This window comes from Anabrus simplex, chromosome 2 (genome assembly GCF_040414725.1).
Source record: "Anabrus simplex isolate iqAnaSimp1 chromosome 2, ASM4041472v1, whole genome shotgun sequence".
Lineage (NCBI taxonomy): Eukaryota > Metazoa > Arthropoda > Insecta > Orthoptera > Tettigoniidae > Anabrus > Anabrus simplex.
Window position 1 is genome coordinate 692,510,811 of NC_090266.1, and position 1,153,433 is coordinate 693,664,243.

Consider the following 1,153,433-nt stretch of genomic DNA (forward strand, 5'->3'; position numbering starts at 1 on the left):
GTACCTTAATTAAGGCCACGGCCGCTTCCTTCCCATCGTCGCCATAAGACCTATCTATGTCGGTGTGACGTAAAGCAAGTTGTAAAAAACATCAGAGGGCTCCATGAAAGCCGTTATATATTACGAACAATAAGCCTACACAGTGAAATGAAATGTCGTATGGCTTTTAGTGCCGGGATATCCCAGGACGGGTTCGGCTCGCCAGGTGCAGGTCTTTCTATTTGACACCCGTAGGTGACCTGCGCGTCGTGATGAGGATGAAATGATGATGAAGACTACACATACACCCAGCCCCCGCGCCATTGGAATTAACCAATTAAGGTTAAAATCCCCGACCCGGCCGGGAATCGAACCCGGGACCCTCTGAAACGAAGGCCAGTACGCTGACCGTTCAGCCAACGAGTCGGACGCCTACACAGTACCTCAGTGAAACTTTAATATTAAAGATTTATAGATTGGATACTAATTCTGAATTTTTAAAAATAATATACAGTACATAGCTAAGTTATAACAAATAAAAATGTTTATTTAACAGATATTACCCTACGCTGCTATTAGCTCCGTAGCTTCTGGCCAGCATCGAAACCTCCATTTCAGAGCGTCATAGGTTCGATTCCCAGCCGGGTAGCTTTTTAACTGCGTCTAGTTAATTTAACTCGGGGACGCGATGTTTTCTTTTTTTGCTAATGGTTTTACGTCGCATTAACGCATTTTCAGAGCTGCCGACGGTGGTATTCAAACCCACCATCTGACGCATGCAAGCTAACAGCTGCGTGGTCCTAACCGCATGGCCAATTAACTCGGTAGCCTACTCATAATACTGAATACTTCCTCCACATATATTTGGCGTTAAGAAGGGCATTGCCAGGCTAAGTGGCTCAGACGGTTGAGGCGCTGGCCTTCTGACCCCAACTTGGCAGGTTCGATCCTGGCTCAGTCCGGTGATATTTGAAGGTGCTCAAATATGTCAGCCTCGTGTCGGTAGATTTACTGGCACGTAAAAGAACTCCTGCGGGACAAAATTCTGGCACCTCGGCATCTCCGAAAACCGTAAAAGTAGTTAGTGGGACGTAAAGCAATTAGCATCATCATCATCATCATCAAGAAGGGCATCCGTTCGTAAAGCAGGCTCCAGTCCTCATGTGCTGCACAGTTGGCACCCGACTTCACAAGGATGCGGAAAAACTGAAGAAGAATAGGAAAATTCCATGGCACTATTGCTCTCGTATTGCATCTGTTATAGCTATGCACATTATTTTTAAAAATTCATAATTGTTTTTTTTTGTTGTTGTTTAAAGGGACCTAACAGCTAGGTCATCGGTCAAATTCAGAATTAGTATCCAATTTAGAAATCTTTAATATTGAAGTTTCATTGAAGTACTGTATAGGCTTATTGTTGGTAATATATAACGGCTTTCATGGAGCCCTCTGAGGTTGCGGGTCCTATAGAATATAATATCCACGGTATCCCCTGCTTGCCGAAAGAGGCGGCTGAAAGGGGTCCCAGGGGCTTTCAGCTTGGGAGCGGCGTGGGTTGGTGACCACGAGGTCCTTAGCTGAGTCCTGGCATTGCTTTCACTTAGTAGTGCCAGGCTCCACACTTTCATCAGGCCTGTCCAACCTCTCTTGGTCAACTATTGTTCATTTCCGACCCCGGTGGTATTAGATCTGCGAATGCTACGGAGTCTTTAATTTTCACACCCTTTGTGATCCTTGTCTTTCTTTGGCCGATACGTTCATTTGTCGAAGTGTCGGACCTCTTCCTGCGATCAGTGTTAAGCATTGATGGTTGCCCAGTTGTATTTTCCCTTAAAGCAATAATCACCACCACCTTCTCACTGTCATGGAGATATAAACAGAAATAGAGATAATTACGAGGTTTGGGTTGAAACGGAGATTAACTAAAGACATAATTTCCAGGGAGATAACTAGTTTCACGAATAAAAACTGTGTATATTTTCTTTGTATAATTGTATTATTTATTGAGAACTGGTAACTAATCGAATCTTCGTTTTACTTTAATATTAAAGTTACACTGAATTTTAAACATATCGTTTGCCGTCATGAAAATATTCCTTTTGTAACAGGAAATATTCTTTATTTACAGAGAGTTTACCAAGGATTTTGTCTGAAGACAAATATCTAACAGAACAGTTCTGAATAAAATTATTTTATGTTATATTCCTATCCCGCTGATGTTCAGCATTATGTTTCTGACAAAGTGATATTTAATATAAAATGTATTGTGTAGGCGTACTTTGTATTTATATTTCTGAAAAAACTTCAAATTTTAAAATATACCTCCAGTTATTTTCAATAATTATTACTACTGGGGATGATCTCATGTCATCATTTATAAAATGCGTACTACAGTGAAAGCGTATATTTCAGTATTTTCTTAAATTATGACATTAATGCGAGTCCCATTAAACGCGCAACCGCTGGCCTCTATCGTATGCTGGAGTAAGATACTGTTTGGGGTCGGAGCGGAGTCGGCTATGTTCGGCTTTGCGTGACGTCACGCGTGGTGCTAGATGGCGGTGAATCTTAGGCCTCCCGTTATCGTGGTTGCGCAGTGCCACCATCTTGCACACAAGCCATACTGCCGAGCTCCACCACTAGATGACGACAGGAATACTTTTCCAGAAGTGTCGGCACACCTTTTCGAAAAATCGAATTAATACGTTGGCATCCCTGTTCGAAAAATGTAGATGTTTACCTTGTTCGAATAATATACACATTTGTTTCGCACCCCTGTTCGAAAAATTGAAACTATTAGGTTGGTACCCCTTAACATTTTGGTTAGGGGAGGGCAGAAAGTGAGGAATGTGGAGGCACCGGATCTTTCACAAACACACTTCTTACAGCAATTGAAGGGAGACTGAAATAAACCATTAATTTAATAATAATAGCAATGTTAATAATACGATTGGTATAATGCCGTTCAAACTGTTAACTTCTCGACGTACTGCGTCGGTACACCTACGTCTACATAGGTATACACTGGCAGCAAAAATAACTTCTTAAACACCGAGTCGATGTTCCTTTTTTCGTACTTGTTTAACGTCGCACTAACATATCGGAGGTTTTCGGCGACGGAAGGATGGGATAGGCTAGGACTGGGTAGGCAGCGGCCGTGGCCTTAATTAAGGTACAACCCCAGCATTTGCCTGGTGTGAAAATAGAAAACCACGTAAAATCATCTTCAGGGGTGCCGACCGTGGGATTCAAACCCACTATCTCCCGAATGGAAGCTCACAGCTGTTCGACTCTAGCGACACGGCAAAATCGCTCAGTAGTTAATGTTTCTGCTTAGATAGTTTCATTATGTGAATTCAACTTTCAACACGTTCACTTGCGTCGATAGACCTTCCCACTACACTTCTGGCTCTGCAACATTTCAACAAAAACGACACTTTAACATGAATATAGAGACTCTTCATTACAAGGAAATTAGTAAATATAAAGGCACCAGAGGCTACAAAACTTATACTCTGGTTTTAGATTTGGTTCGATTTTATAGAACTCACTAAAATTATCTTGTTATAAACTGCTGTCAATGAAATTTAGAAACGCGAGGATAATCTCATATCTATTATGTGTTATTACTGTAGAAAATACAGGTGATTTGAAAATAGTGTTGCAGTCCAAAATATCTTCAGATTAGGTTTCTCATTAATCTTCTCGATGAGTCTGTCTGTTGGATCATCAGCCCGAAGGCTCGTTAGATACTCACCTAGCACCACCAGAGTTTATGCTGTTAGGGGTAAACCGCAAAAACCCATGGTGACACCAAATTGAGATGTACCAGTACTAGGCAGGATGAGGAGTGAGGTAGTTTGCAATTGCATTTTTAATTATTTCTTATGTTACTTGCGTAACGTCGCTCTTACACATAGATTTTTTCGACCACGGAAAGATGGGGAAGGGATAGGATTGTGAAAGTAGCGGCCGTGGCCTTATTTAACGTTTAACCCCAGCATTTGTCTGGTGTGAAAATGGGGAACTACGAAAAGCCATCTTCAGGGCTACTGCCGGGGATTCGAACCCAATATCTCCCGAATGCAAGCTCACAGCTGCGCGACCCCAAACCACACGGCCAACTCGCTCGGGTTTGCCATTGCTTTCCTCACTAGGCCAGATAGTGCAATTGCAGCATGACCGTCCCTATAAGTACCACTTTTCTTAACATTCAGACGCACTAATAGTGCTCCCTATTTCATTAATTAGCATCACGCATACCTCACCAGCTTCCATACTTTCACAACCATAAATGGGACTAAGACTTCGGTGGAGGCTGCATGTTGCTCTGGCCTGTGCCAAAAGACAGATGCAAAACAATGGTGAGTATCAGTCCTAAAAGTTTCCTCATTTCTTCCATAGTCATAGGAACCTAAGTATGATTCATTTTCTACAGTACAATACTTCGTGAACGGGGGCTGCACTTATCGCCTGATTTACGTAAGTGATCTTGATCAACAACACGCTGAAGGAACTAGAAGTAAAATTAAAGTCCACAAATGTCAGTATATCCCCACGAAAATTAACTTCAATATGTACTCCTGGATTATCGGTGAAAAGCAGAGACGGAGGGCAAAGAAGTGGAGACAACTCAGAAGGATCAAATATCGCTACACATGTCATATCGTCTCTTCGGGAAGAACGAGCAAAGGAAAATAATCGTCCTGTATGTTTATCTGCAAAGATACCCAATGCAGGAATTAAAAAACCAAGTGTTATATTTCAGACACGTTCATAAAAAATGATAAAACTGCGTTCAAAGAGGGTTTTTATACTTCCTGTAGCCTCAAGCCGCTATTCGACCAAAGTCGACTACTGTAGTTTGAACAACTCAGATATGTTCAATCACGGGATCAGACATGTTAGTATAGGCCTACCTATGCATGGTGATTTATGATTTCGCTTTTCATTTATTGTTTCGCGAAAACATGGAAACAATTTCTCTTCCAGGATAGAAAATTCTCCTTCGTTTTTCAGTGTTTCAGTGTTCACTTACAAGGAGACAGTTAAAAGAAGAGTTATGTATATTTGCTACCTAACTTGTGGGTAGAAAGTGAAATAAGATCAAGGAATCCATACAGACAGCCCTATTGAGCCTAGCTTTTGAAGTGTTTGACTAACCAATGAGAGGTAACGGGGTAGAAGGGTTGTGAGAGCGACGATGATTTAGAGAATAGGAACAGAGATAGAAGCTTGCAAGGAGAGAAGATATGAAGGGAGAAGCGAGCAAGAAGAATACAAAAGCTATAAAATTTACGAGAGTTGAAAAGGAAGAAAGAAAAGACAAAGACACAAGATAAAAAAAGGCGAAGAGCTCTTTTTTACTTCCTTAAAAAAAGGCAACTGTTGTGAAGAATTTAATAAGATGTTGGGCGGAGCGCAAGAAAGGCTTTTAAAGAATGTAATTAATGGTGGATATTCTTCCACTTAAAATCCACTAGGCAGTGTTCTAAACGAGAGAAACCCAGTCTCTCTTGCGTCGTTCAGCATCGGCAGAGAGAAATTGAATATGCTTATTGTATGTCTCTACTGCCAAAATGGGATCACGATGCTATATTATTATTATTATTATTATTATTATTATTATTATTATTATTATTATTATTATTATTATTATTATTATTATTATTACTCAGTCATAGTAACGGAAATAAGTCATATAATTAAATGGTCATATGGATTAGGATAACATGGCTTTTGGTCTCATGTGAATGCCCAAACATCCTCATTCATTCTTCGACAGACAATATACTCAATCATTCAATCGATCACAACTGATCTTCATTTAAGGCAGTCGCCCAGGTGACAGATTCCCTATCTGTTGCTTACCTAATCTTTTCTTAAATAATTTCAAAGAATTTGGAGATTTACATTATTTAATCATTCAGACCAAACACATTATATAACCGACGTTCGTATATAAAATGGTTAGATTTTGCATCTAGTTGGATATACACCCTCCAGGTCTAGGAAAACAAGAATAACAACCAAGCAATGATTTTACTAAACCGACAAGTGATCGAATTCCCCCATACAGATTTATGAGACGGTCAGCCCGCTGCATACATGATAGACAGTCCTTTCCTCGCATTCCGATGAGGTCAGTTTGTGTAAAACAGTACTTAATTGCTTGCGGCTTGTGTATTATATTTGTTAGCACGTTAAAGAACCTCATTTCCAGGTGGAATTCCGACACTCTGGCGTCCCAAATAATTCCTCGGCCACAAATTGCATGTTCTAGGCGACCACACCGTCTCAATACCAGTACTGATGTTTTGCTCTCGCCACCGCAGTTAACCTGCTAGGCTGAATAGCTTAGACGGTAGATCCCAGACTGTTGTGTTCAGTCCCGGCTCAGTGCGATGGTACTGGAAGGTCTTCAGATAGGTCGAACTCAAGCACGTCTCAATAGATCTTCCGGCACGCAAAAGAACTCCTCAGGGATATAATTCCATCATCGATGTAGTTGTCCGCGCGGTTAGGATCGCGTAGCTGTCAGCTTGCTTTAGGAAGACGATGGGTTCGAAATTCACAATACCGAGCTCGATAGCTGCAGTCGCTTAAGTGCGGCCAGTATCCAGTATTCGGGAGATAGTAGGCTCGAACCCCACTGTCGGCAGCCCAAAAAATGGTTTTCCGTGGTTTCCCATTTTCACACCAGGCAAATGCTGGGGCTGTACCTTAATTAAGGCCACGGCCGCTTCCTTCCCACTCCTAGCCCTTTCCTGTATCCTCGTCGCCATAAGACCTATCTGTGTCGGTGCGACGTAAAGCAACTAGCAAAAAAAAAAAAAAAAAAAAAAAAAAAAAAAAAAAAAAAGAAATTCACAATCGGGGGCCCTGAACGTGGTTCTCCATTCTTGCATCAGGCAAATGCCGGAGCTGTACCTTGGTTAAGGCCTCGGTAGCAATGTTTACAGTCCTAAACACTCCCTATCCTACCGTTGTCGAAAACCTTCACTGTTATGTGTTAGTGCGGCGTTAAGCAGCTACCAAAGAAAAATCTCTCACATTCTGATCCAGTGACCGACGTACGCTTCACTTTGTGCCGTGAAACTAGAGTAAGTCGAATATTTTGAAGCATTTAGGCTTTCATTCCAGAAAATCTCCTGATTAACCAACATAAATTTGAAACATGCGTTACCAATTGGACTGATTTTAGTTCCTACAGATTATATAATACTTTCATAACATAACTGTTGCTATAAAAGTTTTAAACTATGAAGATTTCTGCCCATAAATTGCGTGGCAGGAAAACATTTTATTTTCCAACTATTATATAAAATGTTCTTATATGTGATGTAACAATGCAATTACCCAGTAGGATAACCAGTAAGAACTTGTTTTACTAATTCTTACCTTTTAAGTACCAGTGATATATAGGCTATTTGTATATTGTACCCATATTAACCATATTTAATTATTTCTATGATTTATATGAATAAGTAATATTCTGCTACACATTACCACTAAACACACACACAATTTGCACCTTGTTCTTACTTTTCTATCTTCAGTCCTATAATAATTAGTTCGTGTTGCTATTGCAGAGGGATGCAACCCTTACAAGGCAATATTTTTTTTTTTTTTTGCTATTTATTTTACGTCGCACCGACACAGATGGCTCTTATGGCGACGAAGGCAAATATTACGATCACGGTGGGTGGCGTCTGCCGTATGTGGGAAACTGCGCATTATTGTGGTGGAGGATAGTGGTGTGTGTAGTATGCGAGTTGCAGAAATGTTAAAACATCTTGTTCCCAAGCCAAAGGAATGAACCGTTGATAATTAAAATACCACATCAAGCTGGGAATCGAACTGTGGGCTCCAAGGCACGAAGGTCAAGACACTGAGTAATCGGCCATGGAGTCGAATATCGCCGGGATGAGTGGCTCAGACGGTTGAGGCGCTGGCCTTCTGACCTCAACTTGCAGGTTCGATCCTGGCTCAGTCTGGTGGTATTTGAAGGTGTTGGAATACATCAACCTCGTGTCAGTAGATTTGCCGGCACGTAAAAGAACTCCTGTGGGACTAAATTCTGGCACCTCGGCGTCTCCGAAAACCGTAAAGGTAATTAATGGGACGTAAAAATAAATAATATTATTATTTATTAGAATCGAATATATTTACTCCTCAAGTAAATGTGTGGTTTCTACAAGTTGGTTTTATTGCGTTTTATTCCTTCATTGCACTCACAATATTGGCATGTAGAACATACTGTATTAGCATCAAGAGAACCTTCACATTCGCCCACATTCGTACTCTCTCCTTCATCACAAAATATTCTGTTCACCCTCAACGTCATCTACAGTTTCTACGTTGTCTTTAACTTCTGACAATTCAGAAACTTTTTCCTCCATTTCGTCCAGTGATCCTTCAATCCTTTTTTTTTACTTCTGAGGAGCAGCGAAGCACTCACTTATTCCTTTCTCTTCCAATTTGGTAGGGGTGGCTCGTTAGGTAGTGCTGGTGTACCACGGCGTCACCAATGTAATGAAGAAAGAATATGGTATGTTTTCCTCTGAATAACAATTTATATTGAATTTAAATTTAATACATGCATTATCTCAGCGCTTGATTTTTAAAATTTGAAGTGCCGGAACGCATATCCATACATTTTGCCCCTTTTCAACCATACTTCCCCTCCAAATCAAGGTCACAAGTTTCGATATCTGAAGACATGTGATTGTTTACAAAGTACTTTTCTGAAATTTAGGTTTTTAAAATATAATTCCTCATAATCAAAACAATAAGACAATAAAGCCCAACAAACGTTGATTCCACGTGGTCCCAAGTGACCCATTCGAGCAGAAAAAGAAAAAGAAGATGATTTAATATAAACAGCGGGTAGTATGTAATATTCTTCAGTCTGATTTTGTCGTAACCTTCATGATAGTGAGTGAAAATAAGTCACAAGTTTTATATATACTGGCAATAAATAAATAAATAAATAAATAAATAAATAAATAAATAAATAAATAAATAAATAAATAAATAAGGTTCTAAATGTAACCAATGGAATACAAAAGTATCCATGACATATTAAAAACGTTTTACTATTTGTCACTTTCACCGGTGCCGATACAGTGGCGAATTATAGTTACATTACCACTTAATACACGTGTAGGGTACTATTTTAAAGCTACTGTGTGGACTATATTCCAGTAAATATTTATTGAGAACGTCTCGGCCGAAATTAACTTGCTTTCACGACGCTTGTCAGAGTGTGTATCTCAGACATCACGGGCACCACCTCTACGCATAAAGACACTGTGTAGAACAGGTGTAGAGAACAGTTTGGGTTAGGTGTGTGTGTGTTGTTACGGGTCGAGGCAGAGCCAGTGGCCGCGTGACGCAACGCTTCAATTTCACTCACTAGAGTGCAGCATGTAGCAACAAGCACAACAGCATATGACAGGCACAACGTACACAACACAAACTGTAACCAATTTAGCGATGCTGTCACTCTAACTGACGACTGTTAAATACTGTATCTTTTAACGACAACATATTGTTCGGTCTGTCGTGATAAAAATACTTATTTCGTGACGTTTAAAAAATCGTATTAGCGACAGAAATACACCTTTCCCTACCTATAATATAAAACTCTGAGATTTTTGCAATTCATTTTGATAAGTTCTCTTAATGGAAGATGGCGACACTCTTAGCTTTACCTACCAGAACGCATGCTCAAAATATGATATTTGCTGACTTTTCTGCTGCTTATTTCATGTGCTTTTGAATAGCGTCGTTAACTTATTTTTGACGCCTTCGAAATGAAGGTAAGATATTTTGTTAATTTAATTTTCGTGGCAATTAAAATTGTGACCAAGTTGACAGTAACCATGCTTATTTATTCCTATGTGAGGCAAGCATGTGTTACATTCAATATCCTTCTTATTAGTTCATTTTAAGGTTTCGAACGAGGTTTTGGAACAAATACTTTCGGTTAGTAGTCCTTACATTTCTTTCCTCCATATTTATATTTTCTTTGGGAGGTTGTAAATTTGATCAATAATTCTTAAAATGTGGATTTAAAGAAAAATGCATGTGGATTAAAGTAAATATTTACATAAGTTCGTCAGTGTCTAAATTCGCTTCATTAAAAGAGCGGTCGTGTACGATAGCACAGTTAAATAATATAATTTCGTGTAACTTATAGTAGCACTGTCTGTACTTACAACTTTGAAAGATTTGGTTACATATTTTGAATTTTCTGACACCACAATTAGAATAATCACTGGCCGCCACTGTATTTGCTAACAGAGTGAACTGAATTACGTTAGACTTCGTAATCTATTTGAGAAGTTTATGGAAAGTTTACAATTTATAACAACAATTTGCTTTACGGGAGCGATAGCTGGGTGGACTCAGGATAAGTTAGAAGTAATAGACATGAAAGTAGCGAGACTGATTGTTGGTATAAACAGGTGGGTACAATGGCAAGAGGGCACTCGGAATGAGGAGATAAAGGCTAATTTAGGAATGAATTCGATGGATGAAGCTGTACGCATAAACCGACTTCGGTGGTGGGGTCATGTGATGCGAACGGAGGAGGATAGGTTACCTAGGAGAATAATGGACTCTGTTGTGGAGGGTATGAGAAGTAGAGGGAGACCAAGACGACGATGGTTAGACTCAGTTTCTAACGATTTAAAGATAAGAGGTATAGAACTAAATGAGGCCACAGCACTGTTACAAATAGAGGATTGTGGCGACGTTTAGTAAATACACAGAGGCTTGCAGACTGAACGCTGAAAGGCATACCAGTCTTTAATGATGTATGTATGTATGTATGTATGTATGTATGTATGTATGTATGTATGTATGTGTGTGTGTGTGTGTATGAATTGTCAGTTTGCATTCAAAAAAGGAAAATAAAACTAAAAGTAATAGCATAAACATTTAAATTAATACAGGCCGGGCTGAGTGGCTCAGACGATTGAGGCGCTGGTCTTCTGACGCCAAAATGGCCGGTTCGATCCTGGCTCTGTCTGGTGGTATTTGATGGTGCTAAAATACGTCAGCCTCGTGTCAGTAGATTTACTGGCACGTAATACAACTCCTGCGAAACAAAATTTCGGTACCTCAGCGTCTCCGAAAACCTATAAGTGCGATGTAAAATCACAAGCAAATGAACATTTAAAAATTAAAGAGAGTCACAATTTAACCTGAATTATGGCAATACAGGTTATAAGGTAGGCTAAATATACGGGATTTTGTAAACTACGGCACGATCATATTACAGGTTAAAACAACACGCAGGTTACGTAATTTCTTGCACGGAGACTGTGTAAACTCCGGCACCGTGACTTCTCTACCGACCTTTAGGTTTCCTTGGCCATTGCCTTTCTACTTTACCAAACTTAGGACTGGCTATGCTCAATGTATATGTGTGATTAAAATATTAAAATAGTGGGTCATTTACATACAATATTTAGTCACAATATACCAAATTAAAATGTTAATAATATTAATGTTATTGATTTTAATTTCCATTAACAATTTTTACGGTTGTTGGAGACGCCAAGGTGCCAGCATTTTGTCTTACAAGAGTTCTTTAACGTGCCGGTAAATATACCGACAGGAAACTGACGTCGTTGAGCACTTTCAGATACCATCGGACTGAGGCAGAATCGAACCTGCCAAGTTGGGCTCAGGAGACCTGCGTTCTACCGTCTGATCTGTAAGGACCTTTCTTACTTTGACTACTGAGCGACTGAAAAGTATTTTAAAATGTGGATGCCCATTTTGCTGAGGTGTATGAAATGGAATTATGATGATGATGATGACGGTGATGATGATGATGATGATGATGATAATTATTATTATTATTATTATTATTATTATTATTATTATTATCATTATTATTATTATTATTATTATTATTATTATTATTATTATTATTATTATTATTATTATTATTATTATTATTATTATTATTATTATTATTATTATTATTATTATTGAAAATCCGAAGCCTGTTTCCAGTCTTTCGACCGGGTCAGGAATGGAATAAATGGTGCCACCATCCAGTGGCGAGGATACAAATTGTGCCGGCTGCAGGCTGATTAATGACTGACAGATGAAGTGATGTTGGAGTGTGTTGATGGAATGAAAGATGACAGGGAAAACCGGAGTACCCGGAGAAAATCCTGTCCCACCTCCACTTTGTCCGGCACAAATGTCATATGAAGTGACCGGGATTTGAACCACGGAAATCAGCGGTGAGAGGCTGGCGTGCGTGCTACCGCTTGGGCTACGGAGGCTTTATTATTATTATTATTATTATTATTATTATTATTATTATTATTATTATTATTATTATTATTATTATTATTATTATTATTATTGTACCGGGTGGTACACCTCCACGTCGCTAATTCAAACTTTGCGCCAGTTGAAACTCCCCTACTGGAGGAAGCCTGAACTTTATCTACTGTGTTAATTTTCAAGTTTCTCAGAAGATGTCACTACTTGGAAATTTTGAAGTTTCTGAACTGGGTCGTTTTCGATGTATTTTTGTTTTGCCTGTAGTAAGGAGTGTGGATATTCTCTTCCAGATGGCACTACTGAAGAAATACAATTATGCACCCTAGTGCGAAGTGAAAGAACTATGTTTTTGAAGAAATTTTGTGTTCATAAGTTTGTTCTTTGTTAAATTTCTTTCAGTTATTGTTTATGTTGGCAATATTAACCCCTTCCTTCCGCCAGGTTTGAATTTAGCCAATCCCGAATTTCTTTAATTAATTTATGACCAATCAGGTGTATCTTCTTCAACTTGGATATGTTGCTTAACCCTAGCAAATAAAATTCTTGTGGGAGGGTGTTCTCATTCTTGAAACGCCTCGAACTTTCCGCGAGGGTTTATAAACTGCTGATTTTCGGGTCTCCGTGCCACTTCAGTAACATCTTTCAGTGTGTAAAGTACGTAGCAGGGGGCGGGAAGCGCCTCTTTCTTCGGGCAGCAGTTCATCCACAAGGTAATGGCCGTTTAATAACTTCTTTTCTTGCTAGCTCAGCAGTTTAACTCTCGGGGAAGGTCCGAAGCCTTTTACCATGTAACCTTCCCTTAAAATGTAAAGACACTCGGTATCAATTCTATTTGTTTAAACTATAAATTGGGATAGAGAGTGCTTAACCCTCTCGAGCTCCCACTCATATTGCTTTGAGGTGAACTTATTTTCTCAACCGTTTCTTCCAGTCTAGCGTAATGTAAATTGTATTCTCATATAAGTCACCTCTTTAGCATGGGATTAGCCCTTGCATTAACGGCCTAGTGCCAAGTAGGTTTTAAACAAAATGTATTAGGAGTGCAACTTCGCCTCCTCTCAAATTGGTATTGTCGAGGCCATGTAATATTTATGTTTCTTCACTTAATAGGCCTCAGTAGGTTGGGTATCTTTTTACCCCTGTGTCTGTGTCCTTGGAGGACAGCTCGAAAGTCGAGTTTGGTGTGGCCTTTGATAGGCTTAAACTTTGAGAGCGGATTGCGCTTTTGAAGTTGATTTTGGGTGCCTCGAGGAGGCTTTATTTTGTAATTGGGAGCAAGTGCTCCTGAACATGATTGGGGTCTTCTGCCCCTTTGTCGAATCTTGTTTTTTGGGTAAAGTTGGGCTAATTGCTCAAGAATTGTGAGTCCGGAGCTCGAAGCCCAAATCCTGTGAATACTGTAATTGTACATTTGTTGCCTTGCTACTCTGTACCTGCCATTCTTGTTATTTCTTGATTTTGCTAAGGAAATATAACCTTGTTAAATTTTATCTTAACTTTCATTTCGTATTTTGAGACCTGTTCACCCCCGCACCTTCTTTCACCTCTACCTACCACTGACAAATTCCGTAACAATTATTATTATTATTATTATTATTATTATTATTATTATTATTATTATTATTATTATTATTATTCAACTCAAATCACCCCGCCTGTTCATACTAGCCACCCAGAATAATATGAGTTGGATTCTCTCAAACCGACCTGTTTGTATGTTCATTATTTCTTTCGCACAGTCCCGAGTATGATTTCTAGGGTGGGGATTTATAGGCATTGGAAATGTTTGAAATTCACAGACAAAATGACACAATAACCTAAGGAATAGGCATTTAAAATAGGCAGCACATGCAAGATATCCGTTCATATTTTAAAAGACTGTAGAGGTCAAGAAGTAGCCACAAAATGGTTTTAATATCACTGGAGTTTAGGTGTACAACTTCGAAAAAGAATACAGTACTGTACTGTATTCCTCCTTTAGATTCCAGTCTACTTACACTACTCCATGCTAGAATTTGTGTTACTATAAATTAACATATATTTCTCAAGACTTTCACGAGTAAAACTTTGTCTACTCTCACGAAGGAGCTTTTCATTCCAGAAGAAAATTATTTCTGCTTCACACAAAACAACAGGGCAAAACGTCATTTCATCACTTTCATACGGTTCAAGAATTACTTGTGACTGAGTTTCTGAATGACCCTCTAAAATACTATCAATCACAGCAATGGCTTTCCATTTTGGATGATCTTGAACCTTGCTGCAGTATGGCATTCACTGCTTGACCTATGCTACCTGATACTTCGCCTAAGATTTTGGAAATCTACTACCAAACACTGTCAACAATTTCTACCAAGCTTTGTGAACTGTGAACACGCCTGTGCTTCTGAAGAAGTGGCATTTGAATTACGCCAGATAAACATTCATACCTTTATGAATATAAATGCAGTCATAGTATGGAAAAAGGGTTAAATACGATACAAAGTCTGTTCTAGGCATCAACAAACAGAATAGGCACAAACACAACGAATAGGCAATTATAGATACAATAGAAACTAAGGCTTCCATGCTTGGGATAGCAGGACAACGGTTTGTAACTTAGGATTCTATGTAGTGAACAAGGGAACAGAAAAGGCAAATGGGGAAAAATTAACACCTTAATCATTACTTCATATTTGTTAAATGTTTTCATAGCCAGCTAGACGGTTGTTAGAGAATCACTCTCCTTATTCCCTTATTCCACACAGGTGTCTATTACCAATGAACACAAACCACTTCAAACGCAGCACGGTCACCTTCTCGTACAAAAGACATCCGTTACTATGGAAATTTATTTATTTATTTATTTATTTATTTATTTATTTATTTATTTATTTATTTATTTATTTATTTATGTATGTATTTATTTATTTATTTATTTACTAGATATATTTTTACTATGCCATGACTGACTTCATTGGAATGCTTCCTAATATAATATGCTATAATTCGCGGGCTCAGAATAACAAGGTTCTTTCATCGTTTTGTAAATTTTACAGGGGAGCACTTTTAATGTTTGGTGAAAAAAGCTGAAAACCAATAAAGATTTTTAAAACTATTCTAGCTAGATTTATGGCTGAACTAATTGTTTATGATTTCTTTACAGTAAATTTTCCAACGCAGAGTGTAACAATAATTCTTTTGCTAGTTGCTTTACGTCGCACCGACACAGATAGGTCTTATGACGACGATGGGATAGGAAAGGCCTAGGAGTTCGAAGGAAGCAGCCGTGGCCTTAAGTAAGGTACAGCCCCAGTACTTGCCTGGTGTAAAAATGGGAAACCACGTAAAACCATCTTCAGGGCTGCCGATAGTGGTCGCATTGAATCCTGGATATGCTGATGATTGACTGATGAATTTATCGACGCTAACGGAGAGCATTTGGAACATTTCATTTAAGACAGAGTTTCATGCGGTTTGCTGGTACGTTCTGTTCCTGTGTGTTTCCCATGATTAATGTATGCGGTAGAGTTTGTAGAAAATTACTTCTAAGATGGACATGAAGCGTCTTCTACGCGTGTGGAATGTGTATAGAAAATTTAATATTACCTTGCTGAATTGTTATACCCTGTATATTTCCTTTGTGGTGAAATATTACATGAAACGGTTGCTCTCAGATAGAATGCTTTTATTTCACACTGTGACGTTTAATTCTCAGAAAGTATTTTTTTTTTCTCTGAGGTAAAGAATATTTTAGTTAGCCAATTTTTCTTTTTATGAAACCTAAGAAGCGGTCAATCATTCTTGGAAAATATGTTTACATAATCACGTTCCTAATTTATGTATTTAAATTTATTCTTCTAATCTCAATTATGAATTAATAGTTAAGGAAATTAAGGACTCTTTTTTCAATGATACGTCAACGACTACAGTAAAATGCGTTATTATAAATTAACACGATAATTGGTTTCATTATATGTTTATAAACGTAAAATGCGCAAACAATAGGATTACACTCTCCCAAGATTACAAAAATGTATTTTGCTCTTTGTATTAATAACATCAGTATTGAAACAAAAAGCTCTAGCAGCTCCCTGTTTTACTCTTCTTTTTATAATTCTCTGCTCTGTGAAGAGGTTTTCAAAATAAATTTCATCAGTGTGTGTCTTCCACTTATAAATTGATTGAATATCAACTACTTCATCTTTCGTAAGTTGATTATGTTTACAGTTTGCTCTATAGGTGAAAATCTAAGTTCAGTAATACTTAGTTTTCGTGTTTTCAGTGCACAAGCCTATTTAGCCACATGAAATTCGTATCCTCCACAGTAAAGCTTATACATCCAGTTTTACACTGGATGCTTTGTTAAAATTTTTTTCACAATTTGTTTTACGTCGCAACGACGCAAAGCCCCAGTATTTTCCGGGTGTGAAAATGGGAAACCACGGAAAACCATCTTCAGGGCTGCCGACAGTGCGGTTCGAACGCACTGTCTTCCGAATGCAAGCTCACAGCTGCGCAACCCTAACCGCACAGCCAACTTGCTCGGTCCGCACTGTAGAAATGTATGTTTGCACGGCGCATTTACGGACTCCTACAGTATAATGCATTTAAGGTTCATTTTCATTTACTCGTCAGCATAGGAAAACGAACACAACGAAAATTGTTCTAATGGACTGCATACTCATATGCGGCTGGGAGGCGTGAACAGTCTTAAGGAAAATAATGGGGAAGAGCATTGTCAGATAATGTGGTATTGCTCGCGCATCGACGATATGCTGCTTTTTAACTATTTCAAGATGTAATCAAAGTAAGACCATATTTATAAGGAATGAACGACAGTTAGTAGCCATCTTGACACAGCAGATGAAGTGTATAAGTTTTAACAATAATACTTAACCTAATAGCCGTAGTAATTTAATGTTGAAATGCTCTACAGTTATGATTCGTTAACTCAGCAGTATCATTTTTTGACAATGAAAACCAATTATATTACTGGAAATAGATTCCATCCATCACCACGGAATGCTATTTAAAATCGTGCATTTTTGTTATGTCATTTTACATGATAGAAACAATCGTATTCAAAGAGAATCGTGTTATTCTATGGAAGCGAGATAATGTGCAATTAGAACGTTGTGACACTGTCCTTTTTTTAGCATTTGTTTTGCGTCGCACCGACACAGACAGGTCTTACGGCGACGATAGGATAAGACAGGCCTAGGAGTGGGAAAGAAGCGGCCTTGGCCTTAATTAAGTTATAGCCCCAACATTTGCCTGGTGTGAAAATGGGAAACCACGGAAAACCATCTTCAGGGCTGCCGACAGTGGGGTTCGAACCTACTAACTCCCGGATGTAATCTCACAGCTGAGCGCCTCTAACCACACGGCCACCTCGCCCGCTACACTGGTTTTATCACGAAAGGTAATCCAGGTAAAAATATTATTATCATATGGCTGATAGTCATGACAATGCTGAACTTAATGCAATAAAAATCTCGATTTTGTTTTTAAAAAATGGGAGATAGAACATTTTGTAATGAGTGCTGGCTTATTTTGCTTTCTCCCAAAGTTCGTCTTTGGTTGCAATGTTCAGAACGTGCACTGAATGTCTTAACCGGCCTCAGGGTCGACTAGTAATTTACCTTGAAGGAATAATGGAAAATGTTCTTCAAATTTACAGCACTGTGTTACCTAAAAATGTAAACAGTAAAATTGAAATTTACATAACCATTGTAGTATAAAATAATTAAAGGAAGGAACTGAATTAAAATCTTAGTGCACATGCACTCCGGGCCTAAATTAGACACACTTGTACAGTAATATAGTTTCCTACTGATTAAAGCGAGGAAATGAATTATCTGTAGGCTACTCTGTAAGCAATTAATTAAGATAAATCTTGCATTAGTAGTGCCAGAACCTTATGTATGTCAAAATGTTTCTGCTTAGAAAAAAATATTATTTTCTCGATTCTAGAACATAATCTTGATTTGTGATCAATAATTTTATTTGATAAAGTAAAAGGACAACAAAATTTAAATAAGTAAGCGATAGTTATGTCTGTGTCTGTCTCATGATGGATGGATTATGTTGCACATATCTCTTGGCACTGGCCAGAACAAAATGTAACTTTCACTGAAGTCCCAGTCTCATTTATGGCTGTGACAGTATGGAAGTTGTTGAGGATTGGATGATGCTGCGTAATGGCACTCCAAATTTAACTAGTCTGTAAAAATGCTGCGAAAGGCGTTATTCATAGTGTCAGTGGTGCTCAATAGCACTTTCTGGCTAACTGAGGAAAGCTATGACAATCTACCTCATTCCTCATCTTGTCTTGCAGGCTGTCTCATATGGAAATGTCATCGATTTTTTTTTCGGTTTCCCTTCAGAGGTGTCATTTGAGGACTCAACCAGCCTCGGGGTTGATGACTTAAACTTAGCAACAAGCGATCATTTTGACATATATCTTCTTTACCGGTTGGTTATTTCGGCCACTGTCGGCAGCCCTGAAGATGGTTTTCCGTGGTTTCCCATTTTCACACCAGGCAAATTAAAGCCACGACCGCTTCCTTCCCATTCCTAGGCCTTTCCTATCCCATCGTCGCCATAGACCTATCTGTGTCGGTGCGACGTAAAGCAAATAGCAAAAAGAAATATTATTATTTTTGTATTATTATAAAATATAACAATGTTATTGGCTTTCACTAACTACTTTTACGGTTTTCGGAGACGCCGAGGTTCCGGAATTTATTCCCGGAGGAGTTATTTTAATTGCCAGTAAATCTACCTTCACGAGGTTGACGTATTTGAGCACCTTCAGATACTACCGGGCTGGGTCAGGATCGAACATGCCAAGCTGGGGTCAGAAGACCAGCGCCTCAACCGTCTGAGCCACTCAGTCCGGCATTATAAGGACATATTTCTTGTTGAATTGTACATTGACTTAACGCAGCATACCCTAGTTTACGACTTAGATGAGCTTAAACTTCAGAGCTTTAGACAGTGAAATTTGTGACAGGAAATGTAAGAACGAAGCAACAATAATCGCACATCACTTCATTAGGAAATAAAAACTGCCTGTAAGAGTCAAATTGAAAATTTACATATAATAGCAAGAGATGAGGTTTTCGCAAGAACGACGAGGAATGTACTCCAAACATGAATGTGTAGCGGACCACTACACTGTTAGTACAATCATATTGTTAAGTCAACAGTATGAAAATTAATAGAAAAATCTTAGTGGACCTCGGTTTTGGCCTCTGAGTTCTTCGGATCTCCCACCCTTCGATTATTACTCACGGTCAATGCGACCGTCGTGGAGATTGACGAAATTATTGAAAAGAATTACCGCTCCATCCGTCTCTGTGGTGTAGTGGTTAATGTAATTAGCTGCCACCCCAGAGGCCCGGGTTCGATTCCCGGCTCTGACACAAAATTTGAAAAGTGGTACGAGGGCTGGAACGGGGTTCACTCAGCCTCGGGAGGTCAACTGAGTAGAGGTGGGTTCAATTCCCACCTCAGCCATCCTGGAAGTGGTTTCCCGTGGTTTCCCACTTCTCCTCCAGGCAAATGCCGGGATGGTACCTAACTTAAGGCCACGGCTGGTTCCTTCCACCTTCCTTGTCTCTCCCTTCTAACCTTCCCATTCCCCCGTAAGGCCCCTGTTCAGCATAGGAGGTGAGGCCGCCTGGGCGAGGTACTGGTCATCCTCCCCAGTTGTGTTTCCCGACGCAGAGTATGAAGCTCCAGGACACTGCCCCTCAGGCGGTAGAGGTGGGATTCCTCGCTGAGACCGATGGAAAAACCGACACTAAAGGATAAACAGATTAAGAGGAAGAAGGAGAATTACCGCTCTTGCAGAGTATATAAGGTACCGTACAGGCCCTATTGCGCAGCGCATTCATACCACGTAGGGCTCAGATGTGTTCGGAAGCTCAAGGCTGACATTTTGAACCAAATCTGCCCTAACCGAAAGGCGATTACGCTGTTTATTGTGTTCTGTTTTTGTTCGTTCTCATTTCTCCCTTGTTTACTGTAAACTTATGAAGACGTGATATTTAGTTGCGAGTTGTATCAATCCAAATTGCCTTTCTGCAAACCGTTGTTAATTTTTTAGTAAAGTATGGGTAATTGTCACGTTTTATGTGGTTACTATTGCGCTATTCCCACATTGCCCATTTCATTAATCGTCATCTTAAGTTCCTAGAATAAGATTGTTTTTGCTATTTGTTTTAAGTCGCACTGACACAGATAGGTCTTACGGCGACGATGGGATAGGAAAAGCTTAGGAATGGGAAGGAAACGGCCGTGGCCTTAATTAAGGTACAGCCCCAGCATTTGCCTGGTGTGTCAATGGAAAACCACTGAAAACCATCTTCAGGGCTGCCGACAGTGGGGTTTGAACCCGTTATCTCCCAGATGCAAGCTCAGAGCTGCGCGCTCTTAACCACACAGCCAACTCGCCCGGTAATAAGGTTTGTCTTTCTCGCAAAAAATTAAAATTTGTACAATGGTATGCTGGTTAAATAGACGCAGAACTCAATGTTAATAGGACTATAATTATGTCCCTAAAATGGAACCTTTTCTTGTAATTTGTTTTGGTCACACAGGTACAGAAAGGCCATATGGTGACTGTGGGATAGGATAGGGCAAGGATTGAGAAGGAAGCGGCCTTGGTCAAAATTAAGGGACAGCTCCTGCATTTGTCTGGAGAGAAAATGGGGAACCACGAAAAACCATATTCAGGGTTGCCGAGAGTAGAGTTCTGACCCACCATCTCCACAATGAATGTTAAACATCTACGTGACCCAAGAAGCGCCGCCAACTCGTTTGGATAAAAATGAAACACATTAAGTCACGACCACTCTGCATATACGCGTGACACGTGTGACTTTCGTGACTATTTGCAAACCATTGTTAAGTTCCTAATAATGTATGGATAATTGTCACGCGTTGTGTGGTTAGGGTCGCGCAGCTGTGAGCTCACATGCGGAAGATAGTGGGTTCGAACCCCACTGTCGGCAGCCCTGACGATAGTTTTCCGTGGTTTCCCATTTTCCCACCAGGCAGTTAAGGCCACTTCCTTCCCATTCCTGGGCCTTTCCTGTCCCATCGTCGCCATAAGTCGGTGCGACGTACAGCAAATTGTTGTGTGGTTACTATTGCCCTATTCTAACTTTGCCCATTATATCTTCTTTTTGTGCGGTTTAAGGCCATTTGAAACCACGTTAAGCAACATTCACACATTACTGGAAGCCTTCATTGCAGCCCAAAATATGTGCATTCTTACTCTGGCAGCCTGTCTCCTTTCCTCAGCCCTTCCACTATTATTATTATTATTATTATTATTATTATTATTATTATTATTAATAATAATAATAATAATAATAATATTATTATATATAATTCGCTACGGCCATCAAGGACCACGTTAAGTCTTGTTGCATTTGACACTGAACTTGGCCTTCTTTAGAGCCCAAATTTCCCTCATTCTTTGGGATTGGGCCTGCTTACGCTCCTCTGTCCAAGGGGCACCGTGTCTTCTCTTCGGTTGCTCGTCTCGGTTTAGCCCGTTCGTCAATATTTTCTTGCGGAAGAAATCTCTGTTAAGGGTGTCTTCAACTGAGATATGTAGCATTTGCATGTCTTCTTTGGTATTTCTAAACCAGGGAATCGTGGTTTTGGGGTTTGAATAAAAAAAGTGAAAGATTTCTTTAGTTAACTTTCTTCCGTCCATTCTTTTCAGATGACCGTAAAATCGTGCCCGTCTTTTTCTGATTGTGTCGGTAATTTTCTCTATTTTGCTGTAGACTTCCTTGTTGGATCTCTTTTGATGGGTTCCATTTCTGTACTTTGATCCCAAGATTCCTCTCACAATTTTGCGTTCTCTCTTCTCCAGTTCTTGAAGGAGTCCTTTGTTGGCATTTAGAGACAGGGTTTCGGCTGCTTATAGAACTATTGGCTTCAGAACTGTTTCATAGTGACGTACCTTGGTGTTTTGGGAAAGGCATTTTTTGTTGTAGATTGTGCGGGATGTTTGGTAGGCTATTTCCAGTTTGCGTACTCGCTCCTGAAGTGCTTCCTTGTCCAGTCCATTTTTCATGATGATCTCACCCAGATATTTGAATTTGTCTAGTAGGGTGATGTCCCCGTATTTTGTATGGAGTTTTGATGGAGCCTCTTTGATGTTAGTCATTACTTCTGTTTTCCCAAACGATATCTGCAAACCAGTTTGTTCGGCAATTTCCTTTAAAATTTCAACTTGAGCTCTAGCGGTTTCTATGTCGTTTGAGAGAACAGCAATATCATCGGCAAATGCTAAGCAGTCTGTTGCGATCCCCTTGGATTTGGTTCCTATTCTCAATGGACTGTAGTTGGTTTCCTGTAATCTCACCCGCCAGGTTCTGATGATCTTTTCAAGAACACAGTTGAAGAGTATCGGGGATAGCCCATTACCTTGTCGGACTCCTGTTTTGATGTCAAAGGAATGCGAGAGACATCCGTGGAACTTCACCTTGGATTTTGTATCGGTCAGGGTGGCTCTAATTAATGCCAGCAGTTTCAAATCAACTCCAAATTCATTTAAGATGTTTAGCAGGACTTCCCGGTCAATGGAGTCGTACGCTTTCTTAAAGTCCACAAAGACAGACACATACTGCTTGGACCTTAGTGTACAATATCTGATGATCGTTTTGAGATTTTGGATCTGTTCAGCTGTTGAGCGACCTTTTCTGAACCCTCCTTGGTATTCACCTATTTGATGTTCGACTTGTGCTTCCAAACGCTCCAGGATGGCAAGTGAAAGAATTTTGTAAGTCACGGGTAGCAAAGATATTCCTCTGTAGTTGTTGATGTTCTTCATTCTGCCTTTTTTGTGTAATGGATGGATCAAAGCTATTTTCCAATCTTCGGGTAGGGTCTCCTTGTTCCAAATTTCTTCTATTTGCTTTTGCAAGATATGAAGTGATTCCTCTGGGGCATATTTCCATAGTTCTGCTACTACTTAGTCTTCCCCCGGCGCTTTGTTATTTTTGAGACGGGCAATGTGGCGCTTGATTTCACCTCTGTCGGGTGGTCTGGAATCGGGGTACCTGAGTAAGGGTTCCTTGGTCTCAATGGCGCTTTGCGGTTTAGAGCAATTAAGTAAATTCTTGAAGTAATCTGCCAGAATGCTGCAATTTTCTTCATTTGACGTCGCCAGTGTGCCGTCCTTTCGCTCAAAGCATAGAGATGTTGGTTTATAGCCAGTGAGTTTGCGTTTGAAGGCTCTGTAGTACTCTCTGCTTTCATTCTTCCTAATGTTTTGTTCTATCTTCTCAATGAGAGATTTTTCGTATTTACGTTTCTCAATTCTGAACACCCTAGCTGCTTGGGCACGTTGGGTTTTGTAGGTTTCCCAATCATTTTCCGATTTTGTAGAGTAGTACGGATTCCACGCATTGAGTCTTTCTTGGAGGACTGATTCGCAGGTACCATTCCACCAGGCATGCTTTTTGCTTCTCTTGATTTCTGCAACGTCTTTGGCGGCCTCAACAAGGAGACTTTTGGCGTTGCTTAAGTCACAGTCATTTGGTCCAGCCTTCTCCTGGAACTCCTCGACCCTTTGCCGAAGTTTATCATTGACGAAGCGTGTGATCTGTTTGGTTGTCTTCCTTGTGTTTGCGGGAATTGGTTTGAATTTGATAAGAGACATATAATGATCTGAGGCCACATTGATGCCTTTCTTTACCTTGAGATTCATAATCTCAGGGCTGTTTCTCCTGGAGATTGCAACATGATCAATTTGGAACTCTCCGAGAGCTTGGACGGGAGAACGCCAAGTCATTTGCTTTCTGGGTAGATGGCGAAAGTGGGTCGACATGACCTGCAGGTTGTGAGTTTCGCAAATGGACACCAGTCTTTTGCCGTTGGGATTGGTTCTTTTGTGAGCAGGGTAATTTCCTATAACTTTCTTGTACTTCTGTTCACGACCTAGTTGGGCATTGAAGTCACCCAAAAGAAGCTTGACATGGTGTTTGGGGATTTTGTTTAATTTTTCATCCATTAGGTCCCAGAAATTATCAACTTCGTCTGGACCAGACTTGTTCTTATCGTTTGTAGGAGCATGTGCGTTAACTAGGGCGTAGGTTTTGTTCGCGCATTTAATTGTGAGTATAGACAATCTGTCATTCACAGGTTCGAAATTTGCAACCGATTTAAGGATCTTGGTTCTAACAGCAAACGCAGTTCCAAGCATCACAGCTCCATTGAGGATTCCTCTTTGCGCTTTGCTCTTGAAAAATCTATAGCTTTCGGATTCATAAATCTCTTCATCTGGGTACCTTGTTTCCTGTAGGGCCATTATGGATATCTGATTTTCGTGAAGAGCTTATCTGGTTTCCCTCCAGGGTCAGTTTTTCCATCGGAGTCAGCGGGGGATCTCAGCTCTACCGCCTCAAGTGCAGTGTCCTGGAGCTTCAGACTCTGGGCTGGGGGATACAACTAGGGAGGATGACCAGTACCTCGCCTACGCGGCCTCACCTGCTATGCTGAACAGGGGCCTTGTGGGGTAATGGGAAGTTTGGAAAGGGATAGATAAGGAAGAGGAAAGGAAGCGGCCGTGGCCTTAAGTTAGGTACCGTCCCGGCATTTGCCTGGAAAGGAAGTGGGAAACAACGGAAAACCACTTCCAGGATGGCTGAGGTGGGAATCGAACCCACCTCTACTCAGTTCACCTCCCGAGGCTGAGTGGACCCCGTTCCAGCCCTCGTACCACTTTTGAAATTTCCTGGCAGAGCTGGGAATCGAACCGGGGCTTCCGGGGGTGGCAGGTAATCACACTAACCACTACACCACAGAGGCGGACTATTCAAAATATACCGTGATAATTTTAGTTTACGTGCTCCATAGTTTTATCATTCCAGATGGTCCATTGATTTTATTGATTCTCTTGATTTTCTATTGATTTTCATACTGATGACTTAACAATATGATTATCCGAAGTAGGCCTACTGCATCGAATTCATTACTTGGTAGTCGATGCCTCTAATACCAAGAATTCGAATATTGTCTAGAACCAAGGTCCCATAATATCGCCGCCCCCCTCCCCCTCCCCCATGGCGCAACAGCGCCGAAGAGCCATGACCTATCAAGCGACCGCTGCTCATCCAGAAGGCCTTGCAGAATACGAGGTGTCGTGTGGTCAGCACGACGGATCCTCTCGGCCGTTATTCTTGGCTTTCTTGCTTGTTGTTTAAAGGAGCCAAACACTTAGGTCACCGGCCCTCTTGGCTTTCTTGACCGGCGATGCCATCTCTCTGTCAGATTGCTCCTGAATGGTAATCACGTAGGCTGAGCGGACCTCAAACTAGCCCTCAGATGCAGGTAAAGGAACCCTGACCTGGCTGGGAATCGAACCAGGGGCCTTCGGGTAACAGGCAAGCATGCTATCTCAACTCCGCAAGGCAGGCTAAGGTCCCTTAATATGCCAGAAAATATGTTAACATTGATCCTTTGCATTTAAATACTCTTTCATATCAGGCGCTATGATTAGATCCTGTAGACTGAACTCTATCGCCCCCCCCCCCCACACACACACATAAATGGAGGTAACAAAGTGACGCAGAGAGACGTTAAAACTAGATCGTGATCGAAACTGACAAGAAACAGTCAGTAGCTGAACTTGGCTTCCGATACCAATAGACCAAGTATAGGAAGCAACACTAAAATCCATACACAGATATATTACTGTAAGACAGGGTTAAACTTAAATAAAGGGAGTTTATTCAAATGAAAAGGAAATACATAATAAAAATGGCCTTACCTCATAATAGAGAAGAAAGGAATACAAAAGTGTACGTTACTTTCGCATAAAATACAGGTACACCAGAAAATGTTTGGTTGAGCCACGTCAGGCCCTCTCTCTCTCTTTCCACCTTTTTTTAACAATATTATTAGAATGAAATACAAATGCCACCGAATAAGGATGTCGCCTCTCTCGCGCATAAAAAGGCTATTACAACAGGGTATTAGAGTATTACCTTTTTATATTCGGTCAATGAAGTGACCTCGAATCAAAGTGTCTTCCTCCTTTTTACCACATTACCTCTCTCTTTTATTTTGTGTGGTGACAACAGTTCCCAAAGAGAAAATCTATTATCCTTCAGGCACAAAGAAAACATCAAATAAAAAGTAAGGTGAGGGTAGGTGGGCGAGGCAAGGAAGTATGCATAGAATACGTACATGGGGAAAACAACAAATACGAAATTTCCATGCTTACCTTCAAAATAGACAAATGCAGTTAAAAGATGGCAGAGTGAAAAATAAAACGAGGGAATTGATGGGGAAGGCAGAAACAAGAATGAAATAACAAAAGATACCGGAAACTGGACACCCAAAAGCAATGTAGATCCAGATATCAAACTAATTCGCACGAATACACATAGAAACCAACACATACAAACGTAGGGCGGAGCGACAAGCCGGTTAGCATGTCGTAATGGTACCCAACAAGTATAATCAAAACAACCAATTTGCTCGTGATCTGGTCTGGTAAAACAAACACAGAACCAGGCCAATAGGGAAAATGTGCACCACACATGCAACAACGTTTCACGCAGTCAAAACCCTCGTTATCAGTATACATCCATACCACATACCAAGAGTGGACATGAATAGTACAGAGTGGACGAGCAAGAAAACACCCAAGGGTGTTGGAATCGAGCAAAATATAGAATGCCCATGTGGACTCAAAATAGGTCTCCACGCACATATACATACACACAAACCAATCAAGTTGAGCACAAAACATAACGCGATCTACACTGCCCTCAGTTTCCGAACAGAACATAAAAATTGGCAGACATACGAGGATATAAGAACAATGAGAAAAAGTCTGCTATAAAATTAAAGTAGAGCAAATACGTAACCCCAGAAAACACTTAAAGCAACCATGGCAAGTCCTGGGAGGACAAAAATTGTAGCAAAATAATAAGTAAAGGAAAATAATTACCTGATAGATAATAGGGACAAGAAGTCTCTCGAAAGAACCGAACCGGGCGAGTTGGCAGTGCGATTAGGAGCGCGCAGATGTGAGCTCGCATCCGGGAGATAGTGTGTTTGAACCCCACTGTCTGCAGCCTTGAAGATGGCTTTCCGTGCTTTCTCATTTTCACAGCAGGCAAATGCTGGAGCTGTACCTTAATTAAGGCCACGGCCGCTTCCTTCCCATTCCTAGGCCCTTCCTGTCCCAGGGTCGCCATAAGACCTATCTGTGTCGGTGCGACGTAAAGCAACTTGCAAAAAAAAAAAAAAAAAAAAAAAAAAAACCGATAGTTTCACAATACCATATTTAAAACGATTTTAAGAAATGAGATTTCCACTTCCGGAGGTGCATATGGCCCTGAGGTTCACTCAGCATACACCAAAAAATAAATACCAAGTTATTCCTGGGGGCAAAGGCGGCCGGGCGTAGAGCTAACCACTCTACCCCAACAAGTGCCGAGGTTACGGATAGTGGAAGCCTTTACCTTCCACCCCTCCTAGGGCCTTCATGGCCTGTACGGAGAAGAATTTGCTTTGCTTTATATTTACAACGATTAAAGTATTTTTGTAGAATAGAAAAGCCATGTCAGAAACCTCAGTCTCCATTTCCTTTTCCAAAACTGAACAAGAATAAACAAGAGGGCAGATAAAAAGGACAAGCAAAAGCAAAATCATCTCCGTACAGGCCATGAAGGCCCTTGGAGGGGTGGAAGGTAAAGGATTCCACTATGCGTAATCTCGGCACTTGTTGGGGTAGAGTGGTTAGTTCTACGCCCGGCCGCCTTTGCCCGCAGGAATTAACCTGGTACTTAGCTACATAGTCGTAGCGCAGCCACTTCACTCGGTATTACTATTAATATTGTTCTTTTTACTATTATTATCACCATCATGTCCGAATCGTTGGCTGAATGGTCAGCGTACTGGCCTTCGGTCCAGAGGGTCACGGGTTCGATTCCCGGCCGTTTCGAGTATTTTAACCTTAATTGGTTAATTCCACTGGCCCGGGAGCTGGGTGTTTGTGCTGTGTCCAACATCCCTGCAACTCACACACCACACATAACACTATCCTCCGCCTCAATAACACGCAGTTACCTACACATGGCAGATGCCGCCCACCCTTATCGGAGGGTCTGCCTTTCAAGGGCTGCACTCAACTGGAAATAGTCACACGAAATTATTATTATTATTATTATTATTATTATTATTATTATTATTATTATTATTATTATATCATCATCATCATCATCATGTTGGGATAGGTTGCTGCTTCTTGCAAGGAGGTCCCGGATTCGATTCCTGGCCAATCCAGGCATTTTAATTCTGGAGTAAGGACTGGAACGAGATTCCCCCAGACTCCTGAAACTAGCTGAGCAACTATCTGATACGGGAGGCAGTGGACCCAGACATGACTGCTAAGCAATTCGGTTAAGGATATCGTCACTCTGAGATCATGGCAGTCCCGCAACTACAGGCCATCCGGTTGGGCAACAATCGTCTTGGCAGAACAAGGCCTTTAATATTCTATTGTGTCACGGGATTATTATTATTATTATTATTATTATTATTATTATTATTATTATTATTATTATTATTATTATTATTATTTATTATTATTATTATTATTATTTTCACGGGATCGTATGCTTGATTATTTTCACATTCTACATGCACGTTAGTTACTGTTTAAATGGGAATATAAAACAAATTGCCATTCAGACTCTTCATTACTGCTATCCTTGTCTTCCGTCGCCATTGTCGGTAAGTTAGCGAACTTGCCACTTCTCGGAAAGATACAAGTAAGCAACACTTTCATTTAGCACACAGCCCGTCTTATTCCCTTTTTCGCCGGACGACATTAAAAAAAAACTTTTTCAGGAGTAGTATGAGAAATTTAATCAAAAATTTCCCTCCTCCGTACTTTGCTTTACTTGTGCCAGGATTCCATTCATTTGAAATTGTAAAAGGAAAAGAGCTTTATTATAGAAAACGGTTACGACTTAAAATAAAGAAGATTGGTGCTTCGCGCAAGAAAAAAGTCGCTGGAGAGAGAAAGCAAATATAATTGGAAGATAAATTAAAACGGAAATGATGAGGAAAGAGAACAGAATATTCTCTCTGAAAATATAACAAAATATACGAGCGCTGAAGAAATTTATAAAAATGGTAGTCGTGAAACAAAGAACCTTTTAGAGAACATCAAATGAATAAGTCCGAAAAGATGACGTCCTAATTGACTGGACGAAGAGAAAGTAGGAGGAGCTATACTGAAGGAGCTCTGAGTGATTGTAGATTTGTAGAAGTGTGCTCAATTAGTGAACGGAATATTGAAATAATTTACTGTATTAAAGGTTCGTTACACCATTGAACAAGGCAGTGGAAATACTTGGATTGATGTTACTAACCTGTTAAGGACAATGGTGTCTCAGTACTTCATACAGGTTAAAATTTTAATTTCTGGGAAATGTTTTTTAAAATCTCCTTCCCTACATTACAAAATCCAATGTGCTGTATTTTACGTGATATATTAAAACATACTGGTACTGTCTGACGGGGGATGTCTGACCTCGCAAAACCGACTAGGAAACTGGCAGAAGGAAGATTGAAAATGAGCTGACCTTCTACCTCACGTTGCCCTCGGACACTCCCGGCACTAAAAGCTATACGCCATTTCAATTTTACCTCACGTTAGCTCACGCTTATGATGTATGTGTGGTCTGTGATCCTTCGTCCGGCAATAGTTTGGCTGTCATGTATATCACCACTGGTACGAAGAAGAAGAATAATGAGCAGAAGGAAAAGAACAAGAAGAGGAAAATCTAAATCGATTACTTGAGAGGGTATGGAGCGGGTATTTGATGAGGGATGACTTCGAGATTTGCGCTCATAAACCTACGGTAAGTTGTCAATCAGTTTCGATTCTTTAGAACAAGCTACGCCTGGAGATGATCTAGGCCCTAGGGTGAATATTGCAAATAGTCATTCACTATATCAAGCTTAACCTGGCATCACAATAATAATAATAATAATAATAATAATAATAATAATAATAATAATAATAATAATGTTTGTTTAGATCGCTTCTACTGCTGTTGGTTTTAATTCGCACCGACACACAGATCTTTTGGATACAATGGGAGAGGAAAGGGCTAAGATCGGGAAGGAAGCGGCCGTTGCCTTAATTAAGATACAGCCCCAGCATTCGCCTGGTGTAACAATGGGAAAACATGGAAAACCATGTTCAGGGCTGCCGACGGTGGGTTTCGAATCAATCATCTTTTGAATACAAGTTCACCCCTCAACTGCCTTAGATAAGTATGTATATATGTTATTCGTTTTACGCTCCGAGGTGCCGAAATTTTGTTCCGCAGAAGTTCCCTTGCGACCCAGGAAATGACACGAGTCTGAGCTCTTCCAAATACCACCGGACTGAGCCGCGATAGAAGTCATTCACTTGAGCTCAGAACTCTACCGTCTGAGCTACTCAGCCCGGATACAAATATGCATATTTCGCATTTAAACGCCCTTAGGTGTCTGGCATCAGAATTTGTACATATGTGGCTGCTTTCGTAAGTGAACTACGCAAGTATGACAGTGTTGGAAAGTTGATGCATTAAGTTCGAAGTTCAATCACCGGTATTTTGAAAGAAGGAATCGTGGTAACAGACATCATTTTCCTGACATTGTTTAGTTTTCAGATCGACTTTGATGTATGGGTATAAACATATAATGGATTCGGGATATATTCTGAGTACCTACGCTGGAGGTGATGTGTATGAAAATAGTAGGAATTATTACAAGTAAGATCAGATAGAGCCGGCCTGCCTCTTATCCGGAGGCCCCGGGCTCGATTCGCGGCCAGGCCAGGAATTTTTACCTGGATCTCAGGGCCGGCTCGAGGCCCACTCAGACTACGTAATTAGAATTAATAATAATGTTATTTGCTATACGCCCCACTAACTACTTTTACGGTTTTCGGAGACGCCGCGGTGCCGGAATTTTGTTCCGTAGGAGTTCTTTTACGTGCCAGTAAATCTACCGACACGAGGCTGGCGTATTTGAGCACCTTCAGTTATTATAACTGATGAGCTATCTGACGGTGAGATAGCGGCCCCGGTCTAGTAAGCCAAGAATAACGGCCGAGAGGATTCGTCGTGCGGACCACATGACACCTCGTAATCTGCAGGCCTTCGGGCCGAGCATTGGTCGCTTGGTAGGCCGAGGCCCTTCAGGGCTGTAGTGCTATGGGATTAGATTTTATCAGAAGAACAATGGTACGGAGAATGAAGGATTTAGAATGTACACTTTGTATAGGTGTCCGTACAAGCGGGCTTTAATATTAGGTTCAAAAGAGTGTGGTGACTGGAAGAGAGAAGACTATCTAAAGGATTCATGGTCTCAGCCCTGGAAGGTAAGATAAGTGGAATGAAATGAAATGGCGTATGGCTTTTCGTGCCGGAAGTGTCCGAGAACATGTTCGGCTCGCCAGGTGCGGGTCTTTTTACTTGACATCCGTAGGCGACCTTCGCGTCGTGATGAGGATGAAATGAAGGTGAAGAAGACACATACACCCACCCGTGCCAGTGAAATTAACCAATGATGGTTAAAATTCCCGAACCGGCCGGGAATCGAACCCGTGACCCCTGTGACCAAAGGCCAGCATGCTAACCATTTAGCCATGGAGCCTGACAAGATAAGTGGAAGAAAACCTAAGAGACAGAGTTTAAATTCAGACTAGACTCATGGCACATACAACTCATTAGGGGTCTCGGCCTCTCACTGTGAATGCTGTTAAGTGAGATGGCCTGCAGGTATTAGAGTTCCACATGGTCAGCGTGTTGAGATTCTCCACCATATTGCTTGACTTTCTGGATCGAAAAGTTCCCCTCAACGTAAGAGGCATGGAAGGAGAATGGACACTGTAAGACTTCCTCATCAGTGTAATGTTTTCTATTTCAGCAACGACAGTATCTTAAGAGAGCACAGACTATATGAACTCTTTTTTAAATACTTATAATGCTTATTCCTAATGACGTATGTCTCATAGCAACTTCCTTACGATTACTACACATTGTCTTACATTAGGCGAGCTAGTAAAATGTGTGAAATTTGTAGAAACGAGGTCCTGGAGAGTTTGCTAATGGAGAACGTACAATCTCACTGATGACCAATGTATCCAGAGGACCCAGTTCCAATGAAGAACCCACCTGGTGGCCACGATCGTTTAGTTTAATTTAGTTTAGTTTAGTTTAGTTTAGTTAAGTCTCCATGGTCTGACACTGTGGCTAGTCGGTTCAAGTCCCGTTGGCGGAAAGAGATCAGAATTTTGGCGAGGAGAGTATGACAGGTGGTGGAATATAATTCCACCATGAGTTGAGTTCAAAACTTCTCCGAAGTGTTCACATGCAGAAAGGGCACTGTTGATTGTGAACCGCCCATCGGTTGGCGACTACAAATCTTGCGAAGATCCACTGGTGTTACTCGATAGGAGTAGGTTATAAGCTGACATGGGGTTTCACCCTCTTCCTACATTAATATTATCACCATCATCATCAAATACCACCCAACACATAACACGCAATCAGCTCACTAGACACAGAAACACACACACGCACGTAAAGATCTTCTTCTCTGAGACAAGGAGTAACAAATATTCCTTGAACACAGATGGTTCACGCAAATGAAGATCACAAACTGCCCTCCATCATTGCCAGTGGAGTCGTATTCAAGAGAATGGATTTTAGAATAGTCTACACCATTTATGACTTACCTTAGATTACCGTCATACATGTGGTTGAGTGTTATCCCTTGAACACAAAGCCGAAGCGAAGCCATTTTAGCACAGGCCATGAAGGCCCTTGGAGAAGTGGAAGTTGAAGGACTCCAATAACAGTAACCTCGTCTCTTAGTGGTACAAAGTGGTTAGCCGTATACCCTGAGGAATCCGGTGTGGGCTGAGTGAATCCCAAGGTCGAGTGCCTTTTCAGAAGTAGAGATCCCTTTTATTGATTTTTCGACTTTCTAACGGGGAATCAAGTCCATCCACTCCTTTTCTGAACACGCTACGCAACCCCTGTTCCTTACATTTAGCATTTCTCTATATTCTCATAGGATTCTTCTTCTTTTTCTACCGCTTTTCCCACACCTGTTGGGTCGCGGGTGCGAACTGCGTCGCACATGTGGATTTGGCCCTGTTTCACGGCCGAATGCCCTTCTTGACACCAACATTATATGGAGGGATGTAATCACTATTGCGTGTTTCTGTGATGGTTGGTAGTGTGGTATGTTGTCTTAATATGATGAGGAGAGTGTTGGGACGGACACAAACGCCCAGTCCCCGAGCGAGAAGAATTAATCAAAAGCTATTTAAATCCCCGACCTGGCCGGTAATCGAACGCGGCACCCTCTGAACTGAAGGCCAGTACGCAGAACATTCAGGCAACGAGTTGGGCATATTCTCATAGGATTATACAAAACAATACCATCGTCCATAATTAATAGCTTCATCGTTTGAATGTCTTCACAAATATGTAGGGTTTTTTCTTAATATTTAATTACAGTTGGATCTGATGCTGCTTGTTGTTTAAAGGGGCCAAACATCTAAGGTCATCGGCCCCACTGTTGGTCCTATTGAAGTTCGTCCGAAGTCTTAGGTTCTCAGTTTGCGTGTCTTTTTGGGCACAAAACTATATTTTACCATTAGGCACTATGAGACTTGTGTATGGTTATGTATCTAGGGTTTAGGTTGGATTAGATGTGCGATAATTGAAATGAAATATATTTAGAGAACCACACTCAGGATAGCCGCTATCAGAGGTGAGAATTGAACCTTAGAGCTCCGAATGATGCAGTGCGGGGCGTGAATTAACCATAAAATATGGGTTTCTTGGACTAGAATTTCGTCTGTTATGTTAGTTTAAAATCATTTAAGAGATTCTCATTACACTACGAAACTTGTTTTCAGATATAAGACCTTAAGAAAATGCAACTTATGATCAAGAAAATGAGATTGATTGCCAATAAAACACAGACCAGCTTTCTAGCTTAGGTGGGTTGTTGGACCAAATTCTGACATAGTCGTGTGGTAATTAAGAGTGTTTCTTCGATCAAGACTCAGTCCGGTGGTATGTGAAGGTCTTCAAATACATCAGCGAGCGTGTAAATGAACTTCTGATGGACAATATTTATGGCGCCTTAGCATTTTCGGAAAGAATGTACGTAGTTAGAGAGACGTAAAAGCAGTAACAATTGTAAGCAAAGCAAAGCAAAGTGATATCCGTACAGGCCATGAAGGGCCTTGGAGGGGGGGAAGGTAAAGGCTTCCACTATCCGTAACCTCGGCACTTGATGTGGTAGGGTGATTAGCTCTACACCAGGCCGCATTTGCCCCCAGGAATTAACCTGGTACTCATTTTTTGGTATAGACTGAGTGAACCTCAGAGCCATGTGCACCTCCGGAAGTGGAAATCTCGTATCGTAAATTTTACGACTTCCTGACGGGGATTCGAACCCACGTCCTTTCGGGCGAACCGAGCACGCCTTCACTTGAGCTAACGGCACGTGGTGTTCCCAAGCGGTCACCCATCCAAGTACTGACCACGCCCAATGTTGCTTAACTGCGGTGATCGGACTAGAACCGGTTGGCAGTAACAATTGTATTTATTGAAAATGTGAGCGACCAGTTCTGAAAAGGATGTATTTTTCGTTGCAGTATACATATACTTAAATGGGTCGGTCGTATTTAAGTACCCGTAAATACCAATCGGTTGCACCGAGATTAGATTACGCTACCTTGAGTATCTAAGTAACGAAGCTAATCACTAAGTTAACATTCCAGCATTTCCAGTCAGGAAAATATTAATAAACCTTCAAAATAGGAATAAACAGATATTTGATTTACTGGCCTTTTTGGCTCAGACAGTCGAAGCGCCAGCCCCGTTTCGGTGGATAAAAATGCACGTATAAGAGCTCCTGTGGGACAAATTTTTTATAAAGAAAACTTTACAAGTAGTTAGTGGGGCGTAAAACCAGTAAAAATTAAATTAATTGAATTTTAAATTTCCCTTTTGGTGAAGTATTGGACTTCAGTGTGTCAGGAGTGTCAATATTTCATTCAACAGGTTTTGCGTTACGTTTGTGTTGGTAGGAATCTTGACTGCGATGTTAGACTCTGTACGCGGACCAGTAAGTATAGCGAATTCGAAATTAAATCCATTACTTCTCTGTGCAGCTCAGCTTACAGTTACACAAACAACAGCCCTGAAGATGGCATTTTCATTAAGTTTCCCATTTTCACACCAAATGCTGGGTCTGTACTTATGTTAGGGCCACGGTCGCTACCGCTCTTTTCTATCGCAGCATTGCCGCAAACCTACTCGTGTTAGTGCTACGTTAAAGTAATAATGATGATGATTATGATGACGATAATGATCATGATGCTTGGTGTTTAAAGGGATCTAACATTTACATCATTGGCCCAATAATAATAAGAATAATAATAGTAATAATAATACATACACCAAGCTCGATAGCTGCAGTCGCTTAAGTGTGGCCAGTATCCAGTAATCGGGAGATAGTGGGTTCGAACCCCACTGTCGGCAGCCCTTAAGATGGTTTTCCGTGGTTTCCCATTTTCACACCAGGCAAATGCTGGTGCTGTACCTTAATTAAGGCCACGGCCGCTTCCTTCCCATTCCTAGGCCTTTCCAATCCAATCGTCTCCAAAGACCTATCTGTGTCGGTGCGACGTAAAGCAAATAGCATAAATAAATTAATACATATATACATACATAATTCTTAGAACTAATCTGTAAGGAAAATCCATATTATGATGTTATTTAGAACGGCTGTTCAATTTCAGATTCTTTTCTTCCTACACTTTTTGCGTGGAACATGTCTTGAGACATTCGGTTACGATTACGGTTACGAGGGTAGGAAACGTATGGCATAAAAGCACACATAGAAAAATACTACTTCTTTTACAACAGTATGCCTAATTGTGTCTGCAGCTGCTTCTGTCCAGAAGCTGAACCGAGTTCCTTCCCAAAATTTCATATCTTTCTCCTTCTGTCCGTAGTCAACGTTGTCGATATCTTTTGTTTAGCATCTCAGTCATATCATTCCAAGAATAAGGCTTTAAATCCCTTAAAACACTCTATTTATCCTTCTTAGATTCCATCCCGCCAATTTAATCTTGATTCAACGTTTAGGTAAGCTATGCCTCGTCAACTCGTAGGCATGTCATGCTCACTGAGTATGCACTCTGCACAGCCAGGAGAATTACGCGCTAATCGACGGTTGATACACTGCAGTGGAGTAAAGTTGCCATAAGATGTTGTAGTTACACTTGGAATAAAATAAGAAAAAGAAGAAGAAGCAGAAGAAGTAAAAGATGAAGAAAATGAAGAAGAAATATTCAAACAAAATCTTCTGCGGCAGAGGCATGGTGGGCACTTCGTTTACTGTCTGACGTCGGTCTCCCTTGACGCAATGTGTAGTGCGGACAGTACAATGGAACTAATCGCTGTTAAAGGTCACTCCTACATAGTAGGGCTGCGAAGCTTTTGGATCAGTTGTCCTCACGAGGCTGAGTGAATCCGATTCGAAATCGTCAAAGTCTCAAATTTGTAGAATGAACAAGAAGCGAGACAGCAGCTTGCGAAGCTAACAGCTAGACAAGGCGGATGAATAATAATAATAATAATAATAATAATAATAATAATAATAATAATAATAATAATAATAATAATAATAATAATGTATCTTCGTTGTTTCTACGCAAAGTAATTATTCACTTTATTGGTAGTTTTCCCACTCAAGCAATAAGTGATTTCTGACGTATGATTTTTTGAAGAAATTTTACAGACATGATTTAGTAACATTATTCCAAGTATCTTTAAGAATATGAATTCGAAGTTTTACTACAAGGTTGGAGGTGAGCCTCCGTGGCTCAGGCGGCAGTGCGCCGGCCTCTCACTGCTGGGTTCCGTGGTTCAAATCCCGGTCACTCAATGTGAGATTTGTGTTGGACAAAGCGGAGGCGGGGCAGGATTTTTCTTCCGGGAACTCTGCATTTCCCTATCATCTGTCATTCCAGCAACACTACCCAATTTCATATCATCTGTCAGTCATTAATCATTACCTCAGAGGAGTGCGACAGGCTTCGGCAGCCGGCATAATTCTTATCCCCGCCACTAAATGGAGGTCTTCACCAGTTCCATTCCTGACCCGGTCGAGTGCTGGAAACAGGCTGTGGATTTTCATTTTCACGTATTTGTCGCACTGACCACTTCATTAACATCCTCTGCTACTTTGATTAATCATTTCGAAAAAAGGGGTGCAAAGTTATCTTCGTACTGGCCATTAGATTTTTGGAGTAGTAAGAGATATCCGTAATCTCGGCATTTTGTGGATATAGTGGTTAGTTATACGTCCGACCGCCATTGCTCCCTGGAAATCAACCTGTATAATGAGGCTGAGTGAAACTCAAGGCAAGTACCTCTCCAGAAATGGAAGTCCCTTGTTTTAATCCTTCAATTTCTTGACAGGGAATCAAACCCTCATCATTGTGAATTGATAATTTCGGACAAAAGAAATATTTAACTCCTTTAACTGCAGTTTAAATGAAAATAGCGACTTCTGTTGGAGGATATTATTTTAGAGTAGACCTCATTTAGCTGCAAACAATTTAACAATCGAATTTGATGAAATTCAACATCTGGACGTTATAATATGAAAGTCACTTCTCAACTAAATAAGACACAGAAGTAGACAAATGAGTAATGTAAATTCAAAAGTAAGTCTATTACTTCCCTTGTGCAACAACGTTTACAGTTCCTTAGACAACATTTTTCAGAATTATACAGTAGGGCCTACATTATTTTGTTGATGTACAGGACACTACAGTATTAACTTGCTTCACTGTGCGAGTTGGCTACATTATAGAGGTCTTGTAGTTTTAAGTCAGCATTCGAGGCGTACTGGGTTCGAACTCCACTGTAAGCATTCTTGAAGTTGGCTTTCCATTGATTTCCCATTTTCACACCAGATAAATCATCTGACCTGTATTTTGACTAAGGCCAGGGTTGCTACCTTCCTAAGTCTTTCTCTTTTCAAACCTAGCGTCCCTGAAACCCTTAATGTGCTAAGATATGCAGGAAATGTAAAAAAAAAATATCTTGCTGCAAAATGCAATCTTCCTAGAAACTCAAAGCAAATGTAACATCGAATTCTATATTTTAAATCTATGATTTGATATGTTCAGTGATACTCTATATTATTTTTTTGACTTCCATTCCATTCTAGCTTCAAGCGATCCTAAGGAGAGAGGAGGGGCGATTACCATTGATGTTAGGCCCCTTTAAACAACAAGCATCATCATCATCATCAACAAGAAGAGAGGTATAACTCTATGACAGTGGTGGCCAAGACTTGCGCACGAGCGTGCCTCTAGGAGAACAACCAAGTCTGGACGGCGCTCCAGCTATCACCCAACGCTACATTGTCGCGCGGCCTATCTATCCTCTCCCCTCGCTAGGCGCGCAAGGTAGGAGCGCGGTCGGAGCATTGTTTGGCAAGGCCTGCTCTGTGGGTTAAGAAAAAGTTTCCTTTCATTTTGCTGTCTTCTTTATAGAATACCCAAAACCGAAACACTTTTGCGCGACAGCCCAGCAGGGCCATGGCTTACCAAGCGACCGCTGCTCAGCCTGAAGGCCTGCAGATTACGAGGTGTCGTGTGGTCAGCACGACGGATCCTCTCGGCCGTTATTCTTGGATTTCTAAACCGGGGCCGCCATCTCACCGTCAGATAGCTCCTCAACTGTAATCGCGTAGGCTGAGCTGGCCTCGAACCAGCCCTCAGATGCAGGTAAAAATCCCTGACCTGGCCGGAAATCGAACCCGGGGTCTCCGGATAAGGAGCAGGCAGGCTACTCCCATACCGCGGGGCTGGCCTTTATAGAATACACTTTCTGCTACAGTCTGGTGAAACTAGTTTTCACCACACCTTCAAAATACATGTTTGTGTTTAATATGTCCATGTATTTCACCTTAATGTCCAACTCAGCATTATGTTTGCTGTTCATTTTCCGATATTATCAAGTTTTGCTTAAGCTTTTCATCATAATTCAAAACCTATAGAAGATAATTGCAAGTAATTTGAATGATAATAATATTGTTATTGTTTTTACTTCCCACGAACTATATTTTAACGGTTTTCGGAGACGCCGAGGTACCGGAATTTTGTCCCACGGGGTTACTTTATGTGTCAGTATATCTGCCGACAGGAGGCATACGTTTTTGAGCACCTTCAAATACCGTCCGCCTCCATGGCTAAATGGTTAGCGTGCTAGCCTTTGGTCACTGCGGTCCCGGGTTCGATTCCCAGCAGGGTCAGGAATTTTAACCATAATTGGTTAATTCCCCTGGCACGGGGACTGTATGAATGTGCCATCTTCATCATCATTTCATCCTCATCACGACGCGCAGGCCGCCTATGGGCGTCAAATCAAAAATTCCTGCCTTAGGCCTCTCCGGAGGCCACACGCCATTATAATACCATTCGAATACCATCGGACTGAGCCAGGATCGAACCTGCCAAGTTGGGGTTAGAAGGCTAGCGCCTCAACCATCTGAACCTCTGAGCCGGGCTAAGTAAATTGAATGTGAAACAATATTTATTGCGCAAAAATGAGAAAAACTGGCGTGAAAGGCAACGATAAAGGAGAAAAATTCTAAAGGAACATCATGGAGATTTCTGGAGAATTTGCTATTGACGTAAGTCTTTAAATTGTTTTACCGAAAAAATCATGAAAATACCAATGAACTATACTATTTTCTTAGTGCAGACCTTACAGTATATGGTTCCATCAATTAACATGTAAATTTGATTCATTGTTAGGGTTCCCGACCCTTTTCAACATCTACGAGTGATAAATGAGGTAAAAAGACAAGTGCCTGGATGCTATTTAAGTTGCTACTTACAGGGTTGCTAGTGCTGCAGTAACATTTTTTGATCCAGTGAGGAAAGCAATCGCAAACTACCTCAATCAATCAATCAATCAATCAATCAATCAATCAATCAATCAATCAATCAATCAATCAATCAATCAATCAATCAATCAATCAATCAATCAATCAATCAATCAATCAATCAATCAATCAATCAATCAATCAATCAATCAATCAATCAATCTTGATCTGCATTTAGGGCAGTCGCCCATGTGGCAGATTCCCTATCTGTTTCTTTCCTAGCCTTTTCCTAAATGATTGCAAAGAAATTGGAAATTTATTGAACGTTTCCCTTGGTAAGTTATTCCAATCCCTAACTCCCCTTCCTATAAATGAATACTTGCCCCAGTTTGTCCTCTTGAATTCCAACTTTATGTTCATATTGTGATCTTTCCTACTTTTATAAACGCCGCTCAAACTTATTCGTCTACTAATGTCATTCCACGCCATCTCTCCGCTGACGGCTCGAAACATACCACTTAGTCGAGCAGCTCGTCTTCTTTCTCTCAATTCTTCCCAATTCAAACTTTGCAACATTTTTGTAACGCTATTATTTTGTCGGAAATCACCCAGAACAAATCGAGCTGCTTTTCTTTGGATTTTTTCCAGTTCTTGAATCAGGTAATCCTGGTGAGGGTCCCATACACTGGAACCATACTCTAGTTGGGGTCTTACCAGAGACTTATATGCCCTCTCATTTACATCCTTACTACAGCCCCTAAACACCCTCATAACCATGTGCAGAGATCTGTACCCTTTATTTACAATCCCATTTATGTAATTACCCCAATGAAGATCTTTCCTTATATTAACACCTAGATACTTACAATGATCCCCAAAAGGAACTTTCACCCCATCAACGCAGTAATTAAAACTGTGAGGACTTTTCCTATTTGTGTAACTCACAACCTGACTTTTAATCCCGTTTATCAACATATCATTGTCTGTCGTCCATCTCACAACATTTTCGAGGTCACGTTGCAGTTGCTCACAATCTTGTAACTTATTTATCACTCTATAGAGAATAACATCATCCGCAAAAAGCCTTACCTCCGATTCCACTCCTTTACTCATATCACTTATATATATAAGAAAACATAAAGGTCCGATAATACTGCCTTGAGGAATTCCCCTCTTAATTATTACAGGGTCAGATAAAGCTTCGCCTACTCTAATTCTCTGAAATCTATTTTCTAGAAATATAGCAACCCATTCAGTCACTCTTTTGTCTAGTCCAATTGCACTCATACCCCGTTATGCCTTATACGACTCATTATGGAGCCACCATTGGTTTTTAAATTTTTCCTATAACTGCATAACTTAGATGCTGCTATTTCTAGGATTCAATTCACCTCCGGGATGAAGACTTAAAAGACAGAACACCTGTAGGTGCCGAGCTAAAGAAATTTGAATTTTACTAAATTTAAGCTTAAGAAAGGTGTAAACTTCCGCTTAATTGACGTTGACGTGCGGTAAGTTTGACCCATAGAAATGCATTAACATACCTGCAGTTAACAACAAGGAAGGATTGTATTGTTTTGCATCAATTGAATATTTAATGAAGTTATATTATTAAACATAGAATACACTAAACATCGCTTCCTATGTAAATCAAGTAAACAGAAGAGTTTCATGTCGTGTACTGAAGGAAATAAAAGTTGAGCATTATTGCTCATCAGGTGTATTTATCTACTGGAAAACCACGAATAACTCGATAATGCTGTACCATTTGTGTTTCCAACAATAGTGTCACAATTTATTGGTCACTGCAATGCAAACATGCTATTGCAATAGAAGCATTCAGTATTCTTTGACAAACCAAACCATCCATCATAATTATCCTCTCGTCATTCTACAACAACGGAAACTAGCAGAATACGAAAGCGAAGAAAACGACCCCACAGTACGTTCAGTTATTGACTTGATCAGTTAATACTCATATTTTAACTGCACATTTCCAGTGATTATCAAATCTGTTTATGTACAAATGTTGAACCGAAATTTGATCTGCGGTGTTACATTCTATCAATGAACGTGTGAAATGTAAACGTTGCATTGAAAAATAATTCCATAGGATACGCGTCAAGCGATTGTGAAGAAAAATGTATTGTGAACACCATTTTGATTGCAATGCTTCACTTCACTCGTGAAATGTGTTGGTGATATTGTTGTCGCCTGCTCTTTTCAATAACGACTCCATACTTCTCATTCAGTTTCCTGCATGGCAGAATTAAAAAAATTAGAGTTGACATTTTCTCCTCAATGTTTAAATCTATTTCCATATTGTTAGTTGATAACGGTCCGGCTCCATGGCTAAATGGTTAGCGTGCTGGCCTTTGGTCACAGGGTTCGATTCCCGAAAGGGTCGGTATTTTTAACCATAATTGGTTAATTTCACTGGCACGGGGGCTGGGTGTATGTGTCGTCTTCATCATCATTTCATCCTCATCACGACGCGCAGGTCGCCTACGGGAGCCAAATCAAAAAGACCTGCATCTGGCGAGCCGAACTTGTCCTCGGACACTCCCGGCACTGAAAGCCATACGCCATTTCATTCATTTTTCAGTTGATAACTGCGTGATATTCGTTGTAACTGAAGAAAGAGTTAACAGAGGCTGAGATTTCCTTCTGCACTCGCTTTAGTTCGCACCGACACTGATAGATCTTACGGCGACGATGGGAGAGGAAAGGCCTAGGAATGGAAGGAAGCGGCCGTGGCCTTATTTAAGTTACAGCCCCAGCATTTGTCTGGTGTGAAAATGGGAAACCACGGAAAACCATCTTCAGGGCTGCCGACAGTTCGGTTCGAACCCACTACCTCCCGGATGCGAGCTTACAGCTGCGCGCCTCTAACCGCACGGCCAACTCGCTCGGACACTGTTGTAGAGACGCCATGCAACGGGACATAATAATCTCGCTAATAGCACATGTTTTAGTTACCTACAGCCACTCCCATAAATATTCGGCCACTGATAAAATCCGCGAAAATGTGATGACAATAACGCAACCATGAGCAGAATGTGAAACCAAATGTGTCCAAGTAGTGGAACTACCCCTTTGTACATGTGGTTGCTTATGTCGAAGAGGAATCACGGAGCATTAGTGTATAGTATTCTGTAGAAGAAAGGACATGGCGCACATGGGTGAAATGACACGCATCAAAAATATTCGGTCACCCGAGGCCAGGATTGGCGTTGTGTTCGTTGACAGCAGCAGGGCAGATAATGTTTCCAAACGTTCAGTCGAGTAGTACGGTGCCACAAGACACGTAGTGCCGAAGTCATTTGCTGCAGTGTGTCGGACTCCTATTAAATGGGGCGCAAAAAAGAACGCCATATCATGATATTCCATCATGCTCCAGGTAAATCACATAGAAAGATATCGCAGGTACTTAACATACGCAGATCAACAATTCTAGATATAATAAGACAATTCAAAAATTAAGACAGAATTGATTCAGTTCCACAGATAGGCAGACCAAGAAGGCTGACAAAACGAGAGGTGTGGTTTTTCTTCGGGATATTAAACGAAATCCGAAAATTAATGCCCCGAAACTGGCAGACTGTTTTAGAGGAGTGTGAAAAGGAAGTGGATACTGAAACCGTGTGAAGAGCACTGCGAAGTAATGAGTTCCTTGGGAGAAGAGCTAGAAGGAAACCATACATTGGTTCGGTAAATTAAAGGAAGCGGCTAGAGTTCGCAAAAACCTACGTAAGCAAACCCAGTGCTTGGTGGGACAATGTGTTATTTGTTAATGAGTCAAAGTTCAACGTGTTGTGGTCCGATGGAGATCAATTGGTGTGGTGGAAACGTAACAAGGAACTGAAAACAAGCAATTTACAAGCACCGGCAAAACATGGTGTAGGAAGTGCTATGGTATGTGGATGTGTTGCATCGAACGGGGTTGGTGCACTGAACTTCAGTGAACATAGTTCGACAAAAGAGGGCTATTTGGCTATTCTCAAAAACAATTTGCCACAATCTGCGGATCAACTTGGTATACAGCGTACTTTCAAGTTCTACCACGACAACGACCCCAAGCACAAGTCGTATATTTGTCAGGGACTAGCTGCTGTACAACTGAACGAAGGTTTTGGAGACTCTACCACAATCAGCCGACCTGAAAACCTTCGAGAATGTGTGGAGTCAAATGAAGGCAGCTCTGCTATTGCGGCCACCATATTCCCTCACAGACTTGAAGAGGAGAATGCTGCAAGAATGGGCGGCATTAAGCCCTGATTCTATGAAGGAAATTATCGCCAGTATGCCGAATCGACTGGAAGAGGCCATAAAACATCAAGTTGGACATATAAAGTCCTGAATGTGTAACAGGGTTGTGAATTATGCGAGTTTATGTTGCTTTTTGTACAGTGGCCGAATATGGTTGAGGCGGCATAGAATTAATGCGTTTATTTAATGTACGGCATTTGTCATGTACTATGTACTGTCAGAAGAGTTCGAGTTACATCACAATGTTTGTAGAACGTGTTATTTTGTTTTCCTGCATGTTTTTTTGTATTATACGATATCATTATAGTGTATGAATCTACCCAATAAAATTGTGTCAAAAATCGGAGCGACCGAATATTTATGGGAGTATCTGTACCTACCTTACCGCAGAGCACATAAACTCTCCCATCCCACATCACGTGCATGCGAACTGGCGAGAAGAAGAGAGCATCGTGTTAGCTGGCGGTCTAAGGTAGTGTTGTCACGATGTTTTCGAAACAGGAACAACGGAGTAGAGTAAACATTGAATATGCCAGAGGTCATACAGCACGACAGTGTCATCAAGATCTTCAAGAGGTTTGCGGGGAATCCGCATTACCTTACAGAACAGTGGCACTTGGGTAAAAGCTTTCAAAGAGGGATGCCAAGATCAGGCGAACATGCTTCGGCCAGGGTGTCCTAGTGTCAGTGAAGAAGTGCATGCTCTAGCCGCGTTACTGGACACTGATCGACACCATACGATTCGTGAACTGGCCCGTGACACACGATTAGCTCATACGACTGCACTTCACATTCTGAAGGAACGCCTGGCCTTGAGAAATATTGTATCACAATGAGATGCGTGTGATTTGACGGGATTGCAGAAATGGTTACGATATTACACTGCTCGTAACCACTTGGAACACTAGCGCGAAAGAGATGCTTTCTTACGCCGTATCATTACGCTGGTTGACACATGGGCCAAATCTTACGAGCCACAACTGAAACATCAATCGAACGATTGGCGTCATTACGGGTCACCACGAAGATCAAAAGTTCCTCAGAACTACGGCAGTGTGTAAGTTATGGTTATTGTCGGGTTATCCTAACGCATTGCATTCCTCCACAGCAGACCATCAATGCGAAGTATTACTATTAATTTTTGGAACACAACCTGCAACCAGCCTTGAGAGAGAAGCCGCGACACTTTTTGGAGAAACCACCCGTCATTTTGCACAACAACCCTCGGCAGCATACAGCGCAAGCTATGACAGATTTGTCCGGTAGATGGGGCTGGGAATTGCAGTAATATCCACTATACTCCCTAGTTTGAAGCCCTTGTGACTTTGACTTGATTCCTAAGATGAAGGAACCACTTCGTGATATTCACTTCAGAACTGCTCCAGAGAATCGTCAGGCAGTAGACCGCTCCATTCCAACTATCAAAATAACGGGCGCTGCTAAATGTATCCTACGGCTTCCACGTCACTGGCAATGGGTTGTACACAATACTGTGGACTACCTTGAAGGACACTAAAACTTGATAACATGTTCTCTTTTGCATCAATTGTAATTAAATAGTTGCCACGATTAAAGTCCCAACCCTTGTATATGACATATTGTGAATTCAGTGTTGTGTTGATTTCTGCAATTATGGTTATCGCAACACAGGAAGAGGTGTTCATCGTGGAACATTATTTCCGGTCATACTGAGTGAGGTCTCAGAATGGGCTGAGTTCACTTAATGTTACGGAAAACGAGAGATTCAGTAAGGGGTACCAAGTAATAGAATAATGTTAGCTGTCGTTGACAGGTTCCATCATATGGGATCAGTCTTATGACAACCAAAGGTGCCGGTGGGGCGCCCAAGAACCGTCCCCGCAAAGAAGAAACATGTATGACATCTCCAACGGGTGTTACACTCCCCAAAGCGTAGTTTGCGACGAATATCGATGAAAGTCGGTTTGAGCGATAGGCCCTTTCGTTGGATGTTCAAAGTTAGTCTACGGTGACCTCATTATTACCCGATCAGTGCGAGATTTGCATTGGGTTTTTTCGCGCTAGAAACTTACCCCTCCAACGACAATGGACACCGAGGGAGAGTCAATTGCTCTTCTGCAACAACACTATGCAAATCGTCTATTATTTATCTTCTAGTGTCTTTTTCGGGGGTGCAGATTGGGTCAGATGGTTGAGGCACGGGCTTTCTGACCCCAACATGGCAAGTTCGATCCTGGCTCAATCCGGTGGTATTTCAGAGGGACTCAAATACGTCAGCCTCATGTCCGTCGATTTACCGGCACGTAAAGGAACTCTTGCGGGGCAACATTCCGGCACCTCGGCGTCTTCAAAAACCGTCAAAAGTGGTTAGTGGAACGTAAAAACAATAACACTATTGTTATCGTTTTGGCCTTAAAGTTTCACTAACACATCGACGATTTCTGGCGACATAGGTATCGGACAGGGCTAAGATTGGGGGGAGGAGGACGTGGCCATAATTTAGGTACAGTCCCAGTATTCTCCTGGTGTGAAAATCGGAACCCTCGGACAACAGTCTTCAGAGCTGCCGACGGTGTAGTTCAAACCCACTAACCCCAACCCCAACCGCGCAGCCAAGTAGCTTAATCAGGTTTCCTCTTGCAATGCTCGAATACCAAATTCCTTTGGCAAGAAACTGCACGTTTTCCTGTTGTAGTTATAAAGTCGTTCAGAACTCATTCGTTCAGAATTCACAATTCATTCAGAACGGCTATTCTGCCACGGCGAATAGTTGGATGTCTCGCACTTCATCAACGAGGAAAAATTTCGTTACGTCTCTGGGGATAAGTAGTCTATATTACAAAATCCCCTCTCCTTCTCTTCCACTCAGTACTCTTCTGTTATTCAAACTATGTAGGGCGTCTTAAACATGACATACAGGTTCTTAAAACTTCAATAGCCAAAAGAAATTATGCTTTAACGGGGCAAAACTGGGTCGTCCGTAACTTGCCCTATGTGCCACATGGATACTAACTGAATAATAATACGTTCCTTATTTCATAAATCACCTCCACAATCACTAACGTAAATTTTCCCCATGGCACTACAGCCCTTGAAGGGCCTTGGCCTACCAAGCGACCGCTGCTCAGCCCGAAGGCCTGCAGATTACGAGGTGTCGTGTGGTCAGCACGACGAATCCTCTCGGTCGTTATTCTTGGCTTTCTAGACCGGGGCCGCTATCTCACGTCAGATAGCTCCTCAATTCTAATCACGTAGGCTGAGTGGACATCGAGCCAGCCCTCAGGTCCAGGTAAAAATCCCTGACCTGGCCGGGAATCGAACCCGTGGCCTCCGCGTAAGAAGCAGGCACGCTACCCCTATACCACGGGGCCGGAACTAAAGTAAATGCCTTAAGAAATTATCTGATGGGTGATATTCAATAGTTATCGTAGGCCTATATTTAAAGTTGTATTTTATCTGCTGAAATATTCAGGATGACAGAAAATAAGATCACAACGGTGAGCAGTATCTAAATGGTTACCACACTCCAAGAAACATTAGAAACTCCTAGAAACTGTCGGCGTTGAGCAACCTTGAACTACACTTCGAGATATGATATACCGTTTCCCGAAGGTGCCAGCACCACGTAAACAAATAAACACCCTCCCCTTCTTGCCATGCGGCCCCGTTTCGCGTCCTGTTCCCCTATTGATTTACTTGGGAAATACCTTGTTGCTTTATATAAGGGACGATCAAAACGTTTCCGTTCGACATCCGTACAGTCCTGAATCGGGATGCGAATCACGCAAAATCGCCATGAGTACTGAGGCACTCATCCCACCGTCGCACCAGGTTGTGTGGTGAAACACCGTGTACTGCTGCGTGAAGAAGTCCGTAACCGCCTGCTACCCATCCTCGTCCAACAGGAAGGCTGATGACACACGGAGCGGTTTTTGCCGAGTCGGCGCATGTTTCTATTGTATCAGATGGGATGAAACAGACACAGCGGTGCTCGCCGACAGGCGGCAGCCGACTCGGCCTGTCGTTTAGCTGGCGGTGCAGCGTGTGTTTTGAAGACTTTGTGCGCGCTCTAGCGCCATAGATTGAATACATTCAGCTGAATCACAGCCGAATTGATGCGTCGCTCTAGCGAGGGATCCAGTCGGCCGTGGCTGAATTTACGCGGCGATTGCATCATTGGTAGGTATTCCTGTATTAGATATCATGATGTATCTTTGAAATTCAATAATTTACACGCAAAAGGACATATAGAGTAAGTAGACTGTTGGAATAAGAATAAGAACAATAATGTATTTTTATACAATGTTAGCTAACTTCCTCACCTAACGTCGCGCTCGCTAATGTGTTTTTTCCACTGCCAGATCGATGCGCACCCGATGAATTGTTATAAGCAGTCATTTTAGGTGCAGATCGAGCAGGCAGTGGTTTCGTCACAGTCGGCAAAAACCGCTCTGTGTATCAATCACAGGCGGCGGCCTACGCGGCTGCCGACTCGGCAAAAACCGCTCCGTGTGTCATCAGCTTAAGTGTCGAGCCTTTAAGGCCTGTTTGATGGGACCGAGAGCGTGATAATTGTATGGGGAGAGGTCAGGACTATAGCGCCCACTCATTATTGTTCGTAATGGATCAGGCTGGCCTCCCAGATCGACCGGCGTCCTGGGTCGAAACAGGACCCTCATGGAACTTGGTGCTCCATTCCACAAGGGTGGTTTTCGACAGACATATTCTGCCCCATACACAGTCTTAATTCCCCGCAGGATGTCCACCGGTGTCTGTCCTTCGGCAGCCAAGAACAGAATAACAGCACGTTGGTCCTGTTTGGACGTACCTCGGCACGACACGACTGCCACACTAACCCCTTTGCCTACATGCCCGTGCTTATATATCCGTATCGGAGTCGCGTCATATTGCATGTCCGCTGCAGCAACGCCCTCAAACGGGAAGTTATTGATCACGCCTTATATAAAATCAACACCGGGACTTGATGAAATGATTTAGGTAACAGTGATACCAATGAAGTCCGCCTCTGTGGTGTAGTGGTTAGCGTGATTAGCTGCCACCCCCGGAGGCCCGGGTTCGATTCCCGGCTCTGCCACGAAATTTGAAAAGTGGTATGAGGGCTGGAACGGGGTCCACTCAGCCTCGGGAGGTCAACTGAGTAGAGGTGGGTTCGATTCCCACCTCAGCCATCCTGGAAGTGGTTTTCCGTGGTTTCCCACTTCTCCTCCAGACGAATGCCGGGATGGTACCTAACATAGGCCACGGCCGCTTTCTTCCCTCTTCCTTGTCTATCCCTTCCAATCTTCCTATCCCTCCACAAGGCCACTGTTGAGCATAGCAGGTGAGGCCGCCTGGGCGAGGTGCTGGTCATTCTCCTCAGTTGTATCCCCGACCAAGAGTCTGAAGCTCCAGGACACTGCCCTTGAGGCGGTAGAGGTGGGATCCCTCGCTGTGTCCGAGGGAAAAGCCGACCCTGGAGGGTAAACTGATGATGATGATGATGATGATGATACCAATGAATTATAAATATCTACTGGCGATCGCTAACGATTTATGAACTCGTGGTCAATGAAGTCTTAATTTTTCAAGCATTCATGATAAGATTTCGATCAAACATCTAATATCCATCGCAGGTAACAATTTTGACAGCTATATATTGAGTGGTTCGAATGTTAATAGCAAATAAATGCATTATAGCACTAATGCCAGTGAGTTAAAGATACCACATCCGTATAGGACAGAGGCTGCCTGGCCGAGGCGGTAAAGGCGTGCTTAGTTCGCCCGGAAGGACGTTGGTTCGAATCCCCGTCAGGAAGTCGTCAAATTTAAGAAACGAGATTTCCACTTCCGGAGGTGCATATGGCCCTGAGGTTCACTCAGCCTACACAAAAAATGAGTACCAGGTTAATTCCTGGGTGCAAAGGCGGCCTGGCGTACAGCTAACCACTCTACCCCATCACGTGCCGAGGTTGCGGATAGTGGAAGCCTTTACCTTCCACTGCTCCATGGGCCTTCATGGCCTGTACGCAGGTGACTTTGCTTTGCTTTTCTGCTACATCCGTATAGGACATCAAGATCGCTAATGAAGTGGAACATAAGTTTTCTCTATCTATAACATGGGCACATTTTAGAATAGAAGGGATACCTCTCTGTCAAGCAATCTTTGTCCCCCAGGACTTAACATCTATCCATTTCTGTAGTAGGCTAAGTAAATTCCATGGTCAGTAGCCTCTCCAAAAATAACAGTTGTGATTCTAAACTCTTCAACATCCAAGTGGTTTCCCATTTTCGCACCAGACAAATGCTGGGGCTGTACCTTAATTAAGGCCACGGCCACTACCTTCCAACTCCTAGGCATTTCCTTTCCCATCGACGCCATAAGACCTATCTGCGTCGGTGCGACGTAAAGCCACTATCATCTCTCCACTAACAACTTGGAGAACATCGCTTAGTCAAGCAGCTCGTCTCCTTTCTCTCAAGTCTTCACAGCCCAAACTTAGCAGCATTTTTGTAACACTACTCTTTTCCCGGAAATCACCCAGAACAAATTAAGCTGCTTTTCTTTAGGTCTTTTCCAATTCTCGAAACAAGTAATCCTGGTGATGGTCCGATACTCTGGAGAAAGCGAAGCAAAGTCATCTCCGTACAAGCCATGAAGCCTCTGGGAGTGGTGGAAGGTAAAGACTTCTACCATCCGTAACCTTTGCACTTGGTGGGGTAGATTGGTTAGCTGTATAACCAGCCGCCTGTGCCATCAGGAATTAACCTGGTACTCATTTTTGGCGCAGGCTGAGTGAACCTCAGGACCATGTCCACCTCCAGAAGTGGAAATTCCGTTTCTTAAATTGTTCGACCTCCAGACGAGAAATCCAACCCACGTCCTTTCGGGTGGTCCGAGCACGCATTTACCACCTCGGCCAGGTCCCGTACACTGGAAGCATACTCTAATTGTGATCATTCCAGATACTTATATGTCGTCTCTTTTTCATCCTTACAACAGCACTTGATTTAAAAGGGCCAAGCATCTAGGTCGTCGGCTACTACAACCCTTAATAACCCTCATAACCATATGAAAAATCTGTAACATTTATTTTCAATCCCGTTTATGTGATTACCCCAATGAAGATATTTCCTTATAGGCCTATTAACACTTAAGTACTTACAGTGGAACTTCCAACCCATCAACGCATTAGTTAAAACTGAGCGGATGTTTCTTCTTTGCGAAACACACAACCTGATTTTTCACCACGATTATCATCATTCCATTGCCCGTTCTCCATCTCACATCATTAGCAAAAATTCCGGCTCCATGGCTAAAAGGTTAGCGTGCTGGCCTTTGGTCACAGTGGTCTCGGGTTCGATTTCCGGCAGGGTCGGGAATATTAACAATGATTGGTTAATTCCCCTGGCACGGGGACTGGGTGTATTTGCGTCTTCATCATCATTTCATCCTCATCACGACGCGCAGGTCGTCTACGGTTATCAAATCAAAAGACCTGCACCAGTCTTCTCCGGAAGCCACACGCCATTATTATTATTATTATTATTATTATTATTATTATTATTATTATTATTATTAGCAAAAGGGCTAATCCCTGACTCCAGTTATTTAATCGTATCATATACATATATATGAAAACATAAAGGTGCGATAATACTACCTTCATTAATTCTCCTCGAAATGACTACAGGATCAAATAACGTTTCACCTAGTGTAATTTTATATTTTTAATATATATATATATATATATACACAATTTGTTTTGCGTCGCACCGACATAAACAGGTCTTATGGCGAGGATGGGATGGAAAATGTGTATGAGATGGAAAGAAACGACCGTGAGCATTTGCCTGGTATGAGAAAGGGAAACCACGGAAACCAATCTTCAGGGCTACCGACAATGGTTTCCCTAATACGTAATTATAATCTAAACCCATTCGGTCATTATAATATCTCTGAAACTATTTCTAATATACCGGGTAGTTCATCAGCCCGTTGCGATCTTGCCGCTTTTACTACAATTCCGAAATACATCAGCCCTTCACCCTAAACTGGGGTGTGGTTACGGGCTAGAAAACATCAGGAATTGTCAGCGGTCTATTAATTCATTATGCGTACCTCGAATAAAACCGTAAAACGATGACAGATACTATGAGTACGTACCTTAAAACAGGAGGTGCGCACAGACCCGAAGAAGGTATTGTGCAAACTTGGAACAGCGCAGTGCTTGGCTAGCTTCGCAGTAGCTCACATGGCAAAAATTCCCAGAGATGTGGGGGAGAGATGTGGTAGTGGACAGTTGACGAAGGTTCGAAGCCTACGCAAGTATGTTTTAATTTATTTTTTTACCGCAAATTGCCTGGGATGTGTTAAGGTTGCATAATTGATAGCTTCCACTGACTGATTAGTTTATTTGGCATTGTAGAGGGCCGTATGTTTCGTGGCATAGGGTATGGAGCTGTGTTGGACGAGGATGAGGAGGCGATGGTCTGTGGCTAGGACACAGGCAACCAGTTAGCTCTGTCGTATATGTTCCAAGTTTCGTAGTCCACAGGTAGAGCAAAGTGTGCTCCATTGAAATGATAACAACCATGCGATGGCAGGTAGGTATGTAGCCGTACGAGCTCTCCTCCTTCGAGGCAAGTCACAACACAACACAGAGCTTATTCACTGACTCGTGATGTATTCTAGCAACCGATATGAGGATATGTTACTCATCTATGAAGGCGGTAGACAGAATGCATACCAGGCAAAACTCCTGTATCAAGAACGATATCCGGATAGACGACAACCGACAGGCATGACATTTCGGAATGTGGAAAGACGTCTGCGGACTACTGCGTCCCTGGGAAGGACCATCGCCTATTCGCGATCATAGCGGGAAATCTGCTCATAATGAAGAGGTTGTCTCGGACGCTATCTGGCATAACATTCACACCAGTACACGGGCCATTGCACAGGAGACGAACATCAGCCGGGCATCTGTTATGCGGATATTGCATACACACCGGTTTTCACCCGTACCATCTGCACTTACACCGGGAGCTCCATGGCCATGATTTCGAAGACCGGGTGGCTTCCTGTCAACGGACCCTACAGCATGTGGACACTGACCCTGCATTTCTAGCGAACATCTTATTTACGAATGAAGGGCGGTTCCACAGCAATGGAACCGTTAATCGCCATAATATACATTCCTGGAGTATGGATAATCACCATCGGGCACGACAGGTGGTTTTTAAGGTACGGTGGGGCATGAATATATGGTGTGGCATCGTTGGTGATCACCTCATTGTTTCCCATTTCTTCGAGGGAGCTCTGACAGGTAAACGCTATCTGCTGTTTCTCCAATAGTAACTACCACCGATATTTTAACACGTACCAGTCCTTGGCCGCTGCAGGATGTGGTTTTAACATGAAGGAGCTCCACCGCACACGGCAGTGTTAATTCGGAACTATCTTCATGAGACGTATCCTGATAAATGGGTAGGAAGGGGAGAACTTGTCACCTGGCCCACCAGGTCGCCCGATCATATGCCCCTGAATTTTTTCGTGAGGCTATGTAAAATATCTGGCGTATGGACAGGATCCAGCCAGTCCTGGTCACATTGTACACCTCAACACCAAGGTATGCCGATCCGTTACGCCGGAGATTTTGCAATATGCTGGACAGTCCTTACAACATCGTTCGGAGCTCTGTATCGACCAGAGTGGTCGTCAGTTCGAGCAGGTGCTACGTTAGACGTCACAGATGACTGTAATCCTGTCAAATGTTTCCTAGCTTCTTCCAACTCAGCTCCATACCATTTGCCACCATGAAAACGGCCATTTTCAGGACCAAATAAACAAATCATTCTGCGCAACTTGTTATGTATGCAACATAGCCACATCTCAGGCAACTGGCTGTAAAAAGAATTAAAAGTTAGACTTGGGTGGGATTCGAACCTCCGAGCCCTCGAGCACTGTTTGCTTTCACATCTCCGACCGCGCCCCGGCGTATACAATGCCTGTTCCTGGGCTGTGTGTGCACCTTCTGTTTTAAGGTACGTGTTCTTCGTATCTGTGTTCGTTTTACGGGTTCATTCGAGGTACCCATAATGCATTAATAGTGGCACTCACGATCTCTGCTGTCTTCTAGCCCATTTACTCACATCTTGTAACATTACCCCATATTAGTGAGAAGGACCGATGTATTTTAGATTAGTATAAATTAGAAATTAGATCGCAAGGCGCAGTTGAAATACACTTTATAATAATTATAATAATAATTATAATCCAAGTACAACAGTAATTGACCATTCACGCACACATTCATACCACGACCATTCCACACGTCAGTTTAATGAATCAAGCAAGTACCATTCGCAGTCCGCCTTAAATTTATTAAAGAAAGTCTCGTCCTAATGCTGGAAGAGGGTTCCATGACCTAGCAACAGAGATTGTGAAAGATCGGTCGTAGATATCAGTGCGGTGTAAAAATATACTAAGAGAGAAACCGGATCGTGCGTGTCGTCTCAAAATATCTGAGTTCCAAAACATCCGTTATCCAGGGTACGATTTAACAAGCCAGTTTGCTACCTGGATGACGAGTCTCAAAATATCCGAATTTCCGAAAGTGGTACTGTTTTAAAAGCTGGCTTCGCGGTGTAGGGGTAGCGTTCCTGTCCCTTACCCGGAGGCCACGGGTTCGATTCCAGGCCAGGTCAGGCATTTTTACCTGGAAATGAGGGCTGGTTCGAGGTCGACTCAGCCTACATGATTAAAATTGAGGAGCTATCTGACGCTGAGATGGCTGCCCCGGTCTAGAAAGCCAAGAATAACGGCCGAGAGTAACCGTCGTGCTGACCACACGACACGTCATAATCTGCAGGCTGTCTGGCTGATCAGCAGTCGCCTGGTAGGCCATGATCCTTCGGCACTCTTGCGCAGTGGTTTTGGTTTGGTACTAATTTAAAACACCCTGTACATATACAATATCATTATAATAAACATAAAATAATACGAAAGAGCGCTAAAAGTCCCATTGTTAGCTCCAGACGGACTGTATGCCATCATCTAAAAATGTTACCTCAATCGTCAGGCGGGTCTACCGTATAGCATTGTACAAACATATACGACAGGGGATCAGAAGACCGACGGAAGCCATGAACCGGCTCAATTTTAAGCCTGGTCCCATTTTTTAATGCAACTATTGCTTTGTCATATACAGTTGGGCCTATGTACAATCTTGATTACTTACAAATTCTACAATGAAATATTTACAATTTCTTCGTCAGAATGTTGCCACATGCTTCAGTCTATTTTTTCAATTTTTTTTCGATGGTTTCAGTTTCGTCATATTTAGCTGTAGACCATTTGGTTCTTTCGTTTAAAACGCAAGAGTTCTTTGATCTCTTCGAACCTTCGAGATTAACTTTCATTCTGAATTTTTGAACATCAAATGTTTCAACTTCTTTTTTCAAACAAGATACCAACTAACTGAAGCGGGGATATCTTATCATCAGACTGTTGAACATAGAATTCCATCCTTCAGCGTCATTACTTGTTCGGTGTCGTTTATCATGAAAATTTCACAGCTCAAGTTCAGCCAATGGTCGAAGAAGTACTTAAAAAAATCTAGCAAGTAAAATTAATGAAAACAAGATTGCATCCTCACCGTAGTGAAGTACGGACACTTAGCTAGTATTTTTTAAGCTCTTGTCACCTGTGTAGGTACCTACAGTTCTGAGATATTTTGATACTGCACCGGATCGTGCACAGTGGTGATATGATGAGAGCAATTGAAAGATAATAATAATAATAATAATAATAATAATAATAATAATAATAATAATAATAATAATAATAATAATTGTTGTTGTTGTTGTTGTTTAAAGGGGCCTGACATCTAGGTCATCGGCCCATTTAAAGAGTGAAGAAAGGAAATTTGATTTATTGTATATGAATTGAGTATTCTGTAGAAAGAGGTAAATGAGTGGAGTTTACTACGGTCTTGCACTCGAAGCCATGACAGCTTTCTATTATATGGCGTTATGTGTCTGTCATAACGTAGATTAAATAGATATCTAATGCAGTCTAGTTTCTTATAACTATCTTGAGTTATGTCCAGTGATAGACTACAGTGCCACAGTAGTCATGATTGTGATCGGTAAGGTTGACAACACTGCCTCTACATTTCGAATGGAAAATATACTGAAAATTACGTTAGAAGGTTTGAACCCGTTCCTTGAATAAATGGCCAGTATACTGATCTTCGGTTTAGAGATCCCCGCGTTCGGTTCCAGGTCGGGGATTTTAACTACGTATGGTTACTTCTTCTAGTTCGGAGACTGAGTGAATTTCTTCGTCTAAATACACTTCTCTTCCCACATACACGTCAACAAAAGTTTGGAATACTACTAAAAACTAGTATTCTGAGGTATTCCATGCCTCAGTGCAAAGGTAGGCCTACGTTGTTCATCACACTATCACAACCCTGAAATTCGACAGTGTCTTCTACAGCATGCTTTCTGCTCGTATACTAGTCATATGAACTTACTCTGAGTGCTGTAGCAGTTGGTGCGTTGTCCTATATCACCAAACGCAATGACATGCCACGTAGACGAATACAAACGTTTGACGGAATTCAGATAGTGGCGTTACTTTCAGCAGGCTAGACACAGTAAGATTTTGCCCATCGGTTACTTGTCACAGAAAGCAGTGTATCTAAGTAGTGGAGAAAGTATAGAGAGACGGGAAATGTAAACGCTAAGTCTAGTTCTGGCTGTCCTCATGGTACAATACCAGACCAGGATTGTTATCTCCAAGTGTTGGCTCGCTGACATCCAACATCAAGTGCCCGGGCTCTTAGGAATGACAACTCCAGAGTATCGCAGACCAAACAGTGCGCAGAAGACTGCATGAGGTTGGTCTTCAGAGCAGAAGGCCAATGAGAAGCTTTTCTTTGAACCAACGGAATGGAACGTATCGGAGGATCTGAGCTCTTGCTTACCAACTCTGGACCATTGAAAAAAAGGGTAATGACATGTTTACCGATAAGCCCAGGATTGACTTGAGACCTGACACCCGACGTACAAGAATATGGAGAACCTCTGGACAACGTCATCAATAGAGACGTGTCCAGAAAGTCCTTCCATATGCTGGACGAAGTGTTGTGTTCTGGGTAGTAATAACGCTGAGAGGGCGGGCTCCTCTCATTCCCAACCAGGGTGCACCGAACTGCATTCGGCGATCATATCATCTTAGCAGATAACAATGCAAAACCTCACCGTCATGGGACATTGTTGCGGTATCGCCAAAGGCACAACCTCTCTCAAATAGATTGACCTGCACAGTCCCCAGACATGAATGCAATTGAGCATGCATGGGACATGCTGAAAGTCGCCATTTCGGAGCGTCCCAATTCACCAGACTACCTTCAAGAACTTCTGAAGCTGCAATAGACGAGTGGGGCTGTTTGCCCTAAGACAGACTTGATGACCTCATTTGAAGCATTCAACACAGTATGAAAGAACTCGTCCGTATGCGGGATGGTCATAGCCATTACTAAAGACTGCTAGCAGCGTGCGATGAATAGAGTTTCGAAGTCCTGTTGTCTAGACTTAATTTCAAAAGGTGCTTTTGGGTTTGCTTGTTCGATATTGTTCAAAATGTTTGATTTAAATATGCTTAAATAGTTAAACAATAATTGTAAAACCACCGAATGGCTGACTGTTATAATCCAGTATAGTCGTATCCATTTTATTCCAAACTTTTGTTGAGCAGTGTATATACAACACCATAGAAACACGTAATAATGAATACATCCGAGCACGTAGGGTTGACGTCAGGAAGAATATCCAGTCGTGAAACAGGACCAAATTTTTATCAAGTACCAACTCTAATAAATTAGGGAACTTGTTCAGGAAATAGGAGACAGGACGTATGAAGATATCAAAGAAGGTTACCAGCCCTGCAGAATACAAGGGCAGCGGCTAGCATGGCTAGGACTAGGACTAAAATATATGGATTCAATCTGGAAAGTGAATATTTCCTGATAATTTTGCAGTTATTTATTATTACTTTCCCCATTAAGGCTGTCGCATTTCTGTGCAACAATATTTAAAACAAAGCGAAAAGTAAATTCCAAAATAAATTAATAGCTCAAAACCATCTCCGTTTAGGCCACGAGGCCTTTGAAGATAAAAGGTTCCTCTATTCGTAACTTCGGCATGAAGTGAGATAGATTGGTTAACTCTTTGCACGGCCAACTTTACTCCTAAGAACAAACCTGGTATTCATTTCTTTGGTTAGATCTCTCCAGAAGTGAAAATTCGTTTCTAAATGTTCCGACATCATGACAGGGTATCGAACTCACGTCCTTCCGGGTGATTCGAGCACGCCTTTACCACCTCGGCTAGGAAATCCCTGAAATAAACTGCTACCTTTCTATAAACAACATAATGATAAAAAATATTAGAAACAGCGAGTAAATAAATACAATGAGAAGATGGTATCGAGCTTGCAACCTTTGTTACACGTCTGGGGTAAAAATTACTGCATAGCTGGCATTTCTGGTTGGTTTCTTCTGGATCCTTGTTTTAATTCTCCAACCCCGCCCCTCGGCTCCCTTCTTTCTTTCCCTCCCTTTTCTTTTCTCCCCGTCGTTACTTTTAAAGTAGGAACGAATAAGGAATCGATAAACGTTAATGGACTTTATGTAAGTGTTGCACTAGTGTATGTACACTGGAGGGACAGGGCGATGCCAGATCTCTGAAAGAGGGCTTTCCTTCATTTGTGTAGCAATCGGTATCCCATCATCCAACTCGCTCGTCTTCCCCCTCCCACCCTCCATCTTCTCCCCACCACATTTCACCCCAGTGCTCTCTCTACCACCCTCCGGCCCCTCGCCAGCCTTCATATCTCATTCCGCGATTTTCCTTCGGCCTCCACTCTTTCACTTTAAGTCTTACATTAAGAGCAGAAAAAGAATTCCTTGCATAATTCATCAGAGCATGGACAGACATGTAGAAGAGTTGGCATTGCTCTCTAGTCCACAAGAAGGGTGGAGCCTTCAGTGTTCGTTGTAGCAAATATTACAAAATATTTCTAATACGTATTCGAAACATGGCCAAGGCAGTTTACAGCTTGTCCATAATTGATTTTTATTGGCACTATAAATATGCCGCAATGATGCCACAGTGCAAATTCTCGACCACCTTTCAAAATAGCATCCATAATCTTTTAGAAACTCGAACACACACACACATGCACGACACAGCTTGATATGCTGCCACTATGGTGAAAAGCTAGGCACAGTAACTTCCCACTCAATTGATCCCGGTTCGCTTCAACGAGAATTTAAATCCCGGTAAAATGGTAAATTTACACCTAGGCTAGTGAGAAGATAAGTGGGTTAAATCACATTCTCGGTCATCTTAGAATTTAGATCAGTTCCATGATGAGATAGACATTGACTCCTTTATTCTCAATGGTAACTGACAAAGCCATTTTCATGCAGGCCATGAAAGCCCTTGGCGGATTTTAAGGTGAAGATTTCGGGTAAGAGCTACCTCCCTCGGCACTTAGTGGGATGGAGTGATTACCTTTTCACCCGGCCGCTTTTGTCCTACAGGAATATACCTGGCGATCTGTTCGTTTAGGCTTTACATAAGCTGAGTGAATCCCAGGGACGTGTACCTCTTCAGAAGTAAAATAACCCCTTTCTTAATGTCTAACATTCAGATTTGGAATTGAAGGCATGGCCTCAGGGTGAACCGAACACTCTTGTACCGCGTCGGCTATCGTCAAATAAATTACATCAGTAAGACTTCGCGAGAAATGTCAGAGTAGGATAGCCTATATTGCTCTACTGACTGTAATACCCTAGGCCTCTGAAATGGAAGGGCAGTAAACATAGCAGGACCTTTCTTAATACGAATTATTTTTTTTTTTTTGCTAGGGGCTTTACGTCGCACCGACACAGATAGGTCTTATGGCGACGATGGGATAGGAAAGGCCTAGGAGTTGGAAGGAAGCGGCCGTGGCCTTAATTAAGGGACAGCCCCAGCATATGCCTGGTGTGAAAATGGGAAACCACGGAAAACCATTTTCAGGGCTGCCGATAGTGGGACTCGAACCTACTATCTCCCGGATGCAAGCTCACAGCCGCGCGCCTCTACACGCACGGCCAACTCGCCCGGTGAATACGAATTAAACAGATACTTCCATGGCTCAGATGACTTGTTTACAGAGTTTACACCGGTGTGCAGGCCCCGCGGTATAGGGGTAGCGTGCCTGCCTCCGGGTAGGAGGCACCGGGTTCGATTCCCGCCCAGGCCAGAGATTTCTCCCTGGATCTGAGGGCTGGTTCCAGGTCCACTCAGCCTACATGATTACAATTGAGGAGCTATCTGATGCTGAAATGGCGGCCCAGGTTTCGAAAGCCAAGAATAACGAGCGAGAGGATTCGTCGTGTTGACCACATGACACCTCATAATCTGCAAGCCTTCGGGCTGGGCAGCGGTCGCTTGGTAGGCCATAGCCCTTTGGGGCTGTTACGCCATAGGGTTTGGGTTTGGTTTATACCGGTGTTTACCAGGTTAATTTCGTCTGTTATATAAGATTTTCACCGAAAAAGAATAGAGAGGGACTTTATCAGAGCTCTCCAGTTTCCCCGTGTTGTTTCCTATTTGTTTAACGTCGCACTAACACATCGGAGGTTTTCGATGACGGAGAGATTGAAAAGGGCTAGGATCTGGAAGGTAGCGACCATACTCAGGACTGCCGACCGTGGGATTCAAAACCCACTATCTCCCAAATGCAAGCTAACAGCTACGCGACCCTAACCTCACGGCCAACTCGCTCGGTGGTTTCCCTTCTACTGGCACTTCAGTAATAGCGAACTTCAGCAATGCATTCGATTGTTCGTTATCATTCTCTTCCCGATGTACCAGCTGAGATCGATGGTATTTGAGAGAGATTAAATGAGACAACTCCATGTCGTTGGCTTCCATCATGGTAAAGAACACATAAGGAACGACATTCTGATAATCAGGCCCCTCAGATCTGTACCAGTTTACGAAACGTTAAACAATTAATATTATTATCGACCGAGTTAGCATTATCTGTTTACCAGAATTCTGTGTGGAAATGTGGAAGATTTAGAGAACAAAGGGTGAGCCTCCATTTATGCAGTACCGTATAAAAAATGTTTCCTAGACCTAGCTGGCCGTCCGGTTAGGGTCGCGTTGCTGTGAGCTTGCATTCGGGAGATGGTGGGTTCGAATCCCACCGTCAGCAGCCCTGACGATAGTTTTCCGTGTGGTTTCCACATTTTCACACCTGGCAAATTTTGGAGCTGTACCATAATTAAGGCCATGATCGCTTCCTTCCTTCCTTCCTTCCTTCCTTCCTTCCTTCCTTCCTTCCTTCCTTCCTTCCTTCCTTCCTTCCGATGTAAAACAAATATTTAAAAAGTTATGATAGGCTCGCATGTCATTCTCGAATCGTCGTTTGAATTGTGTGATAACATATATCTTCATTATAGACTGTTATGACATTCAGCGGTCAGTCTGCCAGACTAAGTGAATTTACTAAACACATCCACAATCCTCTATTTGTAAAAGCCTCTGTAGCCTCATTTAGGTCCATACCTCTTATCTTTATATAATTAAAATCTTAGTATAAGCATCGTCGTCTTGTTCTATCTCTATTTCTTTTACCGTTCTCGACCGAGTGCATCATTCTCGTAGGTAACCTGTACTTCCTTCATTCTCCTCACATGACCCCATCACCGAATCAGGTGTCCGGCTCCATGGCTAAATGGTTAGCGTGCTGACCTTTGGTCACCAGGGTACCGGGTTCGATTCCCGGCAGGGTCGGGAATTTTAACCATCATTGGTTAATTTCGCTGGCACGGGGGCTGGGTGTATGTGTCGTCTTCATCATCATTTCATCCTCATCACGGCGCGCAGGTCGTCTATTGGCGTCAAATCAAAAGACCTGCACCTGGCGAGCCGAACTTGTCCTCGGACACTCCCGGCACTAAAAGCCATACGCCATTTCATTTCATTTTACCGAATCCGGTTTATGCGTACTGCTTCATCCATCGAGTTCATTCCTAACTAGCCGGTCTGACTGGCTCAGACGGTTGAGGCGCTGGCCTTCTGGCCCCAAACTTGGCAGGTTCGATCCTGGCTCAGCATCGTCAGCCTAGTGTCGGTAGAATTTACTGGCACGTGAATGAACTCCGGCGGGACTAAAGTCCGGCACTTCGGCTTCTCCGAAAACCGTAAAAGTAATTAGTAGGACGTAAATCAAGTGTAAATCAAGTAACATTAATTACTAATACATTTCTAACTTAGCCTGTCCGTCTCCATGGCTACATGGCTGGCTGCTGGCCTTTGGTCAGGGGGTCCCGGGTTCGATTCCCGGCAGAGTCGGGAATTTTAACCATAATTGGTTAATTTCGCTGGCTCGTGGCCTGAGTGTATGTGTATTTTTCATCATCAATTCATCCTCATCACGACGCGCAGGTCGCCTACGGGAGTCAAATCAAAAGACCTGCATCTGGCGAGCCGATCTGGCGAGCCGAACTTGTCCTCGGACACTCCCGGCGCTAAAAGCCATACGCCATTTCATTTCAACTTAGCCTTTATCTCCTCATTCCAAGTGCCCTCCTGCTACTGTTCCCACCTGTTTTACCAGAGATCACTCTCGCTACTTTCACGTCTGTTTGCTAATTTATGAATAAGATATTCTAAGTGTACCCAGCTTTCACTCCCGTAAAGTTGGTCTGAAAATAGACCGGTGTGAAGATAGTTCCGTCCGGAAGCAGAATTCATTCTTACAGAATACTGTCAATCCCAATTGCTTTGCTTCACGTTGATTCATTCTCACTGATTGTCCTAGACCTACCATCCTCGGAGAATACACATTCTAAATACACTCATGTTCATAAAAAACAGAACACCTTGAAAGACTAGAGATAGGAATTTCATATTCGCAGGACATGTTCATTAGTATGTTCTGCAGAAACGATTAGCATTTCAGCCCCTAGGTTCAGCACGTGTCCTGTTGACTAGTAGACACTGGGTCCTCCACTGGCACTGATAAATTTTTCCATGCAGGATGGCATTGAATCGTTGGCCTATAGGGCGCAAATGGCGTCCTGGGTAATAGCCATCCATGCTACATTCACGTGATTTCGCAGTTCATCTTTGGTGGTTGGCATTAGGTCACAGTGCCGCACCTGTCGTTTCACCATATCCCGCATATTTTCGATTGGCGACAAGTCCGGTGATCGGGCGGGCCAGGGCAACAGTCTGACATCCTGTGACAACAAGAAGGCACGTGTTCGTGCAGCAACATGTGATCGCGCATTGTTCTGATGAAATATGGGTTCTGGTGTGTCGTGCAGAAAGGGTATGGCTACGGGTCGCAGGATGGCATTCACGTAGGTCAAACTGGTCACAGTGGTCTGGACACGCACCAACTGTGATTTACGATAGTACCCAATAGCACCCACCACTATAAATCCTTGAGTTGGCGCTGTAGGCTATGTCTTGGGCGAATGCAGTCAATGTGCTGCCTCTCCCACAGTCTGCGGTGAACCTAAATGCGGCCATCATTTTCAAACAAACACAACCTGGATTCGTCCGAAAACCCTATTTTCTGCCATTTCTATCCCCAGTGACGTCGTTTCATACAACTTTGCAGTTTAGCATGTTCATTCACATTAGTCAAATGTAGGTAACACAGACCGTAATAAACCGAGACGGACTGTCACTCCTGATAGTGTACGATGTGTTACACTGTTCCACTGTTGCGCCAACGCCGAGGAGGACGCCAATCCGTCCTGCAATGCCATTCTGATGAGGTGTCGATCTTCTCGGGGGTGGTCTGGGCGGTGCGATCAGACCTACAGTATCTCGTCGTATTCTACGGCATTCTGCGAACCATTCTGTACACACCCGTTCCACTGCCGACCCACTTCGTTCCAGACGAGCAGCAATTTCCCGGATGGATGCATCACGTCCTCTCATGCTAATAATGCGCCCTCTTTCAAACTCACTCATTTGACGGTACGGTTCTCGCATACGTCTGCAAGGCATCCTGCACGTCTGTTCAAGTCACACTGATCCATTATCTTCGGTTTATTGCGACGAGAACCGCAAGGACATCTTACCAGTAGGTGATGGTGCGCCGAGATATCGATGTGGACCTTGAACCTGAGGGCCGACATGGTTCAAATGCTAATCATTTCTTCAAAACATACTAATGCACATGTCCTGTGAATATGAACTTCCTCTCTCTAGTGTTCCCAGGTATTCTGGTTTTTATTAATCATGAGTGTACTTGAAATAATTTACCTGTTCCAGCTCTTTATTCCCAACCTTACATTTAGTTCTCTTCGATTTATTCTCTATTGACATCACTTTAGCCTTGGAAAGGCCGATTTTCATATCACACTCATTAAAGCAATTTTCAAGTTCCAAGTCATTAGATTGCTGGTTTTCAGCTAAATCTGCCATTAAGACCAAGACGTTGGCATAGGCCAATCTGCTTTCTTCATTTCCACCGAAATAAGTCCTTAACTGTCAATTTATAGTTTCCACAGAAGATCCATGTAAATAATGAGCAACAAATGTTAAAGGCTACACTTACAGCCTCTGCAAATACCTTGAACCAGGAACTCATTCTACCATTTATTCTCACTGCAGCCCAATTGTCAACTTAAATTCCTTTGATTGTTTTTGATTATCTAACCTTAATTCTATAATCTCTCAGTACGGCTAACATCCTCTCCCTCAGTACTTTGGCATATGCCCTCATTAGAACTACAAATCATAAATGTCTATTCCTCTCCTAGAATTTTTCAATTACCTGTTGCATACAGAAAATCTGATCCTGACTGCCCCTCCATGGTCTGATAGTACAGTAGTTTTCATCCAACCACTCATCGCACACTCCCTTTCAAAATGCCAGTTAACACCTAGCCTGGTAAGCCTATACTAATAAATGAAATACCTCGATAGTTGTTGCCATTCTTCCTCTTCCCATACTTGTAGAAAGATGCATTTACTGCTTTCCTCTAATCATAAAGTAACTTACTAACATTCCATGCTAACCTTATTACTCTGTGGAGCCATTTTAATCCTTGCCTACCCACTATATTTCACCATTTCAGGTTGAATTTAATCTATTCTTGCCGCTTTATGACAATGGATTTTATTTACGATACTTTCCGCGTCCTCAAGCGTAATTTCACTATAAACGTTGTCGTCCTCCCTATGAGCTCGCTTGTAGGCGACGTCTCTGTTTAATTTAATTATTTAATTATTATTATTTATTAGTACTTTTACGGTTTTCGGGGACGTAGAAGTGTCGTAATTATCCCCTGCAGGAGTTCGGGCGTATTTGAGCACCTTCAAATACCACCGGACTGAGCAGTGTTCTTGAGCTGAGAAGGCCAGAGCTCTACCGTCTGAGTTACTCAGCCCGGCAGATGGTGAAAGAAGAACGATAACAAAGAGAACAGCTCTTTGTCAACTGATCTATTACCAGTCAGTTGATGATACTTAACAGGCTTGAAAATGTCTCATAGTAGAAAAAGTATTTAAATTTCTCAGTGGCATTCATTCTAAGTAGAGTTGAGAGTCCGACTTTCGACCTCAGCCATGATCAAAACAGTTAACGCAGCTTTGATGAACAGCAGCAGGTTTCTCAATCTCTTCTTCAACACTTCGTCGCCTTTATTTGCGGAATGTCCCACGCTTTCTCAACAAGCTACCGTTGACAAGTCATCACACGACCACCAAGCTGCAGTAGCGTGTCGAATGGCGTGACATGTAGAATACATGACGAGAGTATTGTGTTCTGTGATGAGTCCTACTTCTGAAATGCCGTCATCAACGGGCCAATGGCCTGCATGATCCGAAATTTAACCATTCGATTCCCCAGGCTCTCACAGGACTGGTCTTATAGGTATTTTACTAGAAAGAATCATGAATTTACATCAAGTATAGCATATCATTCAAAATAATAACTGAAAGCATCAGGTATGGCTGAGTGGACTGAGGTAGTATTCGATATAAAGAAGATAGTTTCTGTCTACTGCTATAATATCATGTTAATTTCCTTCCGCATTTATGATACTTGCATTTATTTGCGGCTTCGTTCTCTTGGAATTTGTTCTTATGGATATTTGTGGAATCGATGAATACAGAAAGTTCTACGAAAATTCATTCAGTAGTTGTTGAGCCCTACAGTGTTTCCGACGTGTGAGCACCTCAAGACTCATGTTCGAATTACTCCTTTAACATGTAAAGCCGCGATTTACATGTAGGAAATTTAACATTCCTTCAGTATACTCGTTTTTTGATAAGACCAATACCTAACGCGTTACTTCCGTTTTCACCGGATAAAACATGTGCCAACACACAGAAAATCATTCTGTCCTAGAAAACTACTACAGTTAGAAAGAAAGTGTGTATCTCCTTTTCTCTAGAAAATTGAAATTCCAAGTATGTTTGATGTGTTTCGTTTTTAAGCGGAATAACCGTTTAGGAAACGCATTCACTTTTTTAATCATCCCGGACTCACATTTTTCCTACTTTCTCTAGTTTTTGAAATACTACCTGCTCTCCTGATAAGCCTTTTATTGATATTTATAGGTTAAGTATCATTATGCAAATTGTACTTAACCTATAAACATTTCTAATAAATAAGCTTTTTAATTGTGAGAGAAGTAATGGTATCGGCTGTGCTGTTCCTGATATTAGCCCCAATAAATGAGCAAACTCACGAACTTTCATTATAATAGACTAGTGGTTTTCATTATAGAAATTAAAAGACAGTACGTTCACAATGAATCTAAATATATTCCTGACTTCTTTGTTGCACTGTGCTGCTGATTGCTGACAGTTCAAATACGAACTCATAGTGGGCAAACGTGTGGGGTTCCAGGTAGAACTATGATGCATAATTTGTTGGCAGTCCGAGACTTAATTCTTTATTATTCTGTTTTTCTTGAAGAGCCTGCTGCAATTGCAAACATAGATTTCAGCAAAGCCTTTGACAGGATTTCGCATAATTATCTTTGGAGAATACTAAGTTATCTTCGGTTTCCTGAACAACTTGTAACGGCCTTGAAGCGCATGTACCTTTCGGCTACATCACGGCTGCTGATCAACGGCCATTTGTCCCGTCGAATTCCAATTAATAGGTCTGTACGCCAAGGATGTCCACTGTCAATGTTGCTCTTTATCTTAACCATGGAACCACTTATCGGGAGACTGGACAGCACTCTGAATGGCCATTGTGTAAACAATGAACACTTTACGCTGCGTGCTTATGCAGACGATTTGACGTTACTCCTTACCGATGGCGATGATCTATCAGACGTGCGTCGTGTGCTGGTGGAATTTTCAACTGCATCAGGGGCAAAGGTAAACTTTGAAAAGTCCTCCCTGCTCCTACTAGGATCGGAGCGACGCACTATTCGTGCAGACGAGATCGGTATTCCTCCGGCCAACAAGTGCAAAATCTTGGGTATCACCTTCTGCCAGAACATACTCGAGACAATAGTACTAAATTGGAATGCTCTCTTGAACGGAATTCGCTTCCAGTTTGTAGAAAATCTCGCACGAAGGCTCAATTTATTTTAAAAAACTTGGTTTATTAACACTTACGCCTTATCTAAAATCTGGTACATCGCACAAATACTACCTGCTCCGCATGTTATCTGTCAACGCATAGAAATGTCAATTGGCTGCTATCTTTGGAAAGGCTTTCGGTACAGAGTGCGACGAGAACAGTTAAACTTAAAGGAACATCTTGGCGGATTGGGACTGTATGCAGTGGAACTGAAATGTAGTTCCCTCTTCGTCAAACACGTCATCAAGTCAATGCATATGAGGGGAGAATCCTTCGATTGTCATTTCAGTCAGCTCAGAGAAGATCCCAATTTCCGAAGAACCCGTGAATTCAAATATTGTTACAAGAGAGCACTAGCAATTATTAAACAGCTTCCGCATAACCAAGTCTTAGACGGCTCCTTTGATCACGTGAAACAGATCTACAACTTCCTGCTTCAAAATAGACACTTCGAGCTGAATATTCAACTAAAACATCCCACTAAGAACTGGCAACTAATCTGGCAAAATACCTGCAATCAGTGGCTACCCCTAGAATGGAGAGTGTCGGTATACAGTTATCTAAATGAAATCATCCCTACAGGTGAAAAACTGAAAAGACATGAGCAGGTGGTGGATGACAGATGCTCTCTCTGTGATTCTACAGACACCTTGGTTCACCGGATTACTACGTGCCTAAATGCTACTGTCATATGGAAATGGACGTTGAAAGTCATCACAAAAATACAGGGTGCAGAGTCTGATAATTCTCTCCAACAAGCGCTTCTGCAATTTGACTTTCCGCAACGATCGATCAAGGAGAGGAACGCAGTCCTATGGTTTCTAGCTGCTGCCATTTATTACAACCTTTCTGGCTATAAGCAACCAATGTTCCTCACACTCACCGGCTTTCTGGATCATCTGAGGAAGGAACGCTGGAGACTTTCCCGAAATCAACAGCTTGATGCAGCCTTTGGTCGCCATCTATACCACTTTTGATCTTTGCTCAACATAATGGATGTCCTTCGGTCTTGGTTCATCTGGTACACGTGTTACAGTTGGCTAACTAGGATGCTAGCGACTTAGAAAGTTACATCAGTGAGGGAACATTCTAGCTATCAGGTGACCAACTTCCTCAGACAAAGTGTCCTTTGCCACCGAACTGTATGCCATACTTGTACTTATGAGTGTTTTAGTTACGTTTGTAAGTGTTTGTTTCCAAACTATTTGGATGAACTTATATTTATGCATATCAAATCCAATTATATAACAAACAAAAAAAACTCATTGAGACTTGTCGTTGAAATTTACTGTTTTATTGAATCATTCCGTTTATGGTGTTGGACGTGAGGTCAAATTATTATTTAAAGTAAGCAAGCTGAGAGTGCTGCGCGACTATAAACTTTGCTGTCATACGCTGTGAAATCTGCAGTTTTGCATGGAATGCAAGCCACAGAATCATTTCCCAAATTTCAGATCCTTAACAGGAATTCGCACCTCAGACGCTTTTGGAAGAAGCTAATGATGAAGACAGTGTGTTATCATGTCGTATCATTCTGGTTAGTTATCGTATCAATTCACTGTCCATCAACTCTGACATCCTCATTAATTGAAGGGCGCTCTTGCAAATCAGAAAAAGTCTAAAAACGTGAAGAATGAGTTTCCGATGGTATTTTGTACCTCAGACCGACATTAAAAAATGCAGTGAAACCGTTCATTCAAAATAAGAAAATTTGCAAAATTATTAATAGCGAAAATAACACAGAGTCCATGCACTGTTCTTGCAAAGGAGGGAAAGTCCACTCATTTTGTTTACAACAGTCTTCTATGGAATTACATATCTCCAGTGCAGTACAAGTACGCACGGCATTCACGCAAATACATTTCGTAGAGATGTAGCGGTTATACAGGATTGTCGGAAACAACGTGAAGCGGGTACATAAGCTTTATAGGGATGGTAATTGTGATAAATAATTTGAGAAAAATAATACGATATCTCGCGCCGTTTTATTCTATCAGCTGCTGTAGTAAGGCAAACAGATCACTACGCGGGCGAATTCAAATGAGTTTTGCGTGGTGGCGTTGCTAAACTTGCGCATGGCTTAAGACCAGTTGAGAGCACCAATCGAAGATAAAAACTTCGACGGGGGAGGAATTTGTACACGGACCTCCGAGCTAACAGTATCGCGTAATAGCAAGTACGGTACGGTAATATTGGCTGACACACAGTGTTTGTTTGTGTTTGATGCTGATTTCACGGCATTGGTAGCTGCTAGGTGATCGGTCATTTGCGGAAATGTTCGCTAAACAGCCATGTGGCATGCGTACTATAGAGTTTGACTCACAATGCATCGCAAGTCACGTGCAGGTTTAGTGGCCCGCCTCGCAAAGCCCATTGGAATTCGCCCGCGAAGCCATCTCATTGGCTCACTTCACCAGTTGGAAAAAATGGCCAACGGCGCCAAATATCGAATTATATATCTCAACTTATTGATCAGTATGACGACCCCTCTAACGCTCATACACCCGGTTTGCTTTGCTTCCAACCATTCTGTATAGTGTTTCCGCAAGCGTGCTCTATCGCTCAAAGGTGCCACAAGAGTCCTTTAACTACCACTGTGTATTCAGAACTAGTCCTTGCTCTCGTACTTGCACTACATACAGAAGATTTGGAGACGCCGAAGGGATGGAAACGACGCCGTGATCGTCAGCTTCATTCAGTCACTGACAAGAAAGGCCATGAATGCAGAAGTGGCCTGACATCTCTTCTGCACATTTCATCACGTCGAAGTCGTCACAGTGTTCCGCAGGATGCCTGTCATTCAACGACGTAAAAGGTAAGCCAGTCGATACTTTAGTAGCTTACACGAGACAATTATTTTGACTGAAAACTAACAATGTTTCCGACTGACATGTGCCCTCACGCACTTCATGGTTGATGGAATCCTTGAGCAACAAAATACATTTCATCTAACATACGTGAGTGTAAAGCAACCTAAACGTTATCAGCAACACACAACAAGAAACTGGACTGCAAGGAAACAAGGCGTAGTGTCATACAGTATTCATAACTCACAGAGCACGGAAAGATCGCATCAGTTTGTTTCGCAACTTTGAGGAGTGTTATGGGTGTCTCCAAGTATCGAATAACCACTCTCTCACGCCATGTTCAAGAACATGGCACAACTCTCCTATGAGGAAGGGGTTGCGACGGAAGTTCCGTTCAGCATGAGTGTATTACAGAGGAAGTTGTTGAGGATATTAAGAGGTATATATTTAAAGGAAAATCATTACGGCCGAAGGAAAATCACGAGATGTGTTCGCACTACATTAAACATCCACAAAATGTGGCGTGTTTTGCATAGGGAGCGAATAACCTCAGGATTGCCGACAGCTTCTCCAACTAAATATAAAGAGCTGTTTCCCTCAGGGTTTAATCTTGGTTTTGGTTCACCGAAACCTGATACATGCGGCTATTGTGCTGAAGTGGAGCTTAAAATGAAGGGCAAGAGAGCAATTATAATGAGGAAAAGAGATTAGGCACTGAAAGACGTCTTCATAAACTCCGTTTCAAAAGATTTTACGAGTTTTTAAAGGAGTTCTCTGACGACACACTCAATATTTGCTTGGATATGCATCGAAATCAACCATTAACGGAACTAAGTGTTAGTAAGATATTTTGTTTGTAACACTTTTGGTTTCACAACTTCCGCTGTATGATTCACAGCGAACAGCAGAAAAGGAGGACATATTCCTCTGGAAATGTAAATTGTGATTATAAATCGCACAGTAGCAATTATGCATCACACCACTGAGCAACGAGTGTTTGTTGTTGAAATATATGTTTATTTTTAAAAATCGTATGACAGGTATGCTCTCTGCCATCTAAACCGTAAGACCGTGTTTTTAAAAAAGCGACGAGCAACTGGACCTGTCTCAAACGGAAAAAGGTATTAAAAAAGAGGGTCTTAACTGACGAATAACATGAAGATATGTGACCCAGATTTCAGATTAGCTCTCGTAAACCATCTAGCCGTTTAGCACAGGAATGTGGTATGTCGCCCACCTCAGTGCTGAGAGAGTTTAACGTTCCGAAATTTTTCCCTATAATGTTTCCGTAGTACACACATTAAATATTGCAGATCCTGTCGCTCGTGTTATCTTTTGTTAGTGGGTGCTAAAATCCGTGCATGGCGGAGATTTACATCCTTCGGCTTTGATTATGTCTGGCGAAGCTTGGTATCATCCTTAATGGGTACAATATTTCTCAGAACACTCGAATCCGACACACTGAAAATCCCTACGCGATACAAGAGGCACCTCTTCATGACACGAACATGATCTTTTGTGTGCAGTTATTGGAATAAGAGTAATAGGATCCATATTTTCTTATTAAACACTGACCCACTGAACCCATCTTTCACAGTCACCAAAAGGGATCCCTGAGGGGACCATCCATTTTTGCAACATTACTTGATGAGCACCCTGTGTCTTCTTCATGTTTCGCACCCACGTGACAAGAGCGCTGAAGTTGAATTGTAATCTCCTTGGGCAGGAAAGGAATCCAGATTTATAAGATCTTAGGGGAGAATTTCGGACTGATTCGAGCATACTCGTGGCTAATTTCTAAAATAAGACGATTATCCAGATGTAAATTAAAACTTGGACTGGTACAGTGGAACGCCTAGTAGTCTACATTGAGAGAAATTGTCATGTAATCAAATAAATACTAGCCAAGAATGGAAGGATTGTGCTAGACTGTAGGAAGATTCGAAACTGCACGTATATGTCGTCATAGAGGGGGAAAATTATTTATTCAACCCACGCATCAGCGTTTTAGACCACTTAGGGGCAAATTAAAATTATAAAATCATGAGAATCATGTTACTCGAATTTTTCTGAACATTGGGTATACCAACACCAGAGATGAGACCCGTGGGATAATGAAATTATGTAATGTGATGCAATCTTCTTACCACTTTTCGCGCGCCAAAATGCAGATATCCTAAGATTGACCCGGGAGGCCAGAGGCATTTCTTCCCTGGTGGTGCGTGAGTCCAGGTCTGTTTCGCTCTGGGCCATTTATTCATGTAAGATGGTAAATTAAACATTCAATATTGGCTACGGTCAGAGTAAATGCCAGCCTATTGTAAGAACTGGTGGAGTGTGAAATAAAAATAAATACTCGTATTCGTGTGAGTGTAAATTCGCCCGCGTGTGGTGATGACACAATAATTTAACGGCACATATCTGCACGGTGATATTAATACAGTCCTTTGCCTGTTACATGTGTCGGATAAATGTTAAGGGTGTAGAACGTAAGAAAATAAAATTAAATAATTTGTTAATTAAGAATATCCGAGTAGAAATGTGTGAAGTTTGTATAGTGCGTATCAACATGGTGTGTTAAGCCGTAATTGGGCGTTCGGAGAATGGCAATGCCTGAGGACATGCTATTGTTCAGCAGAAATCCAGGTGGGTGACAAGATTTGTACCTATCCTTTAAAGCGTATTCTGCATCGTTAGGTTCTGTGTAAGTAAGGGCCGACGTTTCAGAACGATAGTTTATTGTTTTTCTTTGCTTTGGTTTAATAATTAAGTGCCGTGTGGCACAGAGTTGTTATGGGAAGTCTATGAACATTTTATGTTGAAATCCCAAAATTTCAGACGATTATGTTAAATCAGATTAAAGAAGGTATCGGGTAAAGATGCCAGTCTGTCGTTAAAGAATTTGTGTGTCAACATACCGTGTCAAAGCATAATGTAAAATTTGGTTAAGTGTTGGAAAATTTTGGTTTTGTGGATATCGGGTAAATATATCATAATGTCTAGATTAAGTCAAGATCGGCGGGATTTCCCTATCATTCAAAGTTTGATATTTGCTAAAACTTTGTTTCAATAGTTGCGTAATTTCAGTACGATGATGAATCCATGAAATAAGCCACGAATTGAAAATGAAATAAAATAAAAGGAGATAACGATAGGCCATATAACATTGTATAATAAATTAATCTGAGATAATATAGACATCCAGTAGCCATGATGAGAAAGGAGGAACCAGCAGGCGACAATGTTAAAATGAATGAGTTCAGTTGGATTCCGGGATGGAAATGCCCCGAGAGAGACTCAAACTAAGGATATGTTGATGCCGGGAGGATAAAATGCCCCGAGGGATTAATGTGTTATAATGCCGGGAAGAGGAAATGCCCCGAGGAAATAATGTGTTAGAATGCCGTGGAAGGCATGTGCAATGTCCAGGGTCCGAGAACCGTTTGGTTTCAGGAATTACATGATCTCAGAAGGCTATACTGAAAGTCAAGTCAAGAGCTTAGGAAAAGTATCCTTCCGCATGTGAGCACGTCCCCTGTTCCCTCTTCCCGTCTCCGTTCTCCATCTCCGCCAGGACCAGCTTATTATTAACGTCGAGCGTCTATCTGAAAAGTACTTCATTCTCAAGTAGTGAAGCATCAAAGAAATCACTTCCTTTCACATACCTGTACTTTGATTACGTACCATACCTATTTATTCCTTTATTGACCAATATATACATACAGATTACTGACGAATACCGAGGCAAGAGAAGCAATGTTTATTTTTATTTCATAAAGCAATTTGTGTGAGGGACATGGGGACTTACAACATAAGTGTACGATTGCGCTCTCGTGCTACGACTGTCAGTGGCAGTTCAACAAGCTGAAAAACCCACCTGTGAGTGGGATTGCAAAATACAATGTTTTCAGGAATGTTGTTAATATTGTAGTCTCGTCATTCGGAAGGTCAAAAGAAACTCATGATCCCCTCATGACAACATTTCTGCAGTTAGAGAGCGATTACGAATATAAAGTGAAGTACAAATTATTATTATTATTATTATTATTATTATTATTATTATTATTATTATTATTATTATCGAATACGCCAAGGATCCTATTCCCATACCGTGTTAAGGCCCTTCCCGTTTTATTTACGACGAGTGCATAGTTCGAACTGAGCTGACACATAGGCCTACTGACGAACAACCGAACGAGCATACAGCTTAGTTGAATGACATTTTCCTTATCATCTTGACTGCTTGTTTAGATAATGAGACTCTTAAAACTAAATGTTCAGCGACTTTACAGAAACATGTCATCAAAAAGGCTCACGACATACAGCCACAGGAGAGCGTACGATATAGAACCACAAGAAAACATAAGAATTCCCTTTCGACCTTTCGCTGGAGACTTGGATTTTCCGTGGAGTTTAAATTCTACGAGAGCGGCGTAAGGACTGTACACAGAAACGCCGGTCAGCTGCGCGGTCTTTTTCACCACGTCTTCCACAGTCCACATCGGATTCTAATCTCGTAGGCTACTGTAAACGTTTAAAACAATGTGTTTAGATTTCCTACTTAATTTTTCTCCACTTTTGTTAGCTTTAAAGTATTTCACAGGGCACCCAAGCGCCACAGCATCACACACGTCTTGCTCGCATCTGGCAGCCATTATGATTACTGAATACGAACACGCTGTTGCGGCCAGTATTGCCAACAGTTTTCTTGTATCCATTTTCAACGTCGCAAATATTATGCGAACTTATCAGCAATGGAATGAACTCGAACAAAGCTTACCAAGTACACGGTGCAATAAGATATCAATCTCATATTAAATAATTATTATTTTGATACATGCACCACTGAGAACAGTAAATATTCATAGCCATCTACGTATGAAATATAAGAGTTGGTAACGAACCGAATAACATACAACATGTGATATCTTTTCCATATTTATACAGGGCAAAAATTTTTAATTCGTCAAGTCAGTTCACCAGAATATCTAACCAAACGGAAGGAATCTCCTGACTTCAGGAACAAGTAACAAACCTACGGAACTATTTGGTGCTGCGGAAGCCTTTTCACCGACCAGAAGTCTGACTAACATCAAAGGGACCGCTAAGGTCTTGAGTTGACTCTCAGTATAGATGTTATGAGTGATAAATTCATTTGAAATGAGTCTATTATAATCTGGCTTATTTCCATTTAGATTCACCGCAGGTAGAAAAACGACAGGTGGTACGGGATATTACTGACAAACCGCTAGCCGAAGGGTGAGATATTTATAGAATACTGCTAGCTCATTATCAGACGACAGTCTGGAAGATTTAAGTGTGTCGAAAAGAAGTAATAATATTATGTAAACCTCGTAATTGATAGAGATGATATTTTTTATACTGGATTAATGGTTTTTGGGAGGTGGAAGAGTACGTTACGGCAAAATCTTGACACAGTCAGTTGTTGTGGCAGTAGATTATTAATGTGTGTTGTGGCGAATTTATCGAATGGTACGGGTAAATGACGGCACTCGTGTCATGCACGCACATTTGGGATTTTGTTCTGATTATTAGATGGCCTCAGTTCTGGTTGTCTGAGGGACCATCAGGGTCTTGGAATTGTACAGTGGTGATCTGTTAAAGCGTAATGATTGCGGCTACTCATACATATTTTTATTTGTTGGGTAGTGGACCACACGGATAGTTGTGAGTAATGTAAATAATTTTAGGCTTATAAGAAAGTAACGATGCAGAATGATTATATCATGTCATTATATTACATAACTTGCAGCAGCAACAAAATACATCCACTTAGAGAGAGATGGAAAACTAGTTACAAAGTCAGCGTATGTTGATGATAGTTTGTTTTGAAATCAGTTAGGTTGTTAGTTCAGTCTGCAATGATCAGTGTCTGGTTTATTTCTAACATTCATGAAATCAGTTAGATGGCTAGTTCAGTCTGCAATGATCAGTATCTGGTTTATTTCCAACATTCCAACATTCATGAAATCAGTTAGATGGTAATTCAGTCTGCAATGATCAGTGTCCGGTTTATTTACAACATTCATTAAATCAATTAGATGGTTAGTCCAGTCTGCGAGGACTTGTGATTAGTTTATTCTAGTGAGAATTAATAATTTTGGATAATCACTATGCAATCAGTTCAGTCTGCGATGATAGTGCGTTAGCTAAATTTTATAGGTGCTGATCACTAAAGTTAAGTGTTAGTGATAATTTTTTTGGTTTATGATATCACTGGTCATAGTTTTTGAGTAGCACATTTCTTCAATGGTCAAGATGATGGTTGTGTTTACTGAAATAAATAAATAAATACATAAATAAATAAATAAATAAATAAATAAATAAATAAATAAATAAATAAATAGTCGTTCTTTATATGAGTGAGACGTTTAGCCGTGTTCCTTGCCACAGTAGTGGTCATGATTCTTGTAATGAGTATGTTTCTGCATTCGGATGAAGATCGTTTGTTTAACGAGTTCACGTTAGTTGCTATTGATAAAATGGTGATGATTATTACAACACCGTCCATAGACGTTACTCTTTTCAGTTTAGTTTGTCGGTACCGTTCATAGACGATTGGATTAAATCAATTTACTTATTATCCTGTGAAGCGATAAGATTAATTTTCAGAACTGCGTGCTTATTGGTTTATTCAATTTAAATTAGTTTATTACAAACTAACATGATCAGAAAGTTATTTGTGTGTTAACTCAAATGTAAACTCAAGATTTTAAGTACATTTTATGAATACTGCAGTTCAGTTGAACAATATTCTATATAATTACAATTAATTACTTAATAAAGTACTATTTTATTTCCGGGTGCCTGGTTGTGACACAACATGGTGCGATCATGTATTTTTATAGAGATACTAGCAAGATACCCGTGCTTCGCTACGGTATTATACTGAAATTTATAATTGAATGCTTATTGTTTTGGATATATAATCCTCCGAAATTCGCGATCTGACTCGTTTTCTGCGAGAATCCACCAAAATTCCCGATCTGACTCGTTTTCTATTATTTTACGGCACGTTTCCTCCCATTTTTCAATCTTCCTTTTCAGCAATCGATTCCGTACTTCCCGGGTTAGGCTCAGGTATTCCTCCCGGTCAGTTGGGTCCGTAAATCTGTGCCATCTTTTCCCATAATCGTTTTTAATATGGATAAAATCCTTCAGGAGATCCAGCGTGGTGTCATATTGGGTACCTTGGCGGCACTGAACCCGCGGCTAGGCTGCATTCTTAGTCATTACCCGTCCAGGAGCCGTTTCCAGCGCGGTCCGCACATTTGACGACGGTCCGGAACATTATTATTATTATTATTATTATTATTATTATTATTATTATTATTATTATGTGTTGCTGGAATGGCTGATGACAGGGAAAACCGGAGTATCCGGAGAAAAACCTGTCCCGCCTCCGTTTTGTCCAGCACGAATGACACATGGAGCGAACGGGATTTGAACCACGGAACCCAGCTGTGAGAAGCCGGCACGCTTGCGTCTGAGCAACGGAGGATCCTTATAAGTACATTAATAACAGTTAAATCAATTGGTCTCACCTCCTTCTACACCCCACCGCCGTTAAGTTTATTTACCGCCACCTCCCCCCCCCCCCACGAAAAATTAAAAGAAGGCTTGTTTCTTTATGTTTAAGGGAGATTCCAAACACCAATGTTCACGCCTATTACCTTCAGCTTTGAGATATAAGTATCCCCATAAAAATAATTTACTTTTTGCACTTCATTTCACACTACTCCCCCCCTCCCCAAGCGAATTTTCCCGCAAAAAAATACTTGTTTCTTTAATAGTAAAGGATCTTCTAAATACCAATTATCACGACTCAAAATTCTTCAGTTTTTGATTTATGTGTCCTCATGAAAGGAATTCAACTCCTTTACACTCCCGCCCTCCAAGATGGTTCCCCCCCCCAAACGCGTTTTTCTTTGTTTTTAAAGGAGATCCAAATACGAATTATCACGTCTGTAACAACTTTAGTTTTTATTAGATGTATGTATTCTCATACAATTAAGTCAATTAATTTTTCAATTCTTTCACCCCCCCCCTCCTTCATTGGATTTTCCGACAATACGTGTTTCTTTATTTTTAAAGCAGATTCCAAATATCAAATTTCACGTCTGTAACATCTTCATATTTGAGATATCAGTAGCCTAATTAAAAGAATTCAACACCATTTTCAGTCACTTTTACCCCCACCCCCACCCGCTCCACCCAAGTGGTATTTCCGAAAACTAAAAATACACGTTTCTTTGTGTTTAATAGAGATAAAAATACCATTTTTCACTTTTGTAACATGTTAAGTTTTTTGAGAGATACTGTAAAAATTCTCATTTTAAAATTTCACCCCTTTTGAGTTCCCCTTAAGTGGAGTTTCCCAAAACTAATCACCTATGTTTCTTTACATTTACAGGAGATTCCAAACACCCACTTTTTACGTCTGTAACATTTTACGTTTCCAAGATATTCTGTAGATATAGTCTTTCAAAAAATTCACCCCATTTTGTCACTCCTGTTTAACCGCCATTAATTGGATTATTCCAAATCTAAAAAATACGTGTTTCTTTATTTTTAAAGGAGATCCCATATACAAATTTTCAGTTCTGTAATATCTTTCGTTTCTGAGATATATGTATCCTTATTAAAGGCATTCAACCCATTTTTCACCCTTTTAAACCCCTCCTATTGGGATATAAGGAAACAAACAAAGACGTGTTCCTTTATTTTTAGAGGAGAATCTAAGTACCAATTTTACATCTGTAAATTTTAAAGTTTTAAGATGTAGACACACTCATTTTAAAAATTAGCCCCCCCTTTTCACCCCCCAATATTTGGATTTTCCAAAAACGAAAAAAATACGTGTTTCTTTACTTTTAAAGTAGATCCCAAATACAAATTTTCAGGTCTGTAATATCTTCAGGTTCTGAAATATAAGTAGCCTCATTAAAGGCATTCAACCCATTACTCACCCTTTTACACGCTTCCTATTGGGATTTTCCGAAAACAAAAGAATACGTATTTCTTTATTTTTAAAGGAGATTCTAAATACCAATTTTTACGTCTATAAACTATAAAGTTTTGAGATATAGATACACTCATTTTAAAAATTCACCCCCTTTTCACCCCCCATTAACTGGATTTTCCAAAAACAAAAAATACGTGTTTCTTTATTTTTAAAAGAGATCCCAAACACCAATTTTCAGATCTGTAATATCTTCAGTTTCTGAGATATAAGTAGCCTCATTAAAGGATTCAACCGCTTTTTCACCCTTTTTCACTCCTCCTATTGCGATTTTCCGAAAACAAAAAATACGTGTTTCTTTATTTTTTATGAAGATTCTAAATACCAATTTTTACATCTGCAAACTTTAAAAGTTTGGAGATATAAATTCACTCATTTTAAAAATTCACCCCCTTTTCACCCTCCGATTAATTAGATTTTCCAAAAACAAAAAATACGTGTTTCTTTATTTTTAAAGGACATTCTAAATACCAATGTTTACATCTATAAACTTTAAAAGTTTTGAGGTATAGATACACTCATATTAAAAAATCATCCACCTTTTACCCCCCACCATTAATTGGATTTTCTAAAAACAAAAAAATACGCGTTTCTTTATTTTTAAAGGAGATCCCAAATACCAATTTTCAGGTCTGTAATATCTTCAGTTTCTAAGATATAAGTATTCTCTTTAAAGGCATTCTACCCCTTTTCCACCCCTTTTCTCCCCTCTTATTGGGATTTTCCGAAAACAAAAAAATACGTGTTCCTTTATTATTAATGAAGATTCTAAATACCAATTTTTACATCTCTAAACTTTAAAACTTTTGAGATATAGATGCACTCATTTTAAAAATTCACCCCGCTTTTCACCCTCGCATTAATTGGATTTTCCAAAAACAAAAAAATATGTGTTTCTTTATTTTTGAAAGAGATCAAAAGTACCAATTTTGAGGTCTGTAATATCTTCAGTTTCTGAGATATAGGTACCGGTATCCTGATTAAAGGCATTCAACCCCTTTTTCACCCTTTTTCAGCCCTCCTATTGGGATTTTCTGAAAACAAAAAAATACGTGTTTCCTTATTTTTAAAGAAGATTCTAAATACCAATTTTCACATCTGTAAACTTTTAAAGTTTTGAGATATAGACACACTCATTTTAAAAATTTACCCCCCTTTTTCACCCCCTTAGCGACGGAATATCCAAAAACCCTCTCTTAGCGAGCACCTACATCTTAATATGAATATATCCCCAAAATTTCATTTCTTTATGTCCAGTAGTTTTGGCTCGGCGATGATGAATCAGTCAGTCAGTCAGTCAGTCAGTCAGTCAGGACAAGCTACTTTATATATATAGATTAGGGTTTTGATAACAGTGAATTTTGGAGTACCATGCCTTGCCAAGGAGCACGTTAACATGTGTATCAAATGTTCTTTGTATAATAATCGGTTCAGATATAACCTGAGGATATTTCGATTCGATTAAGTGTCCATTCGGTGGCTGATGATATCCTACGAGGAATTTTGTGATCGGTGGATAAACTTAGTTAAAGAAAAATTTGGAGTCCGGTTACGGAAACTGAATCTTCGCGGATCAAGTGAATCGAACAACGGTGTTACTTGAAATCCGATAGCAATTTTCAGGTTTTTCTCTTCCCATTGTTTCTGTTATTGAATTCTATTCTGGAATGGAAATTAACGTTAAACTTATCTAGATATCAATAAAATAATTCCTGAGGTCCTCATATTTTTTTATTTGTGTCAAAGTTATGTGAGCTGTTTTGTTAATACACCAAACTTTCTTTTATTATTCGATGCATCACATCTATGAGACGTAATTAATTTATTTTTGTAATAAATCCATTTGAACACAATTCTAAAATTTTATTTCAGGTAGTAATTAGATTTTCTTATGCTACCCGCCGATTTATGTCAACAAGTGACTGAAGAACCCTGAACCCCCTGAGATTAGAAGACCCTCGTTTGCAAGAGCCAGAGTCAGATGTTCACCATCGGTAAGCAAGGGTGCACTACGAACAATACCTGGACATTATTTTGGATCCCTTGTTTAACATGTTGACAAGGAAGAGAGAGAGACTATGCCTACCTTCAGCAAGACGGTTATATTGCCAACACTGTACGTAAATCTTTATCACCATTTAGAAATGTGTTCAGTAAACGGATAATTCGCCGGAGAGTATGGCCAGCTCGTTCTCCAGATCTCAGTATGTGTAACCCTTATTTGTGGGAAATTTGAAACACGGAGTCTATAAGAATAATTCGCGTACTGCTGAGGTCCTGGAATCCGAAATTAGCGAAATAACAGAGGACGAATTACGAAGTGTGTTACAGAATTTGCACCGAAGTTAAAACGGAAATGGGAATCATGTTCAGCTGCTGCTATGGCATTAAGGTAAGAATAGAAGAGTCGTTACCTGTGTTTCATTTCTGTCTTGCCTTTTATATGATAAGAAGGCTGTTATCTAATTCCTTCTTGTTGAAGAGAACAGTGGCTATCGCCAGGGGGAAGGACCTGTAGGGTTCTGAGGGAATAGAGTCTGTCATTCCCGTCAGCTCTCTATGCGCGCCTCGGTTGAGTGTGCCGTAAACTCTTGTTTTATGGACTCTGTGTCTTCGGGTTGCAACATCTCTGCGACTTCCTTGCTTATGCAGCGGTTCATAAAGAATCCCAAATAATTTAGGCATAGTTTTGCAGATTTAGACACTATTGATATGCCAGTTTGGGAATGAATTGTCGCGTCTCTTGACTGTACTACACACTATAATTCAGGATGTACCTTTCATTTCCAATGTTCCTACCATTGCGACTTGTTTGTTAAAACTAGATTCGTCTGCAGATATATCTGATGATCATCAAAAGTATTGACTATTAAAGTACAAGGTATCCTTTTCTTTATAAACTAAGACCTAACGCACGTGTTTGTACTCTGCACTGCGGTGGTTGCCTCAGCCGAACTTACGTCGCGCGCGGCCGCCCTTCTTTAAGCGTGTATACAATCTTATATGAAAACTTTCCTTATAACTTTCCTGGGTTATACAGACACTGTATCAATATAGTAACCACATTCTGACTGACGCGAGTGAGTTCTGCCGATGCAATATTTCCGATTTCATTCGTAACGTTTTCTTTCACTTCCTCTAATGTTTGAGGATTTGCTCGATACACTTATTCTTTCAGTTTACTCCAAAAGTAAAAGCCACACACTGTTAGATCTGGAGAACGAGGGGAAACTAGACCAGCACTGATTACTCATTCTGCAGACACCTCCGAGATTGCAAGAAGGGAATCTTGTGCTGAATGAGCAGGGGCTGAATCTTAAGGAAACCACCCATGCGATTTTTCTCCTTCCATTAACTGATGAAAGAACGGCGTCAAAATGTCATCGTGGCACGTCTCTCCATTTACTGTCTTCTCGAAAAAAAAGCGGGCCCAATTATACGTCTTGCACTAACAGCACACCAAACATCAATCTTCCTATCATATTGAAGGACTTCATAAACACTAATAGGATTTTCTGCGCAGCAATAACGAGACTTATGACTGTTCACGTGTCCATTAAGATGAAACCAGGCCGCATCCGTAAAGAACACAAGCTGTGGGTCGAATAAACGATCATACAATAATGCAAGATAAAACTCACAACACCTCACACTTGTGGCTAAATTAGCAGGTTTTAAACAATAGCCTCGTGTAAACATGTACGGTTTGATGTGGAACAGCTTTATAGTTCTGTGTGCAGAAGAAACCGACAGCTGTCTAACTTTGTGAGTGATTTATTCGGTGACCGTTCAACATTCGCACTGTTATCTAGCTATTCCTTTCTTAGAACTGTGTGTGTGTGTGTGTGTGTGTGTGTGTGTGTGTGTGTGTGTGTGTGTGTGTGTGTGTGTGTGTGTGTGTGTGTGTGTGTGTGTGTGTGTGTGCATATTTTTATTGGGTACTGAGCCAGTAGGCTTGAATGTATTTACAACTAGCATTTGTACCCGTTCTTCGCACGGTAATTTGCAATGGATTACATGTTTCCTTCAGGAATTTATGCGAAGTAACATGCCTCTATACGCGCGTTTAATGCGATATGTTAAAATTGTATTTCCTGCGACATCGTGGGGCAGTAATGAAAATGTGATGAAGCTGAACAAATTCGAGAGAGAATGAGGACGATTTACGAATTTAGTGTACGGTACAGTTCCTGGTCCGAAGCTGTGCGAAATTCTCCATGGTTCTCAGGTTGCGTATTGTATCTCTGACCACTGGCGTGGCTCTCTGACGTTGATGATACCTCCCTTAATATCTGCCCTAACGATAAAAGTAATATGGCTCTTTAGTTTTATTTACAATTGGTTTTACGTCGCACAGATAGACCTTATGACGACGATGGGACACGAAATTCCTAGGATTGGGAAGGAAGCGGCCCTGGCCTTACTTAAGGTACAGCCCCAGTATTTGCCTGGTGTGAAAATGGGAAACCACAGAAAATCATCTTCAGGGCTGCCGACAGCGAAGTTCGAACCCACTATCTCCCGGATGCAAGTTCACAGCCGCGCGGCCGTAACCGCACGGCCAACTCGCCCGGTGGCTCTTCAGTTTATCCCGTTACCCACCTTGAAGTGACATGCACGACATGTCCCATGGGCCTTAGACTAAAAATCCAATATTTTGTAATCTTCTGCGTTATTATCCGTCGTACGATAAAAACGTACATGACGTAAAGGAAAGGAAATAACATATACTTAAAAGTTTGTCATATACAGTCTTTAGATAGACCTAATATCAACGAAAATATTTGAGGATAATCTATATATATAAAATAGCTTGTCCTGACTGACTGACTGATTCATCATCGCCGAGCCAAAACTACTGCACATAAAGAAATGAAATTTTGAGGATATAATCATATTGAGATGTAGGTGCTCGCTAAGGGAGGGTTTTTGGATATTCTGTCGCTAAGGGGGTGAAAAGGGGGGTTAAATTTTAAAATGAGTGTATCTATATCTCAAAACTTTAAAAGTTTACAGATGTAAAAATTGGTATTTAGAATCTTCATTAAAAATAAGGAAACACGTATTTTTTTGTTTTCAGAAAATCTCAACAGGAGGGGTGAAAAAGGGTGAAAAATTGGTTGAATGCCTTTAATCAGGATTCCGATTCTTATATCTCAGAAACTGAAGATATTACAGACCTGAAAATTGGTAATTTTGATCTCTTATAAAAATAAAGGAACACGTATTTTTTGGTTTTGGAAAATCCAATTAATGGGAGGGTGAAAAGGGGGGAATTTTTAAAATGAGTGAATCTATATCTCCAAACTTTTAATGTTTGCAGATGTAAAAATTGGTATTTAGAATCTTAATTAAAAATAAAGAAACACGTATTTTTTGTTTTCGGAAAATCGCAATAGGAGGGGTGAAAGGGGGTGAAAAAGTGGTTGAATGCCTTTAATGAGGCTACTTATATCTCAGAAACTAAAGATATTACAGATCTGAAAATTGGCGTTTGGGATCTCCTTTAAAAATAAAGAAACACGTATTTTTTTTTGTTTCTGGAAAATCCAATTATGGGGCGGGTGAAAAGGGGGTAATATTTTAAAATGAGTGTATCTATATCTCAAAACTTTTAATGGTTATAGATGTGAAAATTGGTATTTAGAATCTCCTTTAAAAATAAAGAAACACTTATATTTTGTTTTCGGAAAATCCCAATAGGAAGGGTGTAAAAGGGTGAAAAATGTGTTGAATGCCTTTAATGAGGCTACTTATATTTCAGAACCTGAAGATATTACAGACTTGAAAATTGGTATTTGGGATCTACTTTAAAAGTAAAGAAACACGTATTTTTTCGTTTTTCGATAATCCAAATATTGGGGGTGAAAAGGGGGGGGGGGTGAATTTTTTAAAATGAGTGTGTCTACATCTTAAACTTTAAAATTTACAGATGTTAAAATTGGTAGTTAGAATCTCCTCTGTAAATAAAGGACACACGTATTTTTTGTTTCCCGTAAATCCCAATAGGGGGGTGTAAAAGGGTGAAAAATGGGTTGAATGCCTTTAATGAGGATATATATTATATATATATATATATATATCAGAAGCGAAAGATATTACAGAACTGAAAATTTCTATATGGGATTTCCTTTAAAAATAAAGAAACACATGTTTTTTAGTTTTTGGAAAATCCAATTAATGGCGGCTAAACATGAGTGACAAATTGGGGTGAATTTTTTGAAAGACTATATCTACAGAATATCTTGGAAACGGAAAATGTTACAGACGTAAAAAGTGGGTGTTTGGAATCTCCTGTAAATGTAAAGGAACATAGGTGATTTGTTTTTGGAAACTCCACTTAAGGGGAACTCAAAAGGGGTGAAATTTTAAAATGAGTATTTTGCAGTATATCTAAAAAACTTAACATGTTACAGAAGTGAAAAATGGTATTTTTTATCTCTATTAAACATAATGAAACATGTATTTTTAGTTTTCGGAAATATCACTTGGGTGGAGGGGGGGTGAAAATGACTGAAAATGGTGTTGAATTCTTTTAATTAGGCTACTGATATCTCAAAAATGAAGATGTTACAGACGTGAAATTTGATATTTGCAATCTTCTTTAAAAGTAAAGAAACACGTATTCTCGGAAAATCCAATGAAGTGGGCGGGGGGGGGGGGGGTGAAAGAATTGAAAAATTGACTTAATTGTATGAGAATACATACATCTAATAAAAATCTTAAGTTGTTACAGACGTGAAAATTGGTATTTGTATCTCCTTTAAAGACAAAGAAAAACATGTTTTGGTGGGGGGGAAACACCTTGGGGGGGAGGGAGTGTAAAGGAGCTGAATTCCTTTCATGAAGACACATAAATCAAAAACTGAAGAAGTTAGAGTTGTGATAATTGGTATTTATAAGATCCTTAACTATTAAAGAAAGAAGCATTTTTGCGGGAAATTTCACTTGGGGGGTGGGAGTAGTGTGAAATGAAGTGAAAAAGGTAAATTATTTTTATGGGGATACTTATATCTCAAAACTGAAGGTAATAGACGTGAACGTTGGTGTTTGGAATCTCCTTTAAACATAAAGAAACACGCCTTCTTTTCATTTTTTTTGAGGGGGGGGGAGGTGGCGGTAAATAAACGGCGGTAGGGTGTAAAAGGAGGTGAGACCAATTGATTTTACTGTTCTTAATGTACTTATAAGGATCCTCCGTTGCTCAGGGGGCAGCGCGCTGGCCTCTCACAGCTGGGTTCCGTGGTTCAAATACCGGTCACTCCATGTGACATTCGTGCTGGACAAAACGGAGGCGGGACAGGTTTTTCTCCGGATACTCCGGTTTTGCCTGGCATCATTCATTCCAGCAACACATAATAGTAATAATAATAATAATAATAGTAATAATAATAATAGTAATAATAATAATGTTCCGGACCTTCGTCAAATGTGCGGACCTCGCTGGAAACGGCTCCTGAACGGGTAATGTCTAAGAATGCAGTCCGGCCGCGGGTTCAGTGCCGCCAAGGCACCCAATATGACACCACGCCGGATCTCCTGTGAAAGATTTTATCCATACTAAAAATGGTTATAGGGAAAGATTACAAAGATTTACGGACCCAACTGACCGGGAGGAATACCTGAGCCTAGCTTGGGAAGTACGAAATCGATTGCTGGAAAGGAAGATTGAAAAATGGGAGGAAACGTGCCGTAATCTAATAGAAAACGAGTCAGATCGGGAATTTTGGTGGAATTTCGCAGAAAACGAGTGAGATCGCGAATTTCGGAGGATTATATATCCAAAACAATAAGCATTCAATTATAAATTTCAGTATAATACCGTAGCGAAGCACGGGTAACTTGCTAGTCTTCCTATAAATACTAACTCCATGTGATTACCATGACATCATATGCATTTGATAACACAATCCGGAGTGAGTAGATTTGGTTAAAATAAGTCCAACAGTTTTCCACTTTTGGGAATATACAGACGGATAGACAGACAGATACCAAAAGGAAAAGTTCTACAGTACCTCGTGTTTCCTCAATGTTCAGTTACATAATGTGCGGTTAATTTTTAAGCCAAGAAAAATTTTACGCATCCTCTGATTTTCTCCTGTTATGGATCTTTCAAATAACTGTAGGTCTGCTACAGTGTCCGTCACTGGCTGCAGTGCAAGAAGCTCGTAGAAACTAGTGTTTTTCTCCGTCATTTGAAGAGTAAGCGAAATTATGTACGTAACAAAAATTATTGAAAATGAAGGGGCGTTTCACATGTAGTCCACTGATTTCACATATAATCAATAGTGTAAGGGGAAATTGAAAAAAATCCTTCTGGGCTTCCTATAAACCCCCAGTATATTCAGTGATTTTTAAATGATATCGATATCAAAACTTGCTCCTGGATGATTAGAGTCTAAATATGAAGTTCGGTAACGTTATAGGCCTAGTCAATGGCGTAAGAGAAAATTGAAAAATTTCTTTTGGTCTTCTTATAAACCCCCAGTCTATTCAGTGATTTTAAAATGAGATGCATATCAAAACTTGCTCTGGACGATTACACTCTACAGTGAATGTGAAGTTTGGTCCAGATAAAACTAATAGTGTAAAAAAATTGAAAAACTCTTCCTATATTCCTATAAACCCCGAGTCTTTTCAGTGATTTTTAAATGATATGCATATAGAAACCTGCTCTTGGATGATTAGAGTCTAAATATGAAGTTCGGTAACGATATAGGCCCAGTCAATAGTGTAAGAGAAAATTGAAAAATCTCTTCTGGTCTTCTTATAAACCACCAGTCTATTCAATGATTCTTAAACGATATGCATATTGGAACCTGATCCAGGATGAGTAGACACTAAATATAAAATTTGGTCGAAATATAATCAATAGTTTAAGTGAAAATTGAAAAAAAACCTGTCATGATCTTCCTATAAACCCCCAGACTGTTAAGTGCTTTTTAAAAAATATGCATATTGAAACATGCTTCTGAATGAGTAGAATCTAAATATGAAGTTTCTCGAGATATAATCAATAGTGTAAAAGAAAATTGAAAAATCTCTTCTGGTCTTCCTATAAACCACCAATCTGTTACGTGATATTAAAAATATATGCATATTGAAACATGCTCTTTAACGAGTAGACTCTAAATATGAAGTTTATTTGACATATAATCAATAGTGTAAGAGAAAACTGAAGAAAACTCTTCTAGTCGCCGTATAAACCCCGGTTAGTTCAGTTATTTTTAAATGATGGGCAAATCAAAACCTTCTTTTGGAGGAGTAGACTCTAAATATGAAGTTTGGTTGAGATCTATTCAGCCGTTTACCCGCGATGTTGGAACAAACAGACGAACAAACAAACAGACGGACATGAAAGCCCAAAACTTCTGATATGATCATGAGTTGACCTACAACGGGCAAGTATATCCAAACTTGGCGAAATAAATAGCACTAGAGACAGCGGAACCCTAGAATTTTATTTATAAAATTACGTGAATCTGTGCGCGTAAAGGTGGCACTTCAGCATGAAATTGCTGAACAAATGTATCGCGTACCGGTCAAGCCGACTCGAACTTAAAATAACACTTACATACGAAAATACGCTGTTGCAATGATAACTGTCTAACCATATTAACAGCTGAGATTCAGACTGGCGGCTGATGCTTGCGAGGTCAAGAACTATGAGCACCTCCAATACTGCAGATACTGATACGTATATCAGAGAGTAAAAACGCCGCTTGGAAGACCTTAATTTATATGGTAGACCCTGTATAATACCCCCTTCCCCCCCAAAAAATAAGTATGAATGAGCTCCTGGTATTATATGTTCCTCGCATATAATATTATAACAGGTTTAACTATATTTATTTTCAAAATGTAATTCACATCCCATGTAGATGCAAACCCTGTGAATAGCCACAAGAAATATTACATTCTTAGAATGAATTACAGTATTTGAGAGAAAAGTGTACCTGCGAGGAACTTGTAAAATACCATGCGCTCATTTTCTTTTGAGCCACTGTGTAATCGTTTCTTAAATCCTCAATCATTTGATTTTGCTTGTTTTTATCTTGAATGTAATGTTATGTAACGAACATGATTGTGCGGTCTTCTACGGCGTAGAGCTTCTTGAAACTATATAGGCAGAATAAACTTGTTTTGAAGGAATTTTTGTCAATTCGTAACCCTAGTCCTACACCAAAAATGAGTATCAGGATAATTCCTGGGAACAAAGGCGGTCGGGAGCAGAGCTAACCACTCTACTCCACTAAGTGCCGAGGTTACGGATAGTGGAAGCCTGTACCTTCCACCCTCCTAGGGCCTTCATGGCCGGTACGGAGAAGACTTTGCTTTGCTTTGCTCTGCTTTATTTTACTTTACTTTGTAGCCCTAGTACTATGATGGTTGCAAATGTTTCTAAATCGTGGTCTTTCACTATTTGATTCGTCCGACTCGTTGGCTGAATGGTCAGCGTACTGGCCTTCGGTTCAGAGGGTCCCGGGTTGGATTCCCGGCCGGGTCGGGGATTTTAACCTTCATTGGTTAATTCCAGTGGCCTGGGGGCTGGGTGTATGTGCTGTCCCCAACATCCCTGCAACTCACACACCACACACAACACTATCCTCCACCACAATACCACGCAGTTACCTACACATGGCAGATGCCGCCCACCCTCATCGGAGGGTCTGCCTTACAAGGGCTGCACTCGACTAGAAATAGCCACACGAAATTTAAAAAAAACTATTTGATTATATGATAGTTGATTGTAAGTAATCTTAAAATGTAAACTAATTCACTTTACTCTCTTTTTGTCTCTGAATGTCTTCTCACATCGACAAACTCCTTAATTTTGTATAACCACCATTTCTCCCAAATAACCACGTAAATATCAGTTGCATAGATATCAGGGATTTATGATTAAATGTTTGCTTGTAATGTTTAGGTGTGTCAGGGAGGAGCCAATCATTTACGTAATTTACTACTTTGATCTTTTCTTTGAGAGATATGGCTGTGTTACTTTGGTAAATGCGGAGCATACAAAGAGCCTGACTGCTTTGAATCACAGGATTTCTTTCCGGAAGACGTGTTGGTTTTTGATAATTCGTTCTTTGAATAGCCACACAGGTCGTCTTCTCGTTGTGGTTCGGTTAGATCAATATCTAGTGTTATATCACTTTCGGTACGTCCATCGCATATTTTTTCAGAATCACACATATTTCTTCAGTTATTGGCGTTTGCTTTTCTGAAAAAATTGAAGGTTTATATCTCTCCCCTTCGCACTTCGCTTCAGGTAATTTTGCAAAGTTTAATATATTTTTATTTTATTTATTCAACAAGCACGTACCGTACGTAACTGTAGCACTGTTATCAACGTTACTTGCAGGAAGCCTTGAGTTAAACGGTATATGTTACACTAGGCAGCCACAATTGCCTCAATTTCCTTGGGCATATACTTGTCCACAACTTAAGAAGCCCTTAGATTTACAGTTTCCACACTGTACTTTCACTCGGTGTAATTGTGGTCAAGTTGTAATAAAAACAGGGAATGGATACGTTTAGCAAAGCAGAATATGATAGCATGAAAAAAGATACCTGCCCCATGAGAATATTTGCTTGTTAGCCAAAGTGCCCCCGTGAGGAGATATGGTGCTGCTAGTGGCAACTAATGGAGCATCCGCCCTATAGGTTACCCTGGCACCAAGAGATTCTTATGTCTAAGGACTATTGCAGACTCACTTCTATGAAGGATAATTCAATTTGTTTTACATCGCACCGACACAGACAAGTCTCATGGCGACGATGGGATAAGAAAGGGCTAGGAGTGGGAAGGAAGCACCCGTGGCCTTAATTAGGATACAGCCCCAGCACTTGTCCGGTGTAAAAATGTGAAACCAAGGGAAAACATCATCAGAGCTGCCGACAGTGGGGTTCGAACCCACTGTCTCCCGAATGCAGACTTACAGCTGCCCGGCCAACTCGCAGATGCCTTGATGAGGTGCTAGTAATAAAATCACTGAGATATCCCCTTTCGAGGTAAAAATTGGTAGTTTTACTTAATTTCAAATCTCGAGGCAGTAATCTCAAGCTGCATTTTCACTTACAATGAAGCAGGAATGGACGACCCCCCGTATCCTAAGTTCCTAAAGTGAACCAAGAAGGGATTCAAGAAGACAAAGGAGGAGGAAGGCAGTTAATTTCATAGCTTTAAGTCCTTCTCTCCCCTAAAGTGTTGTCAAGAACGTTTAAAATAATAATAGAAGATATTAAATTAAATGTTTTCATATTGATTCCAGGAAATTAGAACAGGAGAGAATTCGCACATCTTCTACGTCAATCTTGGCGCAGAAACAGCTCCTTTCAGTCGTTGGAACATCATTTAATACACTTCAGCTACAGGAAATATACTTAATCTGGCTACACGATGACGATAGCTAAAGTAATTAGTTTTAAAGTTCGTCCAATATCACTAATTGTTCTACGAATTAAAAACGAAAGACCGTTTTCTCTTCCTTGCGACCCCTCCCGAATACCATTTCTAATCACTCAGCGCTACATTATGTCTTCCAGTGAAGTAACGCTAAAGGGAACAAAAAGAGAAGTGAGCTGGAAATGTCCGACAGAGGCCTTTGGAACATTTATCTCTCAAAACTTCACGACTGTCAATTATCTGGCAGTTAGCTCAGTCTGAACGTCGCCTATGGTACGTGCTTTTATATTCGACGCGACCACATTATATTTGGAAAGTTAAAACAATTGAGTTTAACAGGAGAAGATTTGGGGCCAATATTTGGAGAGTTATTGCTTGGATGATTGACTGTGATAATATAGTTTACAGCAATTATTTGAAAGTTAGAGAGCGCTGGGATTTGGTCAGAAAGTCAGTATCCGGAGACAGGAAGCTGTGGGGCTGCGTTTAAAGATAAATGTATCCAGATCGAAATAGTGACAACACAGCAGAGCGCTGGGGAGTTGTCTCGATATAATACAATGTAATCACTTACCCTGCAGGGTGAGAGATGAGCTCACATCGAGAACCATTTTAGCACTACACCTAGCGTTCATTTTACGCACAGCAGAAAAAATATTCACACCGTAGTGTGCTTTAAGCCAGTTAACACTTTGAAGAATCAGACGCAATAGAATCGACTGGAAGGAAGACTTTTCTTACATTTCCTGCTCTCAGTTTCCTTTACGTATGGCCGGGCTGAGTGGCTCAGACGGATAAGGCGCTGGCCTTCTAACCCCAACTTGGCAGGTTCGATCCTGGCTCAGTCCGGTGGTATTTGAAGGTGCTCAAATACGACAGCATCGTGTCGGTAGATTTACTGGCACGTAAAAGAACTCCTGCGGGACTAAATTCCGGCACCTCGGTGTCTTCGAAAACCGTAAAAGTAGTTAGTGGGACGTAAACCAAATAACATTATTATTCCTTTACCTATCAGGTGGGACTCGGTACGGAGATCTAAGCTTTAATGCAAGTGCCCCGAATTCAAAAACCCGGTGAATTTTAGTGGGATTTCAAATAGGATCAGCACACAGTTACTGGATGAGCAGTCCACTCTAAACCAACCAATACCAAACCAACCCCATGGTGCAACAGCTCCGAACGACCATAGCCTACCAAGCGACCGTTGCTCAGCCCAAAGGTCAGCACGACGAATCCTTTCGGCCGTTATTGTTGGTTTTCTAGACCGGGGACGCTATCTCACCGTCAGATAGCTCCTCAATTGCAACCACGTAGGCTGCGTAGACCTCAACCAGCCCTCAGATCCAGGCAGAAATCCCTGACCAGGCCGGGAATAGAACCATGGGCCTCCAGGTAAGAGGCAGGCACGCTACGCCTACACTACGGGACCAACCTTTGAACCAAATACACTAAATAATAAAACTCTATAGCACACACAGTTCATTGACTTTCTCCGCCTGTAAAGACGACTGCTGCCTAGTAAGGTGACCTGCAGAATTTGGTACATTACTTGGTCAACGTTATGAAATTCTCGGTCGAATTTCTTGGGTATTTTATACAGAGTATAGCCTCCATGGCTCAGACGGCAGCGCGTCGGCCTCTCACCGCTGGGTTCCGTGGTTAAAATCCCAGTCACTCCATGTGAGATTTGTGCTGGACAAAGCGGAGGCGAGACAGTTTTTCTCCGGATACTCCGGGTTTCCCTGACATCTCTCATTCCAGCAAGACTCTCCACTATCATTTCATTTAATCTGTCAGTCATTAATCATTGCCCCAGAGGAGCGCTGCAGGCATCGGCAGCCGATACAAAACAAGTTGTAGGATTTTTCATTATGCAGAGCAGGCAAAACAAACTTGGCCCGGAAACTATTTTTAAGACTGACGTTGAACTGACACTTGTCAATGAGCGGGAGAACTGCCTATCACAGAAAATACTGGAAACCGTGATTTCGATGTATCAATGGGTTGCTGTCACATGTCCGCGCTTGCGAATCTCTCGCATCTCCCGCATATCGCGAGTACGTCGCTGTGTCATTACGTGTGTGAGAGCGAGAAAAACAGACATGTTCAGTGACCACTTGAATGCAGCACAAAATGTGCTCACGATAAAACAGCTCGTGTTCATTGTTGAGTGTTAGCGAAGCACGATTTGTGGAAAACCTGTGCTGAACTGTTTGCGCAAAATTTTAAGACGAAGTATTTTGGCAAAACCTCTATCAAAGTCTGCAATGCAAAAAGCGGACTCTGTAGGGAATAAAAATCGCAACTATCCGAAATGAGTTCGATCACCAGAAGATATTGCCCGAGTGAAGGAAAGACTGGAACGAAGTCCGACGAAATCTCAACGCCGTTTATCAGAGCAAGTGGGACTTAGGAGAATAAAACAAAGCAGAGCAAAGTCACCTCCGTACAGGCCATGAAGGCCCTTGGAGGAGTGGAAGGTAAAGGCTTCCACCATTGTTAACCGCGGCACGTGATGGGTTAGAGTGGTTAGCTCTACGCCCGGCCGCCTTTGCCCCCAGGAATTAACCTGGTACTCACTTTTGATGTAGGCTGGGTGAACCTCAGGGCCATATGCACCTTCGGAAGTGGAAGTGGAAATGGAACCCACGTCCTTCCGGGCGAACCGCGCACGCCTTTACCGCCTCGGCTAGGCAGCCCCTACTTAGGAGAATGTCGTGTTTAAATATTATCAAATAGGGCCTGGATCTGTATCCTGACAAATTTACTGTGTGCATGTGTTAAAGCGTCCTGAGGAGCCTTCGCGTGTTGAGTTCTGCCGGAGGTTTCTGAGTAAAGTGCAGTCAGGAAGTTTGGATCCTCAATTTTTCATTTCTTCAGATGAGGCCATTTTCAGCATCTTCTGTGTTGTTCACAAGTGTCAATCCCAGGTCAGTCCTATTGTACATTTTTTCCGCACCAGTTTTTCTTTTCCCACCCGGCATATTGTTAAAAATAAAACACCGTCTGTTTTATTACCCTAATTTATTTCAGGATGACCGAATAAATGCACACACTCACATATACACACGCAATTCTATTCAACCAAGAACGGCCGCACTTTAACTGCTGTCTATTTACAAGTGTATTTTCTTTTTTACACAGCAGGAGGTCTGGTCCGTTGGTATTACCTAGGGACGGTTATAATCCCATCCACTGGTTCGCCTTACTTTCACTTATCTAAGAACAATCACCCCGTACAGCGGCTGCGTGCAGTCAACTGGGTTTGAGCACAGCGCTATACAACACGTGATGACTGTTCCTTGATTCGACTCCAGAGACAGTCAAGTAATCCGCACATTCAAACACAGTGAACAGGTACACAGCAAAAGCTCAATTGCACTCACGATAGCTGCTCCAATCGCTGACTCACGACGATCCTCAGTCCACAGGAATGCACCCACCCACACCCACACACACACACACACACACACATACACACACACAGTACTGTAAGGCAGTACACTGTCTTCTGCCCCGTACGCCGTGTTAACTCCAGCAACTCCCTCGAGACTCCGACGTAACAACAACCGCAACTCCTCGTTCAGAACTCAGTGGGACACCAACAACAGCCAACACCTCTGTTGCCCTCAGCCCAGCCACCGGACCCCAACACAATGCGTCTCACATTTAATCCAACACTAAGTCCCACAGTACCGGACGAGTTGGCCGTGTGGTTAGGGGCGCGCAGCTGTGAGCTTGCATCCGGGAGATAGTGGGTTTGAATTCCACTGTCGGCATACCTGAAGACGGTTTTCCATGGTTTCCCATTTTCACACCAGTCAAATGCTGGGGCTATACTTTAATTAAGGCCACGGCCGATTCCTTCCCAGTCCTCTCCCATCGTCGCTCTAAGACCTATCTCTTTCGGTGCGACGTAAAACAAATTATTTAAAATGATTAGAGTCCCACAGTGAATAAACACTGACTCGACCACGGAGTTCAAGACTGACTGACTGTTCGTGCCCACACACCCCCCAGCCCCCCGGCTTTTATAGCTCGGGTGATGTGTACCAGCAAAGACTTTAATATTACTTATCTAGACTCACAGAGCGCGCTGATGCTAAGCGGAATATTGAACACATTCGCGCATCGCCATGTTACGGGTGCTTCAGCTTGGAATGCATGGCTGACACGTGGTAATGTTTACAGACCATTGCATGTTTTCGATTTGAATCATGCCTGTTAGTGGATCTGGTTTGGTATTATATGTGATGGAGTGATAATATATTGTCAAATATTTTCAAGCAATGTGGGAGCTGATGCATTACGTTAGTTAAACTGATCGGCAATATTAGGCCTAAAGTTAGGCATTACCTGTGGAATGGAAAGATATTCACGAGGGTGAATTCGTGTCCAGCCTTCATTTGTACAGACTGCTATCAGAAGGGATCTGGTATTTATTTTCACATGTGAGTAGAAATTGAACTGTTAAAAAATAACTTTCATTTACCATAATCGAGAACTAAACAGGTTATAGAGAACGCATGGACATGAAATTTAGAATATTTTGGCTTCTTTTTCTTGTTTGCCTTTTTCCAATTCATCGGGGATAATTGTTTAGAACTAAGAAGTTGTTCTGAAAAAAAAACTACATATTTTCCATACAAACTGTGTAGCGGTATTGCAAATTTAATAAACCTGGGCCTAGAATCCGTAAGATATGATTGATCTGTCTGTTCGATCATCAGCCCAGAGGCTGGTTGGATCCTCAAATAGCACCACCAAAAGTTATGCGGTTATAAGAAAACCGCAAAAACCAATGGCAGCACCAAAATGAGGCGTACTAGGCAAGACGAGGAGTGAGGTAGTTTGCCATTGCTTTCCTCACTGAGACAGAAAGTGTTATTGCAGCACGACTGACCCTATGAACAACACCTTTCATAACACTCAGATGCACTAGTCGTGCTCTAAATGTCATTACTCAGCACCAGCCATACCCCAGCAGCTTCCATATTGTCACAGCCATGCATAAGACTGGGACTTCAGTGGAAGCTACACTTTACTCTGGCCTGTGCTAAGAGATGGATACAAAAGTACTGTATCCAGCAAGAAATGGCAGCAGGCAAATACACAACTTGATAAAACCTAATATTAGGGTAAGGTATTGCTTCAAATTATCAATTATCTGAAAAATGGTTTATTAGTATCGTATGTCTTAATTTCTCCAATATTCCCACTTGCTTTATAATAAAAAATACTATTGTTAATACGCTATTCCAAAAAAAATCTGACAATATAAAGTCTAAACGAAGCTCATTACAATCTTGTCAGTCTAGTCTGCATTATAAAACGCTAATAAAATTAACTTACCACTATGATATTAATCTTTTGTGTTTGCAAGTGCTTTACTTACAATTTCATTTTATTTTCTTTCTGGTGTAAATCATGGTACTCTTATTAGAGAAAAATTAGAACGCACTTTCAATTTTTATGTGCTCAGATAATGTTAATTCAGAATGAGTTTGTAAAAGCAGTAATATTTACGAAGATAATATTGTGAGGAGGGTTTTACATTTTAAATGATAACATTCTTACTTAAGCCTAACCGGGCGAGTTGGACACTGTCGGCAGCCCTGAAGATGGTTTTCCGTGGTTTCCCATTTTCACACCCGGCAAATGCTGGGACTGTACTTTTAGTTAAGGCCATGGGCTCTCCCTTCCCATTCCTAGGCCTTTTCTATCCCATCGTCGCCATAAGAACTATCTGTGCCGGTGCGACGTAAAGCAAATTGTAAAAAATAAAACTAAACCACGCAGAGAAACTCTAAGCCTAGATATTAATTTCATTTTAAGAAATGCACAATAGAAGACAAGCACCAGTGTAACGAATGTCAGGCAGCATTTACCTAAATCGAAATCACACAAACATGATAATTTAACTTCTACTCATCCAATTACGTTATTTCATATCCAAACCAAACCAAACCAAACCTCATGGCACAACAGGCCCGAAAGGGCATGGCCTACCAAGCGACCGCTGCTCAGCTTGAAGGCCAGCAGATTACGAGGTGCCATGTGGTCAGCACGGCGAATCCTCTCGGCCGTTATGTCGCCGTCAGATAGCTCCGCAATTGTAATCGCGTATGCTGAGTGGACCTCGAACCAGCACTCAGATCCAGGTACAAATCTCTGACCTGGCCGGGGATTGAACTCGGAGCCTCCGGATAAGAAGTGGACACGCTACCCCTACACCGCAGAACCGGCATTTCTTATTCAAAAAATGATAAAACTTGTATCTGATATTTTTAGAAAGATTTCTGCAGTCATGTACTTTTTAAACAATCTGTTCAGATAATTGAGTAAAATTTGCTGTAATGACTTATCTGAGAGGAATCATAAGCGATGTACCTTTCATAGAAAGATTTTATTTCACAGGTTTCCTTTTTTGTTGATATTGAAGATTATTGTTATCTGTACATGAGTTTGTAAATATTTAATTTGTGTGTTCTCCAGTCTGCTGAGAGACAGGTAATTTTTATCTCACGATATGTAATCATATTTAAGTTGTAGACCGCTTTTTGAACATGTTTTCATATTTTCAATAAAGCTAAATAATTGTTGATCCTAGGTGTTGTATGTCCGGCGCTCCCTTTCTCGCTCCGCCAGCCAGCTGCACGCGCGCCTGTGTATCATTCTGCTAGCTTCGACGCGCAGCCCTCAGTGCGCGTGCCTGACCATCGAGTGTACTATAAATAGGAGCTCCCGGCCTGCTCACTTGCCCACTTGCCCCGGTGTCCAGCTCCAGAATACACCCTACGTCGAGCACGGAGGCTACTCCTCTTGAAAATGTGCTTCGACCAGGTGGACTGAATTTCTGGCAGTACGAGGTCTCACCTCTGGTCACCGCTCCCTTACCTGTTTCCGCTGCCTATGTTCCGTAATTCTTTTACAAGCCATTTTCATTCCCTAACTTATGCAAGCTCCCTTAGTTTCGCTAGGTGGAATTTCTTCAATCAATTGAACTTGCTTTTTAGGAATTCAGGCACTTCAACCAACAAGGACTCTCATGACATTTATGTTAGTGTGCCAGATAGTTCTCGACTATCAACGTGTCAATTCACGAAGACTATCTTTTCAAGATAGAAGTGTATATAAAGACTGCAAACCTGTACATATTGTATAAAGACAGACTTTTCTCAAGATTCAATATTCCTTTTTGCTTCAAAATAAATTTCAGTTATTTGTGTAAATATTATAAAGTGAAGCAAATAAAGTTGTGTTCTGTAAACTTCAACCTTGGTTACAACACAACTCTATGGCGACGAGGTAAAAAGCCCCCACTACAATTCTTCGACCCCAGTTGCCAACTCTATGGCGACGAGGTAAACAAGCACACACTCCAATTCTTCGGCCCCAGTCGCCAACTCTATAGCGACGAGGTAAACACGAAACCAACACTACAATTCAACGGGCCCAGTTGTCAACTCTACGGTGACGTGCTGAACTACAACGACACTCCAACCAGTTCTGACACACAGCTTACCTTACTCTTTCTTGCACGCATCTCGCAATGGCTACTGCGGAACAACTCGCTACGGTCTTCCAAGCCTTACAGCAGCAACAACAACAGTTTATGCAACAACAACAGGCAGCATTACTTCAGGCTATTCAAGCTATTTCTGTCTCTACACAGCCATCAGCTATTCCTCCGTTCTCTGCTTTTGATCCGGCTAAGGAAGAATGGTCAGTTTATTTAGCCCGCTTGCAACAGCATTTCATCTGCCATTCTGTCACAGATGATCAACGCCGCCGCGCACTATTTCTTAGTTCGGTTGGCAATGCTACGTGTGAATTACTACGTAAATTAAGTCCAGAAGAACACTTATCTGAGGTACCCTTCACGCAGCTCTTGGCCCGTCTCACGGAACACTATGCCAAAGCTCCTCACATAGTGGCTGCTCGCTATAAATTTTTTCAGAGCAGAAAGCAACCCCATCAGACACATACTGAATGGATAACTGAATTGCGTGGTCTAGCTAAACCCTGCCAGTTCATCTGCTCCAAGGACGGTTGTGGTTCATCCTACACTGATTCTCTCCTTCGGGACATGATAATTTTACATACTCCTGAAGACAAAATACGTTTTGACGCTGTCAAGCAGAGTAACCCCTCTTTAGAAGACGTCCAGCGTATTGCTACGGTTTATGAGCTTACTACCAAGACTGCCGCAGCCATAGCTTCTCCACACGAAGTTGCACAAGTCTCGCCTCAGGCCCGCAAGTCCTCTGCTACAGTGAACCGTACGGATAAGGCGCTCTCCACCAAGCATTCTCGCCAGGTTCCCTCTCGTAATGCTACACGGAAGCCCAATTCTAAAAGCACCTCGAAACTCCTGCCTTCCTGCTGAGGTTGTTTCAAGCATCATGAACGTCGTGACTGTCGTTTTTTCAAAGCTACTTGTCAACGATGTAATAAACTTGGACACATTCAGACTGTCTGTCAAAGTTCGCTCCGCCCTGCTAAGACTACTGCAGCGAGCCGGAAGCATATACAGCCCCGCCAAGACATGGAAGTTGATCAGATCAATCTTATTCTTCCCACAAAGGATTCTCACAAAATCATCATTCCTCTCTCATTCTCTGATCGATCTGTCGATTTTCAATTAGACACTGGATCACCTGTCTCTATTATTAACCTGACTACCTACCACGACTTAGGTTCACCTTCATGCTCTCCAGCTGACATCCAGCTCGTGACATTTAACAAGAAGAAAATTGACATCAAAGGTCAAATTAAGCTTCAGGCTAGTTATAAAGGAATTCAGAAAGCCATTCCTCTTCTCGTAGTTAACAACTACACTGCATCAAACATTATGGGCATGGATCTATTTAACTTATTTGGTTTCCAGATACATGACAACATTAACGTCGTATCTACATTGCATCCTACTTCTGACGTTACCGCTCTCCTAGCGCAGTTTCCTGAAGTCTTCGACTCTCAGCTCGGAACAGCAAAAGACTATACAGCTCACATACAGCTGAAATCCGGAGCTAAGCCTCGCTTCCTCAAAGCACGTCCAGTACCCCTAGCACTTCAAGACCAGGTCACGAAAGAATTAGAAAGATGGATACAAACTGGAATTGTAGTACCAGTTACTTCTAGTCAATGGGCTACTCCACTCGTGGTAATCAAGAAACCTGATGGTAATGTTCGACTTTGTGGCGATTTTCGATCTACAGTCAACGCACAACTCGAAACCGATATCTTTCCTATTCCACGTCCAGAAGACTTATTCCGTCGTCTCTCTGGTGGACAATTCTTCTCTCGAGTTGATCTTAAAGAAGCATATCTCCAGCTACTTTTAGACGAAGAATCTAAGAAATTTCTCACACTCAACACTCCTCTCGGACTGCTCCAGCTCCAGCGGCTCCCATTTGGTGTTTCATCCTCAGCGGCTATTTTTCAGCGCTATTTGGCTCAACTCACCGCCTCAATTCCCGGTTGTGCTAACTACCTGGATGATATTATTGTTACTGGAAAAGATCATCAGGAACATCTAACCAATCTCCGCCTTCTTCTCCAGAAATTGAAAGACAATGGCCTACGAGCGAATCTCGCTAAATGTACCTTCTTTCAGCCTCAAGTTCACTATCTCGGACATATACTTGATAAGAATGGAATTTGTCCTAGTATGCAGAATGTCTCCGCGATAGTAAACATGCCAGCACCTCAGAACCTCAAGCAGCTTCAGTCCTTCATAGGCAAAGCGAACTATTATAATAAGTTCATTCCACGCTTCGCTACAGTGGCAGCTCCATTAAACGCTCTACGTAAAAAAGGTGTTCAGTTTCAGTGGACTCCGCAATGCCAACAGGCATGGAAAACAATCAACAACGCCTTAATTCAAGCTATACAACTCACTCATTTTCAGCCCGACAAGATCATCACGCTAGCTACTGACGCTTCAGACTACGGTGTCGGTGCAGTTCTCTCCCAGAAGGATCATCATGGACAAGAACGCCCCATCGCCTTCGCTTCGAAAACACTTAATGACCATCAACGTCGATACTCACAGATAGAGAAAGAAGCTTTAGCCATCATCTTTGGTATTCGCCGTTTCAATGAATATCTTTATGGCAACCATTTCCTGATCATTACCGATCATAAGCCTCTCGTACACTTATTCCATCCTGGTAATAAGATCCCAGAGAATTCCCTCAGAAAGCTTCAAAGATGGTCCATGTTCCTTTCTGATTATTCCTATCAGATTGTATATCGAGCCACATCCCAGCATTGTAATGCTGATGCCCTCTCCCGCTTACCCGTTGGTCCTGATACTGCCTTCGATTCTCAAGAATCTGAATGTCTTCAGTTGGACATAGAACTTGAAGATACTGTATCCAGTTTTCCTATTGATGCTACCTGCATAGCTAAAGCTACGGATAAGGACAGTACACTTGCTACTGTACGTACTTACATCCGCAACGGTTGGCCCATTCAGAGCACACTTCCTGCCCACCTGGCACCTTATCATCGTATGCAGCATCGTCTCACGACTCGTGCCGGAGTTGTACTACTAGAAGCAGGCACCATCTTCCGAGTGGTTATCCCACTTAGCCTACAGAAACAAGTTCTCGAGTTATTACACCAAAGCCATTGGGGTATCTCCAGAACAAAGCAACTCGCCCGTCAACACTGCTACTGGCCCGGTATTGATGCCGCCATCGAAAAGCTAATACGTCATTGTGAGCAATGTCAAACGAATCAGAACGCCCCGTCTTCTGATCTTGCTTCATGGCCTCCTGCTACTACTCCATGGGAACGAGTTCACATCGATTTCGCAGGTCCTTTCCTCAATTCCATGTGGTTAATAGTCATCGATTCACTGTCAAACTTTCCATATGTCGTGGATATGCATTCGACTACTACAACCGAAGCTACCATTCGTGCTCTCCAGAAAATCTTTACTACAGAAGGTTTACCGCAAGTACTCATTTCGGACAACGGACCTCAATTTACAGCTACTGCTTTTCAGAACTTTTGTACACATAATGGCATTCGTCATATCCTAGCACCACCTTTTCACCCTCAATCTAATGGTGAAGCTGAACGCTTCGTACAAACATTTAAAAGAAGTATGAAGAAAGCTGTCTCTTCAGGCTTAACTAAAGACCAAGCCTTGCTCCAACTCTTAAACAACTACAGAACTCTACCCGGCGCTGATAATATCACTCCTGCACAGAAGCTCCATGGACGACCTCACAGAACTTTACTTTCTCTGTTACAGCCTCTTCCGGCCCAGCATAAGACATCACCAACGAAGTTCTCCCTCAACGACAAGGTCTACACCAGGACATTCAAATCCAACCCACTCTGGATACCTGGAGTCATCTGCAGATCTTTGGGTCATCGTCTCTACGAGATACAGACTACGGAGAAACGTATCTGCCGCCATCAAGATCAGATACGTCTGCGCTACCGCCCCTGTCCAGCTATTGATGCTATTGCTAAACCAGATAAATCTATTGCTGAGCGAGCTTTAGATCATTTAATAACAATGGGTTCCTTTCAGGACGAGACAGCGCCACTCCGCCCAGTTCCAGCTCCGGACAATACAACAGAGACATCAGCAGCTCCGCCCCAGCATCGCAGTCGCCGCCAGCGCCGCCGCCGTTTCACGCCGTACCGGCGCATTTAGGAGGGGAGGGTGTTGTATGTCCGGCGCTCCCTTTCTCGCTCCGCCAGCCAGCTGCACGCGCGCCTGTGTATCATTCTGCTAGCTTCGACGCGCAGCCCTCAGTGCGCGTGCCTGACCATCGAGTGTACTATAAATAGGAGCTCCCGGCCTGCTCACTTGCCCACTTGCCCCGGTGTCCAGCTCCAGAATACACCCTACGTCGAGCACGGAGGCTACTCCTCTTGAAAATGTGCTTCGACCAGGTGGACTGAATTTCTGGCAGTACGAGGTCTCACCTCTGGTCACCGCTCCCTTACCTGTTTCCGCTGCCTATGTTCCGTAATTCTTTTACAAGCCATTTTCATTCCCTAACTTATGCAAGCTCCCTTAGTTTCGCTAGGTGGAATTTCTTCAATCAATTGAACTTGCTTTTTAGGAATTCAGGCACTTCAACCAACAAGGACTCTCATGACATTTATGTTAGTGTGCCAGATAGTTCTCGACTATCAACGTGTCAATTCACGAAGACTATCTTTTCAAGATAGAAGTGTATATAAAGACTGCAAACCTGTACATATTGTATAAAGACAGACTTTTCTCAAGATTCAATATTCCTTTTTGCTTCAAAATAAATTTCAGTTATTTGTGTAAATATTATAAAGTGAAGCAAATAAAGTTGTGTTCTGTAAACTTCAACCTTGGTTACAACACTAGGTTTCTCAAGAGACAGATTGCCACGTGAATCTCGTCCTTTGAGTCTGGCCTTCTTGCCATACGTACAATGTTCAAACACATCAGTTACAAACATGACCCTTATATTAAAGTGAGCGGCATGATCATTTTCGAGGTAGCGCTAGTGTATTTTTGTAGTAGTGAATTTTTCAGTCTTATTCAGTCTGCTAAAGGTTTCTTTTTAGGTGCGCCACCTGTAGGCTATCCAAAGGATGTGTAGATTGTTCAGTTTTTATACAGAAGTATATTTTAATATTGTGCCGCCTCTGTGGTGTAGTGGTTAGCGTGATTAGCTGCCACCCCCGGAGGCCCGGGTTCGATTCCCGGCTCTGCCACGAAATTTGAAAAGTGGTACGAGGGCTGGAACGGGGTCCACTCAGCCTCGGGAGGTCAACTGAGTAGAGGTGGGTTCGATTCCCACCTCAGCCATCCTGGAAGTGGTTTTCCGTGGTTTCCCACTTCTCCTCCAGGCAAATGCCGGGATGGTACCTAAATTAAGGCCACGGCCGCTTCCTTCCCTCTTCCTTGCCTATCCCTTCCCATCTTCCCATCCTTCCACAAGGCCCCTGTTCAGCATAGCAGGTGAGGCCGCCTGGGCTAGGTACTGGTCACTCTCCCCAGTTTTATCCCCCGACCAAGAGTCTGAAGCTCCAGGACACTGCCCTTGAGGCGGTAGAGGTGGGATCCCTCGCTGAGTCCGAGAGAAAAACCGAACCTGGAGGGTAAACAGATGATGATGATGATGATGATGATGATGATGATATTTTAATATTACCACAGTCTTGATATTATGTATATTTATTGCGTGTGTACACGGTAGTCGGTGTAGGCTGTCATTAATTTAATAAGGCGAATGTTTTCATGTGTGCGAAATGTAAGTTAAAGCATGAATCCCATACGATCTCCGCATCAAGCTGAGGAGCGCCCGCAACATGGCGGTACGCGCATGGACATGTCTTCCCCAGTCACACGCTTCTGCGCAGCCAGCGGTGTGAGGCCTTGTGTACCAGAATATTTGCGACATGGCTAGAGACGGAACGTTCCCATTACATCTCCTAGAAACTCACAGGTAAACCAGCCGACGAGAACAATGCACGGAAAGGTCTGCCCCACCCAGCAGGCCGGTTGAGAGATCTCCGCTCATCTGAATCACTAGCCCCTTCCAGAAAGTATCAAATGGGGCTACCACAGGGCTGTCACGTAACAATATATTATTATTATTATTATTATTATTATTATTATTATTATTATTATTATTATTATTATTATTATTATAGTGTAAGCCGGTCTAGAAAGCCAAGAATAACGGCCTAGAGGATTCGTCGTGCTGACCACACGACACCTCGTAATCTGTAGGCCTTCGGGCTGAGCAGCGGTCGCTTGGCAGGCCAAGGCCCTTCAAGGGCTGTAGTGCCATTAGGGTTTGGTTTGGTTTTTTTATTATAGTGTAAATGTGCATAATGTTTAGCTTCTTACTCGTGTACATATATTACCTTTTATGGCCATACTTATATTTCCATTTACTTTATAACGTATTGTGTTCTCTTTATGCATTTCTTAACTTTTTCAGTTTGTTTCTTACTTTCTCACTATGACTTTGTCTCTTACGTGTTACCTTTATGCTCCGGATTTCATTTATTTTATTTTATTACCTTTTATTTTTTGATCTTTGCTTTTTCATGATATGGTATCCAAATGTGTAATTTTTAGCTTATCGTTGATTTTATAATAGAATAGTTCGTTCATTATACATATGTATTATCTGTAAATTACGTGATTAAGTGTAAGAGAGGGCTACGAGCCCTAACTTCGCCACTGCCAAAGTCAAATAAATAAATAAATAAATAAATAAATAAATAAATAAATAAATAAATAAATAAATAAATAAATAAATAAATAAAAGCCCTCCTCTAGCTTCATTCATTTGAGACAAGCCGATTCATAAAGGAATAGATCAAGTAGAAGTATTTTGTTTTGATGTTCTCTTTTCTTGTTTACCTATCTTTTCTTGACGTTCCTTACGTTTTTTAGTTCCTCTTCCTTTTTTTCCTGTCTCACTTAACAGTCTCATCATCTGAGATACATAATTTTACTGACGTGGTGTCATTTACACAGGTAATTGGTCTAGCTCGTTTATGTTGAAGGGACCGCCTCCGGCAAATGCCACGGAGGAAACAAGTTTATCTCCATGACCAGTATCTTACTTAAGAGTTAGCTGTCGTCACGGTCTCCCAATTAGCATTGCAGCTTACCAACTGATTGTCCGGGATCTGTATGATGTTTTATTCACTTAAGAGTTCAAATCTCGGTATCAGGGGTGCCTACAGCCTCGTGACTAACGCCCTCATTCGACCGTACCAAAAATGGTTTTCCATCGTATCTCATTCACACTAGCATATACTGTTATTCGGCCACTCACTTTTCACGAATAGTACTACGCTGGCTTTCTTATAGTGCTAAGATCCAGAGCTGTAATGATCCAGCCACGGACAGTGGTGAATACTGCTCATCCATTCCTAGCAGCGCCTCATAGCAGGGATCGAAAAGCTGCAATACTAGGATGAACCAGTGTGTCACCTCCAGTAGTTATCAGAACATGTACGAACCAGTTATTTCCCGCCAATATGCAAGCAGGCTGTTCTACTCGGGTAGGTAATAGTGGTGTGCATTGTTCGAACTTGAGACAGGTAACCACGACAGAGCAACATGTGCCTTGCTGCATATGCAACTACTATTACTCAATAGTGGAGCGCGTAAACTGAAATGCCCGAGTTTGCTCCAATTCGTTCAACAAGGCATGTTCGAAGCGAAGTTTTCTGACTAGGGAGGATGACCTTGCTTGCTTTACTGACGTTGCAATCAATATGGTTCATCCAGGTATGAGTCCGGCTCCATGGCTAAATGGTCAGCGTGCTGACCTTTGGTCCAGTACCGGTAGGTCCCGGGCTCGACTCCCGGCTGGGTCGGGAATCTTAACCTTCATTGGTTAATTCTGATGGCTCGAAGGCTGGATGTGTGTGGAGTCTACAGCATTAGAATTCGTCAGAGGTAGGGCCCCATACTCAGAGATGCGCAGGTCGCCTATACGTCGTCAACTCGAAAGACTTGCACCAGGCCTCTTCGGAGGCCAGGCGCCATTATTATCCAGATATGAGTAAGCCCTTGTTTACAAAAGAGGAAAGGCCGGGAAGTCGGAGGTTTAAAAGGGTGATGGAATGGTTGGTTAAGAGTCGATGGATGCAGAGTGGGTCTCGGCCCACATGTGTCCATGGCCGGTCAGTGGTCCGACAGCTCTGCACTCAGACCGGCCAACAGAGCAGAGGAGGGGTGGCCACGGCACGGCCATGGCTAATTTTAATTTTTTAATTATTGAAATGGGCAATCTATCTAAAACTGGTGGCTCGGGTTTGGTTTCAGGTACTGCCAGAAATGTAAGAATGATAGGAGGAATGATATAGGGCCTCCGTGGCTCAGGCGGCAGCGCACCGGCCTCTCACCGCTGGGTTCCGCTCTACCGCTCTACGCACTGTATTTGGGAGACTGAAAGGTGCCGGTACACACCGTCGGATGTCCTGAGAATGGTTTTCCGTGTGCATTCCATCAAGCAGCAAAAGGAACTTCAGTAAAGCGGGAATGGTTTTAAGGAGTCGTGGAAGTTAGCTAGACCCAGACCAAGTCAACGACTTGTTATTAATTCATAACAGTCATAATAATAATAATAATAATAATAATAATAATAATAATAATAATAATAATAATAATAATAATAATAATCGTATGGCCTCAGCTACCGTTTGCAGACATTTCGATTTGACGCCATCTGGCTGTCTGCTCGTCAATTTCGACGTTCCGGCTTACTCTGTCTGCCATCTAGCGGACCTAGAGTAAACCGGATCTCTCTTGGGCGTCTATGGCTGAGATTTAATTAATTTTGTCGGGTAAATACCAAATGTATCACCAGAGATCTTTTACATGCCGACATCGTACGACATGGAGTGTCGAATGGACTTTTTTCCGCCCTTTAAAAATCCGACTACCTCTGCCGGGTTTGAACCCGCTCTCTTGGGATCCGGAGGCCGACACTCTACCACGGATCCACAGAGGCAGCTAAAACAATAAATTAGTTCGCAATTCATTCCAAAATTGGAGCCAGATTTTTGCACTGGCTATATCTGCTTGGATAGAAACCTTGAGTAAGGAGGATTTAAAAAAAAACAATTTGGGGGTTTATATTGAATTTTATGTGATATAATGACTAATACATTTGCACAGTTTGTATAAAATGTCTTTGATATGGCTAGTAGTGAAATATATGAATTGAATTAATAGTGTGTACTTAGTTTCCGTATAGTCTGGCTCCATGGCTAAATGGTTAACGTTCTGGCCTCTGGTCACATGGGTCCCGGGTTCGATTCCCGGCAGGGTTGGGAATTTTAATCATAATTGGTTAATTTCGCTGGCACAGGGGCTGGGTGTATATGTCGTCTTCATCATCATTTCATCCTCATCACGACGCGCAGGTCACCTACGGGCGTCAAATAAAAAGGCCTGCATCTGGCGAGCCGAACATATCCTCGGACACTCCCGGCACTAAAAGCCATACGCCATTTCATTTCAGTTTCCGTATATAGAGCAGTGAAGTACGCTAGTCACGTGGCAGCACGTGAACTTCACCGACCTTTTCTCCGACAGGAGTGATATTTACTACATTATTTCCAGTTTTCCTTACATACGAAGTAGAAACACAGTCTAAAACTATGAGTAACGGTTGGTATTTTCATGTCCAGTCATGAATCCACCATTGCGGCAAAAGCGTAATGTTTCTAGAGATAAAGGTAAGCGAGATAAACGTGAGTACGGCTGAACAAAGTCGGAGGGAGGCGAGCAGATCTACCTGTGACTGAGATAGCGCGTGAAGGAGCGAGTGTCATGGAGCAAGGTCGAGCGAGCATAGCTCGTCTCGCCTCAGAGAAGCGAAGTTCGGTCATAGCCATACTCGACAAACATCAACCGTGCATAGAGCGTGTTTTGCACGCGGTACGCAGCTGTAATGTCATCTAACGGTGATGAGCGGGAGCAGAAGAAACAAAACACTTCATAACAAACAATAGCTAATGCAAAGTTACTGTTGTTCATTTTTGTGGGCTTTCGATATTGTAAGCCTTCACATTTGGTTTTCTCCGACTCCGTGATATTAGGGCATCCAATGTAAAGGAAGTTCTTCTTTCTCCTTTCCTGACTCCCTCTCATCTTATTTTTCAAGCTGTTGTTCCCTCGCGATTTCTTCTTTTTCATTTTAGTAGTAACCATCACAATTTCTCTTGTCGGTATGGGGTGATGACCAAGCGGTTTTTAGCCTTAAGACAATCTCGACAAAACCCACCACTATTGCATGTTAACATATTGAATTATATGTTCTCGTTGGCAATGATCGGTGTTTACATGAACTAGGCAACTAGAGTGTAAATTCATGAATATCTCCGTTATCACAACCTGTACTTAAAACTATATGAGACATAAATGGTCGGAAATTATACTCTCTATAACTTTTGTTGTTTAGTATTTATCGATAAGGCCATTAACAACATAGCTATTTGAAATTTTAGGCCTTCCCCACAACTACCATTTCCCTTGCATGAATAAATGTATGCATATCCAGAATGGTAGTGCCTTACGCCCCGAATTTACATACCGATTTTCATGAAAATCTATTCAGATATTTTCTCGCAGCTCGGCGTTGATACAGACTAAGCAACAAAAGTATAAATTCATAAATACCTCTGTTATCATAGCAGAAACGGTAAAACTATATAAGGTATAAGTGATCGAAAAGTGCATTCTGTATAACTTTCGTTATGTAGTATATGTCGATAGAACCCAGAATAACATAGATATTTGAGAATTGAATTTTAGGCCTTCCAGTAACTACCATTTCACCCAGCGCTAATAAAACTATTTAGAGCCTAGATTTCAGTGCCTTAATCTCCTACTTTATACACCGATTTTAATTAAATTGTGTTCAGGTATTTTCTCGTGACGCGCGTACATACATGCGGGCAGGCAAGCAGATATGACGGAAAATTAAGAATTGTGTTTGCTTCTTATTGTGGACACGACTGATTCTGAAATACAATAACTATTGTTTAATTCTGAGCAATGTACAGTAAATGTGGAAACCTTGAGGGTATAAGATGAGCGTCTAACCAACTACGCCAGGATTGCCATAATAAAACGACAGGCTTGTAAAATGGTTCTCTAGCCTATCGAAACCGGGGACTGTGTACGGGAATCCAGCCTATCAGCTAAACTTTCTGGAAGCTTCCTCCTATGGAACTATAAAAGCAGTGCTCTTTAGGACCGTCTTGCCTGAACTGAACCAGGGGTTGGGAGTGCGAATAGACACGAACCCAGGAGGCAGCGGCGAGGCCTGCTTGAGGAAGATCCAGCGACACAAGGTAATGACAGAATTTACCTAAAGATGTAATTTTGTAAACTGGTGGTTTTAATGTAAGATTATTGGTGAAGTCTGAGGACTCTATGTCTATTCCCTACTGGGAAATATGTGAACAATGAACAATATGAACAATAGTGATGACACTCTGCTGTTTACCATTCAACTTCGCACTGGGTGACTAAAGTTTTCAGCCTCAAAATTTTGTAAATCTCCTCTCAGCTTTAAATGTTTCTCCTTTAGTCACACCTTGTAGTATAGGATTAGCCTCTGTATCATTGAGTCATAAGCACACTTAGGATTTTTAGCAATTTCTATAAGGAGTGCAGGTGTGTCGCCTCTTTGCCTTTTGTTTAGGGCCGATTATATTCAACCCTTTCCTTTTTACTATTAAGGCCATATAGTATGGGCACTTGCTTATTCTGCAACTGTTTATGCATTTTGGTTCCATTTAGGAGCAGTGCTTGAAGTTATTCTTATTGTAGCGCAATTGATGAACACTTTAAAAGCGGGGTCACCCAATGAGTTGCCTAGTGTAATTGCAGCGCATCACAAACTGAGTACCTGTGCGAGGCTAGACTAAGGTGTTTTGACGTGCATTGCATGTAAGCTTTGGGAAAGCATTCTTTCTTATTATATTAGACATGTTTCCGAAATTAATAACTGGTTCGATAGAAGGCAGTTCGGGTTTAGGAAAGGTTATTCCACTGAAGCTCAACTTGTAGGATTCCAGCAAGGTATAGCAAATATCCTGGTTTCAGGAGGTCAATTGGAATGTAACGCGATTGACCAATCTAAGGTATTTGATAGGGTAGATCATGGGGGCTACTGGCAAAAATGGGTGAAATATTGGACAAGACAAAAGAATGGCTGTATGGATGACTGTATTTCTAGAAATAGAACTCAGAGAATTAAAATAGGCGAAGCTTTATCTGACCCTGTAATAATTAAGAGGGGATTTCCTCAAGGCAGTATTATTGGAACTTTATGTTTTCTTATATACACGGTGTCTCCCCAAAACACCGACAAGGCTTAGTATATTGTGTGGGATGGCGGACTGATCGGTTTTCAAGTAGGAGCCCCTGTCTGAAAATGCACGATTAGGGCACTGGAGAGCGTCGAAGTCTGAGGACGCTTGTGACAATTTGTTCAATTTTGGTGTTTTAATACGGACGGTATGCACACTTTTAGCCATCTTTGTACTAAGGATGGACGACTTCAGCCTAATAACATTCTTGCGCATGCGCTACATTCCTCCACACAGTTGTTGATGCGCATTCTACTGCGGTACTTGTGTACCGTAGTCTGCCAGTGCAGTATCGTTGTTAACAGCAGTGCGACATGCACCAGTACACAACTGCGGACATGACCGACACGATACTTGCATACGGCAAAGCGGATTGCTATGGTAGAGCTGCTGCAAGATTGTATGCGGAACGTTTTCTAAGCAGACGTACCCCACATCATTCCATGTTCGTGGCCATCGAGAGACGACTAAGAGAAGCCGGACAGATCCAAGTAGGTAGTACGAAGAGTATGGTGTGTGACACTCCTGAAACGTCAGCGGAGTACCTTATTGTTCGTGTCCACGGACCGATTGAAATTCTTCAAACACAACCGCACGTATTGGATCATGTGGGTGAAGCTCAGCACCGCAGATGTAGGCTGTGCAATGACGTAGGATGTATACAGATCGAACACCGTTTGTAATGAGCCCGAAATGTGCTACTCATGTGTGTTTATTGATGACGTAAGGAACGTACACCGATCTCACACTTCGAAGCGCTACAGCGTCTAAGCCGTGCGTTTCTGGATATGGGTACCTTCTTGAAAACGGATGAATTTGCCTTCCCGCACAGCATACTAAGCGTTGTCGGTGTTTTATTTGGACATTCTGTATATATCAATGATATGTGCAAAGAAGTGGAATCGAAGATAAGGCTTTTTGCAGATGATGTTATTTTATACAGAGTAATATATAAGTTACAAGACTGTGAGCAACTGCAAAATGGCCTCGAAAATGTTGTGAGTTGGACAGTAGGCATTGGTATGATGATAAATGGGGTTGAAAGTCAGGTTCTGAATTTCACAAATAAAAAAAGTCCTCTCAGTTTTAATTACTGCATTGATGGGGCGAAAGTTCCTTTTGGGGATCATTGCAAGTACCTAGGTTTTAATATAAGGAAGGATCTTCATTGGGGTAAACACATAAATATGATTGTAAGTAAAGGGTACAGATCTCTGCATATGGTTATGGGAGTATTGAGGGGTTGTAGTAAGGATCTAAAGGAGAGGGCATTTAATTCTCTGGTAAGACCCCAACTATAGTATGGTTCCAGTATATGGGACCCTCACCAGGATTACTTGATTCACGAACTGGAAAAAATCCAAAGAAAATCAGCTCGAATTGTTCGGGGTGACTTCCGACAAAAGGGTACGGTTACAAAAAGTTTGCAAAATTTGGGTTGGGAAGACTTGGGAGAAAGGAGAAGATCTGCTCGACTAAATGGTATGTTCCGAGCTATCAGCGGAGAGATGGCGTGGAATGACATCAGTAGAAGAATAATTTGAGTGGTGTCTTTAAAAGTAGGAAAGATCACAATATGAAGCACAAGCTGGAATTCAAGAGGACAAATTATGGGCAAGTATTCGTTTATAGGTATGGGAGTTAGGGAATGGAATAACTTACCAAGGGAGATGTACAATAAATTTCCAATTTCTTTGCAATCATTTCAGAAAAGGCTATGAAAATTACAGATAGGTTTTCTGCCACCTGAGCGACTGCCCTAAATGTAGAACAGTATTTATTGATTGATTGATTGATTGATTGATTGATTGATTGATTGATTGATTGATTGATTGATTGATTGATTGATTGATTGATTGATTGATTGATTGATTGATTGACCAATGTGTAGATCCGGTACTGGACCTTTTCTTCTGTTGAACATGTTGTCCCTTATGTACTTAGGAATAGGGTCCTGTGTTGCCAATCAAGGCAAGATCAAAAGATTTAAAAAAATTCTATCAATTCTAGTTCCTATGAACTTCAAATATTACTATGAGATCCTATGAGGTGGACATCTGAGCACCTTTAAAACCAGAGAGGAGGTAAGGGAGCTGTTCATCTGGAAGGCCATGGACGGCGAAATTAAGGAATTAGTTAAAGCAAGCAACACTTGCCCGATGAGCAAGACCATATTACCTAACAAAGTAGGGCTGTTGTCATCGCACCAAGCTTTTCGCCCAATTGAACGATTGTATACTGATTATGTGGGACGCTTCTCGCAATCAAAAGTGAACGGTAATAAATTCACTCTTGTGTGTCTCTATGGATTTATTCGACTTTCATGGCTGTTTCCTACTAAACTTGCCTCTGCACAAACTACTATTTCTTGTCTCAATTCAATAGCCTATTTAAATATTTCGGACCATGGAAGTATATTGTTTCCGATAGCGCTAAGGCTTTCACTTTCAATCTATTTAGTGAGTTCTCTTTCGATCTCTCTATTTCACACGTCACTACTTCGGTCTACTACCCTCAGCCATCTCTCGGTGAGCGGGTTAATCGAAACCTTCGAACAGCCATTATTGCCTTCTACAACGAATATCATTCTCGTTGGGATACATCCTTGCATCGGTTATTGTTAGCTTTTAATTCGGCTGTTCATTAGTCACACAAGTTTTCGCCAATTTCTCTTATGTTTAAGCTCCTATTGTTCACCTAAAATTGTGGATGTAAACGAATACTCTCTCATATGATTAAGTTGTACCATAAATGTTAATTTTTGTTATGTTCTTAAAATTCATTTGTAAAATCTTTCCCTTCTCTAAATTCTACATATTCTGCCATAAGCTTCCTCTGCCTCCAAAACTTGAATCAGGAACTCTGTGTGCTTTGTGTAATGGCAGAATTTACCTAGATATATGATAGCGCCTTCGGGTAGTTTGACGGGAATATTTCAACCGTTTTTTCCTTTAATTTTGTAAACTAGTGGTTTTAATGTAGGATTATCGGTGAAGTCTGAGGACACTATTTCGTCGCCTCTTTGCCTTTTGTTTACGGCCGATTATAAGCAACCCTTTTCTTTTTACTATTAAGGCCATGTAGTATGGGCATTTATGCCCCTGTTTATTCTGCAACTGTTTGTAATATCCCTTTCTAAATGCTAATTTCGGTTGCTATTTCTTGTTAATCAGTATATTTGTTGTTACCTTTGAAAAGAAAACAGAAACGGAAATGAAAAGACCTTTTAGCAAATCTATTCAAATGCAATGTTTTAGTGTGGCCATTTGTCCAGGAACCTACGCCCTACCGCTTTTTTATCTCTACTGCCCTTGTATCCCATAACGATTACTATTATTATTATTATTATTATTATTATTATTATTATTATTATTATTATTATTATTATTATTATTATTATTGTTCCGGGTATTCTGTGGAACACAGAGGTGAACGAAGGTGCGGGCTTGAATGGGTCTATCTTTGACAGTCAGAAGACTCATTTAAAATTTTGAAAATAAAGGTTATATTTCTTTTGATTTAATTTCAGAAATAAAAATTTTAACAATCAATTAGCTTTGCGAAAACAAGATTCCAGTTACAGAACTAGTGAGTTAGATAAGGTACAAAGTAGGTATCATCAAAAACATATACATAAGGTGAACCCATAATTCTACGATGAGAAAATTCTTTTTATTTCTTCTCAATATTTATTTAAAATAAAAGTTAATTGTTTGAAAGCGGCCATGTTTGCATTTCATGAGTCTGGCTGTCTCGTGGGAACGAGCTCCCCGTGTCTAGCCGAGCTGCAAGCTCGTGAAACCCCGGGACACTTCGGTGGACCTCGAATATTCAACATTTTTCAAATTCAAGGAATTCTTCGTAAGGAGAGATTTTGGCAACACAGTAAATCCTGAAATAAAGAATCTAAATTATTCTTAAACCGTATGGGAAGACAGAACCCCCAGGGTAAATATAAATGCAGTTAAGCCTAGAGACAAATCCACGTCCGACCCGCGGACTACCGACACGTGCCAAGGTCGATGAATGAAGAAAACCCGCGAAACATCCGGGCAGAAATAATTTATTTCGCCTGTTGCGAGTATGGGAAAATTATGAAATTAACACAGAAATAAGTCGTAAGTCTGTCCGAAGTTATGGAAATAATTTCAGGAAAATCGGCCTATTGGATGCGGAATTAGCATATTGCACAACCAGGCTTCATGGTGTGAGTGGCGTCATCCCATAGAGTATAAAAGAAATCCCCCTCCGTATATTACTCAGTGTCTGTCTGGTTACTGGAGCGGCGGAGCCCGCATCACTCGTCAGCAGAAAAGTGTGAAAATTTGGTCTCCAAATAACTTACTACATGTTCGTGGCTATGGTTCAAATATACTGTTAGAATGGAAGATGATAGAAATTTTCTGAGCTGCCGCTAATAGGAACTTTGAAGGTTTAGATATTTGGTGAATAAGCAATTGAGTTCCTCTTTGTATTCAGTGCTTGCGTATAATATTTGTTAGAGTCTGGATGAGAGCTACAGTGTCTGGTTTCTTATCTGTTGGAACACCTGGACTTTTAAGTAGGGTGAATAAGTCAGTCGCCATTTGAGGAGCGAGTTCATCACAAGGGCGACCGTGTCGAAAGTGCGTTGTAGAGTTGTTTTTTTTTTTTTTTTTGCTAGGGGCTTTACGTCGCACCGACACAGATAGGTCTTATGGCGACGAGCGTTATAGAGTGTTGTATAATTTAAGTTATATATATATATGTATTCATAAGGAGATGTATACGTTAACCATGGAAGGCTAGACGAGAGGTTTGCTGGCTAAATGCAGCCAGAACTCCAGGATAACGGCTAAGATCACAGGTCTGTAACTTTTTATATCTATGTTGTAGTTAGATTATTGTTTGTCCATACCAATATTTAATTGCGGGTGTTGGGTTGATATTCTGTAATGATCAGGAAAAGATATTATATTTCTGCTCAGCGTGTGAAAATCTTTAGTGTTGTAAAATTCACATTAAGAAACTATAAAATGCGAAGTTTAAATCTTGTAATATTCTTTGAGATATTGTCCGAATTGAGAAAAATTAGGAAGGTGATCATGATAAAGTAGTCGTGGCGAGTGTCTTAATTTCGAATATCGTTTGAAGTCAGAAATTTTTTGTCGAAATAATAATAATAATAATAATAATAATAATAATAATAATAATATCTACCGCGGGATAAAATTTTCCTATGTTAAAAAGTGGATTTTAACAAGCATGTCCTACGAGGTTTGCGGGTGTCTAGAAAATTCCAGTGAAATCCGATAAAGTTATGTTTTATTCATGGGAAGTAAAATTTTGTGATATCGTGTATGTCGATGATATGGAAAATCACGGTGTGTTGTTGTATTCTCGAGGTCCGAAAGTTGTATTAACAGTAAAATAAAAAGGTATATTTTTAAAAAAGTTGTCTTTTTTCACGAGGGGATTGAGGTTTGAAAAGGTCTTGAAATATAAGAAAAATGAATTGAGAGCGAAGAATTTATATAGGTGGAGATAAGAGTTGTAGAAATGTTGAAGGCAGAGACGGCCTGGATATTTCATATAATACCGCCCTGAGAAGGCGATGAGAATGAATTTTTGAGACAGGCTATTTTTGTCGAGGAAGAGTTTTTGAGACAGGCTGTATATTAAATGTGAGATTTATGTGGCAGGCTGTAGTATATTCCGCTAACGATCCGAAAGCTAAGACATGGAGAAGGGCGGTTCGAGATAATTATTATGTGAAGCACAGAAAATTTCAAATAAGATCCCGAGTGAAAAACGATTTTGTGAAGATGGTAAATCTTGGTAGTAAAAAGTAAGTGACTAATTACGTAAAGTCAGTACAATGAAAATTAGAATAATATGACCTCAAGGATAGAAGAGCATTTTGAATACACGGTTAGTGTTGTTTGACTGTAATGACAAGTTTCCAATCAGTAAAGTTCAAAAATTACAAGGCGTTAATTTATCATTAAATCGGAAACTTGTGGGATGAGATATTGGACGTTTTAAAGCGATATATTTGGCTGTGTAGATTCACTGGGTTTCGTTTCACTGGATAGTCATGGATATGAATATTTGGAAAAATGACGGTAGGAATGCGAGGGGTCACCCTAAATCTACAGCGTGGATTTAGCGGTGGTGATGCTTATTGTTTCCTTGACGACACCCACTAAATGTTAGACGTGTGTTGGAAGTGATTATTCTTTCCTAAACTTCATTGCGCATGCTGAGATCGTGTTTGAGTTGGGGGATTGTTCGCCACGCGATATTTATTTTCAAGTTCACGTTTTTTTTTTCTGTAACAAGATAGAGACTTACTGCATTTTCCGACTTGCGTTCGTTCTGTGGCAAGAGTTGTTTCGTTGTGTGTTATTAGGTTAGACCAGATTTACAGCCGAGATATTTAAGAGTTTGTTTGAAATTACGATTTCGCCTGATATGCTAGGAGAAGCGTATACGACCCAGTTTCCGCTCGACAATAGATTTAGGATGTCACATGTTATCCTAGGAGTGTATTGATGATGAGACGTCCTATTTTACGGTCAACGGTAGAATTAGGAAGGTACGTGTACATAGAGGTTAGTGTTAGGGTGTACAGACGTTATGTAAGCCCGACGATAGGTCCGGGATGTCAGCTGCACATACTCAAGTTTTAGATTAGATGTTTTTGCGAAGTGACCTGGACGATGGTAGCGTCTGCAGTAATATACACAATGTGAAGAGGGTTAGTTCGGTAATAACGAAGCCAAGCTTGTGCACATCCCTCATCAGCTGGAGGTGTTTACCTAAGATTATGAAACCGCTATCGGCATAATGTGGGTTGTCCAATATTGGATACTGAGCTAACGGTGATTGAATATTTTACTGCAGTTCTCCATGCGTGTTTGAGTTCAATGAACTTCAGTATTTTATTTTATTTTACGGACATAATTGTTTTGTCGTTCTGACGTCCGTTTCGCTTTGATAGTGTGCATGTTGACACTCAACGTATTAGTGTGAGACTTGAGTTACGAATGCGGATTCGATTCGTCAGCCAGTAATATATTTTATTTTCAATCTTTGTCGTTCTTTCATTTTTATACGTAGTTGAGTTCGATCAATTGATAGCTTTGTAGGTAGTGTGTTGGGACAAACGATATGTAGATGGATCTGTGATGGTAGTCATTGTTAAGTAGGAAAGAATTCAGTAGGTTTGTTTTTTTTCATGTGGACTTGCAATTTTATTAAGCGTAATGTAACCGTTCATAACCTGAAAGTCGGTTTTATAATAATATTTTTCAAGTGATTTACCACTTTTTAATTAACTTCAGTGCTTGGCATTTCTTCTAAATGCGTGATGAATATGTGTTTCCTGCATTTCGCAGTTTTGTTCCTTCAGAACGACGTAACGTAAGATCCTCGCGGTTCGTGTTGTTGTTGGTTCCTTCTGAACGGCTGTTTGGGGTGACGCACATTTAGCATCGGGATTAGTTTATAACGTAAGGGTGTCATGAAATGACAAATACATGGTGGAACTTTGTTTTCAATTGTGAATGCTGCTATTAACTTGTAGTGAACACCATGCTTTCCAATAATATTTCGCAACCTATCCAAAGCAACTGATAGTCAATTTGGTTCAATTAAGGGTCCATTCGGCATGTGTTTCGTATCCGAAATGGTATTCGACTGGTGGATAACCTTAATTAAGAGTAAGTCCGGCGTTCTACTTGTTGAAGGTCAGATTTTCCACGGATCGTGTGGATTAATTCTCAGTTATCGTGTGGATTAATAGGTGCCCGATTTTTCAGGTTTTCTTTTCACTTTTTCAGTCTCGCTGTCCACTAATTTATGAGATTCCCACTTTCCCCGAAGCAAATTCTTCGATATTGTAATAAATGAATTAACGCTTCGCAATATGACTGCGTTTGAAACATTTAATAATTAATAATTAATTTTTTGGCAAGGATTTATATAAATATTTTTTTGTGCCATTAAGAATTTAATAAAAGTTAGTAAACACATATTTGCTCCACATTTCAAGTAGTTAGGCTCTATTCTGAACCCCATCGTTTGGTTAAGATCGTAACCGAAACATTCCCGCAACGACCCCAAGATTTAAGAGTTCAATATTGCTCTGCTGTAGCAGCTGTGGCCGACCAACGATGGAATGGTAAGTCAAGGGTTCAAAGGGACCTGAGCTTGTCGCTGTTTAAAATGACAATTTAACTAGAGCATAGAGGCTCATTTCTAACCCATTCAAGGAGAAAGATCTCCCAATTTTCTTTTACAGGATATTTCAAATTAATTATCAAGAGTACCTTTGCTCCAAAATATTACAAGTTATGGCCTTCAAAAGGAGCCCAGTTTACATTACAAGAAAGAGCCTATATGCTCCCAAACCCATACAGCCTGCTCAAGGCAACCTTTAACTTTTACATTTGCTCAATAAACTTTACAATTTCTGGCCTCTCTAGGCACGACCTAAATTAAAAAGAGCCGGGCGGAGTGGCTCAGACGGTTAAGGCTCTGGCCTTCTAACCCCAACTTGGAAGGTTCGATCCTGGCTCAGTCCGGTGGTATTTGAAGGTGCTCAAATACGACAGCCTCGTGTCGGTAGATTTACTGGCACGTAAAAGAAGTCCTGCGGGACGAAATTCCGGCGCCTCGGCGTCTCCGAATGGGGTAAAAGTAGTTAGTGGGACGTAAAGCAAATAACATTATTATTATTATTATTATTATTATTATTATTATTATTATTATTATTATTATTATTATTATTAAATTAAAAGGGCAGTATTGGTAGTCTTTAAAGTTTAGACAGGGGTATCCAGTACCCATTCTACTGGGCCTTCGTAGAAAATAACAGGTTCATTTACTGGCTCCAAAAATCAAAAGTATGTAGGCGAACACTTGCGCTCCTTGGAATCAAAGGTTAAAACCCTACTTGGGCTTGTGGCGCGATGACGCAGAGGCTAATCCCAAACTATTGAGGTGACTAGATGGACAAGTTAATTTACAATTTACAAGTGAAAAACAGTTCCAAAATGGTAGTCACCTCAAGATTAATTGAAGGGGAATTCCAGAGGGTAACGCACTCTCTATCCATGGTTTTCAGTTAAGAACTTTTGACTTACTTGAACTTTTACATGAGAAGGATGAAAGTTTACATATTAGGAAATTGACTGTTACATAGTTTAAAGATAGGAACCTTCCCCTCGAATCAAATTGCGGAGATAACTACAGAGATAGAAATATGATGGCCATTACCTTAGCGGATGTTCTGCCTGCCGAAAAATGAGGCCCCCGTCTCCTCTCTTAACACACACACTCAGTAACGCGACGAAGACAACTTAGCCCGAATAGGCGTCAGCTTTATACCTCAGAGGAAGGTTCGAGAAGGCTCTGGACTAAAACCAGACACAAACTATCACTTTATTGGCAGATAAAATAGGTACAAGAAGCGTTTGATTGGCTGAAAAATAAGTACACAAAATTTCTGATTGGCCAGACTCCAAAGCTGGCGAGATGAGTAAGAAGTTTTGCAAACCTTGAAGTATGGAAATAAGGAAAGTCAGTTCAGTTCAGAAAACCTATAAACACAAAATTTCTAGTTATTCCATTTTGCACCAGAGTGCATGACATCAGTTCTTAAATAGAGACATCGCCGTAAGCCCTATCTGTGTCGGTGCGACGTAAAACAAGTAGCAAAAAAAAAAAAAAAAAAAAAAAAAATAGAGGCATCTATGGAGAAAAGTCCAAACTTCTTGAAACAGTTGTAAACTGTGAGAAAACCAGTCAGTTTAGGAAACCTTAAAATAACACATTACTCTATCACGTTAGCAGTGACATCTGTTGATGAACGTTCCAACTTCTTGCACTAGTTGTTTCAATTTTTATGTGATAGATGGCGTTCTCAAGGGCGCTTCTTTTAAATGTACGGGGTAGAAGTGTACCTGCCGGTTCAATTATTATTATTATTATTATTATTATTATTATTATTATTATTATTATTATTATTATTCAAAGCGTGTGCTTATATAGGATGTTCCAGGAGGAATGGTCAATATCCACGGATATGACAGGAACGATCATTTGAAGCAAAAACTTCATATGGACATATGCGCTATTCCGAATGGTTTCCGAGATAGAACACATCAAATGTACATTTTCTTTTTTGGGCTAGTGGCACTCACGTATGTGTCTTACCCACCCAAACTCTTTGACGTTTTGAAATGGGTAGGCTACAAGTTTTCCGCATGTGATGTTCGCCATACACGTGTTCGTGGGACTACGCTGCATCATTTCAACATTGTGTTGCTGTTTCTGCACAACTTGTTGTGCTACACGTTCAGAAGAAAAATAGCAACTTGGGATGAGTACCGGTTTCACGCAACGTGCTGAAAACTCTAGTAAGCACTCTGCGATCAGGAATTCGACGTGTCGGAAAGCGCCGGCGGTATTCCTCGACAGCAGCAGGAGAACTACCTCGCACAAGGCGAAAACATACACCATATCTGCATATTCTTCATTAGTGTAGATGTGTGGCATTTTAGCCAGAGCGTGTACTAACAGAGTTAACCGATGCTTCTGTCTGATGTACTCTCAATCCCTCGCACTACTTCACTTACAACACACCATGGACAAGTGCGCGTTCAGCGGGCCAGATTAGTGGCAGAAAGACATCCCGAGCAAAGAGGTTGAAAGCAACGAGGGAGATTGGGCTAGAATAAAACGTCAAAAAGATTGGGCGGGTAAGACACATACGTGGGCGTCACTAGCCCAAGAGCAAATATACATTAAATGTGTTATATTTTGGAAACCATTCGGAATAGGGTATATATCCATATGAAATGACTTGCTTCAAATGATCGTTCCTGTCATATCCCTGAATATTGACCATTCCTCCTGGGACGCAATGTAGCCTATATTTCAAATGCTAGCTTTCGTCCTTTTATCTCGCTATCCCATGATTTAATTTATTGAATGAAGTGGGGTTTTAACATCGAGTCATCATTGTGTGAGTGTGGTGAAATCCAGACGACGTCTCATTTGTTGCAGTGTAGTAAGTGCCCTAAAACATGCACAGTACAAGATCTACTTCAGGCAACATAAAATGCACTGGATGTCGCCAATTTCTGGGCAAAAGTAGTGTAGACTTTTTCTTATAAGTGCGACTTTGTATATAATGTATATAATTCAGTAAGAGTATATATGTATTTATAGTATTAATGCTTCTGATACGAATAAATAAATTTATTGAATAAAAACATTCGAATAAAGCCATGTGTTCGCTACTCTGCTATGTTTTGTCTCTACTCGCTGAACCTACTGTTATTGCGTCATATGCCCTGAACCTTCACGCTTGCCCTCTGTACAGTACGTTCTGCCGGGCTGAGTAACTCTGACGGTAGATCGTTGATCTTCTGAGCTTAAGTTGGCGTGTTCGCTCCCAGCCCAGTCAGGAGGTATTTGAAGGTGCTGAAATACGCCAGCGTCGTTTCGGTAGATATACTAGTCCGCGAAAGAACTCCTGTGGGACAAAAATTCTGGGACCTCGGGGTCTCTAAAATCGATCAAAGTAGTTAGTAGCTGACAGCTACGTTACCCAAACCTCCCGGCTACTTGCTGGGTGATTTCAAAGTAATACGACACATAAATTGATTAATCCCCTTCTTACTATCTAAGATCAGCTGCCGACCGATAGGCCTGCTATTCCTTTATTCATCCGTTCTTTCCTAAGTGCCACTTGCTTGGGACAGACAGGAGTGCTTTGTTTTGCCTGCAGCCAGAAATAATAATAATAATAATAATAATAATAATAATAATAATAATAATAATAATAATAATAATAATAATAATAATAATAATAATAATAATAATGAACGTTAAAACTGTTAAAAGGTAGCTGAGTGTCAGAATTCCGTACTGCAATACTTCTTAAACGTGCTGGAAGGCAAAAACAAAGCTAAGCACCCTGAAATACTACCTACATCAACCGGAATAATAGCCGTTATCTAAGGAACCAAATAGCCAGCCACTAACCGGCTGGGCCAATGAGGTCGACACCTGAGATCAGGGAGATGGTAGTTCCTGGTAGTTCCTCTGCAACAAATATCACTGTCCAACCTAAAGAAATAAGATACTTACTTACTTACTTACGCTAATAAAGGTTCGTTGCAGAACTGTCCTTTACCTTCTTTCACTCCGACAAGCTTCCTCCTGTCTAGCGGACAAACTAAAGTATATAATTGCTTTCTTGCGATGTGTTTGATAGCGCACTGAACTCATACAGGCTTTCGGCGGCGCTGGAATCGGAAGTGGATGTGACCTTAATTAATATTAATGATTTATTGGTGTTTACGTAGCGGTACTACTAACTACTGTACAATTTACGGTTTTCGGAGACGACGAGGTGCAGGAATTTTGTCCCGCATGACGTGCTAGTAAATCTGCCGACACTAGACTGAAGTATTTGAGCATTCTCAAATAACACTGGACACAGCCAGGATCGAACCTGCCAAGTTGGGGTCAGAAAGCCAGCGTCTCAACCGTCTGAGCCACTCAGCCCTCAGACCTGAATTAAGATACATGTCTCATATTTACCTCGTGTGAAATCACAGAAAATCATCTTCTGGGGTGCCAACAGTGGGATTTGAACCCGCCATCTCCCAATAATTGTAAGTGTATGGTTTGAAAATGAAGAATGACTTATGGCTGTGCTAGTAATACAACGAGTAAGCATTTGTCACTTAGATAGCTAGTCATAATTATGATCTCGCACTCAAATGAAGCTCCTTGCCCAAAGGAACTATCATCACTAGTAGCTTAGAAACAGGCTAAGAATAATTACGGTGTGATACAGAAGCATTGCCAAGAACTGAAACACAGGTGCCCTAGGAAATTTTGAGGATGTTCATTTCCTCTTCTCTCCCAGGGCCTGTATATGAAGCGGTGTACTGGTACATCCGCTACGGGCCTTACATAACCCTCCGAAACGATTAAACGGGTGGGAACTGCACCTAGGCTCTCCAGTAACTACTCCACATTAATTTAAACTGAAATATCTACATTATGATATACCGTATCCAAAATCAGTGCATGAGCACTTCATCGACACAGAATAAATATAAAATACAAACACACTCAAACATTAACAGGGCCGATGACCTCGATGTTAGGCCACTTTAAACAACAAGCATCATCATCATCATCATCATCATCATCATCATCAAACATTAAAAAGTAGTAGACGATTCTTCATATACACAATGAAATGGTGCTATAATCCGAGTATTTGGAAAATACAACGAGAAATGACTTCTACCACTTGTAGCGAGGCGAACGATAATTTACAATTCATATAAAGTATACAATGCTCTTTATGTTTTTGGGCACAAATACAAGTTTCAGAATTTCACCATGGACACATGATATCCTGAGTTGAATTCATTCACTTTAATACTGTACCTTTTCCACTCACTGATTTTATCTCTATACTTTCACTTGAGCAAAGAGAAGCAGATGCGAGCTTGCATTCGGGTGATAGTGGGTTCGAACCCCACTGCCGGCAGCCTTGAAGGTGGTTTTCCGTTGTTTCCCATTTTCACACCGGGTAAATGCTGGGTCTGTACCTTAATTAAGGCCACGGCCACTTCCTTCCCACTCCTAGGCCTTTCCTATTCCAAAGTCACCAGAGGACCTTTCTGTGTCGGTGCGACGTGAAGCAACTTGTAGAAAACGTATCTTGGCTGCGTTGTTGACGCAGACGTGTTTCATGAATTCCTGTATTTCCCAACTACAGTACAAAATAAGTTACGTGCAGGATCCAACATGTAGACCTAAGGACTTCTAATACAACCAAATTAATGCACAAATAAACAGAATAATAAATATATGCGTTGCAATAAATTCAGTACGAGCGGGCGAGTTGGCCGCGCGGTTAGGAGCGTGCAGCTGTGAGCTCGCATCCGGGAAATAGTGGGTTCGAACCCCACTGTCGGTAGCCCTGAAGATGGTTTTCCATGTTTTCCCATTTTCACACCAGGCAAATGCTGGCTGGGGCTGTACCTTAATTAAGGCCACGGCCGCTTCCTTCCCATTCCTAGGCCTTTCCTGTCCCATCGTCGCCATAAGACCTATCTGTGTCGGTGCGAGGTAAAGCAAATAGAAAATAAATACAGTACGGGGTTGTGTTGATACAGGAGCGAGATATGGGGGGGGGGGGGTACTGGGGGATTAGATCATCCCAACCATGGAAATTTTATAAAAAGGAAGTAAACAGAATCTAACAATAAACAATAAACTAAATAAACATTCAGAGACATAATTGTAGAACCAACAGATCCGTTGAATATATGTTGTAAGAAGCCTCGAAAGTTAGATTTTAAATTGAAAACTGAACACACCATTCGTTGTAAGACTGTTGACCTTGATCGCATTGTTCTTGTTCTGTGCATTTAATGTAATATTTGTTAGTGTTCTGCAATCGGAATATCAACACAATTCACTTGTATCAGTGTCCGTATAATGACAAGTTTTGAACACACGCACAAGCACCTTCATCGTGTTCCATCATCATTTTGCAACTATAACCCCCTCCCCCCACGGCCGATCCTGGCTACGCTACTGGTGCGATATATGTATTGTCGTAAGAATGATTTCAATTAAATTGAGTACAAACATACAAACGTTGACGTACAAACATCGACGCAGAAACTGGGTCGACATTTCCTGAAAACATTTCATATCATGGGAGAGAATTTAAAAAGACAAACCAAACTACAGCCCTTGAACGGCCTTGGCCTACCAAGCGACCGCTGCTCAGCCCGAAGGCCTGAAGATTACGAGGTGTCGTGTGGTCAGCACGACGAAAACTCTCGGCCGTTATTCTTGGGTTTCGAGACCGGGGCCGCTATCTCACCGTCAGATAGCTCCTCAATTCTAATCACGTAGGCTGAGTGGACCTCGAACCAACCCTCAGGTCCAGGTAAAAATCCCTGACCTAGCCGGGAATCGAACACGGGGCCTCCGCGTAAATGGCAGGCACGCTATCCCTACACCACGGGGCCGGCCGTGAGAGAGAATTCCACTGTTCTAACTCAATATGATACTCATTTGCGTTTATGTCGCAATACAAACCAGATTAGAGGATACTTTTTACTATTCAAACAGACCTACCTCTGCTTCATCAGGAGCCTACTAAATACGACTGGACTTACATTATTAAGTTGAACGAATAATAATAATAATAATAATAATAATAATAATAATAATAATAATAAACACCCTATTGATTGTAGATTATAAATTATATAACTGGTTGTGTAGTGTAGTTATTTAAAGTTCTTACCTTCTATAGTCAATGTTTTTAGAACAAACCATGGCACAATTGGTCGGCATTTGAGAGTATTTACAATTTATATTCTTCTTAATCTGCTTACCCTCCAGGGGTGGTTTTTCCCTCGGACTCAGCGAGGGATCCCACCTCTACCACCTCAAGGGCAGTGTCCTGGAGCGTGAGACTTTGGGTCGGGGTTATACAAATGGGGAGGATGACCAGTACCTCGCCCAGGCGGCCTCACCTGCTGTGCCGAATAGGGGCCTAGCGGGGGGATGGGAAGATTGGAAGGAAGAGGGAAGGAAGCGGCCGTGGCCTTAAGTTAGGTAACATCCCGGCATTTGCCTGGAGGAGAAGTGGGAAACCACGGAAAACCACTTCCAGGATGGCTGAGGTGGGAATCGAACCCACCTCTACTCAGTTGACCTCCCGAGGCTGAGTGGACCGCGTTCCAGCCCTCGTACCACTTTTCAAATTTCGTGGCAGAGCCGGGAATCGAACCCGGGCTTCCGGGGGGTGACAGCTAATCACAATAACCACTACACCACGGAGGCGGACTACTTACAATATATACCAGAGATAACTGTCAGTGGATTTACTAGCACGTTAAGGAAGTCCTTTGCAAGATAAGTCAGAAAACTGCGTCTCTCAAAGTCGAAAACAATTCAAGGGATTCTTCTTATCGTACCGGTATGGCTTTTAGTGCCGGGAATGTCTGAGGACATGTTCGGCTCACGTGGAGCAGCCCTTGAAGGGCAGACTCTTCAACGAGTGTGGGTGGCATCTGCCGTGTATGGGAACTGCGTGACTTTGTATTGGAGGATAGCGTTGCGTGTGGTGTGTGAGTTGCAGGAATGTTGACGACAGTGCCAGCGCCCGAACTAGGGGAAATAACAGTGTTAGGTTAAAATCTCCTACCCGGCTGGGCATCGAACCCGGGGCCCTCTGAACTGAAGGAGACTACGCTACGAAACCTGACTCAAGGGACGTCAATCGTATATCATTCTTATAAAGATTTATTCCTTGAAAGAGGGTCTTTAACGTAATCGTAAATCTACTGCCATAAACCTGTCTCATCTGTGTACCTTATGTACTGACTGAAAGCGTGGATTCGCTCTCACACCAAAGTCAGGCAGAAGATGCTATCTGTCACCTTTCCAAATGGCGTACTTAGTACCAGCTTCAGGTACTTTTTGATGGTAATACTCTATACACCATAGGATTCCTAGATTTTGCCTTCAATTTTACTACACAAAAAAATAATTGTCGTAATTGAAAATGCAATATTATGTTTGTATCATCCTGCTTGTGCGTTTGCTGCTATAAGACGCCCAAATGTAATGGTGCCAAAGAATTAATGCAGGGAATCAAGGTCACTACAGGCTACTTCCGGCTTCGCCATTATCCCTTTAGACCAGCACGCCGTATGAACTAGTGTGTGTATGTGTGTGTTGACCCCTCTCTCCAGCTGAACACAATAAGTACTACGTTAGTATCACATATAAACATAACGTTGCATTATGGAAAGGAAAGACCGGTTCTAGAGGCCAACGGTCGAAAGCCCTTCAGACCTTCCCCATCCACCCATTCTCCCCACTCAATCCCCCGCCTGCCCGTGTTCAGAGAAAACTTGTCCAGTAGGGTCCAGTTGCCCTTCCTTTTTATCAGCACCTCCAAAAAATGATCTCTTGTTCCACTGTTCCGTCCAGTGCTGTGTTCCCTCTCTATTAATACACATCCTTTATAAGAAGCGGCCTAGTCGAGGCCGGGTGTCCGTCTGCCTCGCTGGGACGCGGCAGGCCTACCTCTCCTTCAGATGACGATGTGAATACAGACTGACATAGCTCCGTCTTGTATGTCCTCAACTCATACCGTCAACAATTCAACGTACTGTACATGAACAAGTGACTGTACCTCAGTTCATCTAAAGCTTCAATTAAACTGTTAACTCAGTCCAACAAGTAACGACTTTTCACATTTTAGTGGTGGGTGAAGTTTAATAGGAGAAAATGATCACTCTTCAGGAACACACAATTAAAAAAAGCAAAGAAATGCCGGGATGAGTGGCTCAGACGGTTGAGGCGCTGGCCTTCTGTCCCCAACTTGTCTGTTTCGATCCTGGCTCAGTCCTGTGGTATTTGAAGGTGCTCAAATACGTCAGCCTCGTGCCGGCAGATTTACTGCCACGTAAAGGAACTCCTACGGGACAAAATCCTGGTACCTCGGTGTCTCCGAAAACCGTAAAAAACATAGTTAGTGGGACGTAAAAAACGTGATTATTAAACAAGGAAATGTGCGTAAATAACTAACAAGAAACAACAACGGAATTAGCTAGCTGCACAGTACTGCCGTGTAAGCTTACATTCGGGAAATGGTGGGCTCGAACCCCACCGTCGGCAGCTATGTAGATAGTTTTCCGAGGCTCCCATTTATATCACCAGACAAATACCGAAATCTTGTATGTGTTAATATGACGTTAAACCACCAGTAAGAAAAGAAAAGAACAAGAACAATAGAGAAAATTGCCAGACTGCGTGTGATAAGAATTGCGTATCATCCATCCTCTAATATACTGTACCTACGTCTTTCTCTTCCGGGTGCTCGATATTTGGCTCCTTAAAAGACAATCATCATCGTTATCATCATCACCATAATCTCACACTGCCCGGCTCCGTGGCTAACCGGTTAGCATGCTGGCCTTTGATTTAAGGGGTCTAGGATTCGATTCCATACCAAGTCGGAGATTTCAACCGTAATTGATTACATTCTCTGGCTCGGGGACTGGACATTTTTACCGCCCTTATCATCAGATTTCATCACAGGTAGGACCCATCCTCACAGACGCGCAGGTCGAAAGACATTCTTCTTATTCTCACAATGATTGAAGTGTGCATTTTTGTTTCGTGCAAGTTAATTTTACAAGCACCTCTATTTTTTAAAGCAAAGCAGAGTCACCTCCGTACAGGCCATGAAGGCCCTTGGAGGAGTGGAAGGTAAAGGCTTCCACCGTTGTTAACCTCGGCACGTGATGGGGTAGAGTGGTTAGCTCTACGCCCGGCCGCCTTTGCCCCCAGTAATTAACCTGGTACTCATTTTTGGTGCAGACTGAGTGAACCTCAGAGCTATATGCACCTGCGGAAGTGGAAATGTCCTTTCTTAAATTTTACGACGTCCTGACGGGGATTCGAACCCACGTCCTTCCGGGCGAACCGAGCACGCCTTTACCGCCTCGGCCAGGCAGTCCCTACCTCTATTTTTTAGTTTGCTATATATATTCAACGATATATTTTCTAAACAAAATTGTTTAATTTGATCATCCATCCAAAGTACTGTAATTTTGGAATTTATCATTTGCTAACTGACTGAGAATTCCGAGTTCCTGCGTTAAATTAAATGTCATGTCCTAGTGGTTCGGATTATAACTTAGATAAAATTGAAGGACCCTTGTCTATTATTGCTATATCCACAGACACATGAAACTGCAGGTTTGCTTACTGGAGGCTTCTCAAAGACATTCCTAGACATAACACCTCTTACAAAGTTGCGAACCTCTCAACTACCCTCTTAACTGAGGACTCAGTTGGTACAAAAATCAGTTTCCTGCTGGAAAACCACGACTTTAAAAACGTTTATTTTTTATTCTAAAATGAAATAATTGTTGTTACGTTCTGGAAAGGAAGCATCTTTGTGCCTGGGAAGGAAGTTCAGAAAACAAACCAGGATCTTCCAGTAGACCCTAGTTTACTCATTTCCGAAACAATCGTCCCTCATTTCTCAATTGAAAATTCTCACAAAGGCGGCTGGTTTGAATTCTGGCCAATTCACACGGGGTTCTGAAATGAAAAGTAAGTCACTTTACTGTAGTTCGTATTTCGCTTAAAACATGATGTCCCGTGATTATGATCACGATATCAACAGTCACGTAAAACTACAAGCTTGCTTCAGTTGAAGATAAGTCGTGCAAACGGATCAGTGATAATAGAAATATGGAAATAAAAATTTCGTTGAAGTTGAAAAACACAAACGATTTGTAACGTGGTACATGTCCTTTAGCAGTAAACTTACATTCGGGGGATGGTTGGATCGAACCCCTTAAGATGATTTTCCGTAGCTCCCATGTTCACACCAGGAGAATGCTGGGTCTATACCTTAATTAAGACAACGGCCTCATCCTTACACTTTCCTGTCCTATCGTCGACAAAGACTTAATAGAGGTAGCAGTGAAGTTAATCGGATAGAAGGGAAGAAGTTGGATATAGTCTTGTTGTGTGCATTGTTGATCTATAGGTTTCTCCACTCCCAGGCATAGGGTGGAGGTAGAAGATATTCCAAGTAACGTTGTGTACAAGTGATCTAATAGGAACGTTGTGATGTTCGATCGTTATTATTGACTTTTCCGATTAATTGCTGTACTTTGGATTGACAGATTAGTGTTCACTGTTTCCGGTTTGGATACATCGAGATCCGGGAGACGAGCGTCGTTTGGAGCCTACATTTTTGATCCAGAAGAAAACGCTCGGTTATTAATGTAGGTCAGGTCTGTGTCTTAATCTGTGTAATTGTGTAATCCGTATTTGGTTTTTATAGTTTATAGCAACAAGAAATAGAAAGGAAGGTGTGTGGGACATGCGACCAGGCGAGTTGGCCGTGTGGTTAGGAGCGCGCAGCTGTGAACTTGCATCCGGGAGATAGTTGGGTTCGAATCCCACTGTCGGCAGCCCTGAAGATGGCTTTCCGTGGTTTCCCATTTTCACTCCAGGCAAATGCTGGGGCTGTTTCTAGCCCTATCCTATCCCATCGTCGCCATATGTCGGTGCGACGTAAAGCAAAATAGCAACAAACAAAAACATTATCATCCCAGCATTTACCTGAAGCTGAAGTGGAAATATAAGGAAATCACTTGTAGGATGACTGGGAATAGGATTTCAATCAGCTTCGATTCTTGGCTGTTTTCCGAGGTTAAGTGCCCTCCGATTCACTTTGTCAAACTAGGCATATATTCATGATTGAATCGCGAATCGAATCCTGGCTTCTATTCCCATCCTAAGTCCACGATACCGGCTCGTGTAGTATATTTTTTAACCTTCTGATGAAGTTATATCTCACTCATTGCAACGAAATAAAGGTATGGGATGTGCCGCAATAATCAAAATTACAAACAGTCGACAAACAAAAAATGGTACACGTAACACAAAGTGCAGTGAATATTAACGTATTTTCCTCTACTTTGCAGAAATGCACGCAGAAGAGTTGACATCAAAATGAAACCAGTTAAACCGCGCTTAGTGCGGTTGTATTTGAAGGTGCTCACATACGTCAGCCTCGTGTCAGTAGATGTACCGGCAAGTTAAAGAACTCCTGTGGGACTAAATTCCGGCAACTGGGCGTCTCCGAAAGCCGTAAAATTAGTTAGTGGAAGATTCTATTTACTTCTCTGCGTCGCAACGACACAGATAGATCTTAGGGGACGATGAATAGGACAGGACTAGGACTGTGAAGGAGGCGACAGTGGTGTGAAAATGGGTAAACCAAGGAAAAAAATCTTCAGGACTGCCAACAGTGGGGTTCGAACCCACTAACTCCCGAATGCAAGCTCACAGCTACATTACTCAAACTGCGTAGCCAACTCACTCGGTGTACTCACTTCATATGACCCTATACCGAAGTCAGTTTATATGCACAGTCTCATAAAACGAAATCATTTCTAAAGTAGTCTTTATTTGCACATTTTTAAAATGCTATTTGTTCGGGGCGGGGACCCATGTGGATCTTTTGCCCCTACTGGCCCATATTGTACGAACGTGCGTGCAATTGGAATGGCGGTAGTGTGGAATGTTGTGTGTGAGGAAAGGAAGATTAAGGACGACACAAACACCCAGTCCCCAGGCCAGGTATATTAATCATTATAGTTAAAAAACCCTGACCCGGCCGGAAATCGAACCCGGGGCCGCCGTGTGACATTTGCACATTACTTAGCAGCAATATAAAATAATATAAATCACCACTGCATCCTAGAAGTTAGCATAGTAGTTTTCCGTCATGAGGAACCATCACAAGCAAGGAGAATTAGAATTCTAGCTTGAGATTTTTAATAGGGTTCATTCAGCTTCATGACAGTAACCGAGAGGAGAATATTAAAATCTCATTCCCGATGATCCTGTGACCCTAGAAGTGGATTTCTTTAGGTTTCTCACTTAAATTTGCTGGAAATGCCGGGAATGTCCTTAAGGTAACATCGTAGCCCAACTTGACGAGTGATGAGTTCTCCCGGCCACAGTCGAGTGGTATTTGAAGATTTTTCTATTTTTTTTATTTGCTTTAGGCCTACGTCGCACCGTCACAGATAGGTCTTATCGCGACGATGGGACAGGAAATGCCTAGGGATGGGAAGGAAGCGGCCGTGGCCTTAATTAAGGTACATCCCCAGCATTTTCCTGGTGTGAAAATGGGAAACTACGGCAAAGCATCTTCAGGGCTGCCGACAGTGGGATTCGAACCCACTATCTCCCGGATGCGAGCTCACAGCTGCTCGCCCGTAACCGCACGGCCATCTCGCCCAGTTTGAAGGTGTTTAAATACCGTACGTCAGCTTTGTGACTGTAGACTGACTGGTGCGTAAAATAGGACTAACTTTGCGGAACAAAATTCCAGCAGCTCAGCATGTCCGGAAACCAAATAGATAGTCTATTGGTACATGAAACCAACATTATTTTTATTATTATTATTATTATTATTAGTAGTAGTAGTAGTAGTAGTAGTAGTAGTAGTAGTAGTAGTAGTAGTAGTAGTATCTTCCTTCCTTCCTTCCCTTCTTTCTTTCTTTCTTTCTTTCTTTCTTTCTTTCTTTCTTTCTTTCTTTCTTAATCCGTTTACCCTCCAGGGTTGGTTTCTCCTTCGGACTCAATGAGGGATCCCACCTCTACCTTCTCAAGGGCAGTGTCCTGGAGTGTGAGACTTTGGGTTGGGGTACAACTGGAGAGGAGGACCAGTGCCTCGCCCAGTCGGCCTCATATGCTATGCTGAACAGGGGTCTTGTGGGAGGTGGGAAGATCGGAAGGAATAGACAAGGAAGTGGGAAGGAAGCAGCCGTGGCCACAAGTTAGGTACTATAACGGCATATGCCCAGAGGAGAAGTGGGAAACCACGGAAAACCACTTTGAGGATGGCTGAGATGAGAATCGATTACCCCTCTACTCAATTGACCTCCCAAGGCTGAGTGGACCCAGTTTCGGTCCACATACCACTTTTCAAATTTCGTGGCAGAGCCGGAAATCGAACCCGGGCCTCCGGGTGTGGCAGCTAATCACACTAACCACTACACCACACAGGCGGATTATTATTATTATGATTATTATTATTATTATTATTATTATTATTATTATTTGTATCAATTTAGGAAGGCTCGGCTTGTGCCGGTAACATAATGGGCTGACTCGGCCTAAGCAAGGAGTCACCCTCTTGATTATGAAACTACAGGTACATATATGTACAAATATTTACAACAAAAGTAATTACAACATATACATTTATACAATAAATACAAACAACTTCAGACTTCTTATGTCCCCGTTTTGGGAATCTGTTCTTCAGTATTACTGGAACTGCGGCCTGGAACTTCATGCTGTTTGGCGTGAGTCAGAGGAAAAGTCGTTCCTAGGAACTTTTCTCACAATGTGGCAAGTGCTCAGGAGGGTGGCTTTCTGTAATTCTACGTATGTGTGATGATGCAGGTTTAATGCGGCCAGAGAGCTGTGCAAGCATTTTGGAATAACACCGGTACATTACTATTGGAACTATGGTGACTGACTAGTTTCCACAGGCGTTGTATTTCTATTGCCAGTTCTGTGTATTTTGATATATTTGTGGCTATTGTTGTTTGCAGATTGGAGGTATTTGGTCAAGCAATTTCTATAAGGGATGCGGATCTTTTTGATTTATCAATTAGAATACTATCTGGCCTATTGTTGCTGGGCGTGACATCGGCTATGACTTCTCGGTCCCATAGTAGTTTATATGAAGAGTTTTCGAGAAGGGGTGGAGGTGTATATTTCCAATATGCAGTTGATGACTGAAGAAATCCACATTTTACAGAAAGTTTCAGGTGAATGATTTTTGCTACCTGATCATGTCGGTGCTTATAATCGGTGTTGGCCAAGTGTGGGCAACCAGGGATGACGTGCTGTATGCTCTCTGTAGTTCTGGAACAGCGGCGGCAGTTGTCTGAGACAACTGTTGGATCCTTCATGATAAATCTACGGTAGTTCCGTGTAGCAATTACTTGATCTTGGATGGCCAGAACAAATCCTTCTGTTTCTGGGAAAAGACCGGAGTAGGTCAGCCAAGCGTTCATATTATTATTATTATTATTATTATTATTATTATTATTATTATTATTATTATTATCGAGTGGAGTGGGCGCGCGTTTTAACGCGCAGCGGCAATGGAGACAAGCTCTGCATTCGAGCCCCACCGTTGACTGTCCTGAGAATAATTTTCTGTTGTTTCCCATTCTTTTCTTTCAGGCATATACAGTTCGTATTCACAGGCCACAGCCGATTCCTTCGACCTCCTTACGCCAATTCCATTCACCGTCATCCATTTTATTTCCAATAGTTCCTCAACTGTGGTTGGCATCATAAGGGGCATCCGGCCATAAAATCGTGCCATATAATTTCATCTCACTTCACCCCCGACCCCATATCAGGAAGAGGAACTAAGGGGTAGACGTACAGTATTATTATTATTATTATTATTATTATTATTATTATTATTATTATTATTATTATTATTATTATTATTATTATTATTATTATTATTATTATTATTATTATTATTATTATCCGGCTCCATGGCTAAATCGTTAGCATGCTGGCCTATGGTCACTGGGGTCCCGGGTTCGATTCCCGGCAAGGTCCGGAATTTGAATAATAATTGGTTAATTCCGCTGGCCCGGGGTCTGGGTGTATGTGGCGTATTCATCATCATTTCATCCTCATTACGACGCGAGGTCGCCTAATGGTGTCAAATCAAAAGACCTGCACCTGGAGAGCCGAAGTCCTCGGACACATCCCCGCACTAAAAGCCATACTCCATTTCATTTTTCGTTATTGTTATTATTATTATTATTATTATTATTATTATTATTATCATTATTTACATAACGTCTAAATCAATATGCACTGGCTGTGACTTTATATAATATGCCGATTACTTTATACTTACGGATAACGAAGACGCATTAATTAACTTATAAGTAATTTTGTGTCATTAACTGGACTTTTCTTCACACCCAGGTTCGATAGAAATGTTAGCACCGCACTTTACTGCATTCAGTTTTCATTTGACGCGACCTCCTAAAAATCTTATCGGATTTTTCGTTCATAAGGTGCTGCTGACCACCTCTTAGTCCAATGATTAACTTCTAAATATTAATCCTGTCCATTGGCAGGAGATGGACATCGAACACGGAACCGTCTCAAAAACTGTCAGCAACTTGACGCTAGAGAACGGTGACGAAATTAATTTAAATAGGATTACAGTGAAGAAATGTAGACAGCAGACTGTAAACGAATGGACCAGTCAAGCGATCGCACCTAACATTCAGTAGAATATGTGGCAATGGTCTTTTTTTTTTTTTTTTTTTTTTTTTTTTTTTGCTAGTTGCTTTACGTCGCATCGACACAGATAGGTCTTATGGCGACGAAGGGATAGGGAAGAGCTGGGAGTGGGAAGGAAGCGGCCGTGGCCTTAATTAACGTACAGCCCCAGCATTTGCCTGGTGTGAAAATGGAAGGTCTCTTTTCATTGGATATTCCTTTGTACTTAAATTGATCGATATATTTCAGCTTCTTGTGAAATTCATACGGATGTTGGTAGATGTGCTAAAAATAATATATTTGATAGACAGAGACTTAAACTGATGGTACTGAATTCGATTATTTTATCCGTCAACGATTAAATTACAGTAAGTTCTCGTATGGATTTACCCTTCCTACGAAGGTCATATAAAGACTGCTTGATGCCTTGATAGGTCGGTAGATACAGAGTGGCTCTTGACCCGTAAGTCGCCACGGCTGGTCCGTGGTCCTGCTGCTCTGCAGCTCAACTTCTCCGAGCATCTCCTTCACCGTAACAAATCTCCCGGCCTGAGAAACGGCGTCATCGACTAAGAGGCCCGCCTAACCCTTCAGGGGAGGATTGAAAATATTTTAGTAGTAGTAAGTAGTAGTAGGCCTAGTAGTAGTAGTAGTAGTAGTGCTTTGGTAGTTGGAATAGTGACAGTAAAATAACCACCATAGCATTCATAACCTTCAATAACGGACACCAATTTGGTGATCCCTTGATTGACACCTGGAGGTCGTAACTTAACGTGCATCACATTAAGGACATATTTCTTGTTGAATTCTACGATGTTCTACATCCTTCCCAATATTTTATCTCACCCGAGAGACTTGTCTGCGCAGGTCGTTCGTGTAGTTGCTAGCTTGTATTGGGGAGGTGGTGGGTTCGAACCCCGCAGTTTGCAGCCCTGAAAATGATTCTGCGTGGTTTCCCACGTTCACACCAAGCCAATTCTGCGGCTGTACCTTAATTGATCTACACTTATATTCTTCCCAATCCTATCCCTGTCCTACCACACCGTCGCCATAAGACCTATCTGAATCGGTGCAATGAAATATCGTATGGCTTTTAGTGCCGGGATATCCCAGGACGGGTTCGGCTCGCCAGGTGCAGGTCTTTCTTTTTGACTCCCGTAGGCGACCTGCGTGTCATGATGAGGATGAAATGATGATGAAGACAACGCATACACCCAGACCCTGTGCCATTGGAATTAACCAATTAAGGTTAAAATCCCCGACCCGGCCGGGAATCGAACCCGGAACCCTCTGAACCGAAGGCCAGTACGCTGACCGTTCAGCCAACGAGTCGGACATCGATGCAATGTAAAACAAATAGCAAAAGAAATGTGCCTCACACTCCACGTCAATTGCACATACCGTGGCCTACTAATATACCATTGAAAATCACAAGTAGAGATCTATGTCCTTGGCTGTGCGGGTAGGAGCGCGCAGCTGTGAGCTCGCATCCGGGAGATAGTGGGTTCGAACCCCACTGTCGGCAGCTCTGAAGATGGTCTTCTGTGGTATCCCATTATCACACCAGGCAAATGCTGGTGCTGTACCTTTATTAAGGCCACGGCCGCTTCCTTCCCATTCCTAGGCCTTTCCTGTCCCATGGTCGCCATAAGACCTATCTGTGTCGGTGCGACGTAAAGCAACTAGCAAAAGATCTATCTATAAAAAGTTATTTATACTATATTAATAAAATGCCGTACGTGTTTCGAGAATCTCACTAATTCTCTTCATCAGCGACCAAGCACTCCACCAAATAATTTGCGGACTTTATCAGTACAGCTCAAATACCTTTTTATAGTATGGATAAGGTGGATATAGATCTTTATCATTGATTTTCAGTGATGTATTAGGTATATGTAAATGAAAATTAACAGCCTATTTCCACTTTCAACTGGGTCAGGAATAGAGTGAATGAAGCTCCCATCCAGCGACGAGGAAGGAACTGTGCCGGCTGCCGATGTCTGTCTCACTCCTTTGGGGCAATGGTTAATGACTGATAGAGGAAATGAAATTATATCGAAGAGTGTTGCTGGAATGAAACATGACAGGGAAAACCGACCGGAGGAAAACCTGTTCAGCCTCCACTTTGTACAGCATAAACCTCATATGGAGTGATCGGGATCCGAACCATGGTATCCATCGGTGAGAGGCAGGCGCGCTACCATTTGAGCCACGGAGGTACAGATATAAGTCAATAGAGACCAAAGTCAAACCATATTGGTTAAAATAGTATGTACCGTACTATCCACGTGGCCCCCACAGGAAATAGTCTGATGAGAACAGATCCGGAGATATCGGAGGCCAGCGTTGAGGTCCACCATGATCAAAGTGACAATCTGAATACCGTTGATCAATTCCCGTATTGTTTACGAATTAAAAAAATGTCTGTTTTATCGATCTAATTGTCCGACTCGTTGGCTGAATGGTCAGCGTACTGGCCTTCGGTTCAGAGGGTCCCGGGTTCGATTCCCGGCCGGGTCGGGGATTTTAACCTTAATTGGTTAATTCCAATGGCCCGGGGGCTGGGTGTTTGTGTTGTCCCCAACATCCCTGCAACTCACACACCACACATAACACTATCCTCCACCACAATAACACGCAGTTACCTACCCATGGCAGATGCCGCCCACCCTCGTCGGAGGGTCTGCCTTACAAGGGCTGCACTCGGCTACAAATAGCCACACGAAATTAAAAATCGATCTAATTTGCAAATTCTCTGTCGTCTTCACAGCAAGTAGTCCGGCTCACTGACAATAGCTTTAAAGTTTTACGTGTTTTCTTCTTCTCCCACTTTTCCAACACTCTGTGGGGTTGCAGGTGCGATCTGAACCAGAGGAATGTTTTGACTGTCGTAGAAAGTCTAGAATAGAATGGCTGGTGTATCCTTTGGCTGGTTAATATCAAAATGAAATTCATTCTAGCAATTAATATACTATCATCTGTTGTCCTACTGTTTATTTTTAACACTAGTACGGAAATGTGCTGACGAGCTTTACTCCTATTAGTCAAAGTGGAGTGTTTGAAATCCAGGAGAAGACATTTAAATAAACCACTTTCGTACTGGTAGAGTAAATACGGCTTTAACCGGGAAATATTCAAAAACAAAAAGGCAAAAAAGTGTGTGTAAGCCGATTGACATAGTCACTGGCTTCTCTTTATGGTGGCTGTGGCTACAATCCCAGCCACTGAATGTGGTATTTTTGAAATTAATTTTAAGTCCCCGTGATTTGGATTCTACGCACAACTGGGGGGCCTCTTGCCTATGATCACAGCATCAATAATCACATAAAACAACAACTTTTCTTCCGTTTAATTTCAGTTTTAGATTTGAAAAGTAATATGCATTTGCTTCAAGCAACACAGACATAGTCAACTTTCCAGTCTGTTGCAGTTCAAATCCAAACGTATATCAGGAAGGACCAAAACAGCTCAGAGGATATCATAGTCACTAGCTACTTCATTCAGTGATGCTTTTATTAATTTCGTGTGGCTATTTCTAGCCCATTGCAGCCCTTATGAGGTGACCCTCCGATGAGGGTGGGCGCATCTGCCGTGTGTACGTAACTGCGTGTTGTTGTGGTGGAGGATAGTGTTATGTGTGGTGTGTGAGTTGCAGGTATGTTGGGGACAGCACAAACACCCAGCCCCCGGGCCATTGGAATTAACCAATGAAGGTTAAAATCCAAAACCCGGCCCGGAATCGAACCCGGGACCCTCCGAACCGAAGGCCAGTACGCTGACCATTTAGCCAACGAGTCGGACATTCAGTGATGCTGAGATGAAATAACTAGACGAAGGAGTATCCCTGTAATGCATGACTGACCCCGTGGAGCATAGTTGTGTCCCGTTAAGTAGTTATATCGCCATCAACCAAATTTCATGGAAATTGATTTGTGGATTTTTCGTGTCAAGTGAAATCTTACCGTTCCTACCCATGGACTTCACGTAACCATAGTTTATGGGAATAATGTTCCGATAGGCTCCGATAGGACCTACGGTCTAGACCCGTGTTCAATTCCCCGCCATGGCAGGGGCTTTTACCTAGATCTGAAAACTAGTTCAAGGTCCACTCGGCCTACTTCAAAAAAACTTGAGAAGCTAGTTGACGGTGAGACAGCAGCCCCGATCAAGAAGTCCAAGAATATTGGCCGAGAGGATTCGTCGCGGTAGCCACGCGTCACCTCGTAATCTGCAGGCCTTTGGACTGGAGTGGTCACTTGGTAGGCCAAGGGTCTTTAGGGCTGTGGTGACATGGGGTTTGGTTGGGTTTTAGCCTCTCTATAACTCGCATAAAACGTTCACGAAGACCCTGACAAATATGGTACTATATTGAATAAGACGTGAAGTCCAGTTGTAAGTGGAGTTATTTGTACTAATTTTAACTGCCCGTACCGGTGATTATACATATTTATGTGCCTTGAAAAGGATTTTTCTTTAAATTTTGTTTTCATAAATTGATATACAATTTAAGGACAGATTTAAAAAGGCAAGTTCTACTTACCATTTGCGTTTCCATCATCGTGAATAAGATATATACTAAGAGTGATTTAAATTAGTATTTTGTACACTATTATATGGTTATCACTTATCAGTATTTGTAATGTGTTCAATAAATAATTGTTCTCACTCGCAAATTCTCTTTTTCACAAATTCTGTTGAACTCTTTCTCATCCGACATCAATGTGCACGATAATATTGGGAGAGAGACAATTATGCCTTCATTGCTGAAGAATTTTCTTGCGCAATCGAATGAATTATTCATCCAGTACGTTAAATGTCTTGCACATGCAGTATATGCTCACAAGATTTGATAGTGAAAATTCACAAAAAATGTTCAATAACTACCATGAGCAGCTAAAATTACAAAAATGAACACTGTTAACAGCTAAAATGTCTGTCTTACTCATTGTAATACCAATATTCCTTGCATAGAGAGCAGTCTTTCGGTTACGTGTCCACTGCTAAAATCACGGTTGCAACATGTGCAATAATCTCAGAACATAGGAAATACAGAATAGATTTTCCCTATGACACTCAATTTCCCTAGATACTTTCTCTCCAGTAACACTCAATAATAATAATAATAATAATAATAATAATAATAATAATAATAATAATAATAATAATAATAATAATAATAATAAAATAATTTTTCATCGTCCGGTGTGACACAGGCCTTACCACTGGACACTCCACTGACCCAGAATCTGGCTGCAATAATGTTAAGAATCAGTGAAAAATGTTTCTTTATTAAATCTGGATATAACGTAACCATCGTCAAATGCTCTATTCTGTTATTAATGCAGTTTTATTTTAATTACTATACAATCAAAATCTTCATATTTTCCAGACAAGTTGAGACGAAATCAGAAACCATACCTTTAGTATAATGTCGACTTTCACGATTTAGATGCAGTTGCACCTGTGGCAGGGAGATGATGTACGCTCAACTGCACAAAATTAGCCATCGCAGAAGATGACTTTTTTCCCTTCATGTCCTCTTCTTTAAAATAATAATAATAATAATAATGTTATTTGCTTTACGTCCCACTAACTACTTTTACGGTCTTCGGAGACGCCGAGGTGCCGGAATTTAGTCCCACAGGAGTTCTTTTACGTGCCAGTAAATCTACCGACACGGGGCTGTCGTATTTGAGCACCTTCAAATACCACCGGACTGAGCCAGGATCGAACCTGCCAAGTTGGGGTTAGAAGGCCAGCGCCTTAACCGTCTGAGCCACTCAGCCCGGCTTTCTTCTTTAAAATAGGGCGAACATATTGTGCAGGTGGTAGATTTCTAAATATCATATCCTCGGCCACCAGTTCTCCATAGTTTGCGAATCCCCTCGCGTTTCCGGAATGTACAGAATTAAATATTTCTTTGCTGGCCAATTTTTGTTTGATTGAGTGTACATCTCAGTATTGTTCAGATGGTCATGAGAGATTACAATAAACACTACTTTATCCGTATATGTCAGAAATGTTATGAACTTTCCTCTGCGGAGAGCCACACATAGCCCACCAAGTCTGCATCGCAATTTCGAAATATATTGCTATTTGAAATTCCTTTTTTTATTCTAATACCGGGCGAGTTGGCCGTGCGGTTAGGGGCGCGCGGCTGTGAGCTTGCATCCGGGAGATAGTAGGTTCTAATCCCACTGTCGGGAGCCCTGAAGGTGGTTTTCCGTGGTTTCCCATTTCCACACCAGGCAAATGCTAGGGCTATACCTTAATTAAGGCCACGGCCGCTTCCTTCCAAATCCTAGGCCTTTCATATCGTATCGTCGCCATGAGACCTGTCTGTGTCGGTGCGACGTAAAGCGACTAGCAAAAGAAATTATTCTAGTAATTATTACTTGACTGTTTGTTACATTGTAGAGGAAGAAATATTGCTTCTTGTATCATGCTTATGATGTGTGTAGCTACTTCACTCTTCGGCAATACCCCTAGTTCATGCTGTTTTCTAAGTCACGTTATTCTCTGCACTTTTTGTCAATCAGGACTCAGTTAGATTCCGTGTCGTATTCCACATAAAATATATGCCATAAACTATGACATTTCATGACATATTGTCGTTCACATTAGGTAGTGATCACGAAACCTACGAGGTGAAGACTGTAATGGACATAAGGTTCCCTCGTCGTGAACCAGAAAAACCAAAGTTAGTCCGTCTGCTACATGAGAGTAACATAGGAGTGTTACGCTGTACAATGAACCAAATCTGATTCACTATTTACAAATGTATCTGATATTCCGTCACCGTTAAATGCTGGAATTACATCGACTCACAATATAAATAACAATTCATCTCCTATACAAGGCGTGTAATGTTTGTATTTTGTTTTCTTATTTAGATTAATAAGGGACCAAGCGATAGCGTTATGGATGGTGAAGATTTACGATTTCCTGTTTAACAATTCATGACATAGACCGTTTATAAACAGAATAAAAGTGTATTTGTAGGTTCCCAGCGATGTTATCTGCTGGAGCTGGTTTGACCATCAGGCAGGCCGAGAGTTTGCTCACCCCTACATTAATTCCCCACCTCCGAGTTGAAGACACCCCCCCCTCTCCTTCTCTTTTCCGGCGGCCGCAGTATTGTTCTTTTTTTAAAGTGAATCTTTCAGACATAGCCCAGAGGCCACGTAGGGCATATGTGTATGTGAGATCGTGGTAGCCGGCAAACAGCTTACTTGTGTTCTCCTAAGTTTATGAATCGAATAATGACGAGGACCAACCGAAGAAATAATAGAATGTGTATTAAATCAAAGCCGAAGTAATTCGGCTAGAAATCCTGTCCCTTCAGCACATAAAGAAATAAACATAAACTTTTCAGTCTGCCCAACTCGAATATACCTCGTAGAAAATTATAAAATACCTGGACAAACTGCATGCTTCTTTTCATGGTGTATGAGCATTTCAGATGGTATCTCTAATAACACAATAATGTTTTTCAAGTTTATCTTGATAGACAGACGTGTTATCCCACATACCCTCCATTGTTACGATGAATATAGACCTAGACAAACATTTCCGATCTAATAGGTCCACTTGGCTACAAACCAAACCAAACCAAACCAAACGCCGTGGTACTACAGCCCTTGAAAGGCCTTGGCCTACCAAGCGACCGCTGTTCAGCCCGAAGGCTTGCAGATTACGAGGTGTCGTGTGGTCAGCACGACGAATCCTCTCGGCCGTTATTCTTGGCTTTCTAGACCGGGGCCGCCATCTCACCGTCAGATAGCTCCTCAATTCTAATCACGTAGGCTGAGTGGACCTCGAACCAGTCCTCAGGTCCAGGTAAAAATCCCTGACCTGGCCGGGAATCGAACTCGGAGCCTCCGGGTAAGAGGGAGGCACGCTACCCCTACACCACGGGGCCGGCGACCCACTTGGCTACAAGCTCGAAAAATTTCTTTCAGAGTGTGTACGAAAAATATCGTGCAAGTTTTATAGGCCATGATGAAATGGACCAGGATAACTAAAACGAATATAGGAGACAACCTCTTAACTCCCAAGTTTCATACGGATTTTTAAAAAAAGTGAACGTAACGTAATGAACTTTGCTCTTATAATTTATCAAGTGGAAGTCTCTGATTGGTCTGTTCCAGGAAGTATTGCATTCGTGCAAATGCTTGACCTCCGGTTTTCGACGGATCTTGATATTTCATTATAGAATTCTGAATGGTTTACACAACCAGATGCAGCCCTTGTAAGGCAGATCCTACAATGAGAATGGGTGGCGTCTGCTGTAGGCTTATATGGGATGCTGAGTGTTATTTTGGTAGCTGGCAGTTTTTTTGCTTGTGGTGTAGGTGTAATGTTCTGTACAGTACAAACTACCCGCTCCCCGAGCAAACGTAATAAACTGTTTACGATTAAAACCCTACGACCCAACCGAGAATAGACTCCGGAAGCCACCACGCTGACAGTTCAGCCAAGGAGCAGGCCAATGATTCATGAATGATTGTTCAATAATACTTTTATTGCATAATGCAGATAGGAAATCTTTCATTCATGTGGCTGATTCACCTGCAGTGAAAGTAACTTAAGAGAGTATGATATTATTATTATTATTGTTATTATTTACACCAAAAATGAGTACCGGGTTTATTTATGGGGGCAAAGGTGGCCGGGCGTAAAGCTAAATGCTCTACCACACCAAGTGCCGAGGTTACGGATATTGGAAGATTTTACCTTCCACCCCTCCCAGAGTCTTCATGGCCTGTATGGAGATGACTTTGCTTTTATTCTTCTTCTTCGTATTATTATTATTATTATTATTATTATTATTATTATTATTATTATTCGGGCGAGGTACTGGTCATCCTCCCCATTTGTATCCGCCGACCCAGAGTCTGAAGCTCCAGGACACTGCCCTTGAGGTGGTAGAGGTGGGATCCCTCGCTGAGTCCGAGGGAAAAGCCGACCCTGGAGGGTAAACAGATTAAGAAGAAGAATAAGGAGAAAAAGAATAAGAAGGAGAAGAAGAAGAACATATCGACAATGAATACCAATCAGAGGGCCCCTGGTTCGATTTCCGGCCGGGTCGGAGATTTTAACTTTAAGTGTGTAATTGCATTGGCTCGGGGACTGGGTATTTGTACAGTCCCCTGCAACCCACACACTATCCTCCACTACAACAACACGCAGTTTATCATACACAGCAGATACCGTCCAACCTCGTCGGAAGGTCTCTCCTACGAGGGCTGCACAGGCTAGAAACTGCCACAGGAAATTATTATTGAATACCGAGAAACTCAAACAGAAAAGAAATAAAGTTCTAGCAGTGACCATTGACTGATGAATCATTACAGCACACAAGGGTAAATTTTATGTTGCCACCGCGACTTTGCTGGCCATTTTGTGAGTGGTATCCTCAAGTTATTTTCTTTCACACTCGTAATATAGTTGAAATAGGATTGTGTCCAATTTCGTGAGAATTATGACTGCCACCGAGCGAGTTGACCGTGTGGTTAGGGGCGCACAGCTGTGAGCTTGTTTTCGGGAGGTAATGGGTTCGAATTCCACTGTCGGCCGGCCTGAAGATGGTTTCCCGTGGTTTCCCATTTTCACACCAGGCAAATGCTGGGGCTGTACTTTAATTAAGTCCACGGCCCCTTCCTTTCTTCTCCTAGACCTTTCCTATTCCATCGTCGCAGTAAGACCTATCTTTGTCGGTGCGACGTAAAGCAGAGATAAAAGAAAGAGCTCTATATTCTAGATGAGCTGGCTTCGTATTTCAACTTTATAATCTCCACTTCCCAGTTCGTCTCTGGTGAGATACCTTGTTTACTCTGTGTTGTGTCTTCCAGTGGGCTACATAATTTTTATTACTTTCATTGTTCAGGTTCAGGCTTTGACGATATGAAAGTGATTGAAGTAAGAGCGATATTAGTAAAGCCATTCCTTATGCATCCCGTCCCTGTGATGAATGGTCTGTAAACCACTCACTTTCATCCGGGAGATAGTAGGTTCGAATTCCACTATCGGCAGCCCTGAAAATGGTTTTCCGTGGTTTCCCATTTTCACACCAGGCAAATGCTGGGGCTGTACCTTAATTAAGGCCACGGCCGCTTCCTTCCAACTCCTAGGCCTTTCCTATCCCATCGTCGCCATAAGACCTATCTGTGTCGGTGCGACGTAAAGCCCATAGCAAAAAAAACACTCACAATCAGTAAGTTCGCTCACGCTCATTCGACCTTCAGCGGGTTGGCTACCAGTTTGTAGTCTAAGGTAAGGCTGCTGGTACGGACAGTACCAACGAAGTTACGAAGAAAACAAAGTTGCAAGAAGCGACGAATGGGGAGTTGCTACCTATAAAATGTAGTAGACATGTGAATATTATAACGAAATATTGATTGAGTTGTACACATGGATGCAATTTAATTACAAACTCAAAACCAAAAACCAAACCCCATGGCTCTACAGCTGTTGAACGGCCATGGCCTACCAAGCGACCGCTGCTCAGCCCGAAGGCCTGCAGATTGCGAGGTGTCGTGTGGTCAGCACGACGGATCCTCTCGGTCGCTATTCTTGGCTTTCGAGACCGGGGCCGCCATCTCACCGTCAGATAGCTCCTCAGTTCTAATCAATAAGGCTGAGTGGACCTCGAACCAGCCCTCAGGTCCAGGTAAAAATCTCTGACCTGGCCGGGAATCGAACCTGGGACCTCCAGGTAAGAGGCAGGCACGCTACCCCTACACCACGGGACCAGAATTAATCACAAACTCAGCTTACCATAAAACTGAGAGATCAGCATACCACGTTAGAAGACAAAGATCATTAACTTGTACCATCTTTAACGTCGTCACAAACATTCACCATTATTGCCTTAGTACAGAATGGATCAACAGAGTGTAATTTACTCTTTCTGGGTTAAGCTAGATCCATTAGTTTTCTTTTTAGTTTGCTTTACGTCGCACCGACAGAGATAGGTCCTATAGCGACAATGGTGTAAGAGTGGAAAGGAAGCGACCGCGTCCTTACTTAATGTACAGCCCTGGCATTTGCCTGGTGTGAAACTAGGAGACTACGGAAACTACTTTCAGGTATGCCGACAGTGGGGATCGAACTTTTGTCACTAATTAGGTTACCAGCTGAACTGACATTTCTTTCACTAGCCTCTTTGGAGCTGGAATAGATGATGTTTTCTTCGCTAGCAGAGCAACTCTTGGATATTACATGCTGTTATTTCTTCTCTTTGCAAGGGGATCATCATATGAAAAGTAATATTGTAATAAATAAACATTAACTTCATTATTCGAAGAGAACTTCCTCTTCTTATCATCATGTCATTCCGAAAGAAAAAATATTTCATTTCCTTGGTCGGCAAATTCACGTGCGTTGCATGAGTACAGTGGAATAATACTGATAGTAGTGGCATTACGTCCCACTAACTACTTTTACGGTTTATGGAGACGACGAGGTGCTGGAATTTTGTCCCGCAGGAGTTCTTTTTTACATGCCAGTAAATCTACTGATACTAGGCTGACGTATTTGAGCATCTTCAAATATCACCAGGATGAGCTAGGATCGAACCTGCCAAGTTGTAGAGAGAGAGCCAGCGCTTCAACCGTCTGAGACATTCAGCCCGGTTCACACAAGTGAGAATTCTACCTTTCCCCTGCCTCGGACTCAAACGTTTAAGTTCCGGAAACGTGGGTCACAGGAAGGCACTGATCTTGTGCGTCGCGGTTATCAGTACCTTTTCTGCTAGAAAATGGAGAGGACGCTCCTTATACTCAGAATCTCATCGGTATCTTGATTTGTTGGTCTCCAATGCAAGTTCAGTTTGTGAATCCAAAGAAACGCGAGCTGTAGAGTTGGACATTGAACTCCTTCAAGGGATATGTTGCATCATTGAATAGTCTGAGAAACTTACATAGTTGTTCCACAACATTGTCGTAAACGTCCAGTTTGTCATGTGCACTCCTTGTAAATAGTATGTCGGCTACTCTATGAAACTGAAGAAACAACGAATTTAGCGTAATGTATAGGCCTTTCCACCTAGCTTCAAACTCCTGCATCATTGCTAACACTTATTAATCCACATGTGCCTACCCCGTTTATTTAATGTTTCGCATTTGGCAGCGTCAATAGTCGTCTTATATGCTGGCAATTTTTCCGTCATGAATTTCCCCATAACATGTACAAGCACTGTGTCTAGACAGTGGTCGATACACTGTTGTGGACCAAGGGGGGAGATTTAAAATTTGTATAAGCACTGTGTCTAGACATTGGTCGATACACTGTTCTGGACCTCGGCGAACGATTCCAATTTTGCTGAATCAGCCTATGTGATTCGTGCAACCTTCAGCAATGTCAATGACTTCTGACGTCATCATGACGCCACCAACGAAATGATGATAAAACCTAACCTACCCTAACTTTACAATCCTAGCCTAACATTACAGACTACATGGAGGAGCTCATCGTTCAGGCTAAGGACCAGTTTTTACAGGAGGGAGGCTTCCCCTGTAACGTCCATCGTTTCACTTAAAAAATGCCATCTCTTTACATGTCTCCTCCTCCGGCTTGATTGTCAAGTGTGATGTAATGCTTGAGACCAGCAGTGGTCACTCCGTCCGAACTGGGCAAAGTGATGACTTATGCTGTTTTCTTCGGATGGGGGTGGGGAGTCCGCACCCTCCGCGTGGTGATCGACCCCAGTGTACATCGCCACCGACATGCTGTTAGTTCTAAAAAAGAAAGAGGCAGCCGGGGAGATTGGGAAGTGATACGTGGAAGTATATGTCTGTCCCCATTCTCAGCATGCTACCAGGCCAGATGTGTGGATGGGTATCAATGGCGGAGGAATCTGGTAGTGAGGATCAGAACAAAACCGCACAGGCCGAAATAGAGACGCATGGCGACTTGTAGTGTGCTCAGTAGGTTTTATGGACTAGCGAGGTACGTAGTGGGAGAAATGAGAAGTCGGAAGTTGTATAGAGTACTCTAGTAATCCAAGACGGTGGTATGGGAACGTGCTGGGGGATACAGAGACAGTTACTTTTGCTCAGATGGCAGCACACGCCTTACGGACTGCCACTACAGCTCAGTGGTATGATTTGAATGGTAGCACGCGTATTTTGAATGTTGATAGCTGAGAAAGAGTTCATTATAGAGTGCACTTCATGCCAAACATGGTTGTATATTTTGAAACAGAGAATGTATGCACGTGTTTTGAATGGCGACAGCTGAGAAAGTTCATTAGATAGCTGATAGAGCTCGAAATCAGTTCACATCAAAAACAGTGGTATGGTTTAGATCGACAGCGCGTGTTTCGAATGGTGATAGCTGTCAAGAGCGAGTTCTTACGTAGTTCAAATCTAACATAGTCATAGGTGAGAGTGCACTTGTTCTCAAATTGACAGATAAACACACAGAAAACGTGTTAGAGTGACAGGTTGAGACTTGCTTGAGCACTGAGAAAACGTTTCGTTTGAATGGGAGTTACCAATTTGAGTTCACCTTAAGTAAATTATTTCCACTGAAAGATTCAAGCCACATTCACTGGCTCGAAATATTAAATCTCATGAATACACAATGGTCCTACACTAACATCGAATACTAATTGTACCGGGCGGTACACCTCCACACTGTTTATTTAAAAGTTGCGCCAGTTGAAACTCCTCTTCTGGAGGAAGTCTGAACTTTATCTACGGTCTTAATTTCCAAATTTCTCAGAAGATGTCACTACCTGGAAATTTTTGAGTTTGTGAACTGTGTCATTTTCGACGTACTTTTGTCTTGCTTGTATTAAGAAGTGTGAACTTTCTCTTCTAGAGGACACTACTGAAGATCAACAATAGTGCACCCTAGTGCGGAGTCAAAGAACTATTTTGTTGGAGAAAATTTAATTTCAGGAGTTTGTTCTTTGTTAAATTTCTTTCTGTCATTGTTTAAGTTGGCAATATTTACCCCTTTCTTCCCCTTGTTTTGAATGTATCCAATCACGAATTTTTTCAATTAATTTCTGACCAATCTGGTGTATCTTTCCCCAACTTGTATCTGTTGCGGGGTCCTACCCAATAAAATCTTTGTGGGAGGGTGTTTTCTTTCCCCTAACGCCTAGAACTTTCTGCGAGAGTATTTAAACTGCTGATTTTAGGGTCTCCGGGCCACTTCTGTTCCATCTTTCAGTGTATTAAGTACATAGCAGGAGGCGGGAAGCGCCTCTTTCCTCGGCAGCGGTCAACAATAAGGTAATGGCCGATTAATAAATTTTTTTCTTTGCCAGCTCAGCAGTTTAACTTTCGGGGCAGGTTCTAGGCGTTCCCCTATGTAACCTTTTCCTAAAATGTAACTTCTCTTTTCTTCTATTCTCTTGTAAAGCGACATACTGGGATAGAGAGTGTTAACCCTCTCGAGCTCCCACTCACATTGTTTGAGGTGAACTTATTTTTCGCAACCTATTCTTCAGTAATGTAAGTTAGTAGTTTCTTAAGTCACCTCTGTAGTATGGGATTAGCCCTTGCATCAGTGGCCTTAGAGCCAAAATAGGTCTTAAAGACAAAGTGTATTAGGAGTGCAAGTTCGCCTCCTCTCAAATTGTGATTTTAGAGGTCATGTATTAACTTTCTTGTCATTTAACAGACCTCAGTAGATTGGGTATTTTGCTCCTGTGTATATGTCCTTTGAGGACGGCTTAAAGGTGGAGTTCGGAGTGGCCTATGATAGGCTTGTATTTTAAGGGGAAGTTGCCCTTTTTGAAAATTGTGTTTCTGCCTCAAGGAGGCTTTTGGATGTAATTGGAAGCCGGTGTTTCTGGCATGTTTGGGGGTTTTCGGCCCCTTTGTTGTATGGTGTTCATTGTAAGGTTGGGCTCATGGCTCAAGAATTATGTTTCTGACTTTTTGAAGCCCCAAATGGGGTACCTATGTAAATGTAATTGTCAATCGTGTTTCGGCTACTAAGTACCTGTTCAATTTGTTGTTACCTAATTTTGAAAAGAAAATATAACCTTGTTAAATTTTAAAATTAATTTCACTTTAGTAGCTTGAGACCCCTTCACCACCCAGCACCTTCTTTCATGGATAACTACCACCAAAATACGGTAACAAGTGGTAGCAGAGCGTGGTTGAATGGGTCTCAATTTAGCCCCTTTTGACGGCTAAACTCTGTTTTGATCCGAACTCTAACCATTTTCTCAGTTGCTGGAAATTTTTTATTGAGGTTTTTCAAAATTTTTCTGTTATCATGCCCGGCCCTCGCGATGTTTTCCTCCTTAACTACTTGCGCAAAGAGGAGTTGATCTACGAATTAACTATTAGAAACGTGCAATCTGGAGGCACGGTTGCTATCGATACTAACAAGCTTAGAGACTCCCTTGATTTGCCCATTTCCATCCCCAATTTGGGAGAGAAAGAAATTGATGACTCTCTTTCCACGATCGTCGAGAACATTACTGGGCTAGCATCGGTCGTTAGTTTTTTTGATGAAAATGATCCGTCTCCTAATCAAATTAAGCGTGTGCAAGGCAGGCTATATCATTTTTCAAATAGAGTTAATGATCTGTTGTCTCTAAAGGTGAATGACGTTCAGAGGAAGGAAGCTAATACGCTCCTTGAAACTATTTCTGAATTGTCTAGTAAAGTCACTCAATTGTTAACTGGGGAAATTCCTCCCAAATCTGATCAACCCACCATAGTGAATGTAGGTAGCGAGGAAGAGTCTCCTAAGGGAGAAGTAAATAGGAAAACCCCCACTGCTCAAACTATCTCTGCCCCATTGGACAACGAGCCTGAACGCCGTGCATCGTTGAGTAACATCCGTTCTGAATTAACTTCTTTGCCCCTGAAACCTCTACCTACTATGTCACCCGGGTTTAGCAGCTTGCCTCATCCATTGGCAATGTTGCTAAGAGGTATCTCTAAGTTTTCTGTCAACACCACCAGTGAAGTTATTTCATTTTTAAGATTTTTAGTTGAATTTCAGGATCACGCCCTTGTGTTTTCTCTTTCCCCTTGTCAAATTTTACAAATAATCTATCCTTATGCTATTGGTGTTCTCTCAGATAAGATAGTAAGAGCTATTGCTGAACAGTCATCTATTGAAGATTTTCACGCACACTTGCTTGCAAATTTCATTCCTGCCCGCGCGAGGTCTTCTCTGATTCAGAAATACTATTATCGGGTACAGCGCTTGGATGAAAACTTGGCTGATTTCATACAGGACATTAAGTTTTATACTAGGGTGTTTGCCCTTCATTTTCCTGAAGATCAGATTGTGCAGGCTATTGTAGAGGGAATTTCACCTCCCTATAGGTCATATTTGTGTTTCGCGGGGTGCCCGCAAACCTTCTCGGAACTTGAAGCGTTGGCCGTCTCGGCGGAAGGAGTTAGATACGCCGATTCTTTGCGTGTCGCGAAAGAACCCCCGCCTTCCTTTAGTAACACTCGGCCTCCACCTCGCCGACCAGTCAATCCCCGTAAATGTTATGCGTGCGGGGCGCCTGACCATCTGCGCAATAAGTGTCCTCTGATCAAGTCTAGTAGGGCAAATAATGAAGCTGGTTCATCACAAGGCTGTTTTAAATGTGGGGCTTTCTCACATATCGCCAAGAATTGTCCCAATTCGAATAGCACCCCCTCCTGCTCAACTTCTGGGGTAACTTCCAACAACAATCAAAAGTGACTAGTGGCTTCGGCTGAGTCAACTAATTCATCTTCCCGAGGCTCAGCCCCTGGTAAGCAGATCGAAAATTCTGGGAACGTTCAATCTGCTAATCTGTCCTTTGAATGCCCCAAAGAGTGTCTTAAGATTGCGGCGGATACCCCCGCACCTGTTCCTTTCCTTAAGATTGAGGTAAATAACGAACCTATAACAGCTCTATTAGATTCAGGCAGTGTTTGTTCCATTATTTCGGCTGAATGGTACTCGAAATTGAAGTCTGTTTGTAACCTACCTGTCTATGACTCTTCTCCTGTGAAATGTGTTTCTGCTAATACATCTCCATTAGAAATTCTAGGTTCCTTACTGGTCAAAATTCGTATTTTTAAATTTACATGGAAAATTAAATTGTTTGTGGCCAAGCAATTGTCTTGCCCCATTATATTGGGAGCTGACTTTATTTCTCACACTGGTCTTGTGCTCGATCTCCAGTCTAGGTCGTGCACATTCAAATTTGCTTCTAGTTGTAAAATTCCACTATTAAAGTGTAATTCTGTGTCATGTTCTTCTATTTCGCCTACCCAGGATGAGATGTTGTTAGACCTTAGACATCTACCTGAGGAGCAGGCTGATAGTATTCGCAAACTGTGTCAGTCGTTTCCCGAGGTATTCTCTGATACTCTTGGCGTTACTGACCTGATCGAATACAAAATTGAGGTCACGGATTCGATTCCTGTCCGTTTTTCACCGTATAGGCTATCTCCACCTAAAATGAAGGCTCTGAAAGAAATCATCGATCAGATGTTGAAGGATGGTATTATTAGGCCCTCTAAGTCAGCGTATTCTTCGCCTATTTTTCTAGTCCCGAAACCCCAAGGGGGCTTCAGGCCTGTAATTGACTACAGGGCTCTCAATCGGAAGGTGGTGTTACAATCTGTGCCCCTTCCCGACCTTCATTCTTGCTTTTCATGGTTTCGTAAGGCCAAGTTCTTTACTATCTTGGACTTGAATCAGGCCTATAATCAAATTCCCCTTGCTGAAGAGTCTAAACACCTTACAGCGTTTGCCACGGACTGGAATTTATACGAATACAACCGCGTGCCTTTCGGGCTCCCCACGGGGGCAGCTGTGCTCACTAGGCTACTAGATAGGGTCTTCTCCGACATCAAATTCGAGTACTTATATCACTACTTGGATGATGTCGTCGTGTTTTCGGAGACCTTCGAAGAACATCTAGATCATCTGCGAGAAGTTCTGAATCGCCTTCGTAAGGCTGGGTTAACTGTCAAGTTGTCCAAGGTCGCTTTTGCTAAGCCCTCTATGTCATTCCTAGGGCATATTGTGTCACCTGATGGTGTAGCAGTCGATCATTCTAGAACACAGGCCATCCGTGATTTTAAACCTCCCAAGGACATTAAAGGTATCGCCAGGTTCATTGGTATGGTGAATTTCTTCAGAAAGTTCATTCCTAACTTTGCTAATAGAGCGGCGCCATTGAACCTTCTTCGTAGGAAAGGCATCAAATTCGAGTGGGGACCTTCTCAACAAGCCGCTTTTGAAGATCTGAAATTAGCTCTCTGTAATGCCCCTATCCTTGCTATGCCTGATTTCTCAAAGAAATTCATCGTCCAAACGGACGCGTCGTCGTCGGCGGTAGCGGCAGTCCTTCTTCAAGAGACTGAACTAGGGAGGCGACCCATCGCCTATGCATCTAGGACTCTATCGGCTCAAGAAGCCAAGTATTCCATCTATGAGCTCGAAGGGTTGGCAGTCTTATTTGCCTTAGAAAAGTTCCGTCTCTATCTGGAACATGTCAAATTCGACCTGGAGACAGATAATCAAGCATTAAGCTGGGTCTTAGGTAGGCCGCGTCGTACTGGTCGTATAGCCCGTTGGGCCATCCGTATTTCTGCCTTCCAATTCAATGTCAGGCATATCCGAGGTACCGAAAATGTTGTCGCTGATGGACTCAGCCGTATGTTTTCAGGCGACGTTGAGAACCATGAACAGGTCGACAGCCCATCACCTCCCGAGTCCATGCTATCTGAGGTTAATGCCATCCTAACAGATGTTCCCATGCTGTTTAGGGATATCGAGAAATACCAACGTGAAGATCCGACGCTGGCTCCGATAATGGAAACCCTTTCTTCTGGGGAACATGTTGTCCCTTATGTTCTGAGGAATGGAGTTCTATGTTGCCCTTCGAGGCATGATAAGATGATGAAAGTTGTTGTTCCAGCGGTTCTTGTACCTATGATCTTCAAGTATTATCATGAGACCCCATTAGGAGGGCATCTTGGTATCTTTAAAACTCGTGAAAAGATTCGTGATGTTCATCTGGAAGGGTATGGACGGTGAAATCCGTGAATTAGTAAAGGCATGTAAATCCTGTTTGCTTAGTAAACCGACCATGTCCACTAAGGTAGGTCTTTTGTCTTCTCATCAAGCGTCGCGCCCCATGGAGCGCCTGTATATTGATTATGTGGGACCCTTCCCCCAGTCAAAGGGGAATGCCAACAAGTTCATCTTTGTATGTGTAGATGGTTTTACTAGATTTTCCTGGTTATTTCCGACTAAGCTGGCTACCGCTCAGTCCACCATTTCTTGTCTTAATACTATCTTTGCTTCTTTTGGTCCTTGTCAATACATAGTTTCCGATAATGCTAAGGCTTTTACATCTAATCTTTTTCGTAAATTCTGTTTTGACTTATCCATCTCTCATGTAACTACTTCTGCTTATTACCCTCAACCATCTCTGGCTGAACGGGTTAACCGTAATCTCAGGTCCGCACTCATTGCCTATCATCATGAAGATCCTTCCAGGTGGGACACGTCCCTGCATTGGATAGCTTTTGCTTTGAATTCAGCGGTTCATGAATCTCACAAGTTCACTCCAGCTTCTTTAATGTTCAAGTTTGTTCCCAACTCGCCGCTCTCTAACCTCTGGTCTCTGAATGACATTCTACCCGAGATAATAGATCCGGACAACATTAAAGATCTTTGGAAGAAGGCTAAAGCCAATCTTAAAGTGTCTCATGAAAAGGTTAGGGAAAGGTATGATCGTGGACGGAGACCCACCCCTTTGAAGGTAGGTGACCAGGTTATGGTCAAAAATTTTGTTCCCGCGGGCAAGCTTGCCCCCAGATTTCATGGGCCTTGTATCATTCTCGATTTTCTTACGCCGGTTACCTTATTGTTAAGTAATCCAGCCACCGAGAGGATATTTAGGGTTCACCTGTCCCAGGTGAAACCGGTGTAATTTTGTGTTAACTTGCTTCATATTATTTTGAAAGGATATGAAGGTTATATTTTTTTTGAGTTTCACTTTTATGGCATTCTGCCCCTTCTATAATATTTTGGTTTTAGATGTAAGCCTTTTGTAAAACCCGCCCCGATCCGTTAAACTGCCATCCTGTTCTTGCCACGGCCATTACCACGCTCCCGTCTCCTGCTCCACCTTACACTGTGGCTTAATAAGATTAAATGCCACGGATATCTACACGCCGCTGGCCCCTCAACCTCTCCATAATGCCTGTGCCTTCAAAAAGACGATGGTCCAACACAATTCTGCCGCCTAGCCTTAATGTTTCAGTGCCCCCGCAGCCGCGCAGCGCCGTGCAGCAACTGGGGAGGGGGATGGGCCCCCTCCTCTCCAGCGAGGACGACATGTGCACGGCGAGCCGGAGCTCTCCTCCCGGCCAAGGCTGATGTGCGGCGCACGACCTGCTACTGGCCCGCAGCCTGTATATGTTCACCGCGGGCGCGGCGTGTTTCAACACTCTGCTCCCCTCATAGTGCGGGCGAGCGGTATCTCAGGGTACTTAAGGGGTCCGAGCGGCCTCCTTTTGGACGCAAGCTGCAACGGCCGGTCCGGCCATCCAACTTCATCAACATCAACTACATGGACAGTTACTATAAGAGATAACTACATTTGGGAATTCATCCGCAATATCTGATGGACATTGCAAATTTTTCCTTCACTTTTAAGTAGTAAAAGCTTATCTTCAGAAATTCAACTTCTATAAACCTAAAGACTTCACTTCACCTCCAACAACAAATTTTGGAACCGAATTAAGAAATTTCTCAAATACTTCTGCAAGTTATCTTAATATCAACATCAAAACTTGGAACTTATTTTCAAACTAAAGTTTATGTTCTTCTGTGCTACCCCGTGGAGGAACTTTTGGGGGGGGAGGTCTGTACCGGGCGGTACACCTCCACACTGTTTATTTAAAAGTTGCGCCAGTTGAAACTCCTCTTCTGGAGGAAGTCTGAACTTTATCTACGGTCTTAATTTCCAAATTTCTCAGAAGATGTCACTACCTGGAAATTTTTGAGTTTGTGAACTGTGTCATTTTCGACGTACTTTTGTCTTGCTTGTATTAAGAAGTGTGAACTTTCTCTTCTAGAGGACACTACTGAAGATCAACAATAGTGCACCCTAGTGCGGAGTCAAAGAACTATTTTGTTGGAGAAAATTTAATTTCAGGAGTTTGTTCTTTGTTAAATTTCTTTCTGTCATTGTTTAAGTTGGCAATATTTACCCCTTTCTTCCCCTTGTTTTGAATGTATCCAATCACGAATTTTTTCAATTAATTTCTGACCAATCTGGTGTATCTTTCCCCAACTTGTATCTGTTGCGGGGTCCTACCCAATAAAATCTTTGTGGGAGGGTGTTTTCTTTCCCCTAACGCCTAGAACTTTCTGCGAGAGTATTTAAACTGCTGATTTTAGGGTCTCCGGGCCACTTCTGTTCCATCTTTCAGTGTATTAAGTACATAGCAGGAGGCGGGAAGCGCCTCTTTCCTCGGCAGCGGTCAACAATAAGGTAATGGCCGATTAATAAATTTTTTCTTTGCCAGCTCAGCAGTTTAACTTTCGGGGCAGGTTCTAGGCGTTCCCCTATGTAACCTTTTCCTAAAATGTAACTTCTCTTTTCTTCTATTCTCTTGTAAAGCGACATACTGGGATAGAGAGTGTTAACCCTCTCGAGCTCCCACTCACATTGTTTGAGGTGAACTTATTTTTCGCAACCTATTCTTCAGTAATGTAAGTTAGTAGTTTCTTAAGTCACCTCTGTAGTATGGGATTAGCCCTTGCATCAGTGGCCTTAGAGCCAAAATAGGTCTTAAAGACAAAGTGTATTAGGAGTGCAAGTTCGCCTCCTCTCAAATTGTGATTTTTGAGGTCATGTATTAACTTTCTTGTCATTTAACAGACCTCAGTAGATTGGGTATTTTGCTCCTGTGTATATGTCCTTTGAGGACGGCTTAAAGGTGGAGTTCGGAGTGGCCTATGATAGGCTTGTATTTTAAGGGGAAGTTGCCCTTTTTGAAAATTGTGTTTCTGCCTCAAGGAGGCTTTTGGATGTAATTGGAAGCCGGTGTTTCTGGCATGTTTGGGGGTTTTCGGCCCCTTTGTTGTATGGTGTTCATTGTAAGGTTGGGCTCATGGCTCAAGAATTATGTTTCTGACTTTTTGAAGCCCCAAATGGGGTACCTATGTAAATGTAATTGTCAATCGTGTTTCGGCTACTAAGTACCTGTTCAATTTGTTGTTACCTAATTTTGAAAAGAAAATATAACCTTGTTAAATTTTAAAATTAATTTCACTTTAGTAGCTTGAGACCCCTTCACCACCCAGCACCTTCTTTCATGCATAACTACCACCAAAATACGGTAACACTAATATTTAAAATGTACAACATACTCAAAATATTCATGGGCTAGTGATGAACTACTCGGTGTTACATGGAGTTTTATGTGCTTAAAACCGTTCTATACCAGCTAGGCTACCCAACACTAAACAAGTATAAGTATCCCAGCTGAATCGGTAATTCGCACCTAAGATGACTTCAGTGTACTCAACTAACGTCATCCCTTTGACTTAATTCAACCACTAACCTATAACTTTACACAGTGACAAACCCATCCACGATTAGCAATCCACAACAACTATTAATATTTACAACTGAGAAACAATCGTCAATCACGCCCACCCTAAATTCTGAAAGAATATCGGCGTGATATATTGAAACGGGAATGCCCTGCGAGCATTCGCGTTCATGTATTTCTTGCGAAGAACAGGCTAACGTCCGGCTGCATGGATTTAAAACGAGCGCCGAACGCGCAGGCATTATGGGGGGACAGCATGCAAGCAAGCGCTGCTACAGAGTGCCAGCCAAGGCCAAGTGACGTCACACCGAAAGTTCAATTGAATTCTATGGCATTTCATCACGAGCGGAAGGTTAAATCGTAATTTCGAGAATGTCACCTTGTAGGCCTGGACAACAGATGCTACTACCCAAATGTCATTAAAATCGGCGGAAGGATAGCCGAGATTTGATTTTTTTAGAAGCTCATATTTCCAGTCTCGCCGTCCGACCTTGAGTAATATAAGGAGGTCGCCAGCCTCGAAGAGATCAGAGTGTGTCAGTGTGTCACAGTGTGTGACACAGTACTTCGTCATGATCCAGTCGTCTCGCTGATGTGATACAGTTCGTTACTCTGTCCGGCTAAGGACCGGGGTTTTAAAGTACATAATACGAGTGTTGGAAGCCTTCTCTGTGGGCTCTAACTTCACGTGTAAGCGAAAGCTTATTCACTGATAATATCGGTCTGTCGATTCGAGTAACATTGTTTCATTTCGTGAATTGTGTAATTGAAGAGACTATACAGTAATCACTTGATATTTCGAAACTGTGCTTAAAGGACTTAGGGCATAAAGATGCTTTATTTGTTTCCTCTACAAGAGACTGTGTTAGGCTATTTCGTAAAATTGTGCCCTAGTGAAAGTACAATTCTTTTTATGGACAGTGTCAACTTGTTTCATAAAGGCCAGTGCCTACTTTTCTTTCAAAGACTGTGTCAATTACTCCGTGAGAAAACAGTGTCGACATTTTCTTTTCATAAAACTGTGCCAACCTTCATTTTCAAAAGACACTGTCAATCCATTTCACAGAACTGTGCTAACATTTACTTTCATAAAACTGTGCCGATATTTCCTTTCAAGGACGGTGCTGATTCGTGAAATACGGTACCTTTATCTCTTCTCAAGGGACTATGTTAAATCCCCTCATAAATACTGTGTCTATATTTACGTGTAATATTGTGCCTCAGTGGAAAGTTTACCTCTGAGAAATTACGTGATTTTTGTTAAGACTGAGTCGTAACAGAACTTGGTTCTCTTTTCACAAGACTGTGTCATAAACTATTTCTTTCTGTCTTCGCAGACACTTTAATTTATTTCTACGAGAGTGTGTGCTAGGAAATTGCATGTACTCATTACAAACAGTGCAGAAACTGTGTCCGAAGGACTTAAATTATTTTCTTTTGCACTGAGATTAAGTGAAGTGGTAAACCATTGTATCTCAGAAAGGTCCAGATTATTTTCATTGCCTATCACTTCAAGTTCGATACTGACTATTGCACGAACAATATTAATCATTCTCACAGAACTGTGATTTTGATTTCGTCTTTTTATCAAATGTGCGTCCAACACCATTTATAGTGGAACTTATTCGGCCAGCAAACAGTGTCTCGCCGTAATTTGCAGTGCAGTGCGGTAGAGAAGTGTCGTATCAGATTCCATTAACATTCTGTGCGAACGTTTTACATTTCTCTGCTCCTTTCGTGGGACTTAGTCGAATACAAAACTCAACAACTATTCCACGCTGCACTATCGTCAGACGACCGCCCCAGGTTCGAGTCTCCTTCAACATCAAGGGCTAAGAACCGCCGTGGGTCGACACCGACAACGTGGGACGACTTCGACGACGTGGGATGGCACCGACTTCGACGACGTGGGATGACGCCGACGCCAACGACGTGGGACAACGTGGAACGACGCCGACGCCGCAGAACGATGCCTTCTTCACATCTTCTAGGACATTCAAACTATTTGTCTGTAAAAGGTGATATAATTTCTATGCAATTTTCTGAATAAACTGCAAGTTCCACTTTAAATATGAACTCATTTCACTACCCTTCTCTCGTACTCTCTAGAGCATGAACCGTACACGCCTTGGCGTTATCTATGCTCTCCACAAAACTGAAGTACGGGCGTTCCTGTTTCAGTATAAACAACCACCGAGTTCAAATAAATCCACTAAAACGATATACGAGGGCGAATCAAAAAGTAAGTTACTCTTCCAAGTTATGACAATTTGTGAAACCACCTACGCATAGGCAACACGGCTATGACAAAATACACTGACTGACAGAGCAAATGCAACACCAAGAAGGAGTGGTCAGAACTTTATGCCAATTGCAGGGTAGACTGACGTCACTGAGGTATGCTCATGATGTGAAATGCGCCGCTGTGCTGCGCACGTAGCGAACGATAAATGGGACACGGCGTTGGCGAATGGCCCACTTCGTACCGTGATTTCTCAGCCGACAGTCATTGTAGAACGTGTTGTCGTGTGCCACAGGACACGTGTATAGCTAAGAATGCCAGGCCGCCATCAACGGAGGCATTTCCAGCAGACAGACGACTTTACGAGGGGTATGGTGATCGGGCTGAGAAGGGCAGGTTAGTCGCTTCGTCAAATCGCAGCCGATACCCATAGGGATATGTCCACCGTGCAGCGCCTGTGGCGAAGATGGTTGGCGCAGGGACATGTGGCACGTGCGAGGGGTCCAGGCGCAGCCCGAGTGACGTCAGCACGCGAGGATCGGCGCATCCGCCGCCAAGCGGTGGCAGCCCCGCACGCCACGTCAACCGCCATTCTTCAGCATGTGCAAGACACCCTGGCTGTTCCAATATCGACCAGAACAATTTCCCGTCGATTGGTTGAAGGAGGCCTGCACTCCCGGCGTCCTCTCAGAAGACTACCATTGACTCCACAGCATAGACGTGCACGCCTGGAATGGTGCCGGGCTAGAGCGACTTGGATGAGGGAATGGCGGAACGTCGTGTTCTCCGATGAGTCACGCTTCTGTTCTGTCAGTGATAGTCACCGCAGACGAGTGTGGCGTCGGCGTGGAGAAAGGTCAAATCCGGCAGTAACTGTGGAGCGCCCTACCGCTAGACAACGCGGCATCATGGTTTGGGGCGCTATTGCGTATGATTCCACGTCACCTCTAGTGCGTATTCAAGGCACGTTAAATGCCCACCGCTACGTGCAGCATGTGCTGCGGCCGGTGGCACTCCCGTACCTTCAGGGGCTGCCCAATGCTCTGTTTCGGCAGGATAATGCCCGCCCACACACTGCTCGCATCTCCCAATAGGCTCTACGAGGTGTACAGATGCTTCCGTGGCCAGCGTACTCTCCGGATCTCTCACCAATCGAACACGTGTGGGATCTCATTGGACGCCGTTTGCAAACTCTGCCCCAGCCTCGTACGGACGACCAACTGTGGCAAATGGTTGACAGAGAATGGAGAACCATCTCTCAGGATACCATCCGCACTCTTATTGACTCTGTACCTCGACGTGTTTCTGCGTGCATCGCCGCTCGCGGTGGTCCTACATCCTACTGAGTCGATGCCGTGCGCATTGTGTAACCTGCATATCGGTTTGAAATACACATCAATTATTCGTCCGTGCCGTCTCTGTTTTTTACCCAACTTTCATCCCTTTCGAACCACTCCTTCTTGGTGTTGCATTTGCTCTGTCAGTCAGTGTACAATGTATGTTCACTTTTTCACATAGTTCCCAAGAGACCGCAAACATTTCTCGGAACGGTCAACCAACTTTTCGATTCCGGATGCGTAGAAATCACCTCCAACTCTATGCAACACCTAGAGACAGCCGTTTTCACTTCCTTATTGTTTCGGAATCGTCGTCCACCGAGATTCTTTTTCAGCTTACCGAACACATGATAATCGCATGGTACTAAGTCTCGACCATATGGAGGATATTGCCATACCTCCCACTTCAATCGCTGCAGCAGTTCGGACGTTTGGGGGGCCGTGTGAGGTGTTGCGTTTTCGTGCAACAAAATCACACCGGAGTTCAATTTTCCCAGCCACTTTTCCTTAATTGCCTTAATTGCTTTACGCAACTGGTTCAACGTTTGACAATACGAAGCTGAGTTGATTGACGTGCCTTCTGGCATAAATTTCTACCCTCCATGTCAAAGAACACTGTCGCCATTACCTTTCCTGCTGAAGGTTGAACCTTGACCTTCTTTCGTGGTGGTGATGTGGTGTACACCCATTCCGTCGATGTTCTCTTTGTTTCGGGGGTGAAGAGGTGGACCCACGTTTCATCCGCTGTGGTAATTCGTCGCAGAAACTCTATGCCCTCCACAGAATACCGTTACAAAATTGCCTGTGATGATTGGAAACGTTGTCCCTTTTAAATATCGGTGAGCAGACGTGGGGCCCATCTTTGATACAGTTTACAAAATCCAGGGTGCTGGTGAACAACGGAGAACACACTGCCTTACGAAATGCTCAGCATTCTGGCAATTTCCTGCAGTGTTAGGCGCCGATTCTCGTTAATGATCCCATCCACACGGTCAAAATTTGCAACAGCACTGGACGTTGCGGGCCTGCCTTCGCGACATTCGTCCCTGAGATCAGTGCGTCCGGCGTCAAATTCTTACACCACTTTACAATACCTGGGCGAGAAATTGCACGCTCACAATATACAGCAGTGATTTCACTATGATGCCCGTGCAATTCACCCGTTTTTCCCATAGAAATCTGATCGTTGCACGCACCTCGAATTAAGAGTGAACATCCAGTTGACGCGCTATTGAGCCTTGCCCGCCCTGCACACACAACCACACCAACCACACCAACCAACCTTCCTTTCGGACGTGTCAACAGTTACTGTAGTTTGCTCCGCATTGGCGAGCAGTCACGATGCACAGCGTTCTCTCGCGGTGAGCTAGTGCAACTTACTTCTTGATTCGTCCTCGTAATAATATATGACTTTTCTGTTACAAACGGTCACTACTGAAAATCCTACTAAACTTTACAAAACATTGCACAAAATTAGGATCTATTCAACGTGTATTGCGACTATGCTACATATGGTCAATAATGAAAGTCTTGTTAACCTCCAATAAATACAATCACAAAAACGAGGATCAAATCAACCAGCGCTGCGGTTATGTCTCAAATAGTCACTAATGAAGATCCAATTAATCTCCAATAAACACGATCTCTAAAAGAAGGATCTAATCAACCTGTGTTGCGGTTATGTCATAAATGGTCACTTTCCAAAATATAAGTTCAACTAGCTTGTTATCTGAAATAGCCAAGCTTCAGCAAATCCTATCACTCCTAACAAGCTACGACCAGGCAAGACACACTCAATACATCATATCACCTTGTTGTTATTGTTTGAGTCATCAGTCCATAGACTGGTTTGATGCAGCCCTCCATTCCGCCCTATCCTGTGCTAAACTTTTCATTTCTACGTAACTATTGAATCATACATCTGCTCTAATCTGCTTGTCATATTCATATCTTGGTCTACTCCTACCATTCTTACAGCCTACACTTCCTTCAAAAACCAGCTGAACAAGTCCTGGGTGTCTTAAGATGTGTCCTATCATTCTATCTCTTCTTCTCGTCAGATTTAGTCAAATCAATCTCCTCTCACCAATTCGATTCAGTATCTCTTCATTCGTGATTCGATCTATCCATCTCACCTTCAACATTCTTCTGTAACACCACATTTCTAAAGCTTCTATTCTCTTTCTTTCTGAGCTAGTTATCGTCCATGTTTCACGTCCATACAATCACGACGCGCAGGTCGCCTACGGGTGTCAAATAGAAAGACCTGCACCTGGCGAGCCGAACCCGTCCTGGGATATCCCAGCACTAAAAGCCATACGACATTTCATTTCATCCATACAATGCCACGCTCCACACAAACATCTTCAAAAACATCTTTCTAATTCCAATATCAATGTTTGAAGTGAGCAAATTTATTTTCTTAAGAAAGCTCTTCCTTGCTTGTGCTAGTCTGCATCTTATGTCCTCCTTACTTCTGCCATCGTTAGTTATTTTACTACCCAAGTAACAATATTTATCCACTTCCTTTAAGACTTCATTTCCTAATCTAATATTTCCTGCATCACCTGCCTTCGTTCGACTGCACTCCATTACTTATGTTTTGGACTTATTTATTTTCATCTTGTACTCAGTACCCAGAACTTCGTCCGTACCATTCAGCAGCTTCCCGAGGTCCTCTGCAGTCTCAGATAAAATAACAATATCATCGGCATATCTCAAGGTTTTGATTTCCTCTCCTTGGATTGTGATTCCCTTTCCAAATTCCTCTTTGATTTCCTTTACTGCCTGTTCTATGTAAACATTGAAAATGAGGGGGACAAACTGCAGCCCTGCATCACTCCTTTCTGGATTGCTGCTTCTTTTTCAAAGCCCTCGATTCTTATCACTGCCGACTGATTTTTATACAGATTGTAGATAATTCTTCGTTCTCGGAATCAGATACCAATCACCTTCAGAATCTTAAATAGCTTGGTCCACTCAACATTACCGAATGCCTTTTCTAGGTCTACGAATGCCATGTACGTGGGCTTGTCCTTCTTGATTCGATCCTCTACGATCAGACGTAAAGTCAGGATTACTTCACGTGTTCCTACATTTCTTCTGAAGCCAAATTGATATCCTCCCAACTCAGCTTCAAATTGTTTTTCCATTCTTCTGTAAATAATACGTGTTAAAATTTTGCAGGCATGAGATACTAAACTAATGGTGCAGTATTTTTCACACCTGTCAGTACCGGCTTTCTTTGGAATAGGTATAACAACATTCTGCCAAAAATCGGATGGGACTTCTCCTGTCTCGTACATCTTACACACTAAATGGAATAACCTTGCCATGGTGGTTTCTCCTAAGGCAGTCAGTAATTCAGAGGGAATGTCATCAATTCCAGGTGCCTCGTTCCTATTTAGGTCACTCACAGCTCTGTCAAACTCTGACCTCAAAATTGGGTCGCCCATTTCATCAGCATCAACGGCCTCTCCATGTTCCAGAACCAAATTATCTACATCTTTAACTTGATACAACTGTTGGACATGTTCTTGCCATCTTTCTGCTTTGTCTTCTTTCCCGAGAAATGGCTTTCCATCTTAGCTCTTAATATTCATACACATAGATTTCCTTTCTCCAAAGATTTCCTTGATTTTCCTGTATGCAGCATCTACCTTTCCTGGGACCATACAACCTTCGACATCCTTGCACTTCTCCTTCAGCCATTCTTCCTTAGCTACTTTTCACTTTCTATCCACTTCATTCTTTAATCGCCTGTATTCTTTTCTGCCCTCTTCATTTCTAGCATTCATGTATTTTCGTCATTCATCAATCAGGTCTAGTATCTCCTGAGTTATCCACTGATTCTTAGTTGATCTTTTTTTCCTTCCTAACATTTCTTCAGCAGCCCTACTGCCTTCACTTTTCATGACTATCCACTCTTTCTCTATTGTGTTTCCTTCAGCCTTTTCATTTAGACCTTGTGCAACATGTTCCTTGAAACAATCCCTTACACTCCTTTCTTTCAACTTGTCTATAACCCATCTTTTTGCATTCTTTCCTTTCTTCAATTTCTTCAACTTCAGATGGCATTTCATGACCAACACGTTGTGGTCAGAGTCCACGTCTGCTCCTGGGAAAGTTTTGCAATCCAACACCTGGTTTCTGAATCTCTGCCGAATAATAATGAAGTATATTTGATACCTTCCAGTGTCTCCAGGTCTCGTCCACGGATACAGCCGTCGTTGGTCGTTTTTGAACCAACTATTGGCAAGGACTAAATTATGATCGGTGCAGAATTCAACCAGCCGACTTCGTCTTTCGTTCCTTTGTCTCAATCCAAATTCTCCTACTGTATTACCTTCTCTTCCTTGGCCTACCACTTAATTCCAGTATCCCATCACAATTAGATTCTCATCACCTTTTACATATTGTATTAAATCTTCTATCTCTTCATATATTCTTTCGATTTCCTCATCATCCGCTGAAATAGTAGGCATAAGGACCTGCACTATTGTGGTGGCATTGGTTTGGTGTCTATCTTGACGACAATAATTCTTTCACTATGCTGGTCGTAGTAGCTTACCCGATGCCCTATTTTCTTATTCATTATTAAACCAAATTCTGCATTACCCCTGTTTGATTTTGTGTTGATAATTCTGTAGTCGCCTGACCAAAAATCCTATTCTTCCTGCCAACGTACTTCACTTATACCAACTACATCTAACTGTAATCTATCCATCACTCTTTTCAGATTCTCTAACCTACCACAACAATTCAAACTTCTAACATTCCACGCTCCGACTCGCAGAATGTCAGTATCCATCTTCCTGATGATCGCCCCCTCTCGTGTAGTCCCCACCCGGAGATCCGAATGGGGGACTAGTTTACCTCCGGAATATTTTACCCGTGAGGAAGCCATCATCAGTACATCATTCATACAGAGAGAGCTGCATGTCCTCGGGAGTTAGTTACGGCTGTAGTCTCCCGTTGGTTTCAGCCGTGTAGCAGTATCAACACAGCTAAGCCATGTTGAGTGTTATTACAAGGCCATATCAGTCAATCATCTAGACTGCCGCCCTTGCAACTTCCGATAGGCTGCTACCCCCCTTTTGATGAACCATTCCTTAGTCTGATCTCTCAACAGATACCCATCCGATATGGTTGCACCTGCGGCTCGGCTATCTGCTTCATTGGGGCACGCAAGCCTCCCCACCGCGGCATGGTCACATGGTTCGCAGGCGAGGCATATCACCTTAACGTGAATATGTTAAATACGGAGCAAAATGTTAACACAAAGTCCAAACTAGTTCTTTACTTATCAATTCAAAGTTCAATCTATGAGACGTAAGGAGTTACTCAAGACTCAATAAGCTTCAATTTGATATTTTGGAAGACCTAACTAATTTCTGGACAAATAGTTTTAAACAGAATCGGAACCGCGGTATTTTCACGAAAATGTCACTTCACACCGTCCTTATTTCATCGGGCATTTCGCATACTAATCCCTGCATTCTACACATCAACAGTATCTCACACGACTCTCATTTCCGAAATATCATCACAAATATGCGTCTCACGTGCTAGCATATGGTGAAAATAAAAATCTACACCCTGTTCCCTGTCATTTAACTGGGTCAGGAATGGAATGAATGAAGCCCCGTACCATGACAGGGGTGTCCAGCCAACCGTTATTGCGTATTGCAAAACTTTCCTTGTGTCCTTTGTATTAACACTGTTAGCACTGGTTTGAAATACATAATGAACTTTCTTTCATAAAAAATAAACAGGAGTGTTATACATAAGGAATAATGCTGATATTTACAAAAAAAAAATTGTCAAACACAATTGTCTACTGTATAATATCAGTTGAATTTCTTTTATTTATTTCCTCTTCTTCTTTCTAAGTCATTTGTGTCGGTACTGTATTCACTGAAACTCGACCTTCGTCGCCATAAGACCTATCTGTGTCGGTGCGACGTAAAGCAAATAGCAAAAAAAAAAAAAAAAAAAAAAAAAAAAACCTCGACCTATTGAATGCCTACTTTTGTTTGAAACGTTCATTCCAATAAGAAGAACGGCTTCTCACGAGGCAATTCACTGCAAATTCATGAATTTCGGGGAATTTTATTATCAAGATATCCGTAAGGATTACGATGACGTTAGAACCCTCTTTCAGTGTTAAAAGTTGAACTCTTTTTCCATTTGCACTACCGTATTGTACCATCTGTCTGTAGGCTGCATCAAACTGTCTCTAGACATTTTTGAAATCCAATTTCCACCCCTTGTTGTAGGTTGACCTGTTTTCTCCCCGTGACAGCTTTCTATGCCCAAGGTTCGTCTTCTTGTTTACCGTGAAAGCTATATAACCAGCGAGGTCATCATGCACATCGTTACGCTTCTTGGTTTCACGACTATCCTCGAGCTGTTCCACTAGCTCTTCAAGGGCTTTAACGAACCCTTTGGTCATCCTCCGATCAGAGTCCTGCACAGCGGCCCAGCCCATGAGCTGCTTCGGCAATACACGGCAATGGGCTGTAGAAGGCTCGAACCTAAGATGCCCGTGAGGTCATCGCACGGGTCGGGCTGAGCAGCGCTATGTCGTTCGTACGCGGTGAACCATGGACAGCGCTGAGGTAGTGCTGACTGTTGTACTGCGTGTCTGCGGAGTGCGTTGCATTACGGTCGAGTGGGGACCATCACGTTTGCTGTTGTTTCCTGTTTGACATTCTCGTCCATACTGTTTTCGGAAATAAATGCAGATTGTGGCTTCAAAAGAAAAGAATCCTTGGCAAGAAAACGTGAAGTAAAGAAAAACTAGAAACCGGGCAATACAAGACTTCTGAACCGGATCCGAGCATCAAAAGTCGTATTTGGTCGGTATTCAAGCCTGTAGTTGACAATGTTGGGAAAGAAGTTCATTCTGTGTACTAAATGGCGTATGGCCTTTAGTGCCGGGAGTGTCCGAGGACCTGTTCGTTTCGCCAAGTGCAGGTCTTTTGATTTGACTCCTGTAGGTGATCTGCGCGTCGTGATGAGGATGAAATGGTGATGAAGACGATACATACACCCAGCCCCCGTGCCAGCGAAATTAACCAATGGTGGTTAGAATTCCCGACCATGCCGGTGATCGAACCCGGGACCCCTGTGACCAAAGGCCAGCACGCTAACCATTTAGCCATGGAGCCGGACACAAAGTTTGTGGTTTTATATGACTTGAAAACGTGGTCACAGCCATTTTCACATAAATTACCGATACTGCAAGGATGGACGTTTCATTTAAAAATTCCCGCATACATTCGTAGGGATTCGAACAACGGCCGGATTAGTGATAAGCCAGTTACTACGCCAGTCGGCTATCACGCCCCTGACATTAAACCACAAGTAAATATATTATTATTTTCTTTCTTTCTTTCCTTTTTTCTCTCTTTCTTTATTTCTTTCTTTCTTGCTTCCTTTCTTAATCCGTTTAACCTCTAGGGTTGGTTTTTACCTCAGACTCTGCGAGGGATCCCACCTCTACCTCTTCAGGGGTAGTATGCTGGAGCGTGAGACGTTGGGTCGTGGGATGACACTGGCGTGGAGGACCAGTCCCTCGCCCAGGCAGCCTCACCTGCTATGCTGAACAGAGGCCTTGTGGGAGGATTGGAAGACTGGAAGGGATAGACAAGGAAGAGGGAAAAAGCGTCCGTGACCTTAAGTTAGGTACCATCCCGGCATTTGCCTGAAAGAGAAGTGGAAAACCACGGAAAACCACTCCGAGGATGTCTGAGGAGGTAATCGAACCTCTCTCTACTTTTTAAAATGCTATTTATTCGTTTCGTTTTGTTTGTTTCACCATATGTGAGGAACCTGGCGGAAGTGTAAAGTGTTGAATGTGAAGAAAGGAACGTTAAAGACGATACAAACATCCAGTCCCAAGGTTAGGGATATTAATACGATTAAAAACCTCTGACCCGGCCGGGAAGCGAACCCAGGACCGCCGGGTGACCTGCGGGCGCGTTGCCCCCTACACCGCGGGACCGGACCCCCCTCTATTTAGTTGACCTCCCGAGGCTGAATTATTATTATTATTATTATTATTATTATTATTATTATTATTATTATTATTATTATTATTATTATCGTCACCGAAGACTTTTAATGAACGGTAAATTGAAAAGAAGCAGAGACAGCATTGCAGATGGTCAAGTAATGCATATTATCACAACTCGATTCACACAATATGTGTGGCTTTCTTTCCAAGTGCCCCACAATTGTGAACGTTTGTTGAATGTCTGCAGCAGTGTTTAAATGCTAGTCAGCATTTCACTTAGCTGGTTAGGGAATATATTGGATTTAGTCTCTAAGTCATTACGTGTCCGTTGTTGTAGTTCCTATTTAAACTGATGCACGTCGAAGAACCCTCAGTTAAAAGCTAACTGTCCCTCACAGAAAAATAAAACGACATGTGGAAGGGGCGGCCGGACAAAGGAAGGGTCAGGCAACTTAAAATTCTCTTCATCCATCTCAAGTACTCTCGGAAAGCGGCCTGAAAAAGTGAGGTTCGAGCCGCAAGTTCGTTGCCCCCGGCACAGGTGGTCGGAGGAGGCCTCCACGCTTAACTTCTCACACTAGATGTGAGTCCACCCTTCCGCCTACAAGCGAGCATAATCAGCTTCCAAGCTGGCCAGATACTACATACCACAATATTGTCGGAAGTTTTCTTTGTTTTTTGTTTGTTTTCGGCATCGAGAGCGGTGGTCATAGAAACGAATTTCAGAAGAAATATTAATCGATATATTCGTATTTGAAGCGTTTCTGCTTTACCCTCTCATATTTTCCGTTGTTTTGTCACCATCCTGCTACCTGGCTGACCGGTAAGCGTAATGGCCATCGGTTTGGAGAGCTCGATTTCTGACCAGGTCGGGAATATTTGTCGAGTCAGGTTAATTCATTTTGACTCAGGGACTGGATTTTTATGCTTATAAATACATCTTCTTTCACATGCCACAATAGCAACCACCGCAGAAACATGCAATAGTGAATATACCTCGTATGGCTCCCATCAAGAATGCCATCTGGCCGTAAAACAGTGCATATTCCATATATAGTGCAGACCTTAAATTATTGAGAAATGACCAGGAAGAAACACAATCTAGTTGTCTTGCCTACAAAGCAAATACGTAGTTCCGCGTGACTGCTAATATAATCATAGGCAAGGGATCTCCAGTTTTGCGTGGAATCTGAGAAACAAGGACGTGTGTTTTCACTTCCAAATTTTTGCACGCATTGGCCGGAATTCAATCTGTGGCTGCGTAGACGAGAAAGTGACAATGCTACTACATAGTTCACATTCATCCCTCTTCTGTCTTTTCTTTAACACCGTACTGAATAACATGTTATGAGTTTCATCTTTTCAGGATGCCAAATCAGGGGCATGTACTGTATACACATCGTTTTCTGATTAATTTTGAACTCAGATATCCGGAGATAGAGCGAAGAAACTGTCTGGCCACGTTTATTTCCTAACAAAATATCTCGTTATCAAAAGGAGGATATGGATTGGCTTCTATTCTGCGAGATCTACCGAAAACACTGGCAAACAAATGAGGAAATAAACGTACGTGAACGCAAAATTCAATGTCAAAACGGGACACTGAGGCAGTCATGTCTGAATTAGATGCTGAAGATTACAAGAATAACGTAAACATGATTCAAGCCAACTAGAAGCATTTTTTGTTCGTTTATTTATTGTTATTTGGCTTTTAAACCATACATTTTTTAATGATTGTATTTCTAAATGTCTGTTTACATGAATTATTGTTTTTCAATAGGAATCTGATAACGAAAACCACAATACAGTAACTAATAAGGTTTGCCCAAATGAAACTGAGAATTCTGTTGGTTTCTGTAATTGTTTATTGTTTGGAATTAATGAACAAACAGGACGTAAAAAGTGGTGTATAAGTGATGTATCTGCCTAAATGTAGTCGCCTTGTTGGTTAAAGCAAGTGTTCGAACGGTCCATTTGATGGCGGATACCCCGAGAGAAAAACGTCCGAGGTTGGTGGCGGAACCATTCTTCAACGGCTACTCAGACTCACCATTGCTTGTGAGCTGGCATCCCTCTGTTGATTTTACTTTATTTTCTTGCCTGAGTCCCCACTGTGCCTGACCTGGTTTTGACACTTATTCCTCGTCCATGTTGAAATTCCCTACACCATCTGAACAGTGTAGAGCAGACGTCAACAAGTAGTTGTTCTACGGAGCAAGCGTTACCTGCACTGTTCGGGACGACTGGCTGTCGCGTGAGAAGAGAGCAGCGGGCAGTTGGGTTGCGTACCTTGGCGGTACTTGCAGTGAGGGCAAGGATATTATGCTGTCATATGAATAATAATAATAATAATAATAATAATAATAATAATAATAATAATAATAATAATAATAATAATAATAATAATAATGGAATGAACAGGATACAGATTATACAGTATAACAGGGCAAGAAAATTATTCATCGACGCAAGAGAAATACAACATTATGCAATATATCGTGAATAAATAAATTTTCACAGTTAAGTAACTAAAGTTTTTGGATACGTGCATTTATTGAAAGAAACTATAGGCTTAAAAGTTGTGTGGTTTGAGAATAGCTTATATCCCCCACTGGAAATCGGTACGAATTACGTCATGCACTTCCCCTCCATGCTCGTTCAGCTGCTCTTGTTCCTCAACAGCGGGGAGAAAACTGGCTCCGGAATTGTTTCGGGCTGACGGTGAGTTGACGCTAGCTGATGTAGAGCACAGCACAGCACACCAACACTTTCCGACGATACAGACTTCATCCGACGCACGTAGCCATCCATCGACGCATGCACAATGGAATAACGATGTTTGTACTAAAGTCTCAGTTTCATTCGGGCAAATCTTATAGTTTTTACCTGTAAAAGAAATGAATCAAATTAGAATTTAAGAAGAGTGCCTCTGAAGAATTATTGCCATCTGTCTTGTAAAGAGGAGTGTATATATGATCTCGGGAGCTGATTCTCATATTTTCGTTTATTTTAAAACTAGCAAATGTACCCGTGCTTCGCTACGGTGTTCAACATTGTATTCGAATATCGAAGTAAACAGTGTACATGCAGTAAATAAGATTGTTTTAAAATTGCATGTCTCTTAGCGTTATCCGAGAAAGAGCATGGGGATGTCCCCATACGTTGTTTCCAATGTAAAGTGTTTGTAATGGATTTGTGATATAACGGCAGGCTCACTTGTCTACTGCCATTCACAATCGAGTTGGGAAGTTTACATTATAATTGGAGGCCCCATTGCCTACTGCGCGGTCACAATCAAGTTGGGAGTGTTCGTTACAATGGCAGGCCCCATTTCCTACTCCCAAACAGATTACAGTCGAGGAGATTTTCTTATTATGGCAGGCAAATTCCCTATCACCATTAAAAATTGAGTTGTGCCGTTATCGTTATAATGTCAGGCCGATTTTCCTACTGCCAGCCAGCTTACTGCCAGTCACACCAAGTTGGTGAGTTTCCATCAAAATAGCAGGCCACTATGCCTAATGCCAGTCACATTTTAGATGAGGACATTTGTTTATAATGGCGGGCACCCTTGCCTTCGGCCAAACACAATCGGGTAGGGAAGTTTTACACAAAACTGCATGATCACTTGCCTTCTGCAAGTCAAATCGAGAAGCGAACTATTCGTTACAATTGTAGACCTTCCTTACTAATGACAGTTACACAGGAGTTGGAGAAGGGCCCTTTCATACAGCCAGTCAAAGTCGGTGTGGGGAATACTCATTACATTAGCAGACCCACCCTTTCTCGATCGCTACAAATCGACATCAGTGAATATATATAGATCGACATACGAAAGTATATGCGTGTTTACAATATTGAAGACCTTCATTTACAGATTAACTGCTACTAAACGTACGTCATATCGACAAAGAATTATACTATAAGACACGCCGGATTTAGTGCCCTAAATGGCTGGTCCTATGATATGTCATCTATTCTAGGGTCAGATTGAGTTAGAAACGTGGAACAGGGTAACGTTTTTGTAAGATTATCTCACATTACATTACTTTTCGGATAATTATGTGACAGCTACATACATAGAATTTGGCTCACAGATGGCTACTGCGTGGGCCAATTTTCGTGAAGAGTTTGATGATTCTGTATTTCATATAAGTAATCGAAAGTATGAATTATGCTTGTGAAAATTCCAAACTGACTTAACATCGATTAATAGAGAAAAATCAAGCGTAAAAGGGATACAGATACGGCAAAAAGTCATAAGACCAAGGTTGTAGATCATTCCAAATTGAACGGAGATTGTGCAATCTGTTATGTGATAGGAATTTCCGAAGGTCTGCACCATCATTAAAATTGCCTGCGTATTTCGATATTCTTCGGGGATAAAAAGTGAAAAATGTAATAATCTAGGATGTTTTCCGTTCGTTACAGGCTAAAACGTATAATTTTTTCAAATTTCAATTATCTTCTTTTTCTTCTGGCAGATTATGCCGCTATCTGGATTTTGGGCGAGGCGGGAAAAAATTAGGACTTCCAGGTAACTAAACCAAAAATTATGGAGATGATCATTATTACCCCTTAAACGGAAAGCTGTACGAAAATTTCGCCAAAATAGTCAGTGTAGAGGCACACAGTCGTTACGATTTGATTTATATAGATAAGGAACCTGCTCCATGTAAAACACCCTTCGGGCTATGTGCGCTGGACTTGACATGCAAAAGTGACCATTCATGATATCTCCCTTATTAATCCTACTGACGAAAAAATGCACATGAAAAAAAGGGTTTAGAGGTGGAATTCTATCACGTTTGGTCGATTTCGTCAGGTTGGTCTTGTTCTGTATATATTGTGGAAGAGTAAAATAACCATTTCGGTTCCCTATAAACCGCCAGTCCATTCCGGAACATGAAATGTTATTTAAGTTTAAAACCTACCTTTGGACAGGTGGATGCTAAATACAAAGTTTGGTTCGAATGTATTCAGTAGTTTTCAAGTTGTAAGGAATACGCTTTACACGCACCCGCTCGTGAGTTAAGTCCGATGGGACTTGTACAGAAAAACGGTCCGTTAATGATATCTCCCTTATTAATCCTCGTATCGAAATGATGCACATGAGGAAAAAGGTTTAGAAATTAATTTCTACCAAGGTAGGTAGATTTAAATTAACGTTGGTTGTGTATATTTTGTGGAAGTGCAAAATCACTGTTTCGGTTTCGTATAAACCCCCAGTCAGTTCAGAGATTTAGAAACAATATTTGCCCAAAACCTATCAAGGACAGGTGTATTCTAAATGTGAGTCTTGGTGGAAATACATCCAGTAGTTTGTAGCACACGCGTACATACGGCGTAATTAAGGAAGAAAATAATACAGTTAAGAAAGTTGAAAGTAATAGAAAATGGATTATAACTGAGGACAGCCGGATAACGACAAATATGTAAATGCCAAGTGAATGTATTGGAAAATCAAATGCCCCTCAATAAATTATGCTAGTGTGAGTTATGGATATAATAAAGCGGTAACAGAGGAGAAATTTAGGTCCAGTGATTCTTAGGTAAACAAATAATAAGAAGATGACTAATGGTGTTATTACTTAATCTATTCGAGGGCGGTTATATCATCCAACGATATTCCGCCAATATCCCGCAGATAGGCCGATTGACGCCTCTCTTGCCTTCTACCCAAGGAACAACCACGAATTTAAAAGCATGATGAGGAAAATGGCAATACGTTACTTCCCTGCTGGCATGCAGTCAGAGACGTTGCCATGGTAACCTGTAGGTTCGTTGTCGGTCTGTCGGTCACTCAATGCAGAGCATGATACCAGCGGAAAATTGTAAATTTCTCCGTCATGTGAAGAGTAAGGTAAATTATGAACATAACGAAAGTTGTTTATAATGAAGAGACGTTTCACGTACGGTAAACTAAGTTTACAGAAAATCAATAGTATAAGAGAAAATGGAGGAAAACCATTCTGGTTTTCCTATAAACCCCCCGTCTATTCAAGGATTTTAAAATAATATGCATATCAAAACCTTCCCCGGGATGAGTATACTCTAAATATGAAGTTTCGTTGAGATCTATCCAGCCGTTTTGACGTGATGGTGGAAAAACCATTCAGGTTTTCCTATAAACCCCCCGTCTATTCAAAGATTTTAAAATAATATGCATATCGAAACCTTCCCCGGGATGAGTGTACTCCAAATATGAAGTTTGGTTGTGATCTATCCAGCCGTTTCGACGTGATGGTGGAAAAACCATTGTGGTTTTCTTATAATCCCCCGTGTATTCAAAGATTTTAAAATGATATGCATATCGAAACCTTTCCCGGGATGAGTATACTCTAAATACGAAGTTTGGTTGAGATCTATCCAGCCGTTTCGACGTGATGGTGGAAAAACCATTCTGGTTTTCCTATAAACCCCCCGTGTATTCAAAGATTTTAAAACGATATGCATATCGAAACCTTCCCCGGGATGAGTATACTTTAAATATGAAGTTTGGTTGAGATCTATCCAGCCGTTTCGACGTGATGGTGGAACAGACAAACAAACAGACAGACAAACAGACAAACAGACAAACAGACAAACAGACAAACAAACAGACACGAAACGTAAAAACCACCGATTCGGTCTTGAGTTGACCTAAAACGGATAAATATCTGAAAAATTGGCAAAACAGAAGAAATTACAGACAGCGGACCCCCTACAATTTTATTTATATAGATATATGTTGTTTGAGGGGTCTGCTGCAGCTGAAGAACAAGTGGTTAATGTCTCCAATAATATCCGCTCCATACACATGGAACGGAGAATTCAGTACATTTATGCAGCAGAAGTGCCTTGAAACGCTACCATGATTGAAACGCATCCTGTTAAGAGTTGTGACGTATCTTTTGCTTTATTCCATTTTGATAACTATAAATTAGTTGAAGGGTATGATTGCATTGTCGAGAAATGGTGGCCAAGAGTATTTTGTGATGCTGTCCATTCTAGATTCCACTATGCATGTGCCAGTTTTTTTCCATGGAATTAAGTATGGGAGATGCAGCGGCCTGTTCTCTGATTACGTTGCATAGCCTTCTTCGCAAGTTGATCCACGTACTCAACATGCTGGGTACCGTGATACGAAGGGACCCATAAAAATAGGTGGATGTCCCTCGTTTTCTAATATCAGCAGACAGATTGAAGATGTAAATAAAGTGACATTGGGCAGTTTTTATATGAGTATTTTGAGATTTGACAGAAAACATAAGGAGTCAGATAAAACAACCAATTCTTGCTTCTGAATTAATTTGGCGTGTTTAAGTGCTTCAGTGATGGCAATGGCTTCCGCAGGGAAGATCGATGCTTCAGAGGAAAGAGTGAGCGGTCCAGATACCCCAATCCTTTGACTGTAATGGGCGATTCCTACATTAGCAACGGATGATATTTTGGAGGCGTTGGTATAAATTTGTGTTGCAGTGGGCCAATTATTTAGGATGAGGTTGTTGCAGGTTTGTTGGGCAGGCTGGGAATTAGATTACCCTCATTCTACTTTATAGACAGGTGTTGTTAAAAAATCAGTCAATCAATACTAATCTGCATTTATGGCAGTCGGCCAAGTGGCAGATTCCCTATCTGTTGTTTTCCTAGCATTTTCTTAAATGATTTCTAAAAATTGGAAATTTATTGAACATCTCCCTTGGTAAGTTATTCCAATCCCTAACTCCCCTTCCCATAAAATAATATTTGCCCCAATTTGCACTCTTGAATTCCAACTTTATCCTCATATCGTGATCTTTCCTATTTTTAAAGACACCACTCAAATTTACTCGTCTACTAATGTCGTTCCACGCCATCTCTCCTCTGACAGCTCGGAACATACCACTTAGTCGAGTAGCTTTTCTTCTTTTTCCCAAGTATTCCCAGCCCAAAATGTGCAACATATTTGCAATGCTACACTTTTGTCGGAAATCACCCAAAACAAATCGGGCTACTTTTCTTTGGATTTTCTCCAGTTCTCGAATCAAGTAATCCTGGTGAAGGTCCCATACAATGGAACCTTACTCTAGTTGAGGTCTTACCAGAGACTTATATGCCCTCTCCTTTACATCCTTACTACAACCCCTAAACACCCTCATAACCATGTGCAGAGATCTGTACCCTTTATTTACAATCCCATTTATGTGATTACCCCAGTGAAGATCATTCCATATATTAACACCTAGATACTCACAATGATCCCCAAAGGGAACATTCACCCCATCAACGCAGTAATTAAAACTGAGAGGCCTGTTCCTATTTGTGAAACTCACAACCTAATTTTTAACCCCGTTTATCATCACACCATTGCCTGTTGTCCATCTCACAACATTATCGAGGTCATTTTGCAGTTGCTCAAAATCGTTTAACTTATTTATTACTCTATACAGAATAGCATCATCTGCAAAAAACTTATCTCTGATTCCACTCCTTTACTCATATCATTTATATACATAAGAAAACATAAAGGTCCAATAATACTGCCTCGAGGAATTTCCCTCTTAATTATTACAGGGTCAGATAAAGCTTCGCCTACTCTAATTCTCTGAGATCTGTTTTCTAGAAATACAGCAACCCATTCAGTCACAATTTTGTCTAGTCCAATTGCTCTCATTTTTGCCATTATCTCTCATGATCCACGCTATCAAATGCTTTAGACAGGTCAATCGCGATACAGTCCATTTGACCTCCTGAATCCAAGATATCTGCTACATCTTGCTGGAATCCTACAAGTTGAGCTTCAGTGGAATAACCTTTCCTAAACCCGAACTGCCTTCTATCGAACCAGTTATTTATTTCGAAAAACATGCCTAATATAATCAGAAAGAATGCCTTCCCAAAGCTTACATGCAACGCATGTCAAACTTAATGGCCTGTAATGTTCATCTTTATGTCTATCACAATTTCCTTTATACACAGGGGATTCTATAGCAACCCTCCATTCATTTGGTATAGCTCCTTCACGCAAACAATAATCAAAGAGGTACTTCAGATATGGTACTTTATCCCAACCCATTGCCTTTAGTATATCCCCAGAAATCTTATCAATTCCAGCCGCTATTTTAGTTTTCAACTTTTTACCTTATTGTAAATGTCATTGTTATCATATGTAAATTTTACTACTTCTTTAGCATTAGTCTTTTCCTCTGTCTGGACATTACCCTTGTAAGCAACAATATTTACATACTGCTGACTGTATACTTCTGCCTTTTGAAGATCCTCACATACACACTCCCCTTCTTCATTAATGATTCATGGAATCTGTTGTATACAAGGAACTTGGTATACAGTAACACAACATAAAGTTTATTGCTTCAATAGTTTTGTACAGTATTTACAAGAAATATAATGAAACTTGTCTTGAAGCTTTATTGATTGCACGCAGTTAATGCTGTTATTAAATGATAGACTGAAAGTCTGTAGCACAAACATATATTTACAAAGAGAGACTCCTATATACACATTCACACCTATCTTGAGGAGATAGTCTATTTCACTGGGAAATGTCCTTGGATAGTCGAAAACTATCTGCTGTGGGGTAACAAGCGTAACTTGTAGGGAGAGTCGCGTTAGTATAATGCTAGTATTGGACTTAGACTTGCAAGGAACTTTCGTCAATATCTTAATTCGCAGAATGCTAAGATAGTCTTCGGAGCACTGGTGAGGACTTGAGAGTGTAGCAGAATGCTTTACTCGGGGCTCGACGTAACTACGGACATCAGGGAAGATGAGGCAATGTCCGGAGGTGAGACCTCACAACCAGCTATCTGTCCACCTGTTCAAGACACGTTTTTAAGAGGAATGCCTCCGTGTTTGACTTGCGGTGTGGGCTGGCTGTTGGACACTGGGGTAGTCCTCCGTAAGACGAGGAACGTCGCTCCTTATATAGCGCTGGCTGACGTCACAGACGAGCATGCCAGGCGCAGTGCAGTCCTCTCGTAGGGTCTGGAAACATCGGTGATGCGGCAGGTTGCGGAGCTTGTAGGCGCGGCGCTTGAGAGCGGAGGACACACACAACAGAATCACTAGTCATTACCGAAAGGAAAGTTCGTCAATGTTGGCCTCCTTTACTTGTAACTATGGTTGTTTGATACCTACGAGTTTCGTATAACTGAGCAAGAGTGGACATTCTTGTCTGATATGATTCTGACCACGATTACCCACCAACTGATAAAAGAAGCGTTGTTTTTGATCGGATAGGTACAAGCATTTTTGTCTATGGGATGTCAGTGGTTGACTAAGCAAGATGGTGAAAACAAGTCAAGGTAACACTATTCGAAGAGTTGGAAACGCACAAAGTAGGCTAGTAACGCTCTATGATGAACAAAGGCGTTCTTTCCAAAATACTGGACACGTTTGCTATCAAAACTAAAACTGCCCGTCTGGTAAGTACAGCGACCAGTTTGGTGTATTGCATACTTACCCCACAGCGCTGCAATCGGCTACATCCATTAAAATGAGTCGTATGAAAGTCCTCGACACAATAATTTTTTTTACAAGTTACTTTTACGCCACACCAACACAGATAGGTCTTATGACGACGATGCCATAGGAAAAGGCTAGGAGTGGGAAGGAAGCGGCCGCGGCCTTAATGTACAGCCCCAGCATTTGTCTGGTGTGAAAATGGGAAATCACGGAAAACCATCTTCAGGGCTTCCGACAGTGGGATTCGAATCCACTATCACTGGAATGCAAGCCCACTGCTGCGCGCCCCTAACAGCACGGCCAATTCGCTTGCTGGACACAACACTATAAATGACTGCGAATGTCCTCATCTACCTTGCAGACTATACGAAAAAAATCTGGATGTGTGTCTCACAAAAGGTTGTTTTACGTGCCGGTAAATCTACAGAAGGCTGATGTATTTGAACATGTTCAAAGAAATGCTCTTACGCCTGAGCCACTCACTCCGACACGAAAGATTAAAGTTAGTGAGTGAAAGTATAATTTCTGTAAATGGACTCTGAATTTGGAAAAACAATTAGGCATACCGATATATGTGTTGTCCCGTCATCCAATTTGATAAACAGACATTTCTGTAAATACTTATTAGCCTAAATCTTAATCAATGGGTCAATCTCATCTCAGATCGATGGCACAAGCTCCCCAAAAATATAGCCACGTGTCAGTAGATCGATCAGTATTTCACCTACGAAAAGTAGGCCTACTCCATTATTATTATTATTATTATTATTATTATTATTATTATTATTATTATTATTATGCGGGTTTTCCCGTGTTTCCCTAGTATTTAGTTGCATTAGTTGAGGTTACCATCCAAACCTAGTGAAACGAAATTTACTTACTGATGTTCTTCAGTTACGGATCCTTCAAACCCCTATTCAGCACATTTCTCATAATACTGCAAGTTTCTAAGTACACTACCTTCTGCACCTCGATGTAGACGTTCCTCTTGAGATTTCGCACGTGAAGTGCATTCTACAGCTGGTGGAAATCTTGTTCTCGTGGTCCCACCGCAATCGGAACAACAACTCTCTCCTGATGCCGGACCTCTCTTATTTTATACAAACTTTTCCCTGATATTATTATTATTATTATTATTATTATTATTATTATTATTATTATTATCTATCTATCTTAATCTGTTTACCCTCCAGGGTTGGCTTTTCCCTCGGACTCGGCGAGGGATCCCACCTCTACCGCCTCAAGGGCAGTGTCCTGGAATTTCAGACTTTGGGTCGGGGATACAACTGGGCAGAATGACCAGTACCTCGCCCAGGCGGCCTCACCTGCTATGCTGAACAGGGGCCTTGTGGAGGGATGGGAAGATTGGAAGGGATAGACAAGGAAGAGGGAAGGAAGCGGCCGTGGCCTTAAGTGAGGTACCATCCCGGCATTTACCTGGAGGAGAAGTGGGAAACCACGGAAAACCACTTCAAGGATGGCTGAGGTGGGAGTCGAACCCACCTCTACTCAGTTGACCTCCTGAGGCTGAGTGAACCCCGTTCCAGCCCTCGTACCACTTTTCAAATTTCGTGGCAGAGCCGGGAATCGAACCCGGACGTCCGGGGGTGGCAGCTAATCACGCTAACCACTACACCACAGAGGCGGACATTATTATTATTATTATTATTATTATTATTATTATTATTATTATTATTATTATTATTATTATTATTATTATTATTATTTCACTCATAGAATAAACTCATCTTAATATTTCGCTTTACTTCGAACGCCAACAATTATGGTTGCTGAAGTTCATATCTCACCGGGATGTGCAATACATTTGTAGGTTCTCAGAGTCAGTGCTGATGTTTGTATACTCTATTAACTTGATGGCTCCCTGAACCAATGCCCCATGGTAGTCCTCAGTCATAAAGTTTGGATTCGGGTTGAAGGTTGTTATTTCGCTTATTCAGTAGATGCCTCATTTAAATTTCGTCAAAATTCTAGTTGTACATCATTCTAGTCAATTCCTTATTAAAAATCTTCGCTGAAACGACCAATTGTGGCCTGTGTCTCTGGAAAAGTAAACACCACCATTAGCACAATGGGAAATTCTATTATTAAGTGAGTTCCATTAATGTTTTTCATAATAAGCATGTCGATTTCTCGTGCTAATTTTATGAGTATAAAACACTATGCAATTGATAAATGAAATGAAATCGCACATGGTTCTTAGTGCCGGGAGTGTCCGAGGACATGCTCGGCTCGCCAGGTGCAGGTCTTTTGATTTGACGCACGATGGCGACCTGCGCGTCGTGATGAGGATGAAATGATGATGAAGACGTCACATACACCCAGCCTCCTGGCCAGCGGAATTAACCAATGATGGTTAAAATTCCCGACCCTGCCGGGAATCGAACCCGGGACCCCTGTGACCGAAGGCCAACACGCTAACCATTTAGCCATGTAGTCGGACTATGCAATTGGTGTAGAGGCATGAACGAGTGGTACTTTTCATTCCTCTCCTCGAGCTACCACAAAGTCATTGATTTCACCCGGCTTGTAACTCACACTGGAACAAACCATGATATTCAGTACTTGACAAGAGTCGGAAATTGAATACCGTAGTTGCCTCTTGGTTAGCAACCAATTGCGTTAACCATTATACTGTACTACAAAACAAGTCCTATTTTAATCATGCCGCAATATTTCTCTAAACAAAGTTCCTCGACTACCCCCATATGATAGCTGTTATTTCTTGTCTATGAGTTCGATCCCCGTCAGTGCCACGAATTTAAGGTAGGCTTTAGTGTTTAGGACGGAAGACATTCATCCTCCTGAGGACTGTAGAGATATATCCATCCATTTGGTAGTCCATGTCGTAGGTTGTCTTCATGTAAATGATCTCTGTACCGAGAGAGCTGGAAGTGCGGTTCGGGTTGCGTGACTGTAAGCTCGCATTCAGTAGATGGTGGATTGGAATCGCAGTCGGTAGATGCAGAGTGGGTCTCGGCCCATAAATGGCCACGTCTCTACTACGGCTCTACGCCTCTGCATTCGTGAGACGGGACAGGGCTGGACCACACGGCTGGCCCCAACCGTCTGTTATCCTGAGAATGGTTTTCCTTGGTTTTCCATTATCCTGCACTAAGGCGAATGCCAGGACAGTTCCTAGTATAGGCCTCGGCCGCCAACCCCCTCACCTTCTCTGAGCATCTCCTTCATCGTCACAAATGTCCCGGCCTGAGAGACGTTGTCACCGTCTAAGAGGCCCGCCTACCCCTTCAGGGGAGGAATGAAAACATTTTAGTAGTGGTTGGAATCGCACTATCGGCAGCCCTAAAGATGGTTCTTCGTGGTTTCCCATTTTTACGCTAGGCAAATGCTGCTGCTGTACCCTGATTACGGCCACAGCCGCTTTCTTTCGAATCTTATACCTTTGCCTATACATATGTCGCTGAAAAATTTCTCTATGTGACAGTGTGACGTTAAATATCTAGCAAAGGAAAGATCTCTGATATATCATTGGTTATCCGTCAAAATTAATTAACACTCAGCAACAGAAATGTGTCGAGTATGACGAAACGTCGAAACTGACATACAATCGATATGACGTTAAATCCAAATGGGTGCTCGTAGTAGGTGAGGCATATGTTAATAATAATGATAATAACAATAATAATAATAATAATGAAATTAGGAAGACTATCTGCACGAGACCCAGTTCTGTTCCCTGTAGGAAGCCACAAGTTAGCTGACTAAAAACCCATGTGTATCAAACTGCCAGAATGCGAACACTCAATTACTCTATCACCAATTGTCACAAAACATTTGCGCGTACTTCTGAAACAACCTGTAGTTCCCATGGATGGATTTCCTTTCCGTTCCGAGGCCATTTCTGAGAAAAATATTCAACTTAATTTCAAAGTCTCAAGTCTTCACAATCAATATCCACTCTCCTGGAAACTAGGAGAACGGAAATAAATTACACTGAGCAATAAACATAAGCAAAGAGTTTGATTTACAGGGCATCTTCCCATTTGGCAGAACTACTTTGATGTGACAGCTAAAAAGTAATCAATAATTCATAACTTCGTCCACCAGAAGAATTATTGTGATGATTTGATGGCTGAGGAGACATTTCAATCGTTCATAGTTGTTTATTCTACTTCGTTGTCGATAGCATCAACAGGACAAGTAATAAAATACCCATTAAAAAGGGTAGTTATTTGGTCGTGGGCGTACCTGCTGTGCTTGCCCAGTTAAATTACCCGGAAGACGAATCGAAATCGTGGCCTTCATTTAGTAATTACAGGTGATTAATGTTTATATTTCGGGGAATATTTTTAGGCTGTTGTAATTGCTGTTGCTTGACTTTAGAGCCGTTGGACCCCTTTCTCAGCAGTCTTGCGTTTATTTTGTGATGAGGTCTGTCTAATTAAATTTCTTCCTTTCTTACTCTGCTTATCCTCCAGGGTTGCTTTTTCTCTCGGACTCAGCAAGGGGTCCCACCTCTACCACCTCAAGGGCAGTGTCCGGGAGCGTCAGACATTGGGTCGGGTGATACAACTGAGGCGGATGACCAGTACCTCGCCCAGGCGGCCTCACCTGCTATGCTGAACAGGGGCATTGGTGGGGAATGGGAAGATTGGAAGGGATAGACAAGGAAGAGGGAAGGAAGCGGCCGTGACCTTAAGTTAGGTACTATCCCGACATTTGCCTGGAGGAGAAGTGGGAAACCACGAAAAACCACTTCCAGGACGGCTGAGGTGGGAATCGAATCCACCTCTACTCAGTTGACCTCCCGAGGCTGAGTGGACCCCGTTCCAGCCCTAGTACCACATTTCAAATTCCGTGGCAGAGCCGGGAAGCGAACCCGGGCCTCCGGGGGTGGCACCTAATAACACTAACCACTACACCACAGAGGCGGGCCTAAATATTATATTGCTGTGGTATTTTATTGATGAACGTATTTGTAATTAACTGATGCTATGATTGAAAAGAAAGCATACATGCATACATAAAATTCATTATAGATTGTTATGCTTTTCAGCGTTCAGTCTGCAAACCTCAGTGAGTGAAATAAACGCCTCCACAATCCCCTCTTTTCAACAAGCGCAACGGCTTCGGTTCGTTGCACATCTGTTTTCAGTGAATCATTAAAAACTGAGTATAACCATCGTCGCCTCATTGTCTTTTATCTATTATCCACTGTTCTCCTAGTTGTACTTCTCCATCGCCTCACATGACTCCACCGCCGAAGTCGCCTAATACTTGCAGCTTTAGCCATCCAGTTCATCCCTAACTCACCGAGTAAGTAGCTGCGTGATTTGAGTCACGTAGCTGTCAGCTTGCATTCAGGAGATAGTGGGTTCGAATCCCTCTGTCGACAGCCCTGAAGATGGTCTTCCGTGGTTACATATTTTTCACACCAGGCAAATATTGAGGCTGTACCTAAATTAAGGACACGGCTGCCTCCTTCCCAGTCCTAGCCCTTTGCTGTCACATCTTCGCTATAAGACCTATCTGCGAGTGGCTGCACTGTTTGGGTCACGTAGTTGTCAACTTCCATTCGGGAGATAGTGAGTTTGAACCCCACTGTCGATAGCCTTGAGGATGGTTTTCCGCGGTTTCCCATTTTCCCATTGCAAAACAAAACTCGTGTCCTCACCTCGAGGTGGTGCAGCTCCTTTCAGGCACACCCCAATTGGAGGTGAGCTGCGTGTACCATTTCAACAACATACCAGCCCTCCTACCATTCTTAAATTACTGGCAGTACCGGGAATCGAACCCGGGCCCCAGAGGACGGCAGCTAATAACACTAAGCGTTACGCTACGGAGGCGGACATTTTCCTATTAAGGCTGTGCAATTAAGGACAAAGTTGCTTCCTCCACACTCCTAGCCCTTTCCTATTCCATCGTCGCCGTAAGACCTATCTGTGACGGTGCGATGTAAAACAAATAGCAAGAAGGAAGAAAATGAATAAAAAGGCGTTTTGCTCTGGTGGGGAATTGTGTTGTGTGTTGTACAGGAATGTTGGGAATTTCAAGGACACTCTGTCCTAGAGCCAAGCGAATTTCCGAGACCCTGTCAGGAATTGAACCTGAGACCCCATCGTCCGATGGCAAAGACTCCACTCAACTATGCAGCCGGAAGTTACAACGATTTGAAATGAGAACATAGTTACAGTATGGCAGATGCTATTCTGTGTAAAAACATTAAAATGGAGAAAAATACAGTATCCAAGGTTGGAAAATAGACATGAAAGACTTAGGCCTGGATGGTATTGTACTCGAGAAGTAAACTGCCCAACCCAGGCAGTGAAGACGTGCTTGGTTCACTAGGAAGGGCGTGGATTCGATTTCTTGCCAGGAAGTGGAGACATTTAGCAGCATGTAAACTACGTGAGATATAGTCCTGAAGTTTTCCAAACTTTCAACAGCTGCAAGTATCAAATTAATTTCGAGGGCGCCGGGCTGGGTAGCTCAGGTGGTAGAGTTCTGTCCTTCTGAGCTGAAGTTGGTAGGTTCGAACCCGGCTCACTTCGGTAGTATTTGAAGGTGCTCAGACACGTCAGCTCGTGTTGTTAGATTTACTTGCACGTTGAATAACTCATGTAGGACAAAATTCCTGCACCTCGGCGTCTACGAAAACCGTAAGAGTAGTTAGTGGGACTTAAAAGAAATAACATTATTATTATTATTATTATTATTATTATTATTATTATTATTATTATTATTATTATTATTATTATTACTTCCTGGGGTTATAGTGTAGAACTAACCATTCTATCCCATTTAGTGCCGAGGTTGCGAATAGCCCAACCATTTCCCATCGGTTCCTCCAGTGGCCTTCGTGGCATATATGGAAATTACTTTTTCAGGTGTATGTATAAGTTTTGCCGGTTTTTGTAGTAAGGAAAGCACGCAATTTTCACACGAAATTAATTTTTTGTTTATTCAAAATATTGGCCATCTGCTTCTACACACATCGCCCAACTTTCAGATAAGTTATGAATACCATGCCAGAAAAACTCCTTGTCTTTTTGCGCCAAACCATTCGTTGAGCCATTTTCCAACTTCCTCGAAATTGCTGACGTGCTGCTCGGCGATCGCGTGCCCCATTGATGCGAAGAGGTGATAGTCAGACCGCGCCATGTCTGGAAAGTACGGCGGATGCGAAGGATGTCCCATCCAAGCGATTTCAAGGTGTCTTTCACTGGTTTTTCTGTGTGAGACGGCGCATTGTTTTGTAACAAAATCACTTTGCCATGTCTTCGATCATTGCGTGATTAAAATTAATCATTTGTTGGCGATAGTGTTGTGCATTAACGGTTTCGCCGGACTTCAGGAGTTCATAATACACAATACAGCTCTGGTCCCACCAGACACAAAGCATGGTTTTCTTGCTGAAGCGATTTGGCCTTGGTGTTGAAGGACCGGCTTCGCCAGGTGACAGCCACGATTTTCTGCGCTTCGGGTTTTCAAAATAAAACCATTTTCATCACTCGTCACAATACGGTACAGAAATGCTTCTCTTTTGTGGCGTTGAAGCTGCATTTCACAAGTGACTGCGATTTTCCATTTGCCGTTCATTCAAATTGTATGGGACCCATTTACCGAGTTTATTGGTCTTCCCCATTGCTCGTAAACGTCTGCTGATTGATTCTTGTGACAATAACTGCTGAGTTTGAGTTAGCTCATCATCCAGAGCGCGCACTGCCTTTCACATTGAAATCACTACGTTTAAATTGTCGAAACCATGTCTCATACTGTATGTTCTAATCGACGGAGCGTATTCACTATAGGGCCTATGTTTCTACCAGCAAACGATGACTTTCCAAAGCCTTTTTTCTTTTGATTAAATAAAAAATGCAATGCGTGCCGCAAATGTTATTTTTCAGGGACAAACGTCGACATGATCACTGAACGATACAACACAGACGCTAGTGTTTGGCGGACTCAACTTGTACGTGATGGTAGGTTAATGTCAGACGAACAAACTGATGTATGTGTCAAATTCATACGCTGCGCACTGTTCGTTGGCGCTATTTCTTAGTGAATCCGGAAAATACTTATTCATACTGCACCCGTCCACCTCCCGAGTCCCAGACTAGCATTTATCTCAGGGGTGTCGGTTCATTATTTAAATCATCAAATATAAATATAACGGCATAATAGAACACGGGGATGAACGGAGCAACTTAAAATTAAAAGGGGGAAGGCTCGATTGTAACTTGAATTTAAGGACTCCATGATAGGACTAGGAAGTGACTGTTACTTTAAAAAGGGCATCATCTAACTACAATAAAAAGATTATGAGAGTGGTTTCCTTTGAAATAATTTGCCAGAAGGAGCGGTTTATTACGCCATTTGACGTATAAAACTTTGATACACGTGGCAACAATATTTGAATTTACACACATGTTACATATATAAATCACTTGCCATACCGCAAGTGGTATCAATATCTTGCTGCGTTGCTTCTGAAATAAAATGACATTTTGGAGGTATAATTTACGGATCGATTCCATTTGAATCGAACCGTTACTCAAGGATATAGCTTCCTTCTATCGGGAGCCCGAGCATAACCCATGTTACGGTCGGCTTCCCGATTTAACTAAGATGATGTACTCCGGCTATATACATTTTTCCGAGACCGGTACTCGGACTGGGTAATGTTTCTCGTGAAGTGCGAAAACTGGATTCCACGGACAGTTCCTATCTTACGATATCCAGCTGATGCCATACCAATGAATTAGCATTTACATTTTATTTACATGTGATCTGAATTGTCACCAGTTAGCCTTAGTAGACTACTGACACAGATGAGATAACGAGAAGCGGTTGGAAATACCGTGCCAGTGACCCCCCTCGCATCGCGAGCGAAGTAAACAAACACGCAAGTATGACTGTCACATCGTCCCATACGGAAACCGTACAATAACGCGGTAAAAAAAAAAATGATTCTAATATTATCACTCTCATTATTCAAACACGAATAGAGGGATATCGTCACCAAATAATTTAATCCACAAAATTATCATCCTCGAAATTATTATTATTATTATTATTATTATTCCTCAACGGTTCCTGGCACTGTCACGTTGATTAATATCGTCATTATTATGCGGGATGCAAACACAAATGGTTATTACTGTTATTATTATTATATCCCTCTCGTGGTTATTATTATTATTATTGAATAGGTGACCCAAGATATTATTATTGTTATTCACGTCACTTAAGAGGTTATTATTATTAATGGACCGGTCACTTCCGCCAAATTATATATTAAGATATCGGTCGCAATTACAAATTAATTCACTGATCAACCAACGACATCATTACAGTTATTATTATGACAATTATTATTAATCCGACCGCGGTGATTTAACATCGTCCTTACATTGTTATTATTATTATCGGTTGTATATTATCATTTAGATTCCCGTTTAACATCGTTATCAACGCTCAATTAATTAAGGCGGTCCAATCCTTTATCTGCAATATTTATTATTATTATTATCACGACATCATGATTGTCCTCACTCGTTATTACAATGAATACAATATACGACCATTTCTGTGGAATCTGAACTCTCATTATCCTTAGATCCGTTGTATTTCAACGAATAACTGTGCAGTCTATTTATTTCGTACATGCTGTCACGGGTTCGAATTCTACCCGCTGCGTAACTCAGTATTTCTCTGTGACACTGCCCGTACATTTTACACTCATATCAATATCCTAAGTGTCTCTCGTACGGAATTTATTTTCCTCTCTATCTCAATATTCCTCGATTCATTTATTAATTCCTCACAGAATTATCAACTGACTTATTTATTCATTTCGGACATCGTACGACCTTTTATTATCTGACTGCAGATTCTTTCACATTTTCTATCTCATTTGGATCTATGCCTTAGTTCATTCTCCACAAATAATCGTAACATCTTGAAATTATATTTACCAAAATTTGACAATCATGGTCTCGTAATATTAGCACTACATGTTCCGGCTAATGAATCGCAACTTCAAAACGCGACATTTATACGTAAAAAAAAAATTGGACCGTAATTTAAACCTCACGTTCATTAACATGTACGGATTATTAACACCGATCTACATTTCAATATTATTAATCGATCAAATTAGATTATCACGCACTTTAATTCCGAATTAAGACGACCTCCCGTCATTAAATGATTCCCAATAAACTCAACACTTGATCACATAAATTATTATTATCTCCAAATCGTATAAAAAAAAATATCTTCACAAAAAAATAGTTATATTATTTATTTATTATTATTATTAATATTTAAAAAAAATAATAATTTCGCCTGTAATACGGTAGTCCACTCTTATTATGTTTAACGCATAACCCCTTTTACAAATTCAATTTATTCTGGCACTAAACACTCCAGATATGATTTACTTGGAAATATTATATTAATCGCATCTCACAAATTTAACAACTTCACTTTGAAAATATGACCATATTAATTACAACAAAACACACTTGGTATGGCGAAGCTGGATTTTCCTTCCATGTCATTAAATGGCTCGTTAAAATGACAAAACATAAAAGCACATATCGGGTCTTATTTAACTAGCATAATCAAAATCAAATGTAAAGAAAATTATCGACTACAAAGAAAATAATGAATGCATGCATGACTTAACGTACTACACTATATATACAAATTTACATCTCCAACAAACTGAATACATAAAAGACCCGATTATTTACATTATTATGATTTACTACTGTCCGTGCTACAAATTTAGGATGGGGTCGTTAAGCGACCCATCTTGTTACAGAAGGTAACCAAGTATGACCAAATTATTCCCATTTTTCCCATCACGATAACATTTCCCAAATATATTTTACAGTTTAGTACTCATCTTAGTTATCGGTATTCCATTGCAGCTTTGCAGACGAGAGGCTTCATCCAGCCCCTCTCTGCGTTTTACTCCTCCATCCTTGATGGCGTAGTTTCACAAAAGATTTCCTGGCACATTATTATTATTTTACACTCATATCTTGATTACCACAAACCTTCACCATTTACTACGTTAACACTGTATGCTTTAATTTGGATACAACAAATTTCTATCCTAGACCCAAGAATTTAATATATTTACACTATTTAATCTTCGTCCACCTACCGCACAATGGACCTGGACACGTACGACGAGGTGTCAACTATTTCGCCCGTCGCGATACGCCCGATTTATACGGCATTCTTGACGTGTTCATTACATCGGTTCGGTATAGCTAAGTACAGGCTACTACTTCCTTAAAGTACTGTTCGTCACACAGTCTATTATGTACGTACTTATGGTGATATATTTTATACTACTCTCTTGCAGGGTAATTACTTTACGTCACTGATTATTCATAAATAAAAAAAACACTATCCTACGTTAACTATTTCCAGATTTAACATGTTGCTTGAGCGCGATCACACTTTACAAACACTGGCGGATGCTCGCGCCATTAAATGACTGTACGTCCGTAGAATTCTAAGTTACCGGCGACCAACAGTTCAGCTCCCGATATTCAATTCACGTGTGCTGGCGACCGTCAATTCAGCTCCAACGATTCAAGACAAGTGGCTGGCGACCGTCAATTCAGCTCCAACGATTCAAGACAAGTGGCTGGCGACCGTCAATTCAGCTCCGTATATATGGATGAAGCCTTTTTCCCGCGGATTTGTTGACGTCATGCCCCTTAGGGAGGGGGTGGATTTTTAATATCGGTACTTGCACTCCGAATTGGAAGTTAAAATTTACATCAAATTAATCCACTCCGCTAGCATATCTGCTGGATAAAATATGAACTCCTGGTGATCACAGATTTAGGAGATATGGGTGGATTTCGCTCCTCACATTTCGCGCCTTCGTAAGCGTCCCTGACAACGTGGTCTTCTTTCAGCCAATGAGATTCAAGCTGTCCGGTTTCCAAGAAATCCAGCCTTCAATTTAATTAATTTGCCATTAAGTATTGATTATTTTTCCATGCGTGACATCTAATAAATTCAGTACATTCATCCGCGTACTCATATTAATTTATTACTGAATACTTTTGTAATTACGAAAATATCTCATCCCTCATTCCTTAAGATGGTATCACTGAGTCTCCCATCAAATTTTTACTATTGGCCGGCAAGCGGTCACGTGATTTAAATCTCCACCTGCTCGAACTTAGGCTAGCGAACGTACACTCAGCCGCTGTAATTTTCCATGAGGTCATGGAATTTCCGTCCTACCAAAAATATCCCAAGGTCTTACTCATGTGGTGAGTTTTCTTTGTATGATTCTCCCCCTTCCTCTTTCTGACCAAGACTTATTTGTGGACTCTGTATTTACTTGTACGCCAACTAATGATATTCCCTGCTGTGAAGTAGCTAAAAGTTGTCGGGTTGAGCTAATCCGTCAGGCTCCAGTCTGTCGTCCTTCCTTCGCTCTGATTTCAACATTACATAAACGAAATATTTTCAAATACACTCCTCTGTATTTCAATAAATGTCTCATATTATTTTACCGATCAAATCATGACTGACTATGGGCCTAAGTCACTCGGGTTCATCTTCCTCTTGCCCAGGTAAAAAAAAATCTAGTGAGTATCATGAGATTTTTTTTTTATGATGTGTCCTTATCATCACTATCATGATTTGGCATTGGATCCTCTGTTCTGCGATGGCTATTGATTTCGTCTCTCAACATCTGGTTCCTGACCCTTAACTCCTCGTTCTGTCTTTCGATATCATGGATCGCATTGACAAATTCCTGCACGTCGCTGTCTATCTCTCCACACTCTGGACATGGCCTTGCTTCAATTGGTGTATGGATTACTTGGACTTCTTCTTCCCTTCCGTCATCTTCTTCATCCTCTTCTTCGACATCATCTTCTTCCGGCTCGTCATCTGCTTCCTCTCGTTCATCCTCTGCTTCTAGTCACATCTCTTTGTTTCCTTGTCCCGAATCGAACGTCGGTGCATTCGGGTTCAAGGCGCTGCCCTCTTTCCTTGCTCTTTGGAACTGCAAGCTCTCCGCTCCTGTCGCTTCCTCATCACGGCCCCGATCATGGATTGCCTCCTTCCATTTTCTCTTGTTCAGCTCTTCTATATACCGCCTAGACTCTTGGTATCTGTCATCCTTCTCCTGACGAGATCCTCCCTGGTAATATCTCGGGTTCCCTTGATTCCTAGCTGGATACGGCCTGTAATTACTTCTCTGGCATCCACGGTATCCCCTGTCAGCTCGAAAATTCCCTTGGTTTGTTTGCCGGTTGCCTTCCGCAAAATTCCTTGGTCTCGTCCATTGTCGCGGCTTCCACTCCGTATTATATGCTCGACGAGGTTCTGGATCAGTACTAGTTCCCTGGTTCTTCGTACTAGTGGTCTTCGGTTCGATTGTCCGTTCGATATTATTCACCTGTTGGTCCCTGCTCCTACTTTGTCTTGGGTTTGAATGATGCGTTGTGAGGTCTAATTGACGTAATAAAGCCTCCGCATCGACAGCTGTCTGGACATTTGACGCTATCATCATTCGTTGGACCTCGAATGGCAATTGTTTTCCAATGGCGCTAATCAATTCTGTTTCGCTCATTGGATTATCAAGCTCCCGTAGCTTGTGGAATTGTGCCACAAAGTAATCAGAGAATTTCGTTGGTGAAGATGTTGCATATCGTCTGGAGTATACTTCCAGCCTTAACTCCTGCTGTTCCTGAATACTCCAGAACTTTTGGAGAAAAGCCCGCCGAAATCCTTCAAAATCTTCAAAAGTATACAAGAAAGCCCTGAACCATACAGCTGGTGCTCCGTCTAGGAATTTCTCGACTGTTCGCAGTTGTCGCTCTACTGGTATTTTATTCTCACTTATATAACCGGCGATTTCCCGGATGAAACCTTTCGGGGTAATATGCCCACGGGCATCGAACTTTGGTGGCTTGTCATCAGACATCTTAATGACGTGTACCACCGATGTCGGGATAGCACTTGATGACGTAGACGACCCATCTCTGTTTTCAAACTTGAAACCGTGTGTATCAGCATGGGATAGGCCTCCTTTCTTATGAATCCCCTGGTTATCATGGGGTTCGTATTCGCGATATTGGAGGTTAAAATCTTGGCTAGACGCTGATGGTTCCAACCTAGCCTTCAACATCTCCAAGTCTTTTCGGATGTCATCCATTCCGTCGGGATTACAACTGGCTATTTCTTTTGTGCCGGAATTTTGCCCATTATGCGCCTTGCATTGTTCTAATAGGCGAACTTCCGTGTCGGCAAATGATTGGCCCTGTTCGATTAGATCTTCCGTCCGCTGGAATAACGCTAAGTTTGCGTCTTCGCACTTAGTTATTCTCTGGCTACGGTCTTCTAAATTTATAGTTAGTTCTTCGACTTTGTTTTTCAGTCCTGCTACGATGACAAGTGTACGTGCGGCTTCCCCACGTAACTCGTTCATGCCCTTGTCATGCTTGTCCAAGGTGCCAGCTATCTGCGCGCATTTTTCTTCTACTTGTCCCCGGACGATGTCATTCTCCTTCCTACACTCATCCCGAATTTCCTCTATGTGTGATTCTATGTTTTTTTTATCAGTTAATCGCAGAGCGGCGAGTTCCTTGACACTAGCGTTCAATTTTTCCTTAATTTCTGCGCGTTCCATTTGAGCCTCATCTCTAACGCGGTCAACCTTTTCATTAACGATGGTAATGTACGCATCCATGTGCACTTTTAATTCGTCTTTCGCGAAGTGACATGCTTCCTGGACTTGAGTTAATTGGTCCCTAAGTTCCTGTCCCATCGCTACGCTCGCGGCCTGAACTGCATCTATTTGTGCCTTAAGTTCTGATTTATTTATTTCACACGCAGCCTGTACTCGGTCGATCTTATTCTCTAGTGAAACACTCGCAGCCTGTACTTGGTCGATTTTGTCAACAAGTTCATGTTTAGCTGAAACATTATCGGCCTGCATTTGATCAACTTTATTTTCTAATGAAACACTATTAGCCTGTACTTGATCTATTTTGTTTTCTAATGAATCACTATTAGCCTGTACTTGATCTATTTTGTTTTCTAATGAAACACTATTAGCCTGTACTTGATCAACTTTATTTATGATTTTGTCATTTGTCTGCTTAACTGACACGCTATCGGCCTGTAATTGATCTAACCTACGTTCCATTGCAACATTATTCAAAGCCAACGCTTGCATTAAGTCCTCTAACGTGAGAGCTTTCACCTCTCCCTGTCCTTCTACCAATATGTCCTGGGATTGCTCCCCACCGTCGTCAGACATTATAACTTTTCTTGAGAAAGCAAAAGGGCCGATCGGCCTCTCGCCTTGCTGCACACGAAGGAATACGCTATTGGGTCTAGGCCCTATCCTATGACATTATACCCCTACACTAACTTTCATTTAACAAAAAAAAAATTTTGACTATAAAACTTGTTTACATTTGCAGGTCATTCAACTTGAATGCTGGCTTGCGCCTAAGATTTCACAATAAACCGCTCCAATATAACAACAACAACAACATAAAAAAAACGATGAAGTTGGAAATCTCCAGCCCTGAAATACGTTAATTTTAATTTATACCATCTCAACCTCTTTTTAACTAATAACTTGAACTGGTGCTCAGTAATATTTTTACCATTTCAAGCCTTCCTAAACAGCTGTTTATAATATTCATCTCATGTCCAATGACATTTAAATGGAGTCCTCAATAACAAAAAAAAATATTAAATTCCATATGGGAAAAGAGAAACATCAAATCTTCGAGCTTATTGAATTTTGAATCATTGCCAAACTTGAAGAGATTAGCAATGGATTATAATAATACACTAGTCAAATCTAGCTCCGTTCGAAACTAACCTTATTCTAGCATGATATTACGTTACAAGTGAACACACACTTGACCGTGATGCGGTCATCAATTAATAAAAATCAAAAATTAAAAAAATATAAAATTTTGAAAAAAAGTATAAAAATATAAAAATTGATTAGCAATAGAATTGGCCTCTCTGCCGTTCTTAAAGCAACACTTTGCCGTTCTTAAAGCCCCACTTTGGGCCAGCCATTTTGCACCCGTCCACCTCCCGAGTCCCAGACTAGCATTTATCTCAGGGGTGTCGGTTCATTATTTAAATCATCAAATATAAATATAACGGCATAATAGAACACGGGGATGAACGGAGCAACTTAAAATTAAAAGGGGGAAGGCTCGATTGTAACTTGAATTTAAGGACTCCATGATAGGACTAGGAAGTGACTGTTACTTTAAAAAGGGCATCATCTAACTACAATAAAAAGATTATGAGAGTGGTTTCCTTTGAAATAATTTGCCAGAAGGAGCGGTTTATTACGCCATTTGACGTATAAAACTTTGATACACGTGGCAACAATATTTGAATTTACACACATGTTACATATATAAATCACTTGCCATACCGCAAGTGGTATCAATATCTTGCTGCGTTGCTTCTGAAATAAAATGACATTTTGGAGGTATAATTTACGGATCGATTCCATTTGAATCGAACCGTTACTCAAGGATATAGCTTCCTTCTATCGGGAGCCCGAGCATAACCCATGTTACGGTCGGCTTCCCGATTTAACTAAGATGATGTACTCCGGCTATATACATTTTTCCGAGACCGGTACTCGGACTGGGTAATGTTTCTCGTGAAGTGCGAAAACTGGATTCCACGGACAGTTCCTATCTTACGATATCCAGCTGATGCCATACCAATGAATTAGCATTTACATTTTATTTACATGTGATCTGAATTGTCACCAGTTAGCCTTAGTAGACTACTGACACAGATGAGATAACGAGAAGCGGTTGGAAATACCGTGCCAGTGACCCCCCTCGCATCGCGAGCGAAGTAAACAAACACGCAAGTATGACTGTCACATCGTCCCATACGGAAACCGTACAATAACGCGGTAAAAAAAAATGATTCTAATATTATCACTCTCATTATTCAAACACGAATAGAGGGATATCGTCACCAAATAATTTAATCCACAAAATTATCATCCTCGAAATTATTATTATTATTATTATTATTATTATTATTATTATTATTATTATTATTATTATTATTATTATTATTCCTCAACGGTTCCTGGCACTGTCACGTTGATTAATATCGTCATTATTATGCGGGATGCAAACACAAATGGTTATTACTGTTATTATTATTATATCCCTCTCGTGGTTATTATTATTATTATTGAATAGGTGACCCAAGATATTATTATTGTTATTCACGTCACTTAAGAGGTTATTATTATTAATGGACCGGTCACTTCCGCCAAATTATATATTAAGATATCGGTCGCAATTACAAATTAATTCACTGATCAACCAACGACATCATTACAGTTATTATTATGACAATTATTATTAATCCGACCGCGGTGATTTAACATCGTCCTTACATTGTTATTATTATTATCGGTTGTATATTATCATTTAGATTCCCGTTTAACATCGTTATCAACGCTCAATTAATTAAGGCGGTCCAATCCTTTATCTGCAATATTTATTATTATTATTATCACGACATCATGATTGTCCTCACTCGTTATTACAATGAATACAATATACGACCATTTCTGTGGAATCTGAACTCTCATTATCCTTAGATCCGTTGTATTTCAACGAATAACTGTGCAGTCTATTTATTTCGTACATGCTGTCACGGGTTCGAATTCTACCCGCTGCGTAACTCAGTATTTCTCTGTGACACTGCCCGTACATTTTACACTCATATCAATATCCTAAGTGTCTCTCGTACGGAATTTATTTTCCTCTCTATCTCAATATTCCTCGATTCATTTATTAATTCCTCACAGAATTATCAACTGACTTATTTATTCATTTCGGACATCGTACGACCTTTTATTATCTGACTGCAGATTCTTTCACATTTTCTATCTCATTTGGATCTATGCCTTAGTTCATTCTCCACAAATAATCGTAACATCTTGAAATTATATTTACCAAAATTTGACAATCATGGTCTCGTAATATTAGCACTACATGTTCCGGCTAATGAATCGCAACTTCAAAACGCGACATTTATACGTAAAAAAAAATTGGACCGTAATTTAAACCTCACGTTCATTAACATGTACGGATTATTAACACCGATCTACATTTCAATATTATTAATCGATCAAATTAGATTATCACGCACTTTAATTCCGAATTAAGACGACCTCCCGTCATTAAATGATTCCCAATAAACTCAACACTTGATCACATAAATTATTATTATCTCCAAATCGTATAAAAAAAAATATCTTCACAAAAAAATAGTTATATTATTTATTTATTATTATTATTAATATTTAAAAAAAAATAATAATTTCGCCTGTAATACGGTAGTCCACTCTTATTATGTTTAACGCATAACCCCTTTTACAAATTCAATTTATTCTGGCACTAAACACTCCAGATATGATTTACTTGGAAATATTATATTAATCGCATCTCACAAATTTAACAACTTCACTTTGAAAATATGACCATATTAATTACAACAAAACACACTTGGTATGGCGAAGCTGGATTTTCCTTCCATGTCATTAAATGGCTCGTTAAAATGACAAAACATAAAAGCACATATCGGGTCTTATTTAACTAGCATAATCAAAATCAAATGTAAAGAAAATTATCGACTACAAAGAAAATAATGAATGCATGCATGACTTAACGTACTACACTATATATACAAATTTACATCTCCAACAAACTGAATACATAAAAGACCCGATTATTTACATTATTATGATTTACTACTGTCCGTGCTACAAATTTAGGATGGGGTCGTTAAGCGACCCATCTTGTTACAGAAGGTAACCAAGTATGACCAAATTATTCCCATTTTTCCCATCACGATAACATTTCCCAAATATATTTTACAGTTTAGTACTCATCTTAGTTATCGGTATTCCATTGCAGCTTTGCAGACGAGAGGCTTCATCCAGCCCCTCTCTGCGTTTTACTCCTCCATCCTTGATGGCGTAGTTTCACAAAAGATTTCCTGGCACATTATTATTATTTTACACTCATATCTTGATTACCACAAACCTTCACCATTTACTACGTTAACACTGTATGCTTTAATTTGGATACAACAAATTTCTATCCTAGACCCAAGAATTTAATATATTTACACTATTTAATCTTCGTCCACCTACCGCACAATGGACCTGGACACGTACGACGAGGTGTCAACTATTTCGCCCGTCGCGATACGCCCGATTTATACGGCATTCTTGACGTGTTCATTACATCGGTTCGGTATAGCTAAGTACAGGCTACTACTTCCTTAAAGTACTGTTCGTCACACAGTCTATTATGTACGTACTTATGGTGATATATTTTATACTACTCTCTTGCAGGGTAATTACTTTACGTCACTGATTATTCATAAATAAAAAAAACACTATCCTACGTTAACTATTTCCAGATTTAACATGTTGCTTGAGCGCGATCACACTTTACAAACACTGGCGGATGCTCGCGCCATTAAATGACTGTACGTCCGTAGAATTCTAAGTTACCGGCGACCAACAGTTCAGCTCCCGATATTCAATTCACGTGTGCTGGCGACCGTCAATTCAGCTCCAACGATTCAAGACAAGTGGCTGGCGACCGTCAATTCAGCTCCAACGATTCAAGACAAGTGGCTGGCGACCGTCAATTCAGCTCCGTATATATGGATGAAGCCTTTTTCCCGCGGATTTGTTGACGTCATGCCCCTTAGGGAGGGGGTGGATTTTTAATATCGGTACTTGCACTCCGAATTGGAAGTTAAAATTTACATCAAATTAATCCACTCCGCTAGCATATCTGCTGGATAAAATATGAACTCCTGGTGATCACAGATTTAGGAGATATGGGTGGATTTCGCTCCTCACATTTCGCGCCTTCGTAAGCGTCCCTGACAACGTGGTCTTCTTTCAGCCAATGAGATTCAAGCTGTCCGGTTTCCAAGAAATCCAGCCTTCAATTTAATTAATTTGCCATTAAGTATTGATTATTTTTCCATGCGTGACATCTAATAAATTCAGTACATTCATCCGCGTACTCATATTAATTTATTACTGAATACTTTTGTAATTACGAAAATATCTCATCCCTCATTCCTTAAGATGGTATCACTGAGTCTCCCATCAAATTTTTACTATTGGCCGGCAAGCGGTCACGTGATTTAAATCTCCACCTGCTCGAACTTAGGCTAGCGAACGTACACTCAGCCGCTGTAATTTTCCATGAGGTCATGGAATTTCCGTCCTACCAAAAATATCCCAAGGTCTTACTCATGTGGTGAGTTTTCTTTGTATGATTCTCCCCCTTCCTCTTTCTGACCAAGACTTATTTGTGGACTCTGTATTTACTTGTACGCCAACTAATGATATTCCCTGCTGTGAAGTAGCTAAAAGTTGTCGGGTTGAGCTAATCCGTCAGGCTCCAGTCTGTCGTCCTTCCTTCGCTCTGATTTCAACATTACATAAACGAAATATTTTCAAATACACTCCTCTGTATTTCAATAAATGTCTCATATTATTTTACCGATCAAATCATGACTGACTATGGGCCTAAGTCACTCGGGTTCAATACACCTGCCACTTATGATATTCCAGGAGATGGAAAGTGTCGGTCTGGGTGTCTCAGATGGTAGAGCACTGGTTTCCTGAGCCCAACTGTCGAATCGAACCCGATTCAGCTCAGTGATATTTGAAGGAGATGAATTACGCCGGCCTCGAAACTGAAATTCACTGGCACTTAATAGAACTCTATGGGACAAAATTTGATATCTCGGCGTTTCAAAAAATATCGTAAAGTAGTTAGTGGGGCGTAAAACCATCATCTTTGTTAGGCCTATTATTATTATTAGTAGTAGTAGTATTAGTATTGTCTGACCCCGTGGTGTAGGGGAGATGCGTCCGCCTATCACCCGGTGTTCCCGGTTGGGTCAGGGGTTTTTAATTGTAAATGATTAATATCCCTGGCCTGGGGACTGAGTGTTTGTGTCGTCCTTAACGTTCCTTTCCTCACATTCAACACTCAACACTTCCTCCATTCACATTACACGCAGGTTCATATCACATGGTGCAAGTAGGGGCAAAGGATCTCTATAGGTCGACGCCCCGAACAAATAGCATTTAAAAAAAAGTATTAGTATTATTAAGGCGGAACATAAATGCTTCATGTAGACCAATTCGATGTTAAAATAGAATCCATACGTATTTCATCGGGTAGATTGTCTATCAAATTAAGTTTCATTCCACTTTTGAGAAGCCAGTCCCCGTAGTTTTCTTGTTAATTATGCCCCAATAGATGAATTTTGTTAGTACGGTCAAGTTGAAACCTAGGAGGTATATCCATCCATCGTTAGAGAGACTTCTAACCAAGTGAAACGTAGGGTAAGACAAATATTTTAAATAAACCGGAGAAGTCAACAGGCAACCATTTCATGTGTAGCTGACGAGGAAATCGAACTCACTACTCTCTAGAATTAGGACCGCTAAATTAACCTGCTCACAGTTAGCATATGTATGGATGTACCAAAAACTATAAGAAAGGCAATGTGTAGTATGGAAATAAAGCGAATAAGCTCTGTAACTTGTAACAGTTGATGACTACCAATAAATAATTTCTTGAATATCATAAAATATATCATAAATAAAAATATATAAAACTTAATAAAAATTGATCGAAATGTCCGTAGTATGGGCGCCAGAGTTCACCAGAATGGAACCCTCGAATTTTGATAGAGCATGATAAACTTTATATCCCAGGGCGTGTTCATAATACTGTGTACTGGTACATCTGCTTTGGTACATCTGCTTCAGGCCTTACCTAATCTTCTGAAAACGGCTAAATAGGTAGGAACTGCAGCTAGGTCCATCAATAACTCCACGGATTCTAAAACATCTAACTATATTCTTAATAAAATCCGTGCATGAGCGCCTCATCAACACACCAAAATACACTCATAATACACAAATAAAAGATTGCTGGAAGACTCCATATTTACGACAACAACAATAATGAAAACAGTGGGAAAACGAAAGCGAGAACTAAGCTACCATTTGTAGATAGTCTGATGAACAATGTACATATATGTAGATAAATACCCTTCACTGCCTCTGTATCAATACGACTTGTCGATTCTCATAATCGGCAGTTATAACATCACACAGATACTGTACCACGTAATACTGTGTTCACAGACTTAAACACTTGTTGTAAAGATATATACATTTGAGTAACACACGCTTGTCGATCCTGAATATAAATTATGGAAAGTCTGAGATAGCTTTCACCAACATATAATGCCAAGTCGCCACAAGTGCTACAATAATTAATGCGTAAACACTCCACAATTTGTCGATCATCCACTTTCCACGAACATAACAAGACTACGTTCCACGAACGTTTTAAGTCCAGTTCATTGTAGCCGTGTCACTCCAGTACCGTGTATCAGCAATACTTTCTTCCCGTACAGTCTGTCCGCACTACTTCCTTCTCGTACAGCGTCAACACTCCTTCTTGTTCGTACCGAGTGTCTGTTGTAGTTCCCTTCGGCTGTGATGTCGCCGTATATAAAGACACATGATTCACCGAGATTGATCCTTGCCAGCCAATCATGAGTGATCTTCTTGTCAAGATCATGCCCTGAACTTCTTCTTGCTCCCAAGATATAAACAAACTCTCGGGTGTTTTACATGGGTCATAGAACTTTCCTAGTACAACAACAAGCTCAACTCATCAGACTGGGATGCCCGCATGAGTCATCCAAATTACCAGAGTCCAATATAGCAATGTTTTCCCACTCGTGCAAAACAAATTACTCATAGCACATATATGGATACATTCCAGCTTACAAAGATTAATGACAAAATATACAAATGAAATACTGACGATAATAATAATAATAATAATAATAATAATAATAATAATAATAATAATAATAATAATAATAATAATAATTATTATTATTATTATTATTATTATTATTATTATTATTATTATTATTATTATTATTATTATTATTATTATTATAATTATTATTATAATAAATCTAATACTGACAATAATATCTCTCACTTCTACATATAGTGCGAGGGTGTGATATATGTACTATCACAAACTCCATAACGGGCGAGTCATTTGCATCTCCTCTTTGGGGTTGCTTCTTTCCACTCCGGTGTTCTGCCGTGCCTTTTCAAAACCGATAACTGCAATTTTTCTTCCGTAGCTTTGTCACAATTTTAGTCGACAATTTATCTTTATTCAGAAAGTTTCTCCTATTCTAGCTTCATGTAACATTTCAGAGCTGACGTTCATGTGATACACAATGTCTCTGCAATAAGACTTTCTTAAACAACTGACTACCCGATAGATGTCTCCCAACACAACATCAAACTAAGCTAAGTGCCTGTCGACCATCATAGCGTATTCGGTCAAGATACCCGTTCAGAAGAAATTTGGATATGAGTCTCGAGAGCGCGTACAATTTTAACTCCGTCTTACGATCACCTTAAGAGAATATATCTTTTAATTCCACTTCTAGGGTTCTATTTTGCTAGATTGTTGCTAGGTTGATCGGTTAAAAAAGGAGCATTGCTGAAGCTTGTCGGAAATCGTTCGATATATGTATATATTTCAGGTGACCTTCACGTTTATAAACCGGTGTAAAATTAGTGAAATTACCCCTCTCCACTCCTAACAAGGTTTCCACGCACGAAACCTCAACATTCTTACCTTTAAGTACATAGACAACAAAAAATGTATTCTTTCTCTACGTCAAAACTGAGTGCCAGTTAGTTTCTGGGGATAGGGACGACCAGGCGTGGACTTATCCACTCTAAAAGGTCAAAGATTTTGAAAGTCTTTAGACTATCTTCCGTTCCTCCAGGAGCCTTCATGGCCTGTGCAGCGGTTGCTTTGCTTCTTTTGGTCTGTCCAGCATAATCGCCAATGTTCGCCTCACGTTGTTCTAAACATATCTTCTACGTATTTTTAAAATGCCCACTTTGTTACGTGGATTCTCTAACCATGTAATTGTAAACCGGATACCTTTTGAGGTTAAAAAGGCTTCTGTACCAGCCATGATGAATTCCAAAGGAATGGAAGGTAAATACATACATACGTAACCTTGGTACATCGCAGAGGGTTAGCTTTGGATCTCACCACGTTAACACCTAGTATCAATGTGGTACACATTTCCGTGGTACGTTGACTGCCTTGCGCATCTCCAGAAGTGACTGTTGCGTATCTAAATTACTCGACTCTCTGACTGGAAATCAAAACTTCGGCTTTGTATATCAAATTAAAATTCTCTTACCATTTCCGGTTGGATTAACTCACCTTTCAGAGGTCCGCATTACTAATGAGCTGGGCAACCAGAGTAAAAATTCAAGATGCGTCCTGATACTGAGTTCCTACCTTTTAACTCCCTCCTTTTAACTCCTGTGCTGTAGATATGTAACGGAAGGGAATCGTGAGCTGGTTAAGTCCAATAACTTCTGGATTGCCATCACATGATTACATGATAGTTCTTCAGGTTACCAGCCTATTTGGCTAACAGACATTCAGGCCGGATTACAGTCGAGGGCAGTTTTATTGCTCCATTGTTGCCAATAGTTGCCACTAGTATTCTTCCTGGCCTTATTTCATTTTACTGGGTCGGCGAAAACTTTATTTAGCTTATTCAGCTGTTCTATTTTTGCCGTTGGTTTAAGGCCGGATCCCTTCCTGACGCTACGTGATTTTTGAGATGGAAATCTCAACCAAGGATCCACCAGGACTCGAAACTAAACCTTTCAGGTGGAATTGTTACATCACTAAACTAATCACACTCCCGTCTCACAACCCCCAGCGGTTGCCACTAGTAACAATAGTAAGTTCATTGTTGAAATGGGAGAATCTGAAGTTTGTTTGTTTGTTTGTTTGTTTGTTTGTTTGTTTGTTTGTTTGTTTGTTTGTTTGTTTGTTTGTTTGTTTGTTTGTTTGTTTGTTTGTTTGTATTGATACTTTCACGGTCGATATTAATACAGACATATTTTAGGTCTTGTCCGACTCGTTGGCTGAATGGTCAGCGTACTGACCTTCGGTTCAGAGGGTCTCGGGTTCGATTCCCGGTCAGGCCGGGGATTTTAACCTTCACTGGTTAATTCCAATGGCCCGGAGGCTGGGTGTTTGTGCTGTCCCCAACATCCCTGCAACTCAGACACCACACATAACACTATCCTCCACCACAATAACACGCAGTTACCTACACATGGCAGATGCCGCCCACCCTCATTGGAGGGGCTGCCTTACAAGGTCTGCACTCGGCTAGAAATAGCCGCACGAAGTTATTATTATTTTAGGTCTTGCCGTGTGGAAGAAGCAAACTGTAGAGAAATGTCAACTTGCTCGTACACTTTGTTCATTATCCTCAGAAAAGGAACTCAACCGATCACACGACTATTATAATAATGGCACTTGGCCTCCGCAGAGGCCTGGTACAGGTCTTTCGGGCTGACGCCGTATAGGCGACCTGCTCGTCTGTAAGGTGCGGGCCCTACCTGGGATGATTTCTAATAATGAATATGGCACAAACACCCAGCCCCCGAGCCATAGGAATCGACTAATGAAAGTTAAAATCGCCGACCCTGCCTGGTTTGAAAGTGGGAATATGGGAAACAATTGAAAACCATCTTCAGGGCTGCCGACTGTGTGGGATTCGAACCCACTACCTTCAGGATGCAAGCTCACAGCTGCGCGCCCCTAACCGCACGGCCAACTCGCCCGGTAGCTCAGGTTTCAAACATACGACAGTTCTACGCAAAAGTTGTGACAACACACATCGTAAAGAAATACCACAGACTCCAGGACCAGGAGCGTACATCCCATGGCCCTAGACTAAACTTAAGATCTGCATTGCCAAAGAAGCACACTCCTTGGTAAAACACACACAACATATCTAGTACCACGTATTTTTAATGCTCTACACCCAGAAATATCAAAGATGAGGAACGGAGTAAAGCTGAAAATTGCCTGCACAAGCGTCTTCAAACAGACATGATTCACATAATAAATTTTCAACTACGATATCTCCTTCCAAAACGCTACAAGCTATTGAAAGTACTATCAGTACAATTAGAACAACTCCACGTACAAATAATAACTACCGCTGCTATAACCATAGTACTTTGGTCATACGAAAAAACACATTACGCCCCTGTTTATAATAAGTATTGTATATCTTGTTATGCTGTTTTTCCTTTATAAAACTATTTTTATCACTATTGAATTGAAACTGTTTTGAGGTGGGATCGTGACATATATTTGTGTATTTTATTATTTTAGCAGATCGTATTTTGTTTTTGATAAATTTTATTGTGTATTTAAGCCCCCTCTTTGCTAACGAAAATGTTGCATAAGGAGTGAACATTAGAGTCCGAATAACCTGGTCAGCTTATGTGGGGGATTGGCTCTGAAATGAGTAAGGGATGGGCCTAACCCTACATAAGATACTGGCGTGGGAGACCTCAATCCCGATATGGCGCGTCCCAATGAATGACTGATGGGGGAAGTTTCTGTAGGCATACAGGACAGGTGCGAATAAGGCCTTGGGAAATAAACAACGCGGATCAACTGAATCTAATGGCACTCGCTTGTCCTGCGGATGAGTAATCATCTCTGTAGGCATAAGAACCAACTCGAACTGGTCAATGGCATGCGGATCAGGAAGGCAACGATCACCACCTGAATATAATCCCTAGTTCAAAACATGGACTTCGATGTTAGATTTGTTCAGAATTCCGGGAAGGGATTACATGGGGCAGAGCAAAGAGAGAAACATTTATGAGGATAGATATGCGAGTACCAACTAAGAGTGAGAAAACTTTAGAATAGGCACACGGAATGTGTTGAACCGTTACAAGCAGGCAAACTTGAAAATGCAAAAGCGGAAATGAGGAGATGTAAATTGAACATGTTGGGAATGAGTGAAGGAAGATGGGGTGGAAGCGGTGAAACAGAGAGTGGAGAATACAGATTTAACTACCCAGGAGAGGAAAAAATGGAAGGCATGGAGCTGAAGTTGGAGATAAAGTTGCTAAAGTAGAATGTGTCAATGAGAGGATCATTGTGATGAGACTGAAAGGGAATAATAAAGATATTGTGATTATTCAAGTGTACATGCCTGCACGTCAACGCACGGACGAGGAAGTGGAGAAGTAAAATGAACAGGTAGAACAGCTAGTAGTAGTAGTTTTATTGAACCCCACAGGTTTCCACCCAATACATGGTTCAAATTTGGAATAGCCTAAGCCAATTAATTCAGAATCTAGTATACCATCAACTCCATCTCTTACACTTAACACTCCAAATCAATTCCAAATTACCTTACTACCATATTGCCTTTCAGGATATGCAATTTAAATAAAATAGAATTAAAAGACCTAATGACAGTATCCAGTATTCGGGAGATAGTAGGTTCGAACCCCACTGTCGGCAGCCCTAAAGATGGTTTTCCGTGGTTTCCCATTTTCACACCAGGCAAATGGTGGGGCTGTACCTTAATTAAGGCCACGGCCGCTTCCTTCCCACTCCTAGCCCTTCCCTGTCCCATCGTCGCCATAAGACCTATCTGTGTCGGTGCGACGTAAAGCAACTATTAAAAAAATACCTAATGAAGTTGAAATAAAGTAAAGGCATTGTGAATGTCAATGACTTTCTTGTCCCTCCTGTCTAGTCACGCAAACCTTGCACTTTTCATTCGTCGTACCATCCTTCTACTCGACCCACTCTGGCTAGCTGAGTCAAGACTTACGTTATATCACCAGCCGCTTATGTGTACCTCATTCTGCTCACGTTGCAACTTTATCCTTGTACTACTTCTCTGTTCCTACTCATCATATTTAACCATGCTTAATCTAATTTAAATACAAGCCATACCAATAACTTCATTATCTACCAAAAACCCCATCCAAATCCACAATCATTCACTTACACTTCTAATTCACTATAGAGGCACCTACCTCCAACCCAATCTCTTAAACACACCTCCAAGACACAGTTCACCAATACGAATAACATAAAGACACCACTCCCTTCCTCATATAAACAAAATGTCCTCGACAAACACACCATTCCTTCCTTACTTACTTACTAAATTTATTCGAGTTTTTGCTACTTGTTACAATACTCTTATTTTTTTACTCCCCACAGGTCCCTTAGGCTCCTACTCCTCACTCTGCTCATACCCATTTCGAGTCTCTGCCAGGTTGCCTCAGACCTTGCATTTTCACCCCATGCTTCCATTACTTCACTGCATTCACTTCTTTGCCTTTCCTCTTCTCTGGCTGTGCCGCTAGCGATATCCCTAGACCTTTCTTTTCTCACTCCGTTGTCTACAGTACTTTCACTGATTAGGTTCACACTTTCACTATGCTCCTCTCCCTGCCTTTCTTCGTTCAGCTTCCTGTTTCCCTTGGTGTTTTCCTTGTCACCTTGCCCGCCTTCTCCTTCATTGCTTTTTATAGCTTGCCCTTCTTTCCCATCTTCCTCACTAATCACTATACGTACTTCTCTCTGTTACCTCCTTTTATTTCATATGTCCTTCTATGTCCATCAATTTAGTCACATGCCAAGTTCTGCTCCATTCGCCATTTGTCACTACTAGTTCCTGTCCCCTGATAACTGCTCTCAATTTTTGGTGTCTAGCTAGTATCATATGTTCCTTGAGAATTTTTGCATTCCTGATCCCTTCACTTACCAAGTCCCTCTTAATCCATATCTTTTCCCTCTGTATGTTGTCCGCATGTCCAATCACAATATCGGCCATCAACGTGGAAATCAGTTGAACTTTAATAGGCCTATTACATGTAATACCTCTGTTACCTCTGATAAATTAAGTCCTTTTGTTCTATAAGCATGTGAAGTAACATTTGTTGTACTGGTTTCGTCCATTCTTAAACAAGTTATCTTATTGTTAAATGTCGGCCAGTGCGGCATTTGCTTTGCTCAGTTTAAGTAAAATTAAATACATTCAGGGCTGTACCGGTATGTATGATTAAGGCAACGATCTATGTGTTGCATATAAATTAGATGGGAACGAGGGAGAGAATAGGTTAGATGTAGGTGTGTGCATTAGTTATTAGTAGCTTTTTCCTGTATGACTTGATTTTTCATATATTTTTTGGGAAGATTCTTCATAATACCTAATGGGATCCGCTTCATCAGCGTCGCGATATTAAACGGATTAGACTATTTTTACATCTAGCTTTACGTCGCACCGACACATATAGGTCCTGGCGACGATGGGATAGGAAAGGCCTAGGAATGGGAAGGAAGCGACCGTGGCCTTAATTAAGGTACAGCCCCAGCATTTGCCTAGTGTGAAAATGGGAACCACGGAAAAATTCTTCAGGGCTGCCGACAGTGGGGTTCGAATCCACTATCCCCCACGATGCAAGCTCACAGCTGGGCGCTCCTAACCGCACGGCCGACTCACCCGGTACGGATTAGACTAGAGACAGCATAAGGTCAGGATGTGTGTATGCATGACGCAAGAATTTTCATCTGGAAGGAGATTTAACGGGAAAGCGTTCAACGTCGAAAATAGAACAGGGTCTTCAGATGTGGTGGCAGGCAAGTTCATGAATGAATGTAGAGGTTCGAACCAAGGGTCCTTTATATGTGAGGATAGAATTGCCGTGAGATGTTTACCGGGCTAAAATGATAAGAGAAAGGCTATGAAAGCCATGGTGCTTCATTTGGAGCCGTGATATATATGTATTGTTAAGCCGGCCTATTTTTATACGAGAAAATGTGTGGGCTGTGAGTTATATTTGTCAGTGAGAAGTTTGTGCCATTATGAGCACCAACAAGGTCGGCCTAGGTAGGGAGAAACCCCCGAGTCAGCTGTAGGCTGAGGGCTGAGCATGGTGAGAGTGAAAGTCTTTAAAATGAACACCGTTATCTCCATGAAATGCCAACCAGAAACCCCAATTAATTAAATGTCTGTTGCTGACCAGTTGATCTCCCCTGTCGTGACGAGTCATACTGAAATGTTGTGCCTATGTGAGCCTGGTTGTGTGGGGATCGACCCCCGGCGCCTCTTTCAACTTTAGTGCGTATTCTGCGTGTGTTTTATTTTGCAGGTGTGATTTAAATATTTATCTCGTGTTGTTTATTTCTGTGCCCAGGGTGTTTACTCCTGTGTTGTGATCTTGTCATTTGTTGATTAACGGGGAGACCTTGGCCCGATGGCTAATTTTGGGGCAGTGAGGTTCTGTCCTTATCCTTTGCTCATGGGTACGAACCCATATGATTAGAATCTGTGTTGTTTTGGATGGGCAATTTAGACGCAGTCCTGAACAAGTGTTTCTATATTTGTGTTCGAGTGATCCGAATGTAGATAAATAAAAAAGGCCAATTACTAATGTATCAGATATTACTTTCGCGTCTCATGAACGGTTTTAGATTGAGCCTTCGAGCAAAGAACTAGGGACTTAACGAGGCAGTCAAATACTATACCATCTAAGTCTTTAATCTATTTTCCAACCTTGGATACCGTATTTCTCTCCGTTTTAATGTTTTTACACAGAGCAGTATCTGCCATACTGTATCTATGTTCTCATTTCAAATCGTTGTAACTATGGCTGCATGGCTGAGTAGAGTCTTTGTAATCAGACCATGGGGTCCCAGGTTCGCTTGACGAAACCGGACGGGAAGGGGGATAAAATAGGAGAAAACGAGTGGGTTAGGCAATTTAAAAGGCTTTTAGAAGGGGAGAGGAAATTGGGTAGAGAAATAGACAAGTCACAAATTGGAAGGGAACTGGAAGTAGGCATTACAATATTGGATGGGGAGATAACAAGGCAGGAGGTAATTACAGTATTAAAAAATGCTAGACCCAAGGCTGCAGGAGGTGTGAATGGTATTTCCAATAGTGTATGGAAAGAGGTAGGGGCAAATGAACCGATGTTGAGAGGGATTGTGAAATTCTTTAATAGGTTGCTGGAAACGGGGAAATTTCCTAGAGAATGGATGAAGGGGGTATTATGCCCTATTTATAAAAATAAAGGAGCTAGTAATGATCCAAACAACTATAGAGGAATTACACTCCTAGACTCGCTGTCAAAGGTGTACACAGGGGTTTTGGCGAATAGGATAACAAATTGGGCGGAACAGTACGATAGGATATCTGAGTTCCAAAATGGATTTAGGAAAGGATGTAATACAGTTGATAATGTTTGGATTCTGGACACTTGGATTACAAAGTATGTGAGGATAGCAGGGCGTAAATTATTTTTAGCAGTGATTGACTTAGAAAAAGCCTTTGATACGGTCAGTAGGGAGGCGCTATTTTTGAGATTAGAGGAGGTTGGAATGTCGAAAAAAATGAGGGTGGCAATTGAAACTATTTATGAGGAAGTGTTTGTGATGATTAAATTGCAGGATGGAAGGTTGAGTAAGTGTTTTGAATCGAAAAGCGGGGTGAGACAGGGATGTAAGCTATCCCCGACGGCAATTCGCTTGACTCTAGGACTGACCATTTTTTTTGCTGTTTGCTTTACGTCGCACCAACACAGATATGTCTTACGGCGACGTTGGGATAGGAAAGGCGTAGGAATTTGAAGGAAGCGGCCGTGGCCTTAATTAAGGTACAGCCCCGACATTTGACCGGTGTGAAAATGGAAACCACGTAAAACCATCTTCAGGGCTGCCGACAGTGGGGCTCGAACCCACTATCTCCCGATTACTGGATACTGGACGCACTTAAGCGACTGCAGCTATCGAGCTCGGTATTATTATTATTATTATTATTATTATTATTATTATTATTATTATTATTATTTCTTCTTCTTCTTATCCTTCTTCTTCTTCTTATTATTATTATTATTACTGGGGACATGTAGGTGCAATTGTCTATCTACTCGGCTATCAAACGCAGTGTACACTTGTCTCGAATCCCGGTTACTTTCATTGAGATTTTCAATTGTTTCATTTTGACCAGTAGGCCTATGTGGTGACAGAAAAGGCATCCCGTCTTAAACCACCGGCCTGGAGCCTAATGAGCCTTGGTGATCCGTTCGTTTCACACAGGCTAAACATAGCGTTCAAATAATAATAATAATAATAATAATAATAATAATAATAATAATAATAATAATAATAATAATAATAATAATAATGTGTTTAATGTCTTCTAAGTAATTTTTGTTAATCATAGGAGTTATCCTCCGATTAATGACTGTCTTGTTTATGCTTCCTTCAAGGGCTATTGATCTGAACTAAGATTGAAATCTACTGCTATGACATGGAGTTGCTGCTGATTCATAACCGAACTTTGCAAACTCTATGACCATCAGCCCTATGTAGGCTAGTTGTGTACCTGGGGTCGATGACCAGGATATTAAGCCCCTTAAAACAATAACCAGCGTCATTACCATCCTCATAATTGTACACCTAGAGACTGTCTAATAAGTTGATAACTTGTGACATTACCGAGTCAGTCAGCGCTAGTAGTGTAATTATTCGGGCCATAGATATCTTCAGTTGCTCCGGTACGTCATATACGTTAATGAGCCACTATCTTTCTGAAATTATTTGTCGAAAACCCTGAGAAAAAAATCTCATTCATAGCCATTCTGAGCGTCGAGATTCCAAGTTCAGACCTCGAAACGACACTGCTTCGGCGTCCCGCTGATGGATTGATACGCTAGTTCTCGAAGGTTGATTAACTGAACGAGAAGTTATGCATGAAATTCGTGGCACTTCTCAGCCCACTCTGTAGACTGCTGTGGAGGAGAAAATTGTTGAATAGAATAGAATGTCCAACCCTTGCCCGTTTCTCCACGGGGTCGTGTATGCAGTGACATGAACCTTCATAGCAAGTTTTTACGACCGGATGTGTTTCCTGACGTCAACCTCAATGGATGAACTGAATGACGAGATATATGATAACTTCTTTTTCTATTTGCTTTACGTCACTCCGACACAGATAGGTCTTATGCAGACGATGAGACAGGGAAGGCCTAGGAATAGGAAGGAAGCGGCCGTGGCCTTAATTAAGGTACAGCCCCAGCATTTGCCTGGTGTTAAAATTGGAAACCATGGAAAAACATCTTTATGGCTGCCGACAGTGGGGTTCGAACCCACTATCTCCCGGATGCGAGTTCACAGCTGCGCGCTCCTAACCGCACGGCCAACTCGCCCAATAATATATGATAGTAGGAAGGGAGAGGATGAAACCCGGCACCGGCACCTAGCCTACTCATGTCGATTAGCACCAAGGAGTCTGCTCAAGGCTTAACGTAACCATCCGACGAACGAATCACTCATCATCAACGTCTGTTCCCTCACTCCGTATGAACATTGCGGAGAGGTTTGGAATTTAATCCAGGATTTTGGCACGCAACCTAGTGATTAGAAATGATATACAACCACCTCAGCCGGCCCCACGGTGTAGGGGTTGCCCCGGGTTCGATTCTCGGCGAGGTCAGGAATTTTTACCTGAATCTGAGGGCTGGTTCGAGGTCAGCTTAGCCTCCGTTATTACAGTTGAGAAGCTGTTGACGGTGAGGTGGCAGCCCCGGTCTAGAAAACCAAGAATTACGGCCGAGAGGATTCGTCGTGCCGACCACACGACACCTCGGGCTGAGTGACGGTCTCTTGGTAGGTTTTTGATGGTGAAACATTTTCAACCAGCGGGGTTCAAACCCGCTAACCATGCTGTCAGACCATATAAACTTTACGGACTTCACGTCTTAACATCTATGGCTCCCAGGCGAGCATAATTGAATGAAATAGAATGACCAATAAGATTCTTTGTTCCTAAACCTAATAAACAGCATGCATAGGATATCAATCCGTAACACAGAAGAGAATCAGAAGTAGGGAATGTCATATGCGCTTCCAGTAGTAATGACGGCATCCACCTGTGAATAATTCCAAAAGCTTTAATATGCACTTACTAGGTTATTTTTACATGCCTTTCCGAGGAAATGAAAGTTAGAGCAGGATGCTCTTTCATGAATTATATTATCAACACTGAAAAGTAAATGAGTTTATTAATATCTTAGCGCATTACTCTTACGTTAAGCCATGAAAATACTGAAGGAATAATAAATGGATGCTGGCGAGTTTGAAGTTTTGATGCTAGGCATACTGTCCCTCCACACTGAGAATAAAAAGGACTGTATTGTATCGAAGTTCCTGCTTCCTTCCTGAATTTTCGTCACGACCTTAGCCATGTGTTCTATAGAGGGGTCAAGTTAGGGTGTGCCAGCACTTCCTCATACCATTGTTGTTAGCTGTAGGCAGGCAGCGGGTCCTAGCCGGCCACAGGAGACTGGTGGCCAGCTTTAGGGGGCCGAAAAACTCGTATGACCAGTTCTTCTTCTTCCCCATGCATCAGCACATGTTCATATCATACTCGCGCGAGCGAGGACTATGGCCTTTAGAAATATCAACAGGCAGGGGAAGGGATGGACTGTACAGAGGAAGACTTGTTTTTTTTTTAATGTTAAACTACAAGGGTTGGGCAGGGTGAAGGTAAGAGGAGAGGGTAGTAATTTTCTTTCCGATAGGGAATGCTTGTTCTGGGGGCTACTTTTCTCGGTTTCTGATTTAGTGAAACTCGTGTTGTGAACAGGGCGGTTGGGCACGTGCCACAAATGTGCGTGCATTGTTAACTGCAACAGGTCTTCTCAAACGAAGATGACAACGAGCTTACAGGTCAGCGATTGGAGGAAGCAGTGCTAGTGGATTCTAAAGGTGACAGTGACACAATGAGTGCTATCATGCAAGTATCGCCTTTTAACAAAAGAAACAAATGTTCTTTTTGAATCGTTTAGCTATTTAACGAGTTTCGTTGACCTAATTGCGAGTGTACGTAATTAATTAGCAAAATTATATGTTTTGATTTTTACACGTAAGTTATAAGTTATTGTGTAAATCACTTTCTTAACAGTCAATTTGACATCATCCGGATAATGTGATTTGAATCAATCCCTGTGGCGTGGAACATTTCTTAATAACCTCGTGCAGTGCATCACTAAGGTCGTATTTGTATCTGATGGTAATTCATTACTTTCTTTCTACTTATTCTTGTCTGCAGTCAAAAGTGAATTTCTCAATGGAATTTTTGGTAGTTCTATACATAAATTACGTACACCCTCAACACTTAAGCTTACAGTTTCGTGACTTTACTTTAGTCAGTTTTATAATAACAATGTTATTGGCTTTACGTCCCACTAACTACTCTTACGGTTTTTGGAGACGCCGGGGTGTCGGAATTTAGTCCCGCAGGAGTTCTTTTATGTGCCAGTAAATCTACCGATATGAGGCTGACGTATTTAAGCATCTTCAAATACCACCGGACTGAGCCGGGATCAAACCTGCCAAGTTTGGGTCAGAAGTACAGCGCCTCAACCCTCTGAGCCACTGAGCCCGGCTAGTCAGTTTTATATTAGGAATTATTAATACGAAGTAACCAACAATGGTTTCATTTACATGTCCTTATTCCGTATGAAATATGAATATGACTTACAGCTAAAAATGATGATGATAATAATAACATCCGCCACCGTAGCATAACGGATAGTACTATTAGCTGACGTCCTCGGTGACCCGGGTTCGATTCCCGGTACTCCGAGGGATTATTGGAGGTGTGCCTGAAAAGATCTGCACGACTTGAGGGTGAGGACATACATTTATTTTAGTCCGGCTGCATGGCTTAATGGTTAGCGAGCTGGCCTTTGGTCCAGAGGGTCCCGTGTGCGATTCCCGGCCGGGTCTGTGATTTTAACCTTCACTGGTTAATTCCGATGGCTCGGGGGTTCGGTGTGTGTGCCGTGCCGTCTTCATCATTAGATGTCACCATATAGAGGTCCACACGCCATTTGTTTACTCATCATCATCATCATCATCATCACCGCTAAAACCAGCGATGAAGCAAATGGACTATTAAGATTGCTTTCAAAATAGAATTCCCCTTTCAAGTTATTTTAAATATAGCTGCTCGCGTGTTTTCAAGGTAAATTATGTTTGGCTTTGTTCTCTAAAGGGAAGGGTTGATATGCAGCTAATGAGTACTAGGTCCAGCTCGATGGCTAAATGATTAGCGTGCTGACGTTTGATCTAAGGGGACCCGGATTTGATTCCAAACTGGGTTGAGGATTTTATCTTTCATTAGAGAATTTCACTGGCTCGGGGGCTAAACGCTTGTACCGTTTCATCATTAGAATTCATCCCAGGTAGTGTCCCATCCTCATAGAGGCGCAGGTCGCCTATACGGCGTCAGCTCGAAAGACCTGCGCCAGGCCTCTCCAAAGGCCACACGCCATTAACTAGTGTACTATGAGGCAATATTGCATTAATGAAATCCCTGAAGTAAATTCGTTTTATGGTGATAAAGGTGGCACTGATATTTGTTATCTTCTAACGTTGAATCGATTTTTGATACTTTTACGAATGGAATGGAGAAACTCGGGTGAGTGCAATGTGAATTGCTTACATTACTGTACTGTTAAAATGATCGACTGCCACTTCAGCTGGACAAACAACAATAGCAGTAATAATAATAATAATAATAATAATAATAATAATAATAATAATAATAATAATAATAATAATAATAATATGATAATGACGACAACGGTGATGGTGGCGGTGGTGGAGAAGACGACGCTGGTTATTTTAAGGAACCAAACATCCAAGTCACTCATCCATCTGAAAACATGATTTATGTAGGTACAAAGCTACAGTATAAATAGACTACCTCCTATAAAGGTAGTTTCTTCCAAGTTCTTTATCAGCTGAGGGCTTCATGTGAGTCCAATTTACACCTAACATATCTCCGACGAATATGTAAGTATGTACACATTAAATGTGTATTTGCATGTATATGGTTAGGTGCGTGTGTACGAAGTCCTGTGGTATTAGATTGTTACTTTCAACAGCAATTGCTTATACTTCAGTGTGATTTGTTATCTGTATCTCTAGGGTATTTTAACTATGAGACTTTCACCAATCAGTGTACGCCTGTACACTTAGAACACAAACCATACGAAAGTACTTCGTGATGGCGGTCAGTGGGATCCAAACTACGCTCGTGTCCTGAGGTATCCAGGTCTTTGTGGTTGTACTTTATATGTGGGTAAATGAATATGTGGACAAGTAGTCGAGATGTTTACTATACCGAGCGCCGTGGCCCTTCATGTTAACGAGTTAATAATAATAATAATAATAATAATAATAATAATAATAATATGCTTTGCATTCCGGAGATCACTATCGCAATCACATCCCATTGCTGGTGTTATTATTATTATTATTATTATTATTATTATTATTATTATTATTATTATTATTATTATTATTATTAAATTTGTGAGTGAAAGTACGTAATGTAATCCACCTAGTACCGGTACTGTCAACCATAAAATGTTCCTTTGACCAACAGAGAAGAAAAATCAGAATATATCGGAAATCTACACAGACCCTGTTCCCTGATACGAGGTCAGGAATGAGGTGAGATGAAATTATATGGAATGCTTTTACGGCCGGATATCCCACTCGTTGGCCGAATGGTCAGCGTGCTGGCCTTCGGTTCAGAGGGTCCCGGGTTCGATTCCCGGCCGGATCGGGGATTTTAACCTTCATTGGTTATTTCCAATGGCTAGGGGGCTGGGTGTTTGTGCTGTCCCCAACATCCCTGCAACTCACATACCACGCATAACACTATCCTCCACCACAATAATACGCAGTTAACCATACGTGGCAGTTGCCGCCCACCCTCGTCGGAGGGTCTGCCTTACAAGGGCTGCACTCGGCTAGAAATAGCCACACGAAATTATTATTATTATTATTATTATTATTATTATTATTATTATTATTATTATACAGCCGGATGAAGATGAAATGAATAATAGTAAATGAAACTGGGTTGCCTATGAACAAGACCTGTACCGTTATTTGCCTGGAAGTCAAAATGGGAAACCACAGAAAACCATCCTCAGGACAGTCGAAGTTTGGATTAGAATCCAGTCGTCTCCCGAATGCAGTTATTATTATTATTATTATTATTATTATTATTATTATTATTATTATTATTATTATTATTATTATTATTATTATTATTAGCAGTGGCCCACTAACTACCTTTAAGATTTGCAGAGACGCTGAGGTGCCGGCATTTTGTCACGGAGGAGTTATTGTACGTGCCAGTACATATACAAACACAATGATAACGCATTTGAGCACTTTCCAGAACCACAGAAATAAATCGGGATCGAATCCATGAGCTTGAGCTCAGAAGACCAACGGTATAACATCTGGGCCACTTAGCTCGGCATTATTATTAATCCAATTTTTCTCATTATTATTATTATTATTATTATTATTATTATTATTATTTTTATATGTACGCCCCACTAACAACATAGGGTTTTCGCAGACGTCAAGGAGCCAAAATTTGTCCCGCAGGAGTTCCATTCTGTGCCTATAAATCTACCGACTCGAGGCTGACGCATTTTGTCATCATCAAATACCATCGGATCGATGTTTAACGTCGCACCAACGCAGATGTCTTATGGCGACGACGGGACAGGAAAGAGCCAGAATTGCGAAGCAAGCGGCCGTGGCCTTAAGTAAGGTACAGCCCGAGCATTTGCCTGGTGTGAAAATGGGAAACCACGGAAAACCATCTTCAGGGCTGCCGACAGTTGGGTTCGAACCCACTATCTCCCGAATACTGGATACTGGCCGGACTTACGAAAGCGACTGCAGCTATCGAGCTCGGTCCCGGCATTATTAAAAGCAAACTTGTAGTTTTACGTGATTATCGATATCATGATCATAATAAGTTTTTTCTTTTTTTTTCTATTGCTTTACGTCGCATCGACACAGATAGGTCTTATGGCTAATAAGTTTTAAGTGGAATCCGAACCGCGGGGTCGTGAATTTTAACATCCTGGCATTATTATTATTATTATTATTATTATTATTATTATTATTATTATTATTATTATTATTATTATTATTATTATTATTATTAGATGCGAAAAAGACCGGAAAACTGATCACGCAAAGCTCAGTTAGTAGTTGTGCATTTCCTTCTTTGCCAGGCAGCCTTCAATTTTTCTCTCATCGTGGTTCTTCGTTCTTCTGTCCACTTAGCTCCTGTCTTCTTGTGGTTTCTCTCTGACTCTACTTCCCACTTGTTGATTTTCGTTCTGTAGCAGGTTCGGTCAGCGATGTCGGCCACTTTGATTCTTGATTTTCCCAGGTCTTGGCGGATTTCCGTTGTCCACCTATTTGTTTTGATGTTTTCTGTTGCCTCAAGTAAGATTCTTGTCAGTCTGTTTTCTGGAAGGCGTTTGATGTGTCCGTAAAATTTCAGGCGTCTTTTTCTGACGTCGGCCGCAAGGTTTGAGAGCTCCTCGGTTTTTGTACGAGATTGCAGTCTATATCCTCTGTCAGTCAGTTTTGGTCCGAGAATTTTTCTGATGATTTTACGTTCCTCTTTCAGAATGTCTTAGAGTACTGTTTTCCTGTGGAGATCCAGTGTTTCACTCGCGTATAGTATTTCAGGTTTGATCATAGTATTGTAATGTCTAATTTTGGTGAAGATTGAAATGCATTTTTGTTGTAAATGTTTTGCGTTTATTATTATTATTATTATTATTATTATTATTATTATTATTATTATTATTAACTCTGTGCATTAAACTTTTTTGATAATATAGTATGTATTGTTATTTTTTCTGTACTGAAGCAATTAAAGTAGAGACATAGGAAACAAAGAAATATAGATAATAGAAATCACCGTCTTACAGTAAGTAAGCTCTGACTTCAAACGAAAACCACGGAAATACATTTCAAGAATTATTACCTGTGAGATGATCCTTGTATCAAAGAATAGTGATGACGGTAGCCTACTTAGTCCATGTACCACACATGAATCCAATGATGGCTGGGGCAATGGTGATGATAGGCCTAGACATTAACATTTGCAACAGAGGGAGCGTTGAGGGATCTAAACTGGCCAAATCTGATCGACTATTGGCAAATGCTACCGTCTGTTTCAAGTATTAATGTACTGTACTTCCAGCAAATCCAACTAAGCCTTTGGATATTCTTCTAATTTTCTATTTTTAATATTTTCTTACAATTGGGTTTACATTGCACCGACACAGATAGGTCATACGGCGACGATGGGGTAGGAAAGGGCTAGGAGTGGAAGGAAACAGCCGTGGCCTTAATTAAGGTACATCCCCAGAATTTCCCTTATGTGAAAATGAGAAACCACGGACAACCATCTTCAGGGCTGCCGACTGTGGCGTTCGAAACCACAATCTCCCGAATGTAAGCTCACAACTGCGCGCCCCTAACCGCACGGCCAACTCGCTCGTTTATTCTTCTAAGGAACGAAGGACATAAGGAACTGATTTAATACACTTTTTTATATTGAACTAATTTGATTATTGACTATATTTCTCCCCATCTCCAGTTTTGAGCAAAATGTCTATGATTATAACAGGTAGACAAGTGTTTTGTTGGGCATGGTATTCTTTTGGGTTTATGCCATGTGAAGGGGACAAACTTCAGGCAAGGTTAACGTTTCAGCTTCCTCAGAGCTGAATCCACGACAGACTATGATTGTTTCTTCTGGGTGAGCTCTGACTTAGATATTAGGCCCCTTAAAGCAGCAATCATCGTCATGGTGTTTCAGGAACTTGAAAGCATCAGTCAAAACCTATATTTTCTTTTCTGGGAATTTTAATATGAAATATTAGTCCGGCTTCTTGTTTTAGTTTCAGAAGGCTCGGGGTTTGATGCCCGATCGGGCTGAGGAATTGTTTTCCTTTCGACTTAATACAGTACTCATCATCATTTACACAGAACATATCATACCACTAACCAACACAGAAACACGCGTTATTAAATAAATCCTTCCATGTAGGGTTGGCGTCACGATAGTCACTAGCCGTAAAACTGGGCTTAATGCACACATAATGGCGACCCCAAGTAATTGGAATAAGGCCAGGAAGAACTTAGTAGGAAAGGCTGTACCCTCTTATCAATAATACACAAACGTAACACTCATCTCCTCCGACTTTTGTCACCTAACTCACTGTCGCAGAAGTCCGAAGTGGTTTTGAATCACTGTTATCATTATCATCCGAAATAATCTCCTTGATAATAGCAAATAATAACTGGAGTTAGGTTTTCTTTCTTTTCAACATCTCCAAGCTATTGAGAATTTCTTTTCCCACGAGTTGATTCGCCGTTTGTTCGTGTAAGTGAATCTTAGATTTGTTTGTAAGCTGTTACAGATTTCAGTATTCATCTATTCAAAAAGGTTTTGTGGCTAGCGCATTTCATATTCTGTCAACCTTTCACTTCATACGGAACTACCTCCCAGGTCGAGAGCTGACTTATTAAATAATATAATTTACTGCATCAATTGTTTGAGGATAAAGGATTACTGAGCATATGGATATAAAATATGCACAATTCCTTGGCTTTGTCGTGAGTTCAAAGTAGGTGGGAAGGAAGAACAGAACATATGAACTAAATTTCATATGCACTGAAGAAACCTTCATTGGTAATGACTCGTTAAGACGTTCATTTTTACGAAGACTGAACTATTGTAAGCCATCAAACTGCTTATGCACACCGCTAGTGACTCATGGCAAGTTCTCTGATAGTGTGACTTGATGTACACAAAAGTGATCACTAACAGCGTATCAACAGTGCGGTCAATCCATACAGTAGACTAAGACCAATCCTGTCCCCAAGAAATCACTAATAAATAGAGCATTGTTGTATACAAATATATTATTATGCTTATTATGTAAATAATTATTCTTATTATTGATATGTATTTTCGATCAGTTGATTGTAATTTTATATAAAATATTACCGAAAAATATGTTATTTGATCTGATGCAAATACATATTTTCAAATGCTGCCTTTAATTACACCTTTTTAAAAGCATATTTTAATATAATATTTTAACTTTACCGTACAATGAATTAACATCTTAACGCTCAGTTTTCGCGGAGCTTCTCTTCCTTTCTGGGCATGACAAATTGAAAACGTTACTGATAGTGCAAAAGCATCCCTAAATGAAAACCCTTGTAAAATACAGGCAATGCGTTATAAGAAGCGTTTCTTCTCTGCTAAATATTCATAGCAGCCTCATTCAATAGGATTAATAGTAAGTTACACTGAAAGAAAACTAGGCATTCTTTCATTTTCACTTCTACCAATGTAGTTGAAGCAACCTTCTAGTTTTACGGAAAACCATCTTCTAGGTAACCGTTAATAGAATTTGAACCCACCATCTCCAGAATACAAGCTCAAAGCTACGTGGCCCAAACTGCGCAGCCAAGATGAGTCAAGGTCATTTCTTCCAGACAGGCCTACCACTCATTCAAATAGATCTTGTTACTAGTATTCCCTGTACTGGTAGGGAGTCGAAATCGGGCCGTTAGGGTAAGAGGCAGGGACGGTGCTGGCAATGATTATCTCTGCGTTAAAGGAAACGTTGTCAGCTGGTAGTTCAATTAATGACAGTAGCAAATCTGACCTACATCCTTGCAGACGATATCCGCATAAGCTTCCCCACAGTGGAATAGGTACGAAACCCTTCCTCCTAATCTGGGGTGTAAAGAAACACAGCCTACTAAAGAACTCGGGAGTGAACAACAGCTCAGCATGGACACCTTCTACACGGGACGTCATTCAAGTCCATTTCATTTATTTATGAATAATAATACTGGACAAAGTTATAGTTTGATGGTGTCACGTTATATCGTGCACTGCTCTAAGTAACCATACTAACAAATGTGTGTAGTCCGCTGCCGTGGTATAGGGGTTAGTTAGCAACATCTTGCACGATCGATTTGAGGGACTAAGAGTAACATAATTAAGAAGAGAAATTGTTGTAGTTAAAATCCATGTCATTCTAGGATATCAAAAAGGAACGCTCGGTATAACGTTGAACAAGACAGGCATGTTAAGATGCAAACTATATTTATTACAGTGATATTACTTTTCCACAGCGGTACATGTGCATGACTTCATAAATACTTTTTAAACATAAGGCAATAATCACGTTGGGTGCATGGTCTATATTAGCTTTACGTCGCACCGACACAGGCAGGTCTTATGGCGACGATGGGATAGAATAGGCCTAGGAATGGGAAGGAAGCGGCCGTGGCCTTCATTAAGGTACAGCCCCAGAATTTGCCTTTTGTGAATATAGGAAACCACGGGAAACCACCTTCAGGGCTGCCGTCGAGTTCGAACCCATTATCTCCCGGATGCAAGCACACAGCTGCGCGCCCTTAACCGCACAACTAACTCGCCCGGTCATCTTTATTTGCAGCTAATACTCTTGTGTAACAGAAACTGATCCGACCTGTAAACATAATATGGGTTTATGAAAAAAAAAACACATTCAAAAATATTACTTCTGAGAAAAACAGATTTGAATACTTCCTTTTTCTTGCGGTTTTTACATCACACTGGCACAGGCAGATCATATGGCGAAAATGGGATAGGAAAAGACTGGGTCTGGAAAGGATGTGATCATAGTCCTAATGAAAGTACAGTCCCAGCATATGATTCTTTTGAAAACAGGAAACCAATGAAGGAATATCTTCAAAGCTGCCGACAAAGGGGTTCGAGCGCACTGTCCACCAAATTCTAGCTGACAGCTATGTGACACAAACCGCGTAGCGAACTCTCTCGGTCTTTGAAAGCTTTCGCAGTCTTTCATTGCCAATATGTCCGGCTCCATGGCGAAATTGTTAGCGTACTGGCCTTTGGTCACAGGGGTCCCGGGTTTGATTTCCGGCAGGGTCGTGAATTTTAGCCATCATTGGTTAATTTTCTTGGCACGGGAGCTTGATGTATGTGTTGTCTTCATCATCATTTCATCCTCATAAAAACGGGCAGGTCGCCTACGGGAGTCAAATCAAAAGACCTGCACCTGGCGAGCCGAACCCGTCCTGGGATCTCCCGGCACTAAAACCCATACGTCATTTTATTATTGCCAGTATCTGTTCTCGGAATATTTCTCTATACAGTTTTGCAGTAGATTAATTAGAGTACCTTACCTACAACAGCGCGGTATGGCTGAAATTGTATTGATGTATTTTATCGGAATGAAATTCCGCTCTTGAGGCTTAGCAAGGAAATTGTTTAAAAAATATAACATTCAGCAACCAAAATGACCTTGTACCACTTAATGAATATTTCCATTCTTAGACGATTCAATGTCCGCCTCTGTGGTGTAGCGGTTAGTGTGATTAGCTGCCACCCCCAGAGGCCCGGGTTCGATTCCCGGCTCTGCCACGAAATTTGAAAAGTGGTACGAGGGCTGGAACGGGGTTCACTCAGCCTCGGGAGGTCAACTGAGTAGAGGTGGGTTCGATTCCCACCTCAGCCATCCTGGAAGTGGTTTTCCGTGGTTTCCCACTTCTCCTCCAGGCAAATGGCGGGGTGGTATCTAACTTAAGGCCAGGGCCGCTTCTTTCCTTCTTCCAAGTCTATCCCTTCCAATCTTCCCATCCCCCCACAAGGCCCCTGTTCAGCATACCAGGTGAGGCCACCTGGGCGAGGAACTGGTCCCCTCCCCAGTTGTATCCCCCGACCCAGAGTCTGAAACTCCAGGACACTGCCCTTGAGGCGGTAGAGGTGGGATCCCTCACTGAGTCCGAGGGAAAATGTAACCCTGGAGGGTAAACACATTAAGAAGAAGAAGAAGACTCAATGTTGAAACGAAATGCAGACTACTTGGTTCATGTTCACACCAACTATATTTGTTCGCTCCTTCAGATAAACACTTCGCTGGTTGAGCCTTTAGATGTGCACTTTTCTCATCAACATAACAAGTTTGCCAAAGGTTTCAGTGAGTGAATTTCACTTGACATTATTATCGCCCCCAAAACAGCAATTATATCATCAACCTTCATATGCGTATCCACAAACAGTTCAGTGCTCCAATAATCGATAAGATTGCGTTTGTGCATCGTCAAGAAATTCAAATTCAGTCCGCATCGGACAGATACCTCCATAAACAACCAATTCAACAGCCAAGAGCTGAATACCAGATTCTCTCGTGTGTCTGCTAGCCTAAAAGGAACAGTTGCCGCTCCAGAAATGAAAACCCACAGCCTGTTTCCAGTCTTTCGACCCGATCAGGAATGGAATGAATGAAGGTTCCATCCAGCGGCGAGGATAGGAAATGTGCCGGCTGCCGAAGCCTGTCGCACTCTTCTGGGACAATGATAAATGACTGATAGATGGAATGTTAATGGAGAGTTGCTGGAATGAAATATGACAGGGAAAACCGGAGTACCTGGAGAAAAGCCTGTCCCGCCTCCGCTTTGTCCAGCACAAATCTCACATGGAGTGACCGGGACTTGAACCACGGAATTCAGCTGTGAGAGGCCGGCATGCTGCCACCTGAGCTACGGAGACTTCTGACGCTCCAGACCAGAGGGTAAAACAAATTCGTTTGAGTTGTGAGGCTGGTCATGTTGTGGGCTACTTCGGACCTCAATAACACAGTCGATTTTTCGTTGTTCTTCCGATCCCAATTCTGCCTGAGTTTGTTGAGATCAAGGGTATAGAAGTGTAACAATTCCGTATCGTTGGCAGCTCGTTAATGAGCTTTCGTGTGAGGTTATTCCGTCACTTCGGCGTCTTTTAATATTTACAGCAATTGAAGGGATGCTAAACAAAATCACTGTTATTAATTATTATTAAAATTATGCAGTGATATGCATCAATTAAAGGCAGTTATATCACAGTATTTCTGTCTGGACCTTATTATATGACTTCCAATATGAATTAATAAATCATTTGGCAAAATGTGTCTGAAATGCGTTAGCTTCTCGCCTTGACATTCATTCAGTTTGTGACTGCTTATCCTTCTTTCCGAATACCGTAGGATTGTGTGCTGATATAGACTAATTTTAAAACCATAAATATATTATTATAACCATCAGCCATATTTTAGAAAAATGGCCGGGCTGAGTGGCTCAGACGGTTGAGGGGCTGTCCTTCTGACCCCAAGTTGTCAGGTTCAATCCTTGCTCAGCCCGATGGTATTCCAAAGTGCTCAAATACCGCAGCCTCATGTCGGCAGATTTATTGGCTCGTAAAATAACTCCTCAGGGACTAAATTCCGGCACCTCAATCTTTCCGAAAAACGTAAAAGTAGTTGTGGGATTTAAAACCAATAATATTATTACTGATTACAAAAATTGCTTCAGTATTGCATGATGATTATAGTCACAGGTATTCCCTTTAACGTATCGTAGAATGGCAAATTCCCTATGTTACTAATCTTAGTCAACATATTTTGAATTACAACTCTCTCTCGGTACAGGCTGCTGCAATTAAGAGGTTATGAGGGGGTATACTTGCTCAACCCTCCCCTAGTGACGTCCACACCGAATGAAAATATTTTCTGACATAATGGAGGTACAGAATATACAAACGTGACGGAGGTAAAGTGAAAAGTTTGTAACTATCTTATAGATAACTCTAATTTACTTTACTTTTGTGGATGTTTACCAGAGTGGAAACATTGTGAAATAATATTTAAATATGAATATATATATATAATTTATTGTCACAAATAATAATCGTCAGCTTCCCGAATGTATGGGTTATCAACAATGGGTAGGCAAACAAATCAAGATTTCGTTAAAAATACTCAAAGCTGGTACGTAACTAAAGAATGCAGCAATGGATTTAATAAACTTCACAACAGAAATCTTCCAAAGGCCGTAGCCGTTTTGAATCACCGGATCCTGTGAGATCTCCGAAGTTAAGCAACGTTGGGCGTGGTCAAGATTTGAATGGGTTGCCACGCGCTGTTGGTGGGGGGTTAGAGAATGGAGGAGCGGATAGGAACTGGCCACCCTACCGTACGTAAACTCCGGCTCAGGCACACCTCTGTGGAGGTTCGGACCTGCCTTTAGGCAGAATACACCCTTGCCTTACCTTACCTTACAACAGATATGTCGTCAGTATGATGGATCTGTACTATTCCCACTGATCCACGTATGTGATCTATCACTATGTCTGAGATGCTGTTTTGTGGTAAGTTGACCTGTTTCGAGAACCACACGAAGAAGAGCGGTGCTGTGCCCCTAGCACAAGCCCAATACCCTCGATCTCCTCCAGGTGGCACTTCTTTTTGAAGGGCACTGTAGAAATATACGTGTTGCCTTTCACGGCATTCACTTATTTAGACAGGCCTCTATGAATTTCGCATCGCAACAGGTACACGAATAAGAGTATTTGCTCGGTGTGGTATTTTTCGGATTCCACTCTCCGACGAATGGTGAACAGGTCGCATTTCCCCTGCGTATTTTACAGTTGACTAACTGGGAGTTCTCCTGAAGAACGATTCAGTAAGTTATTCGTATTTGCTCCCGTGTACAATATCCTACAAATAGGACTTGTATGTGGCTTTTCATTGAAATAACTATGGCAAATCATTCAAAATTAGACCTCCGTTCAGGGCTGGTAACAACATTGTTGGTACTGCTACTACAACCCAAAAAAGAAGTAATATTTCATTGTTTCCTTTCCTCGCTTTATACCTAATTACTTGCTTTCAGCAATGTGTGAACCTGACCCAGTTTTACGGCCAGATGTCGTTCCTGACCTATGTGAATAGGTGCATTCACTAACAAATATTTCTGTGGTAATTGATAGTGTGATGTGTTGTATGTAAATGAGGAGTTACGTATTAAGTCAAACACAAACATCCACTCTCCAAGCTGGAGGAATTAACATGACGCTGCTAAAATCCTCGGCCCGGTCGGGAATTGAACACGTGTCCCACTGAACCGAAGGCCACAACGCTGACAATTCAGCAAACAACCCAGGCGGAAATAATAATAATAATAATAATAATAATAATAATAATAATAATAATAATAATAATAATAATAATAATAAAGTCCGCCTCTGTGGTGTAGTGGTTAGCGTGATTAGCTGCCACCCCCGGAGGCCCGGGTTCGATTCCCGGCTCTGCCACGAAATTTGAAAAGTGGTATGAGGGCTGGAACGGGGTCCACTCAGCCTTGGGAGGTCAACTGCGTAGAGGTGGGTTCGATTCCCACCTCAGCCATCCTGGAAGTGGTTTTCCGTGGTTTCCCACTTCTCCTCCAGGCGAATGCCGGGATGGTACCTAACATAAGGCCACGGCCGCTTCCTTCCCTCTTCCTTGCCTATCCTTTCCAATCTTCCCATCCCTCCACAAGGCCCCTGTTCAGCATAGCAGGTGAGGCCACCTGAGCGAGGTACTGGTCATTCTCCCCAGTTGTATCCCCGACCAAGAGTCTGAAGCTCCAGGACACTGCCCTTGAGGCGGTAGAGGTGGGATCCCTCGCTGTGTCCGAGGGAAAAGCCCACCCTGGAGGGTACACAGATGATGATGATGATGATGATAATAATAATAATAATAATAATAATAATAATAATAATAATAATAATAATAATAATAATAGTCAACGCTAATCAACTACTATGAGGAACAGCTGAATCCAGCCCTAGTTATTGCAGTGACATGGTTAAATTTTGGCTGTTAATGCACTTCATTGGTAAATGCGGCATAGTACTTCATATCAGTTATGGTGAGAAGAATGAAGCAGGTTATTTTCTGTATTATTGTTGTCCAAGAGAGTGTGACGAATTGGGAGGGAGGACAGCGATACAAATCCAAGGGTTTATTCAAAACAAAGGTAAAAAATAATGCAAATTACTGTCACAATTGGACTTGGAGGGATTTACAACTGCTGGACTTCTCATGATGAATGATCTTCCATCTTCCTTCCATCAAGCCATACCATCAATTTTACGACATATTAAAGCTACAAAGGCAGCATGTCGTAGGTAGAATGTTTCACAAATATCAGCTCCCTTTTTCCGATTTCGTGGTTAGCTCCCACAAATTGTGTACTCACTTTAATTGTGTAATTTCCTTTGTATTTATTTTTTTCATCTCCTGTCCGTCTACTTATGTACTGTTTTTATATCGGTTAAAGTAATTTCCACTGTCCAAACTTCGTGCTGTGTCACATTCTGTAATTGATTATTGTACAGAATTGCTTATCTTCATCACAACTGGTGTTCATTGTTGGTTAACATCCTTCTTTACCTAATTAGTCGTAATTTAAGCAACAACCAGCAAGTTCAAACCCACTTGCAGTTTTACTTTATTTGAGCAATGAACGTTTTGGCTATTGTTAGCAAGAAAGCGTAGTTCCTTGTGACAATAAACTACCCGTTCACTAAAATTAACTTAATGCATGATCAAGAGAGCCTCCGTGGCTCAGGCGGCAGCACGCCGGCCTCTCACCGATGGGTTCCGTGGTTCAAATCCCGGTCACTCCATGTGAGATTTGTGCTGGACAAAGCGGACAGATTTTTCTCCGGGTACTCCGGTTTTCCATGTCACTTTTCATTCCAGCAGCACTCTCCAATATCATTTCATTTCATCTGTCATTCATTAAAGATGAGACACATGAAATTCTAGGTGTAAGGCTCATTTCTAAAGATAATAGGCAACTTGATATATTTGGAGTGTACAGATCGGGAAAGGGTAGCACTGACGCGGATTCAGAATTATTTGATAGGATAATCAGCTATGTGGGAAACGACATGGAAAGAAATGTGATTGTAGCGGGAGATCTGAATTTGCCAGATGTCAATTGGGAAGGAAATGCGAACGACAGAAAGCATGACCAACAAATGGCAAATAAGTTAATATGGGAAGGACAGCTGATTCAGAAAGTGATGGAACCAACCAGAGGGAAAAATATCCTGGATGTCGTGCTGATAAAACCAGATGAGCTCTATAGGGAAACTGAAGTAATAGATGGTATTAGTGATCATGAAGCTGTTTTTGTGGTAGTTAAAAATAAATGTGATAGAAAGGAAGGTCTTAAAAGTAGGACTGTTAGGCAGTACCACATGGCTGATAAAGCAGGCATGAGGCAGTTTCTAAAAAGTAGCTATGATCGGTGGAAAACGGTAAATATAAATGTAAACAGACTCTGGGATGGGTTTAAAGAAATTGTTGAGGAATGCGAAAACAGGTTTGTACCATTAAGGGTGGTAAGGAATCGTAAAGACCCACCTTATTATAATAGAGAAGTAAAGAGACTAAGAAGGAGGTGCAGACTGGAAAGAAATAGAGTTAGAAATGGCTGTGGAAGTAAGGAGAAATTGAAGGAACTTACTAGAAAATTGAATCAAGCAAAGAAGGCAGCTAAGGATAATATGATGGCAAGCATAATTGGCAGTCATACGAATTTTAGTGAAAAATGGAAGGGTATGTATAGGTATTTTAAGGCAGAAACAGGTTCCAAGAAGGACATTCCAGGAATAATTAATGAACAAGGGGAGTGTGTATGTGAGGATCTTCAAAAGGCAGAAGTATTCAGTCAGCAGTATGTAAAGATTGTTGGTTACAAGGATAATGTCGAGATAGAGGAGGAGACTAAGGCCAAAGAAGAAATAAAATTTACATATGATAACAATGACATTTACAATAAGATACAAAAGTTAAAAACTAGAAAAGCAACTGGAATTGATCAGATTTCTGGGGATATACTAAAGACAATGGGTTGGGATATAGTACCATATCTGAAGTACTTATTTGATTATTGTTTGGTCGGAGGAGCTATACCAGATGAATGGAGAGTTGCTATAGTTGCCCCTGTGTATAAAGGAAAGGGTGATAGACATAAAGCTGAAAATTACAGGCCAGTAAGTTTGACATGCATTGTATGTAAGCTTTGGGAAGGCATTCTTTCTGATTATATTAGACATGTTTGTGAAATTAATAACTGGTTCGATAGAAGGCAATTCGGCAAGCTCAACTTGTAGGATTCCAGCAAGATATAGCAGATATCTTGGATTCAGGAGGTCAAATGGACTGTATCGCGATTGACCTGTCTAAAGCATTTGATAGGGTGGATCATGGGAGACTACTGGCAAAAATGAGTGCAATTGGACTAGACAAAAGAGTGACTGAATGGGTTGCTATATTTCTAGAAAATAGATCTCAGAGAATTAGAGTAGGTGAAGCTTTATCTGACCCTGTAATAATTAAGAGGGGAATTCCTCAAGGCAGTATTATCGGACCTTTATGTTTTCTTATATATATAAATGATCTGAGTAAAGGAGTGGAATCGGAGGTAAGGCTTTTTGCGAATGGTGTTATTCTCTATAGAGTGATAAATAAGTTACAAGATTGTGAGCAACTGCAACGTGACCTCGAAAATGTTGTGAGATGGACAGCAGGCAATGGTATGTTGATAAACGGGGTTAAAAGTCAGGTTGTGAGTTTTACAAGTAGGAAAAGTCCTCTCAGTTTTAATTACTGCGTTGATGGGGTGAAAGTTCCTTTTGGGGATCATTGTAAGTATCTAGGTGTTAATATAAGGAAAGATCTTCATTGGGGTAATCACATAAATGGGATTGTAAATAAAGGGTACAGATCTCTGCACATGGTTATGAGGGTGTTTAGGGGTTGTAGTAAGGATGTAAAGGAGAGGGCATATAAGTCTCTGGTAAGACCCCAACTAGAGTATGGTTCCAGTGTATGGGACCCTCACCAGGATTACCTGATTCAAGAACTGGAAAAAATCCAAAGAAAAGCAGCTCGATTTGTTCTGGGCGATTTCCGACAAAAGAGTAGCGTTACAAAAATGTTGCAATGTTTGGGTTGGGAAGAATTGAGAGAAAGAAGAAGAGCTGCTCGACTAAGTGGTATGTTCCGGGCTGTCAGCGGAGAGATGGCGTGGAATGACATTAGTAGACGAATAAGTTTGAATGGCGTTTATAAAAGTAGGAAAGATCACAATATGAAGATAAAGTTGGAATTCAAGAGGACAAACTGGGGCAAATATTCATTTATAGGAAGGGGAGTTAGGGATTGGAATAACTTACCAAGAAGGATGTTCAATAAATTTCCAATTTCTTTGAAATCATTTAGGAAAAGGCTAGGAAAACAACAAATAGGGAATCTGCCACCTGGGCGACTGCCCTAAATGCAGATCAGTACTGATTGATTGATTGATTGATTAATCGTTGCCCTAGAGGAGTGCGACAGGCTTCCGCAGCCGGCACAATTCCTATCCTCGCCGCTAGTTGCTTACAGCAATATTGATCCTCGACTCATATACAATTTCTAACACTGAGTGAGTTGGCTGCACGCTTCGGGCTGTGATCTGTAAGCTTGTATTCGTAAGAGAATTGATATGTGCTCGAACTCCTCCATCGGCAGCTCTGAAGGTGATATTCCATGTTGATTTTTTAATTCAGGCAATGGTCGTTTCTTCCTCTATCCATCGTCGCGGTAAATCTATCCCAGTTAGAGTGACATTCAAATATTTGCCAAAAAGAAATATATATATTCTAAAGTTAGACTGGGCTATTTGGATTGTTGAGGTCTGATATTTATTTTTAATGTTCTGTAATATATACCGACTCAGACATAAGACATTTAAGGATATACAAATACGGTAAATTCGTGATCTACAGCCATGCGAAGAAAGAAGTTCAGATGTACATAATTCCGCAATCAGTATATCAGGAGACTATTCGCTGCTGTTTTAATATTAAACGATTATTATTATTATTATTATTATTATTATTATTATTATTATTATTATTATTATTATTAGTAGTAGTAGTAGTAGTAGTAGTAGTAGTAGTAGTAGTAGCACGTTCTTATTATATTTCACTTTTAATGACACACATTTTACTTGATAATAATAATGTTATTTCCCTAACGTCTGTTCAATTGGATTTTAAGAGACGTCAGGATATTGTCTTAAAGGAATACTTTTTTAACATGCCGGATGCCAACGATTTGGATGTTACATTTGAGTACCCTTAAATGCCAATGCCTTCAGCCGAAGTCTAGTCTGGTATGTTAGAAATAGAATAAATATTTATATACTGTGTCACTGAGGTCTGCATATATTATTATTATTATTATTATTATTATTATTATTATTATTATTATTATTATTATTATTTCTATTATTATTATTATTATTATTATTATTATTATTATTATTTCTAGAGAAGAATTTTTTTTTAAAATATTGGAAGGTCACAATATTAGCGAAATATCGTTCCTATCCCTTGCTGTGGGGTTATACATGAAGTTCTTTACACTGCCCCCTGCTTTACATTGCTAATGCGTGAACAATATTTTTAGTTAACTGCCTAAGAGAAATACTGCATTTCTTGCAGTGTGGGTAAATATTCATACTAGCATCGATGTCTGAGATGGATTTTCACTCACTTGAAACGTGCAACTATCTCAACATTATTCCTCAATGAGTGTGGAAAATAAATGGAGGCTTAAGTTATTTAACGTCGTCAAGTTTCTGGATCAAACCACTCTCCCTTGGGTCTCTAATTTCACGTGTGTGATTTGGGGAAGGTTTATTCTTCAGGTGGCTAAGTGCTTTATCTACTCACTCTGATAAGAAAATAACTGCTAGAGGGATTTCATGTATCCTGCCATACTTTGACAGGACAGCAGTCATCAGCTTTTACGAAGGGTAATCGAAGTCACTAGGTCGCAAGAGGTAGGCCTACCTTATACTCCTCTTCCATGCGATAATTACAATATTTTAATAATTACTTTTTCAACACAGGGGGGAGGATGGAATGTATTTCCTATGATGAAACAAATACTCATCATTTAATGTTTATATTAGGTTAAAAATGAATTTCTAATTTATAGCTCATAATAGGAACTGCAAAGTGGTAAAGTCTTTGTACGAAATTCGATGCATCCTAATTCTCATTGGCTGCTGTTCCTATTTTTATAAGATCAGATTGGCATGGAAGTATGACTTACATCACCATAATGTACTTCTATCTTTCTTTGCATTTCACTTATTTTCAAGCGCAGTGCACTTGCATACCTTGCGTTAAAAATCATTAATAGTATAAGTGATCGATTTCTATGATTACAGGAATCATTGTGTCATGCGCCCTTCGTAAGAATGATAAACAATCACTCAGATCGTTTGACACTTTATTCTGTTGGCTATCCTGCGCACTCTCTTTAAATTGCTCTCGCTTTCCGTCAGAAAATATATATTGGTCAGGAACCATGTGTAGATCAATTAAGATGTAGGGATGACCTTCATGCTATCCGTATCGGAGAGGATACATTTATTTTATAGACATACTGTATGGAAGATATCTAAACAAGAACGTCCAGCTATGGGCCGAGGGAAAGTGCTACTGTACTTTCGGAACTTTAAACAAAGTTTTCTTTTAAACATTATAGTGATGTCATATAATGTACATACTTAGAATTTGTAGTTGATGAAATCAACCATAGACCTACTTAACAATCTTTAAAAACGCAAATTAAAAATATATCGTAATTTTGAATAGAAAACTACCTTTGCATTATTCATGCAATCTCTGTATGTTTGATATAATAGGAAATTGCATTTAGGTGAAATCAAGTAGCTAATTAACAAAACAATTTCCCTTTTCAGGCGTATACTACAGTGTTACGTTACAAACCATGCGAAAATTCTCTGGGGAAATACAGACCGCTTGTTGAACTATGAAGTACTCAGAATTGAAGTTCTGGTGAACAAACGTCTTTGGTTTATGGAGAACTTCCGACATTATGTTTGTAACATTGTAATGGGCGTTGTGATGATGTGTAGACGGTCATCGGAACTGCCAGAGCCATCTAGTGGTGTCGTATGAAATGAAACTTAAAGAACGACGTCCTGTCATTGAGAGGGGATGATGTGAGGGTGCAATATTATTGATCCTTATCTCCATACGCGCATGAGCAGCCCAAAGCTAAGAAAGCTCCAATAAAAGAAGTTCCCGCGTCGCGCTATGATGTCCATTTTTAGTGCCACATTAAAATGACCGATACTTCTTCTGACAAACCAACATCTTGTGCTCCGTGCATGATTTTTTAGAGAAATTGCAGAGAAACTCAGTTAACCAAGTATTAAAACCTGACAATTAATGAGCATAAATATTCCTCCAAAGTTAAAACAAGTTTCTTGTTTTTAAGATACCTTCTCTTGGTATCAATTGGATATTCTTGTAATAAATTGAGAAGTAAGGAAAAGAAAATTGATATTTTAGTCAGAAATTTTCATTTCCCTAAAATGGTGTGAAAATTGAAAATTACTAACGTTCTAATGAAGAGCCTCCGTGGCACAGACGGCAGTTCCTCCGCCCCTCACCGCTGGGTTCCGTAGTTCAAATTCGGGGCACTCCTTGTGAGATTTGTGCTGGACCAAGCGGAGGCGTGACAGGCTTTTCTCCGGGTACTCCGGTTTTCCCTGTCATCTTTCATTCCAGCAACACTCTCCATTTTCATTTCATTTCATCTTTCAGTCATTAATCATTGCCCCAGAGGAGTGCTACAGGCCTCGGCAGCCGGCACAATTCCTATCCTCGCCGCAAGATGGGGCTTCATTCATTCCATCCCTGACCCGGTCAATGACTGGAAAACAGGTTGTAGGTTTTCACTAATATTCTAATGTTAACTCATCAGTTACACGTTCATATTTTCACGTTTAAGTTTATTAGAAACTAGCAAGATACCCGTGCTTCGCTACGGTATTATACTGAAATTTATAATTGAATGTTGTTTTAGATATATAATCAGCCGAAATTCGCGATCTGAATCGTTTTCTGCGAGAATCCGCCAAAATTCGCGATCTGACTCGCTTTCTAATAGATTATGGCAAGTTTCCTCCCATTTTTCAATCTTTATTTCCAGCAATCGATTTCGTACTTCCCAGGCTAGGTCCAGGTATTCCACCCTGTCAGTTGGGTCCCGAAATCTTTGCCATCTTTTCTTATAAGCATTTTTATTATGGAACAAATCCTTCAGGAGATCCGGCGTGGTGTCGTCTTGGGTGCCTTGGCGGTACTGAACCCGCGGCCAGACTGCATTCTTAGTCATTACCCGTCCAGGACCCGTTTCCACCGCGGTCCGCACATTTGACGACGATCCAGAACATTATTATTATTATTATTATTATTATTATATATTATTATTATTATTATTATTATTATTATTATTATTATTATTATTATTATTATTATTATATATGTTCTGGACCCCACAGCAAGATGCAAGACCGCTACTTGGCGGTAAATTATATCTGCTGCCATTGTCATTGTTGACAATGTGACCAGCACCATTGTCGCGCGTAGGCAAGTGTACGGGATTTCTGGCGATACGAATGACATACTTCCGTGCATTATTGACCTTATTATAGAGGTGAACAATTGGACGGTCAATCTCATTCCTATCGTTTATTCCAAATGTGTTTAAAATTTTTATTCATATGCCAGGAGAATCTACTGTAATATAAGAACGTTCTCCGAAGGAAAAGTTGGCTGTTGAAAACGAACCCAGGAAAGATTAAAAAGATCGGTTTATGATCAGAATAAGTACATCGAAAATATACAGCCTGTTTCCAGTCATTCGACAGGGTCAGGAATGGAATGAATAAAGCCCCATCTAGCGGCGACAGTAGGAATTGTGCCGGCTGCCGAAGCACTCCTCTGGGGCAATGATCGATGAATGACAAATGAAATGAAATATTGGACAGTGTTGCTGGAATGAATGATGACAGGGAAAAGCGAATTATCCGGAGAAAAACCTGTCCCGCCTCCGTTTTGTCCAGCACGAATGTCACATGGAGTGACCGGGATTTGGACCACGGAACCCAGCTGTGAGAGGCCGGCGCGCTGCCGCCTGAGCAACGGAGGCTCTTTATAAGTACATTATGAACAGCAAAATCAATTGGTCTCACCTCCTTTTACACCCCACCGCCGTTAAGATTATTTACCCCCCCCACCAAAAAAAAATTAAAAGAAGGAGTGTTTCTTTATGTTTAAAGGAGAATCCAAACCCCAATGTTCACGTCTATTACCTTGAGTTTTGAGATATAAGTATTCCCATAAAAATAATTCGCTTTTTTTTTTTTACTTCCTTTCACACTTCTCCCCCCCCCCCCTCCCCCTTAAGTGAATTTTCCGGCAAAAAATACTTGTTTCTTTAATAGTAAAGGATCTTCTAAATAGCAATTATCACGACTCTAACTGCTTCAGTTTTTGATTTATGTGTCCTCATGAAAGGAATTAAACTCCTTTCCACTCCCGCCCCCCAAGATGGTTTCCCCCACAAAACGCGTGTTTCTTTGTTTTTAAAGGAGATCAAAATACCAATTTTCACGTCCGCAACAACTTTAGATTTTATTAGATGTATGTATTCTCATACAATTAAGTCAATTAATTTTAGAATTCTTCCCCCCTCTTTCATTGGATTTTCCGAGAATACGCGTTTCTTTATTTTTGAAGGAGATCCCATATAAAAATTTTTAGTTCTGTAATATATTCAGTTTCTGAGATATATGTATCCTCATTAAAGGCATTCAACCCACTATTCACCCTTTTACACCCCTCCTATTGGGATTTACAGAAAACGAAAAAATACTTATTCCTTTACTTTTAAAGCAGATTCTAAATACCAATTTTTACATCTGTAAACTTTTAAAGTTTTAAGATATAGACACAATCATTTTAAAAATTCACCCCCCTTTTCATCCCCCATTATCCGGATTTTTCAAAAACGAAAATATACGTGTTTCCTTATTTTTAAAGTAGATCCCCAATACCAATTTTCAGGTCTGTAATATCTTCAGGTTCTGAAATATAAGTAGCCTCGTTAAAGGCATTCAACCTCTTTTTCACCCTTTTCCACCCTTCCTATCGGGATTTTCCGAAAACAAAAAAAACGTGTTTCTTTATTTTTAAAGGAGATTCTAAATACCATATTTTACATCTATAAACTTTAAAAGTTTTGAGATATAGATACACTCATTTTAAAAATTCACCCCCTTTTCACCCCCATTATTTGGATTTTCCAAAAACAAAAAAATACGTGTTTCTTTATTTTTAAAAGAGATCAAAGGTTCCAATTATCAGGTCTGTAATATCTTCAGTTTCTGAGATATAAGTATCCTCATTAAAGGCATTCAATCAATTTTCACCCCTTTTCACCCCTCCTATTGGGATTTTCCGAAAACAAAAAAATACGTGTTTCTTTATTTTTAATGAAGATTCTAAATACCTATTTTTACATCTGTAAACTTTAAAAGTTTTGAGATATAGATGCACTGTTTTTAAAAATTCACCCCCCTTTTCACCCTCCCATTAATTGGATTTTTCAAAAACAAAAAAATACGTGTTTCTTTATTTTTAAAAGAGATCAAAAGTACCAATTTTCAGGTCTGTAATATCTTCAGTTTCTGAGATATAAGTACCGGTATTCTGATTAAAGGCATCCAACCCCCTTTTTTTACCGTTTTTCACCCCTCCTATTGGGATTTTCTGAAAACAAAAAAATACGTATTTCCTTATTTTTAAAGGAGAGTCTAAATACCAATTTTTACATCTGTAAACTTTCAAAGTTTTGAGATATAGATACACTCATTTTAAAATTCCAACCCTCTTTTCACCACCTTAGCGAAGGAATATCCAAAAATCCTTTCTTAGCAAGCACCTACATCTTAATATGAATCTATGCCCAAAATTTCATTTCTTTATGTCCAGTAGTTTTGGCTCGGCGATGATGAATCAGTCAGTCAGTCAGTCAGTCAGTCAGTCAGGACAAGCTATTTTATATATATAGATATATCATGTTATAATGACTCGTGAAACATAAATACATTTAACTATTGTTCATTACCATTCACCATCTATATCTGTCTATATCTATATCCTGACTGACTGACTGACTGACTGACTGACTGACTGACTGACTGACTGACTGACTGACTGACTGACTGACTGACTGACTGACTGATTCTTTATCGCCGAGCCAAAACTACTGGACATAAAGAAATGAAATTTTGGGGATACATTTATATTAGGGTGTAGGTGTTCACTAAGGAAGGATTTTCGGGTATTCCGTCGCTAAGGGGGTGAATAGTTGGGTGAAATTTTAAAATGAGGATATCTATATCTCAAAAACTTAGAAGTTTGCAGACGTAAAACTTGGTATTTGAAATCTTCCTTAAAAATAAAGAAACGCGTGTTTCTTTGTTTTTGCAAAATCCCATTAAGGGGAGTGAAAAAAGGGATAAAATTGGTTGATTACCTTTTATGAGGATACTTATATCTCAAAAACTGAAGATGTTACAGACATGAAAATTGGTATTTGGAATCCCCTTTAAAAATAAAGAAACACGTATTTTTTTGTTTTCGAAAAATCCAGTGAATTGGGGGTGTACGGGAGTGACAAACGGGGTGGAATTAATAAAATATATATCTAGGCCTACAATATACCTCAGACACTTAACATGTCATAGACTTGAAAACTGGTACTTGGAATCTCCTGTAAAAGTAAAGAAACATAGATAATTTGTTTTCGTAAAATCCACTTAAGAGAAACTGAAAAAAGGGGTGAATTTTTAAAATGGGCATATCTACAAATTATCTCAAAAACTTAACATGTTACAGATGTGAAAATTGGTATTTTTAATATTTAAATAATAAAGCAACATGTCTATTTTCGGAAGAAACCACATGGGGGGGGAGGTAAAAAGGACTGAAAATGGTGTTGAATTTTTTATAAGGATAGTGATATCTCAAAACTCAAGGGGTATTTGAATCTCTTTTAAAAACAAAGAAAATACGCATTTTGAATGGGGGGGGGGGGGTGATCAATTAACGGGCGAAGGTGGAGGAGGCTGGAAAAGGAGTTGAATTATTTTTATGTGGATACTTACATCTTAGAAACAGATGATGTTACAGATATAAACTTTTTTTATTTGGAATCTTCCTTCAAAGTAAAGAAATACCTATTCTTTTGTCTTCGGAAAATCCACTTACGGGGATGGCGTGAATGAATTGAAATATTAGTTGATTTCTTTGTATGAGGATACTTATATCTCAGAAACTAACGATGTTACAGACGTGAAAATTGGTATTTGGAACCTCCTTTAAAAATAAAGGAACACGTTCTTTTTTGTTTTTGGAAAATCGACTTAAGAGTGTTTGAAAATAAGTAAAGAAGAAGTTGAATTCTGAGCATGAGGATACCTATATCTTAATAACTGAAGCTGTCACAAACGTGATAGTATTTTGAATTTCGTTTAAAAATAAAGAAACACGTACTTTTTGTTTTCGTAAAGTTCACTTAAGGGGGAGAGTGGTGGAAAGAATTGAAGAGAATTTGAATGATTTCATGTGAATACTTATATCTCAAAACCGAAGGTGTTACAGACGTACAGACGTGAAAACTGCTATTTGAAATCTCCTTTCAAAATAATGAAACACGTATTTTTTGGCTTTAGGAACAAGCATTTAAGGGGCTGAAATGAATTGAAAAGCGGGTGAATTTTTAAAATAAGTACCGGTATATCTACAATATATGTAAATAACTTAACATGTGAGAGACAAGAAACTTGGTATTTGGACAAAGTCCTTTAAGCATACAGGAACAGGTACGTTTTCGTTTCCGGAAAAGGCACTTAACGGGAGTGAAAGGAAGTTGAAAAGTGAGTTGAATTATTTTTATGAGGATAGGCCTACTTATATCTCAAAAAATGAAAATGTTACAGACATGGAAATTGGTATTTGGAATCTCTTTTAAAAATAAAGAAACGTGTACTTTTTCGACTTGAGACAAGACTGTTTCCCACATGTACAGTTCTGGGTCGCATGGTCGTCTCAACCCCTAAAGCCAATACCTCAAACGTGATTTACAAAGAGTTTCTGGGGTTAATGAAACTCTACTTTTCAGTGAGTTTTTATACTTTAGGGATTTTCAGATAATGTCTTAGTACAGAGCCGTAGGGAGATTACTTTTATCAAATTACGTAATCGACGCGAGCGAAGCCGCGGGTAACTGCTAGTACAGTATATAAAATAACTTGTCCTGACTGACTAACTGACAGATTCATCATCGCCGAGCCAAAACTACTAGACATACAGAAATAAACTTTTGGGGATACATTCATATTAACATGTAGGTGTTCGCTAAAGGAGGATTTCTGGATATTCCGTCGCTAAGGGGGTGAAAAGGTGGGGGGGGGGGTGAATATTTGAAATGACGATATCTATATCTCAAAAACTTAAAAGTTTACAGATGTAAAAATTGGTATTTGGAATATCCTTTAAAAATAAAGAAACACGTATTTTTTTGTTTTCGGAAAATCCCATTAAGGTGGGTGAAAAATGGGGGAAAAGGGGTTCAAAACATTTTAAAAGGAGACTTATATCTCAAAAACGGAAGATGTTACAGACATGAAAATTAAAATTTGGAATCTCATTTGAAAATAAAGAAACACGTACTTTTGTGTTTTTGGATAATCCGATGAATAGGGGGTGAGCAGGAGTGACAAACGGGGTGAATTTAAAAAAAGGCTATATCTGCAAATTATCTCAGACACGTAACATATTACAGATTTGAAAACTGGTGTTTGTTATTTCCTGTAAAAGTTAAGAAACATAAATATTTTTTCGGAAAGTCCACTTATGGGGTACTGAAAAAGAGGGTGAATTTTTAAAATTAGCGAATCTGCAGTATATCTCAAAACCTTAACATGTTGCAGACGTGAAAATTAGTATTTGGAATCTCCTTTAAAAATAAGGAAACGCGTATTCTTTGGTTTTCAGAAAAGACCATTAACGGGGGTGGGGGCGGTGAAAGGATTGAAAAAATAGTTGAATTATTTGTATGAGAATGTAGGCTATATATACATACCAAAAAATCTAAAGATGCTAAAAACCTGAAAACTGGTTTGGAAACTGCTGTAAAAATAAGGAAACACCCAAACACGCATTTGCAAGGGTGGAGGGGGTAAACAACTTGGTAGAAGGGGGGGATGAAAACGGAGATGAATTACTTTTACGAGGATACATATATCTCAAAAACTGAAGATGTTACAGACATGAAAATTTGCATTTGGAATTTTCTTTCAAACTAAAGGAACACGTAATCTTTTGTCTTTGGAAAATCCACTTAATGGGGGGGGGGGGTGTTGTGAATGAATTGAAAAATTAGTTGATTTCTTTGTGTGAGGATACTTATATCTCAAAAAATTAAAAATGTTGTCCGGCTACATGGCTAAATGGTTAGCGTGCTGGCCTTTGTTCACAGGGGTTCCGAGTTCGATTCCCGGCAGGGTAGGGAATTTTAACCATCGTTGGTTAATTTCCCTGGCACGGGGGCTGGGTGTATGTGTTGTGTTCATCATCATTTCATCCTCATCACGACGCCCAGGACGCCTACGGGCGTCAAATCAAAAGACCTGCACCCGGCGAGCCCGGCACTAAAAGCCATACGCCATTTCATTTCAACTAAAAATGTTAAAGACCTGAACACTGGTATTTGGAATCTCATTTAAAAATAAAGAAACACGCGCTTTTGGGGAGGGGAAATCAACTTAACGGGTAGGAAGGTGGGTGAAAAAGGAGTTGAATTACTTTCATGAGTATAATTATATCTCAAAAACTGAAGCTTTTACAGACGTGAAAGTTGGCATTTTGAATTTCCTTTCAAAATAAAGAAAGAAGCCCTTTTTTGTTTTCGGAAAGTCCACTTAAGGTGGGAGTGGAGTGGAAAGAAGTGAGGAAGAAGAAGTTGAATAATTCTTATGAGTATACATTTATCTCAAAAACTGAAGGTGTTACAGACGTACAGGTATGAAAACCGGTATTTGAATTTCCTTTAAAAATAATGAAACACGTACTTTTTTCGGAAAATCCAATTGAGGGGAGAAAAGAATTGGAAAAGCGTGTGAATTTTTAAAATGAGTTCCGGTATATCTACATTACAGTATATGTCGTCCGGCTCCATGGCTAAATGGTTAGCGTGCTGGCCTTTGGTCACAGGGGTCCCGGGTTCGATTCCCGGCAGGGTCGGGAATTTTAACCATCATTGGTTAATTTCCCTGGCACGGGGGCTGGGTGTAGGTATTGTCTTCAGATAGGGGTAGGCGAAGGACGGATCAAGGGGTTGTATTCTTTTTATGGGGATACTTACGTATATCTCAAAAACTGTATATGTTACAGTAGTGGGAATAGGTATTTGGAATCTCCTTTTAAAATATAGAAACATTTATTTATTTTTTGACTTGAGAGAAGAATTTCTGGGGTAAATGAAACTCAATTTTTGGGTGAGTTTTTATACTTTAGGAGTTTTCAAATAGTCTCTTAGTACAATGCCGAGGAACGATTACTCTGATCAAATTACGAAATCCACGCGAGCGAAGCCGCGGGTAATTGCTAGTTATCATAAAAAAAAGAGATAAAACTGCCAAGCCGATTTTTACGTGAGTGTAGGGATGAAAATATTATTTCAGAGGTTATTACTACATCTTGCGTGACAACATGGAAATTTGAAACAAAAGAATCAAACAAAGAATGACTAAGTAGTGTGTTCTAGATGAAACGGCTATGATTCGGACACATTTCTTTGCTTAAAATAAATATTGTGATGCGTACCTTCTTAAGTCACATTACTACTGAGCTAATTCCTGGTTGCTCGGCGCCTCCGGAAACCGTAAATTGCGTTAGCGGGCCGTAAAACCAACCAAGCAACAATTATTATTATTAATAATTATTATTATGATTATTATTAATGATAATGAGAAATAGTATTAATAAATCTTCTACCGCCATATATATATTTCGAAAGTCTTTTAAAAATACAGGAACCTGTACCTTTTTGTTTTTGGAGGGGGCACTTAACAGGGGGTGAAAAGTAATGAAAAGTAGTTGAATTATTTTTATGAGGATACTCATATCTTAAAATCTCAAGTGTTACAGACGTACAGATGACAAAAATATACGTTTATATGAAACCGTATGAGTTACGAAGTTAAAATGTCAAATGATATCCTAGGTGTTAAATAACAGATGATTTCAAACAAATTTAACCCCTCAGAGTTAAATGGGGGTTATGATCCGAAAACAAATATATTCATTCCTTCATCCAAAACGGTTTAACGTACGAAGACAAAGTTCCAAATAGCGGTATATATTTTACATAGCCTATATATATATATATAAAATAACTTGTCCTGACTGACTGACTGACTGACTGACTGACTGACTGACTGACTGACTGACTGACTCATCATCGCCGAGCCAAAATTACTGGACGTAAAGGAACGGAATTTTTGGGATACATTCACATTACAATGTACGTGCTCAATAAGGGAGGATTTTTGGATATTCCGTCGCTAAGGGGGTAAAACGGGGTGAATTTTTAAAACGAGTGTATCTACATCTCGAAAACTGAACAGTTTAAAGACGTGAAGATTGGTATTTGGAATCTCCTTCTAAAATATGGAAGCACGTATTTTTTGTTTTAGAAAAATCTTCTTAAGGGGGTGAAAAAAGTGGTTGAATACCGTTTTAGAAAATACTTATATCCCAAAAACTGAAGATGTAACAATCAGGAAAAGTGGTATTTGGAATCTCCTTTTAAAAATAAAGAAACGCTTTTTATTTTTGGAAAACCTACTTATGGGGCGGGAGTGAACAGGCCCAACAAAGGGGGTAAATTTTTAAAATGAGTATATCTAGAGTATATATCAAAAAGTTAACATGTTACAGGCGTGAAAATTTGTATTTTTAATCTCTTTTAAAAATAAAGAAACAGTTACTTTTTTGTTTTTGGATAAATCACTAAGGACTGAAAGAGAGGTTGAATTATTTTTTTAGGATACTGGTATCTCAAAATCTGAACATGTTACAGATGTGAACATTGGTATAAGAAATCTCCTTTAAGAATAAAGAAACACGTCTTGTTTTCTTTCTGTAAAATCCAATTAAGTGGGGTATTAAAAGGACTGAAAAGGGTTGAAATATTTTTTCTAGAATACTTATATCTCAAAAACTGAAAATTTTACAGACATGAATATTTGTATTTGGAATATTCTTTAAAAATAAAGAAACACGCTTTCTTTTTATTTCGGAAAATACAATTAAGGGTGGGTAAATGAATTGAAAAATGAGTTGAATTCTTTGTATGAGGATGCTTATAGTAGGCCTATATCTCAACAACGGGGGATGTTACGGATGTGAAGATCGGCATATGGAATCTCCGTTAAAAATAAAGGAAGACCCTCGTTTTGGGGGGGGGGGGGGGGAGGAAATTAAATAAAGGGGGGTGTAAAATGAGTTGAATTATTTTTTGAGGATACAAATAAGAAGTGGATTTAACAATACACTTCTAAGGAGTTTTGACCGGGGATGAGGAATGATGACAAAAATATACGTTTATATGAAACCGTTTGAGTTACAAAGTTAAAATGTCAAATGATATCCTAGGTTTTAAATAACAGATGGTTTCAAACTAATTTAACCCCTGAGTGTTAAATGGGGGTTATGATCCGAAAACAAATATATTCATTCCTTCATCCAAAACGGTTTAACGTACGAAGACAAAGTTCCAAATAGCGGTATATATTTTAAATAGCCTACCAGGTGTGAAATAAGAAATATTTTTAAACGTTCCTCCACTAAAGTGTTACATCAGGTTAGTTTCGTAAACTAAATTATTCATCCCTCCAAAACCGCTTGGCGTACAAAGTTGTAATTTTACGAGAAGGGTCTTCTTCTATGTCCTAGGTGTACAGAACCATATACTTCAAACTATTTCTCCCCTAAGGGGTTTAGATGGTAGATGACTGTCAAAAACACAATATCCATTCTTCCGAAACTGTTTCAGGCACAAACATAACAATTTCTTAATGAAGAGTGGTCTTCTGTATCCTAGAGGTTAATAAGTATTTCAAAACATTCACCCCTTAAAAAGTATTCAATCCTCCATTCCTGTTCGAAGTATAAAATCAAAAGTTCACAGGTTGGTTGCTTTTACGTCCTAGATGTTAAATAAGATTTGGTTTAAAACATTCAAATTCTTCCGTACGGGGTTCAAGTGAGTGGTAGATTATAAAATAAATAATCATTCCCCCAAAACCTTTTGACGTACGAACTGAGGACGTATTTTACAGGCTGAGCTGACAGTGGACACTCCAAAATGTAAAACTTTGAATAACAACTTTAATTTTAAAGCCGTAGCGTAGCACAGGTAACTTGCTAGTCTATATATATAAAACATGTCCTTACTGACTGACTGACTGACTGACTGACTGACTGATTCATCATCGCCGAGCTAAGACTACTGGACATAAAGAAATTGAAATTTTGGAGATACATTTATATTACAATGTAGGTGCTCACTAAGAGAGGATTCTTGGATATTACGTCGGTAAGGGGTTACAAGGGGGTGAAATTTTAAAATGAGCGTATCTATAGCTCAAAAACATAACAGTTTAAAGACTTATTATTATTTTACTATGCTATTTGCTTCACGTCGCACCGCCACAGATATGTCTTATGGCGACGATGGGATAGGAAAGGCCTAGGAATTGGAAGGAAGAGACCTAGGCCTTAATTAAGGTACAGCCCCGGCATTTGCCTGGTGCGAAAATGGGAAACCGCGGAAAACCATTTTAAGGGCTGCCGACAGTGGGGCTCGAACCCACTATCTCCCGATTACTGGATACTGGCCGCACTTAAGCGACTGCAGCTATCGAGCTCGGTAGTTTAAAGACTTGAAAATAGGTATTTGGACTCCCCTTTAAAAATAAGGAAACACGTAAATTTTTTTGTTTTCAGAATTTCCCCTTAAGGGGATGGAAAAGGTAAAAAATTGGTCGAATACCTTTTATGAGGATACTTATATCTGATAAACTGATGATGTTACAGACATGAAAATTGGCATTTGGAATCTCCTTCAAACATAAAGGGACACGTATTTTTCTTTTTTTGAAAAATCCAATTAATGGCGAGTAAACAGGAGTGACAAAGAAGGTGAATTTTAAAAAGGCTATATCTACAGTATATCTCAGAAACGTAATATGTTACAGACGTGAAAAAAAACTTGAAAAGTGGTACGAGTGCTGGAAACGGATCCACTCAGCCTCTGGAGGTCAACTGAGTAGAGGGGTTCGATTCCCTCCTCAGCCATCCTCGAAGTGGTTTTCCGTGGTTTCCCACTTCTCCTCCAGGCAAATGCCGGGAGAGTACGTAACATAAGGCCACGGCCGCTTCCTTTCTCTTCCTCATCTATCCCTTTCGATCTTTCCATCCCCCACAACGCCCCCGTTCAGCATAGCAGGTGAGGCCGCCTATGCGAGGTACTGGTCACTCTCCCCTGTTTAATCCCCAACCCAAAAGTCTCACGTTCCAGTACACTGCCCTTGAGGCAATGGAGGTGGGATGCCTTTTTGAGTCCGAGTGAAAACCAGCCCTGGAGAGTAAATGGATTAAGAAAGAAAGAAAGAAAGAAAGAAAGAAAGAAAGAGAGAAAGCAAGAAAGAAAGAATTATACAGCGAATACAAACCTTAAATAATACATAGTCGTAATTATTATGATAACGGTACTGAATAGTATATAGAGTGTATAAAAAATACAATTCAATCAATGCCCGTTGCGAAGTGGGAGGTTAAGGCTTATGATAACAATAATAATAACAATAATAATCATCTTCTTCCTTCTTCATAATTATAATCATCATATTCATACCGGGCGAGTTGGCCGTGCGTTTAGGGGCGTGCAGCTGTGAGCTTGCATCCTGGAGATAGGTGGGTTCGAACCCCACTGTCGGCAGCCCTGAAGATGGTTTTCCGTGGTTTCCCATTTTCACACCAGGCAAATGCTGGGGCTGTACCTTAATTAAGGCCACGGTCATTCCATTCCCATTCCTAGGCATTTCCTCTCCCATCGTCGCCATAAGCCCTATCTGTGTAGGTGCGACGTAAAACATATAGCATCATATGCTTTATAGAAACAGAGCGGAAGGGTATGAGAAGGTGATGGGTAAATGTGAATAAGATATGCAAGCTAATAGGAATGCGAAGCGTTCACTGGATATATGTGTTGGTATGGGATTAGCAGTTACATAATTCAATCCTCAAGCTTAAAGCTGTTCATCGCTATACCTGAGAATTTAGGGGCATCGGATCCATAATAGATTGACACAATATCACAACTGAATAGGAATTCAAAAAATATGTTAGAATTGTAAGGGTGTTCTTACTCTTTTTTCCTCAACGGTTCAGACCACTATTTGATCTGCAGTGACGGAAGTATCACTAGTCCTAAGATAGAAAAAGATAGAATAAGTATAGAGAATCAACAGGATGAGGAAATTAGACAACATGAATAGGCCTTTGATTCGTGAAATTTTCAAAGAATAGGCAGTCCGCATGTTCAGAATAAAGGAGGAGAATTGTGGTATACCAGGATGATGTAGTAAAAACGGTAAGGGAATGCCCGAGGACAATAATGTAATTCATTTTTACGTCCCACTAACTGCTTTTGATAGTTTTAAGAGACTCCGAAGTGCCGGAATTTAGTCTTGCAGGAGTTCGTGTACGGGCTAGTAAATCTACCGATACAAGGCTGACGTATCTGAGCACCTTCAAATACTACCGGACTGAGCCAGGATCAAATTTGCGAAGTTGGGGCCAGAAGACTAGCGCCTTAATCGTCTGAGTCACTCAGCTCGGCCAGGCTAAGAACAACTACGCGTAAAGGCGGGGAAATACGAACATCTTGGTGAAGCGATGAAGTCAGGCAAGATTTTAAACGAAAAAGGAAGGCGTATCAAATATGGCTTCAAACAAGAACTCATGTAGATGGAGAATTGTACATAAGGAAAGAAACAGAGCATTCAAGAAGGAATCGAGGGAAGATTTCGGTAATAACCTGGAAAGACTTGATCAAGTGGCAGGGTAACCTTTTGAGGACTGTAATAAAGAATCGTAGAAAAGAGGAGAGGGGAAAATCGAAATAAATAGTGTTTTGTGGAAATCAGGTGAACTCATAATAGATCCCAGGGAATCACTGGACAGGTGGAAGTAATATTTTGAAAATCTTCTCAGCATAAAAGGAAATCTTTTGTTCAAGTTACGAACAGCCGAATTCATGGGGCGGAGAGCAATGACGGCAGTGGAGTTACTCTCAAGGAAGTGGAAAGGATGGTAAATAAACTACTTAGTCATAATGCATCAGGAATAGATGACATAATATCGGAAATTAGGCCTTTGCTGGCAAGATGTAGTGTTTACAGTGCACTATGTCTGCTGGTATGGGCTAGAATAAAATTGTTACTTTCATTGACCTGTCTCAGTCTTATACTTGGCTTTGAAAATATGCAAGTGGCTGAGATATGAGTGACGCTAGAAATGCTATTCCTTATGCAGCTAGTCCCTGCTATGAATGGTGTGAAAATGTCGCTCATAGGGTCGGTTGGTGCACGCATTTCAGTGGACTTGGCACACTCATGTGCAATAGCAACTTCTGGCTCAGTGAGGAAAGCAACGGGAAACTACCTCACTCCTCATTTCCCTAGTAGGCTACGCCTCTTCAGTGACACCTAGGCCATCTATGACAGCTAATGGTGAACCTGTTGAGGATCCAACCAGCCTTCGGACTGAATACCCAACATACATACATATCGGAAATTGTGAAATATAATAGGAGGGCAGGTTTCAAATCGCTGCACAGAGTAGTTGGATTAGCGTGGAACGTAAGTAAGATACGTTCTATTTGGACGACCGAGCTCGATAGCTGCAGTCGCTTAAGTGCGGCCAGTATCCAGTATTCGGGAGATATTAGGTTCGAACTCCACTGTCGGCAGCCCTGAAAATGGTTTTCCGTGGTTTCCCATTTTCACACCAGGCAAATGCTGGGGCTGTACCTTAATTAAGGCCACGGCTGCTTCCTTCCCACTCCTAGCCCATTCCTGTCCCATCGTCGCCATAAGACGTATCTGTGTCGGTGCGACGTAAAGCAACCAGCAAAAAAAAAAAAAAAAAAAAAGAAAAACTATTTGGACGAAAGCAGTAATTTCACCTGCCTATAAGCAAGAGAATGGAAAGGATTGCAACAATTATCCAGGTACTTCATTGATCAGTATACCAGGTAAGGTGTCCACTGGCGTTTTGGGAAGTGCAATAAATGGTGGAGAGTAAGTTGGCTGATTTTCTTTTCCTTTTAGAAGTTGCTTTACGTCGCAACGACACAAATAGGTCTTATGGCGACAATGGGACAGGAAAGGAGTAGGAGTGAGACGAAACAGGCCGTGGCCTTAATTAAGGTACAGCCACGGCAATTTGCCTGGTGAAGAAATGGGAAACCACGGAAAACCATATTCAGGACTGCCGACATTGGGGTTCAAACACATTACCTCCCGAATACTGGATACTGAAGTTGGATGAAAGCCAATGTGGTTTCAGACCACACAGGAATTTTAAGGACCAGATTTTCAGTATGCGCCAAATAATTGTAAAATGCTAAAATAGGAATATACAGTTATGGTTATATTTCGTAGATCTAAAGAAAGCATATGGCAGAGTACCGAGGGAAACGATGTAATCCGTACCGTGGGATTATGGAATTAGAGGGAGGTTATTAGAGGCGATCAACGGCATTTGTTATGACCATCGGGCCTCAGTGAGAATTGATGGCGCCGTGTGGTTTGGGTCACCTAGTCGTGAGCTTGCACTCGGAAGATGACGGGTTCGAGCTCCACCGTCGGTAGCCCTGGTTTTACGAGTTTTTCCATTCTCACACCAGGCACATGCTGGGGCTGCACCTTAACTAAGGCCACGGTCGCTTCCTTTCCATTCCTAGCCATGTCCTACCCGATCGTCGCCATAAAACTCTCTGTGACGGTACGACGTAAAACAAATAGAAATAAATGATAGTAGCACGAGTTTTTGGTTCAAGGTAGTTGCAATATATAGGCGATAAAGAAGATGTGCGTATAATAATAATAATAATAATAATAATAATAATAATAATAATAATAATAATAATAATAATAATAACAGGGGCTTCACGAACAATTAACTACTTTTACAGTTTTTGTAGACGCCGAGGTGCTGTAATTTTGTCCCATGGGGATTCTTTTTACATCCCAGTAAACTACTGACGCGAGGATGCGGCGATTGAACGCCTTCAGATACCACCGGACTGAGCGGGTATTGAACCCCCAACTTGGGTGCAGAAGGCCGGTGCTTTATCGTCCGAGCCACTCAGCTTGGCTGTATTAAAGGCTTCAGCGGATCATAATTCTGATATCAACTGGAATAAATGTCCGACTGCATTTGTCTTCATGAATGAGCCCGATAATAGCTTTTACTGAATGACCCTCAGGTTGAGATAGGTGACGTGTTTCAAAATATCTCCTCCTCCTCCTGAAGGGAAACCGAACACACGCTCTTCCGTGATAATCTAGTCTACGTTTACAACCTGGACTAGGCAGTCCCTTCTATTTCATGCAACACTTCGCAAATAATCAACTTCTATTCCTCGAACGGTGGAAATATCAAAGTACCTCTCACTGCCACAGCAAGGAACTAAGCTCAATGAAAACTTGTGATGACACAGAGAACACAATGCCAGCAGCAAATCTGTATAATCACGGAGCTCGATAGCTGCAATCGCTTAAGTGCGGTCAGTATCCAGTATTCGGTAGATAGTGGGTTCGAACCCCACGAGAAACAGAAGATTGGATAAATTAACGGCTGCCGATGCATTTTGTGTCGAAATCGTTCCATTTATCGAAGGTGGTCACTAGAATACGAAGATTCTTTGTATCGTATGATCGAACCGCAATAATTTTGGTATCTAAGTCTTCACAGGTTACACGTCGAATACCACAGAACCTAGGGATACCATTTGCTCCCCCTGTGGGTGGGGGCGGTTGAATAACACCCACGCTATCTGCTGCCTTTCGTAAGAGGCAAATGAAAGGGGCCAAGGTGCTCTTAACTTGGAAGCTTTGGTTGGAGATTACGTGGACCTTAGCTGACTCCTGGCATTGCTTCCACTTACTTGTGCCAGGCTTCTCACTTTCATCTCTCCTATCCGACCTTCCTCGTGGCCCTCGTTTTCCTTTTTCATTTTCCGAAGTGCCGGACACCTTCTTTCTCTCTGATTAGTGTTAATAGAGGATGGTTGCCCAGATGTACTTCATCTTAAAACAATAATCACCACCACCACCATCGGTACCATTTGCAACAGAACGCTTCAGTACCTGGCCCTCGCGAATGATGTTGTCCTGCTCGGGAGAAGTGCGAACTACCTGACGGAAGTTGTACAGCACATGAGGGAGGGATTACAACATCCAGGCTTGCAGATCAACAAGGACAAGACCAAGTGGTCTACATGGTAAATACCCGAGACAAAGCAAGATTTTCGGCATGAGAGGCCTGGAATATGGAGGTGACCACCAAGAGAGGGACTGAGGACAACAAGGTCGGCGCGGCGAGGAGATAAAGGCGAGGGTGGCAGCTGGGAACAGGTGTTACTTCGCCTTCCAGACGTTACTGAGTTTACTGAGTACTGCAGCGCTTTCCAGAAGATTGAAACTCACCGTGTACGAGGTTATAATTCGTACAATGTCCGACTCGTTGGCTGAATGGTCAACGTACTGGCCTTCGGTTCAGAGTCTCGGGTTCGATTCCCAGCCTGTTCGGGGATCTTAAACTTCATTGGTTAATTCCAATGGCCCGGAGGCTGCGTGTTTGTGCTCACACACCACACATAACACTATAAATGAAATGGCGTATGGCTTTAATGTCGGGAGTGTCCGAGGACAAGCTCGGCTCGCCAGGTGCAGGTCTTTTGATTTGACTCCAGTAGGCGACCTGTGCGTCAAGATGAGGATTAAATAATGATGAAGACGACACATACACCCATCCCCCATGCCAGCGAAATTAACCAATTGCGGTTAAAATTCCCGAACCTGCCTGGAATCGAACCAGGGACCCCTGTGACCAAAGCCGGCACGCTAACCATTCAGCTATGGAGCCGGACACATCGCACTCTCTTCCACCACAATAACACGCAGTTACCTACATGTGGCAGATGCCACCCATCCTTACCGGAGGGTCTGCCTTACAAGGGCTGCACTCGGCAAGAAGCCACACGAAATTATTATTATTATTATTATTATTATTATTATTATTATTATTATTATTGTCCGCCTCTGTGGTGTAGTGGTTAGCGTGATTAGCTGCCACCCCCGGAGGCCCGGGTTCGATTCCCGGCTCTGCCACGAAATTTGAAAAGTGGTATGAGGGCTGGAACGGGGTCTACTCAGCCTCGGGAGGTCAACTGAGTAGAGGTGGGTTCGATTCCCACCTCAGCCATCCTGGAAGTGGTTTTCCGTGGTTTCCCACTTCTCCTCCAGGCGAATGCCGGGATGGTACCTAACATAAGGCCACGGCCGCTTCCTTCCCTCTTCCTTGCCTATCCCTTCCAATCTTCCCATCCCTCCACAAGGCCCCTGTTCAGCATAGCAGGTGAGGCCTCCTGGGCGAGGTACTGGTCATTCACCCCAGTTGTATCCCCGACCAAGAGTCTGAAGCTCCGGGACACTGCCCTTGAGGTGGTAGAGGTGGGATCCCTCGCTGTGTCCGAGGGAAAAGCCGACCCTGGAGGGTAAACAGATGATGATGATGATGATGATTATGATGATGATTATTATTATTATTATTATTATTATTATTATTATTATTATTATTATTATTATTATTATTATTATTGCGGTATTATTATTTTATCCGAACAGTGTCGCTGTAAAATTGGGAGACGTGGACCCTAAACGAGTGCGACAAGAATATTCTACGGGTGTGGGAGAGGAAGATCTAAAGTAAGATCTTTGGCGCTGTTCACGACCGAGGAGAGTGGGGCATAGAGGCAAATGAAGAGGTCCACGCCCTGTACGGTGACTTCGCGATAGTCACAGAGGTCAAAAAGCGGAGACTTCGGTACCTCGGGCACATCATACGGATGGGCCAGGACAGAGCAACAAAGAAGATCCTTGACCAATATCCTGGTGGCCAACAAAGACGGGGAAGACCAAGGACAAGATGACTGGACAACGTCTCGAGAGATCTGGAGTTGTTAGGGATCCAGGGCTAGAGAAGGAGAGCTCTGCACCGAAAGGGGAGGGCGTGTGCTATGTGAGTCGTCACATGACACTTTCTCATTTCTATGGAGGCAGTTTTAAATGATGACATGAAATGAAATGGCTTTTAGTGCCGGGAGTGTCTGAGGACAAGTTTGGCTCACCAGATGCAGGTCTTTTGATGTGATGCCAGTTGGCAACCTGCTCGTCGTGATGAGGATAAATTAATGATTATTAAGACGACACATACACCTAGGCCCCCGTGCCAGCGAAATTAACCAATTAAGGTTAAAACTCCCGACCCTGCCGGGAATCGAACCCGGGACCCCTGTGACCAAAGGCCAGCACGCTAACCACTTAGCCATGGAGCCGGACGTTTTAAATGATAGAAACTGATAAAGCCAGGCGAGTTGGCTACGTGGTACGGTTCATGTAGCTATAAGCTTATTTCCGAAGGATAGTGAATTCGAGACCCACTATTGTCAGCCTTGAAAATAATTTTCTGTAGATTCCCATCTTCACACGAGACTAATGCTGGAGCTGTATTTCAATTAAAGCTAACATTCCTAATCCTTTCCACTCCACCGTCACCGAAGGTACGGCATTGTCCTTCGCAATCTTATCCGTATCAATTACAAGTATACAAACTTTTTTTTTTTTACGTCGCACCGACACAGATAGGTCTTATGGTGACGATGGGACAGGGAAGGCCTAGGAGTGGGAAGAAAGCGGCCGTGGCCTTAATTAAGGTACAGCCCCAGCATTTGCCTGGTGTAAAAGTTGGAAACCACTGAAAACCATCTTCAGGGCTGCCGACATTGGGGTTCGAAACCATTATCTCCCGGATGCGAATTCACAGCTGCGCGCTCCTAACCGCACGGCCCACTCGCCCGGTAGTACATAAACTAGTGCAGACACTTGATTCACGCGAATTATCAAGGTTACACTACTGTAAGTGTTGATCACGTCAGGCTGGCGGGTTCGATCCTTACTCAGTCCGGAGGTATTTGAAGGTGTTCTAAAGAGCCAGCCTTTTGTCGGTAGATTTACAATTACAATAAAGAACAAAGAAATAAGTAAATAAAGGAAAAAATTGGCACTTCGGCTTCTCCGAAAAAAAACTGTAAAAGAAGTACGAGGAACGTATATCTAATAATATTTGTTGATCACGATGTCCCAAGTTCCTTAAAAGAAGTAACGACAGCAAAATCAAGACATTCTGATCTTTGAACCGCCGGGCAGATTGGACACTGGCCGTGAGCACTCTATAATGTTACAGCTTCCATGCTTCCCCCTGCTTAAAATAATCTCATTTATTTTTTATTTATCGGATGGCTTTTAGTGCCGAGAGTGTCCGACAGAATATTCAGCTCGCCTGGTGCAGCCTTTGTAAGGTAGACGCTCCAACGAAGGTGGGCGTCATCTGCCGTGTTGTGCGTGCTTTTGTAGTGGAGAATAGTATGTTGTGTGTGAGTTGCGGGAATGTTGGAGACAGTACAAACACCCAGTCCCTGAATCAGGAGAAATAACCATTTAAGGTTAAAATCTCCGAACCGATCGGGAATCGAACTCGGAGCCCTATAAAACAAAGGTGATTACAACGATCATTCGTCCATTCCGTAGTGTAAGGTTTATGCTATTACCTGCCATTCTCAGAGGCCCGGGTTAGATTCAGGGTACTGTCAGTGAGTGAATGGCAGGAGGGCTGAAATGTGGTTAAAAAAGGTACATGCAGCTCACTTCCATTGGGGTGTGCCTAAAAACGAGGACACGAATTTATTTGTCAGGTTTCATGCCTAAATGGTTAACGTTATGGTCTTTGGTCCAGAGGGTCCCGATGTTTTCGGTGTCTATATCCTAAGTACACTGACTGACAGAGCAAATGCAACACCAAGAAGGAGTGGTCAGAACTTTATGCCAATTGCAGGGTAGACTGACGTCACTGAGGTATGCTCATGATGTGAAATGCGCCGCTGTGCTGCGCACGTAGCGAACGATAAATGGGACACGGCGTTGGCGAATGGCCCACTTCGTACCGTGATTTCTCAGCCGACAGTCATTGTAGAACGTGTTGTCGTGTGCCACAGGACACGTGTATAGCTAAGAATGCCAGGCCGCCGTCAACGGAGGCATTTCCAGCAGACAGACGACTTTACGAGGGGTATGGTGATCGGGCTGAGAAGGGCAGGTTGGTCGCTTCGTCAAATCGCAGCCGATACCCATAGGGATGTGTCCACGGTGCAGCGCCTGTGGCGAAGATGGTTGGCGCAGGGACATGTGGCACGTGCGAGGGGTCCAGGCGCAGCCCGAGTGACGTCAGCACGCGAGGATCGGCGCATCCGCCGCCAAGCGGTGGCAGCCCCGCACGCTACGTCAACCGCCATTCTTCAGCATGTGCAAGACACCCTGGCTGTTCCAATATCGACCAGAACAATTTCCCGTCGATTGGTTGAAGGAGGCCTGCACTCCCGGCGTCCGCTCAGAAGACTACCATTGACTCCACAGCATAGACGTGCACGCCTGGCATGGTGCCGGGCTAGAGCGACTTGGATGAGGGAATGGCGGAACGTCGTGTTCTCCGATGAGTCACGCTTCTGTTCTGTCAGTGATAGTCACCTCAGACGAGTGTGGCGTCGGCGTGGAGAAAGGTCAAATCCGGCAGTAACTGTGGAGCGCCCTACCGCTAGACAACGCGGCATCATGGTTTGGGGCGCTATTGCGTATAATTCCACGTCACCTCTAGTGCGTATTCAAGGCACGTTAAATGCCCACCGCTACGTGCAGCATGTGCTGCGGCCGGTGGCACTCCCGTACCTTCAGGGGCTGCCCAATGCTCTGTTTCAGCAGGATAATGCTCGCCCACACACTGCTCGCATCTCCCAACAGGCTCTACGAGGTGTACAGATGTTTCCGTGGCCAGCGTACTCTCCGGATCTCTCACCAATCGAACACGTGTGGGATCCCATTGGACGCCGTTTGCAAACTCTGCCCCAGCCTCGTACGGACGACCAACTGTGGCAAATGGTTGACAGAGAATGGAGAACCATCCCCCAGGACACCATCCGCACTCTTATTGACTCTGTACCGCGACGTGTTTCTGCGTGCATCGCCACTCGCGGTGGTCCTACATCCTACTGAGTCGATGCCGTGCGCATTGTGTAACCTGCATATCGGTTTGAAATAAACATCAATTATTCGTCCGTGCCGTCTCTGTTTTTTCCCCAACTTTCATCCCTTTCGAACCACTCCTTCTTGGTGTTGCATTTGCTCTGTCAGTCAGTGTATAATAACTTTGCTTGGAACTTGCATCTAAAAGGGGCCTTCTATATAACGTTACAAGGAATCACACAGCAATAGGTTCTTTTCACTTACATGTTTACCAATGAATGAAGTTAGAAAACATTGCTCCTTCGTTATTTTTCCACTATTGCTGCCTCTATATGAAATGAAATGAAATGGCGTATGGCTTTTAGTGTCGGGAGTGTCCGAGGACGTGTTCGGATCGCCAAGTGCAGGTCTTTCGATTTGACTCCCATAGGCGACCTGCGCGTCTTGATGAGGATGAAATTATGATGAAGACGACACATACACCCAGCTCCCGTACCAGAGAAATTAACGAATGTTGGTGAAAATTCCCGACCCTGCCGGGAATCAAACCCGGGACCCCTGTGACCAAAGGACAGCACGCTAACCATTTAACCATGGAGCCAGACACCTCTATATGAATGTTTCTTAAACATGTTGCTTCAAGTTTCTTTGAAATATTTATGCTGAATGTGCCTAGTGTTTTTTGAAAAACAAATATACATTTGTCTCCTATGTGAGATAAAGTTGACGCTGAAGGCATTTCGTAATGAATTTGACTTTAGTCACTGTTCCTAGTGGCTTTACGTCGCACCGACACAGACAGGTCTCAAGGCGACGATGGGATAGGACAGGCCTAGGAGTTGGTAGGAAGCGGCCGTGGCTTTAATTAAGGTACAGCCCCAGTATTTGCCTGGTGTGAAAATGGGGAAACACGGAAAACTATTTCAGGGCTGCCGACAGTAGGATTCGAACCCACTATCTCTCGGATGCAAGCTCACAGCCACGCGCCCTTAACCGCACGGCCAACTCGCCCGGTGGTCACTGTTCCAAACATGTCTGCCGGGCTGAGTATCTCAGGCGGTAGAGCTCTGGCCTTCTGAGTTTCTGAGCTCAAGCTAAAGTCCGGTGATATCTGGAGATGCACAAATACGCCAGCCTCTTGCCGGTACATTTACCGGCACGTAAAAAATTCCTGCGGGTCAAAATTCTGGCACCACGGTCTCTCCGAAAACCGAAAAATGGTTAGTGGGACGTTAAACCGATAACATTATTACACAAGCATGTTCTTTGTTCGTCCGCCTCTGTGGTGTAGTGGTTGGCGTGATTAGCTGCCACCCCCAGAGTTCCGGGTTCGATTCCCGGCTCTGCCACGAAATCTGAAATGTGGTACGAGGGCTGGAACGGGGTCCACTCAGCCTCGGGAGGTCAACTGAGTAGAGGTGGGTTCGATTCCCACCTCAGCCATCCTGGAAGTGGTTTCCCGTGGTTTCCCACTTCGCCTCCAGGCAAATGCCGGGATGGTACCTAACTTAAGGCCACGGTCGCTTCTTTCCCTCTTCCTTGTCTATCCCTTGAAATCTTCCCCATCCCCCACCAAGGCCCCTGTTCAGCATAGCAGGTGAGGCCGCCTGGGCGAGGTACTGGTCATTCTCCCCAGTTGTATCCCCCGACCAAGAGTCTGAGGCTCCAGGACACTGCCCATGAGGTGGTAGAGGTGGGATCCCTCGCTGAGTCCGAGGGACAAACCGAACCTGGAGGGTAAACAGATGATAATGATGATGATGATGATGATGATGATGTTCTTTGTTCACACTTCCCACTGTCATAAGTCTGTTCACTTCCTCCACAAACTCTTGTGCATTCCGACTTATACTTTTACCTTCTACTGTATGTCATTACATGTGAAGAATGTAGTAACATGCCTGGACGCAAAGAAATATTCACCCTTAAGATGGTTTATGAAAGAAATCGAAGCTTTGAAAGTGTCCAGCGCAACCATTTTAGACGCTTACAGAAACCGCATTTGAAAATACCAACAGTGATCCAATATGCACCCGTGGCCTATCAAAGTGCAACATTACATGCTCTTTTAATGTCTGTAATTGTGACAGCCCGTTTCCTTTGAAGCGAGCTCCTTCTTGTGGTGTTCTAGTGACATACAGTACTTTAAAATTAACTTGCAATTTGTTTTACTTCCAATGCCCCATTAGTTTTCTATAGAGTTGACTCTTGCTAGTGGCTTTACGTCGCACCGACACAGATAGGTCTTATGGCGACGATGGGATAGGAAAGGCCTAGGAGTTGGAAGAAAGTGGCCGTAGCCTTAATTACAGTAAGGTACAGCCCCAGCATTTGCCTGGTGTGAAAATGGGAAACCATGGAAAACCATCTTCAGGGCTGCCGACAGTGGGATTCGAACCAATTACCTCCCGGATGCAAGTTCACAGCCACATGCCCCTAACCGCACGGCTAACTCGCCCAGTGCAAAGAGTTGAAGCCACCATTGTAATTGTACCTCGTCATAACATTATATACTGAACCCATTAAAAAAATAGTGAAATAATAAACAAGCAAGCGAAGTCATCTGTTTCTAAGTTATCACTAATGTCAGTTCTATTCAAACCAACATATCAGCGCCCAGCTCGTCCCTATAAATATTGGTAATCTTGATCATTATGTATCTATCTGGATCTTGCAGTGTGCGGTGGTAAGTTGTGTTCTCCTCCCAGGAGACTACGGACGAGCTGGGGCAGCGTGTAGAGTAGGTTACCACCTCTCTATTTAACTGAGATGAACGAAGACTCCATTTCTTTATATTATTATTATTATTATTTTATTATTATTATTATTATTTTATTATTATTATTATTATTATTATTATTATTATTATTATTATCATCATCATCATCATCATCTGTTTACCCTCCAGGTTCGGTTTTTCCCTCGGACTCAGCGAGGGATACCACCTCTACTGGGGAGAATGACCAGTACCTCGCCCAGGCGGCCTCACCTGCTTTGCTGAACAGGGGCCTTGCGGGGGATGGGGAAGATTGGAAGAGATAGACCAGGAAGAGGGAAGGAAGCGGCCGTGGCCTTCAGTTAGGTACCATCCCGGCATTTGCCTGGAGGAGAAGTGGGAAACCACGGAAAACCACTTCCAGGATGGCTGAGGTGGGAATCGAACCCACCTGTACTCAGTTGACCTCCCGAGGCTGAGTGGACCCCGTTCCAGCCCTCGTACCACTTTTCAAATTTCGTGGCAGAGCCGGGAATCGAACCCGGACCTCCGGGGGTGGCAGCTAATCACGCTAACCACTACACCACAGAGGCGGACATTATTATTATTATTATTATTATTATTATTATTATTATTATTATTATTATTATTATTATTATTATTACTTAATCAGTTTACCATCCAGGGTAGGTTTATCCATCGGACTCAGCGAGGGATCCCACCTTCACCGCCTTAAGGGCAGTGTCATGGAACGTGATAAAACTGGGGAGCAGGAGCAGTACATCTCACCTGCTATGCTGAACCGGGACCTTGTGGGGAATGGGAATATTGAAATGGATAGGCAAGGAATAGGGCCGTAGCCGGCATTTGCCTGGAGAAGTGGGAAAACCACTTCTAGGATGGCTGAGGTGGGAATGGAACCCCATCTACTCAGTCGACATCCCGAGGCTGAGTAGACCCCGTTCCAGTCCTCGTACCACTTTTCAAATTTCGTGGCAGAACCGGGAATCGAACCCGGGCCTCCGGGAGTGGCAACTAATCACACTAACCACTGCACCACAGAGGCGGACATTATTATTATTATTATTATTATTATTATTATTATTATTATTATTATTATTATTATTATTATTATTACATTTTTTGATGAACGATCTACGTGCTAAAGCAGGTTTTCGTGCGGTTAAGAGCGTTTGAGATGAAGGGAACACCTTGTTAGTGGGACGTAAACCCATTATTATTATTATTATTATTATTATTATTAGTAGTAGTAGTAGTAGTAGTAACGGTAGTATTAGATCTATGAACCAATTAAGAATGACGTATTACCATTTTATTTATGGCGGGCTGAGTACCTCGGACGGTAGAGCGCTGGCCTTCTGACCCGAACTTGACAGGTTCGATCCTGGCTCAGTCCGGTGGTATTGGAAGGTTCTCAAATATATAACAACCTCGTGTTGGTACATTTTTGGCACGTTAAGGAACTCCTGCGGGACAAAATTTTGGCACCTTGGCGTCTTCAAAAACCGTAAAAGTAGTGGTTAGTGGACGTAAAATCATTAACATTAGGCCTATTATTATTATTATTATTATTATTATTATTATTATTACTTATGTTATGGTTAGATGACGCACGTGCTTACTGAGAAACGCTATGCCATAACCTAAATGACTGTACGGAAGTTTCTACGCTTCACTGGTGGGCAGGTCTATGTCACGAACGTTACCTGTCTTCATTCAATATTGCCTCTTCCCCGAAAAACACACGCTCGTTTCCAGGCCAGATAAGTGATTTTTACCTATGATTTGAAGGCTGCTTCTACACGTCCACTCAGTCTGCATAACAACAATATTGAGGATCTCCCTGACGGTGAGGTAGAGGCCCAAGTCTAGCTAGTCAGGAATAATGGATTTCGGACTGAGCAACAGGCACTTGGAAGTCTAAAGCCATCTGCTCTCAATCGCTAAGAGGTTTGATTTGTACTGGAACAAACCTGAATAGTAAGACTGCCGAACCTGAACATACTATGATTGTCGTCCTCTAGCAGAATGATGTGTCCAATTCTTTTCTAGGTTCCTAGGAGACTAAATTACAAAATTGCATTTCGAAAGCTCGTGTCTTGTTGGATGTCAAACCTTTGACACTGAGTAAACTGTTAATTTTACAACAAATTGTTGTTAGATTTCTAGCGTTGCTGATGACCCCTTTTTTTCTTTTACAAGAACATTCTTTCATATCGTACATCTTTCAGGGATTGTGATTTTGCTTCAACCAGGCGAGTTGGCCGTGCGGTTAGGGCTGCGCAGCTGTGAGCTTGTATCCGGGAGATAGTGTGTTCAAACCCCATCGTCGGCAGGCCTGAAGATGGTTTTCCGTGGTTTCCCATTTTAACACCAGGCAAATGCTGGGGCTGTACCTTAATTAAGGCCACGGCCACTTCCTTCCCGCTCCTAGATCTTTCCTATCCCATCGTCGCCATACCACCTATCTGTATCGGTGCTACGTAAAGCCAATTGTAAAAAAATGTGCTTCAGTAACCTTAATTACAACAGCACATGACAACTTGTACAAGGTTTCGCAAGCTGTAATGCTGCGGTTCTAAGTTTTAAATCATATACCTACCGACTCAGAGCGTACTCTGAGCATTTTCACCATTACGAGTTCATTAACATACCTACAGACAATAAAACATCATAGAGAGAGGTTTATTTTTCTATTTGTTTTACGTCACACCGGAAGAGACAGGTCTTATGGTGGCGATGGGATAGCACAGAGCAGGGAGCCACCATGGCCATAATTAAGATAGAACCCCAGCATTCGTGTGAACATGGGAAACCACGGACATACATCGACAGTGCTGGCGAGACAGTGAGGTTCGAACCCACTATCTCCCGAATGCAAGTTGACGTCTACATGATCAAACCGCGTAGCCTACTCACTCAGCGGAGAGAGATGGCTGGTTTAACACAAGGTTATAGTGTTCTGTCCTTGAGTTACTACTTCCTCACACTTAAAACAATTTGTGTTATAATGAGTCAGACCATAAGGAAACAAAAAAATCCCGTGGCACTACAGCCCTTGAAGGGCCTTGGCCTACCAAGCGACCGCTGCTGAGCCCGAAGGTCTGCAGATTACGAGGTGTCGTGTGGTCAGCACGACGAATCCTCTCGGCCGTTATTCTTGGCTTTCTAGACCGGGACCATAAGGAAACAGTGTAAATTATTTCCAGTATACCGTGGCAAATTCACCGGCCATCTTGTTCACTATTTCACCCTAATTGAGGACTCACCTCTGCATGCGTATGCTCTCAGCAAAAGCATAGGTGCGGAGCTATTTTCAAGGAACTCCCTGCATTTCTGCGTTCACACCAAAGCTACTACTTGGTGATTCACAATCCGTAAGTCGAAAAATTTAGAAACTAAATTTCCATTTCTGGAGAGGCGCATGACCCTGAGGTTCACTCATGCTACACTGAAAATGAGTGCTAGGTTAATCTCTGAGTGAAAAGGCGGCCGGGCTAACCACTCTATTCCACTTAGTGCCGAGGTTACGGATAGTGGAAACCTTTATCTTCCACTCCCCCAAGGGCTTTATGACATGTACAGATATGACTTTTATTTGATGCTATTTGACTATCTTGTACAGTAAATCAATTTCTTTTAACCTTACTTAGTTATTTATATTAATCACAGCAATATATTTTCGTGCAGCAAATCGATCTGTCTGTTTCTGGACATAACCCACTTCATCCTGCAAACACAAATTTACGATAGCCTTTGAGATTGTAACTTAATTACAAAGGAAGGAAGGAAGGAAGGAAGGAAGGAGGGAGGTGACGTGAGTTGTATATTTTGGTACCGTTAGTCTAAATTCGAACTGAAAAACTACGCAAAATTATTCTTGGGACGGCCTATCGTGATATTCTAACCTATTTCTCTTCGAATTAGATTTACCTGTTGATGAGTACTGTACATCTTCTTTCCGTACCTGAAACCTTTTTTTAAATTCTTTTTTGTTACTATCTGCTTTACGTCGCACCGACTCAGATAGGCCTTGTGGCAACGATGGGGTAGAAAAGGACTATGAGTGGGACGGAAGCGGCAATGGCCTTAATTAAAGAGAAGCCCCAGCATTTGCCTGATGTGAACATGGAAAACCACGGAAAACCATCTTCAGGCCTGCCGACAGTGGAGTTCGAATGCGCACAATCTCCCGAATGCAAGCTCACAGCTGCGCGCCCCTAGCCGCACGGCCACTTACTCGGTGAAACAATTTTTAAAATCGTAGCAAATTTGGGAATCGAATCTCGGACCAATCCAGACTATGACCTTGACAACGAAGGAAAAATCCTAAAACATAAAGTAAGCAAGTTGACTGTATGATAATTAAGACCCAGATCCAAAAATATAAAATGGAATCTGAACCACAGAGAAATCCTTTCCATTTTGCAAATCTCACATGCATTGTCACTATATCACACGACTGTTACACCCTTTTCCTTATAGCAAATTGGGTCCATATCTAAGGAACGAAAAAGAGCTCAATGAGAAATAGATGACGTTTTCAGGAAGTTCATGGAAAAACCTGATTTTCATATACGCCTACACTGGCGTTGGCTGCAAGTTCTATTGAGATTTCATGTCCGTTTTGCTACAGATGTCCTTCCAATACGTAGTTTGAATAACAGTTATTGCTGCTTCTAAACAATAATTTATCCGTTCATAACTAAACTTGATTTTACAGTAGGAAAAGCAACGAAGATTTCGTTTTAAAAAGCTGCTTCTGTATTGAATATGTTAATATGAACGTGTAAGATGCTGTCTTCATTGTTGGTATCATAGAGACAAGGAAGGAAGATCAACTCGCATATTTCAAATGACAAGAACATGCAACTCCGTTGTGCCTGCGTCATTTAATTCAAAATGGCCCCGCCAGTCCGTTTAATTGCCTCTTGTACTCTGATGGTGAATAAGGGAGAGTGGGTGGAGGAGCGAGAGAAGGGGAGGGGGAAGAATAGACTAGAGAAAGGAATGAGAAATTGTTTTGGAAGAACTTTGAAAATTATCAGAAAATGAAGGGGGAGTGGGGTAAGGAAGGGATGGTGTTGGGTCCTTGTAGGAGGGTTCTGGAGTTTTGGTAATGAAAGGTGAAAAGTAAGGGTGCTCGGATTGGAGGATGCAATACGTGGTAAGAAAAATTCTTAACAATAATTGGCCACTAAAAGAATACCAGATGATAATGATGCCAGTTGTGAAGAGAAAGGAAGCAAAATATGCTTGATTGTTGTATTCGTACTGTGTAATTATCAAAGCTTTATAGCCACACTTTAACTATAAATTGCACAATACATAACTCTTATTGCTATTATTAGTTACGTGAGAGAGTTCTTTCTAAACTCTTTGTCACGTAAAATATGTCTCATTTTTCAACACAAGGCTGTTTCCTGCGGTGAAGATGTTGAATTTTGAATGTAGGCCACAGTTTCAGGGAGGGAGTCCCCCGTCTGATGTTAGCGACTGTCATTTACATGGGTATTTTCTTCAAAGGCACGAGTCCTCTCTTTAAAAAAAATCATTTCCACACATCACATAAAGACTTGCCCTTCAAATAAACATCTTAGATGATATCAGCAACGGCAGCTTCTTTATCTCTAGAATTTGAACGGGCCGAATTCAGCGGTGTTGTCAATTAGTCCTCGTCCTTCTGTACTCAAGAGAGCGGGTTCGACTCTGGTTAAGTCGGTGGCAATTGTGGGTGTTTAAATGCGACAACTCCGTTGGGTTCCGGCACATTAAAGAACTCCTGCAGGACAAAGTTCCGACAACCCATAGACTCTTAATAGCTATAGAAATTAAGGTTACGTTAAATATATTATTATCACCATTATTATTATTATTATTATTATTATTATTATTATTATTATTATTATTATTATTATTATTATTATTATTATTGTTATTGTGAGACTCCTTAGCTGAATAGTCAGCGTTGAGGCCTTCAGTTGAAAGGGTCCCGGGGTCGATTCCCGGCCGGGTCGATAATTGTAATCGCGCCTGATTAATTATTCTCGCTCGGGGACTGAGTATTTGTCCCAGCACTCTCCTCTTCATATTCAGACAAACCACCAGTTAAACACGCAATAGTGATTATATCCCTCCATAGTCTACAGGATTGGCGTTAGGAAGGTCATCCGACCGTAAAACAGAGCCAAATTCGCATCCTCAAAACCACAGGTGTAAGTAAAGCGGGGAATTATTATTATTATTATTATTATTATTATTATTATTATTATTATTATTATTATTATTATTATTATTATTATTATTTTACAAATGGTTTAAGTCGCACCTACACAGATAGATCTTATGGCGCCGATGGGATAGGATAGGGCTAGGAATGGGAAGAAAGTGGTCGTGGTTGCGCTCCCCTAACCGCACGGTATTATTATTATTATTATTATTATTATTATTATTATTATTAGCGTATTCTCCCAATAATGGAAGACGTTAAGCAAACAACTCAATCAAGCTTTCTTTGGGTTCTTCTTGTTCTTATTATTATTATTATTATTATTATTACTAATTGTCCTCCGCTTTTTCCAACACCTCCGTAGGGTCGCGGGTGAGATACGTGTCCTACATACGGACGGGACCCGGTTTTAATTCCCAATGCCTTCCGCCTCCCCCCCCCCCCGCCCTTTTTGCTATTTGTTTTACATCGCACCAATACAGACAGGATTTCCTTGTCCTTGTTGCCTGTCTGACGTCACATTAACATCTGATGAATTTCGGTGATAATAGTAAAAGAGAGGACCAGGAATGGGAAGGAAACCACGTTAAAACATCTACAAGGCTCCTGACAATGAAGCTTGAACCTCCGTCTCCCGCATACAGATTTATAGCTATATGTCCCCATGTTATATTCCCCCTCTTGAGTTTCAGGCTAATGTCGGAAGGATGTCCGCAGGGTACGTCCAATACATTTCAATTACCAGACTGGGTAACTCAGATGGCAGAGCGCTGGAATTCTGAATTCAAGTTAGTGGGTTCAAACCCGGCTCAATCCAGTGGTATTTGATGATGTTTGCATACACCGGACTCGTGTAGACAGATTTACTGACATGGAAAGGGATTCCGATGAGACAAAATTTTGGCACCTCGGCGTTACCGAAAACCGTAAAAGTAGGTAGTGGGACGTAAAATCATAACATTATGATTACGTTCCTAACTTCGTCCCCAAATAAAATGCAAACACTCAAACTACTGTACTACAGTATAGTCACAATACCAACACTTTTTATCAGACAACACACTACACTAAGATCTTGATCTCAGGAAGTAAACAAGGATTTAAATCTATACCTGAAATTACTATGTTCGATGATAAGAGAGTCCAGGAAGAACTAAATGAATCGCAGGGTAATTTCAATTGCTTAATGAGTTACACGTAGTGGTGAAGTAATTATCCAGCACAGTGAAAGAAAACTAACATTGCCTCAATAATTGTGATGTACAGTATTTTATGCCACGGGTTTCCAGAGTAGACTCTTAAATATGCCGGCCCCAGTTCCCAGTGATCCGTTGGGAGTTAGGACTCTAATTCAACAATCCGCTTCGGAGATAGCAGACCCTTGAAAATACCGGTTCCAGTTGCCAGTGAAACGTTGGGAGCTAGGAACCCATTTGGTCCACATCCTGGAAGCCTGTGAATTTCCTTCTGCGTTCATCAAAACGCCGGTCGTCGAGGTCTAATATGTTATGTTAATCTTTGCTGAAAATGGTTTGCACAGCTCTAGTGCTAGGGAATAGAGTGTGGGAAGAGTTGGAGACGTGTCAGCCGATTGTCTTCATAACCGGCTTCTCAGCCCACTGTCCGAATTCCAGTCAGTGCACATAGGCCTACTGTATGAGATTTTCTAAATGAAACTTAACGTCGCTGAGGTTGGGATTCTACGTAGAACTGAAGATCCCGTAGCTAAGTTCGTGATATCAACAGTCATATAAAACTGCAAATCGCCCAGTGCACCACGGGAGAGAGCTTAAACTGACCAGTGTTCCCCTACGCCACTACCAAAGTCGCATTGACGAGTTTGATTTGGTCGTCATGTCTGCAGGTTCGATTGTTTCCTGTCACACAATATGTGTCCTCCTACGTCAGGTGGGGTCATGATAAATGAGCTATATAGCCATTGGCTTCCGACCAAGACGGCCATGGTTCGATTCCCGGTCAGTACAAGCTAGATTTTTTAAATGGTTACGTCCCTGTGTTTAGCACATAATGTGCATTTAGTCCAGTTTTATGGCTGAATGCCCTTCCTGATGCCAAACCTGTATGGAGGGATGTATTCGTTTTTTCCTGTAGCGGTTTGTAGAGTGGTGTGCTGTACGTAGATGAAGAGAAATGTATTAAGTCTAACACACAAACATCTCATCCCCGAGAGAGAGAAACTGAACTTAAACCCCGATCCGGCCGGGAATCGAGCCAGAGGCCCTTCGAACCAAAGACGAGTACGCTGATCATTCAGCCAAGGATTATTAATAACTTATTATAATAATCTTTATTTACTTCTTAATCAGTTTACCCCCCAGGGTTAGTTTTCCCACGGACTCAGCAGGAGATCCCACCTCTACCGCTTCAATGCCAGTGTCCTGGAGTGAGAAATTTTGGGTCGGGGATACAACTGGGGAGAAGGATCAATACCGTGCCCAGGCGGCATCAGCTGCTATGCTGAACAGGTGCATTGTTGGGGATGGGAAGAACGGAAGGGATAGACAAGGTAGAGAGAAGGAAGCGGCCATAATCTTAAGTTAGGTACCATGGCGGCATTTGCCTGGAGGAGAAGTGGGAAACCACGGAAACCACTTCGAGGATGGCTGAGATGGGAATCGAAACCCCTCTACTCAGTCAGTTGATCTCCCGATGCAGAGTGGACATCGTTCCAGCCCTCGTGCCACTTTTCAAATTTCATGCAAGAGCCGGTAATCGAACCCGGGCCTCCGGGGGTGGTAGCTAGTCACACTAACCACTACACCACTGAGGGGGATGTATAATAATAATAATAATAATAATAATAATAATAATAATAATAATAATAATAATAATAATAATAATAATAATAATATCGATGTCGTTATTGTTGTTAAAACTGCTAATAAGAGGAAAAAGTGCTGTGTTCTAAATACCCTTTCATTTACAGTTAATTTCAAGAGTCGCCAGAGCATTGGAATTTCGGCCCCTTTAGGTGCTCTTGTTCTTAAGCACTCTTAAATGCCAACCGACTGCGCAGGAATTCGATTCCACAAGTTTGAGTGCAGGAGGAGATTGCCTAATCAACTGTGTCACCCAGTTTGGCCCAGCAAAGGGAAAATAAGGTTTTTAATTGGAATTTTGTCAACGTGGAAGATTTACTGACTCTGTAGTTATCAGGTAATTCCTAACATACTCGCTTCCTAAGCACTTCCTCTCCTATGTTTCCTTCTATCACTACTATGATTACATTTTTAACACAGTAAAGCGTTGAAAAATGGGGCGGATAACAATGAGATATAACTTCAACTATTTATTTTCCCTCTTGCAAAATATGGCTCGATGACTTTTGCCATCAGCCCTCCAAGATTCAGATGGTAAGATGTCAGCCATTCCCCACTGTATTCCTGGTTCAAATCCCGGTGATTCCGTGAGAAATTTGTGCTGAACAAATGGGACGCTTGACCACTTTCTTCAGGATCTCCGGTTTCTACCGTCAATTTCATTCCATTGAAGCCTCCGTGGCTGATGTAGCACCGCGCCAGCCTCTCACCGCTGGGTTCCGTGGTTCAAATCCCGGTCACTCCATATGATATTTGTGCTGGAAAAAGCGGAGGCGGGACAGGTTTTTCCCCGGGTACTCCGGTTTTCCATGTCATGTTTCATTCCAGCAACACTCTCCAATATCGTTTCATTTCATCTGTCATTCATTAATCATTGCCCCAGAGGAGTGCGACAGGCTTCGGCAGCCGGCAGAATTCCTACCATCGCCGCTAGATGGGGCTTCATTCCATTCCTGACCCGGTCGAATGACTGGAAACAGGCTGTGAATTTTCATTTTCATTATTTACAGGCCTGCGACAGGACAGAGTAGCTGGCACGTTCCTGTAATGTGATATTTATTTAACAGAAACTTTATAGTTCTATGTTATTGTTGACAATGTGATCAAAAGCACTTTTACGTGGAATATAAACACCAAGAACATGACTTTTTATTGTGACTTACATACATTAGCTAGAATTCAAACAACGGCGGCCTTGAGGCTGACTTGAACTACATGACTTGACCCAGCAGGCCTTCTTATTTGGAGTAAAGTTACGTAAGTAGAAGACCTACAAATTCGACCATTTCCTGGTGCTTGATAGAGATACCTATTCTACATTGGTTTCATAAACGAAAATCAATACTTAGCCATTCACTCCAATCATTTGCTCCGGCTTGGGACCGACATACAGTTAACCGGATTGCTTCCTGTTGCTACACTTATTCACATCGAAATCTCATAACTGTTACACACTTCTACTACAGGCATTAAATCAGATAGGTTTCACATACAGGAGGATCGGAAACAACGTGAACAAGGCATATGAGCGTTAGAAGGTTGGTCATACTAATAAATAATTCGGAAAATTTAATTCGATATCTCGTGCCGTTGTCACTTTAACAGCTGAAGAAGTTGGCCAATCAGATCGCTTAGCGGGAGAATTCAGATGGGTTTTGCGAGGAGGTTTTGCTAAATGTGCGCGTGGCTTTGGACCGGCTTGAGAGCCATACCGAGAAATCAGCATCAGACACAAACATGCCGTGGGTTTCGGCCGGCGTCATCGTAGCCTACTTGCTGTGGCACGATTCTGTCACTTCGGAGGTCTGTGTTCAAATCCCTCTCCTGACGAAAGTTTTTCTTCGATTGGTGCTCTCACTGAGGTTCACACAGTCTCTAGCAAAAAACGAGGTTAATATCTGTGCCAAAGGAGACCTGGCCTGGGGCTAACCATCTTATTTCACGTTGTGTAGAGATAGTAGCAACCTTTACCTTCAACTGTCCCATGGCCCTTCATGGCTCAGAAGACCAGCGCTCTACCGTCTGAGCTAATTAGCTCAGCTTCTTCTTCTTCTTCTTCTTCTTCTTCTTCTTCTTCTTCTTCTTCTTATTATTATTATTATTATTATTATTATTATTATTATTATTATTATTCTTATTATTATTATTATTATTTCTTAGATGGTTAAAGAGATAAATATATAGTGTTCTTATTAAATCGTTTGTGTGTTTATGTGTTGATTTCTGTTCTTAGAGTCGCCAGAGAACCATCGGGGATTTAGTGAGAAAATATGCCGAAGGATGCCCCTACTGACCTTCGCTGTGCCATGAGGATGGGCCAAGCTTCATCGTTTCTAAATCATTGTATAGTAAGTAACTGAGAATCATTAATACCTATTTAGGTCCTATTGAGGCCACAGTTTTCTTTATTCCTTTTTGGTTTATTTACTTTCTTATGTATGCATAGATAACTGCTTTTATCCGGCTCATTGTCTGCATGGTCAGTGTCGCGGTCTTCCATTCATTAGGTCCCGGGTATGATTCCCAGTTGTGTTAGGGATTTTAGTCGCGTCTGGCACATTCCTCTGGCTTCGTGGCTTCATGTTTGTGTTTTATCCCAATACACAACTCTTCGTCTACATACAATACACCACACTATGGAACACCACAGGAACATAGGCTACAAGGAATACATCCCTGCACATAGCGGTGGCGTCTACAAGGGCATCCGGCCATAAATGAGGACTTATTGCACAGTTCGCATCTGCGAAACCACTAGTGGGTGGAGAACACAGTGAAAGGCGAATTTATGTATTTATTTTGTCTCTCTACTTTCCACATCCTTATTCTTATCTCTGATTTGCACTTTTAGACCTATCTATCAGTGATCGTAACTTGATTGTGTCAGATAAATGAAAAATGAAATGTCGTATGGCTTTTAGTACCGGGATATCCCAGGACGGGTTCGGCTCGCCAGGTGCAGGTCTTTCTATTTGACTCCCGTAGGCAACCTGTGCGTCGTGATGAGGATGAAATAATGATGAGGACAACACATACAGCCAGCCCCCGTGCCGTAGGAATTAACCAATTCAGGTTAAAATCCCCGACCCGGCCGGGAATCGAACCCGGGACCCTCTGAACCGAAGGCCAGTACGCTGACCGTTCAACCGACCAGTCGGATTGTGTCAGATCATAGATCACCGATCTCGGTAGCTGCACTAGTTTAAGTGCGGCCAGTATCCAGTATTCGGGAGATAGTTGGTTCAAACCCCTCTGCCGGCAGCCCTGAAGATGGTTTTCCGTGGTTTACCATTTTCACACCAGGTAAATGCTGGGGCTTTACCTCAATTAAGGCCACGAACGCTTCCTTACCATTCCTATCCCTGTCCAACCCCACCGTCACCAAAGTTACGTGCCGAAGTTACGGATGAAGGAAGCCTTTAACTTCCACCCCTCGAAGGGCCTTCATAGCCTTTACGAAGATGTTTTTTCTTTAAATGCCAACTGACTACTCCGATATTCGTTCACACAATTTTAAAGAATGAAGACAGCACCTCAACCAACTACACTACGCAGCAGGTTCCTTTTAAATAGTAACTCTTAAATTGTCACTTACGGTAGGAACACTGAGACCCATTCCCAACCATCGTTCCAAGAGAAATAACCCGAGATTGAGCTGAAACTCAGTTCGATTTTTGCTGCCAAGTAACTTTGTGTTTACACTGAATGTTCATGCCCAGCGGACTACATTTATAAATGCCGACCGCTCGTTCTTCCCCTCTACTCTGGAAGTTATCTTCCAGTGCATCACTACATGAAAGTCCAGCTCCATGGCTAAATGGTTATCGTGCTGGCCTTTGGTCTCAGGGGTCTCGGGTTCAATTCCCGGTAGGGTCGGAAATTTTAACCTTCACTGGTTAATTTCGTTGGCAGGGGGCTGTGTGCATGTGTCGTCTTCATCATCATTTCATCCACATCATGACGTGCAGGTCACCTACGGGTGTCAAATCAAAAGACCTGCACCTGGAGAGCCGAACATGTCCTCGGACACTCCCGGCACTAAAAGCCATATGCCATTTCATTTTACTATCTGAAGGATGAAAGTAGGAGAGGAAAGTGGCTCGCTCGTAATGAGACTAGAGAAAATGGTAGGCATGAGCTGAAATTTTTGTACAACCCACACATTTTTTAAAATAAAGTTTTGAGAATGATGACTGACGATCATTGTCTTCCCATGCTGGGTCCACAACGCGTTCCGTCATTCAGCATTCACTTCCTCCTCAGTCAGCCTATGTCTTTCCGGATCTTCAGTTTGTGGAACTCAATTTCCATCTCCCAAATCAATTAACCCATTTCACGTATGATGACCATGCACGTTATTCCTATATTGTCAGATTTGCAATCACCATCGCCATTGTCGTTGTCAGGGGTGAGCCATTGTTTGAGGAAACCACCGGATTTAAGGATTGATGTACAGTTTGATGGGAGGTTTTAGGCTGATTGTTCAATCCAAAAAAGAATGCTGGGTCCTCGTCTCACAGAAAAATGGGTTTAAATTATAGCAATTGTTGCACTCAAGTTACATAAAACCTTAAGGTTATTGCATTGTTTTACAGTCAGTTAATGTACTATATTGTCGGCGAAGGTCATGCGACAGGCTCGCCTCCATTATTTGTGCTCCGGGGAACATCACTCACTAACAAAACATCATTCAGTTTTCACTCCGAAGTGAGGATCATCGCGCAACATAGAACCTGAATGCATGTGTCGTAATACCAAAAAAAAAAAAATGTATTGTACTCTCACCAATATGGCATGCTATAAGAGGTTTGCATGTCCCTGTTCAAGTAGCACACTCCTCGCCAAGGAACTCACTTTCAAAGTCGAGAGTATCTCCCATCAGAACTTGTCATTCATTCATTCATTCATTCATTCATTCAGTTGAATTTAAAAAGAAGCACACCAGCGTCTTGTTTTACGTGACTGTTGATATCGTGATCATAGCCACGGGACCTCTAGTTTTACGTAAAATACAAACTACAGGGACATGAAGTTTATCTCAACAATCTCCATACACTGGCCGGGGTTCAAACCGCAGACGCCTTGATGAGGAGCCAGTGATAATGCCATTCGGTTATCACGTCCCGACTAATCCTTATTCACATAAAGAGAATACTACTGGTGAATTTCAAACTGCTCGATCGAGGAGAGGATGCCACTAATGCTAACAATAAGGTGGTGTACAGTACTCTAATCTCCACGATCAGGAGAGGATACCAAAGGTGCTCTCCGCGATCAAGGAGAGGATACCACGGGCGCACAGCACAAAAATCTCCACTATCAAGTAGAGGATACCACGCGTGTACAATACTCTAATCCTCACAATGAAAGAGAGGATTCCACGTGTGCACAGTGCTGTAATCCTCACGATCAGGAAGAGGATCCGACGGGTCTACAGTACTCTGATCCTCGCAATCAGGAAGAGGATACCACTTGTGTTCACTGTTCTAATCCTCATGAACATAGAGGGGATACCACGCGTTTATAGTAGGCCTACTCTAATCCTCACGGTTGACAGGGGATACCACGGGTGTACAGTACTCTAATCCTCACGAACAAGGAGAAGATACTAAGAGTATACATCACTGTAATCCTTAAGTTCAGACATCAGATACCATGGGTGCAGAGTACGGAGGGGATACCACGTGTACAGTATTCCATTCCCCACAGAGAGGACACCATAGGTGTGCTGTATGCTCATTCTCACGATCAAGGAGGGGATACCACGGGGGTACAGTATTCTAATCTTCATTATCAGGGAGGATATAATGAATAAACTCTAAACCACACGCGCAGAGGGAGAGGATACTACGGGTGTACCATACTGTAATCCTCACAGTCTGATAGTTTACCACGGATAAACTCTAATCCTCAGCAGTCTAATCCTCAAGATCAGAAAGTTTTCTCTCTCTCTTTTTTATTGTTTTTAATATTCGCTTTATTCGCACTGACATAGATAGGTTTAATGGCCACGATGGGATAGGAAAGGGCTAGAAGCCGGAAGGAAGCGACCGTGGCGTTAATTAAGGTACAGCCCCAGCATATGCCTGGTGTGAAAATAGGAAACCACGGAAAACCACCTTCAGGGCTGCCGACAGTGGGGCTCGAAACCACTATCTCCCCAATGCAAGCTCACAGCTGCGTGCCCCTAACCGCACGGTTCATAAAGGATACCGCGGACGTATTCTTAATGTTCATACTCAGGAAAATAATACAATACGTTTATTCCAATTCTCATTCTCAATGGAAGAATGCTATGGAAGTTAAACCTAACCCAGAAGAATGTCGCAGTTCTAACTGAACTCCTCACAGGCAGAGTATTATTTCCTCACACGCTGGGAGGAGATACTGCTGGTGTGCTCTACCCCCGCCCACAGGGAGGGGATATCGCGGGTGTGTTAAAACCCCCACTCAAGGGGAGGAGAGTCCCCGGATGTATTCTAATCCCACCCACAGGGACGGGGTGGGGGTACCATATCCTTTGTATACTTAGAGTAGGACATGGTGCTGTTTCTTCAGGTGGACCGAATTTTGTAGATGTGCTTAACTTATTTTAAGTGGTTCCGAGGTAGCCTACCAGAACATTGCCAACAAATTTTTGGATATCTAACGTGCCATTAAATCTTCTGCACTCTTAAATGCCATCTGATTGCATAGATACTCGACCCCATAACCTTCAGCATAAAAGTAAGTGCCTAAACAACTAGGCCTACGCTTCGCAACCAATCCTGGTAGGGGAAAGACGATAAACAGATTCAAACATATGTATGATACCGTCAATAGCTTAGGATATTGTGAGGTGTGTTGTGTTTCTCAAGAACGAAATATGTAGCTACCGTTGAGGATAGCGTTTTCAAGGATTTCTACCTGTTGCGCTAGCTCGCTACAAGTAGTTTGTGGAACGTGAGCTGTGAGCTTGTCTTCACGTAACTTTTCAGTTTCGAGAATGGTTGTTACCACTCACTGTACTTCCAGTTTTCCCTTTCTTTACACCAGCTGAATGCCGGGAGTAATCCTACACTACCTAAGAAAAGTCATGCTCTCTTTGTTCACATTCTTAGCCCTATTAATTACAATTAGGCCCTACACACTGCAGTTCAGGCACCTCTGCCGAATTACCGGGTCATGAGACTCGGACAACTTTCGTTATTCTGGATATCTGCAGTCAGACAGCGCCCACTTCAAGCATTTGCCAGCCACATCCTCCAACCGGCCGGGTCTGGGATTTTAACCTTCATTGCTTAATTCCAATGGTTCTGGGCCTGGGTTTTTGTGCTGCCCCAACATCCCTGCAACTCACATACCACGCATAAAACTATCCTCCACCACAATACTGTAACACGCAGCCTACATATGGCAGATGCCGCCCACCCTCATCGGAGGGTCTGCCTTACAAGGGCTCCACTCGGCTAGAAATAGCCACACGAAATTATAGCCCTGAGAATGGTCTCTTGCGGTTTCTGAATTCCACACCAGGCAGATATTCGCTTCTATTTAGTTAAGTTCACAACCATTAGACCTGGGCCTACCTTCCCAGACATAGCCCTTTGGCTAAGTTTTGCGTCACTGCAAACTTAAATGTGTTACTGCGACGGTAAGACGACCAAGAAAAGTATTTAAGTTTAACTAATCTTAGTTGGACGTGGGCCAGGACTGAATCAATGAATTTCGGCAATCTCAGTCGCAAAGTCGGCTAGTGGCTGTAGTTCTATTCCAAGATAGCGGATTCGATCCCGGGTGAAGTCATTGGTACGAGGATGTTTAAGTGCGACAAGTCCGTACCGTTAGGTTCTGACATGTTACAGATATTCTGCGGGACAGAATTTCGATAACTTGTCGTCTCTCAATAATTCTATAACAGTTCATATTATTCTGCCACATTTCTCATACCCTGGTGCGGATGGGGATTCGAACTGCGTCGCATAACATATCTGAATTTGGACCTGTTTCACAGCCGGATGCTCTCCCTTATTCATACCCTATGTGGAGGGATGTATTCACGTTAGGGTGTTGGTGTGGTGGTTGGTAGTGTAGGGTAGTGTGTGTACATGAAGAAGAGTGTATTGTGACGAATACAAACAACCAGCCAGAGTAATTAACCAGACGCCATAAAATCTCCGACCCGACCGGGAATATAACCCGGATCTCGCTGAACCAAATTCCAAGACGCTGACCATTTAGCCAGGTATTATTATTATTATTATTATTATTATTATTATTATTATTATTATTATTATTATTATTATTCACAGTGATAATTCCAACATCCAACATCCAGCCATCCTTCGAAATGAAACTAAAGTTATCAAAGATTAGACACCAGATCTCTCAAATCTTCCTCAAAGATACGTAATCTGGAGCGACTTCTGACATGTAGGCCTAGTATACTCCGCGTCGTTCCAAATGACTTACCATACGTTAGGAATTGTCATTTTAGTTCGATCACTGCAGATGAAAAGGCTGTTTTGGTGGCTGAATTCAGGGCATTAGAGGACATTTAATGTGCAATAGGTACGTAAATAGTTTATAATTACATAATTTTTCAACATCATTGAAACTCTTTTATACTGAAGAGTGCTTTGGACTCGGGTAAATAACAAGTGGCCAGTATTTGTCTCTGCCACTTGGCTGATGGTCTCACATGGCAGAGCACCGGCCTTCTAAGCCAAAGGTGGTGGATCCGATCGTGGCTCAGTGGGGTGAGTTTTAAAAGATCACAAATACCCCAGACTCGTGTCGGTAGATTTACTGGCACGTAAAGGAACTACTGTTGGACAAAATTTCCAACACGTCGGCAATAATACTGTATATTGTTATTATTATTATTATTATTATTATTATTATTAACTCAGCCAAAATTTTCCACAAATTCAAGGGTCTCTCATATTAGTCTCATGAAAGCAATCTTGATGAGAAATGGAATAAGACGCCACTCTTGACCATCCTAGGAGTGATTTCCCTCATCGAGTGCTGGAGAATATCAGGATGGTACCTAGCGTATAGGCAACTACCGCTTCGTTGTCGTTATTTGCTTTTACGTCGCACCGACACGGATAGGTCTTACGGCGACAATGTGGGAGGAAAGGGCTAGGAGTGGGAAGGAAGCGGCCGTGGGCTTAATTATGGTTCAGCACCAGCATTTGGCGGTGTGAAAATGGGAAACCACGGAAAACCATCTTCAGGGCTGCCGACAGTGGGGTTCGAACCCACGATCTCCCGAATACTGGATACTGGCCGCACTTTAGCGACTGCAGCTATCAAGCTCGGTAACTAACGCTTCCTTCTCAATCCTATCTGCATTCAGTTACGAGGGCATCCAGACAGACACCCGGTTATTAGACGAACTTCTCACGTACAGTACTAACTAAGCGTTGACGACCATGTACCAAGCCTTTAAATTGTAATGACGATAGCCTAACAATAACATAGTTCTTTTTATAATTTATTTTACGTCGCACCGACACTCATAGGTCTTACGGCGACGATAGAATAGGAAAGGGCTAGGAGTGGGAAAGAAGCGGTCGTGGAGTTATTAAGGTACAGCCCCGGCACTTGCCTGGTGTGAAAATGGGACATATTCCAACATATCCTCCTCTTCGCATCCTTTTCCCCTGCTTTCTGGGGTCGGCACTCTATGAGGATTTGGCCCAGTTCTATGGCCGGATGCTTTACCTGACCCTATGTGGAGCGACGTGTTCATTATAGTGTGTGTCTATGGTGGTTGGTAGTGTGAAGTGTTGTTTGCAAATGTAAATTTAGACGAACACACACCGAGTCCCCGAACCATAGGAGTAAACCGAATGGAGTTGACATCCGCGACCCGGCTGGAAATCAAACCCATGGCCCTCTGAACCGAAGACCATTCAGTCAAGGAGCCGGATTACATTTCAATATATCTATATATTTAAAATGATTATTTTGTCTGTACGCTTCAAATTTTCGCCCCATTCTTCGTGTTTATCTCGAACTAGGTAAACAAAAATCGAAAATAGGTTCAGTTCAATTTTTTCCCGTCTGTCTACCTGTCTGTATGTTTGTCCCAACATGAAAGGAAGATCGGATTGACAGAATTGCTTGAAAGTCGGTTTATAAATTCACGGATATCCGGAGAGAACTTTAAGCTATACAGAATTAAGCGAAATTCGCGCACTCGGGCGTCGCAGCGCGACTCCTCACATGCCAGCAATAAAAAAATGTCTGTCACAAAAGTTCGTCCTGAGAGTATATGCGGCAGAAAAAGGACGTTGAAGAATGGCAATCTGGCAACACTGTAACCACGTGTAGGGTAACTACCTCTGTCAGCACTTAATGTTCGCGTTGTGTAGTTGGTGCAGTGGATAGTGTTATGGGTTAGCATGCAGGAGTTGGAAGGGTCGATCCTGGGTTGAGTCGTATGATTTTTTATTTTGTAAATGTAGTCCAGGTGGTATGGTATCTGGCATCTTAATAGTCAACAGCGAATAAATTCACGCCCACGACGTGAAAAGGGCGTCTTTCAAAGCTGACAAATGAAAACGACTGTTCGTCCATTTCTAGGATCGTAGTATGTAAGTACAAATGGTTTCTAGAGGACCCGCTGCATTTCATCATCATCATCATCTGTTTACCCTCCAGGTTCGGTTTTTCCCTCGGACTTAGCGAGGGATCCCACCTCTACCGCCTGGGGAGTATGACCAGTACCTCGCCCAGGCGGCCTCATCTGCTATGCTGAACAGGAGATCGGAAGGGGTAGGCAAGGAAGAGGGAAGGAAGCGGCCGTGGCCTTAAGTTAGGTACCATCCCAGCATTCGCCTGGAGTAGAAGTGGGGAAACCACGGAAAACCACTTCCAGGATGGCTGAGGTCCTTCGGGGGTGGCAGCTAATCACGCTAACCACTACACCACAGAGGCGGCCCGCTGCATTTACGAAATAAAAAGCATAGCCTCAACCCAGTATCGACCCCTCGACCTCCTGCATGCTAAGCCATAATTCTATCCACTGCACCACCTGTGCAGCACGACTAATATGTGCTGACAGAGGTAGTTGCCCTACATGTGCTTACAGTGTTGCCAGATTGCCACTCTTCAACGTCGTTTTTCTGCCGGATATACTCGCAGGACGAACTTTTGTGAGACATTTTTTTATTGCTAGCATGTGAGGAGTCGCGCTGCGACGCTCGAGTGCGCGAATTTCGCTTCACCCTGTATACCTATCTTATAGGATGGTCGGAAACGACGTGAGCCGGGTAAATGAGCGTTAGATACTGATAAATAATTTGAAAGAAATAATTCGATATATCGCGCCATTGTAATTTTATGAGCTGATAAATTTGGCCAATCGGATTGCTTCTTTCTTTCTTAATCCGCTTACCGTCCAGGGTTGGCGTTTCTCTCGGACTGCGAAGGATCTACCTTTACCACCTCAAGGGCAGTGTCCTGAAGCGTGGGACTTTTGGTCAGGGATAGAAATGGGGAGGAGGACAAATACCTCGCCCAGGAGTCCTCACCTGCTATGCTGAAGAGGTGCCTAGTGGGGGAATGGGTAGATCGGAAGGGATAGACAAGGAAGCGGCCGTGGCCTTAGGTTATAGGTACCATACCGGCATTTGTCTGGAAGAGAATTTGAAACCACGAAAAACCACTTTCAGGATGGCTGAGGGGGGAATCGAACCCGGGCCTCCGGGGGTGGCTGCTAATCACACTAATCACAGAGCCGGACATCATATCACTTCGTGGACGAATTCAAAATGGGTTTTGCGAGGCGGTGTTTTTAAATTTGCTCGCGGCTTAAGACCACCAACAAATGAAATTACCTCGCCAGAGGAGGGATTTGAGCACGGACCTCCGAGCTGACGGGATCGCGCTATACCAAGTACGCTACGGTGACAACTGCTAAAACCCACGGTGTGTTTGTGTTTGATGCTGAATTCTCGGCATCGGTAGCTGATGGGCGATCGTTCATTTGTGGAAATGTTCATTAAGAAGTCATGTGGCATACATATAGTGGAGTTGAACTCGCATTAAAAGGCAAGACTTCTTCGATAGGTGGTCTCAAGCCGGTTTTAAGCTAGCGCAAATATGGCAACACTGCCTCGCAAAGTCCATTTGAATTCGCCCGCGAAGCGATCTCATTGGCTAACTTCAGTAGCTGATAAAATTATAACAGCTGTGAATACCGAATTAATTTTCTTCAAATTATTTATCAGTATGACCAACTCCCTAACGCTCATGTACTCGGATCACGTTGTTTTCGACCAATGTGTATTTCATTTGATTGCTAAGCCTATACTGTGGTGTAGCAATATTAAGAGGATCGACACAGGAAATCTCAAATTGCCCCGTTAATATTAGCATTATCAAGCAAATGTAAATTTTAAAATTTGTGAGAAATATTATTTAAATGGAAATTCTAAGTTCCCATGGAGGGAACTAGATATATTTTCCACCAATAGAGCATATCAAAAATCAGATAAAAAAATAGATGTATGGCATATTATTTATGAACTGGCCCCGTTGTGTAGGGGTAGTGTGCATGCCTCTTACACGGAGACCCCGGGTTCGATTCCCGGCCGTCAGGGATTTTTACCTGGATCTGAGGGCGGGTTCGAGGTCCACTCAGCCTACGTGATTAGAATTGAGGAGCTAACTGACGGTGAGATAGCGGCCCCGGTCTAGAAAGCCAAGAATAACGGCCGAGAGGAATCGTCATGCTGACCACACGACACCTCATAATCTGCAGGCCTTCGGGCTGAGCAACGGTCGCATGGTAGGCCAAGACCCTGCAAGGGCTGTAGTGCCATGGGGTTACTTAAGTTAGGTTTGGTTAGTACAAGCAGAGATTACTAGAATATGGCACATTTTTCCATTTTTTCGTTGGTGGGGTGAAGTTTATGAAGTTCATGCATAACCCTTTAACGCCCAAATCATTTCGGCCATATTTCCAATTTTTACACAAAAATATCAATAGGGTACAAAAAAGGAGAATATAATTAAATTCTCTGTACAACTAACAGTAGGCCTAGACATTTTACTAAATAGAGAAATCTACACCAATGACATTTATAAAAAAATAGATATATATATTTTAAAGATAGCCTACTGTTATTCATGTCAGAAATAAAATATGTCGCTTATGTAATTTTATATTATAACTTAAAAGGGAAAGATACTTCTTCTGCTAGTTGCTTTACGTCGCACCGACACAGATAGGTCTTATGGCGACGATGGGACAGGAAAGGGCTAGGAGTGGGAAGGAAGCGGCCGTGGCCTTAATTAAGGTACAGCCCCAGCATTTGCCTGGTGTGAAAATGGGAAACCACGGAAAACCATTTTCAGGGCTGCCGACAGTGGGGTTCGAACCTACTATCTACCGAATACTGGATACTGGCCGCACTTAAACGACTGCAGCTATCGAGCTCGGTGGGAAAGATACAATGTAGCCTACTCCTGAATATAACAACTGAATTAGCGTTGCTCGGAGTAAACTGTAGAAGACGTAATAAGATGCAATAGGGACAAATACCCATTAATGAGTTGATCGTGAATAAATTACGAATAACAAGTTCATTACTGATAACCAAACACATTTCTAGTCGCAACTAGCAGCAAAAGTCTAACTTTATACAACCAAGTAATAAGTTTACTGATTGTGACATTGACATTATTTTTGAAACAGGATTAAAACGCTTTCCTCAAAGTAGAATACTTGGGCTTAATGTTTTAAGGTCTTCAGTTCACTTAACTGCAATTCATCGTCTTTTCCTAACGTTTCTTAATTACAGGCACTATCTTTCTCGAAGAGGGAAAAAACCAGAACATAAGTTACAAAAATAATTATATCATGTAACTGTTCGATGACTTTTTTCATTTCAACGTATGCATTCATATTCGGTTATTAGTCCTGTGGCATTTTAGTACAATTTAAGTCGCACCGACACAGATAGGTCTTACGCTGACGATAGGATAGGAAAGGGATAGGAGTGGGAATAAAGTGGCCATGACCTTAATTAAGGTGGGCCTACAGTAATACACCGCGGAAAACCATTTTCAGGGCTGGCGACAGTGGGTTTCGAACCCACTATCTCCCGAATGCAAGCTCACAGTTGCACGACCCTAAGCGCACGGCAGATTCCTTCCCACTCCTAGCCCTTTCCTATCCGATCGCCTTCATAAGATCTATGTGTGTCGGTGCGACGCAAAGCAACTTGTAAAAATTTTTTAAAGATACAGAAAACTGAACGGAGTAGCCGCGCGTGTCAACCTGCTATGGCTATGAAACCAAGCTCTGCATTTGGGAGATGAGTGGGTTCGAACCCCACCATCAGCTGTCCTGAGAATGGTTTTCTGTGGTCTCCCATTTTCACTTCCAGGCAAATAACGGGGCAATTCATAGGAGGCTAAATCGGATTTCTTCCAGCTCCTTACCCGGCTTCATTCACCATCATCCATTTCATCTTCAGGTTGTTGTTTTTTTTTTTTTTTTGCAAGTTGCTTTACGTCGCACCGACACAGTTAGGTCTTATGGCGACGATGGGACAGGAAAGGGCTGGAAGTGGGAAGGAAGCGGCCATGGCCTTATTTAAGGTACAGTCCCAGCATTTGCCTGGTGTGAAAATGGGAAACCACGGAAAACTGTCTTCAGGGCTGTCGATAGTGTGGCTCGAACCCACTATCTCCCGAATACCGGATACTGGCCGCACGTAAGTGACGGTAGCTATCGAGCTAGGTATTTCATCTTCATTAGCTCCTCAACTAATGTTGGCGTCAGGAAGGGCATCTGGCAGTAAGAACGTGGCATATCATTTGATCTCACCTCATCCCCGACCCCGTATCAGGAAACGGGACTGAGGGCTAGCATATATTAAAGATACAGAAAATTACTTATTGATGCAAAAAAAACTACATAATATGCAGCAAATGTCCCACTGATGCAAAAGCTTTACGCAATGTGCAACTGTTCAACACAAATTATTTGCCGATGCATTTCTTTATTCATATAGACACGTAATTGGAACAGTTATGAATACATGTTCAACAATCCCACCATCAACTTCAATGCGCTTTACAGCTCTCTCGGCAATAGCAGCGTGCATACAGTTCGCCGGCGGTCGTCTTGGCATTCTTTTATACATACATAACTATGCACAACGCGAGCGACTAATTCGTCTTTTGTGTTTAGTTTTTCTCTATCCTCAAAGATAAATATTCAAGGAACGAGGGTTTGTGCAATACATCAGTGAGTCATTTGTGTGTTTCTAATATTTGTTATAATGTTGTTATGCGTACCCTGCAAACAACTATTTCCACACACATTGCAAATAGGACACAACATGTGTTTATATAAAAAAAAATTGCTTCTTCTCCCTACCGATTTACTATTCCTCCGGAAACACTTGCATATTCATGGTTTTTAATGTCATTGGATTTACGTCGTTCTCACTACCTCCTTTTACGGCTCGTGGAGACGCCGAGGTGCCGGAACTTTGTCCCAAAGGAGTTCTTTTGTGTGCCGTTAAATCAAACGACACAAGGCTGGCGTATTTGAGCCCTTTCAAATATACTATCATCAGACTGAGACAGGATCGAGGGTGCAAATTTCGGCTAAGAAAGCCAGCGCTCTGCCGACGAGCCACTCATCCCTACATGCATGTTGCTTTCTTTCTACTAACCTATTTGCTTTACGCATAACGACACAGGCAGGTCTTATGGCGACGATAGGAGAGGAAACGGCTAGGATAGGGAATGAAACGAACGTGGCTTTAATTAATGTACAGTCCCCGCAAGTACCTTGTGTGAAAATGGGAATCCACGGAGAAGCATCTTCAGGGCTGCAAACAGTGGTGCTCCAACACACTATTTCCCGAATTCAAGCTCTCAGCTACGTGACGCAACGCGTAGCCAACTCATTCGGTCGGACACATACACTAAGTAGGCTACTAATGTGTGTACGGTTTTTGTCTTTAGCTACGTAGTAGCTTTAACGTAGCACTATCACATCTATTGTTTTCGACGACGCAAGTCGAGGATAGGATTGCGAAGGTAGCAGTCCTGGCCTTCATTAAGGCATAGCCCCAGCATTTGCGTTGTGTGAAAATTGGAAACACCAGAAAAAGAAAAGAGAAAAAAATCATATTCAGTGCTACCGAAGGTGTGGGATTTGAACCCACCACTTTCCGAACGGAAGCTCAGAGCTACTCGACACAAACCACAAGCTCCGGCTCCATGGATAAATGGTTAGTGTGCTGGCCTTTCATCACAGGAGTCCCGGGTTCGATTCCCGGCGGCGTCGGAAATTTTAAATATCATTGGTTCATTTCTCTGGCACGGGGGCTCGGTGTATGTGTTGTATTCATCATCATTTCATCCTCATCACGACTCGCAGGTCGCCTACGGGTGTCAAATCAAACGACCTGCATCTGGCGAGCCGAACTTGTCCTCGGACACTCCCGGCACTAAAAGCCATACGCCATTTCACTTTTTTTTTTTTCTTTACGAACCGGAAAGCCATCTCGATCGGCAAGTCTGGGTGAAGTCGTATAATCTGTGTGAATGTGGTTTCTGTGCTGATGGGTAAACATATTATTGATTGAAGCTAGGAGAAGGAAGGCTACAACTTATCATCGGGTATCATTTACAACGATCATCACGGGCTTCCTATCCAAGGCAGTAAAGACATGCTCGGATCACCCAGAAGATCGTGGGTTCACTGAGGTTCACTCAACCTAGACCAAAATTGAGGAGGGGGTTAATTCCTGCGAGCAAAGCCAGCCGGACATAGTGTTAACCAATTTACGCTACTTACATTAGTGCCGAGGTTACGAATAGAGAAGGCTTTTACTTTCCTCTCCTCCAAGGACATTCATCTTGGCCTGTACGGATATGGCTTTTCCTGCAATGTTCACCAGGATTCGAGAGGATAAGCCACGGAAAACTGTTTCTGGGGTAACCAATAAAAGGATATTAACCCAATTCTCATCTCAGTTGTGTTATCTGAGGCTAGGTGCACCCTGTTCCAGTTCCCCAGACCAGTCTGAAATCATAGCAAAGCCTTGAACCCCGACAACCGCACAAGAATACGCTAATCAAAGACCTTGACGGCGCGATAAGATAGTAGTATTTGAAGAAATATATGAAATGAATTGGTTCCTGTACTGAGTTGTCTCGATACATATTGAAGTATGTTAGGTTAACTGCAGTGAAAATTCTCACTGGAAAATCACGAAATTTTCCCCGGTCTGGAATTGAAGCACTTGACTTTGGATATCCGATTACTATCATGCCACGCCGTGGTGTGCTTGGCTATGCAGATCGGTACTTCTCAAATCATTGACCTGCAGAATACACAAAGGGTTTAGAAACATATAGGACGTAAGGAAAATAATGTGTATTCTCCCAGAATGGTTGTATAGTAAGGTAGCTCCCTCTCTGGATCAGTAGAAGAGTGTTGTCTCCCGATCCCAAGATCACGAGTTCAAATCCGGGAGAGGTAGTCGGCACTGCATGTCATCCTACGACATTGACATGTAAAAGATCTCTGGTACCACATATCCTGTTACCGGACAAAATTAAGATAATTCGACCTCAGCCAAAGATTGCCCAACAGAGATCTGTTTCATCTCAGCCATCTGGTAAAATAAAATGGAACGGCGAAATTGACGCGCAGGCTGCCTATATGGCGTCGAATTACAATACCTGCACGAGGTAACAGAGGCGATATGATTCTTCTTCTTCTTCTTCTTCTTCTTGTTCTTGTTCTTGTTCTTCTTCTTCTTCTTATTCTTATACTTATTATTATTATTGATTCCCGGCTCTGTCACTAAATTTGAAAAGTAGTAAGAAGGCTGGAACGGGGTCCACTCAGCCTCGGGAGGTCAACTGAGTAGACGTGGGTTTGATTCCCACCTCAGCCATCCTGGAAGTGGTTTTCCGTGGTTTTCCAATTCTCTTCCAGCTAAATGCCGGGATGGTACATAACTTAAGGCTACGGCCGCTTCCTTCTCTCTTCCTTGTCTTTCCCTTCCAATCTTCCCATCCCCCCGCAAGGCCCCTGTTCAGCATAGCAGCTGAGGCCGCCTGGGCGAGGTACTGGTCATCCTCCCCAGTCGTATCCCCGACCGAATATCTCACGCTACAGGACACTGCCCTTGAGGCGGTAGAGGTCTGAGGGAAGAACCAACCCTCGAGGGTAAACATATTAAGAAAGAAAGAAGAAAGAAAGATTATTATTAGACTATTATTATTATTATTATTATTATTATTATTATTATTATTATTATTATTATTATTATTATTATTATTATTTACTTTTTGCAATTGGTTTCACGAGGCCCCGACACAGTGAGTTTCCATGGCGTCAGTGGGATAGGAAATGGCTGGAAGTTAAATGGTAGTGGCCGTGGCCTTAATTAAGGTACAGCCCCAGCAGTTTCTGGTGTGAAAATGGGAAACCGCGGAAAACCATCCAGTGCTGCCGAAAGCGGGACTCGAACTCAGAATCTCCCGAATGCAAGCTCACAGCTTCGCACCCCTAACCGCATTGCCAACTCGCTCGGTATTATTATTATTATTATTATTATTATTACAGTAAGATGTAACAAGGCTAATGCGGTGAGTTATTTCCCTGATATCATTCATATTGAAAGGTACGAGTTATAACATGTAATGTTGCCATTATTGCTAGTGGCTTTACGACGCACCGACACAGGTAGGTCTTAGGGCGACGATCGGATAGGAAAGGAGTGGGAGTTGGAAGGAAGCGGCCGTGGCCTTAATTAAGGTACAGACCCAGCATTTGCCTGGTGTGAAAATGGGAAACCACGGAAAACCATCTTCAGGGCTGCCGACAGTGGGATTCGAACCCTCCATCTCCCGGATACAAGCTCACAGCCACGCGCCCCTAACCGCATGGCCAACTAGCCCGGTCATATAGTGTTGAGGCCATTCTGAATATAGTTTCGACCTGGGAAATTCCGTACTATCCAAGTAAATTCTGGGATGGTACCGTTGACTTACGTCAAGTTTCATAGTACAATGGACACCAAGTTGATGTTAACCAGGTACTAGCAACAGAGCCACTGAATACACTACCACGAAGTAGAAAGCAACGTAGTTTTACCAGGTATTCTGTTTGGGGTAGTCAGCTTTTCAACGAATGGGACATGAAAGTTCTTTCAACTTGTTTGGGCGGCCGTGGCTTTTATTTTAGGTACAGCGCCGACATTTACCAGGTTTAAAATTGAATCTGTGTGTGCTCTGCTAATGTTATATATCGTATCAGAATCAAGAATATTGCACTGATGATGATGATGATGGTGATGGCCTGTGGACTGTGGAGAGTCATGGTGCAGGTCTTTTGATTAGACTCCCGTAGGCGATCTGCGCGTCGTGATGAAGACGGCAAAGGGGAATTAACCAATTATGGTTAAAATTCCCGACCCTGCTGGAAATCGAAGCCGGGACCCCTGTGACCAAAGGACAGCACGCTAACCATTCAACCATGGAGCCGGACAATGTTGAACTGAAATAATATTACTCTCAGATGGCACAAGAAGAAGAAGATATCCTTCGTTCGTTTCGGCCATTCAGTTTGAATTATGACCTGGGGGTGTATAATGTACAGTTTGGTTAGTGGATATTAAATCAGTTATTCTGTTAAAGAATTACATGATAGACATACGATTAAAATTTAATGCCCCGGGATTGCTTCATCTCTATACTTCAAAGTAGTCTCCTCGTCTCTAATTTGTTAATGAATCGTCTCTATAAGAATAAACGCGCCAACATTTCCTTTTATTTTTCTTCACGAATTTGTTCAGGGAAAGAAAATTGACTCGTGAAAATACTATTCCTTTTTTAAATTTACTCAGTAGTATTCCTCAACACACTTTAGCCTTAGAACATTAAATAACTATAAATACATCGCTTATTTCGCGTCTTTCAGTACGAATGTAAAAATTCATCTAAATAATATGGTAAATCTATCTTCCCAGACAATTTAATAACTTCAGTGAATTACATGTATAGAAATACAAAATACAAACTTGTGTCTTATAAGATTTTTGTAGACATCAGTGGATAAGTTCCACATTTGGTGTACGTTACAAGCACTTCTGTTGAGCTTCGGGATGGAAGAAACGCGTACATAGCCCGTAACTTACCAGTACTGCTACGCGGCAACTGGAGCCTCCTTCGCGGCTCACTCCAAGCGACAAACTCCGCCAGACACCCCGCGTCGTGAATAGTTAACAAACGTTATTCTTATCAGACACCAACAATAATATTATCAATCACGATTTTAAATATAATATAATCACTTAGAGTGAGTAGAAGTCAACAGCATAGGCGAGCGAGAACAGATTGATTTGTTTCTCAATGGGGTTGTTGAAAGTAATGTGATGTATTGGGTATGGTGTCAAGAAAGAACAACTAATACGTCTACTTATAATAACAGTAATGAAAAGTATAATAACATTAATATATAAGCAATTTTCTGGCTGCCGTGTCATTATAAAAAAGGTATAATCATATAATTTTAAGGGTAGAAGGCATTGTGAATCGCCGCGTACAAATAGAGCAGTGCATAAAAAAAGGGTTTGACTGCCTTAGTTGCTTTTTTTTTGCCTCTAAACCTCTGGGGTAGTTTTTTTAAATGGACTCACGCAGGTTTTATTTGTAGACTGTAATCTGTGTTTATAACCACACGGGGGTTGTAGAATGGGCTGGGAGGGATGGGACACGCCAGCCTCCACACACATACACACGCGCCGCGCTAAAAAAAACAGCAGAGGTGTTAGCTCATGTATATAAAAAAAGAGACGGACCGTAAAAAAAAGGGAGTTGTAAAGTGAGCGTCAAAGGGAAAGAGTTACATGCTGAAAAGGGGAAGGATATATATATATAGTATATATAGTAAAGAAATGAGTGGGAAAATACATTTAATGTGGTCTAAGTATTTACCACATGGGTTGGGTCACGTGCCACGGAGAGACAAAAAAATGTGTTTTAAATTGCCCTTTTCTGCTTAAAAAGGAACGTGTGAGGGTTAAAAATGAAGCATACTCTCCTGTGTTTAAACGGTGATATATTACAGGTCGTGGCGAGAGTAATTAAATTATGTTAGCACATGATTTTAAGGAAATTGAGGGTTAAAATGACATAAATCTCCTAGTTTAGACTCATTTCAGAAACAATGCGTGCCTACTGAAAAACTTAATTTCAAGTGATTTATTGAGATTCAGACATGTCTTATATTGATGTCTCTCTCGTTTTCACTTTCATCGACATATTACACCTTATAAGAGGAAATTAAATCGTACAGAATTAACAAATTTTCCTCTCTTTCGGGGCTAGAGATTTTGTGATAATCAGAATTGTCTCACAACCTGTTTTTCTGCGGAATTTATACTTCCTCTATCCAGAAAGCTTGGCGTTCATCTCCTGTGCTTAGATCTGTTAGTTCGAATCCATGCCCAGATGCATGCTATTTAAGAATTTTTAAACGCAATAGGCTGGTGTCAGTAGTTCCCCTAGCTCGTTAACGGATCTCGTTTCAAGGCAAAATTCCGCTACTTTATCATCTCTTAAAGCTAATAGTAGTTTAAGTTACTTAAGTTATTGCTATTCGTTTTGCAGCGCACAGACTCGGGCAGTTCTGACGGAGACGTTGGGATAGGAAAGAGCTAGGATTAGGAAGGAAGCTACTGTGGCCTTAAATTATGCATTTTCTTGGGGGTGAAAATGGTAAACCAAGGAAAACCACCTTCAGGGTTGCCGGCAGTGGGGTTCGAACCCATCGTCTCACGAATGCAAGCTTACATTACTGAATTTAAAGTTATGCTTCATCACTACTACTATCATCACCGTCACAATCATCATCATCATCATCATCATCATCATCATCATCATCATCATCATCATCATCATCCCATAAACACTATGGTGTAATGGTAGCATGCCTATCTCTTACCCGGGAGACTCAGAATGGATTACAAGATTTGTTGAGGGGTAAAACGTGGTTCACTCAGGCTCGGTAGTTCAAATGAATACCTGTTGATACGAGAAGCAGTGGAAGTGGAGAATAAAGTAAAGCATTATTGCTGAGGAACTCGTTACGCTGACCACTTGTCTCCATTGTCACCATACCATCTGTGTGGACAAACGCTTTAGCAAGCCATGGTCCTTAACAGGATGCGTATGCCACAGGATTACCTATAATAATAATAATAATAATAATAATAATAATAATAATAATAATAATAATAATAATAATAATAATAATAATAACTTTGGATATGATTATGAAATGTGTTCCATGAATAATATTAAGCACTATCTCTCTTTTTTAAATATAATCGCCAGAACTGGCGTGATATGGAGTCATCGTACTTTTTATGCTACATCGCATGGCTAGTGAGTAAAGTTGTGGTATTCTTTTGAAACTCAGCGGGAGTATTGGAACCTAACGTAATCTGTTTCTGCCCCTCAGAAACTATTTATTGTACATCCTAAGTGTTCTTAATGACGTACTGAAAGATTTTTAAACAACAAAGCAGTTGTGGAGAGCGAAAGGAAATCAGAACATATATCACCAACTTTAAAACAGAACATGCTTAAGAGAAATAACTCGTTGTCACATTCAGTTAATGATTCTATTTGAAATGAAGAAGGGAGGTAACGCTAGCCTATTTTCAGTACTGACCGTAATGACAATTTAATAGCGAATGGCCAGTAACACTGCGGTTTCCGGTTGTCAACAAACGTCCGACTATTGACGGTAAAATGTCAAATTACAATTTACTTTCGCGTAATTGCTACTGTAGACATTAAGGACAGAATACCTGGGTGGTGGTGAGGGTAGGGACGTGACGGGGATAACGTAGAGTACCTGTACTTATCCACTATAATTCACTTGTTCAATCGTTTCTTGTTCTTCCCATTTTCAGATGATTTTTCAATGTAACATGACTTAGATTTTTGCCGGCAAACAACAATAACAAATCTCTTAGGTATCAGGGAAGTTATAGTTATAAAAATGTCACTCACTCAGGGTGAGAAAATTAATAAAACTGCTGTAAGAAAGCTGGCGTTCAATATAGAATAGCGTTACATCTTCGGAAATTAAGACTTCAACCAGAACGATAAGTTATTTATTTACAACGACAGTTTATTGACGTGCGATTTTTCATGATTTTGCTGAAAAATAATACCTGTACGTTACTATCTATATTTTTGTGTATATATTTATTTCCTTACGTAGACAAAGGAAGGTTAACATGGTATGGATGTGTCCAAGCAACTCAGATTGACAGAAAAATTACAGTTTAGAATAAATAATAATAATAATAATAATAATAATAATAATAATAATAATAATAATAATAATAATAATAATAATAATAATAAAACAATTATTTCCTCACTATATTCTACTGAGTCTGAACTCGTGAAATTGTCAGACAAAACAAGGAACATATGGGTGTCGTCTATTTGAAAGAAAGAATTTCACAACTGTTACTTTTAACATTTAATATTCTTTTCGTTTTGTCTACCAGTTTCGTATACCTCCAAATTTCATGGAAATATACGTTTGACACGTTTTAGTTTTAAACAGTGACGAATAATAACTTCCTATGCCTTTTTGCATTATAAATAAAATCGAATTCCAGTCAGAACTGCCAAACAGAAGACAGTAAAATTGTGATCTCAAACCGAGCAAGTTGGCCGTACGGTTAGGGCCGCGCAGCTGTGAACTTGCATCCGGGAGATAGTGGGTTCGAGCCCCACTGTCGGCAGCCCTGAAAATGGTTTTCCAATGGTTTTCCATTTTCACACGAGGCAAATGCTGGGGCTGTACCTTCATTAAAACCAAAGCCGCTTCCTTCTCACTCCTAGTCCTTTCCTATCCCATCGTCGCCATAAGACCTATCTGTGTCGGTGCGCCGTAAAGCCAATTGTAAAAAAATGTGTTTGAGATAGTAGGTTCGAACCCCACTGTCGGCAGCCCTGAAAATGGTTTTCCGTGGTTTCCCATTTTCACACTAGGCAAATGCTAGGGCTGTACCTTAATTAAGGCCACGGCCGCTTCCTTCCCACTCCTAGTCCTTCCCTGTCCCATCTTCGCCGTAAGACCTTAAGACCTATCTGTGTCGGTGCGACGTAAAGCAACTAGAAAAAAAGAGTGATCTCATAGAGGAAATAAAATGTACGTCCATTGAAATATAGGAAATCATAAAATTACTTCAATGTTAGCCTAAATTAATACAAATTTTGTATTCAGAATTTAAAATGTTTAACCGTGTTCCGTAAAACACTATGTTGAAAATTATAATTCGGTGGTATAAAACTTTGCTGTACATGTACTAGATTGTAAAGTTGATGAGGTGTTAGAGTTGATAATCAGGCGATGGATAACCTTTACATAACTAAACTCTCTATCTATATATATGAAGTAGCTTGTCCTGACTGACTGACTGACTGACTGACTGATTCATCATCGCCGAGCCAAAACTACTGGACATAAAGAAATGAAATTTTGGGGATATATTCATATTATAATGTAGGTGCTCGCTAAGAGAGGATTTTTGGATATTTCGTCCCTAAGGGGGTGAAAAGGGGGGTGAAATTTTAAAATGAGTGTGTCTATATCTCAAAACTTTAAAAGTTTACAGATGTGAAAATTGGTATTTAGAATCTTCTTTAAAAATAAGGAAACACGTATTTTTTATTTTCAGACAATCCCAATAGGAGGGGTGAAAAAGGGGTTGAATGCCTTTAATCAGGATACCGCTACTTATATCTCAGAAACTGAAGATGTCACAGACCTCAATTTTGGTACTTTCGATCGCTGTCAAAAATAAAGAAACACATATTTTTTTGTTTTTGTAAAATCCAATTAATACGAGGGTGATAGGGGGGTGAATTTTTAAAATGAGTGCATCTATATCTCAAACGTTTTAAAGTTCAGAGATGTAAAAATTGGTATTTAGAATCTTCATTAAAAATAAAGGAACACGTATTTTTTTGTTTTCGGAAAATCCCAATAGGAGGGTTAAAAAGGGGTGAAAAATGGGTTGAATGCCTTTAAAGAGATTACTTATATCTCAGAAACTGAAGATATTACAGACCTCAAAATTGGTACTTTTGATCGCTTTCAAAAATAAAGTATCACATATTATTTTGTTTTTGGAAAATCCAATTAATGCGAGGGTGAAAAGGGGGGTGAATTTTTAGAATGAGTGCCTCTATATCTCAAAAGTTTTAAAGTTTAGAGATGTAAAAATCGGTATTTGGAATCTTCATTATAAATCAAGGAACACGTAGTTTTTTGTTTAAGGAAAATCCCAATAGGAGGGGTGAAAAGGGGGTGAGAATTGGGTTGAATGCCTTTAAAGAGAATACATATATCTTAGAAACTGAATATATTACAGACCTGAATATTGGTATTTGGGATCTACTTTAAAAATAAAGAAACAGGTATTTTTTCGTTTTGGGAAAATCCAAATAATGGGGGGTGAAAAGGGGGATGAAATTTTTAAAATGAGTGTATCTATATCTCAAAACTTTTAAAGTTTATAGATGTAAAATTTGGTACTTAGAATCTCCTTTAAAAATAAAGAAACACGTATTTTTTGTTTTCGGAAAATCCAAATAGGAAGGGTGGAAAAGGGTGAAAAAGAGGTTGAATGCCTTTAATGAGGCTACTTATATTTCAGAACCAGAAGATATTACAGACCTGAAAATTGGTATTTGGGATCTACTTTAAAAGTAAAGAAACAGGTATTTTTTCGTTTTTGGAAAATCCAAATAATGGGGGGTGAAAAGGGGGGTGAATTTTTAAAATGAGTGTGTCTACATCTTAAAACTTTAAACGTTTACGGATGTAAAAATTGGTGTTTAGAATCTCCTTTAAAAATAAAGGAACACGTATTTCTTTGTTTTCTCTAAATCCCAATAGGAGGGGTGTAAAAGGGTAAATAATTGGTTGAATGCCTTTAATGAGGATACATATATCTCAGAAACTGAAGATATTACAGAACTGAAAATTTGTAAATGGGATCTCCTTAAAAAATAAAGAAACACGTATATTTCTGATTTTGGAAAATTCAATTAATGGCGGTTAAACAGGAGCGGCAAATTGGGGTGAATTTTTTGAAAGACTATATCTACAGAATATCTGAGAAGCGTAAAATGTTACAGACGTAAAAAGTGGGTATTTGGAATCTCCTGTAAGTGAAAAGAAACATAGGTGATTTGTCTTTGGAAACTCCACTTAAGGGGAACTAAAAAAAGGGGTGAATTTTTAAAATGAGAATTTCTACAGTATAACTTAAAAAACTTAACATGTTACAGAAGTGAAAAATGGTAATTTATTAATTCTATTAAAAATAAAGAAACGTGTTTTTAGTTTTCGGAAATACCACTTGGGAAGTGAGGGGGGGGGGGTAAAAACGACTGAAAATGGTGTAGAATTCTTTTAATTACGCTACTGATATCTCAAAAATGAAGATGTTACGCACGTGAAATTTGATTTTTGGAATCTGCTTTAAACGTAAACAAACACGTATTCTCGGAAAATCCAATGAAAGGCGTTTGGGGGGTTAAAGGATTGAAAAAATTAATTGACTTAATTGTATGAGAATACATACATCTAATAAAAACTAAAGTTGTTACAGACGTGAAAATTGGTATTTTGATCTCTTTTAAAAACAAAGAAAAGCGCTTTTGGGGGGGGGGGGGGGAAATAACCTTGGGGGGGAGTAAAAAGGAGCTGAATTCCTTTCATGAGGACACATAAATCAAAAAATAAAGAGGTTAGAGTGGTGATAATTGGTATTTAGAAGATCCTTTACTATTAAAGGAACAAGTATTTTTGTCTTAATATCAATTTGTGAGGGGGGGAGTGTGAAAGGAAGTTAAAATAAGTGAATTATTTTTAAGGGGATACTTATATCTCAAAACTGAAGGTAATAAATGTAAACATTGGTATTTGGAATCTCCTTTAAACATAAAGAAACACACCTTCTTTTAATTTCTTGGGGGGTGGGGGTAAATAAACTTAACGGCGGTGGGGTGTAAAAGGCGGTGAGACCAATTGATTTTACTGTTCATAATGTACTTATAAGGAGCCTCCGTTGCTCAGGCGGCAGAGCGCCGGCCTCTCACAGCTGGGTTCCGTGTTTCAAATCCCGGTCACTCCATGTGACATTCGTGCTGGACAAAATGGCGGCGGGACAGGTTTTTCTCCGGATACTCCGGCTTTCCCTGTCATCATTAATTCCAGCAACACTGTCCAATATATGATTTCATTTGTCACTCATCGATCATTGCCCCAGAGGGGAGCTTCGGCAGCCGGCACAATTCATATTGTCGCCGCTAGATGGGGCTTTATTCATTCCATCCCTGATCATGTCGAATGATAGGAAACAGGCTGTTGACTTTCGATGTACTTATTCTGATCATAAACCGATCATTTTTAATCTTTCCTGGGTTCTTTTTCAACAGCCATTTTTTCCTTCGGAGAACGTTCTTAGATTAGAGTAGATTCTCCTGGCATATAAAAATTTAAACACATTTGAATTAAACGATAGGAATGATATTGACCGTCAAATTGTTCACCTCTATAATAAGGTCACTAATACACGGAGGTATGTCATTCGTATCGCCAGAAATCCCGCACACTTGCCTACGCGCGACAATGGTGCTGGCCACATTGTCAACAATGACAATGGCAGCAGATGTAATTTACCGCCAAGTAGCGGTCTTGCATATTGCTGTGGGGACCAGAACATATAATAATAATAATAATAATAATAATAATAATAATAATAATAATAATAATAATAATAATAATAATAATAATAATGTTCTGGACCGTCGTCACATGTGCGGACCACGCTGGAAACGGGTCCTGGACGGCTAATGACTAAGAATGCAGTCCGTACGCGGGTTCAGTAGGCTACCGCCAAGGCACCCAAGACGACACCACGACAGATCCCCTGAAGGATTTGATTCATATTTAAAATGCTTATAGGAAAAGATGGCAAAGATTTAGGGACCCAACTAACTGGGTGGAATACCTGGACCTAGCCCGGGAAGTACGAAATCGTTTGCTGGAAAGAAAGATTGAAAAATGGGAGGAAACTTGCCGTAATCTATTAGAAAACGAGTCAGATCGCGAATTTTGGCGGATTCTCGCAGAAAACTGGTCAGATCGCGAATTTCGGCGGATTATATATCTAAAACAATAAGCATTCAATTATAAATTTCAGTATAATACCGTAGCGAAGCACGGGTATCTTGCTAGTCTATATATATAAAGTAGCTTGTCCTGACTGACTGACTGACTGACTGACTCATCATCGCCGAGCCAAAACTACTGGACATAAAGAAATGAAATTTTGGGGATATATTCATATTAAGATGTAGGTGCTCGCTAAGAGAGGATTTTTGGATATTCCTTAGCTAAGGGGGTGAAAAGGGGGGTGAAATTTTAAAATGAGTGTATCTATATCTCAAAACTTTAAAAGTTTACACATGTAAAAATTGGTATTTAGAATATTCTTTAAAAACAAGGAAACACGTATTTTTTTGTTTTCAGAAAATCCCAATAGGAGGGGTGAAAAAGGGTGAAAATTGGGGGAAAATGGGTTGAATGCCTTTAATCAGGATACCGGTACTTATATCTCAGAAACTGAAGGTATTACAGACCTGAAAGTTGGTACTTTTGATCTCTTTTAAAAATAAAGAAACACGTATTTTTTTTGTTCTTGGAAAATCCAATTAATGGGAGGGTTAAAAGGGGGTGAATTTTTAAAATGAGTGAATCTATATCTCCAAACTTTTACAGTTTGCAGATGTAAAAATTGGTATTTAGAATCTTCATTAAAAATAAAGAAACACGTATTTTTTTGTTTTCGGAAAATCGCAATAGGAGGATTGTAAAGGGGTGAAAAAGGGGTTGAATACCTTTAATGAGGCTACTTATATCTCAGGAACTGAAGATATTACAGACCTGAAAATTGGTGTTTGAGATCTCCTTTAAAAATAAAGAAACACGTATTTTCTTGTTTCTGAAAAATCCAATTAAGGGGGGTGAAAAGGGGGTAATATTTTAAAATGAGTGTATCGATATCTCAAAACTATTAAAGGTTATAGATGTGAAAATTGGTATATAGAATCTCCTTTAAAAATAAAAATAAAGAAACACGTATATCGTATATTTTATTTTCGGAAAATCCTAATAGGAAAGGTGGAAAAGTTTGAAAAAGGGGTCCAATGCCTTTCATGAGTCTACTTATATTTCAGAACCTGAAGATATTACAGGCCTGAAAATTGGTGTTTGCGATCTCCTTTAAAAATAAAGAAACGCGTATTTTTTGTTTTTGGAAAATCCAATTAATGGGGGGGGGGTTAAAAGGGGGTGATTTTTAAAATGTGTATCTGTATCTCAAAACATTTACAGTTTATAGATGTAAAAATTGGTATTTAGAATCTCCTTTAAAAATAAAGAAACACGTATTCTTTTGTTTGCGGAAAATCCCAATAGGAAGTGTGTAAATGGGTGAATAATGGGTTGAATGCCTTTAATGAGGCTACTTATATTTCATAACCTGAGGATATTACAGACCTGAAAATTGGTATTTGGGATCTACTTTAAAAACAAAGAAACACGTATTTTTTAGTTTTTGGAAAATCCAATTAATGGCGGTTAAACAGGAGTGACAAACTGGGGTGAATTTTTTGAAAGACTATATCTACAGAATATCTTGCAACGTAAAATGTTATAGACGTAAAAAGTGGGTGTTTGGAATCTCCTGTAAATGTAAAGAAACCTAGGTGATTTGTTTTTGGAAACTCCACTTAAGGGGAACACAAAAGGTGTGAAATTTTAAAATGAGAATTTTTACAGTATATCTAAAAATACTTAACATGTTACAGAAGTGAAAAATGGTATTTTTTATCTCTATTAAACATAAAGAAACGTGTATTTTTATTTTTCGGAAATACCACTTGGGGGGGGGGGGGTAAAAGTGACTGAAAATGGTGTTGGTTTCCTTTAATTAGGCTACTGATATCTCAAAAATGAAGATGTTACAGACGTGAAATTTGATATTTGCAATCTGCTTTAAAGTAAAGAAACACATATTCTCGGAAAATCCAATGAAGGGGGTATGGGAGTGAGAGAATTGAAAAATTAATTGACTTAATTGTATGAGAATACATACATCTAATAAAAACTAAAGTTGCTACAGACGTGAAAATTCGTATTTGGATCTCCTTTAAAAACAAAGAAAAACGCGTTTTCTTTGGGGGGGGGGGGGGGGGAACCATCTTGGAGGGCTGGAGTGTAAAGGAGTTGAATTCCTTTCATGAGGACACATAAATCAAAAACTGAAGAAGTTAGAGTCGTGATAATTGGTATTTAGAAGATCCTTTACTATTAAAGAAACAAGTATTTTTGCGGGAAAATTCACTTGGGGGCGGGGGGAGTAGTGTGAAATGAAGTGAAAAAAGTAAATTATTTTGATGGGGATACTTATTTCTCAAAACTGAAGGTAATAGACGCGAACATTGGTGTTTGAAATCTCCTTTAAACATAAAGAAACAAGCCTTCTTTTAATTTTTTTTGGAGGGGGGGGGGGTGGCGGTGAATAAACGTAACGGCGGTGGGGTGTAGAAGGAGGTGAGACCAATTGATTTTACTGTTCTTAATGTACTTATAAGGATCCTCCGTTGCTCAGGCGGCAGCGCGCCGGCCTCTCACTGCTGGGTTCCGTGGTTCAAATCCCGGTCACTCCATGTGACATTCGTGCTGGACAAAACGGAGGCGGGACAGGTTTTTCTCCGGATACTCCGGTTTTCCCTGTCATCAGCCACTCCAGCAACACATAATAGTAATACTAATAATAATAATAATAATAATGTTCCGGACCGTCGTCAAATGTGCGGACCGCGCTGGAAACGGCTCCTGGACGGGTAATGGCTCAGAATGCAGTCCGGCCGCGGGTTCAGTGCCGCCAAGGCACCCAATATGACACCACGCCGGATCTCCTGAAGGATTTTATCCATATTAAAAATGATTATAGGAAAAGATGGCATAGATTTACGGACCCAGCTGACCAGGAGGAATACCTGAGTCTAGCCCGGGAAGTACGAAATCGATTGCTGGAAAGGAAGATTGAAAAATGGGAGGAAACCTGCCGTAATCTAATAGAAAACGAGACAGATCGGGAATTTTGGTGGATTCTCGCAGAAAACGAGTCAGATCGCGAATTTCGGCGGATTATATATCTAAAACAATAAGCATTCAATTATAAATTTCAGTATAATACCGTAGCGAAGCACGGGTATCTTGCTAGTCTATATATATAAAGTAGCTTGTCCTGACTGACTGACTGACTGATTCATCATCGCCGAGCCAAAACTACTGGACATAAAGAAATGAAATTTTGAGGATATATTCATATTAAGATGTAGGTGCTCGCTAAGAGAGGATTTTTTGAATATTCCGTCGCTAAGGGGGTGAAAAGGGGGGTGAAATTTTAAAATGAGTGTGCCTATATTCTCAAAACTTTAAAAGTTTACAGATGTGAAAACTGGTATTTAGAATCTTCTTTAAAAATAAGGAAACACGTATTTTTTTGTTTTCAGAAAATCCCAATAGGAGTGGTGAAAAAGGGTGAAAAGGGGGTTGAATGCCTTTAATCAGGATACCGGTACTTATATCTCAGAAACTGAAGATATTACAGACCTCAAAATTGGTACTTTTGATCTCTTTCAAAAATAAAGAAACACATATTTTTTTGTTTTTGGAAAATCCAATTAATGCGAGGGTGAAAAGGGGGGTGAATTTTTAAAATGAGTGAATCTATATCTCAAAAGTTTTAAAGTTTAGAGATGTAATAATTGGCATTTAGAATCTTCATTAATAATAAAGGAACACGTATTCTTTGTTTTCGGAAAATCCCAATAAGAGGGGAGAAAAGGGGTGAAAAAGGGGTAGAATGCCTTTAAAGAGAATACTTATATCTTAGAAACTGAAGATATTACAGACCTGAAAATTGGTGTTTGGGATCTCCTTTAAAAATAAAGAAACGCGTATTTTTTTGTTTTTAGAAAATCCAATTAATGGTAGGGGGGGGTAAAAGGGAGATGATTTTTTAATATGAGTGTATCTATACCTCAAAACTTTTAAAGTTTATAGATGTAAACATTGGTATTTAGAATGTCCTTTAAAAAAAAAGAAACACTTTTTTTTTTGTTTTTGGAAAATCCAATTAATCGGAGGGGGAAATGGGGTGAATTTTTAAAATGAGTGAATCTATATCTCCAAACTTTTAAAGTTTGCAGATGTAAAAATTGGTATTTAGAATCTTCATTAAAAGTAAAGAAACACGTACTTTTTTGTTTTCGGAAAATCGCAATAGGAGGAGTGAAAAGGGGTGAAAAAGAGGTTGAATGCCTTTAATGAGGCTACTTATATCTCAGAAACTGAAGATATTACAGACCTGAAAATTGGTGTTTGGGATCGCCTTTAAAAGTAAACAAACACGTACTTTTTTGTTTCTGGAAAATCCAATTAAGAGGGGGTGAAAAGGGGGTAATATTTTAAAATTAGTGTATCCGTATCTCAAAACTTTTAAAGGTTATAGATGTGAAAATTGGTATTTAGAATCTCCTTTATAAATAAAGAAACACGTATATTTTGTTTTCGGAAAATCCTAATAGGAAGGGTGGAAAAGGTTGTAAAAGTGGTCGAATGCCTTTCATGTGTCTACTTATATTTCAAAACCTGAAGATATTACAGACCTGAAAATTGGTGTTTGGGATCTCTTTTAAAAATAAAGAAACACGTATTTTTTGTTTTTGGAAAATACAATTAATGGGGGGTGAAAAGGGGGTGATTTTTTAAAATGAGTGTGTCTATATCTTAAAACTTTAAAATTTACAGATGTAAAATTGGTACTTGGAATCTCCTCTAAAAATAAAGGAACACGTATTTTTTTTTGTTTCCTTAAATCCCAATAGGAGGGGTTTAAAAGGGTGAAAAATGGGTTGAATGCCTTTAATGAGGATACATATATCTCCGAAACGAAAGATATTACAGAACTGAAAATTTGTATATGGGATCTCCTTTAAAAATAAAGAAACACGTATTTTCAGTTTTTGGAAAATCCAATTAATGGCGGTTAAACAGGAGTGACAAAATGGGGTGAATTTTTGAAAGACTATATCTACAGAATATCTTGTAAACGTAAAATGTTACAGACGTAAAAAGTGGGTGTTTGTAATCTCCTGTAAATGTAAAGAAACATAGGTGATTTGTTTTGGGAAACTCCACTTAAGGGGAACTCAAAAGGGGTGAAATTTTAAAATGAACATTTTTACAGTATATCTCAAAAAACTTAACATGTTACAGAAGTGAAAAATGGTATTTTTACCTCTATTAAAAATAAAGAAACGTGCACTTTTAGTTTTCGGAAATACCACTTGGGTGGAGGGGGTAGTTAATAATGACTGAAAATGGTGTTGAATTCTTTTAATTAGGCTACTGATATCTCAAAAATGAAGATGTTACAGACGTGAAATTTGATATTTAGAATCTGCTTTAAAAGTAAGCAAACACGTACTGTCGGAAAATCCAATGAAGTTGGGGGGGGGGGGGGGGGGGTGAAAGAATTGAAAAATTATTTGACTTAATTGTATGAGAATACATACATCTAATAAAAACTAGTTACAGACGTGATAATTCGTATTTGGATCTTCTTTAAAAACAAATAATAACGCGTTTTTGGTGGGAAACCATCTTGGAGGGCGGGAGTGTAAAGGAGTTGAATTCCTTTCATGAGGACACATAAATCAAAAACTGAAGAATTTTGAGTCGTGATAATTGATATTTAGAAGATCCTTTACTGTTAAAGAAACAAGTTTTTTTGCGGGAAAATTCACTTGGGGGGGGGGGGGGAGTAGTGTGTAATGAAGTGCAAAAAGTAAATTATTTTTATGGGGATACTTATATCTCAAAGCTGAAGGTAATAGACGTGAACATTGGTGTTTGGAATCTCCCTTATACATAAAGAAACAAGCCTTCTTTTAATTTTTCTTGGGGGGGGGGGAGGTGGCGGTAAATAAACTTAACGGCGGTGGGGTGTAAAATGAGGTGAGACCAATTGATTTTACTCTTATTAATGTACTTATAAGGATCCTCCGTTGCTCAGGCGGCAGCGTGCCGGCCTCTCACAGCTAGGTTCCGTGGTTCAAATTCCGGTCACTCCATGTGTCATTCGTGCTGGACAAAACGGAGGCGGGACAGGTTTTTCTCCGGATACTCCGGTTTTCCCTGTCATCAGCCATTCCAGCAACACATAATAATAATAATAATAATAATAATAATAATAATAATAATAATAATAATAATAATAATGTTCCGGACCGTCGCCAAATGTGCGGACCGCGCTGGAAACGGCTCCTGGACGGGTTCAGTGCCGCAAGGCATCCAATATGACACCACGCCGGATCTCCTGAAGGATTTTATCCATATTAAAAATGATTATAGGAAAAGATGGCACAGATTTACGGACCCAGCTGACCGGGAGGAATACCTGAGCCTAACCCGGGAAGTACGAAATCGATTGCTGAAAAGAAATATTGAAAAATTGGAGGAAACGTGCCGTAAAATAATAGAAAACAAGTCATATCGGGAATTTTGGTGGATTCTCGCAGAAAACGAGTCAGATCGCGAATTTCGGAGGATTATATATCTAAAACAATAAGCATTCAATTATAAATTTCAGTATAATACCGTAGCGAAGCACGGGTATGTTGCTAGTGTAAAATAATTTCATAAGGTGAACATACTCACGCAGGTTGTTCAAATGCTACATGCAACACTTCACAGATTTTAGATAAGGAGAGTATTAAACCACACAGTCTATAAAGATCAGAATGAAATGAAGTGTCGTATGGCTTTTAGTGCTGGGATATCCCAGGACGGGTTCGGCTCGCCAGGTACAGGTCTTTCTATTTGACTCCCGTAGGCGACCTGCGCGTCGTGATTAGGATGAAATGATGATCAAGACAACACATACAGCCAGTCCCCGTGCCATTGGAATTAACCAATTAAGGTTAAAATCCCCGACCCGGCCGGGAATCGAACCCGGGACCCTCTGAACCGAAGGCCAGTACGCTGATCGTACAGCCAACGAGTCGGACAAAGATCAGAATGAGATATTAGACTGTGAGGAAAATTAATTGTGTTTTCGTTGAAACTAAGTGTTATAAAGAATTGACAATGCTAGATATTCCTATAGGTGTAGTGCTATCTGAATTTTTTTAAATAACATGGAGAACTGAAGAAGCCGTGAAAAGTGGAGGATAGATTATTATTATTATTATTATTATTATTATTATTATTATTATTATTATTATTATTATTATTATTATTATTATTATTATTTCCGCCTCAACAGCGTAACGGTTAGTGTTATTAGCTGCCGTCCTCAGAGGCTCGGGTTCGATTCCTGGTATTGTCAGAAATGTAAGAATGGCAGGAGGGCTGGTATGTGGTTGAAATGGCACATGCAGCTCACCAGCTCCGTAACGTAAGGGTTAGTGTTGTAAGCGGCCGTCCTCGGGGGCCCGGGCTCGATTCCCGGAGTGTGCTCGAAAAGCGTTGCATCACCTCTGGACGAGAGTTTACTATAATGATATCAATATAAACGATTCACTTGCTATACATTTTTATGAGATGCAGGAGTGTGTGAATTTTGTCGCAAAGCAATTGTTTTTAACGTGGTGGAAGTGAACAACACGGAGTTTTCACATTATAACACCCTCAGGCTATATTCTACCGGTCTCAGACGGCATCGAATCCTCTCTCTTGGGAGCAGGTAAAGAAAGAAAAAGCGACAAATATTCTGCACCGCTGAAGCAGCTCAGTTCAATCTTTGTCAAGTAACTTAATATTGGATAACTTTCTTGACATCTCCGGAACTTATTGCCCAATTCTTTTCTCAGGATTTTTTGTCCTATTTGGCTCATGAAATTATTGTTGTTTAGCTTCGAGGCTGGAGCGTTGTAATAATCAGCCCACCAATCTAGATAGCTGCAGTCGCTTAAATGCGGCCAGTATCCAGTATTCGAGAAGTAGTGGGTTAGAACTCCACTGTCGGCAGCCCCGAAGATGGTTTTCCGTGGTTTCCCGTTTTCACACAAACCAAATGCTGAGGCTGTACCTTAATTAAAGCCACTGCCACATCCTTGCCACTCCTAGCCCTTTCCTCTCCCATCGTCGGCGTAAGACCTATCTGTGTCATTGCGATGTAAAGCAATTTGTAAAAAATAAAAAAAATCATTCCAGTGTCCGATAAGGTCGCAAGAAACCTACTTTACTATGGTGTCTGTACTGGTGTGTATTTGAATTAACTAGGGATGGGATTGGCGAGAAGGTGACTGAGGTTCGAAGAAAATTACCGTCGTAACATTTTCTTGGACCTAAGGTGAGACATATAGAGAACTTGAAAGGCTGGCAGACGGAGTGTTCGAATCTACTCTCTTCGCAGTTCATGGATCCACACCATACCGATGCTGTAACAAACTGGTGTAGGCCTACCCTAGTTCACCCATTGAAGCACATCTTGAAGTGGTACGCTTCTTCCGAATAACAGACATACTGCACATTATGCTTCCCTAATGCCTATGTAACTGAACTTAAAAAATTTACAAGTCTTCTATGTAATAACTAGTGCTATATGAAGTCAACTCTGGCGAACGCACTGTATCTATAATTCATTCCTAAAACGGAGACACAAAGTCCTTCCAGTCGGAAATGTGACCAGAAAGCCCCTCGAAAGTTCCCTGGCTCAAGAACAAATCATCTACTTCTTATTTTCTTTAACATGGCACGTACCTTGAAGTGTTATGAAAGTAATGAAAGGCTGTAAGACTATGAAGATGAATTTTGAAAAGAATGCCAGTGTCACATGCAATTATTAAAGATTGTTTCGGATCAGTTAAATTTGGCTTGGATCACGTAGCTGTCTCTTTGCATTCGGGAGGTAGTGCGTTCGAACTGTCGGCAGCCCTGAATATTGTTTTCCGTGGTTTCCCATTTTCACACCAGGCAAATGCTGAGGCTGCACCTTACTTAAGACCACGGCGAATTCCTTCCCACTCCTAGCCCTTTCTTATCCGATTGTCGCCATAAGACCTGTATGTGTTGGTGGGATTAAAAAAAATACCATCAACCTGAGAGTGCAGGTGGCGGCAAACGACTGAGTTTTACGTAGGCCAATATCTCCTGATTTTATAGAGATGATCGAGAAGACGAGGGAGTCTCACACAGTAACGTGCGCCATGAATTTCTCCCGAAGAGCAGGTGATGGGGAGGGTGGGGAGCCTGAGCAGTCGATATGTGCTTTCAGTTTCACTGAAGAAACGTGAGTTAACTTGCTCGAACTATCTCATAGTAAGTAAGGTAAGGGTGTATTCTGCCCGAAGGCAGGTCCGAACCTCCGCAGAGGTGTGCCTGAGCCGGAGCTTACGTGCGGTAGGGTGGCCAGTTCCTTTCCGCTCCTCCATTCCCTTACCCCCACCAACAGCGCGTGGCAACCCATCAACATTTTGACCACGTCGAATGTTGCTTAACTTCGGAGATCTCACGGGATCCGGTGTGTCAACACGGCTACGGCCGTTGGCTATCTCATAGTAAAATATGTTTTAACCGAAGAAGTGTAACAAACTGTACACTGCCTACTGGGGCTGGCAAGTGACTGCGCGAAACCAACGAGAAAGATATGCATTCGCACCGAGCATTATCTCTCTTTTTCTCTTTCTCCGTCTATCATACACACCAATTCCTCTCTCTTCAATCCCTTCCCTGGAGCACATCAGCGGGCAGCGTTTTGCTGTCTGGCACGGCGAGTTCGTCAGGGTCCACAAGTAACAACGTAACCTCATCTTCTCCAAACAGAAACATTTTCTCTCCCAATCCATTTGCGCCACTAACTTTTTTATGGTTTTCGGAGACGGCGATGTGCCGGAATTTAGTCTCGCAGGAGTTCTTTTACAAGCCAGTAAATCTACCGACACGAGGCTGACGTATTTGAGCACCTTCAAATACCACTGGACTGAGCTAGGATTGTACCTGCCAAGTTGGGAAAGATACAGTCTCGAAGTCATTTAGGCCGAGAAATCTAATAGGACCCAAGTTACAAGTTTTGAGCCCCTGCGTTAGTTCTCTAAATTTAGGTCTATAATATTAGTGTATATCTGCCATTTTGCTTGCTAGCCCTTGCGTCAGTTCCCAAACGTTAGGCCGATAAAACTAATAGGTCCTAAGTTACATGTTGTGAGTCCCTGAGGAAGATCTCTAGACTTAGGTCCTTAAGAATAGTGTATAGCCGCCATCGTGCCTAATAGCCCTTGCATCAGTTCAAAAAGTTAGTTTGATAAAACTAATAGATCCTAAGTTACACGTCGTGAGTCCCCGAGGCAGTTCTTTAAAGTTAAGCTTGTAAGAATAGTGTATAGCTGCCATCTTGCCTAGTTAGATTAAGCCTGTAGGGTTAGGCTTGCATTCTTATGCGGTAGCCCGGGTGTTGACCTTTGATTCTGTTAGCTTAAGCGTGTACCCTTCTGGGCATCGAACTTGGGTCTGTAAAGTTAGTACCCTCTCTGTCGGGTTGGCAAGCCCCATTCGGTTCTACACTATCGCCACCCTAGTTTTCAAACGCCAAGTGACGTCATATGAGGTTAAGCATGCGCTCTTAGTCAGTAAATCTCAGCGGAGGAGGTCGCCTCTCAGGCACTGGTGTTATCGGTGGGTGCCGAACTCACCAAAAATAACTGCTCACACCACACTAAACCACTACAGAACAACGCAGTAGTGAATAAATCCTTCCACACAGGGCAGACGTAAGGAAGTGCATTCGCCAGTAACAAAAAGCCAAGTCCACTTTTGCATCTCCACCAGCGTATGTGAAAAATTGGAGGAAGCAGAAATAAGAGTGTACTTCCAATTCAGAGTTTAGGTGAGGGACATGATACCCGAGTGACGATTTAGCTGGAATTTCACCATGGTCCCCGCGTTACTAATCTCGGCCAGTGCTTGTCGGATTTTTGGAATGCCGCGTTACAGCCCTGTGGATCGGATTTCACGTGAAAGTTGAGTTCAGCGTTATCAACAGTCACGTAAAACTACAACCTTGCTTGCATTGTTGTGTTTATATTCTAGAGGTTCGTGAATATTCAAGGATTTGGGAAACAGGTGGCTTTGACAAACCTTGCAATTATTTGCAGTCGATGCATATGCTGGAATATTTCCTCTCAGAGCCTCTGATGACTTCTTTCCAAGTCTATCATCAATTATTTACCTACATAATATATTAAGTTTAATACATACAGAGTACCGTGAGGAGTCATTCAGTGAAGGTTGCCTATGCTGAGCACAGACGGGTCTAATGACCATGAAAACCATTGCTATTTTTTGAATTAACAGTTATTATTGACTCGGTCTTCGGCTGCTTGACTGAATGGTCAGCATAGTAGCCTTTGGTTCAGAGGGGTCCCAGGTTCGATTCCTGGCCGGGTCGATGATTTAAACTTAATGGTTAATTCCATTGGTTCGAGGAATGGATGTTTGTGCTGCCTCCAATATCCCTGCAGCTCATACACCATACATAACAAAATAACACGCAGTTTTCTATACACGACAGATGCCACCCACCCTTATTGGAGGCTCTGCCTTAACAAGGGCTGCAGCAGACTAGAAATAGCCACAAGAAATTATTATTATTATTATTATTATTATTATTATTATTATTATTATTATTATTATTATTATTAGTGGTAGTAGTAGTATTAGTATTAGTATTAGTATTAGTATTATTGACTTTGGTATAAGGTGGATGAAATCCAGTGTGCTTTCAGACCACAGAAAGGTCGTCAAGATCCGATTTTCATTATGTGCCAAGAAGTAGAAAAGTGCTATGAAAGGAATAGACAGTTAATTTTTTTGCGTAGATCTAGAGATGGCATATTACAGAGTACCGAGGGAAAGGATGTTAGCCGTACTGGGGGACTATGGAACCAAGGGTAGTTTATTTAGAACAATCAAAGGCATTTACAATTGGGCTGCAGTGAGAATTGATGGTAGAATGAGATTTTGGTTCAAGGGCCTTACAGGGGTTAGACAAGGCTGTAACAATTCATCTTTGTTGTTCATAGTTTACATAGATCATATGCTGAAAGGTATAAACTGGCTGGGAGGGATTCAGTTAGGTGGGAATGGAGTAAGCAGTTTATCCTATGAGGACGACGTGGACTTAATGGCAGATTGTGCTGAAAGCCTGCTATTTTCTAATATCTTCAACTTGAAAATAGATGCTATGAGTGTGATATGAAAATTAGCCTTTCAAAAATGTCAGTAGCCGGGTTGAGTGCCTCAGACGGTTAAGGCGCTGGCCTTCTTAGCCCAAGTTGGCAGGTTCGATCCTGTGTCAGTTCGGTAGTATTTGGAGCTGCTCAAATACTTCGGCCCCGTGTCGGTAGATTTACTGAAAACTAAAAGAAATCCTGCTGGACAAAATTGCGGCACATTGGCGCCTCTGAAAATCGTAAATGTTTTTTTTTCTAGGGGCTTTACGTCGCGCCGACACAGATAGGTCTTATGGCGACGATGGGATAGGAAAGGCCTAGGAGTTGGAAGGAAGCGGCCGTGGCCTTAATTAAGGTACAGCCCCAGCATTTGCCTGGTGTGAAAATGGGAAACCACGGAAAACCATTTTCAGGGCTGCCGATAGTGGGATTCGAACCTACTATCTCCCGGATGCAAGCTCACAGCCGCGCGCCTCTACGCGCACGGCCAACTCGCCCGGTTAAATGTTGTTAGTGGGACGAAAAATTAACAACTTTATTTAGATAAGTAGGCAAGAACTAGGTAAGAAACCTAACAGAATTGAATGTCAGGTCGGAAATACAAAGCTGAAAAGGGTAGATCATTTCAAGTATATAAGATGTGTATTCTCCCTGGGTGGTAGTATAGTAAGTGAGATTGAATCAAGGTGCAGCAAAGCTAATGCAGTGAGCTCGCGGTTGCCATAAACTGTGTTCTGTAAGAGAGGACTCAGCTCCCGGACGAAACTATCAATACACCGGTCTGTTTCCAGACCGTCTTTGCTTCACAGGACTGAAAGCTGGACAGACTTGTTCATAAGTTAGATGTAACAGGCATGAAAGTAGCGAGAATGATCGCTGGTACAAACAGGTGGGAACAATGGCAGGAGGGTACTTGGAATGAAGTTAGTAACGAACTCGATTGATAAAGCTGTACGCATTGAAGAGTTTCGGTGGTGGAGTCAAGCGAGGTGAATGGAGGAGGATAGATTACCGAGGAGAATAATGGACTCGGCCATGGAAAGTGTGAGAAGAAGAAGTAGACTAAGACGACGCTGGTTAGACTCAGTTTCTAATGATTCAAAGATTACAGTTTTAGAACTAGAGACCTAGATACAAATGGAGGATTGTGACGGCGTTTAGTAAATTCACAGAGGCTTGCAAACTGAACGCTGATAGGCATAAAAGTATGATGTATGTATGTATGCATGTACGTTGACTTGGACATAATAGCTAAATGACATTATTAACTTTTTTGTCAGTTAGGCGGCCGCGTATCGAATACCGGCCAATGCATGTGGGATTTCTGAAATGAAAATTTCACGTCCCTCTGGTTCGGACTTCATTTAAAACTGGGGATCCCAAGGTTAAATATTATTAACTTAATAAAGCACAACACATTCCTGTGGCGCATTCAGCCCAATGGCGGCTTTGGCTTGCCGAGACGGCTGCTGTCCGACCAGGTGGTCTTCAGATATTGACGAGTTTTTTGGTCAGTTGTATTGATTCCTTTCTTGGTTGGGAATCACTAGATTAACATTTACATACAACTGCCTACTCAATTTTATTCCTTCAGTGGATGTTGCACTTTGCCCTTTATGTGCCTCATTCATGGTCGCACGGTAACGTGATTAACAAGTGTTCTCTCCTCGTGGCTCTAAATAGTGACCTGTAGCTGAATATGTGTCAAAATCCAAAGTTTCTTCACACTTCGTGCTAGATTCGTGTTTGTTATCCTGAAATGCTATCCATTCTTGTTAAGCTGGCAGTAGGGTTCTGATTTCTTTCAATTAACTGCGCGCTAATTTACACAGGCAAGTGAGGTCCTAACTGAATAATTTTAGCGTGCGGTGTAAAAAATATCCTTGTCTTCATAACTGAAAAAAAAACCTCGTGCTACACAATACTGATATTGATAAAAGGTAAGTGATAGCACTAAATACAACAAAGAGTTCAAAGTTCACTCCATATTTGTTTTTGAGCATCAGGTAGCTTCATTAGTGTTCCTCATCTAGGTGAGATCTTGACCCACGCTTGTGGGTCTGCGTCAATCAGTAGTCAGTAGTAACTTTTCTGTGCGCTGGATTTTAAACCGTGTTTCCTTGTTCCAAAAACAAGTACAGAAACTTCTGTCTACTGGAAAAGTACAAACAAAAGCGAAGCCACCCCCGCACAGGCCATGAATGCCCTTGGAGGAGCAGGAGGAGAAGTTTCCTTTGGATAGAACGATTAGCTCTATGCCGGAATGTTGTTGTCCCCAGGAATTAATTTGGACTCACTTTTGGTATAGGCTGAGTGAACCTCGGGGCAATATGTCTCTCCTTGACCCACGTCCTTTCGGATGAACGGACCGAGCCTTTACCGCCTCGGCTAGTCCGATTTATAAAACGGCATATTTCATATTTACAGTATATCTGTTGATTATATCATTCTCAGACATTTTTTGTTGTTATTTTCTATATCTTCGGTACCTCTGAACGTGTATAACACTACTTTCCATCTATATTTAGCTGGCGTCCAGTCGTAATTGGAGACTTCCTAGCCGTGGCTGTAAAATTTACGTTTGTTTACTCCTGAGGACGTGGGTTCGGTTCTCCATAATTTATTCTTTCAAAGAATTAAGAAACGAGACTGCTACTTCTTCATAGGCATATGGCCCTGAGAATCAGAGCGTAGAACACAAATACGTATAGAAATAATTCATGTGAATACTACTACTAAAATGGATTCATCTCCTACCCTGATGGGGTACGGCGGGCCTCCTAGTGGGTGGCGTTCTCTCGTAGGCCAGGAGATATGTTGCGGTGATTTGAAGTGCGGTGAAGGCGAGAACAGCCATGGACTATAGAAAATGTCCCAGCATTCGCCTTAGTGAGGAGAATGGAAAACCACGGAAAATCATTTTCAGGACAGGCAGAGCTGTAGAGCCGTGGTCACTGCTAAAGTCAAAGCAATTCATTTGAGCAACGTTGGCTGAGTATAGAACTGATCGCCATAATGGGCCTACTACTTGTTAGTACGGAGTGAAGAATCGTGGAGGCCTTCTTCCGTCGCCCTCTATAGTGCAGTCGGTTCGTTGGTGTTGGTTTTACGTTGGTTTTACGTCTTGCGGCAGTGATGAAGAAAGGGCTAAGTCTGGAAATTTTTTTTTTTTTTAATTTTTGCTATTTGCTTTACGTCGCACCGACACAGATAGGTCTTATTGGCGACGATGGGGCAGGAACGGCCTAGGAATGGGAGGGAAGCGGCCATGGCCTTAATTAAGGTAAGGTCTGGTGTGAAATGGGAAACCACGGAAAACCATTATCAGGGCTGCCGACAGTGGGATTCGAACCCACTATATCGCGGATGCGAGCTCACAGCCGCGCACCCCTAACCGCACAACCAACTCGCCCAGTGGAAAAGAAGTGACCATAGCGTTAGTTAAGGTGCAGCCTCAACATTTTACTGGCGTGGAACTGAGGAACCACGGAGAATCATCTTCAGTGGGGTTCCAATCCACCATTTTCCGAATGCAAGTGTAACTGTTCGCTCTCCTGATCAAGACACTTGGGGAGATGAAAGTTATTACCTTGGGACACATGAATATCAAATAAACTATATGTGGCTTGCCCGCAAATTGCCACGCTAATAGAAACAATTAACATTCCATGGTTTCCCATTTCTCTATGTGATGTTTGGGCGCCAGGGTTACTGTTTTAAACAAAACTGTAAACCAAATTTTATATTTACTAGCATAGAGACTTATACTTAAATCACAGGGGTAGGATTTTAATTAATTAACCATTAAGTATCGCTTAAGAAAGAAAATTAACGCAATATAAAACACAAATGAATTTATTATACAAAAAAATGAGATGAATCGGAAAAGTTCCTTAAAGCGTGGAGGAATTTAGAATTTACTTTACTGAATTTACTAATTGCTTGCTTTATCTAATTGAAGCTCACCAATTGCAGCTTCCGTTGATGTCATCTGGTTTCCGTGGTTACTCGTTCTCTTCTTCTCGATGTAGAATTGGCTCCATGGACATCCTTCCTTCCTTCTCCGATTTGGTACGGGCTATCTGGACTAGCACTCCCTAATTGCCTAGTCTTTAAAATTAGACATTGGCCCTATACTTGTAAAAACTGATCAGCGTTGATCGCATGAGGAGAAAATTCAGAGATATGAATTTTTCCATATTAGTAGAAATCTCAATCCAACTGAGCTATACTATTTATACAGTACAGATTTCTACCAAATTCCGTAGACTTGAACTAAACATAGTTCTTCGTCTAGAAGATTTACTGAATATAACACAAGCCGTAAGCTTGTTTCGTCTCACGCAGATCCGATAACTTAACCGCAGCTAAGTACTGTATCGAAGCGATAACACTTTGTACAAAAATAACTATGTCGCTGAGCGACCACACACTGTTTCAAAAATCAATAACGTCGTTCACAGTAGGTGTTCTAATAGTAGATAGGTTCACAGCAGAAGTTGTAGTTAGGTCGTTAGGTGCCGTTCTCGTAGTGAGAATCTCTATATATCCGGGCTCACCCCCACTCTTGGTAACAGTTCAATCTCAAAACTCATATACAACGAACTATCTGATTCGTAGATCGAATTATCAACTCCCCTTCTCTTCTTTCATGACGAGTACAGTAGGCGTGTCGATGATGTAGCTGACCAGCTTGCAAGCCTCGCGCGCGGGTTGCTGTTTACTAGCCTTGGCTCATGAGTTAAACCCATGAGTCATGTAATTTTCCACGCTCAAGAATAACCTTCTCCGTATACACAAATATGAGATGAAATGACAACAACTATATTTCAACATATTAACCAAATCCAATACATCATAAATTCCTATCTTTCATAATATAATAATAAATAATAAATGATGTTATAATATATACAATATGTATGCAAAAACCTTGTTTACAAATGCTTGACGCAGAATAAATATGTTATTACGAATAATTGCCGATGGCGGATAAACTTGATATCAAATGATGTCGCGTAAAATGATATTACATTAAATTAATAGGGCTGGAGAAGCCTGGACGGTTGCACAAGTTCACAGCTACCCTATCCGAACCGCGTAGCCAACTCACTCAGTGGTATCGGATTGACTTTTTCTGTCTCTTCCAAAGTCGATTACGATTGAGGTCAGTTTCTTTTGAAGATGTTCAAGTGCGATTAATCGAATGTGTTGGCAAAGCGAATTAGGAACCGAGTGGTTAGGCGACTGCTCCTACACAAACCTTATTACAGATATCTACAAGTATGAAAATATCTTTATAGTGTAAGTAATATCATTTACTGACTGGAAGAAATTACACAGCAGATTGGCTAAACGGTACGAGTCATGTAGCGGTAAGTTTGTATATGGGAGGTGGCCGGCTCGTACTCCACCGTCGGCAGCCCAGTATGTACGTTGTTTTCACAGGGTTCTCATTTTTATGCCCAAAAATGCGAGGACTGTACCCGAATAAAGGCACGGCCGCCACCATCCCAGTACTAGCCTTGTACTATCCCAGCGTCGCCGAAAAGTGGTACGATGGTTTCTTTTTTTTTTTTTTTTTTTTATAAGTTGCTTTACGTCGCACCGACACAGGTCGTATGGTGATGATGCGGCAGGGACAGGCTAGGAGTGGGAAGGAATCGGCCGTGGCCTTAATTAAGGTACAGCCCCACCATTTGCCTTGTGTGAAAATGGGAAACAACGGAAAACCATCTTCAGGGCTGCCGACAGTGGGTTCGAACCCACTATCTCCCGAATACTGGATACTGGTCACACTTAAGCGACTGCAGCTATCGAGCTCGGTAGTACGATGTTAAACCACCAGTAAAATAAAATGAAGGGAGAAAACTTCCTGCTGTCAGTTTGTAGCCCTTTGATGAACTTCTCCAGTAAAAACTTTCGACATCCTGGTGTCTCTGAATGAATAAAGCAATTGCAATTATTATTATTATTATTATTATTATTATTATTATTATTATTATTATTATATATATATAATTTGCTGGGGCCATCAAGGACCACGTTAAGTCTTGTTGCATTTGACACTGAACTTGGCCTTCTTTAGAGCCCAAATTTCCCTCATTCTTTGTGAGTGGGCCTGCTTACGCTCCTCTGTCCAAAGGGCACCCTGTCTTCTCTTCGGTTGCTCGTCTCGATTTAGCCCGTTCGTCAATATTTTCTTGTGGAAGAGATCTCTGTTAAGGGCGTCTTCAGCTGAGATATGTAGCATTTGCAGGTCTTCTTTGGTATTTCTAAACCAGGGAATTTTGGTTTTGGGGTTTGAATAAAAAAAGTGAAAGATTTCTTCAGTTAACTTTCTTCCGTCCATTCTTTTCAGATGACCGTAAAATCGTGCCCGTCTTTTTCTGATTGTGTCGGTAATTTTCTCTACTTTGCTGTAGACTTCCTTGTTGGATCTCTTTTGATGGAGTCCATTTCTCTACTTTGATCCCAAGATTCCTCTCACAATTTTGCGTTCTCTTTTCTCCAGTTCTTGAAGGAGTCCTTTGTTGGCATTTAGAGACAGGGTTTCGGCTGCATATAGAACTACTGGCTTCAGAACTGTTTCATAGTGACGTATCTTGGTGTTTTGGGAAAGGCATTTTTTGTTGTAGATTGTGCGGGATGTTTGGTAGGCTATTTCCAGTTTGCGTACTCGCTCCTGAAGTGCTTCTTTGTCCAGTCCATATTTCATGATGATCTCACCCAGGTATTTGAATTTGTCTACTCGGGTGATGTCCCCGTATTTTGTATGGAGTTTTGGTGGAGCCTCTTTGATGTTAGTCATTACTTCTGTTTTCTCAAACGATATCTGCAAACCAGTTTGTTCGGCAATTTCCTTTAAAATTTCAACTTGAGCTCTAGCGGTTTCTATGTCGTTTGAGAGAACAGCAATATCATCTGCAAATGCTAAGCGGTCTGTTGCGATCCCCTTGGATTTGGTTCCTATTCTCAATGGACTGTAGTTGGTTTCCTGTAATCTCACCCGCCAGGTTCTGATGATCTTTTCAAGAACACAGTTGAAGAGTATCGGGGATAGCCCATCACCTTGTCGGACTCCTGTTTTGATGTCAAAGGAATGCGAGAGACATCCGTGGAACTTCACCTTGGATTCTGTATCGGTCACGGTGGCTCTAATTAATGCCAGCAGTTTCAAATCAACTCCAAATTCATTTAAGATGTTTAGCAGGACTTCCCGGTCAATGGAGTCGTACGCTTTCTTAAAGTCCACAAAGACGGACACATACTGCTTGGACCTTAGTGTACAATATCTGATGATCGTTTTGAGATTTTGGATCTGTTCAGCTGTTGAGCGACCTTTTCTGAACCCTCCTTGGTATTCACCTATTTGATGTTCGACTTGTGCTTCCAAACGCTCCAGGATGGCAAGTGATAGAATTTTGTAAGTCACGGGTAGCAAAGATATTCCTCTGTAGTTGTTGATGTTCTTCATGCTGCCTTTTTTGTGTAATGGATGGATCAAAGCTATTTTCCAATCTTCGGGTAGGGTCTTCTTGTTCCAAATTTCTTCTATTTGCTTTTGCAAGATATCAAGTGATTCCTCTGGGGCATATTTCCATAGTTCTGCTACTACTGAGTCTTCCCCCGGCGCTTTGTTATTTTTGAGACGGGTAATGTGGCGCTTGATTTCATCTCTGTCGGGTGGTCATGAATCTGGGTACCTGAGTAAGGGTTCCTTGGTCTCAATCGCGCTTTGCGGTTTAGAGCAATTAAGTAAATTCTTGAAGTAATCTGCCAGAATGCTGCAATTTTCTTCATTTGACGTCGCCAGTGTGCCGTCCTCTCGCTCAAAGCATAGAGATGGTGGTTTATAGCCAGTGAGTTTGCGTTTGAAGGCTCTGTATTACTCTCTGCTTTCATTCTTCCTAAAGTTTTGTTCTATCTTTTCAATGAGAGATTTTTCGTATTTACGTTTCTCAGTTCTGAACACCCTAGCTGCTTGGGCACGTTGGGTTTTGTAGGTTTCCCAATCATTTTCTGATTTCGTAGAGTAGTGCTGTTTCCACGCATTGAGTCTTTCTGGGAGGACTGATTCGCAGGTACCATTCCACCAGACATGCTTCTTGCTTCTCTTGATTTCTGCAAACGTCTTTGGCGGCCTCAACAAGGAGACTTTTGGCGTTGTTAAAGTCACAGTCATTTGGTCTAGCCTTCTCCTGGAAAGCCTCGACCCTTTGCCGAAGTTTATCATTGTCGAAGCGTGTGATCTGTTTGGTTGTCTTCCTTCTGTTTGCGGGAATTGGTTTGAATTTGATAAGAGACATATAATTGATCTGAGGCCACATTGATGCCTTTCTTTACCTTGACATTCATAATCTCAGGGCTGTTTCTCCTGGAGATTGCAACATGATCAATTTGGAACTCTCCGAGAGCTTGGACAGGAGAACGCCAAGTCATTTGCTTTCTGGGTAGATGGCGAAAGTGGGTCGACATGAACTGCAGGTTTTGATTTTCTCAAATGGACACCTGTCTTTTGCCGTTGGGATTGGTTCTTTTGTGAGCAGGGTAATTTCCCATAACTTTCTTGTACTTCTGTTCACGACCTAGTTGGGCATTGAAGTCACCCAAAAGAAGCTTGACATGGTGTTTGGGGATTTTGTTTAATTTTTCATCCAGTAGGTCCCAGAAATTATCAACTTCGTCTGGATCAGACTTGTTCTTATCGTTTGTAGGAGCATGTGCGTTAACTAGGGCGTAGGTTTTGTTCGCGCGTTTAATTGTGAGTATAGACAATCTGTCATTCACTGGTTCGAAATTTGCAACCGATTTAAGGATCTTGGTTCTAACAGCAAACGCGGTTCCAAGCATCACAGCTCCGTTGATGATTGCTCTTTGCGCTTTGCTCTTGAAAAATCGGTAGCCTTCGGATTCATAAATCTCTTCATCTGGGTACCTTATTTCCTGTAGGGCCATTATGGATATCTGATTTTCGTGAAGAGTTTTGGTGAGGGTTTTCAGCTTGCCAGTTTGTGTAAGTGAATTTATGTTGAAAGTTGCTAGAAAGGTTTTAGACTTTGGCCTGAGTTTTTGACTCTTCGGGGTACACCGAGACGCTCCGACTCGTCTCTTGCATGATATCGAGTCTCCCCCAGAATCCGAACGATACTCGTGCGCCGTGGCGTTCACGACGAGGGATTTATCCGAAGATTTACCCCCTGGGGTATGTTTCTTGAAATGTTGTGCCATCATGCATTTTGACTTGACTTTGCTTTGGACGGGTACCCATCCTTTTACAACTAGGGTTGTTAGCCCTAGAGGTTGCCTCAAGATGTTTTCTGGCTTCTGGTCATTTACCAGTCTTCGCCATAACCATGGCGAGGGACCAGTTTTTTTTTCACGGGGGTATTTTATTTCCCTACTAGCCTCTGACTCTGCTGGCGCCAGAGCCAGCGAGCTTCCCCAATTCCAATGGGACGTGCCCGATGGAGGTAACCGGTAAATCCCCACACGGGTATTATTATTATTATTATTATTATTATTATTATTATTATTATTATTATTATTATTATTATTATTATTATTATTATTATCAGGGGACATGATAGCCGAGTAAATTCGTCATAGCCTAGTTACCTGGTCACTGACGATGATTTTGATAGCACGGCAACTTCAAACAAGCGTTTTCACCGAGCAGATATTCACAGCCCTCAACGTCGCCGAGCCCACAACAGTATTTCCAACAATGACAGCCTTACCTGCACGTCTGCCACAATAGCCGAACACTGAACACCTCTAATACACTTAGTAAATGCATGTTAATGTAGCCTATTTATCGAGAACACCAACATATACTGACGTACTTATTGCGGTAAGATCATTAGAAGTTAAGTGCTATCATAACTGAGGAACATTCGGGCAATACCAAACCTCTCCATCGGATCCAGACTTTCAGGAGGAAAGAAAAATGTAAATTGGTGACTGGATAGTAGTTTTAGAATATGCAATGGGTCCACCTTCAGTAATCATCCCGAAGGCTGGTTGGATCCTGAACAGCTCTGCCATCAATATTGTCATAGATGGCCAGGGAGTCACTGAAGAGGTGCTTTACGGAAATGACGAACGAGGTAATTACTCGTTGCTTTTCTTAGCGAGCAGGAATTTGCTATTTACATACACTGGTCACCAAAGAAATAAAATTTGTCTGTTTCCTTAACAAAAAATAGTCAGTTCCAGGTGAACAGGGGTCAAGGAACATGAGTATGACATCAAAACACTTTTTTTGCTAGTGGTTTTACGTCGCACCGACATAGATAGGTATTAAGGCGACGAAGGGATAGGAAAGGCCTAGGAGTGGGAAGGAAGCGGCCATGGCCTCAATTAAGGTACAGCCCCACCATTTGCCTGGTGTGAAAATGGGAAACCACGGAAAACCATCTTCAGGGCTGCCGACAGTGGGATTCGAACCCAATATCTCCCGGATGCAAGCTCACAGCTGCGCGCCCCTATACGCACGGCCAACTCGCCCGGTGATAATACTTTCACCCCTCCAGGGAATTCCACTGCATGTACAGAGATGATTTTGTTTTGGCTTTGTTTATCACGCTATTTCATCTAGAAAACACACAATATAGGAGTAAAGTACCGGTATTTTATGAAGCAGAGAATTATCTGAATATCCTGACTGGATTGTGACTCGTACATTATTGACTGCTTTGAAACAATGACTGAATACGCTTCACTTCAGAAAGTGCAAACGACCTCGTTAAGAGGCGAGATATTATAACAACTATGCTGAAAATGTGTGGAATATTAAACTTGCAAGTGCCCGGAAGTAGTGTGTAGAGTAGCATGTACATGGCAACACTGGAAAGAATGTGTGCTTGAAGCTGACCTTGGGTGTGCAGTAACAAGTCGTATGTCTGCTGCAGAGATGGAACGAAGCCAGTAACCTCGATACAAGTACTGCACCGGAGTGTGGGGTCGAGTATCGCTTGATATTGACAGTTATCATTCTATGAAATGAAAACCTACAACCTGTTTTCCATTCAATGACCGGGTCAGGGATGGAATGAATGAAGTCCCCATCTTGCGGCGAGGATAGGAATTGTGCCGGCTGCCGAAGCCTGTCGCACTCCTTTGGGGTAATCATTAATAACTGACAGATGAAATGAAATGATAGTAGAGAGTGTTGCTGGAACGTAAGATGACAGGGAAAACCGGAGTACCTGGAGAAAAACCTGTCCCGCCTCCCCTTTGTCCAGCACAAATATTACATGGAGTGACCGGGATTTGAATCACGGTATCCAGTGGTGAGTGGCCGACGTGCTAGCGTCTGAACCACAAACGCTCACAGTTACCAATGTATGAAGCCGTTCCCAATTATTTTCTAGTGTTCTTCATCAATAGCAGGACTATCTAAGATCTTTACATACTATCGCCATTCCAATTACATGCAGGTTAATACAATATAGGGGCAGCCTGGCCGAGGCGGTAAAGGCGTGCTCGGTTCGCCCGGAAGGACGTGCGTTCGAATCCCCGTTAGGAAGTCGTAAAATTTAAGAAACGAGATTTCCACTTCCGGAGGTGCATATGGCCCTGAGGTTCACTCAGCGTACACCAAAAATGAGTACCAGGTTAATTCCTGGGGGCAAAGATGGCCGGCCGTGGAGCTAACCACACAACCCCATCACGTGCCGAGGTTAACAATGGTGGAAGCCTTTACCTTCCACTCCTCCAAGGGCCTTCATGGCCTGTACGGAGGTGACTTGACTTTGCTTTGCTTCATACAATATGGTGCCAGTAGGGGTCAAAGGATCCACAAGGGTCGACGCCCCGAACAAATAGCATTAAAAAAGATCTTTCTTTCTTCCTTTCTTAATCTGTCTACCCTCCAGGGTTGGTTTTTCCCTCGGACTCAGCGAGGGATCCCACCTCTACCGCCTCAAGGGCAGTGTCCTGGAGCGTGAGACATTGGGTCGGGAGATACACCTGGGGAGAATGGCCAGTACCTCGCCCAGGCGGCCTCACCTGCTATGCTGAACAGGGGCCTTGTGGGGGGATGGGAAGATTGGAAGGGATAGACAAGGAAGAGGGAAGGAAGCGCCGTGGCCTTAAGTTAGGTACCATCCCGACATTTTCCTGGAGGAGAAGTGGAAAACCACAGAAAACCTCTTCCAGGATGGCTGAGGTGGGAATCGAACCCACCTCTACTCATTTGACCTCCTGAGGCTTAGTAACCCTGTTCCAGCCCTCGTATCACATTTCAAATTTCGTGGCAGAGCCGGGAATCGAACCCGGGCCTCCGGCGGTGACAGCTAATCACGCAAACCACTATACCACAGAGGCGCTCTCTAAGATCTGACAAGTGAAAAGCTGAGTGATTTGTTTCTGCGCTGGAGTCAATTCTCACGATTATTCTGCATTGTTTTATATTCGTTCACTTGATTTTATCCGCATTTTAGCACTAAGGTAAACCTCCTCATCGCTAGTCTCAATTATTACAGTCATACGCAGAAATTCATGCACAGACATAACGGGTTATTAAACTTAAATTCATTCCTCAGTCACGGGTTGGCACGTACTCTGTACAGTGAGAATTCTGCACTAACGAAAGCTTTTGTGCTTTCTCCAGCTGATAAGAATCTCAGATGGTAGAGCTCACTGAATTCCGGGAACATCCATTTAAGCACAAAGTTAGCGGTCGGAATCCCTGGCTCGAAAACGGCCGGTTCTAACGCGTTTCTGCAATCACTCTAATTCAGTCAAATTCAAGCAAGTTTACATTCAGCGGGTTTCCTTATCAATTATTACGTAACTCATAAAATGGTCGATACTCCTCATATGTACGCAATAAAAATATAATACATCGATTTCGCTCTTTTTCTGGTTTATTTAAAAGTATAGGGAGTAATAATGCTGTGTCTGCTACGTCCCTGGACATCTGACAACCAAGCGAGTTGGCCGCTCGGTTAGGGTTGCATAGCCGTGAGCTTGCATTCGGGAGATATTTGGTTCGAACCCCATCATCGGCAACCCTGAAGGTGGTTTTCCGTAGTTTCCTATTTTCACAGTAGGAAAATGCTAGGAATGTACTTTAGTTAAGGTCACGGCCGCCACCTTCCCCATCCTAGCCCTATCTTATCCTTGCATCGCCAAGCTGCCTGTTAAGTCAGGCAGGCTACTCTTCCACCATAGGTGTGTCATGGGCAAAATTACTGTTACCGAGTGAGTGGCTGCGCGGTTTGTGACACGTAGCTGTCTGCTTGTATTCAGGAGATAGTGGGTTCGAACCCCACTGTCGGCAGTCTTCGATATGGTTTTCCATTGTTTCCCATTTTTCACACCAGGTTATGCATTAATTACGGCCACGGTCGCATCCTTCATTCTTCTAGCCCAGGGCCTCTCAAACGCCCAACATCTCACGCGTTCAAACGGAGGCGCAGAGTTCCTGTGCACAGTGCATCGGTCCCACTCGGCTCGGCTCGGACCAGCGCGTCGTCTCGGGGCGACTCGGCTATGCACGGCTCAACTCGGCGCGGATTTGGAGCGCTACGGAGCAAGTGAGGAAGAGGGAGACAGGTGGAGCGAGTGAGGCAGGCGTGGGGAAAGAGAGAGACACCGCTATTGGTCCAAATCGAGGAGTGGGGGTCTGAACGCTAGTCAAACAAGCGAAGTCGTTTTTTGCAACATGCACAGTGCAATGCGCTGGTGCATGCACCCAGAGAGGCCCTGTTCTAGCCCTTTCGTAACCCATAAGATGTACCTGTATCACAGCGACGTAAAGAAACAAAGGAAGAAAAATTACCGTCACGAGTACTGGGATTAGAACCTTGGATAGGTAAATGATATATCTTCCTGATTGTGGGGATTTAATTAACGTGCTCAGTATTGTGCATAAGTGGTATTTAATGGGTCAGTCTCAAGATGAACTTACAAAATGGACTGAACTACGTTACATTTTTGAAACAGATTTACAGGTACTATTTCCTATTCTTGTTAAATACCTTTGGTTTGGCTCCAGGGACTGGCACGAATTTAGAACCAAGTTTGAGGATTTGGAACACTTGTACTCATCCTAGGGAGCATATGTGGTAGAGAAGTTGGTTAAAACTCCAATCTGCAACAGCTGGGCGAAGGCCAATATAATTCCTTAATTCTTAGCCTCAGCCACAGGAGTTTCCCGCTCCATTACATTTCACATATACTGTAAGTACATACACTAGACAGAGCAAGACAGGTTATACTTTACACGCACCACGCACACTAGGTTACAACAACTGTCTACAATGTGTAGATGATATAAGAAGCCTAACATCAAAGTCATTGTAACCTGTCTACAATGTCCCAAATCTCTTACGACAACGATACGCGTAGTGTTGTAACTTTTATTAGGAAAAATATAGGTTCGAAACTCCGACCGTACGTAGAGCAGAGCACATTGCTGGTATTTAGTTCTGTTGAAGGGCGATGCTCCTCTTCCGAAGAAGGAGCCTCCTTTCTACATTCCTCGACACTCTATTGGGGAATCGAACACCCATCTTTTCGGTTGAAGCAATCGCTCTTTTATCGCCCTGGTTGTCCGGCACAGTTCAGAATTGTCAACTTAGTGGCTTTCGGTTCATAGGGTCCCGGGTTTGATTCCCAGCTGGGTCGCGAATTTTTATCTTAAAAGGTTAATTCTGTAGGCTCGGGGACTGAATGTTTGTGCTGTCACAATATTCCTGCAACTCATACAATACACACAACGTTACCATCGACCAAAATTATAAGCAGTTTTTCTACACGGTGATGCCACCTATAGTCGTCGTAGGGCCCGCTGTATAGCATCAGGCTAACAATAGCTATACGAAGTTGGGCTATGGAGCCAAGCTGTACACTCGGGAGGCGAGTGGGTTCGAACACCACCGTCGGCTTCCTGAGAATGGTTGTCTGTGGTCGCCCATTTTCACTCCCAGGCAAATGCCGAGACAGTCCCTATTCATAGGCCACAACTGATTCCTTCCACCTCCTTACCCAAAATCATTCACCATCATTCATATCATTTTCATTAGCTCCTCAACTGAGGTTGGTGTCAGGGAAGGCATCCGGCCATAAGAATATGCCAATTTAATTTCACCTCACCTCATCCCCGACCCTGTATCAGGATACGAGACTAAGGAGTATGCATTTATTATTATTATTATTATTATTATTATTATTATTATTATTATTATTATTATTATTACGCGTCGGTTAAGGAGCCCACATCTAATTAAAATACTGTATACACATTTTGAAAAAATTGATCACTGCTTGAAAATAAGATAATAATAATAATAATAATAATAATAATAATAATAATAATAATAATAATAATAATAATAATAATAATAATAATAACTGTACCCGCAGGTACACCTCAACGCCGCGCATTCAAAATAAGCGCACTTATAAACCCATCTATCGGTCAAAAGGTGAAACTGATAACGCAACAAGTTGGAACTTTAATCAGAACATATCAGCACTGAATAATTAAGTAATTTTGTTATTGTGAAGTTTCCTAAACTGACTGAATTTCTCCTTGTTTTGTTTGCTATACATCAAGAAGTTTGGACATTTTTCCACAGATGTCACTACCAAAAAAACTCTGGTTATGCACTCTGGTGCAAGGTGGAAGAACTTATTACTTAAAGAAGTTTCATATTCTACTCCTAGGTTTTCCATAACTGATCTATGTTCATTTATTTTTGGGTTGGCAATACTTCCTTTCCTTTCCGCCAATTTTGAATCTAGCCAATCACGAATTTTTGTAATTAATTTTCAACCAATCCCGCATTTCTTGTTCACTTTGTGTTAACCAATAAATATTAAGAGGGTGTGTCCTGATTAGTCTTGAATGCTCTTGAACATTCCCCGAGGGTATATAAACTGCGACTTTTCACGTTTCCTTGCCAATTGATCATCGTCAATCTGTGTGTGTGTTAAGGCAGGAGGCGGGGCCGCTTCTTTCTTCAGTCAGCAGAACATCTATAAGGTAATGGCCGCATAAATTCATTCTTTCTTGCTACCTCCGCAGCTTTATTCGAGGGGAAGGTTTGAATCTTTAATTATGTAACAATACTTTTCTAAAATGTAACTTTTCTTTAGGCTAATGTAAAAACTTCATAAAATTTTTAACTGTAAATCGGGGTAGAGAGTGAGTAACCCTCTCGAGCTCCCCTTCATCTTGGTTTGAGGTGACTCCGTCTTAGCAACCTTTCTTTCCTGTAATGAATTAAGGTTATTTCCATGCGAGCCACCTCAGTAGTGTGGGATAGCCCCAGTTTCATCGGCCAAGAGCCCTTTAGGATTTTATATTTCATTATCTGGAGTGCAGTGTTCGCCTCCATTCAATTTGTATTCGGGCCGTTTATTTAACCTGTTCTTTTTTCGCAAAGGCCCGGTAGGTTGTGTACTAGATACCCCTGTGTAAAAACCAATTAAATTTGTAAATGGTGGCTTGAAAGGCAAGAGGTTGTAAATTTTTATAGAAACTGAGAGCCTGTTAGCTCTTTTCAAGTTTTGGTAATAGTAACGAGTGCCTCTGGAAGGCTAGATATTGTATTTTGGGAGTAAGTGCTCTTGAATTAGGGGATTTCTGCTCTTGAGTAAATGAATCTTTGTTTGAATTAAAGTTGTAAACTGGATCCGGTATCTCTGGAATTGTAACCTAGGGGCTTGTAGCCCAGAATTGTCAAGGTCTGAATCTTAATTTTCAATTTCTGAAATTGTCATTGTACCCGATGCTTCATTGTTATGAAAAACTCTTAAGTTTTTTTTGCTAGTTGCTTTACGTCGCACCGACACAGATAGGTCTTATGGCGACGATGGGACAGAAAACGGCTAGGAGTGGGAAGGAAGTGTCCGTGGCCTTAATTAAGGTACAGCCCCAACATTTTCCTGGTGTGAACATGGGAAACCAAGGAAAACCATTTTCAGGGCTGCCGACAGTGGGGTTCGAACCTACTATATCCCGAATACTGGATACTGGCCGCACTTAAGCGACTGCAGCTATCGAGCTCGGTACTCTTAAGTTTGAAGTTCTAAAAGAAATATAACCTTCAGTTCAAGTTTCAACATGTCTTTTGCCCAGCTTCGTGGCTAACTGGTTAGCATGCTGGACTTTGGTCCCAGTAGTCCCGGGTTCGATTCCCAGACGGGTTACAGATTATAACCTACACTGATTAATTCCCTTAACAACTATCGAGGTATCTCATTGATTAGTATACCAGACAAAGTATTCACTGGCATCTTGGAAGGGAGGGTGCGATCAGTCGTTGAGAGGAAGTGTAATGAAAACCAGTGTGGTTTCAGACCACAGAGAGGCTGTCAGGATCAGATTTTCAGTATGCGACAGGTAATTGAAAAATGCTACGAGAGGAATAGGATGTTGTGTTAATGTTTCGTAGATCTAGAGAAAGCATATGACAGGGTACCGAGGGAAAAGATGTTCGCCATACTGGGGGACTATGGAATTAAAGGTAGATTATTAAAAATCAATCAAAGGCATTTATGTTGACAATTGGGCTTCAGTGAGAATTGATGGTAGAATGAGTTCTTGGTTCAGGGTACTTACAGGAGTTAGACAAGGCTGTAATCTTTCACCTTTGCTGTTCGTAGTTTACATGGATCATCTGCTGAAAGGTATAAAATGGCAGGGAGGGATTCAGTTAGGTGGAAATGTAGTAAGCAGTTTGGCCTATGCTGATGACTTGGTCTTAATGGCAGACTGTGCCGAAGGCCTGCAATCTAATATCTTGGAACTTGAAAAAAGGTGCAATGCGTATGGTATGAAAATTAGCCTCTCGAAGACTAAATTGATGTCAGTAGGTAAGAAATTCAACAGAATTGAATGTCAGATTGGTGATACAAAGCTAGAACAGGTCGATAATTTCCAGTATTTAGGTTGTGTGTTCTCCCAGGATGGTAATATAGTAGGTGAGATTGAATCAAGGTGTAGTAAAGCTAATGCAGTGAGCTCGCAGTTGCGATCAGCAGTATTCTGTAAGAAGGAAGTCAGCTCCCAGACGAAACTATCTTTACATCGGTCTGTTTTCAGACCAACTTTGCTTTACGGGAGCGAAAGCTGGGTGGACTCAGGATATATTATTCATAAGTTAGAAGTAACGGACATGAAAGTAGCAAGAATGATTGTTGGTACAAACAGGTGGGAACAATGGCAGGAGGGTACTCGGAATGAGGAGATAAAGGCTAATTTAGGTATGAACTCGATGGATGAAGCTGTTCGCATAATCTGGCTTCGGTGGTGGGGTCACGTGAGGCGAATGGAGGAGGATAGGTTACCTAGGGGAATAATGGACTCTGTTATGGAGGGTAAGAGAAGTAGAGGGAGACCAAGACGACAAGGGTTAGAAACGGTTTCTAACGATTTAAAGATAAGAGGTATAGAACTAAATGAGGCCACAACACTAGTTGCAAATCGAGGATTGTGGCGACGTTTAGTAAATTCTCAGAGGCTTGCAGACTGAACGCTGAAAGGCATAACAGTCTATAATGATAATGTATGTATGTATGTATGTATGTATGTATGTATGTATGTATGTATGTATGTATGTATGTATGTATGTATGTATGATTAATTCCCCTGGCTGGAGAGCTGGCCGTTTACACCGTTTTCAGCATTATATTTCATCCTAGGTTAGGGCATCATCATAGCTAGAAGGTAACACTAGAAGATTCAGAGAGGTAGGACTCTATCCTCACAGACGCGAAGGCCGCCCCAGGACGTTATCTCGAAAGATCTGCACAAGATCTGTATGGGGGGGGGGGAGGATACGTCATTATTAAATACGAAGTGTCTTTATTCCTATAAGTTATATATTTAATAGAGTCTCGTCTGTCGGAATGTTGACCCGCAGAAGTTCGTTAACATGTCAGAAGCCAGTGATGAGGAGTTACCTCAATTAAACATCCTCATTTGCCACTGACTTTGACCGAGATCTAATCCGCTGTCGTCGAAGCAGAAGGACAACGACTAATCCACTACGCCGTTGGGGCTGGCTGTGTGAAATAAGAAAACTGTGGAAAACCACTCTGAATGCCTACCTAAGAATATCCTTGCACCAAATCGAACCAGTCAACTTTAAATGTAGTAGAATTTGTTTGAAGATCCGTGTGACTTATTAGTACACCATTGTACCTGTTGTTATTGGCTCTATGCACCACATGTCTGATAAACTCATATTTAGCGTGTCTTCTGGTAGCTGTGGTAGAGTCCTTGACTTTAATTATTTGAATCTAGGTCGGTGATATGTGCCTCATTAGTTGAAATAAGGTATCTTTCGAGAATATGAACAGGGTAGGTGCGAATGAAGGCAAGAATAACCCTAATTAGGATGGCCGTCGTCAGCATCAAGTTTCGAATAATACTCCTTTGAACCAGAGTAGACCTTAGTCAGCCACTCATACACCACTGGGTACCTTAATTGTGGGATAATACCTCACTTTGTCCCATAAGTCAGACCTAACTCTAACTCCGATCATCACAAGAATAAAAACTTTACGATAGCCGAAAATCGAACCTAGGACCGATATAACCCATATAACATTAGACCAAGGACATGATTACGAAGAATTATATATAACATTAATCTACGATGATTTATTGAATAATAATAATAATAGTAATAATAATAATAATAATCTTTATGACTGCGGAAAGGCGAACGAGAGTCTTGTATATAAATAAACCAAAAAAACGATCAGAATCGTATTTAATTACAAATTTAACATTACATTACGATTAGTTGTTCATAACAAATACTTACATATATAGGTACGAAAAAAATGAATAATGAATACACTGCATATCGTTATATGTTTTGCTGTTGCTTAATATGGTATAAGGATAATTCGATTTTTGAGATATCTTGATCAATAGACCAGTGTTAATAGCCTATATATGTGCATCAGGGAGAGGGAATATGTGTAGCTATCGAATCCATAGTTATTATTATTATTATTATTATTATTATTATTATTATTATTATTATTATTATTATTATTATTATTATTATTTTAAATCCATGTATGAAGGGTCGGCTTGTGCCGGTAACATAATGGACTGACTCAGCCTAAGCAACGAGCCATCCTATTCTTCTTATTATTATTATTAGGTAAACAAATACACTTCGATTACTATTTAAAGGGGCCGATGACCTAAATGTTAGGCCCATTAAACAACAATTATCATCACTGTGTAATATCTGCTCACAACTGCATAACAAAAAATTAAATTAAAACGTTAAATTATAAAATAAAATAAACACAACGAACAATTACACGGAAACAAAATATTTATAACGGATTATTTATAATAAAACTAAGAAATTTCATTATAATGAAAGGAGAATAAAAAGGAAATACGTTAAAAACAAGAAACAAAAATTAGAAGAGAATTGAAAATTAATAATGATATAATGTTATTTTTGGTTTTACTCACCGAGCTCGATAGCTGCAGTCGCTTAAGTGCGGCTAGTATCCAGTATTCGGGATATAGTAGGTTCGAACCCCACTGTCGACAGCCCTGAAAATGGTTTTCCGTGGTTTCCCATTTTCACACCAGGCAAATGCTGGGGCTGTACCTTAATTAAGGCCACGGCCGCTTCCTTCCCACTCCTAGCTCTTCCCTGTCCCATCGCCACCATAAGACCTATCTGTTGTCGGTGCGACGTAAAGCAACTAGCAAAACAAAAATTGGTTTTACTCCCCACTAACCACTTTCACGGTTTCCAGAGTCACCGAGGTGTCGGAATTCTGTCCCGCAATAATTCTTTTACGTGCCGGTAAATCTACTGGCTCGAGGCTGACGTATCTGAACAGCTATTAGTACTACCGGATTGAGCTAGGATGAACCTGCCAACTTGGGGTAGAAAGCCAGCAGTTCTACCCTCAAGGCAACTCAGCCCACAACAATTGAATATTATCTTCGAGTAGAGTAACGTAATAACTACAAACATTGTACCTTGTGTACTTGTGATTGATTGTTATTGTACTAGGACTAGGAAGGAAATGGTCTTAAATATTAGATACCGTCATGGCATTTGGCAGGAGGTGAAGTGAAGAACAGCGGAAAAACACTTCTAGGATGATCAAGAGTCGGATTTTAATCCATTTCTCTTCTCATTTATGTTATCTGTGGTTGAGGATTTACCTCATTCCCGTCCGTCAAATCCGAAGGAGGATCGACCGTCGAGAATCGAACCCTGTTCACGTTACTATGGCAATCTCCAGACAACGATCACGAATTATCATAAAAGCAATTTTCATTTCTATTGGTAAGAATCCACGGATTTTTTATCTGAAGGACATAATCATGTCTTGAAGTAAATGTAAATAAAGACAGCATTTTCTCATGTAGTAATATGTGGTGTGGCTTATCGGGATAGTTGATGTAATCAAAGGGAGAGGCTGAAGGGAGTTTATCTTTGACTTTAGCTCTTGTCTACTTAACTGAGAAGTGCGTGAGCTTCAGCTTCTAACACATTACTCACATGCGGCTGATTGTTTTCAAGGGCAGTATGGAATAGTCGCGGCTGGAGAGCGAGAAATCGGCTGAACTTGCCTGCCTATATACATACATTCTTTCTCCTCATCGCAGCGAAAGAGATCTTAATTTTCCTCTGGAGTCCACTTTATTCCGAAGGGGCGTCGTCATTGATTTTATAATTTAACTTTATACAAGATGGACGCTCATTTAATCATGTTCTTTCTTCCTCTTTTTCTCTCATTTTTTTGTTTCTTAGCGTCGCTTGTGACGTAGAAGCGTCGCAAATCAATAAAAAGCTCAGAAAACATTTTACCCCCTCCCCTTTTTTCATTTTCTCCCACTCCTTTCGGCCCCTTCTTGGATTCCCCTCCCTCACTCCATCTCTCTCTCTTTCTTTCTCTCTCACTATAATTATTCTTTTTTCCCCTCTGCTTCCCCCCATCACTGTTCTATTCTCGCTCCGGACGCAGGAAAATTTAAAATTCATCGCAGGACTCATTCTTCAATTTTCTTCCATTGTCCTGTATGGACTTAGAAACCGATTGCAAAGATTGGAATTTACATTAACCCGTGTTTATAGAGAAATCAGTCTTGGGTTTTCGTGTTTGATCGATGGCGTGCGCTATGCATTAAAGGAGTTTGGACGGTGGTAAATAACTTCGGAAAGCATCAGATAGGCACTTGTCTTCCACTTTCTTACTATACGAAAATGTTTCTTTGTGAACGTAGAGTGATTAGAAATGGGTGGATAGCGTGGACTTAATTGTAATTACCGAAATCTAAACAACAGAAACAAGAAAAAAGGCAACGTATTGTCTTCATTCTAACTCTTTCAAATACAGTGTATTATGGTACTTCAGCACCGTACCGCCATCCATTTTCAGTAACCTGCCATTATAACACAGCGTGGTAAGATACCTGCCATGAAATAGCAGATAATCTAAATTGAATGATTCAATCCTGGGTCGTAATAGAGTTCAGCTAAATATCCTGTGTGTAATTTCCTTTATGCACTCAGCCCATGTTAATTCCTGAGATAGCACAGCACGTCCAGTAAACCATAAACAACACAACTGAATATAGAACACTAACACAGACACTAGTACACCATAGACTGTCTGCCACCTCCACAAACGTTAGCAATCGTACAAGAAGCTACTCACCTAAGAAGCCTATAGGTACACAAGAAGCAACAACAACAAATACAATAATAATAATAATAATAATAATAATAATAATAATAATAATAATAATAATAATAATAATAATAATAATAATAACAAGAAGAGGAGACAAATATCCGTTATAGTATGATTTATCTGCACGAAAACAGTTTCTTGAAGTTTGGTTTCACGTGTTACAATAGGATACAAATTCTGTTAAGAAATTTCAACGTCCCAAAAATACCTAAAAAGTCAATAATTCAAAGACTTGCTTTGGAAATTTCACCTCACAAATAATAACAATAATAATGACGCGTGGCCTCCGAGGAGGCCTGCTGCAGATATTTCGTGTTGACGCCGTATAGGCGACCTGCACGTCTGTGAGTGTGAAATCCCACCTATGAAGAATTCTAATGATGAAGACGGCACACACACCCAGCCCCCAGCTACTGGAATTGACCCATGAAGGATAAAATCCCCGGCTGGGCCGGGTATCAAACCCGGGACCCTCTGAACCCTAGGCCAGCAAGCTAACCATTTAGCCATGGAGCCGGACATCTTACAAATGGACGGTTATACCTATTCAAACCTGAATATATAATCCAGTGAGAGATTTTTCGTTTATAATCAGGATATCAGTCCACCATCCAGGTCTGATGATGATCTTGATAATGGTGATAATTGTTTTTAAAGGAGCCTGGCATCTGTGTCATAAACAGCCCCCCCCCCCCCCTCATCCAGTTCTAGTGGAGAGCAGACTCATGTGCCTATAAAACTTTGCCTAAGCCAAGAATCAAACCCGAAGCCATTACTTCACAATGGCTATCCAGCTTTAGTGGAAAACTCACTACTGTGTAGTAATGACTTCGAGTTTCATTCTTGGCTAGAATAATTGCGTGAATGTGATTCGAAATGGGCGGATAACGTGGATTTAATTTATCGAAATCTAAATCCAGTAAAAAGAGCAACTTACTGTCTTTATTCTAACTTTTTGAAATACAGTGTATGTATCTCATTATGGTATATCAGTACCGTACCGCCCAATTTTAATGACGTTTCCATTTTCGTTAGCCTACCATTATAACACAGCGTGATAAGATACCTGCCATGAAAGAGCAGCACCCAGGTCTAGTGGAAAGTTCACTATTGTGTAGTAATGGCTTAGGGTTTGATTCTTGCTTGAGGCAAAGTTTGATAGTAAATGAAGCTATCTCATGATAAATATATCGGCCCCGAGCGCATTAATAGCTGAGAAATATTGCTATAATAATAATCAAGATAATAATAATAATAATAATAATAATAATAATAATAATAATAATAATAATAATAATAATAATATGGAATTTTAGTACCACTAACTACTTTTACGGTTTCCGGAGACGGCGAGGTGCCAGAACTTTAACCCGCTGGAATTCCTTACGTGCTAGTAAATCTACCGACACGAGGCTGGCGTATTTGAGCACTTTCAAATATTACAGGACTGAGCTGGGATTGAATACGCCAACTTGTGCTCAGGAAGCCAGCGCTCCTACCATCTGAGCCACTCAACCCGGCAGGATTTTGGCATTATGGCAGCGCCGCTCAAAATACACTCCTAAGGAAGGCAGCCGTTGGACAGTAGTCCTTCATTATATAAGAAGTTGTTGTGTCACATTTTTGTTTTCTTGACCGAGTTGAGAATGATTACCAGACTGACATTGCGGTATTTTAGTTAATAGCTGTGACCAGACGAACCTCAGATATATGATTACTGTGTCATAGAGAACGCACACGGAGCGTGTAGTTTGAATTTCTAATACATTACTGATACTTAAATTTTCATTGTGGTAATGGTTCTGGGACAGAGCCAGTGATGGGCGAGGGAAGAAAACTGTATGAAATCATACTTCTCCGCTGATCTGAGAGAGGGACGGAGAGACCAATGTTACTTTTAGAGTCAGGAGGTCGGATTCGCCGACTACTGCTTTCGAGAAGAGGATATTGAGTCCTGCTACTAACTTAGTAGAATCAAGAATTTTATTTAGAGTGTTAACTGACATACTAGGGAACTCCTTTTAAGAAAATACTCCGGTCTGCGAGTACCAAGCAGAATTGTCGCGTTCTGCATTCGGGTAATGCGTAGTGTCGAACCCTGCCGTCGGCTGTCCTGAGAATAGCTTTCGGTGGTTTCCTATTTTTAATTTCTAGGCAAATGCCGGGAGAGACGATTCCTTCCACCACCTTACTCATTGTCATTCACCGTCATTCATTTAATCCACATTAACTTCTCTACGAGGTTGGCGTCAAGAAAGGCATCCAGCCGTAAAACATGCCACATCAATTTATCTCACCTCCTCCATGACCCCGTGAAACACGGGACTGAACGGCAGGCATTCTCCGGCTCACGAGTTTATCCGAACTTCAATAGTACTTGAAAGTGTGTAAAAATATATTATTATTATTATTAGTCTATTATTAACATGTTATTGATGATTATGATAGTAATTGTAGTTTAAGGGGTGAAACATCTAGGTCATAGCCCCAATTATTATTATTATTATTATTATTATTATTATTATTATTATTATTATTATTATTATTATAGTACAATTGACGGAAGTATAATGATACGACTCATTGGCTGAATGGTCAACGTGGAGGCCTTTGGTTCGGAGGGTCCCGGGTTCGATTCCCAGTCGGGTCGTGGATTTTAATCGCGTCTGATTAATTCTTCCGGCCCGGGGACTGGGTGCTTCTGTTTGCCATAACACTTTGCTTTTCATATTCAGAAAACACATTACACTACCAACCACCACAGAAACACGAAATAAAAATGACATCCCTCCATATACGGTTGGCATCAGGAAGGGCATCCTGCCGTAACACAGGACCAAATCCACATGTGCGACACAGTTCGCACCCACGACCCCAACATATGTAGGAAAAGCTGTGGAAGAGAAGAAGAAGACTTGACGGAACTATGATGATTGTTAGTCAGTGACTTAGACAAAGAGATATATTCAAGCCGGCTTGAGTGGCACAGATAGAGGAGTGTTGGCTTTCTGAGCTCAAGTTTGCCGGTTCGATACTGGCTCAATCCGGCGTTGCTTTTAAGGACCTCAAACACGCCAGCCTCGTGCAGGTAGACTTACTGGCATGTAAAACAACTCCTGTGGACAAACCTCCGACACCTTGGTGTGCCTATAAACCGTTAAAGTAGTTAGAGGGACGTAAGTCTTGTAATTATTATTTTTGCTGTTTGTTTTAAGCCGCACCGACACAGATAGGTTTTATGGCGATGATGGGATGGGAAAGGCCTAGGACTGCGAAGGAAGCGGCCGTGGCCTTGATTTCATAATAATGAGGAGAAAATGCATCGTGCCAAACTGTAAAACAGGTTATAAATCACTAAATTTGCCTGGTGTGATAATTGGAAACCACGGAAAACCATCTTCAGGGCTGCCCACAGTGGAGTTCGAACCCACTATCTCCCCGATGCAAGCTCAAAACTGCACGACCCTAACCGCACGGCTAATTCGCCAGTTATTATTATTGTTATTATTATTATTATTATTATTATCTATTATTATTATTATTATTATTATTATTATTATTTATTAAATTTAAAGTAGCATAAAACGAGATCATCAGATCAACGAACATGTGGAGGATTTCATGAAAATGTAAAGTCAAAAGCTATGAAATGCATCGGAAAAAAAAAACAGGCCATGCAAGCGTAGATCAACATATTATCGATGATTATGACAAAAATAATTGTAGTTTAAGGAGTGAATCATCTAGGTTATAGCCCCAATTATTATTATTATTATTATTATTATTATTATTATTGTAGTATAACGGACTATTGCTGCAGTCATTCTTAGTTTGGAAAAGGGGATTTATTTGTTATCAGCTACTTAATGTACGTAGAATACGGAGTTTCCTCGCCGAGGCGGTAAAAGTGTGATGGAATCACCCGGATGGACGTGGGTTCGATTCACCGCCTGGAAGTAATTACATGTGAGAAACGAGACTTCTACGTATAGAATGGCACATGGCACTGTGGTTCACTGGCCCTACAACAAAAATGAGCACCAGATGAATTTCTGGGGGCAAAAGCGGTCGAGAATAGAGTTACCATTCTATCTCACTTAGTGCCGAGCTTACAGATGGTGAGAGCCTTTACTTTCCACTCCTCCAAAGGTGAACATGGCTTTGTTTAGCTTGCTATATAGAATGCACACATACAAGGATTTAAATTTCTGTGGTCCGGTCACAATCCTACGAGGGTAACTGTAAGAAGTTTCGTGAGCTTGGACGACAGGCGTGTATGATATATCCATTTTGTTATATAAAGTTGAATAAGAGTTCCTTAGAACAAGGTCGTTAAAGCCTTACAGTAACATTAAAGTACTCGTATAACACTTTACGACTTACGTTGTAATGACAGACATCATCATTCTAGCTTCGCTGACTGTGACTGTTCTCTTACTCACTAAAAAATTACTTTAGTTTTCCTTTATACCGCTTATTTTCAGTTTCTGATGTTGTTTTTGCTCCATTTCAGGGGCATGAAATCACGTGTCCATAACGGTGTGACGTAAACCAGATATATATATTTTTAATGACGTGTCAAACAGCAACCTATCCTTCTTGTGTATGTATTCCCTGTCTAACGACGTTTGCTCTGTAGTGTCCGTACTTGACAAGGTGAGTGTTTTTATAATTGAAAATGAAAACCTAAAACCTGTTTTCCAGTCATTGACCGGGTCAGGGATGTCACGAATGAAGCAGATATAGGCTATTAGTACGATGGGGTCGCCACTCTCAAAGTGATTTATTAATGACTGATAGATGCTATGGAGTATGAATGGAGAGTGTTGCTGGAATTAAAGATGTGACTCCGGAGTACCTGGAGAAAAACCTGTCCCGCCTCCGCTTTGTCCAGCACAAATCTCACATGGAGTGACGAGACTTGTACGTATAGAGAGGCACATGGCACTGTGGTTCACTGGTTCTACAACAAAAATGAGCACCAGATGAATTTCTTGGGGCAAAAGCGGTCCAAAATAGAGTTACCACTCTATCTCACTTAGTGTGTTAATAATTTTCCTCCTTAATGTAATTAATTGTTAAATTGCATGTAATGGGTCAGGGTTCAATAGATGGAACGTTTCTTCCTCAGCTGCTGGTGTTCAATAGCTGTAGGATCAGAACATTCATTCATTCATTCAATAATGAGGGTTCTCTCCACAGCTACTGGTTATCCGTTACTGGCAGTGAAGACTTTCTTTTGTTTTTCACACATGCATGAATTCTATCCATTCATTCATTCTAATGGGATAGTCTCTCAGAAGCTGCAGGTGTTTTATAGCTATAGGCCGAGTGTATGTAATTCATCCATCCATCCATCCATCCATCCATCCATCCATCCATCCATCCATCCATCCATCCATCCATCCATCCATGCATCCATCTATCCATCCATCCATCCATCCATCCATCCATCCATCCATCCATCCATCCATCCATCCATCCATCCATTCATTCATAAATTCATCCATGCATTCATTCTTCGACTCATTTAATTAGAAATGCTCTCTCTCCAGTTGATGGTTATCTGTGACTGACAGAGAAGTGCTCCATGCATAAATACAATTCAGTCACGCAATCATTCATTCATTCATGCAGCCATTCATTTGTTCAACTCATGTATAGTGTCTGTTGAATGTGGAGGAGAACTCTGCACAGACTTATGACAAATAAATGGATAAATAGTATTTATACTTATTCGTAGGATAAGATTAGGAACTTATGTACTATGGTTAGAAAGTCACTGGGTGTTGGAAATGAGAAAACATGAAAAACTCTGTCAAAGGCAGCCGTGTTAAGTCATACCCACCTGTCTCGCTGCATTTGCCAGCGCATTTAGGTGCACAGCTGCTCTGGTTGGTGGTCTATTTTCAATAAGACCTGCACGTTTTGCTTCAACGTATTGCACAGAAACCATTTCCCCGATGATGTCATGGTTTTGAAGACGCTTTTTTTCATGGCCGCTTTCACTGAGTAATCCACACTGTTTCATAATGTCTCAGTTTTTAATTTTAACTCATAAATCCGTGATTTACACCTCTTCAGTAACCACGATTCTCATGAGCTGTCTGAATCTCATTATGACCTAGCAGTTTGACTTGATATTAACAAACGTAGAACGGCTTTTCTGGGATTGAAAGAAACTAGCTTGAAATTTCACGTCACTCTTCGTATCGAGATTATAGCAACGGAACGACCTGTTTTAAGTGCAAACCGAATCACTGTTGATTTCCAAAATCCCATATGCATTGGTCTGGATGCGAACTACGGCTGCCTTGGTGTGAATCCAGTGAGGAAGTCTCTCGACTATGTAGCTCCTACGAGTAGTTTGATATGTTTGGCCCTTTCGGGCTGAGTGGCTCAGACGGTTGAGGCGCTGGTCTTCTGACCGTATCTTGGCAGGTTCTGCGTCTCTGAAAACCGTAAAAGTATTAGTAGGACGTAAAGCAAAACAACAGTATTGTTATGTTTGGTCCTATCTCGATATTATGCTCAAATACTGGGTTATTCTAAAAGTTCCTAATGTATTTCGGAAGTTTATATTTGAGCAATCTGCACGCAACTGAATTAATAATAGTACTAATTACATTCGCCGGGCTGAATACCTCAGACAGTGGAATGCTGGCCGTCTGAGCTCTAGGTGACGGGTTCAATCCCGGCTCAATTTGGTTGTATTTGAAGCTGTGCAAATTCGGCGGTCTTGTGGCGATATTTTACAGACACGTAAAGGATTTTCTGTAGAGCAATATTCTGGCACTTCGGAGTCTCCGAAATCCGTAAATACAAATAGTGAGATGTGAAATCGATAAAATTATTACTCTTAGTTATTATATTCATGATGTTAATAATAATAATAATAATAATAATAATAATAATAATAATAATAATAATAATCATCATCATCATAATAATACTGAGCGAGTGGCTGCGTGGTTTGCACCACGTACCTGCCAGCTTGCATTCAGGAGGTAGTGGGTTCGAACCCCACACTGTCGGCAGCCCTGAAGATGATTTCCCGTGGTTTCCCATTTTCACACCATGGGGTGTACCTTAATCAAGGCCACGGTCGATTCCTTCCTATTAGTCGCCCTTTCCCTCCCATCGTCGCCATAAGACCTAGCTGCGTCGGTGCGAAGTAAAGCAAATTGTAAAAAAATAAAATCAAATAAATAAATAAATAAATAAATAAATAAATAAATAAATAAATAAATAAATAAATAAATAAATAAATGCACCATCCCCGTGGTATAGTCGTATGTACCTGTTTCTTAACTGAAGGCCACGGGTTCGATTCACTGTTCTTCAAAGAATTTATATTCCGGACTGACGGCTGGAATGGGGTTTACTCAGTTTCCTGAGATCAACTGAGAAGCTGTTTGATATGGGTGGCAGTGGACCCAGTCTAGATTGCCAAGCTATACGCTTGGGGATCTCGTTACGCTGATCTTGTGGCACTCGTATACGTAGATACTTTGTGAAGGGGCAGCAATCATCCAATTGACCTGCCTGTGGTTTTATTGTTGTTATTTTATGCGGTCGACATATTTTCAACTACAATCATGCCGATTATTTCCCTAAAAAGGGTTTTATCCATTCTACCAGTAAGGCTACCGACACGAGTCTCGCATTATTTCACTTATAACTGTCGTCCAGTTATCTGTCTACCTGATATACAAGCCGGCGTCCGGTCCAAGGAGTCCTGAATTCTATTCCCGACCAAGTCAGGAATTTTAAGTAATGCCAACAAACTGTCCAGATGAATTGAGCCTGATTGTCGAAAATGAATCGTCTAGACCAGTGGTCTTCAACTTTTTATGAGTGCATGGCTCTCCTGACCAACTACATGTTTTTTCTCGGCTCCCCTGTGGGATACCCAGTAAAAACTATCGATACGTTGACTCTTACTCCAAGAATCTATAAAAAATATACTAACCTACATGCAAGAAGAAACTTGTATGCACATATTTTGCTAATATTATTGTGATATTTTTGAAAATTAAAAACTAAAACAAAAATTAAGGAAAATAAAAAAACAAATGATGAAAATGCATTTCACCTGAAAAACTATTATTATTGTGAAACTTGAGCTTGCTTGTTGTTTTACAGCTTGTCATATCTTGGAACTAATATAGATACAGCTGCTCTCATTTCCTTTTCTACACAGTCTTCATCTGTACAGCTGTACATACGCCGCTTGAGAGAAAAAGCCTATGCAGCCTTCACGATAGCGCACTGAGTTGATTGCTCCTGAGGTAAACGGTTACTTCGATCATATCCGCGCACTTCTCAGGTGTACTGAACTCTGCTACATGTCAATTATTGCATCAACCAAGAACATAACTTCATGAACACAAGGCCACAGGCTGTGCTCGTACGAGCCTTAGCCGCTCTTGGCCTGAGCACAGCAAAGTTGACGGTCAATGGCCATGGGGTGCCAGTGTACGACTTTCAAACTATCGAGAATATTACACTGTAGGCTATATGCGAAATAATCACCCCAAGAAGTTTATACTGTCTGTTGCGTAGGATTTCAAAGACATTGCTCACCATAAACTGCACTCACTATTCAGTATCCTCAATCAATCAAATCTAATAATAATAATAATAATAATAATAATAACAGTAATAGTAATAATAATAATAGTTCCAGGGATTCTGTGGAACACAGAGGTGAAAGAAGGTGAGGGCATGAATGGGTGGATATAGAAAAGATTAAGTAGTAATTTAAAACTTGAAAATTCTGCATGTATCTCTTTCCTAGGTTTTCCCTTTTCATTTCAGTTTTTCCACTTTGCTAAGCAATAACAAATAGTCAGGTACAAAAGTTTAGTTGATGAGCTCGAGAAAAGTCTAGAACAGACAACATAACTTAACAACATGAGCACGAAGCTCCCCCGTTACAACCTCAACAAGAGCACCACATCTCCCTTCAATAACTCCTCAAGGAGACTGAGCTCTAAATTTACAACAGTAGGAAGAGCGTATTCGCTCCACACAATTACTCTCTAGGAGACTATTTTCCAAAATTTTACAAGTTCAAACCTCTTAAAGACATAATCTACATTTAACCAAAAACAAACAGTATTCACTGTCTTATCTGCTCAACAGTTACATTTAAAAGGAAATGAGTAATCGAAGTTAACTTTAACAGGGGTATTAAGTACCCATTCTACGTGGCCTTAATTAAAAAACAAAATCAAAATTTTACGAGGCGAACACTTGCACTCCTCTGAAATACACCTGACAAACACCTAAAACACTATTTGGGCTGATGGCCCCAAGTTACAGAGGCTAAGCCTATACTACGGAGGAGACTAGATGGAGAGAACGTTTAAATCACAAGCAAAAGATAAAATTAATGTTTATGAAAACCTAGTCAGCTCAAGTCAAAGTTGAAGGGGAATATGAGAGGGTTCCCACTCCTTATTCCCTTAGTTAAATTATGATCTTCAACCAGATGTAGAATTTACATGACCGGATTACATTAAGAAAGAATTTTGAAACCTCCCCTCGAGTAAACTTTCTGAGAATATTACATGATTAAAATACGGCTGCCATTACCTTGAGCTGGTGGACCTTCCGGAGATGGACGAGGCAAGCCCTCCCCTGCCTCCTCTACTAACACACTGTACTGCTTGACTGGAGCGAACAAATGACATCATGGTCCAAACGGTCCCAGCTTTTATAGCCGAGAGGAAGGTTCCAGATTTCTCTTGGACGAAGCCCTAAAACACCCAACATTTCCACTGGACAATCAAATAAATGTCAAAAACCCTGATTTACTTAAATAAATGCACAAAATATTTTATTGGCTACAATTTTAGAAGATAGAAGTGCTGAATACCTTAGAACACCAAAAACAATCTACAAGCAACCCAGTTTAGGAAACCAATGTTTACAAAATTTCTCTTAAAAATTAATTGTCCATCCTCTCATCAGAGGGAGCACCTAAGTTGGAAGTAGAGACATCTGTCGATGAATGTTCAAACTTCTTCCGAAATGAGTTTCAATGCTATAGATAGCCTTCTACAAGGCGCTTAAATTAAATAGACGGAGCGGGTGTACATCCGGTACAAAAACAACAACAACAACAACAACAACAATAATAATGAAAATAAAAATGAAAAATCCACAGCCTGTTTCCAGTCATTTGACCGGATCAGGGATGGAATGAATGAAGCCCCTATCTAGCGGCGAGGATAGGAAATGTGCCGGCTGCCGAAGCCTGTCGCACTCCTCTTTGGCAATGATAAATGACTGACAGATGAAATGAAATGTGAATGGAGAGTGTTGCTGGAATGAAAGTGACTAGGAAAACCGGAGTACCCGGAGAAAAACCTGTCCCGCCTCCGCTTTGTCCAGCACAAATCTCACATGGAGTGACCGGGATTTGAACCACGATATCCAGCGGTGAGAGGCCGGCGCGCTGCTGCCTGAGCCACGGAGGCTACAATATTAATAATAATAATAATAATAATAATAATAATAATAATAATAATAATAATAATAATAATAATAATAATAATAATAATAGGCTATTGGATTTTCGTCCCACTAACTACTTTTACGGTTTTCGGACACGCGAAGGTGCCGGAATTTAGTCCCGTAGGAATTCATTTAGATGCCAGTAAATCTAGCGACACGAGGCCGACGTATTTTAGCACCGTCAAATAGCACCATACTGAGCCAGGATCGAACCTGCCAAGTTGGGGGCAGAAGGCCAGCGCCTCAACCGTCTGAGGCATCAATATTTCTTTTTTCTTTTTGCTAGTTGCTTTACGTCGCACCGACACAGATAGGTCTTTTGGCGACGATGGGATAGGAAAGGCCTAGGAATGGGAAGGAAGCGGCCGTGGCCTTAATTAAGGTACAGCCCCGGCAATTGCCTGGTGTGAAAATGGCAGACCACGGAAAAACACCTTCAGGGCTGCCGACAGTGGGATTCGAAGCCACTATCTCCTGGATGCAAACTCACAGCTGTGCGCCCCTAACCGCACGGCCACTCGCCCGGTATCAATATAATCAAATCGGTTATCACTGATCTGCATTTATTGCTGTCGCCTAGGTGGCAGTGTTCCTTTCAATTGTTTACCAAGTCTTCTACAGCTAGTTGATGAAATTACTCCAAAACATTCATTAGAAACGTCCAGAAGGACAAAATACAGTCTCGAATCATGGTGTAAAGTACGTTTTTGTAAATAAAGAATGCATACTAGATGCCTAATTTTTTTTATTTATACGTTTCGGAAATACACGGAATTTTATGTATCATTGAACAATAAAAGTTTGGCACATAGAAGTCCTGTATCGTGTATAGTCCTCGGGTGAGGCAGTGCAGCTACATGAAAAAGTGATCAACACGCTTATTGTTAAAAGACGCGTTTTAGACGAAATGCGACTCTCAGTAGTACACAATGCAACTGTCCGCATATCGGAACGACATAAAATAATGCAACGAAATACACAAGACACTGCCATAATGGTTAAATAAATATGTGAAGAGAAGGGCACGCCTGGCAAGTGAAACTTGATGTGAAGTATTTTGCGGCGTTTTTGTGTAGGGGGAAGTTTCTTGCTGATCAACTAGGAGATCCAGGGTGCGCATTCTGGTAACGGCATATTTCATTACTTATTTTACTGTATTGTGTATGTAACTGCGCCATTGTCCGCTCGATGGCTGAACGGTCAGCGTACTGGCCTTCGGTCCAGACGGTCCTGGGTTCGATTCCCGGCCGTGTCGGGGATTTTAACCTTAATTGGTTAATTCCAGTGGCACGGGGGCTGGGTGTATTTGTCGTCTTCATCATCATTTAATCCTCATCACGACGCGCAGGTCGCCTACGGGAGTCAAATAGAAAGACCTGCACCTGGCGAGCCGAACCCTTTCTGCGATATCCCGGCACTAAAAGCCATACGACATCTCTCACTGCACCATTCTAACAGTCTTTGCATTTCCACTACGAATGTGCGCAATGAACGCGTAGTTTATTATCTCAGCACCCCCCTCTCCCCCAACAAAGACTGTTCTAGAGGTGTAATTATGCTACGTGCCATACACAGCGGTGAATAGCCTTGAAAAATATTAAGCACCATTCGTGGGAGGGCTAGTTTCCGAAGAAACGCACCCGCCTCTTTTTCTTTTTCAGCTTTTAGGTTGTTGCGTTAACGAAGTAGCCTACGTGTGTATTTCTATTCATTGAGAAATCTGGCATTGTGGTTTTAATTATATTAGTCCTGTAAAGGACTGTTTTAGACATAAATTAATACATCGCCTTGAACTACTTTTCGGATCCGACACGTGGCATTGACTCAACACGCTTCCCAAAGTATTCCTCGTCGAGGGCGATATCCTTCCCTGTGTCTAACATAAGTCCCCACAAAGCATCATGCAAATGCGGGGGATGATGAGGCCAGTGTTTCTTAATATGTCCTTTCCACCTTGCCCACACATATCGAATGGGGTTCAGTTCTGGAGCTCGAGGAAGCCAATGTAGCAGTTCAATTGAGACCTGCTCAGACAACGGGCCCTGTACACGATCGCACGTGTGGATTGGGAAGTTGTCTTGACCGAAATGTATACCTAATCTGGATAGTGCTCTCTAACACTCGGGACCATAATAATCAGCAAAATGTCCAAATATTGGTCGGATGTGGGACAGTCATCTATCCGATGAAACACTTCAGCCCCATCAGACGATATCCACCCAGAACATGACACAGATATGTAGCCATGGCATGAACACTGGATTATATATCTTTTGACGTAGGTATCAGGCTTCCCGTGGCCAGTAAACATGAACTGGGCAGACCTCCACCGAAATGAAAGAAGGACCGTCAGAGAAGATAGCATGATCCCAATTACGATTTAACTCCATCTCGGCGAAGGAGCACCGATCGACCATCTGTTCAGCGGAGAGAGATTCTTTGGGCCAGCTTTCCTGCAATAGAGTCTGGCTTCTCGTAATCGTTTAAAGACCATGCATGGATATCTAGGAAAATTGGTCACCTGCATGAGCTCCGCCAAGTTTAAGAACGAGTTCTCCTGTGAAGTTTCAACTAATCTGTTGTCTTCTTTCCTAGTAGAAACTCAGCAGATGTCCAATGTCACCTGAAACTCGCCACTGCTGTATCCATCTATCCATCTCTGAACAGCCCAAGGCGAAAGCCACACCGAATCGCTGCCTCACAAATGCTAAAATTGACGTGTGGGACGAGAGCCATCACTTGCCCTCTTGAAGCGTGTGAATAATGTACCTATCAGAATGGAGTGAGGCATTTAGCATCGAAGCTAGCTCGGCCAAACTTGGTGGGTTCATTGCCTGACGTAATCACGGTGTATTCTTTCGGAAACGAAAGAAGAAACAAAACAAAAAAGACCAGACCGTTCAGCCTGGAATTTGAACCATAGCTGTTATGGTAGGCACGAATTGTGCGGCCAGCAGCTGATTCGCGGTACTGTGTAAGCGGGCTGTGTATATATACTTTCATAGTGCTGTATGGAAGTGCATGTCACGAGGCGCAGAGAGAAGAGAGAGGGGAGAAGGTGGAGTGAGAGCGACTGACACAATGAGCGAGAACTATTGGGCGTGTTGCAAAACGCATCCGACTTACTGTACACGCACGCACATTAATGGTGTCCCAACATAAACAATCAACACTGCCCCACTCCAGTACTGAAAAGAAGGGGAGGGAGTGAAGGGGTAGTGTTGAAGGCCACTCCAGTACCGAAAACGAGGGGAAGGGAGTGAACAGGTAGTATTGAATACACAGTGTGTGTATTCCGGCCTACATTTCGTTATACTGTAACATTGTAAGATGGCTCCTATCTTATCACGGGTGAATCGAGGCCGTATTATTGGCATGTGGAAGGCTCACATGGTCCCCCAAGCAATAGCTCAAGCAATATCGTGCAGTCTTAAGACAGTTTGGAGATGGGTAGAAATATGGCAATATTATTTTATTATATATTTATAATTATTTTTATAATATTATTTTACCGTACGTTTATTTTATTTATATATTTTCGAGGAAGATGTGGTACGTTCATATTTTTATAAGATATTTCTGTACAAATGTGTTAATTTTATAATAATTAGTTATGTTGAAATGTTGCAATAATAGCATTTTTGTTGTATATTTTAAGATACGAATTTGTATTTTATGGAAATTGAATTTGAATGATATTACATTATTTTCTTATTGCTCAAGAAGTAAAATGTATCTTCAGTTATTTTTGTAAAGAAATGCTTACACAGTTATACATCAATAACTTATTTTAGCATATTAATTTTCTATTTATAGAATTATCATAATTCTATGTCCGAGGTGGTAAATTATGATGATATAACTTCAGTAAAGTACAGAACAAAGTTAGGAACCAGTAAAAGATATTTTCAAATTACGACCCGATATAACGCAGCCCCAAAATATTGCTAACTATTAAAAATATTTTTCGGTTGAAAACCTCCTTTACCTCTTGATTCTGTAATTATCAGAGTAGGTTACCTAATGCTATACTTCAATACATCCGCCAGTGTGCCCATTTCAATCACAACAGAGTCTTGCAGCAGGCTGTATACATGCAGCAATGCGTTGAGCGAGAAGGTGGGTCATTGTGCCTTCGGCACTACCCCTTCACTCCCTTCCTTCTTGTTTTGTACTGGAGTGGGGCAGTGTTGATTGTTTATGTCGGGACACCATTAATGTGCACGTCTGTACAAAGCCGAACATAGTCGAAACGGACTTTTTATATTTCACGTCTCCAGAGATACGACTATTTTTTATTGTTCATCTGTACAATCTAGTAATAACAGCAGCACACCCTAAAACAGACTCCTTTATAACACGGCTTGCAGCCAACTCTGTCGGTAGTCATTAATGGGATTCAACAACAAAAATAATTCACATTTTAACTTTTCATCTGAAATTAAAGCTCAAATCGTCGTTCCAGCTGCAAAAACCGCTAAGTGATAATATTTCTGGAGAAATATCGACCAGCAGCACTTATATTATGAAGCGCGAGAATTCTTTGACAATATTCGCACACTATTGAACTTTAGATGACAGAAACTTACCCACCAAAGATCTAAGCTGAAATATTTCACATAGTGGTTTTCGTATGGGCAAAGACGATATGTTACTATGACTTTCAAGTTTATATTGGCTAGCTATTTATATTCGTCGTTAATTTTGTAGCCGAGTCACGTGAATAAGATTTTTCTTTTTATAATTTGCTACGCGGTGCCGACACTGGTAGGTCTTATGGCGGTGATTGGATGAGGAAGGGCTAGGAGCGGGAAGGAAGCAACCGTGGCCTTTATGAAGCAGCCTGGTGTGAGAATGAGAAATTACATAATACCATCTTCAGGGCTGCCGACAGAGGGGTTCGAACTCATTATTTACCAAATGCAAGCTGATGTGATATCTTGCATTATACTGTATACTTTTGACAAAGTGTGCTTTTTTATTTCTGTTTGGGTGGACGTCTACATAACCAGTTTGAGTAGCATTTTACCTTCAGTTCTGCTTCGCCGAGGCGGTAAAGGCGGGTTCGGTTCACGTGGAAGTACTTGGGTATGATACCCTGTCACGGAAAAATTAAGAAAAGAGATTTCCACTCCCTGAGAGGCAGATGGGTCTGAGATCAGTTCAGCCTACGACAAAAATGAGTACTAGGTTAGTTCCTGGGCGCAAAAGCTGCCGGGCGTAGAACTTTATTTTACAATTGTTGTTTACTTCGCACCAACACAGATAGTTCTTATGGCGAGGATGGGATAGGGAAGAGGTAGGAGTGGGAAGGAAGCAACCGTGGCCTTAATTAAGGTACAGGCCCACCATTAGCCTGATGTGAAATTTGGAAACCACGGAAAATCATATTAAGGGCTACCGACAGTGGGGTTCGAACCCACTATCTCCCGAATGCATGCTCACAGCTTCGCGACCCTAACCACACGGCCAAATCACTCGGTGGGGGTAGAATTAACCATTCAGTCCCACTTAGTGACTTCCACTCTTCCAAGGGCCCTTGTGGCCTGTAGAGATGTGGACTCGGCTTTTATATCGTTTTATTTACATTATGAGCTAAGTATTTGTTTGTCACTTTGTAGTGTAACAAGCAGAAATACATTTTGTATTCAACACTCAGAATAATTATCATTTTACTTAGCAATGTTGGTCTTAAGGGAAATCTCTTTTAATGCTTATGTACATGGGCATTTTTGGGTAAACTAGCGCACTGACTTCCGGTAGGATTTTCAAGAGGACCATTGCTTGGTAAGAGAAAGGCCATCCAGCGTTGAAGAACCTGTAAACTCCTAAACTGAACATGAGTACATCCGCTGACCCCACATAGCCTCTGCAATCGGGAGATAGTGGGTTCGAGTCACACTGTCGGCAGCCTTGAAGGTGGTTTTCCGTGGTTTCCCATTTTCACACCAGGCAAATGCCTGGGCTGTACCATAATTAAGGCCACGGCCGCTTCCTTCCAACTCCTAGGCCTTTCCTATCCCATCGTCGCCATAAGACCTATCTGTGTCAGTGCGACGTAAAGCAAATAGCACATAGCCTCAGACGGTAGAGCGCTTGCTTTCTGAGCCCAAGTTGGCGGGTATATTCCTGGCTCATTCCGATGGTATTTGCTCAAATACTATACTTTAACCTCCTGTTAATAGATTAACTGGTAAGTAAGAACAATCCTGCGTGACAAAATTCCGGCATCACAGCGCCTAGGAAAACCATAAATGTAGTTATTGGAAGGTAAAATCCGGTTCCTTGGCTGAATGGTCAGCATTGAGGCCTTCGGTTCGAGGGCACCGGGTATGGTTCCCGGTCTAGTCGGAGATTTTAATCGCGTCTGGTTAATTCCTCTGACCCAACACACTCTTTTATATTCCATTACCAAGAATCACAGAAACACGCAATAGTGAATCTTCTTCTTCTTCTTCTTCTACCGCTTTTCCCACGCCTGTGGGGCCGCGGGTGAGAACTGTGTCGCACATGTGGATTTAACCTTGTTTTACGATCGCATGCCCTTCCTGACGCCAACGCTATATGGAGGGATGTAATCAGTATTGCGTGTTGCTGTGGTGGTTGGTAGTATGGTGTGTTGTCTGAATATGAAGAGGAAAGTGTTGCGACAAACACAAACACCCAGTCCCCGGGCCAGAAGAATTAATCAGAGGCGATTAAAATCCCCGACTCAGCCGGGAATCGAACCCGGGACCCGCTGAACCGAAAGTCTCAACGTTGACCATTCAGTCAATGAGTCGGACAAACACGCAATAGTGAATTTATTTATTTTTTATTTATTTATTTACTATTTATTTATTTATTTATTTATGTATTTATTTATTTATTTATATTTATTTATTTAATTTACTTATTTATTTATTTATTTATTTATTTATTTATTTATTTATTTATTTATTTATTTATTTATTTATTTATTCATTTATTTATTGTTGGCTTCAAGAAGGGCAATCAGCCGTAAAACAGGGCCAAGTCCACATGTGCAATGCAGATCGCAGATCCACCAGGGTGTGGGAAAGGTGTCAGAAGAATAATAAGAAGCAGACGAAGAAGAAGAAGAAGAAGGGGATGTAAAACCAATAACGGTATACACAGGCTATAAACGTCGGAAAGGGGCGTTGAGAAAAACATAGCCATTTTGTTCTCATCGTTCCTTTGTAGATGATATGGCTCTCAAACAATACATAGTCCTCCTTTGCCACGTATAATTAAATTCCTTAGAAAATGTCCATTACTTTTTAAATTATTGCTATTTAAGAAACCTTCGATCGTGATTTTCTCAATTTACCAAATCAAGTTTTAAGATTAATCGTACACCTATGTTCAATGCTGGACTCGAACCGGCAGCAAAGTGAGTGCTCTTTAACAAAGCTAATACCGTGCTACCTGAATTACACTGGCAGGTATTACTGATTGTTACGGGCCGCGTAACCACGCTTTTACTGCGTTGTGTTCTGAGCGCCGCATGCCGAAACATCTTTTGTTATTTTGCTCCGGTAAAGATATTTCTAAAGCCTCTGAATTAAATACCGTCTTTGCATTCAAGATATCCTCTATACCTTCTTCAAATCTTCTTTCAAAGTAACTTTAAAAAGGACATTTTCTCCGAGAGGGATCAAGAGGGGATTAAATCTAAGCTTCAACTTTTCTTTACATCCTGATGAGTTAGAACTTCGCTAACTCTTCCTGTTTCGGTTCTATCTGTAGTGGTGTGTCCAATCTCAGTGCGGTACCTGCTATATTTAATTGTTTCATAAAACTTTCAAAAATATTGTTACATCAAAAATAATACAAAAATATCAATTCAAAAACAATGAATATAAAATACTCCCATTTGAATTGAATTGCTCCAGGAAAGATACGAGTGTTTCTTTTTGAGACCTAACAGCAGGGTTCATTTGGTTGACCTTCTTCTGATACTGACTTAGACCCTGGTTTCGATGGTCGTCGACACAAGTCAGTTGTTAAAGAGTGCTCATCTGAATTATAATTTGGAGAAGCCTATGGCTCAAATTCCATCCTCGGAAATTCTTGAGCATCATATTTTCATTGTATTTCCTCTGCACGACTCCTCCACTCACATATGTAGAAATGTTATGTTGATTTAAATGCAAAAATTTTAGACGTAAAACGAATTAACGCATAGATACATAACATAAGTATGTACGGTAAGGGTGTATTCCGCCCGAAGAGAGGTCCGAACCTCCGCAGAGGTGTGCCTGAGCCGGATTATACGTACGGTGGGCTGGCCAGTTCATTTCTGCTCCTCATCTCCCTTACCCCCACCAACAGCGCGTGACAACCCATCCAAATATTGACCACGCCCAATGTTGCTTAACTTCGAAGATCTCACGGGATCTGGTGTTTCAACACGGCTACGGCCGTTGGCTAACGCAAGGAAGTATATCGTAATAATATGCGATGAAGAGATCTACATAAGGTAAATAATAATAGCAATAATGATCGTATGGCCTCAGCTACCGTGTGCAGACATTTCAATTTGACTCATCTGGCTGTCTGCTCGTCAATTTCGACGTTCCGTTTTACTCTAGGCCCACTAGAGGGCAGAAAGAGTAAATCGAAAATCTCTTGGGCGTCTATGGCTGAGATTTAATTAATTTTGTCGGGTAAACACTAAATGTGTCACCAGAGATCTTTTACATTTACCGAGCTCGATAGCTTCAGTCGCTTAAGTGCGGCCAGAATCCAGTATTCGGGAGATAGTTGGTTCGAACCCCACTGTCGGCAGCCCTGAAAATGGTTTTCCGTGGTTTCCCATATTCACACCAGGCAAATGCTGGGGCTGTACCTTAATTAAGGCCACGGCCGCTTCCTTCCCACTCCTAGCCCTTCCCTCTCCCATCGTCGTCAAAAGACTTATCTGTGTCGGTGCGACGTAAAGCAACTACCTTTTACATTTAATTTAATTTCGTGTGGCTATTTCTAGCCGAGTGCAGCCCTTCTAAGGCAGACCCTCCGATGAGGGTGGGCGGCGTCTGCCATGTGTAGGTAACTGCGTGTTATTGCGGTGGAGGATAGTGTTATGTGTGGTGTGTGAGTTGCAGGAATGTTGGGGACGGCACAAACACCCAGTCCCCGGGCCATTGGAATTAACCAATGGAGGTTAAAATCCCCGACCCGGCCGCAAATCGAACCCGGGACCCTCTGAACCGAAGACAAGTACGCTGACCATTCAGCCAACGAGTCGGACATCTTTTACATCCCGACATCGTACGACATGGAGTGTCGAATGGACATTTTTCCGCCCTTGAAAAATCCGACTACCTCTGCCGGGTTTGAAACCGCTATCTTGGGATCCGAAGGCCGACACTCTACCACTAATCCACAGAGGCAGCTTACATGAGATGATTTCAGTGAAATGCTACACCAGCTGATGAAGCCCCAACTATTGTTGAATGTAATTTATTTTTTTATTTTATTTTTTGCTAGTTGCTTTATGTCGCACCGACACAGATGGGTCTTATGGCGACGATGGGACAGGAAAGGGCTAGGAGTAGGAAGGAAGCGGTCGTGGCCTTAATTAAGGTACAGCCCCAGCATTTGCCTGATGTGAAAATGGGAAACCACGGAAAGCCATTTTCAGGGCTGCCGACAGTGGGATTCGAACCTACCATCTCCCGAATACTGGATACTGGCCGCACTTACGCGACTGCAGCTATCGAGCTCGGTGTTGAATATAGGAACGTCCTGATTAAGACGGCCTCCTATCTATGGATCGACTACAAGTGGACTTAAGTTGGCAGGGGAAACTGGAGATACCGGAAAATAATTACCTGCGCTTTCTTTCACTCATAGACCTATTTCAGATGGCATAACTTCGATATGAACTCCGGTAAAGTGAAACTGGGTGCACTGTCCTCCTCCGTAGCGTAAAGGCCAGCGTCCCATACTCGGAGGCTGGGGTTCGATTCTGGCCTGTCGGAGATCGCTAATTTCTGCTTTACGTCGCACCGACACAGATAGGTCTTATGATGACGATGGGACGGGAAGGGTTTATAAGTGAGAAAGAAGCGACGTGGCCTTAATTAAGGTACAGCCTCGACATTTGCTCGGTGTGAAATGGGACGGAAACCATATAAATCCATCTTCAGGGCTGCTGACAGTGAGGTTCGAACCAACTATCTCCCGAATGCACGCTGATAGATACGTGAGACAAGCGGCACAACCATTTGCTCGGTTCGGAGATTTAGGAGTGACGAGGCTGGAATATAGTTGTAAAGGTTCATGCAGCTCAACTGCACAGCAAGTGCGCTTTACCCGGAAAGAGCTGCTCCACATCAGGGCGTGCGAAGACATGAATTTTATTAATGACCCCTGTCACTAACTCGTAAACTGATGTTTCATGTCAGGGACTAAGAACATTTTTGTCAACATTCCCTATAGTTAGTGGGTATAGAGTTCGTCTGATAACCTCTATAGCGGTGGTTTTTGTACGGATCATAAAACGGAAAAGCATTGACAAATTACGGTATTGAGGAAACTTTAATACCGTACACAGTTCAAAAAAATTAGGGGAACATGTGTTGAACGTATGCCATACTCCACAAAACAATACCTCACACCCAGGTATATTACCAACCAAACCTTTATTAATTACCATTGAAGTATACAAAAGAACATCGATGGATTCGCGTTCATTTTCAGAACGCAAACGGAAATGTCCAAATATTGGCGAAAACTAAGTGATAATAGTCCTCCAGGGTGAATTCTTATCACAGTTGGAGAGCTTCAGTATGGTATATGTCCTCCACGAGCATTTATCACAGCTTGGCATCTACGTGAATTGCTACGTATAAGTCAACGGAGGTCACGTTGCGGTATCAGGTCCCATTCTCCAATGAGAGCCTGTTCGAGGTCTTGGAGAGTCTGTGGTGGAACTGGACGCCCACGAACACTTCTGTCAAGCCTAGTCCACACATGCTCCATGGAATTAAGTTCGGGATTCACTGCTGGCTATTCCATCTCTTGAATGTCCAGTTCTCGCAAGACAGCTATGGTAATGCGCGCTACAAGAGCCCTGGCATTGTCGTGCATGAGTACGAATTCAGGGCCAACACTGTATGCAGCAACCAACACATGCTCTAGCAGTATCTGCTCGATGTACCCCGCAGCGGTAAGATAATCACGGACGACGACATGATCCGTACGGCCATCAATACTGATGCCACCCCACATCATCACAGAACCATGTCCGAATCGGTCACCTTGCTGGACAACATTTGGCATGTACTGCTCACCACGGCGCCTCCATACACGTTAACGTCCATCACACTGTGTCAGGGGAAATCTGGACTCGTCTGTGAACAACACAGGTCTCCATTGTCGAAGTTGTCAGTTGACATGGGTACGGGCAAATAGAAGGCGAGCTGCGCGATGTTGCTGCGTTAACCGGGGTACTCGAATAGGACGTCTGGGTCGTAAGGACAATTCTCATAACGTGTTCCTTACTGTCTGGTCAGACACCGTGACTGCAGTGACCCTCCTGAGGTCTTGTTGCAGTTCTCTGGCAGTTGCTGAACGACGCCGCAACTCACAGATGGTCAGATATCGGTCATCCTGTGGGGTTGTCATGCGTCCACGACTTTGTCCATCCCTCCTCGTGAACTGGCCTGTATCATTGTAGCGATTCTACAAGGTTTACGTACAGCGTGCTCAAATGACAGCAATAGTCTGTGTACCTCACAACGAGACACGGGTGCACCGCTATTCACTTTGTTTTCAGGGATCACCTGACAGTTTAATGCATGGCTATGCCTACAGATGGAGTATAACTTCGATTTGACATACCTTGAGTAGCTAAGATCTCAAGGTATGCTGTACGACTATTGGAACCCCATCTACCAAATTAACGTTCGTATACCAGACGTTACAAAATAGGTTCCCCTAATTTTTTTGAACTGTGTATAATTCCTAGCATCTTTACTTTACGTTAATGTATCCACAAAGACGCAAACAAAATGCTGTCAGTTGGTACACTTATTTATTTCACCTTAACTTCACATAAACATACACATAACCTTAATCACCGCTGTCACAGACAAAATATAGACATCAAAAACCCGCCATTTTAACAACTGCCCATTACTAATCACACGCCACATGGAAATCACAACCTTAAAACACGGTTGAAACAGATGACTGTTGACAACATGTCTATTCAACACAACATGAGGTCAAAAGTGTACTCTTGTTAAACCATAACTCCAACTAAGTAATAACTCACTCTACCATCAAGACCACCTCCTTGCCTGGCCAGGCTTCTAGAAAGATACATTTTCTCGTAAATTCTAGAGTGCTTAAGGCCCAGATATAATGTACGGAATATTCTACAGAGTCTACCCAGTACCATTCTGGATGTTACAGCGTGTTCCACAACTCTGTAGTGGATTACAAATCATGAATGCAAGTAATAATACTTTTGTCTATATACAGGTTTTTGCGTTAACTGAACTCATATACAGTAAATATATATAATACAACAAATGTTTTGTGATATATTCTCAAAAATAATGCCATCGTAAACTAATAATGATACTAAGAAGTGGATTTACATTACAAGTAATAATAATAATAATAATAATAATAATAATAATAATAATAATAATAATAATAATAATAATAATAATAATAATAATAATAATAAAAATAAAAAGAATAATACACTGAAGAAAAAGGAAATTGCAACACCCAGAACGAGTGGTGCTACATTGCTGCAATTGAACATGCAGGACGAGTGTTTGGTTGTGATTCGATGATTACACTTTCAGGTCCCTATGACCGCAAGTTTGGACAATAATCAATACAGGATATGCCCACCACGAGCTGCAATACATTGATGAATTCGTCGAGGCATGGAGTCAATAAGGCCCTGGATCGCTTCCTGAGGAATTGTGGCCCATGCTTGCTTCACTGCACGGGTCAGTTGTTCCAGAGTTGTAGGTGGCTGAGGACGGTTGGCCAGTTGTCGACCCATCATGTCCCAGGTCCGGGGATCTGGCGGGCTATTCTAAGGTTGTGATATCGTGGAGAGCTTCTCTGTAGATGCGTGCAGTGTGAACCCGGGCATTGTCCTGCTGAAACTTCCCAATAGCAATGTTCGGCATCATAGGGACAACCACTGGATTGAGTACCCTATCAATGTACTGTCGAGCAGTCATAGTGCCCTCAACAAGCACTAATTGTGATTTCACATTAAAGCCAATAGCTCCCCAGACCATAATGCTTGGTGCTGGCCCTGTGTGCCTCTCGCCAATAAGATCTGGGAGGCCCCTCTCCCCGTTACGTCGGCGCACACGATTCCGTCGACCACTGCGGGCAAAACGGAAGCGCGATTCATCACTAAAGACGACCCTATGCCATTCGTCGACCCACGTCGATCTTTCTCGACACTAGGCCAGCCTTACACGTCGCTGTTGTGGGGTCAATGGAACACCTTCTGCAGGGACACGGGCTCGTAAGCCAGCTGTACGCAGGCAATTAACGACTGTTTATTGTGTAACGTGGTGTGCCACAGCTGCTTGAATTTGCGCTGGTGTTGCATGGGGTTCCATCCGGGCCATCCGAATGATGCGGCGATCCTCTCTCACAGTTGTCTGTCGCGCTGGGCCTGTGCCAGGTCTACGAGTGTGGGTACCTTCATTTGACCACTGCCGCCATACACGTTGTACTGTAGATGCCTGTCGGCCAACACGTGCAGCGACAGTCCTTAGCGATAATCCAGCCTCACACAGCCCAATTATCCGAGCCCTCTCAAACGGCGACAGTTGTTGATAGCGTGCTCTTCTCTGTCGTCGAGGCATGTTTGACGGGGAACACTTCACTGCACAGACTGCAAGTCAATTACGCTACACCAGAGTCCGTATACTGGAGTTGATTCCTCCGCGACCAATCACGTGGGGAGACCTGTAGCAACAATCCAATGAGTCTGAAACTTTGATCGTTTACATACCTACATGGCATCGTTCCACATCTTGAAAATCAACACAAACGACCAATGCCTACATGGTGTTGCAATTTCCATTTTCTTAAGTGTAATTCAAGCTCGATACTTGTATTATTTACCCATGGGTGAGATAATATTGTTTTCAAGTTATATCAATTTATCACACTTGCGTCAATATCCCCCCTATAACTTGAAACAATTTCCATACTTTGTCACACTCGTCGACTTTGCCTTGGTCGTAGATTATATCTTCTTTCTTCCTTGATGTCGTTAGATGTGCTCTGCTCCTCTTGGCCAGCTTGTGCCGTGTCGGGGGTCGGGGTTGCCTCGCTGCCAGCCTCTTCCTCGATGATAGCCGATGCCTTCTCCTCACGACGACCGGATTGTGCTGTGTCATTAGTAGCCTCCCCTCCGGGCTTACTCTGTATGCGCAGTGGTTGGGTGACTCGCCGCAACTTCATTGCGTGGACGTTGACAGGAGGGTTGGTCTTTAGTAAGTAGACCCCATGGCCGAGCTGCTTATCCACCTCGATGGGACCAACTCACTTAGGTACGAGACCTGCTTGAAACCCTCCAATCTTATTACTGACTGGGTGGTACACGTCGCGGTACTTGTTGGCCTAGTAGGAAGATCTGGGTCTCTTCGACATGTTGGGCCTTGGCCTGGGTAAGGGATCTCTTCTCGGCCAAAGCTTGCATCTCCTTCATGTCCTGCTGTTGCTGCTGCTGCCACCACTTTGCTAGGGAAACAGCTGCATCACCTTGACCATAAGTGGGTGGTGGACGAATCTCCCAATTCCCGGTGCCGTGTAGCTGCCAACCAAGAAACACCTCCGCTGGGGAATAGACGGTTATACGGTAGATGCGTCGTCGTAGGGCAAAGAGTGACTGCGGTATCTGACGGTCCCACAGTCGATGTTCTTGTCTATTAGGTGGACCCGTAGCATCCTTTCCAGTTCCTGGTTCCATCGTTCCGTTGGATTGGCCCTTGGGTTGTAGATAGTGGTGATCCAGTGCTCCACACCCCGTTCTGTCATCATGCCACTTCCTTGACGTGAACTGACTCCCGTTGTCTGGCAGAATGCACCGTAGATAACCGTAGCGGATGAATACCTGGTCATGTAGCAGGCTGGTGATGTGTCCCGTCGGGGCTTTAAGGTATCGGAAAGGCCTCAATTCATCTTGTAAAGAGGTCGGTGATTACGTTTCTTTGCGATTGGCTTTACGTCGCACCGACACTGATAGGTGTTATGGCGACGATGGGACAGGAAAGGGCTAGGACTGGGAAGGAAGTGGCCGTGGCCTTAATTAAGGTACAGCCCCAGCATTTGCCTGGTGTGAAAATGGGAAACCACGGAAAACCACCTTCTGGGCTGTCGACAGTGGGGTTCGAACCACCTATCTCCCGAATACTGGATACTGGCCGCACTTAAGCGACTGCACCTATCGAGTTCGGTACGGTGATTACTAGGAGTCCTGTTTTACCCCGTGAGGTTTAGGGTAAGGACCCATCAAGTCCAGGGCTATGACCTCCCACGGGTGTTGCGACCGTCTTCGTCGTTAGCTGGAATCTGCCTTCCTGTTGCTCGCCTTGGTGCAGGCACAGATGTAGCAGCCCTTCACATAGTCCAGGATGTCTTTCAACATGTTGACCCAGAAGAATATTCGTCGGATAGACTGATATGTCTCCTCACCTCCTGGATATCCGGCTTCAATGCAGTCGTCGAACTTTTCGAGGATGTCTGTCGTATGCTGTCTGGGATCACCACTACTGCAGGTCTGTTGGAGAGGTGAGATCTGCACATCAAGTGTCCTCCGTCAACACGTAAGTTCTTGTAGCATATTTTGAATTCCCTCGGGATGAGTCGACTATCGGTGTTCTGCCTCCTAATCCACTGCGTCATGGTCCTACAGGGCTTTTCTTGTTCTTGTCACTGTTTGATCACTCCCAGATCAAGTTCCTTCTTGATGGTCATAAAGACAGGTTCCTTCGGCTCACTCTGGTGCTTTCATTGGAACTACCTCTAGACAATGGTGTTCCTACCTTCGGATTCCATGCTCCTATGTTCGTCGGTCCTGGAACGTCAGTCACATCGAAATCAAATTCTACAATTAAGAAGAGCCCATCGCATCAATTAAGAGCCAGAGACCGAGTTCAACCACTTGAGAGCGGCGATATCGGTGTAGAGCTGGAACTTCCTTCCCTCCAAGTAGCCCCTGAATTTGCCCATGGCCCACACCACGGCTAATGCTTCCTTCCTGGCAGTGCAGTAGGGTTGTACGGTCGGAGATAGCTTCCTGCTAGCATACTCGATGATGTCCCTTCCGCCGTCACTCTTCTCCTGGAATAACACTGCTCCTAAGGAGGAGTCGCTGGCGTCCGTCTGCAGGCACATCTTCCGTAGGAGGTCGGGGTGGGCTAAACCGGGAGCGTTGCATATCGCAACCTTAATGGCTTGGAATGCTGCCTCTTCCGTGCTGGTCCATTGGAACGGGCGGTTGTTATGGAGTAGATCGGTGAGTGGTATTGCCTTTTCTTCAAAGTGTAGCACGAAGCTGCTATACCATCCACAGAAGCCAAGGAACTGACGTATTTGTCGCTTGGTCCGCGGGCTTTCAGCTCCTTCGATAGCTCGATTCTTCTCTGGTAGCCTTTCTAAACCTTCAGATGTTAGGACATGGCCAAGATATTCTATGCGGGACTGGGCGAAGTGGAACTTCCCCATTTGGCAAGTCAGTCCATGAATCTTCAGTCGTTCCAGTACTTTCCTCAGGTGCACAAAGTGTTCTAGAAAATTCTTGCTGTGAATTAAAATGTCGTCGAGATACTCTTTGCAAAATTCTCCAAGATATCCTGACAATACCTTATCTATCAGGCGCATAAAGTTTGCAGGAGCATTCTTCAGTCTAAAAGGCATTACTACAAACTGGTACAATCCTCTCGGTGTCATGAAGGCGGTCAGTGGCCTAGAACTTTCCTCGACCTCCACTTGCCAGTATCCGGATTTGAGTTCCAGCGTGCTGAAAACCCTAGACCCACTTATTTGATTCAGCGAGTCTTTCAGTTCAGGCATGGGGTAGGCATCACTAACGGTCTTTTCGTTCAACCTGCGGAAGTTCAAACATAGTCGAAACTCCCCATTCCTCTTCTTCGGTAGGACGATAGGTGAAGCGCAACCGGCTGTAGAGGGTTCGATGAGACCTTGCCATCTCTCAAGGTATGCTGTACGACCATTGGAACCCCATCTACCAAATTAACGTTCGTATACCAGACGTTACTAAACATGTTCCCCTAATTTTTTGAACTGTGTATGGTTCCTAGCATCTTTACTTTACGTTAATGTATCCACAGCGACGCGCACAAAACGCTATCAGTTGGTACACTTATTTATTTCACCTAACTTCTCATAAATATACACATAACCTTAATCACCGCTGTCACAGACAAAATATAGACATCAAAAACCCGCCATTTTAACAACTGCCCATCACTAATCACACGCCACATGGAAATCACAACCTTAAAACACAGTTGAAACAGTTGACTGCTGACAACATGTCGGTTCAACACAACACGAGGTTACAAGTTTACTCCTGTTAAACCATAACTCCAACTAAGTAATAACTCACTCTACCATCAAGACCACCTCTTTATATAGGCCTATGTGCTTGTTGCTTGTTTAGGTACGCCCATCCAAGAACGAGGGATGCAGCAAATTGTGTTCAGGACCGTCACACTCAGTGTGAATTCGATTGCATGCTTACGCTTATCAGCCAAATTACAGGAAGACTTTCTGTCTTAAAATTATTGTTTTTAGATGCTCCTGGACAGGCATCATTTTCATTGAAAATGCTTGGACTAAACACAAAACACAAAACAACATAGTTTGGAACCTGTCCAAACCGTCACTTAATAGCTGTCCAATGACGAGAGTTGAGGGGTGTCCAATGTACAGAGATTGTTTAACATGTAAATATGTAGGGAAAATAACGGTGCATTCAATATATGTCCAATCAAAAGGGGTGTCCAAAGTGGGAGGTTTCACTGTATTATTAATAGAATGGAATCTCCTAAGGTACGAGTGGTGCTGAGTAATGACATTGACTCAGCTAAGGACGTTTAGATATTAAAAATTCTCTTTAGGCAGTCTCAATAGGCACAGCAAATTTCGTATACACGTGTATTAACCAATTAACTATTTAAAATTTTATTTATCTCCTGCACGATATTAAATACGGGTTTACTGTATTTAGAAGAACCACTTTGTTACCGATTTCAATTCTGTAAAGGAAGAATTACACTCTACATAAACTACTGAAAAATCTTGCTCTGCAGGCACATTACAGTTGGCTACTGTGTATGTTTCCAGTTTTCTGGTTTAATTTATGCCCCGTTTCAGTCAGAACATTTGTAAATCAAGTGAATGTCGTCTAAATCCCACTGGATGTGATCGGGCCATACTTAAATAAGGCCATTTCTACCGGTGACAGTTCGAATGTCGTAGCTGAAGAAGTTTCCCAGAAGATATTTGCAGAATCTTCATGAATTTGCTCCTGAAGGAAATGCTCACATCTACAACAATTTCATCCAAGCCAATTACTATCTGCATCAGTTATGACAGTCGTAAGTAGTTTGTTACTCTCTGCCGACCAACAATACATCCTACATCGAAGCAAAACATCAAGTAAAATTAAGAAAAACGAAAAATAAACGTTTTGGGCGCTTAAATGAGAACTTATCGCAAAACTGGTGTTAACGGTCAAGATAGGTATTTATAGGCACTCATAAATGCCTTTTATTTGTCATAATTATAGTTTGATCCAGAAACTATTGTTAACTTTACTCTGCATGTTTATCAGTTATGTTCAGAGCATGACTATTGTCGCGGCCACCAAATTAGGCGGGTGAGGAAAACTGCGCTGTCGTCAGATATGGGAACGGCGAAGCGACAGATGGTCGAGAGTCACTTACCTCCGGGCACGGATTGGCAACGCTGATCGTGCAGTGCTGTCAAACTGAAGCCCATCCGCTCCAGGCCACCTTACCCGCGTCATTCCCTGTCATGCAGCTGTTGAGCTCGCACCGTAAGTGCAGTTAAAGATGGATAGTGATTGTGAATTGATTTGGGCTCAAGTCAAGAGAGAAGTGGCAGAGAGGAACAAGACATTCAAAATAAAGGACGTAGAAAAACTCACATCAGAAGCCATAGACCGTGTGGCTGCAGCAGAATGGGAAAAGTGCTTCAATCGCGCGGAAAATCTTCAAACAGACGATTTGGCCAAGGAAATCGCAAGTGACGAAAGAATGGAGCCATTCATCATCATCAGTGTAAAAGACGACTCGACAGATAGTGAGATGAATGATGGATGACAGTGACTAAGAAATCTTAGACTGCCTTTAAGCTAGAAACCGATTCTTACTTCATTGTAAATGAATGTAAACCTATTCTTTAAAGTAGTTCTTTTTCTATATCACTCAGTACAATATACAGTATTCAAATATTTATAATGTAATAGAACTGATACAGATTAATACGTAATCCGAAAGTAATTACGGCGTCCTGCAGCCTGTGCTGGTGCGCACGCCCCGAACTGCCTCAGCTAGCGACATTTACAGTATCGCTTTCCCGGCCATTTTCCAGGAAAATTATACGACTCACGGAAATATGTTTCAGATAGAAAATATAAGTCGGGCGATTTTTTACATTTTTCCCGCAGACAAAATTTTATTGGCTAAAGAAATAAAAACTTGACCGCTTACTGAAATTTTCAATACATGATCCTACGGATTTAAACTTACTCGTTCAAGATTTTAGTTTTAATAATTATTTAAAGTGGTTTATATGGAAAATAGTTATACCACTGAAATCAGCAGTCTTTTCTGAAGCTTGTAGTATAATTTGTTTCGAAACATTGTATGAAGAAACATCAGGAGCTTGAGAGAGAACAACTTGCTTCGCGTTCCGAAATATGCTATGAACGTTGTGATCAGTCGTGCTGCAATAACATTTTCTCGCTCGTTGAGGAAAGGAATTGCAAACTTCCTCATCTTCTTACTACGCCCCATTGTAGCGATTTTTTGGCTTTAATTTGTAAGCCACATAACCTTTAGTGGTGCCATTTGACTATCCAGCTATTCGCAGGGATGATGACTAAACAACTTGTTATTATTATTATTATTATTATTATTATTATTATTATTATTATTATTATTATTATTATTATTTACAATTTGCTTTAAGTCGACCCTGACAGATAGGTTTTATGGGGACGATGGGATAGGAACAGGCTAGGATTTGGAAGGTAGCGGCCATGGCCTTAATTAAGGTATGGAAATGGGAAACCATGGAAAACCATCTTCAAGGCTACCGACAGAGCTGTGTACTTCAGTCTCACGGCCAACGCGCTCGGTTATCATCATCGTCACAATCGTCATCATTTGCAGCAGCAGCGTGCTGTTCAAGTTGTCGGTGTAATAACTTTAGAACGGTTATCTCTAATAAAGGCATGCATGTTTGATGTCTATAATCCATCGCATACACTGGTCTATTTAATCTCTGGAAAATGCTTTCCTCCAGCAGGCCAAGCGGTTTCTATCAAGATAGTTTGTTCTTCTGATTTATTCTTTCTATGTGTAAGCCTACTTGCCGCAAGCCATAAATGTGTGAGGTCTCAACATATGCGCTTCTTCCTTTTCCTTCCAAATATCTCCACATTCTAAAAACTTTAATTACTCCATCAAATGTAGACTTCCTTCGTTATCATCAGTCTCAACACAAAAATACTACTTCGCGGTACGACTGTAACCACTTCTCATTAAAATTAATAGCTACGGAAAAAAGAAGTACCAGCCATGTCTGGCTCTCTTACATTCGTGCGCTTGGTTGTTGTTACATCACGGTCAACAGCTCTGTTTACTTTGTACATCGGATAACCTATGCGGCTGTGATGTATTTACTTTCTTTTGTAATTAATTGGGACTTTGAGATAGAAGAGGTTGTGACATATAGACATATAGTTAGACAACTGTCGCTGAATGCTGTTTACAAAATCTATTCATACGGTCGCCCACCACATTCAACGCAGACATCACATCAGCGTTGTAAATTAACTTCACTGTGAGTAAAAACGACTGTCACCTCAGTGATTGTCAGGTCTGCAATGTTCATGAATGTAGAGCTTTCTGAAAAAATAAATAAAATAAAATTGTTTTAAGTCCGCCTCTGTGGTGTAGTGGTTAGTGTGATTAGCTGCCACCCCCGGAGGCCCAGGTTCGAGGTATTTATAGGCACTAATAAATGCCTTTTATCTGTCATAATTACAATTTGATCCAGAAACTATTGTTAACTTTACTCTGCATGTTTATCGGTTACGTAAATAAGTAGACATTATAGGAAATATCCTCAGCATAGTTATGATATTCAGAGCATGACTAGTGCGTTCATATGCTATGAACGATGTGATCAGTCGTGCTGCAATAACATTTTCTCGCTCATTGAGGAAAGCAATTGCTAACTTCCTAGTTCCTCATCTTGTTACTACGCCCCATTGTAGCTTTTTTTTTTTGGCTTTAAAGTGGTACGAGGTCTGGAACGGGGTACACTCAGCCTCGGGAGGTCAACTGAGTAGAGGTGGGTTCGATTCCCACCTCAGCCATTCTCAAAGTGGTTTTCCGTAGTTTCCCACTTCTCCTCCAGGCAAATGCCGGGATGGTACCTAACTTAAGGCCACGGCCGCTTCCTTCCCTCTTCCTTGTCTATTCCTTCCAATCCCCCCCGCCACAAGGCCCCTGTTCAGCATAGCAGGTGAGGCCACTTGGACAAGGTACTGGTCATCCTCCCCAGTTGTATCTCCGACCCAGAGTCTGCAGCTCCAGGACACTGCCCTTGAGGCGGTAGAGGTGGGGTCCCTCGCTGAGTCCGAGGGAAAAGCCAACCCTGGAGGGTAAGAAGATTAAGAAGAAAGAAGGAAATTTATTTTATTTTATTGACGTTCCTGGCAATCCTAGGCTTGCCCTGACGCAGGTTTTCGTCCTAGATTATATGTTACTATTTGAAAGTTGCATTTCTGCCCTTCTATAGGCTACTTCAGTTATTGTGCAACATTTGGAATAATCTATATGATTCCGAGCTCGATAGCTGCAGTCGCTTCAGTGCGGCCAGTATCCAGTAATCGGGAGATAGTGGGTTCAAGCCCCACTGTCGGCAGCCCTGAAGATGGTTTTCCGTAGTTTCCCATTTTCACACCAGGCAAATGCCGGGGCTGTACCTTAATTAAGGCCACGGCCGCTTCCTTCCAGTTCCCAGGCCTTTCCTATCCCATCGTCGCCATAATACCTATCTGTGTCGGTGCGACGTAAAGCAAATAGGGAAAAAAAAAATCTATATGATCAGCCGACCTCAGCGGTGTACTCATTTACTCACTCTCCTTCTGCTCTCAAGATACTAGGTTCGATCCCGTCTGAGATCAGCGACGGTCCATGGTCTTTAAATACAAAATAACGCTAAATTGGAATCCAAATTACAGCCGAGGACAGTATACAATTAGTGAAAATTACTGAATGTAGTGAAGAGGAAGAACTCTTCGGTTAGCTCTATGTAGCTTAATTTGGTTTAGATGTGTCATAATTAATTCTGATGCCATAGGTTCACGCTAAAGCGGTTTTTATTTTGATAATAATTTCATGTTCCTGGGAAACCGTGGAAGATACAATAAATGATTAACATTTTGCAGATTTTAATCGATGAAATGATATGGCGTATGGCTTTTAGTGACGGGAGTGTCCGAGGATATGTTCGGCTCGCCAGATGCAGGTCTTTCGATTTGACTCCAGTAGGCGAGCTGCGCTTCGAGATGGGATGAAATGATGATGAAGAAAACACATACACCCAGCCCCCGTGCTAGCGAAATTAACCAACTATGGATAAAATTTCCGACCCTGCTGGGAATTGAACCCGGGACCCCTGTGACCAAAGGCCAGCACGCTAACCATTTAGCCATGGAGCCGGACATTTTAATCGATGGATATGTCCTACAACTTCCATATTTATGAGAATACGATAATCTTTTCTTAAAAACTACTTCATCGATTAACTTGGAATTATTAAAAAAGCAGTCATCTCCGTACAGGCCATCAAGGCCCTGGAGGGGTGGAAGGTAAAGGCTTCCACTATCCGTAACCTCGGCACTTGGTGGGGTAGAGTGGTTAGGCTCTACGCCCGTTCGCTTTTGCCCACAGGAATTAACCTGGTACTAATTTGTGGTATAGACTGAGTGAAACTCAGGGCCTCATGCACCTCCGGAAGTGAAAATCATCATCATCATCATCATCATCATCTGTTTACCCTCCAGGTTCGGCTTTTCCCTCGGACTGAGCGAGGGATCCCACCTCTACCGCCTCAAGGGCAGTGTCCTGGAGCTTCAGACTCTTGGTCGGGGGATACAACTGGGGAGTATGACCAGTACCTCGCCCAGGCGGCCTCACCTGCTATAGTGAACAGGGGCCTAGTAGGGGGATGGGAAGATTGGAAGGGATAGGCAAGGATGAGGGAAGGAAGCGGCCGTGGCCTTAAGATAGGTACCATCCCGGCATTTGCCTGGAGGTGAAGTGGGAAACCACGGAAAACCCCTTCGAGGATGGCTGAGGTGGGAATCGAACCCGCCTCTACTCAGTTGACCTCCCGAGGCTGAGTGGACCCCGTTCCAGCCCTCGTACCACTTTTCAAATTTCGTGGCAGAGCCGGGAATCGAACCCGGACCTCCGGGGGTGGCAGCTAATCACGCTAACCACTACACCACAGAGGCGGCTAGTGAAAATCTCGTGTCTAAAATTCTACGACTTCGTGACGGCGATTTTAACCCACGTCCCTCCGGGTGATCCGAGCACACCTTTATTATCGCCTCACGAGGCAGCCCCTCTTAGAATTATTGTGTATGTTTAGTCCTCAGCCCGAAGGCTGGTTGGATCCTCAACAGCTCCGCCATCAGCTGTCATAAATGGCCTAGGTATCACTGAAGAGGCGTACTAAGGAAATGAGGAGTGAGGTAGTTTCCCGTTGCTTTCCTCACCGAGCCAGAAGTTGCTATTACATATCAGTCTGCCAAGCCCACTGAAATCCATGCACCAACTGACCCTATGAGCAACATTTTCACACCATTCATAGCAGGGACTGGCTGCATACGGAATGGCATTACTAGCATCACTCATACCTCAGTCACTTTCATCTTGTCAAAGCCAAGGATAAAGCTGAGACAGATCAATGAAAGTAACAATATTGCTCTAGCCCATACCAGAAGACATAGTAGACTGCGTTTATAGGTTGTTTTGAATTAATACAGTGGCAATGTTAATAGAAACTGAGCGCAAATAATAGTTGACAACAAAATGGGGAAATTTCAAATACTAGGCCAAGACTGTTTCATTGGATTGTAATTTATGCATTCTTCTCTGCGTGTGCCTAATCTGAAATCTTCCACTGTATTAGTTAGGTCATAAATGCACCTTTCATTAAAAGGTTAAGGTTTGGAAATTCATTCATTAGGTTACAGTAAGATTTTTTTTGAGGATTTTAACCAGAGTAGCTTATAAAGTGAGCTGTAATCTTTATGATTCTGGCGGTAGAAGCATACAAATCAAAGAGAAGAAATCGGATATGTAGGTCAGTTCCTGTTATCTTAATATTCTGTTTGTGTATTTCTTGCCTATGGTATAGTCGAAAATCCATTCATATTGAAAATAATACTTTGGCACAATTAAAATCAAATATGTTAAACCTATCAAGTATATTTTACCATATAAAAATAACCTTCAAGAAAGCACGAAACGTTATTTAACTGCTAATATTGTGAATGTAGTGGCCGCGGAACCGCAACATTTACGTGGGATCCCAACAACGCACATATTATATTTTAATGAAAATTTACACCTATAGTACACGGGATTGGAAGTACAGAAATCTTGGCGAAAGTCGATGACGATGTCACTCGTCTATTACGCCACCCCTGCCCCTCCTCTAAAGGACAGTCTGCTAGCAGTAGTCGTGTGTTCTGATATACACTGACTGACAGAGCAAATGCAACACCAAGAAGGAGTGGTTCGAAAGGGATGAAAGTTGGGGAAAAAACAGAGACGGCACGGACGAATAATTGATGTTTATTTCAAACCGATATGCAGGTTACACAATGCGCACGGCATCGACTCAGTAGGATGTAGGACCACCGCGAGTGGCGATGCTCGCAGAAACACGTCGAGGTACAGAGTCAATAAGAGTGCGGATGGTGTCCTGAGGGATGGTTCTCCATTCTCTGTCAACCATTTGTCACAGTTGGTCGTCCGTACGAGGCTGGGGCAGAGTTTGCAAACGGCGTCCAATGAGATCCCACACGTGTTCGATTGGTGAGAGATCCGGAGAGTACGCTGGCCACGGAAGCATCTGTACACCTCGTAGAGCCTGTTGGGAGATGCGAGCAGTGTGTGGGCGGGCATTATCCTGCTGAAACAGAGCATTGGGCAGCCCCTGAAGGTACGGGAGTGCCACCGGCCGCAGCACATGCTGCACATGCTGCACGTAGCGGTGGGCATTTAACGTGCCTTGAATACGCACTAGAGGTGACGTGGAATCATACGCAATAGCGCCCCAAACCATGATGCCGCGTTGTCTAGCGGTAGGGTGCTCCACAGTTACGGCCGGATTTGACCTTTCTCCACCCCGACGCCACACTCGTCTGCGGTGACTATCACTGACAGAACAGAAGCGTGACTCATCGGAGAACACGACGTCCCGCCATTCCCTCATCCAAGTCGTTCTAGCACGGCACCATGCTAGGCGTGCACGTCTATGCTGTCTAGTCAATGGTAGTCTTCTGAGCGGACGCCGGGAGTGCAGGCCTCCTTCAACCAATCGACGGGAAATTGTTCTGGTCGATATTGGAACAGCCAGGGTGTCTTGCACATGCTGAAGAATGGCGGTTGACGTGGCGTGCGGGGCTGCCACCGCTTGGCGGCGGATGCGCCGATCCTCGCGTGCTGACGTCACTCGGGCTGCGCCTGGACCCCTCGCACATGCCACATGTCCCTGCGCCAACCATCTTCGCCACAGGCGCTGCACCGTGGACACATCCCTATGGGTATCGGCTGCGATTTGACGAAGCGACCAACCTGCCTTTCTCAGCCCGATCACCATACCCCTCGTAAAGTCGTCTGTCTGCTGGAAATGCCTCCGTTGACGGCGGCCTGGCGTTCTTAGCTATACACGTGTCCTGTGGCACACGACAACACGTTCTACAATGACTGTCGGCTGAGAAATCACGGTACGAAGTGGGCCATTCGCCAACGCCGTGTCCCATTTATCGTTCGGTACGTGCGCAGCACAGCGGCGCATTTCACATCATGAGCATACCTCAGTGACGTCAGTCTACCCTGCAATTGGCATAAAGTTCTGACCACTCCTTCTTGGTGTTGCATTTGCTCTGTCAGTCAGTGTATAATAGGTCGTACTAAATTAATAATTATTCCGTATATAATGAATTTCTGTAGACTAATTAATGAATTTGCCTCTCTAATCATGTCGGTCGTCCTGTACCTTGACTAGTCTCTTACGAATATAAACCCCTATACCACCGAGCCTAACTAGTAAATTTGGCGAAGAATATAATTAAAATACACGAACGATCGTTTGTGCTGAATATGAATGTGGTAACTCGTATTTTGAAAAATAAGACATTATTCGAAGATAATGCAGGCATTTTTCTCATTTTACCGAGCAAGTTTCCTGCTTCGTCGACGTTCCTGTAAGCTTGAATTCTGGAGATGGTAGGTTCGAAACCCACCACCGCCAGCCATGAAAATTCCCATTACCACACGTGAATTAAGACCACGACCTCGTCCTTCCCAGTTAATTATACAAATGACTGGAATTATCAGCTATAATAATAATAATAATAATAATAATAATAATAATAATAATAATAATAATAATAATAATAATAATAGTGTCCGCCTCTTTGGTGTAGTGGTTAGCGTGATTAGCTCTCACCCCCGGAGGCCCGAGTTCGATTTCAGGCTCTGCCACTAAATCTAAAAAGTGGTACGAGGGCTGGAACGGGGTCCACTCAGCCTCGGTATGTCAAATGAGTAGAGATGGGTTCGATTCCCATCTCAGCCATCCTGGAAGTGGTTTTCCGTGGTTTCCCACCTCTTCTCCAGGCAAATGCCGGGATGGTACCTAACTTAAGGCCACGGCCACTTCCTTCCCTCTTCCTTGTCTATCTCTTCCAATCTTCCCGACGGGAAAGCAAACCTTGAGGGTGAACAGATTATTATTATTATTATTATTAATAATAATAATAATAATAATAATCATCATCATCATCATCATCTGTTTACCCTCCAGGTTCGGTTTTTCCCTCGGACTTAGCGAGGGATCCCACCTCTACCGCCTCAAGGGCAGTGTCCTGTAGCTTCAGACTCTTGGTCGGGGGATACAACTGGGGAGTATGACCAGTACCTCGCTCAGGCGGCCTCACCTGCTATGCTGAACAGGGGCCTTGTGGAGGGATGGGAAGATTGGAAGGGATAGGCAAGGAAGAGGGAAGGAAGCGGCCGTGGCCTTAAGTTAGGTACCATCCCGGCATTCGCCTGGAGGAGAAGTGGGAAACCACGGAAAACCACTTCCAGGATGGCTGAGGTGGGAATCGAACCCACCTCTACTCAGTTGACCTCCCGAGGCTGAGTGGACCCCGTTCCAGCCCTCGTACCACTTTTCAAATTTCGTGGCAGAGCCGGGAATCGAACCCGGGCCTCCGGGGGTGGCAGCTAATCACGCTAACCACTACACCACAGAGGCGGACAATAATAATAATAATAATAATAATGTCGGCCCTCGTGTACCTTCACTATTCTCTTACGAATATAAACCCCTATACATATGATACCGAGCCAGACCTGTATCTTCTTCTTCTTCTTTTCCTTCTTCTTCTTCTCCTTATCACCATCATCATCTCATGGTGCCCGACTCGTTGGCTGAACGGTCAGCGTACTGGCCTTCGTTTCAGAGGGTCCCAGGTTCGATTCCCGGCCGGGTCGGGATTTTTTACGTTAATTGGTTAATTCCAATGGCACAGGGGCTGGATGTATATGTTGTCTTCATCATTTTATCCTCATCACGACGCGCGGGTCGCCGACGGCCGTCAAAAACAAAGATCTGCATCTGGCGAGCCGAACCCGTCCTGGGATATCCCGGCACTAAAAGCCATACGACATTTCATTTAATCTCATAGTTGCCGCATTTTTTCTCTTCTTCTTATCATCGTCTCATAGTTGCCGCAATTGTTTTTCTGTGGTAGTGTGACGTTAAACATGTGGCATAAAATGTAGGCACATTCGAGCCGAGCACAACCCTTGATAGTTCAATGACCGGTCGAGTTGGGCGTACGGTTAGAGGCGCGCGACTGCGAGCTTGCATCCGGGAGATAGTGGGTTCGAATCCCACTGTCGGCAGCCCTGAAGATGGTTTTCCGTGGTTTACCATTTTCACTCCAGGCAAATGCTGTACCTTAATTAAGGCCACGGCCGCTTCCTTCCAACTCCTACGCCTTTCCTATCCCATCGTCGCCGTAAGACCTATCTGTGTCTGTGCGACGTAAAGCAACTAGCAAAAAAAAAAGGATAGTTCAATGGGATAAGAACGTTTTCTCATGCTCCTGCCGGTGTATTCCATGTTGGGGCATGTTCGAAAATTCATTTCAGTTGAATAGTTACACGTTCATGGTAGGAACAAATTTTTTGTCCATTAAAGATATGGAATGTAAGACTTCACGTTCTCTCGACCTCTCGCGTAGGACATGGGGGAGCTTGGTCAGCCCTGCAACTCGACCAGTCTTTACGTTTGAAGACACGTAAATTCTCTATACAGCTGACCAAGTTGACTGGCAACCTACTGAAGTGTTATGATCAGTTCTCATTTCTCCGACATTACCAAGCATGAGACCTCGGTCCATCCAATTTGGAAATAAAGTATGCCGTAGACATGAAGCGACACGGTCTCTCAAACAGTAAAATGTGTATAGTAAAATTAAGGACAATAGTAAGATTTCATTAGAGATGTTAACTGATCATAAATGCGTAATATACACTGCCTGAAAAAAAAATGAAGAACCCACAAGGGGATGAGGAAAAACATTAATCATATGTTTTGAGAGGGTATGTGATGTTATTTCACTGATTACAAACTCGAGTCAAGACAGAACTTCGCAGTACGATTCCACTTACCAGTATAATGTAGCACCCCCTCTGGCCTGGTTGCATGTACTGATTTGGTTGAGAAGGATATCATAATGCTGTTGTATCCTTTCCTGAGGCAAGCTGACCCACAACTGTTGGAACTGGTCCTTGATATCCTGGATACTGGCACTGGGACGGAGTTGACGTCCGAGCTGATCCCATACTTGTTCCAGATCTAGGGATCTTGTTGGCCACGGGAGTACCTCAACATCACGCAGACAGTTCATAGAGACACGTGTCGTGTGTGGACGAGCATTGTCCTGTTGAGAAATTGCACCACGATACTGTCGCAGGGGAGGTAACACATGAGGACGAACCGTTGTGCCGTCAGAGTACCCTCAATCACAACCAGCAGTAACCTGAAGTCATATCCGATGGCTCCCCACACCACGACGCCCGGAGTAACACCGCTGTGCCTCTTCAAAAACTTTGGAAGAAAGGGACCTCTCTCCAGGTCACCGCCATACTCGCAGACGATGGAGTAGCGCAGAACCGCCATTCATCGCTGAACACAATGCGACTCCATTCATCAGCAATCCATGCTTTCCGGTCAGAGCACCACTCCAAACGCAGCCGTTTGCGTTGTGGTGTTAACAGCAGCCCACGCACGGGACTGTATCACTCCCTAGTCCGGTTGCTGCTAGTTTCCGATTAATGTAGCGGGATGACACAGAATGCTGCAGGGAGTCCATTACTTGTTCTTGGATGGCAGGCGCAGATTTGAAGGAGTTATGTACGAGGTCCTTGGTGCACAATACGGCGATTCTCCCGTGTGCTGGTCATACGTGGTTGACCGAAAACGACGAAGAGTATGCCTGGCCTCACGTTCCCATACAGTCCAACACTGGGCCACTGACACATCCGAATGCTCCGCAAATCTGGTTATTGCACGATTCGGCCAGCCAGCCAAATGGAGACCCACAATGAGGCCGCTTTCAAACTCTGTCAGGTGTTAACGCTGTCTTACACAAGTATGTGGCATCTCCATGTCCTGCATAGTGATTATTCAACATCTGACGGGGTTCACGCCCTTATATACCCTGCCAGTCCTCGTAGCAACACTAAACACGAACAACACTAACGCACTATGGTGGCCGTTTTATCTGTCATAGAGAATTGCAACTTGAATCATTTACGTACACGCCTAGGGTGTTTAGGCCTACTTGTACGAAGTTATATTGATATCCGACCATTTCTTCTTGGTGCTTCAATTTTTTTGTCAGGCAGTGTAAGTCTATCAGTGGAACAAACTAAAAACAAGGACTGTTCTAAACCTAGAAATTGTGCGAAAACCTTGAGATAGTAATATAGCCTATTACCACTGAACGTGGTAGTACACTGTATTAACTGCTCGTTTGCAATCTTGACGTCTGAGATTTTGTTATAATGATGGCGTACGAAGTTTTTCTTCCGAAATCACATAGGCCCTAGTTAGGAAACGTGTCCGGTCTTAAAACCCGGTCAAGGCACAAAATGAATCACGGTAGCACCGTTCATTCCACACATAACTGTAATTAGCATGTAATAAATACAATAATAATAATAATAATAATAATAATAATAATAATAATAATAATAATAATAATTATTATTATTTGGGCATCTTACTTCTTCTTCTCCTTCTTCTTATTCTGCTTCTTAATCTGTTTACCCTCCACGGTAGGTTTTTCCCTCGGACTGAGCTAGGGATCCCAACTCTACCGCCTCAAGGGCAGTGTCCTGGAGCGTGGGACTTTGGGATACAACTGGATAGGAGGACCAGTACCTCGCCCAGGCGGCCTCACCTGCTATGCTGAACAGGGGCCTCGTGGGGGGGGGGGGATCGGGAGATTGGAAGGGATAGACAAGGAAGAGGGAAGGAAGCGGCCGTGGCCTTAAGTTAGATACAATCCCGGCATTTGTCTGGAGGAGAAGTGGGAAACCACGAAAAACCACTTCCAGGATGGCTGAGATGGGAATCGAACACCCCTCTACTCAGTGGACCTCCCGAGGCTGAGTGGACCCCGTTCCAGCCCTCGTACACTTTTCAAATTTCGTGGTAGAGCCGGAAGTCGAACCCGGGCCTCCGGGGATGGCAGCTAATCACGCTAACCACTACAGCACTAAACCACAGAGGCAGACGGCGTCTTACTTAAACATCAATTATCTGTAAGAATTTAGCATGATAGCTAAACAAATATTGAAAATTAGGTCTGTAAGTGATAAATCTCTACAGTAAGCTCTAAGCCTGAAATTTAACCTTAATTAATGAGATCGGTAAGAATTATCTCAATGTATTCATAATAGTCGACTGATTGTAATAAAACACAATGGGTCAATATAAGCTCCTTATGGACGCATCACGAAGAGATTAACCAGATCGTACATTTCAATCAACGTCTGCATGTAGTCGGCTTTCGATACTTCACGTCGTTCAATATCGGCGTGTAAAAGATCTCTGGTGATGAATTTGGCGTTTATCGAACAAAATTAATGAAAATCACAGCCATAGATCGCGCAACAGAGTTACACTCCTCTGCCATCTGGGAGAGTAAAATAGTACAGTACTGACATGCAAGCTGTCTAAACGGCGTCAGATTAAACTGCCTACATGTGGTAGCTCCGATCATACGATTATATATACCGTTTAAGTACGCCGTCTTCACAGCTCACAATTTTTTCAATAATAATGTAATTAGTTTTTATGTCCCACTTACTACTTTTACGATTTTCGGAGACGCCGAGGTGCCGGAATTTTGTTCCGCATGAATTCTTTTACATGCCGGTAAATCTACCGCCAGGAGGCTGGCGTATTTGAACACCATAAAGTACCACCGGACTGAGAAGGGATTGAATCTGCCAGGCGGGGCTCAGAAGGCCAGCGCTCTAACGTCCGAGCTACTCGTCTTGAATTACGGTGCCAATGAAACCGAATAACGTTTGTAACGAAAGAGATGATATGTTTGTCGAAATGTATTGTTTGAAAGCAGAAGTAGGTCTAAACAGTAGACTACGTGGGGAAGTGCATTGTATGTTGGAAAACATTAGAAGCAACAGTGGGAATTTCACCTTTGCAGGTCAACTTTATGAAAATGAAAACCTACAACCTGTTTTCCGGTCAATGACCGGGCCAGAGATGGGATGAATAAAGCCCCCAACTTGCGGCGAGGATAGGAATTGTGCTGGCTGCCGAGGCCTCTCGCACTCCTCTTGGGCAATGTTTAATGACTGACAGCTGAAATGAAATGATAGTGGAGAGTGTTGCTGGAATGAAACATGACAGGGAAAACCGGGATACCCGGAGAAAACCTGTCCCGCCTCCGCTTTGTCCAGCAAAAATTTCACATTGAGTGACCGAGATTTGAACCACGGTATCCAGCGGTAAGACGCCGGCGCGCTGTCGCCTAGCAACGGAGGCACTTGCAGGTCAAATTTATCACCTGCTCAAATATGATGGGACTGTGCTGACCGCTCTGAAGTCGTCCCCTTCTTTCTACATTATGTCTTATATGGACATAAATCCTCATTTTAATGACGGCTTGACTGTATCCAGTGACTATGAACGAACTTTACCGTTGTTATTCTTCAGCATCATTGCTGCTCCTGTTTTAATTTTTCTCGGCTAGCTTGCAGTTTCACGACATTTGGTAGTATGGCCATAGCCATAGGATCTCCAATATAACAGAGAACATGAACCACAGCACGAAACTTTTCATTTCGAAAATTCCATAAACATTGGCCACGATTCAAACCACGTCCTCCTCACTGCGAAGCCAGTGGCAATGTCACCACAAACTTCATGCAGGCCTACTTTCTGTGTATGAAGAATTTCTATGTGATTCTGCTTTATTGTAATGCTTTTGTCAGTATGTGTGCATGAACGCACGTTAGCCGTTGCCTCACTTTTAAGAGAAATGCAGGTAAGTACGATGTAGGACGATGCTGAAAAAAAAAGCAAGGAAAACAATTTTAGTTCCTAGGTGCACGGCAATTTATACAACTTTGTGGGCCTTTGGTGGAAATTACGTGAATAAATTATTGTTTCATACGTTATACGAGATTTGTACAATCAATTTTTGAGATTCCTTGCTTAGTGGTCGTTTGAGTATAGTATCATCTACAAATTATCACCAACAAACTACATACATCATTTTACCTCGGACACTTGGGGGAAGCCTCGAACTTGATCTGCATTATTAGAAGCAAAATTGTCATAAAGTTAGAAATCATTTGTACTGCGTTAGGGGGTTAAAGTTTACAACGCATTTTCTCGTTCTAAATACATTGACTGACACAAACAATTAAGCATCTATGAGAGGAGAAAACCTCAGATGTTATGTGATTTTATTTAAGTGATTACAAAATCATTTCCTTTGTTGCAAGTGGCTTTACGTCGCACCGACACAGAGTGGGAAGGAAGAAGCCGAGGCGTTAATTAAAGTACAGACGCAGCATTTGCATGGTGTGAAAATGGTAAACCACGTAAAACTATCTTTAGGGCTACCGACAGTGGGGTTCGAACCCACTATCTCCCGAACTCAGGTTCACAGCTGCGCGCCCCTAACCGCAGGGCCAACTCGCTCGGTAAAAAATCAAGTGAGACGTACAACAAAGCTGGCAGTACAACCACACGGTTGGTCCCTTGTCAGTAAGATATTGCACCCTTTCGGGTCAGGACGCATGCAGTGATTCGGTTAAGAAGGGTGTGGCCCTCGATGTCTTGGATAGAGGCAGTGGGGCGGAGTTGACGTCCGAAGTGGTCCCACAAGGACAGTTCGTGCATCTTGGTGGCCGAGGGAGTATCTCGACATAATGCTGGCAGTAGTAGAGACACGTGCCGTGTGTTAACGAGCGTTGTCCTGCTGATAGACCGTACCAGTATATTATCTCATGAGAGCTAACACATGATGACGCAACATATCTGTGACGTAATTTCGTGCCATCAGAGGTCCTTGAATCACTACCAGAGGTGATTTAATGTCATCCCCGATTGCTTCCCACACCATAACACCAGGAGTTAACACCGGTGTGCCTCTCCGAAAGATTGGCAGAACGTGTCCACTCCCGTTGTCGCCACCATACTCGCAGACGATGGTCATCTGGGGCAGTGCAGAAACGAGGTTCATTGCTGAAAATGATGCGACGTCAGTCGTCAGCAGTGCATGCTTTCCGTGTATAGCATCACTCCAAGCGAAGCCGTATGTGCTGTGGTGTTAACGGAAGCCTACTCATTGGACGGCGATTCATCAGTTCGGCTGCTGCTAGTCCCCAACCAATAGTGCCGGAGGAAACGGGGTGTTGTAGTGAGTCCATTACCTGTACCCGCATGGCAGGCGCAGATATGAAGGGATTATTATGTGCTTGGCGCACAATACGGTGATCCTCCCTTGGTGAGATCAGACTTGGTCGACCGTAAACTTGAAGACGCATGTGGTTTCCCTCACGTTCCCATTCACTCCAATACGGGGCCACTGTCATATCCGAATGCCCCACATGCCTGCACATTGCACGGTTCGACCAGCTGGTCACTTGCAGACCACAATGAGAACCCTTTCAAAATCGGTCAAGTGCTGGTAACATTGTCTCCCACGAGCACGGGGCATTCTCCATGGTCCTCCACAGTGTCCACTCTGCGCATGCCGCTTATATAATCAGGCCTAATAACTGACATCACTAACGCACTCTGGTGACCGGTCTAGCCGTCATAGATCATTGCAAATCTAATCATTTACATATTCCTTACCTGCCGATAACATACACGTATACGATATTACGTCGGACCATTCCTTTCAGGTGTTTCACTATTTTGTTATTGAGTTATTATAATGCGATAGTTGACAGTTTCTTATTATTCATAATATTATTGCGTTCAGAAAAAAATAATCAAAATGAAAAGTAAAATTGAGCCATTCACTCCTGAACTTCTACGAGTACAGGTGATTCCTCGTAATTACTAGTAAGTCAGTAAACGGCCTCGATAGTGAACGTATTACTGTCACACTATAATCTGTCACACCAGCAAATACACAGAAAACATATTATTGAATGATGACTTCACTCCTTGCTTTCTTGTTGCGATATAAAACTGTAACTCGTAAACGATCGATCGTAGGGCATATGTTCAACGGGACATATGTGTTGTTTTGAGGAGTACTATCCACCACCCGATTACTACCCACATGTATGGGAACAGGTATAGTATTTTGAAATGTTTTGACGTTCATATCTTGAGACTCGCCAGAAGGACGAGCCCAGATCTTCTAAAAATAAAGGAAGGAAGGAAGGAAGGCATAAGTTAGAAGGCAGGAAAAGAGAAGATTCACATTATCTTGATACTATAGTGCTGTAGAGGTCCCACGAGTACATAAATCTACCACGGTGAGTGGACTGTATTTCATATTCAGCTCGATGTCCTGTAGTTACTGCTTCCATCAGTTGTAAGTCCCTAGAAGGTTCAATATGTTATAAAACATTTAATACTATATTTGAGCAATATACGTTCAATATTATAATTGTACTTGATTCGTATTATAACTGCCAGAGAAAATTATAAATCAGTGTGTGTACATGGCTGAGAAATATGTCCCTATCCCCAAAAAGAAGTAAACAATAATCAGATAAACGTCTACAAAAAAGTAAACAATCAAATAAAAAACACTTCATTTTAACATAATAATTGACTGTGTAATATGCAGCATTTCTTGTACACCATTTTAATACCAAAGAGCCGACATATTACTAAAATTATAAATTCTATATCGTCCCTATTCTGCGAAACCGGCGAATGTTACAATGCTCTTCCTACCCATTATTTCGCTTAAGACTGGTCACGCCTTCCAGCCACATATTGATATGCATTCCATGAGAACAATTTTCGTTGAGTTCATTTTCCTATGCGTGTGTGTAAAGGAAAATGAACCTTAAATACATCACACTCTAGGAGTGGGTAAATGTCATGCAAATATACATTCCTTCAATATGGTACAGTAAGGTTCATTTTCCTTTTTACACGCGCATAGGAAAACGAACTCAACGGAAATTGTTCTGATGGACCGCATATCAATATGTGGCTGGAAGGCGTGGCCAGTCTTAAGGGAAATAATGGATAGGAAGAGCATTGTCACATTCGCCGTTTTGGCAGAACAGGGACGATATTAATTCCTTTCCATCGACGGCTTACTTCTAAAACCTCGTATGTCCCGATGCTCTACGTACCCATTATGTCCCTTAAGACAGGTCACGCCTCCCAGCCACATATTTAAAATGCAATCCATTAGAATAATTTATGTTGTGTTCATTTTCCTACGATAATGTATAACGGAAAATGGATCCTACCATACCGTATTGTAGGGATGTTGTTTGCATGGCGAATTTGTGCACTCCTACAGTATAATGTATTTAAGGCTCTTTTTCCTTTACACATTAGCATAGGAAAATGAACACAACGAACATTGTTCTGATGGACTGCAATATCTATACGTGGCTGGGAGGCGTGACCATTCTTAAGGACAGTAATGGATAGGAAGAGCATTGAGACATACGAGGTTTTAGAAGTAAGCCGTCGCTATGCAGCCCCAGCATTATAATCAAGTAAAAAAATACTGGAATTTGTTATCCATGTTATTGTCGTTGTATTCTTTCAAAGAGATATATTTATCTCAGTTTGATTCTTTACCACAGAATTTTATTGTTTCCACAGTGGTTTTAAAACAAAAGAATATAACTCTATATATTCACTCAGAATGCCTAGAAAAAGGAGCATTACGTCCAACTTGGCAGATTGTCAAACTTTGTTAATGCAGTGAAAGCCAGATGTGTTTTTTTAAACTCTTCTGTTTCTGAATTTAAATAAAGCTACTAGCGAGTGTGAGTGCTGTGTTGACACTCATGGCTGAATGCTCCGGGGGAGAAAGTCTCTCCAACCGCACTACACCACACCACACCTTCAACCACCCGCCCTGCCCACACCACACCACACCACACCAAACAGCGCGTGGGAACGAAACAATTAAAGACGAAGTTAAAAAAAGACTCTTTCGAGTCGACAGTATCAGATTTGGTCTCTTAATTCTTTCCATTCGAGAACTTTCAAGATCAGCGGAAACACAGTATGAAATGTTGCCACATATATATTTTTGGGTCATTTTCAATAGATTACTTCTGCGTTGTACTCCAACTTTACTGAGCTGTCATCTTCGTATAGATGATCATGATGATTTTAGTTATAAGGAAATTAACATCGAGGATATATCGGTACCACGGAATTTGCTAGTTCTGGCGTATAGCACAGGTGGCTGGGTGGTCGTTTCCCGTGCTCGTAGTTGCAAGATTGAATCCTAACGTACTCGAAAAGACCAAAAACAGAGTCCTATCGCTTTATACTTCATTGCATTATACATCAAATCTCTCAGCACATACACCCTGATAAGGACTTTGACTTGCCAAGACGACTGCTGTCCAGTCTAATGCCCTACATATACTGGAGTGTCTCATGTAAAGGGTGACAGCTCCCTCAGCTGTATTACTTCGCTTTATTCTCGGTCTGAGTGGTTCGGATGGATAAAGCCGAGGTTGACATGTTCGATCCTAGCTCAGTCCGCGCTATTTGAAAGTGAACTAATACGTCAGTCTCGTGTTGGTAATTTACTTACACGTGGAATAACTCCTGCGGGAAAAATTCCGGAACCTCGGCGTCTCCGAAAGCCGTAAAAGTGGTTAGTGGACGTAAAATCCATGACATTATCATTTATTGCTCGCTTGCTGTGCCGGGTCCTCTGTACCTTGTATCTGTCAGCACTGGCATCATAAGAGTGGCGGTGGTGGGGCAGGGCAGGTGGGACATCTCCCACCTGATAATTTTCCCTGCCTTGTCTCATGACCCCAAGGTTTTATTTCTTCTTCGAATGTTGTTCCCTTTACCGAAGTCAAGCTGTGAAACAGAAAGAAACTTCAGTCTCCTTCGCCCCTTATGAACGTATTTACGTTCTACCATCACTTAAAAAGGACAAAATCATGTGGCAGTTTGCTACACGCATCAAGAAAACATGGACAGTCGTGATAAAAATGGCTATGATTGTCGTTTCGAAGAATGGTATACGGAGAAGACGGTTTGGTACTAGTTATTAAGATATATGCGTTGGCAATTTTGATTGCTGCCGCGGGTGTAATATGAGGATCCTCTCTTGAAGAGTCAACTTATTTTTGTTTTTCCATGGAATGCGCATTTTGGTGGACAAATCAATATACCGTATTGCCATTTTTATTTCAGCTAGATCAGTCGAGTTTATAGAAGGAATATGGTGGATCTCTCGTAAGCCTATGAATAGTAACTTAGTAGCCTACATTCCGGCAGACAAGTTAGAATAGTTCCTTAATCTTAATTTTTTTAAACTACGGTATACCTTTTAGGTAAACAATAATTCATGCATGTGACATTTAGGCCGTACCGCCTATCAGCTATTCAGTTGTTTTGACAACTGGGGTTGAGTGGCTCAGACGGTAGAGCGCTGGCCTTCTGAGCTAAAGTTGGAAGGTTCGATCCCGTCTTACTCCTGCTGTATTTGAAGGCACTCAATGACGCCAGCCTCGCGTCGGTAAATTTACCAGTACGGGACGTATGATAACATTTGGGGGAGAACATTTCGGGTACTTCAGCCTATCTGAAAACCTTAACCTCCCGCGGCTGAGTGGACCCAATTCCAGACCTCGTACCACGTTTAAAATTTCGTGGCAGAGCCGGGAATCGAACCCGGGGGTGGCAGCTTATCATACTAACCACTACATCACAGAGGCGGACATGAATTAGTATTACAGCATCAAATACATGCTACTCTGCTTCCAGCAATTCTCTTCTAGTATGTAGTGTGGCAGAGGAAAGGAAGGATACCTCTATCGTGAAAGTGGGAAGATCCCAGTGTGAGTAATCCCATGTTTCTCGCCTGCATTCTGAACCCAATTTCAAATTGATCAAAATATGTTGTTCTCACGATATTCATTAAGTTTCATTCGAGAAATGTATCAAATCGCCACTCTATCCAAACCCGGTAGAAAAAGTCAAGAGCAAACTTGCAGTTTTACTTGACTATTGATGTCCTTATCCTAGTTTTGTGCGGAATCTGAATCACAGGAAAGTTACTTTCATTAAAAGAATGTCATATGCATTCGCCGGGTTTCGATACCCATTCGCCTTTATGAGAGGTAAGATGTGATTTTATTGTATTATTGCAACTCGCATACATTTTCAAGTCACATAGACCACTGGGATTTATATCCTCAGTAGTAGAACCAGGAATGAAACCCGAGCCAATGGAGCGGAAAGCTCCAGCACTATAGACCTACCAAAGATTTCAGTACGTTAATTATTTGTTTTTCCCTTTCCAGATACAATCTGCGATAGGATTTTATTTCAGATTTCGTACCTTCACTCCGTCAGTCCGAGGCGCACATGTATTTCAATGGTTTTCACATAGGTTTCATACACACGAGTAGCTTTCACTTTGCTAATGATATTTTTTAAATGTTCCAATCCAAAAGAAAGGAACAACAAAGACCTTGTTTACTTCTTAGTACTTAATTCCCTGAAACAGTTCCATTCTTCACTCAGTACGAAACTCTCTGTTTGTCGTCTTATCTCATCAAGATATATATATTTTTTATTGGTGGCGATGTTAGGGCCCTGGGCCACTTATTATACACTTAATCACTGCTTTATAATTTGATTACAATGCTACAAATTTAAACACTGCGACAGATAATAATAATAATAATAATAATAATAATAATAATAATAATAATAATAATAATAATAATAATAATAATAATAATAATAATAATACACATGTGATAACAGTCTGATCAGAAAACAATAACTCTGAAACTAATCCTAACACATATTATAACGTAAGTACAATATCTAGCCATTTACAATAACTTTAAAATTAACCCTATTACTCCTGTTTCTTTAAGGTAGGTTAGTTAAACATTCCCTACGTTTTGTCAGCTGTAATTGCATCATCTTGTGATTGTGGTTGATTCTTAATAGGATTTTGAGAGCTTTTTGTATGAAAATTGTCTGTTCAGCGGTGTTGTTGAGAGACTGTGTGAATGTAACTGGAATTAGGCCTATTAATCCACTAACTGGAGTGAGAAATACACCAGAAGAACACTCAGAATAGACCAGCGTTGAAATTTAAAGCTACTACCGGGGCAGCTTTTCTGGTCTATCGCTGAGGTTGTGTTAAGGAGCTTATCTATGCAGGTTGGTTGGTTGGTTGGTTGCTTGGTTCCACCTGAATCTTCCGGGCTGAGTGGCTCAGACGGTTAATGCGCTGGTCATTTGACCCCAAATTGGCAGGTTCAAATTGGTTCAGTCCAGTGGTATTTAAAGGTGCTCAAGTACGTCAGCCTCCGTTAAACAGAGGTGACATACTCTGGCCCATCCCCCCTCCCTCATCATCGTTTATGAACATATTTAAATCATGAGGGAGAAAATTATATGATTATGACACGCAAACGAAATGCTGCGGGACAACATCCCGGCACCTCGGCGTCTCGGAAAACCGTAAAAAGTAGTTAGTGGGACGTAAAATATTATTATTATTATTATTATTATTAGACTATTATTATCCGTCTGAATTATTTTATGAATTTAACAATTTATGCATTTCCTAAGGGGCAATATTTATGATTGTGGTGTTTTCAAAATATTTCCGCCCATGGCATCTTTATGATCTGCTGCATATACAGAGTGTATCATAATTAATAGCGCAAATTCCAACAACTGTGAGTACACGATGCTGGAAGCAAAAACGTCTTAGTAAGCATGGGTCCACAAACAATGTGTTTGCCAGGTAATTTAGAATTTGTGGTTACCAGCTACCACTGACTCGACTGTTGGTAAACGCCATCCTAGTTAGGAAAAGGCGAGAATACAACATTAAGAAAAGTTATTAGATGAAATGAAATGTCGTATGGCTTCTAGTGCCGGGATATCCCAGACTGTTTTCTTGTTCATTAAAAACAACTGCCCTTCTATCAAAGTATCCAATACATTTCTTAATGTTGTGTTGGTACCTTTTCCTGCTCGTTTACGGATCCATATTTACTAAGAATTCTTTGCCTGTGGTATCGTGTACTTACAGCTGTATGTTTCAATTTGCGCTATTAATATTACTGCACACTGTACATCTATCCATAATATAATGGCGTGTGGCCTCCGGAGAGGCCTTGTGCAAGTCTTTCGAGCAGACTCCTGATTGACGACATGCGCGTCTGTGAGAATTGGACCCTACATATGATGAATTCTATTGCTGAGGACGGCAAAAACACAAACGCACACACACAGCCGCCAAAACATCGGAATTAACCAATGAAGGTTAACATACCCGACCTAGCCGGGAATCGAACCCGGTACCCGATGGTCCAAATGCCAGCACGCTAACCATTTAGCCACGGAGCCGGACTAGACTTATCCATGACATACTTGGCCATTTGACCATTTTCCTTAATTTTTATGCTTTCTTTTCAATTACAAAATAACTTTCCTCGTGTTTTATCCAGTGTATCCTATTTATTTCACATGACCTCTAACAATTTTCTTTCGTACTCTCATATTTTGAGCCTCCGTGGCTCAGACGGCAGCGCGTCGGCCTCTCACTGCTGGATACCGTGGTTCAAATCTCGGTCACTCCATGTGAGATTTGTGCTGGACAAAGCGGAGGCGGGACAGGTTTTTCTCCGGGTACTCCGGTTTTTGCTGCCATCTTTCATTGCAGCAACACTCTCCATTATCATTTCATAGCATTTGTCAGTCATTAATAATCACCTTGGGAGTGGCGACCCCATTGTACTAATAGCCTATATCTGTTTCATTCATTCCATCCCTGACCTGGTCAAATACTTTATTTTTATGGGATGTTCTGCAAATACAATAGAAGTACCAAGCATCTTATCTACTTGCATAACGAGACTTCAAGGAGCAAGGACTTTCTTTCATTACCACCCAGTTTCATTATAATTAGGGCTCTCATAAACAGACATAATCTGTCCATTCCCCCTCCCCACCTCATTGTTTATGAACCTGTTGAAATCATGAGGACCGAGCTCGATAGCTGCAGTCGCTTAAGTGCGGCCAGTATCCAGTATTCAGGAGATAGTAGGTTCGAACCCCACTGTCGGCAGCCCTGAAAATGGTTTTCCGTGGTTTCCCATTTTCACACCAGGCAAATGCTGGGGTTGTACCTCAATTAAGGCCAAGGCCGCTTCCTTCCCACTCCTAGTCCTTTACCGTCCCATCGTCGCCATAAGACCTATCTGTGTCGGTGCGACGTAAACCAACTAACACACACAAAATCATGAGGGTCAAAATTATATGATTATTTCAGGATAAATATTCGGACGTCTCTTCCTTTGCATATGACTCGAAGCTCGACAGATCACCGACTGACTGTCTCCCTGACTGAGTAACGCCTGCGGATCCGCCAAGCGAGAGGCATCGAATGTGGTGTTCCAGTACGTGGCGGTCTCTTGCGGCAGATGGACGAAGTTAGTACCTGTAAGCGAGCGCTCTCTATAGGCCGGTTTAACGCTCGTCTATGTCCCCCCCCCCCACTACTCGTTCAATCATTCCCTCTTTGCTCCACTTGCCCCTCACCGTTCAAATCAACAGTATTGTATTGCTGGACTTGCCAATCGATTGGAGTTCCCGCAAAACAAGTGCTTCACAGAACCCTCCAGAGATGGAGTCTATGATGCTTTGCGAGCATCAGCCACTACTCAAGGGTGGATTTTTGAATGTTGCCATAAGAATTGTCTTTCCTCTTCAATTCTGGTCAGTAAATACATCGTCGACTTGGAACGATTTAAGAAAATCTTCATGCAATCTACTACACGAAGTTTACTCCTTAAAAAATTATAGGAAACTAACGCACTTAGTTATGCATTACAGCATTAACAGAGAAAAAGGTAGTTATTCATTAATTCAAAAGAAAAGAACTTCTAAGAGCATTAGATAAAGCAAATCCATTATTCAAGCGCACTTAAAGAGGATCGTAGCTGCTCTCTTTCAGAGTATATTAGCATATTATTTCCGTGAGTTGCCCAATAATGTTAATGTAGTTGTTGTATGGGACATCCTTGATCATCAACATTATATATTTCATTGATTATAAATTATATCACAGCAATGTGGAATACGCAGTAACTATGTAGTAATGAAGTCTTTGGCAGTATGTGGAACTGTATAGTTAACTAGCCTTGGTGTTTAGCATTTTCTTGATTATGGAGAAATATTATAGTCTACTAAACTTAATCTAAGAAATAGCATTCCCGGTGCTGATATTCAAATGGAGACCTCCGAACTCTACAGCTACTCAGTCGTATGGTGTGATACGAGTATGAAGCTTTGACAGTTGAAGAGAAAATATGTAGGGATAACCACGGTTGTGGTTCAGTACTGGTAAGCTTGTCGCAAGCTACTGGTATTTATATGGTTACATTTTATAGAAAATACACTTTTCAGTCGGTTTCCAGTGCAAAATGTCAACTGCCTTGAGATTATTAAAACTTTCTTCGGTTTATCCCAGTTTATGCATTGGCTTTAAGGCCGGATGCTCTTTCTGATGCAACGTGACTTTTGGGATGAAAACATCAATCACGCCTCAACCTTCACCAAGTCTTTGAATTATTATTATTATTATTATTATTATTATTATTATTATTATTATTATTATTATTATTGAATAATGTTCTTTGGTTTTACGTCCCATTGAATATGTTTACTACTTTCATGGTTCGTTTACGTGCTGGTAAATCGACCGACACGAGGCTACCTTATTTGAGCAAGTTCAAATAGGCATAGACTACAATTAGACTGAACCGGGATCGAACCCACCAACATGGGCTCCGATTGGCAGTGCCCTATCGTCTGGGCCCATCAGGGTAGCTATTATTTAATTAATACATTAATTAAGGAACCAAGTCAATTCGGTGTAATAATTTAATTTGCTCAGCGACAGGAAAATGCAAATTATCCAGTAATAATATTATTGCCTTTACGACCCATTATCTATATTTTTACGGGTTTCGGAGACGCCGAGTTGCCGGAAGTAAATCTGCCAGCACGAGGCTGACTATTTGAGCACCTTCATACACCACCGGACTGAGCCAGGATGGAACCTGCCAAGTTAGGGTCGGAAGGCCAAAGCCTCAACCGTCTGAGCCACTCAGCCCGGCGCGAATTATTTAGAATTCCAAGTATATAGCGGTGTAGAGTTGGATCTCTAAATAAATAATTAGTAACAATAGGGCATGCAATGATTGTAACCTCTTCATTTTCCATGCACGAATAAGGTCTACTGAGTTCAGTACACGAAAAAAATATCACTTGATCAAGAAAATATGATTATCGATCGGCCCTATGAAATATGCCATCAAGAAAAAATTAAAGATCCTAACATGAAAAAGCGGGTGAAAATTACGAAGGGAGACGGAAACGCTTTACTTTTTATTTGTCAACATGGTGAATAAGGCTGTTGAAAGCTGATTTGCGAGTATAATAGAGAAATAGTGGCAGGAATGGTAGTTCTCTTTAAAACTCACCTGAGAAGTATCCTCCTCAGTAGTGTAACGGTTAGCACCATTAGGTGCCATTCTCAGGGGCCCAAGCTCGAGTTCGATTCCTGCTACAGTCAGAAATTTAAGATTAGCATGAGGGCTGGCATCTGGTTAAGACGGTACATGCAGCTCATCTCCAATAGGGGTGTACCGGAAGAGTGCTGCGCCACCTCGGGTCGAGGACACGAGTTTTCTTTACCAGATAAGTAGTGTTGTAGGCAGCTTTAAAACTTATAAATTGGACGTTAGAATATTAATTTAGGTTTGCTTACCTATAATGCAATGTAAAGTATCAAATAGTCTATGATTTAATTCAAAATATTTCACGTAATGAAGGGAACATGTAGAAGTAGCTGAAGTTCTAAAAGTAAGTCTACACTACAGCCAAGGTATTGGACGGAATTTCGGATTTCTCTTCTTTATTGGCAAAAAAGTATGAAATTCTGGGGCTTAAATGAAATAACCTTAAGGTCAGTACACGACATTTGTTGAGACTGTATGCCTTTAATGAACGAATGAATGCCTATTTTGAGAGATTTAAACCTTTCAAATTACTAATCACATTCCACAAGCTTAATACATGTAGGCCTACTGAGCTTTAAAGCAATACACCCCTAAGGGGTTTTGACTGGGTGGCAGGAGTGGGTGAGGAATGATGACAAAAATATGCATTTACATGAAACCGTTTTGTTTACGAAGTTAAAATTTCAAATGATATCCTAGGAGTTAAATAACAAAAGGTTTGAAACAAAATTAATCCACCAGAGAGTTCAATGGGGGTTAAGATCCGAAAACAAATATGGGCCCTATTCCTTCCTCCGAAACGGTTTAACATATTAAGAAAAAATTTCAAATAGCGATAGGCTATATATTTTAAATTCTAGGTGTGAAATAGGAAATATTTCTTAAAAGATCCGCCCCTAAAGTGTTAAATGGTGTTAGGTCCGGAAACAACATTATTCATCCCTCCAAAGCCGTTTGACTTATAGAGCTCTTGAACTTAACGTTCCATCGTTGGTCGTCTGCCTCGGTTGCTTCAGTAAAGCAATAATATCGTACTCTTGGGTCTTGGGGTCGTTGCGAGTTTTTTCTGTCATTTCATCGACCAAACAATAGGGTTCAGAGGAGAGCGTAACTACTTTAAATGAGGAGCAAAATATGTGCTTAATAAAATACTTTTTCAATTTAAATCACCATAATTCAATAATTAGATTGGCAAGAAGAGTCACTTAAAATTTTTACAACCTGTTTTAACGCAGTCACAATGCGTAACTGAATGGTAAAGTTTTATTGGAACTTATTGTCTTTCAAAGAATGAAAACGTAGTGTAAATTCGTGGACAGCAAAAACCAGAAAACGCGAATAAACCTGTAAATCGGGTACCATTGATCCAAACGATAACTGGGAGTTAATCCACACGATCCGTGGAAAATCTGAGTTCAACAGTAAAATTCCAGATTAACATTTAATTAAGTTTATTAACCAGTCCACTATCCTATCGGATATTGCAACATTCCCCGAATGGACCCTTAATCGAACCAAATCGACTATCAGTTGCTTTGGATAGGTTGCGGAATATTACTAGAAAGCATGGTGTTCATTAGGACAGGTTTTCCTCCGGGTAATCCGGTTTTCCCTGTCATCTTTCAACCCAGCAACATTCTCCATTAACATCTCATCTGTCAGTCATTTATCATTGCCCCAGAGGAGTGCGACAGGCTTCGGCAGGCGTTACAATTCCTATCCTCGCCGCTAGATGGGGAGGGGGCTTCTTTCATTCCATTCCTGACCCGATCGGATAACTGGAAACCGGCTGTGGATTTTCATGTCATGGTCTTCATTACAAGTTAACAGAAATTATCACAGTCAAAAATAAAATTCCACCATGTATCGTCATCCCGTTACACCCTTAAGTTACAGAGGAATCCCGATGCTGAAACACGCATCACCCCAAACAGATATTCAGAAGGAACCAACAACACTTGATCCGAAGGGATCTTACGTTACGTCGTATTGAAGGAACAAAACTGCGTAATGCAGGAAAACATTAATTCATTATGCATTTAGAAGAAATACCAAACACTCGCGTTAAAGAAAAGTGATAAATCACTTGAAAATATTCTTACTAAACCAACTTTCATGTTATAAAACTATTACGTCGTTAAGTTTGTTAAAAAAACAAGTCCACAATGAAACAAGGTAAAAGAAACCTTTCCAACATTCTATATGACTACCATTACAAATCTGTCTACCTACACTTGTCCCATTAAACTACAAGTGATCGGCAGATCAACGTCTCACATAAATAATGTGAATAACGAAATATTTTAAAAGCTGACGAATCGAAACCGTATTCATAGTGTAAATCCTACAAAAATCAACCAAGTGTCAACACATGGCACTATCATAATATACCGGACACCCGAACAATAAATCTTAAAGTAAAGAAAAGTAAATAAATATGAACATAACGTCGGCTTACTTCTAAAACCTCGTATGTTACAATGTTCTTCCTAGCCATTATATTCCTTAAGACTGATCACGCCTCCCAGCCACATATTTATATGCAATCCATTAGAACCTTTTTTGTAGTGTTCATTTTCCTATGCTATTATGTAAAGGAAAATGGACCTTACCACACTGTATTGTAGGGATGTTGTTTTCAAGCCGAATTTAAGCACTCCTACAGTTTAATGTATGTATGGTTCATTTTCCTTTCACTCTCCCACAGGAAAATGAACACAACGAAAATTGTTCTGATGGACTGTACATCCATATGTGGCTGGGAAGCGTGACCAGTCTTAAGGAAGAAAATGGATAGGAAGTGCATTGAGAGATACGGGGTTTTAGAAGTAAGCCGTCGATAAGTTCATCGAACTCGAACACGCGCGGCTAAGCAGTAATGATCAGTCTCCATTAGCTAGGTTTCCACGTGGAACAACCCTTACATTCATACCACTACTGATGCAACGCTATTATGGGAGCACCTTCTGGCTAGTAAGAATTATGCCGAAACATGGTCTGAATAGCACTGCTAATAGGCTATCTTTCACATTCGTATCTGCTACTGCAAACACAAACATCGTTCACGTCGATTCGCAAAACTGTCTAACCTATGACTTGACTATGTACGGACGACATCCTAATCCTGTTGTTGATCCAACGTTACAGTGTCTACTCATCCTGAAGTTATATAATGCACGCGGCATCAATCAATCAATCAATCAATCAATCAATCAATCAATCAATCAATCAATCAATCAATCAATCAATCAATCAATCAATCAATCAATCAATCAATACTGATCTGCATTTAGGGCAGACGCCCAGGTGGCAGATTCCCTATCTGTTGTTTTCCTAGCCTTTTCTTAAATGTTTGCAAAGAAATTGGAAATTTATTTAACATTTCCCTTGGTAAGTTATTCCAATCCCAAACCCCTTGATATAAAATAAAATTTGCCCTAATTCGTCCTCTTGAATTCCAACTTTATCTTCATATTGTAATCTTTCCTACTTTTAAAGACACCACCCAAACGTATTCGTCTACTGATGTCCTCCCACGCCATCTCTCCACTGACAGCTCGGAACATACCACTTAATCGAGCAGCTCGTCTCCTTTCTCCCAAGTCTTCCCAGCCCAAACTTTGCAACATTTTTGTAACGCTATTCCTTTGTCGGAAATCGCCCAGAACAAATCAAGCTGCTTTTCTTTGGATACTTTCCAGTTCATGAATCAAGTAATCCTGGTCCTAAATCTATCGTTGAACCAACGTTATGGTATCTACACATCATTCATACTGCCAGGCGAAATCGAAACTTTAACACAATGTCCGGATATTTAAATATGATCATCGTTGAGACTCTAACACATGAAGTGAAATTCGCTCCAGAAATGAACTCGAAAGTGGGAATATAACTGTGTCCATTTCCTACAATAAAGCGTGAAATCGAACTTAAACAACATGTCCGAATAGTTGAATCTATTCCTCATTACAATGTCAACACATGCAATGAAGTTCGCTAAATAAAAATAAACTCAATTGTCGTTTAATATTACGTGATATCATTGAAAACAATAAACACTACCATCTCGATATTCTCGGCATTACTCAAGTGTGAGGCTCTAACTGGCCTTTCATGTTAATATTCCAAACAGCCATCACGTAAACTGTCCAGTGAAGTAAATTTTAATCAGTCTACTCAAGCTAAACTGTCATTCTAATGAAATTCATTTTTCACACCCGCAATGTTTCTATTCAGCGATATTTCGTCTCGTAAAGATACAGAATAGAATTCAATTTACAATAATCAAGTAGGCTATTATATTGGCCGTGTGTCAGAATGTATTTCGTTCGTGAGGTCGGTTATAACAAAATGCACATCGCTGGTGTCAAATAGAACCGTCACTTAGACTTAATTGCGGTTACCTACGGTCTTTCATAAAATAGTAAGCATGGGAGAAACAACTTGTACTTAAAATAGGCGTTACAACTCCCTCACTTGGATTTGACAAACTTTAAATTCATCAACCGTTCTGGATTGCTACAGGACATCGTTCATCTTATACAGTCTGTCTCAGAAATATTACACCTCAACTTATACACCATGTCACAAAAATTCCTCTCCGTTGAAATACAAGACACCTTATCCTCGGCATCCTGCTCATGCTGCATCACTCATAAAATACACGCTCACTCTGCCTTTAACATCTTCTTAACTATTCTCACAATATTTCATTTCCATTACAATCCATTTTCTCCTGGTTTGAATCTTTTTAAATACAAGCGATCCCATGACCAACCAACTTTATAATGATCTCACAATTTGCTTCTTTAAATTTTCCTGACCTCAGGAGGAAAATAGCATACCGTGATTTTCTGTATCACAAACACACGGTGTCACAAAATTTAAGTTTCCCAAAAATGCCAACCATATCATACTTCACTGGATTTCGATATAAACCGCATATCTCAATCATAACTTCTGAATGCATAATTGATAATCTCAATTTTATCCTGACGTGAGTATTATTATTATTATTATTATTATTATTATTATTATTATTATTATTATTATTATTACACTGACTGACAGAGCAAATGCAACACCAAGAAGGAGTGGTTCAAAAGGGATGAAAGTTGGGGAAAAAACAGAGACGGCACGGATGAATAATTGATGTTTATTTCAAACCGATATGCAGGTTACACAATGCGCACGGCATCGACTCAGTAGGATGTAGGACCACCGCGAGCGGCGATGCACGCAGAAACACGTCGAGGTACAGAGTCAATAAGAGTGCGGATGGTGTCCTGAGGTATGGTTCTCCATTCTCTGTCAACCATTTGCCACAGTTGGTCGTCCGTACGAGGCAGGGGCAGAGTTTGCAAACGGCGTCCAATGAGATCCCACACGTGTTCGATTGGTGAGAGATCCGGAGAGTACGGTGGCCACGGAAGCATCTGTACACCTCGTAGAGCCTGTTGGGAGATGCGAGCAGTGTGTGGGCGGGCATTATCCTGCTGAACCAGAGCATTGGGCAGCCCCTGAAGGTACGGGAGTGCCACCGGCCGCAGCACATGCTGCACGTAGCGGTGGGCATTTAACGTGCCTTGAATACGCACTAGCGATGACGTGGAATCATACGCAATAGCCCCCCAAACCATGATGCCGCGTTGTCTAGCGGTAGGGCGCTCCACAGTTACTGCCGGATTTGACCTTTCTCCACGCCGACGCCACACTCGTCTGCGGTGACTATCACTGAAAGAACAGAAGCGTGACTCATAGGAGAACACGACGTTCCGCCATTCCCTCATCCAAGTCGCTCTAGCCCGGCACCATGCCAGGCGTGCACGTCTATGCTGTGGAGTCAATGGTAGTCTTCTGAGCGGACGCCGGGAGTGCAGGCCTCCTTCAACCAATCGACGGGAAATTGTTCTGGTCGATATTGGAACAGCCAGGGTGTCTCGCACATGCTGAAGAATGGCGGTTGACGTGGCGTGCGGGGCTGCCACCGCTTGGCGGCGGATGCGCCCATCCTCGCGTGCTGACGTCACTCGGGCTGCGCCTGGACCCCTCGCACGTGCCACATGTCCCTGCGCCAACCATCTTCGCCACAGTCGCTCCACCGTGGACACATCCCTATGGGTATCGGCTGCGATTTGACGAAGCGACCAACCTGCGCTTCTCAGCCCGATCACCATACCCCTCGTAAAGCCGTCTGTCTGCTGGAAATGCCTCCGTTGACGGCGGCCTGGCGTTCTTAGCTATACACGTGTCCTGTGGCACACGACAACACGTTCTACAATGACTGTCGGCTGAGAAATCACGGTACGAGGTGGGCCATTCGCCAACGCCGTGTCCCATTTATCGTTCGTTACGTGCGCAGCACAGCGGCGCATTTCATATCATGAGCATACCTCAGTGACGTCAGTCTACCCTGCAATTGGCATAAAGTTCTGACCACTCCTTCTTGGTGTTGCATTTGCTCTGTCAGTCAGTGTATTATTATTTGATAATCTGATATTTTTGACTTCATCACACCCATAACGGTTATTTATCGTTATCATTATTGTAACTTTTACCGGTCCGAACATTACTTCATTGATTTTCATTGCAATATTTATCTTCACTTTTATATGTTAAAAGAAACTTAAACACATTTCAAAGCGTTGCGCGCTGACAAATAATATCGTCGTTGCCGGGGCAAAACCTCCTATGTGATAATATTTTTGCAGATATACTGACCCGCAGCACGTACATTATGAAGAGCGAGAATGCCTTGACAATCTTCACACTATATTGCGCCTTAGATAACAGAACCTTACCGGTCAAAGTTCTAAGCTGAAATATTTCACATAGGAGGTTTTGTACCGGCAGCGACGATATACAATTCGGCTTCACACTAGAATAACGACAAAACACGTCCTCACCATCGCAATATACTTGATTATGTGACTTCCCCACTCGGAGAACAATCATCAAATGAGAAATGCAACCATTCAAGCTAAGGGCGCCAATCTTTAAGTTGAGGACTTAAAGATAAAAATTTATAATCAAGCTTGGACGGACTCTTATCACAGGGGTGGGGTGATAGTGCACTAATCATTAAGCAGGAGAATTAAAAATCAAAAGGCTAATTAAGGCAGATTGATTAAAGTGAACTCGAAAAATACTATTTATTTGATTTAATATAAATGACGACGGTTTAACGAGAACTGAATTTAAATTAAAAAATGAATTTAACAGAAAATTGAATGACTCTACTTCGCGAAAACTTGCAATATCTTTAACTCGCTTGCTCACCATTTAGTCTTGTTCTGCTGGTCCTTGGGAAGCTTCCATCCTTGTAGCGGGAACCTCATCGGTCGTCTTTGATATCTCTTCATCTGCAGCTAAGTACCATTCCTGCCTTGCAAATTGCATCCACCACTAATTGGAAGATGACTTCAAAACTAACACTCCCTATTATGCTTTATCCCATATATTGGAGATAAGCCCTAAGTCATAGTTAGAAGAACCACCTTGGGTTATATGGAGAGGATACTCAATTAAGAATCCTTCCAACTTTACTGAAAATATTCTCTGAAGTTTCATTTCTATCTAGATTAATACTACCTCTTGACTTAGACTGGTTCAAACCGGTCTTGTAGCCGTGCTGTACGTAATTACTAATGAGAGTGGCTCTACATCCCTCATTCAGAATTTCTAAGTACCACGTTGTGGTAATGAAGTAGAATGCTAACGCAGAATCAAACGAATAATAATACCGAAGAATGCAGCAGAGTCCAGTAGTAGAGATCAAGAGGAGATCAGGCCAAGAGCTCCAGCACGCCCTTTTATAACCTTCACTGGTGCTAATTACAGGTCGCAACACGTGGTCCAATCAGATGACATGTCTCTCCCCACTCCAGATATTAGAGTTGACGAGTCTTAACTCTGATATTAACTGTTCTTCTATTGGTCCATTCACTCATTATCCATGGCAACATGACGCTCCTTTGAAATATAGGCGTTGATCAGTTCGAATAATTCTGGTCGAAATACGGTAGCTTACGTTAGGACGCGTGAACACGTGCTCGCATTTCTCAGAACTTGGTGTCTAAAATTGTCCTTTCTCCCTCCTCGGTGATGTAGCAATATAGAGGAAATCTACTGCAAGTTAATTTTAAACAAATGTCGCAAGAATCTAAGTGAATATTAGAATATTCAGCCCTCGTTTACAAGTCGTAGTTACAAAGTAATGAAATGATAGTGAGCAAATGATTAAACATGAATTATAATACAATTACATACCAAAATAAATATCATGACGTTAAATTCTTGAATTAATTACACATAATAAAATTAACATAATTACACTGTAACGTCTGGAACGTTACATACGCCCCCATGAGTTCTTAACAAATATCATATGAGTTGAGAACTCACACACTTACTCCCACATTGACTTGAAATACCTCTATTACCTGCCCATAACGAGCAACAGTATTTTCATACAATTAATTATCTCTCACTCTTTCCATCATATCTCTCTTAGACTGCTTACCATTGCGACTGTCTGTTATTTCAGTTCATCTTGAGGTTTAGATGCTAAATTATGCCCAACATGAGCAACTTTTCACTTTTGTAAAAAAAAACAAGATTATCCTAGAAAATATAACATAATATATATACAATTTCAGATTATAGACTCTGCCGAGTGTCTATCTGTCCTTTTACTCCCCATCTCTCAGACATTCTTTGCTAGATAGCAATAACACGTTCTCTTCCAATCTATTACATTAGAAACATGGAAAACAAATGATACAAACAATTTACACTTTTATCACTCTTTCGAATGTTTCAAACTTATCTTGAAGCAGGATGTAATACACTTCACTCGAATACACACGTGATTTAAGCTCACGGTAAAATTATTGCAAGTTAGAAATGCACATACGGGAAAATTATTTATTTGCCGTCGTCAGCTTTAATTAGCCTTCTGTAACATCTCAGAAAAAAAATATATAAAATTTCATGGCCTCACATACGGAAAACAGATGATCTATCGTCAATGAACGAGCGTAATTCTACCGCTACACAAACACCTCTCTTGTTTACAAACACAACTAGGAAATACCACCACAATAAAGACGTAAACTCATCCCGCTCGTTGTCTGACATAACAAGTAGCAACTTCCCCGAGTTACTGACCTATATCTCACAATCCGGTTCAGCCACCTCACACGACAGGTATCTCCTTAAACTACTAATGTTATATGAACCATTCATTACGCTCTCGCCATCCGCTAACTTGTAAGCACAGGGTCCTAGTTTACGATGTACTTTATAAGGGCCTTGATATAACAGAAAAAATTTCTTAGTCACCTTATCCTCACTGTTTGACAACATGGGAACTCTCACCAAAACCATCTCACCTACCTCAAAGTTATCCAGTACCTTACGTTTCTGTTGCCTTTTACGTTTATCTCCAGATTTAATCAGGTTCTCCCGTGCCAGTCGGACGTAAAATTCAGCATTACGAGGTGGTTCTTCAGGCAAACCTAACACTCTCACTAGTTCATTCTGAGGCTCTAGTAAGTTACCAAATCTCACTACAAATCGTCTGAAAAAATTACATACACCAATATACGATCTGAGCTCCTTAATATTTCTAGGTGTCGTAGTATTCAATATTTTTTCAATTCTTGTGCTCTCAGGCGTCACTCCCATTGCCGATACACGGTGCCCCAAAAAAGTCACCTCTCGTCTACTGAAAACACATTTGTCAAGTTTCAGAGTAAAACCAGCATACTCTAATTTAGAAAAAACCCTCTCCACGTGGTCCAAGTGCTCTTCAAAGGTACTAGATCCTATAACCAAATCATCGATATAAATAGTAGCATAATCTCCAGTATCATCTCCCAAGGCAATACTAAGTGCGCGAATAAGAGCTGCCGAACTCGTACGGGTCCCAAAAGGAACACGCCTAAATTGGTACAAACTATGCTTATAGCTGAAAGCAGTAAGAGGCCTGTCTTCTGATCTTAAAGGTATCTGCCAAAAACTACTCCTAAGATCTAACGTAGAAAACCAACTCTTACCCTGAAAATTCTGTATCAACTCTTCAATGGTTTGTGATCTCAACTGATCAGCACCAATACGTCGGTTCATCTCCCTGCCATCAATACACAAACGTATTGATCCATCAGACTTAGGCACAACAATTAAGGGATTAACATATTGACTGTTTGATAATTCAATCACATCGTCTGCTAACATAGCTTGAATTTGATCCTCTACGGCTTTTGCATATTTGTGTGGTATCGGATACCGCGGTCCGCTGAATGGAGTCTTATCCAGCACAGAAAAAGAATGTTCATACAGATGGGTAACACCAGGTTTCTCGGAAAAAATCTCCACGTGTTCACACAACACTTCAAATAACTTGTCCTTCTGGATTTCATTTACTTCACTTCTACTTACGGCTTCTTTCAAGCCACATATCTTATCCTCATTAATCCACAACTGACACAACTTCAGGCCCTCACTAGCCTCTTCATTTACTTTAGAAACCTCTCTCATTCTCCACACTGTACTAACTTCCGTTTTCCTCTGAATTTCCTCCTCAAACTTGACCTTGATATCCTCATTATTCCACCTCAAATTTAGCATAAGATCATTGTAATTTAACTGAGCCAATTTTAACGTTAACCAGTCAGATCCCAAGATAAGATCAAATATTAAATGTGGAATTACCAAACATATCTGAACGCTAATAGAATTATTAATGCAGATCGGGACAGCTACTTGTTTACAAATTTGCTTAGACTTCTTTCCAACAGCCGTAATGATGAAAGTAGACTTAACAGGCATTTCCTCCAACTGAATACCCTGTTTCACTAATGACTCATACCACTGAGAACTAATACATGATATTTGGCTACCAGAATCAATCAAAACTTTAACCCACGCCCCCCAGACTTTCAATTTAACAACGGGATTGACTACTTTATTACATGAATCTCCATTATTCTGCTCGGGTTCATCCAACAAATCGTCTCTAACATCGAGGTCATATGGTAACACTTTCATGGCAAGACACTTCGCTACCTTCGCACTAGGCTGGAATTCTGACCTAACATTACAGCCTCTAGTTAGTTTAAAGGTTCCCTTTGTGTATTGACGTTGGACTCATTAGTACCTTGCTCTGGCCTCCGTTGGGGATTTCCTGTCCTATATTCCTGTGCTCCGCTCCTGCTGTTCTGCTGAGGTCTGAACTGATTGCGAGCTTCGTGATTCTGTGTTCTACCGTTATGTCTCATTCCGTTGTGATGACTAAAGTTCTGAATATTCTCCGTTCTACTCCTAAGGTTACCTAACGCATCAAAACTGCCTAGTAGGTTCTCCATCTCCTGAATAGTACCAACTTTTTGCATGCAGGCCGCTTCTCTCACCCTGTCCGGAAAATGTCTTAAAAGTAGTCTTACAACATCAGACCCCTCGGTTATACCATCTAAGTTCTGACAAATCATGACATGTGCCAGGAAGTACTCGGTCATAGTAACTCCTTCATGCTGTTTGTACCTCCCAAATACCACCCTTTCTCTCTCCCGAGCTTGTATCGCTTCATTCCAGAATTTCTCTCTAAACTTATTTCTGAATTCTTTCAGGTTCGTCATCGTCTGCCTATATACCATGAACCAAGACCGTGTTTCTCCTACAAAAGCATGGTCAATATTTTCCATAACGTCTTCCCAGTCCATAGACCCTTCCTCTAGACGCTTTTCAAACCGTTTTTCTATTATCTTAAGAAAATCTAGCGGGTTCGTTTGTTTCCCATTAAATTTAGGTAGTTCAATTTCCCTAATGTAGCTATTTCCTAGACATTGCCTTCCCGTGAAAACCTGTTTATCCTTTGCCACCTGTTTTAACTGATTTTCTGCTTTCTCCATCCGGCATTCTACATCTCTGTCTCTCCTATCAATTTCTCTCTCCAAATTAACCTGCTTCTCTTTCAATCTCCTAATTTCAATCTTATTCTCTTCAGCTATCGCAAACCTTTCTTCACTTGCCCGGGTCTCATCTTCTATTCTAAGCTTTACCGTGTCAATCTCTTGTTGTACGTGGTCTTTAAATATCCGTATTTCCCCTCTTTGAGTCTCAACTCTCTTATCAATACTAGTGACCTGCCTCATTACCTCCTCCCTAGTAGAGTTGTTTTCCTTCCCCATTAATTCCAGGAATTCACTTCTCTGCCCCGCAAACTTTTCTTCTACCTCTTTCCCTCGCCGTTCATATTCACTTTTCTGGTCCTCTAATCGCTTATTAAAATGTTCATTTTTTTACCACCAGATCGCGTAACTGCCTACTGTGTTCGTCCATTCTCCGATTCGCTTCCTCCTTATTTTCCCTCATCTCCCTGCTTAATTCAGCTTTAGTTTGCTCTAACTGTTCTTTAAGTTCATATTTAATATTCTCAATTTTAGTGTTAGTTTGTTCTAATTCACCTTTAAGCTCGGCTTTAGTTTGTTCTAATTCACTTTTTATTTCAGTTTTACTGTCCTCTATCTTACTTAACATTAACTGCATCATTCTCATTAACTGATCATTATTATTACTTTCATTGTTAGTATTTACTTCCGCTTCGCCCCCCATCCTACTATCATCTGACTCCATACTGACTTCTTTCTGCTTGCCTTCACTCTCCATACTACTTACACTTCTATCTTCAATTTCCTCTACTAGACTACACAACTCTTCCTCTGAACTCAATACATTATTGCCTTTTATCGCCCGTCCACTGCGCAACATCCTCTCCTCTTTCGTCTGATCAGCCATGACCCTTCCCACAATCAAACACTCCTAATGAAACGTGGATATCCAAATTTTGCCCATAATACTAATTCTGATATCGTTACTGTCATTAACTGCTCCGTACTTAATGATTTTCTCGCCACACGTTGGAGCGGCATTTATGTGACTTCCCCTCTCGGAGAACAATCATCAAATGAGAAATGCAACCATTCAAGCTAAGGGCGCCAATCTTTAAGTTGAGGACTTAAAGATAAAAATTTATAATCAAGCTTGGACAGACTCTTATCACAGGGGTGGGGTGATAGTGCACTAATCATTAAGCAGGAGAATTAAAAATCAAAAGGCTAATTAAGGCAGATTGATTAAAGTGAACTCGAAAAATACTATTTATTAGATTTAATATAAATGACGACGGTTTAACGAGAACTGAATTTAAATTAAAAAATGAATTTAACAGAAAATTGAATGACTCTACTTCGCGAAAACTTGCAATATCTTTAACTCGCTTGCTCACCATTTAGTCTTGTTCTGCTGGTCCTTGGGAAGCTTCCATCCTTGTAGCGGGAACCTCATCGGTCGTCTTTGATATCTCTTCATCTGCAGCTAAGTACCATTCCTGCCTTGCAAATTGCATCCACCACTAATTGGAAGATGACTTCAAAACTAACACTCCCTATTATGCTTTATCCCATATATTGGAGATAAGCCCTAAGTCATAGTTAGAAGAACCACCTTGGGTTATATGGAGAGGATACTCAATTAAGAATCCTTCCAACTTTACTGAAAATATTCTCTGAAGTTTCATTTCTATCTAGATTAATACTACCTCTTGACTTAGACTGGTTCAAACCGGTCTTGTAGCCGTGCTGTACGTAATTACTAATGAGAGTGGCTCTACATCCCTCATTCAGAATTTCTAAGTACCACGTTGTGGTAATGAAGTAGAATGCTAACGCAGAATCAAACGAATAATAATACCGAAGAATGCAGCAGAGTCCAGTAGTAGAGATCAAGAGGAGATCAGGCCAAGAGCTCCAGCACGCCCTTTTATAACCTTCACTGGTGCTAATTACAGGTCGCAACACGTGGTCCAATCAGATGACATGTCTCTCCCCACTCCAGATATTAGAGTTGACGAGTCTTAACTCTGATATTAACTGTTCTTCTATTGGTCCATTCACTCATTATCCATGGCAACATGACGCTCCTTTGAAATATAGGCGTTGATCAGTTCGAATAATTCTGGTCGAAATACGGTAGCTTACGTTAGGACGCGTGAACACGTGCTCGCATTTCTCAGAACTTGGTGTCTAAAATTGTCCTTTCTCCCTCCTCGGTGATGTAGCAATATAGAGGAAATCTACTGCAAGTTAATTTTAAACAAATGTCGCAAGAATCTAAGTGAATATTAGAATATTCAGCCCTCGTTTACAAGGCGTAGTTACAAAGTAATGAAATGATAGTGAGCAAATGATTAAACATGAATTATAATACAATTACATACCAAAATAAATATCATGACGTTAAATTCTTGAATTAATTACACATAATAAAATTAACATAATTACACTGTAACGTCTGGAACGTTACAATTACACACGCCACATATATACAATGCGATGTTATGATTTACTAACAACTTAATTTAAAGGGGAAAGCATTTACATCTCTAACTACAAAACGTGATATTTAAATTAGACACGCCTGTAATTGTAGTCGTGTGGCATGGCATTATCTTGGCTTTATCTTATGCCAGCCAACTCCAACTTAGCCCTTCATAATTCTAGGATACAGCCTTCAATCAAATATTACTTTATACGTACACAGATTTTACACTTAGCTTGAAGCAACACACGTTACCATAAATTTTTCTATACACATATAACAGCTAACCCTCCTCGCTTCATATCGAGAACTCATCTAATGCAGTTTATGGAATCTTCCCAATTCCTTTCTAACCAGATATTTACAGGTGTGATGGACCGTGAGGCACAAAGCTTATCTCCGCCAGACTATCGTCCTCTCTTGCCACTTACAAAAAATAACACCGTCCACAGTAATTCACAAAAACTATCTATGAATCTGCCGTTTCCCTATGAGAAGTTCAGGAATCCTATAATTATTTAACTTTTGATAGATGTGACTACAATGTTTCAATAGCTGGTTTTGTCTTCGTTCATCATTTGCCACTTGGTAAAATATTCATCCCTCAAGCCGAATGGCTTCAGAGATTCTACAAGTCTACTTCGACCACTTTAAGTCTTCTTCTTAAGGTCTCCTGACGTAGGATCACACTCTCGGAACATAGAATTACGACTGACGCTCTAACCTGAAGAATTTAAGAAATTTCTAGGGACGCTATGCATGGCATGATGTTCTGTTGTGCAATCATTCAGATTGAAGACCACTGGGCCGATTTCTTTGAGACTTACTCCAGAGATTCCATCTAATATTCCAGCCACGATGGTGTTTTTTTGCTTAATTTTTCCGTTACTTTAACGGGTGTAATTAATTAATTTCGTGTGTTGTGTTGCCGCACATTTTGACTGCATGTCCTTGACAGGTGTTTCTCTTACGGCCAACATAGATGCCAACTTCTCTTCAGGCCTAATTAAATACATTTCCACCCTGTGGACTAAAGCTTCATCAAATATTTCCTAAAATTCTTGATTACTTATTTCTTTGTTTATGACAGTGCCGAAATCTCTCGCAATGTGGGTTATTATCCAGAATTTCATTATTAATTACTCGAGGTCTGCCGAAATGTTCCGACCTCGTTCGAATTGGTGGCTCGCCTCACGCTGTGAGTGGTATTGCCACAGAACGCGAGATGAGCTGGCAATAAAAATATGGTTGCCCTCCATCTTGTGGTTGCAAATTTTTTAGCAAGGTGGAATTATGGGTTCAGTACAAAGTTGTAATTTTACGAGAAGATTCTTCTTCTATGTCCTAGGTGTAAAATACTGTATACTCAAAAACATTTCTCCCCTGAGGGATTTAGATGGTGGTTGACTCTCAAAAACACAATATCCATTCTTCCGAAAACATTTCAGGCACGAACTTAAAATTTTACATGAAGTGTGGTCTTCTATATCCTCGAAGTTAATAAATATTTTAAAACATTAACCCCTAATAAGCATTCATTCCTCCATTACTACTTGACGCACAAAATTCAAATTTTAAGGTAGGTCGCTTTTACGTTCTACATGATAAATAAGAAAGTATTTAAAACATTCCGATTCTTCTGTACTGGGTTCAAATGAGTGTTAAATAAGAAAATAAGTATTTTTTCTCCCAAACCCGTTTGACGTACAAACTGAAAGTGTATTTTACAGGCTCAGTTGATAGTGGACACATCAAAACATACAACTTTGAATAATAACTTTCAGTCTAATAATGAATAACACTGTTATTGGCTTTACGTCCCACTAACTACTTTTTCGGTTTACGCAGATGTCAATCTGCCGGAATTTAGCCCCGCAGAATTTCTTTTACGTACTAGCAAATCTACTGACACAAGGTGACATATTTAAACACCTTCAAATACCACCGGACTGAGCCAGAAACAAATCTTCCAAGTTGGGGTCATAAGGCCAGCACCTCAACCGTCTGAGCCACTCAGCCCGGCAACTTTCAATTTAAAACCGTGGCGAAACACGGGTAATTTGCTAGTAAGAAATAATAGAAAAATATAATAAATGTGAACATGAACAATTCACTGATTCATGTCAACATAGTGAACATCAATCTTACGACTGCTAAACCCACTACGTGATGATCTCATTGAGTAAATACTGATTCACGCTACAAGCATCATTCAATACGAATATCCTTGATGTATTCTGTACAATATTCGAACTAAATTGACAGACGTTGCCCGCCGAGAGCTGTAAGCTTTTATTCTATATTTCACGTACCGTAGCGACTTTTCTGGTCACAATGATTATGTTATATATCCTAAGTAACAGATTTTTCACAAAATTAAACTGACTTATTCAGTTCTTATCATGGCAAACTTGTTGGACCGCTTTAAGCCGCCTACTATGCAGCCGTTCACAACGACTATTTTCCGGAATGTGAATAATGAGAACGGTCACAGAGCATATGGTTGACAACGCTCCAACGAGTACTCAGCAAATGACTCCTGGGTTATGAACACTAGGTCAAGTCTGAGAACGCGCACACAGCAAGCGGTTGACAGCGCTCCAACGAGCACTTGGCAACTGACTCTCGGGATATGAACACTGTTAAAGTTTCTGAGAACGACCCCGCCACGAAGGCGTGAAAATCAAAGACTCCCTAGGCCTCGTGACCTAATACCGTCTGGGTCGGAAACGAACAAGAGTTGCCCAGGGGAGGTCGGTTAGGATGCATGAAAGTGAGTAACGAGGTCGATCCATCGTACTGATGAGATATTTGATAAGAAATGTAGTGGACCTAATCAAACAATCATTAACAGAAATAGTGCCATCTATGTTGACCAAGTGATGTGCATTCCTGTCCGAAAATAACTCAACCCTGAACCAGAGAGTGAAACAGTAGGCACAGATTTATTTATGTAGTTAATTGGTTACACTACGGTCTACGCAACAGGTGATCGCATAACATTCCATCGATATCTCACTATTCACATCATTGTTGTTTTTGCCTGCTTTGGAGGATAACCAGAATCTTAAAGTCAGTTACCTTTAACTGTATGTCTAAAACTGTTCTTCAGAGTTATGCGTATCTTGAAGTGTATTCGTCTCAAAGGCTTCTGTCTGGTTCATTTTTTACGGATAATTTACGATTTCTGGGGTCGAAAGAACTCAAATCCACCCACAGATAGAGCAATCATTTTGACTTGAATGCACCAAGCCAGTCTGTTACGTGGTGCGGGTCGTGTAGAGGTTAGCGTACATCTGAAAGTAGCTGGATCAGAACCAACCGTCTTTTGCCTTGATAAAGCTTTTCCAAGGTTCCCTACTTCCACACCAAGCAAATGTCGGGCTGTCCGTTAATTACAGCCACAGTCACTGCCTTCTCAGTCCCACCCATCTCCTATTCCAAAGTTCACGGAAAATCATCAGCGTTTGTGAGACGTTAAATAGAACTTTGCTGTGTGCGAACAGGGTCGCGTAACTGTGATATTGGATTCTGGAGATGTTGGGTTCGAATCACTGCGTCGGAAGCCCTCAGTATGGCTTTCCATTGTTTCCCATTTTCACATCAGGCAAATACTGGAAATGTACATTCACTAAGACCACGGCCGCTTCTTTCTCAATCCTAGTTCTTTCCCTTACTTACATCGCCGAAAACTTTCGATGTGTTAGTGCGGCGTTAAACAAGTAGCAAAAAACAAGAAAACAAGAAAAACAAAAATATATAGAACCTTGAATATTTAGCTTTTTACCTCCAAACCATCGAATCACCAATAAAACTCTCACCTAAACACCTCACAAATATTTTTATACACCCATGCAGTGCATTACACTCGTTTTATATGGCAAAAGCTTACCATCGCATGCTGGAAATATGGACGCATATTTGTCTGTATCCAGACTCGGCAAGAATATACTGATCGCGTCTCAACTTTACTAAGATGCTTCGTCAAATGTAATCTTACCAGCGGTTGAAAATTACCGTGATGCTTTATCAATTACCGGGCGAGTTGGCGGTGCGGTTAGGAGCGCGCGGCTGTGAGCTTGCATCCGGGAGATAGTGGGTTCGAATCACATTGTTGGCAGCCCTCAAGATGGTTTTCTGTGGTTTACCATTTCACACCAGGCAAATGCCGGGGTTGTACCTTAATTAAGGCCAGGACCGCTTCCTTTCAACTTCTAGGCCTTTTCTATCCCATCGTAGCCATAAGACATATCTGCGTCGGTGCGACGTAAAAACACTAGCAAAAAAAGTGCTAATCTACTGGATATATTTTAAAATGATCTTACACTTCAAATTGTTGCCTCATACTTCGTTTTCCTCTCCGATTAGGCAGTCTAAGCAAAAATCGAAGATATGTTCAGTCCAAGCTTTAGGTCTATCTGTTACTTTGTTCGTTTGTTTGTTTGTTTGTTTGTTTTGTTTGTTTGTTTGTTTGTTTGTTTGTTTGTTTGTTTGTTTGTTTGTTTGTTTGTTTGTTTGTTTGTTTGTTACAGCAACACGGGAGAACGGCATGTCTCTAAATTCAGTATTTAACTTCAGAGGTAGCCGGAAGTGCAGTAGCTTATACACTATTTGATCATTATACAGCGGGGTACCAATCAATAATTAAGAGAACCAAGACGGACAGTTGCCAATTTCTCCGTTAAAATGTACCTGTGCCCGCCTCTGTGGTGTAATGGTTAATGTGATTAGCTGCCACCCCTGGAGGTCTGGGTTCGATTCCTGGCTATGCCACGAAATTTAAAAAGTGGTATGAGGCTGGAACGAGGTCCACTCAGCCTCGGGAGGACAAATGAGTAGAGGTAGGAGTGGGAGGGGGGGTGGTGGTCGAATCCCACTTCAGCCATCCTCGAGGTGGTTATCCGTGGTTTCCAACGTCTTCTCCAGGCAAATGCCGGGATGGTACCTAACTTCAGGCCACAGCCGCTTCCTTCCCTCTTCCTTGTCCACCTCGTCCGATTATCCAATCACCCCCAAGGCTCCTGTTCAGCATAGCAGATGAGGCCGCCTGGTCGAGGTACTGTTACCCCTCCCCAGTTGTATCCCGGACCCAAAGTCTCACGCTGCTGGACAATGCTCTTGAGGTGGTGGAGGTAGGATCCCTTGCTGAGCCCGAGGGTAAAACCAACCCTGGAGGGTAAACTGATTAAGAAAGAAATAAGAAAGAAAAATTACCTGTATCGAAAAAGCTGTACATAATAAAAGTTGTGAACAATATGCATGTTATGTAGTAGGGAGTGTGTAGTCCTATTGTAAGTGGTACAGTAGAGAGCACTGTATACGTAGTAGTCCACCCACACCTTGCATTCCGTTACGTTTATTAAAATTCTGAAATAAATCCGTCCCTTACCCTAAACAGGGGTAAGACAACGAGATGTGTGGTTACGGGCTAGAAGATAGAAGGAATCGTGAGCGCCACAATTAATTCATTATGGGTACCGGGAATGAACCCAAACAGGAAACGAGCACAGATACGAAGAACACTTACCTTTCAACAGGAGATGCACGCACAGACCAGGAAATGATATTGTTGTTGATGATGATGATGATGCTTGCTGTTTAAAGGGGCCTAACATCGAGGTCATCGCAATGCCTTACATTCACAGATTCTGACGTAAAACAATACGATTACTGACCAAGGGACTGCTGCTATAGCATAACATTGAATCGATGATGCTTGCAGTATAAAGGGGGTCCAAAATCCAAGTTATCGGCCCCTCATAACGGTACTTATCGCTAGGAATGTAGAACGATGGTATTTGTCATGCTGCGGTACTAGTCAAAAGTAGCAGAGTCTCGCGGTACTCCACACATTATGGTACTACTCACAGGTTATGAAATTCGACATATACAACAGACCTATGGTTTTTCTCATATTGCGGCGCCATTTACAGGCAACGCAACCCTATGGTGTTCAGAACATAAGAGTACTAACCACAGATACCTTCCCCTATCCCGTGGTGTTCTTCATATAGTGGGTACTAATCATAGGCAAGGCAGAACCATGGTAGCTATCATCCCATGGTCCCGCCATATGGTGGTACTAATCACAGGTACTGCAAAAGCCGACCGCACGGTGCTCCTGTGTGCTACTAATCACAAACCTATTTGGTACCTAATATAGTGGTACTACGCGCAAGTAAAAGCGACCCATGATGTTCTCCGCGTGGTTGTACTAATCACAAGTAGTTTCATGGTTGCAAGACAATCATCCCTTGGTCGCCCCTTTTAGTCGCCTCTTACGACAGGCTGGGGATACCGTGGGTGTATTCTTCGTCTGCGTCCCCCACCCACAGGGGGTTGCGTGTTTGGTCCGCGAGAGGTATTTTATTTCCCTCAAGTCCGCCGGCAAGCCGGTTAGAACCCCCCTATCCGCCACCTGGGACGCGCCACGTGGGAGTATCACCTCTCCCCCTGCTACACCAGCGTAGTAGGTTCGTGGAACTGATATTGTATACGCTGGGCATTGCCCGCTGCTTTCAAGCCTCGCAGTAGCTCACTTGACAGGGGAGCGATGGGAGATGTGACTGTGAACAATGCTTGAGGGTACGGAGATTCGAATCCCACGGAATTATTTTTTTCATCACCAATTGACTGGGATATGGCAAGGTTGGATATTTAACAGTTTCCACTGATTGACTTCTTTATTTGGCCGTTTAAAGGGCCGAGGAATAATAAGAATGGATATATTCATGACTATTACATTTTTCAGAAACTGTAAGATATCTCCGGAAATATTCGATCCATCGAAAAAGTGTAAAGACAAAAATTATAGAAAATCCAAATTTCAATCTTTTGTTCCCGACTCTTACTACCATTAGATGTATGACAATGAATTATCGTAAAAAAGTTTTGGCCAAGTCCATATTTAACAGTTTCCACTGCCATATCCCAAGGAACATGGAAATATTAGACTAGGCATATTCTTTATAATAATGTCGGTTATGTCCCTTCTGATGCCACTCATCTCCTCCAAATGGCATTAGCTGAAATTGTACAAAAATAAATCATCAACAATAGGTACAACAATTAGTGTGTAATAATAATGTGATTTGTTTATCGTCCCTCCAGTTACTACAGATCTATTGAGTTACAAATGTGTTAGAATTTTGTCTCGGGAACATGAGGAGACTGACGAGTGCACCTCTGAGATCGACTCTTACTGTTTTGTATTGAGCATTCAAACATACACTTGTCAAAGTCATACGGAGGTTTACTACAACTATTGTAGCCTACACTACTGCATATAGGATGGTCGGAAACGACATGAACCGGGTATATGTGCGTTAGAGAATTGGTCATAATGTTACAAAATTTGAAAGAAATAATTCGATATTTGCCAACGGCCGTAGCTGTGTTGAAACACCGGATCCCGTGAGATCTCCGAAGTTAAGCAACATTGGGCATGGTCAAGATTTGGATGGGTTGCCACGCGCTGTTTGTGGGGGTAAGGAAATGGAGGAGCGGAAAGGAACTGGCCATCCTACCGTACGAAAACTCCGGCTCAGGCACACCTCTGTTGAGGTCCAGACCTGCCTTGGGGCAGATTACACCCTTACCTTTATTCGATATTTCACACCGTTGTCACTTTATCAGCTGGGGAAGTTAGCCGATCAGATCACATCGCGGGCGAATTCAAATGGGCTTTGCACGGCACTGCAAGTGACTTAAGAACGGCTAGAGAGACGTGCCGAGGAATCAACATCAAACACACCGTTAGTTTCAGCCAGTGTCTCCGTAGTGTAGTTGCTTTGGCGCGATTCTGTCAGCTTGGAGGTCTGTATTCAAACTCCTCCCCTAGTGAAGTGTTATTCTTCGACTGGTGCTCTCATGCCACTCTTCAGGCACGTACACTACTGTCCAAAAGTTAAGCATAAGTTACGAGTAAGCAGAGCAACAGGAAATAGACCGCAAATCTCACGTCATATGCACCTACTAACCTTACGTGGTCGCTCTGTATAGGAAAGGAGTGTTCCCTACTTTGACTAGCGGCGTAACCGCAAGGTAAACTCAGCCAGTGCCTGCGCTTCATATTCCCTCAGTCGTGTTTGCCCTATTATAGTGTGCGGAGTGTAGCCTCGTGGTGAACCTGACAACGTCGCCATTTGGACCCCGTTTTGCAGGGTAGAATACTCGCCCGCCTGGAAGCACGCCAGACACAGACCGAAGTCGCCTTATCCTTGAATGTGCCACAAAGTATCACTTCCGGGCATTGGAGACGATTTGGAGACACAGAAGATGTTAGTCGTAGGCCTGTACCAGGTCCACTTGTCCAAAAAACAGTGTCAAAAAGGCTCTGCAGGACAGCAGGACAGATATCTGGCCTTAACCGCCCGACGAAATCGGAGTGCACCTGCAAGACAATTGTCGGCGGAGCTTGCAGCCATCTCAAGGGTTGCCGTTTACCGGCAAACTGTGTACCGGAGGCTCACAACAGCAGGGCTGTTTGCCCGACGCCCTGCGGTGTGCGTCCCGCTCACTCCAGCACAGAGACGGGCCCGTTTACTGTGGAGCCGTCACTATCGAAACTGGACCATGAATGAATGGAGACATGTGCTCTTTACAGATGAATCCCGCTTCAGTTTTCAGAACGATTCCCGTTACACATTAATCTGGAGAGAATCGGGTAGCCGATACAGCCACAGGAACATCGTGGAACGGGTCCAGTATGGTGGTGGTGCGTCGTGGTGTGGGGAGGCATCATGTTGAATGGCCGTACGGACCTGCACATCTTCATGCGTGGTCCGAGGACACTGTTAGCGTTCGGACATACAGGGATGAGGTACTGAGACCATATGTTCGAATCTTCAGATGTGCAGTTGGTCCAAACTTCCTCCTAATGGACGATAATGCCAGACCGCACCGCGCTGGTCTGGTGGATAAATTTCTGGCTGGGTAAGACATTCATCGTACACGGACTGGCCAGCGAGGTCTGCGGATCTGAATACTATAGAACTTGCCTGGGATGCATTGGGGAGGCGAATTGCGCCCTGTCAGCCTCCACCAAGGGCCCTTCAAGACCTTCGCATTGCCCTTTCAGAAAAATGGATCGACTGCCAGATGAGCTCTTGGACCATCTGATAGAGAGCATGCAACGTCGCTTCGAAGCATGTGAGGCCGTTAGGGGTAACCACACACCCTATTAACAGCATATTTTGTTGTGGAAGACATTGCCATGTTTTGTTAGTTGTTGTCAAAGGTGTGCGTTAGCTATCAGAGCCATTTTGACACTGTTTTTTTTTTGACAAGTTGTGCGACATATGGTGTGTGAGTCAGCTTCCGTTTGTTCAGCAATCCTTCTGACATTCCTATCAGGCGATATGGCCTCGTTTAGTGATTAAGCTTAACTATTGGGCACTAGTGTACATAGTGTATATAAACACAGTGTTGTGCGAACCCGATTTGTATTCGCCCGCGAAGTGATGTGATTGGTTAAATTCAGAAGTTGACAATAATATGAGAACTGTGCGAGATATGGAATTATTTCTTTCAAATTATTTATCAGCACGACCAACCCTCTAACGCTGACATACCGGTTCACGTTATTTCCGACCACCCTGTATAGTGCATGCTGCGGTGCGTCAGAATGAGGCTGTGATTTCAAAAGTAGAGACTGTGTTCCTGGGAATGATATCATTGTACTAGCACTAGACATGAAGGAGGAAACAGTATAAAGCCATTTCAGAGTTGGGTGTCGTGGGATTCGAATCCGCGTGTCTCCTGAAACAAGGCTAACCTGGTCGATTCTCGAATAGACATCAACAAAATTTTACGTTTAAACTATTTTAGCTCACATGTTATTTAAATTTATGGAACCATAACTTTCGGAATTCTGACATAACTTCAGCAAAACACCGTTATTTCCTAAATAATGGACTGAGTGGCTCAGACGGTAGTGTACTGATCTTCTGAGTACATGTTGGCGGAATGGATTCGGGATCAGTTTGATGGAAGGCTTATATAAATTCGCTCAAGTATGTCAGCCTCGTGTGAGTATGTTTTCCGGCACGTAAACGAACTCCTGCGGGACGAAATCCTCGTTGTCTCTGAAAACCGTACAAATTTTAGTGGAACGTAAACCTAATAACATTATTATTATTTCTAAATATCGTGACAGATCAACATACCGATGGCTTACTTCTAACACCACGTATGTCCCCATGCTCTTCCTACTCATATTCTTTAATACTGGTCACACCTCCTACCAAATATGTACAGCACATGCAGCCCATGAGAACAATCTTCCTTGTGTTCATTTTCCTATGCTAAATTGTAAAGGGAAATGAACCTTAAATACATTATACTGTAGGAGTGCGTAAATATATCATGCAAACAACATTCCTACAATACGCTATGGCAAGGTTCATTTTCTTTACAGATTAGCATAAGAAAATGAACACAAAGAAAATTATTCTGATGGGCTGCATATACTGTAAATACGAGGCTGGAAAGTGTGACCAATCTTAAGGAGTATAATGGATAGGAAGAACATTGGGGCATATGTGGTTTTAGAAGTGAGCCATCGATATATTAACTTTGTTACGATTGGAATTGAAGCGTTCATTTCGACGCGTTTCTCTACATATCTACATACCCATAGTCAATGTTATTTTACACATTCTCATGACGAACTGTATAACTGAATTGAGTGCAAAGTTGCATTAGTCTTCTGGAAAGTGTGTATTACTAATTAGGGAACTTTGTACTTACAACTTTCTACTTCAGTTTTTCGCTTTATAATTTGTTTACCATGATACCTCAATTGGTTAGTAATTAAACATACACATTAGGCATAACATTGTATTACGAACAATAATAACATGACTTGTGACTAGGAGAGGAGGAAATGTAAAGGCTGTAAAATCTCTGAAAAAATTTGTGCAAAAATTCAGTTCTGTTTTGTATGTGAAACATTGATACGCATGATTTTAAAACAAAAACCAAATCAAATATTTATATGCTAGATAATAATAATAATAATAATAATAATAATAATAATAATAATAATAATAATAATAATAATAATAATAATAATAATACTGCTACTTATGCTTGTCTTGAAAAACCATAGCATGTCATAATTTTGTTATTTAAAACAATTATTTATCATGCGAGTAAAATGAAATGGCGTATGGATTTTAGTGCCAGGAGTGTCCAAGGACATGTTCGGCTCGCCAGGTGCATGTCTTGTGATTTGATTCCCGTAGGCAATCTGCGCTTCGTGATGAGGATGAAATAATAATGAAGACGACAAATACACCCAGCCCCCGGGCCTGCGAAATTAACCAATTATGGTTAAAATTCCCAATCCTGCCGGGAATCGAACACGGTGTGATGTTTGGGACATCACTGTATATTTTTAATTATTGAACTATATATTTAATTGATAAGATGTATATATTTAATCACTGATAGGTCATTTTTAAATTAATATGTATATATATATAGGGTTTTTATCATCCATTTCAATCATCATTTCATTTCTTTGTATCGCGGCTATAGCGTATTCTGAACTGAACGTATTATTCGGTAAAGTATTTCAACATCACGCATATTTATAACTTGCAGTAAATTTTCCAATAGCCGTTGTGAGGTGACCAGAGTCAGCAGGCTAATTTCAGCCCAGTTCCAGGAAAAGTACGTCATCTAGGTTACGAGAGACCTTACCCTCTCTACCTCATGAAGAGACAGTTGATACATTATCAACACCCACTTTTCAAACTCCGCTTAGGGACGCTTTATTTCAGCTGGAAAGTTCAGCCTATGTGAATGAACGTAATGAAGCAACGTGATGGATTCATAGCAATACATCGGAGAAGGGATGAGACCTCGAATCTTACTGGACCATGTGATATGGCTGATGGAAGGAGACTTTTGAACCGATAAATACCACCGACAAGGGCTGGAGAGGACATTCTCATTCAGATTCTCATTTATATTCTTATTCATACTCTTACTACGATTCTACGTCTACACATCGGAGAAGATTTTAACTTAGTTCACTTCGCATCTGAGTATATTCTACTCAAAAGTTACTCTCATTGGGACTTGTTATCTCAATGACGAGAGGTAGTCAACGGGAGACCGGCTCTGACTAGTATATGGCAGGAGAGCTCTTATTATGAATTTAGCTACGCTACTGTTCCGTAATACGGAAGAATACGAATGTATTCTCTCCATGAACATAAACCATGGTGGTTTTGCACTTAAAATTAGGACTCATTACGACTTTATGTAAGGAGTACAGTAGGAAGTGTTAAGGACAGGAAATGTAGAAGTAGGACTGGAATCCAACAACAGAGAAGGCAGCCGGTACGAGATCCACATATCATCAGCTTCAAGACAACAGAGTCTACATATGGTGAGCTTTTGGCATAAGTTACTGCAAGTCTTCGCGCAACAGTTCATTTTTAAAATTAATTTCATTCAATTTTTATTTTGCTTCCGTAAGTTCAGATGTCGTTAAAACGCCGTTACGTCACGTTTTTCATCTTAATAAATAGCTGTTTTAATTTGTATTTTATGAAATGATTATTAATGATCCTTAAATTCCAAGGTAGTGTACTTAATGATTTGTGTTCCGTTCACCTCACCCCTGGGAGTTTTTTGAGCCTCATTACGCATTATTATTATTATTATTATTATTATTATTATTATTATTATTATTATTATTATTATTATTATTATTAATTATCTACTTTTGTTTTCAAGCCATAAGCTTGAAGACTGGCGCCCTTGGGATACTGTTTCTGGAGAAACAATGACATATCATTTATTTATTTTAATATTAAAGTGACCCGCCACGTTATAAATTTGTCATACATCTGTGGGCCAAGTGGGTACGTCACATCGGGACCCATGTGTTCAAAGGCCAGCACGCTATCCATTTAGCCATGAAGCCGGACAACATGCCAGTAAACTTAATTAACTCGATTTTTCTCATAAAACCACCCTTAACAAAAAATAAAAGACTGTTAAGGTAATGTGGTGATCACAAAACCCACAAACTTATTAACTGCACTGTTGTTCGTGACTATGGTTTACTGCTATGCTTTCGTTAAATTGAATTGTTCATGATGATTATTATTATTATGTCCGACTCGATGATTATTATTATTATGTCCGACTCGTTGTCTGAATGGTCAGCGGACTGGCCTTCGGTTCAGAGGGTCCCGGGTTCGATTCCCGGCAGGGTCGGGGATTTTAACCTTCAATGGTCAATTCCAACGGCCCGGGGGCTGGGTGTTTGTGCTGTCTCCAACATCCCTGCAACTCACACACCACACATAACACTATCCTCCACCACAATTACACGCAGTTACCTACACATGGCAGATGCCGCCCACCCTCATCGGAGGGTCTGCCTTACAAGGGCTGCACTCGGCTAGAAATAGCCACACGAAATTATATATTATTATTATTATTATTATTATTATTATTATTATTATTATTATTATTATTGTCATCATTGAATAACTTCACTCTTATTTTAACAGTTATTGAATTGTTACACATTACACATATATGGATACTTTAAAAATTTTTGGAAGCTAGTCACTCATAAACGTGACAAGAATGTAGAGCATGACTCTATTCGTATTCTGAAAGGTGTGGGGTAATAGCTTACCCGACAAGCTATTAGCCCAAGCTATTTTGGAGGAGGATAAAATGGTTAGATCTCCACATTGATTTGGGATTACTTTAGGCTGATCTACTTGAAATAATTAACTGACTGCAAGTTTTAACCAAACAAAACTATATTACTTGAATTGAATTGAGAAACTGTGAGATTGGTGGTTACGAAATAATTATTTAAAAACAAAAATGAAATAAAAATTAAAAGAAGCTACTGGCATTTGCTTGAATTAAACTCTTCCTGGAACATACCGCGTCATCTTGGAACTGTGGTATAGCTTCACTGGCTCGTGTTACTTTAAACAGCCAGTGGACGGCTGCTACGACTTTTCTCTGGTTGTTGACATCAAGTGACCTCTGCAAATGTCACTCGCACAGTTTTTTCTCTTTAGTAAGCGAACCCAGAAGTTGAACCTGTCCGACGACCTATATTCATGCCGGTACCCTTATGCTACCAAACATCCTAACTTCGGTTTCGTCAATGAAAAAATGAAACAGACGCAGTACCTGTTACAGCTAACCACACTGCTTTCTGCAAAAATGTCATTCGCCCTGCTTGTTATATATATTATTGACCGGACTTGTATCCATACTAACGATAGAACACACAGTATTAACTCTATACATTGTATAAGTGAATGAGTATTAGTCTCAGTATACAAATCGATATTTGACAATTAACATAAGACGTATATCACAGCATAAGTGAGCCCTCCAAGGAATGCAAGCCCTCACAACACCTTGCACAATGACTTGGCTTCTCCTACTAAAAATCTTCCCCCCTCCAAATTCATCGGTCAGCCAGCTAATTGAATCTACGTTCTATCTCCCACTCGATGACGTTTTGTTAACATTATTCCCGCTTCTTCTTAGCGTCATCAGGCTATTGTAACAGTCTTCTTGTTGTTGGGCGCGACCTTGTCGTCGGACAACGGATATTCCGACGTGTCAACACGACTTCCTATAAATCGTCGCTGTTCGTGCAAAAGGTCGTATCTCTTCCTGTCCATTATTTTAGTTAAGACTGTTTACGCCTCCCAGCCACATATGGATATTTAGTCCATCAGAACAACGTTTGTTTTGTTCATTTTCCTAAGCTTACGTGTAAAGGAAATGAACCTTACCGTACCGTACTGTAGGAATGTATGTTTCCATGACTTATTTACGCACTCCTACAGTATAAAGTACTTAAGGTTCATTTTTATTTACACGTTAGCATACGAAAATAAACACAACGAAAATTATTCTGATGGACTGCATATCCATATGAGGCAGGGAGGCGTGACTAGCCTTAAAGAAATTAATGGACAGGAAGAGAATTTAAGATATGACCTTTTGCCCGAACAGCGACGAAATAACTAGCTCGCCCAACTATACCAGCTTTTAAAGTAGTTAAAGTTTAAAATCTTATGTTTTCAACAAATCTCACCGCATATTCCATACAAGTTTTTACGCTTAATTTTAACAAACACATATACTCAGTCTCAATATTTTATATACAGCGTAGAACAATATTTTCACAATGATATCTAACCTCCTAATAGGACACGGAATGAGCGCTTGGTATTGTATGTAATATTTCATCAGGCTTTATTTGAATAATTATCAAAATATAATTCACCTCCCATATATATAATAACACTGTGTATTCCCATTAAATACGTTATATCCGTTTCAGTTGCTTCTGAAAAAAATGTATCTGCGAAAAACGTATACATTATCATGCATGCAAGTTTTTGAGCGACTGAACACTTCTCGGACACTAAGAACTAAGCGAACTCTTGTACGGATGAATCAGCGTCAAATTTTGTGTATCTCTTCCGGTGGTATGGTATTGTCCTAATTCTTTAATATTAATTTTTCCAATTTGTGTAATTCTATTGAGTTACAGTATGTTAGGGAAGTGACAAGCGGTATTTAGGACAATGTGTTAGGAATATTGTCATTGAAAGTCATTCTAAAACATAGAAGAGCACTCTTTTATTTACAAAGTGAAGATAATAATAATAATAATAATAATAATAATAATAATAATAATAATAATAATAATAATAATAATAATAATAATAATATGTACATTTGAATCTTTTCTCCTTCATCTCCTTCAAAGTCAGTTATCAAGAGCATCTAAAGATGATGATTTTTTCTTTAAAGGCCTAACATCTAGGTCACTTGTCCCTGAAATTTCAGAAGCGTTCTACGTTTATCAATTTTTAGAGTGATAAGAGGTATCTTAATGTCTGCGTTATTCTTTCAACAAATTCTGGCTCTATTCTGTAAGTTCATTTTCATGTTTCACGAATGTCCTGTCATTGATGTAAGTGTCAACTGGACAAGAATTTCTTTAACACCTATGGATTAACATCATATAATTTGCGTAGACCAGGAAATACTAATGACATTTTGTTTAATCTATATGTTTTAGTAAATGGTTGTCCTGTTTCAGACAAATCCCAGATAAAATGAACTTCCTGTATAATATGTACTAATATGGTAAGATAGTATGTATAATTGTGTACTTCACATGTCAACTGGAAATATATCTTTATAAAATATGTGATATTTAATATACTGTAAATGTGATGTTTCACTATTTGTAGGGATAAACCTGTGGAAGAAGGTAACCATCAATTGTGGATCCTGGGATATAATCTAAGAAGAGAAATTCTACATCTCTTTCATTACTGAAGCAATGCCCTCTGATGTAGAATACAAACAAGTCTAAACAAAGTTTCAGAAATCATTGTCGAAATATTTTTAATTAAATAATTATGTGTACCTTCATTGACATATTTATGAATAATTTGTATCAAACGTTGAAATATATTATATTTTACAGATAAACGTTAATGTTATATTTTAAACAGTATTGATTAATGTAAATAAAAATGAAAAATAAAGAATACACAAATAATGATCGTTACCATAATCCCTTTCCTTTTGCTCTACACTTTATTAGTAACTTTTGTGATCTCTTCTTCACATTTCTTGTTTCAGAAAAAAGGTGTCACGAGGTCGTATGTCATAAGTCACTCACGCCCCAGTGAAAATGAGGTATAAGGATTTCATTATATTTTTATATTTCTGCTAATTAAAAACGGAACGTTATAGAATTGCATATGCATCTAAGTAGGTGTGTCAGACATATGAAATATATATTTTAGAAACTGATACTCCGTCATATTTGTATCACATACTGCATTAGATCGACTAGTGAACTGCAATCAAAGTCAGGTACGGACGACTGTTATTCAACGATAGGATAGTAATTCTAGTAGATAACGACTCTACAGTAAAACATATAAAATTATTAAGTTAGATATTCTGCCATCAGTGGCTCAGACGGTAGAGTGCTGGCCTTGTAAGGTCAAGTTGGCGGATTCGATCTCGGCTCACTCCGGTGGTTTTTGAAGATGCTCAAATATGCCAGTCTTGTGTCGATAAGTTTACTGGAACGTAAACAGACTCCTGCGGGACAAATGTCCAGCACCTCGGGGTCTCTAAAAAGTACAAAGTAGTTAGTGAGACGTAAAACCAATAAGTCACACAGGACTAGAATTGATGTGTTCTACGTAGAATATGAACCGCATTTGGAATTGTTGGTGAAGACAACAGCAGTGCAGCAGCAATTTTTGGCTTCGAAAGATGTTTCCCCGAACTTAAACAACATTTCTGATGAATTGTACTTGTGACAAATGTGAGTATATAATTATAGAACGACTATTTGAATTATGAAATCAAATATGACCTGTAAGTATGAAATGAATACGGGAATTGTAAGAAAAGAGGTGTGTCAAAATGAGGATGTACGGAACTAGAAACTCTGAAAGAAATTGTAATCCAAAAGCCAAAAAGGACTTGTACTAAATAAATGAAATTCGGGAGGCGTGTTTGCACATCTGAAAGATGTCGCCTGTTCAAATTAGCGCGCTAGTCGACGAAGAGTGGTGCTAGTAGCGCTAGTAGATTTTGTAAAGCAAGTTTGCTTTAAATACTTGCTGTACAATTTGTGAGCGTGCCGGGACAGTTCCCAGTATAGTCCACGGCCGCCAAACCTCTCACCTTTTCCATGCATCTCCTTCACCGTAACAGATCTCCCGGACTGAGGGACGGCGTTACCGTCTAAGAGCACCTCAGCAGCTTACTGAGTTTGAACGAGGCCGTGTAGTAGGGTTACAAGAAAGTGGATACTCTTTCCGCGATAATGCGGAAAGACTTGGCATGGATGTACCCGCAGTGCATCGGGGTTGGGAAAAATGGTGACGGGAAGGCACTGTCTCAAGAAGACCGGAGTCTGGCCACACATGGGCCACTACGAAGTGGAAAGACTGCCGTATTCATCGCATGTTTGTGGTGGACCGTACCGCATCTGCATCAGCCATTAGAGCTTTAGATGACACCACTGTAACACAAAGAACTGTAAGAAATAGGTTACTAGAGGGACAGCTCCTAGCCAGACGTCCTGTGGCGTTTATGCCAAAAATTCCGAATCACTCCCATTTGTGACCTCAGTGGTGTCAGGCTAAAGCTCATTAGTAAGTGGGATGTAAATCACCAGGAACATCGTTATTACATGAAGTATCGAATGGACTTTTTTCCACTCTTCAAAAATCCTACTGCCTCTACCAGTTTTCAGCCCACCGAAAACCTATCACTGATCCACAAATGGATCAACCGTTTTGGAAGTCATAATCTACGTATAGTACGCCCAACTTTTAGTGATACCTGGTGTTACGGGGGTTAGGAGTAAGGAGGGAGCTCTCTCGGTTCAGGTAATATTGCCAACTAAATGGAAATGAAATTTGAATTGAATCGAATCGATAGTATGATCGATCGATATGAATTTTCTAAACCTTTATTTTCTTAAGCCAACAACTGCGTCACGCACACATTATATAACATTATATAACATTTTTCGATGCGAATCTTGTTCTTAGCATGAATTCTATAGTTTGGCTTTGCTGTGTAAACGACAACAGTACTAGTACATAAAGTGTACGCCAGATGCCTCACGGCGATGCATAAGCGATTCATAGTTTGTGTTTCAAAGTTTGCCATTACGAATCTCGAAAATTACCGAAGTCTACCGATTCAGCACGAGGGAGCCCAGGTATCACTGAAAGTTGCGCATACTACAGTCGGAGGGCCGTTGGGGAGGAGGCCATGACAGACGAGCAAGCTGTGGACCGTGAATCTTCTCTCGTCAGTATTGGAATGTAGATTGGGTAAGCGTCAGCCTTTCTGACAAGACATGCATTTCAACTGACCGGCAGTGCTCTGTCAGTGTGTATTGTGAGTATTCTACCCCATATGATACAAGGTATGTGAAGCGGCGTCAAGGATCGGGACCCTTTAGCGTGTCAACCTGGTGCTGGATTTCTAGCGATAACGCTCGTAAATATATTGATATTAGGAGAACGCATTGCCTCCAGAACACTATCCCCAAGAATTAGTTTTTCAGCGAGATAACCATCCGGTGCACCAAGCCAAATTCGTTCGGGCCTCGTTTTGGAATAAGTCCGAGATCACGGTTTATGATTGACCTGCGATGTCACCTGACCTGTCGGCATGACAAATAATTTCGGCCATTATTCTTGGCTTTCGGAGATCAATTGATTAATTTCCTGATAAGAGAAGCAGTAAATCCGGTCGATGAGTGGTCACTGTACCCACGTGACTAAGATCATGTCAAAGTACCTGCTACAGTCGCCTAAATTATATTAATTGCACATGTCATGCAATATGAGTTACACTAGGGTGTATGGATATGTACTGAAATATAACGAATATCTTGTAATAGGCGTATTCAGCTAACATTTCGTACGTCATCTGTACAGGCTTGTTTCTCATAATTATCAATCCATCTTTTGGGAGAGACATTGAAATGTAAGGAAAAAAAAGAAAAGAAAACTTTTGCTTCCCCTGTAAAATTAGCTAGCCCTCAAATGGTTATCATACGTCTGTCAGACGGCTGCCAAGCTTTCACACAACCATCCCCTCTCGTTCCAAGGACCCAATAAATGTGTTGTCGTTACTTTAAAATACTATTTAGTAGCCTACCCTGCAATAAGAAAAGTTATGCACTCTAACCAACATGGATTTTGGACATAAGAATGTAATGTTTTGAGTTTTCAAGTCTTTTTGCTTCTTTCTACTATTCTAGATTCTATAATTGTGAGGTTCTTCAATCTGTCGGAAATAATTGACTATAAAATAAATTTACAAAAAATCTGAAACAGAAAACATTTAATAACATATTGTACCTGAAGAAGACACCATTGATTAAAAACAGAATGACATGTTTCGTTCTTGGAAGAACATCATCAGATTTTATGAAATCACACTGTTAATTATTATTGTTATTTAATTCTTACTGATGAATATTATTAAGAAGTATAAAAAACATTCATGTTAAAATTCTGTTCACACCCTTCTAATAATATTTATAAATGTTAGAACTTATCTTACCGAGCTCGATAGCTCCAATCGCTTAAGTGCGGCCAGTATCCAGTATTCGGGAGATAGTAGGTTCGAACCCCACTGTCGGCAGCCCTGAAAATGGTTTTCCGTAGTTTCCCATTTTCACACCAGGCACATGCTGGGGCTGTACCTTAATCAAGGCCACCGCCGCTTCCTTCCCACTCCTAGCCCTTTCCTGTCCCATCGTCGCCATAAGACCTATCTGTGTCGGTGCGACGTAAAGCAACTAGCAAAAAAAATGAAGTACCGGTACTCCTCTTGTGCTTCCTTTCTCTTCACTAGTGCAGGTAGGAGTGCAATATACAGTAGTATAATGCGCCGTCAATTATTATTATTATTATTATTATTATTATTATTATTATTATTATTATCATACCCCTTTTTCCACACTCGTGGAATCAATGGTGCGAACTGTGCCATACATGTGGATCTGGCCCTTGTTACGTTCGGATGCCCTTCATGACGCCAACTCCACACGGAGTGACGTAATCACAATTATGTATTTCTGTTGTGGTTGGTAGTGTGGTGTGTTGTGTGAATATGAATAGGAGAGTGTTGAGACAAACAATGAACCCAGTCCCCGAGCTAGAATAATTAATCGGATGAGATTAAAATCCCCGGCCCAACCGGGAATCGAACCCGGGATCCTCTGAACCGAAGTCTCCCACGCTGACCATTCAGCTAACGTCTCGGATATTATTATTATTATTATTATTATTATTATTATCATTATTATTATTATTATTATTATTATTATCTTTATTATTATTTAAACGCTACATCAGTTGGTGGGGGGGTGGTGTTTATTTTGAGTTGCTCAGAATTTTGAGGCGCTGGCCTTCTGATCCCAACTTGGCAGGTTCGGTCCTGGCTCAGTCTGGTGGTATTTGAAGGTGCTCAAATAAATCAGCTTCGTGTCGGTAGATTTATCGGTACGTAAAAGAATTCCTGCGGGACTAAGTTCCGGCACTTCGGCGTCTCTATCGTGGGACGTAAAGCAATTATTATTATCATTATTGTTATGTCCTTCTCCATGGATAATTGGTTAGCGTGCTGGCCTTTGTTCCGGAGGGTTCTGGGTTCGATTCCCGGCCGGGTCGGGGATTTTAACCTTCATTGGTTAATTCCAATGGCTCGGGGGCTGAGTGTTTGTGCTGTCCCCAACATCCCTGCAACTCACTCACCACACGAAAAACTATCCTCCACCACAATAACACGCAGTTACCTACACACGGCAGATGGCGCCCACCCTTATGGGAGTGTCTGCCTTACAAGGGCTGCACCCGGCCAGAAATGGTCACATGAAATGAATAATAATAATAATAATAATAATAATAATAATAACAATAATGCTACATCAGTATCTGATGAACTCGCAGGAAACGAATGAAGTTGCTACTGTGACCCTGTAGCGCTCCAGTTGAACCTACTGGACTATCCTGTTCAGAACTGGCACCGACTTTGACTATATTTTGGACTATTGTAAATGTAACTAGGTGGAAGGAGATTAGGAACCTAAACTTTATTTCACCTAGCCGTCATGGCGTTGGGCACTTGTCCCGGTTGCTTCCATACCGAGATAGCGTTCAGTATTGGCAAGCAAATTGTACAGATAAACATGGTAACTCCTGTACATGTAACAATAGTATGCTCCAAATTAAATCTATGTGTTGTAGTTTATGTACTAGTTGCGAAAATTTATCAATGAGAGGCCTTTAACTTATTCAGTGTAGTTCTCTCGTATTTTTTCTTCACGCATCAATGCACAATTTTGAAGCACTTACACAAAGGGCCTAAAATATAGGGCAGTGTGTGAAATCGGGACATGCGGTGTAATGTGACAGATAGGCCTATAGTTTTCTTGAAATATTAACTCATCACGATACATCACAACTTACAATTCATAAGAAAGAATTTAATAGCACTCCTTCCCGGGAAAGTAATCTCCGTGCATTTAAGTGGGAGCAGTGAAAATATTAGCTCATCTGGCTATATAATAAAACTGTCCTTTATTTAGAATATGGATGAAATCCTAAGTCGTTCCAAAAAGTACTCCGAGGAAAATTAATAGAATACATTATGAGGAAAGTGATACAGAATATGCACTCTATTGGCAGAATGTTGAACAAAAGAAGGACGCTGCTCTCCCAATAAATCTTGCCTGGGTTTATTATTCTAAGCGACGTGAGGCGGAGAATGAAGAATCTGACGTTGAGGAGAGGGAGGAGGGGAGGGGTTGTCTGCATTGTAAAGCCGCCAGGAAAATTACGATGGTGTAGTCAATAAATAGATGGAAATAACCAAACGATATTTCTTATCATGAGCATGAGAAAACATAGGAATCTCTTTAGAAATACCTTTGACAATAGAAACGCCGGAATCTTCCATTCTTCAGGTAATGTGTTCAACCTGGCGTTGGGGCAGAGCGCGAAGATTCATGGAGTGTAATCTTACGCTGTGGCTGATACAATACACACCAATCTGTTAATCATTAGGGTGTCTTTTCAAAGGTGGAAAGAGGTAGAGAAATATATTTTTACTCTCTCTGTTTGGCAGTATATGCTAAATGAATTCAGATCAGCAAAGACTGCCGTTGCTTATAATTTAACGTGACTGTCGAGGTCGTAATTATGGGCCACGGGACCTCCAGGTTTTGCGTGGAATCCACACCAATGGGACGCAACGTATCATTTCAAAATTCCACATGCATTGGCCGGGATTCGAACTACCAGGGAGAGAAGCCGGAGACAATCCTATTCGGCTTCCGCGCCTGTTTTATACGTTCATAATAAGGGAATCAATCGGGTAATCAATTCTATGTATTTGTGTGTGTGTGTGTGTGTGTGTTTGTGGACACTGTTACTGCTGTTGCTTCATGCTAGGGACTCGGCACACCGAGGTCAACTGTCTCATGCATTTAACGTACGTCAAGTTTGTCCTAGTCCGCCTCTGGTTAGTGAGATTGGCTGCCACCCCCGGAGGCCCGGGTTCGATTCCCGGCTCTGCCACGAAATTTGAAAAAGTGGTACAAGGGATGGAACGGGGTCCACTCAGCCTCCGGAGATCAAATGAATGGAGGTGGGTTCTATCCCCACCTCAGCCATCCAGGAAGTGGTTTTCCGTGGTTTAACCACTTCTCCTCCGGGCAAATGCCAGGATGGTACCTAACTTAAGGCCACGGCCGCTTCCTTCCCTCTTCCTTGTCTATCCCTTCCAATCTTACCATCCCTCCGCAAGGCCCCTGTTCAGCATACCAGGTGAGGTACTGGTCATTCTCCACAGTTGTATCCCCCGACGCAATGCCTCAGGCTCCAGAACACTGCCCTTGAGGCGGTAGAGGTGGGATCCCTCACAGAGTCCGAGGAAAAAAGCCAACCCTGGAGGTTAAACAGATTAAGAAGAGGAAGAAATTTGTCCAATTAGCTGCGTCAATGTGGTGTTCGTCCCGGTGTGTGATTTGTAATTCGTTGGGGCTAGTATTTGGAAGAAAGCAGTCGTGGTCTTTGTATGAGGGAGGAAACTGTACTTGTATTACTGTGGAGAATGCGATTGTTGTAAATGTTAAAGATTGAACAATGTCATAAACTGCAGCACTCTAAAGAGTAATGTGCAATTGAAAGGGTACAAGAGTTGCACGATGGAGGACTGTAGTTAAACTGATGACCGTTTTAAGGACATCTACCAACAGATGGCGTGGTACCAATCCCTTCGTTACACTGTGTCCAGCAACACACAAGACAGTATCGCGTGTGAGCGTGGAAGCTTGGGAATTTTTTACGCGTGTAACAGTCAAGCTATAACCATGCCTCAAACACGGTTACACGCCCCTGTTCTGCAATTACAACCGTATGGGGAGGGTCATTTCGTGGGCCTGCCGAAAAGCGGAACTGAAATATTGACGGATTTCTGCAAATCTAGGATATTGTTCGAACCACCCTGCTGCCATATCGCAACAGGAAAATGATGTACTGTTTCAGCAGGATAATGTCCCTCCACATACTGCTCTCAATACGCGACGTGCTCTTCGTGGTGTACGATATCTGCCCTGGGCAACAGGATTCCCAGACTTCTGACCCATTGAATATGCTTGGGGCATGATGGGACAATGTCTGACCCAGTCCGTACGGCCAGCTACTAACATTGAAAAATTGCGACAGCACTCGCAAGAGGTGTGGAACAGCAGGATAATATTCGTCAACTATACCGTCGTCTACATGCGAGAATACGGTACATAGTCATGCTGTAGTAATGTTATCCACCAATATGTATACTACTTACCACAATGGACCGGTGGAATTTGACTCGTCAGCCCGGAAGCAATACAAGTGACACTTTCTTTGGAGTCTTATCCCTGGTGCTTTTCGTGGGCGAACGTTTTGCCAGGGGCTTCTTTTGTGTGTAATGGGCCACAATAGCTTTCGTAGCAGTCGGCCTGAGTATTAATCTATTCTCCCGACGCTGTTTCGCTATGCTTTTTTTGCGGGAAACAAGCATAGAAAAGGGCCATAACGGTTGATTTTGGGCGCCATTTGATGCCACTCACGAACGACATTCACACTACTAGGTAAAATGGAAAGCTGCTCACGACCGTAGATCCGTAGTTTCAACGGTCACTCACCTGGGGGAAGTACCTTGTAAACCGAACGAGATTTGTAAGAAAACCTACCCTGAATTTGGTCTGCAATAGGGAATTTATTTGTAATTCAATAGATGTTGCTCACATACGCTGACTAAACAGGTACGGTATACGTAGATAGTTAAAAGCAGTTTAGTGCTTCACAAGCAAGCTTAAAGTAGACATTCTTTAGTACAAAGTATGAATATTAAAATTGGCAAAACAAAAACTTTCAACAGAGAAACGTCCTGAGATATTCGGCTTACACATAGTAGGCAATGGCTTGTGTGAAATAGTAAAGAATGAACGTGTCCCTGGGTATTGTCAAGAAGCATGTGTCTACTGTGAGTAATACGGAACATTATCGCAAGGGAAGGCCCAACGTTATATCAAAAATTGAATGTCAGTACTTCGTAGTGATTAGGAAAAGTGATCGCTTCTTGGCTTGATGCTGACAGCATAACGAATGAACTTGCGTTTCCACAGTAAAGAGACGACTTCAGCACGCAAATCTTAAAGGTTGTACTGTGGCATACTGGGGAATGTCAATAAAAGGAAAAGACTGTATTGGGCAAACAATATGGAAATTGTGCTGTTGATAAACCAATTTTTTCGACGTGTAAAAGGAGGATGCATGTCACCTCGGTGCTTATCCGCTACAGTTAAGCGTGGAGGGGTTTCAATGACTGCATGGAATTGCTTTTGTGGCAACAAGACAGGTGATATTTTGAATATTGAGGGATTTATGAATCCCCGTGGTGTAGGGTTAGCATGCTTGCCTCTTATCCGCAGGCCCCGGGTTCGATTCCCGGCTATGTCAGGGATTTTTACCTGGCCCTGAGGGCTGGTTCGAGGTCCACTCAGCCTACGTGATTAGAATTGAGGAGTTACCTGACGGTGAGATAGCGGCCTCGGTCTAGAAAGCCAAGAATAACGGCCGAGGGGATTCGTCGTGCAGACCACACGACAGCTCGTAATCTGCAGGCCTTCGGGTTGAGCAGCGGTCGCTTGGTAGGCCAAGGCCCTTCAAGGGCTATAGTGCCATGGGGTTTTGGTTTGTTTGGGATTTATGAATAAGGAACAGTGCCGTAACGTTTTCCAACGTCATGCTCTACCACCTGGGATTCGCTTAATTCGGAAGGATTTCATCAGCAAAATAATTGTCTTAAACGATACGAAGAAAGTATGCTGAGCAGTTAGAAGCGAGAAACGAAGTGAGAAACGTGGTATGTCCCGCTTTAAGCTCTCACGACAACACTATTGAGCTTCTTTGCGATTGTTAGTGTGGCCAGGAAGAGAACCTTGAAATGCACTGCGGAGCCGTTTGCTGATGGAACAACTTTATCTGCAGATATATTCATGCTACTGACCACATTAGGTCCGTGGATTTTCTTCGCACACTTTGGCATACTTGATGGAAAGGATGTCAAGAGCGTGCAAAATTAATTATCAAAATAAAAAATAGCGGGTGGGGGTTCGGTGGGCGTGTTTACGTTGCAGGAAGCAAAGTCTGGAAATTGTTCTTTGGAGCCATTAAACAATTATTTATGAATAATTACTTAACTTTCTTAACCCCATTTTTTTCTGTAAATCCTGAGAATGAAAGGGATGTATGTAAATGTTTGAGCCTTTGTAATTTAATCTAGGATGATGCTAACAGTACACACACATACAATCAAATATACATGCCAATGAATGATAACACTTCACTAATTAGTGGCTATTTACAAAAGTGTCTTATTTTCACAGCGGGTCTTTGGCTGGCAGTATTTACTTGAAGCGGATGTTCCCTCCATAATATTGCTTGACAGGTTTCATCTTTCACTTCGCTTCACACACACCAGTCACTTCACTCAGCAGTTCCTTTAGTTGGGTTGGAATCCGCATCCGTTGGCTAATACAACACATGACTGCTGTACACTTGGCTCGTTTCTAGACAAGACCGATAAGTTGCACATTCAATTCACGTGAATGCTCCATACACTGCATTACTTAATACATATCACTCGGCAAGACGACAACGCAACATAGCTCAAACAACAGCTAAACGACAACAACGACAGTCTGTTCAAGGAGAGCCTACTTTTATATACCTGGTGATGAATTTATGGTATTTTCGGGGAGCGGTCGGAACAAGAACATTCTAGTTTCACCTTACAGAAAATCCACAGAGACACAAGAAGAGGCTGTTATATCTCTCAGGCCATATGGGATGTCGCCGACCTGACGCACTCACCCCTTCCGGAAAATACTCAGAGGGGGCTACAACAGGGCTGACCGTCGTATGACCAAATAACAATACTCCTCTTCCAGAATTGATCGTCAATTTCAGTTATCTTTCAGCTGTTCCTCGGCAAGCGCCAATCGTTCCAGATGCACCACCTACATCTTGCGTGTTGGCCTCCGTTTTATACGATAGATTATGTCATTTATTCTCTTCAGACCACGGCGAAGATTTGCGCCCGCCTTCTGGAACTTGGAGGACAAGTCTCTCTCCCTTAAGTGATTATACGGCTGCACTAGGTCGATTTCATGATATCCAGTACCGTCCGCCCGTTGGTCGTCTCATGCCTTCACTCTGTCGCTCTCCATTCCCAAATTCTTTCGGAAAGCGGCATACACATCCTCTAGTTTCCTTGCTAGATCCTGGCAGTACTGGTCGGTCGCGATAAGGTGGTCCTCAGGTTGGCCAAACGCTAATTTACCAGGAGGTGCAGCTCTCTTCCAAACAGCGTCCTTGCTGGTGTGCATCCCGTGACCTCGTGCACTACAGACAGGTATGCCAAGGGAAAGATGATCCCAATCCCTCTAAAGTTCGCTAAAGAATATTCACAGGTAATTCTCTCTGGTAGTAATGAATCCTTCCCGTTTAGGGATCTAAAGGTGTGGTCCTGGTTTTCCAGATAACCAGCAGACGCAGTAGCGTAGCCAGGATCGGCCAATGGGGGGGGGTTACAGTTACAAAATAAGATATAACATAATGAAAGTGCTTGTGCTTGTGCGTGTCTGGTACGCGCATGCATGACTGTCATAAGGATACTGATACAAGAGTGAATTTCTGTATGTGATATTCAGATTGCAATACACTACAAAATTCTTACTTTAAAATACAGAACAAGAACAATATGATCGAGGTCAGCAGTTTTATCTCAAACGGTATGTTCAGTTTACAATCTAAAATCTAATTTTCGAGGCTTCCTAGAAAATAAATTTAACACATCTGTTGGTTTTAAAACTATGTCTCTGTGAATGTACAAGGGAGCCAACCCGTTGAGTCGACTTTCACTTGTGGTATTTCTGAGGTAGGTTTTAAGGCGTCTTAATGTTGAAAATGATTTCTCACTGGCTGCAGTGGTGACAGGTAGGGTGGCAAATACTCTCAACAAGCAGTAGATTGCAGGGAGTTTATCTTGATCACATAAAAGAAGTTTATTGTTTACCGTCAGTTTCTATTTATTTTCTTTTTGTGAAAGTTCAATGGGGGGGGGGGGTTCTAACCCCCAGTAACCCCCCCCCCCCCTGGCTACGCCCCTGAGAGACGGCACAGGTTTTGGAAGACCGCTGACTGAGGTTCCGTCAGTTCATTTAAGGGTGAGATTCCTGACCAGAAAGTATCATAAGAGTCGCTTAAGCGCGGCCAGTATCCAGTAGTCGGGAGATAGTAAGTTCGAACCCCACTGTCGGCAGCCCTAAAAATGGTTTTCCGTGGTTTCTTATTTTCACACCAGGCAACTGCTGGGGCTGTACCTTAATTAAGGCCACGGCCGCTTCCTTCCCACTCCCACCCTTTCCTGTCCCATCGTCGCCATAACATCTATCTGTGTCAGCGCCACGTAAAGCAACTAGAAAAAAAGTATCATAAGAAACATATCACACAATGTTCAACTCGGATTTCAATATAAGTTTTGGATACACACGGAGTGATACGTGTGCCTCTTGTGACGAATATCACGCCAAAAAGAGAAAAAAATTGGAAAAACAACTGGCTTCAACAACATACGCTGAATATAAAGTAGGCCTACAGCTCTTTTCCGACATCCAAGCAGATTGAATGTCCCATGATTTGCCCCTTTGGGGCAAAAGTGTTCTATGACAGGAAGAAGAAAGCAAGGACGGAATGTCAAAGGAATTCATCGAAGGTAACAATAACCATGGACTATAACAAAAATTAATCTCACCCAAATATAAAGACGAATAATATATTCATTATAAAAGCCAGCGGTCTGTATTCATTTTTAATGTGCATGACCTTGCTACAGGGATAATTATTTTTCGTTTAAAAAAGAGCCGACGAATTTTTCTCGTTCCTCCATTACTTTGTACACATTCTAATCGCAGATATTTCGATATTTTTTGCGACTCTTTTCGAGACCACAACGAGAATGCCACTATGTTCAGATTCCTCCATCATCTAATCCATATTACAAAACGTCTGGACTTTGCGAAGTTGACATTCTCCATAAGAGGTCGCTCACACCTCGAATGTGACAAAAATGTCGGTATCATTCGCCAAGGTGAAAAGTACCAAATGCCTGAGGACTGGTGTCAAGTCTTTCAAGATGCACGCGCACGTCCTTCGCCCTTTGTTGGTTATAGATGTTGAGGAGCAGCAAGAAATAATGCTAGTTTTTTTTTTTTTTTTTTGCTAGGGGCTTTACGTCGCACCGACACAGATAGGTCTTATGGCGACGATGGGATAGGAAAGGCCTAGGAGTTGGAAGGAAGCGGCCGTGGCCTTAATTAAGGTACAGCCCCAGCATTTGCCTGGTGTGAAAATGGGAAACCACGGAAAACCATCTTCAGGGCTGCCGATAGTGGGATTCGAACCTACTATCTCCCGGATGCAAGCTCACAGCCGCGCGCCTCTACGCGCACGGCCATCTCGCCCGGTAAGAAATAATGAAGGGGTGGCCAACACATCTGGGTAGTCAACACAAGAAAAACTTCTTTTCAACTGGTAATCACATGGGATCATGCAGCGTTGATTCAATTTAGAAACAGATACACCGGGCGAGTTGGCCGTGCGGTTAGAGGCGTCCGGCTGTGATCTTACATCCGGGAGATAGTGGGTTCGAATTCCACTGTCGGCAGCCCTGAAGATGGTTTTCTGTGGTTTCCCATTTTCACACCAGGCAAATTCTGGTGCTGTACCTTACATAAGGCCACGGGCGCTTCCTTCCAACTCTTAGGTCTTTCCTATCCCATCGTCGCCATAAGACCTATCTGCGTCGGTGCGACGTAAGGCCACTAGCAAAAAAAAGAAAGGAACCAGATACAAGGGGAGCCTATGAGGAAGTTTACTTCTTACAAGGAAAAGAGTAGAAACAAACTTGACAGAAGACGAGTTTATCCTTCCATCATCTCAGTATGAAAGACTCACAACAGTGTCCTAATAGCAATACAGTACACGTGAGTGAAGTATTTCCTATTACACGAAATGTGATAGTTCTAATTGTATCATAATAATAATTTTCTATTCTTTAATGATTTGATAGTTTATTTCTATATTATTAATATTTTACAACTGTTCTAAAATATCTAAAGAATAGTGCATAGATCTTCAGGCCTTAAATAATTGGCTTTTGGAAGCACAGTGTATTTTGATCGACTTCCGCATTACTAAGACCTATTGAAAACCAATATCGTTAGAGAAATACGCCGTTTAAATTATTTTATTGTAAAAAATGCTAATAGTTTAGTGGTTTGTAAATTTTTAATAGCTAAAGCTCTCAATCTTAGGGAATTTTCAGGTTCTTCCTCTGCAGAATGCGTGTCCATGGTTACGTAATTTAATAATAATAATGTTATTTGTTTTACGTCCCACTAACTACTTTCTAAGGTCTTCGGAGACGCCGAGGTGCCGGAATTTAGTCCCGCAGGAGTTCTTTTACGTGCCAGTAAATCTACCGACACGGGGCTGTCGTATTTGAGCACCTTCAAATACCACCGGACTGAGCCAGTATCGAACCTGCCAAGTTGGGGTTAGAAGGCCAGCGCCTTAACCGTCTGAGCCACTCAGCCCGGCAGTTACGTAATTTAGTGTAATAATGTATTCCTTAATCACATCTTTAGAATTGCAAATTTGCCATGCTCTTCCACTTTATACTTAATCATTTTAAATGGATAATAACACAAGTAATTGAAATAAATGAATATTTTGTGTCCTGGAACATTTAATTTGTTCTCGTGTTAAAACACGAATTATTATTCTTATTATTATTATTATTATTATTATTATTATTATTATTATTATTATTATTATTATTATAATATATGGATAAATAACTGAAATTAATCAATAAAATCATTGATCAAAATTAAATTAATATAAGTAATTAATCCAAATGTCCGTAGTATGAGCACCAGAGGTCACCAGAATGGATCCCTCAAATTTTAATAAAGCATGATATTTCTCTTTCCCAGGGCGTGTACATAAAGCTGCATACTGGTACTAACTTTCAGAAAACGACTAAATAGGTAGGTACTGCACCTAGATTCATCAATAACTCCACTGATGCTAAAATAATTAACTATATTCTGAACAACATCCGTGCATGAGCACCTCATCAACACATCAAAATATATATATAATACACACTAAAAATACTGCTGGAAGAATCGATATTTACAACAACAATAATAACAACAACAACAACAACAACAACGATAACAACAAAAACAGTGAGAAACGAAAAGTGAGGACCAAGTTACCATTTGCAGTCAGCCCGATGAACATTAATTACAAAGCATATACTGTATATGTAGATAAATACCCTTCACTCTCTCTATGTATCAACGCAACCTGCATATTTTCATAATTGGCACTTGTTATATCACACAGATACTATACCTTTATAATTCTGTGTTAAATGATACTAACACTTGGTTTAAAGATACTTTCACTCGAGCAACACACGCTTTTTGTTCCAGAACATAAATTATGGATAGTCTGAAATACAGCACCCCACAGCTCACACCAACATATGGCACCAAGCCGCCACAAGTGATAAAATACCAAGTGCCTAAGCACTCCACAGTTTGTAGGTCATTACCACACATCATATTCCACAAAATTTGACATCAACCACGTTCCACAAAAGTTTCAGGGCAAGTCCGCTCCACCAAATGTTTAAGAGAAGCATGTTTCACAAAAGTTACATCTCCTATATACCACCAAAGTTTTCAGAAAAGCATGTTTCACAATAGTTACATCCCCTCTCACGTTCCACCAAAGAATATAAGACAAGCATGTTTCACAAAAGTTACATCTCCTCTTCCTACCGAAGATTTCAGTCAAGTCCTCGTTCCACAAATGTTACATCTCCTCTCTTCCGATGTTTTGAGTCAAGTCCCCTCCGTCGTTTTCTCACATGCCTAAATACACCTCATCTTCCCCCTTCCCTCACATGATACGTCTAGATTGATCCTTGCCATCCAATCACGAGTGCAAGATCCTCTTGCCATACCAAGACCAAGCCCTGAACCTCTTTCGGGGCCCAAGACAATAACAACAAGACCAGCTCATCGGACTCTGGGCTGTTCCGTGACACACATACACTTTCCGACTTGTAAATAACACTATTTTCCCATTCGCTTGTACATAAAAAATACTCATATCAGATATGACAACCTTCCAGATTAAAATATTAAGAACAAAATATACAAATGAAATAATAATAAAATAATAAAATTACGAATAATGACAATAATATCTCTTACTTGAATACAGTGCGAGGGTGTGATATATCTACTGTCACAAACAGTAAAATGTGACTTATCAGGTTTTCCCCTGGATTCTTCAAATATGAGTAATACGCGTAGTTTATTCGTGATGTCGACAGGAGAGTTGCTTTGAGATTGTGACCGTCATGAAAACCCACAATCTAATATTTTGGAAGCTGAAAAGAGGTGCTGCGAGTATGATATGAGAATTAGAATTTCCAAGACTAAAGTGATGTCAGTGGGTAGGAAACACAAGAGGGCTGAATGTCAGAAAGAGAGTAAAATTTGGAACTGGTGGGTCATTTGAAGTATTGCGAATGTGTATCATTCCAGGATGATGGTGTACTACGTGAAATGGAATCAAGGCATAGCAAGGATAACGCAGTGAGCTCGGATTTGCGATCGAAGTTTGGCCTATTCTTTGAGAAATAAGTCAGTTCACAGTTACTCTTTCACGAAAAATATCTTCATGCTTTCAAAATGGCATTGCTGAATGGAAGTGGACACTGGGTGGACTCAGGTTATCTTATTCATAAGTTGAAATTGTCCGACATGAATGCTAGAATACAGGTGGAATCTTTGATAGAAGGGCACTCGAAAAGAAAGATAAATGCTAAGTAATGAATGAATTTGATGGGTGATGCTGTGTGTGTATACATATACCGGCAAAGGTGATGAGGTCAGTGAGGCGAATGAAGGACGTTAGTGTACCTCGGAGAATAATGAACTCAGACGTGGAGAGTAAGAGAAGCAGAAGGAGACAAAGGCGATGGCCAGACAATTATTTCAATGTAAGGGGAGTGCACTAAACAAGGTCACGGAGCTGGAGATCAAGGAAACCTCTTCCAAAGAATCTTCGTTTCTTCTGCATACTGTGATTCAAACACGTAGTTCATTGCACTTGATAATGAGGGAACTGCTCTAAATTTTAAAAATTAAGAACTTAATTAATTGCAAAGTAGAAGTCTCCAGCAGACTGAACGCGGAAAGGCATAACAGTCAACATTGAAAGTGTATGTATTGTAATAGTACATATATCACACCCTCGCACTGTATTTAGAAGTGAGAGTTGTTACAGTATTGTCAGTATACGATTCGTTATTATTATTATTATTATTATTATTATTATTATTATTATTATTATTATTATTACTATTAACAGTATTTCAGTTGTATATTTTATTCTTCATAATTTAACCCGGAAGGTCTCCATATGTGGTATGAGTAATTTGTTTTGTACAACGGTTGGGAAAATCATTGCTAACTTAACTCAGGTAATTCGTATGACTCATGTTTATATCCCAACATCTGATGAGATGGACTTGTTTTTGTAGTCGAAACGTTCCGATGACTCATGTGAAACACCCTAGTGTCCGTTGATGGTGTTACTGTCTTGGGGCCAGAATGAGAATCAGGGCGCGGTTTTGACTACAGGATCTACTCATGATTGGCTGGCCAGGATGAATCCAGACGGATCATGTGAGAGGAAGGGGAAAGGTGATGTCTATCTAGTCATGTGATGATACGGCGAGGGACACACTGGTACACTTACAACTGGAAATACGGTACTGGAGTGACACTGCTGCACTATACTGGACTGGACTTCCAAACGTTCGTGGAACATAGTATTTTTATGTTTGTGGAAAGTGGCTGACCTACAAACTGTGGAGTGCTTAGGCACTGGGTATGGTATCACTTGTGGCGACATGGTTATATATGTTGGTGACAGCTATCTCAGACTTTCCATAATTTATGTTCAGAAACGATAAGCGTATGTTGCTCAAATGAATAGATCTTTGAAACAAGTGTTAGAGTTAGTGAACACAGTATTATGATGTACAGTATTTGTGTGATGTAATAAGTGCCAATTATGAGAATCTGCAAGTCGTGTTGATCCACAGGAACTTCGGAAATCATACCCGGGCATCGAAATTCCATCCTCCCTAATTTCAACTGGCACAACGGCTACGCTCAAGAGCATACGGGTCAATGGTGCTGTTCGTTAGTTAAGTGGGCACTTATTCTAAATGTATTGAAAGTAAGGTGCTATATTGAGAGGAATACGCTATATTAATAAATAATGAGAGTGGATTGTTCCCAATTAAAAACATAATTTTAATAACTGATAGAGTCACATAAAATATATTTACACACGAGAAATGACATATTATTGCCTACAGTACGTGGCGATTTTAAATACAGAATTTAATTATGTGGGAAATGCCGTTAATGTCTCTTGCCAGCCTTTATCACTTCTGAATCTCATTCTGGCATTCCCAAGTCAACTTATTAACACTGCACACACATACATTACACTTCTTAATCAATAAGGACCTGTCCCTTTATCTCGATATCGGTACCCGTGGGTATCCGCTATATTATTACCTAACAAAGGATGATATTCTCGTGAGAAAAGCAATATTACTTTTCATTGTCGTAATATCAAGGCATTTTATGAAATACAGTTCCGCATATTTACCCAACCATGAAAATCATGTCGTCACTTGTCGCTAATAAAGTCTACATTTTCATATTAATTATACATCACACTATCGCCTATACGCATTTCTCCGGGGCAATACTAACTCTAATATTTTACAAAGAGGACACACGACGTTAGTATCCTGTAAATCACCATAAATCACCATACACTGATATAGTACATAAATATAAACACATGTAACAATGAAGCAATCATCTGTAAATATATCAACCCAAAATACAATCCAGACACTTTAATGCCTTCTGAAACTTTGCTAGTTGCTTTACGTCGCACCGACACAGATAGGCTTTATGGCGACGATTGGACAGGGAAGGGCTAGAAGCGGGAAGGAAGCGGCCGTGGCCTTAATTGAGGTACAGACCCAGCATTTGCCTGGTGTGAAAATGGAAAACCACGGAAAACCATTTTCAGGGCTGCCGACAGTGGAGTTCGAACCTACTATCTCCCGAATACTGGATACTGGCCGCACTTAAGCGACTGCAGCTATCGTGCTCGGTCCTTCTAAAACTGTGACCCCTTTCCGGTCTCCTGGTGTCGATCCAAGGACATGGATACTAATCAGGTTTCGAACCATGCTAGTTTAACTTCGAGGTGCTACCTGAAATCTTTACTACGGTCTCATTTGTATGTAAAATTTGGAGGATATTCAATACAGTGCAAAAATGAGGGAAAAATTCCTATGTGACTCTTGCGAACATTTGACAGACATAATGGGACCAGCATCGAGGGCCTGGCGCTTTACCTACTGTCATTCATTCTGAAGGCCATACATCTCTCTCTCTCTCTACAACCAGCCTGTCTCGGTCAGCTGGGAAAACACCTTCACTCGCACACAGACATAAAAATGTAATTCTTAGTTCAATTCTCTCGTATTCTCCAGGCAAATAATCATTTATGGATACCTTCAAATATCATTTAATCTCAATGCATCATCCATACTTAGTATTGGTTCACTTTATTCCTTATTATTACTATCATATCCTAAATTTTCCACACGTGTACCTCAAATCTACGTGATTTACACATTGAGAAGATCCTAAATCGACCGGTATTTTACTTAACATAACAACCACTCGCGTAACTACTAAATCATTGTTTGCACCTGGAATCATCTCTACTCCTTCCAGTTGTCAGCATCCTTAAGTTTAAAAGGGAGGTAGCTGTACACATGCATTAAAGTCGTGAAGCATTTGAATGATAGATGTTTGAAAAATTGAGAAAATCCATCTCAGCTAGTTGAACCTGGAATAGATTATGAAGTCCACTGAAATCTCAAACTTCACACTTACGAATGCTTCACTCAAGCATAACACACGATGGGGCCTTATACACTAATTCATACAAAAATCCACGGAATAAATCTGTGATTAAACAATAATCACAGAAGACATAAAAATAAAATCAAACAAATAAAGAAACTTTACCCACTTGAAACACACATATTGCGTCACCTACACGTTATCTCAGATATCAAAATGCATGCTAAAAATTTCTATTTACAAAGTAATGTTTTACATTTTTATGCAAAACTTCTGATTTTCATGCTTAGAAATATCATGGAATGTACTTATCATTTGCTGTGTGCAACCATGCTGTCATCGGACGATACCCAAATGGAGTTAGATCTCCATCACAGGCGCCTCGTTAGCAAGGAGTTCTAGGTTCAACTTCTTCCGGGTTGAATCCAAGTTTTCCTGATCTGCACTCTCCTACTGATGGAAGTTCTGCGAGGTCTTTGACAGGAATAACGCAGGCACATCGGCGTGTTCTGGTAGAGAGGAATCCTGGGTTCCACGAGCACTCACACACATACAAACAAATAGGGAATTGGTTATTTGAAGCAGTGTCTATATGTCTTCGAATAACATAATATTGATAGACCCACTCATAGACTCGAATGGATTACTCGAATAGCGGTTGCTGTCCCTGAAGATCACTATTCGATTCCATTCCGTTATAAAGCGACACAGTTATTGGCTTTATTTATTCCTACGTGAACGTCACTTGTTCATATACGGAGCACTTCCTGGCTAGTCTTTTTAGGGTGATTGTCTACTACACTGCACATACCTTAATCACGGTATAATAATTATTTCTACTCGATAGTCAATAACTCACTACGTCGTGACGACTATTGGAATATCACCCGTTCTCTTGAAATATATTCATTTTTAGTCACCACTAATTTTTACTGTCTACGTTCCCTTAATATATATTGGGATTAGAATAGTATATATCCGCACAGCGCAATTATTACTTCACACATGAAAAATATGATGGCATTATGAACCTGTATCGGACTGATGAGGAATAGACCTCCGTCCATCACAATATCGAGCAACACTGATTAATACTGGATAGCAATGAGTAGCACTGGTTAGCAATCAACGAATGAGTAACACTGATTGACACACTGGATACTGGACAAATGATTAACGAATGAGTAACTAAGGGCTGTCCTGGTATCCTTATATCGAAAATACGGGTCGCCGACTATCGAGAGGGTAAACTCCGCCCATAGGTGACAAATCGCTCCGCTAATAATAATCCCTCAGGGTCGTATAAATATTCATTTTGTAGATCTTGACTTCCCCTTTTCACTGATTTACTTTCGTGTAAATCTCATCACAGGTTCTTTAGTAATCTTACCAGCCTTCTTCTGGATCTCAGCGCGCGAAGTGGCTGAAGCCGGGGACTCCCATATTTCTGTCAAGGTAAGCGCTAGCAACAGACTGTTCCGATCCCCGCACATCTGACTAACGTGCGTCATGAACAATGCGCTCGTTAATTAATATATCTTCTTAGATTATCAAATATTGTAAAAATGCTGATTTCATCGAGTCCTTACTTGCAAATATCTAAGGCTTGTACCGAAATTTTATTATTATTGTTATCATCACTTGACGCGCGGAATTTGTTGGTTGGTATCCACGAATATGTAGGGGAGTCGATAACAATATTCAGTTCTCAAGTTAAATCCCTGTGAAGTTAACTCCACCTCCTGACATGGGCAGTATTTGAGTGTAGCGTCCTGTTTCCTTCTCGCTTGCACGCTAGAGAGCGTAATTCCAAGGTCTCAAGTAGTATAATTGGATGGTTCTGGCGCCACCGCCACCTCCGGCTCCCAGTGGCCGCCTCCACCTCAGCCAGTGGAATCTTCCAGTACTGCCAACTTAACCTAACTAGCGCGACAGTACTGCCAACTTAACCTAACTAGCGCGAAATTTGAATTTGTAAACAAAGCCACGTGCTTTTTGACAGCTGTCATCGACAACAACGCATCGCTAACCTCACTGCTGCCATCTTGACGGGCCTAAACCTCACTAGTGCCAACTTAACCTCACTAGCGTGAGGTAAACAAAGCCACGTGTTTTTTGACAGCCACGTGCTTTTTGACAGATTTGTAAACAAAGCCACGTGCTTTTTGACAGACAACAACGCATCGCAAACCTCAGTACTGCTATCTTGATGGACCTAAACCTTAGTGGTACCAACTTAACCTCACTAGCGCGAGGTAAACAAAGCCACGTGCTTTTTGACAGCCACGTGCTGTTTTGACAGCTGTCATCCGCCATCTTTAAACCACAAAGCACTGTGCTGCCCTCTATATCGCAGTAGCTGCAAAATTCGTCACCTGTCATCGACAGTGCTGCCATCTTGACGGGTCTAAACCTTAGTGCTACCAACTTAACCTAACTAGCGCGAGGTAAACAAAGCCACGTGCAGCTGTCATCCGCCATCTTTGAGCACAGTGCTGCCCTCTTTAGCTACTTACCTTTGAAATGTGGTGGCGGATAATTTGAAAAATGCTTTTTTTTGATAGCAGTCATATTGCATCGCAAACCTCAGTGCTGCCCTCTTTAGCTAGATACCTGTGGTAGCAGACAATTCCACGTGACAGCAGCCATCTTTAATCAAGAGAGCACCGTGCTGCCCTCTATGTGGTGACGGCAAATTCCACGTGCTCTTGTTTGGAAACAAACCCACGTGCTTTTTTTGACAGCTACCATCCACCATCTTTAATCAACAGAGCACAGTGCTGTACTCTTTAGCTAGATACCTTTGAAATGTGGTGGCGGCAATTTGAAAAATTCTATGTGCTCTTGTTGGGAAACAAAGCCGCGTGCTTTTTTTTGACAGCTGTCATCCGCCATCTTTAATCAATAGAGCACTGTGCTGCGGGCAATTTCGTTAGCTGTCATCCGCCATCTTTAATCTAGAGAGAACAGTGCTGCACTCTATGTGGTGGCGGTAAATTCTATGTGCTTTACAAACCTATGTGCTTTTCTGACAGCTGTCATCCGCCATCTTTAATCCAGAGAGAACAGTGCTGCCCTCTATATGGTGACGGCAAATTCCACGTGGAAACAAAGCCATGTGCAGCTGTCATCCGCCATCTTTAATCACCGTGCTGCCCGGTGGCGGCAAATTGAAAAATTCCACGTGCTCTTATTTGGAAACAAAGCCATGTGCTTTTTTGACAGCTGTCATCCGCCATCTTTAATCCAGAGAGAACAGTGCTGCCCTCTATGTGGTGGCGGCAAATTCTACGTGCTCTTGTTTGAAAACATATTCACGTGCTTTTTTGACAGCTGTCATCTGCCATCTTTGAGAACAGTGCTGCCCTCTATGTGGTGGCGGCAAATTGAAAAATTCCACGTGCTCTTGTTTGAAAACATACTCACGTGCTTTTTTGACAGCTGTCATCCGCCATCTTTGAGAACAGTGCTGCCCTCTATGTGGTGGCGGCAAATTGAAAAATTCCACGTAGAAACAAAGCCATGTGCTTTTTTGACAGCTGTCATCCACCATCTTTAATCCGGAGAGAACAGTGCTGCCCTCTATGTGGTGACGGCAAATTCCACGTAGAAACAAAGCCATGTGCAGCTGTCATCCGCCATCTTTAATCATCGTGCTGCCCGGTGACGGCAAATTCCACGTGGAAACAAAGCCATGTGCTTTTTTGACAGCTGTCATCCGCCATCTTTAATCACCGTGCTACACTCTATGTGGTGGCGACAAATTCTAAATGCTTTACAAACCCATGTGCTTTTCTGACAGAGCTGTCATCCACCATCTTTAATCACCGTGCTGCCCCGGTGACGGCAAATTCCACGTGCTCTTGTTTGGGAACAAAGCTTTTAATCCAGAGAGAACAGTGCTGCCCCGGTGGCGGTAAATTCCACGTGCTCTTGTTAGTTCGTGATTTAAAATCTAAGCTAGCTGTAAATCCCCGATTCTCGACAGATTCTTAATCCGAGTTGTCAGGAAGGGCAACCAAGAGCTTAGATACTACTAGTTTTGCATCAGGGAGGACGACTAGTCTTAAAACAAATTCTTGCGATTTAAAATCTTAGTCAGGAAGGGCATCCGGCCGTAAAACAATAGTTCGTGATTTAAAATCTAAGAAGTGCATCTAGCTGTAAATCCCCGATTCCCCGTGTTAGACGTAAAACAGATTCTTAATCCGAGTTGTCAGGAAGGGCAGCCGGTCGTAAAACTATGAGGTTAGATACTGCTAGTTTTGCATCAGGAAGGACAACTCAACACATTCATGTGATTTAAACACATTTTTATCCCCAAGAGAATCGAACCCGAGACTACCGGGTGAGAGGCATGCATACTGTAGGCTATAGATTTGTTCTACAGTCCTCGAAGTATCGGCACAGTCATTCTGAGCGAGTTGTGTGGAATGCGCGTGTTAGCTGAAATTGTACACGTATCTTCCGGCTCGACCTTGAGCGAGGACACTGATAAGCGGCTTGTAACTCGCGAACGTCTTTTTAGCTGAGTCCTATGTAAGCTCTTAAAACACAGTACCAATTAAGGTTGTAAAATATTCTGAAATAGCCCTCCTCTGTAGTGCAGTAGTTAGCTGCTACCCTCGGAGGTCCGAGTTCGATTCCCGGCTCTGCCACGGAATGTGTAGCATTTAGCCTATGTAAGTTCCTAACGTCAACTATCATGATTGTACGGAGAGGTTAAAACACACACAGTGCCTACTCCTATCGAAAGAACCAGCACGGTACCGGTATGTAGGCTTCTCCTGGTGAAGGAGCCTGCACATAGTTTAACGCCTCCTATCAACAGCCCTTACTTAATGCTAGCTTTTTTTTCGCACACCCCGCCTCACACCATAGTTTTATACGACCGGCTGCCCTTCCTGACTAGGATTTTAAATCGCAGTATACGCGATAAATTTGTTGTAGCGGGTTTTATAACTAGATATCCCGGTACCGACACATAGCCTACTCCCGACTAGAAGAAGCCTGCACACGGCTTATTGCCTCCATCCGACAAATGAATCACCGTCAAGTCATGTACTCAAAAAATCATTTTCGAAGGAGTCTGCACAAGGTTTAACGCCCCCATCAACAGCCCTTACTTATTGCTAGCTTTTACACACACCCCGCCTCACACCATAGTTTTATACGACCGGCTGCCCTTCCTGGCTAGGATTTTAAATCGCAGTATACGTGATAAATTTGTTGTAGCGGGTTTTATAACTAGATATCCCGGTACCGACACATAGCCTACTCCCGACTAGAAGAAGCCTGCACAAGGCTTATTGCCTCCATCCGACAAATGAATCAGCATCAACACTCTTGTACTCAAAAAATCATTTTCGAAGGAGTCTGCACAAGGTTTAACGCCCCCATCAACAGCCCTTACTTAATGCTAGCTTTCTTGCACACCCCGCCTCACACTATAGTTTTACGACCGGCTGCCCTTCCTGAAGAGGATTTTAAATCGCAGTATACGTGATAAATTTGTTGTAGCAGGTTTTATAACTAGATATCCCGGTACCGACACATAGCCTACTCCCGACTAGAAGAAGCCTGCACAAGGCTTATTGCCTCCATCCGACAAATGAATCAGCATCAACACTCTTGTACTCAAAAAATCATTTTCGAAGGAGTCTGCACAAGGTTTAACGCCCCCATCAACAGCCCTTACTTAATGCTAGCTTTCTTGCACACCCCGCCTCACACTATAGTTTTACAACCGGCTGCCCTTCCTGACTAGGATTTTAAATCGCAGTATACGTGATAAATTTGTTGTAGCGGGTTTTATAACTAGATATCCCGGTACCGACACATAGCCTACTCCCGACTAGAAGAAGCCTGCACAAGGCTTATTGCCTCCATCCGACAAATGAATCACTGTCAAGTCTTGTACTCAAAAAATCATTTTCGAAGGAGTCTGCACAAGGTTTAACGTCCCCATCAACAGCCCTTACTTATTGCTAGCTTTTACACACACCCCGCCTCACACCATAGTTTTATACGACCGGCTGCCCTTCCTGACTAGGATTTTAAATCGATATCCTGACATAGCCTACTCCTACCGAAGAAGTCAGCTTAACACCTCCATCCAACGGGGATAGCGGGTTCGAACTAGAAGCCGTAAATGCTAGGCGAGGGGCCTGCGCGATCGTCATTACATGATCTAGCTTTAGCTCAATACCTACAGGTAAGGAATACCGCGTATGTACCCTCGAGAAGTCGAGGATCACACTCTAACTTTCCAAGGATCGAACTCTTAAATTCTGACACCTCGGCGTCAACAGGAGGTTCGATTCCGGCTTAAATACGTCAGCCTGCGGGACTATATGTGGGAGCTCTTGTTTGCATTCGTTCCGACTGTACCGCAGTTGTCAGCTCAGCGATTATCATATCCGCTTGGTAACAAGCAGAATATTTAGCCGCAGCAGTCTGCGCGAAGTGCTCACAGTTCTCTGTATGCGTTTATTACGTACACACACACACATCTCCCGTCTGCTGTAAATATTATTCTTCAGCCTTTATCTTAAGGTAAGGTAGAACTGTTAATTACTTTTTTTTTTATTTGCAAAGCAACTTCTACGCTAGACATCTACATTCATATATGTTTGTTCTTTTTTTTAGGTACCGTTCGAAAGTACGCAACAATTTTATTCATCCGAGTAACAGTCTGCAGCACGTGCATTTTTTAAAAAGGTATGTTTTCGAACTTTGAGTTGTAAAGATAATTAGGTTAGATGATGCACCCTACACTACATTCATATATGTACGACCAGAATATTATCATTCGAGTTTCAGGCTCACTGCATTCATATATGTTTGTTCTTTTCTTTTTTAGGTACCGTTCGAGTTTCAGGCTTGAACGCACGCATTTTATTCATCCGAGTAACAGTTTGCAGCGCGAAGATTTTAAGGTATGTCTGACCTCTATTCGTTGAAACTTGGTTTCTTCTAAAACATCATAACTTTAGTCTATTGATAAATAGTTGTTCTCTTTAATCCTCACGCTATAGACGAGGTGCGTACATAGCTATGTCTGCCCTCAACAGGTTGAAAGTTGGTTTCTTCCGTAACTTTAAGCTATTCATATATAGTTGTTCTCTTCAACCTACATACTATAGACGTGGTATAATTTCAAACACGTACACATAGCTATGTCTGCCCTCAACGGGCTGAAACTTGGTTTCTTCTGTAACTTTAAGCTATTCATAAATAGTTGTTCTCTTTAATCTACATACTATAGACGTGGTATAATTTCAAACACGTACACATAGCTATGTCCGTCCTCAACAGGCTTAAACTTGGTTTCTTCCGAACATCGTAACTTTAGTCTATTGATAAATAGTTGTTCTCTTTAATCTACATACTATAGACGTGGTATAATTTCAAACACGCACACATAGCTATGTCCGTCCTCAACAGGCTTAAACTTGGTTTCTTCCGTAACTTTAAGCTATTCATAAATAATTGTTCTCTTCAACCTACATACTATAGACGAGGTGCGTACATAGCTATGTCTGCCCTCAACAGGCTTAAACTTGGTTTCTTCCGAACATCGTAACTTTAGTCTATTGATAAATAGTTGTTCTCTTTAATCTACATACTATAGACGTAGTATAATTTCAAACACGCACACATAGCTATGTCTGCCCTCAACAGGCTTAAACTTGGTTTCTTCTGAACATCGTAACTTTAGTCTATTGATAAATAGTTGTTCTCTTTAATCTACATACTATAGACGTAGTATAATTTCAAACACGCACACATAGCTATGTCTGCCCTCAACAGGCTTAAACTTGGTTTCTTCCGTAACTTTAGTCTATTGATAAATAGTTGTTCTCTTTAATCTACATACTATAGACGTAGTATAATTTCAAACACGCACACATAGCTATGTCTGCCCTCAACAGGTTGAAAGTTGGTTTCTTCCGAACATCGTAACTTTAAGCTAATCATAAATAGTTGTTCTCTTTAATCAACATACTATAGACGTGGTATGATTTCAAACACGTACACATAGCTATGTCTGCCCTCAACGGGTTGAAACTTGGTTTCTTCCGTAACTTTAGTCTATTGATAAATAGTTGTTCTCTTTAATCTACATACTATAGACGAGGTGCGTACATAGCTATGTCCGTCCTCAACAGGCTTAAACTTGGTTTCTTCCGAACATCGTAACTTTAGTCTATTGATAAATAGTTGTTCTCTTTAATCTACATACTATAGACGAGGTGCGTACATAGCTATGTCTGCCCTCAACAGGTTGAAAGTTGGTTTCTTCCGAACATCGTAACTTTAAGCTAATCATAAATAGTTGTTCTCTTTAATCAACATACTATAGACGTGGTATAATTTCAAACACGCACACGTAGCTATGTCTGTCCTCAACAGGTTGAAACTTGGTTTCTTCCGAACATCGTAACTTTAGTCGTTCTCTTCAATCCTCATGCTATAGGCCTAACTCACAGCCATGTCCAACCTCTATAGGTTGAACATCGCAACTTTAGGCTAATCTCTATTGGTGGTTCTCTTTTCAGAACTTGTTGCATACGCTGTTCACCTAAACACTTTATTCGAAGAAAGAGAAGACACTATGTTCCCATGCGAGCTGTGTAAGGCAATGTTCACAAGACGTGACAGCCTTGCACGCCATGTAAAAACAAAACATCATCAGCTATCTGCTTGCGACTATAACCCTACTATGTTCCCCTGCGAACAGTGTAAGGCAACGTTCGCAAGACAGGATAACCTCGCACGTCATATAAAATCAAAACACCCTAGCATAACATCTGCTTTATGTGATGTTTGCGGGCTGTACTTCGCTAATGTAGAGCAATACCAGGCTCACTTAGCAGAGGTACATCAAATATCTACTTGCCCTCAGGTAGTAGTAGGGAAAAAGCGTGCAGCTACTGATGTAGCTGTAGAAAGTACTAGTAGTAAAAAACCTAGGAAAAATGAACTTCAAACTATTCACTGCGAGCACTGTAACACTGATGTACCATCTTCGCATTTTCAGGGACACTTACGGAGTAATGCGCATAAAAATAATGCGTGTAGAAGTGGTAGTAACGCAAACATCGAGGAAATTAATACAGCATTTAAAAGTAGGATTGCTAGTTACCGAATTCGCACCAGTCAAAAGTTTCAGAGCACTTCAAACTTTTTAAATTGCGTTCAACCGGATGTACAACAGCTTCTTGCTAAATCTTTGTCCAATCATAGTTTATTTAAAGTTAATTTTGAACTTTTCGCCTTGTACATTAAAAGCACGGATGAATCCGAAATAACGGACATTAAATCATTTAATACGAAGAATTTTGTCATAAGTCAGTCGACTAATTTTGGTGATGTACTTAGGGATGTCTCTAACATTATTTCAACTAAGAGCGAGGAATTTCAGGAAAAGGAATCAGGGTGGGCTTTAGTTGAAATAATGTATCTAGAAGTTAACATCAATAAGTACAATCCTATGCGTGGATCTTCGCACATCGAGCTGCCGACATGGATTCAGCAAAGAAAAGCTGTTGTAAACATCCAAAACAATGACGAAGCATGTTTTGCATGGGCGGTGATGTCAGCTTTAAATCCTGTGAAACGGAATGTAGCGAATAGAACATCATCCTATCTACACTATTCAACGCAGCTAAATTTCGATAGTATAGAATTTCCCGTACAGTTAAAGGATATTAAGCGCTTTGAGGAACTAAATAACATTAGTATCAATGTGTATGGTGTAGAGAAAAAGTCTGTAGTAGGTCCTCTGTATTATACATGTCATAAGAAGAGTACTCACGTTAATTTACTCTATATTGAAAACAGTGAGAATAGCCACTTTTGCTGGATTAAAAATCTGAGTAGACTTGTTGGCAGTCAGTTGTCAAACAGGTGTAACAAAAAGTGGCTATGTGATGGATGCTTGCAGTATTTCAGAAATGAAGATCAGTTAACGAAGCATTCCAAGAATGACTGCAATCATGTACGTACAGAGATACCTACTACAGGCAATAATGTTTTAAAATTTACAAATTTTCACAAGCAGATGTGGGTACCGTTCGTGATTTATGCAGACTTTGAAGCCATCCTCACGCCATGCAACACATGCTCACCTAATCCTGACAACTCTTTCACTAATACTACGCACATGCATGTCCCGTATAGCTTCGCGTATTACATCAAGTGTAGTTACGATAGTACGCTTAACAAGTTAGAGCTGTATCGAGGACATGATGCTGCTAAAGTATTTTTAGAAAGACTTGAAAGTGATGCAGTTCGTCTCGGTCGTATTCTGAATAGTAATATTCCTATGAAGCCACTCACCGAAATTCAGTTAAATGATCATGAACGTGCTACAAAGTGCAGCATTTGTGATGGGGAATTTTCCGAAAATGACCCTAAAGTTTTTGATCATGATCATTTAACTGGTTTCTACAGATGTGCCGCTCATTATAGCTGTAATCTTAAGTATAGAGTTCCTAAATTTATCCCTGTAATTTTTCATAACTTATCTGGTTACGACTCTCATTTCATCATTTCACAATTTGGAGCTTCGGATGAAAAAGTAGATATAATCCCTCAGAATAAAGAGCGGTACATTGCGTTTGCAAAGTCTGTAAAAGTAGATGCTGAGCATTCTATAAAACTGAGATTCCTTGACTCGTTTCGCTTTATGGCGAGTAGCCTCGATAAACTTTCTAGTCATTTACAGCCTGAACAATTTACGGAAATTCGACGCGTTTTCCCTGAAGAAGCGCAGTTTAATTTACTTCGGCGTAAGGGTGTTTTTTGTTACGAATATCTCGACTGCTTAGACCGCCTCGAAGAACGTGCCTTACCATCGAAACAATCCTTTTACAGCTCGCTGAATTCAGCAGATATTAGTGATGATGACTATTTACATGCACAACATATCTGGGAGCAGTTCCACATTCAAACGCTGGGTGAATACTCCGATTTATATTTAAAGACAGATGTACTTTTGTTAGCTGATGTTTTTGAAAATTTTCGCTGTGTTTGCATGAACACCTACAGCCTTGACCCATGTCAGTATTTTACTGCACCTGGGTTAAGTTGGGACGCGATGTTGAAACACACGCGTGTGAATTTGGAGCTACTAACCGATATCGATTTGGTGCACTTTATAAAAGCATCCATTCGAGGCGGTCTGAGTCAGTGCAGCGGCCGGTATTCGAGGGCTAATAATAAGTACATGCCGAGTTTCGATTCCAGTCAGGAATCTCGGTATATCGTTTACCTCGATGCTAATAATCAGTATGGGTGGGCGATGAGTCAGCATCTACCGGTGAGTGGTTTCCGCTGGCTGACGCAGTGCGAAATTGATGCTTTACAGCTACACGTCCTAGGTGATGAAGCTGATAAAGGTTATTTCCTCGAAGTTGACTTACAGTATCCTAAAGAGTTACACACTTCTCATAATGACCTACCGTTCTGCCCTGAAAATATGAAGTCCCCGTACATTGCATCAACGACGAAAATGCTCATTGCTAATTTATGCGATAAATCTAAGTATATCATTCATTACCGAAATTTAAAACAGTGTTTGCAGCATGGTTTGAAGTTATCCAAAATTCATCGCGTACTAGAATTTAATCAGTCACCGTGGCTAAAGCCATATATCGATCTGAACAATAATTTAAGAACGAATGCGGTTAACGAGTTTGAAAAAGATTTCTACAAGCTCATGAATAATAGTGTGTTTGGTAAGACTATGGAGAATGTTGACAAACGCGTTGATGTAAAATTGATTACAAACTGGGATAATATTAAGAAAAGGTATGGTGCTAACTATTTAATAAGTAAACCAAATTTCCACAGCTGCACCATCATACACGAGAATGTAGTTATTATACAGATGAATCGTGTCAAGGTTAAGTATGACAAACCTACCTACGTCGGCTTCACAGTACTTGAATTGGCTAAAACACTCATGTATGAATTCCATTACGATTATATGATGAAGAAGTACGCGCATAATGCGCAATTGCTCTACACAGATACCGATTCGTTTATTTATCAAATCAAAACTGATGACTATTACAATGATATAAAGCCTGACTTGGGTAGGTTTGATACGAGTAACTATCCTGCAGATAATCAATATCATCTACCGCTAGTGAACAAAAAGGTTCTAGGTAAAATGAAAGATGAATGTGCTGGGAATATTATCGATTCATTTGTAGGTACTAAATCCAAGTCATATTGCATAAAACTCTTAAATGAATTACAAATAAAGAGATTGAAGGGGGTTAAAAAGAATGTCGTTCAGAATCAGCTAAGTTTTGAAAACTATAACAATTGCATTAAAAGTAATCCACCTGTTTTGCATAAGCAAATGTCTGTCATTAGAAGCAAGAAGCACCAGTTGTACACTCATTTAATTAGTAAGGTAGCCCTTAATAGCGATGATTGTAAACGGTTTGTCATTCCAAATTCTACCAACACGCTAGCCTGGGGGCATAGTAGTATTGATAAGTACTACTTTACATAAACATTATGCTAGAGGTGTGTGTACTTACGTTACGCTGTCTTACATCACAATTCGGGAGAGGAACGCTGGTACGGCAAGTCTAAACTTGTACATTCAAGAATTGCATCGAGAAGTACGCTAGGGTGAAATGATTCGAGATAAAACTTGTACATACAAGATGTAAATAAATAATGTAGAATTGGCATATTCTTTTATTTTAGGTTAGGTATCACCTTCCTCCCGCTCCTTATTTGCAGGATAGAGTTTTTGTTTATTACTCATAGAAGAAAGAAGGTGATGAGCAGTTTCGTGAGTATAGTTCGGTAAGTATCTCGAGAGCAGAATTTTTTTTTTGTCAAAAAAGCACATAGCTTTGTAAAGCACGTAGAATTTGCCACCACCGGGGCAGCACGGTGATTAAAGATGGTGGATGACAGCTCTGTCAGAAAAGCACATGGGTTTGTAAAGCATTTAGAATTTGTCGCCACCACATAGAGTGTAGCACGGTGATTAAAGATGGCGGATGACAGCTGTCAAGAAAGCACATGGCTTTGTTTCCACGTGGAATTTGCCGTCACCGGGCAGCACGATGATTAAAGATGGCGGATGACAGCTGCACATGGCTTTGTTTCTACGTGGAATTTGCCGTCACCACATAGAGGGCAGCACTGTTCTCTCCGGATTAAAGATGGTGGATGACAGCTGTCAAAAAAGCACATGGCTTTGTTTCTACGTGGAATTTTTCAATTTGCCGCCACCACATAGAGGGCAGCACTGTTCTCAAAGATGGCGGATGACAGCTGTCAAAAAAGCACGTGAGTATGTTTTCAAACAAGAGCACGTGGAATTTTTCAATTTGCCGCCACCACATAGAGGGCAGCACTGTTCTCAAAGATGGCAGATGACAGCTGTCAAAAAAGCACGTGAGTATGTTTTCAAACAAGAGCACGTAGAATTTGCCGCCACCACATAGAGGGCAGCACTGTTCTCTCTGGATTAAAGATGGCGGATGACAGCTGTCAAAAAAGCACATGGCTTTGTTTCCAAATAAGAGCACGCGGAATTTTTCAATTTGCCGCCACCGGGCAGCACGGTGATTAAAGATGGCGGATGACAGCTGCACATGGCTTTGTTTCCACGTGGAATTTGCCGTCACCATATAGAGGGCAGCACTGTTCTCTCTGGATTAAAGATGGCGGATGACAGCTGTCAGAAAAGCACATAGGTTTGTAAAGCACATAGAATTTACCGCCACCACATAGAGTGCAGCACTGTTCTCTCTAGATTAAAGATGGCGGATGACAGCTAACGAAATTGCCCGCAGCACAGTGCTCTATTGATTAAAGATGGCGGATGACAGCTGTCAAAAAAAAGCACGCGGCTTTGTTTCCCAACAAGAGCACATAGAATTTTTCAAATTGCCGCCACCACATTTCAAAGGTATCTAGCTAAAGAGTACAGCACTGTGCTCTGTTGATTAAAGATGGTGGATGGTAGCTGTCAAAAAAAGCACGTGGGTTTGTTTCCAAACAAGAGCACGTGGAATTTGCCGTCACCACATAGAGGGCAGCACGGTGCTCTCTTGATTAAAGATGGCTGCTGTCACGTGGAATTGTCTGCTACCACAGGTATCTAGCTAAAGAGGGCAGCACTGAGGTTTGCGATGCAATATGACTGCTATCAAAAAAAAGCATTTTTCAAATTATCCGCCACCACATTTCAAAGGTAAGTAGCTAAAGAGGGCAGCACTGTGCTCAAAGATGGCGGATGACAGCTGCACGTGGCTTTGTTTACCTCGCGCTAGTTAGGTTAAGTTGGTAGCACTAAGGTTTAGACCCGTCAAGATGGCAGCACTGTCGATGACAGGTGACGAATTTTGCAGCTACTGCGATATAGAGGGCAGCACAGTGCTTTGTGGTTTAAAGATGGCGGATGACAGCTGTCAAAACAGCACGTGGCTGTCAAAAAGCACGTGGCTTTGTTTACCTCGCGCTAGTGAGGTTAAGTTGGTACCACTAAGGTTTAGGTCCATCAAGATAGCAGTACTGAGGTTTGCGATGCGTTGTTGTCTGTCAAAAAGCACGTGGCTTTGTTTACAAATCTGTCAAAAAGCACGTGGCTGTCAAAAAACACGTGGCTTTGTTTACCTCACGCTAGTGAGGTTAAGTTGGCACTAGTGAGGTTTAGGCCCGTCAAGATGGCAGCAGTGAGGTTAGCGATGCGTTGTTGTCGATGACAGCTGTCAAAAAGCACGTGGCTTTGTTTACAAATTCAAATTTCGCGCTAGTTAGGTTAAGTTGGCAGTACTGTCGCGCTAGTTAGGTTAAGTTGGCAGTACTGGAAGAGGCCTCTGGCTGAGGTGGAGGCGGCCACTGGGAGCCGGAGGTGGCGGTGGCGCCAGAACCATCCAATTATACTACTGTCTCACTGTACTGAGAGCTCTCGCCACGCGCAATCAGAGCTTCCATCTTCAAGCTAGCGAAGCGCCGCTTGTATACCGCACCGGGAATACAATGCTTACTACAACCATATACGTCATAGAACGACGCGGAAAACGGCATACGTGGTATTGAACTGTTACAGTATATACGTATGTATGTATGCATGTATGTATGTATGTATGTATGTATGTATGTATGTATGCCATTTAATTAGGAACTTTTGTCTTCTTCTGAATTTAGTGACAACTTAATGGACTTCTCAGCTGATTTTTAACATCATTTAAGATCTAATGTTATATATCACGTAAAATAATGAAGATATATTTTGTCACCAATTAGGGGTAATAAGTACTTTGTAAGACCAGCTCTGGCTTTAATGCAACGTGATATACTCGTCATGTGTTCAACAGCGACTTGATACGAAATGACCTTCTCAATCAATATGCTTTTGTTTGTGCAACTGTTCTGCAAAATCTCTATTCCATTGCATTCCATATACCCTCCTATGGTATTCCTATGAAGAATGTTGACGGGAGATTCTTACAAATTAATTCTTGTGTTACTATGTTGAGACTTAACAAAGTTTTGCTGAATGGTACAAAATTGAGGAGTCCTGTTCAAAAGGTGGTATTTCCTCCCTAAGAAAATTGTGGGAAAAGTGCAGGAAACGTAAAATAAAGGGCACATGGAACGTCCCCATGATCGTATTTGGCACATATTTCAAGGTCGGCCCCGTAGTGTAGGGGTGGCGTGCCTGCCATCTACCCGGAAGCCCCGCGTTTGATTCCCGGCCAGGCCAGGGACTTTTATCTGGACCTGAGGGCTGGTTCGAGGTCCACTCAGCCTACGTGATTAGAACTGAGGAACTATCTGACGGTGAGATAGCGGCCCCGGTCTAGAAAGCCAAGAATAACGGCCGAGAGGTTTCGTCGTGCTGACCACATAACATCTCGTAATTTGCAGGCTTTCGAGCTGAGCAGCGGTCGCTTGGTAGGTCAAGTCCCTTCAAGGGCTGTAGTGCCATGGGGTTAGTTAATTTACGTTTTTTAAAGAATTACATCTTCCTGGTCTGGATTGCTCATGGCAATAGGCAATATTCAACTACTGTAATGCATGTGGACGAAATACTGATTTATTGTATTTGAAGTGGAAATAGCAACTTTTGAACAGGCAACCCTCAACTGTGGGCACCATTCTGTTTGAAGATACAGTCTTGAATGGAAAATGGAATTTTCCTTTGCAGAATAAGGCGAACCTACATAAATGCAAAGACTAGTAAGAAATTCTCGGGAAATGGCGCCTTGAGCTGCCATTCCCATCTGATGTTAAAAATTCCAAATAAATGAATGTTTGAAATCATTAACATTAAAAGGTGGTAGTGTTTCACGTTGAAACAACGTAACAACGTAAGGCAAGCAGGTATAAGTACCGGTACCAACATAGTTGGGGATGTGTGGGACCTGGTAAATGCAGCAAGGATGAAGTTTAAGGAAGCGGAGACTGTGTAGGAGAGATACTGACTGGAAGGTGATTGGGGATTTAAATGAGACTATGAAGTGGGTACGTGGGAAACTGGGAGTGAGATTTCTAGATCCTAATGGGTAGGTAGGAGACAGGGATCTGCGCTCAGATGGCCTTCACATAAACCACAGTGGTACATATAAGTTAGGAAACTTGTTTAGAAGGGTTATAGGCAGGTACATTAAGGGAAACGGGGTGGCCTAGGGAACGGCGTTAAGCGAACAGGGAACTGGAAATCAAGTACGGATGACATATAAAAATTAGTGCTCAACTGTAGAAGCATTGAAGACAAAGGATTCGAATTAAGTAATTTAATAGATATATACATACCAGATATTGTAATAGGAGTTGAATCATGACTGAGAAATGATATAATGGATGCAGAAATATTCTCACAGAACTGGAGTGTGTATCGTAGAGACAGGATAGGAATGGTAGGAGGGTAAGTATTCATTCTAGTGAAAGAAGAATTTGCAAGCTACGAAAAAGTAATGGATGAAATACATGAAATTCTGGGTGTAAGGCTCATCTCTAAAGATAATAGGCAACTAGATGACTTTGGAGTGTACAGACTGAAAAAGGGTAGCGCTGACGCTGATTCAGAATTATTTGATAAGATAATCAGCTGTGTTGGAAATGATATGGAAAGGAATGTGATAGTAACAGGTGATCTCGATTTACCAAATGTCAATTAGGAAGGTAATGCGAACGACAGGAAGCATGAACAACAAATGGCAAATAAGTTAATATGGGAAGGGCAGATGATTCAGGAAGTGATGGAACCAACTAGAAGGGAAAATATTTTGGATGTGGTGCTGATAAAACCAGAAGTGCTCTATAGAGAAGCCGAAGTAATAGATGGTGTTAGTGATCATGAAGCTGTTTTTGTCAGAAAGGTGAATGAAAGGTAGGTATTAAAATTAGGACTATTAGGCCGTACCATTTGGCTGATAAAACAGTCATGGGGGAGTTTAAAAAAGTAACTATGATCGCTGAAAAATGGTAAATAAAAATGTAAACAGAATCTGGGATGGGTTCAAAGCAATTGTTGAGGAATGTGAAAATAGGTTTGTACCTTTAAAGGTGGTAAGGAGTGGTAAAGATCCACTATATTATAACAGAGAAGTAAAGAGACTAAGAAGGAGGTGCAGGTTGGAACGAAATAGAGTTGGAATTGGTTATGGAAGTAAGGAGAAATTGAAGGAACTTACTAGGAAATTGAATCTAGCAAAGAAGTCAGCTAAGGATAACATGATGGCAAGCATAATTGGTGGTCATAAAAATTTTAGTGAAAAATGGAAGTGTATGTATAGGTACTTTAAGGCAGAAACAGGTTCAAAGAAGTACATTCCAGAAATCATTAATGAACATGGGGAGAGTGTATGCGAGAATCTTCAAAAGGCAGAAGTATTCAGTCAGCAGTATGTAAAGATTGTTGGTTACAAGGAAAATGTCCAGATAGGGGAGGTGAGTAACACTAAAGAAGTATTAAATTTTACCTAGGATAACAATGATATTTACAGTAAGATACAAAAGTTGAAAACTAGAAAACCAGCTGGAATTGATGATATTTCTGGGGATATACTAAAGGCAATGGGTTGGGATATAGTACCATATCTGAGATACTTATTTGATTATTGTTTGGTTGAAGGAGCTATACCAAATGAATGGAGAGTTACTATAGTAGCCCCTGTGTATAAAGGAAAGGGTGATAGACATAAAGCTGAAAATTACAGTCCAATCAGTTTGACATGCATTGCGTGTAAGCTTTGGGGAAGTATTCTTTCTGATTATATTAGACATGCTTGCGAAATTAATAAGGTAAATCCGGGACAGATGTCGCTCCGGTAGAGATGCCGCATACACTGTAGCTAAAGGTTCCCATCGTTACAGCTAGATGGCAATATGTGTGGCTTTTCAGTTTCTAAGGAAGAACTACTGTCTGCGAGTGTGACAAAATTTGCTCGTATATTACGCCAATTATAGCAGATATCTTGAGGCGAGTACATGTTTCCTCCTGACTAAGTTTTTGCGTGTGTTAATTTATTGTATATTAAGTTGGCTTCAAATGCTTAAATCAGACGTTTTTAGTACAGTAGACGTCAGAAGCATAACTGTAGTTGAGAGTAAGCTAATTTTGGGCCATGATAGCCTTGAGGTATGACAACAGGAGGGTGCGGCGTCTCTCCCTGATAGTTGGGAGAGTTGCCGCACAACAATCCGGCTGAGATGCCTTATTGCTATCAGATTGTACAAGCGATCTGGAAACATTCAATACCATTCAGAGTGTACCGGTATTTTAACGTCTCACGATTCTTAATATACATAATATATTTTTATTGATTTCATTGGTAATATTATTTTATTATATAAAATTATATTATTTTCAGAAATAAAAATTTGCGACGTCCCTGCTCAGTGTAAAAGTAAGGGCACTGTTAAAAGATCTCAATGGACAGAGGAAAATTTAAGAGAGGCTGTTAAAAGACTGAAAGTCAAGGAAATACTGATCAGGGAAGCAGAATCATACTACAGAATTCCGGAACGAACACTGAAACTTAGAATGCAGTCAGGAAATCTGCAAAAAGGCTCTCTGGGTCCAGCAGGTATAGCTACTTCAATAATCACCGAAGTCAAAATGATATTCAAAAAAGGTTTGACTGTATCTAGTGTTTGAGTTACAAACAGTGGCTGCATGAATCTTGCTCCACATATAACGACTGTTGCAGCAAGATTGCTAGAGAACAAAGTTTTAGGAAACAATCTGTAAAAACTTGTAAGAGGATAAACATCAGTTTTTTATTCAAGAATCCTGCCTTAGACATGTTTTCAAATTACTGTGTCAGGACAGAATTATATTCATTATGATTTTGATGTTTCCTTTATATAACACGACGGCTCCGTGGTGTAGGGATAGCGTGCCTGCCTCTCGCCCGGAGGCCCCGGGTTCGATTTCCGGCCAGGTCAGGGATTTTTCTCTCGACCTGAGGGCTGGTTCGAGGTCCACTCAGCCTACGTGATTAGAATTGAGGAGCTATCTGACGGTGAGGTGGCGGCCCCGGTCTCGGAAGCCCAGAATAACGGTCGAGAGGATGCGTCGTGCTGACCACACGAAACCTCGTAATCGTAATTGTCTTGTAGTACGTTCTAGTGTTCGGCTATATTAAAGTTGAAGAGATTGGCTTAAATTTGACTTTGTCATTAATTATTTTACTTGCGGCATCTCTCCCGAGCAAAGTCGGCATCTATACCTGATCCAGGGAGAGACGCCGCTGATGCAACAATATCTTTGTTCCCTCCTTTTTCCCATTTAGTTTCAATTAACAATATTTTGTTCATCTCTAATCAAATGTACATTTTTTCAAATTATGTTCGATGAATTTGCAATAATTTTTAAAGTAAATATATCGAGATATAACAAAAGACATAAAAAGTGCGGCAACTCTACCGGAATTACCGTAACTGGTTTGACAGAAGGCAGTTTGGGTTTAGGAAAGGTTATTCCACTGAATCTCAGCTTGTAGGATTTCAGCAGGATATAGCAGATATCCTGGATTCAGGAGGCCAATGGACTGTATTGCGATTAACCTATATAAGGCATTTGATACGGTAGATCATGGAGGACTACTGGCAAAAATGAGTGCTATTTGACTAGAAAAAATAGTGACTGAATGGGTGGCTGTATTTCTAGAAAATAGAACTCAGAGAATTAGAGTAGGCGAAGCTTTATCTGACCCTGTAATAATTAAGAGGGGAATTCATCAAGGCAGTATTATTGGCCCTTTATGTTTTCTTATATACATCAATGATATGTGAAAAGAAGTGGAATCAGAGATAAGGCTGTTTCCAGATGATGTTATTCTGTACAGAGTAATAAATAAGTTACAAGATTGTGAGCGGCTGCAGGGTGACTTCGATAGTGTTGTGAGATGGACGGTGGGCAATGGTATGATGATAAACGGGGTTAAAAGTCAGGTTGTGAGTTCCACAAATAGGAAAAGTCCTCTCAGTGTTAATTACTGCGTTGATGGGGTGAAAGTTCCTTTTGGGGATCATTGTAAGTACCTAGGTGTTAATATAAGAAGAGACCTTCATTGGGGTAATCACATCAATGGGATTGTTAGTAAAGGGTACAGATCTATGCACATGGTTATGAGGGTATTTAGGGGTTGTAGTACTGATGTAAAGGAGAGGGCATATAAGTCTCTGGTAAGACCCCAACTAGAGTATGGTTCCAGTGTATGGGACCCTCGCCAGGATTACTTGATTCAAGAACTGGAAAAATCCAAAGAAAATCAGCTCGATTTGCTCTGGGTGACTTCCGATAAAAGGGTACGCTTACACAATGTTTGCAAAATTTTGGTTGGGACGACTTGGGAGAAAGGAGAAGATCTGCTCGACTAAGTCGTGTGTTCCGAGCTATCAGCGGAGAGATGGCGTGGAGTGACATCAGTAGACGAATAAGTTTGAGTGGTGTCTTTAAAAGTAGGAAAGATCACAGTATGAAGCACAAGCTGGAATTCAAGAGGACAAATTATGGGCTAGTATTCGTTTATAGGTAGGAGAGTTGGGGAATGGAATAACTTACCAAGGGAGATGTTTTCCAATTTTTTGCAATCATTTCAGAAAAGGCTAGGAAAACTACAGATAGGGAATCTGCCACCTGCGACTGCCCTAAATGCAGATCAGTAGTGATTGATAGTGATTGATTGAGTTGAAGTTACGAGGTAAATTTCAGAGTTCTTGTTGCCGTAAACTGGCTGTACAAAATGCCTCAACAAGCAATTGTAGTGATAAATTAAGAAAAGACCGAAAAGAATCCTATTTCAATGGCGGGCCACAGCATGTAGGCGTCCATTCACTGACCATTACAGTAGGGCATACTCTTCCCCCAACCACTCCTAAAAGATTAAGTTCTTACACAAAATGCTTATTGCAACGATTGTACATTCGTTTCTTTTACATTAATTATCGTTGCTGCCACTCCACGCTTCTAAAAAGTTTGGTTTCTTAATGGAAAGTCCGGTGTGAATCAGGCGCACTGTTATGATAAAGGTCAGGCAATCCCTGTCACCATCCTCAAATTAATATCAATTTTCTCTCATTGTCAGTATTACAATATACAACAACATTTTAAAATGTTAACTGGTTCTACCAATTTGTTCCAGACTATCAGTCTCTACATTAAATTGTATTATGATTGCCCTCTATATCCCGCAGCAGATTGGTAGTAGATTTCAAGACCACAGAGAGAACTCCCGTCCGAAATTAGCAAAAAATTGTTATAGCATGCAATTCAACGTTTCTCACAAGTGATATCTACCCTAGTCCTCCTGCTATCATTCAGTAACTGACTGAAGCTACTATCTATGATTGGGATAATCTGCCCCAAAACAAGTTGAATTATTGGATGTCGTGTTGAAGCATTCATCAGGACCCGAGATGACTATACGTGGTTTTTTTTATTTCGTGTGGCTATTTCTAGCCGAGTGCAGCCCTTGTAAGGCAGACCCACCGATGAGGGTGGGCGGCATCTGCCATTTGTAGGTAACTGCGTGTTATTGTGGTGGAGGATAGTGTTATGTGTGGTGTGTGAGTTGCAGGGATGTTGGGGACAGCACAAACACCCAGCCCCCGGACCATTGGAACTAACCAATTAAGGTTAAAATCCCCGACCCGGCCGGGAATCGAACCCGGGACCCTCTAAACCGAAGGCCAGTACGCTGACCATTCAGCCAACGAGTCGGACACTATACGTGGTACTGATCTGCAACACAATGAACGATATTTTTGTGTTCAAAATCCCTTATCACCAAATTTCTGCTTTTACTGCGTTGCTGTTACTTTCACATGACTGCCCGGATGTCGCTTTCCTTTGTATGTGCCATTCGTAATGTACGATGTACGTACATATACACAGTAAAATAAAAAAATGAACTAAACCGGAATAGTCCAAACTTTCTTGAGTAGAAGCTAAATTTGAGTCCGCCCCTGTTGTGTAGTGGTTAGTGTGATTAGCAACCACCCCCGGAGGCCCGGGATCGATTCGCGGCTCTGTCACGAAATTTGAAAAGTGGTACGAGGGCTGTAACGGGGTGCACTCACCCTCGGGATGTCAACTGAGTAGAGGTGGGTCCGATTCCCACCTCAGCCATCCTGGAAGTGGTTTTCCGTGGTTTCCCACTTCTCCTCCAGGCACATGCCCGGATGGTGCCTAACTTAAGACCACGGCCGCTTCCTTCCCTCTTCCTTGTCTATCCCTTCCAATCTTCCCCATGCCCCTGCAAGGCCCCTGTTCAGCATAGCAGGTGAGGTCACCTGGGCGAGGTACTGGTCATCCTCCCCAGTTGTGTTCCCCGACCCAGAGTCTGAAGCTCTAGGACACTGCCCTTGAGGGGGTAGAGGTGGGATCCCTCGCTGAGCCCGAGGGAATAAACGACCCTGAAGTGTAAATAGATAAAGAGGAAGAAGAAGAATTGATGTTTAGGGACTTCACTTGTCAATACTTCTTCTTCCTTTTCCCCTCCGGCCTTTTTCCCAATTTATTAGGGTCGGTACGTGATGTGGATTTAGCCCAATTTTACGGCCGGATGTCATCGCTGGAGGGATGTATTCGCTACGGTATTGTGTGATTCTGTGGTGGTTATTATTGTTGTGTGTTGTGTGTAGATGAAGAAAAGTGTGTTGAGACGAACGCAAACACCCAGTCACCGTGCTAGAAGAAGTTACCGTTCTGAGTTATAATCATCGGCCCGAACGGAAATCAAACCCGGGATCTCTGGATCGAAGATAACAAACTCGTACAGCCAAAGAGTCGAACTTTCGATGGTCCCTACTGATTTACAATATTTACAATATTCCCACTCCGAGTGAATTTACGGACTGAATTTCTTCATGTTCTAACAAATTTTTCCTGAACTTTACATCAGACACCTACCGTCAAATATCGATCGGCAGAAATACTTTTTTTTTTTGCTAGTGGCTTTACGTCACACCGGCACAGATAGGTCTTATGGCGACGATGGGAAAGGAAAGGTCTAGGAGTTGGATGGAAGCGGCCGTGGCCTTAATTAAGGTACAGCCCCAGCATTTGCCTGGTGTGAAAATGGGAAACCACGGAAAACCATCTTCAGGGTTGCCGACAGTGGGATTCGAACACACTATCTCCCGGACGCAAGCTCACAGCCACGTGCCTCTAACCGCACGGCCAACTCGCCCGGTAACAGAGAATTAATATTTTGTTGTTTGAGAATAGAACCAGGGAGATCTAAGCACACTGCTGTAAGTAACGGGACAAGGACTGGCTGAAGGAAGTGGGTATAAGTAGACAATGGCGAGGTGTAACCTACTGCCCTCCAGCAGTCGTAACTGGACCCCCCTCCCCCCAAGAAGAAGAGGACGGATGTAACGGTGAATGGGTGGTACTTTTTCGTTTCCCGCCCTCTCCTTCCTATCCATAATGTATTGTACCAGGATGATCATAGGCCTTGTAACAGTACTTCATGCAGTAAGTAAATGGCGCCGGATAGAATCAACATATATGGTTCTAGTAGCTCCTCCCAGCTCCATTCTTTTCGCCACCCCATCCTTCCTCATTTCACAATCCCCTCCCCCTCCATGCCAGCTGTTCGCGATGTCGGTCACAGCATGCTTAGCAGTGGGGTGTGGAACTCGGGCCACAGCATTTTTGTAGCCTTCTTATTTCCTTTCTTTTCTTTGATTGTTCTTTCCTTTCTTTCAAACCTTCAGGCTTTCCTTGTCTTTCTTTCTCCTTCTTTTGATACAATTTCTTTTTCTCTTTTTCACCGAAAAACGTGTTCTTCCTATTCAACAATTTATTTATTTTCCTTATCCCACTCTTTCTTCCTTATTTTACTTCTTATTCTTTCCATTATATTATTTCTTCTTCCTTTTGGCTTTTCCCTGCATTTCAGATCCATATAGTTAAGAAATTAGGTAATTTTTGCATGGTGATGTTACAAGACAAGCATCAATACATCCCAGAATTTCCATCTCCATAACATGTTAATGGGGCCCATAGAAAATCCCTGTAAAGATAGATTTCACGTACACTTTTATAAATTGTTTACGGCGCGTATCCTCGATGGGATGGAACAAACAGTTAAGTGTTTAGCCGGAGCATATCAACACACTGGTTAAGATTCTCATCTCTATACACATTGTGGGCTGATCTCCTAATCCTTTCCTTATTATATTCAATATCTGAGACGAACCATCTTACAGATACAAGCCTTTGTCTTTACATATATATTTCGCCTTCCGCTCTTTCCTCCTTTTCTTTTTCTATTGCTGACTACCTTAAGAAAGGTCTATGTCTTGTAGATATCTTATTATGTACAAATTGAAAAAAAAATATTTATCATTTTCTTTTACGTAATATGATACGTCTCGATTGTTTCTCACTTCATCCGTCTGATTGCAATCATTCTCCCAAAATTACATTTAGGAACAGAAATATGGAAGGACGAAGAGTCGTTTGCATTTTGACATTACATGGTGGAATTCTTTTCTTGCATGGTCGGAAGTATCAATCAATCAATCAATCAATCAATCAATCAATCAATCAATCAATCAATCAATCAATCAATCAATCAATCAATGATCTGCATTTAGTACTGTCGCCCAGATGGTAGACACCGTATCAATTGTTTACGTAATTTTTCTTAAACGATTTCAAAAAACTTGGAAATTTGTCGAACATTTCCCTTGACAATTTATTCCAGTCCCTTACTCCTCGTCTTATAAATGGATATTTGCCCCACATTTGTCCTCTTGAATCCCAACTTTATATCAATAATGATCTTTCCTACTTTTAAAAGCTCCGCTCAAGCTTACTCGTCTACTATTTTCATTCTACACCATATCTTCACTAACAGCTCGAAACATAACTTACCACATAGTCGAGCATCTCGTCTCCTTACTCCCAAGTCTTCCCAGACTAAAGATTGAAACATTATCGTAACACTACTCCGTTGTCGGAAATCACCCAGAAAGAAACGTGCTGCTTTCCTTTGGTTCTTTTCCTCTCCTCGTATCAAGTAGCCCTCGTGTGGGTCCCATACGAAGGAACAGTACTTTTATTGGTGTCTTACCAGAAACGTATACTTCCTCTCATTTATGTAACTTACTACAACCCCTAAATATTCACATAACCATGTGAAGAGCTCTGTAACATTTCTTTACAACCTCGTTAATTTGATTATGCGAATTAAGATCATTTTGCTATTATTATTATTATTATTATTATTATTATTATTATTATTATTATTATTATTATTATTATTATTATTATTATTATTATTATTATTCCAACCTCGCCGGAATCGAATCCGCTACCTCATTCTTATACTCGATCACGTTAGTGACCCCTAACCCCTGAGAGAACACATCGGAGGCACGGTGTATACAGATTTTCGTGAAACCTTTTCCAATGTGTTCTCAGACCGAGAGGTCTAACATAATATTACCCTGAGGGGGCGAAACAACGCGAAATGAAGTAGAATTGAAATTCATGAGGTGAAGTGTTAGGTTATTACGGAACTTGAACAAACACAAATGGTTTTGAAAGTCTAACATTAGAATGAGTCATGAAAATGGCCCTCATACTAAAAGTACATTCCAAATTTCTAGTTACAAAAAATTGAAACTTGTGAATTTACACAGAATGAAACCTGAATGAAGGCTGAATAATTAGCCGAAACACAATTTAATAAGGCGGTAGAATACAAAAAAGTACACACGGATTTGATTCTAGAGTGTCAAGAAGGACAAACCACTCCCAGAATCAAGTAGGGCAGAAACGGTCTCGTTGTATTATCTCTACTTTGATAAATGGGGTAGATCCACCTACGTACAGTATGTACGAAGATTCAACTTAGCATGAAATGGAACTAGAACTCTATTTAGATGCAGTGCAACACTAGTATCCATAAAAAAAAAAATAGCAGCAACATTCGAGTCAGAGGATAGTTTAAATGATTTACCACCGGGCGAGTTGGCCGTGCGCGTAGAGGCGCGGGGCTGTGAGCTTGCATCCGGGAGATAGTAGGTTCGAATCCCACTATCGGCAGCCCTGAAAATGGTTTTCCGTGGTTTCCCATTTTCACACCAGGCAAATGCTGGGGCTGTACCTTAATTAAGGCCACGGCCGCTTCCTTCCAATTCCTAGGCCTTTCCTATTCCATCGTCGCCATAAGACCTATCTGTGTCGGCGCGACGTAAAGCCCCTAGCAAAAAAAAAAAAAATGATTTACCCTTGGCTGGGTCGGGAGGTCAGCCTCATGGCCTAGTCAAATGTTACTAGAACTAGGATTACTATTACATGGTGACTTGGATACATTACAATTCCTGGCGTACTATCAGAGGATTTATTGTGGCCTTCCTCCACATTATATGCGGCAAACGGGACGCGGTCAGTTTTATTACTCCCAGAATCGGACAACCAAAGGTTTACCTTAGTAGTTAGAAAGGAAATTCTAGCACCCAGGGAGTCAGCAGATATTCAATGTTCGGCGTTTAACTTAAGAGACAATAGATTCCCAGTTCGATTACCAAATGCAAAAGGCGTGCCTGAATTCGCTTAAGCTGGCTTAAGAAGGCTTAACACCTTTAAGAAAACTGATTACTGATGTGAGCTGGGCAAGTTCGATTCGATCAAGGACAGCGACTCCCTAACTTCATTTTCCTCAAAAGTAGGAATCGTATTGGGCAGATTCAAGGCCTCCTTAAGAGGAGGATAGGTAATGACTGTATCGTTGGCTTCCGCAACACGTTAAAAATTTCCTTAGGGACGCAATTCGGACATCCAGACGTGTCTTCAAAATCATAGGATTTGTATGTTAAACAATTGTTATTATTGTTGTTATTATTATCATCAAATGCAAAGAATTACAGAAATAGCACATTTAATCAGAATTAATCACGGAGGAAATGAAACCAATTAACGTACAAACTTCGGGTGAATAACCTATCTAATCTGATGGCGATCATTTGTCTTCCCCTCTTGTGTCAATGTCAATCACATGTGACTCAGATGTCGAATAACCTCAACGGGTAAGCTTTGATCTTCAGACAAGAGTACGATCAGACGCATCATGGTGTGAAGATAGTACATACACAATCATACCAAGGTGAAGTGTTGAAATTTTAAAAGAATTCTACGTGTTATACTCCATGCCCAACCTAGATTGAATTGTTTGCTTACACCAGAAGAATTTATTTAATTAGATAACTATGACCCCGTGTGCATGTAAATCTCCCAAGTGAATCGTTCGTAATAATAAGTCGAGTTACCGAATAATATTCCTCACACCACACAACCAAATGTCTTATCGGTATATGGACGTTGGTGACTTAGTCATTATGTACAACTAAATCAATGTTGGTTCGAACCCCACTGTCGGCAGCACTGAAAATGGTTTTCCGTGGTTTCCCATTTTCACACCAGGCAAATGCTGGGGCTGTACCTTAATTAAGGCCACGGCCGTTTCCTTCCCACTCCTAGCCCTTTCCCGTCCCATCGTCGCCATAAGACCTATCTGCGTCGGTGCGACGTAAAGCAACTAGCAAAAAAAAAAAAAAATCAGTGTTCACTGATGAGGTATCCTGACACGAACTTTACATGCGGTTTGGTGGAAGAATTTCTTCCCGCTCCTGCTCTAGCCAGCAGCACGTGGGTTACCCATCTAGGTGGTGACCACCGAGTGTTGTTCAACTTCGGAAATCTCTCGGGATTAGATGTATCATCTTGTGAGGATTAAGTTAATACCTACAATAACGCCATAGACGTGATTGTGATGATGTGCATAGGCACTAAATATTGAAACAATTTGACAGAAGCAATTCAAAAACAAGATAAAATATATAGGGAAGAAGATAGCCTGATCCTTTCGTATCCTATCGTCACCATTAGTGCAACGTTATGCCGCTAAAACTTCTTAGGCTCATCGAAGTTATTTCTAGGGTCTCTGAAGCCACCTAGATTCATTTTGGTTTAGGTCCTGGGTTTATATTCGGAAGCCCTTCCTGATGTTTCTGGTGACAATTTCCAACCGAGGATCGACCAGGATTTGAACCTCATCTATCCGAGAAGAAAGTCTACTGCCAATCCAATACGCTAATCACGCCCCCACTAATAATAATAATAATAATAATAATAATAATAATAATAATAATAATAATAATAATAATAATAATTGTTACGGGGTTACCCGTGGAATGCAGAGGTGAAAGAAGGTGCCGGCTGGAATGGGTCTAACTACAATTCAAGAAATGAATTAAAATTTTAACGAAGGTTATATTTTTGAAAATGGCAACTTAACAATTTTCACATAGAATTTTAAAATTTAACAACAAGTCAAAAAATCAACAATCAGGTGCATGACTAGGAAAAGCCAAGATTCAGAACAATTCTGGGCCTTACGCCCCTCGTTTTACAATTTCCTTGGGCCCATAGCTCAAAACACATATCTACCAAAGGGCAGAAATCCCCTAATTACATGGAACCCTTGCTCCCACCTAGCAATGTCAAGCCTCCTAGAGGCACATATCCAAATATAAGAAAGAGCTGACCCGCTCTCAATTTTTCCAGCCTATTAAAGGCAATATCAGACTTTTACAAAAATTGCCATCAAGGCACAGCTTACATCAAATAAAACGGGGGTATCTTGTACCCAACCTACTGGGCCTTAGTAGAAAAATAACAGGTTAAGTTAATGGCCCAAAATGCTAAATTAATGGAGGCGAGAGTCTGCACTCCTACATGAAACTTCTTAAAACCTAAGGGGCACTAGGCCGATGAAACAGGGGCTATTCCTAAACTATGGAGGTGACTCGTCTACAGAATAAATTTAACACATTAAGGAAGAGTAGAAGAACGGTTACGAAAACGTAGTCACCTCAAATTCAAAATGAAGGGGAGCTCGAGAGGGTAAAGCAGTCTCTATCCCCGATTTACAGTTAAAGATATATGAAGATTTACGAAATGATTTGAGATTACATGTTTATTACATAGCAAAGGTTTCGGACCTTCCCCGCGGATTAAACTCCTGAGCTAGCAAGAAATAAAGATGTTTAAGTGGCCATTACCTTGGCGAAGATCTGCTGCCTGATGAAAGAAGCGCTTCCCGCCTCCTGCTACACTTCCATACACTATGCTAGATGTTGTTCGGGTGGCCGAGAGACAGGAAAATCAGCAGTTTTTATACTCTCGGGGAAGATTCGAGACCTTTCATGAATAAATAAGACACACCCATAGGCGTTTATTGGGTAGCTTACAGTTACACATCAAAATCGAAGAAGAAAGACACGATTGGTCAAAAATTAATTACAGAAATTCTGGATTGGCTAAGTTCAAAACTGGCGGAAAGAAAAGATTTATATTGTCAACCCACAAATGAAAGAACGAAATTTAGTAAAGAACAAACTTATGAATACAAAATTTCTTCAAATAAGGTTCTTCCACTTCGCACCAGGGTGCATGGTCATAGTTTTTTAGTAGAGACATCTATAAGAGCATGTCCACACTTCTTGATCAATGGAAAACAAAACAAGTTGAAATCCACACAGTATTGACAACTTCGTAATCACAAAATTTACTGTAGTGACATCTTCTGAGAAACTAATGAGTTGATACAGTTGTTCAAGTTCAGAGTTTCTCCTGTAGAGGAGTACTTTAAGGTGGAAATTCAAATGTGCGGCGTAGAGGTGTACCAGCCGGTACAATAATAATAATAATAATAATAATAATAATAATAATAATAATAATAATAATAATAATAATAATAATAATAATAATAATCATCATCATCATCATCATCTTGAAAACACTTTGTATTCGAATTAAATTCGAGCTAATTATCCATTTAGCTATAGTAAAGGTTTCATTTAAAAGGGCGCAAGGAAACGTTATATTATAGACTGGAATATTGTTACACCGATTTTCTACTCCCCTCATCTAAATCCTAAAACGCAACTAGGTTACGTGGCTCATATGTTCATTGTCACATCCTTCATGCAGTTTAATTACGTCTACAACACACAGAACTAAATGTCTTTGTGCAATTCTGTTTCGGGGGTATTTACTCGTAAAAAAAGCGCGTAATTATTTACCAGCATGTTCCATTTAGTAAATACCAATTGATTTATGGAATATGGGAGTAACCTCGAGTCACCCCGTTGCCCTTTAAATAATAATAATAATAATAATAATAATAATAATAATAATAATAATAATAATAATAATAATAATAATAATAATAATAATAATAATAATAATAATAATAATAATAATAATAATAATAATAATAATATCGAGCAAGTACCTGTGCGGTTTGAGACACGTAGCTATTTGCTAACATTCTGGGGATGGTGGGTTCGAACTCCACTCTACTCCGTTAAGCTCCCAAGGCTGATCGGACCCCGTTCCAGCCATCATACCACTTTTCATATTTCGTGGCAGAGCCGGGAATCGAACCCGGGCCTCCGGGGTTGGCAGCTAATCACATTAACCACTACACCACAGAGGTGGATATTATTATTATTATTATTAATGTTATTATTATTATTATTATTATTATTATTATTATTATTATTATTATTAGTATTAGTATTATTTCCGATGAGGCCTGCTAAGGACCATGTGAAAATTTCAATTAAATTCTTCATACTTTGTTGTATTTTTCTTCCGTTCCGTCCAATATTCTTTCATCTTTTCACTATGCTGCTCCTTTCTGTCCTCGGACCACTTCGCACCAGGTTTCTTGTTCAATCTTACATGGAATCCTTCCATATTTACTACCCTCTTTCTAAAAATCTCTCTGTCCATAGTTTCTTCTCCTCTTATATTAATTCTTTCTAAATATTTCTTTACTTCTTGCATCCAGCTAGTTGTTTCCTTTTAGTCCCAAATGTACTTGAAAATCCTTTTAGTTAATCTGGAATCATCCATTCTGTAAATATGTCCAAAAAATTGCAATGTACTTTTATTTATGGTTTATGTAATATTTTCTATGTTCCTGTATAATTCATCACTAATCTGAATTTCCATAGTTCTCTTGTTTTCACAGGGCTTAAGATTTTTCTCACGATTCTCCTTTGTAGTACCTCAAGTTTATCTAATCTATAGTTTATTACCATGCATTCACTTGCATATAGGCATTCCGATTTCACCACTGTAGTGTACTGCCTTATTTTAAAATTTTTAGATAGACACTTTTTGTTATAGACATCCTTTGTGGTAACATATGCTCGTTCCATCCTGTGTACCCTTTCTTCTACTGCAGATTTGTCTAAAGCATTTTCTTGAATTATTTCTCCCAGATATTTGAATTTCGTTAATCTTTCCACTGGACCAATATCTGTTGCCAAACATTTTGGAGCATTCTTGATGTTTGTAATAAATTTTGTTGTTTTACGGTGATATTCAATCCTGTCTTTTTGGTTATTTATTCCAAGAGATTGATTTGTGTTGTTGCACTTGTCAGGTATTCTGACAATATAGCAAAGTCGTCTACAAATGCTAGGTAATTTATTTCAATGCCTTTGTTTTTTCTCCCCAAAGTTACCGGATAAATTTTTATGTTCTTTAAGCTTTACATTCCAAATTCTTACAATTTCCTCTAGAACACAGTTGAATAGAAGGGGTGACAAACCTTCACCTTGCTGAACCCCTGTATTTATCTTAATAGGTTTTTACATCTCACCCATAAATTTCACTTTTGAAATTGTGTCAGTTAGTGTTCCACGTATTAGGTTTGCCATTTAGTTTTCACTCCAAATTCACGAATTGTTTTATCTATGGTTTCTGTATCAACCGCCAACGGCCGTAGCCGTGTTCAAACACCGGATCCCGTGAGATCTCCGAAGTTAAGCAACATTGGGCGTGGTCAAGATGTGGATGGGTTTCCACGCGCTGTTGGTGGAGGGTAAGGGAATGGAGGAGCGGAAAGGAGCTGGCCACCCTACCGCACGTAAACTCCAGTTCAGGCACACATCTGCGGAGGTACGGACCTGCCTTCGGGCAGAATACACCCTTACCCTACCTCTCTATCAACCGAGACAAAGGCCTTTTTAAAATCTGCAAAAGTCACAACAATGTCCTTTGAATTCAATATCCTATGGCGAGTTATGGATTATTTAAATATTTGTTCTGAACAAGATCTACATTTTCGAAATCCAGTTTGATACTCACCCAGTTGCTTGTCAAGTGATGTTTCTACTCTATTCAGCAATATTTTTGAGAATATATTGTGTGCAATTTGCAGAAGAGAAATGCCTCTATACTTATCAACATATTGTTTGTACCCTTTCTTTGTCCCCTTCCTTTGGGTGTATTAGAGCCACTTTCCAGTCTTCTGCAACCCTCTCTGTTCTCCAAATATCTTCAAAGTATAACAGCAGCCCTTCAATGAATTTTGATTGAGACCATTTCAATAGCTCAGCTGTTATAGAGTCTTCTCCACTAGCTTTATTATTTTTAATATTGTTAATTACTTATTTAATGTCTTCAACAGTGGGTGGTATATCTTCTTCCGGATTTTCAGTTGTTTGAGAGAATTCCAACTTATGGTCGGATTCAAGGCAATTTGAAAGTTGTTCAAAGTGCTTCGCAAGTATTTCACAATTCTCAGTATTTCTTAGGTCAAGTCAACTATTTTCATCTTTGAAGAATATACTAGGTGCTTGATAACCCCTTAATTGACTCCTTAAAGTCTGGTAGAAGTTTCGAGAGTTATTTTTAACAAAGCTGTATTGCAGGTCAATAAGTTGTGATTTTTCGAAATATTTTTTAACTCCCCTTATTATTCTAGCAGTGTCATTCCTTTGCTGTTTGAATTGGTTCGTAGTGCGCAGTCTTTCCAGAGGATTTCCACTTTTCAAATTGTTTGATTCTCTCTTGTAACGCATCTTCACATATTTGATTTCACTAAGGTTTCTTTTTAGGTTTGACTAGTCCAAATGTTTTCTGGGCTGCATTGGTTATTTCTTTAGATAAATCTTGCCGCTCCCCTGATAAGATACTTTTATTTCTTCCTGAAATATTTCCAATGTTTCTTGTGTAATCATCATCATCATCATCATCTGTTTACCCTCCAGGTTCGGCTTTTCCCTCGGACTGAGCGAGGGATCCCACCTCTACCGCCTCAAGGGCAGTGTCCTGGAGCTTCAGACTCTTGGTCGGGGGATACAACTGGGGAGTATGACCAGTACCTCGCCCAGGCGGCCTCACCTGCTATAGTGAACAGGGGCCTAGTAGGGGGATGGGAAGATTGGAAGGGATAGGCAAGGATGAGGGAAGGAAGCGGCCGTGGCCTTAAGATAGGTACCATCCCGGCATTTGCCTGGAGGTGAAGTGGGAAACCACGGAAAACCACTTCGAGGATGGCTGAGGGGGGAATCGAACCCGCCTCTACTCAGTTGACCTCCCGAGGCTGAGTGGACCCCGTTCCAGCCCTCGTACCACTTTTCAAATTTCGTGGCAGAGCCGGGAATCGAACCCGGACCTCCGGGGGTGGCAGCTAATCACGCTAACCACTACACCACAGAGGCGGCTTCTTGTGTAATTTGAAGTCTATTTGTGTTATATATGTTTACTATTTCCCCTCTTCTGTGATTTCTGTTGAGTATGAAGTTTAGTTTGATTGTGATCGGAATGAAATTCGCAGCTTCTTACTATCTTGACATTCATAATTTCTTTCATGTTTCTTATGGACATGGCTACATGATCCAGCTGAAATTCACCTAGTAATGGATTTGTAGAAATCCATGTTTTAGCTTTTCGTGGCAATTTCTTGAAGGAAGTTGACATTAACTTCAGTTGAAAGTTTTTTTCAGATAGTAATTAATCTCATTCCATTGATGTTTGCTCTTTGGTGTGCTGCATATTATACCACTATTGGTCTATGAATTGTCTCTCTTCCTACTTGGGCATTGAAATCTCCAAGTAATATCACCACATTTATTTGATTTTGGAATTTTAGATAATTCATCATCCAGGAGTGTCCAGAATTCCTCTACTTTATTTGGGTTCTATTTGTTGTACTCATTAATTGGTGCATGACAGTTAACAAAAGTATAATTTTTATTTTGTCCAGTTCAATGTTAAAATATATATATATATATATATATTTTTTTTTTTGCTATGGGCTTTACGTCGCACCGACACAGATAGGTCTTATGGCGACGATGGGATTGGAAAGGCCTAGGAGTTGGAAGGAAGCGGCCGTGGCCTTAATTAAGGTACAGCCCCAGCATTTGCCTGGTGTGAAAAAAGGGGAAACCACGGAAAACCGTCTTCAGGGCTGCCGATAGTGGGATTCGAACCTACTATCTCCCGGATGCAAGATCACAGCCGCGCGCCTCTACGCGCACGGCCAACTCGCCCGGTATGTATATTCTTTCTGAGTGGGATTTGAATTCAGTTACATTTTCTAATAATCTTTTATGTACAAAAAGTATTTTCACAAGAGTGGCATTCTTTTCATAATTTTATGATTTTAATCGCAAGTTTACATTTAAAGATTCGATAATGTTTCGTTTCTCTCATATTCTCATCCAAAAATCTCGTATCTTGTACTGCTAAAATTCGAATTTAGTTTCTATCTAAAAGTAGTTCTAATTCCTTCTGTTGACCATATTTCAAAAAATAATTTACATTCAAAGTGTCTGCAAAGAATTTCTTTTTAGACATAAGTCTGGACGGATTCCAAGGATGCTCCGACTCATCCTTATTGCATAGGATAGGACTCCACAGAACCCTAGGTTATTATTATTATTAAGGCTCGGATAATTATGCACTTAGATCTTTTTATTTAACTGAATATGTTTTATTCATTTGCATATTTTTGCCGTTTTTGTAACAAAATACGTATTCTGGCTTAAGTATGCATTAAGTTCATATTTCCTGTCGATCCTTGGTAATTCTAACAATTGCCTTTCCTGTTTCGTCAGTGCACCCTTGACTCTGTAAAACAGGAATTCCAGGGTCATTGAGGACAGCAGGGGTCTGGATCATTCAAAGTCTAATTAATCCTAGTTAGCCGCTCCACCAAATTTACCTGAAATTACAGAGGTCTGCCAAAAATTTGTGTGACGTGGACTGACAGGATGAAGGCCTCATTTCGACGTATAACGTGCGTCCTAAATGTGGGAAGAGTATTAGGGCCTACTTTGAGCTGTTTTGTGCGAGAGTTTGGAGATGTTTTAAAAACTAACGGAATTGTATTGTATTGCGACATGTGTTCACAAGTTGCGAAAAAAAAGAAAAAAGTGAAACGTGCGTCGTTAAAGAAGCCGACACGTTTGCTTCCAGAAATGCATGATGTGAGACCTAGTCCAGCAAACTGCCGGTTCTCACAAGATATCTGTCAAACATTTCTTGCGGCTGATGTAACGCAGCATCCAGTGCTACGTGAAACGTTAGAGAAATACGTAATACTTCTTCTCCATGACGAGTCAACACTGCGTAAGTAGGATATGATTTACTAAATCTTTACTCTGAGACAGTACACAGAATTCGTAGTGAAATAGGCGACAACGGAGTATGGATTACAATTTATGAGGCAACTGATCCTACTGGCCGTTACGTAGTCAGCGTCATAGTCATAGTCGGTGCGTTCAAATGCGATCTAATACCGTAATTTTAACAGACAATGAAAAACTTTTTTTTTTCTAGGGGCTTTACGTCGCACCGACACAGATAGGTCTTATGACGACGATGGGATGGGAAAGGGCTAGGAGTTGGAAGGAAGCGGCCGTGGCCTTAATTAAGGTACAGCCCCAGCATTTGCCTGGTGTGAAAATGGGAAACCACGGAAAACCATCTTCAGGGCTGCCGATAGTGGGATTCGAACCTACTATCACCCGGATGCAAGCTCACAGCCGCGCGCACTTGGTACTTGCCTGGATGCGGCATGCTGTTATGCGTACAATTTTGAGCTTATAATATCAGTCCTCGAAGAAATGGACAAATGTGATGTCGTGTGCATCAGTGTCTTAAAAAGCTATAGGTGCAAATAGAATTCAAGGAGACTTGGTATACATTAGCCAACGGCCGTAGCCGTGTTGAAACACCGGATCCCGTGAGATCTCCGAAGTTAAGCAACATTGGGCGTGGTCAGGAGTCGGATGGGTTTCCACGCGCTGTTGGTGGGGGGTAAGGGAATGCAGGAGCGGAAAGGAACTGGCCACCCTACCGGCTCAGGAACACCTCTGCGGAGGTTCGGACCTGCCTTCGGGCAGAATAACCCTTACCTTACCTGGTATACATTATATCTAAATGCTTATTTTTTACAATCTGTTTGACGTTGCATCGACACAAATAAGTCTTATGGCGACGATGGAATAAGAAAATGCTAGGAGTGGGAAGGAAGCGGCCGTGGCCTTAATTAAAATACAGCCCCAGTATTTGCCTGGAGTAAAAATGAGAAACCACGGAAAACGATCTTCAGGGCTGCCGACAGTAGGATTCGAACCCACTATGCCCCGAAAGCAAGCTGATAGCTACGTGACTCAAACCGTGCGACAGCTTGCTCTGCCTCCTTCCTCTCCTTCTTTCTCATTTTACTTTTCCTGAAGGTCTGTGATTATTGGAAGGTATCTTTCATATACTCTGTAGAGCAGTGGCGTGTGGTGAACATATTCATTACCCCAACTGCAAAAACGTTTTTTAAATAGAAACAATCGTAGCCCCACTACACTCTCTATAGTCAACATTACCATTTTATAAGGCTGCATTTTTCGTGGAAAAGTCTACCTGAGAAAGATCTTAGAAGAATATTTTTCAACCACACGCTCCCACAAACTTCCAAATTGATATTCACGGCAGTGACGACACCATCATAACGTAATCTATAGCAGATTTTAAACAATGTACTTACAGTTTCATCTGGTGACGCTTCGTGACATGGTTTTCACAAGCATACACTGGGACTAACTATTTGTTTCTTACTTAAAAATGCCTAATATAAACTAATCAGAAAATTTTAACTGCTATTTTACCGTCGTTGAAGTTTTATAGTTTCACTCGCATACTGAGTGTACGTGCATCAACGACAAACGGGGGAAAATATTTGTCACGACGTATAACACACGCTATATTTATGAAGAATGCAACAGAACTCGCGAAACCTTCACCTATAATCCAAAAGGAACAATACAAAAATTCACTATATACCACCATCACAGACTATCATTCGCGCTGGACTCTGTGTTCATGCTGGGCAACCTAAATATTTTTCTTCGGCTATCGGAACACATACTCTACACGTGCGATCAATGAATTCCTCGAACAAACTGTATACATGCCGAAATCGAAGACTAAAGTATATTCTTCTATATTACAATTGATTTCACATACTGGCTCTATTTTTATTAGCATGATGATGTTCAAGTGACTATATTGTTAAGATGTTGATATTTTTCTTGCAGTCTCTAGTGTGTGGTGCTGAAGACTTCGAGTGTCAAGTATTAAAACTAACACCCCTTACCTAAGCTAGCTGGCCTGTCGCCGTAAACTGCTGTCGGGGAGGGGCCACAGCTTCGCCTCAAGGAAGCTTAAAGCGCATGCGTCACCCAAGCGACCTTAAATTTCGCTGGGGGTAACTCTCAATCGCGCCGGCAAGGTAACCCAGCTCGCTGGGGAAGCTAAACTGCGGTAGTGCGAGCGGATTGTCGAGACAGCTGTACATGGCTTGGTTTAGATGTTCGCAATTTTTTAAACATTATAAAAAGCGTTCCAAGGAATAATTAGAAAATGTTAATACAAAGTTCTTTACCCCAGCAGCGCTGGGGTAGATGGGGTTCAGTGCACGCCACTGCTGTAGAGAATATATGCTATCCCCCCCTTTTCAGTTTTACCTAAATACTGAATGGCTGTTCTGGCTTTATGACCATTCAATTATTGATAATCTAAGTGACGCTGGAGTACCAAATTTTTAGCCTGAATCGTCAGAAATCAGACCCCTGCACTAAAGCACTCCTCAATGTCTACCCACAGTTCTAGGATTTGATATCAGAATCCTGAACACAACTAACTGACGAGTGGAGACCACAGGTATGGGGTAACAGATTTCGTCTAACTTTGAGAGGTTGATATAGGCCCTACGTCTTCGAGGGTTTTTACCACTAGTTCTTAATTTACGAGAAAATAGCCTTTTGAATTTATGCGAGTAAGCGTATAAACAACACAGCTGTTCTAGTGATCAATGTCCCCGACAACTACGCGGGCGTAATTTTTCTTTTCCCTTTTCTCTATTATACTTTACCGGTTAGGTGTATATCTTTGCCCATGCGGACATTTAATGTGTAAATTAATACAAGCTGCATCATTGCAAACACGTTTTCTGCCGCCATATGTTGTAGGGTAATTCTCTCTTATTTTCCGCCTGCGTTTTGGCCCATAATTAAGAAAGGATATTATCCTCCTTAAATTCATACATTATGCACTCCACCCGTCTGTTCGTTCCGTCTACAGTTTGCGAGTCACTGACTTAAGTGAAAACAGTCCACACAGACATTATCATAACTGCTGCAGTGGTTACAAAAATAAAAAAGGAAGCGAAGATTTGTCAAGCTACGTGTGGCAATACGGATGACAGTGAACGAGTTTATGATACAGCTTGTATTTAATACTGTGTGTGTGTTTCCTAGTCCGCATGGAAGATGAAAAAGAAACAGACCAAAGAAAAAAGTAATGGGGTGCTATCAAGCCTCGAACCTGGTACGCCAAGTGGAAGTCAGGATGCTGACCACTAGAAGAATTGTGCAACAGATGCTCTATACGCAAATTGATAACAGATATGCAGCTTTTAAATTGAAAGTGTTATTTTTCGTTAAAGTAGCCCTCGGACACGTATCTGATGGAGATCAAACTCGAGAATTTCGAATGAAATCGGTGCCCCCCCATTAGGTGTGGCCTCTCCTTGTGAGCTAAGTAGCTGGCGAAACAGAAATATCATTTTTGTTCAGAAGCAGGCCAATTTATCTCATTATTCATCTTTGGTTTACCCACAGAACTGTTACGTAGCTTAATTGGTTAAATGAGTCTCACCGAGCTCGATAGCTGCAGTCGCTTAAGTGCGGCCAGTATCCAGTATTCGGGAGATAGTAGGTTCGAATCCCACTGTCGGCAGCCCTGAAGATGGTTTTCCGTGGTTTCCCATTTTCACACCAGGCAAATGCTGGGGCTGTACCTTAATTAAGGCCACGGCCGCTTCCTTTCCAGTCCTAGCTCTTTCCTGTACCATCGTCGCCATAAGACCTACCTGTATCGGTGCGACGTAAAGCCAATAGCAAAAAAAAATGAGTGTCCTGTGCTAAAGGTTATGGGACTGAATCCTCGTGCAGTCGGTTGGCATTTGAAAGAGTTGGATGCCGAAGATCCATGACAGTATATTGTTTAATATTTCACTTCTTTGCCTGTGGTTTAATATGGCTCATACAGATTTCTAGTGACAATGACGGGCGGAAAGGCTCTGATTGAGAAGGTAGTGGCCTTGGCCTAGATAAAGATAGAGGAGCGGTATTTACCAGATGTGAAAATGGCACAACATGAAAAAACTATGTTCTTGGCTGTCGACAGTGGTGGTTCGAAGTCACCTTATCACGAATGGAAGCTTAGAGCTACACAGCCCGTATCACGTAACTAATTCACTCGGTCAGTAAATTTATTAGCACGTTGAAAGTCCAATTTCCAGGGCAATATTTCGGTACTTTAGCATCTCTCACGTATAACAGTAGATAGGACAGTAACTATACACGCAATAGTTTCATCCGTATCTTGGATTATTACTGATTATCTGACCGTAAAAGTGTGCTATATGAATGAGCATAGATGAAAGTCAGACAGGCGTAGGACGAACCTGCTTTCTTCTCTTCTATGCACACCCCACTGCTCATTAAACACACAGATATGTCAAAACAGCTGTGCAAACACTTAACAGTAATGATCTCTTTTCTTCTGCTTGTGATACCCACCAGGCACTACGGAAATTATGGTTTATGTAGACCTCTTACTTCCTTCTTTCTTTTTTTTCTTCTTTATATTTCATATGTGAAGCTTTCATGGCCCCTTCAGGAAAAAGAACTTAACAGTAATTAACTGATTGATTTTTTATCCATTATCAGTAATTTCGTTTGGATTCTAATTACAGGTGGCCTTTGCAGGATATATTAAATTATTATTGTTACTGGGATCGCAGAGAGGTGAAAGAAGGTGCTGGGGTGAATGGGTCTCTCTACAATATCATAATTAATTTAAAACTTGAACTGAAATTTGTATTTCTTCAAAACAACAAACTTAACAAATTTTCACTAGGTGACAATAACAATGACATCTCAGGTAAAATCCCAAACAAGGGTGGAACACCCCAGAATAGGGAATTTAACAATTTTGGGCTTCAAACCCTCGACTTACAATTTCTGAGCTACGAGTTCAAGTTTACTATATTCACAAACTAGCAAGGTACCCGTGCTTCGCTACGGTATTATACTGAAATTTATAATTGAATGCTTATTGTTTTAGATATATAATCCGCCGAAATTCGCGATCTGACACGTTTTCAGCGAGAATCCACCAAAATTCCCGATCTGACTCGTTTTCTATTAGATTACGGCACGTTTCCTCCATTTTTCAATATTCCTTTCCAGCAATCAATTTCGTACTTCCCGGGCTAGGCTCAGGTATTCTTCCCGGTCAGTTGGGTCCGTAAATCTTTGCCATACCGTATTTTCCTATAATCATTTTAAATCTGGATAAAATCCTTCAGGAGATCCGGCGTGGTGTCATATTGGGTGCCTTGGCGGCACTGAACCCGCGGCCTGCAGGAGCCGTTTCCAGCGCGGTCCGCATATTTGACGACGGTCCGGAACATTATTATTATTATTATTATTATTATTATTATTATTAATAATAATGTTATTCTTATTCTTCTTCTTATTATTATTACTATTATGTGTTGCTGGGATGAATGATGACAGGGAAAACCGGAGTATCCGGATAAAAACCTGTCCCGCCTCCGTTTTGTCCAGCACGAATGTCACATGTAGTGACCGGGATTTGAACCACGGAACCCAGCTGTGAGAGGCCGGCGCGCTGCTGCCTGAGCAACGGAGGATCCTTATAAGTACATTAAGAACAGTAAAATCAATTGGTCTCACCTCCTTTTACACCCCACCGCCGTTAGTTTTTACTGCCAACCCCCCCCCTCCCCGCAAAAAAATTAAAAGAAGGCGTGTTTCTTTATGTTTAAGGGAGATTCCAAACACCAATGTTCACGTCTATTACCTTCAGTTTTGAGATATAAGTATCCCCATAAATATAATTTACTTTTGTCACTTCATTTCAAACTACTCCCCCCCCCCCTCCCCCTAAGTGAATTTTCCCGCAAAAAATACTTGTTTCTTTAATAGTGAAGGATCTTCTAAATACCAATTATCACGACTCTAACTTCTTCACTTTTAGATTTATGTGTCCTCATGAAAGGAATTCAACTCCTTTACACTCCCGCCCCCCAAGATGGTTTCCCCCACAAAACGCGTTTTTCTTTGTTTTTAAAGGAGATCCAAATACGAATTTTCACGTCTGTAACAACCTTAGTTTTTATTAGATGTATATATTCTCATACAATTGAAGTCAATTAATTTTTCAATTCTTTCACCCCCCTCCCCCCGCTTCATTGGATTTTCCGAGAATACGTGTTTCCTTACTTTTAAAGCAGATTGCAAATATCAAATTTCACGTCTGTAACATCTTCATTTTTAAGATATCAGTAGCCTAATTAAAATAATTCAACACCATTTTCAGTCACTTTCACCCACCCTCCACCCAAGTGGTATTTCCGAAAATTAAAAATACACGTTTCTTTATGTTTAATAGAGATAAAAATACCATTTTTCACTTCTGTAACATGTTAAGTTTTTTTAGATATACTGTAAAAATTCTCATTTTAAAATTTCACCCCTTTTGGGTTCCCCTTAAGTAGAGTTTCCAAAAAACAAATCACCTATGTTTCTTTACATTTACAGGAGATTCCAAACACCCACTTTTTACGTCTATAACATTTTACGTTTCCAAGATAATCTTTCAAAAAATTCACCCCAATTTGTCATCACTTCTGTTTAACCGCCATTAATAGGATTTTCCAAAAACTAAAAAATACGTGTTTCTTTATTTTTAAAGGAGATCCCATATATAAATTTTGAGTTCTGTAATATCTTCCGTTTCTGAGATATATGTATCCTCATTAAAGGCATTCAACCCACTTTTTACCCTTTTACACCCCTCCTATTGGGATTTACAGGAAACAAAAAAATACGTGTTCCTTTATTTTTAGAGGAGGTTCTAACTACCAATTTTTACATCTGTAAATTTTGAAGTTTTAAGATGTAGACACATTCATTTTAAAAAATTCACCCCCCTTTTCACCCCTCAATATTTGGATTTTCCAAAAACGAAAAAATACGTGTTTCTTTACATTTAAAGTAGATCCCAAATACCAATTTTCAGGTCTGTAATATCTTCAGGTTCTGAAATATAAGTAGCCTCATTAAAGGCATTCAACCCATTATTCACCCTTTTACACCCTTCCTATTGGGATTTTCCGAAAACAAAACAATACGTGTTTCTTTATTTTTAAAGGAGATTCTAAATACCAATTTTTACATCTATAAACTGTAACAGTTTTGAGATATAGATACACTCATTTTAAAAAATCACCCCCTTTTCACCCCCCCATTAATTGGATTATCCAAAAACAAAATACGTATTTCTTTATTTTTAAAGGAGATCCCAAACACCAATTTTCAGGTCTGTAATATCTTCAGTTTCTGAAATATATGTAGCCTCATCAAAGGCATTCAACCCCTTTTTCACCCCTTTTCACCACTCCTATTGCGATCTTCCGAAAACAAAAACATACGTGTGTCTTTATGTTTAATGAAGATTCTAAATACCAATTTTTACATCTGCAAACTTAAAAGTTTGGAGATATAGATTCACTCATTTTAAAAATTCACCCCCTTTTCACCCTCCCATTAATTGGATTTTCCAAAAACAAAAAAATACGTGTTTCTTTATTTTTAAAAGAGATCAAAAGTACCAATTTTCAGGTCTGTAATATCTTCAGTTTCTGAGATATAAGTACTGGTATACTGATTAAGGGCATTCAACCCATTTTCCCCATTTTCACCCCTTTTCACCCCTCCTATTGGGATTTTCTGAAAACAAAAAAATACGTGTTTCCTTATTTTTAAAGAAGATTCTAAATACCAATTTTTACATCTGTAAACTTTTAAACTTTCGAGATATAGACACACTCATTTTAAAATTTCACCCCTCTTTTCACCCCCTTAGCGAAGGAATATCCAAAAGTCCTCTCTTAGCGAGCACCTACATCTTAATATGAATATATCCCCAAAATTTCATTTCGTTACGTCCAGTAGTTTTGGCTCTGCGATGATGAATCAGTCAGTCAGTCAGTCAGTCAGTCAGTCAGTCAGTCAGTCAGTCAGGACAAGTTATTTTATATATATACTAGCAAGATACCCGTGCTTCGCTACGGTATTATACTGAAATTTATAATTGAATGCTTATTGTTTTAGATATATAATCCGCCGAAATTCGCGATCTGACCCGTTTTCTGCGAGAATCCGCCAAAATTCGCGATCTGACTCGTTTTCTAATAGATTACGGCAAGTTTCCTCCCATTTTTCAATCTTTCTTTCCAGCAAACGATTTCGTACTTCCCGGGCCAGGTCCAGGTATTCCACCCAGTTAGTTGGGTCCCTAAATCTTTGCCATCTTTTCCTATAAGCATTTTTAATATGGATCAAATCTTTCAGCGGATCTGTCGTGGTGTCGTCTTGGGTGCCTTGGCGGTAGCCTACTGAACCCGCGGCCGGACTGCATTCTTAGTCATTAGCCGTCCAGGACCCGTTTCCAGCGGGGTCCGCACATGTGACGACGGTCCAAAACATTATTATTATTATTATTATTATTATTATTATTATTATTATTATTATTATTATTATTATTATTATTATTATTATTATTATTATTATTATTATTATTATTATTATTATTATATGTTCTGGACCCCACAGCAATATGCAAGACCGCTACTTGGCGGTAAATTACATCTGCTGCCATTGTCATTGTTGACAATGTGGCCAGCACCATTGTCGCGCGTAGGCAAGTGTGCGGGATTTCTGGTGATACGAATGACATACCTCCGTGCATTATTGACCTTATTATAGAGGTGAACAATTTGACGGTCAATATCATTCCTATCGTTTATTTCAAATGTGTTTAAATTTTTATTTATATGCCAGGAGAATCTACTCTAATCTAAGAACGTTCTCCGAAGGAAAAGATGGCTGTTGAAAAAGAACCCAGGAAAGATTAAAAATGATCGGTTTATGATCAGAATAAGTACATCGAAAGTCAACAGCCTGTTTCCTATCATTCGACAGGATCAGGGATGGAATGAATAAAGCCCCATCTAGCGGCGACAATATGAATTGTGCCGGCTGCCGAAGCTCCCCTCTGGGGCAATGATCGATGAGTGACAAATGAAATGAAATATTGAACAGTGTTGCTGGAATGAATGGTGACAGGAGGGTCCGGAGAAAAACCTGTCCCGCCGCCATTTTGTCCAGCACGAATGTCACATGGAGTGGCCGGGATTTGAAACACGGAACCCAGCTGTGAGAGGCCGGCGCTCTGCCGCCTGAGCAACGGAGGCTCCTTATAAGTACATTATGAATAGTAAAATCAATTGGTCTCACCGCCTTTTACACCCCACCGCCGTTAAGTTTATTTACCCCCACCCCCCAAAAAATTAAAAGAAGGTATGTTTCTTTATGTTTTAAGGAGATTCCAAATACCAATATTCACGTTTATTACCTTCAGTTTTGAGATATAAGTATCCCCTTAAAAATAATTCACTTTTTTAGCTTCCTTTCACACTCCCCTCCCCCCCCCTCACAAAGTGATATTAAGGCAAAAAATGCTTGTTCCTTTAACAGTAAAGGATCTTCTAAATACCAATTATCACCACTCTAACCTCTTTAGTTTTTGATTTATGTGTGCTCATGAAAGGAATTCAGCTCCTTTTCACTCCCCCCCCCCCAAAGATTGTTCCCCCCCCCAAAACGCGCTTTTCTTTGTTTTTAAAAGAGATCAAAATACCAATTTTCACGTCTGTAACAACTTTAGTTTTTATTAGATGTATGTATTCTCATACAATTAAGTCAATTAATTTTTTCAATCCTTTAACCCTCCAAACCCCCTTCATTGGATATTCCGAGAATACGTGTTTGTTTACGTTTAAAGGAGATTCCAAAAATCAAATTTCACGTGTGTAACATCTTCATTTTTGAGATATCAGTAGCCTAATTAAAAGAATTCAACACCATTTTCGGTCACTTGTACCCCCCCCCACTTCCCATGTGGTATTTCCGAAAACTAAAAATACACGTTTCTTTATTTTTAATAGAATTAAAAAATTACCATTTTTCACTTCTGTAACATGTTAAGTTTATTGAGATATACTGTAGAAATTCTCATTATAAAATTTCACCCCTTTTTAGTTCCCCTTAAGTGGAGTTTCCAAAGACAAATCACCTATGTTTCTTTACACTTACAGGAGATTCCAAATACCCACTTTTTACGTCTGTAACGTTTTACGCTTCTCAGATATTCTGTAGATACAGTCTTTCAAAAAATTCACCCCAATTTGCCACTCCTGTTTAACCGCCATTAATTGAATTTTCCAAAATCAAAAATATACGTGTTTCTTTATTTTTAAAGGAGATCCCATTTACATATTTTCAGTTCTGTAATATCTTCAGTTTCTGAGATATATGTATCCTCATTAAAGGCATTCAACCCATTATTCACCCTTTTACACTCCTCCTATTGGGATTTAGAGAAAACAAAGAAATACGTGTTCCTTTATTTTTAAGGGAGATTCTAAACACCAATTTTTACATCCGTAAACGTTTAAAGTTTTAAGATGTAGACACACTCATTTTAAAAATTCACCCCTCTTTTCACCCCCCCCATTATTTGGATTTTCCAAAAACGAAAAAATACCTGTTTCTTTATTTTTAAAGTAGATCCCAAATACCAATTTTCAGGTCTGTAATATCTTCTGGTTCTGAAATATAAGTAGCCTCATTAAAGGCATTCAACCTCTTTTTCACCCTTCCTATTAGGATTTTCCGAAAACAAAAAATACGTGTTTCTTTATTTTTAAAGGAGATTCTAAATACCAAATTTTACATCTATAAACTTTAAAAGTTTTGAAATATAGATACACTCATTTTAAAAATTTCATCCCCCTTTTCACCCCCCATTATTTTGATTTTCCCAAAACGAAAAAATACCTGTTTCTTTATTTTTAAAGTAGATCCCAGATACCAATTTTCATGTCTGTAATATATACAGTTTCTAAGATATAAGTATTCTCTTTAAAGGCATTCAACCCAATTTTCACCCCCTTTTCACCCCTCCTATTGGGATTTTTCGAAAACAAAAAACTACGTATTCCTTGATTTATAATGAAGATTCTAAATACCAATTTTTACATCTCTAAACTTTATAACTTTTGAGATATAGATGCACTCATTCTAAAAATTCACCCCCCTTTTCACCTTCGCATTAATTGGATTTTCCAAAAACAAAAAATATGGGTTACTTTATTTTTGAAAGCGATCAAAAGTACCAATTTTGAGGTCTGTAATATCTTCAGTTTCTGAGATATAAGTATTCTCTTTAAAGGCATTCAACCCATTTTTCACCCCATTTTACCCCTCCTATTGGGATTTTCCGAAAACAAAAGAAAATACGTGTTCCTCTATTTTTAATGAAGATTCTAAATACCAATTTTTACATCTCTAAACTTTAAAACTTTTGAGATATAGATGTACTCATTTTAAAAATTCACCCCCCCACTTTCACCCTCGCATTATTTGGATTTTCCAAAAACAAAGAAATATGTGTTTCTTCATTTTTCACAGCGATAAAAGTACCAATTTTGAGGTCTGTAATATCTTCAGTCTCTGAGATATAAGTCGCGTATCCGGATTAAAGGCATTCAACCCCTTTTTCACCCTTTTTCACCCCTCCTATTGGGATTGTCTGAAAACAAAAAAATACGTGTTTCCTTATTTTTAAAGTAAATTCTAAATACCAATTTTCATATCTGTAAACTTTTAAAGTTTTGAGATATAGACACACTCATTTTAAAATTTCACCCCCCTTTTCACCCCCTTAGCGACCGAATATCCAAAAATCCTCTCTTAGCGAGCACCTACATCTTAACATGAATATATCCCCAAAATTTCACTTCTTTATGTCCAGTAGTTTTGGCTCGGCGATGATGAATCAGTCAGTCAGTCAGGACAAGCTACTTCTATATATATATAAAATAGCTTGTCCTGACTGACTGACTGATTCATCATCGCCGAGCCAAAACTACTGGACATAATGAAATGAAATTTTGGGAATATATTTATATTAAGATGTAGGTGCTCGCTAAGAGAGGATTTTTGGATATTCCGTCGCTAAGGGGGTGAAAAGGGGGGTGAAATTTTAAAATGAGTGAATCTATATCTCAAAACTTTAAAAGTTTACAAATGTAAAAATTGATATTTAGAATCTTCTTGAAAAATAAGGAAATACGTATTTTTTTGTTTTCAGAAAATCCCAATAGGAGGGGTGAAAAAGGGTGAAAAAGTGGTTGAATGCCTTTAATCAGGATACCAGTACTTATATCTCAAAAAATGAAGGTATTACAGACCTGAAAATTGGTACTTTTGATCTCTTTTAAAAATAAAGAAACCCGTATTTTTTTGTTTTTCGAAAATCCAATTAATGGGGTGTGAAAAGGGGGGTGAAATTTTAAAATGAGTGATTCTATATCTCAAAACTTTGAAAGTTTACAGTTGTAAAAATTGATATTTAGAAACTTCATTAAAAATAAAGAAACACGTATTTTTTGGTTTTCGGAAAATCCCCTGTAGGAAAGGTGGAAAGGGGTGAAAAATGGGTTGAATGCATTTAATGAGGATACTTATATCTCAGAAACTGAATATATTACAGACCTGAAAATTGGTGTTTTGCATCTCCTTTAAAAATAAAGAAACACGTATTTTTTGTTTTTGGAAAATCCAATTAATGGGGGGTGAGAGGGGGTGAATATTTGAAATGATTGTATCTATATCACAAAACTTTTAAAGTTTATAGATGTAAAAAATTAGTTTTTAGAATCTCCTTTAAAAATAAAGAAACACGTATATTTTTGTTTTCGGAAAATCCCAACAGGAAGGGTGGAAAAGGGTGAAAAATGGGTTGAATGTCTTTAATGAGGCTACTTTCATTTCAGAAGCTGAAGATATTACAGACCTGAAAATTGGTATTTGGGATCTACTTTAAAAATAAAGAAACAGGTATTTTTTCGTTTTTGGAAAATCGAAATATGGGGGGTGAAAAGAGGGGTGAATTTTTAAAATGAGTGTATCTACATCTTAAAACTTGAAAAGTTTACAGATTTAAAACTTGGTATTTAAAACCTCCTTCAAAAATAAAGAAACATGTATTTTTTGTTTTTGGAAAATCCAATTAATGGGGGGTGAGACGGGGTGAATATTTGAAATTTGAAAAGTGGTACGAGGGATGGAACGGGGTCCACTTGTGGAGGGAAATTGTGAAATTTGATATTTGGATTCTGCTTTAAAGTAAAGAAACGCGTATTCTCGAAAAATCCAATGAAGGGGGGGGGGCGGTGATAGAATTGAAAAATTAATTGACTTAATTGTATGAGAATACTTACGTCTAATAAAAACTAAAGTTGTTACAGACGTGAAAATTGGTATTTGGATCTCTTTTAGAAACAAAGAAAACGCGTTTTTAGGTGGGGGGGAATCATCTTGGTGGGCGGGTTTGAAAAGGAGTTGAATTCCTTTCATGAGGTCACACAAATCAAAAACTGAGGAAGTTAGAGTCGTGATGATTGGTATTTAGAAGATCCTTCACTATTAAAGAAACAAAGTTTTTGCCGGAAAATTCAATTCGGGGGGGGGGGGGGGAGAGAGGAGTGTAAAGAAAGTGAAAAAAGTGAATTATTTTTATGGGGATACTTATATCTCAAAACTGAAGGTAATAGACGTGAACATTGGTGTTTGGAATCTCCTTTAAACATAAAGAAACATGGCTTTCTGTTATTTTTGTGTGTGGCGGGGGGGGGGGGGGGTAAATAAACTTAACGGCGGTGGGGTGTAAAAGGAGGTGAGAATAGTTGATTTTACTGTTCATAATGTACTTATAAGGAGCCTCCGTTGCTCAGGTGGCAGCGCGCCTGCCTCTCACAGCTGGGTTATGTGGTTCAAATCCCGGTCACTCCATGAGACATTCGTGCTGGACAAAACGGAGGCGGGACAGGGTTTTTCTCCGGATACTCCGGTTTTCCCTGTCATAATTCATTCCAGCAACACTGTCCAATATAATTTCATTTCATTTGTCATTCATTATCCATTGCCCCAGAGGAGTGCGACAGGCTTTGGCAGCCGGCACAATTCCTATTGCCGCCGCCAGATGGGGCTTTATTCATTCCATTCCTGACCCTGTCGAATGACTGGAAACAGGCTGTAGATTTCTGATGTACTTATTCTGATCATAAACCGATCATTTTTTATCTTTCCTGGGTTCGTTTTCAAGAGCCATCTTTTCCTTCGGAGAACGTTCTTAGATTACAGTAGATTCTCCTGGCATATAAATAAAAATTTAAACACCTTTCAAATAAGCGATAGGAATGAGATTAACCGTCCAATTGACCCAACTGACCGGGTGAAATACCTGGACCTAGCCCGGGAAGTATGAAATCGATTGCTGGAAAGAAAGATTGAAAAATGGAAGGAAACTTGCCGTAATCTATTAGAAAAGGTGTCAGATCGTGAATTTTGGTGGATTCTCTCAGATAACCAGTCAAATTGCGAATTTCGGCTGATTATATATAAAACAATAAGCATTCAATTATAAATTTCAGTACAATACCGTAGCGAAGCACGGGTATCTTGCTAGTTATATATATAGATAGATGAGGAATAATTTAGGCAATGGCAGAAATCCCCTAATTCAAGAGCACTTGCTCCCGAAATTACAATATCTAGCCTTCCAGAGGCACCCTTCACTATTACAAAACCTTGAAAAAAGCTTACATGCTCCGGATTTCTTACAGCCTACTCAAGGCAACATCACGTCACAATCTTACACACTCTGGCCTCATAAGGCACGAATTACAAATGGAAATAGTTTTACACAGGGGTAGCTAGTACCCAACCTACTGGGCCTTTGCGGGAAAAGAACCTGTTAAATAAATGGCCCGAACACAACCTGAATGGAGGCGTACACTGCGCTCCCAGATAATGAAATATTTAAAACCTACAGGGCTCTCGGCCGATGAAACTAGGGCTAGTCCCAAACTACTGAGGTGGCTCGCATGGAAAAAAACTTTAATATATTACAGGAAAGAAAAGTTGCGAAATCGTAGTCACCTCAAACCAAGATGAAGGGGAGCTCGAGAGGGTAACTCACTCTCTATCCCCGATTTACAGTTAAAGACTTTATGAAATTTTACATGAAAAGAAAGAAGTTTACATTAAAACGGTTACATAGTTTGAAATTCAGACCTTCCCCTCGAATAAGTATGCGGAAACCGCAAGAAAGAATGGATTTACGTACCCATTACTTGGTAGATGTTCTGCCGGCCGAAGAAAGAGGCACCACGCCTCCTGCCTTAACACACACAAGGAACCTCGAAAAGCCGCAACTTATATACCCTCAGGGAAGGTTCGAAAGGATTCCTGGCTAATCCGTACACACCCTCTCATTTTTATTGGTTGAACCCAAAAGTTACACTCAAAACAGAACAAGAAGCCTGTGATAGGCTGAAAATTAATTACAGAAAGTTTTCATTGGCCAGATTCCAAACTGGCGGAATGAGGCAGAAGTGTTGCAAACCTAGAATTACATTAAAACAAATGAAAGTTGATAAAACATATAAGCACAAAATTTCTTTCAATAAAACTTCCTTTACCTTGCACCAGAGTGCATGACTATAGTTTCTTGGTAGTGACATCTGTGGAAAAACGTCCACATTCTTGATGTAAACAAACCCACAGCAAATAAAACCAGTCAGTTTAGGCAACTTCAGAATAACATAGTTACTTTATACTTCGGTAGGGACATCTTCCGATTAAAGTATCAACTTAATGTAGTAGCAATTTCACAGTTTGGTAGATAGAGGAGTTCATTAAGGCACTTATTTTGAATGAGCGGAGTTGAGGTGTACCTCCCGGTACAATTATTATTATTATTATTATTATTATTATTATTATTATTATTATAAAAATGTCGTATGTCCTTCAGAATGGCCTGATGAAGATCATTCAGTGGAGCCACTGATGATGATGTGAGGATAGGGCCCAGCCTATGATGAATTCCAATGTTGAGGACAGCACAAACACCCAGTCCCCGAGCTAGCGAATTATGCAATGAGCATTGAAGTCCCCTGTCGCGCAGGGAGTCGAACAAAGGATCATTCGGAACAAAGGCCAGCAAGTTAACCCCTAGCCATGGAGCCAGACAAACTCATGTCCTCCCCCGAGGTGGTGCAGCTCTTTCCAGCCACACTCCCATTGGAGGTGAGTTGCACGTACCATTTCAATCACATACCATCCATTCAGCCACTTTGAAATCTCCATCAGTACCGAGAATCGAACCAGGTCCACTGGAGGTGGCATTAGTAGTGTTAAAGTTTACGCTACAGAAGCGGTCATATCAAAAGAACTTAGCGACATACAAAAATGAAACTTTAGAGTAAGTATATGTGTACATGAAGATAATAATAATAATAAGATGAAGAAGAAGAAGAAGAAAAAGAGGAAGAATGTGTAACGGTTCAAATCCCGTTACAAGATGATATCTGTATTTTTATTATTTTATCTGTATTATTATTATTATTATTATTATTATTATTATTATTATTATTATTATTATTATTATTATTATTATGTCAGTATTATTATTATGTTATCTGTGATATTGTTACTATTATTGTAATTATCAGTCTTATTTAATTCGATTTTGCAATTGCCTGTTGCTTGCAAGATTGTACTCAGATGTATGCATGTATACGTATGTGTAGAGTAACACTCAATACCTGTACAGTGAGAATTGTTGTATATATCAGAGATTGGAAGTGACGTTGTTATATTGCTATACCACTGGCGATTCTGCCAAGTCATCGCCAAGCCATGGCTACGTCATCGTATTTATTTAGAATATGCGCTCAGAGAGTCGGCCGGCCCGGGGCTATTTCACCACTGTGTGTAATATCTGTCGCGTAGGTGGGAGTATGTCATTGTTATTTCTGGAGATTACGTAGCTGTGTCAACCAACGTCTATAAAAGGTGGGTGCATATTGTAGCGTCAGTCATTATTTAAACGGAAGCAGTACAGTGAACAAGTCTACTAGATCAAGAGGCCTTAGTTGGTCAGTCAACGAGTGTGAACGAGTGTGAACGAGAGATGGAGAAGACTCAGTGAGCCATTAATTATTGGTCATTGAGAGAGTGAGGACAAGGTTGGTCGCTCACTCAGTTGAAGACACGGACGCAAGGGCTTACCATGGAGTCAGAGAGGGCAACCCTGGACCTGCCAAGAGGTCATACCATATTGACTTACAAAGAAGTCAGATGATATGGAGAAGAAACAATCACAAGGATGTATCACCAAGTTAGGCGTGACACATCTACAGTAAACACCAGATCAATGGAATACGTTGTAATTACACTAAAAGTATTTTGGGGATATGTCAAGGGATTTGAAGAGGGAAATTAATTTGAGATCGCGTACTATCACTAGTGAACCAAAGATGGACAAGGAAGACAATAACAAGTCATGTGAGGACGAGGTCATTGCTTCTGCGGACATCCAAGGTGAAATTCAGAGTAGGGAGCAGGTGAATACGATGGAAGTTTCTGAGTTAATTCAGAAAAGTGCAGAAATTGAGAAGCACACTGAAACTCAAAAGGAAATCGCGGGGGGAATGAACCAAGATTTTTTTTAATTTGTTCATGGCCAGAATGACCGAGCTCAGTGAAAATAGTCAGAAAAGAATGGAGGAAAAGATTGATACTAGTAATGAAAATAATAAACAGATGGAAGAAATGATTGGTAGTTGTAACGAACGTTTTAATGCGATTAATGATAAATTAGATAGGTTAAGTGAATCACTAAATTCTAAAATAGATACTAAGGTAGTAGAGGTAACTGGTCAAATATACAAGTTAGAAAGTAAGTCAAATAAAGAGTGCGTAGAAATTGAAGATGAAATGAAGTTGAATCGGAGCAGTCTTCATATTCAGACCGAGCAAGTCAAAGAAATATGTACAGAGGACAGTAACAAGATCGTACCGGTAATTATTAAGTTGTCAGAAATATCTAGTAATCGGGAAGAAATTCATGAGGTAGTCGAGAAAAGATTGGACAAGATTTGCATTGCAGTTGGGGAAGAGATGGGGGAACAGATTAGTAGAAATGAGCAAATTGAAAGCAAACTTGTGGAGGTCACTGAACTACGGAACGAACAGGAAACGCTATCACAGCAGGTAAGAGATAGAGAAGAAGAATTGAAGGAAGAAGTGAGAATAGTGGAAGAGAATTCTGAGAGAGCAGCGGAAGAAGAAGAAGAAGAAGAAGAAGAAGACGTTGTGAACTGCCAGGGAGTGATACGGCAGAAAGGAACAGGTGAGACGGCGAGAGAAGTGGTAATAGCGAGTGGTTTGTTCAGTAGGGATTGGGATTTAACCAAGTTTTCTGGAAAACAGTTTAATTCGATAGAATTTGTCAAAGTAGTTGAGAAAAGATTTGCAAGTAAGTTGAGGAATAATGTTATTGAATGGGAATACGTGCTGGAAATTTTGTCTAATGTTTTTATCGGTGAAAGTAAAATATGGTTTCGAGTATACTGGAATAACGTGTCTAATTTAAGAGAGTTTAAAGTGCTCATTGATAGGCTTTGGGAGGAATATGTGCAAGGGCGCGCGCGTGAGAGAGAACGCATGATGTCTGGGGAAAGTAGTATAGTAGCGAGAAGGGATAAAATGTTAGCCGTGTATCAGAGGAGAGGGGGTGATCATGATCCGCAGAGGATTAATAGTTGTGTTGATGGTGATAGTGGTCAGAAGAGTAACGAGAGAGAATCGGAAGATGGGAGGCGTATGGATTTGAGTTGTGAGAGAGAAGGTCAGAGGAGTAATCAGAGAGAATCGGAAGATGGGAGGCGTACGGGTTTGAGTTATCAGAGAGACTATGATAGTCTCAATATGAATGTTATCACGGTGTCGTTATCGAGCAAGAGTATTTCAGATTCACAGGGAATCGGGTAAGTTAAGTAGACAGGCTGAAGGTAGTAGATGAACAGGTATTTAGTATAAGTTGTTATGTAGTGAAGGTAAATAAAGAGTGTGTTGACCTTAGAGAAGAAATGGAGTCGAGTCGGAGCGATCTTCATACGCAAATTGAGCATATCATAGGTTCATTTGGGAAGAGTATGCACATTTAAGCCAACGGAATTATTACCGGTAAATTTCAGGACTATAATTTTGTGATATACTGTATATTTGTAAAGTTAGTCAGCGAGTTAGGAAACTTACAATTTGGCGCCCAATATTACCCCACACCCTGTTAGTTTTTAGTAATAAATATGTCACAAATGGCATGTGGCCACTGCAGAGGACTGGTGCAGGTCCTTCGAGTCGACGCCGTACAGGCGACCTGCTGGTCTGTGAGGATGGAGCCCTATCTAAGATGAAATCTAATTCTGAAGACGTTACAAACACCCAGCCACCCTGTCATAGGAATTAAGTAATGACAGTTAAATCCCCGACACCCCCGGGAATCGAACCTGGGACTCCTTCAACCAAAGGCCAACATGCTGAACATTTAGCCATGGAGCCGGTCAACATCAAGGTAAATAGTAAGAATTAATAATCATATTTTCTTTTGCTACATATTTAACGTTACTCTAACACAGATAGGTTCTCCTGGACGATTGGATGGATAAGACTAGGGTCGTGGCCACAATTGAGATACAGACACTGCGGTTGCCTGGTGTGAAAGCAAATGAATGATAAATCACGGAATAAGCATATTCATAGCTGCCAACGTGGGGTTCGAGCCCGTAGATTTCCCCGTGCAAGCTCATAACCAAATAATCCATCCAGCATTGCCTATTCGCATGTTTTTTACAGTCGTTGGCCATGAAGTGCTGTTCCATTCGGTTATTACGTGAAAATTCTTATAGTGGAGGAGTAAAGAAATCAAATCTTAGACGAGAACAGTAGAAGGGCAAACCATGTTCTAAAACAATGGGTGCTGAGTCAGCACTTTCCACACGCTTTTTTGAGTAGTAAAGCTATGTAGGTCCTAGGTCATTCACCTAGTAGTAAAACTATGTAGATTCCTATCGGGGAGTTCAATGACCTCTCGGTGAGGTTAAGACGCGGAGTAACGTCATCATCTTGCGTCCGAGAGCGATCCTAACTTCACAGACTCCATTGGAGCTGTCTAATTGTTCAGGGAAATATCTGGGGTGTTTGTGACCTCTAGGTGAGGCTATGACGTCATGCCCATACGTACAAGAACAATGCTAACCTCACAGTCCAACGTGAAGTTTTAGACCCGTATGTGAGGTTATGACGTCACACCGTTACGTACGAGGGCAATGCTAAATTCACGGCCACTTTGGAGGAGCCGAAACGGACGGACATTTTTGGGGGAGCCGAATCGATCGGGCGTCCTTGGAGGAGACAGAAATCGGTTATGTAACCTGCATATGTGATTAAGACGTCATAATGACGTGTTATCCTAACCTTGCCCACAAACGCTAACCTAACCTCCCACAGGCTCTTAATCGGCTCCCTTTGGAGGAGTCCAATCGAGTAGGTGACTGATAGTTGAGGTTATGACGAACTGATGATGTGCTAACATAACCTCGCTACAAAGAGCGCTAACCTAACCTCAGACAGGCTATTTACGGGCTCCCATTGCAGTAGCCGAACTGGTGAGGTGTTTTGTAGGTGTGGTTAACACGTGTGTTAACCTAATCTTGGGCACGGACAGTGACCTGTACTCAGACAGGCTCTTTGCCGTCTCCCCTTGGAGTAGTGACGGAGCGGTGACGTAATAAGCGCGGGCAATTTAAATCCATGTTATCTTTACGTAACCGAACACGCAGGCCTTCTCGTGAGAGATCAGGGTCGTCACAGCCTGGGTGATTTGAAATGAGGACTGCTGGCTAAGGGTGCATGACGTTATAACCTAACGTGTGTCCATTCCTTGTCCCGTTTCTCTATGATGTTGGGTTTGAGGTGAGATAAATCTGTCAAGATGGATTTGTTATAACCGGATGCCTTTCCTCACGTCAACCTCATCAGGGAAGGTAATTAGATGAAATAAATGACATATGTGATAGTAGGAAGGGAGAGGGTAAAATCAGGTAGTGGTACATAGCATTCTCCTGACGGAAAGCTATCGAGGGGTCTGCTCAAGGCTTTAAGTCTCCGTTCGACGGACAAATCACCATCAACAGCGTTATATGTCCTCACTCAATATGATCACTACGGAGAGGATTGGAATTTAATCGAGGCATTATGGCACACAATATAGTAATTAGAAATTGTATGCCACCACATAAAAAAAACAATGACACTAGGTTATATTCATTATTTTCTGCTACTATCACAGGACTAAAAACAACACATTTACATCTAAAATCTTATTTCTTTCGTTCTTTCTTTACCGGGCGAGTTGGCCGTGCGGTTAGTGGCGCACGGCTGTGAGCTTGCATCCGGGAGATAGTGGGTTCGAATCCGACTGTTGGCAGCCCTGAAGATGGTTTTCTGTGGTTTCACATTTTCACGCCAGGCAAATGCTGGGGCTGTACCCAAATTAAGGCCACGGCCACTTCCTTCCACCTTCTAGGCCATTCCTATCCCATCGTCGCCATAAGATCTATCTGTGTTGGTGCGAAGTAAGACCACTAGCTTTCTTTCTTTCTTTCTCTGCTTCTTAATCCTTTTACCATCCAGAGTTGGATTTTCCCTCGGACTCAGCAATGGATCCCACCTCTACCACCTCAAGGGTAGTGTCCTGGAGCGTGATAGTTTTGGTCAGGGGATACAACTGGAAGAAGGTCTGGTACCTCGTCCAGATGGCCTCACGTGCTGTGCTGAATAGGGGCCTCATGGGGGATGGGAGGATCAGAAGGGATAGACAAGGAAGAGGGAAGGAAACAGCCTTGGCGTTAAGTTAGGCACCATCCCGGCATTTGCCTGGAGGGGAAGTGGGAAACCACCGAAAACCACGTCGAGGATGGCTGAGGAGGGAATCGAACCCCGCTCTACTCTGTTGACCTCCCGAGGCTGAGTGGACCCTTTCCTGCCCTCGTACCATTTTTTCAATTTTTTATGGCAGAGCTGGGAATCGAAGCCGGGCCTCTGGGGGTGGCAGCTATTCACACAAACCACACCACAGAGGCGGACGATCTAAAACTTACCGTGCACTTAAATATAAAAATTATGATGCAGAACGCTGAAGGAATTTCAAGAATATAGGTTAATTATACGATATTCACGAATAACTGAGGCTATTTTACTGATATGCCAAGCTTCTGATTTAACAAGACAACATGAAGCTTTACATGATTATTGATATCGTAATCATAGCATTGGTTTGCGCAGTATCCGTTCACTTTGAAAATCCCACGAGCATTGACCGAGATTCAATCAGCGGTCGTCCTTATGAGAAGCTAGTGACGATATCACTCAGCTATTGTGTACATTCTAATAACCGACTTGACGCCGTCTAGGCTGCTTGTACGTCAATGTCAAGATTTCGTTTTACTCCCTCAGGATGGCGGAGTGAACCAGACCTCTTTTGGGCGATCTATGACTCAATTTTTTATTAATTTTGTCGGGTAAACACAAAGTGTGTTTCCAGAGATATTTTTCATGCCCAAATCGTGTGACATAGAGTGTGGAATGAACTTTCTTCCGTCCAGCAAGAATCCAACTACCTCTGCCATTCCCTTTCATGATAGTAGGTCATGCAATAACTCGTTATTTTATACCTGCAATCATACGTTCTTGGAACTAAACTCCAGCTAGGAATACAGCCTTAAGTAATATGAAGGTCCGCCTCTGTGGTGTAGTGGTTAGTGTGATTAGCAGCCAACCCTGGAGGCCCGGTTCGATTCTGGGCTCTGCCACGAAATTTGAAAAGTTGTACGAGGGCTGGAACGGGATTCGCTCAGCCTCGGGATGTCAACTGAATAGAGGTGGGTTCGATTCCCACCTCAGCCAACCTGGAAGTGGTTTTCCGTGGTTCCCATTTGTCCTCCAGGCAAATACCAGGATGGTACCTAACTTAAGACCACGGCCGCTTCCTTCCCTCTTCCTTGTTTATCCCTTCTAATCTTCCAATCCCCCCGCAAGGCCAATGTTTAGCATAGCAGGTGAGGCCGCCTGGGAGAGGTACAGGTCATCCTACCCAGTTGTATCCCACGACCCAGAGTCTGAAGCTCCAGGACACTGCCCTTGAGGCGGTAGAGGCGGGATCGCTCGCTGAGTCCGAGGCAAAAACCGACCCTGGAGGGTAAACAGATAAAGAAGTAGGAGAAGAAGAAGAGGAAGTTATTTAAAATAATATGCCTGAAGTGATATTTAAAACGAATCACGCAATGTGGGATTCACAAATATCGATCGCAATTGAAAAACTACAAGTTCATTTCAATTATCAACAAGGATTTGTAGTTGCAGCGATGTAGCTGCCACTGTGGATCCGTGGTAGAGTGTCGGCATCCGGATCCCAAGATAGCGGGTTCAAACCCGGCAGAGGTAGTCGGATTTTTGAAGGGCGGAAAAAAGTCCATTCGACACTCCAAGTCGTACGATGTCGGCATGTAAAAGATCTGTGGTGATACATTTGGTATTTACCCGACAAAATTAATCAAATCTCTGCCATAGACGCCCAAGAGAGATCCGGTTTACTCTGTCTGCCATCTAGCGGACCTAGAGTAAAACGGAACGTCGAAATTGACGAGCAGACAGCCAGATGGCGTCAAATCGAAATGTCTGCACACGGTAGCTGAGGCCATACGATTATTATTATTATATAATTAATATTAATAATCATTAGAAGTACTATATTTTAACTGCTTGACAAAGGTGGTACACTCGTGCTCGGGTCACCCGGAAGGACGTTGGTTCGATTCCCCGTCAGGAAGCTGAAAAGTATAAGAAACGAGATTTCCACTTCTGGAGATGGCCCTGAGGTTTACTCAGCCTACACCAAAAATGAGTACCAGGTTAATTCCTGGGAGCAAAGGCGGCCGGGCGTAAAGCTAACCACTCTGTCCCATCAAGTGTCGAGGTTACGAACAATGGAAGTCTTTATCTTCTATCGCTCTAAGGACCTTAGTGGCTTGTGCGGGGATGCCTTTGCTTTTTCTTTTCATACTGTAATGGAAACAGAAAGTGCATGCTTAGGAACAACTGTGCGTAAATATGATAAAAAGGGAACATCTTGGTGGAATGATGAACTGAGGGCAGCTTGTATCACAAATGGCTCCAGACAAGGACTGATGCAGACGCAGGGTTGTACGTAGAAAGGACCAGAGCAAATGTTGAATCTGAGAAGAAGGCATGTGCAGATTTCGGTATTCAGCTGGAAAGGCTTGACGTTGTATATGATTTTTGATATCGTAATCATTGCAATGGAACGCGGAGTCCGACAGTAATAAAGAATCTTACGTAGAATGGAAGGGAAAAAGGAAAGGAATAGTGTTTTGGGTAAATCAAGTGAGCTCATTGTAGATCCCAGAGTATCATTGGACAGTTAGAAGAAATATTTTGAAAACCTCAAAGTAAACGGAAATATTTCTGTTCATGAGGAGGAGGACAATGATGTCGGTGAAATTACGCTCCATTATCATTAAAGCAGCACGAATAGATGAAAGCAGACGTGAAATGGTGAAAAATAGTGGGAAAGCAGGGATGAAATGGCTTCGTAGAGTAATAGGATCAGCATTTAATGTTAGTTTTTTTTGCTAGGGGCTTTACGTCGCACCGACACAGATAGGTCTTATGGCGACGATGGGATAGGAAAGGCCTAGGAGTTGGAAGGAAGCGGCCGTGGCCTTAATTAAGGTACAGCCCCAGCATTTGCCTGGTGTGAAAATGGGAAACCACGGAAAACCATTTTCAGGGCTGCCGATAGTGGGATTCGAACCTACTATCTCCCGGATGCAAGCTCACAGCCGCGCGCCTCTACACGCACGGCCAACTCGCCCGGTTTTAATGTTAGTAACGTACCTTCTGATTGGACGAAAGCAATAATTGCACCTATCTATGACCAAGGGAACAGAATGAATTGCGAAAGCATAGCGAAGTATTTCATCGATCAGTATATCAATTCACTGGCAGTTCGGAAGTATGCGATCAGTGGTTGAGAGTAGATAGGATGAAAACCAGTGTGATTTGAGACCACAGTGGGGCTGTCAAGATCAGATTTTCTGTATGCGCCAGGTAACTAAAAACTGCTACGAGAAGAATAAAGATTAATTTTTAAGTTTCGTAGATCTATAGAAAGCATATGGCAGAGTACCGAAGGAAAAGATGTTAGCCGTACTAGGGGCTCTGAGATTAATGGTAGATTATTATAATCAAAGACATTTATGTTGATAATTGGGCTCCAGTGAGAGTTGATGGTAAAAGAAGAACTTGGCTGAGTGTAATTGGAGGGGTTAGACAAGGCAGTAGTCATTGTTGTCCATAGTTTACTTGGCAGGGAGGGATCCTGTTAGGTGGAATTGTAGTACGCAGTTTAGCCTATGCCGACGACTTGGTCTCAATGGCAGACTGAGTTGAATGCTTGCAGTCTAATATCTTGGAACTTGAAAATAGGTGTAAAGAGTATGATATGAAATTTAGCCTTTCCAGGAGTGGAATTATGTCAATAGGGAGGAAACCTAAGAGAATTGAATGCCAGGTTGGGAACACAAAACTGGAACAGGTATATCTTTTCTTTCCTTTCCGTCGCACCGACACAGATATGTCTTACGGCGACGATGGGATAGGAAAGGCCTAGGAATTGGAAGGAAGCGGGCGTGGCCTTGATTAAGGTACAGCCCCGGCATTTGCCTGGTGTGAAAATGGGAAACCACGGAAAACCATCTTCAGGACTGCCGACATTGGGGCTCGAACCCACTATCTCCTGATTACTGGATACTGGCCACACTTAAGCGACTGCAGCTATCGAGCTCGGTAACAGGTAGATCATTTCAATTATTTAGGATGTGCATTCTCCCAGATTGGTAGTATAGCAAGTGAGATTGAATGAATGTGCACCAAAGCTAATGTAGTGAGCTTACAGTTGCGATCAATAGTATGCTGTAAGAATTTTTTTCTATTTGTTTACGTCGCACCGACACAGATAGGTCTTATGGCGACGATGGAATAGGAAAGGCCTAGGAATGGGAAGGACGCGACCGTGGCCTTAATTAAGGTACAGCCCCAGCATTTGTCTGGTGTGAAAATAGTAAACCACGGATAGCCATTTTCAGGGCTACCGACAGTGGGGTTCGAATCCACTATCTCCCGGATGCAAGCTCACACCCGCGCGCCCCTAACCGCACGGCCAACTCGCCCATGCTGTAAGAAAGCAACCAGCACCCGGACGAAACTACGACGTATATTTTCACCGGTCTGTTTTTTGACTACCTTCGCTCTACGGTAGTGAAAGTTGGTCGGACTCAGGATATCTCATTCATAAGTCAGAATTAACTGGCATTAAAGTAGTGAGAATGATCGTTCGTACTAACAGGTGGGAACAATGACAGGAGGGTGCTCGGAATGGGGAGATTAAGGCTAAGTTAGGAAATAAACCCCGTTGATGAAGATGTACGCAAACATCTGCTTCGGTGGTGGGGCCATGAGGGACGAATCAAGGTGGACAGTTTACCGAGGTGAATATTGGACTCGGTCATGGGGGTAAGGGAAGTAGAGGGAGATCAAGAAGACGATTGTTAAACACAGTATCTAATGACTTGTAGATAAGAGGTATAGAACTAAACGAGGCCACAGAGTTAGAGGATTGAAATTCACGGAGGCTTGCAGACTTAATGTTGATGGACATAACAGTTTATAATGTTTTATTATGTTTGCATTAACCTAAGTGCCCTATCCAAACCTGGACATTGGTGACATAATCAGTGCCCTCGGCTAACCAAAGGGCTACTGATTAGGCATCCTGAACCGGAGTTTACTTGCAATAGGCTGGTCAGTTCCTTTTTCCCGCTCTCTAACCAACAGCACGTGGGTTACCCACAAAGTGGTGACGACGCCCAACGTTGGTTAACTGGAGAGATCTCAAGGAATCTGTTTTAGTATGGCTAAGCCGTTGGCCAGTTAACGTAAATCATTTACAATAATTTATAATTATTTTGTTTGACAGTTTACGTTTGGACTAATAGCTGACTTCATAGCCTGAACCCCGGCATATACTACTACTACCTCCACTACTACTACTACTACTACTACTACTACTACTACTACTACTACTACTAAAATAATAATAATAATAATACTCCAGCCCTCACGTAAGTGGTTAAGATGTGAAAATGTGACATTCTAAAGGTGTTTGAATGGGTTAGGGAGAAAGAATTCCTTCCATCTCATATTCAACAAGAATAATGCGGTTAATGAGAGGTACATAATAAACAAGGCAAGTGGTTTAGTACTAATATTTGCAGCACAAATAATGCTGATGTTAAGTTGTCAAGAGAACATTAAAAATCCTCTTTTTTTTTTTACTCGCCAGCAGCTCGTATATCTTTCTCCTCTCTCTTTTTTTTTTTTCCTCTTCACATTTTAGTGGATTATTTCGCCTGTGATACAGTGAAAAAGTCTAACCACGGCTGTCCACTCGATCCCCTCTTTCTCCCTACACTGTCCGCTCCCTCTTTCAACACCGCCTGTTCGCACACCAAGAATTTTTCTCGCGGTCAAACAATTTCATGAGTAGCCGCAGCCTGTAGCCCTGCCCCATATATATAATACCCGGTGACCCTTTTTATCCACTCCCTCATACCTCGCCCTCCCTTTTTCTTGACGTAACACAGCGGTTTATTTAGTCTAGACAGGAAGGTAAGAGTGCGCACCAATTGCCTGGGGAAGTGGACAAATGACCAGAGGGTAAAACGGTAGGGGACAATTTGCAATACCATTTCTCTTGCCTAACTCAAGGAAATAAATTGCCAACCCATATAGAATGGCGAAGAAGAAAGAAAGAACAATTCTTTATTTTAATACACCAGAGTACATTTTAACAGCTATTACCTTCAAGCTTACGACTACAAATCTAAACGAAGAGGACATAATTAGACACTTCACTTCGGTGTTTCTTCTCACATGTAGTCTGTGTGATATTTCTCGATACCTGCTGTCGTATGAACTATAACATCTAATTGTACCATTCCCGCCTAGGGCTACGTGAGTGTAACTAGGACAAAACAATTCAAAAATTAATGCAGGGATGTATTTTTTTTTGTGTCCACCTCTGTGGTGTAGTGGTTAGTGTGATTAGCTGCCACACCCTGAGGCCCGGGTTCGATTTCCGGCTCTGCCACGAAATTTGAAAAATTATACGAGGGCTGGAACGGGGTCCACAAAACCTCGGGTGGTCAACTAAGTAGAGGGGGGTTCGAATCCCTCCTCATCCATACTCGAAGTGGTTTTCCGTGGTCTCCCACTTCTCCTCCAGACAAATGCCGGGATGATACCTAACTTAAGGCCACGGCACCTTCCTTCCATCATCCTTGTCTATCCCTTCCAATCTTCCCCCCCCGAGCTCGATAGCTGCAGTCGCTTAAGAGCGGCCAGTATCCAGTATTCGGGAGATAGTACGTTCGAGCCCCACTGTCGGCAGCCCTGAAGATGGTTTTCCGCGGTTTCCCATTTTCACACCAGGCAAATGCTGGGGCATTAATCAAGGCCTTAATCAAGGCCACGGCCGCTTCCTTCCCACTCCTTTTTTTTTGCTAGGGGCTTTACGTCGCACCGACACAGATAGGTCTTATGGCGACGAGTTCCCACTCCTAGGCCCTTCCTGTCCCATCGTCGCCATAAGACCTATCGGTGTCGAAGCGACGTAAAGCACATAGCAAAACCAATCTTCCCATCCCCCCGCAAGGCCCCTGTTCAGCATAGCAGGTGAGGCCACCTGGGAGAGGTACTGGTCATCCTCCCCAGTTATATCCCCCGACCCAGAGTATGAAGCTCCAGGACACTGCCCTTGAAGCGGTAGAGGTGGGATCCCTCGCTGAGTCCGAGGGAAAACCCGATCCTGGAGGGTAAACAGATAAAGGCGAAGAATAACGAGTATTTTTTTGCAGATTGCTGAATTGAGAATTTGAGTTCATGTTCACTGCATTGTTTACATGTGGGTGGTGTGTTCTCCCTCTCTTCTCCAAAAAATTTGAACCTAGGAATTTTTGAAGAGTTTTTTGCTGCCAACACATCTATATAAATAAAATTGTTCGTGTCTGTTTGTTCCACCATCACGTCGAAACGCCTGGATAGATCTCAACCAAACTTCATATTTAGAGTATACTCATCAAGGGGAAGGTTTCTATATGCATATCATTTTAAAATCTTATAATACACGGGGGGTTTATAGGAAAACCAGAATGGTTTTTCCACCATCACGCCGAAACGGCTGGATAGATCTCAACCAAACTTCATATTTAGAGTATACTCCTCCCGGGGAAGGTTTCGATATGCATATCATTTTAAAATCTTTGAATACACGGGGGGTTTATGGTAAAACCAGAATGGTTTTTCCACCATCACGTCGAAACGGCTGGATAGATCTCAACCAAATTTCATATTTAGAGTATACTCATCCCGGGGAAGGTTTCGATATGCATATCATTTTAAAATCTTTGAATACACGGGGGGTTTATAGGAAAACCAGAATGGTTCTTCCACCATCACGTCGAAACGGCTGGATAGAACTCAACCAAATTTCATATTTAGAGTAAACTCAACCCGGGGAAGGATTGATATGCATATCATTTTAAAATCTTTGAGTACACGGGGGGTTTATAGGAAAACCAGAATGGATTTTCCACCATCACGTCGAAACGGCTGGATAGATCTCAACCAAATTTCATATTTAGAGTATACTCATCCCGGGGAAGGTTTCGATATGCATATCATTTTAAAATCTTTGAATACACGGGGGTTTAGAGGAAAACCAGAATGGTTTTTCCAGCATCACGCCGAAACGGCTGGATAGATCTCAACCAAACTTCATATTTAGAGCATACTCCTCCCGGGGAAGGTTTCGATATGCATATCATTTTAAAATCTTTGAATACACGGGGGTTTATAGGAAAACCAGAATGGTTTTGCCACCATCACGTCGAAACGGCTGGATAGATCTCAACCAAACTCCATATTTAGAGTATACTCCTCCCGGGGAAGGTTTTGATATGCATATCATTTTAAAATCTTTGAATACACGGGGGTTTATAGCAAAACCAGAATGGTTTTTCCACCATCGCGTCGAAACGGCTGGATAGATCTCAACCAAATTTCATATTTAGAGTATACTCATCCCGGGGAAGGTTTCGATATGCATATCATTTTAAAATCTTTGAATACGCGGGGTGTTTATAGGAAAACCAGAATGGTTTTTCCACCATCACGTCGAAACGGCTGGATAGATCTCAACCAAACTTCATATTTAGAATATAATCCTCCCGGGGAAGGTTTCGATATGCATATCATTTTAAAATCTCTGAATAGACGGGGTGTTTATAGGAAAACCAGAATGGTTTTCCTCCTTTTTCTCTTATACTATTGATTTTCTGTAAACTTCGTTTACCGTACGTGAAATGTCTCTTCATTATAAACAGCTTTCGTTATGTTCATAATTTACCTTACTCTTTACATTACGGAGAAATTTACAATTTTCTGCTGGTACCATGCTCTGCATTGAGTGACCGACAGACCGACAACGAACTTACAGGTTACCATGGCAACGTCTCTGACTGCATGCCAGCAGGTAAGTAACGGGATATTGGCGGAATATCGTTGGATGTTATAACCGCCTTCGAATAGATTAAGTAATAACACCATTAGTCATCTTCTTATTATTTGTTTACCTAGGAATCAATGGACCTAAATTTCTCCTCTGTTACCGTTTTATTATATCCATAACTCACACTAGCATAATTTATTGAGGGGCATTTGATTTTCCAATACATTAACTTGGCATTTACATATTTGTCGTTATCCGGCTGTCCTCAGTTATAATCCATTTTCTACTACTTTCAACCTTCTTAACTGTATTATTTTCTTCCTTAATTACGCCGTATGTACGCGAGTGCTACAAACTACTGGATGTATTTCCACCAATACTCATATTTAGAATACACCTGTCCTTGATAGGTTTTAGGGCAAATATTGTTTCTAAATCCCTGAACTGACTGGGGGTTTATACGAAACCGAAACAGTGATTTTGCACTTCCACAAAATATACACAACCAACGTTAATTTAAATCTACCTGCCTTGGTAGAAATTAATTTCTAAACCTTTTTTCTCATGTGCATCATTTCTATACGAGGATTAATAAGGGAGATATCATTAACGGACCGTTTTTTTTGTACAAGTCCCATCGGACTTAACTCACGAGCGGGTGCGTGTAAAGCGTATTCCTTACAACTTGAAAACTACTGAAGACATTCGAACCAAAATTCATATTTAGCATCCACCTGTCCAAAGGTAGGTTTTAAACGTAAATAACATTTCATGTTCCGGAATGGACTGGCGGTTTATAGGGAACCGAAATGGTGATTTTATTCTTCCATAATATATACAGAACAAGACCAACCTGACTGGAAATCGACCAAACGTGATGGAATTCCACCTCTAAAACTTTTTTTCATGTGCATTTTTTCGTCAGGAGGATTAATAAGGGAGATATCATGAATGGTCACTTTTGCAGGTTAAGTCCAGCGGACATAGCCAAAAAGGTGTTTTACATGGAGCAAATTCCTTATCTATATAAATCAAATCGTAACGACTGTGTGCCTCTACACTGACTATTTTGGCGAAATTTTCGTACAGCTTTCCGTTTAAGGGGTAATAATGACCATCTGCATAATTTTTAGTTTAGTTTCCTGAAAGTCCTAATGTTTACCCGCCTCCCCAAAATCCAGATTGCGGCATAATCTGCCAGAAGAAAAAGAAGATAATTGAAATTTGACAAAATTATACGTTTTAGCCTGTAACGAACGGAAAACATCCAAGATCATTAAATTTTTCACTTTTTATCCCCGAAGAATATCGAAATATGCAGGCAATTTTAATGATGGTGCAGACCATCGGAAATTCCTATCACATAACAGATTGCACAATCTCCGTTCAATTTGGAATGATCTTCAACCTTGGTCTTATGACTTTTTGCCGTATCTGTATCCCTTTTACGTTTGATTTTTCTCTATTAATCGATGTTAAGTCAATTTGGAATTTTCACATGCATAATTCATACCTTCGATTACTTATATGAAATACAGAATCATCAAACTCTTCACGAAAATTGGCCCACCCAGTAGCCATATATGAGCCAGATGCTATGTATGTAGCTGTCACATAATTATCCGAAAAGTAATGTAATGTGAGATAATCTGTTCCACGTTTCTAACTCAATCTGACCCAAGAATAGATGACATATCATAGGACCAGCCATTTAGGCCACTAAATCCGGCGTGTCTTATGGTATAATCCTTTGTCGATATGACGTACGTTTAGTAGCAGTTAATCTGTAAATGAAGGTCTTCAATATTGTAAACACGCATATACTTTCGTATGTCGATCTATATATATTCACTGATGTCGATTTTTAGCGATCGAGAAAGGGTGGGTCTGCTATTGTAATCAGTACTCCCCACACCGACTTTGACTGGCAGTATGAAAGGGTTCCTTCTCCAACTCCTGTGTAACTGTCATTAGTAAGGAAGGTCTACAATTGTAATGAATAGTTCCCTTCTCGATTTGACTTGCAGAAGGCAAGTGAGCATGCAGTTTTGTTTAAAACTCCCCTAGCGGATTGTGTTTGGCAGTAGGCAAGGGTGCCCGCCATTATAAAGAAATGTCCTCATCTAAAATGTGACTGGCATTAAGCATAGTGGCCTGCTATTTTGATGGAAACTCACCAACTTGGTGTGACTGGCAGTAAGCTGGCTGGAAGTAGGAAAATGGGCCTGGCATTATAATGAGAACTGCACAACTCAATTTCGAGTGATAGTAGGGTAATTGCCTGCCATTATAATAGAAACTCCTCAACTGTAATCTGTCTGGAAGTAGGAAGGGGGCTGCCATTTTAGCGAAAACTCCCCAAATCGATTCTGTCCGCATAGTAGGCAATGGGGCCTGCAATTATAATGTAAACTTCCCAACTCGATTGTGAATGGCAGTAGGCAAGTGAGCCTGCCGTTATATCACAAATCCATAACAAACACTTTACATTGGAAACAACGTACGGGGACCTCTCCATGCTCTTTCTCGGATAACGCTAAGAGACATGCAATTTTAAAACAATCTTATTTACTGCATGCACATTATTTACTTCGATATTCGAATACAATGTAGAATACCGTAGCGAAGCACGGGTACATTCGCTAGTATTTTTATAATTATACTCTATTTGCCATTACATTTTGTATCAATAGTTCATAGACGACTAAATATTGTTCAAGCAAAATGAAAAATGAAATTTCAAATCAGATTCTTCTTGCTACATCCTAGGCTGAAATCTCGGTTGGCGTACTGGATTATTTTCATGTCTCTTGTCTAATCATTGTCTTGATGTCTCTTTCCCTGACATGCTATGTTGCTGGACAATGTTATGCTGCAAACATGAACGTTGCTTGAAGAAATGTCCCCATTCCTCTCTCCTATTTGTCCATCATCGGTAAAAGTGGGTTAGGAAGATGGAAGAAAGTGTCATGTTGTAAACAAGACAAAGAGGTGAAACGCTATTACTGAAGTCCAGATTACATGCGGAATTTGTAGCGATAAAATGGGACGTAGGACGTGTTTCCACCTTGGCATTCAGTTCTCCAATCAATTTTATTTCAGTAAATCTCCATTGCTACTCATGCCACATCGTTCTGAACGTAAACGATTGGCCTTAGTGATCACCAGGACTTAACGGATCCTCGATGCGAAATTCACTATATCTGTCAGTACAGTGTCCGACTGGATTTCGTTTAAGTGATCGGTAATCTAATGGATTTCAGAGTCGGATATTTTACGTTACTGCTCTGTACATTCCAAGGAAAGAATTTTTCTCCTAGCCTTAATTCCTATTCATTTGGGTCAAAACGTAATATGGTTTTGGCCGAGTTTTATGGCCGGATGCCCTTCCTTTTTCAATCTGTTTTACGTTGGAGCGACCCAGATAGGTCTTACGGCGACGGTGGGAGAGGCATGGGCTAGGAAGCGGCCGTAATTAAGATACAGCCCCAGTATTTGCCTGGCGTGAAAATGGGAAACCAAGGAAGACCATCTTCAGGGTTGTTGACCGTGGGGTTCGAACCCACTATCTCCCAAATGCACGCTCACCGGTGCGCGACCCTAACTGCACGGCCAACTCACTCGGTGATGCCTTTCCTGATGCCAACACTATATAAAGATATATTCACCGCTGCGTGTTTCTGTGGTGGTTAGCAGTGTAGTGAAATGAAATGGCGTATGGCTTTTAGTGCCGAGAGTGTCCGAGGACATGTTTAGCTCGCCAGATGCTGGTCTTTCGATTTGACGCCCGTAGGCTACCTGCGCGTCGTGATGAGGTTGAAATGATGATGAAGACGACACATACACCCAGCCCCCGTGCCAGAGAAATTAATCAATGATGATAAAATTTCCCCACCCTGCGGGAATCGAACCCGGGACCCCTGTGACCAAAGACCAGCACGCTAACCATTTAGCCTTGGAGCCGGACAGCAGTCTAGTGTGCTGTGCGTTATGAAGAGAAGTATATTAAGACGAACACAAACACCCAGACCTGGAACCAGGGTAAGGAACCATACGCAGTTAAGATCCTCGGCTCGGCCGGGAATCGAGTCCGGGACCCTCTGAACCGAAAGCCATTACGCTGACCATTCATTCAAAGAAAGTCTCAGCAAATGAAAACCAGTATTTATAATACCGCCAGATTCGTGGTGTCCGTTTCTTACCCGGAGGCCCCAGGGTCGAATCTCGGCCAGACCTGGGAGTTAAGTGGTCAGCCTTGCGACTCATACTAAGAAACTGTCTGATGCGAAGGGCAACGAACTCGGTTATGGAAGCCAAGATGTATGGCCGAGGAAGTCGTCACACTGCACACGTAACACTCCAGTATTTGCAGGCCATCTTGTTGGGCAGTGGTCGTCTTGGCGGGCCAAGGCCCTAATGAACTGTTGCACAAGGGTTTTTTTAATTTCTAGACATGGTATACCTTTCTCTTCTAGATATTCATTTAGAAATGTTGAGACGTGTGTGAGCTGAGATCTATGTCAAATCCTGGGGGGTATTTTATAATCATAACTTCTGTAAATTAGAAATACTCATTGATGTGCCGACAACAGAATAACACATTTTAATTGACGGAATTTAATCACAACGTACATGCGCTGATGACAACGTAACTTAAATTGCTGACTGCAATCTCTAATAACAAGTACAGGGACAATATAAAGGATATTTCAGCTCCAGATATTTTATAAGTGATCACCTTTTTGAGATATGTGCACATTCCACTCGGGAGGTCAACTGAGTAGAGGTGAGTTCGATTCTCACTTCAGCCATCCATTGGTTTTCCGCGGTTTCCCACTTCTCCTCCAGGCAAATGTCTTGATGGTACCTAACATAAGGCCACTGTACCATCCTTCCCTCTTCCTTGTCTATCCCTTCCAATCTTCCCATCCCCCCCACCCACAAGGCCCGTGTTCAGCATATCAGTGAGGCAACCTGGGCGAGGTACTGGTCCTTCTTCCCATTTATTTCCCCCGACCCAAAGTCTCACGCTCCAGGACACTGCATTTGAGGCGTTAGAGGTGGGATCCCACGGTGAGTCCGAGGGAAAAACCAACCCTGGATCGTAAACAGATTAAGAAATAAATAAATAATAATAATCATCAAAGTATGAAGGCTTTCACGCCTGGTGTCAATATAATAAAAATCTTCCGGGCTATTATGCCGTGGCCCACACCTCTCATTCCTTCCAGACGTTTCGACTAGTCGTGCGGTAGTCATCTTCTGTGGCGTCGTGTAGGTACTCTCTCCTGTACCCCGCTGGCGACTACCACGGCATAATAGCCTGGAAGATTTTGATGATGTCCGCCTCCGTAGTGTAGTGATTAGTGTGATTAGCTGCCACCCCCGGAGGTCCGGGTTCGATTCCCGGCTCTGCCACGAAATTTGCAAAGTGGTACGAGGGCTGGAACGGGGTCCACTCAGCCTCGGGAGGTCAACTGAGTAGAGATGGGTTCGATTCCCTCCTCAGCCATCCTGGAAGTGGTTTTCCGTGGTTTCCCACTTCTCCTCCAGGCAAATGCCGGGATGGTACCTAACTTAAGGCCACGGCCGATTCCTTCCCTCATCCTTGCCTATCCCATCCAATCTTCCCATCCCCCACAAGGCCCCTGTTCAGCATAGCAGGTGAGGCCGCCTGGGCGAGGTACTGGTCATTCTCCCCAGTTGTATCCCCGACCCAAAGTCTGAAACTCCAGAACACTCCCCTTGAGGCGGTAGAGGTGGGATCCCTCGCTGAGTCCGAGGGAAAAACCGACCCTGGAGGGTAAACAGATTAAGAAGAAGAAGAAGAAGAAGGAGAAGAAGAAGAAGAAGAAGAAGCAGAAGAAGAAGATTTTGATGATAATAATAATAATAATACTAATAATAATAATAATAATAATAATAGTTGCTTGTGAATCTAATCCTGGGTTATGAGGCGATGGTGTGGGTCTGGTGTTAAACCCTATCCATCAATGAACTAGAGCAATACTATTATTGACTTTTGACCGGGTTATCCCGCTCCATGGCTAAGTGGTTAGCGTGCTGGCCTTTGGTCACAAGGGTCTCGGGTTCTTTTCTCGGTAGGGTCGGGAATTTTAACCATCATTAGTTAATTTCTCTGGCACGGGGGCTGGGTTTATGTGTCGTCTTCATCATCATTTCATACCCATCAGGACGCGCAGGTCGCCTATGTGCGTCAAATCAAAAGACCTGCACCAGGCGAGCCGAACATGTCCTCGGACACTCCCTGCACTAAAAGACATACGTCATTATCCCGCTTCGGTAATGGAGCGGACGGTACAGTAAGAACCTCAAAAACCGAGCTCGATAGCTGCAGTCGCTGATGTGCGGCCAGTATCCAGTAATCGGGAGGTAGTGGGTTCGAGCCCCACTGTCGGCAGCCCTGAAGACGGTTTTCCGTGGTTTCCCATTTTCACACCAGGCAAATGCCGGGGCTGTACCTTAATTAAGGCCACGGCCGCTTCCTTCCACTTCCTAGACCTTTCCTATCCCATCGTCGCCATAAGACATATCTGTGTCGGTGCGACGTAAAGCAAATAGCAAAAAAAAGAAAGAACCTAAATAACGAGTATTACTTCTTTTACAATTGGCTTTACGTCGCACCGACACAGATAGGTGGTATGGCGACGATGGGATTGGGAAGGACATTTAAAATGATCGGTATTTGAACAGCCTGTCCCGTGGTGCAAGAGTGGCATATCTACCTACCTTCCTGAGGCTCTGGGTTCGATTGCTGGATAGTGAAAGGAATATCGTCGTGTACAGAGGACTGGAACGGGGTTTCACTCAAGAAGGGAGTCTACAGGGTGGTAGGCACATGTTCTGTCGAACTTTTATGAGGTTAATCAATATGGGTACAATATTTTTTTGCAATAGGACTTAATTTTCGGTGAAATGAAATGGCGTATGGCTATTAGTGCCGGGAATGTCCGAGGACATGTTCGGCTCGCCAGATACAGGTCTTTGAATTGTCAGCATCAATGATGGTTAAAATTCCCGACCCTTCCGGGAATTGAACCAGGAACCCCTGTGACCAAAGGCCAACACGCTATCCATTTAGCCATGGAGCTGGACTTAATTTTCGGTATTTTAGTATTTCAATTCTTGAACATAAGTTTTAAGCTGTCATGTAGGCCAGCATTCAGAGAAGCATTCTTGTAGCACAGTGGGCATGGTAATAATAATGTAATAATAATGACGTATGGCCTCCGGAGAGGCATGGTTAAATCTTTCGATTTGACGCCGTATAGGCGACCTGCGCGTCTGTGAGGATGGGACCCTATCTAAGATGAATGCTAATGCTGAGGACGGCACGATCACCCAGTCCACGAACCACAAGAATTAACTAATGAAAATTAAAATCCCCACACCGGCCTGGAATCGAAACTAGGATCCCCATGGTCCAAAAGCCAACATGCTTACCATTTAGCAACTGAGAAGGAGAGTGGGCAAGGTGCCGGTTACTCACGCGCTTGGTTCAGTAACGTAGAAAATAACGAGGATCGTAATTTTCACGGGCGAATTTTCCTGGTAGTGAGAACAGCATAGCTTCATTCCTGTTAGAAGAAGCATTGAACTGGTTAAGAAAGTTCTGAGGTTATTTTACACTCTGTGCTAGCAAGTTTGTGACATGGATACAAGGGCTTCCCTGATTTATAATGAAGATATTTCACGCAGAAATTAATGCATTTCTTATATACAGTAATTCGCACTTGACCAAGTAAAATGAATGAAAATCCACAACCTGTTCCCAGTCGTTAAAGGACTATTTGCGGAAAGATTCCTCCCTTTCCGAGGGTGACGCTGTCTTGGTGGATTAACCACTAATATAAATCAAATTCCTCGATAATTTCCAGGTTATCTAATTCCAACACTAACTCGAGGCACTTACGGTGTAGTTCATTGATGACTGGACATGAAAGACAAATCGTACAATAATTAAAATATGTAATAATAATAATAATAATAATAATAATAATAATAATAATAATAATAATAATAATAATAATAATAATACTTTTTTTACGTCCGACTAACTTCTTTAAGGTTTTCGAAAATCCGTAGGTAACAGATGTTTGTCCCGCAGGAGTCCTCTTACGAGCCAGTAAATCTACGGGCACTAGACTGTTATAGTTGAGCACCTTCAGATACCACCGGGAAAAGCGATGATCGAACCCGCCAAATTGAGTTCAGGAGGCCAATGCTCTATCACCTGAGCCACTAAGCCTGGCGAACTGGTACTTATCTAAGGAAATAGCACAGCAATAATAGAGCCGTTGATTTTTACCTTTTTTTACTGGTCTGACCAATCTTCTTGTATTAGACGTGGCTCTGGAAAACAAGTTCTCATTGAGAGACATAGGTAAAACTGCATTGAGAATGTCATAATCCTACTGTGCATATTGAATTACTGGCCATTGCAATTGTATACCATCTGCCCTTTATACTGCATTTAATCGTTTGATATACCTTTCATTTCCTTGGTTTCAAATGAGAGTTCAGCCAGCTGTAGTGCACCGGCTGAAGATAACTCAAACCTCTTCCATGGGAAAGTTTTCATGTGATACCAGGGAATATTTACTTGATGAATGCCAGTTATATTGATGTAACATTAAAATAATTACAACTCGCAACTCAGTTCATTGTGCCACGAAATAACAGGTGAACCAGAACCAATTCAATTCAATAAAAATGGTATTCGTGGAACCGTTAAACTTATTGCCCTGGCTCGGGTGTAGGAGTAGCGAGTCATCTTCTTACTGGGAGGTCCCGGGTAAGATTCTTGGCCAGGTCATAGATTTTTACTTGGATCTGAGAACTGGTTTTAACGCACTTAGCCTATGGGAGAAAAATTGAGGAGCTATCTGGAGGTGAGGTACAGAAATCCAAGATTAACGGCCGAGGTGTTTCATTGCACTGACAACGCGTCACCTCAGAATCTGCAGGCCTTCGGGTTCAGCAGTGGTCCTTTGGTATGCCAAGGTCCGTCAGAGCTCTACTGCCATTACTTTCTTTGTATAGTGTCTGTTTTGTTCTTGTCTGCTCACGTAGTGAAAATGGTGGATGCATTGTTCTTTCGTTTGTCCATTGCGCAGGGATGAGAAAAAAAATTCGTCGACTTCTCAGTCTCATTCATGGCTTATACAAAATAAAAACGGCCCGGAATTGACCCTTGTTAATGAACAGGAGAGCTGCCCATCACAGGAAATGCTGGAAACCGTGATTTCGATGCACCAATCGGTTGCTGTCACATGTCCGCGCGTGCGCATCTCCCGCATGCTCTGTACCGAATACGACGCTACGTCATTACGTGTGAGCGTGTGAGAGGAGCAGACATGTGTAGTGATCAGTTCAATGCAACACAAAATGGTGCTCACGATAAAGCAGCGCGTGTTCATTGCCGAGTGTTATGCGGAACTGTTTGCGAAAGAGTTCCAGAGTGAAAGTGTTTTGGCAACACCTCCAGCAAAGTCTGAAATGCAAAATTTTGTGGCAAAATATCGCGAAACGAGCTCTCTAGAGAATAAAAACCGTAATTATCCCAAAAAAGTTCGAACGCCAGAAAATCCCCATCAGTACGTCGAAAAGCCATTGCTTAATCTCCAAATTGGTCTGTGGTGCGCAACGTGTGGTATCCGCATAGTAAGATGATTCTTTCACCAAACTGTTAATGCTATCCGGTATGTCCAGATACTGTTTAATCCATGTGTGGAACAACTCACAGAAGATGAACCATTGTATGGATATTTTCAGCAAGACAGAGCAACAGCACACATCGCCTTGACAACCTTGTCACGAGTACGTGAGGTGTTCAGTGAGGAGAGGACTATCAGCGGAGGCAGTGCGATCAAATGGCCACCTCGATCGCCTGATCTCTCTCTACCTGTGGGGCAAATTGAAAGACCAGGTGTACTTCAATAATCCCCACACACTGGAAGAGCTACAGCAGAACACTGAAAACGCTATTGCTGCTATCCCCAGGTAGAACCGCTGCGCGTTTCTCACAGTTTGATGAATCGAGCACAGCACTGCATCGACGTCAACGGTGTCTATTTTCAGCATCTTCTGTGATATCCATTAACGAGGGCAATCCCGCGTCAGTCCTATTGTAAATATTTTCCCGGCCTGTTTTATTTTGCCCACTCTGTAGAAAGGCTATTGCTAAGTTGTGAGTGATGCTGATTAATGCCATTCTGGGCACTGCTCGTACCTGCAGACGATTTAAAACGTGTTGCTTATAGGGTCAGTGGTGTTGAAATACCATTTTCTGGCTCAGTTAAGAAGGTAACGACAGACAGTTTTACTTCAGCTTTTGCGTAGTTTGCCCCAGTTTAATTCTGATGTGCATTTACTGGTGTTCCCATATAATCAAATAACATTCTGGGATTGCTTCTTGAGGATCTCACTGGCCACTCGACAAAGACACTTCTCAGAAAGGATCAATTTTGTAAGACACAATCCTTCCTTGCTTGCGAGTTAGGCACAAGCTCCGTGGCTCAGGCGGTAGAGCCTTGACTTTCTGAATCCAAGATGACGGGTTTGATCTCGGTATTTGAAGGTGCTCAAAACACCAGCCTATTATAGGCAGATTAAGTGACACGTAAACAAACCTTGCGGTTCAAAATTCCGGCAGCTCGACGTCCTCGGAAACCGTACATGTCCTTAGTGGGATGTAAATCCAATAACAATGTTTAGGTGTGCAACGTATCTAAGAAGTTTATATCAGGTAGTATAGTACAAAGCGACATTTCATAAAATTAGTAATAATAATCTGGTAGCTCATTAGCCCTGGATCCTAAAATAGCACCACCAAAGGATATGCGTTGATAGGGAAACCGCAAAATAAAAAAAATGTCAGCGTCAAAATTAGGCGTACTAGGCCAGATGAAGACTGAAGTAGTTTGCCATTGATTTTCTCACTAGGCCAGAAAGTGCTATTGTAGCACTTCTGACCCTATGAGCAACACCTTTGATAACAGTCAAGACGCACTGGTCATGCTTTGAATGGCATTACTCAGCACCACCCATTCCTCAGCAGCTACCATATTGTCACAGCCATGAATGAGACCGGGACTTCGGCGGAAGCTACATTTTCTCTGGCCTGTGCAAATAGATAATAATAACAATAAGAAGAAGAAGAAGAAAAAGAAGAGGAAGAGGAAGATAAACTCTCTTCAATTTGCTGTAGTTTTTAAGGAATATCGGAATGCCAGATTATGTTCTGAAGAGGAATTATTTTACGTGCCAGAAATCTACTGACATGGGTTCTCGTATTTCAGCACTCGTAAATGCCAATCGACTGCATCGGGACTCGATCCCGCAATCTTGACCACATGAGGCTAGCGCTTCAGCCAACTTCACTGTACATTCATGAAGGGTTTTAATAAAGGATTTGACAGCTTTGAGAAGGAATGCCAGTTTAATGAATATGTCTTATAACTGTCGTTGTTTTATTTCCAAGACAACAGAATTGTTACAAGTAGCCGTCGTAGTATGTCGATCTTGTGCGCTACTCAGCGTTAATGTGCCCCTTGTATCGTTATTAAGTAGGTATAGATTTGCGTCCGTTTCTCTAACTCTCGTCTTGAGGCCCAGTGTTCATTTCCCTATTCTTACATGGATTTTCGTCCCGATCAGTGGGTTGGAACGGTATTCACTCAACCCCGTGAGTTCAAATAAGGATCTGTTGATACAAGCTGCTGCGAACTCGGCCACGAAGCCCAGTAATGTGGCTGAAGAGTGAAACTACGACTTTTACAGGCCACCTGATTGACTACCATAGCAGTCGTCTTACACGCTCAAGGCTCTATATTTGCTTTATAGAGCATGGGATTTCACATTCATATCAGAATTGTTAAATATGCACTAGTACTTGTTGTATGGTCATACCATCATTTGTATTTCTAAGGAGTAATTACGCAGAAACCAGTCCGTCTCCTTGGTTGAATGGTCAGTGTTGAGGCCTTCGGTTCAGAGGGCCCGGGTTCGATTCCCGGCCGGGTCGGGGATTTTAATCGTGTGTGCTTAATTATTCTTGCTCGGGGACTAGTTTGTGTTTGTAACAATACTCCCATCTTCATACTCAGATAACACAGCACACTACCAACCACTACAGCCACACGCAATAGTGATTACATCCCTCCTCATAGGGTTGGAGCTAGGAAGAGCGCCCGGCTGTAAAGCAGGGCCAAATCCACATATGCATCTCATTTCGCACATGCAACCCCACAAGATGTGGGAAGAGCGGAAGAAGAAGTAGAAGAAGAAGAATTATGCAGAACCAGTTAAAATCGTTTTATTAGAATGTACAAAGAAGTTGGTCATGGTTATGTATCGAAAATCTTACCTTGAATACGCTTACAATAGCGTGTCAAATTTGACTTTACCATGTTGTCTTAAGATGGTAGGTTCCCAACCTCCTATGCAAAACCCGAATACTCAGCGAACGGAGGTACAGTGTCTGTCACATTCTCCTGACACAGCGTCCACGAAGTACCACCTCCTCTTCCACCTGAACAGCTGCCGAGGAGCAAGGTTTCTAGAGACAATGATAATGCAGAAATCTGCCTTGTGGGAGAGCGTTTGTTCTAATGGGGACTTCCTGCAGATGAAAGAGATGTACAGCAGGTGACAAAGACTATTGCAAACAATAATATGCGATGTGTTAATCAATTTCATGATTAAATTGAGTCGTTAGTTTCTAAACGACCAGGTACTTACCTGACTGACAGTGAGGACTGTTGGTAGGAATGACGTCAGTAAATTCTAGCAGTGTGTGCTGGACTTCTACAAACTTGTTTAGAGAAATGAAGTAGATGCCATATCAGGTATGTGTTGAGCATTAATAACGTCTCTGTTACCATAATTAGAACTTTCACATCAAAGAGATGCTCAAATCTATTTTGTCAGCTAGCTGAGAAATTTTGAGAACTTTAAGAGAGGCGTGATGCATTTCTAAGCCAGTGCTTTTAAAATTTGCTACGCTACAAAAGACTAGACCTATCAGAGCAAAGCACTGGGCATACAGTCTAATGAAGATGTACAGTATGATTCATTATGAATAGCCCGGCTCCTTAGCTGAATGGTCAGCGTAGTCGCCTTCGGTTCGGAAGGTCCCGGGTTTGATACCCGATCGTGTAGGAGGTTTTAATCGTAAATGGTTAATTTCACTGCCTCGGGGACTGGGTGTTTGTACTATAACCAACATCCCTGTAAATCCCACACAACAAAATACTCACCTCCTCTGCAAAAACGCGCAGTTTCCCATACTCGGCAGATCCCGCCCACCCTCGTGAGAGGGTCTGCCTTACAAGGGCTGCACCAGGATATCAAGAGCCACCACGACGTAATAGGCTAGTTATTAATATTGGTTAACACTTGCAGCCCGTCAAATGGTTATAACTACCAGGCGAGTTGGCCGTGCGGTTAGGAGCGCGCAACTGTGAGCTCGCATCCGGGAGATAGTGGGTTCGAACCCCACTGTCGGCAGCCCTGAAGATGGTTTTCCGTGGTTTCCCATTTTCACACCAGGCAAATGCTGGGGCTCTACCTTAATTAAGGCCACGGCCGCTTCCTTCCCATTCCTAGGCCTTTCCTGTCCCGTCGTCGCCATAAACCTATCTGTGTCGGTGCGACGTAAAGCAACTAGCAAAAAATAAAAAAAAAATAAAAAATTGTTATGACTTGATATTTGAGCTATCTTGACCTCGTCAGACTCTGAAACTTGAATCTACTGAATGCGAACCAAGGGTAAGGTTAAGCTACCAATCAACACAAGGGAATCGTTAGAACCAAATAAGGCCTGGCCCTGGGTGGGAAAAAGGTGTGGTAACATTCCATTATCAACATAAACTACTGTTTATTTATCGGCAAGATTCCGTGCACTCGATTCTACAGCCCCAGAATTTGTCTGATGTGAAAATGGAAAACTACTGGAAATCATTTTCACGGCTTCTACGATGGGGTTCGAATCCACCGAATGTAACCTCACGGCTACGCAACCCGAACCACGCCGTGTATTGCCTATTTGGTAGTACATTCCAGTCAAGACCTCAAGTCATGGGACACAAATAGGCTCTTAATATTTCTCAAGTTAACCTTTCCAAAAATTCAGCTCGCAGAAAAAAAATGAAACGTCCGCACATAGAAGAAACCAATTAAATATACTCATTCTGAAAAAATATATATATATATTCCCCTTCGAAGACATAGATGAAATAAACAGCCTCAAACATGTTACAGAAAAAAAGGTAAAATCGGGAACAGTAACATTTTCTAATATGGATGGTTAATCTACTTGTGAAATTGAGAGAAAAAAACAACAACAGAAATACGACATTCCCCACGATATCACAGAATATTTCAAAACAGATAATTCGTTCACGTGACCTTGATCTAAATATGCACATTTGATACCATCATCATATTTCTCCTTACGATTCTTCTTAATTGCTGTAATTTTCCTTATTGCTGGGGTACGGTCGCTTCAATCGCATTCCTAGACCTTTCCTATCCAATCGTCGACATAAGAACTATCTATCTCAATGCGACTTAAAACAAAACAAAAACATGAAAACAATTAGACTAATCAATTGGCATTCATAATGAACCTCTATCTTCAGGTAATGTCTCAAAATAGTACTCCAGTTACATTTGACCCTCTTCTGTCGCTCATTCAAATAGCCTAGTTTGAAGGAAGCTAAATTAATCAAAAGTCGAATAACCCTGCTGTGAACTGGCAATGAGTCCAGGCTTGGAGCTTTACAACATCCTCGTGCGAACAAGTCCTTTTTTTTTTTTTTTGCGATTTGATAACCCGCTGGAGGAGAGATCCTCACTTGGACTATGTTCCAGTAGGGCAGCATCCTGCTTCATGAATTTACCGAGCTCAGAACATTTAAGCAAGCCTCGGACCTATGGGAGTAATGGAGTCCCACTCCCATTTGACAGGCGAGGGACTCCTTGGAAACAACTTGGCGAACGAAATGGAATTCGATGGGGAGCTATCAATATTAATGGGGCTTATGGAAGAAAGAAAGTAGAACTGGCTGAGTCAGCAAAGAGGATGCATCTGGATGTGCTAGGAGTAAGTGATATTCGGGTAAGGAGAGATAACGAGGAAGATATAGGAGATTATAAAGTGTACTTGACGGGTGTTAGAAAGGGAAAGGCAGAGTCTGGGGTAGGGCTCTTTATCAGGAATACCATTGCACGGAACATAGTTCCTGTTAGGCACGTAAATGAGCGAATGATGTGGGTAGATTTGTCAGTTGGAGGAATTAGGACTAGAATTGTGTCCGTGTATCCCCCAAGTGAGGGTGCGAATGAGGATGAAATTGACAAGTTTTATGAAGCATTGAGTGGCATCGTGGTCAGGGTCAACAGCAAGGATAGAATAGTGCTAATGGGCGATTTCAATGCGAGAGTTGGGAATAGAACTGAAGGATACGAAAGGGTGATTGGTAAATGTGGGGAAGATATGGAAGCTAATGGGAATGGGAAGCGTTTGCTGGACTTCCGTGCTAGTATGGGTTTACCTGTTACGAATACATTCTTCAAGCATGGGAGGCTAGGGGTACCAGATCCATAATAGACTATATCTTGACAGACTTCGAATTCAGGAAATCTGTTAGGAATGTACGAGTTTTCCGGGGATTTTTCGATGATACAGACCACTATCTGATCTGTAGTGAACTAAGTATCTCTAGGCCTAGAGTAGAGAAAGTGAAATCTGTCTGCAAACGAATAAGGGTAGAAAATCTCCAGGACGAGCAAATTCGACAGAAGTACATGGATATGATTAGTGAGAAGTTTCAAACAGTAGACAGTAAGCAGGTTCAGGATATAGAAAGTGAATGGGTGGCATACAGGGATGCTGTAGTAGAAACAGCAAGGGAATGGCTAGGAACAACTTTGTGTAAATATAGGAAAAGGCGAACATCTTGGTGGAATGATGAAGTGAGAGCAGTTTGTAAACGTAAAAAGAAGGCTTATCAGAAATAGCTCCAAACAAGGGCCGAGGCAGACAGGGAGTTGTACCTAGACGAAAGAAACAGAGCGAAACAAATAGTTGTTGAATCCAAAAAGAAGTCCTGGGAAGATTTTGGTTACAACTTGGAAAGGCTAGGTCAAGCAGCAGGGAAACCTTTCTGGACAGTAATAAAGAATCTTAGGAAGGGAGGGAAAAAGGAAATGAACAGTGTTTTGAGTAATTCAGGTGAACTCATAATAGATCCCAGGGAATCACTGGAGAGGTGGAGGGAATATTTTGAACATATTCTCAATGTAAAAGGAAATCATCCTGGTGGTGTTGTGAACAGCCAAGCAAATGGGGAGGAGGAAAATGATGTTGGTGTAATTATGCTTGAGGAAGTGGAAAGGATGGTAAATAAACTCCATTGTCATAAGGCAGCAGGAATAGATGAAATTAGACCTGAAATGGTAAAGTATAGTGGGAACGCAGGGATGAAATGGCTTCATAGAGTAGTCAAATTTGCATGGAGTGTTGGTAAGGTACCTTCAGATTGGGCAAAAGAAGTAATTGCACCCATCTATAAGCAACGGAACAGGAAGGATTGCAACAACTATCGAGGTATCTCTTTGATTAGTATACCAGGCAAAGTATTCACTGGCATCTTGGAAGGGAGGGTGCGATCAGTCGTTGAGAGGAAGCTGGATGAAAACCAGTGTGGTTTCAGACCACAGAGTGGATGTCAGGATCAGATTTTCAGTATGCGCCAGGTAATTGAAAAATGCTACGAGAGGAATAGGCAGTTGTGTTTATGTTTTGTAGATCTAGAGAAAGCTTATGACAGGGTACCGAGGAAAAAGATGTTCGCCATACTGGGGGACTATGGAATTAAAGGCAGATTATTAAAAGCAATCGAAGGCATTTATGTTGACAATTGGGCTTCAGTGAGAATTGATGGTAGAATGAGTTCTTGGTTCAGGATACTTACACGAATTCTTTTACAAAGTAGGAAATATAGAGTACTATTGGTTTTGGCCACTACAGATGTCTTCTTCTTCTCCTTAATCTGTTTACTCTCTAGGGTTGGATTCTTCCTCAGACTCAGCGAGCGATCCCACCTCTACCACCTGAAGGGCAGTGTCCTGGAGCTGGTGACTTTGGGTCAGGGGATAAAACTGGGGAGGAGGATCAGAACCTCGCCCAGGCGGCCTCACCTGTTATACTGAACAGGGGCCTTATGGGGGGATGGGAAGATTGGAAGGGCCTTAAATTAGGTACCATCCCGGCATTCGCCTAGAGGAGAAGTGGGAATCCACGGAAAACCACTTCCGGGATGGCTGAGGTGGGAATCGAACCCACCTCTTCTCAGTGGACCTCCCTAGGCTGAGTGGACCCCGTTACAGCCCTCGTACCACTTTTCAAATTTTGTGCCAAAGGCGGGAATCGAACCCGGGCCTCCGGGCGTGGCAGCGAATTACACAAACCACTACACCACAGAGGCGGACCACTACAGAACTTATTTATTTCTAGTGACCTCATTCTGCACAGATCATGTTTGTATGAATGAAAAACTGCAGAGCCCGATACAACCAAATTATAAATCATGACCACGGGGTGACGTCGTATACACGGTGATTATGCATCTCCTTGAGTTTTGTTTTGATCAATATTGGCCAAGTTTCCAGCATTGGTTTAAATTTGTTCGGAAGAGCCCATGTTCGCAATATATTTTTATAGATCCAAGCTACAAGTTTTTCTTGTTTCCTGAAGTGCCGAAATGTTTCTTTGTTTATATGTGGTATGGTAACGTATAAGGAAGAAGAGGAAGTAGTAGACGAAATATTTGCTGTTAATGTTTGCTAGGACGGAAGATGGTCTGAAAAATCGCACACGATATTTTTCAGGACGTTCTTGTGTTTGTGTTCGTTACGTACCTCAGCAAATTAGTGCAATATCACGTTCAAAATTATATTCTCAAGCTACAATTCGGCAAGTTTTATTGCCCTGGTACGTGACATTAAAAAAAATTATACCTCAGAAATTTTGGATCAACAACTTCTACAGAAATTCGCAGGAATATCTGTTTTGTTACGGGATCAGTAGAGCTATAAACGACCCTCTTTTCTTACTGCATATCTGCTACCTGCTATATTGAAACGTATGAGTTGAGACGTGTGCTCTTTCAGACCGCTTTAAAATCTGCTACTTATGGCAAGTAGATAATTTTAATTATACCTTATAGTATTCTATAAACATAGTATACCGAGCTCGAGAACTGCAGTCGTTTAAGTGCGGCCAGTATCCAGTATTCGGGAGATAGTGGGTTCGAACCCCACTGTCGGCAGCCCTGAAGATGGTTTTCCGTGGTTTCCCATTTTCACTCCATGCAAATGCCGGGCCTGTACCTTAATTAAGGCCACGACCGCTTCCTTCCCACTCCTAGGCTTTTCCTATCCCATCGTCGTCATAAGACCTATCTGTGTCGGTGGGACGTATATCAACTTGTAAAAAAAAGCATAGTATCGAAAAGTATCGAGCCCATCTACAATAGTATCATTAGATATCGGTTCCTCTTGAGTATCGGGAGGGTACTGACGTATCGAAAGTATTAGAGAAGTTCGACTCGTTGGCTGAATTGTCAGCGTACTGGCCCCTCGGTTCGGAGGGTCCAGGGTTCGATTCCCGGCCGGGTCGGGGATTTTAACCTTCATTGGTTAATTCCAATGGCTCGGGGTCTGGGTGTTTGTGCTGTCCCCAACATCCCTGCAACTCACACACAACACATAACACTATCCTCCACCACAACAACACGCAGTTACCTACAAATGGCAGATGCAGCCCACCTTCATCGGACGGTCTCCCTTACAAGGGCTGCACCCGGCTAGAAATAGCCACACGAAATTATTATTATTATTATGGTATTAGAGAACCATCTCATATTATTATTATTATTATTATTATTATTATTATTATTATTATTATTATTATTATTATTATTATTATAATTATTATTATTATTATTATTATTATTATTATTATTATTATTATTATTATTATTATTATTATTATTATTATTATTATTATTATTTGCTATTTGCTTTTATGTCGCACCGACACAGATATGTCTTACGGCGACGATGGGATAGGAAAGGCCTAGGAATTGGAAGGAAGCGGCCGTGGCCTTAATTAATGTACAGCCCCGGCATTTGCCTGGTGTGAAAATGGGAAACCACGGAAAACCGTCTTCAGGGCTGCCGACAGTGGGGCTCGAACCCACTATCTCCCGATTACTGGACACTGGCCGCACTTAAGCGACTGCAGCTATCGAGCTCGGTTTTATTATTATTATTATTATTATTATTATTATTATTATTATTATTATTATTATTATTATTATTTATGTGCCTACAAACCTGGACTCGGGAGATCGTCAGTTTAAAACCCATCGTCGGCAGCCCTGTTGATGACTTTCCATGTTTTGATATTCTCACACCAAGCAAATTCAAGAGATTTTCCTTAATTTCGGTCACGTCAGCACTTTTCCAATCCTAGCCCTTTCCTTTCCCATTGTTGCCGGAAACCTTCGGGCATTAGCGCATCGTTAAACAGGTGGCAATAATAATAATATATTCACATTCAAATGCCATAGTGCCACCCTGAGTATTTGTGTACTGGACAGGAGTATTCAAAATTGACAGGGAAGAATCTCAGGAGACAGAAACTGCTCTTTCACGCGAGAGGAGAATATAAATAACGAAACATTAATTCTGAGGAAAGGTGGTCCAAGTTTAGCGACTAAAACATAAGGCATGACGGGAAACATGTTGTGCTTCCTTTGTAATACCACTGATGTTGTCGAGGAAACTGCGACAAGCTCTAGAGCGAGAATAATATCCGAAGTAAATCATTACATTCCATGTCTGAAATGAAGAAACTATAAGACAGGTCGGAATAAACGGTGAAGCAATATGAAGGTACAGCAAAGTACTGTACTTAATTGATTACAACAACGTAACCTGGACATTCTAAAATATGAACCTTTGTCAACTTGACAACCTAAGTTTTCGCTTCTTATTTTTCAAATTAATATCACCGCAGGAAGGCACTCGTACGTGACATCCTGCAGTCCGGCTCACAGTAGGAAGATTAAATACACTTCGTTGACCGAATTCCCTATATGACTATGCAAAAACGATGCGTCTTTTTTACTGCTGTAAATCGGCTAGTAAAAGCATAGACCATTGGAAGGCTAACGTCAGAGCGATGCTGAACGATCAGTTTATACATACGTACATACATACATACAACACTGGACTGTTACCGAGCGAGTGGCCGCCTGGTCTGGAGCACGTAGTTGTCAGCTTGCATTCGGAAGATAGTGTTTCGAATCACACTGTTGGCAGTCCAAGATGGTTTTCCGTGTTTTCCCATTTTAACACTAGGCTGTACATTAATTAAGGCCACGACAGTTTCCTTTTCCCGCTCCTTGACCTTTCCTATCCCATCACCGCCATAAAACCTGTATGTGTCGGTGAGACGTAAAGTAAATTCTAAAGAATCCAAGAAGCATACACTGTTGTGCCTTTCAACGTTCTATCTGTATATAATTAGAAACTGAGTCTAAACATCGTCGCCTTGGTCTCCCTGTCCTTGTCTTACCCTCCACGACTGAGTCCATTATTCTCCTCGGTAAACTATCCTCCTCCATTTGCCTCACCCGACCACCGAAGGCGGTTTATGTCTACAGCGTCATCAACCGAATTCATTCTTAACGGAGCATTTGTCCCCTCATTCCGAGTACACCCCTGCCATTTTCCCACCTGCTTTTTCCGGGGATTATCCTCGTTACTTTCATGATTGTTACTTCTAACTTACGAATAATTTATCCCGAGTCCACCCAATCTCACTCCCGTACATCAAATTTGGTCTATAAATAGACCTGTGTAAAGATAGTTTCGTCCAGGAACTGACCTCTTTCGTATAGAGTACTGTTTATCGCAACTGTGAGCTCACTGTGTTAGCATTGCTGCACCTTGATTCAGTCTCATTCACCGAGATCGATAGCTGCAATCGCTTAAGTGCGGCCAGTATCCAGTATTCGGGAGATAGTAGGTTCGAACCCCACTATCGGCAGCCCTGAATATCGTTTTCCGTGGTTTCCCATTTTCATACCAAGCAAATGCTGGGGCTGTACCTCAATTAAGACCACGGCCGCTTCCTTCCCACTCCTAGGCCTTTCCTGTCCCGTCGTCGCCATAAGACCAATCTGTGTCGGTGCGACGTAAAGCAACTAGCAAAAAAAAAAAAACCAGTCTCATTCAGGGGCGAAGCGTCAGGGGAGACAGGGTAGACAGCGCATTCCCTTAACCTTTTGTGAACGAAACATTGCCTGGATAGTTCAATTATTTTTTTGAACATTGATTTTTTCTCATACATGTCATTATTGTATTCCCCACTTTACTTATTTTCGTCTCACTTCGGCAAAGCTCGGGCTCGCGTCAGTTACACGAAGCACGTAGGCGAAAGTAAACACTGTCCAGTCTGTGTATGTTCTACATGATCTACAGTGTTCTACATGATCGAAAAATCCCCGGAATACTTGTACATTCCTAACAGATTTTCTCAATTCAAAATTGGTTATGATATAGTCTATTATGGATATGTTGCCCCTACCGTCGTATGTATAGTGGTGAGTAGCCTTATGCCTGAAGAATGTATTCGTAACTGCTAATCGCGTACTAGTGCAGATGTCCATTAAACTCTTCCATTTCTATTATGTTCCATACCTTCCGCACATTTACCTATCATCTTGTCATATCCTTCAGTTCCATTTCCAACTCTCCTATGTATTGAAGTCGCCCATTAACACAATCCTATCCTTGCTGTTGACCCTGACATCGATGTCACTCAACGCTTCTTAAAACTTGTCAACTTCATCTTTATCTACACCCTCACTCTGATATGGAAAGTAGACTGAGACAATTCTCGTCCTAATTCCTCCAACTGCTGAGTCTACCGGCATCATTCGCACATTTACGTGCCTAACTGAAACTATGTTGTGTGACATAGTATTCCTGGTGAACAGTCCTACCCCTCCCTAAGCACTTCCCTTTCAAACTCCTGTAAAGAATGCCGGATAATCTACTATCTTTTCCTTTACCCGAATGTCACTAACTCCTAACACATCCAATCGCATTATCTTTGCTGACTCAACCAAAGTTCCATTTACTTTCTTCTATAATTCCCAATATTGATAGCTCCCCATCGAATTCCATTTCGTTCGCCACGTTGTTTCGAAAGAGTCCCTCGAAAGTCAGATGGAAGCGGAGCTCCGACAATCCCATAAGTCAGAGGCTTGCCTAAAATATTTTGAAACCGGTACATTATTTGAAGCAGGTTGCTGCCTTACTTACTCATAGTCCAAGTGGTGATCTGCCATCTGATGGGTTACGGACCATCGGTACAGTGTAAGGTCCTAGCCGCTTGAGCGCAAGGAGGTCCCTGACTCAAACTGTATCCAAGATGCTCGCTCCTATTCCGTAGCAATTGGTATCTTGACACGCAGGACCACTTTCTAGGCCACTCAGACGTTGCCCATGGTTCATGAACTTAGGCGTGACTACGATAACTTACTCCAAAAACCAGGATAAATTCAACGAAAAAAAAAGCAGACACTAATTTTAAAGGAACTGGCTCATGACGAAAGAGGCTGACGTCATTCAAATCGAGGACTGCGTCTACTTACCACTTCAAATTGAAGCTAGACCTTCGAGGGAACGGAAATCGCAATAATGCACTTATGTTCATAAAAAAACAGAACACCTCAAAAGACTTTTTTTCTCTTGGCTTTACCTCGGCACCGACAAAGATAGGTCTTATGGCGACGATGGGACAGGAAAGGGCTAGGACTGGGAAGGAAGCGGCCGTGGCCTTAATTAAGGTACAGCACCAGAATTTTCCTTGTGAGAAAATGGGAAACCACGGAAAACCATCTTCAGGTCTGCCGACAGTGGGGTTCGAACCCACTATCTCCCGAATACTGCCTCAAAAGACTAGAGTTATGAAGTTCATATACTCAGGACATGTGTATTAGTATGTTCTGAAGACATGATTAGCATTTGAACCATGTTGGCCCTCAGGTTCAAGGTTCATATCGATATCTTGGCGCACCACCACCGACTGGTCAAATGTGCCTGTGGCTCTCGTTGTCACTATAAACTGAAGTAATGCATCAGTGTGACTTGAGCAGACGTGCAGTATGCCTCGCAGATGTATGCGAGAACCGTACCGTCAAATGAGTGAGTTTGGAAGAAGAGGCATTATTGGCATGAGGGAACGTGATGCATCCATCCGGGAAATTGCTTCTCGAGTGGGACGAAGTGTTTCGGCAGTGCAACGCGTGTGTACAGAATGGTTAACAGAAGGCCGTAGAACACGACAAGATGGGTCTTCATAATATTGAAGAAATATCCACATTTTATTTCCAAATAATCCCAAAATACAACACAGTCCCTTGTAAATATCAGGTAAGTTGAACTAATTTGTTTATACTGATTTATATTGACTTGAAATGACTTAATTCCTGTTGTTCCTTGTAGAGTATAGGGCGTCAACAAAGCATCTCCATCTGATCCTGTTGCCAGCCTACCACTTCACCTCTCTCCAGGTCTTCCCTTCTTCCACTGCGTCCATGTGTGCAGATCTTCGCCACGTTTGTTTGGGCCTTCATCTCCTCCTTTTACCCTGTGGGTTCCAATCCAGTGCCTCTCTCTCAATGGCTTCATTCCCTTTCCTCAACGTATGCCCTATCCATTTCCATTTCCGCAGCATTATCTGTATGGCCATCTCGGTTTCACCCGTCCTTCTCCATAGTTCATGATTGGAGATTACTTCCGGCCAGTAGATGTTTAGAATATTCCTTAAACAGTGGTTGACAAAGGTCTGTAACTTGGAGGTAATCACTTTAGTCACTTTCCAGGTCTCGGACTCATATAGTAGAACAGCCTTGACATTACTTCGTAAAATGCGAAGTTTGGTCCTGATAGATATTTTGTTGTTCTTTCATACCGGATGGAGCCGAACAAAGGCACCATTTGATTTTTGTATACGTTGAGAAACATCCTGTATTGCTCCTCCATCGTTGGTAACTACACTGCCCAAATAGGTGAAACTATCCACATCCTCTACAGGTTCATCACTGAAGACAAATGGGTCTAGTTTTTTGGTGTTCATACTGATTTATATTATCTGTTCTTATTGCGGACGTGGACTTTATACAATATCGGTAATGAATTCACACGGCTCACTTTTTAAAATTAGAACAGTTTCATCTTACTAGCTATCAATACACAAATTTGTCTTACACCATTTTCGTTTTGAGTGGTCCACGTACGAAAATAATGACGGGTCATTAACGAGTAAGTTTCACTCACGAACTAAAGCAGGTAAGTTTTTAATTTTTGAAAGTAAATGAAATAAAACCATTATTCAAAAAGCTGATTCATATAACGCGGAATGCTTTGACAACAATTAGTGGCCATCAGAGATTTCTTATTGTTTTAAAAACTAAACGCTTCCCATGAAAACTTCAAATTTTGATATATCGTGTTATTCTCTGGGATAACTGATACACAGTCCTGAAACATTTGCTATAATAGTGTAATTAACCTGGTTAGATGTAAGAAAAGACCACCTGACCTCAACCTAACCGTGAAAAATAAATAATTAATCAATCATCAATCAATAGTTTAATATTGTTGCAGAACAAAGTCTCACTACATGCTTCACTAAAGGCTACTGATTTCAATTACATATTTCTCCTGTTTAAATAACTTCAGATCATTATTAAATATAAAAATCTGGACAAGTACATTTAAATCCAAAAAATAGTGCATGGATATTTTCAGTAAGAGAGGTCTTCTTTGTTTTCAGGCGCTGTGAATTCGGACCTGTAAGGGTTACTCAGCTGTAACACTCTCGATTATAATAACGTGCGCGCTCCTGATATTAGTCTCTATAAAGAGTATCTGCAAATTCTATGAAGCCTTCGTCACAGTTTGAGTCCATTTTCCAAGATGTAGAAATATTTTCTACTCCTCTTCATTTCTTTGCAAATCCCGTATTCAGTGGATGTCGACAATGTTCCTAGCAGGTATCAAATTGAACAGTTAAATTTACTTTGTAACGATTTGTTGAAGGATAATATAAACACAAGGAAGAATTTGCTTATTTTGACAAGAATATCACTCAAACCATTTTCCGAGGTTACGTGCACATGCTACTCGGTTATTATGTATGTTCGGTTCTACATTATGTGTGCAAACGGTTCTTTTCTGTTATGAATCTTTCTAAGTCCAAATCCCGAAGTACCTTGTCATATCACAACCTAACATGGAGTCTTCGATTACAAATTGCCTAGACATTACGTCCTAACGTTCATAAACTAGTTAAAGAAAACGAAACAGATAATAGCCCACGTAATTTTTCTGTATGTCTCTCTTCTAAATTGCAGAGGAAATGTTATTGTGTTCCTTTTTACGTTATAACATGGCTGTCATTCTCGAAAACAAGAACTGTTATATATTTTCTCCTAACATAGAGCCGAAATATAATTATTTATAATTTGTGACTAATTGTGTTATTCAGACAGCCAGCATCAACATTACGATATCCAAGATGTCAGTTGTGTTATTAACACCAGATCTGTTTCGTGTTTCTCCTAAATCCCACGCTCATCAAACCATTTCCTCTTCATCTGTGGCTGCGAGAAAGTAGTGCAGAGCGTGGTGACGCCACATAGCAGAACTCATCTGTACTGCGAGCATGTACTGCCGAGTGAGCTGACGTCACACGGGCATTTCATGTCCTCCACAACACTATGCAACACTGCACGGTCATCGTTGCCAAACCGTATGTGGACGTAAGAGACTTTGGACTATCTGTAGCTTCATTGTTCCTGTATCTGAGGACAGTGCAGTTTTCCACACACGGCTGATTTAATGACCACTACTTCAGATGGAGTGAAAGTTATTTTGTGATCAGTGATCATGACCAGTGCACTCGCTCTTCATTCCCCGCTCATGGTGTAAATTGAAAGCTCTCATCGTTTAATGAGCTCACGATGACCACCTTATGAATGTCCGTTATCTAAAGAGCATTTTCTATGAAGAGGCTTTTCGCGCCACCCAAAGGTAAAGTCGTTGAAAGTTTTCATATGCACACTATGAAATGTTCACGCGGAACCTTGCTTGCCGTTTAACATCGCAGTAGTCCTTGACGGCCCATGATCTAAATTAATGTATAACCCCCATGGAATTTGTCTGGTGTGAAAATAGGAAAGTATGGAAAATTATGTTCTAGGTTGCTGACTGTATATAATCAGGTTAGCGTATATTTCCTTAACTACAAACATGTTTCTCTTGGAGGTTCTTAATGATCGAAAATATAACTAAAAAAACTCATCGTAGAAACAGGTACAATTTCATTAAAACTTAGAGTCAATCAACTTCTCACTTAAACTATATGGGTTATGGATAGATCTAGAACTCTTTTGCCTTGACCTATAAATGCATAAGTATGTTCTTAAAGAATTGCAAAAAGGGGAGTACTACATGCCTGTAAAATTAGGAAACTGTAAAACCACAAAAGAGACTGAGATGATTTATCGGAGAGTTAAGAACCCTCGTGTCGTAACTGGAGATGAGGCAGTGTTCGTGAATTAATGATAAAATCTCAAGAAAGTATGGACATTTAGATTTTTTTATCAACGCTGTGAATTCAACATCGAATGCAACAACTTCCCAGTCCTGTTATGGAATATGAATTCCTTTACTATGATGAGGCATCTTTCTCAAGTGGTTTAAGCCGATGGGCATTGAATTGTATTGCCGCTCATTATTCTTGATCCATTAAAGAACAGACATTGGACTGCACGAATTGCTAACGAGAACAAGTTTCCTAGCGCCACAGGAAAACCGAACACGTACAATTTAAGAAAATATTTTAATATTTTCTCCTTGTAGAGATAACACCATAAATTCCTTCTGAATTTTAAAACTCGAACAGGTGGTAGATTTTAATTCAGATTGAACGCTGTGCACGCCAGATGCGCTCCGATCTCATGGACGACCGCTGATGGAGGATAAGTCAACATTACGATGTAATGAAAGTGGCTTCCTATCTCAGAAGTTCGCTGACCCCGGATAAGCAAAGGGAGAGAAGTAGAAGGTTATTGCCCAGCCCTTCTCCATCACCCTCCTGTATCTCATCCCCCTTTCATCATTAACGGTGTATGGAGACCGAGTTTTGATGGCTGCTTAATGCTGTACCTATACTTTACACGAGGAACTGCTTCAGCCCCACAATAATTAAAATATGGAACTTGATGGGGGAGTGATGCCGAAATCACAGCATCTTGTTCGATTAAGGTGACACCAGTTTCGATGATTTTCTATATAGTTAATATATTTTGAGTGTGAGGTTGCTTGTTTAAATAATACATATCGTCATCGCCCTCACGAACCCGAGAATGTTCAACTTCATGAGTAACAAAGTCTCAAAACCTGTGTTGATATAGGTGTTACGTTAGAATACTTTACTACAGTGACTAAGACTAAAATCAGAAAAAAAGTCCTTAAATTTACTTCGAGATAATGAAAAAACCTATAGAAAACCATCCTACGGAATGCTGAAGATACTAGAAGGTACTAGACTATGTCATAGAAAAACTGAATGATAATGATGATGCTGATAATAATAATAACAACAATAATAGTAACCATCATTTTTACCTGTTCTTCGCAAGGGAATTTCCAGTGGATTACATGTTACCTTCAGGAATTTATGCTAAGTAACATGCCTCTATTCACACGTTTCATGCGAAATGTTAAAATGATATTTTCGTACGAAAGCGCGTGGCAGTAACGTGAAATATGATGAAGCTCAACAAAGTCGAGAGAGAATGATTACGATTTCCGAATTTATTGTACAGTACAGTTCCTGGCCCGAAGTTGTGCGAAATTCTCCATGGTTCGCAGGTTGCATGTTGTGTCTCTGACCACTGGCAAGGTGATTTTACATTGATGATACCTCCCTTAATATCTGTCTTATGGAAAATAAAATGGCTCTTGAGCTTTTCTCGTTTCCCACCTTGAAGTGATATGCACGACATGTCCATTGGAACTTCGTCCAAAAATCCAATTTTTCGTAATCATATGCGTTATTATCCGTCGTACGATAAATACGTGCATGGCATAAAGGAACGGAAGTAACATATTTTTAAACGTATGTTGTGTACAGTCTTTTGATAGACCAAATGTTGTTTGAGAACTGTCTGTCTATCTGTTAGGTCATCAGCCCTGAGGCTGGTTGGATCCTCAAATAGCACCACCAAAGGTTATGCGGTTATGAGGAAACCCCGAAAACCAATGGCAGCACCAAAATGAGGCGTACTAGGCAAGATGAGGAGTGAGGTAGTTTGCCATTGCTTTCCTCACTGGCTCAGATAGTACTATTGCAGCACAACTAATCCTATGAGCAGCACCTTTCATAACACTCAGATGCACTAGTCATGCTCTGAATGTCATTACTCAGCACTACCCATACCCCAGCAACTTCCAGATTGTCACAGCCATGGATGTTGACTAGGACTTCGGTGGAAGCTACACTTTACTCTGGCCTGTGCCAAGAGATGGATGCAAAAGTACTGTATCCATCAAGAAATTACAGCAGGCAGATTTGAGAACTATCTTCCTATAAATACCAACTCCATGCAATTACCATAACATCATATGCACCTGATACTACAATCCTAAATGAGTAGAATCTAAATACGTATTTTGGTTGGAATAAGTCCAGCATTTTTCCACCTTTAGGAATATACAAACAGTTAACCAGACAGACGGTCAGCCAGACAGCCAGCCAGTAAGTCAGCCAGACAGCCAGACAGCTAGCCAGCCAGCCAGTAAGACAGACAGACAGACAGACAGACAGACAGACAGACAGACAGACAGACAGACAGACAGACAGACAGACAGACAGACAGACAGACAGACAGACAGACAGACAGACAGACAGACAGACAGACAGACAGACAGACAGACAGACATAACTGTGTGTTCAGATATATTAGGTGGGGGTAATTATAAAGCCGAGCGAAATATGATAAAAATGAACATCCACAGTCTGTTTCCAGTCATCTGGCCTTGTCAGTGATGGAATGAATGAAGCCCCCATCTGGCGGTGAGGACAAGAAATGTGCCGGCTGCCGAAGCCCGTCCCACTCTTCTGGGGCAATGATAAATGACTGACAGATGAAATTAAATGTTAATGGAGAGTGTTGCTGGAATGAAAGATGACAGGGAAAACCGGAGTACCCGGAGAAAACCTGTTCTGCTTCTGCTTTGTCCAGCACAAATCTCACATGGAGTGACCGGGATTTGAATCACGGTATCTAGCGGTGAGAGGCCAGTGCACTGCCGCGTGAGCCACGGAGGCTCCAGTTGAAATATGATGCATCCTCTGATTAGCTCCCGTTATGGATCCTTCAAATTACCGTAGATCTGCGAGGGTGTCCCTCACTGGCTGCAGTGCATGAATCCTGTAGAAAATAGTAATTTCCTCCGTCATTTGAAGAGTAAGCGAAATTATGTACATAACAAAAATTATATAAAATGACGGGGCGTTTCACACATAGTCTACAGATATTACATATAATAAAGAGTGTAAGTGAAAATTGATAAAACTCTTCTTGTCTTCCTATAAACTCCCAGTCTATTCAGTGATTTTTAAATGATATGCTTATCGGAACCTGTTCCTGGATGAGTAATCCCTAGGTATGGAGTTTGTCCGAGATATAATCAATAGTGTAAGGGAAAGTTGAAAATAAGCTCTTCTGGTCTTCCATTAGGCCCACCAGTCTCTTTATTTGTTTTAAATGATACGCACATTGAAACCTCTTTCTGGATGTGTAGACTCTAAATATGAAGTTTGGTCGAGATATAATTAATAGTGTAAGAGAAAATAAAATCTCTTCTGGTCTTCGTATAAGCCCCCAGTCTAGTCAGTGATTTTTAAATGATATGCATATCTAAACCTTATCCTGGATGAGTAGACGCTAAATGTAAAGTTTGGTGGAGATATAATAAATAGTCTAAGAGAAAATGAAAGAAGTAAACTCTTCTGGTCTTCGTATAAACCTCCAGTCTATTAAGAGATTTCTAAATGATATGCATATCGAAGAGTGAACTTGGATGATTAGACTCTAAATATTAAGTTTGTTCACTACTGTAAAAGAAAAATTGGAAACAGTCCTTTCTCCTTCCTATAAACCCCCACTCCGTTAAGTGATTTTTAAATGATATGCATATCTAAACCTGCTCCTGGATGAGTAGACTGTAATATGAAGTTTGGTCCAGATCTATTTAGTCGTTTGTTCGTGATGGTGGAACACCCAAACAAATAGATACGAAAGTTAGAAACTACTGATGCGATCTTGAATTGACCTGAAACGGATAATTATATCAACATTTGGTGAAATAAATGGCATTACAAACAACGGACCTCCTAGAATTTTATGTATAAGATAATAATAATAATAATAATAATAATAATAATAATAATAATAACAATACGATTCCTTAACTGAATGTTCCTTGTAGGTCCCGGATTCGATTTTCGGTAGTACTGAATATTTTAACCGCGACTAATTGATTCCTCTGGCTCAAGGACCGGATATTTGTGTTCGTCCTTACACAAAACCTCCACAAATACACACAATACAGTACATCGCAGTACCACCACAACAGACATGCCGTAGTGAATGTATCCCTCCACATGTGGTTGGCGACAGGAAGGGCATGGCATCCGGTCGTATAACTGGGCTACATAATTTGTAATGCTGACCCGAAATAATAGGGTAAATGTGAGGAATAATAATAATAATAATAATAATAATAATAATAATAATAATAATAATAATAATAATAATAATAATCCGTTGCACTCACAGACCATTGCAGACTATGACTTAAGGTGATCTTACCTAGCTAGATGGTGTGTAGATATTGGAATGTCACGTGGTCATTGTGACGCCTTCTCAGTAGTGTTGCTTGGCTTTCGTGACTAGGTCTTCTGTCTTTCGTACCAGCCAGCTTTTTAGCTGGCCTCTCGATGCTGAGTAACCCTATGGAGAAATAAAATCCTCAGTCTGGTCGGAAATCGAAGCAAGAGACCGCGGGTAAGGAGATATGCACGCTACCTCTACGCCACGGGACAGGCAAATAATAATAATAATAATAATAATAATAATAATAATAATAATAATAATAATAATAATAATAATAATAATACCCTACTACGTTAGAGGATCATTGCTACGAGACATCCATCGCCCATGCAGTGGCTAGGATTCGAACCACAGCTACCTTTGTCAGAAGTCAGTGGCTACGCCACTCGGTTATCAATACCGGCACAATTGGTAGGAACTGGTGATTTATAGCGCTTTGAAATAAAATATTTACTTTCTTTCTTTCTTTCTTTCTTTCTTTCTTTCTTTCTTTTTTTCGTTCTTTCTTTCTTTCTTTCTTAATCCGTTTACACTCCAGGGTTGGTTTTTCTTTCGGACTCAGAGAGGGATTCCACCTCTACCTCTTCAAGGGCAGTGTTATGAAGCGTGATACATTGGATCGGGGATACAACTGGGAAGGAGGATCAGTACGTTGCCATATGGCCACACCTGCTATGCTAAACAGCGGCCTTGTGAGGGGGATGGGGAGATTGTAATGCATAGACAAGGAAGAGGGAAGAAAGCGGCCGTGACCTGGCAGTTGCCAGGAGGAGAAGCGGGAACCACGGAAAACCACTCCGAGTATGGCTGAGAGGGGATTTGAACCTTCACCTCTACTCAGATGACCTCGCGAGGCTGAGTTGATCCCGTTCCAGAACTCGAATATTTCTTCAAATTTCATGGCAGTGTCGGGAATCGAATCCGGGTCTCCTGTGGTGGCAGCAAACCACACTAACCAATACACTGCAAAGGCGGACGAAATCAGAAATATAACATTTTGATTTGTGCAATTAGCATCGTCCGCCTCTGTGGTGTAGTGGTTAGCGTGATTAGCTGCCACCCCCGGAGGTCCGGGTTCAATTCCCGGCTCCGCCACGAAAATTTGAAAAGTGGTACGAGGGCTGGAACGGGGTCCACACAGCCTCGGGAGGTCAACTGAGTAGAGGTGGGTTCGATTCCCACCTCAGCCATCCTGGAAGTGGTATTCCGTGGTTTCCCACTTCTCCTCCAGGCAATGGGATGGTACCTAACTTAAGGCCACGGCCGCTTCCTTCCCTCTTCCTTGTCTATCCCTTCCAATCTTCCCATCCCTCCACAAGGCCCCTGTTCATCATAGCAGGTGAGGCCGCCTGGGCGAGGTACTGGTCATTCTCCCCAGTTGTATCCCCCGACCAAGAGTCTGAAGCTCCAGGACACTGCCCTTGTGGCGGTAGAGGTGGGATCCCTCGCTGAGTCCGAGGGAAAAGCCGAACCTGGAGGGTAAACAGATGATGATGATGATGATGATGACAATTAGCATCTTGTTATGTGTAATTTAGCGTATTAATCTGTAGCGATTGAAGGAAAGCAAAGAAATTGAATAATTCTGATTAATGCTATTAATGTGAAATTAAAGTCGTATATCCATACAGTTAATACTAAAATAAAAATGGATAGATTTACTGGCACGTAAATTCCGGCACCTCTGCGTCTTCGAAAACCGTAAAAGTAGTTAGTGGGACGTAAAGCCAATAACATTAAAAAATAAAATGAAATTTAAAAAATGCAAGAAGTGTATTAATATTGTACATTTATCTTAGATTTTTATCTTAGATTGATAGGCTAAACCATAACATAGTAAAAGAGAACACATTTGAATTCGTCGAAAACCGGAATAATATGAAGCAATAATAATATTATTTGTCCCGGCACCGCGTCGTCTCCAAAAAACATGAAAAGTAGTTAGTGGGACGTAAGAAAAATAAAATCATCATCAACAATAATAATATTCTACTACCTGGCTGAACAGGGATCGAAACTGTCAAGCTGGGCTGAGAAGGCCAGCGCCTTAACCGTCTGAGCTACTCAGCCCGGCAACAATAAATTGAAAATGTACTTAATTAACTGAAGTCATCCTCATGAATCAGTGATACTGTTGAAGGAAATCGAAGAATGTACTTGTACACTTTCTCTTGTCATTCATGTTCTGTCACTTGCAATTTATTTGTATTTACTGGAATATCATTCGTCATCTACAATCTTGGTAGGACCCCAAATATACTGTCGAGCTTCTTGGGCAAACTCTGTGTATTTGAGTTTAGCAGCCAACAACGTTTGCAGGTAGTCCAAGTGTTTGAGTTTGCAGAAGAACGAAACAAAATACAAACAAAAACATGAGGTTTAATTTTTGAAATAATCGGCTGTTTCGCATTAATATCGCATTTTAGTTCATATTTCGAATTTTGAGTACATTTTGCACTTTATCTTGTTTTCAAAATACATTAAAATCTGGTTTACAGATAGTCATAAGTGAAAACACAAAAGTACGAGCTTTTATAAGCATTTCGAGCAATATTACAATTACGACAAATCACCATCCCCCAAAATTGGCTTTAAATTAAGGATACTTAAATGCCAGAGGCTCTAGTTGGTAGATTACCTGGCACGATTATGAAGTCCATTTGTGGGGAAAATATGCGATCAGGTGAGGAATAAATATTTAGCTTGTCTTAGAAGGGGGACTGTAGTGGCTAAGCGGTACTTCCTCACCGGTGTGTCGAAGCGTATGGAGAGCAGAGAAGAAGAAAGAAAAAGGAAGAGAAGCTGAGGTAAAAGGATACAAGTTCCATTATGAACAAAAGAACATGTACGGACACCATCTGTGGGCGGATAAAGCGGAATAATAATAATAATAAGAAAAGGCCTCTTCAACTCACCAAATGGTGTCGCAAGAAAACAAGCGTTCGGCGATTAAAAGGAGGTGAAAAACATCACTAGCAGCACGTTTACTTCCCACGTATCGCGTTCTAAGAACCTCCCTCCTTAGTCGGGGTAGATGCTACTGTGTTGAGCACCTAATGAGGGGTTTCTTGCTTACCACCACTGTTCACTTGGGCAAATAGGCTTGTTTAACTCCACGGTTTCTGTGCTACGGGTACCTTACGTGTGAACCATCTGAAATGAGGACGCATGTTGTTGAATAAGATCCATCACATCAGATCTGCTGAGTTCTCAGTGTGAAAGCGGGTTGGATCTCCGACTTCTCCACCCTCCATTAGTATTTGTATTACTTACGATTCACTGATGGGACAAACTAGGATAATGAGAAGTGACGTAGCTCCCTATAGCTTTCTTCATCGAGCCAGAAAGTGCTATTAAATATCAGTCTGCTAAAAATCATGAAATACAGTATACCAGGTGAATTAGACTAGCTGTTCCTTCGAATATTTTGTTGACTGTAATGCTGGTTACGTCATGATGAGGACAACGAAATTATTGCCGCCTGTGATACAGAGGAAGACGGTGATGATGAATTGGAAAACGAAACTGATTTTAAAGGGAAGAAGTAATGCCTAACGGGCTGAGTGGCTCAGACGGTTGAGACGCTGGCCTTCTGACGCCAACTTGGCAGGTTAGATCCTGGCTTAGTCCGGTGGTATTTGAAGAGCCTCGTGTCGGTAGATTTCGTGGCACGTAAAAGAACTCCTGCGGGACTAAATTTCAGCATCTCGGCGTTTCCGAAAACCGTAAAAATAGCTAGTGGGACGTAAAGCCAATATCATTCTTCTTCTTCTTCTTCTTCTTCTTCTTTCTTTCTTTCTTTATCTGTTTAACCTCCAGGGTCGGCTTTTTCCCTGGGACTCAGCTAGGGATACCACCTCTACTGCCTTAAGGGCAGTGTCCTAGAGCTACAGACTCTCGGTCATGGATACAACAGGGGAGATGACCAGTTCGTCGTCCAGGCGGCCTCACCTGCTATGCTGAACAGGGGCCTTGCGGGAGGAAGGGAAGATTGGAAGGGATAGCCAAGGAAGGGGGAAGGAAGCGGCCGTGGCCTTAAGTTAGGTACCATCGCGGCAATTGTCTGGAGGAGAATTGGGAAACCACGGAAAACCACTTCTAGGATGGCTGAGGTGGGAATTGAACCTCCCGAGGCTGAGTGGACCCCGTTCCAGGCCTCGCACCACTTTTCAACTTTCGTGGCAGGGCCGGGAATTGAACTCGGGCCTCCGGGGGTGTCAGTTAATCACACTAACCACTACACCACAGAGGCGGACCAATAACATTCTAATTTTCGATAATCCGGATTACCTCCGGTCCCACCTAGTCCGGATAAACGAGATTGCTTTTTATTGACGAATCGAATTCTATATCGCACGAATTTTTTACATCGATTTGAAGCTTCAATGCTTGGTTCCTAAATGAAGTCCAGTTTTTGACACACGTAAGCAGCAAAATGCCGCTAACGTTTTTGTGCGCCTTGCGAACTGCAATAGGCCGACTATACGGTCGGAATTATATTGCTTCAGTTAGTGATGGGTTGCGACTGCAATCGTGAAGAAGCGGTTCTCTATTCCTGGGGAGTAGGGTACCCAATTGCGGAACCGATTCCAAGGAACTGAGGCAGATGCGTAAACACGTGGATCACGAATGTATTCTGTAATACGCTCTCTCCGGAGCGTCCTGAAGCAATGTGCTCTAATACGACTGCAATTTGGTAAGTATATTGGTTCTCCGCTGTAACCAATCAATTTCTGTGGATTTTCAATAAATCAAAGCTCGTTCGGGGATTATATCACTCCATACATTACTATCACGGGCTGCGTGGCCGAGGTGGTAAAGGCGTGCTCGGTTCACCAGGAAGGACGTGGGTTCGATTCTCCGTCAGGATGTGAAAAAAATTAAGAAACTTTATTTCCACTATCGGAGGTGCACATGGACCAGTGGTTCACACAGCCTACACAACAAAATTAGTACAAGTTAATTTCTGGGGGCAAAGGTGGCCTCCCATAGTGTTATCCACTCTAGGCCACCAAGTGCCGAGGTTACGGATAGTAGAAACCTGCACCTTCCACCCCTCCGAGGGCGGCGACTTCGCTTTGCTTTGCTTTTTGTATAATACTATAATTTATACAGTCCGGCTCCATGGCTAAATGGTTAGCGTGCTGGTCTTTGGTCACAGGGGTCCCGGGTTCGATTCCCGGCAGGATCGGGAATTTTAACCATCATTGGTTAATTTCGCTGGCATAGGGGCTGGGTATATGTGTCGTCTACATCATCATTTCTTCCTCATCACGATGCGCAGGTCCCCTACGGGCGTCATATAAAAAGAGCTGCACCGGGCGAGCCGAACATGTCCTCGGACACTCCCGGCACTAAATGCCATACCCATTTCATTTAATTTAATTTCATTATCTCTAAAATGTACAATATTGTACCACTAATTGTGGCAGAACCGTTTTGTACACCAAGTAGAGTACGCTGCGGCTTAACAGCGGCTAGTTTTAACTAGCCTTGTAGCTCTGCATTCCGGAAGACGAAGGGTTTGTCCCCATCGTCGTTTATACTGGCAATGGTTTTCCGTGGTTTACCATTCTCCTGCACTAAGGCGAAAGCCGGGACAGTTCCTATGATAGTCCACGGCCGCACCCACCTCACCTTCTTCTCAAAGCACGTTACCGATACAGATCTCCCTAGCATGAGAGACGGCAATACTTCTTTAGTAATACACAGATTTCGAGACTTTACCTATTGTTAAACAGTGTTGACCACAAACATAGCAAATATAACAGATACTTATAGTAATATTTACTTATTAGGTACTGGTCCGCTTCTGTGATGTAGTGGTTAGTGTTATTAGCTGCTAACCTCGGAGGCCCGGGGTCGATTTGCGGCACTGCCACGACATTTGTAAAGTGGTACGGGGGCTGGAACGGGGTCCACTTAGCCTCGGGAGGCCAACTGAGTAGAGAGGGTTTGATTTTCACCTCAGCCATCCTCAAACTGGTTTTACGGGGTTTCAATTTCCTTCTCCACGCAAATGCAGGAATGGTACCTAAATTAAGGCCACGGCCGCTTCCATCCCTCTACCATGTCTATACTTTACGATTTTTCCATCCACCTCCCCAAGATGTCTGTTCAACATAGCAGGTAAGGCCGCCTGGGAGAGGTACTGGTCCTCCTCTCGAGTTGTATCCCCGACTCAAAGTCTCACTCTCCAGGACACTGCCATTGAGGTGGTAGAGGTGGAATACCTCACTAGGTCTCAGGGGAGAACCGATCCTGGAGGGTAAACGGATTAAGAAAGGAATATAGGGTTTACTTGAAATAAGGTAGGTCCATCTAATAGGTGATGGAAAGGACTGTTCTAAGCAACCTATGCGAAAAAATAGTCCACTATCTTTCAATTTAAAATCAAATATTAATAAGTCAAATTTTTTAGATTTTAAGTAACTCTTCAGGCAGCAATGTCAAACTACAGTAAGTCTGATGTAGCTAGACGGGGTTGGGGCGGGGCAAGTTCGGTGAGGGGAAGTTGTTGCAGCATCCAACCATGACTTTGAGAATTAAGAGGTGTGAAGAGGAGGGAGTCAGCTGATAAAAGAACAGTGGTGATCTACTTGTAAAATCTCTATGTAAACAATTTGTTGTTGTTGTTGTTGTTGTTGTTGTTGTTTAAACCTTACATGAAGGACTGGGATATTTGGACCGATAGTAGCCTACTGTATAGCCTACTTAGCAGGTGTGGAATTGATTGATTGATTGATTGATTGATTGATTGATTGATTGATTTTCAGAGGACAAAATCATTTCGATAATAAGCCCCGGTGAACGATCCTTTCACTCAAATGTAATCCATAATTGGCCAGTTTCTCGAATTCCCCTAAGATCAGTGACAAAATCCCAATCACTCGGGTGTCGTCGGTTGGGAAAACGTTCCCGATACATTCGTCCCACCCTTACATCTTGCTTCACCGTAAGTTAAAATCATATCACACATTTCATGATTTGATAAAATGTCGTTTCACCTGTGCTCTGAGCTCTTACCCTGTCTTTAGTAATACGTTCGATGACTAAGATCACACCTGCTTATCATCGAATTTTAGTGAATTTACTCAACTGTGTTCCTGATCGTACCGATATTGTTAAGACTGGTCTTGTATAACTCGTCCTTGTAGTTTGAAAGCTCGCAATGCACTAATTTCGAAACACATTGACCAACATTGCACAGCGTTGGAGGCGAGGGAGAACTGGGCAAGTCACAGCCATGTTGACGTATCCAATGGCAGTTGACTTCTCAGAAACCGTGACCGAAATTTTGCGACTTACTTTCTCCTACAGTAATTAAAAGAACAGTAAAATTTTAGGAGATGTTGCTTAGAATAACATCCCCCATCACCAGTTCGAAGAGCGTAGCTAATTTCAGTTAGACCTGCGTACACTAACTGACCATTTAAACCTCACCTTCACAACATTCTCACAGGGTTGGCTGTGCAATTTATTTATTTATTTATTTGTTTATTTACTTATTTATCTACTTATTTATTATTTATTTATTTATCTGTGTCGATAACAGAATACATCCTCATTTATAGCAGACGGTGAGAGAATAAGCTCCACTAAACACTATTTACAAATAATAATAATAATAATAATACTAATAATAATAATAATAATAATAATAATAATAATAATAATAATAATACCAGGAGGTACACCTCAACGCCGCCCATTCATATCTAGCGCCTAAATGAACTCCTCTATTGGTAAAACAGTGAAACTGAAACTACACCAACTTGGAACTTTAATCAGAAGAGGTCACCACTAAAACATGATGAAATTATTTTATGGTACTGTTTCCTAACCTGAGTGAATTTCCACTTGTTTTGTTTAACATTCATCAAGAAGTTTGGGCATTATTCCACAGAGGACACCACTAAAAACTATGTTCATGCACCCTGATGTGAGGTATATGAAGTTATAATTCAAAGAAGTTTTGTATTCATAAGTTTTCTCTTCGATTGATGTTCATTTATTTTTGGATTGGCAAGATTTCCTTTTTATTTCCGCCAGTTTTGAATTAATTTTCAACCTATCACAGTCTTCTTCTTCTTCTTCTTCTTCTTCTTCTTCTTCTTCTTCTTCTTCTTCTTCTTCTTCTTCTTCTTCTTCTATTTTGAGTGTAACCTTTAAATTGACCAATAAAATTGTGAGGGTGTGGCTGGCTTATTCGTGAAAGATCTCGAACCTTCCCTGAGGGTTTATCAACTGCGGCTTTGCACTCTCTTGGACAATTGATCGTCATCTTATTGAGTGTATGTGTCAAAGCAGGAGGCGGGCGGCCTCTTTCATCGGTCAGCAGTACATCTACAAGGTAATGGCCACATGACATCTGTCTTTCTTGCTACCTCCGCAGTTTAACCCGAGGGAAAGGTCCGAATCTTTAACTATGTAACCAACTTTCTAAAATGTAAATCTTCTTTCGGCTAATGTAAAAACTTAGTAAACTCTTTAACTGTAAATCGGGGCTAGAGAGTGAATTACCCTCTCGAGCTCTACTTCATCTTGGTTTGAGGTGACTACGTTTATAACTGTTTTTCATTCTGTAATGTGGTAAATTTCTTCATATACGAGTAACCTCAGTAGTTTGGGAATAACCCCTGTTTCATCGGCGTAGTGTCCTTTAGGTTTTAAGTGTTCACATCTAGGAGTGCAAGTTTTCGCCTCCATTCATTTTGTGTTCGGACCATTTATTTAACCGTTGTTTCTTTTTCCATGAAGGCCCAGTAGGTCGGGTATTAAATACCAATGTATTATCATTTTCCAATTGTAAGTTGTGCCTTGAGAGGCCAGAAATTGTAAGTTGATGTTGCCTTGAGCAGGCGTGGACAACTGAGAGCCTTTTTGCTCTTTTTCGAAGTTTTTGTAAGATTAATGAATGCCTCTTGAAGGCTAGATGTAATTTCGGGAGCGAGTGCTCTTTGAATTAGGGGAGTTCTGCCCCTCACTAAATATTACCTCTTCCTTTTGTAAAATTGTAAAACTAGGGGCTTGAAGCCCAGAATTTGTAAAAATCACTAATCTTGGAATTTCCTACTCTTGTTTCAAAATTGCTCTTGTACCTGATATGTTGTTAAGTTTGTTTTTGGAAAAGAAATATAACCTTTTAATGTTTTACATTCAATTCTTGACATTGTAGTTAGACCCATTCACCCCGGCACCTTCTTTCAGCTCTGCGTTCCGCGAGAAATCCCGGGACAATAATAATAATAATAATAATAATCATAATAATAATAATAATAATAATAATAATAATAATTGTTACCGTGTTTTTGTGGTAGTTAGAGGTGAAAGAAGGTGCGGGGTGGTGAACAGGTCTCAAGCTACGAAAGAAAAATTAATTTAAAATTTAACAAGGTTATATTTTCTTTTCAAACTCAGAAATAACAAGAATGGCAGGTACAGAGTAGCAAGGCAACAAAGAGCAACAATAGTATTTACAGGTTTTGGGCTTCGGGCCCCGAACTTCCAATTCTCGAGCAGTTAGCCCGAATTTACATGTACATAAGGTTTAGCAAAGGGGCAGAAAACCTCAATCATGCCCAGGAGCACTTGCTCCGAATTACACAATAATACCTCCTAGAGGCACGCAGAAACAAATTGCAAAAGAGCGATCCGCTCTCAAAGTTTTAAGCCTATCACAAGGCCACACCTAACTCTACTTTCAAGCTGTCCTCTAAGGACGTAAGCACAGGGTTAAAATACCCAACCTACTGAGGTCTATTAAGCGATAAAAGGATAATTACATGACCTCTAAAATACCAAGTTGAGAGGGGGCGAACTGCACTCCTAATACATTTGCTTTTAAAACCTAATCTGGCTCTAGGCCACAAATGCAAGGGCTAATCCCATACTAAAGAGGTGACTTTAGAAAGAAACAAATTTACATAATGTTAAGGAAGAATAGGTTGAGAAAATAAGTTCACCTCAAAACAATATGAGTGGGAGCTCGAGAGGGTTAAGCACTCTCTATCCCAATATGTAGTTTAAAAGATAGAATAGATACAAGTTTCTTTACATTTTAAGGAAGGTTACATAATGGAAAAACTTCGGACCCGCCCCGAGAGTTAAACTGCTGAGCAAGCAAGAAAAGAAGTAATTAATCGGCCATTACCTGGTTGTTGACTGCCGCCGAAGAAAGAGGAGCTTCCCGCCCCCTGCTATGTACTTTACACACGAAAAGATGGAACAGAAGTGGCGCAGAGACCCTAAAATCAGCAGTTTATATACTCTCGCGGAAAGTTCGAGGCGTTTTAGGAAGGAAAACACCCGCCCACAATCTTTTATTGGTGGTTAAAGAAACCCCTACACAAGATGAAGAAGAAACACATCATTGGTGGAAAATTAATTTAAGAAATTCGGGATTGGCTAAATTCAAAACAAGGGGAAAGAAAGGGTTAATATTGCCAACTTAAACAATGACTGAAAGAAATTTAGCAAAGAACAAACTTTTGAAATTAAATTTTCTCCAAAGAAAACAGTTCTTTCACTCCGCACTAGGGTGCACTATTGTTGATCTTCAGTAGTGTCCTCTAGAAGAGAAAGTTCACACTTCTTACTACAAGCAAAACAAAAATACGTCGAAAACGACACATTTCAAAAACTCCAAAATTTCCAGGTAGTGACATCTTCTGAGAAAGTAGAAAATTAATACCGTAGATAAAGTTCAGACTTCCTCCAGCAGAGGAGTTTCAACTGGCGCAAATTTTAAATAAGCGGCGTGGAGGTGTACCGCCCGGTACAATAATAATAATAATAATGATAATAATAATAATAATAATAATAATAATAATAATAATAATAATAATAATAATAATAATAATAATTGTACCGGGGTACACCTTCCCGGGCCAGTCAAACTGCGCGCCTTCTATAAGGCCATGTATGTAAAAAAACTTGAACTGGTGTACTACAAGATACTTTGATATTCAGCTGTTAGATGTCTCTATCATAGCTTTAATTGCTCCCTCTAGCGGGACGAACTCTAATTATTTTACAAAGGAATGCTTATTTTTGCAGCCGGCAAACCTTATATTTTGATGATTGTTTTGTTTTTGTATCAAAGTTATCAACAATTCAGCTTATTCCTTCTTCAATAGTAATCAACCAATCAGGAACTCTGTAAATATTGTCTGCAGTCAATTCAAATTTAGGGTGTGTACTGGAATCCATCCTATCAGTAAAGAGTTCTGGAAGCTTCCCCTTAAAATTACTATAAAAGCAGGGCATTTTAGGGCAGTATGGTGTGAATTGCTCCAGTGTGAGGAGTTTGAATTGACGTGAATCAGGAGGCAGAGGCGCGGGTGGCGTTAGGAAGGCCCAACAACTCAAGGTAATGGCGGAATTTTCATAGCTACGTGATAGCTTGAGGGGAATGTATCAACCTCTTTCATTCATGTAAATTTCTAAATTTGGTGGTTTAAATGTAGAATTTTCGGCATGACTGAGGACTATATCCTATTCCCTACTGGGAAATATGTGATGTAAGGGAACAAAGAGTGATTATCCTCTGTCGGTTCCCTTTCAACTAGATTACACTTTTTCAAAACCTCTAAATTTCTTTAATCATATTTGGCTTTAATATTTCTTACTTAGTCAGCCCGGTGTAGAATATGTTTAGCTTCTGTATGATTGGGCCATAAGTCCACTTAGAGTTTTAACTATTTCTATAAGCAGGACAAGTGTTTCGCCTCTTAGACTGTTGTTTATAGCCAGTCATGCTCAGCCTTTTGTTTTTATATAAAGGCTATTTAGTATGGGTAATAGTGCCCCTGTTTATTCCGTAACTGTTTCTGGTGTTAGTTCTCTTTAGGAACTGTGAGTTATAAACTGTTGAGCAATAGATAAGCCCACATGGGGCTACTTGGTGTAAATTCTTCAATTGAGGATAACCGATAGGTTTTCAGGTGTATCTTAAGTGCGCCATAAGAAATTAATACCTCTGCGAGGCTGGACTATGGCACCTTTCGGAGCGCAGACATCTATGTCGTATACATTATCGGAGCAAAACACGGTCTTTGTAAAATATTGTTCTTATCAGTTTGCTAGAGCTGACGAGCTCATTAATATTGTTGTTATTCATTCAGATTTTCTATTTATTAAATTTTAAACTAGAAAAAAGGAAAGAAATCAAATTTGAACATTTGTTGTGTTAAGTTCTGCTTTATTTAATTCCTTGTCCACCCATTCACCCTAAGCCCTTTATATCCCTCTGTGACCCACCAACAAAAAGACCGAAAAAAAATAAAAAATAATAATAATACAAATTTATCTAAGCTTATCCCTGCCATTTCTGGGGTCCCAGACCCATTTAGTTTCTGGTTAGCGTTTTATGGCCAAATGCCCTTCCTAACGCGAATTTTGAGATGAAAATCTCTACCCAGAATCGACTGGAATTCGAATCTCAGCCTTCCGGTTGGGAAAATAGCGGCTAAGGCGCTGAGTTTATCACACCCCCAATGATGGTTATGATGATAATACAGTAACAATGAACAAACGAGAATATGAATAAGAGGAGGCTGTATAACACCATATGTTGTATAAGTCTCTCAAAATGAATAAATTTCAGAAGATGTACAGATGTACTCATTTTATGAATACAATAATAATAATAATAATAATAATATTAATAATAATAATAATAATAATAATAATAATAATAATAATAATAATAGTAATAATAATAGTAACAATAATTTGCAGTCCATATACATTAATGTATTTCTTACTTCTCAAAGAAGGCGTTAGTGATTTCATTTAATTATATAGTGCAAATCCTTTCAATAATTTACCATTTTCATTTAAAATTGGTTCACCTTTATTTCCCACTATTTCTGCAATTGGTTTGTTGCTTACTCGAGCATTGAAATCACCAGCCAGAATAACAACCACTCTTTTACATACGTTATCAAACACTGATTGAAGATCTTCGTCAAACTGTTCAAATTCTTCCTTTTTGTTTTCTTCAGCGGCATACACGGCTACCAAGGTTAAATTCCCTCTTGCTGCCTTCAGTCTCAGCACTAAAGTCCTCTCATTTATAATGGTGTAACTTTCTATTTCTTTTTCCCCACTTCCTGACTGTTAATATTGCAACCCTGCCGCAGTTCTTTGATCCTGTGTAACTCCACTATAAATCATGGTGTATTTATCAATTTCTTTTTTCCCTCGTAATTTATTTTTGTCCCAGTCATTACAGCAACATGGATTTCTTTCCTAGCCAGCTCTCTACTCAGTTCTTCTTCTTTGCCTTTTATGCCTTTCACGTTCCAAGTTCCCTACTTTAATGTATCACTAACTCCAAACCGTTTGTCCATTGATCTTGCCTTTGTCGTCATCATAGAATCCGTCCGGTTATTCATCCGAGATTTGTGGGAGAGGCAAGTTTTAAGTGGAAGAGTTACCAGCCCTTCGCACAACCCCCAACCTGGAGGACCAGGTACTCTTCCGTCGGGGTTATATACCTTAGCCGAGGGACCCAGTTCTTTTTTAGCAATTTTCTTTACGTCGCACCGACACGGATAGGTCTAATGGCAACGATGCAATAGGGAAGGGCTAGGGGAAGGAAACGGCCGTGGCCTTAATTAAGATACAGCCCCAGCATTTGCATGGTGTGAATACGAGAAACCACGGAAATTATATTTGTTATAAACTAACAAATTTCCAACAAACTTACTAACTAAGAACTACACTATAAATTCTCACAATAGATCATTAACGCTACAGTATGTAGAGAAATTTGCATTGCTAGGGTTGGACAGCATTTCCGTTAACCATGGAGTGATTCTGGCGTTTCTGAAACTGAGCATACATTGGTGGAGGGCAGTACTGAAATATAATCCCTGCTTTATGTGAACTGCTCTGTTGTACACACTGCACCAACTGTTCTTGCAACAGAGTTCAAGAATGCTACGATTGACCTTGTTGCAATACGGAGAACTGTTAAATTGAGGAGTGAGGAGTTGCTTTCACACGTCAGCATAAACATTTCATATCATATATCTGTCTTCGATGCTCTAATTTGTACATAAAAAACAAATAAAACAAACTCCACAGCACAACAGCCCTGACGGGCCTTGGATTACAAAGTGACCGCTGCTCAGCCCGAACGCCTGCAGAAGAAGTGACGCTTCGAGAGCGTGACGAACGTTATTCTTGTTTTTCTAGAACGGGAACGCCATCTTGCCGTCAGATAGCTCCTCAATTATATTCACGTATGCTGAGTGGACTTCGAACCGGCCCGCAGGTCCAAGTGAAAGTCCCTCACCTGGCCGGGAATCGAACCCGGGGTCTCCGGGTAAAAGACAGGTACGCTACTCACACACCACGGAACAGGCTCTGATGCCAACATTCAGTAGTAATTACTCGTAAGGTACCATGAAGGTGTAAGTGTCTGTTGTTTTGGGACGCAGTAATCTGAAAAACCGTTTCTGAACTTCTTGTATGTTTTAATATGAATTTTGCAGCTCGGATTCCAAATATGGCACACACATTCAAGTTCTGGTCGTACAATAACATTGTATAAATAAATACTTATAAGAATTTTTACTCAACTACTTTTGACACCTGGAGTCTCCTAATTTTGTCCACTTTCTCTCTTTACACGAATGTCGCTAATTCCGACCGCGTCTGGTCCATTCGCCTTTCTTGATTAAACGATCTTATTTCCGTAAGCCTACTAAGCCACATCCGCACAGGGCTGAGGCCACTGGACGAGTGGAATGTATAGGCATGAGAACAAAAAAAAATATGTAAGTGTGTATTCTGCCCGAAAGCAGGTCCGAACCTCCGCAGAGGTGTGCCTGAGCCGGAGTTTACGTACGGTAGGGTGGCCAGTTCCTTTCCACTCCTCCATTCCCTTTCCCCCCACCAACAGCGCGTGGCAACCCATCCAAATCTTGACCACGCCCAATGTTGCTTAAATTCGGAAATCTCACTTGATCCGGTGTTTCAACGCGGCTACGGCCACTGGCTGAGAACTACAAAGGCATAATTCAAAACATGGCCTAAATGTTTGTTCGTATTACACGCCCTAGTACGCAGGAGGGCATTCTAAGTCACACAATCCACCGTTCAGAATTTACACTCTAAAGTTTTGTGCAATTAGATTTCGCCGTGTAAAGCCTAGTCTAAACTGGGGATAGAAAATCTGTGTCAGAATGTTGTCAGACAAACATTCATTGACCGAAAGGTAAATGAAGAGAAGAGGCTTTGTTTCCCACTTTCGGTAGTTCCACAAGTGGTGATGAATGTTCATTCACTACCACTAGCCGGGCTGGTTTCCTCAGATGGTAGAGTACTTGACTTATGCACCCAAGGTGGTGGGTTCGATTTCGGCTCATTGCAGTATAATTTGAAAGTGTTCGAATTTTACAGCCTCATATCGATAGATTTTCCGACACTTCAAATAAATAACTCTTGCGCAGTCACTGTGCGCCCGAAAACTGTAAAAGTAGTTAGGGGATGTAAGATTATTATTGTGATTAATATTATTCTAAACATTACCACGGCCGCTTCCTCCCAACTCCTAGACCTTTCCCATCGTCGCCATGAGACCTATGTGTGTCGGTGCGACATAAAGCCACTAGCAAAAGTAATATAATAATATAGTGTTTACGTCCCAATAACTACTTTACAATGTACTGAGACGCCAACGTGCCGTAATTTTATTCCTCAGGAATTCTTTTACTTGCCGTTAAATCTCCCGGGACGAGGCTGGCTTATTTGAACACCTTCAAATACCATTGGACAGAGCGAGGATCGAGCCCACCAACCTGGGCTCAGAACGTCAGCATTCTATCGTCTGAGTCCCTCAGCACGGCGACTTGCTATTTAATGACACATTCACAAATATACTATTTAGAGCACTGGAATAGGAATAGGGGGTAGCGACCGTAGTCTTAATTAAGGAACAACCCTGCTCTTTCGATGGTGTGAAAGTGTGAACGCATGAGAAATGTTCTTCAGGTCTGCCAACAGCCTGTTTCCAATCCACGACTAGTGCCGTGTAGTTAACTCATGAGGTTAACATCGGTGCTTTCATTCCTGGTCTGGCTTTAATTTACTGAAATTACGAAATGAAACAATTAGTATAGCCACCATGACACACTTTATTAGACTTCACAGACATTAAGTACACAATGTCCGACTCGTTGGCTGAATGGTCAGCGTACTGGCCTTTGGTTCAGTGGGTCCCGGGTTCGATTCCCGGCCGGGTCGGGGATTTTAACCTTAACTGGTTAATTCCAATGGCCCAGGGGCTGGGTGTTTGTGCTGTCCCCAACATTCCTGCAACTCACACACAACACTATCCTCCACCACAATAACACGCAGTTACCTACACATGCAGATGCCGCCCACCCTCATCGGAGGGTCTGCCTTCCAAGGGCTGCACTCGGCACGAAATTATTATAAGTACACAATGTTTTTCTTTCTTCATTTATTTTTCTTGGATTTTAATCGAATTATCTGGGATGGGCATCGTTATTGATTAAGCCCAGTTTTACGTCACAATGCCCTTCCTAACACTAACCTTATGTAGATGGATGTATTTATTTACTCTTTCGTGTTTCCATGTTGGTTTGTAGTGTTATGTGTGTGCATTAAGATGATCAGAAACAGCCAGCCCGAGCAAGAGGAATTAACTAAATCCGGGTAAAATCCCCGACCCGACCGGGAATTGAACTCGAAACTCTCTGAACCGAAGGCCACTACGCTGAACATTTAGCCAAGGAACTGGACAAGTACTAAACGTTATATGTGCCTAAAATAAAGTGATGCCATCTGCTGAAAGTGACAAGGGGACGTTAAGAGAGAGTCTGGCTCGAGAACCAGCGCTACTTTGCGAATAAATTGATGACTCACTCATTTCCGAAAATTATAGCTCACTTACTTCATGAATTGCGTGCATACGTAGGAGTAAACGTGCACTTCTCCTTGTTGTTAGGAAATAAGGCAGAGAGTAACAGGCAGTGCAGGTGTGCCTTATGTTTGAAGTATTACATCTCATTGTATTACATACAAAAAGCGTTTAATGGACTGTAATTGCTATCTTTTCTTATTTGATCCTTCAGATGATAAAGTTTTGTGTATAAAATTAGTACCAACATACAACAGAAATTGTTTCAAATGTAAATCAACTTTTTACTTGGAAGTGAGAGACAAAAACGACTAGGCCTACAATAACAGCAGCCACGAAATTACACTGGTCCGTGTGTGGGGCACGATAAATAACAGGAGTCACCTGCAGTGCTGGCCAGCCATATACTTCACTGTTCAATAGGAAGTTGCAATCATCACAGATTTACTGACGTCAGACTTATGGAACAGAAGGAGAAGTGTTTTTGTGTATCGATAGAGCTCCTCTGGGCACACTTTCGAGTGGTCGGCTGAAAAACCACTGATAACTCAGAAGTACTGGCATTCCTCTGATTTGTTATGCTCGAAATTGCTTTACCATTATGTCGTCTCGAAGTGAAGTGTCTCATCGCATTTTACTTTATTCTCACGAATGAAAGGAAGAGAAATTTAGATGATTTGTTTTCTGATTTTCTTCTTCTTTTTCTATCGCTTTTCCCACACCTCTGGGGTCTCAGGTGGGAACTGTGTAGCACATGTGGATCTGGCCCTGTTTTACGGTCGGATGCCCTTCCTGACGCCAACCGTATATGGAGGGATGTAATCCCTATTGCGTATTTCTGTGGTGGTTAGTAGTGTAGTGTGTTGTCTGAATATGAAGAGGAAAGTGTTGGGTCAAAGACAAACACCCAGTCCTCGGGCCAGAAGAATTAATGAAAGGCGATTAAAATCCCCGACCCGGTCGGGAATCGAACCCGGGATCCTCTGAACTGAAGACCTCAACGCTAACCATTCAGCCAATGAGTCGGACGACGATTTGTTTTCTGATATTCATTACAAATTCTTGCTATTCAAAGAATTTAATTTCGAAGAAAAGAGTCCTGCTCAGTGGTGTAGTGGTTATTATGATTAGCTGCCACCCCCGGAGGCCCGGGTTCGATTCCCGCCTCTGCCACGAAATTTGAGAGTGGTACAAGGGCTGGAACGGGGTCCACTCAGCCTAGGGAGGTCAACTGAGTATAAGGGTTCGACTCCCACATCAGCCATCGTCCAAGTGGTTTAACGTAGTTTCTCACTTCTCCTCGAGGAAGATGTCGGGATGGTATATAACTTAAAGCCACGGCTGCTTCCTTCCCTCTTCCTTGCCGCCCGCAAGGCCACCGTTTAACATAGCAGGTGAGGCTGTCCGGGTGAGATCCACTTCAATAGCAATGTTCTTGTATGTGAGTATATAACATACCAAAAATCATCAATTGTACCGTGTCTATAGCGGTGAAGATTCTTCAAAGAGTAGCTAGCTACTTGCATCTTTATTTACAATGCATGTTGAATTTGAGAAATGTTAAGTAACGTCTGTGTGGTTCAGACTCCACTTAAATTTGGAGTTTACGTGGCTATGATCACGGTATAAATAGTCCCATAAACCTACAAACTAGCTTCTCTTTCCTCATTCAGTTCTGGAGCGATAGTATTTGTTAACGCATATACCAACAACTTACAGTCTTAGGAGACAATTACTGTAAAGTACAAGAGTTATGTCTTGACGGGTAATTTTAACGCTCCGCAAGGGGTCTGATGTGATAGCTCAGTGACGGTACTTACTTCTTATGAAGGCGGCTAGGGTTAGAAACCCGGCTGATACAGATGGGATTTATAGAGTGAGAAGTCAACGTTCCAATACTCCAATGTAAAACGGGAGTTATCATCGCAATGATGACAATAGCAACATCCACGTGAAACTAACAGCTTGCTTACTTGTTGACACGGGGCTTTATCATTCACACACTATTTAAATACCAAGCGACTGTACTGGTAATCGATCTCATAACTATGCGCAACTAATGCGAGCGCCTAACCAACTACACAGGATGAGCCTCTGCTCTATGGCAAAACGTAGGGAAATAACTCGGGTCATGATAAGAAGGTCAGTACGCTAAGAAGTGTGGCCAAATGCACTATTACTGTGTGTTAATTACAGTTTATCGGAGTTGGAGGAGATGGCGTATCGTTTTACGTTGCCTCTAGCGTGCTGATGGACGCCACTTGAAACAACCGCTGTGATTCCTCGCCCGGCCAGCGTAGACCCCGTTACAAGAGATGCGCTCATCAACAGTCTGCCCACAGATTGCAGTACGACAACGTTTCGCATATACCCAGTATTTATACTAACGCATACATTATGAGTGTTATGAGTGTTAATAACGACTAGCATCTTCAAATGTAGCCCTGTATGCACAATTGTCGTCTTAGCAGCTTACATTTATAGCACAAAAAAAAAAAAAAAAACTGTAATGAAAGGAAGTATACATATTGGTTTTGTTATCCTCCTTATCACTTCCTTGCTTTTTGTTAAGGGGCCGATGACCTTCGATGTTAGGCCCCTTAAAACAAGTATCATCATCAAGCTTTTTGTTACAGACGAATGGCTCATAGATATTGCTCAGCTTGTTCCAGAGTAATGAAAAAATTAACATTGTAGTAAGTTATTTATATGTAATCAGTTACAAAATTATACTTATATTCGTAGTTTGTAAGAAGTAGTACATATTTAAATGTCCTGAGTTTAATATGTTACTTAATATCTGTTTACTCATGTATAAATTAGATATGCACTATGAATTACTCATTTGCAATCTCAGTTATCAGGAAATTATACTACGTTTTTGCTATTTCTTTTATGTGTCACCGACTCAGACAGGTCTCATTGTGACGATGGGGTTGTACAAGAAAGAAGGAAAGAAGGAAGCGACTGTGGCCTTAATTAAGGTACAGCACTAATACAGTATGTATCTGGAATGAAAATAGGAAATCACTGAAAACCATCTTCAAGGCAGCCGACAGCGGGGTTCGAACACAGGGTCTCCCGAATGCAAGCTAACAGCTACTCGTCTCAAGCCACTTCTCGCCGTATGATTAATGTTAAATTATTTGTATACATAATATGTTATTCTATATTAGATGTAAAAAAAAATCTGGTAATCTTACCAGAATGAATGAATGAATGAATGAATGAATGAATGAATGAATGAATGAATGAATGAATGAATGAATCAATCAATCAATCAATCAATCAATCAATCAATCAATCAATCAATCAATCAATCAATCAATCAATCAATCAATCAATCAATCAATCAAGTGTTACTTTCTCCTAACTTCTCAGACGGTTGACCAATGAATAGTACTAAGTAAAATAATAATAATGTAAGCCTCTGTGGTGCAGTGGTTAATGTGATTAGCTGCCACCCCCGGAGTCCCGGGTTCGATTCCCGGCTCTGCCACAAAATTTGAAAAGTGGTACGAGGGATGGAACGGGGTCCATTTAGCCTCGGGAGGTCAACTGAGTAGCGGGGGTTCGATTCCCTCCTCAGCCGTCCTGGAAGTGGTTTTCCGTGGTTTCCCGCTTCTCCTCCAGGCAAATGCCAGGATGGTACCTAACTTAAGGCCAAGGCCGCTACCTTCCCTCTTCTTTGTCTATCCCTTCCAAGCATTCCAATCCCCCACAATACCCCTGTTCAGCATAGCAGATGAGTCCACCTGGGCGAGGTACTGGTCATCCTCCCCAGTTGTATACCCCGACCCTGAGTCTGAAACTCCAGGACACTGCCCTTGAGGCGGTAGAGGTCTTATGGCGACGATGGGAGAGGAAAGGCCTAGGAATGTGAAGGAAGCGGTCGTGGCCTTAATTAAGGTACAGCCCCAGCATTTGCCTGGTGTGAAAATGGGAAACCACGGAAACCATCTTCAGGGATGCCGACAGTGGTGTTCGAAACCACCATCTCCCGGATGCAAGCTCACAGCTGCGCGCCCCTAACCGCATGGCTAACTCCCCCGGTAAGAACTGAATTATGCTACCTTGCATTCATTTGGACGTAACCATTAAACACAAATGTTGATTAAACATTTTCCTCTACTTTGCGGACGCATCTTTCAGACTGACCACGTTCTGAGCTGCTACTTCAAGACCCAAACAATGCAGTGCTGCAATCTATTGGCTGTTCCGTCAATTATTAACAGTGTTGCCAGCTCTATCTATGTTTCAACTGAACAGTCCTACACTTTGACAAAGTTAACTCGATGTCATACGCTGAACAACAGTCCTCGACTTACTGTGTTCTCATTTATGATTTTCTAACTCACGCAAGCCAAGAATAACATAACAAGAGCTACATGTACACGCCACTGTCATAGTCTGGAAATTAACCTACTAGAATGCTACCCGTTTTTCGGCGCTCGGGTTACAAACTCTGGCACGATGTGAGGATTGGAAAGGGGTGTACTGAATTTCATGAGGGCAATAGAGCAGGGAAGTGGGTTCGAGACTCGTTCATGCCATTCCAGGTTGTTTTCCATGAGTTTCGACTTCAATTCAATGTACATAACGATATGGTACTGAACAATGGCTGTAACTACTTTCACCTGAACTCTAGTCACAATTAATAACAAACACATACAGCAATACGAATAAGTTTACTTCAATTGTACAGGCTAAAAGAAAAACTTTACAAACAGTAGACCTAAGTACACAGGGACATAGAGCAGTATAATCTGAAAACCCTCAGCAACAACAAGATAAGCAATCTCCGTTCTGGCCAAGAAGTTCCGATGGAGGGTTGTACAACAAAGTTTTCTACCATTAATAACCTCTGCGCGAAGTCGCACTCTATATCTAAGCTCTTTTGTTAATTATTTAATCTGGTAATTATAAAACCTATACAACCTGATAATTATTTTTTGTAGCCGTTTGAATTCGATAGAACCTCGACAGAAGTCGAAGACTCCTTTCTAATTTTCTCGGCTGTCTAACAGGTAATCGATAAATTAAACACGTCTTGCCGTACAGGATGAGTACCCCCATCCCACAAAGCGTCTATTAATGATAAACTGATATTTCAAAAATTGAAAATTAAGTTTCTGGAAGGGACGGCAAAGGTCCAAAGAGATTGAATGCTTAAATTTATGCTTACTTGTGGTAAAATATTGTGCTTCATAATCCTGTGAGAAATTAAATACTTTGTGGCATGCGAGCTGGAGAAGGATAATTCTCAGTCCTTTATCCAGTTTCTTCTAACCATATTATTTCTATAGAGTACATAGAGGCAGCGATTTATATATAGATCATTATTTGGTCATTGCAAAAATCAGAATTCTTGCTAAATGGAGGAAAAGGCTGAATATAAATATACATAGAAACCAAGACGTCTATAAGGTATATTTACTAGAGGATGATGGAATAAAATACTTATAACAAAATCGGCTGCAACAGTATTTAGGTCAGATTCCGACAAGTACTGATATTAACAAAGAACGGGAAATCATAACTCAGCAATTCGGAGGGCAGCAGATGAAGCCATTGGAATGAAGAAGAAATTTAGGCGAAAATCTGGGCTTAAAATATGGAGTAAAGAAATTTCAGAAGCTGTCAAGCAAAAACAAATGTTATACTTGCAAATGATACAGCATCGCACCCCACAAAATGAGAAAGAATATAAAAACAGCAGGAACAAGATCAAGTCACTAACGAGAAAACTCAAGCAAGAATCATGGGATAGGTTAATAAACTCAATAGAAGATGATATCCATGGTAGGCAAGAGGTGGCGTATAAGTTAATGAAGCACCTCAACAATGATGAAAGAGAAACTTCTAATATAAATATAATCGAAGAAGAATCATGGATACAACACTACAAAGAATTGTGGCATAACGGAGAGTACGGTGAGAGTCAGGAAGATCAAGATATAGATATCGACATTGAAGAAATTGACCTAACAGATATAGAAGAACTTAATACTGTTCTGAAATCTTTCAAAAATAGGAAAGCACCAGCGTTAGACAATATAAATATGGAGTTGTTCAAATATAGTGGGATCATAAATTTAGAATGTTACATTTAATTAATCTTTGTTGGGAAAGAAGAAATATACCCGATGAATGGAGAAAAGCTAAAATAATATCACTTTTCAAGAAAGGAAATCGAAGTTTTTGCAGTAACTATCGAGGAATAACTTTATTAAATGTTGGCTATAAAATATATACTAAAATAATAAACAATAGACTTAAAATCATTGCACTCAATCTCTTACTGGAAGAACAATGTGGATTTAGGGAAGGCAGATCCTGTACAGATAATATATTTAGCCTCAAACAGATACTGGAGAAGAGAAGAGAATTTAACTTGAATACTTATGTCGCTTTTGTCGACTATGAAAAGGCTTTTGATAGGGTAGATAGAGAACAGTTGCCGGCCCCGTGGTGTAGGGGTAGCGTGCCGGCCTCTCACCCGGAGGCCCCGGGTTCGATTCCCGGCCAGGTCAGGGATTCTTACCTGGACCTGTGGGCTGGTTCGAGGTCCACTCAGCCTACGTGATTAGAATTGAGGAGCTATCTGACGGTGAGATAGCCGCCCCGGTCTAGGAAGCCAAGAATAACGGCCGAGAGGATTCGTCGTGCTGACCACACGACACCTCGTAATATGCAGGCCTTCGGGCTGAGCAGCGGTCGCTTGGTAGGCCAAGGCCCTTGAAGGGCTGTAGTGCCATGGGGTTTGGTTTGGTTTGGTTTTAGATAGAGAACAGTTATGGAATATAATGGTAAAAAATGGATACCCTAAACATCTTATTCAAGTTATCCAAAGGCTGTACGAAAGGACGAGAATTGTGTTAGATCTAGGATACAAATTAACGGAAGAAATATTAATTAATCAAGGTGTACGCCTCTCTCCAACACTATTCTATATATGTATATATAGATGAAGTAATCAGAAATTGGAAACGAATTGTGCACTCTGGAATAAAACTGAACACAAACACATACATAAATACTATGCTCTTTGCAGATGATCAATTTATCCTGCAGGATGATGAAGATAAACTCCAGAAATCAATACTTCAATTAAACACCATTTGTAAAAGTTATAATCTTCAGCTATCCAGAACGAAAACCAAAGTTATGGCATTGGCAAGGAAAATATCCTATCAGAGCGAAGATAGTAATTGACAATCAACCAGTAGAAGAAGTCTCAGATTTTAAGTACCTTGGTTGTGAAATATCTTTTAATGATGATGACGAGGTGAAGAAGAAGCTTCATCGATTTCAATATATGTGTGGGACATTTCGCCGAACACTGAAAGGAAAAGTAAGAGAAGATACTCAACTTAAATTCTATAAGACTATGGCTGTACCAACTTTGTTATATGGAAGTGAGACATGGGTGGATAAAACAAGCTAAAGGATTAAAATACAGTCATCTGAAATTAGATTCCTAAGATCAGTGAAAGGATACTCCCTAAAAGATAAAATAAGAAATGAAGAGATAAAACAAGAATTAAATATATTCTCAGGGAATGAAAGAATATTCCAAAACAGGATAAATTGGAAAAAACACTTTCTGAGGATGGATAACGACAGACTCCCAAAACTTGCCCTGGAATACCATCCTACGGGAAGAAGAGATATTGGTCGTCCTATGAAGAGATGGAATGAAATCTGAGGTCGGAACAGGCTATTAGTCTAATCCATGGAGAGGAAGTAAGAAGTAAGAAGACATCTTGCCTATTCTAGTCTTTGAGTCTCCCATATGGAAAAGTGACATCATGCTCATCACGAACCAATTCCTCAGGTTATTCAGCCAGGAGATTCTTCTTGAGGCACGCCTCCATTTTCAAGTTTCCGCTTACTGCTGGAAAACCTTATTTCGTCCTTCTGTTTAGTCTTCCGCCACTCAGTATTCCTTACTCTTTCAGTCCACGAGATACGTAACATCTGACTATAGACCAACAGTCTTGCACACCCATGCCATGCAATTGTATGGGAAATACATAGACCCTGAGCACTCTGTGCCTCAAATCTAGATTGAAATTCCCACTGCTCAAGAGCTTCTTCATTTGAATGAAGGTGTTTCGCGCATGCTCAATTCTTGCCTTGTTCTCTTGGATGAGCTCCGATTGATCATTCAGATCAGAACCAAGGTATTTGAACTGCCGAACACGCTCGATTTTCTCGGTGTTAAGCACTAGTCTAGCCTGGATGGACCCCGCTTGCTTACGATCATGAACTTGGCCTGTTTGATGTTCACCTTGAGCCCCCACTTTGTCTGCAAGCAGCATGGTATCACTTGCATAGAGAATGTTGTCGATGGTCTCTCCAGTGATGAAGATGCATTCTATTCAGGCTGTCTCCAGTGCTTCATCCAGTATTGCCTGTGAGTAGATGTTAAAAATCAGGAGAGATAAGACCCAACCCTGACAGACTCCTCGCTGGATTTCGATCTCTTCAGAAAGGTTGTATTCCACAATGCGGACGGCGGCGTTCTGGTTCCAGTACAGATTTGCAATGATACGGGTGACCTTGCTGTCCAGACCGATCTTCCTTAACACTTCCAGCGGTCGACCGTGTTGCACTTTATCAAATTATTATTATTATTATTATTATTATTATTATTATTATTATTATTATTAATGTGAATTTTTTCGAGTTGGTAGTGTAAGATATTTCAGTAATTTTCAGATTTTTAGTAATCAATATAATATGCATACGCATCCTTTTTCATTTCCTGGCAATGCTGTATCAGACCTTTATTCAGTACAGCGCAACTCGCGTCCCAAATCTGTTCCTGAAACCAAATAGTGTTTCCTAAACTGTCCTCTCGCAGTGTTCTTCGCATCGCTTTGTATTGTCTTTTTCGGTAGAGTGATGAAGATGGACTTGAGCCAGTCATTTGGAAGTACGTCGATTCTGTACAGCGCGTTGAAGAGGTCTGTTAGAACGTCAGTGCCATCGTTGTACATCAGTTTTAGGATTTCGGCGTACAGATGATCTTGTCCTGATACCTTACCACTGTTCAATCGTCGAACAATTCGTCGCACCCCCTCCTGTAAGATATTGAGAAAAGTGTCTGTTTCGTCCGCGCCGTGCTGCTCTTGTCTGGCGTACTGCTCAATGTACGCCTTCCACAGCTTCAGTTTATCAGATTTGTCCATTACCAGTCGGTTGTTTTTGCCGACAAGCATGTTGGTGCTACGCTTTCTATTCATTCTCAAAGTCTCTTCGATCCTCTTGTGCAGGCTGAAGTTGACTTATCTCTCTTGGTAGTTCTTCAGTCTCCAGAGACTTTGATGAGAACCATTCTTCTTGAGCTGCTTTGATTTTGCCTTTATTTTCCGATGTACCTGGTCGTATCGCTGTTCGTTACGATTCTTCAATTTCCGTCTCTCATCCTTTTAGTCCAAAATCTCATCCGCCATCAATGGCTGTTTCTTTCTCCTCATCTCTGCTATCAAATGCCTTGTCTATGTCGTGATGAACACCTGCTTCACGCCTTCATACACAACTTCTAAAAATCATGCACCTTATTCTTCAGTCGCATCAGCCCTTCCGCAAGATCAACACCGAATTTGCGGTGAACCGCGGCCTCTTTGAACTTGTTTATATCTATTGACGCTGTCCTTGGCCTCCTGGGAAAGGTGTTAAGCTTGAAATTAATGTTCACAATAACTAGTTTGTTGTCTGAAGCGATGTCAGCTCCAGGATAAATTTTGACAGCCTGGAAACTGTTCCTTAACCTCTGGTTGACCAGAATGTAGTCAGTCTTGTTCATGGCTATTTGCCCTGCTCTGTCATGAGGCGACAACCACGTGTAAAGACGGCGCAGTGGAAGTTTGAAGGAAATGTTCAGGATGATTTGGTTTAGAAAAGGCATTCGATAGTGTTGATTAGACCAAGCTACTTGAGACTCTGAAGGTGAACGGGATCAAATATCGACAAAGAAGGATTATCAACGATCTGTACAAAAATCGGTTTTCACTGATGAAAATCGATAGGTATGGAAAGTAAGCATCTGAGTGAGACAAAGCTGCATTATGTCCCCCTCTCCTTTTCAGTGTTTATATAGAACAGGTGGTGAAGGATATCCAATAGGAATTTGGAAAGGGAATTACAATCCAAGGAGAGAAAGTAAATATATTGAGATTTGACGACGGCGTTGTTATTTTATCTAATCCTGCAGAAGATCTGAAGAAACTGCTGACCGGTATGGATTCTTGGAGAAGGAGTACCAGGTGAAAGTCAATAAGTACAAAATAGAAGTAATGGAGTGCAGTCGCACGAAATTACGGGATGCAGTAAATATGATATTAACTTAGTATACGAATTCTTAAGGAAAGTAAATGAATATTGTTACTTCGGTAGTAGAATAACTAAAGATGGCGGAAGTAATGATGGTATAACAATGTTGACAAACCTAAGCAAGGAGCACCTGTCCTAAAAATATAAATTTGCTCACTTCAATCATTGGTATAGGAATTAGAATGGTGTTTATGAAGACTTTCGTCTGGAAAGTGGTTGTAGGGAAGTGAGATATGGACTCTAACTACCTCAGAAAGGAAAGAATAGAAGCCTATGAAATGTGGTGTTACAGAAGGATTCTGATGATGAGATGGGTGGATCGAATAACGAATGGTGGGATACTGAATCGAATTCGTGAGTGGAGAACGCTTTGGCTACATTTGACCAGAAGAAGGGATATAATGAAAAGACACCTCTTAAGACACCCAAGTTTTATTAAGTTGCATTTTGAGGGAAGTGTAGGCGATAAAAGTGATAGGGGTAGAACAAGCAATGAATATGAGAAACATTACAGTAGGAGTAGGTGTAGTGATGTAGAATTGAAAAGGTTAGCACAGGATAGGGTGGAATGGAGAACAACATCAAACTGGCGTTGCTTTGTTCCTGAGCGTGCTGTGGATTATAGCCGAAAATGTCTCCTTGTATCATGAAACTATTCTATCCTAATTTAATAAATAACCAAGACTTATGCTTACGTACTGAGCAGAATCTGCTATCTACGATACTGTTGTTTTCACAAACTAGAATGACGATTTTGAAACTTCCTCTCAGGAGAACACGAAGGAAATGAACCTTTACACATTTCCTTAGACCATTATGTAGACGTCGTCTTTGTGTCCATAGTCACAGAAATGAGTCACTGTTGAAAGTTCTTCGTTATTAAGACTAAATACATGGAGTTTCCATTCACCTGCTTTAAAAGATTTCTGCTAGGTTAGAGCTGTTTAAAGTATTTTCGCCGATTGCAACCGGACCTATAGGGTTTACTCTAAATATCTCGTAAATAGTTTTATCCCTTTACAATCAAGTCCGTAAATCCGCGTACTGGCGTTTGGTTCAAGAGATTCGGGTTTGATTCCAATTCCGTCCGGGGAGTTTTTCTTCGTATGGTAAATTCCTCTGGCTCTGAGACTGCGTATTTATGTTCATCTTAATATTAATACTAATATCTTAATTTACATATGATATTCACTACTAACCACTGCAGAAACAAGTAATAGTGGATATGTCCCTCCGCATAGGCTTGGCGCCAGAAAGGTCATCCGGCCATAGAAATAACCACATCTTCATCGAGTGCCGACTCGAAGCAAAATGAAAAAAGGCCAGGAAGAAGGATAAGAGGATAAGAAAAAAGATCATTTTAATATTGTCATCTCACAGTGTATACTGAAGTGATATTTCTGTAAAGAAGTCATGAAGTTGTCTGACAAAAGTAGTGCTGTCTGAAAAAAAAATCTCTTAACACCACTAATAATGGTTGAAGACTAGGCTACTAGAAAATACTCTGCTGGAAGCTTAATCTGTATATCCTTCTCTCACGGACCACTATATTAACCTTCCTTGCTCCGCTACCATCACCACCACAATCACAACCAGCATGAGCACCACAATTTCCACATGCCATCAGTTAGGCAATTGGATATCTATTATTTCTCAGTTCTATGGATCTGAATAATACTGCATAATTCTTGAAGTAGTTCAAAAAGGTATGTAGAAAACTGCAAGCATTTTCATTTGCTTGTTATTTTCTGAATATAGTAGAAGGAAAATAATGTATATTTGATGTTAAAGAATAAATTGTCAAAGTCAGGTCAGAGTATCAATTTTAATAAATCAAAGGAACTGAATATCATGAAGGCAAAATAACTATCTAGAAACGTATGTACATAGCAGTACCCATTTTTCAACACAGTAAAACAAGCAGTACATCCACTGAATAACGGAAGAGTTTATTTTTGAAATAATTCTTGAGCTGTTCTTTATGACAGGATATTCAAAGAAGCGAATTTCATGTTTAGTCTGCATCAGTTCGTCAAAATTCTCTTCTGTGATGTAAGAAGTACTAAAGTTTTTCGTGCGTAAACATTACAGTGCGAAAACTACTCGTACTTTACGTTCTTTCTGAAATTGATCTCCACGCATTTGGGGGTTGTTCCTAATACTACTGATAATATTTCTATATATTGTATAAGGATATATCAGTTTATGACAAGAACAGAATTTCACACTTATTCTCAGTTATTGGAATGAAAGTATGGTTAGTTAACGGGCCGGTATAGGCCACTTTTTAAATGTTGTTTTACGTACCACTGAACACTTTTACGGCACTTGGAGGCGCCGAGGTGCGGGAATTTTGTGCCTCGTGAGTTCTATTATCTGTCAGTGAACGTATAACTCGCGGCTGACGTGCTTAAGTACCTTCAAATACCACCGGATCGAGCCGAGATTGAACCCACCAATTTGAGCTCAGAAGGCCAGCGCTCTACCAGCACCTCCTAGAGAACAGGTGCTGGCTCTATCACCTGAGCTTCTCATAGACTAGTATCTATGGATGTAAATGTGTTTCAACTGAGTGTTTGAAGCTGGAATTTGTGTATGTTGCCCAGGGCACAGTCTAAGGTACAACCTTAGCATGTGATTGGTACGAGAGCAGAAAGCATACCACACGCAAGATAGCCACTGTCATTGACAGAAAACGATTCATTGTCAGTTTGGAACGAGGCCTAATATTTTTCCACTGAAAATACAGAAACTCCTATCATACCGCTTTGTATTTCTCACTTCAACCATAACCTTTCTCTCTCTTAATTTTTTTACAATTTGCTTTACGTCACACCAACACAGATAGGTCTTACAGTGACAATGGGACAGGAAAAGCCTTAATAATGGTACATACAGCCCAATATTTACGTGCCGTGAAAATGGGAAACCACGGAAAACCATCTTCAGGGCTGTCGGCAGTGAAATTCGAACCCACTATCTCCGGGATGCAAGTCCACAGCTGCGTGCCCCTAACCACACGGCCAACTCACCCGGTTAACATTTCTCTCTTTAAATGTTGAACGTCATAAGGATTTCAACTGTCATTAATGATGATCCAAATCTAATATTCATGGGACTCCAGGAAGGAACTCTGCACTTCCTCTTGATCTTATTCCCCATCGTTCACTCTCATGCTTCATGGTAACCGACAGTACTGCACATTCAAGATAAGTTGAATGGCACATTTCTTTATTCACACTACGACTATAATTAAAAAATCATTTTCTTAATCTATTTTTTATTACTTTCATTCCTTTCTTTTTTCTTAATCTGGTTACCCTCCAGGGTCGGCTTTTCCCTCGTACTCAGCGAGGGATCCTACCTCTACCTCCTCAAGGGCAGTGTCCTGGAGCTTCCAACTCTGGATCGGTTGATACGACTGGGGAGGATGACCAGTACCTCGCCCAGGCGGCCTCATCTGCTATGCTGAACAGGGGCCTTGCGCAGGATGGGAAGATTGGAAGGGATAGACAAGGAAGAGCGAAGGAAGCGGCCGTGGCCTTAAGTTAGGTACCATCCCGGCATTTGCCTGGAACAGAAGTGGGAAACCACGGAAAACCCCTTCCAGGATGGCTGAGGTGGGAATCGAACCCACCTCTACTCAGTTCACCTCCCGAGGCTCAGTGCACTCGGTTCCAGCCCTCGTACCACTTTTCAAATTTCGTGGCAGGGCCGGGAATCGAACCTGGGCCTCGTGGGGTGGCAGCTAATCACACTAACCACTACACCACAGTGGCGGACACCTTCATTCCTTCCTCCCGTTAATGTTTCTCGTTCATCTTCATTTCCTACAAATTATGTCCCCCATACACTCTTCCTGCTCCTTCATCACATTTATTATATTTCTTCCTTTATGATTGTTTCACTGGCCTCGTGGTCAAAGGACAGCCAGCCTGCCTCTTACCGGGAGGTCCCTGGTTCCATTTCTGGCCATGTCGGGGAATTTTGCGTGGATATGAGGACTGATTCGAGGTCTACTCAACTTATATACAGCTGTGAGCTCGCATCCGGGAGATAGTGGGTTCGAACCCTACTGTCGGCAGCCCTGAAGATGGGTTTTCCGTGGTTTCCCATTTTCACACCAGGCAAATGCTGGGGCTGTATCTTAATTAAGGCCACGGCAGCTTCCTTCCCATTCCTAGGCCTTTCCTGTCCCATCGTCGCCATAAGACCTATCTGTGTCGGTGCGACGTGAAACAAATAGCAAAAAAGCAACATATATAAGAGCACCTGAGAAGCTATCTGACTGTGAGACAACAGCTCCAGTCTAGAAAACCAAGAATACCGGCCGAGAGAACTCGTCGCACTGACCATGCGTCACCTCGTAATCTGCCGACCTTCCGGCTGAGCAGTAGTCGCTTGGTAGGTGAAGGCCCATCAGAGCTCCAGTTCCATATTGGTTTGTTGTCATGGTGGTTTCAGTCCGATCTCTATATCATTCTTTATTTTCACCTCTGTTAAAATTTTATCTTCTTTGTCTCACTGCATGTCGGTGTAATGTAGTATTGATTATTTTATTATATCAGTTCATTTGCTACCACTCCACTGGACAGATTTTATCTTAGCTTCTGCAAGGACTGGAAAACCTTGCCACCGCACCAGCCAGTATATTAACAGTATTCAGTGTGATGCTGTCGCTTTTCTTTGCTACATTTGAAGTAGAAGTAGCCTTTACCAGCTTCCAATTGTACATTATTTCCGAATGGTGATTCTTGCATTACTCTCTGCCACACATTTCATATATAGCCACACAGTTTGTTTGTGCTATTACAGTTCGGTCGAATACATTACATGATATGTTCTTATAGTAAAAATTCTACAATATTTTTTAATTAAGCAGCAGTTATCTCAGAACTTGCAGCCAGATGAAATGTAGCTTTGACGGAAACAACATTACATTTATGCTTGTTTAAGTTAAGCTGCCGGGCAAAGGAAATTGAAAGGGGTGCCTGTCGAATAGTCAATTGAGTACTGCACAATGGAAACCGAAGCTTTGCAATAGTGGCGGTGCGTCTAGGATTACGACTAAATTGGCGTCACGAGATTAATTGGAGGATTTTGATGAATGTATTAGAATGAAAACAATCAATCTAATTTTACACGTTTACACGCCTAGTAACGATCGTAATAATGAGTTAGGAGGCAATCCATTCCCTCTCCTCCCGAATAAAATAGTCGTGGCCAATGATTAATCTCGGAACTAGTGACAAAACAAGTATCCGCTTTATGCATTCTATGTGCAGAAAATAGTCTTTATTAGTGTAGTATCTGCACATGGCTGAAGGTTTCCAATAGCTCGCAGTAAACTCAAACAATTTAGTATTTTGCACTGACCAATTCCTAGGATATATTTTCCGCTATCTGAATGGAACTTATATTTCGAGTGTAATCGTTTGCCGAGCGAGCAATCATGTAAATAGATGATTATGGCATTTCGAGTTGTGTATGTTGTTAAAATTGCATTGCTGTTTAAATTATTGATTTCTTTTTGCTAGGGGCTTTAAGTCGCACTGACATAGATAGGTCTTATGGCGACGATGGGATAGGAAAGGCCTAGGAGTTGGAAGGAAGCGGTCGTGGCCTTAATTAAGGTACAGCCCCAGCATTTGCCTGGTGTGAAAATGGGAAACCACGGAAAACCATCTTCAGGGCTGCCGATAGTGGGATTCGAACCTACTATCTCCCGGATGCAAGCTCACAGCCGCGCGCCTCTACGCGCACGGCAAACTCGCCCGGAAAATTATTGATTTAATCAGTGGAAAAATTTGACATTATGGGTGAAGAAAAATTATTGATAATTTTAAGTCACACTGTAACGAGTACTTACCTATTTGACTTTGTACGTTCGGTTGTTGCTTCGCACATCCGTAGACTCGCTCAACATGCTGCTACATCCTGAACTGCTATTTGCTATTGCCCATGACTTACGACACTCGCCACGTTACTGTGTGTTGTTTCTTGAAGTTTATTGTGCTTCAAGAACCTTCCTTCGCCCTATAAATTCTTCTCCCCGACCGCTCGGTCTTTAGTCCAGCACTGACACCGAGTGACGTTGGAGGGTCGTCTTACCTGCTACCAGTTTCATCACTGGGAAATTCTGCTACTGCTTCAACAACATTGGGTGAGCAACAGAATGTTATGACTTTGTTATTTTGCCCGCGGACTTTATTATGCGGGCATAGTTTTAAACTATGTTCCTTTTCTTTTACGAGCATGGGCAGCTCATATTATGTGTGAGTATTTAACTTCAGTACTTCTCTTGACTAGCCTTCGGTTGAGGTTTGTGTTGTGAAATGTCGGATTGGACTTCAGTTTAAACGATCCATTCGTTAAGTGAACTTTTGAAAACTGTGGTATTTAATCTAGTTATCTTCGAATGATTCCCAGTGTTGTGATTCCGCCACTTCCTTCTCCTTCTGAAACCGTGTTTCCCCTTTTTTGTAGGCTAAGATTTGGAAAGTCGTAAGATCTTTTTATTGTTATAAAGAACCTTTTGTAAGTGGTCTAGGACTCTGTACATAACATCTTGTAAGTACGCTTTTTTCTCAAAGTTCATCCGTTGCAATGGCATCTTGTTGTACCTTAGTTTTGAAATTTGTAAGATGCTGAGTTCAGTTAAGGTAGTGTTTCGAGTAGAAAGGATACATAATTTTGTTAAATATCACAGTTATTCTTTCTTATACCTTCCACGGATACCTCACTGTTCCCAGCCTGCTTCCAATTCAATTGTCGTTAGTCATTCCTTTTATTGTTCGCAGTTGGCTACACGTAAAACCCGTTACGAATTAGTATACGAGTGGTGCATACCAATTTCCACCACCAAAACGTGACAAATGGTAGCAGAGCGTGGTTACTTACCCATTACTCTATGATAAACGTCTAAACGTCATTGCAATAATTTCTCGCGAGAATGCATGAAAGACAGTGAATCAACTAGAAATACGTGGGGTAAAACTGAACTTCATTTCAATATTTTTGAGAAGTCTTGCATGTCTCTGAAATAATATGTAGTACTGTTAATAATGCATTACCTTTCTTAAGATTATTTAGGTAACTACGTACTGAACTGGGATGGTTATTATATTACTCTGTTCTTGTGCTAGTTTATGATTCAGCGAGCAGTTAACGTTTAGTTCATTAGTGCACAATTATAAGACCATTATAAGAACTTTACCATTAAGCGTAGAAGAACTAGTGTCATTATTCTTTGAGTTTAACCGCACCACCATAGCGTGGCGCCATTGTAGGCTACTGCTACTAATCATACCATATACCACTCTAAGCCATTCTTGTATTTTACCCTGCAAAATACTATACTTTAAACTCTTAAATATAGAATTTACGAACTTTGTGATCACGAAGACATAATTAACATTTACCATTACTCCAGATTTTCACTGAAAGCATTTGAGAGAGAAAGACATTAGAAAATGGAAATTATGAACAGATCTTTTCGATGAGGATAGAACAAGAAGTCCTGCTTCGAAATACGTGTACATTCCTAAGAAATGTATATTAAGAGAATAGGTTCTAATTTAATTGTATCGCCGTAAGAGCCATCTGTGTCGGTGCGACGTAAAGCCAATAGTAAAAAACGAACTGTATTTGTGTCCACGGTAAACCAAAGGTGAGCGTGGCACTGTTTATTCAGTTCAATTTGATGTCGCAATAGTTCGACATAAAATGAAATTGTTATGAAAAGCCGGAGAACAAACTCGTTCTTGAGAATGTGAGGTAGCAAGATGAAGAGCTGGTCACTTCCTTATCTCTGCATGCTGCAGTGATATTTATGTACTTACCGGCTGTCCCTGTCAGTAAGAAGAGCACTCATTGCCCACAAGCAAGTGGTTGTAATTCTTTATCCAGTCAGTCACAACAAGCTCCCCCTTCCCTTCCAGTCCATTTACCATGCACCGCCAAGGAAAATCCCCTGCAAACTGTCAATCTCAGGTAGGTTTATTAGCTGGCTTTGTTCTTTATATTACATAAATATTGGTCGCTGTTAAACTGGAAAATAGTTTTAAAGGATCTTGTTTACTTTAAATTCAATATCCATGCAATAGGTTACAGACAGAAATGAATGAAAGATAAAATACAGTTAGCAGCTGTCTATTAGATTTGAAAATTTCCCAGCTTGAAAGTTTATCTGGATTTCTTTTCCCTTTAAGAAGAATCGATAATTGATGTATGTACGTTTAGTCATCAGCCCGAAGGCTGGTTGGATCCTCAACAGCTCCGCCAGCAGTTACTGTATTCGTTCGACATGGATAGAAACATGGTTGAACGTACTTCACACCTACATCTCGTTACTAACTTAAATACTGGGGACGGGGTGCAAACAAGTATCGCCAGTACTGCTCGCAGTGCTAACTGGCGGCTGACGCTCTAACCACCACGAAAAAGGGAGGGCTTGATGACACTGCATTCTTTTACTCGTTATGCTTCAACTTTAATCACAAACGCACAAAGATGCTATGAGATCAATTACTGGTTTACTGCCATTCTTGCAGGGTTTCCTATTCTCTCTTGCCATGGAAATGAACCACCTGAACTGAAAAGGCCTTTATATATATTTCTTACTAGCACTTAATCACGGCTTCGCTCGTAATTTGGTAAAATTCATCGTTTCTCGGCACTGCACTAAGATATTAACTGAAAATCCCTAAAGTATAAAAACCGAAAAAGTAGTTTCATTTACCCAGAACCTCTTTGTAAGCCACGTTCGTCGTATTGGCTTTTTGGGCTAAGATGACCAGTCTACTGGCTCAGGAATATACACCATAGAACTCTACATGTGAGAATCAGTCTTCAGTCAAGTCGAAAAAATGTGTTCCTTTATTTTTAAAGAACATTCCAAATGCTTATTTCAACTTCTGAATCATCTTCACTTTTTAAGATATAAGTATTCTCTTGAAAATAATTCAAATACCTCACTTATTGTCACCCCCGTTAAGTGGCTTTTCCGAAAAAAATGTTCCTTTCTTTAAAGGAGATACCAAATACAATTTTTAACGTCTGCAACATCCTCAATTTCTGAGGTATAAGTATCATCATAAAACTAATTCAAATCCTTCTTACCTCTTTCCACCACCCACCCCCATATGTGGACTTTCCGAAAACAAACAGTACGTGTTTTTTATTTTCAAAGAAGATTCCAAATACCAATTTTCACGTCTGTAACAGCTTAATTTTTGAGATACATGTATCCTCATAAAAATAATTCAACTCCTTCAATTATTTTCATCCCCCCTCCCCGTTATAAGGGAATTTTATGAAAACAAATTATACGTGTTGCACTACATTTAAAGGATATTCCAATTAACAATTTGCACATCTTTAACATTATTAAGTTTATGCGATATAGTTTAGATATGCTATTTTAAAAATTCACCCACATTGTCAATTCTTTTCATCCCATTAAGTGGATTTAAAAAATACACTTTTCTTTATTTTTAAAGGAGATTCAAATTAATAATTTTAACGTCTTTAACATCTTCAGTTTTGAGATGTATGTATCCTCTATGCTCTAAGCAGGGACATTGAGAATATCTACATTTGGAGCGTCATGAATAAAATCACATTTAATATCAGCAAATGCTTCGTGATGACATATTCTACGCTGAATGATCCTTTTCAGTGTGAATACTTCATGAAAGGATAGAATCCTAAACGAGTCGAGTTCGTAAACGACTTAGGATTTACAATGAGTAGTAACTTATCATTCAGTGAACATATTGAAACAATAGTAAATACAGCACTGAAACAACTAGGTTTTATCATACGAAACCGGAAGGACATAAATAACATTAAGGCTTTATGTGTTCTCTATAACTTATTCATGAAGTCAAAATTAGAATATGCTTCCGTTATATGGATGCCAAATTAGAAGTCTTATATAAATAAGTTTGAAAAGGTTCAAAAGAGATTCTTACGCTTTATTTATTACAAGAGGCGTAATCAGTCAGCATATAGGTTGAGAATATCGTATAGTCACTTATTATAATAATTTAGCTACAATTCGTTAAGCGCTCGCCCGGAATTATATCAACAACTGTTTCTACACAAAATTATAAATGGCGTTATAGATAGTGGTGATCTACTAGCCAGAATAAATTTTAACGTAAGCAAATATAACTTGTGTAACCGGACGTACTTTTACAGTCCCTTATCCAACATATTAATTCATAAAAATTCGCCATTAGTAAGAATGTGTAGTACGTTTAATGACTTATTCAGAAACCACGACATACATATCTCAATGTCCCTAACAGTCTTGAAAAAATGTCTAGTGATTTTCTTTAGTGAATATACTTAAACAATCTTAAAAAATAGCATCTTATAAAAAGAAAATAGAATTCATTACACTATCTCTTTTTCAATAACCCAAATGCAATTTAATTGTATATAAACTCCGAGATATTAATTTTACACTCTTAATCATGCACCTGACCATTTCGCATATGTGTGTGCTTGCACATAAAGTTTTAGCTCTTCCTACTTATGTAATCAGCAGCCAGTAATTGCAGCACTATCTAATCCTGATCTGTATATAAACTATTGTTGTTTTTGTCATTTTTGTTCTAAATTTGTTTATTATTGTACCGGGCGGTACACCTCTACGCGACGCAAGTTCAAATCTTGCGCCAATTGAAACTCCTCTACTGGAGAAACCCGGAACTTTAACCACCGAACTAACTCTACTAGTTATCAGAAGATGTCACTGAGTGTTTTTGATTTGCTTTTGTTTTTCATTGATCAAGAAGTGTGGACATTCTCTAACAGATGTCTCTACCAAAAACTATGGTAATACACTCTGGCGCAATTGAATGAACTCTCTTGAAGAAATTTTGTATTCATAAGTTTTGTCTTTACTAAATTTTATTCTGTGGTTTTTGGGTTGGTAATATTAACTCTTTCTTTCACTCTGTTTTGAATTTAACCAATCGGTAATTTCGTAATTTCTGTAATTAATTTTCCTCCAATCATAGCTTTCTTCTTCAAATTTCCATGTGTAATTCATAGTCTTCCAATAAAAATTGAGAGGGTGTGTCTACTCATTCTTGAAAGGTCTCGAATTTTCCACGAGGTTATAAAACTGCTGATTTTCTTGTCTCGGGGCCACTAGTATAACATCTAACTCAGTGTGTGAATATGTAGCAGGGGGCTGGAAGCGCCTCGTTCTTCAGACAGCAGTACTTCTACAAGGTAACGGCCTCTTAACATCTTTATTTCTTGCTAGCTCAGCAGTCTAACTCTCGGGGAGGGTTGGAAACCTTTAATATGTAACCTATTAAACATGTAAACCCTTTTTCTGGTAAACATCAGTTTTCTTGAACTTTAATGCGGGGATAGAGAGTGCTTCACCCTCTCGAGCTCCCCTTCATTTTGAAATTGAAGTGACTACGTTTTCATAACCATTTCTTCTCTTCCTTAATGTATTAAAGTTTTTTCATACGAGTCACCTCCCTAGCTTGGGATTAACCCCTGTGTACCGGCCTAGACCCACTTAGGTTTTAAAATGTAGATTTAGGAGTGCAAATTCACGCCTCCATCCTTTTGTTTTGGGCCACTTAAATTAACCTGGGTTTTTCACACTAAGGCCCAGTAGATTGGGTACGAGATACCCCTGTTTATTTATAAGTATGCCTTAAGGGCAGTCAAGTGTAAAGTTTCTTTATGGCCTTCTGATAGGCTTGAACTATCGAGAGCGGGTCAGCTCTTTATGGTATTGTGATAAAAGTGCCTTAGAGAGGCTTGAAATGTAAGGTTGGGAGCTAATGCTAAATGTATTAAGGGTTTTCTGCCCTTTGGTGTTTTGTGATTGTGAGCTGAGAGCTCAAGGGTTGATGAATTTTGGCCCGTAGCCCAGAATTTGTAAAGACCACTTAACTGGTGCTTTCTTGTAAAGCGGCATTGTACCTGATTTTCCTTGTTATTTCCCCCTAGTGGAAACTGTTTAAATTTTTCTCTTGGTTGTGTCCCTGATTTAACTTGTTGTTATTTGTTGTACGCTCTAAATTCTGTCACCATTGTTAAGTTTTGAAAATATAACCTTGTTGAAATTTGTATTCATCTTTCGAACTTGTAGTTAGACCCATTCCAGCCCGCACCTTCTTTCACCTCTGACTTCCACGGATAACTCCGTAACAATTATAATTTTTGAAAACGTGTTGTTAATTCTTCTTGATCTTTTTCTGTTTTGCAATGTATATTATTGTACTCTATTTTGTAATGTCTGTTGTAATTGGAATACAACTCTGTTACAAACATGTGTCATAAATAAATAAGTCCTCATAAAAGTTCAACTACTTCACTTCTTTTTACCCTTTCCCCCATTACGTGGACTTTAGGAAATCAAAAATAGGTGTTTCTTTACTTAAAAGAAATTTAGGATATCAATTTTCACGTCCGTAAGACATTCAATTTTTGGGATATAAGAATCCACACAAAAATAATTAAAATCCTCCTCACTTCTTTTTATCCGCTCCCCTTAAGTGGATTTTCCGAAAACAAAAAAGTATGTGCTTCTTTATTTCTAAAGGAGATTCCAAATAACATATTTCACGCCTGTAACATCTTCTGTTTTTGAGATATATGTATCCACTTAAAAAGAATTCAACGCCTTCCTTCCTTCTAGCCCCTTCCGCATTAAGTGGACTTTCCGAAAAACAAAAGTACGTGTTTCTTTATTTTTAAGGAGATTCCAGATGCCAGTTTTCACGTCTGTAACATCTTCATTTTTCGATATATAAGTGTCCTTTTAAAAATAATTAAACTCCTTCCTCACTTCCTTTCGCCCCTCCCCCTAAGTGGATTTTCCGAAAACAAAAAGTACGAGTTTTTTTATTTTTAGTGAATATTCCAAATACCAATCTTCATGTCTATAAAATCTTCACTTTTAGAAATATAAGTAGCATCATAGAAGGGTTGGAACCCTCCTTTTCTCCTATACCTTCACCGCCCCCAACTGGATTTAATGTAAACAAAGAAAAGCGTTTATTTTTAAGGAGATTTCAAATATCAATGTTCACGTCTTTTAACTGTTCAGTTTTTTATATATGGATGTATTCATTTTAAATATTCATCCCACTCTTCACCCCGTTAGTGACGGAATATCCAAAAATCATTCCTTTGTGAGTACCTACAATGTAATGTAAACGTATCCTCTAAATTTCATTACTTTAAATCCAGTAGTTTTGGCTCAGCGATGAAGAGTCAGTCAGTCAGTCAGTCAGTCAGTCAGTCAGTCAGTCAGTCAGTCAGTCAGTCAGTCAGTCAGTCAGGACATGTTATTTTATGTTTTGGGGGAATGATTATTTATTTTCTGATCTGACACCTATTTGAACCCCATACGGAACAATTTGAATGTTTTAAAACCTACCTTATTTAACATCTGGGATGTAAAATTGACCAAGCTGTGAAATTTTTGTTTTGTACGTCGAACAGTAATGGAGGAATGAATACTTTTTAAGGGGTGAATGTTTTTAAATATTTATGAACATCTAGGATAAAGAAGAACGCATTTCATAAAAATTAAGTTGGTGCCCGAGAATGTTCGAAAGAATGGATATTGTGTTTTTGACAGTCAGCCACCATCTAAATACTTTAGGGGAGAGATATTTTGAAGTATCCGATATTTTACACCTAGGACATTAAATAAAATACTTCTCGTAAAATTATAACTTTGCACTGTACCGTATGCTGTCCTTATTTCGGCCAATCTCAGGCCGAGATTGTCACAGATTCTACCATATGGGTCCGAACCCATGATCACGGATAGACATCGGGCTATGTATCCCCATTATTGGATAAATGACAACATTACAACACACTGGACACAAAATAAAAAATCACAATATGAAAATAAACAAAATCTGGAAAATAAAACACACAAATTATATACACTTAAGTTGATAGAGCCGTCTGGTCAAGAACCCAACATATGCGGGCACTAGACGTCGCATATCTTACGTAGATACATCGTAGTAGTAGCATGTAACACAGCAGGGAAGTCAGCTGATGGGCGACAGAAATAAACAACCAACTAGGTCTTTGTAGCTAGGCGATTCACAAACATAACGGGACTATTTATAAAACTGAACTACCCCACTCCGACTAGCGTCCGGCTGAGTCGCGGGTCGCCAGCTACTTGGGGCAAGAATGAATGGCACATCCAGCCTTGACAACAGTCTCAGTGCTACAAGTAAGCACACAGACCTGGCCAGCAAGTACAGTTGACAGCCTTACATAATTTCACATTTAATAGGCTGGTTCATTATCTCATCTTTATCACGGCTCCAAATATAACATCACGGCGTTCATAGCTTACCTCTTAGCATCTCAGCCCCAGTAAATATACACATGCAACTCTCTAGCCACACATATAAATAAACCTTTGTTCGATGACCGGGTATATACATGAATTTGCCTGCCAGCACACATTAAGATCCTACTATACTCTCGACGTTTAAAAGTCTCACCTTGCGCCTTCTCACAGCTGAATTTCATGCATCATGCAACATTAGGTCCGATCCTACATTGGCTCTAGTCTAATCCGCTCTCCCGGTTCGACACTGGTGGCGTAGAGTCCACTAGATTTTTCACGAAGAATCTACCAGTACGACTGTGTCTTAACTGAACATATACTAAAATAAAATACAAATGACAGTAACACACACCTATATCTAACCTATTCTTTCCCCTATTTAGCATCTAAATATCTACAACGCACAGCTTGGGGACTTAGAATGCATGCGGCCCTAACGTATTTAAATTTACTGGAATGAGCAATACAAATGCCACTCTGGCTTACATTTAAGAGTTAATTTACATCTTTTAAACGGTCTTTGGTAGTGAATCTACCTATCACTTCAAATGATTATTGAACAAAAGGACTTAACTTGGTGGCAACCTCTCCATCAGCGGCGAATCACATGCCACTTTGTCATGCGGACTTAGCCCATGATTACGACACACAGCACAAGCATGAGGTCCTCTTGTCGACTCCTGTGTAGTTCATGGCTGCTGTCTTCTTGACGTTGGGCTGTATCTGGAATTTTTGAATTGAATTACAGTAGCACCATCTACTTCTCCGTTTAGTGTGCTCGAACGCACGATCGCAATCTTAGCATTGGCTAACAATTAACTAAAGCCACCACTTAGATATTAGTCCGATCTACGCGGCATCAAATTAAGGGAACTGTGCCCGGTTGCTATCTGTCCTTGTCAGCGGTTCTTTAATAACGAATCGCACACGTTAATCTCACACTTCGCGTACGCGCCGTATGTTCTTTATATGCACTGATCGTCACTAGCACTTGTGAGAAAAATCACAAAGATTTTAGTTCAAGCCTAACATAAACTTCACAAAGTTATTGTCTCATCTGCTCGCGGTCACGGCACTTCACTGTCGCCGTTCAAAATGCAATAGGAGCACGCTTCCCTTGTCTACTCAGCTTTTATAGTTTCACAAGGTCTCGGGCTCCAACTGGAAGTTCGGCCAAACAAACCTTCTCTCTTTGTGAGAGCTCGCCAGACGCTAACGACTGCTTACGTTAATACGCTTATATTATATCTGAATGGCACAAGTAAATAGTTTTATCAGCACCTGTTACCCTATAATTATCATCTTAACTACGCGTGGTGTCAAATCTGTAGAATTGAGCTCAGTGGCGGATTAATTGATTAGAATTAAGATGATTCCAGCCCTGGAAAAGAGAAGTTTGTCAACCTGTGAGAAAGGTTTGGTGCATCCCTTCGTTCAAATCTCACCCCCACCAAAGTTTGCTGTTCGCGTGGGGACGAGGCTATGCGGTTTTCAGGATAGAAATCACGGCTTGCAGCTCAGGTCCAACTAGTGGAATCCGTTCCTTCCCGGAGCGCTACGGGGTTCTCACAGCGTGTGGCACGGCCATCCACGGTTCCTTTCTTCCTTCCCCGTGACTGTACTGAGCGCTTGAAAAATATTATGCCACAGTATTGCACTAAATAAATTGAAGCATATATGATATATTTCAGTACGTCAAATGGTTTTGTAGGGATGAATAATTTCGTTTACTGAGCTAACTTCATTTAACACTTTAGGGGTGGAGCGTTAAAAATATTTCCTTTTTCACACCTGGGATTTATAATATTACCGCTATTTGGAATTATGTCTTTGTACGTTAAACCGTTTCGGAGGAAGGAATGAATATATTTGTTTTCGGATCTTACACCAATTTAACACTTTGAGCGGTTAAATAGGTTTCAAATATTCTGTGTACCGGGCGAGTTAGCCGTGCGGTCAGGGGCGGGCGGCTGTAAGCTTGCATCCGGGAGATAGTGCGTTCGAATCCTACTGTCGACAGCCCTGAAGATGGTTTCCCATTTTCACGATAGGGAATTAATTACAGCCACGGCCGCTTCCTTCCAATTCCTAGGCCTTTCTATCTCACCGTCGCCATAAGAACTATCTGTGTCGGTGCGACGTAAAGCCACTAGCAAACATTCTGTTATTTAACACCTAATCTATAATTTGAACCTTTAACTTTATAATTCAAACGTTTTCATATAAATGCATAATTGTGTCATCATTCCTCACCCCCAGTCAAAACAACCTTAGGGGTGTATTGTTTAAAGTCCACTTTTTATTTTTATACTGATAAAAAATTTCAACTCCTTTTAAAGCCCCTTAATTTGATTCCACCTCCTCACCGAAAGCAAAATACGCCTGCCTTTATTTATAAAGGAGATTGAAAATACGTACCAAATGTTCCCGTCCGTAACGTCCTTCGTTTTCGAGATATAAGTATCCTCAAACAAAGAATTCACCCCAGTTTTCAATTCATTTAAACCCCCCACTTAGTTGGATTTTCTGGAAACCAAAGAATACGAGTTTCTTGATTTTTAAAGGAGACTCCAAATACAAATTTTGTTGTGTGCAACATCTTGAGTTTTTGAGATATAAGTATCCTCATAAAAATAATTCAACCCGTTGTTCAGTCTTTTTCAACCCCCACCACTCAAGTATTTTTTACGGGACAAAAGTATATTACTTTATTTTTAAAATTTTACGTTTTTGAGATATACTGGAGATATGCTCGTTTTAAAAATTCACCCCATTTAAAACTTCCTCTTAAGTGCATTTTCAGAAAAAAATATGCGTGTTCCATTACTTTTACCAGAGATACCAAATACCAATTTTCTCGTCTGAATATCCTTCAGTACTTGATATTAAAGTATCCTCATAAAATGAATTCAACCCCAATTTCAGTCCTTTTTACCCCCTTAAGTGTATTTTCCACAAAAAATAAGTGTTTCTTTATTTTTAAAGGAGATTTCAAATACAATTTTCAAGTTTTGGGGATACCAGTATCCAAACAAATGTAATTCATCCCCATTTTCAGTCATTTTTACACTCCCATAAGTGTTTTTTTTTTCAAAAAACAAGGAAATATGTGTTACTTTATTTTTGAAAGGGATTCCTGATTTCCATGTCAGTCAGTCAGTCAGTCAGTCAGTCAGTCAGTCAGTCAGTCAGTCAGTCAGTCAGTCAGTCAGTCAGTCAGTCAGTCAGTCAGTCAGTCAGTCAGTCAGTCAGTCAGTCAGTCAGTCAGTCAGTCAGTCAGTCAGTTACGACATGTTATTTTATACATATATAGATGCTAAAATAGATTTAGAGGGCAGGCATAAACTGGCTTCATGGAGTAATAGGATTCACATTGAATGTTATGAGGATACCTTCTGATCGGACACAAGCAGTCATTGCACATACATATCAGCATGGGAACAGGAAGGATTGCATCAACTATTGAAGTATCCCGTTAATCACTATACCAGGGAAGGTATTCACTGACATTTTGAAAGGGACTGTGCGGTCATTGCTTGAGAATAAGTTGGATGAAAATCCGCGTGGTTTGAGACAGCAGAGGTGCTGGAAGGATCAGATTTTCAGTATGCACCGCGTAAATGAAAAATAATTCGAGAGGAATATAGAGTTATATTTATGTTCCTTAGTTCTAGTGAAGGCATATGGTAGAGTGCCGAGGAATGAAATGTTAGCCGTACTGGGGGACTATGGGATTAATGGTACGTAATTATATCTATCAAAGTTAATTATGTAAATTAATGGATTGCTATAAAAAATTATTGTAGAATGAGTTCTTGTTTCGAGGTACATACAGGGGTTAGTCAAGGCTGTAATATTTCATCGTTGTTGTTCATAGTTTACATGGATAATCCACTGAAAGATATAAAGTGGCAGGAAGGGATTCAGTTAGATGGAAATATACTGAGCAGTTTGGCCTATGCCGACGATTTGGTATTAATGGCAAATTGTGCTTGAAACCTTCTGTCTAATATCCTAGAACTTGAAAAAAGGTGCAATGAGTATGAAATGTAAATTGGTATTTCTAATAATAAAGTGATGTTAGTAGGTAAGAAATCTAAGAGAATTGAATGTCAGGTTGGACATACTAAGATGAAACACGTAGATCATTTCAAGTACTTACGACGTGTATTCTCCCTGGATTATAGCACAGTATGTGACATTAAATCAACGGGCAACAAAGCTAATGGAGTGAATTAGCCGTTACGATCAACAGTATTCTGTAAGAAGGAAGTCAGCTCCCGGATGAAACGGTCTTTGCATGTTCACACCGCAGCCCAATTTTCAGCATGATTGCCTTCGATTGCCTTTAGTAATCAGCCACTAATCCCACAGTCTCCTGTTATGGCGAATACCTTTTCCCTCGGGACTGTCATATTCCTTCTCTCTCTATATATACAAAGAATAAACATAGCTCTCTATTCATCTCGAAGCATTTCTCAATTACCTGGCGCATACTGAAAATATTATCCTGACAGCCACTTCTCGGCCTGAAACCATTTTCGTCCAACTAACTCTCAAACAATTATCGCACACTCCCTATCAAAATGCCAGTGAACAACTTGCCTTGTACACTGTTTAATGAAGTACCTCGATAGTTGTTGCAAATCTTCTTGTTCCTTTGCCTATAGATACTTCTTTTGTCCAATCGGTAGGTACCTTACTAACATTCGATATTAATCGTATTACTGCGAAAACATTCCATTCCGGTTTTCCAACTATATTTCACAATTTCAGGTGTAATTTAATGTATACATGCTTCTTTGTAACATTGAGTTCATTTACCATTCTTACCACTTCTTCAAACATAATAAATTTCATCAATATCGTTGTTATTCTCCCATGAGCTAGGTTGCTTCCAGAAAGATTGCTATTTACGTTGAAAAGATTTTTCAAAATATTCCTTCCACCTCTGCAGCGATTCCCAGGGATCTACGATTAGTTCACCTTATTTACCCGAAACACGATTCATTTCCTTTTTCCATCCTTTCTATGATTCATTATTACTGTCTAGAAAGGTTTCCCTGCCGCTTGGCCGATGTTCTCCCGCGACTTCTTTCTTGGATTCATTAATTATTTGCTTCACACTGTTTCTTTTATCTATGTAAGTCAGTCCTTGTTTGGAGCCATTCCTGATACGCTTCATTTTTATGTTTGTAAGTTACTCTGACTTAATAATCCCACTAAGATTCTCGCTCTTTCTCATTTTTACACACAGTTTTTCCTAAGAACTCCGTTGCTGTTTATACTATAGCATCCCTGTATGCCAGCTATTCTCCTCCTATATCCTGAAACTACTTACTACCTATTGTTTGGAACTTTTCACTGATCATATAGATGGACTGTATAATTACCTCGTACTGGAAATATTCTACCCTTATTGTTCGACAGGCTGATTCCATTTTCTCTATCCTAGGCCTAGAGGTACTATATACTGTAGGTCATATAGTGGTCTGTATCTTCTACTCTTATTGTTCTACAGGCTGATACCATTTTCTCAATCCTAGGCCTAGAGGTACTAAATAGGTCATATAGTGGTCTGTATCATCAAAAATTCACCGAATTGCCCACCCATTCCTTGCAGATTTCAGGAATCGAAAGTCAGTTATAATGTAGTCTTTAACAGATATGGTGCACGTACCCTACCGTGTATGGCGGTGAATATGCTTATGATTGAAGAATATATCCCATACTAGCACAGAAGTCCAGTGAACCCTTATATTTTACATATCTTCTCTAAATTTAACTATCACCTTCTCATGGCATTCAGTTCTTTGTCCGACTCTCGCATTGAAATCGCCCATTAATCTTGATGTTGAACCTGACAACGATGTCACTCAGTGCTTCATAAAACTTTCCAACTTAATCTTCATCTGCACCGACATGTGGTGAATAGACTGAGACAACTCGTGTTAATTTTTTCAACTCCTAAATCTATCAGCACCATTCGCTCATTTACTCTCAAGATACAAATAGGACCCAACTGCTAAAACACAATTTTTCGATAACCAGTATTGAACCAACTTAAATTTTGGCGTTCTTCTGTGTGTAGGTCAAACGCTGATATTTTACTCCCCGCTTATTTTCATACAGCAATGATAGGATTACAACTGTAGGTTTGCAAATTGAAATCTTCTCGTGTCACTTCTTGGTTCTTATTAGGTATGTTTATAAAATAAAGATACAGTGATAATAACAATACTACTACTACTTCTACTACTACTACTACTACTACTACTACTACTACTACTACTACTACTATTACTACTACTAATAACAATAATAATAATAATAATAATAATAATAATAATAATAATAATTGTACCAGGGGTACACCTTCCCAGCCCATGTAAACTGTGCGCCTTCTCTGAGGCCATCTATGCCAACTGACTTGAACTTGCAAACTCCCAAGAAATGTCATCTTCTTCTGTTAGATAGCTCGATCATAGATTTATTAGTGCACTCTCACGGAATGAAAACCAACCTAGAGCTTTGGAAATTTCATTCTTGTTATTGGAAAACTTTTTCTGATGATGATATTTTAATGTACCGAAGTTGTCAACACTTCTGCTGGTTCCTCCTCTGTTGTAATCTTCCTATCGGCGGCTTGTAAATATGTTCTTTATCCAATTAAATTCGGGGGTGTTTTTACAGGAATCCAGCCAATCAGCTATGGGTCCTGGACGCTTCCCCTTATGGGACTATAAAAGCAGGGCTCTTTAGGGCCGTCGTGTCTGAATTGCTCCAGTGGTTGGGAGTGTGACTTGACGGTAGCCCAGGGGGAAGGGGCGAAGCCTGCTTGAGGAAGATACAGCGACACAAGGTAATAGCAGAATTTACCAAAACATGTGATAGCGCCTGTGAATAATTTGACTGGAAGGTTTCAACTTTATTCATTTTAATGTAATTTTGTAAACTGGTGGTTGTAATTTAGGATTATCGGCGAAGTCTGAGGACACTATTTCTATTTCCTACCGGGAAATATATAATGTAAGGGAACAAGAGTGATGACACTCTGCTGTTCCGCATTCAAACTTGCATCGGGTGACTAAAATTTCCAACCTCAAAATTTTATAAATCTCATCGCAGCGTTAATCTTTATCCTTTAGTCACACCTTGTAGTATAGGATAGCGCCTGTATCATTGGGCCAAAAGCTTAATTAGGGTTTTAGCCATTTCTATAAAGAGTGCAGGTGTGTCGCCTACCTACCTTATTTTCATGGCAGATTATGTGCAGCCGTTTTATTTTTACTATTAAGCCGTGTAATATGGGCATTTTTGGCCCTGTTTATTCTGCAACTATCGTTGCGTTTTGGTTCCCTTTTGGAGCAGTGCTTGAAGTGATTGTTATTGCGGAGCAATTGATGAACACTTTTAAAGTGTGGTCACCCAATGGATTGCCTAGTGTAAATGCGGTGCATCAAAAACTTCGTGCCTCTGCGAGGCTAGACTGAGATATTTTGGAGCTGAGACTCCTGCGTAATATAACTGGTACTAGCCAAGTTTGCTCTTGTGAAATATTATACCTTTCTGGAGTAATTATGCTCTTCTGTATGTAAAATAACCTAACTCGTAATTATCGCACGTTTTGCACCTGATGTTCGGACTTCTAAGCTGACAAGCTCATAAAAATTGTTTGTTAGTCATTTAGATTATCTATCTCTACATTTCAGAAAAATGAAGAAATAAAATTTCCGAATTTCTTAAGTTAATTCTGCTCTAGTTCATTCCTTGCCCGCCGGGCTGAGTGGCTCAGACAGTTGAGGCGCTGGCCTTCTGACCCCAACTTGGGAGGTTCGATCCTGGCTAAGTCCGGTGGTATTTGAAGGTGCTCAAATACGTCAGCCTCGTATCGGTAGATTTAATTGCACGTAAAAGAACTCCTGCGGGACTAAATTCAGGCATCTCGGCGTTCCCGAAAACCGTAAAAGTAGTTAGTAGGACGTAAAGTCAATAACATTAACATTCCTTGTCCAGCCATTTAACCCAGGCGCATCTTATTCCTCTGTGAGGCACGGAAACTCCGTAACAACAACAACAATGATAATAATCAAAATCATAATAATAATAGTAATAGAATTCATATAACAATTTATAATATTAAAACAACATTAAGAACAAATTAAAATAATAACCCTAATAACAAATTAATACTATTTGCTAAGCAGTATGTATTTAGATAATTATATTAATTCATCGCAGTTCTTCTTTGTTTCGGACTTTTTCCCCTATTGCATTAGATACACGACAAATGATTACATAGTATTGAGGTGGGCGATATTGGCAATGGCATAAGTCTGTATGGGGTATGAATGATATGCTCTCCATTTAACATTGTTGTAGAATTTAATGAGCACTTTATTACACTCGTCCAGTTATCCCTTTCAGACCGAGTACGCACAATTGTGCGGGTTCGTATTTTAGTTATCCCTGGCCGTATTTGATGTTTTTTCGGCGCTAGACCGGACTGCAGTGATTGTGCGGGACTCGTGGCGTGTATTTCAATTGCTTTTAGTATGCGCTTGACCGCCAGGGCGAAGGAAGAAGAGTTTAAAAAGCACAGTTGATCGGCGAGATGACGGGAAGCAGTAGTGCCAGAATTAAGTATTTATTTATTGCATGTATATTAATCTAGAAGCTTTACTGAATACCGGAATTTATTCAATGAAGTGTGTACATTGGTTAGTGAACGTAAATTTTGCAGATACATCATCGTATGTGATAAAACGAGGTTTTGAATTTTGATACGCACAATTGTGTGGGTCCTGCTTTTCGGATGTTAGCTTTTATTTTGTAAAATAAACTATCAATATGTGTATTGAGGAGCATTTTAGTAAGTTTTTGACATACAAACAAAAATTCACACCTCCAGTTTTCTTTCAGGTCTGAAAGGGATACAGAAGGATTTAGTTTATAATGTTCACCTTAAGATCAGTCACAGTAATATATACTTGGTACATCCAACACTTCACACTTAGAGAACACTACTTAGCTGCTCTACATATTGTTCCAAGCACCTCTTCCTTTTCGGACACTGAATGCACATAAAAACAGGGTCACCTATCTCGGATAATCTTTCAAGTACACTATAAGGCTCAGAAGATTTCAGCACACAGGTGGCATATCAACCTAAGAGTAACACGACAACACTATAGCGTCTGCTTAAATTTGTTCCATGTCGGTCGAATCTTCTCACAAGTCGTAAGTCTGTGCTGCAATATATCTGTTATCTTGACAGTAATTGCACAAATCTGTCTCCATCATATGAATATGATGAAGTCCTCTCTTTGCTGATATAATACTGTGGAACTTTTCACCAACCTTCCTTTACTGTGTCTGGAAGTATCCGATTGGAGATATTCCTCCATACCCGATTCCAGTTGATTATCATAGCTGCTTTCATAATTTTTGGGGCTAAATACTGTTGTGACAATATACAATTATAAACCTTTTTCGTTGGACATCTGGAGATGTGACGACGTCATTTGGCACCAACTCAACTCGACTCTCAGATATCTTGCGTGAGGTGTATGATGACGGAAGTCATAAAAGTTGGTGGGTTTATGCGCTGTAGAAGACTGGACCATATCGTGAGGGGATTATTCGAGATTCCCGATTCGCTGCTGAGTGTGACAGCTTTAGGTTCATTGTTAGAAATAAGGTTTTTGTTTTCTCTTTGACGTCAATTAGTCAGGTTTGGTCTCTGTGTAGTAATACTGTATTAAAATCACATCCAAGTATGTTGCCTCTACGTTTGGAAAGAAGTGGAAGGATATCTGTGTTATATGATAGCCGCCTTTGCGTCCGTGCCTGTGAGCCCGATGGGACATAGATGTTTACAATAAGTAAATCACAAATACGTATGCCGATTCCTCGTGAAATTGTTAGGATTGAGATGTCCGAGTATGGCATATTGTCCTTAATGTGGATGGCTGTACTGCGTTTGTATTCGTTAACATGAATAATTTTGTCGTGTCCTGGAATTGTAGCAAGGTCTTTAGTTGCCACATCTTGCAATATAACATTGTCCACGCCCTAGTCACGAATAATCTGTATAAAAAGCGACTGTTTAATTGCAGTTTGTACACAATTTATATTTAGTGTCATCAATGTTATGTTAACAGCATTCTCATGAGAGCATGCATGTTTCTTCTACGAAATTTAACGGAGATGGTGGGGAGGTACTCTATCGTCTATTCCCTACACTACTCTCCTGTAGCCGCGAGTCTCTTACGTTCCATGGTTTCTGTGTTTTCTCCCTCGAGGGTCGTTGTGTCTTTACTTTTGTTTTGTTTTTCGAAATGGCGGCTTATTTAATTGGTGTTTCATTTGTCTTCATGCTTTCTTGATTCCTGATGTCGCCTTTTATATACCCATAAAATTTGAGGTGTCCGCTTCGATTTCTTCGGCCCATTGCATGCTTTTGGTCGTAGTGTCATAAATGACGCTCTCCCCCAATGGTTGAGTACTGTATATGTGTCCTCATAACCTGATTTCGCTGGTTTCTCAGCGTTTATTATAGGCCTATTCTCCGTCTCAGCGTTGAGAGGTGTGTTTCCAATTTCCTGTTCAAGGTTGTGTATGAGAGGAATTTCTGTTCCTACATGACCTCCATTCTTGTTTTGACTATTATCGGACGAATTTGTTGCCCGTGTTCGTCTTGTTTTGTTGGTTGTGCTTGTTGTATGCATATTTCGTTCGGTGAAGCTTCCTGGCTGACTTGTGTCGGCGATAAGGCATTGGAGTGACTAATCCACTTCGTGTTTCTCTGCAATCTGTGTTTGTACTATGTCAAGGTTCTCTGTATGGGTTGTGCTTGTGGGCATCGTATCCGGCTGGAATACAGCAGGTGAATCAGTGTTACGTTCTGTGTTAGCAACTCTCTCACCGAGTAGTTTGGGCCCTTATTTTTTCGTTCTCACCTGGCCTTGCGGGGCGTTCTTATCTAACATGATCCGTAGCGTTGCAGTAAATCGACGCCTTACTTCTAAAACCTCGTATCGATGGCCTAGATTGAATACCTCGTATCTCACAAAGTTCTTCCTATCGATTATTTCCCTTCAGACTGGTCACGCCTCCCAGCCACACATGGATATGCAGTCCATCAGAACAATATTCGTTGTTTTCTTTTTTCCTACGCCGATGCGTGAAGGAAAATGAACCTTACCGTACCGTACCACAGGAAAGTATGTTTGCATGACGTATTTACGAACTCCTAGAGTATAATTTTTACAAGGTTCATTTTCCTTTACTCGTAAGCGTAGGAAAATAAACACAGTGAACATTGTTCTGATGGACTGCGTATCTATTTGTTACTGGGAGGCGTGACCAGTCTTAAGAAGAATAACGGATAGGATGAGCGTTGTGGAATAGGAAGTTTTGCCGGTGCAGGGACGATATATTTCCTCCACATCATATCGCTCAATTGCCACGATTGGTGGTATGTCAGTTTTAAGTTCTATGTGCGCGGCTGTTAGCTTGAATCTGGGAGAAAGTAGGTTCCAACCCACTGTCGGCAGCCCTGTAAATGGCTTTCCGTGGTTTCCCATTTTCACACCAGGCTGTACCTTAATTAAGGCCACGAACGCCTCCTTCCTACTCCTCGGCCTTTCCTTTCCCTTCGTTGCCATAAGACCTATCTGTGTCGGTGCGACGTAAAACAAATAGCAAAAAAATCTATGTGCATAACCCTGATACCACAGTAAACATTATAGATGTAGGTTGATGACCATCCTTCATTTCTGATTTGCTCACTTGCCAAAATACCTCATTATTTTCTCGTTCGGCGTTTCTGTTGGTAAGATCATTATTCTGACCAACTTACTATCAGACATCTGCTCATGTTATGAGAACATCAGAGAAGAAACCATTACATTTCCGTACCTGTTATTTAATAGTTTGTCGTTAGTAATATCGTCGCCCCTGTGCCAAAACCGCAAATGTGACAATGCTCTTCTTAACCATTATTTCCCATAATACTGGTCACGCCTCCCAGCAACATATTGATATGCAGTCCATCAGAATAAATTTCGTTGAGCTCATTTTCCTATGCGCTTTGGTAAAGGAAAATAAACCTTACTGTACCGTACTGTGGGAATGTTATGAACCCATGACCTTTGACCAAAAGGGTTTAGTATGTTTTATATGACATACTGTATTTACCCGCTCCTAAAGTGTGGTGTATTTAAGGTTCATTTTCCTTTACACACGTGCATAGAAAAATGTACTCAATGAAAAGTGTTCTGATGGTCTGTATATCAATATGTGGTTGGGAGGCGTGAAAGTCTTAAGGGAAATAATGGACAGGAATAACATTGCCATTCGCGGTTTTGGCACAGGAGCAGCGATGTCTTCTCCATTAGCAGTTTACTGATTAGTTTGATATAAACAGCAGTTTCCAGATTGTCGACATGGATGGCTTCCAGTCGACCAGCTTTAAATTTTAAGGTTTGCTGGATCCACTCGTGAGTTTCTGCTGGCCCTGATTTATTTCTCTTGTCGGTAAATGCACATTTGATTGTATTTTTCCTAATGCTATTGTTTTCCATTTTCACTCTACTTTATTTTACTGGAAAATATCAACGCACCTACATCTTACGCAATGAAGGCAGAGTACAGCGAACCGCTTTCTACAACAGCTCTAGCTGAACTGTAACGTATCTATGTGTAAGTGGATCACTTTGCGAAACAATGGTGAGACCTAAACCATGGATCTGAAAGAGAATTATGGATCGTTAAAAAAGCGATCATTACTTTTCGGATAAAATAGATGTAGAATTTTGAACTGTTTACTAAAACAGTTGTAGCTCAAAAGCTGTACTTTGAAGTTCGTTCCATATTTTATAAGTACATCCAATTAAGTGTTTGGTTGTGGTCAATAATCGTAACGAATTACTTTGATTATCTGGAATTTTCAATACACGTGATGCGGCGTGGGATACCATGACGTATGCCGCTAATGTCGTTTTCCGATTTTTTTGGTTCCTTGAAATAAGGAACTCAGTACTGAATGTTTACACAAAAATAGTTTACTCTGTAGCTGTAAAACGGGATATTTTATACTATATCGAGTTTTAACATACATTCTTACTTACTTCGGGAAAATTATAGTCAAAGTTTAATAATAATAATAATAATAATAATATAATTGCATATGGCCTCGGGAGAGGCCTGGTGCAGGTCTTTTTCTGGTAGACGGCCTGTTAGACGACCTACATGTCTGTGAAGATGAGGGTCCTACATATGATGATTTCTAATGTTGAATACGCCACACATACCCATCCCCCAAGCCATTGGAATTAAGCAATTAGGGTTGAAATCGCCGACCCGGCCGGAAATCGAACCAGGGACCCTCTGAACCGAAGGCCAGTACGCTGACCATTCAGCCAACGAGTCGGACACAGTTTAATAAGACATCCGTATAAGTACATACTTTGATTACAATGTAATCTATTTTAACTAATCTTGTAAACCGACTTGCTTTTCCCTCTGTATTGAAAATCGTCAGGAAACGACATGTAGCATGCTTTCCTGGACCGCATAAAACTTCATCGAACAAACTATTGAACAGATGAAATGATATAGCGTATGGCTTTTAATGCCGGGAGTGTCCGAGGACATGTTCGGTTCGCCAGGTGCAGGTCTTAGGAATTGACTCCCGTAGGCGACCTGCGCGTCTTGATAAGGATGAAATGATGATGAAGACAACGCGTACACCCAGCCCCGTGCCAGCGAAATTAATTAATGATGGTTAAAATTCCCTACCCTACCTGGAATCGAACCCGGGAGCCCTGTGACCAAAGGCCAGCACGCTAACCATTTAGCCATGGAGCCGGACTTTGAACATATACTGCCATATTACAAATTTCACCAACTCATAAGATAATTAAACTAGATCACAGAACGAAAAGTGTACCAAAGTCTTTCTTACTGCCTGAATTGGATTCATTTACATGGTATATATACCTCTCACAAAATGCTGTATGCAAAAAGGAAATGTTGCGTCTTATTTAAAGCATTAAATCTTGCTCAGTGAACGTAAAATACATGTTAAATAAAGTTCAATCTACAGTCGATTCAATGATACAGGGACGTAAATTTGACTGTTGTAATATTGGTGAGTTAGGACATACTAACTCGCCATAATTTTCGTTCGCCAAATTTTATTAAATTCCTCGCTATATACTTCCTATCACGGGTGCAACAAAGGGTATTCGGCAGACCAAGTCGCCTAGGTGGTTAGAGTCACGAAGCTGCGGGACACCAAGTGATACAGGTGAGTATATTTGACTACTAAATACGACGTTCCTAGATTCTAAACTATAGTATAAAATTTAATATAAACACGAACAGTGATAATCTTTTTAAATGCTATCATTCACGTACCATGAGAAAAGGAAAAATTGAAGCTGGAAAAGTTTGATTCAATCTGTGACAACTGCACATTTCGGAGATCACGAAAATCGTGATTTTCTCCATTTTACAACTTTAACCAATAAATCACATTTGTAAGTACAACAATGGCCTGAAATTTAGTAAGCACTTAAGAAATATTGGTTTAGATTTCATGTATTTCAACGTTTCCTAGTTAGAGTTAAAATGCTAATTTGGGCGTTTAATTCAGTTAACATGTAATAAAGTTCCAAAATAAATTGGACGAATTCAATCTATAGTAGAAACATTTCCTAGACAGAAATAAATCAAAATATAATAACTACAAATGATCAAGTACGCTAACTTTGAAGAACACACTTGTAGAGTTGAAGTATTGTTTGAAATTCTCTAATAACTGTCCTTCACCTCCAGAATGTTAACAAATTTGCGCAATTTATATTAGTACTCCCACTCTTCTATGCTTCTCATTTCAGTTACTTTCTTTCTAGCGATATTTTTACTGATATTTAATCTGGCCACTAGTTCAATTTAACTCTAAATTCATCACTTGGAAAGCAATTTAAAGCAGAACATACCAATACGAAAATACGATATTCTGAAAAGCGATTGTAATTCAGATTCACATTCAATGTGCTTAACAATTATGTCTTGCGTCAAACACAATCACCTATATATTCTACTAGCAAGATACCCGTGCTTCGCTACGGTATTATACTGAAATTCATAATTGAATGCTTAACGTTTTATACATAATTCGCCGAAATTCGCGATCTGACTCGTTTTCTGAAAGAATTCACCAAAATTCGCGATCTGAATGGTTTTCTGAGAGATTACGGCAAAGTTCCTCCCATTTTCGATCTTTCTTTCAAGCAACCGATTTCCACCCGGTCAGTTGGGTCCTTAACTCTTTGCCATCTTTTCCTATAAGCATTTTAAATATGGATCAAATCCTTGAGGAGATCCGGCGTGGTGTTTTCTTGCGTGCCTTGGCGGTACTGAACCCGCGGCCGGAGTGCATTCATAGTCATTTCCCGGCCAGGACCAGTTTCCAGCGCGGTCTGCACATTTTGACGACGGTCCAGAACGTTATTATTATTATTATTATTATTATTATTATTATTATTATTATTATTATTATTATTATTATTATTATTAATGTTCTAGACGCCACAGTAAGACACAAGACCGCTACTAGGCGGAAAATTACATCTGCTGCCATTGTCGCGGATAGGCATGTGCGCGGGATTTCTGGCGATACGAATGATATACTTCCGTGCATTATTGACCTTATCATAGAGGTGAACAATTGCTCGGTCAGTTTCATTCCTATCGTTTCTTTCAAATGTGTTTAAATTTTTATTTATATGCCAGAATCTACTGTAATCTAACTTCAAGTTCTCCAAAGGAAAAGATGGCTCTTGAGAACGAACCCAGGAAAGATTAAAGATGATCGGTTTATGATCATAATAAGTACATTATGAACAGTAAATTCAATTGGTCTCAACGCCTTTTTCACCCCACAACCGATAAAATGATTTACCCCCGCCCCCCACCAAAAAAGAAGGCGTGTTCCTTTTTGTTTAAAGGAGATTCCAAATACCAATGTTCACGTCTTTTACCTTCAGTTTTGTGATATATGTATCCCCATAAAAATAATTCACTTTTTTCACTTCCTTTCACACTCCACACCCCCCTTAAGTGAATTTTCCGGCAACAAAATGCTCGTTTCTATAATAGTAAAGATGTGTCCTCATAAAAGGAATTCAACTCGTTTTCACCCCCACCCTCCAAGATGATTTCCCCCAAAAACGCGTTTTTCTTTGTTTTTAAAAGAGATCCAAATACCAATTTTTACGTCTGTAACAACTTTAGTTTTTATTAGATGTAAGTATCCTCATACAATTAATTCAGTTAATGTTTCAATTCTTTCATTGGTTTTTCCGCGAACACGTGTTTCTTTACTTTTAAAGCAGATTCCAAATACCAATTTTCACGTCTGCAAAATTTTTCGTTTTTGAGATAATAGTATCTTCATACAAATAACTTTACTAATTTCTCAATCCCCCCCCTTTAAGTGGATTTCCGAAAACAAAAACTACGTATTTTTTTATTTTTAAAGTAGATTCCAAATACCAAATTTCATGTCTGTAACATCTTCAGTTTTTGAGATATCAGTATCCTAATAAAAAGCTTTGCTAGGGTCTTTACGTCGCAGCGACACAGATAGGTCTTATGGCGACGATGGGATAGGAAAGGCCGAGGAGTTGGAAGGAATCGGCCGGGGCCTTAATTAAGGTACAGCCCCAGCATTTGCCTGGTGTGAAAATGGGAAACCACGGAAAACCATTTTCAGGGCTGCCGATAGTGGGATTCGAACCTACTATCTCCCGGATGCAAGCTCACAGCCGCACGCCTCTACGCGCACGGCCAACTCGCCCGGTCCTAATAAAAAGAATTCAACTGCATTTTTAGTCATTTTCTCCCTACCCACCCAAGTGTTTTTTCCTAAAACAAAAAATACATGTTTCTTTATTTTTAATAGAGATAAATATAAGATTTTTCACTTCTGTAACATGTAAAGTTTTAGAGATATAATGCAGAAATGCTCATTGTAAAATATCACCACCTTTTAGTTACCATTAAGTGGAGTTTCCAAAAACAAATCACCTATGTTCCTTTACTTTTACAGGAGATTCCAAATACCAATTTTTATGTCTGTAACATTTTACGTTTCTAAGATATACTGTGGATATAGTCTTTCTAAAAATTGACCCCAATATGTCACTCCTGTTTAACCCACATTAATTGGATTTTCTAAAAACAAAAAATACTTGTTTCTTAATTTTCAAAGGAGATCCCAAATACCAATTTTCAGATCTGTAATATCTTCAGTTCCTGAGATATATGTATCCTCATTAAAGGCATTCAACCCGTTTTTCACCCTTTTTCACCCCTCCTATTGGGATTTTCCGAAAACAAAAAATACATGCTTCTTTACTTTTAAAGGTGATTCTAAATACCAATTTTTACATCTGATATCTTTTAATGTTTTGATATGTAGAAACACTCATTTTAAAAATTAACCCCCATTATTACCCCTCATTAATCGGATTTTCCAAAAACAAAAATTATGTGTTTCTTTATTCTTAAAGGAGATCCTATAAACCAATTTTCAGATCTGTAATATCTTCAGTTCCTGAAATATATGTATCCTCATTAAAGGCATTCAACCCGTTTTTCACCCTTTTTCACCCCTCCTATTGGGATTTTTCGAAAACAAAAAATACGTGCTTCTTTACTTTTAAAGGTGATTCTAAATACCAATTTTTACATCTGATAACTTTTAATGTTTTGGGATATAGATACACTCATTTTAAAAATTCACCCCCATTATTACCCCCATTAATCGGATTTTCCAAAAACAAAAAATATGTGTTTCTTTATTCTTAAAGGAGATCCTATAAACCAATTTTCAGGTCTGTAATATCTTCAGTTTCTGAGATATAAGTATCCTCATTAAAGGCATTCAACCCATTTTCACCTTTTTTCACCCCTCCTATTGGTATTTTCCGAAAACAAAGAATGCGTGTTTCTTTATTTTTAAAGGAGATTCTAAATACCAATTTTTACACCAGTAAACTTTCAAAATTTTGAGATATGGGTACACTAATTATAAAAATTCAACCCCCATTTAACCCCCTTAGCGATGGAACATCCAAAAGTCCTCCCTTAGCGATCACCTACATTGTAATATCAATGTATCCTCAAAATTTCATTTCTTTATGTACAGCAGTTTTTGCTGGGCGATGATGAATCAGTCAGTCAGGACATGTTCTTTTATATATATATAGATTTAAATGCTACTATGCACAAACCATTAGAAAATGAAAAATGGAAGCTGGAAATGTTTGATTCAATCTCTGACAATTGCACATGTTAACATGACGAATAGATTCAATTTATACTTGGTCCCTTTAATATTAACTTTCTAAATTATTTGTCAAAACAAAATTTCTCTTTTTGAGACGTCGAACCATAACTTCAATGTAACCCAAATCTGAACTTGGAGTGTAGTCTGCATCTTCTATACTATAATCTGTATCTTCATAATTTTGTACAAAACCGTATTGACATTACATGGCGAGACCGTGGGGTGTTGTAATCTAAAGAAATATTACATTATGGCATCGTCTGTGTATTCAGTTTTAAAAACAACAATATTTCACTCTGTAGTAATTCCAAACCTGTACTGGCTTGGCGAGGATTTGATCCCCATCCAGATTCGTCAGAATGGAAGTCTGAAACGTCTTTCCTAAGCGCACCAGGCCAAACTAACCTCTAAGTCAGCTCTCTTCCGGTTTCCTAATGATCTTGGCAGTACCTTGAGGTCATTCTATACTTTATTTTTCTCTTGATTGTTGATCTTCATATTTCACGCAAGTCCTGCAATGTTTTAAGATATTTCGACATTTTTCGACAGAAAACTTCTCTCTTCTTGTGGCGTGCTTCCATCACCTGTTATGTGACATATTTGTTATAATACATGTTTCATCACGTCCAAAATGCTGTTTATTATTAAAAAACAAAGTTTTCTTTTAATAGAATCAACCGCCAGAGATCAATTCGTCGCTGTTCGGGCAAAGGCCGTATGTCACAATGCTCGTCCTATCCATTACTTTTGCTTAGTACTGGTCACGCCTCCTAGCCACACATTGATATTTAGGCCATCAGAACAATATTCGTTGTGTTCGTTTTCCTAAGCCTACGTATACAGGAAAATGAACCTTACCGTACCGTACTCTAGGAATGTATGTTTGCGTGACATATTTACGCACTCCTACAGTATAATGTGCTTAAGGTTCATTTTCCTTTACACGTTAGCATACGGAAATGAACGCAACGAAAGTTGTTCTGATAGACTACATATCAGTATGTGGCTGAGAGGCGTTACCGATCTTAAGGAAAAATAATAGATAGGAAGAGCATTTTCAGATATGACCTTTTGCCCAAACAGCGATGAATTGTACTCTTTATGTAAAAGAAGGGACTGGCAGTACAATTAGTCTTGTTTATTTTGTTCAGGTGCTTACGTATGACAGCAGAGCCTAGATCTCACTTGGTTCCAATTATTTACAACAGTGGAGGCTATTCATGCGTTCATGTGCAGATACATACATTTAAATGTATCCAATTATTCTGAAGGTTCTCTCTGCCTTGTTATAAAGGAGAGAATGTTGATAATTGCTATATTTTTGCAGCCCGCTTTGGGCAAAATTCAATCGAATGCAGCAGGGCTCCTATTTACAGTAGGCTAATGAAATGTTCACGACATACTTATAGAAAGTTCTTAACTATTGTTACATATTTTAAAAGTCCTAATGCAGTCAGTGTTAGACACGGCTGTAATCTTCCACCTTTATAGTTCATAGTTTACATAGAGCCTCCGTGGCTCAGACGGCAGCGCATCGGCCTCTCACCGCTGGATACCGTGGTTCAAATCCCGGTCATTCCATGTGAGATTTGTGCTGGACAAAGCGGAGGCGGGACAGGTTTTTCTCCGGGTACTCCGGTTTTCCCTGTCATCTTTCATTCCAGCAACACTCTCCATTCTCATTTCGTAGCATCTATCATTCATTAATATATATCACTTTGGGAGTGGCGACCCCATCGTTATAATAGCCTATATATGGTTCATTCATTACATCCCTGACCCGGTCACTGACTGGAAAACAGTTTACATGGATCATCTGAAATGTATTAAGTGGCAGGGAGGGATTCAGTTAGGCAAAAATGTAGTATGCAGTCTGGCCTATGCTGACGACCTGGTCCTAATGGGAGATTGTACCAAAAGCCTGCAGTCTAATATGATGGAACTTGAAAATAGGTGTAATGAGTATTGTATGAAAATTAGCCTTCCTAAGACTAAATTGATGTCAGTAGGTAAGAAATCCAAGATGACGTGTAAAGGAAAATGAACCTTAAATACATTATACTGTAGGAATGGGTAAATTCGTCATGCAAAAAACACCCCTAAAACATGGTATGGTAAGGTCCATTTTCCTTTACTTATTACCATAGGAAAATGAACACAACGGAAATAATTCTGATGGACTGCATATAAATATGTAGCTGGGAGGAGTGACCAGTCTTAAGGATTATAATGGGCAGGAAGAGCATTGGAACATATGAAGTTTTAAACGAAAGCCGTCGTAATGCAGTGAGCTCGCAGTTGCGATCAGCAGTATTCTGTAAGAAGGAAGTCAGCTCCCGGACTAAATTATCTTTATATCGGTCTGTTTTCAGACCAACTTTGCTTTATGTGAGTGAAAGCTGAGTGGGCATACGAATATTATTCATAAGCTAGGATTAACAGACATGAATGTAGTGAGAATGATTGCTGATACAAACAGGTGGGAACAATTGCAGGAGGGTACTCGAAATGAGTTAATAATGGCTAAGTTAGGAATGAACTCGATAGATGAAGCTGTACGCATAAACCGGCTTCGGTGGTGGGCTCATGTGAGGCGAATGGAAGAGGATAGGTTACCTAGGAAAATAATGGACTCTGTTATGGCGGAGAAGAGGGGTAGAGGGAGACCAGGACCACGATCTTTAGATTCCAACTATTTAAATATAAGAGGTTTAGAATTAACGAGGCCACAGAACTAGTTACAAATATGTGATTGCGGCGGCGATTAGTAAATACACAGAGGGTTACAGACTGAACGCTGAAAGGCATAACGGTCTATAATGAAGACGATGATGAAGTGGATTTTTGAAAATGTTTTAAATTTTAGTTTTCAGGTTTTCACTTGCACTTTTGTCAGCAACTATTTGAGATGGAATTATGATTTTTTTTCTGTGTGAACTCTTGAAACGACCTTGAAAGGGGTGAACGAAATTTTAGGTTATTTAAATTTAAAATATTTTCAATATTTAAATTAATATAAGCAAACGTTTATGCGAAATAAATTAGACAAAATAATATGAAAATATATTTTGTTTAGTCGATTACAAATGTTATATTATAGCCAATATAAAATATTTGTATATGCAGATTTGTAAGTTTATGGGGAAATTGTACCTAAAGACAAGGGTGCGTGAAACGAAATTAATTTTATGTATTTTAAAAATCTATTTCAAGTGTTCTAATTGCATTAGGACGTTTAAAATGTACAATAGCAGTTAAGAACATCCTATATGTATGTGGTGAAAATTTAATTAGTCTATTGTTTGTAGGAGACGAGCTGTATTCGTTTGAATTTTGCCCAAAGCAAGCTGCAAAATAACAGCAATTTCCTACCAACTGTTCTTTGCTTTACTGCACATTTTGTAAATGTACTCCATACTACTACAACTGCAAGTCTCACTGGTTAACACACAAATCTCTCACACAAACTGTGAATGATAGAAAAGAGGTGATGATTGCAGAATCTGAAATCTATAAATGAAACAGCCGTGCCCAGGATCGAGTGTCATCCTATAATCGTTATTTTGAAATTCCGGTTATTCGAGTTCGTGCCTCAACATATAGAAAAGAGGCTCCCCTTAAAAAGATATATTGATAGGATAATTTTACCAATATCAAATACCGTTCATAATTTCATGGTTATATGATTGGCTTCGTCGGCCGGTTCTTATCTTCAGGGGGGACGTAGTAGAATATTGTCCAGAAATACTTCAACAAAAATAAGATTTTTATGGTATCAGAAGAAGGAATGAAAGGGAGTTTCGTTCTCGTAGCCTGTATATAGACTGATGTATATAATAATAATAATAATAATAATAATAATAATAATAATAATAATAATAATAATAATAATAATCCCGTGTGGGGATTTACCGGTTACCTCCATCGGGCGCGTCCACATTGGAATTGGGGAAGCTCGCTGGCTCTGCCGCCAGCAGAGTCAGAGGGTAGTAGGGAAATAAAATACCACAGTGAAAAAAAAACTGGTCCCTTGCCAGGGTTGCGGCGAAGACTGGTAAATGACCAGAAGCCAGAAAACATCTTGAGGCAACCTCTAGGGCTAACAACCCTAGTTGTAAAAGGATGGGTACCCGTCCAAAGCAAAGTCAAGTCAAAAAGCATGATGGCACAACATTTCAAGAAACATACCCCAGGGGGTAAATCTTCGGATGAATCCCTCGTCGTGAACGCCACGGCGCACGAGTCTCGTTCGGATTCTGGGGGAGACTCGACATCATGCAAGAGACGAGTCGGAGCGTCTCGGTGTACCCCGAAGAGTCAAAAACTCAGGCCAAAATCTAAAACCTTTCTAGCAACTTTCAACATAAATTCACTTACACAAACTGGCAACCTGAAAACCCTCACCAAAGCTCTTCACGAAAATCAGATATCCATAGTGGCCCTACAGGAAACGCGGTACCCAGATGAAGAGATTTTTGAATCTGAAGGCTGCTGAATTTTCAAGAGCAAAGCTCAAAGAGGAATCCTCAATGGAGCTGTGATGCTTGGAACCGCGTTTGCTGTTAGAACCAAGATCCTTAAATCGGTTGCAAATTTCTAACCTGTGAATGACAGATTGTCTATACTCACAATTAAATGCGCGAACAAAACCTACGCCCTAGTTAACGCACATGCTCCTACAAACGATAAGAACAAGTCTGATCCAGACGAAGTTGATAATTTCTGGGACCTACTGGATGAAAAATTGAACAAAATCCCCAAACACCATGTCAAGCTTCTTTTAGGTGACTTCAATGCCCAACTAGGTCGCGAGCAGAAGTACAAGGAAATTATAGGAAATTACCCTGCTCACAAAAGAACCAATCCCAACGCAAAAGACTGGTGACCGTTTGCGAATACCACAACCTGCAGGTCATGTCGACCCACTTTCGCCATCTACCCAGAAACAAATGACTTGGCGTTCTCCCGTCCAAGCTCTCGGAGAGTTCCAAATTGATCATGTTGCGATCTCCAGGAGAAACAGCCCTGAGATTATGAATGTCAAGGTAAAGAAAGGCATCAATGTGGCCTCAGATCATTATATGTCTCTTATCAAATTCAAACGAATTCCCGGAAACACAAGGAAGACAACCAAACAGATCACACGCTTCGACAATGATAAACTTCGGCAAAGGTTCGAGGAGTTATAGGAGAAGGCTAGACCAAATGACTGTGACTTTAACAACGCCAAAAGTCTCCTTGTTGAGGCCGCCAAAGACGTTGCAGTAATCAAGAGAAGCAAAAAGCATGCCTGGTGGAATAGTACCTGCGAATCAGTCCTCCAAGAAAGACTCAATGCGTGGAAACAGTACAACTCTACGAAATCAGAAAATGATTGGGAAACCTACAAAACCCAACGTGCCCAAGCAGCTAGGGTGTTCAGAACTGAGAAACGTAAATACGAAAAATCTCTCATTGAAAAGATAGAACAAAACTTTAGGAAGAATGAAAGCAGAGAGTACTACAGAGCCTTCAAACGCAAACTCACTGGCTATAAACCACCATCTCTATGCTTTGAGCGAAAGGACGGCACACTGGCGACGTCAAATGAAGAAAATTGCAGCATTCCCGGCAGATTACTTAATTGCTCTAAACCGCAAAGCGCCATTGAGACCAAGGAACCCTTACTCAGGTACCCAGATTCCAGACCACCCGACAGAGATGAAATCAAGCGCCACATTGCCCGTCTCAAAAATAACAAAGCGCCGGGGGAAGACTAAGTAGTAGCAGAACTATGGAAATATGCCCCAGAAGAATCACTTGATATCTTGCAAAAGCAAATAGAAGAAATTTGGAACATGGAGACCCTATCCGAAGATTGGAAAATAGCTTTGATCCATCCATTACACAAAAAAGGCAGCATGAAGAACATCAACAACTACAGGGGAATATCTTTGCTACCCGTGACTTACAAAATTCTATCACTTGCCATCCTGGAGCGTTTGGAAGCACAAGTCGAACATCAAATAGGTGAATACCAAGGAGGGTTCAGAAAAGGTCGCTCAACAGCTGAACAGATCCAAAATCTCAAAACGATCATCAGATATTGTACACTAAGGTCCAAGCAGTATGTGTCTGTCTTCGTGGACTTTAAGAAAGCGTACGACTCCATTGACCGGGAAGTCCTGCTAAACATCTTAAATGAATCTGGAGTTGATTTGAAACTGCTGGCATTAATTAGAGCCACCCTGACCGATACAAAATCCAAGGTGAAGTTCCACGGATGTCTCTCGCATTCCTTCGACATCAAAACAGGAGTCCGACAAGGTGATGGGCTATCCCCGATATTCAACTGTGTTCTTGAAGAGATCATCAGAACCAGGCGGGTGAGATTACAGGAAACCAACTGCAGTCCATTGAGAATAGGAACCAAATCCAAGGGGATCGCAACAGACTGCTTAGCATTTGCCGATGATATTGCTGTTCTCTCAACCGACATAGAAACCGCTAGAGCTCAAGTTGAAATTTTAAAGGAAATTGCCGAACAAACTGGTTTGCAGATATCGTTTGAGAAAACAGAAGTAATGACTAACATCAAAGGGGCTCCACCAAAACTCCATACAAAATACGGGGACATCACCCGAGTAGACAAATTCAAATATCTGGGTGAGATCATCATGAAAAATGGACTGGACAAAGAAGCACTTCAGGAGGGGTTACCCAAACTGGAAATAGCCTACCAAACATCCCGCACAATCTACAACAAAAAATGCCTTTCCCAGAACACCAAGATACGTCACTATGAAACAGTTCTGAAGCCAGTAGTTCTATATGCAGCCGAAACCCTGTCTCTAAATGCCAACAAAGGACTCCTTGAAGAACTGGAGAAAAGAGAACGCAAATTTGTGAGAGGAATCTTGGGATCAAAGTACAGAAATGGAATGCATCAAAAGAGATCCAACAAGGAAGTCTACAGCAAAATAGAGAAAATTACCGACACAATCAGAAAAAGACGGGCACGATTTTACGGTCATCTGAAAAGAATGGATGGAAGAAAGTTAAGAAATCTTTCACTTTTTTGATTCAAACACCAAAACCACAATTCCCTGGTTTAGAAATACCAAAGAAGACCTGCAAATGCTACATATCTCAGCTGAAGACGCCTATAACAGAGATCTCTTCCGCAAGAAAATATTGACGAACGGGCTAAACCGAGACGAGCAACCGAAGAGAAGACACGGTGCCCCTTGGACAGAGGAGCGTAAGCAGGCCCACTCACAAAGAATGAGGGAAATTTGGGCTCTAAAGAAGGCCAAGTTCATTGTCAAATGCAACAAGACTTAACGTGGTCCTTGATGGCCCCGGCGAATTATATATATATATATATAATAATAATAATAACAGAGAGCTAAATTTGAAAATGGAAAAACTAACTGACGTCATGAGGAAAAGAAGACTACAATTTTTTGGACACGCGTACAGAATGGATGATTACAGACTAACCAAGCGCATCTTCAAACGTCTGAATAGTTACAAATCTAAAGCGACATGGTTCATTGAAATTGAGAAAGATATGAAAAATGCTAGAATTGAAACAGATACAATCAAAAACACAACACTTTATAGAGAAGCAGTTCGAAAGGCATCGTTTTAGGAGCGGAAGAAACCAACTACTAAAAGAAAGTGGACTCAAGAAGAGAAGGAACGAAACTCCCGAAGGATGAAGGAAATTTGGAAGCAAAGGAAATCGAACACAATGAAAAGTAACCAAAGTTGATTCATCCTACCCTCCAAATGGGTTATTCGAAAGAGGGAGAAGAATAATAATCTCCGCTGGGCTGAGTAGCTCAGACGGTAGAGCGCTGGTATTCTGAGCCCAACTTGGAAGGTTCGATCTTGGCTCAGTGAGGTAGTTTTTCAAGGTGCTCAAATACTTTAGCCTCTTGTCGGTAGATTAAATAGCACGTAAAAGAACTTCTACGGAACTGAATTCGGGCACCTCAGCGTCTCCGAAAACCGTAAACGTACTTAGTGGTACGCAAAGCAAAATAATATAAAAATGGGAAAACATGGAAAACCATCTTCAGGACTGCCGACAGCGGGATTCGAACCCACTGTTTCCCGAATGAGAGTTGACAGCTACGTGAGCCGAACGAACCACGCAGTCACTCGCTCGGTAGTTCCTCAACTCTCAACTGAGGTTGGCGTCAGGAGGGGCATCCGGCTGTGTAAACGTGACGTACAGTTTCATCTCATCATATCCCCGAATACGGAACTAATGGGTAGATACGCATACTGTCTGGAAACCGAAACAATCCTCGAAGACACTAAGAAAGAGGTAGGCACGTTTCGTGTACACCATGATAATAATAATAATAATAATAATAATAATAATAATAATAATAATAATAATAATAATAATAATAATAATAATAATAATAATCTTCTCCTTACCGAGCTCGATAGCTGCAGTCGCATAAGTGCGGCCAGTATCCAGTAATCGGGAGGTAGTGTGTTCGAACCCCACTGTCGGCAGCCCTGAAGATTGTTTTCCGTGGTTTCCCATTTCCATACCAGGCAAATGCTGGGGCTGTACCTTAATTGAGGCCACGGCCGCTTCCTTCCCATTCCTAAGCCTTTCCTAACCCATCGTCGCCATAAGACCTACCCCTGTGTCGGTGCGACGTAAAGCAAATAGCAAAAAAAAAAAAAAAAAAAAAAATTAAAAAATAATCTTCTCCTTAATCAGTTTGCACTCCAGGGTTGGTTTTTCCCTCGAACTCAGCGAGGGATCTCAACTCTACCGCCTCAAGGGCAGTGTCCTGGAGCATGAGGCATTGGGTTGGGGTTTACAAATGAGGTGAATGACCAGTACCTTGCCCAGGCGGCCTCACCTGCTATGCTGAACAGGGGCCTTATGGGGGGATGGGAAGATTTGAAGGGATAGACAAGGAAGAGGGAAGGAAGCGGCCGTGGCTTTAAGTAAGGTACCATCCCGACATTTGCCTGGAGGAGAAGTGGGAAACCACGGAAAACCACATTCAGGATGGCGGAGGTGGGAATCGAACACAATTCTACCCAGTTGACCTCCCGAGGCTGAGTGGACCCCGTTCCATGCCTCGTACCACTTTTCATATTTCGCGGCAGAGCTGGGAATCGAACCCGGCCTCCGGGGTCGGCAGCTAATCACACTAACCACTACACCACAGAGGCACAATAATAATAATAATAATAATAATAATAATAATAATAATAATAATAATAATAATAATGCAGGATTACTGTTTTCTTAGGGAAGATACTTGATTAACTAAAAATAATTCAGACTATCTTCTCAGACGACTTGTTCGTCTGGTATTACAATAACGTTAGTTTGTTTAATGGAAACGTCTTTACATCTTCGAAGGAAGAGCAAGTGATAAAAGTATGTATTAAATGTAGTTTCACATGACGTGAACTAATCTTGTACCATCGGTAACAACGGAACATTTCAAACACGTTTAGTATTCATTTTAAAAATGTAATTGATTTAAGCCTACAGCTTAGGGCTTGCTGATTTTTGCTTCTAGTATGCCACAAAATACTGCCTATCGATAAATAGAAGTTGGCATTGTTTTGCATGTATGTAAAAACCAGTACATATAGAAAGTATAGGCCTACGTATGACTTTTTTTAAATTTTACTTTTTACCCTCATTGAATTATATAGTTTTTCCGAAATAAACAATGATTTTCTTTTAATATTCAATGATTCAAAACGAACAACTGTCCTATTCAAAAATAATTGCATAATTAATGTATCTGTTTCATTGCATCACACACATACGTACATATATATGTAGAAACATACAGTAGTTCATTCCCTGTCCCCACTCTTTAACCTCTAAACCCTCTCCCGCCTGAACATCGGAAATAGGATGGCACCGAAAAAAATAGCGTTGGACGTGATTTCATAAAATTGCACACATTATGGCAAGCGGCATTAAAACGAAGTCAGCATGCGAAAAACTCAAGTGCTGTGTGAACATTGATGAGCGGCGCTCGGCTGTTCTAGCGGCCTGCTGCGGTACTAACACAGCTCTGTTGTATGCAGTGCTGCACTCTGTCATCGAACAAAGTGCACTTGGCGGGCGCGATATTATGATCTATTCTTCTCACCCTTCTTCCCATGTTTTTCCGTTACGGGGCATTCTCGCTAGAACAGTGACCTCTCCGGCTTTAATATAAAGAAATACAAACACATATTTAAAGAGGGAAGCAAAGATTAAATCTGGAGTGGTCACAGTGGAAGCTGAAGAGGAACGGATCACTGCAGCCTTGTTAACTGAGACGTACAGGGAAATGTACTGTATTTCTTGAGATAAAAATAACAGAGCGAGTAAATTGTACATTGGCGGGGGAAGCAGAGGAGAGGGGGAATTATACATTTCATGGTGAAGTGGAATTACGAGATTCAGGTCAGTACCCTCCATAATTTTACTTTCTGAGGGAAGAGTCAAACAAATATCATTTTATATACAATAACAGGGTGTGAGCTAAAATGTTCACTTCAGTTTTCTAATTCGATCCCAGAGTATGAACTAATTAGGCACCGGGCGATAAAAGCAACAAAAATTTCCTTCCCACTTTTATAACCTGCCGACAATGTCTATAGTTAAAAATGTTGTTAGGAAAGTTTACGAATGGTTAATAATATTAATTATTTTCGTTAATATTTGGTTACATGATCAGTTTAAATGTCTGTTGAAGAGTGTTAATTGATACGTTTAAGGACGACATACTTCAAACGTAGTCATTCCGGCTGGTGGTGCCGCTTTGCAGCAATTCTAGCGTTGTATATATTTCCAGTTGTCAGCCCGAAGGCTGGCTGGATTCTCAACAGCTCCATCTTTAGCTGTCATAGATGGCCTTAGTATTATTACATTCAAATGCTTTTTTTCTTCAGTTTTCCTCCTTCTGGTTACTTTTGTATTTCTCAGCTTCATATTACATGTCTCACACTGACACTTTTCATGATTGAATCGGTCGATGGAGAAAGGAACCAAGTAACTTTTTGCACTTCTTCGTATTTTCACGAATTATTATTAATTTGCCCAAGACGCATCGTCCTGTGTGTCGTATTCTAAGGGGAGGAAACTCACATCAGCTTTCATCATCATAAGAAGAAAGGAATTATGTCAGTGACACAGTTCCATTCTCCTCCGTAAGTTTGCAACTAAGACTGGCTCTGACAATTGTTATCACAAGGAAACTATTCTGTTTAGAGAAACAATGATGTACCCCGCAATGAGAGATAAAACTTCTGCCCTTCACTGTTTAAACAATACGTCTATGGCTCAACAAAATCTGAAATAGTAACTGCTTTACGTTGCACCGACACAGATAGGTTTTATGGCGACGATGGGATAGGAAAGGCCTAGGAGTTGGAAGGAAGCGGCCATGGCCTTAAGTAAGGTACAGCCCCAGCATTTGCCTGATGTGAAAATGGGAAACCACGGATTACCATCTTCAGGACTGTCGAGAGTTGGATTCGAACCCACTATTTCCCGGATGCAAGCTCACAGCTGCGCGCCCGTAACCGCATGGCCAACTCGCCCGGTGCCTATATATTTATAAACGGTTGCGTTAATCATTCTTTTAACCAGGTAAAACCGGGAGAGTTGGCCGTACGGTTAGGGGCGCGCGGCTGTGAGCTTGCATCCGGGAGATAGTGGGTTCAAATCCCACTGTTGGCAGCCCTGAAGATGGTTTTCCGTGGTTTCCCCTCACCAGGAAAATGCTGGGGCTGTACCTTAATTAAGTCCACGGACGCTTCCTAACAACTCCTAGGCCTTTCCTATCCCATCGTCGCCGTGGGTGGGACATAAAGCCACTAGCAAAATAACCTGTTAAACGTAGGGCCTAAGGTAAGGTATCGGAACTACCAAAGACCTTAAACAGGGTTTACAAAGAAGGGAAAGTGAAGATAAATAATCGAAGATATTCGGAAACTGATGAAATACAGTACATTCAAGGACAACACGCGCACCTCATTTTACGAGGAGATATTGAAGTAGGTAATACAAATGTTATTGGTTTTACGTCCCATTAACTACTTTGAGGGTTTTCGGAGACGCCGAGGTGCCGGAATTTTGTCCCGCGGGAGTTCTTTTTCATGCCGGTAAATTTACCGTCAGGGGGCTGACGCATTTGAGCACCTTCAAATATCACCGCACTGAACCAGGATCGAATCTGTCAACTTAGTCTTAGAAAGCCAGCGCCTTAACCGTCTGAGCTACTCAGCCCGGCGATAGTGAAGTGGCCTACCACAAGTAGTCACGATTCAGTCGTGTTGTGAAGTCAACTGAACATGTATTGAAACAAGGAATCTCTTTTGAAAAACAACTAGCATCGTAACAATATTTAGATTTTTTTGCATATATAATTTATTTCCAAATCTGGTGATTATCATAAAATGAAATAATGATTTAGTTTACTTCATGTTAATTTTCGCTTATTTGATCAATAATTCATTATTTTGTGGTATGCCTACAAATACTTGTTTTCACAAGTAAGTTACCTGAAATATGTTAAATTCCGACAGCGACAGGAGGAAGGAAGTATGTTATTTAAAAAACTTACCTAATACCTCAATGAGAAATATCATTCTCTTTAGTGATTAATAATCGCGATACCCCTTATATCAAATGGTAAAAAATGTTCTGCGCAGTATTTTATTCAAAATACAGATTTTGTTTTCACTGTAAACTTAGATGAAATGACTTAGGTCCTTTCTCCACCAACAGATGCAATTTCAATAACCTTAAGTACGTGGGGATGAGGAAAATTAAACATTCCGTTTAATTTAGAATGAATTAGCAGTCGTTTGTGGTTAGGAGCTCGTGTATGTACAAGGAAATCCCAAACATTGTATCAGTTAGTAAAAACATTGAGGCCGAACCGTAATTCCCAACCATTCGCACTAATGCTGAATTATTGTGCAGGCCAAACGCCGATTTTATTTTTACTTTCAGTAATGTTACTAAGGGACTCATAATCGAACTTTGTTGAGATAACGGAGTTACGTTTCTTGTTCTCATGAACGCGGGTTTTGACCACAGGTGCAGTTTTCCCTAATTCTTCGATAGATATACTGAACATCAAAGTTTATAGCAGTAGTTTATTCTGGGACCTGGGGTCTTACAGTTACGACTTACTATACGATTGCGAACAACACGGGGATAACAGCTTACTTTATATAGGCAAGTGAATGATATAGTGGGTCAAGGGTTCTTACGACACATTCTATCGCAAGGGAAGCAAAATAACAAGTACGGGGAAAACATGTTTACTTGGAACGTTACGCAGTGGTCACACAGAGATGACATCGCCTAAGGAAATATTGCAAAGCTGATCTCATTTACTTTTGTCAGTATCGTAAGATTAGTTCTATGTACGTACTCAGAACTGATACCAAGTTTTCTCAGACGGTATTGCTTCAGCAGTAGGGGCCGCTTAGTAGACTGCAAAGTCACCTCCGTACAGGCCATGAAGGCCCTTGCAGGAGTGGACGGTAAAGGCTTCCACCATTGTTAACCTTGGCACGTGATGGGGTAGAGGGGTCAGCTCTGCACCCGGCCGCCTTTGCCCCCAGGAATTAACCTGGTACTAATTTTTGGTGTAGGCTGAGTGAATTTCAGGGCCATATGCACCCCCGGAAGTGGAAATTTCGTGTCTTAAATGTTACGACTTCCTGACGGGGATTCGAACTCACGCCCTTCCGGGCGAACCGAGCACGCCTTTACCGCCTCGGCCAGGCAGCCCCTTTTGTAGACTGTAGATGAGGAATATAACTCTTCACCCCTTGTTAATTCTTACTATCCACAGTAAATCTCAGTTTCCCTCTTTTATATAAGAGATACTAATCAATAAACAATTTTCCGACATATCAATAATACTATACATGCAGTAATACACATGATTGGTCCATGAATAGGAGTGAACTCCTTCATTGTAGTATACTCAGAAACAAGAGTTTTCAAGTGTTTATTGTAATTCAAACATATCGAAATGTGAATATTAGAAGTGCCATTCGTGTCTTATATAGGGTTCCTTTTGAATGCATGGAGGTGAAAATTAGTTTGTTTTAGTTACAACGTTATCCCCATGGTTAAGTTTGAGGAAGAATCATTCAAATACACAATATGTGGACCTGAAATACGTACAATCTTTTAGAAATCAGAACTTGTTCGTTATGAAATCTCTGTTTTAAAATGTGTTCATTATTTAATGATTGAAACAATTGTATGCCATTTTCATGATAGCAAAATAACACACTCTCCTTTCGATTAGTTTACAAGGTGTTGTACGTTTTTTTTTACAATAATCTTTACGTCGCACCGGCACAGATTGATGTTATGGTGACGATGGGACATTGGACAGGAAAGGGCTAGGGGTGGAAAGGAAGCGGCCGAGGCCTTAAATAAAGTACAGCCCAGCATTTGCCTCCTGTGAAATTGGGAAACCACGGAAACTATCTTCACTGCTGCCGACAGTGGTGTTCGAACCCACTATCTCTCTAATGCAATCTCACAGCTGCGTTCCCAATCGCGCGGTCAACTCACTCGGTCACGTATTATTATAATGGATGCATACGTATATGGTTTACTGGACTATTTTGATGTCGGTCCTTGCAAAAAATTCATTTCAGAAGGAGTAATTACAGTGTTGTCATTAGTAGGTACCAGGTAAATCAAATAGAATTGATTGTTCCGGGCATCAGTAAAAGGTACAGAGAGGACTGCAATCAATTCAACGTTCAGCATTACCATTTGGGTTTTGGTGAATTTTAGGTTTCCGTTTAGATGTTGAGTATCCGTATGTATTGTGTATTTTGTAGTGTAGATATTCTTCAGGAAACAGTTCCACATTGGTTATATCACTAAACGAAAGGTGCTTTCAAAGGCACTGATAATTCTTCTTAAATATTCACACACATTAACACACAATAGCCTACTGCTATTGTCCTAGTATGTCTATTTCAAAGCCTTCGTTTTGCAACGAATTTTCTATTAACTTCTGCCCATATTGAAATTGGACGTGGTTCATTTCATCGTACAATTTATTTGCAACTGATATGTTAAATGACATAAGAGTAATCTCTACAGGATTTCTTTAGTGTGGCTTCTTCGAGATTTTATTTGTCTTCACAAACTATCTAAATCAACTTGATCCAAATTACCTGAAATAAATGAAATAACTTTTCCTAAACCATAAATGAGACCTCTTTCATATCCGCGTTTTACGGGTACGAGTTTATTTAATTAAATTCGCGTATTCTCTAGAGTATCAGTTAATTCACGAGACAGATCTGGGAGGGTAATATTATAATACGATAGAAGGGAAGAGACTTTATCTTGAGTATTGGCATAAGACCGTGATAGGTTAGTTAGGTTGAAATTTAATATAAACTTACGATAATTGCTGACTGTTACTGTAGGTCCAAGTGAACCTGCTTAAAATCATAACTAAACTGTATACTTGGTTCGTGGTGTAGAGTACTGTAGTCACGTCCCAGTTCGTGAAACAAGGGCAACGGCTAAGTGGCTCAGTAAGTGGTCCTGAGAATCGGGGTACCAGTTGCTATGTAATAGGAGTGGGCATCTTGTACATGTTCTGGGTTATGGCCCTCCTTGTGCTCAGGCGGCTGGGGCTAGTACTACACAATCCACCGGAGGTCCCTAACCCGTTGGTTAGTCCTAACTGAGGCTATATGTAAGTAGGGTAGCATCCTGCTTCACAGAATTCACCAAGCTCAGAACTTTTTAAGCAAGCCTCTGACATATGGGAGTAATGGAGTCTCACTTCTATTTGAAAGGCGAGGGACTTCTTGGAAACAACCTGGGGAACAAGGAGGATTCATCTGGTTGCGTTAGGAATAAATGATATTCGGGTAAGTAGAGATAACGAGGAAGAGATTATAAAGAATTCATAACAGCTCTTACAACGGGAAGGTCAGAGTGTGGGGTAGGATTATTAGGGATACTACTGCGCGCAACATAGTTTCTGTTAGGCACGTATATTAGCGAATTTAGTGGGCAAATTTAGCTGTCGGAGGAATTATTACGAGAATTTTCTCAGTGTATTCTCCATGCGAGTGTGCAGATAAGGATGAAGTTCACAAGCATTCTGAGGCACTGAGTGACATCACAGTCAGGATCAACGGCAAGCATATGATAGTGCTAATGGGCGATTTCAATCCGATAGTTGGAAGTACTGTAGAAATGAATGATACGAATATGCGTTGGGTATGTGTGGGGAAGACATGAAAGCTAACAAGAATAGGAAGCGATTAGTGGACTTCTGAGTAAGTAAGGGATTAACAGTAGCGAATACATTCTACAAGCACAAGGCTATTCACCGCCATACATGGGAGGATAGAGACACCTAATCCATAATAGAGTATGCCACAACCCAACTTGAATTCAGGAAACCTGTTTTGAATGTACGGGTATTCCCGGGATTTTTGATAATAAAGGCCTCTACCTGACCTGTAGTGAAGAAAGAGTTTCTGAGCCTAGGACAGAGATAGCCAAATCTGTCTTCAGACGAATAATGGTAGAGAATTTCCAGGACCAGAAAATTGGACAGATGTACATGAATACAATTAGTGAAAAGCTCCAAACAATATATATTAAGCAGGTTCAGGATTTTAAAGGATAATAGGTATCATACAGGGATGCTGTAATAGAAACAGGAAGGGAATGCCTAGAAACAATTGCGTGTAAAGATGGGAAAAGCGAACATCATGGTGGAATGGTGAAGAAGGAGCAGCTTGTAAACGTAAAAAGAAGGCGTACCAGAAATGACTCCAAACAAGGACTGTTTCAGGCAGGGAATTGTACGTAGGTGAGAAAAAGAGAGCAAAACAAATAATTGTTGGTTCCAAGAAGAAGTCGTGAGAAGATTAAGTAATAACCTGGAAAGGCTATGTCAAGTGGCAGGGTAGAATATCTGGTCAGTAATAAATAATTTTAGAAAGGGAAGGATAGGGGAAATGAACGTTTTGGGTAAATCCGATGAACTCACAATAGATCCGAGGGCATCACTTGACAGGTGGAAGACATATTTTGAAAATCTTCTAAACGGTAACGGAAATCTTTCCGGTGATGTCGTGAACAATCGAGCTCGTGTGGGGGAGGACATTGATGTTGGTGAAACTGCGTTTGAGGAATTGGAAAGGATGCTAAGTAAAATCCATTGTCATGGTGGTAGGAATAGATGAAATTAGACCTGAAATGGTAAAATCTAGTGGGAAGGGAGGGATGTAATGGCTTCATAGAATAATAAGGTTGGCATGGAATATTAGTAAGGTACCTTCTGATTGGATGAAATCAGTAGACCTAATAAGAGTACACTTGCCTATAAGCATCGGAACAGGAAGAATTGCAATAACTATCGAGGTATTTAATTGATCAATGTACCAGGCAAGGTGTTCACTGGGCACTTTGGAAGGGAGGGTGCGGACAGTGGTTGAGAGTAAGCTGGATGGAAACCAGTGTGGTTTCACACTACAAAGGGGCTATCTGCATCAGATTTTTAGTATGCGCCAGGTAACTGCGAAAAATCTACAAGGGGAATATACAGTTACATTTATGCTTCGTAGATCTAGAGAAAGCACATGCCACAGTTTCGAGGAAAGAGATGGAATTAAAGGCAGATATTTTAAAGCAATCAAAGATAATTTGCTGCAGTTAGAATTGATGGTAGACTGACTTACAGGGGGTTAGATAAGTTTGTAATCTTTCACAATTTTGTTTCATAGCTTACATGTATTATCTGCTGAAAGGTATAAGTTGCCAGAGAGGGATTACATTAGGTGGAAATGTAGTAAGCAGTTTGGCCTATGCCGAGGACTTGGTCTCAATGGCAGATTGCGCTCTGAAAGCCTGCAGTCTAACACTTGGAACTTTTAAATAGGTGCAATGAGTTTAATATGAAAAATTAGTCTTTCCAAAACTAAAGTTAGATCAGGTAAGGAACGTAAGAGAAATGAATATCAGGTTGCGATTACAAACCTGGAACAGGCAGATAATTTCAACTATTTAGGCTGTGTATTCTTCTAGGACGGTAGTATTGTAAGCGAGATTGAATCAAGGTGCAGAAAAGCTAAGGCAGTGAGTTCGCAGTTGCGATGAACAGTGTTATGTAAGAAGCAAGTAATTTCCCCGACGAAACTATATCTTAACACCGGTCTGTTTTCAGACTAACTTACCTTTACGGGAGTGAACGCTGGTTGGACTCAGAATGTCTTATTTATAAGTTAGATGTAGCAGACATGAAATTAACTAAAAATGATCGCTGGTACAAACAGGTGGAATCAATGGCAGGAGAGTACACAGAAAGAGGAGATAAAGGCTAAGTTAGGAATGAACTCGATTGATGAAGCTGTACGCATAAACCGGCTTCGGTGGTGGGGATCATGTGAGATGAATGGAGGAGGATAGGTTACCTAGGAGAATATTCGACTCGGTCATGGAGGATAAGTGAATTAGAGGGATATCAAGGAGACGATGCTTAGATTCAGCTTCTAATGATTTAACAAAAAGGACGTATAGAACTAGATGAGGCATGGGAGTTAGTTAAATATAGAGGATTGAGGTGGCGTATGGTAAATTTACAGACGTTTGCAGACTGGACGATAAAAGGCACAACAATCTATGGTGAATATGTATATATCAATGAACGATATCCCAAGAAGAATATGAAAGAATTTTTTTTATAGTTTTAATATTCCGGAAATTTCTAGCAGGTATTCTGCCGTCTTTCTTTGTACAGTAAACCTTTTCATTTTTCTATTTTTGTCACAACTCCTCATTGTGCATTTTCCTTGATTTTTGTTCATGGTCGAAGCATTTGTTAAACAAACAGTTCCCCGATTTTTTAGGAGTGTTCGAATGAAGGTATGTTAGGGTTTAGATTATTTTCTTTTGAGGTACGAAATTGGTCGCTTTGACTTGAAATGTGTTCATTCATTTGAGAAGAGAGAGGGAATAAGTGTTTTAATGTGTAGCAGTAGGGTCAATTAAATATGTTAAAAGGATCCCTTTTGGTTGTTGAGTGTACTGAATTATTGTAGTTAATGACAGTAGTGATTAAGAGTTGAGATAAGGAGAGAATCGTTTATATTTGAGATACGTAGTTTTTCAAGCAGTGTGCTGTTCAATAGCTGTTGAGTTCGATGAGTTTAACGAAGAGTTCAAAACAGTGGTTGCATTGTAGTAAATATTTGGGGCTCTACAATAGTCGTTAGTTATATTGTTTTCAAATTCTCCGTCATGATCATGCGTTATTAGGTAGTCCGTTATATGAGACGTAAAACTATATTTGGTTAAAATTTAGCGAGTGCTGTGCCATCGTACAATATATAGGCCTGTACGTATTTTGAGAATATGTCCAGAATGATCAATATGTGTTTTTGTTCGAAATGAAATGTGTCGATATGGACTTGAGCGAAGGTGTGATCAACCGTTATTTGGCTATGACCATTTTGACTTGTTGGGATGTCTTACGTATTTGTTTCGCTTAAAAAGATTACATTGCTTGACCTTGTTTCTGACTTCTTCTCTTAAGTGAGGCCAATAGTATGATATTTACAAATGTTCAGTGGTCTCCGTGGTTCCATTACGATTAACCGAATTGTATTGTAAAATCAATTGTTTCTCTTTCGGCGTCCTCCAAGAATTAAAGCTTATGAAGTGAATAGCTTCTTTTCTAGGAATATGACATAAATAAACAGCATATCCGTTTCAAGTGCTTGTTATTTTCGATAGAAGTTCTTTCTTTGCTCTTGAAAAGGGTTACTTTGGCTGTCATGAAGAGTCGGGTACGATTCTCGAACAGCTTCTGTTTAAGTAGTTTAGGAGAATCTCCATATTTGACAATTATTTAATTGCAGGTTTGGTTTAAGTATCGTTCGGATGCTTTCGAAGTGAATATGGGGTCCTCTTAGTTGAAGAGTATTATTTGATTGTCCACCACATCCTGATCTATGTCATTTCCAGCGATAGCTATGTTAGACACTGTTCTTCATTTGCATTAATATCTATGCGTGAAAGGGCATTGGCGACAAAATTCGTTTTTTCCTTTTTACACAAAAAATGCCGAATTAAAATTCTTTAAGCTTTATTTTCTAACTATAAAATATGGAACTCGATCCTTTCGAGTGAAAAGCCACTCAAATGGTCTATGATCACATTATACTCAGAAATGTTGTCTTCATAGATAAGGTTTGAAATATTTACAGCTCTCTACTATGGCGAGCAGTTATCTTTCCATAGTAGAGTATTTTCTCTCTGCAGGATTTAGTGTTCCTGAATAAAACAAGCCAAATGCTTTCTGAAAGAACACTTCCACTAGCGAAGTCTGAACTGTAAGTTGTCAGTATAAAGCATTAATTGAAATGTGGGTGTTAGGACAAAAGCATTCATTAGAAGAGTGTTGAGTGTTTAATGCATTATAGGGTCAGAACTCTCGGTATCATCTTTTGATCACTTCTTTGTGCAACTTTAACAACCTTTTAAACAAATATTCTGTAAAAACCAGCTGAACAAGAATTTGTTTGACTTCTTTTGAGATATTTGCTTCTGTTTTATCTGTGTGTGGTCTTATTCCATTTTTTGTCTGGACATGACCCAAGAAAGCGACTTTTTTAAGTAATTCTGTTTGATGCAACCGTATTTTAAGGTTGACTTCCTCCACTTTTTGAAACACTACTAATAAAGGGTGAGTAAGTTCTTCTAATGATTTACTGTACATGATTAAATCGTCGATGTATACGAAACAGTATTTGTAACACATTGTCCATTAAAATTTGAAACGTGCCTGGTGCATTTCGAAGCCCAAATATTAAATATTAAATATCTGTTATCAACCGTAAAGTCCGTTTTTCTATCGATCTAGGGTCCATTTCTGTTTGATGAAATCCCTATGCCAGGTTAAGGTGCTGATGTTTTGATAGCGCCCTAGATTATCAAGTATGTATTCAATCCTTCCCAGAGGATATTTGTCTTCAGAAGTCGTTTTTCTGAGTTGCCTAATGAGTATTACACTGACTGACAGAGCAAATGCAACACCAAGAAGGAGTGGTCAGAACTTTATGCCAATTTCAGGGTAGACTGACGTCACTGAGGTATGCTCATGATGTGAAATGCGCCGCTGTGCTGCGCACGTAGCGAACGATAAATGGGACACGGCATTGGCGAATGGCCCACTTCGTACCGTGATTTCTCAGCCGACAGTCATTGTAGAACGTGTTGTCGTGTGCCACAGGACACGTGTATAGCTAAGAATGCCAGGCCGCCGTCAATGGAGGCATTTCCAGCAGACAGACGACTTTACGAGGGGTATGGTGATCGGGCTGAGAAGGGCAGGTCGGTCGCTTCGTCAAATCGCAGCCGATACCCATAGGGATGTGTCCACGGTGCAGCGCCTGTGGCGAAGATGGTTCGCGCAGGGACATGTGGCACGTGCGAGGGGTCCAGGCGCAGCCCGAGTGACGTCAGCACGCGAGGATCGGCGCATCCGCCGCCAAGCGGTGGCAGCCCCGCACGCCACGTCAACCGCCATTCTTCAGCATGTGCAAGACACCCTGGCTGTTCCAATATCGACCAGAACAATTTCCCGTCGATTGGTTGAAGGAGGCCTGCACTCCCGGCGTCCGCTCAGAAGACTACCATTGACTCCACAGCGTAGACGTGCACGCCTGGCATGGTGCCGGGCTAGAGCGACTTGGATGAGGGAATGGCGGAACGTCGTGTTCTCCGATGAGTCACGCTTCTGTTCTGTCAGTGATAGTCACTGCAGACGCGTGTGGCGTCGGCGTGGAGAAAGGTCAAATCCGGCCGTAACTGTGGAGCGCCCTACCGCTAGACAACGCGGCATCATGGTTTGGGGCGCTATTGCGTATGATTCCACGTCACCTGTAGTGCGTATTCAAGGCACGTTAAATGCCCACCGCTACGTGCAGCATGTGCTGCGGCCGGTGGCACTCCCGTACCTTCAGGGGCTACCCAATGGTCTGTTTCAGCAGGATAATGCAAGCCCACACACTGCTCGCATCTCCCAACAGGCTCTACGAGGTGTACAGATGCTTCAGTGGCCAGCGTACTCTCCGGATCTCTCACCAATCGAACACGTGTGGGATCTCATTGGACGCCGTTTGCAAACTCTGCCCCAGCCTCGTACGGACGGACGACCAACTGTGGCAAATGGTTGACAGAGAATGGAGAACCATCCCTCAGGACACCATCCGCACTCTTATTGACTCTGTACCTCGACGTGTTTCTGCGTGCATCGCCGCTCGCGGTGGTCCTACATCCTACTGAGTCGATGCCGTGCGCATTGTGTAACCTGCATATCGGTTTGAAATAAACATCAATTATTCGTCCGTGCCGTCTCTGTTTATTCCCCAAACTTTCATCCCTTTCGAACCACTCCTCCTTGGTGTTGCATTTGCTCTGTCAGTCAGTGTACTAGTCACCACTTCTTCTGTTACGAAACATCTAACTTCTTGTGTAAAATCCAGACTTGGTAACAAAAAGGCGATTCACTACGTGTTAGTATGTGCCTTGGCTTCTCTAGTTCTTTGTTAATTATTCCTTTCAAGTGTGATGATAGCGATAGTTCGTCCAGTGTACTGGATCTTCGTCAGCACTCCGGGTGTATGTTTTACTGCAACGATAAAAGATAAGTCGCATTTAGTATAGTAGAGTACGTCGATGTTTGGAGAGTAAAGTTTGTGAACGGCTTTTTTCTCTAGTTCATTTACGTGTTGTGTTCTGAGGTGTTTGTTTACATCGCTGACTTTGATGGAATTAATTTATAATGGCTGAATAACTACATTTTCAAGTGATTCGACCAATATTGGTTGTTCGAAAATCAGCTTAAGCTGTGTTTCAGTTGGACAGAACACTTGATCTGGCGAGGACAGAAAGCTTGCCTATCCCGGTCGGGCCCTCAGTTTTCTTTTTTATGGTCCGTGGATATTGAGGGCAGCTGCAGATTTTCCAGTTTCTTCGAGAGAAATGCCTAAAAAGAATTGGGCGTCTTAGAATTGTGACTTAAATTACGACTGTGAATAACATGCAGATTTACAGGATTGCTTTGTATTGGCAAGCGAATGATATAGTAGATTAAGTGTTCTTATGATACACACTGTCACAAGGCAAGAAAAATAAGAAATATGGAGAAAATATGTTTGCTTGGAAACTTACAGAGCGGTCGCATAAGGAATATATCAGCTTGGGATTATATTGAATGGCTGCCCTCATCAACCTAAGTAAATATGGTGAAATTAGGTCTATGTACGTCTAGTTGCCTCAAGTAGTGTTTCTTCAACAGTGGGACCTGTTCGAAGACTGCAGATGAGAAAAATACATACGGTACTAACTTATAAAAACTGAACCACAGTATTTTCTCTTTCCAAAGTTAAAGATATGGACATTGCGAATTCATAGGTATAACTTATTTTGAAAATCCGTCAAGTGCTTCTCGAGAAAATGAAATGCCTTTAAACGTGTTTCGTTCGCCAGCCGTGGGACCTATTCGAATGCGTTACTAAGTGGATTGCATGGACCATCGGTACAAACTGAGTTTCTGCATCATCTTCTGACAGCTAGACATTCATCTACTCTGCTATGCCCGTAAATATACTATGGTAACCCTGCATAATTTAAAACGTTCAATATGGCCGTAGGTAAATGGTAAAGGAAACATTCCATCTGATAAATGACGCTTGCAGGGTTCGGTTAGTTTCTACATTTCTATGCTTTTGGTAGATTGACATATGATACAGGAAGAGTTAGCGTAAAGTTACCGCACTATGCAGGGGACGTCGGGGGAACAGATTGCCTGCAATCCATTGCTAGAATCACGGGTAAGCTGTGTCAGCACGGGAGGTCGTTCAGTTTCTTTACGTTAGCCCTAAAATATTAGTTAAGTGTTAATTATGAATTAAGTTGTAAACTAATGTACATCTTATCTATCATCAAAGCAGCCGCAGAAAGTGATGTTCATCGTTCTTGTTACAAGCGTAGTATCGGCGTAAACAATTCCGAAACATTCATCGCATCTCCACTTTTGAAATTTCACGTATCAATCGTCTGATTTCGTTCTGTATGGCTTCATGAGTGCGTGGATTTTTCTTGTACACGCAAATAAAAATCACAGACACTGGATTGCATGGACCATCGGTACAAATTGAGTTTCTGCATCATCTTCTGACAGCTAGACATTCATCTACTCTGCTATGCCCGTAAATATACTATGGTAACCCTGGAGCCAACGCCCACGACTAATTATTCGCTCCTTGAACACCTGTTTTAATGAATGCGTTGACTGGTGAGCTGTATCAGCTGTATGGAAAGTGGCGTTGTCATGCTGGAAGTAGCCATACCTCTCTTCTTCCTCAGTCAAGGTTTCAAAAACGAAATACAGACCATGTGTCTCACCATTTCCTGAATAACTTGGTTGTGTATCGTCTCGAAGACATTGCAACACCACGGTTACGATGAAGAAATGTACGAACGGTTCTGACATGCGATTTCTTCTTTTGGGGAAATATATCAGTTTTTTCGAATATTATACATCAGCACACTGACAGTTCAAACAAGTACCGCTCAACAGCAAGTGTGGAAATGCGATACTGATAACATGCGCTCACCAACAATTCTCATAAATTATACATGTATTCAGTTGTCTTCCCGTTAGCTATGCTCGCTGTGCTGCCTGACCGCAAACAATGTGTCTGCTACTCGGGAACAAGGGAAGCATTTCCACAGTCCACCTGCGTGCCAGCACCGGTTAAGGTGACGGTAACTTTTCGCTGCCTATCCCTACAGAACATTCAGAACATTGTCACACAGTGTGTAAAACAACGGGCCACTATCTATCTCCCCATTTTCCCTGTGCACATCTTTAGTGTCACTTGGGTTTTGTATGACAGCTGATAATGGAGTTGTTGGGGATCCAAGCAGCCTTGGGGATAAGGACTTAAATTAAGCAAGCAAGCAAGCAAGCAAGCAAGCAAGCAAGCAAGCAAGCAAGCAAGCAAGCAAGCAAGCAAACAAACAAAAACCAACACACATTCGTGTCATTGAACTGCTTCAGCCGGGAACAATCTTAAGTTCTTTCCTCCAGGAGAGAAGTATATCCGACAGTCTTCTTCCTTCGTCCTGACTCTAATCCAAATAAATTGGGGTCAGCAGTTTGATATAAACTTGGCCCAGTTTTGAGGCAGAATGCCCTTCCTGATGTCAAACCTATGTATAGGATTTATTCACTACTGAGTGAATTGAGTGTGGTACGTTGTGTGTATATAAAGATAATTGTATTAACACAAACACCCACACGCCGAGCCAGACAAATTAACCATATGCAGTTAAAATTCTCGGCCCAGCGGGGAATCGAAGCCGGCACACTTAGAACCGAAAACCAATACGCTGACCATTCAGCCAGCACTCATTCTGCTTGGAGTGACCATTCAATTGAGAATTCTCATAAAATTTGATTTTCTACTGAAGGAAGAGGAACTTATTAATAACTGATGATATTTATTGTAAACTATTGAAATTATACACATTTATTATTCTAGTTCAGAAGGAAAATTCCGGTTGTTTATTTTGCTAAACTGAACTCAATATTGCGAACTTGGAATGTTAACTTATTAGTCCTAAAAATGGGTTGTGTTACTGTAGACTATTTGTAAAATTATCTTTAAGTAATCTACACATGCGCAGTCACAAAATTCTCCAGTCATTCAACAGAATCGTACAAATAGAGATTTCTTTTACAAGATTTCTAGTATATATTTCCTTTATAATTAAAGTAGCATTCTGAAGTGATTTGAAGGCAGTCATACATAATATGACAATAACGAACTCCTCCAAGTGTACCTCTTCTGCAGGTTAATGTTATACTCATTGCTACATCACAAAGTGTCGTATTTGATGCAACTTTCCTTTTTCATATGAAAGTTGCTTGTGAATATGAACACAAAGAGTGCCCATAAATTACATTAGAAACACTGTCATTAACAGCATGTCCAGACTGTTCTTTTATAAAATTCACTGAAGTGCGCTATTGGTATTGTTCTTACGAATATTTTCTAAGATCAAAAGTTGGACGGTCTATCCAATAGAATCAGAAATTCGCATTATTGAGTCCATTGGAAGTACGGGTCAAAACAGTCCTTTATCACATCAGGGTAAGTTGAAATCTAAGTTAGATGATGAAAACATTTTAACATTAAAAACATATAAACACGTGCGCACTGCGGTCGTGTAAGTCAAGTTAACCTCTTTGAAATTTTGAAAGTAGGCTAAAACTATTGTTCCACTGTAAGCTAGCTGCCAGCAGGAAAGGACGTCATTGTTTTCATAAATTAGTTCAAGGTATTCTATATAAATATAGCCTGGAAGATGTTTTCTTCTTGCTTCTTAAATCACAATACCCCTTAGAAAATCTGGCTACTGAAAAATAAATAAACAATTAAAGGTAGATAATCAGTTTATTTTCTTAGCAGAACGATTTTCTAAATGATTGCGCCGTTATTAATTTATATTCCGGTCGGTGTTCTTGTTGCAGAGAACATATAGCAGAATTTAAATGTAAGAGTCTTTGGCGACACCGTACCGTAATATCTTAGAAATGTTCAGACCTGTAGAAAAGAATAGAATAATCCCCTCCCCCAGTTTCGGATCACAAGAAACTGGGTAGGGAGTGATATTTTATTGTAATCCAAAATGTGTTTTGATACATGCATATTACAACTTTAAACATTTACAATTAAAGTTGTTAAGTATTTCAAACTAATCTCTAAATTGTAATTTGTTTTCTCCTTTAAAGATGATTTATTTATTTTTTCTAGACGTTAACAGAGTTATGTAGTCTAGGACGTATATTTATCTTACCCTCCATAAGTTGTGTCAGTGTTTAATTGTCTCATCAGTCTTTATAGTGTTAACCTATAATTAAAACTTACCTTTTGAATGAATTTAATAACTGAAAGAATTACTGAGAGCCTATATTTAATTCGCATGCAGTTTAATAGTTAACTTAAGAAAAATAATGACACTACAGTACAAAAAATTATCTATTGCTATATTTAAGATTATATTCAAACCTACAAGTAATTATGTCTCTTCTTCCTTATATTCGTTAATGCTTGTTTTATTTTTCTTATTTCCTTTTGCCACATACTTTTTAGAATACGAAAAAAATATGCATTACTTCGGGGTGCAATCCATTGCACATTTAATAATTTAACAATTGTGTAGAATTCTTTCTCTCTTTATAGTATTCCTTTATATTTTATCCCTAGATATTTTACTCTAATTCCTCCGTCTCCCTACAAACTCTCACTAGATGCTTCTCTTCTTTAATTTCCCCACAAAGTAAACCACGGTTCTCTTCATGTCTCGCTCTGTGATCCTTACTCTTATACAGTCCCATTAGCCCCCACACCATACCTCTTATTTCTCAGTTTGGAAGTCTTTCTTTCTTAAATGTCATTTTTTGAGTAACTCAAAGAATTAGGATAACATCATTTTAATCTTACATTCTGCCATAGTCATTTGCTTCTCAATATCTTTCAATCTATTCGTTACATTCTTAAACCATTTCTTGTCTTTTTTCTGCATCTCTCTATCTCAATATTTATTATCCCATTCCTATTCTGTCAAGCATCCTTTTAACTTTCGTTAACCAGTAGTAATCTGTTAAATGTCTCATTGGTGTTGGTATGCTAAATTCAATATTTCCTCTCCCCCGTTTCCCCTTCTTAATCTCAGCCAATATTTTATTACATTTCCAACCATCTCTGCTAGTTTTCTTATAATTTCACATACAGTAATATTCTTACTCCGCTCTTCACTGTACATTCTGGTAAACCCATTATTATTTTGCAGAATTTATTACTAATTGCGTCTAGTTCTTTTTATCTACTTCAGTACCAACATACTTCTGCTCTACACAATGCTCTTGATATCATAAAAGAGTTTAAAACATTATTATGTAGCTTATTGTTAGTGTTTGGCATTTTCCCTTCCGAACACGCCGTGCTAGATAGAACGGTCAACCCTTTCATTTTAGTTCACCTTATTTCTTGATTCCACATTCCATTTTATATTATTATAACACCTAAGTATTCTAAGAATAATGGATAAGAAGAGCTTTGTGGAATACAACGTTTTACCGCTGGAGCGACGTTATGAAAGTTGCTTGTGAATATGAACACAAAGAGTGCCCGTAAATTGCGTTAGAAAAACTGTCGTCAACAGCATCTCCAGACAGTTCTTTTCTAAAAGAACCTTTGGTTTTTCTTTATTTTGTTTCCTGCAATATTTAACAGCTTTCGTGATACTATTTTGCATCTGGTGTCAAGGACAGGAGAAGGATGTCGTCTGTGGAAAAAAGCGAGGTATTTCTCTATTGTTCAGGCATGACCATGTCCTATCCTCCTTCCGTTAATTATCCAAAAATATCGTTAATAAAAAGTACGAATAATATTGGAGATAATTTACATCCCTGATTTAGACCAATATTTGAATGTACCTCTTCTATCACTAATTCTTCCTTTATTTTCATTGTGCATATCACTTCCGCTTATAGATTTTCTATGGCCTTAATAATTTTATTCGACATGCCTATTCTAGCCAGCCTTGCAGCGACAGCCCGTCTGCTGACCGAATCAAAAATTTTTACAGATCTATAGCTGTAATATACCACCGTTTCTTTTTATGTATTTATAAATTATTGTTTTAATTATAAATATATTTTCTGTGGTTCTCATTCCTTTTCTGAATCCCGACTGGTATACGGAGAGTAGAGAGTAATCCTCTGCCCATTTTATTATTCTTTTTGTTAATATCACTCAAGGTATCGAACAAATAATACCCCATTCATTACTTGTATCCAATCTGTTTTCCTTCCTTTTGTATATAGGACATAATATTCCTTCTTGCGAACATTTTGGAACTTTCCTGCCATCAAAAATTTTGTTAAATATTTTAGTTATTTTTTCCAGCACCTGTCTGTTCTTACCTCTTTCCAAATTTCGTATGTAATTTCGCTAATAGCACCCGATTTACCTCCCTTTCCTTTTTTAATATCTCTAATGCTCAGACCCGTATCACGTGTAACCCGACATCTTGAGAGTGAGTGTAAACACTGTCTGTGCTGGTCGTGGCAAGTTGACGTGAACGGCGTATGATACTGTGGGCTACAGGGATGGATCATTCCATTGCCGAAGTTGTGTGATCATTAAACATTCCTCGATCGACGGTGTTACGTTTGTATCAGAAATACCTCATGGAAACCTACCCACAGTGAACAGCGCAGAGGAAGACCACGGTTGCTTAATGATCACGGTTAGCGTCGTTTGGCTACATTGCCCGTGGTAAAAGACAAGCCCCACTGGTACAAATCACATCCACATTCAATGCAGGAGATACCAGACATGTATCCAAGAGGTCAGTGCAGCGTTCATTAACGTAAGTGGGATATGTGAGCGGAAGACCTAACAGAGTGCCACTGTTAACACCATGACACGGTGCACAACGTTTTGTCTGGGCACGTCACGTTGCTAATTGGACCGTGGAGGACGGGTGACATATAGCTTGGTCCGATGAGTCACTGTTTCACTTGTTTCGAGCCGATGTTAGGATTGAGATGTGGCGCAGACCCCATGAAACTATGCGCCCCAGTTGCGTACAAGGCACCATATAAATGATGGTAACTCCATAATGGTTTTGGGTGTGTTCACGTTGTATGGACTGGATCCGCGTCTCCACATGGATAGGTCGTTGACCAGTGACTGCTACGTTGGACTGCTTGGTGACCACCTGTAGTCATTCATGGACTTTATATACTATACCCATCCCGGGCATATCAGGGCAACAATTACATAATTCCGTTTCACAAACAGATGTATAAATGGAATTATTGGATGAGAACCTTCGGAAGTATTTCCCAGGCTCGAAGTCTCGTCCTCCCTACTTTAATTGCGTCAACGGCTAGAGCTCAAAAGCATATGGGCAATGGAATGTTCGTAAGAGAAAAATAGGCACTATATAAAATATAACGAAAGCAAGGTTCTCTATAATGTAAGAGGAATACACTAATATTATTAAATGAGAAGAAACTTTGTTGAGAATATTTTTGCTAAACATTTTATTATACTGATAAAATCACTCGGTAAGTACACGAGATGATGCCATATTACAACACATAAAGAAAGAAATAATCAGAACTGAAGCAATAATTATATATATAGTATGCCTTAACGTCCTTTCAGTTTAATCACAGTTGTAGTTGTCGCTTGGCATACCTTAAATGATTTGATTAATACGCACTGATATTATATATATTATATATATTTTTTCACATACGTAGATTTATTTATCTGTCACAGCGATACTCGATGGTATCTATTATTTAAACAGGCTGATCAAAGATGGCACTTTTCCGTTAAATCATACCGTTAATTAACTATCATAGTTGTGGAATTTATGCATCTTATTAGCACATTTTCTTTCTAACGCACGAGATTGCATCGCCTTATATCAAACACATGGTCTATTTGACCACAACAATTACATACTACACTGAACATATATGCGTATCCTGGGTTTACCTATTCCTATTACATTCAAAGTAAAATCAACCAATGCTGGTATCGAACCCATCACCATAAAACAATTGGGAATAATAAAACACGTAAACACATTACATAGAAAAATATCAAAGATATAGCACACAATACATCTTGGAGATATGGCCTAATCAAGCCATGGTATCAGGTTAAATCCATGGTTCCAACTTGAGTCGAACCCACGTACTTCAGCTTTCGAGGTAAAAATCTGAAACTCCTATCACGAGCTAATTTAGTATATAAAATGGGGAGGAATACATCCTTCGCAAAATCATAAAATTATCAACGTTACTCATAACGTATCATTAGCTTGGAATCGATAATGCATTGGCAAATGAAACAAAGCTTGCAGTTAGATGTTAGGACTCGTGGGAACAACACTGTCTCCCTTAAGACCGTGCAAATCCTTACATCGTAAGTCCGTCATTCTATGACAATGGCTGTGTGTCCGGCTCTGCGTCTACAAAGACACATTATATTCCTTCTCTCTTTCCTTCTTTTTCTCTCTGCCATCTTGGGTCGTTCTCAAGTACACATTCATTTCAGAGCCGGCACTTCTTATTATTTATTATCTACCTATATATTCAGCCTAATTCAATACATCACGACAGCCATAATGATGATAATTCTATATCATTCCAACATCTCATACATTTCACAAGCCTCACCTTCCCACATCATACCACTGCATCTCAAATTCGTTCTATTAAGTCACAGAGAAAACTCCATTCTCACAGGTTATTTAACTAATTCAATTTCACTCGCGTATCGATATAATTTACATATTACCTCGGTTTGAACATCTTCAATGATCATTTATTATTACATGGGATCTATAAATACCTGAATCACCTTGAAGCAAACATATAGCCCATATTAAAATTACTATGAAAATCTTTACCAGATAGTAACATTACGAAGAAATTATAAATTTAGCTAAAGCGCTATTCTTCTCAAAATATGTGCTTCATATGCACTAAGAATTTATGAGATCTACATACTAATTCATGCAAATAAGCCCACTAAAATATCAATGATTATTCTTGAATCACAAAGAAATCTTAATTAAAATAATAAATAATCTTTTCCCAGTCACACGCGTATAGTGTTCCCCCATTTAATATCATTAATTATAACTTTTTAATATTTACGAAATAAAAATTGCTACTGGCATTCAAATCTCGTGGTTTAGTATATTCAAATTAAATGTACTCATCGAATGCTGGATGTGGTTTGCTGTCATCTCGAGGTACACTTGAGATTTTAACCATCATGATGACTCTTTTTGATAATCTTTGATAATATCTTTGATAGTCCTTGGTTCCTCTTCATCCTGACACGATCCATGTCTCGAACTGTGGTCTTCTTATTGGAGTCTCTAGACGTTCCCTGAAGAAATAACTGCAGGCACTTAGGCGCGTTTCTCGTAGGCTCCAGTCCTCGGGTGCGATGAACACTCACGAACATACAGGCAAAATGGAAAAATCAGTTACTAAACACTCTTTATGTGCTTTCAAGGAATCTACTGGTGATTAGATCCACTAAGGACTTTAAATAGATTAATCCAAACAGTGGCAAGTTTGTATAAAGCACTATTCATTTCCCCAGTGATCACACAGTCTGACTATCACCACGAGTGTCCATGGAGTATGCGAACGCTAATTTTATCAGGAATACCGTTCTTTAATTTTACTGAACGTCACTCACTCTTAAAATGCTTCATATTGGTCACTATTAATTACTGAATGTAATTAGCTCTCTCACTTCTTCTAAACAACCTGATGGGTTTGCCCTTTCACCGATGATTGCATCATGAGCAGCGACTGACTGTCGTCGATATTTAAAAGATTAAATGTTGAGATAAGACTTCTATTCATCACCACTGTACTCTATCTTGTGCCACACGGCTTATTTCGCGATATTTTACACCGCACTGATGTGTTTTTCTTCCTAGACACAGCACTTCATACACTGATATCCATAGTTCACTACTAACACGTGAGTACTGCGGCTACACAAATTACAATAGGATCCTGTATCTAAGTCCGGGTCTTATTTATAGCATCTGGGCTGAGTGGTTGTGGAGGAGGCAAACCACGCCCCTGGTCGAAATGGAGCTCCGGTAAACGGAATCTTACAGTGACGTGAAAGCGATCAAATTATAGCTCGTGACCTCTGTTTTGTACTGATCTCGTTTGAAATCAATACGATCAGCGGGTCATTCACAAACTCAAAAGCGTCCTTTTATAAATTCATGCGTAATGGTTCATCTCGCAAGACCTCCCACTTTCTTCACATGTTGCCGGATCTCGGCAGTCATCTTTAGTCTGTGTACCACTATATGACAGGCGTCATTACCGATCCACTATTAAAGTATTGCATTTATATGCATCAACAATTAGCATTAAATACATCGGTTCGATTGATACCTGACCCATAAATTTCCATAGATTATCTCAGACGAATGTGTTCTTCTTTTTCCTCATTTTAGTTAATTATGGTGAAGTGGCACCAATGAATGCGGTGTTGAATTAGTAAAAGATATTTATTTCTTGGGGGTTAACCCACCTCAATTCACCGACAACCTACATTTCCACGCATAGCGTCATCTCTCCTCCTCGCTCGCACGAAAAGAGAGCGTGATTTCAATGTTCAGCAGTAATGCGCTATCCTTTTCTCGATACAGCGCAGAAAACTGCTTCCTTCGGGCCTGCGTATCGCGACTCGCAACCCGGTTCGGCACGTAGACTGCTAATTACGACATTATATGTCGCAGAATGTTGCGGTAAACGGCATATATGAATGACTAAACCTAACATGCCTACGGCATGGTGATGAACGGTTACAATACCCCTACAAGGATGAGATATTCCAGTAGGATAATGCACCGTGTCATTGGGCTCAAGTTATTCAGAATTGGTTCCAAAAGCATTCTGTAGATTACAACGACTGCTGTAGCCATTTCATTCTCCTGATGTGAACCGTGTCAAGCATTTTTAGGACGTGGCGACGAGGTCTGTTCACACCCAAGATCATGCACCTATAAAAAGCAAGAATCTGTGGGTAGCTGACCAAACGGCTTGTGCCAGAATCTCACTAAATGTGTTTCTTCCTATTGTGAAATCGATGACAGGACGAGTTTCTGCACTTGGCCGGGTTAGGAAGAGGGTCTCGAAATCCTTGGAAATACTAGACGAAAGGGAAATAGGCCGGTAGTTCTGCGAGTCCGTCAGAAATTTATTACTTTAGCAATTTTCCAGCAGGTCGTAAAGTGAACAAACCGGCAAATTGCATTGAAAAGTTTAGTCAAGCATATGAAAGATTTTCTCAACAGTGTTTTGAGAAAAGTCGCTGGTCCAGGAGATTCCCTTTTCTTGAATCATTTGATTGAAGCGATCAGTTCAGACGGCGTTATAAGTTTGAAGTCGGGGGTTGGGGAAAGTTATTCCCGTCCGTCTGGTGAAATTTGTTTTCGAAAAATTCTGTGGTCTTGTTGGCAAGTCTCATGGTTTGCCGTGCACCACCTCTCGAACCTGTCCACCAGAGCGTCGGCCTTTTCATTTTCTGAATAGGCCATTCTTTTTTCTCTGCGGTGTAAAGTATGTATATCCCACCTATTATAATTAAATTTACGAGACAAAGTATGCAGCCGCGCAAGTCCATATATATTTTTGTGGATGATGACGTAGAATGTCCTTTGGCTGAGATGCTCAGCAGGGAAGAAAATGTTTTCTGAAAGTTCTCGAAGCATCGAGCAGATTGAAGGGTACGGCAGGGGATAGCGGTCACATGATTTATTTCCTTAGATGTCACCTTAGCATGTTATGTTAAAAATTTGCTGGTTCGATTTACAAGTACCACTGGTACAATTTTCAAGGTAAATTACAGAATTCTGTATCACCAGACTTCCTTGAAAATTTGTTATGAGCTACACATTGTATTTTCACGTGGACAATTCCTCATTTAATGTCAAAATACGCATGAATTTGCCAAATTTAAAGTGCTGCACAGTTTTAATTCATTTCAAGCGATTATTCGTCTACACGCCAAGAGGGAATGGCGTTATATTTATTTACTTGGTTACATTTCTTAAATAATACAATGTTCCGTAAGCTGATCGTGAAAGCTCGTAAGCAAACTGTTATATAGAGTTCAATAAATTATGTGGTACTTCACGATGGGTTTCATTTGGAATTAATTCAGTCATTATTTGAAAATACTGTACAATAAGAGCTTCAAATGGTAATTCTAGTTTCACTCATAGAGGTTTGGAATCTGGAATTTGAAATGCAAGGTATTCTTATTTAAATTCTATATACGCTATGTTATTGTTTTATTCAAATGGCTTGAAGCACTGTGATGGGCTGATATATGTACGTAATGTGCACGAAATATGTTCATGTATTCGTAATATTCTTGGGCTAGAAGGGTGGATAGTAGAGTTGCTTCCAATTAATTCTCATTTGTGTTACCTTAGGTGGAGTTTACCTCGCTGTACCGGTTTTCTAAGAATGATGGAGCACTGAATCGAATACAAGACCTTGATATTAGGTTTCTGATCTCTATATGACGAGGATCATCTTCAGTTTATGTATGTATGCATGTTGTGCAGACATATACGAAGTATATATATTCTGAGCAATGAATTTTTCTAATTTCTTGGTTTTTAAATATTTAAATAATATTACGGTTGATATTCTCAGTTGCACTATCTCATTCTCAGCCCACTCCACAATAAGTCCCTCAAACCAGTTCTGTACGTGAGGTAGAGATGGGAATCGAACCCAGTCAACTGGCATTGAAGCTACCAGCGTAACCTCTACATCACGGCCGGGGACATTATTTTTATATGTGTAAGTATAAACATAGTCATACTCAAATGTTCTGCAAGCATTAAATCAGTGCGGATATTCTGCATCTTGAGAATATTCAGTTCATAGACCTTATTTTTTTAGTTATAAATAAACATACATAATTTTTTGTAGGACTTCCGTAATCTCAGGTAATTTTCTTCGGTTTAGCCACCATGAATTAAAAATATAAGGCCAAAAATGCTCATAAAATTACTATTTCGGTAAATAATTTAAGTTATCTCTCACAGTGATCCAGAGAATTTCCCATCCGGTAATCTAGAGTTCGTTTCCTGACACTATCATTAAGTTGAAATTTGTTTGAGTACCTACAATAAAGTACACTAGGGCCCGTGAATAAAACTGAGATTAAAAATTCCAGATACCACTAGAAATCACGCTAGAGAGGTGATTTAACATGATTTGTGTAGTCTACATCAGGTGAATGATTGGATGTTACCAAACTTGCATGGCAAGGATACTTTGTTTCAAATAACAACTTCCATTAATTCACTACAATTACACAGGATATCAAAGGAGATAATTTCACGACCTAATAATTCATGTAGACGTTGGAAAAGTTACTCAAAGCCTCAAAATTGATGCAATTGCCAATATAATTTGTATTTCTACATTTAGGAACTGCTACAGCCCAGAGAGTTTGGATAAAATATAACCAAAGCACATTATCCTATACTATACTCCAAATCACAATGTTCTAAATACAGCAAACGATAGGTGCATTAGGTACGACCGTACACTGTGATATTTTGAACTTTCCCTTTTCAGTTAGGCGTAACAGAAGACTATAACTTTAATTAGTGGGACGTAAAACATATAACATTATTAATTATTTATTTTCGGTTAGAAATACCATCAGAATAAATTTAGCAACTTCTGAGGATGTAAAACGATGCATGTAGAAAAATGGATGTCCTATAATATGAATAACTGAACTAACTCTAATATCACTTTATGAGAATTACTACAAATTTATGGATTCAATATTTCCCTGTGTTATGTTTTCCAGTTAATTTTCATAGGAATAAGTCAAAATACCTTCATATGACAAGTGCGATTATTTAATCACAAAGATATTAATGCCGAGCATCTCAAATGTACGTCCAGTAGCTCAGGATTGAGCCTCCAAGTGACTTCCCGGTCCTTAATATAAACTATAATTATGTGCTCGATTATTAGTGTTTAACTGTTAGTATTTGACCCTGGAATTACGGGGTAATTTTGTAGTTATTTATATTTTATAAAATTCGTCTTTTACTTTGCGTCTAATGAAAATTGAATGATGAAGTTTAACACCGAAATCGGTAGGCTATTACGGGTGAAGAGAATGCTCTCTAAACATGAATGGGTAATATTGCAGACTTTGAATATTTCAGAACTTCCGTTTTCCCGAAGAAATTTATTAGCTAGTGTTCTATAGAAAAACTCATCTCACTAAATATTTTCGTTATGAAAGTTTGTTCACTTTTCCCAATAACTAAATCATGGCTAGGTTACACATAAGAAGTCATTTTCAATGAGCTGGAACAAATGAGTCGTTGTTTGTAATCATAACGTTAGCGTAGGTATACTGAACCTGTTTCATCCTAATTACAAAGTGGAGTACAATACGGAAAAGAACGAAAATGGACATAACCTGGCTTTAGTAATCATGCATTAAGAGTAAAACAGCAATAATGAAGTGGAGAATTACAAAACGGTTCATATTTGGTAGTACTAGGATATAATAACTCCAAAAGAATATCGAACATTTAAAAAAATCTTAATGAACACTCGTTAATGTTCGTTCCTTTTTGCGAATGGAGAGCAAATTACCGAAAATATAATTCATATGAATGAAAATTCTAGAAGAAGGAGGGACCTATTAATGCATTTTTGATATTTTAGTTAGGAAATAAAAACTGAAAGAGAGGCAGTTAATGATCCGAATTCACTTGATTAAAGTAATTTTTTCTCAGGATTTTCTCTATTTTATAAACAGTTATCAGTGCATATTTATTTATTATAATCGAGTGATTCTCTTTCTTGGTTTAATTCTACATTCGCTTGCTGAAGGATCGATTTCAATATTTTTGAATAATTAGACATGAAGAATCCAGGTAAAAAAGCTTATTGGCTCATTAAGAATCCCATTCAGAACAAATGCGTAATATTCCTGTGTCCTTTATGTGTTGAGTGTCCACCATGTGCAAACATATGTCAGTATTAATTGATTCTTTATGTGGGCTGGTACCACTCATCACTTAAAATATACCGCGTTAGGACAAGTCGGATTAATTACTTTAACGAACGATATAGATTAATTAGTATAAAAGTGTATGAATTAAGAGTTTATACTGAATATTAAGAGGCTTACAACAGTAAAATCATGCAGGTAATTTTGTTTGAAATCTGTAGCGTTTTTAAAATTCTCTAAAAAATTTAATTTGAGAAGACATGAGCAAGGGCAGTGAAAAAGCAAGAGTTTTGCAACAATAGGAAATGTAACAAGAGCTTCAGTTAACAAACTTGGACCGTTTCTACTACGAAGGGTCTTGCCCGAAAATGAACACTGAAGGTGTTTCCTTTGTTTGGTGAAAGTTAAGGAAGTAAACATATTTATATTATTGTAAATTTAAAACTTTAAATGTGTTTCTTTATTGTTCGTTAAGTTTGACCTAATGTACAGGAGGTTTATATGGCAAGCACTGAAGAAGAACGGGTTTCACATTTGAATACTCATTGATGAGTATAGACATTTGTACCAACTTCTCGATCAATGAAGAAATGTTACAAAATTGATTCAACAACATCTTGTTATATCTGCACTAAGGTTTCTGTAAACGATAGTCATACAAGTATTGCAGAAATGAATTTCATTTAATCATTTTCAGTTTAGAGTTAATCGCTTCTTTTCCACAAACATTACTTTTGTACAGGAGTAGCATGGCCTTATTTCTTCTCACTGCAGCGGAATGCAGTACAGTTCTTTAGTTAATTCTACGGTCTGAATGAGAGATCCCATTTTAATACCTTTACAGTTAAAAAACGTGCGCATGGCAAATTGATTATATTGATGTCAACGTTATCTGTAAAACATTCGGTCTTCAAAAGGATTTTATTTCTAGATGTGGTTTTATGTCATTGTGGAAATATTTAGTAAAAGTTCTAAGCTTTCAGACAATTTTTGTGTGTTTTTAACATCAATGTTATAAAGTTTTACTTCTTCGTGTAAGCATAATTTAATATGCCAAGTTCATGACTTTATAAAATGTAATCTTCTGTAATGCCTCCATGAAGTTGGGAAGACTGAGCCCACGTAGGCTCCCGCGGGATTGAGAAAGAACTCAGCTTCCAGGGGCACAGGAATCTTTACTTGCGGAAATTCAGTATTAGACGTATTACTCAAATAGCCACAGTTACTGAAATGAAAGTAGTTTAGCCACCTTAAATTTATCAGTGTTGATAGAGATATCCTTCATGAGAATTAGTTGAAATATTATAGAATATGAATTTGAAATGAAGGAAGAATTTAGCGTTCAAACTGAACATACAGCATTTTCCACAACTGTGGGGTCGCGGGTGCGAACTGCGTTGCTTATGTGGATCTGACGCTATTTTACGGCTGGATGCCCTTTCTGACTCCAACACTATTTGGAGCGATACATTCTCTATTGTGTGTTTCTGTGGTATTTTGTCTGAATATGAAGAGGAGAGTTTTGGGACAGACATAAACACTCGATCCCTGATCCAGAGAAATTAATCAGAAGCGGTTAAAATCCTCCACCCGGGACCCTCTGAACCGAAGGGCTGTATACTCATCATTCCGCCAAAGGGTTGGACAACATGCAAAGCGACTAGGTAGAGATTATCAATAATGGTATTTGCTTCACGTCCCATTAACTACTTTTACGGTTTTCGGATTGTAGAGATTGTTATTATTATTATCATTATTATTATTATTATTATTATTATTATTATTATTATTATTATTATTATTATTATTATTGCCGGTGTGAGTAACTCAGACGATTGAGGTGCTGGCATTCTGATTCCAGCTTGGCAGGTTCGATAAGGCTCAGCACTGTGGTATTTGAAATACGTCACCCTCGTGTCGGTAGATTTGCTGGCACCTTAAAGGCCTGCGTGACTAAATTCCGGCACCTAGCGTCTCCTAAATCCGTAAAAGTTTTTAGTGGGACTGTAAAAGGCAATAACATTATTATTATTATTATTATTATTATTATTATTATTATTATTATTATTATTATTATTATTATTATTATTATTATTGCCGGTGTGAATAACTCAAGCGATTGAAGTGCTAGCCTTCTGACTCCAGCTTGGCAGGTTCGATAAGGCTCAGCACTGTGGTATTTGAAGTACGTCAGCTTCGTGTCGGTAGATTTGCTGGCAAGTAAAAGAAGGCCTGCGGGACTAAATTCCGGTACCTAGCGTCTCCTAAATCCTTAAAAGTTTTTAGTGGGACTGTGAAAGACAATAACATTATTATTATTATTATTATTATTATTATTATTATTATTATTATTATTATTATTATTATTGATTACCATCCTTTCTACAACAAACACTACTGAAATCATTCTAAATTTGAAAATGAGTATGAGGCTTGTGTCATTGAAATTATCTCATTTTCATCACATTGTATCCCGAAATCATGTTGAGGACACATTGATTTATTTTACAGAAAGTTATTTTCGGGCAGTTTTCTATACATGCAGAAGATAATTCTTGGTGTATTTATTTTTTAGCAAATGAGGTATTGATATGTTGCACTTCGTCAGTCAAGGAATATATTTTCTAGGCATTTTACTTCTCGGATGGTATACTGAGTCATCTGAATGCGTTAAGGTATTTCCGTAAATATGTACAGTGCGAAACATCGTAAAGTATTTAGCCAAATTGTTACATATTGTTTCATGCTGTTGTTAATTTTTTTAGTTATGATGATGATGATGTTGTTGATGATGATGATGATGATGATGATGACGACGTCGGTGATGATTCACATTTCGGGAATAAAAAGATATCCCGGGTTATCATTTCCGTGAACTAGTGCTTGTGTAAGCTATCTGATAATCCGAGTTGCTGTGGGGTCGATGAAGATGTCTGTAACTATAATTCCTTTGACTTACTTATCAGTTTTACTCAAAATTTAAATCATCGTAGACATTTTCAGGAGTAATACGTTCATGTAACCGACATTTGACGCTTGAATCTGAAGCAGATGCTGTTTCTCGGCACTAACATAGTAATCTGATTTGTTCACCAAATTTACTACACATAAATAGTACTATAGGAGAGATATTCAAATATATCCAGTAGAGCTCCTCACGTTCAATTTTAAACTGTGCAGATGCTGGTTTATGAAGGAAATATTTGGTTGCCTATTAATGTTCGGCTGTTCGGCTTTAGTTCATCTCTCAAATGACACTATTTTAATCCCATATACACTGTGAAAAAGGTCATTTTGGAACTATTAAAAGCATTTCATGAAATAAAGGTGATAGCTCGGGAAAATAAGATTTTGCTAGCGAGTTTCGTGCATAATGAGATCATTTCGTCCGAAGGATTATGAATGGAAAATTCTCAATGTATTTGTAGGTGCATTTGGACATATTCTATGGATCTGCTGTAATGGAGCAAATTAATTAATATAATCAGTAGTGGAATTCAAAGATAACCTTTTACTAGTTTTTAGGCAGATTTAATTTTTAGGATCTTCTAGATGGGAGGTTCTCATGGAGTAGGTTCGGATATATTTTCTATATTTTGCCGAATAACAGGGAGATGTCGTATGCAACTTCCTTAAGCGATTTTTAGACTAGTCCAAATTCAAGAGTACAATTTTTTAATCTCAAAGCATATACGATGTTATGAAGGAACCAGTGGATACATCGTACTATTTACCTGCTATTTGTAATAGTTCATGTAAGTAGCCCAATTTACTGGGATAATAAGTCGATTAAATACTTAAAACTACAGGGCTTCAGATTCAATGAGTCCCATATTTCGCATTTTACTTTATATCCTAATAGATTGGTTTAAATGAAACGGCATTTCTAGTAGACCTACACAGAAATGACTTGGTACTCAAACCCTAGTCTTGCTGACGCGTAAAATCTTCCAAGGAACTCCCTGAAACCAGTTCTAATACAGTACATATGGGCTTCTCGTTCGCAACTGAACGCTGGTGTGATACCCGATGATTCAACCCAGAAATGCATTGACATGTTAACATGTCGTCCAGAAATAACATGGTGAATCACCATCTCACATGAAGCGCACATTGCTGAAAATTCTCCGAGGTACATAAAAAGGGACGAATGAAATTTACCGCTATACAAATATGCAAATGTGTCTCGACGTTCACTACTTTAAATATGGTCATGGAAGTGTACAGGCACTGATTTTTAAAGTACACATCTTTAGAAAGATTTAACTGAAGTTACTTCATCAGTCTGGAATGTGTTCGCTAAGGAAGTCCCATGCCGGTTATACAGATAGACGAAAAACGTCGTCATTTCACCAATATTTTGTATTGCAGAATGTCTAAAAGACCTAATTTTAGGGTACTACGATTGGAATTCTAATACATTCACAACGTTGGCCTCTCATGCTCATCATTTGGTTTCATTCACTTGAAGGTTCACCGACTACTCACAATTTCACCAAATTACTGCTGATTTGACGTAAGGATTTCTTAAAACTTTCCTGGGAAGAAGAATCTGCTGCATACTTAACCTCATCTGTGGCAGCTATCTTTGGCAACACAAAGTCGATTTTCTGATTTTCTGAATCATTTCGCATCGTATCTTAGCAATCTAGAAATTTGGCGCCGATTTAAGTCTACCACACCTTTTATCGAAATGAAATTCAAGAATGACCACAAACGATCAGCGTAGACAACATATTGAGTTGGTTTCCCTGTACACTAACACTTAGCCAAACATCCATTAAAAGAAAAACATATGGCTATATGAACTTAACCAAACAAATATTTCCTCGCTTTTCGATATATCACGTACCTATTCTCCTAAGAATGTTCTACTCATGGCTTTCATTTCTAAAGGTTGGCCACTCTGGTTTCCTTGACCTCCCGTGTGCAGTGCTGATAGCCTTCCTTTCTAAATGAATAATAGTGAAATCAATCCGGAGTATATTTACACTACGTTGTGAATGATGCATTCCACGCAAGGCTCGTGGTGAGAATTTATAGCCCAAGGAATTTCAAATGACAGTCAGGTATTCCAAATGATATTTTAAAGCGTACTGCGTTTTCGTCGATAAATATATTCTATTTTCTTTCTTCTTGTCGACTGTGCATTCCTGCTTCGCTTTACTACAGTCTGATCAAGGAGTGCAGAATAAACCGACTGGACGCTTCGCGGTGAATGCAGTCAAACAAATCAAACGAATGCAATGTCGAATTAAACCTTCCTTTGGTATTTCCAACTGGTTGCTCTGGAATCACTAGCATCATAGGAGCAGGCAGAAGTTCTGGAATTTGTCATTGTATACTAGGTTAAACAGTAATCAGTTCAGTACGCTCCATGGTGCACGTGAACAGACCTGCAAGTGTACCCTCCCTTACTGACATAAACTTAATTGTTTGTAAATACACGTTAGATATTCTAATAAGTATTACAAATTAAAAACGAACTTATATTCTTAAAAAAGTGTTGGTATATATCTTAAGAATTGAAATCTTAGACAAATTTAGAATTTCGTCCAACAAAGTAATTTAACGTTCTATCATAAAGATGGTGAATCATTTGTTAGATACGTCGTTCGTGAGATATGTCCCAGACGTTTATCAAGTCATAGCAAAATCCATTAAATTCTCACTTGATTCTATAAAAATCTGTCCATTTTAAAAACCAACTGATCCAGATGCCTTGGTTTTCCAATAATTTGTAGAGGAAGGTGAATTATTTACATGGCTAATATCTTCGTATTGCCATAACAATTGTGACTGTCTACTTCCTACCCACCTGAAAAAATCTTTTGCATTTTTATTTAAAACTACATTTTTTGGAATGGGTACACCGCCTGGAACAGAGAATAAATCTGACAAAATATATATGCCAAACGTAAACTGGAAGGGAAGATGTTTGTTGAGCATGATTTCCCATCATTTGACACATAAATAAATGTAAAAATTATATTGTATAAATGGCTTGTAACGGGTTCTTTGGGGAGGAAATACGAACAACGACAAGTTGTTCTGCTGACAAATGTTTACAGAATGGGAGCAATTTACACCCATGATTATAAAAACCAGGACACCTTTAAGGACTGGAGATAGGAAGTTCATATTCACAGGATGTCTGCATTAGTTTGTTCTGAAGAAATGATTAGCATTTGTAACATGTCGTTCTTAAGGTTCAGGGTCCACATTGATATCTCGGCTCACCACCACCGACTGTTAAAACGTGCCTGCGGCTCTAGTTGTCGCTATAAACCGAAGGTAATGGATCAGTGTGACTTGATCAGACATGCAGGATGCCTCGCAGAGTATGCGAGAACCGTACCGTCAAATGAGTGAGTTTGAAAGAGGGCGCATTATTGGCATGAGAGAACGTGATGCATCCATCCGGGAAATTGCTGCTCGTGCGGGACGAAGTGTGTCGGCAGTGCAAAGGGTGTGTACAGAATGGTTCACAGAAGGCCGCATAACACGACGAGATGGGTCTGGTCGCACCACCCAGACCACCCCCGAGAAGATCGACACCTCATCCGAATGGCATTGCAAGACAGATCTGGGTCCTCTTCGGCTCTGGCGCAACAGTGGAATAGTGCAACACATCGTGCTCAATCAGGAGTGACAGTCCGACGCCGTTTAATAAAGTCTGGGTTACCGGCGCGTCGTCCACTTCTCCGCCTACCTTTGAGTAATGTGCATAAACATGCTAGACTGCAATGGTGTACAGAATGACGTTACTGGGGACACGAATGGCAGCAGATAGTGTTTTCGGACGAATCCAGGGTTCTGTTTGTTTGAAAATAATGGCCGCATTTAAGTTCGCCGCAGTGTTGAGGCATCACATAGACTGTATTTGCACAAGACGTACAGCGCCAGCCCAAGGCCTTATGGTGTAGAGTGCTATTGGGTACAATCAAAAATCACAGTTGGTGCGTGTTCAGGGCACTGTGACCAGTTTGACCTACGCGAATGACATCCTGCGACCCGTAGCCGTATCCATTTGCACGACATCCCAGACGCCATTTTTCAGCAGGGCAATGCGCGACCACCTGTAGCTGCACGAACACGTGCCTTCTTGTTGTCACAGGATGTCAGACTGTTGCCCTGGCCCGCCCGATCACCGGACTTGTCGCCAATCGAAAATGTGTGGGATATGGTGAAACAACGGGTGCGGAGCTGTGACCCAATGCCAACCACCAAAGATGAACTGTGGAACCAGGTGAATGCAGCGTGGATGGCTATACCCCAGGACGCCATTCGCGCCTTATACGCGTCGATGCCATCACGAATGGAACAAGTTATCAGTGCCCATGGAGGAACCTGTGCTTATAGGCAGCAGGACACATGCTGAACATAGGTGACTGAAATGCTAACCGTTTCTGCAGAATATATAAAAACATGTCCTGTGAATATGAACTTGTATCTCTAGTCTTTCAAGGTGTTCTTTTTCTTATGAACATTTGTGTATATGAAGAAATTCAGCTAGATATTCATTATCTGTTTCTAGCAGGTCATTTTTCATGTGTAGGACATTTTAATAGAGTTGTCTTCCTTGGAAATGCACCGGTAGGCATCACACTTTACACAGTGAGTTTTGATTCTACTTTTTCATCGACAAAATCTACACCTGGCAACATCTGGTGAAACAAAGCAGCAGAAACAATAGATACCGGTACACAGTCTGCAGAGACTCGCACAATAGTAAGAGTGACGATGCAAAAGCGACTCTTTAGCGCGTCAGATTTCTTTAAACTAACCTGCATAATCGAGGGGATCAGGTGTAAGAGTGCTTTACTTGGTTAGCAATTCAATGTTTCCTTGTGTGGGTATGCGTTACGGATGCCTTTGATGACAGCTTCTAGCATTTCGCATTTTCAGTGCCATGTTGGACAAACTACTGAACAAATAATGTTCATATTTTCGTCAATTTCTAAAAACAATTACAAATCATCATTGAACAAAAATCTTAATTAAACGTTTCTCATTGTCTGAATTAGAGATAAATCTATAATGTATATTTCTCTGTAAATGAGATCCAAAGGAAAGTATATCAGAAACCTTATTCAGACCATAAGATTTGTTTACTTAATTCTGGTACAGTCACCGTACAACGGATTAAATAAACAGCTCCATGAATTAGTAAATCCTAGTTATAGATGTTTCAGTAACTCAGGGAGATTAATTTGGCAATTTTAACACTAACACGATCGAACATAACAAATTCCCTTAAGAAGTCTAGTAAAATAAACATTACCCGAACTTCCGTATTTAAACGTTGGTATTTATTGTAATTATCTAATGACATGTGTTAATACTGAGCTGGGAGTAGTGTGTGTGTGTGTGTGTGTGTGTCAATAATTTGTCTCACAAATTAAAATTAGTTTCTGTTATATTCTACTAGATTGGCGTGAGTATTGAGAAATATTAGGAAAAGGCTGATATAATCGCTGTCTGTACTAGGAGTTGGACCTCTTGTTTAGAAACAGTGTTGTTTCATAATCTAATGTGGTGGAATATTTTTAATGCACTTCTGAACAAAGGCGTGCAAGAACATTGTTCAAACCGGATGTTAGGGTAACAATATAAACGTAAAACAAAGATCTTAAATTACCCCTTGACATAATACAGTATATTTCGAATATATCTGTTCAAACAACACTGGATACAAGAAATCTGTATACATTCGTAATCGTGGTGTTTCAAGCAAAACACATCAAGTCAGGTTTATGAATTTTGACAAATTCACGCTACCCTATGTAACTTTTCTGATCATAGCTGGCCCATTAAGTCGTACGAGATCATTTTGGTTACTGAATCTTCTAATTCTCACTTTTTCACTAAGCCTCAAAGGAAGTGTTTCAATTAAATTAAATACAGTAATATCATTAAATATGCACGGCGCTATTGCATGTGCTCTAAGAAACCGATTGTACAATTTTAAAGACAAATATTCCTAATATTCAGAGAATAGTATTGGCAATGAAAAGCTGCGAGATGGTTCAAACCACTTTTTTCAAGAGTAAGAGTTTTGAATTAATGTGTTTTATTTGTAAATCCACGATGTATGGAGTTTATCCCTCAAAATATTCAGCCTATAGTCTTTCAGTTTACGAGTCTCAGACTATCAACTAGTCAGCGATGTTAACCTCTTCCTGATTTACATATTTTACCACAAAATAATTAAATACAAACGCTAAGCATTGTTCTCTAATTGTAACTTTGTAATATGCGAAGAAATATGTTAACATTTAACTCCAGCTTTGTTGTTCAGATTCTTAATTACAACTTTATCCAAGTTTTGCTTGTGCATTGATGAAGAGAAATAACTCAGTGCAACAAGTTTAGTCTGTCTCATACATTATAACTCCAAACCTATCCTCCCTGATACTTCCCGAGATGTTTGCCCTCACGTGAAACAGAATCAACATCATGTATTCAGAACAATCTAAGCAATTATGAGCTATAACATGCAGTGGCCATAAAATGAATAGTCAGCTATCATTACCGGGTACTGTGATAAGCGAAATATTTTAAATTGTTTTTATGAATCTCATTGTACTAAAACACGGCAGTAAAATAACTGAATTATAATAATTAAATAAATCGTAACTTCAGATATCATTTTCACTTAAATGGACAGAAGTTAACACAAAGGAATTAGTAGTATACTGATTTTCAAAGAAATGTACACATGATGAAAGATTTTCTGCATAATTTGTTTGTAAAACGAAAAAAAAGTACATTTTTAGCATTGTATAACGTTATGTTTTCATGACAGCACCTCACAAATATTAACGAATGAATTGTTAATGAAAATTTCTACATTCTTATGTTCTGTTTATTGTCATTTGATAATTCATCAAATAAGACGCAGATTGTAATGTTTGACTCTCATTACTCCTTATAAATCTAAGACATTCTGAAACTAAGTCCAGGTACTACCAGACGTAGAGAAATTTCTGACAAGACCAAAAAACAGTGATAAAATATAATTTCTGATTGAGGATAATGCTAACTGGAAGAAAACCAAACTCAGGCCGCAAATCAATTCAGTACACCTGCAGTAAATAACACACACGAATTTATAAGAGCACCAGAAGCCTACGTACTAGATAGATACTCTAGATAATGCTCGATTGTTCGGTAAATAATGTTTGAATTTTGGAAATGCCGCATTCACCTCGTTAATTCTGACGGAATTTGTGCCTTATCAGAGTACCTCGTGTTCAAGAGCGATTCATTTCTCCGATATAGTCTACCTAAATATGCTGGAGCTGCATTCATTGTCCGTGCTTTGACAAAAGGTAAAAAATATTCTCCTTCAGGGGTTCTATCGGCTTTGGATTTTGGCACAAATACACTATATTGTTGTGAAAGCACTGGGCATAGATATAAAATTTCATTATTGGTTTCAGAAATATTTGACCATTCCGGGGATACGACCCGAAAAATTGATGTGAGCCGGGGATGATCATCTACCCTTGATAATGACAATCTGAAGACATTTCTGTCCGTCTCCATGGCTAAGTGGTTAGCGTGTTGGTCTTTGGTCACAGGGATCCCGGGTTCGATTCCCGCAGGGTCGTGAAGTTTAAACACCATTGGTTAATTTCGCTGGTACGGGGGCTGGGTGTATGTGGCGTCTTCATCATCATATCATCCTCATCACGACGCGCAGGTCGCCTAAGGGGCGTCAAATTAAAGGACCTGCACCTGGCGAGCCGAACTTGTCTTCGGACACTCCGGATACTAAACGCCATACGCCATTTCATTTCATTTCAAGGTGTTTCTGACTGAGAAACCTAGTGTTCCGTAAAAAAAAAATAGCTGAAGCCCATTTTGTGCAGGTGTCAACAATCCCAGAACTTCTCTCTCAACTTAGTAAAGTGAAGGAGTTAAATACCGTCGTTGAAGAAACCAAACATCGTATGTCACAATTCTGTTCCTATCCAGTATTTTCCTTACGACTGTTCACTCCTCCCAGCCACACGTTGAAATGCAGTCCATCAGACCAATTTTCATTGAGTGCATTTTCCTATTGTTATGTGTAAAGGAAAATAAACCTTACCGTATAGTACTGTAGGAATGCATATTTGCGTGACGAATTTACTCACTCCTACAGAGATATCAGGCATTGGAAGTTCTAGAAACTCTGTGAAGATTTACCACAGGTACAAAATGGGACAAATTTATCCAAATGGACCGGTTGTTGTCTGTCAGACAGCCTTCTTTGGTAATCAAGACCATAATATCGTACGTGGTAGGAAAGAAAATATTTCAAGGATTTTACAGTACTAGCAAGATACCGTGCTACTCTACGGTATTATACTGAAATTCATATTTGAATGCTTAACGTTTTATATATAATCCGTCGAAATTCGCGATCTGACTCGTTTTCTGAGAGAATCCGCCAAAATTCGCGATCTGACTCGTTTTCTGAGAGATTACGGCAAAGTTCTTCCCATTTTCGATCTTTCTTTCCAGCATTCGATTTCGTACTTCCCGGGCTAGGTCAAGGTATTCATCCAGTCAGTTGGGTCCATGAATCTTTGCCATCTGTTCCTATAAGCATTTTTTTTATGGATCAAATCCTTGAAGAGGTCCGGCGTGGTGTCGTCTTGGGTGCCTTGGCGGTACTGAACCCGCGGCCGGACTGCATTCGTAGTCATTACTCGGCCAGGACCCGTTTCCAGTGCGGTCCGCACATTTTGAAGACGGTCCAGAACATTATTATTATTATTATTATTATTATTATTATTATTATTATTATTATTATTATTATTATTATTATTATTCAGGACCGCACAGCAAGATGCAAGACTGCTACTTGGCGGTAAATTACATCTGCTGCCATTGTCATTGCTAACTCTGTGACCAGCACCATTGTTGCGCGTAGGCAACTGCGCGGGATTTCTGGCGATACAAAGGATATACTTCCGTGCAATATTGACCCTATTATAGATTTGAACAATTGCACCGTCAATATCATTATTATTGTTTATTTCAAATGTGTTTAAATTTTTATTGATATGCCAGGAGAATCTACTGAAATCTAAGAACGTACTCCAAAGGAAAAGATGGCTATTGAAAACGAACCCAGGAGAGATTAAAAATGATTAAATGATTGGTTAATGATCAGAATAAGTACATTGAAAATCTGTTTCCAGTCATTCGACCGGGTCAGGAATGGAATGTTACCCTCAGTTTTGAGATGTAAGTATCCCCACAAAAATATTTCTCTCTTTCACTTCTTTTCACAACCCCCACCCCAAAGTGAATGTTCCGGAAAAAATACCTGTTTCTTCTTACAGTAAAGTATCTTCTAAATACCAAATATCACGACTCTAGCATCTTCAGTTTTTGAGATATGTGTGCTCATGAAAGGAATTCAACTCCTATTCACTCCCGCCCCCAAGATGACTTCCGCTCCAAAACGCGTTTTTCTTTGTTTTTAAAAGAGATCTAAATACCAATTTTCACGTCTGTAACAACTTAAGCTTTTATTAGATGTAAGTATCCTCATACAATTAATTCAATTAATTTTTCAATTCTTTCACCTCCACCCCTCGCCCTCATTGGATTTACCGAGAATACATGTTTCTTTACTTTTGAAGCAGATTCGAAACACCAACTTTCACGTCTGTAACATCTTCAGTATTTGAGATATCAGTATCCTAATTAAAAGAATTCAAACCAATTTTCAGTCACTTTTACACCCCCCGCTCACCCAAGTGGTTTTATCGACAAGAAAAAATACACGTTTCTTTACTTTTAATACAGATAAGAAATACCATTTTTCACTTCTGTAACATGTTAAGATTCTGAGATATACTGTAGAAAATCTCATTTTAAAATTTCACCCCCTTTTTAGTTCCCCGTAATTGGATTTTCCAAAACAAATCACCTATGTTTCTTTATATTTACAGGAAACTAAAAATACCAATTTTTACGTTGTAATATTTTAAGTTTCTGAGATATACTGTAGATACATTCTTTCTAAAAATTCACCCCAATTTGTCACTCCTGTTTAAGCCCATTCATTGGATTTTCCAAAAACAAGAAATACGTGTTTCTTTATTGCTAGGGAGATCCCAGATACCAATTTTCAGGTCTGTAATATCTTCAGTTCCTGAGATATGAGTATCCTCATTAAAAGCATTCAACCCCTTTTTTTACCCTTCTTCAATAATCCTATTGGAATTTTCAGAAAACAAAAATACGTGTTCCTTTATTTTAAAGGAGATTCTAAATATCAATTTTTACATCTTTAAAGTTTTGAGATATAGACACACTCATTTTAAAATTCACCATTTCAACGCCCCACCCCCCACTATTTGGATTTTCCAAAAAATACGTGTTTCTTTACTTTTAAAGAAAATCCCAAATACCAATTTTCACGTCTGTAATATCTTCAGTTTCTGAGATATAAGTATTCTCAATAAACGCATTCCAACCGTTTTTCACCCGTATTCACCCCTCCCTTGGGATTTTCCGAAAACAAAAAAGAAATGTTTCTTTATTTTTAAAGTAGATTCTAAATACCAATTTTTACATGTGTAAAGTTTTAACGTTTTGAGATATGAATTCACTCATTTTAAAAAGTCCCCACCTTTTCACCCTGATAGCGATGGAATATCCAAAAATCCTCCCTTAGCGAACACCTATATTTTAATATAAACGTATCCTCAAAATTTCATTTCTTTATGTCCAGTAATTTTGGCTCTACGATGATGAATCAGTCAGTCAGTCAGTCAGTCAGTCAGTCAGTCAGTCAGTCAGTCAGTTAGGACATGTTCTTTTATATATACATACCCGCGGCTTCGATCGCGTGGATTTCGTAATTTGATCAAAGTAATCGTTTCTCGGCATTGTACTAAGATATTATCTTATATTTCCTAAAGTACAACAACTCACCCAAAAATTGAGTTTCATTTACCCCAGAAATTATTTGTAAACCATGTTTGTGGTGTTACCTTTTGGGGCTATGACGACCATGCGACGTAGAACTGTACATGTGAGAAACAGTCTTCTCTCAAGTCGAAAAAATAAGTACATGTTTAAAGGAGATTCTAAAGACATATTCCCACATCTGTAACGTCTTCAGTTTTTGAGATATATATAAGTATCCCCATAAAAGGAATTCAACCCCTTGATAAGTCCTTCCTCCACCCCCACCCCATTCTAAGTGTATTTTCCTAAAACAAAAATACATGTCTCTTTATTGTCAAAGGAGATTCCAAATATCAATTTTCACTTCTGTTACATCTTCAGTTTTTAAGATATAAGTATCCTCATACAAAATCATTCAACTATCACTTCTCTTCATCCCCTGTTAAGTTCCTTCCCCGAAAACAAAAAGGTATATATTGCTGTATTTTTAAAGGACTTTCCAAATACCAAGTTTCTTGTCTCTGACATGTTAAGTTTTTGACTTATAATGTAGATGTAACGGTACTCATTTTAAAAATTCACCAGGTTTTCCAATTCTTTTCAGCCCCTTACTGGATTTTCCGAAAACAAGAAAATAAGTGTTTCATTATTTTTAAAGGAGATTCCCAATACCAGTTTTCATGTCTGTACGTCTGTATCACCTTCAGTTTTTGAGATAAATGTATACTCGTAAGAATAATTCAACTTCTTCTTTTGACTTCTTTGCACCCCTCTCCCGCCTTAAGTGGGCTTTCCGAAAACAGGAAGTACGTGTTTCTTATTTTAAAAAGAAATTCAAAATACCAACTTTCATGTCGGTAACAGCTTCAGTTTTTAAGATAAAGTATCCTCATAAACATATTTCAACTCCTATTTTCTTTATTTTCAACTCCACACCCCTTACGTCGATTTTCCGTAAAAAACAAATGTGTGTTTCTTTATTTTTAAAGGAGATTACAAATACTAATTTTCACGTCTGTAACATCTTCAGTTTTTGAGATATAAGTATCCTAATAAAAGCATTTCAACTCCTTTTACACCATCCCCCCACCCCTTTCTTACCCGTAAGTTGATTGCTCCCTCCCCAAAAGTTCGTGTTTCTCTATTTTAAAGAAGATTCCAAGTACCAATTTTCACGTCTTTAACATCTTTAGCTTTTGAGATATAAGGATCCTCATACAAAGAATTCAACTAAATTTTTAATTCATTCACCCCACCTTAAGTGGAGTTTTTCGAAGAGAAAAGAAAACGTGTTTCTTTACCTTGAAAGAAGATGCCAAATACAAATATTTATGCCTCTAACTTCTTCAGTTTTTCAGATATAAATATCGTCATAAAAAGAATTCAACTCCTTTTTCGCCCCAGCCCGTTAAGTTCATTCCTCTTCCCCTTCAGAAATGCGTGTTTCTTCATTTTTAAAGATTCCGAAGACAAATTTTCATGTATGTAACCTAAAGTTTTTGAGATCTAAATTTCTCCATAAAATGAATTAAACTTTTTCCGTGCCTTTCACCCTCCCCCCCCCAAGTGAATTTTCCGGAAACCAAAAATACTCGTTTCTTTATTTATAAAGGAGCTTCCAAATGCCAATTATCACGACTGTAACATCTCTAGTTTTGAGATACCGGTACATGTATCCCCATAAAAAGGAACTAAACTCCTTCTTAACGTCTCCCGCCCCCAAGATGATTTCCCTCCAACATGACGTGTTTCTTTAATTTTAAAGGAGTTCCCAAATACTAATTTTTACGTCTGTAACATCTTTAGTTTTTTAGATATAAGTATCCTCATACAAAGTTTTCAAATTATTTTCAATTAATTAACCCCCATAAGTGGATATTCCAAAGACAAAATATTACTTGTTTCTTTACTTTGAACTAAAATTCCAAATACGAATTTTCATGTCTGTAACATCTTCAGTTTTTGAGATATAAGTATCCTCATGAAAATAATTCAACTCTTTTTCCACTCCATCCCCGCCCGTTAAGTTGGTCTCCCCCCACCCAACAAATGCGTGTTTCTTTATTTTTAAAGGAGATTACAGGTGCGAATTTCTACGCCTGTAACCTTCAGTTTTGAGATATAAGTTTCTCCAGAAAAAGAATTCAATTTTCACCTCCTTTCACACTCCCCATTCAAGTGAATTTTCCAAAACCAAACAGTAGGTACCCGTTTCTTTAAAAGGACTTCCAATTACCAATTATCAACCCTGTAACCAAAGAATACGTGTTTCCTTATTATTAAAGGTGATTCCAAATACTAATTTTCACGTTTGCAACATGTTAAGTTTTTGAGATATACTGTAGATATGCTAATTTTAAAAATTCACCCCTTTTTCAGTTCCCCTTAAGTGGATTTTCCGAAAAAATACTTATGATTCTTTTCTCTTACAGGAAATTCCAAATACCGGTTTTCAAGTCTGTAATATGTTACGTGTCTGAGATAATTTGCAGATATAATGTTTTTAAAAATTCACCCCCTTTATCACCCCCTTAGTGACGGAATATCCGAAAATCCTCCCTTAGTGAACACCTACATGTTAATATGAATGCATTCCCAAAATTATATTTATTTATGTCCAGTAGTTTTGGCTCGGCGATGATGAATCAGTCAGTCAGTCAGTCAGTCAGTCAGTCAGTCAGTCAGTCAGTCAGTTAGTCAGTCAGGACAAGTTACTTTATATATATAGATATCATCGTTGCCGGGACAAAACCTCCTATATGATAATATTTTTGAATATATACTGACCCGCAGCACATACATTATGAAGAGCGAGAATACCTTGACAATATTCACACAATATTGCACCTTAGCGGACAGAACCTTACCGGCAAAAGTTGTAAACTAAAATATTTCACGTAGGAGGCTTTGTCCCGGTAGCGACGATATGAGAAAGTACATGAATTGAGGTTCGAATTTTTGCTGTATATACCATACTGCTTCAATGTAGTGCCACTTTTCTATACCTCTAAATCGCTATTTCAAGTACGAAATCTTCAGAATAAAAGAGAAAGTTGTAATTGTGGTCTCGGTCACTTTTGTCTCTCAAGAGTTAGTTCTCGTTTTGGTTATACTGCCACGGCTTATAGGATGACAGATTGTGATGGAAAATACATCATTTAAAATACGTGGTATTTCTTCTTTCAAGTTTAACCTACTTCTTGACCATTATGTTTTGAATTTTTTTCAGTACACATACACTTCGAACGTGACATGTGTTGAACAGCTTTTGAAGAAAATTAGAAGTTAGAAATTATTTTACATTCATATGTTTTAATGACAGAGACGATAAAAAGGAGTTTATCTCTGCGTTGAGTGAACTTTCATAAAACTTTTCCTTATCATCTGGGGTCACTTTTCTAGTCACTTTCCTCCTATTTCTCCTGTCTTGGGCCTTATCCCCAGAAATTTGTGATCCCTATACATCCAGGTACACCGCATTGTTGGTCGTCACAACGCCGGAACGCCTACAATTGTCAGAAGTTTCATTCTATGCGCAACAAAGCCATCAGGCCTCCTTTCCAAATGTCCATACTATCTCAGACGCTTCTCTTGAGTGTTTGCCTATAACTGTGTAACTCTCAAAAACTGATAAAATATAAAACTGTTGCGGATTCTATCCAGGCGTATTAACTCACGGGCCTCCTTCAGCATTCGCATTTTAGCAATATGCCGTTTCTCCTCATCCTTTCCTTCGGTTTCCCAATATTCATATCCAAATAATAAGGTTGGACGCTGGATAGTCTACTACTTACAAAGCCTCAATAAATTCATATTAAATTTCTTGTTGGTTTATCCCCACTATTACTGTATTAATTGATTACATTTCTTTGCGATAGTTCCATCTCTTAACATGTGAAAGTATGAGTCTCAGTGCTTTGTGTAAATACTTCTATACCTTCCACATTTTAGGAAGATTTAAACTTGACCCTGTAGTAGTCTCGATTTTTCTGATTTATTCAATCAAGGGACGTCCAAATAACAAACCCTGTTCTCGTATGAACAAATTGTACCTTCTTAAAACAATTCTAAATTCACACTTATTACAATTCTACCAGACATGCAATCACTTAATAATTCTCTGGAAGTTTTTGAAATATGAGAAGTGTCCCTAGTGTTGAAATAAACGCACTAAACATATTTATACTTCAATCTGCTAAATTGTTTTTTCTGCACGTCGTAAAATTGCATATTTTTGTAGCAAACTGTTTACTCACTTGTTTTCCTTATCCTGTTAATTGTACCGCGACAAAGGTAGGTTTGGGAGATTTAAAAAAAATGTTGTATTAAATCCTAGGTTTGACAGCAACCACGGGCAAATATTGTATAATAAGTAAATGTTACATAATCAATAAATGTTGCAGAACCTCTTTGAAAAAATATCACCATTGTTAATACGGTAATTACCTCTTAGTTTTAATGGCTTGTATTTTATAACAGAGTTAATGAAGAAGAATACCAATTTTATATTCGCGCTGTGAAACTTTAATTTATTTACTACATAAATTTGCGTTACCAATTTTTTGTTTTACGTAATTCTTGTTATGATTATCAAATTTCTCTAAAATCAGTTCATTATCAGAACAAATAAGTATTTCTTACATACAATTGGATTGAGTAATGCAACAAGGAAGTGTCCTCCAAATTCTCAAAATTGTCATAAGGAATGATCGAGCTTTATTTGGTCTAAATTCTTTGGGTGCCATTTAATCTGTGCCGGCATCTATAACCTCCGAATTTCCATACAAAGTGATATTTTTAACTTTGTGACAAGAATACAAACCATGAAGAATTGAATAGTGAATCCTAAAACTCATACATGTAAAGCAAACGTTAGCCGCTGAAAAGTACATAAATAGTTCAAAAAGTCGCTGTTGATATCAGTTTTCATGAGGAAAACCTTTGACGGTCCTGTTCAAGAAGTTAACATTCAAAAGAAAAACTCTGAAGGCCTACATCCACGTTATTTACGAGAACGTTGATAACACTATGGTCCAATGGAATTTCCTGTGCTAAGCTAGAAGACACCAATATCTCTTATACATCTCATACCACCTGATTTCCACAGTTTTTACAGCGCTCTCTGCAGAAGACGTGACATGATCAAATATAAGGGTGGATTCAACACCCTATTGGATTTTGATGTGGAAGAAGATGGGTAGTGTTCAGTGTAGTACACAACAGTGATCACGTAATGAATCTAGTTCTTGACTATCGTGTCTGAAAATCCCAAGTTATTATGTACTGGGTTTTTTAATATGTAGTGGAAAGACTCTTCTGCCTATCTTCCAATATAATGTATGTTGAAAGTAATTAATCTTGTGTGTCCATGTAGGTATATTAGAAAGCAAGGAACCAACCCTCGGATGCCAAATATAGAAACAATAAGTCCATTTACAACAAGGAATCAGGACGAATTTCCATTAATATATATCCTAATAGTACTGTGTCACGGTGGTAAAATGAAACTGAGTTTAATAGTTTAACATGATGTTATATTTTCATTGTCACCATTAGGGATTACCTACCACCTCAGTAGATTCTCTGAAAGTCATTTTTTTCTCGGAAGTTAGATCAGAATGGGTTGGTACCTTCATGTATAATATTGTTCAATGGTACTGAAAATATAAAACATGTACATAGTAATATGTGCTGTGCATACTGGAAATCTAACCCGGTAGATGTTGAAAGTGCGTATAATTTTATACAATGAATTATAAAACACGCAGCTCTTCAGAGTACTTAAAATATTTGGCTACTACCTGCGTTTGTGTAGTGAATATTTACCTCTCCAGCAATGTTGATGTTATTTTCCACTGTTTTACAAGAATCGCATGCCCTTTACCCAGAGGCGCTGATTTCGACCCCGACCACTTCAAGGATCTCTCAGAAAGTTTTTGAAGTATCAAGTTTATCCCTAGTATCACAATAAACGTGCTCAAAATATTTCTTCTTCAATCTACCGAATTGCTTTATCTGTACGTCATAAAATTCCATATTTTTGTATCAAACTCCTTTGCTCAGCCTTGTGAGAGAAACTGAGGAGCTTTCTGATAACCCGCACATATCTCCAAGACATCTGGCTGGGCAGCAGTCATCTTGGCAGTCCAATGCCCTTAATACAATTTTTTCCACGTTTGGCTTGTTCAATTGTTTGTTGTAAAAGGAAGACTATTACTTTCTATACATTTTGACGCCACAATGCCAACAAAGTAACTAGCAAATTGAATATTCGAGAGTAAATGGAGGTCAAAGCAGGAAGTCCTACTTCATATAGATCTCTTGTGGGCCTTAATAAGACATACAATCCTTCCACGAGAACTTTCTCCAGTGATGAGGACATGAAGAGTTCAGGACTGATTTCGTCTCTTTTAATTTCTGAAGGGATTGAACCCTACATGGGTAGAAGAAGCTCTCAATCCAAAGTCGAAAGTAATACAACATTAGGTTAATGCATACTAAAGTGCTTCAATTCATATTCGAAATTAAAAAGAAATGATAATTGATTGTCATGACTGAATTTCTTAGAAGGAATACTTATCCAAAGATCTGTTTGAACGCTTAGGGTTGTGGCTTGATGTTATCGCCGATCATGCTGTAAATCAGTCACAAGTTTTGTAGGCAAATTAGAAGGAGAAACTTGTCCTCTAGGTACCCCAGAGCGTACCCATTCTAATAATGGCGGTGATTAATGAACTGCTCATACCTGGTCTCTTATCTCCTTCACCCCCCCCCCCTCCTCCTCGTCCCTGCGTCGCTCTCTAAGTAGTAACCGTTCCCAAGTAACGAAGTTGCAGGGGCAAAGTTTTTGGTTGGAAGTCAAATTGACAATTTATTTTACTGTAGGTATTTTCTCTCTACCTGACGAACATCCTCCATGCGACCAAATTCTTCCAGCAAAAACTAACGTTTTCATAAATCATAGTATCTAGAAAAATTAAATACGGTATCAATAGTCTTTAAAGGCGAGTTATTTAGTGATAATTCGAATTTCATCCTTGTAATAAGTAAGGTACGCTGTATTCACAGTATTATATCAATCAATCAATCAATCAATCAATCAATCAATCAATCAATCAATCAATCAATCAATCAATCAATCAATCAATCAATCAATCAATCTGCATTTAGGACTATCGCCCAGCTGGCAGATTCCTTATCGGTTGTTTAAGTTGTCCTTTCTTAAAAGATTTCAAAGAACGTAGACATTTATCGAAAGTTTCCCTTGGTAAATTATTCCATTTCCTAATTCCTCTTCATATGAATGAATATTTGCCCCAATTTGTCCTGTTAAATTCCATGTTCATCTTCATATTACTGCAGGATCTTTCCTACCTTTAAAAGTTCCAGTCAAGCTTATTCGTACACTAACGACATGACAAGCCATTTCTCTGCTAACATCTCGGAACACACGGCTTAGACGTGCAGCTCGTATCGTTATTCTTATGTCTTCAGAGCTCAATGTTTGTGTTTTTGTAACGCTACTCTCTTGTCGGAAATCACCCTTAACAAATCTTGCTGCTATCCTTTGGATCTTTCCCAGTTCTCTTATCAAGGAATTCTGATGTGGGTCACATACGCTTAAGTAATACTCTAATTGGGGTCTTTCCAAAGACTCACTCTCTCTTTCGTTTACATCCATACTAAAACCCCTAAATATCCTCATTACGATATATAGTGGTATGTTCCGAGCTGTCAGCGGAGAGATGGCGTGGAATGACATTAGTAGACGAATAGGTTTGAATGGCATCTACAAAAGTAGGAAAGATCACAATATGAAGATAAAGTTGGAATTCAAGAGGACAAACTGGGGCAAATATTTATTTATAGGAAGGGGAGTTAGGGATTGGAATAACTTACCAAGGGAGATGTTCAATAAATTTCCAATTTCTTTGAAATCATTTAGGAAAATGCTAGGGTGCAACAGATAGGGAATCTGCCACCTGGGCGACTGCCCTAAATGCAGATCAGTATGATTGATTGATTGATATACCTCTATTTACAAGCTCGTTAATGTGATTACTCCACTGAATATCTTTCCTTATGATAACATGTAAGTACGTACAGTGATCTCTATTAGGTACTTTCACCCCATCAACAGAGTAATTAAAACACTGAGGAGTTTACATCTTCGTAAAAATTAATACCTGACTTTTAACCCCATTTATCATCATACCACTCTTTGCTGTCCATCTCAAAACATTGTTGAGGTCTTTTTGGAGTCACTTACAATCCCGAAAGCTATTTGCTACTTTATACAGTATAACATCATCTGAAAAATAGCGTTATCTGTGATTCCAGTTTTTTACTCACGCGATTTATCTACAAAAGACTACACAGTGGTCCAATACCATTTCCCTGCGGAGCACCCCTCTTTATAGTTACAAGAAAAGGTAATGTTTCACCTGTTCACGTTTTCTGAGCTCTGTTTTTTAGAAATTTAGCAGCATCTTGAGCCATTCTGTTGTCTAGTCCAATAGCCCTTAATTTCATCAGTAATCCCCCATGACTTACCCTGTCAAGAGCCTTGGATTTGATCTCTAGAATCTAAAATATTTGCTATATATTGCTGGAAACCTACAAGTTGAGTCATATTAAAATTTTCACTCTGTCGAACATAAAATACAAATCTAAGGAAACACTATAACATACCTGGAAAATATATATATTTTTATTAAGAGTCGAGAGGGGTAAAAGTAGAGTAACTGGGCTGCACTAGGAAAGGTTCAGAAAATATTTTCGCATTTATGACACAGTCTTGAACCTAGAATTTTATAATTAAAAATATTTTTAAGCCTGTTCGTAATATCGCCAATTCATAATCAGTGACAAGAGTAACAAAATGTAAAAAAAATTCGTACATGATATATACATAATATATAAAAGTGATCTGAAAGAATCTGAGAACGAACATGCCATTTTGTTATTAATAAAACGATTTCTTCTCCAGATATGTTACAGTGTTTTCGTTTATTTGTATCTTGTGTTCGAGAAACTGAAAAACTTAAATGTTATAATATTATCTACGTCGACACTGTAAAGAATGCTTCCATCTTAATAAAAACAAAATTCAGAATATTAGACGTTATTGTTGTCAATAATGCGAGTTTTCTGGTGGAATTGCTACGAAAATCATTTAATCGTCTAATGTTGGAAGTAAGAAATTGCAACGTTAGAAGATCGTACATTCAGGTACCATAACTAAGATCAAGACTGCACACTGGTGAACATTTAATCCGAGAATTACATCGGAAGTTATGAGTATGATTTCTGTAATACGAATTTTTGTCAGTTCCTCAGTTTAACATTGACATGACTGGCTTCAACCAAGACCGCAAGAAAGGATAGATCACACCAATCTGTTGGAAGTTTTGTACACTTTCGATTGGAAAACATGATGGTGTATTATATATGTATTATATATTATAATTTGCCTAATGTTATGGCAATGTATACATGAATATATTGTGATACCGAGAATACTGTTAACATTGAAGGTAAGTCAGTGTGGCGGCATGACTCCTATTGTTAACTGTTATAACGGTAATGCTATCGACTTGTTTATGTGGAACAAGTTTCAGAGTAATGGATGTAATAATGTTACCATGATGAATTTAAAGTATTTTGAGAGGGCACTCTCTGAAAATATTTTGATGACAAAAACTGTAGGGATTTTATTGATTACCTTATTTCTTCACGAGGTGATATTATTATTAATTATTTTTGTAGACTAATATTGTGTTAATTTACATAGATTTCAAGAGCATGGTACTGAGCACCAACCATCCGGGAGTAATAAGAGTAAGTGGCTTCGAATTTGGTTCTAGTTAAAAAGGAGTGATCACTAGATTCGTGTGCTGCGTTTTGAATAATGTCTAACAGATTGCTTTAATGTTAGTCCAGCTGTGATATTTTAAATATTAATTAATAGTGTGTCCGCCTCCGTGGTGTAGTGGTTAGTGAGATCATCTGCCACTCCCCGGAGGACCGGGTTCGATTCCCGGCTCTGCCACGAAATTTGAAAAGTGGTACGAGGGCTAGAACGGGGTCCACTCAGCCTCGGGAGGTCAACTGAGTAGAGGTGGGTTCGATCCCCACCTCAGCCATCCTAGAAGTGGTTTTCCGTGGTTTTCCACTTCTCCTCCAGGCAAATGCTGGGATGGTACCTAAGTTAAGGCCGCGGCCGCTTCCTTCCCTCTTCCTTGTTTAATCCCTTCCAATACTCCCATCCCCCCGCAAGGCCCCAGTTCATTATAGTAGGTGAGGCCGCCTGGGCAAGGTACCAGTCCTCATCCCCAGTTGTATCCTCCGATCCAAAGTCTCCCCCTCCAGGACACTGCCCTTGAGGCGATGGAGGTGGGATCCCTCACTGAGTCCGGGGGATAAACCAACCCTGGATGGTAAACATATGAAGAAAAAAAGAATTAATAGTGTTGTTATTGGCTCTACGTCCCATTAACTACTGTTATTTACACTAGACTGTCGTGCATGAGCACCGTGAATTACTAGTGGACTGAGGAGGACAAGTAACTAGGGCTAAGCCCCTTATCCCCTTATTCCGGCTATTCTTGCAATTACCTTTGAGTCGAATTTAACGCGCTTCGAAAGTAGATATTTGAGGATGTATTTTAAAAAAATGGATTTTTAATAAATGTCGCAGGTCTTCTTTATTTTTTTTTGGTTTCTTCTTTTTCGATTTTTTAATGGCACACCGTTAAATAAACTGTTCAATGTAATGTTAAATACATTGTAAAGTTCAAAATTTTAGACTTGAATTAAGGTGACATTTAAAAATTTGGATAGCTAATATGATAAAAATTGCGATAGATCACCTTTAGACTAGCCGCTGTCCGCGCCTGAATGCGAAGTCTTGATATTCGGAGAGTGCATCTCCTAAATACAAAAGTCTTCTTAGCGAAGCTACAGCAGTGATTGTTTTTTTGGAAGGAGTTTTAGAATCATCCTTATGCGATTGGTTATGGCTGTGAGTTAATATACATAAGCGGTGAAATCAAAAGACGTGCCACGTACAATACATCCTATTGGAACAACGCCAATTAACTCTCCTTTTCTGTCGTGCAGTTTAAGTTATTGCTCATAAATCTATTTCAAGTATTCAAATTGATTCCCAGCTCGGTGATTTAATGGCCAAGGACTTCGTAAATTTTTCATCTTTAGAAATCTATGACAAGTAAATTTAGGACAGGATGAATACACCAGTGAACTGTGACGTATTTGTTTGTAGTTTGCGGCACCTGAATCCATTGTGGTGAGTATCAACTGGAATGAAGTTGGTGGTTATAACCGTGGTATGAAAAAAAATATCGTATGCCTGTTAGTGCCGGGATATCCCAGAACGGGTTCGGCTCGCCAGGTGCAGGTCTTTCTATTTGACTCCCGTAGGCGACCTGCGCGTCATGATGAGGATGAAATGATGATGAAGACAACACATACACCCAGCCCCCGTGCCATTGGAATTAACCAATTAAGGTTAAAATCCCCGACCCGGCCGGGAATCGAACCCGGGACCCTCGGAACCGAAGGCCAGTACGCTGTCGGACATAACCGTGGTAAAATACAGTATCTAATTATTATTTTTAGAAAGCATGGATTATTTAATTAATTTCGTCTAAGCATTGATTCTTTTTAATCTATATATATAAAATAGCTTGTCCTGACTGACTGACTGACTGACTGACTGATTCATCATCGCCGAGCCAAAACTACTGCACATAAAGAAATGAAATTTTGAGGATATATTCATATTGAGATGTAGGTGCTCGCTAAGAGAGGGTTTTAGGATATTCCGTCGCTAAGGGGGTGAAAAGGGGGGTGAAATTTTAAAATGAGTGTATCTATATCTCAAAACTTTAAAAGTTTACAGGTGTAAAAATTGGTATTTAGAATCTTCATTAAAAATAAGGAAACACGTATTTTTTTGTTTTCAGAAAATCCCAATAGGAGGGGTGGAAAAGGGTGAAAAATTGGTTGAATGCCTTTAATCAGGATTCCGGTTCTTATATCTCAGAAACTGAAGATATTACAGAACTGAAAATTGATACTTTCGATCTCTTTTAAAAATAAAAAACACGTATTTTTTTGTTTTTGGAAAATCCAATTAATGGGGGTGAAAAGGGGGTGAATTTTTAAAAAGAGGGTATCTATATCTCAAAACTTTTAAAGTTTATAGATGTAAAAATTGGTATTTAGAATCTCCTTTAAAAATAAAGAAACACGTATTTTTGTTTTCGGAAAATCCCAGTAGGAAGGGTGGAAAAGGGTGAAAAAGTGGTTGAATGCCTTTAATGAGGCTACTTATATTTCAGAACCTGAAGATATTACAGACCTGAAAATTGGTGTTTGGGATCTCCTTTAAGAATAAAGAAACAGGTATTTATTGTTTTCGGAAAATCCAATAAATGGGGGGTGAAAAGGGGGTGAATTTTTAAAATGAGTGTATCTATATCTCAAAACTTTTAAAGATTATAGATGTAAAAATTGGTATTTAGAATCTCCTTTAAAAATAAAGGAACACGTATTTTTTTGTTTTCCATAAATCGCAATAGGAGGGGTGTAAAAGTGTGAATAATGGGTTGAATGCCTTTAATGAGGATACATACATCTCAGAAACTGAACAATTACAGAACTGAAAATTTGTATATGGGATCTCCTTTAAATATAAAGAAACACGTATTTTTTGTTTTTGGAAAATCCAATTAATGGCGGTTACACAGGAGTGACAAATGGGGTGAATTTTTTGAAAGGCTATATCTACAGAATATCTGAGAAACGTAAAATTTTACAGACGTAAAATGTGGGTAGGTGGAATCTCCTGTAAGTGTAAAGAAACATAGGTGATTTGTTTTTGGAAACTCCACTTAAGGGGAAATAAAAAGGGGTGAAATTTTAAAATGAGAATTTCTACAGTATATCTAAAAAAACTTAACATATTACAGAAGTGAAAAATGGTATTTGTATCTCTATTAAAAATAAAGAAACGTGTATTTTTAGTTTTCGGAAATACCACTTGGGTGGAGGAAGGGGGGTATAAGTGACTGAAAATGGTGTTGATTTCTTTTAATTAAGCTACTGATATCTCAAGAATGAAGATGTTAAAGACGTGAAATTTGATATTTGGAATCTGCTTAAAAAGTAAAGAAACACGTATTCCCGGAAAATCCAATGAAGTGGGGGGGGGGGGGTGAAAGAACTGAAAAATTAATTGACCTAATTGTATGAGAATGCATACATCTAATAAAAACTAAAGTTGTTACAGGCGTGAAAATTGAAATTTGGATCACCTTTAAAAACAAAGAAAAACGCTTTTGGGGGGGAGGAGAATCATCTTGAGGGGCGGTAGTGAAAAGGAGTTAAACTCCTTTCATAAAGACTTATATCTCCAAAACTGAAGATGTTAGAGTCGTGATAATTGGTATTTAGAATATCCTTTACTATTAAAGAAACAAATATTTTTGCCGGAAACTTCACTTAAGGGGGGTAGTGTGAAAGAAAGTGAAAAAAGGTTAATTATGTTGATGGGGATACTTATATCTCAAAATTGAAAGTAACAGACGTGAACATTGGTATTTGGAATCTCCTTTAAACAAAGAGAAATGCGCCTCTTTGGGGTGGGTAGGGGGGGGGGGGAGGTAAATCAACTTAACGGCGGTTAGGTGAAAAATACGTTGAGACCAGTTGATTTTACTGTTCATAATGTATTTATTTTGATCATAAACTGATCATTTTAAATCTTTCCTGGGTTCGTTTTCAAGAGCCATCTTTTCCTTTGGAGAACATAAAGTTAGATTACAGTGGATTCTCCTGGCATATAAATAAAAATTTAAACACATTTGAAATAAACGATAGGAATGATATTGACCGTGCAACTGTTCACTTCTATAATAAGGTCAATAATGGACGGAAGTATATCATTCGTGTCGCCAGAAATCTCGCGCACTTGCCTACGCGCGACGATGGTGCTGGTCACATTTTCAGCAATGACAATGGCAGCAGATGTAATTTACCGCCAAGTAGCGGTCTTGCATCTCGCTGTGGCGTCCAGAACATGAATAATAATAATAATAATAATAATAATAATAATAATAATAATAATAATAATAATAATAATAATAATAATAATAATAATAATGTTCTGGACCGTCGTCCAAATCTGCGGACCGCGCTAGAAACGGGTACTGGCCGGGTAGAGACTACGAATGCAGTCCGGCCGCGGGTTCAGTACCGTCAAGGCACCCAAGACGACACCACGCCGGATCTCCTCAAGGATTTGAACCATATTAAAAATGCTTATAGGAAAAGATGGCAAAGATTTAGGGAACCAACTGACCGAGTGGAATACCTGGAATTAGCCCGGGAAGAACGAAATCGATTGCTGGAAAGAAAGATTTAAAAATGGGTGGAACCTTGCCGTAATCTCTCAGAAAACGAATCAGATCACGAATTTTGGCGGATTATATATAAAACGTTAACCATTCAATTATAAATTTCATTATAATACCGTAGCGAAGCACGGGTATCTTGCTAGTATATCTATATGATTAAATACGCAATGTCCAACATTCCCGTGAACATGAGATGTACAAAAATTATTTTGGCAAACGGCGTTGCACGTATTAAGTCGGATAGAATTTTTTATACATTGCTCGTCTTTCCGCCGGTTGATTTAGTTTTCCCTGGTAGGCTTCCTGTGACATCATAATTCCCTTTCATGTAAACTTTTTTTTTGCTAGGGGCTTTACGTCGCACCGACACAGATAGGTCTTATCGCGACGATGGGATAGGAAAGGCCTGGAAGTTGGAAGGAAGCGGCCGTGGCCTTAATTAAGGTACAGCCCCAGCATTTGCCTGGTGTGAAAATGGGAATCCACGGAAAACCATTTTCAGGGCTGCCGATAGTGGGATTCGAACCTACTATCACCCGGATGCAAGCTCACAGCCGCGCGCCTCTACGCGCACGGCCAACTGGCCCGGTTCCATGTAAACTAAATATATTTACTGTGAGGGAATATAACCTTGTTGCAGTACTAACTTCCCTTTAGCGACAGCAGTAAAACTTTGGTATTTTTCAGAGTAAGTGAAAATACCACAACAAAATATTCTGGTCTTAATACGGAGCTTAAATTTTGACTTGAAGTTCTTTCAAATATACCGTTTACCTTTCATTCATAAACTCTTAAAATCTGAGGAGAAGCCTCCGTCATTTTATTCTAAAAATATGAGTATTATGTATTATGTTTTTTCCGATAAACGTTATAATTATAAACGAATATTTTTAATTTTAGGAAATTATCTAAGTCGATCAGTTACACTCCTTGTATTCCCAAATTAGCAGGCTTGCTCCTGGCTCAGATCAGTGGCATCTGAGGGTATTTAAAGGACACTACTCCATATCATTGACTTCCGCTACGTTAAGAAACTTATTTGGGACAAAACTCCGATACCCCAGCCTCTATTAAAATGTGTAGTAGTTGAAGAAACCTTTAATAAATAACATTATTAATGATATATGGAAGAATGAAGTGTTCTCTAGGTCAGGTGGGAAATTCGTGCGTGGTTGACACGGCCTTCAGAAGAAAGGCTACCAGGCATGATTCTTGGAGGGACGTTGGTCAGACACGGGACGAATCACTCCATTCCACTTAATGTCAAGTTTACCAATCGCGGAAACCTCACCGAGTAAGTGGCTGTGCGGTTTAGGTCACGTAGCTGCCAACTTGTATTCGGGGGATAGTGGGTTCTACCCCCACTGTCTGCGGCCCCGAAGATGGTTTTCTGCGGCTTCCCAGTTTTTTACACCAGACATATGCTGGGGCTGTACCTTAATTAAGACCGTAGCCACTACCTACCCACTTTTGCCCCTTCCTATCGCATCTTCAACATAAGACCTATTAGTGTTGGTGCAACGTAAAGCAAGTAGTACAAATATTGGAAGCCTCTTTCCTTTCTACGGTTTTCACGTTTGGTACAGATATGGCTTTGATTTTACTACCTATCGTATATTACGCTTTAGTATTTACCTCAAGTAACATAATAACAGCTAAGGAGTGGCACGTGTAATCATCTCATGTGTGCCCCAGATCATATACACTTATTACCTTACGTTTCTTGAAAAGAACTGAAAAAGACCACATGTATCATGTACAGTATTGTATAATACAAGAACTACTGAGGCTATCGTGGTATCCTTCTTTCCGAGAGTCTAAGTAGTTTGTTAAAAGTTATTTCATTCCTTTATAATTTGCACATTTCAGCTACTTAGAGCTCTTTTGAAAGTTGCAAGTATATTTCTAAAACTTATCCTTCCCATACGCACACTTCATTCCGTCCCTACCTGGTTGATTTCAGAGCAAAGAGTATAAAGTATTTGTTGAACTATCACGATCCAGTTAAACTAAACTATACGCCGTACATTTAAGAAGATAATCTAGGGTGCAGTTAACATTATTTTACTGTTACACATGCAGAGGTTCGTTCCCAAAATACTCAGTTAAGAGTATGCGTTAATGATTGGTGTTACAGAGATCAGCTGAACTACCTTCTGAAGATCACTTCCCTTGTCAGTTGGTAACATGAGTTGATGCTATCGAAACTGATTCACTAATCACTTCAATGATAATCAATCGCCTGCGATGGATGCAACACGAATTGATTTTCAATGGTGTCAGATACGATAACTAATCTCAACTTAAGAATAAACGTTATTTTGATCAGTATTTGTACATTCTACATTCGAATATGTATGATCATGTAGTCCGTGATAATGCGTGTGTAAAAGTCGTTTACTGGTTTACATGATTTGGATGTCAGATAAAGTACGTGTCTGAGAGTCTAGGACTGTGGCAGTTACTACGAAATCACTAAAGAAGTTATGTAGATAATGTAAAACACTAGGAAGTCAATGAGGATTGCTGCGAAAATTCGCTAAACTCACCATTGAGCCACTCAATAGTGATACAGCAACTTTGTACATAGTTTGGTATAAGAAAGGACATTGAAATATGCAGTGCATTGGGTCACAACTGATGACAAAGAAAAATATACCTTACTTCACACAGTCAAATGTAGTCCTAGGAGTCAAATTCTCATGAAGCGGTCACTTCGAAACGATAATAAATTGAAAACATGGATAACCTTAAGATTTTAAATGTAAATGGGCACGAAGACTTTCCCCAGTACCATCGCCCTTATCCTTTCTACTCCAGTAGAAACTTGATTACTTTCGATGACGATGATGATGATGATGATGATGATGATTATGATGATGATGTCGATTATCGTTGTTGTTTTTAGGGGTCCAACATTTAGGTCATGGCCCTTTCGTTAATCTTTGATATGCGTGTTTTTCTGCCAGTGTTTCACTCACTGTTTATCGGACGAATAAATATTAGGTCCGATGGCCATGATATTACTTCCCTATGTCCGGCTCCTTGGGTAAATGGTTAGCGTGCTGGCCTTTGGTCACAGGGGTCCCAGGTTTGATTCCCGGCAGGGTAGGGAATTTTAACCATAATTGGTTAATTTCGATGACACGGGGCTGGGTGTGTGTGACATCTGCATCATCATTTCATCCTCATCACGAAGCGTAGGTCGCCTACGGGAGTCAAATCAGAAGACCTGCATTTGGCGAGCCGAACTTGTCCCCGGACACTTCCGGTACTAAAAGCCATACGCCATTTCATTTTTAATTCCCTATAACATGTAACCTAAGTAGACTAACAGCAAATATGGTGGTTTGTTTGAGTAGAGAAGAGTGCTGTTTACGAATTTGATAACATTTGATGATGATGATGATGACGATGTTTTTTGTTTTAAAATGTCCCAACATCTAGGCCATAGGCCCCTTCGCTTATCTTTGATATGAGTGTTTCTACAGAATAACTCTTCTTTACACGTTGTTTATAAAATACGAATTGAATAAATAGACATTATTGAACCTCGAACTCGATTACTCTTGGTTCTGTAGTCAGGTCCAAAGTCATTACATTACAGTACCCACTTCCTTTGAGTCAAATTTCAAGGTTTTGTTCATATTCGCAGATGTATATTATGTTTTATGTGTGTGTCATAGGTCTCTTCAAAGGCCATCATCGCGTTCTAGGGGTTAGAATAATAGCGTCTAGCTTGACTGGTCCGTGCTCGATTCCCAACTCTGCCTTAATTTGGAATTGGTTTACAGGTCAGACCAGAAGTACAGTGTATTTCTCTGCTTTATCGCCACAGTTCCTGACGAATGCTGCAATGGTGATTCAAATATAAGACATGACACTTTCCTTATCATTCCCAGCCCCATTGAAATAAAGAACAATCGTCGCCATAAGACCTATCTGTGTCGGTGCGACGTAAAGCCCCTAGCAAAAAAACAAACAAAAAAAAAACCATAAAGAACTTACACGGCTATTAAATTTGTAAGACAGGCTTTAGGCGCGCTCTATTCACGTGGTTGCTGACTGCTATGCCTTAAATCGTACATTAAGTAACAACAAATTCAGCAGTGACGGTGACGTTTTCAGCTTACTGTACCTACAAGCAAAATATATCTTTTCAGGCAGGAATCTAACTGTGGACAGTATGACGATGATGGCGATGTCTTCGTCTTGAGAAGTTTTCATTTTCCACCCGAAGGGTGGGGCGGGCCTCCTAGAGAGAGGGCCGGGAGGTGTGAAGAGAGTAGGTCGGTGTGATAGATGAGAAAGATCGGTAATGGGGCTACGTTGTTAGGAATGAGCTTGGCTTGGGAGATGAAAGAAAGTGAGGATTTACACAAGAGTACAGAGAGAGAAGTTGCGAGAGGGGATAAGGTGGTGTAGTGTAGAAACTCTGTGGGAAAGGACAGTCGTGATTTGTCGTAGATGGTCTAGTATAGGTGGGGGAATGAGATATGAACAAAGGGGGTAAGTGGACGGACGTGTTGTGTACGGTGAAAAGGAGGATGATCGAGCCGGGTATGACGACGAGATGTGGAAAGACCATTTCTAGCATGGGGAAGGGAACTAGAAGGTTCGGCAGTGCGGCGACGGCCGTAGAGGATGACACCATGGGAGACAAGGTGGTCAACTGCTGCTGCGCTGGTGAGCTGGAGACAGATTAGATAGGTTTGGCCGTGGGTGTTAATGATGCGAAACGCCCTCCAGATGGGTATGGCATGACGACGAAGTCGATGATGAAATTCCGCTGGCGATATGAGGGGGTCGACGCCTCGAACGACGCAACTGAACCGTGCCGGTGGAGTTGATGTCGATGGCGTTGGGCGGCCGGCGGCTGCTACAGGTGCGGTTGAAGATGGTCGTAACACTGATGATTGTGGTAACGGAGGTTGACGGGTTGTTGCTGGTGGCACTGTGGATGGCGGCAACGAAGGTTGACTTGCTGCTGCTGGTGCGGCTGAAGATGGCGGTGACGTAGTTGATGCCGATACAGATGGGGTTGGCGTAGACAGTCTGTAGATGCGATGGGGGTCGGGGAGGAATGACGTGGAAAGAAAGGTTGACATAACAAGCGATGGATTAGGTGATGTAGTAGCGGTGGAGGAATGGGAAGAGTAGGTGTGATCACAGGACGCTATGGTGTTGGTGATTGTGGTTGTAGGCATGGTGGGCGAGGGTATTATGGAGGCTAACGTCCAACGAGGAGTCGGCCTGTATGTTTTGCTGGGTCGGCGGGAGCGGATAGTAAAGATGTGTAGCCACCCGGCCGATCAAAAATAGCAGGAGAGTCTTCTGCGACGAGTTTAGTCCACTTGAAAGACGTCGATGAAAGACGGATGGTGATATTGATCATAGAGATTCAATTTCAACCACAGCATAAGGCATGCATGAGATGTTTTAGTTTTCAGGCACAAAGTACTGTGTATCATCCATAGGAAACCTGCAATATTGAAATATTTCAATTTCCCTATGGGAATCAACATCTATATCATCTGATGGTCAGGCAGGCATCAATTATTGGTATTGAGACAAAGTTTCTCATAGAGCATTGGCACTGATGGTGGCTCCAAGTAGCCTACGCAGTGGCCTCCACGGTATGCACTAGCCATGCGTCTTGGTAGGTGTGCTATTTACCAACTGATGAGCCCAACTTAGCACACTGGGGCGAAACGCTGGCAACCAGGAAAGAGTTAGCTGGAAAATGTATAATGTCCAATAACGGACCATTTATATTGATACTAGCTGTTACCCGCGGCTTCGCTCGCGAGGATTTCGTAATTTGATCAGAGTAACCGTTCCTCGTCATTGTACTAAGAGACTATATGAAAATTCCTAAAGTATAAAAACTCACCCAAAAACTGAGTTCTATTTACCCCAGAAATTCTTTGTAAACCGTGTTTGTGGCATTACCTTTTGGGGCTAAGACGACCATGCGACATATGGTTAAAAGTTTTCGAGATATAAGTTTCTCCATAAAGAAATTAAATTTTTCTCACTTCCTTTCACCCTCCCCCCTTAAGTGAATTTTCCGAAAACCAAAAAACGTGTTTCTTTGTTTATAAAGGAGCTTCCAAATGCCAATTATCACGACTGCAACATCTTCAGTTTTGAGATATATGTACCCTCATAAAAAGGAATTAAACTTTTTTCACCGCCCTGCCCCCAAGTCAATGCCCCACACAAAAATGCGCGTTTCTTTATTTTTAAAGGGGATTCCAAATACTCATTTTCACGCCGTAACCTCTTTAGTTTTTGAGATGTAAGTATCCTCATACAAAATATTCAACTAAGTTTTCAATTAATTCGCACCCCTTAACTGGATTTCCCAAAGACAAAAGATTACGTGTTTCTTTACTTTGAAAGAAAGTTCCAGATGAGAATGTTAATGTCTGTAACATCTTCAGTTTTTGAGATATAAGTATTCTCATGAAAAGAATTCAACTCGTTTATGACTACACCCCCGCCCGTTAAGTTGTTTACCCCCACCCAAAAAATTGTGTTCCTTTATTTTTAAAGGAGATTTCAAATACCTATTTCCACGTATGTAACCTTCAGTTTTGAGATACAAGTTTTTCCAGAAAAAGTATTTAATTTTTTACTTCCTTTCACACTCCCCACTCAAGTGAATTTTCCAAAAACAAGCAGTACTCGTTTCTTTAAAAGAGCTTACAAATACCAATTATCACTTCTGAAATATCTTCAGTTTCTGAGATATATGTATCCTCGTAAAAGGAATTCATCTCCGTTTTCATCCCCCCTCTACCAATTTGATTTCCCCCCCGCAAATGCGTGTTTGCGTGTTTCCTTATTTTTTAAAGCAGAATCCAGATACCAGTTTTCACGTTTTTAACATCTATAGATTTTTTGGTATGTATATATACATTCTCATATAAATAATTCAACTAATGTTTCAATTCTTTCAAGCACCCCCCCCCCCCGTTAAGGGTCTTTTCTGAAAACCAAATAATACGTGTTTCGATATTTTAAAAAGAGATCCCAAATACAAATTTTTACATCTGTAATCTCTCAAGTTTTTGAGGTATAGATATCTACATTTTAAATATTTACCCCCTTCCCCCCCCCTTAGCGATAGGATATCAAAAAGTCCTCCCTTAGTGGGCACCTACATTTCAATATGAATGTATCACAAAATTTCATTCCTTTATGTCCAGTAGTTTCGTCTCGGCGATGATGAATCAGTCAGTCAGTCAGTCTGTCAGTCAGTCAGTCAGTACAATTTATTTTATATATATAGATTGTGTTTCAACGTGACAAACAGTGCAGTCGCATGAAAGAGAGCTGTTGGTGATCAGAGTATTTCGATGGGAAATATGTGAGGTACTATACATATTTAATTTTCGTGTTGTTATGAAATTCCCGCTTCTGCCTTTGGATTTGTCTATGGTAAAGACGTATTGGGCGTGGAACTAAACGAGGCCACAGAGCTAATTGAAAATACAGGATTGTGTAGTCACTTAGTTAATACACAGAGGATTTCAGACTGAACGTTTAAAGGGATAACAGTCTACAATGAAAATATATGGATAGGCGGTGAATGCAAATCTAACAGAAGAGTTTCTGTTCCACCTTAAGAAAGTTGTGGGAAGAGAGAAAGAAATGTAAGTAAAGAGGAACATGGAACGTACCCATGATCGGGTTTGGTAAAACGTTTAAGGAATTTCATCTTTCTAGGTCTGGATTGATCAATGCAATCGATAATATTAAACTACTGTAATGCATATGGACGAAATACTGCTTTAGTTTCTTGAAGTGGAAATAGCACATTTTGAACAGACACCCTTTCTTATTGGGAACTTGTACTTAAGTAGGTGTCATATTTTTAAATGTGTACTATCTTATCATTTATCTAGAGTGAGTGCTTGGTTCGGGGTAAATCTTAACGCTGGGTAGCCACTGCCTGCAATAGTATTCATATTTCTAAATTCTAATTAATGGCACACCAAAGTTCTACCTTTATCCCAATATGAAATGTACACTACTTCAACAATTCAATCAGCTACTCAGTGGTTACTAAGTGAGATTTTAAAATATATTCATCTAGTGGAGTATGTGAGATGAATGGAGGAGTTAGGCGAATAATGGGCTCCATCATGGAGGGTAAGAAAAGCAGAGGGAGACCGAGGGGATTTTAGTTATTAATGATCCAGATATAAGTGTTAAGGAACTGAAGGAAGACACACAGAGAATTGAGGAACCGCATAATTAATTCACGCAGGATTCCAGCTTGGACGCTGAAACGCATACCACACTGTAATGAAGACATTAATGGACGGACGGACTGATGAAAATGTAAATTATTTAAAATGGGCGTTAATGTACCCCTGTCTTATTTTGTCCTTCAGATAATTTTAGTTTTATAAATTTGACTGAAATTTACAGCAATGTTTTCACTCACAGTTAATTGTATAGAATGCTAATTCATATATCTATTTGTTTTACAGATATCTCCTCTTTGGGTGAACTGAGACGGTGACTTGCGAATGCTGAGTTCAAGTGGATGATTGCCACTGCATACTTCCAGTGTGACCTATCCAGTGATACGACTGTTAACAGACTGCAACAAACTTCTTCTCATTTGGAAAGAATGAAAACCTCCTCTATACGGTGACAAGAGCTTATCCATTGTTTGGCTTCGTATGGAACTGTAATTTTAACCGTGAATGATTAAAGATGTATTGTATTCTCTTTCTTATGGCAACATAAAGTCCTCAAACATACAGATTGGAAGAAGAGAGTCAATAGTTTCCTAACAATGAACCTATACATTTATGCATGGCATGGCCCATCGGAAACTGTGTATGTCGAGGTATGCTTATAATTTATGACTCAATAAATGTCTGCAATTAACAAAGCAGGAGGTCCCATGAATCAAACACCTCGCTTGCAGTGGTTCTGTGCGAGAGTGTATCGCTTGGTGGACATACGGGTTGACAGAGCCTGGTCCTTTTAAAAATAGTTACTAGCCAATGAACCTTTCGAAAAACTAATGATGAAAATGAAGATGATAAAAAGTTGCGTTGTACGATTTTTAACTTATCATAAAATAACATTTTGAAGACAATAATTTCATCGTAAATAATAACGCTTCGACATTTTTATACATAGGTAGATTCTGGATTTGGGATAAAGGCACTTACATCGGAACTATGAACGAGACTTCTTAGATATATAGATGGTTTTCTTTTAAAACCTCGTATGTCCCAATGTTCTTCCTGCTCATTATAATCCTTAGGACTGGTCACTCTTCCCAGCCATATATTTATATGCAGTCCAACCGAATATTTTTCGTTGTGTTCATTTTCCTATGTTCGTGTGTAAAGGAAAATGGACCTTACAATACCTTATTTTAGGGATGCTGTTTGCATGGCGAATTTACCCATTCCCACAGTATAACGAATTTAAGGCTCATTTTCATTTACACACTGGCATAGGAAAATGAACACAACGAAAAGTGTTCTGATGGACTGCATATCCATACGTGGCTGGGAGGCGCGACCAGTCTTAAGGGTTATTATGAGCAGGAAGAGCATTGGGACATACGAGGTTTTCAAAGAAAGCCAACGATATACTTTTCTTTATAAACCTAAGATATATTTTATCCGTTAGGTAATTCATTTTTTATTCCTGTACTCATTAATTCACTAATTCATCATTTATTCATTTATTCATTCATTCCCTGAGTCAGTCAGAAAGTTTAACATCCATTATTATTTACAGCTCACGGGATTGCGGAATTTTGTTAGTCCGTTAGCTCACAGGAAATTGTGTGGAGTATTAATTCCGATTTCGTGTTTACGTTGGTTTCTTCAGGACCACGATAAAAGTTCCATTTGAATACCCGGGCTGAGTTGGTCACAAGGTAAGAGAGTTGACCTATTGGGAGTGTTCAGATTTTCTCCGACACACGCAGTAATTCCTGAAAAATGCTATGATAGTATCTATCTGTCTATCTATCTTAATCTGTTTACCCTCCAGGGTTGACTTTTCCCTCAGACTCGGCGAGGGATCCCACCTCTACCGCCTCAAGGGCAGTGTCCTGGAGTTTCAGACTTTGGGTCGGGGATACAACTGGGGAGAATGACCAGTACCTCGCCCAGGCGGCCTCACCTGCTATGCTGAACAGGGGCCTTGTGGAGGGATGGGAAGATTGGAAGGGATAGACAAGGAAGAGGGAAGGAAGCGGCCGTGGCCTTAAGTGAGGTACCATCGCGGCATTTGCCTGGAGGAGAAGTGGGAAACCACGGAAAACCACTTCCAGGATGGCTGAGGTGGGAATCGAACCCACCTCTACTCAGTTGACCTCCCGAGGCTGAGTGGACCCCGTTCCAGCCCTCGTACCACTTTTCAAATTTCGTGGCAGAGCCGGGAATCGAACCCGGACCTCCGGGGGTGGCAGCTAATCACGCTAACCACTACACCACAGAGGCGGACGCTATGATAGTAACCATTCAAAATTCTGCACTACCTATCTACACGCTAGATCCCAATTGTACAGCTACATTCACTGCCCCACACCGCATAAGAACACAGTTAGCCAGGCTGAGTAGCTCAGACTGTTCTTCTCAGCCAACTTGGCGGGTTCGACCCTGGCTCAGTCCACTTGTATTTTAAGGTGCTAAAATACGTTAGCCTCGTGGCGGTAGATTTACTGGCACGTAAAATAACCTCTATGAGATAAAATTCCGGCATCTACGTTTCTCCAAATACTATAAAAGAATAATTACGAACATTGAACCTTAAATAATATTATTAGACTACAGTTAAAACACATTCACACAAGCACGGGTTGATGATTGCCAAAATGCCCCGATTGTCTATCAGCCGATTATCCAACAGCAATAAGAAAGTGAATCAACTGATTAGGAATTCGCCTCTTGCAGCCATGGTTGTAGGTTCGAAATCTGGTAGCATGTAATCGACCAGCAACAGATTTTACTCTAGTCATTATCAGGAAAAATTATGGAATCTCCGCGTTAGTCAAGTTTCTTAGCCCTAAAGGACCGTTATTATTACTATTATTATTATTATTATTATTATTATTATTATTATTATTATTATTATTATTATTATTATTATTATTATTATTATTATTATTATTATTATTATTATCATATTCTTTCATTCTTAATCAATTTAACATCCTGGGTTGGTTTTTCCCTAGCACTCAGCGAGGGATCAATCTCTACCGCCACAAGGGCAGTGTTCTGGGGCGTGGGACTTTGGGTTGGTGGGATACAGCTGGGGAGAAGGACCAGTACCTAGAACAGGTTGTCTCACCTGCTATGCTGAACAGAGGCACTGTGGGGGGATGGGATGATTGGAAGGCATGGACAAGGAGGAGAGAAAAAAGAGGCGGTGGCCTTAAGTTAGGTACCATCCCGATGTTTGCTTGGAGGAGAAGTGGGAAACCAAGGAAGACCACTTTATGGATGATTGTGGTGGGAATCGAACACCTCTACTCGGGTGACCTTCCGAAGCTGAGTCGACTCACTTCCAACCTTCGTACTACTTTTCAAATTTCGTGCCAGAGCCTGGAATCGAACCCGGGCCTCCGTTTTTTGCAGCTAATCACACTAACCACTACACAGCAGAGGCGGTACCATCATTATCATTATTATTACTAATGAGTAATTTTATGAATTTAACATGTCATCAAAGATAATGGTTCTGAGGTACACTGGAAGAGTCACGATCTTTAAATTGCCAGCAGATCTCTCACGTACCACCAACTTTTTTAGTACTTTCTGAAATATCAGCAGATCACACTGGGATCTAGACCTTGGAAACGAAAGGTGAATTGCCTATCCAGCTCCTCCCCGCAGCCTGCTATTACGCTTGTTGTCACTATTACTATGGTCGTTTGACGATAAGACGTGTGCATGCGGGGTAAGTGGTACGGAGGGTAAGCATTGGTGCTGCGCATGCATTAATCTCAACTCTCAAGGCCTGACAATAAGCATCGGTTCCGTCCGCGGTGATTCTTGTGAACTAAGGTGCTGCTGTAAAGTTTCAAATTGGTCGTGCAATTGCTCCTTAGTTACATATTTACTGTAAGTACTGCACAATGAACAGTTTAATAATGAACATGCATCTCCTGTTTATCACGACTAATGTTTGTAGTTTAGTACAGTAGGCCTATCTGTTACTTATGCCGGACCTACAAGTTGACGCGACTTCTCGTGAGACACATATATTTTGTAATGTTTAGTCTAAGGCCCAATAGCAATTTCGGTAAGATATTACAATGTTTACATTTTTACCCGAAGAATCCAGCCGCGGCTACTAGAAAGTTAAAGTTTTCCAGAATAAGTAATTAAATTTATCATTAATGTTTTATATACACGATAATTTTAACAATACGCTCATTTGTTAATAATAATTGTTGCAACATGAAGGAGCTACATTACCGGGCGAGTTGGCCGTGCGGTTAGGGGCGCGCGGCCTTAATCTTGCAACCGGGAGATAGTGAGCTCGAATCCCACTGTCGGCAGCCCTGAAGATGGTTTTCCGCGGTTTCCCATTTCACACCAGGCAAATGCTGGGGCTGTACCTTAATTAAGGCCACGGCCGCTTCCTTCCAACTCCTAGGCCTCTCCTACCCCATCATCGCAATAAGACCTATCTGTGTCGGTGCGACGTAAAGCCACTAGCATTAAAAAAAGAGCAACATCAGAGGCAAGTAATTGGTTACATGCACAAGACATGGTAATATAAGCAAACAAAGTTTTGCGCCACACTCCGACTCCTCGTTTAAATCGTAAGCGTAGTGGCTCTCGAATCGCAGGGACCCGGCTCGATTCCCGTTTTGCCAGGGAATTTTATTTGCGTCCTGTTAATTCCTCTGGGGAGGGGGCTAGGTATGATGTTACTCATAATAAAGAACTTAATTTATATCCAACACATAACACTTCAAACCACTACTCATAGGGGAAAGGCGTTTCGGTCATGTGGGCTAAATCAATACAAAGTGCCGAACCCAGGTAATTGTGAATAGGCCACGAAAAAGAAGAACAAAGATTATACCACACCAAGCCTCTCGTTACAGGGTAATAAACACTTGGAGCCTGCACTTAGTACTGTAACGGTTCAAATCTCGTTACAAGTACTTTGATTATTATTATTATTATTATTATTATTATTATTATTATTATTGGATCTGTATTATTATTATTATTATTATTATTATTATTATTATTATTATTATTATTATTATTGTTTAATTCTATTATGCAATGATTATCGCTTTCGTGATTGTAGTTAAATTGTTACGTATATATGTGTGTGTAGTTTAACACTAAAAACATGTAGGCTACAGTAAGAATTGCTGTATATCAGATATGGATATGCATTGTAATAAGTTTTGACATTTCAACTCACATGTTGCAATGCTGCTAGCGTAAGTGCCGAGTCATCGCTCTGTCATCGTGTGCATTTAGCGGTGAGCTCATTTTTTTGGAGAAACATAGAGTGCCCCAGGCAATTCCAACATAGTGTGTAACATTTGGAGGCGGGTGGGAGTATATCATAGTTATTTCTGGAGATTGCGTAGGTGTGTCAGTTAGGGCTATATAAGCTGGACCAGTGTCTTATAGCGTCAGTCAAAGTGATGGAGAGGCCTCAGTCGGTCAGTTAGTGAATCAAATGGGTGGTGAACATGAGTGAGTCTATTGGAAGGAGAGACCTCAGTCGGTCAGTTAGTTGAAGATATGGAAGGAGAGACTTGCCATGAAGTCATACGGAAGGAGAGACTTGCCATGAAGTCATATGGACGGAGAGGCTTGTCAAGAAGTCATGTGGATGGAGGCATTTGCCAAGAAGTGTTGTACTGAGATGACAGTAGTCAGTCACTTGGATGGAGAAGCAGCAGTCACATGGATACTTGGTTGTCAGTGAAACAAACGGGATACATCACCAAATTAGGCATGTTACACCTACAGCAAAATACCAACTAAAGCATATGTGTAATGGTAAAATAAAGCAAAATAAAAGTGGCCAGTCTGAGTTGCTCAGACGTTTAAAGCACTGGTTTCTTGTTTCCAACTTGGCAGGCTCGATCTTGGGTCCGCCCGGTGGCATTCGAAGGTGCTCGTCAGCCTCGTGTCGATAGATTTACTGGCACGTAAAAATAACTCCTGCGGGACTAAATTACAGCGCCTCCAGAAACAGTATGAGTAGTTAGTGGGACGTAAAGCAAATAACATTACCGGTATTATTATTATTATATTATTATTATTATTATTCAATCTTATTATTATTGCTACTACTCATATTGAACTTCTTCTTATTACTCTTTTTTCTCGTTTGATTATTATTATTATTGTTATTATTATTATTTTTATTATTATTATTATTATTATTATTATTATTATTATTATTCACCTGTTCATACTTTCGTCTTATTCCTCTTTTTACTCTCCTTTTAAGTCGTATACTTGTTATTCATATTTGATGATTTGTTATTAATATTATTGTTATTTTTATATTTTCATTTTTATTATTTAGTTTATTTCGTTTATTTATAACATCTCTTTAGCTTCATGTGACACAATACTTTTTCCGTCTTTAATTCACCTTTTGTGTCGTGTGCCGGTGTACTTCTATGTTTCTGTCCTGTGCTTCAAGACAGTGCTGCAAGATCTGTGTTTGTTTCCCCAGCCCGGGTGTGTTTCGTTTCTCATGTGACAGAGTTACATCTTACGTTCTGTTACATGTTTAAGTTTGGCCTTGTGATACATCGCCTTTAATCTGCTCTGTAGCCTTTAAAAGCATGGTCAATGACCTCAGTGCTTGTTTTGTTCACATATCTGGACTAAGAACTCGTCTCACTCGGCACAGCATGTTTAACGCCAACCACTTCTATCTGTTTGTTTGTTTGTTTGTTTATTTATTTACCCAGGTATGTATGTCAACATTGTACTATGTCAACATCGTACCATGAAAATTTACTCAATTAACGGGGTGTTTGGGGGGTCTCTGTCCTGGGTGGTGTGTTCTGCGGGCCTACTCTGGGGTCCGTGATGTTGCTGCGGTTATCTCTCTGCGCGTTCAGGTATTTACTAACATGTTCAATTCAATTTATTGTATGTACAAGACATACGTCCAACTTGAATTATTTCATCCTCACAGCTCTACTTCCTTACTCCATGGCCCAAGAGCTACACGTATATCTGACGGCCCACCCACCCCTCTGCGAGTGTGGGAATGAAACAACTAATTTGATTGAATTTTTTTCATATTTCAGTAGTGATGAATATAAAACAAGCATTTTTTGAATTTTTATACGTGTTAATGATGATGATTGCTGTTTTAAGGTCATCGGCCCTTAAAAACGCAAAGTGTCTTCTGTTTTAACTCGTAGTGAATAAGAAACAAAATATAAATTTCTCGAACACACGTAAAGAACCAAAAAACCGAGCTCGATAGCTGCAGTCACTTAAGTGCGGCCAGTATCCAGTATTCGGGACATAGTAGGTTCGAACCCCACTGTCGGCAGCCCTGAAAATGGTTTTCCGTGGTTTCCCATTTTCACACCAGGCAAATGGTGGGGCTGTTCCTTAATTAAGGCTACGGTTGCTTCTTCACGATCCTAGCCCTTTCCTGTCCCGTCGTCGCCGCTAGATCTATCTGTGTCGTGGCGACGAACATCAATTCGTAACAAAATGGTAATCAGCTGTCAAAGACACTGCACCTGTTGAATATGGTAAGGATGCACTCGTTCTTCATGCAGTGTCCTGCGCATGGTCCAAGTTGGTACACCAACGGCACGTGTTATACTACGCGTACGGCGCCCGGGATCATCGTTTACTATTGTTAGGATGCCCGGCTCCATGGCAAAACGGTTAGCATGCTGGTCTTTGGTTACAGGGGGCCCGGGTTCGATTCCCGGCAGGGTCGGTATTTGAACCATCATGGTTATTTTCCCTGGCATGGGGCTGGGTGTATATGTTTTCTTCATCCTCATTTGATTATCATCAAGATGCGCAGGTCACCTACGGGAGTCAAACCAAAAGACATGCACCTAGCGAGCCGAACCCGTCCTGGGATCTCCCGGCACTAATATCCATGCGCCATTTCATTTCCATTGTCAGGATGTCTTCTTCCGCGTCTAGAATTACACGTGGCCGTTTAGGCCATCGCTTCTGAAAGCGTGATGTAACACAACCTGCATCGCGAATACGCTGCAGTACAGCAAGTATCAATGCTGGATTCGGCACCCGTCTGTTGGGAAGCCTTTTCCGATAGATTCATGGAGGGCGACCCGTGTTCTGTTCTGCCACACGATACACTAGCAGCATATCATGGTATTCGTGGTATTCATACACTGGCATTATTCAAATACTACGACGTTGCTCAACACATCTGCGCAGCGGTTCATGATATATTCGCGGGCGTTTGACTGTCGCGACCGATCGGACCTTGAAAAAATAGCCCTCGTACTTCTACGAAGTAACTCGCGTACTAGTACGGACGATAATTCGCCTCTCTGACAGCTCTTATTCAGGTCAAGGTCAGACAGACAGCTCATACCTCTAGTCCGGTGGTTTCATGTAGGGGCGGGAACCCGTCCCACCACATCCCCGTCGCTAGGAACAGCACACGACCGAACCGGCACGTGACAGGTCTAGTGAATTTGTCAAACTGCTTACGTGAAATATTCTCCCACAGTGTGATTTCAATACCATGGATTCTTGGGAGACCAACTCGCCGTATGCAGAAACACCCCGTGTTGACGTGTACGTAAATAAAGTTTCTTACGTCAACGAAAGAATGCGTGGGATAGGATTTCCAAGTGAGTAGTTTCAGAATTGAATTGTCAAAGCACATCGAACGTTTTGCTTCATATCAATAAGGGATATGTTATAAAAATAAATAAATTAAACGTACCTCCTTTTCGTGCTTCCAAACGAAAAAAAACTTGTTTAATGGTAAATTAAAGCATTCTGCTTTTGCAGTGCCTATTAAACGTATCAAAATAAACGTTGCCAGGCTGAGTGGCTCAGACGGTTCAAGCTCTGGTTTCATGAACTTAGCAGGCTCGATCCTGGCTCAGTCCGCTGGTATTTGAAGGTGCTCAAATACGTCCGCTTCTGATCGGTAGAATTACAGGCAGGTTAAAGAATACCCGTGGGCAAAATTCCGAAACCGCGCGTCTCCATTGGCACGTAAACATTTACTATTATTATTATTATTATTATTATTATTATTATTATTATTATTATTATTATTATTATTATTACTGAGCGAGTTGGCCGTGTGATTAGGAGCGCGCGGCTGTCAGCTTGCATTCGTCGTAAAGCCACCTACCAATATTATAATAAAAACTGTGTTAGTCCATTATTACTAACTATTACGAAAATAAAAGTTAAACGCCCCACTCAAACTTCGTAGCTGGTAATCTGTCAGAAAACACTAAAGAAAATAGTGAACTTTTAACAAGTCCGAATTATTATTAACCTTATAATTGCGGACATGTCTCCGGAATTACCGAAACATGTACTTACAAATTGTTTTACGTCGCACCGACACAAGTAGGTCTTACGGCGACGATGGGAGAGAAAAGGGATACAAGTGGGAAGGAAGCGTTCGAGGCCTTAATAAAGGTACAGTCCCAGTATTTCCCTGATGTGAAAATGGGAAATTACGGAAAAAGATCTTCCCGGCTGCCGACAGCGGAGTTCGAATCCACTATCACCAAAATGCAAGCTCACAGCTGCGCGCCCCTAACCACACGACCAACTTACTCTAACCTCTAATGCCGGACTGAGTAGCTCGGACGATAGAGCGCTGGTCTTCTGATCCCACCTTGGCAGGTTCGATGGCGGCTCAGTTCGGTGGTATTTGAAGGTGCTCAAATAAGCCAGTCTCGTGTCTGTAGATTTACTTGCATTAAAAACACTGCGGTAAAAAATTCTGGCATTTCAGCGTCTCCGAAAACCGTGAAAATTAGTTAGTGGAACGTAAAGACATTATTATTATTATGATTATTATTAGTAGTAATATTATTATGATTACGGAAGTTCTAATTAAGCGGGTCCATTACAGTCATCACTTTACCTATCGGCACTTACTGTCCAGTAATAAGCCTTCTGTCCGCCTGTGTGGTATAGTGGTTAATGTGATTAGCTGCCACCCCCCGAAGGCCCGGGTTCGATTTCGAGCTCTGACACGAAATTTGAAAAGTGGTACGAAATTTGGTACGGGGACCATTATGCCTCGGGAAGTCAAATGAGTAGAGGTGGTTCGGTTCGCACCTCAGCCATCCTGAAAGTGGTTTCCCGTAGTTTTCCACTTCTCCAGGCAAATGCCGCGATGGTACCTAGCTTAAAGCCACGGCCGCTCCGTCTTCCTTTTCTATCCCTTCACATCCCCCCGCAAGGCCCCTGTTCATCCTAGCAGGTGGGGCCGCTTGGGCGAGGTACTGGTCATTCTGCCAAGTTGTATCCCCGACCCAATGTCTCACGCTCCAGGACACTGCCCTTGAGGCGGTAGAGGTGGGATCCCTTGCTGAGTCCCAGCGAAAACCAACCCTGGAGGGTAAACATATTAGGAAAAGGAAGAATAAGCCTTCTATTACAAATGCCCGGCGGCAATTCCACAGTAGCTCTTTTTCCTTCGAGCAATGTTCACGATGGATGAAACTACGGTTATTGAAATTTGTCTCATTAATAACAATTTCACTGAATACTTATAGGCTTTTCTTTCAGTGTCCACTGACCTTTCATTGACCTGAAAAGTTTATGAATAAGCATAGACAACTCGCATTGTCTATTGTCACAAGTTCATCGTAGAGTGTCGCAATAACAGCACAGAAATGTTGAGCCAATTTTTCATTACTTATTAACTATTTCCTTTAATTTTGTCAGCTTGGATCACTGAGTAATGCCAATGACGTCTTATAAATCACACACAACTACACAACACTTGATTCGCATGCATGTGCTGGTACGGATCTTCGACGTCACTGTAAGAATTCTGTGTACTTTTCTCACAGACTACCCTAGACCGATTTTCGAGTACAGCAAGTGGCCAGGCACGCGAGTCAACCTCTCCTACTTGCCAAGCCTTTAGGGGAAGTGCACAACAACATGTGTTGGCCTGCGATAAGGAACAGGTTCAACAAGCCCTATACTCTGCTACTGTACTTCCACTACGCGTGGACAGAATGACGTAACCGGCGTATCCTGCTACGGCCGTTCAAAACACATTAGGTCCTGAAATATTTGGCTCAGTTATGGGCAAACTAATAGGACAAGGTAAAAAGTACATAGCATATATTGTGAGATGTATTTTTCTTTGCCAACTAGCTTAATACCTGCACGTATACCCCTAACATCCTGTATAGTAACAGTTTATTTCAAGGATCAATTCGGAATAAAACTATGTGAACTTGAAAGTGATAACAAGTGAAATACCGTACTTTCTTTTCTGCGTTATTATTCAGTAAACATGATTCATATTTGAATGTGTCCGTTTCGTTGTCTGAATGGTCAGCGTACTGGCCTTTGGTTCAGAGGGTGCCGGGTTCGATTCCCGGCCGGGTCGGGGATTTTAACATTCATTGTTTAATTCCAATGGCTCGGGGCTGCGTGTTTGTGCTGTCTTCAACATCCCTGCAACTCACACACCACACATAACACTATCCTCCACCACAATAACACGCAGTTAAATACACATGGCAAATACCGCCCACCCTCATCGAAGGGTCTGCCTTACAAGAGTTGCACTCGGCTAGAAATAGCCACAACCGAGCTCGATAGCTGCAGTCGCTTACGTATGGCCAGTACCTAGTATTCGGGAGATAGTAGGTTCGAACCCCACTGTCGGCAGCCCTGAAAATGGTTTTCCGTGGTTTCCCATTTTCACACCATGCAAATGCTGCGGCTGTACCTTAATTAAGGCCACGGCCGCTTCCTTCCCATTCCTAGCCCTTCCTTGTCCCAGCGTCGCCATAAGACCCATCTGTGTCGGTGCGACGTAAAGCAACTAGCAAAAAAAAAAAAAAAAAAATAGCCACACGTTATTATTTCTATACAGTATATATTTGCCTGTGATAAAGTGACCTGTTTATTTTCTTTCTTAAGTGGCTGATGCATCACAGATTCCATCTCAATAACGTTACGAGTTTAATTTGATTTCTTATTTTGTTGACTGTGTTAACTTCGACGTCCGTGACATTAAATCATAATCATCAAGTTCGGTCATACTTTAGGGACAGTCTATCGTTACCTGTGATCTGTTTGAAATCGTTAATAATAATAACTTTGCTTGTGCAGAGATTGAATATCTTACGAGTTCGTTCAAACACTAGTGCAGTGTCGTACCGATTTCTACAAGTGCTCCTAAACCATCGAGAACGTCCAGAAATTCAAAATATTCCACAAATTCGAGAACTTCCAGAAATTCGAGAACTTCCAGAAATTCGAGATATTCCAGAAATTCGAGAACTTCCAGAAATTCGAGAACTTCCAGGAATTTGTGATATTCCAGAAATTCGAGAACTTCCAGAAATTCGAGATAACCAGACCTTCTCGGAAGATGGTGCAACGGTAAATGAACATTGCATACCCGCAGTGTACCAGTTCCAGCCCAAACTAAGGAGATACAATTACTGTAACTACTGTAATGAGGTGATGTTGAATTTCAAACATACTTCACTTTTTATTAAATAACATTTATCTGAGAGTCGCTTCCTCACATAAGAGCAATAGCATATGAAATTTAGCGTGAAGGATGGTGATGAGTGACTCGGTGCCGATCTAACAGTCCAAAGTTCCAGAGCTGGAATGACCCGGCCGCAGACTGCCGTGAACACTCCTCTGCCATTATTCCGTTAAATACGCACACTGCTCATTCAGATCAGTGCCTCAGATTAGGAATTGAATAGCGCGAATGCTATGATGAACCAGTGTGTTACGTACCAGTAAGTTATCTAACTCCCCAGCTACTTCCCGCCAATATTCATGCAGGCTGTTACACTCGGTACGACCGGGCAAGTTGACCGTGTGGTTAGGGGCGCGCAGCTGTGAGCTTGCATCCGGGAGATAGTGGATTCGAACCCCACTGTCGACAGCCCTAAATATGATATTCCGTGGTTTCCCAATTTCACACCAGGCAAATGCTGGGGCTGTACCTTAATTAAGGCCAAGGCCGCTTCCTTCACACTCCTTGCCCTTTCATTTCTAATCGTCTCCATAAAATCTATCTGTGTCGGTGCGACTTAAGGCAAATTTAATAAAAAGAACTCGTAATGGAGCAGTAATCCTATCTATCGGAGATAAGTGGAAACAGAAGACAAAAAGCACATTACAATAGAAAATGGTCAATATATAATTATTGTTGATCAATTTTATTAGCCTTCTATATTGTAGGCCTTCACACTTATTTTTCTTTCGACTCTGCGATATTAGGGCGTCTTATAAAATTATTTAAAGCGTAGACTGTAGTTCCTCATTCCCTGACTTTGCATATCGAATTTCATCAAATTCTCTTTAGCCGTTTTCTCATGATGTGTTCACATAGATGAAGACAGACAGACAGACAGACAGACAGACAGACAGACAGACAGACAGACAGACAGACAGACAGACAGACAGACAGACAGACAGACAGACAGACATTACGGAAATTTAAGAAGTGCATTTCCTTGTTACTGTGGACACAACTGATACAGAAATACCATAATTTACAAATTCTGAGCAATGTACACACAAAACTCTTATTATATATATAGATGATTGATTGTGCTGTTTATTTAAAATTAACTAGTTCCCTGAATTGCAGTTTTAAAACTACAATCTGTCCAGAGGTAAAAATAAAAATGTGTGCAAAGATGAAGGTGAATGAAAGAGTTAAGTAAAACCATAGTAGAACAGAAACTCATTACGTAGACTTTCACAAGGCATTTCGAATGTTGAAGTTCATTGTCCAGAAGGTGAGAAGAATTACTGGAATCTTTATATAAAATAACTTGACACAACATTTAACAGTGTGTATAATGCAACATTAGAAAGTGATGACGCTGAATCTGATAAACATATTGATGCTTTCAATAGCTCCGTAAATAGTGGAAACACTTCGAATGTAAATAGCAATGTTGTGTTTGAAGAAGAAGTAGACACTCTTCATTCTCATATTTATAGCAATACAAGTGCTGCCAGTGTCATTGACATTGCAGTTCTTGGGAAATGTTCAATGGATGGTGTTCTACAGCTGATTGTAGTGGAAATAATAGGCAAATGTTTGTATATTCCCAGGCGCCTTGTTGACTATTCTTGTGATACTGGTAACGATCCTGACTTTGAGCTGGATGGCGATGGTTCTGATAGAAGTCATGAAGTGGACAAAGATGTACATCCAAATGAAGAAAATGACGTGGAGGGAACAAGAGGAAAGCAGCCATTAGTTGATCGGAGAGAAAGAAACTGAAGGGCTGTCAAAAATGTTTCGTAAATCACAAAGGAATAGCAAGAAATGAGAATCGTGTACAACCAATCCCTTTGTAGGTAAAAAATCGTACAAGCAGCTGTAATAAACAATCATAAGATGACAGAATATCACTGTTTGATGAGTATTGGTTTTTAGGAGATCTTACCAGGCAAAGAGTTTGGTTACTGCATTACGTAAAAAAGTGTGCGAATTAAAAGTAGAAGGACGTATAATGTGAAAAAAGAAATCTTAGCAGTTCTTTGTAACGATTTATGAAAATAAATTTAAATTTTTTCTAAATCTCTTACTGAAATCCTTGGATATACTGTATCAGAAAAATATTCCGATATACGTGAGATAAGTCTTCCACTGAAGCGGCTAAAATTTATGAGAGGGGGAAGCAGACCGCTGCTAATAAATCACCAGAAAATTTGCGACGTAAAATGGGAATGTTCATTTAATCTTACCAGCCGTTTGGTCATATTACTGCAGAAATTTATCCATAAAGAAGTAGGCCTACGTCCCAGCTGAGTTGAAATCTCTCGACCACATTTACAGAATTTATAGACTCAAAAGCCAAGGAAATAACGACAATTTTGTTTCGAGAAATGCCTTCCAAACAATTTGGAGGAATGGTTATAACATAGGTATTCATACGCTAGAAAAAGGACAAGTGCACCTTGTGTTTAACTTATGAACAGAAACCTATGAATGAGAGAGATGGAAAAGAAATCTGTGAAATTGTACGTCAAAATACAGAAAAACAATACATTTTGGACACATTTGATCACTCGTTACGGAGACAATCATTTGTTATACTGTGCCAGAAAATATGCAGTTTATATTTTCACGACCTATGAAAGCAGCACACAAAATGCGTTTTGTTAAGGTTGGGGTGAATGTGACGATAAAACAGGAGGAAATGAAATAACCTGCGGACTATGTACATTCCAATATTGAAAGTAAGCAGGAAATAAAGGCACCTTCTGAATGGCCTACTTGAATAGAAAATTTAAGACTGGTAACTGGCCCATATAAATTTGAGGTAGGAACTCACAAGTGCTTTCTTGCGTGGGACGGTGTTAAGGAAAAACACTTTTCACAAAACAACTGCACATTGTGAAGATGGCTCAAAATTCTATATTGCTAACGTAAGAAGCGCGAGTTTTGAACGTGGTCATGATACAATGCTATTCGGTATTCCATGGCCCCAAACACTGAAGGACACAGAGTTCTTTCTGCAAGAAAAACAACGGCCTCCCAACTAGATGGTCCAACAGATCTTTACTCTTCCAATTTACAGGTATCGTCGGAAAAGTATGGGGATCTGAACGTATTATATGTGAAAGGAATCATACTAAAGTTATATCATTCAGAGTATCTGGGGCTGCAAAATAAGTCAACAGACAAGGATATCGACGGCTAAAACCTCGTATGTCTCAATGCCCTTCCTATCCATTACTGTCCTTAAGACTGGTCACGCCTCCCAGCCACGTATAGATATGCAGTCCATCAGAACAATGTTCGTTGTGTTCATTTTCCTATGCTAACGTGTAAAGGAAAATGAGCCTTAAATACATTATACTGTAGGAGTGTGTAAATTCGCCATGCAAACAACATCCCTACAATACGGTATGGTAAGATCCATTTTCCCTTATACATTATCGTAGAAAAATGAACACAACAGAAATTATTCTAATGGATTGCATTTAAATATGTGGCTGGGAGGCGTGACCAGTCTTAAGGGATATAATAGGTACGTAGAGCATCGGGACACGAGGTTTTAGAAGTAAGCCATCGATATTTTTCCCGAAACCGATGACGAAGATAGTGATGAATGAGCATTGTAAGAACTAGTACAATATTATCGGCATAATTATTATAAATGGTTATTAAAAAAATTACTGCCACCTTGCCTTTATTTTTCAAGTTTTCTTTAGAACTAAGGTCACGAGAATGTCTATTGTAACTTAAGGAATCCATTGCTTCTTAAAAATATTAGTTTTCTGTCTCACTGCAATATATTCAACATAATTAATCCAATTAATCGGTTTTATTTTATCGTTAACTTCTTGAAAATGCAACCTGCAAAAGCGGCGTTATTAGCAATTATGAACCGGCAGAAATACCACACAGAAATGGTAACCTAGGAAAAAGGGTGGTTCAACAAAAATTCACTCTTATCAGGATATTACTACTTTGCTGTTTAATTTATCCTTGTAAGGTCAATACTAATGAATTTCCAGAAGATTTATGCAAATATTGATTTACAGAAAGTCGGTGAAATAACAAAGGCCGATTTTTAGAAACATTTTTCACATCCTGAAGAGCTAAAATTTTGTTGATAATGCCCTTTTCGCAAGACAACATGGATATATACATTTATATTTGCTTCAGGTCTTAGTCATGTGTTTCATTTCAGTGTTATAATTTGTTGAAACCACAATAAGTGGAAATGTAGATTCAAGTATTTGCGAATTATTTGATTACCTAGTTATAAGTTATCACACTTCTCGTGTTGACTACCGCGATACATGAGTATTTACCTAAGCGCCATAATTACTTGCTATTTTCAAGTAAACTGAACTCATGAATAGAACGGTTTTAAGGTAAGCTTATTGACAAATAAATATACAGGGGTTCAAGGTAAATATCCATCAATCGTCTTTTAGGGAAGTGTACAGCCAGCAGTGTTATGCAATCGAGGGTTTATTTCCATGATGTTAATTGCCTTTCTTAATATCTGATTATGGTTTTTTTTTGCTTATTTGAAAAATGAAATAGCGTATGGTTTTTGGTGCCGGGAGTGTCCGAGGACCTGTTCGGCTCGCCAGGTGCAGGTCTTTTGATTTGACTCCCGTAGGCGACCTGCGCGTCGTTATGAGGATGAAATAATATGAAAACGACACATACACCCAGTCCCCGTGCCAACGAAATTAACCAATGATGGTTAAAATTCCCGAGACTGCTGGGAATCGAACATGGAACCCCTGTGACCAAAGGCCAGCACGCTAACCATTTAGCCATGGAGCCGGACTTTGCTTATTTATGCTTTCCTTAGACGCAATAAATTATATTTTACGTATTATGCCGTACTTCCTCATTCGAGTAGTTAGAAACCATGTATCCAATCCCATTGCCTTTCCTATATTATTTTGGACTTATGTAATTTAGAACGGATGCTTCTCGAACTGATCACCCCTGAAACAGCTTAGCTGGCGCTTAACCAAGGCATGGCAGGGTGCAATTCTGCTTATTATGAACGTTCCGATTATGAGAGAGCACTCTCCTGAGAAGGTAAAACAGTTCGTGCAAGACAACTCCACAATCCACACGAACAATCATGTTCTGGACTGGTTTTCTGAGCTGGACTCCACTGAACTGCTCAATTGAGTCCTTCGTTCTCCAGATTTGAACACCATTGAACTTATGTAGGCAAGCTGGAAACGTACGTCAGGAAACAATGACCTCACCCTACCATGCGTTATGTTGGATGTATGAGTGGGGATCCAATTCGCTTTTTGTCGTACCGAAACAGCTATGTCTTATGGCGAGGATAGGACAGGAAAGATCTATGAGTGAGAAGGAAGTGACCGTGGCCTTAATTAAGGAACAACCCCAGCATTTTTCTGGTATGCAAATAGAAAACCACAGAAAATCATCTTCAGGCCAGATTTCACAATGGATAGAAATAAACACATATTTGGTTAACGCAATACTCTAAGAGTTAAAAGTAATGCGTATTGTAGGAATCGATTCCTGGTTTTCAAGTGACAGGTGAGTCTGCTTCTTCGGAGTTAACTGGTACTCACGTGAACACGCTCAATATTGTAAGGCTATTATTCCCCGTTGCACACGGTAAGTAGCATATGTACATCCTATAATAGTCGTTCCAGGGGCCATTGCACTCTTTGCAAGAATTCGGAGTAGAAACGCAAAGACTGTTAGCATTGTGCAGTTACACAATAGAGTAATGGAGTACAGTAAAACAATAAAAGCTGTCTATACTAGTATTGAAACCCCGGATCTCCTGATTGATAACAAGGACCGTTCTCCTAAGTTAGCACTGAGGCGATGCGAAGTGCTTCAAGTTGAGATTCACTGCCAGGCGTCTCCTTCACTTCACATATTTATTTGTCCGACTCGTTGGCTGAATGGTCGGCGTACTGGCCTTCGGTTCAGAAGGTCCCGGGTTCGATTCCCGACCGGGTCGGGGATTTTAATCTTCATTGGTTAATTCCAGTGGCTGGGTTTTTGTGCTGTCCCCAAAATCCCTGCAACTCACACACCACACATAACACTATCCTCCACCACAATAACACGCAGTTCCCTACACATGGCAGATACCGCCCTCCCTCATCGGAGGATCTGCCTTACAAGGGCTGCACTCGGCTAGAAATAGCCACATGATATTAGAAAACACATTTATTTAACCATTATGGAGGTTTCTCGTCCATTTTGTTGTATTCTTTCATGATATTGTGTTATACGGACAGCTACATTGTGTAGCCTACTGACAGTCTCATTTCGTCAGGAATGTGTCATTTGACAATAAGCGAGTTGCAACACTTTTTGTTGTACCTGTACCGCCCTCACCCGAAGAAGATGATACACGATACAGGGTTTAACATTTTTTCAAGAGTCAGTTTTTTATTGTTCAACTGTGCATTGGACTATTTGATCATTTACAAACTCTCACACAAAACTGTAATGTGTCCACGATGAAAAACAATAATCATACGGGATGCACTACCTGGCCTCTGATGGGGTGTACAACTTTCCATGTATATATAAATGTTTAGCATGAAAATTTCTGTGGGCAACACTTTGTCTTCACGGGAACGTGATTTGTGCACGGTATTTACTTAACTGGACTTCAATACGTATTATCAATGTAAACATGAAAGTGTATCGGTTTTTATACGGCTCAAGCACTGAAAGTTGGAGATGTTGATGATCCTTGCCTAGAACGCTCTCTATCCATTGTATTTTTAATATAACCGCATAAATATATTACAGCAGAAGAACAATATCATATCTAGGTGCTATTTATAAAACAATCTTATGAAATACCACAGTATACGACTGAACCGACTTACTTTAATTTCCATCTTAGCTTAGCTCACCACCTGTGCCCATAGCACCAGAAAGGAGACATTTGCAAACGCCAACTCTTCAACCATTTGAGACCGCAGGACGTAGATCATATTTGAAAAACCCGTGAAACTCAATTTTGCCAATTTGTTTGAGAAAATTAGTTTATTTATGATTTTGAATTCAGATTTAATAGAGATGTGTTTGTCTTATATTCAGTACTTGTGTCAACATGGCGTTAGTATTTTCTACATCCTCACAGTCACCTATGTAATGCAATGCTCAAAATAAAGTACAAAAATACATTACTTGAACTTAAATGAACATGTACAACGCTGTAAACGGTGGACGGAAGACAAATGAATACTGTATTTATAATCATCGCTTTGTAAATGATAAATTTAACAAGCAAATACTACCTGATTCCTTATATTTAACATGACGTACTATGTAGGTGTACGTCCACGAACTGAGGCTTCCCAACTCGGGGCACCCATATTCTTTAATTAAATTTTCTTCATAACAATCCGTTCACCGAGCTCGATAGCTGCAGTCGCTTAAGTGCGGCCAGTATCCAGTATTCGGGAGATAGTAGGTTCGAACCCCACTGTCGGCAGCCCTGAAAATGGTTTTCCGTGGTTTCCCATTTTCACACCAGGCAAATGCTGGGGCTGTACCTTAATTAAGGCCACGGCCGCTTCCTTCCCATTCCTAGCCTTTTCTGTCCCATCGTCGCCGTAAGACCTATCTGTGTCGGTGCGACGTAAAACAACTAGCAAAAAAAACCACAATCCGTTCTGCACTGACATCCATATTCAAGGCACGAAACTCAATGGAACTACTGAACCCGAAAGAGTATAATATATTCCACTTGTGAAGCAATTCTGCTCTGTAAACGTATGGATTCTTCTACTTTTTCTTTCTACTTTCCCCTCTTTTGTACGTTCATTTGTTAAGAATATAAGTCTTCGCCTTGGCTCCGTAGTGGTCGATGAACAGATTACAGTTTCTATATACACACGAGTCAGTCAAGGCGCGGCGGGAGGTTTATTTAGGAAGTACACAGCCAACAACAGATCTAGAGATTACTATGTGTATTTTTCAATGACGTTTGACTGAAGAAACGCATTTATTATCCATAATGTAATATTTAATTTCCAAAGATATTGTGTTTTCATTTATTATTAGGCCTCCAAAAGTTATGTTTACATACTTGTGCACTGTGCTTCCTATAGTTTAACATGCAATCGGATTTCCTGACAATGTTGAGATACCTCTTGAAACTTTAATCGAGTTATGATTTCTTATATTACCAGCATTTTTCAGTTGCAGATACACCAATGAGAGATCACACTAAGTTGAATTTAATCTAAGATTAAATACACAATTATTCACCTGCGACAGTCCGAGAAACACACCGACAAATGAAGTGTTGCAAACGATATACCCGTGGTTTACACTCATTATCACAAATCGAAATTTCGGAACACATCTACACAAGTAGGAACGAATGAGTTCAAGAGGTGTTGTAACAATGCTACTGATTATGAGCAAGAAGAATCATTTCCCGAAATAAAGAACAATGAAGAAGACAATTTAGTGCTATTAGATCCTGCCAGAAATATTCTCTGTATTTGAGAGAAAAATTTAAATTTGAGCTCGGGAATAACCTTCAGGACATAATATCGCATTCAAGACTAAATTACTTTTTTACAATTCACGAACCTGTTGATTTGTACACTCAATTCACCTCCTTGGCTGAATGATTAGCGTCATGGCCCTCGGTTCAGAGGGCCTTGGGTTAAATTAAAGGTCGGGTCGGATATTTTAAACGTAGCCTATATGGTTAATTACTCTGGTTCGTGGATTGAGTATTTGTGTTCGTATTATCCCTCCATTTACATACAACCTATTACATTAGCAGCCACCACAAAACCACGCAAAATGAACACATCCTTCCACAATGAGTGAGCATCAGTAAGGGCAACTGGTCGTAAAACTAGGAGAAATCTGCACGACCTGCCGACCCCAAGAAACTGGGAAAAATACCAGGAATATTATGTCGTTGTAAGTCTTCCATAACTTCACTCGATAGCTGCAGTCGCTGAAGGGCGGACAGTAACCAGTATGCGGGAGACAGCGGGTTTGGGGCTGTATCTAATTAAGGCCAGGACCACTTCCTTCCCATTCCTAGCCCTTTCCTGTCCCATCGTCTCCATAAGACCCATCTCTGTCGGTGCGAAGTAAAGCAACTCGTAATAGAAAAAAATCTTCCATTATAACAAATTTGAACTATGTTATGAGTTTAAAATGAGCTAATTTCTTAACTTGAAGAAGGTCTACCTCTCTGCTGTTAAGTTACACTTTATACCCTGCTTACTTTCGTCATCACCAGTACTCTACTATTCAAGTAATGATATCATTTACTTCCATGAAGATTTAATTTCCTAGCCCGACATCTCCTGCAGCACCTGGCTTCATACGAATGCATTAAGTTACTGTACATGTATTTTAAGGTGGTTTATTTTCAATTTTTACTCCTTATCTAAGCCAGTGTCCATAACATTCAGAAACATCATGCACAAATATAATCTTCTGGAAATCTCAGAGTCTTAAATTCCTCGCCTTCAACTGTGACTTAATTTCCAGCTTCCTCTTTGATTTCCCATTACGCCTGTTCTACGTACACTTTAAAGTTCAAGAGGGGAAACTGGAGCCCTGTCCCACGTCTTTATGGATCGATGCGTCTCTTTCATATCCCTCGAATCTAATCCCTACAGCTTGATTTTTTAACAGTTGTCAGATTCCACATTTCATGAAACTAGAGGGTAGTAACTAATACAGGAACCGGGTACCATCATATTACGTGAGAAGAAAGCAAAGAATTACACTTGATTTTTTCCTTACGATGAACTGGGATGTGTCTTCTTGTAAATTTGTTTTCCTCGAATGCTCTTAGCAAGCAAATGAGTTTCTTACATTATCTCTACGTACTGGCACTCCGCCAGAGAGAGTACATCTCCTACCAGAAAGTAATCGTTGATAAAGCACCGCTCCGCCCCTCCTTCTTCATCATTTCGCATCACGATGGCTCTTCTCCCGATATTGTCGGTGTAACACTTAAGATAAAACATTTTACATTAAATTTGAGTTAGGATAACTACTATCTTCTCCAGTAACGCTTAAAGAACGAGTTCAAACTTCTCAAATATCAAATGACTGTTCTCGATAACTAGCTACTGTACCAATTTCAGAGAGAATCTCCTGCACCGTTGCAGAATGATAACATTCTTAGATATTGTGTCGAGATAAGCACCAAAATATCGTCGCTTCACCGGTAAAAGGTTGTAATCCACAAAGCTCTTCCTATGCATTATTCTCCTTAAGACTGGTCACGCCTCCCAGCCACGTATGGATATGCAGCCCATCAGAACAATGTTCGTTGTGTTCGTTTTCCTATGTCGACGAGTAACCGAAAATGAACCTAACATGCATTATACAATAGGAGTGCTTAAATACGTAATGCAAGCATACATTCGTATAGTACGGTACAGTAAGGTTAATTTTCCTTTACACATGGGCATAGGGAAATGAACACAACAAAATTTGTTCTGATGGACTGCATAACCATATGTGGCTGGGAGGAGTGACCAGTCTTAAGGAGAATAATCGATAGGAAGAGCTTTGTGGATTGCAACCTTTTACCAGTGAAGCGACGATATGTTAGAAATCCCACCAGGTTTCGCAAAATTGGGTGTCTAAGCTCAAGTAGCTTACCCTGAGTTTTTGTCTCCTCCGCTCAAATGACTCAACTCCATTTGTAGTAACAAGTAACAATTCATTTAAAAAATACACAAAAGACTAGAACCGGTCGTTCAGATGCAAGGTAGTTATAATTATTTCATACACTGAAGTACAGTAGTACTAATTTACAACTTTTAGACGAAAAGGGTGTTCGAAAGTTGCCATTAGAAACTCGTAGGACGTGTAAATGGGACGGACTAGGTAAAGTTTTGAATATGAACCCATGTCCAGAAACGTATAATTTCAGTGCCGCATGTTCAACAAATCCAAATTGAGTGTTACCAAATTAGTAAACGTTGTTTTTTCCAGAAAAATGTTGGTAGTGAGAGAAATGGAAATCGTTAGCGAATTTTGGATTGTTAGAAATACAATGAACTGAGTCACAACTAATTAAATTCCAACCACTTTTTCTCTCAACAGAAGTGGCAGACTTCAATTGAAATTTATGTTCTTGTAGCATGGAAATGGTACGGATATAGGTTTCTGTTTAAAATCTTATCCATCCATTCCCCTGTACATTGCGTTAGAAATGAGTCTCCGCGGTGATCTTCGCTGTCAGTGATACTGCATATGCTGGCAACGCTCCTGCCGAGCTAAGTGGGATGCAAAGCTGATAAAGTCAAGGTAGAGTGGAAGGCAGTCAGTGGAGTGCAAGACTTAAGATGCTTACTGCAGAGGAGCGAACATTTTTAATTGAGTGGGTTTGCCAGGAAGGTGACAAATGGACGAATGCAGAGAAAATAGGATTTCGCTAAAAGTTTACCAACTCGACTCTTGACCGTCTAAGAGCCACACAATTTTTGCTGAGTTGCTGTTCGTTTGACCTTCCTTCTGCCTTCCTTATGTCCTTCAGTCTCTCCGCCACCAGTCCTGCACATCGTGTCCGGGAAGCGCCGGGAATTTGCCAAAGAAAACATGGATCATTGTTGCGTCAATGTGAATTGCATCGCAGAGTTGGAGGGAGACTTTTCGAAGATATGCTCTGAACTACTGTACGTTTGTCTATTTTCATTGCTTGCAGATAAAATGTAAACCAAAAGCGAACACTGTGTCACGTTTACGGTCGAACACTTCTGAAGTTGGCAGCCGAACTGATATCTTTTAGCGCTCATAGCGCCGAATCTAATCACCGAAGGCCTATGTTTCCTATGCTCACAATACTTATATTTGTTCCACCTAACACTCCTTTAGTTTAAGGATAAAAGTATTTCTGATCCCTGTAGAAGGTTATTCCTGTGTTACGTATTATTTTGATAAACCAGCACATGCGGACCTTAGGAAGAAACGTTGAAGTGTGTGTTACTGTCAATTTAACTTTTGTAAGTTAAACCTTGGAATCTGAGGCTGTTCACTTACTTATAGGTATAGAACACTACTTTTATATAAATGTGAATAAAGTGACCAATCTAATGACGATTTCTACATTGAAAGTGGTGTTTTATGTACTTTCTTATGTAAACAACAGTAATTGAAGGGTAGCGTTTCGAGTTCTACAGTATACATGGGTAATCATTTTCATAACGCTCCTTTCCTAAAAACAAAGCTCATCAAACGGTAAAATATTATCCATACTTCCCTATTAATAAATAGGTTAAATATCTACGAACTAAGTGCCTGTATGCGTTCATAATTTAGTATTATTAGAAATAGTCACACTGTTCGATTTTTCAACACTCTGGTGCATAACAACGGCTTACTTCTTAAACCTCGTATGTCTCAATGCTCTTCCTATCCATCATTATCCTTAAGACTGGTCACGCCTCCTAGCCACGTATAGATATGCAGTCCATCAGAACAATGTTCGTTGTGTTCATTTTCCTATGCGCGTGTGTAAAGGAAAATGAACCTTAAATACATTACACTGTAGGAGTGCGTACATTCGCCACCCAAACAACATCCCTACAATACGGTATGGTAAGATCCATTTTCCTTTACACGTTGTCATAGGAAAACGAACACAACGAAAATTATTCTAATGGACCGCATAAAATATGTGGCTGGGAGGCGTGACCTGTCTTAAGGAATATAATGGGTACGTAGAGCAGTGGGATATACAAGGTTTTAGAAGTAAGCCGTCGGCGCACACGATTCCGGCGATCACTGCGGGCAAGACAGAAGCGCGATTCGTCACTAAAGACGACCCTATGCCATTCGTCGACCCACGTCGATCTTTCTCGACACCAGGCCAGCCTTACACGTCGCTGTTGTGGGGTCAATGGAACACATTCTACAGGGACACGGGCTCGTAAGCCAGCTGCACGCAGGCGATTACCAACTGTTTGTTGTGTAACGTGGGGTGCCACAGCTGCTCGAATTTGCGCTGCTGTTGCATGGGGTTCCATCCGGGCCATCCGAATGATGCGGCGATCCTCTCTCACAGTTGTCTGTCGCGCTGGGTCTGAGCCGGGTCTACGAGTGTGGGTACCTTCATTTGACCACTGCTGCCATACACATTGTACTGTAGATGCCTATCGGCCAATACGTGCAGCGACAGTCCTTAGCGATAATCCAGCCTCACAAAGCCCAATTATCCGAGCCCTCTCAAACAGCGACAGTTGTTGATAGCGTGCTCTTCTCTGTCGTCGAGGCATGTTTGATGGGGAACACTTCACTGCACAGACTGCAAGTCAACTACGCTACACCAGAGTCCGTATACTGGAGTTGATTCCTCCGCGACCAATCACGTGGGGAGACCTGTAGCAACAATCCAATGGGTCTGAAACTTTGATCGTTTACATACCTACATGGCATCGTTCCATATCTTGAAAATCAATATAAACGACCAATGCCTTCGTGGTATTGCAATTTCCACTTTCTTAAGTGTATTTCCGTCGTGTTATTATACCATTGCAGTAATTTTCGTGGATAAGATAGTTTTTATATGGATTTGCTGATGTTGAAAAGCGTACGATCGAGTTCCTAGATAACTGGCTTGGAACGCCTTACGAAGCCAAATATAACGGAGTGAGTGGTAAATGCAATGAAAAATTACCTACGAAATGGCACTCACTAATGTCAAGGGCGGTGCTGAGGAGTCTGATACCGTAGTTCCTCTGTGATGATTGTCGTTCGCCAGGGTTCAGTGCTCAGTCCATTTTTATTTAATTTTGCCATACTGTAATATAAATACTAGTCCAGAAAGCCAAGAATGACGGCGAGAGGATTCCTCTTGCTGACCACACGACACCTCATGTTCTGCAGGACTCTGGGCTGAGCAGCGCTCGCTTGGTAGGCTATGGCCATTCGGGGCTGTTGTGCCATGGGGTTTGGATTTTGGTAAAGTAAATAAGTGAAATCTGCCCCACTGTTGGGAGCTAATCGTTATAGACAAATGTCATTGCCCTACTACTGGGTGACAATTGTAAAAAAAAAGGACCTGCTCCATCATTAAGCAGCAATTTAAACATTTACAAATATTCATAAAATTATTAATTATCTTGCCATAACTGAATGTATCACTTGCCGAATTCCACTGAAATAAAATATAAAATATGTCGATAAATAAATAAATGACAATAATACTAATTTATAATTTGCCGAAAGTGCAGGTAAATGGGCGCCATAGGTCACCATAAGATCGCTCAATTAATAATAATAATAATAATAATAATAATAATAATAATAATAATAATAATAATAATAATAATAATAATAATAATAATTGGTAGAGCATAAGTGATTATACTCAGGTCGTGTTCATAGACCTACAGAAGTGGTACTCTACTGACTGGGCCTTACCTAATACCCATGCTAACGTTAGAAAATGGTAGGAGCATGCTCATAAGGCTACCATAAATATAATTGTTTGACTCTGATATATCTATATATTCAGAAAGAGCCTCCGTGGCTCAGACGGCAGCGCGTCGGCCTCTTACCGCTGGATACCGTTGTTCATATCCCGGTCGTTCCATGTGAGCCTTGTGCTGGACAAAGCGGAGGCTGGACAGGTTTTTCTTCGGGTACTCCGGTTTTCCTTGTGAGCTTTAATTCCAGCAACACTCTCCATTCTCATTTCATAGCATCTATCATTCATTAATAAAACACTTTGGTAGTGGCGACCCCATCGTACTAATAGCCTATATCTGCTTCATTCATTCCATTCCTGACCCGGTCAATGACTCTAAAACAGGTTGTAGGTTTTCATTCATTCAGAAAGAAAGAAGATCGTGTAAAATTTACAAATTAATATTTACAATTTCCCGTAAAAAACAGACCAACCGTAATCCCACATATTATTCTCCTCTTTCTTACCGCCTTTAGACCAGACGGTTACTCAGTCCCGTCGCTTCCTGCTTCCGTACCTAGATTTGAAGCCTCATGTTCTGGAACTCCAAAACCGTCCTCAGTTCGACGTTTCTGAGAAGATATGTCTCCAAACTCGCACCGTATTAACCTCTCTCGTGTAGGAAACACTTAGCCACCGCTGACAAAATGTGCCACCCAAGTTGATGCACTTGGTAATATTTATCATGCTACTCACACATAGCCCGACAGAATAACGGTAGTTCGTGTGCGACTGTATTGAGACAGTCCAGAGTCTTTCCCTCACTTTACAAAACTGGCACACAAATACTCCCTCTCATACTTCTTAAATATCGGACTGGCAGCATGGTAGGCTCTACTGACGGCAGTCATGATCCACAAGCACTGAATGTGCACTGACAGTCACCACAAGACAAGTATTCACTGAACAATATGAGTGAAGTCACGCGTCCTCTGAATCCGAACAAGCAATACCCCCATCTACGGAATACGAATAAGCAGTCCTGTAGACTAACACTTCCTACGTATTTATGTTCTCGCTATTCACATTTTATATTTCACTCAAAACGAAATCTGTTACGTTCACTCACTTCACCCTTTCCATAATCAGGGGCTTGTATAAACCCAGCCTGCCAAGATTTACGTTCTGTATACATCATATCGTTGGCTTTCTTTTAAAACCTCGTATGTCCCAATGCTCTTCCTACCCATTATACCCCTTAAGACTGGTCACTACTCCCAGCCACATATGCATTTGCAGGCCATTAGAACATTTTTTGATGTGTTAATTTCCTACGCCGATGTGCACAGTAAAATTAACATTAAATGTACATTATACTGTAGGAATGGGTAAATTCTCCATTCAAACAACATCCCTAAAATATGGTATGGTAAGGTCCATTTTACTTTACAAAAAACATAGCGAAATGAACACACGAATATTATTCTAATGGACTGCATATAAATATGTGGCTGAGAGGAGTGACCAGTCTTAAGGATTATAATGGGCAGGAAGAGCATTGGCACATACGAGGTTTTAATAAAAGCCATCGATATACACCTGTCTGTGTTTACATGGATATTCATGTCCATGGTTTTACTGGAGGTTACACACGTACGCTAAGTTGAAATGTCCCAGAAAAGTTGTCAGATTCTTACCACTAATACAGGGTAGTCCAAGGAAATGTACTCACTATTGGATAGTCTATATATTCCGACACATTTAACTTGCAAGTACACCTTTAGGCACTGAAGCAATACCATAACATGTTCGAAATGGCCACCAACAACTTCTATACAACGTCGATAACGCCGAAGTGCAGACAGAACTACAGCTGTCAGTGCCTCTCGCGCAATGGCAGCAATCAAATCAGGTGACCGAGGTGGGTACTCATCAGCAGCACCTCTGCGACTTACCCACCGTCCTGGTAGAGTGTCGTCCAAGTATAACCTGACGTCTCGAAGGTAGTGAGGCGAGGCTCCATCGTGCTGGAAGTAAAACATTTCATAGCCATACAGGGTTTGGATGGCAGGCAAAATCCTTGTCTGGTACATATCAAGGTACGCGTGACCAGTTACGGTACCCAAAGAAGAAGAGACCAATCAAACCACGCGATGACAGTCCATACCAAACAGTAAGCCCGAGTAGGATCCCTGCTATGTCTACATGAACGTGAGAACTTACACGGGTCCACTAGACACAACTGTGGCGGTCTACTGTCCCGTTAAGTTTGAATTGCGCCTCCTTAGACCACACAAATTTCTCAGCAAAATCCTCATCCTCGCTAAACATGCGCTCAAACCAATAGCAGTATTCAATCCTTCGACCCGGATCGTCTTCGTACATGGTGTGTAGCAGTCGTGGAACGTACACTTTCCACTTTACATCCTTAAGAATGCGCCTCACACTTGAACGGCTCACCTTACTGTCGCGCGCCCTGGTATGTTGGTTTTTACGGTGATCGTGTATAAAGCTGTAACACCGCAGCACTGGACGCTGGGCTTGTAGCTGTTCGTGGTCGGCCGGATCTTGCCTTGTGCACGTCATGCACATTCCGCCAGCTTCCAACATATCACGAATACGGGTAATTGTACGACGTGTTGGCAGAGGTGTTCCAAACTCCACCTTCCACCGCCTTAGTACGAGTACCTCCTGAGTGTTGTCGAACTTTGAGTACCACTTCAACACTGCCTTGCGTTCAGCAAGTGACAACTTTAACGTGGCCATTGTCGCTACTCGACTCTCGTTCGCTGTTCAGGCCACCACCACTTCATCATTCCGCCAAGACGTTTCCTTTTCCGATCTTCACACACAGTTCTTTTTAGGCATTTCCTTGTTGTTTCTACTACATTATAACAGTCTTCCCACCATTCTCTTTCTATATCCTGAACCAGCTTACTGTCCATTGTTCGGAACATTTCACTGATTGTATACATGTACTTATGTCTAATTTCTTCGTCCTGGAAATTTTCTACCCTTATTAGTCTGGAGATAGATTTCACATTTTCTATCCTAGGCCTCAGTATTCTTAGTTCACTACAGATTAGATAGTGGTCTGTAACATCGAGAAATCTCGCGATAACTCTCACATTCCTACAGATTTCCTGAATTCAAAGTCGATTAAGATATAGTCTACAGTATTTTATGGATATGGTGCGCCGAACCCCGCATATATATATCCGTGAATATCTGTATGCATGAAGTATGTATTCGTTGCTACTAATCCCATACTAGCGCAGAAGTCCATAAAACGCTTCCCGTTCCTATTGTATTCCACATCTTCCCCCTATTTGCCCATCACTCTTTCGTATCCTTCAGTTCTATTTACAACCCTCACATTGAAGTCGCCCATTAGCACTCTCAATCCTTGCTGTTGTCCCTGACTACGTTATCACACAATGCTTCATAAATAATATGAAGGTAAAGTGTAAAAAGTGCCTTAAGTGGTTTCACGTGTAGGAAGAATGCATGAGGTCAACCAAACGTGAAATAGATCGCCTGATTAGTCTTCCAGAAAAGGATAGGCTTTGCATATGTTTCACCTGCAACTCGGCGTCACTCGAACCTGAGCTTGACGTTCCTCCAGACTCAAATTTACAAGACTCCATTTCTACAAAATTCAACGTAATATTAAGCAAACTTGGTGAACTAGAGTCAGTGTATAGAGAACTGAAGACTTCTGTCCAATTTGTCAGTAGGCAAAATTCAATCAGAACTGATAGTGCTGAACACCACAGTACAGGACATAAAATCAAATAACTGCACCCTTTCCGGAGAAGTGACACAGCTGAAACTCGACGTTGAAGAATTAAAACAATTTTCAAGAGCAAATAATATGAAAAATTCCTGGATTCCGTACCACTCAGAAGAAAACTTAACTGAAAATGTCCGCAAAATTGGAGACATCCTGGATGTACCAATACATCCGGACAGCATCGACACTGTTCACAGGGTTTCTTCTTTCAACAAAAACAGTGTGAAGCCCGTAATCGTCAGATTTGTCCAGCTATCCAAAAGGGATGCTCTTTTGAAATCAGCAAGATGCCAGAAAATCCTAACCTCTTCTCTCCTAGGCCTTGGTGGTTCAAAAGTGAATATATACTTGAATGAACACCTTACGCCCTACAATGAATCTCTCTTCAAGAAGGCTCGCGATGCTAGGACAAAGGTAACTGAACGTGCATTTGTGAGAGAAGGGAGGATTCTGGCAAAAATCTCTGCCACCTCCGTCGAAGTTTTTACAATAAAATATGAAGACGATATTGAAAAATTGATTAGGCTCGCAGCATCTAGGCCTAAATGAGCTGTCAGTCTTCACAGCTTCCTTCTTATGTTTTATATTTAAGTATGTTTGTTTCTCTTCCTTTTCCTTTAAACTACACTAATGACAGAAATACAATGGAACTCATACTTTCAATATAGTGACTTGGTTACCTCACTTGGAACAATTGCTCCATCCTTGAGAATAATTTATTTTAATTCTCGTACATACGTAATGGTAAGTTAGAGATGATTGCTGATCGCATAGAGTTAATTCAGAATATCGATTTTATAGTTGTTGTCGAAACATGGCTGTCTGTAAACGGTGATGAGTCTAACTTCTACAATATCACAGGTTATGAAGCATTTCATTCCTTTAGATTTCTCTCTGAAAAATCACTTAATGGTGGGGAGTATCAATTTACGCTACAAACAAATCGTGGCAAAGTAATATCATCTAGAATGTCCAGAAGCATCGTAATATTCTGGTTTTCGAGATTTCTAAGTCAGGGGGCAGTTACATTTTTATAGCTGTTTGCAAAAAGTTCACTTCAAACTGGACACAGCTATGCGATGACATAGAAATAATACTGAAAAAAAAAATAAAACATAGAAATGCAATTGTTGTTGGTTACTTTAACATAAATTTACTCTCAAATGCAGTATTAACTAATGAATATAAAATGTTCATGCAGAGCTACGGCCTTACAAATTGTAACACAATATACCCTACCAGACTGAGTTCGATCAATTCACTAATCGGCCACTTTCTATGCAGCATAAAACTTAATAACTGGTCTGTAGATAACATAATTGATTATATGAGTGACCACAATCTCTTGCTCTTTAGTTTAGATATTTCAAAGACGTCTATTTATACTCCCAGTGAGCCAAAACTACACTCATATAAACATATAGATTTTGAAAGGGCTGGATAATATTTTGAGCAACACCAATTCCAGTGGGTAGATGGTGGGGATATAAATGCTTCATATCCTGCTTTAACCAGATACATTCAAAGTGGTCTTGACTATGCATCAACAGTTAGAAAATTTCATCATCAAAATGCAAACACCATTATGAATGCATGGTGCACACCAAAACTTGCATCACTCTGCAGACATAAAACACTTCTCTACAGTAAATAGAGAAAACACCCACACAACGGTATAATTAAAGTAGAATTTAAAGTTACTGCAATAGAGTTACAACCCTGAAAAGAACTCTCAAAAAGTTGTACTATGATAATCAATTTAAAAACAATCTACACAACATTAAACACATCTAGCAACTCATAAATGAAGTTCTTGGTAAACCTTCAAAATCAACAATCAATATTGCTCGTATAAAGCTAGGGAATGAACGTTTCGAAGATAACAGTGATATTTGCAATGCCCTCAATAATCATTTTATCTCAGTCCCTGCCACACTATCTTCAAATATTGTTCCACATCCTGAACGTACTGCTACAATCAATAATCAACCTCATTCCCTTTTCTTAGAACCATGTTCTCCACAAGAAGTGTCTGCAATTATCAATTTTCTCAAACATGCTCGCTCAGCTGTTAGTGATGGTATTTCCAGTAAACTTCACTAAATCTGTAAAAAAGCACTCTCTGGTCCAATACCTGAATTTATCAGCTGCTCTTTGGCAAAAGGCATTGACCCTCATTCATTAAATATCTCTAGAGTGGTTACTGTACACAAACAGAATGATAGATCCGACCCTATAAATTACCGACCCATCTCAGTACCACCTGAATTATCTGTTGTCAAAGTGAGGCTTACTAGTTACCTCAAAAAATGCAATTATTTTTCCAGATTTCAATATCGTTTTAGAGAAAAGGCTGGGGTGAATCCTGCCTTAATGGGCATTATAATTAAGCTTCAAAATTATATTGATAAAGGTTACAAGACTGCTGGGTTGTTTATTGATTTAAAAAAAGGCTTTTGATACTGTTATCCATGAACTCATGACATACAAACTGGAAATGGCAGGTGTGAGAGGTTCCTCACTGTTCTGGTTTAAGGATTTCTTATCAAATCGACAACAATATGTTCAGATTGGCACGAATAAAAGTGAACTACAAAAGATCTCCTTTGGTTTACCACGAAGTTCTATATTGGGACCAATATTGCTTCTCATATATATATTTGACTTAGCCCTGTGTTCTTTTAATGGTAAAATATCATTTCTGGCAGATGATACTTCACTGTTCTATTCATCAAATACTGAAGATGAAATCGTTGCAGATATCCAGCATGACTGTCATATCTTAGATTAATGGCCGAGAAAAAATCTTCTAAGAGCCAATTACTCAAAAACTGTCGGTATGATGTTCGATAAATCACAAAATGACCTAAATGCAAACACAAATACATTATTTGGCGCTACGAAGTTGCAATGGTTTAAAGAAGTTAAACATCTTTGACTAATAATTGATAGCGCTCTCTCCTGGACACCTCAAATATTAAACGTAAAAAATAAAATCTCTGTCTTGGTTGGTACCATCGGCAAGATTAAATACCTACTAACAGTCGACACTCTTCGTGTAATTTATTTCACAGTGATACAATCTCGACTTTGTTACTTGTGTTTCATTTGAGGCAAAGCAACACAAAATAACTCAAATACTTCGGTCTTGCAAAACAGGGTTATTAGATTTATGTGTGGATTTCATCAACTATATTCTCGAAATAAAATGTACTCTGAAACAAATATATTACCTCTTAAGAAATTAATTTCATTAAATGCATCACTTCTTATTCCTAAATTCTTGCATAATAAATTGTTCACCAACTCTGCATTTCCTAAAGTCACTGACATCCATTCATATAAGACAAGGCAAACAAATGCATGTTCATCAAAATTATACAACAAGGTTTGGCACTAAGGGAGTGCAACACTTACGAATAACTGAATATAACAGCATTCCTAACAGTATAGCAATCATCTCTAAAACTGTGCCATTTCGTAATAAGATTAGGAAGTACCTGTTAGACACTATAAATGTGTAAGAGTTATTTCTCTTCTATTTTTATTTCCAAAAACACCTTAAAAGTCAAAAAGTTGTTCCTCCTGTATTGTTACTCTGATAATAGTCCACTTACTTAATATAATCCTCTCCATTAGGTAAATAATGATACTCAAAGCATATGTAAAACCACTATTATTACTCTTTCACTTTTAGACCTTATGCGTTAATCCGCCATTGTTGTGATTATCTATGTATTGTTCCTCTTGACAGAGCTCTTGATTTCTGGAACCCTATTTATCAATAAAATAAATAAAATAAAATAAAAAACACTGTCAACTTCATCCTCGTTTGCACCATCACATGATGAATTCACCGACACAATTCTCGTCCTATTCCTCCAACTGCCAAATCTATGCACATCATTCGTTCATTTACGTGTCTAACAGGAACTACGTTGCGTGCAATAGTATTCCTGATGAACTGTCTTACCTGACACTCAGTCCTTTGCTGACTCAGAGAGTTCTACTTACTGTCTTCCATAAGCCCCATTAATACTGATAGCTCCTCATCGAATTCCATTTCATTCGCTAAGTTGTAGCCAAAGATTCCCTCGCCTGTCGAATGGAAGTGGGACTCCATTACTCCCATAGGTCCGAGGCTTGCTTAAAACTTTCTGGGGGCCGATGACCTTCGATGATAAGCCCCTTAAAGCAACAAGCATCATCATCAAACTTTCTGAGCATGCTTGGTGAAAATTTTGTGAAGCAGGATGCCACCCTTACTTACACGTAGTAAAAATTGTAAGGTTTTTTATTGGATATAATGATAAGGATCAGTAGCTTGCCGATACAGGGAATGCCGTGCCATTTTGCCGTGGTAACTCGGGACACCCTGAACGCCCCGTTTTCACGTGCCGGTCTGACCTCACCGCTGCTACCTACCACATTGTTTCTGGTATTTAAACCCTGGCCTTTCCCCTATGAGTCAACAGAATTCCGATGTTGCAGTTCTCCACCCAACATAGACGGTGTCTTCCACTGAGCGGCCATTCCGCTGAGCGACGCATCTTCCGTTGTTGAGTTAGATCAGTTTGACAGGTTTAGGGACTTTCCGCTGAGCGACACATTTTTCTGCTGTATAACTTTAGCATAAACTAATAATGTTTCTCCTTAGAGAATTAAAATTAGTAATAATATCTCGATATAAGAATAAGCACTTTATAAGATAGTGAATATGGAAAACTAGTTATTTAAATTATTAAAATTGATTTGATTTAAATACTTTTTGTTTTATCAACTTTGTCTGAATCTTATTTCTATTTAGGTGCTTTATAATCATATGTCAATGTATTGCCTTCCCTTTTTCTAGCACTAGTTGTGTTGCTTTATAATTTTCGTAATACGAGATACAATCCAAATTTTTGTACTATTTCCCCTGGTAACGGGGTAGCCGATAGCGCGTAACCACGGAATTTTTCCGCCGAAAGTCTACCTCAGAAGTCACTTGGATTCAATCCACGGACGGTCGCTAGGAATAGAAGCGACGGTAAGGAAGCTACTGAGTTGTGAGTTAACTTAGTAATACCATTCATGCCATAATCAGTGACCATGGACGTAGTGAAATGTAATACTCGTGGAGTCAATTGTGCTGCAAAATTACTTCTGGCTTAGTGAGGAATCCAATGGCTCCTTATCTTGCCTAGCATGAATCATTATAGTGGGGCCCTGTTTTTTTACTTATAACCATTATAATCTATAGTGGTACTTCTTGAAGATCGAATAAGCGCTCGGGTTGATGACCTAACAGCAACAGTAAGTGGACTATTACAAGTCAATTCTGTAACAAAATAGGAATGCGAAAAGGTTCATTTTAGTGCCAGGCAGGATTGCGTGCCCACTTTTATTCAGAGGCACCCCGAATATCTGAATGGGCCAGTCGCGAATGACCGCACGTGGTTTGCCAAACATAATTTCGTGACAGGATATCAGGAGACCCGCGGACGCCATGAACTCGCGTGATTAATATCGCACTAGGCGTGTTTGGCCTAATGCTATCAGCAAATTTGCTTCGTAATTAATTTTTAACTTTTTATTTCAGAATTTGCTTCATCTGTTCGTACTGTTGCGACTGTACATTTTTCAGTCTAACTTCAAAATGTAGGACAAGATCATCAAAAGATTTGGTGTATCCTTAATTTCCTCGTACTTTTCCATGGTCTTTTGTCTTGGTCTAGGTATTTTTCTTCTCCTTTATTCCTTCCAGATTAAGTTCCATTCTTGAAACTTTTAGGTTTGCAGCCTCTGTCTCTGCAGTTAGGTACTCCTCAACATTTTTCACTTTTGGTTGAGGTTTCTCCAGTAGAATAAACGTGGTTCCAATTTGCAATTTGTGCGAAATTACAGCTTTTGTTTATGGTACGCATAAGAACAACCTTACACAACCATTTTTGGCCAAAAAATAATTATTGATGTTTTTACTGATGCAAAAACCCTTCATAATGTGCAACAGTCCAACGCAAATGACTTATCGTTGAATTTACTGATGCACAAATCTACTGCACGTCCTTTCACAGTACATGTTCCAAAATCCCATCACCGACTTCAATGCACTTTTCAGTTCTCTTGGCAATAGCGAGAGAAGCTCGTTGAGGTTATCTTGGTCTTACTTTAACGAGGGCAGAACTATGAATAACCCCATCGGGCGATTCGTCTCTTGTGTTTACTTTTTCGCTGTAGACTTCGCCTTTCATCCATCCGTAGCTTAGTTCTTCAATACATCTGTCAATAAATAATTTGTCTATTTTTGTATGATTGTTCTTTGTGTACCGTACAAATAGCTGTAATTCCACACATATCGTAAAATGGATACATGTTTCTGTAAACTTCCTTTACTATTGCTCCTGAAACACCTGGACAATTTGTTCTTCTGTAACATGATTCTCTTTTACCTTGCAGTTTGGTACATACAGAATTCATTTTGTATCATTATTCCAATAGAGCTACGGGTGAATTAACGGCATATCTTCCACTTAATCTGTTTACCTTCCATGGTTGGTTTTCCCTCTGACTCAGCGAGGGATCCCACCTCTACCGCCTCAAGGGCAGTGTCCTGGAGCGTGAGACATTGGGTCGGGGATACAACTGGGTAGGATGACCAGTACATCGCCCAGGCGGCATCGCCTGCTATGTTGAACAGGGGCCTTGGTGGGGGATGGGATGATTGGTAGGGATAGACAAGGAAGAGGGAAGGAAGTGGCCGCGACCTGGAGGAGAGTGGGGAAACCACGGAAAACCACTTCCAGGATGGCTGAGGTGGGAATCGAACCCACCTCTACTCAGTTGACCCCCCGAGACTGAGTGGACCCAGTTCCAGCCCTCGTACCATTTTTCAAATTTCGTGGCAGAACCGGGAATTATATTATTTTGACTATTTTTCTCTTTCCTGGTGACGTTTAGTGTAGCTTCCTAATTTCACTACACGGGTTGGCTAACCAAAGTGGTAAGGGCCCGTTCGATTCACACGTGGTTTCGAATGCCTGTCAGGAGACAAAACATTTTGAAAGGGTATTTCCACTTTTGGAGAGGCGTGTGGCCCGGAAGTTCACTCAGCGTATACCAAAACAGAGTAGCACATTCATGCCTAGCGGAAAAGAGGTCGGACGTAGAGATAACCACTCTATCCACCGGTAAGTTTCAAAATACAGACGCATCAAAACTCACGAGCTCAAATGCGTAGAAAATGGTATAAAAACTCATGACTACAAACTAAATCAATATTGTAATGAATCTCAGAACGCACGACTCCGGAAAGTAGGTACCTGCGATGACCGCAGGAAGGATGAGGTCCACGATGTATCGCTGCCCTACAACACCTGTTTGCCCACCCACTTTTTGAATGGTATTGTTAACAGGAATTTTCACCCTACCACAGACGGAATTCTCCAAGTACAGGAGTGATCTTTACTCAGTTATTCTACTTGGTGTCATCGAGCAGTGCAAAACATGGTAAATTAAATTGGGTACACAACGGTCTTAAGTTTTCTAAACAGCGAGAATGCAAGTAAAGCGAAACAGTATGAATACAAGTACAGTTTACAATTTGAAGAGACAATAGTGTTTTCAGTGAAACAACCCACCACTGTGTACCATATGAAGCAAGCCTCAATTGTACAAATCAGTCAGCCAAGCCAAGAATCAAGTTTGCTAAGAATATGGAACATCAGTTACACATGAAAGTTAAACTTTTATTTGCATTAGGGTTCGCGTGAAAAACCCTTACAATATCTCGCGTGCGTCTGTCCGTGCTTTTTAGCTAACACCTAACAGTATTTCATCTGTGTCGTTTCTATACATCACATTTTTATATTTGTTCCAAATCAGTGAGAATTTAAGGCATGGTGGTACTATTGGTTATTACTATAAGTTAGGTAATTGTACCGGGCGGTACACCTCCACGCCGCTAATTCAAACCTTGCGCCAGTTGAAACTCCTCTGCTGGAGGAAGTCTGAACTTTATCTACTGTATTAATTTTCAAGTTTCTCAGAAGATGTCACTACTTGGAAATTTTGAAGTTTCTGAACTGGGTCGTTTTCGACGTATTTTTGTTTTTCCTGTAGTAAGAAGTGTGAACATTCTCTTCTAGAGGACACTACTGAAGAACTACAATGGTGCACCCTAGTGCGAAGTGAAAGAACTATGTTTTTGGAGAAATTTTGAATTCATAAGTTTGTTCTTTGTTAAATTTCTTTCAGTCATTGTTTAAGTTGACAATATTAACCCTTTTTCCCCTTGTTTTGAATTTAGCCAATCCCGAATTTCTTGAATTAATTTTCCACCAATTATGTGTTTCTTCTTCATATTGTGTAGGGGTTTTCTTGGTTATCCAATAAAATGATTGTGGGAGGGTGTTTTCATTCCTGAAACGCCTCGAACTTTCCACGAGAGTATATAAACTGCTGATTTTCGGGTCTCTGCGCCACTTCAGTACCAACTTTCAAAGTGTAAAGTACGTAGCAGGGGGCGGGAAGCGCCTCTTTCTTCGGGCAGCAGTTCAACAACAAGGTAATGGCCGTTTAATAACTTCTTTTCTTGCTAGCTCAGCAGTTTAACTCTCGGGGCGGGTCCGAAGCTTTTCCACCATGTAACTTTTCCCTAAAATGTAAAGACTCTTAGCATCTATTCTCTTTTAAAGCTACATATTGGGATAGAGAGTGCTTAACCCTCTCGAGCTCCCACTCATATTGTTTTGAGGTGAACTTATTTTTCTCAACCGATTCTTCCTTAACGTAATGTAAATTGTTTCTTTCTAAAGTCACCTCTTTAGTATGGGATTAGCCCTTGCATTAGCGGCCTAGAGCCAGATTAGGTTTTAAACAAAATGTATTAGGAGTGCAGATCGCCTCCTCTCAAATTGGTATTTTAGAGGCCATGTATTTAACCTTTTCTCACTTAATAGGCCTCAGTAGGTTGGGTATTTTACCCCTGTGTTTATGTCCTTAGAGGACAACATGAAGGTGGAGTTTGGTGTGGCCTTTGATAGGCTTAAAGTTTGAGAGCGAGTGGCTCTTTCTTGAAAATTAAGTGTTGCATGCCTCGAGGGGGCTTTTCTGTGTAATTTGGAGCAAGTGCTCCTGGGCATGAATGGGGTTTTCTGCCCCTCTGTTAAAACTTATTTTGGAGTAAAGTGGGGCTAATTGCCCAAGAATTGTGAGTTCGGGGCTTGAAGCCCAAATCCGGTAAATACTGTAATTGTACTTTTGTTGCCTTGCTACTCTGTACCTGCCATGCTTGTTATTTCCTGATTTTGAAAAGAAAATATAACCTTGTTAAATTTTAAATTAATTTTAATTTCGTAGCTTGAGACCTGTTCACCCCCGCACCTTCTTTCACCTCTGCTGTTCCACAGATACCTCGGAACATTAATAATAATGGCGTGTGGGCTCCGGAGAGGCCTGGTGCAGGACTTTCGACTTGACGCCGTATAGGAGTCCTGCACGTCTATGAGGACCAGCCTATGATGAAGATGTCACACACACCCTGCCCCCGAGCCATCGGAATTAACCAGTGAAGGTTAAAATAGAAGACCCGGCCGGGAATCGAACCGGGGACTCACTGGAACAAAGGCCAGCACGCTAACCATTTAGCCATTGAGCCGGACTATACATTAGATACGAGACGGTAACGAAAATCTGGTTTGTTTCAGGTCTACACTGAATAATTTGAATCCTTGCATCAAAGAGAATATGAATTAACCACTAGGGTACAGTACCACTATTTTCCAATGTAAAATCAACGCTCTACTGACACCGATATAAATCCCTGGGAGTCCGAAAAGAACCAATACATCGAAATGATATTAATTTAGACGAAGGCTCTCTATGCATGACCGATTACAGTACCCTTCTTCTCAGAGACAACAGCGATGGAGAAACATTTTTAGTATTTTCAAGTGGAAAAGGAAGATGAATGTCTCATAGTTCCTGAGAGATGGTACTTTAAAAAGTTGCAGCAGCCAATATTCACAGCTATGTACAATCTTGGAAGCACCTGTGAGGAAACAAATATAACACCTGGAACGTTTGCCCTTCTCCTTAATAAGACAACAGAAATCTACACTAGATTAATTAATATAATTAAAACACGAGATCCCAGAAAGAACCCAAATGAAATAATGAAATAAACACCCACTTTTAGGCAGCCGCTATCAAAACTATAAAACATTTCCTTCTGTCAAAGTGCAAGGATGCTCCTTCCATTTATATCAAAGGGTTTTCCCTGCGAACCCTAATGCAAATGCCACAGCTCCTGCAGTAGAGCAATGTTGAACTATTAGATCTTGGGGTCGTAGCGTGTTTACTTCTGTCACTATATTGACCAAACGATGGGATTCAGAAAAGAGCCTAACTACTTTAAATGAGGAGCAAAAATGTGCTTACTAAATTTTATTCCACTATCAATGCAAAATATATTTATTAAAATCATCCATCAAATCACTTAATTATTTATAATATTTTGGCGCAGTCACAATGCATTGCGTGAATGCTGTCTTCTCATTACAGTTTAAGATTGTTTCAGAGGAACGCAAAAATATCATGAAGTTCGTGGATAGCAAAAACTAGAAGAACGAAAATAAAACCCGAAAATCGGGCACCACTGATCAAAATGATAACTGAGAATTAATTCACACGATCCGTGAAAAATCTGACCTTCAACAAGTAGAATTCCAGATTTACACTGAATTAAGTTTATCCACCAGTCTGATAGCTTATCGGATATTGGAACACCCGCCAAATGGACCCTTAATCAAACCAAATTGACTGTCAGTTGCTTCGGATATGTTGCGAAATATTACTAGAAAGCATGGTGTTCACTACAAGTTAACAGCAATTGTCACAATTAAAAATATAATTCCACCATGTATTGTCATATCGTGACACCCTTAATTTACGGAATAATCCCGATGCTGAAATATGCATCACCCAAACAGCTGTTCAGAAGGAACCAACAACAACTTGATCCGAGTGGATCTTACGTTACGTCGTTCTGAAGGAACAAAACTGGGAAATGCAGGACAACATTCATTCATTACGCATTTAGAAGAAATGCTAAACACTGAAGTTAAAGAAAAGCGATAAATCACTTGAAAATATTCTTATAAAACCAACTTTCAGGTTATAAACGGTTATGTTAAGTTGAATAAATTACAAGTCCACATTACAAAAACAAATGGAAGGAAATCCTTCCATTTTCAATAACTACGACTACCATTACAAATCTGTCTACCTACGCTTGTCCCATCAAACCAAACTACAAGCAATCGGTAGACCAACGTCTCCTAATATAAAGTGAAAGAACGAAAATTGAAAATAAAATGCATTAACAGCTGACGAATCGAAACCGCATTCGTAGTGCAAATCCAACATAAATCACCTAAGTGTCCGTACACGGCACTATCACACGATACCGGACATCCGAACAATAAATCTAAAATAAAATATGAAAATAGAAAATGAATGTTTATCGAACTTGAATGCACTCGGCCAGGCAGTAATAATCAATCTCCATTAGCTAAGTATCCATGTTGGACAACCCTCATATTCATGCCAATATTGATGCAACGCTATTATGGAAGCACCTTCTGGCTAGTTAGAACTGTGCCGAAACATGGCTTTGATAATACCTGCTAACCCTCTTCGCATTCGCATTCACTACTGCAGACACTAACATCATTCAAGTCGATTCGCAAAACAACTAACCTAAGACTTGACTATATACAGACGACACCCTAATCCTGTCGTCGAGCCTACGTAGTGTCTACACATCCTTAAGTTACGGAATAAACGCAGCATCCTAAATCTATCGTTGAGCGGATGTTGGGATGTCTACTCATCCATATATTCATATAATACGCGCAACATCCTAAACCTATCGTTGAGCTGATGTAGGGATATTTACACATCATCTATAATGGCAGGCGAAATCGAAACTTCAAACACTATCTCGGATCTCTAAATATCATCCTTGTAGAAACTTTAACAAAACTAAACGAAGCTCGCCACAGAATCAACTCGAATCTGAAAATATAACTATGTCCGTTGCCTCCAATAAAAACGTGAAATTGAAATTAAACGACGTCTGGCTACTTTAATCCATGGCTCAAATACAATCTCAATACGCGCAGTGAAGTTCAGAAAATTAAAAAAAATACACTCGTATAACTTTTACGTATTATAGCCGAAACAGTAATCACTACTATTGCGAAATCCACAGTGTAATTCAAGCGTGAGGTTTCCAAATGGTCTACCATCTCCACGTTTCAAGCATGTCTATCCATGAACTATCCAGTGAAGCAACTTTCCATCGATCTACACAAGCCAGAATATCACTCTAATAACATTCAATATTCTATCCCTCAACGCTTCCAATTAAATAATCTCGTAAAAAATCTACAGAATAGAATTTAGTTACAATAATCAAATAACCCCTCGACCGTGTGTCCGAATGTACTTTGTCCGTGAGGTCAACTATCATAAAATGCACTACGCTGGTTTTACATAGACTCGTCACTTGGACTTAACTGCCAAGATCTACAATCTTCTACAAAAATTCGTTATCATAGGAGATTCTCGACTTGAAAGCACAACAGGCGTTACAAAGCGATCACTTAGATTCTGACCACTATTAAATTAGTCAGCAGTCCCGGATTGCTCACAGGACATCGTTATCTTATACAGCCTGTCTCAGAAATATCACATTTTAACATACAGCCTGTCACAAAATTCTTCTCCATCGACAAACATAGCCTACCATCAAAGCTATGCATTCATTATACATCACTCATAAAATACAGGATTACTCTGCCTTCAAACATCTTCCTAAATATTCTCATAATATTTCATTTCCAACACAATCAATTTCTTCCTGTTCACAACTTTTCAAACATACGTAATCCCACGATAAACAACGTTATAAGAATCTCTCAATTTACTTCGTTACATCTTTCTGACCTCAAGAACTAAATAATATACTGTGGTTTTCTGTATCACCAATACACGGTGTCACAAAAATAAAAGTTAACTTTATCAGACTTAACTGGATTTCGGTAAAATCGCAAATCTCACTCGACATTACTGTTGAATACATATTTTAATATAGAAATATCCTGATGTGTATATTATTATTTCAATTATTTTTATTTGAATTTATTTGATACTTGAATTTACATGTTCACCACGACTATATTATCGTTATCATATTTGTAACTTTTTCAGCCTGAACAATATTTCATTGATTTTTAGCACAATATTTAAACTTCACATTTTACAGTTTCTTAACGAGATTTCGAACGCATTTAAGAGTTTCGCACCCTGACAAGAACAATAGACACTTCGCCTAAACATTACAAAATACTTATTCGACACACGCAACATAGTAATTTAATGGGACAAGCATTTACAATCTGGCTACAATATTATATTCAATTTTGACAGACCAGTTAATGATGTCATCTCAGGTTTCCTGGCTGCATATTAGCCAGCTCGTCTCAGATTCAGCCACACATGACTGGAGAATACATTATCTTCTTATACATTACTTACAATTACACCGATTATACATTTGAAAATTTTAAAGACACACAAATAACGCACTACTCTGGCTGCCCATCACGCGAACGTATTTCCCATCTGCTGGAAAGACACAAACTGTTTGTGAGAGCTGCCCTTACTCACCCTCTCTTAGGCCAGGTGTTCAAAAGATATCAGACTCGAGCTTATCTCTGGCTAGTCTCCAAATTTCCCTCACTAATTTCCAACACACATAACAGTTAAATGAAAGACAGCTACGTTCTTTAATGAAAAATATCTATGCCTTCGCGGTTTCCGCCTGCAGAAGTTCAAGAATTCTACAGTATATCAATTCCACTAAATATGTTAACTCGAACCCACTAAAGTAATGCATATCACAAGTTATTTAGAGAAGACAATTCAAGAACCTCTTCTTGCAGATGCGCGGCGTGGGTTCTTTCTTCCGAACTTTCAACGAGAGTGTGTTTGATGTCCAGAGGGGGATGAGGTCATGAGGTGTGGTGTGGTGTGGTGTGGTGGTGCAATCCTACAGTTTCATAACCGCTGGACAAATTTCTCTGAAATTCACTCCAAAAATTCCACCTAATTTCAAAGTCACAATGGTGTTGTTTTCTAAATTTTCGTGTGCTTGTAACAGGCGTAATTAATTAATTTCACGTAGAGACTTACGCGGCAATTTGGTTGCTTGGCCTTGACACGCTCGGACAGTCTATTAGAATGGATGTCCAGATTTTCCCAGGCCTAATTATATTCATTTCCACACTGTGGATTCTGTCCTGACTTAATATTTCTTAGCAATTTTAATTCTTTATTCCTTGTGTAATGATATTGCCAAAATCTCTCCTTGTGAAGGTTTATTATATATTGTTATTTATATAATACTCGAAGTCAGCCGAGGTGTCTCGACAATGCCCGAAGAGTTGCTTCGCTACCCACAGTGAGTTCTGCTGGTGACTCGTCACTCTCGGAGGGTGAGATTATCTCCCAATAAAGAATATGGCTGCACCAACAGTTATTTGTAGCTGCAATATTTATCATGGTAGAATTATGGGTTCAATAGTAACGCCCCCGAAGATCAGAAGTTGAAGGCATTTTTGACTATTTTGTACATCAGTAGCTGCAGAATTTACAAGTGTCCCTGGAAATGTGAAATTGATAAAATAGAAGATAGAGAACAAACTGTGGAATGGTGGAATCACCCAATGGGGTAGTTCTGGGAAGACCTCACCCTCCAAATAAAAGGACTTGAACAAGAAGTTGGGAAATCAGATAACAAGAATGTGAGTATAGAGTTGAACCTAGAGGATTTAAAAAGAAGAAATAATACTCCCAAATTGAGAACAGAATTGAAAGAAACACAAAACAAGTGAGGAATAGGTGCATTTTTGAGAGCCATTTCGTTCATCTTTAAGATGGGGTAAACAGAAAAAAGATTTTTCTTTTTTAATTAATCATGTAAGTATGTAGATTTACATTAGTATATAAGAACAATGGGAATAGTAAAAAAATAACCAAATTAAGCAAGTAAAACCAATTGACAGAAATATAAAAATAGACTTCTTGGTGTTCAGTGCATGGATTGGTCGCCAGCAGCTGTCCATTTTTCTCGCATCTACGCTTTCCACTTTATATCCTAATGGTTGCTGCACCCTGCATCTCTCCTAATCTGGTCCAATTATCTGAACTGATGTATTCTATTGGTTCTTTTCCCTTCCACATATGCTTCAGTTTTTGTTTTTCTAGCCCTTCATGTCTTATTATGTGTTCAATAAGTTGCATTCTTATTTTCACGACACAATTCCACATCATCCTTTTCACCCAGTCCTTGAGGAAATTCTCGTCTGTAAAAACTGCATTAAAATACATAAAAATAATTAAAAAGACAAAGCCCTACAGAGGCTTATGGAAGTAGGTTTTAATCTCAAAGGCCGAGTGCGGTTATTTGCACGGGTTCATGGCATCGTACGTTTTCCAACCCCCTTTCGTATATACCCTGTGCGAGGCTACACAACAGGTGTACGTCTTGATCAGAGAGGTGCCATTTGCAAGAGGGTACGCAGTTCCGGCTGGCGCTAACAATGGGCCTTTTCGCATAATTTAGATTAAATTTGCGAATATTTGCAGTCGTTCTGTGGGTAGGATGGGCATTCTTTCATTCAAAGGGAACTTGTCCAGGTTGTTCTTTGAGACTGGCCATGAAAACAAACTTACGCTTACTAATCCTCTTCTTGCTGTTCGTAAATTTTGATACTCGTAAGTTCTAAGACGAGTGATTTCCGAAAGGACACGTGTCCAAATTTGCTGACTTAACAGATAGTGAGAGGTTTTACCCGTGCTCCTCTATGGCCCGAAGGCAAATGGTTTGCTATTCTTCTTTCATTCCTTCGTTTTCTGAAAATGCAATATCATCCCTCACTCACAATATTATTCATTGACAACATTTACTACCTATTCTCAGCTAAGGACGTTTTGAGAATTATTTCAGATATGAGGAAGTTATAACTTCTGTACTTCTGAAGGGGAAATGAAGAGACATGTTGAATCATTTCTGGCATTGTCAATGGGAGATTTGAAGCTTCTTAGATTCTAGATAAAGATAAAGAAACTCTGAAAAATAGCGGCAAAAGGGGCTCTGGTTAAGACGCGGCAGGTCGTTTTGCTACTTAGGTTCCAAAATGGGTAAAAAATAAATAAATAAATAAATGCAATGTAAATTTTAATCTTATACCTGTTGTATAGTATTATTTGAAGTAATTCCACATACTGTATATGAGTTGACTATGTTCGTAAATACAGGAGATATTATAAGTAGAATTTTGTAACCAATATAAATTTATTAAGGATGAGGTGTATGTTTAATAGAAAAAATTGCTTGCGTAAATTATATGATATTGTATTCTAGGAAAATTTTCATGATCTCTCGTTAATTTAAAATTTATGCTTGTCAATAATGTATTTTAGTGTACCATTTGCCACCGAGGTATACACCTCATTTGAAAATAAAGAGATTTTGATTTGATTTTTATACCCATCACACTCAACAGTGTTCTGTCTCACAGTTGGCATCTTCAAATTATAAATCGTATAATTAAGTTACCTACCTACTGAATGTGTTACCTTGTTTCAGTCAATGAAGTGTGCGGATGTGTGAATTCATCAATTCACATTCAATGAATTATGTGGATATTTAAATTCATTATCGGCTCTTGAGGTAAAGAATTATGTGGATAGCTGAATAACAATATTTTCGACTTTTAGTCATTACAGTTGTACTCAATATACGCTTTACGTTAGAGAATTATGTGGATATGTGTATTCATTATATGTCTTCAATGAAAACTTTCCTTCAGAAGATTTTGGGTAGGTAAATTTATTTTCTTTAAAATAAAGAATTATTTGGGCAACCAAATTCATTATCCTCTTTCAATCATAAAGTTATATCGTCGGTACATTTAATTTCTCTTCGTACGATTCCGTGGCTTACTGGTTAGCGTGCTGGCCTTTGGTACAAGGGGTCCCTGATTCTATTTTCAGTCGTGTCGTGAATTTTAACCTACATTGTTTAATTACTTTGGCTCGGGAACTGAGAATTTGTGCCATCTTCAGCATCATATTTCATCCTAGGTAGGACACCCACGTCGTCTACGAGCGTTAACTCTAAAGACCTGCACCAGGCCTCGCCGGAGGCCACACGCCATTATTTATTATATTATTTCTTCTCAATTGTGAAAGGTATCTGAATAAATAAATGAGTCACCTCCTTACAGGCGAAGAATTAAACATATGTTAAATCAAAGAATCCCATGGATAAGTGTATTCATTATCCTCCTTTAGTCTTCAGATCACATAAACAGCTACATTGATCGTTATCTTCTTTCTGCTTAGTATGTACGGTATATAAATTCTTCAGGCATTATTTCTTTTCAGTGAAATATAGTCTGGATTGTGTGCTTTCGTATAAGGATTACGTCAGTAGTTTAATCCCCTTCTTAGGAGTCCCCACTTCCACCAGTGACATTTGTGGAGAGAAAAATCCGACATTCACTACAAAAATATGTGTATTTCCACTAAAAGCAGCCAGTACACAGGTGGAAGTTTGTTAGTGATAATTTTTAGGGTAATCTTTCATATTTCTGCAGGGTAAGTTCATTTGAGAATGAATATTGATTATTGGTGAGAATAAAAATGCAAGTAAACAATTAATAGTTGTTATTGGTTTTACGTCCTACCAACATTTATATCGACAGCTTACTTCTAAAGCCTCGTATGCTCCAATGCTATTCCTATCCATTACTATCCTTAAAACTGGTCACGCCTCCCAACCACGTATAGATACGCAGTCCATCAGAACAATGTTCGTTGTGTTCATTTTCCTATGCTGACGTGTAAAGGAAAATGACCCTTAAGTAGTTACATTACACTGTAGGAGTGCGTAAATTCGCCATGAAAACAACATCCCTAAAATACGGTATGGTAAGATCCATTTTTCCTTTACACAAAACCATAGGAAAATGAACACAAAGAAAATTATTCTAATGGACTGCATATAAATATGTGGCTGGGAGGCGTGACCAGTCTTAAGGAATATATTGGGTACGTAAAGCATTGGGACATACGAGGTTTTAGAAGTAAGCCGTCGATGTACGGTTTTCAGAGACTCTAGGTTGCCGTAGGTTACTCCCTCAGGAATTCATTTACGTGCCGGCAATTATGCCCACTTGAGGCTGGTGTATTTGATCATCTTCAAATATCGCTACCAAACCCGCTTCCTTGGACTTACAGAGTCACTGTTCTACCGTGTGGGCACTCCATCCCGGCTTGTGAAGACGTACCCAACATGGAAGATTTAGGATTAGTCCAATTTCCTACTGTGGGACGAGAGCAATTTTAATATCGGCTGAGGAATTGAGAATGTTTGATAACCAAGCAATCAAGCAAGCAAGGAAGGAATGAAGTAATTTATCAAGGTCTATTATTTTTTTTTTGTTGTTGTTGACTAAAAATGCATTTGTATCTTTGTATTTGTGAATGTAGCTATTACATTATAACCTCTGTCATTGTTCATCTATAATTAGTATAAATTTACTACAGAGTAGAGATGCTATATTTCAAATAGATACTATCCTACTATTTATCCAGAGCGATTAAGGAAATAATATTTAGGATGGTCAGTGAGAGAATTTGGATTCTAACCTTGGATCTCCTGGTGATATCGCTTCTCAGTCCTGTTGCGAAGCTAACTTTACAGCTCGACTACTGAAGTATAGCAGGAGCACCACTAACTAGTCTTGGTGGCTGTTGGATAAAATGAAGTTAAAATGAATTAGTTATTATTTAAAGATTTGCTCCACATTAATCACATTACTGAATTACTGTTCAGAAGGCAGTGCTGTCTAGTTTGAGTTAGTGTAGTATAATGACTCCGGTTCTTCGGTGGTCAACACTTAATAAATTTTCATTTAATTTTGAAAATAATTGGGTGAGTAATGGATATAAAGACTATAAAAATTGACGTTAGGTAGAAGTAAAATATTGTTGTTTCATGTACCTTATGTAGGCCTACGTTTCGAATACAGATCAATTCGGTTGATACACTCCTATTCGATCTGAGTTAATCAGTCCCTACCCAGACAGCTAAAAACAACCATTTCTTTACTCATCCACGCGTCTTTCCTTACTCGATGCCCACAATTTTTGTTATTTATTGAATATTTCACATCATTTTACGTTTCATGCTTTATATTTTATAATATTATATACTTGTCTCCGGTCTAGAAAGCCAAGAATAACGGCCCAGGGGATTCGTCGTGCTGACCACACGATACCTCATAATCAGCAGACCTTCGGGCTAAGCAGCGTTCGCTTAGTGGACCATGGTCCTTCGGGGCTGTTGCGCCATGGGATTTAGTTTGATTTATATATTTTGATTAAATTGACCACCAGATCAATTAATTAAAAAATCTTCGCGTACCCTTTTCTTCTTAATGCTAATGTATGTAATAGTTTATCGTTATAATGTGTTAACTATTTGAAGGTTCTAAGTTATTACATTACTGAAGTAAGTTCACTGTATTCCTCATCTTATATGCCTGTAATAATAATGGAAAGTGACTACTAAATAAATACAATGTGGAGAAGGCCGTGTTTTAATGCATTCATCTTACCTCTTGCTCGTCGTAAGTAATATGCTACCATAATGAGTATCGAAAGGAACACAATGGCCAGAGAAAGGAAAATGACAAACTCCTGAGTAGGGCTGGTATTTCATTGCCTCCAGTTGATTTTGGACAGATCTCTTAATTGATGCTTTTCTGGTGGGCCTTTCGAAGTTCTGCCTTCACTGTTTGAAGCAAAATCCATTCTTCGAGCATCATGCTCTAACATGGAAACTCTACATTCTGAGGTAGCTGCAAACTGTGAGGTCAGTTATCATGGATATGCCAGGCTCTAAGAAAGAAAACGCTCATTGAACGGGAAAAATCCACAATGTGTTGTGTTCTCTCAAAGTCATCAACAACGCAATATTCACGTTGTGGAACATGCAGGAACAGACACAACGCGTTGTGTTCTCTCAAAATCTTCCACAACGCAATATTCGTATTGTGGAATTTGTACAAACAGCAACAATTTCCGAGTGTGATCATCTGTGCGCTAATCATGGCTAGTATAAAGAGCGTATTTTATGATAAATTAATTGAGTTGATGAATACAAGAACTGATGGCAGATTTTCCATCGGTGACGAACGATACGAAACGTTACTTCAAGAAACAAAATTGGTTCAGCTTTTTAAGCAACCAGTCTCTATCTACAAAACAGTATCATCGTCTTAACAAAATGGTCTTTAAATTGGCGGAAAAATTGTTTGAGACTGGATGTGATTGCATTAGTAATTCAAAAATCCGTAAGGCAGATGAACTGTTTGATATTCTACATATTAGCGTCGAACACAAACGGACAAGAGGTAAATAAATTGACCGAAGGAATTAAGATATTTGGTCTTTCTTTATTTGTTATGTAGGTCTAATGTTTGTTAGTACTGCACAGTGGGTCGAAACTGTAAATTGAGGGACATAGTTTCTTTTCTTGTTCCACATTACTTTTCGTTTCTCCGTACATTTTAGGGTAATATGAAACAGGATTGGTTCGCAAACAACATTTATAACAAAATGTATTATTTGATATTATTATTACGTTTAATGAAATCATCCTCTTCTTTTTTTAAGTGTGACGAACGGCACAGATAGAGCACGTGCTATTGGCGATGTTTGACTGGAAAATTTAGTCGGATGAAAACTTTTCGAAAATCTTGATCAACTTTTGGAATGCGTCGTCATCGAATAGCAGTCATCTTGTAAACTTTTATTATTCTGACTATTTTAAGTATTTTTTTCACACGGTACCATAGTCAACTCGTCTGAATTGAGTTTGACAGATGCAACATCACATCTTGGCGCGGGTTTGATTCTTTTCTCGTCTTGACCAAAGCTCATTAATGATAACGCTTAGTTTTCCCCTTGTTCTACAGTATGCATCAAGAGATTTATTATTTTGGTTGCAGTTATAGAAGCTGAAATGGAAAGGAAATACTGTAATGTTACACGTCAAATTATAAACTTATACCTAATTTATGCGAACAGTGTCGACTGAAAAAAATTCCAAGACGTGGTTTAGTAGTGAGACCAGTTCTATCTGAGTGCATGAATTCAGATGTCAGGTTGATTTAATCGACATGCATTCTGAGCCAGAATAAGATTATCCAATTATCATGTTCATGATCACTTGACTAAATTTACGATTCTTCGTCCTCTGAAACAAATACAGTCGAAGATGTAGCTTATCGACAGCTTACTTCTAAAACCTCGTATGTCTCAATGCTCTTCCTATCCATTACTATCCTTAAGACTGGTCACGCCTCCCAGCCACGTATAGATATGCAGTCCATCAGAACAATGTTCTTTGTGTTCATTTTCCTATGCTGATTTGTAATGGAAAATGTGCCTTAAATACATTACACTGTAGGAGTGCATAAATTCGCCATGCAAACAACATTCCTACAATACGGAATCCATTTTCCTTTATACAATATCGTAGGAAAATGAACACAACAGAAATTATTCCAATGGATTGCACTTAAATATGTGGCTGGGAGGCGTGATCAGTCTTAAGGGATATAATGGGTACGTAGAGCATCGGGTCATACGAGGTTTTAGAAGTAGGCCGTCGTTATGAACTTTTGGATATATTTTATTTGTTCGTTGCCCCTTGCATATCATTGGCTTGCTAAGAAAACCCTGTAATTTCCAATGCTCTTCCTGTCCATTATTTCCCTTAAGACTGGTCACGCCTCCCAGCCACATATTTGTATGGAGTCCATCAGAACAATTTTCGTTGTGTTAATCTTCCTATGCAAACGTGTAAAGTAAAATGAACCTTAAATACATTATACTGTACGAGTAAGTAAATACGTCCCCAAACATATATTCGTATAGTCCTGTACGGAAAGGTTCATTTTCCTTTACACGTTCGCATAGGAAAATGAATCCGACGAAAACTGTTCTGATGTACTGCATATCTATATGTGGCCGGGGGGCGTGACCAGTCTTGAGGGGAAATAATGGCTGGGAAAAGCATTTGGAGATACAAGTTTTTCCTTAGGAAGCCAACGATATTACAAAGCGACAATGGTCGTGAATTTTTTTAACAAAGTAATCAAAATTTAGCAGAAAAATATTCCGGGATGAAGCTTAGTCGTGGGATACCTCGACATTCCCAAAGTCAAAGTTCGGTTGAGAGGTCAAATCAATACGTCCGTGACATGTTATTTGCTTCGATAGCTGACAATAATTAACAGAATTTTTTAGAAGGGCTTCGATTTCTTCCGAGTAAAAAGAACCGTGATCTCCATTCTGCGATTAAGACAAGGCCGTATGAAGCTATGTTTGAATCACCACAAAGAATTGGATTTGCAGATTCATCTATTACTAGTTATAATATACCGGTACGCTCCCATAAAAACTGATTATGAATCACAAAATTGCTTCTTTCTACCTCCAAAAGTGACGATCAACAAAAGCAGAATTATATAGAAGATGATGAACAGTGAATGAAATTGCAAAAACACTAAGTGAAAATATTGAAGTAGTCATAGAAGTATTCGAGAAAAAATATGAAAAGAAAATCGTACAAGAATCGACAGACACATATGTTATATTAGAAAAAGGCGAACATTAAAATTTAAGAAAATTGGGTATTTCTTTAAGGAAACCACTGTAGCTCACAAGAGTTTAGAGTGGCATGAACATGTTCATATCATCTGTGTAGAAAGCAACGATAATGAGTGATTTGGTTCAAATGTTACTTGCAAGCTTTGTTTCAGAAAGAAGACCAACAGTGCTGAGAGAGAATGTTTTAAATACGGCCAAGAGAAACCAGGCATAGCCTATCGATTGCCTAGATCTAATACCATGTATTTGACAATTCTCTTCCTATTCATTATTTTCCTTAAAATTCGTCACGCCTCCCAGTCATATAAGGACATGCAGTTCATCAGAACAATTTTCGTTGTGTTCATATTCTATGCGTATGTGTAAAGGAAAATGAACCTCAAATATATCATACCGTAGCCTTAAGTAAATGCGTTTTTCTAACATGCATTCCTACAGTCGATAATGTTCATTTTCATTTACACATTAGCGTAGGAAAATGAACACAACGAAAATTTTTCTGATGGACTGCATATACCCACATGTGGCTGGGAGGCGTGACTAGTCTAAAGGAAAATAACGGATAGGAAGATCAGTTTTAGATACGTGATATTAGAACTAGGCCATCGATATACAAAGATTTCACTATCCAACTCAAATGTCCTTTAGTTGAAATTGGTTCTGATGTTCTAGTTAGGGTGTCTGTTGTTGATAAGGGACATGCAGCCTCCAGAAATGTTTTATCTGTTGTCTGTAGATCGACTATATGCTCGTAATGAATTTAAAACTTCTTAGAGTAACTTTATAAAATTTCGGGATGTACCCTCGATGTCATTAACACTTCGCTCAACGTCTATCATCTGGAAGTAAGCAAGCAAGGGTTTACAACGTGTCACTGTAAAGGTTACTGTATTGATAAAAAAGCTAATGTTGCGCAAAGAACATAAAACAAATAAATGAAATAAAACAAATTAAAATAATATAAAATTAAGAAATAAAATAAAATAAAATAAAATAAAAAAACTAATTTATTAATAACTGTTCCTGACAAAGTAGATGTTTTTAGTAAAACATTTATATGAAAATATTGACATCTCGAGCATCAAAACAGAATTTCATGAATAATTAAATATTGTTGAAAATTAACCAACTTACATTTCTGTATGAGTTGAATAAAATTCGCTACCTACGTATATAAGATAACTGAAGACCAATAACTTAAATCGTAATGATATAGAAAGTTATATTTCCATATCAACACTTCATTAGTTAACATCCAGAACTTATGGTGGCTCTTAATCATTTTAAATCCGTCACACAGTGGTTCATAACTTGAGCAGCTGATTTTCATGCCATCAGGTAGAGTACGTACTACTACCACAACACTTTCACAGCACTCTTAAACAAAACAAAAACAGAAATGTATATTTTTCTTCAATACACATTTATTTCTTTGCCCGGTTCCATGGCTAAATGGTTAGCGTGCTTGCCTTTGGTCACAGCGGTCCCGGGTTCGATTCCCGGTGTGGTCGGGAATGTTAACCATCATTGGTTAATTTCCCTGGCACGGGAGCTGGGTGTATGTGCCGTCTTCATCATCATTTCATCCTCATAACGACGCCCAGGTCGCCTACGGGAGTCAAATCAAAAGACCTGCACCTGGCGAGCTCATCATGTCCTCGGACACACCCGGCACTAAAAGCCATACGATATTGCATTTAATTTCTTTGAAATGGTTTAAAAGTGTGAAAATTAAATTTCTAGGAACATTGTTGTTCAGCAATAAAGTTTGTACATCAAATGTTTTGTGGCTAAACTCATATTTTAAAGTTAGAAAGCTCTGTGCGTCGTTTAACCCAGTATCGTTGTTGCATCAGCTAACGTTCAGAACGCGTTATAGCTTTTCTTAATTACCACAATGCGTAGTGAAAGGCCATGACGCGAATTTCGCTTTGTGATCCATCTGGTTAAGTCAAAACGTGCTGTGGCTGTTTCTACAAGTGTCACAGTACGAATATCGCGTCGCGGATGATTTAAAGAGAGCACATCTAGTTGTGGACGTTTTTTTCGCTCAAGGAGCGTTTTCATACTTTGAACCTAAGAGATACCTCGTCCGATTTCGTCGTGAAATAAAGACCAGATACTGCTCTACTTGTGGAGTTTTACCCTTGGATGATCTTGTACTGGCCGACGGTCTCGAAAGCCTGAAAATGACATTTTGTTGCACAATTTGGGTTTCTAAGACTTCGGTGTCCGGTGATTGTTCTCTTATACTGTAGGTGGTTCCAAGCACTTAAGTTCAGTTACACTAGCTACACTCTTTTATAAATAATTTGGTGATTTCACAACCCTCCCTCTTCCATGTTTCTAGCTTCCTCTTTATTCATAACTTTTGAACACTAATTCTCTTGCGGTGATCTGTTGTTTCCATGTGTGTCTCAACATTATCTCAGTTTCGAAGTTTTGAATTTTAAATGAATTTTCTCCCTTTCTATTTTTCTTTTAAAAACATAATATGATTAATAATCATATCCTCGTTAGAAACATAAGAGGTTATAATTTGTCCCCGTAAAACTAGTATATTGATCACTGACACATAATACACGGTATTAGTGAACTACAGCTTAATTCTCTTATTCTCGCATACAAAGGAAATCGATTAGCAAAAATACATGTGTTTTGTTAAGGAACTGTTCCTACGACAGTGGTTGAGATATATTTATCCTCGTTTAACAAAACTCATAAGGCTCTGTTCTTTTGTATGAGAAAGGAACGGAGGTGGAGGAGTCCCACTAACAAATGTCTCGTGTCCACCAAGGGTCAGAGGTGCTGGCTGGCATGTGGCCCATGTAAGCACTCAAAAATAGCTCCAGGGTACCCGCGTTCGCATGGAACCGGACTTTACCGGACAGGACCATTCATAACTGTCATACATAGGAAAATTTAAAGTTCATTCTCTGGGATTTTTGAATGACAATGGAAACTGAGTACGATAATGCGGTGGCTAAAACCAGCGATGTTCACCTCCGACTTACATTAGATTAACTTACAACTAGTATTCAATTACATTACAACTGAAACTTGCGCCACTAATGTATATCAATAAATATTTTCACCCTTATCCACCCAGCTGTACCACGCTCGAGATGCGAGCCCTGCAGTTCCTACACTTGACATGCTCCTTTAACATGCAAGGGTGCATTTATGTACGAGATTGTTAAATCTATGAAGAAAGCGAGTGTGGTTATTCTCCTAGGAAATTTAATTTTAAATGCTACATGCAAGGTTCCGTGTTTGATACATGTAGGCCTACTGGAGCTTTTCTCCAAAATATGGTTTCAGTGCGCAAAAGTATGCGCCCAAAACACGAAAATGTGTTGTTCCTGGAAAACTGCAGGAGTCCAGAAGAAAATTAATACATATGTAACTTATATATGTATTTTTTGTTGTAAACATTGAATTCTAAACAGACTTGCTGGACTTTAATAGGACTAACAGTTCAAGCAGCGTATTCACTCTACAGGGTCTCAGCTGTACAAGTTTCCCGACTTATTTTACTACGTAACAACCTGCTAGCCTGATAATGTAGCATAATTTTGTGTATTCTATAAAACTTTATAATCTAGGATAAATAATATTTCCTAAAGATGAAAGAATAACTGTTTCCCTTCGCGAACGAACAAACTCACAAACGTTCTCTCTTTGTAAGATGAGAATAGATTATTTTAGGACATATTATATTCACAATATTTATTTAAATGATAGAGTAAGACATTCAAGAAATCGTCACATACTATACTGAAAAATTCACAAAATCATTTGTAATAAAATCTCTACGCTAGTAAGAATGTGCATAATTGAAAGCAAAATACACTCGTACTCAAATATAGACCACGCTACTTCTTTTAACGTAAATAATTTATGTATGACCTTATTCCATACTTTGACAAATTTCGGTTGTTGAAATGGTGATATAATTTTTAGATATGAATGTATATATATTGCTGTTGTATTGCCTAGTTTTTAATTTATAATAATTGAATGGCTCTGCCACTTTTTTAATTTTCCAATTAGTGCATCTATCGTATCGCATTAATACTAATATTAATAATGTTATTTACTTAACGTACCACTAACTTCTTTACGGTTTTCGGAGACGCCGAGGGGCCGGAATTTTGTCCTCAGGAATCTTTCTACGTGACAGTAAATATACCGACACGAGGTTGACGTATTTGTGCACCTTCAAATACCACCGGAATAGCCAGGATCGAACCTGCCAAGTTGGGGGTCAGAAGTCCAACGTCTCAACCGTCTGAGCCATTCAGACCGGCTATTATTATTATTATTATTATTATTATTATTATTATTATTATTATTATTATTATTATTATTATTATTATTATTATTATTATTATTATTATTATGTGTGGTTCATGGTGTGGGTTACTGTAGTCACGTCCTAGTTCGTGAACCATGGGCAACGGCTGAGTGGCCTAGCATGTGGTTCTGAGCGTCGGGATACCAATTTCTATGGAATGGGAGTGGGCATCTCGGACATATTCTGAGTCATGGCCCTCCTTGTGCTCAGGCGGCTAGGATTATACAATTCACCGGTGGTCCATAACCCGTTAGAGGAGAGATCCTCACTTGGACTATGTGCAAGTAGGGTAGCATCATGCTTCATGAATTTACCGAGCTCAGAACATTTTAACCAAGCCTAGGACCTACGGGAGTAACGGAGTCCCACTCCCATTTGACAGGCGAGGGATTTCTCGGAAACAACGAAATGGAATTCGATGGGGAGCTATCAATATTAATGGGGCTTATGGAATAAAGAAAGTAGAACTGGCTGAGTCAGCAAAGAGGATTCATCTGGATGTACTAGGAGGAAGTGATATTCGGGTAAGGGGAGATAACGAGGAAGAGACAGGAGATCATAAAGTGTACTTGACGAGTGTTAGAAAGGGAATGGCAGAGTCTGGGGTAGCGCTGTTTATCAGGAATACGATTGCACGCAACGTAGTTTCTGTTAAGCACGTAAATGAGCGACTGATGTGGGTAGATTTGTCAGTTGGAGGAATTAGGACTAGAATTGTCTCCGTACATTCACCATGTGAGGGTGCAGATGAGGATGAAGTTGACAAGTTTTATAAAGCATTGAGTGACATCGTGGTCAGGGTCAACAGCAAGAATAGAATAGTGCTAATGGGCGATTTCAATGCGAAAGTTGGGAATAGAACTGAAGGATACGAAAAGGTGATTGGCAAATGTGGGGAAGATATGGAAGTTAATGGGAATGGGAAGCGTTTGCTGGACTTCTGTGCTAGTATGGGTTTCGCAGTTACGAATATATTCTTCAAGCATAAGGCTATTCACCGCTACACATGGGAGTCTAGGGGTACCAGATCCATAATAGACTATATGTTAACCGACTTCGAATTCAGGAAATCTGTTAGGAATGTACGAGTTTTCCGGGGATTTTTCGATGATACAGACTACTACCTGATCTGTAGTGAACTAATTATCTCTAGGCCTAGGGTAGAGAAAGTGAAATCCTTCTGCAAACGAATAAGTGTAGAAAATCTCCAGGACGAGGAAATTAGACAGAAGTACATGGATATGCTTAGTGAGAAGTTTCGAACACTAGACAGTAAGCAGGTTCAGGATATAGAAAGTAAATGGGTGGCAACAGCAAGGGAATGCCTAGGAACAACTGTGTGTAAAGATGGGAAAAGGCGAACATCTTGGTGGAATGATGAAGTGAGAGCAGCTTGTAAACGTGAAAAGAAGGCTTATCAAAAATGGCTCCAAACAAGGGCCGAGGCAGACAGGGCTTTGTGCACAGAAGAAAGAAACAGAGCGAAACAAACAGTTGTTGAATCCAAAAAATAGTCGTGGGAAGATTTTGGTAATAACCTGGAAAGGCTAGGTCAAGCAGCAGGGAAACCTTTCTGGACAGTAATAAAGAATCTTAAGAAGGGAGGGAAAAAGGAAATGAACAGTGTTTTGAGTAATTCAGGTGAACTCATAGTAGATCCCAGGAAAACACTGGAGAGGTGGAGGGAATATTTTGAACATCTCAATGTAAGAGGAAATCATCCTGGTGGTGTTGCGAACAGCCAAGCACGTGGGGAGGAGGAAAATGATGTTGGTGAAATTACGCTTGAGGAAGTGGAAAGAATGGTAAATATACTCCATTGTCATAAAGCAGCAGTAATAGATGAAATTAGACCTGAAATGGTGAAGTATAGTGGGGAGGCAGTGATAAAATGGCTTCATACAGTAGTAAGATTAGCATGGAGTGTTGGTAAGGTACCTTCAGATTGGACAAAATCAGTAACTGCACCTATCTATAAGCAAGGGAACAGGAAGGACTGCAACAACTATCGAGGTATCTCATTGATTAGTATACCAGGCAAAGTATTCACTGGCATCTGGGAAAGGAGGGCGAGATCAGTCGTTGAGAGGAAGTTGGATGAAAACCAGTGTGGTTTCAGACCACAGAGAGGCTGTCAGGATCAGATTTTCTGTATGCGCCATGTAATTCAAAAATGCTACGAGAGGAATAGGCAGTTGTGTTTATGTTTCGTAGATCTAGGGAAAGCATATGACAGGGCACAGAGGAAAAAGGTGTTCGCTATACCGGGAGACTATGGAGTTAAAGGTAGATTATTAAAATCAATCAAAGGCATTTACTGATTGTTGACAATTGGGTTGCAGTGAGAGTTGATGGTAGGATGAATTCTTGGTTCAGGGTACTTACAGGGGTTAGACAAGGCTGTAATCTTTCACCTTCGTAGTTTACATGGATCATCTGCTAAAAGGTATACAATGGCAGGGAGGGATTCAGTTAGGTGGAAGTGTAGTAAGCAGTCTGGCCTATGCTGACGACTTGGTCTTAATGGCAGATTGTGCCGAGAGCCTGAAGTCTAATACCTTGCAACTTTAAAATAGGTGCAATGAGTATGGTATGAAAATTAGCCTCTCGAAGACTAAATTGATGCCAGTAGGTAAGAAATTCAACAGAATTGAATGTTAGATTGGTGATACGAAGCTAGAACAGGTCGATAATTTCAAGTATTTAGGTTGTGTGTTCTCTCAGGATGGTAATATAGTAAGTGAGATTGAATCAAGGTGTAGTAAAGCTAATGCAGTGAGCTCGCAGTTGCGATCAACAGTATTCTGTAAGAAGGAAGTCAGCTCCCAGACGAAACTATCTTTCATCGCTGTTTTCAGACCAACTTTGCTTTACGGGAGCGAAAGCTGGGTGGACTCAGGATATCTTATTCATAAGTTAGGAGTAACAGACATGATAGTAGCAAGAATGATTACTGGTACAAACAGATGGAAACAATGGTAGGAGGGTATTTGGAATGAGGAGATAAAGGCTAATTTAGGAATGAACTCGATGTATGAAGCTGTACGCATAATCCGGCTTCGGTGTTGGGGTCATGTGAGACGAATGGAGGAGGATAGGTTACCTAGGAGAATAATGGGCTCTGTTATGGAGGGTAAAAGAATTAGAGGTAGACCAAGACGACGATGGTTAGACTCAGTTTCTAACGATTTAAAGATAAGAGGTATAGAACTAAATGAGGCCACAACACTAGTTGCAAATCGAGCATTGTGGCGACGTTTAGTAAATTGGCATAGACTTGCAGACTGAACGCTGAAAGGCATAACAGTCTAGAATAATAATGTATGTTATTATTATTATCATTCTTTTTGTTTACAATATGGGATGATTGTACGGATACAGCCTCTGTTACTGGAGCTCATGCTCTGGTGTTACACGAAATAAATAATTAAAATGAACAAATTAGTCAAGTATGACACTATGATTCTCATAAAATCTACTGTGCAGATATGAAAACTTTTATCAAACTAAATCGGTAGCGGGGCTCTTGGAGGCAAGTATGAACACACCTGGACATCAACAAATCGACTATGAATGTTTTCGTAGCAGGAAATATCTTGGATAGAGCCGAAAGCATGGAGAAAATTTGTGAGTTCGTTTCTTTGTGGCGATCAATATCGAGAACTTCCTCTCTGTATAACATTAGTACTACTCTCTTCTGCATGAACGATTGTTCTTGTAATTATTTAAGAGAAATATGACAAAAGATTTTATTCAACTAAAAATTGCTCCGCGGTAACTCCTAATTTATATTTTTAATATTACTCTGTGGAGCAATAACCTGGACATCGAATACTGGACTAGTAACAAGAGAAAGAAGGAAAGAAAGAAAGAAAGAAAGAAAGAAAGGAAGAAAGAAAGGAAGAAAGAAGGGGTCAATTATGCTTTAGCTTACCTCGATTTCTAAATTAATGTTTGGTGTTCTCTCTTTCCGTATTTCAGCTTGATATCTTGCAATCATTTGACCCACATGTTCAGTAATTCGCTTTCATATGGTTAAAATTGAATTATTCACACATTATTTACTGTTGGACGGCCCTGTGGTGTAGGGGTAACGTGTCTGCCTCTTACACGGAGGCCACGAGTTCGATTCCGGCCAGGTCAAGGATATTTACCTGGATCCGAGGGCTGGTTCGTCGTATACTCAGCCTACGTGATTGCAATTCAGGAGCTATCTGACGGTGGGATGGTGGTCCCGGTCTAGAAAGCCCAAAACAACAGCCAAGAGGATCCATCGTGCTGACCACACGACACCTCGTAATCTGCAGGCCTTTGGGCTGAGCAGCGGTCGCTTGGTAGTCTATGGCTCTTCGGGGCTGTTGCATCATGGAGTTTGGTTTGGGTTTATCTACTGTAGATTCATTTTCTAGACCATTGTCCCAAATTCTCATTATTCAGAAATTACGGGTTTTCTTTTCCTTCCTTTGGGGCAGATAACATTTATTAAGCGCAGTGACTCATCATCGAACACTATGAATGCTTCTGCAATTGCTATGCTCTTTATGTGTTAGGCATATTACATATTACCTTGCCTCCAGTAATGGTTACTCATTTTTCTTATGTAATTTTCTCAGATTTTGTGTATGTTAATTTGTTAACAGAAAAATTGACTGTTTCTTCTGAAACCCTCTTTGCATCGTAAAATGGTAAATACTTTATTTTCTTGTGTAGGCCATTATTTCGATTTATAAATGGTTGTGCCCGATTGAGGTGCCCAGGAGAAAAGTGTGCCCCTCTAGGAACAATTTCAGTAAATTCATTCTGTCCGAAAGACGTAAAAGTAGTTAACTTAATGGAATCTAAAAGCAAAAGAGAGGAAGACGATTGTTTCTACTGGTATTTTACACTTCATAAATTATTGAGCTACAAGGTTATTATTCCAAATGTATCCAGGTGCTTAGCGACGCGATCTTGTTTTGTGAGAGGAACATTCTACAGGGCATAAACGAGCTAAAAGCAGCCCGGGGGTGAGGCAGCATGGAATTGTCCTCCACGGTAGACGCTGAAAATATTCTGCAACTTTGTTAAGTCTTAAATGTAAGAAAGGGATTTGGTCTGATGGTGAGTGTAAAGTCGAATAACTAGCAGAGGGAATTTTGTGCGCTGCTAACCAGCGGAGAGCCAAACTTCGCCGTTATCTTTCTTTAGTGGGGCCTTGCTGGGTATCCTCTTCTACTTAGGTTAACAACGCAAAAGGTAGAAAAGGAATAGTCGTTCAGGTTTTACACTTAAACAACTGTTTTCCTTGTGCTTACTTCTCAGTGAACCGACATGATTATCATTTTCTCTCAGACAAGCCTCTGTAATCTGCCTGCTTTCACCATTTCCCTGGTCGCCTTTATGTCCCGCTAAAGAGAATATGCTGGCTGTTCAGTAAAATCAGTGGAAATATTACAGCTCAAAGTTCGCTACAAATAATAATACAGCATTCTTCTCGGTCCGATTCTAAAATATAACATGTAATGGGACGTCATAGCTAATTTACTTTCAATTATAGTAGCATGCAATGTGTCTAAATATTACATGATGAATCTGATTTCACGAAGCAAAGATACTCTGAAAGGTTTTTATCTAAATTGGAGTAGACTTTAACGGAGTAAAGCGTTACGTCAATCTAAATTCACCAAACAACAGGGCGTTGACAGGTTTCCATTTAGGGGAGAATTTAATGTCGTAAAATAAATATCAATATACCAAACAGAGGTACCTTGAATGGTTTTAATTTTTAATTATAATAGAATTTAATACAGTAAAATTTTACATGAATCTGAATGAATGAAACGAAGGTCCGGCTCCATGGCTAAATGGTTAGCGTACTGGCCTTTGGTCACTGGGGTCCCGGGTTCGATTCCCGGTAGGGTAGGGAATTTAAAATATCATAGATTAATTTCGCTGGCACGGGGGCTGGGTGTATGTGTCGTCTTCAACATCATTTCATCCTCATCACCACGCGCAGGTCACTTACGGGAGTCAAATTAAAAGACCTGCACCTGGGGAGCCGAACATGTCCTCGGACACTCCCGGCACTAAAAGCCACGCGCCATTTCATTTTTACTGAAACGAAGATACTTCGAAAGGTTTCCTTTTTGGTATAGGTTTTTCGATGGCCATGGGAGAGGGAAGGTCTTGGACTGGGAAGGAAGTGATTGCGGCCTTAATTTAGGTACAGCCTCCAGTATTTCCTGGTATTATAATGGAAAACTACAGAACACGATTTTCAGAGCTGCCGACAGTGGGGTTTGAACCCTCCATCTCCCGAATGCTTACATCAACATGGAATGTACCGCGCAACTAACTCTCAGCGTACTTTGAAAGTATTAACATAATCATGGTGGAGGCAATGTTCTCTGGCCAAGTTCCTCCTGCTACAGTAATGGAGTAGACTGTATAGCCAGTGACTACGCCAAGCGGGAAATAACCTGACATGGAGCCAACGACTTCGGGCAGATGAGCTCCTTTAGGAGGGAAATGGACCCTCAGCGGACGAAATGCCACTGAAATCTATCAGGTAGCGTCTGTAATCCATGTTAGGGGCGGCTACCAAATGCGTCTGTTCCCCATGTAATGAGTGGCCTGATTAAAACTTTTGGGGTTAGCAACCTCAGGCGCAAGAATGGACGGCCACGAGCCGTCCCAACAAACTTCATTTTCAGCTCATGGAATGAATCGCACAATCGAACGTAGATTACTCCAGGGGAAGACCCCCCCCTCCCCCGTCGGAAAACACCGACGCAAGGAGGCAATCGGATTCTGGGGACCTGGCAAGAAGTGCTTAAGGGAAGAGTCGACGCTTCTCATAACTTCAGCAAAGATCAAGCCTTATAGAGTTTTTAGAATAGGGACGGTAAATATACAGAAGATTACAAAAACTGGCAAACTCAAACAGATATAGACGAGATGAAGGAGAGAACCATCGGGATACTAGCTTTGCAAAAATTAGGTACAGGGACGAAGATACATAGGAGTCAGAAGGCTTCATGGTGCTGAAACTAAAACCAGAAATTAGAATGGGAAAAGTGATACAAGCACGTGCATGCTTTGGTACAGGGTTCATAGTGAACAAAAGATCGAGGATCGGATAATTGAGGTAAAGAGCAGGTCGGAAAAAATATCAACACCGACATTCCGAGCAGGGAACAAGAAGTACACGATAGTAATGGACATTAATGAATGAATTGCTGATGTGCATTTAGGGCAGTCGCCCAGGTGGCAGATTCCCTATCTGTTGCTTTCCTAGCCTTTTCCTAAATGATTTCAAAGAAATTGGAAATTTATTGAACGTCTCCCTTGGTAAGTTATTCCAATCCCTAACTCCCCTTCCTATAAATGAATATTTGCCCCAGTTCGCCCTCTTGAATTCCAACTTTATCTTCATATTGTGATCTTTCCTACTTTTATAAACGCCACTCAAACTTATTCGTCTACTAACGTCATTCAACGCCATCTCCCCGCTGACAGCTTGGAACATACCACTTAGTCGAGCAGCTCTTCTTCTTTCTCTCAGTTCTTCCCAACCCAAACTTTGCAACATTTTTGTAACGCTACTCTTTTGTCGGAAATCACCCAGAACAAATCGAGCTGCTTTTCTTTGGATTTTTTCCAGTTCTTGAATCAGGTAATCCTGGTGAGGGTCCCATACACTGGAACCATACTCTAGTTGGGGTCTTAAAAGAGACTTATATGCCCTCTCCTTTACATCCTTACTACAACCCCTAAACACCCTCATAACCATGTGCAGAGATCTGTACCCTTTATTTACAATCCCATTTATGTGATTACCCCAATGAAGATCTTTCCGTATATTAACACTCAGATACCTACAATGATCCCCAAAAGGAACTTTCATTCATCAACGCAATAATTAAAACTGAGAGGACTTTTCCTATTTGTGAAACTCACAACCTGACTTTTAACCCCGTTTATCAACATACCATTGCCTGCTTTCCATCTCACAACATTTTCGAGGTCACGTTGCAGTTGCTCACAATCTTGTAACTCATTTATCACTCTATAGAGAATAACATCATCCGCAAAAAGCCTTACCTCCGATTCCACTCCTTTACATATATCATTTATATATATAAGAAAACATAAAGGTCCGATAATACTGCCTTGAGGAATTCCCCTCTTAATTATTACAGGGGCAGATAAAGCTTCACCTACTCTAATTCTCTGAGATCTATTTTCTAGAAATATAGCAACCCATTCAGTCACTCTTTTGTCAGTCCAATTGCACTCATTTTTGCCAGTAGTCTCCCATGATCCACCCTATCAAATGCTTTAGACAGGTCAATCGCGATACAGTCCATTTGACCTCCAGAATCCAAGATATCTGCTATATCTTGCTGGAATCCTACAAGTTGAGCTTCAGTGGAATAACCTTTCCTAAAACCGAACTGCCTTCTATCGAACCAGTTATTAATTTCACAAACATGTCTAATATAATCAGAAAGAATGCCTTCCCAATGCTTACATACAATGCATGTCAATCTTACTGGCCTGTAATTTTCAGCTTTATGTCCATCACCCTTTCCTTTATACACAGGGGCTACAATAGCAACTCTCCATTCATCTGGTATAGCTCCACCGACCAAACAATAATCAAATAAGTACTTCAGATATGGTACTATATCCCAACCCATTGTCTTTAGTATATCCCCAGAAATCTGATCAATTCCAGCCGCTTTTCTCGTTTTCAAGTTTGTATCTTGCTGTAAACGTCATTGTTATCATATGTAAATTTTGTTACTTCTTTGGCCTTAGTCTCCTCCTCTATCTCGACATTTTCCTTGTAACCAACATTCTTTACATACTTCTGACTGAATACTTCCGCCTTTTGAAGATCCTCACATACACACTCCCCCTGTTCATTAATTATTCCTGGAATGTCCTTCTTGGAACCTGTTTCTGCCTTAAAATACCTATACATACCCTTCCATTTTTCACTAAAATTTGTATGACTGCCAATTATTCTTGCCATCATGTTATCCTTAGCTGCCTTCTTTGCTAGATTCAATTTTCTAGTAAGTTCCTTAAATTTCTCCTTACTTCCACAGTCATTTTTAACTCTATTTCTTTCCAGTCTGCACCTCCTTCCTAGTCTCTTTATTTCTCTATTATAATAAGGTGGGTCTTTGCATTCCTTACCACCCTTAAAGGTACAAACCTGCTTTCACATTCCTCAACAATTTCTTTAAACCCATCCCAGAGTCTGTTTACATTTTTATTTACCGTTTTCCACCGATCATAGTTACTTTTTAGAAACTGCCTCATGCCTGCTTTATCAGCCATATGGTACTGCCTAATAGTCCTGCTTATAAGACCTTCCTTTCTATCGCATTTATTTTTAACTACCACAAAAACAGCTTCATGATCACTAATACCATCTATTACTTCAGTTTCCCTATAGAGCTCATCTTGTTTTATCAGCACGACATCCAGGATATTTTCCCTCTGGTTGGTTCCATCACTTTCTGAATCAGCTGTCCTTCCCATATTAACTTATTTGCCATTTTTTGGTCATGCTTCCTGTCGTTCGCATTTCCTTCCCAATTGACATCTGGCAAATTCAGATCTCCCGCTACAATCATATTTCTTTCCATGTCGTTTCCCACATTGTTGACTATCCTATCAAATAATTCCGAATCCGCGTCAGTGCTACCCTTTCCCGACCTGTACACTCCAAATATATCAAGTTGCCTATTGTCTTTAGAAATGAGCCTTACACCTAGAATTACATGTGTCTCATCTTTAACTTTTTCGTAGCTTACAAATTCTTCTTTCACCAGAATGAACACTCTCCCTCCCACCATTCCTATCCTATCTCTACGATACACAGTCCAGTGCGGTGAGAAAATTTCTGCATCCATTATATCATTTCTCAGCCATGATTCAACTCCTATTACAATATCTGGTAAATATATATCTATTAAATTACTTCATTCTATTCCTTACAATACTTCTGAAGTTCAACACTAACAATTTTATGTCATCCCTACTTGATTTCCAATTCCCTGTTCCGTTATCACCGCTCCCTAGGCCATCCCGTTTCCCTGAATGTATCTCCCTATTACCCTTCCAAACAAATTTCCTAACTTATACGTACCACTGCGGTTTAAATGAGGGCCATCTGAGCGCAGATCACTATCTCCTACCCACCCATTAGGATCTAGAAATTTCACTCCCAGTTTCCCACATACCCACTCCATAGTCTCATTTAAATCCCCAATCACCGTCCAGTCAGTACCCCTCCTACACAGTATTCCACTAATAACAATCTACACTTTCTTAAACTTCACCCGTGCTGCATTTACCCGATCCCACACATCTCCAACTATGTTGGTACTTATATCAGCTTGCCTTACGTTGTTGGTACCAACGTGAAACACTACCACCTTCTCCTTCCCCTCCTCTCTCTCTCCTACTTTCCTCAACATCTGCCTCAACCTAATTCCTGGACAACATTCTACCCTGGTTCCCTTTCCTCCACACACTTTCCCCACGTGTCTAACGATTGAATCCCCCATGACCAGAGCCTCAACCCTACCCACCTCATTTGATCCCCTCCCCTCCTGGTCAGCCCTGTCTTCCCTGATAGCTGCAGAAGCTACTTCCTCCTCCCTTTTCTCCTTCCCATGACCCTGTTCCACCTGATGCACCGACCACCGACAAGAACAGGAAGGATTCGAAAGGAGTAAACAACTTCTGGGAGGAATTAGATGATATCTTGAGAAGCATACCGGGCAGGCAGGTGAAGATACTCGTAGGTGATTGTAATGCACATGTTGGAAGACAGAGCCAACGCTAGGGAGTAGTAGGCGAGAACCCAGCACACACTACAAATACAAAGGGGAAGGATTAAGAGAACTGTTTCGCGAAAGAAAATTGAGACTGATGATAACACACTTCAGGGCGAAACCAATCAAGGAAAGACATGGACAAACCCACAGTTAAGTTTAGATGAATTCCAGTTTGATCATGTTGCGATAGGTCGGGCGAGAACTAATAGATCATAAGAACCAAGTTCAGTAAGAATACAAGGATTGAGTCGGATCACTACCTTACAGAAATCATTTGCCGTGGATATCAAACAGGGGTAGACAGCCACAGACGAATAGAGCAACGGGAACATCAAGACACACCGTCACAAACTAAGATGCAACAAGTACGAGTAGGAGATCCAAACACATAATGAATGGGAAGTCATGGAGACGAACATGGGAAAAGAGGCTGAGTTACAGGGAGAAATAAGAATAAGAAGAATGCGAAGCAGTGGTGATGGAACGAGGACTGTTCGAAAGCAGTAGAGAACAGGAAAACAGCCTGGAGAGACTGGAACAGCAAGAAGAACCCTTTGTGGAAGCGAGAAAGGCAGCGGCCAGAACAGTAAAATTGACCAGAAGACAGAGGATAAAGCAGGAATTGGACAAGATTGAGTACAACTTCTGGAAGAACACAACCAGAGACTTTTCAAAACGAGACTGGCATGTTACAAGGTCACAGAACTTTTTATAAGAGACAAGAAAGGGAATTAGACCATAAGTGCGAAGGAAAACAGTGGAATCCTAGCACAGAACTTCCACGACCTATTGAATACCAAACCATCTGGAGACGACCTGGAACTCGGGTCGGACGTAGAAGAGAGAAAGCCACGATCTCCGACCAGGGATGAGGTGGCACAAGCCTTAAAGGACCTGAAGAATAACAAGGCGGTCGGCAATGACGGGGGACGTTGATAAAGTAGGAAGGTGACAAGGCAATAGGGAGGATGACCCAGGTTATTACTCAGATAAGGATTACGAATAAATGACCAGAAGGGTGAAAGAATACAGTCGTAGTACCGATACAAGGAAAGGGGACAAGAGAGACGCAAACAACTTCAGAGGGATATCTCTACTAGAGGTCGGCTACAAGGTGCTGTGGAGACTCCTCCTGAAATGAATAGAAGAACAGCTGGACAATGCAGTAGGAGATAACAAAGGGGGTTTTAGGAAAGTGCGAGGGTGCACAAACAGATCTTTACCCTGAAGCAACTGATATAACAAGAAGACGGTAGTAAGCTTAGCAGTTTTTAAGAAGGCATACGATTCTGTAGACAGACAGATGCCAGGATATATCCTGAAGAACAGAGGACCAGATGACACCACACGTGAACTGATAAATAAGACACTGGCAGACACAAATTCAAAGATGAGATTCAGGAGTGCACTATCAGAAGAGTTGGAGATCAAGACCTGGGTCAAATAGGGAAACCGTCTGTCACGGTTGTTATTCAACATAGCATTGGACACATGTGGGACGATAAGAAGGATAACAGAGCACAGTTAGACAGCCTAGCCATAGTAAGAGAGACGGAAAAAGGTGAAAAGAAAGAATTCGACAATATGAGCAAGATAGCCAGAAGAGTACGGGTACATATCGCCTAGGAAAAGACAAAGGCTGGAAAACACGAAAAGGCATCTTGCCGAAGGTAGAAGAAGTTAAGTAGGCTACCTTGGAGAATATCTAACAAGAAGAAACACGACTAGCGACAGGATAAAGTAAAGGTTGAAAAATATGAAGACTACCCACCTTGTAATCAAGGAAGTGTACAATAAAAGAAACATATCAACGGACACAAAGGCCGGGCACTACAACGCTACGGTGGGGTACTGTACGCGGCCGAGGTGATGCCATTAGGAAGTCATGGGGAAGAGCAACTGGAGAAAGAAGAGAAACCTCCTGAGGAAGATACCGGGACCAATAAGGCGGTGTGAAAGGTGGGAACGAAGATCAAGGGATGAACTGTACCAAAACATAAGGACGATGTCAGAAGAAATAAGACTCTGCTGACATATGATCAGGATTGATAAAATGATGTGATGTGTATGAGAGACAATGGATATGACGAGAGGAAAGACGGAAACTAAGTGGGTTGCCGAACTCCGAAAGGAATAGGCTGGGATGGGAATTAAAGTGAACGGGGCAGAAAACTGGGGAAATAAATATACACCAACCAATATGGCAGAGCTCAATGGCAGAGAAAGGTACAGGAACAGGACAGAAACACCAATGGGGGAGAAAAGAGGATACTGAAATATCAGCTGAAGAGCAGGGGGAAAGGAGAGGGAGGATGAATAGGTTCTGGCAAAAGAAGAAAACACAAACCATGATGAAGCTACTCGTGCTCCTACAGAGGCCGTAACGAAAGAAGAAGATTGCGATGATGCTGTTTACTTCAATTCCAGACTTTGTCTTCTGAAACCTATTTCCTAGACTATTGTTACCTGAAAATTTAATTCTACTACTGTTCCAACAGAAAAGGTGAAGTCACCTCCTTACAATTCGCGAAGGCCGCTGGAAGACAGGAAGATAAAGGCTTGCACTACTCGTAACCTCGGCACTAAATAGAAAGGGGTAGTTGAATCTATGCCCGACCTTTGCCCCAGGAATTTACGTGACACTCATTTCCTTTGTAGGCTAATGAACCCAAAGACCATGTGTCTTTCCAGAGGTGAAAGTCTCATTTCTAAATTTCTCTACTTCCTGAAGGGGAACTATTCATATTATTTGTAGTAAATAGAATAATATATATTGGAGGGTTAACTTCACATTGGCACTTGTACAACGATGAGGACTTCTTAAATAATTTTTCAATCATGAACCAAAGAAACTTAGCTGTAAACAGAAATGAAAATAATGAAAATAAAATGTATTTCCCTATTCATATGAAATCAAGGATAAAAATATGTATTTGAAAATCACACCCAACTATGACACAGAATGGGATCGGTATCCTCCAACATGCTCCGTAGAATTACTGAGGTCTGTAACTACATGAAACGCACTAGTAATGTACTTCAGTACATTAACCTGTACTACGGATAATACGATTCCATGCAGCTTTAGATCTTGATATGATTATAATTCAAGAACGAGGCAAGCCAATTCCAATAATCCAGTCTACTCTCCTTATTGGCATACTGAAGGGGGTGACCTGAAGAATCTATCACATTACAGTAAACGAAATTAGAATAGTTGCATTTTTTACATACTAAGGGTGAGTAGTCTCCCAGGATGGTACTATAGAAAGTAAAATCGGATCACTGTGTAATAAAGCTAATGCTGTAAGATCGCTGATGTCATCAACCATAGCCCTTAAGGAAAAAGAAGAGCTTTGAGAAGAAATTATATTTACAACGTTTTCTTTTTTTTGGGACGGATTACACTTTACGGGAGGGAAAGCTGCATAGTCTCTAAATATCTTATTCATCAGCTGGAAGTAACAGCCATGTAAGTAGGGTGAATTCTTTCTGAAAAAATGAGATGGAACACTTTACGGGAGGGAAAGCTGCGTAGTCTCTAAATATCTTATTCATCAGCTGGAAGTAACAGCCATGTAAGTAGGGTGAATTCTTTCTGGAAAAATCAGATGGAACAATGGCCAGAAAGTGCTATATTTTATGAAGAGATGAAGCTTATTTAGTAATGAACGCGATGTATGGTATGAGTTATCTTCGACTTCCTTGATAAGCACTTCACAAGTGTACTGCCAACAGACTGCTACAATGGAAAAGGCGAGAATGTCCATATTTACAGACAAGAGTCGTAATACTTGAAAATGGTGGCAAAGTATTTCATATCAACTTGTTAACTGGCATCTAATTTTACTTGAAGATAAGCCATTCAAACAATATTCATTTTCAGGCGACAAAGATGTTTGCAAACACTTCTGAAAGTGCCGGGCTGAGTGACTCAGACGGTCGAGGCGCTGGCCTTCTGACCCCAACTTGGCAGGTTCGATCCTGCCCCAGTCCGGTAGTATTTCAAGGTGCTGAAATACGTCAGCCTCGTGTCGGTAGATTTACTGGCACGTAAAAGAACTGCTGAGGGACAAAATTCTGGAACCTCGGCGACTCCGAAAACCGTAAAAGTAGTTAGTGGGACGTACAGCAAATAACATTATTATTATTACACTTCAGAAAGTACTTAATGTAGTTGTATTTTGTACTTCATGAAGAAATAAATAACACGTATAAGGCGATTCAACAGACCTAATGTATAAAATTGGACATCCACCCCAGGTGTTAGATAGTCGCGTTCATTTTCTTGATATGTTTCTGTCATCGTAACTTGAGATTCATCTACCTCGAGATGTTTACCCAGTCTCTAAGGAAAATCGATCTCCGAAGACATAAATTCAGTGCTGAATAATAATAATAATAATAATAATAATAATAATAATAATAATAATAATAATAATAATAATAATAATAATTTTTGTGGATTTTTCTAGGCTGGTGCTGCCCTTGTAAGGCAGACCCTTCGACAAGGGTGGGCTGCATCTGCCGTGTACAGCATGCTGCGTGTTATTGTGGTGGAGGATAGTGTTGTATGTGGTGTGTGAGTTGCACGGATGTTGGAGACAGTACAAACACCCAGCTCCGGACAACTGGAATTAACCATTTTAGGTAAAAGTCTCCGACAGGGCCGGAAATGGAACCCGGCACCCTCTGAACCGAAGAAAACTACGCTGACCATTGATGGAAGGAGACTGACGGAGCTGAATGTCTACTGCACATCATGAATAATGGAACGTGTCCATATAATTTCTCTGTAGATACAGCATGGTTCCTTCTTATACATTTGGCGCATAGGAACGTGTTCATCACAGCACAGCTCCAGTGTACTCACCAGGTAGACATTTAATGAACCGGAACGTATTTACCACCAAACAACTCTGATATAGTGCTCTGATGGACACATGCCACAGTGGAAAGTATTCTTCACTATACACCTCTGATATTGTGCCCTGATAGACTACTTGGCACAGTGGAACGTTTTTTTCGCCATACACCTCTGATATTGTTTTCTGATCGACACTTCACACAGAGGAACGTTTAAACTTATGAAAGAAGTGTCTTTTGGAAGGCCACCTTTTCAAAACATTGCTTTTTGATTTATTGGAAATCCAAAACGAAATTATTCTTCTTAATCTGCTTACCTTCCTGGGTTGGTTTTTCCCTCGGACTCAGCGGGGGATCCCACCTCTACCGCCTCAAGGGCAGTGTCCTGGAGCTTCAGACTCTAGGTCGGGGATACAACTGGGAAGGATGACCAGTACCTCGCCCAGGTTGTCTCACCTGCTATGCTGAACAGAGGCCTTGGTGGAGGATGGGAACATTGGAAGGGATAGGCAAAGAAGAGGCAAGGAAGCGGCCGTGGCCTTAATTTAGGTACCATCCCGGCATTTGCCTGGAGGAGAAGTGGGAAACCACGGAAAACCACTTCCAGGATGGCTGAGGCGGGAATCGAATCCACCTCTACTCAGTTGACCTCCCGATATGAGTGGACCCCGTTCCAGCCCTCGTACCACTTTTCAAATTTCGTGGCACAGCCGGGAATCGAACCCGGGGACTCCGGGGGTGGCAGCTAATCACACTAACCATTACACCACAGAGGTGGACTCAAAACGAAATTACATGTTAAAATTTCGACATTTTTCGCATAATTGTGGGCATCAGCAGCCATACTATTCTTAACATAAAGGTTAAAATTGAGGAAGAAGCTTAAAGATATTACATAAAAAAGCTTGCAACATAAAAAAATCACATAATCACACATATTAAGATAAAATAAACACTTGGGTGAAAATGACATAATATTGAGTCATAAAATATCGTAGTGAATAAAACAACAAAGATCATATATGGTACCGGCAGTTGATGATTGTGAACATTCAGGTTCTTTTTGGATTGTGTTCTTAAAACTTGTTTCTTCTTGGAAAGAAAGTGCTACCACATGAGGCCGTGGTTTTAGCTGTTTAAAATCAAAGTAAGTAGGCTTGACTTGTGAGCTTCATGTGGACAAGGTTGAAGAGGGGACATCCAGAGATGTTTCTTCCTATAGCTGAATGTTATGTTTAGTTACTAGAAATTCTGGTTGTGGTAGGAAGTTGTCCACTTGTCGTCCACGCTTTGCTGCTGACAGCCTAGGTGCCGGAGTATGCTGATGCGGCCGAGGCCAAGGCTGCCCGTCTAGTGCAACTTGCAACAGTGGAACGTATTCTTCACCATACAGCTCTGATACTGTGCTCTGACGGTCACCTGGCACAGTGGAACGTATTCTTCACCATACAGCTCTGATACTATGCTCTGCTGGACACTTGGCACAGTGGAACGTATTCTTCACCATACAGCTCTGATCCTGTGCTCTGACGGTCACCTGGCACAGTGGAACGTATTCTTCACCATACAGCTCTGATACTATGCTCTGCTGGACACTTGGCACAGTGGAACGTATTCTTCACCATACAGTCTGATACCGTGCTCTGATGGTCACTTGGCACAGTGGAACGTATTCTTCACATACAGCTCTGATACCATGCTCTGCTGGTCACCTGGCACAGTGGAACGTATTCTTCACCATACAGCTCTGATACTATGCTCTGCTGGACACTTGGCACAGTGGAACGTATTCTTCACCATACAGCTCTGATACTATGCTCTGCTGGACACTTGGCACAGTGGAACGTATTCTTCACCATACAGTCTGATACCGTGCTCTGATGGTCACTTGGCACAGTGGAACGTATTCTTCACATACAGCTCTGATACCATGCTCTGCTGGTCACCTGGCACAGTGGAACGTATTCTTCACCATACAGCTCTGATACTATTCTCTGATGGTCACTTGGCACAGTGGTACGTATTCTTCACCATAAAGCTCTGATACTGTGCTCTGATGGACACTTGGCACAGTGGTACGTATTCTTCACCATACAGCTCTGATACTATGCTCTGATGGACACTTGGCACAGTGGTACGTATTCTTCACCATACAGCTCTGATACTATGCTCTGCTGGACACTTGGCACAGTGGAACGTATTCTTCACCATACAGTCTGATACCGTGCTCTGATGGTCACTTGGCACAGTGGAACGTATTCTTCACATACAGCTCTGATACCATGCTCTGCTGGTCACCTGGCACAGTGGAACGTATTCTTCACCATACAGCTCTGATACTATGCTCTGATGGACACTTGGCACAGTGGTACGTATTCTTCACCATAAAGCTCTGATACTGTGCTCTGATGGTCACTTGGCACAGTGGAACGTATTCTTCACCATACAGCTCTGATACTGTACTCTGATGGTCACTTGGCACAGTGGAACGTATTCTTTACCATACAGCTCTGATACTGTGCTCTGACGGTCACTTGGCACAGTGGAACGTATTCTTCACCATACAGCTCTGATATTGTGCTCTGATCGACACTTGGCACAGTGGAACGTATTCTTTACCATACAGCTCTGATACTGTGCTCTGATCGACACTTGGCACAGTGGAACGTATTCGTCACCATACAGCTCTGATGGATACTTGGCACAGTGGAACGTATTCTTCACCATACTGCTCTGATACTATTCTCTGATGGTCACTTGGCACAGTGGAACGTATTCTTCACCATACAGCTCTGATATTGAGCTCTGATGGATACTTGGCACAGTGGAACGTATTCTTTACCATACAGCTCTGATACTGTGCTCTGATGGTCACTTGGCACAGTGGAACGTATTCTTCACCATACAGCTCTGTTATTGAGCTCTGATGGATACTTGGCACAGTGGAACGTATTCTTTACCATGCAGCTCTGATACTGTGCTCTGCTGGTCACTTGGCACAGTGGAACGTATTCTTTAGCTCTGATATTGAGCTCTGATGGATACTTGGCACAGTGGAACGTATTCTTTAGCATACAGGTCTGATACTGTGCTCTGCTGGACACTTGGCACAGTGGAACGCATTCTTTACCATACAGCTCTGATACTGTGCTCTGCTGGACATTTGGCACAGTGGAGTATATTCTTCACCATAAAGCTCTGATATTGTGCTCTGATCGACACTTGGCACAGTGGAACGTATTCTTCACCATACAGCTCTGATAATGAGCTCTGATGGACACCTGGCACAGTGGAACGTATTCACTATACAGCTCTGATGTTGCGCTCTGATGACAATGAATATGGAACTTGTTCTTCATCAATCATCTCTGATATTGTGCCCTGCAGGGCACTTCGGATTGAGGAATGTATTCCAAATCAATGATAGCCTATATTACTGAAGTTGAGTCGTTGAATTTAGGCTTGTTGCGGGAGCTTTCGGAACATTCAGAGAATGGCGATTCCCACCAGACACTTCTGCAATTGTGAATTTCACAAGTGGTAGAATGGTAGGTTATCTACTCCTGTCGATACTGCACAGAAATATGATTATGAAACATATATTCTCGTATTGTAAATAGATCTAATATATGACCAGTAGCGTGAAATTGTCAGTAATAGATACCTTAATAATAAGTTCAGAAAATTGCTTTTGCGCTTGGAAATGTGTTCAGTGAGCATAGCCAACTAACTCGAAGATAAATATGAGCGAGTTTGACCTGCCGTATGTTATACTTCCTAAGCCAGCCTGCGTGTATTTTATTCTAAGGATTAGGTGGTCTCTTACAGGAAAAGACTGGAATGGGCGTCTGCATATAGCATTAGGACACTGTTTACCCTCATGGCAGGATAGTTGTAGGTTTATATACCCTATCAAGGAGACACACTTATACATTCTGTACATAGGGACGTTTTTATTTAATGTTTTCTAGGAATTTGATGTTATAAGAGCCGCAACTGGAAGTCATCAGCCTTGGGATATATCAACATTCAGAATTATTTCTTAAAGTACTGTCTGCGTCTCACGAGAATTCGCGGCAGCTTGTAGGTCTGGCACGAGTAACAGGTACTACACTAAGCTACAAACGTTAGTCGTGATAAATAATGCGAGCTCTCTGAAGGAGATGCATGTTCATTATTAAACTGTTCATTATGCCGTACTTACAGTAAATGTGTAACTATAGCGCAATTGCACGACCAATTTGAAACTTCACAGCAGCACCTTAGTTCACAAGAATCATCGCGGACGGAGCTGATGTTCCTTGCCAGGCCTTGAGACCTTAGATTGGCACATGCGCTGCAGCAATGCTTATCCACTCTTCCCCTTACCTCGCATGCACACGTCTTCTCGTCAGACGACCATAGTAAATACGCGGTGATAAATTAAACTGAAGTGGAATAATACTCCGAGTGATCTTCTTGTTTTAATGGTAGTGATGACGGAAGTTCAGTAATCTTCAAATGATTTACCTGGTCTAACTTTCTTTCCTTTCCTTGACCTTAATTTCTTTTCTGTTACTCCTCTTCATGAAAAATTCGTGTATGATCTACTGTATGTTATATGTTTCAATTAATGTTCCCGCAGATTGGACAACAATCTTAAAATCATTTTATTGCAATTCATAATCATAATCATAATCATAATCATAATCATAATCATACAACATATATAGCGTTTTACTTACTCCAGCCTTCCCGTAACATATTAATGTTAATGAATATTAATAAGAAAGGGAATAGTAAGAATAATATTTTAACATCCTTTCTAACTGCTTATGATCATAATAGGCATTGGGATGTCGGAATTTTATTCTGCAGAACAACATTAATATCTTGAAAGTTGATGACACGGTACTGTCACTTTTGAGCACCTTTTCATGGCACCGTCGTCAATTGTGTTCGAACCCATTACCTTAGGAACAGGGGGCCTGGAACTAACTGTCTTTGCCACTATGGACTGGAGCCATCTACTACCTTTCAACAAGGATGTGCTTACTCGCTTCATGGGCAGAAGAAACTGCAATGATATGTAGAATATAAATGTATATATTAACATTGCACTATTCCGACATTTGTAGCTCGGTATTGCCTCCCCCTCCCCCTCCTTAACGCACCTCCAATTGCAGGCTGAGACCTAGCCAGGTCATTGACTTTTATGTAACCTTCATGTGCCGCACTACATGGTGTTTTCAATAACAAGCATGTCGTAGCACCCCTTCTTGCATCCATACAGTCATTAATTCAACAGCTTTGTGGGAAGAACATAAAAATTTAAACAGGTTTCCACATCTTCTTCATCATCATCTCTTGGCTTGCGCTATGTTGTTACCTTTGTGATGCATATGCAATCTTGATTTTTTCCGCAATTTCTAAGCAGCCAGGATACCGGGAGGGGTTCTTGCTATAGATGACAAGACCAGGTTCAAGCCTCACGCGGTATATTTTCGAAACGGCCGTTAAGTACGTAGCTTCAGGATGTAACACGTGTTGATTCAATCTACACGATAAAGACCTGTTTACAGGGAGGTGGCATACAATCTAATAAAATATGAAACTTTAAAGCCATTATCAGCCTCTCACTGCATAACAGTAAGTGTAAACTGTTCTCCAACTTCCAAATTCCTATTAAAAACTTAACACATAGAACGATTCATCTCTTCATAAAAAAACCTTCTATGCCCTAAAATCCCAGGTTAATAACTCGATCTCGTTAATTTACACGTAATTCCGGATATGTCACACCCTAGTCTTCCTAATATTGAAACGTATTTCAAGTTGTTGTTGTTAGGTCATCAGCCCAGAGGCTGGTTGGATCCTCAAACAGCTCTACCAAAGGCTATGCAGTTATAGGGAAACTGTTAAAACCAATGGCAGAGCCCAAATGAGGCGTACTAAGCAAGATGAGGAGTGATGTAGTTTGCCATTGCTTTCCTCACTGGACCAGAAGATGTCACTGCAGCACGACTGATCCTATGAGCAACACCTTTCCAACACTCGGACACTATTTGTGCTCCAAATGTAATTACTCAGCACCACCCATACCCCAGCAGCTTCCATATTGTCACAGCCATGGATGAGACTGGGACTTCGGTGGAAGCTACACTTTGCTGTGGCCTGTGCTAAGAGACGGCTAAAAAAATACTGCATCCATCAAGAAATAGCAACAGGCGGCATTTCAAGTTGAATAGTAAGAAAAATATGGTCTAAGTTACGGGCTTCATTTCTCCTTTGTTCTTGATGCCTTATTATTTTAGATACAGTTAAATAAATGAAGTACCGGGCGAGTTGGCCGTGCGTGTAGAGGCGCGCGGCTGTGAGCTTGCATCCGGGAGATAGTAGGTTCGAATCCCACTATCGGCAGCCCTGAAGATGGTTTTCCGTGGTTTCCCATTTTCACACCAGGCAAATGCTGGGGCTGTACCTTAATTAAGGCCACGGCCGCTTCCTTCCAACTCCTAGGCCTTTCCTATCCCATCGTCGCCATAAGACCTATCTGTGTCGGTGCGACGTAAAGCCCCTAGCAAAAAAAATTAAGATCTTTTTTGGAGTTAAATAATATTGTTCGTCCATAGCTTTCGAATCTGATGGCATGGGTAAGGAGCAATATGTTCACTAGTACATATTTCCGTGCATATTGATTCCTCATCCCGAAGGCTGGTTGGATCCCCAACAGTTCCACAGGATCAACTGCCATATACAATGCGATACAGCTGCGCCTAATCACTCAGTTTTATGCAAACCCGCATATTGTAGGCTTATCTAAACATATTAACCTTGGCTAATCACAATAATGTCTGGTCTATTCACACTTTCTATAATTCGTTTTTTTTTTTTTTTGCCAACCAAGTCAGCATTGATGATAAAATATCGAATGATGGCATAGAATCGTGCAGTTCCTATATCACGTAGACGTAGACATTGTGTAAAGGGATCGAATGACTAGAAGTAACATGTATTTGCAGAGAAAGCTAAAAGCTGGAAAATCCGTAGGTCCTACTCCGTGGGGGGTTCGAATCCGATGTAGGAAAAATATCTTTATAACGTTGTTAATGTTCGTGTGAGTCGCGTTGATGAAGGCAAACATAAAATCATGATCAATTTCCATATTTCAGATACTCCGATATGTTTGTTTCAAAGTAGCTCCTAAGACAGCTATTTGTAATGTAGTAAAGTAATGTATTACCGACGGACGTGCAATGCACAATGGGCTTGTAAGCTAATGAAGCGATGGTTCAGAATACCACCTACCGAGCTGCAGTGCGGTCAGTATCCAGTAATGGAGAGATATTGGGTTCGAGCCCCACTGTCGGCAGCCCTGAAGATGTTTTTCCGTGGTTTCCCATTTTCACACCAGGCAAATGCCGGGGCTGTACCTTAATTAAGGTCACGGCCGCTTCCTTCCACTTCCTAGGCCTTTCATATTCCATCGTCGCCATAAGACATATCTGTGTCGGTGCGACGTTAAGCAAATAGCAAAATACCACCTCCTGCGTTAAAGAAAACCTGACCGCGGTGGAGGAGAGACATTCTTGCACGCTGCAAAATAATAAGTGTTGGAAGCTCCCAGCAGGGTTCAGTCTTAATCCAGACAGCTATCAGTCGTTCTGCGTGCTGATACTTGGTTGAATTGGGCGTGTCATAACATTGCCATCAAGTGTAGTGCGCTTCTTTCGTTGTAGACGTTTAATATATATACTTCCATTCTTATGTATGCTTTCTTTATAAAGGGGAAAACTTACTTAACGGAGATAAACCTTAATTACAAATGCCTTTACGAGTATAGTAAAAAGTGAAAAGTCTGAAACTAGGTTCGAACTCTGAATCCTCGCAAACAACACGTGTGGGTTGCTATTATTACCACGTAGCCTCCTGAAGCAACAAACAACATTTCTCGTAATTCTACATTTACGGAATGATCTCGGATATCGCTACGAAACTGATCTTGCATGTTACAAGTACTGAACTGGAGTGTGCAGACAGGTTTTGATGTTGCTGCAAACATCACAGTGTGCTCAGGAATTACGTGTCTCATGAGCCCAGATAGTTGTAACTATTCCCTAAGCTTGCAGTTTGTTCTTATTACTTGGCTGAATGAGTCCAGCATAGTGCTGTAAGTGGTATTTACAATGCGCTTGTCCTTAGTTGGTGCTTACGTGGTGATATTTATTATTTATATTTATTATATACATTTATTATATATACAGGGCCTACGTATTGTTTTATTTAATCCATTTACCCTCCAGGGTTGGTTTATCTCCCGGATGTTTGGCCAGTGATGAAACTGAGGAGAAGGATCAGTACATCGCAGAACAGGCCTGACCTGCTATGCTGAATGGGGGCTTTGCGCGGGATGAGAAGATTGGAAGGGATAGGCAAGGAAGAGGTAATGAAGTGGTTATGGCCTTACGTTTGCCAGGATAATAAATGGGAAACCACGGAAAACAACTTTGAGGCTGGTTGAGGTGGGAATCGAACACTCTCTACTCAGTTGACCTCTCGAGAATGAGTTAACCCCGTTCCAGTCCTCGTACCACTTTTCCAATTTTGTGGCAGGGCTGGGAATCGAACCCAGGCCTTCGTGGTGTGGCAGTTAATGAATAACTACTACACCACAGAGGTGGACCTATTTACTATAAATTAATTATGGGAATACCTCAGATTTCAGAAAGGTCAAGTACCTTAATGCAGTTAAGGCCACGGTCGCTTCATTCTCCCTCCTAGCACTGTGCTATCCCATCGCCGCCATAAGACCTATCTGTGCCCGAGTGACGTAAAGAAAAGTTGAATTAAAAAAATGATTAAAGCAAGTCTTCGGAAAGGATGCCTATCAGAGTACGAAATGGAAATTTAAAAATGCATGAATGAAGGAGTGTTTGAACCATTATCGCTGTGCGTGGCTTCGTATAGCTACGATGCACGATTTCACGCAGCTATTTCAAGGGTGCAAGAATGAGCATTCTGTATTCACTAGGAGTTCGAAAGTTCTTGCTTCGAAAAATTACTGGCGTGTGACAGTCTTATGGCCAGTTTTTTTAAAAGACGTTAATAAACGCTCTAACGGTAGTAATTACATGGCGTAAGCTATCACATCTGCTGTACAGCATTTACATGCCATAGATTATAAAATATTGTAAAAAACGCGTTTCTCTCCATTCCGAAGTGATGATATTGTACAAAATGGAGGTGAATTGGCTGGTCTGTAATAGGTCCTAATCTATCGCATTTTCTGTGATGCGCAATTCTCTACCGACAGCGACAGGAGTGGATATGATTTGTACAGAACAGTTATATTTTGCAAAAATGATTAGAAACTTGGACTCCGCTCTACATAAAATGGTACAGGGTTTTTTATTATGGGCCTCATGTACAGCCCCTTGTATGGTTTTTTCATTGTGCGGGGAATTCTATATCGGGCTAAGTGTACAGACAATTGCTCTAAGTTGTTGCGTACGATAAAACTGAGAGACATTTAATGCCTAGGAGGATGTATATGTTAGAGAAAAATAGGCACAGCTGTAACACCCGGTATAGCCTAGGTATCGGTGAAGGGGTGTACTAGGAAAATGAGGAGTGAGGTATAATATAAGAAAAATATGCTTATATTAAGTGAGGTTGTCTAGCTGACGATTTAAAGGTGTGCTTGTGTGAGCTGGAGGGATGTGAATAATTTTTTCCTCTAATAAATCAGGAAATTTAGAAACGAGATTTTTCATTTCTAGAGAGACACATGGTCCTTGGATTCACTCAGACTACAAACGAAATGAATACCTCGTTAATGACAGAGAACAAATTCGACCGCACATAGAGGAAATCACTCTCTTTCTCTCTCTCTCGCTAAGTGGAGAGATTGCTCTTACTGCTTGGGAATTCCTAATCTTCTAATTTTCTAGGCGCTTCTATAACCTTCATGGATATTCCTATGTGGATATAAGACAGGACTTTACCTACATCTCTCCTTATCCACTGAGACCCATGCAAATAAAATATATAAAAGGAATTCTCTACAATGCTCAGTTAAACACATACTGTATTACATCTTTCAAGGGAGCAAGCGGTGTTATGCTAGGCTTGTAACCTTATATCATATGTTATATAATTTAGTCAACTGCTGTGTAGGAGTAGTACACTAAAGACTTGAAGTACGTTATTATCTCAGAAATGCCTTGTAAGGAATACTGTTCGGGAGGGATGAACCTGGGAAATATTTATCAGTACAAAGTAGATTTGAAAATATCACCGTGACTCACTACAGAATTAATCATCTCGATTTTTCAGGTATACTGATATTTAAGAGTGACGTAAAGAAAAGTTGAATTTTTAAAAAAATGGTTAAAGCAAGTCTTCGGAAAGGATGTCTATCAGAGTACGAAATGAAAATTAAAAAATGCATGAATGAAGGAGGGTTTGAACCATTATCGCTGTGCGTGGCTTCGTATAGCCACGATGCACGATTTCACGCAGCTATTTCAAGGGTGCAAGAATGAGCATTATAATATAACTCTGTATTCACTAGGAGTTCAAAAGTTCTTGCTTCGAAAAATTACTGGCGTGTGACAGTCTTATGGCCAGTATTTTTAAAGACGTTATTAAACGCTCTAACGGTAGTAATTACATGGCGTAAGCTATCACATCTGCTGTACAGCATTTACATGCCATAGGTTATAAAATATTGTAAAAAACGCGTTTGTATCCATTCCGAAGTGATGATATTGTACAAAATGGAGGTGAATTGGCTGCTCTGTAATAGGTCCTAATCTATCGCATTTTCTATGATGCGCAATTCTCTACCGACAGCGACAGGAGTGGATATGATTTGTACAGAACAGTAACATTTCGCAAAAATGATTAGATAGTGTCTACTAATGAATTACGATCCTTCTGTTCTCCCAGAAATACGAGCGCACTATATACATTACGCAATTATTTTCAAATATGTGTTGCTCGGTATCTTCATTTCCTGTCTTCTGCAGAAATGTTTTCCGAAAATGGTCGGCTGTTTTAATTCATATATTCAGTTTTCATTCTTTTTTTTTTATTAGGGTTGTTTATAGTCGCTTTAACTCCAAGGTCTTATCGCGACTCTTACATATGATTACAGAATAATGGTAATAATAATAATAATATTGTAATTATGCCGCCTCCGTGGTGTAGTGGTTAGCGTGATTAGCTGCCACCCCCGGAGGCCCGGGTTCGATTCCCGGCTCTGCCACGAAATTTGAAAAGTGGTACGAGGGCTGGAACGGGGTCCACTCAGCCTCGGGAGGTCAACTGAGTAGAGGTGGGTTCGATTCCCACCTCAGCCATCCTGGAAGTGGTTTTCCGTGGTTTCCCACTTCTCCTCCAGGCGAATGCCGGGATGGTACCTAACTTAAGGCCACGGCCGCTTCCTTGACTATCCCTTCCAATCTTCCCATCCCTCCACAAGGCCCCTGTTCAGCATAGCAGGTGAGGCCGCCTGGGCGAGGTACTGGTCATACTCCCCAGTTGTATCCCCCGACCAAGAGTCTGAAGCTCCAGGACACTGCCCTTGAGGCGGTAGAGGTGGGATCCCTCGCTAAGTCCGAGGGAAAAACCGAACCTGGAGGGTAAACAGATGATGATGATGATATTGTAATTATAAAAATGTAAAGAAAAAAAATAAGTATAATGTAATTACATTTTGGAGTGCAAGCCAGTGTCTTTGAGGAAGTTGATGACTTGATGACTCAGTGCTGGAGAAGACAGTGTCAGTTCCATTCCTTTAGGTATGTTGTGGTGTTGGCGCCAATGGTCATACAGTTGACATTCTGAGATGATATGCTTGACAGTGAGAGAGCAGTTACATTTGCTGCAGGTGGGAGGTTGTTTCTTTTCTAGGAGATAGTTGTGGGTGATCTTCGTATGTCCTATCCTTAGTCGGGAGATTAAGACTTGTTCATGTCTGGTGAGGTTTTGGAGAGGATATGTTCTTGTAGATATCATTTTAATTTTTTGGAGGTTGCTAGTGTAAGTTTTAAGCCAGTTCATTTTCCATTGTCCGTGTAGTTTGATTTTGATATAAGCGATGATATCAGAATGTGGCGTAGCAATTTGACGGTCGTTGATTGGGAGACTAGTAGCTTCTTTTGCTGCTTGATCAACTGATTCATTGCCTGGTATTCCTCTGTGAGATGGGATCCACATAAAAATAACATTTTTTCCTGCGATCTTGATCTTGTGGTACAGCATTTGAATTTCTTTAACAAGTAGGTGTGTTGTTGATGGATTTTGTATTGAAGTTAATGCACTTTTGGAATCAGAGAATATTATGAATGAGTTGTTGTAGCTTGCTTTTGAAATATGAATCATGGCCTGTTTAAGAGCATACAGTTCACTTGTAAACACTGTAAAAAGATCTGGTAATCTGTATAGCTTACTATAGTCTTTATATTTCACTGCACAACCATTTCTCTCATTGAATTTTGATCCATCAGTATAAATTGCACTATATGATGAGTATCTATTACAAATTTCATTAAATAACTGTTGGAAGTTTGCTGTGTCAGTTTGAGCTTTAAGATTGTTGTTCAATTCCCAGTTGACTGGAGGCAAATGAGTTTTCCATGGAGGGGTATCTAGTGAGTTGTGTGGAAATAAAATGGGTGGAAGGCTGAGGTTTATTTCTTTGAGAAGATTGGATATTCTGATGTTAAAGGGTTGGGGTTGAGATCCAGTTAGTTTTCCTTTATGTCTCTTTGAAATTAGGTGTTTTTTCAAGTGTTGGTTACTTGTACCAGCTATCTTGAGTGCGTATGTCAAACTCGGCTGTTTACGTCTGATTTCAAGTGGTGGTTCGTTGGCTTCAATCTCTATACTAGCTATGGGGCTGGTGCGGTGGGCTCCTAGGGCAATTCGAAGAGCTGAAGATTGGATGGTATCAAGGATCTTAAGAGTAGATGGTCTGGCAGAACAATATACTATACTGCCATAATCCAGTTTGGCTCTGATTGTGGCTCTGTATGTGTTCATTAGGACATGGTAGTCTGCTCCCCAGTTTTTTGCTGAGAGAATTTTCATGATATTCATTCTTCTTTGACACTCGTCTTTAAGATTTTTAAGGTATGGGGTCCAGGTGAGCTTGTTATCAAATAGAAGTCCTAGAATTTTAATAGTTTTAACTGATTCAATTTTATGGTCTTCCATATATAATTCAGGGTTAGCGATAGTATGTTTATTTTTGGAGAAGAGAATACATTTGGTTTTAGTTTTAGAAAATTTGAATCCTGTGGTTTTAGTCCAGTTTTGAATATTTACAATTGATTCTTGTAATAGGAGTTGAGTCGTTGTAATGTTTTTCCCTGGGCAGAAGATTATCAAATCGTCAGCAAAAAGGCAACACCTAACTGGTGAGTGGATGTTAGAGACTATACCATTAATTGCCACAAGAAACAGTGTTACACTGATAACTGATCCTTGTGGGACTCCATTGTTGATTACTACTTCCTTTGACAGCATTCCATTTACTCTAACTTGAATTCGGCGCATTTGGAGAAAATTATAAATGAAATATAGGATATTTCCAGATATATTATGTGTCATTAGAACTTTGATTACATAGTCTTTCCATACCATGTCATATGCCTTATTAATATCTAAACTGACTGCTATTAGGTGTTGGTTATTGAGAAACGCTTCCTGTATTTCAGATTCCAGACTTATCAAAGTGTCTGTTGTGGAGTGTGCTTTACGGAACCCGTTTTGCACATTACTGAAGAAGTTTATGTGCTCGAGATACCAGCGTAATCTTTTGTTGATTATTTTCTCCATGAGTTTACACATCGCATTAGTTAAAGCAATAGGGCGATAATTTTCTGCAATTGAGTTGTCTTTCCCTGGTTTGGGTATTGGAACTACAATGGCATTTCGCCATTGGTCAGGAAATGTCTTAGAGCTCCATATGTGGTTGAAAATGGCCAGAAGATAATTTATTGCACTTAGTGGAAGCTGTTTTAGAAATTCATAAGGGACTGTATCTGGGCCAGGACTAGATTTGCCACATTTGTCAAGTTCAGTAATTATTTCCTGTAGTTGAAAAGTATCGTTTAGATTATAGTTAGGGTCAGAGATAGCTTTCCTTAGATCAACGGATTCACTGGATTTCTTTGTATGGAGAAATTCAGGATCATAATTTTTGTCACTAGAGATCTCGGCAAATGTGTCAGCTAATTTATCAGCGATGTTTTGAGGTTTGTTTATGAAGGTTCCATCAACAGAGTTTCTGAGGGAAGTAATGTAGAAGTGATTATATTTGCCATTTATTCTTTGAAGTTTATTCCACATTTCCTTTTGTGGGGTTTGGGAACTTAGCGAGGAGACAAATGATAGCCATGAATTCTTTTTGCTGAGTTTAATTTCTTTTCGAGCGATTGCTCTATATTTCTGAAATTGGGCTTTATTTTCAGGTGTGGGTTTTCTTTTGTAGAGGTAGAAAGCACGATTCTTATTCTTAATAGCCTCCTTACAAGTGTCATTCCACCAAGGTACTTTTTTCTTAAAGGAGTTTGAGGTTACTTTTGGAACACTCATGTCTGCAGATTTAACAAGAACTTCTGTGAAATCTTGAACAATGATATTTATGTGCTTAGAAGGGAAATCATTTGGAGGGGTTAAGTCTTTTAAGTGGTTATTGACTGTCTGCCTAAATTTTGTCCAATCTGCCTTATTTAAGTTCCATTTGGAGTTGTTAATAAATGAGGAGTTGACAGAAGAATTTTCATTATTGATTAGTATCGGGAAGTGGTCACTATTTCCTTGGAGTGTTGAATAAACAGACCAGTTGAAAAGGGTTGCTACGTCCGGTGTGCAGATGGTTAGGTCTATACTACTACAGGTGCCGTGGGCTATGTCAAAGCGAGTTGGAGCAGTAGAGTTCATTAGAATTAAATCAAATTCATCAAGTATCTTTTCTATCTCTTTTCCTCTTGCATCAGAACCAAGGCTACCCCATAACGTGATGTGGCTGTTGAAGTCGCCTACTAGGATGAATGGTTTAGGTAGTTGGTGGATAAGGTTTCGTAGATCGTCACCTTGAAACAAATAACTGTTTGGAATATAAACATTGCAGATACATAGAGAAGGTGGTAGATGGACTGAAATTGCTACAGCTTCCAAATTAGTGTTAACAGTAATTTCCTTTGCATAGATATTGTTTTTGATATAAGTAGCTACTCCTCCACTCGCATGATTCACATTAGTTCTATTTTTGTGGTAGACACTGTAGAGTCTTAGATTGGCAGCAAAGTCGTTCTGAAAGTTTGTTTCTTGGAGACAGATAACAGATGGTTGGTGTTTGTTTATTAGGAGTTGTAGATATTCTAACTGTGATCGATAACTGTTAAGATTCCATTGGAGTAATGTTGCCATAATAATGATCAAAAGCAGAACGAGGTTTATCTCCATTGTTATACTGGGAAGGAATTGTCGTCGCTGGAATAGTCTGGCGTTACATTGATATGCGTTGGGTCTTCACTTTGACTGGCGGATTTCAGTAGTTTTTTTACTATTCGAGTGCTTTTGTTTTTTATGCTTTTATCGGTATAGTAAGGATAGAGTTTTTGAAGGGCTTTAGCAAGACCTTCTAAGTCTTGTGTGTAGTTTGAAGCAATTTCTGATATGTCCTTGGCACCAACTGTATTTTCAAAGAAGGACTGGAGCTGTAGGTAGCTGAGGGGGAATATTGATGGGTCAGCTTCCAAAACTTGTTTTACTGGCAGGAGCATATCACTTATTGATTTTTGCGTGTCTGTCTTGGGTTTCTTGGAAGTGTGATTTGTCTTACGGTTTTCTATTTGTTCAGGAGAGGCCAGTATGGATTTGTTGCCATCAGGAGGATTTGGATTAGTTGTTTCACTGCTAGCTAGTGAAATTGGCCTTTTACATCCAGAAAAATTCACTGTTGTAGGGGTGGCGTGTGTTTCCATAGGTGCTGCAATTTCTCTCTCAATTTGAATTCTGGAGGAGGGAGGATCGTTACAGACTTGGCTAAGTGCTAAGTCAGGGTTGGTCATTGAAGTGGCTTCTTGAGTAGGCCTATCTTTTGGGAGTGAGCTAGAAGAGCTAGAAGTACCGATGTCTGTTTTGGGGTTTTCGACCTGTGACTTTTGTGAAATCTCTTGGAGCTGAGGAAAATTATTGGAAGAGGATTCATCTTTTGGAAGTGATACGTTGTTAGGACAATCTTTGGCCAGATGTCCTTCGGTATGGCAAAGAAAACAAGTGGGTGAATCGGATGATAGGTAAATCCAGTAGTTTGTACCATCGTATTCGAGATGAAGGGATTCGGGGAGTTTATCAAAGTCTTCATTCTGAATGTACATTTGTCTTCGAAAGCTTAAAATGTGGGAGAATCCAGGAATTGACAAACCTGCTCTGATTGGGGTAATCCTAGACATGATTTTCACACCGAGTTTTAACAATTCCTCTTCAATAACATAGTTTGGGATCACAGGACAGACGTTGGATAATATAATACGCTTGTTTTTTGTTAGAAGGTGTCGTATTTCCAGTGATACATTGTTTATTAAGATCTTAGGGTTTGTCAATATCAGATCTTCGACATTTTTCTTACTAGAGAGAAAGATGCATATCCTTCCGTTCGATATACGTGAAACAAACCGAATGTTGCTAGGGGTTGTAAGTTTACCTATAGCTAGCACATAATCCTTGATACTGATCCCGTCATGAGATTCGATTACAATAGCTTGTTCTTTGGAGGGGTACGACTGTATTGCAGCAGAATAGCTTAACCTTGAATTACGTTCGTTACTAGGCCTACTTGTGACGGTTGTCATTTGGTTACCTGATGCACTGTTAGGATGTGGAGGGTTATTTACGGTGTTGTTATTATTATTTGTTGGCTTGCATGGTGTCTGTTGAGGAAAAATATCATTGATTTTTTCATTCATTGAATTCGATAAATGCCGACCTCTATCAAGAGAGGTGGCCATTTTGAGTGGGTCAGCAAAGGGTTTTAGGTTATCTCTATAGTTCGTCACTTCACACAAGGACCACGGAAATAATATCAGGTATCTTACTTACAAGAATATAGTAGGTGATCTAAATATTTACTTCTGATCACTCTTACACTAATGTAACGATTATGAACATCTATTAAATACCAAAACTTGAGCAAGGTATTTACTCGCGAACATCATCAGTCACTGCCTTGAGTTTTCATTCTTGTTATCAACGTTGATGAACGAATGCGTAAAAGGCTGTTTCTTGATACATCTGATAAACCAAAATGAGCCAGGATGGCAATTGGCATCCATGTCGAATATATACTTTTTTCCCGGTTTCGTCCACCTCAAATCTCATTCGTTAGGAAAAACAGAATGTCTAGTAAGTTACATCAAACCTAGGTGATTCTATTTCAGCACAGGAAATAACCACTTCAAATCACTCGAAATTTAAATAAACATTTAATGTAAGTTTATGGTCAAATACATTCCTGGGCGCTGACAATAATCAACAAAAACAATAACAACTACACGGTTTATTTAGAAATAATTTGGTATCTTCTTCATGATGTAATATTTTTTGGGATTATGCCGTGTAATTAAAATATATAAACTCACTCAAAGCGCGTTTCGAAATGTACCTTGCCTTTTTTCATCAGGAGAAGGCATAAAACGGAAAGACGTCTTTTATATTTTTTTTAAATAAATTTTAATTACGCGTCACAATCCCAAAAATATTAAATCATGATTATTTATATGGGCCGTTAAAATCGAAATGATAATATATATCGTTGGCTTTCTTATAAACCTCGTATGTCCCAATGCTCTTCCTGCTCATGATAACCCTTAAGAATGGTCACGCCTCCCAGCCACATGTGGATATGCAGTCCATCAGAACACTTTTCGTTGTGTTCATTTTCCTATGCCAAAGTGTAAAGGAAAATGAGCCTTAAATTCGTTATACTGTAGGAATGGGTAAATTCGCCCTGAAAACAACATCCCTACAATACGGTATGGTAAGGTCCATTTTCCTTTACACACGAACATAGGAAAATGAACACAACGAAAATTATTCGGCAGGACAGCATATAAATATATGGCTGGGAAGAGTGACCAGTCTTAAGGATTATAATGAGCAGGAAGAACATTGGGACATCCGAGGTTTTAAGAGAAAGCCACCGATATCTTCTACCTAAAGTGCACTTTTACTTATTAAATATTGACCACTCTCGCAAATAACTTGAAAATAATCACTTGTCGACCGACTGAAAATTCAGTGTTCATATATTAGCACTACTTCTTCATTCAGTGAGAGCGATAAACGTTTTCAATTTATCTGAACACCATCTCAAAGCTGAAAAGCTAAGTGCATATACTGTATATATTATCCAGAAATTTGTATACTTAACATAGATATCCATTATTCGTCATCCTTAACTGTATATCCGTAATATTTCCAGCATGACTTAGTCCAGTCAAGTTACTCTCCTACGACACTTTTGAAACGAGCATTTACAGTTACCTCACATTCGTCTTAGAATGGATAATAATCTCCTCACGGTTATACGCGATTAAAACTACGGTGTGGGTCCCACAAGGGTTGCCATTCTTCCTGCATGTCCCGTGTCGGTAAATAAGAGCTCGGTCACCGTCATACCGTTCCGTTCCCGTACGCCATGAAATCAGACTGTAAAACAATAAAACTTAGTCCATTAGAGAAAATGTTGAAAGTGCTCTCCCTCAGCCTGCAGACATGGTTCTAGCTTGTGATGAAATTCCGGTTCACTCTGAAATTCAGCCTCATGAATCATGAAGCTCCCGGTGTGTATCGCATATAAAAATCTACAACACTTTAGAAGCTATTAATTGCTCTTAACTGGTCAATTACTGCTGTGTAGGAAGAAATGAGAGCACGATCGCTGTACGTACACTGTACGGAAGCTTATCGGAGAGTAGCTGAGACCATGACATCACTAGATGAGCTCTGTGAGTGAGGCGGATGTTGCATCATCCACTTTCCTAGATGTGACAGCTTAACTAAGGTTCCCATTGTATACTTCGTTGTCTCTGCTTTTTGCAGAGAAAATGGACTCGAGGTCTGCGTAGCAGTCTATGAGTTTATTCCAGGTTATCCTATTACTGTATAAAGAAATTCATTATTTCTAATTATTTATCACTTCACTTTGCAGTCATAGTTGGTCTACTATTATGTTTTTATTAGTGGTTTTACGTCGCAACGACACAGATAAGTCTTATGGCGAAGAGGTCTACTATTATTATGACCGGAGAAGAACAAAATCCTCTGTAAGACCAGAAACCAGTAAAAGTAGTTCAATATCACGTGATTCCAGGAATATCTCCCCTCGTCTATTAATAAATCTTAAAAGTAAGCGGTGGTGTTGTATTTACTAAACTGTTCATTTCACTAGTATTGTATTCATTCAAACAGGAAACATCATGCAAACGCGATGTTATTTTTGAATTACAAGTAGCTGTAGCACGGTTGCCTCTAAAAATCTTCACCGTTTCCTGAATGACTTCCAATTCTCCACAATTCGCAGCTGGTTTAAAAATTGACACTGGTTCAATATTGGCAAGTCAAAACACATACAACAGCTTGATCACTGTTATTTCCAAAATAAAACTCAAAACTTGTATTATGTGTGCTCTTATTAGATACATGTTCCATTCATCAGAAATATTTCATCCCTTCACATTTCGCTCTACTTTGCTTCTTTTTCATTTATATTTCTATTGATAAGCGTTTTATTTGCCTTTCGCAAGAGTGACATGTTTTGAGAATTTCCCTCCTCATAATCACTATGTTAATAGGGGTTTTTTATTTTTCACGATCTGATCAATAATACTCACTTGTTCGGATGACTGATTTTCATGCTCGTCTTCCTGTTTTCCATCAGAGTGGTCTATGTTACATTTCATGTATGTGTGACCACTGAGGAGAAATTTATCATCAATGATAGTTACACTGGGACATTTCTTCAGCGCACCCGGAAACATGGCTGACACACGCCAGTTTTCATTTAGCCCGTACCCGTGTCAGATTAATATGTGAATTTCCTCATGTCTATGAGTAAACTGAGGGTTTGTTTGAAGAATCGAGATAAAATTCCCTACCTCCTTGGTCTGAAAACGATGTATGCCTCTATGAAGGGCTTATCTGATTTGTTGTTAAACCACAGAAGGTAGTGAATTCATGACTGTGCCTATAAGAATTATTCTCCATGGTTTTTGCATATTCTTTTAAGAATACACTGTATTAATTGAAAATGGACGTTCTTAAAACAAAAGGATATTTCATAAGTACCCTCTGTGATCAGTCAAAGGTGAATTCAAGATCCATGAGATACAGTGTATAAGTAACCCTGGAATAAAGGCATATGTTGTTATAGTTATTTATTTTAGTTTTGAATTGAATACTAAATTTAAAATGTGGGCAATCGAGGCCATGGCCGCTTCCTTCCAACTACTGGACCTTTCCAATCCCATCGTCGCCATAACACCTTTCTGTGTCGGTACCACATAAGGCCAATCGTAAGAAAGAGGAAAAAAGAATATTGTCGCCCCTATGCCAAATATTTCGTTGAGTTCAGTTTCCTATGCGTGTGTGTAAAGGACAAAGAACATTGAATACATACTCTACGAGCGGGTAATGTCATGCAAATATATAAGTTCCTACGGTACGGTACTCTTAAGATTCATAGGAAAATGAACTGAACAAAATTTTTGGCTGCGAGGCGTGACCAGTCTTAAGGAAAATAATGGATAGGAAGAGCATTGTCACATTCGTGGTTTTCGCACAGGAGCGACAATATGTGAAACCAAATGTGACCATCATCGTAGAAGACAAATATCGATGGCCTTGAGTGAATACCTCGTATCTCACAAAGTTCTTCCTATCCATTATTTCCCTTAAGACTGGTTACGCCTCCCAGCCACAGTCCATCAGAACGATGTTCGTTGTGTTCCTTTTTCTATGCCGACGTGTGAAGGAAAATGAACCTTACTGTACCGTACTATAGGAACGTAAGTTTGCATGACGTATTTACTAACTCCTAGAGTATAATTTTTATAAGGTTGATTTTCCTTTACCCGTTCGCATAGGAAAATAAACGCAACGAACATTGTTCTGATGGACTGCATACCCAAATGTGACTGGAAAGCGTGACCAGTTTAAAAGGAAAATTGGATAGGAAGAACTTTGTGAGATACGAGGTATTCAATCTAGGCCATCGATATGTCATTTAAATCAATTATGATGTAATAGTAAAGAAATGTTTTCATATCAGGTAAACAAATACTTTTAGTGACTATCATTTAGAAGATTCTCCGATATTCAAATGGGTCTTGTGGCAGGTTTCCTCCGTGGACCAGGACTGGATGATGACCCCACAGCAGGATGGATTCCTCCGCCAATAACGTCAATGTTGCAGACCTGCATCGCTACACTTTCGGATCATATAACTCCAATATATAACCTCGTTCTGGTCTCTTGACAGGTCACAGGTATATGGCACAGATGATAATCTCATAGAGTGCCTTCTGTATAGCAGTGAAATAAAGGACATAACCCTCCGACACTTACTCAAGGTAAATGAATGTTTTTTTTTTTTTTTTGCTAGTTGCTTTACGTCGCACCGACACAGATAGGTCTTATGGCGACGATGGGACAGGAAAGGGCTAGGATTGGGAAGGAAGCGGCCGTGGCCTTAATTAAGGTACAGCCCCAGCATTTGCCTGGTGTGAAAATGGGAAACCACGGAAAACCATTTTCAGGGCTGCCGACAGTGGGATACGAACCTACTATCTCCCGAATACTGGATACTGAATGTTGTAATACTATGTATCTTCAGCACACGAGGCCAACACTAGCTACAAGCAGTTATAGTTACAAATGCAGTTAAGGATTTGACGCAGCAGGAAAACTGTGTTTATAAAATATTCACCATTAATGGGAACACAGGTAATAATATAATACACTTTTTTTGTACAAGTTGCTTTACGTCGCACCGATAAAGATAGTTCTTATCGTGGTAATGGGATAGCAAAGAGCTAGGAGCGGGAAGAAAACGTCCATCGCTTTAATTAATGTACATCCCAGCATTTGCCTGGTTTTAAAGTGGGAAACCACGATAAACCTTTCTTCATGGCCACCGACAGTGGGGATCGAACCCACTATCTTCCGAATGCAGGCTCGTAGCTGCGCTCCGCTAGTCGCAGGGCCAACTCGCTCGGTAATAATAATAATAATAATAATAATAAGAAGAAGAAGAAGAAGAAGAAGCAGAAGAAGCAGCAGAAGAAGAAGAATATGTGTGTGAACCTCTTAGTCCTGCTTCCTGATACGGGATCGGCGATGAGGTAAGATGAAATTATACGCCATGTTTCAAGGGCCGGATGCTCTTCCTGATGGCAACCTCAGTTGAGGAGCTAATGTAGTTGCAATTAATGATGATGAATGAAATTGGGCAAGAAGATGGAAGGAATCGGCTATGGACTATGAATAAGAACTGACACAGCATTTGCCTGAAAGTGGAAATGAGAAACAACAGAAATTTATTCTCAGGACAGCCGACGGTGGGTTTAGAACACACTCGCCTCCCGAATGCAGAGCTTGGCTGTACAGCCGTAGCTCCTAAACACGCGTGGCCACTCAATTCAATAATAATAATAATAATAATAATAATAATAATAATAACCGTGCCCGGTCAGCTTGCGTGGGGGTCTAGCTCTGAAGTGAGTAGGAGTTAGGCATAACTGTATGTAAGACACTGGGGTGGGGGCCCTCAACCCCGACACGGCGCGTCCCAATGGCTGATAGGGAAAGTTCCTGTAGATATGCAGGACAGGTGCGAATAAGGCGTAGCCAAATAAGCACCCGCGGATCAACTCAGGGAACAAGGAAAATGGCCAACGGCCTCGACGGCATAAGAGGATTCATCCCGATGGCGGAGAGGGCGGAAGAACTGACTGAAATCCACTTCGCGTCTGACTTGCAGCAAGCGGCAAAGTGGTCAGCGTCTGTTCACCAGAGGTGCGCGGCTGGAAATGTATGTTCTGTAACTATCCACTCCAGTCCTATGAAACTGGACTACGGTCCAATACTTGGATAATCAAGTACCATGAGGCGTGGCAGAAAACAAATTTGTACCCCAGGTGGTAACCAATCCACTGCTGACATTAGCAGCACAACCAGACTATCGGATTCTGAGGAGTCTGGCTGGACACGCAAAGAGAGGGAGTCGGAGACCTCTGGCCAACTTCGCCCAAACAGCAAAACATTTTTCGGAACACTGAACATAAATTCTCTCTTGCGGGCAGGGAAGTTGTACGAACTAGAGCAAGCCCTAAATGATCAAAAAATAGAAATACTGGCACTCCAAGAAACGAGGCTGACTGACGAACACGCAATGGATTTCGGGAACTACAGACTCTTCAAAAGTAAAACAGACAAACGGATTCTCAAAAACACACCTCATTTAGGAGTTGCATTTGCGGTCAAGAAGAGCATACTTAACTCAGTAACAGGTGTGAAATGTGTAAACAATAGGCTAATGACAATCACCCTAAAGTGTGCAAACAAATCATACACACTGATCAATGCACATATGCCAGTTAATGAAGACAATAAAACAGATCGCGAGAAGGTAGACAAATCCTGGGAAATACTAGAAGAAACAGTATTAAGAATTCCTCAAAACCACGTCAAAATTCTGTTAGGAGATTTCAACGCTCAGCTAGGCAAGGAAAGGAAATACAGGAAAACAGTTGGAAAATTCCCAGCACATAAATGGACGAACCAAAATGGACGGAGATTAGTCGAATTCTGCAGGGCATTCAATCTTAAAGTCATGTCGACTCACTTCAGGAAGAAACCTTCTAAACAAATGACATGAGATCACCCAACTCCCTCTTGGGCGAGTTTCAAATTGACCACGTGGCAATTTCGTACCCAAATCACAGAGAAATTATGAATGTCCAAGTAAGGAAGGGTGCAAACATAGACTCAGACCACTATCTGACAAGAGTCAAACTACAGTTGATACCCCAAAGGTTCAGAAGAAGGAAGCAAATAATTCCGAAATTTGTTACTAGTCGGATCCAGCCATCTCTCACCGAAGAATTAGAGAAAAAGCAGTCCAACAATTGGTAGCAACTCAAGACCAAACTAATTGAAACAGCACAAACACTGATTCCTCTGCAGAAAAGAAAAAAACACCCTTGGTGGAACGCAGACTGTGAACAAGCCATCCAATCCCGGCAGAATGCATACAATAAGTGGAACAGCAAAAAGACCGATAAGAATAACAAAATGTTTTTGGCAGTCAGGAAAGAGGCAGCGAAATTAATCCGACAGACCAAAAGGAAATTCGAGAAAGATCAACTACAAGAAATTGAAAAGGACTTCGAAAAAAACACACACGAAATTTCTACAAGAACTTCAAAACAAAGCTAACAGGATATCAGCCACAAAACCTTTGCTTTAAGAAAGTAAATGGGCAATTTACACTGAACAATCAAGAAAACTGCACCGAACTTGCAAGGTATTTTGAAGAACTGCTTAACTGCCCAGAGCCAACACAAAGATTTCCACCGCAGGAACCTGACTTCACAAACCCAAATTCAGTACCACCGGATGAAGAAGAAATTACCAGACAGATAAAACGACTTAAAATGAATAAAGCTGCAGGTGAGGATGGGATCATAGCAGAAATTCTCAAATCAGCAGGCCCAAATACTATAAAAGAATTCACCGGTATCATCCAAGAGATTTGGGAAACAGAACAAATTCCAGAAAATTGGAAAATTGCACTAATTCATCCTTTACATAAGAAAGGAGACAGAACAGACGTAAATAACTACAGAGGAATCTCATTGGTATCTGTTGCCTACAAAATTTTATCTCAGTGCCTTCTCGATAGAGCCCAACAGCAACTAGAACCAAAAATTGGAGAATATCAAGCAGGTTTCAGACCAGGCCGTTCATGTCCAGAGCAAATTTTGAACCTAAAGTTAATCCTAAGGCATCAGAGAATTTGTAGCAAAAATGTAGTTTGTACTTTTGTTGATTTCAAAAAGGCCTATGATTCAGTTGATCGTCAATCACTGTTTCAGATATTAAAAGAACAGGGTCTAGACCGGAAAACACTCGCAATTGTAAAAGAGACATTGACAGACACAAAATCTAAGGTTAGATTCATGGGGGAAATCTCAGACCCTTTTCCGATCAAAACAGGAGTATGACAGGGAGATGGGCTCTCTCCACTACTCTTCAACTGCGTCCTTGAAAAGGTAATACAGGAATGGCGCAAACAGAGGTCTGTCCTCAAGATTGACCAACCAATCACACTTGGTAGGGGCAAATTAGCAGTAGTCTGCCTGGCATTTGCGGACGATCTGGCAAGCTTAACTCGTGACGTTTCAACAGCCATAAACCAGATCGAACTCCTGAAAGAAACAGCGGAAAAAGTCGGCCTCCAAATATCGTTTGAAAAAACTGAATACATGACCTGCAGCAAAGAAGCCCCTAAATTCATGGAGACAAAATATGGCAAAATAAAACGGGTCCAGCAATTCAAATATCTCGGCGAAATAATTCAGGAGAATGGAATGGAAACAAAAGCCAATGAAGTTAGATGCCAAAAGATGGAAACTGCGTATAGACTCACCCAAAATATCTATAACAAAAAGTGTCTCTCCAAGCATGCAAAACTAAGACACTATAATACAGTTATAAAACCAGAATGCCTCTATGGATCAGAGACACTAATTTTGAACAGGAAAACTGATCTAGAAAATATTCAGAAAAAGGAACGCAAGATCATTAGAAAAATTTTAGGCCCAAAACTCGTAGATGAACAGTACCGCCTTGGAGGGAAACAGGAAATCAAACAATTTTCTAACATTCACAGCGACATCAGAAAACGCAGATTAAGATTATTTGGACATATAAAAAGGATGAACCCAGATAGACTTACCAAGCAAATAGTTGAATTTTATGAAAACCGAAGTAAAGCCAAAACGGACACAATAAAATGGATTGGCGAAATTATAACAGATCTCATACTGGCAGGAATTACACCTGAAGATATCCAAAGCCGGGTTATCTTTAGAACCAAAGTTCATAAGTGGCAAGTTGACCAAGAGGAAAAACCAAAGAAGAAGACCGGAACAACATGGTCTCAAGAGAGAATAGAAGCACACAGCAAACGAATGAAGGATGTGTGGGCACAAAGAAAGGCAAATGCCTGTCTCTAAGTACTTTGCGTAGTCCTAATGGGCTCGTTCGCAAAATATATAATAATAATAATAATAATAATAATAATAATAATAATAATAATAATAATAATAATAATAATAATAATAATAATAATAATAATATCGACGGATTACTTCTAAAACCTCGTATGTCCCAATGCTTTACGTACCCAATATGTTCCTTAAGACTGGTCACGCCTCCCAGCCACATATTTATATGCAGTCCATTAGAATTATTTTCGTTGTGTTCATTTTCCTATGGTATTGTGTAAAGGAGAATGGATCTTACCATACCGTACTTTAGGGATGTTGTTTGCATGGCGAATTTACGCTCTCCTACAATGTATTTGAGGTTCATTTTCCAGTAAATCTACCGACAAGGGGCTGACGGGTTTGAGCACCTCCAAGTACCACCGGACTGAGCCAGGATTGAACCTGCCAAGTTGGCATCAGAAGGCCAGTGCCGTAACGTCTGAGTTACTCAGCCCGGGTACGATATTTCAGAACTTGGTGATAATATTAAAGAATCCGTAAAGAATTATAAACAAGAAGAAGAATGCAATAATACAGTAAATATAGACTGGAATTTCGGCAAATCCTGACGACAAATCACTTGACATTTGCATTAACCGTGCCATCAGTGACCTCCAGATAAACAAACAAACAATTAAACAAACAAACAAACAAACAAACAAACAAACAAACAAACAAAGAAACAAACAACAAAAAGGAGTATTGGTACGGCTAAGGTAGTTCGGTATTACAAAACTTGATTGATTGGTTCCGTATATAGAACATCCTGTAAAGGAAATAATGTTCCTTTGAGTAAATGGTAGAGAATGTCGGTTGAAATTATCACGTTGAAGTGTTTTTCTTAAACTTCTACATTCCTGAACCAGCATTCCACAGTTCCGTAATTTAGAAATGCATGCTACTACCGTTCAGTTCGAGGATTGTAAGGACTATATTGTAATGTAGAAGAGTCGTTATAATAAGAAGGAAAACTATTACGTATGCCAAAAAACGCATAACATTAGACAATTATCACTCAATAGGTTCACGTGGCTGATTACCAGATGGTCTGACACAAACGTCAACTGTTATATTCAGCCTCAAACGTAATTAATTCTTCACTGTTCTAAAGTGAAGTGGAGAAAAAGTCAACCAAGTAATAATACCAAGACATCTGATGCAAAGACATTATGGGTTCTTCATTGTAGAAAATGTGTACAAGACGGACATCGTATCGGTGCTGTACGGCTCCTTGGTTGAGTGGTCAACTTCTTGGCCTTTGGTGCTAGGAACCTCGGGTTCGATTCCCGGTTGGGTCAAAGGAATTTTATTGTAAACGGTTAATTCCGCTGCCTCAGTGACTAGGTGTTTGCGTGTCTCCAATATTCCGGCAACACAATCGTCCAGCACAATACCACCCAGTCTCCTATGCACGACAGATACCGCCACTCTTGCCGGAGGATCTACCTTACATGGCTGCACTAGATTAACAATACCTATACGAAATAGTAATAACAGTAACAATGATAATAATTTTTATTATAATGGTGAATATTTTATAAACACAATTTTCCTGTTGCGTCAAATGCTTAATTGCATTTGTAACTATAACTGCTTGTAGGCTAGTGTTAGCCTTGTGTGCTGAAGATACATATCGACGGCTTACTTCTAAATCCTCGTATGTAAGAAACTTCTAAGGGACAACCCTCCCGCACCTTACAGTCTCCGAGAACCGTTAAAATTATTTAGTGGGATGTAAATATCATTATGAAATAACATGATCCATTTAAATAATAAGACGTTGTAATTACGAAATTAAGGCTGGTGTTCTGTACTGTCAACTGTCTTAATCTTCTGACAGATGCAATGAGTGACAAACAGTTCAACGTGCTCCTGGAAGGCCATTCTGACAATATCTGGCTACCTAACTTAAAATCAAATTGCAAGTGGACCCTTTTGCACCTGTGAGTCTAAACACTCTGCATGTACAGCATGTTATTTATGGTACTTCTCAAATGAATCATCAGTAGTTATAAGTGATCTCGAAGCACTCCATATACTTTTGTAGCATCTACGATAACATTTATCAAGTCATAGAACACAGTTCCGTCTTGTTAAATAACCCATAACCCATTTAAATCATAATTACAACGTAGAAAAGTTAACGGGATGGAATCCATTCAACACGTCATCACCATACAGAAGTATTCGTTCGATATGTGAGTTTGATTCCACCCGTCTTATGATTTAAATGGGTTATGGCTTGTTTGACAAGACATAACTGTGTTCTATGACTTGATAAATGTCTTCAACAATGATTTCTGACAAAGGAGTAGATTGGCAGGTGAGTGTTTACCCTATGTACGGAACGAGACACTGATCTGGACGAGTACAGTATTCAATACACATTTCCTATGCGTGTCTCAACTGAGATAAGTATCAACAATTATATCCGAAGGATCTAGTAATTCATGACAGATGTATGCTAAAACTAATTAAGTTTGCCTGATTTATTGTAATAGGAGTTCAGTACTTACATAGCAGAAATAGAGAGACCTTTAACAAAGAGAATTTCGACAGCGTAGTTCTAGTACCACGTATCTGACAATGCTGTTCCTATATATTATTTTTCGTAAGACTGGTCATGCCTCCCACCCACAAATGGATATGCAGTCCAACAGAACAATTTTCGCTGTGTTCATTTTCATAAACTTGTGTGTAAAATAAAATGAACCTTTAATACATTATTCTGCAGAAGTGCGTAAATACGTCATACAAACAACATTCCTACAGCACAGGACGGTAAGGTTCCTTTTCCTTTACACAGCAACAGAGGAAAATCACAACGAAAATTGTTTTGATGGACTCCATATCATGTGGCTGGGAGGCGTGACCAGTGACCTATCCAGTAATGGATAGGAGAAGCATTTTCAGATACGTAGTATTAGAACCAGGCCATCAATATAATAGTCATGAACTGCAAAATTTCTGCACCTGTATAATCACTTACGTTTAGGGTAGTATGAAATTGAATCAAGTAAACTTTAATATAATGCAAGGAATAGCGGTGATCACAATACGTGGGTTACTCAGTGTGGCAAAGTGCTCTTTCCAGACTGAAGCGAATATTTGAGACAGTACGATACCCTAGTGTTGATAGCAAACAGGAAGATGTGTAATTCTTTTGTCTACAAGATTTCGTTTCACAATGGATCTGCAGAACTTTCGTGTTTTAAAAAGTGATCACGTTAGACGTCTCCGTTAACATCGGAGCCATCCAGGTCAACTGGTAGTTATACTCGTTAATAAGTTCGTAATTTTTATTTTGGTGTATGTTATACTGCTTATATGACGTTAAAAACATGTGCATTTTGAATCTATGCAATATGTGCGATGTGTACATTCTTAGTGTATATTTGGCGCCAATCACATCACAGAGGATAGACTGCCCACACGCCAGTAACAAATGGAGAAGACATTCTTACTCGAATGCTACATTTTAAGTCATGAACTCGTATGGTAACTTATTCACTTCCCCTAAACTTGAGTTACATGTGCTTGAAGCGCTCCTATACATCACGCCATTCCCTTAGAATAAAAAGAAAACATTATGACCTGTCAAGTATTGAACCACTGTAGAATTACCCTAGTTGACAATCACCTGCAATTACAACGGTCTTAATGTCCTGAGTTTGATTATCAAAATATCCTCAGCCCAATTAGAAAATCTCGTATCTCCCAATTCTGTTTCCTATCCATTATTTCTCTTAAGACTTGTCACTCCTCCCAGCCACATATGGATATGTAGCCCATCAGAAGGATTTTCGTTCTGTTCACTTTCCTATGCCACTGTGTACAGGAAAATGAAATCTAAATACACTATACTGTAAGAGTGCGTAAATACTTCACGCATACATACATTCCTTTAGTACGGTACAGTAAGGTTCATTTTTCTTTACACATAGGTACAGGAATTTGAATACAACGAAATTTGTTCTGGTGGACTACATATCGTCCCTTAAGAAACAATACCGCGCATCTGACAATGCAGTACCCGTTCAATATTTTCCGTAAGTCTGGTCACGCCTCCGGGCCATATATTGATATGCAGTCCTTCAGAACAATTTTTGTTGAGTTCATTTTCCTATACGCTTGTTTAAATAAAAATGAGCCTTAAATGCATCATACTCTAGGAGGGGGTTATGTCATGCAAACATACATTCCTACAATATGGTACAGTAAGGTTCACTTTCCTTTAAACATGAGCACAGGAAAATTAACTCAACGAAAATTGTTCTGATGGACTGCATATCCATATGTGGGTAAGAGGCGTGACCAATCCTAAGGAATACAATGGATAGGAAGAGCTTTGACAGATACGCGGTGTTGTTTCTCAATGGACGATATACATATGTGTCTGGGAGGCGTAACAAGTCTTAAGAGTAATAATGGATAGGAAGAGAACTGTGAAATACGAGTTCTTCCAATTGGGCTGACGATGTAAATTATTCTTCTGAGAGGTATATCACAATCCTGAGAACTCATTGCAAGAACCCATTATATCGTCGCTGGAAAGGTAAAAGGTTGTATTCCACAAAGCTCCTCCTATCAATTATTCTCCTTAAGACTGGTCACGCCTCCCAGCCACGTATGGATATGCAGTCCATCAGAACAAATTTCGTTGTGTTCATTTTCCTATGCCCGTGTGTGAAGGAAAATGAACCTTACAGTACCGTACTGTAGGAATATACGTTTCCATTACGTACTTACGCACTCCTAGTGTACAATGCATGTAAGGTTCAGTGACGATATTTTACTGAGACAATGTCAGCGGTTACCACTGTCTATAGAATTTGCGGTTCAGTTTCACTGTTGATCATTTCAACTACAGGAAAATATTGAGATGGTAACTTTCTCATTAGCGACGGCTAATTAGTCATGAATTTCATACCAAAATGACAAGTTTCTATTCCATTCCGGAAACATCACTTACATGCGTTAATATATAGCTTTCACACAAAGTGACCCAATGAGGATACTGGCAGTCATCGAATGAAAACCTCCAACAAGTACAAAATAAGCACGTTTCTAGAGGGAAAGTTTCTTAAACCTTGGTGACGCTCAATAGTTAAGGAGGATTAGAGCTACGTGACTCGAATCTTACAATCAACTCACTCAGCATTTTGAATTGAATTCTAAAGATGATATCACAACTAAACCACGCGGTGAAATACTTCTTTCCTTACCAAGAGTATTGTAAAATGGATAATGAGGCTGAAACCGGATTAGAAGTACTAAGTGAAAATGTAACATGACTGACTTCACACTACAGAGGAATCATGCAACTGAGATTTGAACGCTTATGTACCTGAAACTGATAGTAACTTGTCTGTAGGCCTTAAATGCAACTAAAATAACAACAGCTATTGTTCTGTGTAATATTTAGTACCCTTCTTTCTAATTACCAGTTTCCAATGCTGTTGTTTCGCTTGGTGATGATGATGCTTGTTGTTCAAAGGGGCCTAACATATAAGGTCATCCGCCCCTGCTGTTGTTTCAACCGTTCTTAACACTACGGACTCATTTCTCATTTTGTATTGTTTTCCCTCTGGGGCTGTATTTTTAATTGCTAGTTTTGCTTATTCATTAAGCAAAACTCAGCATAAATATATGAGAAAGCTGTTGTAGATTGCAAGCAATTTGATTTAAATGATATAGCTTCCACTGGTGCGGCACGATTGTCTAATTTTATGTTAATGTTCCTAGCGTCTCGCTTTATCTTCCGCCCCTACCTGCGTGCTACCCGCACGCACTTTTCATATTTATAGCCAGGAGCTGCACGTCACAGAACATTTCAAGTAGTGTAGAAGTAATACAATTTCTTGTTGAGAGGGTGCTTGTATGATTAAGTTGACGGGCACAAGTAGTTGTTGAGAGTTTCTTCAGCGCGGAACGACTACTACTTTCACAAATTTGTAATACGCTAGGTCATTTTAAATATCAGTGTCATAATTTAATTAGGAAAATATTACAGTCAATGTATTATTTCTCATTTATCCCGACGAATCACGCAATATAATCAGCAAGACTAAACTCTCTCGCGTTGTTATGAACGATCTATTCTTCAGAGGGAAAATCTAATATTTCAAACTCGCTTATTCTGAAAAAGAAATCCTCCATTTGCATCAGAGATTACAATGTTCACGTCAACTTTATAGAGAACATTTGAGAACTGGTCACGCCTCCCTACCACATATGTATATGCAGTGCATCAAAATATTTTTCGTTGTGTTCATTTTCCTAAACCGACATGTAAAGGAAAATGAACCTAAAATACATTATACTGTAGGAATGGGTAAATTCGCAATGCAAACTACATCCCTAAAATATGGTATGGTAAGGTCCATTTTCCTTAACATATTAACATAGGAAAATAAACACAACGAAAATAATTCTGATGGACTGCATATAACTATAAATACAAATATGTGGCTGCCAGACGTGACCAGTCTTAAGGAATATAATGGATAGGAAGAGCATTGGGACGTACGAGGTTATTGAAGTAAGCCGTCGATGTTTGCCACTGTATGGACCATGCCCATACAACGTATGTTTTTCTTCTTTTACGTGTGAGGACGGTTTCCTGCTTGTTTGGCCGTGTGGTTAGAGGCGCGGCTGTGGGCTTGCATCCGGTAGATAGTGGTTTCGAATCCCACTGTCGGCAGCCCTGAAGATGGTTTTCCGCAGTTTCCCATTTTCACACCAGGCAAATACTGGGGCTGTACCTTAATTAAGGCCGTGGCCGCTTCCTTCCAACGCCTAGACCTTTCCTATCTCATCGTCGCTATAAGACTTATCTGTGTCGGGGCGACGTGAAACCACTAGCAAAATAATGTTACACCCCGTATGTTTGTACCTATTAGCTCCCAGTAATACCCTATGATATCAATATGGCGTCTATATATTCAAGTATATCGATGGCTTACTTCTAAAACCTCGTATGTCTCAATGCTCTTCTACCCATTAAATTCCTTAAGACTGGTCACGCCTCACAGCCACATACGGACATGCCGTCCATCAGAATAATGTTCGTTGTGTTCATTGTCCTATGATAAAGTGTAGAGGAAAATGAATGTTAAATGCATTATACTTGTAGGAGTACGCAAATTCGCCATGCAAACAACATCCCTACAATACGGTATGGTAAGGTCAATTTTCCTTTAGACGTTATCATACGAAAACGAACACAACGAAAATTATTCTAATGGACTGCATATATATATATGGCTGGGAGGCCTGACCAGTCTAAAGGCATATAATGGGTAGGAAAAGCATTGGGACGTATGAGGTTTTTGCAGTAAGCCATCAATGTTTCACGCTGTATGAACCAGTGGAGAAAATGCCTGGCAGACACAGTCTTGTATGAAATATATTACAAGATGTGAGTTCCAGCGGCAATGATCATTTGATATATTGCATTATTTTTCCTGCGTATGCGGAGGTTGCGTTGAAGAAAGTTGCCTGTCTTTTGGAATAACTATATATGGAAAATGTCTTGTACCGCGTGGCTTTCAGAATTATATACGGGTTAAACTTAAGCATAAAGTTGATAAGTTTGTAAGTACTGGGAATCAATTCCTGTATTTTGTACTATAGTTCGAGTGACCGATGATGCAAGTGGCTTCATTTCATCTTTTAAAAGGAATTTCTTTATCTAGAGAATGTCCACCTTGAAAGTTTTTTGCTGCTATTGGCTATAGATACAGGAAAATGGAAACATAATGGTATTAATATTTCTCTCATAGTTACAGTTAAACTGATCTTTCTATTCTTTTACATTCTTCATCTCACGTTTTCCCTTCACTAGAATTTACAGAGTGTTACATCAATGCAGATATTACTAGAGATTTTTCTATAAATGCAGATATTACTACAGCTTTTTCTATAAAGTATCTGTTATTCGAAACTAAAAATTTCTCACCAAATTCTGTTACGTCCTAGAACATTTATCACTTGTTTTCTGTACATAGAGCAAATTATTCCCCCGAGAACACCTGATAAATATTTTCATTTCCTATTCACAATAAATGAAATCAAAATACTATTTGTAATTTTATTAACAGTATTTCTTATATTAATGTCAACACTGGCAACATTGTGAGTTGAACGAACGCCTTGTTGTTGAGGCTCATAGAGATTCATAGCCTGGCTCGTTATTCTACATCCGGATGAACGTGAGAGATTGTTAGTCAAAGCCTAGCCTCATCCTTCTCTTTCTATTGCCACTTTTTATATAGCCAGTTGGGGTTATGGGTGTGGACTACGTCACACATATAGACTTGGCACTGTTTTAATGCCGGATGCCCTTCTTGACGCCTACCCTATTTGGAAATATATTCTGCTTTCTCCTCTGGTTGTTAGTAAAATGGTGGGTTGTGTGGCTATGAAGAGGAGTGGTTTGGAACAAACACAAATATCCATTTCCCGAACCAAATGAATTATTCAGACGCGATTAAAATTCCCTGATATTGCTCGGAATGTAAACCGGAATCCTCTTAACCGAAGGCCTCGACCCTGATTAATAAACAAAGGAGACGGACAATTATCACCTTGCCTGAAACGTCATAATGTCAAAGACGCAGCAGAGACATGTACGACAGTGAGGGTTTAGTGGTACACTTGAATCAATCTTGAGAATGCTGATGTATTCAGAATGTGACTTCTTGTCCAGGAAATATAAAACCCGTTTCTGTTCCTTTAATTGGAATTCATTACTTAAAAACAAGTTATCTTAGATTTGATTGAATTGAAAATAGGAAGGAGATTGAATTCACCTCGGTGTCGTACACAACTCGTGATATCCTAAATTGTAAAGATGATGACCCGTGGATATCTATCCTTCCATTGGAATGCCCGTGCCTGAGTCTTAAAACACATGAAGCTAACTGGATAGGCTGGGCAGAGTCCAAACTCTTAGGTATTGTACCTCGAAATCGACAATTCATACAAATTTTGTTATCATCTCACAAAATCCCTTCCTTAGCTCCTGCCAAATCTGCGAACTATTATTCTTTAATGAGCATAAAATCTTCACCGCTGCCTTAAATTTCCATGAGATGAGGACTGTAATTGTTGTATGTCCGGCGCTCCCTTCTCGCTCCGCCAGCCAGCTACACGCGCGCCAAGTGTCATTCTTCTAGCCTCGACGCGCAGCCCTCAGTGCGCGTGCCTGAACAGTCGTTTGTGTACTATAAAGAGGAACTCCCAGCCTGTCCTGATGCCCACTTGCCCCGGTGTCCAGCTCCAGAATACACCCTACGTCGAGCACGGAGGCTACTCCTCTTGAAAATGTGCTTCGACCAGGTGGACTGAATTTCTGGCAGTACGAGGTCTCACCTCTGGTCACCGCTCCTCTTCCGCTGCCCATATCCAGTCATACTATTACATACCGTTATATTTCCCTAATTAATGCAAGCTCCCTTGGTTTCGCCAAGTAAGAATTCTTCCAACATTGAACTTGCCTTTATGAACTCAACAAGGAAGGACTTTCCAAAACATTTATGTCAGTACTTCTGATAGTTTTCGACTATCGACTTTTCTTATCACAAGGACTATCTTTCCGAGATAGAAGTGGATGTAAATACTGTAAACTTGTATATAGTGTACAAAAGATAGACTCTTTCTCAAGATTCCTAATTCATTTGCTTCAAGTTAAATTTCAGTTTTATTTGTGTAAATAGTGTATTTTGCATTTGAAGCGAATAATAAAGTTGTGTTTTGTAAATCTCAACCTTGGTTACAACACAACTCTATGGCGACGAGGTAAAAAGAAAAAGGAACGCAACAAACACTCCAATTCCTCGGCCCCAGTCACCAACTCTGTGGCGACAAGATAATAACTTGCTATTCATCCACTCCTTCACAACGAGGTACAGCAAACTCAGTGCCCTCATACACTTGGACATTGGCGACGAAGTCAATCAGTGCCCAGTGTGTCGCCCACTCAACAGACATTCCACAGCTCTCTGACGTGCGCTCCACCTGTGTGGCACGCTCCAGCGTGTTTGCTTGCTCTCTCTCTCACTCCCAGCATATACCGGTCAAGGTCGCGCCTACAACCAGTTCTGACACACAGCTCTCCTTGCTCTTTATTGCACGCATCTCGCAATGGCTACAGCTGAGCAACTCGCTACGGTATTCCAAGCCTTACAGCAGCAACAACAACAGTTTATGCAACAACAACAGGCAGCATTAATTCAGGCTATTCAAGCTATTTCTGTCTCTACACAGCCATCAGCTATTCCTCCGTTCTCTGCTTTTGATCCGGCTCAGGAAGAATGGTCAGTTTATTTAGCACGCTTACAACAGCATTTCATCTGCCATTCTGTCACAGATGATCAACGCCGCCGAGCACTCTTTCTTAGTTCAGTTGGCAATGCTACGTGTGAATTACTACGTAAATTAAGTCCAGAAGAAAACCTTTCTGAGGTACCATTCGCACAGCTCCTGGCCCGTCTCACTGAACATTATGCCAAAGCTCCTCACATAGTGGCTGCTCGCTATAAATTTTTTCAGAGCAGAAAGCAACCCCATCAGACACATACTGAATGGATAACTGAATTGCGTGGTCTAGCTAAACCCTGCCAGTTCATATGCTCCAAGGACGGTTGTGGTTCACCCTACACTGATTCTGTCATTCGGGACATGGTAATTTTACATACTCCTGAAGACAAGATACGTTTTGACGCTGTCAAGCAGAGTAACCCTTCTTTAGAAGACGTCCAGCGTATTGCTACGGTTTATGAGCTTACTACCAAGACTGCCGCAGCCATAGCTTCTCCACACGAAGTTGCTCAAGTCTCGACTCAAGCCCGCAAGTCCTCTGCTACAGTGAACCGTCCAGATAAGGCGCTCTCTACCAAGCATTCTCGCCAGGTTCCCTCTCGTAATGCTGCAAGGAAGCCCAATTCTAAAAGCACCTCGAAACTCCTGCCTTCCTGCCGAGGCTGTTTCAAGCATCATGAACGTCGTGACTGTCGTTTTTTCAAAGCCACTTGTGAACGATGTAATAAACTTGGACACATTAAGACTGTATGTCGGAGTTCGCTCCGCCCTGCTAAGACTCCTGCAGCACGCCCGAAGCATATACAGCCCCGCCAAGCCATGGAAGTTGATCAGATCAATCTTATTCTTCCCACAAGGAATTCTCACAAGATCATCGTTCCTCTCTCATTCTCTACTCGATCTGTCGATTTTCAATTAGACACTGGATCACCTGTCTCTATTATTAACCTGGCTACCTACCATGACTTAGGTTCCCCTTCATGCTCTCCAGCCGACATCCAGCTTGTGACGTTTAACAGAAAGAAAATTGACATTAAAGGTCAAATCCAGCTTCAGGCTAGTTATAAAGGAATTCAGAAGGCCATTCCTCTTCTCGTAGTTAACAACTACACTGCATCCAACATTATGGGCATGGATCTATTTAACTTATTTGGTTTCCAGATACATGACAACATTAACGTTGTATCTACATTGCATCCTACTTCTGACGTTACCGATCTCCTAAGGCAGTTTCCTGAAGTCTTCGACTCTCAGCTCGGAACAGCAAAAGACTATACAGCTCACATACAGCTGAAATCCGGAGCTAAGCCTCGCTTCCTCAAAGCACGTCCAGTACCCCTAGCACTTCAAGACCTGGTCACGAAAGAATTAGACAGATGGATACAAACTGGAATTGTGGTACCAGTTACTTCTAGTCAATGGGCTACTCCACTAGTGGTAATCAAGAAACCTGATGGTAATTTTCGACTTTGTGGCGATTTTAGATCTACAGTCAACGCACAACTCGACACAGATATCTTTCCTATTCCACGTCCAGAAGACTTATTCCGTCGTCTCGCTGGTGGACAATTCTTCTCTCGAGTTGATCTTAAAGAAGCATATCTCCAGCTACTTTTAGACGAAGACTCTAAGAAATTTCTAACACTCAACACTCCTCTCGGACTGCTCCAGCTCCAGCGGCTCCCATTCGGTGTTTCATCCTCAGCGGCTATTTTTCAGCGCTATTTAGCTCAACTCACTGCCTCCATTCCCGGTTGTGCTAACTACCTGGATGATATTATTGTTACGGGAAAAGATCATCAGGAACATCTAAACAATCTACGCCTCCTTCTACAGAAATTGAAAGACAATGGCCTACGAGCGAATCTCGCTAAATGTACATTCTTTCAGCCTCAAGTTCACTACCTAGGACATATCCTTGATAAGACTGGAATTCGCCCTAGTGCACAGAATGTCTCAGCTATCGTCAACATGCCAGCACCTCAGAACCTCAAGCAGCTCCAGTCCTTCATAGGCAAAGCGAACTACTATAATAAGTTCATTCCCCGCTTCGCTACAGTGGCAGCTCCATTAAACGCTCTACGTAAAAAAGGTGTTAAATTTCAATGGACTCCGCAATGCCAACAGGCATGGAAAACCATCAACAACGCCTTAATTCAAGCTATACAACTCACTCATTTTCAGCCCGACAAGCTCATCACGCTAGCTACTGACGCTTCAGACTACGGTGTCGGTGCCGTTCTCTCCCAGAAGGATCGTTATGGACGGGAACGCCCCATCGCTTTCGCTTCGAAAACACTTAATGACCATCAACGTCGATACTCACAGATAGAGAAAGAAGCTTTAGCCATCATCTTTGGTATTCGCCGTTTCAATGAATATCTCTATGGCAACCATTTCATGATCATTACTGATCATAAGCCTCTCGTACACTTATTCCATCCTGGTAATAAGATCCCTGAGAATTCCCTCAGAAAGCTTCAAAGATGGTCCATGTTCCTTTCTGATTATTCCTATCAGATTGTCTATCGAGCCACATCCCAGCATTGTAATGCTGATGCCCTCTCACGCTTACCAGTTGGTCCTGATACTGCCTTCGATTCTCAAGAATCTGAATGTCTTCAGTTGGACATAGAACTTGAAGATACTGTCTCCAGTTTTCCTATTGATGCTACCTGCATAGCTAAAGCTACGGATAAGGACAGTACACTTGCTACTGTGCGTATGTACATCCGCAACGGTTGGCCTCTTCAGAGCAATCTTCCCGCCCACCTTGCACCTTATCATCGTATGCAGCATCGTCTCACGACTCGTGCTGGAGTCGTACTCCGAGAAGCAGGCACCATCTTCCGAGTGGTTATCCCACTTAGCCTACAGAAACAAGTTCTCGAATTATTACACCAAAGCCATTGGGGTATATCCCGAACGAAGCAACTAGCACGTCAACACTGCTACTGGCCCGGTGTTGATGCCGCCATCGAAACGCTCATCCGTCATTGTGAACAATGTCAACTGAATCAGAACGCCCCGCCTTCTGATCTAGCTTCATGGCCTCCTGCTACTACTCCATGGGAACGAGTTCACATCGATTTCGCAGGTCCTTTCCTCAATTCCATGTGGTTAATAGTCATCGATTCACTATCGCACTTTCCATATGTAGTGGATATGCATTCGACTACTACGACCGAAGCTACCATTCATGCTCTACAGAAGATATTTACTACAGAAGGCTTACCTCAAGTACTCATTTCGGACAACGGACCTCAATTTACAGCTACTGCTTTTAAGAAATTTTGTACATATAATAGCATTCGTCATATCCTAGCACCGCCTTTTCACCCTCAATCTAATGGTGAAGCTGAACGCTTTGTACAAACATTTAAGAGAAGTATGAAAAAAGCTGTCTCTTCAGGCTTAACTAAAGACCAAGCATTGCTCCAACTCTTAAGCAACTACAGAACTCTGCCCGGCGCTGATAATATCACTCCTGCACAGAAGCTCCATGGACGACCTCACAGAACTTTACTTTCTCTGTTGCAGCCTATTCCGGCCCAGTCTCAGACCTCACCAACGAAGTTCTCAGTCAACGACAAGGTCTACACCCGGACATTCCGGTCAAACCCACTCTGGATACCTGGAGTCATCTGCAGATCTTTGGGTCATCGTCTCTACGAAATACAGACTACGGAGAAACGTATCTGCCGCCATCAAGACCAGATACGTCTGCGCTACCGCCCATGTCCAGCTATTGATTCTATTGCTCAGCCAGATAAATCTATTGCTGAACGAGCTTTAGACCATTTAATAACAATGGGTTCCTTTCAGGACGAGACAGCGCCACTCCGCCCGGTCCCAGCTCCGGACAATCCACCAGAGACATCAGCAGCTCCGGCACAGCATCGCAGCCGCCGCCAGCGCCGCCGCCAGCGCCGCCGCCGTTTCACGCCGTACCGGCGTATTTAGGAGGGGAGGGTGTTGTATGTCCGGCGCTCCCTTCTCGCTCCGCCAGCCAGCTACACACGCGCCAAGTGTCATTCTTCTAGCCTCGACGCGCAGCCCTCAGTGCGCGTGCCTGAACAGTCGTGTGTGTACTATAAAGAGGAACTCCCAGCCTGTCCTGATGCCCACTTGCCCCGGTGTCCAGCTCCAGAATACACCCTACGTCGAGCACGGAGGCTACTCCTCTTGAAAATGTGCTTCGACCAGGTGGACTGAATTTCTGGCAGTACGAGGTCTCACCTCTGGTCACCGCTCCTCTTCCGCTGCCCATATCCAGTCATACTATTACATACCGTTATATTTCCCTAATTAATGCAAGCTCCCTTGATTTCGCCAAGTAAGAATTCTTCCAACATTGAACTTGCCTTTATGAACTCAACAAGGAAGGACTTTCCAAAACATTTATGTCAGTACTTCTGATAGTTTTCGACTATCGACTTTTCTTATCACAAGGACTATCTTTCCGAGATAGAAGTGGATGTAAATACTGTAAACTTGTATATAGTGTACAAAAGATAGACTCTTTCTCAAGATTCCTAATTCATTTGCTTCAAGTTAAATTTCAGTTTTATTTGTGTAAATAGTGTATTTTGCATTTGAAGCGAATAATAAAGTTGTGTTTTGTAAATCTCAACCTTGGTTACAACAGTAATGAATGTGGATCTGCTGTGTGTGTATACTGTTAGTTAAACAAAGGACGCACTCTAATACATTCCTCCTATAACGAAGGATTCTATGTAAATCTGTCTGTATAAGTCATCACTACAGAGTAAAACTTATTCAGAGTGCATTAGCTCAGTTATGAATCATGTAAAAGCAAAGCAAAAGCAAAGTCATCTCCCTACAGGCCATGAAGGCCCTTGGAGGGGTGGAAGGTAAAGGCTTCCACTATCCGTAACCTCGGGACTTGATGGGGTAGATTGGTTAGCTCTACGCCCGGCCGCTTTTGCCCCCAGGAATTACCCTGGTACTCATTTTTGGTGTAGGCTGAGTGAACCTCAGGGCCATATGCACCTCCGGAAGTGGAAATCTCATTTCTTAAATTTTACGACTTCCTGACGGGGATTCGAACCCACGTCCTTCCGGGCGAGCCGAGCACGCCTTTACCGCCTCGGCCAGGCAGCCCCTTATGAATCATGTGCCAGTCTCTTTGGTACCTTAGATTGGAATATTGCAACTGCCTTATGGTGTTTATCTGTAGAGAACAGAAAAATTACAAATTTACCCACTTCTACATAACATAATTATATCCTGGAGATTAGAGGTGAGAAATACAAATATCGACGGGCTGGGCTCTTTAAGATAGGCCATGCCTCCCAGCCACATGTTGATATGCAGTCCATTAAAAGAGTTTTTGTTATGTTAATTTTTCTATAGTAATCTGTAAAGGAAAGTGGACCTTACCGCACCGTACTGTAGGAATGTATATTTTCAAGACGTATTTACGTACGCCTACAGTACGATGTATTCAAGGTTCATCTTCCTTTACACATACGCATGGAAAATGAACACAACGAATATTGTTCTGATGCACTGCATGTCCATATAGTACACTGACTGACAGAGCAAATGCAACACCAAGAAGGAGTGGTCAGAACTTTATGCCAATTGCAGGGTAGACTGACGTCACTGAGGTATGCTCATGATGTGAAATGCGCCGCTGTGCTGCGCACGTAGCGAACGATAAATGGGACACGGCGTTGGCGAATGGCCCACTTCGTACCGTGATTTCTCAGCCGACAGTCATTATAGAACGTGTTGTCGTGTGCCACAGGACACGTGTATAGCTAAGAATGCCAGGCCGCCGTCAACGGAGGCATTTCCAGCAGACAGACGACTTTACGAGGGGTATGGTGATCGGGCTGAGAAGGGCAGGTTGGTCGCTTCGTCAAATCGCAGCCGATACCCATAGGGATGTGTCCACGGTGCAGCGCCTGTGGCGAAGATGGTTGGCGCAGGGACATGTGGCACGTGCGAGGGGTCCAGGCGCAGCCCGCGTGACGTCAGCACGCGAGGATCGGCGCATCCGCCGCCAAGCGGTGGCAGCCCCGCACGCCACGTCAACCGCCATTCTTCAGCATGTGCAAGACACCCTGGCTGTTCCAATATCGACCAGAACAATTTCCCGTCGATTAGTTGAAGGAGGCCTGCACTCCCGGCGTCCGCTCAGAAGACTACCACTGACTCCACAGCATAGACGTGCACGCCTGGCATGGTGCCGGGCTAGAGCGACTTGGATGAGGGAATGGCGGAACGTCGTGTTCTCCGATGAGTCACGCTTCTGTTCTGTCAGTGATAGTCACCGCAGACGAGTGTGGCGTCGGCGTGGAGAAAGGTCAAATCCGGCAGTAACTGTGGAGCGCCCTACCGCTAGACAACGCGGCATCATGGTTTGGGGCGCTATTTCGTATGATTCCACGTCACCTCTAGTGCGTATTCAAGGCACGTTAAATGCCCACCGCTACGTGCAGCATGTGCTGCGGCCGGTGGCACTTCCGTACCTTCAGGGGCTGCCCAATGCTCTGTTTCAGCAGGATAATGCCCGCCCACACACTGCTCGCATCTCCCAACAGGCTCTACGAGGTGTACAGATGCTTCCGTGGCCAGCGTACTCTCCGGATCTCTCACCAATCGAACACGTGTGGGATCTCATTGGACGCCGTTTGCAAACTCTGCCCCAGCCTCGTACGGACGACCAACTGTGGCAAATGGTTGACAGAGAATGGAGAACCATCCCTCAGGACACCATCCGCACTCTTATTGACTCTGTACCTCGACGTGTTTCTGCGTGCATCGCCGCTCGCAGTGGTCCTACATCCTACTGAGTCGATGCCGTGCGCATTGTGTAACCTGCATATCGGTTTGAAATAAACATCAATTATTCGTCCGTGCCGTCTCTGTTTTTTCCCCAACTTTCATCCCTTTCGAACCTTTCCTTCTTGGTATTGCATTTGCTCTGTCAGTCAGTGTATATGACTGGGAGGCGTAACTAGCCTTAAAGAAAATAATGGATAGAAAGAGCATTGTCAGATACGTGGTATTAGAATTAGGTCATTGATATGCTACTATGATATATAATTAACATTATCAGAAATCTTTAGTTTAAATATTAATTTTGAAATGCCCACTGAGCGCAAACTTATCACTGACAGTATTATCGCAAGCCCATGTCAGTACGAAGGCCTTATAAACTCATCAGCAGACAGTTGTAAGTCCTGAGAATCATCTGCAGAGTTGAAAAGTACATAGTGTGCGGTGTCGGTGATTCAAATAGGACAAAATATACTTCCCAGTATATCGGTACTCTGTCTGGAGATGGATTACAAGCCAAGCTAGAATAAGGGATAATTCTTGCTTGCTTGTTGTTTAAAGGGGCCTAACATCAAGGTCATCGGCCCAGGGATAATTCTTATCATAGTACTGGTGTTTAAGGAACCTCTCTTCCTAGGACTTAATCAAAATTCTTTCTGATATGAACGTTGAACTTTGAAACATGGAGCGAGTTTAAAGTTACCCTAGGCTACCGTCGTTGACTGGATAGTTTTTAAGACATTTGCGATGATAATGCCATTTAGCGGAGTTGATTGGCAGTCGGAGAGAGAGCACTTCTCAGTTAATAACAGTCAGTGTAAGGTTGTTTTTATCACTTTCATGTCCCGCATTGTAGCCTACCGCATTTTGTAATCTTCCGGACAAGCGATAATAGGGCATCTGAGTTCAAGAGTGTCTTTCAATTCTATCTTCCTTCATGACTCCGTATTCTTGTATTAGATTTCTTCGCGTTTTCCTTCTTATTTCGTGTGTGGTGACTGCGTGTTAGTGAGCTGGGGGTTAGTGCTGCAGGGAAGTTGGGGAGAGCACAAACATACTGTCCCCGAGCCATATAACGTAACCAGGTAAGGCTAAATTTCCCGACGTGGTTAGGAATCGAATCGAATTCGGAGCCCTCTGAAACGAAGGCCGCGTGGGTGATCATTCAACGGAAGAGCCGGACAGATTATTCTATTGTATAATTAAATTTAAACAAGAGTGACAACTTCAAACGAATTATAATTTGGCTTTATTAAATTTGCTGAAAACAATGCTAGAACATACTCCATAAGAACAATTACACTACATGAAACCATCAACATTGTGCCTATGTGACTATCAGACCAATTGAGGAAGTGGAGTTCAAAACGGAATACTTTAAGAGACCTATTTTTTTCGAAAAATTAAAAGCTTGTCTGCTTTTGAATAAAATGTCGCACTTTGGGTTGCCAAAATACTGGACTAGGTAGGGTATGGTTGAAAATAGTTGCGGATATCGATATATTCCATTGAAACCAGGCCAAAACACATATCGACGGCTTACTTCTAAAACCTCGTATCTCTCAATGCACTTCCTATCCATTTTCTTCCTTAAGACTGTCACGCCTCCCAGCTACATATGGATGTACAGTCCATCAGAACAATTTTCGTTGTGTTCATTTTCCTGTGGGAGAGTGAAAGGAAAATGAACCTTACATACATTAAACTGTAGGAGTGCTTAAATTCGCCATGAAAACAACATCCCTACAATATGGTGTGGTAAGGTCCATTTTCCTTTACATATTAGCATAGGAAAATGAACACTACAAAAAAGGTTCTGATGGATTGCATATAAATATGTGACTGGGAGGCGTGACAAATATTAAAATAGAAAATTGTAACATACGAGGTTTTAGAAATAAGCGGACGATATAATTCATGTCCGACCATGGGAGGACTTGTCCGCTTTTGAACGCTACCTCCTCATTTTTCCGTAATCTTTCAGACTGAGACTAGGTCTATATCTAGAAAAAATGAACCTTGTTGTGCCGTACTATAAGAATGTAAGTTTGCGGGACGTATTTATGTAATCCTACACATCAGCATAGGATAATGAACACGATGAAAATTGCTTAGATGGACTACATATCGACGGCTGAAAACTTCGTATGTTTCAATGCTCTTCCTACTCATTATATACCTTAAGAATGGTCATGCCTCCCAGCCGCATATGGACATGGAGTCCATCAGAACAATGTTCGTTGTGTTCATTTTCCTTTGAAGAAGTGTAGAGGGAAATGAACGTTAAATACATTAAAGGCTAATGTAGGAGTGCGTAAATTCGCCATACAAACAACATCCCTACAATACGATATCGTAAGGTCAATTATCCTTTACACGTTATCATAGGAAAATGAACACAACGGAAATTATTCTAATGGACTGCATATAAATATGTGACTGAGAGGCGTGACCAGTCTTAAGGAAATAATGGATAGGAAGAACTTTGGGAGGTACGAGGTTTTCTATTTAGGCCATCTAAATGGGAATAGGTAGATGAAGTTGTTACTATTTGCAGACGATATTGTGGTGTGGGGAACGATTAGAAAACAAGTGTAAGAACAACTTGATGCAATGACTGAGAAAATTAAAAAAGTACGGTATGAAAATCAGAGCAGAGAAAAGCAATACCATGGTGATATCAAAAGGAGAAATGCCTAGGGAGTGAATTAATACAGAATACGAGGCTGGTCATGGAGATTAGCAAGAGTGTGCAACAGGGCAATGCATTCTACCAGAGTGTAAGAAACCTCGTCTGGAATAAGGAAGTAGCAAGGAAGTGTAAAGAGGTGATGTACAAATTGTATTATACTCTTGTATTGACTTCTGTGGCTGAGACCTAGACAATGCCAATTAGGAATGGGAGTAGCATTCAAGCCAGCGAAATAAAACGCCTAAGAAGTATGGTAGGAAAGAGGTGCTGCCTGGCCGAGGCGGTAAAGTTGTGCTCAGTTCGCCCGTAAGGAAGTCGTAAAATTTAAAGAACGAGATTTCCACTTGCCGAGGTGCATATGGCTCTTATTTTCACTCAGCCTACACCAAAAATGAGTACCAGATTAATTATTGGGGCAAAGACGGCCGGGCGTAGAGCTAACCACTCTACCTCTTCAAATGCCGAGGTTGGTAGAGGAAGCCTTCACCTTCCACCCCTGCAAGGGCCTTCATGGCCTGTACGAAGATGAAATAGTAGGAAAGACAAGGAAATACATACTGAGAAACAACGATGTGATAAAGGAGGTCGAAATGGAAAACGTAGATGAGAGAATTAATAAGAGTAAACTAAGATTGTTCGGACATGTAAAGAACACCGAAACAGATGATGGAGATGAAGTTTGAGGGAAAGAGAGCGAGAGAGAGATCTAGAACAAGGTGGATCGATTCAATAAAGAGGAGTGCCATAAGGAGAAACGTGGGCTGGGACAAAATGATGGAAGAGGAATGGTGGAAGGAGAGAAGAAGGTGGAGAAGTGCCATAAATGCACCGACCCTGCAGGAACTTGATAAAAGGAGAGAAGGATGATGATTCAGTTGTTTATCGAACTGTCAAATTCAGGTGCACCTAGAGAAATACTGATGAAATACTTCCCCACAAAGAAATTGAAATCCATGTTGTCATATTCTTAATGCGGTGTATTTGGACAGATCTGCCTAGAATATAATTGTGATGCAAGTAATTAACTATATTATGAAACTTGAAAAGTAAATTCTGTATTCAACCGAGCGAGTTGGTTGTGTGGTTAAAGTCGTGCAACTGTAAGCTTACATTCGGGAGATAGTGAGTTCGAATTCCACCACCGGCAGTCCTGTAAATGGCATTCCGTCGTTCCCCATTTTCACACCAGGAAAATACTGGTGCCATACCTTAAGTGGGCAGAACCTCCGACGAGGGTGGGCGGCCTCTGTCGTGTATAAGAAACTGCATAATTGTGGAGTGTGGTGTACAAGTTGAAGGAATATATACCATTGGTAACAATGACCTAATAGTAGAGCATTTGATTTCCATTAGTTCTGTAGGTAATATTGTGGTTTAAACAAGTACTAAAGCAACCTTCTCGTTGAGCATTTCCAAGACGTGTCTCTCGGTCACAGATTGTGCGTGAGCTGGCTTCATAACAGGGGACACTTTTCATGAAAATGCTTACCACTGAAATATAATTTCACGAGACATAATATGAAAGTGCCTTTGCTAGCAAGAATTCGTGTTTACAGAGCACTGTATTTTGGTATGTGATAGAACAAATTTGTTACTTTCATTGACCTGTCTCAGAATCATTCTTGGCTTTGACAATATGAAAGTGACTGAAGTATGAGGGATGATAATAACACCATTCCTTGCGTGGCCAGGTCACGTTATTGAATGATGTGGAAATGTCGCTCGTAGGGTCGGTTGGTGTGGGAATTTCCGTGGGCTTGATAGACGGAGATTTAATAGCGACATCTGGCTAGGTGAAGAAAGGAACTGGAACTACGTAATTTCCCTTATAGGCTACAATTCTTTAGAGACTCCTAGGCCGTCTATGACAGCTGATGGAGACGCTGTTGGTCTGGATGAGAAATCAGCATATATGAAATAAAAAATAATATAGACCATATAAAATTCTGTGCCATTTTCTAGATCTCATTCACCACTAGAGTATCAAATACAACTGTTTATATTCATGCATTTGTATGGTGTAAAAATTAGTTAATAACTTCAATCATGTTCTTCAAACTGACATTTTATCGAAATAAATAGGACCGAAAGTCTCTTAATAGAGGGATTCAGCAAGATTGATAACTGCCAATATAGTTATCTGCAGTTACGCGCCAGGAAAAATTCTGAGTTGTGAATATAAGTAACAACTAAATACAGAATTACTTACATTATTCTTAGTATGACGAAATGAACGATCACGAGTGACGATGGAAAGTAAGGTTTTAGAAAACTACCAGTGAAAGAACACATTCCCTTCAATAATTCGTATAAAAATGACTTTAGTCGAAATATTCAAAACTATCATTATAGCACTCATCTTGAAATTGCTCTAGGAAATTATTATACCTCAAACACAAATGAGTAACTTACTTAATGTTGTATGTATTACTAAAGTTGTGACACATTCTACTTTGAGAAGTAGAAATTCCTGAAATAACAAGGCCCTATCGAATGCTGAAAACATTAAAATACAAATTGCATTTGACTTATATTTTAGGTTAGCCTGTCAGTTTAAAAATGCGTTGAAAAATAAGGAGTATATTATAATAGCCAACTGTGTTTTAAAAGTTTTCCCATATACTTTAGCCTGCATTTTTCACATCGACGGCCTAGTTCTAATATCACGTATCTGACAATGCTACAATCCTCTTTCCCTCCATTATTTTCCTTAAGACCGGTCACGCCTCCCAGCCACACATGGATATGCAGTCCATCACAACAATTTGTGTGTGCTCATTTTCCTATGCGTATGTGTAAAGTAAAATGACCTTAAATACATTATACTGTAAGAGTGCGTAAATATGACACGCAAACACCCATTCTTACAGTACGATACGCTAAGGTTCATTTTCTTTTACACACTGTCTTAGGAAAATGAAAACAACGAAAATTGCTCTGATGGAGTGCATATCCATATGCAGTTCATTAGAATATTTTTCGTTGCGTTCATTTTCCTATGCGGCTGTGTATTGGAAAATGAACCTTAAATACATTATACTGTATAGTTCATTCCAAGTTAAGAAAACAGTATTGCTCTTATAACAACAGGGTTGCCATATCGAACGGCGGAAGAAGCTAAGCTACACATTATTTTTATGAACTAAAGGGAATGGTGGGTTTACAGGGGCTATTTTTTATTTGTACAGAATCAGAGGTAAACTAAGGCAATAAAAGACGTCAGCATTGAAGTGTAATGCAAATTCGGGGAGAAAATACACAAATAATGTTTATGGGCTCGAGGGATGAAGGATGCACTTAATTGCATTTTAATTAATTTATCCAGGCTGTAAAGGCAAGAAAAACCGACGTAACAAATAATACTGTAGATGACTCTACAAAAAAAACCACAGTATTAATGTTGAAGAAAGGAATCACGCACGAAGGCTTATCGCATAACTCTCACTCAACGCAAGACCAATTATGTACCGATTTAAAGCCTAAAAGCACACACCCAACAAATAAATACTGTAGATGACTTCACTACAGAAGTGAGAGGCCGGCGGTTCACGCAGTGACGAACTACACGAGACTTGAACCAGAGCAACACAGAAGAAGGAAAATGAAGGAAGGCAACGAAGTAATGGCTGTTCCCGCCAATGTACTTCCTCCCTAGAAATGCATTTATGAAAAATAAAATGTCTTGTAGCTATTTTAACAACTCGCGAGCAAAAGTGCCTCATCTTTTAACTGTCCTTCATAATACAATACAAAGTACAGTATAATCTCCCTTAATCACGAGGAATTACGGATGTTTTAGAGGGCGTGTGTTCACTTCTTGTAAGTCCATAAGAACAATACTGTTTTCATAACGTGGAATGAGCTATAGGAAGAGGTATATTCGCCATGCAAACAACATCCCTAAAATATGTTATGGTAAGGTAAGGTCCATTTTCCTTTACATATCAACATAGGAGAATGAACACAACGAAAATTATTCGGATGGACTGCATATAAATATATGGCTGGGAAGAGTGACCACTCTTAAGGATTATAATGGGCAGGAAGAGCATTGGGACATAAGAGGTTTTAAAAGAAAGCCATCGATATTTATTTTGAACTTTCGTTTCACTTAAATTGAGAAAATGTACAACCCGAGAGTAAGAGAACCAGCAGTATCGAAGATGAAAGGTTTAATCATACAATGTGTGGGTGGTAATATGTAGGTCACGGCACGTGTAATCATGGCGCGAAATTCGAATGATGAGCAGACATGTTCCTATTTCCGGACGCTCGATTGTTCCGAATTACGGACACCAATACGCACCAACAATATAATCAAATCTGGTTAATTGTACAGGTTACAGAGACCACCGACATGTATAAAGACAATTACTAAATATTATTACTCTTTCAAGTTTAATAACTTTGGTTCTCAAACTGTCAGTTCAACTTAGAGTGGTGCCCAAGGTAAAGCGGTATGACTTTTTCTTCACATATCAGTACAGTAGTGCTGTAGATACATTCTCAGATAATGAAATTACTCAGTAAACACAAGATACTATCTGCGTCTGATGGGAAGACGCGGCAGCTTGTAGGTACGGCAGGCCTTGAGACTTCAGATTGACACATGCGTGGCTGCAATGCTTTCCTCTCACAACCCTTACCTCGCAACCATATGACATCTCTCACTTGCTTCTTATTCGAATGCCAGGTGGAATAAGGAAGATACAATTATAGGGAAAACGCACCCTCAAAAGCTATTGCTCTAAGCTCATTGGGTATTGAGTTCATGACGACTGAACGCTTATCAGGTGCCCTTATCAGGCAATTTAGCACTTTTTACAGGACACAATACGTATACCCCCAGGACTGACCATCTTCGGTTATAGAGGGGTGTCCAGGATAGAGGGGAAATGAGGCTCTACCTCAACTCCGTTCTGAAAAATTAAAAAATGATAAGGGTAATACATGTTTATGTGTTTTTGTGGTATTGACTATTTCAGTGACGCTTCTGCACGAATGAGATAACGGATTCAGTGCGGTCTGTGCCAGATATGGTTCCTCGAAGTTTGTGTGGCAACAGCATGAAAGCGTGATTTTATTTGTGGCAAATGTGTTGTAAAACAATATCGATGGCTTTCTTTTAAAACCTCGTATGTCCCAATGCACTTCCTGTTCATTATAATCCTTAAGACTGGTCACTCTTCCCAGCCATATATTTATATGCAGTCATTTTCCTATGTTCGTGTGTAAAGGAAAATGGACCTTACCATACCATATTTTAGGGATGTTGTTTGCACGGCGAATTTACCCATTCCTACAGTATAACGAATTTAAGGCTCATTTTCCTTTACACGTTGACATAGGAAAATGAACACAACGAAAAGTGTTCTGATGGTCTGCATATCCATATGTGGCTGAGAGGCGTGACCAGTCTTAAGGGTTATCATGAGCAGGAAGAGCATTGGGACATACGAGGTTTTCAAAGAAAGCCAACGATATGGAATGTAAATGGTCATGTACCGTGTATGTGTTAAGTTGAATAGTGGGGAGGAAACAGTTGCAACTGGCAAAATTATGATGTCCGGAAAATGGCACACAATGTTTCAGTGATTTCCGGATTTAAGAGCATCTGTTCCTGTTATCGGACGTTTTCAATTAATTTTATAAAGTTGTTTTTGTGTAAGTATGTAATGTTATCTAAATATTATTAAACCCACTAGTGCCATTAAAGCATACTATATGAAACTGAATCTAATTCAGTGGTAGATGTATTCACTGCTACGTGCTATATCCAAAATCATCTGAATCGTCCGGATATATAGTCCCCTACTCGATATTAAAATGTTTTAAATTAATATTTTAGACTCTTTTTATTAAAATACTGTGAAAGAGAACCCCTGAATCATCAAATTATTTGTATATTTTGTTCGTGATATAATAATTCCAATGGACAGATTCAAGATGAGTGTTTTAATGATACTTTTGAACATTGTGATGGAAGTCACTTTTATAAGCATTAGTGAAGGGTATGCATTTTATCGTGGTACGTTTCTAACACCTTACTTTTCATCGTCACTCATGTTCGTTCATTTCGTCTTGGTAAGAATAATGTACGTGTTTTTGGATTTGGTTGTTGCTTGTATTCACAACTCAGAATCATTTACTCTGTACACAGACGAATTCCCTTTCAGTAGACCACTAATTAATTAGACTGAAAGAAGTGAATCCCGCAATCATTGCACTAGTTAAGTAGTGAAGCCTAGCTCGAAATTATTATTGGTACAATAGGTCAAGCTTCTAAGGGAAAGAAATAATACGGCAATCTAATCAGTATGCCTACAATGCGATTCATTTATTCATTCATTCATTTATTCATTTATCCATTCGATTTATTCTTACCGTAGCAAAATCCACTAAATGGCCGTGATTCTATTATAACCCCTAATGTAAATAAAATTATTATTTTACTCCATAACATACCTTATATGCCTTATAATTACCTTCTGAAAGGAAATGATTAGATTCAGATTAAATTATGGCGTAATGAATTCTACCACTTTTAAGAATCGTAAAGCGTTAGTTATGATGAAATATCATTTCATGTATCATCCCTCATCCCTTCAATATTAAGGTGTAGTTTATTCTGTTCGTGTAATATAGCACAACCTTTCTCCAGTTTTATTGAAAATGAATGTACTTGTGTAGTATCACATGATTAAAAAATTATTCAAATCACAGGAATCATGGTTATAAATCGTAAAAAAAGAGGGAATATTATTATTTATTTAATTATTCTAATACTGTATTAACAAACAAGCTTAGTTTTATCCCCATATTATCTAATGATTCGTTCCTCTACTCTCTCTAAATGGCAGGGTCTTGGAGCCTATACTGAGATTACACCTGGATTAGCTAAGCATGTTTTGAACTGGTAGACTTACTCCTTAGTCAAAGCGAGCTGGTTGTGTGGAAGGGAAGCAGGATGACAAGGAAGGGGGCACTGGAAAGAAAGGAGTTATAAACAGCAAGAAGGGCATATTTCTGTCATTTATGTTGATATGAAACGTTAAGTAAAAATAGAAGGCACACGTTAATTCATAGGTTAACAAATAGTGTTACGTTGCAGAATATCAGTTCAAGTATTATTATTATTATTATTATTATTATTATTATTATTATTATTATTATTATTATTATTATTATTATTATTATTATTCGTCTTACGTCCCATTAACTACTTTGATGGTTTTCGGAGACGTCAAGGTACCACAGTTTTATCCAGCAGGAGTTCTTTGATGTGCCGGTAAATCCACTAACAACAGGTTGGTGTATTTCTACACTTTCAAATACTGTACAACTGGTCCGATCTGGTCCAGGAATGTTTGGTATTCAGTTTGGTTCCATGTGCCTCGTCAGAACTGTACATTTCGTTTCAAATTTTTCGCCTTTCTGACGGGGAATCCAACTCACTTCCTTCCGCGTGAACTGACCACGCCTTTACTGCCTAGTATATGCATTCTCTAATAATAATAATAATAATAATAATAATAATAATAATAATAATAATAATAATAATAATAATAATAATAATAATAATAATAATCTTTCTCCCAACTTACTGGGGCCGGTACATGATGAGGATTTGGCCCAGTTTTACGGCCGTGTTACCTTCCCGACGTCAACCGTAAATGGAGGGATGTATTCTCTAGTGTGCGTTTCTGTGGTGATTGGTAGAGTGTTGAGTGTATACGAAGAGATGTGTGTTAAGACAAACACAAATACCCTGTCTCTGAGCCAAAGAATGAACTATAGCCAGTTAAAAGATCTACCCCACTGGAAATCGAACCCGAGGCTCCCTGAACCAAAGGCCAATAATAATAATAATAATAATAATAATAATAATAATAATAATAATAATAATAATAATAATAATAATAACTACTGGGGTGGGGGCCCTCAACCCCGACACGGCGCGTCCCATATGGCTGATAGGGGAAGCTCCTGTAGATATGCAGGACAGGTGTGAATAAGGCTTAGCCAAATAAGCACCCGCGGATCAACTGAGGTAAACAGAGAAATGGTCAACGGCCTCGACGGCAGAAGAGGACATATCCCAATGGCAGAGAGGGCGGAAGAACCGAATCAAATCCACTTCGCGTCTGACTTGTAGCAAGCGGCAAGTGGTCAGCGTCTGATCACCAGAGGTGCGGCTGTAAATATGCTCCAGGAACTAACAATCCCTGGTTCTACACCACTAGCGAAAGCTAGAAGATTGCTTACAAGCAGACATGACTCGTACAAGTAAAGACAAAATTACCCCAGGTGGACAATCCACCCACTCTAAAGTGGCAACCAAGCATTCGGATTCTGGGGAGCTTGGGCGAATACGAGAGAGCAAGTCGGAGTGCTCTGATAAACTTCCACGAAAGACTCACACTTTCATTGGCACATTCAACATTCAGACACTGATTCAAACAGGAAAACTGCACAATCTCACAACAGAACTTACAAAGCAGAAAATCCAAATTCTGGCCCTGCAAGAAACACGCTTCACCGATTCAGAAACGATGGATTACAATAATTATAGGATCTTCAAAAGTGGAACAAACAAGAAAATTGGTAAAGGAGCAGCATTGTTAGGAATGGCCTTCTGTGTAGACAAAAAAGTTTTGGATTCAGTAATAGAGGTGAAACCCATCAACAATAGGCTTATGACCTTAAGAATCAGGCATACAAACAAAAAATACACCTTTATTAATGTGCATGCACCAACAAACGGAGACAATAAAAAGGAGCCTGAAAAAACAGAAAGATTCTGGGAAGAACTTGAAACAGAAATGGCCAAAATCCCTAAAAATGATGTGAAAATTCTACTCGGTGATATCAATGCACAGCTTGGCAGGAAATACAAATACAGGAGGACAGTGGGAGACTATCCAGCCCACAGATTCACCAATAAAAATGGCACACGCCTCATTGAGTTATGCCAACAAAATAACCTCAAAATTATGTCAACATCACTCCGGAAGAATCCCAAAAAGCAAAAAACTTGGCGATCACCCATCCATCATTTAGGAGAATTTCAGATTGATCATGTGGCAATATCATATGATTACCAAAAGGAAATTCATGATGTGCAAGTGCGCAGAGGTGCTAACATCGATTCGGATCATTATTTAAGCAGAATCAAAATTAAATTCACACCCAAAGGGAAATTCAACAGGAAAACATCGGTGATTCCAAAATTTGATCTGCACAAAATCAAGGACTCCAAAATTTCAGAAGAATGGGAAAAACGACCTGCAGAGAGCTGGGAGAATTTCCAGACTAAAATCATTGAAACGGCGAAGGACCTAATCCCTCTTCGCAAGAAACCAAAACATCCTTGGTGGAATCAAGAATGTGAGACCGCACTAGAAGAAAGGAAAAAGGCATTTCAAAACTACAATTGTAACAAGTCAGAAGAAACACAGAAGAAATTCTTCGAAGTTCGCAAGCATGTATCCAAGATTTTAAGACAAAATAAACGGAAATACGTCAATGTCCAACTGAAGTCAATTGAAGACAACTTCAAAAATTACAATACACACGATTTCTACAAGACCTTTGCGAACCAAATTAAAGGATATTCCCCACAGAACCTTTGCTTTCGGAAGCACGATGGTAAACTAGCCTTGACAAATAAGGAAAACTGCCAAGAATTAGCTACATATTTTTCACAGCTTTTAAATTGTCCAGAACCCAAAAAGAGATTCGCGAAAGTACAGCCAGAAATCATACCGGAAAATTCGTCACCACCAACTCAAGAAGAAATTTATTCACATATCAAGAAACTTAAAGACAACAAAGCATCAGGGGAAGACGGAATTGTAGCTGAACTTCTGAAAAATTTAGGCCCAAATTCACTCAGAGAAATTACACAAATAATCCAAAACATTTGGCAAACCGAAAAGCTCCCGGATGACTGGAAGATTGCTCTAATCCATCCACTACATAAAAAAGGCAGCAAGTTAGACGTAAACAATTACAGAGGAATCTCACTTGTATCAGTCACATACAAAATACTATCAGCCTGTCTCTTGCATAGAACACAACAACAATTAGAACCCAAATTATCAGAATTTCAATCAGGATTCAGACCAAACAGGTCATGCCCAGAACAAATGTTCAACCTCAAAACCATACTTAAACTACGAGCCCTCAGACAAAAGCCTACAGTATGCACATTTGTAGATTTCAAAAAGGCATATGATTCGATAGACAGACCCTCACTATTCCAAATTCTAGAAGAGAGAGGACTAGATCCCAAAACCCTAGAACTCATAAGACAAACACTAACTGGCACAAAATCTAAAGTGAAATTTATGGGAGAAATTTCAGAACCCTTCGACATTCAAACAGGTGTGAGACAAGGTGATGGACTCTCTCCTATTCTGTTCAACGTCGTCCTAGACAAGGTTATGGAAGAATGGGAGAAGGAACTCAAGAAACGTGAATCTTGGAAACCGATCCGATTGGGCTTTCCCAAAAACAACCTCTACGTACCATACCTTGCATTTGCGGATGATCTGGCGATTTTAACAGAGGATGAGGAAACTGCCATCAAGCAGCTTGAGATACTTAAGGAATCTGCAGAAAAAGTGGGACTACAGATTTCATTTGAGAAAACTAAGTTCTTCTGCTCAAAGACAGATATCACGAGCCTGAGAACAAAATATGGTAAAATCGACCGGGTCTCGTACTTTAAATACCTCGGAGAATTCATCGAACCGACAGGCCTTGAGAAGATCTCGCAGCAAAACCGTCTCCAAAAAGTCAAGAAGGCATTAGGGTTAGTTCAAGACATCTACAATAAAAAATGCATGTCAAGACAGACAAAAATTCGGCATTACAACACAGTCATAAAACCAACAGTCCTTTACTCAAGTGAAACATTGTCACTTAACAGTAAACAAGATTTAGAAGAAATAAAAAAGCAAGAGAGGAAGATCATCAGGAAAATCCTAGGAGCAAGATATACCCAAGATGGTTACAGGCTACAATCAATCAAAACAACAGAAAAAGTTTCAAACATTGAAACTGACATAAAGAAAAGACGAATGAAATTCTTTGGACACCTCACAAGATTACCAGAAAATCGACTGTCAAAAAGAATATTAAATTATGTTAGCTCACTTAAGAATTCAACACCTTGGCTGGACGAACTTCGAAAGGACCTCAAAAACGCAAACATATGTGCAACAGACATTTTAGAAAGAGACACCTTCAGACACAAAGTCAACAAGTGGGAAGTTACATCAGAGCAACCAAAGCAAAAACAGTGCAGACCGAAATGGTCGGAAGAACGTAAACAAGCCTTCTCAGAGAGAATGAAAGCCTATTGGAAGAACAAGAAGAACCCAAAGAAAGCTTGATTGAGTTGTTTGCTTAACGTCTTCCATTATTGGGAGAATACGCTAATAATAATAATAATAATAACTAAGATTTAACGTCTCCTTAACTGGTGGTGGTCGTAACAGGTGAAAGGCTAAGAATTTCAGTATGGTCCTTCAATGTGACCGCAAATCGTCTAAAACGAGCTCTTTAAATTTAAGCACTCTTAAATGTCAATCCACTTTCCGGGACTCGATCCTTGATCCTCGGCTACACGAGATGAATGTTTATTCAATGGTACTGCACAGTCAGTCAAGTTTAGTATATAAAATTTTTGCATCTTATGATTTAGATAAGTTAGTTTGTTGTGAATGTGGTAACATTTGAGGTACTGTACCTCACAGCGAAGTGTCGGGATTTGAATCCCAGATGTCCGAACAGCATACCCACACAGTCACACGTTGAACCATGACGTTGTGCAAGTGAGCGTGGTAAGTTTTATTTCACTATTTTAGAACAAAGGACAAGTGTTTATCTCCTCTCCATTTTTCCTGGTAGTGAAAATGATCAGAGATTAACTTGAAAATTATTTGTTATGAAGGGTAGGGATGAGATCGTTGTACGGGACTTATTAGCGGTTGTGTCCTAAACCTTTATTTTTTGTAATCCGCATTTTCTTAACAATTGTTTTCCGTCGCACCGACACAGATAGGTCTTATGGCGACGATGGGATAGGAAAGGCCTAGGAGTGGCAAAGGGAGCGGCCTTGATCTTAATTAAGGTTCAGGCCCAGCATATGCCTAGTGTAAAAATGGGAAACCACACAAAACAATCTTCAAGGCCCCCGACAGGGGGGTTCGAAGCTACTATCTCCCGAGTGCAGGCTGATAGCTAAGTGACCGAAACCGCGCGGCTACTTGCTCGGTGTATAATCCATATCAGGGTGGGGATATGGATATGAACACACCTATCAACATAGACGACTGCCAAGAAAAGGGAAAGTAATGCTGTGATCACTTAACAGGATTCATTTTCCCAAGGGATGTTCGTATGTATGAACTTTATATCCGGTAGTGCAGTAGAGCTATCATAGCCCAACTCTAAGTGAAGCTACTAGGACACGAACATGAATGTGTGGAGCCTGTGTGGGGAGGGTAATTGGAAATATCATATACGGTTCTTTTAATTAAATGAAAAAAGTATATAATGTTTTCCCTCATTTCCCCATTTATTGACGTTCGTTCTATTTTATTTGGCCCTGATGCAACTGAAACAAAGCACAAAACATGGCGGATTGTGGGTTCGATTCCTGGTCACCATGGCTGCAATTCATACAAAATAGTCCCCCCTCCTACCCCAGTTGAGTCATTATTTTCCCTCTCTATCTCGCAAAACAGTAATGGGAAAAATACGCGTCGGCCGGGAACAGTGGTGAAGGGGGAGTTTGTCCGCCCCTACCTCCCTCCCTCCCATATTGATTTGCAGGAGCTAGTCAAAATTGTTAGGTCTACGCCTAGCGTTATTGTGGAAAAACTTTGTGTACGATATTATATTTTGTGCGTATGAAAGGAATTCTGAAGCGAGAAGACAGCTTTGAGCAATGTCTGTTAAAACTAATGACAACCATATCAGCCGTCATAAGAATGACTTATGTAACCTACATAACCTGATTTCAGACAAGTCCAGCAAGCATCTAGATGTAGGCTAGTAAGGCTGTTGTAGCCCCATGGCGCATGAGAAATGAATTATTTTACAGTGATATGATGATTCAATGATCCTAGAGAAATTGTCAAGTAGAAATTCCATTCGCTGGGTTGTACGAAAAATGTGGTCCTGTAACTGTGTATCGCTGTTATGAGGCAAAACATAACATCATCATCATCATTGTTCTCTGTCCTCAGCTCCTCGTTTCATTTCATAGTGGGAACCATAATGAAAATTCTGTGCCAGGTCATGAAGGAATCTTTTCCTCAGTCGTCCTCGGCCTTTCTTTCTCCATGACTTTCCCTTCCAGCAGATTGGTGAGAAAGGTATTACATAGCAAGTGGTGGTCAGTGAATTTATCTATTCTCCACCGTATCGTTAGCATAAGTTCTCTCTTCACTTGAATTTCTTGCAGGATACTTTCGTTAACTCTTTCGTCTTTTGTTTCCTTCTGACACATTAAGTCAAAAATCTTACATTCGAGAATTTTTCGAAATAATCTTAGTTTTCCATAGCCAATATATGTTCTTATAATAAGAATATTTATCTTTAAAAGTATAAAATAGGTTTGCAAGAATATCAAGAAAAGCCCTGTGTGGCGTAACTTTTTGTTTTGCAACTTATCAAGTTTAACTAACAATTTTATCAAAACATGTCACCGACTTCATGACAGGTTTTAATTGCCGTAAAAAGCTTTAAAAAGACATAACTTAATGTGGACTTCGTGCACTTTACCCGTTCATTTTCACTGTGTGAAGCACTTACGTAGATCACTATTAAATATGGTTAAACACATTATGTTACTTAATGTATTTTACCTTAATGAAATTTCTCTCTTCACACTTAGCAATAAAAAAACGAGAAAATTCTGTAATTAAATGACCTCGGATATCGCCAGTGCATAGATCGGTAAAGATCACGTAGGGTAGTGTGAAAATATCAAACATTCAAAAAGCTGACAACATGCTTTGCTTGAAAATCCACGATATTTGTAAGTCTTCTGCATGGTCTTCTGTTATACTCTTGAACTCTTCTGACTTACGTCCATTCTAAGAGCAGTGGGTGTTAAAGTCAACATCGTAGGTTTTAGCAACTTTAGGGCTACATAACATCTACAGCTCTTGGTGTGCGGAATATATTTTTCAGTTCGAGACTAGGAGTCACTGACCAAACCACCCTATTTTGTCTAGCCACATACTCAGAAGATTAAACGGAACTGACTCTATAGTGAATTGTATCTCTAATATAAGAGAACTAGTGTCAAAAATCATTCGTTTGGAGTTTATGGTGATGTTTGGTCACATTTTTAAGAGCATATTTGTTTACGATTTTTAGGCCCTAAACACCCGAAACCTAATAATAAGACTTTGAATTCCATTCCTTCCCTAACCTATTTATTTCTGTGAGCACACCTTTCGAAGCAGGATGGTACAGGCATCCAACCCAAACCACCAGGGCGTGAAGTTTCTTCGCAAACCGTAGTGCACAACATGGTTGAATTATAGATTCTTTTCTCCGAAAACCGTGAAAGTACGGTAGTTAGTATGTCGTAATATCAATAACGTTATATTTTCTATTCGTTTCAAACTTCATCCGAATGAAATTCTTTAATATAACGATAATGTTGTTGGATCCATGTCCAACTAACTACTTCTACGGCTTTTGGAGCAGTTCTTCAAGTTCTAAATGTATGCACCTTGCGGTACCATCAATGTACTTACAACTGAAACAAATCATCTACCGTCTGGATTTTCGATGAACTTTATAGCAGCTTGCTCATTGAAAACGGACTTGTAACTGGTCACTTATTTCCTTTCACTCTCATGTGTGTATGTGTGTATTTATCGCTATACAGTAAGTACACGGTTACAAAAAAATGAAATTGGATTGTCTTCGCATCTAGAAAATCGTAGCGGCCAGTTGATATGGACAGACGTTCTTTTACTGTGTCTGTGCATTTACGAAGTGAATATTATGGCTGTACTGAGTGGTGCAGTTCTTATTTGTTGTCCGTCTCTTCCCAAGGCAGCAAGTTAGATCCTGGTTGAGGTCGGTAGCATTTGAGTGTGTTTAAATTCAACAACCGCTTTTTGTAATTTTATTTATTTATCAATGGCTTTCCGTACATGGCAGGGCTCAGGCTATGAAGCCTGACCTGCTATTATGCCAAACCAGCTGTCTTAAATGTCCTGAGGAGCAAATTATCAACTCCCCAACTTCTCATAACATCTGTAGGGCTTGAAGAGGAGTTATTATTATTATTATTATTATTATTATTATTATTATTATTATTATTATTATTATTATTATTATTATTATTATTATTATTATTATTATTATTATTATTACTTAATGTGATATGTTACAAGTGGTAATACCATAGTCAAGTAATATTAAATTATTTTATCAGGTATGAATATAGCATTCAATTTCACAGGCATGTTACCGCATCAAAACAATGATTTTTTGTAAATGATACAGAATCCAACAAATTATTGGCCTAACGATCTTTGACTAACGGAAATATATGAACTCCTTGACAGATATAGGAATTAAGGCTGAAATAATCTTCTTATGAGGTAAACTGAAAAACGATATTTTAGTGAAAATGTAATACACCTCACTAGTTTAAAAGATCGACGAATTTATACATCAAATGCCACAGAATATATTTTAAATCACCTCAAGGATCAGCGTTTCACTACATAAATTATCTTATTGAGTGTTCACGAGGGTTAGTACTACACGGCCAGGAACATGGCGGCTACTGATTCATGTTTCACGGTTTCCACACTCTTCAATACCACGGAATACTATCTCCAGGGCCGCCGACTATGGGGTTCGAACACACTATTCCCCGAATGCAAGATCAAAGTTATGTAACCTAAACTCGCGCGGTATAACTTACATAACTTGAGATCATTGGCCATGGATCACTCAGCTATGAAGTTAGACTCTGAAGGCACACACAAAATGATACCAACAGAGAGACTTATAACTGTAGATTTATTATAATTGAATAGCAACGATACGCTCTTAATGTTGTATTATTGGTCCATTTTCTTTTGAACAAGAAAGGAATAAAAATGCTAGGTGACTCAATAACTTGTATAATGATAAGAAGTAGAGTATGCAGACTCAGTTATCATACCTCTTCATCGTAGAGAGCTTGGCAAAATGGTTACTGGTCCAGTTGAGCCGAGTTCAATTCCTGGCTCTGTAAGGATCTGAAGACTGGTTGAGGTGGTAAAACGGGTTTTTCAGTCTCGAGCAACACAACTGTGGGGTTGAAAGTCCCCTCTATGCAATCCTAGCTGTGATTAGCAGTGGATTCCCTTCTTCATTTCTATGAAAACTGTTGGATGATATCTGATATCAGGCCAAGATTGTTTCTTTCTCTGTCATAATTCAAGTTAAATACAAATAATTGTTTCAGTAGATTTTCTTGCTACCTGTTTAGTGTTGTTCTTAAGGTGGCTACAGTGTCATAGGTTAGGGTATATTTCTAAGAGCGGCAAATTAGCAGTCATGACTCGATAAAGCACCATGGAGTTATAAATATATCAAACATCATCTTCGATGGACCTGCCACGTCATCAACGTGCTTAACACGCGTCGTTTGAAGTAAGTGATTTATTTCCAATTGAAGTTTGTAACGGTTAGCGTTAATAGCTGCTGCCATTTGGGGACCAAGTACAGTTGGAGAGTTGTATGACGACGGCCTAGTTCTATACCACGTACCTGAAAATGTTGTTTCTATCCATTATTTCCTTAAAAATGCGGTCACGCCTCCCAGTCCATTACAATAATTTTCGTTGCGTTCACTTTCCTATGCAGATGTGTAAAGGAAAATGAACATTACCGTACTGTACTGTAGGAATGTTGTTTCTATGACTTATTTAAGCACTCCTGCAAAATAATATATTTAGGGTGCATTTTCCTTTACACGTAACATTGATCACTAATTCAACAGTCATGTAAAACTACAAGTTTCATAGGTAATACATTGTTAACGTTATTTTATTCATAACACGACACACCTCACGATAACACGCATCATTGTCATTAGAAGAATGCTTCTCGAGGTGTGCTACTCATAGAAAGTGACGTTATGATTAAACATTAGAATACAGGGCGAGTTGGCCGTGCGCGTAGAGGCGCGCGGCTGTGAGCTTGCATCCGGGAGATAATAGGTTCGAATCCCACTATCGGCAGCCCTGAAGATGGTTTTCCGTGGTTTCCCATTTTCACACCAGGCAAATGCTGGGGCTGTACCTTAATTAAGGCCACGGCCGCTTCCTTCCAACTCCTAGGCCTTTCCTATCCCATCGTCGCCATAAGACCTATCTGTGTCGGTGCGACGTAAAGCCCCTAGCTAAAAAAAATAGAATGAAATAAATTATCAATAAAAGCACGTATGACAGAAGAAAGACATACAGTTAAAATCAATAGGAGGAATTAAAAATTAAATTAAACATTTCTTGATGGAGGCTCGAACTGGTCTACCTTACGTATAACCAGCTAATGGACCATTACGGTATTGAGATCGCTGCTGTGAAAAGAACATGGCCTTGGGAGAAGCTTGTCACGGTTCTTTCGAGTTGACAACCATGAAATGCCTGCACGTCTCTGAGCATGAGGCCTCATTATGATGATATCTAATGTAGTGAGGAGAGCACACCCATACCCAGTCTCCGAGACAGAGAAATTAACAAGTGAAGTTTAAAATCCTCGACAATACTGGGAATCAAACCCGGAAATCATTGAACGAAAGGCCAGCATGTTCTTCAGTTAGCCATGGAGCTGGACAAAAGTAAACTCGTGTCCTCGTATTGCTTCAAAGTGTTGGTGCTCATTTAGCGCCCTCCCCTGGAAGGTGATGAGCTGCCAGCACCTTGTAAACCACATACCAACCCTCCCACTAATCATACAAATCTTGCATTACCGGAAATCGAACCCAGGCTTCCGAGAACGGCTGCTTATAGCGCTAATCGTTACATTATATGACAGTATATAACCGGTGTTTGAAACCTGAAACCCACAAATCTCGAAAATGAGAACTTCTTGGAAAGATCTCCAAGTATGTATTGATTTTGTACTCAAGTAGATCAACCGCATAAAATCTCGACAAAATCGGTGTCTAGCATGTTATAGACTTCATTTGTTAGCTTAGCAAATCGACGGCTTACTTCTAAAACCTCGTATGTCTCAATGATCTTCCTCTCCATTATTATCCTTAAGACTGGTCACGCCTCCCAGCCACGTATAGATATGCAGTCCATTAGAACAATGTTCGTTGTGTTCATTTTCCTATGCTACTCTGTAAAGGAAAATGATCCCTAAATACATGATACTGTAGGAGTGCGAAACATTCCCCTGCAAACAACATCCCTACAATACGGTATGGTAAGATCCATTTTCCTTTACACATTATCATAGGAAAATGAACACAACGAACATTGTTCTGATGGCTTGCATATCTATACGTGGCTGGGAGGCGTGACCAGTCGTAAGGATAGTAATGGATAGGAAGAGCATTGAGACATACGAGGTTTTAGAAGTAAGCCGTTGATTTGTAAAACTTCAAACACAAGATCTCCCAAGCGTCTCATACGAGGCAACAAGAACAATACATGAAATGCCAAATAATATTTTTAAAATTGGTGCACTTGTACCACAAACTTCATCAAACTTTCCAGAAGATTAGTAAGTAAATATCGTCGTTGCGTCTCGAAATACCGTTATGTGCCAATGTTGAGGAGAGAAATACTAACCCGCAGCACATATGTCTCTTAGAACGAAAATTCATTGAGGTAGTTCATGCAATACTGAACCTTATATGACAGAACCTTTCTGATTGGAGTTCTAAGCTGATATATTATCCCATAGTGTTTCTTCTAGGCGCTACGACGATATTCTGATACTTAGTTCCTTCGGTTGACCAATTTGTCAGTTTCACAAATAGCCTATTGTCCTTTACCGCTTACCTCCACGGAGTGTACTATTCAGTTCGAGTGATGGACCATGACCTACCGCATGTTCCCTTACGTGAAACTGTGCTCGTGACGAACACGGGAGGTGAGGACACTAACTCAACGCTTCATTGATGATATGCATACGTCTGGATCGAAGTTCTCAGCGGGAAACTATAGGTATGGCACCTCCCATTCATGTGGAGGGAGCGAAGCAGTGTTAGCTACTGTAACTGGACCAACCCCTTCAACCCGGTCAAGGAAGTTCAATTCCATCACATTCAAGATTATGTTGCCTTTCTTCTGGTCGGTCATATGCATCTCTACATTACCTTACTCTGTGCTTTATCAAATGATATTATTTTTTTAAATGAAGTGCAAGTAATTGTATTCGTTACCTCTCGCAAACTCCCAACGTTAACGGTTTTTAGAGACGCTAAGGGACAGAAATTTTATCCCGCAAGATTTATTTTAAGTGGTGATAAATCTACCAACCCGAGGCTGGCATGATTGAGTACCTTCAAATACTACCGGACTGAGCCGGGATCATACTTGTCAACTAAAGCTCAGAAGGCCACTCCATTCGGCACATACTACTACTACTGTTTGCAAGGCACGTATCATCCCATCAAAAATACATCATTTATGGTTTATCACGGTGAGCTTCTCAGCTACATGGCCGAGCTTTCAAATCCTAGATGATTTGAGCCTTAGTTTCTCAGCTTGATGGCAATAATTCGAATCTCAGAGGTTCTGAGATAGAAAGACATCTCTGTAGTTGAGAATGTGGATCCTAATGGATTATTATCACAAGATCAGCATTTACTTTAACCTGAAAAAGTCGTTCCCTTTCCCTTAAAAAAAATGAAGACCTCCGTCTGTCAAAACTGAACTTCCATTTACCGATACTGTAAAGAAACCTTTAGGCATAAAATGGTCGACATTATAATATATATCATCCTCCTCTGGCCAATTAACGAAAGTATACATTGCCAGTTTATCAGAAGAGCTCAAATAAGTTGTGTTTGATAATGTGAAATCTTTTTTTTATATTTTTATGGTTGATTCTATGTGTTCTCCATACTGAAATATCTGCAAATGCGAGACATTGCCAGAGGGTAGACCATAAACAAACAGTTAACTCTAGACCGTAATGGTAAATTCTAAATTCACTAGTTTGTCACTTCTACTATTTTGTCAGAGGGGGAACGATATCTGATTGTATTTGTATGGTACCATGATGATACGTGTGTGTGTGTGTGTGTCCAAGAGTGATTGTGACGAAATAACGGTGCTGGTTATAAAGAAGCACGATTTTCACAAAATGCTGTGTGTATAATAATAATAATAATAATAATAATAATAATAATGACGATGCTGATATTAATAATAATAATAATAATAATAATAATAATAATAATAATAATAATAATAATAATAATAATAATAATAATAATAATAATAATAATAATAATAATAATAATAATAACTGGGCCGGTTAGTGCAAATGTTAGGTCACTGGCTTTCTGAGTCCAAGTTGGCAGGTTATATCTTGGTTCAGTCCAATGGTTCTTGAAAGTGCTCAGATACGTTAGGTTCGTGTCCCTAGACTTACCGGCACGTAAAAAAACTCCTAAGGGACAAAACTATGGCACCTCGGTGACTCCGAAAACCGTAAAATTATTTAATGGAGCGGGAAATTTTTATTGACAACATTGGGATAAAAAGAAGTTATTAATATTATTATTATTATTATTATTATTATTATTATTATTATTATTATTATTATTATTATTATTATTATTATTATAGTAAATACTACAAATCAATATTTCCTCAGACTCCCCATTTCAAGTAGTCAACGTATGTTACAGCGAATAATTGAATGATATAACAACAAACATTTGTTCTAGTACTTATTATAGCACTCCTCTTGAGAATTGTACACAGTAATTCTATGTTAGCCAATGTTTTAAAATCATTCTCAATGAAATGAGCTGTGAAATTTAGTACCATGGAATTAATTCCCTCAGACACATACATCAAATTATATCTTATTCCTTAAATAATTATTTCCAGCTCATACATGCACTATAAGACCATGGAATTAATTATTTCAGACCTATACTCCACCAAAATCCGCAATCAATTCTTTGAGATCCGTACATCAAACTCTGCCTGATCCCATAATTAATTATTTCAGATTCTCAAAAGCCAGGAAATAATATTAACTGAATTTGGGCCACGGAATTAAACTCTACCTGGCCCTGAAAATAATTATATCGTAACTTAAAATCAGATTCTAATTCATTCAAGCTGGTTCTGTAATCATATAAGCCTACTATGTAGCAATGGATTAAAAGTAAAATGTTAAAAAACAGTGATAAAATGATGTATTGTTCTAAAGATAAACTTCCATAACTTCAGTTTGTTGTTAACGGAGTCTGTTATAATATTTATCGAGACATGAGGTCTTTTCTACCGAGCTTACGGTAAGAACAATTCGACGGCTTACTTCTAAAACCTCGTATCTCTCAATGCACTTCCTATCCATTTTCTTCCTTAAGACTGGTCACGCCTCCCAGCCACATATGGATGTACAGTCCATCAGAACAATTTTCGTTGTGTTCATTTTCCTGCGGGAGGGTGAAAGGAAAATGAACCTTACATACATTAAACTGTAGGAGTGCTTAAATTCGCCATGAAAAGAACATCCCTACAATACGGTGTGGTAAGGTCCATTTTCCTTTACAAATTAGCATAGGAAAATGAACACTACAAAAAATGTTCTGATGGATTGCATATAAATATGTGGCTGGGAGGCGTGACCAGTCTTAAGGAATGTAATGGGTAGGGATAACATTGTAACATACGAGGTTTTAGAAGTAAGCCGACGAATTATTAACACTAGTGCCTAATAAATTAATTTGCTCCAGTCGTTGAGTATTTTATATAATTACTTTAAAGGTGTGGAATTCAGGCCATTTGGATGATGATAATAAAAATAATAATAATAATAATAATAATAATAATAATAATAATAATAATAAATTTCGAGCGATCGAATTCCCTCTATTTTAGCGTACTGTTAAATCCAAACATCCTGGTCTCTCACATTTAATTCAAATTAAACCACCGTCTTCATTTAAGGACAGAAAATATGGATCTATTTTATTTTATGCTTTCTATGTTGGAGGTAGGTAGTGAACTTTGTCTAATTATAAATATGGTAAAGGTGCAGCTCATTACATATTTCCGTTTGAGGTGATTTGCACTATTTTAGATCCAGCGTTACAATTATTAATGTGAACGCCGACATCATGGCATTTAATTACAATTTGATTAACGTCGCACCGATACAAATAGGTCTTGTGGCGATGAAGGCCTAGAAGTGAGGAGGAATCGACCGTGGTCTTAATTAAGGTACTGCTCCAGCATTTGCCTTGTGTGAAAATGATAAATTACAGAAAAATCATTTTCAGAGCTGCCGACAGTTGAGTTCGAACCCACTCCCTCCCGAATATAAGCTGATAGATACGTGAACCAAAGCCGAGCGGCCACTCGTTTACATCACGGAAAGACCTGAGGGTTTTGCAACAAGAAATTAATTACCATAATTATGTCGCCTACGATTTAAATACTAGTTTATCAATATATTACCGAAGCTTTAAGTTTGAACTTCTCAGCCATTGGTTTCATTATGTATTTTTGCACATCTCTGGAAGTGTTTGAAGCTGTAAATAAACTGTAAATAAAAAGCACAGTGGGTGTAACTTGTATGCATGTTAGTTGTAAATAAGCTGGAAAACAGTAATGCAAGACAAAGCGGCAGACAAAGTTACTTCCATATCTCCTTGAGGCGGCTTCCCCGAACCCAGGTTCCCTACGTCAAAGCTTCTATTATTTAGGAAATGTTCCCAATTTGACTGTAGTTTAACAAAGTATGGTCAAAATATTTTAAGAATTGAAATAATTCAATTGGTTCAAAACAATGAAAGACAAAAATATTGATAATTTATTATGCATAGAATACATATACGTATCTTCACTGATTTATATACACAACATATTAAATAACAAGTTGATGTAGTATGAAGGTTAGCTTATCCCCGTTCTTTCTGGGGTCGCTGGAGCTATCTAGGCTTATTTTGATATTGTTCGGGGTTGAAGGCTGGATGCCTTTCCTGACACCACGTGATTTTTGAGATGAATATCTCACTCCAGAATCGACCGTATTTCAAACCTCAGTCTCCCGGGTGGGAATCAGCAGGTACGCCACTGGGCTAATCAACCCCTTTCCTGGAAAATAGATAGTCTAACCCTTTTTTATACTTTTTGCCTATGTTTATTTCCTTATTTTCCTTTAAATATTGGTACTCAATATAATAATTATGCCCGCAAACACATCAATCCTACTTGTTCCTCATGATCTGATTTATACCAGTAGAAAGTGTCAGAATGACAGATATAAGATTTTTTAGAAAATGCACCAAAATTACAAAAAACAAAAAATTGCCAAATACACTATAAATGGAAATAGTGTGGTACAGTTTTCACCATGTATGATGTTAACTTTTGAGACCTTCAGTTTCGAGCCTTGAAAGTGTTTGATTATACTATCTAACTGAGCTAAAGATACATTCGTCAACCTCGTAAATTCAGACTCTTCAACGGGAGCGGATTCATTTGAATAAAATTGTTAATTTAAATTTTGGATACATAATATTCCTCAGCAGTATGTACGCATTGAATATTCAGGGTTAATTCCAGAAATGTATCATGCAATATTTGGTACATCAAGGCTAATTTCGGACGGACTCATATAATATTCTGTAAAATATAACCCCACAGTAGTCCGGATCCATGTCTGAATGGTTAACGTAGTGGCCTTCGGTTTAGGGGGCCCCGATGTTGATTCCCTTCCGCGTCGGGGAATTCAATTTTAAATTGTCAGTTTCCTTGGTTCGGAGGACCGGAGGGTCCGCCATATAAGGGCAGAACCAGACTGAACATATCCACACGAAATCATTATTACCACACAATATCCCCAAGAAATGACGGAGGAAGTCATTGAAATACCGATGAAGCCCATAGAAATATATTTGTTTTGATTAATTTTGTTCAATTTATTTCAGACTCCATGACCTAGAATGAAAATGAAAACCTCATATCTCACAAAGTTCTTACTATCCATTATTTCCCTTAAGACTGGTTACGCCTCCCAGCCACACATGGATATGCAGTCCATCAGAACTATGTTCGTTGTGTTCTTTATTCCTATGCCGACGTGTGAAGGAAAATGAACCTTACCGTACCTTAGATTACAAATTTTATCAGGTTCATTTTCCTTTACGCACCAGCATAGGAAAATAAACCCAACGAACATTGTTCTGATGGACTGCATACCCAAATCTGGCTGGGAGGCGTGACCAGTCTTAAGGGAAATAATGGATAAGGAGAACTTTTTTGAGATACGAGGTATTCAATCTAGGCCATCGATATACAGCAATGTGTCTGTTGATGGGTTTCGTATAAATGACTTCTTTTTTAAAACTCCTATGCACAAATGCTCTTCCTACCTGTTATATTCATTAAGGCTAGTCACGCCTCCTAGACACATATTTATATGCGGTCCATCAGAATAATCTTCGTTGTGTTCATTTTCCTACGCTTTTACGTAAAGAAAAATTAACCTTTAACACATCATATTGTAGGAGTGCGTTAATATGCCATGCACACAACACCCCAACAATAGGGTGTGGTAAGGTCCACTTTCCTTTACACTTTAGCATACGAAGATGAACACAACGAAAATTATTCTGATGGACTGCATATAAACAAGTGGCTGGTAGGCGTCACCGGTCTTAAGGAATATAATGAGTTTGAAGAGCATTGGGGCATACAAGGTTTTAAAAGAAAGCCATCGATATGGATTTCACAAAAGCATTTGATAAGATTGATCACGAGATTCTAGTAGTGAAATTATCGAATTTTTATCTCTCCTCTCAATTACTTGATTTCTTCTCCTTTATCAAACTGGAAACAGTACGTAAAGTTTGACCAGCCTAAATCCTCCCAGTACCATATTTTGTGAGGCATCAACCAAGGGTCAAATCTAGGCCCTTTGTTCTTTTCCTTGTTCATTAGTGATTTGCCTTCTAGATGTCTTCTATGTGCCGCTAATTTCAAATTGTTCAAAGGCATCTCAAATAATTTCGGTTTATGTGAATAACACCTACAAATGGAGCATTAAAACTAAGATGCATTTCAACTATCAGATTTTTGTTACATTTTCAATAGAAACGTCCACTATTTCTTCAATTATTCAATAAATACACAAACAAATCAGAGAGTAAATTGCTTAAGATTTTTGGTTATTTTATTCAGCGATAGCCTCTGTTTTAATATCCATTCTGAGAAAATGACGAATGATGCATAATTATAGAACATTAGGATTTATGTTTAGAAATTATAAAGGTCTGAATTGTTTTAATACATTACTTTTTGTATACTCGTTGGCTGAATGGTCAGCGTACTGGCCTTCGGTTCAGAGGGTCCCGGGTTCGATTCCCGGCCGGGTCGGGGATTTTAACCTTCATTGGTTAATTCCAGTGGCCTGGGGACTGGGTGTGTGTGCTGTCCCCAACATGCCTGCAACTCACACTCCACACATAACACTATCCTCCACCACAATAACACGCAGTTATCTATTCACGGCAGATGCAGCCCACCCTCATCGGAGGGTCTGCCTTACAAGGGCTGCACTCGGCTAGAAATAGCCACACGAAATTAATTACTTTTTGTATCACTTTTTCCACACTTGTGTGTGTCACACATGTGGATTTGGCTTTGTCTAACGGCCGTATGCCCTTTCTGACACCAACCATACGTGGAGGGAGGTAATCGCTATTGCGTATTTCTGTGGTCGCCGGTAATGTGGTGTATTGTCTGAATATGAAAAAAAGACTTCTGGGGCAAACACAAACACCCAATTCCCAAGCCAGAGGAATTTGTAACACGACATTAAAATCCACAACTCGACGGGAATCGAAACCAGGACCCTCTGAACCCAAGGCCTCAACGCTGACCATTCAGCTAATGAGTCAGACGATGCTAGTACATGACTTATATTGTTCAGTTCGCTGGTTAGAAGTAAACTTGAGTATGCCTGTTTAATATGGACTCCTTATTATCAGCCACATGTAAGTAACCTTGAAAGTGTACAAAACACGTTTCTGCGTTAATCTTTTTTTAAACCAGCGTTTTTCATATCGGGACAAAACCTCGTATGTGGTAATATTTTTGGAGATAAACTGACCCGCAGCAAATACATTATGAAGAGCGAGAATGCCTTGAAATTATGCACACAATATTGCACCTTAGATGACAGAATCTTACCGGCCAAAGTTCTAAGCTAAAATATTTCACATTGTATCCACAAGACCTATCTGTGTCGGTGCGACGTAAATCCACTAGAAATATATATATATATATTTCACATAGGAGGTTTTGTCCCTGCAGCGACGATATTAGTGGTTACTGAAAGAATTAAATGCGCGTCCTTAAGTACCCTGAGAGAAGAATAAAGTTTGTTTAAATAAATGTGTTAACGGTGTAATTGATAATGCTGATTTTCTGCGAAGTATAAATTTCAACGCCAAAGTGTCCAATCAACGTATGAGTCAACCTTTTTTTTGTACACTTCACTTATATTGGCACATAAGAACTCGCCTAAGAATGTGTGAGACTTATAATAGGTTTACATTATCTGGCAAGCCGGTAGACTTTAGTCTACCTTGAAGAATATTACTTAGGTAATATGCAGTTATATTTTACTAATTTATAACATTATATTGTTACAAATTTACTTTATTACCTTTATGAAATTGAGGATTGCAGTAATTATTTTACATTGTAATTTTATATTCGTAAAAATGATTTGTTTTAAACTTCCAAAGGTTTCAATTTTATGTGTTCTATAAAAATATATTTGTATGTACTTCTTTATTTTCTATTTTTGTACTTTACTTTGAAAATCCTGTATTGCGTGTGTAAAATATATTGTAATTTGTAAGTCTGTTGTAACTGAAGTTGCGCTCTTTTACAGACAATAAATTCATTTAAGATATTAGAACGTTAGGACGATACACCCATGCCAGGTTTTTATATTTAAATATCAATTACGTAAGAGACCTGCGTTTAATAAAACGACTCGCAATAAACATAACTTGAATTATAAAAATTTTCTTTATCGCATGTATTTTTGGAGTAACCGGAGTCATTTTTGTTCATTTGTGATTCTGGCCCAGAGTTTAATATTGGAAGTTCTTCCTAAATTTTCCTATGTAAATGAATGGATCCACCGGGTTTCGAACGTCAGCCATCTGGGCAGAAAGCTGGAAGCAGCTAGGCCACTTCTCTGATCACGCCTCCCCATAAACTGAATTATGTTGACTTTATTTTTGGTTTATGTGTATTATTTCCTAATGATCATTCTACACCTTTCATTGTTAAGAAGTAAACCATTCATTTCTAGTAACAACTCAGTTAATGTACCTCATTATCTTTCAGCCTATCGTAACACGTAGTATAACACTATGAATCCCTTTATCCTTTGAAGCGTCATAAAAATGATCTCTCACTGGACCTTAAATTAAAACCCATACAAACACTTCTATTTCCAATCTTTGATTACTGTGACAGTATATTCATTGAACTAACCTGAGATCCAGCAGCAAAACTACAACGTGTTCAGAACTCTTGCATTCGATATGCCTTCAACCTTCAACACGATGCTGATACAAAACCACACTACAAAAAGTTGGGATGGTTACGTTTAAAGACGGTAGAAAAACCCACCAAATGACCCCCATCTATCAGTTGCTTTGTTCAAACAGCCCCACCTATATATCGTCCAATTTTAGGCTTCTTTCTTCATTCTACGAAATTAACACTCTTTTCGGATCACTACTTGAAATAGCACCGCATCAAACAAATACCTACAGCCGATCATTTCTGGTCTCTGCTTCTAGGTTATGGAATGCGATCCCGGAAGATATTAAAACGTCTTGCTCGTCTAGGACATTTAAATCAACCTACCGTAAATTCCTCCAGAGTATATAGAGTTGACTCGAATGAATATAAGAGTGAATGACGTGTGATTGAAACCAAAAATTACGTACTAGATTTAACGATCCTAGGTTATCCCATTTATGTTCTCACTCCTCTCATTTAAGGCTATGTAGTGTTCCTATAAATAGATTACATAGTATCATCGATTTTAGTATACTCAGATTGTAACATACTAATATTCAGTTAATTTATTTTAGCCTGATGTTTGAATTAGTTTCCTTTTAAGCTAGTTCCTAGACATATTCCTTAGGTATTAAGTTGATATCTTTTTCTTATTATCCACTCTCTATTTATCCTATAATTTTTCATTAATTGTAATCTTAATTAACTGTATTATTGTTATTCCCTATATGACTTAATTATCTTATCTCAATAACTGTAATTGATTACAATGATTTTATTTTAAATTAATACTGTAAAAATAAAAATGTGTATGTCGTTAAGTGTAAGAGAGGGCCAAGAGCCCTAATTTCGCCACTTAATAAAGGCACAAATAAATAAATAAATAAATAAATAAATAAATAAATAAATAAATAAATAAATTAATTAATTAATTAATTAATTAATTAATTAATTAATTAAATTAATTAAATTAATAAATATAACATACCTGTAAAAATTATAAGGGGCCCTTACTCGAACAGTGATCTCTTCATTTGCAACCCGGGCCTTTTCAAGATCACGAAGCACACACACACCAGACAGGATTTAAATATAATTAATGTCCGGCTCCATGGCTAAATGGTTAGCGCGCTGGCCTTTGGTCCAAAGGGCTCCGGGTTCGATTCCCGGCGGATCGGGGACTTTAATCTTAATTAGTTAATTCCAATGCCTCGGGGGCTGGGTGTGGGTGTCGTATTTCCCATTAGAATTCATCATAGATTAGGCCCCATCCTCACAGACGAGCAGGTCGCGTATACGGCATCAAATTGTAAGACCTGCTCCAGGATTTCTCAGAGGCCACACGCCATTGTATAATTATTTATTATTTACACATATTATTATTATTATTATTATTATTATTATTATTATTATTATTATTATTATTATTATTATTATTATTATTATTATTATTTACTTACTAAAATAATGTGTACTTTATGGGTGGTCTAGTGAAAATGGGCAAGCCCCATTAGATGCTTCAGAGACTGATATGATATAGTGTTACACTTCATGACTCGACCGGCTGAAAAACTGTAAGTTTTATTAATTTATCACTTCTAATTTTTAAATTTAAAACAATAAACAATACACTTTCATTGTATAAGTTATATACAAAAGGTATTCCTTAGTATTATTATTAGCGAATTCTCTCGGTATTGGAAGACGTTAAGCAAATAACTCAATCAGTTCTTCTGTGGGTTCTTCTTGGTTTTCCAGTAAGCTTCCATTCTTTCCGAGAAGGCTTGTTTTCGTTCTTCCAGCCACTTCGGTTTGTACTGTTTTTGTTGTGGTTGCTCCGGTGTAACTTCCCAATTGTTCACTTATTGTCTAAAGATTTTACTATGTCTGTCGAACTTATGTTTGCGTTTTTGAGGTCTTTTCGAAGTTCGTTAAGCCAGGGTGCTGAATTCATAAGTGAAGTAACATAATATATTAATCCTGTTTGTCAGTCGATTTTCAGGTAAATGAAATGAAATGGCGTATGGCTTTTAGCGCCGGAAGTGTCCGAGGAATCACCAGGTACAGGCATTTTGATTTGATTCCCGTAGGCGAACTGCGCGTCGTGGTGAGGATGAAATGATGATGAAGAATATATAAACACCCGGCCCCCGTGCCAGTGAAATTCACCAGTGATAGTTAAAATTCCCGACCCTGCCGGGAATCGAATCCAAGACCCCTTTGACCAAAAGCCAGCACGCCAAACATTTAGCCATGGAGGCGGACAGATTTTTTCAGGTAATCTAGTGAGATGACCGAAGAATATAACGCGTCTTTTCCTAATGTCAGTTTCGATGTTTGAGAACATTTCTGTTGTTTTGATCGTTTGTGACCTGAAACCGTCTTGGGTGCAACTTTCTCCTAAGATTTTCCTAATGATCTTCCCTTATTCTTGTTTTGATTTCATCAATTTCTTGTTTTCTGTTGAGTGCTAATGTTTCACTTGCGTAAAGGACTTTTGGTTCTATGACTGTGTTGTAATGGCGAATTTTTGTATGTCTTGACATTTTTTTCATATGTTTTGGACTGACTCTAATGCATTTTTCTATTTCGGAGACGGGTTTGTTGTGTGATATTTTCAAGGCCTGTCAGTTCGATAAATTCTCTGACATATTTAAAGAAAGAGACTCTGTCAATTGTACCATATTTTCTTCTCAGGCCCTTGATATCCGTCTTTGAACATAAGAATTAAGTTTTCTTGAACGATATCTGCAGTCCCACCTATTCTGCACATTCTTTATCTCGAGCTGTTCAACGGCTCCTCATTCTCTATTAGTATTGCCAGGTCATCCGCAAAAGCGAGGTTTAGTATATCGACGGCTTACTTATAAAACCTCGTATGTCTCAATGCCTTTCCTATGAATTACTCTCCTTAAGACTGATCATGCCTCCCAGCCACGTATAGATATGCAGTCCATCAGAACAATGTTCGTTGTGTTCATTTTCCTATGCTAATGTGTAAAGGGAAATGAACCTAAAATACATTATACTGTAGGAGGGCGTAAATTCGCCATGCAAACAACATCCCTATAATACGGTATGGTAAGAACCATTTTCCTTTACACACAATCATAGGAAAATGAACACAACAACAATTATTCTAATAGACTGCATATAAATATGTGGCTGGAAGGCGTGACCAGTCTTAAGGGAAATAATGGATAGGAAGAGCATTGTTACATTCGCCGTTTTGGCAGAACAGGGACGATATCGTTGGCTTTCTTTTAAAACCTCGTATGTCCCAATGCTCTTCCTACCCAGTATTTTCTCCTGATACTCCGGTTTTCCCTGTCGTCTTTCATTCCAGCAACCGTCTCCTTCATCATTTCATTATCTTTCAGTCATGAATCACTGCCCCAGAGTCTGCGACAAGCTTCGGCAGACGGTAAAATTCCTATCCTCGCTACTAGATGAAGGCTTCATTAATTCATTCATTTATTTATTTATTCATACATTTATTTAATTCCTGGTTCGTGTTGATGTGAAGGAAAATTCAGGGACCTGTCATTGGAAGTTTTCTTTTAAATGGTACTAAAGTACAAAACAATAACTTAGAAAAAGATCCTTAAATAAAAATTAATTTATTTCGCGTGGCTATTTCTAGCCGGGTGCAGCCCTTGTACCTAAGGCAGACCCTGCGATGAGGGTGGGCGGCATCTGCCATGTGTAGGTAACTGCGTGTTATTGTGGTGGAGGGTAGTGTTGTGTGTAGTGTGTGAGATGCAGGGATGTTGGGGACGGCGAAATCACCCAGACTTCGAGCCAAGGGAACAAACCATTTTAGGTTAAAAACTTCGACCCGTCCTGGAATCGAACCCGGGATCCTCTGAACCGAAGAGCACTGTGCTGACCATTCAGCCAAGTAGCCGGACGAAACTCGTGTTCATGCCGAGGTGGTGCAGCTCTTTTCAGGCACACCCCCACTGGAGGTGAGCGGCATGTGCCATTTCAACCACATACCAGCCCTCTTGCCATTCTTATATTACTGGCAATACCGGGAATCGAACCCAGGCCCCCGACGACGGCAGCTAATGACACTAACCGTTACGCTCCGGAGGCGGACAAAATGATGCTAAAGTTTTAAACACAATTTCTAACTTCAGACTATTCTTTGAATATTCCTGCTCCATACTCTGGATTAACTTTGTCTTCCTTCGTTACTTTTAGGATCCTTCTTTCTTCTGTCACTTCTTTGCATCTCTTCCATATTTGCTGAGAACTGAACATTTTCTTTGAAGAACTTCATGGAGCTGTATTATTTGTGTCCATATCAAGTTCAACATGTGATGAGCACATGGTGGTGTTATCTGAAACCTTAACCTCTACCACATCTGATCATTCGCACTTTCACCCGAACTAGCCTCATTTACATGGCGAAGTTTCCATGTATAACTATTTACCTCATACTTTTTCGTACCAGAAGCATTCGATCGAGCAGTTGTATGCTCGGAAACCACAGTATCACAACGCCACAACATATAGGCTAATAAGATTTTGTAAATACAAACAAACGATATGAGAACTTTTCGTATTTACCAACATAGAGATTGCCCTTTACTGAGTAGAACGGAAGTGAGTTCAGAAATCTATTTCTGATATAGTAGTTTAAAAATTCGTCACTGTCGGGCAAAAGGTTATATCTCACAAAGCTCTTCCTATCCATTATTTTCCTTAAGTCTAGTCACGCCTCCCAGCCACATGTGAATATGTAGTCCATCAGAACGATTTTCGTTGTGTTCATTTTCGTAGTGTAAAGAAAAATGGATTGCATATCGATATGAACGTTATGTACATTATAATGTAGGGGTGCGTAAATAGGTCATGGAGACATACATTCCTAGAGTGCGATACGGAAAATGAACACAACACATATTCTTCTGATGGACTAAATATCCATATGAGGCCGATAGGCGTGATCAGTCTTAAAGAAAATAATGGATAGGAAGAGCATTGTGAGATATGTGACATTTTGCCCGAACAGAGACGAATTAGAGGTTCAAATGTCAAACACCGTAAAAGTGAGCGGGTCTTTCCAAAGTGCACCTTCGTGACTAAAATCTCCCTAAATACTATTTTTTATTGTTTTTAACGTACAGTAGAGTCTAGTTAATACGAACTAATTGGGACCGGAGTCTGTTCGGATTACTAAATTTTCGGATTAACCGGAAAATATTTTCTAATAATAATGTTATTGTTTTTACTTCTCGCTAACTACTTGTACTGTTTCCGGAGACGCCTAGGTGCTGGGATTTTCTCCCGCAGGAGTTCTTTTACGTGCCAGTAAATCTACATACACGAGGCTGACGTATTTGAGCTCATTCAAATACCACCGGACTGAGCCAGGATCGAAGCTGCCAAGTTGGTGTCAAAAGGCCAGCGCCTCAACCGTCTGAGGAAATTAGTTTCTACAATTCTGTACAGTACATCGACGGCTTACTTCTAAAACCTCGTATGTCTCAATGATCTTCCTCTCCATTATTATCCGTAAGACTGGTCACGCCTCCCAGCTACGTATAGATATGCAGTCCATCAGAACAATGTTCGTTGTGTTCATTTTCCTATGCTACAACGTGTAAAGGAAAATGAACCCTAAATACATGATACTGTAGGAGTGCGAAAATTTCTCCATGCAAACAACATCCCTACAATGCGGTATGGTAAGATCCATTTTCCTTTACACGTTATCATAGGAAAATGAACACAACGAAAATTATCGTAATGGACTGCATATAAATATGTGGCTGGGAGACGTGACCAGTCTTAAGGAATGTAATGTGTACAAAGAGCTTTGGGACTACGAGGTTTTAGAAGTAAGCCGTCGACATACTGTAATTTGAAATGTCCTTTCCTTAGCAGTTTCATTAATAAAATACTGTATAATATTACAGTAGGGGCGTTAAGAACCCGTAGACGAGGAAACGACAATGAAAATGACATTAGCGAGTGGATGGAAGCTGATTGTCATCAATTACAAACAAGCCAAGAAATTGTAACTATGGTGGAGAAAGAATCTGGTGTTGGTGAGGAACAGAGTGACGACGAAGAAGACCACAATGAACAACTAGTGTCACATTCAGATGCCGCGGCGCCTTAGAACTTGCCGTACGCTACGTCGAGCAACACTCCGCTGCTACGCCCACTGATGTGATGTTTATGAGGCCCTGGTTTAACACTGCATCTTCGAGTAGGTTCCAACCACTACGGCAAAAGAAACTGACAGACTTTGTATAGATAAACAACCAGTGATTGATTTATGATGTGTAATTATGTTTTATTACGTTATTCTAATAAATTATGACTAATAAAATGCATGTAAATCTTCATTCTATAATATCGTCGCTCGACCGGTAAAAGGTTGTAATCCACAAAGCTCTTCCTATCAATTATTCTCCTTAAGACTGGTCACGCCTCCCAGCCACGTAGGGATATGCAGTCCATCAGAACATATTTTGTTGTGTTCATTTTCCTATGCCCACGTGTAAAGGAAAATGAACCTTGCAATACCGTACTGTAGGAATGTACGTTTGCATTACGTATTTACGCACTCCTAGTGTACAATGCATGTAAGGTTCATTTTCGTTTAATCATTGACATAGGAAAACGAACACAACGGACATTGTTCTGATGGGCTGCGTATCCATATGTGGCCGGGATGCGTGACCACTCTTAAGGAGAATAATGGATAGGAAGAGTATTGTGGGATACAACGTTTTACCGGTGAAGCGACGATGTGTTCTATCATTTCAATAAGGAGATATCTTTTAAAACATAATATTTCAGTTCGGATTAAACGGACTTATGGATTAACGGGGTTCGGATTAACGGGACTCTAGTGTATTTGTGTTGTATACATTGTAAATATCTAAAAACGCAAAACATCCCAATTCGATGTTTTTTTCACCCGTATCTGTGTCTTTCTTATCTTAAACCCGCCTCACCATGTATCTGCACCCCAATCCTCACTGCTACGCTCTGTCTTAAGCTAGCACCAGCTTCCTCGGCCTTCGCTGGAGGTCATGTGACCGCTTGAATTATGTGGACATCTTGATCGACGCCTAGTTGTGTAGCTGCCTAGAGCAGTTAGTGCACTTCAACGCGGAATTAATTGTGCATCTTCCACATGACCGTCTACGGACATCATAATCAACATTCAATAAGCAACCACCCATCTGCCAGACTATTGCTTAAAGGACACTTCATCTAAGGTCCAGCCTTTGACACTGGACATTGGACCCCGTACAATTTGGATATTTTACATCGAATTTTTAAACAGCCTTTACTGGTGCTCTACAAATTTTAAAAATAACTCGTCTTATACAGCTTCTAATAACTCTTTTGGGTGGACTTTTCCTGGCAATTTGTTTCTCCACTAACATGTGTCGGCTAGTGAACTATGCTTCCTAGCTCGCCTCAAATAAAGCTTGGGAGCAATTATTTGTTATTTGTACAGTGTCGGGTATTTTTTTCATAAATGCCATTCACTGGTCAAATTTTGAGAGACTTTTTTCAACTTCAGTACAATTAAATTAATTCTCGTAACATCCATTACAACTTTTTCAGTAAACATTTAACTCAAGCCTTCTTGGCTAGACTTCCCAAATCATTTTTATCTTTCATTTAAACCTTCCGACTAATGAACAGTGTTTCCCCGCTCGCATAAAGTAAATTCAATGCCAATGATTTTTCGTCATTTTAGAGTGGAAATGAGATACTTTACCTCCCTTTCATGTTAACATTTTCTTTCTTTCAAATAGTACCTGTGACAAGTTTCGCAATATTCCTTATTATTTGTATTCGAGATCTTTTACCTCCGATTATGGTAACTTCCCTTTTTCAAACAATATCATTGCAAAAACACTCCCCCACTCCCTTTAATTCTCAATTTGTTATTCAATTTTGAGACTGATTTTGTAACTGTTGAAAGTAGTTATTGACTTTCATCCCATGACATTCCATCACCTGGTATGCCTATACATTTTCATCTTCAAATCCATAGTACTACTACCTTTTTCTACTATTTAACAACTGGTGCATAACGTGGGTTTTCTTTTAAAACCTCGTATGTCCCAATACTCTTCCTACCCATTATATCCCTTAACACTGGTCACGCCTCCCAGCGACGTATGTATATGCAGGCCATCAGAACATTTTTCGTTGTGCTCATGTTCCTATGCCGACGTGTAAAGGGAAATGAACCCTAAATACATTACACTGTAGGAACGGGTATATTCGCCATGCAAGCAACATCCCTAAAATATGGTATGGTAAGGTATATTTTTCTTTACAGACGAACATAGGAAAATGAACACAACGAAAATTATTCCGATGGACTGCATATAAATATGTGGCTGGGAGGAGTGACTAGTCTTAAGGATTATAATGGGCAGGAAGAGCATTGGGACATACGAGGTTTTAAAAGAAAGCCATCGATAACGTATTTCTCCTTCAGAGCAGTAAGCTGACATTCTAGTACATCTTAAGGCCAATAGTAGTTCTAAGGAAATCAAGCTATAACTATTGTATTACTGAGTATTGTATGTGAGAAAATTGGGAAGTGTCAACAGTAGTTCATGACTGAGGAATTTATCATTCCTATTTTTATACGTATAGATTGAAGTACTGCATTTGGAGGATACACAGTTACTGATATTCAGTTAGAGTTCATATATCGTCGAAGACCGAGTAGGAAACTTATCGCCATTTTCACTCCAGGGAAATTCTTGGGCTGTACCATAATCAAGGCCACGTTCGATTTCTCCAACTCTTGTTAGCCATTTCCTGTCCCTTCGTGACCATCGTCGTTGCGATGTGAAGCAAATTATGAAGAAAGAACAGAGAAAAATTATCGTCAGACCGAGTGACGCAGCTCATTACGGCAGCCTAGATTCGGTAGATTTACCAGCAGATAAAGGAACTCATGCTGGGAAAAATTCGGCATTCTGACGTTTCCGAAAGCAGTAAGAAGTTCGTTTAGTGGAACGTAAAATTATTATTATTATTATTATTATTATTATTATTATTATTATTATTATTATTATTATTATTATTATTATTATTATTAGCTACACCGGTGGATCAGAGGTTGAGTATTGGCCTCCGGATCCCAGGATAGCGGGTTCAAACCCGACAGAGGTGGTCGAATTTTTGAAGGGCGGAAAAATATCCATTCAACACCCCATGTCGTACGATGTCGACATGTAATAAGATCTCTGGTGACATATTTGGTGCTTACACGAAAAAATCATTTAAAATCAACGAAAGACGCCCAAGAGAATTTCTGTATTCTCTGCCATCTAGTAGCCTAGAGTAAAACGGAATTTCGAAATTGACGAACAGACAGCCGACGACTTCACATTAAAAAGTCTACACATGGTAGCTGAGTCCATACGATTATTATTATTATTATTATTATTATTATTATTATTATTATTATTATTATTATTATTCGAAAACATTTAACAATAAAACTTCTGTGAGACACGTTTCAAGACACCGGGTAAAAATTATGTATTACGTTAGAAAGAATTACAGACAGAAATCACCTGTTGTCCACTTTCCTTCGAACGCCTGAAAAATCAAATCGTTGGCTTTCTTTTAAAACCTCGTATGTCCCAATGCTCTTCTTACCCATTATATCCCTTAAGACAGGTCACGCCTCCCAGCCGCATATGTATATGCAGTCCATCAGAACATTTTTCGTTGTATTCATTTTCCTATGCCGACGTGTAAAGGAAAATGAACCTTAAGTTCATTATACTGTAGGAATGTGTAAATTCGCGACGCAAACAACATCCCTACAATATGGTATGGTAAGGCCCATTTTCCTTTACATATTAACATAGGAAAAAGAACACAAGGAAAATTATTTTGATGGACTGCATATAAATATGTGGCTGGGAGAAGTGTGCAGTCTTAAGGTTTATAATGGGCAAGAAGAGCATTGGGACATACGAGGTTTTAAAAGAAAGCCATCGAAATGTCGAGTGAATGGAAGGACGTTCTCATTTTCCAATTATAACCATAACTTTCAGATTTGTCGTAATTTGATTTACAGTTTCATTATTTTCTGTATTATTATTCAGAATGCGAAGAGCATATTGTCGTGTGACACCCAACACTATGGAGAAAGTCGTAAGGTACGGGAAGTGTAACCTACTCAGGGAAAAAAATCTACCAAGAATGAAGTGCGTTTTACCACTATTTAATGAGAACTAAACTACGAATTGAATAAGTCTTATCCGAGAATTTTGGAGGCAGGACACGTATACAGGAAGCGTTCAATATATTGGAGAGGAAGCACGTTTAAGCGGGAAAAACTCATTAAGTCTTAGGAAAATGTAACTTTATTTTAAATTTCCGCCGGAAAACTAAAAACATTATCGTTAACAATATCACTGGCATTGATGAAACGTGAAAAATACTGTACATGTTTCTTCAAATTACTTCCACCCAAGAAGCCTGAGATAAATTCGGTTAGCTTTTCAGTGAATATCGTGAAAGGATACTTTCATATCCACTGCTCATGATTTGCACAAGGCATTACAATATGAGTGCGAGATATTTTAACTAAGACATCCAGGTTGCAAACTTCGTAGTAAGTAGAGAATTATTGCAGTAATAATTTAAAAAGTGTACAGACCGAAAGGCAGTTATCTTTTTACGTACAGACCTCTGCATAAAGAACACACACACAGAGGCTGAAGCTTTTTCTAATGTATTCACAGTGTGGAAATAAGGTTAAATATGGACTGATATTCTTGTTAAGTTGAACATAAACTTGATGACAAAAATGAAAGGGTACCCTTTGTCGACAGACCTGGTGCAGGTCTTTCTATCTGACACCCATTGGCGTGATGGTGATGGTGATGATGGTGATGATAATGAGACAGAGAAATAATGAAACCCTGGAATTCATTATAATGTAGGAGTGCGTAAATAAGTCGTGTAAACATACCTTCCTACAGTGCGGTACGTTAATGTTCATTTTCTTTTACACACCCGCACAGGAAGATGAACACAACGAAAAATGTTCTCATGGACTGCATATCCATGTGTGGCTGCGAGACGAGACAAGTCGTAAGGAAAGTAATGCACAGGAAGAGCATTGTGAAATACGTGGTATTGAAACTAGGGGGTCGATATAGGTGCAATATTATTAATGTTGCCTAAACTAGTCATTGATTATGATTTGATAATGTTATGAACAAATTCGAACTAATAATGAAACTAGTACTAATGTACATAATGTCGTAATGGACATGTACATCAGAACATTCTTCATTGTGTTTATTTTCCTATGCTTACATGTAAATGAAAATGAATTTAAATAATAATAATAATAATAATAATAATAATAATAATAATAATAATAATATTGGCTTTACGTCCCACTAACTGCTTTTACGGCTTTTGGAGACGCCGAGGTGCCAGAATTTGGAACCTCATGAGTTCTTTTACGTGCCAGTAAATCTACCGACACGAGGCTGACAAATTTGAGCACGTTCAAATACCACCGGACTGAGCCAGGATCGAAGCTGCCAAGTTGGGTTCAGAAGGCCAGCGCCTTAACCGTCTGAGCCACTCTACCCGGCAATTTTAAATACAACATACTGTAGGAGTGCGTAAAAACGTCATGCAAACTTTCATTCCTACATTCCGGTACGATAAGATTCATTTTCCTGAACACAACGATAAATGTTCTGATTGACTGCATATCCACGTGTGGCTGGGAGACGTTACCAGTCGTAAGGAAAATGCATTTCAGATACGTGGTATTAGAACTAGCCCGTCGATATGTGTGCAATATTGTTTATATATTAATTACGATTTGGTTATGTTATGAACAAATTCGAACTAATAATGAAACAAGTACTACTGTAGTTCGGCCCCACGGTGTAGGGGGCAACGCGTCCACATGTCACCCGGCGGCCCCGGGTTCGATTCCCGGGTCGGTCAGGGTTTTTTAATTGTAATTTATGAATATCCCTGGCCCGAGGAATGGGTGTTTGTGTCGTCCTTAACGTTCCTTTCCTCACTTACAACACTCTGCACTTCCAATTACATGCAGGTTCATATCACATGGGGCAAGTAAGATCAAAAGATCTCTATGGGTCGACTCTCCGAACGAATAGCATTTAAAAATTAAAAAAAAGGTACTACTGTACATAATGTCACAATGGATATGAACATCAGAACGTTCTTCGCTGCCTACATGTAAAGGAAAATGAATTTTAAATACATTATACTGTAGGAGTGTGTACATACGTCATGCAAACATTCATTCCTAAATTCCGGTACGGTAAGATTGATTTTCCTGAACACAACGAAAAATGTTCTGTTGGACTGCATGTCCATGTGTGGCTGGGAGGCGTGACCAGTCGTAAGGAAAATAATGGATAGAAAAAGCGTTGTCAGATACGTGGTTTTGTTTCTTCTACGACGATATACACCCAGGCCCCGAGCCAGAGAATGAGATTTAAATCGCCGACTCGACTGACAATCGAACCCGGCATCAGTTGGAAGAAAGGCTAACCATTTAGTCATGGAGCTAGACAAATTTAATGTGATGATAGTTGATTGGAGGGACCAGACAATTGGATTCTCAGTCCCATATGAACCTGATGGAACAACGAGGATTGACCGCAAAGGTAACACTGTGATTCATTATATATTCCAATAAACTGATACTGTATTGTCTTCTCCTCCTCCACCTTCTCCTGATGACATCTCCTCACAGAAGGGTTTTGACAGTCACAGAATAGTAATCCCTTCTTTGAGCTTCACGTGTCATTATCGTATCGTGGATGTTGATAATTTCGCGCCCTGGATAATCTTTAGCAACATCCGTATTTCCCCTTCTGTCTTGGCTTCTATGATCAGTTGTATCACCCTACATTTGTCACTTCGAACATGACAGAAAGAGACCGCTTACTTGCGTTTTGCTCTGATTAATACTTCGCATGATTTCCCGGCAAAAAGGAGTACCGTCTCGGTGCAGACACAGTCTACCTTGTGGATCCTATCGTCGTTGCACCTATAAAAATCACTATGTGATAATATTTCAGCTTAGATCTCTGACCAGAAAGGTTCTGTCATCTGATGTTCAGTATTGCATGAATTCTATCAGCGAATTTTCAGTAGTGATGCATGGGCTGCAGGTCAGGATTTCTCTCCTCAACATAACCACATAACGGTATTTCGAAGGGCAACGATGTTATATTCCTTGATATACGCACATTTCAAAAGCTCGAAGTCAGTTCATTGATGAAGTCCTAAGGTAGACCTTGTCAATAATGTCTGTATTCAGTGTGATAAAAATATTGTGAAATTTCTGCTTGCTGATAATGGGCTGGGAAGACTTTGGAGAAAGAAGATGAGCAGTTCGACTAAGTGGTATGTTCCGAGCTGTCAGCGGAGAGATGGCGTTTAATGACATTAGTAGACGAATAAGTTTGAGTGGTGTCTTTAAAAGTATGAAAGATCACAATATGATGATAAAGTGGGAATTCAAGAAGGCAAATTGGGGAAAATATTCGTTTATAGGAAGGGGAGTTAGGGATTGGAATAACTTACCAAGGGAGATGTTCAATAAATTTCCAATTTTTTTAAAATTATTTAAGAAAAGCTAGGAAAACAACAGATAGGGAATCTGCCTCGTGGGCGACTGCCCTAAATGCAGATCAGGATTGATTGATTGATTGATTGATTGATTGATTGATTGATTGATTGATTGATTGAGTGATTGATTGATTGATTGATTGATTGATTGACTGATTGATTGTTTGAATGATTGATTGATTGATTTTTTCTGGGTGTTATTGTATAATAATAATAATAATAATAATAATAATAATAATAATAATAATAATAATAATAATAATAATAGCCTAATAATAGGTTTATGGTGTGAGTTACTGCAGTCACGTCCCAATTCGTGAACCATGGACAAAGGCTGAGTGGTATATTAAGTGGTTCTGAGAGTCGCGTTACCAGTTACTATAGAATGGGAGTGAGCATCTTGGACATACAGTATTCAAAGTCATGGCCCGCCTCCTTCTCAGCCGTCTAGGACTATAAAATCCACCAGTATTCCCAAACCCGTTAGAAGAGAGATCCTCACTGGGACTATGTGTATGTACGGTAGCATCCTGCTTCAAAGAATTTACTCAGCTCAGAATATCGTCGCTTCACCGGTAAGAGGTTGTAATCCACAAAGCTCTTCCTATCGATTATTCTCCTTAAGACTGGTCACGCCTCCCAGCCACGTATGGATATGCAGCCCATCTGAACAATGTACGTTGTATTCGTTTTCCTATGCTGACGAGTAACCGAAAATGAGCGCAACATGCATTATACAATAGGAGTGCGTAAATACGTAATGCAAGCATACATTCGTATAGTACGGTACAGTAAGGTTCATTTTCCTTTACACATGGGCATAGGAAAATGAACACAACAAAATTTGTTCTGATGGACTGCATAACCATATGTGGCTGGGATGCGTGACCAGTCTTAAGGAGACTAATCGATAGGAAGAGCTTTGTGGATTACAACCTTTTACCGGTGAAGCGACGATATGTTAAGCAAGCCTCGGACCTAGGAGAGTAACGGGATCCCACTCCCATTTGACAGGCGAGGAACTCCTTAGAAACAACTTGGCAAACGAAATAGAATTCGATGGAGAGCTATCTATTAATTGGGCATATAGGGAAAATAAAGTAGAATTGGCTGAGTCAGCAAAGAGGATGCGTCTGAGTGTATTAAGAATTAATGATATTCAGGTTAGGAGAGATAACGAGTAAGAGATAGGAGATTATAAAGCGTTCTTTACGGGTGTTAAAAACGGAAAGGCAGAGCGCAGCGTAGAACTGTTCTTCAGGATTTCTATTGAAGGATAAAGAGTTTCTGTTAGGTACGTAAATACATAAATGACTGAATGATGCGGATAGATTTAGCAGTATAGCAATTAGGACGTAAATTGGATCAGTGCATTTACCACGTCAGCATGCAGATGAGGATGAAGTTGACAAGTTTTATGAATCAAAGAGTGACATCGCCGTCAGAATAAACAGCAAGGATAGGATAGTTCTAAAGGTCGATTTCAATACGAGATTTGGTAAGAAAGTGAAGGATACGATGTTTTGATTATGCAGAGCAGTATCTGATCTGTAGCGAACTAAGTATCTTGCGGCCTAGGGTAGGGAAAATGAATTCTGTCTGCAGGCGAAAAAGGGTAGAAAGATCATGGGACGAGAAAATTACACAGAATTACATAGATATGATTAATGAAAAGTTCCAAAGATTAGGCAGGAAGCAGGTTCAGGATACAGAAAGGGAATGGGTGACATACAGGGATGCTGCAGTAGAAACAGCAAGGGAATATCTGGGCACAACTGTGTGTAAAGATGGAAAAAAGTGAACGTTTGGGCGGAATGATGAAGTGAGGAGAGCTTGTTAACATAAGAGAAAGGCGTATCAGAAATGGCTCCAAACAAGGACTGATATAGACAGGGAACTTTACGTAAGTGTACGAAAAATAGCGAAAGAAATAACTGTTGAATCCAAGAAGAAGTCGTGGGAAGATTTTGGTAATAACCTAAAAAGCATAGGTCAAGCGGCAGCGAAACCTTTCTGGAGAGTAATAAAGAATTTTAGAAAGGGAGGAAAAATGAAGTGAACAGTGTTTCGAGTTAATTCAGGTGAACTCATAATGGATCCCAGAGAATCACTGGACAGTTGGAAGGTATATTTTGACAGTATTATCAACATAAAAGGAAATATTTCTAGTGACATCGCGAACAACCGAACTCATGGGAAGGAGGACAATGATGTTTGTGAAATTAAGTTTGAGGAAGTAGAAAGGATGGTAAATGACCTCCATCTTCATAAAGAAAGGAGATGTGAGACGGAAAGGTCTCATGTACTCTACATGGATTACAGACTGTAAGGCATTTGTCCGAATGATGGGACGCTAGAAAAATACTCATTTCAAATGAGCAGGAACTTAAGGAGATCGAATTATGTCAATGCTCGGCTTGAAATACAACATAATGAACAATGTTATTTAAATAGTAAGTTACGAATACGGGTAAAGTTAATTTTTGGAACCAAATCTATAAATGTTTTCATATAACATGCGAAGAGCTAGGATTTCCGTGTATTCAGGACTAATAACTTTCTCCTTTACCTCAGTCAAATATCAGAACTCTTTACTCAAATGCAAGTAGTATGAGGAACAAATTTGATGACATAATGATGTTGATATCTCAGGCTAACTTCCCAGAATTAATTGTAGTTTCAGTATCCTTATTTAAGAATAATTATAGTAAATATTACTCCGTACCTAATTATACTTCTTATCATGCCGTTAAGAAATCTGGGATTGCGGGAGGAGTGTTATTAATGAGGTTCTCAGGGGTAGTAAGCATTCTAGCAACAATAACTCCAATAATATAGAAGTACTGAAAGTTAATAGTAGTCGGTATCATACAGATAATAAAATATCTGATTGCCTTAATACTTATTATATCTCGGTTGCAGAAGAGCTAAACAGGAAGATTCCTTATACGGATAAACTTACAGCCAGTATTAAAAATATAAGTAATTCTTTATTTTTTTACCAGTTAATGTTGACGTTACGTAGACAGCTTAAATAATTCAACTTCTGATAACGATGATAGTTTTAGCTGTTACGTTTTAATGAAATACAAAGAAGATTAGGTAACTCTCACAATGTAACTAATCAGTTTATCACTATCTAATGGTTATGTGGCCGATACCCCGAAAAAGCCTGAGTAGTCCCTATATACAAAGGAGGCAGAAAAGATGAACCTGGCACCTACAGGCCGATTTCCATTCTTTCGGGATTGGAAAAGATACTATAAATTGCAGTAAAATCAGGACTTATGAAATTCTTAGAATCTATATATATAAAATAACTTGTCCTGACTGACTGACTGACTGACTGACTGACTGACTGACTGACTGACTGACTGACTGACTGACTGACTGACTGACTGACTGACTGACTGACTGATTCATCATCGCCGAGCCAAAACTACTGGATATAAAGAAATTAAATTTTGGGCATGCATTCATATTAAGATGTAGGTGCTCGCTAAGACTGGATTTTTGGATTTTCCCTTGCTAAGGGGGTGAAAAGGGGGTTGAAATTTTAAAATGAGTGTGTCTATATCTAAAAACTTTGAAAGTTTACAGATGTAAAAATTGGTATTTAGAATCTCCTTTAAAAATAAGGAAACAAGTATTTTTTTGTTTTCAGAAAATCCCAATAGGAGGGGTGAAAAACTGTGAAAAAGGGGTTGAATGCCTTTAATCGGAATACCGGTACTTACATCTCAGAAACTGAAGATATTACAGACCTCAAAATTGGTACTTTTGATCTCTTTTAAAAATAAAGAATCACGTATTTTTTGTTTTTGGAAAATCCAATTAATGGGGGTGAAAAGGGGGTGAATTTTGAAAATGAATGCATCTATATCTCATAACTTTTAAAGTTTACAGATGTAAAAATTGGTATTTAGATTCTTCATTAAAAATAAAGAAACATGTATTTTTGTTTTCGAAAAATCCCAACAGGAGGGGTGAAAAGGGGTAAAAAATTGGTTGAATGCATTTAATGAGGATACTTATATCTCAGAAACTGAAGATATTACAGACCTGAAAATTGGTACTTTTGATCTCTTTTAAAAATAAAGAATCACGTATTTTTTGTTTTTGGAAAATCCAATTAATGGGGGTGAAAAGGGGGGGAATTTTGAAAATGAATGCATCTATATCTCATAACTTTTAAAGTTTACAGATGTAAAAATTGGTATTTAGATTCTTCATTAAAAATAAAGAAACATGTATTTTTGTTTTCGAAAAATCCCAATAGGAGGGGTGAAAAGGGGTAAAAAATTGGTTGAATGCCTTTAATGAGGATACTTATATCTCAGAAACTGACGATATTACAGGCCTGAAAACTGGTGTTTGGAATCTCCTTTAAAAATAAAGAAGCACGTACTTTTTTGTTTTTGGAAAATCCAATTAATGGGGGGTGAAAAGACGGTGAATTTTTAAAATGAGTATATCTATATCTCAAAACTTTTAAAGTTTATAGATGTAAAAATTGGTATTTAGAATATCCTTAAAAAAATAAAGAAACACTTATTTTTTGTTTTCGAAAAATTCCAATAGGAAGGGTGGAAAAGGGTGAAAATGGGTTGAATGACTTTAATGAGGCTACTTATATTTCGGAACCTGAAAATTGATGTTTGGGATGTTCTTTAAAAATAAAGAAACACGCATTTTTTTGTTTTTGGAAAATCCAAATAATGAGGGGGAAGGGATGAAAAGGCGGGTGAATTTTTGAAATGAGTGTGTCTACATCTTAAAAATTTAAAAGTTTACAGATGTAAAAATTGGTATTTAGAATCTCCTTTAAAAATAAAGGAATACGTATTTTTTTGTTTTCTGAAAATCATAATAGGAGGGGTGAAAAAGGGTGAATAATGGGTTGAATGCCTTTAATGAAAACACGTATATCTCAGAAACTGAGGATATTACAGAAATGAAAATTTGTACATGGGATCTCATCTAAAGATAAACTAACACGATTGTTTGTTTTTGGAAAATCCAATTAATAGCGGTTAAACAGGAGTGACATGTTGGTGTGAATTCTTTGAAAGACTATATCTACAGAATATCTGAGAAACGTAGAATATTACAGACGTAAAAAGTGGTATTTGGAATCTCCAGTAAATGTAAAGAAACATAGGTGATTTGTTTTTGGAAACTCCTTTTAAGGGGAACTAAAAAGTGGGTGAAATTTTAAAATGAGAATTTATACAGTATATCTCAAAAAACTTAACATGTTACAGAAGTGAAAAATGGTATTTTTATCTCTATTAAAAATAAAGAAACGTGTATTTTTAGTTTTCGGGAATACCACTTGGGTGGAGGGGGGGGGGGGAAGTGACTGAAAATGGTGTTGAATTCTTTTAATTAGGCTACTGTTATCTCAAAAATGAAGATGTTACAGACGTGAAATTTGATATTTAGAAACTGCTTTAAAAGTAAAGAAACACGTATTCTCGGAAAATCCAATGAATTGGGGGGGGGGGGAGGTGAAAGAATTGAAAAATTAATTGACTTAATTGTATGAGAATACTTACATCTAATAAAAACTAAAGTTGTTAGGGCCTACACACGTGAAAATTGGTATTTGGATCTGCTTTAAAAACAAATAAAAGCCCGTTTTGTGGGGGGAATCATCTTGGGGGGCGGGAGTGAAAATAAGTTGAATTCCTTCCATGAGGACACATGAATCAAAAACTGAAGAAGTTACAGTGGTGATAATTGGTATTTAGAAGATCCTTTACTATTAAAGGAACACGTATTTTTTGCCGGTAAATTCACTTAGGGGGGGGGGGGGGAGTGTGAAAGTGAAGAAAAGTGAATTATTTTAATCTCAAAACTGAAGGTAATAGACGTGAACATTGGTGTTTGGAATCTCCTTTAAACATAAAGAAACACGTCTTCCTATTAGTTTTTTTTGGGGGGGGGGACAAACTTAACGGCGGTGGGGTGTAAAAGGAAGTGAGACCATTTGATTTTACTGTTCATAATGTATTTATAAGGAGCCTCCGTTGCTCAGGCGGCAGCGCGCCGGCCTTTCACAGCTGGGTTCCGTGGTTCAAATCCCGGTCTGTCCATGTGACGTTCGTGCTGGACAAAAGGGAGGCGGGACAGTTTTTTCTCCGGATACTCCGGTTTTCCCTGTCATCATACATTCCACCAACCCTGTCCAATATAATTTTATTTCATTTGTCATTCATTAATCATTGCCCCAGAGGAGTGCGACAGGTTCCGGCAGCCGGCACAATTCCTATTATCGCCGCTAGATGGGGGATTTATTCATTCCATTCCTGACCCTGTCGAATGACTGGAAACAGGCTGTAGATTTTCGATGTACGTATTCTGATTATAAACCGATCATTTTTAATCTTTCCTGGGTTCGTTTTCAAGAACCATCTATTCCTTCGGAGAACGTTCTTAGATTTCAGTAGATTTTCCTGGCATATTAATAAAAATTTAAACACATTTGAAATAAACGGTAGGAATGAGATTGGCCGTCCAATTTTTCACCTCAATAATAAGGTCAATAATGCACGGAAGTATCATTCGTATGGCCAGAAATCCCGCACACTTGCCTACGTGCTACAATGGTGCTGGTCACATTCTCAACAATGACAATGGTAGCAGATGTAATTTACCGCCAAGTAGCGGTCTTGCATCTTGCTGTTGGGTTCAGAACATCTATAATAATAATAATAATAATAATAATAATAATAATAATAATAATAATAATAATAATAATAATAATAATAATAATAATAATAATAATAATAATAAAGTTCTGAACCGTCGTCAAATGTGCGGCCCGCGCTGGAAACTGGTCCTGGACGGGTAATGACTAAGAATGCAGTCCGGCCGCGGGTTCAGTATCACCAAGGCACCCAAGACGACACCACGCTGGATCTCCTGAAGGATTTGATCCATATTAAAAATGCTTATAGGAAAAGACGGCAAATATTTAGGGACCCAACTGACCGGGTGGAATACCTGGATCTAGCCCGGAAAGTACGAAATCGATTGCTGGAAAGAAAGATTGAAAAATGGGAGGAACTTTGACGCAATCTCTCAGGAAACGAGTCAGATCACGAATTTTGGCGGATATTCTCAGAAAACGAGTTAGTTCGCGAATTTCGGCGGATTATATAAAACGTTAAGCATTCAATTATAAATTTCATTATAATACCGTAGCGAAGCACGGGTATCTTGCTAGTATAATATCGTCGCTGGAAAGGTAAAAGGTTGTATTCCACAAAGCTCTTCCTATCAATTATTCTCCTTAAGACTGGTCACGCCTCCCAGCCACATATGGATACGCAGTCCATCATAACAATGTCGGTTGTGTTCGTTTTCCTATGTCGCCGATTAAACGAAAATTAACCTTACATGCATTGTACACTAGGAGTGCGTAAATACGTAATGCAAACGTACATTCCTACAGTACGGTACTGTAAGGTTCATTTTCCTTTACACATGGGCATAGGAAAATGAACACAACAAAATTTGTTCTGATGGACTGCATATCCATACGTGGCTGGGAGGCGTGACCAGTCTTAAGGAGAATAATTGATGGGAAGAGCTTTGTGGAATACAACCTCTTACCTTTCCAGCGACGTTATACTTTTTTCCAATAAACAGTATATGTTTCTGGAAAAGTCAAGCACAACTGTAGCCGTACTTGATGTAGAACAGGGATTACAATAAACCCTGCACCCTGGTCATTTTGCTGGTGGTCTTATTATTGAATTGTGCAAAGCCTTTGATACAATTAGTAATACTTTGTAAATTGTAAAATTGAAGATGGCTGGAGTGAGAGAAAATGCACTGAAGTGGTTTGAAAGTTATTTATATAATAGAAAGCATTTTGTTGATTCCAACAGTATTAAAAGTTCCCTTTTATCAGTCAAGAACCTCAGGTTTCCTTATTGGACCCTGTACTATTTATTGTTTTTGTTAATGACATTTTTGATATGATCTTGAAGGTAACCTGATTTTGTTCTGGGATGATAGGGCACTTTTTCACTCAGGAGAAAATCAAGATATTGCCCTGCATAAAATGTGGAATGTACGCGCTGTATCAACTGAATAGTTAAATTGTAAATATCTTACAATAAAATAAAAAACTGTTTTTGTACTTCTCCGGAGAGTTAGAAATATATTTATAGGGCCGAGTAATACGCTGACCCTTAATGAAGATTACTTTAAACAAGTTCATTGTATTACTTATTTAGGTGTTTTATAACCTCCACACAAGCCTGGGATCATCTTCTGCAATTTATTAAGACTAGATTAGTACCTACTGTAGGTGTATTGAACAGACTACGTGGAATAATTCCTAATTCTAACTTAAAGTGTGTTTACTATGCTTTAATTCATAGCCATCTACAATACATTATTGTTGTATGGAGTTGCTCCACCCAATTTCAAATAGCAGAACTTCAAATTCTTCAAAATAAAACACTCAGAGCCCTTTATAGTTTTCCATCCTTAGTGTGGTTTCAGACCACAGAGGGGCTGTCAGGATCATATTTTCTGCATAGGGTACGTAACTGAAAAATGCTACGAGAAGAATAAACAGTTGTGTTTATGTTTTGTATACCTAGAGAAGACACATGACAGAGTGCAGAGGGAAAAGTTGTTCGACGTACCGGAATATTATGGGATTAAGTGCAGATTATTGAAATCAATCAAAGGAATTTATGTTGACAATTGGGCTTCGGTGAGAAAGCATGTTAGAACGATTTCTTCGTTCAATGTACTTACAGATTTTAGCCAAGGCTATAATCTTTCACCTTCGTTGTTCATTGTTTACATGGATCATATACTGGAAGGTATGAAGTGCCAGAGAGGAATTCGGTCAGGTGGACATATAATAAGTGGTTTGGCCTATGACGAAAATGGCAGATTGTGCTGAAAGCCTGCAGTCTTGGAACTTGAAAATGAATGCAATGAATATGGCATGAAAATTAGCCATTCGAAAACTAAAATAATGTCAGTAGGTAAGAAATCTAACAGGATTTAATGTCAGGATGCGAATACAAAGCTAGTACATGTAGGTCATTTCTAGTATGTAGGATGTGTGTCCTCCCAGGATGGTAGTATATCAGGTGAGATTGAATCAAGTTGCAGCAAAGTTAATGAAGTTAACTGGCAGTTTGTGTCAACAGAATTTTGTAAGAATGAAGTCAGCTCTCTGGCAAAACTATCCTTACACTGGTTTGTTTTCAGGCCAACTCTGCTTTACCGGGGTGAAATCTGCGTTGACTCAGGATATCTTATTTATAAGCTAGAATAAACAGATATGAAAATAGCAATATTAATGTATGGTACAAACAGGTGGAACAATGACAGGAGGGTACTCGGAATAAGGAGATAAGGGCTAAGTTGGGAATGAACTAGATTAATGTAGCTGAACGCATTAACCGGCTTCGGTGGTAGGGTCATATGAGGAGAATGGTTTCCTAAGAGAATAATGGACTCGCCCATGGAGGGTAAGAGAAGCAGAAGGAGACCAATGCGATGATGCTTATACTCAGTTTTTAATTATTTAAAGATAAGAGTTTTATAACTAAAAGATTCACAGAGCTTGTTACAAATATAGACTTGTAGTGGCATTTAGTAAATTCATAGGGGGCTTGCTGACTGAACGTTGAAGGGCACAGCAGTCTATAATGAATATCGTCGCTTCACCGGTAAAAGGTTGTAATCCACAAAGCTCTTTCTGTCGATTAGTCTCCGTAAGACTGGTCACGCCTTCCAGCCACATATGGTTATGCAGTCCATCAGAACAAATGTTGTTGTGTTCATTTTCCTATGCCCATGTGTAAAGGAAAATTAACCTTACTGTACCGTACTATACCAATGTATGCTTGCATTACGTATTTACGCACTCCTATTGTATAATGCATGTTAGGTTCATTTTCGGTTACTCGTCGGCATAGGAAAACGAACACAATGGATATTGTTCTGATGGACTACATATCCATACGTGGCTGGGAGGCGTGACCAGTCTATATAATTTCTCCGTTAACGTCTCTGAACTGCTGTTAATCTTAAGTCATTGGGTGTTCATTTTCAGGCGACTGACACATTGCAATCAGCAACATCGGATACTTATTTTGTACGTGAGAAATATCTGATAACTTGCAAACTAGTGTGTATGATCTATTGAGTAGATTTCTTTTAACTGGGGCTGGTGATGCGAATGAAGTTGTCTTAAAAATGTGGTCATGGCCTACAAATGAAAATAGTAAAAGACATGGGAAATTAATTTAAGGATAACAGCTAGATGATAAGAACAAAATAGTCCCTAGAAGCTCTCTCCATATGTCGGTACTCTAATAAAGGAATCTTATTTCTGGATTCAATATACGTCTCGTCAACACTTCCTTGTGGCACATGTATAACTAATAAATATAATTAATATTTGGTCATTTACTTTTAACATTAAGGAAGACATTCCTTCTCCCGATCTATGCAGATTTACATAGTAGTGAGATTCGTATACAATTTCCCATGATTTAACTGGAGATGAACATTTCTAGAATCAACCATATAATTTGAAATTTTCTTTGAAGACTCTCCAAAAACTTGTCAGATGGTGAACTTCCCCGCGAATTTCATATACCCGCTGGATCAGCTGGACGCACGGTAGACCTCATTCTCTTAGAGAAACTAAATTAAATCGTTTGATTTCAAGATCTCCTTCTTCTTGTTCTCTATTCATTCAGAGTTTCGGTAGTTTATTTCGGTAGAGTAGAATCTGTTAATAGGTTACAATTGTAGTCTACTACGATTATAACAAGGCATTCAGATAAATATCGTCGCTTCACCGGTAAAAGGTTGTAATCCACAAAGCTCTTCCTATCGATTATTCTCCTTAAGACTGGTCACGCCTCCCAGCCACATATGGATATGCAGCCCATCAGAACAATGTCCGTTGTGTTCGTTTTCGTATGCCGACGAGTAACCGACAATGAACCTAACATGCATTATACAATAGGAGTGCGTAAATACGTAGGCTAATGCAAGCATACAGTCGTATAGTACGGTACAGTAAGGTTAATTTTCCTTTACACATGGGCATAGGAAAATGAACACAGCAAAATTTGTTCTGATGGACTGCATAACCATATGTGGCTGGGAGGCGTGACCAGTCTTAAGGCGAATAATCGATAGGAAGAGCTTTGTGGATTACAACCTTTTACCGGTGAAGCGACGATATGATAAATTACTCACAAAATGTATTATATCTCTCGAGCTATTATAACGGTGACATTAATGTGTGTGAAGATTATTTCAATGAAATGTGCCTATTCCATTTACTCCACGTAATAACTGTGCTATACTCTCATCTAAGTGAATATGCACCCACATAACACCTACACGGAAATGGAATACATTCTCCCATTACCGTAGAAAGTAGAACCGGTAAGCTGCCTTATGTTTAAGGCAAGATGCATTTCCAGGCAATGGAAACAAGAAGCGTCGTAACGAAGCTTCTCTGTTTGCGAACAGGAGAATACGAAGAATATATATACGAAGAATATATATTTATATGCAATCCATCAGAATCTTTCTTGTAGTGTTTAATTTCCTATGCCACTATGCAAAGGAAAATGGACCTTACCACACCGTATTGTAGGATGTTGCTTTCATGGCGAATTTAAGCACTCCTACAGTTTAATGTATGTAAGGCTCATTTTCCTTTCACTCCCCCACAGGAAAATGAACACAACGAAAATTGTTCTGATGGACTGTACATCCATATGTGGCTGGGAGGCGTGACCAGTCTTAAGGAAGAAAATGGATAGGAAGTGCATTGAGAGATACGAGGTTTTAGGAGTAAGCCGTCGATATCTTCTTCTGATTTGGTAGTGAGTAATTTCCTTTGGTGGTTTCGCCGCTCCCATCCTTTGACCACTGCGTTTACAATTTTCCTGATAATTGTAAATGTAGACCTTTATCGGCTGGACATTCAAGTTTTATAGAGCGCCCTCTTCCACTGTTTTTACACTTTGTGTAGCCTATTGTTTAACGCATAAAATTTATTTCGCATGCTGCGATTTAGGAGATGTCCGGGGTTTCATGTGGTCTATGCCTTACTGTCACAACAAAGGGTTAGGCTAGCCAGGGTATTATAATGAGTAAATTTTCAAAAGTGATAGCTTCCTTATATGGTTCAGTATTCTTGTTGTTCATGTATACTCGCACATTATTTTTCTGGTAGATATGTCTAGCTGTTTCAGATAAGACGATTTATACCCCAAATAACGGAATTCATTAATTTTGTTTCGAATCTTATTTTGCTTTCTATACAATCTTCTCATTAGTTGACCATTCTTTCCATCTGATATTATAAGTTTTTACCGGAAATAGGGAATATGGTTCCTAAAAACTTTACAACCTGTGCGTTGTTCTTCGACTGTATACATACATAAATCTACATGAAAAAGGTATTATGTTTGTCCAAATTCACTCCTTCAAGACTGTGTTACGAGCTGACAAGAGAACTCTTTTATACAGAAGAACTACGTCACAAACTAATATTGCCGTCTACAGATGCATTCAACCAGTTACAAACAGAGCTGCAAACCAAGAAGGGAGATATATGGGAAACATTTTACACCACAGAGGCTATGACCAGTACGGATTGGATGAAGGCAAACTATGAACTCAGGCACATAGTGACTAGATTAGCAACACACGGTTTTCTTCATCGCGTGTGTGCTAACAAAACTTTCCACACCCCGAGAAAGGAATGTATATGTGTTCTGTGCGAGAAAACTTGCGACTTATATCATGTGATGACGTGTACTAAAAGACAGATGGGACTAACAAAATTCTGTTTGATGTAATTCGTCATGTAAACATATCTTAATGGCCATTGGCTGCAGTAAAATCTTTATTTATTATAAGTTTTTGTATCCGTCTCTTGGCACAGGCCAGAGAAAAGTGTAGCTTCCACCAGAGTTCCAGTCTCATCCATGGCTGTCACAATATGGAAGCTGCAGTGGTATGGGTGGTGCTGAGTAATGAGTTTTGGAGCACAACTAGTGTCTGAGTGTTGTAAAAGGTGTTGCTCATAGGGTCAGTCGTGCTGCAGTAGCACCTTCTGGTCCAGTGAGGAAAGCAATGGCAAACTACCTCACTCCTCATCTTGCCTAGTACGCCTCATTTTGGTGCTGCCATTGGTTTTTGCGGTTTCCCTATAACTGCATAGCCTTTGGTGGTGCTATTTGAGGATCCAACCAGCCCCTCGGCTGATGACCTAACAGACAGACATTATAAGTTAAATTTTTAAGAGGCATTCTGTAAACATACTTTTGTAGATCGTAATATGATGTTGCTAACAAACGTAAGTCATAGACAAACAATATAGCATCCGGATGTTTGATTTTCCTGTTAATTTGTATGGGACCGTGTCTTTTCTGACTCCATTCTTTATTAGCGTATTCATGCAGGAGATGAATAACAGAGATGAAAGTCCACAACCATGTTGCATAACCCTGTTTTTGGTGGCCTTTCTGTCGGCTGCTTTCCTAGTATTTTTCAGATCAGTTTGGAGTTATGTTATAAGTACTGTCCAAAATGGTTGAGGGACACACTCCTTTGCGAGGATCTTGAGCATTTTATTACTGAGACTTGGCCAAAGATTTTCCAGAATAAATAAGTACAACGTGGGTTATCTGTGTAAATTATTCTGTGTTTCTCTATTAATATCGTCGCTGGAAAGGTAAAACGTTGTATTCTACAAAGCTCTTCCTATCAATTATTCTCCTTAAGACTGGCCACGCCTCCCAGCCACGTATGGATATGCAGTCCATCAGAACAAATTTTGTTGTGTTCATTTTCCTATGCCCATGTGTAAAGGAAAATGAACCTTACAGTACCGTACTGTAGGAATGTACGTTTGCATTACGTATTTACGCACTCCTAGTGTACAATGCATGTAAGGTTCAATTTCGTTTAATCATCCACATAGGAAAACGAACACAACGGACATTGTTCTGATGGACTGCGTATCCATATGTGGCTGGGAAGCGTGACCAGTCTTAAGGAGAATAATTGATAGGAAGAGTATTGTGGGATACAACCTTTTACCTTTCCAGCGACGATATATTAATTACGAAATGAGCATCGGCAATTTTATTTCCAAATCTCAGTAAATAATTTCCAATTTTAACTTCGTAATACTTTTAGAATTTTTCTTTGATTATATTTGCGTAAATTTTGCGTTCTGTGTTTCCTAATGGGCCTGTTGCATAAAAATAAGTAAATCCTGATAAGTGATTACTTCAGGTGATTATTAAGTACTTTTAAGAATAAGATACTACTTGAAGTCAGTTGAACAAGATCTACGTCTTACTTAAAAGTAAGTGCTGAAAAAGAATAAAGTATTTACTTGAAATAATTTACTTGCACTTGTAAGTAAATACTTAACATACCGGAAATGACGGCTGCTGGAGACAGCTTATTTCGATAGATTATAACATGCTTCACAGGAAATTGTATATCAGTGTGAATATATTCAGTAGCTGCAAGCATGTCTTCGAGTGAAGAAGAATCACCTGTAGAAAGTGGATGTCAAAGGCTGATTTTTACCAAGCTGTTTAAAGAACGCACCGTTCTTTTAAACAAATCAATTGTGTATTGTGCAGGCTGAAGAAAAAGCATGGAAGGACATTACAGAGGAATTTATGAAGAACACAGGGACATGTATTACTGCCGAAATGTTGAGACAATTTCTCAATAATATGAAAACAGATCTGAAAAAACGATAAAAAAAAGCAACAGGAAACACAGAAATTAAGTTACGTGAGTAGGAAAGACAACTTTTAGAATTTGTAGATTTTGAACAAAATCCAGTTTTCAAGATAATTCCAGGTGCTTTTTCTATCGGTTCTGGACCAGAGGAAGAAAGGAGTATCCCAGGAAACTCGGAGGAAGGGACAATCTCACAACTTTCTCCAACTGCAACTGCAAACACTGATAAAAAAATACGCGACCATTAAGGAAGAAATTCAAGTTGGAAAAGGAAGAAACTGAAAAATTATCAACTCAAGAAGTGCAGCGTCTTGTTCTGCTAGAACAATCACACCTTGCTAGATTACAGATGAAAAGGAAAGAACTTGTGATACAAAGGCTTATTGCTCTATCACATCCTTCAGGTCTAATAGCAACAAATAGTGAGACGCCACTGGATTTTAGCATACTTAAGACCTACATGAATTCATCAGGCTGTTTCGGTCATACTAATTTACTCTTAATTACTTAGTTGCATTAGGTGTACTTTTACGTGATTCTTTGTTTAGTACCAAACCCCACGGCACTTAACGCCCTTGAAAAGGCCTTGGTTTCCCCAGTAATCCGCATGCTCAGCCCGAAGGCCTGTTGATTACGAGGCGTCGTGTGGTCAGCACGACGCATCCTCTCGGCCGTTATTATGGGCTTTCGAGACCGGGGCCGCCATCTCACCGGGAATCGAACCTGGGGCCTCCGGGTAAGAGTCAGACACGCTACCCCTACACCACGAAGCTGGCTCCTTTGTTTAGTAATTTAGTATACATTTCCGTTGGCAAATAGAATGATGCATTTTTCCTCCATGTATTTTTTCTTCACTTTCTTCACCTGCAGTACATATCTTTTTGTTTTCATGTTCTTTGTAGTACACAACTTCCAACAGCCGTAGTTCATTGCACCAATACGTAAACTATATTAAGGCACATTACATAACCTATATTTATGCCATTAGGACAATTCGTATTTTATGTGTGGTGAGTATCAAGTACTTCCATTGTTGCATTACGCTTCCTGATGCCTCTGTGCTGTAGGTCACCAGTTTCGGTTCCACCACGATATTCTTCGAAGCTATCTTCTAAGCTTTTCTCTGCAAAATTTCAAGTCGTATTGTAAACGCTTGTGATGTGCAAAACCGCACAGCGTACAATTACTTTTGGAAACTTTTCTAAATGTGTCCGCACTTTGCTACCGAATATGGGAAACCTTCGTTTGAGTTGTCCAAAATCTCTTTCATTTATGACTCACTCCTTCGAGTGCACTATGTTGAATAATTCTTCCTTTCGGCCACGACGATTTTTAAAAGGAGTAAGTAACCATGGAGTGATTCCATATCCGCTATCTCTAAGTAAGCAGTAATCACCCTGAAATATTGGAATGGTCTCATATATTTAACTCTGTTTCCAGATACTGGAATCATGTACACTTCCAGGCCACGCGGCATTTACACTTGTGATCACTTCACAAGTAACTTGCATATTTATGCTAGAGAATCCTTTCCGGTTTACATAATCATCTCCAAACATCAAAGGTTTTTTAACTTGTAACTTATGTGAGTGCAGTCTAACGCACCGATGACTGTAGGTATTTGAAACCTATTTGACCATTTCACTTTAGCCTCATCCATGGTTCGTAAATCAGACGGAAACTTTATCCATTGGTGTGCCTTCTTCATTACGCTATCAGCGACGCTATTTATAGTCCGGCAGACTGTTGTATAGTGAACTCCACAATCTTCTGCAACGCCTAAAGCGAAGAAATATCTCCATCTTTTACCGTGAACTAAGTGATCCTCATCTTGTTCCATCAACTTCTGTCAAAAACTGATCTGTCAGATGAAATGAAATGTCGTATGGCTTTTAGTGCCGGGATATTCCAGGACGGGTTCGGCTCGCCAGGTGCAGGTCTTTCTATTTGACTCCCGTAGGCGACCTGCACGTCGTGATGAGGATAAAATGATGATGAAGACAGCACATACACCCAGCCCCCGTGCCATTGTAATTAACCAATTAAGGTTAAAATCCCCGACCAGGCCGGGAATCGAACCCGGGACCCTCTGAACCGAAGGCCAGTACGCTGACCGCTCAGCCAGCGAGTCGGACATCTGTCAGATAATCGACACTGTTGCTTTCAAAACGCTACAAACGTTAGGAACGATTTGGATCGACTAGGGCTAATATTAATCTTTTCTTGTAACACTTCTTGCTGCGTAAATTACAAGTCCTGCCATATCCAAAGGGAGATACGCACAACCAAGTATTCCTTTTGGCTACCTTAAAAATATTTAAGACCTTACTTCTTGATTTAAGACAATACTTGTCTTCATTAACCCGAAATAAGAGAGTACTGGAAAATTTTTAAGGCACTATTTACGCTATAAGACTTGAACCTCAATTAGTAAAACCTGGCTTTTATTGAACGAACGATAAGTAAGTACTTAAACTACAGCAAGTAAAAGCAAACACTGTCTCGATAGCCCTTACAATATTCTATATCCCCCTTCTTGTGAAAAGGAATAGTAAATGCCCTAGTGGCCTTCCTCCATCACGTATTAAATTTAAATATTAAAAAAACCGCTGTCTGATTGCTTTACTTGAGTATTTGAATCATTTTGCATAATCTAGGCTATGAAATTTTCCATTTCTAAGATTTCTGAGTACATGTTCCGGATATTCTAAAGTATAGCAGTTACGAATTTTTTACGAAGAGAATGAGCCACTATGGGTTTATTTCCAAAGTTCCTCGAAGTAAGCGAGCAATGTATTCATTTCTACATCGTCCTTTATTTCACTGTTTCATTTCTTTAGAAGTCTGTGGTTGTGATCTACATACATATACTTCTCAGTATGATTCGAATTCTTCCCAGTTTTCTATATGTTTTTCGTGGACTTCTCATTTTGCTAATCACCCTCATCCGGTGAAATTCAATCTTACATTTTACCAACTCACGGAAATTTTACGCAGGTATCCATTTTGTCAGTGATTAGTGTCTATATTTCTTCACCTCCTTTCCTTTGTAATTTATTCTTCCCTTCCATATTTGAAAAAAACAGTTTGGTTTATTTTAGCCTATACTTCTTCTACATAATCCCTTAAGAATATTAATGCGTTTAAATTATTGAGTTTCTTTTGTTAAGTCTATTTTGTGCTGGAATCTATTAAAAGGACTTAATCTATGAGATATTTCATTCTCTGAAATTTCATTTCCTTGTTCCTTCACCATCTTCACCTCTTGCGGTTCAGCGCAACCACAAACCAGTAATCTGTTTCCATATCAGGACTCCTATAATGTGTTGTGTATCGTTCTTTGTCATTTACATTGAGTATTTATATTATCAGTGAAATGTTCGATTACCACTGAATATTACATTTCATGATATAGGAATAGAGTGGTCGTATTCTGTATTGATCAACCTTAGCGTATAATATTTATCGAATTCTCCTAAATATCTGTATGTTATTTCAGTCATAATTGATGTGGTTATGCCTTGATTGGCACTCATGTTTAGAGGATTTAGAACTTGATTTTTGATTAAGTTCAATCTGTTTATTTCACGTTAGGATTCGACGTGCAATCTCCGGCGAATAATAACGGGAGACCGATTTAATCTGCCGTCCATTGCTACTCATCTCTATAAAAACTGCCTCAAATGTCTGAAAACGTCCTAGTAGATCTGTTGAATTTATTCATAATAGGAAGCAGAAAGAGAAAAGAAATAAGACTTGTATCGTTCAGTTTTTAATTTTGTTATTAATTGTTATTTTCTTTCAAGACTTATATGTTGCTAGTTATCACAAGGTTTCATCTAGATGCATTCTTCTTGTAGTGTTAAATTATACCACAATACACGTGATATGTCTGCTTCCATCGTTGTAGTATTGTCAGTACTTAGAAAGACCTGCAATTAATTAATTATCCTTCTACCTGTAATTGGTTAAAGTAGGTGGAAAAATATCTTCGTAGTTGTTACATTTTCAACTGACGTCTTTTTACGACAATTCAAGTAATAAAATTCACTGGACCGATCATGGAAATATTTATTGATATGTGCGTATGCAATCAAGTCACCCTTTGGAATATAGGTGACGCGGATTCATGAAAGTAATTAAAAACGAAATAATCTTCTTGTGATAACGTGCTGACATTCGAGCTCAGAAACCCAGATATATTGTGCAGAATAATGAGTATCTCTGGATTTGAAAACCAGATGACATGAATCTCATCGCAAGTCATCCTTGAAATGGTCTGTCATGGTTTCCTATTTCAATTCCAAAATCTTTCTCAAGACAAGTTTAATTCTGTAACTGTCTGCCTGTTGTGACGAGTACAATCGCAGTTGTTTGGTGATTACTAAGGCTTGGATAATTACGTGATTAAATATTTTTTATTTAACTAAATACGTACATTTCATTTATTTGCATGATTTTACCGTTTTAATGATAAAATACATTTCGATGGCTTACATCTAAAATCTCGTATCTCCCAATTCTATCATTACCCATTAGTTTCCTTAAGACAGGTCAGGCCTCCCAGTCATATATAGATATGCAGTTCATCAGAATAATTTTCGTTGTGTTCATTTTCCTATGATCATGTGTAAAGGAAAATTAACTTTAAATAAGAATGCGTAAATACGACATGCAAACAACATCACTACAATACGGCATGGTAAGCTCCAGTTTCCTTTACAGGTTTGCATAGGAAAATTAACGCAACGATAACTAGTCTGATGGACTGCATACAAATATGTGGCTGGGAGGCGAGACCACTCGTAAAAAATACAATGGGTTGGAAGAGCATTGGGACATACGAGGTTTTAGAAGTAAGTCATCGATATTCTGGTGTACGTATTCATAAATACTGAGCCCATAATTCTACATTGATGAAATGTCAACCACAAGATGGATTGCATCCATATTTTAATTGCAAGCTCACCTCGTGTTCCGTGGCTGCCAACTCACAGTGGGGGGGGGGGGCGACCCACCAAAACATCGAACGAGGTCGGAATATTTCGGAATACCTCGGGAAAGTAAGAATGGAATTCTGGCTAATAACCCTCACTGTGAGAGATTTCGGCACTGTCCTTAACAAAGAAATAAGTAATTATGAATTTTGGGAAATATTTAATGAAGCTTGGAAAGTTGCCTGTAACGAATGGCGGATGGCGGGCACCATAACTGCTGGATCAGCTCGTACTTGTCGTAGGATCAGACGATCCTCTCTCCTAGTGGTGAGTCGAGTTCGTCCTGTGCCAAGTTAAGGTGTACGTGTGCCCTCACGCATCCACTGGTCCCAACATGTCCTAAAAGTCTTGTCAAAACGGCGTAGGCGGTGGGTGATACGACCACTCAGCCTCACGCATTGTAATAATGCGTCCCTCTCAAACTCTGATAAGCGGGCAAAATCTCTACAATTGTGCCGTAGAGGCATGACGAGTGGTCGACGAGCTTTCCACAACTGAAATCAGCGTTTCACTATGTACGAATAGTTTCTATGAGCATTTAAATAGGCTATGGGTGGCAGTAAGTTCACGGCCTATAGTGGCAATACCTTTCAACTAATCACGTCAATATGCTAACAATGTGACTGATAGCTTGAGAGTAAACTGAATGTCGAGTTTAGCAGAAAAACGACAACTCCTTCTTGGTGTGTGATTTCTTTCTGTATTTGACTCAATAAACACGTTATCCTTGCACTTAATTCCGAAGACTGCTGGCAGACTTCTCGTCTGAACACAATAAGAGTTATAAATCAGGATATTCCCAAATGTTTAGGTCCTATTTTACAATAACTGACTCAGGCGTTGCGCACGTTTCACGGACTACATCGCAAATGAAGTTTGGTTCATTTTCCTTAAAACTGAAAATAATAAATTTAGGAAATATTATATTTTAAAACTCTTCTGCATAATAGTTAAAACGGCTTAATTTATTTACTAACAAAACTAAGGCTACAAAGTATAACTTGAATATGGCAATAAATACGAATTGGGATTTAAAATTAGTGATAAGATGGATTAATCTCTGTACTGAGTTTCACCTAAGCACTGTGACACCTAAATATTTCTACTAGGAATCGGCCTGCTACCTAATCATTGCTCTCATACATTGCAAGAAATATCATTTCATTTATTCAATACAGTGTAACCTCGGAATGCGATTAACTTGGTCTACGAGTGTTCTGCAAGACAAGCAAACATTTAAAATAAATTTTGACTTGATGATCTAGTGAGGTTTTGCAATACGAGCGTCACATGCGTCGACGTTTTCCCCTCCGTTCTGCTTCTGTCTACCCTGCGGGATTGTGTATAATGTTCTCCCGCGCAGGACTTCAGTTGGCGTGCCTCGCTCGCATAGTCAACACCGAAGAGCGTATAGATTTTGTTTCTTTCATAAATGCTGTAACTGCGCTCAACAATGGACCACGTGTAAGAAAACAAAGGCTGAAGAGGATTTCGGTAGGAAGGAAATGATTACGATGGAAGTTAAGAAGGAAATGGCCGAAAAGCGCGAACGACGTATGCGAGGGCCTGATATCGCGGGATTTGTTAACAAGAATACGCCAACGATTTGTACAATATTAAAGAAATAAAGTGGTTAAATACAGTAAAAGGAGTCACAAAATTATCAAAGCAACGGCCACGTGTTCTGAAAGATGTGCAGTAGATAAGTTACTTTTAGTGTGGATAACTGATAAGCAACTAGCAGGTGATACTGTGACCAAGAATGTAATCTGCGAGAAGGCAAAGAACTTTTAAGGCGTCCTTGTAAGTAAACTGCCATGTAGTACACGTACTGTACGTCAACAGAAATGGTAGAAAGCTTCAAAGAAAGTGAGGAAGGGTTTGATAACTTTAAGAGAATAAATGGTATCCGTAGTGTTGTTAGGCAGGAGAGGCTGGAATTTCGGATGCTAAGGCAGCTGAGGCATTCACTGCCAAGTTCCAGAATCGCATTCTTACCGAGTGTTAGCTGCCAAAGCAAGTTTTTTTACTGCGATGAAATAGGACATTTTTGGAAAAAAGATGCCAAGGAGGAACTGTATTATAGCAGAAGAGAATGTAATGCCTGGTCACAAGGCCATGAAAAGAATTATAAACCTGTTATCGTGAGCTACAACATGCAGAGTTTTGAACGTAAATCCCCGTCTCGTGCATCATCCACGGGCCTTCGAGAAATGCAAGGTATGGAAGAGCCAGTTAAACGTTATGTGGAGGTCCAACACTGAGGCTTGGGTCACACTTATGATTTTCGTTGAATTGATGAAGGAGGTCTTTGGTCCTGCAGTGAAAGAATACCTTTAAGAAAATAATCTACTCCTCAAAATCTTGCTGGTTACAGGCAATGCTCCTGTTCATACTCCATGCCTTGAGGACGACTTGCTGGAGGAAACCAAAATCATTAATGTTATGTTCATTTCCCTAACACTACTCCGGCCTAAGGATCAGCTAGTCATTTCGAACTTTAAGAAGCTATACAGCAACGATTTCAGTGATGCTTCGAAGTGACCGAAAGAACAAACCTTACCCTTCGAGAGTCTTGGAGGAATATCGTCCACATCGTGAATTGCCTGAAGATCATAGATAAAGTATGGAATGTGGTCACCAAGGAAACCCTCACTTCTGCTTGGAGAAACTGTCTCCTGACTACGCTCTTGGACGTGTCTTTGAGGGAGATGTTGGTGTTAGGGAGCCCGAAAATTGTCGATGAAATTATGTCCTTGGGGAAGACCCTGTGTTTGGAGGTGAATTAGGCCGACATTCGAGAGCTGGTGGAGGAACGTAGACAGGAGCTGACCACGAACGAACTGATGGACCACTATCGTGAGGAATTGAAGGAGGTTATGAAGGAGATCTCGTCTGGGGAAGAGGAGAAGGAAAAGTCAGTAGAATCCCCTACTTCATATGAGATTCAGGAAAAGTGTAAATTTAGGAAACTGTGCAAACTTCTGTAGAGAAACACCACACGAATAAGGCTGCAGCGGTGCGAGGGATGAATCTGTTTACTGAAAATTCAATGTCACGTTTTGGTAAAATTCTAAAAAAGAGGCAAAGGCGACAGTCATTGGACAGGTTCCTCGTTAAAGGTGCACAAAAACAGAACAATTATAGTGAGCCAACAGACAGCAGTAATTCTGTTAGTGAATTTCGTGCTACACAATGACCCTTCTCATGTCATCTCTCTCACACCAACAACGACTTTATTTTAAGTTTAAGTTGAGGTTAATTGTTTTACGTTATATTTTGTACTTAAAATCTGTAATGATTGTGAAAAACCGGGTCAGTGACAATGCATTTCTTAACCATTACTTTCCTAAGACTGGTCGCGCCTCTCAGCCACGTACGGATATGCAGTCCATCAGAACAATTGTCGTTGTGTTCATTTTCATATGCTTATGTGTACGAGAAAATGAACCTTACGTGCCTTGTAGCATAGGCCTGCTACAGAAATGAATGTATGATTCCCTCCTACAGTATAATGTATGTAAGATTCATTTTCTTGTAAACATATGCACAGGAATATGAACACAAGGACAATTGTTCTGATGGACTGCATATTCGTACGTGGCTGGGAGGCGTGGCCAGTCTTGAGGAAAATAATGTTTAGGAGGTGCATTGAAGTTACCCGGTTTTTGACAATCGTTACAGAAATATCGTCGCTTCACCGGTGAAAGGTTGTAACCCACAAAGCTCTTCCTATCGATTATTCTCCTTACGACTGGTCACGCCTCCCAGCCACATATGGTTATGCAGTCCATCAGAACAAATTTTGTTGTGTTCATTTTCCTATGCCCATGTGTAAAGGAAAATTAACCTTACTGTCCCGTACTATACGAATGTATGCTTGCATTACGTATTTACGCACTCCTATTGTTTTTTTTTTTTGCTAGGGGCTTTACGTCGCACCGACACAGATAGGTCTTATGGCGACGATGGGTTAGGAAAGGCCTAGGAGTTGGAAGGAAGCGGCCGTGGCCTCAATTAAGGTACAGCCCCAGCATTTGCCTGGTGTGAAAATGGGAAACCACGGAAAACCATTTTCAGGGCTGCCGATAGTGGGATTCGAACCTACTATCTCCCGGATGCAAGCTCACAGCCGCGCGCCTCTACGCGCACGGCCAACTCGCCCGGTCTCCCATTGTATAATGCATGTTAGGTTCATTTTCGGTTACTCGTCAGCATAGGAAAACGAACACAACGGACATTGTTCTGATGGGCTGCATATCCATATGTGGCTTGGAGGCGTGACCAGTCTTAAGGAGAATAATCGATAGGAAGAGCTTTGTGGATTACAACCTTTTACCGGTGAAGCGACGATATTATATGAATAAATCGACGGCTTACTTCTAAAACCTCGTATGTCCCAATGCTCTACGTAACCATTATATTCCTTAAGACTGATCACGCCTCCGAACCACATATTTATATGCAGTCCATTGGAATGAATTTCGTTGTGTTCATTTTTCTATGATGATGTGTAAAGGAAAATGGATCTTACCATACCGTATTATAGGGATGTTGTTTGCATGGCGAATTTACGCACTCCTACAGTGTAATGTATTTAAGGTTTATTTTCCTTTACAGGGTAACATAGGAAAATGAACACAACGAACATTGTTCTGATGGACTGCATATCTGTTCGTGGCTGGGAGGCGTGACCAGTCTTAAGGATAGTAATTGATAGGAGGAGCATTGAGTCATACGAGGTTTTAGAAGTAAGCCGTCGAAATATTTTTGTTTTGTGGAACGAATCACGAGGATTTCATACCTTCATATGGGAGAATTTACTTTTGATACACGAGCGCTTTGGGTTACACGTACGTTTCTCGAACGAATTATGCTCGAAACTGAAGGTTCTACTGCAATTAATAAATTGCATTGGAAGTTAAATGTGCCTTAGAATGTACAGCCGCTGAAAAAACTTTCCACACAACTTTACTGTACCATACTGAAGGAATTTGTGTTTGCATGACATTTACCCACTCCTAGAGTGTGGTGTATTTAAGGTTCATTTTCCTTTACACACGCGCATAGGAAAATGAACACAACGAAAATTGTTCTGATGGACTGCGTATCCATATGTGGGTGGAAGGCGTGACGGGTCTTAAGGGAAATAATGATAGGAAGAGCATTGTCACATTCGCAGTTTTGGCAAAACAATCGTAATTGCTTCATCTTAAAACTCCAAACAAATCGACGGTCTAGTTCTAATACCACGTATCTGGCAATGTTTTTCATACCCATTGTTGTCCTTAAGAATGGTCACGCTTCCCAGCCTCAAATGGATATGCGCTCCATTAGAACAATTTTCGTTGTGTTCATTTTCTAACACTTGACGTTATTTTTCTGGTAAATTATGTTGTTCGCTATCAGTGTTGTACATGAATTAACATAAAAATGAAGTGTTTCACCTGTGAAAAAACTTAATACATCGTACCTGTTTTGCCAAAACGGCGAATGTGACAATGATCTTCCTATCCATTATTTCCCTTAAGACTGGTCACGCCTTCCAGCCACATACGGATATGCAGTCCATCAGAACAATTTTCGTGGAGTTCATTTTCCTGTGCGCGGGTAAAGGAAAATGAACCTTAAATACAACACACTCTAGGAGTGGGTAAATATCATGCAAATATACATTCCTTCAGTATGGTACAGTAAGGTTCATTTTCCTTTACACACGTACATAGGAAAACGAACTCAACGGAAATTGTTCTGATGGAGCGCATATCAATATGTGGCTGAAGGCGTGACCAGTCGTAAGGGAAATAATGGTTAGGAAGAGTATTGTCACATTCGCGTTTTGCAGAAGAGGGACGATATTTTTCATATTTAATTTGGTGGCCATGGGAATGATATTATTACAATTTATTACATTGTTTAGTACATCAATGGAGATCTAAGGATATAATTATAAATATTACATTGGTGATTACTAAGGTGAAATACAGCATAGTCATTCAGTCCAAATTGAGCATTGCCACTGGAATTGTCCACAAATACAACCATTAATAATAATAACAATTCGTAATACCAAGCTGCGTGTGTCAGGCGCCCTCTTAGCCCAAGTTTGTGGATTCGATCCAAGCTCACCCGGTGTAATTTGAAGGCATTCAACTGTGCCAGTCTCGTGTCAGTACATACACTAGGTTTGTAAAAGAACACCTGCAGGAAAAAATTCCAGTCTGTCAGCGTCTCCGAAAGTAGTTATGGGGACGTAAGATATTACACTATACAGGGCCATTATTAATTGGAGTGTATTATAATAGGAGGAGCAACTCGAATTGAAATTAGCAACTTCAATAAAATTCAGGAGATATATCCTCTACTAAACTAAGCATTATTGGAAATCGAGTACTTCATTTCAGTTACAGAATGATATGGAAAAGAACTCTTGAGCAAATGATGCATTATATCATCCAGTTCATTTTCAAGCCAAACTTCGCTCAGAGAAAACCATTTCATTAGGCTAGGAGGAAAGTAAAATTAATCTACATAATTGTGTGAGACTGTATAATATCGTCCTCGCACCTCGAAATACCGTTATGTGACAAAATTGACGGGAGAAATACTAACCCGGAGACCAGTATCACTTAGAACGAAAGTTCGTTGATATAATTCATGTAATACTGATTCCTAGATGACAGAACATTTTTGGTCAAACTTCTAAGCGCAAATATTATCACACAACGGTTTTCCTAAGCGCAAGAACGCTATATTAGCACATCAATTACGCACTTTTTATTTATTTATTTATTTATTTATTTAGATCAGACATTATGTAGTATTCCATTCAACATTGGGTAACATTTCATTGTATGTGTTCCTTAGACATTATTTCATGCGTTAATACATTTCCTTTTCGAGTTATAAGTAACAGAAATAACCGTTAATGGTGATATGAAAACAAAGGAAAAGGAGTCCTTTTTCTTGATAAACCTCCCCAGAAAGCCATAACGGTAATGGTACAGATACTTTCAATGTAAGGTACCGTGTGGTCTATCCATAAACTTCTTCTCTTCTTCCTCAGCCCTAAACTATCAAGAAATGAGAGAAGGTCTCTTCCATAGACTGTATACCCAGCCATTTCTCTCCCACGGTCTGCTTGATGTCGTCATCCAGCTAACTTTTCTTAAACCTTTCAATAATAATAATAATAATAATAATAATAATAATAATAATAATAATAATAATAATAATAATAATAATAATAATAATAATAATAATAATAATAATAATAATGTTATTTGCTTTACGTCCCACTAACTACTGTTTTACGGTCTTCGGAGACGCCGAGGTGCCGGAATTTAGTCCCGCAGGAGTTCTTTTACGTGCCAGTAAATCTACCGACACGAGGCTGACGTATTTGAGCACCTTCAAATACCACCGGACTGAGCCAGGATCGAACCTGCCAAGTTGGGGTCAGAAGGCTAGCGCCTTAACCGTCTGAGCCACTCAGCCCGGCCTTAGGTCTTTCAACATTCCTTTTACACTCCCATAGTTTCCAGTGAACAATGGGCTCCATCCGTCGGGTTTTGTTGGTAAATCTATACAGGACGTCCGTCACATGTACTTTTCTTCGTATCTCTTCTGGCCTGATTTTGTCCCTGAGTTTAATACAAAGCAGAAGTCTCCTTATTGCTCGTTGGATTATAGTTTACAAGCACTTGTCTTTCTTATAGCTGCAGTTTCTAGGTCTTAGGTTGTTAGTGGCAGTGAGCACACTTTGTATACTACGGCTTTCAGACCGTGTTGACCAAGAAATGTTTATCATAATAAATCCGATCTACTTGTATGCTTTCTAACTCACGAGGGAACACATACATGTGTTACACTCGGATTCGATTGAAATTTGGTAGGAATATTCGTGAGAGGCAGTAGAATGCTTAGGTGAAAACTGCATGTGCCCAGCGCAAGTTTAAACGCCAAATTGAACAAATAAGTAGTCGTAAAATTAGAAGTGCCGCGGGAGTATCGGGGTGTGGCGGAGAGGTAGGGAGGAAAGAAGCAGCGGACGTGAACCAGCCAGGCTGTAACGACCTGCGCCAGCAGCCAGGCACCGTATAGTTAGCGCGTTCCCCTTAACTTCCCTATCAGATGTGCAAAACGTAAATATTAAAGCAGCTCATGAAACAAGTATACAAAGGAAGACGTTTGAACAACGATGCCAATAAGGTTTGAAAACTTCACGCCCGAGATCTTGTTACTCATTGTAATTTTTCAAACCTTATTAGCATTGTTGTTCAAACATCGTCTTTTGTACACTTGTTTCATGTGCTGTTTTCATATTTACGGTTTGCAAATCTGATGTGGAAGTTAAGGGGAACGCGCTATCTATACGCTGCCTGGCTGCTGGCGCAGCTCGACGCAGCCCGGTTGGTTCACGTCCGCTGCTTCGCTCCTCCCTACCTCTCCGCCACACTACGATACCCCCGGGGCACGTCTAATTTTACGACTATTTATTTGTTCAGTTTTGGCGTTTAAAGTTGCGCTAGGCACATGCAGTTTTCACCTTAGAATTCTACTGCCTCTCACGAATATTCCTACCAAATTTCAACCGAATCCGAGTGTAACACATGTATGTGATCCCACGTTAGCCTTATTCTGCGAGAAAATTTGTAATTTTGTTGACCCTACAAGTTCGATCTTATGGCCGGGGTACATGTGATCGTCAAGAGTTTCCATGGCTTAGTTTCCAATTTTCACATGTTGGTTTCTTAGAATAGGGATTTGGCCTTTTAACATAACGACGAGTTAAAACTGGAGACGGATTCTCAATACTTTCGATACTTCGATACCCTCGACAATCAAGAGGTGTCGATATCGTACGATTCTACAGTATTACAGATGAGCTCGAAACTTTTTCGATACTATGTTAACAGAATACTACATTTTTAATTAATACTGATTAATCTTGCCAGAAGTAGAAGGTCTTAAATCGGTCGCACGGATTACATGTCTCAAGTCGGCTCGTTTATAGCTCTGCCGATCTCGTAACAAAAGGGACCTTCCTCCAAATTTCTTCAGATGTTCTAGTGTCAGTATATCTATAGTACAAATTTCGTTCAGTCATGAACCAGGGCAATAAGACGTGCTGTATTGTAGTATGAGGAAGATACTTTCGAACGTGACATTGCACTAATTATTTGTATAATTATTTCTTGTCAATTTGGACGGCCGTGGAAGGACCACACTTCGCCCACAACCTAACCTAGTTCTGAGTGTAACCAATCAAATATACTTTCAGTAAAATATCCTGTGGTCTAATTAAACCATCAAATTACAAGCAGGAAAGCAACCTACTGTAAAAATTTCAGCATTCTTAACATGAAACCTAATTTGTATTTTAGACAAGCAAGATATCCGTGCTTCGCTACGGTTTTAAACTGAAAATTACTATTCAAAGTGTTACATTTTGAATAGTCCACTCTCATCTGAGCCTGCGAAATGCGCCCTCAGTTCGCACGTACACGTCTTTGAGGGAATGATTATTTATTTTCTGATCTAACTCTCATTTGAACCCCATACGGAAGAATTTGAACGTTTTAAACCCTAACTTATTTAAAATCTAGAATGTAAAAGCGAACAAACTGTGCAATTTTTATTTTGTACATCGAATAGTAATGGAGGAATGAATAATTTTAAGGGGTGAATGTTTTTAAATACTTATTGCATCTAGGATATAAGACCACCCTTCGTAATAAATAAGTTATAGCCTGAAACGGTTTCGGAAGAATGGATATTGTGTTTACGAGAGTCAACTACAATCTAAACACCTTAGGGAAGAAATATTTTGAAGTATACGATATTTGACACCTAGGACATAAAGGGACACCCATATCGTAAAATTACAAATTTTCACGTCAAACGGTTTTGAATGGATGAATAATTTCGTTTACGGTGCTAACCACATTTAACACTTCAGGGGTGGAACGTTAAAAAAATACTTCCTATTTCATACCTAGGATTTAAAATATATACCGCTATTTGGAATTTTGTCTTCTTACGTAAAACCGTTTGGGAGGGAGAAATGAATACATTAGTTTTCAGATCTTAACCCAATTTAATTCTCCGAGTTGATAAATTAGATTCAAACCTTCTGTTATTTAATACGCAGAATATCATTTGAAGTTTTAATTTCATAATTCAAACGGTTTCATATAAATGCATATTTCTGTCATCATTTTTCACCCCCAGTCAAAAACCCCGTAGGAGTGTATTCTTTTAAGTCCACTTCTTATTTTTATCCTCATATAAACATTCAACTCTTTTTTACACCCCCCTTAAGTTGATTGCGTCCCACACATCCCCCGTCACAAAATACGTGCGGCTATATTTTTAAAGAAGATTCCAAATACCAATTTTATCATCCGTAACATGCTTCGTTTTCGAGATGTAAGCATCCCCAAACAAATAATTCAACTCACTTTTCAATTCATTTTTTCCCTTCCTTATTTGGATTTTTCGAAAAAAACTAATACATGCTTCATTATTTTTTTTAACTAGATTTCAAACACAAAATTTTCATGGCTGTATCATCTTCAGTTTTTGAGATATACATATCCTCTTAATGAGAATTCAACCACTTTTTAGTTCTTTTTACAACCCCCACACCTTAGGTGTTTTTCCGAAACAAAGGATACGTGTTACATTTTTTAAGATTAAAAATATCAATTTTCACGTTCGTAATATGTGGTACGTTTTTGAGGTAGACAGTTGATATGCTCATTTTTAAAATTCACCCTCATTTAACACTTCCTCCTAAGTGGATTTAAGGAAAATAAATTGTGCGTGTTCCTTTTCTTTTATAGGAGATTCCAAATACCAATTTTCACATCAGTAACATCTTCAGTATTTGATATATAAGTAACCTCATCAATAGACTTAAACACTTTCTTCACTTTTTTCACCTACCACAGCTCCTTAAGTGGATTTTCCGAAAAAAATAAGTGTTTCTTTATTTTTAAACCAGATTCCAAATACAAATTTTCATGTCTGTAACATCTTAAGTTTTTGAGTTAGAGGTATCCCTTTTGAAGTCCACTTTACAACCCCATTAAATGAATTTTCCGAAAACAAAAAAGGGTTTCTTTACTTTTAAAGGGGATTTCAAATACCAATTTTCATATCTATATTATCTTCAGGTTTGGAGATACCAGTAACCTAATAAAATTAATTCAACCCTTTTTTCAATCATTTTAAAACTCAACCCCTTAAGTGATTTTTCTGAGAACAAAAAAATAGTTTTCGTTACTTTTAAAGGAGATTCCAAATACCAATAACTTCAGTTTTGGAGATACCAGTATCCATGCTCATCTTAAAAATTCCCCCTTTAACACTTCCTCTTAAATGGATTTTCAGAAAAATTATGCATGTTTCTTTACTTTTACAGGAGATTCCAAATACCAGTTTTCACTTCTATAACATGTTACGCTTTAGATATATATTGTAGATATTCTCATTTTAAAAATTCAGCCCATTTTTCACTCCTATTTACCCCCTCTTAAATAGTTTTTTCCAAAAAAAGTATGTGTTTCTTTATTTATAAAGGAAATTCCAATTACCAATTTTAATGACTGTAAAATCAATTGTTTTCGAGATATAGGTTTACTCGTAAAAGGTACTCAAACACTTCATCACTTTTTCTACCCTCGTTATGAGAATTTTCTGGAAAAAAAAGATTACTTGTTTCTAATTTACAAAGAAGATTTCAAAAACCAATTTTCACGTAATTAAACTGTTAAGTTTTTGGAATATAGATACACTCATTTTTTAAATTCACCCCCTTTTAATCCCCTTAGCGACGGAATATCCAAAAGTCCCCCCTTAGTGAGTACCTACATTGTAATATAAATGTATCCTCAAAGTTTCATTTCTTTTGTCCAGTAGTTTTGGCTCGGCGATGATGAGTCAGTCAGTCAGAAGGAAAGCAATGCTATATAAAATACTCGATCAAATTAATAAACCGTACATTTTCTCACTTAAACGAACAATACTACGGTGCCGATCTAACAGTCCAAAGTTCCAGTGCTGTAATGACCAGATCGCAGACAGCCGTGAACACTTCTCTTCCATTATTCCGTTAAATATGCACTCTGCTCATTCCAATCAGTGCCTCAGAGTAGGAATTGAATAGCTCGAATGCTATGATGAACCAGTTTGTTACGTATCAGTAGTATCAGAAATTTATCTAACTCCCCAGCTTATTCCCGCCAGTTTTCAGGCAGGCTGTTATACTCGGTACGACCGGATGAGTTGGCTGTGCGGTTAGGGGCGCATAGCTGTGAGCTTGGATTCGGGAGGTAGTGCGTTCCAACTCCACTGTCGACAGCCCTGAAGATGGTTTTCCGTGGTCTCCCATTTTCACACCAGGAAAATGCTGGGACTGTAACGTAATTAACGTCAGGGCTGCTTTCTTCCCACTCCTAGCTCTTTCGTATGCCATCGTCGCCATGAGTCCTATCTGTGTCACCGAGCTCGATAGCTGCAGTCGCTTGAGTGCGGCCAGTATCCAATAATCGGGTGATAATGGGTTCGAGCCCCACTGTCGGTAGCCCTGAAGATGGTTTTCCGTGGTTTCCCATTTTCACACCAGGCAAATTCCGGGGCTGTACCTTAATTAAGGCCACGGCCGCTTCCTTCCACTTCCTAGGCCTTTCCTATCCCATCGTTGCCGTAAGACATATCTGTGTCGGTGCGACGTAAAGCAAATAGAAAAAAGAAACTATCTGTGTCGGCGCGACGTGGAGCAAATTTTTAAAAATCTCGGTATACAGCAGTAATCGCATCTATCGGAGATGAATGGCAACAGAGACACAAAGCAAATTACAACAAACAATGGTCAATGTAATGTTATTGTTGATCAATGTTATGAGCTTTCTGTATTGTAGGCCTTCACATTCAGTTTTCTTTCGACTCTGTAACATTAAGCCGTCTTATAAAATGAATTATAGCGTAGACTGTAGTTGCTTATTCCTTGCTTTACATACCGATTTTCGTTAAATTCTGTTTACCCATTTTCTCGTGAAGGCGCTGATATGATCTTAGCAACTGAAACCCATATTCATGAATGTCTCCGTTATCATAGCCGGTATGGTCAAAATGTATAAGACATAAATGATCGGAAATTTAATACTATGTAACTTTATTTATATAGTATTTGTCAATAAGACCACTAATAACACAAATATTCGAGAATTAAATTTTGTGCCTTTCCCTAAACTACAATTTCGCTCAGCGTGAATAAAGTTATGTATGGCCTAGATTGTAGCGACTTATTCCCCGACTTTGCATACCGATTTTATTTACGATAGGACAACTAATAACAAATATTTGAGAATTAAATTTTAGGCCTTCCCCTAAACTACCATTTCTTTCAGCGTGAATAACATTATTTATGGCATAGATTGTAGCGACTTATTCACCGACTTTGCATACCTACTGTATTTTAATTAAGATAGGGCACTAATAACTCAAATGTTTACGAATAAAATGTTAGGCCTCCCCCAAACTACCAGTACTTTCAGAGTGAACAAGATTATTTATAGTTTATATTGTAGCGACTTATTCTAGAACTTTACATGCCGATTTTCATTAAAATATCATCACTAATAACGTAAGTATTTGAGAATTAAATTTTAAGCCTTCCCCTAAATTACCATTTCTCTCTGCGTGAAAAAGTTTACTTATGGCCTAGATTGTAGCAACTTATTCCCGGACTTTACATACCGACTTCCATTACATTCTCTTCAGCCGTTTTCTCATGATGCGTATACAGGCAGACAGACAGACAGACAGACAGACAGACAGACAGACAGAAATGACGGAAAATTAAAAAGTGCATTTCCTTGTTACTATAGACATGACTGATACAGAAATACCATCAATTTTAAATATTGAGCAATGTACAGACAAAACTCTTATTATCTATATATATATATATAGATATTGTTATGCAAAAATTCACAATGAACAATAATTAAGTTTTACACGTCTTGATGGTGCTATGCAACTGCTTTATTTTATATCCATTCCGCCAATCCCCTTAACAAATGGAAACTATCATCTCTGTAGTCATATTTGGCTTTGCCTTATTGAACATTTAACGTTGGGAGTGATCTCCTTATTTAACGGAACAGTTGAAGTTAGAAAGCGGTTAAGAAACAGGGTGTCATTGCATATCACCCCTGTAGAGTATACAGCACTTCACGACATATGCATCGTAGTGAGTTGAAAAATAAGGGAATTTCTCCAAGAGAAAAACGAGCTTCAATATTTCATACGTCAAATTTCCTTTGTATGCCGTAATGTCGTGTAGGAAACGTACTTCATAATATCGTCGCTTCACCGGTAAAACGTTGTATCCCACAATACTCTTCCTATCCATTATTCTCCTTAAGACTGGTCACGCCTCCCAGCCACATATAGATACGCAGTCCATCAGAACAATGTCCGTTGTGTTCGTTTTCCTATGTCGACGATTAAAGGAAAATGAACCTTACATGCATTGTACACTAGGAGTGCGTAAATACGTAATGCAAACGTACATTCCTTCAGTACGGTACTGTAAGGTTCATTTTCCTTTACACATGGGCACAGGAAAATGAACACAACAAAATTTGTTCTGATGGACTGCATATCCATACGTGGCTGGGAGGCGTGACCAGTCTTAAGGAGAATAATTGATAGGAAGAGCTTTGTGGAATACAACCTTTTACCGTTCGAGCGACGATATAATAAAATAGGGTTGTCCTTATGTTTCCTATTTCCTGTCGCCATTAGTACCAATGAGATACAATTTACGTATATTTTCTCAAACAATGTCAAAGTACAACTATTGGGGCAAGAATACTGTAAAATATAGTGTTGGTTGAGAAATGAGTAGTCAGGATAATGCTTTATTAATGAGAATTATATAAACATTTTTGATCTATTTATTGATTATTTATCATGTATAATACGTTATATCTTTGCTGCTCCTCGAAGTAGATCCGCTGGAATGAACTCTATGATAATAACCACATTCATTTGTAAGTACTCCTCGCACACCTGAAATCAAAGAGAAATTGCCAGTTTTAGTGCAGTGTTTACGAGAAATTATTAAGAAAACAGAGTGAGTGTGTTAACTAATACGAAACTTCCATTTTCATTTTTAAATATATTTCACATGTCTTCCTTGAATTATTAGGAAATGACCTATTTAAAATCAAGTAAAAACTTGTCAAAAAAATAATTTTTAAATGTCATATTGCTGGCCTGAAAATAATAGTTAATAGCAAGGATTCAACACGGACACACTGCATTCTAGAAGTAGAAATCAGTCGAATTAGATCTTAAGAACGATATATATATTTTAGATTGAGAACAATACAACTTGCGATTGGTTTCAAAATGCTTACTCAGGGGAGTACTGTTCAGGTTTAGGTTAGAACTCCACTTGTATCTATAAGATATCTTTTATTGACTTCAGATGTATTAATTTGTGAATCTGGCATGAATATTAGTTAATGGAAGGATCTTATTAAGGAACTGAAAGGAAATACCCAAAATATTCTAGTGTTTCATGGTTTACGTGACATATAAACAGTTATATGCTACGTTCATTTTCTAGGATCTTGTGTGTATGCTCTCTGAAATACAAACGTATTTCCATATTAAGAAAATCCATAGTGTAGATAAGTCCTAAGAGGCATGTAATTCCCTGCATGATCGTTCACGTTGCCCTATAACATCCTATCCTCTATTCACCGGATACAGACATCGATATATCGTTAGGAATACGAGATCGAGGAGGCCATGACAGAACGCGGATGGTATTAGTAGTCCTACAGTGATTCTGTAAAAATTTTGCGTTTTACGATGCAATGTTGATGTCCAAGAAGTATTGCAAAAATATCTAATTATTCGTTCACACACATATGTATATTAATAATCATTAGTACTATATTATATGTGCTGCGTACCCATAAAATACTTCTGAGGAAGCTTGCATTTACGTTTTCTAATGACCTGCGGAAAGCCACTAAAAGAGAAGAACTGTAGTGAATAATATCTAGTGAATAAGTTTTCAATGACTAGTGACCATCAAGCTTCCGAATTAACATATAAGTTTTGTCTAGAAATCAGGAGTCTATAACAAAAATGCAATTATAAATAATACAGAAGTACGGAATAAGCAAGCCACCATGTCTTGTGTCCATAGATAGCATGCCTGTCTAAATCATGCAACCAAATATTTAAAACCCAAAAGAGTGCACAGACAATGACATTTTCCCCATCTGTAAGAAGACATTCGAAGATGGTGTTTTTGTTATTTCCTTTACGTCGCACCGACACAGACAGGTCTTATGGTGACGATGGGATAGGAAAGGCCTAGGATGTGGAAGGAAGCGGCCGTGGCCTTAAGTAAGGTACCGCCCCGGCATTTGCCTGGTGTGAATATGGAAAACCACGGAAAACCATCTTCAGGGCTGCCGACAGTGGGGCTCGAACCCACTATCTCCCGATTACTGGATACTGGCCGCACTTAAGCGACTGCAGCTAACGAGCTCGGTAATTCGAAGATAAAACAGCTGTTTCGTGTGATGGAATATTCCAGAAAGGCACCATGTGCAGAGCTACAGCAAGGGCAATTCAACGCCATTAAAACAACAAATAAAAAGAAATCAAAACTAATGTGGTTGTGTTGCGACTGCGAACAGGATTTCCTGCAATATAAAGCCTTGAAATCCATGCAAAAGGAATTAGAATCATTAATGTAGTATGTAAATAAGAAATTAGACAACATGAAAGCCGCAATAAGCAAGCTACAAGAAAAGGCGTATCTGACAAATTAGGTAACAGTTACCAAGAGAACTCCGCCTTTGCTGGCAGGACCTAGTGTTTACAGTGCACTATGTCTTCTGGTATAGGCTAGAGCAATTTTGTTACTTGCATAGATCTGTCTCTGTCTTATCCTTGGCTTTGACAATATGAAAGTGGCTGAGGTATGAGCGATGCTAGTAATGCCAATCCTTATACAGCCAGTCCCTGCTATGAATGGTGTGAAAATGTTGCTCATAGGGTCGGTTGGTGTATGCATTTCAGTGGGCTTGGGCGACTGATATGTAATAGCAACTCTGGTTCGGTGAGGAAAGCAACGGGAAAACACCTCACTCCTCACTTCCCTAGTACGCCTCTTCAGTGATGTCTAGGCCATCTATGACAGCTGATGGCAGAGCTGTTGAAGATCCCACCAGCGGCATCGCTGACGGACTGAACAAACATAACACTTACCAAGAGAACCGCTCCGCAACCGCAAATCAAACACAACCTCCATAAAGCGACGCAAAATGTGAACCAAACGTTATGTAGAATAATAGAAAGGAATAGCAGAACGATCAAAGCATAAGAAATCCGCAAGTACAGGGGAACAAGCCATTTCATCAAGCAGGATCATTTTAACCAAAGCAAAAGACAGATCATGAAGCAGGGACCTCTGAGACTGGCAACAAACAAGCACCACAAGAGAAGGAGTTAGAGAAATGTCCACAGGAAAACAGGAGGGGAAATTAGCACTCGAGGATCCAATAAATCCTTTAAGATAGGAATACCTATCCAGAACATGGAAGACACTGAAAACCCCAACTTTTGGCTCAAAGGAATAACTGTACGGCACTTTTACTTCCCGCTAAAAAGGAACGAAGGCGTGAATATGGAATAATATATCAAATTTTCTATCGAATGTAGGAGGGCTTAACAATGTTAGAAAGTTAAGTCCTCCAGAAGTCATCAGAGCCGATATTGTAATCTTAGTAGAGTCCTTCTAACTAAGTATATCAACATAGAAGGATATTACAACTGTCACACCTTAGCCGTTCAGCGTCCAAGAGGACGGCCTAGTGGTGGAATTACCTGTCTGTTATGACCTTGGTTAACCCCTCATTACACCTTCTACGAGTCCTTACTGGCGAGATGTAGTGTTTACAGTGCACTATGTCTTCTGGTATGGGCTAAAGCCAATTGTTACTTTCACTGATCTGTCTTAGTCTCATCCTTGGCTTTGACAATGCTACTAATACCATTCCTTATGCAGCCAGGCCCTGTTTTGATTGGTGTGAAAATATCGCCCATAGGGTCGGTTGGTGCATGCATTTCTGCGGGCTTGGCAGACTGATATGCAATAGCCACTTCTAGCTCGGTGAGGAAAGCAACGGGAAACTAACTCACTCCTCATTTCCCTAGTATGCCTCTTCAGTGACGCCTAGGCTGTCTATGATAGCCTTTGGTGGAACTGTGGAGGATTAGACCAGCCTTCGGGCTGAATATCCAACATACATACACCTACAGCTCCGCAAAACATTCTAGCTGTAAAAGCAATGGATCTAAACATTATGGGGGCATATTTTCAACCAAACTACACGGCACAGGAAATTGTTGCATGCCTCTCTGACGTGCTCAGTGTCACACACTATTATATAGATACCATCTTGGCAGCCGATTTCAATTGCCACATTGATATAGAAGATGAGAAAAGCAACACAGTAATTGAATACCTGGAGGGAGAAGGATTTAAACTTTTAAAAGACCCTAACCTCCCGTCTTACATGTGTCACAATGTTATGAGTACGATAGACCTGATATTTATAAGTACAGCCGTTAAGGCAACGGATATAAAGATAATCGACTTCTCACACATGGCGGCCTTAAGGAAACACCTATCATTAACTGTGAAGATAGAGATACGCACCCCACCTACGAGTGAAGCGGAAGAAAGAATATTAGTAAGAAGAAGTATAAATATCATCAATCTCGAAGATTTCGCTTTATCCTCCAATGATGCAATATTGGTAAGAAGATGTATACATATAAGCAATCTCGAAGAATTCGCTTTATCCTCCAACGATGCATTAGAAGGGATTCAAAGAGGGGAAGACTGAAGCAGCTACGCTAACGCTTGAGTAAACCATCAAGAACGCACAAATAGTTTTACGTCTAAAGACAAGAAGATCGCAACAATGGTTCGACACTTTATGCTATGTTAAAAGGGAAAATGTCCTTACACTTCTCCGTAGAACAAGATCGTCTAGACCTCAAGAACACCTTCAAGATTATGACATCTTAAGACGGGAATACAAGACACTCCTAAAGGAAGAAAGGGCTACCTGCTGTAAGAGGAAGGAAGAAAAATTGTAGAAGCCGCCAATAAAACCCACTTTGACGCAAAGAAGCCAAGAACCCCAAACGTCTGTCGGACTATTGCCATGGATACATGGGTAAACCACCTCCGGCAAATTCTCAACGACGGAACTGCACTGCAAACAACAAGCACAAGGAAAAGCTGCAATTTCCCTACCATTACCGAGGATGAGGTGAGAACAACAATATTGCGACTGATAAAACAGAGAGCCGCTGGCGAGGACAACATCTACAATGAACACCTGAAAAGCGCCTTTCCATTGTTGGGAAGAAATATGGACTGCATTCTTCAACATGTGTCTAGAGATGAGCGAAATACCATGTTGCTGGAAAACCTCCTTACTGAGGATACTACATAAATGTAAAGGAAACCCAGATTCTCCCGATTCGTATAGAGGTGTCGCATTAGAAAATGCAATCTTCAAAGTCTTTTCCGATGTCCTGACGGACAGATCCACCTAACTAACTACCAAAATCATCCCCATTCAACAATACGGTTTCAGGAAAGGCAGATCAACCTTACACGAGATACAGAACTTACTGGAAGACATCGGAGGAACTCTGACACATAAAGGAGGCAAATACCATGTCATTTTCATAGACTACAAGAAGGGTTTCCACCTGCTGGACGGTCAGATCCTTATTCATAAACTTGGGAGAATGTTAAGAGAAGGAAATTTTCGAACAAACATACTGACAAACATCCTACAGGATAACACAGTATTCTACAGGGTGACCCGATTAGTCCACTCTTATTCAACCTGATTACTGCAGACGTCGTGGAAATACTGAAGGGATTTGAAGGACAAATCTATCTACATACCTATTCATATGGCATGGCCCTTGGTTATTCCAGTTTGGAAGACTTACATAAATGCTAAGACGTACTGGTATCCTGGGCAAAAAGAAACAAATTCCAGCTAATCATGGACAAAACTGTTCACATGATATTCAGGAGGCGTGGCAGATTCGCCGCCGCAGATCAACTGTCCTATGAACAAGACTCCCTGAGAATTGTAAATGATTTCAACTATCTTGGGGTAACCTTGCAGACCTCCGGAATCTCCTTCATGAAACACCTAATAAAGAGGACGACAGCAGCAGTAAGTGCAGTGAGCGATATCAAACTACGAAGACTATCGATTGACATGGCTATGAAGATCTTCTTCAGTACGATAAGCCCCATCGCCACCTATGGTATAGAAAAAATTTGGCCGTATCTCACCAAAAAAAAAAAAGAAATCGAGAAAACAAAGGCAACTTTCCTGAAGAAAATTTTGTGTTTATCACGATACACCCGGTCCAGACTAACTTATGAATTAACCAGGGAATCCTTTTGCATAGAGGGATTCGCCTACCATTCATAGCCGCCTACCAAGACCTGCCAACAGAGCTAAGAGCCAAGAAGAAAGGAATATGGTCTGAATATGGCCGAGTCGGGGATTTTAATCGCTTCTGATTAATTCTTCTGTCTCGGGGACTGGGTGTATGTGTCCGTCCCAACAATCTCCCCATCATATTCATACAACATACCACACTACCAACCACCACAGAAACACGCAGTATTGATTACATCCCTCCCTGTATGGTTGCGTCAGGAAGGGCATCTGGCCGTATAACATGGCCAAATACACATGTGCAAGGCATTTCGCACCTGCGACCTGTGACGAGCTCAACTTCGCCTACCTTATGGCTGCTTCTCCGTCTTGATTTAGTGCACACTATATTGCGCTGCTCTATGAACCTTCTGCTTGCTATGCTGTCTCACCACTGCTTCATCTGCTACACCGCCACGCGCAATCTCCGTGACGTCACCTAGTTCTAGTGTGTTCTCGAGCTCGCTTCGCTCCGTGTATATATACTCGCCGCTTTCTCCTGTCCGGCGATCAGGTGTGACTTGGTGTTGTAATCGGCAGTGGGAGCTCAAGCCCTGCACCGGCTGGTCCGAGTGCATTTGGACTTTACTTGGTTCTCCGTTACGTGTTGGGTGAGCAGACTTTTACTGTAATTATTTACCATTCATTTTAATTTTGCCCTCTCATTCATCATATGGGCTTGAATAACGCTTCGATATTGAACTATCGTCCCTTCAGGACACAGCGAAATTTCACGGTGCCAAACTATTGACTTTGACTTTATGATGAAAATATGAAGGAGGAAGCGTGCTGGGCTTCAAGTTTTGAACAGTTGTACTGGAACCTTTTCTCTCGTTTGGAGCGGACATCGTACCCTGGTCAATCCCCTTTCCCTGCTTGAATTTCTTTCCCGATTTTTCCTTCTTTTCGTTTACCTTTCGTACCTCTAGTAACATATTAATAAATTTGTAGTTTGGTGCTCTGCTAATTTTTTTTACTTCATCTGGCGTGTGCCTTTCGATTATTCTGGTGTCTACTTGCTTAAAAAAAAAGTGTGCCTTAGTTTTAGGGGGATAGCCTGTTCTTTTATCACGTGCCTTTGTGAGCACTGGAAAAATTCCTTTTAACTAATGTTCATTTTCTTGTTCCTGTTTCCATAACTCCTTGCTACTTTTGTGGCATTCGCGTGAACGTTGGTATAAAATTTTATTCTGGTTTCGTGCTTGGCTTGTACAATTTCCCATTTTAATGGTGTATCAAATGGTCGAAGTTCTCATTCTTATAGTGTAAACAATTGTTATTTCTTGGAGTTGTTTTAATATATGTGTTCATTTTTTGAAACCTGTGCTTGTGGGAGTTTTCTTGGGTGTTCTCCTCCCCCCCTCTTTTTCCACGTGTCCCTACCGCGATAGTTCCTCTGGGGAAAGGCCCCATAATTGAAATCACCACTTGATTTGGGATGTGATCACTGCTATCTGGTTATTCTAGACACGACATTTAAATTTTGGTGTTACTTCACTTTACGCCCTTCCCTGCGCTTTGCTCACTGAGCTCTCTGACGTTATTACCCCTAATTTGGGCACGGTTAAGAATTTTTTTGCACATATTGATCTAGTGGATTCTACCCCTGTCCGTTCTTCTCCCTATTTTCTTAGCCCTCCTCGGATGAACACTTTAAATCAATTGATTCAAACAATGCTTAAAGATAATACTATTATTCCATCATCTTCCGATTATGCTTCACCTGCCTTTGTGGTCGCCAAGCCTGACGGTTCTGCGAGATTTATTGTGGATTATAGGAAGCTTAATGATAAAATCGTCTATGACGCCTATCCGATGCCTAAATTAAATTCGGCATTCCAACATTTTTCCGGTTCCAAATTTTTTTCAATTTTCGACCTCAATTCTGCTTACAATCAACTTCCCTTAGATGACCTCAGTTCTCGGTATACGGCATTCATTACTCCTACTGGGCTCTATCAATTTAAAAAAGTTCCCTTTGGCCTTAATCTTGGCTCCCAAATAATGCAGCGCTTTGTTGATTCCCTTTTTGCTGACATTAAGTATAAGTATCTTTTTCCTTTTGTTGATGATATCTTAGTTTTTTCTCCGGATTTTGACTCACATTTGTCTCATGTACGCGAGGTCCTTACTCGTCTTCGCAATGTCGGTCTCACCGTTAATCCTTCTAAAGTTTTGATCGCCCAAACTTCGATTAAATTTCTTGGCCACATATTGAGTTCTGATGGCATTGCTGTTGATCCTGATCGTGTCTCTGCCATTAATAAGATACCCCCTCCTACGAACTTGAAACATTTACGTTCCTTTTTGGGAATGGTTGGCTTCTATGCCAAATACATCCCTAATTTTTCATCTATTGCTGATCCATTGAATAAACTCAAAAGAAAAGGGGTCAAATTTCACTGGTCCTCTCAGCAACAAATGGCCTTTGATCTTCTTAAATCGAAACTATCTCATGCTCCCCTCTTACAAATTCCTGATTTTAATTTTACCTTTGAATTATCTACCGATGCCTCAGACATTGCCATTGGTGCTGTCCTTCAACAAACTATTAATGACCGTACGCTCCCCGTGGCCTACTTTAGTCGCCTGTTATCCCCTGCTGAACAAAAGTATTCTACTTACGAAAAGGAAGCCCTGGCTCTTATTCTCTCAATAGAACACTTTTCTGAATATCTCGACCATCGCGAGTTTATTGTCAGCACTGATAACCAGGCCCTTTCTTGGCTCTTACATAATGCCCCCAAAATTGGTCGTACTGGTCGTTGGTTACTCCGCCTGTCTCGTTTCAAGTTCTCTTTAAAATTCGTTTCCGGTTATAATAACTCTGTCGCCGATGCTCTTTCTCGTCTCTTTGATGACCACCAGCTTCAACCTTCCGAACTTGATTCCCTTCCTATTAACTCTGTTATTTCCGTCTCTTCCTTAACTAACTTTCCCCTCTCTTTTCAATCTTGCTTGCACCATCAACAGCATGACCCTTACTGTCAAAAAATTTCCCAAGAAATTACTTCTCCTGATTATTCTGGCCCTTTTCGGGTCCACCACCAACTCCTTCTTTTTAAACCTACTCCTAAGGCTACTCCTCGTCTGGTTCTTCCTTCCACTCTCCGGTCTATGGTATTTCAATATTTTCATGATTCGCCTATCGGTGGCCACTTTGGGAGAGCTAAGACCTACGCTCGCCTTGCCTCCCATTTTTTTTGGCCGCAGATGCGTAAAGACATTTTTTCGTGGGTTCGATCTTGCCCTTCTTGTCAGAAACATAAACCGTTAAATCACCTTCCTTACGGCTCCTATGCCGCTTCTCCCGCCACTTACTCGTCTGAAAAGTATTACATTGACATTGTTGGGCCTATTGTTAAATCCTCTAAGTCCAATTCATACATCTTTACTCTGTTAGATGGGTTTTCCAAATTTCTTATTGTTCGTCCTTTGAGAAATATCTCTTCACAAATTGTTATTAATCTTTTGTTCAATTACATTTTTCCTATCACTGGCCTCCCTAAAGTTCTCATTTCTGATAATGCTTCGATTTTCACCTCTAGACAGTTCTATAATTTTTGTTTTTCTCTTGGCACAAAAAAGGTTTGTACTTCCCCCTATCATCCTCAGGCAAATACCGTCGAACGCTACCACCGTAACCTTAAAACATTTCTATCTATTTTTCACTCCCATAACCAGAAATCATGGGATACCGAACTCCCTTCTTTTGTGCTCGCCCTCAACTCCACCATCAATTCTTCTACTGGTTGTACACCGGCTAAACTCTTTCTTGGCCGTGAGTTGAATACCCCCCTTGCCCTTACGTGGGATCTCCCCTCGCTTTTGGATACACCCTCCGATCGTCTTAATCACTCCCAATTGTATTCCGCTTATCAAAAGCTCCTTCAGGCCAGTAAAGTTCATAAAAATCTGTGTAATTCTCGTGCCTTACCTTCTAAATTTAAATTGTTTGATTTAGTTCTTCTTAAAAATCATCCATTTAGCTCTACACCTCAGAATATTTCGGCTAAACTCTCCCCTCGTTGGCTGGGTCCCTTTCGTATTCTTTCTTTTCCCTCGCCCAATACTGTTCAGCTTCAGTCTGTGGACTCCCCTACTGATCTCCGAAAGGCTCATTTTTCTCGATTAAAGCCCTTCCATACCTAATCCCTACGTTCCCCTTTTTTTCTGTGGGGCGGGAGAGGGGTATTGATCGGTTCTTTTATTCCTTTTGTATTTTCTTGGTTTTATGATATTAATTTGCTGTCCATTACTCTCCTTCCTTCATATTTCTTAATATAATTTTTTTTGTTTTTTTCCCTTGTCTCTGCTCACCCAGCTCTTCTCCCACTGCCGAAAATTTCATGCCTGATCCTCCCCCTCTTTTAACTAAGTTTTGTCTTGTTATCCCTTTGGGGGTATATTATTGATAAATATTGAAAAAAAATTTTTTTTTACTGTCATATTGTTATGCAGAGCACTAGATAATTTGGTTTGATCATTTAAATCATCCTGTTTGTTTTCTTGCTCTCTCCTTTCCCACCGTCCTTTCCCCCCCCCCCTATTCTCCTCTTATTTTCTTTGGTGACTTATTCTCTTTATTTCTTCTTTCCTATGATGCTGCGTCTTCCTGTCTGGTCCTGAGACCGCGCTTCCTTCAGACTTCGTGGGACCTGGTGCTTCTACTGTCTTCATGTTTTCGTCGGTTCTGCCTTTTTGCCTGTCATCGTTTTCGCCGCAGTTGGATCTCCGCCACTCTTCATCTTCGTCCGTGTCGCTTTGGACCACCGGTACTGCTTTCACCATCTTCTGCTCTCATTTGCCGTCTCGTCAACTTTGGACACCAATCCTTCGGATTTCTCCTGGTGGTGGGAGTATGTTACGAGCTCAACTTCGCCTACCTTATGGCTGCTTCTCCGTCTTGATTTAGTGCACACTATATTGCGCTGCTCTATGAACCTTCTGCTTGCTATGCTGTCTCACCACTGCTTCATCTGCTACACCGCCACGCGCAATCTCCGTGACGTCACCTAGTTCTAGTGTGTTCTCGAGCTCGCTTCGCTCCGTGTATATATACTCGCCGCTTTCTCCTGTCCGGCGATCAGGTGTGACTTGGTGTTGTAATCGGCAGTGGGAGCTCAAGCCCTGCACCGGCTGGTCCGAGTGCATTTGGACTTTACTTGGTTCTCCGTTACGTGTTGGGTGAGCAGACTTTTACTGTAATTATTTACCATTCATTTTAATTTTGCCCTCTCATTCATCATATGGGCTTGAATAACGCTTCGATATTGAACTATCGTCCCTTCAGGACACAGCGAAATTTCACGGTGCCAAACTATTGACTTTGACTTTATGATGAAAATATGAAGGAGGAAGCGTGCTGGGCTTCAAGTTTTGAACAGTTGTACTGGAACCTTTTCTCTCGTTTGGAGCGGACATCGTACCCTGGTCAATCCCCTTTCCCTGCTTGAATTTCTTTCCCGATTTTTCCTTCTTTTCATTTACCTTTCGTACCTCTAGTAACATATTAATAAATTTGTAGTTTGGTGCTCTGCTAATTTTTTTTACTTCATCTGGCGTGTGCCTTTCGATTATTCTGGTGTCTACTTGCTTAAAAAAAAAGTGTGCCTTAGTTTTAGGGGGATAGCCTGTTCTTTTATCACGTGCCTTTGTGAGCACTGGAAAAATTCCTTTTAACTAATGTTCATTTTCTTGTTCCTGTTTCCATAATTCCTTGCTACTTTTGTGGCATTCGCGTGAACGTTGGTATAAAATTTTATTCTGGTTTCGTGCTTGGCTTGTACAATTTCCCATTTTAATGGTGTATCAAATGGTCGAAGTTCTCATTCTTATAGTGTAAACAATTGTTATTTCTTGGAGTTGTTTTAATATATGTGTTCATTTTTTGAAACCTGTGCTTGTGGGAGTTTTCTTGGGTGTTCTCCTTCCCCCCCCCTCCCCCCCTTTTTCCACGTGTCCCTACCGCGATAGTTCCTCTGGGGAAAGGCCCCATAATTGAAATCACCACTTGATTTGGGATGTGATCACTGCTATCTGGTTATTCTAGACACGACATTTAAATTTTGGTGTTACTTCACTTTACGCCCTTCCCTGCGCATTGCTCTGCTGAGTCCTCTTCCCCCTCGCACCGGCAAGTATTTCTTGAGTCCCTTTGTTTACTTTACGTCGAACTTGGTCGGTTTATGCTTAGTGATTGCTGCAAGCACTTGAAAGTACATATCTGTTTAAATGTGTCAACGCTCACTGTAACAGACCCCATAGGTGTGGGAAAACGCGGTAACACAACAAGAAGAAGAAGAAGAAGTTATTTTATTACTATATCATTTTCAAGTGTCATCAACCTATTCAAATATGTATACAGAAACACACTTCAGATCGTTATATAATCCACCACAACATAACCTAAACTTTGAGACAAGCTATTATTGGTGGTAATAAAGACTTGAAAAATTCGGCATATGAACAGTCATACGAGGGTGGGCGTTGGGACGTAATCCAATGCACGCGTCTCTCTTGTATTTCGGGCTTCTCCCTTTAGGTGGATGTTAAGTGAACCCTCTTGTATCAGTATTCCAAGCGGCGTGACTTGAGACATTTGTAGTGAGTCCCTGTGAGAGTTTTCGTGCGACGTGTTTTTCGACCTCTTCGATTTTGTGAATTTGTGAACGGTGAAACAAGTCCTCAACCTGTGTGCTTTGAGGTGGTTGCGCAGGAGTGTTCGGTTGAAATGGCCCAATTTGTGGAGGAGTGGGGACTAGTTCCTCCACCGTGACAATGCCACCGCCCACGTAGCCATTTCTGGGCGTGCTTTTTGGCGGAAACCGCTTGCTCACCCACCCTCATTAGCAGATCATACACCTTTTGATTTCTTTTTGTTTCCCCGAATGAAAAACGAGCTGATAGGGAAACGTTTTACAGACATTCCGGAGGTGAAAGGAGAATTGAAGGCGGTGCTCCTTGGTATCCGAAAGGACGAGTAAGAAAGATGTTTTGCGCAGTGGAAAAAACGTTTGAACAAATGTATTAATGAATGTTAATGAAGGGTGTTTCGAAAGTGACTAATGTTTGTGACTCGAAAAATTAAATTCTGGATTTGTAAAAATAATTTTGTCCGGTTAATTTTGGGTCCCTCTTCGTTTTCATTTTTCTACCAAATCTGTCGTAAAGTCTTGAAGAACTCTAGAAGGCAACTGACGTCTGTGCGTCGTCCAAGAATGACCCCTGGGTGCTGAAGGAGTTTAAAACAAAAGGAAGAATTAACCTTTCCAAAAGTTTGTTTTATTCCTTTTCTGACGTACACTGACTGACAGAGCAAATGCAACACCAAGAAGGAGTGGTCAGAACTTTATGCCAATTGCAGGGTAGACTGACGTCACTGAGGTATGCTCATGATGTGAAATGCGCCGCTGTGCTGCGCACGTAGCGAACGATAAATGGGACACGGCGTTGGCGAATGGCCCACTTCGTACCGTGATTTCTCAGCCGATAGTCATTGTAGAACGTGTTGTCGTGTGCCACAGGACACGTGTATAGCTAAGAATGCCAGGCCGCCGTCAACGGAGGCATTTCCAGCAGACAGACGACTTTACGAGGGGTATGGTGATCGGGCTGAGAAGGGCAGGTTGGTCGCTTCGTCAAATCGCAGCCGATACCCATAGGGATGTGTCCACGGTGCAGCGCCTGTGGCGAAGATGGTTGGCGCAGGGACATGTGGCACGTGCGAGGGGTCCAGGCGCAGCCCGAGTGACGTCAGCACGCGAGGATCGGCGCATTCGTCGCCAAGCGGTGGCAGCCCCGCACGCCACGTCAACCGCCATTCTTCAGCATGTGCAAGACACCCTGGCTGTTCCAATATCGACCAGAACAATTTCCCGTCGATTGGTTAAAGGAGGCCTGCACTCCCGGCGTCCGCTCAGAAGACTACCATTGACTCCACAGCATAGACGTGCACGCCTGGCATGGTGCCGGGCTAGAGCGACTTGGATGAGGGAATGGCGGAACGTCGTGTTCTCCGATGAGTCACGCTTCTGTTCTGTCAGTGATAGTCACCGCAGACGAGTGTGGCGTCGGCGTGGAGAAAGGTCAAATCCGGCAGTAACTGTGGAGCGCCCTACCGCTAGACAACGCGGCATCATGGTTTGGGGCGCTATTGCGTATGATTCCACGTCACCTCTAGTGCGTATTCAAGGCACGTTAAATGCCCACCGCTACGTGCAGCATGTGCTGCGGCCGGTGGCACTCCCGTACCTTCAGGGGCTGCCCAATGCTCTGTTTCAGCAGGATAATGCCCGCCCACACACTGCTCGCATCTCCCAACAGGCTCTACGAGGTGTACAGATGCTTCCGTGGCCAGCGTACTCTCCGGATCTCTCACCAATCGAACACGTGTGGGATCTCATTGGACGCCGTTTGCAAACTCTGCCCCAGCCTCGTACGGACGACCAACTGTGGCAAATGGTTGACAGAGAATGGAGAACCATCCCTCAGGACACCATCCGCACTCTTATTGACTCTGTACCTCGACGTGTTTCTGCGTGCATCGCCGCTCGCGGTGGTCATACATCCTACTGAGTCGATGCCGTGCGCATTGTGTAACCTGCATATCGGTTTGAAATAAACATCAATTATTCGTCCGTGCCGTCTCTGTTTTTTCCCCAACTTTCATCCCTTTCGAACCACTCCTTCTTGGTGTTGCATTTGCTCTGTCAGTCAGTGTATTTATTCTAGGAAACAGTTGCAGGTAAGCATTGTCAACCGCAAATAAGCACCATAGTCCCGTAACGTATCTAGGTAATGGGACATATCCTTTAGGTTTGTCATCCTGGTATACTCTGACTACACGAGTTCCTATTTCGAACGCATGGAGAGACATCCATACATTCTACTGTTTCAAAAATACTGGCGCAGTTTCAAGTAGTCCTTCGCCAACGTAAAAGTCTGTAAATGCTAGACTATATTTGAAAGAGTTGCCCATGTGATTATTTCCATATCTCTCTTACGTCGTACTCTATATCATAACTCGCTTGTTAGTCTCAGCCAAACTTCGATCTTCGTTTGTCACTGGAGAGGTCGATAGTCGGCTTCGGACAATTTTACAATCCTCTTGGAACCATTTTATAAATTCTTAAAAATCTCACTACCAGTCTTTCAATTTCTACCCTATTTAAGCTTCTTGCGGATCTAGTCCACAATTTCATTGAGCAGTGGTATAGTTCCAAATCTTCAAGTACGAATGAGCTGACAACCTGGTCAGCTTCGTTCGAAGTTGTAGTGGCAACAGAACTCAGGAAGAGGAGAAAAATGTTACATGTTGTTCAACAGTTCAAGGAAAACGCGTCCTTATATTTAACAAAAATACGTGTAGGTGTTACTGTATATCATATTAAATAATCACTCGTCCACCTCTGCCATGTAGTAATTAGTGTGATTAGCTTCCACCCCCTGAGGTCCGGGTTCGATTTCCGGCTCTGCCACGAAATTTGAAATGTGGTACGAGGGCTGGAACGGGGTCTACTCAGCCTCGGGAGGTCAACTGAGTAGATGTGGATTTGATTCTCACCTCAGCTATCTTGGAAGTGATTTTCCGTGGTTTCCCACTTAGCCTCCAGGCAAATGCCGGGATGGTACCTAACTTAAGGCCACGGCCGCTTCCTTCCCTCTTCCTTGTCTCGTATCCCTTCCAATATTCCCATCCACCCGCAAGGACCCTGTTCAGCATAGCAGGTGAGGCCTCCTGGGCGAGGTACTGGTCATCCTCTCCAGTTGTATCCCCCGACCCAGAGTCTGAAGCTCAAGGACACTGCCCTTGAGGCGGTAGAGGTGGGATCCCTCGCTGAGTACGAGAGATAAACCGACCCTGGAGGGTAAACAGACAAAGAAGAAGAAGAAAATAATTACTCATTTACAAGAGAAAAGTTGATATATTTGTCTTATTATTTATTTTTATTTATGTATTTATTTATTTATAATTTACCTATATTACAATTACAAATATATAGTAAGAAATTATGCTTTATCTTTGAAATTATTTACACCTTCAAAGCATTTAATGTGTTTATCTGCCTTTGATATCGATAAATATTTGTATATATTGTTGCCATCCTTACTCTTTACAACATTATTAAGATTCCTGTTTACAACATGGTTAATATTTGTGCATTTACATTAACGTAATAATATTTTGCACATGGTAATTTCGTCCTGTGTTGTAGGTTTTCATCAGTCCTTGAAATGTATCACTGAAAATAGATAAAACTATGATAAATTTTCCATTTATGGGCAAATATTTAAATTGTAACTTTATTTTATAAGATCCATAGTTTCACATGTTTTGAAATTTTGAAAGTTCGTTCTCTAGTGTGTCATTTCTGAGGGAAATTTGTTCAAAAATTTAGGAATAACAACTTTTAGTATTCTGCAGCTATATTTGTTGCAGTACGTGATAATCTGATAACAACAACTATATCTCAGTTTTGTTTCATGTGTATGTTCACTAACATTTCTATATTGTGGCTTCCAATAATTTTAAGTATATTGTACCTACAAAGCTGTTTCACTCTGAACAACCATTCCTTTTGGAGCATCCTTGTTAACATATCGTCACTTAAGGTAAGTATTCCACTACTTTCCTACCAAAAAGAATGTCTTGACAATTCGATTTTGTAACATTATTGTACCATGTTTACTTCTGTAACAGAAGCCGATCCCCAAGCATTTAATTTGTCTTTTAATACTACTACCGCTTTTTCCACATCTGTGGGGTCGCGGTTGCGAACTGTTCCGCACATGCGGATTTGGCCCTGTTTTACGGCAGGATGCTCTTCCTGACGCCAACCCTTTATGGAGGGATGTAATCACTCTTGCGTGTTTCTGTAGTGGTTGATAGTGTAGTGCGTTGTCTGAATATGAAGAGGAAAGTGTCGGGACAGTAAAATCACCCCGCCCCGAACCAGAAGAATTAATCAGACGCGATTGAAATCCCAACCTCTCCGGGGATCGAACCCGGGACCCTCTAAACTGAAGGCCTCAACACTACAGCGTTCTAGCATCTGAGCCATTCAGCTCTATGAGAAGAATTAGGTAACTGTTCTATGAAGCTGGATGTTTTTCAAGGATAACATAAGTTCCCTTAATAGAAGGTGATAACTATAGTAGATGTACGTAGAAATTCGCCTAAATGTATTTGTGTAATAATGAAAAGTAAAAAAATAACGTCAACTTCGTAAAATAATATAGTTGAGTCACTTGATAACAAACCTCGCCTCTGCACAGCTGTCATACGTAATCTAGGGAAAAAGTAGCCACCTACAATGAAAATTCTGACCTCAGTCTTGTGCCAGTTAATAATAACAAATCTCGCCTCTGTAGAGCTATCATACGTAATCTAGAGAGGAAGTAATCAACAATAAAGATGTCTAAGGGAACGTAGAATCAAAATTCTTACCCCAATGAACTCAACCTAGAGTAAAAGTGCGATTGTTTTACGAAGACCTAGAGTTGTGTTTGAGGTAAGTTAATTGGTTTTTATCAGTGAAGATGATCTAGAAATGTCCAGCTCCATAGCTAAATGGTTAGCGTGCTTGCCTTTGGTCCAATATATCACGGGTTTTTTTCCGGGCCGGGTTGAGCCTTACTTCGTTAACCTTACTTCGTTAACCTTACTATATGTAATTGTCACTAAGGTTTAGAAATGGAATGGACGATTAAGACGCTAATTGGTTTTGCCAGAATTTTGGAGGAGTGGTTTTAGGAAACGTCAGGAAACGCACTCTCAGATATTCGTAGTCACTTTTTTGAAATCTAATCCTAATGGCCTCTCTTCCCAGTCCAATATTGGAACGTAGTTTATGATATATGAAATATACCTGCGTTCTGTTTTTCTCCTAGCGGTAACTGTGTGCCTTGGCACGCTCACTATGAACGTTGACTCTTGACGTCTGAAGTCTTCTATCTGCTTGTTCACCTTCAATTGCCATGCGGGTTGTCTACTGAGCAGGTGTTGGAGTACTCAACTTCCTGACTTCGCTGAATAAAGAATGGCTACCATTTCCTCGTAACCTCTCGACACAAGCTTATTACCAAACACACAAAAAAATCCTTACTTCGTAACTTATAATGGTCTATGTAATTCAAATTTAGTACTGTATAAATATATTTATTTCACTCAGCCATTATTACAGTAAGAAGGTGCACAATGAATACTCTAATATAATGCACATTCTGAAAACCATACAAATATTACTGAGACTTAAAACTAGCAGCATTAATAGTTCCCATGAATCAAAATATTCCAGGAAGTAATATTAATGAAGTAATTATGTGATGAATGAAACTACAAAAACCGAGCGAGTTGGTCGTGCGGTTATGGGGCGCAGCTGTGAGCTTGCATTTGGGAGATAGTGGGTTCGAACCCCACTGTCGACAGCCTTAATGAAGGCCAAAGCCACTTCCTTCCCTATACTTGCTCTTTCTTGTCCCGTCATCGCCATAAGACATACCTGTGTCGGTGCGACGTAAATCAAATTGTAAAAGTAAAACTGCAGGTAAGGTATACTCTATATACTTGGATTTGCACGGTTTTAATGTGTTAATGCTTCTAAGTTCATAGAGTACTCTCTCTCTCTCTCTCTCTCTCTCTCTCTCTCTCTCTCTCTCTCTCTCTCTCACTCACACACACAAACACACAAACATGCAACTGCTGTCGGTAAAGTGATTTTACCAGTACTGTAGCATTGTAATTAGACTGATTTTAACATAGCACTAGTTCCAAGGGATGGTAGTTTTAACGACACCATTTCGAGACGTTTTGGATGTAATTTAACAAATAATATTGTGAATACTCTCTGCATCTTTCTGAAAATTCTCCCCTAAATCAGAAGGTATCTGGGATCTGGGCTTTACTTTAAAGCCCCGTATGTTCCAATGCTCTTGTTGCCCATTATATTCCTTAAGACTGGTCACTCCTCACAGCCACATATTTATCTGCAGTCCATCAGAATAATTTTCATTGTGTTCAGTTTCCTATGTTAGTATGTAAAGGAAAATGGACTTTACAATTCCATATTTTATGGATGTTGTTTGCATGGCGAATTTACCCATTCCGACAGTATAAGATATTTAATGTTCATTTTCCTTTAAACACCGGCATAGGAAAATGAACACAACGAAAACTGTTCTGATGCACTGCATATACATATGTGGCTGGGAGGCGTGACCAGTCTTAAGGGATATAATGGTTAGGAAGAGCACTGGGACATACGAGGTTTTAAAAGAAAGCCAACGCTATCCTGTTTAGCCAACTGAGGAACACCGACAACAGAAGTCTACAAATCGTTCTTAGTGTGCGTTCACTTCCATTTCACCAACTCAAAAACTGTTAATACATCTGTATCGTTATATTCAGCATTCCGCTCATAGTTTACAATGTCAGATCATCTGGCACGATCCGTTAACATTATCGTTTGCCAGAATGATTCGTTTTCTAACCACCGGATGCGTACAGGATTTGTAGAACGATCTTGCTGTGAAGACGTCATCTGACGTCATCTAACCTTAGAGGCCAGTTTCCTCTGCAGTTCTACTCATTGCCATGGTACAATATCATAGGTAGGCAAAGGAATTTAGATCTTCCGTGCTCTTGATGTTTGGACGGTGGTCGATGTCTTATACTGTATATTGCCGTAATTCATATAATCCGTTGATCTTAAAAAGTAAAGGTGCACGAATTAATACCTACTAGGGCTTAAAGAGTGCATACCACCATTTGTTCTACCAAAAAGACTACAAATATTATCTCATCATATTTCCGTAACATCACAACGCTATATGTAGCTCGTGAAAAAAATTGTCAATGTACATTAAGGTATGTTAAATATATGATTAGTGATCTTTTAAATGTTGGTGCTACACTGTTAAGGGAGACACGATGTTATCATAATGGTTTTCAAATGCATTTTTGTTTTCGTTACATGATATGAGGTAACTAATGAATGAACCTAAACGAGATGTCCACGACGGAATCACCTGTTAATCGCTTGCAGGGTCATGAAGCTCCTTAAGGTATAAGTTGAAGGAAACGAAGTTCTAATTTCAGCATGAAATGGTGGAAATATAATGTTGTAGCTAAAAACTAATCACGTAATTTACGTAAAATGAGCTTCAAAGAGCAGAAAATTAGCGTAGATTTGTACTGATTTCATATTTCAGGATACTGATTGAGATTTAAAGAAATAAATCGTACTAGAACTTAAAATGTAATTTTATCCACCCTTCGAGCTAACTACTTCTCTTACCATGTTTTCCGGCCTAGTCTCTCTGGCAGAAACATACAGATTCAAACATAAATGACGTTGCACGGGTTACATACTGACCAAAAAAACGTGTGATAACCATTCTTGAAATTCATTCCATCTGGAAAATTATGAACGGTATCAGTTCAATATTTCGAAGAATGATTATTTGTTTGGAATATTGCCATTGCCCTAGATTTAGGTAAACCAACTCTTTAGTGAGTGTCGCTATCATACTTTTAAGTCCGTTGCTGGTTCTCTTCTCCACACTCCAACCCACCCTTGCCAGCACATTCAAATACTTTGGGATAAATAATACAACTGTTCAATTTAACCCGGCAGTGGCACTTAATAATGCAATGCGTACCTCTGTGCGGCTAGGATCGGGCTGCCATTACTGTGCTTCATGATGTGGTGACGGGCTGAATTCCGTGGTTATATGACTGCAACCCTCCCCCAGGCACCTGTGCTCCACTCCTTAAAACAACGTCACGTGAAGTACACAGTAGTTTTTTATTTTGTTCGTCTACCCTACAAGTTATTCAATAATCGCATGTTGTGCAGAGTCTCTTATGGAAAACAACAAGACCAAGAAGTTTTATAACTTCACTAGTAGCCTATTTCTCAAAATCCTGAAAGCCTTCGTTTATTTTACCATGATCCATTACTAGTGCGATCCTTTGTATCAGCTCGTGTTGATAATAACGTAGGTCACGGCATTCAACAAACAGGCATGTTGTCAGTCATTTCCCTAAACTCAAGCATAGAGACCTAGATAGGAAATGATCGTGTCCTGAATCCAGCTCAGAATTACTATACTTCTACTCACTATTATCAAGTTATTATCTCTCTTACATTCCTACCCCATCCTGGTGGTATGCGGTTATCCAAAGCCTGTGGGGTTCAATTTTACAGTTCTTCTTGACTCTCTTGTTTTCTATCATGAAATGTCGGAACACAACCATTTTCTTATCTTCCCTGTAGATGAAGGTTAGGATCCATCGTCAGAGTGTCCTGTAACTACCTAACTAAAGTGTCTGTAGGTGATCACTAAGTGCATCGCCATATTTGCATGTGACGTTAACGGCTATTCTTTATTCGTTACAGACACTTTTCTTTCTCCCCCCTTTTTCTTTATAAAACACTTGCATACATTATTAAGGCCAGATTTTAACAGGCATTCACTTTGCTCTATTAGACACGAATCACTCCTAGACGTAAATACTACCATGAGAGGATTGGTTGGAGATGAAGCAAAGGAAACCTGTTTTAACTGCGTTGAGGGACAATTTTCAGCAAATTTCATTGCGTTAACGTCGGATTAGTGCCACTTTTATGACATTACCACGTAACGTATAGCCAATAAGTTATACGTATGCCGAGTCTTCGGTCCAAAGGCTGGTTGGATTCTGCTCCACCGCCAGCTGTCATAGAAAGTCTGTCACCGAAGGGACATTCGAGGAGTGAGTTGGTTTCCCGTTGCTTTCCTTATCAAGCGAGAAGGTGCCATTTCACATCACTCTCCCATACACACTGTAGGCTAATGTATTAACCACTCGACTGCAGACGTGACAACTTCCTAGTATGTAATAAAATGGCGTATGACTTTTAGTGCCGGGAGTGTCCAAGGACAAGTTCGGCTCGCCAGATGCAGGTCTTTTTTTATTTGACGCACGTAGGCGACCTGCGCGCCGTGATAAAGATGAAATGATGATGAATACGACACATACAACCAGCCCCCTGCCAGCGAAATTAACCAATTATGGTTAAAAATCCCGACCCTGCCTGGAATCGAACCCAGGACCCCTGTGACCAAAGGCCAGCACGATAACCATTTAGCCATGGAGCCGGACACTTCCTAGTATTTATAACAGGGATCGGCTGCATAAGTAACTTCGTTACTAGCATCATTCCAACCTCCGTAGGCTAGTCTACACATTATTCGACGATTACACAAAATAGGTCATAAAGATAATAGCGGAAAATCTTTCGGAAAAGCATAGCTTCCCGACGAGACAGCGCCAGCAGCTCACGGTTATGACTACTTACAGCTCTCGTCTGCTCATGCTGGCTGCGAAGTCATAATGCCGGAACCAGAGATCTCGAATTTTCACTTGTATACGAAATCGTATTGATTTTAAATTGTAAATGAATTATGGAATACGTTTTCAAGTACAAAAATGTTTGATCTGGGGTTATAAAATGGTATCAGTCACGAGATAATGCATGAAAAGTGACATCCTTTTTAAGCCTACATCTACAAGTTACACTTACATGTGATACTACGAATTAAAATTTAGACATGAAAAATTACTGTAACAGTTTGCATACAACTATAGGCCATGCAACCATAGTTCGACGGATAGGGGCGCGAAGCTGTGAACTTGCATCCGTAATATAGTGGGTTCGAACCTTACTGTCGACAAACCTGAAGATGGTTTTCCGTGGTTTCCCATTTTCACTATACTGTACTGCTGGTACTGTACCTTAATTACGGCCGCGGCCGCTTCCTTTCCACTCCTAGCCCTTTCCTATCCCATCATAGCGATCTGTGTAGATCCAACGTAAAACAAAGTGCAAATAAAAAATTACATTTAATTCACTTAGGCATTCATACCTTCCATTTTACATTAGGGTTTATGCATGTAGTGTGTCCGACTCGATGGCTGAATGGTCAGTGTACTGGCCTTCGGTTCAGAGGGTCCCGGATTCGATTCCCGGTCGGGTCGGGGATTTTATTCGCTTCTGATTAATTCTTCTGGCCCGAAGACTGGGTGTTTGTGTCCATCCCAACATTCTCCTCTTCATAATAAGCCAACATACCACACTACCAAACACCACAGAAACACGCAGTAGTGATTATATCCCTCCATATAGGGTTGGCGTCAGGAAGGGCATCCGCCCGTAAAACAGGGCTAAATCCACATGTGCGACGCAGTTCGCACCCACGATCCCACAGGTTTGGCAAACAGTTGTAGGAAAAGAAGAATAAGAAGTTATGTATGTACAGTGACAACTATGCACATACCGTAATTATTTAAATAATATATTGTGTAGATCCACATGTTCATTAACATTAAATCATACATATGTTACTTTCTCTAATTTAACATTTTTATTTTTCTGTTAAGATGTAGAGGAATCATTTGTTTTATTTACAAAGGCTTTATTGAGGACTGTACAGTATTTATGGGCCAACAAGTAATAGCAAGTATCACACATACTATCTACACTAACATTTGAACTCTAACACACATTTCCTTATTTTTCGGAAATGTAGAAAGGAGTCGACGCACTTTGCAGTCTGTAATTACTACAACCATACATAGCGCAAATAATGCCTATGCCATCCATTTTTTCCGTAAAATAATTTAATATTATTTTCACACTTGACATTGTATTACTTTAGAGCTGTTGATGCCCGGTTGTTAGTGCGCACTTCGAGCCACTGGAGTGAGTCACAGTCGCTGTCCCAAGTTTTCACGCTTGCTTTCCGCTATTATCTTGGTAACATTTTTGATTATACAGTGTCCCACACACTACTGAATCCGGTATTTCCTCAGTCATTTTAACACCAGTGAAGATAATGCAACGACATTTGCACAAGAGTACTTTCTGTGAAATAAAAATGTATCTAGCAGCTAGTTTGAATAAGAATACGTTCTAGTACCTAATTGTTGCGATGCGATTTTGGGCACGATAGCTCCTTCAGAGACACTCGGTGGATTGAGTACCTGAGCCCCTGAAGCCAAGATTTATTTCTGCCAAGTTCAACCTTTCCTATTATATCAAGTACAGTCCTAACCAATAACTCTCCCAGCAAATCGCCTAGCTAACTCCCACCTTAAGCCTTTTTTCTTCTCACTACTGTACCACCTCCAACCTACTATGTTGGTTAAGCTACATTGGGCGTGGTCATCACCCGGTTGGGTGACCCAATCCTGTACTGCTTACACATTCAACCATACACAGTCTGACTATCCCAAACCACTCCTGTGGGCAATGATATCCTGATTTTAACTTCAGGCTTCCAAAATTCGTTGCCCGCCTAACAACGGGCGCAGGCCATATTCTGGCCAGTTAAGACTTAAGAAACAGGACTCTCCTTCCACGAATCACCATTCAGCCTAGTTATACTCAGTTAAGGAGATAGCACTCAAGACCTAATCGGTCGATGGGCTAAAATCCTCAACGGAAGCCAATTCCTTGGTTTCCGTCTGAGATTGGGGCATGGCACGATGTTCAGTCAACGAGAAGGATGATATTGAGGCAGTTTGAAAAATCCATTAGATTTGTTTAGTCTGTACTATAAGATACAGAGCAATGGGAACACGGTATCTTATATGTGAATCGTCTGGGCAGGGTATTTCCAATAACAACACTCTGGAAATTCTCTTCTGCAAGAGTTCCTTTACTTGACAATAATTCTACCATTACGTGATTAGCATGTTTCAACACCTTCAAATACTAATGGATTCGAATGCACTACTTGGATTCAGAGAGCTTCCAATTGTGCCACTGAGCTTGACAACAGTCTACTGTACAATGAAGATGGGTGCATACGAGAAATCTCGTTTGCAAACCGTAGTGTCCACCCATGAACAAAATTGAGTATGATACGGTTTCGTGAAGTTTTCCATGTGCTCTTCCATGTTACTTCGTTTATCTACATTGATGGCAGGGGTAAGAATACTGGCCAACGTCAAAGGAATATTTGAAATGAAAATTCACTCTCCTGCAGTTCGGAGATCCAGTGATCACGAAGACGATATCAACAATATAAAACTACATGTTGGAATGTATTTCACTGATCATTACCATTTCCTTCTGATATTGTAGCCTTTAGATTTTGGCATAGCACGTCAGTGGATGCATTCCTCAGCGGTGATTAGTCTATCCATACATAACCTGAAAGACAATTCAAGACCAAAATGGTGATATACTGGCGAGGGGTTTTACAGGCATTACCGGCAAGGTAGCTCGATAGTAACTTAAATAGATATTTCCCCCCACATTTTCAAAAGTATAGTGATGAGCTAAGTGACACGGAAGAAGCGAAGTGTTGAAGGCAGAGAGTGCTTTACGGTCAATGAATACGGGGGTAATTGCCTGTGGACCTCCAATGTAACGGATGTTCAACATATATTGACCTACTGAGTGACAAATATTATTGGAGAGAATTTCAATAAAATATCCAAAATTTTGAATTTGATTTTTATAATAAAATTTCTAATTTTTGAAGAAGATATGTAATGTTATATGCTCTAATGATATGTAGATATAATTTTATAAAGACTGACAGCCTTACATGTAATGAGTATATTCGTTTTTAAATAATGGCATAGGGGTTGCTTTATTGTATTTGCCTGTTCCACTAATCTTTCAGGGAAACTAGATTTATATTAGGTATATAAAATCATCATAAATTTCAAGTCATTATCTAACCTTAACTCTTAAAGAAACGCTTTGAGTTGAGTAACCCACTGACAATCTTTCAGAATAATCAAGTGTTAGCCACATTTTCTCACAATGGGTAGATAGGTAGGCTGTAATGTCAATAGCAATCATTCTATAAAAGGTTTTCCTTGGTGGCAATCAATCAATTTTGTCAGTTGCGACCCTTGAAGACACGTGTCAGAACCAATACAGTACCAATACAAGATAGCAATGAATTATCCCACGCTGAGTCCGAGAAGATATATGATCTTAAAGGGAAAGCGTACTCAGAAACAGAAAAAAAAGGTTTTAGAAGAAATCCCGAATCATATAACAGGAAAATAATTGTCTCGAATTATAACATTTGTCATGAATCATCGATGTAGAATTTAATCATGAATTGATTGTCTATAGTAAAAACTGTATCGGGAAAGATAAATGAGATAAATGTTCATGAAATACATTTAAAAAAATGTGAGTTGACTAATGTGCCCGAGAATACACAAATGACACAAATGAGAAACTGATTGTATATTATCTACCCTTCACTTACAATGAGAGAGATTTTAAAATCATTTCAACTTTCTTCCCCTTGCTCTAAGAAATTTTAACCACGAATTCATGGTCTCGTTCCCTCCACCAGGCACACAAAGCCATTACTTAAGAAAAGCAATATATATCCTCTCCTCCCTCGACACGACAAAACTGTTATTTATTCTCCCTCCTCACACTAAGCCTAATGGGAAGATATTACATGGTGCTGCAAAACGTAATTTGTTGAACGATTATATTGATTCAGATTTATTTCACATTCTTAAGTGTACAATAAAGTGAGAATTCCTTTCTTCCCTTACTTCCACCATCGTGCAACAGCCGACGAAAACAAATCACGAGTGCAAGGTACTGGAATCAATAATTAGGGGAATTTAAAATGGAATACGTTAATATTTGTAGTGTCTAAATAGAAATCATTGCTACGAAAAGAAATACAAGATAATTCAGATAAGCAGCAAAGTATAAGAAGTACGATTATTCTTGTCGGATGCCTTCTCATCGTAAACTAATCAACGACGTACTGTTATTAGATTTGTTCTTTTTATTTTAGTGGCTGTGGACATAATTGTGATCATTATCCCTGTGAATGTATTGCCTACAAGAAACGTATGATTTATATTTAAGCGTCAGCTTACAGGTTCAAAATCTGCCGTAGAAAGTAGTTGAAACCTATAGAAGGAATTTTTTCATCCTTTTCTTCAGTGTATGAAAACACTTCAACAAGGATTTCGATTTCTGTATTGAAAGTGGTATCATAATCAGAGATTAATTTTTACCATTTGCTTTACGTCACGCCGGCACTGATAGGTCTTATGGCGACGATGGGATAGTAAAGGCCTAGGTGTGGGAAGGAAACAGCCGTGGCCTTAATTAAAGTACAGCCCCAGCATTTGCCTGGTGTGAAAATGCGAAACCACGGGAAACCACCTTCAGGTCTGCTGACAAAAGGAGTTCGAACCCACTATCTCCCTGATGTAAGCTCACAGCTGCGCGTCCCTAACCGCACGGCCAACTCACCCGGTAATCAAAGATTAACATGTAGCTTTCTGAGACAGGCCCAGCTACAAAATTTCCTCTCATAGGCTATAATTGAAAAAAAAAAAGGCCGTTGAATTATTTTCCCCACATCTGGACAGAAGGGCAAAAGAACGGTGTCAACCTTATTGTATACCACGTGAATTACTGAAATAGTGTGAATTGTATATCCTAGCGTGTTTATTACAGTTTTATTTCTGTTTGTTAATTCGTGGAGATGTTCGGCTCCATGGCTAAATGGTTAGCGTGCTGGCCTTTGGTCACAGGAGTCCCGGGTTCGATTCCCGGTAGGGTCGGGAATTTTAACCATAATAGGTTAATTCCCCTGGCACGGGGACTGGGTGTATGTGTCGTCTTCATCATTATTTCATCCTAAGCAGGACGCGAAGTTCGCCTACGGGCGTCAAATAGAAAGACCTGCTCCTGGCGAGCCGAAGTCCTCGAACACACCCCGGCACTAAAAGCCATACGCCATTTTATTTCATTCATGGAGATCGTGATAAATATTTTTTCTTATCAATTGTCATTTAATATTTTGTTTACTTTATTCTTTCGCAAGATATCGTCGCTTCACCGGTAAACGGTTGTATTCCACAAAGCTCTTCCTATCGATTATTCTCCTTAAGACTGGTCACGCCTCCCAGCTACATATAGATATGCAGCCCATCAGAACAATGTCCGTTGTGTTCGTTTTCCTATGCCGACTAGTAACCGAAAATGAACCTTACATGCATTATACAATAGGAGTGCGTAAATACGTAATGCAAGCATACATTCGTATAGTACGGTACTGTAAGGTTAATTTTCCTTTACACATGGGCATAGGAAAATGAACACAACGAAATTTGTTCTGATGGCCTGGGAGGCGTGACCAGTCTTAAGGAGAGTAATCGATAGGAAGAGCTTTGTGGAATACAACCTTTTACCGGTGAAGCGACGATATGGTTTAAATTAGATATAGTTAAGGAGTATAAATATATAAATGTTCATATTAGCGAATAACAATACACTGGAATTAGAAAAGTCATGATTTACTGGTATAATAAAGTACAAGGCCCCTTAGAACCCAGAATATTGAAGCAACTCCACATGGCTAAAGTTGCTTAAGTGGACGGGATAGGTCGGCCTACGTATAAAGAAACGTTAAATTACCCTCTTTCCCAGCCATCCCTAGCATTTCGATGGCTTTCTTTTGAAACCTCGTATGTCCCAATGCTCTTCCTGCCCATTATAATCCTTAACACTGGTCACTCCTCCCAGCCACATATTTATATTCAGTCCATCAGAATAATTTTCGTTGTGTTCATTTTCCTATGTTCATGCGTAAAAGAAAATTGAACTTACCATACCATATTTTAGGGATGTTGTTTGCATGGAGAATTTACCCATTCCTACGGTATAATTTATTTAAGGTTAATTTTCCTGTACACAACGGCATAGGAAAATGAACTCAACGAATCATGTTCTGATCGACTGCATGTACACACGTGGCTGGAAGGCGTGATCACTCTTAAGGGATATAATGGGTAGGAAGAGCATTGGGACATACGAGGTTTTAAAAGAAACTCATCGATTTGCAAGAGCGTGATAGCCGAGTTATATTGTCATTGGCTTCTCACTAAGGCGACGCTGGTTCGCATTCTAATGAATGCATGTGGTATTTCTGAAATAAACATTTATAGTGTGCCTCGCATTGCACGAAAACATTTAGGTCTCGTGGCTATAATCACGATATCAACAATCACGAATATGTACAATTCTTTTTTCCTAGCATTTGTAGGTGAAAGATCTTGGAGACAACCACGTCTCAAGAAGGTGAACGTGGTCCCAGTCGAGAAATTCAGAAATGTGACTTCCAAACGTGGAGAGGCACATAGACCTGGGGTTCACTCAGACTACACACCAGAAATAAGTACCAGGTTAAATCGTAGCAGCAACGGCGGTCTATCCTACTTACTTCCGAGATGTCCGGCTCCATGGCTAAATGGTTAGCATGCTGGCCTTTGCTCCAGAGGTTCCTGGATTTAATTCCCAGTTCAGTCGGGGATTTTAACCTTCATCGGTTAATTCTGATGGTTTGGGGGCTGGGTGTATATGCCGTATTCATCATTAGAATTCACCTAGTTAGGGCCCCATCCTCATAGACGCACAGATCACATATATGGCGTCAAATCGAAAGATGCACCAGCCCTCTTCGCAGGCCGCGCGCCATTACGAAGAGTGGAAGACCTCATCCTCAACACCAAGCGGGAACTTTATGGAGTGTACAAAGGTGGCTTTTATATACACTGTTATACATCACTCATTACGAAATACGTTTTAGTGATAGTGACAGAAATTTTGATATTCGATTAACAATGATGAAGGTTTAATCAGGAAATACACACTATTTCGCAAAACGTTTTTGGACATCCCACAGGTGTGACGTCTGGCTGTGCACTCGATGACAAATATGGGCAGGCGCAACGCGTCAACGGGTCGAACGTGGCATCATTTTAGGGCCCATAAATTCGGGCATCCCTTCAGAAAGATTCATCGTTAACGAGGTTTTCTTGAAGTGGAAACACCAGGGAAGCACTGAACCGATTCTTCGCTCGGTTAGCCCTAAGCAATTAACTAATAGAGACCAACGAATTCTAGAACATACTGTATGAACTAATCATCAGACATCCTCGTCAACTGCTGCAGAAGACCTCCGTTGCAGGTCAGAGACAAAGGTTAATGACAGAATGATCCATGCAGAGGAGATAGGACTCAGTTTTCAGGGTCGTGCTGCTGTCCTGAAGCCACTGATCACATGAACGAATGTGCGACGTCACATAGAGTGATGCAAACAACGACGTCATTGGTGTGTGGAGCAGTGGAGGGCTTTACGGAATGATGAGACACGGTATATTCTGTGGCACTCAAGATGGACGTGCATTGACCTGAAGGATGCCTTGCGAACGTTATTTACCTGAGTATGTTGTTGCGATAGAGAAATTATGTGCAGATGATGTGATGGCCTGAGGCCTTTTCTTCATGATTTGGGCTCGGACCCTTAGCTTTGATCGATGTCAAAATGAACACAGGTGTTTATCAAAACATTTTACACAATGGCATGCTTCCCACACTGTGATAACAGTTTGGAATTGGACCTTTTATGTATCACTATTATAATGCATCTATCCACAAAGCAAGGACCATTCCATCGTGGTTCGAAGAAAATCAGGAGGATGTGCCGGACTGGCCTGCTCAAAGCCCGACCTGAACCCCCCGTCGAACATCTTTGGGATTAACTAGAGCGTAGGTTCCGTGCCTGATCAATTCTCTTAACAACCAGGCAACAACAATTCGCCATGCTTCAGGACGAATGTAAACAAATTTCATCTTCAGTGTATCAAACTTAGTGGAAAGCCTTCCGTGAAGTTTAAACTCTGTAAGAGTAGCAAAAGAGGTCCTACACGCTGTTAACTACATAGCTGACATCTTTGGAACGAACAGCAAGGGGTGTCCGGGCACATTTGGCCACATAGTCCCCTTTCATCAGGGTAGTAAACCTCTACTAATCACGACAATGGCGTGAGACGTCTTTCGAATTGACGCCCGTTTCCTACCTGTGCGTGTGTGAGGATGAGGTCCTACCTTGGAGAAAATATGATGATGAACACGGATAAAACATCCAATCCACGAGCCACAGGAAACAACCAATGGATTTTAAAACTCCCTACACGGCTGGTAATCGAACCTGGACACCTTGGGCTGAAGGGCAGCACCAGTAAGCCATGGAGTTGGGCAGTAAACCCCAGATGTTCTTTTCTCGATTTTATAACAGTCGCCGTCGATATCTGCCTCTCACTTTTCTAGAATTCCACTTCCGGTCAAACCTTACTTCTTGTAGTGTTATGGTACTCTGATTCAGTTTCATTGTTTGGTCCAGCAGCACCTTCAGGAAACCTGGGTGATACACAGATCTCACATTCCAGGTTCCAATATATAAATCTGACTTACGCTTTATATTAATTTTCCTTCTTCCATGATTTGTTTTTCCATTATCGTTGTCCTTTTCCATGCCATGTTTGTCTCTATTAATCAGTACGGCTTTCTTTCGTTTAACTTTCGCAACTTGAGTTTTTACGGAGCGTGGCGTCAGCCCTACGTCCAACCTCCTCCGGAGGACGGGTAAATTTTCGTCAGGGTTTTCTTCCCTTAGCCTTTGGGGACGCTACCCCGCCTACTACAAGGCAGCAGCGTCTTCACCAGAGCCACGTTAGCTGCCACTTTTCAGGGTTCCTGCTGTGCTTCCACAGTTACCGAAGCGGTCACGGGGCACACGCAGTTCCCACTGTACATCATCCCACCAGGAAATCCGTTACTCCAAATGCTGGGGCAGTACCTTAATTAAGGCCACAGCCGCTTCCTTCCCACTCCTAGGACTTTCCCATCCCATCGTCGCCATAAGACCTATGTGTTTCGGTGGGACGTAAAGCAAATTGTACATAAATGTACAAAATTCCGTTACCTTATGCCGGGGTCCATCTCCTACGACGTGGACAAAGGGTCGGACTTAGGGGAGAGACTGGCTTATTTAGTTTAAATATATTTACAATCACTGTAATACTAATTCCACTGATTGTACATAGTTGTAAGGTACTCGCTTCCTATGTTCAACGTTGAAGTCAGGAATCCAGGTATAATCGGCTGACCTTTAAGTGTAGGGCCGTCTTTAATATGAGAGGCCCATGTCAGTACACATATTGGCTAATTAACGAACAATAAGGGGATTGGCTACGATACAGGAAGGCAGCCAAAACGTTGTATTCTGGAGGGAGTGAATTCGAATCATGTTGTCGGGGAGCCTTCAAGATGATTTTCCAACCGGTGTAAGTAGCTTAGACGGTAGAGCGCAGGCCTCCTAAGCACAAAGTGGCGGCTTCTAGCTCGCCTCAGCACGATAATTTTTGAATGTGTTGAAATACGTGAGCCTTATGTCAGTTCATTTACCGGAAATTAATGGAAATCCTGTTGGAAAAAATTCCCGTACCTCAGAGTCTCCAAAACTGTAATATAAGGTAAAACCTGTATTATTATTATTATTATTATTATTATTATTATTATTATTATTATTATTATTATTATTATTATTATTATTATTATTATTATTATTACTGTTATTATTATAGATGGTTTTCCATCAGCCAAATTCTAGGACTGTGTCTTAATTAAAGCCACATCCGCTTCCTTACTGGTTTTAGCAGTTTTCACACACCCCTTCCCGAAAACTGCACGAGTTAGAAATATGTTATAGGAATAGCAAATACAACATTTATCACTTCATTTCACGACATAATTCCAGTGTGCTTGTGCCAGTTAAAACTGATAGTAATTTAAACGATGCTAGACAGATAGCATTTGTCCTCAGGGATCCCTTTCTACTACTTTCTGCCGTAAAATGAAAATGAAAAGTCGTATGGCTTTTAGTGCCAGGATATCCCAGGACGGGTTCGGCTCGCCAGGCGCAGGTCTTTCTATTTGACACCCCTAGGTGACCTGCGCGTCGTGATGAGGATGAAATGACGATGCAGACAACACATACACCCAGTCCCCGTGCCATTGGAATTAACCAATTAAGGTTAAAATCCCCGATCCGGCCTGGAATCGCACTCGGGACCCTCTGAACCGAAGGCCAGTACGCTGACCGTTTAGCCAACGAGTCGGACACTTTCTGCCGTAATTAGTTTCCTTTTTCTCTAAAAATTATCACCTATAATATGCGTGATTTCTATAAGCCAACGCCCAAACTTTTGGGCTCTATATAACAAAATATGTCATGAGCATCACCAATAAAATCAGCTTCATGTGAAAAATAATGATGATAAATCAATGACGTCGCTTCATAAGAAACGTTGGAGTGTTAGACGTTTGCACTATGGCAGTAAATTTGTTGACTCTGGTATCTTTGATTTAAGCTCCCTGAAATGCCAGTCAGGTACTCTAGAATTCGATATTTCAACTCTGAACATACTAAATGATCGCCTCAAGCAAGCAGCTACACTACGCAGTCAGTCTAATATCGTCGTTTCACCGGTAAAACGTTGTATCCCACAATACTCTTCCTATCCATTATTCTCCTTAAGACTGGTCACGCCTCCCAGCCACATATGGATACGCAGTCCGTTAGAACAATGTCCGTTGTGTTCGTTTTCCTATGTCGATGATTAATCGAAAATGAACCTTACATGCATTGTACACTAGAAGTGCGTAAATACGTAATGCAAACGTACATTCCTACAGTACGGTACTGTAAGGTTCATTTTCCTTTACACACGGGCATAGGAAAATGAACACAACAAAATTTGTTCTGATGGACTGCATATCCATACGTGGCTGGGAGGCGTGACCAGTCTCAAGGAGATTAATTGATAGGAAGAGCTTTGTGGAATACAACCTTTTACCGTTCGAGCGACGATATAAAAACGTACAGATTAATGTTTCATTTATCTCTTATACTTTCCTCAGAAGGAGCTTAAAGCCATCCGTTCGTGAGACAGAATACTGTCGGGTTAATTATTTGAAGCACTTCCCAACGTCGATTCGAGTAAAGGGACTGCCGTCACTTACTCCAGTAATAAGTTGCGATACCCAAACCCACAGTAATAAACCGATAATAGACACTGGTCTTCGATTCCCACTCATCTGGTCTGGTTTAATATTCCCAGAACTGTTACTAATCTACGACCTGTTTGGGGGACTGGAAAAGGATTAAAATCGGTGTAAGGGAAGGCAATAATTGGGAAGAAACGAGGATTTACATATCCCTGTCAACCGTTTTAAAAATGCTTTCTAATGCTTTCATCCTTCGAGTCAGTGTAAAAGCTACCATTGCTCCTTTAGAAATCAATGTACCGTATATCAAATATTCATATGTGTTCAGATACCAATAGACTCAGTTTATTAAACGAATCTTATTGCGAGTGGTTTTAATGAAATTCGTTATTGATTTTACTTCCCACTAACTACTTTTAAGATTTTCCGAGACGCCAAGGTACCGAAGATTTGTCCTCCAGTTATTTTACTTGCCGGTAAATCTACAGACACGAGGCTAACGTATGTGAGCACGTTCAAGTATCACTGGACTGACATGAGATCGAACCCATCAAATTTCGCTCAGAATGTCGGTGCTCTATAATCTGGACCACTCCGCCCAACTGCTAGTGGTTTAAGAACTTTCCTTTCTATCTCCTTTTTATGCCGCAACGAATTAGACAGGTCTTACGGGATAGGATAGGGTTGGTGCTGAGAAAGAAACGTTCGTGAAATTAATTAAACAGCCCCAGAATTTGTCTGATGTCAAAATAGAAAACGACGTTAAACTATGGGTTCGAACCCACTATCTCCCGAATGCAAGCTCACAGTTATGTGACCCAAACTGCATAGTCAACTGGGTCAGTGGTTTAAATTTCGGTAACGCTAAGATGTGAAAAGGATTGGAGAGGTAGCTGCTCCGGCTTTATTTAAGACTCTGCCCCGATATTTAACTACTGTGAAAATAAGAAACTACGAAAAAAACCTTCAGGTCTGATGGCGATGGGTGCGTGATAGTGCAATGCAAACCACGCTCTATGCTCGTTTCATATTTTTTGAGTCTGGCCATGACCGAACTTCGCTTCTCAGAGGCGAGGCGAGGTATGTTTGCTCGAGCTTGCCCCTTGATACTCGCTCCTTCACGCGCTGTCTGGGTCACAGGTAGAAGTGCTCGCCTCCCTTCGTTCTTGTTTAGCCGTACTCAAGTTTGTCTCGCGTACCTTTATCTCTCGAAACATTACGCTTTTGCCCCAATGGTGGACTCATGACGACATGAAAATACTAATAGTTACTCATATTTTTAGACTGTGTTTCTGCTTCGAACGTTAGAAAAACAGGAAATAATGTATTAAATATCACTCCTGTCGGAGAAATGGTCAATGACGTTCACATGCTGCCACGTGTATTCCTCCACGCTAGCGTACTTCACTGCTCTACACACGTTAACTAAATACACATTATTAATGCATAAGCCATATATTTCACTACTAGCCATACCAATGACAAACTGTGCACATTATAAGTCATTATCTCCTATAAAGTTAATTATAAACCTCAAAATTAATTTTAAAAATCCTCTTTGCTCAAGGTTTCTATCCAAAATGCAAAATTCTAGCTCCAATTTTGGAATGAACTGCAAACGAATTATTTATTGTTATGATTATTATGAATTAATAACAAGTCATTGACTTGGTTTGAGTCTAAGTAACTAGTACGACTCCTTAATAGCATCCCCGTTTTAGTGAATTTTATTTCGCTGCTTGCTGGAATGCACAAGGTACCTCTGGCAATTACTGATAGAGTAGGTAGACTAATTTCATGCTCCTTCCATCGGGGGAATGGGAAACCACGGAAAAACCATTCTCAGGACAGCCAACGGCGTGGACCGGTCCCTCTCCGTCTCCCGAATAGAGTGGCGTAGAGCCACGGTAGAGCCGTGCTCGATTGGCCGGTCTGAGTGCAGAGCTGTCGGACCACGGACCAGCCATGGCCACTTGTGGGCCTAGAACCACTCCGCATCCACCGACACTCAACCAACCATTCCATCACCCTTGTATACCTCCGAATTCCCGGCCTTTGGTCCTTGTACACAAGGGCTTACTCTTATCTGGATAATAATGTCGTGTGGCCTCCGAAGAGGCCTGGTACAGGTCTTTCGAATTGACGACCTATAGGTGACCTGCATATCTGTGAGGGTGGGAAGAATTCTAATTATGAAGACGACACACACATTCAGCCCCGGAGCCATCAAAATTAACCAATGAAGGTTAAAATTCCCAACCCGGCCGGTAGTCGAACCCGAGACCTACTGGACCAAACGCCAGCGCGATGACCATTTAGCCATGGAGCCGGACTCATATCTAGATGAACCACATTGATTTAAAAGTCAGAAAAACAAGCAAAGTCATCCTCCCTTCGCTTCGAACATGCCATTTCGAACGAATTGGAGCAAACTCGAGCATTTAAATTTCCACGCTCCACTAACGCGTGACAGTGGTTGCACATGCAGCAAGGCACATGTTGCTCTGTCGTGGTTATTTGTCTCAAGTTCGAACATGCACGCAACTAGTGCATGGGACTGTATCCCAAGATGTTCCAAGACACCTTTCATGAAGTGTTCAAAAACATTTTAACTTTGACTTTCTTCAGATTTCCTACATCCTTATTAGTGGATTATATTTGATTCTAAACACAACTTGCTCTTCTCAGTCGGTGAATGCGCTAATTAGCATAGGCGGGCCATCTGCGAACGATAAGTGATATTTAATCATTTATAAGAACTGTGAATGCCACTGAAGAGACGTTCCACGAAAGTAATCGATTGGTCCCCGCCTGGGTGTAGGAAGATGTCCGGGACTTACGTGGAGAGGAGGCAAAATTAGAGTGAAGAGAATACATAATCCCTTGTACTTTTCCTCGGTTTTACGTCGCATCGACTCAGACAGGTCTTATGGGATAGGACAGGGATGTACGTAATAATATCGTTGGGAATATATACAAGAAGTAGCAAGTAAATATTTTCAAAGTAAAGTTAAGCGAAAGAACTTCACTGTCGAAGTACAGATCAAACATGGACATCGAATAACACAACGACTAATTGTAGAGACATAACATTTCACCGGCATTAAAATGAATCTTCTTCATCCTAGCCTTTCCTCAATTATTCTGGGGTCTCCCCTACATGTAGATCTCGCTCAGTTTAACATCCGGATAGCCTTCTCGCCAAACCTATTATGTATTTAGTCCCGAAGCAAGAGAATTTAATCAGATGTGGCCCGACTGGTAACCAAACCCGAGACCTTCCGAACCCAAGGACACTATGCTGTAAGTTTTATATATTTGATATCTAGGATTGTATTATTTCCGAGCGAAGGGAGTGGCCCGGCGTGTCTATGAGCTACGGCTATGGAGCCAAGCTCTGCATTCGGGAGACGCGTGGGTTCGAGCCCCACTATCGGCTGTCCTGAGAATGGTTTTCTGTGGTTTCCCATTTTCACTTTCAGGCAAATGCCGGAAAATTTCCTATTTATACGCCACAGCCGATTTCTTCCACCTCTTTACCCAATTTTATTCGCCATCATTCATTTCATCTTCATTAGCTCCTCAAATGAGGTTGGCGTTAGGAAGGGTATTCGGCCGTAAATAAACATGCCATATAAATTCATCTTATCTCATCCCCGACCCCGTGTCAAGAAACGGACTAAGGGGTAGACATACATAACTCTTACATTGTATTATTTCCGAGCAATCATTAATTGTACAGTATAAAATAAATATTAACCTATACATTAAACTGTACAAGGCTATACCGGATGGTTCATCCGCCCCTTGCGATCTAGTTTTAGGCAACCCACTACGTGTACTACAATTCTGAAATAGATCGGTCCTTCTACCTAAGCCGGGGTAATATGACAAGCTGTGTCGCTACAGGCTAGGAAACAGCAGGAATCGTAAGCGCCACTATTATTTCACTATGAGTTCCCCGAATTAACCCGTAAAACTAGCACAGATACGAACTTGTACCTCAGAACAAGAGGTGCACTCACAGAACAGAACAGGTATTGTATGCGCTGAGAAATGCCCGCTTTATGACAAGCCTCGCAATAGCTTACTAGGCAGGGTGCAGTTGAAGATCTGAAAGTGAACACTAATCGATGATTAGGAGGTTCGAATGCCACGCAAGTATATTCTTTCTTCTTCATTTTTAACAGCCGGTTGCCTGGGATGTGATGAGTTAGCGTATCTGATAGTTTCCATAGACTGATTTGTTTATTTGGCCCTGGAAAGGGCCTTTGGTGTCATGTCATATCGTATGGAACTAGGTTAGAAGAGGCTAGGAAACATTTGACAGGATTTCAGTTAACCTATATCATTTGACGCAGCACCTGCTCGAACTGACGACCTCCATAGTCGACACAGAGCTGCGCGCGATGTTGTAAGGAACGTCTGGCCGGGTGCAAAATCTCCAGCGTAACGGATTGGCATGCCGCCTCCTATGCGTACACAAGGTGATTTACATGGCCCCACAGAAATGAATCCTGGGGCGTAAGATCGGGCGATCTGGCAGGTCAGATGACAGGTCCTCTTCCTATCCATTTATCTGGATTCGTCGCATGGAGGTGGTTCCAGACGACCACCGCCGCGTGCAGTGGAGCTCCGTCATTTTGAAACCACATATTGCAGCCGTCATGGAATGGCACATGTTACAAGAACGGTGGTAGTTCATCTTGGAGAAACCTCAGCGTCATCACGTCAGAGGTCCCTCAAAGAAATGGGGACCAATGGGGTGATAACCACGATGTCACATCATACGTTCACGCCCCACTGTACCCGAAAAGCTGCCTATTTCACCCAATGGGGAATATCCACACTCCAGTAATGCATATTACGCTGATTGTGAGCAAACGTCACGGGATGATTTTGAACAGGCTGTGTCCTTCTTAGGGACGAAGTAGCCCACAGACGTCTTTCTACATTCCGAAATGTCATGCCTGTGGGTTGTCTCTATGCGGAGAGGGTTCTTGATACAGACGTTGTGCCTGGTATGCATTCTATCTAGCTTCTCCGTAGATGAATAACATATCCACATGCTCGTCAATGGAATACGTCACGAGGCAGTGAATAACCTTTGTGTTGTATTGTGACTTGCCTCAAAGGAGGCCTATAAGAAAAGCTAAATGATAATATTTCAGCTTAGAACTCTGACCAGAAAGACTCTGTCATCTAAGGTTCAGTATTGAATGAACTATAAATGCTAAATTTCTTTCTGACGTGGGATGTCTCTCGGCTCGAACAGGAATTTGTTTTTCAAAATGTGTACACAGACCCATCTTACAATTCTACCCAAGCCTTCGAAGGCATTTGATCGTGTTCCGTAGTGTCAAGGATTGTAATGCTAGTGTCAATGGCGGAAACAGTACACCTCAAGGAGAAGCTAACAGTGCTAGTGACTATGAATCTTCGCTGGAAAAGAAACCCAATACCGTTAGTACATTTCGGAAGAACGTCTTGAATGTTTTTATGATGAATATAATACACCTCCACGTAAAATTTAGACCTATAGCTCCTTATCGAATAGACATCCATCTACTGTATAAAAATCACTATTAACATCAAAGTAATATTTGATTATGTGGAGGAAAAAAGACGTAACGGACATAAATTTCGCGGAAACAAGGCAATCAAAGAACTGGCTATTAAACAACACATTCGATCCCAATTTGACATGGCGAGGAATGAAGGAAAATGTGTCCATTACTAGTACCTGAAATCTTGGTCAGTACGAAAAAGCAATAGAAGTTGGCCACACAAAATTTAAATGTTCTCCAGCTTTCATAGCAGGTGTCAAAAAAGAATGCAGAATGTGCCGTAGACTCATCACTGCTTTCATGACAATCAGAGATATACAAGAAGACCAAGATATTCGCCAGTCTGGGCTCGTTTTGTCGAAGAAGTAAACCAGAAAACTGCAAGTTTCCAAACACAGCCGAACTACAATTGGAACACTGATCAATGTAAATTTAAAATTTTTATAAATTCTGGAGCGAAATTATCTTTAAAAAAAGGAAAATCAACAGTTACCTTGGTTCAGTCTGAACACAATACAACTCATTGTTATGCAATAGATGTTGAACTTTCAATGAGTGGACACCTACCAAAAATAGATGTATATTTGTCTTCAGGAAAAATATTTCGGCCCGAAAGTCAAAAAGTGTATTATAGACAATCTTCCACCAAACATATATTTGGAGTCTAGCACAAGTGGAAAAATGTCAAAAGATCATTTAATATACTTTCTCTTGAATATCTCTTGCGAGAATGTCACAAATAACCAGAAGTGCATATTGCAATGTGATTCTTGGATTGCTCACATGGGCACAACAATTGCAAATATTTTGCGGGTAAAGACATTGAATGCATGATCATTCCACGAAAAGCAAGACGTAAGCAAGGCGTAAGATGTATATTTCTTCCGGAAATATAAAATACACTGACTGACAGTGACAATGCAACACCAAGGAGGAGTGGTTCGAAAGGGATGAAAGTTGGGGAAAAAACAGAGACGGCACGGATGAATAATCGATGTTTATTTCAAACCGATATGCAGGTTACACAATGCGCACGGCATCGACTCAGTAGGATGTAGGACCACCGCGAGCGGCGATGCACGCAGAAACACGTCGAGGTACAGAGTCAATAAGAGTGCGGATGGTGTCCTGAGGGATGGTTCTCCATTCTCTGTCAACCATTTGCCACAGTTGGTCGTCCGTACGAGGCTGGGGCAGAGTTTGCAAACGGCGTCCAATGAGATCCCACACGTGTTCGATTGGTGAGAGATCCGGAGAGTACGCTGGCCACGGAAGCATCTGTACACCTCGTAGAGCCTGTTGGGAGATGCGAGCAGTGTGTGGGCGGGCATTATCCTGCTGAAACAGAGCATTGGGCAGCCCCTGAAGGTACGGGAGTGCCACCGGCCGCAGCACATGCTGCACGTAGCGGTGGGCATTTAACGTGCCTTGAATACGCACTAGAGGTGACGTGGAATCATACGCAATAGCGCCCCAAACCATGATGCCGCGTTGTCTAGCGGTAGGGCGCTCCACAGTTACTGCCGGATTTGACCTTTCTCCACGCCGACGCCACACTCGTCTGCGGTGACTATCACTGACAGAACAGAAGCGTGACTCATCGAAGAACACGACGTTCCGCCATTCCCTCATCCAAGTCGCTCTAGCCCGGCACCATGCCAGGCGTGCACGTCTATGCTGTGGAGTCAATGGTAGTCTTCTGAGCGCACGCCGGGAGTGCAGGCCTCCTTCAACCAATCGACGGGAAATTGTTCTGGTCGATATTGGAACAGCCAGGGTGTCTTGCACATGCTGAAGAATGGCGGTTGACGTGGCGTGCGGGGCTGCCACCGCTTGGCGGCGGATGCGCCGATCCTCGCGTGCTGACGTCACTCGGGCTGCGCCTGGACCCCTCGCACGTGCCACATGTCCCTGCGCCAACCATCTTCGCCACAGGCGCTGCACCGTGGACACATCCCTATGGGTATCGGCTGCGATTTGACGAAGCGACCAACCTGCCCTTCTCAGCCCGATCACCATACCCCTCGTAAAGTCGTCTGTCTGCTGGAAATGCCTCCGTTGACGGCGGCCTGGCATTCTTAGCTATACACGTGTCCTGTGGCACACGACAACACGTTCTACAATGACTGTCGGCTGAGAAATCACGGTACGAAGTGGGCCATTCGCCAACGCCGTGTCCCATTTATCGTTCGCTACGTGCGCAGCACAGCGGCGCATTTCACATCATGAGCATACCTCAGTGACGTCAGTCTACCCTGCAATTGGCATAAAGTTCTGACCACTCCTTCTTGGTGTTGCATTTGCTCTGTCAGTCAGTGTATATGCCATAAGGACAACGGGCTATATAAGGAATCTCTGTAATGACTTCGATACTAAATTAGAAAATAGAATTTTCATAATGAAAACGCATTCCATTATTCAAAACCAGTTGTCTGCTAAAGTGTATTAGACTTTGGTTCAGTAGAATATTCCTGGCAAGCGGATGGGTACAGTACGTCTGCACATGTTCCTGAATTCAAGAATGTTATTCAAGTGTAATTTGACTTTTCAGCTCAAGAATGTGATTCTGAGTATTGTAGAGATATTGCTTTCGCCAAATATGCACATTATGCTTCTCCATGTTGTTTCATGTATTTTGTTGAGGAAGCTCATATACATTTTTGAAGTCCGATATTGGACAAACTAATAGTAACACAATCGAATGACTTCACCATCCTTATCACAGTTCTGCGTAGAGCTTCTAAATAAAATGGTAACAAAATTCCTGTTCGAGCCGAGAGACATCCCTCGTGGGTGATACATGTGCCGCGGGTCAGTATTTCTCACCTCAGCATTGTCATATAAAGTAGCGGTATTTCGAGGCGCAACGACGATATCTGGCTGCGATCGCAGATCGTTATCTTTCCAATGCGACAAACTTTGACCTACCTGTGGTCTACAAGGCTTGGAACATGTACGACGTAGCGAACTGATTGCTGTGTCCTGGCCACAGACCATCACGTCTTCACCCAGCTCCATATCATATGCCACGATACGGAACCAAATAAACAAATCAGTCTGTGGAAGTTATCGAGCATACCCTATGCAAACTTACCACATCCCAGACAACTGGCGGTTAAAAAATACTTCCTTGTGATTCTAACTTCTCCCGGAGGTGTAGCTTCAAGGGCACGGAAATACTACTCATAGTCAGGGATACTAGGGTCCGACTCATTGGCAGAATTGTAAGCGTAGCATCCTTCTGTTCAGAGGGCTATGGCTTCGATTCCCGTCTTTGTCACGGATTTTAACTGTGTATATTTAATTCCTCTAGACCGGAGGCTGAGTGTTTATGTTCGTCCTAATGCACATCTTCATTTATATTGTACGTGGGGCTGGCATTGTGAACGGCAACCGACCGTACAACTGGGCTAAATCCACATTAGTCCCCAACTCAGGTAATTGAGTAAAGGCCAGGAAGAAGAATAAAAAGAAGAAGAAGATGTGTTATTATGGATCCTGTGTAAGGTAAAGGGCTGCCCGGCAGAGCCGACAAATGCGTGCTAGATTCATACGGAAGGACGTGGTCTCGATTCCATGTGAAGAAGTCTAAAAATATAAGAAAAGAGATTTCCACTTCCGGAGGTGCACATAGACCTGAGGTTCACTCAGCCTACACTAAAAATGAGTACCAGGATCATACCAGGGAGCAAAGGCGGCCGGGAATAAAGCTATCCATTATACTCCACCAAGTGCCGAGGTTACGGATGGTACAAGCCCTTACCTTCCACCCCTTTCAGGACCTTCATGGCTTGTACGGAGATGACTTTCTTTAAAAACCTACAGCATTTACTTTGCCTGTGGAAAATAAAGATCAAATGCTCCTATCAGGTCCCTACCCCACCTCAATAGCCAATTCCCAAGCCACTTAGACACCACTACAGGAGAAAGTCCGTTCGGTATCCATTAACATAATTGATTGGGAATACAAGAAACTACCTCGACACTTGGAGAGCAATTTTATAACCTTCACCACAGTTTAGAAGCTTATACTTTACCTGGTAAGCAGTAATTTATAATTGCAAATAATTTCACTGGAAAAAGTGACTCAGACGAGATAGGTGGAGCTCAGCCCAAGGTGCGGGTTCGATTCCAGATCAGTGTGGTGGTGCAGCCTGGTGTCCGTAGATTTACCGGCATGTAAAATAACTTCTGCAGGTCAACATTTCCGATCACCTGCATGTCCTTGAAAATCGTTATTATTATTATTATTATTATTATTATTATTATTATTATTATTATTATTATTATTATTATTATTATTATTATTATTATTATAATATTTCATTTTATTTCATCAACCGTTGAACTTCCAGGGTTGATTTCCTCCCGTACTAATCGAGGGAGCTCACCTCTACTGCCTTAAGGGCAGCTCCTGGAACATGAGAAACTGGGTGGGGTTACAACGGGGAAGGCGGACCAGTACTTCGCCCAGACGGCCTCACCTGCTATGATGAACAGGGGCCTTATTGGGGTATGGGGAGATTGGATGGGAAAGACAAGGAAGGGGGGCAGGAATCGGCCGTGGCCTTAAGTTAGATACCATTCCGGCATTTTCCTGGAGGAGAAGTGGGAAACCACGAAAAACCACTTCGAGGATGGCTGAGATGGGAATCGAACCCTCCTCTACTCAGATGACATTCCGAGGCTCATTGGACCCCGATCCATTCCTCGTGCCAATTTTAAAAAATTTCGTGTCATAGCCGGGAATCTAACCCGGGCCTCCGGAGATGACAGCTAGTCACACTAACCACTACGCCACAGAGGCGAACATTATCTTTTTTTGCTAGTGGCTTTATGTCACACTGACACGTATAGGTCTTATGGCGACGATGGGATAGAAAAAGGCCTAGGAGTTGGAAGGAAGCGGCCGTAGCCTTAATTAAGGTACAGCAACAGCATTTGCTTGTTGTGAAAATGGGAAAACACGGAAAGCCATCTTCAGGACTGCTGACAGTGGGATTCGAACCCACTATCTCCCGGATGCAAGCTCACAGCCGCGCGCCCCTAACCACACGGCCAACTCGCCCGGTAATATTATTATTATTATTTTTTTTTGCTAGGGGCTTTACGTCGCGCCGACGCAGATAGGTCTTATGGCGACGATGGGATAGGAAAGACCTAGGAGTTGGAAGGAAGCGGCCGTGGCCTTAATTAAGGTACAGCCCCAGCATTTGCCTGGTGTGAAAATGGGAAACCACGGAAAACCATTTTCAGGGCTGCCGATAGTGGGATTCGAACCTACTATCTCCCGGATGCAAGCTCACAGCCGCGTGCCTCTACGCGCACGGCCAACTCGCCCGGTATTATTATTATTATTATTATTATTATTATTATTATTATTATTATTATTATTATTATTATTATTAGTATTAGTATTATTATTTAAATAAATTCGTGGACATGAGTTCGATTGCCGGGCAGAAAATCGAAAAATTTATAACATTAGATTTTTACAGGGCGAGTCTTGCAAGGGTTACCGTTCGTCCCGCTCGTCGCGTGTAAGTAAATGAGAGCGCGGTCACCGTCACACGGTTCCCGTAGGCTCGTAAAAAATCCATCATCGTAGATGAAGGGGTAATCGGATTGAAAAACAAGTAGAAAAACATTCAAACTTATCCCTTTACATTAAGGATTAAGAATGATCTCACTCAGCATGTAGGCAAGAGTTGTAGCATGTGATGATATTCTCGGTTCACTCTCTGCAATTCAGCCTCATGAATCTTCAGCCTCATGAATCTTCAGAATTTCCGTGAGTATTGCATTTGAAAATTTCCATCACACGAAAATGCGCTGATCGACATTTAATTTAAAAGGCATGAAATGCACAAAACCAGTCAATTACTGCCGAATAAGGAGCAAACACGCTGTGCGCTGTACGGGAGCTTATCGCAGACCAGCTTAGACCACGACTACTCCCGGAAAGTTGTACGCTTCAGGCGGCTATTGCATCATTCATTCGTCCAGACAGAGCATAGGGAATAACCGGCAACTCGACTGAGGCCTGGTCTGTACTTCCGGAATAGCACATGTCCCTGAGGTTAACTCAGCTTACACCAAAAATATAGTAACAGGTTAATTTCTGAGGACAAAGGTGGCCGGGTGTAGTTGTAATCGTGATAGTGTAAGTCGTTACCTTCCACTTCTCCGAAATACTTCATGGGGTGTACAGAGATTGCTAACCGAGGCGATAAAGCCGTGTTCGGTTCACCCGAAAGGACGAGGATACGATTACCCTTCAAGAAGATGAAGAAGTTTGAAAAAAATATTCCCAGTTCCGGAAAGAGGCGCTTGACCCTGAGGCTCACATTCCTAGAGCAGAAATGAGTAGCAGGTTAATTTCTGGGGTCAAAAATGGATGAACATAGAACTCTTTCCGACTTAGTGCTGAGCTTGCGTATTGTGGAAGCCTTTACCTTCCACTTCCCCAAGGGCCTTAATGGCCTATAAATAACTTCGATCCACTTTAATGAAATATGCCGGCCCCGTGGTGTAGGGGTAACGTGCCTGGCTCTTACCCCGAAGCCCCGGGTTCGATTCCCACCCAGGTCAGTGATTTTTATTTGGACCTGAGGGCTGGTTCGAGGTCCACTCAACCTACGAGATTAGAATTGAGGAGCTATCTGACGGTGAGATAGCGGCCCCGGTCTAGAAAACCAAGAATAACGGCCGATAGGATTCTTCGTGCTGACCACACGACACCTCGTAATCTGCAGGCCTTCGGAATGAACAGCGGTCGCCTGGTAGGCCAAGGCACTTCAATGGCTGTATTGCCATGGGGGCGGGTTAAGGAAATATGCTTCGACACAGCAGTATTCTGTAGGTTTAGGCTAGCCATGAGAATTGCCATCAGTCTTTCAAACAAGCTTGTTTGCTTCTAGCTTCTGATCAAACTTAAGTTCGTATAATTTCCAGAAGTCTCAGCCCAAATAAACGCTTTCCCTGTCTGGATATGGCCCGTGGGATATATTCTGGGACTCGAGAAAAGATTGTTTCAGACTTCGAAGTCATCATATGTAGACACGTTGTGGGACTGTGCTCAGTCAACGCTCTTTAGCCACCCTCCCTACAGAGAACAGGAAACATTCCCAGGAGAGAGAGAGAGAGAGACGGAAGGATCGTTTGCTCTCTCAGCTCAGAGGGCCTCTAGTGACACACAAAATCATTCATGAAGGATGGTTATCAAAATATCGACAGAATTTATTTTCTTATGCATTCTTGCATGAAACGTGTGTTTTAAGAGAATGGTATTGAGATTGTAATACATGAGATGTCAGAGCCAAGGCACTTATCACAAACGTATTACTACAGCGGAAATGGAGCATTGTGCGTGTGTGTGTGTGTGTGTGTGTGTGTGTGTGTGTGTGTGTGTGTGTGTGTGTGTGTGTGTGTGTGTGTAAGCTTACTTTAGGAAGATGGTGAGTTCGAGACTCACAATCTACAGCTGTAATGATGACCTTCGAAAGTTTCTCACTTTCACATCAGGGAAATATTGGCGTTGTACCTTGGTTAAGAATACTCCCGCTACCCAGTCCTGTATGTATTCTATCTCCGCGTCACCAAAAGGCTCATAATAATAATAATAATAATAATAATAATAATAATAATAATAATAATAATAATAATAAAACCAAAACGTATTGCACAACAGCCCCGAGGGGCTTTGGCCTACCAAGCGACCGCTGCTCAGCATGAAGGCCTGCAGATTACGAGGTGTGATGTGGTCTGCTCGACGGACCCTCTCTGCCATTATTCTTGGATTTCTGGACCGAGTAATAATAATAATAATAATAATAATAATAATAATAATAATAATAATAATAATAATACCGAGTGAGTTAGCCGCACGGTTTACGTCTCGTAGCTCTCAGCTTGCATTCGGGAGATGATAGGTTCAAACCCTCATCATCGGCAGCATTTAAGATGATTTTACGTGGTTTACCACTTCCACACCAAGTAAATGCTGGGACTTTACGTTCACGGCCACTGCCTTATCAATCCTAGCCCTCTTCCATCCTTGTCACCGAATAACCTGAGGCATCTACAGTATGTGGCATTTTCTCACAGAGACTAGTAAACTTGTTACATACTTCCACTGCCCTTCAAATGCAGTTATCGCTATCACTTTAGGAGACATGCTGACGGCGTACTCGCGTTGAAACTCCACATCCCCTGAGACCTCACGAGTCAGTCCACATGCTCTTGGCCAAAGACGGAACAGAAAGGATCAAGCCACCCTACTGATTCTAAGTCCGGTTGAATTGTCTAATGAGTGGCCCCCTGGATTAGCTTATACCAGTGAATATGCCGTCAATATGTAGTTTTGATTGAGGTATTACTTTTTATAGGATACAGGAATTAAATAGCATCCTGCAATAAATAAATTACTACTATGTGTGATACAACCTGATTGAACGTTAATAAATCTATAAACTCATACACTCGTTAACCGAGCAGAACATTAAGGCCAGTTTGTGACGTCGATAATAATTATGTTGAACAACAACTACACACTGAAATAACTAGATTTTAGAAGCTTCAGTTTTGCGTTTGAGTAAAGAGATCTGAAGACAAAATTCGGGTATCGCCGATATCGAGGATCATTCACAATCAGGTTCCTTCCAGGTTCTATCTAAGGTCTCAAGGTAATTGCAGGGAAGCCACATTTTGTAAGTTCTCTATATCTTAGATCAAATAATATCCACATTCTAGAGATAGTGGGTTCGAACCCCCTCTGTCGACAGCCCTGAAGATGGTTTTCCGTGGTTTCCCATTTTCATACCAGTTGTACCTTAATTAAAGTCACCGAGCGAGTTGGCCGAGCGATTAGGGTCGCTCAGCTCTGAATTTGCATTCGGGTGATAGTGGATTCGAATCCCACTCTCGGCAGCCCTGAGGATGGTTTTCTGTGATTTCCCATTTTCACACCAGGTAAACTGTACCTCAATTATGACCAGTGATGGGAAAAGTGCAGGGAAAAATTAACGGGACTGAAATACAGTTACTCGAGGAATATTTTGCTCAATCACAATTACAAATGATTTTTTAGCAAGTAAGCAATACAATTACTTCACCGAACACCAGTCCTAAGGACATCCAGGACAACTTTTTTCACATGGAGATGGAATGAAATATATTACTTTTCTGCAGAGAAATCCGTCATGTGTTCATAGGTTTTCTTGTGTTTCATTAGAGTGTGCATCCAACCTCGCAATACTTAGCACATGTTTGGGAACACTCTGTATATTTTATTAGATAACACGAGAAAAATGCCATATCGTTGGCTTTCTTTTAAAACCTCGTATGTCCCAATGCACTTCCTACCCATTATATCCCTTAAGACTGGTCACGCCTCCCAGCCATATATGTATATGCAGTCCATCAGAACATTTTTCGTTGTGTTCATTTTCCTATGCCGACGTGTAAAGGAAAATGAACCTTAAGTTCATTATACTGTAGGAATGGGTAAATTCGCCATGCAAACAACATCCCTACAATATGGTATGGTAAGGCCCATTTTCCTTTACATATCGTCGCTCGACCGGTAAAAGGTTGTATTCCACAAAGCTTTTCCTATCAATTATTCTCCTTAAGGCTGGTCACGCCTCCCAGCCACGTATGGATATGCAGTCCATCAGAACAAATTTTGTTGTGTTCATTTTCCTATGCCCGCGTGTAAAGGAAAATGAACCTTACAGTACCGTACTGTAGGAATGTACGTTTGCATTACGTATTTACGCACTCCTAGTGTACAATGCATGTAAGGTTCATTTTCGTTTAACTGTCGACATAGGAAAACGAACACAACGGACATTGCTCTGATGGACTGCGTATCCATATGTGGCTGGGAGGCGTGACCAGTCTTAAGGAGAATAATGGATAGGAAGAGTATTGTGGGATACAACGTTTTACCGGTGAAGCGACGATATTAACATAGGAAAACGACCTCAAGGAAAATTATTCTGATGGACTGCATATAAATATGTGGCTGGGAGAAGTGTCCTGTCTTAAGGATTATAATGGGCAAAGAAGAGCATTGGGACATACGAGGTTTTAAAAGAAAGCCGTCGATATGCTTGTTCAGAATAATTTTGCCATGCTGTGGATAGCCTAAGAAGAACATCGACGGTGAAGAAACAATATTCGCACATCACAATGCTTTCCGTATCCATTATTTTCCTCAAGTCTGGTCACGCCTCCTAGCCGCATATTCGTATGCAGTCCATCAGAACAAAGTTCGTTGTGTTCATTTTCCAATGCAAAGGTGTAAATGGAAATGAACCGTAAATACAATATACTGTAGGAGTGCGTAAATACGTCACCAAACATACATTTCTACAGTACGATACGGTAAGATTCATTTTCCTTTACACAAATAGGAAAATGAACACAACAATTCAGCCATGGAGCCGGGCATTGCGGCATAACCAACAAAATGGAAAGAAATACGTGTAGAATGCTGCATTTCGTTAACTTAGATTATGTTTATACAGTTCACCATAACTATTAAGACCTGAAAAAATATAGTATTGCTTGGGAGGCGTGACAAATCTGAAGGAAAATAATGCCTAGGAAGAGCATTTTAATACACGAGTTGTTTTCTTCGACGTCGATATGTAACAAGGTCAGCAAGCGGCGATTTTCTGATGCCTTAATATTGATCACCCTACCAAGTTTCATTGCAATCAATGCCTTCGGTACACCACGTTCCACTTATAACTTCAGCAACAAATATTACTATTTTTGAGCACCGGTACTTAATAATATTTTGCTGCAGAATGACAGGTACATGTTAAAAAAGTCATTGGTTGTCCGTATTGATAGTAAGGACCTTCAAAATAAAAAGAATTGAGGTTTCCACAATATAATCACATAAGTGATTAAATTAATGTACATTAATGTCGAAAATATTTGCAGGACATGTTTTGTCTGTTTGAAGCATCATCAGTCACTTATTTCCAGCATATATTGAAAATACATATGTACAGACAGTACACTCATGATTCCTAAAATAACAAACGTGCCCTTGTGTCCACTTAGATCAGAAGAAATAATGCATAAAAACAGTGATAAGATGTCTTTTAAAAACATAAAAGCACACATGCACTTGTTCTTGCAATACTTAAAAATGTTAAGGGTGATTAAAGTGTATGTCCTGCAAATACATTTGGCATTAATGTAATTTAATCGCTAACGTGATTGTATTATGTACCGTACTGAAAAGTTGAAAACCTCAAGTCTTTTATTTTGAAGAATGACAGTCACCATTATCTTAATGTTGGTTTAATTGATCATCTTAACCAGTTTCAAAGCTATCTGTCTGCCCCAACGCAGACAGTTTTCTCATCAGTCCTAGTTCTTTCCTACCCTATGTGAGTTACAGTGACGTTAAACCACAATTAAAAGAAACATTCTGGAAAGGCAAAATTATCGTTCCCAAAGGCCAGTAGTTTCCTTTCCAGTGCCTGTCTAACACCTTCTTGCCTTCTATAGACCATGTGAGTTAAGTAAAATAGCCGATTCTCTGGTCACTTTTCCGAGCTGTAATCTGGACCCAATGAGATAGCTCTAAGGGATTGTCTGTTGGAGATAACAGACGAATTATAAACAACACGTTATATAGATTTGATTGAGATTTGGGGTAAAACAATAAATAATAATAATAATAATAATAATAATAATAATAATAATAATAATAATGGTAAAGCCTTTGTAAACGAACCCTCTGACGGAGGTGGTCTGAATCTGCCGTGTAGACTATGGGAAACTGCTTGTTCGTGTGGTGGAGGTTTGTTGTGTGTGGTGCAGGCCTGTAAGTAGCGGAGAATTTGAGGACAGTACAAACACCCAGAATCCTAGCCAAGGGTATGAATCGTTCCTAAGGTTAGAATCTCACGGACCGACCATGAATCGAACCTGGGGCCCAAAGGACCTCAGTCGAAGACGCTCACCACTCAGCCATGGAGCCAGACATTACGGCATAACCAACAAAATGGAAAGAGATACGTGTAGAATGCTGTATTTCGTTAACTTAGATTGTACTTATACAGTTCACTATAAATGATAAGACCTGAAATAATAGAGTATTGGCTGATTTCTGGTGATTGTCGCACCGAAACAAGGCACCGTAACAGCTGAGACATAAGTCAGTGGGTGGCATTGTCAGCAAGTGGACCTTCACTGTTCTGTTAGTGTAAATAAATAACATCTAAACGACGTTCAGAAGCTAATTTGGCCAAGTGTAGACCAAGTGTTTCACATATGCAGTATACTAATCTACTATTGGCATTTCCTCTTCACCGAGCTCGATAGCTGCAGTCGCTTAAGTGCGGACAGTATCCAGTAATCGAGAGATAGTGGGTTCGAGCCCCACTGTCGGCAGCCCTGAAGATGGTTTTCCGCGGTTTCCCATTTTCACACCAGGCAAATGCCGGGGCTGTACCTTAATTAAGGCCACGGCCGCTTCCTTCCACTTTCTAGGCCTTTCCTCTCCCATCGTTGCCATAAGACATATCTGTGTCGGTGCGACGTAAAAAAATAGCAAAAAAATAGCATTTTATCTCCAAGGTCTTGACTGGAATTAGTCTCATTTTCGCTATTATTTTCGTTTCCATTGATTAATTTTCTTGCTATCCGACTAGTATCGTTAAGGTACATATATTGACACAAAAAAAGGGCGTCTTCATTGTTGAGCCAGGTATTCTATTAAAATTTTAGGAGAAAAGTATTCACAAGAATATGTAGACTACATTAGATTACGGCTGTATTTGTGGGTCAGATCGTGAGCGTGAATCTGCTGCCCACATCCAGTGTCAAGACAGCGCAAGTGGTCTGGTCTCACCCGAGCAATCACAGCCTCTCTGAGTGCGTACCTACATGCCTGCTCACACAGACCAATTCATTTGGAAGCAGATGCAGCGTCTTTAAATAAAAAAGAAAATCACTGTAGTAAGATTACTCATCTCATTCCGACATACACAAGACAGAGAGCAATACGGGTAGGAAAATCATCTGGGACGCAGTTTTCAGGCGAACAACACCAGCAGCAACAGATACATTTTTTTATTTGGCATTGTGGAAGGGGCGAAAGCGCTGGGGGAATGGGGGCGTCTCGACTCGCGTCGCCTGGCGTCCATCTTGTTCTACCAGGGGCGTCTGTAAGAAGAAGTATTGAACGGAGCCCGTCGTACCTTGGATACGGAGGGGAAGAGAGTGGAGGGGAGAGGGTGGGGTGGGCTGAGCTAAGCTGGAGAAGTACGAAGACGAGGGAGGGCTAAGGGGCGAAGGATGCTGCCGCAATGCAAGGAACGGACTTCCAGGCCTCCATATTTGTTAATTTCACTGGAAAATATGGATGATTAGAAACTTAGCTGTGACGAGAATACAGACCGCATCATCAAATTCCCTAGATACCCTGTTATTGTCAATGCTCAAGTGCACGCGGTACGCTAATATAGTGCTGGCTTCACCACCTGGTCTCTTTATAAAGCTACCTTCAATGAATTCTTCACGCTTCTCTGGCACATGCCACCGTGCGTGGTATTGAGAATCGTTTTCTTGAGGTTGGCTTGCTTATACGAGTACAGTTGAGTACACAGGCTATAACACACACTATCTCTTCATTCAACCAGGAAAGGATCGACTTTACAATACCGCAGATTTGTGATGCAAAACTTATGCGGAGAACAGTACAGTTATTGAATAAGGGCTATTCAGTACTTTAAAAAGATGCCATGAAGAAATACATTACACCAAAATTATAAATATACAACAGATCTCCTTGTTATTTAATGAAAGCTTTCCTGCCCATGGCTGCATGGAAGAAATACAAATAATCCACTAATAGTATGCGCTTGTTGTCTCTTCAATTGTTGATTGCCTTAGAAACACCAGGATGCCAGAATTTCGCCGTACAGAAGGCACCATTGCCCACAGACGGATGATGATGTAAATATTGTAATAGGTAACATTATGCATTTAACATCCCTTGAACATTCTTAAAAGACGCCAGAATGCCAGAATTTTGCCTAAAAACGAATTCACCGGGCGAGTTGGCCGTGCGGTTAGGGGCGCTAAGCTGTGGCGCTCACATCCAGGAGATAGTGGGCTCGAACCCCGCTGTCGGCAACCCTGAAGATGGTTTTCCATGGTTTCCCATTTTCACACCAAGCAAATGCTGGAGCTGTACCTCCTTAATTAAGGCCACGGCCGCTTCCTTCCCACTCCTAGCCCTTTCCTGTACAATCGTCGCCATAAGATCTATCTGTGTCGGTGCGACGTAAAGCAATTAGCAAAAAAAAAAAAAAAAAAAAAAAAAAAAAAAAAAAAAAAAACGAATTCTCCAACGAGTCACAGAATCTACTGACATATGTATGTGGCATCTTTGTCTATATACCTTTGATTCCTGGGGATTTTAAGAGGCGCCGGAGCGTTTTAACGTGGTGGAAGCCAACAGAACGGAAATGTCGCATTCTTTCCCACGTGTTTAACGTCACGCCCGAATTTGTTAGGTCTTCCGGAAACGATGGAGCATGGAAGGGCTAGGACTGGGGAGGAATCGGCCATTGCCTTAATTAAGGTAGGCCTACTTGCCTGGTGTGAAAATGGGAAACCACGGAAAACCACCTTCAGGCCTGCCGGTTGTAGGGTCCGAACACACATTCTCCCGAACGCAAGCACACAGCTACGTGACCGAACCACGTAGCCAACTCGCTCGGTGTCGTCACATTTAGTCTCATTCGAATATAATTGACGTCGATCAGGATTGAACCTGCCCTCGTGGGGACAGAAGACAAACGACTAATCAACAGCGCAATGGAAGTCTACGTTACCATGCAGAGATATTTTTTTTCAAGTTTGCTTTACACCGAAACAGATAGATCATATGGCGACGATGGGACAGGAAAGGGCTAGGAGTGGGAAGGAAGCGGCCGTGGCCTTAATTAAGGTACAGCTCCAGCATTTGCTTGGTGTGAAAATGGGAAACCATGGAAAACCATCTTCAGGGTTGCCGACAGTGGGGCTCGAACCCACTATCTCCCGGATGCGAGCTCACAGCTGCGCGCCCCTAACCGCACGGCCAACTCGCCCGGTATGCAGAGGTAAAAGAAACTATGTGGTACCTTTCCTTACAAGTTCAGGCAGTGGGGTCTTGAAGTTTTCTTACTTCTAAGGTTTCTTTTTTAAGGGGGAAGATGAAATTCCCTCTTCTGCGTTGCGTTCCATCGAATTTTCTGGAAACAGATTGAGGCTCTGATATCTTGACTGCGGTGTCAGTAAGAGAAATGGGTAAGTGAAGGCGACCAACCATGCAGCTGCATTGCCAGTCTGTGGCAAGGAAAGCTCTTGACTATCAATAGGAACTCGAAGAGTGATGAGATCGAATCCTTCACTTCACTATCACCAAACTGACCTTCTTAAGTTCTTTTCCAAAATTATTTCCTCGAAAACACAGACATGATTCCATAGTCACGTCCGCTTTGTTACAATACCCAGTCATTAACTGATAGGCCTGGCTCCTTGGCTGAGTGGTCAGCAGCTCAGAAGACCCCGAAGTTGATTTCTTTCCGGATCGGAGATTTTCACTGTATACAGTTAATTCATCTGGCTCAGTGACTGAGGTTTGCATTCGTCTTAAAACACGTCGCTTCATCTGCATAGAACACACAACAATACCAACCATCACAGAAACAGGTTACAGTGAATACTTCACTCCACACAGATCTGCTTTCAGATAGGGCATCCGGTCGTAAAAATATGTCAAATCAACATGACATTCCAAGCTTAATAAATCGGAAAGAAGTCCAGGAAAAATGAGAAGAAACTCATTCATTGATACGATATTCTATAATACCACAAGCTTTAGTTGTCACAACACACAAAATAAGTGAATGGGGCTTGAGACGAACCGATCGTTGTATCCTTATTGAAACAATAATATTAATTCTATACTGTAATAGTGTGTGGTGTGATTTTAATCATCCCTTCTATGGACTCTGAAGGGGGCAACGCGTCCGCCTGTCACCCGGCGGCCCTGGGTTCAATTCCCGGCCGGGTCAGGGTTTTTAGATGTAGTTCATTAATATCCCTGGCCTGGGGACTGGGTGTTTGTGTCGTCCGTAACGTTCCTTGCCTCACATTCAACACTCTACACTTCTGCAATTCCACTTACACGCAGGTTCCTCTCAAATGGTGAATGTAGTGGCCCAAGATCTTCATAGGTCGACGCCACGAACAAATATCATTAAAAAAGTGCAGTGTTGCAAAGAAAGTAAGAAAGCTTTCCGCATTGCGTGACTGTCGATACCAAGATCTTAGCCAAAGCATCTTCAGTTTCACGTTGCATCCCAATCACAGTAACGTGACATTTCATATAAGAAATCTCATATACATCGGTCAGGAATTCAACCGTAACAACTTTGCGAGAATTCAGCGACAATGTCGCTCGGCTATCGCGCACTTAGTGCTATGAGAGAGAAGAGAATCTGTCATCTGGCGAAAGCTCAAGGTCACCTGATGGTGGTCGTTAGATTATCAAGAAAAACAAATCATCCAAGGAATTCGGAAAAGACCCATTGCGTAGCAAAATTAGTTAGGCACTCGCTGCTCACACACGTCAGATCGCAGTTCGAAGCAGTCCAGTGATATTTAGGAGTGCGTAAATGCGAGTCATCAGTACCCGTAGTGCGACTCGTTGGCTGAACGGTCAGCGTACTGGCCTTCGGTTCAGAGGGTCCCGTGTTCGATTCCCGGCCGGGTCGGTGATTTTAACCTTAATTCGTTAATTCCAATGGCACGGGGGCTGGGTGTATGTGCTGTCTTCATCATCATTTCATCCTCATCACGACGCGCAGGTCGCCTACGGGAGTCAAATAGAAAGACCTGCACCTGGCGAGCCGAACCCGTCCTGGGATATCCCGGCACTAAAAGCCATACGACATTTCATCAGTACCCGTAGATTCAGCAGCAGTCTGGCGTCCTTAAAGATTGATCGCAGTTCAGAACTACATATTATTATTATGATTGTTATTTGGAGATGTCCAGGCAAGGTGGTAAAAGTGTGTTCGGCTCATCCAGAAGTACATGACCCTGAAGACTGCTTAATCCGAACCAGAAAATGAGTACCATGTTGATTTCTCGAGGAAAGAACTAACCACCATATTCCACTTAGTGGGAGAGTGGAAAATTATAAGTAAACGTAAACATTTACAAAATACGAATGTGCTTCTATAGAAAGTACCATTGTATTTTGACACACCCCGGGAAGTGATGACATTTCTCGGGTTGTACTAAAGGCAATGGGTAAGGATATAGTATCACATCATAAGTACTTTTTATTACTATTTGCATGAAAGAGCTATGCCGAAATAATGGAGAGTTGCTATAGTACCCCATTGTACAAAGGAAAGAGTGATAAACATAAAGCGGATAATTGCAGGTCAGTCAGTTTGACATGTGTTAAATGTAAGCTCCGAGAAAGCATTCTTTCTGTTATATTAGACACGTTTGTGAAGTTAATAGCTGGTTTGATAGAATGCAGTTCAGGTTTAGGACACCGTTATTCCACTCAGACTCAATGTGTAGGATTCCAGAAAGATATAGCCAATATTATAGATTCAGGAGGTCAAATGGACTGTATTGTTATTGACCTATCCAAGGCTTCTGATAGGGTAGATCATGGGAGACTACTGATAAAAATGAGGGCCACTTGACTAGAAGAAAGAGTAGTTGAATGGGTGGCTACATTTATAGAAAATAGAACTCATTGAATTGGAGTAAGTGATGCGTTATCTGAACTCGTAAGAGGGTATTATTGGACCAGAATATGTTTTATGTATATAAATGTTATGAGTAAAGAAGTGAAATCACTGATACTGTAAAACTCTCTACGGATGATGTTTTACCATATAGAGTAGAAGTAAAAAGTTGCAGGATTGTGAGCGACTGCAAAGACCTCGACAATGTTGTGAGATGGACAGCAAACAATAGTAAAAAGTCCAGTTGTAAGTTATTTTTGCTAGTTGCTTTACGTCGCTCCGACATAGATAGGTATGTTGGCGACGATGGGATAGGAAAGGCCTAGGAGTTGGAGGGAAGCTGCCGTGGCCTTAATTAAGGTACAGCCCCAGTATTTGCCTGGTGTGAAAATGGGAAACCACGGAAAGGTTGTAAGTTTCACCAAGAGGAAATATCCTCTCAGTTTTAACAACACTTTCGATGGAGAAGAAGAGAGGAAGAGAGAAAGTACCTTATGGAGAACAATGTCCGGCTCCATAGCTAAATTGTTAGAGTGCTAGCCTTTGGTCACAGGGGTTCCGGTTTCGATTCCCGGCAGGGTCGGGAATTTTAACCATCATTGGTTCATTCCCTGCCACGGCGGCCGGGTGTATATGTTGTCTTCATCGTCATGTCATCCTCATCACGACGCGCAGATCCTCTACGGGAGTCAAATCAAAAGACCTGCACCTGGCGAGCCGAACCCGTCCTAAGATCTCCCGGCACTAAAAGCCATACACCATGTCATTCATTTTTATGGAGATCACTGTACAAATCTAGGTGATGATATAAGGAAACTTCATTTGGGTAATCAAATTAACAGGATTTAAAATAATGGTCATAGGTCTCTTCACGAAGTTCCGAGAAAGTTGCGGAGCGGTGAGAGTCGCGCAGCTGTGAGCTTGCACTCGAGAGATAGTAGGTTCGAACCCCACTGTCGGCAGCCCTGAAGATGGTTTTACGTGGTTTCCAACTTTCACATCAGGCAAATGCTGGGGCTGTACCTTAATTAAGGCCACGGCCATTTCCTTCCGACTCGTAGCCCTTTCCTATCCCATCGCCACTATAGTACCTATATGTGTAGGTGCGACGTAAAGCAAATTGCATGTAGTTATGAGGGTACTTATGGGTTGTAGCGAGGATGAAATGGAGGGCCTGTAAATCACTAGTATGACCCCAATTCGAGTATTGTTGGAGTGTATGGGTCCCTCGTCGGGATTTCTTGATTCGAGAAATGGAAAAGACACAGAGGAAGGCACCACAATTTGTTCTGGATAACGTCCGACATAAGAATAGCGTTATGAAAATGTTGCAAAGTTTGGGTTGGGAAGACTCGGGAGTGAAAAGACAAGCTGCATGACTAAGCAATCTGTTCTGAGCTGTCAGTGAAGAAATGGCGTGGAATAGTGTCAGTAGACGAATAAGCATGAATGGACTTTTCAAAGGTAAGGTGTTATTGTGAAGATAAATTCTAAATTCAAGGAAAAACTGGGGCAAATGTTCATTTATAGAAAGATGAATTTGGGATTTGAAAAATTTACCAAGAGAGATGTTCGGTTGATTTACAACTTAATTGAAGAAAATACTAGGTAAACAACTGGTATGTCCTGCCATCTGGGGGAGAGCCCAAAATGCATATCAGCGGTGATTGATCCTGTACAAATATTCTTTATATTTAATTACTCGTCCAGGTGTAAATATGAAGTTATAATTAACCTTCGAATTCTCCACGGGCCTGCATGGCTTGTAGAGAGACGACTTTGATTTTTTTCGCTTACTTTTCATCTCGTGGATTTTTTTTTTTTTTTGTGGTTTGTGCTTTTAACTGCACGCTTAGACAGCACAACTACTAAACTTTCCAGTTCCTTGCTGAAAATTTCTTAGGAGCATTATAGTCGAGTAACATAATCAATGGCTTTTTTCCGATGTGTCCGTAGTTTGAATCCTACGCAATAAAAGTTTTTTAAATTAAAGATCAAATGTTCATGTTTCGGTCATCACTTTAAAAAATTGAGTTCACGATATCAACAGTCACGTCAAACTGAAAACTTGCTTTTTATATTCTGTAAGAGTTCGTATGGGTGATAGATTGATTCTCCTAGCTGTCTCTGTGGATCAGTGACAGAGTGCCACGTTCGGATACCAACATCACGACTTCAAACCCGGCAAAGGGAGTGGGATTTTGGACGGGTGGAAGAATTTACGTCACTCCATGTTGTAAGATACCGGCATGTAAAAGATCTTAGGTGACCCGAATGGTCTTCACTGGACAAAATTAATTAATACTAAACCATATATCGCCCAACAGAGGTCCGTTTCTATGCCATCTGGCAGCTAAGCCAAACGTCGAAAATGGCACGCAGGCAGCCTTCTTGGCTTGTAATTATAATAACTGGACGGTGGCTGAGGCCATACGATTATTATTATTATTATTATTATTATCATTATTATTATTATTAATCCATCTCCAAAATCGAACCTCAGTTCTATAATCACAAGTTATAGAGGGCTATACGATGAATTATCACGCACAGAGTACTCGGAGAGAAAGTGGCTACGAATAAAAAAGTAGTGTATTTTAACGGAATGGTTCTGGGAGGACAGTACTTTTAAGCTTGTAATAGAGCCTGAAGGTAAAAGTGAGGCTGTTGTTTTTAATCTCCCAGGGAGTCATTCTAAAGCAGAATTCAGTGAGGGTGGGGACTTTATTCCCTTTTCTCAACCCCTTCCATGTATCAACTACATGCGCTCCCCCGTGACAGAGATATGCTGCGAATCCAGGTGTCAATACAAGCACTTGCTTACTCATCAAGGGATGGGATGACTGACCTAATTATGTATCTGGATTGCTTCACAGAAATTTACGGCGGCTAATTCTATGACCTGGGACAGCATGGACGGCGGGTTTCCTTGAGCCAACTTTTACGTGAGTTCATACTTCTAATCAACAATAATATCAAGGAAATTTTGATCTTAGCTGGAAATGATTTTCTCAGTTCATTTTTGAACAAAACGGCAAATTATAAATGAGATTTCCTCTATTGCAAATCCAGTACTAGAGTTCGATAGCCAGTTGCTCTTGATTGATGTAGTATTATTGATTCTGTCTCCTGCCACATAGCAGAGTAAAATGTAGCTTTCACCTAGGTCTCAGTCTCATTTTGACTCAGTGAGGAAAGCAATGGTAAACTACATCACGCATAACGTCATATCGTCGCTCATACAGCAAAACCACGAATGTGACAATTCTCTTCCTATCCATTATTCCCCTTAAGGCTGGTCACGCCTCCCAGCCGTCCATCAGAACAATTTCCATTGAGTTCATTTTCCTATGCGCGTGTTAAAGGACCTTAAATACATCATACTCCAGGAGTGGGTTAATACGTCATGTAAACATACATTATTATAGTCGGGTACAGTAAGGTTCATTTCCCTTTGCAGTTTAGGTTTCCGTATAATCCCACATCCTCTGGTGGTGTTTTTGATTACCCAACCGGCCTCCGGGCTAAAAGTTTAAAAGACACAAAAACTTATAGGCACTGATCAATAGCTATGGATTTGTTGGGTAAGAATTTTCCCACTAACCATCAGTGATTTTCTTCGCATTGTTTCATGCCAAATCATAGACAATTATGTGCTGCATTCGACCTCATAGCCGCGGTCTTTTCTTCCTCAATTCCACCTTAAAGCTTACACACACTTCAGCACGGGCATAAATAACACTATCACACACCACACACATAGTGATAGAGAGACAGAGAGAGAGAGAGTGAGAGAGAATGGTAAATTTCTGTGCATGTGTCTCGATGCTCCTTGATATCCCGTAAAAATGGTTTTGTTGTTGGTGTCAGATAGTCGTAAGTTACTAGCACTTACAGCTTATTAAGGGCCTTAATTTGTCAAGATGGCTTCTACTCAGCCAGATAATCATTTCGTCTGGCTATTTCTAGCCTGACGCAGCCCTTATAAAGCAGACCCTCCGATGAGTGCAGGCGACATCTGCCGTTATATTAAACTGCGTATTGTTGTGGAGGAGGATAGTGTTGAGTTGGATGTGTGAGTTTCAAGGATGTTGGAGACATGACAAATACCCAGTCCCCGAGCCAAGAGAATGAATCATTTAAGGTTAAAATCTATGACACCCTCAGGAATCGAACCTGAGTCCCTCTGAGCCGAAGAACACTATACTGGGCATTCGGCCAAGGAGCCGGGCACTCAGCCACATATTGGAGTGCCACGTGGTCTGATGGATGACATCTGAATGGTTTTTCTTGACCAGGGAGTTATCCCTCGCTCAAGTGTTCAGTTCAGGATTTGGACGAGCTGTAATCTAACCCGGGACCTCGAACTCCAATAGCCCCTGCTTAAGCGATGTTTGTTGGTGAAGTTGCAGAATCAACTCCGTGTGTTATAGTGAACAAATTTCAGATATCTCCATAAGTGTATTTACTGGCAAGTTAACGAATTCCTTTTCGAAGTTACCTCCAGTTCTCTGGTGTCTCGTACGACTTATATTCGCCTTCTTGAAAGGTTCAGCACGTCGCCACGTTGACCACGTGATACTCCTATAGCTGCATGCCATCTCTCTGCGCATCAGTCGTTTTGGTAGATCAAGGCCCTCTACGGGCTCTCAGCGTCACTGGTTTTGTTCGTTTGTTTGTTCTTTAGTTCGACGGTAAACCACTAGCACACAAGCCCTTTCATTTCCTGATTCTTACGTGAAAATTGTCCGACTCGTTGGCTGAACGGGCAGCGTACTGGCCTTCGGTGCAGAGGGTCCCGGGTTCGATTCCCGGCCGGGTCGGGGATTTTAACCTTAATTGGTTAATTCCAATGGCACGGGGGCTGGGTGTATGTGTTGTCTTCATCATCATTTCATCCTCATCACGACGCGCAGGTCGCCTACGTGTGTCAAATAGAAAGACCTGCACCTGGCGAGCCGAACCCGTCCTGGAATATCCCGGCATTAAAAGCCATACGACATTTCATTTCACGTGAAAATTCACAGATCATATTAAAAAGTGACGGACAAGGTGATTCAAATCCTCCTGGCTCCACGGATATAGACCGCCGTGTTCAAATATACTCAAATCTACCCCTGGCTTGCTATAGTACTATGTTATTTCATTACCTGTAAGGCTTGACGGAGTTTTACATTTACGAGCTCAATTACAAAGTCATTCCAAGTGAATATCAAACAAAATTTACTTCATGAATTAAAAAGATAATTCTACCTTGCCTAAAAGCGAAAGGATCTAAAACAGGAAAAATAATGACAAAACTCCAGCCGTTCGTTACAGTTAAATTGTGTGTACGTGGGAGCGGTTGGCTAAAAAGAAGTCTGCTATACTATATCAAATTATAACTCAATTTTCAAGTCTGTATATGGATATATATGCATTGTGTGCGAGTTTTTAATCTTCCTTGCCCAAAACTTCCCACAATGCTGTTAACGTCTACTGCACGGCCAAATTGAAGGAAAAAGCAAAGCTTGTAAAAAAAGAAGAGAGGAAACAGAAATCAAATTACGTAATTAACTACAGAAAGAAAATTAGGTTTCCTCGTACAGGGTGTTCGCCAGCCCTTTGTCGCCGGAGTTCCCTCTCAATGGAAAGAAAGAAGGGTGCGTTAAAGCGAGCTCATTTTTATTCGGCGCGAGGATGTGGTTACTGTGTCATTGGGATTACCAGGCCAACTAAAAGGATTTTAAAACACTCTTTTTATTGCGGCAAGGTAATTTATACGTCCGTGTTAGAGAGAAGTACCAGTCCAGTGTATCTCACACTGCTAACACAGCTGTATGTGCTAACAAAGTTATGTAGCTAATGTTGACTGGTTCAAGCCCAGGCCACGGTATCTTAATTTATTGGATACGTAAATATAATTCAACGCTGCAGATCACTTTACGAAACTCATCTCCGAATTGATGGTCGAAGAATTATCAATAAATAATATTAGAACTACTCGTCCTAAGTCCTACTAACTACTCTTACGGTATTTGGAGACTCCGATGAGCCAGAATTTTGCCCCGCAGGAGTTCTTGTACATATCGGTAAATCTACCAACGTGAGGATGCTTATATTCCAACGAAGTGAAACAATCCAAACTCCAGATATCCCTGACTGGCCTTAGACTAGGAAGCGACTTCTCCTTATACTTAACGCTGGCAGATTGAGAAATATCGCGTGGTCAGCGTGACGAATCCTCTAAGACGTTTTCCTTGCCTTTCTAGACCGGGGCTGCTATCTCACTATCAGGTAAGTCCTCAGTTCTTCTCACGTAGGCCGAGTTGACGTCGAACAAGCCCTCAGATTCAAGTAAAATTCCTGACCTAGTCGGGAATTGAACTGGACCGGCACAACTGAAATAAGTCGGGATCGAACAGGCTAACTTGAGCTAAGAACACCAGCCCTCTACAGACGAAGCCCTTCACCCCGGAACGAGTAGTTAAGAGACTGGAGTCTTGTACACCGATTAGCACGTTCAACTCTGATCACCGTCAGTGTACTTTTGAAGATAGGAAATTCCTTAGCTCGACATGTCCTAAATGTTAGCCTATTAAAAGCACCCTGGTGTAAACATTGTGCGTGGCCTTTGTAAAAGTCTAACTACAAATCTCGGTGATTCAGTACGTTAGTCCTTCTCCTTCAGTTTCCAAAGTAGTCAGTTCAATCCGAGATGAGTTCAGTGATATTCTAGGTTATTTAAATTAAATAACTCCGTGTCGGAGGTTCCTTGGTCGTTAAAGAATTAACAAGAGGCCTTATCCATACCTGAACGTTGGTGACCTAGTCATTGTTCTAAGCTAGGGCGGGGTCACTAGTCAGGTGTCATGAGCCGGAGTTTACATGCAGAAGAGTGGTCAGGTCGTTTCTGTTCCTCCTTTAGCCAACAGCACATGGGCTATCCTCTCAACTTGTGACCGTGCCCAATGTTGCTTCACTTCGGAGATCTCACGGGATACGGAGTCCCAACATGGCTACACCACTGGTAGACAATCCCAACGGAACAAAGTTACGACATGCCCAGTACCTCCTAAAATACACAGCAATTGAAAGGACGTTCAAATTTTATTATTATTATTATTATTATTATTATTATTATTATTATTATTATTATCATTATTATTATTATTATTATTATTATTATACCGGGAGGTACACCCCAACGCCGCACATTCAAATTCAGCGCCTAAATGAACTCCTCTATTGGCAAAACAGTGAAACTGGAACTACACCAACGTAGAACTTTACTCAGAAGATGGCACCACAGAAATAGGATGTAATTTTGTTATTGTGCAGTTGCCTAAACTGAGTGAGTTTCTACTAGTTTGTTTGGCATTCATCAAGAAGTTTGGACTTTCTCCCACATATGACACTACTAAAAGACTATGATCGTGCACCCTGGTGCGAGGTGTAAGAACTTATAATTTAAAGAAGTTTTGTATTTCTAGGTTTTTGTAACTGAATGATGTTCATTTATTTTTGGGTTGGCAATATTTCCTTTTTATTTCCGCCAGTTTTGAATCTAGCCAATCCCTAATTTCTGTAATTAATTTTCTACCTATCACAGGCTTCTTGTTCGATCCTGAAGTGTAACTTTGAATTTGACCAATTAAATTGAGAGGGTGTGGCTGGTTTATTCCTGAATGATCTCGAACCTTCCCTGAGGGTTTATAAACTGCGGCTTTTCACGTTTCTTGGCCAATTGATCGTCATCTTACTGAGTGTGCGTATCAAAGCAGGAGGTGGGCGGCCTCTTTCATCGGTCAACAGAACATCTACAAGGTTATGGCCACATAACTTTATTCTTTCTTGCTACCTCCGCAGTTTAATCCGAGGGAAAGGTCCGAATCGTTAACTATGTAACCTTCTTTTCTAAAATGTAATTTTCTTCCGGCTGATGTAAACATTTAATAAATCTTTAACTGTAAATCGGGGATAGAGAATGATGTGCCCTCTCGAGCTCCCCTTCATCTTGGTTTGAGGTGACTACGTTTCATAACTGTTTTTCATTCTGAAACGTGGTAATTGTAATTTCTATACGAGTCACCTCAGTAGTTTGGGAATAGCCCCTGTTTCATCGGCCTAGAGCCCTTTAGGTTTTTAGTGTTTATTATCTTGGAGTGCAGGGTACACCTCCATTCATTTTGTGTTTGGGCCAGTTATTTAACCTGTTCCTTTTCTATGAAGGCCCCCGTACGTTGGGTATTAAATACCCCTGTTAAATCAGTTTTCATATCACAAGTTGTGCCTTGAGAGGCCAGTGTTTGTAATTTGAGGTTGCCTTGAGTAGGCGGTAAGAAACTGAGAGCCTGTTAGCTCTTTTCCAAGTTTTGTAACTGTAAGGTGTGCTTCTGGGAGGCTAGATATTGTGATTTAGGGAGCACGTGCTCTTGAATTAGGGGATTTCTACCCCTCATTAAATAATACCTCTTCCTTTCGAAAAATTGTAAAATTAGGGGCTTAAAGCCCAAAAAGTTAAGGTTCTGAATCTTGGATTTTCCCCAATCTTGTTTAATGATTGCTACTTGTACCTGTATTATTGTCATAAAATATTGTTAAGGTTGAAGTTTTGAAAAGATAACCTTCAGTTTAAGTTTTAAATTTAATTCTTGACATTTTAGTTAGACCCATTCACCCCGGCACCTTCTTTAACCTCTGCGTTCCATGGATACCCCGGAACAATTATTATTATCATTATTATTATTATTATTATTATTTTCCAACTCTTGATATTTTAATACCAGCTACGCTGACCGTAACATTGACTGGGGTGGTTTGATCTGTTAGTGAGAATGGAACGTGGATAATGTGATACATGTTACCTACGTGGAGTTCAATCAAAACTTTGCAATCAACACCCTGAGCAAAATAATAAATCAAACCAAGCCAAACCTCAAGACGATACATCTCTGATGAGCCTTGGCATACCAAGCGACCGCTGTCTGTAGATTACATGGTGATGCTTAGTCAGCGCGACGAAATCTCTCGGGCATTATTATTGGTTTTCTAGACCGAGGCCTCTATCTCACCGTCGCATAGCTCATCAGTTCTTCTCACGTAGTCTTAGTGGTCCTCGAACTACCCATCAAATCCAGCTGACGAGCATATTAAAAGCCCAGATTTGATGATGATGATGATGATAATAATAATAATAATAATAATAATAATAATAATAATAATAATAATAATAATAATAATAATAATAATAATAATAATAATAATAATAATAATAATACGGAGGGATCGAAGTGTCCAATGCCTTCTAGTTGAATAAATTAAGAGTTTTGACTGTACATTGTCCAGAATTTAAAGGAACAACGGTATTTCTGCATCGGTCGTGTCCACAATAAGAAGGAAATACAATTTTTAATCCACCAGTAGGCCTATGTATATATGTATGTATGTATGTATGTATGTATGTATGAATGTACGTATGTATGTATGTATGTATGTATGTATGTATGTATGTATGTATGTATGCATGCATGCATGTATGTATGTATGTATGTATGTATGTATGTATGTATGTATGTATGTATGTATGTATGTATGTATGTATGTATGTATGTATGTATGTATGTATGTATGTATGTATGTAAGTATGTATGTATTATGTATGTACGTACGTGCATCACGAGAAAACGGGTGAACAGTATGTAATGAAAGTTGGTATGTAAGGTAGGGGAATAAGGCACTACAATCTAGGTTATGAATAATCGTATCTACGCTGGTTGAAATGGTAGCTTAGGGAACGGCGCCTAATATTTAATTATGAAATATCTATGTTATTAGTGGTCCTACACTACATAATAAAAGTTATATAAAACACAATTTTCGATCATTTATTTCTAATACAGTTTTACTGTAGCGGATATGATAAAATAGATATTAATTAATTTAGACTTTTTTCCCTTACAACATATCAACAACAAACAACGAGAAAATAGTCCGACTCGTTGGCTGAACGGTCAGCGTACTGGCCTTCGGTTCCCGAAAGGGTCGGGGATTTTAACCTTAATTGGTTAATTCCAATGGCACGGGGGCTGGGTGTATATGGTGCCTTCATCGTCATTTCAACCTCATCACGACGCGCAGGTCGCCTACATGCATCAAATAGAAAGACCTGCACCTGGCGAACCGAACCCGTCCTGGGATATCCCGGCACTAAAAGCCATACGACATTTCATTTCAACGAGAAAATAGCCGAAAAAATTAATGAATATATATAATGTATATGTATGAAAGTAAAGTAGTAAAGTAAGGCACTACATTCTAGGGTATAAATACTTGTATTCACGTTGGGTTAAATGTTAGTTTAGGGGCAGTCTTGAAATTTAATTCTCTAATATCTATGTTATTAGTTGTCATATCGATAAATATTACATAACAAAAGTTATAGATAATGCAATTTCCGATTATTTATGTGTTATACGGTTTTACCGTAACAGCTATGATAACAGAGGTTTTAATGAATTTAAACATTTGTTGCTTAATACATGTCAACGCCGATCATCGCTAACATGAAAATATTATTCAATCGTTTTAACTGCTGATGGTAGTCGTTTTTGTCGTGATTGTCTTAAGGTGAAAACCGCGTGGTCATCAGCCCATGTCGGCAAGGGAAAACGTAAATACGACGATTGCAATGAGGAAAAAAAAACATTGAAGGAACATCGTAAAAGGAGGAAGAAGGACCCACTTAACATTGGATATCCTAATAGCACAGAGTCGGAAGAAAACTAAATATAAAGGCCTACAATATCGAAGGTCCATACATTTGATCAACAATAACATTACATTGAATATTGTTTGTTGTGATGTGCTTTGGCTCCTCTGCTCTCACTCATCTCCGATAGATGACATTGCTGCTGTGTGCCCATTAGAAGAGTCAGCTTGAATATTGGCGGGAAGTAGCTGGGGAGTTAGATAATATCCTTCTTTTATCACGTCATTCCTCTGGTTCATACATGTACTGATAACTACTGGTACGTGACACACAGGTTCATCCAGCTCTGGAACTTCCCACTGTTAGAACGCCGGCGTATTACTGTTCGTGGAAAGGGAGAAAATGTGCCATTTGTTATTTGATTGAGCACTTCATATCGTCGCTTCACCGGTAAAAGGTTGTAATCCACAAAGCTCTTCCTATCGATTATTCTCCTTAAGACTGGTCACGCCTCCCAGCCACATATGGATATGCAGCCCATCAGAACAATTTCCTTTGTGTTCGTTTTCCTATGCCGACGAGTAACCGAAAATGAACCAAACATGCATTATACAATAGGAGTGCGTAAATACGTAATACAAGCATACATTCGTATAGTACGGTACAGTAAGGTTAATTTTCCTTTACACATGGGCATAGGAAAATGAACACAACAAAATTTGTTCTGATGGACTGCATATCCATACGTAGCTGGGAGGCGTGACCAGTCTTAAGGAGAATAATCGATAGGAAAAGCTTTGTGGGTTACAATCTTTTACCGGTGAAGCGACGATATTATAACATTGCTCTTAAACGCAACGTTACTGTCGGTTAATATTCTGTTAGAGCATCACGGGAAAAACAGCTATGTGAATTTAAATGACACTTGGTATTCGGTTTAGAATAAGGTAGAGTATGATCTTAGCTCTAAGTTGTTCAAAACATTTCAGCGGGGGGAAGGGAAATCTTCAGAAGGGGCCTAAAGCATAAAACTCGAGGTATCTCTTTCACGGTTGGTTTTACACGAAAATAGCTCATGGCGATTTTTCCTTCTACAGTATATCTTTCTCCGATACAGCCTGAAATAAGGGAATTATCAGTGGCAGTTGTGCGAAAGTATAAGTCCAAGAGCAGGTAACTAACCTTATAGACTCTGAAGAGATTTGCTACAGTGATAGTTCCATCAAAGTTTTATAATAATAATGTTATTGGCTTTACGTCCCACTAACTACTTTTACGGTTTTCAGACACACCGAGATGCCGGAATTTAGTTCCGCTAGAATTCATTCACGTGCCCGTTAATCTACCGACACGAGGATGGTGTAATTGAGCACCTTCAAACACTGCCGGAGTGAGCCAGGATCGAACCTGTCAAGTTGGGGTCAGAAGGCCAGCGCCTCAACAGTCTGAGCCACTCAGCCCGGCCGTCAATGTTTGAAAGGCAGTCTGTCAGTAGTTTTTGAATATTGCCCGATGCTTCGCTTTTATTTTACGGGAAGGAAGATATCAAATCAAGATCATTAATAATGCAAAAGAATGTGAAAGAGCAGAAGGCCACAGAGAGCAGGGAAGAGAGTTCGTCACAACAAGCCGCTGACAGTTAGAGGGACAGGGGAGAAATATGAGGGGTGCAAAAATATGCCCCGTCAATGACGGGTACTACAGTTAGTCAACAATAATGGGCCTACCTTCGCGTCTGAAAGCGTGATAAGTGTAGCGTCTGCGCTCAAAGGCTTGATGTTTGAATCCCGAATCTTTGGGGTGGTCATTCTATGCGTTCATTTTCCCTTGTTCTTTCTCCACATCAACTCCATGCTAATGTTGAGGAGTTTAGGACCGGATGGCTTTGATACTTGGTCTCTCACACGATAATCATCACATTTTTATCATTATTGCCTATACGTCACTGTGACACAAGAACTCGGGCAGGTACTCGCATACAGTATAGAGGCCTACCTATGAAGCTGATGACCACAATGTCCCTGGTCCTCAGTTGAAGTAATATGAATGAATTCATATATAAGTTACATAGAACCTGACTGTACTCACGCATCATCGATAAATATGCTGTTACCAAGTTTTGAATCCCGGTCAATGTTAGGAAGATTTCAACCAGAGGTTGAAAGTATGTAGCCTGCCTTAGACTATTGAAAACAACGATAATTGAAGTCTGCTGAAACTGTATTTGCTGGTTTGCTTGCTTCCTTATTGTCTTGAATACCCACCGGAGAAACCGGTGTACCGATATTGGAACAGTATTTGCCGTTCGTGAAATATATATATATATATATATATATATATATATATATATATATATAAAATAACATGTCCTGACTGACTGACTGACTGACTCATCATCGCCGAGCCAAAACTACTGGACATAAGGAAATGAAATATTGGGGATACATTTTTATTAGAGCGTAGGTGCTCACTAAGGGAGGATCTTTGGATATTCCGTCGCTGAGGGGTTGAAAAGGGGGATGAATTTTTAAATGAGCAAATCTATGTCTCAAAAACATAAAAGTTTACAGACGTAAAAGTTGGTATTTAGAATCTCTTTTAAAAGCAAAGAAACACATATTTCTTTTGTTTTCCGAAAATCCCCTTAAGAGGGTGGTGAAAAACGGCGAAAAAGTGGTTGGGTACCTTGCATGAGGATACTTATATCTCAAAAACTGTAGATGTTATAGGCATGAAAATTAGTATTTGGAATCTCCTTTAAAAAATAAGAACGCGTATTTTTTTGTTTTTGGAAAATCCAATCAATGGGTGAACAAGAGTGACAAAACTGGTGAATTTTTAAAAAGGCTAGATCTACAATATATCTCAGAAACGTAAATTGTTATAGAAGTGAAAATTGGTATTTGGAATATCCTGTATAATTAAAGAAACATAGGCAATTTATTTTCGGAAAGTCTAACATTTTACAGACGTAAAAATGGGTATTTTTAATCTGTATTAAAAATAAGGAAACGTGTATTTTTTGTTTCCAGAGAAGCTTAGGGGAAGGGGGAAGTAGAAAGGACTGAAAAGGGGGTTGAAATCTTTCTATTACGATAGTGATATCTGAAAAACTGAAGATGTTTCAGAGGTGAAAATTGGTATTTGGAGTCTCCTTTAAAACTAAATACATATTTCTTTGTATTCGGAAAATCCTCTTAAGGGGGAGGGTTTCGAAGAATTGAAAAATTAGTTGAATTCTTTGTACGAGGATACTTATATCTCAAAAACTAAAGATGCTGAAGACGTGAAAATTGGTATTTTGAATCTTCTTTAAATATAGGGAAACACGCATTCTTGGGGGAAAGTCAGCTTGGGGGTTGCGGTGAAAAAACGAGTTAAATTCCTTTTATTAGGATACTTATATGTCAACAGCTGAAGGTGTTACAGACATGAAAATTTGTATTTGGAATATTTTTTCAAAGTAAAGAAACACGTATTCTTTTGTTTTCTAAAACCCAATTATGAGGTGGAATGAATTGAAAAATTCGTTGAATTCTTTGTATAAAGGTACTTATTTCTCAAAAACTAAAGATGTTTTTAACGTGAAATTTGGTATTTCGAATTTCCTTTAAAATATAAAGAAACGAATTTTTTTTTGTTTTCGGAAAATTACCTATGGGGTGGGGGTTGAAAAATTGAAGAATTAGTTGAACTATTTGTATGAGGACACATATCTTTTAAAAAATCTTACTGACGTGAAAACTGGTATTTGGAATCTCTTTTTAAAATAAAGGAACACGTATATTTTTGTTTCATGAAACTCCACTTTAGGTGGGGGGTGAGAATAAGTAAAGGAGTTGAGTTCTGTTTATGAGGATACTTATATCTCAGAAATTGAAGATGTTACAGACGTGAGTGTTGGTATTTTGAACCTCCATTAAAAATAAAGAAACACATGTTTATTGTTTTCGGAATACCCACTTAACGGGGTAGAGGTATGGAAAGAAGTGAAGATGAAGTTGAATTCTTTTTATGAGGATATTTATATTTCAAAAACTGAAGATTTTACAGAGGTGAAAACGGGTGATTGGAATCTTCTTTAAAAATAAAGAAACATATATTTCTTTATTTTCGGAAAATCCACTTAGGTGGGGGTCGGGTGGGAGAACGACTGATAAATGGCTTGAATTCTTTCTATGGGAATACTTATATCTCAAAAACTGAAGATGGTACAGACGTGCCAATAGCTACTTGGAATTGCTTTCAAAAATAAAGAAAATGCTGGGTATTGTTTCGACTTGAGAAAAGACTACTACTCACTTGTACAATTCTATGTCGCAGGGTCATCTTAGCCCCAAAAGGCAATACCACAAGCGTGGTTTACAAAGAGTTTCTGGGGTAAATGAAAGTCATTTTATCGGTGAGTTTTTATACTTCAGGGATTTTCAGATAATGTCTTAGTGCAGTACCGAGGAACAATTACATTTAACAAAACACGAAATCCACGCTAGTGAAGGCGCGGGTAACTGCTAGTATGTATCATATATATGCCTACATATGTATACGCATATTTGTAAGTAGTGTAAAATATAGTTGATCTCCAGACAAGAATTATATAAAGGCTACTTATTCTACTACCGATATGCTAAAGGGAAGAAGGTTGATTCAGCTTTAATTCACACCCTCCTTTCCTATACAGTTGGGGTCAATATTGGTAACTCGGGAGAAGGTGAAATGTTACGTTACGCAGTGCATGCCGCGGAGAGACTTCTCCCGAAGACTGTCACACTGACTTATTTTGACTTCAAACTCTTAATCGGGTAGATTTGTCGGTATAATAGACATTTTGCATATTTATTAAAGTATATTTATTTATCTCATATTTTAAAATACCTAACAAATAACAGAATGCAAATGTAGATGTATGTTCACCTTCCATATCTTCTTCATGTCTCACCGGTAAGGTTAACTATTCGACAAGGATTGAAGTGCTCGTATATCAGGACGGTCATCTAAAACAAGGATTCACTAAAAAAATCTACCAGACGAGTTGGCCGTCCGGTTAAGGTCGCGCCGCTGTTAGCTTGCGTCCGGGAGATGGTGGGTTCGAGCCCCACTGTCGGAATCCCTGAATATGGTTTACCGTGGTTTCCCATTTCCCAGGAAAATGCTGGGGATGTACCTTAATTAAGGTCACGGCCGATTCCTTTCCACTCCTAGACCTTTCCTATCCCATCGTAGCCATAGGACCTATCCGTGTCGGTGCGACGTAAAGTAAATTTAAAAAACGTAAAATTCTGAACTACCGGGAACGGCCACAGCGTGATCTTTGTTTGGATATTTTATCAAACGACAGTTTGAAACGTGTAATACTCGATAAATGCATCCAGAGCATGTGAATAAACATAGGGCCTATATAAAATTTTAAGCGTCACGAGCAACAATTGAATGTAAATGTCAAATTCCTAGAAAAGCATTCTACATTTCCTAAGAAAACACGAAGAACATGCTTAGAGATTTGAACTAGCGTCATTTGCTGTCACAAGCCACTTATTATTATTATTATTATGATTATTATTATTATTATTATTATTATTATTATTATTATTATTATTATTATTATTATTATTATTATTATTATTATTATTATTATTATTATTATTATTATTATTATTATTATTATATGTTCTGGTGAGCCGGTGTTTTGTGCAATCTTATGATTAGTGAGAGGGAGGGAAGCAAGGAAGGAAGTGTAATACGGGATCAAGAAATTGTATGTTCCAGAAGGTGGGTGCAACATAAAAAGTTTACGGAGGACTGCACAAGAAACATTATTCGTTTCTTAACTTATCGGACAGAAACAGGACCTTAGTTCTTTCAGCTAATCTCAGCACGGCTTCAACCTTCTGGCTAAGCAACTCCCAAATATTGTAAAAGTTGTAGAAATTTCTAGTGTTTTTGATTTGGTTCGAGTAATGGCAAATTTCTTAACAACATAAATTACATTAATAATTCTTACCACGATGATTTCTTCTCTCCATGCAGAATAATGTTGGGAATGTCCCCTTAAACTCTCCGCCAAACTTTCGACTCCCGTCACCATTGGTCACATCTCCCTACTGGCAGAAATAAGGCATATACTTCATAGAAGAGTCATCATTAGTTCAAGGAGCTTAAAATACAAAGTATTCATGTTCAGTTAGGGGATGCTTTTATCCCTGATACGTTAGCTAGATAGATATGTGGATAATACTTTTGCAGAGCTGGAGAAATTAACAAGATAAGTTACATTAATAATTCTTACCACGATGGTTTCTTCTCTCCATGCAGAAGGATGCTGGGAGTATCCTTTTCAATTCTCCACCAAATTTTCGACTCCCGTCACCATTGGTCGCATCTCCCTATAGGCAGAAATAAGGCATATTCTTCATAGAAGAGTTCGCGTCTGTTCAAGAAGCTTAAGACACAAAGTATTTATGTTCAGTTAGGTGACGCTGTTAGCCCTGATAAGTTAGCTAGATAGATATATGGATAATATTTATGCAGAGCTGGAGAGAAGAGCGCGTGATCTATAGGCCTTTAAAAAGTTGTTTGTTTGTTTGTTTGTTTTTTGTTTGTTTGTTTGTTTGTTTGTTTGTTTGTTTGTTTGTTTGTTTGTTTGTTTGTTTGTTTGTTTGTTTGTTTGTTTGTTGGGTATTCAGCCCGAAGGCTGGTTGGATCTTCAACAGGTTCACAATTAGCTGTCATAGATGGCCTAGGTGTCACTGAAGAGGCGTACTAGGGAATTGATAAGTGGGGTAGTTTCCCGTTGCTTTCCTCACCGAGCCAGAAGTTGCTATTGCACATCAGTCTGCCAAGCCCACTGAAATGCGTGCACCAACTACCGTATGAGCGACATTTTCACATCATTCATAGCAGGGACTGGCTGCATAAGGAATGGCATTACTAGCGTCACTCATACCTCAGTCACTTTCATATTGTCATATTGTCAAGACTGAGACAGGTCAATGAAAGTAACAATTTTATTCTAGCCCATACCAGAAGACACTGCCTGCTGTCATTTCTTGATGGATACAGTACTTTTGCATCCATCTCTTGGCACAGGCCAGAGTAAAGTGTAGCTTCCACCAAAGCCCCAGTCAACATCCATGGCTGTGACAATATGGAAGCTGCTGGGGTATGGGTAGTGCTGAGTAATGACATTCAGAGCATGACTGGTGCATCTGAGTGTTATGAAAGGTGCTGCTCACAGGGTCAGTTGTGCTGCAACAGTACTTTCTGACCCAGTGAGGAAAGCAATGGCAAACTACCTCACTCCTCATGTTGCCTAGTACGCCTCATTTTGTGCCTGCCATTGGTTTTTGGGGTTTTCTTATAACCGCATAACCTTTGGTGGTGCTATTTGAGGATCCAACCAGCCTCTGGGCTGTTGACCTAACAGACAGACACCAGAAGACATAGTGCACTGTAAACACTACATCTTGCCAGCAAAGGCCTCCTTTAAAAAGTAAAAGCATTTATTACGTAAACTGACAATTGTTCGAAGTGAAGAATTTAACTTCATTTGTATATACAAAACTATGAATTTATCTGTAGCCTATACTTCAGATGTTTATCTCAAACTCCTTCATTTTCTTAAATCTCGGATTGGATGTACAAAATTCAGTTTATTTTTGTCTGTTTACAAAACCACGGGAAAAGCTTAACCGAATTTCTTGTAATACGGTATTTAAGTTCAAGGATGTCCATATTGTGCCTAAGGGCATATATTATTTGATTACTATACAGTGGCATAGCAAAATTAAGGGAACCAAAACAATAAATGTCAAATGCCTGAGATAATATTGGCTGCGTCCCATAACTCTGCGTAATAAATTTGTGCAAAATGTAATTTCCGTTATAGGATGCATTTTTACTACAGAAGGAACAGTAATAGAGACATTCGTGATTATAAGCCTAAATATTTCACTAGCTTCCAAATATCGCTGGAAATAATACTTCTATTCTAATTGTCGATCTCTTGTATATGATGCCTTTCTGCCTTGTGATATTTACGAATTCAGACTTTTGTGTTAAATCTGTCAACGGCGAGCATCGTCGGCATACGAAATAATGTTCAGCCGTCATGAACGTAGGCTACGGTTTTACCTGGATCTATACGTTATTTTCTCGTTTCGTTACGTGTACTGTAAACTGTGTGCTGCTTGTTCCGTTTTTCAGAAAACGAATTCTCTATTTTAAAACATTGTGCTTCAAACCATGCTTTTGACGATATCAATCAATCAATCAATCAATCAATCAATCAATCAATCAATCAATCAATCAATCAATCAATCAATCAATCAATCAATCAATCAATCAATCAATCAATCAATCAATCAATCAATCAATCATCTGCTTTTAGGACTATGGCCTAAGCAATAGATACCCTATCGATTACTTTACCTAGACGTTCATTAAATGACTTCAATGAACTTGGAAATTTACCGAACATTTCCATTGAAAAATTATTTCAATCCCGAAGTTCTTTTCTTATAAATAAATATTTGCTTCAATTTGTCCTTTTGAATTCCACCTTTTTCTTTATATTATGATCTTTCCTACTTTTAAAAACATCACTCAAACTTATGCGTCTACTAATTTCATTTCACGCCATCCCTCCACTGACAGAAGGTAGCATACCGTTTAGTTCAGCAGCTCACCTCCTTATTCCCAAGTCTTTCCAGCCCAAGGCTTGCAAAAGTTTCTTAACACCACTCCTTTTTCCGAAATCGCTCAGAACAAATCATTCTGCCTTCCTCTGAATCTTTTCCAGTGCCCTGTTTTTATCAAAGGATACAAAATATTCTGTACTCTTTGATTCTGACTTAAGATCACTCTTGCCACTACCGGTTTCAGTCACAAAGATTGTACTCTTTACATCCCATCTGTTGAGAGTAACACCTTTGGCAGCGTAGGTCAACTAGCATGAATCTCGTTCATTTTGCTTTTGGATTACTTTATAAGCAGACGTGAGTAAGAAGTTGCAGTGGAAGTTCCATAGTATGTGACGTAAGTGGCAGCTGTGCTAACCGCAAGGGACATATTGCGTGGTAATAATTAAGTTTCTGAATAAACGAAGAGAAAAGGAAAGACATAATATTTTCCATAATGGTGATAAAATGGAGGGATGAAGGAAACAGAAGTTGTGTAGACTGAATAAAAATGAGTTGCTTGTGTACTTCAGCTATGCTGAGAATTGTAAGAGATATCACAAAATAAGTTTTGGTATAAATAATAATTTCGTATGGCTATTTCTAGCCGAGTGCAGCCCTTGGAAGGCAGACCCTCCGATGAGCGTGGGCGGCATCTGCCATGTGTAGGTAACTGCGTGTTATTGTGGTGGAGGATGGTGTTATGTGTGGTGTGTGAGTTGCAGGAATGTTGGGGACAGCACAAACACCCATCCCCGGGCCATTGGAATAAACCAATGAAGGTTAAAATCACCGACCCGGCCGGGAATCGAACCCGGGACCCTCTGAACCGAAGGCCAGTACGCTGACCATTCAGCCAACGAGTCGGACTATAAGTTTTGGTGAACGAGAAAGTGTTAAACATGGTATTTCAAATAGAAAGTACCCGTACTTGTGAAATGTAGGTTTATACTAATTAACTAATTATTAACATTAATGTTACTGGCTATACGTCCCTTTAACTACCTTTACGGTTTTCGGAAAAATAATTTTATCTGAACGGCTCCTAGGTTGAATGATCAGCAATGAGGCCTTTAGTTCATAGATTTCCGGATTCGATTCCCGGCTTGGTCGGGGATTTTAATCACCTCTGGTTAATTCCCCTGACTCGGTGCCTGGGTGTTTGCTTTTATTCCAATACTCTCCTCTTAATATACACACAACACATTACACCACCAACCACCACAGAAACGCACAATAGTGATTACACGCCCACCCCCCACATAGAGTTGGCATCGAGATGGTGATTATTATTATTATTATTATTATTATTATTATTATTATTATTATTATTATTATTATTATTATTATTATTATTATTATTATTATTATTATTATTATGCGCTTCATGTTCAATCAATTAGTGTGTATTTGAGGAGACGCCTTGCTGTAGGAATTATGTCCCACAACAGTTTAACTTGCCAGCGACATGATAGTACCTACTTTTATACCCTCAAAAGTCACTGCTACTACTGGGATGGAAAATGCTACCTTGAAAGAGAAAAGAATTATGCACTTGACCTACGTTACCAAAGCTTCAATGTTCAGATCCTCATTAGCCATGCACTTTAATTGCTTCCTTGAACGTTGTGAATATGTACATCAAAGCCGCTCCTCACAAATTAAGTGTTCAATAGTCTGGGAATTTCACATGGAATTGGCTGTTGTATGTGACATCACTCGGAGCTATGGTGTGGGGTCATAGATCTGTGCGGTATGACATCTTCCGTTTCGAGACCAGCCACAGAAATATGTGATTGTGTTGTATTGCAATCATAATGCATTTTATCACACTCATTACCAGAGCTACTGTACATCGGCTTATCTTAACATATTGTAGAACAGTCATACAGGTATACATTTTCACAACTATATCCCTGCTAATCCTCTGAGAAAGACCTAATCGCTTTCACGACATCCTGCTCTTCTCTATGTATCTAGCCTCCAAATTTATTTGTAAGTCACGAACATGGCCTTATTCTACTTCTAAACTCTCTTGCAATTCATTTTTTCTCTGTAACGCTCTCTATCCACAGGATTTATTTTAAGATACCTTTCAAAAGATTTTCCTTTCCAATCAGACTCTGTCTCGACTAATTTCAGCCGCAAACAGGTACCAGTTTTCTTGTCTATACATGTTGTTCTTGTGGCGATAAGGTGTGTTCAGTTCAACCGGAAAGTCGTGGGTTCGATTTCTCATCAGTATGTCTAGAAATTAGCAATGAGTTTACCACTTCTGGATAGGCTTACCGTACAGTACGACACAGAAGTACATACAGCGACCAACACACCTGTTTCAGGTTCATTCCTGAGAGCAATGCAAGCCAGATATAGAGCTAGGCTCACAATTTGTAGACTGTTCTATGTCTCACAGTATTCGGGAGATAGTAGGTTCGAACCCCACTATCGGCAGCCCTGAAAATGGTTTTCCGTGGTTTCCCATTTTCACACCAGGCAAGTGCTCGGGCTGTACCTTAATTAAGGCCACGGCCGCTTCCTTTCCACTCCTAGCCATTTCCTGTTCCATCGTCGCCATAAGACCTATCTGTGTCGGTGCAACGTAAAGCAACTAGCAAAAAAACTCTATGTCAAACTAATACATGTATTTTTAAGATAAGAAAGATCTTGGACTGGAAAGCGTCTGTGACCACAATTAACCCTTTTATTATTACGCTCATACCGGTTCGTTCGATACTCCATCCGTTAAATGGCCTTCAAATATAGTTTTACGCTTCAGTTTCTGTTTCTATTACCGCTCACTCCATAATACGACAGTCAGCGAAATCTGTATTTCTAATTTTTAATGTTTTTTTCTTTACGTCCCTCTAACTACTTTTGCGGATTTCGGAGAATCTGTCTTTCTGCGTTTCACTTTGTAATTAGGTGACGTTAATAACCGATACATAGCCTACTAAACAATCCTTACATATCACATGGCTGTGCCTGGTTCTTTTGTATTTTGTGTTTTGTAAACAGTACTGGGAGATATAAGTCGCCCGCTGAAAGAAGTTATTCTGAGGTTTTGACGAAATTAATTGAAATAAGTAACACTTCCCTTCTTCCTCTTGTATACATTCAGAACATGGATATTGAGCCATATAGGCCCTGGAGTATGCGGTAAAAATGCTTTGAACGTCAGGATACGTCATTATAACATGCAAGGTAACGGCAGCAACACGCAGGCTATACAACTGCGTCGATAGAGCATGTGTACGAAATGTACACCCACACGTCTTACGCATTGTTCACAACGGTCCTGTAGACTATCAAACATGTAGATAAACCCACGTTGCTGCAAGGACAAAAACTGACCAATTTACGAATAAATCACTGTTCATTTTATCGACAACAGTTCTCTAATTAGTGACTATTTACATAGTCTCTTGTCCTCCTTACAGTAGGTACTCTGGCTCACTGGTATTACCCGGAAAGACGATCACTTCTGTAATCTTGATTGACAGTTCACTTTTCCCTTCACTTCGCACGCTCAGTCAGTCCACTCAGCAGCTTCACGCACACGGGTTCGAACACACAGTCTGTTAGCAATCACGACGCACGACGACTGTTCCTTGGCTCAGTTCCAGAATAGCCCGTCACTCACACAATCATCTCACGTGGTCGCTTCTTACAGAATTACTCACCACACATTTTTTCTTGCTATTTGCTTTACGTCGCACCGACACAGATATGTCTTATGGCGACGATGGGATAGGAAAGGCCTAGGAATTGGAAGGAAGCGGCAGTGGCCTTTGCCTGGTGTGAAAATGGGAAACCACGGAAAACCATCTTCAGGTCAGCACACGTTACTCGGCGATATAATAACACAGCATCACTAAAAAACGACCCCATTACTCTCCACCGTTCTCCTCTACTACACAACAGGCACGGGGAATTCATCTAAACTTACAGCTCATTCAGTCCAAAAACGAATATTGCCGTCCAGCACCACAACGTAACGACACAACGCTACTGATACTGACTGTTCGCTACAAACCTCCTTTTGTATCCCTGCTAATGAAGTACTAGAATCTTCGGGGATCAGTCGGAATGGAAACATTCGTGTTTCGGCTTCAGAAAGTTCACGCAGACACCAGACGATACGGTTGCGTGCTCAGGCGACTGCCAGCCCTCTGGAAGCCTGACGGTATACCACTTTCTGAAGGCGAAGCACGAACGTTCCCATTTCGACCGATCCCCGATGATTCCAGTACTTCATCAGCCGGGATACAAAATGAGGTTTGCAGCGAACATGTTGATGAACACAGGCTGCTGTAAGGACAAATTAAATGTCCAGGCCTGTATCTTCTCCCGTAATTCTGGAATATTCCTAGGTGGGCTATCTGAACGGAAAAAAGAAAACATACCTTCAGAATGCCCCGTATTACCAGAGGCGATACCCGTGGCTTCCAGAGGGCTGGCAGTCACCTTAGCACGGAACAGTATCGTCTCTCGTAAAACGGGGTACTCTAAATTGAATTTACTTTACGTCTCACAGACCCGTATATGTCTTACGGCGACGATGGGACAGGAATGGGCTAGTAAAGGGAAGGAATTCGCGTGGCTTTGATTAAGGTACAGCCCTAGCAACTGCTTGTTGTGAAAATAGGAAACCACTGAAACTAGCTTCAGGGCTGCCGACAATGGAGTTTGAACTCACTGTCTCCTGAGTGACTGTTCGTTTTGCCTCATACTGTACTGAAAGCGGTCACACATGTAAAAATGAGTTTGAAGAAAGTACTGAAAAAGAATTCACTGCAGGGTGTGATCCCGCGTGTTAAAAACCTAACATTGAAAGAGGTAAGGTACAACCCCGGTATTTAATTGATGTGAGAACCAGAATCCACTGAAGGAAATCATCAGGGCTGCGGATCGTTGGGTTCGAACCCATCAGTTCCCGAATATATACATACAGCTGCACTGGGTAACCAACTTCCCCGGAGAGCCATCCTCACTCTCCCACGCAGTGACGAGGTTATGGATAGGGGAAGCCTTAAATTCCCACTCCTGCAGGCACCTCCATCAAGTGGTTTCACCTCTGTGTACAGTACGCCCACTGTTATTCCGGGACATATTGCTGGCATTCCTTGGACAATGCCATTGGATGTTAGTCTAATAACAAAGTTATTGGTTTTTGCGTCTTACTAACAACATTTTCGGTTTTCGTAGACGCCAAGGAGCAAGAACCTTTGAACAGTAGGAGTTCTTTCCTTGTGGATAAAGATACCGAAACGAAGCTGGAATATTTTAACACCTTGAAATACCACTGGACTGACCTCGGATCGAACCGGATCCCTTGTGGTCAAGAACATCATGCTCTACCTTCGATCGATGAGCACCCACGGATTCATTTATAGGGGCTTGAGGCATCATTGATCTAACTTCCTGAGCAGTGGACCCCTCTGATGATCTGCATTCTTTTTTCTCTCCCCAAGATTTAACTTGATACTGATTTTTGCTGTAGGCCCAGTGAACCTCAGGGCCACAGGACCCTCCAGAGTTGGAAAGCTGGTTTCTAAATTTTTCCACTTTCTGATGGGGAATCGAACCCCATCCTTCCGGGTGAACCAAGCACGCCTTTACTCCCTTGGCTAGGCAGCCCTTCATGGTACTTCAGTGGAATAGTCGTAAGCCGACGACTATAAAGGTGTTATATTTCTTCCCATCCTCACAACAATAGGCCTATATAGGAAAAATTACGGCTGGAAGCATCAGTTAAATGGACTACTCCTGAACAATCTTACTGCCCAATCATTGTGCCCACACGCAGTTGTCGCTATTACACTACCAGTCACCCACTTTGACCCCCAGTACCCTTCCTCCCTGACTCTAGGTAACTCTTGCTGTGAAAGCCTACGTGATACGAAACTTCGCAGCCCAAGATGGCGATCGAAGAATCCGTGCAAGCCAGGCAGACCGTCCTTTTCCCAATACAGCATCCTTCATTCCCTATTTTACACGTTTCGGCCATATCTTCCCCTCAGCTCGCCCCTTCCCCGTCTACTTCCTCTGCACCCTCACAGCCCCCTCCACCCATACTCCTTTCTCACTCAACTTCCCCGCTTCTCCTGGTTCTCTTCCTCGATCAAAGATAGCGATGGGCCTGCACAGGAAGACAATTTCATGTTTCTAGACTTTTCGTGTTTTTACCTTCGCCCCAGGAGGGAGAGAAGGAGTGGGAGAGAGAGATAGAATGAAAGGGAGAATAGGAGGGAGAGGGAATGAAATTTCCAGCATATCTCTCGAGAAAAAGAAAGCAAACCAGAAGTCAGAAATTCTATAGGAAGAAAATTACACGAACGAAAACGAGATAAGGGGAAAGGCTGGAGGGAAAAATAATTGCGTTTGGCGGCAAAGAGAGAAAAAGTGAAGGAGACAATAGGGAAGGAATAATTTAGAATACAAGGGAATAATTTTCGATGCATAAATGAGGGGAAAACAGAATAGCTTTACAGTAAATTCATCAGTAGTATTGTGTATATCGCCTTAAGAACTTACCACACAGCGATCATAATGATTTCATGACCTTCATTTACGATTCCAAACATCACGGTGGGGAATATTAGTGATAAGCGAAAAAAGTTATATGAGTTTGCATATTGCGGTGGTTCTTTTTTTTAATCTGCGCGTGGCAACCGTAAGTAGAATTGAGGAGACAGCCTGCTTATCTTACGTCAAATGCCGAGCAAGTGGCGGAATGGGCGAGGGTTGAGGGGGGGGGGGGGGGGGATGGAAGGAGCAAGGCGGAAGGGGAGCAGGCGAGCTTGGCCCGAGCAGAGTCCGTTGCACTGCGACAACTAGCCAGCCAGCCTTCCTTCCTTCCTTGTTATTAACGCTGAGGCTGACGTATTCCATAATGGAGTATGGAAGAGTAAAAGAGCTTGTGAAAACATTGTATCGTTATAGATGACGCACGACAAAGTGTACAAAGCATCCGCTTAACTTTTTGTGAAATCAAATGCATGTACGTCAGACACTTGATTGATGTGTGATTTTCTTTCACGTCATGAAGCATCTTCCTTACTTTGTCTCCACGAAGGGATTTTGATGATATGCCATCTTTTAATTGGTACACAACAAACACTGATAACTTGTACAGAAATCCTGATCATAAAATGACCAAATAATGACGCATAATTTTAGAAAATGACCTAAAGTGCAAAACGGCAAAAAATGACAAGAAAAACCTAATAAGGTAGCACAACTACAATGTACAATCAGGGGACTATAGAAACTTTGCTCACCACTTACTCCTTGGAAATGTCCACATTCCAGGAGAGAGACCTCCAATTAGAGAAGTCTTTCTCGTCAACAGTCGAGATTTTCTTCTGAAGACGCAGAGCAGAGTTCTCTGCGAAACGTAAAGAATTTTTCACCTTATTTTCCTGACACGACAAAAGCCCACAAGCCTTTTATAATGTGTACAACATAAATATAGCCTATACCAAGTCGATTAGTAAATTGATTGTAAAATTTCATTACAAATTTTGTTAAGTTTTCAGATCATTTTACTGGGTATTTACCATCATTTTATATATTATTTTTTAAATAGTTTTAGATCATCAAAATCCTGGCCCTGTTTATCACTTCCCTGATATGAGATGTGTCCGACTCCTTGGCTTGGCTGAATGGCCAGATTATCGGCCGTCCGTTCAGAGGACGCCGTTCTTTCTATTCTCGGGTTCGCCAGGGATTACAACTGCGTACGGTTAATTCCTCTGGCTCGGGGACTGGCGGTTAGTGTTCATGTTAACACACATTTCTTCACTTTCATACAACAGAGCACACTATCAACAACCATAAAAACACGCAATTCCTCCATATACGGTTGACGTCAGGAAGAACATTCCGTGAAGCCAGGCCAAATTCACACCAAGTGCCGACCCAAGTAAATTTGGAAAAGGTCAAGAAGAAGGAGAAGAAGAAGAAAAAGAATAATAATGAAGCACAATGTGCATTTATAAAATAAAATAAAAAATCAATCAATACTGATCTGCATTTAGGGCAGTCGCCCAGGTGGCAGATTCCCTATCTGTTGCTTTCCTAGCCTTTTCCGAAATCATTTCAAAGAAATTGGAAATTTATTGAACATCTCCCTTGGTAAGTTATTCCAATCCCTAACTCCCCTTCCTATAAATGAATATTTGCCCCAGTTTGTCCTCTTGAATTCCAACTTTATCTTCATACTGTGATCTTTCCTACTTTTATAAACGCCATTCAAACCTATTCGTCTACTAATGTCATTCCACGCCATCTCTCCGCTGACAGCTCGGAACATACCACTTAGTCGAGCAGCTCTTCTTCTTTCTCTCAATTCTTCCCAACCCAAACATTGCAACATTTTTGTAACGCTACTCTTTTGTCGGAAATCACCCAAAACAAATCGAGCCGCTTTTCTTTGGATTTTTTCCACTTCCTGAATCAAGTAATCCTGGTGAGGGTCCCATACACGCAGGCGTATGATCTACGTAAACATCATTTCACTTACTTCAGCAAATGGAATGAGAGTTTGCATTCAGTCGATATAGTTCATTAGATGGTATCGGGAGCAGGCCATACCACAGAGCAGGCAGGTACTGCACAATCATCCAACGGAGTGTGAAATCCGCTGGTTAGACATCTATCCACGCATCCAGTGGACAACAAAATGTGTGTATATGAACCGTATCTTGTAGTTAGGCCCTTTCCAGATACTTGTCTTCACTACTTACGTATTGCAGAACTCTTTGGTACCCGCTGCTACTATTAAAATGTTTTCACCGAGCTCGATAGCTGCAGTCGCTTAAGTGCGGCCAGTATCCAGTATTCGGGAGATAGTAGGTTTGAACCCAACTGTCGGCAGCCCTGAAAATGGTTTTCCGTGGTTTCCCATTTTCACACCAGGCAAATGCTGGGGCTGTACCTTAATTAAGGCCACGGCCACTTCCTTCCCACTCCTAGTCCTTCCCTGTCCCATCGTCGCCGTAAGACCTATCTGTGTCGGTGCGACGTAAAGCAACTGGCCAAAACAAAAAAATGTTTTCATTCCTGCCCTGAATGGGGAGGCGGGCCCCTGAAACGGTCACGCCGTCTCTGAGGCCGGGAGATTTGTTACGGTGAAGGAGATGCTCGGAGAAGGTGAGGGGGTTGGCAGCCGTGACCTATACTAGGAACTGTCCTGATATTCCCCTTAGTACAGGAGAATGGAAAACTACGGAAAACAATTCTCAGGACAGCCGACGGTCGGGGCCAGCCGTGAGGTCCAGCCCTGTCCTGTCTCCCGAATGCAGTGGCGTAGAGCCACGGTAGAGCCGTGATCACCCCTCCTCTGCTCGGTTGGCCGGTCAGAGTGCAGAGCTTTTGGAACACGGACCAGCCGTGGCCACTTAAGGGCCAAGGCCAGGTCTGCGTCTACCGACCGTACGTGCTGAGTTTTCTGTAAATCTTACAAAATAGCAATTAATACATCAGTATCAATTAGAACGTAACAATATTATGTCCTCCTCCCGATATAATAGAAATACGTAAGCTTACTGACAAACTGTGTATTGGCCCCATGACTATTATGAGCTAGGCAAGAAACGTTACGAGCATGGGTCGCTGTAACAACGTTTGACGCCGATTCTTCTCTGCAAAAGTTCGTTCGGTTTTAAGTCACGAAGTGAAAAAATTAGACGGTAAGGATAGTCCTGCTCCATGGCTAAATGGTTAGCGTGTTGGCATTTGGTTCAAGGAGCTCTGGGTTCGATTCCCGCCCGGGTCGGGGATTTTTACCTTAATTGGTTATTTCCACTGGCTCGGGGACTGGGTATGTGTGTCGGACTTAAATAGAATACATACAGAAAAATCAAGAGAAAAAAGAAAATATCAGTAAATAAAAGGCTAAAAAAAGGAGGCGCTATTTTTCTCGGTAGGACTAATTTCCAATTTCCGGTCAGGAAATCGAGATTTCTTCTTTTCTTACAATTTGCGTTACGTCTCTCCGACATAGATATCATAGGTAGATAGGTCTTATGATGATGATAATGATGATGATAGTGATATTTGCTTTACATCCCAATAACTACTTTACGGTTTTTCGGAGACGCCGAGGTGCCGGAATTTAGTCCAGCAAGAGTTCTTATACGTGCCAGTAAATCTACCGACACGAGTATGACGTATTTGAGCACCTTCAAATACCACCGGACTGAGCAAGGACCGAATGTGCCAAGTCGGGGTTAGGTCTTATGGCAACGATGGGATCGGAAAGAGGTAGGAATGGGAAGGAAGCGGCCGTGGACTTAAAGGAAGACCAACACCAGGGGCGGCGCGTGGTATTGTTGCACTGTTGCACAAATCCCAGTAATTTTGCACTTCATTTATCGTCTTTTCTGCTATTGTTTTAGTTTAATAAACCTAATATATATTCGAAAACATGTTAAAATTAACCATCGTGATCGTTCGCTGCACTGATGCTTCGTAACGGACCAATAAACGCTGCTGGCTTCGAATCAAACTCAGGGGTTCGCTACCCTACGGCTACTCCCTAGCGGACACATAGCGCAATGTACCACAGCAGGGACGAGCCTAAGCCTGCATAGCAGTCAGCTAGCATGCTCGCCAGTATCGGTCTCAGGGAGTTGCACGAGACTAACAAGTCCCCTATCGAGAAACAGTTTCAAATGGCCCCATTAGATTGCTCTACCATGCGGAGATTACTTCATTCCTACTTTCTGTCCTCTCGCAAAGGTAATTCATTACCATTTTTTAAATTTACAAATTTAATTTACGTTGCACCGACTCAGACAGGTCTTACGGCGACGATGAGATAGAAAAGGGCTAGGAGTTGGAAGGAAGCGACCTTTCTGGTGTGGAAATGGGAAACTGAGGAAAACCATCTTCAGGGCTTCGAACAGTGGTGTTCGCACCCACTATCCCCCGAATCCTACGTCATAGCTTCACGACGCTAACCGCGCGACCAACTTGCCGGGTAATTTCTTTTCCACGCCATACCAGACCACCACAATATTACCAATGTCTTGCTTCAATAACAAACAGGAGGGCAAATTTTCAATTCAAGTTAGGCAAAAGTAGCCTAACTGTGCTAGGCTAAGTGGCTCAGGCGTTTGAGGCGCAGGTCTTCTGACCCCAGCGTGGCAGGTTCGATCCTGCTTTAGTCCGGTGGTATTTGAAGGTGGTACGTCAGCCTCGTGTCAGTAGATTTACTGGCATGTAAAGGAACTCATGCGGGGCTAACTTTTTTCCGGTTTTTTAGTAGGAATGTATTTAATTAGTTAATGTAATTAATTACTTAATAATAGAGTCTCTTGTTATTTCTGTAAGCTATAAAAATGTGACACTGAAAATGTTGGTGCAACACTCAGCTTCGGATACAACCAGCCGCCGCTGACCAACACACTTGACCGACCAAAAATGCGATTTTTCTATTTATTTCTTCGTATAAAATTGAGCTTTTCTCTTCGTAAACGTGCAAAATTTGTATTAATATCTCCAATACTTTAGGAATTATGACCAAGAACGTGAAGCCCTGTTATCCAAGCAAGCCCCTTATCGGTAAGTTTGTTGCTCGTTTGCGGGAATCTTTTAGAACCGTTTCCCTGATAACTCTGAAAGTTTTAATGGTATTAGGACGAAATATTGCATGCATGTATATTTAATAAAAGGAAGAAGGTATACTAGAATTAATGGTCTAGGTTCATTGGTTAAGTTTAAAAACAATTTTTCAAATGAAAATTATTATTTATTTATTTGCTTTTTGCTTTACGTCACACCAACACAGATAGGTCTTATGGCAACGATGGAACAGGAAGGACCTAGGAATGTGAAGGAAGCGGTTGTAGCCTTAATTAAGGTACAGCCCCAGCATTTGCCTGGTGTGAAAATGGGAAACCACGAAAACCATCTTCAGTGCTGTCTACAGTGGGGATCGAACCCACTATCTCCCGATTGTAAGATCATAGCTGAGTGACCATAACATCATATCTACCATCTCAGCCTATATCGTCGCTTCACCGGTAAAACGTTGTATCCCACAGTACTCTTCCTATCCATTATTCTCCTTAAGACTGGTCACGCCTCCCAGCCACATATGGATACGCAGTCCATCAGAACAATGTCCGTTGTGTTCGTTTTCCTATGTCGACGATTAAACGAAAATGAACCTTACAAGCATTGTACACTAGGAGTGCGTAAATACGTAATGCAAACGTACATTCCTACAGTACGGTACTGTAAGGTACATTTTCCTTTACACATGGGCATAGGAAAATGAACACAACAAAATTTGTTCTGATGGACTGCATATCCATACGTGGCTGGGAGGCGTGACCAGTGTTAAGGAGAATAATTGATAGGAAGAGTTTTGTGGAATACAACCTTTTACCGGTCGAGCGACGATATAAAAGAATAGAAATAAGAACCAGGTCAAATCCCGCGAATAAAGGTGGCAAGATACAATGGTTAACACTTTATTTCAGAGAGTGATGTGGCTACCAACAATGAAAGTCTTTACCTCTCATGGAGCTTTTACAACCTGTACGAAGATTTGCTTTGCTTGAACTAAACCTGTACCACGTTTTGCAATGTCCTAAGGTAAACGAATTCTCTCAATTACTATCGATTTTAAGTGATGTCGAAGAGCTGTGATAAGGTCCTTCCTTATTATTGGCGAAGTGTAGATAAACCTCCTTATGATCGTGTTTGTACTCGCGGACTTGAAAATGTTCAATCGGTCACTTTTTTGTATCAAGTAGTGTTCGTAAACTGTCAATGTTAAAGTGTAACAACAATTAATTCATATTTGTGTCTCATAGGTCTTTAACACCTCATTTCATCAGCTTTTTTTTTTCGTCTTATGAGACGATCATGAAAACATCAAAGAATAATGTAGTATGAAGCTTTAGGCTTTCCAAAGCTAAGCGAGTTGGTCACCCATAAGACGCTTTTGAGCAACATGCAATTTGCGCAGCCCTGTTCCGTTCTTACTTCTGCTAACAGCTCGGGGCTAAACTCATCCAAACCGGGCGAGTTGGCCGTGCGCGTAGAGGCGCGCGGCTGTGAGCTTGCATCCGGGAGATAGTAGGTTCGTATCCCACTATCGGCAGCCCTGAAGATGGTTTTCCGTGGTTTCCCATTTTCACACCAGGCAAATGCTGGGGCTGTACCTTAATTAAGGCCACGGCCGCTTCCTCCCAACTCCTAGGCCTTTCCTACCCCATCGTCGCCATAAGACCTATCTGTGTCGGTGCGACGTAAAGCCCCTAGCAAAAAAAAAAATCTCATCCAATCTCATGAAATCTGGTATTTCTTTAAGCCTTTTGCCGATGACATGGCTTTGTCTATTTACAGCCTGTATTACTCCTTCATATTTCTCTCGGTGAAGAAGTGTCTACGTATGACGAATATTAAGTGAATGACTTTTACACATTATGTCCCACCACAGTCTTCCTTTCAGAGTTATTGGTTGCTGATTTGAATTCCAGACATAATCTAGATTTAAAATAACTAGATAGAATGAAACAGGACTGCTTCAGCTACCATGCAAACGTCGTGAAGGCGGTTGACGTGAGATACCATATACGAGCAGTAGTGTCCCAGACCACGACAACAGTTGTGACGGCTGAGAATGCCTCTGCGATGAGAGTTCACAAGTGGGAAGGTAGAAAATGTTCTCATTTAGAACAGCATATTTCATCAATGTATAAATACATCAGCCGGCCCCGTGGTGTACAGGTAGCGTGCTTTACTCTTACCTGGAGGTTCTGGGTTCGATTCCCGACCAGGACAGGGATTTTTACCTGGACCTGAGGGCTGGTCAGAGGTCCACTTAGCCTGCGTGATAAGAATTGAGGAGCTATCTGACGGTGAGATAGCGGCCCCGGTCTAGAAAGCGAAGAATAACGACCGAAAGGATTCGTCGAGCTGGCCACACGACACCTCCTAATCTGCAGGCCTTCGGGATGAGCAGCGATCGCTTCGTAGGCCGAGACCCTTCAAGGGCTGTAGTGCCATGGGGTTAGGTTTTCTTTTTTTTATAAATACATCCATCATCCCTCCATTTTTCTCTTATTAAGAATAAATTAGAACGTAAAAAGCGAGAATGAAAGGAATAGGAGCTGTACTTGAGGATTTTTCCTCAAAGAAATAGACGGCATGAGTTGTTCATGCTGAAGAGACCAGTAGGAACTGCATAGCCGGAGTGGTAAAGGCGTGCTCTGTTCACCCGAAAGGACGTAGACTTCGTTCCCCGCCAGGATGTCGAAAAATGTAGGCTATTTCTACTCCTGGAGATGGACATGACCCTTTGGCTCACTCAGGCTACTCCAAAATGAGAACCAGGTTCATGTCTGTGGGCAAAAGTGGCTGAGTGTAAAGCTAACCTCTCTATTGAACTTAGTGCTGAGATTATAAGGATACGTTAGTGCAAATGTCCACCTCACACCCCTCCAAAGGAATTTCAAGACCTCTACGGAGGTGGAATGGTTTTCGTTAATTTGGAGGGTGTGTAAGAAAACGGTAGAGAAAGGGAGAATGTACTATTATTATTATTATTATTATTATTATTATTATTATTATTATTATTATTATTATTATTATTATTATTATTAATATTAATATTATTATTATTCGGCTTTTTCGGGTTTACCCGGTGTACAGTTACATTAGTCGGGCCAAGTCTAATGGAACGCTGTTGACCTCCTGACGTTCTCCAATTCAAGTCCCCATTCAGCACTTTCCTCATAATGCTGCAAGTTTTCAAGGTCACTGTTCTTTGCAGCTCAATTTAAACATAATTTTCCAGTTTTTAACAGGTGAACCACGTAGTGCAGCTGGTGGGAAATTCGCTCTAGTGCTTCCACCACAATCCGAACAACAGCTGTATCTTAAAGCCTAATCTCTCTGAATACTGTACATTTGTCAGAGGCAGGTACGGAATATTTGGACCTTTTCTCTGATCATCTTCTGAATGTTCTCAGGAGCTGTAATTGCAATATCAACCAGATATTATTATTATTATTATTATTATTATTATTATTATTATTATTATTATTATCATCATCATTATAGACCGTTATGCCTTTCGGCGTTCAGTCTGCAAGCCTCTATGAATTTACTAAACATCGCCACAATCCTCTATTTGCAACTAGTGTTGTGGCCTCATTTCGTTCTATACCTCTTATCTTTAAATCGTTAGAGACTGAGTCTAACCATCGTCGTCTTGGTCTACTTCTACTTCTATTACTCTCCATAACATAGTCCATTATTCCCCTAAGTAATCTATCCTCCTCCATTCGCCTCACATGATCCCACCACCGAAGACGGTTTATGCGTACAGCTTCATCCATCGAGTTCATTCTTAAATTAGCCTTTATCTCCTCATTCCGAGTATCCTCCTGCCATTGTTCCCACATGTTTGTACCAGCAATCATTCTCGCTACTTTCATGTCTGTTACTTCTAACTTATGGATAAGATACCCTGAGTCCATCCCGCTTTCGCTCCCGTAAAGTAAAGTTGGTCTGAAAACAGACCGATGTAAAATTTCGTCTGGGAGCTGACTTCTTTCTTACAGAATACTGTTGATCGCAACTATGAGCTCACTGCATTAGCTTTACTACACCTTGAATCAATCTCACTTAGTATTTACCATCCTGGGAGAACACACAACCTAAATACTTGAAATTATCGACCTGTTCTATCTTTGTATCACCAATCTGACATTTAATTTTGTTGAATTTCTTACCTACTGACATCAATTTAGTTTTCGAAAGGCTTATTTTCATACCATACTCATTGCTAGTTGTTTTACGTCGCACCGACACAGATAGGTCTTACGGCGACGATGGGACAGGAAAGGGCTAGGAGTGGGAAGGAAGCGGCCGTGGCCTTAATTAAGGTACAGCCCCAGCATTTGCCTGGTGTGAAAATGGGAAACCACGGAAAACCATTTTCAGGGCTGCCGACAGTGGGGTTCGAACCTACTATCTCCCGAATACTGGATACTGGCCGCACTTAAGCGACTGCAGCTATCGAGCTCGGTCCATACTCATTGCACCTATTCTCAATTTCCAAGATATTAGACTGCAGGCTTTCGGCACAATCTGCCATTAAGACCAAGTCGTCAGCATAGGCCAGACTGCTTACTAAATTTCCTCCTAACTGAATCCCTCCCTGCCATTTTATACCTTTCAGCGGATGATCCATGTAAATTACGAACAGCAAAGGTGAAAGATTACAGCTTTGTCTAACCCCTGTAAGTACCCTGAACCGAGAACTCATTCTACCATCAATTCTCACTGAAGCGCAATTGTCAACATAAATGCCTTTGATAAATTTTAATAATCCAACTTTAATTCCATAGTCCCCCAGTATGGCGTAAATCTTTTAACTCGTTACCCCGTCATATGCCTTCTCTAGATCTACAAAACATAAACACAACTGCCTATTCATCTCGTAGCATTTTTCAACTACCTGCCGGATACTGAAAATCTGATCCTGACAGCCTCTCTGTGGTCTGAAACCACACTGGTTTTCATCCAGCTTCCTCTTAACCATTGATCGCACCCTCCCTTCCAAGATGCCAGTGAATAATTTGCCTGGTATACTAATCAACGAGATACCTCGATAGTTGTTGCAATCCTTCCTGTTCCTTTGCTTATAGATAGGTGCAATTACAGCTTTTATCCAATCAAAAGGTACCTTACCAACACACCATGCTAATCTTACTACTCTATGAAGCCATTTCATCCCTGCCTTCCCACTATACTTTATCATTTCAGGTCTAATTTCATCTATTCCTGCTGCTTTGTGACAATGGACTTTATTTACCACTTCCACGTCCACTTCCTCAAGCGTGATTTCACCTTCATCATTTCCCTCCTCCCCATGAGCTTGGCTGTTCGTAACACCACCAGGAAGATCACCTTTTACGTTGAGAAGATGTTCGAAATATTCCCTCCACCCCTCCACTGATTCCCTGGGATCTATTATGAGTTCACCTGAATTACTCAAAACACTGTTCATTTCCTTTTTCCCTCCCTTCCTAAGATTTTTTATTACTGTCCAGAAAGGTTTCCCTGCTGCTTGAGGTAGCCTTTCCAGGTTATTACCAAAATCTTCCCACGACTTCTTTTTGGATTCAACAACTATTTGCTTCGCTCTGTTTCTATCATTTGCGTACAAATCTCTGTCCAACTCGGCCCTTGTTTGGAGCCATTTCTGATAAGCCTTCATTTTACGTTTACAAGCTGTTCTCACTTCATCGTTCCACCAAGATGTTCGCCTTTTCCCATCTTTACACGCAGTTGTTTCCAGGCATTCCCTTGCTGTTTCTACTACAGCATCCCTGTATGCCACCCGTTCTCTTTCTATATCCTGAACCTGCTTACTGTCTACTGTTGGAAACTTCTCACTAATCATATCCATGTATTTCTGTCTAATTTCCTCGTCCTGGAGATTTTCTACCCTTATTCGTTTGCAGACAGATTTCACTTTCTCTACCCTAGGTCTGGAGATACGTAGTTCACTACAGATCAGATAGTGGTCTGTATCATCAAAAAAAAAAAACGGAAAACTCGTACATTCCTAACAGATTTCCTGAATTCGAAGTCAGTTAAGATATAGTCTATCATGGAACTGGTTCCCCTAGCCTCCCATGCGTAGCAGTGAATAGCCTTATGCTTGAAGAATGTATTCGTAACTGCTAAACCTATACTAGCACAGAAGTCTAGTAAACGCTTCCCATTCCCATTAGCTTCCATATCTTCCCCACATTTACCAATCACCCTTTCGTATCCTTCAGTTCTATTTCCAAATCTCGCATTGAAATCGCCCATTAGCACTATTTTGTTGATCCTGACCACGATGTCACTCAATGCTTCATAGAACTTGTCAATTTCATCCTCATCTGCACCTCACACGGTGAATACACTGAGACAATTCTCGTCCTAATTCCTCCAAATGACAAATCTACCCACATCATTCGCTCATTTACGTGCCTAACAGAAACTGTGTTGCGTGCAATGGTATTCCTGATAAACAGCCCTACCCCATACTCTGTCCTTTCTTTTCTCCTATCTCTTCCTCGTTATCTCCCCTTACCCGAATATCACTTACTCCTAGCACATCCATATTAATCCTCTTAGCTGACTCAGCCAGTTCTACTTTCTTTCTTCCATAAGCCCCATTAATATTGATAGTTCCCCATCGAATTCCATTTCGTTCGCCAAGTTGTTTCCAAGGAGTCCCTCGCCTGTCAAATGGGAGTAGGACTCCGTTACTCTCACAGGTCCGAGGCTTGCTTAAAATGTTCTGAGCTCGGTAAATTCATGAAGCAGGATGCTACCCTACTTACACATAGTCCAAGTGAGGATCTCTTCTCTAACGGGTTACGGACCACCGGTGGATTGTATAGTCCTAGCCGCCTGAGCACAAGGAGGGCCAAGACTCAGATGCCCACTCCCATTCCGTAGCAACTGGTATCCAGACTCTCAGGACCAATTACTAGGCCACTCAGCCGTTGCCCATGGTTCACGACCTAGGACGTGACTACAGTAACCCACACCATTATTATTATTATTATTATTATTATTATTATTATTATTATTATTATTATTATTATTATTATTATTATTATTATTATTATTATTATATCCGTGACTGGATGTTGTTGATATAACTAATGAGTACGTATTAGAGCAACCAGTTCCACACCGCTCCTTCATCTACAACAGGAGAAAATATTTTGGAAATTTTGACATGGGAAGGACCATTGAAAAGTACAGTCTACAGAACTGTCAGTTTGTGTTGCTTGTGGTGGAATAGTGTAATTTGTATATATGTGATCACTGGTACCTAAAAACTATTCCTCACTCACATACAGCTGATGATGCTGTGACTATCTAGAAATAATTAAATTTCTTCACATCTGCTTGAACATCAGGTTTGTTTATCGTTGTAAAGGAATGTCAGAGATATTTCTCTTTGTCATATCATCTGACAAGTGTTTGGTTAAATATTCTATCCAGAGTAAAACTTGTGGATTTAAGAGAAGTAGGTAACGAGTGAGGTGGATGTGTGATATATTGCAGCAAGTTGGTGTAATTCAGCGAAACCCCTTAATGCGACACACCTGCTCCCGTGTACAAACAAACAAAACAAAGTAAAAATATAAATTTAATTGAAAGGTCTAGTTTTTGTTGTGCACAAGTTCAGAATTATAAATATACCGCAGAGACTACGTTGGCTTTAAGGAAGATAAATGGGCTATAAAGAAAGTAGAACCTGTGTTTACCGCTGCACTGGGGAAAATGTGTGAGGTGCTACCAGAGAGCGTGGCGCATAGCAGTTCGTTTTACCGTAATACACCTAGGAAATTAATAATAAAATTACTATGTTAGTGGATTTGAAATGTCACTATGTTTTGTTTTTTACTTTTCTCCTTATAATTATTTTTCTTTGCTAGGGGCTTTACGTCGCACCGACACAGATAGATCTTATGGCGACGATGGGATAGGAAAGGCCTAGGAGTTGGAAGGAAGCGGCCGTGGCCTTAATTAAGGTACAGCCCCAGCATTTGCCTGGTGTGAAAATGGGAAACCACGGAAAACCATCTTCAGGGCTGCCGATAGTGGGATTCGAACCTACTATCTCCCGGATGCAAGCTCACAGCCGCGCGCCTCTACGCGCACGGCCAACTCGCCCGGTACTTAAAATTATTGTCCACACCTGGCACTAGATTTGGACATTCGAATGTCGCAGATCTATCTATATGTCCGCCTTACTGACTGACTGGTAGTGCGCTAACTTTGAATCGGCGGGCCCCTGGTTCGATTCCCGGTAGGGCTGTGTATTTTAACAGTGAATAGTTAAATCCAATGTCTCGGACACTGGGTGTCAGTACTATTTCCATACTTCTCCGCAACTCATGCACAACGCATTTCTCCACTACTACACGCAGTATCTCACAAGCAGAAGTCGCCCCCAACCTCGGAACAAGAAGTGCCGCACCGCAAACTACCCTTACCAAAGGCTTTATCATCGACTCAAGAACTCTACTCCTTCGCACCAATGTGACCACAATGAAGCATTGATATGAACCCACACACCCCTTGGCGCACCAGCCTCGAAGAATCTTGGCCTAACAAGTGACCGCTGCTTAACGCGAAAGCCTGCAGTTTACGAGGTGTCGTGTGGTCAGCACGACGAGTTCCCTCAGCCGTTATGCTTTGCCTTCTAGACCGGGGCCGCCACCTCACCATCAGATAGCTCCTCAATTGTAATCACGTACTGTAGTCTGAGTGGACCTGGAAGCAGCAATCAGATCCAGGTAAAAATTCCTAACTTCGCCGGGAATCGAACGCACGCTACCCCTACACTGTGGATCTGACAGCCAAAATGTGCACCTCATCATTTACTCATGAGGATGTTATATTACTTTATGTATATACTATATTTCTCGCAAAAATTATTGATTTTCAGTTGACACATTGAATAAAATATGACAGCAATGCGAAGAACTTCATCATATGTATAATAATTTAAGACAACATCCAGACTTGTTTTGGTTATATGAGAACGGCCATCACTGCATTAGGTTATATCCTTGACAAAATTAAGTAATCTATCTTTATTTTTGCCGGCCCCGTGCCTGCCTCTTTTCCACCTATTCAATACATAATTACACAATTACCTGATTGCATAATTCAATACATAATTACATTAATACACGCATTGTAAATATAATTATGTATTGAATAGGTGGAAAACTTTTCTGTTTATAATGTTTATGCACTGGTTTATACAGCTGATTGATTACATTTAAAGGCAACTGGAAGTTTATGGGGCAAAGTAAAAAATCTGTATCACTTTTTATGAATGAAATATACGGTAGTTCTTCCCGTCTTATGACTAACGCCTAATCCGTTACTTCACCTGCGATCTTGGTTATTTGAACGTCAAAGTTGTGCGGTTCGGTTCAATACCTAATTGTTGATATACCGGGTGGTACAGCTGCCCCTATTTTTTCCCGAATATATGCAACCAGCTAGGACGTAAATGCCTCTTAGTCCCATCTTGCTCAACACCTTATAGCAATGTTATGTGCAGTTAACCCGATGTAGACTTCTCTGCACAATGGAAAAATGGTACAAGAGGCAGTAAGTGAGGTCCATCTCACAAACACTGTACCATTTTATGTAGAGCGGTGTCCAATACTCTACTAATTTTTACGAAATGTTACTACACTGTACAAACCATAAACACGCCTATAGCTGTCGGTAGAGAATTGCGCACCTGATTGGTCCAAGAGGCTATTTTCTTTTGATAGAAAGGGCGCTCATGGTATCATAGAAAACGTGATAGGGTAAGACCAATTACAGACATGTCAATGCACCACCATTTTGTACAGTCTCATCACATCGAAATTGATAGAAACGTGTTTTGCACTGTAGTTTATAATCGGTGGCACGCAAATGCTGTACAGCAGATGTGATAGCTTACGCGATAGAGCGATCAAAAAAGGCATAAAACGGGACCATAAGGCTGTAACTCATCAGTAACTTGTCGAAGCGGGAACTTCCGCTCTCCTCGTGAATACAGAGTTACAAGCATGGCGCTTGTACGTTGCAAATAGCTGCGCGGAATTACGTAAGGAAGACGCACCTCGATAGGTTACTTGAAGCAGGAAAGGTTCCAACCATTCTTGAGTCATGCATTTTTTAATGTCATTTCGTATTCGCCTAGGCATCGTTTACGAAGACCTTTCTGAAGTCTCCGATATTCTTCTACGGAAGTTATAATAAACAGGTATCATAAATATCGCCACATACGCACCGATTGTGAATACCACCTGAAACATAACGCTGGACTCATTCAACCAAGTAACGCGTAGAAAATGGTTGCAACTATCTGGGCGTAAGAGAGACGCGGTTCTTTAGTTCACTGTGGTGTTTGCACATTCGAGTTTAGAACTTTTAACATCAACGATCAGTATCGAAGCGATATCCTAGGTAATTCCATTAGTACAGAGCTACGAGACCAATTCTTTGTCGCCTGCAGTGGCTACATGACACCAATCGCAGCGAGCATACGATATGTTAGCAGGCATTTAGAGTTCGAATCTAGTTACGAGCTTTTCAATTTTATTTTTGTATTATACTTGTAAGGCCATTCGTAATAAATATTTCATCATCATCATCATCTGTTTACCCTCCAGGTTTGGTTGTTCCCTCGGACTGAGCGAGGGATCCCACCTCTACCGCCTCAAGGGCAGTGTCCTGGAGCTTCAGACTCTTGGTCGGGGGATACAACTGGGGAGTATGACCAGTACCGCGCCCAGGCGGCCTCACCTGCTATGCTGAACAGGGGCCTTGTGGTGGGATGGGAAGAGTGGAAGGGATAGGCAAGGAAGAGGGAAGGAAGCGGCCGTGGCCTTAAGTTAGGTACCATCCCGGCATTCGCCCGGAGGAGAAGTGGGAAACCACGGAAAACCACTTCCAGGATGGCTGAGGTGGGAATCGAACCCACCTCTACTCAGTTGACCTCCCGAGGCTGAGTGGACCCCGTTCCAGCCCTCGTACCACTTTTGCAAATTTCGTGGCAGAGCCGGGAATCGAACCCGGGCCTCCGGGGGTGGCAGCTAATCACGCTAACCACTACACCACAGAGGCGGACCGTAATAAATATTTAACGTTCTTAAGTCTCAAAAGTAATTTGCCACCTTTACAAAGAAAGCATACATACGAAAGGAATAATAACATGCGAGTTCCATATGGCAAACGACTACAGGGAATGAAGCGCAGTGCACGTGTTGTCAACATTCTGACCCATCCATTCAACCAAGCAACTGCGCACGTTCGACTCGAAGACCAACTAACAGCGGTCTACACTTCGTACGTAGGGCACATGAAATAGCATATCGTAATCCTAGCAGCAACGTGTGAGCACGTACTGTACGGTTAGCACGAAAGCAAAACATTATGTATTCACGGGATGATTATGTGAATATGGTACTACTTTATGGAGAAGCAAGGCAAAATACACGGGAAGCCAGACGCTTGTATCAAGAACGATTTCCTGGACGAAGGCTGCCAACTGCAGATACATTTCGACGTGTTGAAAGACGGTTACGTGCAACGGGGTAATTTCATACATTACCCCCCGTTCGGGATGCTCTAGTGACGTCTGGAAATAACGACGAAGCTGTTCAAAATGCAATTGCATACAAGCTCACGGGCCATAGGAAATGAACTGAACATCAGTCATGTATCTGTACTGCGAATATTGCACCGCCATAAATTCCACCCTTTCCATCAACAGCTGCACCAGGAACTTCACGGAGATGACTTTCCAAAACGGATAGAATTTTCGCAATGGATATTACAAAGAGTTGAAGCTGATGCGAATTTCTTAATGGACATTCTCTTTAGTGATGAATCCAGATTTCACAACAACGGAACTGTTAATCGTCACAACTTCCATTACTGGAGCGTTGAAAATCCTCACTGGATCAGGGGAGCTCGATTTCAGGTACAATGGGGCGTCAACGTGTGGTGCGGGATACTAGGTGACAAGATAATTGGACCATATTTCTTCGAAGGAAACCTCACGGGACGACGCTATCTAGAGTTTCTTCGTGAGTACCTCCCACTCTTATTGGAGGATGTGCCCCTTATGACACGGTTACGGACGTGGTTCCAGTAGGATGGAGCTCCCCCACACTGGTCGTTGGCAGTACGGAATCACTTGCATAGGTCATATCCTGGACGATGGATTGGACGAGGGGGTCCAGTCACATGGCCGGCTAGATCACCTGACCTTACTCCACTTGACTTTTTCCTCTGGGGTTATTTAAAGGAAAGAGTCTATGAGCAGGAGCCTGAGAGCCCGAATCATTTACGGCGGCTCATCACGGAAGCCTGCAATCAGATTCCACCACATATGTTGCAGCAAGCAAGAATGTCTCTCCCCCACCGTGCTCAGATGTGCATTAACGAAGCAGGTAGTCATTTTGAACATTTGCTTCATTAGTCGAATGGCCATGCATAAGCCCATCGCACCGCTGTCGGTACAATCTCACTTTATTGCAAATAGCTCTTTTAAGAGCTCCTTAAAAACAAACATAGCTGAGTACCTGCAATATGAGAACTGATCATGATTTAGATTTGTCGTCAACAACACGACTCTCACGAACATCAACAACGCAATAAAAATATTCGTCGTACACAGGACTCGAACCGCCTACTAACGAACACCCTTACTCTGCTCTAACTTTTAGCAAGCTCGGCTATCACGGGTTGCGCTGTTGTGTTGCTGCTATTTCTAGTCATTCACCAATAATATTCTCTGTACAGGACGTTTCTGCGACACACAATTTTCACGATTCTTTACCATCAATCAGTATTTTATCGTTAATGCTGATTTGCTTGACACGAATAAACGAATTATGGAAAGCGTTGTAAGAGCAGACATTGTAGTGAGTAGTCAAGGTCAATATTTTTCGGTTCGACTATAATCTGCGGGTTGCATAAAACTGCGTGATTAGGGGCAGCTGTACCACCTGGTATATCCCGATTGTCAACCCTTCCCAAAGTTCTTCATATTTCACTAAAAAAGCGGAGAAATTGGAACATTTCTTCATTAATATGAAACGTTATTACTTAATCTCCAAAAGCGTCATATACATCAAACATCTTCCTAGAATTGAATCACACTGTGTTTGTCAATGTTTTTCTCGAAATCCTCCAAGGTAGGCTCTTGGATGGAGTGGCTTCCACTATTCGTAAACTAGGTATTAAGTGAAACAGGACTATTAGCACAAAGAAATTAGCCTGGTATACCTACTCATTTTTAATATACAATGAGTGAATCCCAGGGCCATACGCCAATCCAGAACAGGAATTATTTCTAAATTTTGACTGATGGGAAGTAGAGGCTATGTCCTCATTGCTAAGACTTTACCAGCTCGACTAGGAACCCACCTAAATATACAGCTGTCTTCTCTGAAGTGATGTGACGTCGTAATATTAACTGATATTATCGACTGTGGGAGCCATTACACTCACCACAGGGCGTATGGAACGATGGAACCTGTAGAATAATGGAGCTTAGTCATTTCATTAGCTTAAATAACCAGTACAATTGAAGCATCTGGAATATTTATATAAAATCTACTTATTTCACACGTCCGTTATATTTTGCTAACTGCCGCATTGTTTTATCGCAACATTATATTAATATAGAATCTGTGAAATGACAAGCTATATCCCCATGAAGGCCTTACGGCTAATGATCTTCTTTAACTGTTTATCCTCCAGGGTCGGATTTTATCTCGGGCTCAGCGAAGGATCCCACCTCTACCACCTCAAGGGCAGTGTTGTGGAGCTTCAGACTCTGGGTCGGGGGATACAACTGCGGAGGATGACCACTACCTCGCCCAGGCGGCCTCACCTGCTATGCTGAACAGGGGCCCTGCGGGGAATGGGAAAATTGGAAGGGGTAGACGAGGAAGAGGGAAAGAAGCGGCCGTGGCCTTCAGTTAAGTACCATCCCGGCATTTGCCTAGAGGAGAAGTGGGAAACCACGGGAAAAAAACTTCCAGGATGGCTGAGATGGGAATCGAACCCACCTCTACTCAGTTGATCTCCCAAGGCTGAGTGGGCCCGGTTCCAGCCCTCGTACCACTTTTCAAATTTCGTTGCAGAGCCGAGAATCGAACCCGAGACTTCCGGGGGTGGCAGCTAATCACACTAACCACTACACCACAGAGGCGGAGGGCTAGTGATCATAAGATTAAAAATCACACAAAACAGTAAACTCCCTTGCTTCATATTATTTGATAACATGGCCGAGAAATACAATCTTTCTGCTGCATTCCGTACCTCCATACCCTTAGGCATAGTCTACAGGACGGCTCAGTGAAACCTACATTTTGTTTCGTTTTACGTCGCACAGACACAGGTAGGTCTTATGGCGAGGATGGGATAGGAAAGGGCGAGGAGTAGAAAGGAAGCGGCCGTGGCCTTAATTAATGTACTGCCCCAGAAATATTCCGAAGAGGGAAGATTCTGAAAGTAACTAAAACGTTGTCTCAGGGCTGTTCACCCCGTACTACTCTCTTTCACGAAGATCTACAAAAGTGCCATATGTTCTTCAAGGCCGGAGTATGGCAGTCCTCGAGGTAACATTTCGGTACACTCCAACATACACAGTGGTTTCTGAACCCCTGTTGAGTACACCATTATCCTGACACAAGAGATATGCGGTGCATGGCGTTTTGGAATACATGCTGTTAAGAGACTTTTCTAAAATGTACGTCCTGACTCAGACCGTTGGTATTTGAGGGTGCTAAAATATGTCAGGCTCGCGTCGGCAGATTTACTGGCAGGTAAAAGTACTCCTGAGGGAAAAACTCCGACACACCGGTATATCCGAGAACCGTAAAAGTATGTAGGTAGTGGGACCTAAAACCTATACTAATATTAGTAGTATATTATTATTCATCATCATCATCTGTTCACCCTCCAGGGTCGGCTTTTCCCTCGGACACAGCGAGGGATCCCACCTCTACCGCCTCAAGGGCAGTGTCCCGGAGCTTCAGACTCTTGGTCGGGGATACAACTGGGGAGAATGACCAGTACCTCGCCCAGGCGGCCTCACCTGCTATGCTGAACAGGGGCCTTGTGGAGGGATGGGAAGATTGGATAGGCAAGGAAGAGGGAAGGAAGCGGCCGTGGCCTTATGTTAGGTACCATCCCGGCATTCGCCTGGAGGAGAAGTGGGAAACCACGGAAAACCACTTCCAGGATGGCTGAGGTGGGAATCGAACCCACCTCTACTCAGTTGACCTCCCGAGGCTGAGTGGACCCCGTTCCAGCCCTCATACCACTTTTCAAATTTCGTGGCAGAGCCGGGAATCGAACCCGGGCCTCCGGAGGTGGCAGCTAATCACGCTAACCACTACACCACAGAGGCGGACGTATATTATTATTACTATAAAATTTACTGACGAAAACTCCTTTCCATGTTCTGTGAAACAGCTAAATTTAGTCGTTTTTCTTTCCCTCTGTATCGTGTTATTTCATGTACGGTAGGTGTTTCATATGTATAAGTAGGCCTGTCTTTTATGTATTTGTACGCACCGGGCATGTGGCCACGCGGTTTGGGTCAAGTAGCTTGCATTCGGGAGACAGTGGGTTCGAACCACACTGTCGGCAGCCCAGAAGACGGTTTTTCCGTGGTTTCCATTTTCACACCAGGCACTGTACCTTAAGTAAGGACCCGGTCACATCCTTCCCACTCCTAGCCCTTTCCTAACACGTCGTCTCCATAAAACCTCTCTGTATTGGTGCGACGTAAGGAAAATTGTAAAATATACGTATGTATGTACTAGTAGTTACCCGCGGTTTCGCTCGCGTCGATTTCGTAATTTGTTAAAAGTAATCGTTCCTCGGTATGTACTAATACATTACCTGAAAATCCATAAAGTATAAAAACTCACCGAAAAATTGAGTTTCATTTACCCCAGAATCTCTTTGTAAACCATGTTTGTGGTATTGGCTTTTGCGGCTAAGGTGACCATGCGACATATAACTGTACATGTGAGAAACAGTCTTCTCTCACGTCGAAAAAACAACACGTGTTTCTTTACTTTTAAAGGAGATTCCAAATGCATATGTCTACGTCCGTAACATCTTCAATTTTCGAGATATAAGTATCCCCATAAAAATAATTCAAACCCTTCGTCAGCCCTTCACTCATTCCCCACCTAGGAGAATTTTCCAGAAACAAAGAATACAAGTAGCTTTATTTGTAAAGGAGATTCCAAATACCAATTTTCACGTCTGTAACATCCCCAGTTTTTGAGATATGAGTGTACTCATAAATAATTCAACTAATTTTTTCACTTCTTTCCACCCCGTTAAGTGCCTTTACCGAAAACAAAAAAACATGTTTCTGTGTTTTTAAAGGACTTTCCACATACCAAGTTTCACGTATGTAACATCTTTAGTATATAAGACTTAAGTACACTCATTCAAAGAATTTAAATAATTTTTCAATCCATTCACCCCCCCTAAGTGGATTTTCTGGAAACTTAAGAATATGCGTTTCTTTACTTTGAAAGAAGGTATTAAATACAAATTTTCATGTCAGTAACATTTTCAGATTTTGAGATATAAGTATCCTCATGAAAGGAATTCAACTCCTTTCTCACCCCCACCCCCACGTTAAGTGGATTCTCCCCCTCTCCCCCCAAAAAAATGCGTGTTTTTTTATTTTTAAAGTGGATCCCAATTACCAATTTTCATGTCTGTAACGTTTCGTTTATGACATAATTAACCCCATAAAAAGAACTAAATTTTCTTCACTTCATTTCACCCTACCCCCTTAACTGCATTGTCCTCAAACAAAAAATACGTTTTTCTGTATTTATTAATGAGCTTCCAAATATCAATTATAACGACAGTGACACCTTCAGTTTTTGTGATATACGTATCCTCATAAAAATAATTCAACTCCTTTTTAACGCCCACACCAAAGTTGATTTTTACACTAAAATGTGTGTTTCATTATTTTTAAAGGAGATTCCAAATACCAATGTTCACCTCTGCAACACCTTTAGTTTTTGAGATATCACTATCCTAATTAATATAATTCTACCCAATTTCAGTCCATTTTACCAATCCCCGTTGAGTGGTTTTACCTCTAAAAATACGTGCTTTCTTTACTTTTAAAGGATCAAAAATTCCAATTTTGACGTCTGCAACATGTTAAGTTTTTCAGATGTTCCGTAGATATGCTCATTTTAAAAATTCACCCTTGTTTTCAGCTCCCCTTACGTGAATTTTCCGAAAGCAAATTATCTGTGTTCCTTTACTTTTTCATGAGATTCCAAATACCAATTTTCATGTCTGTAACATCTTCAATTTTTGAGATATACGTAGTCTCCTAAAACTTATTCAACCACCTTTCACCTTTTTTTACTCCCCTTAAGTGTATTTTCGGAAAGCAAAAATGTTGCTTTGTTTTTAAAGGAGATTCCAAATACTAATATTTAGTAATATTACTACTACTAACACTTACTAATATTAAGTTTTTGAGACTTAGATAAAGTTATTTAAACAATTCACCCCCCTTTTCACCCCTTAGCAACGGAATATCCAAAAATCCTCCCTTTTATACCCCAAAAATGCATTTGTCTCCAGTAGTTTTTGGCTCGGCGATGATGAATCAGTCAGTCAGGACATGTTATTTTATATATATGTAGATTTGTACGCGATATTTTTTTCTGGCCGCATGGTGACTTGCCGAATGTCAAACACATTTAAAAGGGAAGATATTTCTAAACGACCGTAGTAGGGGCAGAAGGGTCGAAATAATTCGCTCAGTGAGTTTGAAAAAATAAATAAATAAATAATAATAATAATAATAATAATAATAATCATATGATTATATCGTACCCCACGGTCCCGTTTGCAGATACGGGTACGGGGATGAGGTGAGACGAAGTTATATTGCATGTTTATACGGTCGGATACCCTTACTAACGCCAACTCCAGTTGAGGAGCTAATGAGGGCGAAATGAATAATGGAAAATTAAACTGGATAAGGAGGTGAAAGAAATCGGCTGAGGCCTATGAATAGGAACTTTGCCGGCATTTGAGTCAAAGTGAAAATGAGAAACCACGGAAAATCATTCTCAGCACAACCAAAGTTGCGATTCTAATCAACGCGTCTCTCGAATGTAGACCAGGCTCCATTGCCGTAGCACGTCAGCATGCGCGGCCACTACGTTCTGTAATGATAATAAAATAATAATAATAATAATAATAATAATAATAATAATAATAATAATAATAATAATAATAATAATAATAATAATAATACATGTTAAACAAGTAAATAAAACGCTCTCTCCCTCTCTCTCTCATGAAGGGAACAATTTGAAGTATGCACTAATAAATGATCAAGATGTAGACGAATATCGTGATTTAAATCGCAATGCGTGATTTTTCAACTACTTATATATATGTGTGAAAATTTGTATTGCTGTTTTGGCATCCATTATACAGACTGTCCTAAAGGTCTCTACCCAGATCCCGCTACAAATGTGACATTGTTAATTACGTTATTTAGGCCTACCGCTTAAAAACAATTAACGCCACTACCTCCACAATCTCTCTTAAAAAACTCACTTTAAAGTTATTAAATTGGCCAATTGCAAATTAGAGCTATATTTTTCGTTCAAATTATTCTCTCTCCTTATTGATACAACTTTGAAAGCGTCTAGATTCACTAAAACAAAACGGTTCGGATGAGTTGTGCAACAGATTCAATTCTTTATTATAAAGCTTGCTCCCAGAAGATTTGAAGGTCATCCAATATGGTCTTGTGGCGTATTCCTTACGGGCCGTAAAAAATAATTATTCGTGTGGTCTGAAGAACGCGGTGGCCTTTCAAGGAAGTCTTTCGTTCCGATGTCTTTTCCATGAAGATCTTCCTCTAAACATTTCCGCGCAGTGGTGGCTTAGTGCAATGGAACGAAATCGTGTAAGAAGTACGGCGATTCTAAATTACCTGTAGTTCTGTAACTCTGTAGAGCTACATTGATAGAAACTTGGGATTAATTTCAAAAGTTACAGTGTCATCAAGAAACATTGTCCGAAACTATGCCCAAAACTAAGTGTATATCTGTTTGTCTTGATCTTCAAGCGCAATGTTGCCAGTAAGATGCCAGTAAGTACAGCTTGTCGATTAAAATGGCCGGACAATTTAAATGCTACTTCATCATTCTAAACCAAACATGAAAACAATTCAGAATCTTAGGCCTATTCAATAACCTTCTTAAAAATAACCTCACAAGAGTGTATGTAGCCCACGTACGTATTTAGTCCATGTTAGGTTCGTCTTCACACATACAATCTTCGACTTATTCCCTCACTTTTCACACAACTTGATGAGGTAATGCGGCAACACTCTGTCACATTATGAACTTGGCCTGCTTTTACGGTGTGACTTCCTTCATGCCACCAAACGTTTTTGGGGGAATGAATTCATCACTGTGTGTTTTTTTGTGGTTGATTGGTGATATGTAGGTATGAAGAAAAGTGTTTTAGGACAGACATAAGCACCTAGTGCCCGAGTCAAAGGAAGTAAAACGGATGTCGGGGATAATATAATCAACCTGGAATAAAACCCATAAGCCTCTGAACTTCCACGCTGATCATTCAGCAAAGGAGCTGGCCGTATTCAAGCCTAGAATATACCGTTTGAATTAAGCCTTGTGTGAGATTTTCTGAACCTATTGTCGTAAAATGGTTTATTCTACTGATAATCTACGTGTATATTTCATGAAACTTTGTATTACAGCATTCAGTAATCCATAGGCCTATTCGCTGGCAGCCTTAACAGAGATTCCTAATCTTGCACAGTCCAGAACATATTTGTTTTCTTCTGAACGCTGCTGATGATTGCAGTCAAATGAGTGACTGGCGGATAATTAAAATGAGATGCTGAAACGATCATTCAATCCGTAAATTACTCCATCATAATCTTCATAAAATCACGTTTGCACAATAAAATTTGCTTCCTTAACTAAACATTATTTTCCGTTAATAATAATAATAATAATAATAATAATAATAATAATAATAATAATAATAATAATAATAATAATAAGGCGCCAACTACCGAGATGCAGATGTTTTCATTTTACACAAATTAGGCCGCCTGCGCATCAATTTCGATGTTCTGTTTTACTCCAACTGATGGCAGAGTAATTGGAATTCTGCTGGGTGACCTATGGCTGAGTATTAGTTATTGTTGTCAGGTAATTACCAAATGTGTCAACAAAAATATATTTTACACGCCGACGTCGAACGACATGAAGTGATTTTTGGACATTGTTTTAACCCTTCAAAATTCAGATTACCTACGCCGATTTTAAACCCATGGTCTTGGAACCTAGAGGATAAGACTCTACCACTGATCCACAGAGGCAGCTATTAAGCAAAACCGCGGTTTATACTGACACGTAAAGAGTGCGGTTTCACTGAATTGCAATGCAGACTTCACATCTATTTCAAAATTGAGGTCGTGAACAATAGTTGATGCTGAAATTAAAAACTATTCGGAGTAGTGACTTTCCTTCTGATGATTGTTTAACGTCACATTAACTCATATAGGTTTCTGGCAACGACATAATAAGAAATGGCTAGGACAACCCCACCCAGCATTTTGTCTGGTATGGAAGTGGAAAACCAACGATAATCATCTTTAGGACATCCGACGGTGGAATTCGAATCCATGAGCCGTACCGCACAGCCTTCTCCGTGGTAGGGTCTTTTGCATCACCTGATATTATTAATATCGTTACATAGAATCATCAACCAAAGCAATTCGGTATTATAAATATAGTATAGACTACATCTGAGTGAAAATCGGAAGCTCTTTCGAACTCTAGGTCAAACATATTGGAATACATTTTTTACCAAAAGCACATGTCATCTTATGTAAAAAAAAAAATAAAAAAAAAATAAAAAAACATGAGCTACTGTAGCGGGGAGCAGTCCACCAGGAAGGTACAACGGTTCATATCTCACTTTTAACAATACTCTTCCGTTGCTTCTCTTTTCAACTCTGTGGCCATTTCTTTACTAGTCCTACTCACAGTTATGTTATTACTTACGTCACGTTTAGGTGTATACATTTTTCACAACATTGACTCTATGGTTATTCCTGTGGAAAATTTTCAATTACAGATAATTTTATTTTCTGAAACATAAAATTTATGATACGTTTCAAACTCAGGATCTGAATCTGTTTATCGAGCGCAACGTGTAGCATCTCCCATCCCTCTAACAACAGTCGTGCAAATAATATATATATTTACAGTTACCAGTTCAACACATAACGTCATATTGTCTTGTATGTACACAAATGCTTTCATGTTAATGAGTCCATACAGTTTTTTTTTGTACATGTATTAACATTACCTGATTCAAATCAATACATGATAACTAACATGCGCTTGCTTAAACATGCCAAGTTTTCCAGATTAATAATGCTATTGGATTTATATCCCACTAACTACATTCATCAACACTGTAAATGTTGTTCCATCTTTCTTACTTCATTTTCTATTACTGCAAAATGCCGATCAGAATCCGTGAATGTGTGTCCCACCTCTGGAAATTTGTGTTGAATAGTTTCTATTTTCCATTTCTGTACAATGTATTGCCATAGACACACAACCTGATAATTCTTATTTTGACCAGCGGCTGAATCACCCCAAGCTAAAATATTCTTAGTGTTATAGAGTTGTAGATGGAACTAATATTTTCTAGGAAAGCTAGTAAGCCAGAGTCTTCGAAGATTTCATCACCATTGTCACAAATTGCATTATCATTTTGATTATTGATGCAGTTCTGTACCGAACTGTACATTATACCATCAGTTACAGTGGTTTCCTTAATAGGATCATTCCTTTCTGAAACATGCATATACCATAAATCATCTTACTTAATCCAATCCTTGGTTAAATATGATCTTGAAAGGGAAACTTCAAGCACGGAGTGTATATTATATGTTTTACCTGAGACTGATATGTTTTTATCTTCATTAACGTTGGTTCCATTTCACCAATATTGTAAGTATTCTCTACGGAAATGTTGCTGGCATTGGCACCCTCAATATCATTTTCGCTCGAATCATTAAGAATATTTAGTGCTAATTCAACAAGCTTCCTTCCTCTTTCCATTCTGTTACTGCAAATGCTACAAAAATGGGAAAATGGAACAGCAATGAAGGCAAGTATATATGTGTGTGCAGTAGGTACCAACAATAACAGCTAATCATGTGAATAAGGTGTTATTGCCAGAGTTAACAACTTCTTATGAAATCAAAACTGTCGACATCTTCTCCCATGTAACAAAATAGCAATTTTCAGATATAACACCTCCTGCAAGGCAAATATCTCAGCCCCTGCTGACATCTGGAGGACTTTTGTAACACTATAAGAGACTGAGTTGACATCTTTTTGCATTAAGAAAACTCAAATCAAAAAAGAGATAACACCTTCTTGCACCAAGGTCTTCATTTATTTATTTATTTATTCAATTATTTGTTTATTTACTTCTTAACCCATTTACCCCCCAGGGTTGGTTTTTTTTTCTCAGACTCAGTGAGGGATCCCGCTTTTACCGCCTCAAGAGCAGTGTCCTGGAGCGTGAGACTTCGGGCCGGGGAATGATACTGGGAAGGAGGACCAGTACCTTACCCAGGCGGCGTCACCTGCTATGCTGAACAGGGGCCTTAAGTTAGGCACTATCCCGGTATTTGCCAAGGAAAACGACTTCGAGGATGGCTGAAGAGGGAATCGAACCACCCTATAACCGGTTGACTTCCCGACGCTGAGTGGACAAATTTTCAGCCTTCGTACCACTTTTTCAAATTTCGTGGCTGAGCCCGGAATCGGACCCGGGCCTTCAGGGGTGGCAGTTAATCACACTAACCACTACACCACAGATGCAGACGTATTATTATTGTTATTATTATTATTATTATTATTATTATTATTATTATTATTATTATTATTATTATTATTCACAAGTCACTGAGATCGGCAGAATTAGTGCTCTCTTCTGTTAAGGTCGGGAATCGAACCACCACCTCTCTAAAGGTAATGCTAACGGACAGCAAACCTGTAGATGTTCGTGGCTGTTGATGTCGTGATCACATGCACAGGGCGTCCAGTTTTGCATGGAATGCTAAATACATGGATGTGACTTTCCATTTCTTTTAATCGCACACACATTAGTCTGGATTCGAACCGCTAACTAAAGAGATATAGAAGAGATAATTCGTGACATACAGTCAACAAAGATTTGGATAATAATTTTGCATCTCTTGTAAGTAACCACTATTTGCTGTCTTCAATATTCTACTAACCCGTTTCAATAGAGCTGCAGAAATTACGGCGAAATAATCACGAATGTTTTCTCATATTCAGAGTTCTATTTAGTCTGGCGCGATACATAGCGGCGGACTCTCACACTTTACCCCGTTCTCTTCCCTCGCCTCGCCTTCTTCTCGGCATGTCGTTACGCCTCCTCCTGTTCCTCCAGCTTCTCGTGGCTTGTCTTAGTGGTCGAATTTGTGGTAAGAATGCAAGAGTGTGGAGCAGGCAGCGGAAGGCATGCGGTGCTGTGGGTGGGGGTTGCAAAACTCTTGCCAACAAAAAGGAAAAACATTTATATCTCTTGCCGTATAGTTGCTGCAAAATAAAAATAGCAAAACCTCTTCACTCATTACTTTTTACATTGTCTTCACTGAATACAAAAAATATAACATGTTAGTAAGAAACCAGACCCTTATAGTTTTATCTTGTAAGATGATCTCCGTTCTTGAATACCATTGTTCAGATTCTAAAGTAACCGGCTGTATATTCCATGCATCTTTGTTTCCCTTTTTAGTGAAATATTCTGATTGGAAGTATAAATTTAAAGGCACTTCTGTAAAAATAAGACAGTTGCTTTTGTCTACCGCGTTAATCACCGAGGACCCTAAGGCATTTCTCAGTGGCAGAAGTAAAAAGTCAATGTAGAGGGGTTTAATCCCACTTGAATTTATCAAGGATCACTTACGATCACTTGAAGCCAATACTGAAATTACACATCAGTTCAGATCCAAACATGTACGTGCATAGAAATTAATGGCCGTTCGGCTCCATGACTAAATGGTCAGCGAGCTAGCACTTGGCCAGTGAGTCCCGGGTTCGATCCCGGCCGAGTCGGGGATTTTAATCTTCATTGGTTAAATCCAATGGCTTGGGGTCTGGGTGTGTCTGCCGTCTTCATCATTAGAATTCATTATAGGTAGGGTCACATTCTCACAGATGCGCAGGTCGCCTACAAGATGTCAACTCGAAAGACCTGCACCACGTATCTTCGGAGACCACACGCCATTATCATTATTAATAGCTGAAAATATATTTAGCCCCCACATTGAGTCAATATGAACAATCAATATATATATATATATATTAAACAACATGCCCTGACTGACTGGCTGACTGACTGACTAATCATCGCCGAGCCAAAGCTACTGGGCATAAAGAAATGAAATTTTGGGGATACATTTATATTAGAGTGTAGGTGTTCGCTAAGGGAGGATTTCTGGATATTCAGTAGCTAAGGGGGTGAAAAGGGTAGTGGGTGAATTATTTAAATGATTATATCTATATCTCAAAAACTTAAAAGTTCACAAACGTAAAAATTGTTATTTGGAATCTCTTTTAAAAATAAAGAAAAACGTACTTTTTGTTTCCGGAAAATCCCATTAAGGGGTTGAAGATTGGGTTCAATACCTTTTATGAGGATACTTATTTCTCAAAATCTGAATACATTGCAGACATGAAAACTGGTATTTGAAATCTCCTTTAAAAACAAAGAAACACGTATATTTTGTTTTTGGAAAATCCAATTAACCGGGGAGGGGGGCGTGAACAGGAGTAAAAAAAGTGAATTTTTCAGAAAGACTATATCTACAGTATATCTTAAAAACTTAACATGTTACAGACGTAAAAATTGGTATTTGGAATCTCCTGTAAAAATAGAGAAACAATGATAATTTGTTTTCGGGAAATCCACTTAACGGGAACTAAAACAGGAGGGTGAATTTTTTAAATGAGCATATCTACAGTATACCTACAAAACTTAACATGTTACAGAAGTGAAAATTGGTATTTTAGTCTCTTCTAAACGTAAAGAAAATGCATTTTTTGTTTTTGGAAGAACACCTGGCGGGGGGAGGTAAATTGGACTGAAAAGGGGGGTGAAGTCTTTTTATTAGAAAACTGATATTCCAAAAACTGAAGATGACATAGACGTGAAGATTGGCATTGGAATCTCCTTTAAAATTAAAGAAAAACGTATTTCTTGTTTGAGGAAAGTCCACTTGGGGGATGAAAGAATTGAAAAATTCTTTGAATTATTTGTATGAGGATACTTATATAACAAAAGATGATGCTTTCGTGAAAATTGGTATTAGGAATCTCCTTTACAAGTAAAGAAACATGTATTCTTTTGATTTTGGAAAATCCAATTAACGGGGGTGAATGTATTGAAAATTAATTGAATTATTTGTATGAGGATATATATATAAAATAACATGTCCAGACTGACTGACTGACTGACTGACTGACAGATTCATTATCGCCGAATCAAAACTACTAGACAAAAAGGAATTAAATTTTGAGAATACATTCGTATCACAACGTAGGTGCTAAATAAAGGAGTATTTTTGATATTTCTTCGCTAAGGGGGGTGCATTTTTAAAATGAGTATATCTATACCTCAAAAATTTAACAGTTTAAAGACGTGAAAATTTGTATTTGGAATCATCTTTAAAAATAAGGTACCGCGTATATTTTTGTTTTCGGAAAATCCACTTAACCGGGTCAAATAAGGTGAAAAAGGAACTCAATACCTTTTATAAGGATACTTATATCTCCAAAAGTGAAGATGTTACAGCCATGAAAATTGGCATTTGGAATCTCCTTTAAAAATTAAAAAACATGTATTTTTGGTTTTGGAAATTGTACTTACTAGGGGGTAAACAGGAGTGACTAAACGGGCCAGTCTTCAAAATTAGTATATGTACAATATATCTCAAAAACGTAACATGTTACAGACGTGAAAACTGGTATATGGAACCTCCTGTAAAATTAAAGGAACATGCATAATTTGTTTTCTTAAAATGCCCTTAAGGGGAAGTGTTAATGGGGGTGAATTTTTAAAATGAGCATATCTGCAGTAAGCCGCCTCTGTGGTGTAGTGGTTAGCGTGATTAGCTGCCACCCCCGGAGGTCCGGGTTCGATTCCCGGCTCTGCCACGAAATTTGAAAAGTGGTACGAGGGCTGGAACGGGGTCCACTCAGCCTCGGGACGTCAACTGAGTAGAGGCGGGTTCGATTCCCACCTCAGCCATCCTCGAAGTGGTTTTCCGTGGTTTCCCACTTCCCCTCCAGGCAAATGCCGGGATGGTACCTATCTTAAGGCCACGGCCGCTTCCTTCCCTCATCCTTGCCTATCCCTTCCAATCTTCCCATCCCCCTACTAGGCCCCTGTTCACTATAGCAGGTGAGGCCGCCTGGGCGAGGTACTGGTCATACTCCCCAGTTGTATCCCCCGACCAAGAGTCTGAAGCTCCAGGACACTGCCCTTGAGGCGGTAGAGGTGGGATCCCTCGCTCAGTCCGAGGGAAAAGCCGAACCTGGAGGGTAAACAGATGATGATGATGATGATATCTGCAGTATATCTGAAAAACGTAACATATTGCAGACGTTAAAACTGGTATTTTTAATCCCTTTTCAAAATAAAGTAACACGTATTTTTTGTTTTCAGAAAAAGCACTAATAATAATTTCGTGTGGCTATTTCTAGCCGAGTGCAGCCCTTGTAAGGCAGACCCTCCGATGAGGGTAGGCGGCATCTGCCATGTGTAGGTAACTGCGTGTTATTGTGGTGGAGGATAGTGTTATATGTGGTGTGTGAGTTGCAGGGATGTTGGGGACAACACAAACACCCAGCCCCCGAGCCATTGGAATTGACCAATGAAGGTTAAATTCCCCGAACCGGCCGGGAATCGAACCCGGGACCCTCTGAACCGAAGGCCAGTGCGCTGACCATTCAGCCAACGAGTCGGACGTAAAAAGGACTGAGATAGGGGTTGAATTCTTTTGATGAGGATACTTATACATCTGCCTTTGCTGGCAGGACCTAGTGTTCACAGTGCACTATGTCTTCTGGTATAGGCTACAGCAATTTTGTTACTTTCATTGAGCTGTCTCTGCCTTATCCTCGGCTTTGACAATGTGAAAGTGACTGATGTATGAGCGATGCTAGTAATGCCATTCCTTCTGCAGCCAGTCCCTGCTATGAATGGTGTGAAAATATTGCTCATAGGGTCGGTTGGTGCATGCATTTCAGTGGGCTTGGTAGACTGATATGTAATAACAACTTCTGGCTCGGTGAGGAAAGCAACGGGAAACTACCGCACTCCTCATTTCCCTAGTACGCCTCTTCAGTGATGCCTAGGCCATCTCTGGCAGCTGATGGCCGAGCAGTTGAGGATCCAATCAGCCTTATGGCTGAAGACTGAACATACATACGCACTTATACATCAAATCCTGAAGATCTTACAGGCGTGAAAATTGGTGTTTGGTATCTCCTGTAAAAGTAGAGGAACACGTATAATTTGTTTTCTGAATGTCCACTGAAGGGGAAGTGTTAAAAGGGGTGATTTTTTAAAGTGAGCATATCTACAGTGTATCTCATAAACGTAACCTATTGCAGACGTGAAAATTTTTATTTTTAATCTCTTTTAAAAATAAAGCAACACGTATTTTTTTGTTTCGGAAAAGCACTTAAGGGTTGAGGATTGAAAAAAGGACTGAAAAAGGGTTTGAATTCTTTATTATGAGGATAGTTATTTCACAAAAATTGAAATGGTACAGACAAGAAAATTTGTATTTAGAATCTCCTTTAAAATGAAAGAAACATGCATTCTTTTCTTTTCAGAAAATCCAAGTAGGGGGGTTGGGTTATATCAAAATGAGTAGAATTCTTTGTATGATGATACTTATAACTCAAAAACGAAGGAATCTCCCTTAAAAAGAAAGGAACAGTATTTGGGGGGATCAATTTAAGGAGGTGTTAAATGAGTCGAATTTCCTTATGAGAATACAAACAAGAAGTGGACTTAAAACAATGAATCCCTAAGGGCTTTTTCTTGGGGGAGGGGGAGGGTTGAGGAATGATGACGATAATATGCACATTTATATGAAACCATTTGAATTACTAAGTTAAAATTTCAAGTCTTATCCTAGGTGTTAAATAACGGAAGGTTTGAAACAAATTTAACCCCTCAGAGAGTTAAATGCGGGTTAGGATCCGAAAAAAAAATCCTTTCTTTCTCCGACATTGTTTAACGTTCGAAGATAAAATCCCAAATAGTGGTATATACTTTTTATCCTAGGTGTGAAAGAGGAAGTTTCCTAAACATTCCAACGCCAAAGTGTTAAATGAAGTTAGCTCCGTAAACGAAGTTATTCATCACTCCAAAACCGTTTGACGTAAAATGTTGTAATTTTACGAGAAGAGTCTTCTTTTATATGCTAGGTAAATGAAACGTCGTATGGCTTTTAGTGCCGAGATATCCCAGGACGGGTTGGGCTCATCAGGTGCAGGTCTTTCTATTTGACTCCCGTAGGCGACCTGCGCGTCGTGATGAGGATGAAATGATGACGAAGACAACACATACACCCAGACCCCGTGCCATTGGAATTAACCAATTAAGGTTAAAATCCCAGACCCGGCCGGGAATCGAACCCCGTACCCTCTGAACCGAAGGCCAGTATGCTGACCGTTCAGCCAACGAGTCGGACTATATGCTAGGTGTAAAATTTCGTATACTTCAAAACATGTCTCCCCTAAGGGGTTTAGATTGTGGTTGACTCTCAAAAACACAACATCCATTCTACCGAAACTGTTTCAGGCTCGAATTTATTTTTTATGAAGGGCGGTCTGTTATATCTTAGAAGTTAGTAAATATTTTAAAATATTCACGCCTTAAAAAGTATTCATTCCTCCATTATTGTTCGACTTACAAAATAAAAATTACACAGGTTGGTCACTTTACGTCCTAGATCAGGGCCTCTCAAACGCCCAAAATCTCACGCGTGCAGATCGAGGCGCAAGAGCTCCGTGCACTGTGCATCGGTCTTCGTCTCTGGGCTACTCGGCTAAGCTCAGCTCTACTCGGCTCAACTCTGCCCGGATTTGGAGCGCTACGGCGCAAGTGGGGCAGAGGGAGACAGGCGGAGCGAGCGAGACAGTTGTGAGGAACGAGAAAGTAAGCGCCATTGCTCCAAATGGAGGAGTGGGGGGTCTGCACTCTGGTCAACCAAGCCAAGTCGTCTTTTGCACCGTGCAGAGTACATGCACCACGCGCATGCACCCTGAGAGGCCCTGTCCTAGATGAAAAATAAGCTAGGGCTTAAAACATTCAAATTATTTCGTATTGGGTTTCAAATGAGTGTTATATCAGAAAATAAAAAGATCATTCCCCTAAAACAGTTTGACGTACGAACTGAGGGCGTATTTTACAGGCTCAGCTGACAGTTGACTCTCCAAAATGTAAAACTTTGAATAATAACTTTCAGTTTAAAACCTCAGCAAAGCGCGGGTGCCTTGCTGGTTTTGTGATAGATTGAAGCATGCCATAGTGAAGACGACTTGAGAAAAGTTGGGCACAGTGTAAGGATATTTGGAGTGTCTGATGCAAAACTAAATCAACTACAAAATTGGAATTTATCTCTTCTGTTTAGAAATACAGGATTCCAAAAGAAATGATGCCAGACATCTCTGCAAACTAGAAGGTAACAGGAATAATATATAGATTATGTATGAATAAAGAAATCTTTTCAATTATAGTTTTCTTAGTTTTTAAAATGAATTTAAAAGATGATACTGAGAGATGTTAAATATATAGCAGGTTCATAGTGGCATCAGACCCTTTATTTTATTCATACATTATGAAGACTTAAAATAATGGCAACCGTCTGATATCAATTGCGTTCCTGTTGTTCACCGTGAGCTGTATTGTTTCTAGCCTGTATCGTAATAGAAAAAATGGCAGGATTGCAGGAATTAAGGAAATAACAAAGGAATTATGAAATAATCTACCGAGTGAGCTGACTACGCGGTTTGATCTCACATAGCTGTCAGCTTGCATTCGGAAAACAGTGGGTTCAAACCCCACTGTCGGCAGCTCTGAAGATGGTTTCCCGTTTTTACGCCAGACAAGTGCCGGGACTGTACCTTAATTAATGCCACGGTTGTTACTTTCTAAGCTCTAGGACTTTCCCATTCCATCGCCGCCAAATAAATCTTTCTGAGTTGGTGTGACGTTTAAACTAGTTGCAAAACTTGCACTTACAGTAGTTCCTGTGCAGGACACTAATTACCACCGTCGTCCATAATAATAATAATAATAATAATAATAATAATTAAGAATTGAAGTCATGTTGCGAGTTGGCCGTGTGTTTAGCTGTGAGCCTGCATGCGGGAGAACCACAATGTCGACAGCCCTGAATATGGTTTTCTGTGGTTTCCCATGTTGAAACCAGGCAAATGTTGGAGCTGTACCTTAAATAAGGCCACGGCTGCCTCCTTCGCACGCGTAGGCCTTTTCTTTCCCATCGTCACTATAAGACCAAGCTGTGTTGGTGCGACGTAAAGGAAATTAAAGAAAATGAAGTTATGTTCCAGTGGACATCGAATTACAGGAACATGGCTTTTTATTTTTGATATTTTTCTTATGAAAATTCATGTCCTTATGTCTCCGATACAGGTAAAACTGGACGTCCCGTGCTTATTACCATGATATAACAGTAATGTAAAACTCCAACGTTGTGGATTTCTTAAATAATGATCAGCAGCAGCAACTATGAAAATTCCTACCCGTTATCCTCTTCTGTCCTCAAGAGAGCAAGTGGTAAAACCCCTCTTGGACAACTTCAGTTTGAACACACTCAGTTCTCGAAACCAGAGGAGCTACGTAGGAAAGCTAGACTGCAGGACCGAATCACGGTGTATAAGTGTAAATGCGTGTCCTCATAGCGAGGTGATGCAGCTTTTTACGGGTTCAACCCCAATGGAGGTGAGCTACATAAATTTATTTAATCACATACCAGCCCTCCTCGCAATCTTACATTTCGGGCATTATCGAGAATCGTACCTTGGCCCACGAAGAGCAGCTAATAGGTCTAAAAATTGTAGTACGGAAATGAGGTCCGTTGGTATTTAAGATATTCTTGTGGTTAGACATGCTGACACGTATAAAATGACCATCGCACACGTTGCTAAATTATATCGTCTCTTAAATTACCTAGCAGTAGGGGAGTAGTTAAGCAGATAGCATATACAAGGCAAATATATGTTACGTTAGACCTACATGTCAGTATATTCTGCCCTAGGTTACTTTATAAACGGCATCCATGTAGGCCGACCTCTGAATGCTTCCTAACTCGGTATGCTACTAGCATTGAGAATGCCTCTAAGAAAACATATTATCATAGGTTCATAAATTCTAGGAAGAAGCCCAAAGTTTATAACGTCGTTAAAAAGAACCCCTTTCTGAACACCTCGTCTAATACCAGTGACTGTTAATACTGCAACTATCCTGAGATCTTATCTCGAGAGTTCAGCCATTAAATTAAACCAGACCTCTGCGACTCAACTCAAGGAGTTCTTGCAAATTGCTCAATAAGATGAAGAAGAGAATTAACCATCCATTCTATGTATTCGAAATAATAGTTTTATTGGCTTTACGTCCCACTAACTACGTTAGCGGTTTTCGGATGCGCCGAGGTGCCGGAATTTAGTCCCGCAGGAATTCGTTCACGAGCCAGTAAATCTACCGACAGGAGACTGACGTATTTGAGCACCTTCAAATACCACCGGACTGAGCCAGGATAGAGCCTGCCAAGTTGGGAGTCAGAAGGCCAGCGCCTCAAACGACTGAGCCGCTCACCCCGGCAATTCGAAATGAATCTATACAAGTAGTAAAAATGGGAAATCACAAACTTATCTTTCTGGTTATAACATAATTTTTTAATCAAATTCTCTTAACTTACGAGCTCAGTATCAGTAGCAATGTTGTTGGTTTTACGTCCCACTATTGACTTTTAAGACTTTCGAAGGCGCGCGGCTGTGAGCTTGCATCCGGGAGATAGTAGGTTCGAATCCCACTATCGGCAGCCCTGAAGATGGTTTTCCGTGGTTTCCCATTTTCACACCAGGCAAATGCTGGGGCTGTACCTTAATTAAGGCCACGGCCGCTTCCTTCCAACTCCTAGGCCTTTCCTATCCCATCGTCGCCATAAGACCTATCTGTGTCGGTGCGACGTAAAGCCCCTAGCAAAAAAAAGACTTTCGAAGATGCCGATGTGCCTGAAATCGTGCCTGCGGGAATTCTGTTTCGTACCGGCAAAACTACTGACATAAGGCTGGGGCATTAGAGCGCCTTCACATACCACTGGGCAGAGCTGGGATCTAACTCGCAACACTGAGCTCAGAAAACCAGTATTAAACTACCTGAAGAACTCATCCTGATACCCACAGATACATTTTCATTTTATTTCAAGAATACCTTTCTCATTTCGTTATTGGTACTGCTTAATACAAAGCAAAACTACATATATAGATTTCTATAAATGTTTCTGGTAAAGAATGCTCGAATTTATACCCAAACGTGCAACTTAGGTATCATGTCTGTTCCTGTCTGGGATATACAAAGACCTATACAGCTAGGTGCAAACTGGAGAGAAATATTAGCAGAATAGTAGTTGCATTACTACATCAATATTCTAGAGTTTTGTTGAAAAATGTAAATGGAAAATAAAGAGTAAAGAGCCTCATTTCAGTGGTACATACAGCTCAGCAAGAGATTCGGCATGCCATCACAACTGCTGCCCAGCCAGATAGTTTGCAGTTACTAGAGTTTCGCATGCTCGATGTCACGGTATGGTAAGATCAGGCGAACGGACAGGCCAAGAAGATATTGAGTCTCACTGACCAATCCATCGCTCATGGTGGATCCACGTTAGGTGTCGCCTAACCCTACGTGAAAATGGGCCGGTGACCCATCATTCACGTACCACATTTGCAGTTGTTTATGACCAATGTTTATAGGACTTTCTTCGTACGTTTGTTGCATGCTACCTCTCCTGGTAATAATGGAACCTTTTACAAGGACACCCTGTACATTTTCCATTCGCTTCAGGTGGGAAGAGAGAAGAGTACCGCTGTGCAATCATGTGGGAACAATAGGAGGAGAGTATTAGTAGTGAAAGCATTAAGACGAAGTTAGAACGAAAGCATTAAAATGAAGTTAGAAATTAAACTACTGCATAAATCACCATAGACGATGAGCTGTATCATGTGAATATATTCGTAGTCTAGTTGTTATTGTTTCATTTTATGGACTTGGAATAACATGATTGATGGCTCTACAAATGCATGAGAATAAATTCCTTTAGAGATTAAGGGTGTTCGCCTCTGTGGTGTAGTGGTTAGTGTGATTAGCTGCCACCCCCGGAGGACCGGGTTCGATTCCCGGCTCTGCCATGGAATTTGGAAAGTGGTACGAGGGTTGGAACGGGGTCCACTCAGCCTCGGGAGGTCAACTGAGTAGAGGTGTGTTCGATTCCCACCTCAACCATCCTGGAAGTGGTTTTCCGTGGTTTCCCATTTCTCCTTCAAACAAATGCCGGGATGGTACCTAACTTAAGGCCACGGCCACTTCCTTCTATCTTCCTTGTCTATCCCGTCCAATCATCCCATCCCCCCGCAAGCCCCCTGTTCAGCATAGCAGGTGAGGCCGCCTGGGAGAGGTACTGGTTATCCTCCCCAGTTGTATCACCCTATCCAGTGTCTGAAGCTCCAGGACACTGCCTTGAGGCGGTAGAGGTGGGGTCCCTCACTGAGTCCGAGGGAAAACCCGACCCTGGAGGGTAAACAGATAAAGAAGAAGAAGAAGAAGAAGAAGAAGATTAATGATACCAGCTAAAGGATATTAGAAAAAAGAGACCTAACTCGGGAGAGATAGACATAGCCCTTACATCTGTAAACTCTTATCACCGTGGTGTGGTTCTTGCACTGATGTAGATAACCATTAATTCCTTGTATATGATTCAGTTCAGATGCATAATCTCAAAGAGCTTGGTCAAGTCACCGTTGCAATTTTCCAAATCTACAGATGCTATAAACGGAGGCTTGTATCCCTATTCAGTGCTTAAAATTACGAATAAAATGAGCTGCATTGTAGATTGGATAATCCTAGAGAATATCTGTCGGTTAGTCGGTGAGTGGGTCTAAAGTGGATGGTTAGTACGTACGACAAATTCGAAAAATCCCAGTTTATAGATATTGCATGGAATCCATCTACTGCATGTCGACCTACATTCCCAGAGGTATTTTTAAGGCACATTGGTAACTAACTAGATATCATCCATTAGTATGTGAATGACATCACGGGACAGATTATCTTACAATAGTTAATTCTACATAGGAGTGAGTTGAGTATACTCGATTCTATTTTTACTAAACTCAAACCTGTATGTTAGAAAAAGAATTCCAGATAATTTATTACTCTTTTCCCAGTCAAGAAAGTCATGCAATGCGGCTGAGAACATCGTTACGTTGACGACGTGACACTTCAATATCTGCAGACTATTTAGCTGGGCGCCGGGCTGAGTGGCTCAGACGGTTAAGGCGCTCTCCTTCTGACCCCAACTTGGCAGGTTCGATCCTGGCTCAGTCCAGTGGTATTTGAAGGTGCTCAAATACGTCAGCCTCATCTCGGTAGATTTACTGGCACGTAAAAGAACTCCAGTGGGACTAAATTCCGGCACCTCAGCGTCTCCGAAAACCGTAAAAGAGTAGTTAGTGGGACGTAAAACAAATAAAATTATTATTATTATTATTATTATTATTATTATTATTATTATTATTATTATTATTATTATTATTATTATTATTATTATTATTTAGCTGGGCAGCAGTTACCTTGGCATACCAAAGCCCTTTCCGAGCACTATGTGATACGGGATTCTTTTGTATTGATATTTTGCCTTTCAGGTTAATTTTGTTGCACCTTTGAAGTGAATGTACAATTGAAAACCTGAATTCCATATCGTCACTCCTATGCTAAAACCTAAAATGTGACAACGCTCTTCCTATCCATTATTTCCTTGAAGACTGGTCACGTTTCCAGACACATATTGATGTGCAGTCCATCAGAACAAATTTTGTTGAGTTCATTTTCCTATACTAATGTGTAAAGGAAATCGAACCTTACAGTACCGTACGGTAGGAATGTATGTTTGCATGACATACTCACGCCCTCCTAGAGTATGATCTAATTAAGGTCACATTCGCGGTTTTTTGCATAGGAAAGACGATATCATGCTAACTCCAAAATTTTGAAAAGAATCAAGAAAGCGGGGAAATGTTATATTACGTTGTGTTCATTTATTTTCATTGCGTCTTATTTTACTTAAATTAATGACCAAAATACATTCATGTAAGGTAAAAATACATTTTATATCAATTATTTCATGTCCAAAAAGGATAAAGACTGGAGTTAGCACGGTTCAGTAGCAGACGCTTACAAATACAAGTACAGTAAGTTACGCTAAAGATATAATCATAAAACCTGTTGAGAGAGAAATACTGTGATAAAATAATGTTGTGTATTTGTTATTTATACTTATTTATGATATATATTTATTGCTCATTTTTTACATACTATAATCCGCAATACTTGTCTCTGTCCGTCTGTACCACCTTGTTTATTTAACAAAATAATACTTGCTTTCCACTACATAAAAATCTTTCAAACTCTGTACAGACCATGTATGTAATATACTGAGACATAAGCTCATAGTCACTTTCATACTCTCCACCACGATAATTAGCTGTGTATTTTTTTTTTTTTTTTAGAAATCCGTAGAACTTTCTGTTCTCCTATGAAATGTACTTCATGGGTTTTTAATATCATCAAGTTTCGCTGATTTAACAAGCAGGGGAACACCACACATGCCCCTGTATAGAAAATACACTATATACGTTTATTATTCGGTTTCTTGATCATAATGGATGTGCAATTTATTTCACACATGGTTGAAGACACCCGGACTTCATTCTTATGTCTTCTACTGTCCTTCATTATTTTCTATTTCAAAATAATGAATTTCTCCTTGTCTTTGCAAATAGAGACCTTGAAGAACCTATTTAACCTATCTATGTTTCCATCTACTTAAAGCCATGTTAACTCCAGTCGATCATCTGAATTGCAGATCATGCCAACTTTTTGGACATGAAATGGTTTAGAATTCAGATGAACATTTAAAGTTACATTTTACGTAGTAATGAGCAGGATTTAGACTGTTTTTGTGGTAAAGTCTTATCACGCACCAGGCCCGAAGTTGTGCATAGATCAATTTCCACTTTTTTTGGAGTTAGCGTGTTTCAGAATTCAGGTCTCCAATTGTATATAATAATCATTTGAGAACGGCGGTGACCACACATTTATAGAATCATAATCTGCTGAAAGGTGTGCCCCATGAAAGTCACAAATATAATCTATATTCATTTCTTACTAACACTTAATTCTTCTTTTTCACACACCACTCTGCAGTCATATCACAAGTTTCAGCGATGAAATACAAGAAAATGAATGAGTTTCTACATTTATATGAAGCGCAAGGAGAAAATCTGGAATAACTTATTATTATTATTATTATTATTATTATTATTATTATTATTATTATTATTATTATTATTATTATTATTATTATATATAATTCGCTGGAGCCATCAAGGACCACGTTAAGTCTTGTTGCATTTGACACTGAACTTGGCCTTCTTTAGAGCCCAAATTTCCCTCATTCTTTGTGAGTGGGCCTGCTTACGCTCCTCCGTCCAAGGGGCACCGTGTCTTCTCTTCGGTTGCTCGTCTCGGTTTAACCCGTTCGTCAATATTTTCTTGCGGAAGAGATCTCTGTTAAGGGCGTCTTCAGCTAAGATATGTAGCATTTGCAGGTCTTCTTTGGTATTTCTAAACCAGGGAATTGTGGTTTTGGGGTTTGAATCAAAAAAGTGAAAGATTTCTTTAGTTAACTTTCTTCCGTCCATTCTTTTCAGATGACCGTAAAATCGCGCCCGTCTTTTTCTGATTGTGTCAGTAATTTTCTCTATTTTGCTGTAGACTTCCTTGTTGGATCTCTTTTGATGGATTCCATTTCTGTACTTTGATCACAAGATTCCTCTCACAATTTTGCGTTCTCTTTTCTTCAGTTCTTCAAGGAGTCCTTTGTTGGCATTTAGAGACAGGGTTTCGGCTGCATATAGAACTACTGGCTTCAGAACTGTTTCATAGTGACATATCTTGGTGTTTTGGGAAAGGCATTTTTTGTTGTAGATTGTGCGGGATGTTTGGTAGGCTATTTCCAGTTTGCGTACTCGCTCCTGAATTGCTTCTTTGTCCAGTCCATTTTTCATGATGATCTCACCCAGGTATTTGAATTTGTCTACTCGGGTGATGTCCCCGTATTTTGTATGGAGTTTTGGTGGAGCCTCTTTGATGTTCGTCATTACTTCTGTTTTCTCAAACGATATCTGCAAACCAGTTTGTTCGGCAATTTCCTTTACAATTTCAACTTGAGCTCTAGCGGTTTCTATGTCGTTTGAGAGAACAGCAATATCATCGGCAAATGCTAAGCAGTCTGTTGCGATCCCCTTGGATTTGGTTCCTATTCTCAATGGACTGTAGTTGGTTTCCTGTAATCTCACCCGCCAGGTTCTGATGATCTTTTCAAGAACACAGTTGAAGAGTATCGGGGATAGCCCATCACCTTGTCGGACTCCTGTTTTGATGTCAAAGGAATGCGAGAGACATCCGTGGAACTTAACCTTGGATTTTGTATCGGTCAGGGTGGCTCTAATTAATGCCAGCAGTTTCAAATCAACTCCAAATTCATTTAAGATGTTTAGCAGGACTTCCCGGTCAATGGAGTCGTACGCTTTCTTAAAGTCCACAAAGACAGACACATACTGCTTGGACCTTAGTGTACAATATCTGATGATCGTTTTGAGATTTTGGATCTCTTCAGCTGTTGAGCGACCTTTTCTGAACCCTCCTTGGTATTCACCTATTTGATGTTCGACTTGTGCTTCCAAACGCTCCAGGATGGCAAGTGATAGAATTTTGTAAGTCACGGGTAGCAAAGATATTCCTCTGTAGTTGTTGATGTTCCTCATGCTGCCTTTTTTGTGTAATGGATGGATCAAAGCTATTTTCCAAACTTCGGATAGGGTCTCCTTGTTCCAAATTTCTTCTATTTGCTTTTGCAAGATATCAAGTGATTCCTCTGGGGCATATTTCCATAGTTCTGCTACTACTGAGTCTTCCCCCGGCGCTTTGTTATTTTTGAGACGGGCAATGTGGCGCTTGATTTCATCTCTTTCGGGTGGTCTGGAATCTGGCTACCTGAGTAAGGGTTCCTTATTATTATTATTATTATTATTATTATTATTATTATTATTATTATTATCTCTTTGTATATGCCACACAAACACAGACCGGTTACTTGGTAACAATGGGCCAATAGGATAGAAAATAACTAAGTCTGGAAAGGAAAGGACTGTAATCTTAATTTTGATAATGTGATCACTCACCTTTCTAGAATCAGAGACAGGTCAAATTTGTGCTCCGAGAGAATCACAAATGTTTGCTTTAATTCTATATAGAGATCTATTTTCTTTAATTACAAATTCTGCATTCTTATCTTTTACTCTTGACTCCTCAATAACATGAGAATACAATATTGTCTGAACGCAGGAAACCACGGAAAACCATCTTCAAGTTTGTCGACAGTGAGATTCAAACCCGCCGTCTTCCGAATACAAGTTGTGAGCTACGTAATACACCGGAGAGCCAACTCGCTCGGGATTATTATTATTATGATTACCGTGTTTTGGTAGTTCGCAGAGAGAGGTGAAAGAAGGTGCGGATGTTGGATGGGTCTAAATACGATATCAGAAATTGAATAAAAACTTTAACAAAGGTTATATTTCTCTTTAAATCACAAACTTAACAAATTTTTCACTAAGTGAAATAATGAGGTTACCGGTACAATGGCAGCTTCAAAAATTGGAAAATCCAAGATTCAGAACTTTAACAATTTTCTGCTTCAAGCCCCAAGTTCACACAGTTATAATTTCAAAGTGGTATTATTTAGACAAGGATAGAAATCTCACAAATCCAAGAGCACTTTGCTCCAACAAATTACAGCCTTCCAGAGGCACTCCCCAATATTACAGAAATTTAGGAATGAGCTTACATGCTCTCAAACATTGACCAATTTATAACCGCTCACTTAAGGCAACATTACACAAAACATTATGATCTCTGGTTTCTCTAGACGCAATTTACAATTAACAAAGTAGTACACAGGGGTATCAAGTACCCAACCTACTGTGCATTCGTGGAAAAAGAATAACAGGTCAAATTAATGGCCCGAACACAAAATGAATGGAGGCGTATACGTGCACCCCTAGGTAATGAAGAATCCTAACGGGGATCTCGGCCCATTGATACAGGCGCTAATCCCAAACTACTGAGGTGACTAGAATGGAGATTAATCTAACACACTACAGAATAGCGAAAAGGTTACAAATAATAGTCACCTCAAACCATGTTGAAGGGGAACTCGAGAGGGTAACGCACTCGATATCCCCGATTTACCGTTTTAAGAATTTATGGAATTTTACATTAGCCGAAAGAAGGTTTACATTTTAGAAAACAGGTTACATAGTTAGAAATTAGGACCTTTCCCTCGTGTAAGTCTGCGGAGGTAGCTACAGCAAAATAAGTCTGGTGGACATTACCTTGGCTGCTGGTCTATCTGGCGAAGAATAAGGCGGCCCGCCTCCTGTCTTAACACACACACTCACTCAGAAATATGGCGGTCAAGAGACAAGGTAGCCAGAGCAACCGCAGTTTACATAGCCGAAGGGAAGGTTCGAGAGGTTTCTGGACTAATCCAGACACACCCTCTCAATTTTATTGGCAAATTCAAAAGTTACACCCAAGGAACCAAAAAGGAGCCTGTTATAGGCTGAAAATAATTACAGAAAATTCCCATTGGCCAGATTCAAAACTGGCGGAATGAGAAAGAAGTGTTGCAAAGTATGAAGTATAAGAAAAACAAATTAAAGTTGATTTACTAGAAAAAACCAGTGAACACAAAATTTCTTTGAATAACAACTTCTTTTACCTTGCACCAGAGTGCATGACCATAGTCTTTGGTAGTGACATCTATGGAGAAATGTCCAAACTTCTTGAAGTAAACAAACACAAAGCAACTAAATCCAGCCAGTTTAGGCAACTTCACAATAACACAATTACTCAATACTTCAGTCGTGACATCTTTTGATTAAAGTCCCAACATCATGTAGCAGCAGTTTCACATTTATTGGATGGATAGAGTTCATTAAGGCGCTTCTTTTGAATGTGTGGAGTTGAGGTGTACCTCCCGGTACAATTATTATTATATTATTTTATTATTACGAAATACATTTAGCCTCGACTAATTCATCTGACGAGAAAGTTGGATGTAATATACTATTCATCGCCATCCTAGAAGTATGGTAAATTTCAGTGGTTTCCCAACTTACCTCCAGAATAATGACGAAATGTTACCTAACGCTTTGGTCTTAAATTTAGCCCTTACTAACAATGACATGGACACAGGCACTAGACTAGTTGTAGACGAGTTTTCCATCTTTTAATATATGAAACATTAACACTTGATGTTTAACGTCCTTCCAATTCAATTCATTAATTTTCAGACTCGTCAAGGAAATGGAATTTTTTCCCGCAATAATTTTTTACGTACTTGAAGTCACGGACAAGGATTTGTCCCATGCAAATACAACCGCCGAGGTGATGAAGGCGTGCTTTATTCACCCAGAAAGATGTGGTTTCGAATCCTCATCGAGAAATCGGAAAATATTTTGGAGAGACACATGACCCTGCGGTTCACTTAGCCCACACTACGCATGTGTAACAGGTGAAGCGCCTGTTTTAAAGGCGCCGAATTTAGAGCTGACTATTTTGTCTGACTCATTAACATGTACAGAAATACATGAGAATTTTCCAACATATGGTACGTAAACAGAGCAAACCGTATCCTGCGATCTTTAGAGGAGATTATAGACCACGCTCCACACAATTAGGATGTAATGTTTTTGCTATGTATTACCGTACCGTGACTGTCGTTCTTCAGGTAATGTGACCTAGAAAAGCTTTCGTCTCGGTGTGTTCCTTGGTTCTACCATTTAAATGTAATATCCTCTTCTCTCACACCCATTGTTTACCGTGTTTCCTCCTTGTCTGCAACTTTGTTAAGGTTTTGGTGCATGCGGCTAAACACCAGACATTGTATGGAGAAAGGGTGAAGACGCGGGGAGGGTGGGACAAGAGTTAGCAGCTACACTTGCTACAGCTGTGATGAAGTTCAAAATGCATTTTCCTTAAGACATTGGTTTGGTTGCCTAACCAGACTGGGAGGGAGGTCATCAGCTGTAGTAATGGTGTCGCTTAAACTCCACAGCGTACTATTTATTTCATACTTACATAAGTAGCGTAATCAAATTAAACGCTTCACGAGAGAACTTATCACTAGCTAATACTTACCATACCATTCAATGATATATTTATCTTCTCGTTATAATAATAATAATAATAATAATAATAATAATAATAATAATAATAATAATAATAATTTCGTGTGGCTATTTCTAGCCGAGTGCAGCCCTTGTAAGGCAGACCCTCCGATGAGGGTGGGCGGCATCTGCCATGTGTACGTAACTGCGTATTATTGTGGTGGATGATGGTGTTATGTGTGCTGTGTGAGTTGCAGAAATGTTGGGGACGGCATAAACACCCAGCCCCCGGGCCACTGAAATTAACCAATGAAGGTTAAAATCCCCGATCCGACCGGGAATCGAACCTGGGACCCTCTGAACCGAAGGCCAGTACGCCGACCATTCAGCCAACGAGTCGGACATAATAATAGTAAGAAGAAGGAGAAGAAGAAGAAGAAGAAGAAGAAGAAGAAGAAGAAGAAATTCGTGCTGTGGTTTAATGCAATCACGTCCTCATTCGTGAACCGTGGGCAACGGCTGTGCGGCCTAGTATAGTAAGCGGTCCTGAGAGTCGGAATACTAGTTGCTATGAAATAGGAGAGGGCACCTCGGACATATTCTGACTCATGCTCCGCCTTGTGCTCAGGTGGTTAGGACTATACAATCCGCCGCGGTCCCTAACCCGTTAGAAGATATATCACTGGGAGTATGTGTAAGTAGGGAAGCATCCTATATCACCGAATTTTTTCCATCCACGTTTTGAGCAAGCCGCGGACCTATGGGAGTAACGACGTCCCAATTCTATTTGGCAGGCGAGGGTCTCCTTGGAAACAAGTTGGGGGACAAAATGGAATTCGGTGGGGAGTTGTCAATGTTAATGGGGCTTATGGAAGAAAGGAAGTAGAACAGGACGAGTCAGGAAAGAGGATGCGTCTGTACGTGTTAAGAATAAATGATATTTGGGTAAGGGCAGATAACGAGGAAGAGATAGGAAATTACAAAGCGTACTTTAACAGGTGTTAAAAAGGGAAGGCCAGAGTGTGGGGTATGCCTGTTCATCAGGAATACTACTGCATGCAAAATAGTTTGTGTTAGGCTCGTAAACAAGCGAATGACGTGGGTAGACTTCGCAGTTGGAGGGGTTAGGACAATAATTGTCTCACTCCATTCACCATTCGAGGGATAGCGCCAGTGGGAGTTTTCAATGCGAGAGTTGGAAACAGAACTGAGGGATATGAGAAGATGATGGGTAAACGTGGGGTACAAGGAATTGGAAGAATTTACTGGATATCTGCACTAGTATGGGTCTAGCAGTTACGAATACTTTCTTCCAGAACAAAGATATTCACCACTAAAATGGGAGGCTAGGGGCACAAGCTCCATATTATACAGTATCATAACATTCATGGAATGTATTATGAATGTGCGGGTACTGCTGGGATTTTTCGATGATAGATACCACTACCTGACCTATAATAAACTATGTGTCTCTAGGCCTAGTATAGGGAATGTGAAATCTGTCTGCACTCGCATAAGGGTCGAAAATCTCCAGGATGAGGAAATCAGACTGAAGTTTATAGATATAATTAGTGAAAGGTACCAATCAATAGACAGTAAGCAGATTCAGGATGTCCCGGGTGGTTCACCAGCCCCTTATTTTTTGGGAGACAGGCAACCCAAATAAACGTATAACATAAAGATCCTTATAATTTAGTTTTAAGAACACCAAATAACTTGAAATTTCTCCTTATGGTCAACTTGTGCGTAATCACTGTAAATTGATCCATGGACCTGGCAAAGGAAAAACTTTTCCTTCTTTCTTCATCTGCTTACCCTCCAGGGTTGGTTCTTCCCTCGGAATCAGCGAGGGATCCCACCTCTACCGCCTCAAGGGCGGTGTTCTGGAGCTTCAGACTCTGGGTCGGGGGATACAACTGATGAGGATGACCAGTATCTCTCCCAGGCGGCCTCGCCTGCTGTGCTGAACAGGGGCCTTGTGGGGGTATGGTAAGTTTGGAAAGGATAGACAAGGAAGAGGGAAGGAAGCGGCCGTGGTCTTAAGTTAGGTACCATCCCGGCATTTGCCTCGAGGAGAAGTGGGGAAACCAAGGAAAACCACTTCCAGGATGGCTGAGGAGGGAATCGAACCCCCCTTTACTCAGTTGACCTCCCGAGGCTGAGTGGACCCCGTTCCAGCCCTCGTACCACTTTTCGAATTTCGTGGCAGAGCCGGGAATCGAACCCGGTCCTCCGGGGGTGGCAGCTAATCACACTAACCACTACACCACAGAGGTGAACATAGGAAAAACTACTGTGCACAATTCCGCGCCAAACAGTAAGGAACATTCTGCAAACATGTGATTCATTGCTCCTTGAAATAACGTAGGTACCCGTAATACGATCGAAGTAATAGGTTATGCCACGTGCTCTCTGACGTACGAAGTTAAATGAACACTGTAAACCTTCATTGATGACTTTGACACGGATATCAACTTTCGAGGTGGAACGGCCATATTTCACTCTGGCAAGAATCGTGCATGTTGACCTCACAGCTGAGTCGGTCACGGGTTGGGGCAGAAGAAGTGTGAGTATCGGCAACGTAGTGAGTCGAAGGAGGCATATGGCAAACTTTTTGGAGGGGAGTGGTGCTCCTTTTTAGCGGGGTTACAATCATCATCATCATCATCCGTTTACCCTCCAGGTTCGGTTTTTCCCTCGGACACAGCGAGGGATCCCACCTCTACCGCCCCAAGGGCAGTGTCCTGGAGCTTCAGACTCTTGGTCGGGGGATACAACTGGGGAGAACGACCAGTACCTCGCCCAGGCGGCCTCACCTGCTATGCTGAACAGGGGCCTTGCGGGGGATGGGGAAGATTGGAAGGGATAGACAAGGAAGGGGGAAGGAAGCGGCCGTGGCCTTAAGTTAGGTACCATCCCGGCATTTGCCTGGAGGAGAAGTGGGAAACCACGGAAAACCACTTCCAGGATGGCTGAGGTGGGAATCGAACCCACCTCTACTCAGTTGACCTCCCGAGACTGAGTGGACCCCGTTCCAGCCCTCGTACCACTTTTCAAATTTCGTGGCAGAGCCGGGAATCGAACCCGGACCTCCGGGGGTGGCAGCTAATCACGCTAACCACTACACCACAGAGGCGGACCGGGGTTACAATAATAATCAATATTGTTTTTGTTATTGGTTTTAAGGGTTGCGCTCTGATTTGGCGTCTTTCCCCTCAGTATGGGTGGGGGAAGGAGTGGGAAAGAAATCAGCCTTGGTCTTTTATTAACGTACCGTCTCGGCATTCATCTGGTTGTGAAAATGGAAAACCGTTTTCAGGTCGGCCAGCATGGGATTCGAATACACAACCTACGGAATCCAACGCACACAAATAGTAGTCCACACCTACCAGGTCACATCACAACACTTACTCATTTCCTCACGATGTATTCCTATGAAGAGTACGTTGAATTGTTGCTCATTTAAGGAGAAGGTACGGTCGAATTAAAATGTATGTAAAGTGGTCAACATTTCGAACATTTGTTACTCTGAATATGCAGAGTACCATACTTATTACGTACATACCACGTCGTAGTCCATCCTGGTTTAGTAAATCGGATAAATACTGTCTTTTACAGATCCAAATAAAAATTCACTCTTTGGAACAGGATGATATGCGGCCATATTACAGTCACTGTAAACGGCGTTAATCGTAAAAGGAAATGTACCAGCCGGAGTTTCGAACCTACTACCACACACTTTGCCTGATGCAACAGCAGTCAATCACGGTATAGCCACCTTAGCTACCGCGAGCCTTGATGGTTAACAAGCACGTTGTAGTCCTTATGGTCACTTACTGTCCAAGTGTAAGATGGTGGCCTTCGCAGCTGTTATCGTTTTCCACATTCATTATAGTTTAAGAAATAGACGTAACACTGCCGCTCCTGATTTCTACCATATTAGCGTGTACTATATAAACGCTATAGTTTTACTAAGTTAATAAGAAAGGGTACTAATGTTCTTCGGAATACTTCGGTAAACGGGTTAGTTGGGTTACCTACCTCTGAAAAATAAGGGGCTGGTGAACCACCCGGTAGAACGAGAGTAGGCTGCATACAAAAGGATGCAGATGTACAAAAACGAACGGAATATCCAGGATCAATTGTTTGTATAGTTAGGAAAAAGCGAACATCTTGGTGGATTGATAGAGTGAGGGCAGCTTGTGAAAGGATTGATGCAGACATGGAATTTAATTGTAGATAGATGAAAGAAACACTGCGAAACAAATAATTGTTGCATACAAAAAGGCATGGGAAAATTTCGGTCTCTGGACAATAATGAGGAATATGAGAAAGGGGAAGGAAAAAATGGAATGAGTAGTGTTTTGGGTAAATCATTTGCACTCATAGTAGAACCGAGGGAATCGCTGAACGGGTTAAAGAAATATTTTGAAAAAACTTCTCAAGATAAAAGGAAATCTCCTGTTACGTCACGAACAACCGTCATGGGGCGGAGGACACGTTTGAGAAAATGGGTGGGATGGTGAATAAACCCCATTGTCAGCAGGAGTAAATGGAATTAAATCTGAAATGGTGAAACTATAGTGGGAAGTCAGTGATGAAATGCCTTCATGGAGTAATAGGACCAGTATGGGTAATTAATAAAGTAATTTCTGATTGGAGGAAGCAGTAATTGCACCTACTGTATATAAAAACAAGCGAACAAGAAGAATTGCAATATCTGTCGAGGTATTTCATTGATAGGTGGGCATTCACCAGGCAAGGTGTTACTGGCATTTTGAAGGGAGGGTGCGATCAGGGGTTGGTAGTATGTTGGGTGAAAATAAGTGTGGTTTCAGACCACAGAGGAGCTATTGGGATCAGATTGTCAATACGAGCCAGATAACTGAAAAATTATACGAGATGAATAGACAGTTATATTGCTGTTTCGTAGATCTAGAAAAGATATATGACAGAGTGCCGAGGAAAGAGATATTAGCCGTACTGAGGGGTTATGGGATTAAGTAAACTGTTAAAAGCTATCAAAGGCATTTATCTTGACAATTGTGCTGCTCTGAGAATTGGTGGTAGAATGGCTTTTTGGTTCAAGGTATTTACAGGGATCTTTAAGCGGCAGGGAAGAATTAATTTAGTTGGGAACGTAGTATGCAATTTGGCGTATGGCTAAGATTGGTCTTTAAGGCAGACTGTGTTAAAAGATTGCAGTCTAATGCCTTGAAATTTGAAATTAGGTGCAATGAACGTGATATGAAAATTAACATTCCCATGACATATGTGATGTATGTAGGGAAGGAGTCTAGGAGAACTGAATGTCAGTTTAGGAATACAAAATTGGAGCAGGTAGATCATTACATTTAGGATGTGTATTCTCCCAGGATGGTAGTATAATAAATGCGATTGAATGAATATCCATCAATGCTAATGCAGTGAGCTCGCAGTTGCAGTCAACAGTAATCTGTAAGAAAGAGGTCAGATGCTGGACGAAAGTATCTTTACACCGAACTGTTTTCAGACCAACATTGTTGTACTGGATTGAAAGCTCGGTGGATTTGGCACATCTTATTCATAAGACGGAAGTAGTTCACATGAAAGTTGTGAGAATGATCGCTGGTACAAAAAGGTTGGAACAATGGCAGGAGATACTGGGAATGAGGAGATAAAGTTAGTAATGTTTTTACAACTTGTTTTAACGGGCGATTTGGCCTTACGGTTAGGGGTGAGCATCTGTGAGCTCGTATCTGGGAGGTAGTGGGTTCGAATCCCACTGTCGGCAGCCCTGAAAATGGTTTCCGGTAGTTTCCCATTTTCACACCAGGCAAATGCTGGGCTGAACATTAATTAAGGTCACGGCCGTTTTCTTCCCATTCCTAGGCTTTTCCTGTCCCATCGTCGCTGTAAGACCTATTTGTGTATGTGCGACGTAAAGCAAATAGCAGATAGAGACAACGTGTTTTGTTATTTGCTTTAAGTCGCACCGACACAGATAAGTTTTATGGGGACGATGAGAGAGGAAAGGCCTAGGAATTGGAAAGAAGCGGCCGTGGCCTTAATTAAGGTACAGCCCCAGCATTTGCCTGGTGTGAGAATGGGAAACCACAGACAACTTGTTTTACGTCGCACCTATGCAGATAGATCTTATGGGTACGATGGGATACGAAAGTGCAAGCAACGGAAAGGAAGCGGTCGTGGCCTTAATTAAGGTACACCCTAGCCCTTGCCCGTTGTGGATAGGAGAAACCACGCAAGATCATCTTCAGGGCTGCCGACAGTGGGGTTCGAACCCACTATCTCTCGATTGCAAGCTCACAGTTGCGTGCCCCTAGCTACACGGTCAACTTTTTGGGTCTAAGGTTTGAACTCGATTGATGAAGCTTGACGCATGAACCGGCCTTGGTGGTGGGTAGTGTGAGGCGAATGGAGGAGACTAGGTTATTTAGGAGAAAATGGTCTCGTTCCTGAATGGTAAGATAAGTAGAGGGAGATCAAGACGGGGATAGCTAATCTGTTTCTAATTGTTTAAAATAAGAAGTATGGAACTAAACGAGGCCATACAGCTAGTTGAAAATAGAGGATTGAGGAGTCGTTTGGTAACTTCACATAGTTCAAGGTTATAAACCCAAAGTTAGCCCCTCCCTCGAAAGGACGCTAGTGATCTAATTAATGGCGGGAGCTTGATTACTTAAGAACTGCCGATCCGATTGTGATCACATTTAGCTCGAGTGAAAGAGGGAATCGAGGTTACAATACGCATCCTTTAAATATCTTGAACTCCAGTTATTATCTCACTCTGTTAGTTGCACTCAACCGGCAAGATTGTTTCACATTGCGTAAGGTTCATTTGGTTCCTATTGAACTGGGATTGCTCCTTTGTAACACAACAAGATTTCAATCTACCATAAGATATGTCCAACAGTTTTGTCAACATTTAACCTCTGTTGTGGATTTATTGGACAAAATAATTCCCTCTGCGCCAATGTTGAACTTCATATCTTCTAGAACTTAATAGAAACATTGGCCATTGTTTAAAATCCGACATAAACCAACTTTTAAATATGCAACCTTGGACTATTCGTCAACTAGAGATTATTTTATTCAATTTTGAGATAATTGTTGTTTAATATTTTAATTTTACGAGACATATATCAAAAGATTTTATTTGTCACTGTTCAACATAACTTTGCTACATCTACAACACTTAATATTTTCACCATTGAATATGTATATCATTCCACCACATCCCCAGTCCATTCTTTCATCTCTCATTCTCACCGCATAACTCTGTTTTAGGACTATGGTATATACTTATGTATCTTGGCTAGGCTGATGATGGTCTTTATAGGACCGAAACTAGTACCTTGTAGTAGCACATTGCAATGTTTTTGTAAACATCACATGATTGTCAAGTATTGAGAAGGTGGATTAAAAAAAAACAAAAAATTGTACTTATTTTATGTGTAACTTCGCAGAGACTTGCAAGACTGGACGCTCAAGGACAGTCTATTTTGTATGAATATGTATGTATGCTGTATACTGAGCCCGTACAGTGTCCTGTACAGCTCATTGACAGCATCTGTAACTTTCCATCCTATTAAAATCACTTCAGAAATCGCGTTAGTTGTAGCATGTTGGGCAAAAGAAATATTCCCGCGACTCGATCGGCGTATGGTCAGAACCGGACCCGCAAGAGATGGCCCGGCAAACAATGGAAATGTGTGGCTAAAGCCAAGCTGGCGAGAAAAGGCGCTCTCAAGTATAAGACAGAGCTGGAGATAAGACGCGACTCAACGACAGTGTAATGCGCCCAGAGGTGCAGCCTATTTTACAGAGTTCCACACTAATAGAAGAAACTTCCTGTTTTTCTGCATGTTTCACGGGTGCCAACGTCGAATTTTGGCGAGCAAAATTATGTGATACTTTGATCCACACACAGGAAAAATGTGTGAGGCACACCAATGAATAGAGCTGAATTTTCTGTGTATCCCAGACTGAAAGTATGGAATACTTTATACACGGGGCGAATGAGGTCACCAGATGTCCAGTTGTAATATATTGCTAACACGTGTGAATGCATTGCGTCTGCCAAGCCGAGAATTGCACCCAAAGTTAGCTCCTCCCTCGAAAGGACGCTAGTGATCTAATTAATGGCGAAAGCTTGATTACTTAGGAACTGCCGATCCGATTGTGATCACATTTGGCTCGAATGAAAGAGGGAATCGAGGTTACAATACGCATCCTTTAAATATCTTGAACTCCAGTTATTAACGAAGACGATTTCCTTAAATAAGCGTGAAATGAGCCTCCCACCCCAAGGACCAGTGAGTTGACAATATAAGGCCGACCCTTGCCTTCGCTGACGAAAGTCTACTGACCACAGACAAAGACGAAATGAGTGCCTGCCGCGACCGTAAACTTTATAACCTTGTGAACTGTGCATTAGGAAGTCGAACAATAGCCAATCGAGCCTAGGCAAGTGTCTCATTGCTGTGCATAAATTAGGTAGGCCGCTAGAAACATTTGTATAAATGAATCGCGGGAGTCGGCTATGAACAATGCCAGCATAAATTGGTACGCACTATCAGTAAATTAGTGGTACCCAATTCGTAACAGTAACATTCGGCGATAGAATAGCGTCGACAGGGACAATCCGCTATTCGGATTAAGGGTTCCTCAAGCCTTATGAGTAACTCTACTCGCTGTGTTAATGCATGCCGCCCTTGATTAGAGTGACCTGCTTACATAAGGGAAACTCCTGTGTAAATTCTGTGAACGTGTCGTTGTAGACAAAGTGTGCAATACCTAGTAACACGTCCGCCTCCGTAGTGTAACGATTAGCATTATTAGCTGCGATCCTCTGGGGCCGGGTTCTATTCCCGATACTGCCAGAAATTTAAAATGGCTGGAGGGCTGATATGTGGTTGGAATGGTACATGCCGCTCACCTCCACTGGGGGTGTGCCTGTAAAGAGGTGCACCACCTCAGGATGAGGACACGAGTTCTTACCTATTAACACTAAGAAAACCAGGTCACTCAAGCTCGCTAAGGTTGATTTAGAGAAACTTTCAACTTGTAACCAGTTCACAGAGAAATTGGAAGCACTCAAATGTAGCAATTGGGATGACTTGAGGGTCAACCTAGTGAAAGTTACCACCGAGACTGTCCCATTGCTAAAAGAGGAGTAGCATGCCTGGTGGACGAATAACTGCGAGGAAGCGGTGACGCGGAGACAGACAGCCTGGCTCAAGTGGAATTCACGGAAGACACAGTACAATTGGGATAAGTTCATAAAGCAAAGGAAGTTAACTTCCAGAACCATAAGCCAAGTAAAACGTCAGTTCACAGAGGACTCTCTGACACAGTTGTATGAAGACTTCAAGAAGAACAACTGCAGAAACTTCCACAGAATATTTAAACGGAACCTCAGTCACCTTAACCCACCCAGCCTTCAATTCAGAGGACCAGATGAGAAGATAGCTTACAACGATTCAAACAATTGCCAACTTCTGGTAAATTACATTGAGAATCTCCTTAACAGTTAATCACCTGATACATTCTTCGTTTGTCAAGACAGCATCAAGCAACCAACTCTCAACCACCGCCTAAAGAACAAGTGCTAAAAATCATTCAGTCTTTGGTAACCAACAAAGCATCGGGAGGAGACTCAGTAGTAGCTGAACTATGGAAGCAGGCTGTCAACAATTTGACGGAGATTCTCCTAAACATTTGGGAGACTGAAACATTATGTAGTGACTGGACTTCTGCTTTGATTCATCCTTTGCACAAGAAAGGAACCTTGACTGAAATGAATATTTATCGACGAATCTCATTGGTACCTGTCACGTACAATATTTTCTCCAAGGCCGTATTAAACACAGCAGAACCCCAACTAGATCCAAAACTAGGAGAATACCGTGAATGATTCAGAAAAGGGTGCTCTTGAACTAAACAGATACTCAAACTGAAGTTAGTGCTCCGTCAGGTAACGGCCGGTAAGAAATATATCATTGTCTTTGTCGACTTTAAGAAGGCTTATAACTCAGTTGACAGAGCTACTGTCGTGAAAGTCCTGCAGGAATTAGGACTGGACCAGACGACCCATAACCTTATCCAGCAAACTTTAAATAACACCAGGTCACGATTGAAGTTCAGAAGAACGCTTTCAAAAAGTGTTGAAATCAGAATAGGGGTAAGACAAGAAGACGGCCTCTCCCCACTCCTCTTTATTTGCGCACTGGAAAAAGTAATAAGAGAGTGGCGGGAGGAGGTAACTAGGCAGGAGTACTATGTGGTATCTCTCTGGTACACAAGCGCAATGGACTGAATGTTGATTGTTTAGCATTTGCCGACGACCAGTTACTTCTATCTAATTCAATAGAAACAACAGTGAAACAACTCAATGTTCTCAGACAACAAGCAGCAATTTTAGAACAATACATCACAAATATCAGTTAATCTTCTCCTATACTGCATCTGGAGCAAGGAACGATCAAAGAAACCAACTGTTTTAAGTACTTAGAAGAATGGCTGGAACCTAATCTCTCCGAAGTAGTAGCATTATCAACTCGAGTTAATAAGCTAGAACTGGCATACCAACTGACCAAGAAACCCTACAATAGAAAGTGTCTCTCCCGAAACACAAAAATGAAGGACTACCAGACACTCATCCGCCCTGAAGCCTCGTAAGCTAATATTCAACAGGAAGTGACTCACGGACAAGCTACAAATCCAGGAGAGAGAAATACTGAGGAAGATATTAGGACCAGTCAAGGAACTGAATGAATTCAAAAAGCGACCCAACCAAGAGCTCTATAATTACTGTGAAAAAAATCACGGACAGGAACAGACGCCTGGCATTTTATGGACACGTCTACAGGATGCATCATGCCAGTTTGACCTACCAGCTTATCGTTTACTGGCGAAAAAGGAAGACTATGTCACCATGGTTGATGGACGTAAACAAAGATCTGAAGAAACTGGGAGGAACAGAAGGATACATAAATGACTGGACATCTTTCAGAAGGATGCTTAAAAAAAAAGGTTCCAGGACAAACCACCAATAAGGATGACAGATACCCTCTGGACAAAGGAGAGGAATAAACAAAACCAGAGGATGCGCAATTACTGGACAAACATCAAAACCCACCCCGAAAATAATAGTTGAATATCGTGGTCCTTAGTCGGTCTATACGAAACAGGACATAATAATAATAATAATAATAATAATAATAATAATAATAATAATAATAATAATACTAGAGCGGAATTAGGAAAAATTACACCAAGAAGCACTTCTCGTACGTGTGCAAAATGTTGTGGGGTGATCACTAGATAGCACGAATTAAATATTTGAAAGTTTGTCCTTTTCTTAAATGATTCATCAGATATAACGGCCAATTTTGGTAAGAGGTGTAACCATTTCGAGCACGGATACACTCTCGTATTCGTGATGCATTGAATTAAAAGGTCGTCGAGTGTCATCTTGAAGGACTTCTCTCCATGGCTGAAGCACATGTTTGATCAGTTCTCGAAGATTTGTAGCTGGAGGCTGGTATGGGACAACAAACGCCTTTTTATGTCATCAATAACGTGTATGGAAGACAAATGAGTGAAACGGACAGACCAGTCTAGGATCTGTATGTCCCTTAAAGCTTTTCTACAGATATGTCGTGCTATTATCGTTGTATCACAATGGATTGCTTATTGCTATATGCCAGTACTTACAGTGTAATCATTGACAAGCTAAGTGATTTCCCGTCAACGCAGGGTAGAACAGCTCGTCTAGACATATTTTAAAGATGGAAAGGTTTACGTATCTCGCTCGGTATGTTACGCGAAAGGAAAAATGACTCAATGTATTGGCATACCACGCAGAAAAATTAATACTGTTTTAACTAACAATCGATATAAAGAATTTTGTATGTACAATGCTCAGAATTTAAAAAGAATGGTATTTCTGTATCGGTCGTGTCCACAGTAACAAGGACTTTTCTAAAATTTTCAGTCACGCCTGCCATGTCTGTCTGTTCCAAAGTTATCACGAGAAAATGGCTGAAGAGACTTTAATGAAAATCGGTATCTAAAGTCGGGCAATAAGGTGCTACAATGTAGGCAATAAATAATTTTATTCACGCTAGTAAAATGGTATTTAGGATAAGGTCTAAAATGTAATTCTCAAATTTCTGTGTTATTAGTGGTCCTATCGATAAATATTACAATAATAATGCTATTTGTTTTACGTCCCACTAACTACTTTTACGGTCTTCGGAGACGCCGAGGTGCCGGAATTTAGTCCCGCAGGAGTTCTTTTACGTGCCAGTAAATCTACTGACACGAGGCTGTCGTATTTGAGCACCTTCAAATACCACCGGACTGAGCCAGGATCGAACCTGCCAAGTTGGGTTTAGAAGGCCAGCGCCTTAACCGTCTGAGCCACTCAGCCCGGCATATATAAATATTACTTAACTAAAGTTATATACAAAATTAAATTTCCGATCATTTATGTCCTATACATTTTAAACATACCGGCTCTGATAACAGAGATATTCATGAATTTTGATGTTTTGTTGTTCATTCCATATCAACGCCGAACCACGAGAAAATGGGTATACAGAATTTAATGGAAATCGATAGATAAAATTATAAAATGCGGCACTACACTCTAGGTCAGGGCCTCTCAGGGTGCATGCGCCCGAGCACTACACGGCGCAAGGTGCAGGAGATGACTTCACTAGGTTGACCAGAGTGCAAACCCCTACTCCTCTTTCCTTACATCGCTCTCATCCGTTCGGCCTGTCTCCGCCTTCTTCACCTTCCCCACTGATTTTCCCCTCACTGGGAAATGTTTATGTGCGGTGAGCGGAGACACTCAGTTGTATGGGACAATTTTACCGGTGTTAAAAGCTCGTCTTTCAATATGGTTTGAGCAGACAATTTATCTTCTCTAGCTCATCTTTTCCTCTTTCTTTGCAATTATACCAGTAATATCTGGAACAAGGGATCGGCTGACAGCAATTCTGAGAGCGTTATTTAAATTACGATCAGAGATACTTGCATGCAATCTAGTTTTCGTACAAGTCAAAGCAGAAAAAAGAAAAGAAAACTTTGACATATGCGTGTGGAACCAAACATAGAAATAATCTAAACTGATTCTCGATGCACCTTAGGAAAAATCTTCCTTTGACGAATTTTCGTAGAATTCGAGCAAAGCCTTTGTATTGAAAAACAGATCTTTTTGATGGTCACGTAATTATTGTCCCAGAGATTAAGCATTTGGCTTTATCGCCACGACCGAGAAAAAAAAAAAAAACGAAAGTTCCCATTTCTATTGAAAAAGACTTTCGGAAGTGGTTTCTTCCTTCTAAATAGGTTGCTCCATGATTATGTTGTTGTCTTGCGCTTATCTATTTCACTGATAAACAAGCCGTCTACCACCGAACGCTTCGTCGCTCACAGCACACTACACGATCCGAGTCAAGCCGACTTGAGCTGAGTCGACCGATGCACAATGCACGGACCCCTTGCGCTTCGGTTTGCACGCGTGAGATTTTGGAAGTTTGAGAGGGCCTACTCTAGGCTATAAATAATTTTACTCACGCTGGATGAAATTTAGTTTAGGGGAAGGCGCCTGAAATGTAATTTTTAAAGACCTATGTAATTGGTCTTATATGGAAATATACTAAGTAACGAAAGTTATATAGAATACAATTTACGATCATTTATGTCTTATTCAGCTTTACCGTACTGACTGATAACAGATTTCATGAATTTATACTTTCGTTGCTTAGTCCAACGCCGAGCATCGCTGAAGTGAAAATATTGCTCAATCGTGTTAAGTGGCGATGGTTTTTGTCATGATTGTTTCAAGGCGTAAAATCGCGAGGTAATCGGTCCACATCGACAAAGAAAAATATGAATATGATTATACAAAATGAGAAAAAACGCAAAGGAATGGTCGCTTGAAGAATAATACAAGAGGGAGTCATAGAAGAAGGAAGGACTCCCTTTACATAAGACGCCCTAACATTACAGAGTCGGAAGAAAACTAAATGTGAAGGCCTACAATATCGAAAAAACATAAAACTGATCAACAGTAACATTACATTGACCATTGTTGTGATGTCAATTTTCATCCGGATTAAAACAGCACGCGTATTGGCAGAAAGTATCTGGGGAGTTAAATAACTTAACATATGCTTAAATCAAATCAATCACTAATGATCTGCATTTAGGGCAGTCACCCAGGTGGCAGATTCCCTATCTGTTGTTTTCATAGCATTTTCTTAAATTATTTCAAAGAAATTGGAAATTTATTGAACATCTCTCATGGTAAGTTATTCCAATCCCTAACTCCCATTAATATAAACGAATATTTTCCACAGTTTGTATGTCCTCTTGAATTCCAACTTTATCTTCAGATCGTTATCTTTCGTACTCTTAAAGTCACCACTCAAACTTATTCGTCTACTGATATCATTCCACGCCATCTCTCCACTGACAGCTCGGAACATACCACTTAGCCGAGCTGCTCGTCATCTTTCTCCCAGTTCTCCCCAGCCGAAACTTTGCAACATTTTTGTAACGCTACTCTTTTATCGGAAATCACCCAGAACAAATCGATCTGCTTTTCTTTGGATTTTTTCCAGTTCTTGAATCAAGTAATCCTGGTGAGGGTCCCACGCACTGGAACCATACTCTACTTGGGATCTTACCACAGACGTATATCGTTGGCTTTCTTTTAAAACCTCGTATGTCCCAATGCTCTTCCTACCAATTATATCCCCTAAGACTGGTCACGCCTCCCAGCCATGTATGTATATGCAGTCTATCAGAACATTTTTCGTTGTGTTCATTTTCCTACGCGGACGTGTAATGGAAAATGAACCTTAAGTTCATTATACTGTAGGAATGGGTAAATTCGCCATGCAAACAACATCTTTACAATATGGTATGGTAGGGACCATTTTTCTTTACATATTATCATAGGAAAACGAACACAAGGAAAATTATTCTGATGGACTGCATTTAAATATGTGGCTGGGAGAAGTGTCCAGTCCTAAGGACTATAATGGGCAAGAAGAGCATTGGGACATACGAGGTTTTAAAAGAAAGACATCGATATGCCATCTCCTTTACATCCTTACTACAACCCCTAAATACCCTCATTACCATGTGCAGAGATCTGTACCCCTTATTTACAATCATATTTATGTGATTACCCCAATGAAGATATTTCCCTATATTAAGACCTAGGCACTTACAATGATCCCAAAGTGAACTTTCGCCACATCAACGCAGTAATTAAAACTGAGAGAACTGTTCCTATATGCTATATCATTGTTGCGTAAATGACGGATACTACACCTTGTACCATATAAGAGTGGTTACATCACCCATAGTTTCGTTGCTTAGTTATAGTATATTATGTTCACATCATTCACCCCACTAAAGGAAAAATAAAACAGGAATAACTTTTAGAAGAAAAACGTCCCTTGCCTCTACTAAAATAAGCTTCATACATACATAAATGATATAACGAGTCAATGTAAAAACAACTGAATATGGCATCTTGTCATACCGAGGAACACTGACTGTTGCATCAAGTAAAATATCGTTGCCCTATAACGTTAAAATTAAGATATCCATTATGTTCTACCGAAGCACATTTTGCACACCTGATATCAAACGGCAGGCGGACTAAGATCAAAGTAAACACCACAGGCATATTACTGATTTCGAAGCTAATTAAAGGAAGGTACAAAGTTCAAGTTCTGTTTTCCATAACGTCACCTCTTGTAGGCAAATAGGAAAAGCAATTCTTATATAACTAAGACAAACTAAGTAACGGGCATTGCCAAGGGCTTCAAACAACCAAAGAGAACTTTGCCACGCACAAAACATTTCAATTATGGTGATAATAATTTTTATCTGTTATTAACATATTCCAATGGGCAAAACAGATGTGTTGTAATTTTAAGTATAATTGACCGTATTTCTCTGCCAGAGCGGAGTGTCACTTTTCATGAGTTTACTTTTGCGTAAAATACTCGTAATATACGCACACACGTGGAAGAGGCTCAGAATGGCCGTCCATAGTCACCGTGGACGAGAATGTAACCTCTTGGTTTAGATTTATCTTCAGGGAGGATCAAAGATCAAATGATCAAATATGCATATAAAATATAGATGGATCCTCGATTATGCGAAAAAGGTAACAAAAGAAACTTTATCGATACGTGGTACTTTACCTCGCCGACACAACAACTAGATTTAGAGAAATTAACGGCCTACACTGCAACCGAAGACCTGCTTGAAGCTTCTCTCTGGTTTTTGGTTGATGGGGAGCTGTCTCTTGAGTGATTGAAGATCTGCCAGAGGTGTTGGATCAATAGGAGGGTATTTTGCGAGAAGCACTGCGACAGTGAGATTCATCTTGGAAGCAGAGAGATCACTCTTCAACTTAATCTTATCCATTTCATTAAATGCGCATTACTGTGGGACAAACTTCACCGAGAACACCCACGGAGTTCGGTATGCGACGCAAATGCAACGTATTAGCTAAATTTTCAGACGCAATCTTTGCACTGGTAGTGACTAACAATATTTTACCACGGCAGCTATGACGTGAGCCCAGGAAGAAAGAGCTAACATAAGATAAACAGCTAAAAATGACTCACTCTCTCCTATCCATCTATCTATCTATCCACCTACCTATCTATATATCTATTTTCATGCATAAAAAATCCTAACACAACATTACAGACACAAAAGTTGCATTCATCCACTTCTGTGATGAAGCTCAATTTGAATTATATCTTCACAAATATTCATTAAATTAATAATTACCTCATTTTAATTCCTTGATAAATATTTCATGTAGTCCTCCTTATTTATGTTCCGCATTTGAGTACAGACAACGTAAGATCATAAATAAAAGTCAGCAGGTTCCTGTTATACGTCACCGTCATCATCATTATCATCATCATTACCCGACAGCTCTTTGGGGTCTTGAGCTTCCCCAGAAATTCCTGACAACTTTTCCGTTTATAACTATGCTGCTCTACATCCCGATTCCCAAGATCCTGGTGTCCTAATGGACACATTCCTCCCATTTTACCTTTGGTTTAGCAACTTTTCGAGATCCTTCAAGGAACACGTTGAACATCTTCATTTTCTGGTTACTATTGCCAAGTAATATATGTGTAGCCCACTCAAGCCTCCTGTTCATTGCATAGGCTGTTAAGCTAATAGTTGTATCTACTTCTCAATACTCGGTCTTCTATAGGGCCAAAAATACACCTCCCAATTCTTCGCTCAAAAAATACCAAGTTGTTTTTTAATCAGATAGCGACAGAGGCATATATTATTATCGATATCTCTACACGGTCGTAAGTTTTTAATTTAGATTTCCTCTTCGTTAATAATCAAGACTTCAAGGGTTTTCTAAGGCCAACTTCCCAGGGTATGCATTTTACTGGATTTCATCACGAACATAATGTTTACAATTAATTTCTTATCCCAAGTAAATGAAGCTATGTACAACGTCATTAACCAATTACTACACATACATATTTTTGCATCATCTTCGTCATAGGCATGTACTTAATCTTATGTTCATTAATACGCAGACTCACCTTCTTTGCTGCCCATTCCAAAGCAGTAAATGTCTCTCAATGCTACTGCTACAACATCAACATCTCCGCACATGCCAAAGCATGGACTGATTTATGGAGGTTAGAGACTCTCCCTCCTGTTAATGGCGAAATCTCAAACCACCTTGCGTATTGCAATATTGAATAGCAGGCAGGCCAAGAATCATCATCTGTTATTGTTACAGGGCTTGGTGACATTTTTTGAATCTTAATTTGATTATTTTTTACTGTAATTTTGCTTTAGGTCGCACCGACATATGACGACGATGGAATAGAGAAGGAATCGGCCGTAGTATTAATTAACGTACAGCCCCAGCAGTTTTCTGGTGTGAAAATGGGAAACGGTTGAAAATCACCTTCGAGGATGAAAACAGTGAATTAATATTAATTTGAGACCCAGTATTTTCCATGGTAGCTATTATTAATGATACCAGTTTTCGAGGAATCCGGATTGAATATTCAGGACGATTCTGCTTAGTGCGAACACCTATGGACCTTTATAACCCAAAAAAATTCCTGTAGGGTGGAAAAGTTGAGCTTTCGTATGATTTCCCCTGGGTCTTGATAGAAAAATACATTATCATTATGATGATTTGGGTTTCCTACTTAGCAAAGTGAGGTTCCGCTTCGTCATAATAGATGATGAGCTCAGGTGGTGCATGCATAAAACAAATCGATGATTTCACTCATTGATCATACCGGTCGTACTCTGTTACCATGTCACAAAACCATTTAAATCATGCTTGCCTTCATCAGTGAGAGTCATTTGGACAGATGGGCTTAATACAACAAAATGTGAATGAGGACACTTACATGACAACATGTATAGTAGTTCACTTCAAGTTTACAAAAACATCTGAAACTAACTTGCTTTAAGAGAAACTATATAATCTGGTGTAATGTTCTGTTTGGGATAAGCCCTAATTGAATCCTGTTTTCCAAAGTTTCCTAAAATAACCCCAGAGGATCCTGCTATTCATTGATTAGTGTTGTATTTCTCTTACATAAAATTCAGAATTGTATTGTTATTAGTAGTATATAAATAGCAGATAACTCCATGGCTACCCATAGAATTCTGAAGAAATACAATTATTACCGCAGTTCATTTTTATAAGCTTACGGCTTTTTCCTTTCGGATAAAGTCAAAATATGGCAAATTTCCGTTCGGTAGGCCTAAATGAAGTTTATCACTTCATCATTGGTGAAACTGAGTCACAAAATGTTCGGCAGGTAAACCAAAAATCTTAATTCCGAAACACCACGGGTCCGTTAATTAACAGTTTGAGGAATATGACTTTATGAAAGTCATTATTATACGTATTCACTGTCAGTAAGAGCCAGTTGAACACCATAAGAAGTTAACAGAAATAATCTTTTTTCAAAGTTACAGAATTACTTCCTTATTACGATTGTATCTCAAGTAGCGTTCATGAACTGCGGTAATTTTACATTCTAATCTTCAAGGAAGCAATGCTTGTTTTTTTATTAATGATATTAGTTTGATTTCTCGTCCACATGTGAAGAGTGTATAGTAACTGATATGCTGTGTTGGAACTGCAAATATACGAGTAGCAGTGAAGGGAAGGAGACGCTAGTGGATAATTCACGTGATAATGCAATAATAATAATGCAAGGATAATGATGTTTGCAACTAATCGAGAACAAAGAGCAATTATAATTGATTGCGATAAAATGCATATTATCCTTTATTGAAATGTATTCCAAATAACAACGTTTCAAAATATAACTATTTGTAGAAATAAAATCTTCGAATTATGAGCCAGTAAACAAATAATAAATTTATAAATTGGTCTTCTATGTGTGTAGTGTAATGCATGTACTTTTCTGCCAGACCCTCGTTATAATTATTTGTGTTGTATTTCATGGCGTTCATTTTTTCTGTTTCTTTCAAGATAGTTCCTTCTTAGTTATTTAAAAGCTCTCTTTAAATGATTATTTCAATTCTATCTAACGACAGTACGTTTACATTGTGTAATTTTCATACCTACCCTTATAATCTCAACAATTGTTTAACCTTAGTTAATATTTGACTTCTTACTAGCGGACACTGGAAATGTTGGCTTCTAAATTGTAGCCATTATAATGTCATCGATGGTAAACGGCCGCATTTCCGAAGCGACACTCTAAACCTTTATTTATCCGTTTCATTCAATTTTAAGGTGTGATATATAGGCCTACTGTATAGGCCTATACTGCCGGTTTCTTTCTTCTGTAGTATAATTAAACGCGTGAAATTGAGAAGGAAAATATTCCCTATTCTGTTCTAATTAAATTTAGATAACTATTTCCATTCTGAAATAAAGACGCATAAAATGAATCTAGATTGCTACAGCATTTGCAGGCAGTCGAAAGTTTTCACTGAGTTGATGAAAATAACATTCCTAGAATGCATCTAAGGTAAAGTAGAGCATATGCAAAATTCTGAAGTAACCAACTTTAAGGCGTGGTAGTCAGAATTATATCGTCGCTTCACCGGTAAAAGGTTGTAATCCACAAAGCTCTTCCTATCGATTATTCGCCTTAAGACTGGTCACGCCTCCTAGCCACATATGGTTATGCAGTCCATCAGAACAAATTTTGCTGTGTTCATTTTCCTATGCCCATGTGTAAAGGAAAATTAACCTTACAGTACCGTACTATACGAATGTATGCTTGCATTACGTATTTACGCACTCCTATTGTACAATGCATGTTAGGTTCATTTTCGGTTACCCGTCGGCATAGGAAAACGAACACAACGGACATTGTTCTGATGGGCTGCATATCCATATGTGGCTGGGAGGCGTGACCAGTCTTAAGGAGAATAATCGATAGGAAGAGCTTTGTGGATTACAACCTTTTACCGGTGCAGCGACGATATACTAAAATAACTACGAAAGGTTTGGATTGAAAAAAAAAATTCTTAATCAATCGATACAAAATATTTACTTTCCATGAAGAACATAGGAGTTATGCAACCAGCTATGAGGTTGCTGATGTTGAGGTTACCATTTCTACTGCCAGAGGGTAAGAAGGAAAGGTTCTCATACAGAAGAGAAAGCTCAGAGGAGATATTAAAATCGTCATTATGTTCTTGACAACTGCAAAGACTTCTACCAGAAGATGCTCAGTTTCTAATAGGGACGAGGACAGTGATTAATGTTTGAAGCTTTTATTTTGTATGACGACTTTCGACACACAGACATCTTCTTAAATTTATACTAAATGTAGTCATGTAATTTTACCGGAGGACAACAAAAAATTGAAAATAAAAATCCACAGGCTCTTTTCAGTCATTTTACCGGGTCAGGAATGGAATGAATGGAGCTCAATCTAGGGGCAAGGATAGGAATTGTGCCGGCTGCCGAAGCCTGTCGCACTCCTTTGGGGCAATAATTTAATGACTGACAGATGAAATGAAATTATACTGGAGAGTGTTGCTGGAATGAAATATGACAGGGAAAACTGGAGTACCCGGAGAAAAACCTGCCCCGCCTCCGCTTCTTTCCAGCACAAATCTCACATAGAGTGACCGGGATTGGAACCACGGAACCCAGCGGTGAGAGGCTGGCACACTGCCGCCTGAGCCATGGAGGCTTTAACAATAATAATTCCTTTTCTTCACTATAATCCACGTAGTTTTTTAAAAAATGTACTTTTGTACAATATTGATTCCTGATTCTTTCAGCACAATTTTTTCAACTATTCAGTTTAATAAAGAAAAGATTCCAACATATTTTGCTCCATTTAATATAATAATTGCAGTCGAACGAAGTCAGGTGGTGCAGGAAATACTACATTAGTAAATGGAGTCTTACTTGGGTAGCAGAATAACTAACAATGGCGGAAGTCAGAAAGACATAAAATGCAGACAAGCACAAGCAAAATTAGGAAGGCCTTCCTTAAGAAAAGACATTTGCTCACTTCGGACATTGGTATATGAATTAGAAGGAAGTACTTGAAGATTTTCTTCTGGAGCGTGGCCGAAGCGTGAGTGGTTATTGAGAGAGGTGTAAGCTGTAATAATATTAGGGTTAGACCAAGGCATGAATATGATGAGCAGATCAGAGTAGTCGTAGGACGTAGTAGTTATGTAGAAATGAAGAGTTAGCACAGGATAGGATGGCATAGGTAGCTTCATTAAACCAGTATTTGGAACGGTGACCCAAATAACACCAATGAGGAGAAATTTTCGATTTATTGAACAGAAAATTTTGAAATATTTGAAATATTTCAATATATCAATACAACGCTGCTTGCTCAGTTTAACGTCGTTCATCATATTAATTAAACACTCGTAAATTTTTACATTTGACCCTTTAGTTCAAATATTAAGCAGATTTTTCATTTTTCTGGAAGCAATGCTACAAGAAATCATTCCTTTGTTAATCTCGTCCATTCATTTTAACGCGAGTAATCCATTATTTAGGAGTAAAGCAAACACAACCCTGTGCACTGAAGACAGCACCTTAATACTATTTTAAAATTATCTGTCTAAGTTCGCGGGTGAAGTTATTTACCAAAACTTATAAAATGAGATGTATTAGTGCTTCTTATCAAATAAATGTTAGTTTAGCAGTGCAAAGTATGGTATTCATAATTCATTCATCGTAAACTCAACAGCCTGGCGTCTTTACAATTGCCAACCATCTAGATACATCTTCCGTACTTACTTCCGCACAAATTCAGTTCTTTGCCGGGATGAGTGGCTCAAACGGTATACAGCTGACCTTTTGAGCCCAAGTTAGAAAGTTGGATCCTGGCTCAGTCTGCTCGAATACCCCAGCTTCGTGTCAGTAGATTTATTGACACCTCCAGAAACTCGGTGACGCAATCACCGAAAAAGAAGTTAGTGGCTCGTAAAACGAAAAACAATGACACAATTCAGTTTCCGTGTTCATGTATACACTAGACCATTTCCTCTAAAGTTATCACAATAGAAATACAATAGAACTTCATTATAGCGAAAACGGTTCGCACAAGGAAAGGGCTGCGTGGTTACATCTGAGGAAATGCAGAAAGAGCCACTATCAATGTTTGCATACAAAAGCGGGATCATGGGGCTTTTCGGTTCTAAATAGCGCCATTGAGGAATTCTTGTGGAAAGGCCTGCTTGTTTAGAGGTACAGAAATGCAGAGCGAGCCAAAATCTTGGTTAAGGTAAGGAAGGAATTCTGCAATGTTCGTACAAGAAACAACAGCATGGGGCTCTTCGGTCCTAAATCTCGACATTGAGAGATGACTGTTAACAAATAGTTTCTTATTCCTGTAAATGGCGCAGGAAGTGTTTAAGAGCAACGATGATTTTCTTAACTGCTTCAAATACATAGTTCCAGAATCTTTTATCTGCTTGGCACAATTACCATAAAACAGTTTGTTGATAGTGTACATTTTACATTTATTTTAGAGGGCGAGTTGGTCATGCGGTTAGGGGCGCGCGGCTATGAGCTTGCATCCGACAGATAGTGGGTTCGAACCACACTGACGGCAGCCCTGAAGATGTTTTACCATGATTTCCCTTTTTCACACCAGGTACCTCAATATTAAGGCCACGGCCGCTTCCTTCCCAGTCCTAGCCCTTTCCTATCCCATCGTCACCATAAGAACTATCTGCGTCGGTGCGACGTAAAGCAAGTAGCAAAAACAAAACATTTTATTTAATAATACAACTTCATAAATTTTAAACTCTACAACACATGTGATTTCATTATAAATATCTTTGGCTTATCTATTTTTGTTAGTGGCTTAACGTCGCACTAACACATTGAAGGTTTTCGACGATGCAGGGATGGCCTTAAGTAATTACATCCCCAGCATTTGCATGGCGTGAAAATGAAAAACTACGGGGAACCATTTTCAGGGTTGCCGATGGTGGGATACGAACGCAACATTTCAAAACTACGCGACCTAACCGCACGACCAACTCGCTCGGGCTTTGGCTTATCGTTCATAAGTGCGCAAAAATTACTTCGATTTTAATCAAACCAAAATTTAAGAAAACGAAATTGAAATAATAATTTTATTTATTTTACTGTTGAAAACTGATCAATTATTTCATTAAAGTTTTCTCTAGCACCTCTTATCGCCGAACGTCTCTGTTTATACATAACGATGGAACAAAGAAATCTGCCTTGCTCTTACTCATTGCTTTGAATGATGAATCAGTAGGCTATGCTACGCTGAATGTGATGTCATACAAATCAAACATAATATCGACGGCTTACTTCTAAAACCTCGCATCTCTCAATGCACTTCCTATCCATTTTCTTCCTTAAGACTGGTCACGCCTCCCAGCCACATATGGATGTACAGTCCGTCAGAACAATTTTCGTTGTGTTCATTTTCCTGTGGGGTAGTGAAAGGAAAATGAACCTTACATACATTAAACTGTAGGAGTGCTTAAATTCCCCATGAAAACAACATCCCTACAATACGCTGTGGTAAGGTCCATTTTCCTTTACATGCCCGCATAGGAAAATGAACACTACAAAAAAGGTTCTGGTGGATTGCATATAAATATGTGGCTGGGAGGCGTGACCAGTCTTAAGGAATATCATGGGTAGAAAGAACATTGTAACATACGAGATTTTAGAAGTAAGCCGACGATATACAAACGAAATGAAACTAAATCTTACAAAACATTCCTTCGTATCATTTATTTATTTATTTATTTATTTATTTATTTATTTATTTATTTATTTATTTATTTATGTATATGCCCTGGCTGCCCCACCTTTTTTACGCCAATGACCAAATATTCGTATTGAATGCAAACAATTGGTTCCTAATAATAAATTATTTCTACTAATTTAATGCTATTGTGTCGCAGTACTGTATATGATAGACTGGGAATAATGACATGATTTCAAAACTACTTTCATTTTTCGAAAATTGCGATGGTCAGAATACCTGTTGTCTGATAGTTATTAACTTTACGCATTCACTGTTTTCACAATTAATGCACACAATTAATTTTGATGATGATGATGCTTATTGTTTAAAGGGGCCTAACATCGAAGGTCATCGGCCCCACAATTAATTTTGGATCTGGATTCAACCATTAGGCCAATTAAAGCAACTAAGCAGAATTCAAATATGGCATTTGTACTTCCGGAGGAACGAGCTTTAACTGAACATTAGGAAGCCCAGTCTCCAGTCACTTGGGACTTTGAGACTACGCTACTAATGGAACGGTGCTGGCCTCACGCCATCCTGGAATCACACAGTATGTTTTGTGCAAGACTAATGAATGAAAATGTTTCTGCTTGAGGGATATGTTCGTATGGCATAATTACCATTAACATTTTTAATGATAATTTAGGATGTTATGTAACTCAAAACAAAAGTGAACTACAAGTACAATTTTACTCAGTGCAATAACTTAAAATATAATTTATTAATTACTGTGAATTAATATAAAAAGGAAACTCCACCTTCCTTCATGAGTAGTGCTCTCACGGTCCACAGAAATATATATTATGTTACATTGGATTTATGTCGTATGGAACGAGACAAACAGGAAAAAAATCGATAAAGACGTTGTCAAAAGTAAACCACAGCGAACCAGGACTGTTCTATTGGAATTATATCGGATCAGTCCTAATCGATTTTTGTCTTCACGAAACGTAAATGATTTCCACGTTTAATCACTTTCCACATGGTATAAACTCCATAGGCTATCACGTCTATTCATTTTTTAAATATTTGATTTAACTCCATTTTACCTTGTCCGGTAACATTTAGTATTGCAACTGATTCAAATACATAGTTCCAGAACTTTGTGCATTTTTTGCGTGTTTTGGTAAGTACTATTTATTCCAAAAATTGAAGCTTCCACTATCTCCTATGCAACATTCGTCGTCCAGGTTGGACCGAGCCGTTGTTCTATGTATAACTTACTATGTACTGCAACCCGATATTTTGAATATCGTCGGCTTACTTCTAAAACCTCGTATGTCTCAATGCTCTACCTATCCATTGCTATCCTTAAGACTGGCCACGCCTCCAAGCCACGTATAGATATGCAGTTCATCAGAACAATGTTCGTTGTGTTCATTTTCATATGTCGTCGTGTAAAGGAAAATGAACCTTAAATACATTATACTGTAGGAGTGCGTAAATTCACTATGCAAACAACATCCCTACAATACGGTATGGTAAGATCCATTTACCTTTACTCTCTTGCATAGGAAAATGCACATAACGAAAATTATTCTAATAGACTGCATATAAATATATGGCTGGGAAGTGTGACCAGTCTTAAGGAATATAATGGATACGTAGAGCATTGGGACATACCAGATTTTAGAATTAAGCCATCGATATATTTCATTTTTATTTATTAATGCGACTAATGTTTTCCGAGGTGATCAAGTGATAGTTGATTCGATAGTTATTTTATAAAAACTGGTGAATGAGTACATTGTAGTACTTATGTGGGAATTAATAAAGATCATCTCTAGCTTATGACTTAAGATTAACTGATACTGGTATTTGTAAATCTTTAAGCTATTTTTGATTTAATAATATCAAAGTCACTCAACAGTGAAATATTAGGGTACATGCTACTTCTCCGTTGAAAACATTATATCTTCGTATCAATATTTGAAGATTCTCTCAGCAGTCGAGCACTGTCTACTCTACAAATAGCATGCAGATCATTTCTGAGACTTGTATGTGTTTGCTCCTTGCAGTTAGTAATTTGAATGATCTGTGTAACTTACGTACAGTATATCGGTATGATGTTGGAGGTACAAACCAGAGGTTCTCTGCTATCATTCCATAAAGGTTCCTATACAGGTGACTATAGGAGTGTAATTTTAATATGAACTTCTAATCCTCTATGGACCCCGTCATTTTCTATTCAGTGACGCAGTGACTGGATAGCTCTTTTGCTTTATTATTATTATTATTATTATTATTATTATTATTATTATTATTATTATTATTATACCGGAGGTACACCTCCTCCGTCCATTTGAACTGTGCGCCTTCTAGAAGGCCACTTGTGTTATGAATCTGTAACTGTATCTGAAGAAGTTTGGACCTTTAATCTTTAGATGTCTCTACTATCGACTTATGTGCCCCCTCTGGCGGGAGGAAGTACAATTAATTTTAAGGGAATGTTATATTTTAAAGGGTTGTAAACCTTAAGTGTTTGTAGATTGTTTTTTTTATTTGCTGAGGTTGTCAGCACTAGTACGGCTTCCTTCTTCCTTATGTTGTGAACCAATCATAAATTTTTGTATATATTTTTGTAGCCAATTAAAATAGGGGAGTGTACAGGTAGTTGCGTAGGTCAAGAGAGTTCGGGAACATTCTCCCAGAGTTGCTATGTAAGCTGGGAGCTTTAGGGCCGTTTTGTCATCGTCATCGCTCCGGTCTAGTGTGTGTACGCCACAGGTGGGGGCAGGTGTAGCCTTGCCGTCGTCGGAAGGCCCAACAGCTCAAGGTAATGGCAGGCATCATTTAAATACGTGATAGCCTCAGACAGTTAACTTGAGGCTAAGGTTTCGAACTTCTTTCTTAATTTAAAATTCTCAAGGTTAATATCACCTTTTAAACGTAAATATTCAGACAAGTATATGGACTCTAATCAAATCCCTGCTGGGAAATATGTAACTTAGGGAATAAACAGTGTTCACCCTCTATTGATTCCCATTCAACATGGTAAGGGGGTGACTTTGATTTCCTAAAAGTCTAAATTCTTCAAATCATTTTGGAACTTAATATTTCGCATCTAGTCACCCCTCTGTAGTATACGATTAGCCTCTGTGACTTCGGGCCATAAACCCAAGCAGGGATTTTAAGTGTATTTCAAAAGGATTGCAAGTGTCTCGCCTCCTAGCATTTTGTCCATGGCCAATTTCTTAAACCTTTTCTTTTGTACACTAAGGCCATTTAGAATGGACACTTATTGCCCCTGTTTAAAGGGTCGAGCTGAAATGAAAATAAACACTGTTTGAAACTTGTGCCTGTGGGAGGCTGGACAGTAGTAAAATTTTGGAACGTAAGTGAGTGGAGCAAATGTGCCCTTTGAAATAGAGTAACTTTAGAGCTACCAAGCTCATTACTTGTAAATTATTGTGTCGACAATTTTCTCATTTGTACCTGATTTTTGGACTTAGAGTCCCCTCTTGTTATCCGAGCTTACGAGCTCTTTAACTGTTATTTGTTGTTGCTGATTAAGATCATCTATCAAAGTTTCAAGTCAGAAAAAAGAGAAAAGGAAAATAATCCAAATTTATCCGTTTACATTATGCTCTCATCTTTTCTCTGTCCACCCATTCACACCAGCACCTTCTTACACCTCTGTAAAACACGGAATTTCCGTAATAATAATAATAATAATAATTATTATTATTATTATTATTATTATTATTATTATTATTATTATTATTATTATTATTATTATTATTATTATTATTATTATTATTATTATTACATCGTGGTTAGCCGGTTCGAGTTCCGTTAATCGAAAAATTTTCACCATCAGAATGTTAGCCAGCAGGGTAAGATATGTGGAGATATACAATTTCTAATGAATAAAATGCGTGCCAAAATGCTGGATTCAGTTACAAATCTCTCTTCGTTGTTCATATGGATTGAGGGCGTATTACACTATTGATGGTGATTCGCCAGTCGGATGGTGACGTTAAGCCATGAGCAGATCCCTTGGTGCTATTCGACAAGAGTAGGCTATGTGTCGGCGCAGGCTTTCTTCTCTCCCTTACTGCACTCGTATATCACGCCATTCATTTCATAGCATTAACTCTTCTGATGACTGAAGGAATCCACAATTTACGGAATGTTTCTGGTGAATGTCCGTGCTTATAATCAGTGCTTATAATCAGTGTTGACCAAGTGTCTGAAGCCAGAGATGACGTGCTGTATGCTCTCTACTCGCTACGAAGATTTATATCACTTCATACACGACCTCGTAGAGAAATGGAATAAAGGTTCGACATCCAGTTTTTAATTATTTTTCATCCATTTAGGAAGGCTCGGCATGTGCCGATATCATCATATGCTTACTCGGCCTAAGCAAGGAGTTCACCTCTTGATTATGCAACTACATATACATCTACAACATAAATGATTATAACATATTTTATACATCAAATGTACACAAATGATGTCAATAAACACGTTTTTTTCATTTACCTGTTTTAGGAATCTCTCCCCAGTATCATTGAAACTGGGGCCTGGATCTTCATGCTGTTTAATATAACGCAGATGAAAAGCCGTTTCTAGGAATTTTCTCACAATGTGGCAAGTGCTCAAGGGTGTGGCTTACTACAGTTCAAAGTACTGTATGTGTGGTGTTGCAGGTGTAATGCGGCCAGAGAGCTGTGCAACCTTGTCAGAGCAACACCAGTACGTGATATCACTATTGGAGCTGTGATGACTGATTCTAGTTTCCACAGGCGTTGCATTTCTGTTGCCATTCGTATGCATTTTGGTACCTTTGTTGCTATTGTTGTTTGCAAATTGGAGGCGTTTGTACAAGTCATTTCTATAAGGAATGCGGATCTTTGCTTTATCGATTATAACAATATCTGGAGTGTTGTTGCTGAGTGTGACATAATTTATGACATTTCAGTTTTATAAAAGCTTTTATGACGAAGTTTAGAGAACAGGTGGAGGGTTGTATTGCCAATATGCATTTGATGACTGAAAAATCCACATTTTATAGAAAGTTTTTGATGAACGATTTTACCTACCTTACCATATCGATGCTTATAATCAGTGTTGGCCAAGTGTGGGCAGCCAGATTTCATGAGCTGTATGCTCTCTTTATTTCTGGAACAGCGGCGGCAGTTGTCTGAGACAACTGTTGGATCATTCATGACGAATCTACGGTAGTTCCATGTACCAGTTACTTGATCTTGGATTGCCAAAACAAATCCCTCTGTTTCTGGGAAAAGACCAGAGTAAGTCAAGCTAGCCAAGCGTGCAACGTAGGCTTGTCTATATGAAGAAGATAAAGTTCGTGGAGGGATTTCCCGTGAAGAGGTATATTTGCTTCCATGAGGTAGGTATGGGCATTTCCGGCGACCATAGATTGAGAGGTGTGTACTTTATGTTAGCTCTGCAAACAGCCTGATGAAGACACGATGTTTCAGTTCTGGAGTGGAAATATTCTCGTAGATTTTATATATGATTGTTGTGTTGATTTACAATTGCCCCTACCACTTTTGTTCTCAGAAGTGTAAGACGTTCGCTAGCTGATTTAAGATAATGCATTGGTACCGGTTGACTCATAGTGGTATTTTCGTTTGTAGCTGCTGTAGTTCTGTTTGGGTCCATTTTATGACGCCAAATGTGTATGCGAGAGTGGTACGGCGTACGTGTTGACCGCTTTTTTATGGTGTTTAGCTGCCAGTTTCGATGAATATACTTTGGTGACGAGTGCTATGTATTGCTGTGTGACATTTCTCTTCATGTCGGCATGTTTCATACGAGTGCTCTGATGAAATCCGAGATTTTTGTACATTTCTTCTTCCTCCAGCTGTTGTATGGGTTCGTCGCTTAAACTACAGTAGAAGATGTCCCTTGTGCTCAGTAGGATCGTCTGATAACAATTTGGGTTCTGCAATTGTCGAATCGAAATCGCATGGCTATATCTGAAGAAAGGGTCTTGGTAACTGAGAAAAGATGTTGGAGATGGGGTTTGGTGGAGGCATACAGCTTAATGGCATCCATATAGAGCAGGTGGCTGATTTTACATGGCTCTTCTTTCTTTTTACTAATGTTAAGTACATACCCACTTCTTTTCAATAGGTGAAATGAAATGGCGTATGGCTTTTAGTGCCGGGAGTGTCCGAGGACATGTTCGGCTCGCCAGGTGCAGGTCTTTTGATTTCACACCAGTAGGTGATCTGGGCGTCGTGATGAGGATGAAATGATGATGAAGACGGCATATACACCCACCCCCGTGGCAGAGAAATTAACCAATGATGGTTAAAATTCCCGACCCTGCCGGGAATCGAACCCGGGACCCCTGTGACCAGATGACAGCACGCTAACCATTTAACCATAGAACCGGTAGGATAGTGGATTCAATGTCATGTAGAACTATAATGGACTTAATGAGTCCCATTGGAAAATCCCTCATCGTTTTGGTATGGGTCGTTTTTTTAAACATTGCTGTTTCTCAGAGAAAAGTGATGTGAGGTGTTCCAGCCTGCAATTACCGTCTTCAGGGTCCATAGCGTAAAGGTTAGTGTTATTAGCTGCCGTCCTCGGGGGCCGGGTTCGATTCCCGGTACTGCCAGAAATTTAAGAATGGCAGGAGGGCTGGCATGTGTTCGACGTGGTACATGGTCCAATGGGAGTGTGCCTAGAAAGAGCTGCGCCACCCCGGGATGAGGACACGAGTTTAAATTTTTACCGACTTCACGAATTTAATGATTGAGGGGTCAACTTTACATAGCCCCATAACATGTATGAGCTAAGTATAAGGTACTGAATCAAAGGCCCTTTTGTATTCATCGAAGCACGTGTATAGGTTCCAGGATCGTTTATGGTGCTTGTTCGAGGACCACAGCGTTTATAGTCAGTTGCTCCTTTCATCACTTGGTATTCTTTTTGCAACACTACTGCCCCTCGTCAATGGTGCGACTTTCCTCGCAGTGTGTTAAAGTTCTCTTGGCTATTATAGATGTAAATATTATAGTATAATACACAATACATATAATATAAAAGGACGATACTTTGCTGGATTGTGCAGATCTTCTTCGTATAGATTCAGGTATGTCGGTGCACAGGAAAGTTAAGAATGATCCAAGGTTCTCTAAACGTTTCTGGAAATGTTGAGCCAGGAGAAAATGAGTACATGTAAATTTCTTGTAGCAATAATTGTATATGCGATTAATACCTGGGGCCTTCCAGTTCTGTAGTTTTTATGATCTTTTGTATTTCTCGAATCTCAACATCCTTGGGCGCTATGTGCTTCATCTCATTAGTTTTATCTTCCTCACTGGGTGTATTTCCATCCTCTGTTGTATCTTGTGTTCTCTCCTTCAGATTGTTGTATAACTGTTTCTCAGTTCTTGTCAACGTCGCGGTCGGTGAAATTTCTCTCCGTGATGTTTTGGTAGCTTTTGAGGCGCGTTGATAATGCGGCCAGCTCTTGCTTCAATGTATCGAGGGTTTTTTGTAGTACTGTGCACCCAGGTTCCTCCATGCGTTGCACTGAGCTGATTTTCAGAATTCGAATAATCTTGCTATTTAAGCGTGTCCTTCTTACGCCTATCTTGTATTGCTGCAGGCGATTCACGTCGTGGCGGATTTTTGATGATGTGTTCTTTCAGGCGTTGTGCCAATGGCGGTTCTCTGATTTTCTTCTTGTGAGGATTATTGTTCGGCAAGATTGTCTTTCCATCGTTTAATCGAACTGCGGCAAGTGCTGCACGGTATATACCAACATTAACTTCAGGGAACGTCTGACGCTCTTTCAGATATTCTCGCAAGACATCTGATTTAAGATCTTCAATGGTTCTTCCAAAATTTTAGGATGATTTCCGCCTTGGCGGTATGGATCGTTGTGTAGGATCGGTAACAGAATATTCCAGAAAGGCCTGGTGAAATTCGACATGAATCTTGTGCTGGAGGTCAGAAATATCTGAAACTATTACTTCGGGAATACTTGCATGTGTTATTACATCAGCATCTGGTGGCGTGTTAATAATTGAGCAAGCTTCTGTATTTTCAAGATGTGGATAGAGTTCTTATGTTACTTCATGTATGATTCCACTGAAAACAGGTCATGTGATCAAATTGTTCTTGACGATTGATCTTCGTTGATCTTTAATGCGTTGTTCAGTGACTTTCACTGTTGTGTACTTAAAAAGATTGTGCGTTGTTGCTGCCTGTATCCTACAATTTCTCTTTTAAGACGAGTTATTCGAAGATACGCCTGTATGATTAATTTCTTTAAATCATTGTCCAATTTAATGCATTTTTGGGCTTACTGATACGAGAGGTTGTGCTCGACACTGAAGTACTCGCACCGGGTGCAGTATGGTAATCATGTTCTTTTGTATTCGCCATGATTGTCTTGAGCTAATGTAACTTTTTCGAGTGACCCTGCGGGAGGCCGGCAGCTTAAGCTCCCACCACCACCGCACCGGTTCGCATGCTGTCATCCCAAGCGTTGGCTCCAGAGATTCCGTGGTGGGCCCCAGACAGTGGCATTTTCCGAGGATAGTTGTAGAGCTCATCGTAGTTTACGTCGCACCGACACAGATAGGTCTTATGGCGACGATAGGGTAGGAAACGCATAAAAGTCGGAAGAAAGCGGTCGTGCCCTTAATTAATGTACAGCCCCAGCATTTGCCTGGTGTGAAAATGGGAAATCACGGAAAAATATCTTCAGGGCTGCCGACAGTGGGGTTCGAACCCACTCTCTCCCGGATGCAATCTCACAGTTGCTCGCCCCTAACCGCACGGCCAGCTAGCCCGGTACGTAATTATGGGAAAGGTTTAGGGGTTGGGAATTGTGCGGTGTCGAACTTAATTAAGGTGCAGCCCCCAGCATTTACCTCGCGTGAAATAGGGAAATCTCAGAAGTCCATATTAAGGGCTGCCGACTGTAGGTTTCGATCCCACTATCTCCAGAATTCAAGTCCACAACTACGTAACTCGACCCACGTGGTCAACTCGTTTGGTGAAATACTTTAACATCAGATTGTTGTCTCTAAGTAGGTCTAGAAATGGAAAAAGAATAAACAAGCAAGCTCACAGTTTTTAAGTGGCTGTTGATATCGCAATCACAGCCACGGGATCTCCAGTTTTAAGTGAATTCGGAAACAGAGGGACGTTCGGTTTCTTTTAAAACAATCCATATGCCTTGGCTGGGATCCAAAGAAAGTTAAGCATCAACAGCCAAAGGCAGATATTACTTCCCGCGCTAACGTCATCGCTTGTTTGAAGGATGAGTTATGTGTAATAAAAAGTGTTCCTAAAAGCGGCAGATGCAGGAGTGTGTGAAGCGGTTACTCTCACGTCTGTTGTGTATAAACTCGCATCTCTCTCCACCCCCGCCCAACACATGCTCCCTGTGCAGCATAAGAAGTGGTGTTGCGAATCGGGGAAATGAAGTTTCACGCTGACCAGCTGGCCACAACACTTCTCCACCTCCTCTTCCTCCTCCCACCACTAAATGGTGCCACAATTGCTCTTTTCTCAAGACTCGCAAAAACTCCAGACACAAAATAGCTTGTGCAAGAAATAAATCACCCTTGTTACGAGACGGTAAGGTAATTTTATAAGCTCGGACAGACGTCACTTTTTTTCAATTATAACACCCAGCCTGAGAAATGCTCCAGGCAAGGACCAGGAAGCCGATGTTAAGTGATTCGATAACGATACATGATCTACCTAAGCATGTCTTGTGTTACATGTCAAACACTCCATCGATTAACATAACCTCACACGAACCCAGAAATAAGAATACCTGGGTTCTTACTCTTTATACCTTGAACTATATTGGGTATATTCGTTTATCGCAGGCACATAAAATACTACCAAAAGAGAACAGCGGTTCCTCAGTTAAGACTGTAATTGTCAAGTGAACTCCTAATATTAATAATTGCATTAGCAGTATGAAAGTCTTAGGTAAGCTTAGCATGTTCCTTGGATCGTACATCCGGGATGGAAACAGTCATAAATCTTTATCAGTGGTGGAGCCCGGACAAGTAGGGGAGGAAGATGAGAAGAAGCACGGAGATTAGGCACCGGAAGTGGTTCGTAGGCTACGCCCTCCTTTCCCTGGCAGATTGGAGTTTCCGCCGCAACACCAAGCTCGCAAGCAATCAACACTTCGGTCACGTTGGGATGAGCGCACTTCACCTTACTTTGTTTCTCTTTAACTCGCTTTATTATTGTTTGCACCACCACTGAAGTTTATTTCGCATCTCCCTGCTGAAATCAGCATTAAACTTCGTCTTCCCTTCAGAAACACTTCTTTGCTTTTCACTGAATGTTGCAATACAAATAAGTGTTGTTTTTTTTCTCTCTGAGTAGTAGGCCTAATTGATAGTTTTACATTTTACTATTAGAATCAGTAAAAAAGAAGGAACAGGCCTAAGTTATATGGCATTTTGAGTAAAAATTACACCGCGCACAGGGAGATGATTTGGAACAATTGGAATAATTATTACCATTATAACAACTATTTAACGGGGTTATATTTACAAGCTGCCTGCTGTCATTTCTTGATGGATACAGTACTTCTGAATCCATCTCTTGGCACAGGCCAGAGTAAAGTGTAGCTTCCACCGAAGTCCCAGTCAACATCCATGGCTGTGACAATATGGAAGTTGCTGGGGTATGGGTAGTGCTGAGTAATGACATTCAGAGCATGACTGGTGCATCTGAGTGTTATGAAAGGTGGTGCTCATAGGGTCAGTCGTGCTGCAATAGTACTTTCTGACCTAGTGAGGAAAGCAATGGCAAACTACCTCACTCCTCATCTTGCCTAGTACACCTCATTTTGGTGCTGCCATTGGTTTTTGGGGTTTCCTTATAACCGCATGACCTTTGGTGGTGCTATTTGAGGATCCAACCAGCCTCTGGGCTGATGACCTAACAGACACATATTTACAAGAACTATACAAGGAACAGCTGGAAGCGAGATAAATACATTTTGAGAGCTACCATAAAAGCTCCACTATGGAGTGAGTTGAATACTTGGTACCAGCCGCATAGATTTAAGCTTTCTTTCGGGGGCTGGTGGGTTCGAACCCCACTGCCGGCAGGTTTGAAGACAGTTTTCCGTCGTTCTCCAGTTTAACGCCATGCATATACTGGGGCTGTACCTTACTTAAAGCCACGACTACGTCCTTCTTCTTCTTTTCCTACCCCATCGTCGCCGAAAAACCTACCAGAGTAAGTGTGTCGTTAAACAACTAGCATTATATTCGGGAGAGAGATAGTAGTTCCAGTCCCATTACCTTGAAAATGGTTTGCCGTTGTTTCCCATTTTCACACTAAAGAAGTACTGGAACTGTAGCGGCCGCTATCTTCAAAATCATAGCCCATTCCCGTTCTTATGCCGCTGAAAACGGATTCGTTTTTGCGATATGAGAAACCACTAGCATAACCATTGGCAAAACTTGAAGTTTCTGTGTGTATAGTTGTCTGAACTCAGCAAATTCCACGGATCCAGTTCCAGTTCATAAGTAAGTTATCTGTTACGGTCAATCCAAAGTGTTGCTTCTAACAGGGTGTAAATAAAATATCTAGTGTCTGTTATTCTATTTATTTGGTTTACGTTCCACTAACTACTTTTACGGTTTTCAGAGACAACATTGCACCCAAATTTGCTCCAGAGGGTTTTTTTCGTGCCGCTAAATCTACCGATACAAGGAAACATAATAGAGTATCATGTTTCTGTTCTGATGAAGGTATTTTACATCATCTTATGCTCAGGGCCGTAAAGTTTAAAAACAGCAAGGCGTTATTTTTTGTCTGGCTCTTCAGCTGAATGGTCAGCGTCAGGCCTTCGGTTCAGAGGATCCTGGGCTCGATTTCTGGCCTGGTCAGGGATTTTAGCTGCGTCAGGTTACTTCCTCCGGCTCGGTGTTTATGTTTTTCCCAACCCACTCCTATTTATATGCGCACAACACATCAATCTATCAATCTCCACAGTAACGCGCAATAGTTAATGAATCCCTTCACATAGGGTTGGCACCCAACCGTAAAACTGGATCAAGTACACATGTGCGACACAGATCGCACCCAAGACCGCTCCAGGGTATGGGAAAAAGCAGCAGCAGAAGAGGAAGAAGAAGAAGAAGAAATCATTTTTTTCATAATGTTGAATAATTGTTTTGATAGAACGTCTGGCTCCATGGCTATATAGCTAGCGCGCTGGCCTTTGGTCACAGAGGTCCCGGGTTCGATTCCCGGCAGGGTCGGGAATTTTAACCATAATTGGGTAATTCTCCTGGCATGGGGACTGAGTGTATGTGTCGTCTTCTTCATCATTTCATCCTCATCACGACGCGCAGGTCACCTACGGGAGTCAAATCAAAAGAAGACCTGCACCTGGCGAGTCGAAGTATTCGGACACATCCCGGCACTAAAAGCCATACGCCATTTTAATTTGATAGAAATATGCTATTGAAATAATCGTTCATATAATATCAACCCGGTTGTAGTGATACTTCAATTGATATTGTAGAAAATATTTTAGAAATTCAGTAGGGAAGAACACTGAGGCCAAGCAAGGGAATACAGACATAATGAGATACATTCAACGTCTTTGACTCAAGGAATCTTGCCTGAAAACTGATCAATCCCAATTTGTTATTTGTTTTATTGCCTTGAAGATCAGATAACTAGGTAATTTCAGATATTACACTACTACCGCGCTCTAAAATGTACCTTAATTCTAGCAATCTCTACGTCATCATTCAGACATGTCTTTGTTCAAAATAACTCCTGAGGATTAGCAACATTCAGTATATTCTGGAGGAAAAACTATTAAAAAAGCCAGAAAATTGTTCTCAATGTAATTTGTTGGGTCAATAAACAAACCCCTACATTCCTTGATAAATATTGGTTACCTGTACATCCAGACGCCTTTTCAAGGAATTAACCTGATTGGCCTACTTATTTTTGTTGTAAGCTGAGTGAATCTCAGGGCCATTTGTCTCTTCCAAAATTGAACCTCTTTTGCTAGTGTTCTTTACATCCCAACTAGGAATGTAATCTACGTATTCAATGTTAACTGGGCGTGCCTCTATCTTCTTGACTAAGTAAACCACAATATATTGACCACTTCGTAAAATTAAATCATCACAGTTTTAGTCAATTAAGCTTAAGCCTATAGCTTTATAATAATTTCCCCAATGCGTTGAGTAACGTAGTCTGGCCGACAATATCAAATTTTAAAAATTATTATTATTATTATTATTATTATTATTATTATTATTATTATTATTATTATTATTATTATTATTATTATTATTATTACGCAGACGTAGTTGAGGTGGCGCTGGAGATGGTGCAAGTCACATGTAAGTATTGCTTATAATATCCCACGAAGATAACAATAAAAATGGTTGATGAGAGTTTAAATAGCGTTTCCTGGCATACGCAGGAGTACAATTACACCATTTGGAGAAACAAGTGTGTAGAAGAAACGTGATAAACGACAAAACAGTTGTCAAAGTATGTAGCAACCTTGTAATCAAGAGTTCTAAAGAAGAGCAAATAATGGGTGTCCGTTTTCACTCAACCAGCGGTATGATGGCCATGTTTTTGTGGGTACATGCGCACGCTAGAATGTCTTCAATTGTTAGCAAGCGAGAAATCTACTTACTCCAAACGGGACAGGAAACTAATGATCCCCACAGAATGCACTAGATGTAAAGCATGAAATGAACATTTTCCAGTCGAGGTGAGGCGTTAAATACTAGGTTGATTCACCTAGAAGAAGTGTTGTATTCTCTATCAGGAGTAGATGCATTTCGAAGCAGGATATCCACTTGTTAAGACGAGCATAACTCAGGGATTCACTCAGCCACCTCAAAATATTAGTACCACGTTAAGTACTGGGGAAAGAGCGATCGTGCTTAGAACTATTCATTTTATCATACTTTGTATCATGGCTGAAGATTGTGGAATAATTTAAACTCCAATCTTCCAAGGGCATATAGGTCTTTTACGGGGAAGCCTTTATAAGCTAATCTTTATAGTTTAGATGAACAGGATGCATACACTAAGCTGAAGGAATAGAATCAACTTAAATTCTATCTATCGTTGTAGGATGAAAATTGTAAAGATCTGCATATACTTGATCTCTGTAATTAATGTGTTTTAACTGGCGTTCTGTGGAAGTGATCTGACAATCAATAATAATTTATGATTATCAACGTTCTCATTCAATAATCTGTATATAGGCTGTTCCCAAACAAGTGAGAAATAATCGTTGTGTGGATAGTACATTCCAAAACACACATACCCTACTGCCGGTAGTTTACGAGTTAAGGACTTTCCAATTTTGTACGGTAAGTACACATCCCTTTTCGAGTACTTGGTTTACCAGCAAGGATACCGCATTTTAATACAAGAAGTCCTCACGATGTCCAACATGTATGTGAATGCACTCCTGGACACGCCTGTACAACTGGCTTGATTTCGAGCAACGTGGCCCTCTTATTGCCCACGACAAGTTCGGGGCAATTTCCTTCTCACTGAAATTTTACCTCTATGGCTACTTCCTTGCCTTCCTCACAGCTGTCCAGCCCCTCCTTCTTTGCTGACCAAAAGCTTCGTTAGCAACTCTACAAAGTCATCAGCAAATGTGTGAAAAATATCATAGTTCAAAAATCTTTTCGACTACTATCGAAATGTTACTGGAGAAATGTTTCTGAGCTTACAGCCTGTCTGCTTAAATATTTGGTACTGTTCATCTGTGTAAACAGCTCTTTCCTGGAATGAAATTATGCAAAAGCCAGATCCGTTCTTCCATGTCAGACGTCACCCAAAAAACGGGGTTTTCAAGAATAGCCTAATAATAATAATAATAATAATAATAATAATAATAATAATAATAATAATAATAATAATAATAATAATAATAATAATATATTTTGCTACGTTATTTGTTTAACGTCGCACGAAAACATCGAAGGGTTTGAGAAATGGCAGGATGGAAAGGAGCTAGAATTGGGAAGGTAACGCCCGTGGCCTCAATTAAGGTGTGAAAATAGAAACCACGTAAATCTGTACTCAGGGCTGCCACTGTGGTATTCGAACCCACTATGTTCCGAATGCAAGCTCACAGCTGTACGACCCTAACAGCACGGGCAATTCACCCGCTAGTAATAATAATAATAATAATAATAATAATAATAATAATAATAATAATAATAATAATAGCTTTACGTCCCACTAACTATTTTTAGGTTTTAAGGTTTTAATGTCTAAATTTCGTGAAACCTCTCATCGTGGTAAGCAAATCTGACAGCTCGGTAAGGGTCTGCTCGGATGCAAGATCCCTCAGTGATAAACTTACACCGGAGATGGTCAGGCATCTCCGGTTAATGATGCAATCCGACTTTTTTGAGACGAACATTATTTTATGAATATAGATTTCAAGTCATCATATCGAGTAAGAAACCAAGTCAGAACTATTCACTCGATTCATGTTTAACCAGCAAACGTACATTTTCAATCGTATACCGTTTCGTTTGAAAACCGTAACGTCAGACTTAATGCGCGCTATGGAGAGAAATTTAACTGACGAAGTCAAAGCTGTAACGACTTTTTATGTTGACGATGTCCTTCTTGCTTCCAAATTATTCGACGAAAATGTGGAGAATTTAGAAAAACTACTGGAGAATCTGAGGATTACTGGGTTCAAGATCAACCGGAAGAAATACAATTTTTGAGGAAGTAATGCCTTATTTCTGGGTCAAGTAATCGATGGAGAAGGCGTTCAACCCAAGCCAGTCAAAATTCAATCTATTAATAACTTTCTCCAGCCAGTAAAATTAAGCACATCGGACAATTCTTAGGCATGTGTGAGTTCTTTGCGGATATACTGAAACCGCAGCACCCTTTCAGGACCTGTTACACAAGAACAATAAATGGAAATGGAGTTCATAGTGCGAGGAAGCATTTCAGTGGACTAAAGACCTTCTATCTCAGAACGTGAAACTAGGGTATCCTGATCTAGAGAGAGTTTTCATTTTCTACGGACTGATGCTTCACAAGTAGTGATAAGTGCCGTGCTTTCCCAGGAATATGATGAGAAGATTCGTAAGCGAGAATACCAAGCGATTTTCAGTCACAAGTTGCTGAGTCAGGAGATCAAGTAGAGCAAGACGGAGTTGGATGTATTGGCGATCATCTAAACTCTCCACCAATGGAAGAAGATGATTTACGGTTTTCCCTTGATAATAAGAACAGAACACAACTCTGACGTTCGTCCTAAAGACAGAAGTAGCTAACCAGTGGGTAGCTAGAGGTTCTCGGTTCGTGCAACATTTCAACTTGACGATGGAACACTGCACTAGCAAGTCGAGTGTGCTGGCCAATATCAATAGCAGAAATCCGAAAAAGGATCATCAGGTTAACTTTGCGGAATTAGTCCAAAAGGATCGTAATTTGGTACAGTGGTTGGGTCAGTTACAGCAGATTCAGCATGAGTTGATTTCAGCAAGAAACTTATAGACTATTTTCGTCGAAGGATAAGACCTGAGGTTCCTCAATACGAAGAAACTCAGAAGTTATCAAAGAACTACTTGTACCTTTAAATGAAATTCTCATGGAGAACACACGAAATTAAGGATCTTACTACCACTGCAGCTCCAGAAAGATCTGATTTGGTATGTTCACCGGATTACAGGGCACGGGGACATTGTTAAGGTAGTATCAACCCTTCAGGAGACCTTTATTTGGGTAAATTTGCGAGAGGCTTCGAGGGACGTCGATCACATGTTACACATGTCAGCATGTAGAGGCGAACACTTATTAGATAAGATAAGCCCTCTTCCGTAAGTAAAAAGTAGAAATTGCCACGTTCTAGTTGCTGTAGACGTGTTTTCCAAACTTACTACGTTGTTCCCCATGAACAAACAAACTCAAATCTGGTAATGAGGAGTATTAACGAAAACATCGTATCAGCAATGGGAAAACCAGAAGTTTTGTTAACAGATCATGGTTCCCAATTCACTTCAACTCAGTTCAAAGAGGCCCTTCGCCAGCTGGAGGTAAAAAAAGTTCTCAGTTCATTTTGTCACCCCGTAGGAAAGAGTTATGCAGAGCATTGCCAAACTGTGTAAGATATATTTCCCCCAGGCACACCGGAAATGGTTCAATATACTATCAGTAATTTTGAATTGTTCAAACAATACCATAGAAGAGTCCATTGGCCACATCCCGTCAGTTGTCCACTATAATCAGTGCACAGTTGGACCATGGCACAGTGTGTTAAATTGCCCAAGAGCTTCTCAAGAGATGTACACTGATTTAGCAAATGCCATGGGATAGTCACCTAATAGCATGTGGGGCCTCCTCTGGCCCTGCGAACTGCAGTGAGACGCCGTGGAAGTGAGTCGACAAGTCCCTGGTAGTCCTCTGGACGCAGCTGACACCAAATCGTTTGCAGAGAGGCCGCCAATGCTGGTCTGTTCGTGGGTGCAAGATCCATGACACGGAGCCTGCGTTCCAGGACATCCCAGATATGCTCGATAGGGTTCATATCGGAGCTCCTGGGTGGCCATGGCAGTCGTTGGTCCTCCGCTGCATATTCCTGGAACCATTCCCGGACGACGTGTGAGCGATGTGGCGGCGCGTTAATATTTTGAAACACCGCAGAACCGTCTGGGCCCTGGAAGGACAAAAATGGGTGGTGATGGTCTCCGAGCAGTTCAACATACCGCGTACCATTCGAAGTCTCTTCCAGAACAACTAGGGGGCCCATTCCATACCAGGAAAATGCACCCCAGACCATAACGGAGACACCAGCGCCCTGGACCTCACCTTCGAAGCAGGCGTGGTCTGCGCCATACACGGTGCCTCCCATCGGCATAGTGCAGTTGAAATTGTGATTCGTCAGACCATATCACGTTACGCCATTGTTCCAGTGTCCATCCGTTGTGACGGGCGACAAATGCACGTCGTTGTGCCTGATGACGTTGGGTTAACAGTGGCACCCGTGTGCGGCTCCCATACCCCATAGAACCCATGTTCCTACGGATTGTCCACAGGGAGACGTGTCTAGCACGGCCTGTGTTGAATTGAACCGTGATTTGTTGCACGGTTGCCCATCTGTCACTATTAACGATCCGTCTCAAATGTCGCCGGTTACGGTCATCGAGGGTGGCTGGACGGCCGGTCGTTCGTCTTTTGTGGACGGTGACACCCGCATTCAACCATTCACGCTACACCCTAGACACGGTTGATCGGGTGAAGCCGAATTCCAGCACCATTTCCGAAATCGCACTTCCCATCCGCCGGGCACCGACCACCATATCTCCTTGGTATGGTGTCAGCTCACGACGACGTTCCATGTTACACCTGTCACATGCACAGTCACGGCCGCTGGCACAGGGGGCGTGTGGTGCGCAGACAACACACCTGCGCATAGTGCTCCGCTATCCCATGACATTTGCTCAGTCAGTGTATGCACGTCAGACGGCAGAACTTGTACGGCAACGCGTTGGCTGTAGATTGAGAAGGGTCAGGAACACATGATTCCACAGACCATTACAGCCAAATGAGGTAGTTTTTGTGTGAAGACCAGCCGTCCGATCCAGCGGGAACATTTTACGCAAAATTCGCACCCATGTATGTTTTATCTTATAGGATGGTTGTGAACTTTAGGAATAATGCCTATATGATTCAAAGTCTAGATGGGACGAGTGAGCTCATTTTTATGCAATAAACGTAAAACTCTATCACCCACCTGAGGACAGAACACCAGTGTGTGTAACTTCATCACTAATGTAGACCATAGCCCAGAAGAACATGCTGACGGAAAGGAAGAAGAGCCACGTCCAGACTGTCAGGAGACAGCAGAAGACGTGAGTCTCTTAATCCAAACAATTATGACGGATTTTACTTAAAATATACTAAGGAAAAAAATGTTTGTCTCACATCAGCGTATACATTGAGAGAACGGGATCTTACGAGAATGGTGTAGACACTTGATGGATGCCAAGAATAACACAGATATTTTGTGTTATGTGAAGCTCATCGTGTGATTGTTTTCTTGGAAAAATTCCCTCATGCTTGGAAATTATGACCTCGTTACCTAATTCCTACATGCGTAGAGTGCGGTTATTTGGAGTTCTGATAATGGCGTAAACTTCTGTCCATATATTCTTCCACAATCACGTGTTTATTGTTTCAAAAAACGAGAGAACCCGAGTCTCCAATTTCACAGGTAACAACACTTCCTCCACGAAAGCTATCTTCAAGGTGCCGGAGGTACACCTAATCCGCGATGCTGATACTGCGGATAAACTGTTACCGGCCAAATAAGAAGAAATTAGATTATATTTGGAGTTAACAATAGAACGGCATAACAGTAGCATTAAAAGTTAATTTCCTGGTTTATAAGAACAAGTAAGATTGAGACCTGTGCAAACTTAAGATCTGCACGTGGCCATCCGTTGTATTCAAGGCTAGAGACACAGCACGTGCATGAAATATAGCCCGTGAGCTTCCGGAAGAAGAAATACATCTACCCACGCGAAATGGTTTTCACCTATAACCTACGAAGGAAAAGTTGTGTGTCTAACATCAGCGCTATGGCCTGAATTTCTGAAACTAGACCAGCTAATTTAAAGGGAAATAAACTAGCTCTCATGCTTGAAGTACAAGTAAAACAATCAGAAATTCTGACAGATCAGATGAAACGCAGCACAGATAACCAAACAGATAAAACCATCCAAAACACAGAGGAGCATCAACCATTGTATTCGGAGGTGACCCAAACCCGAACACACAATGCACCACTAATATCAAGACCACAAGGCCAAGAGGAAAAAGAAGTTACAACATACACAGATAATCTAGATAACTCTATGAACACTAATACCCAAGATATGAAAGGGCACGGAAATGACAGGCATGTAGAACCAAAGTGGACAGAGGCAGTCAAGAAGAGAAGAAACATAATAACAGGAACAAATACAGAGGAGAATGGATTACAGGCAGCGGTAAAACAAGCTTGGCTATACATTGGGAAACTTAAGGACACCACGACCACTGACAGCATCAAATCATATATAAAGAAAAAGTGTTCCGATTGCAAAATCGAATGTGAAGAACTAAAGACCCTTGGTAGCAACAAAGCATTTAAGTTAGGAATTCCATTCCAGATATTAGAAGAAATTGAAAAGCCAGAGTTCTGGCCAAAAGGAGTCATAGTACGACAGTTTATTTTTCGGAGAAGGCAACAATACAGTGGAGTCAACCTCGAATAAAAAGACGACGGCGAACAAAACGAAGAGGATCGATCAACGAAATATAAACGTAATATCGTGTGATACTGAAGACCTTAAAACAACATTAATCCCAAGTAAATCTTTGGAAGAAGAACTTCATTTGGACATTCTAATTTGGAATACGGAAGGACTTAAGTCACTTATCTCGCTAATTCCAGATAGCTTTTGGTGCAAATTTAATATAATCATAGCAACTGAAACCTTCCTTACAGAGCAAATCAGCATACCATATCTGTACAGCAAGCATGCCTTAGCCACTCCAAAAGAAAGAGGAAGACCGGAAGGTGGAGTCAGTATATTCCACAAAAACAACATAGGTGCTGTAAAGGAAGTTCACACAGAAGAAAACATGATACTTATCAGAACAAACAAAATTACTGTTATAGGTATCTACATAAGCCCGGCTAGAAAGGTAGATGATGTAATTGAGCATATAGTGAAAGCCATTACATTATCAAAAGAAGACCAAAACGTGGTCCTGGGCGGTGATATCAACTGTAGAATTGATAGACTCGATCACAAATCCAGACTTATCCTTGACCTTCTATATGATGAAGGATACACATTGATTAATAGAACGGAAGAAGTTACCTACATTAGTCCCAATGGGAAAAGTACTATTGACCTAGCTTTTGTTAAAGGCGAATGCTATAAAATACTTGCTCGAAAAGTTATGTACCAAGACCCAGTGGCCACATTAAGAAAGCACATTCCAATTTCAGTATCTGTTGACTTCGGTAAAACAAGAGGAAATCTTAAGAATAATTTTCAAATGCTCACCACAAGGAACACAGATCTTGAAGTCCTTGAAAGGAAGATGAGCAGCCTAGAGAAAATCCCAGAAATGATTGAGGAGGGCCTCACTGACCTAGCGCTGGACATGACGCTGAATCTCATTAAGGAAGCCCAACTAAAAAGACCTCCCAAAACTGCAAAGATATGGTTCGATAAGGAATGTTACGACCTTAGAAAAGAGACTTTAGAACTTCTGCACAAAGCAAGGCAGTCGGACAGTAATGACATACTGGCAGAATATGCGGCGAAGAGAAAAGTATATAAAATAACAATCAGGAAGAAAAAAGCTATATTCTTTGAAAACCAAGCTCTCACGCAAGCTAGGGATGCTCAGAGGGACCCCTTCATCGCTTTAAAGAAGAGAAAGGATTGTATCACCCCAGACTTCCCAATAGCATCATGGGAACAGCATTTCTCTAAGACTCTAAACGCAAAAAATGTTCAAATAGCTCTACCACTTCGTGAGAACACGGAAGCAGTGTCCGAGCCGATAACACAGGACGAAGTTAAAACAGCAATACTCAGCTCAAACGATAAAAAGGCTGTGGGACCAGACGGCATATTCAATGAAAATCTGAAAGACACTATCGATGTACTACTAGATATATGGACCACTCTGTTTAACAAATGTCTCACTTCAGGGAAAATTCCGGAAATTTGGAGACAATCAAACTTAAAAATGTTGTACAAAGGAAAGGGAGACAAAGATGATCCTGATTCATATAGAGGAATTGCTCTAGAAAATAACATCTACAAAGTGTATTCAAGAATTTTAGAGAACAGGCTCGTCGCAGAGACCTACACAAATATTCCAGAACAGCAGTTCGGCTTTATGAAAGGAAGAGGAACACTACATGCAGTAGCAAACCTCATCGAGAGCATACATGACACAATCAGACATCAAAATGGTAAATTCTTTGCAGTCTTTGTTGACTTCAAAAAGGCATTCGATCTACTTGACAGAAAAATTATAATTACAAAACTGGCCAATATGATTGGACAAGATAATCCACTAACCATAGCAGTCAACAATATCCTAGCCTTCAATCAGATCACAGTACAAGATGGGAAATCATCATCGAACAACATAACTCAGGGAAACGGAGTATTGCAGGGCGACCCTTTAAGCCCCCTCCTCTTCAACATAACCTTAGCAGATATCATGCAGGTCACTGACAACAGTTCAGTTGTACTTTATCAATATGCAGACGATATTGTTATGGGTTCGAGTAGCAGGGAAGAGCTACAAAGATCAATAAACAAACTTGAAGAGTACGCAGTCAAAAACAGCCTTGTGATAAATAAGAATAAAACAGTTCAGATGGTTTTCCGGAAAGGGGGGAAAATCGCATCTAGTGACAGAATACAATGTGGAGGGGTGGACCTAGACATAGTGAACTCGTTCTCATATCTGGGTGTCACTTTACAACCTACGGTCACCTCATTTAGAATTCACGTAAGAGAAAGATCTTTAGCTGCCATCAGAAGCATATATGACATTACAAACCCGAGTAGACTATCGCTAGACACAGCCATGGCCTTATTTTACGCCAAGGTCCTCCCAGTTCTCACATATGGTATGGAACTTATTTGGGAAAGACTAACGGTGTCCGACCTTCGGACTATTGAAAATGTAAAGGCCAGATTTCTGAAACGAACACTGGGCATCTCCAAAATGTCACCATCACGACTTGCGTATGAATTATCCAAGGAAACGTTTTTACTCGAAGATTTGAAAATGAGAATGCAGCTTCCACATACGCAGCAAGAAAAGGAAGTTCTCCAAGAGCGAAAGAGGAAACAAGCAGAAATCAGCCTGGACTTTTACTCAACTGATGCTATGATTGACCGCAGCTGGACCGGTCCAAATAATGGCATGAGAAGTGCTTTGAATAGGCTGGCGGTACATGGGTTTCACCATCGTCTATGCCGGCGATCAGGCTTCCATGAACCATCTCTACATTGTGTGTGTATGTTGTGTGACAAACATTGCGATCGCTATCACTTCAGCAAGTGCAACAAAAGAACAAAATCTTTACTAGAATATGCGAAAGATTAATGTATTTTAATGCACATTTGTGCGCTATTAAATATATTATTAAAGGGAAGAAATCCTACAGGCTCGTTAAAGGAACGTGGTCGCCACAAGATTGCGTGGAACTTTGGCGCCAAAGCAATAAGCTTGCGAGTGTGAAACCAAGGATTGCTTCTGCCGCTGTCTCGTGAGCACAGTCCACGACGGTCTGTGTCAGAACTCCGACTTAGAGATTTTGAGAACTACTATGAAGTGCGAGTCTGCAATATTAGTAAAGAATCGATAACTTTAATTATCAGTACCGTAATCTGCAAACTAACTGAACTTGATAGAGTAATGTACATTTCACAACTTCGATCAGCGTAGAGAGTATTCAAGACTGGAGGTGAATTATATAACACGTAGCCAGACACATTTCTCAGAGGGTAACTTTCATTTTATCTGGGAGCAGAACGGGAGTTGGATAGAAAACACCTAATATAAATAACTGCATGTGGGCTGTCTGAAATCACGGGCGATGAGAGTAGGACCTGGGCAATTTGCAAGCAAGTGCCACAAAAATGTCGAATTACCGGGAGTCCGTGTGTGTAAGGGTGTGTTTCCGTTTGTGTACAATAATAAGTAGGTTGTAAAACAGGTTACTGAAAGGAAAAATATGTGTATTTTGAATGATCGAGCCAAGAATCATAGCATTAAACGTGTCCTTTCAAATAGATAACATGCAGAAACGGGGTTGCTGCTAGAGCCATGCGTGGATTTAGCTCAAAAAATTAGTAAAATTTATATTTTTCAAGTTACAATATTCCATTATGTTAATTTTACTTGCGGCTGAGTAATGCCATTTTCATTTGGTATTACAGTAGACCTCGTTTTCTGAGAATGCGGAAAACATGAGGGCATGTGAAATAATGTATTGGAGTAGTACGGGAGTCGCATTCGTGTATTATAGTATCCAACTGTTTGTTAATGTGTTTTTCAAAGATCGTGACCAAAGAAAATTAAAATGGATAATATAATAATAATAATAATAATAATAATAATAATAATAATAATAATAAGACCGAGCTCGATAGCTGTAGTCGATTAAGTGCGGCTGGTATCCAGTATTCGGGAGATAGTAGGTTCGAACCCCACTGTCGGCAGCCCTGAAAATGGTCTTCCGTGGTTTCCCATTTTCACTCCAGGCAAATGCTGGGGCTGTACCCTAATTAAGGCCACGGCCGCTTCCTTCCCACTCCTAGCCCTTCCCTGTCCCATCGTCGCCATAAGACCTATCTGTGTCGGTGCGACGTAAAGCAACTAGCAATAATAATAATAATAATAATAATAATAATAATAATAATAATAATAATAATAATAATAATAATAATAATAATAATAAAAATGTGTCGCGAATTTCAGAGACTTAATTTCATTGTGAGGTCTGGCTATTAACATTTTGCGAAGAGTTTTCCGGAGTGTAAAGTGCCGTGCTCGTCAGTTATTCTTGAGATGTTTGTAATATTTTGAGTAATTGAGGCTATGATTTCTGAGCGTTGTAAATATTTTCGGCATAATTGTGATAGGTATTGCTACGCAGTGGGAACCAGCTGACTTCAGACTCAATAGTGTTTCCGTTCCAGTGAGTTAAATGTATCCAGGTAGTGGTTTAGCCCCCTGTAGATTTGGAAGTATGTACACGATGTTTTAGAGTCTGAGGTGGTTTTGTGAGTTTTGTTCTTTGATTGAGATTCCACGAAAACGGTATGTTCTGCGAAACTTCTCATTGATGTTCAAGTGGAGTTTTTTTTTTTTTTGAAGTAGATCGTTCTGTGGCCTCAATGATTTTCAATTTACGGAGTTTATGGGAAGATTGTGTTATATATCTCTTTTATACATATCTAGTTTTGTGATAAAAATTATAGCAGTGGTTACATAAAAGTTTACGGCATTTTTCTTGCTTGTAGAACAGTGAAGTCATTTCGGCAATTCAGTTTTTTGTAAGTAGCCATGCATTTGGATTTTAAGGTTTTTCATGAGTAACCACCGACACTGGAGATGTGTCTGATCCTCAGTATTAACCACCAGCTGGGCAGGTAAATCAATTAAAAAGTATGATCTATCGTAGCGAAGGTGGTGTTTGATATTTCAGAAGCAATCTGTATGATAGTGATGTGACTACCTTAGACGGATTTTCGGCTTTAGCTGGTTCGATGACATGCCCGATCAGACTGGGACGATCACTTGCCATGGTAGTGATTATTTTAATGATCTTTTATGGGTTTATATTTTCCTTCAGGTTTCACTGAAATGTTGTGTGTGTGATTTTGCTAGAGGCTAGAGGCTGGATACGCCCTCATAGTTAGAATTGCATGATTTGGTTTGACATATTTAGTTCTCACACCATGGAATCCCATGGAATGGTGATTGATCTGACCACTGGAATACGGTTCCCAGACTTTTTTACGTAATGCGTTTTCTTTACGCGTTCCATGTCAACTGATAATGACAGTTAGGTTTCCATTGCGAGAGGTTAAGCGTGTATATGTTTTTCTTAGGTCACTATAACGTGTTTTCTTTTTGCCGGGCTGAGTGGCTCAGATGGTTGAAGTGGCCTTCTGAACCCAACTTGACGGGTTCGACCCTGGCTCAGTCCGGTGGTATTTGAAGGTGCTGAAATACGTCAGCCCGTGTCATTAGATTTACTGTCACGAAAAAGATCTCCTGCGGGACTAAGTTCCGGTACCTCCGTGTCTGCGAAAACCTTAAAAGTTGTTAGAGTGACGTAAAGCAAATAATAATATTATTATTCATTTTTAGTGCGGGTTGAACTCAAAAGTATTTAACCTATTTGCGTGTTAGTCGTCCACATGTGTTAGTTGATTTCTTCTTGAAGAAAATGAAGAACCACAGCCTGTTTCCAGTCATTCGACCGAGTCAGGAATTAAATTAATGAGGCCCCCATCTAGCGGCGAAAATAGGAATTGTGCCGCCTGCCGAACCCTGTCGCACTCCTCCGGCGCAATGATTAATGAATGAAATATGAAATGAAATGATATTGGAGGGTGTTGCTGGAATGAATGATGACAGGGAAAACCGGAGTACCCGGAGAAAAACATGTCCCGCCTCCGCCATGTTCAGCACAAATCTCACATGGAATGACCGTGATTTGAATCACGCAACCCAGCGGTGAGAGGCCGGTGCGCTGCCACCTGAGCCACGGAGGCTCCTGATTTCTTCTTATGATGTGTAATTTTCTTTTTAACGTAGCGGAAGGTTATAATTTACAAAGTTGTGCAGATATGCATTTTCAGATCATCATCTCACGACCTATGACCGTCCATAATAAGCCTTTTAATGCATACATAGGAAATTAATATATTTTATGCTCGACGATGCCGAAATAAAAGTATTATATGCCAGAAAACTGAGTCTTAATGAGGCTCATGATAGTTCAGGTTTCAGTATGATACAGGCTCTCCACCAATCAGAGTACAGATTTTCATTATGATACAGGTTCTGCACCAATCAGAGTTGAGTTTTTCATTATGACACAACTGTTTGACCAACTAGGTAAGGGTAACATCGCATCTGCGTTCAACGCACTAGCTTCGCACTTGCTTCCAAAATCAAACATCTCTGACACACATATTAACATCAATGCACCTTCTACTTCCAATATTCTACAACCATACGGCAGATTCCCGCAAATTCAGTTCAACAACTCTACAATAAAAAATTGTTTTTGAAATAAAGGTAGGTTATGGTAACCTTCTATCCACTCACGGAATATCAATAATCCAGCGCATGCGCTCTGTTCAGTCAACTCAACTGTCAAGCGACATCTCGACAGAAATGTATGAATATTTAAAAAATAGAGTTATAATTATTGTCGAGCATAACCAGTCGTATGCCACTCGCCTATAATGGCAATTAAGACAGGAGTATTTACTCGCTTCGCTCGTTTTATAAACATAGTCGTGTCTTAATTATGGCCATTATAGGCGTGCTGCATAATGTATTATTTGAACATAAACTGTTTCTCAGTCATAGCAGTACATTGGAGGTATTAACTGTAGTAATTTTAGATAACGTCCGCCTCTGTGGTGTAATGGTTAGTGAGATTAGCTGCCACCCCTGGAGGCCCGGGTTCGATTCCCTTCTCTGCCACGAAATTTGAAAAGTGGTACGAGGGCTGGAACGGGGTCCACTCAGCCTCAGGAGGTCAACTGCGTAGAGGTGGGTTCGATTCCCACCTCAGCCATCCTGGAAGTGGTTTTCCGTGGTTTCCCACTTCCCCTTCAGGCAAATGCCGGGATGGTACCTAACTTATGGCCACGGCCGATTCCTTCCCTCTTCCCTGTCTATTACTTCCAATCTTCCCATCCCCCCGCAAGGCCCCTGTTCAACATAGCAGGTGAGGCCGCCTGGGCGAGGTACTGGTCATCCTTCTCAGTTGTATCCCCAGACCCGGAGTCTGAAGCTCCAGGGCACTGCCCTTGAGGCGGTAGAGGTGGGATCCCTCGCTGAGTCTGAGGGAAAAACCGACCCTGGAGGGTAAACATATTAAGAAAGAAAGAAATTTTAGATAACGACAAATGAGGTAGAAAATTTAGTAGAGTGGTTTCCCTTGAAATAAATAATTTACTCTAAGTTTTTAGTGCTGGCTAGGAATCAAACTCGGGCCCTCAGAACCGAAGGCCTTATCCCTGACCATTCGGCCAAGGAACTGGACGCGAATTATCAGTGTCAAATAATATAAATATTAGCATAATCTGAATAAACGATTAAACCCGGTCCATGGCCTTCTTCGAATGAATGGTCCGAAATACATTATTTAAGTTAAGTGCATGTATTTGTTTTCTGTAGATTTGTTTAATATGTTTAGTATTTCTTAAAATGTAAATGCACGTATTTCGTTGCTAAGAACCTGGTTTCAATGTACTTAATACCTTTACGAAAAGTTCCGCACTGTGTGAAAAGTGGTTACCCTTGCCTACTAATGCTGTTTTGCTCCTCAGTTCTAATTTCAAACCCCAACTCGGCCTTCTCAAGGATGTTTTGAAGTTCTCGGCTTTTCTAGGGATGTTTAGAGTATAAGTTTCTCGGGTACCAACTTTTAAGTACACGGGGTGATTCAAAACAACATCAACAACGCGTAGTGTGTTGTGTGGGACGGCGAACTTATCATATTGCAACAGGAGGTCCATGTTTGGAAATGCATGGATTGGATGGTGTGGGGCGTCGATATTTGTCCACAGTTCGGAAATTGCGGTGGTCTTGGGTTTCATTTATTTTCAAGAAACCTCCACCAACCCAACAAGAGCGTCATATAATGCATTAATCGGAAGTGCGGTTTGGGTCACGTAGCTATCAGCTTGGATTCGCGAGATAGTGGGTTCAAAACCCCACAATCGGCAGCACTGAAATTGGTTTTCCATGGTTTTCCAATTTATCACCATGCAAATGCTGGGTCTGTATCTTAATTAATGCCACGGTAGCGTCCCACCCATTCCTAGATATTTCCATTCCCATCGTCGCCATAAGACCTATTTGTGTCTGTGCGACGTAAAACAGATTGAAAAACATCTACATTAAATTACAAACGTGGTTCGAGTTGTCAAATTTGAACTCTTTTGGAGACCTTACATGGATGGTGTGGAAATATAGTCCATCATTCAAATACAGAAGAACAGCAATGGCCAGACTAATGTCCTCGATTCCAAATGGCGGGCAAATGGTCACTAAAAACATCCCAATATACACACAGCTCCGTCATAATGTTTGCAACTCATTAACTCATTCCTATAACGGATGTTGATTAGGAAAGAAAAGAAAGAAAATGCTGTACTTGCTACTTTGAAAGTGTAATAACCTCAAGAAACAATGCTGTTGAGTCAGATAAAGCATACAAACATACAAGCATACAAAAGCAAGCAAACATTGAAATGTCAAACCCAAAATGGAGATGATTAGAGTGCAGCTGAGTAGGCCTAGGAAATCCTGAAGGACGCGAAATCTTGGACTAATGAGTAGTGAAACACATATATATTCTTTTTGCTAGGGGCTTTACGTCGCATCGACACAGACAGGTCTTATGGCGACGATGGGATAGGAAAGGTCTAGGAGGTGGAAAAAATCGGCCGTGGCCTTAATTAAGGTACAGCCCCAGCATTTGCCTGGTGTGAAAATGGGAAAGCACGGAAAACCATCTTCAGGGCTGCTAATAGTGGGATTCGAACCTATTATCTCCCGGATGCAAGCTCACAGCCGCGCGCCTCTACGCGCACGGCCAACTCGCCCGGTGAAACACATATTAGCCTACTTCTTTTCGTGTCTTCTGCGTGGATGTAGGCCTATGAAGAAATCTGAAGAACTTCAGTTGAATCAATTCTCTGTGATAAAATATTTTAAAAACCCGATCTCGATAGCTGCAGTCGCTTAAGTGCGACCAGTATCCAGTATTCGGGAGATAGTGGGTTCGAACCCCACTGTCGGCAGCCCTGAAGATGGTTTTCCGTGGTTTCCCAATTTCACACCAGGCAAATGCTGGGGCTGTACCTTAATTAAGGCCACGGCTGCTTCTTTCCCAGTCCTAGGCCTTTCCTGTCCCATCGTCGCCATAAAACCTGTCGGTGCGACGTAAGGCCAATAGCAATAAATATATAAATTCGAAATACATGCTCTAAAAGGTATCTACTGAACTTGAGGAGTTTGGAATACAGCACATGATAAAATGGATATAATTAAGGTGATGAAAATGAAAACCTACAACCTGTTTTCCAGTCATTGACCGGGTCAGGGATGGAATGAATGAATCAGATATAGGCTATTAGTACGATGGGGTCACCACTCCCAAAGTGATTTAGTAATGTGTGATAGATGCTATGAAATGAGAATGGAGAGTGTTGCTGGAATGAAAGATGACAGGGAAAACCGGAGTACCCGGAGAAAAACCTGTCCCGCCTCCACTTTGTCCAGCACAAATCTCACATGGAGTGACCGGGATTTGAACCACGGTATCCAGCGGTGAAAGGACGACGTGCTGCCGCCTGAGCCACGGAGGCTCAAGTTAAGGTGATATGGTCAGTATTACATTCGACCAGGCAAGTTGGCCGTGCGGTTAGGGGCGCGCAGCTGTGCGCTTGCATCCGGGAGATCGTGGGTTTGAATCCTACTGTCGGCAGCCCTGAATGTGGTTTTCCGTGGTTTTCCATTTCCACAACAGGCAAATGCTGGGGCTGTACCTTAATTGAGGCTATGACCGCTTCCTTCCCACTTCTAGCCCTTTCCTATCCCATCGTCGCCATAAGACATATCAGTGTCGGTGCGACATAAAGCAAATTGTAAAAAAAATGGTGTAAAAAGGCTACATCATGCACAAGACTCTGCTGGGCAATTCATTCCAATCTCCCTGCAACTTCAGTGCCTGGCTCCTTCGCTGAGTGGTCAGCGTTGTGGCCTTCGGTTCAGAGGGCTCCGGGTTCGATTCCTGGTTAGGTCGGGAATTTCAAATGTGTAACTTTAATTTCTATGATTCAGGGACTGGGCGTGGGTGTTCGCCTCAATACAGATCTACACACACTACTAACCACTACAGAGACAGGCAATGGAGATTACATTCCTTCACGTAGTTTTGGCATCTATGTAAATGCACCAGCCGTAAAACTACGCCAGATCCACACACGCGCTGACTTTAATAAATTGGGAAAAACGGCTGGAAGTCTATCTGTTCGTAACATTTGCTCATTTCTTCACGTTAATTACTTAACGCAGTTATTTTCTTAATTATATGAAAAGGGAGCTAGTTGGTAAATTAGGATTGGTAGACTCCACTTCGCTTTGTCTTTGAAAAGAGTATTCTTCTTAAATAAATACGTTTCGAATCTCAGGTTGAAGCAAAAGTGTCTAAATGAAGAGACTGCAAACCGCCTTGAAGTCAAGGAACCTGGACATCCCAACCACGCGTTGCAACACAGGGAAAGGAACCAACCTTCAATACTAGCAACAATTTATCTCAAGTCTTTGGTGTTCCTGGAGTGCGTGTACATTTTAGTCACACTTACCAAATATCGAACACACACACACATACGGTGAGTTGAGATCATGGAACGAACTGAATTTGCAACCTAGAATGTTCCTGTCATTTTCTTTAAGGTGTTCAGGACGAAGGGATTTTTACAGTATTTTGCCTTACGTCGCACCGACACTGGTAGGTTTCATGGCGACGATGGGATAGGTAAAAGATAGCAGTGGGAAGGAAGTAATCGTGGCCTTCATTAAGGTACAGCTTCAGCATTTGTGTGGTGTGTAGATGGTAATTCACCGAAGTATATTTTCAGGGCTGCCGACAGTGGGGTTCAAACTTACGATCTCCCGAATGCAAGCTCACAGCTACGTGGCCCTAACCGCAAGGCCAGCTCGCTCGGTCATGACGTAGTAGTCAAATGGCGAGTTGTATATATCTAGATATTTTTTCTTCTTCTTTCTTAATCTGTTACCCTCCAGGGTTGATTTTTCCCTCGGACTCAGAGAGGGATCCCACCTCTACCACCTCAAGGGCAGTGTGTTGGAGCTTCAGACTCTGGGTCGGGGGATACAACTGGGTAGGATGGCCAGTACCTCGCCCAGGCGGCCTCACCTGCTATGCTGAACAGGGGCCTTGCGGGAGGATGGGAAGATTGGAAGGGATAGACAAGGTAGAGGGAAGGAAGCGGCCGTGGCCTTAAGTTAGGTACCATCCCGGCATTTACCTGGAGGAGAAGTGGTAAACCACGGAAAACCACTTCCAGGATAGCTGAGGTGGGAATCGAACCCACCTCTACTCAGTTAACCTCCCGAGGCTGAGTTGACCCCGTTCCAGCCCTCGTACCACTTTGAAAATTTCGTGGCAGAGCCGGGAATCGAACCCGGGCCTGCGGGGGTGGCAGCTAATCACACTAACCACTACACCAGAGAGGCGGACATATATCTAGAATTGCAAACATAAATTATGTTTCAACCAAGTTTAATACGCGGTATGTTCATGTGTACTTGATTAGATTAGAGAACGATACAGACCATGAATATGTAGATGCTTCTCTGCGAGTATCTTTTAAAAGGCGTTTCAAGGAAGGCCAATAGTGAGTTTGGAACTAATATGCCTGCCTGCTTATCGTAACGACAAGTGGATTAACGAACTGAGCTACTCTGGTCTGTAATGAATAATTTTCTTGTCGTTTATCTTATTGAATGTAATATTTCATTTCTGAAAGACCGAGAACAGCTTAGTTCGTGTTATGGCCGGACTCAGTGAATCTGACTGTTCTGAGAACAAGTTGGTGGGTTTGATCGTGGTTCAGTCCAGTGGTGTTTGAAGGCACCCGTGTAAGTCGGCCTCGTGTAGCTGTAGATTTACTAGCACGAGAAAGCTCCTCTGGGACAGAAAAGGGCGGCACGACAGTTACGCCAAGAACCTTAAGAAGCAACGCCACCAATTCCTAATCAAAAAGAAATAGAATAAGACATCGTGGGAAATCCTTGTTTGAATGGTCAGCGCCTATAAACTCCATACCCCGTCACACGGAGATTTATTTCTTTGATAGATAAATAAATAAAACCCGGCCAGGCCGGAGATTTTAGCCAGGCCTATTTAAAATCTCTAGCTCGGGCCACAGATCTTCATTTACATATGAGACATCACACAGCTAACCACAACAGGAGTACGTAACAGTGAATATACACAGTTCAAAAGAATTAGGGGAACATGTTTTTGAACGTATGCCATGCTCCACAAAATAATACCTCAACGCCCAGGTATTTTACCAACTAAACCTTTATTCTTTACCGTTGAAGGATACAAAAGAACATCGATGGATTCGCGTTCTTTTTTCAGAATACAAACCGAAATATCCAAATAAGGACGAAACCAAAGTGACAACAGTCCTCCAGAGCGGATTCTTATCACAGTTGGAGCACTTCAGTATGATGTATGTCCTCCACGAGCATTTATCACAGCTTGGCACCTACGTGGCATGCTCCGTATAAGTCGACGGAGGTCACGTTGCGGTATCAGGTCCCATTCTTCAATGAGAGCCTGTTCGAGGTCTTGGAGAGTCTGTAGTGGAACAGGGCGCCCACGAACACTTCTGTCAGGCCTATCCCACACATGCTCGATGGGACTCACTGCTGGCCATTTCATCAATTGATTGTCCAGTTCTCGCAAGACAGCTCTGGTGATGCGCGCTATATGAGCCCTTAGCAATATCGTGCATGAGTACGAATTCAGGGCCAACACCGTATGCAGCAACCAACACATGCTGTAATAGTATCTGCTCGATGTACCCCGCAGCGGTAAGATTACCACGGACGATGAAAAGATCCGTACGGCCATCAATACTGATGTCACCCCACAACATCACAGAACCTTGTCCGAATCGATCGCCTTCTTGGACAACATTTGGCATGTACTGCTTACCACTGCGTCTGCATACACGTTGACGTCCATCACGCTGTGTTAGGGGAAATCTGGAGTCGTCTGTGAACAATACAGTTCTCCATTGGCGAAGTTGCCAGTTGACGTGGGTACGGGCAAACAGAAGGCGAGCTGCGCGATGTTGCTGCGCTAAACGGAGCACTCGAACACGACGTCTGGGTCGTAAGGACACTTCTCTTAACCCGTTCCTTACTTTCTGGTCAGACAGCGTGACTCCAGTGACCCTCCTAAGGTCTTGTTGCAGTTCTCTGGCAGTTGGTGAACGACGCCGCAACGCACAGATGGTCAGATATAGGTCATCCTGTGGGGTTGTCATGCGTCCACGACCATGTCCAACCCTCCTTGTGAACTGGCCTGTCTCATTGTAGCGATTCTAGAAGCGTTGAATAACTGACGGAGAGACACTGAGGTCCACAGCAACACGGCGAAAAGTCCATCCTTCTTGGATCAAAGTGACGCCCTTGCGACTTGACCCTCGTTAAGATGTCTAATGGGATGTGCTGGTTTACGTACAGTGTTCTCAAATGACCGCAGTAGTCTGTGTACCTCACAACGACACACGGATACACCGCTATTCACTTTCTTTTGAGGGGTCACCTGATAGTTTAATACATGGGTACGCCTACATATGGAGTACAACTTCGATTTGACATACCCTGAGTAACTAAGGTCTCAAGGTATGCTGCGCGACCATTGGAACTCCATCTAACAAATTAACTTTCACATACCAGACGTTAAAAAACATGTCCCCCTAACTTTTTTGAACTGTGTATCTCTCCACGTAGGTTTGGTGTCAGAAAGGGCATCTAGCCGTGAAACTGGGCTTAATGCACATTACTGTCTACTCCAGATAACTTGGAAAAAGTTCGGGCAGAAGGATAAATACTTCTTCGAAATGACTGGAGACACAGATGTGGTCGAACGGTTATGGTTCCCTCGAGATTATCACTTTCTGTGTGGCACCCCTCAGGGTTGAACGCATAGTTCTACCTAATCTGATGTTCACTGTGCTGATCTGAGTTATATTCGCACGAACGAATGTAAATAATTAAATCTTGAATGCAATCTGAGGACAACACTGAGCCTCATGTTCTATAATTCTGTCTTCGTTATTTTGAAAATTAACTGCCTCTTGCATGTCTAAAACGTGCTACACCCTTAAGAACTCATTTCTGTTGCGCTCGCAAACTCCTTATTCTGAGATATTCCTTCCTCACAAAAACTGTGAATCTTCGGATAATAATGAAGCTTTTCCACATTACTAGAACGGCCGGGATATGTTCAAAGGTGATGAATCGAAGGCTTCATGAAATGTCTAGATATCAGACAATCCCTGTTGTTTCACGCAGCATATATCCAGTGGACTATGATGTATGCAAATCAGAGTCCTGAAAACATGCCAAAGTTAATAAACTATGTGCTTTGTTTTTCCTAGTCACCCGTCTTTACCCTTCGAAATGTCTAACCGTAACTGAAAAGTCAGCATCCTGGTCTATGGGCTTACGGGTTCCGGGTTCGATTTTCGTCCAAGTCGTTGAATTTAAACCGCGTATAATTATTTAATTCCTGTGACTTGGAGGCTGATTGTTTGTTCTGTTCCTAACATTCTTGAAGCTCGCACGCGACCGGTACATTTCCGTTCACTACTCTGAGTCGCTGTTTCCTTCCCACTGCAGAAACCGCCCACCCTTATCCGGAACTCCGAGAGATTTGGCTGCGTGGTAACAGCTCCGTAGCAGCATGCTTGCACCCGGGAGAGTATGGGTTTGAATCCCCTCATCTGCAGCTTGAAAATGGTTTTCCGTGGTTTCCCTTTTCACACCAGGCAAAATAAGGAAGGTGTGCCTTAACTAAGGTCACGGTTGCCTCTTTGCCGGTCCTAGCTTTTCACTATTCCGTAATCGCCGAAAACTTATCTCAATCAGAGGGATATTAAGCCGCAAGAAAAATCAGTCAATCGGCCCTACAAGGCGGTAATAACCATACGAATTTAAAGTACTTCGAAGTCTGAAATCATCCTTTCCCGTCTTCAGTGAATCTTCTTTACGCGTTAAGGCACAAAGATACATTTTTTGTCCCTTAAGGGTATTATACTTAATTATAAATAGCATCATTGCTACCGATTCAAAATATTGGAGAGGTACTGGAAGTGGTTCTACAACATTTTTCATGTACAAGGCAACTGAATGATGAGGGGAAGCTTTTCTGAGTAAGGCTGTGAATCCAAGTGTGAAGTTTTACAGTTTAGGGTAAATCATTTGTCGTAAACCCAGCTGTTCGTCTAATTTTACTTAAATATCATGCATGGAATTAGGGATTTTTTACTTTATTAAATTATTATAAGTGCCGGACTGAGTGGCTCAGACAGTTAAGGCGCTGGCCTTCTAACCCCAACTTCTCAGGTTCGATCCTGGCTCAGTGCGGTGGTATTTGAAGGTACTCAAATACGACAGCCTCATGTAGGAAGATTTACTGGCACGTAAAAGAATTCCTGCGAGACTGAATTTCGGCACCGCGGCGTCTCCGAAGACCGTAAAAGTAGTTAGTGGGACGTAAAGCAAATAACATTATTATTATTATTAAATTATTATAATTAACTCTCTATTATGTTATCCGATGTACTAGTACCATATCATTTATAGGCTATTATTACGATGGGGTCGCCACTCCCAAAGGCATTTTAAGCCTACTGCCAGCTGTTATTCTAGAGCGTTCTACTGGAGTACAGACCCCTTCTGTAGCCGCTCCTCTGGAGCACAGAAGCTCCACCGATGCCGTACCGAAGTCCAACTTCTCCGCCACTGACGCCGTTGGGGTCTTCACCAATACCCTGGGCTCGGGCCCTCCTAATTTGTGACCACTGGAGGGATGGTGTCCCAGATTTTTAAAGCCAAGAACTGGACTGCTCTTGGTCCGCGCGTTGTATTGGGTATGTCAACCAGCCCTACTGAATTTGAGGGTCCCCCTATCCGCCAACTGGGCACGCACCCTCTAGGGGTTAACAGGCTACTCCGAGGGCAAAGGAAACAAAGGAAGCCTATGGAGATAAAAGCATTAAGTTACTGCTATTTGCAGATGATGTGATCTGGGGAAAGAACAGCAAAGAAGTGCAACAACAACTAGATGTACCGAACTAGATGTACCTGAGAAGTATGGCATGAAAATCAGTACAGATTAAAGCAAGACTATGGTGATGTCGAGAGGGGAAAGGCAAGGAAAGGGCACTCTGAAAATTGGAAGTTAGAGTCTAGAAATTGTGGACAGTTTTAAATGCCTAGGAAGTGAATTAATTCAAAATGCTATGGTGGACATGGAGATCAGCAGAAAGGTACAGCAGGGCGATGCATTCTACCAAAGTGTAAGAAAACTTGTTTGGAGCAAAGAAGTACCAAGGAAAAGTAAAGAGACAATGTACAAAATGTACTTTGTACCCATACTGATTTATGCAGCTGAAATTTGGACTTTGACTAGCAGGCAAGAGAGTAGAATTCAAGCCAGTGAGATGAAATTCCTAACAAGTATGACAGGAAAGACAACCATAGGCAAAGGGAGAAATGAAGATGTTAGGAAGGAAGTTGGGATAGGTATGCTAAATGAGAGAATTGAAAATAATAAACTAAGGTGGTTTGGACATGTAAAGATGATGGAGGAGAATAGAATTCCAATACAGATGCTGAAGGCAAAGTGCGAGGGCAAGAGAGCAAGAGGAAGATCTAGAACAATTTGGAATGAACCAGTGAAGAGCGGCATAAGAAGACGAAATTTAGACAGAGACAGAATCGTGGAAGAGGAATGGTGGAAGGAAAGAGGAAGATGGCACAGTGCCATAAATACCCCGAACCGGCAGGAACTGGACAAGGCGAAATGATGATGACGTATGTTGTCTGACTCCTTAGCTGAATCTTCATTGTGGTAGCAATGAGTCAAGAGGTTCTCGGATTCAACTCAGAGTCGGGCCGGGGATTTTAGCCACGCCGTATTAATTCTTCTGGCTAAGGGACTTGATCATATGATATACACAACATTTCACTACCAACCACCGCAGACACACGCAATAGTGAATATTTCTCTTCACATAGTTTTGGTGTCAGGGGGAGCAACCGGCAGTAAAAATGCGTCAAAATGACTTATTTTTTGCGTTGGGCCCAAATAACTTGGGAAAGGCCAGGAAAATAAGAACAACTCTCAATTATACTTTTCTTCATGGTTTGTAGTTGATTATCTCGCTATTTAGAACTATTGTGTAACACCTGTCAAAAATGTACGTGGCTTAAGCGAAAGATAAAGCTAAGAGTCCTAACTTCTCCACTTTGTGAAGAGAAAACTAGGTAGCAGGCCTATGCATATCTAACACGTTCAAAGGAGATCAGCTAACTATGCTTGATCGTTAAATGAATTTTATCCTTCGGTTATGGAGTGTATTTTACTGTATTTTATATTATTGTAGACATTATTGAGACTTCTGAAGAGACACAGAAGTTAAGAATGGTTTTAATAGCCACGAGTTGAAATTCTTATTTATATTCTTATGTGATAACCAGAGAGTTATATTAATGTTGCTTACGTACACTCTCATATTGTTGTATGATTCATTTACGTTTTATAACTCTTCTCGGCAATTCCGTATCTCCGCTCCCCACCTTCTTGCCCCTCCCACGCGTCCCCAGTTCGCCCCCTTTCCACCCTCACCCTCCTCCTTCACCCCTTTCGTCTCTGTTGCGCCTTTCCCTAATTCTTTACACTTCACTCGCTTGCAAAATATTAAGAACTTTCAAAATGGCTGTCTGGAATTAAAAGAGGGAGGAGGGGGTGGCTGGGAGGTTTAAAACGAACTTTGCATATTGTAAAGGAAAAGTGTGAGTGCGTGTGTGTGTGTGAGCGAGAGAGAGATCGACAGACAGAGAGCGAGAGCGAAAGAGAGGAAGAGAGAAAAAAATGAAAGAGGGGAAGACGGTAAAACTATGAGAGGGTGTAGAAGAGAAATGAGGGGTAGGAAATATTCTTACTTCTCCAGCCAATCCTGAAGCTTTCTAATAAAATTGCATTTTCAGACTTCTTCCCTGCTTCCCCAGTCACCCTTTTCAAACACTCCTTATTCACTCTTTTATATCAGTCTTTTAGAATTGTCCCTGTCTCTTTCTGTCTCTTTGAAATTATCTCGTCCTCTTTTGCATTTCGTTTTCCAAGACCCCCTCCCCCTTCCACCCGCTCTAGCAAGCTCGCTCGTCGTTATAGTTAATTCCACCAACCTTCCATCTTTCTACTTCTTCAGTAATGTGCCTTTTCTGCTCTCTCTTTTGCTCACATTAATTTTACATCCCTCCTTTTCTTCTTTTCCATCATCTGAATGTATTGTTAAGTCAAGGCAAGGCAAGGCAAGGCGAGACGACGAACCACGCCTCCCATAGCCCCCCCATCCCATCCCATCTCATCCCATCCCCAGCTAGCGGGAGCTTGTGCTCCCTCTAAAAACTCTTTTCTCTCTAACGGTGTGGAAGAGAGATCATTATATACACAAAATATGGAGCCACTACTTCAATATTATATAAGAGCTCTTCAAAGAATCCTTAGATAAAATAGATGTTGCTAAACAAACCGAGTTAGGGACAAGATAGCCATTTTTCCCTCTTTTTCTCATTTTCAAAGCTGTTGCGTCATGTTGTTTTATGCGGACTCATTTAACTTGCAAAACTCAAGCCTGTATATTGATCGGGGCCTTCCCAAAGGGAGATAATTTATATCGCTGTTTTGCATTGTCTTAGAAGCACGAGTTGGATAATAATGACATTAAGTGAACAGGAATCTTTATCCAGGAGTATATTTTATTGTTAGTCAACAATTCGCGTCATAATTTCAAAATTTGGGTCATAAATTATGAGACGGTCATGCAGTGTAGTGAACAGTGTAAGTAACTTGTGCATTTCGGCCACGAAAATTAGAATTCTGGGAAGAGATTACACTGTATTAAGAGGGATTTTACCGAGCTGGGAAACCACGGAAAACCATCTTCAGGGCTACCGACAGTGGAGTTCGAACCCACTATCTCCCGAATACTGGATACAGGCCGAACTTAAGCGACTGCAGCTATCGAGCTCGGTTTTTCAATCCTTTCGCTCATCCTATAGTCTAAGTGGATTTTCTTTATTTTTAAAGGAGATCCCAAATACCAATTTTCATGTCTGTAAAATCATTATTTTTTGAGACATAAGTATGCTCATACAAAGAATTCAACTAATTTTTCAACTCTCTCACTCCCAACTTAAGTGGATTTTCTGAAAACAAAAAAATACGTTAATCCTTATTTTTAAAGGAGACTCCAAATAACAATTTTCACGTCTGTAACATCTTCAGTTTTTGAAATATCAGTATCGTAATAAAAATAATTCAACCCGATTTTCAGTCCTTTCTAACCCCCTCAAGAGTTTTTCGAAAACAAAAGTTCACGATTCTTTATTTCTAAAAGAGATTAAAATGACCAATTTCCACATCTCTAATATGTTAAGTTTTTTTAGATATGTTGTAGATATGCTCATTTTTAAAATTTTCGGCTCCCCTTAAGTGGATTTTCCGAAAACAAATTGTCTAAGTTTTTTTTTTTTTTACTTTTACGGGAGAATCCATATATCAATTTTCACGTCTTTAACATGTTACGCTTCTGAGATAATACTTCTGAAATAGTCTTTCTTTAAATTCCCCCGGGCCAATGACCTCAGATGTTAGGCCCCTTTAAACAACAAGCATCATCATGTAAATTCTCCCCTCCCTTGTCATTTTTGTTCCCCTGCCCCCATTATATTGGATTTTTCAAAATCAAAAACCACCTGTTTCTTAATTTGTAAAGGAGATTCCATATACCAATTTTCATGCCTGTAACATCTTCAGTTAATGAGATATAAATATTCTCATAAAAGTTATTCAACCCATTTTTCACCTTACTCACCCCCCACCCACAAAAAAGAGAAAGAGTACACTTTTATTTTTAAAGGAGATTCCAAATACAAATTTTTTAGTCTGTAAACTTTTAAGTTTTTAGATATACCGTAGATATAGGCCTACTCATTTAAACAATTCACTCCCCTTTACACTGCCTTAGTTACGGAATATCCATAAATTCCCCCTTAGTGAGCACCTACACTCTAACGTGAATGTATCCCCAAAATTTAATTTCCTTATGTCCAGTAGTTTTGGCTCGGCGATAATGAATCAGTCAGTCAGTCAGTCAGTCAGTCAGTTAGTCAGTCAGTCAGTCAGTCAGTCAGTCAGTCAGTCAGTCAGTCAGTCAGTCAGTCAGTCAGTCAGTCAGTCAGTCAGTCAGTCAGTCAGTCCGTCAGTCAGTCAGCCAGTCAGTCAGGACTTGCTATTTTATTTATATAGAATGGGCATTCTGAGGCTTGGGTGTTTGGGGAACGTGACTGAAGATACTTTTCGTTCTCATGTCTTTATTGATAACTGTATCTGTTTTAGTAGTTAGGAAGGATCCGGTTAAACCTACGAGAGGGGTATCTTCCAAACAAATGCATGAAATTGAAATGATGAAATCACATAGCTCCCTTTTAAGAGCCTGTGTGGTTCAGGCGGCAATGCGCCGGCCTCTCGCAGCTGGGTTCCGTAGTTCAAATCTCGGTCACTCCATGTGAGATTTGTGCTGGACAAAGTGGAGGCGGTTCAAGATTTTCTCCGGGTATTCCAGTTTTCCCTGTCATCATTCATTCTAGTAACACTCCCATCCTCTCCGCTAGATGGGGCTTCATTCATTCCATTCCTGACCCGATCGAACGACTGGAAACAGGATGTGCATTTTTCACATAGATCCATTTTAATGACTTCCAGTAGTGTAATTCTCAACCTCTTTTCTGCAGGTTCTTGAGTTCATTTCCCTCGCAGGTAGACTGTACATTTAGAAGGGTCATGCGGCCTTAGAGTCTACTCAGCCACCATCAGAAATTAGCACCAGTTTAATAGCACGGCAAAGGTAACAGACAATGATGCCAACCATTCCATTCTGCATAGTGCGGAGGTTATGAATAATGGAAGCCTGTACCCTCCACTCCTCCAGGGGTATTCATAACCTGCACGGAAATAGCTTAGCTAACGTTCTTTTGTTTTCTGAATCTAGCCGCCATGGCCAGTGATAAAACGCTCTCACCCATCCCATCGTCAAGAAGTGAAGGAAAAGCAAGCGAGCAATTGAGAAAGCTGCGTCAGAAGTTAATATGGAACCAAACCAAACCCCATGGCGCAACAGCCCCGAAGGGCCTTGGCCTTCCAAGCGACCGCTGCTCCGCCCGAAGGCCTGCAGATTACGAGGTGTCGTGTCTTCAGCTCGACGGATCCTCTCGGCCGTTATTCTTGGCTTTCTAGACCGCGGCCACCACATCTCCGTCAGATAGCTCCTCAATTGTTATCACGTAGGCTGAGTGGACCTCGAACCAGCCCTCAGATCCAGGTAAAAATCCCCTACCTGGCCGGAAATCGAACACGGGGACTCCGGGTAAGAGGCAGGTACGCTACCCCTACACCACTGTGCCAGCCCAGAAGTTAATATCACTATCATAAAATGCAACACCATCAGTTTTACGTGGAATACGAAACTTAGGAACGAAGTCTTTAATCTCGAAAATCCCACATGCAATGTATGATTCGAATCGCGACTGCCTTAGAGAGACTTCAACCATATTGCCCCTGACTTACCATGTCGTCTGGGAGGATACAGAATATCACAATGCACCAATTTCGATGACGATGTTTGTTCCTTTGATTACTCAATCTATCCAACAATTTAGATTAACATATAGGTGAAGCCGCCTCTGTGGTGTAGTGGTTAGCGTGATTAGCTGCCACCCCCGGAGGTCCGGGTTCCATTCCCGGCTCTGCCACGAAATTTGAAAAGTGGTACGAGGGCTGGAACGGGGTCCACTCAGCCTCGGGAGGTCAACTGAGTAGAGGTGGGTTCGATTCCCACCTCAGCCATCCTTGAAGTGGTTTTCCGTGGTTTCCCACTTCACCTCCAGGTGAATGCCCGGATGGTACCTCACTTAAGGCCACGGCCGCTTCCTTCCCTCATCCTTGCCTATCCCTTCCAATCTTCCCATCCCCCTACAAGGCCCCTGTTCACCATAGCAGGTGAGGCCGCATGGGCGAGGTACTGGTCATACTCCCCAGTTGTATCCCCCGACCAAGAGTCTGAAGCTCCAGGACACTGCCCTTGAGGCGGTAGAGGTGGGATCCCTCGCTGAGTCCGAGGGAAAAGCCGAACCTGGAGGGTAAACAGATGATGATGATGATATAGGTGAAACAAAAGCACAGACAGTAAAGAAAAAAGAGGCCACAATATTAATATATAGGCTACTGAATACGAAGTGCTGAGCTTCAAATTTCCTTTGCGTGACCATCTCCCTGGCAACGTTCTGAGCTGCGCGACGGCTATGTGCTGTAGTTAATTAGGTGCTCGTCACCTAAGCTCAAGGATATGGGACCGAAACTAGGCACAGTTAATATTTAAAAAGCAGCAGTCCAGAACGGAGTAAGACATGGCTGCAATTTGTCCACTCTCCTTTCCGATTTTTATATTGAACAGGTGGCGAAGGAAATCAAAGATATGGTGAGGTAAGGGTGTATTCTGCCCGATGGCAGGTCCGAACCTCCGCAGAGGCGTGCCTGAGCCGGAATTTACGTACGGTAGGGTAGCCAGATCCATTCCCTTATCCCCACCAACAGCGCGTGGCAACCCATCCAAATCTTGACCACGCCCAATGTTGCTAAACTTTGGAGATCTCACGGGATCCGGTGTTTCAACACGGCTACGGCCGTTGACTGAAAATGAATCACAATTCAAAGAGAGGAAAAATCTCAGAGATTTGCCGAAAACACTGTTATTTTACCTCTGTCTGCTGACGGTCTGGGGTAACTGATAAATTGTATGGAGAAAGTCCTGGGGAAGGAGTACAGGATGAAAATAAATAAATCAAAACATATGTAATGGAATGCAGTAGGACGAATTCATTAGAAAATGAGGACTTAAAGTATTGTAACTTCGGTAGCGGAATAACTAACTATGGCAGCAGTAAGGAGGACTTAAAACGCAGAGTAGAACAAGCTATTTCTTAAGAAAAGAATTTTGCTTACTTCAAGCATCGATATACAAATAAATGGTTTTGAAGATTGTTGTCTTCTTGTATGGAAGTGAAACATGGACAGTAACTAGCCGAGAATGAAAGAAGATAGAAGCTTTTGAAATATGGTGTTACAGAAGAACGCTGGAGGCGAGATGAAGGGTGGAATCACTAAGGAAGAGATACGGAATCAATTGGTGAGAGGAGAAAGATTTGACGCAATTTCTTTACAACTTGCTTTATGTCGCACCGACTCAAACAGGTCTTATGGCGACGATGGAATAGGGAAGTCCTAGGAGTGGGAAGGAAGCGGCCGTGGCCTTCATTAAGGTACAGCCCAACATTTAAATGGTGTGAAAATGGGAAACCACGGAAAAACATCTTCTAGGCCGCCGACAGTGGAGCTCGAACCCACTATCTCCCGGATACAAGCTCACAGCTGCGTGCCCCTAACCGCACGGCCAACTCGCCCAGTGACGAAATTTCACCAGAAGAAGGGACTGAATGATAGGACACATGTTGAGACACCGGGCGAGTTGGTCGTGCGGTTAGGGGCGCGCGGCTGTGAGCTTGCATCCGGGAGATAGTGGGTTCGAATCCCACTGTCGGCAGTCCTGAAGATGGTTTTCCGTGGTTTCCCATTTTCACACCATTTAAATGTTTTGGCTGTACCTTAATTAAGGCCACGGCCGCTTCCTTCCCACTCCTAGGCCTTTCCTATCCCATCGTCGCCATAAGACTTATCTGTGTCGGTGCGACGTAAAGCAACTAGCATGTTGAGACATCCATGAATTGATCAGTGACTTTTTGAGGGCACTGTAAGTGGTAAGTACAGTAGGCGTGGACCAAGGCATGAATATAAAGAAGAGATTAGAATAGATATAGGATGTATTAGTTACGTAAGAAGATTACTACAGGATAGGGTGGCATGGAGGGCTGCATCAAAGTAGTCTATAGGCTGAGGACAACAACAGACACGGAATAGTGGACTTCATGGTATATCAAACAATCCTACGCAGGTTGATGTTTTGGCACCACGGCATCTCTTAAGATCAGTGGTCTTACGTTACATTTCAGTGGCTCGAGGTTCCACCTCTGACACGAATTTAAGATTAATGTCTACAGAATGAGATTGTCTCAATGACAAATGATGTACTTCAAAATCTGAAGACGTTGTTACACAGTATCTCGCTTCTAAAAAATATTCTTTGACGATATAGTCCATTATTCTTGTCAAAGGCGCTGGTACTGTCACAAAGGAGGTAGTATCAGTCAGAAAAAATTATTATGTAGGATTAATGCGCTTATAAATTCCAGGTTTCGAGGGCAAGTGGACATCACGAACAGTTCCCACAGAAAAATTTGGCAATGGAAGGAAACTTCCTAGGTGTCTGGTTATTTCGACTAACATGGAACAGAATGAACTCGAATGGAAACTACAAGTCCACTGCTCTAAAAATGAAATTTGGTCACTCTGTTAATGTCCATGCCTCCCTGATACGCACACATATTGAAATGAGAACAGACTCGCAATGAAAACAAAACTAACTTGCAACAATTAAGAACTGAAATTAAGAGCATTCTTCGCACACTCAAATCACGACGTCATTGCACAACGTGTCATTAACAAAGTGGTCATAAAACAAATTAACCATGTGTTAGTTAATATAGCGTAATAGTAAGGAATATTGCCACCCTTCGTGTTGATAACAACGGCTTCACAACGCCTTTTCATGGCTCTGACAAGGCATCGAACGTTCAGTTGAGGCAGACGTCCCAACTCCTTAAAAGGCATTTTCAAGGACTTGTAGTGTTCGCAGTGGTGGGTTTCTGGCACGGATACGTTGCTCCAGTTGGTCTTAGACTATCGGATTCAAGTCGGGGCTTCTGGATGGCCTCTCCATTCGTTGCACCATGTTTTCTTGCAGGAACATCCGAACGATGTTGGCATCATGTATTCTAACGTTACCACGCACGAATACTGCGTTTTCTCCAGTTTGCTTGACGTGAGGAATCACATGTGACTTTGTACCATCGAGCAGTTAAGGATCCATTGTGAATGATCAGGAGAACGTTTTTCGTGTCAAGACTCATGCCTGCCCACACCATAACATATCATCTGTTCTCCGTCAGGGTGTCGAAAATTTTGAATCGAGATTTCCACCTCTGTGGAGACAAATAGCTTTGGGTTGACTCAACCTGCACAAAAATGAGTACCAGGTTAATTGCTGGGCATGAAGGAAACGGGCATAGAGTTAGCCATTTTGTCTCAGTGACGAAGTAAAGGATAGATGCAACCTTTACCTTCCGCTCCGATCAGGGCCTTCATGGCTTGTATGGAGGAAACTTTGCTTACTATTTTTGATTAGTATATTCCTGACATATATACTGTTTACAAGACTGTCGTCACACCAGGTAGACGACAAGATTTCCTGCAATGAAGCAACATCACTCAATTTTTCGTGAAACTTATCGGATGATCGTGTGGTTACAGTAGCAGCGGGATTAGATCTAGAGGTTAGCAGCGTAACTTTCCACAGTGTCGGGCTGGTTTTTGTTCCATGTTTTCCCGTGTATTTAAGAGTAATTTGAGGGCCTTGTGTGTACTCAGATTGATAATTAAAAGAGGAAAATCTAACTCGTTCGTAGAAGCTGTGCGTACAAATCTAATTGGATTCTCGAGGAGTGATAAGAATGGCTGAGGAAGGACCGTGGCAATTGACTAGCGATGGTAAGAGAAGTGACAGAAGACCAGGGCACCATGATGAACATGAAGTAGCCATATACAACGTGCAGATAGCATATCTTTGACATCGGACGAAGTAAGTTTTGACAGTATACGCAGTTATACAGAGTGAACAAAAAATGCCGCACTTTGAGGTCGGCATGCGATTCCTCATCCCATTGCAAGACAAAAGTTTCTATAGCCTAATCGGATCTGGTGCTGTCGGAAAACAAGTCGAAAACGAGAAGCTGGCAACACTGTCACATCCTGCAGCGCATCGGAACGTAATAGAGAAACGTCCATCATCCCGCTTTACCGTACCCGCCGTCGCAGCTCACTGAGTAGACGGCTGGGTTATCAAACCCACATGCACCCTGGAGCTACGGCTCGAATCTACGTCAGGTTGTTTTTGTTTTCTTTTGTGTGTATGACCTCAGGCACCTAGTTCCCGTCGTGTAACTGCGTTTGTAAGCATGACATCCTGTTGTCACATTGTAGCTCGATAGCTGCAGTTGCTTAAGTGCAGCCAGTATCCAGTATTCGGAAGATAGTAGGTTCGAACCCCACTGTCGGCGGCCCTGAAGATGGTTTTCCGTGGTTTCCCCATTTTCACAGCAGTCAGATACTGGGGCTGTACCTTAATGAAGGCCACGGCCGCTTCCTTCCCACTCCTAGCCCTTTCCTATCACATCGTCGTCATAAGACATATCTGTGTCAGTGCGACGTAAAACAACTACAAAAAAAACATGGCAATAGTCGAACACATGAGTGTGATCTGTTCAACTGAATGCATGAGTCGACTAACTACGAAGTGCACAACCATAACTGATCCTGTCAAGTGAATGTAGGGCGGCTTCCTGATGGAGTACACAAACGGCGAATACGTCGATATGCTTTTAGTGTTGGGTGCATCCGATAACCAAGCTTCTGCTGCTGCTCGTGAGTATGCAGCACGGTATCCTGAAAGGCGCCATCCCGATAAGAATGTTTTTTCGTCGCCTTGAGCAACGCCTGCGGGAAACCAGTAATCTTCGTCCACAGGTAGTGGAGAGAGGTCGTCCAGCGACTAGACGTACTCCACAAACAGAGGACGATATTCTTGAAACCGTTCACCAATCACCTGTGCGAAGTACCCGTGATATTGCAAGGCAGTTCCAGATATCTCAAACACTGCTTGTTGACGTGTTGCACGACGAAAAACTGCATCCATATCATTACACATTAAAGTCAACATCAGCGGCCAGAAGACCACATTCAACGAGTACAGTTCTGTGAATGGCTCTTGCGACAAGTTGAAGATAACCAACATGTTATAAGGAATGTGATATGGAGTGACGAATGTAGCTTCACTCGGGAAGGTATTTTCAACCATCACAACAGCCATTTATTGGTCTGACCACAACCCACATGTCACCCGTGAACGTGGCTTTCAGGCACGCTTTGGCATAAACCTGTGGGCTGTAATCGTGAGAGGAGTGCTTTTAGGCCCTTACTTATTACCGTACAAGTTGAATGCGCCCCACTATCGTACGTTTTTGGCCAATATTTTGGCTGACGCTTTAGAAAACGTTCCACTTGGTGTTCGACGACATCTATGGTTTCAGCAAGATGGTGCACCGCCGCACACTGTGGAATGACTGTGCGTAACTGGTTAAATTAAGCGTTTCCAGGGAAATGGATTAGTCGTGGAGGTCCAATGTTCTGGCCTCCCCGTTTCCCGGACCTTAATCCACTAGACTTTTATTTGTGGGGACACATAAAGGAACATGTTTATAGTACTCCACCCATGGATGTACAAGACCTAATAGCTCGCGTGCATGCTGCATCGGCAATGCTGAATGCAGGTGTGTTGCGTAGGGTCCGGCAAAGTATGCCCCAGCGAGTGGCGAAGTGTTTACAAATGCAAGATGGTCGCTTTGAACATCTGCTATGAAGTGAACGTTGCTCGTAATTGTGCGTACCGGCTCTGTGAAGATAAGACGGGACGTCACACGAACACTATGGAATCATTGTGCGTAGCATAGTGGGCAATCTAGTGTAGCCTACCCACTGCACTGCATAGCGTTTCCTTGTATCGCATTGGATAGTGACGATGCTACTGTATCCACAATTATGTTCTACGTATTGGCTTTATTTGTGCCATAGACGAAACAAAGTGGTCGTTTACGTCCGTAAGAAGTTCCTTCTTATGATTGAATGTTTAAATAAAGGTAATTGTAACGGTAAGACAGAACATTAGTGTATTGCATAGTGGAATTGTACATTGGATACAATTTGATACATTACCTTAAAAAAATGGGCGTAAACGCGACTCGAACATTGGCGCGTACGCACAACCGGCCTTTATGGCATTACCTCGTCTCACTGAACTAATGAGACAGCTGTGGCATAGCGCCGAGTTTCATGCGACCTGTGCTTGGCTACGCTGCACGCCGTTACAGCGTTGCCAGAGCCTCATTTCTTAACGCTCATTCCCATTAAACCTCTTGGTGGGACTAGGTTTTGAAAGATAAACTTTTGTCGTGAATTTCGACGGGGAACCGCATGCCGACCTCCACGTGAGGCATTTTTTGTTCACCTTGTATGAATAACGAATATGGTCGCCATAGGACCTGACTGTACCGGTGTCGCGTAAAACAAATTACAAAATGTAAGAAAACCAGTTCATTTAGTAATATTTTTCCTGGTTCCTTACTCCCTTAAGTTCCTTCTATGGACCAGTGGAAGAATACCTCAGTATCCCGAGATCGCGGGTTGAAGCCTGGCAGATGTAGTCGAAGTTTGGAAGGGCGGAGAAAATTCCATGATTTTAAAAATTGCATGTCGGTAGTTTAAAGCGCAAGGAGATTATTTTTTCATAGCGCATGATTATGGAAAACTATTTGTTTCACAATCGGCATGTTGCTACTTGCATACATTCAATTTTCATTTCATAACGAAACTGTTGATGAACCCCAAATTCGTCCACTTTCACTTTCTCTCAGTGCTTCATTCACTTTGGGACAAGTAATAATTTTAATATTTAGTTCCAAAGGCCATTATGGTCCTAACTGTACGCGTGTAAATTTGGCGGTGCGCTTACATGTCTCTACATCAATTTCTGCTAGCAGTTGGTTTTAAGATGGTGCGGTAGCTCAGCGCTAAGACGCTTGTGTAAATTCGTGGGTTGGAAACCACCAGACGTTTTCAATGTTCTTTCCTTCGCAAATTTTGCTTTTCATATTTTCTGAAGCAGACGTCTCAGAATATTTCAAGTATCCTGTATATCAGTGTTTTAACGTCTGAGATGTGTAATATAGTCCTTCATATAGTAGTTGTACACAGAGGTGGAGACAGAGTAAGTTTCATTTGACAAGTTAATAGTACCTAACATGAGGCAAAGCACGAATGTCTACAAAGGATAGTTTCCCCGCGCAGTCCAGCTCTTCGACGTTACCTATAACTTATAACCATCTGTTTCCTTCCAGAAGAGCGATGGCCTGCCACCAGATACCTTCCATAGATAATAATCATTTCGTACTCAAATAGATTGTGCTGTTGGCTCTAGTATTTGGATTGCAACTTTTATATTCGTTACAAAACAACGAGTGACAGTCCTAATGAGAGTTAGCGTTCAAAACAAGACAGTGATTGCTATGTGTCATCAGTGTGAAATAAACAGGAAACAACGGGTACTATAAAAAAATTGTATACATAGGCTATGTTAGGAAGTGAAGAAAAGACCAGCAACAATTCATCCGGAAAATCCATTCGTTTAAGCCGTGAACTTTAAACTGCATGTATTGAAACAATAGGATAGTTTAATTGTTAGGAAGATGAAGAATTATGTGGACTGGATGAAGAAGAACAGCCGTGCTCTGACGATGAATCATCCTCGACAGAAAGTCCTTCAACAACGTCCAGTGACTTATAAAATGCATCGCCTAAACAAAGAAAATACGGCAGGTTGCCTTTAAATGTAAAATCAAAATAGTCAACCTTGCAAAACAACACTCTAATTGGAAGCTTATTTCCAAAAAGTAGAAAATACAAAAGTAAAACCTTACAGGAGAGAGCAAAATCGTCCGCCTCTGTGGTGTAGTGGTTAGTGTGATTAGCTGCCACACCAGGAGGTCGGGGTTCGATTCCCGGGTCGGCCACGAAATTTGAAAAGTGGTACGAGGGCTGGAACCGGGTCCACTCAGCCTCGAGAGGTCAACTGAGTGGAGGTGGGTTCGTTTTCTACCTCAGCCATCCTGGAAGTGGTTTTACGTGGTTTCCCACTTCTCCTCCAGGCAAATGCCGGGATGGTACCTAACTTAAGACCACGGCCGCTTCCTTCCCTCTTCCTTGTCTATCCCTTCCAATCTTCCCCTCCTCCCGCAAGGCCCCTGGTCAGCATAACAGGTGAGGCCGCCTGGGCGAGGTACTGGTCGTCTTCCCCAGTTGTATCCCCCAACCCATAGTCTGAAGCTCCAGGACACTGCCCTTGAGGTGGTAGAGGTGGGATCCCTCGCTGAGTCCGAGGGAAAAGCCGACCCTTGAGGGTAAACAGGTAAAGAAGAAGAAGAGAGAGCAAAATAGTTTAGAGTGTAAAATTTCAACTGAAAATTCATATTAGCGCTTGTATTATGTTCATATAAAATAAATGCTTTACTACACAAAGTATTTCTATTAGGAGTTATTTGTGCTACTCCCCTCAATGAAATATCCATTAACGTGAATGGCGAACGTACGCGTCAAGTGAAAATAATCCCACCCAAGTGGACTCCATTCTGCCACCTATGCGATGTACAGTATTTACTTTTGAACAAGTAAAGCTCCTCACGAAGAAGCTACAAGATAGCCTATATTTATTAAAAGGAGGGCGTTATATCAGTAAAGGCCGAGGTGGTAAATGCGTGCTCAGTTCACCCGGAAGGACGTGGGTTCGATTCCCCGTCAGGAAGTCGGAATTTTAAGAAAAGAGGTTTCCATTTTCAGAGGTGCGCATGGCCCTGGAGTTCACTCAGCCTACACCAAAAATGAATACCAGGTCAATTCCTGGGGGCAAAGGCGGAAGGGCGTAGAGCTAACCACACTACTCCGCTAAGTGGCGAAGTTGCAGATAGTGGAAGCCTTTACCTTCCACCCCTCCCAGGGCCTACATGGCCTGTACCTGTACCGACAGATAACTTTGGTACATCAGTAAAATGGGCGAGGAAGTAATAACATTCACTTGTTCATTTATAATCACCAGTGTTCCATGATATGATGAGTTATGCACGGCTCGCTTCAAAGTTACTTTCTGGACGAATAGTGCTGATGAATGTCAATGAAGTGTGTTTTCCTACATACTTTCGATCGTGGAAACGTTTTTTATAAGATGTCCCCGGTGATGAAATGCCTTACCGAGCGTGTTGGTTAAGGGTTCGGATCTCGTGGCTGTGTGCTTGCATTTGGGAAATGGTCGGTTCGAATACTATCGCCGATAGCCCTAAAAAGATTATTTTTCGCAGTTTTACATTTTCATCTCAGGCTAATGCTGGGGTTGTACCAAAATTTCTTACCAAAATTTTTCTTTCCCGTCACACCCAAAATATAAGAGACGGGGTGACGTTTAAACATCAACAAGAAAGAAAATAATCCGCCTCTGTGGTGAAGTGGTTAGTGGGATTAGCTGTCACCACTGGAGGGCCGGGCTCGATTCCCTGCTCTGCCACGAAATTTGAAAGGTGGTACGAGGATTGGAATGGGATCCACTTAGCCTCGGGAGGTTAACTGAGTAGAGGCGTGTTCAATTCCCATCTCAGCCATCCTCGAAGTGGTTTTCCACGACTTCCCACTTGTCCTCCAGGCAAATGCCGGATGGTACCTAAGTTAAGACCACGGCCAACTCCTTCCCTCTTTCTTGCCTATCCATTCCAAACTTCCCATCTTCCACAAGGCCCCTGTTCAGCATAGCACGTGAGGCCACCTGGACGAGTTACTGGTCCTCCTCCCCAATTGTAACCTCCACCCAAAGTCTCACGCTCCAAGGCACTGCCCTTGAGGCGGTAGAGTTGGGAACCCTCGCTGAGTCCGAGGAAAAAACTAACCCTGGAGGGAAAACGGAACAAGAAAGAAAGAAAGAAAGAAAGAAAGAAAGAAAGAAAGAAAGAAAGAGAAACGTCTTGTGTTTTGTTTGCCCTTATAACATGTACCATCCTATACACTCATACCTTAATAATGACAATGAATAAGTTAAGTGACGTATCGTACGTGAAACATTGTGTGACATCTGCAGCCGGAAAGATTATTTTAAAAAAAGTTAAATTGTCAAATAAAGAACATTGAAGATGTCCGGTTATTCCGAACGCACGAGTTCATATTCCACACACAAATCATCCTAACGCTGAGTTACCGTAGCGTTTGAAAGCTGCAGGTCCGCAGCACGTGATGTAGAGATACTGTATGTAAGCGCGCCATCAACTCGACATGCTTGAGTTAGCACCCCAGTGGCCGTTGGAGAAAAATATAAAAAGTGTAACCTTTATTTTAAATAGTTTTTCCACTAATACGATTTTTGTTGACGTCTTAGTTTTTGCTGTGACACCCGGTATCTGTGAGTGCGTAACCGGAAATCTCTAACACGCCAACAAGGATGACATGGAGTACCAAGCTCTTTAAAACATTCCTTCAAAAATCTACAACCTCCACCGTGATCGAAACCGCGAAGCTGGTAGTATAATTCCGACACATTACTACTGACCCAACGAGAGAGATGTCGGTGATGTAAATTATAGGGTATCTCCATTTCAGGAAATTCGAGAACATTTAGAATCCCGTTCCCATGTACTCAGATCGGTGCATATCATAAAAATAATGTTCTCCTTTGATCTTGTAACTTAAACTTTTTTCTTTCTTTCTTTCTTTCTTTCTTTCTTTCTTTCTTTCCTACTTAATAAGTTTACCCTCAAGGGTTAGTATTTCCCTCGGACTCAGAGAAGGATTCCACCTCTACCACCTAGAGGGCAGTGTCCTGGAGCGCGAGACTTTGGGTCGGGTGATACACCTGGAAAGAAGGACCAGTACCACGCTCAGATGCCCTCACCTGCTATGCCGAACAGGAGCCTTGTGGGGAATGGAGAGATTGGAAGGAATAGGCAAGGAAGAGGCCGTGGCCTTACGTTAGGTTCCATCCCATGATTTGCCTGGAGAAGAAGTGGGAAAGCACGGAAAACCACTTGGAGGATGCCTGAGGTGAGAATCAAACCCCCTCTACTCAGTTTACCTCCCGAGGCTGAGTGAACCCCGTTCCAGTCCTCGTACCACACTCAAATTTCGTGGCAGAGCCGGGAATCGAACCCGGGCGTGCGGGAGTGACAGCTAGTCACATCAACCACGCTCCAGGACACTGCCCTTGAGACGGTAGAGGTGGGATCCCTCGCTGAGTCCCAGGGAAAAGCAAAACCCGAACGACACACCGAATTAATAATAACGTTTTTGCCAGTAGGCCTAGCTTTACGCCGCACCAACACAGATAGGTCTTATAGCGACGATGGGATAGGAGAGGGCTAGGAGTGGGAAGGAAGCGGCCGTGGCATTAATTAAGGTACAGCCCCAACATTTGCCTTGTGTGAAAATGGGAAACCACGGAAAAACCTCTTCAGGGCTGCCAGCAGTGGGGGGTCGAACGTACTATCTCCCGGTCACCGGATATTGGCCGCACTTAAGCGACTGCAGCTATCGAGCTCGGTAAAAGAAAATAACTTCAGCACAAATGTAATATGTACTGAAGGATACTTGGACCTGAGATACGTAAGTGTAAGACCAACGTCTATATAATTCACAAAGTGGGCAATAAAGTACACACATATCACGCATATAATTACAAGTGACATTTGGAGATTACCTTACGTCTGATTCCTCATTTAAATCTTGCTACGTTACCTGAAGACTCAGGTACATCTCTCCTGAGATATAGTATTCATAGGGCACTATTTCTTCTGGTACCTGCTAGAACAATTTTATTACCTTATGTAACTGGTCTTTATTTGATTGACTTAGACAATATGAATGTGGCTGGGGTATGAGAGATTTTTTTTTTCAGCCTATCCTTTTGACGAAAGGTGTAGAAGTGTAGATTGTGGGATAAGTTGGTCTTTACGTCCTATGGATTTCCCATTTTCACACCAGGCAAATGCTGGGGCTATACCCTAGTTAAGGCCACGACCGGTTCGGTCGGTTCCTTCCCTTTCCTAGCCCTTTCCTGTACAATCGTCGCCATAAGACCTATCTGTGTCGGTGCGACGTAAAGCAACTTTATTTCCCTGGTATGCCTCTTCCGCGGCTTCGCTGACATCTGAAGGTAAAACTGGTGAGTATCCAACTAGCCTTCGGACTACGGACTCTACGCACATGTTTCTTGAATTTAGAATAACCCGCTGCATCTTCACCACTGTAGGACATAAAAGTAACAGGAAGAAAGTGGGTGTTAAACATCTCACCTTCTCGTCTTCCTCTCTGGCAGTTTAGAAACACCAGAATAACTCCAGTCCCTAGATTATATCGACACCCAAAGTCTTCAGTTTCTAAATAAAGTTATTTGAGGTTTACCAAGGAATACCGTTTATGCTCTTTAAGAAGATAGGCGAAGAAAGAAGAAGGCGAAGAGAACCAAATGATGTAATTAATTTTCAATAGGGAGTTTTAATAACTGTTCAACAACACGGAGCTGACAGTTGATCTACTAACATTGATTGGTTGAGATTTCACCTTATTATCTCAAGACATCGTGTTCCTGTAAGATACCTTGTTATTATTATTATTATTATTATTATTATTATTATTATTATTATTATTATTATTATTATTATTATTATTATTATTATTATTATTATTATTATTATTATTATTATTATTATTATTATTATTATTATCTAGTGAGTTGGTTGCAGGGTATGAGCCATGTAGTGATAAGCTTGCATTCGGGACCTGGTTGTTGAGGCCACGGCTGCATCATTTCCAGTCTTAGCTCTTTCCTATCCCATCGTCGTCGAGAAACTGCCTGAGTTTCTGAGTTACTGCAAAGTGAAACCACTAGCACAAAAACGAAACAAACAAACGAACTCTACGGCGCTAGAGCCCTGATGACCAAGCGACCGCTGCTCAGCTCGAAGGCCTGCAGTTTACAAGGTGATGCGTGGTCAGTGCAACGAATACCTTGAGCTGGTTTCTTGGTTTCCTGGACCGGGGCCACTATCTCACCATCAGATACCTCTTCAAATGTTCTCACGTAGAGTGATCGGATATCGAATCAGCCCACAGATGGAGGTGGAAATACATGACCTGGCCAGGAATCGAACTCACGCCCTCCTGGTAAGAGGCAAAGTTGCTACCACTAGTGTGCGGAGCCTACAAACCACTCTTAAACATGTTTTTCTTTTTATAATAGGCTTTACGTCGCACCGACACAGGTTTTATGGTGACGATGGGATAGGAAAGGGCTGTGTGGTTAGGAAGGCGCCGTGGTCTTAATGAAGTACAGACCCCAGCAATTGCTGAGCGCCCCTAACCGCACGGCCAACTCGCCCAGCATAAAATTATTATTATTATTATTATTATTATTATTATTATTATTATTATTATTATTATTATTATTATTATTATTATTATTATTATTATTATTATTATTATTATTATTATTAGCTTTACGTCGCACCGACACTGATAGGTCTTATGGCAACTATGGGATAGAGAATGGCTAGGAGTTGTAAAGAAGCGACCGTTGCCTTAATCAAAGTACAGTCCCCAGCATTTGCGTGGTGTGAAAATAGGAAACCATGGAAAACAATCTTCAGGGCTACCGACAATAGGGTTCTAACCCACTCTCTCCCGAATGCAAGCTGATGGTTGCGTGACTCAAACCGCTCGGTCCTTTTATTATTATTATTATTATTATTATTATTATTATTATTATTATTATTATTATTATTATTATTATTTAAGTCATGTCTGGTACCGCATGCTAGTCTGCTGTCCATTCTTGTATGTTCAAACTGTTCAAGTTTTAGTGTGGGTTTGGGAAAAGCACGCTAGAGTACGGAAGGAAACCACCTGTGACTTGTTTTGGACTTTAAGGAAAATATTTTGGAATAATCACCTTGCCTTGGATGCGAACCACTCAAGTTTTTCTTACCATGGCTCAGCGTCTTATAACCTAATAAGAAAATTAACTGTGTTTGTTAGAAGGTCTAGATGGACATGTATGCGACTGTATGCGATGTAGACGTACTGCGAGTAGGTAGTTAAGGGAGATTGGGTTTTAAGGAAAATTACCTCAGCACAAGGAGAAAATATCCCTAAACCTTAAAACGGAATTCTCGTCTGCTCGCTGTAGATGGGGCTCAGGCGTGGCGGAGGGTCATTTCTCTTCTCTACCCACCCCTTTCTCGTCTCCTCGCGGCAGCCATTTTCTTTTTAGCACTGGTATAACTTCTTCCTATATACTGCACCGGCTTCCTCGTAGAACACTCCACCAGCCCTTTTATTGCATTTTTATAATGTAAATGAAATTGTAGAAAATTAAACTAATTTAAAAGTAGCTGTTCCTCTTCGTACTTGGACGACTTTCAGACTCCACTTACTCTTCATTTCCACCCCTGCATCTCTCTACCCCTTTCTTCATCCATCCCTTGAGTTTAGACATTCTTCTTCTGAAAAGTTTCAAACACAACTTATTCATTTGGTTCTAAGTGAGACCTTGTCGTGTCGGTGCGTGTCGTCACCCTGGAGTTGTGCAGGCCAGTCTCCCTGCCTTAGTAATCACTATTTACTTCAACCATCAACACTGATGATATCACAACGGGCTCCAAGGTATCGAAACTTGCTGTCTGTAACATTACAACCACCAGGTTGAGTGGATCAGATGGTAGAACACTGGATGGCTGGTTCAATTCCAGCTCAGTCCGGTGGTATGTATAGGTACTCAACTGTGTCGATAGAATTTGTGGCGCGTAACATGATTCCTGTGGGGCAAAATTCTTACACCGCAGCGTCTCCAGAAACTGTAAAAGTAATTAATGGGGCGTAAAACCAATAGTCCAATACTGAATTGGGATTATAACTTGGGATTTTCAGACAGTCAGCGTGTGACAAGCTCCAAATGATCTCCCGTAGGTAATCAGATTAAAGAATGCAAAAAAAAAAGCGATCAAGTGGCTGTGCGGATAGGGTCGCGCAGCTGTGAGCTTGCATTCGGGAGATAGTGGGTTCGAAACCTCCTGAAGATGGTTTTCCGTGGTTTCCCACATTCACATCCGGCAAATGCTGGGGCTGTACCACCATTAAGGCAACGGTCGCTTCCTTCCCTCTTCTAGCCCTTTTTTATCCCATCGTCGCCACAAGGTATATCATTGTCGGAGCGACGTAAAGCAGATCGTAAAAAAAGAAGTAAACATATAATAATATATTAGCCAATACCGCGGTGTGAGAATAACGTGTCTGTCTCCTTTCAAGAAGTTAAGATTTTAAATCTGAGGACTGGAATGGGTTTCACTCAGCCTCGTGATTTGTATGAGAAGCAGAGGATGCGGTACAATACATTGCTCAATAAGTATTTCTCCTTGAGAACTATGAACTACTGCAAATAATTTTCCCGCGATGTATAGTGCGTTGGGGAGTAATTCAGATCTCATGGTTAGGCCTATATTGTACAGGACTGACCCACCACCTCTACCGGTTGCTGAGCTGAGTACCGACTCCGCACATCTTCGTCTCTTTTCATTTTAGGCAAGGAAGAGTCCTTTGCCATAGTCTGTCCGCACTCCGTATATCTTCTTTGAAGGTATTATTGTCACATCTATACAAATGTAGGGTTTGCGTCTATATGAGAGGTGAATTATATATTGATAATTACCGAACGAGCTGGCCGTGAGGTTGGAGTCGCACAGCTGTAAGCTTGCATTAGGGTTCGAACCCCACTGTCGGCAGCCCTGAAGATGCTTTTTTTACATGGTTTCCCATTTTCACATCAGGCAAATGCTGCTTGCTTACCACTCCTAACACATTCCTCTCCCATAGTCACCATAAGACCTACTTGTGTCGGAGCGACGTAGGTTTTAAAGCCAATTGTAAATATATTTATATACATACTAGCAATTACCCGCGGATTCGCTCGCGTGGATTTCGTAATTTCATCAAAGTAATCGTTCCTCGGCATTGTACTAAAGCATTGACGGTTGAGGCGCTGGCCTTCTGACCCCAACGTGGCAGGTTCGATCCCGGCTCAATAGGGTGGTATTTGAAGGTGCTAAAATACGTCAGCCTCGTGTCGGTAGATTTACTGGTACGTAGAAGAACACCCACGGGACTAAATTCCGGCACCTCGGCGTCTCCGTAAACAGAAAACGTAGTTAGTGGGACGTAAAGCAAATAACCTTACTATTATTAAAAACTCACCCTAAAATTGAGTTTGATTTACCTCAGAAATTCCTTTTTTTTTTTTTTTTGCTTTACGTCGCACCGACACACATAGGTCTTACGGCGACGATAAAAATTTCTTTGTAAACCATGTTTATGGTATTAATTTCTGGGGCTAAGACGACCATGCGACGTAGAACTGTACATGTCTTCTCACAAGACGAAAAAATAAATACATGTTTCTTTATTTTTAAAAGAGATTCCAAATACCTATTCCTACAACTGTAACATCTTCAGTTTTTTGAGATATACATAAGTATCCCCATAAAATGAATTCAACCCATTTATCAGTCCTTTCCCCACCCTCACACCCAACTAAGTGTATTTTCCGAAAAAAGTCATGATTCTTTATTTTTAAAGGAGATTCCAAATACCGTCCGCCTCTGTGGTGTAGTGGTTAGCGTAATTAGCTGCCACCCCCGGAGGTCCGGGTCTGATTCCCGGCTCTGCCACGAAATTTGAAAAGTGGTACGAGGGCTGGAACGGGGTCCACTCAGCCTCGGGGAGTCAACTGAGTAGAGGTGGGTTCGATTCCCACCTCAGCCATCCTGGAAGTGGTTTTCCGTGGTTTCCCACTTCTCCTCCAGGAAAATTCCGGGATGGTACCTAACTTAAGGCCACGGCCGCTTCCTTCCCTCTTCTTTGTCTATCCCTTCCAATCTTCCCCATCCCCCGCAAGGCCCCTGTTCAGCATAGCAGGTGAGGCCGCCTGGGCGAGGTACTGGTCATTCCCCCCAGTTGGATCCCCCGAGCAAGAGTCTGAAGCTCCAGGACACTGCCCTTGAGGCGGTAGAGGTGGGATCCCTCGCTGAGTCCGAGGGAAAAACCGACCCTGGAGGGTAAACAGATGATGATAATGATGATTCCAAATACCAATTTTCACGTCTGTAACATCTTCAGTTTCTAAGATATAAGTATCCTCATTAAAATAATTCAACTATTTTTCACTTCTTTTAACCCCCCTCCCCCGGTAAGTGCCTCCTCCGAAAACAAAAAGGTTTAGGTTCCTGTATTTTTAAAGGACTTTCCAAATTCCAACATGTTAAGTTTTGACATATATTTTAGATAAACCGGTACTCATGTTAAAAATTCAACCGCTTTTCCAATTCTTTTCAGCCCCTTAACCGGATTTTCCGAAAAATACGTGTTTCACTATTTTTAAAGGAGATTCCAAATACCAGTTTTCATGCCTGTACGTCTATAACACCTTCAGTTTCGAGATAAATGGATACTCATAAGAATAATTCGACTTCTTCTTCTTCACTTCTTTCCACCCCTCTCCCGCCTTAAGTGGACTTTCCGAAAATAAAAAAATACATTATTCTTTATTCTGAAAGGGAATTTAAAATGCCAACGTTCACGTCTCTAACAGCTTTAGTTTTTAAGATAAAGTATCCGGATAAACATATTTCAACTCCTTATTTACTTATTTTCAACCCCACACCCCTTTCGTCGATTTTCGAAAAAAAAAACCAAATGCGTGTTTCTTCATGTTTAAAGGAGATTCCCATTACTAATTTACACGTCTGTAACATCTTCAGTTTTTGAGATATGAGTATACTCGTAAAAGCAATTCAAATTCTTTCTCCCCCTCCCCTTTCTATCCGTTAAGTTGATTCGCCCCTCCCCAAAAGTGCGTGTTTCTTTATTTTGAAGGGGATTCCAAATACCAATTTTCACGTTTTTAACATCTTTAATTTTTGAGATATAAGTATCCTCACACAAATAATTCAACTAATTTTTCAATTGAATTCATTGATCCCCCTTAAGTGGAATTTCTGAAGACAAAAGAACACGTGTTTCTTTATTTTGAAAGAATATTCCAAATACAAATGTCCATGCCTCTAACATCTTCAATTTTTGAGATATAAGTATCCTGATAAAATGAATTCAACTCCTTTTTCTCCCCAGACCGCTAAGTTGATCCCCCCCACCCACCCAAATGCATGTTTCTTAATTATTATAAGGTTATTCCAAATACAAATTTTCCCGTGTGTACCCGTAAGTTATCGAGATATAAGTTTCTCCATAAAACGAATTATATGTTTTCCCTTCCTTTCACCCTCCTCCTTTAAGTGAATTTTCCGAAAATCAGAAAAACTTGTTTCTTTATTTATAAAGGAGCTTCCAAATGCCAATTATCATGACTGTAGCATATTCAGTTTCGAGATATATGTATCCTCATAAAAAAAGGAATTAAACTCCTTTTTCACCACCCCCTACCTCAAGTTGATTCCCCCTCCCCCCCAATGCGTGTTTAATTATTTTTAAAGGAGATTCCAAATTTTAATTTTCTCGTCTGTAACATTTTAAATTTATTTAGATATAAATATCCTCATACAAATTATTCAACTAATTTTTCAATTAATTCACCCCCTTAAGTGGATTTTCCAAAGACAAAACATTACGTGTTTCTTTACGTTCCAAATGCAAATTTGCATGCCTGTAACATCTTCAGTTTTTGAGATATAAGTACCTTCATGAAAATAATTCAACTCCTTTTTCACTCCACCCCCGCCCGTTAAGTTGGTTCCCCCACCCAAAAAATGGGTGTTTCTTTATTTTTAAAGGAGATTCCAAGTACCAATTTCCACGTCTGTAACCTTCAGTTTTGAGATATACTTTTCTCCAGAACAAGAATTTAATTTTTTTCTTCCTTTCACACTCCCCACTCAAGTGAATTTTCCAAAAAACAGTCCCGTTTCTTTAATAGAGCTTCCAAATGCCAATTATCACGACTGTAACATCTTCAGTTTTGAGATATATGTATCCTCGTAAAAAGAATTCATCTCCATTATCATCCCCTCCACCTACCAAGTTGATTCCCCCACCAAATGCGTGTTTCTTTATTATTAAAGGAAATTCCAAATACCAGTTTTCACGTTTGTACCATCTTTAGATTTTTGGTACATATATATATTCTCATACAAATAATTCAACTAATTCATTCACAGCCCCCGCAACCCCCCGTTAAGGGTTTTTTTCAATTTACGACTAGTGCTACCGATATAAAAATTACATCAGTCTATTAATTAACAATAATTTATTCCTTGGGCAAAAATGCAATTTTTCAGCCAATCTTGCTTCTTTTGAACGAATTTAAAACTAGTAGTTTGTTAACGACGTACTAACACATACAAGGTATTCGGGGACACAAGAATGGGAAAGTAATTGAATTTGGATGATAGCGTATGTGGCTTTACTTAAGATACTGCCCAGGCGTTTGCCTGGTACGAAAATGGAAAACTACGGAAAACCATATTCAGGGCTTCCGAAGGTGAAATTCGAACCCACCATCTCCCAAATGCCAGTTCACAGCTACACGACGCAAACCGCAAGGGTAACTCGCTTGGTGAATTTAAATATAAAATGGTCCAGATTATTAAATTTCTCACTAAACATGTCTAAATATGACAATATCCACAGAATACTGCTATTGAGCTATTTATTCCTTGAAACAGCGCGATAATGTATGTGTGTATTTTAATATTTTCCCCCCTTTTTTAAGGTCTAAGCGGAATTCAATGCCATTAGAATTTATGCAACTTTCGTGAGTTTCCCAAAGAATTACGTTTGATCCTCTCTACACTTCGCATCAACTTTGCATGGACGTGATAAGAAATGGCTCAGTGGATTAAATATCACAGAGTACAACACAAGTTTATGAGTAAATTCAAGTTTATTTAGTCTATAACAAGTAGTGTGAAGTGGATAATGTGTTTCTATCCTCTTAAGAGAAAATGTGTGTAAAATCTCTGAAGAGTTCCTGTTGCGTATGTGAATAATTTGGGCTATTCCAAAAAAATGTCCGTCGAAATTTAGCAGAAAAAAATACATGATGTATACTAGTATTTTGGAAATTTTAGAGTAATTGGCGAAGGGCCTATACATAAATTCTCAGTTAAAATCGAGTAGGCCTATGTGAGAAGGATTAAGTGCGGAACCTACAACTGTAGATAGAAATAATTGATATTATTATTTAATTTATGTTACCTTCCTTTGAACAATGTAGTGCCCTTAGCTACAATGTTTGGCGTGTAGCATTCCCTGTGCTCGTTCCTTTGTTGCTAATGAGCAAGCTACAGTGTTTATGCAAAGTTAGATTACAATTGATGACCCTCCACAAACCTATTGGTTTCAGGACACTATCTGTCCTCAGGTCATGTGTGACTTATGATATACTACGTAGGTGGTGTGACATGATGTAAAGCGCGATGGCGTTAATGGTTATATTTAAGGAGCGATGTCTTTGGTTCACATGTCGGTCAGTGGAGATGACATTTGTTTCGGATTATACAGAGGTGTGAACGGTCTTTTACAGGGAGAGGGAGTCTCCTCGTCACATTGATCCCAGTATCGTTCCATGATCATTCATGTCGAACAGTGGATTGACGTCTATAACGTCACATAATTGTTCCAGCGGACCTCGTCCTGCTACATATTACCCCTCAAGCCCATCTCATACTGCCTGTGATAAGGCTTTGAAATAAAGATCAGAAGATAGTTACTTGACGGTGTTGTTGTTACCTCATTTATAGGTTAGCTTCTTTTACGTCTAACTGCTGTTAATTTCTCGTTTAAAATGCATGCAACATCGAGGCTTACAGCCTCATGTTTAGCAATATTCGTGTATTCTGTCAGGTACGGTGACTAGTTTTGTACCATATACTATACTAGCAAAACCCGACAGACGTTGTCCTGCCTGTGTACATTTATTTACCTCAGCACATACGACGCTAATATCGGTCGTTTTCGATTCCTTTTACATTTCATCCTCTCCCCTTGGGCTGGGAGGGGTGTCCTCCCCCCCCCCCCCACAAACACACACACTATTTGATAAAAGCTGAAATAAGTTTTAAGGAACACATCATTATCTTCACATACTGTACTGTTGGGTAAGCAACCCGCTGATCGGACTTGTCTTGCGGTTTGGTTATCTTCCCCTATTTTATTTTTCACCCCTTAGTGCCGAACTACCAATCAGATTTCGTTCAAACCACTTCATAATCCCTCTCAGATGTAATAAAAACAAACTGTGAAAATCGGTCCAGTAGTTTCTGAGTCTATTAGCTTCAAACATACCAATTTCCAATGTTATATATATAGATTTTCAGGTGCGTGTACTACAAACAAGCAAGCTCATAGTTCGATATGCTTGTTGATATCGTAACATTAGCCACAGAATGTCCCGTTTCACATTGAATCTGAAATATACACAGCTAACTTGTCATTTTAAAAATCCCACATCCACATAAATTGTCATGATTCAGACACTTGAACATAATTAAGAAAGAAATGACCATATAACTAGGAGATCTTTCATTAAAGCAAGCATCGTCTCAGAGTTGAAATTCAGCACCATAGGGTATCGTTTCAATGACAGATGATGTAAGAAGTAATTTGACCCTCCCGGTGTGCCAAATAAAAGTCTCATCAGGTGGTGTCTCAACGTGCGGAAGTAAACTGCTCAATTGTGGAGTGTGCAACAATGAGCCATAAGTGTATCTTCATAGGTGCAGGCATCCTATGGATATTCCTGACTTTATATAGATACTTTATTTGTAATTCCCTAGGGAAGAATATATAGGAACTTAACACACGGGGTAGACCTTGAAAGTTACAGTGCTCCAGAGGTGATTTTTTGTCCCTGGCCTACGCCTCACTGTCTGCTGTTATAAAAATAGGAAATACAGTATTTAGTCAAAAGAGCCATAGAACGTTAGTAGGAAGGAAATGAGTCTACAATTAATTGTACAGGAAGACTGTACATATTTTATTTTAGATAATGAGCTACTTGCAGTCCGACTCCTTGACTGAAAGGTCAGCGTTGAGGCCTTCGGTTCAGTGGGTTTCGCGTTCTATTCTCGGCCTGGTCAGGAATTTTGATCACGTCTGGTTAATTATTCTGGCTCGATGACTGGGTATTTGTCTTTGTCCCAACACTGTCCTCTTCATATTCAGACGACACAATACACCACCAGCCACCACAGAAACACGCAGTATTGGTTATATTCCTCCACAAAGGGTTGGCGTCAGGAAGAGCGTCCGTCCGTAAAACAGGATCAAATCAATATTACGATACAATTCGCACCCGCAACCCCACAGGTGTGGTGAAACTGGCAGGAGGAGAATAATAAGGAAATTGAGGTACTTTCAAGTTATTACGCTCTGTTCCCGCAGACTGTAAAATGCCGTTCTTACTTTAAACCTTGACCGAATCCTTCTTTTGAAGTAAAAAAGTAGTGTAAATTCTATTTATTCATAAAAGACAGAATAGCTGTGATAGTTTTGGAGGGGAAGACAATTTTTGGCATTAAGCGTCAGATAACTTATGCTGGTTATCTTTCATATTTATTCTTCAGTGTATAACTTATATAGGCCTATCATTTAGTAAGTTGTGTGAATTAATGGCCGAGGTTATTAGGCTGGAATCGTGCCCATAGTTTGACTAATTCTGATCACCTACTTGTGGAAACATAATACAGTAAGGTGGACATTTTCGACATAATATGCTTGAGGGTACGCTACGAAAATTGGCGTTCCACGTGCAAGTTTAAACTTTTAGTGAAGGGACATAAAACTAAAGGTTATTTAAGAGATACAACAATAAACGAGGCAAAGCATTTCGGAAACTTAAGCAGTAGACTTTAGTATCTCCTAAAATGTCGGTATGGTAAGAAATACCGAATAGAGAACCAACAGAATCTTATGTAGTAATCAGTATCTAGTGATATTTATCAAGAATGAAAGCGAAACTGTTCATTCGCCAGGCAGTATTAGAACCTTCCTTAACGAAAGAGATCGAAAGTTAGAAGAATTCAAAAAAGTAAGCTGCGGTTACCAGGCAGTAAGTAATGAGATTGATAGGTGGTACAAGCCTGTGTGGAAATGATAACTAATGAGAAAAAGCCACCCGAGTAATTAATGGCCTTCGTCATAGTTTAACGGCAGAATGCCCTTCCGGACGTCAACTCTATGTGGAGGGATCCCTATTCACTATAGCCTGTTTCCATGGCATTTAGTAGTATGAGATACTCTGTGTCCATATGAGAGAGAGAGAGCGAGAGAGAGAGAGAGAGAGAGAGAGAGAGTGTGTGTGTGTGTGTGTGTGTGTGTGTGTGTGTGTGTGTGTGTGTGTGTGTGTGTGTGTGTGTGTGTGTGTGTGTGTGTGTGTGTGTGTGTGTGTGTGTGTATTAAGACCAACGGAAATATCCAGCCCCCGAGCCAGAGGAATTAGCTAGACGTGGTTAACATCCCCGGCCTGGCCGTGAAACGAAGTCGGGGCCCCATGAATCGAAGGCCACTACGCTGACTTATTCAGTCAAGGAGCCGAAAAAAGGATCATAATACCGGAAGTAAAATTTATTTTATATGTGCAAACAGAACCATACATTATTAATTGTATTGTACTAGTCCGCCTCTGTGGTGTAGTGGTTAGTGTGATTAGCTGTCACCCCCGGAGGCCCGGGTTCGATTCCCGGCTCTACCTCGAAATTTGAGAAGTGGTACGAGGGCTGGAACGGGATCTACTCAGCCTCGGGAGGACAACTGAATAGAGGTGGGTTCGATTCCCACCTCAGCCATCCTGGAACAGATTTTCCGTGGTTTCCCACTTCTCTTCCAGGCAAACGCCGGGATAGTACCTAACTTAAGGCCACGGCCGCTTTTTCCCGTCCCCCCGCAAGGCAACTGTTCAGCATAAGAGGTGAGGTACTGGTCATCCTCCCCAGTTGAATCCCTTACCCAGAGTCTGAAGCTCCAGGACACTGCCCTTGAGGCGGTAGAGGTGCGATCCTTTGCTGAGTTCGAGAAAAAAGCCGACCCTGGAGAGAAAACTGATAAAGGAGAAGAAGAAGTATTGTACTGAATTTTTTGTGCTATTTATTGCGATCAATATATAAATTGTTACTTAGATTTCTTCCTTGCGACCTATTGCATTATCTATTGAGTAACGTTCTGAAACAAAGCAATGCGTATTAATTTATAACAAACAGTACCTTCCTCATTTTAATGGTTTTGCGTCGCATCGACGCAGATAGGTTTTATGACGACGATGGGATAGGAAAAGGCTAGGAGTGGGAATGAAGTGGCTTTAATTACCGTACATCCCCATCATTTGCCTGGTGTGAAAATGGGATACGACGGAAAACTATCGTCGGGGCTGCCCACTATCTCCTTCGTCATATGGAATACCCTATATAAAGGTCAATTTCCTCCCTACTGAGTTAGAAGCCTACAGGGCACGGGTCAAGCAGCTGTAAGCTTGTATTGTGCAGATGTGATCGAACCACATCGTCGTCAACAATGAAAATGGTTTTCTGTAGCTTCCTATTTTCACATCAACCAAATACTGCACTTCATTTAAGGTCACGACGAAGCCTTCCCAGTCCCAGCTCTCCCCTATCGGAGCGATATCGAAAATTACTAAGCGTTAGTGTTATATTAAGATCTGTCTTACAAGGGGAGGTCAAGATGTCCGCATCACCGATTTTGTTCAAACTTTGAACTTTGGTAGTACTACATCACAAAAACACACTGGCAAAGTAGTAGAGATGTACTTGGATTGGTACCAAGTACATCCTGAAAAATCATATACTTGTTTCCTGACCTAGATGTTTCTTAGTGTGTTTTAGCTGCTAAGTAAAACTACCAAAGTGTCTTTCTACGAGGGGGGATCAAATATAAACGGGATATTATTTTTATTTCAATTCATTCATTGAAAAACACAAGGCAATTACAATTTACTTTTTCCACATGGTTTCCTGCTTTGGAAATGCATTTGTCCCAGCGTATTGGCAGCTTTTTGATGCACTCGTCGTAAAAAGAACAGGGTCGTGTCACCAGTCAGATGCGCACTAAGTCTCCCACACTCTCGTCATGTTCAAATCGTTGTACTCCTAGAGCTTCTTTAATCGTTCCGAACAAAAGGAAACCGCAGGGAGATACGTCCGGGCTGTAAGGAAGTTGATCAAGTGTAGACCAGTGTATTTTCTGTAGCTTGGAGACAGTTAGAGCTGCAGTATGGGGCCGCGCATTGTCATGAAGGAGGATGACCTGTCGAATAGGTTGGTCTTGTCTTTTGCGGCGATATGCAACTCTCGCCTTGTTCAACAGCTCGCAGTAATAAGCAGCATTGATTGTGCGTCGCTCATGAAAAAAAATCAATCAGCAAAATTCCTCGCCGATCGAAAAAGCAGTTTCACTGGTGCTGCCTCCCATTTCCTCCCCCAATCCTTACTTGCTTGTTTGGATTCGGGATTGTAGTGGTGGACTCGTGTGACGATCCCACTCAAAAATGCATCATATTCTTCCGCAAATCTTGCTGTAAGCCTCTGACAGACCTCCAAACGTCTCAACTTCAGATTTTCGGTCAAAAGGCGAGGGACCCATCTGGAACACATTTTACGGAACTGTAGGTCGTTTGTGATGATTGCTTGACAGTTCCCATAACTGATTCCGACTTCTTGTCCAATTTCTGATACTCTCGCTCGTCGATCGTCGTCAATAATGTCTTTGACTGCACGAATGTCCGAGGACGGTGGTCGTGTTGCTGATTTTCCACACATTCTCGTACTTCCTTGAACTTTTTATGGCAGGCAAACACATGCGTCCTTGACAAGTTTTGATTACCGAACTGGTCTTCGGATCAGGGGACCCGGGGACGATTCCTGGCAGGGGTGATGCTTTTAACTGCAAACGGTAAATTCCTGGGTGTTGGTGTACGTCTTAATATATTTTTCTTTATCTCAACCCAACACACCGCACTACCAACCACCACAGAATAGTAAATACATCCCTCCATATAGGGTGGCACCAGGAAGTACATCCGTCTGTAAAACCGGACAAAATCAAGATTAACTTCCGATCCTAATAAACGGGAAAAAATGCCGGGAAGAAGAAGATTAACGATTAACCATATTTTCTTATTCAGAATTACTTGTTAAAAGTACAAGGCAAGCCTCAGCGTGAAAATCGGAATATTTGACTCTCACGAAGGAGTAATTTAATATTTTCTGAGCATAAGATGAAATCTTCAATCCTAATTTCAGCACTCGGATGGAAGGTTATTACAGAAAAATGAAATTAATTCAATTTATTTTAATCAGAGCTTCTAGAAGTTCAGTTATAGCCTACTTCGATTTCAATTCAGTTTGAATATGTAAATATAACATTTCACACACACACTAAAGCTCTCTCTCTCTCTCTCTCTCTCTCACTGCCAGTTATACAGTATCTTTTGAGAGGTAGCACGGCGTGCTTCATTGTCTTATAGGCCACCCTCACTCCAGCACGCATAGCGAATAAGCGTTGTGAATTACTGGATATTGAGGTGATCTACAAGCAGGTTGATTTCACCTAACCGAGTAAGTTGACTATGCAGCTGTAAGCTTGCATTCGTGAGATGACGGGTTCGAACCACACCGTCGCAGTATTGAATATGGTTTCACCATTTTACACCGAGAATATGTGGAGCTATACCTTAATTTTTTTTGCTAGGGACTTTACGTCGCACCGACACAGATAGGTCTTATGGCGACGATGGGATAGGAAAGGCCTAGGAGTGGGAAGGAAGCGGCCGTGGCCTTAATTAAGGTACAGCCCCAGCATTTGCCTGGTGTGAAAATGGGAAACCACGGAAAACCATCTTCAGGGCCGCCGATAGTGGGATTCGAACCTACTATCTCCCGGATGCAAGCTCACAGCCGCGCGCCCCTACGCGCACGGCCAACTGGCCCGGTTATACCTTAATTATGTCCACTGGTTGAATTGCTCAGACGTTACAGTACTGACCTGAGCCCGTGAGCTCAAATAGGCAGTTCCAATCCAAACTTATTCCGATGGTATTTGAAGATGCTCAAAGATGTCAGCCTCGTGCGACTTGTTAAAAAATTCCTGTGACACAAAATGTTGGCTCCCCTGCGTCTCAGGAAACTGTAAAAAATAAAGTTTTTTTTTGCTAGTCGCTTTCGTCTCACCGACACAGATAGGTCTTATGGCGTCGATGGGATAGAAAAGGCCTAGGAGTTGGAAAGAAGCGAGCGTGGCCTTAATTAAGGTACAGCCCCAGCATTTGCCTGGTGTGAAAATGGGAAACCACGGAAAACCATCCTCAGGGCTGCCGACAGTGGGATTCGAACCCGCTATCTCCCGGATGCAAGTTCACAGCTGCGCTCCCCTAACCGCATGGCCGACTCGCCCTATAAAATAAGGTGTTAGTGAGACATCAACCAACTTCCTAGTCCTGTCCCTTATCTACTCTGGCGTCACTGAACCTACCTGCGTTGGTCTGACTTTAAACTGTTAACTATTTCATTTTCATTTCCTCATCTGTTTACCGTCCAGGATTTGCTTTTCCCTCGAACATAGCGAGAGATCCCACCTTTACCGCCTCAAGAACAGTGTCTTGGAGCGTGATACATTTGGTCGGGAATAAAACTGGGGAGGAGGACCAGTAACTCGTCTAGGCAGCCTCACAGAGGCCTTGTGGGGGATGAGAAGATGGAAGAGATGGGCAAGGAAACGGCCGTGGCCTTAAGTTAGGTGCCATCCCGCCATTTGCCTCGAGAAGAAGTGGGAAACTTCGGTAAACCTTTTCGAAGATGGCTGAGGTGGGAATCGAACCCACACCTATCTACTTAGTTGACCTCCCGAGGTTAAGCGGACCCCATTCTAGTCCCTGTACCACTTTTAAAATTTCGTCGCAGAGCCGGGAATCGAACCCGGACTTCCGGGCGTGACAACTAATCACACTAACAGTTACACCACAGAGACCTTGACAGTTAAGTATACTGTTCGATAATCATTTGATGATTGTGGTGATGATGACGATGACTGTTGCTTTAACCTACATACATATGCGCGCCTGTGTGTGCGTGTGCAGGGAGGTGGGTGAGGGGTACTTCATTCCGTTCTCATTGCTTACTATTGCGGATTATTAGGAGAATATAGGCTACTAGAGATGTCAAATGTAACACCATTCATTATTACAGTGATTCCAACTAAAATCTTAATTATTTCACCTTTAAACTTTCATGAAGGTCTGTGTTATCTTAGTGAATAGACAGTTTATTCAGTTCACTGATTGAAGGTTAAGGCTTTGAATCCATTCTATCGTACATAAAAATAGTGTACACATGATCTGCATTAGAAGACACTAGACTGAGGGAGTTGATTATTCACTACAATCTAAGACTGACATTTGAGAACACTTTACTTCATTAATGTACAGAGCAGGATAGTAAGTGCACATAGAGGTTGCTCGTTCTCTTTAATTTGAGTAGAAATGATGTGTAAAGTTGACTACTTCATTCCTTTCCTTCTACAAATCCCGGGGTATTTTACTCGATATAACGATCCATGTTCCATTAGCCGAAACATTTTGTTCATGTGTACTCAGCCATTTGGATGATATTCTCTTGGAATACTCTGCGAAATACAGGGTGCTTAATTACGTTCATAACATGTCCGTGTATCAACATTGCCTTAGAGTCTGTACAGAAGAAACACATTATGCATCATGGACTACATTTCTTGGCGACTACTGTGGGTCGTTTGGGGCATTTGCCTGTCCATTTTGTGAACTTCCTAATGTCGTCTTGAGGATTTTAAGCATTTTAGTTACCATACATCTGCATTTATTTCTAGTATATGTACTTATTCTACCTAAATATTTATTTATTTATTTATTTATTTATTTATTTATTTATTTATATATTTATTTATTTATTTATTTACAGGCTGTCTAGTTAAGACGGTAAAGCCCCAAGTTCACGTTAAATGATGTTGGTTCAGTTCGTTATAAGTAAATAAAAATTGTAGAAACGAGATTTCCACTTCTAAGGAGTCACATAGACTTGGTGCTCAATCCAAACAAAAATTGTTCGTGCCTGCTAAATTCCTAGGGACAGAGGCAGCCGGGCATAGAGCTAACAAATTTACCCCAGTTGGCACCGAGGTTTATCTTCCACTGCTTCAAGGACCTTCACGACCTGTATAGAGAAGGATTTCTTTCGGTTTATTTATTTATTTATTTATTTATTTATTTATTTATTTATTTACTTATTTACTTTCTCCGGGTCATATTTTTAATTCCTTAATAACTCTAACGAATATATGAAGTTCAGTGTAATTATGGAGTGAGTAGTTCCAGGGCCTAGGGATGCCGTGCCTGTTATAAGAGGTCCTGGTTGCATCCGGAACAAATGGATATAATTCACCGTAAAATAACTACTGCCAGAGTTAGAATTCGAATATCGAAATTCTTGAACGTCTAAATATACCATCAAATTTACTTGAAATGAAAATCCAAGGCCTGTTTCCAGTCAGACGACCGGGAATGGATGAAGCCCCCATCTAGCGGCGAGGATAGAAATTGTGCCGGCTGCAGAAGCCTGTGGCACTCTTCTGGGGCAATGATTAATGAATGACAGATGAAACGAAATGATAGAGTGTTGCTGGAATGAAATATGACAGGGAAAGCCGAACTACCCGGAGAAAAACCTGTCCCACCTCCACTTTGTCCACCACATATCTCACATGGAGTGACCGGGATTTGAACCACGGTACCCAGCGGTGAGAGGCCGGCACGTTGCCGCCTGAGCCACGGAGGCTCTTCATACCTTAAAATATCCTTAGCAAAACCAAACAAAACTAAACCCCATGGTATAACAGCCCCGAAAGGCCATGGCCTACCAAGCGACCGCTGCTCAGCCCGAAGGCCTGCAGATTACGAGGCGTCGTGTGGTCGACACGACGAAACCTCTCTTGACCGGGATCGCCACCTCACCGTCAGATAGCTAATCAATTGTAATCACGTAGGCTGAGTGGACCTAGAACCAGCCCTCAGATTCAGGTAATAGTCACTGACCTGGCCGTTAATCGAACTCAGAACCTCCGGGTAAGAGGCATGAACGTTAAACCTACACCGCGCGGCCAGCGAAATATTTTTAGCACTTAACCTAAATTGTTATTTACAAACCGTGAGTAAAAGGGTAGTGACTAAGAGACTGCAATTGAAGTTGGTCATCTGATAAGCCTACACCAATATGACGGTAAATCTAATGGGTCAGGCTGAGTGGCTCAGACGGATGAGGCGCTGGCCTTCTGACCCCAAAGTGGCAGGTTCGATCCTGCCTCAGTCCGGTGGTATTTGAAGGTGCTCAAATACTTCAGCCTGGTGTCGGTAGATTTACTGGCACGTAAAAGAACTCCTTCGGGACAAAATTCCTGCACTTCGTCGTCTCCTAAAACCGTCAAAGTATTTAGAGGGGCGTAAATCAAATAACATTAAATCTAATGGAATGAGACTGTCTCATTGAAACATCGTTAAATGTCAAACGTGTGAGCCGGAATCGAAATCACAATCTTGAATTTTGATGTCCATAGCTAAACTAAACGTGCCACTCCGACTTACAATGTGTAACAATGATTGTGTTTATATTATCACTTCGTTCACTTTTTCTTTTTTTTTTTTGCTAGGGGCTTTACGTCGCACCGACACAGATAGGTCTTATGGCGACGATGGGATAGGAAAGGCCTAGGAGTTGGAAGGAAGCGGCCGTGGCCTTAATTAAGGTACAGCCCCAGCATTTGCCTGGTGTGAAAATGGGAAACCACGGAAAACCATCTTCAGGGCTGCCGATAGTGGTATTCGAACCTACTATCTCCCGGATGCAAGCTCACAGCCACGCGCCTCTACGCGCACGGCCAACTCGCCCGGTTCCACTTTTTCTGGCGGTAATCCCATCGCGTGTCGCATATTTCACGTTCACTCCTCGCTATCAGTAATGGTCGTGTTCTATCCTTAAACATTACATTTGACGTGTAATGATCATCATTCTATGAATTATATTGACTTCCGACAGAAGTAGCAATCTGTTCATCGACACGCATTTTCTCCACTTTTATGACTTCTATACGATTAATCTAAGGTTTCAGGACAGAACACGACCATTATGCCTAATTATCGCGAGGACTGAACATGAAATCTGCGATACTTGATGGGACTTCCGCAAGAAACAGTGAATGAAGTGAAAATATAAACACAGTGATGAAATAATTAAAACTCCTTGTTCATTCGAGGATAGTTGCACAGTATAGGGTTTAAGCAAAAAAGGAAAATGAATAGGCAGTTGAAAAATGTATAAACATAGAATTCGGTAATTCATTATTTACATATTTGGAAACAAAAATACATTGAATGCATATTTTTAATAAATATTTATGAAACTGTAACAGTCCGATAACAATTATTCTAGGGCAGCTATTGCTTGAGGTTTTCTCTCCTCGAAAGTAACAGAGGTGCAACGATACATTTCCACTTCACGTACCATGTGAATATTACCAGCAGCACTTGGCCTATCTATCTATCTATCTATTTATTTATTTTATGGCTGTTAGTGCCGGGAATGTCCGAGGACACGTTCGGTTCGCCTGGCGCAGGTCCTTCTATTTGACTCCCATAGGTGACCTACTTGTCTGGATGTGGGATGATGATAATGAGGTAGGGGAGCGTAAAACCCGGTGCCGGCACATATCCTACTCCTATCGAGTAGCACCAAAGAGTCAGCTCAAAGCTTTACGTCCCCATCCGACCGACAAATCAGCATCAACAGTGTCATATGCCCTCACTCCATATGAGCACTGCGGAGAGGTTTGGAATTCAATCCAGGCTTTTGGCACGCAATCTAGTGATTTGAGATTGTGTACGTACTTGAAGTACAAACAATCGAAGTAATTTGAACAATTCTTCCTACCCTGCCGACCAGCATTCTGATGAACATTTCTTCGACCGATGGAACTTGAACCGGCTAACCTCGGTGTCAGGCCATATAGACCTCAACTCCTTAACGATCATGGTCATCGGGGGGTCTAGCAACATTTGGTATGTGTATGAATGAGAATATTCTCAACACTTCTTGCCCTTATTTGGAAGCCTATTATGATAATGTACACCTAGTGATACGAAAGGATACGGCTGGGAGGCTTAAGGAAACTTTCCTAATCCCAAGCCAGTAAACTTAGTGTACATCTTCACAGATTTTTGCACCAAGTCAATTATCGTAAACCTATGTCCTATCAATTGATTACACGTAGGCTAAAAATAATAGAGACACTCCAGTAACATAGGTTATCAAGCCGGTTCAAAAATAAATATAAGTTACAAAGAGGCCATAACCAAAAGTGTCCCTATCTCTGACATGAACAGTCAACAATTGATTTCACTTTGCAAGAAAGACTTTTCTCCTTCTGGGTCACAACATGGCGACCGCTCGCGTGTCGTTGGAGCATTTTGCAAGCAGTGGAGAGGGCTCTACCGTGGCGTTTTTACAGCTCATGTAGGATGATCATTAATCTAAGAAATTGCATGTAATCAGGAAGCAGATTGCAATTAACGAAACCTCGCCCTCTAGTTACTGGATAAACGTGTCTACGGTGCACTTCTGCCTTAAGAGTTAATATACAAGAACCCTTACGTTCATTACATCGAGATGATAAGAATGATATTGACTTCACTATTATTTTGTATGGTATATACCAAGTTGGAGCGCATTATTGGCGTCATTTGATGACAAAACATCAGGTATTACCTGCATGGAAATCAATTGTTGAGAACGACGATGAAATTCGGTTGGAAGCGCTCTAATGTGATGTTTACGATCAAAACCAATATTGTTATCATTCTTTGAAAAGTGTTATCATTATTTCAGTTATCAACTGTCTTAATATATCTGAATGTACAGGAGATCCACACAAACCCTTGCAATTTTTTTCATCATCATCATCTTCATTATTTATTTATTTATTTACTTATTTATTAATACATCCATAACAGGGTATATCCCCAATTACAATGGATGTTACAAAATACATTCAATATATAAATGGTTCCCATATGTACAAAAGAATATATAACAATTAAAAACCAAGATTGCCATGACTAAATTAAGAATAATTTAAACATATTTTCAATAAAACATACAAACACATAAAATATCAAAGTTAAAGGAGAGAAAAAAATAGCAGAGAAAAACAAAAAAGAAAAGAAAAATGTAATGAGATAATTTCTCTATGGAAGTCTACGGAAACTAGTGTAAACTTGAAATTGTGTTCAATGATCTCAGTGGCTCTGGGAGAATCTATATTGGTTCCCCTACCATCCACTGTTGAATGTTATGACTACGGTTGGCCATTATTATTAATTAATTAATTCGTAGTCTCTTTTGTAGTCATAACACGAACATGCAGTACTCTATTCTGCAGCGTGTTTCTATTGTGAAAACTTATAGTAAACAAATATCTTGCTTCAAACACAACGGAAATTTCTAAGAGAATTCGGTAGCTCGATGTTCCACCAAGACAGCAATTTTATCGGTGGTAAGAATGGTGGAAACAACTGGCTCACTCCTTAGCGAGAGTGGAAAACACAGACCTGCGCTCAGTCCAGATTGTATTGATGAAATTCGAGGATCCTTATTTAACTCACCAAATAAATCGTTGCGCCGACTGAGCCAGCATACGGACTGCTAATATGACACAAGTCAGAGAGCTGAAAAGTTATTGGACTTCCGAGAATGCAGGGCAGGAATTGAACTGAAAGAACCAGGCTTTGAGCTCTGAGGAATCTATCATTTACTATGTAATTCAGAATAGCTTCCACACGTTGCTGAAATTGGTTTAAAAGTTATGTCATTACAATTGCATGGATCGCTGTGATTTTCTTTTCTCGTCTCCGCTTTGTCCAGCACAAATCTCACATGGAGTGACCAGGATTTGAACCACGGTATCCAGCGGTGAGAGGCCGACGCGCTGCCGTCTGAGCCACGGAGGCTCCCATCGAGGGTAATAATTCGGTAAAAAGGTTAGCGTACGTATTATACAAGAGGCTTTCCTCTTCTGCATATAGAAAAGAAGCACCGAGGGAGATGGCCGTGCGATTAAGGGCGCACAGCTGTGAGCTTTCATTCGGAAGATAGCGGGTTCGAATCCCACTGTCGGTAGCCCTGTAGATGGTTTTCCGTCGTTTCCCATTTTTGCACCAGGCAAATGCTGTGGGTGTACCTTAGTTAAAGGTACGGCCGCTTCCTTCCAACTCCTCGCCCCTTCGTATCCCATTTTCGCCATAAGACCTATCTGTGTCGGTGCGACGTAACGCAAATTGTAAAAAAAAAAAAAAAATCTATATATATAAAATAACTTGTCCTGACTGACTGACTGACTGACTGACTGACTGACTGACTGACTGATTCATCATCGCCGAGCCAAAACTACTGGACATAAAGAAATGAAATTTTGGGCATAGATTCATATTAAGATGTAGGTGCTCGCTAAGAGAGGATTTTTTGATATTCCTTTGCTAAGGGGGTGAAAAGGGGGTTGAAATTTTAAAATGAGTGTATCTATATCTTAAAACTTTGGAAGTTCACAGATGTAAAATTTGGTACTTAGAATCTCCATTAAAAAATAAGGAAACACGTATTTTTTTGTTTTCAGAAAATCCCAATAGGAGGGGTGAAAACGGTGAAAAAGTGGTTGATTGCCTTTAATCAGAATACCGGTACTTATATCTCAGAAACTGAAGATATTACAGACCTGAAAATTGGTACTTTTGATCTCTTTTAAAAATAAAGAAACATGTAGTTTTTTGTTTTTGGAAAATCCAATTAATGAGGGGGGTGAAAAGGGGGTGAATTTTTAAAAACAGTGCATCTATATCTCAAAACTTTTAAAGTTTACAGATGTAAAAATAGGTATTTAGAATCTTCATTTAAAAAAAAGAAAGATGTATTTTTCTTTTCGGAAAATCCCAATAGGAGGGGTGAAAAGGGGTGAAAAATTGATTGAATGCCTTTAATGAGGATACTTATATCTCAGAAACTAAAGATATTACAGACCTGCAAATTGGTACTTTTGATCTCTTTAAAAATAAAGAAACACGTATTTTTTTGTTTTTGGAAAATCCGTTTAATGGGGGTGAAGAGGGGGTGAATTTTTAAAATGAGTGTATCTATAACTCATAACTTTTAAAGTTTACAGATGTAAAAATTGGTATTTAGAATCTCCATTAAAAATAAAGAAACACGTATTTTTTGTTTTCAGAAAATTCCAATAGGAGGGGTGAAAAGGGGTGAAAAATGGGTTGAATGCCTTTAATGAGGATACTTATATCTCAGAAACTGACGATATTACAGACCTGAAAACTGGTGTTTTGATTCTCCTTTAAAAATAAAGAAGCGCGTATTTTTTGTTTTTGGAAAATCCAATTATTGGGGTGTTGAAAAGATGGTGAATTTTTAAAATGTGTATATCTATATCTCAAAACGTTTAAAGTTTATAGATGTAAAAATTGGTATTTCGAATGTCCTTTAAAAATAAAGAAACACGTATTTTTTGTTTTTGGAAAATCCAAATAGGAGGGGTGAAAATAGGGTTGAATGCCTTTAATGAGGATACTTACCTCAGAAACTGAAGATATTTCAGACCTGAAAATAGGTATTTGGGATCTCTTTTAAAATTAAAGAAACAATTTTTGCTTTTGGAATATCCAAATTGTGGGGGTGAAAAGGGGGAGGAATTTTAAAACGACTGTATCTATATATCAAAACTTTAAAAGTATGCACATGTCAAAATTGATATTTAGAATCACCTTTAAAAATAAAGGAACAAATATTTTTTTTGTTTTCTGTAAATCCCAATAGGAGGGGTGTAAAAGGGTGGATAATGGGTTGAATGCCTTTAATGAGGATACTTATATCTCAGAAACTGAAGATATTACAGACCTGAAAATAGGTATTTGGGACCTATTAAAAAAAATAAACAATTGTTTTGCTTTTGGAAAATCCAATTAATGTGGGGGGTGAACAGGGGGTGAATTTTTAAAATGAGTGTATCTATATCTCAAAACTTTTAAAGTTTATAGATGTAAAATTTGGTATTTAGAATATCCTTTAAAAATAAAGAAACACGTATTTTTTTGTTTTCGGACAATCCCAATGGGAAGGGTGGAAGAGGGGAAAAAGGGGTTGAATGCCTTTAATGAGGTTACTTATATTTCAGAACCTGAAGATATTACAGAGCTGAAAATTGGTATTTGGGATCTACTTTAAAAATAAAGAAGCAGGTATTTTTTCGTTTTTGGAAAATCCAAATAATGGGGGTTGAAAATGGGGGTGAATTTTTAAAATGAGTATGTCTACATCTTAAAAATTTAAAATTTTACACATGTTAAAATTGGTATTTAGAATCTCCTTTAAAAATAAAGGAACACGTATTTTTTTGTTTTCTGTAAATCCCAATAGGAGGGGTGTAAAAGGGTTGAATCCCTTTATGAGGATACATATATCTCAGAAAGTGGAGATATTACAGAACTGAAAATTTGTATATGGGATCTCCTTTAAAAATAAAGAAACACGTATTTTTTGTTTTTGTAAAATCCAATTAATGGCGGTTAAACTGGAGTGACAAATTGGGGTGAGAAAGACTATATCTACAGAATCTGAGAAAGGTAAAATGTTACAGACGTAAAAAGTGGGTATTTGTAGTTTGCTGTAAATGTGAAGAAACATAGGTGATTTGTTTTTGGAAACTCCCCTTAAGGGAAAATAAAAAGGGGTTAAATTTTAAAATGAGAATTTCTACAGTATATATCAAAAAACTTAACATGTTACAGAAGTGAAAATTGTATTTTTATCTATATTAAAAAGAAAGAAACGTGTATTTTTAGTTTTCGGAAATACCACTTGGGTGAAGGGGTGTGTGTGTAAAAGTAACTGAAAATGGTGTCGATTTCTTTTAATTAGGCTTCAGATATCTCAAAAATGAAGATGTTACAGACGTGAAATTTGATATTTGGAATCTGCTTTAAAAGTGAAGAAACACGTATTTTCGGAAAAGCCAATGAAGGGGGGCGTGAAAGAATTGAAAAATTAATTGACTTAATTGTATGAGAATACATACATCTAATAAAAACTAAAGTTGTTACAGACGTGAAAATTGGTAATTGGCTCTCCTTTAAAAACAAAGAAAAACGGTTTTGAAGGGGAAACCATCTTGGGCGGCGGGAGTGAAAGGGAGTTGAATTCCTTTCATGAGGACACACAAATCAAAAACTGAAGAATTTAAGAGTTGTGATAATTGGTATTTAGAAGATCATTTACTATTAAAGAAACAAGTATTTTTTGCCGGAAAATTCACCTGAGGGGGGGGGCTGTGAAAGGAAGTGAAAAATGGTGAATTATTTTTATGGGGATACTTATATCCCAAAACTGAAGGTAATAGACGTGAACATTGGTGTTTGAAATCTCCTTTAAACATAAAGAAACACGCCTTATTTTATTTTTTCTTTGGGGGGGTGGGGGTAAAAGAACTTAACGGCGGTGGTATGTAAAAGGAGGTGAGACCAATTGATTTTACAGTTCATAATGTACTTATAAGGAGTCTCCGTTGCTCACTCGGCAGCGCGCCGGCCTCTCACAGCTGGCTTCCGTGGTTCAAATCCCGATCACTCCATTTGATATTCGTGCTGGACAAATCGGAGGCGGGACAGGTTTTTCTCCGGATACTCCGGTTTTCCCTGTCATCATTCATTCCAGCAACACTGTCCAATGTTTCATTTCATTTGTCATTCATCGCTCATTGCCCCAGAGGAATGCTTCGGCAGCCGGCACAATTGGTATTGTCGCCACTAGATGGGGCTTTATTCATTCCATTCCTGACTCTGTCGAATGACTGGAAACAGGCTGTACATTTTCGATGTACTTATTCTGATCATAAACCGATCATTTTTAATCTTTCCTGGGTTCGATTTCAACAGCCATCTTTTCCTTCGGAAAATATTCTTAGATTACAGTAGACTCTCCTGGCATATAAATAAAAATTTAAACACATTTGAAATAAACGATAGGAATGAGATTGACTGTCAAATTATTCACCTCTATAATAAGGTCAATAATGCACGGAAGGATGTCATTCGTATCGCCAGAAATCCCGCACACTTGCCTACGCGCGACAATGGTGCTGGTCACATTGTCAACAATGACAATGGTAGCAGATGTAATTTACCGCCAAGTAGCGGTCTTGCATCTTGCTGTGAGGTCCAGAACATCTAATAACAATAACAATAATAATAATAATAATAATAATAATAATAATAATAATAATAATAATAATAATAATAATGTTCTGGACCGTCGTCAAATTGAGAGGACCGCGCTGGAAACGGGTCCTGGCCTGGTAATGACTACGAATACAGTCAAGCCGCGGGTTTAGTACCACCAAGGCACCCAAGACGACACCACGCCGGATGTCCTTCAGGATTTGATCCATACTAAAAATGCTTATAGGAAAAGATGGCAAAGATTCAGGGACCGAACTGACGGCGTGGAATACCTGGACCTACCTCGCGTAGTACGAAATTGATTGCTGGAAAGAAAGATTGAAAAATGTGAGGAACTTTGCCGTAACCTCCCAGAAAACGAGGCAGATCGCGAATTTTGGCGGATTCTCTCAGAAAACAAGTCAGATCGCGAATTTCGGAGGATTATATATATAATACGTTAAGCATTTAATTATAAATTTCAGTATAATACCGTAGCGAAGCATGGGTATCTTGCTAGTAATAAATAAAGAAGCAGGATGAATTAGATAACCTAAGGAATAGAAAGGAGGTGTCCTAGGAAGTATTTGCCAATACTGAATTTACATGGTTTCAAATAGGGTAGTACGAATAACTATTCCAACGAACGCCAATGGAGGAGTTAAACTAGAGTCCATAGAGTGTATTTTGCACCGGGCGAGTTGGCTGTGCGCGTAGAGGCGCGCGGCTGTGAGCTTGCAACCGGGAGATTGTGGGTTCGAGCCCCACTGTCGACAGCCCTGAAGGTGGTTTTCCGTGGTTTCCCATTTTCACGCCAGGAAAATGCTGGGGCTGTACCTTCTTTCCCACTCCTAGCCCTTCCCTGTCCCATCGTCGCCATAAGACCTATCTGTGTCGGTGCGATGTGAAACAGCTAGAAAAAAAAGTGTGTTTTGCGTTGTAGCACTCTGTCCAGAAACGCAAATGCCGTGCATACAGAAATTAGTTGTATGTTGTTTCGTAATAATTGTAAAAATACAGAAGGAGATAAAATTATTATCCATTATATACAGATAAATTTTCTGACTGCCTAGTTCACAATAATCTCCCATTTCCTTGGGGTATGGTCCAGCTTGAAGCAATACTCCAACCCGTATTCATTTAACAGAAAACTACGTAACGGGATGGATTACCAGTGACTCAGAGACTCCGCCGGACACAATCCGATTAAATGAGGATGGAGTGGGAGGGGTTGAAATAAGTAAACCCCTGGAAGTCGTTCAAGTCTACAGCCCAGAACATAACATACAGCAGTCATGTAGCAGGGAATATTAGTGGCCTTGTTATTCGTAAGAAGTAAGGATACAATACAAAAACACATTTCCTGACTTTAACTGGTGTAATTTCGCTGTGTCTTTAAGACATTTTTTCATCAAAGGTAACTGATTTCCGTCTAGCATTAGAACGAGAAGTTCACACAGAGCCAGGTCGCAAAATTGTTCCAGTAAAGTTATTTTCATTCTGAAATGAGGACATGACATATATCCGCTTGTCTCTATTTTCTGCCTCTCAGTTCCTATAAAAACTATAAAGGATGAAAAAAGTCCTGGTATTTTAAGATTCCAGGGCATAATAGAGACGATCATAAGATCCTCATATCATAGATAGGAACAACCTCCGTCTTGCAGTTTTCGTTACTTTCAGATGAGGCCCGAGTATTTTAATAATATTATATGTTATAATTTAGGGGATGCCTTGTCGAGACGGTAAAAGAGTACTCGGTTCACTCTGAAAGGCCCGGGTTTGATTTTCCATCAGGAAGTCAGAAATTAAAACAAATTACTCTTCTGGAGAGGCGCATGGCCCAGAGGTTCACTTACCCTACAAAAAAAAATGAGTAACAAAATTCCTGAGAGGTGGGGGAAAGCGACCAGTTATAAAGATATCTCCTCTACGCCTCTTAGCGCCGACGTTACGTATAGTTGAAGCCTGTACTCCTCGGTCGGTAGATGCAGAATGGGTCTCAGCACTCAGGTGGCCACGGCTACTCCTTGGTCCAACAGCTCTGCACTCCGACTGGCGACGGCTCTACCGTTGCTCTACGCCTATGCATTCGGGAGACGGGACAGGGCTGTACCTCACGGCTGGCCCCAACCGTCGGCTGTCCAGAGAATGTTTTTCCGTGGTTTTCCATTCTCCCGCACTAAGGCCAATGTCGGGACATTTCCTAGTACAGGCCACGGCCGCCAACCCCCTCACCTTCTCCGACCATCTCCTTCACCGTAACAAATCTCCCGGCCTGAGAGACGGCGTCACCGCCTAAGAGGTCCGCCTCCCCCTTCAGGGGAGGAATGAAACCATTTTAGTTGCTCCTCCGACAGCCTTCTTGGCCTCCATGGAGGTGATAAAGAGAATTATCGGTAGGCTACCTCTCTACGTTACCAAGCACTCGTATGTTCACTCGCTTGCTATTTTAAATTTAACTCCCATAAGACGTGTTCCTTGAAACCAAAACCGAACCCCATGGAGCAATATCTCCGAAGGGCCATGGCCTATCAAGAGACCGCTGCTCTGCCCGAAGGCCTGCAGATTACGAAGTGTCATATGGTCGGCACAACGAAGCCTCTCGGCCGTTATTCTTGGCTGTCTAGACCGGAGCCGCCATCACATTACCAAATAGCTCCTCGATTGCAATCACGTAGGCTGATTGGATCTCGAACCAGCCGTCAGAACCGGGTATAAATCCTTGGCCTGGCCGGGAATCGAACCCGGTGTCCCCTGGTAAGAGGCAGGCACGCTACCCCTACACCGCGTGGCCTGTGTTCCTTGAACGTCCTTTAAAGCATGACATGTCTTCTTGTCGAACTGTATAAAACGCCGAGAAGCACTGACAATTCAATAAATCACGACTTATAAAATTAAATCATTTCGATAACTTCTGCGCCATTCGAATATTGCGAGGTAGAGAGGTTGTCCCTATTTTCGATATATTTATCCTAACCACTTTTAAAACACCCAGAGGTAAAACAGAACCATTCAAAATAGCACGTGTCACGAGAATGTACACTTCCTGACAAAAAAAGTAGTCGCCTGAAAATATCTACATAGCCTAGTACAGGCACTGTGAAGAGGAAGGAACACATTGTAATAGCGATTACCAATACACGGACCAACTCTACACACTTACCAAATGAAATTGGGTGCACTCCTACGCTTCTAGAATGAGTTTCTTCCTTTCTTAATCTGCTTATCCTCCAGGGTTCGTTTTCCACTCGGACTCAGCGAAGGATCCCACCTCTAGCACCTAAAGGGCAGTGTCCTGGAGCTTCAGACTTTGGACCGGGGGATACAACTGGGGAGGGGGACCAGTACCTCGCCCAGGCGGCCTCACCTGCTATGCTGAACAGGGGCCTTGATAGGGGATGGGAAGATTGGAAGGAATAGACAAGGAAAAGGGAAGGAAGTGGCCGTGACCTTATGTTAGGTACCATCCTGGCATTTGCTTGGAGGATAAGTGGGAAACCACGGAAAACCACTTCCAGGATGGCTGAGGTGAGAATCTAACCCACCTCAAATCAGTTGACCTCCCGAGGCTGAGTGACCCCGTTCCAGCCCTCGTACCACATTTCAAATTTCGTGGCAGAACCGGGAATCGAACCAGGGCCTCCGGGGGTGGCAGCTACTCACACTAACTACTGCATCACAGAGGCGGACTAGAATGAGTTTAAGTGGTAAAATTCTCTGCAAATTGCTCTAAACGCTGCTTTTCAATTTCCTATAATAACTGAACTATGCACCTTTATTGGCAAAGCTTACATTAGACAAATGTAAGTAAAAAGTAAGACAAGAAATAATGTAACCTGGAACCTCGTGGTTTACAGCGGCTTTTTTGAATGTGATTATTCGTGGAAATGTTGGTTTAGTACCTCTCTTCGTTTCCTGAGGCAACAATCGCACAAGTAGTACCTGATAACACAAATATATTATTATTAATATTATTATTATCATTACTATTATGTCTGTCTTCACGGCTGCTTAGCGCGCTGGCCTTTGGTCACAGGGGTCCCGGGTTTGATTCACGGCAGTGTCGGGAATTTTAACCATAATTGGTTACTTTTTCTGCGCGGGGGCTGGGTGTATGGGTCGTATTCATCATCACTTCATCCTCATAAGGACGCGCAAGTCGCCTACGGACGTCAGTTCAAAAGACCTGCACCTGCCAAGCCGAACTTGTCTTCGTATACTCTTGGCACTAAAAGCCATACTGTACTCCATTCCATCGCCTCAATGCAAGCTTACAGTTACAAGACCCATATCACGTAGCCAACTCATCTGGCCCAGTGTGTTACAGACTATCTCGATATTACCGGTCTCCATGGCTAACTGGACAGCGTGCTGGCCTTTGGTCACAGGGGTGCCGGGTTCGATTGCCAGCAGGGTAGGGAATTTTAACCGTCATTGGTTACTTTCTATGGCGCGGGGGCTGGGTCTATGTATCGTCTTCATCATAATTTCGTCCTCATAAGGACGCTTAAGTCGCCTACGCGCGTCAAATCGAAAGACCTGCGCACCTGGCGAGCCGAACATGTCCTCGGACACTCCCGGCACTAAAAGTCATACGCCATTTAATTTTTATCTCGATATTCACTTTCCGCGCGTGTCGACTTCGCGATAGTAGTTGGTAGTGGGTTGGTATACCACCGCCAGCAGCGCTGAAGATGGTTTTCAGCGCTGAAGATGGTTTTCCTTGGCCTTCCATTTTTACACTAGCCAAGAGCTAAGACTGTACCTTAAACCACGACCAATACTGTCGCGTCGCCGATAACACATGTGTGTTCGTGTGGCGTTAAGCCTCTATCAAAATAGAAAATATTCACCTGAAATTGAGGTATAAAACAATGGTTTACCTTGGATGAATGAGCGTGGGATTTTTAGCTATTTCTCTTCTTGCTTGTGATATACAAAGCTGACATTAGCGCGTTCCATTACCTTATAGCAGCCATAAACTCTCCGCAGAACCCAGAATCTAACCCTTGCCAAGCGGGCAGGAAGATTGTACGTCAAGGTAGATTTTAGCAGGGGACAGGAGTAACTATGTTATCATTGTGTTGGACTAGTTTTCATGTGTCATTTTCGGTACGTTTAACATTTCTAACAGAACTTCTTGTTCATGGTCGAACATAGTCAACTAATCTTTGATAAAATGCGCGTTGCAGGGAAATGACTTTTGAATCAGTCCTTGGAAGTAAAGTTAGCGATTTTCCAATTACAGTGACAAAGAGGGCACACGATTAACGAGTTCTTACTTTAGCAAGGGGTCAGTACATTTGTTCCGTTACATTTAACAGCTGACAGACGGCTCCGTAACGCATTCAAGCTAAAAACATGGCCAAGACCTTGTCCTCGACATCGAATTCTGTAGCAGACAGTTTCCATCCGGCTCCCTCGCCATATGCAGGCATGATATTCTTACCGCATCTAATGCATCAATTTACAGTAGCCAGGCAGGCAATCTAACCTAATCTCTTGCAGACTGGCCGGCCAAGCGGGAAGTCACGGATTTAGCCCGTCCGCTAGCTTCCAGTCTGGATGATTATGACTAGAGACAGACGAACTCCGTTGTAGTAAACTGGGCTGGCCAAAGGACTTCCCACCAAGTTAACAGGATGACAGCTACACATGGTCAATTCCATAAATTAAAAAAGAAACATTTTCGCGGTTTCAGCCCTAGAGATCTTTATGCGGTACTTGTAGAATGTTTAAGACATTTTATCTGATGATCAGGGTCGCAAAGTTCTTGCTTCGTGTCTTCCTTATTACGCCTTTCTTTCGTTATTATTCGCTTTTATGTCACTTCTCGTTGCTACTAATTCCAAAATGGCTTCACTAGGGAGACTCAGACCTATTCATCAAAACTTCTCGTCATTGAACTCATTCCAACTGTCTCTCTCCAGTTACACAATAATCAAATCGATACTGATACGAGTAGTATCCTTTACAATGGCACTGAGGAAGTGAAAATTAAGATTAAATATTTCGTTTGTCACAATGAAATGGCAAATGGCTATTAGTGGCGGGATATCCCAGGACGGGTTCGGCTCGCCAGGTGCAGGTCTTTTGATTTGACGCCCGTAGACGATCTGCGCGTCGTGATGAGGATGAAATGATGATGAAAACAACACATACACCCAGCCCAATGATGGTTAAAATTCCCGACCCTGCCGGGAATCGAACCGGGGACCCCTGTGACCAAAGGCCAGCACGCTAACCATTTAGCCATGGAGCCGGACACAACGGTGTTTTGTTGTATGTGGCTTAACGTCACATCTTATCAGATATATTAGAAAGGACTAGGAATCGGTCATATTCCTGTAAGCTTGCATTCAGGAGGTAGTGGGTTCATGTTCCACCGTCGGCAAATCCTGAAGACAGTTTTTCCGTTGTTTCCTAATGTTTGCGCTATAGGCCTACCTTAATTAAGGACACTGTTGCTACCTTCCAAGTTCTTGCCTTATAGTTTCGTGTGGTTATTAATATCGTGATCATAGCCATAGGACCTCCTGTTTTACATGGAATCTGAACCACTTATAACTTAACATTTCATTTTAAAAATCTCGCATGCATTTGAAGAGATTCTAACCGCGATTCACAGAAATTTCAACTATAGCCACCTTACCAAGAAATTAGCAACAAAGTCACTCAGTAGCACTCGTGATATTACGATGCTCCTCACTGTGGTATACGCTCTGCCAGCAGTTACTCCTGCCATAATAGCTATTATAGGGGCTGCCTGGCCGAGGCGGTAAAGGCGTGCTCGGCTCTCCCGGAAGAACGTGGGTTCGAATGAAACGAGATTTCCACTTCTGGGGGTGCATATGGCCCTGAGGTTCACTCAGCCTACACCAAAAATGAGTACCAGGTTAATTCCCGGGGGCAAAGGTGGCCGGGCGTAAAGCCAACCACTCTACCCCATCACGTGCCGAGGTTAACAATGGTGGAAGCCTTTACCTTCCACTCCTCCAAGGGCCTTCATGGCCTGTATGGAGGTGACTTTGCTTTTGCTTTATAATAGCTATTATACATTGTGAACTCTTGCCTCTTGCGGGATTTTCTCGAAGCATACAAGTTCTGCAAGCAACAAACCCACACTTATAACAACGCCCTATTCGAGTGGTAAATAATGAGAGCGGGTTCCACTCAACCTCGGGATAACAGCTGAGTAGAGGGGATTCGATTCCTACCTCAGCCTTCCTCGAAGTGGTTTTTCGTGGTTTCCCAATTCTCTTTCAAGCAAATGCTGGGATGATTCCTAACCGGAGGACACGGCCGCTTCCTTCCCTCTTTCTTGCCTATCCTTTCCAATCTGCCCATCCCTCCCCCCCACACACACACAAGGCCTCTGTTCAGCATAGAAGGAGATGCCGTCTGGGCGAGTTATTGACCCTCCTCCCCAGTTGTATCCCCAACCCAAAGTCTCACCCTACAGGACACTACCCTTGAGGCGGTAGAGGTGGGATCCCTCGCTGAGTCCGAGGGAAAAGCCAACCTTAGACGGTGAACGGATTAAAATGAAAAGAAATAATACGAGATGAATAATAGGGCCTATCATTTTTCTAAGCACTGAATAATAGTCTTAGTAAACAGGACAGAACAAATGACAAGAACAACGTGTTTCAATACTTTATCCTTTCCTGGTTTTCCGTAGGCTATATCTGAACTGCCATCATTCAGCTAAGGCGACAGTTTCTGATTCGTATGATGTCCATTTATAAAAGTGCTGGATGAAATAAATACAGTAAATATAAAACACAGTTCATTCAGACACCGTAGATCGAGGTGAGCGGTAAAGGCTTAAATAGCTTAAAGAAGATACAATATTCTTCCGTGTGGAGAGATAAGTAACCATTCAGATACGCAATCACCATCATCATCATCATCCGTTTACCCTCCAGGTTCGGCTTGTCCCTCGGACTCAGCGAGGGATCCCACCTCTACCGCTTCAAGGGCAGTGTCCTGGAGCTTCAGACTCTTGGTCGGGGGATACAACTGAGGAGAATGACCAGTACCTCGCCCAGGCGGCCTCACCTGCTATGCTGAACAGGGGCCTTGTGGAGGGATGGGAAGAGATTGGAAGGGATAGACAAGGAAGAGGGAAGGAAGCGGCCGTGGCCTTAAGTTAGGTACCATCCCGGCATTCGCCTGGAGAAGTGGGAAACCACGGAAAACCACTTCGAGGATGGCTGAGGTGGGAATCGAACACACCTCTACTCAGTTGACCTCCCGAGGCTGAGTGGACCCCGTTCCAGCCCTCGTACCACGTTTCAAATTTTCGTGGCAGAGCCGGGAATCGAACCCGGACCTCCGGGGGTGGCAGCTAATCACGCTAACCACTACACCACAGAGGCGGACCAGATACGCAATGCACATGATATCAAGGATGGTTTAGCACAGACAAAGATGACGTTCTTAAAGGGCATATTTTAGGTCTAGACTTCTTCTTTTAGAGTGTGTTCCTCTGATGCGTGTGAGGTCTGATCCGTTGTCATAGTAGAGATAACAGAAGCTCCTGAACCACAGTGAAATGGAAGAACAAGATCGTAGATGGGTAAATCGTGTTACAAATGAAAAATGAATGGAAATGTATGGTTGTGGAGGAATGAAATGAAATAACACATCTCAAGGTACACGACTAGATTATTTTGTAGCAAAAGAAGACTGTAATATGAAGTTATGAAGGACAAGTATTATCAATCGTGATGTGAATTTTCCCCCATAGGCCTATAACGTACAGCATTAACGTATAGAGGAAGTGAATTCCAAAAGCAAGCTTATAGTTTTGCGTGGTTATTAATATCGTTATCATAGCCACAGCACCTCCAATTTTACCTGTAATCTGAACCACTGGAACTTGACTTTTCATTTATTAAATCACGCATGAATTTGAAGAGAATCTAGCCGCGATCGCCTTAATGAGAAGCCAGTGACAATGCACTTGGCTATTATACAATCGAGATGAGGTGGTTAGCAAAGTTAGGGTGTCATGTGTTATTGAATCATTCCCTTTTACAGGCCGATGCAAATAGATTGCGATGTAATTATTCTGAAACTATTTAGTTCGTTAACTTCAATATCGTGCTTGAAAAACTGTAGTAGTTCGCTTGAACAAATTTTTCAATAAATGTGTGGTTCGTTGCAAACTAACCATGCGTATCCCTTCAATTCATATGTAAAAGTGATGGATAAAGTCATAGTATAGTTATCAGAGAAATGATTTGAGAAACTTAAAACACGATGAGATAATGTTTGTTGCTTAAAGGGGTCTAACATCTAGGTCAACGGCCCAAATGGAGAACAATCGTGTATTACTTTGTCACAAAAATTATGTTATCTCTGAAATTGTAAATATCTTATGTTTTGTCATAATTATTTCTTTGTAAAATTTAGTAAATATTTACAGTTATAAGCTTCATACCAATATTATACAATAATGGAATCTGAAACAAAATATATAGGTACAGTACGAGCCTCACTCGAGCTGGCTGTTTTTCCTCTGTGCCGTTGCCGTGTCTAGGCGAGTGGATGATGCAATAGTCGCCTGACCCATATAGCTCGCCCAGTGATGGCATGGTCTCGGCTAGTCTGCGATAAGCCTCCAGCGTGACTGCTTCTTATACAGCACTAATTGATCAGTTTAGTGCGTTTCACGGCTTTTGAGTTAAGTGTTCAAAAGCGTATTTTTCATGTGCTGTAGATGTTTAAAGCACGAATGTGCTGTGAGAGTGAGAAGAGAATTCCGGTAACATTTTTTTGAAGCGTGAGCCAGTGCGTTACGGAATTACTGTAAGTAAATAGAGAATAAATGAAAACTGTGTTTGAAGTGCTAAACAAAAAGTGAATTTAACCATCAATTGTCCTAACTGACGAAAACGTTCAGGTTACGGGAAAGACTTGTGCAACCCCTCCAGAAAATCGTTGAGGGAACTGGCTCAGGGAAGTGAGGTTTCATAATCTTCTACACGGTTGGGAGAAGGAGATCTCAAATTTTACCCTTCTTAAGTAACAGAAGTGTAAAGTTTAAGCCCAAAGATAAATAGCTGCAAGGAAACATTATTGCAATTTGTTTCCTCAGTCTGTCAACACAGTGGTGAATTAAATCCTCAATTAGTGCTATTTTTTGAAGGGGCAAGGTATGATAGGTATAGACGTGTACCGGTACATTCTCAAATTAATTGGAACTGGTCACGAATCATTCATGAAACTGGCCATTAAAACAGGGGTTAGGCGCGCTATTATTCCTAAAAGATCCATAGAGTCACGTGTCTTTGGTCTGTAACGACACCGTGAATTCTGCTCAATATACAAAACTAATACTGAGCGAGTTTTTTTTTTTTTTCAACTGACTGAATATCGCTCGGATATTTCCAGCAAACAATTCAATGAATGCAGTCCGTGCTGTTTTCTGGGACAGATAACGCCTTGGTACTTACACTTGTGGGTTAATTGCGAAGATAGAATATATAGCAGTAACTCCCCACACCACAGAAGAACTGAAGAACTGAAAAATGCAATTCCCATAGAAATTTTGAGGATTCGTGAGACTGACTTGCAGAGAATGAACAGGAACATCAACATTCGCTACAACACTTGTCTACAGGTGGATTATTTTCTGCCTGTTTTTCAGTCTGATTATCGATTCAAGTACATGGATTTTCTACGGACGTACGGGAACGTTTTGACGGTGACCGTGCATTCACTTAACGATACGCGGCATGTAGGAAGGACGGTAATCCTTGAAGGACTCACCCCGTATAATATTTGTAGCTGCCTTAATTTAAGTAATGTCATCAAAATATAGTCAGTGATTCTTTTGTGATCATGAAACTAGCATGGAACTTTGTTCGCACTCAGTAGGCCAGAAGTATGTCAGGAAACTTCCTCTACAAAACATATATCAAATGGTCACATCGCCCTGTCTTCCCTCTGGTGAACTAGCGAAAGTGACAGACAAACGAATCTACAGTTCTGTAGTAAAGGTTTGAATTCTACTATTTATACAGGATGAGTCGCGTACAACTTGCACCCCAAATATTTCTGAAATGGAAGGTGTTATTGATGATCTGTTTCCACGGGAATGAAGTGTAACGAAGGGCTCATAATTATAACCCTTACACAGATCGTAATATTTAACATAATGTGTATTTATTTGTAAAAAGTTTATTTTCTCACATGGAAAATTGCCTATTGACATTAATAAAAAACTAGAATAAATTAGAATGTTAGTGGTGTTAATTTTCGGGATTTTAGAAGATGTAGTTTACGACCTATCTTATCTATATATATAAAGTAGCTTGTCCTGACTGACTGACTGACTGACTGACTGACTGACTGACTGATTCATCATCGCCGAGCCAAAACTACTGGACATAAAGAAATGAAATTTTGGGGATATATTCATATTAAGATGTAGGTGCTCGCTAAGAGAGGATTTTTGGATATTCCGTCGCTAAGGGGGTGAAAAGGGGGGTGAAATTTTAAAATGAGTGTGTCTATATCTCAAAACTTTAAAAGTTTACAGATGTGAAAATTGGTATTTAGAATCTTCCTTAAAAATAAGGAAACACGTATTTTTTTGTTTTCAGAAAATTCCAATGGGAGGGGTGAAGAAGGGTGAAAAAGTGGTTGAATGCCTTTAATCAGGATACCGGTACTTATATCTCAGAAACTGAAGATATTACAGACCTCAAAATTGGTACTTTTGATCTTTTTCAAAAATAAAGAAACACGTATTTTTTTTTGTTTTTGGAAAATCCAATAAATGCGAGGGTGAAAAGGGGGTGAATTTTTAAAATGAGTACATCTATATCTCAAAAGTTTTAAAGTTTAGAGGTGTAAAAATTGGTATTTAGAATCTTCATCAATAATAAAGGAACACGTATTTTTTTGTTTTCGGAAAATCCTAATAAGAGGGGAGAAAAGGGGTGAAATGGGGTAGAATGCCTTTAAAGAGAATACTTATATCTTAGAAACTGAAATATTACAGACCTGAAAATTGGTGTTTGGGATCTCCTTTAAAAATAAAGAAATGCGTATTTTTTTGTTTTCAGAAAATCCAATTAATGGTGGGGGTAAAAGGGGGATGATTTTTTAATATGAGGGTATCTATACCTCAAAACTTTTAAAGTTTATAGATGTAAACACTGGTATTTAGAATGTCCTTTAAAAATAAAGAAACACGTATTTTTTGTTTTTGGAAAATCCAATTAATCGGAGGGTGAAAAGGGGGTGAATTTTTAAAATGAGTGAATCTATATCTCCAAACTTTTAAAGTTTGCAGATGTAAAAATTGGTATTTAGAATCTTCATTAAAAATAAAGAAACACGTACTTTTTTGTTTTCGGAAAATCGCAATAGGAGGAGTGAAAAGGGGTGAAAAAGCGGTTGAATGCCTTTAATGAGGCTACTTATATCTCAGAAACTGAAGATATTACAGACCTGAAAATTGGTGTTTGGGATCTCTTTTAAAAATAAAGAAACACTTATTTTTTGTTTTTGGAAAATCCAATTAATGAGGGGTGAAAAGGGGGTGATTTTTTAAAATGAGTGTATCTATATCTCAAAACTTTATAGTTTATAGACGTAAAAATTGGTATTTAGAATATCCTTTAAAAATGAAGAAACACGTATTCTTTTGTTTTCGGAAAATCCCAATAGGAAGGGTGTAAAAGGGTGAGTAACGGGTTGAATGCCTTTAATGAGGCTACTTATATTTCAGAACCTGAAGATATTACAGACCTGAAAATTTGTACTTGGGATCTGCTTTAAAAGTAAAGAAACATGTATTTTTTCGTTTTTGGAAAATCCAAATATTGGGGGGTGAAATGGGGGGTGAATTTTTAAAAATGAGTGTGTCTACATCTTAAAACTTTAAAATTTACAGATGTAAAATTGGTACTTAGAATCTCCTCTAAAAATAAAGGAACACGTATTTTTTTGTTTCCTTAAATCCCAATAGGAGGGGTTTAAAAGGGTGAAAAATGGGTTGAATGCCTTTAATAAGGATACATATATCTCAGAAACGAAAGATATTACAGAACTGAAAATTTGTATATGGGATCTCCTTTAAAAATAAAGAAAAACTTATTTTTTTAGTTTTTGGAAAATCCAATTAATGGCGGTTAAACAGGAGTGACAAAATGGGGTGAATTTTTTGAAAGACTATATCTACAGAATATCTTGGAAACGTAAAATGTTACAGACGTAAAAAGTGGGTGTTTGGAATCTCCTGTCAATGTAAAGAAACATAGGTGATTTGTTTTGGGAAACTCCACTTAAGGGAAACTCAAAAGGGGTGAAATTTTAAAATGAGAATTTTTACAGTATATCTCAAGAAACTTAACATGTTACAGAAGTGAAAAATGGTATTTTTTATCTCTATTTAACATAAAGGAAGGTGTATGTTTAGTTTTCGGAAATACCACTTGGGTGGAGCGGGAGGGGGGGGGTAAATGTGACTGAAAATGGTGTTGAATTATTTTAATTAGGCTACTGATATCTCAAATATGAAGATGTTACAGACGTGAAATTTGATATTTGGAATCTGCTTTAAAAGTAAAGAAACACGTATTGTCGGAAAATCCAATGAAGGGGGGGGGGGGTGAAAGAATTGGAAAATTAATTGAAATTCACTTCGGGAGGAGGGGAGTAGTATGAAATGAAGTGCAAAAAGTAAATTATTTTTATGGGGATACTTATATCTCAAAGCTGAAGGTAATAGATGTGAACATTGTTGTTTGGAATCTCCCTTAAACATAAAGAAACGAGCCTTCTTTTAATTTTTCTTGGGGTGGGGGAGGTGGCGGTAAATAAACTTAACGGCGGTGGGGTGTAGAAGGAGGTGTGACCAATTGATTTTACTGCTATTAATGTACTTATAAGGATCCTCCGTTGCTCAGGCGCAAGCGTGCCGGCCTCTCACAGCTGGGTTCTGCGGTTCAAATCCCGTTCACTCCATGTGTCATTCGTGCTGGACAAAACGGAGGCGGGACAGGATTTTCTCCGGATACTCCGGTTTTCCCTGTCATCAGCCATTCCAGCAACACATAATAATAATAACAATAATAATAATAATAATAATAATAATGTTCCAGACCATCGTCAAATGTGCGGACCGCGCTGGAAACGGCTCCTGGACGGGTAATGACTAAGAATGCAGCCCGGCCGCGGGTTCAGTGCCGCCAAGGCACCCAATATGACACCACGCCGGATCTCCTAAAGGATTTTATCCATATTTAAAATGATTATAGGAAAAGACGGCACAGATTTACGGACCCAACTGACCGGGAGGAATACCTGAGCCTAACCCGGGAAGTACGAAATCGATTGCTGAAAAAGAAGATTGAAAAATGGGAGGAAACGTGCCGTAAAATAATAGAAAACGAGTCAGATCGGGAATTATGGTGGATTCTCGCAGAAAACGAGTCAGATCGCGAATTTCGGAGGATTATATATCTAAAACAATAAGCATTCAATTATAAATTTCAGTATAATACCGTAGCGAAGCACGGGTATCTTGCTAGTATATATATATATATATAATAACATGTCCTGACTGACTGACTGACTGACTGACTGACTGACTGACTGACTGACTGACTGACTGACTGACTCATCATCGCAGAACCAAAACTACTGGACATAAAGAAATTAAATTTTGGGGATACATTTGTATTAGAGTGTAGGTGCTCGCTAAGGAAGGATGTCTGGATATCCCGTTGCTAAGAGGGTGAAAAGGGGGGTAAATTGTTTAAATGAGTATAGCTATATCTCAAAAACTTAAAAGTTTACAGACGTAAAAACTGGTGTTTGGAATCTCCTTTAAAAATAAAGAAAAGCTGATTTATTTGTTTCCAAAAAATCCTATTAAGAGGGGTGGAAAAGGTGAAAAAGAGGTTGAATACCTTTTACTAGGGTACTTATAGCTCAAAAACTGAGGACATTACAGACATGAAAATTGGGATTTGGAATCTCATTTAAAAATAAAGAAACATTTTTTTTTTAAATTTTGGAAAATCCAATTAATGGGGGGTGAACAGGAATGACAAAAGGGGGGTGAAGTTTTGGAAATACTATATCTACAGCATATGTCAAAAACGTAACATGTTACAGACGTAAAAATTGGTATTTGTAACCTCCTGTAAAAATAAAGAAACATAGAAAATTTGTTTTCTGAAAATCTCCTTAAGGGGAAATAAAATGGGGGATGAATTTTAAAGTGAGCATATCTCCAGTATATCTCAAAAACTTAACATGTTACAGAAGTGAAAATTGGTAACTGGTATCTCCTTAAAGATTAAGGAAAAAACGTATTTTTTGTTTACTAAAAATCCACTTAAGGGGCGGGGGGTGAAAGAATTGAAAAATTAGTTGTATTATTTGTATGAGGATACTTATATCTCAAAATCTAAAGATGTTGCATACGTGAAAATTGGTATTTGGAATCTCTTTTAAAAGTGAAGAAACGTGCAATTCTTTGATTTCGAAAATTCAATTAAGGGCGGTGAAAGAATTGAAAATTAATTGAATTATTTGTATGAGGATACTTATATCTAATAAAGACTAAAGTTTTTACAGCGTGAAAATTGGTATTTATAATCTCCTTTAAAAATAAATACACACGGATTTTGGGGGGAAAATCAACTGAGGGGGGAGGGATAAAAATGAGTTGAATTCATTTTATGAGGATACGGATATTTTAAAACTGAAGACGTAACAGTCATGATAACTGGTATTTGGAAGCTCCTTTACAAAACAAACAAACATGTATTTCTTTGTTTTCGGAAAACTGACTTAAGGAAGTGAAAAAATTGAATTCGTTTTATGAGGATACTTATATCTCAAAAACTGAAGATGTTTCAGATATAAAATTTGTATTTTGAATAATTTTTCAAAGTAAAGAAACACGTAATCTTTTGTTTTCGAAAAGTTCACCTAAGGGGGAGGGGGTGAATGAATTGAAAATTCAGTTGAATTATTTGCTAGGGGATACTTTTATCTCAAAAACTAAAGTTGCTACAGACGTGGAAATTGGTATTAGGATTCTCATTTAAATTTATAGAAACACGGATTTTTTGTTTTTGGAAAATTGACTTAAGGGAACGAGGTGAAAATATGTAATGAAGGAGTTGAATTCCGTTTAAGAAGATAATTATATCTAAGAAACTGAAGATGTTACAGACGTGAAAGTTGGTGTTTTGAATCTCCTTTAAAAACGAAGAAACACGCATTCATTTGTTTTCAGAAAATTCACTTAAGGGGCTGAAAATGTAAAAGGCGGGTGAAATTTTAAAATGAGTACCGGTACCGGTATATCTACAGTATAATATGTTAAAAACTTAACATGTTACAGGCACGAAACTTGGTATTTGGGAAGTTCTTTAGAAATAGAGGGAAACATATTTTTTTGTTTTGTTTTCCGAAAAGGCACTTAACTTCGGTGAAAGGAGGGGAAAGAAGAATTGAATGACTTTTTACGAGGAAGCTTATATCTCAAAAACTGCAGATATTACAGACGTGAATTTTGGTATTTGGAATCTCCTTTAAAAAATAAAGAAACATGTATTTTTTTCCGGAAAATCCATTGAGTTGAGGGTGGGGGTGGGGCTAATTACTGATAAAGGGTTTGAATTCTTTTTATGGGGATACTTATATCTAAAAACTGAAGATGTTACAGACGCGAAAATTGGTATTTGGAATGTACTTAAAAATTAAGAAACATGACTTTTTGCAACTTCAGAGAACACTGTTTCTCACATGTACAGTTCTATATTGCAGGGTCATCTTCACACACTGGCAGTGGTCGGCTTCACGTGTCAGCACTGATTTGAGAAGAAAGAAGTGAATATACAAATTCTTTGGATTCTGAAGAGGAAAGAGAATTGGACCACCAATTTAAGTACAAGCTACCAGTCTGCCATGCAAAGACTAATGCACACATTCTAGCATTTCATTAGAAATATCCGCACAGGCAGCAGTAATACGTCGTTTGATATCATATGGTTTAGTAGGTATATTCTTGTGAACAGTGTCATTTAGCTTTCACCGGATTAAAAATCTAAAGGGTGTCAAATCTGATGAAGGGACCGGCCAGGTTATACGACTCGAACACTTACATTAGCGTATCAGAAACATATAATTGTTTGAAATTTGAATTATGTTTCATTAAAAGGTATTACATCGTAGAAGATAGGAAATCAGAGGGAAAAATTCGTTACTGAAATAATAATTAGCCCCTCGTTCGGTTTATGTGGGCATATCCTACAGACGTCCAAGCACAAGTTTTAGGAATGCACTCACCTAGGGAGAATTAGGTAACAGTAGGCCAATTACTACAATAGAATCCTAACTTACTTGGATTTTTAAAAAGTCAAGTGCATGGTAATTTCTGTTATGCATCATGGAGGCCTTTAGAGTGGTGGAAAAAACAGTTTCTTCTATGCCTAAATATAGTGGGAAGGCAGAAACGAAATGGCGAAGTAGAGTGATAAAAATAGCATGGAATATTAGTAAGGGACTTTCCGATTGGACGAAATCAGTAATTGCAAAGGAACAGGCAGGGTTGCAACAACTATCCAGGCAACTTATTTCATTGATCAGAATTCCAGACAAGGTGTTCACTAGCATTTTGCAACAGTGAGTGCGTTCAGTGGTTGAGAATAAGTTGGATGAAAACCAGTGTGGTTTCAGACCACAGAGGGGCTGCCAGCATCAGATTTTATGTATACACCAGGTAATTCAAAAATGCTACGAGAGGAATAGACAATTACATTTATGCTTCGTATATCTGGAAAAGACATATGATAAAGTACCGTGGGAAAGGATGCCAGCCATATTGGGAGATTATGGTATTATGGGGAAATTGAAAATGAAAACCTACAACCTGTTTTCCAGTCTTTGACCGGGTCAGGGACGTAATGAATGAATTACACTGACTGACAGAGCAAATGTAACACCAAGGAGGAGTGGTTCGAAAGGGATGAAAGTTGGGGAAAAAACAGAGTCGGCACGGAAGAATAATTGATGTTTATTTCAAACCTATATGCAGGTTACACAATGCGCACGGCATCGACTCAGTAGGATGTAGGACCACCGCGAGCGGCGATGCACGCAGAAACACGTCGAGGTACAGAGTCAATAAGAGTGCGGATGGTGTCCTGAGGGATGGTTCTCCATTCTCTGTCAACTATTTGCCACAGTTGGTCGTCCGTACGAGGCTGGGGCAGAGTTTGCAAACGGCGTCCAATGAGATCCCTCACGTGTTCGATTGGTGAGAGATCCGGAGAGTACGCTGGCCACGGAAGCATCTGTACACCTCGTAGAGCCTGTTGGGAGATGCGAGCAGTGTGTGGGCGGGCATTATCCTGCTGAAACAGAGCATTGGGCAGCCCCTGAAGGTACGGGAGTGCCACCGGCCGCAGCACATGCTGCACGTAACGGTGGGCATTTAACGTGCCTTGAATACGCACTAGAGGTGACGTGGAATCATACGCAATAGCGCCCCAAACCATGATGCCGCGTTGTCTAGCGGTAGGGCGCTCCACAGTTACTGCCGGATTTGACCTTTCTCCACGCTGACGCCACACTCGTCTGCGGTGACTATCACTGACAGAACAGAAGCGTGACTCATCGGAGAACACGACGTTCCGCCATTCCCTCATCCAAGTCGCTCTAGCCCGGCACCATGCCAGGCGTGCACGTCTATGCTGTGGAGTCAATGGTAGTCTTCTGAGCGGACGCCGGGAGTGCAGGCCTCCTTCAACCAATCGACGGGAAATTGTTCTGGTCGATATTGGAACAGCCAGGGTGTCTTGCACATGCTGAAGAATGGCGGTTGACGTGGCGTGCGGGGCTGCCACCGCTTGGCGGCGGATGCGCCGATCCTCGCGTGCTGACGTCACTCGGGCTGCGCCTGGACCCCTCGCACGTGCCACATGTCCCTGCGCCAACCATCTTCGCCACAGGCGCTGCACCGTGGACACATCCCTATGGGTAAAGGCTGCGATTTGACGAAGCGACCAACCTGCCCTTCTCAGCCCGATCACCATACCCCTCGTAAAGTCGTCTGTCTGCTGGAAATGCCTCCGTTGACGGCGGCCTGGCATTCTTAGCTATACACGTGTCCTGTGGCACACGACAACACGTTCTACAATGACTATCGGCTGAGAAATCACGGTACGAAGTGGGCCATTCGCCAACGCCGTGTCCCATTTATCGTTCGCTACGTGCGCAGCACAGCGGTGCATTTCACATCATGAGCATACCTCAGTGACGTCAGTCTACCCTGCAATTGGCATAAAGTTCTGACCACTCCTTCTTGGTGTTGCATTTGCTCTGTCAGTCAGTGTAGATATAGGCTGTTATTACGATGGGGTCGCCACTCCCAAAGTGATTTATATTAATGAGTGATAAATGCTATGAAATGAGAATGGAGAGTGTTGCTGGAATGAAAGATGACAGGGAAATCCGGAGTACCCGGAGAAAAACCTGTCCCTCCTCCGCTTTGTCCAGCACAAATCTCACATGGAGTGACCGGGATTTGAACCACTGTATCCAGCGGTGAGAGGCCGACGCGCTGCCGTCTGAGCCACGGTGGCTCCCTATTGAGAAATTATTAAAAGCAAACAAAGGCATTTATGTTGACAATTTAGATGCAGTGAGAGTTGATGATGGAATGAGTTCTCGATTCGAGATACTTAGAGAGTTTAGATAAGGCTGCCATTTTTCACCTTTGTTGTTGATAGTTTACATGGATTACCTACTGAAAGGTATAAGGTGGCAGGAAGGCATTAAGTTAGGTGGAAATATAGTCAACAGTTCGGCCTGTGCCGAAAACTTGGTCTTAATGGCTGAATGTGCAAAAATCCTGCTGTCTAAAATTTTGGAACTTGAAAAATAGGTGCAATGAATATTATATGAAAATTAGCCTTTCCAAGACTAAATGTCAGTATGGAAGAAACTGAAGGAAATTGAATGTCAAACTGCGAATACAAAACTGCATCAGGTACATCATTGTTAGTATTTAGGGTGTGGTTTCACCATGGATGGTAGTACAGAAAGTGAGATGGAATCGAGGTGCATCAAAGCTAATGCAGTGATCTCGCAGGTGCGATACAATGTATTCTATAAGAAAGAAGTCAGCTCACGGACGAAACTAACTTTACACCCGTCTGTTTACAGACCAAATTTTCTGTACGGGGATGAAATCCAGGTGGACTCAGGATATCTTATTCGTAAGTTAGGAGTACATGACATGAAATTAGCGAAAATAATCACTGACATGAACAGGTGGGAACAATGACAGGAGGGTATTCAGAACGAAGATATAAAGGCTAAGTAACGGATGGACTCGATTGGTGAAGCTGTGCGCATTGACTGGCTTCGGTTGTGTCCAACCAGAGTCCACTCCTCAGTCCAGGTACATGGACATGTCGGGAACCGAGTTTTCAGTCTCTAGGTAAGAAGCATAGACAGTAGGCTACTTCTACATGACGGTATGAGACATTCATTCTTCTCAACAGTTGGATGTTTTTGTTTGTTCACTCTTTATTTGGAGTCACATGGAAGGGAAGGGAGAGGGCTAGGACTGTGAAGGAAACGGCTGTCGCCTTAATTAACCTACAACCCCAGCATTTGCCCGGTGTGAAAATGGGAAAGAACCTTCAGGGCTGTTGACAGTGAAGCCCGAGTTGACTATCTCCCAATTGCAGGATCACAGATACGTGACTCAAGCCGCGCAGCCAACTCGCTCGGCAGTCGGAAATTTTTGTACCCTGTAATCGAACCACTCAGTCTCAGTTTCGTGGCCCTATCCAGATGACACATTATACCACACAATTATATGAGTATGGTGTTTAAAATATTGTTACATTCATCTGTCTTAGCCTGATCATTGGTCTTGATGATATGAAAGTGATGGAAGTATGAGCAATATAAGTAAAATCATTCCTTATGCAACCTGTCCCAGATATGAACGATGGGAAAATATTGGATTGTAGGGTCAGTTACTGCATATATTAGAGTGGTATTGACAGAATGACATGCAGTAGCACCTTCTGGCTCAGTGAGAAAAGCAACGGAAAACTCATTCTTCGTTTTCCTAACACGACTCTTCGGTTGCTCCCAGGTTTTCCACGATAGCTGATTGTAGAACTTCTGATAATCCAACCAGTCTGCGGCCTCAGTTTTTCATTTTGCGATTTGTTTTACGACGCACGCACCTCGTCAGACCGGTGTATGGTGACGGTGGGATAGAATAACGCTAGGACAGGGAGGTAAGTGACCATGGCCTCAGGTTAGGTGCAGCTCCAGCATTTGCCTGGCGTGTAAATCTAAAGCCACGGAAAGCCGTCTTCAGGCTCCTTGCAGTGGGTTTCGAACCCATCACCTCCTGAATGCAAGCTAACAGCCATACGGCTGGCATCACGCAGCCCACTAGCTCGGTCCGACGGACACGGATTCTACATACTTACATACATACATACATACATACATACATACATACATACATACATAGGCCTACATACATGCATAACTTACAGTATTGACCGTGTGGCCATTAGATTGCTTTCGGAAGATGATGGATTAGGACCACGTTGTCAGCAACCCTGAAGATGTGTTTCCATTTTTCTCATTTTTTGACCAGACGAACTTTAGGACTGTGCCTTATTTAACGCCATGTTAATTATCTTCCAGGTCCTAGCCATATACTATCATGAGTACCGCCGAAAACCTGTATGTGTCAGGCTAGAAGTGGACTTGCGATTTATAATCGCAAAAATGAAATGCATTGCTACAAATACGAATGCACGTGCAATCGTTCAGAAACAGTATGATATTGTACAAGTTCCTTCCTTGCAGGCACGTTTTTCTCGAAAACATTTTCAGCTATAAATGTAATGTTTGTTGCCGGAGTCCACAGGTTTTACGTCTAGATGGGAGGTGAATTATACTTCGATAATAATTACATTTCTGATAAAAATTAAAATTAGAATTATATGTTAAATGCGAGGAACATACAAAAACATTCGCTCATTCTCCCTAAGAGCGACTGAATAACCGCAACGAGTTAAAAGATGCAACCAGAATTATTTTATTGGTTATGTGACAAAATGAATCTCGTAGGCAGGGAAGAACCTGTCGTACAAGCGACCATTAGGTAGCAGTTAAAATATCCGTAGATCAGAACTGCATACAAGCAACGTTCGCTCACAGAATAGAACTGATTCTCTTCACGGGAATGCTCATATGTCTTCAGATAACTGGTAGAGTTTATCTCCCTCATGCAGCAAAGAAGTAATCACGCAATGAGCTTCAATGAAATCCAACGTGCAACTGCAAGGAATCCGCGATTAATCAGCCGCAGTACGCGCATTACAATAAATACTTACCGAGCAAGTGGCCACGTGGTTTGGGTCAGGTAGCTATCAGCTTGTATTAACTAGATAGTTGGTTCGAACCCCACAGCCCTGAAGATGTTTTATCAGTGGCGGCGATAAGGACCCGTTGATCCCGCGGGGCGGGGAGTCCCATGGCTTGTGAGGAGCCCATGAATGTTCCTTCTTTCAGTAGCGGAAGAGTGATTTTACTTGTTGATAAAGCTACAGCACAGAACACAGTATTATTTGTATTACACAGGGTAATTCCAAACTTTGGCCGTCGTAGTGCAGAGCTTCTTTCGTCAATAGAAGTACACCGAGCTCGATAGCTGCAGTCGCTTAAGTGCGGCCAGTATCCAGTATTCGGGAGGTAGTGGGTTCCGAACCCCACTGTCGGCAGCCCTGAGGATGGTTTTCCGTGGTTTTCCATTTTCACACCAGGCAAATGCTGGGGCTGTACCTTAATTAAGGCCACGGACGCTTCCTTCCCTCTCCTAGCCCTTTCCAATCCCATCGTCGCCATAAGACCTATCTGTGTCGGTGCGACGTAAAGCAGCTTGCAATAGGAGTACGGTAGTTATTTCTCAAAAAAATGTGTGTTCCCAGCCGGTTCCAATAACAAACATCACTTGTTGCCACTCACAACAATAAACAAGGCGTTTGAAGTAATTAGCCTGTTCTGAGAACCAGTAGTAAGCGAAGATGCGATAACAAAGACATCCTCCTTACCTAAACTCTAAATACTGAAGTGTCGAGCCTGTTTATAACTCCCGGAAGTCAGTGTAGCTAAGTAGTCCTGCGTTGGACGGTTGAGTTTTAAATTGTTTGGTGCTAGGAACGAGATTATTTCTTAATATTGTGACGGTCAGCGTGCTTTGTTTACTATAATTGGAATATGAATATATTGTGTGTGTTTGTACCTTATAAGTGTATTAGTTTAATTCCTTCGGATATGAAAACTAAATTGTGTAGCTTATTATTATTATTATTATTATTATTATTATTATTATTATTATTATTATTATTATTATTATTATTATTATTATTATTATTATTATTCGTATCGTCGTTGCTGTTCATTGTAATAACATACAACCTTGTACTACGAAATCATCTCGTAACGTTCCTTATCAGGAAAAAAGGGATCCCATTTTCAATTATTGGTGGGGGAGAGGGGCGAGCCACTGTGTTTTTTCGTACTTTTCCATCTCCACCCTAGACAAATTCCTTCCCGCTCCTAATCCTTTCCTGTCCCATATATACCACAAGAACTACCTGTGTCAGTGCAACTTAAGGCAAATTTGAAATAATAATTGTGAGGGGGTACACCTTCTGAGTCCAGTTAAACTACGGGCCTTCGGCAAGGCCATCTATGTAATTGAACTTGAACTAATGTTATGCAAGATACTTGGGTTTTCAACTCTTAGATGTCTCTACCATCGGCCTGAGTGCCCCTCTGGTGGCATTAAGGACAATTAATTCTTAAGGGAAATTTGAATTTTTAAAATTGGATAACTTTAGTTTTTGAAGATTGTGTTGTTCATGTATCAAAGTTCTCAACACCCCTACTGCTTCTTTCTTCTATAGTTACCAACCAACCAGGAATTTTTGGAATATTTTCTCTAGCCAGTTAAGATTGGAGGTGTGTACAGACATCCAACCTATCTGTAAAGAGTTCTAGAAACTTCCCCTCAAAACGCTGTAAAAGGTGGGCACTGTAGGGTTGCGTCCTCATTTTCATCGCCCCAATCCATTGTGTGCGGCGTATACTAAGGAGGCAGGGGCCACAGGTCGGCGTTTGGAAGGCCCAGCAACTCAAAGTAATGGTACAATTTTCTTAATATGTGATAGCTCCGGCAGATAGCTTGAGGAGAAGGTTTCAAACCTCTAAAGTTCTAATTTTGCGGTTTAAATGTACATTTTGGGCAAGTCTCAGGAATCTGTTCAAATCTCTGATGGAAAACATATAACGTAGGGGAACAAAGAGTTATTTCCCCTCTGTTGATTCCCATTCAACTTGGCAGGGTTTGATTAATGTTTCTTATCATCTAGAATTCTTAATACTCTATTGGAATTTAATTTTTTTCATTTAGTCACCGGCGTAGTATAGGCTTAGCCTCTGTGTCATATGGCCATAAGCCCACTTACGGTTTTAGAAACTTCTAGAAGGAATGCAAGTATATCGCCTCCTACCTTTTTCTATTTATATTGAGGCCATTTAGTTTGGCGACTTATTGACTCTGCTTATGTTCCTATATAAAAAAGTGAAAAGCTCTTGAGCAGAAGGTAAACCCAAAACAGGGCTAAGTTGCTGTAAATAACCTATTTTGAACATTGTCAAGTACAATCTTGTGCGCTGTAAGAAACGTATGCCTCTTAGAGACTGCACTACATTAATTTTTGGAGCTCAGACTCCTAGGCTATGTTAACGAGTGGAGCAAACATGCTCTTATAAGATAGAGTACCTGTTCCGAGCTATAATGCCCGTTCCCTGTATGTTATCGTGTTGATAAATCTCTCGAGTTCTGAACCTGATTTTGGATTTTAAGTCACTGTTTTGGAGCTGAAGAGCTCATTATTATATTGTTATTGTTTATTCAGATATTCTATTTATGATATTTTAAAGTAAAAAAAGGAAGGAAAGAAATAAAATTTCAAAATTGAGTGATTTAACTTATGCTCTAGTCCGCCTCTGTGGTATAGTGGTTAGCGTGATTAGCTGCCACCCCTGGAGGTCCGGGTTCGATTCCCGGCTCTGCCAAGAAATTTGAAACGTGGTATGAGGGCTGGAACGGGGTTCACTCAGCCTCGGGAGGTCAACTGAGTAGAGGTGGGTTCGATTCCCACCTCAGCCATCCTGGAAGTGGTTTTCCGTGGTTTCCCCAATTTTCCTCCAGGCAAATGCTGGGATGGTACCTTACTTAAATCCACGGCCGCTTCCTACCCTCATCCTTGCCTATCCCATCCAATCTTCCCATCCCTCCACAAGGCCCCTGTTCAGCATAGCAGGTGAGGCCGCCTGGGCGAGGTACTGGTCATTCTCTCCAGTTGTGTCCCCCGACCCAAAGTCTGAAAATCCAGGACACTGTCCTTGAGGCGGCAGAGGTGGGATCCCTCGCTGAGTCCGAGGGAAAAACCTACCCTGGAGGGTAAACAGATTAAGATGATGATGAAGAAGAAGAAGAAGAAGAAGAAGAACTTATGCTCTAGTCATTTCCTTGTCTGCCCATTCAGCCCGGCACCTTCTTACATCTCTGTAAACCACGACATTTCCGTATCAGTAATAATAATAATAATAATAATAATAATAATAATAATAATAATACTCTACGAAATCAGAAAATGATTGGAAAACCTACAAAACCCAACGTGCCCAAGCAGCTAGGGTGTTCAGAACTGAGAAACGTAAATACGAAAAATCTCTCATTGAAAAGATAGAACAAAACTTTAGGAAGAATGAAAGCAGAGAGTACTACAGAGCCTTCAAACGCAAACTGACTGGCTATAAACCACCATCTCTATGCTTTGAGCGAAAGGACGGCACACTGGCGACGTCAAATGAAGAAAATTGCAGCATTCTGGCAACCTACTTCAAGAATTTACTTAATTGCTCTTAACAGCAAAGCCCCATTGAGACCAAGGAACCCTCACTCAGGTACCCAGATTCCAGACCACCCGACAGAGATGAAATCAAGCGCCACATTGTCCGTCTCAAAAATAACAAAGCACCGGGGGAAGACTCGGTGGTAGCAGAACTATGAAAATATGCCTCAGAGGAATCACTTGATATCTTGCAAAAACAAGTACAAGAAATTTGGAACAAGGAGACCCTACCCGAAGATTGGAAAATAGCTTTGATCCATCCATTACACAAAAAAGGCAGCATGAAGAACATCAACAACTACAGAGGAATATCTTTGCTACCCGTGACTTACAAAATTCTTTCACTTGCCATCCTGGAGCGTTTCGAAGCACAAGTCGAACATCAAATAGGTGAATACCAAGGAGGGTTCAGAAAAGGTCGCTCAACAGCTGAACAGATCCAAAATCTCAAAACGATCATCAGATATTGTACACTAAAGTCCAAGCAGTATGTGTCTGTCTTTGTGGACTTTAAGAAAGCGTACGTCTCCATTGACCGGGAAGTCCTGCTAAACATCTTAAATGAATTCGGAGTTGATTTGAAACTGCTGGCATTAATTAGAGCCACCCTGACCGATACAAAATCCAAGGTGAAGTTCCACGGATGTCTCCCGCATTCCTTTGACATCAAAACAGGAGTCCGACAAGGTGATGGGCTATCCCCGATACTCTTCAACTGTATTCTTGAAAAGATCATCAGAACCTGGCGGATGAGATTACAGGAGACCAACTATAGTCCATTGAGAATAGGAACCAAATACAAGGGGATCGCAACAGACTGCTTAGCATTTGCCGATGATATTGCTGTTCTCTCAAAAGACATAGAAACCGCTAGAGCTCAAGTTGAAATTTTAAAGGAAATTGCCGAACAAACTGGTATGCAGATATCGTTTGAGAAAACAGAAGTAATGACTAACATCAAAGAGGCTCCACCAAAACTCCATTCACAATACGGGGACATCACACGAGTAGACAAATGCAAATACCTGGGTGAGATCATCATGAAAAATGGACTGGACAAAGAAGCACTTCAGGAGCGAGTACGCAAACTGGAAATAGCCTACCAAACATCCCGCACAATCTACAACAAAAAATGCCTTTCCCAAAACACCAAGATACGTCACTATGAAACAGTTCTGAAGCCAGTAGTTATATATGCAGCCGAAACCCTGTCTCTAAATGCCAACAAAGGACTCCTTGAAGAACTGGAGAAAAAGAACGCAAAATTGTGAGAGGAATCTTGGGATCAAAGTACAGAAATGGAATCCATCAAAAGAGATCCAACGAGGAAGTCTACAGCAAAATAGAGAAAATTACCGACACAATCAGAAAAAGACGGGCACGATTTTACGGTCATCTGAAAAGAATGGACGGAAGAAAGTTAACTAAAGAAATCTTTCACTTTTTTGATTCAAACCCCAAAACCACAATTCCCTGGTTTAGAAATACCTAAGAAGACCTGCAAATGCTACATATCTCATCTGAAGACGCCCTTAACAGAGATCTCTTCCGCAAGAAAATATTGACGAATGGGCTAAACCGAGACGAGCAACCGAAGGGAAGACACGGTGCCCCTTGGACAGAGGAGCGTAAGCAGGCCCACTCACAAAGAATGAGGGAAATTTGGGCTCTAAAGAAGGCCAAGTTCAGTGTCAAATGCAACAAGACTTAACGTGGTCCTTGATGGCCCCAGCGAATTATATAATAATAATAATAATAATAATAATAATAATAATAATAATAATAATAATAATAATAATAATAATAATAATAATAATAATTATTATTATTAATAATTATAATAATTATAATAATTATAATAATTATTATTAATTATTATTATTATTATTATTATTATTATTATTATTATTATTATTATTATTATTATTATTATTATTTTTCTACAGCGACTTTCCTGTCGCTACATCCCGAAATGGCAAGCGCGCCGCGCATGTAGAATTAGTCCGATGGTAAACAGCTAAGAAAAGAGAAAAAGACATACGCATATGAAGTCATGTAAGTCTAGACTGAAGCAATGTGTTCTATCACGTGTGACAACCCGACATGGCGTCACTGGTTAAGAGCGAGTACGAAGGACTGATTGACGTATTGCTTGAATAATCGACTCCACAAGCATTGCACTTTACCTATATTACACCCCTTCCGGTTAGTTTAACGATAGGCTAATGGAAAAACAATACCATCTCTTACGTTTTGTCAGTCCAAGACAAATGACTAGCACTCCGTTTTTGTTTGCCTGAGTGTACAAATCCCCCTCGTCCTCCATGCGAAAGACATCGACTGGGAATGAGAAAATGTCACAGCATACCGCGGCTGTGGCGAAGGGGAACGGAGGCCCTCTTTTCACCGCGATAGCTCCCTAATAAAAAAAGTATTTTAAAATCCTTTCGTGTCTCATTATCTCAGAAATGACGTTGAAACTTCTGTGTACGTTCAGTGGGCTACTGATATATTTCCTGGCACGTAACAGCGACAAAACGTATAACCAGTTCTAGACTCTAAAAAGGTTAATGTCATTCAAGTGGGGGAATATGATATCTCTTAAGTGACAGTATATCACAACATGCCAAGTCGCACGAAAGCATCACACGTGGCAAATTCAACTTGACATTCAATTAAGTCCTAAATCACGTCGGCTACTTTCAAGACAGGAAGATATTCTATTAATCATAGTGGCATAATAATCTACACTATCTAACAGAATGCACGGCCAAGTTATGAAATGAACAGCTGTCTTAACCTAATATCCGTACCAAAAATCTCACTGGCCTTCTTGTGCTGTGAATAGGGAAATAAAGTAGGATTATATGAGGAAAGTTTTCTTATAATAAGCAATTCAATATTTTCACCTTATAAATTAGCATCCATGAGTTTTGATCTAAGAGTTCTGGGTCCTTGAATGAATGGTCAGCGTATTAGCCTTCAATGAGAGTGCTCCGGGTTCGATTCCCGGCTCGTTTAGAGAGTTTAATGCGTATGTATAATTCATCTAGATGCGTTCATCTTAATAGACTACACTTCACTTCAACTACATAAAACACACCACACTAATAGCCAACACAGAAACATTTCATATTGAATATAATATTATCTCTCCACGTAGGGTCAGCATAAGGAAGGGCATCCGGACCTAAAACCCAAATTCGACACAAATGCGAGTAAAATGCATTGGGAAAATGACAAGAAGAAGAAGACGAATAATAATAATAATAATAATAATAATAATAATAATAATAATAATAATAATAATAATAATAATAATAATAATTTATGACCTTATATACGTTTGCAATCATATTAATTTTACGCCATACAAGCTGGCTGCGCGCCAGTTTTGACGTCAGTTTCTGTTGCACGATACGGCCTGAATGGGTCAGACGGTTGAGGTGCTGGCCTTCAGACCCCAACTTGGCTGGTCCGATCCTGGCTCAGATCGGTAAAGAAAATAGCACTATTATTATTATTATTATTATTATTATTATTATTATTATTATTATTATTATTATTATTATTATTATCTTGGGCCCGAAACTTAACTAGAGGGCCTTTTCGATGCTATTCTAGTACTTGATTTGAAATTGCTTTAAGGAGACGGAGGGTACTCGACACTTAGGATATAGTACCAACAATGAAATTGAAATACTGACTTTATCAATCTTACTACGAAGCGTAATTAATTAATAACAATCATAACAATTTGTTCATTGCCCTCCAATTGCTGTAGATTTTAAATTATAATGTTATTGGCTTTACGTCCCAATAACTACTTTTACAGTTTTCGGAGACGCCGAGTTTCCGGAATTTAGTTTCGCAGTAGTTCTTTTAAGTGCCAGTAAATCTACCGACACTGGGCTGAAGTACATAAGAACCTTCAGATACCATCAGACTGAGCCACGATCGAACCTGCCAAGCTATAGATTTTCAGAGATGCCGTAAACATCGCACACGGCAGAAATCGAACCTCGATTGCAAACTCACAGCTGCGCGACCCTATCCGCTTGACCAACTCGATGGGTGTTAGGTTATGACTGGTTAAATATAAGGTAGAGAATGTATACCTAACTTTGTCAGGATAAATAAAACGACTTATCTTACCTTATTTTGTAGGCCTAAGATGCATGTACCGTCAATAACAAAAAGCATTATGTCCGGCTCCATGGCTAAGTGGTTAGTGTGCTGGGGTTTGGTCACAGGGGTCCGGGGTTCGATTCCTGACAGGGTCGTGAATTTTAACCATCATTGGTTAATTTCGCCGGCACGGGGACTCGGTATATGTGTCGTCCTCATCATCATTTCATCCACATCTAGGCGTGCAGGTCGCCTACGGATGTCAAATCAAAAGACCTGCACCCGACGAGCCGAACATGTCCTTGGACACTCCCGGCACTAGAAGCCATACGCCATTTCATTTCAACAAAAAGCAGTAAAAGCTACTACAGTGGAACCTTGATATCTCGAATCACCTCGGGAGCTAAATTTTATCTCGAGTTGTCGAAATTCCGAGATATAGAGATACCATTTTGAACATATATAGCTCATAATTGATCGTATGTATTTATGGGATTATACTGAATACGATATTTTTGTATAGTATGCCGAGCAAGGGGCTGCCTGGCGGAGGCGGTAAAGGCGTGTGTGGTTCGCCCGGAAGGATGTGGGTTCGAATCTCCGTCAGGAAGTCGTAAAATTTTTTAAACGAGATTTCCACTTCCGGAGGTGCATATGGCCCTGAGGTTCACTCAGCCTACACCAAAAATGAGTACCAGGTTAATTCGTGGGGGCAAAGGCGGCCGGGCGTAGAGCTTAACCACTCTATCCCATCACGTGCCGCGGTTAACAATGGTGGAAGCCTTTACCTTCCACTCCTCCAAGGGCCTTCATGGCCTGTACGGAGGTGGCCTTGTCTTTTTATACTAACAAACTCTATTTTAGGCATCACATTAACTACAACCCTTATTAAAGTAACTAGTTATATGCAGTACATATAACTTAGTACTGAAACAATAAACATGCCTCCGTTAACACCTTTGGAAAAATCCGTTAATATTTTCTGATGTTTACTGTTAACGTTCTGTTCTCTTTTTTTTTTTCAAATACTTCTCACCAACATTTATTGCTGTGAAAAACACTGTTATTTATATTAGACTGACTCTGTATGTAAGTTTGAAACCAGGCAGCCAATATTCGTAAATGGAGCTTGTCATCCAGGACTTGGGTTGCTTTCTTACGTGACCGGTAATGAATTCACACCCGAAAAACTGGAGGCTTCACCAATTTACCGATCACTAGAAGTTTGCTTTTCGGTTCCCGCCATATTAGCTCCCAGCATCACTTTAACCCTTTTTCTCTACTTGTTAAGTGTTCCTCACAAACCACAAATGCTGTATTGCACAGTTAATGTTGTACAAAATTTGAGTTAAAGAGTATTTTTTGCTTCATGCGAGGAAAAGTTTGCTTCGAGAAATCGTGAAATTCGTGTAACAGAATTGCGAGTTATAGAGAAATAAATGCACGTGAAGAATAGGACAAACGGCCGGGAAATTGATGTTACTTCGAGATACTGAAAATTCGGGTAATGGAGGTTCGAGATATCGATGTTCGACTGTACTACCACGGTCTTTATCATACGAAGATTAGCTTGAAAATTTTTTTTGATTGCAGTACATGGGATGGTGTCCGCCTCTGTGGTGTTGTGGTTAGCGTGATTAGCTGCCACCCCCGGAGGCCCGGGTTCGATTCCCGGCTCTCCCACGAAATTTGAAAAGTGGTACGAGGGCTGGAACGGGGTCCACTCATCCTCGGGAGGTCAACTGAGTAGAGGTGGGTTCTATTCCCACCTCAGCCATCCTCGAAGTGGTTTTCCGTGGTTTCCCACTTCTCCTCCAGGCGAATGCCGGGATGGCGCCTAACTTAAGACCACGGCCGCTTCCTTCCCTCTTCCTTGCCTGTCCCATCCAATCTTCCCATCCCTCCACAAGGCCCCTGTTCAGCATAGCAGGCGAGGCCGCCTGGGCGAGGTACTGGTCATACTCCCCAGTTGTATCCCCCGACCAAGAGTCTGAAGCTCCAGGACACTGCCCTTGAGGCGGTAGAGGTGGTATCCCTCGCTGAGTCCGAGGGAAAAACCGAACCTGGAGGGTAAACAGATGATGATGATGATGATTATGACATGGGATGGTTTCGTAGGTTGTGCTGAGGGTACGGGTAGTCGAAGCCTCCTCCGAGGCCTTCGTGGTTTATGCAGAGATGGTTTTACTTTCGTAGTGTAATGGAAACTATAATGACTAAATGACAATGATGACAATGACACCATTTGTGCGAAGCTGGAATGAGTATTTCGGGGATAGCTGTGGAAGAAATTAAAACCTGTATGCCTTCTATAGACCTACACGCGGATATAAATACTTATTGCCTCTGGAGGTAGTCTAGCTGCACATTCGGCACGTGTGTTTTAAGTGTCAATTAAGGCTCACGCCCTACTCACGGTCACAAAATGCTGCTTGCAGCTGTCTTAAGACGACCACACATCACCTGTACACAACACTCCAAGCTATGGGCAATCATAGCGTTCACATGTATAGTGTATTCTTAAGCCGTAAACACTTAAGTCATTACGCGCAATTGGTATTCATTATTTCCTACTAATCTCCCTTAGGCCGTATTCGAAACGGAATATTAAAGCACCGTAAACACAACCATTAACGAGGCATGATATCCTAACGAAGATGCCACCAACTTCTCTCGAAGACGGTCGCGGTTTGAATCTCAGGTAATGCAAACGCATATTACGTCTTTAAAATAAAATGAAAATCACGTCACTGTGGTTCGAATTGTACATAAAACCTCATCGGCCGCGGCTAGGATCATGATATCAAAAGTCTAGCAAAAACTTAGTTTAAATTAATCATTAAATTAAGAATCCAAATAATCATTCACCGCCATTCCAGGGCCCCATAAATTTCGAAACAAATACACCTACTGTATGTCACTTTTCCTCTTTTGTGTGCAAATTTAAAATGAATACAGAGAAGTTAAACCTTTATGGTTATAGAATTCATCATCTCAAAAATATCTGGGACTATCTATCGTAAGTCTTTTCCTTTTTACATTTCCTTAACGGAAGATTATTTAGTGTCGAAAAATATTGGAGACCTAGCAAAGTGCACCGATGAGCCAGCAACGCTTGAACTCACTAGCATTACTGGCTATAGAACATCGTTTTCTTTCAGCTGATTTTTTTTTGCTATTGGATTTACGTCGCACTGACACAGGTAGGTCTTATGGCGACGATGGGACAGGAAAGGGCTAGGACTGTGGAGGAAGCGGCCATGGCCTTAATTAAGGTACAGCCCCTGCATTTGCCTGGTGTGAAAATGGGAAACCATGGAAAACCATCTTCAGCACTGCCGACAGTGGGGTTCGAACCCACTATCTCCCGAATACTGGATACTGGCCTCACTTAAGCGACTGCAGCTATCGAGCTCGGTCCCTTCAGCTGAGGACTTAACTGAGATCAATATCGAATTCTTAAATAAGAAAGCGAGAAAAAGGTCAGAATTGTTCGAATTTAAAATAATATCGTTTGGAGGGCATGATTAGTTCAGTGGCTTAACTGGAGGCTTCGCACCCGTAAGGTTTAGGTTCGAATCCTGGGTGATCCTGGGTGGAGGTTTTCATCTCAAGAATCATGTGACATCATTAAGGGCACCCGTTCTTAAACCCACGCCTAAACAAAAACCAAAATGGGCTTGGGGGACTCCAGTGACCTGAGAAATAACTGGGATAAGCTGAAGAAAGTTAAAATATGTTCGCTTCATTTCGCTGGCTCCATAGTGTAGGAGTAGCGAACCTGCCTCCTACCGGGAGGGCTCAGTTTCGATTCTCGACCAGGTCAGCGTTTCTTATCTGGATCTGAGGGCTGGTTCGTGTTCCACTCAGCCTACGCAAGAAGAATTCATTTGCTGTCTGACGGTGAGATAGCAGCCCCGGTCTAGAAAGTCAAACATAACGACCAAGGGGAATCGTTGATTATTGTATTTTATGTATATTTTGTAATGATCGTGCCGGGCTGAGTGGCTCAGACGGTTGAGGCACTGTCCTTCTGACCCAAACTTGGCAGGTTCGATTCCGGCTCAGTCCGGTGTTATTTAAAGGTGCTCAAATACGTCAGCCTCATGTCGGTAGATTTACTGGCACGTAAAAGGACTTCTACAGGACAAAATTCTGACACCTCAGCGTCTCCGAAATCCGAAAAAGTAGTTAGTGGGACGTAAAGCAAATAGCATTATTATTATTATTAGTAGTAGTAGGCCTATTAGTAGTAGTAGTATTATTATTATTGCAAGTTACATCCACACGACCTATTTAGCGTAGCCTAGAGCTGTACAACAAGGCGTGTAGACGCGCTCAAACTCAATTATAAGAAATGGGTCTTGCTCAATATTTTGAAGTCTAGAGTGGATCAAAGTTTCCTGCTCGAGCACTCTGGTCAATGAGTACTCGAAAGAACCAAACTAGGTAAGACGCTCAATTTCACGGAACAAATTAACCTACCGAACTGTCCGTGTTGTCTGATTACAAAGAGCAAAACGACTCTGGGCACAATCCAACAAATCGGAAGTTGATGTGCCTTATTCAATCGTAGGCCATTTTATGATTTCAAAGAAGTTGGAAATTTATCGAACCTCTTCCTTGGCAATCTATTTATATCCCTAATTCCTCTTCTTATAAGGTAATATGTCCCAATGTTTCCTCATCGATTCCAATTTTTATCTTCGTGTTATGATCTTTACTACATTGAAAAACTCCATCCATGCTTATTCAACTACTTATGTCATTCTACGCCATCTCTCCAATGATAGCTCGGAACACACCGCTTATTCGAGCAGCTCGTTTCCATGCACCCAAGTCCTCCCACCACAAAGTCTGCAACTTTATCGCAGCACTATTCTTTTGAAGGGAATCTCCAAGAACAAAAATCATACAGCTTTCCTTTGAATCTTCTACCGTTCTCGAAACAAGAAATTCTGGTAATCATGGATAGGTTCTCGGCACACCTGTATTGTACGACCTTTTCCTTAGCGTTGGGCGGGCTGGGTTGCTCAGACCGTAGAGCGCTGTCCTTATGAGCTCAGGTTGGTGGGTTCGATTCCGACTCAGTCCGGCAGTATTTGAAGGTGCTCAAATACGTCAGCCTCGCGTCGGTAGATTTTCTAACACGTTAAAGAACTTCTGCGAGACAAAATTCGGGCACCTTAGCGTCTCCGAAAACCATACACGTTTTTTTAATATAATATTATTTGCTTTACGTCCCACTAACAACTCTTTTACGGTTTTCGGAGACTATACACGTTGTTAGTGGGATGTAAAACAAATAGCATTTTATATTCTTCTTCTTCTTCTTTTTCTTAGCATCATGTCTACATCTAACATACATACGTGAAGCAGAAAGAAGACAAGAGTTCAAAGTTTGAGCACCTTCTGAGTGATGAACGATTGAGGGGACTGGTATACAGACCCTGTTATCGAGTTTCGAGTTAGGTTGGTACGCACAGCTCGTGTGTGCAAATATCACTCACTTTGAGACTAAGCAGCAACGAGTCTGGTTCGAGTCCGTCCAGACTGCGTTCGTTCTACCAGCAGCACCGAATAAGTGGCCGTGCGGTTAGCGGCGCGCGGCTGTCAGTTTGCTGTCGGAAGATAGTATGTTCGAATCCCACTGTCGAAAGTCCTGAAGGTGGTTTTCCATGGTTTCCCGTTTTTACACTGTACCTTAATTAAGGCCACGGCTGCTTCCTTCCCATCCCTTGCCCCTTCCTATCCCATCGTCGCCATAAGATCTATCTGTGTCGGTGCGACGTAAGGCACATTTTAAAAATGTTCTAGCAGCAGGCTCGTTCTCTCACCAAACCAAACTGACGCACTCGCGCGTTGGACGGCTCAAGCCTTAGCCCGATCCCTCTGTAAAATTAGACGTGAACAACAAAAACTCTCCCGGACCTATTCATTCTTTCAAACAAATACTCTACAATGAAATTACGAAGTAAACACAAACAGGAATATTTAAGGAATAAAATACAATGTTGTACTAGAAGTAAAGTCTGGCTCCTTTGCTGAATGGCCAGCGTAGTGGCTTTTGCTTCAGTGGGACCCAGGTTCGATTACCGCGCGGATCGGGAATTCTAACATCGCGTGGTTTATTCTTCTTCTGGCTCAGGGGCAGTTTATTTGTGTTCGTTTTAATGCACATCTTCATTTACATACAACACACGAAACACGGGATGAAACATAATCGCCTCAGTTCTGGAATCGAGCTGGAAGCCAGCAGTGAATTACACAATGCACCCGGCTGAGTTAGCGAGTTCTAAGTGATCCTTTTTTTTTGGTGTGGAGAAGTTGCCAAACCGCTTTTTCACATACACTCTTCAGTTTTACCCTTTCTTCGTGTCGAGTGCTGTAGACGGTTTGGCAACTCCGGCTACAGTAGACGTAGTAAGTCCTATAAGGCGCTAATAGACACCTGGCTGCCGCTGGAGGGTAGTGGTGTGAGGTGAGATCGTCATGATTTTTCCCCAAGTATAAATTAACAGAAATATGCAAGGACGAATACATCCGTCCACATCGGGTTGGCGTCAGGAAAGCCATCCGGCCGTAAAATTGGGCTAAGTTCATAGAAGGTGCCGACCCCAGGTAATTACAAAAAGGCCAAGAGGAAGACCGTCTTAGGAGAAAATGTCATCCTCTCCATTCAAGCACGCATGCCACTGCTTCATCAAGTGCAGGATACCGCCGGGAAAGAAGAACCATTGTTGAACCATCGCAGCACCGCAGTATTCGGTTCACTATCGTTGTGAATGAGTTTGCCTTTCAGAAGTGTCATGAGAGGGCCGAAAAAATGGAAGTCATGCAGTGTCACGTCAGAGCTGAAGGCTGGGTGGCCAAGAACCCCTCGCCACCAAGAAGAACCATTGTTGAACCATCGCAGCACCACCGTATTCAGTTCACTATCGTTGTGAATGAGTTTGCCTTTCAGAAGTGTCATGAGAGGGCCGAAAAAATGGAATTCATGCAGTGTAACGTCAGAGCTGAAGGATGGGTGGCCAAGAACCCCTCGCCACCAAGAAGAACCATTGTTGAACCATCGCAGCACCACCGTATTCAGTTCACTATCGTTGTGAATGAGTTTGCCTTTCAGAAGTGTCATGAGAGGGCCGAAAAAAATGGAAGTCATGCAGTGTCACGTCAGAGCTGAAGGCTGGGTGGCCAAGAACCCCTCGCCACCAAGAAGAACCATTGTTGAACCATCGCAGCACCACCGTATTCAGTTCACTATCGTTGTGAATGAGTTTGCCTTTCAGAAGTGTCATGAGAGGGCCGAAAAAATGGAAGTCATGCAGTGTCACGTCAGAGCTGAAGGCTGGGTGGCCAAGAACCCCTCGCCACCTCTTGTACGATCCTCGCAACCTGTGGAGAAGAATAACAGTAGACAACACACTGCGATCCTTATTCCTTTTGGCTTGATACGAAGAGTCCAGTGTAAGTCAGTGTCCAACGTTTGATGAAACATTGGCATATGTCTTGGATGAGCAGCATGAGTTTTTCTTCTAAGATGGTATGGCATTTCCCTTCCTTAAACATTGCTCTTTATGTTTGTGTTTACTTTGTTACTGCGTTATATCAGTTTGGGTTTCAGTTGATCACACCTTATGTATATAGAAATAAGGAGATAACCTATTTGTACCATTTTCATACCACGCAAATGCTGGTGCTTTAGGGCCTACCTTAATTAAGGCCACAGTCGCTTTCTTCCCACTCCTAGACATTTCCTATACCATCGTCGCCATAACACCTATCTGTGTCGGAACGAGGTAAAGCAAATGTAAAAAAAAATGCCTATTTAGGCTCCACCCATGAAAATCCACATCCTGTTTCCAGTCATTCGGAATGGAATGAATGAAGCCCCCATCTAGCGGCGAGGATGGGAAATGTGCTGGCTGCCAAAGCCTGTCGCACAGATGAAATGAAATGATATTGGAGAGTGTTGCTGGAATGAATGATGACAGTAAAAACCGGAGTATCCGGACAAAATACTGTCGAGCACAAATCTTACATGGAGTGACCGGGATTTGAACCACGGTATACAGCGGTGAGAGGCCGGCGCGCTGCCGCCTGAGCCACGGAGGCTTAGGCTCCATCCATCAGATGTGATAATTATTTTAATGTGTTCTGAAGTAGTTTGTTTCATGAAACGTTAACATATGGATGAAATTGTAAAAAATAACCTATTTAGGCTCCACCCGTGAGATGTGATCATGATTTTTAATGTGTTATAAAGTAAAATTTGTTTACAATAACGTTAACATATGACAATCTTAAGTATACAGTCGTTCACCCTAACGTCTGTCCGACTTTTTGGCTGAATGGCCAACGAGCTGGTCTTCGGTTCTGAGAACCCCGGGTTCGATTCACGGCTGGGCCGTGGATTTTAACTGCGTATGGTTAATTCCACTGGTTTGAGGACTGGGTGTTTGCGTTCGTCTTAATACTCTTCTCTTCATAGACATACAACATGCCAGACTACAAATCACCTCATAAACACGTAATAATGAATACACCGCTCCACATAGCGTTGACTTAAGCCGTAAAACTGGACCAAATCCATATCAAGTGCCGACCCCAATAAATTGGGGAGAAAGGCGAAGAAGGAGAAGAAGAAGAAGAAGAAGAAGAAGAAGAAGTTTTTTTTTTCATGCTAACGTCTCTTATTTAATTTTACACGTACAGGGAGGGGAAACAATCGCGGACAGCCACTGCGCCTCGGATTTCTACAACTAGGATGAAGACATCTGGTATGAATGTTGCCTGGTTTACGAATAATTATAGAGGTCGGAATTTGAGTTCGTGGTATCTCTCGAAAGATGAATACACTAGTTTAATATAATGACGCTCTAATAGAGTGCCTGCACGGCTAACGTGTCTGAGTTTCAGTCACGAGATGCCTTGTCCAATACAATACGCCGAAGTGCTGGGGAATTTTAAAAATCTGTAATAAAAGAACAAGCTCCAGTACAATAAACGTTAAATACGCAACTTCATTTTTTGTAGTAAAAGTAGATAATTAAATGTAACAAAGTACCGGTAAACTAAAATACGTCTACACTATTGTATAGCATTAAAAACGTTTAAGGGGAAAAATGCAGTTAATGCTATTGTAGCAATTATGTTTCATTCAGCATAAACGGCAAAGCAATATTTTAAAAGGGGAATGATAGCCGAGTGGCTTAGTCACTGGCTTCTCACTATGGCAGCCTATATTCGAATCCCTGCGAATGCATGTAACGTTTTTGAAATGAAAGATCACTTTCTAGTGGTTCGGATTCCACGTAGAACTGAAGGTCCCTTGACTATGAATACGATAGTCAAATGACAGTTGCACAATCCAACAAGCTTACTTTCCTTCAATATTTTGATGAAAATGTTCATATTGCATCACAATAGAAATAAATGCAGTAATAGAAGTGTTCTGAATCAAAACTGATATTTTTCTTTAAATCACTGAGCTCGATAGCTGCAGTCGCTTGAGTGCGGCCAGTATCCGGTATTCGGGAGATAGTGGGTTCGAATCCTACTGTCGGCAGCCCTGAAGGTGGTTTTCCGTGGTTTCCCGTTTTTACACCAGGCGAATGCTGGGGCTGTACCTTAATTAATGCCACGGCCAATTCCTTCCCAATCCTGGACCTTTCCTGTCCCATCGTCGCCATAAGACCTGTCTGTGTCGAAGCGACGTAAAGCAACTTGTAAAAAAATTTCCTTTAAACAAACATAATGTTGTTTGAGATGTAGAATGGCGTAGCTGCGTGCTTGCCACGATTTTTTCTTCATCCTGTATAATTCACTGAATTCCCGTTCAAATATTATGAGAGCTATTTATTTATTTATTTATTTATTTATTTATTTATTTATTTATTTATTTATTTATTTATTTATTTATTTATTTTTGTTAATGCTCAATTTTTAAAATGTCTTCCTTAATCTTACTTTCCTCGCATGGAACATGTCTCAAGAGACGATCATTGTTCAGTAAAGCAAACCAAGTTCCATGGCACTACAGCCCTGACAGGCTTTGATCTACCAAGCAACTGCTGCTCAGCCCGAAGGTCTGTAGATTACGAGGTGACGCGTGGTTGGTGTGACGAATCCTTTCGGCTGTTACTCTTGTTTTTTTACACCGGGGATCGTTGTTGAATCCTTTTACAATTTTGTTTACGTCGGAAGGACACATAGATTTTATGGCGACGATGGGATAGGAAAGGGATAGAAGTCGGAAGGAAGCGACCGTGACCTTAACTATGATAGCCTACAGCCCGAGCATTTGCCTGATGTGAAAATAGGAAAGCAAGGAATAATTATAGAGGTCGGAATTTGAGTTCGTGGTATCTTTCGAAAGATGAACACACTAGTTTAATATAATGGCGCTGCCGACAGTGAGGTTCGAATGCACTATCCCCCGAATGCATGTTACGTAACCCAAACTGCGCAACCAATTGCTCGGTTGTTCAGTGTTTAGCGTGCCTTCACTAATATTAAATTTTAAAGGACGCTGGAGTTGTAACGGTTCAAATCCCGTTACAAGGTGATATCTGTATTTTTATTATTTTATTAGTTTATCTGTATTATTATTATTATTATTATTATTATTATTATTATTATTATTATTATTATTATGTCAGTATTATTATTATTATTATTATTATTATTATTATTATTATTATTATTATTATTTTATCTGTGATATTATTACTATTATTGTAATTATCATTCTTATTCAATTCTGCAATGCTTGTCGCTTGCATGATTGTAGTTAAATGTATGCATATATACGTATGTGTAGTATAACACTCAAGACATGTACAGTGGGAATTGTTATATATCAGATGTTGGATGTGACATTGTTACATTGTGCAATACTGCTGGAGTAAATGCAGAGTCATTGCTACGTCATTGCTACGTCATCGTGCTCATTTGGCGGTGCGCTCATTGCTGGGAGTGTCCTACTGGGAGCCCCGGGGGATTTCACCATTTTTTGTAATATTTGTCGCGAGGTGGGAGTATATTATAACTATTTCTGGAGATTACGTAGGTGTGACATGCTCTGCCTATATAAGGTGGCTGCATATTGTAGCGTCAGTCATTATTCAATTGGAAGCAGAGGCCTAAGTCGGTCAGTCAATGACAGTCAACGAGTGTGAACGAGATGGAGAAGGCTCAGTGAACCATTAGTCTTTGGTCATTGGGAGAGTGAGGCCAAAGTTGGTCGGTCACTTAGTTGAAGATACGAACGCAAAGGATTACCATGGAGTCATAGAAGGATACCACTTGCAATGAAGTAATACCATCCAGACTTACAAAAAAGTCATATGGTATGGAGAAGAAGCAGTCACAGGGATACATCACCAAATTAGGCGTGACACATCTACAGTAAACACCAGATCTAAGGAATACGTCGTAATTACACTCAAAGTGTTGAAGGTACAGTCAAGTGAAACAGTGACGGATATAATTTGTATAAATTGTTAAATGTCCGGTCAAGAAGAATTCAAATTCATGCTTAGTTTCTTCAAATAGCTTAATATCATATTAAGCTATTTGGTTTCTTTCAGTTGCAATGTCATAATGTCATATTCTCATCTGTTTTAATCGCAGCAGTTCTCACTATTTTTATATATTATTTCAAGAATATAGTTTGTTCTATCAAATTAATTTAGCGTTTCATTTCTACAGTAAAATTACTTAACCTCAAAATTAATGGGGAAACCGAACGCCAATCTCCTTTTCCCAGAACTTATATGGTATGTTGTCAAAAGTAAGCTTATTACCCCACACCCTAGAGATAGTCAAGATTCTCATTCTATTATTGCTGCACTGAGTGGTAGCTGGCGCCCATCAAATAACGTATGTGTAAGTAAGCAGGTAAGAAGTAAATGTGAGTACAAGGTCCGACGATTGTGTATTTTATTAATGAATATTCATTTTCATATTTTCCATTTTAAAAGCAGATAATTTCATATTTTTCAATTGAAATGCAAGATTTATATGTTTTAAAAGATAGTCAGAGAGTTAGGAACTTCTCAGAGTGACGTAATTTTATCCTGAAATGGAGTTCCTTAACATGCCATTATTTTAACTGATATGGTTCGTTCGTGCTTCACTGTTCATAAATCCCAACCGACTGTACCAGGTTTCGATCCCGCAAACGTGACAGTGGAAAGTGAGTGCCTCAACCAAACATGCTACTCTGCATGTCTCACTGAAGACAGTAACACATCTCATCTACCGTAACTACCCGATGTTTATTCCACGCAAAATGAGACCTCTGAAACATAAGTTACATTCATAGCGGAGATGTTCATGCCTCTTCAAAAATATGACTTCGCAAACTGAAGTTGTGCGGTTCGGCTGCAATTTTAGGCCTACATCATTTACATCAGCAATCGTGAGTACACTGTACTTGTCCACACTTTCACAAATAGATTTTCAACCATCAGCATTCCAACAAAAACCCCGCATTTGTACAAGATAATTACCATTAATGTGAAAGTTACGAATAGTGGAAACTTTCACTTTTAATCCATACACACACACCCGCAGGAGCATTCATGGCTCGTGCAGAGATATCTTTGCTATGCTTTCACTTTATTATTATTATTCATTTTCTCTTGCTATTTGCTTTACGTCGCCGCACTGACACAGATAGGTCTTATGGCGACGATGAGAGAGGAAAGGCCTAGGAATGGGAGGGAAGTGGCCGTGGCCTAAATTAAGGTACAGCCCCAGCATTTGCCTGGTGTGAAAATGGGAAACCACGAAAAACCATCTTCAGGGCTGCCGACAGTGGGGTTCGAGCCCACTATCTCCCGGATGCAAGCTCACAGCTGCGCGCCCGTAAACGCACGGCTAGCTCGCCCGGTATATTATTACTATTATTATTATTATCATAATCATTATCATCATCATAATGTACCTATGGTAACCATCTACTAATCAATATTAGTATAATTTAGTAAATGTAGGCCTAATTTCTTGACCTGATATTTTGAATGAGTTCCTGCACCCTGAAATACTATAAGTTACTCTCCAAGCATTTTTTGGATTGTATTTGGCAACACTAAATTTACAAGAGGTGAGTTTGGTTGCTGTGGACCTGAATCAAAACTCTGAACACCGGCCTTCTAGTCCTAGCGCACTCATATAAGAAGGTTGTCTTAAAGAGTTACGACCAGCTATAGGAACAGAGCTCTTCTTCGCTTCACTTGTAAAAGCCCTTTACCAAAGAGGGAAGAATGTTTCCAGAAGTTTGGTAAATTCTAAGACCCAGTAATTGTACCTTGGATATTCCTCGTCTTTCATTTAGAGAAGATCGTAAACACGTAACATTAGAGGCGCACATAATTACCGCTTCTTTGCAAACCTAGTCTTGAGTAGTCCTCTCGTACTCAATTAATTTCATCTTTCTAATGAGAGAGGGAGACGCTTTGAGAGCTATTGTCTTCAGCTCGAGCAAGGAAACAGATTCACCTACGATCCACTTGAACCGTAGGTGAAGCGCACCTCAGTTCTTGCAGCGCTGTTACATCCAGGAAGAGTCCGGCTCCATAGTTGAAAGGTTAGCGTGCTGGCCTTTGGTCACAGGGGTCCCGGGTTCGATTGGTTAATTTCGCTGGCACGGGGGCTGAGTGTATGTGTCGTCTTCATCATCATTTCATCCTCATCACGACGCGCAGGTCGAATACGGGAGTCAAATGAAAAGACCTGCATCTGGCGAGCCGAACTTGTCCTCGGACACTCCCGGCACTAAAAGCCATACGCCATTTCGTAATCATTTCATCCTCATAATGACGCGCAGGTCGCCTACGGGTGTCAATTTATATCTGCACCCGGTGAGCCGAACTTGTCTTCAGACACTCCCGGCACTAAAAGCCATACGCCATTTCATTTCATTTCATTTCATCTAGGAAGAGTGTACATGCCCACATCTATCTAGCTTTTAGTTTACCTAACTGGAAGACATCTTGCTGTGTGTTTTAAGTTTTGATAAGAGAATTGGGACACTAAAATACTGGTAATTCGATTTCGGGGTACGTAGATATATTTTTTTTTTTGCTAGGGGCTTTACGTCGCACCGACACAGATAGGTCTTATGGAGACGATGGGATAGGAAAGGCCTAGGAGTTGGAAGGAAGCGGCCGTGGCCTTAATTATGGTACAGCCCCAGCATTTACCTGGTGTGAAAATGGGAAACCACGGAAAACCATTTTCAGGGCTGCCGATAGTGGGATTCGAACCTACTATCTCCCGGATGCAAGCTCACAGCCGCCTCTACGCGCACGGCCAACTCGCCCGGTACGTAGATATTTGGCGGATTCTCTCACACCAATAACGAGATGTTACGTTATTTTGATATTCAGACCATCTTTATCAATACCGCCACTGTCAGTTACTAATACACTTCTAGCCGTTGAAACTGTCGTAAAAATAAGTGCATATCCGATCTAGTCGACAGGTATAGAAGACGTTCGTCATAGACAGTGACATGTTTAGGGGTACATCACAGCAGTGCACCACGTGTACCAGTCATGCAGTCAGGTCCCAGGGAAGCAATTCCAGAAAGGAAGGTTAAGAGCCGCTCAATGTGAACGTGTGCATGCTCCTAAACGGACGGCTAAGTATCGCTCATGAGAGAATGCAATAGTCATGCGAACGATTCTCCTATTTTCTTTGCAGAAAGGTTGTGCAATGTCAATAATATCTATACAATACACGTCTGAGACCCTGATACTCGGTGTTGAACGCAATATGGCCACAGTGGTGGAAACGTGGAATTAGGTGGTCGAGGAGGGACGAACTTTCAAACGTGAAGGACTTCAATGGCTCTGACATGCAGTAAACGAAACCACAGACATCTTAAGTGTATTGCTGTTACAGATAGTGCAACAATAATACAAAATAGTCACTCAAGAATGCGAGCGTATTGCACAACAACCAATCTCGACACACACGGTTAGATGTCGCGCACAGCATCAGGAATTTTAGAGGTGCTCATAGCTTACAGCACCCTGGGCGGCACACCACAGACGTCTTACGCAGACTCAAAATGGGAGAACATGCAGGTAATCATGTGACTGAAATATTATCTTCATTAAGGAATAGTAGGTACAATCGACGGCCGGCCCCGTGGTGCAGGGGTAGCCTGCGTACCTCTTACCCGGAGGTCCAGGGTTCGATTCTCGGCCAGTTCAGGGATTTTTACGTGGATCTGAGGGCTGGTTTGAGGTCCACGCAGCCTACATGATTACAACTGAGGAGCGATCTGACGGTGAAATGGCGACCTCGGTCTGGAAAACCAAGAATAACAGCCGAGAGGATTCGTCGTGCTGACAACACGATACACCGAGCTCGATAGCTGCAGTCGCTTAAGTGCGGCCAGTATCCAGTATTCGGGAGATGGTAGGTTCAAACCCCACTGTCGGCAGCCCTGAAGATGGTTTTCCGTGGTTTCCCATTTTCACACCAGGCAAATGCTGGGGCTGTACCTTAATTAAGGCCACGGCCGCTTCCTTCCCACTCCTAGCCCTCTCCTGTCCCATCGTCGCCTTAAGACCTATCTGTGTCGGTGCGACGTGAAGCAACTTGCAAAAAAAAAAAAAAAAAAAAAGTCAACACGATACCTCGTGATCTGCAGGCCTTCGGGCTGAGCAACGGTCGCTTGGTAGGCAAAGGGCCTTCGGGACTGTTGCCCCATGGGGTTTGTTTTGGTTTTAGGTACAATCGAGGATATGTAGAAAAATTAACTTAGCTGCATGAGAAAGAAAATAGGTCAAGGAACGAAGTAAAAATCTGTATTCTTTAGTTTAGTATATCCACAGTAACCTATCAACTAATATCACAACAATAATTTTCTATACTCAAATATTTCAATTTGGCATGTTCCATTATCCTGCACCCAGTATCGGGGAGCTTGAAAAACGTCAGCTGCCATACATGAACAACATAAGAATATTAACTGAATAGCTTTTAATACCTCTCTAAAGAACTAGAGAAACAATGAAATGCCATTTGGTCCTTGTTTCAGTGACGGTGAAATCCTGACATTCACCTCCCCGCGGTAGAGATTTTATATGCAGGCGGCTACCGAAAGAAGGGACCGATTATATCCCGGTATAAGGAGATCCCCTATACCAAGTGCCAACAGTCTCTTTGAGAGTGGATGAGCGGGTATGGGTAAGGGTACTCTATTGTCCTGGGGACAATAAATTGTTCCCAAAGGCGGAGGAACCAGTTTGGTCAACGGCATTCGGATGCAGAAGGCAACGGGAAACCACTGCATTAATAATTCTGAGAGATATTCCAATAAATTCACATGGCATGGCTGCAACGTCAAGATCAGAACTGGCCGTGTGGATCGTCAACCTCCGTTTGGAGACGACGTCTTAAAAATAATCTTTTAATAAGACGAAAATTACACTTGAAATTGGCAGAATGTTACTTATGGATATTTATTTTGCCATTTAAGCTTAAAATAGGCTTGCATTCATAAGAAATCATATCAGAAAGGGAATCTTACGATTTGTGTTATTTTATCACATTTTATTTTCTTAACGCATTAACTCTGGCAGGTTTTCAGTGACGATGGGATCGAAAAGAGCTAGGACTTAGAAGGAAGCGTCCATGCCTTAATTAAGAGGCTTCCTCAGTAATCAGCTTATGTGAAAGTGGGAACGGAAAACCATCTTCGGGGCTGGCGATGGTGGAGCTCGAGCCTACCATCTTCCAAATGAAAACCTGCAGATACGTGGCTCACAAAAGTATTAACATTTGCTGGGGCAGTGTCCACAGTGGAAAGATAGGAAGGGTAACAACGTTTGAGAAGAATGCCTACATTTCAAAGGTACAATAGACTATCACAGACGAGTGCCTATATCGAAGATGGATGAGATGTCCTTTTGAACTTACTGCAACGTCTAAATGATAATTAAGGTTTCAATTACTTTCTGGATTTGGATATGGGGCACTGTCCAATGGACCATTTCGTTTGGAGCTCAAACGGCAAGAATATCAGGTACAAATCTGGACGTACTAACTGCCAGAGTTAAGAATTCGACTGTTGACAAATATTATACCTCTTCATATTCATAGTACCGGGCGAGTTGGCCGTGCGCGTAGAGGCGCGCGGCTGTGAGCTTGCATCCGGGAGATAGTAGGTTCGAATCCCACTATCGGCAGCCCTGAAGATGGTTTTCCGTGGTTTTCCATTTTCACACCAGGTAAATGCTGGGGCTGTACCTTAATTAAGGCCACGGCCGCTTCCTTCCAACTCCTAGGCCTTTCCTATCCCATCGTCGCCATAAGACCTATCTGTGTCGGTGCGACGTAAAGCCCCTAGCATCTTCATAGTAACAGGCTTACAGGGGCATCAGATGTGTTATACGAAGGAAAGTGTAGAGAATACACTGTACTGAACTAGGGGATGGAGACGATATTGTATTCCAAATTGTATTAAATAGTTGGGGAGAACTTTGAAAGAAGAAAAACAAGACATCATTATTTTTGAACTCTGTGCAACATACTTTGAGAAGACATAGATTTTTGATGATATTAATACAGTTTGAGTCTTGGCAGTTTTATGTGAAAATATTCTATTCTATTCATCTTTATTGTTATGAAAAGTAGCTGTTTCGAAGTTGGTTGTGTGAAAGAAAATCGTGGACTAGAAATTACAGCATTTCCCTGAATTGAATGACTGTCCAACCCATTGTCCCGTTTTCTCTACGGGGTCGGGTATGTAGCGAGATGAAAATTTGTAGGGAGTTATTACGACCGGATGCCCTTCCTGACGTCAACCTCATCAAAGGAGTTATTGAGGTGAATTGAATGACGTGATATATGATAGTAGGAAGGGAGAAGGTGAAAACCGGTGCCGGCACATAGCCTACTCCTGTCGAATAGCACCAAGGGGTCTGCTCAAGGCTTCAGGTTCCCACCCGACGGACGAATTATCATCATGAACGCCATATGCCCTCACTCCATATAAGCACTGAGGACAGGTTTGGAATTTAATCCAGACTTTTGATACGCAATCTCGTGATTAGGAATTATATACCACCACCTCTCCTATCCTGCCAGCCAACATTTTGATGATGAAAATGTTTTCGACCAATGGGACTCGAACCGGTTAACTGTTGTGTCAGACCATATAGACTTCATGCCTTAAAGATCATGGCCACCAGGCGGGCTAACGTTTTCCTGAAGAAATTAGGGTAACTTGCAAAGAGTCGCCAACACTAGCAATGGTCATTCTTTCTCCTTGTCTCAATTATCACCATAAAATTCACTTTGAAACTAATTGGATTTTGGATTTTGTTGGACACACTGTAAAATTTTACGGGAATATTTCACTTCATGATCACTGGTATTCGAATCAAAATAGCCTGGTTCAAGAACTGTACCTACAAAACTAGGACTATGCAAGATTTCGACTTGTGTGAGTGTAAAAATAGTGTCTAAAAGAACGCCTTTGTTGGCCAACGTTTACTTCAGTATTCAGACCTGAAACTTCTGAACGATACAGTTCTTAAGATTGCCTTTATTCTAACTAAATTTTGTCACTGAGAAGTCTATTTGGACGTGATATATTTTTGACTTACGTACTTAAATTTAAATAAATTATTTTATATTGAAATGACATAATATTTCATGCCCTCATAAATTAGTGCATGGTATGATTCGGTTCCTTTACTGATTGCTCATCAGTGAGTCCTGGATTCCATTCCCAGTCGGATCGGGCATTTTATTTATATATGGCTAATTCGTCGCTGTTCGGGTAAAAGGTCATATCTCGCAATGCTCTTCTTAACCGTTATTTTCCTTAAGACTGGTCACGCCTCCCAGCCGCATATGGATATTTTATACATCATAACAATATTCATTTTGTTCATTTTCGTATGCTAAGGTGTAAAGGAAAATTAACCTTATCATACCGTACTCTAGGAATGTATGTTTACACGACATATTTACGCATTCCTACAGTATAATATAGGCCTACTTAAGGTTCGTTTTGCTTTACACGTTAGCATACGATAATGAACACATCGAAAATTGTTGTGATGGACCGCATATCCATGTGTGGCTGGGAGGCGTGACCATTTTTAAGGAAAATGATGGATATGAAGAGCATTGTAAGATATGATCTTTTTCCCGAACAGCGACGAATTCATCTGTCTTGGAACTGTGCTTTTTTTTGTCTTCTTAATATAGCCTAGTCCTCTTCATCCACAACACATCACACGACTAACCACCACAGAAATACAGAACAGTGCACTCATCCCTCCACACAGGGTTGACGTCGGAAAGGCCGTAAAATTGTTCCTAGTTCAGATCGGCGAGAGAAAGAGAGAGAGAAATTACACTCAAAACCCCACCACGGTGCGAGAATATCGTCGGAAAGAGAAAGAAATTCCGACGAGTGCGTTAATTGATTCTGCTAGCCCAGTCGATAACGGAAAAACCACGATTCAACCCAACAGTTGTTTCATTTTAAGGGGTATGATAGCTGAGGGACATTGTCACAGACTTCTCACCAAGGTAACGGTGCTTCAAATCTAGACCAAATAAATACAAAACCACGTTCCATTGTTTCGAATTCCTCGTAAATTTGCAGATGGACGGATAGACTATAATTCCCTACTTTCGTTCATATTTGACATTTCTATCAAATCCATAGAAAGTAAGTTTCTATGGAATAAGATCAGCACATAACTCTTCCATTAAAAATTCCATTTTGACTACTACTAACATAATAAACATCTTAGGTAGAAGTGGATTATTGTAAACTTTCATGAACGTAGCAGTAATATGTGGATGAAAGAGAAGAATATTCTAATCTACCATTCTATTAGGTATTCCGAGCTCAGTAGCTCAGACGGTACAGTACCCTCGGAGTTCAAGTTGGGGGATTCGATACCCCGTAAGACAGATGCTACTTGAGAGTGGTCAGATATGCCAATCTCCTGTAGGTATTTTTCAGCTCGCTACAGAAATCCTAAGGGACAAAATTTGGGTACCATGAAGTAACTGTAAACCTCAAAACGAATTAATAGGAGGTTAAAATATTATTATTATTATTATATAATGTATAATGGAACATTGAATGGCTGTCTCGGAGATATTTTATCACAATATCTCTTGTCATGAAATTATCAGTATTGTTATAGCCTATTGAAGATCTCTGAGCCAATTTAGGTCTACAATGTATGTAGAATGTGTGAGCAATGTTCAAATTTTAGCTCAGCGGGAAGTTATTGAACATTTTACCAAGGCTGCACATACTTGTGGAAAATCACCGAACTGATTTTATATGGAGAGATGTGTGTAGATTTGGGGGTTATATTGGATAGATCATATACCTATCGATAACATCTATATAAAACTGATGCTAGATGAATATCGACGGCTTTCTTTTAAAACCTCGTATGCCACAATGCTTCCTGCCCATTATAATCCTTAAGACTGGTCAATCCGCCCAGCCACATATTTATATGCAGTCCATTAGAATAATTTTCGTTGTGTTCATTTCCCTATGATAACGTGTAAAGGAAAATGGAACTTACCATACCATATTTCAGGGATGTTGTTTGAATGGCGAATTTACCCATTCCT